Raw genomic sequence first — 1,060,680 nt, 5'->3', positions numbered from 1 at the left:
ACAGCATAGGCCATGAGGTCACGGAAAGCTTCACTTTCAGCCAAACGGTAGGGCATCATCTCTAAGAGATTAGTTTGGCAATGTAGGCATTCAAACACAGTGTACGTGGATGAGAGGATGAGTACTTTCTTGTCCTACTCAGAGTGTCTGGTAGGGTGAGCTGGACTGGAGAGCTGCATATGGGGGAAGTAGTGGTGGACCGGATGGAGTGAGAGGGGGTTGGTGATGGTATTGGTGGTGATGGGCTAGATTCAGTGTTGTGTTGCAAAACCATTGTGATTCCCTGAGTGCTTAGGTCTTGCGACGACACCTCCACATTTAGTGCTGGTGGTGTGCGTAATGGTGGCGGTGATCTTACAGTGGGGGTAGCGATGGAGCGATGTTGGCTACCTTCAGTCGAAGCAGGTGCCCATGTGCTACCTGAGGTTTTGTAGTCCATCCACGCTTGCAAGTGCATGTTGATTAAATGTCTAAGCATGCAACTGGTATTCAAATTTCTGAGTTGTTTACCTCGGCTAAAGGTCCTTGCGCACTTCTTACAGGTAACCTTTGCTTCGTCAGAAGATTTTTGGACAAAGAAGTGCCACACTGCACTCTTCCTACTATGGTAAACATTTTCTGGCCTTGCACGCTGTGCTAAGTTGACCGTCTAGTCAAGCTGTCCTGCAACTCTTTTAGTTTTTGTTCCACGTTTTAGGACAGCTACAGGCCTGCTAGATAACCGCTGCTGCGATGTCAATGCCTGCTGCAGATCCTTCTCCTTAGCTGAACTATTGCCAGCTCCACCCTCCTCCCCCAATGGATGCCAATCCAGGTCCAGAACTGGGTCATCCATCACCTCCTCTTCAAAGTCATCTGCACCTTCCTCTTTACCTTCCTCTGTGTCACCGTGTAAGGTGGTATGGTATGCAGAAGGGGCACCTGGGTTTCATCTGGGTCAGATTCTGGCTCAATAGACTGCGAGGGCAATGTAGTGCTGTGGGTCAATGTACCAGCAGAATCATCTAGCAGTGGCTGTGCATCAGTGCACTCCATGTAAGATTCATCTTGGACTGGGGAATTCTGGATTTGACTGGATAACCCAGGCATGGTATGTGAAAAGAGCTCCATAGAGTAATCTGAAGTGTGGGCTGCCGCTTCCATAACTTTTTGTGGGGGTGAAGGACACAAGGAAAGGGGTTTTTATGACCAGAATCTTGCACTGACGACTCCGTGCTTGCAGTTTTCGACTGTTCAGAAGAGGAGGCAATAGAGCTGGTGTCTGTTTCGGCAATGTACGCCAAAACCTGTTCCTGATGCTCCGGCTTTAAAAGCGGTTTTCTGACTCCAAGAAAAAGCAACCTTACAGGCCTTCTTGGGCCAGAGGATGACGCAGGCTCAACACCTCCTGCCTTAGCTGCTATTGTGCTTTTGCAAGAACCAGCCGATGCACCACTACCATCAGTACCAGCCGCACCCCATGGCCACGTCCGCGGACTCTTCCACCATACTTCCTCATGTTTGGGAAAATGTACCAAAAATACCAGCAGAGAGATGGTACTGTATGAGGAGAGTCCAGCTGTGTAAGGTGTATTAAACAAATTTTATCAACGTATATATTATGTTACTCACAGACGCTCTGTGTAAGGTGTATTAAACAAATTAAATCAACGTATATATTATGTTACTCACAAACGCTCTCACAGTATGTATTGGCCCGTAATCCAACAAGCAGATATACGGAACTGTTTGAAAAATGGACACAACTCTAAGGTGTAGGTCTGGAAAAACGGACAAACTCCTCGTTTTTTTTTCCAGAGTCACACACAGGTAGCTTCTATTTGTCTGTGATACCAGCCGGAATACACGGTAGTGTGTGAGGAGCGTACACTGCTGTACGGTGTGTGTATGTAAAATTGTCAAGCTCCGTGTGTGGCGCCCACAGGAGTTAGGCTGCCACAGTGGCTTTGCCTTCCTCCAGGGAGGGTAATGCCAGGCTTGGAGGCAATAAAGGATCACTCTCGCAGTTAACCTATATATGCAACACAGTTCCACTCCAGGCCAGCAGGGGGGACTCTGAACCGGAATTGAGGGGAGGAGTGCTCTCTGGGGGCCAAGAGAAAGGAGTGGTCAGTTAATCTGAGGACGGTGAAGTGTGCAGACATGGGGAAAAAGCGCGGAGATCGAGCAGAGAGGAAAGGCTCATCTCCAGTGAGAGCGCATGAACTGGAGCCTGGTCTCCATGGTTGTATGGATACTTATGGTCCTGCAACAGACACCAGAGTAGTAGGAAGCTGTAAATGCACTACCCCATCTAAGACTCGGAGGCACAAACTACTCTTTTTTTTTCCAGAGTCACACACAGGTAGCTTCTATTTCTCTGTGATACCAGCCAGAATACACGGTAGTGTGGAAGGAGCGTACACCGCTGTACGGTGTGTGTATGTAAAATTGTCAAGCTCCGTGTATTTGTATACGGACTGACACACGCTGTCTCTGTCTAGTTTTGACTGTAATCAAATAGCAGATATACGAAACTGTTTGAAAAATGGACACGACTCTAAGGTGTAGGTCTGGAAAAACGGACAAACTACTCTTTTTTTTTTTCCAGAGTCACACACAGGTAGCTTCTATTTGTCCGTGATACCAGCCAGAATACACGGTAGTGTGTGAGGAGCGTACACCGCTAGACGGTGTGTGAAAAAATGAACGCTCAGTAACTCACCAGGACAAAATAATAAAATTTGGAGTGCTTTGAAAAAAGCAGTTTGAACAGCAGTGTGCACACAGCAATGCAGCTATCAGGTAGCCTTAAAAGGTAGCCTAATCACCACCAGCGCTGCTGCCCACAACAAAAATCCTCCCCTTTCACTGCACACTAACTGTACAGTGAAAAGCGCTATCAGCAGAAGCAGGTTTTTTTTTTCTTCTTCCCTGCCTAACGCTCTCCCTGTTCAGAATCAGCAGCAGCACCTCTCCCTATGCTAAGATCGGCAGAAGTAAGATGGCGGTCGGCGTTCACAGCCTTTTATACCCCCTGTGACGCCACACAAAGCCAGCCAATCACTTCAATGCCCTTCTCTAAGATGGTGCTGGCCGCTGCGCATGTCATTGCCTTGCCCACAGTGTGCGTCCTCCATCATTGGGTGAGAAAAGGCACTGAAAGCATTATTTGAAACGCGACTCTGGCGCGCTGATCGACGACCTCATGGCCGACCTCACGCTAGGGTCGGGTTTCGATCGGCGAAACCTGACTTTGGCGAAAGTCGGCGATTTTTTAATCTGACCGTCCTGTTTCGCTCAACTCTAGTAGCCACATATTTCTTTCTTTGAAACTTTTGGAATGAAATCATAAAGTTCTTAATTGATTGTCAAAATAGTTTATAACAAGCAAGGCGAAAGAGACCAATGGCTGCAAGGAGAAGATTGAATAGAGCTATAGAACATTGCTTTACTGTACAAAGTAATTAGGTATTGACTGGATATCTCCTTAAAAAGTCTATTGGATTTTAAATATGATATTTTCAGAGCATGTTGTCACTCAGAGGAGTCTATTTCCAACTGATATAAAAAGTTTGGGTTGGGATTTCCTTCCATTGTTCCAATATTTGAAAAGCTCGTCTACGCTCCCTCAATATGCAGATGTTCAGCAAATAAAAATTGCTAACACATTTGTTTTTACTCAGCAACAACTGTTTTAATAAATAATTTTTTCTCTTTTAGGTCAATGTAAGAATTTTGTAACATGAATGAAAATATAAAGCAACAGATTTTATTGGGGCATAGCATACAGTAAATATAGAGTCTAGTGTGTCAAATCAAATTTGTAACCAATTAATGAAATTTAAGTTAATAAGCAAGTTTAATCGTATTGTAAACAGGGATGAGCAATATTCATTTAACCCCTTAACAACCTCCGATACGCCTTTTAACGGCGGTAGTTAAGGATACTTAAACCATAGCGCTGTTAATTAACCGCGCTGTGGAAAAAGTGTATAGTGCCCCCAAGAGTTGGATTTTCTCCCAGGTCTCGGGTGTCGGGGGTAGCCGAGACCCCAGAGAACATGATTCGGGTCGGTTTTTACCGTCCCCGCTTCTGTGATCGCCGTTATTAACCGTATAACGGTGACCATAAAAAAAGCTGCGATTTTGCATTTACTTTCTCTCTCCTCTGATGTTATAGCACATCAAAGGAGAGAGAGAAATAGAGAAATAGGATACCCGATCCCCCCCGGTACCTCCCCATGGTTCTCGGGCCCTCTTGCATCCTCCAATGGGCGTCGCCATCTTCTTCCTGGAGATTCCATTAATTCATTACAGGCACATTTTGATCATTCTGATAAACCCTAGCACATTGATCAAAATAAAAAAAATAGTAAATAACCCCCCCTTTATCACCCCTTAGTTAGGGAAATATAATGAAATAAAGAAAATATATTTATTTTCATATTTTCATTAGGGTTAGAATTAGGGTTAGGGTTAGGTATTAGGGTTAGAGTTGGGATTAGGGTAAGGGGTGGAGCTAGAATTGAGGGGGTTATACTATTTAGACACATCAGAGTGTCTCCAAATGCGACATGGCACCACCATTGATTCCAGCCAATTTTGGGTTCAAAAAGTCAAATGGTGCTCCCTCCCTTCCGAGCCCAGCCGTGTGCCCAAACTGTGGTTTACCCCAAAATATGGGGCATCAACATACTCAGGACAAATTGCACACCAACTTTAGGGGTCTAGTTTCTCCTGTTACCCTTGGGAAAATAAAAAAATTGGGAGCTAATAAATCACTTTTGTGGAAGAAAAAATATTTTTTATTTTCACGGCTCTGCGTTATAAACTTCTGTGAAGTACTTGGGGGTTCAAAGTGCTCACCACACATCTAAATAAGCTCCTTGGGGAGGGTCTAGTTTCCAAAATGGGTTCACTTGTTGGGGGTTTCTACTGTTTAGGCACATCAGGGGCTCTGCAAACACAACATGACGCCCGCAGAACATTCCATCAAATTCTGAATTCCAAAATAGTGCTCCTTCCCTTCCGAGTTCTCCCATGCGCCCAAACAGTGGTTCCCCCCTTCATATGCAGTATCAGCGTACTCAGGACAAATTGCACAACAACTTTTGTGTCCAATTTCTCCTGTTAGCCTAGTGAAAATAAAAAATAGCGGTCTAAAAAATCATTTTTGAGGAAAAAAAATATTTTTTATTTTCACTGCTCTGCGTTATAAACTTCTGTGAAGCACTTGGGGGTTCAAAGTGCTCACCACACATCTAAATAAGTTCCTTAAGGGGTCTAGTTTCCAAAATGGTGTCACTTGTGGGGGGTTTCCACTGTTCAGGCACATCAGGGGCTCTCCAAATGCGACATGGCGTCCAATCTCAATTTCAGCCAATTCTGCATTGAAAAAGTCAAACGGTACTTCTTCCGTTTCAAGCCCTGCCGTACGCACAAACAGTGGTTTACCCCCACATATGGGGTATTGGCGTATTCAGGAGAAATTGCACAACAAATTTTCTGGTTCATTTTCTCTTTTTACACTTGTGAAAATAAAAAAATTGGTTCTGAAGTAAAATGTTTGTAAAAAAAATTTAACTGCTAATTTTTTCCTTCCACAGTGCTTCAGTCCCTGTGAAGCACATAAAGCGTTAATAAACTTCTTGAATGTGGTTTTGAGCACCTTGAGGTGCGCAGTTTTTAGAATGGTGTCATTTTTGGGTATTTTCTGTCATATTGACCTCTCAAAGTGACTTCAAATGTGATGTGGTCCCTAAAAAAAAGGTTTTGTAAATTTTGTTGTAAAAATGAGAAATCGCTGGTCAATTTTTAACCCTTATAACTTCCTAACAAAAAAAATTTGGTTCCAAAATTGTGCTGATGTAAAGCAGACATGTGGGAAATGTTATTTATTAACTATTTTTGTGACATATCTCTCTGATTTAAGGGCATAAAAATTAAAAGTTTGAGAATTGCAAAATTTTAAAACATTTTGCCATATTTCGTTTTTTTTCATAAATAAACGCAAGTCATATCAAAGAAATTTTACCACTAACATGAAGTAAAATATGTCACCAAAAAACTCAGAATCAGCGGGATCCATTAAAGCGTTCCAGAGTTATAACCTCATAAAGTGACAGCGGTCAGAATTGTAAAAAATGGCCTGGTCATTAAGCTGCAAACTGGCTCCATCACTAAGGGGTTAAAAGTGCAAAAATAAAAGGGAATCTAACAGAAGCATTGGGGTCAAAAAACGAATTAAACCGTTGGTTGGAATAGAAAAAAAAGCCAAAATTAAAAAACACAAATTACTAACTACAAAGTGCAAATTCTCTAATCCTTTAATCCAAAACACCTGCACCAGCACCACGATTGGGAGATTCTCCCTTCTTGAAATAATAGAATAGGTGATAACTATTGCTCAAATGAATTGTCAGCCTCTATAACCCTATATAACTACTGAGTAGCCTCAATGAATGAGCTCTAATGGTCTGTACTACTTTGAGAGCAGCTTGTTCAGAGAAACTGAGTATGATTTAACCCCTTACCTACAATTGACGTAATATTCCGTCCATGTGACCATGGACCTAATTACCATGGACGGAATATTACGTCATCGCGATCAGCGGCGCCCACGTGGTGAGCGCCGCTGATCGCAGCCGAGTGTCAGCTAATTATCATAGCTGACACCCGGCACAATGTGTCAGGGGCGGTCACGGACCGCCCCCGACACGTTAACCCCTTGCACACCGCGATCAAACGCGATCGCGGTGTACCGGGGGTTAAAGGGAAGCATCGGCAGGGAGGGGGCTCCCTCCGTGCTTCCCTGAGCCCCCCACGGCAGCGCAATGTGCAGCGCTGCTGCGGGGGGCTCTTTCCCTACAGGCCCCCGGATCCAAGATGGCGACGGGGGCCTGCAGGGAGCTGACTTCCTCACTGCCTGCAAAGCGCAGGCATGAGGAAGTCTGCAGCAGTGCCTGTGACAGATCGCTGATCTGTCACAGTGATCTGTGATGTGACAGATCAGCGATCTGTCACAGGACAGTGATGTCCCACCTGGGACAAGGTAATAAAGTAAAAAAAAAAAAAAAAGTGTTAAAAATAATTTAAAAAAATCGCTAAATAAATCAGTAAAAAAAGAAAAAAATATTCCCCAATAAATCCATTTTTTCAAAATAAAAAAAACCAAAAACAATAAAAGTACACATATTTGGTATCGCCGCGTCCGTAATGACCTGCCCTATAAAACTGTCCCATTAGTTAACCCCTTTAGCGAACCCCTTAAAAAATAAAAATAAAAAACGAAGCAAAAAATAATGATTTATTATCATACCACCGAACAAAAAGTGCAATAACGCGCGATCAAAAAGACGCATATAAATATGCATGGTACCGCTGAAAACGTCATCTTGTCCCGCAAAAAACGATCCACCATACAGCATCATCCGCAAAAAAATAAAAAAGTTATAGCTCGCAGAATAAAGCGATACAAAAATAATTATTTTTTATATAAAATAGTTTTCATTGCAAAAAACCGACTAAACATAAAAAAACGACCTAAATGAGGTATCGCTGTAACCGTACTGACCCGAAGAATAAAAACGCGTTATCAATTTTACCGCACGCGGAACGGTGTAAACGCACCCCCCAAAAGAAATTCATGAAACGCTGGTTTTTGTTCATTCTGCGTCCCAAAAATCGGAATAAAAAGCGATCAAAAAATGTCACGTGCCCGAAAATGGTACCAATAAAAACGCCAACTCGTCCCGCAAAAAATAAGACCTCACATGACTCGGTGGGTCAAAATACGGAAAAATTATAGCTCACAATATGTGGTGATGCAAAAACTATTTTTACAATAAAAAGCGTCTTTTAGCGTGCGACAGCCGCCAAACATAAAAACCGCCATAAATCGTAAATCAAACCCCCCATTATCACCCCCTTAGTTAGGGAAAAATAATAAAACTAAAAGAAAATGTATTTATTTCCATTTTCCCGCTAGGGTTAGGGTTAGGGTAGGGTTAGGGCTAGGGTTAGGGTTAGGGCTAGGGTTAGGGTTAGGGCTAGGGCTAGGGTTAGGGCTAGGGCTAGGGCTCAGATTAGGGTTAGGGGTGTGTTGAGGTTCGGGTTGGAGTTATAATTGGGGGTTTCCACTGTTTGGGCACATCAGGTGCTCTCCAAAGGCAACATGGCGTCTGATCTCAATTCCAGCCAATTCTGCGTTGAAAAAGTCAAATGGTGCTCCTTCCCTTCCAAGCTCTGCCATGTGCCCAAACAGTGTTTTACCCCCACATGTAGGGTATCAGCCTACTCAGGACAAATTACAAAACAACTTTTGGGGTCCAATTTCTCCTGTTACCCTTAGGAAAATAAAAAATTGGGGGCAAAAATATAATTTTGCGGAAAAAAATGTTTTTTTTATTTTCACGCCCAGGCGTTATAAACTTCTGTGAAGCACTTGGGGTTCAAAGTGCTCTCCACACATCTAGATAAGCTCGGTGGGGGGTCTAGTTTCCAAAATGGCGTCACTTGTGGGGAGTTTCAATAGTTTAGGTACATTAGGGGCTCTCCAAACGCATATGACACCCGCATACCAATCCATCAAAGTCTGCATTCCAAAACGTCACTACTTCCCTTCCGAGCCCCTACGTGTGCCCATACAGTAGTTTTCTCCCACATATGAGGTATCAGCGTACTCAGGACAAATTGGACAACAACTTTTGGGGTCCAATTTCTCCTGTTACCCTTGGGAAAATAAAAAAAATGGGGACTAAAAGATGATGTTTGTTGAAAAAATACGATATTTTTATTTTCACGCCCGGTCGTTATAAACTTCTGTGAAGCACTGGGGGGTTCAAAGTGCTCACCACACATCTAGATAAGTTCATTAGGGGGTCTAGTTTCCAAAATGGGGTCACTTGTGGGGGGTTTCCACTATTTAGGTACATCAGGGGCTCTCCAAACGCAACATGACACCCGCAGACCATTCCATCAAAGTCTGCATTCCAAAACGTCACTACTTCCCTTCCGAGCCCCGACGTGTGCCCATACAGTAGTTTTCTCCCACATATGAGGTATCAGCGTACTCAGGACAAATTGGACAACAACTTTTGGGGTCCAATTTCTCCTGTTACCCTTGGGAAAATAAAAAAATGGGGACTAAAAGATCATGTTTGTGGAAAAAATACGATTTTTTTATTTTCACGCCCGGACGTTATAAACTTCAGTGAAGCACTGGGGGGTTCAAAGTGCTCACCACACATCTAGATAAGTTCCTTGGGGGGTCTAGTTTCCAAAATGGTGTCATTTGTGGGGGGTTTCTACTGTTTTGGTACATCAGGGGCTTTCCTAACGCGACATGGTGTCCGATCTCAATTCCAGCCAAAAACGTCAAATGGCGCTGCTTCCCTTCCGAGCTCTGCCATACGCCCAAATAGTGGTTTACCCCCACATGTGGGGTATCAGCGTACTCAGGATAAATTGCACAATATCTTTTAGGGTCCTGTTACTTTTGGAAAAATAAGAATTGAGGGTGAAAAGATCATTTTTGTGGAAAAAATATGATTTTTTAATTGTACTGCTGTACGTTATAAACTTCTGTGAAGCCCTTGGGGGTTCAAAGTTCTCACCACACATCTAGATAAGTTCCTTGGGGGGTCTAGATTCCAAAATGGTGTCATTTGTGGGGGGTTTCCACTGTTTTGGTACATCAGGGGTTTTCCAATCGCGACATGGTGTCCGATCTCAATTCTAGCCAAAAACGTCAAATGGCGCTGCTTCCCTTCCGAGCTCTGCTATGCGCCCAAATAGTCATTTACACCCACATATGGGGTATCAGCGTACTCAGGACAAATTGCACAATAACTTTTAGGGTCCTGTTACCCTTGGAAAAATAAAAATTGGGGGTGAAAAGATCATTTTTGTGGAAAAAATATGATTTTTTAATTGTACCGCTGTACGTTATAAACTTCTGTGAAGCCCTTGTGGGTTCAAAGTTCTCACCACATATCTAGATAAGTTCCTTGGGGGGTCTAGTTTCCAAAATGGGGTCACTTGGGGGGGTTTCCACTGTTTAGGTACATCAGGGGCTCGCCAAACGTGACATGGCGTCCGATCTGAATTCCAGTCAATTTTGCATTGAAAAAGTCAAACGGCGCTCCTTCCATTCTGAGCTCTGCCATGCACCGAAACAGTGGTTCCCCCCCACATATCAGGTATCAGCGTACTCAGGACAAATTGCACAATAAGTCTTGCAGTCCAATTTCTCCTGTTACCCTTGGTAAAATAAAGAAAATTGAACCTGAAGTATTTTTTTTGTGAAAAAAAGTTAAATGTTCATTTTTTTTAATATTCAAAAAATTCCTGTGACGCACCTAAAGGGTTAATAAACTTCTTGAATGTGGTTTTAAGCACCTTAAGGGGTGCAGTTTTTAGAATGGTGTCACTTTTGGGTATTTTCTATCATATAGACCCCTCAAAGTGGCTTCAAATGTGAAGTGGTCCCTAAAAATAAAATGGTGTTGCAAAAATGAGAAATCGCTGGTCAATTTTTAACCCTTATAACTTCCTAACAAAAAAAAATTTTGGTTCCAAAACTGTGCTGATGTAAAGTAAACATGTGGGAAATGTTATGTATTAAGTTTTTTGTGTGCCGTATCGCTGTGATTTAAGGGCATAAAAATTCAAAGTTGGAAAATTGCGAAATTTTCAAAATTTTCGCCAAATTTCCGTTTTTTTCACAAATAAACGCAAGTTATTTGAATGCAATTTTACCACTAACATGAAGTACAATATGTCACGAGAAAACAATGTCAGAATCACCGGGATCCATAGAAGCGTTCCAGAGTTATGACCTCATAAAGGTACAGTGGTCAGAATTGTAAAAATTGGCCCGGTAGTTAACGTGCAAACCACCCTTAGTAGTGAAGGGGTTAAGTCAGAGCTGCAGCCCACAGGCCACATCTGGCTCTTTGGCTGTTCCACTTCGTTCTACGGATAAAGACAACTGGGCTGCAACATGCCTTCACCTGCTGTCTGTCCGCCACCTCCAGTTGTCACCACTATCCACATTCTCACAATGCAGAAAAAGGTGAATACATTGGTGGACGATGAAGCCGATAGCATCTTCTTCCACCAATCTCAACGGCTGAGACAGCAAACAGAATGACGCCATTGAATTTTGCCTGCTGTTTGAAGGGTTGGTGTATTGGAGACAGGAGCAGAGTGCCTGAGGAACAGGAGTGAGTTGAGTATGTGGTGCTGTTGACTTTTTTTATATGTGTATAGAATGCTTGCATATAAATAGAAGACTATGATGGGCGCTCTTATTGTATATAGCAGAATATGTGGAGGCTGTTACTGTAGCTCATACTACTGTATATATAGGAGGCTGTATAAAGGCTTGTATTGTATATAGAAGGCTATGTGATAGCTCATACTGTACTTAAAAGGCTATTTGGGGTTCATACTGTATAAACGGGGCTATTCGAGGGTTCAAATTGTACATAGAAGACTATGTGGGGCACATACTGTAAATGGGGGCTATGTGGAGGCTCATACTATATATAGGGGTCATGTGGAGGCTCATACTGTATTGGGCCTATGAGGGAGCTCATATTGTATAAATAGAAGCTATGGGGTTTATACTGTAAAGAGTGTTATGTGGGGCTCATTCTGTGTATAGGAAGCTATTTGGAGGACCATGCTGTGTACAGGAGGCAGTCTGAGGGCTTATATTATATATAGAGAGGCTATGTGTCGAGGCTCATGCTGTATATAGGGGGTTATGTGGTAGTCCCATACTGTGTATAGACGAGCTTTCTGGGGGCTGTCATAGAGTGGGTCTATATAGGAGCTCTTATAGTATATAGGGGGTGTGCAGGCTTATATGTTATGTAGGGGGATGTCTGCGTACCTAATTCTGCTCAATATTAACCCATTCCCGACATATGGCGTACAAGTAAGTCATATATTATGGGTACTTCCCTCAAATACCGATATGTCATTGTGGTTGTAATGGCACAGGAGTTGTGCCCGCACGATTGCCGCCAGGAGCTTGGCTAAGTGATATTCAAGTGATTGTCAAACCCTCTACATGTTGTGATCAATAGCGATCAAAGCATTTAGGAAGCTAGGAGAAGGAGGGGGCTTCCCGTCCCATCCAATCGGCACCCTGATGGCTGCCATGAAAAAAAGAGATAAAAGAGGTAAAATAATGATCTCCTGTGCTGTGAACTATGTTGACTTGTTTAGACTATGCCAGTAGCATGGGCAAAAAAGCATTCTGCCAGTGTGACAGTGACAAGTGTAGTGCATTGTACTACATGTGTATTGCAATGCATTGTACTAATGATCAGAATAATAAAAGTTGAAATTCCATAGAGGAACTAAGTAAACAATTATAAAAAAAAAGCTGTAAAAACATAAAGGAAAAAAAATTAACAAAAAAATAAAAAAATATTTTGCCAATACATATATTTATATAAATACAAAAATAAAAAAAGAAGTATACATATTTGCAATTGCCACATATGGAACATTCTGATTTATAAAACAATCACACTATATAACCCATACAGTGAACACTCTAAAAAAAAAAAAAAAAAAATGAAGCAAAAACTACAAAAATAAGTATTGAACACGTCACCAATTTTCTAGGTAAATATATTTCTAAACGTAATGATGACATGAAATAGTCCCACAACATAATGTTCCCACCTCCAAACTGCACAGTTTGCATGGTGTATTGGGGGTGATATGTAGTGCTTTTTGGCCTACAAACATGGTGTGTATTATGGCATCCAAAGAGTTCAATTTTGGTCTCATCTGATTAGACTATATTCTCTGAGTATTTCACAGGTTTGTCTTAATGTTGTTGAGTAAACATTAAACGTGCATCAAAATGGTTTTTGTTCCGCAAAGGAGTCTTGCGTGCTGAGCGTGCATATAGGTTTAGTGCATTACTTATAGATTTTTCAAAACAATTTTTTCTGCTGATTCCAGGTCTTTCTATAGCTCTCCACAAATGGTTCTTGGTTCTTGTACAACTCTTCTGATAATTCTTTACACTCCTCTGTCTGAAATCTTGCAGGTAGCACCTGGTCATGGCCAGTTGATGGTGAAATTATGTTCTGCTCACTTACAGATTATGACTCTAATAGTGCTTCCTGGCACCTTCAGTAGTTTATAAATTTTTCTGTAACCAATGGCATCAGTGTGTTTTGCAACAATAAGGTTGCAAAGGTCTTGATAAGGCTCACTTGGTTTGCCCATTATATTTCTTGTGTGGGACCTTCTTAATGAGACAAATTTTTATAGGCCTTCACAAATTAAAGGAAGGCTGACAGCCCTTACCAAGGTGGACATTCATTCAGGGATCCAAGGAACCCACTCGGAAGATTAGCGGCATAAAGGAAAGTAAACAGCATCCCATCCAGGGTGATTCAAATGTTGAAGTTTATATAACAATGTTTCAACCTGTCATAGGTCTTTATCAAGTATACATAGAAAGATACAGAGCAGGTTTATATAGTGTGGCTGGAACATATGGACCAATCTCCACATAACCAAACCCCCCTTGTTTAAAATACAGCATATGCAAAAAAATATCAATGCTAACATTATACAATGTTAGAAATTAATCCCCATATCCAGTATTTTTTCCAGTGTTTACAAAGGAGTATTGCGTAAATTCACCAATCCATAATGAGCAACACCGTAGTCATAGTTACCCAGATCCAATTCCCTTAGGGTGGATCATGAATATTTATCAGGCAACATGCAAGGAACCAATAGAAGATTGCTATAAAATGGCGCTAAAATCTCAAACAAGAAGGTGCACAAGAAGGTGCACACCAGGCATGCGTCCATTAAACCAATAGTGTGCAAGCATTGCATTCTCATGGAAACTCCAAACCTCTCATCACTAACTCACATCTCCTCTGGCCCATGCATCCACCCAGCACACACCTACCACCACTCAACGTCACACAAGGGCGGTCACATGACTAAGTCACATGACTCCACCCCCGATGATGCAGAGAGCATAACCAGGGCACATCGTAGGCCGTTACCAGAACTGTGATCATGTGCTCGCAGAAAGGCACGTCCACAGAGGTGTCCAGGCCAACTTATCCAGGTTCTAATGCAGGTTAGGGATGTGTATGTTTGTTGCATTGTATCCCATGGCAACCCACTCCATATATAATCGGGATTTATACACAAAACAGGGAACGAAAAAAGAAAAAAGGTGAGGAGAGGAGCAAGAATAGAGACATAATAAAAATCATTACATTAATAATAATATATATATCCATTTGAATTTTCGGCACCGTGGGCAGGAGATTTCTGGGGGTCCCATCCACTTTGCTGGAACTGTAAGACACTGCGTTTCTGATGCAGCGAAAATACGCAGTGGAATAAACTCGCCAAAAACTCTTCATTGGAATGTAGCCTTCTAATGCATATGTGCAGCACACATTCACAGCCAAATGCTTGGTTTATTTTTACCTCTCATTTATCAACAGCAGATACATTTCTGATATCTTCCATATAAGGCCTTGTTCACACGTTCAGTGTTTGGTCAGTGTTTTGCCTCGGTGTCTGTAAGCCAAAACCAGGAGTGGAACAGTCAGAGGAAAAGTAGAATAGAAACATGTCACCACTTCTGTATTATCACCACTCCTGGTTTTGGCTTACAGATGCTGAGGTGGAAGACTGACCAAATACTGAACGTGTGAACATGGCCTAACCCTGATTTTGGTCAAACTAGTACATTAAAATGCATGTGATTAAAACAATCTTAATGGGATTTAAGAAACAGAACAGAAAAGTATCATATCATTTAACCCATTTCTGCCATTAGACGTAGTATCCCATCCATGGGCCCTGGGACTTAATTCCCATGGACGGGAGGAGCGTGGCTGATCACGGCCGGGTGTCAGCTGATTCTCGCAGCTGACACCCGGCTCTAAGTGCCAGGAGTGGTCACACTTTAACCCCCGAAACACTGCGATCAAACAAGACAGCCCTTCTGCCTTTGGATCGGAGACCCAGTGGCATGACGCGGGGTCCCGATTGCAGCCATGGAGACCCGATGTTGTCATGACGACATCCGGGTCTCCAGACCTGAGAGACTTCCTGTCATGCGCAGTAATGACCAGGAAGTCTCTCAGTAGTGATGTGTCGGTTGCGAGCGATCTGACACAAAGAGCCGGCTCCCTGCTGTGAAGTATGGGAGTCGGCACCCCAGTGAGAGCCACTAAAATCCCCGAATGGCTCTCACTGGGCCTAAAATCCCTATGTACGGCAGGCGTAACTCCGCCCACCCGGACAAAACTCCGTCCACTCAGCAAACTAATTGGTTCACAGAAAGTGGGCGGGGTTTACACTGTAGGTGGGCGGAGTTTCGGACGCCTGCACATGTAAGTAATAGGGATCCATTTAGGATCCAAAAAGAGCCGGCTCTTTTTGGTGAGCGGAGCCATGAGAGCCAGATCACCAAAAAGAGCCGGACTGCCCCATCACTATCTCTCAGGTCAGTGTAATAGAACCTACAGCGCTGACAGCTTCTATAGCATGCAGATCTGCATGCTATAGAAGCGATCAGCCTGCAGAAAATGAGTGTCCCATAGTGGGACAAGGTGTAAAATTATTAATGAAATTATTTTTTTTAAATAATTGTAAAAATATAAAAAAAAAATTTGTTCATTTGATCACTAAATAAATATTTGAATGGAAATAAAATCTAAACAATAAAAGTACACATATTTGGTATTGCCGTGTCCGTACCGACCCGACCTATAAAACTGTCCCACTAGTTAACCCCTTTAGTGAACCCCATAAAAGAAAAAAACAAGGCAAAAAAACAATGCTTTATCATCATTCCGCCGAACAAAAAATGGAATAACACCTGATCAAAAAGACGGATATAATAAACATGGTACCGCTGAAAACGTCAACTTGTCCCGCAAAAAACGAGCCGCCATACAGCGTCATCAGCAACAAGATAAAAAAGTTATAGCTGTCAGAATAAAGTAATGCAAAAACAATTATTTTTTCTATAAAATAGTTTTTATTATATAAAAGCTCAAAACATAAAAAAATATAAATGAGGTATCGCTGTAATCATACTGACCCGAAGAATAAAACTGCCTTATCAATTTTACCACACGCAGAATGGTGTAAACGGCCCCCCAAAAGAAATTCATGAATTGCTGTTTTTTGCTCATTGTCTCCCAAAAATCGGAATAAAAAGCGATCAAAAAATGTCATGTTCCCAAAATTGGTACCAATAAAAACGTCAACTCGTGCCGCAAAAAACAAGACCTCAAGTGACTCAGTGGGTTAAAATATGGAAAAATTACAGCTATCAAAATAAAAAGCGTCTTTTAGTGTGTGACAGCTGCCAAACATAAAAACCCGCTATAAATAGTAAATCAAACCCCCCTTTATCACCCCCTTATTTCGGGGGAAAATAATAAAATAAAAAAAGTATTTATTTCAATTTTCCCATTAGGGATAGGGTTAGGGTTGGTATTAGAGTTATGGTTAGGGTTGGGATTAGGGTTAGGCGGTTTCCACAGTTTAGGCACATCAGGGACTCTCCAAATGCAACATTGCGTCTCATCTCAATTCCAGCCAAATCTGCGTTGAAACTTTAGAGCTCTGCCATGCGCCCAAACAGTGGTTCCCCCCCACAAGAAAGTGAAAGAACTGGGAGCGCAGGTGGTCTTCTCTTCCATCCTCCCAGTGGATGGCCATGGAACAAGGAGGTGGAATAAGATTATACAGGTGAACAACTGGCTACGTCGATGGTGCCGTCAGCAACGATTTGGATTTCTGGATCACGGAGTGAACTACTTATACGATGGACTACTTGCTAGAGATGGGGTGCACCTTACGAAGACTGGAAAGCATGCATTTGGAAGTCGCCTTGCTACACTTGTAAGGAGAGCTTTAAACTAGAACAACATGGGAAGGGAAGCAAAAGACCAGAAAAAGCCATACACCTGACAAATGCTATTGAGAACTCTGCTATTAGAAGTGGAAAGGAAGAACAAAGACGAAAGAATCTAATTAATAAAAATATTGGAGAAAGAGAAACCAATCACAAACTAAAATGTTTCTATACTAATGCACAAAGCATGGGCAACAAACAAGGAGAATTGGAACTACTAACACAGGAAAAGAAATATGTCATTGGAATCACTGAAACTTGGTGGAACAATACACATGATTGGAATACAAGACTAGAAGGATACAACTTATTTGCAAGAAACAGACTTGATAAACGAGGAGGGGGTGTCGCATTGTATGTTAGAAACGCGTATATCTGCACAGAGATTGAAACTTCAGAGACTGGGAGTTCTGTGGAAACTGTTTGGGTAAGAATACAAGGACAGAACAATGGAAAGGACACCATTGTAGGCATTTACTACAGGCCGCCTGTGCAAGCTGAAGATATGGATGAACTCTTTATGCATCAAATGGCCAAGTTCTCCAAAAAATATGACATAGTTGTCATGGGAGATTTCAACTATCCAGACATTTGTTGGGAATCTCTCTCAGGCAAAACTAACAGGTCAAGGAAATTCTTATCCTCTCTTGCTGACAACTTTATCTTCCAAAAGGTAAGGGAGAAAACAAGGGGAACTGCTACCTTGGATCTAATCCTTATAAACAGGGAGGAAATGGTTGAGGAGGTAAAAGTGGCTGGGACCCTAGGAGGTAGCGACCATGCTATTTTAGAATTTTGGATAACTAGAGGCGGAAGACCTGTGAAGACTCAGACGTCAAGGATAGATTTCAGAAAGGCAGATTTTAAGGGATTCAGAAAGAGAATTGGAGGGATCCAATGGCTGGATATCCTTAAAGACAAAAATGTCCAGGAAGGATGGGAAATCTTGAAAAATGAAATTCTCAAAGCACAGTTGTTAACAATTCCGAAAAGAGGGAAGAATAGGAAGCATTTAAGGAAACCAGGATGGATGAACACAGAACTTAAGCACATGCTAAAAAGGAAGAAAAAAATGTTTATAAAATGGAAAGAGGGAGGCATATCTAAAGAAGAATATAATGCTGTCTGCAGAACCTGCAGGGCACAAATCATATTATCTAAAGCTGAAAATGAATTGAGGCTTGCAAGAGATGTCAAAAGCAATAATAAAGGATTTTGGGGATATGTCAAAAGTAAAAGAAAAGTCAAAGATGCTATAGGATTTTTACAGGATGAAAATGATGAAATGGTAAGACAGGATGTTGAGAAGGCTGAACTTTTAAATTCCTATTTTGCATCTGTTTTCTCTCAGAAAGGAAATGTAACATCAACTGTTATTCACTGTCCTATTAAGGGAATAGAAGAATCCAGGATATCTATAAATAGAAAGATAGTGAGGAAACACTTAGCTAACCTAAATGAATTCAAGTCTCCAGGTCCAGATGAATTACACCCCAGAGTACTGAAGGAGATAGCAGAAGAAATTTTTGAACCCCTCTCCATAATCTTTGAAAATTCTTGGAGAACAGAAGTGCCAGAAGACTGGAGAAGAGCAAATGTTGTTCCTATCTTCAAAAAGGGGAAGAAGGTGGACCCAGGCAACTATAGGCCGGTGAGTCTGACTTCTATACCAGGAAAGATCTTTGAACAAATTATTAAACAACATGTATGTCAATACCTGGATAAGAATGAAGTGATTAAACAGAGTCAGCATGGGTTTGTAACTAATAAGTCATGTCAGACTAACTTAATTTCCTTCTATGACGGTATCACTGATTGGGTGGATCAAGGAAATGCTGTAGATATAGTATATCTTGACTTCAGCAAAGCATTTGACAAAGTCTCTCATACAATCCTTATTGAAAAAATGACTAAGTATGGAATGGACAAGGCAACTGTTAGGTGGATTCATAACTGGCTTAGTGATCGGACCCAAAGAGTGGTCGTAAATGGCTGCACATCCAGTTGGAAGAATGTCTCAAGTGGGGTACCACAGGGCTCTGTCCTGGGCCCTGTATTGTTCAACATCTTTATCAACGATTTAGATGAAGGAATTGAGGGTAAACTGATTACATTTGCTGATGACACAAAGCTAGGAGGGATAGCTAATACTAGAGAAGAGAGAGAGAGGATTCAAAAAGATTTAAATAAACTGGAGAAGTGGGCAGCAACTAACAGAATGGTTTTTAACAGGGAGAAATGCAAAGTACTACATCTGGGCAATAAAAATGAAAAAAGCATATATAGAATGGGAGGAATAGGGCTAAGTGACAGCACATGTGAAAAATACTTGGGTATACTAATAGATCACAGACTGAATATGAGTCAACAGTGTGATGCAGCAGCAAAAAAGGCAAATGCAATTCTAGGATGTATTAACAGAAGCATACAGTCTAGATCACGTGAAGTCATTATTTCCCTCTACTCCTCTTTGGTCAGACCTCATCTGGAATATTGTGTCCAGTTTTGGGCACCACATTTTAAAAAAGACATCAACAAACTGGAGCAAGTTCAGAAAAGAGCGACCAGAATGGTGACTGGTCTGCAAACCCTGTCTTATGAGGAAAGGTTGCAGGATTTGGGAATGTTTAGTTTGCAAAAGAGAAGACTGAGAGGAGACTTAATAGCTGTCTACAAATATCTAAAGGGCTGTCACATTGTAGAAGGATCAACTTTATTCTCATTTGCACAAGGAAAGACTAGAAGCAATGGGATGAAACTGAATGGGAGGAGACACAGATTAGATATTAGAAAAAACTTTTTGACAGTTAGAGTGATCAATGAGTGGAACAGGCTGCCACGAGAAGTGGTGAGTACTCCTTCAATGGAAGTCTTCAAACAGAGGCTGGACAGACATCTGACTGGGATGATTTAGCGAATCCTGCTTTGAGCAGGGGGTTGGACCAGATGGCCCAGGAGGTCCCTTCCAACTCTACGATTCTATGATTCTATGATTCTATGATTCACTTTAAGAATATTCATCAAAGAAAATTGTCATAACATAAGGGAATTTATGGTAACTATATCTTGATGAAATTCATGAACTGTAAGAATTTAATTATATGATCAGTCATATCACCAGGGAAATTACTTGAAATCATTACACAGGTCAACGAAAAAAATTTTTTTTTCTGGTGTCCAAAATATTTTAATGAATTTGGGGTATTTTTGGGGTGCTGATTCTGAATATGTCATCAGTTTTGCCAGATTGGCTCAAGTTTTTGAGATTTTTGGTATCTTATTTATAGCACTTGTTGGTAAATGCGACGCATCATCTCATTAATTTCTTTGGATTAGTACTTGAACTGAGCAGTTCTCAATATAGTTTTGTGTTAATTAGTGTTCTAAAAGTTTGTTCATAGCTTGATTTTTGCACTAACTTTATGTTGTTGTCTGTTTTCCAGTGAAAAGCATGAACTCATCATGAAGAAGTTGTCTTAACGATCCAGACTCATTCTGTTACATTTGTGGTGAATATACACTGCCAAAACATAGAAGAAACATAACACACTTCGTAAAAAAAGTGTATTTTGCCTATTTTGGGGTTATGCTTGGGGACCAAGACAAGTTTTGGGCACCACACATAGTGTGCAAAGCATGTATCGAATTATTACGAAAATGGAGCAAAGGACAAAGAAAAAGCTTCAAATTTGGTGTTCCAATGGTGTGGAGAGAGCCAAAAAATCATCATGATGACTGTTATTTCTGTGCAGTGCAAGTGCAAGGATTCAATAAGCATAAGAAACGAAAATGGGAGTAACATGGAATCTGCAAGAAGGCCTGTCCCTCATTGTGAAGATGTGCCTGTACCTGTGTTTACCATAAATAACAGTCATCATGATGATTTTTTGGCTCTCTCCACACCATTGGAACACCAAATTTGAAGCTTTTTCTTTGTCCTTTGCTCCATTTTCGTAATAATTCGATACATGCTTTGCACACTATGTGTGGTGCCCAAAACTTGTCTTGGTCCTCAAGCATAACCCCAAAATAGGCAAAATACACTTTTTTTACGAAGTGTGTTATGTTTCTTCTATGTTTTGGCAGTGTATATTCACCACAAATGTAACAGAATGAGTCTGGATCGTTAAGACAACTTCTTCATGATGAGTTCATGCTTTTCACTGGAAAACAGACAACAACATAAAGTTAGTGCAAAAATCAAGCTATGAACAAACTTTTAGAACACTAATTAACACAAAACTATATTGAGAACTGCTCAGTTCAAGTACTAATCCAAAGAAATTAATGAGATGATGCGTCGCATTTACCAACAAGTGCTATAAATAAGATACCAAAAATCTCAAAAACTTGAGCCAATCTGGCAAAACTGATGACATATTCAGAATCAGCACCCCAAAAATACCCTAAATTCGATGAAATATCTTTGGCACCAAAAATGCTGTTGACCAGTGTTATTAATCTGAAAGCCACAGTAAGGAAAATATTGTTTTAAACATTCACATGGAATCTTGTTATATTAGAGAATATTGAATATACTCTTTAAATGACATATGAGGATTATGCAATGGCAGCAGCACGTATGAGTGGTTACTGCTCCACCTCATCTTTTCTATTGAGTGCTCATCAGGGAATATGTCATACAGTCATGGCCAAAAGTATTGACACCCCTGCAATTCTGTCAGATAATATTCAGTTTCTTCCTGAAAATGATTGCAAACACAAATTCTTTGGTATTATTATCTTCATTTAATTTGTCTTAAATGAAAAAACACAAAAGAGAATGAAGCAAAAAGCAAAACATTGATCATTTCACACAAAACTCCAAAAATGGGCCAGACAAAAGTATTGGCACCCTCAGCCTAATACTTGGTTGCACAACCTTTAGCCAAAATAACTGCGACCAACCGCTTCCGGTAACCATCAATGAGTTTCTTACAATGCTCTGCTGGAATTTTAGACCATTCTTCTTTGGCAAACTGCTCCAGGTCCCTGATATTTGAAGGGTGCCTTCTCCAAACTGCCATTTTTAGATCTCTCCACAGGTGTTCTATGGGATTCAGGTCTGGACTCATTGCTGCCCACCTTAGAAGTCTCCAGTGCTTTCTCTCAAACCATTTTCTAGTGCTTTTTGAAGTGTGTTTTGGGTTATTGTCCTGCTGGAAGACCCATGACCTCTGAGGGAGACCCAGCTTTCTCACACTGGGCCCTAAATTATGCTGCAAAATTTGTTGGTAGTCTTCTGACTTCATAAAGCCATGCACACGGTCAAGCAGTCCAGTGCCAGAGGCAGCAAAGCAACCACAAAACATCAGGGAACCTCCACCATGTTTGACTGTAGGGACCGTGTACTTTTCTTTGAATGCCTCTTTTTTCTCCTGTAAACTCTATGTTGATGCTTTTGCCCTAAAAGCTCTACTTTTGTCTCATCTGACCAAAGAACATTCTTCCAAAATGTTTTAGGCTTTTTCAGGTAAGTTTTGGCAAACTCCATCCTGGCTTTTTTATGTCTCGGGGTAAGAAGTGGGGTCTTCCTGGGTCTCCTACCATACAGTCCCTTTTCATTCAGTTGCCGACAGATAGTACGGGTTGACAATGTTGTACCCTCGGACTGCAGGGCAGCTTGAACTTGTTTGGATGTTAGTGGAGGTTCTTTATCCAACATCCGCACAATCTTGCGTTGAAATCTCTTGTCAATTTTTCTTTTCCGGCCACATCTAGGGAGGTTAGCCACAGTGCCATGGGCTTTAAACTTCTTGATGACACTGCGCACGGTAGACACAGGAACATTCAGGTCTTTGGAGATGGACTTGTAGCCTTGAGATTGCTCATGCTTCCTCACAATTTGGTTTCTCAAGTCCTCAGACAGTTCTTTGGTCTTCTTTCTTTTCTCCATGCTCAATGTGGTACACACAAGGACACAGGACAGAGGTTGAGTCAACTTTAATCCATGTCAACTGGCTGCATGTGTGATTTAGTTATTGCCAACACCTGTTAGGTTCCACGGGTAAGTTACAGGTGCTGTTAATTACACAAATTAGAGAAGCATCACATGATTTTTCGCACAGTGCCAATACTTTTGTCCACCCTCTTTTTTATGTTTGGTGTGGAATTATATCCAATTTGGCTTTAGGACAATTCTTTTTGTGTTTTTTCATTTAAGACAAATTAAATGAAGATAATAATACCAAAGAATTTGTGTTTGCAATCATTTTCAGGAAGAAACTGAGTATTATCTGACAGAATTGCAGGGGTGTCAATACTTTTGGCCATGACTGTAAATGACTCATATAGATGCATACCTTTAAAAGATCAGTCTGGATAAAACTAATGCACTGAATTATGCCTAGTACAGGATATAAAGTCTATAAGAAAGGCATTCACAGAACATCAAAAAGATAACTAGATTTGAAACAAAGTCTTCCACAGCCAAATAAAAGGATTCAAACATTTCATAAAGCTGACTATTTTGTATGGCTTAAATTCCTGAATGGGACAAGCGGAATAGAGTGGCATATGCCCCTCAGGGTAATCCCCTACACCAACACTGAAAATGTCATCTTGTCTCAGCAAAAAAAGCCCCTATATGACTCTGTCAGTGGAAAAATAAAAAGTTATAGCTATGAGAATATGACGATGTAAAATGAAATTTTTCATTGTAAAAATGTAGTTTTTAAGATACGTGCACACGTTTGGAATTGCCACGGAAATTTCTGTTGCAATTGCGCAACTCCCTGCCTCGGGAAATACGCATGCGGAATTGGCATGCGTATTCCAGCTAAACACTAGCATTTTGCAAGCGTAATTAGCTTGCAGAATGCTAGCGTTTTCCAAGTGATCTGTAGCATCGCTTGGAAAACTGATTGACAGGTTGGTCACACTTGTCAAACATAGTGTTTGACTAGTGTGACCAACTTTTTACTATTGAAAATGATAAAATAAAAAAAAAAAATTGTGATATTCTCACCTTCCAGAGGCCCCCGCAGCCTTCCCGATCCTCGCGATGCTCCCGGCAACTCCCGTTCCCAGCGATGCCTTGTGACAATGACCCCAGATGATGTAGCATCATGCGAGACCGCTAAGTCATCACAGGTCATTGTCGCAAGGCATCACTGGCACCGGAAGATGCCGGCATCGTGGTTTAAGGCGGGAAGGACTCCGGGGGCAATCAGAAGGTGAGAATATCATGATTTTTTATTTTAATTCTTTTTTTAACAGGGATGTGGTACCCAGGGCCTGGAGGAGAGTCTCCTCTCCTCCAGACCCTGGGTACCATATGCACATGATCCGCTTACTTTGCGCATGGTGGGCATAGCCACATGCGGAAAGTAAGCAGATCAATGCACTCCTATGTGTGCGGAAACGCCGCAATTCCGCACAAACAAGGAGCATGCTGTGTATTTCTCCGCGATGCAATTTTGTCAAAGAAAAACACGCAGCATTAGCACAGCATTGAGGAATGCCATTGAATTCATTGGGTTGCGTTCTGTAAGCTTTTTCGCAGCAAAAAAGTGGCAAAAACGCTTACAATCCGCAACGTGTGCACATAGCCTGAGAGTGCAAAAGTAGCAAAACATTAACAAGTTATATTAAAAAATAATATGTAATGCAAGATGATACCAGCAAAAACGTCCATTCATCCCGAAAACAAAAAAGAGTTTTATTTTACAAAAATAGCAAAATAGAAAAATACTATATGACCCTGGCATTTTATCATTTTGCCTCACCATGAACAGTGTATAATGCTGTAAAAAAATAAATAATGGCCATTCGTGAATTTACATGTTACTATTTACTTGTTCATTTTATTTCACAAAAATCAAAGTCAAAAGCAATTAAATAATGTTATATACCCTAAAATAACATGGCTAGAAACTTCATCTCTTACTCCAAAAGAAAGCCCATATTCAAATCTGTTGTTTGTCAAGGAAAAATACATGTAGAAAAGTGACATGCTGTAGCACCCAAAAAATAATTGAGTCAAATCGTGAAAAACAGTAGGAAACGACCAGTTCTCATTTCAATGCCAGAACACACCCCCCGGACGTTTTTCCTACAAGCAAGAGATGATATCTAGCAAACCCTGCAAACTGGCCACAGAAGGTAAATTACTTATTGTCAGCTTTCTGCAGCCCAGATATGCACTGAGATTATGTGAAAAACCCCAACCACTCCTTTAAAGAGAACGTGAAAGAGCATGTCGAACGAGAAAGGGTCCTGAGACAAGCAGTTGAGCACAGAGTGGATGAGCTGGAGAAGGAAGTCTCTATGCTCAGAGGTCACCTGTCAGCATGTCAAACCATGAACAAGGCCATATTGAAAGATATGGAGGTGCTCAGAGTGGTCCAAGAGAAGCATAAGCAGGAAAGAGGATGAGTGTCGCTGCCTGGCAGAGGAGCAGGATAAAGCTCTCCAAGAGCTCAAGATAGAAAAGGAGGCTAATGCCCAGCTCCAGAAACACACGGTTGAATGGAAAATCGAACTGTAGTGCTCTCTCGGTCTGAGTGCAATGAAGGAGAGTGAGCTAGAGAGGCTTACCAAAGAAGGGGCCTCCATGGAGGAAGAAGTCCAGCAGGGGAAGTACCCCGCAGACAGCCACACAAGGGAGGTCGACGTCTAGGGAAATCTGTGCTGTCTCTTAGGACAAGGAAGTCCAACAGTATGTTCAAGAAGGTGAGACTTTGTGTCTCAAGTGCATAATAGAGGTATGCTAATATGTGCGAGAAGCGTTTGCCAGTAAGGATGTGCATGAGGCCTTTAAAAAGGCGGACGAAGCATGTAGTGTGCACTGGGCGCCTGAGACTCAGCAGTTGGTCATACTGTCGACTAGGGAAGTCACAGTGAAGCGGGTGGCTGTCCTGAGGGATATGCATCTACAATGCCTCTGCAAGAAACAGATGATAATGTTAAAGAATAAAGAAGCCACTCGACGTCTGGAGCTTGCGAGGAACGCTCAAAATTGACTGGGCCTTCTGGAAGACATCATTCTGGTATGCAGACATCTGGTGGGGAACGTCATTGGATGACTTGGAAAGGTGATGCAAGAGTTCGTGAATAGATCCGGTGTGGCGAGAGTGAGGATTCCATCGGATGGTGAAGTTCAGGTAGCTAGTGAAGATGGCATGGTTCCTTTCGTTGTTGTTGGCTCAGTGGAAAGCATTGGGAACCTCCACATGCTCCTGGAATATCGGGTGACGTACCTACAAGAGGTAGAGCAGCTGATCCAGAAAAAAATGCAGACTAAGCTACAGCTACAGGAGTTGGAAAGGAGATGGTGACTGCTTCCAGCCTGGGATAGGGAGAGTTGAGGGGCTTCTTTTGAGACTGGTAGTATGTGGTCTGAAGCAAAGGGGGTTACTCAGGGCTGAGTAGCATAAGCAGGAGACCTGGTAGCAGTTGTAGTGACAAAGGGCCAGACTCAGATCAGCCAGTAGGTTCGACTGGACGGTGGACTCATAACCGCAACAACGGTGGTAGGCGGCCATGGAAAGAAAGGTCGCATGAAAAGGAACACTTGGAAAATGGGTTGACTAAAAAGGGTCTGGTGACACAGACAAATGGTGACTCAAGGGCTGAAGCCCAAGGCCGACATACTGACCCCTGGGGGCGGGGGTGGCCTAACAAAGATGTGATGATGAATGATGCCAAAAACTGACCGAGACTGTCCTCTCGACTTGTAGGGCAAGGTGACATGAGTGCCCTGTCTCGAGGCCCTCGGTTTAGGACCAGTGTTCAACCCTACAGGTTTGAACAGAGGGGGAATATGTGGTATGACTGGTGGTCGCGTGGTTAATGGGAGGTATATGTCACAGGGATGGATGCTCCCTGCGGTGCAACCCAGAGTATTTTGTCTTTAGTGCACGTGAGCACTAGTATGTCATTTAGTGCACCTGAGTTCGGGTTGTGGGTAGCTATGAGAGATGGGAGGGTCTGGCTACCCATATTGCCTCACCTCTGGGTGAGGGTGCTGACTGTATCCCTGTTTTCCTTCAGGACCTGCAGTGAGGTCATGACTATGTGACCAGCCCATGTGATCCATACTTCACCTGTGGGTGTGGTTACAGCCCACTTAATGGAGGCTGTGGTTTGGCAAATGGGCTGTGACTTGGGAGGTAGAAGGCCTCTTGTGTGTATGGCTTACGATGGAGCCTCTGGGCTGGCCATTGCCCTGGCCTGTGTGCTCACAGGGCCTGAGGGAACAAAGCCCAGCTAAGGACTGTTTGTATTGCTTTTGGCTGCTGCGAAGGCTGGAAGCCTTGTTTTGTTGCTTTGAGGTTTATGGAGCAAATAAACCCACAAGGACTCTTTTAAAGAAGCACGCCTCCTGTTTTCCCTCCTGCTGCAGCTGAGTGAGTACAAATCCTTACAATATATATAATATATATATACAATAGAAACTAGTTACTACAAAAGAAACATAAAAAGCCAGATTAATGTTTGCAAATGCACACAAGAACAAAGACCTTAATTTTTGGAGACGTGTCCTGTGGTCTGATGAAACTAAAATTGAACTTTTTGGTCATAATGACCATAGATACGTTTGGAGGAAAAAAGTAGAAGCTTGGAAGCATAAGAACACCATCCCAACTGAGAAAGACGTGGGTGGCAGCATCATGTTGTGGGGTCGTTTTGCTGCAGGAGAGACTGGTGCACTTCACAAAATAGATGGTATCATGAGAAAAGAAGATTATATGGCAATACTGAAGCAACATCTCAAGACATCAGCCAGGAAATTAGAGCTTCTTTATTCAGGAACAAACAGGAACAATATATGATAAGCTTAAAAGATCAGGTATAAATCATTTGTGTGTCTCTATCTGTGCAGCATCTACAGCAGGCTGCTTCTCTCATACACAGACACAGACAAACAGGAAATACAGTCACATGCTCTCCTTGTGTGAGCCTCTGGGAGTTTTTTTTGTTCTAACTTTATAAACAGCATACAAATCTAGCAAGTAAACACTCATAGACAGGAATGGAGTTGTTACACCAAAAATATTCCAACACCCCCACTCACCAACTACTTATCCTGTTAGTCCCATTGCTGTTCTGAAGTCCACAAACTTGGCTCTTGATAATGACTTTGTCATACCATCAGCAATGATCTTGTCAGACTCGCAATAAACAAACTCGAGTATACCATGTTCCACTGAGTCACATAAGTGGTGATGTTTTGCATCAATGTGCTTAGTCCTTGCACTAATCTTCTCACTGCTGGCAAGTTTAATGCATCCTTGGTTGTACTCATAGATAACTGTTGGTTGAGATAATGGCTTGCTGAAATCTTATAAAAGTTGTTTCAACCAAATTACTAAGCAGCAGACATATATTTTTCTTCTGTAGAAGATAATGTGACTGACACTTGTTTTCTGCTGGACCAAGAAATTGAATTTTCTCCTAACTTGAACAAGTAACCAATTGTTGATTTCTGATCACTTATATCTCCAGGCCAATCTGCATCCACATAACCTCTGAGAGTGAGATCTCCTGATGCACATATCTTAAGATTTAGCCTTTGAGTTTCTTTAAGATATTAGAGAATTCTCTTAATTGCATTCCAGTCTCTTTGGCGTGGCTTGCTTACGCGTCGGCAGAGAATTCGAACTGTGGCAGTGATATCTGGACGAGTTGTGGTTTCTATGTACAGAAGCGCCCCCACTGCTTGTCTGTAACTGTCATTGCTAGGTAGCAGATCTTCTTCTCCTTCCAACTTTAAGTAGGATGGATCCATTGGTGTTGATGCACCTTTGGCTTCTGACATTCCAAACTGGTTTAGGATTGTGGAAATTTTAGAACTTCGTTGAGAAGAGAATTTCCATCTTCCTCTCTCTGGATTTGGATTCCAAAATAATATGTCACAATTCCAAGGTCCTTAGAGTGTGTGCACACGCTGCGGATTGTCCTGCGGATTTTTCCGCGCGGATTTGTCAAAAACTGCAGGTAAATCCGCAGGTCAAAAGACCTATGGTTTATCTCAGGCCCGGATTGGCAATATAACCAACCGGGCATTTTCCCGCTGGGCCGCTGTCACGTGGGCCGCTGTCACGTGGGCCGCGGGCGGCAGCGCCCGATCATCTGGCCGCTTGCCAGCTGCTGCGGCCACTGTTGCTCCTGCCGCCGGCCCTCTGCAGCACGGCGGTGATAGTTTCCAAGTTCCTCCCGCACTGCAGGGAGATAAGCCGCCACGCCCCCCGCTCGCACCCCATCCTCGCCGTAGCATGAGACCCCCCTCCCCCCCGCAGCCACTCACAGCGTCGCACTCGCTTGCCTGCTCGCTCTGTTCGCAGGACCTGTGATGAGGTCCCAGGAGGGGATGAGTCAGGTTGGGTCACATGATCAGGAGCCTTTGTCCAGACCCCCGATCATGTCACCCCTGACTCCGCCCCTCCTGTGACCTCATCACAGGTCCTGTGCGCTCAGCCTTGCCTCTACCGTCTGCAAGACTCTGCTTTGCTGTTGTCATGGTGCTGGTTGAGGTTAGTATGTGTGGGGTCAGGATTTACAGTGTGGATGTAGCAGAGCTGTGTGTGTATGAGGTGTACGGAGCGGAGCAGTGTGTACGAGGTGTACGGAGCGGAGCCGTATGTGTACGAGGTGTACGGAGCGGAGCCGTGTGTGTACGAGGTGTATGGAGTGGAGCCGTGTGTGTACGAGGTGTACGGAGCGGAGCCGTGTGTGTACGAGGTGTACGGAGCGGAGCCGTGTGTGTACGGGGTGTACGGAGCGGAGACGTGTGTGTACGGGGTGTAAGGAGTGGAGCCACGTGTGTAGGTGTACGGAGCGGAGCTGTGTGTGTATGAGGTGTACGGAGCGGAGCCGTGTGTGTACGAGGTGTACTGAGCGGAGCCATGTGTGTACGAGGTGTACGGAGCGGAGCTGTGTGTGTACGAGGTGTACGGAGCGGAGCCCTGTGTGTACGAGGTGTACGGAGAGGAGCCGTGTGTACGAGGTGTACGGAGCGGAGCCGTGTGTACGAGGTGTACGGAGAGGAGCCGCATGTATACGAGGTGTACGGAGAGGAGCCGTGTGTATGGGGTGTGCGGAGCGGAGCCGCGCGTGTACGAGGTGTACGGAGAGGAGCCGCGCGTGTACGAGGTGTACGGAGAGGAGCCACGCGTGTACGAGGTGTACGGAGAGGAGCCACGCGTGTACGAGGTGTACGGAGAGGAGCCACGCGTGCACGAGGTGTACGGAGAGGAGCCACGCGTGTACGAGGTGGACGGAGTGGAGCCGTATGTGTACGGGATGTACGGAGCGGAGCCGTGTGTGTATGAGGTGTACGGAGAGGAGCCACGCGTGTACGAGGTGTACGGAGAGGAGCCGCATGTGTACGAGGTGTACGGAGAGGAGCCGCATGTGTACGAGGTGTACGGAGAGGAGCCGTGTGTATGAGGTGTGCGGAGCGGAGCCGCGCGTGTACGAGGTGTACGGAGAGGAGCCGCGAGTGTACGAGGTGTACGGAGAGGAGCCACGCGTGTACGAGGTGTACGGAGAGGAGCCACGCGTGTACGAGGTGTACGGAGAGGAGCCACGCGTGTACGAGGTGGACGGAGTGGAGCCGTATGTGTACGGGATGTACGGAGCGGAGCCGTGTGTGTATGAGGTGTACGGAGAGGAGCCACGCGTGTACGAGGTGTACGGAGAGGAGCCGCGCGTGTACGAGGTGGACGGAGTGGAGCCGTGTGTGTATGGAGTGGAGCCATATGTGTACGGGATGTACGGAGCGGAGCCAAGTGTGTACAAAGCATACAAAGCGGGCTTTTCCCACGGACACAGGAGTACACTGCGGAGCCCCGAGGAGCATTTTAAAACACACACATGACATTCCACCTGAAGTGATGTGCTGGAAGCTGACCGGAAATGAGATAATTTCTTGAGGAGATTGTGACGGAACCAGGAATGCTTCAGATCCATCACCGTGTCCTCCTCCGACAGCGCAGACAGCAGGATCGCCTTGGAATCGGGGATGCCGGCCATGTGAGCGGATCATGATATGTCCTGCACCGGGAGGCTCAGGTGGGCACTACAATGGGAGCCGGGCTGCTATAGTATCTTTGTAGAATCTTTATTTCTCTCTTTTTCTCTGTTCTTTCATTCTCTGTTCTGTCTTTCCCTCATTTTCTTTCTCTCTCTGTTCTTTCTTTCTCTCTCTAATCTTTCTTTTTTCTCTCTCTGTTCTTTCTTCCCTGTCTTTCTCTCTGTTCTTTCTTTCTTTTCTTTACTTCTTTCTTTCTCTCTCTGTTCTTTCTCTGTCTCTCTCTGTTCTTTCTTTCTCGCTCTCTCTGTTTTCTTTTTTCTCTCTCTCTCTGTTTTCTCTCTTCCTTAGTGCCAGTCAGTGTGCCCATAATGCCAGCGACTGTGCCCTCAGTACCAGTCAGTGTGATCAGCAGTGCTAAATGGGTGCGATTAGGTGTGGACATGGGTGTGACTAGTTGTGAAATGGGTGTGGCTGGGCGTGGCGCCGCAGTCTTTGTCCATCTTTCCCTTCTTCAAAAGTTGGGAGGTATGATAGGGGCGGCTATGACCAGGGGGTCTGATTGCCCAATAGAGAGCAGTTCTGCCAGGAATTCTGTAATCATGCATACAAAAGGGGACAGAGCTTTGGGAGGAGTACTGTACCTAAAAGCAATAAATAGGACTGAGCTGAAATACTGGGCACAGCTGTGACTACATGTTATATAGTTGTGTTAATCTCCTCTCACTTCTTGTAAACTACAAGTGTACAAAGATATTATATAGTCACCATGTGACTAGTGGGCCTGTGTAACTTCAAATGCCAGGGCTGAATTTTAGTCCCAGTCCGGCCCTGGTTTATCTGCAGTTTTTCTGCGGTTTAGCCTGTGGTTTTCCCCTGTGGTTTGACACCTGCCATGGAGCAGGTGCCAAACCGCAGCGGAATCCGCACAAAGAACTGACATGCTCCGGTTTTGAAACCGCAGCAAATCCGCGCGGAAAAATCCACACTGTCTGCACAGCGGTTTTCATTTTTCATTGATTTTAATGGTACTGTAAACCGCAGCAGAAACTGCTGCGGATCCGCAGGACCAAAACCGCTGCGGATCCGCAACAGAATCCGCAGCGTGTGCACACACCCTTAGTCTCAAAGTGCTGGTTGATTATTTCACCTAGCTTTGCAATTTCTTTTTCATCTTGATGAGACATGATTACATCGTCTACATATAGGAGAACATACATTCACTCATTCGCTACATTTTTCACACACAAACATGGATCAGCTTGAGATTTTTTAAATCCTTCATCCATCAAAACTTTGTTCATTTTCGAGTTCCAAGCTCTTGATGACTGCTTAAGTCCATAGAGAGATTTTTGCATTTTACAAACAAGGTGCTCTTTACCCTTTTTAATATATCCCTCGGGTTGGCTCATGTACAACTCTTCTTCAATGTCACTATGTAGGAAGACTGTTTTGATGTCAAAATGTCTCACTGTCATCTGTTGAACTGCAGCTACGGACATTAAAGTTCTGAATGTGGTTTGTTTCGCAACTGGAGAAAATGTAACATCATAATCTTCATCACAATTTTATGAGTACCCTTTTGCAACCAATCTTTCCTTAAACCGGTGAACTTTACCTTCTGAGTCATATTTATTTTTGAAGACCCACTTACATCTGATAGCTCTTTTTCCTTGTGGTAGCTCAGTAAGCTCCCATGTCTGGAGTTAGTGAAGGGACTCCATCTCTTCATTAGCAGCATTTATCCACATCTGCTTCTCATGGACAGGCAGTTTTGCATCTCTTGCCATGACTGTGGCTCTGGTTCAGGAAGTGTTCTGACCATATAAGAAAGGTATCTAGCTGGGACACCTTTGTTTGGCCTTTCTGATCTCCAGACTGAAGGTTGCCTTGGTTCTTTTGTGTCTTCCTTGGTGGCTTCAGAGCTTATCCACACTTCAGTGTTTTCCTTTTCGGTGTCTGGGTTTGGTGACTGAGATACTTGTTCTTGCTTCTTAGATTGAATAACTGGTGTAACTTCATGGAATTTGAGTGATACAGAGTTTTCATCAATCACTACATCTCTGTTGTTACTGTGTTGGTCTCTGGGTGCAGAATTCTGTATTCCTTTTGAGTTTCGCTATAGTCCACCAGGACTCCTTGCTTTGCATGTGATTCCCACTTTCTTTGGGAACATACATAAACATTTTGCTTCCAAACATCCTGAGGTGCTTCAGGTTAGGCTTCTCTCAGTTCCATAGCTCATGTGGAGTTTTATTTGTGGCTTTACCTGGCAGTCTGTTTTGAAGATAGCAAGCTGTCATGATGGCTTCTCCCCAATACGTTGTAGGTAGATTCGCATCAAACAACATACTTCTTCCACTTTCACAGAGAGTACGGTTCTTTCTCTCTGCAATGCCATTTTGTTCTGGTTTGAATGGAATGGTAGTCTGGAACACAATTCCATCCTTTTTCAAAATGGTTTGCACCTTACCACTTGTATATTCGGTTCCATTATCTGCACGCAGGGCTTTTGGCATTCTTCCAAATTTGTTAAACACTACAGCAAAATATTCTTCAAGTTTCTGTGGAACTTCATCCTTACTGTGATGCAGGTAGGCGACTGTATAAACTGTTATATGGCTGCTTGCACCAGAATCTGTACACCATACATGCTTTGCAGATGGGCCTGTACTGGCATTAAATGCAGCTTCAACACATGCAGAATCTTCCTTTATAGCTGTTTTAACTAGAGTTGAGCGAAACGGGTCGAAAAATTTCAAAAGTCGCCGACTTTTGGTAAAGTCGGGTTTCATGAAACGAAACCCGACCCTAGGGTGAGGTCGGCCACGAGCTCGGCGACTTTAGCGCCAAAGTCGCATTTCAAAAGTTTGTTTTCCGCCCTTTTTCAGCCAATCAGGATCCATGGGCAACGTGATGACATAGGCAGGGGTCACCACCATCTTTGAGAAGGGCATGCAAGTGATTGGCTTGCTTTGGTGGGCGTCACAGGGGGTATAAAAGGGCGTGCACTCCGACCGCCATGTTACTCATGCTGATCTCAGAATAGGGAGAGCTGCTGCTGATGATGATTCTGTAGGGAGAGCGTTAGGCAGGGAAGAAGACACCAAAAACTGCTTCTGCTGCTAGCGATTTTGCCTGTACAACACACCAGTCACTGTGTGTGCAGTGCAAGTGGAGGCTATATTTTGTTGGATCAGCTGTGTTGGTTGTTAGGCTGCCTTAAAAGGCTTCCTGATAGCTGCATTGCTGTTTTCCCACTGCTCTGCAAACTGCTTTTTTAAAAGCAATCCAAATTTTTTTTTTTTGTCCTGGTGAGGTACTGAGCGTGCATTTTTTCACACCATACAGCGGTGCACGCTCCTCTCTCAGTACCGTGTAACGACTGTTATCACGGCCACAGCGAAGCTATCTGTGTGTCACTCTGTAAGAATAAGTCGAGGACATGTTCCGTTCTTACAGACCTACACCTTCTAGTTTTGTCTGCTTTTCAAACAGTTAAGTATATTTGCTGTTTGATCACATTCAAAACTATAGAGAGACAGCGTGTGTCAGTCCGTATACTTAAAAAACACGGAGCTTGACAATTTTACGGACACCGGACAGCGGTGTACGTGCACGCTCCTCTCTCAGTACCGTGTAACGGCTGTTATCATGGCCACAGTGAAGCTATCTGTGTGTCACTCTGTAAGGATAAGTCGAGGACATGTTCCGTTCTTATAGACCTACACTCTAGGGAGATTCCTATTCTGCCCAATTCTATATACACCTTGTAGTTTGTCATACACTAGCCAATTTCTGCCTGTGACATAGCGGTGTGATATTCACTGGGCCTCACACAATCCAACAGTGTCCACAAGTGTGTTCAGAAATTCTACATCTCCCCTGTCCTATAGTGACATTTTTCACACCTGCGACATTGAGCCTGTGACATAGCGGTGTGATATTAACTGGGCCTCACACAACAGTGTCCACAAGTGTGTTCAGAAATTCTACATCTCCCCTGTCCTATAGTGACATTTTTCACACCTGCGACATTGAGCCTGTGACATAGCGGTGTGATATTAACTGGGTCTCACACAATCCAATTGTGTCCACAAGTGTGTTCAGAAATTCTACATCTCTCCTGTCCTATAGTGACATTTTTCACACCTGCGACATTGAGCCTGTGACATAGCGGTGTGATATTAACTGGGCCTCACACAACAGTGTCCACAAGTGTGTTCAGAAATTCTACATCTCCCCTGTCCTATAGTGACATTTTTCACACCTGCGACATTGAGCCTGTGACATAGCGGTGTGATATTAACTGGGTCTCACACAATCCAATAGTGTCCACAAGTGTGTTCAGAAATTCTACATCTCTCCTGTCCTATAGTGACATTTTTCACACCTGCGACATTGAGCCTGTGACATAGCGGTGTGATATTAACTGGGCCTCACACAACAGTGTCCACAAGTGTGTTCAGAAATTCTACATCTCCCCTGTCCTATAGTGACATTTTTCACACCTGCGACATTGAGCCTGTAACATAGTGGTGTGATATTAACTGGGCCTCACACAGCAGTGTCCACAAGTGTGTTCAGAAATTCTACATCTCCCCTGTCCTATAGTGACATTTTTCACACCTGCGACATTGAGCCTGTGACATAGCGGTGTGATATTAACTGGGCCTCACACAACAGTGTCCACAAGTGTGTTCAGAAATTCTACATCTCCCCTGTCCTATTGTCGCGTCCGTCTGCAAGTCTGGGCTGCAGACAGACAGCGCCCCGAGTAGCACCGACACCCTTTACCCCTATACAGGGATCTGGATTTACTGAAGAGCCCAGGAAGCGCTGTCTGAACAGGGGCAGAGTGCCAGAGCAGAACGGTCGCAATAGAAAAGCAGGAAGGGAGCCAAAAATGGAGTCGGAAACCAGGCGAGCAGTGGAGGTACAGAAACGGCAGGCAGAGGCAGAGTCGAGAGTCCAGGCAGAGGTCAAAAACCGGGAGAGTAGCGGAGGTACCAAATCGTCAGGCAGTAGAGGGGGTCAGGAATCCAGGCCAAGGTCAGCGTCAGTAATCAGGAGAAATGCAAGGTACAAAAACGGCAGGCAACAGAGTAGTCAGAAGTTCAGGCTGAGGTCGGAGTTAACGATAGGCAATCACAAGTAACACGTAGGGGAACCAAGAATATATCCGGCGGCTTGCAAGCCCAGTCCCAAGGTATTTGAGGGATCAGGTCGTCCCTCACAGGCTCCCGGGCTGGTGATGTCATCAGGACCGCCCCCAGGACCAGACCTGATGATGATGCACCAGCCCCTTCATGACTGACAAAGGAGCGGAGTCTGCGTCCAGTAGATGCCTGCGCAGAAGCCCTTTCATTGTTGCCGCCCTCACTCGGGCGCGAGCCACGGCGCCTCCTAGTGGTTGAGGGCGGAACAGCAGGCCCCGAGATCGACGACGACATGTCAGTCCGGCGTCTCCTGGTGGCCGAGGCCTGGACAGCTGGCCCCGAGCCCGAGGGCGGCATGACAGTCCATCGCCTCCTAGTGGCTGAGGGCGGAACAGCGGGCCCCGAGTCTGACGGCGACGTGACAGTACCCCCTCTCCAGGAGGGGCCTCCGGACCCTCAAAACCCGGTTTGTCAGGGTGAAGGAGATGAAATCTCCTAATTAATGCCTTGGCATGGATGTTCCTTGCGGGGACCCAGGACCTCTCCTCTGGGCCGTAGCCCTTCCAGTGTACAAGATACTGTATGGAGTCTCTCACAAGGCGGGAGTCAAGGATACCTTGGACTTCATACTCCAAGGACCCTCCGACCGAAACAGGAGGAGGAGGGGACTGGACAGGGTGAATTGGGGAGCGATACAGTTTGAGGAGAGACTTGTGGAACACGTTAGGTAATTTAAATGACTGCGGAAGTTTCAAACGGAAGGCTACCGGGTTAACCACTTCTATAATTTCATATGGGCCGATAAATCTGGGACCCAGTTTGGCAGACGGTACTTTCAGTTTGATGTTTTTAGTAGAAAGCCAAACCTTGTCCCCAACCCCCAAGTGTGGCCCCTTGGACCGTCGTTCGTTTGCAGCTGAAGCCTGTCTAACTTGAGCCCCTTTCAAATTCGTATTTACTTCAGACCATATTGTTTTCAAGCGATGTATGTTTTTCTCTACCCCAGGGAGCTCCGACATCCTAGCCGAGAACGACCCAAAGCGCGGATGCAATCCAAGGTTACAAAAAAAAGGGGTAGTTTTAATGGAGTCCTGGTAGCGATTATTTAAGGCAAACTCAGCCAATGGCAGATGTTCTACCCAATCGGACTGGTGTCCTGACACGTAACAACGGAGGTATTGCTCCAGAGCTTGATTAGCACGTTCGGTTTGCCCATTGGTTTCGGGGTGGTAGGCCGAGGAGAAGGATAACTCAACACCGATGCGTTTACAGAACCCCCTCCAGAATTTTGAGACGAACTGGGTACCTCTGTCGGACACAATATTTGACGGAACACCGTGAAGACGTACAATGTGCACAAGGAACAATTTGCTCAAGGTTTCGGAGTTAGGTAAGCCAGACAGGGGAATAAAATGGCACTGTTTGCTGAACCTGTCTACCACCACCCAGATACATGTTTTCCCATCTGAGATCGGCAGGTCTGTGATGAAGTCCATGGAGATGTGGGTCCATGGACTCTCAGGGGTGGGCAAGGACTGAAGCCAGCCAGCAGGGCGATTATGGATGGATTTGGCGCGGGCACAGACTTCACATGCTGAAACATAGTTCTTACAGTCCTTGACCACCGTCGGCCACCAAAAGTTCCTAGTTACCAACCTGGTGGTATTATTGAGCCCAGGATGACCTGCCAGAACAGAGTCATGTGACTCTTTAAGAACTTGAAGGCGAAAGGAATTCGGAACAAACAATTTTTGGTGGGGTGTAGTGTCAGGAGCTCGTTCCGGAGACCTACGGATCTCCTCCAGAAGGTCCAAGGAAACTGCCGACACGACGATCCCATTGGCTAATATCGGAACGGGTTCACAGTCTTCGGCTTGTGTGGGGCAAAAACTGCGAGAGAGGGCATCGGCCCTCACATTTTTCGTGCCAGGGTGAAAGGTGATTAAAAAATCGAACCTTGAAAAGAACAAGGCCCACCTGGCCTGCCTGGAATTCAGTCTTTTAGCTGACTCCAGGTAGGTCAGGTTTTTGTGGTCTGTAATGACGGTGACCTTGTGTTTGGCGCCTTCGAGAAAGTGACGCCATTCCTCGAAGGCCCATTTGATTGCTAGTAATTCCCGATTCCCAATATCATAGTTCTTCTCTGTGGCAGAGAACTTTCGGGAAAAAAAGCACATGGGCGCAGCTGAGTGAGGGCTGCAGTGCCTTGCGATAGCACTGCTCCCACTCCGACTTCGGAGGCATCCACCTCCACAATAAATGGGCGGTCTAAGTCAGGTTGTACTAAAACCGGGTTGGCCACAAAGCATTCCTTTAACATAGAAAATGCTTGAATAGCCTCGGGATTCCAGTTGGCCACGTCCGCCCCCTTCCGGGTTAGATCCGTGAGTGGCTTGGCAATCTCAGAAAAACTCCTGATAAACTTACGGTAGTAATTGGCAAATCCCAAAAATCGCTGCAGTGCTTTCAGCGATTTGGGTTGCACCCACGCCTTAATAGGTTGGATCTTGGCAGGATCCATGCGGAAACCCCTGCCTGAGACCATGTACCCCAAAAATTGTACCTCCTCAGCGAAAAAGACACATTTCTCCAACTTAGCAAACAAGGAGTTCTCCCGCAGTCTCTGCAGTACTGAACGGACGTGTTGAGCATGTGTCACAGGGTCAGTGGAGTAAATCAAAATGTCATCCAAGTACACAACGACATACACACCACAGATGTCCCTGAAAATATCGTTAACAAAGTGCTGAAACACTGCAGGAGCATTGCTGAGTCCGAAAGGCATTACTAGGTACTCAAAGTGACCAAGAGGTGTATTAAACGCTGTCTTCCACTCATCGCCGTCTCTTATGCGGATTAGATTGTATGCCCCCCGGAGGTCAAGTTTAGTAAACCACCGGGCTCCAATTAGCTGATTAAAAAGATCAGGGATGAGTGGAAGCGGGTACTGGTTCTTTATAGTGATTGCGTTTAATTCCCGGTAGTCAATGCAGGGTCTGAGACCACCATCTTTCTTCTCTACAAAGAAGAACCCAGCTCCAACTGGTGAAATAGATGGTCTAATGAACCCCTTTCTTAAGCTATCCGCTATGTACTCATTCATGGCCTGACGCTCTGGACCAGAGAGATTAAATATTCTCCCTTTTGGAAGACGGGCATCTGGAATTAGGTTTATAGGACAATCATACTCTCTGTGGGGCGGTAGTTTCTCAGACTCTATAACGGAAAAGACATCTCCATAATCCCTGAGAGCAAACGGTATGAAGGGGTGTTTTTTTAGCTTGGTTTGATTTACTGCTACAGACATGCAATTATCCTGGCATTGCGAACTCCAGCGCACCACATCACCCAGGTGCCAGTCAATGACAGGGTTATGTTGACGTAGCCACGGCATTCCCAAAATGACTGCAGAAGATAGATTGTCCAACACAAAAAAGGAAATAAGCTCAGTATGTAGTGCTCCTACTGACATAGTTATCTTAGCAGTAACAAATTTAACCCCCTCCTGAATAATGGATGTGCCATTAATAGCCGTGGTTTTAATTGGAATATTAAGTTTCAGTAGTGGGACACCAAGTTTTTTAGCAGCAAAAGAGTCCATAAAATTCCCTTCAGACCCGCTATCGACATAGGCTTTTAAACACAGAGAATCCTGACCAAAATACAACGAAATAGGTAGTAAAACTTTGGCCGCATCTGCGGGCAATACCTGAGCCTCTGCGCAACCATAGTCAGAGCTGCTCAGAGGCTGATGTTCCCGGGGTACGGATCTCTGACGTTCAGCTTTGTCCCTGGAGTCTCCTAACTGCAGCATGCTTGAGCAGGAAGGTGAGACTGATCCTCCAGGTTGTATACTGAGGCTTAGTAACTGGTGTTTTAGGCCAACAATCAGCTCAGGCAAGAGAGGAAAGGAAAAAAAATTCAGAGAAACTGTCTTTATATAGGTGTGATATATATATATATACACACAAGAGACAGTTTTATTTGCGCCGGATATAATGTCGCGTCCGTCTGCAAGTCTGGGCTGCAGACAGACAGCGCCCCGAGTAGCACCGACACCCTTTACCCCTATACAGGGATCTGGATTTACTGCAGAGCCCAGGAAGCGCTGTCTGAACAGGGGCAGAGTGCCAGAGCAGAACGGTCGCAATAGAAAAGCAGGAAGGGAGCCAAAAATGGAGTCGGAAACCAGGCGAGCAGTGGAGGTACAGAAACGGCAGGCAGAGGCAGAGTCGAGAGTCCAGGCAGAGGTCAAAAACCGGGAGAGTAGCGGAGGTACCAAATCGTCAGGCAGTAGAGGGGGTCAGGAATCCAGGCCAAGGTCAGCGTCAGTAATCAGGAGAAATGCAAGGTACAAAAATGGCAGGCAACAGAGTAGTCAGAAGTTCAGGCTGAGGTCGGAGTTAACGATAGGCAATCACAAGTAACACGTAGGGGAACCAAGAATATATCCGGCGGCTTGCAAGCCCAGTCCCAAGGTATTTGAGGGATCAGGTCGTCCCTCACAGGCTCCCGGGCTGGTGATGTCATCAGGACCGCCCCCAGGACCAGACCTGATGATGATGCACCAGCCCCTTCATGACTGACAGAGGAGCGGAGTCAGCGTCCAGTAGACGCCTGCGCAGAAACCCTTTCATTGTTGCCGCCCTCACTCGGGCGCGAGCCACGGCGCCTCCTAGTGGTTGAGGGCGGAACAGCAGGCCCCGAGATCGACGACGACATGTCAGTCCGGCGTCTCCTGGTGGCCGAGGCCTGGACAGCAGGCCCCGAGCCCGAGGGCGGCGTGACAGTCCATCGCCTCCTAGTGGCTGAGGGCGGAACAGCGGGCCCCGAGTCTGACGGCGACGTGACACCTATATACACCTTGTACCTTGTTTTACATTACTATATAGTTTGTGGGATTTTGTGTACATTTTTACCAAAAATGAGGAAGGCTGGTGGAAGAGGCCGTGGAATTGGGTGGGGGTTGCCAGCTGGTAATGATGGTGTTGGTGGTGGATCTGATGGTAGTGGCAAAAGCAAAATAGGACCGAATGCAGGAGGTGTTGAGCCTGCGTCATCGTCTGGCTCTGCAAGGCCTCGAAGGCTTAGTTTTTTAGGAGTTGGCGAACCGCTTTTAAAGCCAGAGCATCAGGAAAAAGTTTTGGCTTACATTGCTGACTCAGCCTCCAGCTCTATCGCCTCCTCTTCTGAAGTTGTAAAAAATAAAAGCACTGAGTCGTCATTGGAGGGTCATGTTCATGAACCACACCTTTCCTTGTGTCCTTCACCCCAACCAAGATTGATGGATGACGCAGGCCATACAACTGATTACTCCATGGAGCTGTTTTCACATACCATGCCTGGGTTATCAAGTGAAATGGTGAATTACCCAGGCCAAGATGAATCTGACATGGAGTGCACTGATGCACAGCTACTGATAGATGATTCTGCTGGTACATTCAGTCAGAGCACTACATTGTCCTCGCAGTGTAATGAGTCAGATTCTGACCCTGATGAGACTCAGGTGCCCCTTCCCGCATACTATACCACCATACACGGTGACACAGAGGAAGGTGCACATGACATTGAAGAGGAGGTGATGGATGACCCAGTTGTTGACCCTGATTGGCATCCATTGGGGAAGAGGGTGCTGCTTCCAATAGCTCAGATGAGGAGGAGGAGCATCCACAGCAGACATCGACATCGCAACAGCTGTTATCTGGCAGGCCCGAAGCACTCCAAAGACAGGTTCCAAAAATCAAAAGAGTTGCTGGACAGCTTGTCCAGACGGTCAAAATAGCACAGCGTGCTAGGCCGCAAAATGTCTTCCAAAGTAGGAAGAGTGCAGTGTGGCACTTTTTTGAACAAAATCCTCATGATCAAGCCAAGGTTATCTGTAAGAAGTGCGCAAAGACCTTTAGCCGAGGGAAAAATCTGAAAAATTTGAATACCAGTTGCATGCTTAGACATTTAACCAGCATGCACTTGCAAGCGTGGACACAACACCAAACCTCAAGTACCACATGTGCAACTGATCACAGCAACGCTACATTGTTTCCCCCACTGTAAGCCCAGCGGTTAGCACAGCAGCAAATGTTGAGGTGTCGTTGCAATGCCAAAGCAGTCAGGGAATCCCACTGTTATATCAGCAAAAGACTGAATCTAGGCCATCAGAAAGAACACCAACTCCATCACCATCATCAACCCTCTCTCAGTCCGCCCTGTCCACCGATAGTTCCACCATATGCAGCTCTCAAGTCCAGCTCACCCTCCCAGAGACTATGAGTAGGTCAAGAAAGTACTCAGTCTCTCATCCGCGTACACTGGGTTTGAACGCCCACATTGCCAAACTAATCTCGTTAGAGATGATGCCCTATCGGTTGGTGGAAAGTGCAGCTTTCCGCGAACTCATGGCCTATGCAGTACCACGCTATGACCTACCCAGTCGCCACTTCTTCTCTCGCAAAGCCATCCCAGCCCTCCACCATCATGTGAAAGACCGCATTGTCCATGCACTCAAGCAGTCAGTGAGTGGAAAGGTGCACCTCACAACAGATGCATGGTCCAGTCGGCATGGCCAGGGTCGTTACGTGTCCATCACTGCGCACTGGGTTAATGTGGTGGATGCAGGGTCCACAGGGGACAGCGGTGGTGGGACAGTGCTGCCTAGCCCACGGTATAGGAAACAGTTGGCTGTAGGCGTTCGACCCTCCTCCTCCTCCTCCTCCTCCAGAAGCGAAAGCTCGTCCACAGAGCGCAGTCGTACGAGCACTCCATCTGCAGCTGCCACTGTTGCACACAAGGTGTCCCCCTATCGAGCAGCTAGTGGAAAGAGTCAGCAGGCTGTGTTGCAGATGATGTGTTTGGGCGACAGACACACCACCGAGGTGCTGGCCGAGTACTTTCAGCGACAAACTGAGTCATGGCTGGGCAGTATACATCTTGAGGCAGGCAAGGTTGTTAGTGATAACGGCCGTAATTTTGTGGCAGCCATAGCCCTTTCAAAACTCAGTCACATACCTTGCTTGGCTCACACCTTGAACCTGGTGGTGCAGTGCTTCCTCAACAATTATCCGGAGTTAACAGCCCTGCTCCAGAAGGTGCGAAGACTGTGCACGCACATCCGCCGGTCGCCTGTACACTCCATTCGTATGCAGAAGCTGCAGCGATTGCTCCACCTTCCCAACCACTGCCTCATTATCGACATTGCAACAAGGTGGAACTCCACCCTGCACATGGTTGAGCGGCTGTGCGAACAGAGGCAGGCCATAATGCATTTGTGGGAGGATACACAGCCAGGCACTTTGAGAGCAGACATGGAGTTGACAGGTATGCAGTGGTCAAAGCTGAAAGACCTCTGTAAAGTCCTTCAGTGTTTTGAGGAATGCACACGCCTGGTAAGCGCAGACGACGCCATCCTAAGCATGAGCATCCCACTTATGCGTCTGCTCATGCAAAGCAAACTTTGATGCACCTTAAGGAGCAGGCGTCTGCAGTCAATGTTGATGAGGAGGAAGAGGAGGAGGGAATCCTTAATGACATTCAGCCATTGTCTGCTCAGGGACCTATCCTGGACGAGGTGGAGGAAGAAGAGGAGGAGGAGGATGATGATGGGGATGATTACTTAGGGGAGGAGGATGCATCTCGTGGGGCAAGTGAAAATGTTGGCATGGCAAGGTCTGGTACAGGGTTTGTGCGTGGCTGGAGGGATGTGGATTTGCCAGAAAGTGCTCCTCCAACCAGCACTCGCAGTGCATCATTGACACCGGGAACATTGGCCCACATGTCAGATTATGCCTTGCAGATCCTAAAAAGGGACCCCCACATTGCCAAAATGATGAACAATGACGACTACTGGTTGGCCAGCATCCTGGATCCAAGCTATAAAGGCAAATTACAAAACATCATGCCACAGGAGAACCTTGACCTAATATTGGCTAATAAACAAGCAACTCTGGTAAACCGGTTGGTTGAGGCATTCCCAGCACACAGCAGCGGTGATGGTTCTCACACAAGCCGTACGGGCCGGGGGTATCTTGGCAGAGGTGTTCGTGGTGCACACAGCAGAAGTGGCGTTGGAGACAGGGGTTTCATGACAATGTTGTGGACTGATTTTTCAAGTACCGCTCACACAACTGGTAATACTGCATCGATGGAAAGTGACAGGAGACAGCAGTTGTCAACTATGGTTACAAACTACTTTTCCTCCCATATCGATGTTCTCCCGCACAGGTCATTCCCCTTTGACTATTGGGCCGCTAAACTGGACACCTGGCCTGAATTGGCACAATATGTCTTACAGGAGCTCGCTTGCCCAGCTGCAAGTGTGCTATCGGAAAGAGTCTTCAGTGCAGCTGGATCAATCCTGACAGAAAAAAGGACCCGTCTGTCAACCCAAAATATGGATGATCTAACCTTCATTAAAATGAACCATGCATGGGTTTCCAAAGATTTTGTCCCACCTTCCCCTGATGACACATAGGGTGACAGAAAAATGGCTTGCTTTGGTCCTCCTCTTCCTGGGACTTGAACAATTTCGCCTTTTGTATCAGCTGAATGTCCAACATCAACATATGCCGCTTTCTAAAACTCCCTAACTGTGCTGCCTCCCCCCCCATGGCCGGGGTCACCACCTAGCGCACGAAACCGTGCGAGTGCCGTTGCCCTGGACAGGTGGGTAGGCCGACTCTTGGGCGCGGGCACTGGCACAGGGTCCCTCATAGTGCAATCAAGTGTCTCTGACGGTGGTGGTGCACACCCACCGTCAGATACACCGCCGTACTATGAGGGGCCCAGTGCCAGTACCCTTTCTTGGGCAGGGCCCCAGCATTTGCAATCTTTACCTCTCCCTGCTCCTCCGCTGTGTAGTCTGGGACGTCAAATCCATACTGTGCCTGACACCGTTTGAGCCTGCCTCCTGATCTATAGACATATATTTTGAATGTGTACACTATGCTATCCATACATGTTATCCGGTGATACGGTACCCTTTCTCACCTTTGTGCAATCACGTGTAATCCATACTGGGTCTGACAACGTCTGAGCCTGCCTCCTGATCTATAGACATATATTTTGAATGTGTACACTATGCTATCCATACATGTTATCCGGGGATACGGTACCCTTTCTCACCTTTGTGCACTCACGTGTAACCATACTGGGCCTGACACCGTTTGAGCCTGCCTCCTCATCTATAGACATATATTTTGAATGTGTACACTATGCTATCCATACATGTTATCCGGGGATACGGTACCCTTTCTCACCTTTGTGCAATCACGTGTAATCCATACTGGGCCTGACACCATTTGAGCCTGCCTCCTGATCTATAGACATATATTTTGAATGTGTACACTATGCTATCCATACATGTTATCCGGGGATACTGTACCCTTTCTCACCTTTGTGCAATCACGTGTAATCCATACTGGGCCTGACACCGTCTGAGCCTGCCTCCTGATCTATAGACATATATTTTGAATGTGTACACTATGCTATCCATACATGTTATCCGGGGATACTGTACCCTTTCTCACCTTTGTGCAATCACGTGTAATCCATACTGGGCCTGACACCGTTTGAGCCTGCCTCCTGATCTATAGACATATATTTAGAATGTGTACACTATGCTATCATACATGTTATCCGGTGATACGGTACCTGTTGTGAGTTCATTTTCCCCTTCGTCACTGAGGTCTGGTGAACTCCCTATTCTGGTAAAGGAAGGTAATGAGCTTGATTATCAGGCACCTGAGCCTAATGATGATGACTGGCTGAGTGGAGTCACGGACTGGATATAAGGCTGCCGATGCCCTTCTGTCCTGCGGGTGATTTCTCTGTGGACTTCTAGGAGACCAGTCTGATTCCTGCTCCTCTAAAGCTAAGTTTTCTGCTTTGCCTTTTAGCATTTGTGTTTTGTTTTTGTTTGCCTTGCTTTTCTGGATTCTGCCATTCCCTGCTGGGGTGAGCTGAATCTCCTTTTGCCGGCTGCCCTGTCTTCAGAATATTCCTGAGTACTGACATAGTCTTTTTGAAGCCTAGCGTCTTCAGGGCCTTTTTCACTGTCAGTCTGTTGGCTCTTATTTTCATAGGGTTTTTCACGGATTGCAGACAGCAGCCTTCCTGTCCTTTCCTATCTAGTTAGCTTGGGCCCCGTCTTTGCTCAGTCTATCTTTATGTCTGTGTTAGTGTTCTTTCTTCTTGCTTCACCATCATTATATGTTGGGGGCTGCCTTTTGCTTTGGGGTCTGCTCTGGGGAAGTTTAGATTTCCCTTTCTGTCTTTAGGCTATATAGTCCTCCGGCTGTGATCGAGGGGTCTAGGGCATCGTAGGAACCCCCCACGGCTACTGCTAGTTGTGTTGATAGGTTCAGGGGTCTGCAATCCGATAGCTGCCAACTTCTCTGGTTTTCTGGACTTAGCTAGCATTTCTGTTTTTGCCTCCTATGGTGACTCATTCATAACAGGTACCCTTTCTCACCTTTGTGCAATCATGTGTAATCCATACTGGGACTGACAACGTCTGAGCCTGCCTCCTTATCTATAGACATATATTTTGAATGTGTACACTATGCTATCCATACATGTTATCCGGGGATACGGTACCCTTTCTCACCTTTGTGCAATCACGTGTAACCATACTGGGCCTGACACCGTTTGAGCCTGCCTCCTCATCTATAGACATATATTTTGAATGTGTACACTTTGCTATCCATACATGTTATTCGGGGATACGGTACCCTTTCTCACCTTTGTGCAATCACGTGTAATCCATACTGGGCCTGACACCATTTGAGCCTGCCTCCTGATCTATAGACATATATTTTGAATGTGTACACTATGCTATCCATACATGTTATCCGGGGATACTGTACCCTTGCTCACCTTTGTGCAATCACGTGTAATCCATACTGGGCCTGACAACGTCTGAGCCTGCCTCCTGATCTATAGACATATATTTTGAATGTGTACACTATGCTATCCATACATGTTATCCGGGGATACAGTACTCTTTCTCACCTTTGTGCACTCACGTGTAACCATACTGGGCCTGACACCGTTTGAGCCTGCCTCCTCATCTATAGACATATATTTTGAATGTGTACACTATGCTATCCATACATGTTATCCGGGGATACGGTACCCTTTCTCACCTTTGTGCAATCACGTGTAATCCATACTGGGCCTGACACCATTTGAGCCTGCCTCCTGATCTATAGACATATATTTTGAATGTGTACACTATGCTATCCATACATGTTATCCGGGGATACTGTACCCTTTCTCACCTTTGTGCAATCACGTGTAATCCATACTGGGCCTGACACCGTCTGAGCCTGCCTCCTGATCTATAGACATATATTTTGAATGTGTACACTATGCTATCCATACATGTTATCCGGTGATACTGTACCCTTTCTCACCTTTGTGCAATCACGTGTAATCCATACTGGGCCTGACACCGTCTGAGCCTGCCTCCTGATCTATAGACATATATTTTGAATGTGTACACTATGCTATCCATACATGTTATCCGGGGATACTGTACCCTTTCTCACCTTTGTGCAATCACGTGTAATCCATACTGGGCCTGACACCATTTGAGCCTGCCTCCTGATCTATAGACATATATTTTGAATGTGTACACTATGCTATCCATACATGTTATCCGGGGATACTGTACCCTTTCTCACCTTTGTGCAATCACGTGTAATCCATACTGGGCCTGACACCGTCTGAGCCTGCCTCCTGATCTATAGACATATATTTTGAATGTGTACACTATGCTATCCATACATGTTATCCGGTGATACTGTACCCTTTCTCACCTTTGTGCAATCACGTGTAATCCATACTGGGCCTGACACCGTCTGAGCCTGCCTCCTGATCTATAGACATATATTTTGAATGTGTACACTATGCTATCCATACATGTTATCCGGGGATACTGTACCCTTTCTCACCTTTGTGCAATCACGTGTAATCCATACTGGGCCTGACACCGTTTGAGCCTGCCTCCTGATCTATAGACATATATTTAGAATGTGTACACTATGCTATCATACATGTTATCCCGTGATACGGTACCTGTTGTGAGTTCATTTTCCCCTTCGTCACTGAGGTCTGGTGAACTCCCTATTCTGGTAAAGGAAGGTAATGAGCCTGATTATCAGGCACCTGAGCCTAATGTTGATGACTGGCTGAGTGGAGTCACGGACTGGATATAAGGCTGCCGACGCCCTTCTGTCCTGTGGGTGATTTCTCTGTGGACTTCTAGGAGACCAGTCTGATTCCTGCTCCTCTAAAGCTAAGTTTTCTGCTTTGCCTTTTAGCATTTGTGTTTTGTTTTTGTTTGCCTTGCTTTTCTGGATTCTGCCATTCCCTGCTGGGGTGAGCTGAATCTCCTTTTGCCGGCTGCCCTGTCTTCAGAATATTCCTGAGTACTGACATAGTCTTTTTGAAGCCTAGCGTCTTCAGGGCCTTTTTCACTGTCAGTCTGTTGGCTCTTATTTTCATAGGGTTTTTCACGGATTGCAGACAGCAGCCTTCCTGTCCTTTCCTATCTAGTTAGCTTGGGCCCCGTCTTTGCTCAGTCTATCTTTCTGTCTGTGTTAGTGTTCTTTCTTCTTGCTTCACCGTCATTATATGTCGGGGGCTGCCTTTTGCTTTGGGGTCTGCTCTGGGGAAGTTTAGATTTCCCTTTCTGTCTTCAGGCTATATAGTCCTCCGGCTGTGATCGAGGGGTCTAAAGCATCGTAGGAACCCCCCACGGCTACTGCTAGTTGTGTTGATAGGTTCAGGGGCCTGCAATCCGATAGCTGCCAACTTCTCTGGTTTTCTGGACTTAGCTAGCATTTCTGTTTTTGCCTCCTACGGTGACTCATTCATAACAGGTACCCTTTCTCACCTTTGTGCAATCACGTGTAATCCATACTGGGCCTGACAACGTCTGAGCCTGCCTCCTGATCTATAGACATATATTTTGAATGTGTACACTATGCTATCCATACATGTTATCCGGGGATATGGTACCCTTTCTCACCTTTGTGCAATCACGTGTAATCCATACTGGGCCTGACACCATCTGAGCCTGCCTCCTGATCTATAGACATATATTTTGAATGTGTACACTATGCTATCCATACATGTTATCCGGGGATACGGTACCCTTTCTCACCTTTGTGCAATCACGTGTAATCCATACTGGGCCTGACACCGTTTGAGCCTGCCTCCTGATCTATAGACATATATTTTGAATGTGTACACTATGCTATCCATACATGTTATCCGGGGATACGGTACCCTTTCTCACCTTTGTGCAATCACGTGTAATCCATACTGGGCCTGACACCGTCTGAGCCTGCCTCCTGATCTATAGACATATATTTTGAACGTGTACACTATGCTATCCATACATGTTGTCCGGGGATACTGTACCCTTTCTCACCTTTGTGCAATCACGTGTAATCCTTACTGGGCCTGAGAACGGCTGGCGAGCTGTTAAGCAAGCTACAGCACCTGTGGTTTGCACACGTAAGTTTTTCATTTTTTCAGGAATGACGGTTAGGCCTAATTCCGGAACTGCGGTTGACCTGCACTTACTGGGAAATCATTGTAATCATGGTAATAATTGTAATCACAGATCCCCATCACTCACGTTGTTCAGCGGGTTATCTGCACCTGTAAGCAACAAACGCTGGCCTTTTCAGTGTAGCGCACATGCAGCCACGGACATGTAAGGGCATGACACACCAGTTATTGTCCAATCTCACGTGCCAGAGCCTCGCGTGTCCCTCTAGTAAGCCGGACTCGGACCGTGGGGCATGACGGAGTCTCGTTCGTTAACGGAATTAAGCTTGCAATGTGTGCATCTTTTTTGTTGCTTGATGGTTGAGGTTGCCCGTGTTGAGTCAAATTACGCCGTAGGCTCCACTCCTGGTGGTGCCCTTCTGGACATTCCTTTAAGCTTCAGCTTTGCAACCATACTGCCCACGTAAAACAAACACTTTGCCTTCATGAATGCTGTTTGGAGGGTCGTGACTCGTGGGAATAACGCCGCCCAATCAGTTAACCTGCTAGAGAGATCCTTCGTTGCTCCCAAGCATGACATCACACTCCCTAGGAGGAAGGTAATGCCACTGTGGCGACCGTACTCCTGGGGGCGACACAAGTGCACTGATGCCCAGCCACTGCTCGATGAATCTGCTGGTACATTGACCCAGACCACTACATTCCCCTCGCACGCTACACGGCCTGAATCTGACCCTGATGAAACTCAGGTTACCCTTCCCATATACAGTTCCATCTTACACGTGACAAAGAGGAAGCTGCAGATGAAAGTGCAGGTTCGGCCCACCCGCCATCAGACACACCACCGTACTATCAGGGGCCCTGTGCCAGTGCCGTCGCCAACGAGTGGGCCCCCCCTGCTTGCTCAGGATCACAGCACTTGCAAGGTTGAAATACTGTGCAGTGAGATGGAAGATGGGGACGACGAGGAGTCCAGACTAGTACAGGGATTCCCTAGCGAGGAGACTTATTTCATTGTTTTCAATGTTGGGACAGCAATTTTTGAGGAGCACTATACTCTGGAGAATGATAGATGGGGCCCACCATACACTGGAACATTCCAAAGGTGGACATCAGACACTGGAGCAGCATTTACAGGGCCCATTATACACTAGAGCATTAGAAATGGGGCCCATTATGTTTGGAGCATTATTTGGGCCCATAAGACAGTGGAGCTTCATCCATGGGGTCCAACATATACTGTAGCATTATTGGGAGCTCATCATATACTGTTTCAAATATTATATGGGACCAATGATTCTGTATGGAGAAATAGATGGGCCTCGTCATGAGATGTAAAAAGTGAAGTATTTTTCATTGTACTATACCGCTATTTCTCTGCCGTATCGGAGCATGATGAGTTGTGGTATGTGTTAAAGGGGCGCTCTTTTGCCCAGGGCACATGAAAACCTGGAGCCAGCCCTACCCCCCCACAACTTTAGCCAAATAACCCCCATTTTTCAGTGTGTAACTTGTATTTTGAAGTTAATTAAGGTTGACAAGCTTAAGTAAGAAGAATTGATGCTTTTGGCATTCAAATGGGCACTGTAGGTGTGTTTCCTGTCCTCCTCTCACAGCCGACTTTAATTCCCCATTGACTTACATTGGGTTTCGTGTTTCGGTCGGACCCCGACTTTTCCCTATAGTCGGCCGATTTTGCTCGACCCGACTTTTGGAAAAGTCGGGTTTCATGAAACGAAACTCGACCCTGAAAAAGCAAAAGTCGCTCAACTCTAGTTTTAACTCTTTGATGACTGTTCTGCTTTTTAAGCTGACATTCTTGCTTTCCAAATTCTGCAATCTGCTTTAAAGTGGCAGGGCTTTTTACAGACAAAACATTCATGAGTTTCTCTTAGATTGCTCTTATATTTAGGGAAATCCTGTGCCTTTAATGCTGTTTCTGCTCTGGATTCATTACTGCTGCTTACATGCTCCGTTTTTCTCTTGAATTCATTCATAAGTTTGCCTTTAACATTGCCTAGTGTCAGCTCATCATCTGACCGTGCATCTAGTGCAGTCACGAGTGTGTCATAACTCTCTGGAAGACCACTTAATAGAAGTGCAACAACATGAAATCTTTTATTTCTTCTCCAATACCCTTGAGATGCTCCAAAATCTATAGGGTGTTTCTTATATAGTCCTGCATATTCTGTCCATCACTTAGCTTAGACTGATACAGCTTTCTCATGAGATAAAGCTTATTGCTAAGATTTGATCTTTCATGCACTTTCTGTAACTCATCCCACATCTCCTTTGCAGTTGCACATTTGCATATACTGTATGCATTATCTGATTATCATTTACACTGAGGGAGATTTTGCTTTGTGCTCTCTGATCCTTCTCTAGCCAATTATCTGGTAATGGATGAGGCACTTGTTCCTGAGTATATTTCCACATACCTTCTCTTATGAGCAGCATCTTCACCTTGAATTTCCAGGACTGATAGTTGCTCTTTAGTGTGGCTTGGCACTGAGAACTTGATAGGATTGCTGCTAGTGGACATCTTCTCTGTTGCTCTATGCTGCTTTTGCTCTGGGCTTCTGTTGCTGTGTTAGTCTGGGGTTCTGTGTCACTCTGTGCCCATAACCTGTTGGCAGTGGGTTATTCAGGATACTCTCCAAGCGTGTGACAACAGAGCTTCTTTATTTAGAAATAAACAGGAACAATATATGATAAGCTTAATAGATCAGGAATAAATCATTTGTGTGTCTCTATCTGTGCAGCATCTACAGTAGGCTACTTCTCTGATACACAGACACAGAAAAACAGGAAATACAGTCACATGCTCTCCTTGTGTGAGCCTCTGGGAGTTTTTTTTTGTTCTAACTTTATAAACAGTACACAAATCTAGCAACTAAACACTCATAGATAGGAATGGAGTTGTTGCACCAAACATATTCCAACACCTTTACAAAGTCCTGATCTCAATCCTACTGAAAATGTATGGGCAGAGCTGAAAAGGCAGGTGAGAGCAAGGCGGCTTACAAACCTGGAACAGTTACACCAGTTTTGTCAGGAAGAATGGGTCCAAATTCCGACCAACTAATGTGAGAAGCTTGTGGAAGGATATCCCAAACATCTGACCCAACTCATTCAGTTTAAGGGCAATTGTACCAAATACTAATGAAATGCATGTAAACTTTTGACTTGCAGTAAGTAATAAAAATGCCTTAAAACATTCTCTCTCTCATTATTCTGGCATTTAGCAAATATTAATAATTATGATAATCCTAATTAACTTGATTCTGATTTTGTCACGGAGCTGGATACGAGGGCAAGAGTGGGCCCACTGGACCGTGACGCCGAACTCTCCCTGAGCGAGCACACCAGGTGGACCGACCCCTATACAAGGACCGTTTGGGAGCAGGCTCAGAAAGCTCAAACATCACGGCGGCCAGGACCAGGGGTCGGCTCAAGAGGGTGAGCAGCGGAGAGGAGGATGAGAGATCCGGGGTAACCAGGGTCCAGGGAATGGAGGTTGTTGCGGAAGGGTGAAGGAGAGCAGTGGGAACCAGACGGAAGCAGGGCACAGGGAGCTGTAAAAGGAAGACACAGGAGGGTTAGCAGGGGGACATAGGCTGAAGCAGCTACGGGAGCCGGGAGAGTGAGCGAGAGCTGGGGACCAGCAAGAGCAAGCAGGGCCTGAGCGCAGCGAGGAGAACTCGATAGTCAGGCGCCTCCCCTAAGGGAGGGCGGCCTGAAATACCTGATGTATCCCCTGATTGGCCAGGCGTTGGTCTGGATCAGGTCAGGCCATCCAGGCGTCCATACGGCAGGGACGCGCGGTCAGGCCCCCCGGCGCGTGCGCAGAGGCACAGTGCGCGCGGCCGAGGGCAGAGGGGGAGCGCGCCAGGAGACCGCCCGCCGGAACGGAGGACGACTGGAGGTGCGCGCTGGGAGCGAGAGGCAGGAGGAACCCGGACCGGAGGCCAAAGCAGCGGCGGTTAGTATGGGGACGGCAGGGACAGCGGGACCCATTGTGGCGGTGCTAACAGTACCTCCTCCCTTACACCCCCCTCTACTGTGTCTGGAAAGGAACCTCTTAAGAATACGTGGAGCATTGATGTTCTCGGATAGTTCCCAAGACCTCTCCTCGGAACCGAAACCCTCCCAGTCGATGAGAAAAAATGTTTTACCTCTTACCCTTCTCGAGGCCAAAATATCTCTCACCTCAAAAACATCATCAGAGCTGACTGGTGGAGGAGAAGAGTTTGGAGCTGGGTGGAAACGATTCAGGACAACTGGCTTAAGGAGAGAGACGTGGAAGGTGTTGGGAACTCGGAGCGAGGCGGGTAACTCCAGCCGGTAGGACACGTTGTTGATGCGTCTGAGAATCTTGAAAGGCCCAATGTAGCGGGGTCCAAGCTTGTAAGACGGGAGCTTTAGCCTAATATACTTGGCCAACAGCCAAACTTGTTGTCCCGGGAGGTAAGTCGGGGAGTCCAAGCGCCTCTTGTCAGCATGTCTCTTCATGCGCTCCCCGGACTTCTTGAGAGCTTCTTTAGTCTCGGACCAGACCTTGGAGAATTCAATGGCCAGGGAATCCGCTGCAGGCACACCGGAAGCAGTGGATATCGGCAGTGGAATACTGGGATGCATCCCAAACACTACAAAAAATGGAGACTTAGCTGAGGACTCGCTGGAATGATTATTGTAGGAGAATTCTGCCCAGGGGAGGAGATGGACCCAGTTATCCTGGTGCGCATTCGAGAACAGGCGTAAATATGAGGCTAGCACCTGATTGACACGTTCCACTTGCCCGTTGGACTGAGGGTGGCAGGCGGAAGAAAAGTCCAGTCTGACCTCCAGAAGTTTGCATAAGGCTTTCCAAAATCGAGAAGTGAATTGTACACCACGATCCGAGACAATATGCTGCGGGAAGCCGTGAAGGCGGAAGATATGCTGGATAAAAATCTTCGCCAACTCTGGAGCAGAGGGCAGCGCTGGAAGAGGAACAAAATGGGCCATCTTAGACAAGCGATCAAGTGCCACCAGGATAGTCGTACATCCGGAAGAGTTAGGCAAATCGGTGACGAAATCCAATGCTATATGTTGCCACGGAACCAAGGGGATCGGCAAAGGAAGCAGAAGACCGGAGGGTGGCCGTCTAGGAACTTTGACCTTGGCACACGAGGAACAAGATGCCGTGAAGTCAATTACATGCTGACGAAGTGAAGGCCACCAATAAAAACGAGCAATGAAGTCCAGTGTCTTCTTGACTCCGACATGCCCGGAAAGTTTAGAGGAATGTCCCCAATGCAGCACTCTCTTCTGTCCGCCTCAGAAACGTAGGTCTTGCCTGGAGGAGGAGTGATTAGACTCACAGGAGCCACCGTGATGATCTTGGCCGGATCGATGATGTGAGTCGGTTCCTCTACCAAATCTGGAGACTGCAGAGAACGGGACAATGCATCAGCCTTGACGTTTTTAGGTCCGGGACGAAAACGCAGCTCAAAATCGAACCGGCCAAAAAAGAGAGACCATCGGGCTTGTCGGGGATTCAGTCTGTGGGCTGACTGGAGGTATGCCAAATTCTTGTGATCGGTAAAGATGGTAAAGAGGTGGACCGCTCCCCCAAGAAGATAGCGCCACACCTCCATGGCCAATTTTATGGCTAACAACTCGCGGTCCCCGATGGAGTAATTACACTCGGCAGGGGAGAAGGCCTTCGAGAAAAACCCACAGGAAACCAGTCATCCGAAGGAAGATCTCTGAGAGAGAACTGCACCCGTTCCTGTGGATGAGGCATCGACCTCCAAAACGAATGGCTTGTTGGCCTCGGGTCGGTGGAGCACAGGGGCTGTTGCAAAGGCTTGTTTTAACCTGGAAAAGGCCTCTTCAGCCTCGGAAGGCCAGGACGAGGAGTTGGTGCCCATGCGAGTAAGACTGGAAATGGGTTTGATGAGAGAAGAAAAGTGTGGCACAAAATGACGATAATAATTGGCGAAGCCGAGAAACCGTTGAATCGCCTTGACCCCTACCGGACGAGGCCATTGAAGAATTGCCGACAATTTCTCAGGATCCATCTCCAGCCCAGAATCCGAAACAATGTAGCCTAAGAAGGGCAACGATGACTTCTCAAAGAGGCACTTCTCAAGCTTCGCGTAGAGGTGATTCTCCCGCAGGCGCTGCAGTACCAGACGAACACTCCTCCTATGGGATGCCAGATCCGGGGAAAAAATAAGGATGACATCTAGGTACACGACCACGCAGGAGTACAGCAGATCTCGGAAGATGTCATTAACGATCTCCTGAAACACCGCGGGAGCATTGCAGAGACCGAAGGGCATAACAAGATATTCATAATGCCCGTCCCGGGTGTTAAAGGCCGTTTTCCATTCGTCGCCGGAGCGGATGCGGACGAGGTTGTAGGCTCCGCGTAGATCCAACTTCGAGAAGATGCGGGCTCCACGTAAGCGGTCAAAGAGTTCAGGAATGAGAGGCAAGGGGTATTTATTCTTTATCGTGATATCGTTTAATCCTCGGAAATCGATGCACGGGCGGAGCGAACCGTCCTTCTTTTTCACAAAGAAGAAACCGGCACCGGCAGGAGAAGAAGACTTCCGTATGAACCCTCTGGCAAGGTTATCACGAATATACTCGGACATGGCAGTAGTCTCAGCTGGAGAGAGAGGATAAATTCGACCCCTGGGCGGAGTAGTCCCGGGCCGTAGATCAATAGGACAATCATACGGGCGATGAGGGGGAAGTGTCTCTGCCTCTTTCTTATCGAAGACGTCCGAAAACGACCAGTATGCGGCAGGCAAGCCTGCAGGACCCGAGGAAACTGGATGAGGAGTGAGAGGAAGAACAGAAGCTAGGCACCTCTCTTGGCATGATGCCCCCAGCGGAGAACTTCACCGGAACGCCAATCCAATACGGGTTCATGTGTCCTAAGCCAGGGAAGGCCAAGTAGCAGAGCGTGGAACAGGTTGGGTAGGACATAGAACGAGATCAGCTCCTGGTGCAAAGCCCCGATGCGCAGACGCACCTCTTCCGTAACCAGAGACACCGACACTTGTAAATGTCTCCCATCAACTGAGGCGATAACCCGTGGAGTCCTCAGAGAAATAACGGGAATCTGGTACTTCTTCACCTCCTTCAACCAGATGAAGTTCCCCGCCGCGCCCGAGTCCACATAGGCCACCTCCGAACCACGTCTCTGACCAAAAACCAGCTGCATAGAAAGAGTAAGAGCATGAGAGGAGTGAAACACACCTAGGACGGCCTCTCTTACCTGGCCTAGGTGGAGGAGTTTCCCGGCCTCTCAGGACAAGAACGCAGGAAGTGAGATGCGCTGCCGCAATACAAACATAAGCCATCCGTCAATCTCTCCCTCCGGCGCTGTTCCGCTAACTTGACCCGATCTACTTGCATCGGCTCTGGCGCCGGACTGGAGGACGACCCAAGGGAACGTGGACTGGATGGCCTGTGGAGAGAAGCAGAAGGTCTAAGCGGTCTCCTCTCCCTAGCAGCCTCGCGGGCGCGTTCCTGAAACCGGAGGTCAATCCGTGTAGCCAAGAAAATGAGATCCTCTAAGGTAGCCGGGGTATCTCGTCCTGCCAGTTCGTCCTTAATCTTGCCCGAGAGACCACGCCAGAAGGCCCCGACCAAAGCCTCATTATTCCACCCCAACTCAGAGGCCAAGGTGCGGAACCGGATGGCGTATTGTCCGACCGTAAGAGAACCCTGAGTGAGGCAGAAAAGGGACTCTGTAGCGGAAGCCAACCGGCCGGTCTCATCAAAAACTTTACGAAAAGTGTCCGTGAAGGTCTGGAGACTAGAGACTATGGGGTCGTCCCGCTCCCACAGGGGATTCACCCAGGAGAGGGCCTCTCCCTCCAAATGGGACACAATGAAGGCCACCTTAGCCCGGTCAGTGGGATACTGCTGAGGCAGGAGTTCAAAATGCAACCTGCACTGATTCAAAAAACCCCTGCACAGCTTTGGGTCGCCGCCATACCGCTGCGGTTTTCCAAGCCTAGGGGACGGGACAGGATCTGGACTGCGAGACGGCTCTCGTGCGGCTGCAGACTGAAGGGAGAGCAGCCGATCGTCGACCGAAGCCATATAGGACAGAATATGGGCCTGGGTATCTCGTTGTTGACCCAGCTCCTGCTGGAGACTGGCCAATTGGGAAGCGTTGCTGGGATCTGCGGCCTGCAAGGCCGAGAGGCAGGAGTCCATAGTCTTCATAAAAGACATTATACGGGTCTGGTTCTCCCGTAGGAACACTAGCTCCTTTTGGGCGTCGGTCCCGGAGGGGTCCATGGCCTGACTATTCTGTCACAGAGCTGGATACGAGGGCAAGAGTGGACCCACTGGACCGTGACGCCGAACTCTCCCTGAGCGAGCACACTAGGTGGACCGACCCCTATACAGGGACCGTTTGGGAGCAGGCTCAGGAAGCTCAAACGTCACGGCGGCCAGGACCAGGGGTCGGCTCAAGAGGGTGAGCAGCGGAGAGAAGGATGAGAGATCCGGGGTAACCAGGGTCCAGGGAATGGAGGTTGTTGTGGAAGGGTGAAGGAGAGCAGCGGGAACCAGACGGAAGCAGGGCACAGGGAGCTGTAAAAGGAAGACACAGGAGGGTTAGCAGGGGGACATAGGCTGAAGCAGCTACGGGAGCCGGGAGAGCGAGCGAGAGCTGGGGACCAGCAAAAGCAAGCAGGGCCTGAGCACAGCGAGGAGAACTCGATAATCAGGCGCCTCCCCTAAGGGAGGGCGGCCTGAAATACCTGATGGTATCCCCCGATTGGCCAGGCGGTGGGTCTGGATCAGGTCAGGCCAGCGTGCGTCCATACGGCAGGGACGCGCGGTCAGGCCCCCCGGTGCGTGCGCAGAGGCACAGTGCGCGCGGCCGAGGGCAGAGGGGGAGCGCGCCGGGAGACCGCCCGCCGGAACGGAGGACGACTGGAGGTGCGCGCTGGGAGCGAGAGGCAGGAGGAACCCGGACCGGAGGCTGAAGCAGCGGCGGTGAGTATGGGGACGGCAGGGACAGCGGGACCCATTGTGGCGGTGCTAACAGATTTCATGTCAGATATTGAGAAAAACAGGCATATGTGTCATTTTATATAGTGTATGTAAACTTCTAGTTTCAACTGTATATATTTACATACAAGGGCTGACATTCAATATACAGTTAGGTCCATATATATTTGGACAGAGACAACATTTTTCTAATTTTGGTTCTAGACATTACCACAATGAATCGTAAACAAAACAATTCAGACGCAGTTGAAGTTCAGACTTTCAGCTTTCATTTGAGGGTATCCACATTAAAATTGGATGAAGGGTTTAGGAGTTTTAGCTCCTTAACATGTGCCACCCTGTTTTTAAAGGGACCAAAAGAAATTGGACAGATTAAATAATTGTAAATAAAATGTTCATTTCTAATACTTGGTTGAAAACCCTTTGTTGGCAATGACTGCCTGAAGTCTTGAACTCATGGACATCACCAAACGCTGTGTTTCCTCCTTTTTGATGCTCTGCCAGGCCTTCGCTGCGGTGGTTTTCAGTTGCTGTTTGTTTGTGGGCCTTTCTGTCTGAAGTTTAGTCTTTAACAAGAGAAATGCCTGCTCAATTGGGTTGAGATCAGGCGACTGACTTGGCCATTCAAGAATATTCCACTTCTTTGCTTTAATAAACTCCTGGGTTGCTTTGGCTTTATGTTTTGGGTCACTGTGCTTTGGATCATGAGCTGTACCACGCCTTCATCATACTTTTCTCTTTCCATCATTCTGGTAGAGGTTGATCTTGGTTTCATCTGTCCAAAGAATGTTCTTCCAGAACTGTGCTGGCTTTTTTAGATGTTTTTTAGCAAAGTCCAGTCTAGCCTTTTTATTCTTGATGCTTATGAGTGGCTTGCACCGTGCAGTGAACCCTCTGTATTTACTTTCATGCAGTCTTCTCTTTATGGTAGATTTGGATATTGATACGCCTACCTCCTGGAGAGTGTTGTCCACTTGGTTGGCTGTTGTGAAGGGGTTTCTCTTCACCATGGAGACTATTCTGCGATCATCCAAAACTGTTGTCTTCGTGGGCGTCCAGGTCTTTTCGCATTGATAAGTTCACCAGTGCTTTCTTTCTTTCTCAGGATGTACCAAACTGTAGATTTTGCCACTCCTAATGTTGTAGCAATTTCTCAGATGGGTTTTTTCTATTTTTGCAGCTTAAGGATGGCTTGTTTCACCTGCATGGAGAGCTCCTTTGACCGCATGTTTCCTTCACAGCAAAACCTTCCAAATGCAGGCACCACACCTCAAATCAACTCCAGGCCTTTTATCTGCTTAATTGAGAATGACATAACGAAGGGATTTCCCACACCTGTCCATGAAATAGCCTCGGAGTCAATTGTCCAATTACGTTTGGTCCCTTTAGAAACAGGGTGGCACATGTAAAGGAGCTGAAACTCCTAAACCCTTCATCCAATTTTAATGTGGATACCCTCAAATGAAAGCTGAAAGTCTGAACTTCAACTGCATCTGAATTGTTTTGTTTAAAATTCATTGTGGTAATGTCTAGAACCAAAATTAGAAAAATGTTGTCTCTGTCCAAATATATATGGACCTAACTGTATATATGTATACAGTATATAGGTACAGTGGGTACGAAAATTAGAAACGTATTCAGACCCCTTTACATTTTTCACTCTTTGTTTCATTGCAGCAATTTGGAAACTTTAAAAAAAAAACATTTTTTTCTCATTAATGTACACTCTGCACCCCATCTTGACTGAAAAAAACAGAAATGTAGAAATTTTTCCAAATTTATTAAAAAAGAAAAACTGAAATATCACATGGTCATATATATTCAGACCCTTTGGTCAGTATTGATTAGAAGCACCCTTTTGAGCTAGTACAGCCCTGAGTCTACTTGGGAATGATGCAACAAGTTTTTCAAACCTGGATTTTTGGGATCCTCTGCCATTCTTCCTTGCAGATCCTCTCCAGTTCCATCAGGTTAGATGGTGAATATTGGTGAACAGCCATTTTCAGGTCTCTCCAGAGATGCTCAATTGGGTTTAGGTCAGGGCTCTGGCTGGGCCAGTCAAGAATGGTCAAAGAGTTGTTCTGAAGCCACTTCTTTGTTATTTTAGCTGTGTGCTTATGGTCATTGTCTTGTTGGAAGGTGAAACTTCGGCCAAATCTGAGGTCCAGAGAACTTTGGAAGAGGTTTTCATCCAGGATATCTCTGTACTTGTCCGCATTCATGTTTCCTTCAGTTGCAACTAGTCGTCCTGTCCCTGCAGCTGAAAAACACCCCCATAGTATGATGCTGCCACCACCATGTTTCACTGTTGAGATCGTATTGGGCAGGTAATAAGAAGTGACTGGTTTTCTCGCCAAAAGGTTCTATCTTTGTCTCATCAGACCAGAGAATCTTATTTCTCATAGACTGGGAGTCCTTCATGTGTTTTTTAGCAAACTCTAAGGGCTTTCATATGTCTGGTACTGAGGAGAGGCTTCCAGCGGGCCACGCTGTCATAAAGGCCAGACTGGTGGAGGGCTGCAGTGATAGTTGACTTTTTGGAACTTTCTCCCATCTCCCAACTGCATCTGTGGAGCTCAGCCACAGTGATCTTGGGGTTCTTCTTTACCTCTCTCACCAAGGCTCTTCTCCCACGATTGCTCAGTTTGGCTGGACAGCCAGGCTAGTAAGACTTCTGGTGGTCCCAAACTTCTTCCATTTAAAGATTATAGAGGCCATTGTGCTCTTAGGAACCTTCAGCAAGCTCGGTCTGGCCTGGCGGGGTACTGGGTAAGTGCCCGGTGGGCCCCGAGGGTCACTGGGGCCCTTTAAAAATGCTGCCCCTTTAAATGCTTTGGCCCTTTTAAAGCGCATCCTATGATTTTCAAGGACGCGTGTGCACATACCATAGCGCTCTGAGGCTCTGAGCGGCGTCGGGCAGCCCCCAGGCTGGCTCTGGCTCCACTGACTGATGACTCGCCCTGCCCCAGGACCTTGCCGCGTGATGTCGCTGTTCTTGATGGGCGATGACACGCCCTGCGCTCTGCTTTCCGGCTCTGTAGCTGGCTGCTGGCTAATAGCGTAGCAGCCAGCGTGTGAGACACAGACAAGAGGACGCTGCCGAGCTCTGCTCTCCCTGCTGCTTCTGCTCCTACTCTACTCGCCTCTCTCTGTACTGCCCTCCAGTCCGGTGAGTAGAGTGGGTCTGTGTCTCACACGTCCTCCTCCTGTCAGTCCAACTCCGTGATCCGGACTCCTGACTCCAGTCCTCAGAGTCAGGCAGCTCTGCTCTGCCGGCTCCCGATTCCTGCTGTCCTGCAGTGCCGGCCCTGCTGTGTGGTGGTGTGTGTGCTCTATGCCTGGCTCCCTCTGTCTGACTCCTGCCCTGAGGCCTGCCCTGTGTAAAGCTGGATAACCTAGTGTGGTGAGCTGCTCTACTGTCTCTGCACCCTCCCTAATGGGGCCCCAATGAGAGGAAAAATAGGTTTCTTCTGGGGCCCCCAGAAAACTATTTTTCCTCTCATTGGGGCCCCATCAGGTAGCCGGCACTTCCAGGGAGGATGGTGAGATTATATATACTATTACTGTTAGCAGCGGATTAATCAGCGTAACATCCAGAGTCAGCAACACAGAATGTAGATTTATTCATATCCAGGTTGAACAGCTTACAGCATGAAATGTGATCAGTCTGGTATCTGCTGTGGCTTGCAGCATGGGAGCATTACAGCAGCAAGAAAGGAAGCGAAGGAGGGGACATCCTGTCTGTTTTTTGTTTTTTTGTCACTGAACTTTGTTAACAATCTCACAATATGCACAATATATAAAACAGTACAGTAGTAGTTGTTGCAGTACATACAGATCAATATGCATTATTCCAACACCCCCACTCAAGAACTACTTATCCTCTTAGTCCCAGTGTGGTCCTCAATTCTTGGAACCTGGCTTGTGGAAATGGCTTTGTCATAATGTCAGCTGCCATCTTATCAGTTTCACAATAGACGAACTGAATTATGCCATGATCTATCAAATCATGTAAATGATGATGTCTGACGTCAATGTGCTTGGTTCTAGCACTGATCTTGTCACTGCATGCAAGTTTAATGCATCCTTGGTTGTCCTCATAAATCACCGTCGGCTGAGTTGACGGTGTGCCAAGATCATCCATCAATTGTCTTAGCCAAATGACCTCCTGGCTTGCATAGGCTGCGGACACATACTCCGCTTCTGTAGATGACAAGGCAACAGACACTTGTTTCCTACTAGACCAGAAGATTAAACTTTCTCCAACTTTAAATAAGTATCTGCTTGTGGATTTACGATCATGCGAATTACCAGCCCAATCTGCATCTACATAGCCGGTGAGTTCTAGATCTCCCGTTGCAGACAGCTTTAAATTTACATCTTGCGTTTCTTTTAAATATCGGAGAAGTCTCTTAACAGCATTCCAGTCTCTTTGGTGTGGTTTTTCCATATATCTGCAAAGGATTCCAACTGTTGTTGTGATATCCGGTCGAGTCATAGTTGATATGTATAGAAGTGCCCCCACTGCCTGACGATATTTCTCATTGTTTGGCAACAGGTCATCTTCTCCTTCCAGCTTCAGGTAGGATGGTTCCATTGGGGTTGATATTCCTTTGGCTTCTGACATTCCAAACTGATTCAGAATCAAATTAATTTTTGCACTTTGGTTTAGAAGAAAACTTCCATCTTCCTCTCTATGGATTTGGATTCCTAGATTATATGCCACATTTCCAAGGTCTTTCGTTTCAAAATGCTGGTCCAGAATTTCAGCCATTTTTCCAATTTCTGCGTCTTCCTGATGAACTACAATCACATCGTCCACATATAAGAGAATATACATCCACTTTCCATCTGTATATTTTGTGTATAAGCATGGATCCGCTTGACCTCTTTTAAAACCTTCTTCCAACAAGACCTTATTCATCTTGGTATTCCATGCTCTTGCTGATTGCTTAAGACAATAAAGGGATTTTTGTAGTTTGCAAACAAGATTCTCTTCACCCCCTATTACATAACCTTCAGGTAGAGTCATGTATAAGTCCTCCTCTATGTCACCATTTAAAAAGGCAGTTTTTATATCCAAATGTCTGACATTCATCTTTTGTACAGCAGCTACAGCTAACAAAGCTCTGAACGTGGTCTGTTTAGTGACTGGAGCAAACATAGCATCGTAATCTTCGCCATACTTTTGAGAATATCCTTTTGCCACCAACCTTGCTTTAAATCTGTGGACTTTACCTTCAGAGTCATATTTGGTTTTGAAGACCCATTTGCACTCGATTGCCTTTTTGCCCTGTGGCAGTTGGTGAGTTTCCAAGTTTGAAGTTGATGAAGCGATTTGATTTCCTCATTAGCAGCATTGATCCACTTTGTTCTTTCATGGACAGGTAGTTCTTGCATTTCATCCCATGACTGCGGCTCTGATTCAGGTAGTGTCTTGACTATGCAGGATAGACATTTAGCTGGTATGCCTCTGTTTGATCTTGAAGATCTCCTGATTTCAGATTCACCTGATTTTTCTGTTGTTCATTCAGTGGTTGAAGAATCCAGCCAGACCTCTACATCCTCCTTGTTATTGTCTTGTAATTGTGACTTCAGCTGGACTACTGGCGTGATGTCACAAAACTTGGGGGACACAAAGTTCTCATCAATCACTACATCTCTACTTATTGTGACCTTGTTTGTTTCTGGGTGTAGAATCCTATAACCTTTCTGGGTTTCACTGTAGCCTACCAGGATCCCTTGCTTAGCGTGAGATTCCCAGTTAGTTCGCCTTTCTTTGGGAACATGTACAAGCGCTTTACTTCCCAATATTCTTATATCATGTAGTTTTGGCTTTCTGCTGTTCCATTGCTCAAACCGAGTTTTCTCTGTAGCTTTACCTGGTAGTCTGTTCTGAAGATAGCAAGCTGTCATGATTGCTTCACCCCAATATGCTGTGGGCAGATTTGCATCAAACAACATACTTCTTCCACTTTCACAGAGTGTTCGATTCCTTCTTTCCGCGACACCATTTTGCTCAGGATTGTACGGTACAGTGGTCTGAAATAGGATTCCATTTTTCTTTAAAATGCTCTGTGTCTCATTACTTGTGTATTCAGTCCCATTATCTGCACGTAGAATCTTTGGCATCCTCCCAAATTTATTATATACCTCAGCTAGATATACTTCAAGTTTCTCTGGAACTTCTTTCTTGCTGTGAAGCAGATGGACAACTGTATATCTTGAATGATCATTAATAAATGTGAGAAAATATCTCTTCTTCCCAGGAGTCTGAGTGCTCATTGGACCACAGACATCAGTATGTGTTAAATCAAGTGTCTGTTCTGTTCTTGTAGCACTTCTCTTAGGAAAAGCTTTTCAAGACATTTTACCTTTGATGCAGCTAGTACATTTCATTATCTGGTTACATAGATCAATTGTAATGTCCTCAGCTAGTTGCTTTTGAACTAACTTCCTTATTGCTTCTGGGTCTCTGTGTGCTAGGCGCCTATGTCATACATGAATGCAGTTATTGTGCCTTTCTTCCTGAGCAGTATACACACACTCTTTGCATTTAAGCTGGTAAAGTTCATTTGTGATTTTTCCTTCTGCTAGTGTGTGGCCCTCTTTTGAGATGATGCAGCTATCATGCTTAAATGTAACTTAATTTCCTTGTTTTGTGAGTTTCTTCACAGATAGTAAATTACTCTCAAGACTAGGCACATAGAGCACATCTTTTACTGGGATCTTCTTGCTTTGTGTTGGTGAGATTTGACAATCAATATAACCATCTCCTATACCTTGTGAAGTCATGTACTGACCATTAGCCATAATCACTTTCTCTGACTTACTTTGGTTAAGCTTAGAAAAGACGTCCCTGTTATTAGTCATGTGACTAGTTGCTCCAGAGTCTATACACCATGCATGCTTTGATGTATTTACACTGACAGTAAATGCAGTTTCAGTATTCACAGAATCATTTTCTGCAGACACAGCACTTTTAACCCTTTGAAAACTGCTTTGCTTTTTCAGCTGATTCATTCTAGCTTTCCAGACTCTGCAGTCGGCTTTTACATGTCCTGATTTCTTGCAAACAAAACATTTCTTTTAGGTGCTTTCTGTTATCATTTAGATTGTGTCTGTAAAGCAGATTCTGCATTGCATGTCCTGCTGTTTATACCTTCCGCTTTCCGCTTATATTCATCTATGAGCTTCCCTCTGACATACTCCAATGTAAGCTCATCATCTGGGCCCGCATCTAGTGCGGTTACAAGCGTGTCATAGTTTTCTGGAAGACCACTAAGCAGTAATGCGGCTACATGAAAGTCCTTCAAATCTTCCCCAATGCCTCTCAGGCGTTCTACAATCTCTAGAATGCTTGTTATGTAGTCATGCATATCATGGCCATTCTGTAGTTTAGCCTGGTACAATTTTCTCATGAGATAAAGTTTATTGCATAAATTTATCCTCTCATGCACCTTTTGCAGCTGCTCCCACATTTCTCTTGCAGTTTCACTTTTACACACATGCACAATCTGATCATCATCTATACTGAGTGATATGGTACTTTGTGCTTTCTGATCCATCTCTATCCACTCCTGTGATACTGGGTCAGGTTTAGGCTCCTGTGTGTATTTCCACGTACCTTCTCTTATCAGCAGCATTTTCACTTTGAATTTCCAGGATTGATAATTCTGGTTAGTGAGACTTGGTACTGTAAACTTCATGGAGTTGCTGCTGCTGGTGGCCATCTTTGCTGTCTTCCTTTCTTTTCTTTTCTCTGTGCTCTGGGGATCTGGGAGTCTAGGACTCTGGGCCCATAACCTGTTAGCAGCGGATTAATCAGCGTAACATCCAGAGTCAGCAACACAGAATGTAGATTTATTCATATCCAGGTTGAACAGCTTACAGCATGAAATGTGATCAGTCTGGTATCTGCTGTGGCTTGCAGCATGGGAGCATTACAACAGCAAGAAAGGAAGAGAAGGAGGGGGCATCCTGTATTTTTTTTTTTATTGTCACTGAACTTTGTTAACAATCTCACAATATGCACAATATATAAAACAGTACAGTAGTAGTTGTTGCAATACATACAGATCAATATGCATTATTCCAACAATTACACACTGCGTAGGTGACCACCGTGGGGGCCCCTAGACTGGGGGCCCCCATGGTGGTCGCCTATACAGTGTGTAAAAGCATATCTCACCATCCTCCCTGGAAGCTGTGCCGGCTACCTGATGTGGCCACAATGAGAGGAAAAATAGGTTTCTGGGGCCCCACGGTGGTACGGAGAGGAGCCGTTTGTGTACGAAGTGTGTACGGAGCGGAGCCGTGTGTGTACAAGGTGTACGGAGCGGAGCCGTGTGTGTATGAAGTGTACGGAGCGGAGCCACATGTGTATGAGGTGGACAGAGAGGATCCATGTGTGTACGGAAAGGAGCCGCGTGTGTATGAGGTGTACGAAGCGGACCCGCGTGTGTACGAAGCGGACCCGCGTGTGTACGAAGTGTACGGAGAGGAGCCGCGTGTGTACTAGGTGTACGGAGAGGAGTCGCGTGTGTACGAGGTGTATGGAGCGGAGCTGCGTGTGTACGAGGTGTACGGAGAGGAGCCGTGTGTGTAAGAAGTGTACGGAGCTGCATGTGTATGAGGTGGACAGAGAGGAGCTGCGTGTTTACGGAGCGGAGCCGCATGTGTACAACGTGCACGGAGCGGAGCCACGTGTGTGTGTGTACAAGGTGTATGGAGCGGAGCTGCATGTGTATGAGTTGGACAGAGAGGAGCCGTGTGTGTACGGTGCGGAGCCACATGTGTACGAGGTGTACGGAGCAGAGCCGCGTGTGTACGAGGTGTATAGAGCAGAGCTGCGTGTGTACGAAGTGTACAGAGTGGAGCCGCATGTGTACGAGGTGTACGGAGAAAAGCCGTGTGTGTACAAAGTGTACGGAGCCGCATCTGTATGAGGTGGACAGAGAGGAGCCATGTGTGTAGGGAGCGGAGCCACGTGTGTACGAGGTGTACAGAGCGGAGCGGCGTGTGTACGAAGTGTACGGAGCCGCGTGTGTACAAAGTGTACGGAGCGGAGCCGCATGTGTACGAAGTGTACGGAGCGGAGCCGCATGTGTACGAAGTGAACGGAGCGGAGCCGCATGTGTACGAAGCGGAGCTGCGCGTGTACAGAGAGAAGCCGCACGTGTATGAGGTGTATGGAGCGAAACGCGTGTGTACAAGGTGTATGGAGCGGAACCACGCATGTACAAGGTGTATGGAGTGGAACTGCGCATGTACAAGGTGTACGAAGCGGAGATGTGCATGTATTTTGGCATGGAGGGACCCCATTTGAAAGTTTGCACTGGGGCCCATAACTTTGTAGTTACGCCACTGCATGTGGGGCTGTGCTGTATACCATAGTGCTGTGCTGTATACCATGGCGCTGTGCTGTATACCATGTGGGGCTGTGCTATATACCATGGGCCTGTGCTGTATACCATGTGGGGCTGTGCTGTATACCAATGGGGAGCTGTGCTGTATACCCTGTGGGGCTGCGCTATATACCATGGTGCTGTGCTATATACCATGTGGGGCTGTGCTGTATACCATGGGCCTGTGCTGTATATCATGTGGGGCTGTGCTGTATACCATGGTGCTGTATACCATGTGGGGCTGTGCTATATACCATGTGATGCTGTGCTATATACCATGTGGGGCTGTGTTATATACCATGTGGGGCTGTGTTATATACTATGTGGGCTGTGTTATACACTATGTGGCTGTGCTATATACTATGTGGCTGTGTTATATACCATGGGGGGTACATTATACATTATATTCTATGGTGAGGCTGTATTATGTAATATGGGGGGCTACATTATATTCTATGGGGAGGTGGGCTGTATTATATTCTATTTGTGGCTACATTATATTCTATGGGGGGCTGTATTATCTTTATTATATTCTATGGGAGGTGATCGCATCATACTCTATGAAGGGGCTACATTATACTATATGAGGAGGCTGCATTGTATTCTATGGGGGGCTGCATTATATTTTATGGGGGGCTAGATTATATTGTATGGGGGCTTTCTTATACTTTATGAGGGGGCTACATTATATTCTATTGGGGTTGCATTATACTATATGAGGATGGCTACATTGTATTCTATGGAGGGGCTACACTATACAAAGGGCTGCATTATACTATATGAGGGGGGCTGCATTATATTCCATGGGGGATACATTATATTCTGTGGGGTGGCTACATTATGCTCTAAAGGGTGGCTGCATTATATTCTATAGGGTTACATTATATTGTATGGCGGGGCTGCATTATACTCTGTGGGGTGGCTGCATTATGCTCTATGGGGTGGCTGCATTATACTATATGTGGGCTGCATTATACTGTAACGAAAACTGTGGGGAATACATTATACTATATGAAGAACTATGGGATGCATTATACTATGGGAAGTGAATTGTACTACATGGATGACTGGTGGTGTATTATACTATATGGAGCAGTATAAGGAGTGTATTATACTATATGGAGGACTGAGTATATTTTAATATATGGAGGGCTATGAGGAGTGTATTATACTATATGGAGGACTATGGGGAGTGTATTATACTATATGGAGGACTGAGGAGTGTATTATAATATATGGAGAACTATGGGGCACATTATATTATATGAAGGACTATGGGGAGCAAATTTTAGATGTGCTGCTGATAACATGATACTGTACGGTGACAGATTGATCCATTAGTGATTGTTCTGTCCCCATCATTCTTTCTCAGACAGTGGAAAGATGCTGAGAAACAAGTGTTGAACGACTTCAATATTGTCGATCGCACTCATTTAGCGTCCAGAACTCAGCGCATGTAAATACAATCGAAATGCTTCTGTGTGATGTGCAATATGTTAGCATTTGGGGCTCCATTTTTGCCTACTATATAAGATACACACCACACTCTTAGGGTAAGTGCACATGTATTTTTTGGTGCTGCGGATTTGTCCCCGCGGATTTTTTGTAAAAATACGCAGGTAAATTTCAGGTCAAAAGACCTACGGTTTACCTGCAGTTTAGCCTGCGGTTTAGCCCTGCGGTTTATCACCTCTACAATGGAGGAGAGGGTAAACCGCAGCGGAATCCGCAGAAAAGAAGTGACATGTCATTTCTTTCTGCGGATTTGAAACCGCAGCAAAACCGCGCTGAAAATTCCATAGCATGTGCACAGCAGTTTCCATTTTACATAGAGTAAAATGGTACTGTACAACGCAGCAGATTCTGCTGCAGACCCGCAGGGCCAGAAAAGCTGCAGATCCACAGCAAAATCCGCAACGTGTGCACATAGAATAATATGGCCTAATATGTCATATGAGGCCTGTATACCGACCGTACAGACCGCACTATCATCCTCTTGTATGCCTTACATAGGCAGAGAGTGCAGTCTGTACAGTATCTAAGAGGGCAACAGTCTGTATTTCTTATAGGGGGCCTAATAGGAGGCCGACACTCTGTATGTCTTATAGGTGGCCTAATAGTCGGCCGACAGTCTGTATGTCTTATAGGGGGCCTAATAGTAGGCCGACAGTCTGTATGTCTTATAGGGGGCCTAATAGTAGGCCGACAGTCTGTATGTTTCATAGGAGGCCGACAGTCTGTAGGTCTCATAGGAGGCCGACACTTTGTATGTCTTATAGGAGGCCTAATAGGAGGCTGACAGTCTGTATGTCTCATAGAAGAGTTAATAGGAGGCCGACAGTCTGTATGTCATATACGAGGCCAATATGCCGTACATACCGCAATATCGGCATCCTATATACTGTACATACCACACTCTCAACCTCTTATAGAAAGTATCTGTTATAGGAGGCTGAGAGTGCGGTTTGTATGATATATAGGAGGCTGAGAGTGTGATCTGTACAATATATAGGAGGCTGAGAGTGTGGTCTGTATGATATATAGGAGGCTGAGAGTGTGGTCTGTATGATATAAAGGAGGCTGAGAGTGCAGTTTGTATGATATATAGGAGGCTGAGAGTGTGATCTGTACAATATATAGGAGGCTGAGAGTGCGGTTTGTACGATATATAGGAGGCTGAGAGTGCAATCTGTACAATATATAGGAGGCTGAGAGTGAGGTCTGTACAATATATAGGAGGCTGAGAGTGAGGTCTGTACGATATATAGGAGGCTGAGAGTGAGGTCTGTACGATATATAGGAGGCTGAGAGTGAGGTCTGTACAATATATAGGAGGCTGAGAGTGAGGTCTGTATGATATATACTGTAGGAGGCTGAGAGTGCGGTCTGTACAATATAGAGGAGGCTGAGAGTGCTGTCTGTACGATATATAGGAGGCTGAGAGTGCGGTCTGTATGATACATAGGAGGCTGAGAGTGCGGTCTGTACGATATATAGGAGGCTGAGAGTGCGGTCTGTACGATATATAGGAGGCTGAGAGTGCGGTCTGTACGATATATAGGAGGCTGAGAGCGTTCTCTTTTGCACACTGTACAGCTTGCTAAAAGGCACACGTTTTAGTGGGAGAGGCCAAAAATGAACACGTAATAAAACCGTTTATGGTAGCCATAGGGTGGGCCCCTAGAGTCAATTCCCCTGGTGGGCCCTAGGCACCCCAGTCCAACTCCGACCTTGAGTAGTGCAGAAATTCTTTTGGAACCTTGGCCAGATCAGTGCCTTGTCACAATTCTGTCTCTGAGCATCTTAGCCAGTTCCTTTGACCTCATGATTCTTATTTGGTCTGACATGCACTGTGAGCTGTGAGGTCTTATATAGACAGGTGTGTGCCTTTACAAATCAAGTCCTATCAGTTTAATTAAACACAGGTGGACTCTAATGAAGGAGTAGAACCATCTCAAAGAGGATCACAAGGAAATAGACAGCATGTGACTTAACCCCTTTCTGCCATCCGACGTACTATCCCGTCCATGGGACCTGGGCCCCTATGCCCATGGACGGGATAGTACGTCTAGCGCGATCAGCGGCGCCCACGTGGTGAGCGCCGCTGATCGCGGCCGAGTGTCAGCTAATTATCATAGCTGACACCCAGCACAATGTGTCAGGGGCGGTCACGGACCTCCCCCGACACGTTAACCCCTTGCACACCGCGATCAAACATGATCGCGGTGTACCGGGGGTTAAAGGGAAGCATCGGCAGGGAGGGGGCTCCCTCCGTGCTTCCCTGAGCCCCCCACGGCAGCGCAATGTGCAGCGCTGCTGCGGGGGGCTCCTTTCCTCCAGGCCCCCGAATCCAAGATGGCGACGGGGGCCTTCGGGGGCCTGAGGAAGCGCAGGCATGAGGAAGCCTTCTGCAGTGCCTGTGTCAGATCGCTGATCTGTCACAGTGATCTGTGATGTGACAGATCAGCGATCTGTCACAGGACAGTGATGTCCCACCTGGGACTATTTAATAAAGTAAAAAAAAAATAAAAAAAAGTGTTAAAATAATTAAAAAAAAATCGCCAAATTAGAAAAAAAAAAAAAATATTCCCCCAATAAATCCATTTTTTTGAAATAATAAAAAAAAAACAATAAAAGTACACATATTAGGTATCGCCGCGTCCGTAATGACCCTCCCTATAAAACTGTCCCATTAGTTAACCCCTTTAGCGAACCCCTTAAAAAATAAAAATAAAAAAGAAGCAAAAAATAATGATTTATTATCATACCGCCAAACAAAAAGTGTAATAACCCGCGATCAAAAAGACGCATATAAATATCCATGGTACCGCTGAAAACGTCATCTTGTCCCGCAAAAAACGAGCCACCACACAGCATCATCAGCGAAAAAATAAAAAAGTTATAGCTCGCAGAATAAAGCGATGCAAAAATAATTATTTTTTATATAAAATAGTTTTCATTGCATAAAACCGACAAAAACATAAAAAAATGACATAAATGAGGTATCGCTGTAACCGTACTGACCCGAAGAATAAAACCGCTTTATCAATTTTACCGCATGCGGAACGGTGTAAACGCACCCCCCCAAAAGAAATTCATGAAACGCTGGTTTTTGTTCATTCTGCATCCCAAAAATAGGAATAAAAAGCGATCAAAAAATGTCACGTGCCCGAAAATGGTACCAATAAAAACGTCAACTCGTCCCACAAAAAATAAGACCTCACATGACTCGGTGGGTCAAAATACGGAAAAATTATAGCTCTCAATATGTGGTGATGCAAAAACTATTTTTACAATAAAAAGCGTCTTTTAGCGTGCGACAGCTGCCAAATATAAAAACCGCCATAAATAGTAAATCAAACCCCCCCCCCGTCATCACCCCCTTGGTTAGGGAAAAATAATAAAATTAAAAAAAAAGTATTTATCTCCATTTTCCCATTAGGGTTAGGGTTAGGGCTAGGGTTAGGGCTAGGGTTAGGGTTAGGGCTAGGGTTAGGGCTAGGGTTAGGCTACTTTCACACATCAGGTTTTCGGCGTCAGGCGCGATCCGGCGTCGTGCCGGAATGCCGGATCCGGCAAATGTTTTGTAAAACCTGATGTGCCGGATCCGGTTTTCTGCCGGATCCGTCTTGTTCTTGACAGACAAAACCGGATCCGTCTCATCCGGTTCATCCGTTTTTCTATCCGTTTTTCGACGGATTACGCCGGATCCGGTTTTTAAAATTGACCCTTGTGGCCTTCCGAACGGGATTGGCTACTGGAAAACTATATATAGCATGTTCCTACAGCCCTTCTTTGGCAGGTTGTAGAGAAGAAAGTGCAGGTTGGAGAGAAGAGCAAGTTACTGGCGAAGATGGATGTTGTCATTGGAAATATTACCACTAGAAGTTCGGTGACGGTTTCAGGGACAATTTTCCACTATACTTTATGTCACCTCAAGGCAGAGTACACTGGGATGACAGAGTGTGAAAGATTTGTGCCCTAACCAAACTTGTGTACCTTCTGGACCAACAGTATATACCTTTGCCAACCAAAGTTGGCTATCTTGTCATGGTCTTACTATTTTTACCTTTAGGCCACAGGTGTGTACCTGGTTGTGTTTTATGCAAAGTATTTCACCTTTTAACAAAAGTTGTGTACATTGGTAGGAAATCACCGACAATAAACACAACTTTTTAGGTGAAATACTTTGCTTCAAACACAACCAGGAACACAACTGTGGCAAAAAGCTAAAATTTACCCACAGTTATATACCTGGTTTTGAATACCTTTTTACCTTTGAAATACCCTGTATTTAACCTTTTTTTTAAACATAGTTCGCCGCAGAAAGAAATGACAGACAACCATTGTGAAACGATAATTTAACTTTTATTTAAAATTTTTTTTTTTTTTGTAAAATGTTTTTAAAGTGCAAAAAACTTTTTTAATAAAGGTTTTAAACCCAATGGGCATTTTTATTACAAAAAACACACATTACAAATCTGTGTACTGTGGGGTGGAAATACTGCTGGAGGGGCTGCGGGACACTTCGACACTGGGTGTGTGGAGAGAGGACTGGGATCGTGGTGGGGAAGGAACAGTTAGAGGTGAAGGTGTGGAAAAAGCTACAGAATGGGTGGACATGTGGGAGGCAGAAGAGGTGGTGGGCGGTGGAGTGGAGGGTTGGGCAGGGACTGTAGGAGCAGATGATGTTGATGGAAAGTTGTATGGGGAAGGAGTTTGGTACGGGGAAGGAGTTTGGTACGGGGAAGGAGTTTGGTACGGGGCAGGTTGCTGGAAGTGGGGAGATGTCTGGTACTGGGGAGGTTGCTGGTACTGGTGAGGTTGCTGGTATGTAATAGGAGGGGGAGGATGGAAAGTGGCTGGAGGGGGTGCAGATGTAATAGGAGGGGGAGGATGGAAAGTGGCTGGAGGGGGTGCAGATGTAATAGGAGGGGGAGGATGGAAAGTGGCTGGAGGGGGTGCAGATGTAATAGGAGGGGGAGGATGGAAAGTGGCTGGAGGGGGTGCAGGTGGAGGAACTACAGTGGTGGGAGGTGGAGGTTGGGAGGTAACCTGCTGTAGAGCACCATGGCACGAATGCATTACATGCATCTGCTGGGTAGGAGATAGTGTTGCCATGCGCTCCACAACAGACCTGAAAAAGGTGTGGTTTGGCGAAGATCTTGCTTCTGAATGCATGGTTTGCAGAAGTGTCTTCACCTCCAGAATGCTGGAGTTGATCTGCTGAAAGCCTGCGGAGATTTGCTCTGACAAGACTTTTAGACAGTTCTTGGAAAGATGCATTCAGATGCAAGAACTCTTGCGCATAACTCTTTTCCTGACCCCTCTGCCGCTGCCGCCCAGTACCCGCAGGTGTACTAGAGGTGGCAGGGGCAGAAGGGTGGGGTAAAGGGAAAGCGATCTCCTCACCAGCAGCTTCATGTAATGTAGGCGGCCACGATGCTCCTGTGCTGGTGGATGGGACAGATGGGTCGATTGTGTGGGAAGGCTGGGAAGGTGCAGATGTACCGGGGCAGTCGAAGTGTCCCTCGGTGCCGGTCTCCTCAGGGATCGCCTCAGAAGGGTCCAATCGTGCAGGCTCCCGAGTGCTGCTCACCGTGCTGTGGAATAAAGAGAAAAAAAAACAATTAAAATACTGACATGGTATGGCCCTGGCTGAAAAAAAAAAGTTACATCTAACATTTTTTTCACATGTGGTGTGTAATATTTACCTTCTGGTGAGCATTGTTTCCCGGAGGAACGACAGGGCTTGTGCGTACTTGTACTTGCTCCTGCGTCCTCCAGATCCACTCGGGGCCCGCATCTCTTTATTGAACTCCTTCTTGAAACGATCCCTCACAGACCGCCACCGATTCACAATTCTGTTCCCTGAAACGAGAAAGGAGTGGTTAGTATACAACATCAGTGTTTCACAAACTCCAGTCCTCATGGTCCCCAGGGGTCATGTTTTCAGGATTTCCATAGTAAATAGAAATCCTGAACACATGATCCGTGGGGACCACGAGGACTGGAGTTCGGGAAACACTGGTTTACATCAAGCAACCGGTACTGTATATACTTACGCTCTTTAATCTGGGCCCGAACATCGAGGTCCTCCCAGCGGCCCACAAGGAGCGAACAGATTTCCTCCCAGAGTCGTCGGGTAACGATCAGGTCAGCGTGGCGGCGGTCAGCCATATTCCAGAGCGGCTCCCTTTCTCTGACGAGATCGATGAGGCGGTCCACATCAATCCCTCCATCCTCACCGTCAGAGTCGGGAGCACGCTGTGAAGGCTGTTAAAGAAAAAGACAAAAATAACATAATTAGCCTCCACAAAAGAAATGAAATAAAAAGTGCAAAAAAACAAAGCAAAAATATTTATACTTACACGCTGGTGACCGCCGCGTTGCTGTCGCCGACGACCCTGGGAGGCACTGCGAGGACCTCTTGGCTGAGCACCAGATTGGGAAGACTAGAGAAGAAAACAAAAAATGTTATGTCTTTGGATGTAGGCATTTGTTTGCTGTGTGTGGTCTGCAGAACATTGTTTTCTATATGTTGTGTGTAGTGTGATGTTGTGTTTCTGCGTTTGATGCAAAAAACTTACCAATTGTGAGCCCACTCCAGGTGTCTGTCCACCCCTTCCTTCTTCTTCTGGGAGCTCCTCTTCATCTTGTGATTCCTGTTTTGAAATAAAAGGCAATGAATAGACATATATTACAGAGATGATGGATTTTGGAAATAAAAACTTACCGTCAAACGCTGACGATGCGAGGGAGGGCTCCCAGAAGAAGATGTGCTGTCCTGTTGATGGCCAGACTCCATGGCTGTGGGTATTGCTGCTGCTGTTGCTGCTGCCAGTGATGCCATTTCTGCTGCTGCTGCTGCATCTCTTTGGCGGCTGTTGAATAAAGAGAAACAAAGGGCCAATGAATATCTTCATATTCCATGGCCCTAGTTTGGAGGAATGGGGGATTTGATAATTACCGTCTCTCATCTGCTGCTGGACTCCCCTCCTCAGCATGTTCCATTTGCTGCTCCATTTGGGGTGGTGCTGATGGTGCTGCTGCTGCAGATGTCTGCTGCCTTCTCCTGCTCCTGGTTCTTGGCTTGGGTGGCATGTTGGGTGTGGCTGAGGGTCCCATTGTCTTGCTTTTATATATCTCCTGTGGGCAGAGCTACTGAGCATGCTCAGACCAAAAAACCGGATCCGGCGCATTGCGGCGCTCATAGGCTTTCATTGTGTGAAAAAGCCGGACGCGCCGGATCCGGCGTGTCCGGCTTTTTCGCCGGAGACAAAAAACGTTACAGTAGCCGTTTTTTCCAGACGCCGGATCGCGACACATTGCCGGATCCGGCGAAAACCGGATGAAACGCATGGCCATCCGGCGCGATCCGGCGCAAATGCAAGTCAATGGGGGGGAAACCGGATCCGGCATTGCATTTCGCCGGATCCGGTTTCTGTCAAAAGCGCCGGATCGCGCCTGACGGCGAAAACCTGATGTGTGAAAGAGGCCTTAGGGTAAGGGCTAGGGTTAGGGCTAGGGTTAGGGCTAGGGTTAGGGCTCAGATTAGGGTTAGGGGTGTGTTGGGGTTAGGGTTGGAGTTATAATTGGTGGGTTTCCACTGTTTGGGCACATCAGGGGCTCTCCAAATGCAACATGGCGTCTGATCTCAATTCCAGCCAATTCTGAGTTGAAAAAGTCAAATGGTGCTCCTTCCCTTCCAAGCTCTGCCATGCGCCCAAACAGTGTTTTACCCCCACATGTAGGGTATCAGCCTACTCAGGACAAATTGCAAAACAATTTTTGGGGTCCAATTTCTCCTGTTACCCTTAGGAAAATAAAAAATTGGGGGCAAAAATATCATTTTTGTGGAAAAAAATGATTTTTTTATTTTCACATCTGAGTGTTATAAACTTCTGTGAAGCACTTGGGGGTTCAAAGTGCTCACCACACATCTAGATAAGTTCCATGGGGGTCTAGTGTCCAAAATGGGGTCACTTGTGGGGAGTTTCAATAGTTTAGGTACATCAGGGGCTCTCCAAACGCACATGACACCCGCAGACCATTCCATCAAAGTCTGCATTCCAAAACGTCACTGCTTCCCTTCCGAGCCCCGACGTGTGTCCATACAGTAGTTTTCTCCCACATATGGGGTGTCAGCGTACTCAGGCCAAATTGGACAACAACTTTTGGGGGTCCAATTTCTCCTGTTACCCTTGGGAAAATGAAAAAATTGGGGACTAAGTGATCATGTTTCTGGAAAAAATACGATTTTTTTATTTTCATGCCCTGGCATTATAAACTTCTGTGAAGCCCTTGGGGGTTCAAAGTGCTCACCACACATCTAGATAAGTTCCTTAGTGGGTCTAGTTTTCAAAATGGGGTCATTTGTGGGGGGTTTCCACTGTTTAGGTACATTAGGGGCTCTCCAAAGGCAACATGACACCCGCAGACCATTCCATCAAAGTCTGCATTCCAAAACGTCACTACTTCCCTTCCGAGCCCCGACGTGTGCCCATACAGTAGTTTTCTCCCACATATGGGGTATCAGCATACTCAGGACAAATTGGACAACAACTTTTGGGGTCCAATTTCTCCTTGTACCCTTGGGAAAATAAAAAATGGTGACTAAAAGATCATGTTTGTGGAAAAAATACGAATTTTTTATTTTCACGCCCGGGCGTTATAAACTTCTGTGAAGCACTGGGGGGTTCAAAGTGCTCACCACACATCTAGATAAGTTCCTTGGGGGGTCTAGTTTACAAAATGGTGTCATTTGTGGGGGGTTTCCACTGTTTAGGTACATTAGGGGCTCTCCAAAGGCAACATGACACCCGCAGACCATTCCATCAAAGTCTGCATTCCAAAACATCACTACTTCCCTTCCGAGCCCCGACGTGTGCCCATACAGTAGTTTTCTCCCACATATGGGGTATCAGCATACTCAGGACAAATTGGACAACAACTTTTGGGGTCCAATTTCTCCTGGTACCCTTGGGAAAATAAAAAAATGGTGACTAAAAGATCATGTTTGTGGAAAAAATACGAATTTTTTATTTTCACGCCCGGGCATTATAAACTTCTGTGAAGCACTGGGGGGGTCAAAGTGCTCACCACACATCTAGATAAGTTCCTTAGGGGGTCTAGTTTCCAAAATGGTGTCATTTGTGGGGGGTTTCCACTGTTTTGGTACATCAGGAGTTTTCCAAACGCGACATGGTGTCCGATCTCAATTCCAGCCAAAAACGTCAAATGGCGCTGCTTCCCTTCCGAGCTCTGCCATGCGCCCAAATAGTGATTTACCCCCACATGTGGGGTATCAGCGTACTCAGGACAAATTGCACAATAACTTTTATGGTCCTGTTACCCTTGGAAACATAAGAATTGAGGGTGAAAAGATCATTTTTGTGGAAAAAATATGATTTTTTAATTGTATGGCTTTATGTTATAAACTTCTGTGAAGCCCATGGGGGTTCAAAGTTCTCACCACACATCTAGATAAGTTCCTTAGGGGATCTAGTTTCCAAAATGGTGTCATTTGTGGGGGGTTTCCACTGTTTTGGTACATCAGGGGTTTTCCAAACGCGACATGGTGTCCGATCTCAATTCCAGCCAAAAACGTCAAATGGCGCTGCTTCCCTTCCGAGCTCTGCCATGCGCCCAAATAGTGGTTTACCCCCACATGTGGGGTATCAGCGTACTCAGGACAAATTGCACAATAACTTTTAAGGTCCTGTTACCCTTGGGAAAATAAAAATTGGGGTGAAAAGGGACTCTCCAAACGTGACATGGCGTCCAATCTGAATTCCAGCCAATTTTGCATTGAAAAAGTCAAACGGCGCTCCTTCCATTCTGAGCTCTGCCATGCACCGAAACAGTGGTTCCCCCCCACATATCAGGTATCTGCGTACTCAGGACAAATTGCACAATAACTTTTGCAGTCCAATTTCTCCTATTACCCTTGGTAAAATAAAAAAAATTGAACCTGTATTTTTTTTATGAAAAAAAGTTAGATGTTCATTTTTTTTTAAATATTCAAAAAAATTCCTGTGACGCACCTAAAGGGTTAATAAACTTCTTGAATGTGGTTTTGAGCACTTTAAGGGGTGCAGTTTTTAGAATGGTGTCACTTTTGGGTATTTTCTATCATATAGACCCCTCAAAGTGGCTTCAAATGTGATGTGGTCCTAAAAATAAAATGGTGTTGTAAAAATGAGAAATCGCTGGTCAACTTTTAACCCTTATAACTTCCTAACAAAAAAAAATTTTGGTTCCAAAATTGTGCTGATGTAAAGTAAACATGTGGGAAATGTTAGTTATCAAGTTTTTTGTGTGCCGTATCTCTGTGATTTAAGGGCATAAAAATTCAAAGTTGGAAAATTGCGAAATTTTCAAAATTTTCGCCAAATTTCCGTTTTTCTCACAAATAAACGCAAGTTATTTGAATGAAATTTTACCACTAACATGAAGTACAATATGTCACGAGAAAACAGAATCACCGGGATCCATGGAAGCGTTCCAGAGTTATGACCTCATAAAGGTACAGTGGTCAGAATTGTAAAAATTGGCCCGGTCATGAACGTGCAAACCACCCTTGGGGGTGAAGGGGTTAAACATGAGTGTCTGAGCAAAGTGTCTAAATACTTATGACGATGTGATATTTACATTTTTCTTTTTTAATACATTTGCAAAAATTTCTACATTTCTGTTTTTCAGTCAAGATGGGGTGCAGAGTGTACATTAATGAGAAAAAATGAACATTTTTGAATTTACCAAATGGCTGCAATGAAAGAAAGATTCAAAAATTTAAAGGGGTCTGAATATTTTCCTTACCCACTGTATATTTTGGTGCACTTCCCTTCTACAATCCCCCCATTGTCGAGAATACGACAATGAAATTTGAGGGAAGTGCTGTGCTGGGAATTATTTGCCTACTCATCCACATTTATAAGTTGTGACAGTTCAGGATGAAATGAAGTATACATCCGCACTTAGGTATTGTAACAAGTCTCCACTATCTGTGGACGGGGGAGTACTCACTTCGTTGGTCATTGAGGCATTCACTGGGACACTCGGGGTTAAAAGTCCATTCAGTTTATTAGTACAGCACAAACCTCACTTCAGGAACTTGAAAACATACAGTACCCCGTGCACCATCCGGCAACCGTTCAGCTCTAAAATACCCCAGGTCCTCACTGGGCCTGGAGTGCCTAATACGGATTAGCGTCCGTTAATTGTCTGTGACACCCCCACAGAATCCTGGATACCTCTTATCCTCATAGGTGTCCTCTCTGGAGGAATAACACAGGCCTCCTCACTCTGGCTCACACTAGTCAGCACTGCTGCCCACACCAAACACACAGGTTCCAACTTGGTTGTTCAGACACACCCCCTTGGGTGGGGTATATAAGTCACTGGACCCACCCATCTCTTCAAGTCACCAGGAAACCTTCTCAATGTATAGCAAGCCCTCAGCAGTAGATCTGCTGAGTAAAACAAGCTCAGGTTTCCATCACAGGGCCACCCACCTCTGCGATACATACCACTCATCAACCACATGACCAGTCGCCATACCACAGTATGTAGACATCTCCCATTGAGGCCATCATCTCCTCCCTGCCATTCACCTTAATCCAACATCACTATCCACAGAATACACCCATCTTCTTCTTTCTGGATCTTTCTTGGTTCATAATCAAAGTCTTTTTGATATCAAAGTCTTTTTGCTGTGTCTTTTCTCTGTGGTCATGTCGCTGCCAATCTTCAGGTATTCGCCTATCCCAAAGTAATTTTTTCCAAGTTTAACAGGTCATACTCTGGAATGGCTTCACCCTCACAGTTCATAGGTCTGCCAATGTCATTCTATGTACACCCCTCACCCTACAAGACTTTCCATGCCTATCCCGCAGCTTGTCTGGCGTGATGAGATTGCCGGGTGTCACAGTATGTAGTTTGGTCTCGCGGCATTCATTCAGCATAGGCACAACTTTGCTCAAGTCAGGAACAACTTTGCTGTGCTCAAGAATGACTGTGCTCAGCCCAGGAACGACTTTGCTTAACTCAGGAACGACTTTGCTCAGCTCAAGAACTACGGTACATTACTCAGTCACTTCTCCTGTAGTCTTGATTGAAGATCGCTGATGTCCCTAGAGAACCTCTCTCTTTTTTGCCATTCACACAAATCACAAATTACAATTCCATTCCAAAATAATTTTTCGGTTTGAATGCATATACAGATTTAAGCTAAAATGTCAATAATGTTAGGAAAACTAAATGTCAAACTGAGGTTCACTGTTTTTAGTTGTATCCTGCATTACATTTTAAACAAAACCATGTTAGTCATCCAAACTTCAAGGTCTAAACCCACAATATAACATGACACTCCACTGTGTACATCCGTTATCTGTCCATGCTTCTCTGTCTCTTAATTCATGCACCAACACCCTTTATCCAAGCCAAAATGCACAGAAAACTAAAAAAAAAATAAAAACAATTTGACACAAAAATGTGCTCCTGTTACTGCCCCACATAATAATGCACACTAATGGGCCTCTTGCATAGTAATAATGCCACCTTTCTGCCCTCTAAATGGTAAAGTTGCTCCTTAGAAAATATGAATGCCTTGTGCAAATGCTCTAGAAAACAGTGTCCACATTTTGCTGCATTGACAGCCACGATACTCTCAGTGCGCTATAGTAATAGTTCTTCTAAAGTGCCCACTTAACATTTAATAATGTCCATTGAGTCCCCCAATGTACAGTTCTTCCATGCACTTTATGGTGTCAACACATCTCCAGTATATGTAGTATGATGGGCCCACAGCTCCCTTATTCACATTATAATGCCGCCACAGCTTCCCTATACACAGTATGGTGGGCCACAGCTCACCTATGCACAGAATGGTTGGCCCCACTGATCCCTTATTTAGAGCATGATGTCCCCACAGCTCCCCTATAAGTAGAATTTTGTCCTCACTGCTCCCTCAAAAAACAGTATAATAACCCCCATAGTAGCCCTCACACTGCATAATGGCCTCCACAGTAGAACCCACATGGTATAATGGCCTCCACAGTTCAGCCGTGAAAATAAAAAATTCACGTTTCCAGCAAAAATGTTGCTAAACAAGTGCTGCATTTTTGCAAGGGTGACACGAAAAAAACAGATTATATAATTTGTTGTGAAATTGCTACTGACTGTATTGATTCCCAATATGTCATGTAATTGTTTGGGCACACAGCAGGGCTCAGAAGGGAAGGAGTACTATTCAACTTTGTGAACGCAAAATTGGCTGGAATAAATAGCAGAGGTTATTTTGCGTTTGCAGAACCCTTGATGTGCCTAAACAGTGGAACCCCCCACAAGTGACCCCATTTTGGAAACTACAACCCTCAAAGAATTTATCTAGGGGTATGGGGAGCACCTTGAACCCACAGGTGCTTCACAGAATTTGTAACGTTGGACCATGAAAATAAAAATCTATTTTTTCCTATCAAAATGTTGCTTTAGCCTCAAATTTTTCATTTTCACATGGGTAGCAGGAGACAATACAATTTGTTGTGTAATTTCTCCTGAGTACACCAATATCCTATATGTGGGGGAAAACTACTGTTTAGTCACAGGGTAAGGCTCGGAAGGGAAGGAGCACCATTCGACTTTTGAAACCCAAAATTAGCTGGAATAGATTGAAATGCTATGTCACATTTATAGAGGCCCTGACCTGCAACTAAGTGATAGCAGTAAATTTGGCACTACCATGTGGGTGCACAAGCAGGGTCCCAAACCTGAAAGATAATATAATAAATTTGGCACTCAACTTGAATGTTCAAAGAATTTAATGCATTCCCCGGTTTAGTACATCAGTTACACAAACGTTTCGGTCATATCCTGACCTTCCTCAGTGTACCAACTGCTCGTGTGAGGACACTGATATATAAGGGAAGACTGTAATGTAATCCCTTCTGCCGTGTGGTACCTAAAATGTCACTTATAAGTGAGGACAGACAAAGTATGATGAGGTTGAGACTGATCGGTATCCACAGGACATCTGGTGAGCGGCCGGATGACCATCACACAAGGACGCCATTGTGTGGCCTTTTACATAAGATTTCCAGTGGATACCGGGTCTACTTCAGCTCCATCGCTTAACATTTGGCTACATCAATCTATAAGTGAACGTTAGGACACTATTGTGTGGCTACTCACAAGACATGGTAGTGCCACATTTACTGCTATCACTTTGTTCCCTTACGTGCTGCACACCGAGTTCTATCATGTCCTCTCATACCTTCTCATATAATTCTGAGCATACTACCAAAATCTTATCTAAGTCCAATTTTTCGAGTGAGTTTTTGAAGGCTCCCCCAAGGGACACTAGAGGGAGGGACCTTGAGCATGAAACACATCGCCTAATCAACTACAAACTCCATTGTGCAACCTTGATTGAGTATGTCCAGGTCCAGAGAATCCCCAGGGCACTGAGAGTGCCAATTCGCCAGACCCTGTTCAGTGACCATCCCGATTTCTGCCTTAAGTTTGAACAGATTCTGAACAAGTGTTCCTTTGACCTGAAGCTCCTGATGATCGAACAACTACAAAAAGCCATTATTACTACAAAAAGAAAGTGACTCGCCCCCAGAGGCCGTGGGGTACTCGGTGCCGGGCCCGTTGACTTCAATGGGAGATGTCACAGTGGCAGTGACCCGGTCCGTGGCCTCAGGCGGTCAATGTAAAAGGGGTAGAGTGATGGGGATAAAGTTGTTGAGATGATTCGTGACGCCACCTGTGGTTTCGGGTTAGTTTGACCAGCGCTGCAGGGTTGCTTCTCTGGGGCAGATGGTGTGGTGCAGCAATGATGTTGAAGCTCCCCACAGGTGGAGCTGTAGTCCCAGGGCAGTGTAGATGAGGTTGGCAAGTGGGGAGATGGTGTAAAGAAGTAGATGTAGCAGAGCCGGGTGTAAGGCGCAAGAACAAGTGGAGGACACAAGGGCATGTAGTTCCAAGGCTTTACTCACAGTCTGGTGCACACAGATGCCTGCTTTGGTGCCGTGTCCTCCAGGTCAGGGGCTCAGCCAAGTCCCAGGCAAGGTAAAGTACACCTTTCCAGCACTCCTCCAACATGTGCCTTCTCTGAAAGTCTCCACACTAGCGCCTAATCTGAAGTACTTGTAGTTGCATATTAAACTCAAGTTCCTCCATCTTGATGTTACTTAGAACTCTACTTGTACGGCAGACAGCTGTAGCCTGCTTCGGGGACTCCTTGCTATCATGTCCCGGCTCACCCACGTTGCTGTTGTGCCCCCAAGTCTTAGATGGGAATAAAGTGGTGATGACTTCTATTCCTCCAGTTTCTGTTGCAGGAACATCAGTATCCATAAAACCTCGGGGACCGGACCCCAGCTATGCGCTTCAAACTTGAGGAAGGGCTCTGTTCTGACCCTAGTCCTTAGTTCTCTTCTTCTCCTCACGTTCCGTACTAAACTATCTTCCTTCTGAAGAATCAGGCTTTCTATGGCTCTTTCCTGTGCCAGCAGCTCCAGGTCACAGGAGTCTGCTGCAGCACTTCCGTCACTCCATCCCTCTCAGGGGATCTTCTCTCACAGACTGACCTTTTCCTAATATTCTCCTGCTCTCTTGAGCAGTCTAAGCTCCACCCACCTCCCAGCACTCTTCGTGTTCCAAGCAGGGAGCCACCAAAGGTGCTTTGCTACACTACTATGTTGTGTGGGATGCAGGTGTTGGAGTGTGGTCAGGTGTCTCCACCTTACCTGGATAGTGGGGTACCACACCTCAGGAGGAGATGCAGTACCTCTGTGGCGACTGAACCCTCAGGGGTTATCATCTTTTTATCAGCACTTACTGACTACTGGTATATGTTTTAGGCCGGTTTCACATTAGCACATTTTCAGCGCGCGCACGGCCGGGGGTAGCTCCGCCCCCGAGCCGGCTCTCTGCCCGGCGTGCCCGCCCCTTGCTTGTAGCGCCGCCTACTAGCGGACAGCGGCGCCTGCGATCGGCGCACCCTATCTTTAGCATAGGGTGCGCAGATCGTGCGCAGGCCGTGCGCTAGTTGCGCTTTGACCTGCGCTGCGCACTTTTGACGGTGCGCCGTGCGCGCCAAAATCCGAAAAGTTTGATTTTGGCGCGCACGGCACACCTAAAGATGCTAAATATGCTAAAGATAGGGTGCGCCGATCGCAGGCGCCGCTGTCCGCTAGTAGGCGGCGCTACAAGCAAGGGGCGGGCACGCCGGGCAGAGAGCCGGCTCGGGGGCGGAGCTACCCCCGGCCGTGCGCGCGCTGAAAATGCGCTAATGTGAAACCGGCCTTACTGCAGGATATTTCTGCACAATTCTCATTCTGTGCTCTCTGTTTGTGTTTGAGTCAGTGGGTGGTATGAACAGTGTCCTACCGACTTGTTCATATGTGTGCATGTCACATGTGTTTTTAATCCAGTTTTTTCCGTGCCTATGCATGATTTGAGAGACCCCACCCCTCTCTTGTGTGACATGCACATAAAGAGCTGGCTTACACCACATGCCCATACCAGAAAGCGCCTGTCTTCATCCTGTTCATTTAGACACTGTTCACATCTTCAGGTTTTAAATACATTAGATAGGGACTGCTTCAATAGGGGTTACCTTGACGCGGTGGAGCAGCTTGGTAGACATTTTTTTGCAAAAAAACGTATCAACTAAATACCCTGTATTTGTTATCATCTTTTTATCAGCACTTGCTGACTACTGTTATATGTTTTACTGCAGGATATTTCTGCACAATTGTCATTCTGTGCTCTCTGTTTGTGTTCCACACAACATAGTAGTGTAGCAAAGCACCTTTGGTGGCTCCCTGCTTGGAACAAGAAGAGTGCTGGGAGGTGGGTGGAGCTTAGTCTGCACCAAAAGAGTGGGAAGAGTTAAGGATTTAGTCAGTCTGACAGAGTCAGTGGAAGAGAGAAGATCCCCTGAGTTTGATGGATGAAGGAAGTGCTGCAGCCCACCTCAGTGACCTGGGTCCGCTGGCACAGGAAAGGGACATTGATGGAAAGCCTGACTCTCTCCAAAAGACAGAAGGATTAGTACGGAACTTAAGGAGAGGAGGACTAAGGATTAGGGTTAGAGCAGAACCCTTCCCAAGTTTACAGTGCAAGGCTGGGGTCCGGTCCCCGAGGTTGTATGGATACTTGTTATGATTGAGTCACCGAGGAGGAAAAAACAAAACACAAGCTCAGCCCAGAAAATCAGAGAGGTTGGAAACTAGCGGATTGCAGACCCCTAATCCTATCACACAACTAGCAGAAGCCGTGGAGTGTTCCTACGGTGATCCTAGACACCCCATTACAGCCGGAGATCTAAATAAGCCTAAAGAGAGAAAAGGGAAAAACTGACTGCCCCAGAGCAGACGCCAAAGCAATAGGCAGCCCCCAACATATAATGACGGTGAAACAAGATGAAAACACTAACACAGATAGAAAGATAGGTTGAGCAAACGATGGGGCCCAAGCTAACTAAAAAGGACAGGACAGAAAAGCTGCTGTCTGCAATCTGAGAAAACCCTGCTAAAAATATTACCAACACAACTGCTAGGCAAAAAGGACCCTGAAGTCACTAGACTTCAAACCCTATATCAGCACTCAGAATATTCTGAAAGCAGAGCAAAAGAGAACACTGATCAAGGGAAAAGAATACAGCACACCCCCGGCCGGGGATGGCTGAACTCAAAAAACAAGGTAAACAAAACCAAAACTAATAAGTTCAATAGCAGAGCAAAAACTTATCTTTGGGAAGCAGGAATCAGACTGGTCTCCAAGAATCCAGCAGAGAAATCACCAGCCACTCAGAAGGGCGTCGGCTGCCTTATATCCAATCTGAAGTTCCTGTTACCCAGTCACAATCCACCTGATCAGGTGTTTGGTTTCTTTCATCCAAATCAGCCTCACTACCTTCCTTCACCAGAAGAGGGAGATCCTCGGACACAAACGGTGAATGAACAGATGAGCTCACAACAGTACCTCCCCCTTGAGGAGGGGTCACCGTACCCTCATCCAAGCCACCAGGGCGATCAGGATGAGCCCGATGAAAAGCACGCACCAATCTTTCGGCATGAATATCAGAGGCAGAGACCCAGGAATTATCCTCCTGACTATAACCCTTCCACTTAACCAATGGAGGGATGGAGGTGTGACGGGGCGGGGCTTTGGTCATAAGGGGGCGGGGCTATGGACGCGGTTGTAGTTTAGCAGTGCATACTTATCAATTAATTATAGCATTTATAATGTGACTCAACTCACCATAGGTTTTGAATGAGTGGGAGCACCTGACTTGTTTCTCTGTTTCAGTGGGAGCACTGGGCTACTTCTACTGATGGCCGTCACTGCTAATGATGATTGGAACCTACAAGGAAATGGAGCATTGAGCACTTAAGAAAAATTGTACTGGAGTACTGTACATGCTGATTATTTTCTAATCATCAGAAAATGTATGTGTGGTTCCCCCCGTCCTGTCCAGCTCTGTGTGGCTCCCCCTGTTGTATGCATGGCTCCCCTGTCCCATCCTTGTATACATGGCTCTGCTCCCATCCTCCCATCCTTGTATACATGGCTCTGCTGCCACCCTCCCATCCTGTATGCATGGCTCCCCTGTCCCATCCTGTATACATGGCTCCGCTCTCACTCTTTCTCCGCTGTATATATGGCTCCGCTCCCACTCTCCCTCCCTTGTATATATGGCTCCGCTCCCATTCTCCCTCCCTTTATACAGTTGTGGCCAAAAGTACTGATACCCCTGCAATTTTGTCGGATAATACTCAGTTTCTTCCTGAAAATTATTGCAAACACAAATTCTTTGTTATTATTATCTTCATTTAATTTGTCTTAAATGAAAAAACACAAAAAGAATTATCCTAAAGCCAAATTGGATATAATTCCACACCAAACATAAAAAAGAGGGTGGACAAAAGTATTGGCATTGTTCGAAAAATCATGTGATGCTTCTCTAATTTGTGTAATTAACAGCACCTGTAACTTACTTGTGACACCTAACAGGTGTTGGCAATAACTAAATCACACTTGCAGCCAGTTGACATGGATTAAAGTTGACTCAACCTCTGTCCTGTGTCCTTGTGTGTACCACATTGAGCATGGAGAAAAGAAAGAAGACCAAAGAACTGTCTGAGGACTTGAGAAACCAAATTGTGAGGAAGCATGAGCAATCTCAAGGCTACAAGTCCATCTCCAAAGACCTGAATGTTCCTGTGTCTACCGTGCGAAGTGTCATCAAGAAGTTTAAAGCCCATGGCACTGTGGCTAACCTCCCTAGATGTGGACGGAAAAGAAAAATTGACCAGAGATTTCAACGCAAGATTATGCGGATGTTGGATAAGAACCTCGACTAACATCCAAACAAGTTCAAGCTGCCCTGCAGTCCAAGGGTACAACAGTGTCAACCAGTACTATCCATCGGCATCTGAATGAAAAGGGACTGTATGGTAGGAGACCCTGGAAGACCCCACTTCTTACCCCGAAACATAAAAAAGCCAGGCTGGAGTTTGCCAAAACTTATCTGAAAAAGCCTAAAACATTTTGGAAGAATGTTCTCTGGACAGATGAGACAAAAGTAGAGCTTTTTGGGCAAAGGCATCAACATAGAGTTTACATGAGAAAAAAAGAGGCATTCAAAGAAAAAAACACGGTCCCTACAGTCAAACATGGCGGAGGTTCCCTGATGTTTTGGGGTTGCTTTGCTGCCTCTGGCACTGGACTGCTTGACCGTGTGCATGGCATTTGAAGTCTGAAGACTACCAACAAATTTTGCAGCATAATGTAGGGCCCAGTGTGAGAAAGCTGGGTCTCCCTTAGAGGTCATGGGTCTTCCAGCAGGACAATGACCCAAAACACACTTCAAAAAGCACTAGAAAATGGTTTGAGACAAAGCACTGGAGACTTCTAAGGTGGCCAGCAATGGGTCCAGACCTGAATCCCATAGAACACCTGTGGAGAGATCTAAAAATGGCAGCTTGGAGAAGGCACCATTCTAATATCAGGGACCTGGAGCAGTTTGCCAAAGAAGAATGGTCTAAAATTCCAGCAGAGCATTGTAAGAAACTCATTGATGGTTACCGGAAGCGGTTGGTCGCAGTTATTTTGGCTAAAGGTTGTGCTACCAAGTATTAGGCTGAGGGTGCCAATACTTTTGTCTGGCCCATTTTTGGAGTTTTGTGTGAAATGATCAATGTTTTGCTTTTTGCTTCATTCTGTTTTGTGTTTTTTCATTTAAGACAAATTAAATGAAGATAATAATACCAAAGAATTTGTGATTGCAATCATTTTCAGGAAGAAACTGAGTATTATCTGACAAAATTGCAGGGGTGTCAATACTTTTGGCCACAACTGTATATATATATATGGCTCCGCTCCCACTCTCCCTTATATATGGCTCCGCTCCCACTCTCCCTCCCCTGTATATATGGCTCCGCTCCCATTCTCCCTCCCTTATATATATATATATATATGGCTCCGCTCCCACTCTCCCTTATATATGGCTCCACTCCCACTCTCCCTCCCCTGTATATATGGCTCCACTCTCACTCTCCCTCTCCTGTATATATGACTCCGCTCCCATTCTCCCTCCCTTTTATATATATATATATATATATATGGCTCCGCTCCCACTCTCCCTTATATATGGCTCCGCTCCCACCCTCCCTCCCTTGTATACATGGCTCCGCTCCCACTCTCCCAGCCTCCCTTGTATATATGGCTCCACTCCCACTCTCCCTCCCCTGTATATAAGGCTTCGCTCCCACTCTCCCGGCCTCCCTTATATATGGCTCTGCTCCCACTCTCCCTCCCTTGTATATATGGCTCCACTCCCACTCTCCCTCCCTTGTATATATGGCTCCGCTCCCACTCTCCCGGCCTCCCTTGTATATATGGCTCCGCTCCCACTCTCCCTCCCTTGTATATATGGCTCTGCTCCCACTCTCCCGGCCTGCCTTATATATGGCTCTGCTCCCACTCTCCCGGCCTCCCTTGTATATATGGCTCTGCTCCCACTCTCCCTCCCTTGTATATATGGCTCTGCTCCCACTCTCCCGGCCTGCCTTATATATGGCTCTGCTCCCACTCTCCCGGCCTCCCTTGTATATATGGCTCTGCTTCCACTCTCCCTCCCTTGTATACATGGCTCCGCTCCCACTCTCCCAGCCTCCCTTGTATATATGGCTCCGCTCCCACTCTCCCAGCCTCCCTTGTATATATGGCTCTGCTCCCACTCTCCCAGCCTCCCTTGTATACATGGCTCTGTTCCCACTCTCCCTTATATATGGCTCCGCTCCCAGTCTCCCTCCCTTGTATACATGGCTCCGCTCCCAATCTCCCAGCCTCCCTTGTATATATGGCTCCACTCCCACTCTCCCTCTCCTGTATATAAGGCTTCGCTCCCACTCTCCCGGCCTCCCTTATATATGGCTCTGCTCCCACTCTCCCTCCCTTGTATATATGGCTCCACTCCCTCTCTCCCTCCCTTGTATATATGGCTCCACTCCCACTCTCCCGGCCTCCCTTGCATATATGGCTCCGCTCCCACTCTCCCTCCCTTGTATATATGGCTACGCTCCCACTCTCCCGGCCTCCCTTACATATATGGCTCCGCTCCCACTCTCCCGGCCTCCCTTGTATATATGGCTCCGCTTCCACTCTCCCTCCCTTGTATATATGGCTCTGCTCCCACTCTCCCTCCCTTGTACATATGGCTCCGCTCCCACTCTCCCTCCCTTGTATATATGGCTCCGCTCGGCTCCCCCATCCTCCCCCATCATACTTACCCTCACGTCGCTGACCTTCCTTCCCGTCGCTGAACTTCCCTCCCTGCATCTCGCGGCGCTTCAGCTCCTGTGCAGAGGGGTCACGTGCTACCGCTCATTAAGGTCCATGAATATGGACGCCACGCCTATGGGAGATGAGTGGCGTCCATATTCATGACCTTAAATGAGAAGTACACGTGACCGCTCAGCGCTGGATGAAGCCGCCGCGGGATGCAGGGTGAGTATCAGCTGCTGCACCGCCGCCGGCTCCCCTTGTGTCCGCGGACCGGCAAGGGCACTGCGGCCCGGTGCTGGGCCGCGGACCGGTGGTTGGGGACCCCTGGTCTAGCCAGAAGGGAATCCAGTATCTTCTCTACCTCATATTCCATGTTACCTTCAACTAACACATGGTCAGGAGGTGCCGCCATAGGAACCACTGGTTCAACAATCCTGTTCAAGAAGGACTTATGAAACACATTATGAATCTTAAATGTGACAGGAAGAGCCAACCGAAAAGAGACCGGATTAATAATCTCCAAAATCTTGTAAGGTCCAATAAATCTAGGTTTAAACTTTGGAGAAGCCACTTTCATAGAGATATTCTTTGATGACAACCAGACCATATCACCCACCTTAAACCGGGGACCAATGGTCCTATGCCGGTTAGAAAACCGCTGGGCCTTTTCCTGGGAAAGAGACAACTTATCCACCACTTGGTCCCAAATCTGCTGCATTCTTTCCACCACAGTGTCAACCCCTGGACAGGCAGAAGACTCTACCTGACCTGAAGAAAATCGAGGATGAAACCCAAATTTACAGAAAAAGGGTGACATCAAAGTGGCAGAACTAGCACTATTATTTAAAGCAAATTCGGCCAAGGGTAAAAATGAGACCCAATCATCCTGATCAGCAGGTATAAAACATCTCAAATAAGCCTCCAAAGTCTGGTTTGTTCTCTCCGTCTGCCCATTGGTCTGAGGGTGAAATGCAGAGGAGAAGGACAACTGACTTCCCAACTTGGAACAAAAGGTCCTCCAGAATCTAGAGACAACCTGAACTCCTCTGTCTGATAAAATGTTCTCAGGAATCCCGTGCAAGCGAACCACCTGTTGCAAAAACAAGGGCACCAACTCTGAGGAAGATGGCAACTTAGGGAGTGGTACAAGATGGACCTTCTTAGAGAATGTATCACAAATCACCCAGATAACAGTCATCCTCTGAGAGACAGGCATATCAAAGATAAAATCCATTGAAATATGGGTCCATGGCCTCCTGGGCACCGGCAAAGGCATCAACAACCCACTAGAACGAGAACAAGGCTTAGATCGGGAGCAAGTCCCACAGGACTGCACAAAATTTCTGACATCACGAGACAAGGAAGGCCACCAAAAAGACCGACTCACCAAATCTCTAGTACCAAAAATACCTGGATGACCAGCCAACGCGGAGCAATGCACCTCAGACATCACTTTCCTCCTCCACTGGTCAGGAACATACAACCTACCACTGGGGCAACGCTCAGGCTTATCCTCCTGAAACTTCTCCAGAGCACGTCTCAAATCAGGCGAGATGGCAGAAAGAACCACCCCCTCACCTAAGATGGTAGCAGGCTTGGTCACAATAGGAGAATCAGCCAAAAAACTCCTAGAGAGGGCATCAGCCTAAACGTTCTTAGTCCCCGGAAGAAAGGAGACCACAAAATCAAAACGTGTGAAAAACAATGCCCACCTGGCCTGTCTCGGATTCAAGCGTTTAGCCGACTCAAGGTAGATCAAATTCTTGTGGTCAGTGAGGACCACAACTTGATGTCTAGCTCCCTCCAACCAATGTCTCCGCTCCTCAAATGCCCACTTCATGGCCAACAGTTCTCGATTCCCCACATCATAGTAGCTTTCCGAAGGAGAGAACATTCGGGAAAAGAAGGCACAGGGGTTCATTTTAGATGTTACAGGATCTTTTTGGGACAAAACAGCTCCTGCACCAGTCTCTGAAGCATCCACCTCCACCTGAAATGGAAGTGAGACATCGGGTTGTCGCAAAACCGGAGAAGAAGTGAACCTACGCTTCAGCTCCTGAAAAGAAGAAACAGCCTCTGGAGACCAATTCAGCAAATCAGCGCCCTTCTTAGTCAAATCAGTCAATGGTTTGGCAATAACAGAAAAATTGGCTATAAACTTACGATAAAAATTAGCAAAACCCAAAAACTTCTGGAGAGCCTTCAAAGAAGTGGGCTGCACCCAATCATAAATGGCCTGTACCTTGGCCGGATCCATTTCAATAGTTGACGGAGACAAAATAAATCCCAAGAATGAAATCCTCTGTACACCAAAAAGACATTTCGATCCCTTAACATACAGGGAGTTTTCCCTCAAAATCCGGAACACAGTCCGAACATGTTCCACATGAGAGTCCCAATCCCTGGAAAAGATCAAAATATCATCCAAATAGATGATCAAAAACGTATCCACAAAGTCCCGGAAAATATCATTCATGAAGCACTGGAAGACAGAAGGGACGTTAGTGAGCCCAAAAGCAATCACCAGGTAGTACTCAAAATGTCCCTCCGGAGTATTAAACGCTGTCTTCCATTCATCCCCATGCTTAATGTGAATAAGAATATACCTCCCCCTGAGGTCAAGCTTGGTAAACCAGCAAGCGCCATCAACTCTAGAAAATAGGTCAGAAATCAGGGGTAACGGATACTGATATTTAACAGTAATTTTGTTAAGGGAGCGATAGTCAATACAGGGCCTTAATGAACCATCCTTCTTGGCCACAAAAAAAAACCAGCACCCAAGGGTGAAGAGGATGGTATAATATGACCCTTCTCCAACGACTGCTTAATATAAGAACCCATAGCCTCATGTTCGGGTACAGATAAATTAAAAAGTCGACCCTTGGGAAATTTACACCCCGGACTCAGCTCAATTGCACAGTCATAACTCCTATGAGGAGGCAAAGACGCAGACTTACTCTCACTAAATACATCATAAAAATCAGCCAAATAGTCAGGAACCTCATGCGACTGGGGAGAGGTGGAGAAAACAGGAGTGTCACTAAGAACACACCGACAACCCCAACTCACCACAGACACAGATTTCCAATCCAAAACTGGATTATGGATTTGCAACCAGGGGAACCCCAGCACGATGGTATCATGCAAATTATGCAACACCAAAAATCTGCAATTTTCTTGATGGTCTGGGGCGACCCGCATTACCACCTGGGTCCAAAACTGAGGTTTATTCTTCGCCAAAGGAGTAGCATCAATACCCCTCAAAGGAATAGGCGTCCGCAGGGGCGTCATAGGGAAACCACAACGTTTAGCAAAATCTAAATCCATTAGGTTCAAGGCCGCTTCTGAATCCACAAAGGCTTTAGCAGAAAATGTGGACAGGGAGCAGATCAGAGTAATTGCCACAAGAAACTTAGGTTGTACACCACCTACAGCAAATGTGTGTGCAAAATGTTTCTCTCGTTTAGGGCAGAGAGAAATAATATGAGAGGCATCTCCACAGAAAAAACATAGCTTATTACGCCTTCTAAACTCCTGATGTTGCGCCCTAGACAAAACTCTATCACATTGCATAGGTTCAGACATTTGTTCAACAGGTGGCAGCATTTCCCGTGTAATCTTACGTTCACGTAAACACCGATCAACCTGAATGGCTAATGACATAGAATCGTCAAGACCAGAGAAAACAGGAAATCCCACCATAGTATCTTTTACAGTTTCTGACAAACCCTTCCGAAAGAGAGCTGCCAAGGCACCATCATTCCAAGTGGTGAGGACCGCCCACTTTTGGAAATTTTGACAGTACAGTTCTGCAGAATCTTGACCCTGGCTCAATGCCAACAGGGTCTTTTCAGCTTGATCAATCGCATTAGGTTCATCATACAACAACCCCAAGGCCTGAAAAAATGCGTCCACATTAGTTAGAATAGGATCATCTGGTACTAAAGAAAATGCCCAATCGGTACTGTCACGGTGGCGGCCGTGACAGTACCCCTCCCTCTACTCCCTCCTCTCCTAAGGTTGTCGAGAAATCGTTTCATGATCCGAGGTGCATTAATGTTTTCTCGAGGTTCCCAGGACCTCTCCTCAGGGCCGAAACCCTTCCAATCGACCAAAAACAAAGTTCGACCTCTAACAGTCTTTGTGGCGAGTATATCCTTAACCTCAAAGGTATTATCAGAACTGCTGGGTTGGAAATTTTGCCAAGCGGTTGAGTGGTAGTGATTAAATACCGCAGGCTTGAGGAGGGATACTTGAAAAACATTGGGAATTCTTAGCGAGGCAGGCAATTTTAATTTGTAGGCCACGTCATTGACGCGCCTTAGAATCTCAAAAGGACCGATGAAACGTGGACCCAACTTATAGGAAGGGACCTTTAGTCTGATATACCGTGAGGAAAGCCATACCTTCTCCCCAGGGGAGTACGGAGGAGCATCTAAACGTCTCTTATCGGCGTAATCCTTCATTTTGCGACTGGCTCTCACAAGGGCCTCCCTGGTGTCCCTCCAAATCTGGGAGAAATCTATTGACACAACATCCGCTGCCGGTACACCCGAGGTCGGGGAAACGGGAAGGGGGATGCCGGGATGTTGTCCAAAAACCACAAAAAAGGGAGACTTGGTAGAGGCTTCACTGGGATGATTATTGTATGCGAATTCAGCCCACGGAAGAAGAGAAACCCAGTCATCTTGGTGCGCATTGGAAAATGCCGGAGGTAGGAAGTCAGGACTTGATTGACCCGTTCCACTTGACCGTTTGACTGGGGATGATAGGCTGATGAAAAATCCAGAGTTATCTTCATCAATCCGCAGAGAGCTCGCCAGAATTGAGAGGTGAATTGGACTCCTCTGTCCGAGACAACGTGCCGAGGAAAGCCATGGAGACGGAAGACGTGGAGCAAGAAAATCTTCGCCAACTCGGGGGCAGAAGGCAAACTAGACAATGGAACAAAGTGAGCCATCTTAGAAAACCGATCCACGACCACTAAGATAACCGAACATCTCGAGGACATTGGCAGATCGGTGATGAAGTCCATAGCTATGTGGGTCCAAGGAGTCGTGGGTATGGGTAATGGGTGTAGGAGCCCATAAGGTCGGGATCGAGGGACCTTGTTCCTGGCACACGAAGGACAGGAAGCGATGAAGTCCAAAACGTCTTGGCGAAGCGATGGCCACCAATAGTGACGGGAGACGAGATAGAGAGTCTTCCTTACTCCAGCGTGTCCCGAAAATTTAGATGAGTGCCCCCAGCGTAAGACCCTAGCCTTGTCCCTACCTGGAACGAAGGTCTTACCGGGTAGTGGAGAAAGTACGCTTAGGGGAGCCACAGTGATAATATTAGCTGGATTGATGATGTGCGCTGGATCATCCTCACTGTCCACAGGCAAAAAGGAACGAGACAGGGTGTCAGCCTTGACGTTCTAATTCCCTGGCCGGAAGTGGAGCTGAAAATCAAAGCGCCCGAAGAACAAAGACCATCTAGCTTGACGCGGGTTGAGTCTTTGGGCGGTCTGAACATAAGCCAAATTCTTATGATCCGTGAATATGGTAAACGGATGGACAGCTCCTTCAAGAAGATGGCGCCACTCTTCGAGGGCGAGTTTAATGGCCAGTAGTTCTCTGTCTCCGATAGCGTAATTACGTTCTGGGGCGGAGAAGACCTTGGAGAAGAACCCACATGTGACCACGCGTCCAGAGGAGGTTTTTTGTAGAAGAACGGCTCCTGCACCCACCGACGAGGCATCAACCTCCAGGAAAAATGGCCTATTGGCATCTGGACGGTGGAGTACCGGAGACTTAGCGAATTCCTGCTTTAAATCTTTAAAAGCTGCTTCAGCCTCCAGCGGCCAGGAGTGGAGATTAACCCCTTTGCGAGTGAGAGCCGAGATAGGCTTGACTAGGGAGGAAAAATGCGGGATGAATTGCCTGTAAAAATTGGCGAAGCCCAAAAAACGCTGGATTGCCTTCACTCCTTGGGGACGCGGCCACTTGAGAACGGCAGAGACCTTTTCAGGAGCCATCTCCAAGCCAGTACTCGAAACGATGTAGCCAAGGAACGGTAGAGAGGACTGCTCAAAGAGGCATTTCTCCAACTTAGCAAACAGGTAATTCTCCCTGAGACGATGTAGAACTTGACGGACATCTCGGCGGTGGGTAGACAAGTCAGGAGAGAAAATCAAGATGTCGTCCAGATAGACCACTACACAGACATAGAGGAGATCTCGAAAGATGTCGTTGACGAGTTCTTGGAATACTGCAGGAGCATTGCAAAGTCCAAATGGCATTACTAAGTACTCGTAATGCCCGTCCCGTGTGTTGAATGCGGTCTTCCATTCATCCCCGGACCGTATACGAACTAGATTGTAGGCTCCTCGCAGGTCCAGCTTGGTGAAGACTCGTGCTCCTCTCAAGCGATCGAAGAGTTCAGGAATCAATGGAAGCGGGTACTTGTTTTTTACCGTGATGCGGTTAAGGCCCCGATAATCAATACACGGACAAAGAGTCCCGTCCTTCTTCACAAAAAAGAAGCCTGCTCCAGCAGGCGAGGATGATTTTCGAATGAAGCCTTTGGCTAGGTTCTCTTGGATGTACTCCGACATAGCCTGCGTCTCGGCTAAAGAGAGAGGAAAAATTCTGCCACGGGGAGGAGTGGCACCTGGAATGAGCTCGATAGGGCAGTCATAAGGTCAGTGAGGTGGAAGAACCTCAGCCTCTCTCTTGTCGAAGACATCCGCGTAGACCCGATATGCGGGCGGCAAACTAGAGGAACCAGGGAGGAGACAGGGAACACCTATGGGATGCACCGGCTTTAGACACCGAGACCGACAAGAGTCCCCCCAGCACAAAACATTGCCGTTACGCCAATCTAAAGTGGGTTCATGAAGTCGCAACCAGGGAAGACCAAGGAGAATAGGATGAGAGATACCGGCTAAAACAAAAAATGAAATTTTCTCCTTGTGCAAGGCGCCAATCTGAAGCTCGACCTCGTGCGTAACTAACTTAACGGTCTCTTGCAAGGGATTACAGTCTACAGATGCAAGGACTTGGGGACTCTCAAGGGCCTTCACAGGGACCGAAAATTTGGAAACTACATCGAGTCTAATAAAATTCCCAGCGGCGCCCGAATCCACGTAGGCTGCCAAGGAGACCCGCTTGCCACCCACATGCAATAGGACAGATAGAGAAAGGGGTTGAGAGAAATCATGCACACCTAGGGAGGCCTCTCTTACCTGACCTAGGCGGAGAAGTTTTCCGGACGATCCGGACAGGTACGGAGCAAATGAGACCCGCTACCGCAATAGAAACAAAGGCCGTGAGAACTTCTCTCCTTGCGTCGCTGTTCGGAGAGTTTCAAGTGATCTACTTGCATAGGCTCGGGTCCTGATGCAGAGGGAAAAGCCCTAGACCGAGGACTGGGTGGTCTGCGAGGAGATGGCAGCGGGCGCGCGAGTCTTCTCTCACGAGCTCGTTCCTGGAACCGCAGATCGATTCGGGTTGCCAAAGAGATTAGATCCTCAAGAGCCGTGGGAGTGTCGCGGCCTGCCAACTCGTCCTTTATACGACCCGAAAGCCCCCTCAAAAAAGCTCCTACCAAAGCCTCATTGTTCCAACCCAAATCGGACGACAGAGTCCGGAATTGGATGGCATATTGCCCCACGGTTAGGGACCCCTGGCATAAACTGAACTGAGACTCAGTGGTGGAGGCGAGACGACCTGGCTCGTCGAATACGCGACGAAAATTGTCCAAAAAATTTGACAAATGGGCAACCAGGGGGTCATCACGCTCCCAGAGGGAGTTTACCAATGCCAAAGCATCCCCCTCGAGGTAGGGGATTATGAAGGCCACTTTAGAGCGATCCATGGGGTATGCCTGAGGCTGCAACTCGAAGTGGAGGCGACATTGGTTCAGGAAACCTCGGCATAGTTTAGCGTCACCGTTATAGCGGGGTGGTTTGACCAACCGCGGAAGGGGATGAGGGCCAGTAACTGGAGGAGGAGCAGCCGCGGCTGCCTGGAGCGCGAGTAAGCGGCCATCAACCGAAGCCGTGTAGCTGAGGATTTGACTTTGTGCGTCCCGCTGCTGCGCTAACTCTTGCTGTAAGCCGGCCAGCTGGGCCGCATTACCGGGATCGGAGGTTTGGAGGGCGGAGAGACGCGCGTCCATCGATTTCATAAAGGTCATTATGCGCGTTTGCTTCTCTCGTAAAAAAAGTAACTCCTTTTGAGTAGCCGTGACTCCAGCGGGGTCCATGGCCTGTGTATCTGTTACGGAGTGTGTTTAGGATGGCAAAATAAAGAGCAACACGGAGTGGACCCTCTGGGTCACGGCTCCAGAGCCCCTGCGGACGAGCTGGACCAGGTGAAGCCACCCCCTATACAGGGAGTGTTAGGGGCAGGCCCATAAGGGATGGAACCGTGACAGCCGGAGCCAAAGGGACGACTGGGTGAGCACCAGGGGAACTAGGGTGGAGAGTCAGCGGAGCAGCGGTACGGGAGACAGTGGTAGGAGCCAGAGGAACGCAGAGACTTGGAGGGTTCGGAGCAGGTAGTGGCTGGAGGCTGCAAGAGAGAAAGAGAGTAAGAGAGTACACGGACAAGGGGGTCACAGGAGCGCAAGCACACAGAGAGGACGGCAGGGAAAACCAGAACCGCCAGAATGGCGAATCCAGAGAAAGACAGCAGAAAAACCTAACTAAGCGGAGCAAGGTGATACAGAGTATGCAGGGCCTGAGAGCGTACTGAGTGCTGGCCAAAAGGACAGCAGCCCGGGAATGATACACAGGCGTCTTACCTGGGGAGACGCCTGCCAGAAATAGACGATGGGCGCCGCCATGTTGGGGGCGGAACCACCACGTCACATGGTGCCGTCAGAGAGCCGGCCACAGGAGCGTGGGAGCGACGACGGGGAGGCTGGAGGTCCGCAGCGGGTGCGCGCCGGGAGGTGCGCACAGGACCTTGCAGGTGAGTATCGGTGGCGGCCGTGACAGAAGTTGTCACCACTTTATTCCCACACAAGACTTGGGGGCACAACAGCAACGTGAGTGAGCCGGGACTAGGTAGTAAGGAGTCCCTGAAGCAGGCTACAGCTGTCTTCCGTACAAGTAGAGTTCATAGGAACATCTGACAGGAGGAACTCCAGTGTAACTCAGTACTGTGAGCACTTCACTATAGGCGCAAGAAGGGAGACGTTCAGAAAAGGCACATGTTGGCGGAGTGTTGGAAAGGAGTACTTCATCTTGCCTGGAAGTTGGCTGAGCTCCTGACTTGGAGGACACGGCATGGATGCGGGCACCTGTACGCACAACAGAATGTGAGTAAAGCTGTGGAACCACATGCCCTGGTGTCCTCCGCTTATTCCTGTGCCAACACACTCAGCACTGCTACATTTTTGTGCCTAACACTGCACCATCCACGTCTCCCCACACCGTCACTTCACCTACTCTGCCCTAGGACTACTGCCCTACCTGTGGAGGGCCACAACATCATTGCTGCACCACACCATCTGTCCCAGAGGATCTGTCTGCAGCGTCGGTTTAACATCTTCATTGCCGAACACCACAGGTGGCGTCACGAATCATTCACTCACAAGCTTTAATCATCACCCACCAGCTCGACATTCCCCTGTTACAATGGACGCCCAGGGCCACGGACCGGGTCACTGCCACTGTGACAACTCCCATTGAAACCAACGGGCCCGGCTCCGAATACCCCACCAGCCCTGGGAGGGCGATCCACCTGTGCGCTAACCCGCGCATGACTCTTTCAGAAGTGGGGGCAGAAGCGCGCAAAAGAGAACAGGAACAGGGGGCTGCAGCCTTGACAGGGATGGTCCAGAGCTGCAAGGTATCCCTCCCCCCGAACAAGGAAGAGTCTAAGTGGTCCCGCGAATTACAGCAGGGAATACAGGAAAGATGGGAGAAGTCGGAAACCTGAAGAAAGCTCTTACTTCTGTCTTGGAGCTCAATTCCATACCCAGAGGTAACCAGCAACAAAAGATGAAGGAAGTTAGAGGAGAAGTGTGGAGCATGAAGGAGGCTTCAGCAGCAGCTTCAGAATTTAACCTGATTCTGGGGTGAAGAGCAAATGCAAAAGAGGTATTCTCAGAGAGGACGGCGATCCTGGCCGAAGCATACACCAGACAGACGGAGAAGAGAGTGTTGGACGTGTGGAAGACTGGGACACCTGTCCAGGACATACCCTACCCAAGTGTTATGAATGCGTCACCGAGGAGGAAAAAACAAAAAGCAAGCTAAGCCCAGAAAACCTGAGAGGTTGGTAACTAGCAGATTGCAGACCCCTGATCCTATCCACAACTAGCAGTAGCCGTGGAGCGTGCCTACGGTGGTCCTAGACGCCTCATCACGGCCGGAGAACTAAATAAGCCGAAAGAAAGGGAAAATCTAAACTGCCCCAGAGCAAACCCCAAAGCAATAGACAGCCCCCAACATGTATTGTCGGTGAAACAAGATGAAAACACAGACACAGGTAGAAAGATAGGTTGAGCAAAAAATGGGGCCCTCGCTAACTAGAAAGGACAGGAAAGAAGAGCTGCTGTCTGCAATCACGCAAAAAACCCTGCCAAAAAGAATGTCTAACACGTCTGATAGAAAAAGGCCATGAAGTCGCTAGACTTCAAATCACTATATCAGCACTCAGGTATATTCTGAAGACAGAGCAAAAGAGATCAACTGATCAGAGACAAAATGGGGATTCAGCCCAGTCCCAGCCAGGGCTGGCTGAACACAAAAACTAAGTAAACCAGACAAAAACTCATATGAACAATAGCAGAGAAAACTTAGCTTTAGGAAGGCAGTAACCAAACTGGAAACCAGGAGCCACAGTCAGGAAAAATCACCAGCAAGAAACTAGGGAGTCGGCTGCCTTAAATCCAATCAGAAACTCCTGATGTCCAATCGCAGTCCTCTTCCTCAGGTGGCCGGTCTCTGCCATTTAGATCAGCTTCATTACCTCCCATCACCAACAGAGGGAGTTCAGATAGAGAACTCACTACTCCTCTGTCAGCACAGCCAGCTCCATAACCCTCACCAGAAGCCAGAGGCAAACCCAAAAATGAGCTCACAACACCCAAGACAGACGACGGCGATGATACGTTCATCCCTCCGAAGGTTCTGCTAATTGGAGACAAAGCCGCCCCTGGGTGAAATGGTATGGCGAGAAGAGAGGATCTACACCCAGAGCCAGACAGGGCCAAGACATCGGACGCCGAGAAAAAAGGTAGAAGGTATCGACTGTCTACGCTGCTCAGGAGCGTGGAGGAGAAACTGGTGAAACTCCAAAGTGAATCTGAAGGTCCCGTCTGTGAAGATCCCGAAGAAGGGGAGAAAGTGTCAAGTGTTCCTGAAATGCTCATTCCCAAGGTTTTCCTGATCAGAAGGAAGAAATGCAAAGTGTACCTGAGAGATCTCCTCCTGCAGATGTTGAGTATAAAGAGGGAGAATTTCTCGATTCGCCAGAAGTTGACCCAGAAGAGGAACAGGCCCCAGAGATGGCTGCTTTGTTGAACTCGGATGTACTCCCGTTCTTGCCCATTCAACTTGAAGTGCTGAGTACCCTTAATGAGCAAATCCAAGCGGAGTCTCAAGGTGCACAGAACCAATTTTTCTGGCAGAATGTGGTGCAAGAGAGGCAGGAGTGGATGCAAAAATTGTGGGCATCTGTCCCACCTCAGATGAGCATAGAAGAGCCCGAAGAACTCTTGCACATGGAATGGGGAGTTAAAGGAGGAGAAGTGTAAGGGGGAAGAACGGACCATGGGTACCTGCATGCCGGGTTCAGAACTGAAAAGGCTGCATCCCCTGTTACCGGGGGAAGCTTGAGTGAGCTGGACCTTCTCCTATTGCCTGGGGGAAGCGCCAGTGAGGCGGACCTTCCTGCTGAAGGCAGGGAGATACGGAGGAAAAGCGTGCGCAGCAGCAGGGGGATAAATCCAGAAAGCTTGCACTGTAGAACAGTTTGGTGCCAATGAAGTGTAGCATGCAGAGTAGTGAGAGGCACACTCTGCTCCCCCTGCCCCCACCAGAGAGTGCCAGCGCTGCCAGGGTCGGACTGGCCCACCGGAGAATTCTCCATTGGGCCCAGGCACTGACACCTACTGGCATTTTGGCCAGCAGTTTCCTAGAGCCCCCTACTGCTCCAGGGGCCCCCAGCCAGTGGCATGTCGCTAATAGTGGCACACCCAGCTGCTAAGTCAAGGGGGGCCCTCCCAGTGCCAGAGGAGCAGCAGCTGGAGACAGGAGCCTGACCCCGCTGCTAAAGAGAAATGAATATTCACACTTCCCCATGCCCCCATGGGCATGGAGAGGAGTGAATTCCATTTCACTTTAATAGCAGGCAGTGTTAGCCGCAGGCTGAGGCTAACACTGCCCGCATGTAAAGCCGGCGCTGCCTAATCGTGGGCCCCTAAAGGGCGGCGAACCCTGATTGCAATCCCTGCAGCTTGGGACCGGAGCGGAGCTGCAGGGATCCGATACCATCCTGCTTCCTGCCCACCTGCCCGGCACTTCCTGTCTGACACAGAGCGGCTGGATGACGTCATCATTCAGTGCAGCTGTTTCAGAGAGGAAGCTGCCGGGATATGCTGCGGCTGTGGGGAACATGCAGAGAGGTGAGTGGGTGCTATGTATGCGTGCCTGCCAGCGTGCGTGCATGCATGCATGTGTGTGTATGTGGTGCGGTGCTTTGTGTATGTGTGAGAGAGTGGTGCGGTGCTGTTTGTGTGTGGTGCGGTGTGTGGTAGTGGTGCTGTGTGTATCAGAGATTGGCAATGATGTTGGTCATGGAGAGAGTAGTGATGGGGTGGAGGGGAAAAGGCAATGTTGGTGGTGGTGGAAAGGACGATGGGGGTGATGTGGGAGGAAGCAATGATGGAGGTGGTGGAATGGGTAATAATGAGGTGGTGGGGGAGACGGCAATGATGATTGTGGTGGAAAGGACAATGATGATGGTGGTGATGGGAGGCAATGATGGAGGTGTTGGAATGAGCAATGATGGGGGTGGTGGGGGAGAAAGGAATGATGGTTATGATGTGAAGAACAATGATGGTAGTGGTTGAAAGGACAATGGTGGTGGGGGAGGAGGCAATGATGGAGGTGGTGGAATGGGCAATGATGGAGGTGGTGGATGAGGACAATGATGGGGAGAACAATGATGGAGGTGGAGGGGGGCTTCATTATACCCTTTGAGGGGGGGCTGCATTATACTCTTTGAAGGGGGCTGTATTATACCCTATGAGGGGGCTACATTATATTCTGTGAGGGGGCTGAATTATATTCTGTGTGGGGGCTGCATTATTCTCTGAGGGGGCTACATCATACTATATCTGGGGAGCTGCATTATGCCTTATGAGGGGCTACAGTGTATTCTATGGGGGGCTGCCTTATGAGGGGGTTGCATTATACTCTGAGGGGCTACATTATATTCTGTGGAGGGGCTGCATTATACTATATGAGGGGAGGCTGCATTATGCCATATGAGGGTGTTACATTATATTCTTTGGGGGGGCTGCATTATACCTTATGAGGGGGGTTGCATTATATTTTGTGGGGTGCTGTATTATACCCTATGAGGGGGCTGCATTATATTCTATGAGGGGGGCTGCATTATATTCTATGAGGGGGTTGCATTATATTCCATGAGGGAGACTACATTATATTCCATGAGGGTGGCTACTTTATATTCTATGAGGGGACTACCCCAACCCCTGCTACATAATTAAGACGTCTGCTACCTTATAGTATACCCTGATATTAGCGCGTTTTACCACGCAATTGGTGGTCTTGTATTTATTTCTATGTAGCTACATAGTGGGCCCCAAGAATGATTTTCTTTGGTGGGCCTAAGGTGCTCCAGTACTGCGCTGAATTCAATAGAAATGAGAAGGGGAGCAAGGGTAAATTAAAAATGGGTAGAGTAGTGAAGTTGACTGCAATCAAACATAGGCAAGTTAAAAGGATAGGTTGAAGACACAGATGGGCTTAGACCACACCTTTCAAACTATGGTCCGCAGGCCACATCCAGATCTTTGGCTTTTCCTGTCTGGCTCCTTATCCAGGACAGCATAATAGCTGAAAAGTGCCATTTCTGGTGGCATTATACTGACAATATATGCGCGCCGCTTAGAAACCCGATGTTTACCTTAGTTACCAGCAGCAGCTCGCTGATCGCTGGTCTCCCGCCTGTCACACACAGCGATGCATGCTGGCCAGCGGGAGACCAGCGATCAAAAAAATGTCCTGAGCCTGGCCATTCAAGGATGATCAGCGATACCCGGGAGGGGGGCCGGTCACTGAGAAGTGTCACAAAACTTGTGACTCAGCAGGGATCTCGCTAGCGAGATCGCTATGTGTGACGGGGGGGCTTTAGCTTTGATCCTCAGGTCTGGCTACACTTGAGCTTTGTTATCTAGTATAGATAACATTTGCTGTAGGTGTCACACGTGCCTGCTATGAAGGATTAGTTCTGCCATTTCATACTGTATTGGCGCTGTATTGGTGTGGAATGTACAGATGTCAAATTTAACTACAGTAGTAGTAAAATACCATAGATGTATAAAATAAAAAAAAATTGGCAAATAAAAAATTGCCCTAAAATAACTGCCACATTCCCTGAATAGGCTATTATATAGGCTGTCATAGTTCCTCTTGATTGGCTACACTATGCCATCTGCTGCACCTGAGGTCATGTTATTCTTTTATGATTGATGCAACCTTGTGAAATGTGAAAAAAGGTGGTGGGCATTTTTTTATTTGCATTTGCCAGAATGTCCGAATTTCATAAAATTAGACTAAAAATTGATTTGATAATCTCTATTGAATACCAAAAATCAGACTGATTTATTAACTTTATCAAAGGGAAATATTTAAAGGACTTTTAAAAGAGTTATCTTGAATTTTTAAACAAAATTAGTTTTTATTTTTCAGTAACAGTGCCAATCAATGTGCTGTATCTTTTATTGCAATTCAGCACAATTTACTTAAACACAACCCATAAACAGAATTACAGAAGACTCTTTTTAATTATTTCTGAACTAAATGTCTTTTCCCAAAGACTGGACTGCTAAGTAAATAGCAAAGACTAAGGGTCCCGATCAACTTAGCAATGCACCAGCGATCCCGACAACGATACGACCTGGTAAGGATCGCTGGTGCGTCGCTAAATGGTCGCTAGTAAGCTGCCAAACGGGCAGATCTCTTCAACGACGCAGCAACGATCCGATAATCCATGTAACGACCTCGGCGGTCGTTGGTACCTTGTCACACAGCAGCTTTTCTGACGATTCCCGCCTGCGTCCTTGAGTTCTGCGTCGCCAACGAGGTCGCTCGTCGGGGTCAAACACAGCGATGCATGCTGGCCAGCAGGATGCTGTCGATGAAAAAATAGCCCAGGACATTCGAGCACGATCAGCGATATCCAGCGGCGGGGGGCGGTCGCCACTACGTGTCACAAAATTGGTGACGCTTCAGCGATCTCGCTAGTGATCTCGCCATGTGAGATGGGGGCTTTAGGGTCCGCTTACACATACTGACCAACAGCACAATACTACTGCCAATTGGTTAACTTTTACCAATCAGCGGTGATTTAGTGCTGCTTTACATAAGCAGACCAATGTGCATGATGTTCACTGAGCGATGTATACTAGGTAGCTCAGTACGTATATGCCACCATTGTTCGAGGCCGATTATCTTTTATAGTGCTTAAAAGATCATTTCACCCAATGAAGGAGCACTTTGCTCATTCAGTGAGTGATGAGCAGCCTGTTATATTTTGCCAGAATTCTGATGTAAAATATCTTCAAATTGACAAAAAATGTTGTTTTTTTCAATAGTCCAACCAGCCTCTCCAAAGTGGGTGGTGCTGGGAGGGAATGGGGTGCAGCAAATTTTTCAAAATATACACCAATATTGGCCATATTTATAAGTACCTGGCAACCATGTATGGGAGCTTCTGAACTTTGTATATGGTCAACTTTCCTGTGTGCCAGGTATTAATGACAATATAAGACAGTATCAGACAGCAATTTCTTCAGTGACTAATATGTTGATTTTTATATGAAGGACAAAGACTTCTAATGAACAGTCATTTTCATTATCTTCTTTCGCTAGAAATTTCAGATACTTATCTATGATTCTTCTCTTATGTTCATTGCCTTAGTTTTCACTGCATTATTCCAAAGGGACTGTTGTAGCAGCGTGTTCGGGCTCAAAGTCAGATAGCGGGATCACCAGTGAGATCAAATTGAGAGACTCAGATCTCTCTGTTACGAGCGCTCGAAGAAGAGAAAATGCACAATGTTGTGAGTAGAATTTGTGAGCGAATTTGTTCGGATTCGGTTCTGAATACGATCAGCATCAAATATTGTTTTCGCAATATTCGTCGAACACAACCGACCATCATTAGAGTCAATGGGAGTAGAAATTACCGAATACGTTCGGAACCAATCATCAAACATAGTACATTTGACAGGAATAGGGTACCAATATGGCACGAATATGGCAAATTCAGATTTGGTGACTGAATCCAAACAAATTCGCTCAATTCTAGAACTTGTGAGCATAAACTATTCTGATTATTAACCATGTGAGCAAGATTCTTATACAGTTTAACCCCTTTCCTACAATGGACGTAATATTCCGTCCATGTGACCTAGGACCTAAGTCCCATGGACGGAATATTACGTCATAGCCATCAGCGGCGCCCACGTGGTGAGCACCGCTGATCGCTGCCAGGTGTCAGCTGATTATCACAGCTGACACCCGGGACAATGTGTCAGGGGCGGTCACGGACCGCCCCAGACACGTTAACCCTTTGCACACCGCTATCAAACACGATCGCGGTGTACCGGGGGTTAAAAGGAAGCATCGGCAGGGAGGGGGCTCCCTCCATGCTTCCCTGAGCCCCCCACAGCAGCGCAATGTGCAGCGCTGCTGCGGGGGGCTCCATCCCTGCAGGTCCCCGAATCCAAGATGGCGACGGGGACCTTCGGGGGCCTGCAGGGAGCTGGCTTCCTCAGTGCCTGCAAAGCGCAGGCATGAGGAAGTCTGCGTCTATGCCTGTGACAGATCGCTGATCTGTCACAGTGATCTGTGATGTGACAGATCAGCGATCTGTCACAGGAGAGTGATGACCCCCCCTGGGACAACCTAATAAAGTTTAAAAATAAAGTGTAAAAATAATTTTAAAAAAATCGCTAAATAAATAAAAAAAAAAAAAAATATTCCCTAATAAATTCATTTTTTAGAAATAAAAAAAAAATCAATAAAAGTACACATATTTGGTATTGCCTCGTCCGTAACGACCCGCCTTATAAAACTGTCCCATTAGTTAACCCCTTTAGCAAACCCCTTAAAAAATAAAAATAAAAAACGAAGCAAAAAATAATGATTTATTATCATACCGCCGAACAAAAAAGTGCAACAACGCACGATTAAAAAGACGCATATAAATATCCATGGTACCACTGAAAACGTCATCTTGTCCTGCAAAAAACAGGCTGCCACACAGCGTCATCAGCGAAAAAATAAAAAAGTTATAGCTCACAGAATAAAGCGATGCAAAAATAATTATTTTTTATATAAAATTGTTTTCATTGCATAAAAGAGCTAAAACATAAAAAAAGACATAAATGAGGTATCGCTGTAACCATACTGACCTGAAGAATAAAACCGCTTTATCAATTTTACCGCACGTAGAACGGTGTAAACGCACCCCCCAAAAGAAATTCATGAAACGCTGGTTTTTGCTCATTCTGCATCCCAAAAATCGGAAAAAAAGCGATCAAAAGATGTCACGTGCCCGAAAATGATACCAATAACAACGTCAACTTGTCCCGCAAAAAATAAGACCTCACATGACTCAGTGGGTCAAAATATGGAAAAATTATAGCTCTCAATATGTGGTGATGCAAAAACTATTTTTACAATAAAAAGCGTCTTTTAGCGTGTGACAACTGCCAAATATAAAAACCACCATAAATAGTAAATCAAACCCCCCGTTATCACCCCCTTAGTTAGGGAAAAATAATAAAATTAAAAGAAAATGTATTTATTTCCATTTTCCCATTAGGGTTAGGGCTAGGGCTAGGGTTAGGGTTAGGGCTGAGATTAGGGTTAGGGGTGTGTTGGGGTTAGGGTTGGAGTTAGAATTGGGGGGTTTCCACTGTTTGGGTAAATCAGGTGCTCTTCTAACGCAACATGGCATCTGATCTCAATTCCAGCCAATTCTGCGTTGAAAAAGTCAAATGGTGCTCCTTCCCTTCCAAGCTCTGCCATGCACCCAAACAGTGTTTTACCCCCACATATGGGGTATCAGCCTACTCAGGACAAATTGAAAAACAACTTTTGGGGTCAAATTTCTCCTGTTGCCCTTAGGAAAATAAAAAATTGGGGGCAAAAATATCATTTTTGTGGAAAAAAATATGATTTTTTTATTTTCACGCCCGGGCGTTATAAACTTCTGTGAAGCACTTGGGGGTTCAAAGTGCTTACCACACATCTAGATAAGTTCCGTGGGGGGTCTAGTTTCCAAAATGGGGTCACTTGTGGGGAGTTTTAATTGGTTAGGCACATCAGGGGCTCTCCAAACGCACATGACACCCGCAGACCATTCCATCAAAGTCTGCATTCCAAAACGTCACTCCTTCCCTTCCAAGCCCCGACGTGTGCCCATACAGTAGTTTTCTCCCACATATGAGGTATCAGTGTACTCAGGACAAATTGGACAACAACTTTTGGGGTCCAATTTCTCCTGGTACCCTTGGGAAAATAAAAAAATTGGGGACTAAATGAATATGTTTGTGGAAAAAATACGATTTTTTTATTTTCACGCCCGGGCATTATAAACTTCTATGAAGCCCTTGGGGGTTCAAAGTGCTCACCACACATCTAGATAAGTTTATTTGGGGGCCTAGTTTCCAAAATGGGGTCACCTGTGGGGGGTTTCCACTGTTTAGGCACATCAGGAGCTCTCCAAAGGCAACATGACACCCGCAGACCATTCCATCAAAGTCTGCATTCCAAAACATCACTACTTCCCTTCCGAGCCCTGATGTGTGCCCATACAGTAGTTTTCTCCCACATATGAGGTATCAGTGTACTCAGGACAAATTGGACAACAACTTTTGGGGTCAAATTTCTCCTGGTACCCTTGGGAAAATAAAATAATTGGGGACTAAATGATCATGTTTGTGGAAAAAATACGATTTTTTTATTTTCACGCCCGGGCATTATAAACTTCTGTGAAGCACTGGGGGGTTCAACGTGCTCACCACACATCTAGATAAGTTCCTTGGGGGGTCTAGTTTCCAAAATGGTGTCATATGTGGGGGGTTTCCACTGTTTTGCTACTTCAGGGGCTTTCCAAACGCGACATGGTGTCCGATCTCAATTCCAGCCAAAAACGTCAAATGGCGCTGCTTCCCTTCTGAGCTCTGCCATGCGCCCAAATAGTCATTTACACCCACATATGGGGTATCAGCGTACTCAGGACAAATTGCACAATAACTTTTAGGGTCCTATTACCCTTGGAAAAATAAGAATTGAGGGTGAAAAGATCATTTTTGTGGAAAAAATATGATTTTTTAATTGTATGGCTGTACGTTATAAGCTTCTGTGAAGCCCTTGGGGGTTCAAAGTTCTCACCACACATCTAGATAATTTCCTTGGGGGGTCTAGTTTCTAAAATGGTGTCATTTGTGGGGGGTTTCCACTGTTTAGGCACATCAGGGGCTCTCCAAACGTGACATGGCGTCCGATCTGAATTCCAGCCAATTTTGCATTGAAAAAGTCAAACGGCGCTCCTTCCCTTCTGAGCTCTGCCATGTACCGAAACAGTGGTTCCCCCCCACATATCAGGTATCAGCGTACTGAGGACAAATTGCACAATAACTTTTGCAGTCCAATTTCTCCTGTTACCCTTGGTAAAATAAAAAAATTGAACCTGAAGTATTTTTTTTGTGAAAAAAGTTCAATGCTCATTTTTTTTAAGTATTCAAAAAATTCCTGTGAAGAACCTGAAAGGTTAATAAACTTCTTGAATGTGGTTTTGAGCACCTTAAGGGGTGCAGTTTTTAGAATGGTGTCACTTTTGGGTATTTTCTATCATATAGACCCCTCAAAGTGGCTTCAAATGTGATGTGTGTCTGTAAAAATAAAATGGTGCTGCAAAAATGAGAAATCGCTGGTCAAATTTTAACCCTTATAACTTCCTAACAAAAAAAAATTTTGGTTCCAAAATTGTGCTGATGTAAAGTAAACATGTGGGAAATGTTACTTATTAAGTTTTTTGTGTGCCATAGCTCTGTGATTTAAGAGCATAAAAATTCAAAGTTGGAAAATTGCGAAATTTTAAAAATTTTCACCAAATTTCTGTTTTTTTCACAAATAAACACAAGTTATTTGAATGAAATTTTACCACTAGCATGAAGTACAATATGTCACGAGAAAACAATGTCAGAATCACCGAGATCCATGTAAGCGTTTCAGAGTTATTACCTCATAAAGGGACAGTGGTCAGATTTGTTAAAATTGGCCTCCGGAGTTAACGTGCACACCACCCTTAGTAGTGAAGGGGTTAAAGACAAATGTAGTTCCAATTGGAAATTTTCATCAGCTGCCCTATTCTCACAAACGTGATATTTGTTGATATTATGGCTTTTATCAATTAAATAACCATAACACACACAGTTTCTCAAAACGTTGCATATGAAAAATGAAAATATTAGACCAAATATGAAACCTTAAGAAAAATACTTACTATTGCTCTGATGCATAAAAACCTTGTTCTCTGGCAAAAATCCTATTGCTGCAACAAAGCCATAAGATTTTTTGCCAGAGAACAAGGTTTGCCACAGAGCAACAGGCTTTAATGGCACAGACCATGAGGCTTTTATGGCACAGAGCAACATGAGGTTAGGGCAGTTTACACAATGCTGGTATGGCACACAGGAACAGGCTTTTAGGCTACGTCCACACGGTCAGTAACCGGCAGCGCTTTGGACGCAGCACATGTCTGCTCCGTCCAAAGCGCTGCTGGCTTTTGATCGCAGGTGATTGCGCATGTGTTCATTGAACCATGCAGAATCACCGCATCCAATACATTGCACTGGTGATACTTATCTTGTGGAGACTCGCGTCACCACAAGATAAATAGACATGCTGCGGTCTGGAAAGACACGCCACATGTGCATCTCCGCAGGTGATCTGTAGGCGCCGGTGCTCGCATACTGGGCATGGGATTTCTTGAAATCCCATCCACTATAATGTAACATCTGGCCGCCGCGGGTTGGACGCTGCTGATGTACGTAGCGTCCAAACCGCAGCGATTACTGACCGTGGGAACATACCTTTAGGGTAGTCTAGATATAGCGCAAAGGAAAAGGCTTTTAGGGCAGTCTACACAACGTGCCATGTCACGCAGGAACAGGCTTTAAGGGCACAGTGCAAAAGGCTGATTTGGCACAAAGAACCACACTGACAGCGCACGAGGAAAAGAATGGCGGCGCAATCCATGACCCGGCCTTTATACAGGCATGGTCACATGGTGCGCTGGCCAATCACAGCAATGCCAGTACTTGGCATTATAAATCAATTAAATGGGAGTGAAAATACATAACACCTACTCCCATTATTCCCTGTCTACTCCCTACTCCAATTACTCCCATGCAAGAAAAAAAATGACAGTCCAAAATCTTTATTTTTAGCAGAAAAAATAAGACCAGTTAAAAAGGAGATGTATTACAGAATGAAAAAAGGCTGGCATATAAATCAATAATACATTTTACAAATAGTAAACTGATCCATGTGGAGTGCAGACATATGCATGCATATACTGCATATAACCAAAAAGGGGGTGCTGAAAAGATAACTAATAGTAGTACAATAGTATCACCTAGTGGTGTAAAAAAATAATAAACAGCAATACAAAGAGTGTGTAAATCTGCAAACAAGTGTTAGCATATAAAATAGTTAGAATCAATCCACATGTTAGGAAAGTGCCAGTGCTCATGTGAAAAAACTATATAAAGTGCAAATGCAAGATGATAAAGTGCATATGCATATTAATGGACTTGCATACATGTTGCTCACAAAGGCACTTCCCCAACATAGGGAGTATAAACATTGTAAAAGATGTAGAGTACATTTACCAGCCTGGACCCGCTAACATACATTTCACTTATAGCATCCTCAGAAATGGTAGGGTATGGCTACAATGGCTCCAGAAGTGCCCACTGCCTAAAGGTCCCGTTACATTTAGAGATGCACCAGCGATCCCGACAACGATACGACCCGGTCAGGATCGCTGGTGCATCGCTAAATGGTCGCTAGTGAGCTGCCAAACAGGCAGATCTCACCAGCGACACAGCGATGCTCGGCGGTCGTTACTTACCTGTCAGATGGCAGCGATGATGACATCTTCCGCCTGTGTCCATGCGTCACTCGTCGGCACCAGCGGGACTCCAATGAGAAGAAAACGACCCAGGACGTTCTCGCGCGATCAGCGATATCCAGTGGGGGGGCCGGTTGGAGGTAAGTGTCAGATGTAGGGAGATCGCTAGCGATATCGCTGTTGCATCACAAAATCGGTGACGCTTTAGCGATATCGCTAGCGATATCACTATGTGTAAAAGGCCCTTAAAAGCATGTTGATTGACTGCACAACAGCCTTTCAACAAACTTTATTCAGCTGGCGAATCTGAACATTATGACGGACTTGCAGGAAAAAGTCCGTGTTTGGGTTCGCTCATCACTAATTATTGTCCATTTTTGTTCTCTTATATCTTTTTGTTCCCAGAAGAGGTTGTTTTATTTTGTTAGCCAGACAGTTTATGGAATTTAATTAACCGCCTGTTTTTTTTTAACCCACCAACTGAACCATATGTGAGAACCATCATCTACCACAGAGTCGATCCCACACATTTGGTCCTAGGAATGCAGGAAGAAGTCCCAGAGGACAGGTGATTTCTGTCTGAAAACTGCATGTCCTGGGTTAAGGCAGCCATAGCAAGGCAAGCAGGACCTGCAATCATGGAGGAGCTGAATAAACGACTGGTACAGGAGAATCTGCAGTGGCAAGCTCAGCGGGAGACTAAAAACTGTTGATACAACAATTCCAACTCCAGCAGCAACTAATACAGCAGGAGGAATAGATGATGCTCCTGGCAGAGGCCATCCATATCAGAGAAACCACACCGCCTCCAAGCGAAAAGACCCAGGTAAGGAGCATTGCAAAAGATGACTCTGGGGGATGATATTGAGGCATTCCTGCCCTTGTTTGAGATGATGGTGTACTGTGAAAGACTGCCACCAGAGCAGTAGGCGGAGATTCTAGCGCAATATCTGATCGTGGAGCCACAGAAGGCATACTTTGATCTTGCCCTGCAAGACACCAAAGAGTATGACAAACTTAAAACTGAGTTGTTGGCTCAGCTGGATGTAACCCTGGCAGTCAGGGCACAACAGTTCCACCTCTGTGGCTTTCACAGTGACAAACCTCCCCAGTCACAAGTGTTTGACCTTCTACACCTGGTACAGAAGTGGCTGCAGCCAGAGACTTGCTCCCCAACCCAGATTATTGAGACAATGTTCATGGATGGGTTATTGCACTCTCTGCCAAAGCTTATTAAGTCCTGGGTTGCCCAGGGAGAGCCCCAAAATGCAAATGACCTGGTGGGCTTAGTGGAGAAGTACCGAGTGGTCAAGGGTTCCCTAGGTGGTCAAGCAGGGTTAAGGCCATATTCCTGGGGTTCTGAAACGGGGATGACTCTCAAAAGAAGGGAACTAAATCCTAACTTGGAGGCGTCTAAAGTCCCATATTGTCATCTGTTGGAGGTGTCATGCCCCTGGCCAAATAGCTGCCCGGTGTCCCATGAACTCTGAGCTAATGGACTGCAGCATAGGCCAGCAGTGCTCCTACTTTGCCTATGCACTTGCAGCGTGGTTCCTCAACCTGGCAAGGGCACCCAAGGAATGCTCTATACCTGTAAACGGTGTGTGAATAACTCAACTTTTGGACTCAATAAGTTGATGACCCTGTTAAGGACAACACTTCCTCATTTGCTGGTCCCTGGGAAGGTAGTGTGGTCTGGTGTTGCCATGGCGATGCTAAGAACTATTCTGTGGCCCAGATGGATGTAAGCATGGACTGTGGCACCACATACCAGGAAGTGGGGGTCGTCAAGAACTTGTTGCACCATGGAACTTTGCATTATTCTGGGACATGTGGGGAAAACCAGGGACCCCTGGCTGCTAGGATGACAGCCAGGTCATCCCTAAAGGAACTTCGTTGCAGGCCTTAGCAGACAAATTTCCTTTTTGCGTGCTGATTGGCGATGAGGATGAGTCAGCATCCCCTGAGGCCATCATCCCTGAGCTGGAGGTGTCCGAGGGAAACTTTAGAACTATCCAACTCAGGGACTTAACTCTTAAAGAAGTGTTTGAAAATGTGACAATGCTAAATGGGGTTTCTCAGGAGCCGACAGTCAGTTCCCTCATTTTTCTGTGAATGGGGATCTGCTACATAGAGTAACCAAGCCAAGGGTTAAGGTGATCACACAGTTACTGGTGCCAAGGCCCTATAGAAGCAGGGTATTAGACATGGCTCATTCTCATGTGTTGGGTGGTAATCTGGGGGCAGATAAGACACAGGAATGGATCCTCCAGAGATTCTACTGGTCTGGGTGCTATAGAAAAATTATGAGCTGTTATCGTTCCTGCCCCACATGCCAGCTAACCTACCCGGTGACTTACTTCTGCAGTCACCTAGTACCGCTGCCTGTCATCGAAATTCCATTCGAATGAATAGCGATGTATTTGGTAGTGCCCCTGGTGAAGTCCGCAAGAGGATATACAAAAATAGTGAAAAACATCATGGGTGTGTACTCCCCAAAGCAATCCACCAGCCTCGCACACATCTGGGTGAGGCAGCCACAACAGAATCCAAGAAAAAAAGAGGGTAGGATCCAGTGAGGAAAAACTGAGGATGCTGTTATAAAATATAACTTTTAATTCATATTAGATAAAATGTTATATACATAGAGTGTCGAGCACTAACACTCTATATGGAAAGATCAATGCATTTCGATTTGTGCCTTAAGGCCCCTTTACATTTAGCGATGTACCAGCGATCCCGACCACGATACGACCCGGTCAGGATCACTGGTGCATCGCTAAATGGTCACTAGTGAGCTGCCACACAGGCAGATCTCACAGCGATGCAGCAGCGATACAGCGGTCATTACTTACCTTTCAGACGCGGCGATCCTGACATCCTCCTGTACGCGTCCACACGTTGCTCGTCGGCGCCAGCAGGAAGCGCCCGACGAGAAATGGAGCTGCGCGATCAACGACAGACAGCGGGGGAGCCGGTCGGAGGTAAGTATCACACATAGCGATTTCGCTAGCGATATCGCTGCTGCGTCACCAAATCGGTGATGCTTTAGCGACATTGCTAGCGATATCGCTAATTGTAAAAACCCCTTTAGTCAAGATCTGACCTATTAAACAAAATGACACACTTACATATCGCTTCTTAATCATCTGATTGGTTAGACAATAAGAGCTATTAACATATATGCAAATCACATTAAAAAGAAAAGATTCTATTATAGTTAAAAACAAATATGCCAGAAAAGATTAGGGCTATTCTTCCTGATAGAATCAATAATGTGTAATTAAATTGTCTTGAATTTAGACCATTGGATTCTTGTGTCCAACATAAATATCCAATAGGATTCCTGATTTAACAATTTTTGTTTATAGTCCCTGCCACTATAGGTTCTATATACTTTATTCTACAGAATTGAAAGCTGGTTAGATCCCTTTGTGCAGTGTTAGTGCTCAACACTATATGTATATGGTATTTTATCTAATATGGATTAAAAGTTATTATCTTATTATGCCACATGGTATCCAAAGGCGGTACCTTTAAGAAATTCCTCTGAAAAATGTATCTCTTGGGAGCTGCTCCATAACTCTTCAGGAACAGGTCTGACAATGGAGATACTAAAGAATCAAGATACCCCCTTCATGTCAAATGTCATGAGAGAATTGAGCAAGACACTGCAGATTTCACAACTCAGAACCTCTGAGTAACATCCCCAGATAGACGGACTGGTGGAGAGGTTTAACAAAACTTTGAATGCTATGTTCAAGTGGTTGAGAAGGACGGCTGGGACTTGGACTGTCTGCTTTCCCATCTGTTATTCTCCTTCAGTTAAGGTCCCCAAGCTTCCATAGACTTTTCCCCATTTAAACTAATCTATGGGCGACACCCTTGAGGACTACTGGATGTGGAAAAAGAGTCCTGGGAAGTTGAGACTACACCCTATAGAAGTGTGATAGAACCTATCGCCCAGATGAAAGATAGTATTGTCAACATGATGACCATTGTAAAGGAGCACCTCCTCAAGGCACAAGAAGCATAGTCCAGGTATATAATAGGTCAGCCAGGGTGAAAACGTTCAACCCATGGGATTGAGTGGAATGTCTTGGAATGTCTGATTTAAAGAAGCTGGTGCTGTATGTGTGCAAGGTGAGAAGACCTTTTATGTGCCCCTCAGACCCTGCTGGAGTCTGAGTGAAGATTTACGATTTAAACAGATGAGCCAGTGCTTTGTATGGACTGGTTATTTTCCATTTTTGTTCAGTTATATTGTACCCCTTAAAGACTGCTAATATGCATTAAAACGGCAGCTGCCAAGGGGCATTATTTTCTCATTGACATTTTAAAATGACAATCAGAAATAAGGTAAGTGCACCCCCCTGGAGAACATGATAAGGGCCAGATTTTCAAGTCCACAATCACTTGATTGCTGTTATGCAAAAATATAGAAATTTATATGAAAAAAGTAAGGTCAAGAATTCAATTGTGCTAACCAGGAGCCTTACATCAGCTGTGTATATAAAATGTAACCTTTATTGAAACTTTACTAAAACAAAACAACCATACAGAAAGACAACCAAATGTGCCACCTACCATGGCCCTAATTAGGAGTCCTAATGTTGAACTACCTGACAGCGGAAAAAACACAAAAACTGAGCTTGGTTTGAGTTGGTACACATGCAGCATATAAATGCATGTTCACATGGCCAAAAAGCATACAAAACCTACAAAAGACAGAATGAAAAAAACCCTGCTATAATTAAATAAGTAAAAAGCAAAAGTGCATTTAAATCATACAGAGTTCTTAGTAATACTGTACTTGATCAAACATAGCATAAAAGCCGTTCCACCATCGGCAAGGTGACTCTGTGGTCGGGGCGGTCCTACACTGTCTAGTATTAATAACCTTATCATGTTGTCACTTAGTCACTTTGTTGTCTGTGTCACCAGCACTATTTTTGCACCTTTTTTCATTGTTGCCTACCTAACTACCTTCATGTTGGCAACCTCTATAAAGCTCCTTTCCTGGATAACTGAGTGACTGGATGCTGCACTAATCCAGGTGTATATAGGAGATTTAGGGGCCAGCCGTCAGGGAGCGGGGGCGCCAGTCTCGATTGTGTTTAGGGTGCCAACCTCCGCTGTCAGGTAGTTCAACATTAGGGCTCCTAATTAGGGCCATGGTAGGTGGCACGGTTGGTTGTCTTTCTTTGTGGTTGTTTTGTTTTAGTAAAGTGTCAATAAAGGTTACATTTTATATCTGATATACAGCTGATGATCGCTGTTATGCAAGGCATAACAATGATTACTTAAAAAAAGCGTGCCAGCTATTAAAATCTTCGACTTTAGGGTTAGGCTGCGTTGACACGTTCAGGTTTTTTCACGTTTTCGCAGCGGTTTGTACCGCAAGATTTTGCCGCGAAAACGTGAAAAAACAGCATCCCGTGCAATCCTATGGGATTCCGCAATGCTGTGCTAATGCTGTGGATTTTCCCATGGCGGAATCGCATAGCGGAAAAATCCGCAGCATGCTCATTAATTTGCGGAATCACGGCGATTCCGCCCACATAGGAATGCATTGTTCTGCTTACTTTCCGCATGTGGCTGTACCCACCATGCGAAAAGTAAGCAGAATATTTGCGGATGGTACCCACGGTCCGGAGGAGTGGAGACTGTCCTCCGGGCTCTGGGTACCATATCCCTGTAAAAAAATAGAATTAAAATAAAAAAATCGGGTTATATTCACGTTCCGACGTCCCGCGAAGCGTCCCCAGGCTTCAGCGATACACGCGGCAGCTCACGTTCCCAGCAATGCACTGCGATGATCTTTGCTGACATCGCATCTCCCGCGACGTCATCAAAGGTCATTGCCGCAATGCATCACTGGGAACGGGACCTGTCGGAGCATCGCGGAGGCCTGGGGACGCTGCGCGGGACGTCGGAAGGTGAGAATATGATGATTTTTTATTTTTATTATTTTTAACATTAGATATTTTGACTACTGAGGCTGCACAGGCAGCCTCAGTAATAAAAAGTTGGTCACACTAGTCAAACACTATGATTGACGAGTGTGACCAACCTGTCAATCAGTTCTCCAAGCCATGCTACAGATCGCTTGGAAAATGCTAGCATTCTGCAAGCTAATTACGTTTGCAAATCGCTAGTTTTTCAGTGGGAAAATCGTGGGAATTTAAAATGCGATTTTCCCGCGGAATGGAATTCCGGAAATCTCGCTGTAACTTCCGCGGGAATTCTGCTACGTGTGCACTAGGGTGACCGCAAAAAATCGATGTCGGAATTTTGTCCGTCTGGACCCCACAAAACGATTCCCCTTTCCAGATATTGAGATAGCCAAAATTTGAGCTCGATCAAACGACGTTAACCCGTGCCGTTCATCGCTCAAAGTTTGAAAAAATCCAAATTGAGGTATTTTAAGATTTAGGTATTTTGCATAGTCTGTTAGACTATAAAGAATGTGACAACAACATTGCAGAAATAGCCCTGACCAAATTTTCGAACCATTTGTGGTATTTGAATGCAGAGTTGGTGGGATTATCTTTTTTTGATCCCACCATTGCAGACAATGAAAAGTTGTTAATGGCTAATAAATTGCTCAGTAGCACAGATGAACCATCAGAGCACGCTAGGGTTGTAAATCCAAAAGTTAGGAAAGAAAAATTAAAAGAGGTAGGAAGTAACCGACTTTAACGACCTTCTGACAAAAGATGAAGAACAAAAGCAATATGTCCTGCAAGTTGTAAGCAAATGCCGAGCATTATATTCTGACGTTTCAAAAACTACTTTAACAAAAGCTCTAGAATAGATTAGATAACTATGTAAAATTATCAACTCATGTAGGTTAGCGTGCTCTGATGGTTCATCTGTGCTACTGAGCAATTTATTAGCCATTAGCAACTTTTCATTGTCTGTAATGGTGGGATCAGAAAACGATAATCCCACCAACTCTGCATTCAAATACCACAAATGGTTCGAAAATTTGGTCAGGGCTATTTCTGCAATGTTGTTGTCACATTCTTTATAGTCTAACAGACTATGCAAAATACCTAAATCTTAAAATACCTCAATTTGGATATTTTCAAACTTTGAGCGACGAGCGGCACGGGTTAACGTCATTTGATCGAGCTCAAATTTTGGCTATCTCAATATCTGGAAAGGGGAATCGTTTTGTGGGGTCCAGACGAACAAGATTCTGACATTTTTCCCCCCCATATGAGATCCGGTCACCCTAGTGTGCACATAGCCTTAGAGTTGGGCTTAGGGTTAGGCTCAGTGTTAGGGTTGGGCTCAGTGTTTGGGTTGGGGTTGGGCACAGGGTTTTGGTTGGGCTTAGGGTTGGGGATGGGGTTAAGGTTTTCTCAAAAATAAAATAAAATTATGATGATATGACTAGTGTTGAATGCAAGTGCTCGCTAATCGAGCTTGCATCAGGGTGCTGGGGTATTCACTGAGTATCGCGGGTGCTTGAGTGACATACATAGGCAATCTCGGCATTTTTTTTGGGTCTAACAGATGCAAAATATGTGGGGCGGGGACTCAAGCATGTCACTCGGTGCATGCTCGAGTAACTGATGCAAACTGAAGTAGCGAGCACTTGCGCTCAACACTAATGATGACCTACTGTTATCAAATTCTGTCTAGTAAATTCGGGTTCAAAATCCTTACTATACCCATGGATAAAATCCTTGAGGGATGTAGTTTCCAAAATGGGGTCAGTTGTGGGAGGTTTCTGCTGTTTGGCAACATTAGGGTGCCTGCAAATGAGACATGTTACCTGCATTCTATTTCAGCCAATTTGTGTTCCAAAATTCAAGTGTTGCTCCTTCTGTTCCAAGCCCTGCCGTTTGTCCAAATAGAAATTTTTGACTACATGTGGTGTATCACCACACTCATAAAATGGGTAACAATCTGTGGTGTCACCTTTAGCAAAAGTGAGGATATTTGGGGCTATAGCAAGATTTTTGTGAAAAAAATGAACTTTTTCAATATGATAACCTAATGTTATCCAATTCTGTGTCGTACCTGTGGAGTCAAAATTCTCACTATACCCATGGATAAAACCCTTGGGGGGTTTAGTTTCCAAAATGGGGTCAGTTGTGGGGGTTTTCTGCTGTTTAGGCAATGTAGGGGACCTGCACATGCGACATGGTGCCTCCCATCTCTTTCAGCCAAATTTGTGTTCTAAAATTCAAAGATTGCTCCTTCTGCTCCAAGCATGGCTGTTTGTTCAAACATAACTTTTTGACTACATGTGAGATATTATATAAGTATATAGGTGGGCACCACGGAAAATATGACATGAATATGATAACTGGGTGCAACACTGTGCCAAGAAGATTAAATAAAAAAAAGGGAGAAACGAGACACACGATAGCATGCACACAACAGCAGAATGTCCATGTGAAAAAAGTCTTTTATTGACATACAATAGCTAGAGCGATCCAAGTGTACAATAAAAACAATTAAAAACCACAAATGGAACAACAGTGGGCAGGTGGAGAACACATGCAGTATACAAAAGAAGAAATCTTTATATCAATAAGTGTTTCAAAATATGCATTCACAACAATGCCCTCTATCACCATATAATATGCATAAAATGTTTAGTGTAAACATATGGACAATTTGCAGCAGTAAAGTCTGATCAGTCGAATAGTCACTTGTAGGTATGTAAACAATCCAAATGATTACCATGCAAGTCCATAGATGAGGGAAGGCAATTGCTGGATCACATGAAAATTATCTAAGCATACCCACACTGCCCACAGAATCCAATGCGTGTCGCTGCTAGCCTGCAGCTTTGTCAGGGGGAGTAGCCAGAAATGTTATCAAGTCCCCTTTATAGTACAATTGCAATTGTAATCACTACAGTGCACGCTGACACCTGAGTGCAGTGTCAGCTGTGTGATGAAGATAACCTGAGTCCAAAATGAGTCATGACGCCTGCGCAGTAGATAGCATTGTATTCCTGAGAGATTGTGAACAAGACCCTAGCAGTTCAGAAGCAGGAGACCAGGAGCCAGGAAGTGCCCCACATGTAACAACGCTGCTGCTCTGTAAACCAGGCAGGGAGGGGAGGGCGGTTTTTAACTAGAGGGCCCTCTAGTTCCATCTAAAGGAAAGTAGAGAAGGGAAAGGAAGAAAAAAATAGAAAAAGGAAAAAATACGTTTTCCTCATGATAGGATCTATTTATACCATCAATCATATTGGTTGTTGTGTTAAATAACCTGAGTTTTTTGAATATACATTCTGATTAGAAGGATAGCTACTGTTACAGAATTGACCATTCAGTTTGGTACTATGAATTATGGCATCACCGATTTTTATGGAATATTTTTTTATCTTTGATGATATTTTCCCTACTGTTTATATTGGTTACCTGATTGATGTAATCCATGAAATTGCATTATCCTTTTGATATATTTAAAGGTATATATATTTCTTGCTGATTGTCTTCATTTCTGTGGCGCCCCTGAGGCTTCAGTCGCCACAGAGGTACTGCACCTTCTCCTAAGGTGTGGTACCCCGCCATCCAGGTAGGGTGGGAACTCCCTTTCACATTCCAACACCTGCACCCCACATACAGGATAGTTCAGCAGGGACCCATCCATGCTTTATGCTGGAAAGGTCATAGGGTGCCTTTTGTGGTCCCTGGCTTCGTAACACGGGAGGTGCTGGGGAGGCGTGTGGAGTTAGATATAAAAGAGAGGGAAGGTGTAGGATTTCAAGTCAGTCAGTAAGTCAGTCTGACAGAAGGTCAGTGGAGTAGGAAGTCACTCAGGCAGGAGTGAGGATCCCGGGAAGAGGGATGGAGGAAGGAGTGCTGCAGCTGCCTCAGTGACCTGAGCCAGCTGGCACGGGAAAGGAACAGAAGGAAGGAGACGTAGACTGGAGACTACAGATTCCATAAGAGAGATAGAACAGATCGGAACGAAGGAGAATAGAAGGACAGTGGGAAGCAGGTTGAGAAAGAGAGAGAACCCTTCCAGTCCAGAGCGCAAAGGCCGGGGCCCGGTCCCCGAGGTTGATTGGATCTTTATGTCCGGCAACAGACACCGGAGGAGTAGTGAGCCACTAACGCCTTACTCCCATCATAGACTTGGGACACAACAGCAACTGGATAGTGAGCCAGGACGCAGAGAGGAGTCCCCGAAGCAGGCTACAGCAGTCTGTCATACAAGTAGAGACTTTTTTGCGGGACAAGATGACGTTTTCAGCGGTACCATGCATATTTATATGCATCTTTTTGATCGCGCATTATTGCACTTTTTGTTCGGCGGTATGATAATAAATCATTATTTTTTGCTTTGTTTTTTAATTTGATTTTTTAAGGGGTTCGTGGAAGGGGTTAACTAATGGGACAGTTTTATAGAGTGGGTCGTTACGGATGCAGCGATGCCAAATATGTGTACTTTTATTGCTTTTTTTATTTCCAAAAAATGAATTTATTAGGAATTTTTTTTTTTTTATTTATTTAGCGATTTTTTTTTTTTTTTTTTTTTTTTTAACTTTATTACATTGTCCCAGGGGGGACATCATTGTCCTGTGACAGATCGCTGATCTGTCACATCACAGATCACTGTGACAGATCAGCAATCTGTCACAGGCACTGCACAAGGCTTCCTCCTTGCCTGCGCTTTGCAGGCATGAGGAAGCCAGCTCCCTGCAGGCCCCCGAAGGTCCCCGTCGCCATCTTGGATCCGGGGACCTGCAGGGAAAGAGCCCCCCGCAGCAGCGCTGCACATTGCGCTGCTGTGGGGGGCTCAGGGAAGCACAGAGGGAGCCCCCTCCCTGCCGATGCTTCCCTTTAACCCCCGGTACACCGCGATTGAGTTTGATCGCGGTGTGCAAGGGGTTAACGTGTCGGGGGCGGTCCGTGACCGTCCCTGACACATTGTGCCGGGTGTCAGCTGTGATAATCAGCTGACACCCGGCCGCGATCAGCGGCGCTCACCACGTGGGCGCCGCTGATCGCTGTGATGTACTATCCCATCCCTGGGAATTAAGTCCCAGGGCACATGGACAGGATAGTATGTCACATGACAGAAAGGGGTTAAAGAGTGTTAGGGATGAAAAAAGGAAAGAAATCATCTATCGCACCAAAATAGAACATCTTCAGAAAGATGAAAAGTGCACGAGGTTCTTTTTTAAGAAAATGAATGGGAGAAAGGCTGATATGGATAAAATCCTGGATAGGAACGGTTTGTGTGTGTCAGGTGAGAATGTGATAAAGGAGGTGAAGAGGTTCTATAGCAAGTTATATGATAAAAAATGGATTGATTCTGGTCTTGTTTCAGAAGTGCTGAATGGGTTAGAGAACAAGTTGGATAGTGGAGAATGTGATATTTTGAATGAGGACGTAATTATGGAAGAAGTAGAAAATGTGATGAAGAGTGCTAAAATGAATAAGACTCCAGGTAAAGACGGATTGCCGGTAGAATTCTATGTGAAGGCGTGGGATATTCTGGGAGCTGATTTGACTGAGATATGTAAGTATATGTGGGAGAGTGGTAAGTTGTGTGAATCAATGAAAGAGGGGGTGGTTGTGCTTGTGCATAAGAAAGGTGAGAGAAAGTGTTTAGAGAATTGGAGACCTATAACATTGCTGAACGCAGATTACAAAATCTATAGCAAATTGTTGGCGAATCGTATGTGTGAGGTGATTGGTAGTGTTGTGGATGAGGGTCAAGTGTGTGCTGTGCCTGGAAGAAGTATGAGTGATAACTTATTGTTATTAAGGGATTTGATTGGAGACTGCATGGGAAGGAAACGGAAGTATATGGTTCTGTCAATTGATTTTGAGAAAGCGTTTGATAGGGTCTCGCATGTGTTTCTGTTTAAAAGTTCTGGAGAGAATGGGATTTCCTCAAAAATTTGTGAATGGGATAATGTCTTTGTATGATTGCGTGTCAAGTGAGTTTCTTGTTAATGGGTGGTTGAGTGAGAAAGTGAATATTAAGTCTGGTGTAAGGCAGGGGTGTCCCATGTCCCCTGTCTTGTTTGTATGTGTGATTGAACCTTTGTTGTGCTTGGTGAGACGTGATCAAATGATGCGAGGTTTGTTGGTACCTGGGAGTGGTGGGAAGCATGTGAAAGTTCTTGGATATATGGATGATGTTGTGGCTGTGAGTGAAAGTGTTGCATCTATGAGTAGGGTTAAGTTGCTTCTGGAGTTTTTCTGTGGTGCATCTGGCTTTAGAGTGAATTGGAATCAATGTAGTTTTAAATGTTTTGGGGATGACAGTGTTAAAATGGAGGGGTAAAGTGTGAGGCACGTGCTATCAAAGTGCTGGGAGTATTATTTAATAAGGACTTGGAAGGTAAGGAGAGCTGGGAGGAGTGTGGATTGTGCATAGAGCATAAGTTAAATTTTTGGCGACTGAGAGACTTGACCTTGAGTGGTAAGATTTTGGTCATAAAAGCGGCGATTCTTCCGATTTTGCTTTTTATTGCAACAGTTTTTCCACCATCATGTAGGAAAATAAAAAGAGTGGAAAAGTTAGCTTTTACTTTTTTCTGGAGCAGTAAAATAGAGAAACTTAAGAGAGAGAGTCTTTTCAAGGCGTGTCACCATGGTTGCATGGCCTTTCTAAACATTGAGATTTTTCTGGGGCTTCAGTATATCAAAACTGTTGTTATTTTGCTGAATAAAGGAAATAAGGGAGCGTATATGGCAAGTTATTCTGCTGGTTGGATGTTATATGGCTTATGTTGGAGAAAGAGGGATGCTAGAGTGCTTGTTGCTTTCAAGTGTCCGGTCTGGTATGAGGTGATTGAGAAGTTTGTGAGGAAGCATGATTTGCTGAGTGTACCAATGAATGATTTTAGAATGGCTAAGAATGTGATGAAAATAATAAGTAAGAATGATGTGGAATGTAATATTGTGGGGTTGAGAGGGAATGAGGTTTCGGTTGCATGGAAGAGTTTGGGAACGCATGGGATGTCTAATAGACAAAAGGATATTGTATGGATGTCCTTGCACAATATTTTGCCTGTGCAACAGGTACAGAAGAGACGAGGTCTGACCAGAACTGATGTGTGCCCGAGGGAAGGATGATCATGTGGTGGATGTGAGACTGTGTGGCATACTATGTGGGACTGTGATTACGCGTGCAGTGTGTGGAAGTGTGTAGGTGGGTTGTGTAAGGAGTTAGCGGATGTGAGTTTTATTGACTGGCGAGTTGCGATGTTTGGAATTGGTGCATGTGGTCGTGTGAAAAATAGAATCCTATGTTTAATTATGACTTGTGTGATGCAGAGTTTGTGGGATGTGAGGAATTTAGGAATTTTCAAAGAGAAGCATGTATCTGTGAATAAGTGTGTCGGGCTTATCCTTTCTAGATTATACTTGATTTATAAATTAGACAGCGAAGGCTGTGGTGGTTCTGATGCAGAGGGTGTCTGGAAATTTAAAAAATGGCAGCACCTGATCATATATCAGTGAATTTTAGTGATGTTTATTGATGTTCAGGATGTCTTTTGTGTATACCCTTGGTTTGTTATACTAAAATAAATATGAACCATGATGATAAGAGTTGAAACAACGACCTTTAAGTTGATGAGCTTATATTGAGTTGTTTATAACTAACCTGAATGGTTTAAAAAAAAGAAAAAAAAAAAGAAACAGCTGTCTATGGATGGATACCTGGCCTTGGTATTTCCCTTGTCATATCTGTAAACTCGTAAAGAGCTGGATATTGACTTAAAGGGCCACTTAATATGGTGGTAATTGTGGTTTCCGAAAGGAGCCACTCCTTGGGTGGTAACTCACAGTATGCATAGCTCCTGGTCTCCTGGATAGACGCCCACCCAATGCGCGTTTCGGCACGTAGGCTGACGAAGACTGAAGATAGACCACGAAAATAATAGTAATAAAGGTATAACTGTAAAATCAAGGTTAATAGTAACTCACAGTATGTATAGCTCCTGGTCTCCTGGATAGATGCCGACCCAACGCATGTTTCGGCACGAAGGCTGACGAAGGCTACGTGCCGAAACGCACGTTGGGTGGGCATCTATCCAGGAGACCAGGAGCTATACATACTGTGAGTTACTATTAACCTCAATTTTACAGTTGTACCTTTATTACTATTGTTTTCCTGGTCTATATACTATTACACCCCTTTGGGTGTCTAAGTAATAGGTTAAATCTATAACGTGGCATATCTTATACTGACACCTACTGGTGCTTTTTGGTATTGCACTGCCATTTATTTTTGCACATTAACCCTATAAATGCTATATATTTTTTATGCACATTTTTAATGTATGTTTCACCTTGCTGCTATTTTAAATTCTATATTTTTTCAGTCACTGTATAATATTAGGCAGTTATGCACATTACTAATATATGAATTCACATTGATGTTGTTTACATGTTTATAAAGTCACTGCACAGTTGTAGGTAATTATTTATCAGCACCATTCATTGTATAGATATGCCTCTGTATTAGGGTAGTATTGCCCCAATTTTTTAGCATGCACAAAAAAAAATTTTAATGATGCATTTCTCTTTTATATTTCTGTTATATTAATAAAATGTATAATTTTTATCTGGGACTTTCTGGTCAATTTGCGGTTCTTTCTTGTTTTAGGCTTTCTTAGTTGTTTTTGACTGTCCCAGTACAATACCCACTGGTCCATTTAGGCTGCCTACAGTACAATGCCACTTAGGTTTCATTATAATTGTAGCTGTTGGTTTTTTATCCTTTAAAGTGTGGCCCCAAAATGGTATCAGTCAAACAGGTCAGTTCATAGTGCAAAAAATAAGACCTCACAAGTCACATGGCTCTATATCTTGAAAAATGAAAAAATTGTGTGTCTCTGGAAATGGATTCACAAGATACTTTGGGTGGGTTTTTTTTACAAATTTTCAAAAAAATTTTCACCACTTAACTAAAAAAATGCATGTTTGGTATCTGCATACTCCTACTAACCTGGAAAATAATATTGCCAGGTCAATTTTACCGTATAGTGAACATGGTAAATTAAAAAAAACACTAATCAATTGTGAAATTGCACTATTTTTTCAATTTCATAGTACTTGGAATTTTTTTCCCACTTTCCAGTGCATTACAAAAAAACAAGCTCCCATACAGTTTTATTGCCAAAAAAGTGAAAAAAAAGTTATGGCTCTTGGAAGAAGGAAAAGAAAAAACAAAAAAAAAAGAACAGAAGATGGCGATGATGTGAAGTGTTTAAAACATCTTGAAGAACTAGCCACGGATCTATAGATGAAGGGTTGCGAAAATCCTTCTGTATCATCTAATCTCAGATATACTTAATGTTGTTGAGATCAAAATACTGAGCCTCATCATCAAGGAGACTGACTGTCAGTTTGTAGTCAGTGTCCTCCTGCAGAATACATTTGGAGTCAATAAGATGCTTCACTGATGGTATTGCATGATGGATAAGTATCTGACTGAATTTCTCACCATTGAAGACACCAAGAGAAAAAAGTTGCCGAGAAAAGGACCATAGATGCAATTGTCGGCCAAGGAAACTTAGTGCAGCAGATGAAAGACACATCAAGCATTCCTATCAGTTCAGAAACCAGTGGGATCCAGCTACATCAAGCTTCTGCTTGGAGATGTCCAGCCAGAGGTGGTCCTTCATGAAAGAATAGTGGTGAAAAAACATACATTCAACATAAGAACGAGGCCAACTATGCCCAAAAACATCGGAATTAAGATGCAGGAAATTGGCAGTAGGTGCCCTGCATTGATGCAAAATGAAAAATATATGGCTATAACAGAAGGAAGTTTCTTCCTGAAGGGCTGAAGAGAAGTACAATAATGGGTGTTTGCAGGCAACAGTGAAGCATGTTTGAGGCTCTTTGCAACTTGGAGCTGCATTTCAGCAAATGGAGCTGCGAATTTACTCAAGATTAATGGTTTCCTCAATGCTGAGACATACAAAGAGACACGTAACGATCATGCAATACTATCACAGAGGAGTCTGATTTACTCCAAACTTATTGTGCAGCAGTTCAACAACCCCAAACATACAACCAAAATCTTTAAGAACTATCTTCAGCATACAGAAGAACATAGAATCCTGGAAGTGACGATATGATCTGCGTAAAGCCTTGATGTCTACATCATTTAAACTGTCTGGGACTGAATGAAGAGTCATAAGGATTTGCACAAGCCTACATGCACAAAATATCTGGTGTTAGTTATTGCTGTTTTGAAGGCAAAGAGAGATCACACCAAATCTTAATTTGATTTAGAGTTCTCTTTTGTTCATTCACGTTGCATTTTGTTAATTGATAAAAATAAACTATTAACACGTCTGTTTTTTAAAGCATTCTTAGTTTGCAGCGTTTATTCCACACCTGCCTAAACCTTATGCACATGACTTATGAATATGGGACGGACCCCCACTCCATCTTAAAACCACCATAACTACAGTAAACCTAGGCACTAGAATAAATACACAACACATTATTTTGGTTGTCAAAATGGCCACAGCTTTATTTAAATCACAGGATTAAAACAATCACAGTAGGAGTCAGGTGAAGTGCTAGTACATTGGGATTCACAAGTACTGTGATATCCCAGCTGTCTGACATACAGAACCAGGACAGACAGCCATAAAGGGCAGACATGCACTGGCTTGCCATTCAAGCAGAGCCAGTAAACTTTCAGGGCACCAATGACCCTATTATCCTCACTCCTGTGCTTAACCACTGTGCCCGCCCATGATTGACGTTACCATTACAACGTCCTTGAGGCTGGCCACCAAAGCCGAGCCTGTTCATCACCATGAGGTTTTACATCCTCTATTGCTTAAAATGAGTCCACATTAACTTGTCTGCAACTTCCTCCTGACTCCTAAACCGCAAAGCTGTGACAAGTTATAAATTCACATTTGACACCTTTTTATTTATTTTTTTTTTTTTTTAATAAATCACTTTAGTAAACTTATAAACTAGAAGTCCCTGCAAAAGCATTAAGGGGACTAACTTGGCAAACCTCCGACTCACAAAGAGTGATCTTACAGCACTCAGGAGAGGAAAAACCCCCTGTGGAGGAAACCTCTAGGGAACCATGGCTGAAGGATGGCTCTTCCCTTGGGCTTAGAAGGTTAATGCTGATAACTCTTTATAGCCATGATAAAATTGAACCTGGAACAAAATATACAATGGTAATTTAAAAAATACAATAAAGCATTCATCATACAAGCAATAATTAAAACATTTAAGGACAATGATTATAAACAGGGGCGGGAGGGCGGGAAATGCTTCCTCCTGTGCATGAAAGAGGGAGAGAGACAGATTTCCTGTTCTATATAAGCCCCACCCTCCTCACAGAAACCCATCAGGCACAAACATACTGGGCTTCTTCCTCTGAAAGCAACATCACTCTTGCTTAAAATCTATACCACTATACCAAAAAAGCTGCAGGAGTAAAGGTCCACCCATCCCCAAGTCATGTCCTCCTCTGCCTATGGCTCCAGTGGTTTCTGTACTGTTTGTTCTGATCTCTCTATAAATATAAGATGCCAGACCAGTCCCTTATAAATATATTGAGACTTCAAACCCTCATTAATAATAGATTTATCGTATACTATGGGATGCTTATCTGTTGATAGAAAGCAACATAATAAGGCCACTTTGCAACAAACAGATTCTCCATGCATCTGTTGTGATTGTCACACAGCCACGACACATGCAGCTGCGATGCCGAACAGCTGATTATCAGGAGCGCTCCAGGTATCCGGGTTCCCGATGCAGCTATTCGGAAACCACTAAAACTATTCAGATAAGCACTTATACGAAGCTATTTGTTCATCCCTAATTACAACCTTTAATTTTCATCATGCCAGTTTTAATGCGGTGTCGTATCATGAGGGATGAAAGGGTGCAGGCGGGGCATTTGCACTTGGCGCACCCAGAAGTGAAGGGCTGTTGGGCAGTCTAATGCAGCGATCCTAGCATTTTGCTACTCAGAGAAGGTGTAAACCTCTTGTCATGATACCAGTGCTGGGTGACCAGCACTTCTGGGGTTAATGTTCTGATCTCAGTGCAGACTCTCACCTGCACACCTGGGACCTATTATGGTGGCCTCTCATTGGTTCTGGGGAGGCTTCTTATAGCCTCAGGAAGCTTCCATCCCCCATCAGTTATACTTTCGCCCTTGGCATTGTGTGGTGACCCCTGAGTGTGTTAGTGCTGTGTTCTGGTTGCATGATTCTCTGTGTATGACTCGGTCTGTTCTCTGGATATTGCTTTGGATTCTGCTTGGTACCTTCTACGTCTGTTTGGTTTTGATCTCTGCTTGGCACTGACTATCCGTTCTGTCTCATCCCTGGTACTTTACTGATATCTTGTGTATGCCCTTTGGCTTTGTCTGACCTCCCGTCTGTTTATCCCTCCTGTACCTTGCTTGCCTGTATTGTGCATGACGTCCGCTTTGCCCGACTCTGAGTTTTCTACCTTCTCTGAAAGCAGGACGCTAAGCCCCGCCCCCTTGCAGTCACATGACCATAGGTCCTGTGCCGGCTTGCTAAACTTCTACTTTCAGGTCCTGTGCATCTTTATTTTCTGGCTGTTCTTGTCCCCAGGGGTCCCGACGGTGCGGGTGAGTCCCTGCTTAGCGGAGGCTGTACGCCGGTGCTGTCAGGACCCTGACACCTCTGTCTCCCTGCAATTAATTATGCTTTCACTTTTCAGGCACAAGTAAAAGTGAAGCCCTGACTGCAGGAAGTTCTGGGTCAGGGATACGTAAGCAGCATGATCAGGTTAGCTGATCATGCTGCCAGCCGTCACATCTGCATTGCAAAGGAGTTTGTTAGGAGCAAGGTAAGCACTCCAATGGGGCCAAAAACATGGAATTTTTATTGGGGGAGAGTGTGAGGAGATGACAATAAAGGGTGTAAAACATTTTGAAGGGAAGGAACATGTCTGAGGAGGAAAGTATGAGGGGAGGGGAAAATGTATGAGGGAAGGGGTATAATGTGTGATGAGACAGTATGGGGAGGCGGGAATGTGTGAGGTGGCAGTAGAGGAAGAGGTGTGTGAAGGGACAGTATGAGGAGAGAAATGTTTGAGGGAAATATGTTAGATGGAAATGTGTGAGGGGACAGTATGGGAGAAGAAAAGTTTAAGGGTTACAGTATAAAGAATGGGTAGTGTGGGGCAATATAAAGAGGGGGCATCATTTGTGGAAAGTGTGGGAAGAGAAATGTGTGAGGGGACATTATTAAGGGAAAGAATGTGAAAAGACAGTATGGGAAGAAAAGGGTGAGAAGCACAAAGTAGAGACTAGTTAGTGCAACAAAGCATTATGGGGACAGTGTGAGGATACAATATGGAGGTGGCAGTATGCAGTGGTAGGGAGTTTTAGGAGAAGGCACAGTGTGACGAATGGGCCTAGTGTTGAAAGTATAGGACAGTGTGGAAACACTCTAGTGAACTTTGATTTAGAGTTAATTTGACAAGTCTTCCTAAAAAAAAGGTTTCATAGCTCATTCTCATACCTATGGGAAAAGTGACTTAATAATTTAACCCCTTTCCGACATCAAGCATAATAGTACGCCATTGTCTGACACCCTCCCTTCTATCTGGTCTCCAGAGGTGAGCCCACATCTTTCCCGGCACATGTCTGCAGCTGACGTGCCTGGAACAGATGCAGGTAGATTTGCGATCCACCCGCGTTATTAACCCATTAAATGCCGCTATGAAACGCTGACAGCGGCATTTACCATGCTCTTCCGGCAATCGCGCCAGAAATCCAACCAAGTTAGGAAGGTATTGGAAACTACTTATTTGCTCTTTGAATTGATATTTACAGAGCTAAAAAACAACTTTCATTAAAACCTGTAGGTGGCAGCATAAGATAAGTAAACATACCCTATATAGGATTTTATACTAGTACACAGTTACCACCAGAGGTCACTGCTAAACAAGTCACAATACATTTCCATTCACTGACCGTCTAATTACAGTATACAGTATTTCTGATTTTTAAATCACTATTTTTCCACCACAAAACCACTGTACCAACATGCACACAGCACCTTTCAGTCTCCATACTCTCATTTTTGGCAAAGTCTTTTTATATATAACTTTAGGGTAAGAGTGTAAATGCACTGGCACTTCGTAATCAAATCTATCCCCGGCTGCCCATTTGGATAGAAACTTCCATTTTTTTGCTAAAAAGTACAAACTATAAATAAAATTCTTAAACCAAATGGAGCTATGGGAAGATTACCAGTGATTGTGATTGTTTTTCTTACATGTTGTAATGCAGAATGGTTTAAGTGTTGCAATATCTAAATATATTTAATAGAGCTCTACTAAGTAAAATGTTTCTTCACACATATACATAAGTTGGTTGTAATAGGAGATTAAATGTACAGAGATTAGTATATGCGCTTGAATCAGTAAAAAATTTCCATTTTAGCACATATAAAATGGTTCATTGATGAAAAGCTGCTGACTGCCGTGTCACTACTATAAGAGAGTAGTCAATGTGTCAGGAAAGATATCTGTCCACCTCTGACATAAAACATATAAGGGCGGTTGGTAAATGTGGAGATCAGAATACGGTGCAAATAGTTTTAAATCTGACCTTTTTACACGTCCAGAGACCCAATATGTATTCTTGCTGTAAAGATAAAAAAACATATTTTTATTAGGACACATATCATAGAAAAAGGATCACCCAGGGTCTGGTAATAACCTTTATCAATGTGCCATCATTGGAGCCATGTGGTATATTTTCTCACATTTACCCCACTCCTAATGCACTTTTATATATATTTCTATTAGTATTTTGCACTATGGGTTATTTCCCTTTGGGAGAGGGATTTGATGTGAGAAACTAATATCATCTAGAGTACATATGTATGTAGCTTTCTGATGCATGAGATGTACTTCTCACATTTGTTTTCTTCTTATAAAATTAATTAATATTTTTTATAACTTTTTATTATGGATTAATTTCCTTATAAAGGAGAATTAAATGTGAGAAACCAGCAATGTCTGAAGATTAATATATGCTGCACAAAAATTCCTTTCTAGCAACATATCTTTGTACATTTAATTTTCATGTGCTCTGTGAGATATATTTATTACTGTTTGTTGCCAGATTATATATTTATATGTAAAACTGCATTTTACTTCATTTATGAACAAATGTTTTTTCACCCAGTGGCTGTGTGTTTTACTGTCATTTCTTATATGGTTTGCTGACTGTTTTATTCTATGTTATGTGTCCTAATAAAAATATGTTTTTTTATCTTTATTGGAGGACCTCTTTCCTTGTTTGTTATCATGTAATTTCACGGTCCTCCGTGTTATAATTTTTCATTTGGGAGTGGCTATGTATTCTTGCTGTCCTGATTGCAATAGATTCTTGCTTTAGTCCACCATGAATTGTACAATGTTCTGAGAAAGTTGTTTGAAATCTGTCGAAATCCAGGTGGCGTCCCGGCCGGTGGTGCGCTTCTGAAAAGATCAGTGCTGGTTGAGATCCACGTCCGGCTGTGCTGAAGTCTACATAACTCTGACTGCCTCGGGTGAACTCTAGTGACCTGATACTTCATGATGTCACAAAGATCAAAGCTGAACAGGACGAAATTAAACGCGTTGCGGCAGTGGAAGACGAGATGGTGGATGATGAAGAGACCCAACCTGGGAAGCTGGCATGCAAAGCATGGCCAGCAGCACTGAGTGGGAGGACTGGCAGCACTGAAACAGTCAGGAAGAGGCAGTGGGATGACCAGATGGAGAAGGCCGGCAATTGTTCCACAGAGCACCGACATTCATGAATTTCTCTGTCAAAGAGTTAGGTGTTCACCAGTCTGGGACTTTTTTAAAATGAGCTCTGAGACAAAAAAAAGGTCATTTGCTACCTGTGTCAAGCCAATATCAGCAGGGGCCTGACCACTAAGAGCCTAACCACCACCAACATGTTCAGGAACATGTCAACTAAGCACCCGATTTGGTGGGCCAAACACCTGGGCCTTCGATTATTTCCCCTGTGCTAGGTGATTCCCAATCCTCTGTCCATGACACTGGTCTCCCGACCTGCACTTGTCCTTGCACATTCTGATGCGTCATCATCAACCACTTCCAAATTGTTGTCCCAGCACAGCATTCATCTGTCCATACCCCAGGCCTAGAAACAAAAACGAAAGTTTCCAGCCACCGACCCACAGGCCCAAATGCTAACCAGTCACATTTTCAGGCTGCTTGTTGTGGAAACGTTGCCGTTTATGGAGCGCCCTGGCACGCAGCGCAGGGCCGTGGGGTACTCGGTACCAGGCCCGTCGACTTCAATGGGGGACGGTGTCACGGCGGCGGTGACCCGGTCCGTGGCCCTGGGGCGTCCATTAAATAATAAAATAGGAGGGAAAGTTGTTTGTGATGTTGTTAGATGTGGTAAAAATGAAGATAAAGTTTATAGATGATTAAATACGTGACGCCACCTGTGGTATTCTGGTCAGAGGTGACCAGCGCTGCGGTTTTGTTTCCCTGAGACTGTTGGTGTGTAGCAGCTGAGGTGAAAATAGCTCTCTACAGGTAGAGCAATAGTCCCAGGGCAAAGATGTTTGATTATTAGTTAAGATGGCTGTTAACGTTGGGGTGCAGAGAAATGAGAGAATGACACAGAGAGGTGCAGTTTCTTTACCTTTTACTGGCAACTGATTGCAATCTGGAGTACCACATACAGGTGATGGAATGAGTCTGGCTCGCCTGGAGGCATTCAGGAGATCCACCCTGCCAGGTGAGGGTTTAGGACCTTCCTTCTGCGCTTTGTGTGTGGGCCTCTGCTGTTAATAACTAAGCTGCGACTGTTATGAATGGATCACCGAGGAGGAAAACAAGACCAAGCCAAGTCACGGAAAACCAGAGAGGTTGGTAACTACGTGGATTGCAGACCCCTGATCCTAACCACACAACTAACAGCAGCCGTGGAGCGTACCTACGATGGTTCTACGGGGCTGGCTGACCACACAAAAAACTGAATAGACCAAACCAAATCAAATGTGAACATTAGCAAAGACAACTTAGCTTGAGATGGCAGGAACTGAGCTGGAAACTAAGACCTCAGGAGGCAGGAAAAAATCACCAGCATGGGAATAGGGAGTCGGCTGTCTTAAATCAAGTCTGAGACTCCAGATGTCCACTCCTCTTCCTCATTATCAGGTGGCAGGTCTCTGTTAATTAGATCAGCTTCACTACCTCCTGCCACCACCAGAGGGAGCCCGGAAAGAGAACTCACAACTCCTCTGTCAGCACAACCAGCTCCCTCACCAGAAACCAGAGGCAGACCAGAAAATTAGTTCACAACATGCGACCCTCAATTGCATGATGATTTCACTAACATGTACAGCTGTCAGCATGAGCCTATTCTACGGGTACCGTCCTTTTCACCGTCAGCCCTGGGCTCCTTATCTGCTGCCGTGCCCTCAGGTGTTCAATGTCGCACAGGAATTTACAATCCCTTGTAATTTCAGAATCAGCTATCAGGGTGTACAGCTCCTGTTAGCCTAGGACTCTGGCGTCCTCTTTCTCTCTATTAGCGCTTCGCTCTGGGGTCTGCTATATGCAGTTTTTAGCTTCCCCAGAGCCACTCTGTCTCTGCTCTTGTCCTTTCCCTCTTCACAGATCAGCTTCCCCTCACCAGCACCTCACAGATCAGCTCCCTGTCTTGAACGACTGGATCTTCCAGAAAGATCTTTTTACCTCACATTTAACTGACTTGTCATTTGCTCACAGATGCTCTCGTTTCCATGACAACTCCCTCAGCTCACTTCTAGCTGACTCACCAACCCCTTCTGCTGGCCAGAATTTATAAGGCAGCTCCCTTTTCTGACCTGCAGCAGGAATTGTGATTTAATCTATGTTATCTAGCATGGGGGGCCCCCTTTCTGCCTCCAAGCATGACTTCACCTCTTAGAGGGAGGCAATGTCACTGTGACAACCGGACTCTGGGGTGTAACATTCCCCCCAGTTAAGTTCAGTACTCCTGGACTGAGGAAAACATAACAAGAATTGTTAACAATCAATGAAAATCTGCAAAGTCTTAAAAATGTAAAAATTATCAAAAACCAGACAAGAAAAAGAAACAATAGCACAGTTACTGCAGCGCCAGTCCTTACGCTGCTATCCAGGAATTGTCTTTGTGCTGGTACCTGGAGTTTGGTTGGTGGGAACCGCCTTAACCCACTTTGTGTGTCATCCCTGGGCGTGGCCACAGGGCACTCTGTAGATGGGCCTGTTTTTCGGCCACGCCGGCGGCTTAGTTTCAAGGCCAAGTTGGAGTAACTATTTACAAGTTCTGACCACACATAGTCCTGTGGCCCAATTGTCCTTTAACTGGTTATTATGAATTCTTTAAAAAGGTTCATACAGTAAGTCTCTGTAGGCTCTCATGCTTAACGGTTACAGCTATACATTCTTATTACTTTATTTACATTATGTAATCTCTATAACGGGCAGGGATCTGACCTCTAGTACTACGAGTGGATCTATGCAGTATAGGTATTTCTGATAACCTGACCTGTTCTCTGAAGTCTACTGTGGTGCACTAGTCACTACGCTATAAGTAGACTTGTGTAAGATTGGTATTCTGGACTGCCTTCTCTTGACTTCTAGACTCACCATGAGAGTGTCAGATTCGCTGTTAGCAGGGGACAAATTTCCACATTCCACTGCAGATGTGGTATCTGTTACTGGAGCCATTTCATTTAGAGTCTCTACTTCATCTGGTGCAGTAGGCTAATGAAAGGTTAGGACTGGCACTACGATAGCCTGATTTACTTGTGCCCACGTCCAAGGAAATTCTCCAAGGATAGTTTGGATCTTTTCTTTCACCTCTACTATGAGCCTTGGAGTGTCTTGGACTTCTTTCTTGTCCTTCAATTGATCAGGGCACACCTTTAGATGATCTCTTGAGACTGCTTCTAAGGTTTCACCTCCATCCTTGCTGATGAGGCATACCTTGGTGTTATTAAAGTCTGAAGGTATAACGGTGTATGGCTCTGCCTCCCACTGGTTATCTAGTTTGTGAATATGTCTCTTTCTTTTGAGTACTTGTTCTCTTGGTGTCAAGGGAACTGCATGGGCGTTTTGATTGTAATTTCTTTCCTGCCTCTGTCTTGCTTGGGACAAACTTTTCTCCACACATTCTTGTACTTTGCGGTATTGTTGCTGCCGCTCTGTATCCCAGTCTGTATCTGGTGATGTTGTCTCAGGTGTTAAGACTCACAAGTCCAAATCAATGGGTAACTTGCCAGGTCTTGCTCTCATCTAGTAGGCCAGACTGAAATGTGTGGAGTTTACCGGTATATGATTATATAGATCTACCAGATCTGGCAACTTCTCTGGCCACTGGTTTCGTTCCTCCAGAGGTAAGGTCTTCAATAAGTCAATGACCCCCTGGTTCATCTTCTCACACATGCCATTTGTCTGTGGATGGTACGGCATCATCCTGATTTTCTTGCAACCGTACATGTTACAGAACTCCTGAAACACTTCTGCTTCAAAGGCTGGACATTGGTCGGTGAGCACTTGTTCAGGGTATCCATGTGGTCGACCAAAGTGTTGCTGAAATGCCTTGGCTGCTGTCTTCGCTGTTTGATCTTTAACAGGTACGACTACCAAGAACCTTGGTTAATGGTCAGCGATGGTCAATGCATAGGTGTAGCCATTCCTACTTGGTGTTAACTTCACGTAATCCAAGTCTACCAGTTCAAGCAGCTGTTTTGTGATGATCGGCTGTAATGAGGCTTGCTGGATGTTACGGTCTTTTCTGCGCAGGTTGCATGGGCCACATTCTCGGCACCACTTCTCAATGGAACTCCTCATGCCAACCCAGTAGAATCTTTCACGAAGTAGGACCTCCAACTTCTTCCAACCGAAGTGTCCTGCTCCATTGTGGTACGCCTCCAAGACCATTGGCGCATCCCTCTTCGGGACTACCACCTGCCAGACCAGTTCATGTGTGCGCGAGTTGATGTTCCTCCGATACAGTTTACCCTCGTAGATGAACAGCTTGCCTCTTTCCTTCAATAGCTGCTGTGCTTCCTGTGGGTCATCTGGATCAGGGTGTACATCAGCTTGTGCCAGCCACTCCTTTACTAGGTGAACAGCTGGATCACTGCCTTGTGTCTCTGCCCAATCATGATGGGGTAATGGGTTCAACGTTACCTCTCGTACGACAAAGCACTTATTCCTCACTCCTTGGGAGCACTGAGCTGCAATTGGACAGTGGAAGACTGGTAACTCGATTTCTTCAAGTTCTTTTGGATCTTCTCCCCCATCTGGTGAATTGGGCATCCTGGACAATGCATCCGCATTAGCGTTCTTATGTCCTGCTCTGTACTTGATGGTGAACTCATAGTTGGACAGCCGGGCCATCCATCGCTGCTCAAGTGCCCCGAGCTTTGTCGTTTCAAGGTGGGTTAGCGGATTGTCCATGTAGATGGTGAACTTTGTTGAAGCCAAGTAGTGCTTGAAGCGATCTGTTACCACCCAGACTATGGCGAGGAACTCCAGTTTAACGGAACTGTAGTTGTCGGGGTTCCTCTCAGTGGGACGAAGCTTCCTGCTGGTGTAGGCAATCACTCTCTCTCTCTGCCTTTCTGCACTTGTGAAAGCACTGCTCCCAAACCCACGTTGCTGGCGTCAGTGTAAAGTACAAATGGTTGGTCATAGTCAGGGTAGGCCAGGACCTCATCTCCCGTTAGGGCCAGTTTCAACTTGGTGAAGGACTCTTCTATCCTTTTGTTCCACTCGACCGGAAGACTCTTGTTCTTGGCCTTCTTGGATTGGCCCACTAGAAGATCTTGCAGCGGTGCTGCTATTTTAGTAAAGTCCTTGATAAATCTTCAGTAGTAGCCTACTAACCCAAGAAATTACCTCACTTGATAAATAGTGCTGGGTCTTTTCCAGTCCCGGATAACGGTGACTTTGTCGGGGTCGGGTGCCACACCTTCCGCGCTCACCATATAGCCTAGGTACTGCACCTTGGGTTTCAAAAGGTGACATTTGTACGGCTTTACTTTCAAGCCAAAGTTTGACAGGGCTTCAAATGCCTCGGCTATGTGCTTCAAATGGTCTTCGTAGGTTTTGGAGAAGACGATTATGTCGTCCAGGTACAGCAGAATGGTTTCAAAGTTTTTATGTCCAAGGCAGCATTCCATTAACCGATGAAATGTCCCTGGCGCAATGCTGAGCCCGTATACAAAATATAATGACACGTCACTCCTCAAATTATGGTGGTGCCTGGATAAGGGTAACCAATCCTTAATCAATGTAAAAAATTAATCTGGCACTCAAAAGATCAATGCTAATAATGAATAGTTTATTTTATTTCAGAGGGCATAATCCAAAAAACATGATGTTTCGGTCTATTCATTGACCTTCATCAGACGGTTTAAGATTGAAGCCCATTAGAAGAGAGAAATCACGGGAGAATCATGAATAGGTCATAGGAGACAATCTGATGCACAAGCGCTGTGCAGAAACGGGTGGGAGCCGATGAAAAAGAGCGCATTTTTCATCGGTTCCCACCTGTTACTGCACAGCGCTTCTGCATCAGATTGTCTCCTATGACCTATTCATGATTCTCCCGTGATTTCTCTCTTCTAATGGGCTTCAATCTTAAACCGTCTGATGAAGGTCAATGAATAGACCGAAACGTCATGTTTTTTGGATCATGCTCTCTGAAATAAAATAAAATATTCATTATTAGCATTGATTTTTTGAGTGCCAGATTAATTTTTTACATTGTTGAGCCCGAACTGCATGTAGTTAAACTCGCAGAGGCCCATTGGTGTTGTAAACGCTGTCTTCTCTTTGTCTGCCTCTGCCACAGGAACCTGCCAATACCCACTGGTGAGATCTAAGTTAGAGAAATAGTTAGCAGTTCTCAGTGCAGCTAGTGATTCCTCAATTCTAGGTAATGGGTAAGCGTCCTTATGTGTAATGCTGTTAATCCGCCTGTAGTCTACACACATTCTCATAGTACCATCTTTCTTCTTAATGGGGACTAATGGAGCTGCCCAGGGGCTACAACTATCTCTAATTACCCCAGACTCCTTCGTCTCCCGTAACATACTCTTGGCACATTGATAGTATGCTGGGGGTACAGGCCAGTGTCTCTCTTTAATGGGTGGATGATCTCCAGTGGGGATATGATGTTGAACCCCTTTTGCCTGCCCAAAGTCTAGAGGATGCTTGCTGAAGACCCCTTCAAATTCTCGAGCCACCCGGTAAGCCCCATGCTTTTGGTGCGAAGGGGTGAAGTCAGTACCTACGTGTCGCTGCTGACACCATCCCTCCTGCTGCCCTTCAGAGCCATTCTCTTCCACCTTGTCAGACGGAAGCAAGGGTTCTAGTACTTCTATTGCATTGTTGCTGTCAGTGAACAGTTTAGCAAGGATGGCATACCAGGGTAACTGGACCTCTCTCTCCCCAAAATTTAAGATGCGTATTTGTACTCTCCCCTTGCAGACATCAACTACCCCTCTGGCTGTCAGGATAGTGGGCCTACTATCAGAGTACATGGGTTCTCCCAGGGCTTGGTAATCTTGACCCCTTAAGCTTATTGCTGCCCGGCACCAAATTAACATTTCACTTCTGGGAGGTACTGCAATGGGGAAAGGATCACTTACTCTGACACTGCCGACTTCTCCACCAGACAGCTCTACCTGTTGTCTCTGCATCAGGGCTCTGTTCTCCTTTTGCAGAACCCGTTGCTGACTGGAGCTGGCGGTCTCGGCTACCTGTTGTAACAAAGCAATAATTTCTCCAAGACAATTTTTATTTATATTAGTGCCTAAAGAAATCATATGATGGCATTCTCGTTTGTCAATATCACTTGCTGACTACTGTCATATTTGTTACTGCAGGGTATTTCTGCACATTTGTCATTCTGTGTTATCTTTTTGTGTTTCAGTTAGTGGGTGGTGTGAACACTGTCCGACCAACTTGTTCACATTTGTGCATGTCACATGTGTTTTTAATCCCTTTTTTTTCTTGCTTATGCATGGTTTGAGAGACCCTACCCCTCTCTTGTGTGACATGCACATAAAGAGCTGTCTTACACCACGTGCCCATACTAGGAAGTGCCTGTCTAAATCCTGTTCATTTAGACACTGTTCATATGTTCAGGTTTTAAATACATTAGATAGTGACTGCTCCATTAAGGGTAACCTTGACGAGGTGGAGTAGCTTGGTATACATTTTTTTGCAAAAAAAGTATCGACTAAATACCCAGTATTTGTTGCCATCTTTTTACCAGCACTTGCTGACTACTGTCATATTTGTTACTGCAGGGTATTTCTGCACATTTGTCATTCTGTGTTTTCTTTTTGTGTTATAATCAAATTTTGCGATTGCAATTCTACTCAGCCAATCTTGATGGTCACCTCTTTATACCCCATCTGAGGCAAGGGCTGACCATTGCTGGCAAAAATGGCAAGGTCTTTATCTGGGCTATGAGTAATGTCTGAATCTGCCCAGTACTGCTTAAAAAGAACATATGGCATCGTTGTCACCTGGGAGCCGGTGTCCAATAGAGAGTTGATCGGAAATCCGTCAATCACGACAGGCAGGACTGGTCGTCGTCCTACGTACTTGTCTTGCCAATTTGGTGGGCCTGGTCGTCTTACCCCTGGGGGTTGGTCCTTTGCCCCAGAGGTTGCTTGTTTAAATGACAGGATCTTGCTAGGTGTCCCGCCTTGTTGCAGCAGCGACAGATGGGCTGTCCGTCCTCGTCGTAACGATCGCTGTCTCTCCCTCTGGTCGGTGGGATCCTCTTCTGCTGTCGCCATGGGACGTCATCTGGACTGGAGGCCAGCTGGATCTTTTTCTTTGGAGTCACTTGCAGGGACTGCACAGTTTTTGTGAGTGCAGCCACACTTTTGGTTAGTTCCTTGACTTGGAGACGTAAGTCTGCAGCAGAATCATCATCTTGGGACAGCTTGTCAGTCTCCATAGAGGTCTTTGGAAAGGATGCTGCCTCCTGCTTGTATGTAATTGCAGGATGCTTAGAGGGCTCTGTGCTGCTAGGGTTGGGTTCACGTAGCACTCGGATGGCTCTATCCTTGAAGTGTGCAAAGTCCAATTCAGGACTTTGCAGGGCCATTATGCGCAGCTGTGTCCTTTGATTGTTGGAAACCGCAGGAAAACCGCGCGGAAAAATCTGCACCATCTGCACTGCGGTTTTTAATATCCATAGGATATTATGGTACTGTACACCGCAGCAAAAACTGCTGCGGATCCGCAGCGGCCAAATCCGCAGCGGAACCGCAGCAGAATCCGCAGCGTGTGCACACACCCTTTAAGTCCATCTTGTTCAACCCATATCCTAGCCTAACTTTCCCTAACATGTTGATCCAGAGGAAGGCAAAAAAAAAGCCCATGTGGCAAACAGTAATCTTCATATTGGGGAAAAAAAATTCCTTCCCGACTCCACATACAGCAATCAGACTAGCTTCCTGGATCAATGCAATATTATGGAAACTAGTGTATATAACCTGTAATATTATACATTTCAAGAAAGGCATCCAGGCCCCTCTTAAATTTTAGTAGGGAATCACTCATTACAACATCATATGGCAGAGAGTTCCATAGTCTTACAGTAAAGAATCTGCATCTGTGATTATGCTTAAACCTTCTTTCCTCCAGATGTAGAGGATGCCCCCTTGTCCCCGTCACAGGTCTAAGAGTAAAAAGATCATTAGAAAGGTTTTTGTACTGTCCCTGCATATATTTATACATTGTAATAAGATCACCCCTAAGCTTTCGAGTTTCCAAACTAAATAACCCCAAGTGTAATAACCTATCTTGGTATTGCAGACACCCCAGTTCCCTAATAACTCTCTTCTCTGCACCCGCTCCAGTTCAGCTATGTCTTTCTTATACACCGGAGACCAGAACTGTACACAGTATTCTAAGTGTGGTCGCACTAGTGACTTATATAGAGATAAAATTATGTTCTCCTCATGAGCATCTATGCCTCTTTTAATGCATCCCATTATTTTATTTGCCTTTGCAGCAGCTGCCTGACACTGGCCACTAAATTTGAGTTTGTCGTCCACCCATACACCCAGGTCTTTTTCAGTGACAGTTTTGCCCAGTGTTTTACAATTAAACACATAATTATACATCTTGTTTGTTCTAACCAAGTGCATGACCTTACATTTATCCCCATTAAAGCTCATTTGCCATTTATCAGCCCAAGCTTCTAGTTTACATAAATCCTCCTGTAATATAAAATTGTCCTCCTCTGTATTGATTACCCTGCTGAGTTTAGTGTCATCTGCAAATATTGAAATTCTACTCTCTATGCCCCCTACAAGGTCATTAATAAATATGTTAAAAAGAAGCAGGCCCAATACTGACCCCTGTGGTACCCCACTGCTAACCATGACCCAGTCCGAGTGTGCTCCATTAATAACCACCCTTTGTTTCCTGTCCCTGAGCCAGCTCTTAACCCACTTACATATATTTTCCTGTATCCCCATTGCTCTCATTTTATGTATCAACCTTTTGTGTGGCACCGTATCAAAAGCTTTTGAAAAGTCCATGTACACCACGTCCACTGCATTCCCTTGGTCCAGTCTGGAACTTATCTCTTCATAAAAGCATATCAGATTTGTCTGACAGGGACAGTCCCTTGTAAACCCATGTTGATATTGGGTCATGAGGTTATTCTTCTTCAGATACTCCAGTATAGTATCTCTTAGAAAACTCTCCAGGATTTTACTCACAGTTAAGGTTAAACTTACTGGCCTATAATTTACAAGTTCAGTTTTTGTCCCATTTTTGAATATTGGCACCACATTTGCCATACGCCAGTCCTGTGGTACAGACCCTGTTATGGAATCTTTAAAGATTAAAAATAATGTTCTATCTGTGACTGTACTTAATTCCTTCAGTACTCCGGGGTGTATCCCATCCGGGCCTGGGGATTTGTCAATTTTAGTGATTTTTAAACGCCACTGTTGTGAGTTCATTTTCCCCTTCACTACTGAGGCCCGAGGAACTCCCTCTTCTGGTGAAGAAAGGTAGTGAGCCTGATTGTCAAACACCTGGGGCTGATGATGATGACTGGCTGAGTGGAGTTAATGACTGGATATAAGACTGCCGACGCCCTTCTGGCCTGCGGGTGATTTCTCTGTGGACTTCTAGGAAACCAGTCTGATTCCTGCTCATCTAAAGCTAAGATTTCTGCTTTGCCTTTTTGCATTAGTGTTTTGTTTTCCTTGCTTTTCTGGATTCTGCCATTCCCTGCTGGGGTGAGCTGAATCTCCTTTTGCCTGTTGCTCTGTCTTCAGAATATTCCTGAGTACTGACATAGCTTTTTTGAAGCCTAGCGTCTTCAGGGCCTTTTTTACTGTCAGTTTGTTGGCTCTTATTTTCATAGGGTTTTTCACGGATTGCAGACAGCAGCCTTCCTGTCCTTTCCTATCTAAGCTAGCGTGGGCCCCATCTTTGCTCAGTCTATCTTTCTGTCTGTGTTTTGTTCTTTCTTCTTGCTTCACCGTCATTATATGTGGGGGGCTGCCTTTTGCTTTGGGGTCTGCTCTGGGGCAGTTTAGATTTCCCTTTCTGTCTTTAGGCTATGTAGTCCTCCGGCTGTGATCGAGGGGCCTAGGGCATCGTAGGAGCCCCCCACGGCTACTGCTAGTTGTGTTGATAGGTTCAGGGGTCTGCAATCCGATAGCTGCCAACTTCTCTGGTTTTCTGGACTTAGCTAGCATTTCTATTTTTGCCTCCTATGGTGACTCAATCATAACAGAATCACCCGCCATACCGCAGATTCTAGGGTACTCAATAGCAGGAAAGAATTGTATAAAAAAAAAAAAAAAAAAAAAAAAAAAGTGTGTATATTTTTTCCTCTATATCTGAGGCCGTAGGGGGAATTTTTTTTTTTCTCTCAATGGAGATAAAGCAATTGTCTGATCGTGTGGAGCAGCTCGCTGCGGAAGTGCGGGGAATTTCCACCTACCTTGCTCATTCACATGCTGCTGAACCAAAGATTCCTACACCTGATGTATTTTTTGGGGATCGATCTAAATTTTTGAATTTCAAAAATAATTGTAAATTATTTTTTGCCTTGAAGCCTAACTCGTCAGGGAGCTCCGCGCAGCAGGTTAAAATTGTCATCTCTTTGCTGCGTGGCGATCCCCAGGATTGGGCGTTTTCTTTGAAACCAGATGATCCTATTCTGACTAATGTGAACGCATTTTTTCAGGCCTTGGGGTTGTTGTATGACGAACCTAATGCCATTGATCAGGCTGAAAAGACCCTGCTGGCATTGAACCAGGGTCGTGATTCTGCAGAATTGTACTGTCAAAAATTCCGAAAGTGGGCAGTACTTACTACCTGGAATGATAATGCCTTGGCTGCTCTCTTTCGGAAGGGGTTGTTAGAAGCCATAAAAGATACTATGGTGGGATTTCCTGTTCCCTCTGGTCTTGACGATTCTATGTCTTTAGCCATTCAGGTTGATCGGCGTTTACGCGAACGCAGAGCTGCACGAGAGGTGTTGCCACCTGTTGAACAGATGTCTGAACCTATGCAATGTGATAGAGTTTTTTTCCAGAGAGCAGCGTCAGGAGTTCAGAAGGCGTAATAAGTTGTGTTTTTTCTGTGGAGATGCCTCGCATATTATTTCTGTCTGTCCTAAACGCGAGAAACGCATTGCACACACGTTTTCTGTTGGTGGTGTTCAACCTAAGTTTCTTCTGGCTATTACTCTGATCTGCTCCCTGTCCACATTTTCCGCCAAGGCTTTTGTGGATTCGGGAGCAGCTCTAAACCTAATGGACTTGGATTTTGCTAAACGTTGTGGATTTCCGATGACACCTCTGCAGACGCCTATCCCTTTGAGGGGGATTGATGCTACTCCTTTGGCTAAAAATAAACCTCAGTTTTGGATCCAGGTGGTAATTCGGGTCGCCCCAGACCATCAAGAAAATTGCAGGTTTTTGGTGTTACATAATCTGCATGATACTATTGTTCTGGGGTTTCCCTGGTTACAAATTCATAATCCAGTTTTGGATTGGAAATCTGTGTATGTGATGAGTTGGGGTTGTCGGTGTGCCTTTAGTGAGGCTCCGGTGTTTTCCACCTCTCCTCAGTCGCATGATGTTCCTGATTATTTGGCGGACTTTTATGATGTATTTAGTGAGAATGAGTCTGCGTCTCTGCCTCCTCATAGGAGTTATGACTGTGCTATTGAACTGATCCCGGGGTGTAAATTTTCCAAGGGTCGGCTCTTCAATTTATCTGTACCCGAGCACGAGGCTATGCGATCCTATATTAAGGAGGCGTTGGAGAAGGGTCATATTAGACCATCCTCGTCACCCTTAGGTGCCGGGTTTTTTTTTTGTAGCCAAAAAGGATTGATCATTAAGACCTTGTATTGATTATCGTGCTCTCAACAAAATTACTGTTAAATATCAGTATCCGTTACCCCTGATTTCTGATCTATTCTCCAGAGTTAAAGGTGCTTGCTGGTTTACCAAGCTTGACCTTAGGGGGGAGTATAATCTTATTCGCATTAAGCATGGGGATGAATGGAAGACGGCGTTTAATACTCCGGAGGGACATTTTGAGTACCTGGTGATGCCTTTTGGGCTCACTAATGCCCCTTCTGTCTTCCAGTGGTTCATGAACGATATTTTCCGAGATTTTGTCGATAAATTTTTGATTATCTATCTGGATGATATTTTGATCTTCTCCAAGGATTGGGATTCTCATGTGGAACATATTCTGACTGTGTTCCGGATCTTGAGGGAGAATTCCCTGTATGTCAAAGGATCTAAATGCCTTTTTGGAGTACAGAGGATTTCTTTTTTGGGATTTATTTTGTCCCCGTCAACTATTGAAATAGACCCGGCCAAGGTACAGGCCATTTACGATTGGGTTCAGCCCACTTCTTTGAAGGCCCTCCAGAAGTTTTTGGGTTTTGCTAATTTTTATCGGAAATTTATAGCAAAATTTTCTAGTATTGCCAAGCCATTGACTGATTTGACTAAGAAGGGTGCTGATGTGTTAAATTGGTCTCCGGAGGCTGTTTCTTCCTTTCAGGAGCTGAAGCGAAGATTCACCTCCGCCCCGGTTTTGTGGCAACCTGATGTCTCACTTCCGTTCCAGGTAGAGGTGGATGCTTCTGAGATTGGTGCAGGAGCTGTTTTGTCCCAAAAGGATCCTGTAACATCTAAAATGAATCCCTGTGCTTTCTTTTCCCGAAAGTTCTCTCCATTTGAACGTAACTATGATGTGGGGAATCGGGAACTGTTAGCCATGAAATGGGCATTTGAGGAGTGGAGACATTGGTTGGAGGGAGCTAAGCATCAAGTCGTGGTCCTCACTGACCACAAGAATTTGATTTACCTAGAGTCGGCTAAGCGCTTGAACCCTAGACAGGCTAGGTGGGCCTTGTTTTTTACACGTTTTGATTTTGTGGTTTCTTTTCTTCCTGGAACTAAGAATGTCAAGGCTGACGCCCTCTCTAGGAGCTTCTTTGCTGATTCTCCTGTGGTGACCAAGCCAGCTACCATCTTAGGCGAAGGGGTAGTTCTTTCTGCCATCTCGCCCGATTTGAGACGTGCTCTGGAAGAGTTCCAGGAGGACAAACCTGAGCGTTGTCCCAGTGGAAAGTTGTATGTTCCTGACCAGTGGAAGAAGAGAGTGATGTCTGAAGTTCATTGCTCTGCTTTGGCTGGTCATCCAGGTATTTTTGGTACTAGAGATCTGGTGAGTCGGTCTTTTTGGTGGCCCTCCTTGTCTCGTGATGTCAGGAATTTTGTGCAGTCCTGTGGGACGTGCTCCCGGTCTAAATCGTGTTCTCGCTCTAGTGGGTTGTTGATGCCTTTGCCTGTCCCCAAGAGGCCATGGACCCATATTTCAATGGATTTCATCTCTGATATGCCTGTCTCTCAAAGGATGACTGTTATTTGGGTGATTTGTGATAGGTTCTCCAAGATGGTTCATCTTGTACCACTCCCTAAGTTGCCATCTTCCTCTGAATTGGTGCCCCTGTTTTTACAACAGGTGGTTCGCTTGCACGGGATTCCTGAGAACATTGTATCTGACAGAGGAGTCCAGTTTGTGTCTAGATTTTGGAGAACTTTCTGTTCCAAGCTGGGAATTCAGTTGTCCTTCTCCTCTGCTTTTCACCCTCAGACCAATGGGCAGACAGAGAGAACAAACCAGACCTTGGAGTCATATTTGAGATGTTTTATTTCTGCTGGTCAGGATGATTGGGTTTCATTTTTCCCTTGGCCGAATTTGCTTTAAATAATAGAGCTAGTTCTGCCACTTTGATGTCTCCTTTTTTTTGTAACTTTGGGTTTCATCCTCGATTTTCTTCAGGGCAGGTGGAGCCCTCTGCCTGCCCAGGGGTTGACACTGTGGTGGAGAGAATGCACCAGATCTGGGACCAAGTGGTGGATAAGTTATCTCTCTCCCAGGAAAAGGCCCAGCGGTTTTCCAACCGACATAGGACCATTGGTCCCCAATTTAAGGTTGGTGATATGGTGTGGTTAGCATCAAAAAATATTGCTATGAAGGTGGCTTCTCCTAAGTTTAAGCCTAGATTTATTGGACCTTACAAGATTTTGGAGATTATTAATCCGGTCTCTTTTCGTTTGGCTCTTCCTGTCACATTTAAAATCCATAATGTGTTCCATAAATCTTTGTTGAAGAGGTTTGTTGAACCTGTTGTTCCGGGGGTTGCACCTCCAGACCCTGTATTGGTTGAAGGTAACATGGAATATGAGGTAGAGAAAGTACTGGATTCCCGTCTGGCTAGACGGAGACTCCAGTATTTGGTTAAATGGAAGGGTTATGGTCAGGAGGATAATTCCTGGGTCTCTGCCTCTGATATTCATGCCAAAAGATTGGTGCGTGCCTTTCATCGGGCTCACCCTGATCGCCCTGGTGGCGTGGTTGAGGGTTCGGTGACCCCTCCTCAAGGGGGAGGTACTGTTGTGAGTTCATTTTCCCCTTCACTACTGAGGCCCGAGGAACTCCCTCTTCTGGTGAAGAAAGGTAGTGAGCCTGATTGTCAAACACCTGGGGCTGATGATGATGACTGGCTGAGTGGAGTTAATGACTGGATATAAGACTGCCGACGCCCTTCTGGCCTGCGGGTGATTTCTCTGTGGACTTCTAGGAAACCAGTCTGATTCCTGCTCATCTAAAGCTAAGATTTCTGCTTTGCCTTTTTGCATTAGTGTTTTGTTTTCCTTGCTTTTCTGGATTCTGCCATTCCCTGCTGGGGTGAGCTGAATCTCCTTTTGCCTGTTGCTCTGTCTTCAGAATATTCCTGAGTACTGACATAGCTTTTTTGAAGCCTAGCGTCTTCAGGGCCTTTTTTACTGTCAGTTTGTTGGCTCTTATTTTCATAGGGTTTTTCACGGATTGCAGACAGCAGCCTTCCTGTCCTGTCCTATCTAAGCTAGCGTGGGCCCCATCTTTGCTCAGTCTATCTTTCTGTCTGTGTTTTGTTCTTTCTTCTTGCTTCACCGTCATTATATGTGGGGGGCTGCCTTTTGCTTTGGGGTCTGCTCTGGGGCAGTTTAGATTTCCCTTTCTGTCTTTAGGTTATGTAGTCCTCCGGCTGTGATCGAGGGGCCTAGGGCATCGTAGGAGCCCCCCACGGCTACTGCTAGTTGTGTTGATAGGTTCAGGGGTCTGCAATCCGATAGCTGCCAACTTCTCTGGTTTTCTGGACTTAGCTAGCATTTCTATTTTTGCCTCCTACAGTGACTCAATCATAACACGCCACCGTACTTCCTGCTGGGTGTCACGATCCATTTCTGGATCTGTGTCAGTGTGGGCTTCTCATATATAAACTTTTTTCCTTTCAGGCCATCGGGGGTTAATATTAGTTTTTTCCCCCGGTGGCCGCTGGTGTAATTGCTTGGCTGGTCTATCTGTTGAGGCAGGTGGAAACCACTGCCACCTTCCTTTATAAACTCACCAGGTGCACCAGCTAACTGTTGGTGATATTATTCCTCTTTGGAGACCAACCAAGCTGGGGTCAGGAGCAGGCTGTGTTGCAGTGCAGCTTCAGCTATTTCCTTGTTCTGGTGCCTTACTCTGCTGTTCGGTGCTTAGCAGCAGAGAAAGCTAAGTTTTGTTTTTCATTTGATATAACCCTGTGGTGTGTTTTATCTTTCCTTTGGTTTGTGGTGCAGTTCACTGTTTTCCCTGTCTGACCTCCTGGGGATGGGGTTGAGGGTTTAGCTCAGGGCTAAATAGGAGATAGGGACAGGTCGGGGACTTGGGCCTCACTACCATCAAGTGTAAACCCAAGTTAAGGAAAGTCAGGGCACCCCCTTAGCCTGAGGGGCAGTTCAGGGGCCCTGGTTCCTTGCCCCCTGTTTACCTGCTACTGCCCCGTGACATTATCACCAACCGCCCATTTTTTTCTGGTTAGCCATGGCCCAAATGCAGACCTTTGTCTAATTGCTGCAGACCCTCACTGAGGAGCGTGGGGTGCTGTGTGGTGTGGTGGAGCAGCAGCTGCAGCAGTTGGTGGGGTTCAGGGCTTCAGCTCAGGTGCAGGCTCAACCAGAACCCAAGTTATCTCTCCCAGACAGGTTTTCTGGAGGGAGAGATAATTGTTTGGTTTTTCAGGAGGCCTGCAAGCTACACTTCAGGCTCCGCCCTCATTATTAGAGAGTGAGGAACAGCGGGTGGGATTCATCGTATCTCTCCTTAAGGTGATCCCCAATCCTGGGCCTTCTCCCTGCCGGCCGATTCACCATCTCTACGGTCAGTGGACGAGTTTTTTGCGGCTTTGGCGAATATGCCCCCTATGGTCCTCGCTAGGGAGGAGGACTCACTGGTGCAGGCGGATAAGCCCAGGCAGGTGGGAGGAGTTGGTTCCCCAGCGGTGTTGCATGCGGTTCATCGTGATTTGGGGGCATGTTTTTGCTGTGGGCAGACAGGACATTTTTTCAGGGTCTGCCCGGCTCGCAACAAAACTTCTGTACCACCCAAGAAGCCGCGTCCCCCTGGTCGTGTGGAGGGAGGCGACCAGGGAGTGTATATTTCCTCCATTTTGCCCTCTCAGTGTACTATATCAGCAGAAGTGGTGGTTGGTGGGGTACCTGAGGGCATACCGGTGTTTGTGGACAGTGGAGCGGGAGTCAATCTGGTGGAAGCTCACTTTGTCCAGACCCATGGCCTGAGGTGTAGGACGCTGGCCAAACCCCTAAGCGTAATATTAACCCCGTGGTATCTGTTTTATCTTTCCTTTGGTTTGTGGTGCAGTTCACTGTTTTCCCTGTCTCACCTCCTGAGGATGGGGTTGGGGTTTTAGCTCAGGGCTAAACAGGAGATAGAGATAGGTCAGGGACTTGGGCCTCACTACCATCAAGTGTACCCCCAAGTTAAGGAAAGTCAGGGAAACCCCTTAGTCTGAGGAGCAGTTCAGGGGTCCTGGTTCCTTGCCCCCTATTTACCTGCTACTGCCCCGTGACACTGGATTAAGCAGGTGACATTTAATGGAGAATTTTTTATCACTGATCATGTTATCCGTCATGGGATTTTCTTGTGTAAATACTGTTGAAAAAAAGTCATTTAGCATATTGGCTTTTTCCTCATCCTCATCCACCATTTCACCCAGACTATTTTTATGGGGGCCAACACTATAATTTTTCAGTTTCGTACTATTTATGTAGTTAAAGAATATTTTGGGATTATTTTTACTTTCTCTGGCAATGAGTCTCTCTGTCTCAATCTTTGCTGTCTTGATTTGCTTTTTACAGAATTTATTTAATTTTCTGTATTTATTTAATGCCTCATCACTACCTACTTGCTTTAATTCTCTAAATGCTTTATTTTTGTCACTTATTGCGCCCCTTACAGCTCTTTTTAACCATAGTGGTTTCCTCCTATTTCTAGCATGTTTATTCCCATACGGTATATATTGTGCACAGGTCCTATTCAGGATGCTAATAAACGTCTCCCATTTTCTTTGTGTATTTTTATGTCTCAGGATGTCGTCCCAGTTAATTGCACCAAGATTATCTCTCATCCGTTGGAAATTTGCTTTCCTAAAGTTTACTGTCCTTGTAACCCCTCTACTACACATCTTATTAAAGGATACATGAAAACTTATTATTTTGTGATCACTGTTACCCAAGTGACCCTCAACCCTTATATTTGATATGCGGTCTGGCCTGTTGGTTAATATTACTTTAGGTCTAGCAGTGCCCCCCCTCTTATTGGGTCCTGAACCAGTTGTGAAAGGTAATTGTCTTTCAAAGTTGTCAAAAACTTATTACCTTTGCTGGAGATGCAGGTTTCTTTTCCCCAATGTATTTCAGGGTAGTTGAAGTCCCCCAAAATAATGACTTGTCCGTGAGTCACAGCTTCATCTATTTGCTTTATGAGGATATTCTCCGTTGCTTCCATTATTTTTGTAGACTTATAACAAACCCCTATCAGTGATTTATTATTTTTCCCCCTCCCCTCATTCCACCCACAGGGACTCTACATTTTCATTAGATTCATATATATTATCACGCAGGATGGTTTTTAAGGATGATTTTACATATAAACACAAGCCTCCCTTATTTGTACGGTCATTTCTGAACAGACTATAGCCCTGTAAATTAATAGCCCAGTCATGGCTCTCGCCCAGCCATGTCTCAGATATCCCTACCATGTCATAATTATGTTCCAACAAAATTAATTCTAATTCCTCCATTTTGTTGGCGAGGCTTCTGGCATTAGTATACATGCACTTTATGTATCTCTCTGTACCTCTATTCTTTCTTAAATTATTAACTGTTCTAACCCCCCATGCCACCCCCACCCCCAATTTCATTATTTGTGCCCAGGTCTCTATCTGCTCTGTCTTCTCCTCCTATAAAATGAATACCCTCCCCCCCGTCCCTAGTTTAAACACTCTTCCAACCTTCTAGCCATTTTCTCCCCCAGCACAGCTGCACCCTTCCCATTGAGGTGCAGCCCGTCCCTAGCGTAGAACCTGTAGCCAACTGAGAAGTCAGCCCAGTTCTCCAGGAACCCAAACCCCTCCTTCCTACACCAATTCCTGAGCCACTTATTAACCTCCCTAATCTCCCGTTGCCTCTCTGGCGTGGCACGTGGTACAGGAAGTATTTCCGAAAATACCACCTTGGAGGTCCTTGCTATAAGCTTGCAACCTAATTCCCTGAAATCATCTTTAAGGACCTTCCACCTACCTCTAACTTTGCCATTTGTGCCAATGTGCACCATGACCGCTGGATCCTCACCAGCTCCTCTCAGTAATCTGTCAACCCGATCAGCGATGTGTCGGACTCGAGCGCCAGGTAGGCAGCACACCGTTCGACGATCCCTGTCTTTGTGACAGATTGCCCTATCTGTTCCCCTATTAATTGAGTCCCCCACTACCAGCACCTGTCTGGCCTGCCCTTCTCTCCTATTTCCCCCCTTACTGGAGCAGACACTCCTCCGGCTTTCAGAGGACATGCCTTGCTGCAGCAGTGCTACTCCTGCACTGACACTCTCCTCATCTGCCAATTTAGCAAACTTATTGGGGTGTGCCAGATCAGGACTAGCCTCCCTGGTGCTCTTCCCTCTACCCCGCCTTCTAACTGTCACCCAGCTTGCTGCTTCACTGTCCTGCAGCTCCAACCTAGCATCCCCCCCTCATCTATCCCATTGAGCGTCTGCTCAGTGAGCAGAAGACTCCTTTCCATATTGTCTATGGATCTCAGTTTTGCCAGCTGCACATTTAGATCCAGTATCTGGGCTTCCAAATGCACAACGTGCTCACACTTCACACAGCAGTATGCACCCTCGATCGGCTGTTCAAGGATTTCATACATGCCGCAAGACATGCACTGGATGGCATTGGCAATAGTGGAGCACATTCCTAATGGGGATTGCACCAGACAGAAAAGATAAGTAAAAATAAATAAAAAGTATTAATAAAATATAACAGCAATTCAGTAATACCTCCCTTGGAAACTCCCTGAATCCAAAGTCACTGAATCACAAGTCACACACTTACCACAGTTTGTGTCATGATCTGACAGTTTTAAATTGGACAAAGTGAATTTTTTTACTTTGTCAAGTGCAAAGTGTGACGTGATTGCCCCCGGTGGCCATTAGAATTATCACACGTGGTGTCTTTTATTCTAAGTTGCCCGGTGGTGGGGAGTGGTATCGCACCTTAGTGTTAGGTTTAATTTGCAATTATAAATCAGGTGTTAGGCTCTATAAATGAGTCTCAGGGTATGCAATCATTATTTGGTGATAGTTGTTCATTTGCAACCAACCTTGGTGGTGGAAGGAGCTGGAGAGATTGCTCAGCTCAATCTGAGTCCTGGTGTGGAAGGAGTCACAGAAGGGAGTTCTTTGCAGCCCTGACTGAACTTGGTGGCAGCTATTCAGGAGGAAGGCTGCCGTCGGTTGCTGGACTCTGTGCTGGAGCATTAGCACAGAGAGAGCTAAGTTTTCTATTTCCCCTGTTTGTGACTTTCCTTATGTGTGATCTAGTGCAGTGGTGGGATTAGTTTCCGCACCGGCCAATGCCCTATCGAGGGACTAGGTTCAGGGCGAGTCAGGGCATAAGGTTCGCGTGCGGCGACAGGTGCGGAGCCTGTATAGGGAATGTAAGGAGTGCAGGGACGCTGCCTCAGGGGAGCTCAGGAGGTCTCCACGTCCCTATTCCCTATTATAGGGCCCACCACTGTAATTGTTCCTGTGTTTCCCCTTATTGTTTAAATTCGCCAGCTGGAGGCAGGGTATCCAGTTTTACGTGTACTTTAAATTCGCCAGCTGGAGGCGGTGTATCCGGCTGCACGTCCCGGTATTATTTAAATTCGCCCCGCTGGAGGCGCTGTATCCAGGGTCACGTGTGTCATAAATTCGCCCTGCTGGAGGCACTGTGTCCAGTCACACGTTGACCGTTGCATTATCACCAACCATAAAAAAAAAATTTTTCTGCTGAGCTATGGACCTAATGCAAACCTTTACCCAGGTACTGCAGACCTTTACTGAAGAGATTAGGGGGCTGCGCGGTGAGATGGTGCAGCAACTGCAGCTGTTGGTGGGCTTTGGAGGTTTGATTCAGGCACAGGCTCAGCCAGAACCCAAGATATCTCTCCCAGACCAGTTTTCTGGAGGGAGAGATCAATTCTTGGTATTTCAGCAAGCCTGTAAATTATACTTCAGGCTGCGCCCTCGTTCTTCAGGGAGCGAAGAGCAACGGGTGGGAATCATTATGTCTCTTTTGAACGGGGATCCCCAATCCTGGGCCTTCTCCCTGCCGGACGATTCACCATCTTTAGAGTCCGTGGACAAGTTTTTTGCGGCTTTGGCGCTTGTGTATGGGGATCCTGATGGCGTCTCTCTGGCGGAATCCCGACTCCGTAGGTGTAAACAGGGAGCCCGGATTGCTGAGGAGTACTGCTCTGAGTTTAGGAGATGGGCCACTAACACTCAGTGGAATGACCCTGCACTTAGGAGTCAATTGGTGCAGGGTCTGTCTCCTAAGTTGCAGGACACTCTGGTGCAGTACGCCGCCCCCAGGTCGCTGGAGGCCGCCATGTCCCTCGCCATCCGGTTGGATAGACGCCTTAGGGAAAGACATACACAAAATGTGCCCCCTGTAGTCCTCTCCGGGGGTGAGGACCCCCCGGTACGGTTGGTGGAACCCAGGCAGCCCGGTGTTGTTGGTACAAATAGGGGGTTGCCTGGGGTTCGCCGAGGTGGGGGGGTATGCTTTTCCTGTGGGAAGCCGGGCCATTTCATGGGAGCCTGCCCAGGGCGTGCCAAGTCTCCGGACGAACCTATGCAAGTAGGAGGTGTTGGGTTGTGTTCAGGCCTGCCTACGGTTCAGGGAGTGGTGTCGTCATGTTTTTCCTGTGGGCAGACTGGTCATTTCCTTAAGGCGTGCCCATTACGTGCCAAAATATCTGTGTCATCTCAGAAGCCGCAGACCCCTGGTCGTTTGGAGGGAGGCAACCAGGGAGTGTACATTTCCTCCATTTTGCCCTCCCAAGGTATTATGTCAGCAGAAGTGTTGGCTGGCGGGGTACCGGAGGTGGTACCGGTGCTTGTGGACAGCGGAGCAGCAGTCAGTCTGGTGGATGCTCGTTTTGTCCAGACTCATGGCCTGTAGTGTAGGACGCTGGCCCAACCTATAAGCGTCCAGGCCATTAACTCTGTTCCACTGAGTCAGGGGAGCCTTACCCAAGTCGTAGAAAACATCCATCTGCGTATAGGACATCATGAGGAGTCCTTGTCATGCTACGTCTTGGAGGGAATGCCAGTACCTATCGTTTTTGGCTTCCCTTGGCTGAAAAAACACAACCCAGGGATAGATTGGCGAGCTAGGGAAGTAGTCAGCTGGGGGCAGTCTTGTGGGGGCTGCTGCCTTGGGACTACTGTCTCTGCCGTCTCTCTTCAGGGGACCCCTTCCTCTCCAGTGAGAGCAGTGATTGTGCGGCGGGGGAGTAGGGGCAAGTTTCAGCCCTCGCCGCTAGCAAACCCTGTGAGGGGCAGACCTCGTGGTGGAAAGGGTTGGAGGGTGGTGTACCCTATGGTGTAATGCGGGGGTGTGAGTGTGGTGACACAGGGGGACGCCTCTGTTATCAGGTCCAGAATGAGTTCACCAATTTTATGACAAACGAATGTGTGCAATAAACGTTCATGTCCGGACCTGTGTGTGAACGAGCGTGTATGGGTGCCACCAAAAAACATCTTGTGGAAGTGTGTTGTGGAGCCTGATCAGCTCATAACAAACAAACATACACATATATAAACTCGTTCCCCAGGTCGGCGCTGTGGAGATGAGTGGTGCCTCCAAAATTAACTTTATTGCCAATACCAGCTGTGTGTTTGTCATAAATTTGAATTCAGGTGATGGTGGGGTGAACTCAGGGTCTGGGCGTCCCCGCTGTAGGTGTTTCCCTAATGAGGGGTGGTCTTGAGGGTCCAGAGGCCCCTCATTAAGGAGGGGGTACTGTCATGATCTGACAGTTTTAAATTGGACAAAGTGAATTTTTTTTACTTTGTCAAGTGCAAAGTGTGACGTGATTGCCCCCGGTGGCCATTAGAATTATCACACGTGGTGTCTTTTATTCTAAGTTGCCCGGTGGTGGGGAGTGGTATCGCACCTTAGTGTTAGGTTTAATTTGTAATTATAAATCAGGTGTTAGGCTCTATAAATGAGTCTCAGGGTATGCAATCATTATTTGGTGATAGTTGTTCATTTGCAACCAACCTTGGTGGTGGAAGGAGCTGGAGAGATTGCTCAGCTCAATCTGAGTCCTGGTGTGGAAGGAGTCACAGAAGGGAGTTCTTTGCAGCGCTGACTGAACTTGGTGGCAGCTATTCAGGAGGAAGGCTGCAGTCGGTTGCTGGACTCTGTGCTGGAGCATTAGCACAGAGAGAGCTAAGTTTTCTATTTCCCCTGTTTGTGACTTTCCTTATGTGTGATCTAGTGCAGTGGTGGGATTAGTTTCCGCACCGGCCAATGCCCTATCGAGGGACTAGGTTCAGGGCGAGTCAGGGCATAAGGTTCGCGTGCGGCGACAGGTGCGGAGCCTGTATAGGGAATGTAAGGAGTGCAGGGACGCTGCCTCAGGGGAGCTCAGGAGGTCTCCACGTCCCTATTCCCTATTATAGGGCCCACCACTGTAATTGTTCCTGTGTTTCCCCTTATTGTTTAAATTCGCCAGTTGGAGGCGGGGTATCCAGTTTTACGTGTACTTTAAATTCGCCAGCTGGAGGTGGTGTATCCGGCTGCACGTCCCGGTATTATTTAAATTCGCCCCGCTGGAGGCGCTGAATCCAGGGTCACGTGTGTCATAAATTCGCCCTGCTGGAGGCGCTGTGTCCAGTCACACGTTGACCGTTACAGTTTGCACTTAAGCTTAGGTCACACTCGCTCAGGCAGAAGATTTAAAGAGATTTTTTTTCCCTTTTACCAGCAAACCTCCCTGCTGCTCAATGCATTTCCATAAGAAAAACTAGTTTTATTCTACTCACCCGGGGCAGTCCGGTCTGATGGGTGTCGCAGGTAAGGGTCCGGCGCCTCCCATCTTCATGCGATGTCGTCATCTTCTTTGCATCATGTCGTTGCTCCTGCTCAAGCATACTGTTCTGCCCTGTTGAGGGCAGAGCCAAGTACTGCAGTGCACAGGTGCTGGGCCTCTGACCTTTCCCGGCATCTGTGCACTGCAGTACTTGGCTCTGCCCTCAGCAGGGCAGATCAGTATGCCTGCACAGGAGCCACAACACGAAGCAAGGAAGATGACGACATCGAATGAAGATGGGAGGCGCCGGACCTGCGACGCCCATCGGACCGGAATGCCCCTGGGTTAGTATAATAAAACTTGTTTTTCTTATCTTTCAGGTTAGAGTGCAGTAGATAAGCCCCGAAAGGCATTGATAAACGAGGTGACAGGTTCCCTTTAAGTGCATTTACTGAATGTACAGTTCAGTAGGCCAGCATTTCAGATTTTAAAATCATTTTTCAAGCTGGTGTTATAAAGTATTCTAATTTACTGAGATAATGACTTTTGATTTTTCAATGATTGTAAGGCCGGAGTCACACTGGCGAGGAATACGGGTGCGTGAGAGGCGCAAAAAGCACGCATTAGACACGGACAAATGATTCTCTATGGGGTCACTCGCACCAGGCGTATATTTCTCCTCCGTATCCTCCGCTCCGTGCCACTCGCAGCATGCTGCGATTGTCAGCGTACTACGCCCGTAGCACGCCAATGCAAGTCTATGGGTGCGCAAAAAATACGGATTACACACTGAACACACGTGTGACCTGCGAGCAATACGCAGGTCTTTTTGCTGGTGAACAGGAAATGGGCCAATCCATCATCAGGAAGCGTAGACATGCAAATGAGCTCAAAAAGCGCTCCAGACATCAAGGAAGTACGCCTCCACGGAGTACAGCAGCAGCATGGCGTCCACTTACATAAATGTGGAGATGCTAATTGTGCTGGTGCAGGAGCGTCCAGAAATATGGGACCCACGCGACGCAAACTATGCGAACCGCACAAGAAAGGAGGCGTCATGGAGGCGCATCTGTCGCCAGATGTACCATGACTTCGGTGACAGACCACGTGATGAGCAGCAGAAAATTCGTAAGTGCAACCATAAAAATATAATTAACGTTAGCGCGCGCTATAAAATGACTCTACAATCAGCCCCCCCCCCCCCTTCCTGGGCATGTAATTTTAGCCTCATGAGGCCGTTACATTAGGATGTGACATGTGGCTTCACACAGCCATAATTAGGGGTTAGGCCACAAGCTCCTCATCCTCCTAGCCACTAAAATTATTTTCAGGGGAGCTAATGAGACCCTGGGTATCGTCCCAATTACATATGCCACCATGGGTAGAACGCACACCCCATAAGGCCCCATGCCTAGACTACTGTTTGAAAATGTGACCTCTCAAATATGTGATTTTGACAATCTTTCCTGTCACATTGCAGTGGAAGATGTGATGAAACGGTGGAGAAGCATCCGGGACCAGTACCGCCGGGAACGCCAGCAGCGGTCCAGGAGTGGGGATGCTGGCCATGTCAAGCGGAAATATATATATTATGACCGGCTGAACTTCCTAGCCCCAATTCTGGCTCTGAGACCGTAAGTACATACCTCACACCACATGACACAAAAACATTACACAAATACTTTACAGGGACAAAAATATTGATGTAGTTTTGCCTCTGTTCTATTTCATAACAGAACTCAATCCAACCTTACGGATCGAGGAACGGCCTCAGAGGCAGAGCCCATTATTGATCCTGTAGGGGATGAGGTGGCTGGCCCATCTTCTCCCCCTACAAGAAGGATGTCTGAAGAGGAGGCATCACAAGACCACCCAATGGGTGCCCGACACAACACACCACCAGGACGATCTGCAGCTGCAACCTCACCCATCCTGGAAGAGATGGGCAACTTGAGCAGCAGCCCAACTGCCCAGATCAGGCCCTCCCCACAGGCTGCTCTTGCATCACGGCGAATAAGAAGAAGGCGCCAGGTCGCCATTCAAGAGAGCCGGACCCATGTGGACACTGGGGTGCTGAATTACTTGTCCAGAGTCACTACAGATGATGGTGAGGAGGCCTATGCACGTAGCCTCACCCTTTATCTCCGTGCCCTTACCCGTGAGGTCAGGCTCCATATTAGGGGGTGTATTCAGATCCTGCTTGATGCAAGCACCCCCCCCAATACCCCATATGAGGTGTTTGAATTTCTGGAGAGGTGGCAGCTCTCACCAAGAAATTTAATGCGCATGAGACCATCCACACAGATGCTTGCTCAAGCAGGGTCTGAACAGCCCCTAATACGTGGGCCAACACCTCAACCCCTTCCTCCCCCTACCCATCCTTCTATTCCGCAGCCCCAAATGTCTTCATCAAGCCAACCCCACCAATATGGCCACTTGTACCCACCCAGTGTTGGAGGCTGGTCCCAACCTGGTTGGGGACGATCTGGCTATCTTGGTGGGTATGAGCCACGGGCCTACCAGAGCCAACAAGAAGCCCCTCACCATCATCATTATTACTCTGGGCAGTATCACCAACAGGCCCAGGAGGCTGGACAACAACAGCATCATGGGCAACAGTATGGCCCCACACAGGGCGATGTTGGCCACAATGTCCAGCAGCACCCACAGGCTGTTCCTCCCCGTTCCCCTTCCCCTACATATGAGGATTTATGACTCGAAAATTTGGAGATGTCCAGTGACATGTAACTGGTGCTTCTAATCTAGACAAAAAAACAGGTGTTCTCCTTCACCAACATTTAGAACATAATTTAACACTCACATTTTTAAACAATGTTTTCCAAACATATGAAACAATCCATCATAACAGGCAACGCTACCTCACGCCTTTCACACAGATATTACATGTGTGTATAAAAGAGAATATTTAAATGCGCTATGCTGTTTTACATGAAAAGATGAAAATACACTAATCACTTGCTAATGCATAGGAAAGGCGTGCTTGCCTTTAGTTAAGTAGTCAACTTTGTTATTAGCATTCTCTAGTAAACCAATTTGAGGCGACCAGCATTCACAATATCACGCTCTCTCAATGTCTTAACAAATGAGTTTTGTATTTTCATCCTTTCCAGTATAGCATGCTTAAATATTGTCTGTTCTACAGACAGGTAATATCTGTGTGAAAGATGTGAGGTAGCCTTGCCTGTCATGGTGGAATCTTTCTATGATTGGAAAACATTATGAGGAAATGTGAGTGTTATCGTATTCACTTTATTTAGGTGATGGAGCTCACCCTTTGTTGCCTAATCAAGGTTAATGTAGGCATGCAGCAATGTTGTAATTGCATAATGTTTGGTGCATTTTTTTTCCGTAATGTTAATGTTACACCAAGTTAAAGAAGGCCCAAAAGGTCATTTTGGCCATTGCCAAATTTGTGTTCTGGCAAAATTATGTTTGCCTTTAAGCAAAACAAACAAAAAAAAGGCAAAACTAAAAATTTGTCTACTCTAGTTAACGTCTCTGTGTGATTTCTCACTATCCATCACAACATACTTACAGACACCAACCAATGCAAAGAAACACTCATAGAATCATAAAAAGGCTTGAGTAATATATATTTAGACACACTTTGAAAAAAATAAATTATAACATAGGCACAGCATTCTCTTGCCAAAACGTTGCCCCCTCAGGTGAGATAAAGTAATTTGTGAATATATCACGCACTTTGAGGCCAGAGAGCGGTCTACGTTGAGGGATGATAGGTGGTCTCACCCTGCGCACATTGTCTGGCCTACGCACAACACCATCAGAGGAGGAACAATCATGGATCCTGGTGAAGTTATGCAGAACAACACAGGCTTTCACAACTTCATTCACATTTTGCTCACTCAACTGAATGGCAGACTGGAGTACCCGCCATTTGGCACAAAGAATCCCAAAGGAACACTCCACCAGTCGCCTAGCACATGATAGGCGCAAGTTAAAAATTCTGCGCCTGTGGTCAAGGTTGCGCCGGGGATATGGCCTCATGACATTACGTGATAACTGAAAGGCCTCATCTGCCACAAGGACATAAGGGACTGATTGTTCGGGGGAGCCTGGTAGCTGGCGTGGTGGTGGTAGATCCAACTGGTTGGTGCGTAGCCGCCGACCCATTATGGAAGTATTGAAGACTCTAGAGTCTCCCGTCCTTCCATAGGCCCCAATGTCAACAATTATAAACTTGTATTGAGGGTCTACCAGAGCCAACAATACAACAGAAAAGTATTGCTTATAATTGAAGAATTGGGACCCTGAGTTCGGCGGCTTACGCACCCTGATATGTTTGCCATCCAGGGCCCCAATACAATTTGGAAACTGGCAGTCCTCCTCAAAGTCCCTTGAAATCCTTAACCAGTCTTCCATCCTGGGCTTGGGTAGGACCACCTGATGGAGTCTTGTCCAGATTTCTGCACATGTAGACCTCACTATGCCTGAAATGGTGGACTTTCCAATGAGAAACTCATGGTGGAGGGCGGCATAAGACAGGCCAGTGGACAGGAAGCTGTAGAACAACAGAAATAGTACAGGTTAGAATGGCTAAAGTAAAAAAAAAATCAGTTACATGCCGACCAAACTTGGTAGGAAATGAGAGATAACAACACACACATATGTGGTGGCACAATGACTAAGTGATATGCAGGACATATTAGATGTAACATTCTGCTGTGTCAGGTGAAACATATTTTGAGTAAGATGACGGTATTAAACATTGTCCAAGAAGGCCAAAAAACATAAATTAACACACACATTATGAACATAGAGAATGTGGTTGTGGAGTACATACCGTATTGTATGTAGAAGTCGCTCCTCTGCAGATATGGCTTTGCGCATCCTAGTGTCCTGAAAGGTGATCCCAGGGCGCACTGTCTCCAAGAGGCGATCAAATGTGGAAATGCTCATTCGACAGTACTGGTAAAATTTGTCCGGATGCTCCCGCAGAGACGAATAGAGGCGGTGAAAATGCCCTCTTGTGAGTCGTTGCCTCAAAAGTGGATGTACCCACATGCGTCTCCTCCTCCGCGGATCCACTATCACAGGATATGGTTGCCCAAAGCGCCGTGACAAAAGCCAGGTAAAGAGAACCTGCTCGGTTGTATTGAATGTCAGACCCTCTGCCATGCTGCACAAAGAACACCAACACACCTCGTGAAAGCAAGGTGAGAAATGTACAGAATGTAGGCAGCCACCTGTTTATGAGTGTCTAAATAGGGTGCAGGCTAATGATTTAAATTGTTTGCAGGCCTCAAAACCGTTAAATGTCCATTTTGCAAGGCTGCGAGAAAATCTCGCCATACGGATTGCATACGGATTACATACGGAGACACACATGCGCAAAATACGCGACCTCACCTTGCTTACGGATGACCTACGGACCACTATTTAGTGGTCATTGATCCGTATTACGCATGTAAAATACTGACCGTACTTTGCGCAGGTTAGTGTGACTCCAGCCTAAGCCATAATCATTCACATTAACAGACATAAACACTAGAAATAGATCACTCTGTTTGTAATCACTCTATATAATATATGAGTTACACTTTTTTGTAATGAAGAACTGAAATAAAGTAAATAAAGAAATAAAGTAACGTTTTGATATTATAACTTTGTGAGATGCACCTGTACACTGTATACAGATGTCAGTGACACACACATATATACATTATGTGTACATATATATATACATATATAACAAGAGAAAATGGAACAGCACAATCCAAAATCTTCAGGTGCACAGGCCTCCCAAGCAATTATCCCAAAAGCCAAAATTCATATATGAAAAAACTGAAGGCAGCACTCCTTTTCAAAGAGAAAAAAATGTGGTTTTATTTCAGACCCATATGTTTGGCGACGTTTCGGCTCATGCAGAGCCTTTATCAAGCCAAATTTATATATTTATAATGCAGAGAGAGATATAGAGAATAATAACCAGTAATTCATTTGGTGGCTTCTGCAAAATCACTGCAGGAGCTGCTAGGATAGGAGGGATGGATTACATACAGTAATAGAATAGGTAGATACTGTATATACATGTCAGTGACAAATACAATCAGTACAGTGCGTGTGCAAAATACTGGACATGTATTTAATTAATAAAAGATTATTTCACGGAAACAAATGGCGTGGGGTCCCCTATAATTAACAGCCAGACAGCTGAGGGCTGATGTTATTAGCCAAAGAAGGGACCATGGATAATTCCCCCCCCCCACGGCTAATATAAAAGCTCTTAGTCGCCCCAGAAAAGGCGCATCTCTAAGATGAGCCAATTTTGGCACATAGCCTTGCTCATCCCACTGCCCTGTAGCAGTGGCATATGGGGTAATAGATGGGGGGTTGATGTCACCTTTCAGGTGACATCAAGCCCGAGGTTAGTAATGGAGAGGCGTCAATAAGACGCCCCTATTACTAATTCCATATAGTCAAATTGTAAAGAAAACACAAACACCCATTAAAAAATCCTTTAATTGAAATAAAGACACAGACTCCTTTATTATTTTTAATTAAACCATAGTTACAAACACATCTAATCTATTAGAAGCCTTCGTTCTCCCGTTATAAATATAAAATAAAAAAAGAAACAATATACCATACCTGCCGGTAGTTGTGTCCCACGCCGTAATCCATATTTGGGGATATACATTTTCCAACCTGGGCGGTGCTAAGATGAGACCGTCCCGGCTCAAAATACACTGGTGAATGAGGAGATGTTGCAAGTGCAACCTCAGTGAATAGCAGTGTTGTCACTGAATCTGCGCTCCCCCTCAGTGATGCAGCAGAGCCCAGCAATACTGGAAAGCAGAATATGTCATGATTTGCACTTGTAATGATGTAGCAAAGCTCAGTATGATAGCAAAGCTCGGTTTGTTAGGAGATTCACAAGTTGTGAGATAGCAAAGCCCAGGAGTGCAGCAGAGCTGGGTATGTAAGAAGCTTTTCAGAATGGCCTATACATATAAAAAGATACATGGAACATATTAATTTTTATTTAATAAACTATTTTGTATTAAACGCTTTGTTACACAAAACCAACAACTAACAAACAACCAGCAAGGATGTTGATAACCTAACAAATATAATAGGCGCCTGTTCTGTATGAACATATCGGGTTTACTTGTACGGAAATTGGCCAAGAATGGTTATCTAGATTTGAGTCTGCACGCTTCTCTGCTACTTTTAAAACTTCATTTCCTTCTGCATGCTTGTTTAAATAGTGCTACATGTAGAAATAAAACTCAGACACTGTGATGCCACACTTCCTCTTGTGGTTCTGTGTGTAAGTGATAAAAAATCCATGCTGCAAAGCACAAAGTGAAATATAATGTGACATACATGGGTGGGGCATATTTGATTGGTTTGATTAATTTGTTAATGGATGATACTCTCCAATACTAAGATTCTGATTTTACATACAGTACAGTGCCTAGAAAAAGTATTCATGCTCTGTGTACTTTTCTACATTTTTCATGTTACACCCACAGACTTGAATGTATTATATTTGGCTTTTCTGTGATATACCAACACAAAGTAGCAAGTATTTGTGAAGTGTAAAGGAAATGGTACATGGTTTCAGGGCTGGCTCCAGGTTTTCGAGGGCCCCGGGAGAAAGAGTCTCAGTGGACCCCTTTAACACATACCACAATTCATGATGCACATATACGACTAAGAAATATAAGTATAGGACAATGCCAAAGATTTCACTTACTTCTTTCATTACATGAGTGATATCTATTGTACCTTCTACAATATCATATACATACTATAATGCATCCCATAGTCCTCCTTATATTATAATGTACCCCCATAGCCCTCCATAAAGTATAATAAACCTCCATATATAATGCAAAGTCCATAGCCCTTCATATTAGCAAAATACACAGCCCATATCCTTCATATAATAAAATGCACAGCCCATAGTCCTTCATATATTATAATACGCAGGTCATATTTCTCCATATAGTATAATGCGTCTTCATGCATAATGCACAGCACATATTCATCCATGTAGTATAATGCACAGCCCACAGTCCTCCATATAGTATAATGTACAGCCCATAGTCATCCATGTAGTATAATGCACAGCCCGTAGTCATCCATGTAGCATAATGCACAGTCCATAGTTATCCATGTAGTATAATGTACAGCCTTTAGTCATCCATTTAGTATAATGCACAGCCCATAGTCATCCATGTAGCATAATGCACAGCCAATAGTCCTTCATATAGTATAATGCACAGCCCAGTCATCCATGTAGTATAATGCAAAGCCAATAATCATACATGTAGTATAATGCACAGCTCACTTCAGCATGCAAGCAAAGGGAGTGCATTACATCACTGCCATGCACCCCCACTCACGTGCACACCGACTTCAGCTGCTGGTCTCTGACTAGACGCAAGCAGTTGGGTCGCCCTGCCAGGGCTGTGGGGTACTCGGTACCGGGCCGGTGTCGGCGGGATGTATCACAGCAGCGGTGACCCGGTCCGTGGCCCTGGGCACCCAAGTATTAAGGGAGAGTGAATGGTGGAATGTAGTTGATTAAATGAATAGTTTGTGACGCCACCTGTGGTGTTCGGTAAGTGAGATGTTAAGCCGACGCTGCATGCAGATCCACTGGGACTGATGGTATGGTGCAGCAAAGATGTAAAAGCTCCCCACAGGTGAAGCTGTAGTCCCAGGGCAGTGTAGATGTGGTTTGCAGGGTAATGTAGCAGTGCCGGAAGGGTAGGAAGCAGACAAAGACACAGCGGGGTGCAATTTCTATACCTTTACTTGATAAATGCAGTCCAGGGTCCTGATTACAGATGGTACTGGAGCAGGCTAGCCTGGAAGCAGCTCAGGGATTCTCTCTCAGCAGATGGGCTGTGCAGTCTCCCTCTAGCGCCTATTTGAATGAAGTACTCCTAGTACTGAGTTACACTGAAGTTCCTCCTAATTCTCTTCTACTAGCACTCCTCGCATGGCAGACAGCAGTAGCCGCTATTCCTCTGCTGGCTCACTCCGTGCTGTTGTGCCTCCGAGTCTTAGATGGGAGTAGGGCATTTACAGTCTCCTACTCCTCTGATGTTTGTTGCAGTACCGTCAGTATCCGTACAACCGTGGAGACCAGGCTCCAGTTCATGCGCTCTCACTGTGAGGGAGCTCTCTTTCCTCAGCTCAACCTCCAGCTTCTCTCCACATGTCTGCACATGTGGACCTCCTCACACTAACTGACCACTCCTTCCTCTTGGCCCTCAGAGAGCACTCCTCCCTTCAAATCCGGTTCAGAGTCCCTCCTGCTGGCCTGGAGTGGAACTGTGTTTAAAGTATAGGTTAACTGCGAAAGAGACCCTTCACTGCTTCCAAGCCTGGCATTAACCTCCCTGGAGGAAGGCAAAGCCACTGTGGCGGCCATACTCCTGGGGGCGCCACACATGCATTGCTGAGCACTGGCTCGATGGGTCTGTGTGCTGACATACACTTCAGCTCTAAGCTGAAATATATGTATTTGCATCAGCGACCACAGTATTTGCATCAACGACCACGGTAGTTATGCCCCTGTCAACGGCGGGTGAGCCGCCCTGTTTGTCCAGGGCCTCGGCACTTGCCCGGGTGTGCTGGGTGGTGAAACCAGCCCTGGATAGTTTTCTAATTATTTTAACAATGTAAATCTGAAAATTGTGGAGTGCATATCCATAAAAAAAATCTTGAGTGATCAATTGCCTCCAGAAATCACATAATTAAGGTAGACCACCTTTGTGTAATTTATTTTCATTATAGCTACAGCCACGGCCGGCATTAGCACCCAGTGTACCCGGGCAAGCGCCGGGGCAATGAGCAGGTGGGGTGCCCACTCTGTCGGGGACACCGGCGTGCTATGGGGGCACGGTACCAACGCCTGTGAGTGTGCCTCCGCCTGCTCATGTCCCCAGTACATGCAATACTTACATCTCCCCGTCCTTCCACTGCGGCATCTTCCATGTCTCCTGACTGTGAAGTTTCAGGTCAGAGGGTGCGATAACATCACTACAGCATACTCTCTGCTCTGAACAGTCACAGTACGAATATGGCGAAGCTGAGGAGTCGGGATCAGAGCAGCGGATAGCGTTCAGAGGTGAATATTATTTACTTTGGAGCATTTGGAGCATTATATGTGACCTATTATATACGGAGCATTATATCGGGCTCATTATGTATGGAACATTATATCGGGTCCATCATATACTGGAACAATTTATGGGGCCCATCATATACTGGAGCATTATATTGGGCCCATCATATACTGTATGGAGCATTATATGGGGCCCACTATATATATGGAGCATTATATGAGGCCCATCACATACTGTATGGAGCAATATACAGTGGGTACGGAAAGAATTCAGATCCCTTTAAATTTTCTCTCTTTTTTTCATTGCAGCCATTTGGTAAATTCAAAAAAGTAATTTTTTTTCTCATTAATTTACACTCTGCACCCCATTTTGACTACAAAAAAAGTAGAAATTTTTGCAAATTTATTAAAAAAGAAAGATTGAAATATCACATGGTTGTAAGTATTCAGACTCTTTGCTCAGACACTCATATTTAAGTCATATGCTGTCCATTTCCTTGTGATCCTCCTTGAGATGGTTCTACTCCTTCATTGGAGTCCAGCTGTGTTTAACCCTTTTCTGACATTTGACGTACTATCCCTTCCACGGGCCCCGGGCCCCTATGACCGGGGATGGGATAGTACGTCATTGCGATCAGCGGCGCTCCCGGGGGGCGCCGCTGATCGCGGCCGGTCGTCAGCTGATTATCACAACTGACACCTGGCACTATGTGTCAGGGGTGGTCATGGACCGCCCCCGGCAAAGTAACCCCTGGCACACTGCGATCAAACATGATCGCAGTGTACCGGGGGTTTAGAGAAGCATCGGCACGGAGGGGGCTCCCTCCGTGCTTCCCTGAGACCCCTGCAGCAGCGCTATGTGCAGCACTGCTGCGGGGGCCTCCTTCCCTGCAGATACCCGGATCCAATATGGTCGCAGGGGCCTTTGGGGGACTGCAGGGAGGCGGCTTCCTCATGCCAGCAGATCGCAGGCATGAGGAAGCCTGCAGCGCTGTGTGACGTGTCAGATCAGCGATCTCACACAGGACAGTGATGTCCCCCCCGGGACAATGTAATAAAGAAAAAGAAAAAAAAGTGTAAAAATAATTTATAAAAAAATCGCTAAATAAAAAAAAATATATATTCCCTAATAAATTAATTTTTTGGAAGTAAAAAAAACAAACAATGAAAGTCACATATTTAGTATCGCCACGTTCGTAATGACCCGCCCTATTAAACTGTCCCATTAGTTAACCCCTTTAGCGAACCCCTTAAAAAATAAATATAAAGAACAAAGCAAAAAACAATGCTAAAAAGTGCAATAACACGCGATCAAAAAGACGTATATAAATAACCATGGTACCGCTGAAAACGTCATCTTGTCCCGCGAAAAACGAGCCACCATACAGCGTCATCAGCAAAGAAATAAAAAAGTTGTAGCTTGCAGAATAAATCGATGCAAAAATATACAAGATTGTTTTCATTGCATAAAAGCGCCAAAACATAAAAAAAGACATAAATGAGGTATTGCTGTAATCATACTGACCCGAAGAATAAAACCGCTTTATCAATTTTACTACACGCGGAATGGTGTAAACGCACCCCCCAAAAGAAATTCATGAAACGCTGGTTTTTGTTCATTCTGCGTCCCAAAAATCGGAAAAAAAAGCGATCAAAAAATGTCACGTACCTGAAAAAGGTACCAATAAAAACATCAACTCATCTCGCAAAAAATAAGACCTCACAGGATTCGGTGGATCAAAATATGGCAAAATTATAGCTCACAAAATGTGGTGATGCAAAAACTATTTTTACAATAAAAAGCGTCTTTTAGCGTATGACAGCTGCAAAACATAAAAACCCGCCATATATAGTAAATCAAACCCCCCTTTATCACCCCCTTAGTTAAGGAAACATAATAAACTTAAAAAAAAGTATTTATTTCCAATTTCCCATTAGGGTAAGGGCTAGGGCTAGGGTTAGGGCTGAGATTAGGGTTAGGGGTTTGTTGGAGTTAGGGTTGGAGTTAGAATTGAGGCGTTTACACTGTTTAGGCACATAAGGTGCTCTCCAAACGCAACATGGCGTCTGATCTCAATTCCAGCCAATTCTGCGTTGAAAAGGTCAAATGGTGCTCCTTCCCTTCCAAGCTCTGCCATGCGCCCAAACAGTGTTTTTACCCCCACATATGGGGTATCAGTCTACTCAGGACAAATTGCAAAACAACTTTTGGGGTTCAATTTCTCCTGTTACCCTTAGGAAAATAAAAAATTGGGGGCAAAAATATAATAGATAAGTTCCGTGGGGGGGTCTAGATTCCAAAATGGGGTCACCGTCACTTGTGGGGAGTTTCAACAGTTTAGGCACATCAGAGGCTTTCCAAATGCAACATGACACCCGCAGACCATTCCATCAAAGTCTGCATTCCAAAACGTCACTTCTTCCTTTCCAAGCCCCGACGTGTGCCCATACAGTAGTTTTCTCCCACATATGGGGTATCAGTGTACTCAGGACAAATTGGACAACAAATGTTGGGGTCCAATTTCTCCTGTTACTCTTGGGAAAATAAAAAAATTGGGGACTAAAAGATCATGTTTGTGAAAAAAAATATGATTTTTTTTATTTTCACGCCCGGGCATTATAAACTTCTGTGAAGCACTGGGGGGTTCAAAGTGCTCACCACACATCTAGATAAGTTCCTTGGGGGGTATAGTTTCCAAAATGGGGTCACTTGAGGGGGGGTTTCCACAGTTTAGGTACATCAGGGGCTCTCCAAAGGCAACATGACACCCGCAGACCATTCCATCAAAGTCTGCATTCTAAAACGTCACTACTTCCCTTCCGAGCCCCAACGTGTGCCCATACAGAAGTTTTCTCCCACATATGGGGTATCAGCGTACTCAGGACAAATTGGACAACAACTTTTGGGGTCTAATTTCTCCTGTTACCCTTGGCAAAATAAAAAAAAATTGGGGACTAAAAGATCATGTTTGTGGAAAAAATATGTTTTTTTTATTTTCACGCCCGGGCGTTATAAACTTCTGTGAAGCCCTTGGGGGTTCAAAGTGTTCACCACACATCTAGATAAGTTCCTTGGGGGTCTAGTTTCCAAAATGGTGTCATTTCTGGGGGTTTCCACTGTTTAGGCACATCAGGGACTTTCCAAACGCGGCATGGCGTCCGATCCCAATTCCAGGAAAAAAAGTCAAATGGCACTGCTTCCCTTCTACCATGTGCCCAAATAGTGGTTTACCCCCACATGTGGGGTATCAGCGTACTCAGGACAAATTGAACAATAACTTTTGGGGTCCAGTTACCCTTGGGAAAATAAAAATTGGGGGTGAAAAGATCATTTTTGTGGAAAAAATGTGATCTTTTAATTTTACAGCTGTACGTTATAAACTTCTATGAAGCCCTTGGGTGTTCAAAGTTCTCACCACACATCTAGATAAGTTCCATGTGGGGTCTAGTTTCCAGAATGGTGTAATTTGTGGGGGGGTTCTACTGTTTTTCACATCAGGGGCTTTCCAAACGCGACATGGCATCCGATCTCAATCCCAGCTAAAAAAGTCAAATGGCGCTGCTTCCCTTCCGAGCTCTGCCATGCACCCAAATAGTCCTTTACCCCCACATATGGGGTATCAGCGTACTCAGGACAAATTGCACAATAACTTTTGGAGTCCTGTTACCCTTGGGAAAATAAAAATTGGGGGTGAAAAGATCATTTTTGTGGAAAAAATATGATTTTTTAATCGTACGGCTGTACGTTATAAACTTCTGTGAAGCCCTTGGGGGTTCAGAGTTCTCACCACATATCTAGTTAAGTTCCTTGGAGGGTCTAGTTTCCAAAATGGGGTCACTTGTGGGGGGTTTCCACTGTTCAGGCACACCAAGGGCTCTCCAAACGTGACATGGCGTCCGATCTGAATTCCAGCCAATTTTGCATTGAAAAAGTCAAACGGCGCTCCTTCCTTCTGAGCTCTGCCATGCGCCAAAACAGTGGTTCCCCGCACATATCAGGTATCAGCGTACTCAGGACAAATTTCACAATAAGTTTTGCAGTCCAATTTCTCCTGATACCCTTGGTAAAATAAAAAAAATTGGACCTGAAGTAATTTTTTTATGAAAAAAAGTTAAATGTTCATTTTTTTTAAACATTCAAAAAATTCCTGTGAAGCACCTGAAGGGTTAATAAACTTCTTGAATGTGGTTTTGAGCACCTTGAGGGGTGCAGTTTTTAGAATGATATCACTTTGTGGTATTTTCTATCATATAGACCCCTCAAAGTGACTTCAAATGTGATGTGGTCCGTAAAAATAAAATGGTGTTGCAAAAATGAGAAATTGCTGGTCAACTTTTAACCCTTATAACTTCCTAACAAAAAAAAATTTTGGTTCCAAAATTGTGCTGATGTAAAGTAAACATATGGGAAATGTTATTTATTAAGTTTTTTGTGTGCCATATCTCTGTGATTTAAGGGCATAAAAATTCAAAGTTGGAAAATTCCGAAAGGAAGAAGAAGCCCCGCCCAGGAAAGAGAGAGCGGGAACGGGACCTGGGTGCAGTAAAGAACCCGGCAGGCAAGATGGCGAGTGGTGGATACCCGGAGCGTGGGGTGGAAGCAAAGGGCTCCACCAGCCAGAAGGATGAAAACCATAGCCAGCTGCCCGCAAGGGACCTGGAGGTCCTGGGAGCTGAAGTAGAGGAGCTCAGCAGCCAACTCCTGCAGTCGCATCTGTCCACAGTGTCCAGGTGGAAAGCGGCTCTGAAGGTGAAGCTGGTGGAGCCGAGTCCAATCCGCTGTTAGGAACGGCGGAACGCACTAAATAAAAATAAATAATAAAGTGCGCTCGCCGCTTGGGGTCCACCGTGCAGTAGGTGTTACACCACTGCTAGGTAATGACAGAGGAGCAATATGGCGGTATAATGCGCACGGGTTCAACTTCACCCGAAGTGCGCAGAGCGGGCTCTGTTCACACACAGAGGTGCCGCAACATAAACATGCAAAAATGCTGAGCCTGTTAGTGTCACAGGCCTCAGGAAAATGCACACATGGTATCTGGTCACAGGAGCAGGACCTAAGACAGAGGAGCTGCGTCCATCTAGACCTACCATGTGTGCGGCGTCGCTGCTGCGAGCGCCAAGAAGGGCTGCAACTGCAGAGCGGCGTAGGACACTGCCGCTCGACGACAAAGCTAGAAAGCACGTGCAATGTCGGACGCTAGGGTAGAGGTGCGGTGTGCACAGTGACCTAAGGCTTGCCACTGACTGGCGCTGACTGCTAAACTAATTCCCTATCCACATACGTAATATCAGAGGGAAGGGGTTTTATAATGAGTCAGTCACCAGAATCATACATTCGTCACCATTCACACATAGCAAGTATAGTCTATACTAGTGCATGGTGGAATGGCCATGCGCACTTTTTATAGCCGTGCGGGACCTTCCAGATATCCGAGATGGACCAATGAGATCTGGAACAGGACCTGGGCACATGACTCCCGATCTCCAATGGGAGATCGTCTCGTGAGCATGCCCAGTAGGAGCACAGAAGTACTTAGTCTCTGGAGCGGTCTGCTGCAAAGTAATCTCCTCTGCAGTAGAAAGACAGCAGGAAACCACAGAATGTGAGGCTCTGGATTCCTGCAGCGCATACGCAGAAACCTGATGCCTAACATCCGCAATCCGGTGGCACCTTGTCTCAGCAGAGGAGACGACTGATACCAGAATAACACCACAAGCAGGTACTGTCGTTGACCGTAGCAGAGGAGCTTTTAGTGGACCCATTTACTACGCCACCAGTCAGCAAACCCGGCCGGGTTTGTACTCATCTGGGATGGGACCAGTCCTCAGGTGTGGGGGATCACCTGGAGGCTCCGCTCCAGCCCACGAGTCTGTCCGGGGAGGTGTACGCAGAGAAAGTGGTGTGCCGCTGGGCAAACCCGGGGACGGATATAATCGAGTTCCCTGGGGAAGATCAAAAGGAAGGAGAAGGGGTGGAAGTTAGAGTTGAGCGAAACGGGTCGAAAAAATTCAAAAGTCGCCGACTTTTGGCAAAGTCGGGTTTCATGAAACGAAACCCGACCCTAGGATGAGGTCGGCCACGAGGTCGGCGACTTACGCGCCAAAGTCGCGTTTCAAAAGTTTGTTTTGCTCTCTTTTTCAGCCAATCAGGATCCACGGACACTGTGGGCAACGTGATGACCTAGGCACGGGTCACCACCATCTTTCAGAAGGGCATGCAAGTGATTGGCTTGCTTTGGTGGGCGTCACAGGGGGTATAAAAGGGCGTGCACGCCGACCGCCATCTTACTTCTGCCGATCTTAGTATAGGGAGAGGTTGCTGCTGATTCTGTAGGGAGAGCGTTAGGCAGGGAAGAAGACAAAAAAACTGCTTCTGCTGCTAGCGATTTGGCCTGCACAACACACAAGTCACTGTGTGTGCAGTGCAAGGGGAGGCTATATTGTGGTGTTGGTTGTTGGGCTGCCTTTTAAGGCTTCCTGACACGCTGGCATTGCTGTTTACCCACTGCTCCACAAACTGCTTTTTTAAAAGCAATCCAATCTCCCTTATCCTCTAGTCACTTTTGTCACAGCTGTGCCATCGAGCCTGTCACATAGCGCTCAGATATCAGTGGGCCTCACACAATCCACAAGTGTCCAGTGTCCAAAAGTGTACGCAGAGATTCAAAATCTCCATTATCCTCTCGTCACTTTGGTCACAGGCAGCTGTGCCATCGAGCCTGTCACATAGCGCTCAGATATCAGTGGGCCTCACACAATCCACAAGTGTCCAGTGTCCAAAAGTGTGCGCAGAGATTCAAAATCTCCATTATCCTCTCGTCACTTTGGTCACAGGCAGCTGTGCCATCGAGCTTGTCACATAGCGCTCAGATATCAGTGGGCCTCACACAATCCACAAGTGTCCAGTGTCCAAAAGTGTGCGCAGAGATTCAAAATCTCCATTATCCTCTCGTCACTTTGGTCACAGGCAGCTGTGCCATCGAGCGTGTCACATAGCGCTCAGATATCAGTGGGCCTCACACAATCCACAAGTGTCCAGTGTCCAAAAGTGTGCGCAGAGATTCAAAATCTCCATTATCCTCTCGTCACTTTGGTCACAGGCAGCTGTGCCATCGAGCGTGTCACATAGCGCTCAGATATCAGTGGGCCTCACACAATCCACAAGTGTCCAGTGTCCAAAAGTGTGCGCAGAGATTCAAAATCTCCATTATCCTCTCGTCACTTTGGTCACAGGCAGCTGTGCCATCGAGCGTGTCACATAGCGCTCAGATATCAGTGGGCCTCACACAATCCACAAGTGTCCAGTGTCCAAAAGTGTGCGCAGAGATTCAAAATCTCCATTATCCTCTCGTCACTTTGGTCACAGGCAGCTGTGCCATCGAGCGTGTCACATAGCGCTCAGATATCAGTGGGCCTCACACAATCCACAAGTGTCCAGTGTCCAAAAGTGTGCGCAGAGATTCAAAATCTCCATTATCCTCTCGTCACTTTGGTCACAGGCAGCTGTGCCATCGAGCGTGTCACATAGCGCTCAGATATCAGTGGGCCTCACACAATCCACAAGTGTCCAGTGTCCAAAAGTGTGCGCAGAGATTCAAAATCTCCATTATCCTTTCGTCACTTTGGTCACAGGCAGCTGTGCCATCGAGCCTGTCACATAGCGCTCAGATATCAGTGGGCCTCACACAATCCACAAGTGTCCAGTGTCCAAAAGTGTGCGCAGAGATTCAAAATCTCCATTATCCTCTCGTCACTTTGGTCACAGGCAGCTGTGCCATCGAGCCTGTCACATAGCGCTCAGATATCAGTGGGCCTCACACAATCCACAAGTGTCCAGTGTCCAAAAGTGTGCGCAGAGATTCAAAATCTCCATTATCCTCTCGTCACTTTGGTCACAGGCAGCTGTGCCATCGAGCCTGTCACATAGCGCTCAGATATCAGTGGGCCTCACACAATCCAAAAGTGTCCACTGTCCACAAGTGTGTGCAGAAATTCTAAATCTCCCCTGTCCTATAGACACCTTGTACCTTGTTTTACATTACTATATAGTTTGTTGGATTTTGTCTACATTTCTACCAAAAATGAGGAAGGCTGGTGGAAGAGGCCGTGGAATTGGGCGGGGGTTGGCAGCTGGTAATGATGGTGTTGGTGGTGGATCTGATGGTAGTGGCAAGAGCAAAATAGGACCGAATGCAGGAGGTGCTGACCCTGCGTCATCGTCTGGCTACATAAGGCCTCGAACGCTTAGTTTTCTAGGAGTTGGCAAACCGCTTTTAAAGGCAGGGCATCAGGTAAAAGTTTTGTCTTACATTGCTGACTCAGCCTCCAGCTCTATCGCCTCCTCTTCTTCAGTTGTAAAAAGTAAAAGCACTGAGTCGTCATTGGAGGCTCATGTTCATGAACCACACCTTTCCTTGTGTCCTTCACCCCAACCAAGATTGAAGGATGACGCAGGCCATACTACTGATTACTCCATGGAGCTGTTTTCACATACCATGCCTGGATTATCAAGTGAAATGGTGAATTACCCAGGCCAAGATGAATCTGACATGGAGTGCACTGATGCACAGCCGCTGATGGATGATTCTGCTGGTACATTCACTCAGAGCACTACATTGTCCTCGCAGTGTACAGAGCCAGATTTTGACCCTGATGAGACTCAGGTGCCCCTTCCCGCACACTATACCACCATACACGGTGACACAGAGAAAGGTGCACATGACATAGAAGAGGAGGTGATGGATGACCCAGTTGTTGACCCAGATTGGCATCCATTGGGGGAAGAGGGTGCTGCTTCCAATAGCTCAGATGAGGAGCATCCACAGCAGACATCGACATCGCAACAGCTGTTATCTGGCAGGCCCGGAGCACTCCAAAGACAGGTTCCAAACATCAAAAGAGTTGCTGGACAGCTTATCCAGAGGGTCAAAAGATCACAGCGTGCTAGGCCGCAAAATGTCTGCAAAAGTAGGAAGAGTGCAGTGTGGCACTTTTTTGAACAAAATCCTCATGATCAGGCCAAGGTTATCTGTAAGAAGTGCGCAAAGACCTTTAGCCGAGGGAAAAATCTGAAAAATTTGAATACCAGTTGCATGCTTAGACATTTAACCAGCATGCACTTGCAAGCGTGGACACAACACCAAACCTCAAGTGCCACATGTGCAACTGATCACAACGAAGGTAGTCAGCAACGCTACATTGTTTCCCCCACTGTAAGCCCACCAGTTAGCACAGCAGCAAATGTTGAGGTGTCGTTGCAAGACCACAGCAGTCAGGGAATCCCACTGTTATATCAACGAAAGACTGATTCTAGGCCATCAGAAAGAACACCAAATCCATCACCATCATCAACCCTCTCTCAGTCCGCCCTGTCCACCGCTACTTCCACCATATGCAGCTCTCAAGTCCAGCTCACCCTCCCAGACACTATGAGTAGGTCAAGAAAGTACTCAGTCTCTCATCCGCGTACACTGGGTTTGAACGCCCACATTGCCAAACTAATCTCGTTTGAGATGATGCCCTTTCGGTTGGTGGAAAACACAGCTTTCCGCGAACTCATGGCCTATGCAGTACCACGCTATGACCTACCCAGTCGCCACTTCTTCTCTCGCAAAGCCATCCCAGCCCTCCACCATCATGTGAAAGACCGCATTGTCCATGCACTCAAGCAGTCAGTGAGCGGAAAGGTGCACCTCACAACTGATGCATGGTCCAGTCGGCATGGCCAGGGCCGTTACGTGTCCATCACTGCGCACTGGGTTAATGTGGTGGATGCAGGGTCCACAGGGGACAGCGGTGGTGGGACAGTGCTGCCTAGCCCACGGTATAGGAAACAGTTGGCTGTAGGCGTTCGACCCTCCTCCTCCTCCTCCTCCTCCAGAAGCGAAAGCTCGTCCACAGAGCGCAGTCGTACGAGCACTCCATCTGCAGCTGCCACTGTTGCACACGATGTGTCCCCCTATCGAGCAGCTAGTGGAAAGCGTCAGCAGGCTGTGTTGCAGATGATGTGTTTGGGCGACAGACACACCGCCGAGGTGCTGGCCGAGTACTTGAAGCGACAAACTGAGTCATGGCTGGGCAGTGTACATCTTGAGGCAGGCAAGGTAGTTAGTGATAACGGCCGTAATTTTGTGGCAGCCATAGCCCTTTCAAAACTCAGCCACATACCTTGCTTGGCTCACACCTTGAACCTGGTGGTGCAGTGCTTCCTCAAAAATTATCCGGAGTTAACAGCCCTGCTCCATAAGGTGCGAAGACTGTGCGCGCACATCCGCCGGTCGCCTGTACACTCCGTTCGTATGCAGAAGCTGCAGCGATTGCTCCACCTTCCCAACCACCGCCTCATTATCAACATTGCAACAATGTGGAACTCCACCCTGCACATGGTGGAGCGGCTGTGCGAGCAGAGGCAGGCCATAATGCATTTGTGGGAGGATACACGGCCAGGCACTTTGAGAGCAGACATGGAGTTGACAGGTGTGCAGTGGTCGAAGCTGAAAGACCTCTGTAAAGTCCTTCAGTGTTTTGAGGAATGCACACGGCTGGTAAGCGCAGACGACGCCATCCTAAGCATGAGCATCCCACTTATGCGTCTGCTCATGCAAACTTTGACGCACTTTAAGGAGCAGGCGTCTGCAGCCAATGTTGACGAGGAGGAAGAGGTGGAGGGAATCCTTGATGACATTCAGCCATTGTCTGCTCAGGGACCTCTCCTGGACGAGTTGGAGGAAGAAGAGGAGGAGGAGGATGATGATGGGGATGATTACTTAGGGGAGGAGGATGCATCTCGTGGGGCAAGTGAAAATGTTGGCGTGGCAAGGTCTGGTACAGGGTTTGTGCGTGACTGGAGGGATGTGGATTTGCCAGAAAGTGCTCCTCCAACCAGCACTCGCAGTGCATCATTGACACCGGGAACATTGGCCCACATGTCAGATTATGTCGGATCCTAAAAAGTGACCCCCGCATTGCCAAAATGATGAACAATGATGACTACTGGTTGGCCAGCATCCTGGATCCAAGCTATAAAGGCAAATTACAAAACATCATGCCACAGGAGAACCTTGACCTAATATTGGCTAATAAACAAGCAACTCTGGTAAACCGGTTGGTTGAGGCATTCCCAGCACACAGCAGCGGTGATGGTTCTCACACAAGCCGTACGGGCCGGGGGTATCTTGGCAGAGGTGTTCGTGGTGCACACAGCAGAAGTGGCGTTGGAGACAGGGGTTTCATGACAATGTTGTGGACTGATTTTTCAAGTACCGCTCACACAACTGGTAATACTGCATCGATGGAAAGTGACAGGAGACAGCAGTTGTCAACTATGGTTACAAACTACTTTTCCTCCCATATCGATGTTCTCCCGCACAGGTCATTCCCCTGACTATTGGGCCGCTAAACTGGACACCTGGCCTGAATTGGCACAATATGTCTTACAGGAGCTCGCTTGCCCAGCTGCAAGTGTGCTATCGGAAAGAGTCTTCAGTGCAGCTGGATCAATCCTGACAGAAAAAAGGACCCGTCTGTCAACCCAAAATATGGATGATCTAACCTTCATTAAAATGAACCATGCATGGGTTTCCAAGGATTTTGTCCCACCTTCCCCTGATGACACATAGGGTGACAGAAAAATGGCTTGCTTTGGTCCTCCTCTTCCTGGGACTTGAACAATTTCGCCTTTTGTATCAGCTGAATGTCCAACATCAACATATGCCGCTTTCTAAAACTCCCTAACTGTGCTGCCTCCCCCCCCATGGCCGGGGTCACCACCTAGCGCACGAAACCGTGCGAGTGCCGTTGCCCTGGACAGGTGGGTAAGCCGACTCTTGGGCGCGGGCACTGGCACAGGGTCCCTCATAGTGCAATCAAGTGTCTCTGACGGTGGTGGTGCACACCCGCCGTCAGACACACCGCTGTACTATGAGGGGCCCAGTGCCAGTACCGACGCCCACGAGTGGGCCCCCCTTGCTTGGGCAGGGCCCCAGCATTTGCAATCTTTACCTCTCCCTGCTCCTCCGCTGTGTAATCTGGGCCGTCAAATCCATACTGTGCCTGACACCGTCTGAGCCTGCCTCCTGAGACATATATTTTGAATGTGTACGCTATCCATACATGTTATCCGGGGATACGGTACCCTTTCTAACCTTTGTGCAATCACGTGCAATCCATACTGGGCCTAACACCGTCTGAGCCTGCCTCATGCTGTATAGACATATATTTTGAATGTGTACGCTATCCATACATGTTATCCGGGGATACGGTACCCTTTCTAACCTTTGTGCAATCACGTGCAATCCATACTGGGCCTAACACCGTCTGAGCCTGCCTCATGCTGTATAGACATATATTTTGAATGTGTACGCTATCCATACATGTTATCCGGGGATACGGTACCCTTTCTAACCTTTGTGCAATCACGTGCAATCCATACTGGGCCTAACACCGTCTGAGCCTGCCTCATGCTGTATAGACATATATTTTGAATGTGTACGCTATCCATACATGTTATCCAGGGATACGGTACCCTTTCTAACCTTTGTGCAATCACGTGCAATCCATACTGGGCCTAACACCGTCTGAGCCTGCCTCATGCTGTATAGACATATATTTTGAATGTGTACGCTATCCATACATGTTATCCAGGGATACGGTACCCTTTCTAACCTTTGTGCAATCACGTGCAATCCATACTGGGCCTAACACCGTCTGAGCCTGCCTCATGCTGTATAGACATATATTTTGAATGTGTACGCTATCCATACATGTTATCCAGGGATACGGTACCCTTTCTAACCTTTGTGCAATCACGTGCAATCCATACTGGGCCTAACACCGTCTGAGCCTGCCTCATGCTGTATAGACATATATTTTGAATGTGTACGCTATCCATACATGTTATCCAGGGATACGGTACCCTTTCTAACCTTTGTGCAATCACGTGCAATCCATACTGGGCCTAACACCGTCTGAGCCTGCCTCATGCTGTATAGACATATATTTTGAATGTGTACGCTATCCATACATGTTATCCGGGGATACGGTACCCTTTCTAACCTTTGTGCAATCACGTGCAATCCATACTGGGCCTAACACCGTCTGAGCCTGCCTCATGCTGTATAGACATATATTTTGAATGTGTACGCTATCCATACATGTTATCCAGGGATACGGTACCCTTTCTAACCTTTGTGCAATCACATGCAATCCATACTGTGCCTGACACCGTCTGAGCCTGCCTCCTGAGACATATATTTTGAATGTGTACGCTATCCATACATGTTATCCAGGGATACGGTACCCTTTCTAACCTTTGTGCAATCACGTGCAATCCATACTGGGCCTAACACCGTCTGAGCCTGCCTCATGCTGTATAGACATACTGTATATTTTGAATGTGTACGCTATCCATACATGTTATCCAGGGATACGGTACCCTTTCTAACCTTTGTGCAATCACGTGCAATCCATACTGGGCCTAACACCGTCTGAGCCTGCCTCATGCTGTATAGACATATATTTTGAATGTGTACGCTATCCATACATGTTATCCGGGGATACGGTACCCTTTCTAACCTTTGTGCAATCACGTGCAATCCATACTGGGCCTAACACCGTCTGAGCCTGCCTCATGCTGTATAGACATATATTTTGAATGTGTACGCTATCCATACATGTTATCCGGGGATACGGTACCCTTTCTAACCTTTGTGCAATCACGTGCAATCCATACTGGGCCTAACACCGTCTGAGCCTGCCTCATGCTGTATAGACATATATTTTGAATGTGTACGCTATCCATACATGTTATCCAGGGATACGGTACCCTTTCTAACCTTTGTGCAATCACGTGCAATCCATACTGGGCCTAACACCGTCTGAGCCTGCCTCATGCTGTATAGACATATATTTTGAATGTGTACGCTATCCATACATGTTATCCGGGGATACGGTACCCTTTCTAACCTTTGTGCAATCACGTGCAATCCATACTGGGCCTAACACCGTCTGAGCCTGCCTCATGCTGTATAGACATATATTTTGAATGTGTACGATATCCATACATGTTATCCAGGGATACAGTACCCTTTCTAACCTTTGTGCAATCACGTGCAATCCATACTGTGCCTGACACCGTCTGAGCCTGCCTCCTGAGACATATATTTTGAATGTGTACGCTATCCATACATGTTATCCAGGGATACGGTACCCTTTCTAACCTTTGTGCAATCACGTGCAATCCATACTGGGCCTGACACCGTCTGAGCCGGCCTCCTGAGACATATATTTTGAATGTGTACGCTATCCATACATCTTATCCAGGGATACGGTACCCTTTCTAACCTTTGTGCAATCACGTGCAATCCATACTGGGCGTGAGAACGGCTGGCGAGCTGTTAAGCAAGCTACAGCACCTGTCCAGACAAGTACAGGGATTCCCTAGCGAGGAGACTTATTTGATTGTTTTCAATGTTGGGACAGCAATTTTTGGGGAGCACTATACTCTGGAGAATGATAGATGGGGCCCACCATACACTGGAACATTCCAAAGGTGGACATCAGACACTGGAGCAGCATTTACAGGGCCCATTATACACTAGAGCATTAGAAATGGGGCCCATTATGTTTGGAGCATTATTTGGGCCCATAAGACAGTGGAGCTTCATCCATGGGGACCAACATATACTGTAGTATTATGTGGAGCTCATCATATACTGTTTCAAACATTATATGGGACCAATGATTCTGTATGGAGAAATAGATGGGCCTCGTCATGAGATGTAAAAAGTGAGGTATTTTTCATTGTACTATACCGCTATTTATCTGCCGTATCCGAGCATGATGAGTTGTGGTATGTGTTAAAGGGGCGCTCTTTCGCCCAGGGCACATGAAAACCTGCAGCCAGCCCTCCCCCCCCACAACTTTAGCCAAATAACCCCCATTTTTCAGTGCGTAACTTGTATTATGAAGTTAATTAAGGTTGACAAGCTTAAGTAAGAAGAATTGATGCTTTTGGCATTCAAATGGGCACTGTAGGTGTGTTTCCTGTCCTCCTCTCACTGCCAACTTTTATTCCCCATTGACTTACATTGGGTTTCGTGTTTCGGGACGACCCCGACTTTTCCCTATAATCGGACGATCTTGCTCGACCCGACTTTTGGAAAAGTCGTGTTTCACGAAACGAAACGCGACCCTAAAAAACCAAAAGTCGCTCAACTCTAGTGGAAGTCCTTAGCTGTGAGGAATATAATGAACAGCTGGCACTTAAGTGGAAAGAGGAGAGTGAAGAGTGTGAGTCCCAGCGCAGGGCAATTGAAGAAAGGAATCTGCAGGCCAAGGCCCAGACCCGCAGGGCCAGACACGCCAACCGAGGCCCGCTGAGGCAGGGCACCGTAGTTGCCTTTAGACTGAAAGGAGGCTGGGGGGTTATAAAGGAGCCCGATTTTCTGGCGGAGGTGCTCCTTAAGCGGCGGTATGTGGAAGCTCACCTCCTGGAGGGACACCCGGATCGGGATCTGTACTTAGGAAACCGTGTGACCTACACCCGGAATTTAGGCGCGAAAGGATGGTACGTCCTGAGCGTCAGGAAATGCAGATACACCACTCCTGATTCAGAGGCTGCTAGATCTGAAACACAACCAGTGCCAACCACACATGGAGCCAAAACAGTCTCAGCTGCCACTCCAACTGCGGCATTAACCCCTACAGCTTATGCAAAACCGACAGTCTGTACACCAACTACCTCAGAATCTGCAGTAGCAACAACACCAACTGCAGTACGTTCTCAGAACACTCAGACCCCGGTGGCAGGACATCATCTTACAGTGCATGACTTCATCGGCCATGATCTCTTTGTGTTACCTGGAATAACACTAGCACACAAACTACCCCGGTCAGAAGGATGCAAACCCCAGGAATTATCCTGGATGCAAAAATCAGCAAATGTGAATTATTAGCAAGATGTGACTGTATATATTTAATTTATCTGGTTAGGTGTTTGTTCCTAATTCAAGTTAATAGACACTAAGTTCATGGACGGTGAATGAACAGAGACTTTCCATTGTAAATAGTTAGCACTTCTTAAGGTGCTCCTTATTGGTTTTACACAAAACCTCAAGAGTGTGTAGATGGAGGAAAGGTTGCAGGATTTGGGAATGTTTAGTTTGCAAAAGAGAAGACTGAGAGGAGACTTAATAGCTGTCTACAAATATCTAAAGGGCTGTCACATTGTAGAAGGATCAACTTTATTCTCATTTGCACAAGGAAAGACTAGAAGCAATGGGATGAAACTGAATGGGAGGAGACACAGATTAGATATTAGAAAAAACTTTTTGACAGTTAGAGTGATCAATGAGTGGAACAGGCTGCCACGAGAAGTGGTGAGTTCTCCTTCAATGGAAGTCTTCAAACAGAGGCTGGACAGACATCTGACTGGGATGATTTAGCGAATCCTGCTTTGAGCAGGGGGTTGGACCAGATGGCCCAGGAGGTCCCTTCCAACTCTACGATTCTATGATTCTATGATTCTATGGCACACTATCTTTTGCACTGAATGAAGAACAAAGACCGTCTGACGTGGCTGAAAATGTGGTCCAACGAGGTAACCAGCTATGCCTTGTAGCCACGCCCAAGACCTACGTTGGGGGTTTGAGACGGGTCCCCCATATTGCACTTCAGAGAAGAAAAGACTGCCACTGAACTCTATTGCATTGGATAGGAAATGTTTAATTGATAGTAAAGTCATATTTCTATTTTATTATGTACAGAGGGTAAGATAATGTTATCGAACTTGTGCTACCTGATAGAAAAGTTTTATTGATAGAACGGTTATATTCTTTGTGCAGATAATTTCTATCACAACAGAGCTAAATTTTCTATTTTTGTTAGTTTATGATGGTAAAGCTAAATAGGTAATAATTTTATTAAAGTTGTATTTATGTAATAGTTATATGTTACCTGTTGACTTATATTCAATGAAATGCATTCCAGAAAATTGGCATGTTGTATTGTATATGTAAATTTTTGCTCTGCTGCAGCCCGAGGACGTGCTACGTTTAACGGGGAGGGAAATGTGGCACCCCTGAGGGTTCAGTCTCAGGTAAGGAGGGGGAACCACACAGAACTCACACTCTTGCATCCTGTTCTGCCCATTCTGCGCAGCAAGATTTTTTAAGTGCTGTTCCAGCTATCGCCAGTAGGTGACATAAGTTGCCCTTCTCTTTCTTATTCATGTGTTTGGAATTTTCTGTTCTCCTAAATGGTTAACTGTTCAGAACTGCCCTTCTTCTTTCCCTGGTCAACAACATGTAACCATTTTCAGCTGTGCTCAGCTCCCTGCAAAACCACAGCTTAAAACAAGCGAATTCCGTTTTTACCTGAATCATCCACATTGTGTACAACAATATCTGAATCATCCATAACTGTGTTGAACAATCTCTGATATCATCTACAACTCTGCACAACAACCCCTGATCTCATCTACTACTGTGTTCTACTATACCATCTGTTATCTCCCATTGTTGTCCATATCATCCCAATAAATATAGACTTAAGCACCCTTACAGTCTTGTTTCTGGGAGTGGATGAAAGGTTTAGCCGTATGCTGGAATCCACACAGCGTCATACGTGGAAGAAGGCAGAACAGTAAAAACGGACCACTGGTCGCAGGCGGTGGTTACCCAGGCTATACGGGACTGCTATCACCCAAACTGGTCCGCATACGGGTATTACAGCAGCCGCCATGCAGCCGCAGGGAATTAGAGCCTCAGTAAAGGACCGCCGGTCGCACGCAGTGATTGCATAGATTGTACTGGACCACTAACATCAACACTGCTCAGCATACGAGTACCACAGCAGCCTCCATACAGCTGCAGAATGCTATTGCAGCCCACCAAGAAGTGCTACATCTTTCCCGCCACACGGAAGCCCGCCATACATAGACTCAGTTTCCCTCCAATATACTATAGTTCACAGCTAAACTCACAATGTCTCAAAACAGCACATCCTCACTCAAAACAAGGTCACAAACAAGCTCTAGCAGGTCGACAATAGCATAGCTCGCTACTGTCGCTCGTGCCGAAGCCGAAGCGACCAAAGCGAGATCCTTCTTCGCCGAACGAGAGATGCATCTAAAGTTGAAACAAGCAGAGCACAAAGCAGCAAAGGTATGTCTGCAGGCAGAGCAAGATACGGACACCGCACATTTGAGGAGAGGCGGAAACTGCACACCTGCATGCCGAAACCACGCGTTTGCAGGCAGAGAGAGAAGTAAAAGCTGCATGTTTGCAGGCAAAGCAAGATGCGGAGAGTGCGCGCCTGCGAGCATCTCTAGAAGGACTTGCGGCAGACAAAGAGACAGCAGCTGCAATAGCTAAAGCAGAGTGTTTGGAAGCTATGAAATATCCTGATTATGAGAGACGCAGCAACATTCTCGGACCAGATCTAGAGCAGCAAGATCCAGCGCAGCGTTCGCAGAGTATGTCCGTCAACATTCTGACGTGGATTACAGCCCTGGCGCATCATATCGATCAGCCTATGCCGATTACCAGCGATCCAACCCCGAGCTTCACTACCATAGGCGAGGAGACGTCCAGCACAGAGATGTCGACCACAGCTACCGTTCCACTGAAAAGAAGATACCGCTCCCATCCTGCCTTAAAGAGACACCTTCTTCACCGACAAAGTACCACACAGACTATCCGGAGTCAGAAGCGTATTACAGGTATGGTGATACACCACACACTAGACATGACTATAACACACCGGCTCATGCCAGCACTGAACGAGCCACTATGGACTTTGCAAAGTTCTTTGCCCGCCGAGAACTGCTTACAAAGGGACTTGTAAATTCCACTGACAAACCTGAGAACTATAGGTCATGGCGAGCCTCGTTCCGGAACACCATTCATGGTCTGGACCTTTCTTGTAGTGAGGAGTTAGATCTAATAGTAAAGTGGCTCGGAAGTGAATCAGACGAACATGCCAAAAGACTGAGAGACATTAATGTAAAGCATCCCCGCACACATCTACGTAAAGTGTGGGAAAGACTTGATGAATGCTATGGGACAGTAGAAGAATTGATGATTTTCCTAAGATAGTACCTAAAGGCTATCTAAAGCTTAGAGAACTGAGTGATTTATTGAATGAGTTACAAGTTGCCCAGGAGGAAGCTCAGGGTGTCAATCCGATAGTACAGAAACTTCCTTCCAACCTACAAGAAAAGTGGATTACATGTGGTTCACAGTATAAACAAAATCATAATGTATCATTCCCTCCTTTCACTGTATTTGTTGATTTTGTCACCAAGCAATCTTGGATTAGAAATGGCCCTAGTTTTGATTTTACTCTGTCATGTTCCACTGCCTCTGGTGTCAAACCCAGTAGGACACCTGTGGCAGTCCACAAAACTAGCATTGTTTCCACAGGCCCTCCTCATAAGGTGAATAAAACCCCTCCAGACGAGAGCAAGCCTCAGGATGTCAGTAAACATTGTCCTCTACACAAGAAACCGCATCCTCTACTAAAATGCAGAGTCTTCAGGGAGAAGTCTTTAGAGGATCACAAAGGTTTCCGCAAGGAGAACAACATCTGCTTCAAATGTTGTGCCACAACCTCTCACTTCGCCAGGAACTGTGAAGCTAGCGTGAAATGTGCAGAATGCAGCAGCATGGATCACAATACAGCCTTGCACCCTGGATCACCTCCATGAGTGTTGTTGCAAGCAGAGGAGCAAGATGGGAAGCAGGAGGACACTGACGAAGACACCCCTGAGGTCAGCTCTAAATGTACGGAGATCTGTAGGGGACTGACAGGAGGAAGGTCAAAAATCTGCCTTGTCCGAGTCTATCCTGCAGGCCGCAAGGACAAAGCCTTCAGGATAAATGCAATCCTGGATGACCAAAGTAACAGGTCTCTAGCCAGATCCATCTTCTTTGACAACTTCAGTATTGTAGACCCTGGTTCATCCTACACCCTGAGGACGTGTTCAGGTACCGTTGAGAAGGCGGGGAGAAAAGCAACCGGATACAAAGTGGAGTCCAAAGATGGCCAAACCTGCCTATCATTACCGACCATCCTGGATTGCAACCAGATTCCTGACAACAGGTCAGAGATACCTTCATGGGAGGTGGCAACACATCACCCCCATCTAAGGCGTATAACCCACCTGATACCTGAGATGGATCCAGGAACCCCAATAGCTCTATTCCTGGGAAGAGATAAACTACGAGTCCACAAGGCTAGGGAGTGTATAAACGGCTCCATGAACACTCCGTATGCACAGAGGCATGACCTTGGATGGGTCATCATAGGAGACGTCTGTCTAGGAGGAGCACACAAGCTGGCCTCAGTCAACAGTATGCTTACCAGCACACTAGAAAATGGACGTCCATCTCTCTTCCGGCCATGTCACAATAGTAAAGGAATTGCCAAACAGCACTCCCCTACCTTGCCCTTTCTCAGTACCTACCAACGAAGACCACGCCTGTGAAGGTGAACAAGACCACAAGGGATGTACGGTCTTCCACAGGACAAAAGAGGACGACAAGGTAGCGATGTCCATAGAAGATAGGATGTTCCTGGACATCATGGATACACAAATAGTCAAAGACGAATTTACCATTTTGACCTCAGAGAAGGCGCCTACCCAACAACAGGGAACTGGTCTACAGCCAATTCATCTCCCTCAGGCACAAGCTTCAGAAGTCACCTGAGACAAAGGAACACTTCTTTACCTTCATGGGGAAGATATTCCAGAACAACCACGCAGAGGTTGCACCTGTACTTCGACCCTGAGAGGAGTGCTGGTACCTGCCCATCTTCGGAGTATACCATCCTAAGAAGCCAGATCAAATACGAGTGGTATTCGACTCAAGCGCCAAATGCGAAGATGTTTCATTGAATGATGTCCTACTGTCAGGTCCAGACCTCAACAACAGACTTCTGGAAGTACTACTCTCTTTCCGCAGGGATACAGTGGCATTTATGGCTGACATACAACAGAAGTTCCACTGTTTTCTCGTCAAAGAGGAACATCGAAACTACTTGAGGTTCTTCTGGTACCGTATCAACTATCTGGACAAAGACATCACAGAATACCGGATGAGGGTGCACATCTTCGGAAACAGCCCTTCCCCAGCAGTCACTATCTACGGCCTCCGAAATTCCGCCAAAGAGAGCGAAGAAAAGTATGGGTCAAATGTCAGATCCTTCGCAGAAAAGGACTTCTAGGTAGGCAACTGTTTGAAGTCCACACCGACAAATGAGGCTGCAATCAGTCTACTAAAAAGGGCTCAAGAAATGCTTCTCAGTCCAGCCTAAGTTTACACAAGATTTCCTCCAATAGCCGAGAGTTGATGGAAGTCTTTCCCTCTCAAGACTATTCTAGTGATCTAAAGGACCTAGACCTAAGCATCGACTCTCTTCCAATGCAGCAGAGCCTTGGATTGCTTTGGTATCTGAAGACAGATGCCTTCACCTTCCAGATCAGTAAAGACGAGAAACCCTTCACACGCAGAGGAGTTCTCTCTTTTGTGAATAGTCTATACGATCCCCTGGGATTCATAGCTCCAGTAACTATCCAAGGAAAAATTATGCTAAGAGACTTCACCTAAGACACGTCTGATTGGGATGATCCACTTCCAACAGAAAAGGCAGACATGTGCGAAGAGTGGAGTTCTCTCGAGGCCTTGACCGACCTTCGTGTGAAACAACCGTATGCTCCTGTGCCATCCACAGAAGTCAAGATACGAAGGCTTTGTATCTTCTGTGACGCATCAGTCAAAGCGATCACAGCAGTAGCATACCTCAAAACCATAGACATGGACGAACAGAGCCACATCAGGTTTGTGATGAGCCGGACTATACTGACACCACTTTGTGAACACACAATACCCAGACTGCAACTCTAATCTGCTGTCCTCGCAGTCAAGTTAGCAGAGCTTATCTTGGATGCTATGAATCTGCAGATCAAAGATGCAAAGTTCTACATCGATATCAAGGTGGTACTAGGATACATCTGCAATGAAACTCGACGCTTTTATGTCTACGTCAGCAACCGGGTACTGAGGATAAGATCCACCTGCCCTAATCAGTGGCACTATGTGCCTACTCAGCTCAATCCTGCGGACCATGAGACTAGATCCATTGCTCCAAGTCATCTTAAAGACACTACGTAGTTCACAGGCCCTGCTTCCTTGTATCGTTCAATGCCCCACATCGACAGGCCCGATACATTCGAATTAGTGGATCCAGATGCTGATGAAGAGCTCCGTCCTCTAGTGTCTGCTCTGCATACAGGGATTTCAAGCCATCCCTTGGAATCTCATCAGTTCAGCAGGTTCTCAACCTGGAAGTCACTTGTTCGAGCCATAGCCTGTCTACGTTATGTGGCCCAGTCCTACAAGTCAGCATCATCTGCAGACAGAGACCTTGTAAAGGTTGGCACCACTACAAGCATGCATATACCGCCATCAACCAAAAGAGCCAAATTGTGGCATCTGTTGATGCTAAGTGGGGAGTGTTCTGCCCATTCTGTGCAGCAAGATATTTTAAGTTCCAGCTATCGCCAGTAGGTGTCATAAGTTGCCATTCTCTTTCTTATTCATGTGTTTGGAATTTTCTCTTCTCCTAAATGTTTAGCTGTTCAGAACCGCCCTTCTTCTTTCCCTGGTCAACATCATGTAACCATTTTATGCCGGATTTCTGAGCTTCTCACATGTGCTCAGCTCCCTGCAAAACCACAGCTAAAAACAAGCAGATTCCGTTTTTACCTGAATCATCCACATTGTGTACAACAATATCTGAATCATCCATAACTGTGTTCAACAATCTCTGATATCATCCACAACTCTGTACAACAACCCCTGAACTCATCTACTACTGCGTTCTACTATACCATCTGTTATCATCTCCCATTGTTGTCCATATCATCCCAATAAATATAGACTTAAGCACCCATACAGTCTTGTTTCTGGGAGTGGATGAAAGGTTTAGCCGTATGCTGGAATCCACACAGCGTCATATGTGGAAGAAGGCAGAACACATCCAACACCAGACCTTTCAGAGCTCGGGAGGAGCTAGGTAGAGGGTGGAGAAATTAGTAGGGGGAGCTGAAGGAAGTGACAGTGAGACTGTGAAGTTAGTTGGTGCTGGGGACTTGAGCAGTGAGGAGCTCAGCCCTGGACCAGCAGACAGTGGAAGGAGAGAAAGGAAAGGCAGAAGAACAGAAAGATAAGCTTCTGTGGAAGAGAGAAAGAAGGAGTCCTAGGGCACGGATAGTGAGGAGTCCACCCGTGGGGCCCGCATCCACGCTGACCGTAGTCGGGTGGAGGGACCAGGTCTCAGTTAGGGGACCGGCCCCAGACTAGTGGAGAAACTAAGGACTCAGCTAGCTAACCAGAGGTTGCAGGATCTGCATGTGCTGCAGCCACATCCAACACATTCACTGAAAAGGCAGCCGGATAGGATCAAGGGGACCTAAAGCACATTGCCCGACAAGATACGGGGCTCCTGGCTTGGGACACTGTGTGTAAAGGTGCAGGGCAGGAGAGGAGAGAGCCAGCGCAGTGAGACGGCTAGGAAAGAAATATCTGAAGGGGGTTCTGCCATAGTGTGCCCCAAATTACCTGAGAGCTAGCTGGACCCCCGACCCTGAGGACACAGCACCCCGGCTGGGAATTGTAACATCAGAACTGTGAGTAAAACCTGTGAAGACTGCACACTGCTGTGTCCTCCAATTTATTTACTGCATCACTTGCCCTGCACTACATCCACCATCATCACATTACAACTGCCCTGGGGTTTATCTCTACCTGTGGAGAGCTGTAACAATTCTGCTGCATCACCATCAGCCCCAGCGGTCTCCTCAAGCAGCGTCGGCTAGCAATCTCCTATTTGCTGAATACCACAGGTGGCGTCACAAATCATCTCTTATAAGCTCGATTTCCCCTTTAATCTTCATTTTTCATTGGATGCCCAGGGCCATAGACCAGGTCATTGCTGCTGTGACACATCCCTTTAAGAACCGGCCCAGTACCGCGTATCCCCACTGCCCTGGCGGGCGCTCCACACGCACCTGTCTATATAAGACCTCATAGCTCACAGTGCATGTCAGACCAAATGAGAATCATGAGGTCAAAGGAACTGGCTAAGGAGCTCAGAGACAGAATTGTGGCAAGGCACAGATCTGGCCAAAGTTACAAAAGAATTTCTGCAGTACTAAAGGTTCCTAAGAGCACAGTGGCCTCCATAATCCTTAAATGGAAGAAGTTTGGGACCACAAGAAGTCTTCCTAGACCTGGACGTCCAGCTAAACTGAGCAATCGTGGGAGAAGAACCTTGGTGAGAGAGGTAAAGAACCCCAAGATCACTGTGACTGAGCTCCACAAATGCAGTAGGGAGATGGGAGAAAGTTCCACAAAGTCAACTATCACTGCATCCCTCCACTAGTTGGACCTTTATGGCAGAGTGGCCCAAGGGAAGCCTCTCCTCAGGCCAGACATATGAAAACCCACAGAGTTTGCTAAAAAAAACACATGAAGGACTCCCAGACTATGAGAAATAAGATTCTCTGGTCTGATGAGAAGAAGATAGAACTTTTTGGTGATAATTGTAAGCGGTATTTGTGGAGAAAACCAGGCACTGCTCATCTCATGCCCAATACAACCCCGACAGTAAAATATGGTTGTGGCAGCATCATGCTATGGGGGTGTTTTTCAACTGCAGGTGTGACAAAGACAGGGCTGCGGATATATGTACCGAGCCGGGTCCGGAACTGTTGAGGCTGCCTCCCATGTTGCCTGGGGGAAGAAATGAGGGACCGGACCAAACTCATGACCCAGGTAGGAGGGGTGAGATAAAAGAAAAAGCGCACACGGTGGCAGGCAATTTGGCACGAACCAGCAGTGTGCAGCAGGGTGAGCAGTGTGCTCTGCCCCCTGAGCATCGGCGCTGCGACTGGCTGTGTTTGTCGGCTTCTGCCGTCTTCAGTGGGACCGTTGGAGAGAGAGGGGCCATGCACCCTGTGATTATAAGGCCATATGCCCACGTTGTAGAAATGCTGCGGACTATGCCCCGTGGCTCTGGCTGACGGGATGATGTGGGATATTATAGTGAATGTGGCTATGTGGAGTGGGCGGGGCTCTACGCTCAGCTTTATACATATAGATGTAATCATCATAATTTGTTATACTAACCGTAGTTAGTTACTATGCCCGGGCAGCACTGGACTCTTCAGCTAGTATAGTATAATTCATAGCCCATAGTCATACATGCAGTATAATGCACAGCCCATAGTTATCCATGTAGTATAATGCCCAGCCCATAGTCATACATGTAGTATAATGCACAGACCATAGTCATACATGTAGTATAATGCACAGCCCATAGTCATCCATGTAGTATAATGCACAGCCTATAGTCATCTATGTAGTATAATGCACAGTCCATAGTCATACATGTAGTTTAATGCACAGCCCATAGTCATTCATATAGTATAAAGCACAGTCCATAGTCATATATGTAGCATAATGCTCAGCCGATAGTCATCCAGGTAGTATAATGCACAGCCCAGAGTCATCTATGTAGTATAATGCACAGCCCATAGCTATCCATCTATCCATGTAGTATAATGCACAGTCCATAATCATACATGTAGTATAAAGCACAGCCCATAGTCAACCATGTAGTATAATGCACAGTCTATAGTCATCCATGTAGTATAATGCACAACCCATAGTCATACATGTAGTGTAATGCACAGCTGACTTTAGAATACAAGTGTCAGGAGCGCATGACGTCACTGCCATGTGTCCCAGGTCACGTGCACGTCGACGACAGCTGCTGGCCTTTGATTGGCCGGCAGCGTGTATTGCGGCGCACTGGCCCTATGAGTCTGTGCCCTGCTATACACTTCAGCTGAATGTACGTCCAAGGACGCACATCCAGCTAAATTATTTGTGTGGGAGACCGGGGTAGATATGTCTCTGCTGACAGAAAGTGCCCCCCCATTTGTCCAGGGTCCTGGCTCTTGCCGGGTTGCGCCGGGCAGTGACGCCTGCCCAGATTATAATGTCCCTGTAAGGTAACAAAGCCCCTTACACTGTAACTTGCCTTTTCTAATCACTTTAGGGATACATTTATTAATCTATGATATTGTAATATAATGCTTTTTTATGTATTACTATCCTATTTGCATCTGTCACTGACTATAAAATGTCCAAATATTAGACCCTTCCTTTTAAAGATGCTTGGGAGATTGGTTCTCTTTCAAGTCTTGTACCAAAGTGTGAATGACAGTGTAGCTCAAGGAAGAGAGGAACATTTCTAGGCAGATATAGGTATGCTCAGGTTATATTTGGATCCTTTTTTTCCCTAACCGAATACATTCTTATTATATAAATTATAATTATGGCATGAGAGGGGCCAGAATGTCTGCCAGACTATGCCAAGCTGTTTTTGGGTATCAGTTCACCCAACCTTTAAACAAACATACACTTTGCTTACCCGGTTTCTCCTACTTCTTACCTCTCATCTCTCCATGTCGATCAAGATTCTGTACTTTTCTTAGCTCTTTTATAGCTCTATTACTTGCTCCTCTGGATTGAAACACAAAAGGGAGAGCACTCTACATTGAGATTTAGAATTGAACGCAAGTGGTCGCTATTTGAGTTTGCATCGGGATGCTCTTGGTATGCAGGTCCGGCTTTAGACAAAGTGGAGCCTTGGACAAAAGTTTAAAGTGGGGCCCCAAATGCTCACATATTGCACATCACACAGAAACATTTTGGTTGTATTTACATGCACTGAGTTCAGGCATGATCGTCAGTATTGAAGTTGTTTTCGACCCCTATTTCCCAGCCTCTTTACATCGGCTGAGGAAGAATGATGGTCACAGAAAGATCACTAATAGATCAATCAGTCCCCATACAGTATCATGTTATCAGCAGCATTTCTTTTTTTTAAATTCGTGTATTAAACACCAGAGTACAGAGATTGCACATCATACATAATAAGTTGTGATAACAGAATACAAAGAAATTGCACACTCTCACAAATAAACAAGGTAATGTGTACATTTCCATCCGAACATATTTAAAGGATAACTGTTTGTGTTTCCCCATACAGATATCACTTTAATTTAAATTTCACAAACCTTGTCATGTAATAGTAAGAGCTAACTAGAACTCCTAAACTATACCTACCACTATCTCAACTAACATCTACTATTTCCGCAGCCTAGATCACGTTGTGTCGTGCGTGATGTCTCAGTTTTGTAGAGTAAGGTGAGAGGAATTCCACCTCTCCCAGATCTTCTCAAACTTCCCCGGGCATCCCCTATTGTGATATAACGTGCGCTCATATGGAACAACCGAATTCGCCAACTTGATCCAAAATCTAAAGGAAGGATCTAAGCCCCCCATCCACCTCAGTGCCAGCACTTTCCGCGCCATAAACAGCGTCTCGCGCAAGAAGATTCCAGCATATCGATCCCAGATCTCCTCCTCCCATACCCCAAACAAGCAAATCAATGGCTCTAGAGGGACAGGGGCCTGCATCAAGGACGTCAGTAGTGTGGAGACCTCTTTCCAGTAGTGTAGGATAATGGGACATTGCCACACCATATGGATAAATTAGCATCTGGCGAGTGACATCGCATACATTCTGAAGATTGAAGCCGACCCATCCTAAAAAGTCGCAACGGAGTCAAATATGATTGATTTATTATATACATTAGTATCATTCTGTTATTGATAGATGGTGATACTCCAATCGGAGACTCCAGAATCTCCTCCCATTCCTCTCTTTGCGCATCAGGGATGAGACGTTCCCACTTCATCCTTGTAGAGCTTATGGCCAATTCTGCCCCTACTGACAGCATATATGTGTACAAGGAGGATATAAGACCCTGGGGACCCTGCGAGTTAAGAATTCCTATCAGAAGTAAAGACAAAATAGTACGGTCCACACCCCCATCCCTCATATGTGACTGAAGAGCCGATCTCAGCTGCAGATAGCGAAAAAATTGAGACCTTGGAATATCATGCGCGGCTTGTAACTGTTCAAAAGACTTTAAGGTCCCCTGGTCATACAAGTCTCCCACTGAAGAAACGCCATGCTGAGTCCAAAAAACGGCGGATGGGTGATTCAGTAGCTCCGAAAAATAGTTATTACTCCACAGGGGCATTTCAGCCACAACACCCCTAAACCTTATTACATTCTTGATTTGTCTCCATATTAATCGTGCCAGCCGGAGCAGGGGCAGCAGACATGGAGCATTAGTTTTTTCCAACTCAAGGAAACCCAATGGGCAATCCGCTTATGCAGCGTGAAGCAGGTGGCTTTCAGAATTAGGGAGGCAGTTACCCGGCATCCATTTATTTAAAGCTTTAGCCTGCCCAGATAAGTAGTACAGGAAAAAATCTGGCAGCGCCGCCCCACCTCCCTTCTTTGGTCTTTGTAAAGTGGACAATTTAAGTTTGGGCCTAGTTTTTCCCCCAAATAAAGGACGTGACCAGAGAATTAAGATTAACAAAAAAGGACTTAGCCACCGCTACCGCACTGTGCTGGAGCGAGTAGCCAAATTTAGGGAGTAATATCATTTTAATCAGATTAATGCGTCCAGCTACAGATAATGGGAGCCTACTCCAAGACGCAAATTTAGCTTTAACCAGGTCCAGCAACGGGTGGACATTAAGTTGTAAATCAAGTGTACTATTATTAGAGATGTAGATGCCCAAATATTTAAAACTAGATACAATAGGCAGCGGGGAGAGATCCTCTAGCTGGGGAATCGGAGCATGGGAAAGGGGTAACAGGGCAGATTTTTCCCAATTTATATGTAAACCTGAATATTTACTAAATTTATCTATAAGGGATATCACCTGCGGCAAAGTTTCTTCCACATTATTCAAGAATATCACCATGTCATCGGCATATAGGTAAAAATGGTGTCTACCCGACCTGCTATATCTATACCTCGGATATTGGGGAAGGACCTTATACGTATTGCTAGTGCCTCAATCGCAAGAGCGAAGAGAGCCGGGGAAAGAGGGCAAGCCTGGCGGGTTCCCCTATGCAACATGAAGGATTCAGATATAGAATTATTTATTATAATACGGGCCTTAGGTTTCATGTATAATATTTTGATCCATGTAATAAATTGATTGCCAAAGCCATACATGTGCAAATATGCAGAAAGGAAAGGCCATTAAAGAGAGTCAAAAGCCTTGGCAGCATCTAACGATGCCAATGCCCATCTGTTGTCTGGTACCAAGGAGCTATATTGGACTATTGACTGGACTCTTCTGATGTTAATGGAAGTGCTTTTGCCCGGCATAAAGCCCGTTTGATCTGGATGTATGAGATTCAATATAATGGAATTCAGCCTAGTAGCTAGAATCTTGGTAAAAATTTTATAGTCCACATTCACTAATGAAATGGGACGATAGGATCCACATTCTAAAGGGTCCTTCCCCTCCCTCCAAAGCACTATGATATTAGCCCCGTAAAAGGACTCAGGCATAGACTTCCCCTCCCATATTCCCCGATAGACCTTTACTAGGAGTGGCGTCAATATATCCCGGTACTTCCTATATAATTCAATAGGCAACCCATCAGGTCCAGGGGCCTTCCCAGAAGCCATATCTGTCATAGCGTTATCTATCTCCTCTGGAGTAAACTCAGCGTCCATAAGGGCCCGCTGCTCAGGATCTAATGTGGGAAATGATATATCTGACAAATAGTCTAAGCACCCTAAAGTATCAAAGTCACTTTTAGATTTATATAGTGACCTGTAGTAATCCTGAAAACAGCCGAGAATATCCTCGGTCGAAGACACCAGTGTACCGTCTACCTTGCGAATTTGCAAAATCATATTAGAGGTGTTATGTTGGCGCACCAGGTAGGCCAAAAATTTGCCCGTTTGGTTCCCCAATTCAAAATAGGATTGACGAGTAAAAAACAATTTACGCTTAGATTTAGTGTCCACGTGCTGAGTATATAACCTCTGGGCAGCCAGCCACTCACTCCTGTTCCCGCTGGTCTGGCTAGATATATATGCTGCCTCCGCGTCTTTCAGTTGTTGCAACACCTCGTCATCTTTCCCTGCGGTAACCCGCTTAATATAAGAGATCGTGGAGGACAAACAGCCCCTCAGGTATGCCTTAAGGGCATCCCAGAATGAATTGATATCCTGGGGCTCCGGGTGGGACGCGATGAAGCAATTCAACTGATCAATCGTTCTGTCCGGAGATCCCATCAGTTTTAACCAGAATGGATTTAACTTCCAAGCAGGGTCCCTTCGAGTTTCCCCCGCCTCCCATCTGACGTCTTTATGTACCAACAAAGAGACCACTCTGGAATAGCTGGTGTGGAATGTATGGGCAGACCATTGTACCCAGGGCTTCTGCACGCACCGTACCGTATCCCTAGTCAGGTGCGTCTCCACCAAGGCCACAATGTGAGGGCGATAATGTCTGACCTGTGAAAAGACCTTGATCTTTTTTCGAGGTGTTTTTATTCCCCTCACGTTCCATGTCATACATATTAACTCCGACCCCATACTTTGCTACTCTGAACATGGTGCATGGTATTACCCGGGCAAAATTTAGAGACATCACCTGTAGACTGAAATTGTTGTCGACTGCGGTTACAACCTAAGAAAAAATACCAAAAACCTCTACGGAAAAAAAACAAAGTAAATAAACAACGAACAACATGGGAGTAGAGTCCTGTACTCCCATCACGGAGCAAACAAGGGGATATCATCACTGAGCCCAGTGTCCGGTATTGTTGGTATCTTGGACGCTTCCGAGTGTAGCTCCAATCAGTCGGTTAATAGAAAAATACCAACTGACCAAAGATGCATTAGGATTCCTTTTCGGCAGACCCTCCATGGGATCGCAGCCATTCCGCCGCCTCCGCCGGATCTGTAAAAAACGAAGTAGAACCCCCGTGGACCACCCGGAGCCGGGCCGGGTAAATCATCGAGTACACAATGTTCCTCTCCCGCAGACGTCTTTTGACCTCCGTAAACTGCGCCCGTTGTTTCTGGAGTTCCGCAGAGAAATCCGGGAAGATCGAGATCGTGGCATTGTTGAAGTTGATAGGGCTCTTTTGCCGTGCAAGTCGTAAAACCACGTCTCTATCCCTGCAGTTGAGAATGCGTGCCAGAAAGGGTCTAGGCGGGGCTCCCGGAGGAAGAGGCCTAGTAGGGACTCTGTGAGCCCTCTCTACGAAGTAGAACCCCCGTGGACCACCCGGAGCCGGGCCGGGTAAATCATCGAGTACACAATGTTCCTCTCCCGCAGACGTCTTTTGACCTCCGTAAACTGCGCCCGTTGTTTCTGGAGTTCCGCAGAGAAATCCGGGAAGATCGAGATCGTGGCATTGTTGAAGTTGATAGGGCTCTTTTGCCGTGCAAGTCGTAAAACCACGTCTCTATCCCTGCAGTTGAGAATGCGCGCCAGAAAGGGTCTATGCGGGGCTCCCGGAGGAAGAGGCCTAGTAGGGACTCTGTGAGCCCTCTCCACCGCAAAGATCGAGGAGAATTCGTCGCCCAAAGTGGTTTTAAGCCAATCTTCTAGGAATTGCTCCGGATGTTGTCCCTCCGATCGCTCCGGCAGGCCAATAATTCGGATGTTATTTCGACGCATCCTATTTTCCAGGTCATCTGCTTTTTGCCTCCACGCATTCATGGAACCCGCCACTTTCGTTAGTTTAGCCTCCATGGGTGTGATGGTGTCTTCCACCTGGGATACCCATGTTTCCACCTCCGTAATGCGGCCCTTCATGGCTTGCATATATTGCCGGAGGCGTCCCACTTCATTATATACGTCCTCTATCTTCCCAGTCAGAGACGTCCTGGTCAAGGAGATGGCCTGCATGAGTTGTTCAGACGCCTGCTTAAGGGTTAATTCCCCCTGCTCACACTCCTCCCCACCTTCAGAGGGGCGGCTCTTATGCTGAACCTGTGGGGGGTTATTTTTTGTAGATCTAGAGCCCTCTAGCCTGGCATATTCCTTTAGCTTTTCTGCAGCCGTTCCGGACCCTTTGGAACGACTCATTTTAAAAGCAATAGGGCACAGCCGGATGGCAGAGATCGTGCACTTTGGCGTCTCCAAATTAATGTGGCAGACAGGGTATTGTGCACAGAGGGTGATTGCAGGGACCCAGGCACAGCACAGACCCGCAGCGTCTCACAAGGAGGCAATGTCCAGCCCCAGGCGGCAAGCAAGGGCCCCCACAGCCCAGGGAGCAACTCTCACAGGGGCCACAGCCAGGGAGGGATCCAGGCCCCAATAGTTATGGCGCAGGGCAGGCAATATGGTAAGGAGGAGGACGCGGGGCCCAATTTTTCAGGGCTCACACCGCTTGTCCCTCACAAATAGTTAAATTTTCAGCTCACTGTCCTGCTCCTTCAGCGCTGCAGCGATGAAGCTCGGGCCGCGTCTCTCTTCAGCAGAGCGCGCGCCTCCAAGATGGCCGCCGCTCCCTGCAGGCCCCGCCAGCCGCCCAGGTTTCCAGAGCCGCTGGCTCCCAAGAGTCCAGCCCCGCTCTCCCGCAGGGGTCCAGGAGCGACCCCGAGTTCAGAGGGGTCAGAAGATGGGTGAGTGTGCCGCGGGGTTAAGAGACTGCCGACCGGATTTTATCAGGATGGCAGGAGCTTCCACCGCGTGCGTCCTACTCCGTCGCTGCCATAGCCACGCCCCCTATCAGCAGCATTTCTGCAGTTTTCACCGGATGTTGTGCTGCTGAGAATAATGATTTTTGTTACGGCTTAAAAAAGCCAATCACTCAATGTGAATAGGCAGCATTTTTCTTGTTTAGTATAATACACTCCATAGTCCTCCACATAGTAAAATGCACCCCATATTCCTCCATATTGTACTGTATAATGCACACCACATAGTCCTGCATATACTGTAGTACAATGTGCCCTATAGTCCTCCATATTGTATAATGTGCACCATATCCCTCTATATACTTTAATACACTCCTCATAGTCCAATACACTGCCCATAGTCCTCCATATTGTATAATATGCTAACCATATACTCCCTATAGTATAATACACTCCCCATAGTCCTCCATATAGTATAATGCATCCCATAGTCCTCCATATTGTATAATGCACCCTCATAGTCCTCCATATAGTACAATGCACTCCTCATAGTATAATGCACCCCATAGTCCTACATATAGTATAATATATTTCCCATACTCCTCAATACAGCATAATCCAGGTCCCATTTAGTACATTTAGCACAAAAAAATCCCAGTTTATATATCAAGGACAAAGAACTCAGTAATATTGAATCACTGACAGAAGGGAGTGAATAAACCACCACCGTAGAGTATAATCCTTATAAAATTAAAGCTTTATTGAATATACATTTAAAATATTGAGACTCAAAAAAATCAAAAGAACTACTGGACACCAAATCAGAAACAGGGACAGAACGTTGCCAATAAAATACATAGTGTACAATCTATAGAGCACGCTAGTAAGTAAGTATATTACAATATAACCCCATAGAAAATAGTTAATAGCAAAGAAAAGTGCAAAGTGCAAATGAGTACATGGGTATAACTACCACAATACATGTAGAATGTGGCCTCAATGTACAATAGAATTTAATGCACAAAAAAACACACACTCTATTAGGCCGGTTTCACATTTGCGCTTTATGGCGCAGCGATGGCCTGCGCACGGCCTCCACTAAGCTCCGCCCCCTGCCACCTCCCTGCCTGCCCCATCCGGTCATCGCCGCCTACTAGCGCACATGGACGCTTGCGATCTGTGGACCCTATCTTTAGCATAGGGTGCGCAGATCATGTGCTGGCCGTGCACTAGCAGGATTTTGCCGTGCGCTGCGCACTTTTGAAGGTGCGCCGTGCGCGCCGAAATGCAACATGCTGCGTTCGGTGCACACGGGCACACCTTCAAAAGTGCGCAGAGCACGGCAAAATCCTGCTAGCGCATGGCCAGTGCACGATCTGCGCACCCTATGCTAAAGATAGGGTGCGCAGATCGCAAGCGTCCATGTGCATAGGTAGGCGGCGATGGGGGCGGGGCTTTGCGGCGGCCGTGCGCAGGCCGTCGCTGCGCCATAAAGCGCAAATGTGAAACCGGCCTTAGCAGCATGAAAAATATAAAGTGTGGTGTGCTAATTAGCTGATTGTAGAGCCCCGCCCACTCCGCATAGCCACATTCACTATAATATCCCACATCATCCCGTCAGCCAGAGCTACCGGACTACTACCACTAATATCCCACATCATCCCGCCAGCCAGAGCCACCAGACAACTACCACTAATATCCCACATCATCCCATCAGAGCCACCGGCCTACTACCCCTAATATCCCACATCATTCTGTCAGAGCTACCAGACTACTCCCCCTAATATCCCACATCATCTCTTCAGCAAGAGCCACTGGACTACTACCCCTAATATCCCACATCATCCTGTAAGCCTGGGGTCAGAGCCAAAGCGCTGAGTGGAACAGCACTGAGTGGAACTTCCATACCGGGGATCCCTTTAAGAGAGGCCTGGCGTTAGAACCAGAGCACTGAGTGGATTTGCCCTGACTTCCATACCAATGATCCCTTTAAGAGAGACTGGGATTAGAACCAGAGCGCTGAGTGGAATTGCCTTAACTTCCATACCAAAGATCCCTTTAAGAGAGACTGGGGTCAGAATCAGAGCGCTGAGGGATTTACCCTAACTTCCATACCAGGGATCCCTTTAAGAGGGGAATGGAATCAGAACCAGAGCACTTAGTGGAATTGCCCTAACTTCCATACCAATGATCCCTTTAAGAGACCCTAGGGTCAGAACCACAGCGCTGAGTGGAACGGTCCTAACTTCCATACCGGGGATCCCTTTAAGAGAGGCCTGGCGTTAGAACCAGAGCACTGAGTGGATTTGCCCTGACTTCCATACCAATGATCCCTTTAAGAGAGACTGGGATTAGAACCAGAGCGCTGAGTGGAATTGCCTTAACTTCCATACCAATGATCCCTTTAAGAGAGACTGGGGTCAGAATCAGAGCGCTGAGGGATTTACCCTAACTTCCATACCAGGGATCCCTTTAAGAGGGGAATGGAATCAGAACCAGAGCACCTAGTGGAATTGCCCTAACTTCCATACCAATGATCCCTTTAAGAGACCCTGGGGTCAGAACCACAGCGCTGAGTGGAACGGTCCTAACTTCCATACCGGGGATCCCTTTATGAGAGGCCTGGCATCAGAGCCAGAGCGCTGAGTGTATTTGCCCTGACTTCCATACCAATTATCCCTTTTATAGAAGCCTGGGGTGAGAATCAGAGCGCTGAGGGTTTTACCCTAACTTCCATACCGGAGATCCCTTTAAGAAAGCCTGGGATCAGAACCAGAGCGCTGAGTGGATTTGTCCTGACTTGCATACCAATGATCCCTTTAATAGAACCCTGGGGTTAGAATCAGAGCGCTGAGGGATTTGCCCTAACTTCCGTACAGGAGATCCTTTTAAGAGAACCGGGGATCCCTTTAAGAGAGGACTGGAGTCAGTACCAAAGTGCAGATTAGATTTGCCCTCACTTCCATACCGTGGATCCCTTTAAAAGGGACCTTTTTTCAGAACCAGAGCGCTGGATGGATTTGCCCCAACTTGCATACCAATGATCCCTTTAATAGAACCCTGGGGTCAGAATCAGAGCGCTGAGGGATTTGCCCTAACTTCAGTACAGGAGATCCCTTTAAGAGAGCCTGTGGTCAGTACCATAGCATTTGAATGCAATTGCCCTGACTTCCATACCGAGGATCCCTTTAAAGGGAACCTGTCACACCCCCCCCCAGGCGTTTTTAAGTAAAAAAAGCCACCTTGTGCAGCACTAATGCTGCATTCTGTCAAGGTGGCTCTGTTACTTAGCTTCCGTTCCACAGCAGAAATAATCGTTTATAAAATTGTTCAAAAATACCTGAATTTTGACAGGGGGGCAGGTCTTTCCCCCTCTGACAGATGCCTCGCATCCATCAGTCATTTCGTATTTCACGCCGCCTCCTCAGTTTTCTTTTGAAATGCTGGCGCCTGCGCTGTACTATAGTTTCGTGGGCATGCCCAGTTAGCGCTGCCTGACGTGCCGTGCTCTCAGATCACATCCTGGCATTCATATCGCGCGGCCACAGATCCCGCCCCGCAGTCGCTTATGATTTATTCACACTGCGGGGCTGGGAATCTTGGCCATGTGCAGTAGTTCTCTGCGGTTCTCATGCCCAAGATTCCCAGCCCCACAGTGTGAATAAATCATAAGCGACTGCGGGGCGGGATCTGTGGCCGCGCGCTATGAATGCCAGGATGTGATCTGAGAGCACGGCACGTCGGGCAGCGCTAACTGCGCATGCCCACGAAACTATAGTACAGCGCAGGCGCCAGCATTTCAAATGAAAACTGAGGAGGCGGCGCCAAATACGAAATGACTGATGGATGCGAGGCATCTGTCAGAGGGGGAAAGACCTGCCCCCCTGTCAAAATTCAGGTATTTTTGAACAATTTTATAAACGATTATTTCTGCTGTGGAACGGAAGCTAAGTAACAGAGCCACCTTGACAGAATGCAGCATTAGTGCTGCACAAGGTGGCTCTTTTACTTAAAAATGCCTGGAGGGGTGACAGGTTCCCTTTAAGAGAGGCCTGGAGTCAGAACCAAAGCACTGGATGGATTTGCCCTGCCTTCTGTACCGGAGATCCCTTTAAGAAAGGCCTGGGGTCAATACCAAAACGCTGAGTGCATTTGCCCTAACTTGCATACCAATGATCCACGAGAGGGGGGGATTCATTTCTGTCATGTGCTCTGTGCTCCTGTCTGGGGGGCAGACAATGGCTAGGAGCTTATGTTCCCAGGGATGATAGATTTCTCCCACCATGTCAGTGCTGAGGAGTTGTCAAGTGGGAAAACTTGCTCATAGCAACCAATCACAGCTCAGCTTCTTTTGAACAGCTTTGGTGAAATGAAAGATGCTTCGTGATTGGATGGTGATACACACATACATACATACATTCAGTTTTATATATAGAGATGTATGACTATAATCTGTGCATTATATTATACAAAAGATATGGGCTGTGTATTAAACTAATATGAAGGACTATGGGTTGTTCATTATATATGGAGATGCATTATACTTTATAGAGAAATATGGAGGACTATGGAGGTACATATATTATATGGAGGAGTATGGGCTGTGCATCATACTATATGGAATACTATACTATATGTATGGTATTGTAGAATTTACAATAGACATCACTTATGTAACGTAATAAATGAAATCTTTGGCATTGCACTCTACTTATATTTCTCTGCCGTATCTATGCTTCATGAATCGTGGTATGGGTTAAAGGGGCCGACTGAGACTCTTTCAGCCCGTGGCCCACAAAAACCTGGAGACGGCCATGATTCTAATAAAAGCGCATATAGACCTAATAAAGGGGGTTTGTTGCAATGACAGATCCCGTTTGCCCAAACATTACATTGCCTGCCATCTAGTAGCCCTTGTTTTTGTAAGAAAACTCCTTAACAAAATTATAAAAAATGCCCTCCATGGATCCATTAAATTAACCTCACGACTCAAATGAGTTTGGTGGAGATCCTTAAAGAGCTTTTAAGCTGGCGGTCAGTGGTCTGGCTCCCAGGTGAAAATAGCTTCAAGAAAGTCCATACATGGGCGATCTGCAACACTAAACAAAAAATTGTAAACATAACTTTTACTATCATATACAAGATTAAAAAATTCAAATATGAAATGTGCATAATTTTAATGCTGTCAATTTGCTTATATGTTTCAGGTTAAAAACCCTTATTCATAACTATGAATAATGTTTTCTTAAAAGCTATAAATAAGGATTTTTTTACGCGCCAGCCAATAGATAGCGCGTTTTAACTGTGCACATAGTTTGATATCTTTCATTTTTTTTACTTTATGTAATTAAAAGTTATGTTTTCATTTTTTTGTGTATTGAAAGCCATATTAATCATCTAGAATGTCACGGCACCACATGTAGCCTTTTTCTTACTATAAAAGCATTGTACAGCAGTCCTCACTTATTACAAAGCATGCTATCGGAATGAAAAGTGAAAGCTCATCACTTTTAATGAGCAATAAACCACAAGGACAGATTCTTAGGAAAAATTGATTCTGACAGTGTAAGGGAGCCATGCATCATAACATCAAATTGCGATGACACATTGAATGGCTGTAAACTGTTTACCTACTGCATGGAGATGCATTAATAATGTACACTGCAGAGAGAGTCAGGAGTATACAGTTCCTGCAGCAGTAACAATCTATACAAACTCATGGCTGTGTTGCAGGAATAGGCACGCTCATTTTTTGGGAAAGTCTCTTGAAAAGTTATTCTCACTTGTATATATATTCAATTGGTTTACTGCATTTATTGGCACACAGTCCTACTGTATTGTATGGCAATGGGGCAGATTCTTGCCACATATTAGCAGTATACAGTACGTCTGATCACTACTGGCGTAACAGAACATAGGTGTTGTAAATGATGCCTGTGTAAGGTGCCCGAGCAGGGTAGTTGTGGGCGAGCTGCAGCCCCTGCATGCTCCGACACCCTACAGAAACATTGTGTCCCAGTGTGCTGGTAGGTGTGGGGTGCATCACAGTCACTTGTGGGCCATAGGCCTTCGCTGGCTCCAGGCTTCCATCTTTGAGAACCGTTGCACACAATCTAGTGGACACCAAGCGCTTTTCAACAAACATTTACTGAACTGTCCCTGGTTATTACAGTGGAGCATGTGGGATAGGGCACAACAGGTACAGTCTGTCCCTCAGGTACAGGACATAACTTCAGCCCTAGCACTCGTTCTGCATGGAGCATTCCTTTTCCTCCAGTCTCCACTAACACTAGTGATTCCTCTCCACTGACGGCAGTGCACCCGGATTCTATTACTTTCTGCTTTAGGCTACTTTCACTTTAGTGTCTTTGTGAGCTGCGCATCATGCGCATGTAGAAACGCATGCAAAAACGTATGCAAACGCAGCATTTTTTAAACGCATCAGCGTACGCATGAAGACAAAAAAACGCAGCATTTGCATGCGTTTTTGAGTCGCCCTCACACCCAGCACTGTGGAGTACTCAGTACCGGGCCCGATGGTCCTCAATGGGAGATGTCACGGTAACTGGAACCCGGTCCGTGGCCCTGGGCGCCCATTGTAAATGTTCAGTGTCAATGTGGAAGTCGTGACGCCACCTGTGGTGTTCGGCAAGGTAGATGTTAAGCCGACGCTGCAGACAGTTCCTCTGGGACAGATGGTGTGGTGCAGCAGTGATAGTATAGCCCTCGACAGGCAGGGCTGTAGTCCCAGGGCATAGTGAATGTAGCGACACTTAGATGGTGTAGTGTCGGGCGCAAGGGATGTAGCAGTGCTGGGCGAGTTGACGCACGAATAAGTGGAGGACACCAGGGCATGTAGTTCCAAAGCTTTCCTCACAGTGTGTGGTGGCTCAAGAGCCCGCATCGGTGCCGTGTCCTCCGGGTCAGGAGCTCAGCCAACTTCCAGGCAAGATGAAGTACTCCTTTCCAACACTTCGCCAATATATGTGCCTTTTCTGAACGTCTCCCTCTTAGCGCCTTTAAGTGAAGTACTCCTAGTACTGAGTTACACTGGAGTTACTCCTGTCCGATGTTCCTATGAACTCTACTTGTACAGCAGGCAGCTGTAGCCTGCTTCGGGGACTCTCTGCTACCAAGTCCCGGCTCTCTATCTCGTTGCTGTTGTGCCCCCAAGTCTGATGTGGGAATAAAGTGATGACAAACTTCTATTCCTCCAGTGTCTGTTGCGGGACCATAAGTATCCAAACAACCTCGGGGACCGGACCCCAGCCTTGCGCCTAGAACTTGAGTGGGGTTCTCCTCTAACCCTCAATCCTCTCTTCACTTTCTCTCCTCACGTTCCGTACTAATCCTTTCCTTCTTATGGAGAGTCAGGCTTTCTTTCAGTGTTCCTTTCCTGTGCCAGCGGACCCAGATCACTGAGGTCGGCTGCAGCACTTTCCTTCCTCCTTCCCTCTCAGGGGATCTCCTTACACAGGTCTGGCCTCGTCAGACTCCTGTGACCAACTCTCTCTATCCTATCCTCTTCCCGCTCTTTTGTGCAGACTAAACTCCACCCGCCTCCCAGCACGCTTCGTGTTCCAAGCAGGGAGACACCAAAGGGTGCTTTGCTACACTACTGTGTTGTGTGGGATGCAGGTGTTGGAGCATGGTCAGGGGTCTCCACCTTACCTGGATGGTGGGGTACCACACCTCAGGAGGAGGTGCAGTACCTCTGTGGCGACTGAACCCTCAGGGGCGCCACATTTTCATGTGTTTTTGCATGCGTTTGAATTTTTTATGAGCCTTGCGTTCTCTAGGTGTCACATTTTATTGGAGGAAAATCCTTGAAACAGACTCCACCAATGGGAAACCAGTGGGCGTGTGTCATGGCAATTATTTATACGAGCCATAGACCCTGTTACAGCTGAATTCTTCAGATTTTGCTGCTGTTTCCTTTGTCACCATGAATCTGCATTGGAAGAGTTTTCGCTTCAGCTTGGATCCGGACATCGCGCTGTCTCAAGCTTTTGCATTTGCTTTCCATCAAGAAAGGCAGAGAGAGAGAGACGGCGAAGATGGCAGCGGCGGCATTTTTGGATACATCCGATTATTGAAGTCACAGAGAGCTGTGGAGCGTACCATACCCTCTACAGCAGGGATCCCCAACTCCAGTACTCAAGGCCCACCAACAGATCATGTTTTCAGGATTTCCTTAGTATTGCTCAGGTGATAATCGCATCACCTCTGCAATACAAATGAAATCCTGAAAACATGATCTGTTGGTGGGCCTTGAAGACAGGAGTTGGGGAACCCTGCTCTACAGCGAGCTCCAGGCAAACTCGGCGAAATTTAGTGAGTATACCCAGATGTCCCAAGAAAGCTTCATGGATTTGCTTGGTCGTGTTCAAGGAGCTATCCGGAGACAGGACACACAGCTCCGTCGGGCGATTCCTCCTGAGGAACGGCTCCTGGTCACATTACGGTATGTAATATTTAAAAACCAATGCCTGCATAATTGGTTTTGTTCTGTCATGTACTAATCCAAAGCCTGCAGAATTATTGTTCTCCCATGTAGTAAACAAAAGTCTGCAGAATTGTTGTTATGCCATGTACTAATATTTTTTCATTTCAGTGTTTTGCAAAACCCTAGACAAAAATATTAATTTTTTTCTTTCTCTGTTTGGCAGATTCCTGGCTACTGGAGAGACCCTATCATCGCTCCACTTCCAGTACCGGCTTAGAATCTCTACCTTGTCGGAAATAGTTGCAGACACCTGCCGGGCTTTGTGGGACGTTCTCTGTCCAGAATTTATGCCCCTGCCCACCGCAGAAAAGTGGATTGAAATCACTGAACAATTCTTGACAGTCTGCAATTTCCCCAAGTGTTTGGGAGTGGAGGATGGAAACACATCAGGATAATCAAACCCGCAAGAAGTTTTCTACAGTACTCAAGGCCATTGCGGACCCAGACTGTCTGTTTGTTGCAGTGGTTATTGGGGCATTTGGCAGGGGCAATGACTCCCAGGCTTTTAAAAACTCGGACATGGGCCGTAGGTTGTATGGCAACCATTTTAATTTCCCCCTGCCACGGCCTCTTCCCCACACCGAAGGTCCACCACTGCCATTTGTAATTGTTGGGGATGAGGCCTTTCAAATGTGCCAAAACCTGCTGAAACCCTACTCCAGCTGGGACTTGGACCACACAAAAAAAAATTTTAATTATAGACTGACCAGGGCACGAAGAACTGTAGTGTGTGCCTTTGGGATTCTTGTGTCCAGATGGCGCATTCTCGGCACAGCCATTAATCTTAAACTGGAAACAGTGGATGAGGCGGTGAAAGCATGTGTGGTTCTTCACAATTTTGTTATGGTTAAAGAGCGCCCTAACTTTGAACTAGATGAACCAGCTGCCAACCCATTGCCTGATTTCATACAGCACCATCTCAGGTCTTCAGTTGAAGTTGGCCAAATGAGGAACCAATTTTCTGCCTACTTTATCTCTGATGTAGGATGTGTGGCATGGCAAGATGAAATGGTGTAAAATTGTTTTCTTGTGTGTATGTAAATAATAAACCTGTTTTGATACACTCCAATACAATAATCACCTGCCCAGGTGATCAGTGAATTCAGGATGCTGTGTTTTTTGCATCCTGACTTTACTAGGAGTCCTAACCAGGTGATTCTACATAGAAAAGTTGTATGACCTTCATCATCTCTCCAGTTTGTGTTCAATAAGGCAGATTGCAGCGACGGTGGAGATAATACAACTAATATTTATATCACCTGGCCTGATGTTAAAAATAGTGATTTTGGGATGCACTAGCATCCTTCACTCTTTATGACACCTGACCATGTGAGTATATTAGTTGTGGTATCTCCACTGTGGCTTCAGTATGCATGCAGACTGGAGAGATGATAAGGTTTATACAACTTCTACAATCCCCTGGCCTGGTGTCATGCTGAAGTGAGGATGCCAAAAATCCGCATCATGACTTCAGACTTTTATGACACCTGGGAAGGTGAATACACATATGAGTGAACCTCCAGCATCTATCCAGTCTGCGTGCAATAGATAATGCAGACTGAAGCGACGCTGCAGATGACAACTCATAGGTATACTCACCAGGCCAGGTGTGCTAAATAATTATGATACCAGGCCAGGGTATTGTAGATATGACTTGTATTTTCTCCATCTTCTCTTAAGTTTATTTGCCACAGACAATAGATGATGTGGTAAATTGCAAGGTATATATACAATCCCCTGACCTTTTGTCCCAAAGAGTGAAATCATGATGGTCAAAACACACCATCATCAATTCACTCTTTATGATACCTGGCAAGGTGAGAATAGATATGCCTTGCACTAACCACCATCCTATATTCAGTCTGACCAATATTAGCAGACTGAAGAGACTGGTGGTGAAAATACAAGTCATATATTTGTGTTTTTTTGACAACACATACCTCTAGGAATGACAAAAGAAACATGTGTCAGTACTGGAGCTATGTGGTGGCAAAAACACAAAGTGCACGGCGCAGTGTGTGTAGGCGGCGAAAGACATAATAACCAAACAGTATTAGGGGAAAAAAAAATAATAATTTACTGGCGGTGGTGGTCCAGGCAGGAGCAGTGCTTGTCATGCTTGTGGCGGGGGAGTGTCCAGCTGCACTCGGCCTTGTGGTGGTGTACTGGTGTCCGGCATGGCTTGGAATGCAGGTGGCCGTGCAGTGGTATGCAGCAGAAGTCGGTAGTGAGGTGAAGAGAGTCAGTGGTGGCACAGTTGGAAATGCCACCACTGACTGCTGCACATACTGACTGCATAGCCTGCATGTACGCAGTGTTGCAGGCCTGCATCACATTCAGCTGTAGCTCAGGACTAAGGTGTTCTGCCTTGCCCCATTCGATTTGGCTAAAGAAATGGTGCGCTGGTCTGTTGAGGTCGGCTTCCAGACGGTCAAGGCGACGGTCGACAGCCTGGAAGTGTGTTTCCATTAGGGTAAAAAAGCTTTCCAGTCTCTCTGACAGCGCCTTGAGGCCATTCTGAAAGACCGAGCAAAAGTTAAGGAACTCGGGCATGACAGTCCTGTCCGACGCCTTCTGCCGCTGGCAGGAAGTGCCCGCAAAACCAATGGCGGAGACCTGGGACAGGGGAACACCTGATTGACCAGCTTCCTGGTCTCCAGCTGTCTGTGGTGCTGTCCCGCAAGCTGCTTCTTGGCTGTCGGATGGCTGGGACGGATCCGAGGCAGCTCGATGAAGGACCACTCCAGGACCAGGTTGCAGGGTGCTGCTCCAGGTGCTGTGAAAAGAAAAACATTAGTATCATGCATTTACAATAGTCAAAGCACCAACTCCTGTGGAATAGAAAAACACAGAGTAAACACAATACAATACAACAACAAAATAATTACGCACTGGTGGCAAGGACCGGTCTTAAGAAGACCAACACCCGATGGTATCTGTATTTTTCTGAAGGTCCTTGCTGCAGCACCACTGCGACCCTGGCTCTCCTAACGGACATCCCTGTTGAAGCGGTCCTTCATTGAGCGCCAACGGTTTCTGACTTTGTTCACTGTGGGAAAAAAAATTAGACAATGCACTGTAGGCCGGGATAACACAAATGTGTGTGATGCTAGAAACTCGCAGGAGTTACTAGCATCACACACAGTTGTGTGATCCCGGCCAACGTCACTGCCACATCACACCGCATTGAAATACTTTTGAAATTCCTTGTGGACCCGTTGAGAGGCGTTGTCCCAGCCATCCAGCAACGCTGCGGCCACCTAATTCCAGAGCAGCCAGATCACCACCTTGTCCGAGTGCAGTGGATCACAGCTGTCCCACAACGGGACTCACTCCTGGACTAACTGGATCAGGGCATCATTGTCCAGGGCGAGTTCTTCATCTCGTTGTGGATCCTAGAAAAGAAAGAAAAACATTAATCTTGGAAAGATTTGGAAATGAAAAAGATAGAAAACAAGACAGAAAAGAAGCAAGATTGAAGAGGCCAGAAAAAAGTCAGGGAAAAAAAAAAAAGAGTACTATCAGTCAGTCTATACTTACATGCCGTCTCCCCATCCGCACTTGGACTGTCTGCTCCTGCTGTTCCTCCGCTGCCGTGGACGATGAGGTCTGAAAAAGAAAACAATTAATTTGCCACATGTGTATATGCGACAGCGATTACATACCAATCTGTAGGGAAATGGGTCGCCCTCCCAGGGCTGTGGGGTACTCGGTACCGGGCCGGCCTCTCAGAGGGGAATGTCACAGCAGCGGTGACCCGGCCCTGGGCGCCCATGTAAAAGGGGTAGAGAGGTGGAATAAAGTTTATGAGTGATTCGTGACGCCACCTGTGGTTTTCGGCAATGAAGATGTTAAGCCGACGCTGCAGACAGATCCTCTGGGACAGATGGTGTGGCGCAGAAGTGATGGTGTAGCCCTCCACAGGCAGGGCTGTAGTCTCAGGGCAGAGTAGATGAAGAAAATAGGTGTTAAGGGAGAGAGTGTAGTGTCCGGCACCGAGATGTAGCAGTGCTGAGTGGGTTGACCCAGTAATAAGCGGAGGACACCAGGGCATGTAGTTCCAAAGCTTTACTCACAGTCTGCTGAGCATACAGGTGCCCGCCTCGGTGCCATGTCCTCCAGATCAGGGGCTCAGCCAACTTCCTGTCAGATGTTCCTATGAACTCTACTTTGTACGGCAGACAGCTGTAGCCTGCTTCGGGGACTCCTTGCTACCAAGTCCCGACTCACTATCGTTGCTGTTGTGCCCCCAAGTCTTGTGTGGGAATAAAGTGGTGACAACTTCTATTCCTCCGGTGTCTGCTGCAGGACCATTAGTATCCATACAACCTCGGGGACCGGACCCTGGCCTTGCGCTGTGAACTTGGGAAGGGTTCTGCTCTAACCCTATTCCTTAGTCCTCCTCTCCTTACGTTCCGTACTAATCCGTCCTTCTTATGGAGAGAGTCAGGCTTTCCATCAATGTCTCTTTCCTGTGCCAGCGGACCCAGGTCACTGAGGTTGGCTGCAGCACTTCCTTCATCCATCCCACTCCGGGGATCTTCACTCTTCCACTGACTCTGTCAGACTGACTAAATCCTATCCTCTTCCCTCTCTTTTGGTGCCAACTAACTCCACCCGCCTCCCAGCACGCTTCGTGTTCCAAGCAGGGAGGCACCAAAGGGTGCTTTGCTACACTACTATGTTGTGTGGGATGCAGGTGTTGGAGGGTGGGGTACCACACCTCAGGAAGAGGTGCAGTACCTTTGTGGCGACTAAACCCTCCGGGGCGCCACACTTACTCTTACGCCTGCGTTCCCATACACTGTAATGCAATGTTTTGACGCATGCCGGGCGCAAGCGAACGCATGCGTTTTTTAACGCCTTAGGGTGGATACAAAAATGCAACATGTTGCTTCTAGATGCACACCTAGAAAAAACGCATGTGCACGAAAACGCATATGAACGCGTGCAAATGCAAGACCATGCACATGCCATGTTAAACATAGGTGCGCATGAATGCGCACGATGCGCTGCACAAAAAACCGCTAATGTGAAACCAGCCTTAGAGTGTCCGTGTCAATCTTTCCCTGCAGTCCTGCAGGTATCATGTGCTGGATGGCCCCCGACACCAGACTCAAGGTTCCGGGCCTGACTTACAGATCCGCACGGAAGGGTTATATGGCAATCCACTGCCCCAAATGCTAGACCCATGTTGGCCCTAGCAGCCCCTGCACTTGACCCCAACAGTGAACTTGCTTGTCTTTTCATCTACTACGATCTCCTCCAATCAGGAAGCGCTTCCCCTTTCATTAACACCATTGCCCCCATCTGTGTGCTTGTACCTAGCATTAACTGTTCCTTATCTATTTCCTATCCTTACAGTATATTACTAATAACCTTTACCCTTTTATCTATAAAACACTTGTTCCTATGTGCCATATTAGGGTTCCTGCATTAACCCCGCTATTTTACACATTGTTATGTCACAGTACATAAGGATCACATACATACACATTAGGCTGGTTTCACATTAGCGTTTTTGTGCGCAGCACATTGTGCACATCCATGCGCATGCGTCATGCGAACCTATGTTTAACATTGTGTATGCATGGTCTTGCATTTGCATGCGTTCATCTGCGTTTTCATGCGCATGCGTTTTTTTCCAGGTGTGCGTCTAGATGCACTGGATGCAACATGTTGCATTTTTTGGTCCGCCCAAAGGCGTCATAAAAAGCGTACGCTTGCACACGGAATGCGTCAAAACAACGCATTACAGTCTATGGGATCACAGGCGTGCGCATTGACATGCGTACGCCTGTGTTTGCGTACGCATGCGTTTTAAGAGTAAACATTTCTAGACACTGGTTTAAACCACCCCTCTTCCCATGACACACGCCCACTGGTGTCCCATTGGTGGAATCTGTTTCAAGGATTTTTCAAGGATTTTCCTCCTGTGAAATGTGACACCTAGAAAATGCGTGCGCATAAAAAACGCAAACGCATGCAAAAACGCGCATGTGTGACACCCCAGAGTCCGGTTGTCACAGTGACATTACCTCCCTCTAATGGATAAAGTCATGCTTGGAGGCAGAAAGGGACCCCCATGCCAGGCAGCATAGATTTAATCACAATTTCCTGCTGCAGGTCAGAAAAGGGAGATGCCTTATAAATTCTGGCCAGCAGAGGGGGTTGGTGAGTCACCTAGAAATCAGCTGAGGGAGTTGTCATTGAAACTAAACAGCTGTGAGCTGTGAGGAGAAATGACAGTTAAACGTGAGGACGAGAGGTAAAGAGATCTTTCTGGAAGATCCTGTCAGATGAAGACAGGGAGCTGATCTGAGAGGTGCTCGATAGAGAGAGCTGATCTGTGAAGAGGGAAAGGACAAGAGCAGAGACTAAGAGACTCTAGGGAAGCTAAAATACGGCATATAGCAGACCCCTGAGTGAAGCGCTAATAAAGAGAAATGGGACATCAGAGTCCTAGGCTGACAGGAACTGTAAGTCCTGATAGCCGAATCTGAAAGTACATGGGATTGTAAATTCCTGTGCATTTTAATCACCTGAGGGCACGGCAGCGGATAAGGAGCCCGGGGCCGACAGTGAAGAGAACGGTACCCGTGGAATAGGCTCACGCTGACTGCCGAACAGGTTAGTGAAACCATCACGAATAGAGGGTCGCAGCATAGTTATATACAGCGGAGACCCACACACAAAGCGCAGAAAGGAAGGTCCTAAATCCCCAATTGGCAAGGTGGATCCCCTGAATGCCTCCAGGAGAGCCGGACTCATTCCATCACCTGTATGTGGTACTCCGGATTGCAATCAATTAGAAGTAAAAGGTAAAGAAACTGCACCGCTCTGTCTTTCTCTCATTTATCTGCACCCCAACGTTTACAACCACTTTTACTATTTATTTAACATCTTTGCCCTGGGACTACAGCCCTACCTGTGGAGGGCTACAACATCATAGCTGCGCCCAACATCCATCCCAGAGAAACAACACCGCAGCGCTGGTCACCTCTGACCAGATTACCACAGGTGGCGTCACGTATTTCACCATCTAATACTTTATTTTCATTTTTACCATATAAATACCACACAATTTTCCCCTATTTTTATTGCTGGACGCCTCTAGGCCACGGACCTGGTCGCCGCCGCCATGACACCGTCCCCCATTGAAGTCGACGGGCCCGGTACCGAGTACCCTCAGGGCCCGCAGTGCGCTCCAACTGGCGTCACGAACAGGATTTAGCGAGCCTAGCAAAGCTGGGTAAAGGAGCCTGGCAAAGCTGGGTACTGTGTGCCATAGACTTTATTAAATTGAGTGCTAAAGATTTAGCTGAGCTTTCAAGTAACCGCCAAAACTGCGTCACGCAGTGCTTGCAAGCAGGGGGGCGTGCCAGTGAAGCTGGAGCTGCGCTCTATTGTGAGCAAGTGAAAAACAGGAAGAAAAATGCTCAACGCGGGTGAAGATTCAGCGGGGGTCGCAGCCTCCGCCTCCATAATGCCGCTATCAATGCCATATACAGTCATGGCCAAAAGTATTGACACCCCTGCAATTCCGTCAGATAATATTCAGTTTCTTCCTGAAAATGATTGCAAACACAAATTCTTTGGTATTATTATCTTCAATTAATTTGTCTTAAATGAAAAAACACAAAAGAGAATGAAGCAAAAAGCAAAACATTGATCATTTCACACAAAACTCCAAAAATGGGCTGGACAAAAGTATTGGCACCCTCAGCCTAATACTTGGTTGCACAACCTTTAGCCAAAATAACTGCAACCAACCGCTTCCGGTAACCATCAATGAGTTTCTTACAATGCTCTGCTGGAATTTTAGACTATTCTTCTTTGGCAAACTACTCCAGGTCCCTGATATTTGAAGGGTGCCTTCTCCAAACTGCCATTTTTAGATCTCTCCACAGGTGTTCTGTGGGATTCAGGTCTGGACTCATTGCTGGCCACCTTAGAAGTCTCCAGTGCTTTCTCTCAAACCATTTTCTAGTGCTTTTTGAAGTGTGTTTTGGGTTATTGTCCTGCTGGAAGACCCATGACCTCTGAGGTAGACCCAGCTTTCTCACACTGGGCCCTAAATTATGCTGCAAAATTTGTTGGTAGTCTTCTGACTTCATAATGCCATGCACACGGTCAAGCAGTCCAGTGCCAGAGGCAGCAAAGCAACCCCAAAACATCAGGGAACCTCCGCCATATTTGACTGTAGGGACCGTGTACTTTTCTTTGAATGACTCTTTTTTCTCCTGTAAACTCTATGTTGATGCTTTTGCCCTAAAAGCTCTACTTTTGTCTCATCTGACCAGAGAACATTCTTCCAAAATGTTTTAGGCTTTTTCAGGTAAGTTTTGGCAAACTCCAGCCTGGCTTTTTTATGTCTCGGGGTAAGAAGTGAAGTCTTCCTGGGTCTCCTACCATACAGTCCCTTTTCATTCAGATGCCGACGGATAGTACGGGTTGACACCGTTGTACTCTCGGACTGCAGGGCAGCTTGAACTTGTTTGGATGTTAGTGGAGGTTCTTTATCCAACATCCGCACAATCTTGTGTTGAAATCTCTTGTCAATTTTTCTTTTCCGTCCACATCTAGGGAGGTTAGCCACAGTGCCTTGGGCTTTAAACTTCTTGATGACACTGCGCACGGTAGACACAGGAACATTCTGGTCTTTGGAGATGGACTTGTAGCCTTGAGATTGCTCATGCTTCCTCACAATTTGGTTTCTCAAGTCCTCAGACAGTTCTTTGGTCTTCTTTCTTTTCTCCATGCTCAATGTGGTACGCACAAGGACACAGGACAGAGGTTGAGTCAACTTTAATCCATGTCAACTGGCTGCAAGTGTGATTTAGTTATTGCCAACACCTGTTAGGTGCCACAGATAAGTTATAGGTGCTGTTAATTACACAAATTAGAGAAGCATCACATGATTTTTCGAACAGTGCCAATACTTTTGTCCACCCTCTTTGTTATGTTTGGTGTGGAATTATGTCCAATTTGGCTTTAGGACAATTCTTTTTGTGTTTTTTCATTTAAGACAAATTAAATGAAGATAATAATACCAAAGAATTTGTGTTTGCAATCATTTTCAGGAAGAAACTGAGTATTATCTGACAGAATTGCAGGGGTGTCAATACATTTGGCCATGACTGTAGACCAGGAGCAGCCTGGTTACCTCAGTACTCAGGAGAGTCGCACACCCTGAGCGATTTTAAAGAAAGACTATGTAGTTTGTTCAAAGTGTACCCCCTGTCAGAAAGCCAAAAAGTCAGTATCCTCATTAACCAGTTAACTGGTGCAGCCCAGAGGGAAGTAAAGTTCTGGCAGGACACTGATAAAAGAACTGTCAAACAAATCTTAGCCAGACTGAAAGACACTTTTGATACCCATACTGCAACAGAGATAAAAATGAGATTTTTTTGGGTGCAAACAGAGAGTGTAGGACAGTATACGGGACTATGCCCTTAATCTGTGGATGGATACCTGGCCTTGGTATTTCCCTTGTCATATCTGTAAACTCATAAAGAGCTGGATATTGACTTAAAGGGCCACTTAATATGGTGGTAATGGTGGTTTCCGAAAGGAGCCACTCCTTGGCTGGTTCCTTCCCTGGAGGAACATCTGGCTAGTCCCGTGTTTGAGATTCTTAAATGAGGCTCCACGGACGTTATTTGCATATTCATATTTCCCAGGGAGCAAGGCACCTAGGATTTCACTGATTGAGTGCCTTTGCCGGCTGCCGCAGTGTTTTCTTTGACTGGTCTCCCTGAGGTCAGTGATTGCTTCGTGATCTTAATCTTCAGGGGGCACTATGGGCTGTAAAGCAGGTTGATCCTGAGAGCGTGCAAGATGAAGATAGATTATTAACAGAGCAGTTCATAGAGGGACTCCAGTCTAACAACCAAAGCACACAGCTGCATACAGTTGTGGCCAAAAGTATTGACACCCCTGCAATTCTGTCAGATAATACTCCGTTTCTTCCTGAAAATGATTGCAAACACAAATTCTTTGGTATTATTATCTTCATTTAATTTGTCTTAAATGAAAAAACACTAAAAGAATTGTCCTAAACCCAAGTTGGATATAATTCCACACCAAGCATAAAAAAGAGGGTGGACAAAAGTATTGGCACTGTTCGAAAAATCATGTGATGCTTCTCTAATTTGTGTAATTAACAGCACCTGTAACTTACCTGTGGCACCTAACAGGTGTTGGCAGTAATTAAATCACACTTGCAGCCAGTTGACATGGATTAAAGTTGACTCAACCTCTGTCCTGTGTCCTTGTGTGTACCACATTGAGCATGGAGAAAAGAAAGAAGACCGAAGAACTGTCAGAGGACTTGAGAAACCAAATTGTGAGGAAGCATGTGCAATCTCAAGGCTACAAGTCCATCTCCAAAGACCTGAATGTTCATGTGTCTACCGTGCGCAGTGTCATCAAGAAGTTTAAAGCCCATGGCACTGTGGCTAACCTCCCTAGATGTGGACGGAAAAGAAAAATTGACAAGAGATTTCAACGCAAGATTGTGCGGATGTTGGATAAAGAACCTCGACTAACATCCAAACAAGTTCAAGCTGCCCTGCAGTCCGAGGGTACAACAGTGTCAACCCGTACTATCCATCGGCGTCTGAATGAAAAGGGACTGTATGGTAGGAGACCCAGGAAGACCCCACTTCTTACCCCGAGACATAAAAAAGCCAGGCTGGAGTTTGCCAAAACTTACCTGAAAAAGCCTAAAACATTTTGGAAGAATGTTCTCTGGTCAGATGAGACAAAAGTAGAGCTTTTTGGGCAAAGGCATCAACATAGAGTTTACAGGAGAAAAAAAGAGGCATTCAAAGAAAAGAACATGGTCCCTACAGTCAAACATGGCGGAGGTTCCCTGATGTTTTGGGGTTGCTTTGCTGCCTCTGGCACTGGACTGCTTGACCGTGTGCATGGCATTATGAAGTCTGAAGACTACCAACAAATTTTGCAGCATAATGTAGGGCCCAGTGTGAGAAAGCTGGGTCTCCCTCAGAGGTCATGGGTCTTCCAGCAGGACAATGACCCAAAACACACTTCAAAAAGCACTAGAAAATGGTTTGAGAGAAAGCACTGGAGACTTCTAAGGTGGCCGGCAATGAGTCCAGACCTGAATCCCATAGAACACCTGTGGAGAGATCTAAAAATGGCAGTTTGGAGAAGGCACCCTTCTAATATCAGGGACCTGGAGCAGTTTGCCAAAGAAGAATGGTCTAAAATTCCAGCAGAACATTGTAAGAAACTCATTGATGGTTACCGGAAGCGGTTGGTCACAGTTATTTTGGCTAAAGGTTGTGCAACCAAGTTTTAGGCTGAGGATGCCAATACTTTTGTCCGGCCCATTTTTGGAGTTTTGTGTGAAATGATCAATGTTTTGCTTTTTGCTTCATTCTCTTTTGTGTTTTTTCATTTAAGACAAATTAAATGAAGATAATAATACCAAAGAATTTGTGTTTGCAATCATTTTCAGGAAGAAACTGAGTATTATCTGACAGAATTGCAGGGGTGTCAATACTTTTGGCCACAACAGTATAATGGCCCTACAAAATCCTGAAATGGACTTTGCACACTTTAAGGATAGAGCCATCGGATTGCTTCGTGAACAGAACCCTAGCAGCACAGAGCCCTCTAAGCATCCGGCAATTACTTACCGACAGGAGACAGCATCCTTTCAAAAGACCTCTATTGAGACTGACAAGCCGTCCCAAGATGATGATTCTGCTGCAGACTTACGTCTCCAAGTAAAGGAACTAACCAAAAGTGTGGCTACACTCACAAAAACTGTGCAGTCCCTGCAAGTGATTCCAAAGAAGAAGATCCAGCTTGCCTCCAGTCCAGAAGACGACCCGTGGCGACAGCAGAAGAGGATCCCGCCGACCAGAGGGAGAGACAGCGATCGTTACGACGAGGACAGACAGCCCATCAGTCGTTGCTGCAATAAGGCAGTACACCTAGCAAGATACTGTCATTTAAACAAGCAACCCCTGGGGAAAAGGGCCAACCCCCAGGAGTAAGACGACTAGGCCCACCAAATTGGCAAGACAAGTACGTAGGAGGACGACCAGTCTTGCCTGTTGTGATTGACGGTTTTCCGATGAACGCTTTACTGGACACCGGCTCCCAGGTGACAACGATACCATATGCTCTTTTTAAGCAGTACTGGGCAGAATCAGACATTACTCATAGCCCAGAAAAAGACCTTACCATTTTTGCCAGCAATGGTCAGCCCTTGCCTCAGATGGGATATAAAGAGGTGACCATCAAGATTGGCCGAGTAGAATTGCAATCGCAAGGTTTGATATTAGTTGATATTGACAAACAAGAATGCCATCCTATGATCACTTTAGGCACTAATGTAATTGAAAATTGTCTTGGAGAAATTATTGTTTTGTTACAACAGGTAGCTGAGACCGCCAGCTCCAGTCAGCAGCGGGTTCTGCAAAAGGAGATCAGAGCCCTGATGCAGAGACAACAGGTAGAGATGTCTGGTGGAGAAGTCGGCAGTGTCAGAGTAAGTGATCCTTTCCCCATTGCAGAACCTCCCAGAAGTGAAATGTTAATTTGGTGTTGGGTAGCATTAGGCCTAAGGGGTCAAGATTACCAAGCCTTGATAGAACCCATGTATTCTGATAGTAGGCCCACTATCCTGACAGCCAAAGGGGTAGTTGATGTCGGCAAGGGGAGAGTACCAATACGTATCTTAAATTGTGGGGAGAGAGAGGTCCAGTTACCTCGGTATGCCACCCTTGCTAAATTGTTCACTGTCAGTAACAATGCAATCGAGACACTAGAACCCTTGCTTCCATCTGACAAGGTGGAAGAGAATGGCTCTGAAGGGCAGCAGGAGGATTGGTGTCAGCAGCTACACGTAGGCCCTGACTCCACTACTTCGCACCAAAAGCATGGGGCTTACTGGGTAGCTCGAGAATTTGAACGGGTCTTCAGCAAGCATCCTCTAGATTTTGGGCAGGCAAAAGGGGTTCAACATATCCCCACCAGAGATCATCCACCCACTAAAGAAAGACACCGGCCTGTACCCCCAGCACACTACCAATGTTTCAAGAGTATGTTACGAGAGATGAAGGAGGCTGGGGTAATCAGAGATAGTTGTAGCCCCTGGGCAGCTCCATTAGTCCATTAGGCGGATTAACAGCATTACACATAAAGACGCGTACCCATTACTTAGAATTGAGGAATCACTAGCTGCACTGAGAACTGCTAATTATTTCTCTACCTTAGATCTCACCAGTGGGTATTGGCAGGTTCCTGTGGCAGAGGCAGACAAAGAGAAGACAGCATTTACAACACCAATGGGCCTCTGCGACTTTAACTACATGCCGTTTGGGCTCAGCAATGCGCCAGGAACATTTCAGCGGTTAATGGAATGCTGCCTTGGACATAAAAACTTTGAAACCGTTCTGCTGTACCTGGATGACATCATTGTCTTCTTAAAACCTACGAAGACCATTTGAAGCACCTAGCCGAGGTATTCGAAGCCCTGTCAAACTTTGGCCTGAAAATAAAACTGTCTAAATGTCACCGTTTGAAACCCAAGGTGCAGTACCTAGGCCATGTGGTGAGCGCGGAAGGTGTGGCACCCGATCCTGGGACTGGAAAAGACCAAGCACTATCCATGAAGTGAGGCAATTTCTTGGGTTTGTTGGCTACTACTGAAGATTTATCAAGGGCTTCACCAAGATAGCAGCACCGCTGCAAGATCTTCTAGTGGGCCAATCCAAGAAGGCCAAGAACAAAAATCTTCCATTCGAGTGGAACAAATGGATAGAAGAGTCCTTCACCAAGTTGAAATTGGTTCTCACAGGAGATGAGGTCCTGGCCTACCCTGACTATGACCAACCATTTGTACTTTACACTGACGCCAGCAACGTGGGATTGGGAGCAGTGCTGTCACAAGTGCAGAAAGGCAGAGAGAGAGTGATTGCCTACGCCAGCAGGAAGCTTCTTCCCACTGAGAGGAACCCCGACAACTACAGTTCCTTTAAGCTGGAGTTCATCGCCATAGTCTGGGCTGTAACAGAGCGCTTCAAACACTACTTGGCATCCGCAAAGTTCACCATCTACACGGACAATAATCCGCTAACCCACCTTGAAACAGCAAAGCTCGGGGCACTAGTGCAGCGATGGATGATCTGGCTGTCCAACTACGAGTTCACCATCAAGTACCGAGCAGGACATAAGAACGCTAATGCAGATGCATTGTCCAGGATGCCCAATTCACCAGACGGGGGAGAAGATCCAAAAGAACTTGAAGAAATCGAGTTACCAGCCTTCCACCGTCCAATTGCAGCCCAGTGCTCTCAAGGAGTGAGGAATAAGCGCTTTGTCGTATGATAGGTAACATTGAACCCATTACCCCATCATGAGTGGGCAGAGACACAAGATAGTGATCCAGCTGTTCACCTAGTAAAGGAGTGGCTGGCACAAGCTGATGCACACCCTGGTCCAGATGATCCACAGGAAGCACAACAGCTATGGAAGGAGAGAGGCAAGCTGTTTATCTACGAGGGTAAACTGTGTCGGAGGAACATCAACTTGCGCACACACGAACTGGTCTGGCAGGTGGTAGTCCCGATGAGGGATGCGCCAATGGTCTTAGAGGCGTACCACAATGGCGCAGGACACTCCGGTTGGAAGAAGTTGGAAATTCTACTTCGTGAAAGATTCTACTGAGTTGGCATGAGGAGTTCCATTGAGAAGTGGTGCCGAGAATGTGGCCCATGCAACCTGCGCAGAAAAGACCGAAACAGCCAACGAACCCCATTACAGCCGATTATCACAAAACAGCTGCTTGAACTGGTAGCCTTGAATTACGTGAAGTTAACTCCGAGTAGGAATGGCTACACCTATGCTTTGACCATCGTTGACCATTACTCAAGGTTTTTGGTAGTCGTGCCTGTTAAAGACCAAACAGCGAAGACAGCAGCCAAGGCATTTCAGCAACACTTTTTTCGACAGTACGGATATCCTGAACAAGTGCTCACCGACCAAGGTCCAGCCTTCGAGGCAGAAGTGTTCCAGGAGTTCTGTAACGTACGGTTGCAAGAAAATCAGAGCGACACCGTACCATCCACAGACAAATGGCATGTGTGAGAAGATGAACCAAGTGGTCATTGACTTATTGAAGACCTTACCTCTGGAAGAACGAAACCAATGGCCAGAGAGGTTGCCAGATCTGGTAGATCTGTATAATCATTTACCGGTAAACTCTACAAATTGCACTCCGGCCTACTTGATGAGAGCAAGACCTGGCAAGTTACCCATTGATTTAGACATGGGAGTCTTAACACCAGAGACAAACATCACCAGATGCAGACTGGGATACAGAGCGGCAGCAACAATACTGCAAAGTACAAGAATGTGTGGAGAAAAGTTTGCCCCAAGCAAGACAGAGACAGGAAAGAAATTACAACCAACACGCCCCTGCAGTTCCCTTGACACCAGGAGAACAAGTACTAAAAAGAAAGAGACGTGTTCACAAACTAGATGACCAGTGGGAAGCAGAGCCATCCACCGTGACACCTTCAGACTTTAATAACACCAAATTATGTATCATCAGCAAAGATGGATATGAAACCTTAGAAGCAGTCTCTAGAGATCATCTAAAGATGTTCCCTGATCAATTGAAGTACAAGAAAGAAGTCCAAGACACTCCACAGCCCATAGTAGAGGTGGAAGAAAAAATTAAAACAATACTTGGAGAATTTCCTCGGACGTAGACACAAGTAAATCAGGCAATAGTAGTACCAGTACTAACCTTTCATCAGCCTACTGCACCAAATGAAGTAGAGACTCTAAATGAAATGGCTCTAGTAACAGATACCACATCTGCAGAGGAATGCGGAAATCTGTCCCCTGCTAACAGCGAATCTGACAATCTCATGGTGAGTCTAGGAGTAGAGAGAAAGCAGTCTAGAATACCTATCTTACACAAGTCTACTTATAGCATAGTGACTAATGCACCAACAGTAGACATCAGAGAACAGGTCAGGTCATCAGAAATACCTATACCAATACGTCATGAACGCAAGCAGGTGGCACGCCGCTGCCACCAATATGTGACGAACAGACGGACCACTGTCGACAAATTGTGACGGACAGCGGACCCTGTGCCACCAATAGGTCACGATCCCACCACTGGCACCAGTAGGTCAGCGGATGGAGGGACGTGACGCATTGCCGGCACACGGCTATCACAGGCACAGTGGGGGCTAATCTTAGTTATCCCACCACCGGCACCACGTTACAAAAATACAGCAAGCTAATCTTGCTCTAACAATTTACCGCGGGGGGGTATTTTGGATGCCCCACCACTGCTAGCAACCTTCCAAGAACTGCGGGGATTTATGTATATCCCACTTTCTCAGTTCCACTTTGGAACTCGCAGCTCTCCAGCGCCCCCCTTACCCTCAGGTCAGTCAGGGAACTGCACCTAGGATAATTAGTCGTCGGACGGGCTGCTTGTTGTGCACGGGCCACTAGACTACTGCAGTAAGGGAATTATCAATGCTGTAGCCGCAGCCCCTCATTCAGCATGTAAGACCCGTCCGTACTTCCAGCTAGCCTAGCCAGCCGTGCACACCACGCTGCCACCAGCCACACTTTACTTAATCAAAGAGTCAATTAAGAGGGTCCGTGACAAACCCCAAATTAGTAGCGATTATCTGAAAAAGGCGCATAGTTTGTTTCTTAGAGCATGGAGACAGAGCTAATAGATTTTTTATCATTTATTCCCAAAATGTGGGCAGTAATTACATAGATAAAAGTTGCTATAAAGTTGAGACATTACATATGTACAAATACAAATATAAAACAATGTGGATGAAAGAACAGAAAGTAACACTCACATGTGCGTAGTTGGTAATAGACAGACCATGTGGCTGGGGGAGGGGCGCTTAACCAAACGTCCCCACTCATCGGCACGTCTCTCTGGCAGGAGGACTCCAGCTGAACTCCTTTTGCCGCCATGGTTGCAAAATAAAAGATAGAAAAGAAAAACGAAGAAGGAGGGAGGGAATACTTGCAAGTACACAAAAATGTCTCAGGACTAGTAACCACTGAGTCTGTTCTCCAAAACCTATGATGCAGGATTCCTGCAGGAACCGTGCAGGTTTTTAGTGAGAGGAATGATTGCTCAAACCAAATCACTAATGCTCTAGGATTATCCCACCGCTGCCACCAATATGGCAGAAAACACCAGCGATTGTCTAAACGCTGTGTCTAACATCATGTCCTCACTATATCTGAAACTGAACCTGTCAAAGACTGAACTCCTTGTGTTTCCTCCCTCAACTAATGCACCTATACCCGACACTGCCATTTCCGTGTGTGGTTCCACTATTACTACCCAGCAACATGCCCGCTGTCTTGGGGTCATACTTGACTCTGAGCTTTCATTGACCCCCCACATCCAATCACTGGCTCGCTCTTGTTATCTGCATCTCAAAAACATTTCTAGAATTCGACCTTTTCTTACCTTTGACTCTGCAAAAATTCTTACTGTTTCTCTTATTCATTCTCATCTGGACTACTGTAACTCTCTTCTAATCGGTCTCCCTCTTACCAAACTTTCCCCCTCCAATCTGTCTTGAATGCTGCAGCCAGGATCATATTCCTCGCCAATCGTTACACCGATGCCTCTACCTTGTGCCAGTCCTTACACTGGCTACCCATCCACTCCAGAATCCAGTACAAACTTATTGCCCTCACCCACAAAGCACTCCATGGCTCAGCACCACCCTACATCTCCTCCCTTGCTTCAGTCTACCACCCTACCTGTGCCCTCCATTCTGCTGATGACCTGAGGTTAGCATCGTCGATAAGCAGAACCTCCTACTCCTGTCTCCAAGACTATACATGTGCTGCGCCAATTCTTTGGAATGCACTTCCCAGGTCAATATGAGTAGTCCCCAATCCCTACAATTTTAAGCGTGCCCTGAAAACTCATTTATTCAGACTGGCCTACCGCCTCAACACATTAACCTAACTATCCCTGTGTGGCACAGTCAAAAGTTTTACCATAACCAGGTTCCCTGTATCATGTTCCCACATGCTTTATGCATCTATTAGCCCTCTGTGTCCGTACTGTTACACACTTAACATTATGGCTGGTCCAAACAATCAGGGCAATTGTTACCACCCACCTTTCGTGTCTCCCCTTTTTCCCTCATAGATTGTAAGCTTGCGAGCAGGGCCCTCATTCCTCTTGGTATCTGTTATGATCTATGTGATTATTGTTATGCTGTAATGTCTATCGTCTGTACAAGTCCCCTCTGAAATGTAAAGTGCTGCGGAATATGTCGGCGCTATAGAAATAAAATTTATTATTATTATTATTATTCTGCGTAGATCCACTCGTAGTACTAGAGGTCAAATCCCTGCCCGTTACAGAGATTACGTAATGTAAATAAAGTAATAAGAATGTATAGTAGTAACAGCTAAGCATGAGAGCCTACAGATACTGTAAGAACCTTTTTTAAATTATTCACAATAACCAGTTAAAGGACAATTGCGCCACAGGATTTTGTGTGGTCAGAACTGTATTTGTAAATAGTTACTCCAAAAAGGCCTTGGAAATAAGCCGCCAGCGAGGCCGAAAAACAGGCCCATCTACAGAGTGCCCTGTTGCCACACCCATGGACAACACACAAAGTGGGTTAAGGCGGTTCCCACCAACTAAACTCCAGGTACAAGCACAAAGACAATTCCTGGACAGCAGCGTAAGGACTGGTCGCTACAGTAACTGTGCTATTGATTTCTTTTTCTGGTCTGGTTTTTGATAATTTATACAATTTTTAACACTTTGTAGATTTGCATTAATTGTTGTTGTTAACAATTCTTGTAATATTTTCCTCAGTCCAGGAGTACTGAACTTAACTGGGGGGAATGTGACACCCCAAAGTCCGGTTGTCACAGTGACATTACCTCCCTCTAATGGGTAAAGTCATGCTTGGAGGCAGAAAGGGACCCCTGTTATGATGGAGTCACGGTAGGAGGCAAAAATAGAAATGCTAGCTAAGTCCAGAAAACCAGAGAAGTTGGCAGCTATCGGATTGCAGACCCCTGAACCTATCAACACAACTAGCAGTAGCCGTGGGGGGCTCCTACGATGCCCTAGGCCCCTCGATCACAGCCGGAGGACTACATAGCCTAAAGACAGAAAGGGAAATCTAAACTGCCCCAGAGCAGACCCCAAAGTAAAAGGCAGCCCCCCACATATAATGACGGTGAAGCAAGAAGAAAGAACAAAACACAGACAGAAAGATAGACTGAGCAAAGATGGGGCCCACACTAGCTTAGATAGGAAAGGACATGAAGGCTGCTGTCTGCAATCCGTGAAAAACCCTATGAAAATAAGAGCCAACAAACTGACAGTAAAAAAGGCCCTGAAGACGCTAGGCTTCAAAAAAGCTATGTCAGTACTCAGGAATATTCTGAAGACAGAGCAACAGGCAAAAGGAGATTCAGCTCACCCCAGCAGGGAATGGCAGAATCCAGAAAAGCAAGGAAAACAAAACACTAATGCAAAAAGGCAAAGCAGAAATCTTAGCTTTAGATGAGGAGGAATCAGACTGGTTTCCTAGAAGTCCACAGAGAAATCACCCGCAGGCCAGAAGGGTGTCGGCAGCCTTATATCCAGTCATTAACTCCACTCAGCCAGTCATCATCATCAGCCCCAGGTGTTTGACGATCAGGCTCACTACCTTTCTTCACCAGAAGAGGGAGTTCCTCGGGCCTCAGTAGTGAAGGGGAAAATGAACTTACAACAGTACCTCCCCCTTGAGGAGGGGTCACCGAACCCTCAACCACACCACCAGGGCGATCAGGGTGAGCCCGATGAAAGGCACGCACCAATCTTTTGGCATGAATATCAGAGGCAGAGACCCAGGAATTATCCTCCTGACCATAACCCTTCCACTTAACCAAATACTGGAGTCTCCGTCTAGCCAGACGGGAATCCAGTACTTTCTCTACCTCATATTCCATGTTACCTTCAACCAATACAGGGTCTGGAGGTGCAACAAACCTCTTCAACAAAGATTTATGGAACACATTATGGATTTTAAATGTGACAGGAAGAGCCAAACAAAAAGAGACCGGATTAATAATCTCCAAAATCTTGTAAGGTCCAATAAATCTAGGCTTAAACTTAGGAGAAGCCACCTTCGTAGCAATATTTTTTGATGATAACCACACCATATCACCAACCTTAAATTGGGGACCAATGGTCCTATGTCGGTTGGAAAACCGCTGGGCCTTTTCCTGGGAGAGAGATAACTTCTCCACCACTTGGTCCCAGATCTGGTGCATTCTCTCCACCACAGTTTCAACCCCAGGGGAGGCAGAGGGCTCCACCTGCCCTGAAGAAAATCGAGGATGAAACCCAAAGTTACAAAAAAAAAGGAGACATCAAAGTGGCAGAACTAGCTCTATTATTTAAAGCAAATTCGGCCAAGGGCAAAAATGAAACCCAATCATCCTGATCAGCAGAAATAAAACATCTCAAATATGACTCCAAGGTCTGGTTTGTTCTCTCTGTCTGCCCATTGGTCTGAGAGTGAAAAGCAGAGGAGAAGGACAACTGAATTCCCAGCTTGGAACAGAAAGTTCTCCAAAATCTAGACACAAACTGGACTCCTCTGTCAGATACAATGTTCTCAGGAATCCCGTGCAAGCGAACCACCTGTTGTAAAAACAGTGGCACCAATTCAGAGGAAGATGGCAACTTAGGGAGTGGTACAAGATGAACTATCTTAGAGAACCTATCACAAATCACCCAAATAACAGTCATCCTTTGAAGACAGGCATATCAGAGATGAAATCCATTGAAATATGGGTCCATGGCCTCTTGGGGACAGGCAAAGGCATCAACAACCCACTAGAGCGAGAACACGATTTAGACCGGGAGCACGTCCCACATGACTGCACAAAATTCCTGACATCACGAGACAAGGAGGGCCACCAAAAAGACCGACTCACCAGATCTCTAGTACCAAAAATACCTGGATGACCAGCCAAAGCAGAGCAATGAACTTCAGACATCACTCTCTTCTTCCACTGGTCAGGAACATACAACTTTCCACTGGGACAACGCTCAGGTTTGTCCTCCTGGAACTCTTCCAGAGCAAGTCTCAAATCGGGCGAGATGGCAGAAAGAACTACCCCTTCGCCTAAGATGGTAGCAGGCTTGGTCACCACAGGAGAATCAGCAAAGAAGCTCCTAGAGAGGGCGTCAGCCTTGACATTCTTAGATCCAGGAAGAAAAGAAACCACAAAATCAAAACGTGTAAAAAACAAGGCCCACCTAGCCTGTCTAGGGTTCAAGCGCTTAGCCGACTCTAGGTAAATCAAATTCTTGTGGTCAGTGAGGACCACGACTTGATGCTTAGCTCCCTCCAACCAATGTCTCCACTCCTCAAATGCCCATTTCATGGCTAACAGTTCCCGATTCCCCACATCATAGTTACGTTCAGATGGAGAGAACTTTTGGGAAAAGAAAGCACAGGGATTCATTTTAGATGTTACAGGATCCTTTTGGGACAAAACAGCTCCTGCACCATTCTCAGAAGCATCCACCTCTACCTGGAACGGAAGCGAGACATCAGGTTGCCGCAAAACCGGGGCGGAGGTGAATCTTCGCTTCAGCTCCTGAAAGGAAGAAACAGCCTCCGGAGACCAATTTAACACATCAGCACCCTTCTTAGTCAAATCAGTCAATGGCTTGGCAATACTAGAAAATTTTGCTATAAATTTCCGATAAAAATTAGCAAAACCCAAAAACTTCTGGAGGGCCTTCAAAGAAGTGGGCTGAACCCAATCGTAAATGGCCTGTACCTTGGCCGGGTCCATTTCAATAGCTGACGGGGACAAAATAAATCCCAAAAAAGAAATCCTCTGTACTCCAAAAAGGCATTTAGATCCTTTGACATACAGGGAATTCTCCCTCAAGATCCGGAACACAGTCCGAATATGTTCCACATGAGAATCCCAATCCTTGGAGAAGATCAAAATATCATCCAGATAGATAATCAAAAATTTATCGACAAAATCTCGGAAAATATCGTTCATGAAGCACTGGAAGACAGAAGGGGCATTAGTGAGCCCAAAAGGCATCACCAGGTACTCAAAATGTCCCTCCGGAGTATTAAACGCCGTCTTCCATTCATCCCCATGCTTAATGCGAATAAGATTATACGCCCCCCTGAGGTCAAGCTTGGTAAACCAGCAAGCACCTTTAACTCTGGAGAATAGATCAGAAATCAGGGGTAACGGATACTGATATTTAACAGTAATTTTGTTGAGAGCACGATAATCAATACAAGGTCTTAATGATCCATCCTTTTTGGCTACAAAAAAAAAACGGCACCTAAGGGTGACGAGGATGGTCTAATATGACCATTCTCCAACGCCTCCTTAATATAGGATCGCATAGCCTCGTGCTCGGGTACAGATAAATTGAAGAGCCGACCCTTGGGAAATTTACACCCCGGGCTCAGTTCAATAGCACAGTCATAACTCCTATGAGGAGGCAGAGATGCAGACTCATTCTCACTAAATACATCATAAAAGTCCGCCAAATAATCAGGAACATCATGAGGAGAGGTGGAAAACACCGGAGCCTCACTAAAGGCACACCGACAACCCCAACTCACCACAGACACAGATTTCCAATCCAAAACTGGATTATGAATTTGTAACCAGGGAAACCCCAGAACAATAGTATCATGCAGATTATGTAACACCAAAAACCTGCAATTTTCTTGATGGTCTGGGGCGACCGCATTACCACCTGGGTCCAAAACTGAGGTATATTTTTAGCCAAAGGAGTAGCATCAATCCCCCTCAAAGGGATAGGCGTCTGCAGAGGTGTCATCGGAAATCCACAACGTTTAGCAAAACGTCCATTAGGTTTAGAGCTGCTCCCGAATCCACAAAAGCCTTGGCGGAAAATGTGGACAGGGAGCAGATCAGAGTAATAGCCAGAAGAAACTTGGGTTGAACACCACCAACAGAAAACCTGTGTGCAAAGCGTTTCTCGCGTTTAGGACAGACAGAAATAATATGCGAGGCATCTCCACAGAAAAAACACAACTTATTACGCCTTCTAAACTCCTGACGCTGCTCTCTGGAAAAAAACTCTATCACGTTGCATAGGTTCAGACATCTGTTCAACAGGTGGCAACACCTCTCGTGCAGCTCTGCGTTCGCGTAAATGCCGATCAACCTGAATGGCTAAAGACATAGAATCGTCAAGACCAGAGGGAACAGGAAATCCCACCATAGTATCTTTTACGGCTTCTGACAACCCCTTCCGAAAGAGAGCAGCCAAGGCATTATCATTCCAGGTAGTAAGTACTGCCCACTTTCGGAATTTTTGACAGTACAATTCTGCAGAATCACGACCCTGGTTCAATGCCAGCAGGGTTCGTCATACAACAACCCCAAGGCCTGAAAAAATGCGTTCACATTAGTCAGAATAGGATCATCTGGTTTCAAAGAAAACGCCCAATCCTGGGGATCGTCACGCAGCAAAGAGATGACAATTTTAACCTGCTGCGCGGAGCTCCCTGACGAGTTAGGCTTCAATAATTTACAATTATTTTTGAAATTCAAAAATTTAGACCGATCCCCAAAAAATACATCAGGTGTAGGAATCTTTGGTTCAGCAGCATGTGAATGAGCAAGGTAGGCGGAAATTCCCCGCACTTCCGCAGCGAGCTGCTCCACACGATCAGACAATTGCTTTATCTCCATTGAGAGAAAAAAAAATTCCCCCTACGGCCTCAGAGATACAGAGGAAAAAATATACACTTTTTTTTTTTTTTTTTTATACAATTCTTTCCTGCTATTGAGTACCCTAGAATCTGCGGTATGGCGGGTGATTCTGTTATGATGGAGTCACGGTAGGAGGCAAAAATAGAAATGCTAGCTAAGTCCAGAAAACCAGAGAAGTTGGCAGCTATCGGATTGCAGACCCCTGAGCCTATCAACACAACTAGCAGTAGCCGTGGGGGGCTCCTACGATGCCCTAGGCCCCTCGATCACAGCCGGAGGACTACATAGCCTAAAGACAGAAAGGGAAATCTAAACTGCCCCAGAGCAGACCCCAAAGTAAAAGGCAGCCCCCCACATACAGTGGGGAAAAAAAGTATTTAGTCAGTCAGCAGTAGTGCAAGTTCCACCACTTAAAAAGATGAGAGGCGTCTGTAATTTACATCATAGGTAGACCTCAACTATGGGAGACAAACTGAGAAAAAAAAATCCAGAAAATCACATTGTCTGTTTTTTTTTCATTTTATTTGCATATTATGGTGGAAAATAAGTATTTGGTCAGAAACAAGCAATCAAGATTTCTGGCTCTCACAGACCTGTAACTTCTTCTTTAAGAGTCTCCTCTTTCCTCCACTCATTACCTGTAGTAATGGCACCTGTTTAAACTTGTTATCAGTATAAAAAGACACCTGTGCACACCCTTAAACAGTCTGACTCCAAACTCCACTATGGTGAAGACCAAAGAGCTGTCAAAGGACACCAGAAACAAAATTGTAGCCCTGCACCAGGCTGGGAAGACTGAATCTGCAATAGCCAACCAGCTTGGAGTGAAGAAATCAACTGTGGGAGCAATAATTAGAAAATGGAAGACATACAAGACCACTGATAATCTCCCTCGATCTGGTGCTCCACGCAAAATCCCACCCCGTGGGGTCAGAATGATCACAAGAACGGTGAGCAAAAATCCCAGAACCACGCGGGGGGACCTAGTGAATGAACTGCAGAGAGCTGGGACCAATGTAACAAGGCCTACCATAAGTAACACACTACGCCACCATGGACTCAGATCCTGCAGTGCCAGACGTGTCCCACTGCTTAAGCCTGTACATGTCCGGGCCCGTCTGAAGTTTGCTAGAGAGCATTTGGATGATCCAGAGGAGTTTTGGGAGAATGTCCTATGGTCTGATGAAACCAAACTGGAACTGTTTGGTAGAAACACAACTTGTCGTGTTTGGAGGAAAAAGAATACTGAGTTGCATCCATCAAACACCATACCTACTGTAAAGCATGGTGGTGGAAATATCATGCTTTGGGGCTGTTTCTCTGCAAAGGGGCCAGGACGACTGATCCGGGTACATGAAAGAATGAATGGGGCCATGTATCGTGAGATTTTGAGTGCAAACCTCCTTCCATCAGCAAGGGCATTAAAGATGAAACGTGGCTGGGTCTTTCAACATGACAATTTTCCAAAGCACACCGCCAGGGCAATGAAGGAGCGGCTTCGTAAGAAGCATTTCAAGGTCCTGGAGTGGCCTAGCCAGTCTCCAGATCTCAACCCTATAGAAAACCTTTGGAGGGAGTTGAAAGTCCGTGTTGCCAAGCGAAAAGCCAAAAACATCACTGCTCTAGAGGAGATCTGCATGGAGGAATGGGCCAACATACCAACAACAGTGTGTGGCAACCTTGTGAAGACTTACAGAAAACGTTTGACCTCTGTCATTGCCAACAAAGGATATATCACAAAGTATTGAGATGAAATTTTGTTTCTGACCAAATACTTATTTTCCACCATAATATGCAAATAAAATGAAAAAAAAACAGACAATGTGATTTTCTGGATTTTTTTTTCTCAGTTTGTCTCCCATAGTTGAGGTCTACCTATGATGTAAATTACAGACGCCTCTCATCTTTTTAAGTGGTGGAACTTGCACTATTGCTGACTGACTAAATACTTTTTTGCCCCACTGTATAATGACGGTGAAGCAAGAAGAAAGAACAAAACACAGACAGAAAGATAGATTGAGCAAAGATGGGGCCCACGCTAGCTTAGATAGGAAAGGACAGGAAGGCTGCTGTCTGCAATCCGTGAAAAACCCTATGAAAATAAGAGCCAACAAACTGACAGTAAAAAAGGCCCTGAAGACGCTAGGCTTCAAAAAAGCTATGTCAGTACTCAGGAATATTCTGAAGACAGAGCAACAGGCAAAAGAAGATTCAGCTCACCCCAGCAGGGAATGGCAGAATCCAGAAAAGCAAGGAAAACAAAACACTAATGCAAAAAGGCAAAGCAGAAATCTTAGCTTTAGATGAGCAGGAATCAGACTGGTTTCCTAGAAGTCCACAGAGAAATCACCCGCAGGCCAGAAGGGCGTCGGCAGCCTTATATCCAGTCATTTACTCCACTCAGCCCGTCATCATCATCAGCCCCAGGTGTTTGACGATCAGGCTCACTACCTTTCTTCACCAGAAGAGGGAGTTCCTCGGGCCTCAGTAGTGAAGGGGAAAATGAACTCACAACAGACCCCCATGCCAGGCAGCATAGATTTAATCACAATTTCCTGCTGCAGGTCAGAAAAGGGAGATGCCTTATAAATTCTGGCCAGCAGAGGGGGTTGGTAACTCAGCTAGAAATCAGCTGAGGGAGTTGTCATGGAATCGAAACAGCTGTGAGCTGTGTGGAGAAATGACAGTTAAACATGAGGACGTGAGGTAAAGAGATCTTTCTGGAAGATCCTGTCAGATGAAGACAGGGAGCTGATCTGAGAGGTGCTCGATAGGTAGAGCTGATCTGTGAAGAGGGAAAGGACAAGAGCAGAGACTAAGAGACTCTAGGGAAGCTAAAATACTGCATATAGCAGACCCCTGAGTGAAGCGCTAATAAAGAGAAACGGGACATCAGAGTCCTAGGCTGACAGGAACTGTAAGTCCTGATAGCCGAATCTGAAAGTACATGGGATTGTAAATTACTGTGCATTTTAATCACCTGAGGGCACGGCAGCGGATAAGGAGCCCGGGGCCGACAGTGAAGAGAACGGTACCCGTGGAATAGGCTTACGCTGACTGCCGTACAGGTTAGTGAAACCATCACGAATAGAGGGTCGCAGCATAGTTATATACAGCGGAGACACACACACAAAGCGCAGAAAGGAAGGTCCCAAATCCCCACCTGGCAAGGTGGATCCCCTGAATGCCTCCAGGTGAGCCGGACTCATTCCATCACCTGCATGTGGTACTCCGGACTGCAACCTATTGCCAGTAAAAGGTTAAGAAACTGCATCTCTCTGTGTCTTTCTCTCATTTATCTGCACCCCAATGTTTAGTTTACAGACACTTTTACTATTTATTTAACATCTTTGCCCTGGGACTACAGCCCTACCTGTGGAGGGCTTAGCTGCACCCAACATCCATCCCAGAGATACAACACCGCAGCGCTGGTCACCTCTGACCAGATTACCACAGGTGGCGTCACGTATTTCATAATCTAATACTTTATTTTCATTTTTACCATATAAATACCACACAACTTTCCCCTATTTTTATTGCTGGACGCCTCTGGGCCACGGACCGGGTCGCCGCTGCTGTGACACCGTCCCCCATGGAAGTCAACGGGCCCGGTACCGAGTACCCCCAGGCCCCGCGGGGCGCTCCACATGCATTTCTACTTGCCCACGATGCGCTGCGCACAACAACGCAAATGTGAAACTAGTCTTAGGCTGGTTTCACACTTGCGTTTTTTTGCGCTGGATTTTAGCGCTGAAAAACGCATGCGTTTTTCCCCCCTATATTTTGCATGGGATGCTCTTATGTGCGCATACACATGCGTTTGTATGAGTTTTTCCGCGCATGCGTTTTTTTGCGGTATGCGCTCGGGCGCACAAAATGCATCCTGTTGCATTTTTTGGGTGTCCGACTTGCCTCAAAAAAACGCATGCGCGCGCAATGTGTTTTTTTTACAGCAAGACACCCATTATAAGTCTATGGGTGCGCATATGTGCGCATTGGCATGTTTATGTATGCGTTTTTTTGCGCATGCGTTTTTTTTTACCATTAGTTAGACAATGGAATTTAGGAGTTTGGGTTAGAGTTAGGGTTAGTTAAGGGGGTTTAGGGTTAGGGTTAGCTAGGGTTTAGGGTTAGGGTTAGTAGGGTTTGGTTAAGGGTTAGGGTTAGTATGGTTTGGTTAAGGGTTAGGGTTAGGGTCAGGGTTAGGATTAGGGTCAGGGTTAGGGTTAGGATCAGGGTATGGTTTGGTTAAGGGTTAGGGTCAGGGTTAGGGTCAGTGTTAGCGTTAGGGTTAGTAAAGTCATGGTTTGGATTAGTGTGAGGGGCCACCTAATGTTGGAAAAAACCGCAAACGCGGTAAAAACGCACTGAAAACGCATACAAACACATAAAAACTCTGCGTTTTTTTCATGCATGCTCATAAAAATGCTTGAAAAAAACGCAGCATTTGTATGCGTTTGTATGCGTTTTTTCAATGCGTTTTTTTGCGGGAAAAACGCGCTGCAAAAAAAACCAAGTGTGAAAGTAGCCTTAAATGCGTAAAAACGCATAACACTATTCACGTTACACTTACAGTATGTGTACTGTGGTTGTCATCAGAGCAGGAACGAGGCAACATAGTCCACATCCTCACACCTGCATTCAGCTGTAAAAAGAGCCATTTATGTAAGGCTATGTTCACATATGCGTCATTGCTTACATTTAGAATGGAAGCCAATGTGCACTTCTGGATAGAAATGATGCATGCTGGACCATATTGACTTATTACGGGGTCAGTCAAAATTTCTGTTGTTGACATGAAAAAATTAGTCTTGTACTCTAAACCACTAATGGGGACAGGGAGTTGCTCTATATGCAGTCTCTGATAGATCGGAGTTAATACAACGTGGTATAAAGGTAGCGGTAATAAGGTATTATATGTTAGGTATATGGAGTATGCTGTATGTGAATGGTGTGTGTTGTATGTATGTATGAGGTGTGGGTATGCATGATTTGTGTGATTGTGTGTTTGCTGTGTGTGTGATGTACGTGTGTTATGTGAGTAGTGTAGTGTGTGTGTGCATGTGGAGTATACTGTTTGTGAATGATGTGTGTGGTGTTTGTATGTATGAGATGTGGTTTGTGTGAATGTGTGTTCGCTGTGTATTCATGGAGCATTTCTATGTGGTTTGTGGTCTGGATTGAAAGTGTGAGTGGTCTTCATGGTATGTGTGTTGTGTATATGCGTGTTCTGTGTGATCTGCAGTGTGTATGTATGGTGCATGTGGTATGTGTATGGTATATATAGTGTGTGTTATGGTTTATAATTGTGTTGTATTGTGTGTATGGTGTATTGTGTGTAAGGTGCATGTGATGTGTGTGTATGGTGCATGTGGTGTGTGTATGAGGTGTGTGCATGGTGTGTGTATATTGTATGTGATGTATGTATGGTGTGTGTACGGTGCATGTATGGTATATGAAGTAAGTGTATGGTGCATGTGATGTGTGTATGAGGTATGTGTATGGTGTATGAGGTGTGTGTATGGTGCATTTGGTGTGTGTACGGTATAAGTGATGTGTGTATGGTGTATGAGGAATGTGTATGGTGCATGTGGTGTGTGTATGCGGTATGTCTATGGTGTATGATGTGAGTGTATGATGTGTGTATAGTGTATGTGATGTACGTATGGTCTATGAGGTGTCTGTACGGTGCATGTGGTGTGTGTATGGTGTATGAAGTGAGTGTATGGTGCATGTGGTATGTGTATGGTGTATGAGGTATGTTTATGAGGTGTGTTTATGGTGCATTTGGTGTGTGTATGGTATATGTTATGTGGGTATGGTGTATGTGCTGTGTGTATGAGCTGTGTATGGTGTATGAGATGTGTGTATGGTGCATGAGGTGTGCGTATGATGTATGTGTGTGTTGTGCATGTGGTGTGTGCATGGTGCATGAGGTGTGTATGGTGTATGAGGTGTGTGTATGGTGTATGTGGTGTGTGTTATGGTTTATGTGTATGAAGTGTGTCTATGGTCTATGTGGTGTGTATGAGGTGAGTGTATGGTGCATGTGGTGTGTGGATGGTTCATGTGGTGTGTGTATGGTGTATGTGATGTGTGTGTATGGCGCATGTGGTGTGTGGTGTATGAGGTAAGTGTATGGTGCATGTGGTGTGTGTATGGTGTGTGAGGTGTGTGTATGGTGGATGTGGTGTGTATGGTGCATGAGGTGTGTGTACGGTGCATGTGGTGTGTGTATGTTGCATGTGGTGTGTGTATGGTGTATCAGGTGTGTGTATGGTGCATGTGGTGTGTGTATGAGGTATGTGTATGAGGTGTGTGTATGGTGGATGTGATGTGTGTATGGTGTATGAGGTGTGTGTACGGTGCATGTGGTGTGTGTATGGTGCATGTGGTGTGTCTATGGTGTATGAGGTGGCTGTATGGTGCATGTGGTGTGTGTATGAGGTGTGTATGGTGCATGTGGTGTGTGTGGTGTATGAGGTGGAGTGTATGAGGTGTGTGTATGTGGTGTGTGTATGGTGTATGAGGTGTGTGTACGGTGCATGTGGTGGGTGTATGGTGCATGTGGTGTGTGTATGAGGTGTGTATGGTGCATGTGGTGTGTGTGGTGTATGAGGTGGAGTGTATGAGGTGTGTGTATGTGGTGTGTGTATGGTGTATGAGGTGTGTGTATGGTGCATGTATGGTGCATGTGGTGTGTGTGGTGTATGAGGTGGAGTGTATGGCGTATGAGGTCTGTGTATGTGGTGTGTGTATGAGGTGTGTGTACGGTGCATGTGGTGTGTGTATGGTTCATGTGGTGTGTGTATGGGTTGTGTGTATGGTGCATGTGGTGTGTGTGGTGTATGAGGTATGTGTACAGTGTATGAGGTGTGTGTATGGTGTATGAGGTGTGTGCATTGTGGATGTGGTGTGTATGGTGTGTGTACGGTGTATGAGGTGTGTGTATGGTGTATGTGGTGTGTGTATGAGGTGTGTGTACAGTGCATGAGGTGTGTGTATGGTGCATCTGGTGTGTGTACGGCACATGTGGTGTGTGTATGGTGTATGTGGTGTGTGTACAGTGCATGAGGTGTGTGTATGGTGCATCTGGTGTGTGTATGGCACATGTGGTGTGTGTATGGTGTATGTGGTGTGTGTATGGTGTATGAGGTGTGTGTATGGTGCATGTGGTGTGTGTATGAGGTGTGTATGGTGCATGTGGTGTGTATGAGGTGTGTGTATGGTGTATATGGTGTGTGTCGTGCATGTGGTGTGTGTATTGTTTATGAGGTGAGTGTATGGTGTATGAGGTGTGTGTATTGTGGATGTGGTGTGTGTACGGCACATGTGGTGTGTGTATGGTTCATGTGGTGTGTGTATGGGTTGTGTGTATGGTGCATGTGGTGTGTGTGGTGTATGAGGTATGTGTACAGTGTATGAGGTGTGTGTATGGTGTATGAGGTGTGTGCATTGTGGATGTGGTGTGTATGGTGTGTGTACGGTGTATGAGGTGTGTGTATGGTGTATGTGGTGTGTGTATGAGGTGTGTGTACAGTGCATGAGGTGTGTGTATGGTGCATCTGGTGTGTGTACGGCACATGTGGTGTGTGTATGGTGTATGTGGTGTGTGTACAGTGCATGAGGTGTGTGTATGGTGCATCTGGTGTGTGTATGGCACATGTGGTGTGTGTATGGTGTATGTGGTGTGTGTATGGTGTATGAGGTGTGTGTATGGTGCATGTGGTGTGTGTATGAGGTGTGTATGGTGCATGTGGTGTGTATGAGGTGTGTGTATGGTGTATATGGTGTGTGTGGTGCATGTGGTGTGTGTATTGTTTATGAGGTGAGTGTATGGTGTATGAGGTGTGTGAGGTGTGTGTATTGTGGATGTGGTGTGTGTACGGCACATGTGGTGTGTGTATGGTGTATGTGGTGTTTGTATGGTGTATGTGTATGGTGCATATGGTGCGTGTGGTGCATGTGGTGTGTGTATTGTTTATGAGGTGAGTGTATGAGGTGTGTGTATTGTGGATGTGGTGTGTATGAGGTGTGTGTATAGTGCATGTGGTGTGTGTATTGTTTATGAGGTGAGTGTATGAGGTGTGTGTATTGTGGATGTGGTGTGTATGAGGTGTGTGTACGTTGTATGAGGTGTGTGTACGGTGCATGAGGTGTGTGTTGTGTATGAGGTGTGTGTTGTGTATGAGGTGTGTGTATAGTGCATGTTGTGTGTGTATGGTGTGTGAATGTAGTGTGTGTGTCACAGTCAGTGTACGTATTAACCCTCTATAGACCGCACAGTGTAGTTAGTGCACGGTCTGGTCCAGTGTCCTCAGTTATGTAATACTACAGAGTCGCTGACAGGTTCGTGCAGAGTCATAGTGGAAGCTGCTGAATGTGACAGACCCTCCTCCTCCTCAGCCTCCTCCTCAGCCTCCTCACTCCCGCCTCGGTCTACACTGGAGGACACATTACTACGGAGTTTCTGCTGCAGGAGGCGCTGACAGGAGGATGCTCTGCTCACTGCTGGCTGCGGGTGAGTGCGGGCAGACGCGGGCAGGAGGGAGAGTGGTGCCAGTGTGTGGTGCCCGGCATCCATGTCTGCAGAGCAGGGCAGTGTGGCTGCTCAGGTGGGATGGTGCAGCTTCTGTGTGTGCAGTGCATGATGTCTATATGTAGAAAGTAGCCCTGATACATGTAGGCCAAGAACCCTGCATTATGCCAGGTGCATGGCACGGGGATCAGCGTGTGTGGCGGCATTACATGGGCAGTCAGTGGCCCGGACTAGTGGAGAGTTGTTGTACTTGGTTACTAAGGAGCAGGGCTCCCTGACAAGCACAACACAGAGGAGATGAAGAAATACAATGGAGGAGGAGGAGAGAAGCAGCAGGGGGTGAAGGAATCCCTGGGATTAGCCAGTCACTGGGCTGCACAGGCTGCTAGAGGTGAGGTATATGGCTGCCAGTGCTCCACTGTGGTCCTCCTATACTGTAGATAGCTGTGATGTGGGATGTTTTATGTGCTGAGAACAGATGACACAAATCTGCTGCCATTGCTGTAAGCCTGGCTATAGAGATGTCCTTCCTAATTCTGCATTGTGGGCAATCTCCTGTGCCATCCGTTTTTCATTTCTGCAGGTGGCATCGTTCCAATAGATGCGTTATCTTCACAGTAAATATGGGAAACTTTCATATTCTGAGATTTCCCCAGGCTGTCGATGCTTCCGAGCCACTGAAGTGTGATAACTTCCATTCACTCTGCTCAGATCCATGATCAAAAGCCTTGACCCATATGTGACTGCAGCCTAAGGCTATGTGCACACGCTGCGGTTTTTGCTGCGGATCCGCTGCGGTTTTGGCCACTGCGGATCTGCAGTAGTTCTGCAGACAGTGTACAGTACAATGTAAGTCTATGTGATTTACAATCTGCTGTGCACATGCTGCGGGTTTTTAACTGCGGAAAAGCTGCCGTTTTGAATCCGCAGAAAGAAATAACGTCACTTCTTTTCTGCGGATTCTGCTGCGGTTTGCCACCTATTCCATTGTCCAAGTGTCAAACCGCAGGTAAAACCGCAGGTCATTTTACCTGCGGTTTTACCTGCGGTTCCGCAGATACAAATCCGCAGACCAATCCGCAGCGTGTGCACATAGCCTTAAAGTGCCCATCGGACCTCATATGTTGCCCAGCGCTGAGAACATTTGTTTAAGTGTGGATGTTTCCAAAATAACAAACAGAAATAACAGAACATTAAACAAAGAAATAGAAAAATAAATAGATAAACAAGCTCACCTTCGGTCGCCCGGCGGATAGATTGCAGGCTGCTCTGGACGTCTGCACCAGTTTCTTAAGTGATATTGGCATTATCAAGATATTAACAGGACAACTGAAGCCTGTGATTGGCTGCCGCAGCCGGGTGACTAGGGGAAGATGGCCACCAAGAAGAATGCAATGAGCTCTTCTGGTCATCCATGCCTAAAAAAATGTCAGCATCAAACAACCCCTCTAAAGCGACCTGCGCTCCCCCATGTTCATTGTAATGATACATTTCTACTATATTGTCACTGTACTGAAAGCCCTCCGCTCCTGCTCTTTACTTATTTATCATTGGTACCTCATTTTCTTCTTGTCCACAATGGCCACTGCAGAGTCATGGGGGGATGCAAAGTCTGAACCTCGCCCTTCTGCCATTCTCTGCCCTTGGATGAACAAACCAACACATTTATCGTCACTGATGTATCTCAGACGAATGGCGTGGCAAGGGAGCCGTGATTCAAATTTACCACAGTCCTCCAGATAAAGGGCATTGGGGGACCCAATTCATGGGGAGCAACTATTTTTGGGCATGAAGACAAAAGGGTAATGATGTCAGATATGGGTGGAACAGCAAGAGAGTAGAGGCCTTTAGGTATAATGACTATGCATTAGAATTCTATACAGGGTGGACCAATTATATGGATACACTTAAATAAAATGGGAATGGTTGATGACCCAGATCGGCACTCGGACTTTGCAGAATGGGCAAAACAAAAATTGGAACAGGACCCTCAGTTTACACAGAACATTATGTTCAGTGATGAGGCAAACTTTTTTGGGTGGGCCATTTATATGGATACACCTAAATAAAATGGGAATGGTGACAGTTTTCTTGTGTAGGGTGTCTTGCATTGAAATCTGCTGCAATGACCTGGGTACTGCGTTCACAGATATCAACACAATTTCTGTCCGCTCCCCACGTGTAACCTCTGCGACATGTCAATGGCTGTAAATAAATAGAAACTTGTAAATAACTCATGAAAGAATAAAGTTACGTTAAAACCAAGCACGCCATTGTTTTTCTTGTGAAATTCTCAATAAGTTTGATGTGACACATGACCCCCTTCCCATTGAAAAAATAAAGTTAGATCCAAAATGGCCGACTTTAAAATGGTCACCATGGTCACCACCCATCTTGAAAAGTTTTCCCCCTCCCATATACTAAAGTGCCACAAATAGGAAGTTGATATCACCAACCATTCCCATTTTATTTAGGTGGACTCATATACATGGCCCACCCTGTAGTTACATGTACTATGGAGGAATAGTGTCACTTTAAATGAAGTCTATCAGCACAGAAAGAGTGGGCAATCCAGTTACAGGTATTCGATGTGTAATGACCAGACCGAACGTTCCCTGCTATCCACCCCCACACGGTGTCAGCAGCCGAAGGAATTTTGACACATACCGGTCTCGGGGATAACAGTTGCTTTTACTTCAGCAGGAACGGGAATTATATCTTGGATCTAATAAGGAACAGTCTCTCATAGGTAGTCCACAGCAATTACAGTTCACACTTAGATGCTGAGATGTGATTGGGGTCTGGAGCTTTAAGAGCACTGGGCAGTGTCTTTTGGTAGTTTACAGAAGGAGGTAGACGCAGCATTTAGAGGTTACAGACCTATACTTGGGGTTATCTCCACAGTGTGTCACGGCACGTGCACAAGTATTTATACGTGGATGTAGAAACTGTGGTGAATCCTGTCATAAAGACTTTAGTTGTGGTAAATCCTGTCAGCAATTCTTTGGATGTGGTGAATCCTATCAGCAATACTTTACATGTGGTGAATCCTGTCAGAAATAGATAGATTTTGTACAGGTTAGAGGGAACTCAGGCTTTTATGCCTGCAGGAGATCTTGAGGTAAAAACTTCCTCCACGTGTGTTCTGCTCTCCCTGAAGGCATACCTCAGACTACAGAACATTCTAGACTTGCCTGGAACACAGCTCCTCCTATTGACCATGTGACTAGGAGCTGGCCAAAAGGAGACCGAATTCACATCTTAGATCCTTACAAAACAATAATTCAGTCATTGTACACTTTCACTATTAGATGGTGACAGAACACAGCAGGTGAGAAATGCGTTGCATCTAAAATGAAGGTGACTAGAAATGGAGAATTACTGCTCACAAATAATGTAGAGGGCCAGTTAGGCCTGTTTCACACTTCAGTTTTTGTCCATCAGTCAAGATCCGCCGTTTTTAAAAAAAAAAAACGGATCCGCTATTTTGTTTGGCGGATCCGTTTTTTTCCCATTGAGTTGCATTACCGGCGGATCTTGAACGGAGCATGTAACGTTTTTTCGGGCGGCAGGATCCGCACTTCACACTGCGCATGCCCGAAAGACTTCACTCAGCCTGAAATTTAACCCTAAAGTCTGTTCTGGCGCCTGGAAAAAAAAGAAACTCTCTCTCTCTCTCTCTCCCTCTCTCTCTCTCTTGGCTGCGGTTCCTTTAAAATTATTCATTCATCGGATCCGTCAAAAGAACGGTCCGGTGGCATCCGTTCACATCAGTTAGCAACGGATCCGCTTTCCGCCATTTTGGCAGATTTTAACTGACACAAAAAAACTGAAGTGTGAAACAGGCCTTAGAGAGTGAGCAGTAATGTACAGAAGCTACTCACAATTCAGTATTATTTAAAGGGAGAGACACACTCTGGACTGGGTCACTACATATGTCCTCTTGGCGTGGGCCAAACATTTTAAAAGGAGTTTGTCACCCTCAAAATGCATTTTAAATGGGCTATACAATGTTGTAGGGGACTTGGTACCTATTAAACCATAATAGCACTGTACCTGTTGCTGGTAGAGTGCCTGAAGTAAGTGTACCCTTGGTGTAGCCAAGAATTCTTTGGGCAATAATGCCTTCTCATTTGTATATTGGGGGCCTTCCATGCTTGTGATTGATAGTGCCCGGTTTGCAGAGTGAGCATTGTCTGAATGCTACTGGCATGTGTGCCTATGTGCACTGCCTGTTCCCACCTGTACCCGCACACAGTGGCCAGGCACGGTTTCCACCCTGTCTTCAGTATACTGATGCCGCTGGTTACACTACTACCCTTGGAATTGTAGTCAGCGGCTTCAGAGGAGAGGGAGTTTTCTTAAGGGGCCCACTACCGATCCCTAAGGCTATGTTACCTGAGGCTACTCTCACACATGCATTAGTTATACCACAAATACATTTTGGACATTAATTCCTTTTATTTGGTCTTAAAAATGGAATAGATAAACAGAATGTCAAAACGCAAATGTGTATGTAGCCTTATCTTGCTACGTCTATCTTAAAGGGAACCTGTCATCTGATAGATCCTGAACAAATTGTGGGCCACATGAATCAGAGCCTGGCTGCATGATTGCAGTCAGGTATACACTCACTGGCCACTTTATTAGGTACACCTGTCCAACTGTGTGTTAAGACTTAATTTCTAATCAGCCAATCACATGGCGGCAACTCAGTGCATTTAGGCATGTAGACATGGTCAAGACAATCTCCTGCAGTTCAAACCGAGCATCAGTATGGGGAAGAAAGGTGATTTGAGTGCCTTTGAATGTGGCATGATTGTTGGTGCCAGAAGGGCTGGTCTGAGAATTTCAGAAACTGCTGATCTACTGGGATTTTCACGCACAACCATCTCTAGGGTTTACAGAGAATGGTCCGAAAAAGAAAAAAAATCCAGTGAGCGGCAGTTCTGTGGCCGGAAATGCCATGTTGATGCCAGAGGTCAGAGGAGAATGGGCAGACTGGTTCGAGCTGATAGAAAGGCAACAGTGACTCAAATTGCCACCCGTTACAACCAAGGTAGGCAGAAGAGCATCTCTGAACGCACAGTGCGTCGAACTTTGAGGCAGATGGGCTACAGCAGCAGAAGACCACACTGGGTACCACTCCTCTCAGCTAAGAACAGGAAACTGAGGCTACAATTTGCACAAGCTCATCGAAATTGGACAGTAGAAGATTGGAAAAACGTTGCCTGGTCTGATGAGTCTCGATTTCTGCTGCGACATTCGGATGGTAGGGTCAGAATTTGGCGTAAACAACATGAAAGCATGGATCCATCCTGCCTTGTATCAACGGTTCAGGCTGGTGGTGGTGGTGTCATGGTGTGGGGAATTTTTCTGGGCACTCTTTGGGCCCCTTGGTACCAATTGAGCATCGTTGCAACGCCACAGCCTACCTGAGTATTGTTGCTGACCATGTCCATCCCTTTATGACCACAATGTACCCAACATCTGATGGCTACTTTCAGCAGGATAATGCGCCATGTCATAAAGCTCGAATCATCTCAGATTGGTTTCTTGAACATGACAATGAGTTTACTGTACTCAAATGGCCTCCTCAGTCACCAGATCTCAATCCAATAGAGCATCTTTGGGATGTGGTGGAACGGGAGATTCGCATCAGGGATGTGCAGCCGACAAATCTGCGCCAACTGTGTGATGCCATCATGTCAATATGGTCCAAAATCTCTGAGGAATGCTTCCAGCACCTTGTTGAATCTCTGCCACGAAGAATTGAGGCAGTTCTGAAGGCAAAAGGGGGTCCAACCCCTTACTAGCATGGTGTACCTAATAAAGTGGCCAGTGAGTGTATATTGCTCTGAAATACTCCATTAGTTCAGAGAAAATATACTTGAAAGATCCTGCCGGGGATCATATCCGGAGACCAGACTAGTCCAGCAGTGATTGACAGGTCTACCCCCATAGCAGACGAGATTTTCTGGCTAGATTGTTAAAGTTTATTTCTCTTTGAAACGCTTTGGCGTTTCAGAGAAAAATATACCTAGGTTCAATCGTGCAGCCAGGCTCTGATTCATGCTCTCCACAATTTGGGCAGCATGAATCATCTGACTGGCTCCCTTTATGCCCTATACTGCAGTTTCAATGCACAGTTCGTGCTCCTTTAGAAGCGTCTTTTAGATGCCTCTCGGCTAGATCAGTACAAGCAGTATACAGGGCTTTCCATGCCTGCTCTCTGCTCCTGTCCTTAGACAGGGAAATTCTCATATACAATCTATTGGAATATAGTGTACCTATTTTGCTGAGCAGTATTTAAAATAATCTTCTAAAGTAGCATGTCTGGAGGATAATTACATAAAAAATAGTTTAGTTACTCTCTAAGCTTTACTTAGAGGTTTATTCAGTAAAACTTGTGCAATCTGTAGGAAGCCAGAATGGTGTAACCCTGGGAGAGAGCGGGGACAATGAGCCACATGATGGCCCTTTGTGCAATAAGTCGGTTTTGTACGAATTTACTCTGTAAGAGGTCACTGAAAAATGAAAACACTGCAAAAAAACAGTGCAGCCAGATGTTAGCTGTCAGTCAAAGACAAAAAACTCTATTTCTGTATTTTTTTATGTTCCATAAATTTTTGAAAAATACCACTAAACCTCTTTAATATTAAAGGGGATCTGTCACCCCATTTTTCGCCTATCAGCTGCCGGCACCGACATCAGGGGATTATCTACAGCATTCTGTAATGCTGTAGATAAGCCCCTGATGTTAGCTGAAAGATAAGAAAAAAGAGTTATATTATACTCAGCCTGGCGTTCGCTCCGGGTGTGTCTCCGTCCCGTCCGGTGCCTCCCATCTTAATACAATGATGTCCTCCTCCTTACTTCTCCCTCGGCTCCTGCGCAGGTGTACTTTCTCTGCCCTATTGAGGGCAGAGCAGAGTACTGCAGTGCGCAGGCGCCGGACCCCTCTGACCTTTCCTGGGGCTTGAGCACTGCAGTACTCTTCCTGCCCTCAATAGGGCCGAGAAAGTACGCCTGCGCAGGAGCTGAGGGAGAAGCAAGGAGGAGGACATCATCGTATGAAGATAGGAGGCGCCCGACTGGACCGCAACACCCACCACACCCGCCTCCCGGTGAGTATAATCTAACTTGTTTTTCTTATCTTTCAGGTTACATCGGGGGCTTATCTACAGCATTACAGAGTGCTGTAGATAAGCCCCTGATGTCGGTGCCGGCACCTGATAGGTGAAAAATGGGGTGACAGAGTCCCTTTAACACAGAGGCTCCTATTTATTGGCCTAGATTCTTGCAGTTGAGTTATCATAAAATCTGTGTGTAAATCTCACATCAATATGTTTGGCTATTAGTACAATTTCAATCAATAGTTCTGCAGTCATTGTCTCTCTGGACAGAAAATAGCGAAACTGCAGCCAGATTGTATTGCATTATATACCTAAATTCCTAATGCAATTTATCTAGTAACCAGTGTTTTCTGTACGTGACGTTAAAGGGGCTGTCCAGTCTAAAATTACACGTCTGCAGTCAAGTCTGCATGCACGATACTCCGGTGTCTACGCCAGGAACAATGGTCATGTGACCTCAAGTATGTGACTTGCATACACCGGGCCACATTCCAAAAAGACTGTACTGAGGCCCGAAACAGTCTAGTCGGATTATGGCTGGGAGTGTGCATATTGCATACCGGAGAATTCGCACAGTACGCAGTGACTGCAGACTTGGCTGCAGACTTGTAGTTTTAGACCGCACAATCCCTTTAAAAAGTATTTTTGGTAAAAAAAATGGCTGAAGATGTCCTGATTGTGTAGCTCCACATTGTAAATTGTGTTGTGGCTTGCCACATCATGGGCCCCATTTATTCAAACTGTCTAAGAGAAAAAGTCTTTGTTGCTCAGAAACCAATCACAGCACAAGTGTCAGATTTATGGACTGTAGATATATATTGTGACGCTAGTCACTACTGATGGAAAAGCCGTGAGGCAGGGTAGTCAAGCGTCAGATACCAAGAGGACTCCAAATAAACAAAAAGGTAAGGCAAAGGTGTAGTCAGGTCACAATCCAAGGTCAGAATTCCGGGAAGGTAGCGGATCAAGGCAATAGGGCAAGGCAAGTGGATGGTCAAAGGCAAGGTCCAAGGTCGGGCAACGGCAGCCAAGATCAAATATAGGAAGACAGAGAACAGGGTAAACGCAACACACTGAGAGCTCAGCATGCTCCAGCCTCCGATTGGACAGCTGAGCTGTCCACCACCATACTGACAGCTCAGCACGCCCTTGTCCTAGATTGGTACTGTCACTCACTTCTTCCAGTAACACCAATAGGTGGAATCTTGACATATATTATTTGGTTTATTATGATTTTTCAATTTTATCAATGAAAAATATTAGCTGTGACTAGTTCCTATGTGACTAGTTAGTTGCTTGTCAGTATATGTCTGACAGGCATAATACAGCACATTGCAATACATAAGTATTATGCAATCTATTGTAGACACAATCGCAGGATCACAGTAGTAATTTCACAAGTTAGACAAGAGGAAAAATCTAATAAAGTTTATCAAAATAAAAAGTAAATCAAAATGAATCCATTTTTCCATAAACAAGTGCTTTTCCAAAAGTAGTAAAAAATAATAAATGCATATCTGTCATTGCTAGTCCTGTCACCATGTCAGTAATGACCAAATTTTTGCCCTTGTTTTATTTTTGTTGCTACCCTGAGTAGAGATGAGCTGATTGATCCATGGAGGATCAAGTTTGAGTCAAATTTCCTGAAATTTGCTGGTTCACGTGAATTCAAACACTTTGTGATTTGATTTGCGTTTTGCAAAAGAAGAAATATACCTGCCACCATTCCCTACACTGCTGAAGCGTCAGGCATGCTAATGTAATTTTGTGTGTCTGCACGGGCATCCCCATAAAAGGATTACCATACCTAGTGTGGTGGTGGTCAGTACTGGGGCTGTCAAAGATCATCGGTTCCCAGCGGAGCACGGGGTTGTACAGTAGAGTTGTTTTCCATCTCCAAAGTCACTGAGTTAGTTTCTCCCTCCTGTAAAGTGTAAGTTCTTATGGTGAGCAGGGTCCATTTTCTCCTATAGAGTGTAATCTCTTATGGTCAGCAGGGTCCTCTCTTCTGTGGTTTTGTAATCTCATGGTCAGTGAGGTCCTCTCTCCTATAGAGTATAAGCTGTATGGTCTCAGGGTCCTCTCTCTATTCTGTGGTTTTGTAAGCTCTCAAGATCAGTGGGTCCTTTCCTTTAGAGAATAGGGTCTTATGATCTTCGGGTTTCCCTCTCTTCGTCCTATATAGTGTATGCTCTTATGGTCAGCTGGGTGCTCTTCCTCCTGTAAAGCGTAAGCTCTTATGGTCAACTGGGTGCTCTTTGTTCTGTAGAGTGTAAGCTCTTATGGTTAGTGGGGTGCTCTTTGTCCTGTAGAGTGTAAGCTCTTATGGTCAGCGGGGTGCTTTGTCCTGTAGAGTGTAAGCTCTTATAGTCAGCGGGGTGCTCTTTCTCCTGTACAGCATAAGCTCTTATGGTCAGCGGTGTGCTCTTTCTCCTGTAGAGTGTGAGCTCTTATAGTCAGTGGGGTGCTCTTTCTCCTGTAGAGTGTAAGTTCTTATGGTCAGTGGGGTGCTCTTTCTCCTGTAGAGTGTAAGTTCTTATGGTCAGCGGGGTGCTCTTTCTCCTGTAGAGTGTAAGTTCTTATGGTCAGCGGGGTGCTCTTTCTCCTGTAGACTGTAAGTTCTTATGGTCAGCGAGGTGCTCTTTCTCCTGTAAAGAGTAAGCTGTTATGGTCAGCGAGGTGCTCTTTCTCCTGTAAAGTGTAAGCTCTGATGGTCAGCGAGATGCTCTTTCTCCTGTAAAGTGTAAGCTCTGATGGTCAGCGAGATGCTCTTTCTCCTGTAAAGCGTAAGCTCTTATGGTCATCGGGGTGCTCTTTCTTCTGTAAAGTGTAAACTCTTATGGTCAGCGGGGTGCGCTTTCTCCTGTAGAGTGTAAATTCTTATGGTCAGCGGGGTGCGCTTTCCCCTGTAGAGTGTAAACTCTTATGGTCAGCGCTGACCCTCTCTCTTTCTCTTTCCCTTTTTTGTAGAGTGTAAAAACTTATGGTCAACAGGATTCTCTCTCTCTCCTCTTCTCCATGTATATTTTTGAACAATTACAAATTTTTCAGTATTGAAATTTACTCAGATTAATTTTCTGCAAATCACATTTTTTATGAAAATGTGTCAAAGCCAGCAAATGCAAATTTTAATAGATCGCTGATTCCTATCTCCAAGTATGCCATTTATTTTTAAATGTACAGTACATCTATATATATATATATTTAAAATCTACCATATGATTTGAGTAATATAGGCATTTTTATTTAGTGCTAATTTGTATGGTCTTTACTAAGGATGGGTGCGTTGCTCACAGGATTCTCTATGGGGTGGGGGAAGTCTTTAAGGCTCGTCGGTATTATTACCTCGTGAGTAACGCCGCCTTGGTAAAGACCATATAAATTAGCTCTAAGGCTATGTGCACACGTAGTTGAAAGTGCTACGGATTTTTCCGCTCGGATTTTGAAGAATCCGCAGGTTAAAATACCTGTGGTTTACCTGCAGTTTAGCCCTGCGGTTTCACACCTCACAATGGTGGAGGTATGAAACCGCAGCGGAATCCGCACAAAGAATTGACATGCTGCGGATTGTAACCCGCAGCAAATCCGCGCCGAAAAATCCGCAGCATGTGCACAGCGTTTTTGGTTTTACCATTGAAACCAATGGTACTGTACAACGCAGCAGAATCCGCACCGTGTGCACATAGCCTTAGTAAAAAAGACCCATATCTATGGAGCAGTATGGCGGATTTAAAATACAAGAAAAAAATGAGGAGAACAGTGGGAATAAGACACGAGCAAAAACTATGCAGCCAAATATTTATTGCTCCGATGAATCTAAAATTTGAAATGCAACTTTGCAAATATTCTTTAGAAAATAAACTCATGCTTTTACAGTTCAATACAGCTTCCTTTGCAAGGCTTTTTTTCTGTTGTTTTTTTTCCCTTTTCTTTTCGAAATATCTGTTGCCAGAATAAAAATATATAACACCTGACATTTTTCGAAGCACAGCATGCACTAGCTGTGTCTTCATAACTACTAACTGAATTGTAGGCAACTTTGCTGTACTTTAATTAATCACAGCAAAGATATTAAAAACTTTTTTGACCATCTGATATGCTTAAGCCCATAGTGGCCATATGCACAAGCCTTACAATGATGCGTCTTTCTAGGACAATAGCTACAACATGGTGACGATCAGGTTTCCTCTTAGTCCTTAAACTGTTACACAATAAGCTTTGTGTGTGACCCGTTGTCTGTGGACTCAAATTGTGCAATTTGTATTCACTTAGGATATTAATTACTTATAAGTAACAGACTTAATGTGGAAAGAACACGTGAAAGCCTAGCTTTCAGGTTTAAATGGTGCAAAAGAAATAGCAATTACACGATCTGGAGAAAGTAATAGTTAAAGAAGTATATCACATATTTTTTTAGAATTAAAGCCAGATGCTGAATCGTAACCTTTCTAATCCTGCTTGAGCAAGTGTTAGCATCACTTAGATCAGAGACATGGTTTACAGGAGGCGCATGGACTGGAACTTGCAATGGACATGGATTTGACTCCCTGACTCCTATAGGAGGGCTTTTTACCCATGCTTTCTCTCCTTGCAGGGATCATTGTCCATTAGTAATGAGCGAGTATACTCGTTGCTCGGGTGGTCTCCGAGTATTTTGGCATGCTCGGAGATTTAGTTTTCGTCGTCTCAGCTGCATGATTTGTGACTGCTAGACAGCTTGAATACATGTGTGGAATGCCTGTTTGCTAGGAATTCCCACATGTATTCAGCCTGTCTACAAGTCGCAAATCATACAGCTAAGACGACGAAATCTAAATCTCCAAGCACGTCAAAATACTCGGAGACCACCCGAGCAACGAGTATACTCGCTCATCACTGTTATCCATGTAAGAGAAGATAGTTGCTTCCAGCTTCTGTGTAACAAACTTGACTCGTTTGAAAGATTTGGTTTCCAAACATTGAGATTGGACAAAGGACGCCGGCGTGCATCTGAAGTGCGTTGTGGTCATACTTTTGGAATCCAAATGTTTTAAACAAGTTTACTGATAAAAAATTTTTTCCCCAAAAGCTGGAAGTAACTATCTTCTCTTAGGGTATGTGCAGACGTTGCAGAAGTGGCAGCTCTTTGGATGTAGAGAATGTTCGCTGCGTCCAATGCGCTGCCGTCTATTGAACACAGGTGAATCCGCATGTGTTCACTGAACCGTGCGGAATCATAGCATCCAATACATTGTACGGGTGAAATTTATCTTGAGAAATTGACATGCTGGGGTCTGCTCAGATGCTCAGATGGGGAGGCAGAGACCCTGATTCCAGCTATGTGTAACTTACTAGTCTATGTGCTGCAGTTTTGACAAAATCACTTTAATTTACTGCAGATTTCCCAGTTCTCTGCTGAGCTCTGGCAGCTTTCTGTGTGCACTGTGTATAGGGAGAGAATTGGTAATCAGTGTTGGGGGCGGGGTTATACAGAGCTCATGTATATAAAGTACTACATGACAGCCAATTTACTAGTCTTCAAGTGATAATCACCTGCTGATAAAAGAATGATTTTATAAAAAATTGCAACATGTGTCCAGCAACTGACACATCACTGGAATCTGGGTCTCTGTCTCTACATCATGATGCTCTCAAATTAGGTGGTGACAGTTTTTCTTCAACAGTGTTGTAAAACATACAGCAGAGTAATACATAGTAATGTTTTCCCCGCGTTGTCGTCAGTTTCCTTCCATTCTCCAAACATATACTGAATTACTGATAGAGAATTTAGATTGTGAGCCCCAATGGGGATAGTGATGATAATGTCCGTAAAGCGCTGTGGAATTAATGGTGCTATATATGTGAGTAGAATAAATACATTCAAGGTAATGATGACTTTAGTAGTGATGAAGTTTTGTTTTATACCCAAAGCAAACTAAAGGGAACAATAGTACCAAAGTGTTGCAAACTAGATGTGACACACTGTATGAACCCAATGGGCCATTTCTAAGAGTCAGATTAGGGGTCGTTATACTGCAGTGTCACACAGTGATGTTCCTGTGCATATTACTGTCCATTGCTCCTCATTCTGCTTATTAGAGAGGTGGGATAGGAACCCGATAAATGGCACATTGGATTCAGCTACGCTGTATTATACGGCTGTACCCATTTTCTCAACTGGCTGAGCATTTCCCAAGATATTGAGCTGGATCAGATGACAGCGTTACGGTATATCTGCTTCTCATACTTTATACAGCTACATTTGTGAGACGTCGAGGTGATAACTTAGCCGTGGCTGCTTTTACATAATGCAAAAAACCTTTGGTTTAATGTGATTGACATTAAGGCCGGAGTCACACTAGCGATTAAATCGGATGAATGCAATGCAATAAAAAATTGCATTGCATTAGTCCCAATGTTATTCAATGGTGCTGCTCCCATCATGCGTTTTTTTATCGGATCCATTCCTCGGACCGAGACAATCGCAGCATGCTGCGATTGTCACCGTTTTTCGGATCGGATTCGCCAATGCAAGTCTATGGATGCGATTAAAAATCGCATTGAAAACGCACCACACGTGTGACTTGCGATTAAATCGCAAGACTTCTCCAGGTCAACAGGAAAGAGCATCAGGCATTGGTATTGGATGTCAATTTGATGCTTAGATGCAAAGAAAATTGGTTAATCGCCGGAAAATGGGATGATCCCTGGACAAGAATTCTTTGTGCGATTTCGTACCGTTAAAATCGGACAGATTTTTTTTTTTTCCATAAATGTGTTTATTAAACTTTTCAAAATAAGGTACAACAATCCAGAAAGATGATATACATATGAATACATCAGAATATACAGACAGGTAAGATACAACATTGTGAGGGACAAAGCAAGCTTGTAATCCTAGATATCTCAAATCAGACACGTTATGTCCATTCTCATTTTAGTAACCTTTGGACTAATCATTCTGAGATTGTGTAGGAAAAAGGCAGATATAGAGAAATAAAGTCAAGAAGAGGGAAAGAGAATAGAGAAAGTGGGTAAGAAATGGGGGAAGGGGAGGGGGAAATAAACCAACCTCGGTCCCAGCTACCCTACGAAAACTATGGAAACTCAGTTAAACAGCCCGGAAACTCCGAACTCTCCTTGAATGTCTCCCAGAGGAACCACATTTGTCCCCGCTCGGTCGCAGATTCATCATCTTGAGCCTTCAACGACTCCATTCGGTTCACTCTATCCATCTCGGACACCCACTCCACCGCAGACGGAACCCTTGTCGCTCTCCAGTACCGGGGAGTAATTGTTCTGGCCGCTATTAAGCAGAACCTCATAATTCCTTTCCTTATGGTTGTTATAGACCCAGGAATCAATGAAAGGAGAGCTATTTGAGGGGATGGCTCACAGCGAACGCCCGTCATCAAGTGAAAGGCTCCAAAAACAGCTTCTCAAAATGGACGTAGAAGACTGCAAGACCACCATATATGAAGCATAGACCCCTTCTCATTGTCACATCTCCAGCATAAGTTTGAAACTGCAGGATTTATTTTATGGAGGAGCACAGGACACCTATACCAAAGCGTTAATATTTTATAATTTTTCTCTTGTGATCTGCAAGATATAGAGGTCTTGTGGGTAAGGGTAAAGATCTTCAGACGGTCTGCCTCAGAGAGGGTGATCCGCAGATCTCTCTCCCAAGCTGTAATAAAGCTGGGGGTGTCAATAGATAACGTTTCCAGGATCAAGCTGTAAAGCAAGGAGACTGTGTGGGTAGGACCCTCCGCGGCCAGCATCAAGGACTCAAATCGGGTCGATGTGTTAAAGGAAATACCCGAAAGGAAGTCCTTCAACTGAGCGAATTCAAGCCAAGATAGCGATTTGCTATGGCAGGTGTTCCGCAACCCCCCCACAGTGGAGAGCCCACAGAATCTGTCCGCCACCTGGCCCAGTCTCGCCCGATCGACAGTTCTCCAGCATAGAAACACATTCCTGTCCACTGCTGGAGGGAAAGCAATGTTGTCAAAGAGGGGGCCCAGTCTACTCGGAATGTTACAATGTCTCAGTCTCCCCCGATTTCTATCCCAAAATCTCAACACTATCTGCGTAAGAGGTGGAAAGTCCGAGATCGGGGACCTAAAATTGGCACCACACCATGGTATCCAGTATAGAGAGCAAGGAGAGAGGAGTTTTTCTAAAATCACCCACTGTTTATGTAAGTCGCTGTATCTCCAGTCAACTATTCTAGTCAGGAGAATGGCATTATAATATCTTTTGAAGCTAGGAAGACCTGTGCCCCCCTGTGTCTTGGGTCTGGTCAAAACCGAGAGCCTAATTCGGGGTCTACGAGCTCCCCAGACAAAACTATTAATAGCACATTGTAACCGATTAAAGAAATAGTTAGGAATTGCTATTGGGACTGTTTGAAAAAGATAAAGAAAGCGGGGGAGATTATCGTACCGATTTTTTAATGGTTGTGTGTGACTCCAGCCTAACAAGTACTATCTCAGCCTCCATCTTTCAAAAATTGTATTGTATTATTCATCCTTATTTTCAGCACAGTCCTGTAGTTGCCTTAATAAGGGATCAAATTACATTATTTGTACTTTTATTAGATATATTACTTTAATAAAATAATTTTTTGTTCAATCTCATAAATGTAAATTGGGGCAATTGATTTTAATCATATTTTTAATTACCTCAGTGGGCTATAATTCCATCTAAAACATTTTTGTTCTGCCCCATTAAGACTAATAATAGTAATAATAATACAGTAATAACAATAATAAAAAAACTCAGCACCATTTAGCCGAGATGCTTGAAAGCTAATTATTAATAAATGCATTGGACACAAAATTTCTAAATTAAATACAATGAGCAGAACATTTTTAACAGGATCTGTCACCTCTCCTGACAGGTCTGTTAAGAAACTGATTTTATTCCCAATAATACAATAATTCTGGAGTATTTTTAAACGCTGCTTTGTGCCTGTCCCTATCCTTTGTTATTTCACTCATTATATATGAATAAAATGACAACAGGGAGTTATCATTCCTCTTGTCAAAGGGTGTGTCAATATGGAATCTGATACTGTCAGCAGTGATTGGACTGTGAAGACACGCCCCAACATGTAACTCCCAATCAGTTTATTCATTCTTGATTAGGAGGAAAAACAAAGTACAACGTAGAAGTATAAGAAATCTACTCCTCACATACTAAATTATGGTCAATGCACAAATGTACTAAACCAGAAATATTAGGAGTGGTGACAGATCCTCTTTAATAATAAGGACGACCATTTTTTTTCTGTAGAAAAAAGTATATTTTCTTTTCAAAATCAAAAGCTTATTACCGGTACTCAACATAAAATCTATAGTCAAACATATTTATTTTTTGTAGTCAAGACAAGCCTGAATATAGTACTATTAGTGTCATGACTCAGGATGGGGTTGTTCTGGCTCCGTCCTTGTCAGGTGCCTTTCTCCTCGGTACTGATTCATCCTTCCAGGTATTCTGACCATTTGGCTTGCCCCTGTTTACTCATCTGTCTTGCCCTGGTTATCCTGTTCCCATCTGGCTTCTGACCCTTGACTTTGCTCTCTGACTACGTTATCGGTTTTGTCCTTTGAACACTGTGCCCACTACCGGTTCCCCCATCCTTGCACGGATTAGCTACACCCCCTATGATCACGTGTCCGGCTTTGCTCCGCCCCTGTGATCATGTGACCGGCTTAGAAATTAAAATGGGCTTAAAATTGTCCCATTAGTTAACCACCTTATTGAACACCATAAAAAAAAGTGCAAAAAGCAATGCTTTATCATCATACCTCTGAACAAAAAGTTATATAAAACGTGTTCAAAAAGACAGATATGAATAAACATGGTACCACTGAAAACATCATCTTGTCCCGCAAAAAACAAGCCACGATACAGCTTCATTAGCGAATAAATAAAAAAGTTATAGCTCTCACAATAAAGGGATGCAAAAATAATAATTTTTTCTATAAAATAGTTTTTATTGTGTAAAAGCGCCAAAGCATAAGAAAACAATATAAAATAGGTTGCTGTAATCATACTGCCCCGAAGAATAAAACTGCCTTATCAATTTTACCACACACAGAACGGCATAACTCCCCCCCCCAAAAAAAAAAGAAATTCCCGAATTGCTGGTTTTTTTCATTCTGCCTCCCAAAAATTAGAATAGAAAGTGATCAAAAAATGTCATGTGCTCGAAAATGGCACCAATAAAAACATCAACTCGTCTCACAAAAAAACAAGCCATAACATGACTCTGTCGGCCGAAATATGGAAAAATTATAGCTCTCAAAATGTGGTGATGCAAAAACTATTTTTTGAAATATAAAGCATCTTTTAGTGAGTGACAACAGCAAAACATAAAACCCCGATATAAATCTGGTATCGCTGTAATAGCACCAACCCGAAGATTAAAGTCTCCTAATCATTTATACCGCACGAGGAATGTCATAAAAAATAAATAAAACCAATTCTTCATCTACTGTTCATTTTTTCATTCTGCCTCCCAAAGATCACAGTAAGGCTCTGCTCACATTTATCCTGCGCTCTGCGTTGAGCCCTTACTCTGGGCTTTCCATGTAAATCTCTGAAATACGTGATTTAGATGGAATCTCTGGCGGAAGATTCCCTATAATGAGGCAGATGGAGGATTGTAGACGCCATCTGACCTGTGAGCCTGCGGTTTTCGCCTTTTAAGAATTGCTTAAAAGTGCTGTCAGCCACAGTGTTGTGCAATTCTGAAAGAAGGACACCACTAAACAGAGGCCAGACGGTGTCCAAAGTAACTCTGCTGCCTCATTACAGTGAATAGTAAACCCTCTGGGTTTCAGCTGAATCTCGTCACTCAGAGATTTAGATGGAAACCCCAAAGTAAGTGCATGAAAGGTGCATGAAAGGTGCGGGGTCAGGGGGAAGCAAAAGTGCTAAGAGAATCCTTGAAATGACGTGGAAGTGCAATAAGGACTGCGCTTGCTTCTGGTAGAGTAAAGGGTTCTTTATTCAGCCAACGCGTTTCCTGAGCCTGCTGGCTCACTTCATCAGGGCAGAGAATCCTTATGTGACACACAATTGAATGATATCATTATATGATATCTCAAAAAAGGGGTGACAGATTCCATTTAAATAAGATTTGGTTCAGGTGATCACCTAATCAGAAGCACATTAAGTAGAATGAGGTGTACTCTGGTTGGAATTCAACTGTCACTGGAATGGAATGGATACAGTCAGACATGTAGAAAAGCTGATTTTTATAAAACTGTGCAGTGGTCTCTTAAATTTTGCCAGAGCTGTATATACACATAGGAAGTATCAAAAACAATGCAACTTTATTGAAAGCATGACATACCCAAAAGTTGAAAATTGCAGCTTCAAAAACACAATAAAAACTCATGTAAAAAAATGCACTCAGAATCGCAATGAAAAAACAAAAGGAATGTAGTTTATCTCATAGGTGCAGAAATAGTAAAGAAAATTTGCAGCATGAAAACTCACCAAATAGTCGTAGCAATGTAACCGTGCCCTGGTGCCTTAACTGACAGCCGGCTCCGTACTGATGCACTTCTGAACTGGCTGTCAATCAAATTGCTGGGGCATTCTAACAGCCTTCGCTAACAGTACAGTGAGCGGTAATTGTAGCCGCTCTGTCACACCTGTATGACTGAAACCCGGGGGCTTCCAGGTGAAATAAGTTTCTGCTGGGTGCCGTGTTTTCAATACGATGGCCGGGGATCTGCCTAATCTTATTAAACTGCAGACTAACAATATATCTGCAGGTTAATAGTGTTATCCGACGTGACATTAATTTAAAAATTTTGCGGAGACCATGCATTCATGAGCAGAGTAGTATAAAGGGGACCTACAAAAGTAGGCAGGTAGTTGTAATGTTATGACAGATTGATGTAAGCTCCCATGGCAGCAGTAAATATGAAAGGCATTTTCCCTAATGTAGATATCTAGAACATGCCATAAATGCCATTAGTGCAAACTGATGGATGCTGTGACTTTGTACTTGTAAAAAATGATCACATAGTAACACACGGAAACAGGGATCTCAACAGCTTCTGCACACCACAATTGATAAGGATAGGCTGGATTTTGTATCTCTTGCAATAGTTCCTGAAATGGTCAGTGTTCTTATGAAATTTTTCAGTTTTCCTTTTGTCACAGGAAATAGAGGTATGAGGTAAGAATTCCATCGGTTCTCCTTTTTCTAATTCCTATTAGAGCTCCAACATTATATTTTTATGAGATGATATGACTTATACATTTCAGCAGCCCCTATTGGGGGATACGCAATAAGGTGCCATAAAAACATGTTCTGCACTTTGTTCTGTATATGATTTATCTTTCCAAGAATCTGAAGGATTATCATCTTCATTATTAAAATAATCATTAATGTGGTTCTGAAAACAAAGCAGACAGTGCATTCATTCTGCAAGATTACTATTGTTTATGCCATTCAGTTGAAACCTCATTCAATACCATTTTCTCCAATGCCTTGCAGCCAATGACAAGGCCATTTGACACCATATTAAAAGGGATCTATCACCCCATTTTTAGCCCTATCAGCTGCGGCCACAGCCATCAGGGGCTTATCTACAGCATTCTGTAATGCTGTAGATAAGTCCCCGATGTAACCTCAAAAGATAAGAAAAAGAATTAGATTATACTCACCCCGGCGTTCGGTCCGGTCCGATGGGTGTCGCCGTCCCGACTGGTGCCTCCCATCTTCATATGATGTTGTCCTCCTCCTTGCTTCTCCCTCAGCTCCTGCACAGGTGTACTTTATCTGCCCTGTTGAGGGCAGAGTGAAGTACTGCAGTGGGCAGGCACCGGACCTCTCTGACCTTTCCCGGCGCCTGCACACTGCAGTACTTTACTCTGCCCTCAACAGGGCAGATAACGTACGCCTGCGCAGGAGCTGAGGGAGAAGCAAGGAGGAGGACATCATCGTATGAAGATGGGAGGCGCTGGACTGCGACACGCACTGCCCCCACCCCTGGTAAGTATAATCTAACTCTTTTTTCTTATCTTTCAGGTTACATCGGGGGCTTATCTACAGCATTACAGAATGCTGTAGATAAGCCCCAGATGTCGGTGCCGGCACCCGATAGGTGAAAAATGCGGTGACAGAGTCCCTTTAACACAGAGACTCCTATTTATTGGCCTAGATTCGTACAATTGAGTTATCATAAAATCTGTGTAACTCTCACATCAATATGCTTGGCTGTTAGTACAATTTCAATCAATGGTTCTGCAGTCATTGTGATATCAGTCTCTCTGGACAGAAAATAGCAAAACTGCAGCCAAATTATATTGCATTATATACCTAAATTCCTAATGCAATTTATCTAGTAACCAGTGTTTTCTGTACTTGACGTTAAAGGGGCTGTCCAGTCTAAAATTACACGTCTGCAGTCAAGTCTGCATGCACGATCCTCCGGTGTCTACGCCAGGAACGATGGTCATGTGACCTTGAGTATGTGATTTGAATACACCGGGCCACATTCCAAATAGACTGTATTGAGGCCCAAAACAGTCTAGTCGGATTATGGCTGGGAGTGTGCATATTGCATACTTGTGGTCACATGTCCGCCGTTCCCGGCGCTGACACCGAAGAATTCGCATAGTACGCAGTGGCTGCAGACTTGGCTGCAGACTTGTAGTTTTAGACCGCACAATCCCTTTAAAAAGTATTTTGGGTAAAAAAATGGCTGAAGATGTCCTGATTGTGTAGCTCTATATTGCTAAATTCTATATATATATATCATCTGCGCCAGCGGTATAACATAACGCGATCGCGTTATGTTATAGCGTTAACGCAGCCCGTCAACGCTATGCCTCATCTGCGCTAGCGGTGACGGAGCCTCAGACGCTGCAGCTCGCGTCCGAGGTTCCGTCACAGAATGACGGCACATCGCTAGCGCATGCCGATTATGGCATGCGTTAGCGATGCGTCCGATAATGGGAGGGAATGGCAGCATTAATGGACTACGTTACATCGCGTTATGTCGCCTAAGGCCGGGGTCACACTGGCGAGGAATACAGCCGAGTGAGAGGCGCTAAAAGCACGCATTAGACACGGACAAATGATTCATCAATGGGGTCCCTCGCACCAGCCGTATATTTCTCCTCAGTATTCTACGGTCCGTGTCAATCGCAGCATGCTGCGATTGTCAGCGTACTACGGCCGTAGTACGCCAATGCAAGTCTATGGGTGCGCAAAAAATACGGATTACACACGGACCACACATGTGACCTGCGAGAAATACGCACCCGGTGTCTTTTAGCAAAGCCGGCAATTCAGTGCGCTATACAGTAAACTCACACTGACAGGTTTAATAAAGAAACGAAAGAATAGATATAGACACATAGAATACATATATATATATATATATCACAAAACTCAAGATAAAAAGCGGACGGCACCGCTGTTACCGTGTAACTTCAAATGATGTGCGGCATATAGAAGCCCAGCAGCTGGGAATCTCGGGTGCCAGACCTGGAAACAGTCAATCCTGGGAATCCATGCAAAGAGAAAAGGTCGCACTCATCGAGATTGAAGTTTCACTGATTTATTGACATATCATAAACATGTCAAGTCGGGGGAGTGACATAAGGAGTGCAGGAAAGGCTGACAACGGCCGTTTCGCACTGCTCGAGCGCTTCAACGGGTCACAGTGACCAGCGCGAAAAGGCCGTTGTCAGCCTTTCTTGCACTCCTTATGTCACTCCCCCGACTTGACATGTTTATGATATGTCAATAAATCAGTGAAACTTCAATCTCGATGAGTGCGACCTTTTCTCTTTGCATGGATATATATATATATATATATATATATATATATATATATATACATGCATTCTATGTGTCTATATCTATTCTTTCATTTCTTTATTAAAACTGTCATAGGGCTCCATTATATGTCCATTTTGCAAGCCTGCGAGAAAATCTCGCCATACGGATGCCATACGGATTACATACGGATGCTGACATGCGCAAAATACGCGACCACACCTTGATTACGGATGACATACGGAGCACTGTTTAGGGGTCTGTCATCCGTAATACGCATGTAAAATACTGACCGTATTTTGCATCGGTTAGTGTGACTCCAGCCTAAGACTATTAATGATTATGTAACTATAATGTCATACCATCCAAACCTATCTATCTATCTATCTCCTATCTATCTATCCATCTGTCTGGCTGTCTGTCTACCTATCTCATATCAAACTATCTATCTATAGATCTATCTATCTATTTCCTATCTATCCATCTGTCTGGCTGGCTGTCTACCTATCTCATATCAAACTGTCTATCTATCTATCTATCTATCTATCTATCTACAGTATCTATATCATCTACAATGGAAATCTTTGTGTAACCCTGTGATTCACAATTAGGTCTTCTTGGACTGATTTCAGTTCAGAGATACTTGGTATGAGGTGACTAAATATTTCACAAAGCGGGAGCTATTTGAAGGAGACAATGCTGATACATTGTGTCAGGCTCAGCGCAAGGCCTGGGTGGTTAGGGCATGATACAGGGATTCTATTTTTGGGGTTGTTATCTAGTGCATTGTGGTAAATGTAGCAGCACAATATAATTGTTATAATTTGGCAGTATAGAGATGACCATAGGAAGTTGTGTAGTTAGATCATTATGTGTTGTTTGTTCGGTGCGATAGTAGTGACAGATACCTGATTACTGGAAGGTCCATCACAAGGGATCTTCCATGGTTTCCGTTATGGTAAAATCCTTAAGTCATTGCTCTAACAAAGTAGCTGATCTATAGTAGCTGATTTATTTAATTCCTATCTCGCTCATTAATTGTATAGCAATCAGCTTTTTTAAAATCAATGGAGCGGTAGGCATGATTGTGTGCACATCTCCAATATAGTTTTTTGGAGTTACAGAAAAAGGTGAATAAGCAGTGCACATCAGCCATCAATACAAACTGAAGTAACAGGTTGGCATAGATAAATGGGGGTTGAAGGACCTCTATGGTATAGACAGGTAAGGGTCACCTGTAGTGATCAAAGAGTATACTCGTTACTTGAGATTTCCTGAGCATGCTTGGGTGGTCTCCGAGCATTTGGATGTGCTTGGAAATTTAGTTTCTGTCACCGTAGTTGCATGACTTGCGGCTGCTAGACAGCCTGAATACGTGTGGGGATTGCCTGTTTGTTAGGAAATCCCCACATGTATTCAGGCTGTCTAGCAGCCTCAAATCATGCAGCTGCGGAGACGGAAACTAAATCTCCGAGCACATCCAAATACTCGGAGATCACCTGAGCATGCTCGGGAAATCTCGAGCAAAGAGTATACTCGCTCATCACTAGTCACTTGCTAATGCAACATTTATGCAATATTGTGTGACTATACCATATATGCCTGAGGTGTGAATACCCTTTTATCAACCTCCCACATGTTTCAAATTTAGTATTTCTGCTTCGTTCTCCCAAAAGATTACACCAACTAAGCGACATTACAGAATGGTAAGTGCAGTGTTGGAGCACAGTAATTACTGTTTTGTGAAGTCTCCCTATTATTCTAGCTGTGAGATGTTGTACACTATTGCCAAGATTTCATTCAGATGACTTTCATACTCTCAATGACAGAAGTAACAGTTTTACTGTTTTTCGATGTTCACACTGCACTTATGTTGTTACAGTGACACAGGAACTAACCATACCGGTGAAGTTCCCTTTCGAAATAAAACCAGTAAATATGAGTCATTATATTCCTGTTTCATGTTCTATTCTAACACCTTACTACTTAATTATGGGAATTATAACCAATAGCCAACATAGCAACTACTATACAAGGCATTGTGGAGATGGTTCTGCTACAAAAAATGCTCCAAAATTCACATAGGGGATTGCTTGAAAGGCTCTCTGAGGTCAAAGTTGACAGTTTTTGCTCTTATTTTGTTCCTGGTGCTATCCTAAGTATTCCCTAACCATGTGGCAGATTTTTAGAAAAGAAAGAATGAATGTTCAGCGTAGCTGCAGGAAGTAAAGGGTTGTTCCAATTTTTATAGATGGATATTGTCAGAAAAAAAACCTCAAGCACTTTTGCAATTTACTGCTTATTTACAGCTCATTGCCTAGGAGACCGACCACCGCTGCTGACTAGCTTGTAAACACTGCGGTGAAGCGGATAACAGCGCACTCCAGCAATTCTGGCTACAAAACTGCCTATAAGCTCAATAGAAAAGAGCTCTTAAGTCTCCACGCATTTTCCTCTGTCTAGCAGCGGTGGTCGGTCTCTAAGCCAACGAGCTGTAAAGAAAATTAAAGAAAGAGAGAAAAATGATTATATTGAGAGAAAGGCCGATAATACTACCCATTTACAAAGATAGGAATAACCCTTTAACTAGGTCCGCTTTAATTTTCTTTGCTGTTCACATGTGGGTTTTTTAAGCCTTTTTTGACTTCAGGGTATTGTCCAGGTTTATCACTTTGTGTGACTGCTGACTTGGGTATCCTCACAACCTGCATGCATGTGCTGTAAGAATTCTCCGATGCTGGCGGTGAGACGGAATGGTCATGTGATCCCAAGTATATGATTTGCATACTTCGGTCACATTTCAACTAGACATGCGTGGCCTCGCTCAATACAGGCGAATTAATTCCACCTTAGCGTTACAGATCTTCTTGGGATTGTCAGTACTGAACATCTTTGTCTAATATTAATATTCATGATATTTCATTTATTTACAGTTATAGTCCTCAGTTTAAAATTGTAAGTAACTTTATTAGCATTTACCCATACTTTACCAGGACAAAAATCTAAAGTGTGTACTTTCCCAACCTGTCAGATTCGTTGCAAGGAAAGCTCCAATCTTAGGAAGCCAGTTGTCTCCCAGCCTGTTTCATAATACACTGGTAAATCAAAAAAACAACTTGTTACATACACAAGGCTTCATTAAATGCGGGCACATAATTTGCACATACCTTTTCTTGCGCTACTGCTCGAATTACAGTCTAATTGTATCATTAGTTGTAACACCACATTCATGGTATATGTGATTACCTGCACTGTCTGCAGCATACACTACATGGGGTGTACCACGGGTCTGTTAAAAAACGCATTTGACGCCACTTATCAGATGCTGCAAACAAAATGTTATTTAAATGCTCAGTGGCGTCAGACACTTTTCCGAAAAACACAATGGAGACATTTCTTCCTGTAGAATTAAAAGCATAGAACAAGTTAATAAACCCATTCGAGGAGGAAACTGCTAAACTGTGGGTCCTGGTGGATGCTTTCCCTACAGACCAGATCGCCTCTGTGTATGAATATTAGAATGGACATAATCGCTATGATAAAATGTATCTTCTATAGTTATTTGATATCTTTATAATTTTTATTTCATGTTATTTTACGTATCTGTCATTTACTGGCCATGGCCTGTATGTTTCGGGATAGGTTTGTTTGGACCATGTGCACGGCAGAATATGACATAATATGCTTACTAATTCCCGGTCCAAAACATGCTTGATTGTAGCTATTTGATTTTTGTACTTATTTAAAACATATTTTTTAATAAAGTGATTTTTTTAATGAAGATGTGAATGCTGGAATTCCTCCTTACCGCTCTGGTTTTGAACAAGGGACCATAAAAGGGTTATCTCTTGGAAGAGAGTGAGTGTCATTTTTTTTACAACAAGGCCTTGTTAGCAGGGCTATGGAGTTGGTAAGCCAAACCTCTGACTTCGACTCCGACTCTTCAGTTTCCATGGCACCGACTCTGACTCCTACTCCACCAAAATGGACTCCGACTCCATGACTCCGACTGCCAGGGCTGTGGAGTCGGTAAGCCAAACCCCCGACTCCAACTCCTCAATTTCCATGACACCGACTCCGACTCCACGATTCCGACTCCACAGCCCTGCTTGTTAGAGATCGTTTTGCTTGTTGACTGTCGGATAGCAGTGTGTAATTTGAGGACTCAATGGAGCCTTAGTGGAAGGTGAGGGCAAGATTGAGTGAGTGGAGATACATGCTGAGAAATGTATGTGATGAAGACTTTACAAAAGGTTAAAGTGTAACTGTTGTTTTAATTTTTATTTCATACATTTTAATTCATATTATCAGAGAAGTTTGTTTCTTCCTCTGCCAGAATTGCTCAGTCATCAGCAAAATTCTCAGTTCTGAGGTAAAATCTGTATTCAGTGAAGACAGACTTTCCACATTACTGAGATAGGAGATGGCAGCTTCTACTGATAAGATTCTATGTACGGTAGATGGAAGGAGGAGGAAGGAGGAGCTCTACAATGAATGCAATATGTAATGTAATTACTTTAATCTGTAATTTGGTAAACCAGGTGAACTTCACAGCAATGGTAGCACTTAAGGGCCCGTCACACTAAGCGATATCGCTAGCAATATCGCTATAACGTCACTGGTTTTTGTGACGTTATAGCGATATTGCTAGCGATATCGCTATGTCTGATACTTACCTCCGACAGCTCCCCCGCTGGTTGTCGCGCGAGAACGTCCTGGACCATTTCTCATCGTCAGCTTCCTGCTGGGCTTCCTGCTGTGGAGACGAGTGAAGCGTGGACGCGGGCGGGAGGACGTCAGGATCGCCTCGTCTGACAGGTAAGTAGTGACCCCTGACCCCTGCGATGTCGCTGGTGAGATCTGCCTGTGTGGCAGCTCACTAGCGACCACTTAGCGATGCACCAGCGATCCTGACCGCGTCATATCGCTGGTCGGGATCGCTGGTGCATCGCTAAGTGTGACAGTACCTTTAGGTCCATTTGATTAAGGCCAGAGTTCTTACGAGTGTCTAAAATATCATCTGTTTTTCATCCATATTATTATCCGCATGCCCATTTTTTAAATCCGATACGCATCCATTGTATACGTCAACAATTTCCAATATAATAATAATAATAATCCAAATACAGTTTTCTTTGTTAATGATTACAATGGATATGATAGTGTAAAGCTGGTTTCCGTGGAGCTCAGCCACCACCGCCTGGCCCAGAGTGAACAGTAGTTACATTCCAAGTTAGGGATTAACTCCTAATATCCCAGTCAGGGCTCTCCAGCCCGTTGATTTCTTTACAGCAGGTAGCTGCTCATTTCCCATCCCCTCCCTCTAAGCTCCTGACAAGCTGCTGTTATCAATCTTGTAAAATCACAGTCCTGCAGCTTGAGCTTCTCCCAGAACAGTTATCTTAGTCGTGGCTCTCGCTTTCCTGATCCGTGCTGTTGTTAAAATTCCCTGTAAACTCTATGTAAATACTGTGCTAAAAGTGTGGACTCCAAGAACAAGCCACTGATAGTTCTACTACTTACCAGAACTGTCACTCAAGGAGGAGTGCCCACTCTGCCAAAAACCAGGAAGTGAAAGAGACTGGAAAACTGTGTGCTGCTCAAAAGACAACTTGAAAATAATCCTTAACTAGGACACCTATTATTTTTATATGTGTAAAAGGCACAGTAACTAAAAGAATAAGTGTTCTAGATTTCCCAGTTAAATATACTGTATTTCCCCTGGTGATGCATGTTTTTGACATGCATTTCTGTTGAATTTTTTGTTTGGCTTTCAAACTAGTGCAGAAAGGAAGCATAACAAGAAGCTTCCCGCTTGATGTTGCCTTTTCACTGATTTATTATTTTTTTTTTACATCCGTAGTTTCTGCTTGTTCCTGTGTTAATTTTAGATCTGTCTATTAGCTAAATATTCATCGCCAGTAGAACCGCCTGTAGTGCAAATTTAGAAGGAAATTATTTATTTCAAAACAACCAATGAAATGTGATGATTTCTCCCATTGTACATTTGATATCATTAATATTATTGTACAGTATGTTGAGTTTCCATTATTATACATTTTAAAGGAGTTGCTTCAGGAAATTAGCATCTTTTGTGTAGATTGCCACAGATACTATGATTGGGGTTCTGGAACCTGCAGAGCGGGGCTCTGCTGCTCTGCTTTGAATGAAGAGGAAGTTCATACTGTATGCTCATCTTTCACTCCATTCATTATTAATGGGACCTCTGGAGAAAACCAAGTACAATGCTCGACTTTCTCTGACAGTCGCATAGACAGTGGATGGAAGTTGAGCAGGCGCACCGCACTTCTGCTCCATTCAGGATGGGGCTGCAAAGCCCCAATCTCAAATTCCTGGGGGTCACAGCAGCTGAACTTATGGCAATCAGCAATGTAGCTCCTTTATTATGGGAAGGAAATAACTTGTTTTTTTTTGTTTTTTTTTTTGGGGGGGGGGTGGAATAACCTTTAAAAGAGCAGCCTCAATTCTGTTTCATAGATGATATTTTAATATTTTTTTTTACTTGGTGTGACAAAGTCACTGGTAAGATAATAGAGGGGAGATAAGATTTGACAATGGAACCATTTTCCTGATTGGCTGGTTATGACTGACTTTAGCATGAGTGCAGACGTCACAAGTGGATACAAAATCTTTAATATCATTATTGTCAGGAACACCGCACTGCACTTGCTCACTGAGCCAGTGCGCGTGTCCTGAGTAGAACTATCTATGCTAAAATATACCTGTGGTGCTGGGCATCAGCAGTGGAGATGTGTGCTTCAGGCAAACAGGACCTGAAGCACATGACCGCCAAGGAGCGGAGCCAGCTGCAGGTCTCCCAGTGTTAGGCCCCAGTCACACATAGCGACACACCAGCGATCCCGACAACGATATGACCTTGTCAGGATCGCTGGTGTGTCGCTACATGATCGCTGGTGAGCTGCCAAACAGGCAGATGTCAGCAGCGATCAGGACCAGCGACGACGCGGGTAACAAGTGCGCACATCGCTTAGTTACCCGCTGTGTACCTTAGATACCAGCATGCTGATGCAGGGAGCTGGTAACCAAGGTAAACAGCGGGTTTCTAAGCTCCGCACGGCACTTAGAAACCCGCTGTTTACCTTGGTTACCAGTTCCCTGCACCAGCCCGCCCATATCTAAGGTACACAGCAGGTAACTAAGTGGCGTGCACGCTTAGTAACCCGCGGTTTACCTTGGATACCAGCTCCAGCTCGCTGATCTCCCGTCTGCTACACGCAGCAGTGCTGGCCAGTGGGAGACCAACGATCAAAAAAATGTCTAGGACTTTCAAGCACAATCAGCGATACCCGGCAGGGGGGCCGGTCGCTGATAGGTGTCACTGGTGAGATCGCTGTTGCGTCACAAAACTCGAGACTCAGCAGCAATCTTGCTGTGTGTGACGGGGGCTTTAGGTTCCTGTCACTACACAGTAGGAATCCCAAGCCTTGCCTTCGGCAGTCTCCCATTCCTCTCCGGCCGCAGACAAGGCTGCTTAGCAGACTCGTCGATCCTGGCACTCTGCTCAGACTAGCACCATGGTTTTTATTTGCTGCTACCTCTGGTCCAGCTATAGCAACGCATGCTGGTCAGCAGCGAGCTACTCCAGGGACTAAGTCCTCCTTTCGGTCCACTGAGCATGCCAGTGGGACAATCTCTCATTGGAGATCGGTGGTCACATTCTCAGGTCCTTCTCCAGCTCGGATTGGACCATCAGGAAGGTCCCGGAAGGACGCTGCTATAAAAGGTTTGCATGGCTGCTCGGCCATGTGCTAGTATAGACAGTTATTGTAACTTGTATGTGTGATGATGGATGTATGGAACTGGTGATTGACTCATTATGAAACCACTTCCTTTGATACGCATATGGTAGGGTATCTTAGTCTGAGTCAGCTTCTTGTAGTGGCTAATTCTAGCGCCACAGTGCTTCCTATCCACAGCATATCCTTCTCTTAGCGCCATATTGTGCAATCCAGCACAAGGCACCTAAGTAGCTGTACCCGCCAGTGCAGCGCCGTGCGCAGGTAGCGCTTTCCTTAACCAGGCAGGGTGGTTAGTGGCGTCCGACTGAGCGGTGCAGTGCACACTTAGTGTGTTAAATACATTCTGAATATAAAATATTAAATTTATTCTGTTCCTCTCTTGCTGGCACCGCTGCTACGGCGCCGAGCGCTAGTGGACTAGAGGGACTCCCACCCCGTGTCCTTGGGGCAGAGTCCTGTGTCCGCTCATTCAGCTGAGCCCTGTGAGCTTAACAGGCTTCGGTATTTACTTTGTGCGGCACCGCGGTTCTGTAAAGGAACAGAACTCGCTCCTGTACACACCGGGTGACGCTAACCCGCGTGTGTTCACTTATTATTTGCCGTATAGCCTCCACCATTACTGAGCAGCAGTTTTCCATCTCTGCACGGTGGACCCCGGGCACCTTATACCATCTTCATTATTTGGTGCGTTCCACCAGCCCCTAACATTATACTAGCACCAGGGTCTGACTAGTAATGGCGGACAAGCAGCGACTTCACAGGTACATCCAGCAGCTGGGGAGCAGGTTGGCGGCTCACGAGCCCCCAACCTCAGCTGTGGATCTTACCGCGGTCGCTATTCAGGCAGCCACGGAGGCTGTCTCCCATTTGTCCACTGCCATCCCTGCCCCGACTTTGTCCTGCCTCCCGCTGCCCGAGAAGTTCTCGGGCGATAGTGCTTCTTGTAGGGGTTTCGTGGGCCAGTGCACTATACAGCTGGAGCTGCAGGCTGCACGATTCCCCTCCGAGCAGGCTAAGGTGGGATTTGTTATTTCCCTCTTGTCGGGCAGGGCTTTGGAGTGGGCCACACCGCTGTGGAAGCGTGGTGATCATGTGGTGCAAAGTGCCTCACAGTTCTTGGGCACTCTGAAGCAGGTCTTCCTGGGACCGCAAGTCACCCATGACACCGCGCTCCGGCTGCTGGCATTGTCACAGGGCTCATCCATGGTCAGCCACTACGCGGTCCCAGTTCCGGACATTGGCCATTGAGTTGGAGTGGCCCGATAAGGTCCTCATTCCGGCATTCTGGAGAGGTCTGCTGACCATGTGAAGGACGCTCTGGCCACCAGGGAGATTCCCGACACACTTGAGGAGCTTATCACTGTCTCCACCCATATAGACCTTCGCTTTGCCGAGCGAAGGTTGGAACGGTCCCAGTGTAGGCAGAGGTTTAGGTTGGCACCCAGTTTTGCTAAACCTCTAGAATCTCCCGATCGGGCGTCCGAGCGTCAGGGGGCTTTCCATATGGGATCCAGGCCCCGGTCCGCTCGAGCTCCTGTGATCTGTCATGTTTTCCGGCAGTCTGGTCACCTTGCCAACCGGTGCCCACAGCGGCCGGGAAAACGCTCGCATCTAGTGGCCGTAGGAGGTGGCTCACTAGAATCTGCAGCGTTTTCCTCCAAGCTGTCCTTTAAGGGGACACTTGAGTTGGTTCTTCCACTCTGGTGGTGGAGGTTTGTGTGGATTTCGGAGCGGAGAGCAATTTTATGTCATCTGCTTTCACTCAATGGCACGCAATACCACTGGTTATGATATCTAAGCCAGTCACCGTCAGAGTAGTGAACGGCGCGACTCTGCCCTCACAGATTACCCACCAGACCGCTCCATTGATACTCTCGGTGTCTCCATCTCATCAGGAGACGATATCCCTCCGTCATGCCCGAGGGTATCGACCAGGACCTTCTAGGGGTTCCCTGGTTGTGGTATCATTCTCCCCATATAGACTGGTCCTCGGGGAAAATTCTTGGTTGGAGTAAATCATGTGAGGATAGATGTCTGAGGGAGTGCGTCCAGGTTGCCTCCACCGAGGTCACCGCAGATCTTTCCTCTCTCCCCAAACACTGTCGACAGTATGCGGACGTGTTCTCCAAAAAGGCGGCGGAAACCCAACGCATCGCTCCTATGACTGTCCTATTAACCTCTTGCAGGGTGCTGAGCCTCCCCGGAGTCGAGTCTACCCCTTATCTCTCCCGGAGACATAGGCCATGTCTCAATACATCAGGGAGAATCTGGCAAGAGGATTCATTAGGAAGTCAGTGTCACCAGCATGGGCGGGATTCTTCTTCGTCCAGAAGATTAATGGAGAACTACGTCCCTGCATCGGTTACAGGGATCTTAACGCTATTACCGTTAAGAACAAGTATCCTCTGCCCCTGATATCGGAACTGTTCGATAGATTATGGGGAGCGAGAGTTTTCACCAAATTAGATTTGCGGGGGCCTATAACCTGATATGCATCCATGAGGGGGACGAGTGGAAGACAGCGTTTAACACCAGGGATGGCCATTATGAGTGTCTGGTCATGCCCTTTGGTCTTTGTAATACGCCGGCCGTCTTCCAGGACTATGTCAATGATGTCTTTCGGGATATGCTATCCACTTCGGTGGTTGTCTATCTGGATGACATCCTCATCTTCTCTCCAGATATGGACTCCCACCAGAGAGAGGTTGGCAAAATCTTCACCCGGTTGCAAGCTAACTCCCTCTACACCAAGTTGGATAAGTGCCTGTTTGAGCAGGAGTCCTTGGCTATGGAACCTGCCAAACTGCAGGCGGTATTGGACTGGCAGGAACCCCACTCCCTCAAAGCGGTGCAGCGCTTTCTGGGGTTCGTGAACTACTACTGCCAGTTCATTCCCCACTTCTCCATCTTGGTAGCTCCCTTGGTTGCCCTCACCAAGAAGGAAGCAAACCCCAAGTTATGCTCGGAACAGGTCTCCAAGGCCTTTTCCTCCATCAAGTCCCACTTTGCTAGCACTCCCATTCTACATCGCCCCGATGTAGATAGGCCATTCATCTTGGAGGTGGATGCCTCTTCCGTCGGTGCTGGAGCGGTCCTCTTTCAGAAGGACGCTCAGGGTCGGAAGCACCCTTGCTTCTTCTATTCCAAGACCTTTTCACCAGCGGAGAGGAACTATTCCATCAGGCACAGGGAGTTGCTAGTAATGAAATTGGCCTTCTCGGAGTGGAAACACCTCCTGGAAGGGGCTCGGTTCCCTTTCCAGGTGTTCACCGACCATAAGAACTTGGTATATCTACAGACAGCCCAGCGGCTGAATTCTCGCCAGGCCAGATGGTCCCTTTTCTTCTTCCGGTTCCACTTCACCCTTCATTTCGTTTCAGGTGAGAAAAATGTCCGGGCCGATGCCCTCTCGCTCCGTGGTGTCAGCGGAGGAGTAGGATGAGGAGCCTCGGCTAATTGTCCCTTCTGAGAGTCTGAGGGTTGTGGCTCCAGTCGCCCTTGAGTCGGTGCCTCCGGGCAAGACATTTGTCCCTGCCCTTTTGCAACCGGAGGTCCTCTCTTGGGCTCACGCATCCAGGGTGGTTGGACACTTTGGGACGAAGTGGACATCTGAGCAACTGGGGAGGACATATTGGTGTCCGCATATGGCCCAGGACGTTGGAAACTACATTTGGGCATGCGTCACGTGCACCCAGAACAGGTCTTCTCCGCAAAGGCCCGCTGGGTTACTTTACCCCCTGCCAGTGGCAAGCAGGCCCTGGGAAATGGTGGGCATGGACTTCGTGGTCGGTCTGCCCAAGTCCAGTGGCAGCACGGTTATCTGGGCTGTCACTGACCATTTCTCCAAGATAGTGCACCTGGTGCCACTCTCGCAGCTGCCTTCTGCACGAGGCCTGGTGGCATTGTTCGTTAAGCATGTCTTTTGCTTGCATGGCATGCCAGACAAGATAGTCGGGTGACCGGGGTCCCCAGTTTGTGTCTCGGTCCTGGAGAGAGCTTTGTAATCTGCTCAGTATTGAGCTAAATCTCTCCACGGCCTATCAACCCGAGACGAACGGGTTGGTAGAGAGAGCCAACCAGACCCTGGTCACATACGTACGACATTTTTGTCTCGGCCAGGCGGGATGACTGGGCATCCTTGCTACCGTGGGCGGAGTTTGCTTTGAACGCTTTGGCAGATTCAACCGGTCAGACCCCATTCCTCCTTAATTACGGCCAGCATCCACGCGTCCCTGTCCCTATGCCCATGTCATCCATTGATTCCAGGGTGGTAGACTGGGCGGTGGAGGCACGTGACATTTGGGATCGCACTCAGGATGCCATCCGGGCCTCCAAGGAGAGAATGAGGGTCTCCGCTGACACGCATCGGCACCCTGCTCCGACCTTTGCTTCTGATGACTTAGTGTGGCTCTCTGCCCTTAACATCAGGCTGCGGGTCGAGTCCACTAAATTCACACCTCACTACATTGGCCCCTTCAAGGTTCTTGAGCAGATCAACCCTGTGGTCTACCGTCTGGCCCTTCCACCACACTTGGCTATCACTGACACCTTTCACGTGTCCCTCCTTAAGCCTGTCCACATGTCCCGGTTCTCCGAGTCATCTGCTGGGACATCAGACCTGTCCTCGGATGAGTGTGAGGTTAATGCCATTGTGGGATGCAGGGTCGAACGTGGAAAACGTTTTATTTGGTGGACTGGAAGGTTCAAGGTCCTGAGGTTCGGACCTGGGATCCAATGGAGAACATCCGCGCTCCGCTTCTCGTTGCGGCATTTGAGCGTAGCGAGGCTCAGAGAGGAGGGGGCCCTAGGAGGGGGGGTAATGTTAGGCGTCGGGTTCCTGTGGCTGCACAGCAGGAATCCCGAGCCTTGCCTTCGGCAGTCTCCCATTCCTCTCCAGCCGCAGAGGAGGCTGCTCAGCAGACTCGTCAATCCTGGCACTCTGCTCAGACTAGCACTGTGGGTTTGGTTGCTGCTGCCACCTCTGGTCCAGCTACAGCAACGCATGCTGGTCAGCAGCGAGCTACTCCAGGGACTAAGTCCTCCTTTCGGTCCACTGAGCATGCCCGTGGGACGATCTCTCATTGGAGATCGGAGGTCACATGCTCAGGTCCTTCTCCAGCTCGGATTGGACCATCAGGAAGGTCCCGGAAGGATGCTGCTATGAAAGGTTCGCATGGCCGCTCGGCCATGCGCTAGTATAGACAGTTATTGTAACTTGTATGTGTGATGATGGATGTATGGAACTGGTGATTGACTCATTATGAAACCCCTTCCTTTGATATGCATGTGGTAGGGTATCTTAGTATGAGTTAGCGCCTTGTAGTGGCTAAGTCTAGCGCCACAGTCCTTCCTATCCACAGCACTTCTCTTAGCGCCATATTGTGCCATCCAGCACAAGGCACCTAAGTAGCTGCATCCGCCAGCACAGCGCCGTGCGCAGATAGCACTTTCGTTACCCAGTTAGGGTGGTTAGTGGCGTTCACCTGAGCGGTGCAGTGCACACATAGTGTGTTAAATATATTCTGTTCCTCTCTTGCTGGTACCGCTGCTGCAGCACCGAGCGCTAGTGTACTAGAGGGACTCCCACCCCATGTCCTTGGGGCAGAGTCCTGTGTCCGTATCCTAGCGCTCATTCAGCCGTGAGCTTAACAGGCTTCGGTATTCACTTTGTGCGGCACCGCGGTTTTGTGAAGGAACAGAACTCGCTCCTGTACACACCGGGTGACGCTAACCCTCGTGTGTTCACTTAATATTTGCTGTATAGCCTCTGCCATTACTGAGCAGCAGTTTTCCATCTCTGCACGGTGGACCCCGGGCTGCGAACGCACCTAATACCATCTTCATTATTTGGTGCGTTCCGCCAGCCCCTAACGCCCAGAGGGAGCAGAGAGAGATGCCGGCCAGAAATAAAGTTCTTACTAGCAGGTATAGTACAAACAGAAGCGCCGATGAGCACTAGACAGGAGGGATGTCAGGGACAGGCTAAGGGTCAAACCGTATAGACAGCAGAAGTACCAGGGGCGTAGACAGGAGAATCACCAGAGATGTAGCCGATGTCAGAAACCAGGAAAATAGACACACTACCGAATCAGCAGGCAGAACGGATAGTCAGGACTTAGCAAGAGGTCAGTAAACCTGAACGGGCAATAGACGGTACAGAAATGGCAGGCAAGCGCACAACAGGGACAGACCGGGTCAGAAGGCAAGATATTAAACACAGAAGCATGCACACTGCACAAGGCACAAACGCACAGGGGTCACTTAAACTAAGCCAAGGGCAAAAGTATAGCTGACAGAGAACTCTGGTAAAGAGTGAGTATAAATACCCCTCCAAGATCCAGAAAGAGGCTACATACACTTAACCCTGTGAGTGCAGGGCAAGAACCCTGTCCAAACCATGACAATTATGTACGAATCACCAAAAAAATCTAGCAATGGATTTCCATGTAGCAGTAACCCCAGGATGACCTTTCAAGATGAAATCATGAAATTCTTTTAACAGATGCAATCTTAGATACACAGGCACAAATAATTTGGACCCTGGAGTAGCGGAAGGAGCCAGCACATGGACTTTACATATCTCCTCTTCCAACTCCGAGGTTATCATAGAAACCACAATACCCTTAGGAAGAATGGAGGATGGAGGTTCTGGAGGAGAAACTGAATCAAGACTGCAAGATCATGTGTCAGCTTTCACTTTATTGTACCCCAGCCTGAATATGATAGAGAAATTAAATCTAGAGAAAAATATCGCCATCTGACCTGTGTGGGGCGTTAATCATTTAGCTGATTCAATGTAAACTAGATTCTTAGGATCAGTGACCACAATAACTGAACTGCCCCATACAAAAAAATGCTTCCATTTCTCAATGGCCAATTTAACAGCAAGTAACTCATGATTCCCAACATCATAATTTCTTTCCGCAGGCAATAATTTTTTTTAGAAAAGAAAGCACATGGACGCAGGTTAGTTTTGGGTCCCTGCGATAAAACGGCCCATCCCCAAACCTTTCAAGTATCCACCTCCACAATGAATGGTTCTTGGAGCTCAGGTTGAATTAAAATGGGAGCAGACATGAAATACTCTTTTAATTTTGCAAAAGTCCTGATAGCATCCTGTGACCAAACCTTGAGATTTGCCCCCTTACGTTTAAGGTCAGTAAAAGGTTTACCAGTTTGATAAAGACTCTTGATAAATATCTATTTATACAATTGCCTTGTAATGTTCTCATTTCCTGTTCTGTCCAGATGTCACCGTATCCCAGAATTCCAAGCGGAGGAAGTTCACCGACCGCCATATTGGGACATCCAAGTGATGGGTGTCTCAATATGGAAACTGCTGCTGCTACCAACCTATTGCGCGGTACCACCAGCGGAGCACCGTCGCACCACACACACACTCTATACGCCGTACGCACCACACTCACACTCTCACACTGACGCAGCCTCTTGTGCGGTACCACCAGCGAAACACCGTTGCACTGCGCCTGCGCAGTGAATCATTCTGCTGATCCCGGCAGATGCGCGACGTGTCTACAGGCAAAGGAAGCCAGTCACATTAAAAGTTCATGATCAAAAGTTCATTTTAAAAATTGTCTGTGTACGGAGCATACCACATCTCCTGGGCAGGAGAGGAAGCAAAAGACAATACTGACATTACAGCAGGGGATCACAGAGGATTCATTTTATGAGGTAAAATATTTCACTGACTGTTTTTAAACAATATTTTACCTCACAAAATGTATCCTCTGCGATCTCCTGCTGTAATGTCAGTATTGTCTTTTGCTTCCCCTGCCCAGCAGCTGTGGTATGTTCTGTACATGGTCAGACACAGGGGTGAGAGAGACAGAGCACCGGAGGGGTGACAGCTCAAACGGGACAGCACATGAGGGGAGAACACAGCACAGGAAGGAGATAGACAGCAGACAAGGGGGATAGCACATGGGGTAGACAGGTCAAAGAAGAGAGCACAGATAGGAGATGTCAGCACATGGGAAAAGAGAGAGTGGACAGGTGGGTGAGTACATGGGGGGGAAACATTCGTCTCAACGCTGCAAAGCCTGCCCCCCATCGTACCATTACCGCATCGGGCCTCCATCTAGTCTTATAATAGTTGGTGAATCCAAGAAAACGTTGTAAAGCTTTAAATATTGTGATGATGAAACCAAAAAATTATGTCTGCACCTTTCCAACGAAAATTTCCTGAACAGAAAAAACACATTCCTCTCATTTTGCAAACAAAGCGTTCTCCCTCAACCTTTGCAATACCACATTGACATGTTCCTGGTGGAAGTCCAAACTGGGCGAGAAAATTAAAATATCATCCAGGTAAATCACAACAAATCTTTCAATGCATTAAAAAAATTATCATTCATAAAATTTTGAAAACAACAGGTGCATTGGATAACCCAAATAGCATGACAAGATTTCCAAAGACCCTCTTACGTTAAGAACGCCACTTTCCACTCATCACCCTTTCGGATGTGTATTAAATTATAATCCCCTCTAAGATCAAGTTTAGAAAATCACTTAGCCCCCAGAAGCTGCTTATATAGGTCAGAGATAAATGGAAGTGGGTATGTATTTTTAATCGTGATCTTGTTTGGTTCTTGGAATCGAAGCAAGGACGCAGACCGCCTTCTTCATGACGCTAAAGCTTGGGCGGAAATGGGTCTTCCAAATCGTCAATGACCCAAAGCATACTGCCAAAATGGTAACAAAGTGGCTTAAGAATAATAAAATCAATGTTTTGAAGTGGCCATCACAATGCCCTGATCTCAATCCTATTGAAAATTTATGGGCAAAGCAGAAAAGGCAAGTGCGAGTAAGGCAACCTACAAAACTGGATCAGCTACACCAGTTTTGTTAGGAGGAATGGGACCAAATTCCAACCAACTATTGTGAGAAGCTTGTGGAAGGATATCCCAAATGTTTTACCAAAATCAGTTTAAGGGCAATGGTACCAAATACTAATGAAATGTGTGTAAACTTTTGACTGTCACGACTGCGGCCGTGGACGCGGCCCAGCTGGTGCCTCCACGCCGACGGCGAGGGGTAGGCGTCCCCCGGGGACGCAATATGGACCATCTATACCACAGAGAGGGACCTGAGCCTACCCAAACTAGGGAAGGTCAGTGACCGGGATTCTGTGGCAGCTGAGCATGTGGACAAGGACATGTAGAACTCGATGACACCGCACAACTTCAGGTATAAAGAACGTAAAGTTTACTAAAGTAAAGTCATGCAGTACATAGACGAAATGGGGCTATGGCAGACTCCCGATTCCACATCTCCCAGAAGGGTATTACCCAGTGGATTCCAAGGCATCAACGGATCACCAAGGCACACATAGGCGGGACATGGGGAATGGGGACACAGGCCGGACTTAAGGGTATATAAGGACATCAGGACACAGGCTGAACATCAGGACATCGGAACACAGGCTGGTCATCAGGACACAGGTTGGACATCAGGACACAGGCTGGACATCAGGGTACACAAGGTCATCAGGACATCAGGTTACATGAGGACATCAGGGTACACGAGGTCATCAGGACATCAGGGTATGCGAGGTCATCAGGACATCATGGTACACGAGGTAATCAGGACATCAGGGTACACGAGGACATCAAGACATCAGGGTACACGAGGTCATCAAGACAATCAGGGTCACCGACAGGACATCAGTCACCGGCAGACATCAGACAGGAGTCGTTCGGTTACGGACATCAGACACAACCTACAGGCACCAATGTAGTCATCAAGCTCCAGGCAGCCATCATCAGGTTCCAGACTACGGTCATCAGGCTCCGGGCATTGGACCTAGGAAGGAACTCAAGCGTGATGGTGCTAAAACCGCAGGATTGCTGGGCCTGCATGGAGCTAGCACCGCATGGTAGTCAGAGCACAGGGTAGTAGATGCTCAGCAGGAACACCGGTTACAAGAGACTCAGAGTAACTGGGTGCGAGGCTCCATACACAGAGGGATTCCAGAAACATAACAGCAGACTCAGTTCAGACACGGACAGGTACAGGATCAAGGATTCAGGCCCAGATATAGCGTCTCCGGGCAGGGCAAGGGAACAGGACAAAGCAGGAATCAAGGCAGGAACTTTGGTACCAAAACATAGACAGGAGAGGTCCATGGACACAGGCACAAAACACACATGGCGAAGTTCAGGAGCTTTGTGAGTTGTGAGTAGCTCTGACCCCACCCATAGGGTAAGGTAAGTTTATAAAGGAGCTGCCCCTCAGCAATTGGCTGGGGACAGCATTTCAAGTGCACACACTAACCCTGATAAAAGCAGGAGAAGTGTGGCCACGCACGCTCTAAGCACACACAGAAACCATTGCTGCACAGTGTAAGGTAGCGCTTGTTATCCAGGTTGGGGATTCTCGCTTTTCAGCCAAATAACCAGGTCCGGCACGGGTTTTTCATATAACATTAACATAGTCCATGCGGTTTATTCATTATCATAAGCCAAAGCAGCAACAGAAAGTTCATATCACAACAGCATAGCGTTCATGACACAGCTCCGCTCTGTTATCCCTGTGGTCACACAGGCTTTGTTAGGTCTCACAGTTATATCCCCTGTCCGGGTTACCTCATAGCTACTTCTCAGTCCTGATGTTCATTCCCTCTCCTGGGAATTCTCGGACACATGCAGCCATGACATGTGCACTCAGGAAGGCAGATATGTCTTCTTGCACGTCAGCCAGGTGAGATCTTCCATACGGACCAACCGGGTTCAAGCATTCACTCATGTGACCTACCCTGGTCACCTTATATGGTTCGTAGCCACGCCCACCGGATCACATGGCTATGACCTCATCACAAGTCCTACAACCAGTCATACACATGCGCTTTACTATGGGCATTTTAGACACACGCCCCTGGGTGGATTTGTAGGTGATTGATCCCACCCGTCTCACCAATCACCAGAAGGCTTCTCCCTAACACATTGGAACAGAACATCAGCAGTAGCTCTGCTGTTCAGAACATAATCAAGCCTTCATCCCAAGGCCACCCACCTTGGGATACATAACGGTCCTTTAGCACCCTACTCCTGTTACCACACTGGATGTGCTTGTACACCCGTCCTGGGACACCCACACAGCGCCCCCTAGCGGACACAGTGGTCACTACACCACAACAGTCAGTGCAGGAACTGAGGCTTAGAGCACCTGGCATCGTCTGGAAGCCTAGACACACGTGGAAAGTCATGCACCAGCTGTAAATGACCTCGCAACCCGCGGACAGCTTCCACAGCGGCAACCAGGGACCGCACATGCGGATGGTCAAGCAGCAGAGCAAAGACCTAGCAAAACATTTACGGCTACGCAGCAGAGCAAGGAACTGAGCAGGCTCCATACAGGTAACAGCCAGCAGTATCCCAGCTCAATTAAGGGGAAAGGAGCAAAGGGTTAAAGTAAAGACATGTATTGTCACGCCAACAACCAGGCACAGACAGAACGGCGTGACATTGACTTTGCAATAAGTAATAAAAATGCCTTAAAAGATTTCTCTTGCTCATTATTATGGCATTTGGCAAATATAAATAATTATGGTAATCGTAATTAACCTAAAACAGGAAAGGTTTATTCTGATTTCATGTCAGATATTGAGAAAAACATGCACATGTGTCTTTTATATAGTGTATGTAAACTTCTAGTTTCAACTGTATATCCGGTAGCTACTTGTGGGAGGACGGATATGACCATTTTTAAGCCTTTGTTAACATATTCTTTCATGGCGGTCTGTTCAAGCCCAGACAAAGGCGAGCTTTCGGTAATTTGGCATCAGGGACAAAATTAATAGCACAATCATAAGGACGATGGGGAAATAATATATCCACCTCTGTTTACGAGAACACATCACCGAAGTCCTTCAAGGATCTCGGCAGACCCTTTAGACTAGCGGAGTATATGTGTACCAATTTTAGACATTTCTTGTAACAATTGGGGCTCTATTTAACAATCTCCTTCTGACACCAATCAATAACAGGATTGTGAAGAAGCAGGCATGTAAGTGCCAGTACCAATCCAGGGGGAAAATTATTCAAAGCAAAACATGAGATGGATTCAGAGTGATGAGCTCACACATAGAGCGCGAAAATCCACCTTTACCCTCTTGACCAAATTCCGGGCTAACAGTGTCTTGCCTATGGCAAAAATTTGAAAGGGTCTTTCTAAACTAACTGACCCTAATCCTAACTCTAGAAACAGTCTGTCAAAAGTTAGCAGCAGACTCGCACACAATGAATGCCAATGCTGATAACACCTGGTACTTGAAGGATAACATTGTATTCATCAGTACTTTATCAGAGGAAGAAAAAGGTACCTGGGGTTCTCCTGACGGTTTGCTTGCCTGGGGACGAGTTGGGCAATTCGTGAGAAAATATCCATTGAGACCACAGTGCAGACAGAGTCTAAGATCTTGTCCATGTTTTCTCTCCACAACACAAAGGCTAGCAACTCTAACTTCCAATGGCTTTTCCTCTGGTAAATGAACCTGCTTTAGGGGGAAGTATAACAGGCAGCCTGCTGTTTGCCACATCACTCACAGATTATGCAGTCTATTTGTATGGTCTGGGTCATGACTTCTGCTAGAGAATAAGGGCTGTCATGAAGAACCAGAGCATCCTTAAGAGTCTCGGAAAGACCTTTGTATAACTGGCACGTGAGAGCTGCATCATTCCACAGAAGTACAGTGGACCACTGCTGGAACTCAGTGCAGTCGTCCTCATCAGTGTGGCCTCCGTGAGCCAGTTTCATGATCTTTGCATCAGCGACCTGGATCCTGTCGGGTTTATCATAGATCAGATCTAAAGCGTCAAAAAAGGTGTCCACAGAAGACGATTCTGGGGCTTGGTTGGATTAGGAAATGCCTAGGTCAGAGGGCCCTCCCGCAGTAGAAGCATAATAATTCACACCTGCTGGGATAAGGAAAATGCCTAGGTCTGATCTGAGGGCCCTCCCCCAGTAGGGACATAATTATTCCCACCCGCTGGAACTCATCCCCTGACGACTGGGGTAAAAATAACCTACAGCTCTCCCTGAACACCTTAAACTTGTTTTTTTCCCCAAAAATTTTATCCAGAAGGGCAATTAAAGGTTCAGGAGAGACCAACTGTACATCAGAGGGTATTGATATCACAGCCACTGCCGACAGTAGAAGGTTAGGGGAAGTTTTCATAAAACCTTTTGACAACATATGATGTATTGTTGTACTCAGGAGAAATTGCACAACAAATTTTGAGGTCCATTTTCTCCTACTATCCTTGTGAAAATGAATAAAATTGGGGCTAAAATAACAGTCATGTAGGAATTTTTTATTTTCACAGATCAATGTTGTAAAATTCTATGAAGCACCTGTGTGTTCAAGGTGCTCCACATCTAGAAAAATTCCTTGATGGGTCTAGTTTCCAAAATGGGATCACTTGTGGGGGTTTTCCACTGTTTAGGCACATCAGGGGCTCTCCAAACACGACATGACACCCTCACACAATTCCATCAAAGTCTGCATTCCAAAACATCACTCCTTCCTTTCCAAGACCTGCTGTGCACCCAAACAGTAGTTTTCCTCCACATATTGGATACCAGCGTACTCAAGAGAAATTGCACAACAAATTGTACCGTGTAATTTCTTCTGTGCCCCTTGTGAAGATGCAAAATTTTGGGCTAAAAACATTTTTATGTGAAAAATCAGATGTTTTTTATTGTCACGGCTCAATGTTATAAACTTCTGTGATGCACCTGGGGGTTAAAAGTGCTCACCACACATCAAAATAGGTTCCCTGAGGGATCTAGTTTCCCAAATGGTGAAAATTTTTGGGAGCTCTCCAAACGTGGTACGGCATCCACTAATTATTCCAGCAAAATATGCATTCAATAAGTCAAATGGCGCTTCCCTTCCAAGCACTGCCAGGCATCCAAACAGTGGTTTTCCTCCACATCTAGGGTATCAGTGTGCTCAGAAGAAATTGCACAACAAATTTTGTGGTCCATTTTTTCCTGTTACCCTTGTGAAAATAAAAAAAAATTGCGTCTAAAGTGAAATTTTTGCGAAAAAAAATGAAATGTTAATTTATTCCTTCCACATTCCAACAATTGCTGTGAAACACTTGAAGGGTTAATTAACTTCTTAAGTGTTGTTTTGAGCACCTTGAGGGGTGCAGTTTTTAGAATGGTGTCACTTTTGGGTATTTTCTGTCATATTGACCTCTCAAAGTCACTTCAATTGTAATGTGGTCCCTAAAAAAATGGTTTTGTAAATTTTGTTGAACAAATAAGAAATCGCTGGTCAACTTTTAACCATTATAACTTCCTAAAAAAATGTTTCAAAAATTGTGCGGGAGATGTTATTTAGTAACTATTTTTTGTGACATAACTCTCTGATTTAAGGGCATACAAATTAAAAGTTTGAAAATTGCAACATTTTAAAAATTTTCTCCAAATTTCTGTTTTTTTTCACAAATAAATGCAAGTCATATCGAAGAAATTTTACCAGTATCACGAAGTACAATGTGTCATGAAAAAACTGATTCAGTGGGATCCTTTGAGGCATTCCATAATCATTACCTCATAAAGTGACACAGGTCAAAATTGTAAATTTTGGCCTGGTCATGAAGGTGCAACCAGGTTTGGTGGGTGAAGGGGTTCAATGACAACGGCTCAAACTTTGCTCAGAGTTTGAGCCTAGTGTCAGTTTAGCGGATGAAAGAATCCTTGCATAGGTGACTAGAAGATGGAGAACAAAATTTCTCCGTCTTCTCCATTGTCTTAGATAACGTCTGAGTGCAGTCCTGTGTTTTACATACACCCTTAGACTTGAATGGGTGAGTGTCATCTGATTTGCTGAGCATGCCGTGATTTTTTTCCACAGACAGATTTGGTCTGTGGGAAAAAAAACGTACTGTACATCTGTGCTGCCCCATTATATAGCATTGGTCCAAGCGCTATCCAATAAAACATCGGATAGCACTCGTGCTAAATTATACACTCTTCTGAGCTAGGATTTAATGAGACTCCATCATCCCAAAAATGCATTTTAAATGGGCTATACAGTGTTGTAAGGGACTTAGCTCTTATAGCAACCATACTAGGGCTGTACCTGGTTTCACATTTGCGCTTTTGTGCGCAGCGCATCGTGCGCACCCGTGCGCATGCGCACTGCGCACCTATGTTTAACATGATGTGCGCATGGTCTTGCGCACACTTGCGTTTTCGTGCGCATGCGTTTTTTTGTCTTTCGCGCCAGACGCAACATGTTGCATTTTTTGGTGCGCCCTGTCTCGGCAAAAAAACGCATGCGCACGCTTGCGCACGGAATGCGCAAAAACAACACATTGAAGTCTATGGGAACGCATGCGTGCGCATGGTCTTGCACGCATGCGTTCAGCGTGCGCATGACGTTAAAAAAACGCGCGTTTGTTTTGCGTTTTTCTTTGCGTTTTTTATGCGCCCGATGTGCTGCGCAAAAAAACGCTAATGTGAAACTAGCCTTACTGGTACAATGCCTATGAAAATAATTTTAATTCATATGCAAATGAGGAGGGTTTGGTGCACCATTATGCCTCCTCATTTGCATATTACCTTCCCCGCTTCTGATTTACATTGCTTGCTAAATCCTACTGGTGTGTGTGTGACCGTGTGGATACAGTGGCCATGTCCGTTCTTCTCCCAGCCTCCTTATATATAGTGGTTATGTCTCCAATAAAAGAAGTACATATATATTATAGTTATGTCTATCATATAAGAAGTACTACTACATAGCAGTTATGTCTGACACATAGGAAGTACTGATACATAGCAGTTATGTCTGACACGTAGGAAGTACTGATACATAGCAGTTATGCCTGACACATAGGAAGTACTAATACATAGCAGTTATGTCTGACACATAGGAAGTACTGATACATAGCAGTTATGTCTGACACATAGGAAGTACTAGTACATAGCAGTTATGTCTGACACATAGGAAGTTCTACTACATAGCAGTTATGTCTGACACATAGGAAGTACTATTGCATAGCAGTTATGTCTGACACATAGGATGTTCTACTACATAGCAGTTATGTCTGACACATAGGAAGTACTATTGCATAGCAGTTATGTCTGACACATAGGAAGTACTGATACATAGCAGTTATGTCTGACACATAGGAAGTATTGATGCATAGCAGTTATGTCTGACACATAGGAAGTACTAATACATAGCAGCTATGTCTGACACATAGGAAGTACTGATACATAGCAGTTATGTCTGACACATAGGAAGTACTGATACATAGCAGTTATGTCTGACACATAGGAAGTACTGATACATAGCAGTTATGTCTGACACATAGGAAGTTCTAGTACATAGCAGTTATGTCTGACACATAGGAAGTACTACTACTGTTCGGGCATGAACACGAACGCGGACTTTACCAGGCAGTCCGTGTTACTGTTCGGGTTCCGTTGCCTGAACACCGGGTGTTTGTCGCGCTGTCATGTGTGTGACAAATTGAGGAGAGGGTTTCTGAGTAGTGGACAACTCCTTTAAAGTGCTGCTCATAGTGTAGAGTAGACTATATACCTTTGCAATTTGTGGGTGGCGTATTTGGTGCTTTGACTGATTGTTCTTTTTTAAGGGATCCGTTCTACGCCATACTTCTCATTACCTTAACTGTATTCATTTCTTATGTTTTTACCTCCTGTCTGCTCTTGACCTATTTCCATTTCTGCCCATTCTGTGGCATGTCTTCTGGGTATGGAATGATTGTGCCGGGTACATCTAGGTGATTTTCCCGTATGTCCCTTTCACCTCTACCTTTTGAGTCTTTTCTCTGTGTTGTGTCTACCTATTTTAATAGTAACATAGTAACATAGTTTTGAAGGCTGAAGGAAGACCTTATGTCCATCTAGTTCAGCCTATTTTTAGTGCAGCTGTTCTGCATTGTTGATCCTGGGGAATATTGTGTTCTCTTCTTGAAAATGTTACGAGTTAATAAGTTGATTGACTTGTTATTGTGGCGCGTTGTTGCCTTGTATCTATTAGTTGCATCTCCAAGTAATAGTTACTGTATATGAGAAGTACTGATACATAGCACACACGGCTGATTTTATTTCTATTCCCGCCGCTCCAGTAAATGTGCTTTCTACAGTAATTGACTGCTTGGCACAAGTGATGCGGCGGATCCCGGACTGCCAATCTTAGTCCGAATTGTTAATGAGATTACAGGTTTTAGCATTGCAAGAAACCAGGCAAGTCTCTTCTAAATCCTGCATCTCTCTCTTTCCAGACAGCTTAAGCTTTCAGTGAGAAGGACAGGACCTATATGAAGAAATACAAAGCGGCACCACAGTCGTGACTGCTCGGCTTTTGTTTGGGTGCCAGGCAGCGGTGACTCAAGCTTCAGCTGCCTGCTAGGAATACAAGGTGGAGGATGCATCAGGAGAGCGCCGCACGACATTGTGTAACATCCTGAACGAACATTCCTTCATCTAAGGATACTCCGAAGACTCAGAATGGCCACCTCTCGGCTAGTAAACAGAAGCACCAGGGACATTGCCAATGTGATGCAAAGGCTGCAAGGTGAGTAGCCTTCATATAACTGCTCCACTGATTATTTTTACTTTGCTGGTTAATATTGTTTTTGTCGTGCCAAAGTTATATCTTGCTAATTTAGTGCATCACATATAAGAGTAGAACGACGGTGTGAAAACAAGAGTAACCTAATAAAATCAAAGAAAAACATATCATGCCTACCAGGCTATAGGTTCAGTGTGGAGATTTACTTGTAGTAAACCACCCCCCCACTAATTTATTAGGTAAAAGTATAAAAATCAACTCTATAATACATTATTTATATCTGGAATAATTTTCGGAAGAATTCACATTTGCTCTCTAAATGACTTGTTGTCAGGCTGAGGCCATGTTCTAGCGTCTTTTACACCATATAATCACATCTTGTGCGGCTTTGGCTCAATGTGTGTATGGTTTACAAAATGAAATATTTTGGCAAAATGTGAGGGCTTCAACAGACACAAGGTCTGCTCTGTACGTAAATCATGTAAGTGCAACTGTGCATCCTATGGTCCCCCCACTGGTGGAAACACACAGGAGAACCCCGATGCAGAACAGAATATGGGCCCCTTGCAGTCCAATATCTCACCGTAATCTACAAGTCCACCTGCTTTGGAAATGAGAATGGGCCCCCACGTGGCTGCACGGGTCGCACCAATTACATGTCCGCCCTTGGGAACATGGCAATGAGCTATTCTTGCTCTGGAGGAATCAGCAACAACGTGAATCTTATGCACGTGGTAGACAGCACCACAGATGGCAGACATACAATTTAATGTTCGAACAGATCTGATTTTCTTTTGGACATAAGTCACATAGGTAAAGGGATTAAACGTAGAGTTTATTGGAGCCCCAATATGGAGTATGACATGGGATTTATTTGCATGTTGGAACTCCAATAAACTCTGCATTTGTGAAGATACTGTTGAACTTCTTTCTTTTGCCACATAGTATCACATGAATAGCCAGTCATTAGAAAAGACACCATGTCTCCTGTAAGGGCGCAGTCCGACTGCCGTGTTACTCGGGTGAGCATCGCATCGCATCGCAATCCTCGGACTGGCCGTCGGCACTCCAGACCTGAGCGTGACAGTCTATTTCTATGCAGTGTCATGCTCAGGTCAGGAGAGCCGACGGACAGTCCGAGGATTGCGATACGATGCTCGCCCGAGTAATACGGCAGTCGGACTGCACCCTATTGGGCAATTCCACAGAAATGGATGGCTACGTCAGATACAGTGGTTCTGTATAGTAAGAAGATTGTTGTCAATTTCACAAACACCTTAAGATCCTCTGAAGCACCTGTCTTCTAGACCTAAAAAATGCTAATAAAATAAATTGTCAGACTTACAAAACCTGTTTAATGTTTATCCTATTCTCCAACCTTACACTGACGTACATGTGGTAAAATAGTCAGAAGTAAAGGACAAACAGAAGGTAATGTGCCAGGATCAGATTTAGCACTGTGGTTACTGTCTGTTATCGTTGACATGCATAGGTCTACACAGATCCTGCAGAGACAAAACTGTAAGAAATTTTTATTTGAAGGATAATTACATCTTCATACCAGTGCTGAAGAGAATGACATGGACCGCACATCCAAGACTCATATGGTGATCTAATGCTGCTAGGCAAGAATTTACAAAACTGAACATGAGGTTCTTAGTTTATCATTCTGTAAGAAGCCCACTGCCACGTCACGGTGAACCTCTCAGTGGGTTCCTAACTTTTTATAGCCTTAAAGCTGCACCATCATGTGCCAACCACCACCCTTTGACAGTGCATCAGCAGGGTGGGCGACTCGGTGCCTCACAACACAAGTCTGATGATGTGTGGTCCATGTCTTTTTCTACAGCTATGGTTTATTCCCATCTTCATAAATGGGTAGGTTCACATAGTGTATGTACATACAAGCAATTTTGTACTTTACTGCTTATTATTTTCAGCTGTTATTCAAATATAAATACTCTTGCTTCCAACTAGTTGCCTTAGAGACCGACCACCACTGGTAGACAGCAGATCATGCACAGTGCATACCAGCTCTTTTCCGTAGAGCTTGTAAACACTGTTTTGAAGCTAGCCAGGATCACTGTAGTGCCTCATAATCTCAGCCAGCTTCAGTGCAGTGCTTACAAGCTAGATTGCAGAGGTGGTCGGTTTCTTAGGCAAAGAGCTATAAACCAAAGAAAAGTGCTTTACCAGTGTGAGACATGTAATGACTGACAGTCTGCTCTCCTGATCTACATGTCTACACTGGAAATGCCCCATTTTATTAAAACTAAGTTCTGGAGGCAGATTCTCATGCAGATCAAAGCCTCTCTCATAGATCTTAGCAGCTTACTGTATTTACATATTAAGAAAAACGTGGAATTCTCAGAAATAAGACATCAGATATCAAAGTATCATTTTATTCAACGTTCTAAGATTTGCATATACATATAGATGGCTTAGGAGGGTTGATCCTACAAAAAAAATTCCTTTTAATATCTGCAAATTTTAATAAGCAGTAAATTGCAATGTACGAGCACTATCCAACAATATCTATCTATGACGATGGGAATATCCATGGAAGATCTGTTGCTAAGTTGCTTCATTTTATATCTGATGGCAAACTCGAAACATTGTGTGCAATGTTTATCACAGACTTGGAATGGATGTTTCAGGCTGTGTGCCCACGTTCAGGATTTTTCGCGTTTTTTTAGTGTTTTTCACCGCAAAAAACGCTTTAAAAACGCATACGTTAAGCATTCCATTATTAGAATGCATTCCGCAATTTTTGTGCCCATGATGCGCTTTTTTCCGCAAAAAAAGCACATCGCGGAAAAAAACGCAGCATGTTTATTAATTTTGCGGAAAATCTGCAGATTTGCCACTATGTTCATTGTATTAGGAAAACGCGAAAAATCTGCACAAAAAATGCGCAAAAAACGCGATTAAAAACGCAGAAAAAAAATGCGGATTTCCTGCGAAGAAGTCCGGTTTTGCTCAGGAAAAATCTGCTTACATGGGCACATAGCCCTATACTTTTCTGACCGGTCATTTGTCGGGGCATTAGGTTCGGTGAGGCCAAGTTATCAGGCTATTTCTTTGCTGTGATAGAGCGTAGACGCAGAGGATGATCATAGTGTACAGTATGGTACCAACAGATTGTAGGCTCCGTATGACTGTGTTTATGTGTTTTCTCAGTCTATCTCTTATGCCAGGTGCTGGACGCTGTAAACTCAATATGCTGGTATAGCTGCTCTCATTTCCATAAATATTTCATTTTTCGCCAAGATTTACAGTGGATTGTGCACTGACTCACTGCCACAGGGTTGTAATGCATTATGAATGAAGACATGGCTGTTCTGCACTGCAGATACTTTCCCACTTCCCTGGAAATACGGTAGAAATCTATGATGTCATTATATTATCTATGTTACTGGTGTGTTTATTATACAATAGTGATGAGCGAAACGTGATCAGATAAGGTGTTATGTGGGCATGCTCGGGTGCTAACTTTCTTTCTCCACATATATATGAGAAAAACTGATGACACTCAGTCCATACTCTGATCAAACTCCGATAAGGGTCTGGTCAAAATAATCAGTGCTAAGGTTCATTCAGACTTCATTTTTTCTCTTAGAAGTGTGATCTGTGCTTTTCACGTGTAGCACTTTTGCACCAATGATAGTCTATTGGTTATCTCTAGAGATGAGTGAAACTGAACTTAAATGTTTGGGGTTAGTATGGCTCAATGCGGAACACGAACTCCTCCCAGAAGCTTGTTCAGTGTTCTTACTTTTGGAAGAAGTCTGGGAGAAGAGAGAGAATTGTCTGGCTCAAAAGTTCAAGTCCCCATTACTTTTAATGGGGTTTGAGTTTTGGTTCCATTTCCGGTACAGTTCTGGTACAAAACAGTGTTTGCAAGCTCTACAGAAAAGAACTTTCATGCACTGTGCATTTTCTGCTGTCTAGTAGAGATAAGCAAACCCAAACTCAAAAGTTTGGAGTTCGTACCGGACAGTTAGCATCCGGTTCCAAATGCCGAATACGGACTTCTCCCGGAAGTCCATTACAATATTCTTCGTTCCAGTGGACATCTGGGAGGAGAGAGAGAGAATTTTACAGCTCAAAAGATTGGATCTCCACTGTTTTCAGTGAGGTTTGGGTTCTGGTTCAAGTTTGGGTATAGTTCTGGTACTCAAACCAAACTTTAGAATAAAGTCTGGTACCAGAACCCAAACTTTCATGGGTCTGGTCATCCCTACTTATTGTATGAAATATTTTTTTCACTGGATTCCTGACGATGGGATGATTATCTCACTAAATTCTGCAACCCACGATTTCCACAGAGTATAGCTGTACTTTCTATCCCATTCATATAATTGGAAAAGTGTATTAATATTACTGCAGATTCTGCAAGGAAAAGCTGTAATTTAGCTCACTTGGTTTTAACCATTTGCACTTCACAATCTGCAGCTTAGGCAAGGTTCACATTTGCGGCTGGACGAGCTGCAGAGGGCTGTGGACGTCTTCCGTGAAGCTCCGCCCACGATGCAGCGAAAAAAACAAATTCCAACATGGTGCGTTTGACGCGGGTCACCGCATCGTCAAAACGCACATGCGGAGGCATCCGTATACTACGGCACAACCTGCGTACCCAATGCTAAAGATAGGGTATGCAGGCCGCTTGCAGAAGTATGCGTCCGTAGGCGGCGCTGACCGGAGGAGGAGCGTCCGTGGGCGGAGCTTCACAGAGGACGTCCACAGCCCTCCGCAGCTCGCCAAGCCGCAAATGTGAACCTAGCCTCAGTTCATATTTTTAGCGACAGTAGGTTCCCAGTATGAGTGTTTGATTACACTGTTGATATTGCAGATTTTCTGCAACATTTCTGCACCCCGGGGTGTCAGGTTCTTTTTTTTTTTTTCCATTTCGTTTTTAGTTCATTTTTTACCCTAAAAACACTTATGCCTGGTTTATCAGTGGATTTTCCTTATCTCATGCAAGTCCATGGGTAAAATCTGCAAATAAAATGCATATTTAAGAAGAGAAAAATTGACGTTGCAAATTTCACCGCAAGTCAGTTTATTACAGTGTAATACAAATCCCTGTGGCCATGAGATTTCTCCAAATCCAATTCACTTTGGTGGAACGCTAAGGTCACATTCACACCTTCAGTAATTGGTCAGTATTTTACCTCAGTATTTTAGAGCCTAAACAGGAGAGGAACAATCAGAGGAAAAGTATAATAGAAACCCGTCACCACTTCTGGATTTATCATCCACTCCTGGGTTTGGACGTCATGCGTCCCCTATCTTTATCACTGAGGACGCAGGCCGTGCGCAGTATGCGTTTGACGGCGCCTGTGTCCTTTTGACGGTGCGCGAAGCACAACCAAATTGCAACAGGTTGCGTTTTGCGCTGGTCGGCGCACCGTCAAAAGGACGCAGGCGCTGCAAAAACGCATACTGCGCATGGCCTGCCTCCTCAGTGATAAAGATAGGGGACGCATGACGCATGCAGTGTCATGCGCCAGGAGGCGGAGCTACCGGCGGAGGTGCGGCAGGGGGCGGGGCTTAGCGGCGGCCGTGCGCAGGCCGTCGCTGCGCCCTGAAGCGCAAATGTGAAACCGGCCATACCCATGAAGTTCTGTTGCAGATTTTCTGACATATCCTCACTGAATGTGTCCTGGACAAATCTGTGTGCTTGGCCAAAGCTCATGTCCATAAGGAATTTTTTTTACCTGCTTTTTGGCATGGTTTATGTGATACAATACACATTATAAAAAATGCTTCGACTTTGCTTGCAACAAGCGTCTCATTCAGTTCTATGTGAATATACACGTTTTGCATGTTGCAGTTTTTTCCGCACTAGTTTTAACTCATACTAAGCCTCAGTCAGATGTCCGTTTGGCACGTGCGGGTTGTATCTATTTTTTGCACGGGTAGAACATGTACCGATTGTGCTATACACACGTCAGTGTTTTTTCACTGACTGTGTCCAAGCAAAACTCACGGATACTTGTCTGTTTTTTTTCTGGCATCATGGATGAAGAGGGCCCATACAAGTCTATGAAAAATACGGCCAGCACACGGATGACCTCAGTGTACAATAACATTGCAAAGGATAGGAGAAGCTTTGGTCATTTATTTCTTGATTTATCCATCCGTGAGAAACACCGAAGACACACTGCTCCAAAACACTGATGACACTAGACCATTTTTTTCACGTATGTATTTAAACACAGAGATGTGAATGAGGCCTTAAAAAAAGTCATGTCAGTTCTTTGAATCTTTTGCCGCTAGGAAATCGCAGAAACCGACATGTTTTTCTCTAGAAGTTTTTGCAGCAGAAATGCATCACAAACGACCCAACATTGATAAACCCCATATTATACTTTAAAAGGCTCCAAAATCCACGCGTTGGTTTTTACTATTTCAGTGGGATATTGTTATTTGTGCTAAATAAATATTAATTGCATACAGTCTAATTGAAGTGTGGTACATAGAGAGTGCACCTGTCACATCAATACAGCATGAAGGAGGTGTAAAATGCGCCATATTAGCAAATGTACGGGCTACGTGGCTGATCATAGAAAAGTATATAAACCGTAAATTGACAGGGTGTGGAAGAACTTAACCTGAGAGTTGTGCTTTAACAAGTTATTTTTGTACTTATTAGTGATGGCATATTTTCTTAACACTACATAATGGCATCTGTTCCTCTTGGACGTGTGACGTGGGATGTGACAGATCCACTGCGGCAGAGCTGCCATTCGCTTACACGTCGTTGTTCTTCTCCCTTTTTGAAGGTGGCTCTTTGTTTTCTGTGATTGCCATGTGCTAGTAATGGCAGTGCAATAGTGAAGCGTCATGGTGACCTGGACGCCGTGGAGAGTATGAAGTTGCACTACATAAAAGCAGGAAGCCACACATGTATGCGGAGACTGCGAACATTCAGTTGTAAATTCCTGAAGCTGAACCCAAGCTATTCTCTGTTTGTGTAACTAAGGAAGCCATGGGCAGGGCCTGCGCCGCGGGCCAGATATCTCACTAGTCGGTGGCATTGTATACAAGCTGTTCTCTAGGAGCCAGCCATGGGATGCACATACCTTTCTGACACCTGCATAAATACGTTTCCACCAGGAGGAAATGCTTTTTCTGTTATTAAAGGGGTATTCCCATCTCCAAGATCCTATCCCAATATGTAGTAGGTGTAATAATAATAATATTAACAATTGCCTCCAATTAGAAATGTAGTGGGGTTTTTTTGCTCTGTTTCCCCATATGCAGGCATTGCAGGACCTTAGGTATCCATGGTTACGACCGCTGATAAAGTGTTAGCCAATTGCTAGTGGTCCTTACCATGGATACCTAAGATCCTGCACATAAGGAAGGAGCCGTAGGTACTGTTCACATGGTCAGGTTTTAAATACATTGGATAGGACTGCTCTGATGGGTATACCTTGGCGCTGGTGGAGCGGCTTAATACACATTTTTTGCAAAAAGCGTATCAACTAAATACCTTGTTTTGTTATCATCTTTTTACTAGCACTTGCTGTTCATTGTTGGAATTTTTTTACAGCAGAGTATTTTTTCACGTTTGTAGTACTGTGTTTCTCTGTGTTCCAGTCTCTTGGTGGTGTGAACACTGTCTTACCGACTTGTTTAGTGTATGTGCATGGCCCATGCTTTCATTTTTATTACATAAGGAAAGATACATAGCGAACAACAATAAAACTATACTACATTTCTAATTGGAGATATTTCCTAATATTATTATTATTTCACCTACTACATACTAGGACCTTGGAGATCAGAATACCACTTTAAATATGGTGGCTCATTGGTTACCACCTGCTCCATACCGTCCTTTTTACGTAGACGCTTACTGATCGGTTCGAATTAATCCTTGGGTATTTGTATGGCAGATTTAAATAACATTTTACAATCTGTTTACAGATTCGATAAGATTTTTTTTTTTTCAACAGAACAAAAATAGATTACAGACCACCTCCATTAATCTGGCATTTTATAACCCAGAAAGTCTGAATCTGCATTTCCTGTAAGAAAACTGAGTTGAGAATCAATTATATTAAAGGGGTTTTCCACTTCTGTCTTTTATTGGACATATGGCTGTCAAAACCATAAGCAGCACATTCTTGCCCATCAATCCCCAGCTGCTCCCCCTTTACCTCTGGCTGAGTCCCCCACCAGTCTTCAGTGTCACCAACGGCAGTGACAACCAACCCATCACCGTTGTGGTCACTGATTGACAACAGTAGTCAAGCACCAACAGCACTTGGGGAGGTTTTGGGTGTTAGAAAGCTGACTGTCAGCTGTTTTTTTTTTTTGGCTAGCAAATATGTTCATATCTTAAATAAAAGAGTGCATAACCCATTGAAAGGATTATTACCAATATCAAAAGAAGTCCACCATCCTGGATATAAGTGAGAACTTACATAACTTACTGATGCTAGGGGTTTTGCCTGCTGGGACCCTCAGCGATCTCAATAACAATTTCTCTGGAACTGGGTTCTGTAGAGCCCCATCTTTAATGCAGTGGGTGTACATACTCATCATCTGCTTCATTCATTCTCCAGAGGCGTGCCAGAAAAAGCTAAGTACAACATTCAGCTATTTCCAGTAGTCGCATAGACAATGAATGAAGCAGAGGTCAAACATGTGCACCTCCACTCCTTTCAAGATGGGGCCCTATTAAGACATTATTATCAAGATCGCGGGAGGTCTGAGTGATCGGACCACCAATGATCAATAAGTGACCCTCTATTCCATGGATAGGGATTCACTTAATATCTTGGGAATATTTCAATGATGTGAACGGAGTCTGAGCCACAGCTAAAGACATTCCATGAACAGTTTAATTTCATCAATTTCATCACACCATCAACCTAAATTAGCTTTTTGGACACCATCATTAAGCTGAAAAACAATGAAATAGAGACATCCCTGTATCAGAAACCAATTGACCGCCCAACATACCTTAAATGGGACAGTTTCCATCCAAAACGCATAAAAAACTCTATTGTCTACAGCCAAGCCATCAGATACAATCGTATATGTTCCAACCCCATGGATAGAGATGAACACCTTGGTCTCCTCAGAAAGACTTTTTGAATCAGGGTTACCATCCAAGAACAATTGAAAACCGGATTACAAGGGCCCCAGAATATCAAGGAATCACCTGCTACTTTACAAAGTTAAAGAAGAAAATAATCGGATGCCTCTAGTGGTCACCTACAATCCATATCTGGAGGTGGTAAGGTGAGCCGCATGGAAATTACAACCTTTAGGCTTTGTTCACACGTAGCTTTTTTTGCGTTTTCGCGGCATTTTTAAAAGCGCAATTTTGCCGCGAAAACGCAAAAAAAAGCATCCCGTGCAATCCTATGGGATTACGCACTGCTGTGCTAATGCTGCTAATTTTTCCGCGGCGGAATCGCATCGCGGAAAAATACACAGCATGCTCATTAATTTTGCGGAATCGCGGCGATTCCCCCCACATAGTAATGAATTGTTCTGCTTACTTTCCGCATGTGGCTGTGCCCACCATGCGAAAAGTAAGCAGAACATTTGCGGATGGTACACAGGGGGTGGAGGAGAGGAGACTCTTCTCCAGGCTGTGGGTACCATATCCCTGTAAAAAATAGAATTAAAATAAAAAAATCGTCATATTCTCACCTTCCGATGTCCCTCGCAGCGTCCCCAGGGCTCACTGATGCTCCCGGCAGGTCCCTTTCCCAGTGATGCATTGCGATAATGACCTTTGATGATGTCGCGGTCTCGCAACACCGTAGCGGTCTCGCAAGACCGCGACGTCATCAGAGGTCATTGCCACAATGCATCACTGGGAACGGGACCTGCCGGGAGCATCGCGATGATCGGGATCGCTGCGCGGGACGCCGGAAGGTAAGAAAAATACGATTTTTTATTTTTTTAAATATTTTTAATATTAGATCTTTTTACTACTGATGCTGAATAGGCAGCCTCAATAGTAAAAAGTTGGTCACACTGGTCAAACACTATCTTTGACCAGTGTGACCAACCTGTCAATCAGTTTGCCAAGCGATGCTCCAGATCGTTTGGAAAACGCTAGCATTCTGCAAGCTAATTCCGCTTGCAAATCTCTAGTTTTTCTGCGGGAAATAGGCGGAAATTAAAATGCGATTTGCTCGCATGTTTCCCACGGAATGGAATTCAGGAATTCCCGCGGGAATTCTGCAACGTGTGCACATAACCTTACTACAAAAAGATGCCCGATTACAATACATTTTTCCAGACCCCACACTACTGTGTTTTAGGCAGCCCCCAAATCTAAGAAGCATCATTGTCAGAAGCTCCTTGTCCTCTCCAACAGCTGCAGGAACCTTTCCTTGCAACCAGAAAAAAATGTGAAACCTGTCCATTTATAATGACCATGGACAAGATAATGATCCTCAATTCACATCAGGACTACAAGATCCCAGGTACTTTCAGCTGCATCACATCTAATGTGGTGTACTTAATTATTTTGACTAAATGTCCAACTGGGGGGCTGTGTGTGGGGGTAACCAGGCAAAAACTGAGAACAAGGACGAATTCTCATCGCCACACAAAAAGAGAAAGAAGAATGGATCTACCTGTGGCCAGACATTTTTGTATACCTGATCACAGCACCATGGACATGAATTTACTTGTATTGAAAGGTAATTTCAAATCTCAGAGAGACAGGAGGGTCTGGGAGTATAAACTTATGACGACCTTTGACAAACTCAGAGCAGGAATGAATGTGTCGCATGGATTTATGTCTTTTTACATCAATTAAGGTTATTTTTTCCAAAGTCCTTGTGAGGGCATCACAACACAGAAACAGACCCCAATCAGAGGGCTATAAAACTTTCATACTCCTTATCTATGAACTGTTCCAATATTTAAGGAAACAACTGTTTATCACTCTCCCATAATGATAGTTCAGATTCACGTCATTTGTCTTATCTCTTGCATTATTTCTGTGCTGTGTTGTGCATAAATATTTGATTCAGATTTTGTATTTCAATGCCTCATGAAGAGACCTGAGTAGTCTTGAAAGCTTGCAATTTGTTACCATCTTTTCAGTTAGCCATTAAAAGGTATCAACCACTGAGGACTCTCAATTCTGAAAATTGTTCTATCTACTGGCTAACATGGTACAAAGATATACATCTTTCCTGTATCTTGGGAATAGCGCTTTAACTCTGTTTATTGATGATATATGACAAGTATTGTACTTTTTTGTTTCAAAGGCGTTTTATTGAACAATGTACAAAGCACAGAATTGTTACAGTTGCCAAGGAAAATGAGAAAAGAAAAAAAAGATTGAACAAAGACATATTAGCACAATTTGCCGTCAGTTGTTCCATTTGCATTGTCAAATACATATACAGTACATGTAATAATGTGCTGGTGCGGAAGATGTCACCATGGATCAGAGACAGACCAAAAGTTAAAAGGTTTATTTATGGGGGATTGTATCTCCAGGCAGGGAGAAGTAGTGGGGGTTGAACTGAGTAAAACGATTTAACGGAACACTAAAGCTAGGCAAAGTTGTCAGAACAGTTAAGCAGAATAAACATGGTTAAACGGGTATTCTTCCAACTTATCAGTCCAATGAAGTCTTGATTGAAGGGTCGTTTTCTCCAGCATTGGCACCGTCAACAGCTGCACTTGAAGTCTCTGTAGTCTCTCTCTCCTCTTGGACACAGGAACTCCGGGGTTAAAGCGAGGGGGGCAGGGGGACGCTGTGGAACTGAGTCTCCCCTGCTCCGAGTCTCTGTATGTCAAGCTAACAGTCTCTCCTCAGGAGCTATGCTGCGCACACTGAAAAGTCTTTCTGCCACACTCAGGGAGCTCTGGCCTCTCACCGCGGGCATCGGGGCTGCGCGCACGGGTCACTGTATCTGCATTGTCAGGGGAGAAGCCTCCTCTGGTCACCGGGGCTCTCTATATCTTGTCCTTCTGCCTCAGTACTCTGACCGGGAGTCCACTCTCTCCTGTAGCGCGGTGCTGCAGCCTACTTTCACCGTGACGCACGCTGCTCTGATTCTGGTGCACTCTGCTCTGACTCTGGCGCGCTCTGCTTTCGCGCCCTCAGCCTGCACAGCTTCCAGTCCACCACCCCTCCTCTTCCCCCACTGAGGTTGACCCTTATTTTTCAAAACTTCTGCAATCATGCTGGATATCAGTTTTTGGGCCAAATCCTGACAGAGGACAACCCATTGTCACCAAATCATTACTTGAAGATGATCACAATTTCTGTGTTTTTGTTTGTTCATCCACTTTTCAACCATGGTGGTATTGAGATCTGAGGAGTTTCCTGGCCATGAACCAAAAATGATATGTTTTGTTCACCGAACCACTTACTTATCACTTCTGCCAATCAAATTTTAATATTTTTCGATCTACTGGCTACACGGTACAAGGATATATATTTTTTCATGATATAGGTTTATATACTAGCGCAGGTTTTGGCAGTATACAAATGCAGCAGCCATTTTAATTCTATAATTATAACCTCTCTAGACAAAGGGATTCTGATTTGCTAATTAAAGGCATTTAGGAATGTATTTATGATGACATTTTCTTTGATTATATACTGTTGTTTTTTCTATTCCCGGAGAATCCCTTTTCTATACTTTTACCAGCTTTACTTTTATATAGCTTTCAGTGAATGTCCATTTTATAAGATTATTTAATAACTAGCTGAAGAGCCCAGTGCTGCCCGGTCATAGTAACTAACTACGGTTAGTTCTAGCAAATAATAATGATTTAAATAAATAATATATATAAAAAAACAGGCAGCACTCCAGTTAAAGGGAAAATTGTGGACTTTAATCCAGCGCCAAGTGGTGCAACGCTTTGACCTCACAGCACGGTCTTTGTCAAGCACCGTGCTGTGAGGTCGAAACATTGCACCACTTGGCGCTATTTATATATATATATATATATATATATATATATATAAAGATGAGTGTAGAGCCCTGCCCATTCCGCATAGCCACATTCACTATACACATCATCCCGTCAGCCAGATCTACCGGACTACTACCTCTAATATCCCACATCATCCCATCAGCCAGAGCCACCGGACAACTATCACTAATATCCCACATCATCCCGTCAGCCAGAGCTACCGGACTACTACCCATAATATCCCACATTGTCCCATCAGCCAGAGCCACCGGACTACTACCACTAATATCCCACATCATCCCACCAGCCAGAGCTACCTGACTACTACCCATAATATCCCACATCATTGTGTCAGCCAGAGCCACCGGACTACTACCCATAATATCCCACATCATTCCGTCAGTCAGAGCCACTGGACTACTACTCCTAATATCCCACACTCCTAATATCCCACATCATCCCATCAGCCAGAGCCACCAGACAACTACCACTAATATCCCACATCATCCCGTCAGCCTGGAGTCAGATCCAGAGCGCTGAGTGGAATGGTCCTAACTTCCATACAGGGGATCCCTTTAAGAGAGGCCTGGCGTCAGAACCAGAGTGCTGAGTGGATTTGCCCTGACTTCCATACCAATGATCCCTTTAATAGAAGCCTGAGGTGAGAATCAGAGCGCTGAGGGATTTACCCTAACTTCCATACCAGAGATCCCTTTAAGAGAGGCCTGGGGTCAGTACAAAAGCGCAGAGTGGATTTTCCCTCACTTCCGTACCGAGGATCCCTTTAAGAGGGGACTTGGGTCAGAACCAGAGCGCTGAGTGGATTTGCCCTAACTTCCGTACCAGGGATCCCTTTAATAGAGCCTGGGGTCAGTACCAGAGCATTTGAAGGCAATTGCCCTGACTTCCATACCAGGGATCCCTTTAAGAGAGGCCTGGGGTCAGAATTAAAGCGATGGATGGATTTGCCCTGACTTCCATACCGGAGATCCCTTTAAGAAAGGCCTGGGGTGGATTTGCCCTAAATTCCATACCAATGATCCCTTTAAGAGACCCTGGGGTCAGTACCGGATGGATTTGCTCTGACTTCCATACCAATGATCCCTTTAAGAGGGAAGATGTGCCTACGGGATGGAAGATGTGTGATGGGGATATAGGCACGGGAGGGGGGATTCATTTCTGTCATGTGATCTCTGCTCCTTTCATGGGGGCAGACAATGGCTGGGAGCTTATGTTCCCAGGGATGCTAGATTTCTCCCATCATGTCAGTGTCTGCTGAGGTGTTGTCAAGTGGGAAAACTGTTGGTCATAGCAACCAATCACAGCTCAGCTACTTTTATCCAGCTCTGGTGAAATGAGAGATGCTTAGTGATTGTTTGCAAGGAAAACTGTTGCTCATAGCAACCAATCACAGCTCAGCTTCTTTTGAACAGCTCTGGTGAAATGAAAGATGCTTCGTGATTGGTTTGTGATACACACACACACACATTCATTTTTATATATAGAGATTTGCAAGTGTCCAAAACTTATGGGCTGAGAATTAGAAATAAAGCGGGTTTCGATTGAGGCATTACCCATATGGGATCTATTTACGACAAGTGAGTTTTACTATATTTTTAAAGGAATTCTCCAGAAGTAACATTGCTTTGCCTATATATTCTTTATGGTAAAGAAGAATGCCACTGCATAAGAATATCCGTCTACATGGACTGCCTTTATAAATGTGACAGACAGAAAGACAGACACCGGACCCAGCGAATGCATTTCTTGTCAACGGCATTTAATTCGCCCAAGTGTGGGTTGTCAGTGTAATGTATAGAAACTTTTCGATTGTCTGTGTAATGTATAGAAACTTTTCCATTGTCAGTGTAATGAATAGAAACTTTTCCAGCATTGACATTCCTCTGTAACAATAGATGAAATGATAGATTAGTGCACTGCTGGTTACCTGCAGCGATGCGTGATTTATCACTGATCCATATTTTATTGGCCACAGTTAGCGATTTGAATGTGTGAATGACTATTTGCTTTTGGTTAACATCCTCAAAGAAAGGTTAAATAAGTCAATACCAAGCTGCCAACAAACCAAGTGTTCACACCTATAGTAAATATATATTGATGCCAGTAAGCTGCTTACATGCCTGCAAATATATTTCTAGACGTCTCAAGTAGGAGATTTGTGTTGTATAAAACAATACATAATTTTTCAGGCAGTTTCTACTGTTAACTGCTTTTAGAGTTTATTAGTTTTATATCTCTATCTCCTGTATTGCCAAACTAAGAGTAGATATAATGTTCCACACCAGGGATGGACTGGGACTGAAATTCAGCCCTGGCATTTGAAAGCACTCAGGCCCATTCTGTCTGCGCCCCTGAGCCCCAGATGCATCAATTTCTGCATCGGTGCGGCGTGGCATGGAGGCAATGTCACTGTGGCACTGCTGAGGTGTTATGGAAGCCCCAGTTGCTTTGATAGCAGCCTTCAGCTCGTCTGCATTGTTGGGTCTGGTGTCCTTCATCTTTCTCTTGACAATACCCCATAGATTCTCTATTGGGTTAAGGTCAGGCGAGTTTGCTGGCCAAAAAGCTTGTCGGCAGAGGGAAGCATGAAGTGCTCTAAAATTTTCTGGTAGACAACTGCACTGATTTTGGTCTTGATAAAACATAGTGTACCTACACCAGCAGATGACATGGCTCCCCAAACCATCACTGATTGTGGAAACTTCACACTAGACCTTGAAAATCAAGGTCCCGTAGTTTGGAGGAAGAGTGAAGAGGCACACAATTCAAGCTGCTGAGGTCTAGTGTGATGGTCCTTGTCACAGCCCCTATATAGTTTGATGGGCTACCCACAGTCCCCTATTTAGTATGATGGTATTCCTAACAGCCCCTCTATAGCATGATGGTCTACCCCACAGACCTCTATATAGTATGGTAGTCCAACTCACAGCTACCTATATAGTATGATGGTTCCCCACAGCCCCCCAAAAATGAAAAACTTAATACTCACTTAATCCAGACACCTCATCCTTCGCAGTGCTCTGTCACAATTGTTAAGGACACCAATTCTCTTAAAAGTGTAACACACAATACAGCCCATGGTCGGCCAGGCCCTTCTGGTATTTGAGATAAATCAGATGAACATAATTGGTGGGAAGATTAAGTAAGATTACAGAATAGAAACAAAATCCCACACAGCCACCACAAGTAAGGACAATAGACTTTATCAAGGCACGCCGAAACGCGCGTCGGGGCAGGTGGGACTGTCCGGCAAGGGTGCTCTGCTCCATTTCAGGTACCTGTATACATCTACTATTATGGTGCGCTATTTGCGCTAGTAGCCTATTGTGTGGATATGGCTGAGGCTTTTTCTTGGCATGTATACTTGATTGGGTGCCTTATAAATGATTGCCACTGTGTATGCTTTGATGAGTGATGTGATGTTTTTTCACTAATTTAAATGTTTATGCATACCTGCCTTCTGACAGACCAACCTTGGGCCTCATATATGTGGTTATAACAGCTATGTTTCATCTCTTAGCCCTACTCCATGCCTGTCTGTCTGTACAATTTTTTATAAATACTAATAAAATTGATCGGCCATGCGCTAGTATAGACTGCATTACCAGACTATGAGGAGTAAGTGTTGTATGCATGTATGAATGTCTCTGGTGAATGACTCATTAATAAACCCCTACCCTTGGTACACATGTGTTGTGCAGCCTAGCCTGTTAAGCGCCCAGGCTTGGGTGTAGGTAGAGGCAGAGTCTGAGACTGGCATCAGTGTCAACCGGTGGCTCTGCACGCCACGGTGCACGTGCTCGACACTCCACCATAGTCAGCGTCTATAGTGGCGTCCGCAGGTGCGAGGTCACACGCTCAGAAGGTCTAGAGGGACTCTGACCCCGTGTCCTTGGGGCAGAGTTCTGTGACCGCATTCTGTGCGCTCTGTTGCTGAGCTCTGTGAGCTAAACAGGCTCCGGCATTTATGTTCTGCGGTAGTGCGGCTCTGAGTTCGCCCTGTACACACTGGGTGACGTTAACCCGCGTGTGTTCTTCCTTTTTACCGCCATATAGCGTCCGCCATTACCTAGCAGCAGCATACCACCTCTGCACGGTGGACCCCGGGTTGCGATCGCACTTTCTCATATTTTATATTTAGTGTGATCTGCAACCCTAACATTTGCATCATGGATTGGGCCTGCTTTTCTTTTAGCAGGGACAGGGAAGATGGTTAAAATTGATGGGAAGATGGATGGAGCCAAATACAGGACCATTCTTGAAGAAAACCTGTTGGAGTCTGCAAAAGACCTGAGACTGGGACGGAGATTTGTCTTCCAACAAGACAATGATCCCAAGCATAAAGCAAAATCTACAATGGAATGGTTCACAAATAAACGTATCCAGGTGTTAGAATGGCCAAGTCAAAGTCCAGACCTGAATCCAATCGAGAATCTGTGGAAAGACCTGAAAACTGCTGTTCACAAACAATCTCCATCAAACCTCACTGAGCTCGAGCTGTTTGCCAATGAAGAATGGGCAAGAATTTCAGTCTCTCGATGTGCAAAACTGATAGAGACATACCCCAAGCGACTTGCAGCTGTAATCGCAGCAAAAGGTGGCGCAACAAAGTATTACGTTAAAGGGGCAAAATAATATTGCACTCCACACTTTTCAGTTTTTGAATTTCCACAAAAATTTAAAATAACCAATAAATTTTATTCAACTTCACAATTGTGTCCCACTTGTTGTTGATTCTTCACCAAAAATTTACATTTGGTATCTTTATATTTGAAGCATGATATGTGGGAAAGGTTGAAAAGTTCCAGGGGGCCGAATACTTTCGCAAGGCACTGTATAATCCTCCCAGCCGTCACTGTCAGGGCTTCTCACTAACACAGTACCGTATGCTGCCACCAGTTCCTTGTTCGACATAAGCTCCGTCCGACAACAGGCTTATCTCAGGTCAGAAAGCAACTCGAGTAGCGTATAATATAACCAAGCGTGCGGACATGGGGATTCGTGTATCGAGATAAAAGAGCAGTCCAAGATTAATTTTACATATAATCGCTGAAAAGGCGCACTAGAAGTATACAGGTATATATTTACAAGAAAAATATTCAGGTATACAGTCAGGAGTGTAGTACAAGGATAGGGTATAGATAGGTTGCAATTACTGTTATGTAGCATGTGACCACAGGGAGATGCTGATGGATCACAGGTCCAAATCTTAGTTGCGTGGTTTTCCTGGCTGCGTCAGCTAACGGATCCTCCTGCTAGTAGAAAAAATAAGTCTAAAATGAGGGGCTGCCTTGTATCTCCTAGGCTTCTCCCTCCCACACTCTGCGCCTACACCTGGGCTTGTGCAGCCTCTTTCCTCCCTTATCTGAGCTTATGATTTTTCTGTCCAGAACCGTGGAGGCTCCTAACTTTCCGCCCGAAGCTCTGAATGGACTGCCAGTGGTGCTGCTGGATTCTGCTGCATTTTATCTCTGCATAGAGACTAAATATGCCTACCGTATGTAATTCCTGGTAGGTATGCTTTGTAACTCCATAATGCAGAGTGCTACAGGTGGCTGCTGGACACGGACGTGTGGGTAAAGGAATGCTGGTTCCGATTATGTGCTCGGTTAGTCTCAGAGATATTGCATTATGTTATTATAGGTCATTTTCCATATTCAGTACCTCAGAGCCTTGCTGTGACCTGTAGTGCGTGAGTTACACAAAAGGAATTTAGTTTGTCTGTGCCTACGCTAAAACTCACACCCTTGTGCTAATTGGTGGTCACTGAGCTTCAAATAACTTGTTCCTGGAGTTTTTAATTAAAGAAAAACATTTCATTGCTTTTTATGTCCTTTGGGAATGCAGGCCAAAGGGAGGGGGGCTGAGTGGTCTGAAGCAAGTATTTTGGGCCAAACTTTATCTTGATGGAGAATTCCATCAGAATTCTGTCATGATCCATGCTGGATCATGACAGATATAAAGTACAGGTAACCTTTTTTTTTTCCTAAGCTGTGCTTAGGTGGGTCTTTGCCCCCGGTGGCCATTAGGATTATTGCACTGTGGTGTCGTTTGTTCTAAGTTTGCCCCCGGTGGTGGTGAGCGTCATTGCACTCTTGTTCTTAGTTCAGTGCACATGATTATATGCAGGTGTGATTGCTGGCTCTGCTATAAAAGAGTCACAGGTGTTGCAATCAGTGTTGGTGATAGTGTTCATTTCAACCATCCTTGGTGGAGGAAGGAGCTGGAGAGCAGCTCTGACAGAGCCTGGTGTGAAAGGAGTCATAGGGGATTTCCTTAGCTCTGACAGAGCATGGTGGCAGCGATTCAGGAGGAGAGCTGCATGCTGGTGGTGGACTCTGTTGCCTGGAGCAAGTGCAACAGAGTAAAGCTAAGTGGAGTTCCCTGTTTGTGTTTTTCCTTAGTGTGTATTAGTGCAGTGGTGGGGCCAGTGCCTGCACCACCCAGCTCCCTAGCAAGGGATAGGTGTAGGGTGTGCTAGGGCGACAGGTTCGTGATCGGCGCCCGGTGCGAAACCGGCATAGGGAACGCTAGGAGCGTTAGGGACACTGACTCAGGGGAGTGCAGGAGGTCTCCACATCCCCTGTCTCTATCGCAGGGCCCACCGTTATAACTGTTTCCCTACCCCCTTGTCTTGTTGTTTTAGATACCGGCCTGCGAGCCGTGTCACACAGGACAATATCACGTGCCGCTGTCAAATTGGTACTATAGGTTCTATGGAACTCGGTAGCATGGGTCAGAGAAGACAGACACAGTATATGTTCAAAGGTTCAGTATTGTATTGTAGCAACAGGTCACAGTACTATGCAAAGATAGTTCAGGGGTATTGCAGGAAGCAGGCTTCAGTATTACACGGTAAGCAGATATAAGTTCTGGCAACAGGTAGAGTCTGTACGAACCAACTGGCGAGAGTCTGAGGTCCGGGAGCACACAGTCCTAAAGTCCTGAGCCTGGACCAGGCTTCAAGCGGAGAGCAGGCCGCAGAGATGAATGAAGCAGAGCAGGTCCGGACAGGAGAGGCAGTCAGGCAGGACGGCAGGTAAGTAACAAACGGGGAATCCCGAGGTATAGAAGACGCAGGCACAATGCGAGTTCTCCAAGCTTGGCAGCAGGTGAAGATCCAGATACACAAGCACAGGTATAATGTGCTGAGTCCCTTTTGTACACAGCAGGCAGGAAACAGGAAGAGTCAAACAGGAACAAGATGGCCCCTTGTGAAGCTACTTACTCCATCTTTGATAAGGGCAAAAGTAAGGGCAAAGTCAAACAGGAACAAGATGGCCCCTTGTGAAGCTACTTACTCCATCTTTGATAAGGGCAAAAGTAAGGGCAAAGTCAAACAGAACAGGAACATGGCTCAGAGCCTCACAGCCGCGTCCTGTTGTTCTAGTTACCGGCCTGCTGGTCGTGTCACACAGGACGGCTCCACGTGACAAAATCAAAATGATTCCATTTTCCTATATCTCACAGGTGACTTGTGTTCCCCAGTCAGCCACCTTATTACCAGGATAGTTGATCACTTACTGATCACTGTTTGTCCTGCTGCTGATTCTTGCACATCGGAAGTACAGGGAATTTTTATCCTCTTTACCAAATGGATCAGCAAGTCAGATGTCCGACGACCACTCCTTTCATTCTCTATGGGGCTGTCCAAAAAAGTTAGTGCACTGCATGACAGCCTCCTATGGAATGAAAGGAGCAGCATTTGAGCACAGGCACTACCGCTCCATTCTTTTTTTTTTTTATTATTTGTTTATTAACCATAAATAAAACATACAATATACACATTTGTATACTTTATTAAACAGGATACAGAGTACACATACATATTAAACATAGAATAAAATGCGCACTCTCATTTATATCCAAGGTGATACATGTGTAACCTACAGAGCATTTGCAAAAGGACTATAAGCCGTGTACAATAAATCATCTACAGTCGTGGCCAAAAGTATTGACACCCCTGCAATTCTGTCAGATAATACTCAGTTTCTTCCTGAAAATGATTGCAAACACAAATTCTTTGTTATTATTATCTTCATTTAATTTGTCTTAAATGAAAAAAACACAAAAAGAATTGTCCTAAAGCCAAATTGGATATAATTCCACACCAAACATAAAAAAGAGGGTGGACAAAAGTATTGGCACTGTTCAAAAAATCATGTGATGCTTCTCTAATTTGTTTAATTAACAGCACCTGTAACTTACCTGTGGCACCTAACAGGTGTTGGCAATAACTAAATCACACTTGCAGCCAGTTGACATGGATTAAAGTTGACTCAACCTCTGTCCTTTGTCTGGCCCATATTTGGAGTTTTGTGTGAAATGATCAATGTTTTGCTTTTTGCTTCATTCTCTTTTGTGTTTTTTCATTTAAGACAAATTAAATGAAGATAATAATACCAAAGAATTTGTGATTGCAATCATTTTCAGGAAGAAACTGAGTATTATCTGACAAAATTGCAGGGGTGTCAATACTTTTGGCCACAACTGTATGTCATGTAAATTATACAAGTCCTTCTACTATTACATAAGTGATAAACCTATTAACAAAGAAACACGGAACAGTAAGTATCATTCGATCCTGTACATGTTCAAAAAACATATGACTCATACGAAGTTCCTAAACTACGGCTACAGCAAATGTTTTTTCACCGCTTAATACTTTTCATTGTATTATCCTCTATGCGATGTCCCCAAAAACGAGAAACCTGACTCCTTACATTGATGTCGAGTCATTATGCATTTGTAGAGTAAGATGGAAAGAGTTCATCCTATCCCAAATTTTATCAAATTTACCCGGACATCCCCTGTTCTGATATAGTGTGCTCTCATATGAAATAACCGAGTTCATCAGTTCAATCCAGGCAATAACGGAGGGACATGAGCCCCCCATCCATTGTAATGCCAATACCTTTCGTGCCATAAAAAGCATCTCCCATAGAAAAATCCCAACATAGTGACCCCAAGTTTCCTCATCCCACACCCCAAACATACAGACCAGCGGCTCAAAAGGAACAGGAGTTTGTACCAGGGATGTCAATAATGACGTCACCTCTTTCCAGTAGTGAAGGATAATAGGGCATTTCCATACCATATGAATGAAATCTGCATCTGATGAGTGACATCGCAAACATTCTGATGATTGGAATCGACCCATCCTGAAAAGTCGCGTCGGAGTCAAGTATGATTGGTAAATTATATATAACTGGGTCATCCTATTATTAATCGAAAGGGACACCTTGATTGGAGACTCCAGAATCTATTCCCATTCCTCTTCTTGCACATCAGGGATGAGCCCTTCCCACTTCCCCTTGATAGATCTTAGATCAGATTCCGCTCCCACTGATAGCATATATGTATATGAGGAGATAAGGCACTGAGGACCTTGCGAGTTAATAATTCCTATCAAAGGTAGAGATGAGATAGCGCGGCCCGCATCCATACATCTTATATGTGACTGAAGGGCTGATCTTAGCAGTAGATAGCGAATAAATTGGGATCTTGGGACACCACATTTAGCCTGTAGTTGTTCAAAAGACATTAAGGTCCCACGGTTATACAAATCACTTACCGAGTAGACACTATACAGAATCCAGATGTCAGCGGATGGGTGGTTCAACAGCACTGGAAAATAATTGTTATTCCACAAGGGCATTTCAGCTATAATGTCTTCAAATCGAATACTTTTTTAATTTGCCTCCAAACTGATTGCGCTAGTCGAAGTAGGGGTAATAGGCAAGAGACACCAGTTTTTTCCAACTCCAGGAAACCGAGTGGGAAGTCAATCCGTGCAGTATGAAGCAAATTACTTTCAGAATTGGGGAGATAATTACCGGCTAGATAATATAGAAAAAAAATCCAGTAGCGCCTCCCTACCCCTTTGTTTGGGTCTCTGCTGGACAGACAACCTGAGTTTGGGTCTAGTTTTCCCCCATATAAAAGATGTAATTTGGGAATTTAAATTTGCAAACAGTGATTTAGGTATCAGTACAGCACCGTTGTTTAAGGGAATAGCTAAGTTTAGCAATATCATTTTAATAAGATTAATACTACCGGCTACAGATAGTGGGAGTTTACTCCAAGTTGCAAATTTAGATTTGACTAGCTCTAGCAGTGGGTAGACATTAAGTTGTAGGGTAAGTTTACTGTATTGAGATATGTGGATACCTAAATATTTAAAATTAGATACAATAGGCAGCGAGGAAAGGGTCTCAAGGCGGGACATCGGGGCATGGGAGAGAGGCAATAGAGCAGACTTCTCCCAGTTTATATGTAAGCCCGAGTATTTACTGAATTTATCTATAGTGGCAATCACCTGTTTCAGTGTTTCCTCCGCCTTATCTGTAAATATCACCATGTCGTCAGCATATAAACCGATGGTGTCCACACGACCTGCTATTTCTATACCCCTAATATCAGGGGAAGACCTTATGCGTATTGCCAAAGCCTCGATCGCAAGGGTGAAGAGGGATGGAGAAAGGAGGCACCCCAGATGGGTCCCCCTATATCAGAGGTCCCCAACCTGTAGCTTGGGAGCCACATGTGGCTCGCGGTCCCATGAATTGTGGCTCGCGACTGTCTGCCAGCTTGGTGCATTAGCTCCAGGTCTAGCAAACATGTATGAAGAGCACGTCTCAAAATGGTGAATTTTGAGAGTAACCCTGCACAGAAGAGCAGATCTGGATGCACATATACTGTCTTGGGGTTTAGAGATGATTTAAGTATGGTACGCTGCAGGATGAAGTTCTTGAAGCTGGATGCGACAGTGTGTTGGGAGTCCTTGATGTGACAGTACTTTATGGGTGTATTGTGGGAAGAACCCCTGGATCTCAGTGAACTTCTTTGGAGTGATTTATGTGGAAAAGCTTTGGTGATGATTATACCTGTAATGGGGGCTTTGGTTGACACTACTTTGAGGGGGGCGGGAGCTGAATGTGGCTCGCGACCCTCTCTCTAAGCTAAATGTGGCTCACAAGGTCAGAAAGATTGGGGACCACTGTCCTATATAATGAAAATGACTGAGAAATGGAATTATTTACAATTATATGAGCCTTGGGTTTCATATATAGTACACCAACCCATTTTAAAAACTTATCACCAAAACTATATCTTTGCAAAAAAGCAGACAGGAAAGGCCACTCAAGAGAGTCAAAGGCCTTGGCCGCGTCCAGTGACGCCAATGCCCAATTGTTGTCTGGTATCATAGAACTATATTGAACCACCGACTGGACCCGCCTGATGTTAATAGAAGTACTCTTACCAGGCATAAAGCCAGTTTGGTCTGGATGTATAAGGTTCAGTATGATCAAATTCAGTCTGGTGGCTAGGACCTTAGTAAAGATTTTATAATCTACATTTACTAATGATATGGGGCGATAAGATCCACATTCCAAAGGGTCCTTCTCCTCCTTCTTAAGCACAATAATATTTGCCTCGTAAAAGGATTCTGGCATAGACCCTCCCCCCCGAAACACCCTTAACAGAAGTGGTGCTAATATATCCCGATATTTCCTGTATAGTTCAATGGGAAACCCGTCCGGCCCAGGAGCCTTCCGTCATGGTGTTCTCTATCTCCTCCAGAGTAAATTCAGCATCCATAAAGGCCCGCTGGGCAGGACTCAATGTGGGAAATGTTATATCTGATAGATAGTCTAGACATTCCAGAATATCAGAGCCACTCTTAGATTTATATAATGACTTACAGTAATCGTGAAAACAATGAAGTATATCTTCAGACGAGGATACCAGTGAAACCCCTGGTGCGCGAATCTGTAGTATTGTGTTAGATGAATTGTGTTAGCGCACCAGAAAGGCCAAAATTTACTTGCCTGGTTTCCTAACTCAAAATAGGACTGGCGAGTAAAGAATAATTTACGTTTAGACATAGTGTCTATATATTGGTTGTATAACCTTTGAGAAGCTAGCCACTCGATTCTATTGCCGTTAGTCTGATTTAAATATGTATGCAGCCTCCGAATCTTTCAATCGTTGCTCCATCTCATCATCCTCCCTCGAAGTTACCCGTTTAATATAAGAAATCGTAGAGGATAGACATCCTCTTAAACATGCCTTAAGGGTATCCCAAAATAAATTGACATTCTTATGTTCTGGGTGGGACAAAATGAACCAAGTCAACTGATCAATCGTTCTATCGGTAGATCCTATTAATTGCAGCCAGAAAGGGTTCAGCTTCCAGACTATGCCATTATTTAGTTGTCCATATTTAAGTTTAAGTACAACCGGGCTGTGATCTGAGACCCCCCTATTGCCATGCTCTATGTTATTCACCCACAATGCCAGACCACTGGATCCAAATATATAATCTATGCATGACAGAGAGCCCCCAGTGGATGAGTGACAATTATATTCCTTCATCTCAGGGTGATGCACCCTTCACAAATCCAACCATCCACTACCTTCCATGAATAAAGCCAGCTGGGATGGAACCGGAGAGGGGGCTCTCACCAGACATCCCATCAGCCAATCTCAATCTATCAAGACAATTGTCCATGACTGGATTAAAGTCTCCCACGCAAATGACATTTGCGTCTGGATAACTTAAGGCGAAGCTCATTGCCATCTGAAGGATTGACGTGTTAGCCGGGGGTAGGGGGGGGTTATAGATGCACGATATTACATATTTTCTAGAGTTAATCAGTGCATATACAAAAACAAAGCGACCCTCAGGATTCCTCTGGGCCTCCCTAGCCTCCCACCTAACATCCCTATGTATCAATAGTGAAACCCCTCTCGAATAACTAGTATGGAATGTGTGGATGAACCATTGTGCCCATGGTTTCTGTACACATCGGACTGTATCTCTGGTCAGGTGCGTTTCCACCAAAGCCACAATGTGAAGATGATAGCGCCTGATCTTTGAGAATACCTTGATTTTCTTTCCAGATTATGCATATTAATTCAGACCCCATACTTACTCATCTGAATATGGTATACATTACTACTCGAGTAAAATTCAGAGACATCACACAGAAAATGAAAATGCAATTGGCGGCGATTTCTACATAAACAACAAATAAAACCAATGTAAAATAAAGAACTGAGCAAGAACCAAACAGTATAGGAGCAAAGTCTTGTGCTCCTACCATAAAGTAGACAAGGGGATACCCTCACTGATTTCAGTGTCCAGTATTGTTGGTAAACTGGATGCCTGTTAAAAAGCTCCGATCATACCATTGTTGGAGGAGTTATGCTTTACTGTAAACATATTAGGATTCCTTCGCACTAGACACCTTATGGGACCATAGCCATTCAGTTGCTTCCGCTAGATCCGTGAAGAATATGGAAGAACCCTTGTGGACAATTCAGAGTCGAGCTGGATAAATCATCTATAATATAACAGGCTAAGCGTCACTCTGTCCGAAGCCTTTATAGACTGCGCAAACGCGACGCGCCTGCGCAGTCTGGCTCCAGACAGAATGAGGTAGCCAGGGGTGAGGAGTCTGTATGGCGCCTTGAGATAGCGGTATGCTTACATACCGTGATCTCGGGCGGCATACTTTCATACTTACCAGACCGGGAGGAGCGTTGCCGCGGTGCTTCTCTTCAGCCAGAGACCGGGGCAGGAGTGCAGCAGGAATCGTGCATGCGCATAGCGCGATCCGGCGCCATTTTACTGAAGACACATTTGCAGTGTGTCTTCAGCAATATGGCGCCGGACAGCGCTATGGGAATGTGCGTACTCCGGCGCCAGACTCCTCCCCCGGCCTCCAGCAGAACATGACAACGCTGGAGCACAGGAAAGAAGGGTGAATATAAATTTTTTTTTTGTATGTGTGCAGTTAAATAGGGGTGAGGTGGACCATGCATACCAGGATAGTGGGTGAGAGGACCATGCATACCTGGAAAGGGGAGGTGAGGGGACCATGCATACCACGAAAGGAGGGGGTGAGGGGTAGCATGCATACCACGAAAGGGGGGTGAGGGGACCATGCATACCACGAAAGGAGGGTGAGGTGACCATGCATACCACGATAAGGGGGTGAGGGGACCATGCATACCACGAAAGGAGGGTGAGGGGACCAGGCATATCATGAAAGGGGAGTGAGGGGACCATGCATACCACGAAAGGAGGGTGAGTGGACCATGCATACCACAAAATGGGGGTGAGGGGACCCTGCATACCACGAAAGGGGGGGGTGAGGGGACCATGCATACCACGAAAGGGGGATGAGGGGACCATGCATACCACGAAAGGAGGGTGAGGGGACTATGCACCACGAAAGGGGGTGAGGGGACCATACATAGCATGAAAGGGGGGTGAGGGGACCATGCATACCACGAAAGAGGAGTGATGGGACCATGCTTACCAGGATAGGGGGTGAGAGGACCATGCATACCAGGATTGGGGAGTGAGGGGGCCATGCGTACCAGGATATGGGGGTGAAGGGACCATACATACCAGGATAGGGATAAGGGGGTACCATGCATACCAGGATTGGGGGGTGAGGGGACCATGCATACCAGGATTAGGAATAGGGTGCAATGCTTACCAGGATTGGGGGGGTCCATGCATACCAGGATGAGGAATAGGGTACCATGCATACCAGGATAGGGATGAGGGGTGCCATGCACACCAGGATAGGAGGGGGGCAGCGCATACCCGGATGGGAGACCATATACCAATAAAAATGCTCGCCACCCGGGCATAGAACGGGTTCCTGGCTAGTTGAATATATAACGTTCTTTTCCCTATCTGGGACACTCTCTTTTCAACTTCTGTAATACGCCCCCTCATGACCTGCATGTCATGTCGAAGACGCCCCACCTCAGTATGTACGTCCTCTATTTTGGAAAGAAACAAGAAACAGGCTGAGATGCTTACCTGTATAGACAGGCCTCAATACATCTGCACTAAACAGCGTGCAGCGGACCCAAGTAAAATGGCAAGTGCACAGGTGCAATAATACCAAATGAAACAGCCAGCCTACAATCAGGGATTGGCCGTGTGACACACCAGGGGAAAAAAAAATCCGTATGTGGCAGTGTTCACACAGGGAATGCAGAGCATATGGTTCACAGCCTCTTAATAACACCATATAGGGGGGCTGCCCAGTGCTAACTATAATGCATCCCATGTGAACAGAGGCCACAGTTTACAGAACCATTTGGGTCCCACTGCACCCTGAAAAAAATATAAAGTGCGTAAAAACATATAAATATATGTAAGGTATTGGTTGATATTCTGGCCATAATACGAAAGCTGTCAAACCGCATCAAGGTTCCTTACACTTGCCCGTCCTACTCGAACAAAAAAACCACAGAAAAAGGAAAAAAATCCTCCAATAATCAGGAAAAAAACAAGAAACAGGCAGAGATGCTTACCTGTATAGACAGGCCTCAATACATCTGCACTAAACAGGGTGCAGCGGATCCAAGTAAAATGGCAAGTGCACAGGTGCAATAATACCAAATGAGACGGGCAGCCTACAATCAGGGATTGGCCATGTGGCACACCAGTGCAAAAAAATAATCTGTATGTGGCATATGGTTCACAGCCTCTTAGTAACACCATATAGGTAGGCTGCCCAGTTCTAGCTATAATGCATCCCGTGTGAACAAAGACCACGGTTTACAGAACCATTTGGTTCCGACTTCACCCTGGAAAAGATATAAAGTGCATATCTGTATATTGACTTTTGAATTTAAGTGTTGATTTCTGGTTGGTCAAGAAAACAGACTTTTGCTTGTGTAAGCCTGTAATATTGACTTGTAAGTTGACATTTGATGTAACATATTGTGCTGTTATCCTTGATGACTAATGATGTTTACTGATATGCTAATTATACATTGTCTAGGTCAGATAGTTTGTTGACTTTGAAAACAGAGGAAGAAGGAGTAAAAGCTATGAAAATAGAATAAATAATTAAGTAATGCAACTTGATCTCCTCTCCATTCTTACTCTTTATGTCAATACTGAATGAAGTACACTTGTTAATGATAAAAATAGGTCACATGCCTCTAAATAGAGAGACAGAGATACAAAAATAGCCATAGATTCAGCCAAGACATCCAGACATTCAAAGGACAAGAGGCAGGATAGAAGCCACAACATCATGGCTCCATCACGAGGGACACAAGATTGATCATTCTACAGGATGCCAGCTTAGGGGATTTAGGCCCCGACTGGAAGAATACAGATCTGCTCCATTGACCATTGCAAATCCATGGATACATTTGGAGAAAGCCAGGATTGGGACCTGCCGGTCGCATGGCTCTATGGGGATGTTCGGAAAAGCCAGGTTGTGACCCTCCGGTCAACTGGCCTTGTACCTGAATGTACTGTCATCTTCCTATGCTTGTCGTTACTTCCTCTCTGTGTGCATGCCACAGGTGGGGTAGACGACCTTGGAAGATGAAGCCAGGGTGTGACCCTCCGGTCAACTGGCCTTGTACCTGAATGTACTGTCATCTTCCTATGCTTGTCGTTACTTCCTCTCTGTGTGCATGTCACAGGTGGGGTAGCAACCCTTGAAGATGAAGCCAGGTTGTGACCCTCCGGGCCACTGGCCTTGTACCTGAATGTACTGTCATCTTGCTACGCTTGACGTTACTTCCTCTCTGTGTGCATGCCACAGGTTGTGTAGTCGATCCTGGAAGATGAAGCCAGGTGTTGGTCTTGTACCTGAATGGGCTGTTATCTTCCTATGCTTGTCGTTACTTCCTCTCTGTGTGCGTGCCAAAGGCGGGGTAGTCGACACTGGAAGTTCTGAAGTCACAGATGCTCTTATCCCGGCGAGTTAGCAGAAGGGTGATACTCTGTAATGTGCACCATCTTGGGGTATGTTGCTGGCACTGTTCTACTTGTTATATTCCTGTTTTGTGGTTCAATAAAGTATTGCCACATTGTTTTACCCTCAACCTGTGTTGTCTGAGTAGCGTTATGCCCACACAAAACGTTAAAAGGAGAGTGGGCGTTCGGCAGGAAGATCCCTGGTCCATGTGGTTTCGGCCAGTGGACCAGGGCGCCTGCCGATCACCATGTCTCCACAGATGAGTTTTCAGGTTATTTTTGAAAGTTCCTAATGTGAGAGACATTCAGACATGTTGATGAATTCCAGAGGATGGGGATGTTCAGGAAAAATTAATGAGGCGATTGTGTGAGGAACTTATGACTATGGAGGAGAGAGGTCTTGTGAGGGAAGATATCGGGAGATCAGTTTAGAGATGTATGGTGGAGACAGATATGGACATCCTTGTCAGTCAGTGTTAGTAGTTTAAAAACTGGATTTGCTGGGAAATTTCGAGCCAGTCAACAGATTGGCAGAGGACAGAGATGGAGTAGTGGTGAGAGAGATGGATTAATCCGGCAGTGGAGTTAAGAATGGTGGAACCTACTGGCAGCTGCGATGCATGCTTAGTTAGTTAGTTATTGGTCAGAAGCAGAAACTATTGTCAGTTTCTTTGTCTTATGTCAGGAAGTTACCTCTGTTCAAAATGATCAGTAGATAATTTCAAGAGAAGCAATGTCATGGTATTGCAGAGCATCTATTTGTCAGTCCTCCTGGTATGGCTCTGTTCTCTAATATGACGTAAAATGGGTTATCTAAACGTTGCTTCACTTATTTTCTCATGTTATTTTTTTGTTTAAAACATCTAGATGAAGCCCTAACAGTGTCACTATGAACAACACATTCTACTCCCATTGAGACAAAGGACCCTCAAGACAGGTTACATGATGACTATTGTAATGCAGCACAATAAACCAAGACCTTCCTGTTGCATGAGCTGTTAAGTGGGAGAAAGGAAGGGCTTAATATATAAATGAACTCTGGAAATTCAAAAAGATAACGGATAAAATGACATTGTTTAGCGTCCACGTCTACCATGCAGATAATACTTCTGTACTATGCCTTCTTTGCTTGTTCACAATACTTTTTTATTTCTGTTTTGGTCATCATTAGGATATATTTTGCAACATTTGTATGACATCAGCGAGCATGATACAACTTAGGGTGCTTACAAATTGCGTCTTGTCACATGATCCAGGGATTACATCCGAACCTCCATGCTAAACAGAACTTGTACAGAACTTATGCCAGATCCTCATATCTCAGTTTAAAAAGTTAGATCTGTCACATTGTCTTCCTGCAGGAGGTTGTCTTCAATATCTGTTTAATCTTATCAATATGTGTATCCCATCCCTCGTTCACTTTATATACTTAAAATGATTTTTGGATTTTATGAAAATAATTGTTAATCAGTGTATAACTGAAAATGCAAGCAACCTTCTAATATACAGTGCTTTTAGCTTAGTTCCTCACCTTTTATAATTGTTTGCCGTCAGTAAATGAGAAGATTACACACATGGTATTGCTGCAGAACCAAATTTAGGTAGGTTATTATTATTATATATTTATGTAGAGCCATTAATTCCATGGTGCTGTACTTGAGAAGGGGGGTTACATACAGAGTTATAGATATCGTTAACAGTAAACAAATTTACGATGACAGACTGGTACAGAGGGTAGAGGACCCTGCGGACTTACATTCTACGGGATAGTGGGGAAGAGACAGAAGGTCGGGGGTGCAGCAGCTGTGGTGGTGATGAGGCGGCAGAATGGTCATTGCAGGCTGTAAGCTTTCCTGAAAAGATGGGTTTTCAGGTTCCGTTTGAAGGATCCGAGGGTGGTGGATAATCGGACGTGTTGAGGCATGGCATTCCAGAGGATAGGGGATATTCGGGAGAAATCTTGGAGGCGGTTGTGTCAGGAACGAATAAGAGTGGAGGAGAGTAGGAGGTCTTGGGAGGATTGAAGATAACGTGAGAATGTCAGAATGAGTAAAGTTAGTTATTAGACCAAAAAGTGTAACTATGATTGGTATCATTTTCTTAATGCTTTCCAACTAAAAAACTCACATAATTAATTTTCTAAGACCAATGAATAATTTTTAAACCACAATTTTAGGTACATGTTGGAAAGTTTTTAAAAACTTTCCAACATGTACCTAAAATTGTGGTTTAAAAATTATCCATTGTTCTTAGAAAATGAATTATGTGAGTTTTTTAGTTGGAAAGCATTAAGAAAATGATACCCTTGGGACTGGGCTTGCAAGCCGCCGGATATATTCTTGGTTCCCCTACGTGTTACTTGTGATTGCCTATCGTTAACTCCGACCTCAGCCTGAACTTCTGACTACTCTGTTGCCTACCGTTTTTGTACCTTGCATTTCTCCCGATTACTGACGCTGACCTTGGCCTGGATTCCTGACCCCCTCTACTGCCTGACGATTTTGTACCTCCGCTACTCTCCCGGTTTTTGACCTCTGCCTGGACTCTCGACTCTGCCTCTGCCTGCCGTTTCTGTACCTCCACTGTTTGCCTGGTTTCCGACTCCATTTTTGGCTCCCTTCCTGCTTTTCTATTGCGACCGTTCTACTCTGGCACTCTGCTCCTGTTCAGACAGCGCTTCCTGGGCTCTGCAGTAAATCCAGATCCCTGTATAGGGGTAAAGGGTGTCGGTGCTACTCGGGGCGCTGTCTGTCTGCAGCCCAGACTTGCAGACGGACGCTACAGACAGACACTGGAAAGGAACGCAAGGAGATCACAAGAGGAGGTACGGCAGCGCAAAACATGCAGAACAGATCGCAAGGTAGGAGAGACGCAGGAGAGCGTGGACCCGAAATCAATCATGAAACACAAATGAGAGCAGGGGGCGAGGCTACCTGATATAGGGCACGCTGCAGGACTTCCGGGTCATGGTCCTCCAGGCTCACGGAGGAAAAGGGTTGGAGTGGTTCAGTCAGGAGGAAGTGTGCCACAGTCTGTGGTGCGAGGTGCGCATGCGCACTCGACGGGGGACAGAGGCCGGCCACAGGACCGGAAGTAGGGGTGCTGGGTGACGCGCACCCACCCCGGGAGAGCGCCGGAGCATTGTGGATGGCGCAGGCACGATAGCGGAGGCAGAGACAACGGCGGTAGGAGCAGCGGCTGCCGCGACAGCGGGGGCAGAGACAGCAGCGGTAGGCGTGACATGCCTGATGAGCACAGGACACGATATGTCATAAATGCCTGATGAGCACAGGACACGATATGCTATAACTGCCTGGTGGGCACAGGACTGGATATGCCATAAATGCCTGGTGGGCAAAGGACTGGATAAAAAATTCTGAAAGGATTGAATATTTCTATGTAACAAAGACATGTTATTCCTATGTTCAGGCTTTTGAGCATCTTTTAACCGCCTTCGGTTTCCAAAGGTTCTAAGTAGTTAAAATTAGTGACCTGACCATTCTTCAGAGGTCTTTCTCTTTGAAGATGCTTAATACTTTACAATACAAGTCAATGGGAAGGTTCTAAAGATGCATGGATGTTTATTTGAGAATTTTGTCAACATTTTTTCTTCAAAAAATGCAAACGGTTTCTTCATTGTTGAATGAAGTTTAAAAATGTCCTGAAAATGTTAGTGCAAAAGAGGTTAGAAAAAAATGCTGAAAAAACATTAAGTCAAAAATAGCTCAGGAAATGACTAAAAAAACACTAAGAAATGGCACTTCAGGATATTTCTGGCCACCTAAAAAACAGGTCATTTAAACATACCCCTAGGGCTAATTTACACGTTAATTTTTAACTTACAAGTGCTATCCATTTCTTTTCATTGACAGCAATCATATCTATGTGAGTCTATGGGATTGTACACATGGCCATGATTTTTTGGATAGCAGATTGTCTATGCAAAATGTCCAATATTGATCCGAGTGTCAGATAAGACTTAGCAATGAAAGTCTTTTGGTTCGTCAAATAGATCAGACACCATCCGGATGCCATCCGTCTGCTGTCTATTTTTCAGTGGCTGATAGGAGAAGATGGAGAAAAATTTTTCTCATAAGTGAAAAAAATCACTGATGAAACTTTGTCCGTTTTTCTTGTATCAAAACCCCCCTTGACATTTGAATGATGCCTTAGGCCGGAGTCACACTAGCGATGAATACGGATGAGTGCTATGCAATAAAACATCGCATAGCACTCGGACCAGTATTCATCTATGGGGCAGCTCCCATTACCGTTTTTTTTTCTCGGCCTTTTTCAACGTGTGAGTGAAATCGCAGCATGCTGCGATTGTCACCGATACTCGGCCGAGTCTCGGCTCACTCGCACCCATATAAGTCTATGGGTGCGAATGAGATAACGCACATCACGTGCGATATACGCTGACCCTGGCAATGGAGGAGATGGAGAAATTAGTTTCTCAGCCTCCTCCGCAGCTGTGCTCCGATCCTCTCTGTGCAAGAGACTCGGAGCACAGTCGCATGGCACTTGGCTCATGCTCGCAGCAGAGCAGGAGCCGAGGGTCATTAGATATCGTAACCGATGCCCTAGCATCGAATGCCATACGCTAGTGTGACCCCGACCTTAGGAAGAGCCTATACAGTCAGCTTCTGCTCAAGTTTACTGATTCAATTTTGAAACCAAAACCAGGTGAGGATTATAAAGGGAAATTATACAGAAAAGCACATGTTCCATTTCATGTATCAAATACCGGGCGCACTCAAGGATGTAACTAGTGGCTACTGTATGTATTAAAATTCTGATTTTTTTTGCACCAAAAATCCTTGAGTGTGCCCAATATTTGATACTTGGTTATAAGGTTTGGAAACCTACTGTGTGGCACATCCCTGTTTGGCTGTGCTAACATTTATTCCTATATGTTCCATTTCATGTCACGCCTTTTAGCCACATCAAAGTTAGGAAACCCTAGAGTGGATAAAAGAAGTGACATGCTCATCTTTTGGGCACGCTCTCTAAACTTGAAATTAAAGATGCCGGTACCACAAGAACCGGTGAAACCACTTCAGGAAAAAAAAACGTTGGATTTCCTGACTCGGCTTTGCCTGGGAAAACCTTGTGTGTGCGCCGGCATCTAAGGGTATTGGCAGCAGTTTGGGCGCAGCGCATGTTTGCTGCACCCAAAGCGCTGCCATCTATTGAACACAGGTGAATCCCCATGTGTTCACTGAACCGTACGGCTTCAATACATTGTATGAGTGAAATTTCTTTTGCGGAGACTAGTGTCTCCATAAGGCCGGGATCACACATGCGAGAAACTCGGACGAGTCTCGCATCTTAATATCCGGCTGCATAGAAATACACCCAGCCGCATGCTCCGCTCCCGAGTGCCAGCAGCAGTGCTGGGTATTAAGACGCGAAACTCGTCCGAGTTTCTTGCATGTGTGATCCCGGCCTAAGAGAAATAGACATGCTGAAGTCTGGAGAGACAACCTGCATGTCCATCTCCTCGGGTGATCCGTGGGGGTCTGTGTATGTATAGTGGGCATGAGATTTCTTGAAATCCCATCCACTATGCTGTAACATCTGGACGCTGCTGGTTGGACGCTGCGGATGTACGCAGCGTCCAACCCACAGCGTTTACTGACCGTCTGCATATACCCTAAAAGGGTATGTTTGCACTGCATCTTTTTTTGCAGTTTTTCAGTGCCTACACCAAAAAAAATGCCTGCCCGGACCAATTGTTACGGACATCTACATGAGCCCTAAAGCTATATTTCCATGATGAGTATTTGGTGAGTTTTTGATGTTGCAGATTTTCTACAGCATTTCTACACTTATTGGTAAATTAGGTCATTTTCCTTTTTTATTTTTTGCATGCGTTTTTATCACTCTTTTTTGACCCTGCGTTTTTTGTCTTTTTGGAATGTAACGTATTAAATGAAGCTCCTTTGCTTTGGATAGGTTCCTGGTATGTGTTGTTGACAAAACTTTATTGATTCAGTTACATGTGGAATTTTTAGTCTGTTCCTACAGTGGAAACGCACAAAAAAAAGAACATCTGTTTTTTAACTGCAGATTTTCGGCATCTAACATTGTAGGAATCCACATATAAAACTCAGCGTACTCGCAAGAGAAATTGACATATTGCAGGTTTCCAACACGCACCGCAGGTCCCTTTATGTAGAGTAAAAAGAGCACTATGGGTATGGGATTTCTATAAATCCCAGCCACTTTGCTGGAACTGTAAGATGTTGCGTTTTTTTTTATGCAGTGAAGATACACAGCATCGAACACACACCAAGTACTCATTGTGGGAACTTAACCTTTACGCTTCACGCTTTCAAATACACCAAGGGTTTTTAAAAAAGTGACATATCAATTATTCTGGCATTTTCTGCTAGAAGACATGCAATACAATGTAGGTCAGTTGGAAGGCTGAAAAGTCACCCGGGCATCTTTTTTTGAGCGTTTTGTCAGCGATTTTGCTTTTAAAAAAAAACAATAGCATTTCCTTCATTACGTAACGGATTTATAAAAAAGTCTAGAAAAAAAGACCAATAAAAAGATGCTCCAGAAAAGCGCAAAGAAAAAATCCCTGATGGAAATAAATGTAGACAGAATCTCTCAGAAAATTAGCAAAAAATGCTAAAAAAGACATGGTCACACAAAACCCATATAATATAATTATAATAAATGACACAACACCATTTCTAGTGGATGAAAAGTGGCCGTGAGTTTATTTTGGGTTAATATAAATAAATAATACCAAATCCATTAATAAATAATTCCAAATAATATCCCAGTATTACCATACCAAGACACAATCCGACCCTTAGCGGGCGATTTTCCCACAATAAACATCACGACAGTTAATTAGAAAAGGGGGAGGGAGGGTGGGAGAATCTTCTTTTCTTCAGGAACAATTTGTTGACTGACTAGAAAACCGCTCAGACAGGGGTTTATATATTTACAAAATTGATCGCCAAAATCAAAATCCACCAATCAAGGCCCGTTGAAACGGCGCCAATAAGACTGATTATATCCAGTCATAACCGGTTTAGTGACCTCATTGCACAAAGCCTTGACCTTCCATTGACCTCTCACTGAGGTAGAAAAACCGCCAAATAAACTAAATTATGTAGAACTACGGCCTGTGTGACCATGGGACCCCCCCTTTATGCTGGTGCTTTATTACGGGAGGGGGGGCCGACACTTCAGGTTTTCAAAACTCCAAAGATTTGAAAATCAGAAAAAAAGACGCAGTGAACACTCCCTTTGATTTCTGAAAATACCGCAATGAATATAGCTACATCTCCATCAAATTCATCAGGAAAAACAATTACTCTGCAAAAAATGGTTTTCCAATGAATCGTAACTCCGTGCAGATGTTGCCCATGGGCAGACTTAAAGGGATATTCCCATCTCCAAGTTCCTATGCCAATATGTACAGTAGTAGGTGTAAAAATAATAGAATCATAGAATCATAGAATCGTAGATAATAATATTAATAATAATATTAATAATAATATTAGCATATACCTCCAATTAGAAATGTAGTATAGTTCCCCTGATAACCTATGTTGCTTATCACATGTGCAGGCCATTGCATTAGTTTAGGTATCCATGGTTACAACTGCTGATATAGTGACAGTTAGCTGCTAGTGGTTGTAACCATGGATACCTAAAGTACGGAAATTCCCTGCACATGAGGTAAGCGATATAGGTTATCAGAGGAACTATACTACATTTCAAATTGGAGGTATTTGCTAATATTATTATTATTAATAAACCTACTACATATTGGTGTGGTAGGGGCCGGGATTGGGGGGTGGACCACTGCTTACCCTGTTCGGACGCCGCAGACACCAGGCGACTCAAGGACGAGGCGGAGACAGATTTCACATGTAACAGTTCCAGATTTATTCGTCATCCTCCTGACGACCACCAAACATGCACCGCAGCTTCTTCACACTGTCTCCAGGCCCGGGTACCTGCACCTTTGTTCCAGTCACAGTAACGCACCTCGCGGATCTTTCACTGGGGGCTGTCCTAGACCAATCTACCCCCAGTACTTGACAATTCATTTCACATGCTGTTGTGCAAATGGAATAGACAACAGATGGAAATTATTGGCAATTATCAAGACACCCTCAATAAAGGAGTGGTTCTGCAGGTGGGGACCACAGACCACATCTCAGTACCAATGCTTTCTGGCTGATGTTTTGGTCACTTTTGAATGTTGGTTGTGCTTTCACACTGGTGGTAGCATGAAATGAACTCTACAACCCACACAAGTGGCTCAGGTAGTGCAGCTCATCCAGGATGGCACATCAATGTGACAAGAAGGTTTGCTGTGTCTTTCAGCGTAGTGTCCAGAGGCTGGAGTCGCTACCAGGAGACAGACCAGTACACCAGGAGACGCGGAGGGGGCCGTAAGAGAGCAACAACCCAGCCGCAGAACCGCTACCTCCACCTTTGTGCAAGGAGGAACAGGAGGAGCACTGCCAGAGCCCTGCAAAATGACCTCCAGCAGGCCACAAATGTGCATATGTCTGCACAAACGGTTAGAAACTGACTCCATGAGGATGGTCTGAGGGTCAGACGTCCACAGATGGGAGTTGTGCTCACAGCCCAACACTGTGCAGGACGCTTGGCATTTGACACAGAACACCAGGATTGGCAAATTCACCACTGGCGCCCTGTGCTCTTCACAGATGAAAGCAGGTTCACACTGAGCACATGTGAGAGGCGTGACAGAGTCTGGAGACACCATGGAGAGCGATCTGCTGCCGGCAACATCCTTCAGTATGACCGGTTTGGCAGTGAGTCAGTAATGTTGTGTGGTGGCATTTCTTTGGAGGGCCGCAAGGTGTTGGGATGGCACACTCATCCCTATTCTGGTATGTGTGGCCCCCATCCCCATCCTTGTATACCTGGCACCCTCATCCCCAGGACCAGCTCCAGATTTTAATGGGCCCCGGGCGAAAGAGGCTCAGTGGGACCCTTTAACACATACCATAATTCATAATGCACAGATAGGGCAGAGAAATATAGGTATAGTACAATCCAAAGATTTCACCTACTTCTTACATTACACGAGTGATCTCTATTGTAAATTCTACAATAGCTCAGAAACCAGACAGTATAGTCCTCCATACAGTAATATGGGCACCACATATTGCTCCATACAGTATAATGAGCCCCAGGTATAGCTCCATACAGAATATTGATCCCCACATATTGCTCCATAAGAATAATGGACCCTATATTTTGCTCCATACAGTATGATGAGCCACATACAGTATATTGCTCCTTACACTATATATACTACATACAGTATCATGGGCACCACATAGAGCTCCATACAGAATATTGAGCCCCATATATTCCTCTATACAGAATTATCAGCCCCATATATTGCTCCATACAGAATAATGAGCCCCATATATTGCTCCATAGAGAATAATGGACCCCATATAATGCTCCATACAGTATCATGAGACCCACATATTGCTCCATACAGTATAATGAACCCCATGTATTGCTCCAAACAGTATATAATAGGTAACATATATTGCTCCATACAGAATAATGGACCCCATATAATGTTCCATACAGTATAATAAACCACATATATTGCACCATACTGAATAATGGACCCCATATAATGTTCCATACAGTATAATAAACCACATACTGTATATTACTCCATACACAATAATGAGCCCCATATAATGCTCCATAAAGAATAATGGGCCCCATATATGGCTCCATACAGTATTATGGACACCACATAGCGCCCCATACAGAATAATGAGCCCATATATTGATCCATACATTATAATGAGACACATATATTGCTCCATACAGTATAATGAGTCCCATATAATGCTCCATACAGTATATGATGGACCCTATATTTTGCTCCATACAGAATAATAAGGCCCATATATTGCTCCACACAGAATAATGGACCCCATGTATTGCTCCATACAGTATATAATAAGCCTCATATATTGTGCCATACAGAATAATGAGCCCCATATATCGCCCCATGCTGTATATAAGAGGCCCGATATATTGCTCCATACAGTATAATGAGCCCCATATATTGCTCCATAAAGAATGATGGACCCCATATATTGCTCGATACAGTATATTGAGCCCCATATAATGCCCCATACAGTATATGATAGGCCCCATATATTGCTCCATACAGTACAGTGAGCTCCATATAATGCTCCAAACAGTATAATGAGCCCCAAATAGTGCTCAACGCAGTATATAACAGGCCTCATATATTGCTCCATACAGAATAATGGACCATATATAATGCTCCATACATTAAAATTACCCACATATATTATTCCATACAGAATAATGAGCCCAATATATTGCTCCATACAGTATATAATAGCCCCCATATATTGCTCCATACAGTATATTGAGCACCATATATTGCTCCATACTGTATAATGGGCCCCATATAATGCTCCATAAAGAATGAGTCTTATATACTGCTCCATACAGTATAATGAGCCCCATAGAGTGCTCCATACTGTATAATGGGCCCCATACATTGCACTATAAAAATGCTCCATCCAGAATAACGAGTCCCTACACTGCTCAATACTGTATATAATAGGCCCCATCTATTGCTCCATACAGAATAATAAACCCCATATAATGCTCCATACAGTATAATTACCCACATATATTACTCAATACAGAATAATGAGCTCAATATATTGCTCCATACAGTATATAATAGCCCCATTTATTGCTCTATACAGTATAATGAGCCCCATATATTGCTCCTTACTGTATAATGAGCCCCATATATTGCTCCATACAGTATTATGAACCCCATATAATGCCCCAAACAGTATAATGAGTTCTATATAATGCTCCATACAGTATAATGAGCCCCATATATTGCTCCATACATAATGGGTCCCATATTTGATGTTCCAGTGTATAATGGGCCCCATATATGATGCTCCTGTGTATGATGGGCCCATTTATGATGCTCCAGTGTATAATAGGCCCCATATATGATGCTCCAGTGCATGATGGGCCCATATATGATGCTCCAGTGTATAATGGCCCCCATATATGATGCTCCAGTGTTTGATGGCCCCATATATGATGCTCCAGTTTATGATGACCCCCATATATAATGCTCCAAACATGAAAAAAAATTAAATACTCTCCTCGCTGGCCGCTGCTCTGCTCCGGACTCCTCAGCGTCATCATCTGCTGCTCTCTGCACTGTAACTGTTCAGGCAAATGGCGCACAGACGTGATGTCATCGCGCCCTCTGACCTGACGGCACAGCCAGAAGATGGGTAAGACGCTGCAGTGGTAGAGCGGGAAGAGGTAAATATCGCAAGTGCCGGGGCCCTGATCAAGCGGGGGGGCCCACTCATGGGTGCCGGCACAGACATCAGGCCCCCATAGCGCACCGGTGTCCTCGATGGCGAGTGGGCCGCCCGCCTGCTCAGGGCCCTGGTACTAGCCCGGGTGCTGATGTTGGCCCTGCTGCATGCTATTAAAGGGAAATGAATATTCACTGCTCTCCACGCCCAGTGAATATTCATGTCTCTTTAGCAGCGGGCACAGGCTTTAGCCGCAGCAGCCGGCTCCTGCCTCCTGACACCCCCTGCTCCGCCGCTGCTGCTCTGATGGCGCCGCATGGGCCCCCCTCACTCAAGGAGCCCCATAGCAGTTGCGTGGTGTGCCGCTATTAGCGGCATGCCACTGGCTGGAGGCCCCTGGGGCAGCGGGAGCCCTAGGCAGCTGCTGGCCCTGTATGCCAGCAGATGTCAGTGCCTGGGCCCACCAGAGAATCCTCCGACCCGGCTTGAGAGAAAACATAGTCTGAAGAGCTGGCAAGGGTCTCTAGGGAGAGAGAAGACTAGTCCCCCATCGGCTTCTCCATGTTCCGCTCTACTTGATTGACATTTTTCATGCAATGTCCATACATGGAAGAAACAGTCATTTAGAGAGGTGTGGGGAGAAGCCGGCCAGGAGCATCTCTAGTATAAACAGCACTATACAGAAAATAAATTATTTTTATCTTAGATAATAGTCATTTTTTTCTTATACATTATCTTGTTAGCTAACAGAGACGACCCTGGCTATTTTCTTATTGGAAATCTGTTACCAAGATTATGCCGCCCACGTGAGATTCAGAAGCAGGAGCCTACCACACCATTCTGCTTACTGGTTATCCATGCCCCCCCCCCCGCTTCCCTCACTGGTGATTGACAGCGCTGGCCTGCCTGATCTTTCTCCGCCTCACTTGCTCCAGGCAAGCGAACGCTGTCCATCACCAAAGGATGTAACCGTGCACTGAGCCTCTTTGCCACACGAAGGGTACACAGAGAACACTACTTAGCGCTGATCTGAAAGTGCAACTTGTACAGGGACTATATCCCTTTCAAGGCTATGTACTTAGCTGGTACTGTGTTTGGGCTTACAAAGTTACTTTAGGGTATGTGCACACATTGCGGATTCGTGTGCAGATTTTTTCACGCGGAATCTGCAGAATCCACAGGTCAAAATGCCTGCATTTTACCTGCGGATTTCTAGCGGATTTTGTGTGGATTTGGCCTGCGTTTTTACACCTGCAGATTCCTATAATGGAATAGGTGTAAAAACGCTGCGGAATCCGCACAAAGAATTGACATGCTGAGGAAAATAAACCGCTGCGTTTTCGCGTGGAATTTTTTGCATCATGGGGTTCAGCGGTTTTTATTTTCCATTACCTAACATTGTACTGTACATCACTTGCAGATCTGCAGCGGATCTGCAGAGGCAAATCCGCAACGTGTGCACATACCCTTAATGTCACTGATGGCATATCAATAAAGCAGTGCTCACATTAGCATTTTGCCTGACAATTCTGCTTATGGCCTGGCGCTGTCTATCAGCCATTCACTGCACACTAACAAGTCAAAAGTGGCTCTGTGTCAAGAAAAACTTGGGCTATATTGAGCTAGCCATATACAGGAGACAAGTATTAACAGTCAGTGGGATTTGTCATGAGAGCGAGATTGAACAGCCTGCACTGTAGTGTATTAGCAGTGTTCTCTACAAGCCAAGCAGTCAAATAAATGAATGAAAACCAATTGCAAGTGTATTTAATTTTCAAAAGCACATATAATATAGTAATAAAAATATGTGTACCGGTGCGCTCGTAGCTTTAAGTAGAGTGATGTTCCCTGGTAACTCATATCTTGACCAGAGCGGTAGGTAGTTTAAAAACGTCTTTTGCTTAGGGTAAGTTCACACAACAGTATGAAAAATCATTCAGATTTGCATCCAGAAAAGTGGGACATTTTTTCCTCACTTGTCATCTGTGTGCAGTTCATGCGCAATCCATTATTTTTTTTACTCAGCAGCTATTAATCATTTACAAGACCATTTACCATTTCCTATCCGAAAAATCGGATACTATGCTGTGGCTCCCTATGGCAGCTGATTTTTTTTCTCCTACTTAGACTTAAATGTGTGAATCTCATCTACCGTAATTATAAAAGAAAAATTGTGCACGCTGTGATTTTTTTCATATGCAGATTCAGTCAGTGAAAAAAACATTGATCTGCACTGCTCCATTGTATAACACGGGTCCAAGTACGCTCCATTTTTTTTTTTACAAATAGTGCTTGGGCCAAAAATACAGTTGTGTGCATGAGCCCTTACACGGATCTACCCTGTGCTTCATTATACAGGCCTATATATTTAAGCAGGAAATGCATAAAGCCCCACAACATATTTATACAGTGTGTTTGGGGTTTTTATCTAAATTACCACCCAAAAAACATTTTTTGGGGGTCCCCCCTTTAATAACCAGTACAGGCAAACATCTGTGAGCTGTTACTAATAGGCAGGGAACCTTTATGGCTATTGGCCCCTTCCCAGAATATTAACACCAGCCCCCAGCTGTCAGCTTTCCTTCAGCTGGTTATGAAAATTAAGGGGGACCCCACGATGTTTTTTTTATTTACTTAATATGCGCTATACACAGACGGCCTGTGATAACTACAATTTTGATCAGTGTCACCTGGTCGCGCTGATCACAGGGAGACAGGTGTCAATGATGAGACTTCTAGTTAGGCCGGGGTCACACTTGCGAGTGTGATGCGAGAAACTCGTGCAAGTCTCTCGCATCAATACCCGGCACTGCCACCGTCACTCGGACCGACCGGAGTGTGCGCCTGCATGTATGCCGGTTATTGATGCGAGACACTCACGCGATTTTCTCACATCACACTCACATGTGTGACCCCGGCCTAAGCGCTGTTCCCAGGTGGCGTGTCATGACTACAAGTGTCATCAGCGTTGTGTGGTCTCGCAGAGAGTTTGATTCCGCACCCGGCACCTTGGAACAGCGCGAACTGTACTTCTTTTTCCCGGACGCCAGTACGTATCACACTAATGCTGCACTCGAACGGCAAACAAATGCGACACACGGACACGGATAGCACCGATACTGGTTTTTCCAGTACCGGTAATATCAGGACATGTGAGACAGGCCTTATGCTGTAGATTTTCCACAGCAAATCCCTGCAAAAATCCGTACCAAATCCGTACCATCTGCATTTACTTATTCATCAGCACAAGAACTGGGAATGTATCACTTCTTATTAGGCTGATTTCAGGTTCTGAATTCTGAAAGCCTCTTTCTCTAATGTAGAAATATCAAAGAACTAGCTGAAGAGACCGGCGTTGCCTGGGCATAGTAACCAACTGTGGTTAGTTATAACAAATTATAATGATTATATTGCACATAAAAACATTTCTCATCATATATTCAACACTACAGATTTGCAACACAAATTAACTAAACGATTACCCAAATATTGATAGTATTTTATTTTCAACTCAGTCCAGAGCCTTTTGATAAACAACATGTTTGGTTTTTCCTTTCGGTGCAAAGATGAACAGATTTTTGGCAGTTCCAACTCTTGAACAGATGACGTAAAGTTGACCATGAGAAAAGCATGGAGATTGCAAATCAATCCCTACTACTTAAATCGATCCCTACTACTTTCAAGGACTGTCCCTGAGCATTGTTAATGGACATTGCAAATAGCAGTTGAACTGGAAACTGTAGGCGTTTAAAATCAAAAAACAAATCAGATGGAATGAAAATGTCCTCTCCTTTGGCACATCCTGTTTCTGAGCTGTGTATCTAACCCTATCCTGTGTGATAATGTCTGCTGAGCTGTGTACCTAATACTCTCCTGTGTGATACTTTCTGCTGAGCTGTGTATCTAATCCTATCGTGTGTTACTGACTGCTCAGCCGTGTATCTAATCCTATCCTGTGTGATACTGACTGCTGAGCCGTGTACCTAATCCTATCATGTGTGTTACTGACTGCTCAACCATGTATGTATGTAATCCTATCCTGTGTGATACTGACTGCTGAGCCGTGTATCTAATCCTATTCTGTGTGATACTGTCTGCTTAGCCGTGTATCTAATCCTATCCTGTGTGATATTGTCTGCTGAGCCGTGTATCTATTCCTATCCTGTGTGATACTGACTGCTGAGCTGTGTATCTAATCCTATCCTGTGTGATACTGACTGCTGAGCTGTGTATCTAATCCTATCCTGTGTGATACTGACTGCTGAGCCATGTATCTAATCCTATCCTGTGTGATACTGCCTGCTGAGCCATGTGTCTAATCCTCTCCTGGGTGATACTGACTGCTGAGCTGTGTTTCCAATCCTAACCTGTGTGATACTGACTGCTGAGCCGTGTACCTAATCCTATCATGTGTGTTACTGACTGCTCAGCCGTGTATGTATCTAAACAACTGTCTACAAAGAAAACTGTTGCTGATAGCAACCAATCACAGCTCATTTTTCATCTTTTAAACAGCTCTGGGACAGCGTAACGAGTTTTGAGTGGCGACTGTTGTGTTTCGACTTTTATGTGGCGAGGTTGGTGTATGTGTGGTGAAATGAGTGCTGAGGATGGTATATGTGTTGAAGCACGTGGTAGTGTGTGGCGCATTTTGTGTGTGTGTTCATATCCCCATGTGTGGTGAGTATCCCATTATGTAGATAGGGGCAAAATTGTTTAGTGAATTGGAACGTGCGGGGTTAAAATTTCGCCTCACAATATAGCCTATGATGCTCTCGGGGTGCAGACGTGTGACTGTGCAAAATTTTGTGGCTGTAGCTTTGACAGTGCAGATGCCAATCCCAGACATACACACATACATACACTTTTTCCCCATTATGTACCTAGGGGCAAAATTGTTTGGTGAATTGGAACGCGCGGGGTTAAAATTTCGCCTCACAACGTAGCCTATGACGCTCTCGGGGTCCAGACATGTGACTATGCCAAATTTTGTGGCTGTAGCTGCGACGGTGCGGATGCCAATCCCGGACATACACACACACATATATACACACACACATTGAGCTTTATATATTAGATTACCGTAGCTAGAATCTGATTTACATGCTAAGAAATGTGCTGTAAATCCTGTCTTTTCTTATTTGAAAAGAAATAGAACAAATGTAAATGAGGGCTGTGAGGAGAGGCCTGTTCTGTTTCATTATAGTGGCACTTGCTGTTTCGGCAGATTAATAATGCAGGTTTCCCCTAGATATTGGAAGCAGGGCGAGGAATGCCGCTTTGGCCTATTTGGCTTTCATCTTATGGTTTTTAATAGAAGCATGTAAATGATAGTTATTTTAGTGCTAAGGAATCAGTAACGTAAACATATATAGTTTTCAAAATCTTCTAATATTATCCTCAAGCATAATTCCACAAGTTAGGCCTAAGAAAAATGGCACTTCCCAAGAAATATACAGTGGGGAAAAAAAGTATTTAGTCAGTCAGCAATAGTGCAAGTTCCACCACTTAAAAAGATGAGAGGCGTCTGTAATTTACATCATAGGTAGACCTCAACTATGGGAGACAAACTGAGAAAAAAACAGAAAATCACATTGTCTGTTTTTTTTTCATTTTATTTGCATATTATGGTGGAAAATAAGTATATGGTCAGAAACAAGCAATCAAGATTTCTGGCTCTCACAGACCTGTAACTTCTTCTTTAAGAGTCTCCTCTTTCCTCCACTCATTACCTGTAGTAATGGCACCTGTTTAAACTTGTTATCAGTATAAAAAGACACCTGTGCACACCCCCAAACAGTCTGACTCCAAACTCCACTATGGTGAAGACCAAAGAGCTGTCAAAGGACACCAGAAACAAAATTGTAGCCCTGCACCAGGCTGGGAAGACTGAATCTGCAATAGCCAACCAGCTTGGAGTGAAGAAATCAACTGTGGGAGCAATAATTAGAAAATGGAAGACATACAAGACCACTGATAATCTCCCTCGATCTGGTGCTCCACGCAAAATCCCACCCCGTGGGGTCAGAATGATCACAAGAACGGTGAGCAAAAATCCCAGAACCACGCGAGGGGACCTAGTGAATGAACTGCAGAGAGCTGGGACCAATGTAACAAGGCCTACCATAAGTAACACACTACGCCACCATGGACTCAGATCCTGCAGTGCCAGACGTGTCCCACTGCTTAAGCCTGTACATGTCCGGGCCCATCTTAAGTTTGCTAGAGAGCATTTGGATGATCCAGAGGAGTTTTGGGAGAATGTCCTATGGTCTGATGAAACCAAACTGGAACTGTTTGGTAGAAACACAACTTGTCGTGTTTGGAGGAAAAAGAATACTGAGTTGCATCCATCAAACACCATACCTACTGTAAAGCATGGTGGTGGAAACATCATGCTTTGGGGCTGTTTCTCTGCAAAGGGGCCAGGACGACTGATCCGGGTACATGAAAGAATGAATGGGGCCATGTATCGTGAGATTTTGAGTGCAAACCTCCTTCCATCAGCAAGGGCATTGAAGATGAAACGTGGCTGGGTCTTTCAACATGACAATGATCCAAAGCACACCGCCAGGGCAACGAAGGAGTGGCTTCGTAAGAAGCATTTCAAGGTCCTGGAGTGGCCTAGCCAGTCTCCAGATCTCAACCCTATAGAAAACCTTTGGAGGGAGTTGAAAGTCCGTGTTGCCAAGCGAAAAGCCAAAAACATCACTGCTCTAGAGGAGATCTGCATGGAGGAATGGGCCAACATACCAACAACAGTGTGTGGCAACCTTGTGAAGACTTACAGAAAACGTTTGACCTCTGTCATTGCCAACAAAGGATATATCACAAAGTATTGAGATGAAATTTTGTTTCTGACCAAATACTTATTTTCCACCATAATATGCAAATAAAATGAAAAAAAAACCAGACAATGTGATTTTCTGGATTTTTTTTTCTCAGTTTGTCTCCCATAGTTGAGGTCTACCTATGATGTAAATTACAGACGCCTCTCATCTTTTTAAGTGGTGGAACTTGCACTATTGCTGACTGACTAAATACTTTTTTTTCCCCACTGTATATACCAAACAGATCAAGGAAGCATATAGCCATAAAATACACACAGCTTTATTGAAATTCGTACAAAAGACAAAGACAATCATAAAAAGAGATGGCTATCCAATTAGATACCACAAGTACACATGCCTCTATAAAGTGCCTAAAACTACACCAAGGGGTACAATCATGAGTGTTCAACACATTTGAAAAGTCATAGTATAGTACAATCAGTATAAAATATGTGAGACACCAAACATGTGACCTGTATGGTGTCTACACTGCAAAAAATACCACCGAAATATATGTCACCAGGATGAAAATGAGAAAACTCTCTGCAAGTTATATAAATATACCGCTAAATTCCATCTATTCAAGTAAAGTATGGATTGCAAGCAAAGCGCACATAGTGAAGTACTTGGCAATAGTACCATGCTATGGTGTAGAGCTGCACTCAGTTGCTGGACTCTTTTGCTGGAAGCTGCACTCAGGTGCTAGACCCCATTGCTGGACAGCTGCACTTAGGTGCTGGACTCCATTGCTGGACAGCTGCACCCAGGTGTTGGACACAGTGGGAGGAAGATGCACTCAGGTGTTGGACTCTGTTACCTGGAGCAAGTGCATCAGAGCAAAGCTAAGTGTTTCCCTGTTTGTCACTTTTCCTCATGTTGGTGTTAGTACAGCGGTAGGGCCAGTGCCTGCACCACCCAGCTCCCTAGTAAGGAATAGGTGTAGGGTGTGCTAGGGTGACAGGTATCCTGGTCGGCGACAGGTGAGGAGCCTGTATAGGGAACGTTAGGAGTGTTAGGGACACTGACTCAGGGGGAGTGCAGGATGTCTCCACATCCCTCGTTCCCTATCGCAGGGCCCACCGTTGTAAATGTTTCCCTATCCCCTGTGTCTTGTTGTATTAGTTACCGGCCTGCGGGCCGTGTCACACTGGACAATTACACGTGCCGTGTCCTGTTGTATTAGTTACCGGCCTGCTGGCCATGTCACACAGGACGGGGCACGTGACACTAGGCATTTGGCCTTCTAGGGTGTTCTTTCTACCCAGGGTGGCATATATAATTGGGGCATCCAGGCCAGATACACAGGGTCACAGTAGTTCAGGTATCAAGTAACTACACTTAATAGCTTGGTTGGCTAGGAGGATGAGGAGCTTGTGGCCTGGGCCAAATTATGGCAGTGTAAAACCATGGGTCACATAAAAATCTACCCACCTCATGAGGCAAAAAGTCCAAGCACAGGAAGGGGGGGGGGCCTGATTCTAAATGCTTTTTTTGATGTGAGGTAATTTTAAACAGTTTTTTGGGTTGTACTTACTCAGTTGCTGCTGCTCCTCACGTGGCCGATCAGCAAAATCGTGGAACATCTGTCGACATATGCACCTCCATGACGCCTCCTTTCTTGCCCGGTTGGCATAATGGGCATCACGTTGGTCCAAGATTTCCGGGCGCTCCTGCACTAGTACAATCAGCATCTCCACATTGAGGAAATGTGGCACCATGACGCTGCAGGACTCCGTGGAGGCGTACTTCCTGGATGTCTGGAGCGCTTTTTGAACTAATTAGCATGTCTTAGCTTCCTGATGATGGATTGGCCCATTTCCTGTCACCTGCCAAAAGACCTGCGTATTTCTCGCATGTCACACATGTGGTCCGTGTGTAATTCGTATTTTTTGCGCACCCATAGACTTGCATTGGCATACTACGGGCGTAGTATGCTGACAATCGCAGCATGCTGCGATTGGCACGGACCGTAGAATACGGACGAGAATTATGCGGCTGTTGGGAGCTGCCCCATAGAGAATCATTTGTCCGTGTGTAATGCGTGCTTTTAACGCCTCTCACTCGTCCGTATTCCTCTCTAGTGTGACCCCGGCGTAATCCAGATAGTCATATCACACAACAACATTAATAAATACCATTTCCCACATGTCTGCTTTACATCACTACAATTTGTAAAATGTTGTTCTATATACTGGGACAATGTAAAAAAGCAAAAAAAAAATAGAAATATTAGGATGTGTAAAATTATTTTTTCTAAAAATGAAAATTTTTTTTACCAATAAATACATTTGTTTATGTAAATTAAAAAAACTATAAAAGTACACATATTTGGTATCGCCGCGTCCCCAACGACCCACTCTATTAAACTATCCCACTATTTAACACTTCAGTGAACACCGTAAAAAACAAAAAGAAGCAAAAACCAATGTTTTATTATCATACTGCCGAACGAAAAGTGCAATAAAATACGACCAAAAAGATAGATGTAAATAAAAATGATACCATTGAAAATGTCATCTTGTCTCGCAAAAAAACAAGCCGCCATACAGCTCCATCAGCAGAAAGATAAAAAAGTTATAGCTCTCAGAATAAACCAATGCAAAAATAATTATTTTTTCTATAAAATAGTTTTTGTGTAAAAGCGCCAAAACATAAAAAAACAATATAAATGAGATATCGCTGTAATCATACTGGCCCAAAGAATTAAGCTGTCTTACCAATTTTACCACACGCGGAACGGTATAAAAAAACAAAAAACAATTCCTGAATTGATGGTTTTTGATCAATCTGTCTCCCAAAAATAAGAATTGTAAGCAATCAAAAAATGAAATGTGCCCGAAAATGGTACCAATAAAAACATCAGCTCATCCCGCAAAAAACAATCCCAAGGATTACTCTGTCGGCAGAAATATAAAAATATTATAGCTCTCAAAATATGGTGACGCAAAAACTATTTTTCTCAATGAAAAGCGTCTTTTTGTGTGTGACAGCAGCCAAACATAAAAACCCGCTCTAAATCTGGTATCGCTTCAATCGCACCGACCCGAAGAATAAAGTCGTCTAATCACTTATACCGCATGAGGAATGGCGTAAAAAATAAATAAAACCAATTCTTCATATGCGTTGATTTTTACATTCTGCCTCCCAAAGATCGCAGTAAGGCTCGGCGCACATTTATCTTGCGCTCTGCGTTGAGCTCTTACACCGAGGTTTCTGTGTAAATCTCTGAAATGCGTGATTCAGACTGAACCCCCGGTGGAAGAATCCCTATAATGAGGCAGATGGAGGCACTGTGGGCGCCATCTGATCTGTGATTCGGCGGTGTCAGGCTTGTTAGGATTGCATATAAGTGCCATTGGTTGCAGTTTTGTGCACTTCTGAAATGAAGTACACCGCTGAATAGAGGCCAGACGGAGTCCAAAGTAACTCTGCTGCCTTATTATAGTGAATGGTTCCCTCAGGATTTCATCTGTCACGTCACTCAGAGATTTAGATGGAAACCCCAAAGTAAGTGGTCAGCACAGAGCACCAGATAACTGTGATCCCAAACGTTATGCAAAATGTTCCCAATAGAAGCTTCTGCTCAATCCACAAAAAAAGCAAGTCCTCACTCAGATCTGTCCTCACTCAGATCTTCCTTCTGAGCCCCAGTGTGCCTAAAGAACATTTAGTGCCCATATGTTTGGCATTTCTGTAATGATGAGGTGCTTGTCTCCAGAAGCATCAGCTGGGCATAACGTACTGGTGACAAGAGCATACTGGTCACTACAACGGCAGTTTGTAATTTTCACTGAGCAACATTCACTGCTGCTTGTTTCTGGAAAACACCCATGGAGTCAAAATCGTCACTACATCTGTAGATAAATTCCCAAAGGGTTATAATTTCCAAAATGGGGTCACTTGAGGGGGATTCTGCTTTTCTAACGCTTAGTGGTTCTTTACATAGAATCCACAAACTAGTCTAGGAAAATCTGCGCTCCAGGAGGCAAATAGCGCTCTGACCCTCCCGAGTCATTCCATATGGCAAAGTAGTACTGTACTGCCACATATGGGGTATTGCCACATTCAGCAGAAATTGTGGGACAAATTCTGGTACCATTTTTACCTGTTATCCAGTGTGAAAATGGAAAACTTGGAGCTAACACACAATCTTGGTGGTAAAAATGTATATTATTTTTTCTTCACTGCCCAATGGTATAAGTTTGTGACCCACCTGTGGTGTCAATATAATCACTGCACCCCTAGATTAATTCATTGAGAGGTTTAATTGGTAAAATGGGGTCACTTATGGGGATTCAGCTGTTCTAGCCCCACAGGGGCTCTGCCAATGTAACATGGCACCCTCAAACAAGTGCAGCAAAATCTGCACTGTAATATGGCGCTACTTCCTTTCTGAGCTTTGCACTGTGCCTCAAAAGTAGTTTTAAACCACATATGGGGTATCGGTTAACTTGTCAGGAGAAATTGCACAACAAAATTTGTGGTCCATTTTCTCCTTTTATCCTTGTGAAAATACAAAATGTATAGCTAAAAAAGATTTTTGTAGGAAAAGAGTGATTTTTTTCTTTTTTTTAATTTTCACGGCTTAACGTTATAAACTTCTATGAAGCACCCAGGGATTTCAAAGTGCTCAGTACACATCTAGATAAGATCCCAAAGGAGTCTAGTTTCCAAAATGGTGTAATTTGTGGCGAGTTTTCACTGTTAAGGCACATCCGGGGCACTTCCAACGCGACATGATGTCTGCTAATTATTCCATCAATTTTTGTATTCAAAAAGTCAAATGGCGCTCCTTTCCTTCCAAGCTCTGCCGTGTGCCCAAACTGTAGTGTTCCTGCTCATGTAGGGTATCGGTGTACTCAGGAGAAAATGCACAACATATTGTGTGGAGCAATTTCTCCTGTTACCCTTACGAAAATACAAAATATGAAGCTATAAAAGATTTTGGAAAAATGTGATTTTTTTTATTTCCACGGCTCTACGTTATAAACTTCTGTGAAGCACCTGTGGGTTCAAGGTGTTCAATACACATGTAGGTAAGTTCCCTAAAGGGTCTAGTTTCCAGAATGGTGTCACTTGTTGGGGTTTTACACTCTTTAGGCACATCAGGGGCTACAAACACGACATGGCAACCGGTAATTATTCCAGCATATTTTACATTCAAAAAGTCATGTGCACCCAAACAGTTGTTTTCCTCCACATGTGGGGTATCTGCGCACTCAGAATAAATTGCACAACAAATTGTATGGAGCAATTTCTCTTTTTACCCTTGAGAAAGTAAAAAAAAAAATAGGTCTAGGAAAATTTTTGTGAAACAAAAGTAAATGTTTAGCTTTTCCTTCCACATTCCAAAAAATGTGGTTTTGAGCACCTTGAGGGGAGAAGTTTTTAGAATGGTGTCATTTTTGGGCATTTTCTGTAATATAGGCCCCTCAAAGTCACTTCAAGTGTGAGGTGGTCCATAAAAAAATGGTTTTGCAAATTTTGTTGTAAAAATGAGAAACCGCTGGTCAACTTTTAAACTTCCTAACAAAAAAAAAATTATGTTTCCAAAATTGTGCTGATGTAAAGTAGACATGTGGGAAATGTTATTTATTAACTATTTTGTGCGATATGGCTCTCTGATTTAAGGGCATAAAAATTTAATGTTTGAAAATTGCAAATTTTTCAAAATTTTTGCCAAATTTCCTGTTTTTCCACAAATGAACGCAAGTCATGTCAAAGAAATTTTACCAGTACCATAAAGTGCAATATGTCACGAGAAAATAGTCTCAGAATCACCAGGATCCATTGAAGCATTCCAGAGTTATTACCTCAAAAAACTGACATTGATCAGAATTGTAAAAATTGGCTTGGTCATGAAGGTGAAAAAAAGGCATCGGGGCAAAGGGGTGAAAAATATAGCAGTATTTTTTTCAAGGAAATTTACAAAACCTATATTTTTTTTAGGGACCTGTTCACTTTTGCAGTGACTTTGGGGGTCCTATATGTTTTAAACTCCCAAAAATAATGCCATTTTATAAACTGCACCCCTCTAGGTATTCACAATTGTTGTCAGGAAGTGTATTAACCTTTCAGATGCTTTTCAGGAATTAATGCAAAGTGGCATGACAGGAATGAAGAAATTTATTTTTGCCACTTAAATGCAGATAACTTCTGAACAAGTCACTATATGTGGCAGACTCTAAAGCTGGAGTGACACATAGCGACTTACCAGCGATACCGACACCGATATCAAGGTGTCAGGATCGCTGGTAAGTCGCTATGTGATCGCTGGTGAGCTGTCACACAGACAGCTTCAGCAGCGATCAGCACAGCGATGCCGAGCGCGCGGCATCGCTTGCCATCCCTGTAAAAAATAGAATTAAAATAAAAAATATTGTTATTCTCACCTTCCGACGTCCCGGGCAGCCTTCCTCTCTCCACGCTCCGGTCCCAGTAATCCTTTGCGAGATTCACAATCCTTCAAACTCGTTCACAAAGAAATAAATGGGATCAGTTAAAGGGAATCTGTCACCCCTTTTTTGAGATACCATATAATGATATCATTCAATTGTGTGTCACATAAGATGTATGTAAACTGCCGTGATCCTGTCCGATGGGTGGGGCTTATTCACCTGCTCCCCCCCCTGTCTTGCTCTATGCATTTCTTCTTGAGTAGAGCAAAACAGGGAGGGGGAGCAGAGGAATAAGCCCCGCCCATCGGACCGGACCGTGGCAGTTTACATACATCTGAACCGATATAAAAAAAGGTATTTATGCATGAAAGGTGCGGGGTCAGGGGGAAGCAAAAGTACTAAGAGAATCCTTATGTGACACACAATTGAATGATATCATTATATGATATCTCAAAAAAGGGGTGATAGATTCCCTTTAAAGTGTCACTTTGTATACATTTTTCCCAATTGTCAATTAAACAACATTCCCAAAACTTTATTCGGGATCCATATGGCACAAATCGCAAACAAAGTCCTAAAGTATTTCAATGGAACCATGCCTACCTGTACACAGATTATGTTATCCAAGTGTGCCACAACAATCCCAGCATGGTCTTTGGGATCCTGTATATAACATCAATTTCCACTGATTTTAATATTGTTTACGGTAATTTGTTTTTCACATTAGAAATCATGTGATTCATAGAAATATTAGCAAATTAATGTACGGATTTGGCACCTAGTGAGTTATTTTTTTCTTAAGTCCAAGTGGGTGTTTTCTGACAGTTTTCACTTGGGGCGAACTGCATCCCCCTCTATGATAAATAGAGCACATTTTGTATTGTGTTTCACATTTTCTTAATAACGTGTGCCACTATTTATTTTGATGCCAAAAAACTTTTCAATTTCCAAAAACATGGCCTCAAGTTCCAACTGCAGCAGTGTTTCTGCTGTGACAGCTAAGTATTGGGACAAATAGTGGTAATTATGTGCCCTCATTATATCTGACTCCTTTCTACATACGCATAAAGTATGGAATTGAAGTATTCCCTTCCGGTTGAGGAAAGGGCATTTACAATGGAAGTCAATTGGATCTTCTAGGACACTGACATTTTATTTAGTACCGTAATTACTGTGAGTGAGGATGCATTTGTACTGATAGAATCCCTAAATACTTGCCTTGGCGACAGCAGCGGCAGCCTAAGGCTCAGTAAATCAATAAAGCAGCTGAAAATGACAGTCATTAGAAAGGCTTGAACCTCACGGTGTGTTCTCAGAGAAATTCTGTCCTCTTGTGGCTGAGAGTCAATATGAACTTCTTTACATATAAAGCGGCAGAATAGAAATATGTATGTCAGTATATGGTTATTATTAGTTACAGTATATTACTTTTGAAAAGAAACACCGTCAGAGACAAGTGCAAAAAATGTTGCTAAAAGTATTGCCAAAACGCTCTAGAGAATTTTCCCATTCATTTTGGTGTAAAAATGCCTGTGAAGTTGGATGCTGAACCCATGGATTTCAGCGTGCGTCTCTGCCGTCCAAGTGTTATTCTCCGCTACTACTTATTTTGATTGGTGAGTCTTTATATAAAAAGGAACCATGTGTGTCCCCTATGTATATCCCCCTGAAGAAGTTCACGCGAAACATGTGTTGGGTACTGATCCTCACCTTTTTGAGTTTGTCCAGGTTTTCGCTTCAGGTTTATGCTATTTGACTATGTGACTTTTCTTTTTTTATGTACATCTCATTGGCATACATTGAGTATCATACTATTATTGATGATTTTTTGTTCCCCTATTTGATATTTTAAACCTTTAGAATATCATGCATTTTGAAGTCCTTTTGAAAATTTGGTACTGCCGTTGGGGTTAACCAATGCTCAGGCAGACTTTCAAAATTTCATAAATTTCATTTTGCGCTCTCTGGTTGGTAGATTTGTGGTAATTTATCAAGATGACATATTGATTTATTCGCATGTTCAGAAGGAGCATCCTGAGCATGTCAGATAGGTTCTCCCATTCTACATGACAACTATTTATTTGCTAAAATGGAGAAATGTCAATGTGAAGTACAGCAGGTCCTGTTCTTAGGACATTTGGTTTCTGCATCGGGGTTTAAGATGAAACCTGTTAAGATGCAAGCTGTCCTTGATTGGGTTCAGCCGAGTAACCTGAAAGCATTACAGAAATTTCTTAGCTTTGCAAATTTTTATCAGACGTTCGTTAAGGGATCAGATTTTTTTTGGTCAGCCAAGGTGGTAAATGCTTTTTCTCCTCTTAAGACAGATTTCTCTAAGGCTCCTTTTCTTAGCCAACTCAAGGTTGATCTGCATTTCTTTGTCAAGATAGATTAATCTGCTATTGGGATAGAAGCTGTTCTTTTTTAAAATTGTAATTTTTTTATTGAAATTTTTCAATTTTTACAGAAACAGAAAAAAATAGCCATTTTAGATTTTTCACTATCATTTATAAGTTAGCAACCAAGCTTATACTATAGTAATAGTTAAATATTTTCAAGTATATAAAGAGTAAAATCTTACAAACAGACAAGCACACAGACTTGTTATGACCTAGTTATATCCATCTCATAGAGGTCATATGTTTAACATGGTGCAAAAGGAATCCCAAGGAGACCAAACAAGGCTAAATCTCTCTACAGTATTGTCATTAAGGGCTGCCCGGTATTCAAAGTTCCTGATATCCTTGATGCAAGAATATAGATCTAGTTCGGAAGGTGGAGAGGTTTGCTTTCAATAGTAGGCACTCAAGCAGCATGCTGCTGTTTACATATGTAAAAGCAATCTAATGGATCGCTTGAATATGGACTCAGGGAAAATTTTGAGGTCTCAATGGGGGATCTACTCTAAAAACTTGCCTAATGAGGAGTTGGACTATCACCCAAAACAGTTTAATCAGTGGACAGTCCTAAAAATTGTGAAAAAAAGAACCTCTAGACAGGACGCAACACCAGCAAAGGGAAGGAATAGATGGTCAATTTTATGTAAAAATTCAGGTGTATGGTACCAGAGATAAGGGATTTTGTACTGATTTTCTGTATGAAATACAAGATGCAGTCTTGGTTGCTCTGGTCCAAACATTTCTCCATTCTACCATGGTCAATGTTTTTCCCAGATATTCCTCCCATTTAAGCATATAAGAGTATCTGTGTCTGGAACCTGTAGAATATTGTAAATACTAGATAATAAACCTCTTGTTGTTGGACTATTCTTGCACAGTTTCTTGAAGGAGGTGGGAATGGAGGGCTGCAGCCCGTGGAATAATGATGAGGCAAAGTGCCTAATTTTAATATACACTGTGTGCAGAATTATTAGGCAAATTAGTTTTTTGATCACATCATCCTTTTTATACATGTTGTCCTACTGCAAGTTGTATAGGCTTGAAAGCCAACTGCCAATTATGTAAATCAGGTGATTTGCATCTCTGTAATGAGGAGGGGTGTGGTCTAATGACATCAACACCCTATATGGTGTGCTTAATTATTAGGCAACTTCCTTTCCTTTGGCAAAATGGGTCAGAAGAAAGATTTGATGTACTCTGAAAAGTCAAAAATTGTGAGATGTCTTGCAGAGGGATGCAGCAGTCTTGAAATTGCCAAACTTTTGAAGCGTGATCACCGAACAATCAATCGTTTCATGGCAAATAGCCAACAGGGTCGCAAGAAGCGTGTTGATAAAAAAGGCTCAAAATAACTGCCCATGAATTGAGGAAAATCAAGCGTGAAGCTGCCAAGATGCCATTTGACACCAGTTTTGCCATATTTCAGAGCTGCAACGTTACTGGAGTATCAAAAAGCACAAGGTGTGCCATACTCAGGGACATGGCCATGGTAAGGAAGGCTGAAAAATGACCACCTTTGAACAAGAAACATAAGATAAAACGTCAAGACTGGGCCAAGAAATACCTTAAGACTGATTTTTCTAAGGTTTTATGGACTGATGAAATGAGAGTGACTCTTGATGGGCCAGATGGATGTGCCCAAGGCTGGATCAGTAAAGAGGAGAGAGCTCCACTCCGACTCAGACGCCAGCAAGGAGGAGGTGGGGTACTGGTATGGGCTGGTATCATCAAAGATGAACTTGTGGGACCTTTTCGGGTTGAGGATGGAGTGAAGCTGAACTCCCAGACCTACTGCCAGTTTCTGGAAAACACCTTCTTCAAGCAGTGGTACAGGAAGAAGTCGGTATCGTTCAAGAAAAACATGATTTTCATGCAGGACAATGCTCTGTCACATGCATCCAAATACTCTACAGCGTGGCTGGCCTGGAAAGGTCTAAAAGAAGAAAAAATAATGACATGGCCCCCTTGTTCACCTGATCTGAACCCCATAGAGAACCTGTGGTCCCTCATAAAATGTGAGATCTACAAGGAGGGAAAACAATACACCTCTCGGAACATTGTCTGAGAGGCTGTGGTGGCTGCTCCACGCAATGATGATCGTAAACAGCTCAAGCAACTACCAGAATCTATGGATGGAAATCTTTTGAGTGTAAAGAAAGGTGGCTATATTGGTCACTGTTTTTTTTGTTGTTTTTGAACGTCAGAAATGTTTATTTCTAAATTTTGTGTTATATTGGTTTACCTGGTGAAAATAAACAAGTGAGATGGGTATATATTTGGTTTTTATTAAGTTGCCTAATAATTCTGCACAGTAATAGTTACCTGAAAAAACAGATATTCTCCTAAGATAGCCAAATCTAAAAAAAAAAAACACTCCAACTTCCAAAAATATTAAGCTTTGATATTTATAAGTCTTTTGGGTTGATTGAGATCATAGTTGTTGTTCAATAATAAAAAAGAATCCTCTCAAATACAACTTGCCTAATAATTCTGCACACAGTGTATTGAAATGTAAGAGAATGGAGAAATAAGTTAGTTTTCAACTCATCATAGGAATGTAAAATTCGTGTTTTATTTGTTGATTATGTCAGAAAAGTTAAACAAGCCAGATTGAGCTCATACCCCTGTAAATGAGTGGGATAAACTTTCAGGGAAATTCTGATGGAAAAGGAAGGAAGTAAGAGCTGAATTCGTTGATGCCAGATTGAATTTTTTAGAGCAGACCCTTCATACATTTCTGGTATGCATCATTGGACCTAATAGGTCTTTTGAACGGGAGATTGTAAGCCCCATTCCAGATCGGGGAGTTGGGGCTAACCATAATTTTTCAATCTCCATCCATTTTGTATAGGCAGGTTTTAAAGACCACGATGGGATCTTGTGGCGGTGCGATGCCCAATAATAATGAGCAAAGTTAGGTGCTGCTTGATCTCCCATCTTTTTATCGACTTTAGCCAACATTACGACTTTGGAATTCTATGACGTCTTCCTGCCCATATGAAATCTAAAATGACTGCTTGAAAAGTGGGACCGATATGGGTAAAATTTCAAAAAGATATAAAAATTTTGGGAGGATAGTAATTTTTATTGCTGAAATGTGTCTAAATAGTATAGTGGAATTAAATTGTTCTCGTATAAAGTAGAATATGAGGTTGTGAGTAAGGGTCCCGTCACACACAGCGAGATCGCTAGCGAGATCGCAGATTTTGTGACGCATCAGTGATCTCTCCAGCGATATCGCCATGTGTGACGGGGATCAGCGACCGGCCCCCCTGCCAGGTATCGCTGATTGTGCAGAATCGTCCTGGGCCATTTTTTGATCGTTGGTCTCCCGCTGGCCAGCACGCATTGCTGCGTGTGGCAATGAGAGACCAACGATCAGTGCCGCTGGCCGCTGGTTTCCAACGTAAACATCGGGTAACTAAGAGTCGCGCGGCTCTTGGATACCCGCTGTTTACCCTAGATACCAGCGCGTGCACGCTGGTATCTAGGGTAAACAGCGGGTATCCAAGAGTTGCGCGGCTCTTAGATACCCGCTGTTTGCATTGGAAACCAGCTTGCTCGCTGGTCCTGATTGCTGGAGGGGCTGTCTATGTGACAGCTCACCAGCGATCAGCCTAACGATGTCCCAGCAATCCCATCCATGTCGGATCGTTGGTGGGATCGCTGGGACATCGTTATGTGTAACGGGGCCTTAATTCCTAGATATTTGAGAGAGGTGGTGCGCCACTAGCATTTATAGTTACTCTGGAGGTGATCTAAATGGGAATCATTTATGTTAAGTGGAAGGGCTTAAGTTTTACCTGTATTTGTTTTATACCCTGATATTTGGCCAAATTTTAAAAGCAATGAATGGAGGTTGGGGAGTGATGTATGAGGCTTCGTCAGTGTTAGGGGGATATTATGGGCAAAAAGGATAATTTAAATTCAGGAACTGTTATTTCATAGGAAAAAAATGGGTATCTACACCCTTGTGCTTTATTTTACCTGTAGTTCTCTCAAGCAGATTCTAATTATGATATACGGGATTTTCTTCCCATTTACAGGTGCCGCTCACAAAATTAGAATATCATCAAAAAGTTAACTTATTTCAGTTCTTCAGTACAAAAAGTGAAACTCATACAGTATATTAGAGTCATGACAAATGCAGTGCTCTATTTCTAGTGTTTATTTGTTAATGTTGGTGATTATGGCTTACAGCCAGTGAAAACCCAAAAGTCATTATCTCAGTAAATTAGAATTGTCATGATCCAGGACGGGGTTTCGCTTTGGCCCGTCCTGATCAGACTGGGGGTTAATTCCGCCTCTCTCTGTCAGAGGGCGGCTATTTAATGCTCACTAGACCTAGGTCCGGTGTCAGTTATACTCCTGCCCTCGTCTGAGTTAGTTGACTTTGTGCGTACGTGTGCCTTGTGCCTGATATCTTGCTTGCTTGTTTGGTTTTGATCCGGTTCTGTCCCTGTTATGAGTTCTGCCTGTCCCTCTTGTACTGCGCTACCTCTCGTGTATGACTCTCTGCTTGTGACCCGACTTCTCTCTGCTCGTCCCCTTGGTACCACGTCGCCCTCTTGTGTATGACCTTTGGCTTTGTCTGACCATCCGTCTGTTTGTCCCTCCTGTGCCTCGTTTGCTCGTACTGTGTGTGACCTACGTCTTGCCTGACTCTGAGTTGTTGTATGGTGTCCTGTCATATCTGAAAGCAGGACGCTAAACCCCTCCCCCTTGCAGTCACATGACCATAGGTCCTGTGCCAGCTTGTTAACTTCAGCGTCCACAGGTCCTGTGCATCTTTACTTTCCGGCGCTGACAGGATCCTGACACCGATAGTTTGAAGCACGCATTGTCACCTCTGCTGCCCTGCTCCACAGGTATCTTTTAGCACTGTTTCTGTACTCAGGACACGCGCACTGGCTCAGTGAGCGAGTGTAGTGCGGTGTTCCTGACAAGAATACTTTATAACACCAGTTTGAAAAAATTATTTTAAAATCTGAATTGTTGGCCTACTGAAATGTATATTCAGTAAATTCACTCTATACTTGGTCGGGGCTCCTTTTGCATCAGTTACTGCATCAATGCGGCGTGGCATGGAGGCAATCAGCCTATGGCACTGCTGAGGTGTTATAGAAGCCCAGGTTGCTTTGATAGCAGCCTTCAGCTTGTCTGCATTGTTGGGTCTGGTGTCTCTCATCTTCCTCTTGACAATACCCCATATATTCTTTATGAAGTTAAGGTTAGGCGAGTTTGCTGGCCAATCAAGGACAGTGATACTGTTATTTTACACCAGGTATTGGTACTTTTGGCAGTGTGGACAGGTGCCAAGTCCTGCTGGAGAATTAAATTTCCATCTCCAAAAAGCTTGTCGGCAGAGGGAAGCATGAAATGCTCTAAAATTTCCTGGTAGACGGCTGCGCTGACTTTGGTCTTAATAAAACACAGTGGACCTACACCAGCAGATGACATGGTTCCCGAAACCATCATTGATTGTGGATACTTCACACAACATTAACAGAAATAAACACTTGAAATAGATCACTCTGTTTGTAGTGACTGTTATCTAATATACGAGTTTCCCTTTTTGTATTGAAGAACTGAAATAAATTAACTTTTTGATATTCTAGTTTTGTGAGATGCACATGTAAGTTCTGGAGGGAGGACGAAAGGGGTCTTTTGGTAGCTAGTGACCGCGCCAAAAGAGGTGCTAACCGCAGTTATAGGAACGCTTCTGTCTTTAGGGTGGGAGATTTTGTGTGATTGTCCTAAAAATGTCTGTGGTTAAAAGTCACATCACAAAAGTTTGCCCCTAAATTTGTAGGTCCTTGTAAAATTATTAAAATTTTAAATCCTCTCACGGATAAGTTGCAACTTGCTATTGCCTGGAGAATCAATAATTCTTTTCATTCTTCCCTATTGAAAACATTAGAGGGGACATCTGGTCCTCAAGACTTATTTGAGGTGGATTTTGAAGGGGATTGGGAGTATGAGGTTGAGCGAGTTCTTGGTTCCAGGTGGGACAGGCACTATTTGCAGTCTCTCATTAAGTGGAAATGTAATGGTCCTGAAAATAACTTCCAGGTTAATTTGGAGGATCTTCATGTGGATCGCCTGGTGAGAAAGTTCCATCAGCGATGTCAGATGGTAGGAGCTTCTCAGGGTCTGGTGTCATCCCTCGGTTTGGGGATTCGATGTGGTGACCTGTTGCTTTGTGGTCGGTTCCCCTGTTTGCTGAACTACTGCCCTTTTTCCCCTGTCCAAATTTTGATGGTTTCAATTGTCTTTGTTTTGCCTTCTTGGTATGTTCCTCTACAGGTGTTTATCATTTTCCCTTCTTTAAAGAAGCACTTCCATCAAAGTTTTTATCCTCTTAATGTATTTCAATTATCATATTATATAGCCCTTCTATCCAGTTAATTCATCTCTTCTCCATTAGGTCTATGACATCATATGATTAAAAACTGACTATCTGAATCCTTCTAAGCTCTATGGAGAGGCAGGAAGTTTGTTTTCTCTGCATCACTGAAAAAGTCACTGCCAGGGATAGGAGAGGAGCAGCTGGATCAAGGGTTAAAGGGAATCTGTCACTTGAAAGAGAAGAAAAACGAGTTATATTATACTCACCCAGGGACAGTCCGGGTCCGGTCTTGGTCTGATGGTTGTCGCGGTCTGGTCCGGCACCTCCCATCTTCTAATAGTGACGTCCTCTTCTTTGCTTCCCGTCGCAGCTCCTTCGCAGGCGCAAAGCTCTGCCGTGTTGAGGGCAGGCGCCGAACCTCTCTAACCTTTCCCGGGGCCTGCGCACTGCAGTACTCTGCTCTGTCCTCAACAGGGCAGAGCAGTGCGCCTGCGCAGGAGCCGCTATGGGACGCAAAGAATAGGACGTCACCGTTAGAAGATGGGAGGCGCCGGACTAGACCGCGACACCCATCGGACCAAGACTGGACCCGGACCGTCCCTGGGTGAGTATAATATAACTTGTTTTCCTTCTCTTTCAGGTTACATCGGGGGATTATCTACAGCATTACAGAATGCTGTACATAAGCCCCTGATGGCGGTGCCGACAGCTGACAGTCGAAAAAATAGGTGACAGATTCCCTTTAAAGAGGGAATGATTCTTGCAGGTAAAAAGAGACTTCCTGTTTCTATATAGAGCAGAGGAAATAGAAGGATTACCATGGTAGAAAAGCAAAATGAGAAATTGTAAGGACATAGTGCTTTATAATGTGATGATTGCAATTTTTTTTAAGAGGATAAAAATTTTGATGGGAGTGCTTTAAAAAATCCTCTAATAGGCAGAAAAATGGAAGATTAATCTAATATATAAAGCTCAATGTGGGTGTGTATGTATGTATGTATGTGTGTATGTCCGGGATTGGCATCCGCACCGTCGCAGCAACAGCCACAAAATTTGGCACAGTCACATGTCTGGACCCCGAGAGCGTCATAGGCTATGTTGTGAGGCGAAATTTTAATCCCGCGTGTTCCAATTCACCAAACAATTTTGCCCCTATCTACATAATGGGGAAAAAGTGTGTGTATTCAAGCCCCGCCCCTCATTATGATGTCATAATGGTTGCCATGGCGATGCTGATATCATATGTTGCAAGCCCCGCCCCTCATTATGATGTCATAATGGTTGCCATGGCGACGCTAATGTCATAATAGGTTGCAATGGCAAAGATGCTGTCACAATGGTTGTCATGTTGACGATGATGTCTTAATAGGTTGCAATGGTGACGGTTATGTCATAACGGTTGCCATGGTGATGATGATGTCATAATGGGTATATGGGCATGGGACTATGGGATGGAGGATGTGTGATGGATATATGGGCACTGGACTATGGGATGGAGGAAATGTATGACGGGTATATGGCATGGGACTATGGGATGGCGGATATGTATGATGGGTATATGGGCATGGGACTATGGGATGGAGGATATGTATGATGGGTATATGGGCATGGGACTATGAGATGAAGGATATGTGATGGGTATATGGGCACTCGACTATGGGATGGCGAATATGTATGATGGGTATATGGGAATGGGACTATGGGATGGAGAATATGTATGATGGGTATATGGGCATGGGACTAAGAGATGAAGGATGTGTGATGGGTATATGGGCACTCGACTATGGGATGGCGAATATGTATGATGGGTATATGGGAATGGGACTATGGGATGGAGAATATGTATGATGGGTATATGGGCACGGGACTATGGGATGGAGGATGTATGATGGGTATATGGGCAATCGACTATGGGATGGAGGATATGTATGATGGGTATATGGGCACGGGCCTATGGGATGGTGGATATGTATGATGGGTATATGGGCACGGGACTATGGGATGGAGGATAATTATATTTTGTTATAAGTAACCACAGTTAGTTACTATGCCCGGGCAGCGCCGGGCTCTTCAGCTAGTATTGAAATATAACTATTAGTTGTTTCATTAATATGAATAATAACATATGCACCACACAAATTAGTCAACAGGATGAACATGTAACGTACAGACAGGGAATACACCCCAAAATATCCACCTCTATGGTGTGAGGTTCTGGCACAAATATAGAAAGTATTGATGTCCTAGATAATATATCATAGATTTTCAGTGTATCCAGCATCTACTGTGTGTTCTTGAGTATAAGCCGACCCGAGTATAAGCCGAGGCACCTAATTTTACCACAAAAAAACTGGGAAAACGTATTGACACGAACATAAGCTGGGTATGCATTGTCCCCTAATTTCTATCCTGGTATGCATGACTCCTCATCCCTATCCTGGTATGCATGGCTCCTCATCCCTATTCTTGTATGCATAGCTCTTCATCCCTATCCTTGTAAGCATGGCTTCTTATCCCTGTTGTGATTTCATTTTCCCCTTCACCATTGAGGTCTGATGAACTCCCTCTTCTGGTGAAGGAAGGTAGTGAGGCTGATTACAAAGCACCTGAGCAGAATGATGATGACTGGGTGACTGGGATTGCTGACTGTATATAAGGCAGCCGACGCCCTTCTGCCTTGCGGGTGATTACTCAGGGATTCTTGGAGACCAGTCTGATTCCTGCTCCTCAAAAGCTAAGTTTTCTGCTCTACTTTTTGCATTTGTGTTTTGGTTTTGTTTTGCCTTGTTTTTCTGGATTTCTGCCTTTCCATGCTGGGTGAGCTGCATTCCTTTTTGCTCTGTCTTCAGATAATACCTGAGTACTGATATAGTCTTTTTGAAGCCTAGCGTCTTCAGGGCTTTTTTCCCTATCAGTCTGTTGGCTCTTGTTTTTGAGAGGGTTTTGGCGGATTGCAGACAGCAGCTTTTCTATTCTGTCCTATTTAGTTAGCTTGGGCCCCATCATTTGCTCAGCCTATCTTTCTATCTGTGTGAGTGTTTTTTCATCTTGCTTCACCGTCATTATATGTTGGGGGCTGCCTATTGCTTTGGGGTCTGCTCTGGGGCAGTTCAGATTTCCCTTTCTGTCTTTAGGCTACTTAGTTCTCCGGCTGTGATCGAGGGGTCTAGGGCACTGTAGGAACCCCCCACGGCTACTGCTAGTTGTTGTTGTTAGGTTCAGGGGTCTGCAATCCGATAGCTGCCAACTTCTCTCGTTTTCTGGACTTAGCTAGTATTTCTGTTTTTGCTTCCTACGGTGACTCATTCATAACATATCCCTATTCTTGTTCTTGTATGCATGGCTCCTTATCCCTATCCTTGTTTGCATGACTCCTCATCCTTATCCTTGTCTGCATGGCTCCTCATCCCTATCCTTGTATGATTGGCCCCCATCCGCATCCTGGTGTGCATGGCTGTTATGAATGAGTCACCGTAGGAGGACAAAAACAGAAATACTAGCTAAGTCCAGAAAACCAGAGAAGTTGGCAGCTATCGGATTGCAGACCCCTGAACCTATCAACAACAACTAACAGTAGCCGTGGGGGGTTCCTACAGTGCCCTAGACCCCTCGATCACAGCCGGAGAACTACATAGCCTAAAGACAGAAAGGGAAATCTAAACTGCCCCAGAGCAGACCCCAAAGCAATAGGCAGCCCCCAACATATAATGACGGTGAAGCAAGATGAAAAAACACTCACACAGATAGAAAGATAGGCTGAGCAAATGATGGGGCCCAAGCTAACTAAATAGGACAGGATAGGAAAGCTGCTGTCTGCAATCCGCCAAAAACCCTATCAAAAACAAGGGCCAACAGGCTGATAGGGAAAAAGGCCCTGAAGACACTAGGCTTCAAAAAGACTATATCAGCACTCAGGTACTTTCTGAAGACAGAGCAAAAAGGAATTCAACTCACCCCAGCAGGGAATGGCAGAAATTCAGAAAAACAAGGCAAAACAAAACAAAACACAAATGCAAAAAGCAGAACAGAAAACTTAGCTTTTGAGGAGCAGGAATCAGACTGGTCTCCTAGAATCCCTCAGAGAGATCACCAGCAAGGCAGAAGGGCGTCGGCTACCTTATATCCAGTCAGCAATTCCTGTCACCCAGTCATCATCATCATACCCAGGTGCTTGGTAATCAGCCTCACTACCTTCCTTCACCAGAAGAGGGAGTTCATCAGACCTCAATGGTGAAGGGGAAAATGAACTCACAACACATGGCCTCCTCAACCCTATCCTTGTATGCATGACTCCTCATCCCTATCCTTGTATGCATGGCTCTTCATCCCTATCCTGGTCTGCATGGCCCACTCATCACTATCATTGCATGACTTGCCCCCATCCTCATCATGATATGCATGGCCCCCATCAAAAAACATTAAAAAAACAAACATGAGCTCCCTCATAGCATCTTGTTCCGATGCCAGCAGCTGCATTATGTTTGTAAGCAATGCATGGTAGGGACGTCACACGCTGCTTACAAGCAGAGCACAGCTGCTGGAATTCTCACTCCTCCCCACATCGGGACTTTGTGCATGGAGGGCAGCGACTATTCATTGCTATTAAATACCGCGCACAGTGTCAGCTGCAACTGTCGTGCCGTCACGTGTCCTCCCCACTTAAGAGAAATTGAAGTGCATATTCATTTCTCTTAAGTAGCGGGCACACGTGATCGCCTGGCCACTGCAGAAAGCCAGTGGCTGCAGCTGACACTTTGCACGCTATTACAGAGACATGAATATTCACTGCCAGCGCAAAGAATATTCATTTCTCTTTATCAGTGGGCACAGACAGGAGTTACCCACTGCAGCCGGCTTCTGCCTGCTGTGACGCGCTGCTCAGCCACTGCCACTCCCCCTTCATATTCTGGACCCTCACTGGAGTCTAAGCTGAGGGGGGCGTTTTCAGCACAAAAAAAAGTGCTTAAAAACTCGGCTTATACTTGAGTATATACGGTATATATTCATAGAATGGAAACATCTCATCCAGTTCCTTTTGTGGATTTTGAAGTCAAGGTAAACCTTTAGTTCTGAGATGACCTCTTCAGCAGGGGTTTAGGGGAGCATTTAGTCCTCGATATGCCCTATAGAGTCCTCTAAGGCTAAACTTAAATTGAGACTCCAAGCTTGTTGAACTTGTTGTGTTTTATTAGAGATTTGCTTGCTCTTCAGTTTAAAGGGAATCTGTCACCCCATTTTAGCCCTATCACCAGCCAGCACAGCCATCAGGGGTTTATCTACAGCATTCTGTAATGCAGTAGATAAGCCCCCGATGTAACCTGAATGATAAGAAAAACAAGTTATATTATACTCACCCGGACGTCCGGTCCGATCCGATGGGTGTCACGGTCCAGTCCGGCGCCTCACATCTTCTAGCAATGACGTCCTCCTCCTTACTTCTGCCATGGGTCCGGCGCAGGCATACTTTATCTGCCCTGTTGAGGGCAGAGTAAAGTACTGCAGTGCACAGGACCTCTCTGACCTTTCCCGGCACCTGCGCACTTCAGTACTTTATTCTGCCCTCAATAGGGCAGATAAAGTACCCCTGCGCAGGAGCCGAGGGAGAAGTAGGAAGGAGGACGGCATCGTATGAAGATGGGAGGCGCCGGACCGGACCGCGACACCCACCGCACTCGCCCCCGCTCCCCGGTGAGTATAATCTAACTTGTTTTTCTTCTCTTTCAGGTTACATCTGGGGCTTATCTACAGCATTACAGAATGCTGTAGATAAGCCCCTGATGGCGGTGCCGGCAGCTGATAGGGCTAAAATGGGGTGACAGATTTCCTTTAAGTGCACTAATTCACCTGGAAAGTATTCAGCCTCTGGAATCAATGTTTCCATTCGATGACAGTAAGCAGAGGAAGACGTGCTGGCTGGATCTCATGTATACATAAGTCATACATGAGCATTTCTGTCCTGCATCTGGTGGGGGCATGTGTGTCTTTGTTCCTCTTTGCAGGAGGCCTCCCTAATACACAAACCTCAGTAGTAGCCACAGGTCTGATAGTAGTTGCCACCTCTCCCAACTGAATTTTGGTGGAAAAAATGTAATTATTTTTTCTTGACTGCACAATGGTATAAAATCCTGTGACACACCCGTGGTGTCAATATGATCACTGCACCCCTAGATAAATTCGTTGAGAGGTGTAGTTTGTAAAATGGGGGGGGGGTTCTGCTGTGCTGGCACCTCAGGGGCTCTCCCAGTAGGTCATGGCACCCACAAACTATAACAGTAAAGTCTGCACTATAATAAGACGCTTCTTCCCTTCTGAGCTTTGCACTGTGCCGGGAAAGTATTTCCCGATTGCATGTAGGATATTAGTGCACTTTTAAAAATTTTTCCTGTTATCCCTTAGAAAAATTAAAAACTTGGGGCTGAAACAACATTTTAGTGGTAAAAATTTTAATTTATTCTTTCTTCGATGGTTAATGGTATAAAATTCTGTGGGTCACATGTGGTGTCAATATGATCTCTCTACCCCTAGATGAAGTCATTGGGGGTTGTAGTTGGTAAAATCAGTTTACATATGGGAAAATGTGATTATTTTTTTTTTTTTAATTTTCACAGCTCAACGTTATAAGCTTCTGTGAAGCACCTGGGGGTTCAAGGTGCTCACCATACATCTAAATACATTTGTTGCGGGGTCTGATTTACAAAATGGGGTCACTCGTGGGGGTTTCCACTGTTTAGGCACATCAGGGGCTCTCCAAACGGGACATGGTGTCTGCTGATGATTCCAGCAAATTTTGCATTCAAAAAGTCAAATGACACTCTTTCCCAATCGAACCCTGCCGTACACCCAAACAGTAGTTTTCTCCCTCATATGGGGTATCGGCGTACATCGAAGAAATTGCACTACAAATTGTATGGTGCAATTTCTCTTGTTACCCTTATGAAAATGCAAAATTTGGAACTAAAAACATTTTTGTAAGGACAATATGATTTTTTTGTTCACGTCTCACCGTTATAAACTTCTGTGATGCACCTGGGGATTCAAAATGCTCACCACACATCTAAATACCTTCCTTGAGGGGGTCTGGTTTCTAAAATAGGGTCACTTGTGGGGAATTTTCACTGTTTAGGCAAAAATGGTATTCGCTAATTACTCCAGCAAATTTTGCATTCAAAAAGTCAAATGGCGCTCCTTCACTTCCGAGCTCTGCCGTGCGCCCCAACAGTGATTTTCCCCCACATATGGGATATTGGCATGCTCAGGAAATATTGAAAAACACATTTTGGGGTCCATTTCTTCCTGTTACCCTTGCAAACATTAAAAAATGTGGGTCTGAAGATACATTTTTGTAAAAAAAAAAGTTATTTTTTTCCCCTACATTACAAAAATTCCTATGAAAGCACCTGAAGGGTTAGTAAACTTCTTGAATGTGATTTTGAGCACCTTGAGGGGTGTAGTTATTAGAATGGTGTCACTTTGGGGTAATTTCTGTCATATAGACCCCTCAAAGTCACTTGAAATGTGATGTGGTTCCTAAAAATAATTGGCGCACTCTCACTGCTTATCTCAAGGAAAACAGGAGCAGACATGTATATTGCATTTTTCTTCTGATGGAATATTTGCTGCCCCTAAAGACATCAGCTTTTCATGGATCAACATAGAAACAGCTGTAGCAAAATAAATCTCTGTCCAGCTATATTCAGACTATTGGACTTAGAATTTTTATTATTTAATGTGGTTATGAGGCATCGTAATCCTGAAGATGAATCAGTAATGCCAGTACTAACAGCAATTACTGCTTATTGGCTACCTGTGATGCGCCGTCCACACACTATAGACCCCTTTTCTGACCTCGCTTTCACATAATCTTTGTGTGAAGTTTGGGTAGTAAAAAGGCAGCAACAGGAAGACTAATTAAATGGATATACAGAAGAGTTGCCATGACAATGGCTGCTGAATACAAGTACTGGCTGGAGGTTTCCTTGACAAAGGCTTCAGACACTCCAAGATTCAGGGCAGCCACAGCCCAGAGTTGTGTGGACCTTAGAGGAAGAATGCTGAAAATCAGTCTTGTCATCTCCTCACAGAAGGGTAATTACGAATATACTATTTAACCATCGTATTATCGCAACTTGAAAGACTGAAATCATAGTCTCCGACAGTGTCATACCGGAGTGCCAAGGGCCCCCTAGTAACATTCACTTAGGGGCCTACTATTCTGCAGCATTAAATTACCCTTATTCACAAAATGTATTACAATTTAGAAGTCTGGTTAAACTGTTCGTTTTGTTAAATGACTGATGAGATGCTGCCTCTGTCTGTACATGGTGAATCATGTGCCAGCTACTGCTCATATAGAAGGTAGAGGCCCACCGGGGGATTCTCCTGTTCTCCTGTCAGCCAGTCCGAGCCTACTCTATGACCAGTTATATGTATCTATGTGTTAATATATATTATGTGTTCCCTTATTTTTGGCACCATACTGGTAACATCACATACGAGAGAGTAGCTCCTCTGATCCCATACCCAAAAATGATTCCTTGTTGGGTACAGAGAATGGGGCATCAGACTGCGCTGCTCGCCTGTCAGAATGATGAACCAGGGGAGTCCAAGTGGAAAAAATTTTAATTATCTAACATTCCTTTTATTTTGGATAAGAGCCTTTGTGCTCTCTATATTCCTTCTAGCTATCTGGTTACATACCCCAAAAATAACAGACTGTACGTTGTCATCTACTATGTTTGTTTTAGTAATGTTTTCTACTTTTTACTTTTTCATAATGTAAAATAAAAGGGAAATTCATCTTGGCAATAATAGGACAGTATGTGCGGCTCAGTCTTTGCAACCACTAGTTGATCTTTGGGAGTTCAGGTAGGGCTGTGTTTGGATAATGAGAAGGAATGTGGGTAACGTGTGTATGTTATGGAAAATATGAGGAATTGCAATATGAGGCCATGTTCCCATATAGAATGAATGCTTTTTTTTCTGGTGTTTTTTTGTGCAGAAAATATGATGCGTTTAGCAGTTCAAACAAAATACGATAGATGTGATTTTATAACCACTCATGCCAACTGTGCATTTAGACATTGTTAAACTACAGCCTTAAGTGGGAATCTTGGGAAAACAATTAATTTAAAATCACAGATGTATTTTTAAATGCAGAATTCCATGTACTGAAAAAACACATTAACTAAATTCCTGCTTCATATCTGCACCTAAAACGCATAAAAAAAATAACCCGCAGCAAAAAATGCAATAATCATATCAGAATTGTACTGATAATTTTGGTATGGACACCAGCAAAATGCACATGGCCTGAAGGAAGAATCTTCAAATGAGAAATTAACACCTAATACCTCTTCAAATATCCTTTCTTCCAATTACGATTACCTCTGAAGGGTACCTGACACGTCCCATTAATATTGGGTCATCGTGCATTGTCTGTAGTAATAGTTTAGAATATAGGTTTTCATCGAATCCTTACTAAATTGACCACAGACGCTCCTGAATTATCACAAAGCCATGAAGCAGCTGTAGACCTGTCGGTGCAGTTGCAGAGCACACTAACCGCATGCTGTCACAGGTTTTGATGGCCGGTGAGTTATTCCTAGAAGCAGCACTGAAGTGAAGGTTGATCTTCTGAGAACTGCTGCTGAGCTTTTTGTGGCTGCAATTGTAAATTCTTAGTGTAGTTGATTCATTTCTTTGAAAACGTTATGGCTGGATCCCCTCCCGTGTTTCTGTATGGGCATAGCACAATGCACTTTCTGATGGTTGTATTAGCATCCGTAATAAAGCTATTATGGAAAAAGCTTGAGTCAGGCTGTAGTGACGTGTGACTGATTTTAAGTTCCATCCGGAGATCCCTCTAACCCACCCATATCTTCTTAAGGCCAGTTTCACACGTCCGGAAAAACCGGTACCGGAGCTATCCATGTCCGTGTGGACACGTGGTACCTCCGTGTGGCACACTTGTGCCGCATGTGAGCCGCATCAGGACCACACGGACGGCGCCGGGAAGAAGCGGCTACAGTAAGCGCTGTTCCCGGCGGCTGGTGCTGACCGCGGCTGTTATTCTTCTCTCCTGCTCTGCCGGCAGGAGAGAAGAATGAATGTTAACCCGACGTGGGGTCCCCCTCTGTTTATGATCCAACCAGATGAAACTTACAGCTGGGGGCTGCTGTTTTTAGGCCAAGATCAATGGCCCCTTACCAGCCTGAGAATATCAGCCTTCAGCTGTCGGCTTTAGTCAGGTTGGTTGTCAAAAATAGGGGAGACCCCATGCTGTTTTTTTAAATTATTTAAAAATTATTATTTATTATAGGAATCCGCATTTGTAAAAATGCAGGGGAAATCTGCACAAAATCCGCAGTAAATCTGCACTAAATCTGCAGGTAAAACACGTCATTTTACCTGCAGCTTCAGCCAAATCCGCATGGAAAAATCCGCAGCGTGTGCACATACCCTAAGCATGAACATCGGGAGATCAGAGAGGTGGCAAGTACCGGACAGGTTGCTATGAGTAGCGGAGAGATGAGCAGTGAGGTGAGTTTAAGGATTTTCTTTTTACATACTACGTTTATTATGTTCTGGGGTCTGGAGAGAACTGGCGAATCTGAATGTTGTCTTATCTGCTTATCTCTGCTATTGACTTGAGTATCATTACTACAATACCTTTTTTGAAACACTGTATGCTTTATAGTAACTGTGATACCTAATATGTATTTGTACAGTAAATAGATTCAAAGCCATAGAACTATCTGCATTTTTTTTCTCATGTCGATGTGAGCGAATCCTAACAAAGAGTATCGCAGGACAGAACTGGAGGACTTTATTAGGCCCAAGTTTATAAGAAAATAATCATGGGGTAAAGTCAGTCCCTTTCCTTGGGATGCCTTGATCACACAATACACTATTAAAAAATTAGACAGCCATTGTCGCAGCCATATTTCGTGGGTAGATCACACTAGTGTTATTACTGTACCCGTATAATTACATTGCTGTAAATGTACAACACAATGCCAAGCACAGACACCCTAAAGGGCCTTTTACACATAGCGATATCGCTAAAGCGTCACCGATTTTGTGACGCAACAGCGATAACGGTAGCGATATCGCTACATGTGACACTTACCTCCGACCGGCCCCCCCGCTGGCTATCGTTGATCGCGTGAGATCGTCCTAGACCATTTCTCGTCGTCGGCTTCCTGCTGGCGCCGACGAGCGACTCCATGGACGCGGGAGGAAGTAGTCATCGGAGCTGCCGTCTGACAGGTAAGTAACGACTGCCGACCGCTGCTGCATCGCTGGTGAGATCTGTCTGTTTGGAAGCTTATTAGCGACCATTTAGCGATGCACCAGCGATCCTGACCGGGTCGTATCGTTGTCGGGATCGCTGGTGCATCGCTAAATGTAACGGGACCTTAAGCCATAAGTTTACAGCATGTGGCGCTAAGGCTTTGTGCAGACCTTGTGTTTTGTTTTTATCAGAGGTATATGGTGAATATTTTTTCTGTATCCACATGTGCTCTTTGGGTAATTTTGGTCAGCTGGCCACTTCTGGGAATGTTCACCACTGTTCCCCGTTTTTGACATTTGTGTATAATGGCTCTCACTGTGATTTGGTGGATTCCCCAAGCTTGAGAAATGGGTAACTTTTTCTAGACAGATAGATCTCAATTACTTTGTTTCTCATTTGTTCCAGAATTTTTTTGGATCGTGGCATGGTGTCTAGGTTTGTGGATCATTTGGTCTGCTTCACTTTGCCACTCTGGTCCTAGTTAAGTGATTTCTTGATTGAGAACAGGTGTGGCAGTAATCAGAAAAAAAAAACAAAAAGTATGAACCGGGATATAAATTGGTGCGCATACAGCATGTAAGCGCACATTCACATTAGCCACAAAAAAGACAAAAAACAAAGACAGAAACATAATTAAATACCCTGCAGTAAATAAATAAAAAGCATAGTGCACTATGCAATTTTTTTTATTTACTGCTGGGTATTTAATAATTATGTTTTTGCTTTTTCTGTGGCAGTAATCAGGCCTGCCTGGGGCTAGGGAATTTGATTTCTAAAGATGTGATAAACCACAGTTAATTTGTATAGAGTGTAGGTGGCGCTAGTGACTGTAGAAAAGAGAGAGGAACACTTGCTGCAAATTAGGAACACACACCACCAATGTGATCAATAAAAAATAAATAAATAATTAAAATTTGCACTTAATAATGAACCCCTTTAGCTTGTAGTGATCTAAAAAATACACACAAATGAATTGGATTGCTCCAAGTTAGGTATTTATTACTTTTAGGCTATGTGCACATGCTGCGGTTCCACTGCGGTTTTGGCTGTAGCAGAACTGCAGCAGTTCTGCAGACAGTGTACAGTAGCATGTTATCCTATGGGATTAACTATTTTCTGTGCACATGCTGCGTATTTTTAACTGCGGAAAAGCTGCGGTTTTGAATCCGCAGAAAGAAATGACATGTCAATTATTTTCTGCAGATTCTGCTGCGGTTTACCATCTCCATTGTAGAGATGATAAACCGCAGGCAAAACCGCAGGTCATTTTACCTGCGGTTCGCAGATAAAAAATCCGCAGACCAATCCGCAGCGTGTGCACATAGCCTAAGGTGTAATCTGAGCGAATGTCTGGACTCCAGAGGACCAGTAAAGAGTGCTGCATGTCTTGATGTGAAGTCAGATTGAATGATGTCCATATTAAAAATCCACTGACTCTCCATGCGGGACATTTGCTTAATATAGTCTCCTTTTCTCCAACTTTTGCTCACAACTTGGAGACCTGTGATTGTTGTTCCCATAGGGGATCCCCCACGATATTCGCAATAGTGTTTAGACAAGGGATGTCCTAGAGATTTTTTATTTATATTCCTAAGGTGCTCATTCACCCTTACTCGTAATGGACGCTTTGTGCGTCCTATATATAGTTTATCACAGGGGCATCTTAATGAATAGATAACCCCTGCTATGTTACACGTAATGAAATCCCGGATTTTAAATATTTCATTTCCGTTGGATATGATAAACTGTTTTTCTGTTTTTAATGTTTTACAAATCCTGCAACCGTGGCATGGGTAATAGCCGGGTCTCTGACCAAAGGGACCAGATTGGGGTACTTTTCTTGGATTGGCTATAGGTACTGTTGGTGCCACCAGATTCCCCAAATTTCTTGCCTTTCTAAAAATGAATTTTGGCTCCATTGGTAATAGATCTCCTATGTGTCATGGTCACGTGTGTCGGGGCGCAGATGTTACCGCAAGGCGGACCCATAACACACGTGACCCTGGATACACCGCCTCCAGTGGGGCGCATTTAAATAATAAAAACGTGCAGGTGGATACGCCGCCTCCACCTGGCGAATTTAGGTATTACACGTTATACATACAATATCTGGAAACACCGCCTCCAGTAAGGCGCATTTAAATAATAAAGGGGGGAACCTGGGTAACTTTATCAATGGTGGGCCCTGCAATAGGGAAAAGGGAATTGGAGACCTCCTGAGCTCCCCTGAGCCAGTGTCCCTGCACTCCTAACGTTCCCTATGCCGGTTTCGCACCGGGCGCCGCACGCGTACCTCAACGCCCTAGCTCGCCCTGACCCTAAACCCTCACTAGGGAATAGGTCGGTGCGGAAACTAATCCCACCACTGCACTAATAACACACATGAGGAAAGAGACAATACAGGGGAAACACCACTTAGCTTTGCTCTGTTGCGTGCGCTCCTAGCAACAGAGCCCTCCACCTGAGTGCATCTTCTCCTCCACCCGGATCCATCACCATAACAGGATCCTTCACCTTAGTGCAACCTTGGAGCAGAGTCCAACACCAGTTGCAGCTGCTTAGTACAAGAGTCCCAAGGAAGTGTTCAGCTTCTGCCACGAAGTCAAGCATGCTTGAGTCCAGCTCAGCGGCCAAGTCCCACATGGTGAGTGCCACTCTCCATAGTAGCCACTCCACCAGACCATGCAGACACTTCTCGCTGACTCCATCACTGCGACCCCACCACGCCATGCCAGCCCTTCGTCCAGACACCATAGCTGCAACACGTCCCCCCTGGCTAAGCTGCGCAGGACTCCTCACCAGCTCCATCCTTCCTCCAGGCTCTCCAAAAACAGAGTGAACACAAACTCACAATATCACAGGCAGTGATTGCACACCTCTAGCACACCTTTATAGGGTGTAACACCTGATCCCTAATTAAGTGCACAAAAACCTAAAGTGCAATACTGCTAACCACCACCGGGGACAGTCAAGACACCTTGGAACTTTCCAAAGTAAAAAAAGTTCACCCAGTGCAATTTAATACCGTCAGATCCAACACTGGATCATGACACTATGGTCTTATCTGTCACGGCACTAACACCAGGACAAGCAAGGGGAACACCGGGGAAATCAGATACAACGGTGGGCCCTGCACTAGGGAACGGGGACGTGGAGACCTCCTGCACTCCCCTGAGCCAATGTCCCTGCACTCCTCACGTTCCCTATACAGGCTCTTCACATGTCGCCGAGCTGGATACCTTAATCCCTAGCTCACCCTGCACCTATCCCTTACTAGTGAGCTGGATGGTGCAGAGACTAATCCCACTGCTGCACTAATACACAAGGAAAAATGTACAAACAGGGAAAACACCACTTAGTTTTGCTCTGTTGCTATTGCTCCCAGCAACAGAGTCCGGCACCCGAATACAGCTTTCCACCTGAATAGCTGCTACTTCACCAAAGCTCTGACAGAGCTGCAAAGAACTCTTCTCTGTAGCTCCTTCCACACCAAAGCTCTGACTGAGCTGCAAGGAACTCTTTTCTAGCTCCTTCCTTCACCAAAGTATGGTTGGAAATGATCAATATTACCAACAGTGATTGAAACACTTGACACTCCTTTATAGGTAGGAGCCAGAGCAATCACACCTGCTTAGTAATTCACGTGCAGTAACCCCAGCGGCCACCGGGGACAAAACCAGAACTAAAACAACTACAGTGCAATAATCCCCAGCAGCCACCGGGGGCAAAACTAACCTTAAGCCAAAGGCTTAAGGGAAAAAAAAGGTTACTTGTGCTTTATCTGTCACAATCCAACATGGATCGTGACAGTACCCTCCCTCAATGAGGGGCCTCTGGACCTTCAAGACCGCTCCTCACTAGAGAACCACCTACAGTGGGGATGTCCAGGTCCAGAGTTCACTCAAGCAATCACATGATCTTCAGGTTTATGACAAACGAGCACCGCTGGTATTGGCAATGTATGTTCTGGAGGCACCACACATCGCCAAAGCGCCGACCTGGAGAGCGAGTTGTGTATGTTTGGAGGTAACTCCAGCTGGCAAGTCTCCAGGCCAAGGATGGCTGACACCAGATACGGCCCAATCACCAGAGAATTCCAGACCACCGCAACACACTTCCACTGGATGCTTTTGGTGGCCACCCATACATGCTCGTTCACACACAGGTCCGGACCTGAACTTTTATTGCCACACATTTGTTTGTCACAGGACGGTGAACTCTTTATGGAACTGACAACAGAGGCGTCCCCCTGTGTCCACACCACACTCACACCCCCGCGATTCACAGAGGGAAACACCACCCTCCGACCCCTCCTACTACGAGGCCTGCGCCTCTCACGGCCGACTACTGGCGGAGGTTGAGACTTGCCCCTACTCTCCAGCAGCACCTCTGCTGCCCCCACTGGAGAGGAAGGGGACTGTTGTAGAGAGATGGCAGAGACAGTAGCCCCCAGGCAGCAGCTCTCACACGACTGCTCCCAGCTGACTACTTCCCTAGTCTGCCAGTCTAAGACCGGGTTGTGTTTTTTCGACCAAGGGGGGCCCAGAACGTTAGGTACTGGCATTCCCTTCAAGACGTAGCATGACAGGGACTCATCATGATGTCCGATACGCAGCTGAATGTCTTCTACGACTTGGTTCAACCTCCCCTGGCTCAGTGGGACAGAGTTAATGGTCTGGATGCTTAGGGGTTTGTCCAGCGTCTTACACCTCAGACCATGAGTCTGGACAAACCGAGCATCCACCAGACTGACTTCTGCTCCACTGTCCACAAGCAGCGGTATGCCCTCTGGTACCTCGCCAATCACCATTTCTGCTGACATAGTACCTTGAGAGGACGAGGAGGAAATATACACTCCCATGTCGTCTTCCTCCACACGACCAGGGGGACACGGCTTCTCTGACAGTACAGAAGTGTCGGCGTGAGTCCCACGGACTAAATCATTAGTCTGCTCACTACAGGGACGTACCCCATCACCTCGGGGAACACCAGGCAGCACCATGGGGACACCAACTCCTCCCACCTGCCTGGGTACGTCCGCATGCACAAGCAAGTCCTGCTCCCCAGCAGGGACTCCAGGGGGCATATTCGCCAAAGCCGCAGAGGAGGAAATATACACTCCCAGGTCGTCTTCCTCCACACGACCAGGGGGGCGCAGCTTCTGAGCTGCAACAGAAGTTTTGGCGTGATCCCCGCGGACCAGATCATCAGTCTGCTCACTACAGGGACGTACTCCTTCACCTCGAGGAACACCAGGCAGCACCATGGGGACACCAACTCCTCCCACCTGCCTGGGCGCATCCGCACATATGAGCAAGTTCTGAGCAGGAACTCCAGGGGGCATATTGGCCAAAGCCACAAATTGGGTTTCTGGTTGGGCCAGGGGGGAGGCCCCAGACCCTGGTAACTGCTGCTGGAACTGTTTCAACACAACATTCAGCTCCTCACTCACCTCAGTGAGGCCCTCCAGCAACTGCTCACTGGTCTGAATTTGGCCCATGGCTCACCAGCAAAAAATGTAAGGTTGGTGATAATGTAACGGTATGACCTGTCCTCTATGCCGCGACTCGCAGGACGGCACTAATGCCAGGGCAAACAAGGGGAACACCGGGGAAATCAGATACAACGGTGGGTCCTGCACTAGGAACGGGGACGTGGAGACCTCCTGCACTCCCCTGAGCCAATGTCCCTGCACTCCTCACGTTCCCTATACAGGCTCTTCACCTGTCGCCAAGCTGGATACCTTAATCCCTAGCTCACCCTGCACCTATCCCTTACTAGTGAGCTGGATGGTGCAGAGACTAATCCCACCGCTGCACTAATACACACACAAGGAAAAATGTACAAACAGGGAAAACACCACTTAGCTTTGCCCTGTTGCTATTGCTCCCAGCAACAGAGTCCGGCACCCGATTACAGCTTTCCACCTGAATAGCTGCTACTTCACCAAAGCTCTGACAGAGCTGCAAGGAACTCTTCTCTGTAGCTCCTTCCACACCAAAGCTCTGACTGAGCTGCAAGGAACTCTTCTCTAGCTCCTTCCTTCACCAATGTATGGTTGGAAATGACCAATATTACCAACAGTGATTGAAACACCTGACACTCCTTTATAGGTAGGAGCCAGAGCAATCACACCTGCTTAGTAATTCACGTGCAGTAACCCCAGCGGCCACCGGGGGCAAAGCCAGAACTAAAACATCTACAGTGCAATAATCCCCAGCGGCCACCGGGGGGCATAACTAACCTTAAGCCAAAGGCTTAAAGGAAAAAAAAAGGTTACTTGTGCTTTATCTATCACAATCCAACATGGATCGTGACATTATCTTCCTGTAAAATCCCCCAGTATTTTTTTTACAATTACTGGGGGACATATGAAAAATTAACCAAGGATCCTTCGGATACTTATAAACATGAGATGGAAACGCTTATTAAGAAAGGCTATGATTCAGGTATTTTAAATAAACGAGAATTTGAATTCATTGACACTCCGCATCCAATGATAGCATTTTTTTCTTACTTGCCAAAAGTCCACAAAGATCTTATTATCCCCCCGGGAAGACCAATTACCTCGGGAATCCAGTGCCTTACTGCTAATATGTCTAAGTACGTGGACTGCCATTTACAAAAAGTAGTATCTACACTTCCCTCCCATTTAAAAGACAGTTCACATGTGTTAAATTTTTTAAGGGATATTCAGTGTCAGGATCATTATATTTTAGGCACACTGGATATTACTTCTTTATACACTGTGATCCAACACGATAAAGGATGTCAAGCAACAAAACATTTTTTAACTGAATCAAATTTATGGCCAGAACAACAAATTTCCTTCATTATTGAATGTATTAACTTTATTTTAACTCATAATTATTTTTATTATAGGACGAACTACTACTCCCAGTGGTGGGGCACAGCTATGGGGACCAGGTTCGCGCCCAGCTATGCAAATCTCTATGTGGGTAGATGGGAATCTGCAGCCGTCTACTTCGGTGGAGTGCTGGGTGAGAACCTGGTCCTCTGGCGTCGCTTCATCGATGATGTCCTTTTTATTTGGTCAGGGGGTCCAGATACATTGACACAGTTTTTAACGGACATAAATAAAAATCAATATTTTTTACATTTTAATGCGGTGACGAGTAGGGTGTCAATAAATTTTTTAGAACATAATATTTTTATAGACAATGGAACTATCCACACTAAAACATATCATAAACCGACTGACTCTAATAACTATATTTCGCTGAACAGTTGTCATTTACCCACTTGGCTCATCAATGTCCCAAAGAGTCAATTTATACGAGCACATAGAAATTGTTCACGAAAACAAGATTTTCTAGATGAAACAAATACACTAATGGATAAATTTAAAGGGAAAGGATATAGCGAGGATTTCCCTCTGGATGAAAGAGAAAAAATAAATAATATTCCTAGGGATAATTTACTCCAAGATAAACATAACCGTGATTCACAATATGATATGAATGATGATTTCCCAATCATAATCCAGTACAGTGCAAATACTCATATTGTAAACAAATACTGGGGGATTTTACAGGAAGATAAGACCATAGGAGATCTGTTACCAATGGAGCTAAAATTCATTTATAGCAAGGCAAGAAATTTGGGGAATCTGGTGGCACCAACAGTACCTATAGCCAATCCAAGAAAAGTACCCCAATCTGGTCCCTTTGGTCAGAGACCCGGCTATTACCCATGCCACGGTTGCAGGATTTGTAAAACATTAAAAACAGAAAAACAGTTTATCATATCCAACGGAAATGAAATATTAAAATCCGGGATTTCATTACGTGTAACATAGCAGGGGTTATCTACTCATTAAGATGCCCCTGTGATAAACTATATATAGGACACACAAAGCGTCCATTACGAGTAAGGGAGAATGAGCACCTTAGGAATATAAATAAAAAATCTCTAGGACAACCCTTGTCTAAACACTATTGCGAATATCATGGGGGATCCCCTATGGGAACATCAATCACAGGTCTCCAAGTTGTGCGCAAAAGTTGGAGAAAAGGAGACTATATTAAGCAAATGTTCTGCATGGAGAGTCAGTGGATTTTTAATATGGACAGTCTTGCACCTAAGGGGTTAAACTGTGAGGTTGAATTATTTGGATTCAATTAAGGGTTGTACCAGAAGATATTTAAGGTGACCAATTCCTCCATTGGACCATCCCTGATGAAGGAAACCGTGTTTTTTCCTAAACTAGTCGGAGAGGAATTAGTCCACTGTGCTCCCTGTAATCTATCACGTGACCGGTGACATCACGAATGTCCTGTTGGCTCATCTCACACCACAGCTTCACATCGTGCACACTGCACGCTGGCGCGCCGCTGGAAAAGGGGAGCGTGGAGTGTCTGTCGCCGGCCGGGCAGCACTCCTGAACAGCCGTGGTATTAACCCACGTATATCTGGCAAACATCATTCAATCTGACTTCACATCAAGACATACAGCACTCTTTACTGGGCCTCTGGAGTCCAGACATTCGCTCAGACTAAACCTTAATGTAATAACTACCTAACTTGGAGCAATCCAATTCATTTGTGTGTATTTTTTAGTTCACTACAAGCTAAAGGGGTTCATTAGTAAGTGCAAATTTTATTTATTTATTTATTCATTCACAGTTATTTTGTGTTTTAAGAGGGCAAGTGGGCAGTCACTTTTTCACACAGAATCCTGTAGGTTTGGATTTTTTTCCCTTAATAATGAAGACCTTCATTTAAAAACTGCATTTTTTGTTTACCTGTGTTATCTTTTTCTTTTATTTAAATTTGTTTGGTGATCTGAAACACTTAAGTGTGACAAACATGGAAAAGAATAGGAAATTAGGAAGGGGGCAAACACTTTCTCACACAACTGTATATATTCAGTATGTATGGATGGACCAATCAGACATGAGATCATCTCCTTTATTAGAGAAAGTTTACAAATTACAATAAATCCCCCCAGACCTTCGTGACTGATGATTTTACATTCTCTATGAGTATTTATTGCTTTGCCACCAACTTCTTTCTTGTTTCCTCATAAATCCAGGAGCAATCCACATGATTGCAGGGAACTTTCCATGCACTTTCTTCTAATACATGATTGTATTCCAGTATCACAGTCATTTTCTGCTATTCATCTCAATGGTGTTTAAAGGGAATCTGTCACCCCTTTTTTGAGATATCATATAATGATATCATTCAATTGTGTGTCACATAAGGATTCTCTTAGTACTTTTGCTTCCCCCTGACCCCGCACCTTTCATGCATAAATACCTTTTTATATCGGTTCAGATGTATGTAAACTGCCGCTGTCCGGTCCAATGGGCGGGGCTTATTCACCTGCTCCCTCCCTGTCTTGCTCTACGCAGTTTACATACATCTGAACCGATATAAAAAAGGTATTTATGCATGAAAGGTGCAGGGTCAGGGGGAAGCAAAAGTACTAAGAGAATCCTTATGTGACACACAATTGAATGATATCATTATATGATATCTCAAGAAAGGGGTGACAGATTCCATTTAACTATCTGTAATTGTTATTCAGCAGCGGAGCCCTGAGTAGTCATTGTGTGCTGCGCTCTGATACATTTGTCACTAAAGCACTGTAAACGGACGGCTTCATTAATGGGACCATTTAAAACAGAGCAAAGTGGATCCAGCATCTCTATGTCTATTAAGCTGTAAGAAATATGATTATTGTTATGGCCGTTATTCAGCTTAATTACACATTATTAAATCAATATATATCATGAGATTTTTCTGTATGTATTAAACACTTGCAAAATCTGCATAAAAGGTGATAACATTTTTACTGCGTTTTTTTATGCAGCATATATAGTGTGTAAAATATACCACATATTAGGCTATGTTCACATGTTGTCTTTTTGTGGCTTTTTATTATGAAAAATTTAAGCTGCATTTTATTTTACAATACCAGCAAAGTCTAAGAGAATGTAAGATAAAGGTTAATTAGTAGCTTACAGTATATACAGCTCCTGGTCTCCTGGATAGATGCCTCTCCAATGCGCGTTTTGGCACATTACCTTCATCAACCTCCTTGCACAAAGGCTGAGGTAGCGGTCCTGCTGCTGGGTTGTTGCCCTTCTACGGCCCCCTCCATGTCTCCTGCTGTACTGGCCTGTCTCCTGGTAGCGCCTCCAGCCTCTGGACACTACGCTGACAGACACATCAAACCTTCTTGCCACAGCTCGCATTGATGTGCCATCCTGGATGAGCTGCACTACCTCAGCCACTTGTGTGGGTTGTAGAGTCCGTCTCATGCTACCACGAATGTGAAAGCACAACCAACATTCAAAAGTGACCAAAACATCAGCCAGAAAGCATTGGTACTGAGATGTGGTCTGTGGTCCCCACCTGCAGAACCACTCCTTTATTGAAGGTGTCTTGATAATTGCCAATAATTTCCATCTGTTGTCTATTCCATTTGCACAACAGCATGTGAAATTGATTGTCAATTAGTGTTGCTTCCTAAGTGGACAATTTGATTTCACAGAAGTTTGATTTACTTGGAGTTATATTCTGTTGTTTAAGTGTTCCCTTTATTTTTTTGACCAGTGTATATACACTCACTGGCCACTTTATTAGGTACACCTGTCCAACTGTGTGTTAAGACTTAATTTCTAATCAGCCAATCACATGGCGGCAACTCAGTGCATTTAGGCATGTAGACATGGTCAAGACAATCTCCTGCAGTTCAAACCGAGCATCAGTATGGGGAAGAAAGGTGATTTGAGTGCCTTTGAACGTGGCATGATTGTTGGTGCCAGAAGGGCTGGTCTGAGAATTTCAGAAACTGCTGATCTACTGGGATTTTCACGCACAACCATCTCTAGGGTTTACAGAGAATGGTCCGAAAAAGAAAAAAAATCCAGTGAGCGGCAGTTCTGTGGCCGGAAATGCCATGTTGATGCCAGAGGTCAGAGGAGAATGGGCAGACTGGTTCGAGCTGATAGAAAGGCAACAGTGACTCAAATTGCCACCCGTTACGACCAAGGTAGGCAGAAGAGCATCTCTGAACGCACAGTGCGTCGAACTTTGAGGCAGATGGGCTACAGCAGCAGAAGACCACACTGGGTACCACTCCTCTCAGCTAAGAACAGGAAACTGAGGCTACAATTTGCACAAGCTCATCGAAATTGGACAATAGAAGATTGGAAAAACGTTGCCTGGTCTGATGAGTCTCGATTTCTGCTGCGACATTCGGATGGTAGGGTCAGAATTTGGCGTAAACAACATGAAAGCATGGATCCATCCTGCCTTGTATCAACGGTTCAGGCTGGTGGTGGTGGTGTCATGGTGTGGGGAATTTTTTCTGGGCACTCTTTGGGCCCCTTCGTACCAATTGAGCATCGTTGCAACGCCACAGCCTACCTGAGTATTGTTGCTGACCATGTCCATCCCTTTATGACCACAATGTACCCAACATCTGATGGCTACTTTCAGCAGGATAATGCGCCATGTCATAAAGCTCGAATCATCTCAGATTGGTTTCTTGAACATGACAATGAGTTTACTGTACTCAAATGGCCTCCTCAGTCACCAGATCTCAATCCAATAGAGCATCTTTGGGATGTGGTGGAACGGGAGATTCGCATCAGGGATGTGCAGCCGACAAATCTGCGCCAACTGTGTGATGCCATCATGTCAATATGGTCCAAAATCTCTGAGGAATGCTTCCAGCACCTTGTTGAATCTCTGCCACGAAGAATTGAGGCAGTTCTGAAGGCAAAAGGGGGTCCAACCCCTTACTAGCATGGTGTACCTAATAAAGTGGCCAGTGAGTGTATATTGTACATCATGAAACCTAAACATGCTGTGATCAGAGCTGAAGTAGTTTTGTTTCTGTGAAGCTCTGTTCACATGTAGTGGGAAACTTCTGCCTTGAATATGGTCTGTGGATTTCACCTTGCTGTACTGTAGCATTGCATAGGATGAAACCTGTGTGAGACATTTGCACACATGAGACGGAGTATTTTCGGTCCATATGCTTTCTGTGTTTTGGCAGAGAATGGACTGCTGAAAGTGAATGGGCAATGTCAGACGATCTGATGGTCCTCGTGGATGAAATGGCAACATGCACTCCTCTGATCTGTTTTATTTAGGCCTGTTTCACACGTCTGTGTCTTCGGTATGTGTGGTGTGTTAAATATTAATAATCCGTTTATTTCTTATAAGACTCAGTTCTGTACATTGCTTTAGCTTACACGACATAGGCTATTTTTAAGCTTGGCTCATGGTAGAAAGACAGCTCCATATATGTAGAGACCACGTGCTTTAGGAGACGTATATAATTCATGGCTAACTGTAGAGGTCGCTCTTCTTCCCTCACCATCATGAGAGACAGACACGAAGATGTCATCTGTTCTGGGCCATGACATGACATAACAGCTGGTATGTTACTTTACTACGAAGAAGCCGAATTGAGAGACAGACGCCATTTGCCATGTGAGATCCCGGAGAGAAAGAAGAATACACGTTGCTCTGCTATGAACTGATGGACAATCTCTCACCTATTTTTATTCACCTGTTTTTCTGTAATAACCTTTCTTTGATGGAAGAATCCAAATAAACCACTATATTTTTATCTGGTAACTAGTCCTGAGTATTTTACAGGATAAGCATTATTTTACATGGTGACAGTTTTCTCAAATACTGGAAATGCTGACACATGTAGACTCATTCAAATGAATGGGTCTATAATTATGTCTGCGTTTTTTCACGGACCTTGTGTCCACGTGCAAAACACGCTGACCTGTCCGTTTTTGAGCGACAGCACAGATCACATGGACCCATACAAGTCAATGGGTCCGTGTAAACACGTACCGCACATGGATGGTGTCCGTGTGCATTTTAAAAGTCATAGGCATTAACATTGAAACAAATTGTTTCAATACACGGACACACGGACAGCACACGGATCACACATGGATGGTACACACGGAGAGCACACGGATGCCACACGAATGTGACAAATTGACACATGGACACAGAGACACAGATATCTCCGGGACTGTTTTTTTCCTGTGTAGGGAAGGTGACCTGACGGACGGACTGACTGGTCAGATTTAAAAAGGGGAAAACAGCTAGGAAAGTGTAGGTGACGTGCAGTACCTTGAACTGACATTAGAGGGCAGGGAGGAGTGTGAGCATAGTACTTGACATCAGCTTTGGGCTAAGAAACCGTTGGTAATGGGGGGCGGAGTTATAGGTAACCGGGAAAGTTATAAATTTGATAGGAGGGTTCCAGAAAGTTCCAGTCCCCAGGGGGAGCTCAAGTGACGAAGAGATTGTGACAGTTGCTGCACTGTGAGGAAAACCCAACCAGGGGGACTGAGGAGAAAGGAAGTCAGGGGGGTGGTCCTGACATAAAGTACCGCAGTATAGACGAGGCTCCGGGTGTTGGACACCGTATTTGGAGCGACGTTTGACCAGTAAAATTACTGTTGGTGCACAGGCCTACGGCGGCCACAGTGACAGAGCTGTCAGAAGCGTCGCAGAGTGTAGAAAGGGGAAGGTACGTACATATACGTCCCCGGAGAAAGTGCGGTGTCGCAAGGTGTTCTGTAACCGGAGAGCTGTAAAGAGAAGTGCGGTGTGCTGTGAGGCCGTCTAGCCGACGGCGAGAGAGAGAATAAACTTGGACCTGTTGCACCCGAAACTTGCCTCCAGCTTGTGTCTGTACGTCACTGCGCGGTATACAGAGGGACCACCCCCCAGCCCGGCCCACTGACCCTACACCTGTACCAGAAATATCAGGACGTGTAAAACCGGCCGTAAACTATATGGGTGCATAGAAATGTGAATGCATGGGGGACCCCACCTGTTTTTAACAGATCCATTACAATTGGTGACATAGGATACTATTTGATCTTGTATCATTTTTTACTTGTATAATTACAGATGTCATCTAAATGTCATAAAGGCAGCGTTATACATATAACCTGACTCGTAGATTTCGAACTAGAGGCAGAGGAGGATAGTTCTGTTGTGACTATAGACTTACCAATCCATCTGAGTGGGTTTGGCTCCATCTATGGTCCCCTATGTAGGAGCATACAGTGTTTAATAGTATGTGTACTATAATTCCTGAAATGTGTCTTTGGCAGTGTGACTGGTGGCAGATGGAAGGCATGTTGTGATGCCACTTGGTCAGTGTGTGGACACAACAGCCACAGTGCCATACTGGTGATGACATACTGGTGATGATGGGGTCATAGATGGCCATGGTTTCTTCCCTTCTTATCTGCCTCCCATACACTACAAGCTGCGGCCTCTCACTGCTTGTCTGGATAGCCCTGCTTGCCTCAGCGTATCATCTGCCTGTCCTGAGCACGGGATGCATTATCTGGGTTACTGACATCACAGGTTCCAGGGAACGGATTGGTTGTCCTTTAGGAAGATGGAAATGCACATCAGGAAGGCGCAGCATGATGGCAGGAGATCGAGGAGGAATCACTACTGTACTACAGCTGGCTGCCGACAGCACAAGGCGAGGATTTCTTTATTATTCTGCAACTCAGAAGCTGACTAGATCTTTTCCGTCATGCTCTGGGAGATTAAGGGGTTTTTATTAACAAGTTCAACAAAACTGTCGGTGGATTAGTAGTTCCTAAGGAGCTGTCATGTCTTGGTGTAAAGAAGTTGGTGCTCGGAAGGTCACCTCAATGAACCTGGTTACTGGATTTTTTCAGTATCTTCGGGGTAAGTCCTCTGTTTTCTTTCTTTATACCTTAATTACTACACATTTTTTTTTTGCTAGTTTGATTGTGGATCACAACTATGAATACAAAATCGCACGACTATAAAGACAGATTTTCCATGTCATGATTTGTTAGTCAGTATGTCCACATTTCTTATAACTTTGTGTGAATGGTAGACAGCAAAATACAGATATATATAATTACTTATTCATTGTAGGCCGGGTTTACCCCACAGGTTAGCCATTTATCTGAAGCCTTAAAAATTGAGATTGAGGTGTATTCGGCATCGGGGGCCATTGACTGTAAGGACTTCTCTTGTACTCTGTCTGACCTAATTGTTGTCATTGTTCGCCTTTTTCAATGTGGTCGAGTGCCTGCCTGTATAAGGCAGATACTGCTGAAAATGCAGTCAGAGCACAAAGTGACGTCTGCTTTAAAGGCAATGGCCCCTACAGTTGATACCCCCAAATACCGTTTTTCAGGGCGTCTCACTGAAGCCCCATTGGAGCCGCAACCTCATTTACAAAGGGTGATAAGCAGGATCACTTTTTAGGGCCTGTTGAGACATAGGGCTTTTTAATAAGAAAGCTCGTATATATATATAACATCATTCATAATCACATGAACTGGCCCCAAACACAGTTGAAGCTATTAAACAAAAAGCAATATTTGATGGCATCACCAGGGCCCATACATTGAAATAATACCTGTCCTGTGTAAGCCTGTGGTCACACATTAAGTATTGGTGCAGAATTTTCTGGATCTCTTGGCAGGAAAAAGCTGGATATAATTAGGAGCATTCTTTCTGCTTTTTTTACGTGCGTTTTTTATTCAGGTTTTTCCCCACTCATTATTATAAGTGAACGATGAAGCAAAAACGTTGAAAGAATTGACATACTGTACATTAAAATCTGCAAGCCAAAAATAAGGAACGTGTGCATGAGACTTCAGGATTCTCATTCACTTTGCTGGCTTTAGGTTTTGTGACAAATCTACACAAAAAATGCGACAAAAATGCAACAAATCTGCAATGTGTGCACAGGCCCTAACAATTTATGTAAAAGCTCCAGACATGACACCCTTGAAGAAAACTAAGAATACATATGAAGCCGTCACAGTCTGGGTTGTAGAGTCGTCCATTATACTGCGCCGTACAGACTGAACTCTGCTTATGGAGAGGCTGTGCTGAGGCCAGCAGAAAAATCAATACTCACTTCTGAGGATGTCAGGATGAGATAAATCATTGGCACAAGGTTATTGGAGCACTTCCGCATTCATTCTGTTTATGTTTCTTTTTACATGTCCTTTATTATTGTACACTTTATCGCTCATTGTTTTTCTAGCATTTCTGGAGATTAGACACATTTGTTATTTGGAAAGCTAAAATAATGTTCTCTGTGACAATCTTGTATAACGGCAGAACTGTATGATGGATGGAAATGCTTAATTATATTAACATATAGATTTTTTTTTTACTATTTTAATGAGCATATTCCATGGGTGGACAATGTACGTCAATATATTGTGTATATCAGGCAACCAGGAACTGTGTGCAGCAGGGAAGGAGGCATTTCTCTGCCTGCGGGTTGTGTTTTAAACCCAGAACACAGTCTTGTTTTGGGATTTGGGGGCGAGAAAGGTGGATTACCACTCCACACATCCATGTCTGGAGGTATCTCATAAAATTAATCAGGAGCAAGATAAGCATGTACGCATAACATGTCTCCCAGTTTGGGGGAGGCGACACTAATGGCCCATTTAGTCCAGTCAATAATCGTCATATCAGTGTTAATAGAAATGCTCCTTCCTGACAGTCGTCCTGCCTAAGCAGGCTGTCAGTCACCTGAGGAACAGGTGAAACACCTGTTCATCCGTGACAATTATTTTTAATCCAGCATGAAAATCAGCGTTATCGGTAGCACATTGTCCTGTGCAAACAGGTGATATTGTGACAAATATAATATTCTCTGCGGACGCAACGATCATATTAACAATTGTTCTGTGTGCTTGGAATTTTCCCCGGCCTGTAAACGACCGCTGTTCAGCTTGTACAACCCAACACAAGAAAAATGGACACTTTTTTGCCTCTGCCAGGCTAATGAATCCCTATGTGTATGTAAGTCGAGAGCTTTTCCCAGCATAAATAGTAAGCAGCGACCAAAAATACGATATGAATCCTACCTTCATAAAGAACCTATACCTTTATAAAGAAGTAGTACTGCAGTCTAACCACAAAAAGGGGACAGATCGGATGTAGGCTGTAGTGCATGATGTCCTGTCGAAAAATGGTGGCAAATATTTGGCAAATCAGCCCTATATCCATGAATATGTTGTTTGCCACAAATAGGTAGAAATCTTTACAAAATTCTAGGAAATAATATACTTATTTCGGTCTAAGGCCTTATTTAGATATTTATTTTTTTACTCTTCGCCACGACAGCACCCACTTGGAGAGAGGGATCCGCCCATAGGAACAGGAAACCTACAGAGATAAAAGAGGGTGGTCCGCCTCTCCCCCTCAGTTGGTTTCCTGTTCCTAAGGGGAACCGCAGGATACGCTACAGTCTTACCTGGGCCAAGGAACCGCCTGTGCAGTGTCTGCGAGAACGGCAGGGGTTCCGGTCCAGAGGCAGCGACGGGGGAGTGCTGGAATCCGGCTCCCTCCTCGGCTGGTATGGACGGACGGAGCAGAAACACCGGTTCCGGGTGGCGCCGACCGGGTGTTCTTCTGATAATGACATGACACCGGCGGGAGGATCCATTCCGGTCCATGTGGGGGTGCAGGAACCGGAGAAACAGCAACCTTCCGGGTTACCGGAGGTTCCTCAGCTCACAGCGCACGCGCGGCTGGGCGGCACCGCAAGCGGGGGAAGAGAAAAAAAAAAAACGATTTAACCTGCAGAGCGCGGGCGGCTAGAGTCAGCGCTGAAGCGCATACTAATGAGCCGCAAATAGGCGCACCTGGAGGGGGAGGTACCAGGTATGAAGGAGCTTACAAAAGGCCTGGGGCAAAGGGATACGGCGTGCAATCATGTCTTCGCCAAGGCAGGACACGCATCCCCAGGCAGGCGATGCAGCAGCCAAGGACCACGCAAGACAAGGTTCCTCGGATCGTAGCCACAGAAGCCACGCCAACAAGCCTCCTTCTCAGCCTCCTGAGCCGGTACTTACAGCTTCTCTGGGTGAGTGGACGACGCTCTGCCTATCAAGCTGATAAAAAAATCTCTCTCTCTCGCTCTCTCCCTCTCCCCTCCGTCATGATGTCTCTATCTCAGACTAAGAGGAAGGAAAAATCAAAAAATAAAGAATGTGCCCTGTGTACACGTCCGCTACCGGACTCTTACACAAAAAAGATATGCAAAAGATGCATTAACAAAACAGCAAAACAGGCATCAACATCAGCCGCAGATATAAGGGCCATAATTAGGGAAGAACTACAGGCCTTAAACCAGTCTAGCAGGCCTACTAATATCGAAACTACTAAGCCAGCAGGGGCCATAGACACCGATGAGGGCGAAGTAGCCTCAGATAGTTCCAATGCATCCACTTCAGCATCCTCCTCAGATATGGAGGGCCGTTGCTGTTTTCCTTTAGATCATATGGAATTTAGTTAAATCCGTGAGGAATACAATGGGATGCACAGACACAAAGGAGCCGCAAACGACTCAAGAAATTATGTTTGCGGGTCTGACAGACAGAAAGAGGAGAGTTTTTCCGGTTATCCCAGCGATAAAAGCTCTGGTTAAGAAGGAATGGGAGAGACAGGACCAGAGAGGGTATCTTCCCTCAACCTCAAAGAGAAGGTACCCCTTTAGCGACGAAGAGTTGTCGACATGGATAAAGGTCTCGAAGGTAAACGCGGCAGTGGCCTCCGCCTCAAAGCAAACGATCTTACCAGTGGAGGACACAGGGGTCCTAAAAGACCCTCTTGACCGCAAAGCTGACGCCTCATTGAAGAGGGTATGGGAGGCAGCTACTGGCACGTTTAAACCGGCAATAGCTAGTACATGCACAGCTCGTTCTATGCTGGTCTGGATCGATCAACTAGACCAGCAAATAGACCAGAAGATCTCCAGAGACAAGCTACGAGCCGCCATACCACTAATCCGGGGTGCAGCAGCATATATAGCAGATGCTTCTGCCGATTCCTTACGCATGGCAGCCAGAACAGCGGGGTTGGCTAATAACGCCAGACGTAGCCTTTGGCTTAAAAGCTGGAGAGGTGACACCCAGTCCAAAGCAAAGCTGTGTACCATTCCTTGCGAGGGTGAGTTCTTATTTGGGAAAGCCTTAGATGAAATCCTTACGAAGGCAAAAGAAAGGAAGAAAGGATTCCCTAACCCTCCTCTCCCATTTTATAGGAGGGCATTTAGGAGAAGACCATTTGGCCGGGGAAGACCTGCAGAAAATCAAAACCGCTGGGCCACAAAGGAAGGAAAGGGCAAAGGTGCCATGTTTAGGGGATCCTCCTTCCGCAGGGACAGGAACTGAGGAGCCAGTCCCTCCAGTAGGAGGGAGACTAAAATATTTTTTTCAAGAATGGGAGAAAATTACGGCTAGCCCTTGGGTCCTGAGCATTATTAAAGAAGGGTTAAAGATAGAATTCCATCATGTACCCCATAATTCGTTAATCATAACATCCTTCAGCTCACCAATCCAACAGCAGGCCCTGGAGGCTGAGATTTGGAACCTACTGGACAAAAAAGTTTTGGTCCATGTACCTAAAGGGCAGGAAGGGAGAGGATTTTACTCCCCTCTCTTTCTGATATCTAAACCAGACGGATCATTCCGGACGATAATCAACTTGAAGAAATTAAATTCATTTATAATAAATCATAAATTTAAAATGGAATCCATAAGATCCACGATTAAGCTCCTCTTCCCCAATTGTATGATGGCAGGCTTGGATCTGAAGGATGCTTATTATCATATTCCCATCCATTGCAGATATCAGAGATACCTCAGAGTGGCGGTCCTCCTCGATGGCAAGATACATCATCTCCAGTTCACAGCCATGCCATTCGGCATTTCCATCGCACCACGAGTATTTACAAAGGTGATGCTGGAAGTGATGGCTTTTTTACGCCAGAAGGACACACTAATAATGCCCTATCTGGATGATTTTTTGATAGTAGGGAATTCAATTGGGCAATGTAATGAGCGAGTTGCTGATACAATCTTGTCCCTACAGGCCCTAGGGTGGATAATAAACTTCAAGAAGTCCAGAATCGAGCCGCAGTCTGTTCAGTCCTTCCTGGGTCTCAAGCTAGACTCCATATACCAAAAATGTCTGCTGTCACAGGTAAAAATTTCAGCAATTAAAAAGGTTAGGATAGCAATAGATCGGACACACATACCTTTAAGGGAAGCAATGTCCCTCCTGGGATCCCTTACTGCCGCATCCCGGCAGTTCGGTGGGCCCAGTTCCACACGAGGGAGCTTCAACACCAAATTCTCTTAGAGGAGTCCCGTGACCGGGGGAATCTGACAAAGAAAATCACACTATCCCAGGAGGTCCTAACCTCCCTCGCATGGTGGCTAAGGGACGATAACCTAGCGGGAGGAGTACCTTGGGTTATAACACCCTCCCGTATAATTATCACGGACGCTAGCCCCACAGGATGGGGAGCCCATATGGGGAATATTTTTGCCCAAGGCCTATGGGGTATAGGCGAAGATAAGGATTCGTCAAATTTAAAAGCACTAAAAGCAGTCTATCATGCATTATGTCATTTTCTTCCACAGTTACAAGGGGAAAACGTGAGAATCCTTTCGGACAACACCACAGTAGTCGCATATCTGAACAGACAAGGCGGAACTCGATCAGTCACCTTAATGTCTTCCGCAAGAAGGATTTTATCCCTAGCCGAAAATCATTTTTTGTCTCTCTCGGCCCTCCACATAAGGGGAAGAGACAATTTGGAGGCAGATTTTCTAAGCCGCCATACACTGCGGCAAGGAGAGTGGTGTCTAAGCCGGGGATATTCACATGCATCGTGTCACTATGGGGTCTTCCCCAAATAGATCTCTTCGCCACCAGAGAAAACAGGCAGGTGCGAAGGTTCGCCTCTCTAAATATGACAGACAATCCGGAAATTCTGGATGCCCTCCAGGCCCCGTGGCAATTCAAACTGGCATATGCTTTTCCACCAATCATACTACTACGGCAGGTAATCAGGAAAATCAGAGCAGACGAAGCACGAGTAATCTTAATAGCGCCATTCTGGCCCAGGAGGCCATCGTTTTCGTGCCTGCAAGCAATGTCAGTGACAGACCCGTGGGTGCTTCCTTCAACTCCCAGGCTCCTCTCACAGGGGCCATTCTTCCATCCTCAAGTGGACAATCTCCACTTGACGGCCTGGAACTTGAAAGGGAAATGTTGAGATCATGAGGATTCTCGGAGGGATTAGTCAATACACTCCTACAAAGTCGAAAAGTGGCAACGACAAAGATTTACACCAGAGTATGGAGAAAATTCCTAGAGTTCTACACAGGCCCTGATTCGGGAGAAATTCCGATTACAGCGATCCTAGAGTTCCTACAGAAAGGAAAAGAATTAGGGCTATCTGTTAACACATTAAAGGTCCAGGTGTCGGCTCTAGGGGCCCTCTATAGTTATAACGTGGCAGGCAATAGATGGATAGGCAGATTCATCTCGGCCTGTGAGCGGAGCGAGCCGGTGCACATACCTAGAGTTCCTCCTTGGGACTTAAACCTGGTTCTGGAGGCTCTAACACGTCCTCCTTTTGAACCTTTAGATTCAATATCCCTTAAACACCTATCCTTCAAAACAGTGCTGTTAGTTGCACTAACCTCAGCCAGAAGAGATAGCGACATACAAGCACTTTCAATAGAACCCCCTTTTCTGTTGACATTCCAGGATCAGCTAATATTAAAACCAGATCCCTCGTACCTACCAAAAGTAGCAGGGAAGTTTCATAGATCACAAGAGATTCACCTCCCTTCATTTTTTAGAAACCCTTCTACTCCAGAGGAAGAAAAGTTCCATACACTAGACGTTAGAAGAGCTGTATTACAAGACATCGAGAGGTCTAGCAGCTGGAGGAAGAGTAGGGCTCTATTTGTTTCCTTCCAGGGCCAAAAGAAGGGATATGAAGTCACAAGGGGTACTTTGTCTCGGTGGATCAGAGACGCGATTGGGCTGGCATACTCCGAGAGCAATGAAAATCCTCCGGAGGGTATCAGAGCACATTCCGCCAGAGCTATGGCTTCCTCTTGGGCAGAGAGGGGAGACGTCGCAATCGAGTCTATATGTAAGGCGGCAACCTGGTCTACACCCTCTACCTTTTATAATCACTATAGGCTTGATTTATCATGCTCATCTGACCTAGCCTTTGGTAGAGCGGTCCTCAGCACGGTGGTCCCTCCCAGGTGAAGGTCTCTGAAAGTCTCTCCAAGTGGGTGCTGTCGTGGCGAAGAGTAAAAAGCCGGATTACTTACCGGTAATGCTCTTTTAATGAGTCCACGACAGCACCCGTTCACTAACCCTCCCTAGAAGTTAACATAATGTATATACACCTTCTTAGTTGTAAAGTTAATAAATTTAGAATATTGGATAATATAATGGCCTAATAATTGGCGGTCCTCCTGGTACTCTGAAATCCAACTGAGGGGGAGAGGCGGACCGCCCTCTTTTATCTCTGTAGGTTTCCTGTTCCTATGGGCGGATCCCTCTCTCCAAGTGGGTGCTGTCGTGGACTCATTAAAAGAGCATTACCTGTAAGTAATCCGGCTTTTCACAACATACACTTATTTTTCCATAGAAAACATGAATTTAACACAAATCCATTGAAATCTATGAAGCTGAGTTTTTTATGGACACAGCGACTTACAAAAAAAAAAAAAAAACGGAACGGTAACATGTCTGGTTTTTATGTGTTCAAAATCTCCCACACAAGTCTAAGCAGGGCCGGACTGGCCATCTGGCAATTCTGGCAAATGCCAGAAGGGCCTGTCTGGTCGTGGGCCGCTTGGCTGCTATGTTGTTATCAGAATCGGTGTTCTCAAGACACCCATACTGTTAAGAGTTGTGACGGAGCATAAAGTCGCTGACTCCGTCACTTACCCCAGCAGGCTACGGGTATCATTAGACATATTGGTCTTGTAGTAAATCTTGCTTTCCTCCATCCAGAGTAAAATTAGTAGTAATATATCCCATCTGGTGCTTGGGGACGGGGACAGCATGGGCCTATGTGATTTCAAATGCCAGGGCTGAATTTCAGCTCCAGTCCGTCCCTGAGTCTACGAGTCCATGAAAATCACAGGTTGACAACCAATGTTCCATTTTTAATATTGTAGGAGATAGTTGAAGCATTGCAATTTTTAATTTATTTCTTTTTAATCATATGAGAAAATCGCTGATGAATCTGATCTAAACATTGAGGCTGTGTGCACACGCTGCGGATTTTGCTGCGGTTCCGCAGCGGTTTTGGCCGCTGCGGACCCGCAGCAGTTTTTGCTGCGGTGTACAGTACCATGATTCCCTATGGGAATCAAAAACCGCAGTGCAGACGGTGCGGAATTTTCCGCGCGGATTATCTGCGGTTTTCAATCCGCAGAAAGAATTGACATGTCAATTCTTTCTGCGGATTCTCCTGCGGTTTGCCATCTCCTCTATTGAGGAGATGAAAAACCGCAGGGCAAAACCGCAGAGCAATCCGCAGGTAAAACCGCAGGTCTTTTGACCTGCGGTTTCGCCTGCGGATTTTACAAAATCCGCGCGGATGAATCCGCACCTAATCCGCAGCGTGTGCACACAGCCTGATGAAAATCGGTCCTTTTTTTAATTGCAGAAAAATCTCTGTTGTCTGAATGAGGCCATATCTTGATACATGACCACCGATGCTTGAGCTGTGTATGTTTAGGAGAGGTGTGACTGTGTATTCATCTAAAGACAAGGCAGCTGTAAAAAAAAAAATACATGAAACATAAAGTATCAATTATTTAGGAAGCCATTTGCTTGCAGAAGTCATTCATTTTTTATAAGGTCAATATTCCTGTACAGTAAAGAAGATTTGCATAGGGAAGGTTTTAGCGAAATCTTTACAATCACATTCATGTCTGCATAATAACATATGCTCCTGAGGACAGGCTGGTGTGAACATTGACCACATCTCAGTTCTGTCAGTAAATACCTTCCTATTTTAAAGGGAATTAGTGAACAAGAGGTAATAATAGTTTGTGGCTGCATCCACCTATCGTACATGCTGATATCATCATTATGACCAGTGATTGGCTGCAGTGGTCACGTCATCGTCATCATCATGTCAGCAGGAGATGACAGGACTATAGGCTATGGAGCGAATAGGCATTTAGAAAATGTTTTTTTTCTCTTGCACCATAACCAGGCATCTTAAAACTTTTTGAAACCAAGACATGTTTTGTTGTTATTAATAGAAGTAATTGTAGAGATGAGCTGGAAAATTGGAAGGAAGCCACTGCATTTCTCGTAGCTTTCATTTTTTACAATCTGTCCATAGGTCACTGTTTGACTATAGGTCACACATAACGTATAAAAAAGTTGGTCTGTTTTTCACTGCTGAGAATCACAGAAATGTTCCCTGAACAGTGATCCGTATGTTATCCGTTGTTTGATGTGAGGATGTGATTTCCTCGCATCAAATGATCCGTGTGACATCCGTGTGGTGAGATTTTATCTCAACCTTGCAAAATGGACATTTAACTGATCCATGGCCTCAAATATTCATCAAAATATATATACAGTATATATATATATGTATGTATATATATATATATATATATATATATATATATACACTCACTGGCCACTTTATTAGGTACACCTGTCCAACTGTGTGTTAAGACTTAATTTCTAATCAGCCAATCACATGGCGGCAACTCAGTGCATTTAGGCATGTAGACATGGTCAAGACAATCTCCTGCAGTTCAAACCGAGCATCAGTATGGGGAAGAAAGGTGATTTGAGTGCCTTTGAACGTGGCATGATTGTTGGTGCCAGAAGGGCTGGTCTGAGAATTTCAGAAACTGCTGATCTACTGGGATTTTCACGCACAACCATCTCTAGGGTTTACAGAGAATGGTCCGAAAAAGAAAAAAAATCCAGTGAGCGGCAGTTCTGTGGCCGGAAATGCCATGTTGATGCCAGAGGTCAGAGGAGAATGGGCAGACTGGTTCGAGCTGACAGAAAGGCAACAGTGACTCAAATTGCCACCCGTTACAACCAAGGTAGGCAGAAGAGCATCTCTGAACGCACAGTGCGTCGAACTTTGAGGCAGATGGGCTACAGCAGCAGAAGACCACACTGGGTACCACTCCTCTCAGCTAAGAACAGGAAACTGAGGCTACAATTTGCACAAGCTCATCGAAATTGGACAGTAGAAGATTGGAAAAACGTTGCCTGGTCTGATGAGTCTCGATTTCTGCTGCGACATTCGGATGGTAGGGTCAGAATTTGGCGTAAACAACATGAAAGCATGGATCCATCCTGCCTTGTCTCAACGGTTCAGGCTGGTGGTGGTGGTGTCATGGTGTGGGGAATTTTTTCTGGGCACTCTTTGGGCCCCTTGGTACCAATTGAGCATCGTTGCAACGCCACAGCCTACCTGAGTATTGTTGCTGACCATGTCCATCCCTTTATGACCACAATGTACCCAACATCTGATGGCTACTTTCAGCAGGATAATGCGCCATGTCATAAAGCTCGAATCATCTCAGATTGGTTTCTTGAACATGACAATGAGTTTACTGTACTCAAATGGCCTCCTCAGTCACCAGATCTCAATCCAATAGAGCATCTTTGGGATGTGGTGGAACGGGAGATTCGCATCAGGGATGTGCAGCCGACAAATCTGCGCCAACTGTGTGATGCCATCATGTCAATATGGTCCAAAATCTCTGAGGAATGCTTCCAGCACCTTGTTGAATCTCTGCCACGAAGAATTGAGGCAGTTCTGAAGGCAAAAGGGGCTCCAACCCCTTACTAGCATGGTGTACCTAATAAAGTGGCCAGTGAGTGTATATGTCTTTATATTTCATACAGAGCTAAATAGCAGAATAGCCATTAATTCATTTGTTAGCTTCTGTAAAATCATTGCAGAACCTGACAGGATAGGAGACATGGTTTACATACAGTAAACCATTGCAGAACAATTAGATTTATATATATCAGTGTCTAATACTGTTAGTAGTATGTGTGTGTGTGTAAAATTTGGGACCTGTAGGTATTTACTAAAAGAATGTGTTTATGGGAAAAATTGGCGTGGGCTCCCTCGCAATTTTCTGTGCCAGAGAGGGAAAGCCGGTGACTGATGGCAGATATTAATAGCCTTGAGAGGGACCATGGTTATTGGCCCCCCCTCTGGCTATAAAAATCTGCCACCCCAGAAAAGCACTTAGCATCTCTCTTCTCATTGCCCTGTATCGGTGGCATATGGGGTAATAAGGGGTTAATGTCACCTTTGCATTGTAACGTGACATTAAGCCTGACTTAGTAATACAGATGTGTCAATAAGATACCTATCTATTACTCATCCTGAAGTTTGTTAAGGGTTAAATAAACACACACACAGGAAGAATAAACTATTTTAATTAAATAAAGCAACACACAGTTTTGCTTTATTTATTCTTCTGCTAAATCCAAACAAAGCCCTCCTTCTCTAGTAAAAAAATCAAAAATCAAAAACAAACAATATCCCATATCTCTCCGGCATACAGTCAGTCCCACGGCGTAAATCCATATCTGGGGGTTAACTAGTTTACAACCGGGAGTGGTGCTAATGCGACCGCCCCGGCTGTAAACCACGGAGGAATGAGTGAGAAGCTGCCGGTGTCAGCATCAGTGACGTCAGCGCAGCCTCCCAGCTTGACCCGCGGTGAACTCTGCAGTGTGGGAAAGTGACAGTTCATTTTCCCACGCTGCCGAGATCATTGCAGGTCAGGCTGGGAGGCTAACGTCACTGATTTCTCGCAATAGTAATATTAAACCCGAGGCTACAAAAAATATTTTTTGAATCTGCAAGTTTATTTTTATAATCAGTCACACAATGCCCAATGTTTCGGCCGAGCAGGCCTTTATCGAGGGTGTTATCTAAATGAAACATAACAATAATATCAAATTAAAAATTCTCACTAGGAGTAAAACAGAGTACATAAAATAACCATCGAGTCAATGACTGACATATCATGCAAAAGACAAAAAATAAAAAATATAGAAAGACATCAAATCAATATAAATCACAAACTAAGATGTAACAAAACAATAAAGGTAGGATTCCATCAATAGAGTAAATCAATTGTAATGTGCTGTTGAGAAAAAAGGAACAGAAGATTAAGTCACAAAATCCATAAACTACAGCCTAAAGCAGGTTTCAGGTATCACAGAAAATAGTGCAAAGTGCAGACATGAGATATAAGTACCTGTGTGACTATATGATCAACTTTCAAAGTGCGAAAAGAAAAAAGAAAAAAAGAAGAAAAAAGTTGAGATAAGGATCAGGGTACAGCAAAGCAAAGCAATAAAAATTAATTCATTGTGTATATGAACGGTGTGTGTCTGATACCTGTGTCAGGAGATAAGCGGAAAGACGGGGACCACGCCAGAACTCGATGGTTATTTTATGTACTCTGTTTTACTCCTAGTGAGAATTTCTAATTTGATATTATTGTTATGTTTCATATAGATAACACCCTCGATAAAGGCCTGCTCGGCCGAAACGTTGGGCATTGTGTGACTGATTATAAAAATAAACTTGCAGATTCAAAAAACATTTTTTGTAGCCTCAGGTTTAATATTACTATTAGGCTGGAGTCACACTAACCAGCGCAAAATACGCTCCGTAGTTTACATGCGTAATACGGATGAATGACCCCTAAATAGTGCTCCGTAGGTCATCCGTAAGCCAGGTGCGGTCGCGTATTTTGCGCATGTCTGCATCCGTATGTAATCCGTATGTCATCCGTATGCAATCCGTATGGCGAGATTTTCTCGCAGCCTTGCAAAATGGACATTTAACGGTTTTGAGGCCTGCTAACAATTTAAATCATTAGCCTGCACCCTATTTATACACTCAGAAACAGGTGGCTGCCTCCATTCTGTCCATTTGTGAGCTAGCTTTCACAAGGTGTGTTGGTGTTCTTTGTGCAACATGGCAGAGGGTCTGAGATTCAATACAACTGAGCAGGTTCTCTTTAACTGGCTTTTGTCACGGCGCTTTGGGCAACCATACCCAGTGATAGTGGAACCGCGGAGGAGGAGACGCATGTGGGTCCATCCACTTTTGAGGCAACGACTCACAAGAGGTCATTTTCACCGCCTCTATTCTTCTCTGCGGGAGCATCCTGAGAAATTTTACCAGTACTGTCGCATGAGCATTTCCACATTTGATCAACTCTTGGAGACAGTGCGCCATGGGATAACCTTTCAGGACACAAGGATGCGCAAAGCGATATCTGCAGATGAGCGACTTCTACTCACAATACGGTATGTACTACACAACCACATTCTCTATGTTCATAATGTGTGTGCTAAAGTATGTTTTTTTGCCTTCTTGGACAAAGTTTTATGCCCTCATCTTACTCCAAATATGTTTCAACTTACACACCAGAATGTTAGCTCTAATATGTCCTGCATATCACTTAGTCATTGTGCAACCAAATATGTGTGTGTTATTCTATCTCAATTCCTCCCAAGTTTGGTCGGCATGTAACTGATGTTTTTGGACTTTATGCATTCTAAACTTATCAATTTATGTTGTTCTACAGCTTCCTGTCCACTGGCCTGTCTTATGCCGCCCTCCACCATGAGTTTCTCATTGGAAGATCAATCATTTCAGGCATAGTGAGGTCTACATGTACAGAAATCTGGACAAGACTCCATCAAGTGGTCATGCCCGAGCCCAGGATGGAAGACTGGTTGAGGATATCAAGGGACTTTGAGGAGGACTGCCAGTTTCCAAATTGTATTGGGACCCTGGATGGCAAACATATCCGGGTGCGTAAGCCACCGAACTCTGGCTCCCAATTCTTCAATTATAATCAATACTTTTCTGTTGTATTGTTGGCTCTGGTAGACCCTCAATACAAGTTTATAATTGTTGACATTGGGGCCTATGGAAGGACGGGAGACTCTAGAGTCTTCAATACTTCCATAATGGCTCGGCGGCTACGCACCAACCAGTTGGATCTACCACCACCACGCCAGCTACCAGGCTCCCCTGAAGAATCAGTCCCTTATGTCCTTGTGGCAGATGAGGCCTTTCAGTTATCGCGCAATGTCATGAGGCCATATCCCCGGCGCAACCTTGACCACAGGCGCAGAATTTTTAACTTGCGCCTATCACGTGCTAGGCGACTGGTGGAGTGTTCCTTTGGGATTCTTTGTGCCAAATGGCGGGTACTCCAGTCTGCCATTCAGTTGAGTGAACAAAATGTGAATGAAGTTGTGAAAGCCTGTGTTGATCTGCATAACTTTACCAGGATACATGATTGTTCCTCCTCTGATGGTGTTGTGCGTAGACCGGACAATGTGCGCAGGGTGAGACCACCTATGAACCCTCAACGTAGACCGCTCTCTGGCCTCAAAGTGCGTGATATTTTCACTAATTACTTTATCTCACCTGAGGGGGCAACTTCTTGGCAAGAGCATGCTGTGTCTATGTTATAATTTGTTTCTTTAAGTGTGTCAAAATATATATTACTCAACCCCTTATGATTCTATGACTGTTTCATTGCATTGGTTAGTGTATGTTAGTATGTTGACAGGGTTTTTTAAAAATCACACAGAGACGTTAACTAAAGTAGACAAAGTTTTAGTTTTGTCTTTTTTTTTTGGTTGCTTAAAGGCAAACATAATATTGCCATAAGAACATTTTGGCAATGGGCAAAATGACCCTTTGTGCCTTCTTCAACTTTTTTGATAAGTAACATTACATAACATAACCCAAAAAAACATTAGGCAATAACAACATTGCTGCATGAGAATATAAAACTAGAAAGGAAAAAAATAGGTGAGCTCCATCACCAAAATTAATGCTAAAAGATAACACTCACATTTCTTCAGAATGTTTTCCAATCATAGAAATATTCCACCATGACAGGCAAGACTACCTCACGGCTTTCAGACAGATATTACCTGTCTGTAGAACAGAGAATATTTAACCATGCTATACTGGAAAGGATGAAAAAACAAAACTCACTTGTTAAGACATAGAGAGAGCGTGATATTCTGAAGGCTGGTCGCCTTGATTTGTTTTACTATAGATTGCTAGCAAAAAAGGTGACTACTTCACTAAGGCCAGCACGCCTTTCCTAGGCATTAGCAAGTGAGTAGTGTATTTTCATCCTTTGACTTTACAGTATAGCGCGTTGAAATATTCTCTTTTGTACACACATGTAATATCTGTCTGAAAGGCGTGAGGTAGCCTTGCCTGTCATGATGGATTCTTTCATAGATTGGAAAACATTGTGAAAAAATTAGAATGTTAAATTAGGTAACCAAGTTTGGTGATGGAGAACACCTGTTTTTTCCTTTGTATTTGGAGCACCAGTTAAACCGTACTGGACATCTACGGCCATCAGACTTATAAATCCTCATAGGTTGGGGAAGGGGAACGTGGAAGAACAGCCTGTGGGTGCTGCTGGACACTGTGGCCAACATCGCCCTGTGTGGGCCCATACTGTTGCCCATGATGCTGGAATTGTCCTGCCTCCTGGGACTGTTGGGGATACTGACCAGAGTAATGATGATGGTGAGGGGCATCTTGTTGGCTGTGGTAGGCACGTGGCTCATACCCACCAAGATAGCCAGATCGTCCCCAACCAGGTTGGGACCAGCCTCCAACACTGGGTGGGTACAAGTGGCCATATTGGTGGGGTTGGCTAGAGGCTGACATTTGTGGCTGCTGAATAGAAGGTTGGGTAGTGGGAGGAAGGGGTTGAGGTGTTGGCCCACGTATTAGGGGATGTTCGGACCCTGCTTGAGCAAGCATCTGTGTGGATGGTCTCATGCGCATTAGATTTCGGGGGGGAGAGCTGCCACCTCTCCAGATATTCGAATAGCTCATATGGGGTATTGGGGGGGGTGCTTGCATCAAGCAGGATCTGAAAACATCCCCTAATACGGAGCCTGACCTCACGGGTAAGGGCACGGAGATAAAGGGTGAGGCTATGTGCGTAGGCCTCCTCCCCATCATCTGTAGTTACTCTTGATAAATAATTGAGCACCCCTGTGTCCACATTGGTCCTGCTCTCTTGAACAGTGACCTGGCGCCTTCTTTGTGTTCGCCGTGATGTAAGAGCAGCCTGTGGGGAGGCCCTGATCTGGCAAGTTGGGCTGCTGCTCAAGTTGCCCGGCTCTTCCAGGATGGGTGATGGGGCAGCAGCAGACTGTCCTGGTGGTGTTGTGTGTTGGGCAGCCATTGGGTTGTCATGTGATGCCTCATCTTCTGCCATCCTTCTTGTAGGGGGAGAAGATGGGCCAGCCACCTCATCCCCTACAGGATCTATTATGGGCTCTGCCTCTGAGGCCGTTCCTCGATCCGTAAGGTTGGATTGAGTTCTGTTATGAAATAGAACAGAGGCAAAAATACATCAATATTTTTGGCCCTGTAAAGTATTTGTGTAATGTGGTGTGAGGTATCTACTTACGGTCTCAGATCCAGAATTGGGGCGAGGAAGGACAGCCGATCATAGTAGATATACTTCCTTTTAACATATCCAGCATCCCCACTCCTGGGCCACTGCTAGTGTTCCCGGCGGTACTGGTCCCGGATGCTTCGCCAGCGTTTCATCACATCTTCCACTGCAATGTGACAAGAAATATTGTCAAATTCACATATTTGAGAGGTCACATTTTCTACCAGTAGTCTAGGCATTGGGCCTTCTGGGGTGTGCTTTCTACCCATGGTGGCATATGTAATTGGGCAGATACACAGGGTCTCTTTAGCTACACTTAATTGTTTTGTCTAGGAGGATGAGGAGCTTGTGGCCTAACCCCAAATTATGGCTGTGTGAAGCCACGTGTCACATCCAAATCTAACGGCCTCATGAGGCAAAAAGTACATGCACAGGAAGGGGGGGTGCTGATTTTATAATCCATTTTTTTTGCGCGCTAAGGTTACTCATGTTTTGCGTTGTACTTATGAATTTTATGCTGCTCCTCACGTGGTCGGTCACAAAAGCCATGGTACATCTGGCGACAGATGCGCCTCCATGACGCCTCCTTTCTTGCCCGGTTTGCATAATTTGCATCGCGTTGGTCCCAGATTTCGGGACGCTCCTGCACAAGGACAATGAGCATCTCAACATTTATGTACATGGACGCCATGCTGCTGCTGTACTCCGTGGAGGCGTACTTCCTGGATGTCTGGAGCGCTTTTTTAGCTCATTTGCATGTCTAGGCTTCCTGATGATGGATTGGCCCATTTCCTGTCACCAGCCAAAAGACCTGCGTATTGCTCGCAGGTCACACGACTTGCATTGGCGTACTACGGGCGTAGTACGCTGACAATCGCAGCATGCTGCGATTGGCACGGAGCGTAGGATACGGATGAGAAATATACGCCTGGTGCGAGTGACCCCATAGAGAATCATTTGTCCTTGTTTAATGCATGCTTTTAGCGCCTCTCACTCGGCCGTATTCCTCGCCAGTGTGACCCTGGCCTTAGATTGATTTTTCCTGACGGCTTGGTTTGCTTTCCCCATTCTTATTATTGATTAACTGATTTCTCACAAGTCACACGCTTGTTTCGTGTGTAATCCGTTTTTTTTCTCGCACCCATAGACTTGCATTGGCGAGTCTCGGGTGTAATACGGTGCAAATCGCAGCATGCTGCGATTTCACCCTCACGTATAATATGGGCAAGGAAAAAACGGATAATGGGAGCTGCCCCATAGATTAGCATTGGTCCGAGTGCTATGCAATTTTTTCTCGCATAGCACTCGTCCGTATTTCTCTCTAATGTGACGCCGGCCTAAAGCAAAAATCTGCAAGAAACCACAATACAATCTATGTGAATAAGAAACTAATTTACAAATAGCAGAAAAAAAATCAACGCAAAATTGTATGGCATTATACTGTACAGATCTTAAAATTGGCAAAATACCATATTCTTTAGATTTGCCCTGGATATTCCGATGGAATATATTTAGCATATTGTGACAAAAGAAACAGTGTTTTACAGATTTTCACATTTGAGGTGATATTATGTAAGATCTTTGATGGATGTCTGCAACAAAATATGAGAATATCTACCGTGGAGGATTAGCTGCCTGCAGGTAGCCAAAAATGGGATCAATGCAGTCAGATAGGGTGTCATAGATGTTCGGTGCAAACAGGGCTACTCCTGTTCATTACTGTCGGTGTGCAAAGTAAATGCAAATCCTTTCCAGGTAAAACACAAATTAAACCCTGAGCACTAACTAGACTTTAGCTTCCCTGACTATACAGGTGAGCTACTACCAATCATCCAGAAAAAGAAACAGAATGGTTGTGTGTCACATTTTCTCCTGACATCACCCCTGAATTACTGCAAAATACCAGTGGATTGTACAGTATGTCTGCTGTCTCTATCATCATGTTTTCCATGTGTCTGAAAGTGAACTTTTTAAAAAACTGAACTTCTTGTGCTTCTTCCCTCTACTAACCTAGCTAAATCTTCTATTTCCATTTCTATGTGTGGTCCTACCATTACTACCAAGCAGCATGCTCTCTGCCTTGTGGTTGTATTTAACTTTGATCTTTCCTTCACTTCATATAGCCACTCACCTCACTCCTTCTCTCGTGTCAACTGCTCCTCAAAAGCATCTCCAGAATTCAGCCTATTCTTACCATTGAAACAGCAAATACTCTTACTGTTGCTTTTATACATTCCAGCCAGGGTCATATTGCTGTACAGCCGCTACATTGATACCTCTTCCCTGTGCCAGTCATTGCACTGGTTGCCCATCTGCTACAAAGGACAATATAAACTTATCATGCTTAACCACAGTTCTGCACTGCCCTACATCTATTACTTCATCTCTGTCTACCAACTTATCCCTGCTCTACATTATGATCTAAGATTGGATCTAGTTGGATGAAGCATGTTAGATATGCTGTGCTGCTGGAGCAAATTGATTCTTCAACAATGATGATAAAAGGGCTTTTTTGTTCACAGCACATTTCAACGTTTTACTGGCATCTTTATCAAGTGGAAAAAACCAAGTGACATTTGTTTTTTTCACTTGATAAAAATGCCGATATGGCATTGAAACGCATTGTGAATAAAAAATCTTTTTATCATCATTGTTGAAGAATCTATTTGTTTCAGCAGTCCAGCCTATTTATATATTTATTTTACTCAGTTATATCTCGCCATTACAGCACTTTACAGACATTATTAACGTGTTTTGTCCAACTGGATCGAATATTTCCTAGAGGATTTATCCACAAGCCAAGGGGCAGCAGCAGCTGTTTTTCTTAACACCTACATAGGAGTTGTGCCTGGCACAACTCCACCAGGTGAGTGTAACCAGCTCTTACCAACTTTCCCTCCCTAGGGTACCACTCAATTGTGCATTCTCTTCCTCACATCTAGATTTATTCAATGATATAACTAACTTCTCCATAATTCGAACATCCAACTCCTGTTTCTGAGACATTCTTCATGCCAGTAGCCACCATTTTAAGCATGCCCTGAAAACACATCTCTTTAGACTAGCCTTTCTAACTGCTCTCTGTTTTCCCTACATCAATATTCCTCAGAATTTGTTCCTTTCCATGATCCGTTCCCTCACCCTTCATACGCTAGGTACTTCCACAGATATTGGCTGGTGACCACTTCATTCAGCTTTACTTATCCTTATTTATTACAAAGATGGCCGGAATCATACACAACAAGCACTTTTTTACTTTTGTGTTACTCTGTATTGTCTGATATCATCTAAATTTCTGACCTCTCAAGTGTAAATTTCTGTGGAATATGTTATATGCAAATTGCCTCTTCAGAGAGAAAGAGGACTTTTACTCTACAGCGCCACCTATTGGTAGTAGCGATCCTACAAGTCACAATCAACCCTTTAACGAGTCTTGTAATATGACTTAGGATAAAAGCCAAATCAGAATCTCAGTTTGTAGACACGGTGTTTCCGGCTATTGGCCCTCGTCAGTGCAAAGTATGAGATCTGATTTGGCTAGGTGAGAGGCTCTGGACTGAGGTCTAAGGGGTAAGGTTTCTCCTTGTGGAGAGTGACATACCAGCTCTGGCTTGTAAGGTAAGGAGGCTTATTTGCCGTCCAATGCTCCTCTGGGAAATTTAACATGCAAATTGTCTCTTCAGAGAGAAAAAGGACTTTTACTCTACAGCTCCACCTATTGGTAGTAGCGATCCTACAAGTCACAATCAACCCTTTAACGAGTCTTGTAATATGTTGGCGCTATATAAATTATTATTATGTTACCTCACATTGGCACCAAATGGAGACTAGTGTTCCTCAGCCAAAGAGTCTCTTGAACATAGTTCCTGCCTTTCAGTTTTCCTCCCAATAAACTGAACACCTTTCTAAGTTCAGTAATAAATCAACTCAACACTCGGACGAAGTGAGTGTTAAAGAAAAAAGGTCAAAGAGCAGGAATTACCAAAGCCTTTAGCAAGAAAATACTCTCTAGTGTATGTGCAGCCGGCATCTTTTAGGCACCAATGCACCCTCCGAATTTTCCCCTGTGAAGCTCTATACTCTCAGTTTAGAGTGCTGGTAGCTCTGCTAGGAAGAGTCAGCATGTCGCTTCCTCCATTGATTATGATCCTGAAGTGGTTATAAGAAGTGACATAAGGCTCAAAATGTACACAGCAGTGTCGTTTTGACATTGCTGTGCACTGCACTGAATTTATGGGGCACTTTTTGCTGTGTTTATTCAGATGGATTCCATCACTATCTGCCTGAAAAAGATGTTGTGTGCACATACCCCAAAGGGTGTCCAGCCTTACTGGATTCCTTATATATCCCTGAGCTTTTCCTGGATGTGATATATTCATACTTTTCTCTAAGTAGTATATGAAGAGTAATTTTTGGAAAATATAGCAATCCTCAACAACTTTACCTGTCACTGTCTCACAATACTAAATAATGAGTGGGGTTTACAAAAGTAAATACATCAGATTAAGGAGTAATTTGTATCAAAACCTGTCTTTTATGCCTTGTATCATTAATTATGCTTTATAGAGACAATTGTTTTAGTCTTTCAACAAGGGGGCACAGATTAGTGAAACTAATAAGTAAACAGCCTAAATTCCCACCAAATTTATTGTACAGCATTGGCCTCGGTGATAAATCTGGCACACTTTAAGACTGTCTAGTCTAAGTTTAGGCTGTCTAAAATTGAGATCATTTGAGTAAATCTTGGTGTTTTGGTCTGGGTTGTGCTCATGGCATTTTTGGCGTTAGCAGCTTGTTTGATCTGACCCAAGTGACCATCTTAAGTGTGTCTTGTCTAGGACATATGAAGCTGAATATTGGTGTCTCTCCTTGTGGTTGAGCGTTAAGGCAGTCTTGGTAAGAAGCCACTGCTGTTCCCTGTGTATGGAAGCTTGGCAATCTTCCTTATATGTTTATATAGCCATGTACAGTAACATTGACTGAAATATGCCATAACCACTGACATTCAAAATATAACCATCATTTTCTATTATCTTCAACAGATGAGCAAGAAGCAGTTCAGAAGAGAACTTTTACGAAATGGATCAATTCACATTTGGCCAAGGTAGGTCCTAATATACAGGTACATTGTGTTATTATTCCTGCGATGTTGCATGTGCATTAAAGCACTATAATTACTTTATCATCACATTTTCTGCTTATATTCTACATTGTGCTCAATTGCTATCGTTGCCATAGGCTTAACTAGAGTCCTACAGGCCTCAGAACAAAATATGGACCTTGCCTCTTCACCCTTACCTACACACTACCATGTTCTTCAGTTGCGTGGACTCCAGTAACGTTGATAGTCTGTGTTAGTCGCCTTTTCAAAAAAATACAAATGCAATATATACTGTAAATGTGACAGAAAAACACAGGAATAAAGATTATTTTCCAAGCTATAGAGTCATATAGATACCAAACAACAAACAGTAATTCCAAACTATTTCTGAACAAAACCCATAATATTAACATGAACAAAACAATACCACAGACAATTAATGCTGCCACACCACAACAATGTATTACTACCACATACTGTCCAAATATAACTATACTATTACCAAGTAAAACCCACCATACCAAGACCTATATACCAATGATGCCACATACAAGAGACAATTAATGCTGCCACACCAAGACAATATATTAGTATGACATTGTGCCCGAATTCTATTCATCCTATTGATAAGTAAAACCCACTATACCAAGTCTTATATACCAAAAAGAAAACCACAGCACCATGACCATACATTGTCTCCAGATAGTGACTGAATATTACCACCATACTACTAATTAATAAAACTGACAGTACTAATATTAAAGGGGTGGACTGATACCTAAAGTGAAATGTCCTTTCTAGATATCTATATTTACACTGTAATCATGGTTGTAATTTGCTTTACTATATATTACCCTACACTTATCCCCAGCTAGCTACTCCCTAAATGTGTTCTTTTTTTAATTTCACTTCCTGTGACGTTTCGCTTGAGAGGGGCTGGGGATGCACTCACTTCTCTACAGTGTCAATCTCCCTTTGAGTAACAAGATGTAGTCAGGGAGTGGCGCTACAGTTACTTACTACGGTTTCTTGCATCGCCACCCTCTGAAGACGTCCTGGATCCATGATGCTGTGGGAGAGGAAAACAAAGTGCCGGCACTGTTCTTACTATTGCTGTATATAGTAAAATCACTGTCTTCCATGATGCCCAGCTACAGACTGCTCATTACTGAGGAGATCACATGACATGACACTGCTATTATGTCGCAGGGAAGTTGATGGCCTCCCTGTCTGTTGTCCGGACCAAATTGGGGTGCTCAAATGCTAATATATACTGTATATGTATTTAATTGGTTTCTTGCTTTTGCAAGTTTTAGGAGGTCTCCACCCCTCCCTTGTGGGCCATGCACATATAAAGCCGTCTTACACAGCGTGTCCACATCGGACATTACCTTTCTGAATTATGCTCATATAGGTACTATTCACATGGTAAGTTTTTTAAATACATCGGTTAGTGACTACTCTGATGGGTATACCTTGACGTTTGGTAGAGCGGCTTAGTATACATTTTTTGCAAAAAACGTATCAACTAAATACCCTGTTTTGTTACAGTTGTGGCCAAAAGTATTGACACCCCTGCAATTTTGTCAGATAATACTCAGTTTCTTCCTGAAAATGATTGCAAACACAAAATCTTTGGTATTATTATCTTCATTTAATTTGTCTTAAATGAAAAAACACAAAAGAGAATGAAACAAAAAGCAAAACATTGATCATTTCACACAAAACTCCAAAAATGGGCCAGACCAAAGTATTGGCACCCTCAGCCTAATACTTGGTTGCACAACCTTTAGCCAAAATAACTGTGACCAACCGCTTCCGGTAATCATCAATGAGTTTCTTACAATGCTCTGCTGGAATTTTAGACCATTCTTCTTTGGCAAACTGCTCCAGGTCCCTGATATTAGAAGGGTGCCTTCTCCAAACTGCCATTTTTAGATCTCTCCACAGGTGTTCTATGGGATTCAGGTCTGGACTCATTGCTGGCCACCTTAGAAGTCTCCAGTGCTTTCTCTCAAACCATTTTCTAGTGCTTTTTGAAGTGTGTTTTGGGTCATTGTCCTGCTGGAAGACCCATGACCTCTGACGGAGACCCAGCTTTCTCACACTGGGCCCTACATTATGCTGCAAAATTTGTTGGTAGTCTTCAGATTTCATATTGCCATGCACACGGTCAAGCAGTCCAGTGCCAGAGGCAGCAAAGCAACCCCAAAACATCAGGGAACCTCCACCATGTTTGACTGTAGGGACCGTGTTTTTTCTTTGAATGCCTCTTTTTTTCTCCTGTAAACTCTATGTTGATGCCTTTGCCCAAAAAGCTCTACGTTTGTCTCATCTGACCAGAGAACATTCTTCCAAAACGTTTTAGGCTTTTTCAGGTAAGTTTTGGCAAACTCCAGCCTGGCTTTTTTATGTCTCGGGGTAAGAAGTGGGGTCTTCCTGGATCTCCTACCATACAGTCCCTTTTCATTCAGACGCCGATGGATAGTATGGGTTGACACTGTTGTACCCTCGGACTGCAGGGCAGCTTGAACTTGTTTGGATGTTAGTCGAGGTTCTTTATCCAACATCCGCACAATCTTGCGTTGAAATCTCTTGTTAATTTTTCTTTTCCGTCCACATCTAGGGAGGTTAGCCACAGTGCAATGGGCTTTAAACTTCTTGATGACACTGCGCATGGTAGACACTGGAACATTCAGGTCTTTGGAGATGGACTTAGAGCCTTGGGATTGCTCATGCTTCCTCACAATTTGGTTTCTCAAGTCCTCAGACAGTTCTTTGGTCTTCTTTCTTTTCTCCATGCTCAATGTGGTACACACAAGGACACAGGAAAGAGGTTGAGTCAACTTTAATCCATGTCAACTGGCTGCAAGTGTGATTTAGTTATTGCCAACACCTGTTAGGTGCCACAGGTAAGTTACAGGTGCTGTTAATTACACAAATTAGAGAAGCATCACATGATTTTTCGAACAGTGCCAATACTTTTGTCCACCCTCTTTTTTATGTTTGGTGTGGAATTATATCCAATTTGGCTTTAGGACAATTCTTTTTGTGTTTTTTCATTTAAGACAAATTAAATGAAGATAATAATAACAAAGAATTTGTGTTTGCAATCATTTTCAGGAAGAAACTGAGTATTATCTGACAAAATTGCAGGGGTGTCAATACTTTTGGCCACAGCTGTATGAGTGGCTACTATATAGAGACAATTGTGTCATACAAAAATATCATTAATAATGAAAGCTGATACAGATGAATCCATATTTCCACAGAAGATCAGGAATAAACTATCTGTATCCTCCTTGTGGAAAGTCCAGAATCCCTTTTATCAGATGGTTAATTTCAAAGTCCCACCGGAGCTAGATGAATGGAAATAATGGAGAATCACTAGTAAAATAGAAAAAAATGGCATAAAAATCAAAACATGTTAAAAAAGAAAATGAATTAAAAACAACACATCCTCCAGATCGGGAATAGGATGGTGTGGTGGGAAGGGGAGGAGGAATAAAAAAGGACACTGCAAGGGCTGATGAGGAGTTTAGAGAAATGGGGCAAAACTTAAGGACTCGTTCAAACCATTAGGTGTAACTGTATCGACGAGCACAATCCACCTAGTCTCGATTTGAGCAAGGAGTTTTTTATTATCTCCACCTCTGATGCCAAGGTGGAAGGCCTCAATCCCCCTTACGCCAAGTAGCTTAACATCACAAATGTGATGGGCCTTAAAGTGCCGGGGGATCGCCTTTAGCTCCCTGATCTCAGTGGCTGTTCTGGCTGCGCCAATATCCCACACATGCTCCCGCACCCTAACCCGGAGCTCCCTAGTAGTGAGACCAACGTAGATCTTGGGGCATGGACAGGTGGCATAATATATAACATTAGTGGTCCCACAAGAAATACGTTGTCTGATGGAAAAGTTTCTAGAGCCATCCGCGGAAGAGAACGTGGAGCAGCGCAGAACATTAGCGCAAGCCAAACAGTGACCACATGGGAATGAGCCGACCTGTGGGGTACTAGTGACCAAATAGGTGTTAGGAGCCGGAATGTAATGGCTTCTTACTAGGAGATCTCCAAGATTTTTAGATCTCCTAGATGTCATGCTAGGAAAGCTTCCTAGGGCAGACCCCAAGGCCGGATCAGATTCCAGGATGGGCCAGTGTTTTTGAGAATGACACGCATATTTATTTTCCCACTCATGATTAAAGGTGGAAATAAACCTTATGGGGCCATCAAAATTCACCCTGGTCCCTCTTTTTGTGGGCTTCAGCAGGTGATTGCGAGACATTTTTCTTGCCCGATCATACCCAGTTTTCACGCACCTGCGGCTGTAGCCGCGTGCGTGAAATCGGTCCTTAAGGTCCGAGGCCTGTGCCTCAAATCTGATGTCTGTGGAGCAGATTCGTCTCATCCTAAGGAACTGTCCGACCGGGACAGCCCTAATGGTGGCCGGATCATGTGCTGAGGACGCATGTAACAATGGATTGACAGACGTTGGTTTCCTGAAGATATCCGTCTGGATACGTCGATGAGTGTCGACGTCCAGACGGACGTCGAGGAAATCAACCGTAGAACTATTGAAGGTATAAGTGAGTCGTATGTTGAAGTTGTTTTCATTGAGCGTCCTCATGAAGTCCTCGAGCTGGTGAGGCCCCCCATCCCACAACAACAATATGTCATCGATATAACGATACCAGCACAGCACATGGGAAGTGGCCTGCGGGCCCCCATCACCGAAAATGAATCTCTCCCAGGCTTCCAGGAAGAGATTGGCATACGAAGGCACACAGGCCGCACCCATGGCTGTGCCACGCCTCTGTAAATAGAAGACGTCCTTGAAGACAAAAAAGTTGTGGGTGAGGATGTAACCCACCAGCTCAATGATCAGCTCACACAAAGGGTTGTCCAGGTCGGAGGCCCTCAGGAAGAGACGAACCGCATCTAGGCCCTGGGAATGATCGATGCAAGTATACAAACTCTCGACATCAGCTGTGACCAGAAGGACATGAGGATCCACAAGGATGCCGTCGACCCGCGACAGGATGTCCGTCGTGTCACGGATATAGGAGGGTAAAGTCTCTACCAAAGGTTTGAGATAGTAATCAATGAATTGGCAAGTAAGATCACAAATACCTCCAATACCTGACACGATAGGGCGCCCTGGTGGGTCGAGGGAGTCCTTGTGGATTTTTGGTAACAGGTAAAATGTTGGTGCTCTGGGAGACCTGACCATAAGACCATCAAAGACCTTTTTAGTAATTATATTATTATCCACAGCCCTCATCAAGATTGTCTGTAACTCGCACAAAAAGGAAGACATGGGGTTGAAAGACAGCTTCGAGTAGGTGTTAGAATCTTTTAACTGTCGGAAGACCTCCTTCTCATATTTTAAACTAGGCCAAATCACTATGTTCCCCCCCTTATCTGCTGATTTAATTACAACATCTCTCCATGATTGCAGTTCTCCAATGGCTTGGCGCTGTTTGTGTGTTAAATTATCAAATTAGCGCATAGTTGAAAGTTTCTTAAAATCATTGCTAACTAATTTTGTAAAAATTTCTACATTGGAGCTCAGAGACAAGGGGGGAAACCTAGTGGATTTTGGAAGGACATGGGAAGGAAATTTACTTGCCTGTGATGTAGTCTGTTCCTCCAGGAGGTCCTCCAATTCATGAAGCGCCTATCTCTCAACCTCAGTCATAGATTCAAATGTCTGTTTTCTACTAAGAAGTTTCCTTAAAACCAGTTTGCGTGAGAAAAGATGAAGATCTTTCAGGGCTGTGAAATAATTATAATGGTTAGTAGGTGCAAACGTCAGGTCCTTAGACAGAACCTCCAACTGTGAAGTGGTAAGTGTATGGGAGGAAAGATTAACTACCTGGAGTCCCCCTTGAGAATTGGATTGAGATGTGGTGATACCAGAGTTCTTAGTTTTGATAAACTGTCTTGTCACAATCCTTTTATTGGAGGACTCCGCGGCTATGCCGCCCCGACTTGAAATTTAGTGGATGCGATACCCTCCTCTGTTGTGAGTTCATTTTCCCCTTCATTACTGAGGCCCGAGGAACTCCCTCTTCTGGTAAAGAAAGGTAGTGAGCCTGATTATCAAACACCTGTGGCTGATGATGATGACTGGCTGAGTGGAGTTACTGACTGGATATAAGGCTGCCGACGCCCTTCTGCCCTGCGGGTGATTTCTCTGTGGGATCCTTGGAGACCAGTCTGAATTCCTGCTCCTCTAAAGCTAAGTTTGCTGCTCGGCCTTTTGCTTTGGTGCTTTGACTTTGTTTTGCTTTGTTTTTCTGGATTTCTGCCATTCCCTGCTGGGGTGTGCTGAATTCATTTAGCTCTGTCTTCTGAAAATACCTGAGTGCTGATTTAGTTTTTGAAGTCTAGCTGCTTCAGGGCCTTTTTCATATCAGCTTGTTGGCTTATGTCTTTGATAGGGTTTTGGCAGATTGCAGACAGCAGCCTTCCTGTCCTTTCCTATCTAGGTAGTTTTGGGCCCCATCTTTGCTCAGTCTATCTTTCTGTCTGTGTTAGTATTTTCATCTGATTCTGTTATGAATGAGTCACCGTAGGAGGCAAAAGCAGAAATTCAAGCTAAGTCCAGAAAACCAGAGAAGTTGGCAACTATCAGATTGCAGACCCCTGAACCTATCAACACAACTAGCAGTAGCCATGGGGGGTTCCTACGATGCCCTAGACCCCTCGATCACAGTCGGAGAATTAACTAGGCCTAAAGAAAGAAAGGGGAAATCTAAACTGCCCCAGAGCAGACCCCGAAGCAATAGGCAGCCCCCAACATATAATGACGGTGAAGCAAGATGAAAATACTAACACAGACAGAAAGATAGACTGAGCAAAGATGGGGCCCAAAACTACCTAGATAGGAAAGGCCAGGAAGGCTGCTGTCTGCAATCTGCCAAAACCCTATCAAAGACATAAGCCAACAAGCTGATATGAAAAAGGCCCTGAAGCAGCTAGACTTCAAAAACTAAATCAGCACTCAGGTATTTTCAGAAGACAGAGCTAAATGAATTCAGCACACCCCAGCAGGGAATGGCAGAAATCCAGAAAAACAAAGCAAAACAAAGTCAAAGCACCAAAGCAAAAGGCCGAGCAGCAAACTTAGCTTTAGAGGAGCAGGAATTCAGACTGGTCTCCAAGGATCCCACAGAGAAATCACCCGCAGGGCAGAAGGGCGTTGGCAGCCTTATATCCAGTCAGTAACTCCACTCAGCCAGTCATCATCATCAGCCTCAGGTGTTTGATAATCAGGCTCACTACCTTTCTTTACCAGAAGAGGGAGTTCCTCGGGCCTCAGTAATGAAGGGGAAAATGAACTCACAACACTCCTCATAATTAGATCTATTGGATCGCATAGAGGTGAATCTTGAACGTGAATGTGATTCGCTCCTAAATCGGGAACGTGAGCGGCCAGATGGATTCCGCCATCTATGCACTCTACCCATTTGCTTATCCTGTATGTCCCTTCTGAACTTTTGGTCTTAGTTGTCTGTACATCCGTGACCCATTTCTGCATCTCAACATCAATATCATCATTAAGTTTCTTTAGGGAATCACTAGTCATATCCCTTCTTAAAATTAATTGTAAATCATCAATTTCAGTCTCAATAGATGTCAAAGATTCATGATTCATCTGCTTGAGGAGGGTCATAAACCCCCTGGAGCAGGTATTCGCCAAATTTTCCCAATTATTTTTAAATTCCTCATCTAACACTGGGAAGGAGGGAAAAACCTGTATTTGAAGACCCCTGGGAACAAAGTCTTTCTGCAGATATTTATCCAGGAATTTGTGATTCCACCAAATGCGTGTCCTTTTACGTAATAAATCCTTGAAGCGTACAATAGCCTCCTGCACATCTTTATTAGACCCACCAGCACCCTCATCTGCATTGTCCTGGATAACATTATTGATTTGTGTGCGCCAAGTGCCATCACGGGCGGCAAAATCCATTTTTGGAGCGGGAAGAGCTGTGAGAAACACAGAAAAACTAATTAAAACACAAAATTCCCAATACATACTTTGGACAGCTAGATCTCATCACCAGTCCAAAAGAAGAAAAAAAGTACCAGCTCAAAAATCAGTGCCAGAAGAGAAAGAAAGAGCCAATGGTATCCTGAGAGTTATAATGAAAATCAATATTTATTTTTAAGTAATTAATAATGATAACATATATCTAAATGTCAATACACCAATACCAGTGAGAAATTGCAGAGAGGAAAACTATCCCTAAAGTGCCCAGTTGCCTCTTAGGAAAATCAGAGACATATCACATGATTATCAAAATCAAAGTAAGCCAGAGCTGTGGATATTAAATTAGAAGAGATAGCAGCAAAGGTGACGCTGACCAGACCGAGCATTTAATATTATCAAGTGAATCAAGAGCTCAGTAAGAAATGAAACAAAGATGTCAGGCTTACCAAGGAGAGGCAACGGGCACCAGATGGAGGGTGTGAGGCTCCCCGACGCGCGTTTCGCGGCCGCGCAGAGCCGCTTTCTCAAGGGGAAGTAAAGCGGAGTCCGAGCAGGACCTTCAAGTAACCCCGTGAACTGGGTCACATGGTTGGCTGTGACCAATGGAAGGTGATCCACGCGACGCACGCGCAGTGCGCCGAGGACGCCTCACATCAAAGGCGTCACGTGCACGGCACCCGCCACAGGGATTTACCCTGTGCGTGGCGCATGCGATGTAAAGACACCCCGATGCAGGCAGGGCCACAACGGAAGCACTGCCAGGCGCACCGTCACCGCCATTTAGTAAGGGGCCATAAAATAAATGAATGTGGGGGAAGGAGGAAGAAGGGGAGGGAAACATGAATGAGCTCATACAAAATAGAGCTCATGTGTAGCAGCAATACATCATAGAAAGAGCAATACATATATGAGTGACTCCTTGTGGGTCCTTCTGGTCAGAGCTGATGTCGAGAGTTTATACTTGCATTGATCATTCCCAGGGCCTAGATGCGGTTCGTCTCTTCCTGAGGGCCTCCGACCTGGACAACCCTTTGTGTGAGCTGATCATTGAGCTGGTGGGTTACATCCTCACCCACAACTTTTTTGTCTTCAAGGACGTCTTCTATTTACAGAGGCTTGGCACAGCCATGGGTGCGGCCTGTGCGCTCTCGTACGCCAATCTCTTCCGGGAAGCCTGGGAGAGATTCATTTTGGGCGACGGGGGCCCGCAGGCCGCTTCCCATATGCTGTGCTGGTATCGTTATATCGATGACATATTGTTGTTGTGGGATGGGGGGACTCACCAGCTCGAGGACTTCATGAGGACGCTCAATGAAAACAACTTCAACATACGACTCACTTATACCTTCAATAGTTCTACGGTTGATTTCCTGGACGTCCGTCTGGACGTCGACACCGATCGACGTATCCAGACGGATGTCTTCAGGAAACCAACGTCTGTCAATTCATTGTTACATGCGTCCTCAGCACATGATCCGGCCACCATTAGGGCTGTCCCGGTCGGACAGTTCCTTAGGATGAGACGAATCTGCTCCACAGACATCAGATTTGAGGCACAGGCCTCGGACCTTAAGGACCGATTTCACGCACGCGGCTACAGCCGCAGGTGCGTGAAAACTGGGTATGATCGGGCAAGAAAAATGTCTCGCAATCACCTGCTGAAGCCCACAAAAAGAGGGACCAGGGTGAATTTTGATGGCGCATAAGGTTTATTTCCACCTTTAATCATGAGTGGGAAAATATGCGTGGCATTCTCAAAAACACTGGCCCATCCTGGAATCTGATCCAGCCTTGGGGTCTGCCCTAGGAAGCTTTCCAAGCATGACATCTAGGAGATCTAAAAATCTTGGAGATCTCCTAGTAAGAAGCCATTACATTCCGGCTCCTAACACCTATTTGGGCACTAGTACCCCACAGGTCGGCTCATTCCCATGTGGTCACTGTCTGGCTTGCGCTAATGTCCTGCGTTGCTCCACGTTCTCTTCTGTGGATGGCTCTAGAAACTTTTCCATCAGACAACGTATTTCTTGTGGGACCACTAATGATATATTATGCCACCTGTCCATGCCCCAAGATCTACGTTGGTCTCACTACTAGGGAGCTCCGGGTTAGGGTACGGGAGCATGTGCGGGATATTGGCGCAGCCAGAACAGCCACTGAGATCAGGGAGCTAAAAGCGATCCCCCGGCACTTTAACCCCTTCACCCCCAAGGGTGGTTTGCACGTTCATGACCGGGCCAATTTTTACAATTCTGACCACTGTCCCGTTATGAGGTCATAACTCTGGAACGCTTCTATGGATCCCGGTGATTCTGACATTGTTTTCTCATGACATATTGTACTTCATGATAGTGGTAAAATTTCATTCAAATAACTTGCGTTTATTTGTGAAAAAAATGGAAAATTGGCGAAAATTTTGAAAATTTCGCAATTTTCCAACTTTGCATTTTTATGCCCTTAAATCACAGAGATACGGCACACAAAAAACTTGATAAGTAACATTTCCCACATGTTTACTTTACATCAGCACAATTTTGGAACCAAAATTTTTTTTGTTAGGAAGTTATAAGGGTTAAAAATTGACCAGCGATTTCTCATTTTTGCAACACCATTTTATTTTTACGGACCACATCACATTTGAAGCCACTTTGAGGGGTCTATATGATAGAAAATACCCAAAAGTGACACCATTCTAAAAACTGCACCCCTTAGGGTGCTCAAAACCACATTCAAGAAGTTTATTAACCCTTTAGGTGCGTCACAGGAATTTTTTGAATATTTAAAAAAAAAAAATGAATATTTAACTTTTTTTCACAAAAAAAATTCTTCCGGACAAATTGGACTGCAAAAGTTATTGTGCAATTTGTCCTGAGTACGCTGATACCTGATATGTTGGGGGGAACCACTGTTTCGGCGCATGGCAGAACTCAGAAGGGAAGGAGCGCCGTTTGACTTTTTCAATGCAAAATTGGCTGGAATTGAGATCGGACACCATGTCGCGATTGGAAAACCCATAATGTACCAAAACAGTGGAAACCCCCCACAAATGACACCATTTTGGAAACTAGACCCCCCCAAGGAACTTATCTAGATGTGTGGTGAGAACTTTGAACCTCCAAGGGCTTCATAGAAGTTTATAACATACAGCCGTACAATTAAAAAATCATATTTTTTCCACAAAAAAGATCTTTTCACCCTCAATTCTTATTTTTCCAAGGGTAACAGGACCCTAAAAGTTATTGTGCCATTTGTCCTGAGTATGCTGATACCCCACATGTGGGGGTAAACCACTATTTGGGCGCATGGCAGAGCTCGGAAGGGAAGCAGCACCATTTGATGTTTTTGGCTGGAATTGAGATCTGACACCATGTCGCGTTTGGAAAGCCCCTGATGTACCAAAACAGTGGAAACCCCCCTCAAATGACACCATTTTGGAAACTAGACCCCCAAGGAACTTATCTAGATGTGTGGTGAGCACCTTGACCCCTCCAGTGCTTCACAGAAGTTTATAACGCCCGGGCGTGAAAATAAAAAATTTGTATTTTTTCCACAAACATAATCTTTTAGTCACCAATTTTTTTTATTTTCCCAAGGGTACCAGGAGAAATTGGACCCCATAAGTTGTTGTACAATTTGTCCTGAGTACGCTGATACCCCATATGTGGGAGAAAACTACTGTATGGGCACATGTCGGGGCTCGGAAGGGAAGTAGTGACGTTTTGGAATGCAGACTTTGATGGAATGGTGTGCGCTTGTCATGTTGTCTTTGGAGAGCCCCTAATGTACCTAAACAGTGGAAACCCCCCACAAATTACCCCATTTTGGAAACTAGACCCCCTAAGGAACTTATTTAGATGTGTGGTTAGCACTTTGAACCCCCAAGGGCTTCACAGAAGTTTATAGTGCCCGGGGCATGAAAATAAAAAAATCGTATTTTTTCCACAAACATGATCAATTAGTCCCCAATTATTTTATTTTCCCAAGGGCTACAGGAGAAATTGAACCCCAAAAGTTGTTGTCCAATTTGTCCTGAGTACGTTGACACCCCATTTGTGGGAGAAAACTACTGTATGGGCACACGTCGGGGCTCGGAATGGAAGTAGTGACGTTTTGGAATGCAGACTTTGATGGAATGGTCTGCGGGTGTCATGTGCGTTTGGAGAGCCCCTAATCTACCTAAACTATTGAAACTCCCCACAAGTGACCCCATTTTGGACACTAGACCCCCCACGGAACTTATCTAGATGTGTGGTGAGCACTTTGAACCCCCAAGTGCTTCACAGAAGTTTATAACGCCCTGGCGTGAAAATAAAAAAAATTATTTTTTTCCACAAAAATGATATTTTTGCCCCCAATTTTTTATTTTCCTAAAGGTAACAGGAGAAATTGGACCCCAAAAGTTGTTTTGAAATTTGTCCTGAGTAGGCTGATACCCTACATGTGGGGGTAAAACACTGTTTGGGCGCATGGCAGAGCTTGGAAGGGAAGGAGCACCATTTGACTTTTTCAACTCAGAATTGGCTGGAATTGAGATCAGATGCCATGTTGCATTTGGAGAGCACCTGATGTGCCCAAACAGTGGAAACCCCCAATTCTAACTCCAACCCTAACGCCAACACACTCCTAACCCTAATCTCAGCCCTAACCCTAGCCCTAACCCTAACCCTGGCCCTAGCCCTAATGGGAAAATGGAAATAAATACATTTTCTTTTAATTTTATTATTTTTCCCTTACTAAGGGGGTGATAATGGAGGGTTTGATTTACTATTTTGGCGGTATTTATTTTTGGCGGCTGTCGCACGCTAAAAGACGCTTTTTATTGTAAAAATAGTTTTTGCATCACCACATATTGAGAGCTATAATTTTTCCGTATTTTGACTCACTGAGTCATTTGAGGTCTTATTTTTTGCGGGACGAGTTGACGTTTTTATTGGTACTATTTTCGAGCACGTGACATTTTTTGATCGCTTTTTATTCCGATTTTTGGGATGCAGAATGAACAAAAACCAGCGTTTCATGAATATCTTTTGGGGGGGTGCGTGTACAGCGTTCCGCGTGCGGTAAAATTGATAAAGCGGTTTTATTCTTCGGGTCAGTACGGTTACAGCGATACCTCATTTAGGTCGTTTTTATATGTTTTGTCGGTTTTATGCAATGAAAACTATTTTATATAAAAAAATAATTATTTTTGTATCGCTTTATTCTGCAAGCTATAACTTTTTTATTTTTTCGCTGACGATGCTGTATGGTGGCTCGTTTTTTGCAGGACAAGATGACGTTTTCAGCGGTACCATGGCTATTTATATGCGTCTTTTTGATCGCGTGTTATTGCACTTTTTGTTTGGCGGTATGATAATAAATCATTATTTTTTGCTTCGTTTTTTATTTTTATTTTTTAAGGGGTTCGCTAAAGGGGTTAACTAATGGGATAATTTTATAGGGCAGGTCGTTACAGACGCAGCGATACCTAATATGTGTACTTTTATTGTTTTTTTTCTATTTAAAAAAAATGGATTTATTGGGGGAATATTTTTTTTTTTTTTCTAATTTATTTGGCTATTTTTTTAAAAATTATTTTAACACTTTTTTTTTTTTTTTTTTAACTTTATTTCATAGTCCCAGATGGGACATCACTGTCCTGTGACAGATGGCTGATCTGTCACATCACAGATCACTGTGACAGATCAGCAATCTGTCACAGGCAGTTCTGCAGACTTCCTCATGCCTGCGCTTTGCAGGCACTGAGGAAGTCGGCTCCCTACAGCCCCCGAAGGCCCCCATCGCCATCTTGGATTCGGGGGCCTGTAGGGAAAGAGACCCCCGCAGCAGCGCTGCACATTGCGCTGCCGTGGGGGGCTCAGGGAAGCACGGAGGGAGCCCCCTCCCTGCCGATGCTTCCCTTTAACCCCCGGTACACCGCGATCATGTTTGATCGCGGTGTGCAAGGGGTTAACGTGTCGGGGGCGGTCCGTGACCACCCCTGACACATAGTGTCGGGTGTCAGCTGTGATAATCAGCTGACACCCAGCCGCGATCAGCGGCGCTCACCACGTGGGCGCCGCTGATCGCGGTAGACGTACTATCCCGTCCATGGGCATAGGGGCCCGGGTCCCATGGACGGGATAGTACGTCTGATGTCAGGAAGGGGTTAAGGCCCATCACAATTGTGATGTTAAGCTACTTGGCGTTAGGGGGATTGAGGCCCTCCACCTTGGCATCAGAGGTGGAGATAATAAAAAAACTCCTTGCTCAAATCGAGGCTAGGTGGCTTGTGCTCGTCGATACAGTTACACCTAATGGTTTGAACGAGTCCTTAAGTTTTACCCCATTTCTCTAAACTCCTCAGCCCTTGCAGTGTCCTTTTTTATTCCTCCTCCCCTTCCCACCACACCATCCTATTCCCAATCTGGAGGATGTGTTGTTTTTAATTCATTCTCTTTTTTAACATGTTTTGATTTTTATGCCATTTTTATCTATTTTACTAGTGATTCTGTTGATGCTCCATTATTTCCATTCATCTAGCTCCGGTGGGACTTTGAAATTAACCATCTGATAAAAGGGATTCTGGACTTTCCAACAAGTAGGATACAGATAGTTTATTCCTGATCTTCTGTGGAAATATGGATTCATCTGTATCAGCTTTCATTATTAATGATATTTTTGTATGACACAATTGTCTCTATATAGTAGCCACTCATATATGTGTTGCTCTTTCTATGATGTATTGCTGCTACACATGAGCTCTATTTTGTATGAGCTCATTCATGTTTCCCTCCCCTTCTTCCTCCTTCCCCGCGTGGATCACATTCAATTGGTCACAGCCAACCATGTGACCCAGTTCACGGGGTTACTTGAAGGTCCTGCTCGGACTCCGCTTTACTTCCCCTTGAGAAAGCGGCTCTGCGCGGCCGCGAAACGTGCGTCGGGGAGCCTCACACCCTCCATCTGGTTCCCGTTGCCTCTCCTTGGTAAGCCTGACATCTTTGTTTCATTCCTTACTGAGCTCTTGATTCACTTGATAATATTAAATGCTCGGTCTGGTCAGCGTCACCTTTGCTGCTATCTCTTCTAATTTAATATCCACAGCTCTGGCTTACTTTGATTTTGATAATCATGTGATATGTCTCTGATTTTCCTAAGAGGCAACTGGGCACTTTAGGGATAGTTTTCCTCTCTGCAATTTCTCACTGGTATTGGTGTATTGACATTTAGATATATGTTATCATTATTAATTACTTAAAAATAAATATTGATTTTCATTATAACTCTCAGGATACCATTGGCTCTTTCTTTCTCTTCTGGCACTAACTTTTAATGAATGTATCGGCAGGCTTTGCCACACCCCTTCCTGCCCCGCCTCTTCCAACTTTAGTGGAGTTGGCTGGAACTGATGGGAAGACACCAAAAATCGCACAATTTTTCGACATTTGAAGATATTATATGTCAAGTATTATGGCAAAAACACCTTGATGAATCGGTCCTATGCCTCTAGGAATAGAAGACTACACAAAATGTTGGTATTTTTACTATAAAATAGGCATAGACCTGGTAGTTCTTTAATTGTATCAACCAAAAGTATAAAGATAACATTATTTATACCACATGGTGCATAGAAAAATCAATGAAGGTACTTTTCACCCTGGGAGAGGAACCCTTTTAACTATTTTTGAGGCTTTGGTTTGAAAATTTTCAGACCGCAATGGAAAATAAGTCACAGACTTCTAGCACCAGTAGTATTTTTGTGTTGACTCCTTGGCTCCTTGCATTGATACTTTATACACAATCACATTTGTAACAGAGTTGACATTTGTCACAGACATTATTCCCACTAAGCAGCATGCCCAATGAAAAAGATCATACTCAGTGTCATGGGCTCTGGCAGCAGCCGCTGTAAATACAGCTTTTTCTACAATGGCGCTATTGACTAAACCAGAGCACCATCCCCTTTTTAGTCTTGTGAAATGAATAGAAATTGCAGAGGCTCAGATGATCAATTATCTAACCAAACAGCATTACTCAGCGGAACGTTTGTCCCCTCTTGTCCTTCCTTCCCTCAATGATACTTGATCGCTCTTACTGCCTTGACTGTTTATTCAGCACAATTCATACAGTCTACCCCTGTGACTGAAATGCTAATTAAGACTTGAAGGGCGAATTAAATTATCAGGAACGATCTTTCCATCTTATGTAATTAAGTTTAGTACTTTGCAAATCAAAAGTGAATTACATTATTGAATGTATCATCAAATAAAGGGAATGTTTGATGAAGAACTGATCTTAAGCTGGTTGCCATTTATTTTTTGTAAATGGTCCACATGACATTTGGGCTGCATACATGTTGATGCCAGGAAATTGTCCTGATTTGTATGTTCAAGGCTCTGTTCACATCTATGCTGAAAATATCCATAGGGTTCCATGCACATGGTGTGTGCCAAAACAGTGACCATTCGGTACATGCCCACTCTGTATGTATAGCGCCGTCTGGTTCAGTGTAATTGTACGGTAAAAAAAAACATAGCCTGCTTGTCATAAGTTTCTTACAATAGGAGCCAGTGGTCAATATGTAAAGTTATACATGTATAATGTAATGTATAATGTACAAGGAGAGTGAAAGAACACTACTAATCTGGTACGGGGGCACATAGAAAGTAAAATTTGCATGACTCTTGAGAGGTCGATTTCTCCCCACCCATACCCCCTACTGGGCCCCCGGTCCCCTTCTTTTACGTTGATTAAAGACAAGCGACAACCATTTTCTTTGGGTAATAATGGCCACAGCAGCCTATTTATTGATATTATTGATAATCAAAGACACTTGGTGAGGTCCTCAAAGTTATGCCGGTCTAGTAGTTTTCTCAAAGGGCATTAGTGATGGGCAGTTCGGCTCTTTTTGGTGATCTGGCTCACTCGGCTCCGCTCACCAAAAAGAGCCGACTCTTTTTGGCTCAAAAAGCGGCCCTTCTTGCAAAAAGTGCTACTTTCCCCACTTTTATCACTCCAGTCTCTTAACTATAAAGCCTGGGCCTCATTATACAGCTGTACAGGGGTCTAGAGGTCTCAGAGTGTAAGCTCCTGGGATCAGGCCCTCACTCCTGTCCGTATTGTGTTATTCTTTAATATCTGATATTTGTCCATGTGGTTTCTACATTAGTAAGTGTTGTGACATCTGCCGGCACTGATTATTCTAAGGCTATGTGCACACGCTGCAGATCCACAAGTGATTTACAGTACAATGTTATTCTATGGGGGAAAAAACCGCTGTGTACATGCTGCGGAAAAATCCAAGAGGAAACGCTGCAGTTTATTTTCCGCAGCATGTCAATACTTTGTGCGGATTCCGCAGCGTTTTTACACCCATTCCATTATAGGAATCCGCAGACACCGATCAAATCCGCACAAAATCCACAATAAATCCGCATAAAAACCGCACGGATATAGACCTGCGGATTCTGCCAAGAGATGCAGATTCCGCACAGAAAATTCCACACAGCAATCCGCAACATGTGCACATACCCTTATCAGTAAATCCTTGGAGACATGTTCCAGGTTCTTACAGAGTAACTCTGATATCTGCACCATACATGGCACCCCTTACCTACCAATTCTGGTATGCATGGTCCCCTCATCCCCCAATCCTGGTATGCATGGTCACCTCACCCCCCCAATCATGCTATGCATGGTCCTCTCACCCCCCAATCCTGGTATGCATGGTCACCTCACCCCTAATCCTGGTATGTATGGTCCCCTCATCCCCAATCCTTGTATACATGGCACCCCTTACCTACCAATTCTGGTATGCATGGTACCCCTCACCCCCCTATCCCGGTATGCATGGTAGCCCTCATCTCCCAATCCTGGTATGCATGGCACCCCTTACCTACCAATTCTGGTATGCATGGTACCCCTCACCCCCCTATCCTGGTATGCATGGTACCCCTAATCTCCCAATCCTGGCATGCATGGCCCCGTCATCCCTATAATGGTTTACATGTCCCTCTCATCCCTATTCTGGTATATATGGTCCCCCCCCCCAATCCTGGTATGCATGGCACCAAATTCCTCATCCTGGAATGCATGGCCCCCTCTCCCCCCAATCCTGGTATGCATGGTCCTCTCACCCCTAATCCACCTAGTGCCCACCTGGTACATATGCATGGTCTCCTCACCCCCCCAATCCTAGTATGCATGGTCCTCTCACCCCCAAATCCTGGTATGCATGGTCCTCTCACCCCCCTATCCTGGAATGCATGGTCCTCTCACCCCCCTATCCTGGAATGCATGGTCCCCTCACTCCCAATCCTGGTATGCATGGTCCCCTCACCCCCCCTTTCGTGGTATACATGGTCCCCTCACCCCCAATCCTGGTATGCATGGTCCCCTCACCTCCCTTTCCTGGTATACATGGTCCCCTTACCCCCCTTTCCTGGTATACATGGTCCCCTCACCCTCCTTTCGTGGTATACATGGTCCCCTCACCCCCCTATCCTGGAATGCATGGTCCCCTCACCCCCCAATCCTGGAATGCATGGCCCCCTCACCCCCCTATCCTGGAATGCATGGTCCCCTCACCCCCCTATCCTGGAATGCATGGTCCCCTCACCACCCTTTCCTGGTATGCATGGTACCCCTCACCCCCCCAATCCTGGTATGCATGGTCCCCTCACCCCCCCTATCCTGGTATGCATGGTCCTCTCATCCCCCAATCCTGGTATGCATGCTACCCCTCACCCCCCAATCCTGGTATGCATGGTCCTTTAACCCCCCTATCCAGGCATGCATGGCGCCACAACCCGCCCTCTCCTGACTTCACGGCGAATACTTGATCGGTAATCTTTTTGCCGTGATGTGAGGAGAGGGCGGGTTGTTGGGCTGGAATTGGCGCCTGCGCATTCCTCTCTTTCTGGCGCCATCTTCTTGAAGACACACTGCAGTGTCTTCCACAAAATGACGCCGGAAAGCGCGGACTGCACATGCGCTGATTCCGGCCCAACAACCCGCCCTCTCTTGTCATCACCGCCAGATGCAAGACCCCGCGGCAACACCGAATCAGTAAGGTGTTGTGCCGGAGATCGTGGTATGTGTTCAGTGCTTACGCATACCGCGATCTCCTGGGGGGAGTGCGTTTACCGTGATCTCGTGGGGGGTGTGTCACTCTGTCTGGAGCCAGACTGCGCAGGTGCGTCGCACTTGTGCAGTCTACAAAGGCTTCAGAGTGATGCTTAGAGCGTTATATTATACATATTTATATTATTACTTTCCCACTGTAGAGCAGCAGGAACTTCAGAAAATAATGAGAGGGATAAGATGGCTGTCAATGCCTGACCTCAGTGCCTCTGCTCATGCTGCAGCAGCCTGAAATCCACTGTTATGTCAGACACAGTGACAGATAGTCTCTGTGACTGCACATTGTGATCTATCACAGATCATGTGTGCACTCACTACACTGAGCAGCCAATCACAGCACAGCTATGTGTTCATGTGGGAGGAGCCCAGTCGCAAGTCACAGCCTTGCCAGTCACTCCCCACTTGTGCACACTGCTCTAAGTCTCCTCCTCAGCTCCTCCCAGCCCCCAGCCAGGCAGGAAGAAGCTACGCAAACAGCAGGGGACAAAAAAATTTGGCTCAGCTCCCAGTGGTGAGCCGACTCGGGTCGGTCACATGAAAGAGCCGGCTCTTTGTCTCGGTTCGTTCACGAACGACACATCACTAAAGGGCATTCCCCCTTTCCCCCAGCCTTACTCCTAGCCGTGTTTTCCTCCGACTCAGAAGCACCATGCACCGAGGGAAGGGGTTGCGGTCTTGACCATGTGATCCCGATGTTCCATTGCCGAGAATCACCCAAACCCATACTAATGTGAACCCAACGTGCCATCACCGGGAATCACCCGCCAACTTATGTTACGGTGATCCTGATGTTCCATCGCCAGGTATCACCCAAATCTCAAGTTAACGTGAATCCGACGTTCCATCGCCTAGTATCACCCAAATGTCCAGTTAATGTGAACCCGACGTTCCATCGCCAGGTATCACCCAAACTCACCAGACCACCACCACCTCAAATGAAGGGGATCCATGCATTTAAAGAATCCCCAATACTAATTTTACCCAACTTCGAGGACCCACCAATGCCACACCCGAGAGCACCTTGACCACCTCGAGTGCTCGAGACACCACCATTCGGAAATGCTGTGGCCTTTTCTATACCTTCTTGCAAACCCAACATCCACAAGTCAATCCCCACAGCGTTCAAATGCACTCTGTCTGCTAACCAAAATTTTTCATCCATATTGTCAAAACTCGCATGACATACCGCTACCCCCCACCTCCGTTCTGCACCATGAATTCGGATACTACTTTGTTGATTTGTTGATTTTAATTCAAAGCTTGTTAATCCTTGTGATGGATCGGGCTCCCCTCCTACATTTCCTGGGTATCATGTCAGACCATGCTACTTATAAATTTGGAAACGCCCCCCATAGCTGATTCAAGTCTATTTTGATGTCTCTAACCAGTGTATTCCCGGAGCGGACACCCAGGTCATTACCTCCTACATGCAGGACTAAGATATCCGGCATTCTGTGGCGCCTTACTGCCCGTTGAAATTCTTGTATTACCCGACTCCACACCAAACCCCTAAACCCCAACCACCTAATTAAGGCCACGTCCCTCTTAAAACCTAGCTGTCTCCTGTCAGTCCTTATGTCAGCTCGTATTGCTCCCCAGTGAACATAAGAGTGACCCTAAATCCAGTTTAGAAGTGGGTCTCGGCCTGTAATGAAACAAACATTAGTTAGTCCTTTTGCTTACTCGAGAAGTTGGCCTCCTCGCAATTGTGTGGCCGTACGTAGGACCGGTACTGTTGTGACTCCCACCGGCCAATTCTCCTTAGCACCTCTGAGCTCAAACCTCCTACCGCTGCCTCTGTGGCAGCACTGATGCGGAAGGAATGACCTCCATAGCTGTGTGGATTCCTGCCCGCTGCTTCCAGGCACTTTCGGAACACCTTGATGAACTGGTATTTTGATAAGAATGACCCGTCCTCATGACATAACAGGGGTCCCCCTTGCATGGGCCTACCGGCCATAAATACCACAAAGCATTGCCAAGGGCACATAATAGAATCCTTTACCCTTCCCAACCGTACTTTCTTACCCTTACCCCATTGGTCTGTTTTTGACTTCCTGATCCAAAATTCTATTTCCTTCTGGTTGGCCGTGATGTCTTCAGCTAAAATGCCCCCACTTTTGCTCTTTCCAGGCACCACCAGTTCACCTATTCTCATTGGCTAACGAGAACGCCAATCTAAACAAACCTATCTCAAATCGTGACCTGCAGACTCTTTCTAACTGCTTCCCTAGTATTTCCAATAACCCGAATGACACCGGCCTCCTGTTATCCAATTGAATCTTTCCCTTACGGTAACCTCTGAGCGCCTGCCTTACTAAAAAATTATTTGTCAGGTCAGTTCTGTTTCGAAGTTTCAAACCAAAAGCTAACCCAGAAATTAACTGGTTTATCTTCGCTATAGACCACTTACTATCTGACACGCTCCTGATCCCCATCAATAACACGCCAACGTGTTCCTCGTCGGATAACTGTTCGTTTCCCTCACCTAACCATTCCTCCCAAAGCTGCCATGCCCGCTGATAAGCTACCCAAGTGCTGCTAGATAATGATAACCTGATTAATGGCTCAGCCGCCCTTATACCACATTCCAGAGCCCTGGAGGGCATGGTAAGCCCTCTTCTTCTGCTTCCGAGGCCAACGCCCGGAACCGCTCCCACTGAAAACGAGAAAGTGCATCAGCTATTGAGTTATATTCACCTGGGACATGTGACGCGGTGAAATGAGCATTAATAGACAAACATGCCAACACCAACTGACGCAGCACCCTGATTACTGGGGGGGGAAGAAGCGGTAATATTATTTATTGCCATCACCACGCCCATGTTATCACATTGGAAACGAATCTTTCTGTTTCTTAGTTTCTTTTTCCACAAAGACACAGCCACCAAGATGGGGAAAATCTCCAAAAGCGCTATGTTTTTAACTAAGCCCGACCGGACCCACTCCTCGGGCCACCTTGCTGCACACCATTCCCTTTGAAAATACACCCCAAAACCTGAGCTCCCCGCTGCGTCCGTATACAGATCAATGTCCGAATTTCTGCACAAATTGTCCATCATCAGAGATCACCCGTTATATTCCTTCAAAAATATGCTCCAAACTACCAAATCCGCTTTGTTTTCGGCTGATAAGCGCACGAAATGATGATGCGATTTCGCACCCGCCGTAGCACCGGCCAACCTTCTTGAAAAGACTCTACCCATGGGCATAACCCGACATGCAAAGCTTAAGCTGCCCAGCAAAGACTACACCTCCCGTAACCTTAATTCTTTTACCTTCAACGCTCTAGCTACCTCCGCCTGTAGCGCCGCCACCTTCTCTTCTGGTAACCGACATTCCCATTTCTCAGTGTCTATCACTATGCCCAGGAAAGCAATACATGACGTAGGGCGGATGTTTTTTTCCGGGGCCAGGGGGACCCCGAATTCCTTAGCTACCCACTCCAGGCTCCCCAAAATGGTATCACACACCTGGGAATTAGGTGGCCCCACACACCAGAAATCGTCCAAGTAATGGATCAATGACTCCAAACTTGAAATGTCCTTTACTACCCACTCCAAAAACGTGCTAAAAGTCTCAAACAATGAACATGACAAAGAGCAGCCCATTGGTAAACACCTGTCCACAAAGTATTCCTCTTCCCAAAAGCAACCGAGCAATCACTGACTACTAGGATGTACTGGCAACAGCCGAAAGGCTGATTCCACGTCAGTCTTTGCCATTAAGGCCCCTCCGCATTTCCTAACCCACCGCAAGGCCTCATCAAACGATGCGTAAACAACGGAGCATAATTCTGGGTCGATGCCATCATTAACGGACTTTCCCCGTGGGTAGGAAAGGTGGTGGATCATGCAAAACTTATTTGGTTCCTTTTTTGGGACGATACCCAAAGGAGAGTCAATTAGATCTTGAATTGATGGGGACTTAAATGGACCCGCCATTTGGCCTAGCAGCACCTCTTTTTTTAATTTATCTCTCACCACCTCTGAGTGCTGATAGGCCGAACGAAGATGATTTTTTAAATTCTTTTGTATTTTAAATGTTGGGGACGGAATAATAAAACCATCTCTGAAGCTTCGTGTTAGCAGGTCTGCTTTGGCTCTGTCCGGGTATCTATTTAGAAATGGGAGCATGTAGCTTGATTGGTGTTTTACCCCTGACCAAAACCTTGTCCTCCTGCCTTTCCGCTGTTCCTGCTGAAACATTTGGCTGCCCCGTGAGTGGACCCGATACATGTTGCACATACGTGTTTGAATCTGCAGCCGGGTCCGAACTTACATTGGCTGTCATTAAATTGCCAACACAAACCAGTTTTTTTGCGTTCCTCCTCAAGCCTGAACACTACCTGCCGACTGGCTTCGTGACCCATACCCAGCATGGCCGGAATTACCGGCCCACCCCTGAAAGGGGTTTCCATGTCCATGATTATGTGCCATAAATTTTAACCAGAGGCTAATATCTTTCTGATCCCATCTTATCGAAGGACAAATGGCCTTACGCTGGCGAAATTGCTCGTCATAACGTAACCATGCCTGGCCCCCATATGACCTGTAAGCTTCCCCAATGGAGTGCATATAGCAAAAGAGCTGCGAGCAATTTTCGGGAGCTTTCTCACCTATAACGCTCGCCAAGATAGAGAAGGCCTGTAACCAATTCGTAAATGTTTGCGGTATCACCGGACCTCGCTGGCCTTCCTCTTCATTCTTTTTAGTCCCCCCTTTTCCAAACCTCTCAAAACTCAACTTATCCGAAGGCAAAAGTTGGAAAATATCCACGTACTCATCTTTCCAAATTTTGTCTTTCACTTCTTTCTTAAGATGAGCGCCTAAGGGCCCTGAGAATCAAATGTATACCTCCCCCCCGTGCCCTGTCGTCCGAACGACTATTCTCCTCCTCCCCTAACGGCATTGTTTCGGACTGCCCCATGGCACTTTCACTCACAGTAGCGCCCCCCCTTTGCGGAGTGTACGGGCTAGTCCATGCTGCTAGGTGTGCTGGCCCTGACCCCTCTAAGCGGTCTAGCCTATTCTGTAAGCTTGTCAGCAACGCAATCAATTCGTTGCTGGGTGAACTGGTGGTCGGTGTGCTGGGAATTACATATTCTCTTGGTATTTCATGATCACCCCACCCCCATTTGACGGGCCCACTACCAGGGATGAACAAAACACAGAGCCATAATTACCAGGCCGCCAGGGCGTTGATGTCCCTCTGGCCGTCACGGTTATGGAATCCTCCACGTTGTCCTCCACATCGGATTGGTCCTGGTCGGGGTGCCACACAGGTTCTGTGACACTTGGTTCGGAGGCCCTCAATGGCCGCGTATCCGCTGGCTGAAGACTTGGCCACCCGGTGTCTGCGACTCTCCTCCCCAAATCTTGCTCTGGTAACGTGTTGTTTTCCCTAGTCTGCCGCGGCCTGCTCCTCCTCACATCCCCTGGGCTCCGATGGTCCCCCGAGGGACTTCTAGCGTGGCGCTGTGCTCTAACAGGCATGTCATGACAGCCTTTCAGGGGGCCTAGGATCTTATTTATGGAATCCTCCAGCCACCCCGGAAGATGCATGCTAGATGCCTGCTGAAGCTTCCCTAACAGTTCCTCCATACCGGTGAGTCCTGCGGGCAGCTTCTGGGTGGGAGAGGTTGGTGGTCGTCTTGCTGTCCAGTCCTTCGGAGATCAATCCTTTTGTCTACCTAACCCCACCTCTACTACCTATGTCATAACCCCTTTTTCCCAAACCCTTACCTCTCGGCTCATCTTACACCCCCCCCCCTCAGCTGTACCTGCGTCGTCCCGCCCTCCCAGCGTCATGTCATCCTTTCCCTATCACTTCGTTCCCATGTCCAACTGATACTTTAGTCATTAGTCACCCAAATAGCAAGAATATTTTTACGGAGTAAGCTACAACTGCAACAAGAATGTACTCATGATCAGGAGAGCGACTGGTCTAAGTGCTTTGGTAATGTCAATCCGTACTGTGTATTCTGCATCTCCCTGCTAGACCCGAACTCAATAGCTTCATATAAGCCAATTAGACCTTTGAATTTGGGTCAGGAGACCTATGGCAAGTCAGGAAATTATAGTAATGCTTTGAGGAAAAGCACACACCTAGTGTTCACCTAGAGGATGATGTGGTAACCCCTGTCTTAAAAATTTCCTATGCTGCTGCCTTGATGCAGGCAATTATGGTGCTAAACCTCGGCTCTTCCCAATTGCCCTGATGCTGTGGCAATCGGCGTAATGGGATTGTGGGGTTGATGTTGTGACATCGGCGGCCGTACCCGCCGATGCCCCTTTAGCGGCGGTGCCCGCCGCAGCTTCCTCTCACCTGCCTCCCCCTGCTCGCGCGTCCTTCCGCGCTGCTTGCCGCTCTGCTGCGGGTAACCGCGCCGGCCTTAGGCCGCGCGCGCGCGTTCCTCCGGCCTCTGTTGGCAGGGGGCGTCGCTAGGGGAGGGTCTGTAGGGCGCACTTCCGGTCTCCGCATATATCAGGCGCCCGCTCCATTCTGAGGGCGCCTGATGATTGTTTGTGACTCGCAGCACCCATCGGCCTTACCTTTTTCAGTGTTCCCTGCCTATCCTTGTTGCTCCGTTGTCTGCCCTGTTCCTGGTCCTTGTCCGTCAGCCTGTCTTCTTCCGTGGTCCTCCCTGTACCTTTCCTGTAGTCTTCCTGCCATCACCTTCTGCCTTCCTCCCCGCTACTCCTGCTCTGTCCGCCAGTCCTCCGAGTCGTCCCTGCTGGCTCCGGCTGTCGCGGTTCCGCCCCCTGTGGTCCTGCCCCTAACGATCCCTGTACAGGGGTCGGTCTTCACCAGGTGCGCTCGGCCCAGGGGCTCCGGATCCGCGACCCAGGGGGTCCACTCTTGGACGTATTGCCAGAGGCGTCACAGTATCATCAGGCCATGGATCCCGCCGGTGCCGCAGCCGCCACACAAAAGGAATTGCTTTTCCTTCGTGAAAATCAGAGCCGGATAATGTCCTTTATGAAGTCTATGGACACCCGGTTGTCCGCCCTGCAGACCTCTGACCCCGGACACGCTCCCCTCTTAGTCAGCCTTCAGCAGGAGCTCGCGCAGCAGCGCGACGCCCAATCCCACATCTTGGGTTACATGGCATCCGTGGATGACCGATTACAGGCCCTGCAATCCTCTGCTGCCGCTGCAACTTCCTCCCCGGATGTAGCCTCTACCCCGGCTCCCCGTCTGGGCAAACCCCCCAGGTACAGTGGAGATCCCAAGTTATGCCGGGGCTTTTTAAATCAATGCAGGCTACATTTTGAGCTTGCCCCCCTTCAGTACCCCACTGACCGCGCCAAGGTGGCGTTCGTTGTGTCCCATCTCGAGGGTGAGGCCCTGTCCTGGGTGAACCCCTTATGGGAGAGAGATGACCCCGTCGTGTTAAGCATACAGACCTTCTTAGAAACCTTTCGCAAGGTATTCGATGAACCGGGTCGCTTAGCGTCCTCCACTGAGGCCCTTTTTAACCTCCGCCAGGGTTCCCTCACAGTGGGGCAATATGCCATCCGCTTCCGGACCCTCTCTTCTGAGTTGGGGTGGAACAATGAGGCCCTTGTAGGAGCCTTTTGGAGAGGCCTCTCCAGTAAGATCAAGGATGAGCTTGCCGGGCGTGACACCCCCACCACTCTGGAGGACCTTATTTCGCTAGCCACTCGCATAGACCTCCGCTTTCAGGAGCGCGCTCGAGAGGCAGTCGGAGAGAGGAGGTCCTTTAGGCTGTATCAGGCTCCTGTCCCCCGTTTCCCGGTATCTCCCGTTAGCACCGCTCCTGAGCCTATGCAGGTCGATCGTGTCAGGCTGTCCGAGCAACGCCGCAGGGAGAGGATGACCAAGGGTCTCTGCCTGTACTGTGGGGGTGCCAACCATTTTGTGCGTACTTGTCCGGAGAAGCCAGAGAGATCGGGAAATGCCTCCACCTAGGTCAGGTAAGAGAGGACCCCCTAGGTGATCAAAATTCCTCTCTTCCCCTTACCCTTTCTGCTTTGCTAATTACAGGTCGGGGGCGTGGATCTGTGGAGGCGTATGTGGACTCGGGTGCTGCCGGTAATTTCATCCGCCAGGAGGAGGTTGACAAACTCCAGATTCCGGTGTTGGTATTGAAGAACCCTCGCGCTATTTCCTCCGTTGACGGTAAACCTTTACCCGGACTCATCACCATGGTTACCGCCGAAGTAGACCTTCAAATCGGAGCTCTCCACCTCGAGAAGATAGCCTTCTATGTCTTGCCACAACTAGCCCATGCTGTTCTCCTAGGGCTTCCCTGGCTCAGACGGCACGAGCCTGTGATTGACTGGCGCTCTGGGGAAGTTCTCCGTTGGGGGCACTCCTGCCAGGAGCACTGCCTACGGGCTCTCACGCGTCCCCGTCCATGCTTGAAGCTTGCCGACCTCCCGGGCCTACCCGCACCCTATCACACGTTTGCCGACGTGTTTAGCAAGAAGGAGGCGGATTCCTTACCCCCTCATCGCTCCTATGACTGCCCTATCGACCTAGTTCCTGGTGCCACTCCTCCCAGAGGGAGAACTTATCCTTTGTCCCCAGCAGAGACCTCGGCTATGTCGGAATATATACAGGAAAATCTGGCCAAGGGGTTCATCCGGAAGTCCTCGTCCCCTGCGGGCGCAGGCTTCTTCTTCGTCCGGAAGAAAGATGGGTCCCTGCGACCTTGTATTGATTACCGGGGCCTGAACAACATCACGGTTAAAAACCGGTACCCGCTCCCGCTGATTCCTGAACTCTTCGACCGGCTGAGGGGGGCCAGAATCTTCACGAAGTTGGATCTGCGGGGAGCTTACAACTTAGTCCGAATCCGAGCGGGGGACGAGTGGAAGACGGCCTTCAATACCCGGGACGGCCATTATGAATACTTGGTCATGCCGTTCGGTCTCTGCAATGCTCCAGCGGTGTTTCAGGAATTCGTAAATGAGGTGTTCCGAGACCTACTCTATTCCTGCGTGGTGGTGTATTTGGACGATATCCTCGTTTTCTCGACCGACCTCTCCTCCCATCGGAGAAGTGTACGCATGGTCCTGCAGCGCCTTCGAGAAAATCGTCTTTACGCCAAGATCGAGAAGTGCCTTTTTGAGCAAACAGCCTTACCCTTCTTGGGGTATATCATCACGGAGTCCGGTCTTAGGATGGATCCGGAGAAGCTGTCCGCGGTACTCCAGTGGCCTCGTCCAGTTGGCATAAAGGCCATCCAGCGTTTCCTCGGCTTCGCTAATTATTACCGGCAGTTTGTACCCCACTTCTCTACAGTCACCAAGCCCATTACGATCCTGACCCGTAAGGGGACGAAGCCTAACGTCTGGCCTTCTGAAGCCGAGGACGCCTTTCTGACCCTGAAACGCTCGTTTGCTTCTGCTCCGATCTTACACCGTCCAGTGGCTAGTAGGCCCTTCATCCTGGAAGTTGACGCCTCCTCCACTGGAGCTGGGGCAGTTCTCTCCCAACAGGCTCCATCTGGACGTCTTGTCCCCTGCGGGTTCTTCTCCAAATCCTTTTCTCCCGCGGAGTGCAACTACTCCATTGGGGACCGGGAATTATTGGCCATTAAGATGGCGCTGGAGGAATGGCGATATCTGCTCGAGGGGGCAGTGCACCCCTTTACTATCTTCACGGACCACAAGAACCTGGCCTACCTGCAATCTGCCCAGAGACTCAACTCCAGACAAGCCAGGTGGGCTCTGTATTTTTCCCGTTTTGAGTTTAAGCTCCATTTCCGGCCCGGCAGTAAGAACATCAAAGCTGACGCGCTTTCCAGGTCTTTGCAGCCACCAGAGAAGGAGGAGGACCCATCTTATATCATCGAGCCGGCTAAAGTTATCTCCGTGGCCCCCGTGAGGTTCTCTAACCCTCCGCCTGGCAAGACCTTCGTTCCTCCAAACAAACGTCTAGAAGTACTGCGCTGGGGTCATTCTTCCAAGGTTGCTGGGCACGTTGGGATTAAGAAGACTCTTTTGCTTCTGTCCCGGTATTACTGGTGGTCCTCTCTCCACCAGGATGCAAAGGACTTTGTAGCCTCCTGCAGGACTTGTGCTCAGAACAAGGTTCCAAGGACTCTGCCCTCCGGCCTCCTTCATCCGTTGCCTGTGCCAGAGGCTCCTTGGCAGCAAATCGCCATGGATTTCGTGACTGATCTGCCCCGCTCTGCAGGATGCACTACCATCTTGGTCGTCGCTGACCGCTTTTCCAAAATGGCCCATTTTATTCCCCTGGTCGGACTGCCATCTGCTCCAAAGTTGGCCGAGATCTTTATCCACCACGTGTTCCGGCTACATGGTCTCCCTCTGCGAATCGTGACCGATCGTGGGGTCCAGTTTACTTCCCGATTCTGGAGGGCCCTCTGTCGGCTCCTGGGCACGTCTCTCGACTTCTCCTCAGCGTATCATCCTCAAACCAACGGCCAAGTGGAACGGATTAACCAAATTCTGACCACCTACCTACGCCACTTTTCTAACGCCCATCAAGATAATTGGGTCTCTCTTCTACCTTGGGCGGAATTCGCTCATAATAATCATTCCAGCGAATCAACGTCCAAGACACCGTTCTTTGTGGTAACTGGGCTAAATCCTGGGGTTCCATTGCCTTTTTCCGCATCATCCGGAGTTCCTGCAGCAGACACTCTCGCCAAGGAGTTTTCACAAATTTGGAAGGAGACCAGAGAGGCGCTCGAGCTGGCCAACGTCCGAATTAAGAGACACGCGGACAAAAGACGAAGGGATCTACCCCCGTACCAGCCCGGGGACAAAGTCTGGCTTTCTACCAAACATATCCGCCTGAAGGCCCCTGCTTACAAATTAAGTCCTCGGTACATCGGGCCTTTTGAAATACTTGGGCGCATTAACAAGGTAGCCTACAAATTGAGGTTGCCGGCTTCACTCCGGGTCCCTAACGCCTTCCATATTTCGCTCCTCAAACCTGTGGTCTTGAATCGGTTCCAACCAACCTCCATGTCTTCTCCCTCGCCCATTTGTTCTAACAATGTCTTTGAAGTAAAGGACATCCTGGCTATGAAAAGGGTCAAGGGTAAAACTCTTTTTCTTATCGACTGGAAGGGTTTTGGCCCAGAGGAGAGGTCCTGGGAGCCCCGAGAGAATGTCGATGCCCCCCTTATCATGAAAAGATTTCTGACCAGCCTCAGAAGGAGAGGGCATATGGGAGGGGGTACTGTGACATCGGCGGCCGTACCCGCCGATGCCCCTTTAGCGGCGGTGCCCGCCGCAGCTTCCTCTCACCTGCCTCCCCCTGCTCGCGCGTCCTTCCGCGCTGCTTGCCGCTCTGCTGCGGGTAACCGCGCCGGCCTTAGGCCGCGCGCGCGCGTTCCTCCGGCCTCTGTTGGCAGGGGGCGTCGCTAGGGGAGGGTCTGTAGGGCGCACTTCCGGTCTCCGCATATATCAGGCGCCCGCTCCATTCTGAGGGCGCCTGATGATTGTTTGTGACTCGCAGCACCCATCGGCCTTACCTTTTTCAGTGTTCCCTGCCTATCCTTGTTGCTCCGTTGTCTGCCCTGTTCCTGGTCCTTGTCCGTCAGCCTGTCTTCTTCCGTGGTCCTCCCTGTACCTTTCCTGTAGTCTTCCTGCCATCACCTTCTGCCTTCCTCCCCGCTACTCCTGCTCTGTCCGCCAGTCCTCCGAGTCGTCCCTGCTGGCTCCGGCTGTCGCGGTTCCGCCCCCTGTGGTCCTGCCCCTAACGATCCCTGTACAGGGGTCGGTCTTCACCAGGTGCGCTCGGCCCAGGGGCTCCGGATCCGCGACCCAGGGGGTCCACTCTTGGACGTATTGCCAGAGGCGTCACAGATGTCAGTAGCTGGCACTGACATCAAGCCCGGGGGTGGAGAAATGTGTGTCAGATACTCCCATTACTAGCCCTGTAGTCAAAGAAATAAATACACACACAAGTCTTTTATTTGTAAAAATCACTCCCGACAATTTAAGTCTTTCATCCATTCATTAAAAAATTATCCACACTCGTCCGCCGTAGTCCAAATGGAGGTCCCCGAACGATCGCCTTCTACTTCGTCTAACGTATGGAGCTCCGTTCAGAGAACGAAGTGCCATAGACAGGAGCAGCTGCCACTGCCGATTCTCATGCTTCACTCAGCGAGAACCCGGCTGCTGTAATGAGCGGTGATGTCACTAAGGTTGCCACAGATCACAGCTGCTTGTTCGCACACAGGGCAATGCAAGAGTCAGAATCATGAGTGGTGACGTCACTGTAACGAGCGGCGATGTCACTAAGGTTACCGCAGTTGACAGCTGTTGGGTCACACAGAGGGCAGCACGAGAGTCAGAATCATGAGCGGTGCCGTCACCGCCCATCATTCTGGCTCTCGCGCTGCACAGCAAGCGGTCAAGCGGCTGTGAACTGCAGTAACCTTACTGATGTCACCGTTCGTGACAGCAGCTTGTTCACACAGAGCGCAAAGATAGCACATCTAACACCTTAACATCTGTCATTTCTATTCTGCATTCTATTCCGGTATGGGTCACATGGACGGGCTCACAGATGGCACACATATGGTACATACAGACACACGGATAGCACGTGGATGACACACGGATTGTACACACTGACATGGATAGCACCATACTGGTTTCTCCAGCCTCAGAAATATCAGGACGTGTGAAGGAGGCCTATAGAGGTCTGAAACTGCTATAGGAAATTTTCATATTTCATTTTTAGTTTTGCAAAAAAAAGGAATAATTGTGCTCTGGTATTTGATCTCTTTGGGTCTGGATTTTAGTAGGACATATACACCAGGATTAGCCTGATGACTTGCTCACACGAGCGATGATTCTCTCTTCCGAGAGAATCGGATTGATTATGACACTGATCCAAGTTTGAGCCGAGTGTCATTTTAATGTGATCCTATTCTCTCGGCTGCGATAATCGTATTACAGTTAGGCTGGAGTCACACACAACCATTAAAAAATCGGTCCGATTTTAACGGTACGAAATCGCACAAAGATTTCTTGTCCAGGGATCCGTCTGTCATCAGAATTTCCGGCGATGAACCGATTTTCTTTGCATCTAAGCATCAAATTGACATCCAATGCCAATGCCTGATGCTCTTTCCTGTTGACCTGGAGAAGTCTTGCGATTTAATCGCAAGTCACATGTGTGGTGCATTTTCAATGCGATTTTTAATCGCATCCATAGACTTGCATTGGCGAATCCGATCCGAAAATCGGTGACAATCGCAGCATGCTGCGATTGTCTCGGTCCGAGGAACGGATCCGATAAAAAAACGCATGATGGGGGCAGCACCATGGAATAACATTGGGACGAATGCAATGCGATTTTTAATCGCATTGCATTCGTCCGATTTTATCGCTAGTGTAACTCCGGCCTTACTGAGAAGACAGAGAACTTAATTTCTCCATCTTCTCCATTGTTGGTGTTGTAAAGCGGACTGCACTCAGATGACATCCGCGTGATCCAATTTGCAGAGCCACTCAGTATGCTGTGATTTTTTTTCTTATGATAAATCTGCATGAGAAAAAAAAAAATCCAGATCAGCACGGCCCCATCATATAATATTGGTCCAAGTGCTATCTGATAAACCATCAGCTATCACTTGGCTCGTGTGAGCGCCTACTAATAGATAGTAGATAAAGCCATAAAGACATCAGTTATTGGTCAGACTTTACAATCACTTTCATCTATTTTTCTCATAGGCAAAAAATACTGATGGAGGTTTCACAAGCTTCTATTAAACATTCTGTGAATAATGGACAGAACATGGATGGTATCCAAGTAATGTCGGATTTTTTCATGGACCCATAGACTTGCATTGTCGAGTTTGATCTATGACTCAATTGTACAGGATTCTGAATTTTTATTTTTCTGTAATTTAGTGCAGACTCGGTACACAAAAATACACGGACATGTAAAAGCCCCACAGATTATAATAGGTAGGAGGTTCTATGATGAATGATACCTATATAACTCGTATGTGAAAAACTGATGTCTGAATGAGCCCTAACTAAATGAGGTGATTTGATCTTGATAAAAGAAGCCTTAGTGCACATATGCAAAAAATGTTACATGAGAGTGTAGGGATAATTCAATGAAAAAACATACTATGTAATTTCCATGTTCCCACTTGCAGTACAAGTGGAGAGGAAGCACGGAGGCACTCTGTCAAAGCAAACATTATAGCGGGTGGGATTTTTTTTAGTCTTTTGTGATAATTGGACTTCATACTGGCACAGCCATTGGAAAGCATTATGACATCTCATCCTGAACTTCGCAGTTTGGGAAACATTACGCCCTTAGCACAATTTACCACTCCTCCATGACAAAATACAGTCATTGGCAGAAATTGAAAGTTTCATCATGTTTCAGCAGAATTTTTTTTAATTATTTCTAGTTGCTTATATAGTGCCACATATTCCACAGAGCTAGTCATCACTAATATCTGCCCCGGGAAGGAACAACCACGGGAAGGGCAGTCTCCAATGAAGGAAACCACCTATGCCAAAACATGGTATCCATCCACAGACAGCTGTTTCGGGGTATTGCCCCTCATCAGTGTGGAGTAGGAAACTGGCTGGTAGGAGCAATGCCTAGTAAAAGACTGTGATAATGAGGATGAATGAACTCATTGAGATCAACATCCAACACTGCGGAGACATCATCACGTGTTTCTCAACGCAGTGATTCTAGAGCACTGCCCCCATCCCTTATGGGAAATATGCAAAACATGCAAAACAGAAGCCGCGGAGACACCATCACATGTTTCTCAACACAAGCAATGACCAGCCAGGTCTTTCCCCGGGAAGGAACAACCACGGGAAGGGCAGTCTCCAATGAAGGAAACCACCTATGCCTCATTATCACAGTCTTTTACTAGGCATTGCTCCTACCAGCCAGTTTCCTACTCCACACTGATGAGGGGGCAATACCCCGAAACAGCTGTCTGTGGATGGATACCATGTTTTGGCATAGGTAGTTTCCTTCATTGGAGACTGCCCTTCCCGTGGTTGTTCCTTCCCGGGGAAAGACCTGGCTGGTCATTGCTTGCGTTGAGAAACATGTGATGGTGTCTCCGCGGCTTCTGTTTTGCATGTTTTGCATATTTCCCATAAGGGATGGGGGCAGTGCTCTAGAATCACTGCGTTGAGAAACACGTGATGGTGTCTCCGCAGTGTTGGATGTTGATCTCCATGAGTTCATTCATCCTCATTATCATAATATCTGCCCCGGTCACCTGTAGGGCTGACAGTCTAAGGCCTGTTTCACATTTCAGTTATTTGACGTCAGTCCAAATCCGCCAGGTTGTGAAAAAAACGGATCCGTCAGCGTTGTGACACAAACGGATGCCACCTGATCCGTTTTTGGACGGATCCGCGAGAGAGAGAGAATTTTTTTTCTTTGCGCGGCTGTTCCGGAACGCTACTCAGGGCTCTAGCGAATCTGCCGGGCATGCGCAATATAAATTAGCGGATCGTTGCTCAGAGTCCATCCCATCCGCCTGGGAGACGCTAAAATTTTGACGGATCCGTCAAAAAACGGATGGGACGGACGACCGTCAGTCAGGATCCGCCACTAATGTAAGTCTATGGGGGAAAAAAATGGATCCGCCTCTTTTTGGCGGATCCTTTTTTCCCCCCGAAAATTGGCAGATTTTGACTGACGTAAAAAACCGGAAGTGTGAAATACGCCTAACCCTACACACACACTGGGACAAATGTATACAACTCCAATGTACCTGTCTTGATGTGCCTGTCTTCAGAGAACAGGGAGGACAGCTTGGTGGTTCAGTGGTTAGCATTGCAGCGCTGGAATCCTGTGTTCAGTTCCCACCAAGGACAACATCTGCAAGAAGTTTGTATGTTCTACCCGTGTTTGTGTGGGTTTCCTCTGGGTACCCCAGTTTCCTCCCACATTCCAAAGACATACAGATATGGAATTTAGATTTGTGAGCCCCATCGGAGACAGTGATGATAGTTTGTGCAAACTGTAAAGCACTGCGGAATATGTTAGCACTATATAAAGATTATTATTTATAAAATTAGATTCCATATATCATTGGATTTTTACCAATACATTGTAATGAGAAAACTGAATTTGGTCTCGAAGTCTTCTGAAGTATTAAAAACGGATGCCATACGCATTACATAGGGATGATAATGATCTTTTTTTTTCTGAATGAAAATCGGACTATTTTTTTTTTACACTTGTGTGAATGAGATCTAAGGCCAAGTTCACACTTCCGTGTTAAACATGTACAGTGCGTTGCGAAAGTATTCAGCTCCCTGGAACTTTTCAACCTTTTCCCACATATCATGCTTCAAACATAAAGATGCCAAATGTACATTTTTGGTGAAGAATCAACAAGTGGAACACAATTGTGAAGTTGAATGAAATTTATTGGTTATTTTAAATTTTTGTGGAAATTCAAAAACTGAAAATTGGGGCGTGCAATATTATTCGGCCCCTTTAACTTAATACTTTGTTGCGCCACCTTTTGCTGCGATTACAGCTGCAAGTGGCTTGGGGTATCTCCCTATTAGTTTTGTACATCGAGAGACTGAAATTCTTGCCCATTCTTCTTTGGTAAACAGCTTGAGCTCAGTGAGGTTGGATGGAGATCGTTTGTGAACAGCAGTTTTCAACTCTTACCACAGATTCTCGATTGGATTCAGGTCTGGACTTTGACTTGGCCATTCTAACACCTGGATACGTTTATTTGTAAACCATTCCATTGTAGATTTTGCTTTATGTTTGGGATCATTGTCTTGTTGGAAGACAAATCTCCGTCCCAGTCTCAGGTCTTTTGCAGACTCCAACAGGTTTTCTTCAAGAATGGTCCTGTATTTGGCTCCATCGATCTTCCCATCAATTTTAACCATCTTCCCTGTCCCTGCTGAAGAAAAGCAGCCCCAAACCATGATGCTGCCACCACCATGTTTGACAGTGGGGATGGTGTGTTCAGGATGATGAGCTATGTTGCATTTACGCCAAACATATCGTTTGGCATTGTTACCAAAAAGTTTGATTTTGGTTTAATCTGACCAGAGCACGTTCTTCCACATGTTTGGTGTGTCTCCCAGGTGGCTTGTTGCAAACTTTAAACAACACTTTTTATGGATATCTTTGAGAAATGGCTTTCATCTTGCCACTCTTCCATAAAGGCCAGATTTATGCCGTGTGCGACTGATTGTTGTCCTATGGACAGACTGTCCTACCTCAGCTGTAGATCTCTGTAGTTCATCCAGAGTGATCATGGGCCTCTTGGCTGCATCTCTGATCAGTCTTCTCCTTGTTTGAGATGAAAGTTTATAGGGATGGCCGGGTCTTGGTAGATTTGCAGTGGTATGATACTCCTTCCATTTCAATATGATCGCTTGCACAGTGCTCCTTGGGATGTTTAAAATTTTGGAAATCATTTTGTATCCAAATCTGGCTTTAAACTTCTCCACAACAGTATCACGGACCTGCCTGTTGTGTTCCTTGGTCTTCATAATGCTCTCTGTGCATCAAACAGAACCCTGAGACTATCACAGAGCAGGTGCATTTATACAGAGACTTGATTACACACAGGTGGATTATATTTATCATTATTAGTCATTTAGGACAACATTGGATCATTTAGAGATCCACAATGAACTTCTGGAGTGAATTTGCTGCACTGAAAGTAAAGGGACCGAATAATATTGCACGCCCCACTTTTCAGTTTTTGAATTTCCACAAAAATGTAAAATAACTAATACATTTCGTTCAACTTCACAATTGTTTTCCACTTGTTGTTGATTCTTCACCAAAAATTTACATTTGGTATCTTTATGTTTGAAGCATGATATGTGGGAAAAGGTTGAAAAGTTCCAGGGAGCCACATACTTTCGCAAGGCACTGTACTAGGACACCTGTTCTGCACAACCTATGGGCCCCTTTAACACATACCACGATTCATGATTCACAGATACAGCAGAGAAATATAGGTATTGTCACGATGTGACTGACCCAGTGTGACACAACCCAACGGTTGGTCGGTCACCAAACAGCACAACAATACAATGCCGATGGAATAGGGGAGAGGGAGGCCCTGACAATCAGGAATCGGGGACGGTCACCTCATTAGTTCCATCCTGAGCCTGTCCCTGTTATAACCTAACACCCTATGCAGGTCCTTCCCCCTGCTGACCTCAGGATACTTTGTCCGTAAAATGTCACCTAAAACTGCCCTAGTTATTGCACTGGCGGGTGACGGGCACTAGTCGCACCACTGCAGGTAAGAAACACAGTGAAGGGACAGACACCGAAGGTAACAAAAATACAACTTAGATTTTCTCTGATACAAAGCACCGCACAGCAGGATACAGACACCAGATACATTGTTTGACGCTAAAGCACCACTGCACCCTGGAAGCTCCTGTCTCCATCTCGGTCGCTGTAGAATGAACTTGCAAAACACAAGCCGCGGAGACACCATGACATGTTTCTCAACGCAAGCAATGACTAGCCAGGTCTTTCCCCGGGAAGGAACAACCACGGGAAGGGCAATCTCCAATGAAGGAAACCACCTATGCCAAAACATGGTATCCATCCACAGACAGCTGTTTCGGGGTATTGCCCCTCATCAGTGTGGAGTAGGAAACTGGCCAGTAGGAGCAATGCCTAGTAGAAGACTGTGAAAAATGAGGATGAATGAACTCATGGAGATCAACATCCAACACTGCAGAGACACCATCACATGTTTCTCTTTCCCCTTCCCGGGGAAAGACCTGGCTAGTCATTGCTTGCGTTGAGAAACATTTGATGGTGTCTCCGCGGCTTGTGTTTTGCATGTTTTTACATATTTCCCATAAGGGATGGGGGCATTGCTCTAGAATCACTGCGTTGAGAAACGTGATGGTGTCTCCGCAGTGTTCTATGTTGATCTCCATGAGTTCATTCATCCTCATTTTTCACAGTCTTCTACTAGGCATTGCTCCTACTAGCCAGTTTCCTACTCCACATTGATGAGGGGGAATACCCCGAAACAGCTGTCTGTGGATGGATACCATGTTTTGGCATAGGTGGTTTCCTTCATTGGAGATTGCCCTTCCCGTGGTTGTTCCTTTCCGGGGAAAGACCTGGCTAGTCATTGCTTGCGTTGAGAAACATGTGATGGTGTCTCCGCGGCTTGTGTTTTGCATGTTTTTACATATTTTCCATAAGGGATGGGGGCATTGCTCTAGAATCACTGCGTTGAGAAACATGTGATGGTGTCTCCGCAGTGTTGGATGTTGATCTCCATGAGTTCATTCATCCTCATTTTTCACAGTCTTCTACTAGGCATTGCTCCTACTGGCCAGTTCCTACTCCACACTGATGAGGGGCAATACCCCGAAACAGCTGTCTGTGGATGGATACCATGTTTTGGCATAGGTGGTTTCCTTCATTGGAGACTGCCCTTGCCGTGGTTGTTCCTTCCCGGGGAAAGACCTGGCTACTCATTGCTTGCGTTGAGAAACATGTGATGGCGTCTCCGCGGCTTGTGTTTTGCATGTTTTTACATATTTCCCATAAGGGATGGGGGCATTGCTCTAGAATCACTGCGTTGAGAAACATGTGATGGTGTCTCCGCAGTGTTGGATGTTGATCTCCATGAGTTCAATCATCCTCATTTTTCGCTGTAGAATGAACTAACTCTGACAGTCAGCTGATGCATCAGGTGATCTCTTAAAGGATGGTTCGAGTGGTCACCACCCACATCAGCAAACCCAGCAGCAATGCAATTACACCAGCAGGTCAGCAGGGGGGGGGAAACTGACATTAACCCCCGATGGCCTGAAAGGAAAAAAGTTTTAATCTGAGAACCAGATCTGCCACAGATCGAAAAATGGAATGTGACAGGTATAGTACAATGCCAATGATTTCACTTACCGTATTTTTCGGACCATAAGTGCACCCCAAATTTTTAGAAGGAAAATAGGGAAAAAAATTAATGTGTCAAATGGAGGTCCGTCTTACAGTCCCAATTCAGCTCACTGGGGTGATCGGGATCAGCAGTGATGATGAAACAGGGTCACAGGGGTGTTCAGTGGTCCGACGATATGACTCCCATCCCAGGCTTGTGCGGTGGCCTCCGGGAAATCCCATCCCAGGCTGGTGCTGCAGGATCGGCGGTGGTGCTCTGTGGTGTTTGGGGGCTCTGCTGGGATCTTGTGAAAGCCCAGAGGCCCCGCATATCCATTGTTACGATGCGGTGACCTCCGGGAAAATGGCTGCCAGGGGTGACACATGCACAGATTGAGATCTCGGGACGAGATCTCGTTGTTGAGATCTCAATCTGAGCATGCGCCGCCCGCGGTGGCCATTTTTCCAGAGGCCATCACATCGCAGGAGAATGAGATCTCGGCAATGAGGTCTCGTTCCGAGAGCTCGGGAGATGAGATCTCGGGACGAGATCTCGCTGCCGAGATCTCAGTCTGAGCATGCGCGGCTCCCGGTGGCCATTTTCCCGGAGGCCACCGCATCTTAGCAATGGATGTGTGGGGCCTCCGGACTCTCACAAAATGCCGGCGGAGCCCCCCCCGCACCACTGAGCACCACTGCCGAACCTGATGCACCAGCCTGGGAAGGGAGTGTGATCATCACCCGGCAGCGTTTGACCGGGACTACCGCAGAGTCGCCCAACTCCTGCTGCCGCCACAGTATTTGTAAGTTTATTCTGACTATAAGACGCACCGCCATTTTCCCCAAAACATTTTTGGGAAAAAAGTGCGTCTTATAGTCTGGAAAATACGGTACTTCTTACAGTACATGAGTGAAATCTATTGTTAATTCTGCAATAGCTCAGAAACCGGACAGTATAGTCCTCCATATAGTATTATGAGCACCACATAGTCCTCCATACAGTATTATGGGCACCATGTATTGCTCCATACAGAATAGTGTTCCCTATAAAATGTTTCATACAGAATAATGTGTCCCATATATTGCTCCATACAGTATAATGAGTCCTATATATTGCTCCATACAGTATAATGATCCCCATATATTGCTCCATTCAGAATGGGCCCCATATAATGCTCCATACAGAATAATGTTCCTCATATATTGCTTCATACAGAATATTGAGCCCCATATAATGCTCCAAACAGAATAATGAGCCCCATATAGTGCTCCATACAATATAATGGATCCCATATAATGTGCCATACAGAATATAGGACCCCATATATTGCTCCTTACATAATGAGCCCAATATAAGGCTCCATACAGTATATGATGGGCCCAAATTAATGATCCAGTATATGATGGACCCCATACTGTATATAATGGACCACATATATAATGGATATAATGGACCCCTTATAATCCTCCAATATATGATGGGCCCCATATGATGCTCCAGTATATATTAGGCCCCTTATGATGCTCCATATATAATGGGCTCCATATGATGTTCCAGTATATGATGGGCCCTATTTGATCCCTCAGTATATGATGGGCTCCATATGATGCTCCATACATAATGAGCCCCATATAATGCGCCATACATAATATGCCCCATATAATCCTCCATGTTGAATGGGCTCCATATAATGCTCCAGTACATTAAAGGCCCCATACTGTATATTGCTCCAAACAAACAAAAATTAAAAAATGAAATACTGAACTCTCCTCGCCGGTCGCTACTCTGCTGCGGACTCCTCAGCGTTGCTGTCTTCCGGCTCTCTGCACTGTGACTGTTCATGCAGAGGGCGTACAAATGTGACGTTATTGCGCCCTATGATCTGAAACGTCAAAGTCGAAGACGCCACAGTGCATGAACGGGGAGAAGTAAGTATTGCATGTATTGGGGCCCTGAGAAAGCGGGGGGTCCACTCGCGGGCATTAACACCAGGCTCCTATAGCGCTCCGTTGTCCCCAATGGAGAGTGGACCCCCCGCCAGCTTGGGGCCCTGGCACTTGCCTGGATGCGCTGGGTGCTGATGCCGGCCCTGGCTATACTAATGGATCGATTACTTATGGAAGAGGTAATCATGCTGTTTTCTAATATACATATTTTTTATATTCTGTTAACGTACCTCTCTTATCTGCATTAATTCTTACTCCCTTCCTCGAAAGAAATGGTATAGTGCAGGGGTGGGCAATTTTCCCGAGGGGCCACATGAGAGACCATGACTGTTGTGGAGAACCGAACCAATAGCTTGAAATTCTACTCAATATTAATTTATTAATATTAATTGTATCACTTAATATTGAGCAGAATAAAGTATCCTGACACCCCCTATATATCTTTAACCCCCCTACAGCCCCTTATATACAGCATGAGCCTCACACAGCCTACTACATATGCGACATGAACCTCACACAGCCTCCCTATATAAGGCATAAGCCCCACACAGCATCCCTATATGCGGCATGAACCCCACACAGCCTCTGTATATATGGCATGAGCCCCACACAGCCTCCCTATATACGGCATGAGCCCCACACAGCCTCCCCATGTACGGCATGAGCCCCACACATCCTCGCCATGTACTGCATGAGCCCTGGTTTCCCAATATACTGCATGAGCCCCACACAGCCTCCCCATATACGGCATGAGCCCCACACAGCCTCCTTCTATACGGCATGAGCTCCACACAGCAAATGATGGGGCCCAAACTGAGTAGACAGGATAGGAAAGGAAAGACACTGTCTGCAATCACGCAAAAAACCCTGAAAAATCCAACACATGTGATGTACAAAAAAAACACTGAAGTCACACGACTTCGCCCCCATTATATCAGCACTCCAGTATTAACTGGAATTAAAGCAAAAGAGACCAATATAACAGGGGACTGAACAAACTGAAACAAGCAGTAACACATGGAGCGTTGGTCCAGCACAGCCCCCAGCAGGAGCAAGCTGAACCCGCACAACAAGCAGAGATAGACAAAATCAGATCAGATGCAAAGGATTAGCAAATTAATCACTTAGCAGAACAATGCAGGAACAGGGCAGGAGACATCAGACATCTGAATGCACAGGAAAGCAATAACCAGCAGGGATTGCAGGAAGTCTGCAGACTTAAATACTCCAATCCGTAACCCCTGATCTCCAATCGTCATCATCATCATCAGGTGGCAGATCTCTGTCAATCTGGCCAGCTCCACTACCTCCAGTAACCACAGGAGGGACCAGGGGTAGCTTCAGCTCAGAAGTTTGAGCCAGGGAATTCACAACACATGCCATTAGTACAAGGCAAGGCAAAGCACGTGCTGGGAAGCACGCCTGGGTGCAAGGCAAAGCAGAGGATGTGCTAAGAAGCATGACAGAGCACAGGGCAGAAGCAGAGCATGTGCCAAGAAGCACGACAGAGCACAGGGCAGAAGCAGATCGTGTGCTAAGAAGCGCGACAGAGCACAAGGCAGGAGCAGAGTGTGTGCCAAGAAGCATGACAGAGCACAGGGCAGAAGCAGAGCGTGTGCTAAGAAGCACGAAAGAGCACAAGGCAGGAGCAGAGCGTGTGCTAAGAAGCACGACAGAGCACAGGGCAGAGGCAGAGCTGTTGTGAATTCTCTTACTTCTGAGTCGGGGCTCCCTCTGGTGGTTACAGTGAGTAGTGGAGCTGGCCGGATTGACAGAGGTCTGCCACCTGACAACAATGATTGGAAATCTGGGGTTACTGATTGGGAGTATTTAAGTGAGCAGGCTTCCCTCATTTGCTGCTAGTGATTGTTTCTTCCTGTTCATTTTGAGGTCTGCTCTCTCCTGCCTCATCCTGCATTTTTTCAGTTAAGTATAATACTTATGTATGGTATAAGAACTTCAATGGCGTAGGGCAATGACGGCAGAGACACGCTTAGTGAAGCAAGTGATTTATATATAATTGTGCACAATAAACGTGGAAATACGTAACGGGTTCAGAGCACAGACATACAGCAGCACATAGCAAAAGGTTCAGCAAGGATGGTAAGTTATTAAGAGTCACTGAGTACGGAATATAACTGGGTATTGCGGGCAAAGTCCAGAGTATAACAAATGTCCAGCAGGATAATGTTCAGCGGGCACCGGGTAACAGCTACTAACCAGTATAGCAAACAGAAGTCCAGTTGTAGCGAGCCTCTGGTATGATGATTCCGGTGGAGATCCAGTAAGGGGACCTTCAGTGGGCACAAACACTAACCGGGTACGGTAGCCAGAAGTCCAGCGGTATCCAGAGGTCCAGAGAGCTGAAGTTTCAAGCAGGAAGCAGGGTTGTTCCAGAGTCACAAGATCTGGGAGAGTGGCAGGGCAGGAGCACACCAGGAATCAATATACTCAAGCGATTTGCTTGTGCTTAGGGGCGGGTTTTTATGCAGCTGGGGAGGAAGTGATGTAAACGAAAACTCCATCTTAACTAAGGGCAGCTAAGAGGAAGTGATGCGACAGGACCGAAAACTCCATCTTAACCAAGGGCAAAAGTTCATTCAAAACAGACCGGAAAGTCCTAGGATCCTGACAGTACATCCCTCCCAAAAAACGGCCTCAGGACGGAACAGGACCGGGCTTGTCCGGGTACCTCCGATGGAACTGAGCAATCTTCCTAGATGCGTTGATGTTGTCAACGGGTTCCCAGGAGTCGTCCTCGGGTGAATAGCCTTGCCAGCGAACCAGGTATTGCAGCCGTCGCCGATGGAGACGGGAGTCGAGAATGGCCTCAACAACAAATTCTTCTTGGCCATCTACCATCACCGGGGGAGGAGGTGGTACAACACGTCCCTGAAAGGTATTAGGAGTTACCGGTTTGAGCAGAGAAACATGAAAAACCGGGTGTACCTTCATAGTCCGTGGTAACTTCAGCCGACAGGCCACGGAGTTCACAATCCCGGAGATCCTGAATGGGCCGATGTATTTTTGCCCCAGCTTCTGTGAAGGGACACCAAGCTTCAGGTTTTTGGTGGACAACCAAAGAGAGTCCCCTACCTGGTACGAGGGTGCCGGTCGCCTGTGAGCGGCTGCCGAGTCCTTGTAACGTCGCTGAGCAGTTGTCAAGGTGTCTTTCAGGACCTCCTGAACTCGTTGCAACTCCGTCACCCTGTCTCCAACCGCGGGTACAGGGACTGCGACCGGTGACCTAGGCAGAATACTTGGATGGTAACCCAGGTTTGCAAAAAAGGGTGTTACCTTCGTGGAACTACTCTGGGTGTTGTTGTAGGAGAATTCTGCCAGAGGAAGGAGCTTCACCCAATCGTCCTGTAGATGGCTCACGTAACATCTCAGGTATTGTTCCAGGGTCTTGTTGGTCCGTTCCGTCTGTCCATTCGTCTGAGGATGGTAGGCAGAAGATAGACACACATTAATTTGGAGTGCAGAACAAAACCCCTTCCAGAACCTAGAGGTGAATTGAACACCTCGGTCAGAGATGATCTGATCCGGGACCCCGTGTAAACGAAATACGTTCCGTACTACCAGGTCAACAGTCTCTGTGGCCGAGGGGAGGCCTGTACAGGGGATGAAATGGGCGGCTTTGGTCAACCGGTCTGCCACTACAAGGATAGTAGTGCTGCCACTTGATGGAGGCAGATCCACAATAAAATCCATGGAGATGGACCCCCAGGGGCGAGACGGCACAGGTAAAGGCTGGAGGAGGCCTGTAGGAGCCATACGAGGGACCTTGCACCGGGCACAGATCACACATGATGTGACGTAGTCTTTCACGTCTTTCATACAGGTAGGCCACCAGAAGAACCGGGTCAAGAACTCCTGAGTTTTTTGTACCCCCCTATGTCCTGCCACCGTGGAGTCATGAACCAATTTAAGGACTCGAAGTCTTACAGCCTCCGGGACATACAGGCGACGTTCTCGTAACCACACACCATTCCGAAGAACAAGTGCCACGTCGCTCGGGGGGGCAGCAAGGAATACATCACCATCATAGGCCTGCTTGATGTCCTTCCATAAGTCCTGGTCCTGGATCACTCCGATGAAGTTGGAATCAGACAACACGGTTTGAGATGATGATGAAGGCACAGGGTCCGAGGTGTGGAGACGGGATAAGGCATCAGCCTTTCCGTTACGGGAACCTGGTCGATATGTGACAACAAAATTAAATTGATTAAGAAAAAGGCTCCACCTGGCTTGCCGTGGGGACAGACATCTGGCAGATTTCAGAAATTCCAGGTTGCGGTGATCTGTGAGTACCACCACATGTTGTGCCACTCCCTGTAAGTGGTGCCGCCATTCTTTGAAAGCAGACACGATTGCCAGCAACTCCTTGTCTGCAACATCATAATTCCTCTCCGCAGGGGACAACCGTCGAGAAAAGAAAGCACATGGGTGCAGTAAAGCTTTGTCCCCAGTTCTCTGGGACAGAACTGCTCCCAGAGCATAATCAGAGGCATCGACTTCTACAAGGAACGGAAGTGAGGGGTCTGGGTGAATCAGAATTGGTGCTGATGTGAAACAAACCTTGAGATGGTCAAAAGCCTCCTGAGCCTGGACGGACCACACAAACCTCTGACCCTTCTTGGTTAATGCGGTAATAGGGCGGACAATTTCTGAGAAATTACGGATGAAACGCCTGTAGAAGTTGGCAAATCCGACGAATCGTTGCACCTCTTTGATGGTACCTGGTACCGGCCATTCCAGTATTGCTTTTATCTTGCTGGTTTCCATATTTAGACCCTGTGGAGAAATGACATACCCTAGAAATTGAATATTAGTACAATGAAATTCACATTTCTCAAGCTTGATGTACAGGCGGTTATCACGTAGGCGAGCAAGGACCGTTTTGACATGCTCTTGATGTTCCTGTAAAGAATTAGAATAAATCAAAATATCGTCCAGGTAGATGACCATGAACTGGCCCATAATGTCCCTGAATATATCGTTCACCAAGTGTTGGAATGTTGCGGGGGCGTTGCAAAGGCCGAAGGGCATGACTAAATACTCAAAATGTCCGTATCTACACCTGAATGCTGTCTTCCACTCGTCCCCTGGACGGATACTGAGCAGGTTATACGCCCCTCGGAGATCTAACTTGGTGAAAATTGTAGCCTGTTGGACCCTTTCTAATAATTCGGGGATCAGGGGCAATGGGTACCGGTTCCGGATGGTGATCTTGTTGAGCTCCCGTAATCTATGCAAGGGCGCAGAGTTCCTTCCTTCTTTTTTACAAAGAAGATGGGTGCCCCTGCGGGTGAGGTAGAGGGACGAATGAAACCCTTGGCAAGATTCTCATCAATATATTCTTTTAGGGCGTGTAGTTCAGGGGCCGCCAACGGGTACACATGTCCAAATGGTATCTCCGCTCCGGGTAATAAGTCTATAGGACAATCGTAAGGTCTATGTGGGGGGAGCTGATCAGCATTCTGTTTATTGCAGATGTCAAGAAAGTCATGATAGACCGGGGGCAGAACGGGTACCTGTACATTGTCCTCCATAGCATGCGTTGTTGGAGCCGGTTCAGTTGGTTTTACGGCAGGAGCAGTCTGGGATGGGAAGGAAATCTCTTTTGTCTCCCAGTTGATGACTGGATTGGTAGCCCGAAGCCAGGGGATTCCTAAAATGACTGGAAAATGTGGAGATGAAATTAACATAAAGACAAGGGTGTGCTGCTGACCTGGTTTGATCATACATTCGAGGGGTACAGTCTCTTTATCCACGGGTCCGGAAGTCAATGGGGACCCGTCCACGGTTTCCATGGTAACTGGTGATGCTCTCTGCTGAGACGGGATACCGTGTTTCCTAGCAAAAGAGAGATCCATGAAATTCCCCCCAGCCCCAGAGTCAATCATTGCAGCCGTAGGAATTAGCTGTTTCTTCCATTTTATTTGTATAGGGAGCGAGCAGTGGGTGGATCTCCCTTCAGAGTCCTTAGCTGCAGTGGATAGTACTGTGGAGGGAAATACCGCATCCAGGTGGGAACTAGCTTCGGATTCTATGTCGGTATTATCATATTCGGCTACAGCTGCCAAGATCTTATTGGAACGATTAGGACGCCTTGGACAGTCAATAAGGAAATGGTCTGATTTGCCGCAATAAAAACATAGCCGTTCACGGAGCCGATGTTCGCGGCGTTCCTGGTTCTCTCGGTTTTGTACAGAGTCCACTTGCATGGGAACCTCCGCAGGCTCTCGTGGTGTCTTAGGAACAGGTTCCCTGGTAGGTGACGGAAAGTCAGGTACCCGGTTAAGTGCTGCCCATTTTTCCTGTCTGCGCTCTGTTAAACGGGTATCAATGCGCACACAGTGTTGAAGGAACAGGTCAAGATCATCGGGTGATTCGGCACGGGCTAACTCGTCCTTGATGGCACCGGACAGTCCCTTTTTAAATACCGACAACAACGCATTGTTACCCCAGTCAGTGTCCACCACCAGTCTTTTGAAGTCGGTGACATATTCAATCACAGGCCGCTTGCCTTGCCGTAAAGAAAGGAGAGCCGTTTCAGCAGTATTACGGCGGTTCGGATCGTCGAACATCAGTGCCATAGCTGTTAGAAAATCCTCTAAGCAGTTCAACCGCACGTCCCTGGTCTCAATCATCGGGTTAGCCCAGGCCAGGGCACGTGAAGTCAGCATCATGATTATGCATAATACTTTAGATCGATCCGATCGGTAATAGTCAGTATTCACATCAAAGAATAGCATGCACTGATTAATGAAGCCACGGAACTGACTGCGCTCACCATTAAAGCGGAAGGGAGGTAATTTAGGCATACTGGGAGCAAATCCGGGGCGAGGTACGGTCGGCCACCTGAGCCTCCACCTTGCCTTGTAGCTCCTGCATAGCTGTACCCAGGAACTGGTGGTTATGATTCAGCCGTCCCTCGATATCTCCAAGCCTGGCGTGCACAGCATCCATGTCCTGCTGTAAGGAGTGGATCATGGAGTATAGCTGATCTAATCGTGCCTCTGACATTGCCCCAGCGAAGTCCTCTAAAAAGGGCTTGAGTATAATATAATACTTATGTATGGTATAAGGACTTCAATGGCGTAGGGCAATGACGGCAGAGACACGCTTAGTGAAGCAAGTGATTTATATATAATTGTGCACAATAAACGTGGAAATACGTAACGGGTTCAGAGCACAGACATACAGCAGCACATAGCAAAAGGTTCAGCAAGGATGGTAAGTTATTAAGAGTCACTGAGTACGGAATATAACTGGGTATTGCGGGCAAAGTCCAGAGTATAACAAATGTCCAGCAGGATAATGTTCAGCGGGCACCGGGTAACAGCTACTAACCAGTATAGCAAACAGAAGTCCAGTTGTAGCGAGCCTCTGGTATGATGATTCCGGTGGAGATCCAGTAAGGGGACCTTCAGTGGGCACAAACACTAACCGGGTACGGTAGCCAGAAGTCCAGCGGTATCCAGAGGTCCAGAGAGCTGAAGTTTCAAGCAGGAAGCAGGGTTGTTCCAGAGTCACAAGATCTGGGAGAGTGGCAGGGCAGGAGCACACCAGGAATCAATATACTCAAGCGATTTGCTTGTGCTTAGGGGCGGGTTTTTATGCAGCTGGGGAGGAAGTGATGTAAACGAAAACTCCATCTTAACTAAGGGCAGCTAAGAGGGAGGAAGTGATGCGACAGGACCGAAAACTCCATCTTAACCAAGGGCAAAAGTTCATTCAAAACAGACCGGAAAGTCCTAGGATCCTGACATTAAGTGGTTCTTTTGCTAATCCTTTGCATCTGATCTGGTTTTGCCTTTTTCTGCTTTCTGCTTTGCTGTGAGGGTTCAGCGTGCTCCCTGCTGGGGCAGTGCTGGTCCCCACTCCATATGTTACAGCTTGTGTCAGTTTGTTCAGTCCCTTGTAATATTAGCCCCTTTTGCTTTGCTGCCAGTTTACACCAGAATGCTGATATAGTGGGGGAGATGTTGTGAGACCTCAGTGTTTTTGTACATCAGTCGTGTTGGATTTTTTAGGGTTTTTGAGTGATTGCAGACAGTGTCTTTCCTGTCCTATTCTGTCTAGACAGTTTGGACCCCATCATTTGCTCAGTCTATTTTCTACCTGTGTTTGTGCCTCATCTTGTCTCACCGACAATATGTTTGTGGGCTATCTATTCCTTTGGGGTTCTTCTCCGGGGCAGTTTAGATTTCACCTTTCTTGCTTTAGGCTTAGTTAGCTCTCAGGCTGTGCCGAGGCATCTAGGGCATCGTAGGTACCCCCCACGGCTACTGCTAGTTGTGTTGTTAGGATTAGGGGTCTGCAATCTGCTAAGTTACCAACCTTTCTGGTTTCCTGGTGGTAAACCACTGTTTGGGTGCATGGCAAAGTTTGGAAGGGAAGGAGCACCGTTTGACTTTATCAACGCAGAATTGGCTAAACAGTTCCAACCCTAACTTTAGCCCTATCTTTAGCCCCTACCCTAACCTTAGCACCAACGCTAACGCTAACTTTAGCCCCAACCCTAACCATAGCCTCAACCCTAACCCCAACCCCAATGGAAAAATGGAAATAAATACTTTTTTTTATTTTATTTTTCCCTAACTAAGGGGGTGAAAAATGGGGGTTTGATTTACTATTTATAGGGTTTTTTATAGCGGGTTTTTATGTTTGTCAGCTGTCATACGCTAAAAGATGCTTTTTATTGCAAAAAATAGTTTTTGCATCACCACATTTTGAGAGGTATAATTTTTCCATATTTTGGCCTACAGAGTCATGTGAGGTCTTATTTTTTGCAGGAAAAGTTGACGTTTTTATTGGTACCACTTTCAGGCACATGACATTGTTTTATTGCTTTTTATCCCGATTTTTCGGACGCAGAATAAACAAAAAACAGCAATTAATGAATTTCTTTTTTGGGGGGTGGGGCGTTTATACCGTTACGCGTGTGGTAAAATTGATAAAGCAGTTTTATTCTTTGGGTCATTATGATGACAGCGATACCTTATTTATATTTTTTTTATGTTTTGGCGCTTTTATACAATCACTGATGATGCTGTATGCTCGATTTTTGCAGGACAAGATGACGTTTTCATCTGTATCATGTTTTTTTATATCCGTCTGTTTTGATACCAGTGTGATGTGTAATGGTTATCAGTGTGATGTGTAATGGTTACAGGTGTAATGTGTAAAGGGCTACCAGTGTTACCAATGTGATGTGTAATGGTTATCAGTGTTACCAGTGTGATGTGTAATGGTTACCAGTGTTACCAGTGTGATGTGTAATGGTTATCAGTGTGATGTGTAATGGTTATCAGTGTGATGTGTAATGGTTATAAGTGTTACCAGTGTGATGTGTAATGGTTATCAGTGTTACCAGTGTGATGTGTAATGGTTACCAGTGTTACCAGTGTGATATGTAATGGTTATCAGTGTTACCAGTGTGATGTGTAATGGTTACCAGTGTTACCAGTGTGATGTGTAATGGTTATCTGTGTGATGTGTAATGGTTATCAGTGTTACCAGTGTGATGTGTAATGGACGGTTACCAGTGTTACCAGTGTGATGTGTAATGGTTATCAGTGTGATGTGTAATGGTTATCAGTGTGATGTGTAATGGTTATCAGTGTGATGTGTAATGGTTATAAGTGTTACCAGTGTGATGTGTAATGGTTATCAGTGTTACCAGTGTGATGTGTAATGGTTACCAGTGTTACCAGTGTGATATGTAATGGTTATCAGTGTTACCAGTGTGATGTGTAATGTGTGATGTGTAATGGTTATCAGTGTTACCAGTGTGATGTGTAATGGTTATCAGTGTGATGTGTGATGTGTAATGGATATAAGTGTTACCAGTGTGATGTGTAATGGTTATCAGTGTTACCAGTGTGATCTGTAATGGTTACCAGTGTTAACAGTGTGATATGTAATGGTTATCAGTGTTACCAGTGTGATGTGTAATGGTTACCAGTGTTACCAGTGTGATGTGTAATGGTTATCTGTGTGATGTGTAATGGTTATAAGTGTTACCAGTGTGATGTGTAATGGTTATCAGTGTTACCAGTGTGATATGTAATGGTTATCAGTGTTACCAGTGTGATATGTAATGGTTATCAGTGTTACCAGTGTGATGTGTAATGGTTATCAGTGTTACCAGTGTGAAGTGTAATGTCTACCATTGTGATATGTAATGGTTATCAGTGTTACCAGTGTGATGTGTAATGGTTACCAGTGTGATGTGTAATGGTTATCTGTGTGATGTGTAATGGTTACCAGTGTTACCAGTGTGATGTGTAATGGTTACCAGTGTTACCAGTGTGATGTGTAATGGTTATCTGTGTGATGTGTAATGGTTATCAGTGTTACCAGTGTGATGTGTAATGGTTACCAGTGTGATGTGTAATGGTTATCAGTGTTACCAGTGTGATGTGTAATGGCTACCAGTGTTATAAGTGTGGGATGTAATGGCCGCTCTCTGCTCTCCTGATCTCACTGCAGAGCTGTGTGTGATTATACCTGACACATCTACATTTGGTGCGTTTTTGATGTTGCAGATTCTTTGCAGCATTTTTGCACCTATTAGCGCTTTGAATTCATTTTTTTACGTGTTTTCATGACATTTTTTCAGCTGCAGTTTTTATCTTTTTGGTTTGTCATGGTTTGTTTTGGATACTTACAGTTACTTAATTTGGAATGTTCATGTGTGGATTACAAGCATTATTACTGTTTTACCGTTGCAATAAAGGCGAATATCCTTTTAACTGTGGATATCAGTCTTCTCATTCAAGTCTATGGGGAAAATCTCCAAACAAAAGGCATATTTACTGCAAGAAGAAATGACAAGTTTTCTGAATTTAATATCATGCTGCAGTCCAGATTCTGCAGCATAAAAAACACAGTGGACATGAGATTATGAAATTTCTATAAATCCCATATATTTTTGCTAGAGCTGTAAAATGCTGAGTTAACTGTGCATGAAGTTATGCAACCAAAAAACCGCAGCAAGTACTCATAGAGGGAACATAGCCTTACTCTAGGTCTAATCTGGTGTAATCTCTATGTTACCTGTACACCATAAGTTAGTACCTAATTCTTTAGAGAAATATGTCTGTGTTGTACGGCAGGTATTCACCTGGTGTTTCCTTTTCCCACAGCGTAACCCTCCACTACTCATAAATGATCTTTTTGAAGATATAAAAGACGGGACGAAGCTGCTTTCATTACTAGAAGTCTTATCCGGACAAAAGCTGGTAGGTGACTAAATGCAGAGTGACTGAAAAGTGGCATAATAAAATCTGAAGTATTTTTCTTTACCATGACCCGTGGAAGCGCTCGAGTAGCGCGAGACGGCCGTTGTCAGCCATTTGACACTCTCACCTTCACATCCCCGACGTGACATGTAATTATGTGTCAATAAACAGTTATAATCATCCTGCAGAGTGCGACCTTTTTCTACTTGGAAAATACTACTTTACCATGAATCTCACAAAGGAATAAATGGTCAATTTGTTTCTGATATGACAGAAATAGTCATGAGAAGATCATAGGTAAAGGGGCAGAAAGGTCCTCACAGAGTGAATGAAACCTTTGACATGGTGAAGAGATCTCTTTGTTCTCATCAAAACACTGCCGCCTGTCAAGAATGTATTTCAAAAATGATAAAAAATAAATACTCTCTTCTTTAAAGGGGATATCCGGGACTTTAAAAAAAATGTGCCTAAAAAGTAACAGGCATGTAGTTGCTAACAGAGGCAACTACTTGCCTATTGTAATCGGCGCCGGTCATTGACCGCTCCTGCCAAAGGTTCAGCTGCTCCCTGTCAACAGAGCAAAGGTTTATCTTTGTGTTGACAGGACGGGACTACTGGTAGCATGCTGATTGACAGATGTCTTCTCCCAATTAGGCAGTGGTGAGCCAGCTGTCAATCAGCATGACACCAGTAGTCCTGTCCTGCCAATAGGACAAGAAACCACCGTACTGTTGACGTGACGGCGGACAATTAGCAGCTACTACCTGCCTGTTAGTGTTTAGGCACTTTTTTTCTTTCTCAAGTCCTGGATATCCTCTTTCACAGTTAGGGTATGCTTCAGAGATTTTTCATTTCAGATTTTGCTTCATAACCACTGCAAAAAGTCTCAACAAATATTTGTTCATGCCCTAGAAAAATTACTGCAACTTAATCACACTATCACTGACAGGAATAGAGAAAAAAATTGATCAAAAGTTTGAAATGTATTATTTCCTAAAGGCTCGCTCACACAATCGTATACATTGGACTAGGGCTATCCAATTTTTTTTTATCAGATAGCACTCAGAAAAATGTTATGTGGGGGGGCTGGTGCATCATTTTTTTCACTGACAGAATCTGCCAGTGAAAAAAATTACAGCATGCTGTTATTTCACTTTGAAATCAGATGCCACTCATCTATTCATGTAACGTTTTTGTGTGCGTCGCGGCCGCCAAAACACGACGCATCCGTCACGCGACGGATGCGACGTGTGGCAATGCGTCGCTAATGTAAGTCTATGGAGAAAAAACGCATCCTGCCGGCAACTTTGCAGGATGCGTTTTTTCGCCAAAACGGCGCATTGCGACGTACGTCGGCCGACGCTACTGTGAAAGTAGCCTTAGCTGACACTCTAACTCTGCTCAGAGTATAATTTGCATATTCTCTCAGATGAGAGCATCTACAACCGACTGACCGCAGCCTCAAAATTATAATTGCAATTATGGGAGTTGTCCACTACTAGGACAACCCCTTCTTGATCAAAACCGATAAATAAAATAAAGCTTACACTCCCTGACAGAAGTTATGTTGCTTATCCATGTTATGTAAATAAAAGCTTATAACCTGACGTTAAATTCATCCATTGGTTGTAAAAATTATTCTTTTGAAAGCTGAAACCCTCTGAAATGTGGTTTAGGTTAAGAAAATAAATTGGCATCAATGCAGAAATATTAATTATTTAATGGACGAGAGAATGGTCAGATTTTGACAAGACAAAAGTTTTGTCGCCTGGTCATATAATGCATCCAATCCTAGTTTACATCCTCACCTGTGCTCAGTAAATGATCGGTTAATTAGTGGACGTGTATAGAAAGAAACCCAGCACCCCAGACCTTCACTTGAGCTGCAACTTGAGCTCTGATAACATGCCAAAAATTCACCCTGCGACCAAAGCCTGGATTATCAAGAGGCTGAAGACCAGATCCACTGCAGAGGTGGCTGGCACCTTTAATGTGTCTCAGCGTCAAGTACAAAAAAAAAGATTTGAAGAGACTGGAGATGTGTTTGACAAGCCCAGGTCCGGCAGACCCCACAAGACAACTGCTCAGGAGGAACGTTTGTTGGTTAGAAAATCCCAAGCAAGCTCCTCTTCCACTGCAGCAGAGCTCCAGCAGGCCTCGTCACCTCAAGTCCCTGTGTCAACAAGAACAGTTTGTAGTATTCTGTCTCGAAATGGCCTCCATGGTCGAATCAGTGCCAAGAAGCCAGCACTAAACAAAAGGCAAATAAAAAAAACGTGTGGCATTTGCAAAGTCCCACAGCCTGCTAAACAGATGGACGCTGGAAAAGTGGCAGAAGGTGGATTTCTCTGATGAATCTTCAGTAGAATTACACCACAGCTGCCACAAATACTGCAGGAGACCTACTGGAGCCCGTATGGATCCAAAATACACCCAGAAAACAGATACATTTGGTGGTGGAAAGATCATGGTGTGGGGTTACATTCAGTATGAGGGTGTGCGAAATATTTGCAAGGTGGAAGGCAATATTAATAGCCTAAAATATCAAGAAGTATTAGCTACCTATTATATTCCAAATCATAAAAGGGGTCAAATTCTGCAGCAGGATGGTGCTCCATCTCATACATCCATCTCTACAACAAAGCTCCTCCCGGCAAAAAAAATCAAGGTGCTCAAGGACTGGCCAGCTCAGTCACCAGACATGAACATCATTGAGCATATTTGGGGTAGGATGAAAGAGGAAGCTTGGAAGACAAAACCAGAGAATCTAGATGAACTCTGGGAGGCATGTAAGACTGTTTTCTTTGCTATTCGTGATGACTTCATTAACAAATTGTATGAATCATTGTTGAACAGCATGGATGCTGTCCTTCAGGCTCATGAAAGTCACACAAAATTATTAAATATGACTCTAATAGCACCACAACTTCATTCACCAATGTTATGCAACATATATTTGTATTTTAAGTTAATTATTTGTTTGAATATCACATTACTTTCTGTGGCCGACAAATCTTTTGTCTTGCCAAAATCTTACCATTCTGTGTCCATTAAATGATCAAATATTTCTGCATTGATGCCAATTTATTTTCTTAACCTAAACCACATTTCGGAGGGTTTCAGCTTTCAAAAGAATAATTTATACAACCAATGGAAGAATTTAACATCAGGTTATAAGCTTTTATTTACATAACATGGATAAGCGACATAACTTCTGTCAGGGAGTGTACACTCACTTACCGTGCCCGTGCCATTCCGGCGGTATCAGCACTCCATCTTCCGGGACTCCCATGTGGTTGTTGTAACACGTGACGGCGACATCCACTCAGCGCTGTTGTCACTGTCTCCGCCTTCAGACAAATCGAACATGAAGAAGTAGTCCAGGCTGCAGCTGATTTTGGACTTCCTCTTCCTACTCAATTCGACAGGAGGCAGAGACAGTGACGACAGGGCTGACTGGGCACTGAAGTTATGTGTCACAACAACCGCACAAGAACCCTGTGAGACAGAGTGCCAACACCGCGGGAATTGCACAAGCACAGGAGGCGAGTATAAGCATAATTATTTTATGGAGGACAAGCGAGCTGACCTTTTTTTTACATTATATTCTGATTATAGAACATTAATCTCACTACATATTACAGGCCTGCACACTTATTTAATTACTGTCCTGCTGCACACATGAATACTTTCTACAAGCAGACACGAACACATACACATATCCACAACATCGAAGCATGGACACTTTCTGTACAAAGTACATGTACTCCCGTCACATACAACATGCTCATACGCTTACTATGCTCTTATACATACTTCCATAAGACAAACACACCTACATCAATGTACACTCTTAGTACATACAATCTTGTGTTATTTCACATTCACATATCTAAACTTGTACACTCGAAGATAATGACACCTTACTTTTCACTAAGGCCATGTTCACACATTGAGTATTTGGTTAGTATTTTACATCAGTATTTATAAGCCAAAATCAGGAGTGGAACAATCAGAGGAAAAGTATAATAGAAACACGTCACCACTTCTGGATTTATCACCCACTCCTGGTTTTGGCTGATAAATACTGAGGTAAAATACTGACCAAATACTGAACGTGTGAACGTGGCCTAAGAGAGGACCATGGGAAACAGTGTTAATTGGCACCAGCCTTGGTCACATCACAACAGCTTCACAACCCTTCAAAACACTAAGGCCTTGTTCACACATCGTTGATTTTTGGACAGTATTTATAAGTCATGAGCTGGAGCTGCCCCAAAACACTGGAGAGGTGTGATTCTTTCAGTTATAATTTTCTCCCTCTAGAGTCCACTCCTAATTTTGGCTTACAACTACTGATGAAGCACTGGCTAAATACTGACTTGTCATTGAGTCCTTCCATCTTTCACTAATTTTCAGTTTTTCGGCCATATTCCTACATATGTGCATCATGGATTGACCACAGGTTTCCAGACCCACATGACTGTCAAGTTCAGGTTAGGAGTCCCGCAGCCATCCCGTCCATCAACATTAGACTACGAAACACTGATGTGTGAATCCAGTCTAACAAGTAGACTTTTTTAATATTTTCAAACTTTTAGTCTAAGTTCACATTTCCATTTGTACATTCCTTTTTATTTCATTTAAAGTAACAGACAAATGGAATTTATGTGCAAAGTGGATCCAGTATATAAGAAAGCAAAGGGAAGCAGAGTGACTCCATTGATTATTTGGGGTCTGTCTTTGGTCCTTTTTGTGCTTATTTTTACCACAGAAGAAAATGTTTTGCATATGGGATTTTTCTTCTGCTCTAAAAATTGACACAAAATGGAACCTACAGTAGATACCCCATAATAACCATTTACCCTTCTTTTGCTGTTTGCATCAGTAATGCAACTGACCCAGACTGTACATGAATGCTGATTGTCTATCCTTAAAACGGAACCAACAAATGGAATCTGGAAATTAATTAGACCTTAGTATTCACATACAAGTATATATAAAATGTATATATACTGCTCAAAAAAATAAAGAGAACACATCCTAGTACATTGTGTTGTTTAAGTGGTCCCTTTATTTTTTTGAGCAGTATATACAGTTGTGGCCAAAAGTATTGACACCCCTGCAATTTTGTCAGATAATACTCAGTTTCTTCCTGAAAATGATTGCAAACACAAATTCTTTGGTATTATTATCTTCATTTAATTTGTCTTAAATGAAAAAACACAAAAGAGAATGAAGCATAAAGCAAAACATTGATCATTTCACACAAAACTCCAAAAATGGGCCAGACAAAAGTATTAGCACCCTCAGCCTAATACTTGGTTGCACAACCTTTAGCCAAAATAACTGCGACCAACCGCTTCCGGTAACCATCAATGAGTTTCTTACAATGCTCTGCTAGAATTTTAGACCATTCTTCTTTGGCAAACTGATCCAGGTCCCTGATATTTGAAGGGTGCCTTCTCCAAACTGCCATTTTTAGATCTCTCCACAGGTGTTCTATGGGATTCAGGTCTGGACTCATTGCTGGCCACCTTAGAAGTCTCCAGTGCTTTCTCTCAAACCATTTTCTAGTGCTTTTTGAAGTGTGTTTTGGGTCATTGTCCTGCTTGAAGACCCATGACCTCTGAGGGAGACCCAGCTTTCTCATACTGGGCCCTACATTATGCTGCAAAATTTGTTGGTAGTCTTCTGACTTCATAATGCCATGCACACGGTCAAGCAGTCCAGTGCCAGAGGCAGCAAAGCAACCCCAAAACATCAGGGAACCTCCACCATGTTTGACTGTAGGGACCGTGTTCTTTTCTTTGAATGCCTCTTTTTTTCTCCTGTAAACTCTATGTTGATGTCTTTGCCCAAAAAACTCTACTTTTGTCTCATCTGACCAGAGAACATTCTTCCAAAACGTTTTAGGCTTTTTCAGGTAAGTTTTGGCAAACTCCAGCCTGGCTTTTTTATGTCTCGGGGTAAGAAGTGGTGTCTTCCTGGGTCTCCTACCATACAGTCCCTTTTCATTCAGACGCCGACGGATAGTACGGGTTGACACTGTTGTACCCTCGGACTGCAGGGCAGCTTGAACTTGGTTGAATGTTAGTCGAGGTTCTTTATCCAACATCCGCACAATCTTGCGTTGAAATCTCTTGTCAATTTTTCTTTTCCGTCCACATCTAGGGAGGTTAGCCACAGTGCTATGGGCTTTAAACTTCTTGATGACACTGCGCACGGTAGACACAGGAACATTCAGGTCTTTGGAGATGGACTTGTAGCCTTGAGATTGCTCATGCTTCCTCACAATTTGGTTTCTCAAGTCCTCAGACAGTTCTTTGGTCTTCTTTCTTTTCTCCATGCTCAATGTGGTACACACAAGGACACAGGACAGAGGTTGAGTCAACTTTAATCCATGTCAACTGGCTGCAAGTGTGATTTAGTTATTGCCATCACCTGTTAGGTGCCACAGGTAAGTTACAGGTGCTGTTAATTACACAAATTAGAGAAGCATCACATGATTTTTCGAACAGTGCCAATACTTTTGTCCACCCTCTTTTTTATGTTTGGTGTGGAATTATATCCAATTTGGCTTTAGGACAATTCTTTTTGTGTTTTTTCATTTAAGACAAATTAAATGAAGATAATAATACCAAAGAATTTGTGTTTGCAATAATTTTCAGGAAGAAACTGAGTATTATCTGACAGAATTGCAGGGGTGTCAATACTTTTGGCCACAAGTGTATACAGTATATACTGTGTATATACTTTATATTATATATTTTTATGTTGGAATTTGGTGTAATAATTGACCCTTCCTTGAATAAAATACTTTTATTATGAATGACAGTGCTATTTCATTCATCTCGTGAGCAAGCAAAAACTAACTGTCATATAATGTTTCAGCCGTGTGAGCAAGGAAAGCAGCTGAAGCGCATTCACTGGGTGGCAAATATTGGTGCAGCTTTAAAGTTTTTGGAAGGAAGACGGGTGAGTAGAATACATTTTATTGAATATCTCACTCACAGGTGCTAGGAAGTGCAAATATTTCACATCAATGAACCTGTTACATATTTTAGGGTTTTGGTGTTGGTCAGCTTGTAAATATATGAGCATAGCCGGGCTGTTGACTGTGGTGGCTGAAATGCATATTCAGATTGTAGTACAGTACATGTCTATAGGACGTGGCTTCATCACATCATTGGCTTTGGGAACTTGAGCAACATTATTGACTGTTCTTTCATCAGTGTGACAAATTACACGATTTTTAGCTCCTATTTTCCTAGTACAGTGAAGTCTAGGGAGAGCTGCAATGCCACACACAGCCTTGGCACAAGAGTGTTGCTATTTCTGGGATTGAAAAAAAAATCTCATTTTTAGTGTTTGGTCAGTTTTGTATTTAAAAAAGTATTTATTACAAGGTTATCATTTACATAAATCTGTTATGATACAGTGAGGCCAGTTTACTAAATGCAACATGCTGCGTTTGACGCAGGTCGCTGCACCGTCAAAAAGACGCATGCGGAGGCATCTGCATTCATCGGCACGTCATTTGTACCTATTGCTAAAGATAGGGTACGCGGCCGCATGCCAACAGAGGCGGGGCTGACTGGAGGAGGTGCGACCGGGGGCGGAGCTTCACAGAGGATGCCCACAGCCGTCTACAGCTCCCCCATACGCTAGTGTGAAGCTAGCCTTAGTGATGCCTCTCGCTTAACCCCTTAATGACAGCTGATACGCCTTTTAACGGCAGTAAAGATACTTTTTCCTCAGCGGCGCTTTTTATCAGCGCTGAGAAGTAAGATTAGGCCGGGGTCACACTAACCAACGCAAAATACGGTCAGTATTTTACATGCGTAATACGGATGAATAGCCCCTAAACAGTGCTCCGTATGTCATCCGTAAGCAAGGTGTGGTCGCGTATTTTGCGCATGTAAGCATCCGTATGTAATCCGTATGGCATCCGTATTGCGAGATTTTCTCGCAGGCTTGCAAAATGGATATATAATGGAGCCCTATGACAGGGTTTCTAACAGAAACCAAAGAATAGATATAGACACATAGAATGCATATATATATATATATATATATATATATATATGTATGTATTCTATGTGTCTATATCTATTCTTTCGTTTCTTTATTAAAACTGTCAGTTTGAGTTTACTGTATAGCGCACTGAATTGCCGGCTTTGCTAAAAGACACCAGTTGCATATTTCTTGCAAGTCACATGTGTGGTCCGTGAGTAATCCGTATTTTTTGCGCACCCATAGACTTGCATTGGCGTACTACGGGCGTAGTACGCTGACAATCGCAGCATGCTGCGATTGGCATGGAGCCTAGAATACGGATGAGAAATATACGGCTGGTGCGAGGGACCCCATAGAGAATCATTGGTCCGTGTCTAATTCGTGCTTTTAGCGCCTCTCACTCGGCCGTATTCCTCGCCAGTGTGACCCCGGCCTTATAGCACCCCCCTGCGTCTGAAATTCTCCTGGGGGTACAAGAGACCCCGGAGAACATGATTTAGGTCGGTTTTTACCAATTCCAGTGTTGCGATCACCGTTATTCACGGAATATCGGCGACCGCAAAAAAAGAAAAAAAGTATGATTTCCCATTTAACTTCTCTCTCCTCTGATATGATATAGCACAGGAGAGGAAAAAGAAATGGGGACCCCGAGCCCCCCCAGTACCTCCGATGTTCCTGGACCCTCCTGCATCCCCCGGTCCTGTCCCACAGCCTTCAGCATCTTCTTCCAGGAATAAAATGATGGGCACATGCGCAGTTCGCCCGCCGATATTTGCTGGCCGGCACCCGGCAACAATAGGAGATTTCTCCTATTGGTTAATTTTGATCACTGTGATAGACCCTATCACAGTGATCAAAATAAAATAAATAGTAAAGCAAACCCCACTTTAGCACCTCCTTAGTTAGGTAAAAATAATACAATAATTTTTTTTTCTATTAGGGTTAGGGTTATGGTTGGGATTATAGTTGGGGTTATAGCTAGGGTTAGGGTTATGGTTGGGGTTATAGTGAGGTTATAGCTAGGGTTAGGGTTGGGCTACGAATAGGGTTATGGTTGTTGTTATAGTTGGGGTTATAGCTAGGGTTAGGGTTGGGCTAGGGTTAGAGCTAGAGTTAGGGTTGGGCTAGGGTTAGGGTTCGGGCTAGGGTTAGAGCTAGGGTTAGGGTTCGGGCTAGGGTTGGGGTTAGGGTTGTGTTGGGGTTAAGGTTGTGTTGGGGTTAGGGTTATGGTGTTGGGATCAGGGTTGTAGTCAGGATTATGGTTAGAGTTGGGATTAGGGTTAGTGGTGTATTGGGGATAGGGTTGGGGTTAGAGCTGTGTTAGGGTTGGAGTTAGAATTGGGGGGTTTTAGGTACATCAGAGGGTCTCCAAACGCGACATTGATTCCAGCCAGTTTTGCATTCAATAAGTCAAACAGTGCTCCCTGTTATGATTGGGTCACCGAGGAGGATAGCCGGCCCAGGCTAAGCCACAGAAAACCAGAGAGGTTGGTAACTAAGCGGATTGCAGACCCCTGATCCTATCCACACAACTAGCAGTAGCCGTGGAGCGTGCCTACGATGATCCTAGATGCCTCGGCACAGCCGGAGAGCTAACTAAGCCTAAAGCAAGAAAGGGGAAATCTAAACTGCCCCAGATCAGACCCCAAAGGATTAGATAGCCCCCAAACATATATTGTCAGTGAGACAAGATGAAAACACAAACGCAGGCAGGAAAATAGACTGAGCAAATGATGGGGCCCACACTGACTAGACAGGACAGGAAAGGAAAGACACTGTCTGCAATCATGCAAAAAACCCTGCAAAAAAGTCCAACACGTCTGATGCAAAATATACTGAAGTCGCACGACTTCGCTCACTATATCAGCACTCTGTTATATTCTGAAAGCAGAGCAAAGAGAGGCCAATCTAATATGGGTAAAAAACAAACTGGCACAAGCAGTAACATATGGATGGTGATTCAGCACAACCCCAGCCGGAGCTGGCTGACCCACACAAAACTGAGAGACAAAACCAGATCAAAAATAATCAAAATAGCAAATGAACACTTAGCTGAACATGCAGGGACTGAGCTGGAAACCAAGACCTCAGGAGGCAGGAAGAAAATCACCAGCAGGGATAATAGGAGTCGTGTTATGAATGAGTCACCGGAGGAGGAGAAAACAAAAATACAAGCTAAGTCCAGAAAACCGGAGAGGTTGGTAGCTATCGGATTGCAGTCCCCTGATCCTATACACCACAACTAACAGTAGCCGTGGGGGGTTCCCACGGTGCCCTAGACCCCTCGTCACAGCCGGAGAACTACATAAGCCTAAAGAAGGAAAGGGGAAATCTAAACTGCCCCAGAGCAGACCCCAAAGCAATAGACAGCCCCCAACATGTATTGTCGGTGAAAAACAGATGAAAACACAAACACAGACAGAAAGACAGGCTGAGCAAACGATGGGGCCCAACTAACTAGATAGGACAGAACAGAAAAAAGATGCTGGCTGCAATCCGCAAAAAACCCTACCAAAAATGTCCCAACCGTCTGATAGGGAAAAAGGCCCTGAAGTCGCTAGACTTCAAAATCACTATATCAGCACTCAGGTATATTCTGAAAACAGAGCAAAGAAATCAACTGATCAGAGACAAAAATGGAATTCAGCCAGTCCCAACCAGGACTGGCTGAACACAAACACTAAGCAAACTAGACAAAATCTCATGGAACAGCAGGGCAAAAACTTAGCTTTTAGTAGACAGGAACTAAGCTGGATGCAAGAGCTCAGAGCAGAAAGGATCACCAGCAGCCCTGCAGGGCGTCGTGTTATGAATGAGTCACCGTAGGAGGCAAAAACAGAAAAGCTAGCTAAGTCCAGAAAACCAGAGAAGTTGGCAGCTATCGGATTGCAGACCCCTGAACCTATCAACACAACTAGCAGTAGCCATGGGGGGTTCCTACGATGCCCTAGACCCCTCGATCACAGCCGGAGGACTATATAGCCTAAAGACAGAAAGGTAAATCTAAACTGCCCCAGAGCAGACCCCAAAGCAAAAGGCAGCCCCCAACATATAATGACGGTGAAGCAAGAAGAAAGAACACTAACACAGACAGAAAGATAGACTGAGCAAAGACGGGGCCCAAGCTAACTAGATAGGAAAGGACAGGAAGGCTGCTGTCTGCAATCCGTGAAAAACCCTATGAAAATAAGAGCCAACAGACTGACAGTGAAAAAGGCCCTGAAGACGCTAGGCTTCAAAAAACTATGTCAGTACTCAGGAATATTCTGAAGACAGAGCAACCGGCAAAAGGAGATCCAGCTCACCCCAGCAGGGAATGGCAGAATCCAGAAAAGCAAGGCAAACAAAAACAAAACACAAATTCTAACAGGCAAAGCAGAAAACTTAGCTTTAGAGGAGCAGGAATCAGACTGGTTTCCTAGAAGTCCACAGAGAAATCACCCGCAGGGCAGAAGGGCGTCGGCAGCCTTATATCCAGTCCGTGACTCCACTCAGCCAGTCATCATCATTAAGCTCAGGTGCCTGATAATCAGGCTCATTACCTTCCTTTACCAGAATAGGGAGTTCACCAGACCTCAGTGACGAAGGGGAAAGTGAACTCACAACAGCGTCGGCTGCCTTATATCCACTCAGAAATTCCAGGTGTCCAATCACACTCCGCCTGTTCAGATGACAGGTTCTTCCCATCCCAATCAATTTCACTACCTCTCTTCACCAGCAGAGGGAGTTCATCAGACATCAAAGGTGAAGGGGAGAATGAACTCACAACAGAGTCGGCTGTCTTAAATCCCAGTCTGAAACCCCAGATCTCCAATCGTCGTCCTCATTATCAGGTGGCAAGCCACTGTTAATCAGATCAGCTCCATTACCTCCAGTAACCACCAGAGGGAGCCCAGAAAGAGAACTCGCAACCCCTCTGTCAATTTGACCAGCTCCACTACCTTCAGTAATAACAAGAGGAAGGCCAGAAAGTGAATTCACATCAGCTCCCCCCTTCTAAGCCCTGCCATGCACCCAAACAGTGGTTTTCCCACACATACGGGGTATCGGTGTACTCAGGAGAAATTGCACAACAAATTTTGTGATCCATTTTCTCCTGATACCCTTGTGAAAATAAAAAAGTTTGGTTCCAAAGTAATTTTTTTGTGAAAAAAGTAAAATGTTAATTTTTCCTTCCACATTGCTTTAGTTCTTGTGAAGCTGAAGCACCTGAAGGGTTAATAAACTTCTTGAATGTGTTTTTGATCACTTTGAGGAGTGCAGTTTTCAGAATGGTGTCACTTTTGTGTATTTTCTGTCATATTGACCTCCCAAACTCACTTCAAATGTGAGGTGGTCCCTAAAAAAATTGGTTTGGTAATTTTTTTAGGAAAAAAGGGAAATTGCTGGTCAACTTTTAACCCTTATAACATCCTAACAAAAAATTGTTTCCAAAATTGTGCTGATGTAAAGTAGACATGTGGGAAATGTTATTTATTAACTATTTTGTGCGATATGACTCTCTGATTTAAGGGCACAAAAAGTAAAAGTTTGAAAATTGCAAAACTTTCAAAATTTTTGCCAAATTTCCGTTTGTCATAAACAAACGCAAGTCATATCAAAGAAATTTTACCGCTAACATGAACTACAATATGCCGTGAAAAAAAAACGTCTCCGAATCAGTGGGATCAGTTGAAGCATTCCAGAGTTATTTTCTCATAAAGTGACAGTGGTCAGAATTGTAAAAATTGGCCGCGTCATTAAGTACCAAATTGGCTCTGCCACTAAGGAGTTAATTGTGTTGTATCCCCTGTGGCCTTCAGAAAAGGTGTGTATATACTGACAGACCATATGACACGTCGGCTGCACAGGTGGACTTCCTTTCACTAAGCATGTGACGTATGAAGGTAATCAGGTAATTACTTGCACCGGAAATTTTTAGGAGCTTCATTGCAAAAGGGGTGACCACATTTGTACATGCCAATTTTTAGTTATTTGAGCCCATAAATTTAATTTCTGCCTATATTTTTCTCATTTCACTTCACCAGCTTATATTATTTAGTGCTGATTAGTGATGGGCGAGTAGCATCGTTGCTCTGGTTTTCCCGAGCATGCTCGGGTGATCTCCGAGTATTTTGACGTGCTCCGAGATTTAGTTTTCGTTGTCTCAGCTGCATGATTTGTGACTGCGAAACAGGCTGAATACATGTGGAGATTCCCTAACAAACAGGCATTCCACACATGTATTCAAGCTGTCTAGTAGTCACAAATCATGCAGCTGAGAGGATGAAAACTAAATCTCCGAGCACGCCAAAATATTCGGAGGACACCCGAGCAACGAGTATACTCGCTCATCACTAGTGCTGATGCATCACACATAAATCAGATTGCAAAAATATTTAAACACAGGTTGTAATGTAATAAAATAGGTAAAATGCCAAGGGGGTGGATACTTTCACAAACCATTGTAGAATGTTCCTCAGAAGATTTCTCCTGGGCAGGCTCAGGAAAGGCCTAAAGTCCGTTGCATGCTTTAACAGCACATAGGTGTCAATTAGAAATTTACAGTAAATCTCCAATTATTTCACACAACGCACACACTTTACTAGGTGAATAATTGTGTTTAAGTTTTGATATTTTCTTCTTTCAATAAATAAATGAACAAATGAAAAAAGTCCATGTGACTTTACCTAATGGGATGTGACCTAGAAATCTAGGTAGAATCACGCCCCAATGGCAAGCACATGCTACCGCCTGCTGTATTCAGGTGACACATGTACATGTCTGATATTAGGCTATTGGAGCAATGAAGTGGGCTTAAAAAATGATTTAAAATAACACACTTTGGTAGGTACACATTTGGGTTTAAGTTTCAGGATTTGGGAGATTTCTTTTTTTTTGAAAAAAGGTGCCTCTAAAAACAGAGGGATCACACTTTCATTTAGGCTGTGTGACCACGTTGCATTTTTGTAAGCGTTTCCACAGCGTTTGTGCCGGATCAGACGCTGCAGAAACGCTTAAAAGAAGCCTCCCATTAAATTTAATGCATTTTTGGCTTTTTGTGCCAATGCATGCGTTTTTAAATGCTTAGCGGCTAAAAACGCAGCATGCTCATTAATTTCCTTATTGCTCCACGTTTTTAGCCATTTCCAATGTTCCCAGAAACCGCATGGAAAAAATCACACAAAAAAACGCGTGTAAATAAAACGAGCGGTTTCTGGGAAGGAGTCCGGTTTTCTGAGCGTTTATAAATGCTAACGTGGGCACATAGCCTTACAGAAACAGAAGCGACTCTTGAATTCATATTTATTTGCAAGGATTGGTTTACTACTTCTCATGCTTGATGTCTCTGTGTGACATCAGAAATAAAGCAGCGAATACAGTGTTGTTGTTGCTGTGTATCACAGATGTATTATTCACAGTCACTCTCTGAGTGGCTATGAGACAGATACAACAGGTCACTCTATATCACTTGAATCTTGGATTTCTAGTCACAGCCTGAGACAATCACTCCCATTTTCAATCTGGTACATCAGCAATGAAGTAGTAAACCGCAATCGCCGATTGTGTAATCTTTATCATTAGGCCTTTATCTATCCATATCACGTGTGTTAGTCCTGTTTCACACTTCCGTTTTTGTGTCCGCCAAACGGATCCGTTTCCGTTTTTTTGACGGAAACTGATGCAAACGGATCCGTTTTTTTAAAAACGGATCCGTTTTTTTGACGGATCCGCGGTAACCGTAATGGAAGTCTATGGGACAAAAAAAAACGGATCCTGCAAAAAATGGCGGATCCGTTTTTTTACGGAAAACAACGGATTTTGACGGATTTGAAAAAACGGAAGTGTGAAACAGGCCTAATGAGCTCCCCTATCCCTACACAGTACAAATATAACATGGTGTTATTTAGCTGGCCCCTGGATGTATGTGACAGCCACTCTGATTGGCTGTGCTATACCATGTGATTGGATTGCTGCTGGGCACTTATGGGAGTCTACTACGTCAGGTTACATTAGCTCACTTGCTTAGGCCTGTTTCACACATCTGTTCTTTAGCTCATTTGAAATCCGTCAAAATGGCGGAAAACGGATCCATTGGCAGATTGAAACAAACGGGTGTCACCGGACCTTTATTTTGACGGATCTGGATAAGGCAGAAATTTAAAGGAAACCGTGAGAGAGAGAGAGAGAGAGAAAGAGATGCGCACTGTAAAATGCGGATCCGCTCGGCCAAAAAAACGTTGCATTGTCCGTCCGGGCAAGTCGGCGGACGCCAAAATTTTGGCGGATCCGTATAAAAACGGATCCAACGGATGACCATCCATCAAGATCCGCCGGTAATGCAACTCAATGGGAAAAAAACGGATCCTCCAAGAAAAATGGCGGATCTGTTTTTTTTTAGCAAAACGGCGGATTTTGACTGATGGTGACAGACGGATGTGTGAAAGAGGCCTTAGTGTGCAGCAAGTGTGAAATGGCGCTGGACGTTATATTTTTTTAATTGCAAACTGTAAATCATCAAAGATTGTTCGAATTTGCATGAAACCACAGATTTTAGCAGATTCAACTTAAACTCGATCCACCGCGGATCGATCTGTTCATCTGTAAGTGTTCAGAGTGCCCCATAGATGTTACGCTTGAAGATATTTTTTAGGTTTTCTAGGATGGCTTTCTCAGCAGTGGATCTTTGACAAATGTATCTAAAGGAGGAAACAAATTTCTCAAACATCGTAAGCCACCACAATAAATTTGGTGTTTTAAAGCAAAAAAATGGTTTTGTAAATTTTGCTGGAAAAATGAAAAATCGCTGGTCAACTTTTAACTTTTCGATGCCTAGTGTTGAGCGCAAGTGCTCGCTACTTGAGTTTTGCTTCAGGTGCTCTAGTTTGTGCAGAGTATCGCAGATCCCTGAATGTTTTTTATTGGGTGTCTAATAGTGGCAAAATATACGGGACAGGGACTCGAGCCTCGAGCTGCTGGTTTTGGCGCCTGTTTTTAATATTCATCTATAGGTTGCTTAGTCTGCATGACCTCATTTTTTGTATCAACACAGGAGATTGGTTAAAGGGTCACTATGGCGACTGTGATGCACATATGGGATTGGTGGCTTTACATGTGGGTTGTGGTATATTACTGTTTACACAAACAGGTTTTTATTATATTTCTATTTTTTTTGTGCTGTCTTGTTCTGATATATAATGTTCTTGTATTTGATATTTTGAACAATATTTATATGCATATCATTGTTTTCTTGTATTTATTATCAATGGGCGGTCCCTTACTATCGATTGGATGTTCCTCTCTATATAAGGCCGCCATATATGCTGTGTGCTGTACTTGAAAAAGACCAATTGTGGTTGAAATTTTGAATGTCTTTTTAATGGCAGAATAAACTTTTGTACATTTTTTCACCCGGATTGGATGCTGCTCCTCTACTTTATTTCTAGGGACTCGAGCATGTCACTCGAGCACCCGCGATACTTAGTGCATGCCTGAGCACCCGATGCAAACTGGAGTAGCGAGCACTTGCGCTCAACACTAATGACGGCATATTCAGTATGATAACGAAATGTTATCAAATTCTGTGTCATACTTGTGGGTTCAAAATGCTCACAATACACTCTCAATTCCAGCCAATTTTGCATTCAAAATGTCAAATGGTGCTCCTTCCCTTCCAAGCTCTGCTGTGCACCCAAACAGTAGATGTCCCCCCAAAACTCTCGAGAAATTGCGCAACAAAATTTGTGGTCCATTTTCTCTTGTTACCCTTGTAAAAATAAAAAAGTTTGGGTCTAAGGCTGGTTTCAGACTAGCGCATTTTACATGCAGCGCACGGCGACGCTAAGCCCTGCCCCCTGCCCGCCCCGTCCGGTCATTTCCTCCTACTATCGCACACGGCTGCATGCGATCTGCGCACCCTATCTTTAGCATAGGGTGCACTGGCCGTGCGCTAGTAGGATTTTTGTGTGCGCTGCACACTTTTGGAGGTGCGCCGTGTGCGCGGAACGCACCATGTTGCATTTTGGTGTGCTCGGCGCACCTTCAAAAGTGCGCAGCGCACGCAGAAATCCTACTAGCGCACGGCCAGCACACGGTCTGCGCACCCTATGCTAAAGATAGGGTGCGCAGATCACATGCAGCCGTGTGCAATAGAAGGAGGAAATGACCGGACAGGGCAGGCAGGGGGCGGGGCTTGGCAGCGCCGTGCGCTGCCTGTAAAATGCGCTAGTCTGAAACCAGCCTAAAGTACATTTTTTGTGAAAAAAGATAAATGTTCATTTTTTCTTTCCACATTGCTTCAGTTCTCATGAAGGAACTGAAGGGTTAATAAACTTCTTGAATGTTGTTTTGTGCACCTTCAGGGGTGCAGTTTTTAGAATGGTGTCACTTTTGGGTATTTTCTGTCATATAGACCATTCAAAGTCACTGCAAATATGATGTGGTCCCTGTTTAGGCACATCAGGGGCTCTCCAAACGCGACATTGCGTCCGCTAATTGTTCCAGCTAATTTTGTATTAAAAAAAATCAAATTCCGAGCTCTGACGTGCGCCCAAACAGTTGTTTTCCCCCACATATGGTGTATCGGCATATGCAGGAGAAATTGCACAACAAATTTTGGCATCCATTTTCTCCTGTTAACCATGTGAAAAATGGTCTAAATTAATTTTTTTGTGAGAAAAAGTTAATTTTTTTTCCACATTCCAAAAAATTCCTGTGAAGCTCCTGAAGGTTTAATAAACTTCTTCTTGAATGTGGTTTTGAGCACCTTGAGAGGTGCAATTTTTAGAATGGTGTCACTTTTGTGTCTTTTCTGTCATATAGGCCTCTCAAAATCACTTCAAGTGTGTGGTGGTCCCTAAAAAATGGTTTTGTAAATTTTGTTGTAAAAATGAGAAATTGTTGGTCAAATTTGAACTCTAACTTCCTAACAAAAATATTGTTTCCAAAATTGTGCTGATGTAAAGTTGACGTTTCGGGAAGTTCTATTTATTAACTATTTTGTGTGACACCACTCTCTGATTTAAGGGCAAAAAAGTTAAAAGTTTGCAACTTGCAACATGTATAAAATTTTGGGCAAATTTCTGTTTTTTTTTCATAAATAAATCCAAGTCGTATCAAAGAAATTTTACCACTATCATGAAGTACAGTATGTCACGAAAAAACAATCTCAGAATCCGTTGAAGCATTCCAAAGTTGTAACCTCATAAAGTCACAGTGGTCAGAATGATAAAATTTGGCTTGGTCTTTAAGGTCAAAATTGACCTGGTCACTATAGGGTTAAGCTTGAAGATTTAGAGGGAGGTATCAACAAATCATCAAAAGCATTGAGATTAATGTTTGTGAAAAAATGTATTTGAGACGCACAGATGGAACGTAGCGAAAGATTGATGATTTACTTGTGTGCCAACAGCGACATTTTAGCGCAAGATTAATGTTTCTGTCCAGTACGAATGTTTAATGAAAATCTTGTACAGATGAAGTCCAATGATATTGTGCTCAGAGTTATCCATGACGGGTCCTTATGTTATACAGGGGCACACACTATATAGTCTTATATTTACTGTTCAGTACAAGCAATAGCGTTTATCAAAATGACATGTTTTTGATTAAAGAAGGAAAAATGGAATATTCTGTTCTCTTGTACCTGAGCTGGTTTTGTCTGTGTAGGAGAAATGAGAGTTTACACAATGTGATATGCTTTCCAGGATTGCCATTTATTTTTATAGAGACAGTAAATTTAATAATAAAGGGGGAAGGAAAAACTCCACTGTTTGTTAGTTTGGAAAATGTTTTGCACCCTTCTTAAAAAGAAGCTTAAATGGAATCTTATGGAGAAATCCTCTTTTATTCTGTTATGGTAATGCCTTCTTCCAGGCTCTGAGGCGTGCGGTGCCTGGAAGAAAACTGTGCCCCCATCTTTATTATTATACCAGCCCCTTCCCATGAGCGTCACAGTGCCCTGTGAGGCCTAGGAATCCTGCGTCCTGGAGTAGTGTGATTACACATCACTTTTCTGCTCTCCTATGGGCATTGGCTTCTTCTGCGCAGGCTCGGCGAATCACTGGGAGTGGGTAGTGGTGAAAGCACCGTATAACTGCGCACGCCGGCGGTCACTGGAGAGGAAGTAGCAGTGGCTCACCAGCCCAGAATAACGAAGAAGCCAATGCCCATAGAAGGGTGGAAAAGTGATGTGTAATTGCGCTATAGGAGGGAGCAGGTGCGGGATTCTGGGATCATCACTACACTTCACAGGGCAGTGTAAGGGTATATTTCCACGGGCCATATTACATCCGGATTTGCTGCGGATTGAACGCTGCGTGCAGCCGCAGTATTTAATCCGCAGCGTCCAGATGTTACAGCATAGTGGAGGGGATTTTATGAAATCCCGTCTCTACTATGTGTCCTAATACACGGGTGACACACCCACAAAACCGGACATGCGGTGCGTCTTTTTAAAATGCAGCATCTCTGTTTACCTTACGGAGACGCTCAGTCTCCGCAAGGTAAATAACCCGGTCTATGTATGCGATGCGGTGATACCGCATGTGTTCAGTGAACACATGCAGAATCACTGCGTGCACAGAAGGGGCGGGGCTTTGGGCAGAGCGGGCTTTCCGCTCCGTCCAAAGTGCAGGCAATGCGCTTAGTGGAAACATACCCTGACACTGATGGGAGGGGGCTGGTATAATAATGAGGACCAGTGGTCGAGTTTTCTTCTGTGCACCACACACTCCGGAGCTTGGAAGAACTCATTACCATAACAGAATAAAAAAGGATTTCTCCATAAGAATACCGCTGATATGAGGCACACATGCATGACTATTTTTATCATTGTATCACCTGTATGCCCATATTACGGTAAGTGGTTAAAAATGTCCCAGGGGGTGACTGATTCCCTTTGAAAAGGTGTACATCTCTTTTTGACTCCCTAAATCTTACCTAGGATTTAATGAAGGTCTTACCTGTTCAATCATTGTAATCGGTGAGGGAGAATTTCTTTTACAGAAAGCTGCTTCCCAGCTGTAAAGTGGCTGAATCTGAGTCCTTAGAGATGGCCAGAGGACAGCATAAACACATCTTGGAACACTTGGAAATTTGGGTTGTGATATTGGACAGAATTTCCCTTGGTGTAGTTCTCTTTAAATTATTGTGGTTTTCAAAAGTAACAGTTTAAGATGTCGTCCTAAACAACATTGATGACCGATCTACAGGATGGCTGATAATGGAGATCACTGTGGGTCTTTCTGCTGGGCCCCCAGTCCATAGTCCCCTATATAAGTGCTGCCCTCGTGAGCATTCCCTGTGTCACATATGCACACAACCCCTGCATTCACACAAAGGAGTTTATAACCCACATTTTTGTGATGGGTGTAGTTGGACCCCTCCATGGATCCTACATTTGTCAGGTATTCTTAGGATTGATGATCAATGTTAGTTTAACCCTTTTAAGTCACACATTCCATTCTGTAACATAAAAACACGTGCAGCACTTTTTTTTAACTCTTTAGTGCTGAATATAAGATTTTTTAGGAAAAAGTATTTGCATCACTTTCTATATAAAAAAAATATAGTGATATATTGTCCAGTATAGATGCACTGAGTAGAAATTTTGCATTTATCATCCGATCAGTATATGTGTTCAATTCCATGGCAAGTTATTTTACCACTTTGTCCATAATGAATTCTTGGAAATCCAGTGTAATCTCTAATTAGAGTTTTTTTAATGTAAATCTTTCTGCTTTTCATGCAAGTCTATATACAGAGGATCCCCGGTTAGTACACTATTACTATAGTAACTGCAGTTCTGCTACATAACTAGAGACCCCCATGAATGCAGCTTTTTACCTCCTACGACAACGGCAATATATATATATATATATATTCTGTATATATGTGTGTATATACAGTATATACATACTGTTTATTCTATGGATATATATCTACCTACCATGTGTGTATTTATATATATACACACAAACATATATATTGTGTATATGCATAGTTTGGCAGCTCTAATGATATACATAATATGTATCTTTTATTTTTGCCAACTAATTATTATTATTAACAATTATTGGCTTTTGCATGTAGCGTTTCCCAATTTTTTAGAATTAATTAATGATTTATTTATTTTTTGTTCTATCTTCATATTATCCAGCATTTTGAGCATCTATATTTATGGTTTCTTGCCTGTTTTATCTCTGTTTTTCCTGTTTTTGGTTAAGGCTACATAAGCAACATTCCAACAACTATATGTGACGTGACGAGTTGTTTTCTACATGATCACTACATGCTACTTATACAAATTAAAACAGTGAGGGTGATATCCTGAATTATTTAATAATTAATAAAATGATATAATAAAAAATAGATTAAAACAACCCCTCTGAGACAATGGATGGCAGACCATCCGGGAAAAGACCACTGTACACACTGGATATGGTGGAAGAAAGAACCGGCAAGGTAACGTATAAATGTAATATATGCAGCAACACACAAAATAAATAAAATACCCTTTATTAAAATATTAATGGGTGTACACATTAAACAAATAGAAAAAAAGGCGTCCCAAATATATACAAGGTATAGTAAATTAATACGCTTTAACATAGAGCTTTATAAATAGCCATGTAAGGCAGGCTCAATATTGAACAGGTAAATAGGTAGTAATCGTTATATATTTATTATGGCCCCCCCCCAAAAAAATAATTAATATAATAATGTGCAACGTGAAGCAAAAGGAGAGGAATATTGGCAAAAGCCAAACAGGAGAAATGAAGTGCACAAGTGATATAACAATAAATGTCAGTGCATAAACAAAAATGAGGTGCACAAATAATATGGACAATAAATGCCAGTGCGTGACCAAAAAAGACCGCCACTAAATGTACAAAAACCACTAAAAGTGGGGAGCCAAAAATAGAGCAATTACCTGGTGAGCCCTTAATTGGTGCCTGTAACGCGCCCCGACGCGCGTTTCGGAGTGAGTCTCCTTCGTCAGGGGAAACGCAGCGGAATCCGCAGCGTGTGCACATACCCTTAGTGTCCAGGAAATCCTGGGACCATAGAATGTAATCTAACAACATTGATGGCCCCAGTAGATAACCTAAAACCAGAACTCTACATGTTTTAACATTTTTTGGGGGGCCAGATTCCAATGTGTATATTACATGCAACTTTTACATCACTTCTAATTTGATCTATTTTGGGCTTAAATGTACAAATGTTTCTTTATTCATCTTTCCATGACCTTTTTGCAAGATACTGTATGTTAAGAATGATGCAGAGTTGCTGGTAATGTCAATGAGCCTTCAAGCCTGTCTGCACACTAACTATTCACACGGCAGCTGTAGAAAATGTCAGAATAATCCTTTTGCATCCGAATACATTTGGGTAGATTTTTGAGTAGTGTCATTCGATAAATCGGGTTACAAGGTGTCACAAGTGGCTCCAAATTTCTCAAAATGGCGTTTGTGGCATAGTAATTTTGGCACCCCTAGCTGGGCATCTTACACACTGTTCAATATGCTACCAAGGTTGGTATATGAATATGTGTATTCACACAAATCAACGCACGATGTTTAGACATTCACAGAAAAATATACCAAAAACAATAAACCAATATAGAAAACAAGTAATTACATTTTTTTTTTTTTAACTTTTTTTTGCATTCTCTGGTGTACAGCGCCACCTTCAGGCTGCACATGCCAGTAAGATTTTTACCATATATTGTAATTTATTACATTGGGGCTCAAAAATGAATACCTTCCAAGTGGCAGAAATAATAAAGCATCTACAGTTACGTGTGACGTGATGAATTTGTAATTTTTTTTTTCATAAATTAAGAGAACAAACCAATGTGTACAAATGTAAACCGGTATTTATGTATTATAAATGGCATCTAACATGAGCCTATTTTATTTTTTCAGATTAAATTGGTGAACATAAACTCAACAGATATAGCGGATGGAAGACCCTCCATCGTGCTTGGTTTAATTTGGACCATCATTTTATATTTTCAGGTAATGTTATAGAGAGAATCTGCATTTGCAATTATAATACATAGCAAAGAAATAACCCGATATAAATATAAAAATAATTGATTTTCAGATCCGAAACAAAAGCACTGTACTGTATTTTCATTAGTGATTTTGCTCAGATAGGGGAGTTGCCAAGTTGACAGCTGCCACGCTACTTTTATAGCATAACGTGGTTATCCTCATGTACTATAAAAGAGTGGTACTCTAAGGGGTGCGCTATGACCGTAGCGCTCCACAGCCATCGAGTTGTCAGCTGCTACATATATGGATGACTGGCCACCAAATGTATAAAATCTGCATTGACCCACATGTGTGTACAACACTTCAGAAGATCATTTTGACAAGATTGGTATCCACTTAATTGTGAAGGTAAAACAAAAAGCAAAAAATTGTCTGGGCAGTAAAAAAACAACTGACGTCTGTGGTTAATTTTTATGTATGCCTTAACCCCTTCATGACAGCCAATACGTATTTTTACTGACCTGAGATATAAGAGAATAGCATCCCTATACAGGTGACAATCCAACAGCTAGGAAAAAAGCGCCCAATCTAAGTACAGACAATCTTTGAGCACAGTATGTTCTAATCTTCAGCTATTCCTTCTAATCTGACCACTGAATATATTTTTGGTCCCTAACTGAGTTGGATGATCCATTTATATTATTATGACCGGAATCTATTAATGTATTTTTGTATATACTTTATTTATGGTTACACTTTGTTTGTTCGTTTGTTCATTTGTTTTATTTTGTTCTATTTTTTTTTTTCTTCACCTTGTAGTAACTGATGAAGGTCTGCACTCACCGAAACGTTTTGTTTGGTACTACAAATAAACTGTTCCATTTAAGCATTTAAGTTGAGTGCCAGGTTTTCATTATACAATCCAGCAGCTGTCGGCTGTACACGATATCTGACAACTTGCTGTATCACAAATGAGCGGTGTTGGCACCATCCATATCTGTTTAACCCCTTTGTTGCTGCTGTCAAAAGTGACTACATCAAATAAATGATTAATAGATTGTGGGGGCTTGCACTTTAATCTAATTGATACACCGAGATCATGATTGTGTGGTCCCGATGTTTACCATAGCAGTTCATGGCCAAATAGCTGCCTTAAGGCCCCGTCACACACAGCGATCTCGCTAGTGAGATAGCTGATTTTGTGATGCCACAGCGATCTCGCCAGCGAGATCGCTGTGTGTGACAGGGATCATCGACCGGCCCCCCTGCCGGGTATCGCTGATCGTGCTCGATTGGCCTGGGCCATTTTTTGATCGCTGGTCTCCCGCTGGCCAGCACGCTGGCCAGCCGCGCGGCTTTTAGGTACCCGCTGTTTACCTTGGAAACCAGCTTGTACGCCAGTTTCCAAGGTAAACAGCGGGTATCCAAGAGCTGCGGCTCCTGGATACCCGATGTTTACATTAGAAACCAGCTTGCTCGCTGGTCCTGATCGCTGGAGGGCCTGTCTATGTGACAGCTCACCAGCGATCAGCCTAACGATGTCCCAGGCCAGCGATCCCATCCATGTTGAATCGTTGGTGGGATCGCTGGAACATCGTTATATGTAACGGGGCCTTTAGAGTCTGACGGCTACAGCGGCCAGTTCAGAAGTTAGTGACATTTAGGTGGTAAACAAACCCTTTTTCATTCCGGCTATACCACTTTGCATTAATTCCTGAAAATCACCTGAAGGGTTAATAAACTACCTGACAGCAGTTTTCAATATGTCAGGGGGTGCAGTTTTTAAAATGGTATCATGTTTGGGGTTTTCCAGTATATAGCACCCCAAAGTCACTTCAAACATTGATAGTTCCCTCAAAAAAATAAATTTTGTAAATTTCCTTGAAAAAAGTGAAAAATTATTGCTACATTTTTAAACCTCCTAAAAGGCTAACAAAATAAATTAGCGTTTTAAAAATGGTGCTGATGTAAAGCAGGCATGAGGGAAATGTTGTTTATTAATGTTTTACTGTGGTATGACTATCTGGATTAAAGGGATAATCATTCAAAGTTTGAAAATAGCAATTTTTTTTACATTTTTGTCAAATTTCTGATATCTTTTATAAATAAACACAAAATATATCAATCTAAATTTACCACTATCATAAATTATAATGTGTCACGAAAAAACAGTCTCAAAATCACTGGGATTTGATGAAGCATTCCAGAGTTATGACTACATAAATTGACATTGGTCAGAATTAAAAAAATTGGCCCGGTCACGAAGGGGTTAAAGAAGCACTTCCACAAAATTTTGCAGCTTTCTAAATGTGTACGTATGTAATGTAGTGTAATTGCGTTATTAAATGTACAGATCGCACTCTTCCCCAGTTTCAAGCGCCACTTTGGTCCTCCTCTCAATTAAGTGACTAAAATTCCAACTCGCCAGTTCATACAGTGGTTTTCAGAAGTTTCTTTTATGTTGTAAGTCTATGGACATTACATAGAATTACATAATAAAAATTACTTATATCTCAATTATAAACCGGGAAAGACTGATGAATAAATATAGTAACGCATTTACACTTATTGCATATACATGTAGAAAGGTTTACAGAATAAAACGAATCGTGGGAGTGCTTCTTTAAAGTACCATTTCAATATTTAATTATCAGTAATGTATCTTCAGTGTATGCGTTAAAATACGTATCGGTCACTGTCTTCTGCCGTTTCCAGCACTATTTCGGTCCTCTACTGCATCATCTGACCTCAGCTTTATTTTTTGTGGCTCACACAGTGACCATTATTTCCTTTTGCATTGTAAGTCCATGAGACCCCCATTCTGAGTCTCATAGCCTTACAGTATTACACTGAGATGGTGACTACCGGTCCACACAGAAGACAGAATTGAGTGGCAGCTGGCCACAACTGCAGTCATGTGATGCAGGAGAGGCACCAGAGCAGCGCTGGAAACGGCAAACGACAGCACACACTGAACATACATTACTGATAGATAATAGATGGGGAGATAAAAAAAACCGGTGGTGGTACGGTAACAAAGGTTTCCCCACAATCTATCACTTATCCCTGTTACAAGTAGCAGTTTGCTGAGGGTTTCAGGCCATCATTTTCCTACATGGTTTACATGGATGATGTATGATAATGTTTCATAAAATGTTTTTAGGGGTAGATGACATTTCTTTATTTACAATTCATATATGGCACTTAGGCACATAACCATGTACACAGATCCCTGAAGCACATGATGCCCCATGGCTCCATATTATATACCTATATAGCTGCAGACACTACTTGTCCTGCTGAATTAGTGACAGTATATAGTAACAGTTTATGAAGATAATCTGCTATAGAACCAATGCTTCTACTACAGAATGCTTACAGAATATTTCATGTAGGGGGGCATACAAAGCTAGAGTATGGGCAGACAGACGTCTGAGGGTGGTGTATTATATACAGTTGTGGCCAAAAGTATTGACACCCCTGCAATTCTGTCGGATAATACTCAGTTTCTTCCTGAAAATGATTGCAAACACAAATTCTTTGGTATTATTATCTACATTTAATTTGTCTTAAATAAAAAAAACACAAAAAGAATTGTCCTAAAGCCAAATTGGATATAATTCCACACCAAACATAAAAAAGAGGGTGGACAAAAGTATTGGCACTGTTCGAAAAATCATGTGATGCTTCTCTGATTTGTGTAATTAACAGCATCTGTAACTTACCTGTGGCACCTAACAGGTGTTGGCAATAACTAAATCACACTTGCAGCCAGTTGACATGGATTAAAGTTGACTCAACCTCTGTCCTGTGTCCTTGTGTGTACCACATTGAGCTTGCAGAAAAGAAAGAAGACCAAAGAACTGTCTGAGGACTTGAGAAACCAAATTGTGAGGAAGCATGAGCAATCTCAAGGCTACAAGTCCATCTCCAAAGACCTGAATGTTCCTGTGTCTACCGTGCGCAGTGTCATCAAGAAGTTTAAAGCCCATGGCACTGTGGCTAACCTCCCTAGATATGGACGGAAAATAAAAATTGACAAGAGATTTCAACGCAAGATTGTGCGGATGTTGGATAAAGAACCTCGACTAACATCCAAACAAGTTCAAGCTGCCCTGCAGTCCGAGGGTACAACAGTGTCAACCCGTACTATCCGTCAGCGTCTGAATGAAAAGGGACTGTATGGTTGGAGACCCAGGAAGACCCCACTTCTTACCCCGAGACATAAAAAAAGCCAGGCTGGAGTTTGCCAAAACTTACCTGAAAAAGCCTAAAACGTTTTGGAAGAATGTTCTCTGGTCAGATGAGACAAAAGTAGAGCTTTTTGGGCAAAGGCATCAACATAGAGTTTACAGGAGAAAAAAAGAGGCATTCAAAGAAAAGAACACGGTCCCTACAGTCAAACATGGCGGAGGTTCCCTGATGTTTTGGGGTTGCTTTACTGCCTCTGGCACTGGACTGCTTGACCGTGTGCATGGCATTATGAAGTCTGAAGACTACCAACAAATTTTGCAGCATAATGTAGGGCCCAGTGTGAGAAAGCTGGGTCTCCCTCAGAGGTCATGGGTCTTCCAGCAGGACAATGATCCAAAACACACTTCAAAAAGCACTAGAAAATGGTTTGAGAGAAAGCACTGAAGACTTCTAAGGTGGCCAGCAATGAGTCCAGACCTGAATCCCATAGAACACCTGTGGAGAGATCTAAAAATGGCAGTTTGGAGAAGGCACCCTTCTAATATCAGGGACCTGGAGCAGTTTGCCAAAGAAGAATGGTCTAAAATTCCAGCAGAGCATTGTAAGAAACTCATTGATGGTTACTGGAAGCGGTTGGTCGCAGTCATTTTGGCTAAAGGTTGTGCAACCAAGTATTAGGCTGAGGGTGCCAATACTTTTGTCTGGCCCATTTTTGGAGTTTTGTGTGAAATGGTCAATGTTTTGCTTTTTGCTTCATTCTCTTTTGTGTTTTTTCATTTAAGACAAATTAAATGAAGATAATAATACCAAAGAATTTGTGTTTGCAATCATTTTCAGGAAGAAACTGAGTATTATCTGACAGAATTGCAGGGGTGTCAATACTTTTGGCCACAACTGTATTTTTATTATGCATTCACTCTCTGCAGCGAACAGACTGATTAATCTAAGGGTTTTACACTTTAAATTTGACAGTGAAACTGAAGAACTGACTCAGCAGAAAGGCCTGCAATTTATTGGATACCTTGCTAAGAGCATTTTATATCTTTTTTTTTTACAGATTGAAGAATTAACCAGCAATCTTCCACAACTTCATTCCCTGTCCAGTAGTACATCTTCCGTTGATAGTGTAGTGAGTTCTGAGACCGCCAGCCCCCCAACAAAACGCAAAGTAGTTACTAAAATTCAAGGAAGTGCCAAAAAAGCCCTCCTGAGATGGGTGCAGTACACAGCGGCCAAGTAAGTCTTTCCTTCTTATATTGTTATCGTTGCCCTTGATTGTTGTAAATGTATGATGGTTTAAAGGGATATTCACATTTTATAACGTGATGGCCTGCTGTCTTCAGATTACATAGCAAAAACCTGCTGACAGATTCCCTGTAAATGGAGTAGTTGATGGTGTGCGCATATTAACTTTCTTTTGCCCCCTGTATTTCGATTTCACTGAGCACTGATGGGTTACAAAAGTATGCAAGGGCATGCTGATGGTGCCCGTCACCGTCATGTTGGCACTCCTGTAGTCTGAACTTCTTTAGGGACAGCAATTTTAACTGTATAGTCTATGCAGTACTAGTATTATATGTTATAATCAATCAGACAATCGTAGGTTCATGTTCCCTAAAGAAAGTATATATATATATATATATATATATAAAAATAAGAATCGCCCATCTTTTCCCCTATTAAAAATAAAGAATTTAAAAAGATAAGCATACTTGTTATTGCCGCTTCTGTAAATATCCGATCTATCAATGTATTCAAATAATTAAACTAATTAAAAGAAAAAAGTATTCAATTAATTATCCCGCACGATAATTGCCATTAAAGAGAAAAAAAAAATCAAAACGCTAAAATTGTGGATTTTTGATCACCACACCTGTCTAAAGCAATGTAATAAAAAACCATCAAACATTATATATACCCAAAATGAGTATCCATAAAACTATCAGATCATTATGCAAAAAACAAGCCCTCAATCAGCTCCATTAATGGATTAAAAAAAAAATAACAATCCAAATGAAGGCACCAGCCAAATGTTTTATTGTACGAATTTCTTAGTTTTTTACTACTTAAAAACTATGCAAGTTTGTTGTTACTGTAATTGTCCTGACCTGCAGAATTCTCTTTCCATGTTTACCATACAATAAATTCCATGAAAGCAAAACCCAAAAACACATTGCGGAATTGCATTTTTTTCACAATATCATCCCAATTGGAATTCTTTTTTTTATTTTTCACCACATTGTATTATCAAATGGATGGTGTTGTTCAGAACTACAACTCATCCAGTAAAAAACAAATCCTCATACCGACAGAAAAAAAAAATGTTGCTGCACTTGGAAGGAGGAAAGGGAAAAATGCAAACATGAGAACAAAAATTGGATGCAGAGGAACCGGGGCTGCAGAGTTTATTCCAAATTAGCAAGTGATTACCTACTCAAAGGATTGTTGATTAGCCCTTTAGGAAATCAGCTGGCTTTATACAACTCTATTAACACAAATGACAGATACATAACAGGGTTTTTACATTTTTGAATACCTTTCTTGGAAATTGCAACTTAATAGAGGGCAGCTGCCTTGTTTTTGCCCCAATTATCCAAAGCAGAAATATGGTTCAAATAGGATCTTTTGCTTTGAACGACATAGGACAGCCATGTATTACATCTGCAACCCATGGATTTTAAGGACAATTATACAATACCTTACTTCACCTGTGGTGGCACTGCAGGGAAGTAAAGACTTGCTGCTGAATTCCTTCATAGACTACAAGTAATCGCTGGGAATCACAAAATCGGTGACGCTTTAGCGATCTCGCTATTTGTGAAGGGGGCTTTAGACTAGGGTCAGGGAACTTACGTCAGTAGCACCACTCCATTGCTGCAATAAAGAAAAAAAGAAAAGTTACTGGAGTGGTCCTTTTATGGCAGTGGAGTATCCTAACAGAAAAGGGGGAAGCAAAGAAGACAACCCCTTTAATTATTTAAAAATCATTTCAATCTGTAACAGCTAGAAGCTGGGAGGGAAACCATTTTATCTTGTTCTTTGTTAAAAAATTTCAGACGTGTTGGAATTGAAATAAAAGATTTTGGACCAAGTTGGAGAAATGGCATTGCTTTTCACTCAATTATATATGCAATTCGACCTGAACTGGTGGACATGGACAAGCTGAAAGGAAGAACCAATCGCGAAAATTTGGAAGAAGCCTTTTCAATTGCAGAAACTGAGCTAGGAATTCCAAGGCTGCTGGATCCTGAAGGTATTTTACTTATAATTAGACTTATTGGAATCATCACTATGTATTATTATATGTATTGTGATTTATACAGATCATTTGTTTGATTCATTTTGCTCTACTTTTTTTGTATACAGATGTGGATGTGGATAAGCCCGATGAAAAGTCGATCATGACTTACATAGCTCAGTTCCTAAAACACTATCCTGATCCTCACAACGTGGCAGCAGATGGCCAAGGAGATGATGTAAGTATCAAGTAATTAAATTTATTATTTATTGTAGACTAGACAGAATTCAGATGTACAGTTTTAAAAGGAATCTGTGAGCAGAATTTTGCTATATAATCTGAGGACAGCCTGGGGTACCGGATAAACGCAGAATTCAAGAATGTGTCACTTATCATGCTGTGTACTCTTGTATACTTACAGTGAAGGTTTTATCAGTAGGACATTATCGCTGCCAGGTCCGATATGCATGCGACTGCTAGTCTGACTCCACCCCCTCCTATGATAAGCAGCTCACTGTCAATAAACATTGTACATAAAGAGTTTGTTGTGGGTGGGGTTAGCTATCAGCTTTGCTGCATTGCTAAATCTAAAAACTCTGATTGTGTCAGAATCGCTGCACCCAGTACATCAAGTAATACACCATTGGATTCAGGGTCTATTTGCCTACAACATGCTGCTCACAGATGATATGGCAAAACCCTGCTGGCAGATTCCCTTTAATTGACACTGTTGAGTTAATTGGTGTAAGGAGGTCTCAACTTTTAATAGGTTTTCAAAAGTTCCTGAAAGTGGTTCTGGCCCATTTTATTGTAATTCCTTTAAAAAGTAGTCATACCACGTGATTTTTTTCCACATTTGTTTACTCTAAAAAATATATTTTATTGGGATTTAATGTGATATACCAATTCAATGTAGCAAATATTTGTGAAATCTAAAGGAAATGATACATGGTTTTGTATATATTTAAAAAATATAAATCTGAATATTGTCAGATTCATTTGTATTCAGCCCCACTGAGTCAGTACTTTGTATGACCACCTTTCACTGCAATTACTGATGCAAGTCTTTTGGGGTCTGTCTCTCCCAGCTTTGCAGATCTAGAGGCTGACATTTTGGCCCATTCTTCCTTGCAAACTTGCTGTAGCTCAGTGAGATTGGATGGTGAGTGTTTGTGAACAGAAATTTCCATGTCTTGCCACAGAATCTCAATGGGCTTTAGGTCTGGACTTTGACCGGGTCATTCAAACACATGAATATGCTTTGATGTAAACCATTCCATTGTAGTTTCTAGCAGGATGTTTAGGATCACTGTGCTTTTGAAAGGTGAACCTACGCCCCAGGTGGTCCTACGCCCCAGTCTCAAGTGTTTTGCACCCTCTATGTGATGTTAAATCACTTCTTACGGGCAAGGAGTCAGAAGTCAAATGTCATGAGGGAAGATCATAGACAAAGAGATAATACAAATTGATAGTCAGAGGCAAAGTCTGGGGTCTAGAGAAAAAGGTCAGAGTGCGTCAAAGACAAAGGGGTAATCCAACTGAGTAATCAAAAAGGCAAATCGAAGGTCTGGCAACAAAGATGAGAATATTAAAATGCAAATCTACAACTAGCAAGGTCTGAAAATAACCAGCCAGTTAAATAGCCAGGTAATCACTCAGAACAGGTGACACCTGCAAGACCTTGCAGACCCAGCCAGATTGGGCAGCTGGGCTGTCAATCACAATACCAACAGCTCAGCAGGCCCCTGCCTCAGAAAGGGTGACTAGCCTGTCACTCACAATACTGACAGCTCAGCACGCCTCCTATCCTATAGAATGGCTAAGCAGTCACTCATAGTGGATTCATGCCACACTGTTTCCTTTCCTTTCCTCTTCCAGAATTATCCTGTATTTAAATTCATCTATTTTCTCATCAACTCTAAAAAGTTTTCCTGTCCCTGTTGAAGGAAAACATCACCACAGTATGATTCCATCAACACCATGTTTGACATCAGGTATGGTATTTTCAGTCAGGGGTAGTGTTAGTTTTTCGCCACACATATCGTTTTGGACTTAGCCCTAAAAGTTTTTCTTTTGTCTCATCTGACCAGACCAAATTATTTCAAATGCTAGCAGTGTCCTCTACATGGCATGTGGAAGAAAGTGCTTTGGTCACATGAGACCAAAGTTGAACTGTTTGGATTAAATGCAAAACTCTATATGTGCCAGAACACTGACAAAGCACATCACACTGAAAACAACACTACCATTAAACATGGTAGTGGCCGCATCATGCTGTGTGGATGCTTCTCTTCAGCAGGGACAGGGAAGATGGTCAGAGTTGAAAGGAAGACGGATGGAGCTAAATATGGTGCAATCCTGGAGGAAAACTTGTTAGAGGCTGCAAAAGACTTGACTGGGGCGTAGGTTCACCTTCCAGCAAGACGACCTTAAACGTACTTACAGAGCTACAATAGAATGGTTTAGAACAAAGCATATGAATGTGTGTAAATGGCCCAGTCACAGTTCAGACCTAAATCCTTTTGAGAATCTATGGCAAAACTTGAAAATTGCTGTTCACAGATGCCTCCATCCAACCTCACTAAGATAGAGCTAGTTTTAAAAGAACAATGGTGAAAAATATCAGCCTCTATGTGTGGTAAAGGCATACTCCTAAATTCTGGCTGCAGTAATTGAAGCGAAAGGTGTTCCTACAAAGTATTGACTCAGGGGATGCTGACTACAAACGCATGTCACAGTTTTCAGATTTATATTTTTTAAATATTTAAAATATTTAGAAAGCCATGTATCATTCCCTTTACGTTTCACATATACTTGTTACTTAGTGTTGGTATATTACTTAGAAAAATATTCAGAATTGAGAGTCCTCAGTGGTTGATACCTTTTAATGGCTAACTGAAAAGATGGTAACACATTGCAAGCTTTCGAGACTACTCAGGTCTCTTCTTCAGGCTAGACTAATACAAAATCTGAAGAGTCACATATTTATGTACAATACAACACAGTAAAAATGCAATGGATAAGACAAGTGACGTAAAGTAGAACTATGTGAGAGGGAGAAACATAAATATTGGACCAGTACATAGATAAGGAGTCCGGATGTTTTATAGTCCTCTGATTGGGGTCTCCTAATGTGTTGTGATGCCCCCACCAGGTCTTGAAAGCAAATTCCTTAATTGATGTCAAAAGACATAAATCCATGCGACACATTCATTCCAGCACTGACAGTGTCAAAGGTCGTCAAAAATGTATACTCCCAAACACGTCTCTCTCTGTCATTTGGTTTTCAATTGTTCTTGGATGGTAGCCCTGATTCAAAAAGGTACAATCAGATACAATCGTATATGTTCCAACCCCATGGATAGAGACAAACACCTTGGTCGCCTCAAAAAGACCTTTTTGAATCAGGGCTACCATCCAAGAACAATTGAAAACCAAATTACAAGAGCCACCAGAATGTCAAGGAATCACCTGCTACATTACAAAGCTAAAGAAGAAAATAACCAGGGGCCTCTAGTAGTCACCTACAACCCAAATCTGGAAGTGCTAAGGGGAGCTGCACGAAAATTACAACCTTTACTACAAAAAGATGCCCGATTACAATCCATTTTTCCAGACCCCCCACTGCTGTGTTTTAGGCAGCCCCCAAATTTAAAAAGCATCATTGTCAGAAGCTCCCTGTCCTCTCCAACAGCTGGAGGAACCTTTCCTTGCAACCAGAAAAAATGTAAAACTTGTCCAGTTATAATGACCACGGACAAGATAAAGATCCCCATCTCACATCAGGACTACAAGATCCCAGGTACTTTCAGCTGCATTACATCTAATGTGGTGTACTTAATTATTTGTACTAAATGTCCAACTTGGGGTCTGTATGTGGGGGAGACAGGGCAAAAGCTTAGAACAAGGATGAATGCTCATCGTCACGCAATAAGAGAAAAAAGAATGGCTCTACCTGTGGCAAAACATTTTTGTATCCCTGATCACAGCAACATGGATATGAAATTCCTGGTATTGAAAGGTAACTTCACATCTCAGAGAGAGAGACGTGTTTGGGAGTATAAATTTATGACGACCTTTGGCACGCTCAGTGCTGGAATGAATGTGTCGCATGGATTTATGTCTTTTTACATCAATTAAGGAATTTGCTTTCAAGACCTGGTGGGGGCATCACAACACATTAGGAGACCCCAATCAGAGGACTATAAAACACCGGACTCCTTATCTATGTACTGGTCCAATATTTATGTTTCTCCCTCTCCCATAATGATAGTTCTGCTTCACGTCACTTGTCTTATCCATTGCATTTTTACTGTGTTGTATTGTGCATAAATATGTGACTCTTCAGATTTTGTATTAGTTAGCCTGAAGAAGAGACCTGAGTAGTCTCGAAAGCTTGCAATGTGTTACCATCTTTTCAGTTAGCCATTAAAAGGTATCAACCACTGAGGACTCTCAATTCTGAATATTTTTCTATCTACTGGCTAACACGGTACAAAGATATACATCTTTCCGGTATATTACTTAAAATCTCACTTTTTCAAGGCATTGTATGTACAGCCCATCATTTTATCCTATTCTTTCTCACAATATATATATTGTGTTGCTGTATAGACATAGCAATATATTTTATGGGGATGATGATATTTACTTTTTTATGTGCAGTAGTCTAAAAAAAATGTAAGAACTTTGCTAAAATAGAGCATATACTAGAAGTACTTACATATCATTACTAATTATTATCAGTGTATTGTTGTACTCAGAACTATAAAGTGGTGTTTTTAGGGCACTTCTTGTGACTTTGCATGAATACAAAAGCACTTTTGAAAGGGTTAAAACTTTGATATTTTAACAAATGTATTAAGGATGATTCGGTTGTACTTCCTCACAACCTGCACATTGGTCCTGTTAAAATAATGTCAAAATGGCCCATCTCTTTAACAGTGTTATACACTGTGTGCACAATTATTAGGCAGTTTGTTTTTTTGATGATTCATTTTTTTTTATAGAACTACAGTGCTGTCGGCCAATCCAAAAGGTTAATAAACCTGTATCCTGGATATTTAAGAAAGTAAAAATGATGTTTTATCTTTCTTAGTAGAATATCTATGTGTGGAGAATTATTGGGGAACTATTAATGTGCAGAATTATTATGTAATTAAATGAAAAGCATACATTTTCCCATCGCAATTGTTTATTTTCACCTGTTAAAGTGAGAATAATAACCAAACAACTTAAAAGGTACAAAAGTACATACCAGTGACCAATATCACCACCAATCTTTTTAATAACAGCAATAAGCCTTCCATCCATGGAATCTGTCAGTTTCTTATTCTGTTGATCAACTTTTTGGGTGACACCAACCATAGCCTCCCAGAAACTGTTCAGAGAGGTGTACTATTTTCCTTCAATGTACATCTCCCATTTAAGAAGGGTCCACAAATTCTTAATAGAGTATAGGACAGCGTGAGGACGGGGTCATGTCATTGTTCTTTCATCTTTAATGCTTTAGTGGCAGCCAAGCAGTGGAGTACACCAGTGCCCGTGATGGAGCATTGTCCTGCATACAAATTTTGGTTTTCTAGAAAGATTTTGACTATTTCCTCTGCCACTGCTTGAAGAAAATGTATTCGAAACAATGGCAGTAGGTTTGACAGTTGATTTTGAGTCCATCGTCAAGGTCTAACTAACTCATCTTTAGTAATACCAGCCCATCTCCCTATTTCTTAATCCATTCTTGAGGTTTCAACTTTTGTGTCTTGTTTCATCTTTCCTTACTTTGGCCTTGTCCTTCTTGGCACTTCAGGGAGGTGTCAGTTCTGAAATATGACAGCACTGGAGGATAATGGCTTCCCGGTCACTTCACATTTCATTCTACTCCATTCTTTAGCAGTTAATTGTCATATTTGTTTCTCCAATATCTTAGCAATTTCAAGAATGCTGCATCCCTCGGTAAGACTTTTAACAATTTTTTACTTTTCAGTCAGTTAAATCTATATTTTGGCCCATTTTGCCTGAGAAAAACAAGTTGCCTAATAGTTCTGCACACCTTGATAAAGGGTATTGATATCCTTAGGCCGCTCCCTCTCTCATTACACAAATACACATCACCTGATCTGCTATTAGTATTCAGCCTGGAGTTGGAAAATCTGCATAAAAATGATAATGTGGTCCAGATACTCCTTGCCTAATAATTGTGCACATTATGTAGTATTGCCTTGTAATCTTCAGTGGGTTAAGGAGCAGTAATACAGCTGTGTGCATTATCTCTAATATAGAGAGTATGATCTGATAGGAAGTCAATACATTTGCATTTGTGTTTTTCCTCTCTACTTTTCTTATGTATTTGTATTTTCTACCATTTTATCAGTTTGTGTTATAAAACTGTATATGTAGATCATTTTCATACATTCTAATAAAGTCTGCAGTTAAAGGGATTGCCCACTAATGAGCAACTCAAGGAGCTATTTAAAATAAAAAAACATGTATACTTACCTCTCAGATCGGGGCCACTCTTCTGCCCTGAGCCCTTTGTCCTCCTTTGATTTTATGATGTAACTAATGTAATGTGACCACTGCAGCCAATTAGCAGCTGCTCTAATGGAATTGTGACACCTGCAGCCAATAAGGAGCCGTTGAGGAGTAGTAGCAGTAGCTGTAACGTGACTCCGGGAGGACACTGTGATCAGAGTGAAGGATCAGCACTAGTCTGAGAGATATGTGTACATTTTTAGAGTTGCTCTAGCACCTTGTAGCTGTTCATGGGGTTTGTCCAGTAATGGACAAACATTTTTAAGTGCTATAGGAATGGACATGGACAAATTATACATGTAAATGAAGATATTGCTGGCAGAATCAAACTTTGGCCAGCAGACTTCTTTTGTCCAGTCACATCATCAATATTAGATCGGTGAAGGTCTGACACTAGGTATGCCCATCGATCAGCTTTTATTCTTCTAGATGGCAATATAGCAATGGCAATGAAGTATCACCAGTAACATATGCCATACCCTCATACTCTGTTGTGTAGTTCAATGTGTAGCCGCCACTGCTGGGTACTACAGAACATCTCCTCTTCAGCTGTGTTCTATGTGTCTACATCCATCTGCCGCAGGATCAAATGACAGCTGATTGGGGTGTCGGACCCCCACCGATCTCATATTCATGTCCCATCCTATAATTATTTCATAATTATACAATCGGACATCCCCTTTAACTCTTGCTATTACTCTGTGTATCATTTTTTGTTTTTCCCTTTTGACTTTCTAACATGTTTGCCTTTCTCTATTCGTGCTTCCCATGGCCATTTCATTCTTTACTAACCAGTAATTATCCTTTTCATACTTTACTATGCTTGCCAATCACAGCTAGATCCTAGAGCAATAGCACACAAATTGAAGGTATGTAAGAAGTGCCTTTGTTCTTCAAGACCGGACAGTTATTGAAATGACTCTTGACGTTACTATTAATTGAATGCATTTTGTTTAGATTAATTTCAGGGCGATGTAATGGAATATCTCTGGTATTCAGTTGAGTGAATGATTTTGCACTTCAGTACAGTATTTGTCACAGTTTTGCTGAGGGACTCTGCCATATGCCATGTGTAATTTTTTTCCTGGCCATACATTAGGAATTTAAGACAGTCTTTTTTGAACGACTTCTCTATCATGGTTGATCTGTCAAGGTTGTCTTTTTGGATGTTGATGTCATAACCTGATATGACAAATCACCGGATGATCTCTTCCATAATCTGTCTTGTAGTCTACAAGCGCTTTAATGAGATGCATTTAAACATGGTAATTAAACTTTTAGACAGATATCTGCCATAAGTCATCTGTCACTCTTGTTTGTGCCAAAGAAAAAGGCACTGATGGTCAGTAGAGAATGGTCTAAATTGGCCTTTTTCAGCCTTTTTGTATAGATAGCCCTACATGGTCACTATTCAGATGCCAGAGATGATACTTAGCGACTGTGGTCTGGCTCATAAAGGAGAACCCCAAAAGGAAAACTTAACTCCATGACGTCTACACGCCATTATAGAGCCCATGGACCTGTTTTTCTCTGTGAGGGGGCAACTCTAAAACAGGGTTCTTAGAGGTTAAGAAAATAAAACAATCAACTGTGTAATTTTGCAATTTTTATAGTCGATAGTTGATTTTTTGTGTTTCGTTATCATTGTTTTCAACATCTCTGTTGTTAGTGGGAATATACAGTCCTATACTCAGGCTGTATTCAGACTTCTAAATAAGTAATACTAGCACATTGAAGGAAAGTATCAGGAAATAGATACGTTTTACTGCTCTTCTAACAAAACAAAGAAAAATACAAAACTTCTTGATTTACTTGATATGTCACCATTTACTCATTGTGTAGTGACTAGTGTTGAGCATTCCGATACCGCAAGTATCGGGTATCGGCCGATACTTGCTGTATCGGAATTCCGATACCGACTTCCGATATTTTTTCAATATCGGAATTCGGCATCGGAATCGGAAGTTCAGTTGATTGACGGCCTGACGTCATCATGATGCGCGGTGTGTGCGCATCATGATGCGCCGTCATTTCGGGCCTTCCGGGGGTCTCTGCCGGCCTGCCGGGGGGCTGTGCCGGCCTGCCGGGGGGCTGTGTGGACTGCCCGGGGTCTGTACCGGCCTGCCGGGGGGCTGTGCCGGCCTGCCGGTGGTCTGTGCACCCTGTGGGGGTCTGTACCGGCCTGCCGGGAGGCTGTGCCGGCCTGCCGGGGGGCTGTGCTGATGTCCGGGGGTCTGTGCAAGCATCGTCCGATGGGACTACAAGTCCCATCGGGCGATGCCTGCTACCATGACAGTGATTGACACATTAGCCAATGATGGGACAGTAGTAGTCCCATCATCCGGCTAATGTGTTAAATGTTAAAAAAAAAAAAAAAAAAATACTACATACATACTACATGCATGCTACATACATACTACATGCATGCTACATACATACTACATATATACTACATACATACTACATACATACTGCATGCTACATACATACTACATACATACTACATGCATGCTACATACATACTACATATATACTACATACATACTACATACATGCTACATACATACTGCATGCTACATACATACTACATACATACTACATACATACTACATGCATACTACATATATACTACATACATACTACATACATGCTACATACATACTGCATGCTACATACATACTACATACATACTACATGCATGCTACATACATACTACATATATACTACATACATACTACATACATGCTACATACATACTGCATGCTACATACATACTACATACATACTACATGCATGCTACATACATACTACATATATACTACATACATACTACATACATGCTACATACATACTGCATGCTACATACATACTACATACATACTACATACATACTACATGCATGCTACATACATACTACATATATACTACATGCATGCTACATACATACATACCACATATATACTACATACATACAATACATTCATACAATACATACATAGACATACAGTACATATAACATAGAGTAACATACTTACCAATACTTGTCACATTGTTCCCCGAAGCCATTGTCTTTTCCGGGATAAATATTAACATAACAAACCACAAAAATACTCACCCACGATCCGAAGCAGTCCACGAGTGTGTCCCACGACGATCTTGGGTAGAGAACTGCAGCATCAGATGATGCTGCCGTTCTCTACGGGCTGCAGGAATCCAATGACGGAAGGTAGGTATCCTTCCGCACTGTATTCCTCCGCCACTTAAAAAAAAAAAAGTCCCTAGTCTCACTTTATGCCATTGCTGTGTGGGAAATTCCCACACAGCAATGGCATAAAGTGAGACTAGGGACTTTTTTTTTTTTAAGTGGCGGAGGAATACAGTGCGGAAGGATACCTACCTTCCGTCATTGGATTCCTGCAGCCCGTAGAGAACGGCAGCATCATCTGATGCTGCAGTTCTCTACCCAAGATCGTCGTGGGACACACTCGTGGACTGCTTCGGATCGTGGGTGAGTATTTTTGTGGTTTGTTATGTTAATATTTATCCCGGAAAAGACAATGGCTTCGGGGAACAATGTGACAAGTATTGGTAAGTATGTTACTCTATGTTATATGTACTGTATGTCTATGTATGTATTGTATGAATGTATTGTATGTATGTAGTATATATGTGGTATGTATGTAGCATGTAGTATGTATGCAGCATGCATGTAGTATGTATGTAGCATGCATGTAGTATATATGTAGTATGTATGTAGCATGTAGTATGTATGTAGCATGCATGTAGTATATATGTAGTATGTATGTAGCATGTAGTATGTATGTAGCATGTAGTATGTATGTAGCATGCATGTAGTATATATGTGGTATGTATGTAGCATGCATGTAGCATGCATGTAGTATGTATGTAGTATGTATGTAGTATATATGTAGTATGTATGTAGCATGTATGTAGTATGTATGTAGCATGCATGTAGCATGCAGTATGTATGTAGCATGCATGTAGTATATATGTAGTATGTATGTAGCATGTAGTATGTAGCATGCATGTAGTATATATGTAGCATGTAGTATGTATGTAGCATGCATGTAGTATATATGTGTTATGTATGTAGCATGTAGCATGCATGTAGCATGCATGTAGTATGTATGTAGTATATATGTGGTATGTATGTAGCATGCAGTATGTATGTAGCATGCATGTAGTATATATGTAGTATGTATGTTGCATGTAGTATTTATGTAGTATGAATGTAGCATGTATGTAGTATGTAGTATGAATGTAGCATGTATGTAGTATGCATGTTGTATGTATGTAGCATGTAATTTTTTTTTTTTTTTTTTTACATTTAACACATTAGCCGGATGATGGGACTACTACTGTCCCATCATTGGCTAATGTGTCAATCACTGTCATGGTAGCAGGCATCGCCCGATGGGACTTGTAGTCCCATCGGACGATGCCTGCACAGACACCCGGAGCCTGCACAGACCACCGGCAGGCTGGCACAGCCCCCCGGCAGGCCGGCACAGCCCCCCGGCAGGCCGGCACAGCCCCCCGGAGCCTGCACAGACCACCGGCAGGCCGGCACAGACCACCGGAGCCTGCACAGACCCCCTGGCAGGCCGGCACAGCCCCCCGAAAGGCCCGTACAGACCCCAGAGAGGCTGTACAAGGGCAGGAAAGGGTTTTTCTTATTCCGATACCGGAAGTCCCATAGACTTGAATGGGACTTCCGGTATCGGAATCGGCGATACCGATACTTTTTTTAAAGATCGGCCGATACCATCCGATACGATACTTTGAAGTATCGGACGGTATCGCTCAACTCTAGTAGTGACTGCTCTTCTGTGTTTGAAGCTGTATTAATGTATTGAATGTATCAGCTCATACATGTTGTTACTGCATTCCTAATCTTTCCAGCAAAGTCTGATCTATTAGAAATAATAGACCTGTGTAGATTTGCAGTATTTAACTGTAAATAACAATGCTCACGCTTCTTACCACCAAACAGACACTGTGAAAACTTTTGAGATGGGATCGATGTTACGTTCACTGAAAAAGATACAGGTCCATGAGGTTCTACCTGTCTTTATCAGTTATACGATGAGATAGAGCCTTTTACAAATACTGAAATATTACCTGCCATTATTACCCTTTAGGTATGGCATGCTATAGATTTTACCATTCTATCATAGATGTCTACATTGTGTTTCTTCCTCTCTTACTAGACTTCTTGGTCCTTTGCAGATCTTGGAAAGAATACGTCATGTACCAGTTCTTTTTGCTGACCACAGATACAATAACTCATGAAATCATGACAACTTTAAAGGGACTCTGTCTCCCCCTGGGACCTGTATAACCTGTTTATATGGGCATAAAGGTGATATAGATGTTAAACTAGTCCTACCTGTATGCCTCAGGTTAGCGGTCTTGTTGTTGAGAAAACTTATTTTATTTCTTTATGCTAATGATTTCTTACAAGCTCTGGGGCGTGCGGTGTCTGGAAGAAATCTCTGCCCCCTGTCTACATTATAATATTACCCCCTTCCAATGCACATCACAGTGCCCTGTGACATGTAGTTGTAGTGCCGGAATCCCGCACCTGTGCGCTGCACTACCTCCGCAATCCATACCTTTTCCTGCCTTCTAAGGACAGTGTATTCAGGGATCTTCTGTGCAGGCGCTGGCGAGTCACTGCGACTTCCACTCCAGTGACCTCCGGCATTAGCAACGATAAGGTTCTCTCCCCACTCCCTCCCTGCATAGTCATTGCTAGGAACCATGTGTATATATGTGTATACAGGGTACTGTGACATGCATGGGGCGGGAGTGATAGTATAATGAGGATGGGGCAGGGATTTCTTCCAGCCACCACACGCACTGGAGCCTGGAAGAAATCATTAACATAAAGAAATAAAATGGATTTTCTCAACAATTAGACTGCCTGTATGAGGCATACAGGTAGGACTAGTCTAACATTTCTACCACCTGTATGCCCATATTATTAGGTTATACATGTCCCATCGGGTGATAAATTCCCTTAAAGTGATTTTTTTCCAATCTGGACATTATAGAAGCAAGCTCCATCCTACTTATGGATCTAGTCATCCACTTTTCATTATCTCTCCTACTGTATAGCCTTTTCTGGAATGTGGAATCTAATAAAGGATTTATAGAGAGGTAATAATATATGAAGATCACAGATTTTTATCCTTAATTTTATACACCCTAAAATCTTATTTGCTTGTGCAGCCGCCTCTTGACATTGAGCTGCTATGCTAACTTGTAATCAGGATATACAAGTCCTTCTGTACTGTAATCCCTCGTATGTTTCCATGCAATGTCTATGCAAGGTTGCAATAACTGAAGTCTAGGTGCGTTACCTTACATTTATCAGCAATTAAATCTATCTGCCGTGTTTTTGCCCATGCTGCCAGCTGATTTGGGTTTTCTGTAATATTTTATGATTGAGGCAAGACGAGTATTAAAGGGGTTTTCCAGTTTTGGAAAATCCTTGTTCCCCCCAACCACAGTTTTAAACATAAATGAGATTTGTCTGTTAACATACTGACAAGAAGGAAACCTTTTTCGAATCAATTTTATCACATGGTTAATGATGTAAACTCCTCCATCCCCTCAAAATAAAAAAAATTCTGAATTGCTTTTTTTTGTTTGTCACCCAAATATCGGAAAAAAGTGATAAAAATGTTATGCAGTCTAAAACAATGTAAACTTCTTACGCATCCCACAAAAAACAAACCCCCCCACACATCTCTTTTGACAGGAAAATAAAAACAAGTTAATGCTCTGACAATATGGAGAATATGGAGATGCGAAAACAAATACATTTTTGTAAAGCCACATTAGAACCTACAAAGAGTGCCAAAGCCACGGAGCTTCCTTAAAGGGCCTGTCACACTAAGAGATATCGCTAGCAATATCGCTATAACTAGTGACGTTATAGCGATATTGCTAGCGATATCTCTGTGTCTGATACTTACCTACGACCGGCTCCCCCGCTGGTTATCGCTGATCGCGCGAGAACGTTCAGGACTGTTTCTCGTCGTCAGCTTCCTGCGGCGCTTCCTGCTGTGAGGACGAGCGACGCGTGGAGCCGGGCGGGAGGACGCAGAATCGCCTAGTGTGACAGGTAAGTAACGACCCCCGTCCCCAGCGATGTCGCTAGTGAGATCTGCCTATGTGGCAGCTCACTAGCGACCACTTAGCGATGTACCAGCGATCCTGACCGCGTCATATCACTGGTCGGGATCGCTGGTACATCGCTAAGTGTGACCGTACCTTAAGAACACAACATTTTATTTGGTGTGGTTATCAATTGCAATTATTCATCCTACAATAAACAGCCACACCCACTACCATGATAAATCAAAATACATTTTATTTGGCATATTTAATAAAAACAATTAAAATAGATATTCTTAAAGGGTTAATTTTGAATATATACAATTATAGTTTCACAGTTTTCTTCAGTTAAAGGGAATCTGTCACCCCCTGGATGAATTTAAGCTATTACTATGGGCATATACAAGTAATAGAATGGTTAAACCAGTCTTACCCCGTGCCTCATAGCTGCGGTGTAGATGTTTTGAAAAGCAGTTTTAATGTTTTATGTTAATGATTTCTTCCAGGCTCTGGGGCATGCGGTGCCTGGAAGAAATCTCTACCTCCTCCCTTCATTATAATACCACCCCCGCTCCCATGCAAGTTATAGTAACCTGTGATGTGCAGTTGCGGCGCTGTAATCCCGCGCATGCGCCGTCCACTCATGCGGTTATGTGAACCTTATCATCCCTTCTATAGGTACAGTCTTCATCAATTTTCTGCACAGGTTCTGGCGAGTCTCTGCTACTGCGCTTAATTTTTCATGTTCATATCTCAATTAACTTACTGTTAACTGTTAACTTTCTGTAAGTCCAAAAAAGTTAACACACAGCTGAATTTCTTGACGATGTGGTTTTCATAATTAGTTCACTGGTTGGGGTCTCTGCTGTTTTGGCACCCTGGGTTCTCTGCAGATGTGACATGAGGTCCACAATATTGTCACTTGCCGAGGGAGGCTTTGGTCTCTGAGTGCTGGGTATTTTTTTTAAACACAAATTTTATTTCAAATTTTCATAGACATTGCTTCATTTCACATGACAAGTCATTTTTCCAATAAACAGACAATAACTCAGCCTATCATCCTCCCTTCCTACCCTCCCTTAAACAAACCCTCTTCCTCTTACATTTTCAATGGTCTCCCCTAGCAACTTCGCACACATGTTATGTCTAGACCACTTGTAAAACACAGATTGCAAGCATCGCCTCTGTAAAATATCACCACACATTTATCCTTTTTAACTCCTGTCCCTACCAGGACCTTACACCTCGCCTTCATTAGCCAACTTCAGATTCCCCAAATTGTTTTGGATGTCTTCCAGTAGGTACCATTCAGTATATTTAAAGGGCCTTACTATTCTCCTTATTTCCTCTTCATCACATTGTCTTACTATGAAAAGCCTCCATTTTTTAAAGAATTTACCCGTCAGACCCTCCTTGTTCCTTTCCGCCTCCAGCTGTTCGATTCTGAGTAAAGATTTAATCTGTCCCATCACCTCTTCCATCGACGGCACACTTCCCTCAAGCCATTTGGACAGTAGAGCCCTCTTACCTATCATAGCCACCCCATGAAACAATTTTGGTAATTTGGGCCTCTGTTCCTCTCCTCCTCGTACTACCTGTCCCTTGTTCCTATAATGAAAGATCCACAGCAATGGATCCATTTCAATTTCCACACTCCCCACTTTTTGCATAAATGATTGCAATCCTTTCCAGAATTTCTGGCTCTCTGGGCATTGCCAGATCCCATGGAACAGGTCTGTTTTTGGCAATTTACATTTGGGGCACTGAGTCACTCTGTTTATCTGTTGTGTATTTGGGATGTTAAAACCATAAATTGCTCTATGCATCAGTCTATATTGAGTGTCCCTCCAACCTTCATTAATCACCTCCTTCCTCATCTTCATCCACCCCTGTAATATCTACCCTGCTTCAGAGTCACCCAGTTGTCTTGCCCATGCTCTCCAGACTTGTTCTGGGCAGATTGGAATCAAAACCTCCCTCAAAGCTTTATATAATGCGGAGATAGAATTCTCATGTCGGTCTTTCATAATAATTCTGTCCAAGTCATTCGTCACCTGTTCCATTCTAACATCCCTCAGTTGTGACATTAGCCCCTTTTCTATCTGTTTGTATTGGAGGATTTGAAATGTGGATAGCCCATATTTTGTCACGATTTCCTGGTATGACAGCCATCTATTCTCCACCTCATGTATTAGATCTGTCACCCTTTTTATCCCCTTGTTCTTCCATTCTGAAAATAATTTGTTGTCTCTTCCCGCTGGGAAATCTGGGAACCTCCATATATCAAGATGCTTGGATATTCTCCAAGACAACTTGAATTTTTTCCTCACTGCTTTCCAGGCCATCACCGTATCTCTACTTACCAGTGAGTGTTTAATGTTCCTTGGTATGTTGGCCAATGACGTGTGTAATAGTGCCCCTAAATCCCAGGGTTTACAAAACTCACTCTCCAAACGTATGTCAGAATGCCCATTTGTCTTCCTCAACCAGTCCATGGCATGTCTCATCAGGCATGCCAAATTATACCCTCTAATATTTGGCAGTTTAATGCCTCCTTGTTCCAAAGATTGCATCAATTTTTCCGTTTTAATTCTCGGTCTTTTCCCCCTCCATAGGAATGTCGAAAATGCTTTATTCAATCTATTTATGTCTGTGTGTTTCAACAACATGGGGATGGTCTGCATTGGGTAGAGTAACTTTGGAAAGCACATCATTTTCAAGAGATGATTTCTACCTAGCAGAGATAACGGTAGCCCTTCCCACAACTTCAATTCCCGTTCTATTTTCTGTATCAAAGGTTTGTAATTTAAGTCATATATCGATGCTGACGTACATCCCATCTGTATTCCTAGATATTTAAGATGTGACTTTGCTATTGGTATCCCACAGATTTTCCCCCTTGTTCCATCTGCTACCATTAGTGGCATCCTTTGCCCACAGAGAAATAGTATTTCACACTTTGTTCTGTTCAATTTAAAACCTGACAAGCTCCCAAACTCCTCTATCTGTTTTATCACTTTCGGTAGGTCCCTCTGAGGATTGTTCATGAATAATATAATATCATCCGCAAATAGCGCCGAGTGCAGTCGTTCCTTCCCAACACTAATGCCTTCGAAACAATCTCCTTCATTTAACAGTCGAGACAATGGCTCAATGGCAAGGTTAAACAGGAGGGGTGACAATGGACATCCCTGTCTAGTCCCTTTGTTCAAAGGGAAAGACTGCGACAGGAACCCGGGCGTTGCCACCCTCGCCTGAGGATTCGCGTATAATACTCCTATAAACGTACCAAAGGCTCCCTCTATCCCCATATTGTCGAGTACCGTCTCCAACCATGTCCACCCCACGCTGTTGAACGCTTTTTCAGCATCAAGCGTGACCATGGCTGGACATTCCTCCTTTCGAAGATCCCTGTGTCTAATAGCATCCATTACCAACATGGCCCTCCGCACATTTGTCACCGCTGCCCTCCCTTTAACAAACCCCGATTGTGCCGGTGAAATTAAATTTGGTATTATCTCCGCCAACCTATTGGCCATCAATTTGGCCAAGATTTTAAGATCCTGATTTATTAATGAAATTGGCCTATAGTTTGCTGGATTGTCTAGATTCTTATCACCCTTGGGTATCAATTTTATGTACGCAGTGTTGAGATGTCCCGAAATTCCACATCCTCCCAGTATTTTATTGTACATTCTAGTCAAAACCGGCGCTATCTGCTCTCCCATTTCTTTATAAAATTCCCCATTGAACCCGTCAGGTCCCGGTGCCTTGTGTATATTCAAATCCCTTATTACCGACTGTACTTCCTCTATTGTTATTTCCGCGTTCAATCTAGACAGCTCTTCCGAATTTATTTGCGAAAGTTTTATTTTTCCCAACAGATCACTTCCCCTGTCTCCCGTCTCTTCCCCCCTGCTATATAAATTCGCATTGTACTTCCCCAAAATCTCTGTAATCTCCTTTGGGTTTGAGGATTTGCTCCCGTCCGGTCTAGTCATATTAGTTATCAAGGTCATTGGTCGTCGTCCTTTCGCCAGATTGGCCAATAATTTCCCCGCTTTATTGCCAAATTTGTGTAGATCAACTTCCTGTTGTGATCGTATCAGGTCCTATCTTTTCCCCACCCAAGAGTGAAATTCCTGTCTCGCTGCCTTCCACTCCTCTTTCGCACTTTGTGTCTTGTTTGCTAAGTACCCCGCGTATTTCTCTCTGAGGGCCTCGCTTGCGTTTTGGTATTGTTTATGAGTATGCTTTCTAAGTTTAGCTACATGTCCCATCAATCTACCTCTCAGTACTGTTTTTGCAGTTTCCCAGAACAACATTACATCCGCCGCATGTTCACTATTAGTACTGCTATAATCATCCCACCATTCGATCAGAGTTTTGGCAAATTCCTTGTCTCTAAGCAAAAACGACGGAAACCTCCACAGATAATCTGTCCCCCTCTGTATTGTATCAGTAATGTCTAAAAGCACTGGGCTATGATCCGATATCACCATATCCTCAATTACCACATCTCTAACCCTATGCATCAAAAGTTGGTCAACCAAAATGTAGTCAATCCTGGACCACGCTTCATGAGGATGTGAATAGTGAGTGTACTCCCGGTCATTTGGATGATGCAATCTCCAGCTATCTTTCAAATTTGTGTCTTCCAAAAGCTTGGCCATTAAACCTTTTACCTCTCTGATCGGCCTACCATCATCCCTACTATATCTCTTGTCTTCCCCCCTTGAAACCACCGCATTAAAGTCCCCTCCAACCACCCTTTTGAGTTCTGTATCCTTTTCCAATTCCTGAGTGATGAAGTTAAAAAAAGAAGTTTGTTCATTATTGGGGGCATATATGTTATGTATACCAAATTCTCCCTGTGGACTGGAAAGCTTGATGTAGATATACCTCCCTTCCTCGTCATTGGTCTGAGACACTATCGTGTGATTAAAATTTTTGTTGATCAAAATCATCACCCCTGCCTTGCGTCCCATGGAGCCTGACCCAACTACTTTTCCCACCCATAGTTTTTGCATACGAAAGAAATCTCCCTGGGGTAGATGAGTCTCCTGTAATAATGCTATATCCACTTTCAATCTTTTGAGGTGCCTCAATATCATCATACGTTTATGTGGTGACTTCAATCCTTTTACATTCCATGTCACTATTTTAACCATTATCCCAATTCCTCAAATATGTCAAGTCGCCATGTGGCCTTTCATATGTGTGGTGTTGTGCTTCCTTCAAGCGTTCAGTGCGCTTATGCCGTTGCATTCCCTGTACCCATCCAACCTTCCTGTATCCATTAACAATTAACAACCCCTCAACTATCCCCCCCTGTACAATCAAATGTCTCTGCACTCCCATTTTTTCTGTGATGCTCCTGGCTCCGCTATTCTCCCTCAGCCATTTAATTAAGAATTATACGTAGTCTATCCCTCGTTAATTTATTACCCAACTAACCCAAACAAGGCCTTCTTGGTCAGTAGTCTAGCCAACATATAGCACCCCCTCCCTCCTTTCCCATGCATAATATTTGTCATTACTGAACCCAGAATCTTTCTTCTTCCCAGCTTTGTGGATACCTCAACATCCAACAGAGGAGTTTATCAAATAAAAATATAAATGCGAAAGAAGCCCGATCCCCCCCAGATATTAGTACTCCCCTACCCCTACCCCTCAGAGTAAGCAAAACCCCAATATCAATAACATCTGGAGAGATGAGAGGAACCAGTAAGAAGAGGTCACTTCAACCCCCACTATCCGTCAATCTCTCCTCTCATAAATCCCTCAGTTCAGTCTTCAAACCCCCTCCCCAGAGTCTCTCTCAGGGCACTCCCCTGCCCTGGTTTCCCGACTTGTGTGACGGCGATCTTCGTGCCTTAGGGTTCTCCATGTGAGGCTCCTTCCCTTCCTCTCTCCTTTCAGTCCAGTCGTTCCAGCCCTCCTCCCGAACCTCCCCTTCCCTCTCCCCGTGTCGACCACCCCTCCTCTCCGGAGATTCACTTGTCAGGTTTCTGTCCTCCATCTCCTCCATCCATGTCTCCGCCTCTCTCAAGTCCTTTGTCACAAAAAAAGATCCATTTCGTTTTGTCACTCTCAGAAGAGCAGGGTAGAGTAGTTGAAACTTTATACCCTTGCGGTACAGTGTGGTGCATATCTTGCTGAAGGACTTCCTTTTCCGGGTGACCTCTGCCGAATAATCCCCAAAGATCAATATTTTATGTCCTTGAAGAGACAGTGGGGTCCTTCGTCCTCTAAATGCTCGCAACAACTCTTCTTTGTCCTTGTATTCCAAATATTTTATTATGACTTGGCGCGGTCTGGCTGAACCAGTCACCCCTGCATTACCCTCCTTCCCGTCCTCTCCCCATGTGCCCGTGTTTTCTCTTACAGGGCCCACTCTGTGCGCTCTTTCCACTCTGCATCTGTGTGTCAGGCCCAGCGCCTTGGGAAGCTCTGCTTCACAAATGTTATCCAGCTGCCGCATGGTTATTGATTCCGGTAACCCCACCAATCTTAAGTTGCTTCTCCTGGACCGGTTTTCTAGATCTTCCAGTTTGTCTTTCATAGCCTGGGAACCCTCCTCCATCTCCTTCATTCTCCCCTTTAACGTTGTCACCTCATCCTCTGTATTAGATAATCTTTGTTCCAGCTCTGCCACTCTGGCTCCCTGCTGTGTGATCTGTTCTTTAATGGGGGATAGCGCCACCCCCACCATGGCCTCCAGGGACTCCTTTATCTTGTCTGCCAGGTGTGCTGCCACTGCTCCTGCCAGGTGATCATAGTCTATGAGCACGTCCGTTAGCTGACTGCTCTGCTGGGCTGCCGGCTGCTCATGCTGCCTTCTCCCCTCCTCCTCCATCAGGCTCTGCTCACCTCCCTGCAGACCGCTGTATCCCGCGTCTGCCGCGCCCGCCGCCATTTTGAGATCTCGTGCTGCGTGGTCTTCCCCAGCAGCTCCTGGCTTTAAATGCTTGCCGCCGCTCCGGAGAAGGTACCGCTCCATATACCGGCGTCTCCTACTTCTTATCCCTCACTTCCCGCTGTCTCCCGCAGCCTTGGGGTGATCTTTGTCGGTCTTTGTAGCTGAGGGGAGCGCGGAGCTCTGTGTCCTGCGTCCTCACATCACAGCGCCGGAACCGGAAGTCTTGCTGGGTATTTTTACATCGCGCACTGACAGTGCGCTCTGCTGCCAGCTCATTACTTCTGATTAGAGATGGTGAGAAAATGGACTGTCATTGTGTACATTGCACAGTGACAGAGCAGTGACTTCCTCAGCCCCTGAAAGGAAGGTCACTGATGACGCTTTGTTTCAGGGAGGAGGCAGAGGCTACGGCAGTGACTTCAGCCTATGCCCCCTGATTATGGTGATGATGATTATCCCAGCATTAACTGAGAATTCTCAAATGAAGTGTCATCAAAAAGGGGGTTGTAAAAAAAAAAAAAAAAGCAGTTACTGTAATAAGAGAAGGATAGGGAATTTTTACTTAAAGTATATTGGAAAATAGATTAGATCATGGCATTAAATAGATAGGCATTTAGGATAAGAATCAGTTTGTATTTCGGACCACTTTCTTACAAAGTTTTAAGAATTTTGCTTAATGCTGAACCTTCTGGTACCCTACTACTGACTTTGAGTATGCACCATTTCCAATTCTTTGCATTCTGACCCTCAAAGGAAACCTGTCATGTGAAAAAACACACTATTAAACTGTAGAAATGGGGTTAATCTGCAGGTTAATTGCGTTGTGAGCCTGCCTATTGCCTGCACTTAGAGCCGCAGTACTGAAAGGAAGTAATCTTTATTCCTCCTGGCAGTGTTCGGCATTCAGTCATAGGGGTTGTACCAGTACGATGTCAGTCGCGACTCTGTGCATAGAGAGTGGTGGCTGTAACCGCACCCCAAGTACTGACTGACAGCTCACTCAGCATTAAGGCTGGCTCTCAGTCAGTGCTGAGGGTGCAGTTATTATTATTATTATATATTTATATAGCACCATTGATTCCATGGTGCTGTACATGAGAAGGGGTTACATACAAATTACAGATATTACTTACAGTAAGCAAACTAACAATGACAGACTTTTGAAAAGAGGAGAGGAACCTGCCCTTTCGGGCATACATTCTAAAGGATTGTGGGGAAGGAGACAGTAGGGTGGGGGGGTTGCAGCAGCTTCAGTGTTGGTGAGGCGGTAGCTCCGGTAGTGGTGAGGAGGCAGCGGGGTCATTGCAGACTGTAAGCTTTCTTGAAGAGATGGGTTTTCATGTTCCGTCTGAAGGAGCCGAATGTGGTTGATAGTCAGACGTGTTGGAGCACAGAATTCCGATATTCAGGAGAAGTCTTGGAGGCTATTAGGTGAGGAGCGAATAAGTGTGGAGGAGAGAAGGAAATCTTGGGAGGACCGGAGATTACGTGAGGGAAGATATTGGGAGATTAGTTCAGAGATATATGGAGGAGACAGGTTATTGATGGCTTTATAGACCAGTATTAGTAATTTGAACTGGATACGCTGAGGAATTGAGAGCCAGTGAAGAGATTTGCAGACGGGAGAAGCGGAGGAGTATCGAGGAGAGAGATGAATTAGTCGGGCAGCAGAGTTAAATATAGACTGGAGAGGTGCGAACGTGTTAGCAGGGAGGCGACAGAAAAGGATGTTGCAGTAGTCGAGGCGGGAGATGATGAGGGCATGCACAAGCATTTTAGTAGATTGAGGGTTGAGGAAAGGATGGATTCTGGAGATATTTTTGAGCTGGAGGCGACAAAGGTAGAGAGAGCTTGGAAGTGCGGTTTGAAGGACAGGGCAAAGTCAAAGGTTACTCCGAGGCAGCGGACTTCCAGTACGGGGGAAAGCGTGATGTAATTAATTGTGATAGATAGATCAGGTAAGGAAGATCTGTGAGATGGAGGAAAGATGATGAGTTCAGATTTGTCCACATTGAGTTTGAGGAAGCGAGAGGAGAAGAAGGAGGATATGGCTGATAGATACTCTGAGATTCTGGACAGCAGAGAGCTGATGTCTGGGCCAGAGAGGTAGATCTGAGTGTCATCAGCATAAAGGTGGTACTGGAATCCATGGGACTTTATGAATTGTCCCAGGCCAATTGTATAGATTGAGATGAGTAGAACAGAGCCTTGGGAGACTCAAACAGAGAGAGGGTGGGATGAGGAGGTAGTGTGGGATTGGGAGATGCTGAATCTGTGGTTGGAAAGGTATGAGGAGATCCAGGATAGGGCGAAGTCTTTGATGCCAAAGGAGGAGAGGATCTGTAGTAGGAGGCAGTGGTCAACTGTGTCGAAAACAGAGGACAGGTCTACAAGGAGGAGTATAGAGTATTGTCCGTTAGCTTTGGTTGTAAGTAGGTCATTAGTAATTTTGGTCAGGGCAGTCTCAGTGGAATGATGGGGACGGAAACCAGATTGTAGATTGTCAATGAGCAAGTTAGATGAGAGGTGGGAGGAAAGTTCAGCGTGGACGTGCTGCTCCAGGAGTTTACAGCAACTGCTGTCTATACACAGAGCCGTGACTGAAACTGTGTCGGCGCTGCCGGGGGGAATAAAGTTAATTTCCTCCTGGCATTGGGACTCTAAGTGTAGGCGCCAGACAAGTTCAGAACACTAATAACCTGCAGATTAACCCAACAACTGCTGGTTAATAGTGTTTTTTCCCTTGACAGGTTCCTTTTAACCTATTATTTTTAAGTGACTTTATAGTGTCCCCTAACCTCTGTATTTGAAGCTTCAGTAGAAGGGGGAAATAGCATGTCTTTTGTCCTTGGCCTTGTCATCAGTGGTGGTACTGTTATTAGAGGATTTGGTTAGCTTGATTTGCTCTTGCTTTCAGTTGCGTGGCTGATTCTGGTCTGAAGGTGTCACTGTTGCTGTTGCTAAAGAAACACTAGAACTATTCAACAGCTCGAAACACCGTGTCTGCAAATTGAGATTCTGATTTGGCTTGTATCCTAAGTCATACTACAAGACTCGTTAAAGGGTTGATTGTGACTTGTAGGATCGCTACTACCAATAGGTGGCGCTGTAGAGTAAAAGTCCTCTTTCTTTCTGAAGAGGCAATTTGCATATTATTTTCCCAGAGGAGCATTGCACGGCGAATAAGTCTCCTTACCTTGACAAGCCACAGCTGGCATGTCACTCTCCACAAGGAGAAACCTTACTTCTTAGACCCTAGAACTATTCATGAATGCTAGCTAATAACTCAAAGCTTCTGTGAAAACCTCAAATTGTAATCCTTGCAGCATTTCATGTGGATGAAAGTGAACATACCTACCTAAACCATTAAATACCCTGTAAATTATTCTTTATGTAGCCCTCAGAGTTCTCCATTGAAATCTGTAAAATCTTTCAAATTAAATAAATGCACTCTCTTTGAATCCTGTTGCTGTGAAGTCTGACTGTAGGGTTCTGGATGTGACCTACTCCTCCACATGTAAAGTGTCATCCTCAATGCACAATGAAGATTGAGTCACACTGAGTAATTGTACAGAAAAGTGGTGCATACACCAATTTGTAAAAACATGTCTATACCAACATTAAGTTTCATACTAACAGAATGATTTTAGTATATTTAGTTTTTATACATTAGATTTACATTTTATAGGTCAAAACTGCCTCTAAATCGCCATTTACCATGGGTACCTTGTAGGGCAAGGGTGGGCAATAAAGGAAATTTGTCAAGAGGTTTTTGCTACCCCGTCTGAGAGGAGCATAATATAGACGCAAAAACTCTGATTCCAGCAATGCATCACTTATTGTGCTACTTACTGTCTTTTTGATAAAATCACTGTTTTATCTTCTGCAGATCTAACAGTTCCCTGAATGCTGAGCTCTGTATAACCCCGCCCACATAACTCATTGGTAGCTCTCTGCCCATGTACAGTGTACACAGAAAGCTGCTAATCAGTGGTAGGGGAGGGGTTATACAGAGCTTATGAAAATGTTTGACAATCTGACAGCCAGTTTGCTAGTCCTTAAGTGATAACCTCCTGCTAATAAAACAGTGATTTTATCAAAACTTCAGCAAGCAGCCCTGTGAAACCTGCTGACAGATTTCCTTTAATTTTTCCAAGGGGCACATGAGAGTCACTGACTGTTGTTGAAAGCCAAACTAATCAGGTGAACTTAATTATTACTATTTTGTTTATCACTTAGCATTGAGCAGTTAAATATGTTAATCACCAGATACTGCAAATAATGCTTATTGTAACTTGTATTCTTAACTGTAGCAGCTAATCAAAATTATATACTGTAATTTACTTCTTTTAATAAAGTATATAAAAAGCAGCAAATCATACAGCTCCTGTTATTCAGCTTTAAAAGGAATCTGTTAGTAGGGTCAACCCTCTTTAGTTGTTAATATAGGGATTAAGGTCATAGAAAGTTTAATAAAATGATACTTTGTTATTTGTGATCCAATATCTCTTTCCAGAAAAATCCATGTTTTTCTTAATATGTACATGAGCTGTTATGATCTATGGGCTGGACATAGATCTCTCTGAGAACCTACCTCCAGAACGTATTTTAAATGAAAGGCGGTGTTACCTTGTTTAAGACAGGTAACGACTGACAGTCTGCTCTCCTCATCTAATTGCAGAGCTGTGTGTGATTATAACCAACAGACTACAGCAGAGCTGAGCTTTTTCTCATTAGAAACACATCTATAGTTGTACTTTTTCAGTGCTGTCAGCTTTTCTGCAGAATTGTGCCTGACTACAACACTTCTGCTACCAATGTGGGGTGAGGGGAGAACAGCAAACACATCTGCAGCATCAGTTGTCTTCTTGTAGTTCTGTCAGCTCTTCTCTACTACCCTTACCCCCTCACTGGCTGCCTGTGAGATGAAAGCTGAAGCACTATAAGAGTACAACTATAGCTGCAAATGTGTTTGTAATGAGACATTACTCATCTCTGCTGTACTATGTTAGCTATAATCACACTCTTTCTGCTCTCTTGATCTCACTGCAGAGCAGTTAGTCATTAGATGCCATTAAGACATCGAATTGTAAAATGGTATAAAAACATCAATGTTAAAAAAACAAGCCCTCCCCCAGCTGCATCAATGGAAAAATTTAAAAAAAGTTGTGGGTTTTAGAAAATTAGCAACACAAACCAAATTTTAAGATTTTTTTAATTACTAAAAGATACAGTGCGTTGCGAAAGTATTCGGCTCCGTGGAACTTTTCAACTTTTTCCCACATATCATGCTTCAAACATAGGGATACCAAATGTAAATTTTTGGTGAAGAATCAACAACAAGTGGAACACAATTGTGAAGTTGAACGAAATTTATTGGTTATTTTAAATTTTTGTGGAAATTCAAAAACTGAAAAGTGGGGCGTGCAATATTATTCTGCCCCTTTAACTTAATACTTTGTTGCGCCACCTTTTGCTGCGATTACAGCTGCAAGTCGCTTGGGGTATGTCTCTATTAGTTTTGTACATCGAGAGACTGAAATTCTTGCCCATTCTTCCTTGGCAAACAGCTCGAGCTCAGTGAGGTTTGATGGAGATCGTTTATGAACAGCAGTCTTCAGCTCTTTCCACAGATTCTCGATTGGATTCAGGTCTGGTCTTTGACTTGGCCATTCTAACACCTGGATATATTTATTTGTGAACCATTCCATTGTAGATTTTGCTTTATGTTTGGGATCATTGTCTTGTTGGAAGACAAATCTCCGTCCCAGTCTCAGATCTTTTGCAGACTCCAACAGGTTTTCTTCAAGAATGGTCCTGTATTTGGCTCCATCCATCTCCATCTTCCCATCAACTTTAACCATCTTCCCTGTCCCTGCTGATGAAAAGCAGGCCCAAACCATGATGCTGCCACCACCATGTTTGACAGTGGGGATAGTGTGTTCAGGGTGATGTTTATGCCAAACATATCGTTTGGCATTGTTGCCAAAAAGTTTGATTTTGGTTTCATCTGACCACAGCACCTTCTTTCACATGTTTGGTGTGTCTCCCAGGTGGCTTGTTGCAAATTTTAAACAACATTTTTTATGGATATCTTTGAGAAATGGCTTTCTGCTTGCCACTCTTCCATAAAGGCCAGATTTGTGCAGTGTACGACTGATTGTTGTCCTATGGACAGACTGCCCCACCTCAGCTGTAGATCTCTGCAGTTTATCCAGAGTGATCATGGGCCTCTTGGCTGCATCTCTGATCAATACTTGGGAGATGTTCCAGCAACTTCGACCAAAGGATGGTTAAAATCAAAAGACTTTATTCCAAAAAAATGATTAAAAACAGAATAGATGCATAAAAAACATATGGTTCACCAATGTGACAGACATGAGTATGAGTAAGGACCCTCTAGTCCGAAACGCGTAAGCGTCTGTCACATTGGTGAACCATATGTTTTTTATGCATCTATTCTGTTTTTAATCATTTTTTTGGAATAAAGTCTTTTGATTTTAACCATCCTTTGGTCGAAGTTGCTGGAACATCTCCCAAATATTGTGCCTACAAGATTTTCCGGAATCCAAGTTCCCTGCACCGCCCAGGATTGATTGCATTCCTCCAGACTTCGCATTTGCTACGGTTTGGTGAGCTGACAAAAAACTTTTTCCTTTGTGCATCTCTGATCAGTCTTCTCCTTGTTTGACATGAAAGTTTAAAGGGACGACCGGGTCTTGGTAGATTTGCAGTGGTATGATACTCCTTCCATTTCAATATGATCACTTGGAGAAGCAGGAAGCTCATCTGCATATTTCCTGTGCATTCTGGGAAGAGGAGAAGAGTCGCTTTAAGCTGATCGATCGCTGGGACTTGCCGGGTCTCGCTGTTTGAGGACATCGCAGAACCAGGAATTGGAGAAGCAGGAAGCTCATCTGCATATTTCCGGTGCATTCTGGGAAGAGGAGAAGAGTCGCCTTAAGCTGATCGATTGCTGGGACTTGCCGGGTCTCGCTGTTTGAGGACATCACAAAACCAGTGATTGGAGAAGCAGGAAGCTCATCTGCATATTTCTGGTACATTCTGGGAAGAGGAGAAGAGTCGCCTAAAGCTGATCGATCTCTGGGACTTGCCGGGTCTCGCTGTTTAAGGACATCGCATCATAGACTGCATCAGCAATAGCAATATGGAAGAGAAGAAAATCCACATGGTCACCTGCAACACATGCTACATGTTTACGGATCTTCCGGCCCAAAAACTCAACTTTACCTGTCAGAAGTGCAAACTTGTTGCCCTCTTAGAGGAAAAGGTGCAGGGACTGGAAGAAAGAATAGCAACATTGAAGGTAATTAAAGAACGTGAGGACTTCTTGGATGAAGCAGAAGCAACCATTCAGGATACAGAAAAAGAGAAAAGCTTCAGAGCAAATACAGAGGCTGAAAAGTGGAGCCATGTGACGAAAAGAAGCAAACGGATCAAGTGGTCATCACCACCCACACAGCTTAGCAACCAATATGAAGCCCTCATGCTGGAGAACGAAAATGGCACAGCTGAAGATGATACCGTATCTACAAGAGAAGACACACTATCAACAAAAGAAGTTACTCGGTCAACAAAAGCGGAAACAAATGACACTCAAAACACTCACGAGCAACAAGTAGTGCGCCCGGAAAGAAAAGAAGAGTGGTAGTTATGGGCGACTCACTACTAAGAGGCACGGAGGCAACTATCTGCAGGCCGGACATAACCGCATGAGAAGTATGCTGCCTCCCAGGAGCAAAAATCAAGGAAAATGGCCAACAGGATACCAACTATCCTCAAATCCAAGGACGACTACCCTTTCCTACTGATACATGTAGGCACAAACGACACGACAAGAAATGACCTACCAACTATCTGCGAAGACTTTGACATTCTGTGGAAGAAAATAAAGGAACGGAACGTACAAGTTGTTTTCTCATCAATCCTCCCAGTCGATGGTCATGGCATCAGAAGATGGAATAGGATACTAGAGGTGAACAACTGTCTACGACGGTGGTGCAGGCAGCAAGGATTTGGATTCTTGGACCATGGTGTGAATTACCTCTACGATGGACTTCTCGCAAGAGATGGGATACACCTCACAAAACCTGGGAAACACACATTTGCTAGAAGACTTGCCACACATCAGGAGGGCTTTAAAGTAGAAGAACAGGGAATGGGAGGAAAAACAGCAGACAAGAACATGCAGCAGAAGGACAAACTAATCAAGGTTACTAGATGTGGTAAAGAGGACCCAAGACAGGGAACTCAGAAGAAAGCTAAGAAAAAGGAAGCAAAACTTCTTTCCTGCATGCTGACCAATGCAAGAAGCCTGACCAATAAGATTGAAGATCTGGAGTTGGTAATGTATGAGGAAAAATACGACATAGTAGGAAAAACTGAGACATGGTTAGACGATAGCTATGACTGGGCGGCTAACTTGCAAGGATATGAATTGTTTAGGAGGGATCGTAAAAAAAAGGAAAGGGGGTGGAGTCTGTCTATATATAAAGTCCACTTTAAAGCCCACACTAAGAGAAGATATACAAGAGGGAAATGAAGAGGTGGAGTCTCTATGGGTTGAGATACAAGGAGAGAAAAGTAATAAAATCCTCATAGGGGTTTGTTATAAGCCACCAAATATAACAGAAACCACTGAAAATGTATTATTGAAACAAATAGACAAAGCAGCAAATCACAATGAGGTGATTATTATGGGGGACGGGCTTCAACTACCCCGACATAGACTGGGAAACTGAAACCTGCGTATCTCAGATTGATTAAATTTGTTGGTGTTGGCCCTTTAAAGAACAATGAGGGTGAAATCATAGAGAGCGATGTGGGAAAAGCAAATGTTTTAAATACTTTTTTCTCAACAGTGTTCACACAGGAAACGGATTTGCCAGGGGAAATGCAGAGTGATAATGTAAACTCCCCATTAAGATTACCTGCCTAACCCAGGAAGAAGTGCAGAACCGCCTTAGTAAGACTAAAATTGACAAATCACTAGGCCCTGATGGCATTCACCCTCGGGTATTAAGGGACTTAAGTAATGTGATAGTAAGGCCTCTATTCCTTATATTTAAAGACTCTATAGAAACAGGGTATGTTCCTTTTGATTGGCGGCAAGCAAATGTGGTACCAATATTCAAAAAGGGGTGTAAAAAGGGAACCTGGAAACTATAGGCCGGTAAGCTTAACATCTGTTGTGGGTAAAATTTTTGAAGGGTTTCTAAGGGATACCATTATGGAATATCTCAATGTTAATAAATGTTTAACTCCATATCAACATGGATTTATGAAGGATCGCTCCTGTCAAACTAACCTGATCAGCTTCTATGAGAATGGAAGCTCTCAAATGGACCAAGGAGAATCATTGGATGTCATTTATCTCGACTTCTCTAAAGCATTTGACACTGCCCCACATAAAAGATTGGTAAGTAAGATGAGAAAGCTTGGGCTAGGGGAAAATGTGTGTAAATGGGTAGGTAGCTGGCTTAGTGATAGAAAACAAAGAGTGGTTATTAATGGTGCATACTCAGATTGGGCCAGGGTTACTAGTGGGGTACCACAGGGTTCTGTATTGGGCCCCCTACTATTTAATATATTTATTAATGATCTAGTGGATGGCTTACACAGTAAAATATCAGTATTTGCAGATGATACAAAACTATGTAAGGTAGATAACACAAAGGAGGACAGTTTGCAACTACAGGCAGATTTGAGTAAATTGGAGAATTGGGCTGAAAAACACAGATAAGTGTAAGGTTATGCACATGGGAGGTAGAAACAAATGCAACAATTACTTACTAAATGGGAAACTGCTGGGGAAATCAGACATGGAAAAAGACTTAGGCATCTTAGTCAATAAGAAGCTAAATTGGAGTGCCCAGTGTCAGACAGCTGCCACCAAAGCAAATAGGGTCATGGGATGCATTAGAAGAGGTCTGGGGACACGAGATGAAAGCATAATTCTCCCTCTGTACAAATCACTCGTCAGACCACACTTGGAGTATTGTGTGCAATTTTGGACGCCGGTGCTCAAGAAAGACATTACTGAACTTGAAAAGGTTCAAAGGCGGGCTACTAAAATGATAATTGGAGTTGGTTCACTACAATACCCAGAAAGATTATCAAAATTAGGTCTATTTACTCTAGAAAAGAGAAGACTTAGGGGAGACCTAATATATATATATATGTACAAGTATATCAGAACAATACAGAGATTTCTCCAATGAACTGTTTGTACCCAGGACTGTGACAAGAACAAGGGGGCATTCTCTTCGTTTGGAGGAAAGGCAATTTCTGCTCCAGCATAGGAGAGGGTTCTTCACGGTAAGAGCAGTGAGGCTCTGGAATTCTCATCCTGAGGAAGTGGTGATGGCCAACTCACTGAATGAATTTAAGAAAGGAATGGATGCTTTTCTTGTGCGTAACAGTATAGAAGGTTACGAATAACATAATATTATAGGTAGATGGTTGACCCAGCTTAGGGGAAGGAATTTTTTTCCCTATGGAGAAAATTGGCTTCTACTCTGTGGGTTTTTTGCCTTCCCCAGGATCAACAATGCAGAACAGCTGCACTAAAAATAGGCTGAACTAGATGGACATAAAGTCTTCCTTCAGCCTTCAAAACTATGTTACTATGTTCAAAACTATGTTACTTGCACTGTTTTCCTTGGGATGTTTAAAGTTTTGGAAATCATTTTGTATCCAAATTCGGCTTTAAACTTCTCCATAACAGTATCACGGACCTGCCTGTTGTGTTCCTTGGTCTTCATGATGCTCTCTTTGCTTCAAACAGAACCCTGAGGGTGTGTGCACACGCTGCGGATTCTGCTGCGGTTCCGCATGAGTTTTTGCTGCGGTCTACAGTACCATTATTCCCTTTGGGAATAAAAAACCACAGTGCAGACGGTGCGGATTTTTCCGCATGGTTTTCCTGCGGTATAGAAACCGCAGAAAGAATTGACATGTCAATTCTTTCTGCGGATTTCGCTGCGGTTTGCCATCTCCTCCATTGTGGAGATGAAAAACCCCAGGTCAAAACTGCAGCGCAATCCGCAGGTAAAACCGCAGGTCGATTTACCTGCGGATTTTACAAAATCCGCGCTGCCAAATCCGCACCCCAATCCGCAGCGTGTGCACGTACCCTGAGACTATCACAGAGAAGGTGCATTTATATGGAGACTTGATTACGCACAGGTGGATTATATTTATCATCATTAGTCATTTAGGACAACAATGGATCATTCAGAGATCCACAATGAACTTCTGGAGTGAGTTTGCTGCACTGAAAGTAAATGGGCCAAATAATATTACACGCCCCACTTTTCAGTTTTTGAAGTTCATTCAACTTCACAATTGCGTCCCACTTGATGTTGATTCTTCACCAAAAATTTACATTTGGAATCTTTATGTTTGAAAGCATGATATGTGGGAAAAGGTTGAAAACTTCCACGGAGCCGAATACTTTCGCAACGCACTGTATCTTTTAGTAATTAAAAAAAATCTTAAAATTTGGTTTGTGTTGCCAATTTATTGGATTTAGGTCAGGTGATTGGCTGGGTCCTAGCAGCTTTATATTCTTTCTGTGAAACCCATTGAGAGTTTCCTTGGCTGTGTTTAGGATTATTGTCTTGCTGAAATGTCCACCCTTGTTTCATCTTCATCATCTTTGAGGAGATTTTTTTCAAGAATGTCTCTGTACATTTTGTCCATTCATCATTCCTTCAATTATATGAAGTTTGCCAGTGGCAGATGCTGAAAAACAGCCCCACACCATGTTGTTCCCGCTTCCAAGCTTCACTATTGGTATGGTGTCTTTGGGGTGATAGGCAGCGCCTCTTGGCCTCCTAAAATGGTGCGCATTATGGAATGCAAAGAGATCAATTTGGGTCTTATGTGACCAGACTATATTCTCCCAGTATTTCACAAGTTTCTCCAAATGTTGTTGCGCAAACTTTAAACGTGCTTGAACATGCTTTTTGTTCAGCAGTGAAGTCTTGTGTAGTGAGCTTGCATTCAAGCCATGGAGGTAGGGAGCATTATGTATTTTTTTTTTTTTTTTTAAGCAATTGTACCTGCTGATTCCAGGTCTTTCTGTAGCTCTCCACAGGGAGACATTGGCTCTTGGACAACTCTTCTGATAATTCTTTTCACTCCTGTCTGAAATGTTGTAGAGAGCACCTGGTCGTGGCCAGTTTATGGTGTATTTATGTTCTTTCCACTTCTGAATTATGACCCCAACAGTGCTCACTGCGATCTTCAGTAGTTTAGAATTTCTTCTGTAGCCAATGGCATCAGTATATTTTCCAACATTAAGGTTGCAAACTTCTTGAGACAGCTCACTGGTTTTTCTTGTGTGGCACCTTGGTAATGAGACACCTTTTAGAGGCTATCAGTTGTACCAGCTGATTTTATTTTTCACTAAGTGGCAGGATGATAGATTTCAGTTACTGTCATGACTTTCCATGGCTTTTAGCATATCTCTTTGTTCATGTGTTCAATAGTATTTGTTACGTCTGCGACCGTGGACGCGGTCCAGCCGACGCCTCCACGTCGCCCTACCCAGACTAGGGAAGGGCAGTGAGCAGGGTCTGTGGCAGCTGAGCCATGTGGACAAGATGGCGACATGCAGAACTAGATTACACCGCACAACTTCAGGTATGAAGAAACATAAAGTTTACTTAAACGAAATCACAGTACATAAACAGAACATAACTATGCCAGGCTCCCGATTCCGCACATCAAGGAAGGGTACACATCTCAGTATAACAGACGAAGGCAGGAGGACATCACAGGTTGAAGCCAATCCAAGTTTATCTGGCACGGGCATACTAGGACGGCCTCTCTCTCAGGCCTCAGGCATAGCACAGGCTCAGCAGGAAAACATCAGACTCTGACCCAGAACAGACTTCCTTACAGGGTGGACCTCAGGGAACCAGCAGGACATTGGGACTCAGGGTGGACCCCGGGGAACCAGCGGAACATCGGGACTCAGGCAGGACATTGGGACTCAGGCAGGACATTGGGACTCAGGCAGGACATCGGGACTCAGGCAGGACATCGGGGCATTACGACACAGGCAGGACATTGAGACTCAGACTGGACATCAGGGCATCAGGACACAGGCAGAACATCGGGACTCAGGCTGGACTTTGGGGCATCAGGACACAGGCAGGACATCGGGACTCAGGCAGGACATCGGGACTCAAGCAGGACTTTGCGTCACAGGCTGGATCACGGATGGCACAGGATCAAGGCCAACACCATGGCAGCTCAGATCATTGTCACAGACACGGACAGCGCAGGTCCAGAAACACTGGCGTGGCAGCTCAGGTCATCGGCTGAGACACAGACGGTACAGGACCAGAAACACTGGGGTGGCAGCTCAGGTCAACGGCTGAGACACAGACGGCACTGGACCAGGCAGCGGTGGTCGGGCTCTAGGTACCATACAGCGGTTGCAAGACTCTGGACATCGAACACGATCTCCAGGCACCAGGCAGTGGTCGTCAGGTTAAAAACTACAGTCAGGCTCCGGGCATCGGACCTAGGAAGGAACTCAAGCAGGATGGTGCAAGCACTGCCGGGTTGGAGCAGGGCTGGATGGCGTAGCAGGCTGAGCACAGCATAGTAGACGCTCAGCAAAAACACCGGACTCCATCTTTAAAAGAAGAACCCAGGTTAGTTCACAGTCACTGGGTACAGGGTTCCAGAGACAGAGGGACTTCAGGAACATAACACAGAGGACACAGTTCAGACAGGGTCAGGTGCAGGAACAGATACAGGATCAAGGATTCAGGCCTGAGAATGCAGCCCTCAATGAGGCGGGAAACAAGACACAACAGAAACGGGCCTGGATATGCAGCCTCCAGGAAAGGCAGAAAAACAGGACACAAACAGAAACGGATCTGGGTACTCAGCCCCCAGAGCAGGTGAAAAACAAGACACAAACAGTAATGGATCTGGGTACTCAGCCCCCAGAGCAGGCGAAAGAACAGGCATCAGCTTTCCTAGAACTGAATGCAGGCAGAACAGGAGCTGAACACCAAACACACATGGCAAGGTTCAGGAGCTTAAAGCAAAACTCTGGCAACGTCCAACAGGAAAGAGTAACTTTATATAGGAGCTGCTCCTCAGCAATAGGCTGGGGAAAGAAACTCCGATGCACACACTAACCCTAATAAAAGCAGCGAAGATGTGTCCGCGTGCACCCTAACCACAAACAGAAACCATTACTGCACAGACAGAACAGGAACTGAGGATTAGGGCACCTGGCAGTGGCTGCAAGCCTGGACATACGTGGAAAGTCATGCACCAGCTGCAGAGGACCTTGCAACCCGCGGATAGCTTCCACAGCGGCAGCCAGGGACCGCACATGCGTATGGTCATACAGCGGAGCAAAGACATCACAACACGTGCAGTTACGCAGCGGAGCAGGGAACTGAGCAGCATCCATACAGGTAACAGACAACAGTATCCCTGCTAATTAGGGGGAGAGGAGCAAAGGGTTAAAGCAGAGACATATGAGTAACGCCAGAGAAACAAAGCACCCACCCACCGGCGTTACAGTATTTCTTTGTGTCATTTGTCATTATTACACATAACTAAATTTATGGACAGCTATGGTTTATTTCTTTTCCTGTATGGATTGAATGGGTTGTTACTGACATATGATGAGAATTTCATGTCAAGAGCACCTTTAGAAATATATTTAGCTAGAAAATCGGTGACGTGTTCAATACTTATTTCACCCAGTGTAAATAATATATGAATACCGTGTTTATTATATAATATTTTATACTTGATTGTAGAATATAATAATATATTTTGATATAGTATGCTACATGAGTAATAAGCATTGTTCAACAGAAACTAAACCCACAATGCTTAGATTCCTCCTATGAATTTCTCCTAAAACAATTGATCATATAACCATTTGGTCACCTGGTGATAGTCCCGGAAGACCCTTGCCAGTCGGTATCTTCAACAGATGGCCATGATGGGAACAGCTTCATATGATTACAAAGCACATCCTTCATGAAATCTCTACATCTATTCCATTTTTATAGCTCTATTGTTATAACCATTAACGGAGACTAATTGGTTCTGACTTTCAGTTTTGCCATTAAATGTGGGAAGATATATTGGCATTGAATCTTTTTTTTTACAAACCCTCCTGGCAAGGACTAATATACATTTTATAAACACGGTAGAGCGTATTAATTATAACTGTATGATAGATTAGTATTTTTAATTAGTCTGTGGGAGTTTTAAAGAGATTCTGCATTTCCCTTATATTAGCAGGATATGTTGCTAGGCAATTTTGGCCACCATGTGAGAAGAAAATGTGCCTATATCCATCTGACTTGTGTACCAGCTTATAAATTCTGGACTCTCATTTCTTAGATTACTTGAACTTGTGAAAAAATTAGATATCACATGCTTATCAGTTAGTGCTGGTGCAGATCGATTCTCAGGACATGGTCCATCAGCCACATCAGTAATCTATGGTCACTGGACAAGCACCCTGTGAGCCACCTCCTACCTGACTGCTACTGCAGCTTTTATTTTGATTAGCCAGCCTTTCATGATATAACATGTGATTTACATCGCGATGATAACATCGCACCAGACAAAGAGGAGCCGCAGATGCCAAGAGGTAGAAGGTGGTTCTCAGGGATCCTGTCCAGTTGCTACAGATTACTGACGTGGTCAAAAGGGCTGGGTCCCGCAAATTGGTTCTCATACAAATATATGTGCAGTATTAGGCTACTTTTACACATCAGTTTTTTGCCGTCAGGCAGGATCCGGCTATTTTTAGAAAAAACGGATCCGGCATAAATTTTGGAGAACTGTAGAAACGGATCCGTTTTTCTGCTGGATCCATCTAGCAGGTTATATCTGTTTCCTGGGGGCTGGCCAATTGGATCTGAGCATGCGCAGACTTAAAAAAACGGATCCGGTGGCTGGATCCGTCTTTTTCTGGATCCGGCGCATTCCGGCGCCCATAGACTTTCATTGTGGCAAAAAGCCGGAAGCGTCGGATCCGGCGCTTCCGGCTTTTTCGCCGGAGACAAAAAACGTTACAGTAGCCGTTTTTTCCAGACGCCGGAATGAGACAAGTAGCCGGATCCGGCAAAAACCGGATGAAACGCAATGCCATCCGGCGCGATCCGGCGCTAATGCAAGTCAATGGGGGAAAACTGGATCCGGCATTGCATTTCGCCGGATTCGGTTTTACAAAAAACAGCCGGATCGCGCCTGAAGGCAAAAAACTGATGTGTGAAAGAGGCCTTAGTGGTATTAGGAAATGGAAGCTACGGTACTCTTTAAAGTTTGATTCACACATTTACTTTTGATGCTGCCGTTTTTTCCAGTATAGAGGTGGATTAAACACAGGAGACATATAGGGTATGTCCACACATCACATCTACCATTATTTTCTGTAGGATCAGCAGCAGAATTCTGAGTCTGACAGTTACATTTATATGTTTTACAAATTGCGAAAGGCAAATAATCCCTAACTAAAAACTTTAAAATATAACTTTTATTTGTGTTTATTAAAAAGAAGTACTATTAAAAATTGCACTTTCCAGTGTATATTAGTTTAGGACACAGGTATATTCGTTTATAGACTCACGTCTTTTTAGGTAGTTCACAGTCCTAATCCCATTTTATGACAGTATTCAAGGGTGCGGACGCTACTTATATCCCTCCAAAAAAACCACTATACAATCACTGGCTGGTGCTTATTAAAATTTGCTCCTAAGCCTCCCCAACATGTTTCGCCAGCTAGACTGGCATCATCAGGGGGATGAGGCTGTAATGAGATTTTTTTTTTTTTTTTTTGTTAAGTGTGACAATTACATTTCTCACACCCAGGTGCCTGAATACAGTATCTGCATAAGGATTAGCCCCTTGCAATAGCAAACATAGGAGACGTTTAAATATTGCTCCTATAAATCTCAGTCAATTGTTGCATCTACCAAAAAATGATCAGGACATAGAACTGGCAAGAAACACAAGAAGAAATCATGTATATCTAACTCGAAGAAAGATAATGTGTACTATCTCCACCTGTAATCCGATTTCAAATACACCCACCGTCCTTAACTTATCTGAACAAGTAGATGTCCTCTCAAAAGGTCTAAACTTTGTTCCTTCAAAGGAAGCTGATTTGTTTAATACACTAATGGATGTTAACACATTTATGAGATGTTTAAAGACATTTTTGTCAGAAAAACTTATCCAATCAAACAACTGCTTCTCTAGGTGCCTGTTAATCTTCATCTTTATTTAAACTTTCAGAAATAATGTTCAATTACTACTTTGACATCTTATTGATGTCAGCAGTTCAGACTATCATGAAAAACCACCTGACTTGAAATTTCCCAACCCATCCTTTTATCTGATTCAGTCTAGAGCTTCTGTGGTGGATGATTTCCAGCTTGTTATTGAATGGGGCCTCACAGGTCTGTTCACTTCTAAAAAAGACAATCTGTCAGACACAAGCCATTTCACAATTATGGGACAATCCAAACATTGTTATTTGATCTTCAGACAAAGGTGGCTCTGTTGTTATACTGGACTAGATATGTTATAAAATAGTTACGGACCTGTTATCTGACACACATGTGACCACACACCAAACGTATCTGTCACGCTTTGACTAGGGACTGTGGACGCTTACCTGATTCTAAAACTATAGGTGCCATAGTCTGTCCCTGTCCCCTGGATTACCCCGGAAAGTGGAAGCACCGGGGTCACGTACCTTGCTATGCTCCTAACTTAGCCCTTATCTGTTCCCTCCCCCACCCAGCGAGATGTGAGGCTGAAGTGTATAGGATTACATTAACCTGACAGACAACGGAAGACAGACAGGGATAAATTAAAACTATAATTATACAAATAGACTCACAAAGCAGCAGAGTGGAACACAGGGGAGGGATAGGTAGGAGAAACCAAGTAGATGAGGATAAGGATAAGCACTCAAACCAACTCCACGCAGAAATCTCCAGAACAACTCTCCAAACGCCCACTCAAAACACGAACTACTCCTCTAACACCAAACAAGGCAGATAAAACTATCACTGGCAAAGCCAGAAGCAAGGAGGAGGCTTCTTATATCTGCTGGTAGTAGCGAACTCTGAACAGCTAATACCATCCAAGACAGCGGCACGCACAGGTGTTAGCTGCAGCAACCGGCTCCTGCCTCCTGTGACCCACTGCTCCGCCGCTGTCGCTCCCCCTCCATCTTCTGGGACCCTCACTCCAGTATAAGCCGAGGGGGGCATATTCAGCACAATTAATGTGCTGAAAAACTCAGCTTATACCGGAGTATATATGGTACATCTTAGGTTGGTTTCACATTAACGTTTAAGGCCGCAGCGTCAGCCTGCGCACGGCTGCCGCTAAGCCCCACCCCAGCCGCACCTCCGCCGGTAGCTCCGCCTACGGGCGCATGACACTGCATGCGTCCTGCGTCCCCTATCTTTAGCAATGGGGATGCAGGCCGTACGCAGGTATGCGTTTGGCGGCGCATGCGTCCTTTTGACGGTGCGCCGAGCGCACCAAATTGCAACAGTTTGCAACAGATGCTGCGGCCTTAAACGCTAATGTAAAACCACCCTAAAAACGGTTTTTAACAGTTGGAATAAAAGCGATGTTTTAATATACCTACCTTTACTATATTTAGCTATTTTTCTTCTGATGCTGGATCTTTCCTTTCCTCTTGCTAATCAACATGGAGTTAATCTGGTGGCTTTTTCACGTGGAATCCGAAAGTAAAATGAGGGGTTAAGTAAATGTCATTAACATTCATTAGAGGTGAAATTTGCACCAAAATCCTCATCAAATCCTGAAAATGTGACAGAGACAATACTGCAGTACCATGCAAAACTGATACTTACAGAGGCAAAACTGATACTGAGAGTATAGCGTGCTAGTACGAGCCTGCCTGAAAACAGTGCTGCAATACAATACAAAACTGATACCGAGAGTATAGCGTGCTAGTATGAACCTGACTGAAACCGTGCAGGGTCTGCTGCACTGACATTAGTGTTGCTGCCCCTTCAACAATTGATCAGTGGACTTTCACTTATCTTAATGTTGAATTCCTCGTTTATCTTTTATCTTTTTTTATTTTATATACAAATATGATATTGCCTATTTTTATATTATATTATGCTGCACATTTTTTTACTGGATATCAGGATTTTGCTCCCAAAGCTAAGATTCCTACTAAATACAACTTTCTAATCTGCACTTCATCTTTGGGGGCCTACACAACCATGATTACAGCCTTATGGGTGCTGTCTCTATATACAATAGAGCATATAGCACTTTTGAGCCACTTGTACTAGTAAGGCATGCTGTACTTGGGTTATGTAATGAATTATTATAAAACTGTGCTGTCTAGTGCAGCAATGTAGTGTTTTAACTCTGTACCATGACTCTAATTATCTCATGGTGTACTGATTTCATCTGCTTTGTGACCATTATGGCCTTTGTGTGATATTAAGGGGGGTAACCATTATGTTGTTGAACCTGATTTGCTCTGCCTCCCTCTGAGTTTTCTATATGCATTTTACTATCTATTCAGCAAAAGTAAATTATCTTTTTTTATGGACAATAACAAAAGGAAATCCATTTCTTGCACTTGTATGGGACCTGCTGTAGAGCTAACAATACCGTGGACCAGTTTCATGATCAATGCTCTGTTGCTGGCCCATTATATAGGTAATGGCACAGTAGTATGGACTATTTCATGGAGTGATTATTACTTTTTGGCCTTCACTACTGCATGGGGAATGAATTATAGGACATAGCAGTAATTCAGAAATCCATGGTATTTCTAGACGCATCTTATTTGTTATTTTATATATTCTTTTACCCCCTAAATATATATACAGTTTCTCCCTCTAATTAAAATACTAATATTCTTTATATACTCCTTAACATTGAAATTGCATCACCAAGAAGGAAAATTTGTTAAATTATGAAAATAACAAGTTGGCTAGACATGATATGCAAATGATGAAAAAATGGAAACACAATTTCTCAATTTATTCAGCATTGAGTGTAAAGGGGGTTTTACACATAGCGATATCGCTAACAATATCGCTAAAGCATCACCGATTTGGTGACGCAGCAGCGATATCGCTATGTGTGATGTGATACTTACCTCCATCCGGCTCCCCCGCTGTCCATCGCTGATCGCGCGGCTGCATTTCTCCTCGGGCGCTTCCTGCTGGCGCCGACGAGCGACGCGTGGACGCGGATGGAGGACGTCAGGATCGCCGCGTCTGAAAGGTAAGTAATGACCGCTGTATCGCTGCTGCATCGCTGTGAGATCTTCCTGTGTGGCAGCTCACTAGAGATCATTTAGCGATGCACCAGCGATCCTGACCGGGTCATATCGCTGGTCGGGATCGCTGGTGCATCGCTAAATGTAAAGGGGCCTTAAGCGACACATAATACAGGCACTTACACACTTTGGCTGCTATCAATGAGATTATTAAATGTTATTAAGTTATCTGGGGAAGGTTCTGTCTTGCTGAATACACTTGGGCATTAAATCATCAAGGTCCACTGCTTGCAGCACTATTTGCAATTGCCCCCCAATAATGCTCCATATGGGTTGGAAGGGAGATAAGTCTGGAGACACTGCAGGACTTGGTAGAACGTTTAGGCTAGACAGGCTTCTCACAGTATCACCAGCAATATGCAGTCTGGTGTTGTTGTGCTGAAAAACGGCTCTTGAGACTCTTCCATGTTCCCTTGTGAAACCTTTTCATGGCATTGTCCAATATCTGGCTAACGTTGCATCCAAGACAAACAGGAATCATCGCACAAGAGATAGACCTCCATCCTCCATTGCCATCTTATTCTGCGTTATGATAGCCTTTGAGAGTGTTGACCTGAAGTCAATGGAACACCTATATTTGGACGTCAGGCTCGTAGCCCTTCTCATGGATTGTGTAGACACTGTTTGATGCCTTAGGCTTCATATTTGACATCTAGTTTAACTTGTAGTACAGAATGGATGACTATGCAACACTCTTTGACTGTGACACAACCACGTGGGCAATGACATGAATAGGCCTTCAGAAGGGAGCATCACACTGGCCTTTCTCCCTAGATTATGGTGTAGGGTGGTATAATGTTCGGTAGCCGGACATCTCAAGTCTTTTTTTCAAGTTACCTAGCAGATTGTTCTGCCATTGATTTGATGGAACCAGTCGTGTGGCCATTTCTCCAAAGTGTCCCAGGAGCCATTTTTCACACCGTAATGTCAGACCTCGTGTTGCACACACAATTGTGTTCAGTCTGTGTGGCCTATCAAGCTACAATGGCCTGTGGTGTCTCTGGACTTGTCTCCTATTGAGTACATCTGAGATGTCAATGGCCTGCATTTGCAAGCAATTGGAGCTTCCTCAGACAACCATTAATAGCCTTACTGATAGCAGCCAAGGAGTGTAAGTCCACCATGTAGTTTTGCCTATATTGCTCATACGTGATAATAAATATATTGAGATGTTTTGAAAATTTGTTTTGAATTTTTTCATAATTTGCATATAATTAAGTCTATTGATCCTGTGATTTTCATAACTAGATGACTTTTCCTTTTTGCAATGTTACAATTTTAATGTTGAGTCGTGTAGTGTTATCAATTTCAGAATTAATTTCTAATTATTTAAAAACAAAGATTTAATTTGCAATGAATTTGCTATACCAATAGAAAGGGAAATGTAGCACAAATAAAAAAACAAGATGCCTATAAAAAAACATTAAAGCGCTCTTCGCACAGGCATTGTGTTCACAACTGAGCCATGACTATTCTGCAAGGTCCATGGAATTCTGACTGTACCACTAACATAGGAGCCTTCAGGCTTCCAGTATTTTCGGCTGCGAAAAGATTCCTACAGACAATAGATTTCTATCCTGTAGGACTATACAGGAGAAATAAAGGACTGAATTGTGGAAAGAGCATTAGATATGAGTTACTGTATATGATAATCCCCCCAGGTAATAATATATGATGTAAAAGAGTATAAGGAGTATAATGACATGAAGTCAATGGATGTCGTTGACCTGTAAATTTTGTATTTCTTTTCTGCTCTGCATTTCTTTGCATTATATAGGATTTCTATACATATACTTATTTCTCTTTTGTAGAGAGAAGACAGGCTGGTGCTTCGGGACTTAAAAGTTTGGATTGAACAGTATGAGAGAGACATCACCCGCGCACAAACAGTAGAAAGCAGTTTACAGGACAGGTACCAGGTACGTGGCTAGTGCATGCCACAGGGCTTTGGCATTACAGAACAACCCTTTGAACCCTTTAAGCTTTTCTTATGACGTGCGTGAGGATTTTGATGACTGAACTGCACTTCTCTATATTTCTCCCTAACTGATCTCTTCTCTTTCGTTTTGCAGTTGTACAAACAGTATAGAGTACAATATGAAATGAAAAGGAAACAGATTGAAAGTGTCATTCAGCCACTGGGCAAAGATGGAAAGCTATCCCTTGACCAGACGATGGTGAAGCAAGCATGGGAGAAGGTTTCGGCTAGAGTAGGTTATTAATACTGAACATAATATTTTGCTTCACGCGTCTCTGGAAAAGCGAATGTTGATCTTCAGCGTCTTGTTAATCTTTTGGTTAGGTCTCTGGTTCCTTTAATGCCTATGTTCAGTGCTTGATTGGGACAATGTAAGTAAAAGATACACAATAAATTAGAAATGAAAGAAAAATACTATTTTTCTTCTAGGTTCTTGATTGGCATGTACAACTTGACAAATCTCTACCAGCTCCATTAGGAACCATTGGCTCTTGGTTATATCGAGCCGAGGTGGCACTCAGGGAAGATATTATTATGCAACAATCTCACGAAGAAACAGCAAATATGATTCACAGAAAACTAGAACAACATAGGGTAAGAAAACTGATTGCCATATATTTATATTGTGGTTTGGAGTTAGCTAGTGAATTACGAAGGTTATAGTGCTAGTACCAATATTACTATTTCAATAAGGCTGGGGACAGGGGTGGCCAAACCATTGGTGCAACCTGTGCAGCCGCACAGGGACCTAAGATTTAAGGGTGTCCACTATCACCTCCAAAACAGGTGGAATTATGTATTGTGTTGAACTGTTAGTCTGAAAAGGGCCCATATACAATTCTTCCACAGGGGCCCTTGGCTTGGTCTATAAAATGACACAGGACGCACGGCTCAAAATCGTATGTTGCTACTAAAACGCAAAGCAAGAGAATGGTAACCTGCAAGGTACGGCAACTGTGTCAACCAAGTTGCAAATTGTGGGAACTGTTTGAATTTACTTGCATTATGCAGCAATGTGATAGCGACATACAGCAATTTTTGGCTGCATGTTGGCCTGTGTCGCAGCCAAAGACGCTGCGTGGCCTCAGCCTAATAATCGTCTGCACTGCATAGTCTTGGGTTTTATGCTGCTTTTCTAAATAATGCTTGTTTTTTAGATCAGCTTGTGAGATTATTGCAGTTTTTGGGGTACGGTTAACAACATTCTCTTTATTTATCTTGCATTTATTTTTTTTGTTCCATAATCATCTTAAAAGTTTCCAGTAATAATAAACCTGTTCATTCTGGACGTTCCAACGACCATCACTAATGCTGCTATTTTTCCTTCAAAAACATAAAAGAATAAACATGACTTTTTCAAGACCGCTGTACTATGTGGTAAAGTAGCAGTCCGGCTCTGCATATAGCCTTCCCCTTATTGAATATGTATTGTAAGGTGTAATGTACCGCCGATCAATAGTTATAATTGACTTATGTGCACAATATCAACACAACTTCAAAGTGTAATAAAATCTATTTGGTTATACACTTTAAGATGTGAAATGAGGGAAACTGATATGAATATGATCAATTACTAAAAGCAGACAAATATTCAGAATTGAGAGTCCTCAGTGGTTGATACCTTTTAATGGCTAACTGAAAAGATGGTAACACATTGCAAACTTTCGAGACTACTCAGGTCTCTTCATCAGGCATAGACTAATACAAAATCTGAAGAGTCACATATTTATGCACAATACAGCACAGAAAAAATGCAACAGATGAGACAAGTGACGTGAAGCAGAACTATCATTATGGGAGAGGGAGAAACCTAAATATTGCTCCAGTTCATAGATAAGGAGTCCGGATGTTTTATTGTCCTCTGATTGGGGTCTCCTAATGTGTTGTGATGCCCCCACACGGTCTTAGGAGCAAATTCCTTAATTGATGTAAAAAGACATAAATCCATGCGACACATTCATTCCAGCATTGAGAGTGTCAAAGGTCGCCATAAATTTATACTCACAGACTCTTCTCTCGCTCTGAGATGTGAAGTTACCTTTCAATACCAGTAATTTCGTATCCATGTTGCTGTGATCAGGCGTACAAAAATAATTTGCCACAGGTAGATCCATTCGTTTTTTCTCTTATTGTGTGACGATGAGCATTCATCCTTGTTCTAAGCTTTTGCTCTGTCTCCCCCACATACAGACCCCCTGTTGGACATTTAGTACAAATAATTAAGTACACCACATTAGATGTAATGCAGCTGAAAGTACCTGGGATCTTGTAGTCCTGATGTGAATTGGGGATCTTTATCTTGTCCGTGGTCATTATAGATGGACAGGTTTTACATTTTTTCTGGTTGCAAGGAAAGGTTCCTCCAGCTGTTGGAGAGGACAGGGAGCTTCTGACAATGATGCTTCTTAGACTTGGGGGCTGCCTAAAGCACAGTAGTGGAGGGTCTGGAAAAATGGATTGTAATCAGGCATCTTTTTGTAGTAAAGGTTGTAATTTCCGTGCAGCTCCCCTTAGCACTTCCAGATTTGGGTTGTAGGTGACTACTAGAGGCACCCGGTTATTTTCTTCTTTAGCTTTGTAATGTAGCAGGTGATTCCTTAACATCCTGGTGGCTCTTGTAATTTGGTTTTCAATTGTTCTTGGATGGTAGCCCTGATTCAAAAAGGTCTTTTTGAGGCGACCAAGGTGTTTGTCTCTATCCATGGGGTTGGAACATGTACGATTGTATCTGATGGCTTGGCTATAGATAATAGAGTTCTTCATGTGTTTTGGATGGAAACTGTCCAATTTAAGGTATATTGGACGGTCGATTGGCTTCTGATACAGGGATGTCTCTATTTCATTGTTTTTTAGCTTAATGATGGTGTCCAAAAAGTTAATCTCAGTGCTGGAGTAGTTGAGTGTTAAATTGATGGTGGGATGAAATTGATTAAACTGTTCGTGGAACGTCTTTAGCTGTTGCTCAGACTCGTCCAGATGATTAAAATATAATCAATGAAGCGGTAGTAGGCCAGGGGCCTGATGGGGCATGAGGACAAAAAGTCGCTTTCAAGCTTGGCCATGAAAAGATTTTTGCATACTGTGGAGCCATTTTACTTCCCATAGCTGTGCCAGTCTCCTGTAGATAGATTTTGTTGTCAAATTCAAAGTAATTGTGGGTGAGGATGAATTTTATAAGTGTCACCACAGCATCAGCATCAGTCCCTGTGTTTTCCACGAAGAATTTTCAGGCATTTAATCCATCTTGGTGTGGGATATTAGAGTACAAAGATTCCACATCCATGGTGGCTAGGATAGTTCCTTCTGGTAGAGCAGGGGTCCCCAACCGCCGGTCCGCGGCCCAGCACCGGGCCGCTGCAGTGCCCTTGCCGGTCCGCGGACACAAGGGGAGCCAGGGGCGGTCAGTGGCGTAGCGGGGGCTGGGGCGGCGCGCAGCAGCTCTTAGCGGCGGGCAGGGAGCGATCAAGCAGCTCCGCTGCCTGCAAGAGGGAATAGCAGGAGCGGAGCTGCAAGGACCCGTCCAGCTTCCTGCCCGCCGCCCGCGCTTCCTGTCTCTGACTGACACAGAGAGGAGCGCGGCCGCTGCTGTGTCAGTGCGAGGAAGCGCGGGCGGCGGACAGGTGGTGTCTGTGTGTATATGTATGTCTGTCTGTGTGTGTGTGTATAATGTGTGTACATGTATGTCTGTGTGTGTGTTGGTCTGTGTTTGTGTAGCCTGGCCCTGGAGGAGATGGGTGTGTGTGTGTGTGTTTGTGTTGGTCTGTGTTTGTGTAGCCTGGCCCTGGAGGAGATGGGGACATGAGGAGAAGGCCATGAGGGGAGTGATGGGGTGAAGGCAATGATGGGGAGAAGGGAGTGATGGGGTGAAGGCAATGATGGGGAGAAGGCAATGATGGGGAGAGGGGAGTGATGGGGTGAAGGCAATGATGGGAGAGGGGAGTGATGGGGTGAAGGCAATGAAGGGGAGACAGCAGTGATGGGGTGAAGGCAATGATGGAGAGACGGCAGTGATGGGGTGAAGGCAATGATGGGGAGAAGGGAGTGATGGGGTGAAGGCAATGATGGGGAGAAGGGAGTGATGGGGTGAAGGCAATGATGGAGAGATGGCAGTGATGGGGTGAAGGCAATGATGGGGAGAAGGGAGTGATGGGGTGAAGGCAATAATGGGGAGACGGCAGTGATGGGGTGAAGGCAATGATGGGGAGAAGGGAGTGATGGGGTGAAAGCAATGATGGGGAGAAGGGAGTGATGGGGTGAAAGCAATGATGGGGAGAAGGGAGTGATGGGGTGAAGGCAATGATGGGGAGAAGGGAGTGATGGGGTGAAGGCAATGATAGGGAGAGGGGAGTGATGGGGTGAAGGCAATGATGGAGAGACGGCAGTGATGGGGTGAAGGCAATGATGGGGAGAAGGGAGTGATGGGGTGAAAGCAATGATGGGGAGAAGGGAGTGATGGGGTGAAGGCAATGATGGAGAGACGGCAGTGATGGGGTGAAGGCAATGATGGAGAGACGGCAGTGATGGGGTGAAGGCAATGATGGAGAGACGGCAGTGATGGGGTGAAGGCAATGATGGGGAGAAGGGAGTGATGGGGTGAAAGCAATGATGGGGAGAGGGGAGTGATGGGGTGAAGGCAATGATGGAGAGACGGCAGTGATGGGGTGAAGGCAATGATGGAGAGACAGCAGTGATGGGGTGAAGGCAATGATGGGGAGACAGCAGTGATGGGGTGAAGGCAATGATGGGGAGACAGCAGTGATGGGGTGAAGGCAATGATGGGGAGACAGCAGTGATGGGGTGAAGGCAATGATGGGGAGACAGCAGTGATGGGGTGAAGGCAATGATGGAGAGATGGCAGTGATGGGGTGAAGGCAATGATGGAGAGATGGCAGTGATGGGGTGAAGGCAATGATGGGGAGAGGGGAATGATGGGGTGAAGGCAATGATGGGGAGACAGCAGTGATGGGGAGAAGGCAATGATGGGGAGAAGGGAGTGATGGGGTGAAGGCAATGATGGGGAGAAGGGGGTGATGGAGCACTTATTCAAAACCTATGGTGAGTTGAGTCACATTATAAATGTTATTTAATTATAAGTATGCACTGCTACACTACAACCGTGTCCATAGCCCCGCCCCCTTATGACCAAAGCCCCGCCCCTGCCACACCTCCATCCCCGCCCTGCCGGGCCATGGAAGAATGGTCTTGCTTGAAACCCGTCCCCGGTGCAAAAAAGGTTGGGGACCACTGATATGGAGAATAAAATAACTAAATAATCTATATTACATAATGGAGACTAATGTTATTTGTAAATTAAGTAAATGATATAAAGTGACTCCAGATTTGTAAACAAATAAGGAAACGTAACTTGTGCATAAACTGCATAGGTAATTATAGAATGATAGTGTGACCAGACTTAATAATTTAAAACAAAGTGACAAGTGCAGCTGGATAGTACAATTTATTTTGCAGTGTAAATAAGTCAGCATTAGTAGAACATACATAAAAAATCTAGGACACTCACTCAATGTATAGGTACAGACCGCTATGCAGGAACGGTGTGCTCAAGGAGGGTTTCGTCTAAAGCCCCCGTTACACACTACGATATCGCTAGCAATATCGCTGTAAAGTCACCGATTTTGTGACGTTATAGCGATATTGCTAGCGATATCGCTACATGTGACACTTACCTCCGACCGGCTCCCCCGCTGCTCATCGTTGGTCGCGCGAGAACTCCCTGGACCATTCCTCGTCGGCCACTTCCTGCTGCGCTTCCTGTGGTGCCGATGAGCGACGCATGGACGCGGGCGGGAGGACGTCAGGATCGCCGCATCTGACAGGTAATTAGGGACCCCCCGACCCCTGCGATGTCGCTGGTGAGATCTGCTTGTGTGGCAGCTCACTAGCGACCACTTAGCGATGCACCAACGATCCATATCGTTGTCGGGATCGCTGGTGCATCGCTAAGTGTAACGGTACCCTTAGCCTTGTCAAGGGAATTTTAGCCTGTAATTGATGACGAAGTGAAATCCCAGACATTGTGTTGTGCCTGTTGGAGTACTAGAATTCTGTTTATTTGCTATCTTCATGTATGCAGTAGGTTGCATTTCTTTATTAAAGAGAGGGCATGCTACAGATCTTAGAAATGCTAACTTAATGCATGACACACTGTGATCACATAATGCAGCAAATCGTGCAGAGGACACATAATTAACAGAATCAGTGGGAAAAAATACTGTGGGGTATTATGGCGCGATATGCTGTTGAGAAAATGGTGCTTCATGGAGGTACTAAACAGTGTGAGGCTGTGTGCACACGTAGCGATTTTTAAGCGTTTTTGCTGCGATTTTCGGCGTGAAAACGCTTAAAAATCGTGTACAGAACGCCCCCCATGCATTCCTATGGCATTCCGCACATGCTGTGCTAATGCTGCGCTTTTTTCCGCGGCGGAATCGCATCGCGGAAAAAATCGCAGCATGCTCATTCTTTGTGCGGAATCGCAAAGAATTGCCGCGATTCCGCACCCATAGGAATGCATGAGAATTGCTTACTTCCAGCATGTGGCTATGCCCACCATGCGGGAAGCGTCTCATGTGCGGTTGGTAACCACGGTGTGGAGGAGAGGAGACTGTCTTCCAGGCCCTGGGTACCATACCCCTGTAAAAAAAGAATAAAAAATAAAAAATCGGGGTATATTTACCTTCCAGCGTCCCGCGATGCATTCCCGGCCTAAGCGTTCCCAGTAATGCCTTGCGGCAAGGACCTGTGATGACGTAGTCTCGCGTGACTCTAGCGGTCTCACGAGATCGCTATAGCAACGCGAGACTACCTCATCACATGTCTCGCAAGGCATTACTGGGAACGCTGAGGCCCGGGAATGCAGCGCGGGATGCCGGAAGGTAAATATACCCCGATTTTTTATTTTTTTTTTAGCATTTTAACATCCTATCTTTTACTATTGATGCCTCATAGGTGGCCTCAATAGTAAAAACCTGCTCACACTTGTCAAACACTATGTTTGACGAGTGTGACCAACCTGTCAATCACTTTCCAAGCGATGCTTCAAATCGCTTGGAAAGTGCTTGAATATCGCACGCGAAAATCGCGGCAAAATCGCGATCATAATCGCGGTAAAATCGCGGTGAAATCGCGCGGAAAAAACCCCGCGATTTCTGGGAAGGAGTCCGGTTTTTAGTAAGCGTTTTAAAACGCTACGTGTGCACATAGCCTTAAAGATGCTTCCAGGGCCCTGAGCAAAGCTTTGCTGTATGCTTAAAAAGGAACGGTACGTTCAACAGACTTTGCTTAATGTAAAAGTAAAGGTGATTATAAGAAAATGTGTAATGTATTTCATTAGATAAATCAACTTCCTTCCCTACTTATTAGAGAAGTCCCCCCCCAACTCCTGAACTAATCATCCAATGTGAAATATCAGCTTATTCTGTCTTGATCAGAAGAGATGACTGCAGGTGTCATGTGAAATAACCCATAATCCGCTATGGGTAGGAGGAGTCGGCAATAGGGAAGGGAACAGACAGAAGTAGGCAGAAAACTATCCTGCAGAGCTCTGGAACAAGTGTTTTACCTTACATCAGAACTTGATTCAGATCAAAACCGCACAGCTCTGATGTATAATATCCTTCATGCTATTGCAGCTTGTCTTTGGGAGCTAAAAAGTGAATGAAAAGCAGACATTCCCTTCAATATCTTGTGCTGTCTATGGGAGAAATAACTGCAGTTCATCTCTGCAGAGCAAGCAGTGGATTGCAAATTGCAGATAGTGCATGCAGTGAAAAACTGGAGCGAATGCATGATATAAGTGACATAATGCTAGAAATTGTTTTATTCTTCATGTACACCCACAGAGGACAGCTTATTCTGAATAGTTAGTTGAAGGCACAGTTAGTGTTTAAGGTGCTCATATACCTTATATAGCTGACAAACCTATACACGTACACCTGGATTGGCTGACCTTGCATGCATTTTCAGCTTAACCCCAGGGAGTAGAAAAAGATATACCCTGCCCAATTCTTCCTTTGGTAGACCACATACATATTGGGTGTAAAAATCAGCTGGTTGGGTTGACTTTAATATACAGCTCTGGCAAAAATTAAGAGACCACTTTCAAATGTTTAGTTTGTCTGATTTTTCTCTTCATAGATATATTTTTGAATGAAATGTAAATTGTTCTTTTAGTCTATAAACTTCTGACAACATGTCTCCGAATTTTCAAGCAATAAATTTTGTATTTTTTTCTGACAAAGAAAAAAGGTCAAAATTAAAAAAAAGCACAGTGCTTTCAGACCTCAAATAATGCAAAGAAAACAAGTTCATAATCATTTAGAAACAACAATACTATTGTCTTAACTCAGGAAGAGTTCAGAAATCAATATTTTGTGGAATGACCCTGATTTTTAAAAACTGCTTTTATGAGTGTTGGCATGCTTGCCACCAGTCTTTCACACTGCTTTTGGATGACCTTATGCCACTCCAGTTCTTCTTTGATGGCTTGTGACTATCCATCATCCTGTTGATTACATTCCAGAGGTTTTCAATGGGGTTCAGGTCTGGAAATTGGGCTGCCCATGACAGGGATTTGATGTGGTGGTCTCTTAATTTTTGCCAGAGCTGTATATGTGGCATTTGAACTTCACATTGTATGTATCATAGTGTCACCCCTTGACCAATCACAAAGCCAATTTTTTTTTTGTCGGTTCTATGAATATGCTATATTTAAGGTAAGGTGAAGATTGCTGAGCTATTAATGGAAAAAAGCTGCCCTGGAAATTAATTCCTTATTCTGGTCTCATAAATGCAGTAAGTGCAGTAAATTATACAGACCAAATTTTCTCATGCGGAAATCTACTGTAAGTCTTAGTCCAATCAATAGACATCAGATCTATATTCAGGGAAACCCCTGAAAAGTAAGAGGCAGTGCCAGTTCTGCATCTCTGTAGATGCCAAAATCCCGATCAGGTTCAGTCCTTGAGCACATTCGCTGAAAGGCTTTCGACTGATCTGTACAAAGCGTTTATTAAGACGAGCTTTCATGACGGGATAAAATTGCATGCCACTGTGACAGATAAAATTTCCGAGCACACAAATCCTGAGCAGTGACTCATTGCTGCAGCCTGCTTTATTTTTTTTTTTCTGGTAAGACAGCCCAATCGTTTTCTGCGTTTTCATTACAATATATGCATTTTTTTTCTCATTTTCCGAATAGGACGTACTCAAGAATCTGGATGGTTATAAAAAGGCTTTTCAGGAGATCCACCGCTCACGATCTGTCAACGGAGTCCCCGTCCCTGTAGAGCAGCTCGAAGACATGGCAGAAAGGTAAAAGAGAATTACAGGCGTTATCCCCCTTATTAGCATGGATTGTTTAAAATTGGCCCGAGGCAAAAAGGGGATGTGATCCTGAAGGAATGTATTAAGATGCTTCATGTCAATTGTTCTATGGCATAGACTATATTATAGCTCCGAATGATCCCAATATTACACGACTACGACACCAATTCATCTTCTATAGATGAGACCTGATAGATTGAAGCACTTCATATCTGTAAGATATTACACATAGAAATAGATCTGCATTATAGGTTAGTTACCAAGGAGATCAGCAACTAATTATGAGCCCGGCACCCACCTATGTGGATTTCCTCCATGCGCCGAGGATTGCCACATTTTTTGCAGTTGTCTAATTTTATAAGAGTGTCACTGTTTTTGATTAATTTTTGACTTTTTGGTTTTAGATGTGGAAACCAAATAAGATAATATTTCATGATCAGTAATATGTCACGAAAATATTACATAATTTACTATTTAGTTTATTTGAAAACTATTTTTAGGTTATAGTCTGGTTATACAAACTTTTATAATACTTTAGATAATATGGAATCTTATAGAGCATGATATGGAATCTTATAGAGCATGCAACTCCTACACAATAATTATTGAAAGAAAAAATACCTTACTGAATTACAGAGATAATGATGGTAGACATTTTTATTAATAGTATTTCCATAAATGCTAAATACATTTGCACAGATATTAAAGCCAGGAAGAGCTAGATTGCTTTTTCCTTTTTTGCCTGGTAGTGCCACCTTTCATAGATATCCATACAAAATGCCCAAAAAAGGCTGGCAACAGAAGCAACTTTCCTATTAAATTGACCTGAGATTACTATGTTGTTTCTCTAGTTTCTCTAGATGTTGCCTTCTCAACAAGCTGCTTGTCTATTGTCCCATAAACCAATTTATCTCTGGTGTCTTTAGATAGCTCTTTGGTCTTGGCCATGGTGAAGAAGTTGGAGTGTGATTGAATGAATGTGTGGACAGATGTCTTTTATACTGGTTACAAGTTCAAACATGTGGGAAAACTTGCAGAATTGGCAGTGTATCAAATACTTATTTTCCCCACTGTAAACAAACATTTGCAAATGGCCTCTTTATAGAGGAAGAGGTCAGGGCCACCTATTGGACGTAGCGGTTCTAAAGGTCAATACTTACCCTTTAAAGGGCTTTGCCACATAACCTAGGATAAGAAGCATTTACAGACACATGTTTCAAGGTGTTTGCCCCTCATCAGTGCAAAGCAGGATAAATGGTTTTGCTGAGTGAGAGGTCTCTGAGCCCCTGACGGGATCAAGGGATAAAAGCACCTAGTCAGTGTAGGGAGACTTACAGAGCATGCAATGCCCCTTTGGGAATTTAAATAATTATAATTGAATAAAAAATTATTTCAATTCCCAGAAGTGCATTGAATGGCGAGTTATTCTGTGGCACTCTCCACAAGGAGAAACATTACACCTTATGACCCATAAACACAAAGGCACACAATAAACTCACAAATAGATTCTCTAAAAGGCTTATTTCATGACAGACATAAATTTGGTACATAGATATAGCCAATGGTTTACACTTATTTTTTTTCATGATTGACTGTAAACTTTTCATTAAAGAGCATCTGTCGGTAGAATTATCCCACCTAAGCCATCTATATGGGATTGTACTTCTTAGTAAGCTGAATAAAATGATAACTTGATATTTCCGATCCGATGGCTTATTGTTAAAGGGAATCTGTCAGTAGGATCAATCCTGCTAAACCGTCTTGATTTCTGTGATCTGATATTTTATTCCAGAGGCACAGATCTCTATGAAAATCTGGCCTAACGAACTTATTTTAAATTAAAGGGCATTACCAGTGTGAGGCATGTAATGACTGACAGTATCCTTTTCTGATCCACATGTCTCACGCTGGTAACACTTCCTTCATTTAAAATAAGCTCCATAGGCAGAATCTTCGGGAGCTCTTGCCCATAGATCTTAACAGCTCATTCATATATTAAGAAAAATATTAAGAAAAATCTGAATTTCCTTGGAATAAAATATCAGATCACATAAATCAAGATGGTTGATTGATTATTTGAAAATGCTCTGAGCTGTCATTTTATGGCTAATTATACCCGGAAGCCTGCAGAGGTTACATATATAGATATACTGTATATATGTATATATGTGTGTGTGTTTATATATATATATATATATATATATATATATATATATATTATATTTCCTTCTCATCCCCCAATGAGGGAGGTCTTTGTTGTCCTTTCTCATTATCGGGTCCCCTACCAGAGGCCTGGGAGTTTTAGGGTTCAGCACAGGATCTTAGTTGTTCCCAGCATTGCGCTTTTCTCGACAGAAAGTTCAGATATTGCTCCTGTGATCTGTTGTAGGCCATTTTCCCAACTTCTGGGTCCCAGCTCCAAGTGCTCCTATCACCACTAGAATCACTGTCGCCTTCGCCTTCCACATCTTCTCCAGTTCTCCTTTGAGGCCTTGGTATTTCTCCAGCTTCTCATATTCCTTATTTCTAATGTTGCTGTCAGTTAGCACTGCCACATCTATTATCATTGCTGTCTTCTGGGCTACTATCACAATGTCTGGTTGGTTAGCCAACACCTCCTCATCCGTCTGGATCTTGAAGTCCCACAGGATTTTTGCCCTTTCATTCTCCACCACTTTCTCTGGGGTCTCCCACCTGGACTTTGGGGGAATTGGCCTATATGCTGTGCAGATGTTTCTGTATACAATTCTCGCTAATTAAGAGACCACTGCACAGTTTTATAAAAATCAGCTTCTCTACATGTCTGACAACCATTCCATTGCAGTGTCAGCTGAATTCCAACCAGAGTACATCTCATTCTACTTAATCTGCTTCTGATTAGGTGATCACCTGAACCAAATCTTATTTAACGTTGGAAAGTATGAAAAACTCTATTGTGGTGTTCATAATCCTCTTGCAATAGGACAAGCTGGATGGCAAAACAAGTGCTAGTAATATCACAAAGGTAACAGGAGTGAAAAAATAACTTTTAACCATGCCAAAGGAGTTGAAAAGAAAAGTCTTGAGTGAGGAAAAGAAGGGCTCAATTCTGGCTTTACTAGCAGAGGGATACAGTGAGCGTCATGTTGCCTCCATCCTTAAAATTTCTAAGACGGCAGTCAATTCCAACAAGGTCAAGCAGCAAACATTGGGGACAACAAAGCTACAGACCGGCAGAGGGTGAAAACGACTCTTCACTGACCGGGATGACGTCATCTTATTCGACTGTCACTCAGCAACTGCAGGATGACATCAAGTGACCTACAAAAGGAATTGCATATGGCAGCTGGGGTGAAGTGCACGGCAAGAACAGTTTGTAACAGGCAGAATAAATAGAATAAAAGATCAATTTACATTTTACTCAAAAATATACCTATAAAGAGAAAACTCAGACAAACTGAAAATTTTGCAGTGGTCTCTTAATTTTTGCCAGAGCTGTATATATACAGTGCCTTGCGAAAGTATTCAGCCCCCTGGAACTTTTCAACCTTTTCCCACATATCATGACTCAAACATAAAGATACCAAATTTAAATTTTTGGTGAAGAATCAACAACAAGTGGGACACAATTGTGAAGTTGAATGAAATTTATTGGTTATTTTAAATTTTTATGGAAATTCAAAAACAGAAAAGTGGGGCGTGCAATATTATTCGGCCCCTTTAACTTAATACTTTGTTGCGCCACCTTTTGCTACGATTACAACTGCAGGTCACTTGGGGTATGTCTCTATCAGTTTTGTACATCGAGAGACTAAAATTCTTGCCCATTCTTCCTTGGCAAACAGCTCGAGCTCAGTGAGGTTTGATGGAGATCGTTTGTGAACAGCAGTTTTCAGCTCTTTCCACAGATTCTCGATTGGATTCAGGTCTGGACTTTGACTTGGCCATTCTAACACCTGGATACGTTTATTTGTGAACCATTCCATTGTAGATTTTGCTTTATGTTTGGGATCACTGTCTTGTTGGAAGACAAATATCCGTCCCAGTCTCAGGTCTTTTGCAGACTCCAACAGGTTTTCTTCAAGACTGGTCCTGTATTTGGCTCCATCCATCTTCCCATCAATTGTAACCATCTTCCCTGTCCCTGCTAAAGAAAAGCAGGCCCAAACCATGATGCTGCCACCACCATGTTTGACAGTGGGGATGGTGTGTTCAGGGTGATGAGCTGTGTTGCCTTTACGCCAAACATATCGTTTGGCACCAAAAAGTTCGATTTTGGTTTAATCTGACCAGAGCACCTTTATCCATGTTTGGTGTGTCTCCCAGATGGCTTGTTGCAAACTTTAAACAACACTTTTTATGGATATCTTTGAGAAATGTCTTTCTTCTTGCCACTCTTCCATAAAGGCCAGATTTGTGCAGTGTACGACTGATTGTTGTCCTATGGACAGACTGTCCCACCTCAGCTGTAGATCTCTGCAGTTCATCCAGAGTGATCATGGGCCTCTTGGCTGCATCTCTGATCAGTCTTCTCCTTGTTTGAGATGAAAGTTTAGAGGGACAGCCGGGCCTTGGTAGATTTGCAGTGGTATGATACTCCTTCCATTTCAAAATGATCGCTTGCACAGTGCTCCTTAAGATGTTTAAAGTTTTGGAAATCATTTTGTATCCAAATCTGGCTGTAAACTTCTCCACAACAGTATCACGGGCCTGCCTGTTGGGTTCCTTGGTCTTCATGATGCTCTCTGTGCATCAAACAGAACCCTGAGACTATCACAGAGCAGGTGCATTTATATGGAGACTTGATTACACACAGGTGGATTATATTTATCATCATTAATCATTTAGGACAAGATTGGATCATTCAGAGATCCACAATGAACTTCTGGAGTGAGTTTGCTGCACTGAAAGTAAAGGGGCCAAATAATAGTGCACGCCCCACTTTTCAGTTTTTGAACACAAACATTTAAAATAACCAATACATCTTGTTCAACTTCATAATTGTGTCCCACTTGTTGTTGATTCTTCACCAAAAATTTACATTTGGTATTTTTTAATGTTTGAAGCATGATATGTGGGAAAAGGTTGAAAAGTTCCAGGGGGCAGAATGCTTTCGCAAGGCACTGAATATATACACTCACTGGCCACTTTATTAGGTACACCTGTCCAACTGTGTGTTAAGACTTAATTTCTAATCAGCCAATCACATGGCGGCAACTCAGTGCATTTAGGCATGTAGACATGGTCAAGACAATCTCCTGCAGTTCAAACCGAGCATCAGTATGGGGAAGAAAGGTGATTTGAGTGCCTTTGAACGTGGCATGATTGTGGGTGCCAGAAGGGCTGGTCTGAGTATTACAGAAACTGCTGATCTACTGGGATTTTCACGCACAACCATCTCTAGGGTTTACAGAGAATGGTCCGAAAAAGAAAAAAAATCCAGTGAGCGGCAGTTCTGTGGCCGGAAATGCCTTGTTGATGCCAGAGGTCAGAGGAGAATGGGCAGACTGGTTCGAGCTGATAGAAAGGCAACAGTGACTCAAATTGCCACCCGTTACAACCAAGGTAGGCAGAAGAGCATCTCTGAACGCACAGTGCGTCGAACTTTGAGGCAGATGGGCTACAGCAGCAGAAGACCACACTGGGTACCACTCCTCTCAGCTAAGAACAGGAAACTGAGGCTACAATTTGCACAAGCTCATCGAAATTGGACAGTAGAAGATTGGAAAAACGTTGCCTGGTCTGATGAGTCTCGATTTCTGCTGCGACATTCGGATGGTAGGGTCAGAATTTGGCGTAAACAACATGAAAGCATGGATCCATCCTGCCTTGTATCAACGGTTCAGGCTGGTGGTGGTGGTGTCATGGTGTGGGGAATTTTTTCTTGGCACTCTTTGGGCCCCTTGGTACCAATTGAGCATCGTTGCAACGCCACAGCCTACCTGAGTATTGTTGCTGACCATGTCCATCCCTTTATGACCACAATGTACCCAACATCTGATGGCTACTTTCAGCAGGATAATGCGCCATGTCATAAACCTCGAATCATCTCAGATTGGTTTCTTGAACATGACAATGAGTTCACTGTACTCAAATGGCCTCCTCAGTCACCAGATCTCAATCCAATAGAGCATCTTTGGGATGTGGTGGAACGGGAGATTCGCATCAGGGATGTGCAGCCGACAAATCTGCGCCAACTGTGTGATGCCATCATGTCAATATGGTCCAAAATCTCTGAGGAATGCTTCCAGCACCTTGTTGAATCTCTGCCACGAAGAATTGAGGCAGTTCTGAAGGCAAAAGGGGGTCCAACCCGTTACTAGCATGGTGTACCTAATAAAGTGGCCAGTGAGTGTATATATACACAGAGTATCTTTCCCTCTGTATGTGTGTGTGTGTGTGTGTGTGTGTGTATATATATATATATATATATATATATAACACATTATCATTGTTAGATTTCACTTTGCTAAATTCTGTTTTGAAGAAATGAAAAGTAGAAATGTGAATTTCCATTGTGTTGTGTAAAACAAATGTTTGGTTTTCTGCAGATTCAGCTTCGTGGCCTCCTCCTCCCAGCTTCATATGATGAAGTTAGAGTTCATGGAATTAAAGTATCGACTTTTGGCACTGTTAGTGCTAGCAGAATCCAAGCTCAAGTCCTGGATCATAAAATACGGCAGAAGAGAATCTGTGGAATTGCTGTTACAAAACTATATTGTAAGTAAAGTCAATTATCAATAACTGTGCCTTGTACATGATGTGTTAGAATATATCATATTATCATTTGTGTGTTTTGTCAGCAATAATGTGTTACTGAAAGAAGTGCCCCCCCCATGAACAATATGTTTTTTATTAATCTGTGTATGTGTGCAAGTAGGATTGTGTGTGTGTATTAATATACTCACCTACTGCCACCTTCTCTGGATTCCATCTTCGTGCTGCTCCTCTTCTAAGTGACATCACTGCTCTTCAGACTATTTGGTTCACACTATGCTCTTATCTTGAGCTGGAAGTGGCTTTTACAATGTAAGCCTATGGAGCCACGTTCTGATCCCTTAGGGTACTGTCACACTTAGCGATGTACCAGCGACCCCGACCAGCGATATGACGCGGTCAGGATCGCTGGTACATCGCTAAGTGGTCGCTAGTGAGCTGCCACACAGGCAGATCTCACCAGCGACATCGCTGGGGGTCGGGGGTCGCTACTTACCTGTCACATCAGGCGATCCTGCGTCCTCCCACCCGGCTCCACGCGTCGCTCGTCGTCACAGCAGGAAGCGCCGCAGGAAGCTGACGACGAGAAACAGTCCAGGACGTTCTCGCGCGATCAGCGATAAGCAGCGGGGGAGCCAGTCGGAGGTAAGTATCAGACACAGCAATATCGCTAGCAATATCGCGGTAATGTCACTAGTTATAGCGATATTGCTAGCGATATCTCTTAGTGTGACAGGCCCTTTATAGTCTTACATTAGAAAAGCCCCTAAAGGGGCACTCAGTGTACAGTGTCACCCGGAGAGTCTAAAGAGCGGTGACATCACTGAAAAGAGGATCAGAACGGCACTGGATCCCAGAGAAGGCGGTGGTAGGTGTATATATTAATATACTCACACTACACTATACAAACACATATACTCAGATTTATTTAAAAAATAATCTTCATGAGAGGGCTTCCTTAAAGCAAAAGTTTAGGGGCTTACAATTTAAGTAAATTAATAGCTTGCGATATTCATGAAATAAGCCATATATACATAGTTTTTGTTTGGGGGGAAGTTCCTGTAATGGCCACAAGTGCTTGATCATGTAGAACTTCACATTCTAGTATGGCAGATTTATAAGCAGTTTATGGATAGGACTGAATATCTTGTGAACATCTCATTTCTAGCCTCCTCAAGTAAGAATGAGGTTTTCCAACCATTACACATTTCTCACCTTAATAAAAGGAAGAACCTTCAGCATCTATACTCTAAAAACTATATGTTGCAAACAAGTTAGTCTGGCTGATACAGACATAGAAAGTATAAAATATATCTGAAACATGAAGGGGAATTTTATGAAAGCTTCTGCTTTGGTTTTCTGGGATAACAAAGTCACAATCTTTATCACAACCGGTTTGAGATATTTTACGATTGCATACCGCTCTTGCCATTTTCGACAGGTGTGTGGGAACGTTAGAAAAGCAAGATAGGTTCTGCTTAGCTCTGTTGACAGCAGGGCTGTGGAGTCGGAGTCGGAGTCGTGGAGTCGGAGTCGGTGCTCATTTTGGTGGAGTCGGAGTTGGAGTCGGTATAAAATGGACCGACTCCGACTCCTAAAATATATAATAAATTGGGTACAGTAATTCAATGCAGGATGTGCTGAATATTTTTTCATAGGAGTTTGGGAAAGTTATGAAATGTCCTATAAATGGCTGTTATATTCCTGATCTAAGGCTACATTCACACACAGCGTTTTTCCTGTGTTTTTTGAGGATACGTTTTTCAGCTGCAAAAGCTGATCATCTTTTTAAAAAACTGCATCACCTGAAAGGTTTTTGAGCTCATAGATAATGTTTTCAATAGCAAAAGCAGATTAGAAATCTGCTCTATCTATCCATTTATCCATATCTGTCTATCCATATCGTATCTGTACCAAAAAGAATGAAAACCTTGTAGTACACCAATATATATTCTGTTCTATCTAAATATCTTGATTATTGGATCATAAAAATGATTAAATGTCTGAGGTTCACATTGTACTACAATAAATTTTTCACTTAAATATAAGCAATATATGTGGGAGTCGGAGTCGGAGTCGTGGAGTCGGAGTTGGAGTCGGAGTCGGTGTAAGGGAAATTGAGGAGTCGGAGTCGCAGGTTTGGCTTACCGACTCCACAGCCCTGGTTGACAGGGCGTGACTACGGATGTCATGCTCATATACAGCCAGCTCCCAGCTGCCTAACTGTGCAGACTTGTCAATCAGCATGACATTAGAAGTCACACGTGGGGGACAGAGCAGCCCAGAAGACGAATGCTGCTCTGTTGGCATATAGCAGTTGGATCACCAGTAGTTGAATTGCCAACAGGATTGGTCGGTGACGGTTGTAAGCCGGTACTCGGTAGAACAGGCAGGTAGTTGTGTCTGTTAGCAACTACCTGCCTGTTAGTTTTCGGGCCCATACTAAAAAAAAATGAAATAGTCCTGGACAACCCCTTAAGTTTTTGTAGATAGAACTAATTAGAAGATTAATTTGCTCCATGACAAAAGCTGTTCTTTGATTCATTCTCATCAGTATACACGTTCTGCTGACTACTAGCATTGTGCTCACACCTGTCATCTGCATTGTTACATGTGTCAATGTTAAGAAGACCATTATCTATATATATTCCCTGAAAACACTGACCTACTTGGTATGACGTCTCACCTATTGTCATCAGGTGTAAGGATATTAGTCAGATGTGAATTGTACAATGTAAATGGTTTGAGGTGAAGAGCCAGTGATTGAATACAGACCCTAGAAATCTGAATCTGTATAAAACATCACCATGGCAACATTTGTTCCAGAAACTATCACCTCCCTTCTCCATATTTTAGAGAACTCTTGTCCTGGCCTCTGTAGATATGAAAGGATTTGTTCTCCTGTCCTTGTATTTGTTTATTAGTCCTCCAATGGGGAAATCTCATATAACTGTATAAATAGGGAATACAGTGTTAAAGCTAAAATACAATCCAGAGAAAAAGTAAAAATCAAAAGGTAACTACCAGGAGCTCCTTGTAATCATAGAATTTTGCAGTATTAATGTATTTGAGTGATACAATGATGTGAGAGTGGTCGTATTATCAGTGCACACTGCATGTATTGGGGAATTGGATTTATTGGAATAGATAACTGAATTGCTCCCAATTATAAGCAGGTGATTGTAATAATATGCAAGAACGGGTATAGAGATGGGGCACCGTTATCAGCCTCCAGCCCCCCATACACTTTAGATGAATGATGAATTGTTTGGCCAGGAACTATCTCGCCCAACTCTCCCGTATGCTCTCCCATATACTGCCGTGGTCTCTAGGAGAGCAACTGCCAGACTCTTGTGCTCTCAGAGAGCAAAAGGATCAACTGTCCGAAATTAGAAATGCCAGGTCCTTATCTCCCTGGACAATCATTTGTCCAGGGACCCCAAACACATTGGGTTGTCAGCTGAACCTATCAATATTAGCGAGTTCTGTTGCCATTAGTCCAATGTATAGGGAAGGCTGTAAGCCCCCGTCTCACATAGCGAGATCGCTGAAGCATCACCGATTTTGTGATGGAACAGCGACCTCGCCAGTGATCTCGCTACATGTGACACGCAGCGGCGACCGCCCCCCCCGCTGGATATCGCTGATCGTGCTCGAATGTCCTGGGCCATTTTTTCATCGTCAGCGTCCTGCTGGCCAGCATGCATCGCTGTGTTTGACCCGACGAGAGACCTCATTGGCGACGCAGAAATCAGGAACTCAGGCGTGAGTCGTCATAAAAGCTGCTGTGTGACAAGGTACCAACGACCGCCGATGATTGCTGGATCGTTGCTGCGTCGCTGAGGAGATCTGCTTGTTTGGCAGCTGACTAGCAACCTTTTAGCAACACACCAGCGATCCTTACCAGGTTGTATCGTTGTCGGGATCGCTAGTGCGTCGCTAAGTGAAACGGGACCCTTAGAATTGTCTAAATGAGATATAAAATTAAGAAATTTGAGGGGGACATGCAAAAGGGATAAGAGACCGATCATTTCTATGTCCTCTGTGAGAATCATCTGGCAGGGATTGTATGCCTGCCAAATAAAAAGGGTTCGGACAATTGAATTCTGACTTCTTTATAATATCCCCTGACAGAATCTGTTTGGGGACATTGGGTAAGGCGCTATACACATTACATGGTCGGACGGTTTGGATGAACTTTCTCTAATGTTTATGTGGACCTTATCTATATTGAGCAAAGCTGAATCTTAGCCAGTATTTGATTTATTACATTTTCCCTGATATATATCTTACATTTTCCTCGTCTTGCCTAATGTTTTGCATATCTTTTGTGTTACAGACTTTTATTGATGGCAATCACTTTTTTGAGCAATATGAATTTACCAGTCAGTCGCTAAAGCAGGCTGCGGAGTTGTATGTGAATGCTGATGGATCAGGTAAGAGCCTTATCAACTTTCTGTTTAACGTTTTGTCAGCTAGTATCCACTAGTATCTGTGTTATCAGATAATCTAGCGACACTTATTAGGGTCTCCATATTTATTTGTCATGTGGAAATGGGAATACAAATGATTGAATGTAATAATAAATACACTTGCTGGATTTGTTTTCGTGCTTGTTGATTAGCTGAAGAGACTGAGACGGTGACTAAATTTTTGAACGAGACTACGATTCAGTGGAGAAACCTGTCAGTGGAGGTGAGGAGCGTCAGAAGCATGCTCGAGGAAGTCATTAACAACTGGGACAAGTACAGCAGTACAGTAGCCAATTTACAAGCCTGGCTGGAAGATGCTGAAAAGATGCTGGATCAGCCAGAACATGCCAAAAAGGTACGTAGAGCGGCCATGCGTATCGTTCTCTAGCAGAGTTTATCTTGTGTTACACATCAATTCTAATAAGCAAAACTCGCAAGATCATAAAAGACCATGATCTGTCCGTCTTCCTTATAGACGCTACAAAAATTTCATATGCTTCACTTGTGGTAATAAAGGAGCAGATTCAAGAATCAGTCGCTTTGGCTACCGGACAGCCTTTGTATCTGTTGCTGCTTGTTAAGCGTTGTTGTTTGATCTTCCCACTAGAACCACACTAAATTTTTCTCCAGGCGTCTTTATTTATTTTCGTGTGCATATATATATATATATATATATATATATATACACAATTGGGGTTTCTTACATCTGTTAAAGGGAACCTGTCATGTTCTAAATGGTATCTGATCTGCAGGCAGGTTGTTACTAGCTGATCAGATAGATATACATTTTTGTGGAAAGCAGTAAAGCTTAAGCATTTTATTCCGTGAAATCTTTGGTGTTTGTATGTGTACAAGTCCAGTGGGTGATCCTATTCAGTGATTGACAGTCTTCCGTGTATGTCATGCAGAGCCAGCTGTCAGTCACAGGTAGGATCGCCCACTGGACACATATACAGGATATACAGACATCAGGTATTTCAATTAGCAAAATACAAGCTATACTGAAGCTTTAAAAAAAAACAAAAAAAAAACTATATATAATTCTGCTCCGCTTCCCCTCTATACTGATCAGACTGCATGTACTGTACAATGTGACAGGTTCCCTTTAATTGAGATATATATATATGAATGTGTGTGTGTGTATATGTTTGTATGTGTGTATGTCTGGGATTGCCATCTGCACCGTCGCAGCTACAGCCACAAAATTTTGTCACACGTCTGGACCCCGAGAGCGTCATAGGCTATGTTGTGAGGCAAAATTTTAACCCCGCGCGTTCCAATTCACCAATTTTGCCCCTATGTACATAATGGGGAAAAAGTGTATGTATGTATGTGTGTGTATGTCTGGGATTGGCATCTGCACCGTCGCAGCTACAGCGACAAAATTTTGCACAGTCACACGTCTGGACCCCAAGAGCGTCATAGGCTATGTTGTGAGGTGAAATTTTAACCCCGTGCGTTCCAATTCACCAAACAATTTTGCCTATTATTCTTATCATTTCTATGGTGTTATCGTCCTTCTGTAAAGCTGGAAATAACACAATTTATTACCGTGCCAACACAGACCACCCTCTGACACAGACTGCAGGGGGAGCCCTGTATCACACAGGATAGGATTAGATACACGGCTCAGCAGTCAGTTTCACACAGGATAGGATTAGATACACAGCTCAGCAGTCAGTATCACACAGGATAGGATTAGACACATGGCTCAACAGTCAGTATCACACAGGGATAGGATTAGATGCACAGCTCAGCAGTCAGTATCACACAGGATAGGGATAGATACACGGCTCAGCAGACAGTATCACACAGGATAGGAATAGATACACAGCTCAGCACACAGTATCACACAGAATAGGATTAGATACACTGCTCAGCAGTCAGTATCACACAGGATAGGATTAGATACATGGCTCAGCAGTCAATATCACACAGGGTAGGATTAGGTACACGGCTCAGCAGTCAGTATCACACAGGATAGGATTAGATACACAGCTCAGCAGAAAGTATCACACAGGAGAGGATTAGGTCCATAGCTCAGTGTGACATCGGCGGCTATGCCCGCCGATGCCCCTCCTGCGGCTGCGCGCGCCGCAGCGTTCCCTTACCTGCGCGCTCCCGTCCGGGCGCGCGCCCGTCGCACGTTCGTCCTCACTGCGGCTCCTGGCACCCGCCCCCTACCACGTGCACGCCCCCTCCCGCTCTCTCTCTCCAGCGGTGGGCGGCGCTGAGGGGCTGGACTGTGGACGCACTTCCGGGGGTTAGTATATTTCAGGCGTCCTCGCTGTTAGGAGGACGCCTGATGATTGTGTAGTATCTGCACCCTCTGGCCACTACAGTATTCCTGTAGTTCTTTGTTCTCTGCCTTGTTCTCCGCCAGGGCTCTCAGGCTCTGCCTTCCTGCCGTACTCGGCCCCCTTGTCTTGCCCTTCCCCGGCCTGTCCAGGCGCTGCTTCCTTTCTATCCTCTGTGCCCCTCTCCTCTGGCTCCTGCCAGTCCTGGCCCGTCCTTTTGCCATTTCCCGTATTGTGCTTCCCTCTGTGCCGCCGGTCCCCGTTTGTATCTCAGTCCTCCGTCTCCCGAGCCCCCTTAGGTCCGTGGAGCCGTCCCTCTTGGTTCCGGCTGTCGCGCCTCCGTCCTCTGTGGCCCTGCCCCAAACGATCCCTGTATAGGGGTCGGTCTTCACCTGGTGTGCTCGGCCCAGGGGCTCCGGATCCGCGATCCAGAGGGTCCACTCTCTGACGTAGTTTCACCGTAAACACTACACTCAGCAGACATTATCACACAGGATAGGGTTAGATACACAGATACACATGTTGTTTATGAAAAGGCTCTTGAATGAGTTGAAAATAAAATACTATCAATACTTGGGTAATCGTTTAGTTAATTTGTGTTGCATATCTGTAGTGTTGAATATATGATGTGAAATGTTTTTATGTGCAATATAATCATTATAATTTGTTATAACTAACCACAGTTGGTTACTATGCCCAGGCACCGCCGGGCTCTTCAGCTAGTATATATATATATATATATATATCTCTATCTCAATTCCCTTTATTATCAGGATGACATTAGGATGACATTATGTACTTTGGCTTGTTGGCTGTTATGTAGATAAGATCCTTCTGTTTTCTGGCTACTAGGTTTTACTGTAATTCCATTTCGAGCAGGCCGGGCGTGCTTACTAATATCACTAGTGGACTTGCATAGGGCAAACAGCAACTAAGTATGGGAGGGTACGGGGGTCTCACACTGTGATTGGGAGGTGCCAAGTGACAAGCTAGCCCCATATGGCTAACAGTGGCAATATTTCTATGCATCCCAGAGGGAATATAACATTTTCCATGCATGCCTGAGAAGTTTTGCCACGATCCTATTAGCTGCATATAATGGTACAGCTAGTCAGACCGCAGTGTATTATTATTAGTTAGTCGTCATGAAAACAGACTTGTCACCTATTGGAGAGGGCCATGTATATAATTGTTTTGTTTATAGTCAGACTTTCTTCGCTGTGAGATTATAGTGCAGTGCACCATTGTGTGGGTCGAAGATATGCAGAAGATGATTTCATTGTTTTTAGCACTGTCTTCTGTAGAAACAAACGTTTAGTGTCCTTTCTTTACCTGAGACCGAACAGTGTGCGTCACATAGATTATTATGGAGGCATTCTTCCCCATAAATATAGAGAAGTAGTGGACACCTCTCCGTGAGGCAGGTCTGCTCAGGATCAGTGGCTGAGCCCATCTATATATTGCATGGATCGACAATCACTTGAATAGCTGCCATGTAATACTACAGCTTCCCTGCAGCGACTGTTCGAGGAGAAATATATAACTTGGCTTGAACGTCCTCTTGACAAAACAGGCTTCATTTAAAGGAATGCTACCATAACGAAATGACTTATTCTTTAAATCATGCTTGTTATTGTGTTATATGTTTTTTTTAAGTCAGTATTTTTTCCATATGTAGATCTTTATTAAAAAAATAAATTAGAAATGTGGCAATTTTGATCAGGTTATTATCAGCAAAGGCAGGATTACAATGACAGCTAACACCTCTGTACACAGCTGATAACACAGGACCTACCAATCACAAAACGTGATGTAATAGCTGACCCTGCTCTCTTCCCTTCACAGTGACCTTTACATCCACTAGTATGGCATTTCAATACAAAAGATAGGGTCACAGGTCTGGCCATTGTGGCAATGTGCATGTGTTGTTTCCTGGAACAACAGGAAGTTAGAGTCTAAAAAAAGACAAAGTGCCACTTTGAAAATTGCAAGATTTCTATTTTCTATTTTTAATACATATTGTGCCAAAATTAAAAAAATAACAGTAAACATGATTTACACAATATCGTTCACTTTTCTGATGATAGGTTCCGTTCCCTTGTTAACTTTGTAGTATAAATTGTTCAGTTAAAGATAGGTCCTGCTACTATCTTCATACATCACCTCACTCTCCAAGGTTGAAGATGCAAATGATTGCTTTTGACTAAATACAAAGTAGGCAAAATTGAGATATAAAAACAAGGGTGACAGTAAATGAAGCTGTAAGTGACGATTAACAAGTGCTTCTCACTAAATTAGAATATCATCAAAGAGTTAATTTATTTCAGTTCTTCAATACAAAAAGTGAAACTCATATATTATATAGAGTCATTACAGACAGTGATCCATTTCTAATGTTTATTTCTGTTAATGTTGATGATTATGGCTTACAGCCAATGAAAACCCAAAAGTCATTATCTCAGTAAATTAGAATTCTTTATAACACCAGCTTGAAAAATGATTTTAAAATCAGAAATGTTGGCCTACTTAAGTGTATGTTCAGTAAAGGCACTCAATACTTGGTCAGAGCTCCTTTTGCATCAATTACTGCATCAATGCAGCATGGCATGGAGTTGATCAGCCTGTGGCACTGCTGAGGTGTTATGGAAGCCCAGGTTGCTTTGATAGCAGCCTTCAGCTCGTCTGCATTGTGGGGTCTGGTGTCTCTCCTCTTCCTCTTGACAATACCACATAGATCCTCTATGGGGATAAGGTCAGGCGAGTTTGCTGGCCAATCAAGCACAGTGATACTGTTGTTTTTACACCAGGTATTGGTACTTTTGGCATGGTGGACAGGTGTCAAGTCCTGCATCACGGGGACCACACAGTGATCAACCAGCACCTCCCCCTTTTACAGCATCTCCCCTCTATTTATCTACATAAAAAAAGAAATACAGTATAGGTGTTTAGTGATTATTTCCTGCTGAGTTCAAAGTGGTTCTCCAGGGCTATTCTGTTTTCTACCTCTTAGTTCTTCATTGAGCAATAGAAATGCTGCTGTGGAACAGGCAGGAAGCCATGTGATGCCCAGCATGCATTTTGCACCTTTAATTAGAATAGGATGCATGCACAGTACATGCCAGGCATCTAATCGTTATCTTGGGAAAAGTCCCGCCCAATTTGCAGTTGCGTCTCTGAACATCCAATTATGAAATGGGACACACTTTGCAGTCCTTTTAACATGAGTCTTGATGGCTTCACTATTTCTTAGATTTGCATCATAGCATAGAATCATAGAATGGTAGAGTTGGAAGGGACCTCCAGGGTCACCGTGTGCAACCCCCTGCTCAAGGCAAGGTTCACTAAACCATCTCGGACAGATGTCTGTCCAGCCTCTGTTTGAAGACTTCCATTGAAGGAGAACTCTCCACCTCACGTGGCAGCCTGTTCCACTCATTGAACACCCTCAAAAAGTGTTTTCTACTATCTAGTCTGTAGCTTCTCCCTTTCAGTTTCAGTCCACTTCATTTGCTTCTCGTGTTTCCATGTGCAAATGAGAATAAGGATGATCTCTTAAACTTTGACAACTCTTCAGATATTTGTAGACAGCTATTATGTCTCCTCTTAGCCTTCTTTTTTGCAAGCTAAACATTCCCAGATCCTTTATCCGATCCTCGAAGGACATACTTTGCAGTCCGCTAATCATCATGGTAGCTCTACTGTGAAGTTGCTCCAGTTTTTCATTGCATTTTTAGAAATGTGGTGCCCAGAACTGGACACAGTATTCCAGGTGAGGCCTGACCGAGAAGGAGTAGGGGGGATAGTTATTTCACATGATCTAGACTCTATGCTTCTGTTAATACATCCCATGACTGTGTTTGCTTTTTTGCTGCTGCATCACACTGTTGACTAGTGTAGTCTCTGTGATATATTAGTATGTCCAAGTCTTTTTCACACGTGCTGTTTCTTATTTCTATTCCTCCCGTTTTGTAGATGTAATTTTCGTTTTTCTTGCCCAGATGTAGAATCTTGCATTTCTCCCTGTTAAATACCATTCTATTAGTAGCTGCCTATTGATGAAGCTTATCTAGATCCTTCTGAATCCTTTCTCTGCCTTCTCTAGTGTTAGTTATCCCTCCTAGCTTTGCATCGTCCTAATGCCTCTAGTGCCCCATTTTGATTATAACACATGTAGAAGAAGAATGTGTTGCCTGAAAGTGATGTATGCTTTCTATTAGGACATATGCAATAGAGCAGGGTACTCAGCTTGAGGCCTCCCCCTCTATTAGAACGGAGCCACAGTCACCTTGGAGGACTGGTCGTGTCTCTGCTCATCTTCAGTGCATATTTTCTTTCTTCTTTCCATCAGCAATAAAAGAGGATCACAAAGATCTGCCAATTGTATGCAACTTTACTGGATTCAGTTTAAAGATTGTTAGCTTCCCGTGGGAAGATAATTCAATTTATTCAAAGTTTACCAGTTTCTTTCGTCACTACTGGTCATTATAGAGTTCTTGATTTCTTTGACTGTTTTATGAATATTGAATCCATGTAGCCATCTCCCTAATAGAGCTTCCTCCTTATGTTCTTGTTTCCAAGGAGTTCTTTCGCCACTTGCCTCACTTGATCCAGCAGCACACGACAATGAACGACTCTGGCAATTTCCTGATAGAGACGTGTGATGACACAGTATCTAAAGACATCAAACAGCAGCTCCTACTACTTAATGGTCGCTGGAGAGAACTCTTCATGGATGTCAAACATGTACGTTTATCTTGTTCGAGAGAAAAGCTGCATTTGTTACTTGTTGTAAATGTGCCGATTTCAAAAGTTGACATTATAGCTGATCTGAAATATCTGCAAAATTATAAATTGTTTTAGTAAATTGATCATGATTTTCTGTGGCAGATAGAGAAGAGAAAAAGTCGATTCAGAGCTGGGGAGATATCAGAAAGAAATCCTATAAAGAAAGTTCAGCAATAATTTAGCAATTATGTAGGAATTTTGATAGATTTGTAGTAATTGTTTAATACTGGTTAATTACATCATATTAGTGATCTTTTGGTAAGTTTTTTTGCTTGTTACGGTAACTTAGAGATTAACATAAGACACTAACTTAGAAATAAAGCAACAATAAGGAAATGATGAAATGATGTATAGGATATATCTCACAATTATGCATTTTCCTTTGTCTATACTATTGAATTTAACTAAATAAACTGCTGTACTGATAATTACCATATTTTTCGGATTATAAGTCGCACCGAACCTTAAGACGCACCCCAAATTTTTAGAAGGAAAGTGGGAAAAAAAATTAATGTGTCAAATGGGGATCTGTCTTACAGTTCTGAATTCATCTTACCCGGGGGGATCGGCAGCGCTGGTGGCAGCAAGAGTCAGACGATTCTTCCGGAGGTCCGACGCTGTAGGGTGATGATCTTGATCCCATCCCAGCCTGGTGCAGCAAGTTCGGTGGTGCGAGGGGCTCTGGTGACATTTTGTGAAAGCCCGGAGCCCTTGCACTTTTATTGCCTTGATGCTGTGGCCTCCGGGAAAATAGCTGCCAGAGGCAACGAGATCTCGTCCCAAGATCTCAGGAGATTAGATCTCGGAGCTGAGATCTCAATCTGCGCATGCGCCGCCTCCGGCGGCCATTTTCCCGAAGGCCAGGTTGATTCCCTGATTGAGATTTCGGCAATGAGATCTCAGGGACGAGATCCCAACCGGCACATGACGCCTCCGGTGGCCATTTTCCCGGAGGCCACAGCATCGAGGCAATAGAACTGCTGGGGCTTCGGGTTTTCACATAATGTCGCCCTGCAGCACCGAGCACCACTGAAACTGCCGCACCAGGCTGGGATCGGAGTGAGATCATCGCCCTGCAGCGTCGGACTACCGGAAGAACCGCCCGACTCCTGCTGCCGCCATGCTAACTATAAGTACATTCCGGCTATAAGACGCACCCCCGTTTTCTCCCCAAATTATGGGGGAAAAAAGTGCGTCTTATAGTCCGATAACTACGGTAGTCATATTTGGTACAGTATTCTGATACTTACACAGCTCATAATTTCTGGCAATTGTGATAAGTAAGAAAAATGTAAAGAAAAGATGTAAGACATTTATTCTATTCCATTTACTTTAAAGGGAGTCTGTCATCCCAAGCTGACAATAAACTAAGCTTGAAAAAGATATAGGCCCCGATTCAGCATTGCCTTTGTGCATGTTATTTGTCTACTTTTTGTGCTTATCTCCTTTTTTTGTTTGCCCCCAATTCTTTATAGTATTTTTGCCCTTTTTGAAGTTTTTTTATATATTCTTATCTGTGTTTTTTTGTTTTCTACCTTTGTGCTAAGTGATTCCAGATATTTTGGCCTAATTCATCAATTACGACTTTTTAGAAAAAAATACATTTTGATGCACCACTACTAGTTCAGTTTCACCCTTGCGTAATTTTTTCATCTTTTGTGACATTTTCAAAAAGTTACGACTTTTTACTCAATAAATCTCCAAATGGTTAATGTCAAGAAAGAAGCCCTTTTCTTGCAGTTTTGCCAAATTCTTGAACTGCGTGCGTCTTTTTAATGAATTTGGAGCAATAGACATCAGCGAAATCCTCAAGACAGAAAAAGGAAAAGTTACTTAAAAAAATGCAAATGATGAATTGGAGCCATAGCCCCTATAGAAATAGCACATTTAGGCCCGATGCACACATCTGTGTTTTGTGAACAGACCACGAGGCGTGAACTGGCCACTGATCTCCTGACTCAGACTCGATAGGCTCATATTCTCCCATGAGGCTGCGGAGTTTGGGTCAGTAGACCTGCAGCCACTTCAGATTGTGACACACTGATGCGTGAATCCGGATTTAGTGTTCTAATCGCTGCCTTTGCTCTGCAGAAACTGAAGTATAATCAAATATGTTTATTAGGGTGCTCAGTGCACCCTTTGGGTGGCTAAAAAGCTCAGGCATCATTCCTTCCACTGACTTTGATTGCTAGTTTGTTAGTTTGGGCTGACAATCCGCCTTTAATAAAAAAACAAAGTATTTAAAACATTTGATAAGTTTGCCTATTTATCTGCTGAAATAACATTTTCAGTTTTATCTGCTCTTTACTTCAGGGCAACTTTTAAAAAAGTGAGTTTCCAAGCGTAAAGCTTTTAATCTGAGCATGTTGTAGACATAATACTTTGTGAAATAATGTACGTGCCAAGGATACTACTGGTAACAGTTGGTAAAATCTGATTCTTCTGTTCTTACATTATGCAGTATGCTCAAGCAGATGAGTTTGAGCGTGCGAGGAAGGAATATGCAGATGGTTTGATAGCACTGGCAGCATTTGCAGAAGGAGGCAACGAGAGAATCTCAATCCCTTTGGAAGTGTCTTTTCTAAATGTTAAGATGTTTGTCCAAGATTTAGAGGTAAGTCTTTTACTATTGTAAATACATTTTGCCTATTTGTGCATCGTCTAACAATTTAGATATATAGTTCCTTAGGTGTTGGTAACTTATATGATATTCATAGGACATAGCAAATATCAGTCAATAGGTTTCACAAATTTATATTAGCCATTAAATTGAAGAGCAGGAATGTTGGCCAGGGTTGGACAGCCCTACCCTAGAGCAGCTTTCTTACCTTGAGGGTTACGTTCAGGTATGATAGATGGTCATGAGAGCCACAATTCTGAAATAATGACAGCCAAAGCCTCCCTTCAGAAAAGCACACCAGAACCTTGTGCCACCTCCCTTAAACGCCATATATTTAAATCCAGGGGTTCCTACTTTACCCCTCTTTAGAATTCTGGCATCAAGCACACTTGGAACACTAATGCATTGAGCGTCAAGCATCCCTCTAACTGGCAGTATCATCCTATCTCCAGCTTACTATGTTTGTCCTGATCCCAGCCAGTGTATGCACATATAGATCTGGTCCTCTGAGCAGGGCTGCTCACAAAAATCAACATCTGAAGACCTTTTCTTCATAATTGTTTGCTAAACCAGTGCTGGAAAGCTATCGTGAGCCACACAACATAGGCCAACGAGCCTGCCCTTGAACACTAACATGCTTTGGGACCTTAGTAAACAGCAAACACTACCTTTCACAGTAGGGTTTGGGGCATTTAGAAGAACTTCTTTTTAGGGTTTTTCTCAAGGTATAATATTTGGAAATTAGTGACAGTTATTTAGACCCACATATAAACCTTAATCTGGCCTTTTCCTTTCATTATTCCTAACAGTTGTACAAACATAGTCTCGACAGCACTCTGATAAATTATGTATAGGTTATAAATGGCAAACCTGTTTTACCAAGAATTGTCTTTTGCAGGACATCAAACAGAAAATGCCAATTATTGAAGCTCAGTATAAGTCAGTGACGAGAATGGCGCAGCTTCTCACCAAGGAATCACCTGCCACTGAATCCAATGAGATGCTGGCCGCTGTGTCCAGGATAAAGGACCAACTCAATAAAGTTAGTAGACAGTATTACTTGAAATACGAGTTTAAAAACTAACATAGCAGAGGCTGAATATCTCTGCTCATATTGGCAATCATCTGTGAGTTAAACAGAACAGCAACCAATTTCTGGACTCTTATCCATTGTGACGTATTGTTCCAAAATGCAACGCATGGGTAGGAGTCACTAGATGAGGAGTTTTTAGTCCTTGAATATATGCACCAATGTTTCCACTCACTGCCAGTAAGCTGAGGTACTGAACACAGTAAGTACATGAATTATAAAACAAAGTTGCATTCATTAGGTAAAGATGTGAAAGCTATTTTGTCAAGTAATGTATGGTTTGAATTGTAAAAGTGTTTTTTAATCTATTTTGTATGACGAAATATCATTGACTGATTCACTTTTCATGCTCTTAGATAAGAGAGAGGTATCCCCCACTGCTGTACGAATCACAACAACTTCTTACACCCCTTGGAGAATTTGAGAATCAGATGACCAACTTTTATGACTGTCTTGAGAAACTGAGTGAAATCATCTCGTTGTCAGATTTAGAGTTACACTCAACTTCTGTCTTTAAACAGAAGCAGCGGGTATGTACCAAGGGTCAGGAACAAAACCGGTTATCAACGAGCTGGTTGTTTTTTGCTAGTGCGTTTTTGATAAACTCAGTAATTTTCTTGTCATTGAGATTGTTAACAATTTTAAAGGGGATTTTATGTTTTCGATGTACCCCTGTCCCCAGCTACAGGTTGTTTTCTAAAAACGAGTTCTTTACTCACCATCCCCAGATCCCCTCTGAGTCTTTACCGCTGCTCCTGTTGTCTGTTATTATCTGCAGTGCAGTTGAGAAGACCTCAACGATATAAGCAATAACAGACAACGGGAGCAGTGACGGAGGCACAGACTTTGGGTGGGTGAGTAAAACAGTTTGTTTATTTTTTAGAGCGAGAGGTTTTCTAAAGCTGGATAATCCTTTTAATCTACAAGTTTTCTTTTTGGGACCTGTTTTTTATGTTTGCTTCAAAAATATCTTTTGTGCCCAACCATCAACCAAATCAAATAGTTCAAGAGTACTTATTAAGGGTGTTGTCCAATTGTGCGTAGGAGATTCATTGGTAAAATAAGGCATGCATGGAAAAGGGAGAGGAGCGGTTTGAGCTACAGCTTCTCTCCCTCTGTGCGTTTCTGTAAAGTTGAGTGCTGTGGAATGGGAAGGGATGTAGATATTTGAAGACTTATCTGAATCGCTCAGAGTGCTGTGTACACTGCATCTAATATTCATCGTCAACTCCCTAAGGAATGGTTGTATTTTTTGATTTTACAAAAATAGATACACTTATAAGTTATTTAGTCGTTGGTGTCCAAGGGAACCTGTCAGCAGGATTGTGCACAGTAACCTACACACAGTGTCAGATTGGCGTCGTCATACTGAATAATATGATATCTGGTGATGAAATCCATCTTGTGGTTGTTGTTTAATCTGTATTTTCAGTTTTGAGTTAATGATATGCTCGTGCTCTGGGGCGGCCTGTGGGGGGAGTCTACATGTGGTGCTCTGATTAGATATTCATAATCAGACTGCTGACAGGTGACTGATCCCTCAGTGACCTGTCCCCTAGTTTACATAATGAATATTATATATAAATAAAGGAATACACAGCGCTATACTGGGAAAAAAAAAGGAAGAATCCGGTTGCCGGATACTCACTTAGTGGTGTGGGAAGAATCTCGCAGTCAATTGTGGGACGGCTTTTATGCTATGTTTGATCAAATACAGTATTACTAAGAACTCTGTATGATTTAAATGCACTTTTGCTTTTTACTTATTTAATTATAGCAGGGTGTTTTCATTTTGTAGGTTTTGTATGCTTTTTGGCCATGTGAACATGCATTTATATGCTGCATGTGTACCAACTCAAACCAAGCTCAATTTTTGTGTTTTTTTTTTTTTTTATAAAAAGTTGTAATTCACATTGCTAACAAGCCCTCATAACAGTTGGATGAGTACAAGACTCTGAAATATCCTGATACCATGATTAGGTCAAAAACGCAAAAATAAAAACGGACAAATAAAAAACTTTTCTTTATGCAGAAGATATTGGTAACTGTAACTTTTGTTTAAAAAATATCTTTTATTAAATTTATTAAAAAAGGTATCAATAAAAAATGATTAGGTATTCATAATGCAGACTGCTGACAGGTCACTGATCCCTCAGTGACCTGTCCCCTAGTTTACATAATGAATATTATATACATACTAAAAAAAAAACATTCTGCAGGCAGGCGCCGGCTGTGGCACCTGGGCTGCAGCATAATCGCACGTGTAATGTGTATATAATTATTATTGTTGAGGTTGTCCTGATATTTAAAAAAATAATCCATTTGAAAATGCGCAGTAGCAGCTGTCGGTGTATATAAAGGTGATCCGATAGCTGCTACTGCACATGCGCTGGCGGTGCCATCTTGCTAGAGAGGGAATAAAAAAATTCTACTTCAAGATGGCACCGCCTAGCCTGCGCAGTAGCAGCTGTCAGTGATCACCAATATCTGCTATTGCACAGGTGTCGGCAGTGCCATCTTGCTAGAGGAAAAAAAAAAAATTTCCTCCTCCAAGATTGCGCTAATACCCATGTGCTAGCGGCACCATCTTGGAGGAGGAATTTTTTTTTTCTCTAGAAAATATATATATTTTTTAAATATCAGGATAATCTCAACCATAATAATTATATGCCTATTACACATTCGATAATGGTGCAGCGCAGGTGCCACGGCCGGCGCCTTCCTGCAGAAGGGTTTTTTTTTCAGTATGTATACTGTATATAATATTCATTATGTAAACTAGGGGGGCAGGTCATTGAGGGATCAGTGATCTGTCAGCAGGCTGCATTATGAATATCTATGCAGAGCACCACATGAAGACCCCGCCGCAGGCCCGTCCTGAAGCATGAGCCAATCATTAACTCAAAACTGAAAATAATCATCCAAAGTATCATTTTAATCAGTATAACGGCGTCGACCTGACAGTGATTGTGCACAATCCTGCTGACAGGTTCCCATTAAGTGGTTGAAGGTTCATGTTTTAACAAGAGAACAACCTTGTCTTTTGCTTTCTTCCTGTAGGAACTATTGACATACCAGGAGAGCTGTAAAAAGGCTTTGGTGATAATTGAGAAGAGCGGCCAAGCTGTCCACAAAGCATTGACAATCAGTAAATCATTACATCATTTTGACCGATCTGGTCTTCAGAAGAAAATAACAGATGCTCAGTCTACCTTTCAGGTGATTTGCAGCACATGGTTACAATTCTGACATTCTCAACTCTCTTGTTTTCTAGGTTTGTTTCTTTGATTGTCGATTTTCTAGTGTTTTTTCCAATCTGTAACCACTTCCTATATTTCAATCTACACCGATTATGAGGAATTTCTGTGAGACACAATGCAGAACGCAAAGCAATAAGGGAATCTTCCTTTCACACTTTGTTGGAAACTGCCTTTAAAACAAATTGTGCTTTGTATTAAAAAGTTGATTTTAAAAACAGTGTGTGCCTCCAGTCAATTTTTCTCTTTTGCAGATTTCGGCAACTCTTCCATCTTAACCTATAGATTCCTTTTGTGTACTTTGCACCTTGGGCCGTTTGAGCGGGTTGTCCATAGGCTTGGAGATCAATATTAGAAAGGTGGGCGTCAAACACCGGCACCCCCACCACTCAGCTGTTATCCGCAGTGGCCATACATGAACAATATGTGGACCTTAAACAAAACAGTCCCTGATATTGGATAGTGGCTGCTAATGGACGCTGCACATCAGCTTTCCTTCTCTTGAAGCTAATCTTCTCTAGGAGCTAATTTTCACTACCCAGCTATGGCTACTGAACAGTCCAGCTGTGAGGTAGCAGATAGCCTGGGGTTGAAAGATGTTGGACCCTCCACGGTTGTGATATTGAGGACTTGCCATGTTGATAAGTCATCAATATGTTAGTCCTAAATACCCCCTTTAATATTATTGTAATAGTATATTTACTGATTTTGAGTTTTTTCAAAATGAATACCTATCTTTTTCAGCCATTAATTTTTAGTTAGAACTTAGAAGTAATACAAATTCTAGAATAAAAAAAATGAAAATATAGTTTTCTGTTATGTGTGTAGTTCAATAATGCAGATGGCTCAGAGGGGCAGTAAAAGAAATTAGTGATCTAATGTTTTTTAGGACTTTTTGGCCCATTTAAGTTGAATTAAAACACATAGAAGACATTTTTGACCTTTCATTCTGTATCTGCACTTTTCATTTTTAGAGGGATACTGGCTGTAAGCACTACATATACAGCCACCATATTGAGGTTTGGTCTATTGCCTAAGATCTAGGGACACATTTTAGATTTTGTAGAGAACAATGGATAAACAATTCTAAATTGTCTAAATTGTCTCCATCAACAAGAACTACTGCCATGCCGTGTCATCATGTTCAGTAGTGCCATTTTTGTTTCTGCCAGTTGAATCTTTTGTAGCACTTTCGAGGAGCCTTTGCTTTTGGTTAACTTCTGCAAACATTTTAATGAACTATTTCGAGTTCAAATCAATATTTTGTTTCTGGAAAATCTTGGGGATTTTTGGAAGGACATTTTTTTTTGTCTGTCATCTGAACAAGTGGCTACAGTTTCCTCTTCATGACGTGTTCAGGCTGAGAGACAACCCATGTACGAAGAAGTAAGAAAGATATTGGTAGTTAACAGATTCACATTTTGGCAAAGAATTGGAATTATACACAAAAATCATCTACACAATTAAATGCTTTCAAGCAATTCACTACTTTGAAACTGATTGATTACTACTAATGATGTCAACCAGCTCACTCGTCAGATCACAAAGCTGAATTATGTAGCTGTCTTGACTTATGTTATTGGTAGGTGCAAATTTTGATACATTAGTGCATACTGGTAGTTTCTAAACAAATAAAACCTTGCTTAAACCCCATATACCACCTTGCTATCAATATATTGCATAAATTAATTTCGAAATTTTTGCCAGCATTTATTTGATCAAATAAATAACTAAATGAAGCCATATGGGGGTGTATACAGATGTAGCCTTTCTAAAACTTCAGAAAAGGATGTACGTATCAACGAGAATGGTGTAGGCTTCACCGTCCTTCAAAACTTACAACTGCTACATCTGTATACCAAGCCACAGAGGTAGACATGAAGTCAGATGCCACAATTAATAAACACATCACTGCACATATTTTAGATGCCAAGAACGAATCATGAAAACATAAGGTTTTTTTAATAGTAGTCTGTGAGAAAAGCAAAGACAATTATGTTCTTCAGCATCTGGAATTATTTATGATGTGCCATCACCATAACATAAGAATTAGAATAAAGATATTGGAAAATGACGTATTATTTAGCTATTGCTAAAATCAAAACTATTTTTTCCCTAATTTTGAATAATTTTAACAAAAGATTTCCCAAATTGAATAAGGAAAACACAGACTTCCATATCCCTTTATGCTTTGTAAGATCATGTTGGTGCCATTGAGGTGCCCAGCTGAAGCAGTTGTAGTCAATTTCTTGGCTGTGGACTACTGATTCATCAAATTTAATAACTGCAATATCCAGTCTACTAGGAAGTGCAACAGCAATTTTGTAAATCTCTTGGATCCATGACATAACTTTGTGTGGAGGTTCTCACTTCATCATGTAACGTGCTATTGTTCCATTTTTCAACCTCCCAATATATCAGTATTCTACCAAGAAATCTTCATCACAATGATTCGGGGGAGGCATTCTTTCAGTTCGGAGTATTTCTACTTGTGTGTAACCCTACTGTGTGATATGTTATTATTGGATTTAGCACTTTTTGTGTTCTCAAATTGAAACATACCCTTATGCCTTGTTCTGCACTGTGTCTCATATGTATGGTAATTGGTTTCTGTGGCAATCTATTTGACTAATGTGCTCTCCATCAGTGTCACATAACTGTGAATTTGTTATTTTTGTCTTGCATCATCATACATGCTTTGATCATGCATAGCATTAAAACCACCTGCCTAGTATTGTGTAAGTCATCCATTAAGTCATGAACCCACAAGGCCTCAGAAGGTATGTCTTATGGTCACGTACAGACTGGGGCTGAAATTTAGCCCTGGCATTTGAAATCACACAGGCCCATGCCGTCCCCATCAGCAAGCACCAGACGAGATATATTACTAATATAACCCCAGATGGAGGAAAAGAAGACTTACTCAACACCAATATTTCAAATGATACCTGTGGCCTGCGTGGGTAAGTGACGGAGTCAGCGACTTTGTGTTCCGTCACAACTCTTAACTGTATGGGTGTCTGGAGGTCACTGATTCTGTTAACAACATAGCAGGCAAGGCAGCAAACAACCAGACAGGCCCTTCTGACATTTTTCAGAATAACCAGATGGCCAGTCAGGCCCTGCTTATGGTACCTACCATAATGTTGGTTGGTCTTTCCAGGTGGGGCAACAATGAATCTGCATTGTCTTTCGAACATATCCCAAAGATGCTGAATCAGATAAGAAGTTTGTAATTCGGAGGCTGTCAACACCTTGAACCCTCTTTATTAAACACTTTCTGAGAAAATTTTGCAGTGTATTAGGGCTGCTGTAAGAGGCCACTGCTATTAGGGAATTCTGTAACCATGTCGGGATAAGCTTAGTCTCCATCACTGTTTTCTTAGGTGGTACTTGTCAAAATAACATCCTCATATACTGTATGCCAGCACCCATTGTTCTCCAGCAGACCATTGCCCAGAGCATCAAAATGTGTCCGCCAGTTTGGCTTTTTCATATGGTGCATCTTGGTCTTTTTATGCAGCTCTTCAGCTACTTCAAAAATAGCTTTTTTCTAAGACTAGACAAGCTATTCTTTATATCCCACAGAAATCAACATGCCCAGGGTTGCCATGATCTTTTTGCCAATGTTTGTCCACTTTTGATAGCTTTTTCCAACACATCAATTCAAAAAATGGACTTCTCTTTTTCTCCTAGTATACCACACCCCATGTTAGCTGCCATTATCACTATCACAAGATAATCAATGTTTACCTGTTCATGCTTTTTAACAGATTGTCCCAAGAAAGACAACAAGATGTAGCCACTAGAACATTTCAGGCTTTTCCCCTCCTGTGGCCCTAGCATTATAAATGTATTATTATATGGCTGATATTTAAATAAATGGCTGTCCTTGTAATACAATGTTGGCTCGTATGCACTGGAACAGTATCTCTTAAACAACAGCTCTAGATAATAGAACGGCTCCCTATCTACAAGCCCTAATAGGGCTTCAGGAGACAACCAATTTATTCTTATGGCTCATCTCTTTGTGTTATATATGTTTTTTAGAGACACATATGTCTTTTCATCTACTTTTTTCTACGCCTATAACATCATGTGTTTTGTTCAACCAACTTGTCACATACCTGTGATCCATTTCTTAAAAATGACTAAAAACAAATTTTCTTGATGTGTATAGATTCTACAATGCAGGTTTAATTTATGAGTAGAAATATAAGCCAAACTTTAATTGGTTGCTCTTTTCAAAGCTGAAAGTTTTTTTAATGTATGCCCTAAAAAAAAATAAATCGTCAACAAGCCAAGGAGTCCCGATTAGCCCACTGAGCACTGAACACCCTTCAACCCCCTCAAAATGGTTTTTGATGCTGCTTCCGAATCAGCTGATTGAGCATAGCCATATACATCACCTTACATTAACGTCTACTGTACATCTGCTCATGTGGGTTTTAGAAAGACTGTTCTAATTACCCAGATTGTATTCTTCCTGATTACATTTTTGCTATTTGTAGTATATCCTAATTTGATAGTGTATTATTATACATAATTTCCCAAATTGATTTTTGAGAGTAAATTTATACTTATGATACAGTCCTAAAAACTGTAGATATTAAGGCCCAAGATACATTCCAGAACATACCAGATTATGATAAACTATGAATCGGTAATTAATTTATTCTGCTTGCCACCTCCCATTTTCCATCTGCAGGTAGTAGAACATTTAATAAAAAATGCTTTTTTTGTAAATGTGATAAGAAAATTAACTGGAGATCATGGTTAGCAGAGTTATCCAGGCCTATGTATTTTTTTTGCAAAGGGCCTTAGAACTAATAGGCAGGTCGTGGCTACCTACCTGCCTGCTGTGCCTGGCTCCAATGTCTGGCGGCCAGAGTGGTCTAGACGATTCAGCGACTTCCACTGTCGTCACATCGGGTGTGACTGTCAACATCATGTTGATTACAAGCCGGCTCTTTGCTGCCTTACTAGCGTAACTAGCGGGAAGCATGATGTTGGCAGTCAAGTCTCATCGACAGAGAAACCTAGAAGAAGATCTTCTGTGTTGACATGGAGGAGCTGAATCACTGGCAGGAATGGTCCATAACCGCTCTGAGACGGAGCTTGGTACAACAGGCAGGCGGTTTCCTATGTTAGCACATACCTGCCTCTCAGGTTTTTGGTCCAAAATAAACAAAATGTCATAGTCCTGGATGACCCCTTTAGATTATGATAATTGAAATACCAACTCTGAAGCTTAGCATATCAAGAATGCTGTCATCTGTAACATGTAGTCTTCCTACACAACTAACCACAAGAATAAACTATGGCTGTACCATTTTCATTTAAATCAAGAGTGTGGCAAAGAAAATATCAGAATGGAAGAAGAAGACGGAGGCCAATAATAGTATGATGAAGAGGTTTGAAGAGTCAAGAGCAGAACTGGAGAATGTTATAAAAACTGCGGAATCATACTTTAAGGAGAAAGGGAATCCTGAAGAACTTCTGAAGAAGCACACTGTAAGTAATGAAATCACCATACCAGTCCTAGCTACACCGAAATGTAAGACTGAGATTGTCATATAGATTTTCTTGTTAACCTCTATTAAGTGCCTTATATTTTAAATACCTAAACAAGACATATATTGTAAAGTATTTGTGCATTTTTATGCTTAGCATGTACTATTGCTCTCTTTTTTGCTCTCCATAAATATATATTCTACATGATGATATGAATGAGATTTATAATAGAAGTGATTCTGTGCTAAGTGTCACACATTACAACCCTAAATGTATTGTTATCAACCACAGGATTTTTTTGGACAACTAGATCAGAAGGTGCTCAACACTTTCTTGAAAGCTTGTGATGAGCTGACGGATTTTCTACCAGAACAGGATCAGCAGCCATTACAAGAAACTGTCCGGAAATTACATAAACAGTGGAAGGTTTGTAAATCAGGTTCCCTAGATCACGGAACATATTGTCACATTATAATACTATGCTTTTAGGGGTCATACTATGAGAGATCGTGTTTCTTGACTGTAATGTGAATATCAGAAACAACTAGGGCTAAATAACACTTTATTGCTACAAACAGTCCAAAGTATATCATTGTCCTTCTGCTGCAACTAGACAATCATATAGTCATAAATAATATAATGAACCCAAGGTCAGGTAATATGAAAAACCCTATACTTACCTCGTGGACTTAGCAAAACAAGTCACAGACACACAGTATTTCTGGTTGGACAATGCTGCCTTCTTCATCACCGGCAGCAGTACCTACTGAGTCAATGGAGCGTCTGGTGACAGATACTGATGTCTAGAAATCAGTTCCAGGTTGAGATGTACCATGAATATGGTATTGTTACTTTTTACCTCATCCTGGCTTCATTGACAATAATTTTTTTATTAAGGGAAACCCCTTAAACCTTTATATCCTCCAGAAAGGAATTGCAGGATGCTCACAGTAGAAGATCTATTATTAAGGTATGAAATTAGGGAAAGCATTAATTCTGGTTTGCAAGTCCTGATTTTTTCGGTACCAGAAAAAACAGTACCGGAGATATCAGTGTACGTTTGTCCATATGTGTAATACTTGTGGCATACGTGCCACCGTTGTGCCGCACACATACAGTACCACACATACTGGCACCTGGGAAGCAGCAGTACAGTTAGTGCTTTTCCCTGGCGTCGGGTGCTGAAGACAGCTCTCATCATTCTCCCCTGCTCACCATTTTTGACAACCAGCCTTGCTAAAGCAGACAGCTAGGGGCTGCTATTCTCAGGCTGGTTAGGGCCATGGATATTGAACCCCCCAGCCTAAAAATAGCAGCCCGACACCCAGAAAAGGAGCATCTTTTAGATTCTCTGATTTTGGCGCTTTGCCCAGCTCTTCCTACTTTCTCTGCAGTGGTGGCAAGTGGGGTTCATATTTGTGGGGTTGATGTCACCTTTATATTATCCAGTGACATCAAGCGCACGGATTAGTAATGGAGAAGTATCTATTTATTTCCCAACCACTACAGGTGAATTCAAAAATACAGCATTGCAGATTCTTATTTTAATGTGAAATGTCTTTATTTTATACCTGTTAATATTAAAATTTAAAATAAAAATAAAAAAATCACCTGCAATAGGTGTATAATAATTCCACAAGTCTGGTGTTTAGAAGTGCATATAATGAATTCCATTGTATCTGACTATTTGTATTGCAGGATTTTCAGGGTGAAGCTCCCTACCACATACTGCGCCTGAAAGTTAAGCTGGAGAAGAATAGGATCCTTGGCACGGTTGAGGAATGTCACGTGGAGCTGACCAGAGAGAACAAGTTCTTGCCAGTAGATGGAAGCGAAAAAATCATTAAAGAACACCGGGTAATTGCAATTAAAACATGTGCATTCTTACATAATTTGCTGATGAAAATACAAGTCCACTACTAACTAATGTATGTGATTCTGTGCTCCTGTAGTGCTGGAGATGATCTACACTGCATTATTTGCTCTGTAGGATAGTTATTGTTCGACCAAGATGGAGCATTTTGTGGGTCATTTTCTATTCTGAGATTTTCTACTATTTTTATACCTTTGTCCAACATGGCCTCCTGTTCGGATCAAGAGTTGATTTGAGGATCATATGAGTAATTGTTTAGCAAAACGATGTCTTATGTTGGAGTTAATACATTGGCACAAACTTATTACTTTATTGTGTTTTGTATTTTTTATGGTTGTAAATTAGGCTTTTTTTGGTGAGAAAGGCTGCTACCAACTGTGTGAAAAGAGGTTATGTTTTATTGAGGAGCTGTGTCTGAAACTACAAGAAAGGGACCCTGTAAAAGGAGTGTATGAGAGCACAAGAGAGCTGCTGAAAGATCTAAAAGCGGAAATCGACAGCACACATCTCAAATTAATGGAGCATCCCGATAAATGGGAAGATTTCAAGATCAGGTAGCATATTCCTATTGGCATCAATCAATTCAATGCTCTTATTTTTACAGAAGATTATCTAAATGTAATGATATGTTAATGAAAAAAAAACTAATTTTATTTTTGATAGAGTAAATAAATATTTAGGGTTTTTTTTCATACAAGGAATTTGTCAGCAGTTTTTGCTGTGTAACCTAAGAGCAGCACAGTGTAGGGACAGAGACTGTGATTCCAGCAATGTGTCACTTACTGGACTGTGTGTTGTTGTTTCTCAGAGGTCTAGTTGTCTCTTCCCATGTAGTCCTCCTGCTTTGTGTAACCCCACGGGGTTATATAGAGCTCAGTATTAGAGCTAGATCTGCAGCAGCAAAAACAGGGATTGTAGCTTAATGACAACGTGAAGACAACTAAGTGATACATCAATGGAATCAGACTCTCTGGCCCTACATCATACTACTCTCAGAAAGAAAACTGGAGAAGAAAGACTATGTATACATATTAGGGTATGTTTCCACTAGCTGAAACCGGCAGCGCTTTGAATGCAGCACATGTTCGCTCTGTCCAAAGCGCTGCCGGCTTTTGAACGCCGGTGATTCCACATGTGGTCATTGAACCATATGGAATCACCGTGTCCTATACATTGGACGGTGATATTTATCTTGTCTGTTGGAGACAATGAGGACCCTACAACACTACGACCCCGGTCACATGCTGTCATGGTATGCCTAGGTTACTTTAGGCAAAAACCCCGGGACCCCTGCGATGTCCCTCAGACTAGGGGAACCCTGTCTGTCCCTCTACCCAGGGTTTACACTGAAGGTGTGCCTGCCTGAGCCTCCACCCTGTCCCTGTCTCCTGTCCAGCCCTAAGCTGAACCCACCACCCTCCACCCAGTGAGGGGACCAGACACCAGACCCCACAAATACGTATGGACAGGGGTAAAAGAAACACCACACAGTTAATACACAAGGGAATACAATAATGTGCAAGGGCAACCAAAAATATATATAACAGATTGGAGAAAGAACCACTGAGGGATATACTGCACCAGATATCAGACGCTCCAACACCACCAATGCTGACCGGTATTGCTAGCACTAGGCTAAAGCTATAGTCGGCGACGCCCATAGTCAGGACGAACTATTTAAAGACCAAGGGCGTGGCCCAGCCCTCAGTCAGCATGACAACCTGGTTAACCCTATCCCGACTGGAACAGAATACCCAACAGGGTATTACCGCTGTCTGCCGGACACCCTGGTGTGAACAGTGTCCGACATGACAGTACCCCGCCTTCTACAAGGGACCTCCGGAACCTCACCATGTCGAGGACCTGGCTTGTCCGGATGGCGACGATGGAACATAGTAACCAGTCGATCAGCATGAATGTCAGAGGCCGGCACCCATGTCCTCTCCTCAGGACCATAGCCACGCCAGTGGACCAGGTACTGTAGAGTGCGACGCACAACCCTAGAGTCCACCACTTTGGACACCTCAAATTCCAACGCGCCATCCACCAAGACGGGAGGTGGTGGCCCGGGGGAACCATCCACCAAACCCACGACCTTCTTTAGCAATGCTTTGTGAAATACATTATGAATCTTATACACAGCCGGCAACTCCAAACGAAATGCCACTGGGTTGATCACTGCGGAGATTCTAAATGGGCCAATGAACCTGGGACCCAACTTAAGTGACGGTATCTTGAGCTTAATGTTCCTAGTAGATAACCACACCCAATCACCCACACACAGGTCCGGACCTGGCACACGTCTGCAGTCAGCCACCCGTTTGTACCTGGAACCCACCTTCAACAAGCGCTGCTTGACTCTCCTCCAAACAGACGACAATTGAGCTCCCAACTGGTCCTCTTCAGGGACGCCAACTGAGCACCCCTGACGCAAGGTGCAAAATTGAGGATGTTGACCATACACACAAAAAAAAGGAGATTCCCCAGACGATTCCTGGCAATGGTTGTTTATTGCGAATTCTGCCAGAGGAAGAAACGCTGACCACTCTTCCTGATTGTCGGAAATAAAGCAGCGCAAGTATTGCTCCAGGTTTTGGTTCATCCGCTCAGTCTGTCCATTCGACTGAGGGTGGAAAGCCGATGAATGAGATAATTTGATTCCAAGGCGAGAACAAAAAGCTCTCCAAAACTTTGCCACAAACTGCGTACCTCGATCAGACACAATGTCAGACGGGACACCATGAAGTCTGACCACCTCGCGAATAAATATCTGAGCAAGAGTCTTAGCATTGGGCAAAGACGGTAAAGCAACGAAATGTGACATTTTGGAGAACCTATCAACAATTACCAAAATGACCGAGTTCCCTGCCGAGGCGGGCAAGTCAGTAATAAAATCCATGGAAATCTCAGTCCATGGCTTACTGGGCACCCCGAGAGGCTGCAAGCTACCAGCGGGACGGGAACGAGGAGTCTTGGCCCGTGCGCACGTGGTACAGGCAGCCACATATGAGGCCACATCCTGCCGGATTTTAGGCCACCAAAAACGACGCGATACCAGTTCCAGAGTGCTCTTAACCCCTGGATGACCTGCCAGTACCGTGTCGTGATGTTCGCCCAACACTCTAGAGCGTAGATGTAGCGGCACAAAAGATTTATTAGCAGGTAACCCCGGCGGTACCACCTCCTGAGCCTCGGCAATCTCAGCCTCAATCTCTGTCGTGATGGCAGATACCACCACACCCTTTTGGAGAATAGGCACCGGCTCTTCACATAACTCTCCACCAGGAAAACACCTGGATAAAGCGTCTGCCTTAACATTCTTCGACCCAGGTCGATAGGTAACAATGAAGTTGAACCGGGTGAAGAATAATGCCCAGCGAGCCTGTCTGGAGGACAGGCGCTTAGCAGATTCTAAATAAAGCAAATTCTTATGGTCGGTTATCACAGTAATCTGATGAACAGCCCCCTCCAAAAAGTGTCGCCACTCCTCAAATGCCAATTTGATGGCCAATAGTTCCCTGTTGCCAATATCATAATTACGCTCCGCAGGCGACAGCTTCTTGGAGAAGAAGGCACACGGATGCAACTTGGCCCAAGAAGGGCCCTGAGACAGTACAGCCCCCACTCTAACCTCCGACGCATCCACCTCCACGACAAACGGTAAGGAGACATCGGGCTGCACCAGAATGGGCGCTGAGGCAAAACTATTCTTGAGGAATTCAAACGCCTGTACCGCAGGCTCAGACCAGTCAGAAAAGTCGGTACCCTTCTTAGTCATGTCAGTCAGTGGTTTGGCAATCATAGAGAAGTTCTTAATAAATTTCCTATAGTAATTGGAGAAGCCAAGAAATTGCTGAAGCGCCTTAAGATTATCAGGCCGATCCCAATGTAGTACCGCCTGCACCTTTGCGGTGTCCATCTTAAAACCTGATGCGGAGATTATATAACCCAAGAACGGTAGCTCCTGTACGAAAAACACACATTTTTCAAGCTTAACATAGAGCCTGTTCTCTCTGAGCAACTGCAGAACCTGTCTAACATGCTCTATATGTGTATCATGGTCGCGAGAGAAAATGAGGATGTCGTCAAGATAAATTATAACAAACCTCCCCAACAACTGAGAGAAGACATCATTAATGAAGTGTTGAAAGACCGCCGGTGCCATAGTCAACCCAAACGGCATTACCAAACTCTCAAAGTGACCCTCAGGGGTATTGAACGCTGTCTTCCACTCATCCCCCTGACGGACTCTTATAAGATTGTACGCCCCCCTGAGGTCCAGTTTGGAGAACCACCTGGCACCAACCACTTGGTTGAATAAATCGGGTATAAGTGGCATAGGGTAAGGATCACGGACCGTAATCTGGTTGAGTTCTCTGAAATCCAGACACGGGCGTAAACCGCCATCCTTCTTTTTAACAAAGAAGAAGCCAGCAGCCAGAGGAGAAGAGGAAGGTCTAATATGACCCTTGCTCAGGCTATCCGCAATGTATTCCTTGAGAGCTAGCCTCTCGGGACCTGAGATATTAAACATTCTAGCTTTAGGTAACTTGGCCCCTGGTTTCAACCTAATAGCACAGTCATAGGGGCGATGCGGTGGTAGTTCCGAACAACCCTTCTCAGAAAATACATCCGCATAATCCAGCAACGGCTCCGGGATACTGGGGGTCAAAGCGGAAATACATGTAGCCAGGCACCTCTCCTGACACTCCCTGCTCCACTGAATTATGTCCTGGGTCTTCCAATCAATAACAGGATTATGCATTGACAACCATGGAAAGCCCAGAACCATCTGAGCCGGTAAGTTACTAAGCACCTTACAAGTTACCCGCTCTGAGTGTAATACTCCGATGTGGAGTTGTATATCCAACACACACTCTGTGATCTCCCCTTGAGACAACGGGGAAGCATTGATGGTAACCACCCGGATGGGGTTCGGCAATTTCTCCACCGGAAATCCCGCTGTATGCGCGAACCTCTCATCAATGAGATTGGCAGCTGAGCCACTATCAATAAATACTGTAATAGAGAGCATTTGCCCCCCAAGTACCACCCTAGCAGGGAGCATACACTGGGAAACCATGACGGAGGATACACAAAGGCTCAGACTAGACTCCTCCAAACCCTCTGAGCCTATCAGTTTTCCGACGGCGCGCCCTTCTTAGGTACCAGGGGGCAAGCGTTAATAAAATGTCCTCCTTTGCCACAAAAAAAACAGAGCCCCTGCCTTCTGTGCCAAGGACGTTTAGGCTTGTTACTCGGTGACTGTGCTATACCAGCGATCTGCATGGGTTCCACGGATTCACCTGCGGCAACCTCACCGACCACTCCCCCACCTCCCGGAGGCAACGAAACCAGCGCCCCCTGACGGAGACGTCGGTCTATGCGTACTACAAGTGCCATCGCAGCCTCCAGAGAGGCGGGAGTCTCGTACATTAGGAGAGTCTGTTTAACCTTTCCAGAAACCCCATGCAAAAATTGACTTTTAAGCGCAGGGTCATTCCACTGCGTGTCCACCGCCCAGCGCCGGAATTCCGTGCAGTAATCCTCAGCTGGTCGATCACCCTGAAGCAGTGAGCGTATCTTAGACTCTGCTAAGTTTAATCTATCCGGATCGTCATAGATCAAACCCAGAGCAGAGAAAAAAAAATCTACAGATTCAAATGCCTGTGAGTCTGAAGGGAGTGAAAAGGCCCAGGCCTGTGGGTCACCACTCAGCAAAGAAATCACCAAGCCCACGCGTTGAGCCTCATTACCTGAGGAATGTGGACGCATACGGAAATACAATTTGCATGATTCACGAAACACCGTGAACTTACCACGATCACCAGCAAATCGTTCAGGAAGGGGAAACTTGGGCTCAGCTGCCCTGGCTGCAGCCTCAGCAGGTACTGCCGGAGCTGACAGGCCTTGTTGCTGGACCGCCCCCCTGAGTTCAGTGACCTGTATGGATAGAGCCTCCAGCTGCTTGGTTAGGGAAAGTATAGGATCCATAGTAAGTAACCCCTATATTCCCTATCTATACCTTTTTTTTCTTCTCACTTTATTATTTGGGCCGACTATAATGTCATGGTATGCCTAGGTTACTTTAGGCAAAAACCCCGGGACCCCTGCGATGTCCCTCAGACTAGGGGAACCCTGTCTGTCCCTCTACCCAGGGTTTACACTGAAGGTGTGCCTGCCTGAGCCTCCACCCTGTCCCTGTCTCCTGTCCAGCCCTAAGCTGAACCCACCACCCTCCACCCAGTGAGGGGACCAGACACCAGACCCCACAAATACGTATGGACAGGGGTAAAAGAAACACCACACAGTTAATACACAAGGGAATACAATAATGTGCAAGGGCAACCAAAAATATATATAACAGATTGGAGAAAGAACCACTGAGGGATATACTGCACCAGATATCAGACGCTCCAACACCACCAATGCTGACCGGTATTGCTAGCACTAGGCTAAAGCTATAGTCGGCGACGCCCATAGTCAGGACGAACTATTTAAAGACCAAGGGCGTGGCCCAGCCCTCAGTCAGCATGACAACCTGGTTAACCCTATCCTGACTGGAACAGAATACCCAACAGGGTATTACCGCTGTCTGCCGGACACCCTGGTGTGAACAGTGTCCGACATGACACATGCTTAGTCACGTGTCTACCCAGCGGCCAATCATAGCGCTTGCATCAGTTCATGCCAGGAGTGAATCTTTCTTTGATGTGTGTGAATTACACACTTAGTGTGGTGTTTTTCCCACACGCCCTATACTTCTGGGTTCATTTTTATTCATACTCTTAGATAGCATAGAAAAACCTGGTGACAGATTCATTTTTCAATGTAAAAATAGAACCCGGCACTCAACTTAGTGTTAAAGTTGTAGGTGATTTTATTCAGTCCCAAACAGTAGCATATACAAAACGTTTCGGTCCATACAGAAGACTTTCGTCAGTTGCTGTAGAGATATACACGAATATATTACATGTCACATATCAGCAGAAAGGGAAAACAAAAACAATCAAAAGCAAACAAAGTTTATACAGGAAAATAAACATATTTTCATATATTTCCATTTTGGAAACAGGTAAATCGAGATGGTTGTTATTAGGAAGACAAAATATCAAGGCACAGTCAAAATAGGCAGTAATAGAGATGACATACCATACTGAGAGTTATGATATATATACAATGGCCAACCACAGGATAACAATACGGAGAATGCCTATAATATAGAGTAAGTGCGTAAAATAAATAGATAAGTGTCTGAAAGAATGGACATAGTGGAAACAATGGAGACCTACCAAGAGGCTATATTGTAGTGAATTTGTTTTTTGTCTTTCATTATTTTTTTATATCCTACATTCTTATAAGATATATTATTAGTGTGGTCATGTGATCTTTCTTACATTGGTACTTTAGGCTAAAAGGGTTATCAGGTTGGCTTGTGACAAAAGATAAGCAGCTGAAACAAATCAAAAAAGAAGTAACGGAAGTTTCTCAATTTGAACAAATGAAAGCTTTATTACAGGTAATATACTTTATATTTAATGTTTTGTTACTATATAAAGTTTATTAGGTTTTGTTCTACAGTGCAGAAAGAAAAGTTGATGCATGATAACATGCAATGGCGTTAACAAGGGTGTGGCATCAACAGAACATAAGATGTGCAGAATAAAAAAGTAGGTGTCATCTGAGCATGCTCGGGGGGCTAACAGTGACTTCAGCGTGCTCCAAAAATACGGCTGTTGGACAGCCACAACACATGCATACATTGCCTAACAAACAGGTAATCCCCGAAAGTGTTGCGGCTGTCTAACTTTCATGAGACATACAACCGCGGGGACTGGATCATGTTATTCGAGCACGCCGGACACACTCTTTTGGCACCCGAGCATGCCTGGATAACACCTTACCTAAGCACATTCGCTCATCACTAATCAGTATATTTTACAGTACAGAGGTAAGTAGTACAACTATGTAACATAATAATATCTTGGAGTAGCTGCAGCCCCGCCCAATCATTAAAGGAGACTCCAGCTAGGAGTCAATTACACTTTCTTGTGCTGTGATATCCCAGTGCTTTATTATCTGAGTTAGGCCAGGGTCACACTTGTGAGAAACTCGCACGAGTCTCACGTCTAAATATCCGGCACTGCCGACGGCACTCGGACCGTAGTGCTCAGCTGCATAGAAATACATGCAGCCGCACACTCCGGTCCCGAGTGCCAGCGGGAGTGCCAGGTATTGAGACGCGGGACTCGTGCAAGTTTCTCGCAAGTGTGACCCCGGCCTTAAAGAGGACCTGTCAACTAGTGAAAAAGTATCCAGTTTTTGCTATTATTTATTTCTACTGCTTCATCTTAAAATCATTAAAAAAAAAACATCATATGGTTCCAGACACAAGGGCCTACTTATTCAGAATTCATTTGTGTAATCTTTACCAAGAGGGCGTTGCGTAAGGTTTTTTGTGGGGGAATTATCTTTAGGCTGCTTTGCATTATTATCCTGTGATCTATGTCCCCTTGCTAAAAATCTTAAAAATTATAACCATATTAAAAATGCTCATATCTAAGGAACCTTATGGCGGATTAAAAAAAAGCAACAGCAAAACAGGATCCTGGAATTCTGGAGGGAGCAATGGGAATAAAGATAGATGGAAAGATGGGCTACCTTATGACAAAAACATAAAAAGTGACAATGAAATGATTAGACTTTTCTCAAATTATACTGAGGGTGATGATTTCCCTCAATATCACAGGAACACAGGTTTTACTTTTATGAGTGAACTAAAAATCTTGTAGGATGCTCTTCTCTAGAGGATACCAATTGGGAAGGGGTTGGGGGCAGATTCCATGAAGCATCTGAAAGGAAAAGTTGACTGCCGCTCAGACCTGGCAGGATGGGGCAGTTTTGATGATTCGTCGGTTCATAGTTTATGGGAGAACTGATTGAGCTATTATTTTCATGAATAAAGAGAGTCACATACATGGTTAATTTACCAATGCTTCCCAAAGGGCAGGGAATCAGTTAAAAGCAAATCAGGAAAGTATTTAGCTCTAATCAGAAGAGTTCATTTGCAAAAGGAGGATATACGAGCTTCATGTTGAGGGTTAATCTGCAAAAGAATGATCTGGCTGCTTGTAAAGGGTTGATCTGAGCACTCCACTCCCTACTCTAGACAGATAGACCACCACATGCACCATACACTGAGGAGAACGCTGTGACAATTTATCTCAGTTGCTGTTTCCGACCTCCTCCTCCTCCTGCTGCTGCTGCACAATACACAGGAATCCATCTCTCTTTACATAACTGCACCATCATAAAGTAAGATAGCAACACAATCTCCAGTGTGCTTACATGCGGCACACTCTCAGTCTTCCCCATACACTGGTGGCTCTCAGCTCAAGCAAGAAGTCTCCAACATCTGTCAAGTTAGTTAGACATCAGTTGGACTTTGCACTTAAAGAGTAACCATCATTTCATTTTTTTTTCATAAGTCAATAATCAAAAGAAGAAAATTTGTAATGTAGCTTATTTAGATAAATCCTCTTCTTTCTACTCCTGAACTGATCATTTATTCTTGAATTTCTAAGATCACAGATAAAATCTGTCTTCGTTGAATACAGATTTTCCCATTGCTGAGATAAGAGATGACAGTTGGTGCTCATAAAGTTCTATGGAGCACTGTAACTGTTGTTTCAGTATTATTTGCAGCAGAATGTTTATGTCTGCCTCAAGCTCCTCCCTTCTCCCACTCCCCTCTCCATAGAACTTTAAACACACCAATCTCCTATCTCAGTAATGGGAAAATCTGTCTTCACTGAATTTACCCATGAATTGAGAGTGAATAATCAATCCAGGAGGAGAAAAAAAGCAGATTTCAGAAATCTGATTACTCTTTAAACCTCTCTTTTTTTAAGGGTCAGAGCTTTATTAGTAAATTAGGCAAAGCTTTTTTTTCTTTGCCAGTTACATAAATTTGAGAAATGTTTTAGATTTTAGTCTCATTTTCATAACGTTTTCCATGGGGTGATCCGTACTTTTTAAAAATCTGTTTAACAAGCCATATCTATTTTCCCTAGATATTTTACCTTTTACATCTACACCATTTTCAAGTTTCGGGAGAGAGTAGGGCAACAAGCTCATTTATACATTGATGGGTATGAGAAAAGGAATATAACATGCAAGTGAAATAAGTCATCAGTATGCCACATGGAAAGGCCATTAGTACAGATGGGTAGAAAAAAATAAAAATATCGAGGCACAATAATATAAATCAGCGAAGCGATAGGTGCAGATCATATGGTGAAAACTATGAAGTCACCTACCATATGGGCTGATTGACCAGTACCCATTTTGAGTTTGTAAAGCCTTAGCAGCCTAAACAGGTTGTCCGCTAGGTGACAATATGAGACAACTGATGGCTCAGTAAACCTATACTGAGTCACAAATACAGTGCTTTTTGCATGATAGCCCATGCAGGGATGCTGGTTCAGAGTATGTGTGTTAGGGTACCGTTACACTTAGCGATGCACCAGCGATCCCGACAACGATATGGATCGCTGGTGCATCGCTAAGTGGTCGCTAGTGAGCTGCCACACAGGCAGATCTCACCAGCGACATCGCAGGGGTCGGGGGTCGCTACTTACCTGTCAGAAGCATCGATCCTGACGTCCTCCCGCCCGCGTCCACGCGTCGCTCGTCGGCGCCACAGGAAGTGCCCGACTAGAAATGATCCAGGACGTTCTCGCGCGACCAGCGATGAGCAGCGGGGGAGCCGGTTGGAGGTAAAAGCATCACATGTAGCGATATCGCTAGCAATATCGCTGCTACGTCACAAAATCGGTGACATTACAGCGATATTGCTAGCGATATCGCTATGTATAATGGGGGCTTTAGAGTTCTCAGGTGGTAAACTCCAGAAGATGGCGAGTCTGGATTGTAGGGAGAGATTTGTCTGAAAGAATAATAAGGAGCATAAAGTCACAGTCACATGGCTGTAAAAGTCAGACCGAGATCGGACCATAATGCACGGATTGGCCGGCAGCTGTCCTGACTTGAACATGACGGCCTCATATATTTCTGTGTAGCTGTCATGCTCGGGTTGGGAGGGCTGCCGGCCAGTCCGCTCATTGCAGTCCAATCTCTGTCCTATTTATACAGCCCTCTGACTTTACTCTTAGATGAAAAAAAGCGCTCAGCTGACAATTGAGGTGAACACAAGATCTTGGGATTGCACATCAGGCAAGTTTCCTTTTCTACAGTGCTGGAGATAGAAATGTAGGGGGCACAAAGGACCACAGCCAGTACATGCTGCTATTGAACACCAAATTACTAATGAAAGTGATTTAGAAAAATAATTATAAATCAGGCTTCATCACCTTCTGTATAACTAAAGATAAACTCTAAAAAGTGAAGGCTTAAAGTGGTAAACCATCTGGAACCAGAAGCCACATGATGTAGAAGGGCCACAAAACATTAGAACCTACATACTGTACATTCTGGTTGTACTCAATTCAATTAATATTAGATAAAATAATATAAAGCAATATCTTTATTCTCCAAATATATGTATACAAAAAAAAAAAACCACAACAGAAGAACTAACTGTAAAAACACTCCATTTGGGACAATGGGTAAATTGTTTGCAGAAATCAGGCTCATGCAATTAGTGTAGTATACATAATGAGATAATATATAGCTCTCAATGAAGGTGACTCTTAAGTTATAAACACAAGATCTGATAATCTAAGGTAATCACACAAACCAACCAAATTCAAATACTATATATACAAAACAGACCTGTATCCCCTGACAAAGCAAAATGCGAAACACGTGATGGGGTACTGGACAGTGTGTTGTTTGACAGGCATGGATTATGATTGACATCCTATATCTTTGTATAAATATATTTTTAGAATAAAGATATTGGTTTGTATTATTTTGTCTTGTATTTATTTATTCATTTCACTATAATCAGAATATATATATATCTTTTATATATTTAAAATTAGTTTGTGTCAAATACATTTGTTTAAAAGGGTTAATGGGGTTGTAGGGTCACTCAGTTAAATAACCAAAAACTGCTTTGATTAGTGTAAAATAATAAAAGACCTCACCTTCTCAGTTTTCTGCCACTCCACCCTAACACTTGCTCTGGTTTTGTTGATATGTGACCACTGCAGCCAATCACCGACCTTAGTGATGATCAGTTGGTCACCACATTTTACGCGTGGTTGACTGCAGTGACCACGGCGCTTCAGATGGAGCAGTAAGTATATGCAAATCAGTCTTTGCTCTGTGATATACAGGACATCAGACGTGATACAGTAAAACAAGAAGATGAACTCGGATATCTAAAAGAAAGGCTGCGTGCACTAATAGGAGTTGCGGTTGAGACAGAAGTGAAAAAGCAAAGCGGTAATCTAACCAAAGTATCTACTGATCTGAAAGCACTGGTGGACTCTATAAGTGAGGTAAGGGGTACACTACATTAGTGCTGATGGAATGACTGTTTTTTTAAATCACTGTTTCTTACTTAGAGGGTTAAATAGAGCTGTTCTGGAAGCCTTTGGCTTCGTTCCATCCAGGACTTAGTGCAGTCTCTGCTTAGTGCGCTGCGGAACTATTGCACCGCTCTTGCTCCACCGTGTAGCAGTGCACAGAATGGGAATTTTTCTCCAAGTCTTCCTTTAGGACTCAAGTATTTGTAATGAGACTGACGTGGGCAAGCCATGCTGCATTGCTCACTGCCATGCCGCGTTGCTCACTGCCATGCTGTGTTTTTGCCGATGCCATTATATATTGTACAGTATATACCATGTTTTCTTCACTTTTTCTGGTATTATTTAAATGAAATTCGATGACCGCAAAACAACAATTCTGGCATTTCATTTTTTCCCTTGTTTTACAGCTTTTAACTTAAGCGCCAAAAAGTTTTACATTTTTATTGAATTTTTGATTTTTACAGATGCAAGGATACCACAACTGTGTAGTTATTTTTTAAGGTTTTTTTTATGTCTTTATTTTGTCTTAGGAAAAAAAAAGTTGATTCTAATTTTTTCTATTTTTAAATATAAAACATTAAATGTTTTTTTTTTTTATTCTCTCTTAGTTCAGTTGAACCTGTGAAGCGTCTGATCTCTTTTTCTAGGTGTTGCAATACAACTTTAATTTTAGCTGTCTACTGCAATTTAAGAGGTTTACAGCAGCAATCGGAGCATATGATTTGTGCTGTACATTGATAATCTATGTCAGTATGGCTTATAATCATTTTTAATAGTTTTATTCAGTCTTGTCCACATAGTCTAACTGACAGCTCCTCAGTGTCCCTCCTCCCTGCCCCTGCTGACTGCTCAGTACAAGATGCATTTCTCAGTAAGGCTAGGTGGGCTGAGATTGAACACACTTAGACTCATGAACTCTCTCATTGTTTAGCTGAACCAGTATACAGCCATTCTGACATAGATTTTCAAAGTGAGTACACCTGCCTCATCTGGTCTAAGATATTGATTTAATTGATGGAGTTTGTATTGTTGCTTTAATTTATTTTGCTATTTCCAGTGTTTCTAGGTGTAATGTTGTCTGCAGTTATTCACCAAATTGCGACTAGCTAAATGCTTCTTCTTATTTTACAGGCTAACACGATCCTGAGCACTATTGGAGATTGTGTGCAGTACAAGGCAGAAGTAAGGAGCGTGTTCAGTGAGATACTCACTAGCTCGGAAGATGTACAGTCAGAAGCTGAGAAGATACTGAACACAGAAAGCTTTGAGGAGGCCCAGGAGCTGCTTCTTATTTATGAGGTATAAATGGATATAAATAAGTGAAATCTTCACATTGTTGTTTTTTTACAATTTCTGCCCCACACCATTTCTATTAGTAATTCTACTGAACACACAGAGCATAGAGAGAGAGGATGTATTTTAAGATATTGACTGCTGCAGCTGCAGACTTGCATTAAAGGGAATCTGTCACAAGGTTTTTGCTACTCGATCTCAGAGCAAAACAGAAACAAAAACAGTCATAAGGCCCATTAGAAATAATCAGATACCAATCTTTATTAAATCAAATCAAGTGAACAAAGGACAGGAGACAGATGAGACTAAAAAAGATGGTAGGAGTTGGTAATACTACAGCATCCATAAAATGCCCTATGGTAGGTAGGCCACAGATAGTACTGGAGGTAAATGTACATAGATGGATAGATATGTAAGATCCACATAAGAATGATCATCCTAACATGTACATAAATAATAATAAACAATAATACCTCAAGGATGCAGAGACATGATCTCCCGTGGCGTACCCGCCCACCCCGACGCACGTTTCGGTCGTAATACCTTCCTCTGAGAATGTTCATTCTTATGTGGATTGCGCTTTTTGCATTTTAGTCAGCTAATAATATTAATCAGACAGGTGCCTGTGAGCATATGCAGGAGGAAACTCCACTGCTGGAGATGCTTAGTACTGGTTGTCAGGTCACAGCAGTGGAGTGTCCTACTGCACATGCTCACAGGTATCTGTCCTATGAACATTAGGGCAGGTTTCTGTCAGTGAAATAAGGTGGCGGTAATGATTACCTTACCAGACAAAACAATCGTGATTTCACACAATCATTAAAGGGTGTTAGATTAGCTGGATCTGTAGAGAGCTGCTGATTGCCAAGCGGCTGTGATCTGAAATTTGAATAATCCACTTTTTTATTTCTCCAATAAGACATTGTGGTAGAAGTAAATTTTTACAGTCAGAATGCTAAGAAAAATTCCCCAACTAAAGTTTCTCTTGCTTATTTTAGAGCTGTTCTTTGCAAACACATTTAAAGGGATATTCCGGTATAAAAATTCTGAATCCTATCAGCAGTATCCGGTGCAGAGTAAAATTCTTCAGTATTGACTTTTCCAATCGTTTCAATAGTTTCTCACATCATCACTCACCACATAGTGGGCGAAAATGTGATGTCTATAGTTTTTCATCTAAATACCGGAATATCCCTTTAAGTCACAACTTATAACATATTCTTCCAGGAAAAGATAAAGAAGATACAGTCAAAGAAGAAGGATGTGCAGCTCCAAATTGCTCAGGCCAAACAGTTACAGGCTAAGGAAGGAATGTCCAAAGATATGCACAAGGACTTTACTAAGATAGAAGCGGAATTGGACAAAGTGACAACTGCAATGGTTGAGCAGAAAGAAAGCTTAAAGGTAAGTGCACATATATCAGTGTGTGCTATAAGACAGAGGAAGAGGGGATAAAGGGATATTCCACTCGTAGCATGTCACGGTGTATCACTGGATTTGCCATCAATTGCTGGTGAACGGGGGACTCCCACCTATCTTGAAGATGAAGGAGCTGAGAGACATGGTGCTTTCTAGGGAGAAAAGGCTTCACAAGAAGATGCAGCAATTGTTGGGTTCCCAGTGATCGGACACCTATTAAGTAGTAAATTACATTATATAGTAGACATAAGCCCTTACTTTCTATGCCTGGAGTACCCTGTGTTGTCAGCTCATCACTATCAAACATTTCCAAGACACCTTTGGGGTCTGTCTTGTTGCATCTTGCAGAAATGAGTCATCCAGAACTTTTTGCCTCTCAATTATATATAAGTTTGTCAAGAAACGTTTTATATTATATATTTTATATATTTTCAAAGGATACAATGCACAACTGGGAGCAAATAGAAACAGGCAAGCAATCTGTTGCCCAGAACCTGAAGCAGATGGGGCCTATGCTCGAACGACCATTGAACTTTGGGACATTGGAGAATTTGTCATCTGAACTGGAGAAGACGAAGGTAACAGACAAATCACTGTAACGTGAGATGTGGATATAGATATTCATGGCGGATTCAGATACTTTTTCAATCTTGGGTCATCTGGAAGTTAAAAGGGTTTGTCCACAGGATTTGTGATAACATGTTGATCGGTGGGGGTCGGATCCCTGGGACACGCACCAATCAGCAGAACGTTTCTCTTTTATCCCTGATTGGAGTGGTAGTGTGTAGTTGCAACCTATGCTCCATTCATTCTCTATTGGGCTTCCAAGTGCTGCACTCGATTTTTTCCATCAGCCCCATGGAAAATGAATGGCGCCGCAATCTGACTTGCTGCAACATTTTTGTAATGTGGATAAAAGTTCCCATTCTACCAATTGGTGTGGCTCCCCATGATAGGACACCCATCAATCAGCAAGTCATCACCTATCATCTACAACCCCTTTAGTGTTTTATGTAGCGTAGGTCAAATTTATATAATTTCACAATGCGTTGTTTCTGCAGGAGATTTGCAAACAAAGTGAAGAACTTTCAGTCCAAGCAGAAAGTCTTGTCGAGAAGTCATCTGATATTAAGCTGGGATATAAGAGCAAGCGCCACTTGCAGGAGAAGACAAGATCTATTCAAGACAATGTGAAGAATGTTAAGGAGACCCTGGCTCAAAAGTATGGCTGACTGAGGCCAATTTCAGATGTTCTTAAGAAACTTGATTTACATCCTATAGAAACAAGTGATTTTTTTATCCATACGCTGTTCAGTATTTGCTAAAATCGTGTTATGTGGCCCATATTTAGGTTTTTGACATATATATGGCATCCATTTTTCAATAAGAATGTAAACTCAATTCAGTTTTCTGTGTAACTTTCTATGCACGGTACTTTGAAAAATGGATGTCAAATTGATAGTGTCCCATTCTTTGTGCACCCATATTGTTTTATAGGAAAAACACAGTTCTCCAGTGATGAAGATGACGTATGTATAAAACTTCACACTTTATTATAAAGTTTAAAAAGCTATATTCTTGGCAAACTGCAGATAAGCCAGTAGAACCAACGCGTTTAAGCGTTAAACCACCATGACGAAGGCTTAACGTTGAAACACGTTGGTTTGACTGGATTATCTGTGGTTTGCCGAGAATATCGCATTCTAAAGTTTATAGAAAAATGTGAAGTTTTATAGATACCTTATCTTCATTGCTGGAGAATCTTGTTTTTCCTGCACTTCCACCTCGACTAGGGCGGCTGCATGCGATGTTTCCTGTCCTCATTGATGTGCAGCCAGATTTGGTGCGCTGACTCCCTTCTTCTTTCCCAGTTGTTCTTATTTTGTCTGTTTTATGGGTAAATCTTGTCTGCACATCGGACTTGACTAGTACATGCTGTGATCTTTAGGGTGTGTGCACACAACATCTTTTTCAGGTGGGTCCGCTCCATTGCCCACCTGAAAAGCTCACAGAAAATGCACAAAAGAATGAACATGTGCATTTCTGTATAAAAACGACTTACGACTCACATATTCAGGTTTCTTAGTGTCTTGAACCACTTCAGGTTTCCAAACACCATGACCTGAGCATTGTTCAGGCATTTTTCACTCTGGAGACCCTCTAGAAATGCAACTCCATGGGAGGGCTCTGATGCTCCCTGGTATCTTTTTGAACATCTCTGCAATGTTTTTGCTTGTAAAACGCTACTGGTTTCTTCATCAATGAAAGGAGATAAAAAAAAAAATGACTGGGAAATTCAAAATAAAAGACACCACAAAAATTCTGGAAAAACTTGAAAAGAAATTACCTTTTCTCAAAAAGCCCAAATGGAGGGCAGCATGCATCAAGGACAGGCCCACTTAATAAAAGCATCCATGTGACATTTTCAAGAAAACATACTTTACCTCGACTTGTCCTTGCACCTCTGGTAGTTTGACAGGTCTCTAATTGTTTACTGTCTAAGGCCTGTTTCACACCTCCGTTGTTGGTGGACAGTTGATATCCGCCAAAAACGAAAAGTAGCGGATCCGCCACCGTTATTTGATATATGGATGTTAGCGGCCGCTAAGTTTGTCGGATCCGGTGAATATTAAATGCGCAGGAAATTTAAAGCGATGAGAGAGAGAGAGATTTTTGCTGCTCCCCGCAACGGCATTTCATAGTTAAAATGCTTCCTGGTGTGAAGCTTCCGGTCATGCGCACTGCAAAACAGCGGACCGGCAAAGAAAAAAAAAAACGTTGCAGTGTCCGTCCCATCCGCCCGGGAGACGCTGAAATCTTGGCGGATCCGTCAAAAAACGTGTGGGACGGACGAACGTCAGTCAAGATCCACCACTAATGTAAGTCTATGGGGGGAAAAAACGGATCCGCCCCTTTTTTGGCGGATCCGTTTTTTTCAAAAATTGTCGGATTTTGACTGACATCAAAAAACGGAAGTGTGAAACAGGCCTAATTAACAAAAAAGCTGGTGGGATTCCGCTGTGGCATTTCAAAGTGAAAAATCCTTGATTCATATTGTCTGTTGTTAGTACACCGCAAATCACACAATAAATTTCTCTTAAAGGGAATCTGTCACCCTTTTTTTCGACTAGGAGCTGCCAGCACCGCCCTCTGGGGCTTATCTACAGCATTCTGTAATGCTGTAGATAAGCCCCCAATGTAACCTGGTCCGGTCCGATGGGTGTCGCCGTCCGGTCTGGCACCTCCCATTTACATACAATGCCATCCTCTTCTTTCCTTCCTGTCATGTCTCCTGCGCAGGCGCACTGCTCTGCCCTGTTGATGGCAGAGCAGAGTCCTGCAGTGCGCAGGCACCGAGAGAGGTCCGGCGCCTGCGCACTGCTGTATTCTGCTCTACCCTCAACAGGGTAGAGTACTGTGCCTGCGCCGGAGCCACGACAGGAAGGAAAGAAGAGGACGGCATCGTATGAAGATGGGAGGTTCTGGACTGCAGCACCCATTGGATCAAACCAGACTGCCCCACCGGTGAGTATCATCTAACTCCTTTTTCTTCTCTTTCAGGTTACATCGGGGGGCTTATCCACAGCATTACAGAATGCTGTAGATAAGCCCCTGATGTCGGTGCCGGCAGCTCATATTGGAAAAATGGGGTGACAGATTCCCTTTAATACAAATTCTACATAAATAGGTAGTCGTTAAAGTGCTTTCTTTTTTGGTCTATGTGTCCATTTTTGCCATACATGCGTCATCCGTTTTGCTTGCTTAGTAACCAGTCAGTGAAGAAATGGACAGCACATGAATCTAACACAAATTACTAATATAGTCCATAGATAGGCCCAAAGATCGACATGACTTTTATGCGTAGACCATCAAAAAAAGTGGACAAATGAAATTGAATTTGTTGTGTCCTTTTGCTGTCAGTGAAAACAGTGAAAAACTAGGACATAATTATTTTAGGTATAAATTGTACATGACTATCTTTCCTCACAAATATATGGACTTTTACAGCCTGGTAGCATGTTCATGGATTACAGTGTGTGCGTGATTGCTCCCTGAGACTGTATAAATTCATATATTTGTGTAAAATATATTTGTTTTGTTTGTTTTTCTTATTTTTAAGCATCAAGAAAATGGAGATAACTAAAGATACTTGGGAGAAGTTTGACCATGATTTTGAGGCACATTCCATGTGGATTTCAGCAAGAGAAAAGGAATTATCAGATCTAGAACGGTCTGATATTTCATCAGAACTGCAAGTTACACGCATCCAGGTGAACGTCATTACATATGTACTTGAAAGATTTTTGTTTTGAAGAAGGCAATATATTTTCTTTTTTTTTCTCTCTTTTATCTTTTTTATGTCAAGTCAGAGCTTCCTGTCATCAAACCCCTTCCCACAAGTCGACGTATAGGCCCCTATACACTTTAGACCAGACTAGTGTCGGCCGATCTCGCCGATATCGATGAGTTCGGACAACACTCTGATGTGTATGGGAACCCTGAACAACTTATTGTCAGAGAACAATATCGATGAGCTTGGACAACACTCTGATATGTATGGGAGCCCCAAACAACTTATTGTCAGGGAAGATATCGATCTGGCATGTCCATTTTTTCACTGCCGATCTCCTGGAGATAAGCCACAACCAATTTGGTTGCGCCTCCATCATAGAGAGGAAGCGGCCAAGCAAGCGCTTCTGTGTATGAGAGATCCATCCAAAATGGCTGCCTGCCAAACAATTTTTGTTTGGCCAACAGCATTCTCTTGTCAATGGCGGACTGAAAAGTACATCCAGATTGCAAGGATTTTACTGCAATTCGGCATACAATTAAGTCTTAGAAATGGCACAGGTACAAGAACTGTTTGGTGCCATCCATAGCAGCACACATTTGTACACAGCTAAGCTCTTGCTTCATGTTCTGGGACCCAACGTAAAATTATCAAAACATGAAAAAAAAAACTATATACATTTATCATCGTCTTGATCATATCAACTTGACGAATAAAAACAAAATTTCAATTGCACTTAACATTTTTTACAAAATATAAATAAAATAAAAAATGTTGAATTGATATTTTTCTGGTTCATTTCGCCTCTCAAAGTGTGTAATAAAATGTGATGAAAAGGTCACATGTACCTAAAAAAGCACCAATGAAAACTAGTCATGCAAAAAAAAAAAAACCCCGTAGCGCCCCTCTAAATGGTAATACGCTCTAAGAATATGGCGACACAAAACAAAGTGATTTTTTTTCCTCAAATTGTGTATTTATTGTATAAAATAATACAACATAAATAAAACTATTTAAATTCGATATTTCTGTATTCACAGTGACATACAGATTAAAGGTAACACTTTATTTGTACAGCACAACGAATAACATACAATTTCAAATGCAAAAAAAACTGGCAGAATTACTGCTTTATTTATATCATTGCAATGGAAAAGGTAATAAAAGTTTGTTAATAAGTTATGCTCTCCACAATGATTCCACTGACAAATACAACTCATCCAGAAAATTTAAAAAAAAACAACTTTCCTACAATTTAAAATGTTGGTAGGTAACAATGAAAAAGTAGAAAAAAAAATGGTTTGTCATAAAGCTCAAAACTGGCTGTGGTGCCAAGGGGTGAAGCTGCACGGGGGGGTGAAACTAGGACCATAGTTTGTAAAGTGCACGAATTGAAAAAAATACTCTGGAATGTGCTGTTTTACATGTAGAAATACAGTATGTGCTGCCCACACACATGCAAATCTTCTTTACAAGGAAAACCATGGTGCAGATTGATGAAAACTTCCAAACAAGATATTTCTTTTGCAGAGAAAAACCCATTTGAAACATTTACAATTCTATTTTTCATGTAAATTTGAAGCTTGACAAGTTTATCCTTAAACAAGCTCCTTGTAACGCTTCCTTTATAGGACATTTTGAAGGATCTGCAGAATAAATCTGATGCAGTAAGAGAGCTGGAGGCACAGAGCCAAAGATTTTCTGAATTTATAAGCTCTGCAGAGATGACTCGGATAAAAGCCAAGCTATCACAGATGGTCAAGTATTGGGACGGACTCAAAGAACATGCTAATCGACTAGAAGAAAGTATTCTGGGCATTGCAGAACAGCAACAGAAGTTTGATGACACAATTAGACAGGTAAACAAAAGCGCAGAGCAGTCACATCCCATCTCCTGCCATGTCGAATGTGAATACTTTTTCTGTTCCTATTATTTTGCCATAGAAAGTTTTTCGTATTTAGAGATTATCCTTAAAATTTGAAGAACAGTTCAGTAAAGTAATGAGATGTCTTATTGACTTTGGTGATTTTTGGTGATTTTTTTAGTCTACACTCGAGAATGAATTCTAGAATGGTAGAGTTGGAAGGGACCTCCTGGGTCATCATGTCCAACCCCCTGCTCAAAGCAGGATACACTAAATCATCCCAGACAGATGTCTGTTCAGCCTCTGTTTGAAGACTTCCATTGAATGAGAACTCATTGTTATGTCGCGCTCACCAGGAGGCGGGGCTTTGGCCCCGACATCACTCCCTCCGGTACGGTGGTCCCTCAGGGGTCCCCGTCGGGTGCGCACGCGCAACTCTCGTCCCCGGGTCTCCTTCTCCATGCCACGTTTGCGCTTGCGCGCTCCTGTCAGTGCTGTATAGGGCTCGGTCCTCTCTATGGTATTGGAGGACCTGACCCGGAACCACGAGTGGTCATGTGCTTTCTGGCTAGGTCCTGACCCGGAACCAGTAGTAGTCATGTGCTATATCAGACGACCTCCCCCTAGGGGAGGTGCCTGATTATTTTTGTGCTTTCTGGCTGGGTCAGCTGTGTCCCAGCCTGGCTGTGCGCTGTTCTCAGGTCCTCTGCTCTGTCTGCTATTCTGTGGTGCTCCTATCACTTGCTCTGAACCCTTGTTGCTTCATGCTCAGTTGTGCCTCCTGGCACATCCTCTCGTATCCTGTCCCTTGTTTCTTGCTCCGCCGTGCCTCCTGGCATTCACTCTATTCCTGTGTTCTGTTACTTGCTACACGCCTTATGTGCCCACGTGTACCCGTCTAGCACTACCCTGTACTCAGCGCACTCCCGTGTACTCTCCTGTGTTCCCTAGTATCCTGCACCCTCCAGTCACACAGTCTCATATCTCCTGTGAGCCGGCCGCCTGGTGCCAGCAGTCGTGGTATCGTATCCCCTGGGGCTTGCTCCTGACACTCCCTGTATAGGGGGTGGTCCTCACTAGGCTAGCTCTCCCTGGGAGGGTTGGTGCCGCTACCCAGAGGGTCCACTCCAGGAGTCGCTAACACTCTAACAGTATAATCAGGCCATGGACCCCGCTGGTACTGCGGCTTCCGTCCAAAAGGAGCTGGCGTTCCTCCGGGAAAACCAGATTAGGATTATGGCATTTCTCAAGTCCATGGAGTCCGGTTTATCTGCCTCTCAGTCCTCTGAGCCTGGGAATGCTGCCCAGTTGGCTAGTCTCCAGCAGGAACTTGCGCAGCAACGCGACTCCCAGGCTCAGATTCTCAACTATATAGCGTCGGTAGATAATCGGCTCCTTTCCATACAATCTGCCCAGGCCATGCTTCCACACTCGCTTCCGCGCCTATGCAAGCCACCCCGGTATAGTGGTGACCCTGTGTTGTGTCGCGGATTCTTGAACCAGTGTCGTTTGCATTTTGAGTTTTTGCCGCAGCATTACCCCACCGATCGTGCTAAAATAGCATTTATTGTTTCTCACTTAGAGGGTAAGGCGCTTGCGTGGGTGAATCCCCTTTGGGAGCGTGATGACCCGCTCGTCGCTCAGCTTTCCATCTTTTTGGACACTTTCCGTAAGGTGTTCGACGAGCCGGGTCGCCTTGCTTCCACCACCGAGTCCCTCTTTAATCTTCGTCAAGGTTCTCTATCGTTTGGACAATACGCGATATGTTTTCGCACTTTGTCCTCTGAGCTAGGTTGGAATAATGATGCCCTCGTAGGGGCCTTTTGGCGTGGTCTGTCCGGTCGGATCAAAGACGAACTGGCGGGCCGAGATACCCCTACCAATTTGGAGGATCTTATCTCTCTCGCGACACGCATTGATTTGCGCTTCCAGGAGCGCACCCGCGAGTCAGCCAGAGAGAGAGGATCCTCTCGCCTCTCTTCGTCCACTCGCAGTTTTTCTCATCCGTTACCCGAGTTATCTGCGGCAGATCCGGTACCTGAGCCTATGCAGGTGGATCGCCTCCAGATAGCTCAACGGCGTCGTGTGAAAAGGCAGGCACAAGGGCTCTGTTTCTATTGTGGGGATGCCTCCCACTTTCTACGCTCATGTCCCAAGAGACCGGGGAAGTCTCTCCGCCTGGGACTGTTAAGTGAGGTCTCCCCAAGTGTATGTGATTCCTCTCTACCCCTGACCGTGCCTGTCTCCCTGAATTTTGGTTTCGAGACTTTTACTGTGAAAGCTATTGTGGACTCTGGCACAGTGGGTAACTTTATTAGTCTCGAGGCAGTTAAGAAGTTTCGCATCCCTGTCAGATCCCTGGAGTCTCCTAGGTCAGTAGTTCCGGTCGACGATAAGCCCTTGCAGGACACCGTTAACCAGGTCACTGAGGAAGTTGAGATGCAGAATTGGCACATGTCATCGGGAGCGGATCTCCTTCTACGTATTGCCGACTTCGCCTCATACCCTTCTTCTTGGCCTTCCTTGGTTACGTATTCATGGGCCGACTCTGGACTGGCAATCTGGTGATATACTCCGTTGGGGACCGTCCTGTCAAAAGAGTTGCCTGCTGTTCATTCATCCGAAGAACCCTGCTTGCTCGTCTTCGACGGTTATAGGTCCGCCGTCCACCATCCCGTCTGTGACTTGTGACATTGTCGAGAAGGAGGCTGAGAGTCAGTCTCCACATCCGTCAAGCATCCCGTCTGTGACTTGTGACATTGTCGAGAAGGAGGCTGAGAGTCAGTCTCCACATCCGTCAAGCATCCCGTCTGTGACTTGTGACATTGTCGAGAAGGAGGCTGAGAGTCAGTCTCCACATCCTTCAAGCAACCGGTCTGTGACTTGTGACATTATCAACAGGGGGGCTGAGAGTCAGTCTCCACCTCCGTCAAGTGACCGTCCCAAGGTAATTACCGTGGCTTCCGTCAAGTTGACGCCCCAGCGTCCAGGGGAGACCTTTGTGTCTAAAGGTAACCGTAAAGGTGTGTTATCTTGGGGACATTCTTCTCCGGCTGCCGGTCATGTTGGTGCCAAGAGGACACTCTCCCGTTTATCCCACGATTACTGGTGGCCGTCTATTGCTCAGGACGTCAAAGACTTCGTGGCTGCTTGCCCATCGTGTGCCAAGAAGAGACTTCCCAAGCAACCATCCTCCGACAGCTCGCCTCCTAAGGATGAATTGACTTCCAATGACTGCACCACCACTTCGGCCTCCAAGCATGTCTGTGTGCCTCTGCCGGTTCGACCTGTCTCGGGGATACCTGCCTCCGACTCTCTGTCCGTGGAGTTCTCCAGGGTATGGCAGGAGACCGAATTTTCTCGTATTGAGACTCTGGATCTCATTGGTCCTCATGCAGTTAGGAAGTGTCTGGATCCCGCTCCTAGTGTCAAGGTGCTATTTTCCAGTTCTAGAGAGAGGGGGCTTAAAGGAGGGGGTACTGTTAAGCCGCGCTCACCAGGAGGCGGGGCTTCGGCCCCGACGTCACTCCCTCCGGTACGGCGGTCCCTCAGTGGTCCCCGTCGGGTGCGCACGCGCAACTCTCGTCCCCGGGTCTCCTCCTCCATGCCGCGTTTGCGCTTGCGCACTCCTGTCAGTGCTGTATAGGGCTCGGTCCTCTCTATGGTATTGGAGGACCTGACCTGGAACCACTAGTGGTCATGTGCTTTCTGGCTAGGTCCTGACCCGGAACCAGTAGTAGTCATGTGCTATATCAGATGACCTCCCCCTAGGGGAGGTGCCTGATTATTGTTGTGCTTCCTGGCTGGGTCAGCTGTGTCCCAGCCTGGCTGTGCGCTGTTCTCAGGTCCTCTGCTCTGTCTGCTATTCTGTGGTGCTCCTAGCACTTGCTCTGAACCCTTGTTGCTTCATGCTCAGTTGTGCCTCCTGGCACATCCTCTCGTATCCTGTCCCTTGTTTCTTGCTCCGCCGTGCCTCCTGGCATTCACTCTATTCCTGTGTTCTGTTACTTGCTACACGCCTTATGTGCCCACGTGTACCCGTCTAGCACTACCCTGTACTCAGCGCACTCCCGTGTACTCTCCTGTGTTCCCTAGTATCCTGCACCCTCCAGTCACACAGTCTCGTATCTCCTGTGAGCCGGCCGCCTGGTGCCAGCAGTCGTGGTATCGTATCCCCTGGGGCTTGCTCCTGACACTCCCTGTATAGAGGGTGGTCCTCACTAGGCTAGCTCGCCCTGGGAGGGTTGGTGCCGCGACCCAGAGGGTCCACTCCAGGAGTCGCTAACACTCTAACACTCTAACACTCATCACCTCTCATGGCAGCCTTGTCCACTTATTGATCACCCTGTCAAAAAGTTTTTTCTAATATCTATTCTGTATCTTCTCCCTTTCAGTTTTATTCTACAGGGTGGGCTATTTATATGGATACACCTAAATAAAATGGGAATGGTTGGTGGTCAACTTCCTGTTTGTGGCACATTAGTATATGGGAGGGGGAAACTTTTCAAGATGGGTGGTGTCCATGGCGGCCATTTTGAAGTCGGACATTTTGGATCCAACTTTATTTTTTTCAGTGGGAAGTGGGTCATGTGACACATCAAACTTATTGAGAATTTCACAAGAAAAACAATGGTGTGCTTGGTTTTAACATAACTTTATTCTTTCATGAGTTATTTACAAGTTTATGACCAGTTATAAAGTGTGTTCAAAGTGCTGCCCAGTGTGTTGGATTGTCAATGCAACCCTCTTTTCCCACTCTTCTTGACACACTGATAGCAACACCGCAGAAGAAATGCTAGCACAGGCTTCCAGTAACCATTGTTTTAGATGCTGAACATCTCGTATCTTCACAGCATAGACAATTGCCTTCAGAAGACCCCAAAGAAAAAAGTCTAAGGAGGTCAGATCGGGAGACCTTGGTGATCATTCAACTGGCCCACAATGACCAATCCACTTTCCAGGAAACTGTTCATGTAGGAATGCTCGGACCTGACACCTATAATTGATGGTATAGTGTGGCATATGGGATACAAAGATAGTGGGGCCATTTTTCATCAATGGAAACCTCAATGCCACTGGATATCTCAAATTGCTACATGATGATGTGTTGCCCTCTTTATGCACTGAAGATGGCCCGTTCCCTGAGTTTTTCCAGCAAGATGGTGCACCACCACATAAGCATTCCTACAAGGAATCTGACCCTGTTAGGCTAACTTTTATTCTGCAGTGTTGCTATCAGTGTGTCAAGAGTGGGAGAAGAGGGTTGCATTGACAATCCAACACAATGGGCAGCACTTTAAACACATTTTATAAGTGGTCATAAACTTGTAAATAATTCATGAAAGAATAAAGTTACATTAAAACCAAGCACACCATTGTTTTTCTTGTGACCCTCTTCCCATTGAAAAAAATAAAGTTGGATCCAAAATGGCCGACTTCAAAGTGGCCACCATGGTCACCACCCTTCTTGAAAAGTTTCCTCCCTCCCATATGCTAATGTGCCACAAACAGGAAGTTGATATCACCAACCATTCCCAATTTATTTAGGTGTATCCATATAAATGGCCCACTCTGTATTGCTTCTCTTGTTTCCATGTGCAAATGAGAATAAAGATGATCCCTCTACACTGTGACATCCCTTCAGATATTTGTAGACAGCTATTAATTCTCTTCTTAGCCTTCTTTTTTGCAAGTTAAACATTCCCTGATTCTTTAACCGTTCCGCGTAGGACATAGTTTGCAGTATGCTCACTGTTCTGATAGCTCTTCTCTGAATTTGCCCCAATGAAGAGAAGCATAACGCAATAACACATTAAATTCTTCACAGATTGAAACTTCTTTAGAGAATATTGAGACGTCTTTGGCTCTTCCGGTAAATAACTGCTCCTCTGCATTGGAAACATACAAAGTACTACATTCCCATCAGGTAATTTAGCTGAACAACGATTCATTTTTATCTCATTAAAATTTTAATGTAATATTTGACGAATAGGTTTACATGAAGATGAAAGCTGTAAGGGGTTAAAGGAGCTATATTGTAGGAGAGCAGTATGTAATAGACTAGAGCATGCTTGTAATAGCTGAGATAGGTACAGTATATAGTATACAGTATATTGTAGGAGAAGAGCACATATGGAGGCTACATGTAATAGACAATATAAGTATATAGTATATATTTTAGAAGAAGAGCACTTTTGGAGATTACATGTAACAAACTAGATAGGTGTATGGTGTATATTGTAGGAGAAGAGCACATATGGAGGCTACATGTAATAGACTATATAGGTATATAGCATATGTAGAAGAAGAGCACATATGGATAGTGATGAGCGAGTATACTCATTACTCGAGATTTCCCGAGCATGCTCGGATGATCTCCGAGTATATGGATGTGTTCGGAGATTTTGTTTCTGTCACCGTAGTTGTGTGATTTGCGGCTGCTAGACAGCCTGAATACATGAGGGTATTTCCTAACAAACAGGCAATCTCCACATGTATTCAGGCCGGCGACAGAATGTATTCAGGCCAGCAACAGAAACTAAATCTCCGAGCACATCCAAATACTCGGAGGTCACCCGAGCATGCTCGGGAAATCACGAGTATACTCACTCATCACTACATATGGAGGCTACATGTAATAGACAAGATAGATACTGTATATAGAATATATTGTAGAAGAAGAGCACATGTGGAGGCTATATGTAATAGACTAGATAGGTACCGTATATATTGTAGGAGAAGAGCACATATGGGGAGGCTACATGTAATAGACTAGATAGGTATAAAGTATATATTGTAGAAGAAGAGCACATATGGAGGCTACATGTAATAGACTAGATAGGTATATAGTATATTTTGTAGAAGAAGCACATATGGAGTATACATGTAACAGACTAAATAGGTACAGTATATAGTATACAGTATGTTGTACAAGAAGAACACATATGGAGGCTAGATTAAATAGACTAGGTAGGTGTATAGTATATATTGTAGCAGAAGAGCACATATGGAGGCTACATGTAATAGACTAGGTAGGTGTATAGTATATATTGTAGCAGAAGAGCACATATGGAGGCTACATGTAATAGACTAGGTAGGTGTATAGTATATATTGTAGAAGAAGAGCACATATGGAGGCTACATGTAATTAACTAGGTAAATGTATATTATATATTGTAGAAGAAGAGCACATATGGAGACTACATGTAATTAACTAGATAAGTGTCTCTCCTTATGCATCCTATGTCCTGTGTTGGCTATGTCTATAGGTTCTATTATCTGTGTGTTTGCTATTAGGGATAGTGCATGGGTTTTAACCTCTAATTCCTGTAGACCTCAGCCGCTAATACTTATTGCTGTCTTTCTTCATGAGAATGTGTCTTTTTTCTTCTACAGGATCTCTGTCATGACGTTGAAATGTTGAAGAACAATATTCATTCTCTGAGTGTTGGCACTCGTAAACTCACAAACAAGAGTAAAGCAATGCAGGCCATTTCCAGCCTCCAGACCAGATCTGAAGTTGTCACTGCACAGGCTAAAGAAAGACTCACCTTGTTGGAGCAATTATTGGTTCATTGGCAGAGGTAAGATTATTTTCACAACCACAAGGGTTGGTCCAGCGGGTGGCACAGCAAACACCAACAACGCGATGGGAAAAGGTGAAGGAAAGCCCTAGTAGTAGGGAGCGAGGGACGAGGCACCTCCTAACTCAGCCTGTGCCTATCCCTAAGCTTCTTTAATGCCCTATTCAAGTCCTTCCCCCTGCCACCATCACAAACCTGGTCCCTAGCTGTCACCTCACTAAACCTTGGCTAGTGAACTGGCAGGCAAGGACGCTAGCATCACCACTGCAGATGGTGCAAACACAAGGGATAGTGACAAGGACTTGACAGACAAGGTAAATAAACAAGCCACTTGGCTCCAGGCACCGCCGCCAAGCTCCACACCCCAGAGGACACAGAAACAGGACCCTGAACTCCACAGAAGTAGCGCTACACCAGAGAGCTGCAACGTCAAGGCTGGTCTACATACAAAACTCTATTACCAACAGTCAGCTGATGCGTCATGTGACTATTTAAAGGATCATGGGAGTGGTCACCCACATCAGCTGACCTAGAGATACAGCAGTTACCAGCAAACTGCCAGCAAGGAAACTGACATTAACGTTTGCTGGCACAAAAGCAAAAAATGTTTAAATTAAAGCCGAGCCAGAGCTGTCACAAATCCAAAAATTGATCGTGACAGTACCCCCTTTTCAATGAGGGGCCTCTGGACCCTTAACACCAGACCTCATTGGAAATAACGAGTGGTGAGGATGCCTCAACCCACTAGGATTCACGTCCGCAATCACCTGATCCTCAGGTTTACAGCAAACGCAGCCTGATGTTGACGGAAATAACGTAGTCTCCGGAGGCGCAACAAATCTCCAGACCGATGTCCTGTGGAATACGTTCTGTACCTGCATTACTCGGGGTAACTCTATCTGAAAAGTCCCCTGCCTGAGAATTACCGACACCCTATATGGCCCGATCACCCTAGAACTTCAGGTCCCAGATGCATATTTCCACTTGATGTTTTTAGTGAACACCCACACGTACTCATTCACACACAGGTCTGGACCTGAACGTTTATATCCACGTATACGTTTGCCAACAGACGGCAATTTCCCTGAGGGACAGACCACAGAGGTGCACCCCTTTGTCACCAAACTCATACCCTCACTATATTCAGGGGGAGCCACCACTCTCCCTTTGTCACTCCTCCTGAGGGGACTCCGAGACTCAGGGTTTACTTTTGGTGACGGTTGAATCTTTCCCCTATTCCCTGGTAGCACCTTATCTGCCTCACCCAGAGAAGAAGGATTAGGTTTGAGACAGTAGCTCCCAGGCAACAGTCTTCACAAGGCTAGTCCCAACGCACTACTTCCCTGGACCGCCAATCTATAACCGGATTGTGTCTCTTCAGCCAGGGAAGGCCTAAGACGATGGGGGTTTTGGCGTACCCTCCAAGACGTAGCACAACAGGGACTCTTCATGAAGAAACCCCATACACAGGTTAATATTGTCTATGACTTGGGTCAGACTTCTCTTGCTGAGAGGGGCCGAGTCAATCGCATGAATGGAAAATGGGTCTTGCCAGCGTCCTACCGATCAGACCGTAGGTCTGAACAAAGCGAGAATCCACCAGATTGACCCCAGCTCCACTATCCACATGAACTGGTACCGTCTCAGTCTCCCCACCAACCACCTCTTCAGCAGAAATGGAAAACTGAGATGTGGATGTGGAGGAACTGTACATTCCCTGGTCTCCTCCCACCATACAACCAGGAGAGCGTGGCTTTGGTGATGAAGCACCAACTTTGGCATGAGATGGGCAGACATTAATGTAATGATCCATAAGACCACAGAAGAAACATGCCCTCATCCCACGGCGAACCGCAGGAAACCCAGCATGAGAAGAGACTCCTCCCACCTGCATAGGTTTGTCCGTCTGCACCAGTGTGTCCTCCTCCCTAGAAAGAACAACAAGGGGTAGATTTGGTGTATGTCTTTCCCTGAGGCATCTATCCACCCGGATTGTAAGGGCCATGGCAGCTTCTAATGACCCAGGAGTAGCATACAGCACCAGGGTATCCTGAAGCCTAGCTGACAGAGCCTGACAAAAATGGCTCCTAAAAGCACGGTCATTCCATTGCGTGTCTGTGGCCCATCTCCGAAACTCTGATCAGTACTCCTCAGCCGGCCGGCCCCCCTACTTGATCTCACGAAGTCGAGACACAGCCTGGGAGATGCCATCAGGATCCCCATAAACCAGCGCCAATGCCACAAAAAACTCTCCCACTGATCGCAAAGATGGTGAATCGGTCAGCAGAGAGAAAGCCCAGGATTGGGGATCACCCTTGAGAAGGGAGACTATAATACATGCTGTTCCTCACTTCCTGAAGAACTAGGGCGAAGCCTGAAATATAACTCACAGGCTTCCTTAAAGACCAAAAATGTATCTCTCCCTCTAGAGAACCTGTCAGGGAGAGATATCTTGGGTTCCGGTTGAGACAGGACATGAGCCGAGACCATGAACCTAGACATCTGCTGAAGCTGCTGTACTACCTGAGGTCACAGCTCCGTTAATTCATCTATGAGGGTTTGGGTCAGGTGAGCAAAGGCCTCTGCTTGGGCTATAGGTTCCCCAGAAGAATGGTGCAGTTGGTAATAATGTCACGACCACAAGGGTCAGTCCAGCAGATGGCACAACAAACACTAACAACGGGATGGGAAAAGGGGAAGGCCCTAATAATAGGGAACAAGGGATGGGGCACCTCCTAACTCAGCCTGTGCCTATCACTAAGCTCTCCTAACACCCTATGCGGGTCCTCCCCCCCCACCGTCTTCACGAACCTGGTCCCTAGCTGTCACCTCATTAAACCCTGGCTAATGCATTGGCCGGCAAAGATGCTAGTCACCACTGCAGATGGTACAATCACGGGATAGTGACAGGGACGAGACAGACACGGTAAATAAACAAGCCACTTAGCTCTAGACACTGACGCCAAGCTCCACACCGCAGAGGACACGGAAACAGGACCCCAAACTACACAGAAGTAGCAGATACAGTGCTGACACGGGAGAGCTGCAACTCCAATGTTAGCATACATAGAATACTCTATTAACAACTGTCAGCTGAAGCGTAATGTGACTGTAACAACTCTGCTGGCATCACTGCATGGCCTCCCATCCCCCGCACACCAACTTACTTTCTGCTTCAAGCCATGCTGTGAATTCTGTCTGTTGCCAGCCCTGTGCCTCTGCTCTCCATGTTTCCTGACTGTGTGTATAGTGGGGCGGCGCCTGAACTCTCTGGTTCTTATGCAGTCAGGGTGCACCTGTGTAATATGTCCCTTACCAATCACCTAGAGCCCTTGACTATTTAGTTTCGCCACACCCACTGACCTTTGCCTGTGCAATGTCTATACTCAGTTAGCAACTTGCTGCTGAGCTAGCCAGGCCCTGTTCTGTGTATCTCCTTCTCTGGAGGATTACTCCTAGTCTTGCCTTGTACCTTGTCTGCCTGCCAGGAGGCTGAATATTCTGGCCCTTGAGTCTTGGTCCCAGTACCTGGTCTGTACTCTGTCCTACCTTAATCTCCCTTTCTCCTTGTCCGTGGCTTCCTTCCCTGCTGTGTCTTTCCTTGTGTCCTCCCTGTCTGTGAATCTGCACCCTTGCAGCTCTGTTTGTGAGTCTGCACCCTTGCAGCTCTATCTGTTCATCTGCACTCTTGCAGCTCTGTCTGTGAATCTGCACCCTTGCAGCTCTATCTGTTCATCTGCACCCTTGCAGCTCTCTGTGAATCTGTACCCTTGCAGCTCTATCTGTGCACGGCTCCCTAGCCGCTCTGCCTGCTCGGCTCCCTAGCCGCTCTGCCTGCCCGGCTCCCTTGGAGCCCAGCCTACTCCGCACTCCTGCGGCTCTGCCTACTCCGCACTCCTGCGGCTCCACCTACCTACACCTCCTGTGTGAACAGGTCCAAACCTGTTCCTTCATATTCCACTCCTTCCTGCCTATATCCATATCTGCACCTCCTGTGTGAACAGGTCCAAACCTGTTCTCTCATATACCACTCCTGCTTGCCCTGTGTCTCAAGCCGTCACCTACCTGCTCTGTGTCTCCAAGCCGTGCCCGCTTGCCCAGTGTCTCCAAGCCGTGCCCGCTTGCCAGTGTCTCCAAGCCGTGCCCGCTTGCCCAGTGTCTCCAAGCCGTGCGCGCTTGCCCAGTGTCTCCAAGCCGTGCCCGCTTGCCCAGTGTCTCCAAGCCGTGCCCGCTTGCCCAGTGTCTCCAAGCCGTGCCCGCTTGCCCAGTGTCTCCAAGCCGTGCCCACTTGCCCAGTGTCTCCAAGCCGTGTCTCCAAGCCGTGCCTGCCTGCCAGTGTACCAAGCCGTGCCTGCTTGCCCAGTGTCTCAGCCTGCCTGTTAGTCACACCTGTCCAAGTGACTTGTCCCCAAGTGGGATCAGCAGCCACAGCCAGACACCACCCTGGAGTGGCACCCGACAGCTACCTGCCGCACAAGCCTGACCTCACCATCAGAGGCTCCAGTGAAGACCGAGGTAGCTGTCATAGTCACGCCCCTTCCAGGGTAGTCTGGTTTGTGGCACAGTGGGGCCACAACCCCCCGGCTCGCGCCATTCAGCCAAGGCGCGAACGTGACAGTGACTATTTAAAAGATGGTGGGAGTGGTCACCACCCACATCAGCTGACCAGCAGCACAGCAGCTCCCAGCAAGCTGCCAGCAAGGAAACGGTCAATAACCATGGCATGAAAGCAAAAAACAATGTTTAAATTAAAGCAGAGCCAGAGCTGTCACAAATCCAAAAATAGATTGGGACAATTATAAAAATGTAAAATAAAAAAAATGTGGAAGAATAACTAAAGTGAAAATAAAAACAACATCAAACATTTATTTTATCATTTTAGAATATGGTATCCAATGGAGCATGTCAGGATTTGAAGTATTTGAAGTAATATTGTCCATGATGTTTTGGTTAAAACAGTAGGATTTCTGTAGTAAATTTGTAATTCCTTCATACAAGTTCACACATCAGTTAGCCTAAAAGAAAATTTTTTTAAGGACATGTAATTGGGAATCATCCACATGTTGTGTAGCATATTTTGTTATGTGGAATCATAATTATCACAATACGGTCTTACATTGCACTAATCGCCTAGTGTGGCTTATCAGAAGAGGTCCATTGAGTGTAATGGTAATATATGGCACTGCAGCTCTAAGGATAGGTCATCCTCAGCATTTATTTATGCTTGCCTTTAAAGCTCCTACATATTCTACAGCACTTTACAGACATTATCATTGCTGTCCACATCGGGGCTCACAATCGAAATTCCCTATTATGTCTTCGGTGTGTTGGAGGAGCCTGGAGTATCCCGAGGAAACCCATGCAAACACGGGGAGAACATAAAAACTCCTTGCAGATGTTGTGGCTGGTTGGATTTGAGTTCAGGACTCCAGCACTGCAAAGTAACCTTGCAAGCCACTGAACCTTCATGCTTCCCTATATAAATGACCAGGAATATTAACCCGTTTTCAACCTTGGACATATAGGTACGTCCAAGGTTGCCTCCCCCTGTTTGCTGCGGGCTCAGACAATGAGCCCTCAACTTTTCTGGCACATGTCACAAACCCCGCCCATCGTGTCAAATGACTGCTGGTCGCCTATGGGTTGGCATGACAACCTGGGGTCTGTAGGAGACCCCTGTGGCTGTCATTGCTGGATAACTATGAGGGCCAGCCACAGGTGATCATTTTAGCTACATAAAGCAAGGCTAGTGCCTCGGATCGTTGCAGCTTCTAGTCATCCATGGAGAATATTGAAGTAAAAAATATAATAAAATAAAAAAAAATATGAGAGAAATAAAAAAAGTTTAAATCACTCCTATTTGCCTCATTCAAAATAAAGCAATTAAAATCGATCGAGAAACGGCGTAACGAGAAAAAAAATCGAAACGCCAGAATTTTTTTTTGGTTGCCTCAACATTGCCACACAAGTGATCAAAAGATCAAATCTACACCAAAATGGTATTAATAAAAACATCAGCATGCAAAGATTAAGCCCCCACCCAGCCCCAGATCCTGAAAAATGGTGACGCTACAGGTCTCTGAAAATTGTGGCTTTTTTTTTTCACAAACCTTGTATTTTTTTTTTCACCACTTGAAAAAGAATGTTTGGTATCTATGAACTTGTAATGAAATGGAGACTCATATTTGCAGGTCAGTTTTAGCATTTAGTGCACATGATAAAAGGAAAAAAACCCTGTGGAATTTCACTTTTTTTTAAACTTCACCGCACTTTTGAATTTCTTTTCCTTTTTCCAGTACACTATATGGTAAAACCAATGTTGTCGTTCAAAAGTACAACTCGTCCCAAAAAAACAAGCCCTCACATGACCATATTGACAGAAAAGTAAAAAAGTTATTGCTTTGGGAAGAATGCAAACAAAAAACAGAAACTCAAAAACGGAAAAACCCAGGGTGGTGAAGGGGCCTGGCATAACCACTTTAAAGGGAACCTGTCACCAGGTTTGGTCGATACGAGTTACGGCCACCGCCTTTCAGGGCTTATCTACAGTATTCTATAATGCTAAGCCCCCGACCGACCTGCATTTGAAGAAAAATAACTTTTATTATACTCACCTGCTGGGCTGTCCGGTCCGATGGGTGTCGCAGATACTGGACAGGCGTCTCTCATCTTCTTGTAATGCCGCCCTCCTGCTTGCTTCATGGCTCCTCGGCATCACGCTCCTGCGCAGGCGTACTTATTTGCCCTGTTGATGGCAGAGAAAATTCCTGTCGTGCGTAGGCACTGGGAAAGGTCAGAGAGGCCCAGCGCCTGCTCACTGCAGTACTTTCCTCTGCCCTCAAAAGGGCAGATAAGTACGCCTGTGCAGGAGCGCGATGCCGGGGAGCCATGAAGCAAGCAGGAGGGTGGCATCATAACAAGATGGGAGGCGCCAGACCCAAGACACCCATCGGACCGGACCGCCCCACAGGTGAGCATAATAAAAGTTATTTTTCTTCTCTTGTAGGTCGGATCAGGGGCTTATCTACAGCATTATAGAATGCTGTAGATAAGCCCTAAACCCGTATCGGCCAAACCTGATTACAGGTTCTCTTTAACTGTGCTTCTTCATCCAGTGATCAAGCAGACATGTGACGCAGAAGCCTGTGAGCATTCAGAAAAACATCACTGCATCTTAACTAATTTCTTGTATTATTATTCTACTTTTCACATGTAGGCAAGAAAAGGAATTTTCTTCTTTTGTGACCTGGCTTGAAACAAGTGAAGCTTTGGTTGGTCCAGAACAAGGACAGTTCTCTGCCGACAAAGCAAAACTGGAAGCTAAAATGCGATCACTTCAGGTATGAAAATTATATATGAGGGATCAGTGTGTGCAATTAACTATGATTCTGAATATATTTTTATGCCAGTGCTTGTCAGTGACTTCAGTAACCAGAATACTTAGCAAAAAAATTATGGACCTCCACCAGGCGCTGTAGTCTGAGCTTCTGGGGAGGACAATAGTCAATCAGGAATTCCAAAATCACTGATGCTGGTCCACTGATAAGAGTAACAGCATAATATATTTACATTTCATTTGGCCAGGATCTGAAAGCAGAATTAACTACACAGTCTCAGCGATATACAGTTCTGGTCCAGTTGTGTGCATCTTTATATCCAACGTCCTCTGAAAACAACGTACAGCAACTGAGGGACCATCTTGAGGAACTTTCGCTGAGATGGAATATCTTACCAGAATCCGTTAACAAACAGTAAGTATTTCTAGTCTTAGTTTTATTATCATTTTTGTGAAAAAAATATTAGCTTGCACACCTGCTTTATTGTAGCCTCCTGTCTTAAAGGGGAATTCTCAAGTTGTCACAATCGCCTTACTGCCTAGTTTCTGGACAGTGAGGTTACTCCATCTTGAGTGACAATTCTGGGCACTAGCAGAACTATAGTATTAGTAGAACTATAAAGCTCAGCACAAATTCTGCTTGAATTAAAGAAAGGTACGCTTTGTCACAGCTGATTGGCTCTGATGAATTGGCCAATTTGCACACCAAGTTCGTTTTAGAAGTATATTCTGTATAGCAGTAATGCCATTCAAATTTCATACTTATGGAGTACTGCTGCATTCTCTTGTTTGTATGCTGCACATGTTCACACTTGCTTTATTCTGTTCGTGGGTGCTGGACAGTTGTTTTTTGTAGTATACTACTGGGGGTTTTGACTGGCTCCTTTTCTGACTCATTAGTGAGGCTGGTTTCAATTACCGTATGTAGTCGTGTTTAAGCGGATTTTTTCGGCACTTTTTTTTGTACTGAAACCCCCCCTTGGCTCTTATACATTAGTCATTGTGACAGAAGACGGCAGAGGAGGGGGAGCGGCGGAGCAACGTGTCACAGGAGGCAGGAGTCGGCAGCTGCAGCTGTAACTGTGCCCGCTGCTAAAGGGAAATGAATATTCACTACACTGGAAAAGAATATTCATTTATCTTATAGTGTGCACAATTACAGCCGCAGGCTTCCATCAGCGGCCAGGCTAGCACAGGTGCCCGCTCATTAAGGTAATGAATATTCACCTCTCTCCACTCCCATATGCGTGGAGTGGAGTGAATATTGATTCCCTTAATGAGCGGTGACATGTGATTGGCCAACCACAGGAGCTGCTGGCACTGGAAGAAGATGCTGCGAGGACACACAGGGAAGGTAAGTAGAATGTTTTTAATTGTTTATGCTTTACTCATGAGGACCGGATAAGCATGAGGAACCATGCATACCAGGACAGGGATGAGGAGCCATGCATGCAATGATAGGAAAAAGGAGCCATGCATACAAGGATGGGGATAAGGAACCATGCATACCAGGACAGGGATGGGAATAAGGAGCCATGCATACAAAGATGGGAATAATTAGCCATGCAGACAAGGATGGGAATAAGGAGCCATGCAGACCAGGATGGCAGTAAGGAGCCATGCAGACAAGGATGGGAATAAGGAGCCATGCAGACAAGGATGGGAATAAGGAGCCATGCAGACAAGGATAGGGATAAGGAGCCATGCAGACAAGGATAGGGATAAAGAGCCATGCATACAAGAATGGGAATAAGGAGCAATGCATACAAGGATGGGAATAAGGAGCCATGCATACAAGAATGGGAATAAGGAGCAATGCATACACGGATGGGAATAAGGAGCCATACATACAAGAATGGGAATAAGGAGTAATGCATACAAGGATGGGAATAAGGAGCCATGCATACAAGAATGGGAATAAGGAGCAATGCATACAAGGATGGGAATAAGGAGCCATGCATACAAGAATGGGAATAAGGAGCAATGCATACAAGAATGGGAATAAGGAGCCATGCAGACAAGGATGGGGATAAGGAGCTATGCAGACAAGGATGGGGATAAGGAGCCAAGCAGACAAGAATGGGAATAAGGAGCCATGCAGACAAGGTTGGGAATAAGGAGCCATGCATACAAGAATGGGAATAAGGAGCCATGCAGACAAGGATGGGGATAAGGAGCCATGCATACAAGGATGGGAATAAGGAGCCATGCATACAAGAATGGGAATAAGGAGCCATGCAGACAAGGATGGGGATAAGGAGCCAAGCAGACAAGAATGGGAATAAGGAGCCATGCAGACAAGGATGGAGATAAGGAGCCATGCCAACAAGGTTGGGAATAAGGAGCCATGCAGACAAGGATGGAGATAAGGAGCCATGCAGACAAGGTTGGGAATAAGGAGCCATGCATACAAGAATGGGAATAAGGAGCCATGCAGACAAGGATGGGGATAAGGAGCCATGCATACAAGGATGGGAATAAGGAGCCATGCATACAAGAATGGGAATAAGGAGCCATGCATACAAGAATGGGAATAAGGAGCCATGCATACAAGAATGGGAATAAGGAGCCATGCAGACAAAGATGGGAATAAGGAGCCATGCAGGCAAGAATGGGAATAAGGAGCCATGCAGACAAGGATGGGGATAAGGAGCCAAGCAGACAAGAATGGGAATAAGGAGCCATGCAGACAAGGATGGAGATATGGAGCCATGCAGACAAGAATGGGAATAAGGAGCCTTGTAGACAAGGATGGAGATAAGGAGCCATGCAGACAAGAATGGGAATAAGGAGCCTTGTAGACAAGGATGGGGATAAGGAACCATGCATACCAGGATAGGGATGAGGGGACAATGCACACCCTACTTATACTTGAGTCAATAAGTTTTTCCAGTTTTCTGTGGCAAAATTAGGTACCTCAGCTTATACTCGGGTCGGCTTATATACGAGTATATACAGTAATACTGGATCCTACCTGAACTTTAAATTTGTATGCTTTTAGTGTGAGAGAGGCATGTTTGAATAAAAAAAAAATTACGCCAAGTCGCAGCTGATAGGCTCTCATGAATTGGACAATTTATGGGCTAAGTACCTTCATTTTTATAAGTATACTCTGTATAGCAGTAATGCAGTTTAAAATTCATATATTCATTGTTTGCATACAGCTTAGTGCTAACAGAGTGCTGCTGTATTCTTTTATCTGCTGTAACACAATCAGTTATTAGTAGTTTGTTCTGGATTCTACACTGCTATGGCCTGTTTCACACTTCCGTTTTTGTGTCCGCCAAACGGATCCGTTTCCGTTTTTTTGACGGAAACTGATGCAAACGGATCCGTTTTTTTGATGGATCCGCGGTAACCACTAATGGAAGTCTATGGGACAAAAAAAACGGATCCTGCAAAAAAATGGCGGATCCGTTTTTTTACGGAAACCAACGGATTTTGACGGATTTGAAAAAACGGAAGTGTGAAACAGGCCTTTGACTATATTTAGATAGATAACAAGGCATTTCAACAAGTACATAGCTCCGAACAGTGAGAGCGATATTAGAAGAACTCATTTGGGAGAGGGAGCTTATGCGGTCTGGTTTTGTGAGATTTATATCAGCAGTTTGGTCAGAAGCTGACAGGTAACCCATGGAGGTGAGCAGCAAAATGTTGTTTTAAAATGAATTGACTGGAGAAAGGTGGCTGGAATGTTAGGCGTTAACCCCTTTCCAAGAGTGTAACTACTGCACACACAGAGCCATGGTCTTGGCAACACTAGTGAACTATGGAAACCAGCTGTACACTATGATAAAATCTCTCATTACAGGATAATGACAGCAGATAGAAAAAGCAAGTCAATTTCAAATTTGCTGATTTTCATGCGGTTTCTCTAATTAAAGCAATTTAATATCTTTAGAGTACCTCTTTGTAGGGAATCAGGAGTTCACCCCCCCAGACCAAAAAAAAAAACTATATATGGATGTAGCTCTTTCAAAGACAAGTCCAGCAATACCTTTACATGGCTAGTCCGTTCCTCTGTCACCGAGAAATTACTGTTTGAATTGATATGCAATTGAGGCTGAAGAACTATTGTAAATCTGAAACCTCTGTCACTCCAGCTCTATTTTTGTCCAATGCTGCCTTCTTCTGCTTGACTGACAGCATCTATGCTGTGTGATTTTAGGCAAAGGAGATTTCAGGACATTTGCTTTGTGTGGGGTCCGTCTCATGGACCTGACACACGCCATGATAGATTTATTTCTCATGGGGTGTTAAAGGGTTAACTCTGGAAAAATTTTAACAGTGTATATTCCAACATTTCGACCTACAAGCAATCTGCATGTAACACATAAAATTCATAATGTAAGCGATTAGCTTTGTGTATGTGTCATGCATTTGATCAGTACTTATTGGTTGAAATTGCAAACTTGCTTATGTTGCTGCTGCCTAACTAACTATACCAATATCATAATATGAGAACACCCCCTTTAGTTATATCAGTGTACTGTAATTGAGACCTCTTGTTTATATCCATATGTTGTTTTTCTGTATGTACCTATTACTTCTCTTGACGGAGAACATACAATTGTATCCAGTCTAGGATAATACCGTAGGAGCAAAACAGCTAGGACCGCTAAACAATACTTTGTAGCAAACTAGCGCAGATGTGTGTCTAGCTGATGTGCGGTATATGACTGTATTTGTGTATTTGCATTGTCATACACTTTGATACATTTTTCAAATTGATTGCCAATCTGAGTAAAACAAGTGCTTACCTGTAAAATTGTGTGACCATTAATTAATAGACCTTTAATGGTAGCACAGTTTTTGCAGGTAAACATCAATTTTAAATTTGAAAAATGGTGTGCCTGTTAGAAGTCAATATAAAAACCATGCCAAAATGCATCCAGTCATGGTTTTGGCTGCTTCACAGTGATGTCCAGCAAAATGTCCTTATGTTCTTTCCCATACTTGTACAGACCATTGCCTGCACTACATATAATTGTATCCACTAGAGGTGAGCAAATCGACTTGATGCAAATTGAATTATTGTTGAATTTTTGGAAATTCGATCGACCAATGGAATTCAAACAATTTATGATTCACTTCTTGTGAATTGCTTACATTGTACTTCTCTCAATCGAACTTTGAGACAAGTGGATACGAATCTAGTCAAGATGTCACCACAAGTTTGCAAATCGTGATCACATGACGTCCAATTTGCGTTGTGAATACAGGGGAATCATGACAGTGGGCGGTTTGCATGCTGTCACGATTCAGCATTCTGATAACACATTGAGTGACTGCAGAATTTTCTTTTCAGACTGGAAAACTGGAAAATCCACTTAAGTTTTAGTAACCTAAACAAGAAAATGACATAAATAACGTAATATTCTATAATAATATGCATAAATTTACATAATATGTTAATCTGATAGAATGAAAGCAATGAGTATGTTTTTGGGCGAGAACGTCCATCCAAGTGTTGTAGTACAGGAAAACTCAAAGCACTACCTAAAAAATGGTAACACCACAGTGACTGAGAAATCAGACAGGCAAACAGAAAAGGATTAAAATGGATGTTCTGTCCAAGTGGAAGAAGCCAGTAGGAAGTTCACAGCAGCGAAGCTAGTCTGGGAGGTGAGTATAGGAGTTTTCTTTATCCCCTCCCGGGGCTCATTGATGATGACTTTTAAACTACGGGTCTTTAATGAAGGACCATTGTATTACTTAATTTTTCACTGTATTCCATCAATAATAGAAGAAAAATTCCTAAAAAATTATACATTTGTTATTGCTTTTATTAAAAGAATCATAGGCGGGCTACTAAAATGATAAATGGAGTTGGTTCACTACAATACCCAGAAAGTTTATCAAAATTAGGTCTATTTACTCTAGAAAAGAGAAGACTTAGGGGAGACCTAATATATATGTACAAGTATATCAGAGGGCAATACAGAGATCTCTCCAGTGAACTGTTTGTACCAAGGACTGTGACAAGAACAAGGGGGCATTCTCTTCGATTGGAGGAAAGACAATTTCTGCACCAGCATAGAAGAGGGTTCTTCACAGTAAGAGCAGTGAGGCTCTGGAATTCTCTTCCTGAGGAAGTGGTGATGGCCAACTCACTGAATGAATTTAAGAAAGGAATGAATGCTTTTCTTGTGAGTAAAGGGCCTTTTACATTTAGCGATGCACCAGCGATCCGACCAGCGATACGACCCGGTCAGGATCGCTGGTGCATCGCTAAATGATCGCTAGTGAGCTTCCATACAGGAAGATCTCACAGCGATGCAGCAGCGACGCAGCGCACGATGCTCACCTTTCACACACAGCGATCCAGACGTTCTCCCGCCCGCGTCCAGCGTCGCTCGTCTCACACAGCAGGAAGCCCAGCAGGAAGCGCCCGATGAGAAATGGAGCCGCCCGATCTCGCGCGATCAGCGATGGACAGCGGGGGAGCCGGTCGGAGGTAAGTATCACACATAGCGATATCGCTAGCGATATCGCTATAACGTCACAAAATCAGTGACGTTTTAGCGATATTGCTAGCGATATCGCTATGTGTAAAACCCCCTTTACAGTATAGGAGGTTACGAATTACAGAATATTATAGGTAGATGGTTGACCCAGCTTAGGGGAAGGAATTTTTTTCCCTATGGAGAAAATTGGCTTCTACTCTGTGGGTTTTTTGCCTTCCCCAGGATCAACAATGCAGAACAGCTGCACTAAAATAGGCTGAACTAGATGGACATAAGGTCTTCCTTCAGCCTTCAAAACTATGTTACTATGTTACTATGATTCACTTAAAGGCTAAGGAGGAGGAATTTCTGCCATAGACATTGGTCGTGAGATTTTCACACCCTAAACATTCAAAACATCATATACCAAATATTGTATTTATAACACTATTCTTATGGCCATATTTTTTTAGAATCAGTGTCATGGAGTCCATTATATGTGAACATCAGAAATTTGATGACTTGTTACAAGAATTTTCCCTCTGGATTAAGCAATTTCTTAAAGACCTTCAGGAAGCCGCTGAAATTAAAACGTCTGACCATCAATCTGCTGTTCTTCTGAATGAGGTAACCATGTTGTAACCATATTGTAACCATATTGTATCAGTTGCTAAGTTATCGCTGCTATACATATGCTGTATTGCTCATGCACTATGACTTATGATAAACTTGGTCATGTTGCATTTTAGCCTTCCGTTAAATGTACGTGCCTGGAATAACTCCAGACATATAATGGAGGCAGCTATTAGTGCCGAAAAGTGACATCTGTCACTCATGAGAGATTTGTTTAATGGATAACTCAAGATATTTATATTAATTAAATGAAATTCCGTGCTGACAGTGTCGATTCAATGAAAAGAAACATCCAAAATGGCAGCACTAAGGCAGAACTCATAAGGAAGGGAAACACAACTGATTAGTCTTGGTCTCTGACCAGCAATGGAGGGAATGTGGAGTGTTGGGTACCTTGATGCATATTTAGTGGAGGTTGAAATAATTTTGGTATTACATGTATATCCTTGATATCTATGGTTCTGTGTACATTCAGGAAATCCCTAGCACTCTTTAGGTGACCACTCTAGCTACTACACCAGCTTCTTTGCTTCTTTTTCTTCAGCTAAAAAAGGAATCCTTTGAAATTTCGTTACAGCTGCACATGTGGTAATAAATACACATTGTAGAGAGACAATTTCCATTTCGGAAAGATTTAGAGAAATTTGTCATATAATAAGTTTGGAGGAATTGTCATCATAAGAATCTGGAGAGTCCTCTATGTTTGATATATCTTGGTTCTTATAGCAGGTTTACCAAAATTTGACCTAACTTTCCAGAATTTTTATCTAGTAAGACATTACTGGAACTGTGGGAAAGAAGTATGCCCCTACCTCCTCCTTGTACTGCACTATTCAGTATCTGTTTTCGCTGTATACTGATGTACATCTACCACATCGAGACCAATTGAACACTGTTTTGCCCTTTGTCTGGCACTTTTAGCATGTTTCTCTAGAGAAGACATAGTCATAGAACAGCAGCATGTCATACAATACCAGACTATAGAAGAGCTCCAAATGCACTGTAAGCAATGAGTGGCTCTATAGGCCTCAGTAACATGACGAGTTTAACCCTTCAATAGATATATTTTATGCACAGCCTGCATCCAAAATGATATCTCCTATTATTTCCAGAACAATATGGTAAAGGTGAGACGACAGCAGGAGCAAATAGACCATTTGAAGGCCCAGCTCACAAAGTTGTGCTCTCTCACAGTTCCGGTTGACCATTCTGTGTTGGAAGGACGGGTCACAGACTGTGTTCAGTTATATGAAGAAACACTGCAGATCACTGAGCGACGACAGGAGTCCCTCTCCAAGTTAGGCTCCTTCTTGCAAATACACCAAGAATCCTTAATTGTTCTCTCTAACTTAAGGGAAAAAGTTGAAGATGCAAGCAGCCTAGATAAAGACAAATCTGAGTCTCTGGAGAAAGACATAGATAGGGTTGCTAAGGACATTGATGAATTAATAGCTCTGTCAATAGGATTAGATACAGCTCTTACCAAAGCTCAGTACCACCTTAAGAGCTCCACTTCTGAGCAGAGGACATCCTGCAGGGCTCTGGCTGATAACCTGAATATGGAACTGGAAAAGGTTCAGAAGTTTCTGGGAACAAAACTCAGTGAAGCAGAAGCTCTCGGAGCACTCTGGAAATCATTCATTGATTGTAGGGAGAAGCTGCTCAAGACAATTGAAGATATTGAAGAAAAGGCAGATGGTGACGAGATGAAAGAGCCAACATTACAGGCTCTTCAGCAAAGGTAATGTTATAACACAACATATATCCATTAATTTACATAATTTTAATAATCTTTTGGGTGACACTATATTGTCTTTAGTTGGTAGATTCTACTAAGCAATGTAAATCATTATTGTAAAAAAAATTAAAGATCTAGCAAAAGGTTATTTTATCTCAGATAACACTGCACTGGGATATTAGGGCACAAAATGTATAATTTGACACCTAGCTTAATTCGGTCAATTACTTGTGCAATGTAAAAATGTCTTAATCCTCTTAAATCCTATTAAATTAGATAATCATCTGTAACAAGTTATCAAATTGATATTTTATAAGGCAAGATAACCTTTTCTATAACTTTATTTGTTGTTTATGTTGAGATTTTAGTTAAACTTAAGGCTGATTTCACATGTCCTAATATTTCCGGCACTGGAAAAAATGGTACTGGAGATATCAATGTCTGATGTCTGTGTGTGTACTACATGCGGCACACATGTGGCAACCGTGTGCCACCCGTGTGCCGCATCAGTACCACAAGGATGGCCGCCGGGGATGAAGTGCTACTGTAAGCGCTGTTCCCGGTGCTGAACGCGGCTTTCATCCATTCTTCCCTGCTCTGCCATGATCAGCGCGAGCAGAGGAGAATGAGTGAATGAAAAACTGACCTGTTGTGACCTCAGGACCGTGGGAGAATGCAAGTGATGAGGTCACTGTTACAGAGCTTGAACTGCCATGACCTAAACACCTCTCCCACTGTCCTGAGGTCACAAGAGTTCATGCCAGCAGCGAGCACAGACTCAGTGACGTCACAGCTAGTTACTGAGCCTGCGCCGCTGCTTCTCATTCATTCACCAGTAGTTTACAGACAGAGCGGTCGCATTTGTACCGCTCCGATTGTAAACTGATTATTCCCCAGATATGGATTTTGCCGTGGGACTGAATGCAGGACAGGTATGGTTTATTGTTGGTTTGTTATTTTAAATTTTATTACAGGAGATCGAGGGCATTGCTTGGATTAGGAGAACAATAAAGATGGCAAAACTGTGTGGTGTTTTATTTCATTAAAATACTTTATTCATGTTGTGTGTTTATTTAACCTTCACAACTATAGGATTAGTAATGGATAGGTAAAAAGAAAAAAAAGTCCACAGCACCTCATAGCATCATAAAGTTAACTTTACCCACAATAGGAGCGCACGTCAGGTCCAAGAAGTCCCTCTTGGAATACGTTCAAACACAAACAGAGTAGAGACAGCGCTTCACAGGTTGGTGGATTTCACATCTCCTTTATTCTTCCTTCCGTTGCAACGTTTCGATCACACAAGATGATTGTGTGATTGAAACTGTGGCTTGAAAAAGATCTTGTGTGATTGAAACTTTGCCACATAAGTCAGAATAAAGGAGATGTAAAATCCACCAACCTGTTTAGCACTGTCTCTACTCTGCTAGTAATGGATAGGTGACTTATTGACACCTCTCCATTACTAAACCGTACAATACTTACAATATGTACAATACTTACAATAGAAAGGTGACATTAACTCTCATTACCCCACTTGCCACTGCTACAGGGCAAGTGGGAAGAACCGGGCAAAGCTCCAGAATTGGCGCATCTAATAGATGCGCCTTTTCTGGGCAGCTGCGGGCTGCTGTTTTTAGGCTGGGGGGGCACATATTAATTTGTGAAAACACGCTGACATGTGCATAGACCCATTCATTTGAATGGGTCTATGTGTGTCAGTGTCTCCGGTACGTGAGAAAACTGTCACCACAGGCACAGGTACTGGAGACACGGACGTGTGAAACCGGCCTAATAGTTATACAGACAGCTGAGTTACAGGGAGAATAAAATAGATAAGTGGGCATACAATGTAATGCAATACAATACCCTACAGTCATGTCTACCTGAATTTAGGGAATATAAACCATAGTACATAACGTATATATAGTATACTTGCATATGATTGCATCAAAGCATAATGAGACAATGTAGAATAAGGTTATAAAACCAAAAGAATTTCCCATATCAATATACAAAGTGTATTAATAAAAATATATAACAAATAAATGCACAGTAGTATGGGAGAGGTCAGACTAAAAGATAAAATATCAGCAAATCGAGATGGTTTAATATTCCATAATTGGACCAAGAATCAGTGATGTAAGAGACAAAAACCCTCATCCCCCTTTTTAGTGATTGGAGAGATAGGAATAATTTAAGAAACATACAAATAAGCCAAATATATCATAACATTGGAAGGAAATAAGTTAAAAAAATAATAAACTAGATACCCAGTAGCACTCAATGTGAATGCACGAAAGCCTAAAATATTAAGCCAAAGATATGATAAGGACAAATCGCATAAAAACATGAGAATACAGGATGCCCAAAATAGTAGAGGACCCACTAATGCCTGAACAACACATATATGTGGCAATATAAATTATATATACGTGTTTGTAAGTAGAAAACACAAGTGAGGATGAGGGGTTCACAAGTACCTCCATGCACGTTTCACCAACACTGGGTTCCATCAGGTATAATGTAAACTAAAGTTGTAATAAGTTGCATACTGTAAATGCCTAAACAATACAATATCCTGATATCGTGTATATTAGATCTAAGACCCATGCAAAGTATGTTGTTGAGTTTATGTGGTGTCTATCAATCTCCTCATCCAAATTGGACAAACTGTACTTGAATTGAGAGCATAGTAGTGGACTTCAGGATGTGGCAAACAGTAATGCAGCAGTCAGGGTCATATGGGTCACTTCCCAGCACAGGGTAGTTGAAATATCCAAAAGGCTAAAACAGCGTGAAGCTAGCATGACAGGCAATGAAACCAAAGTGGGTGTTCTACCATACACGGAGAATTTCCATGTGGACCACAGCCTCTCCTGCATATAAGACAGGGATGGATTATATTTTGCAAATGAAGCAGATGTTCTATGCTAGCCAAACATAAATTTATGATCTATGTATCAATGGTAAATTCGTTGGTAAAAAAAGGAAAAAAGAATAGAAGGAGTTGTCAAAGTCTTCAGATTCCAAGTAAGGATGACACTAGTAGAAATCCTGTTTGGGAATTTATAATTAGGAACCAGAGAAGTAAGAATTAGCAAAGAAGAATTATAAAGATGGCTTATTCACCTAACAAGATGATGTTTGGCCCAATATGTATCTACAGGTCTTTAACTTTAAATTAGCACTAAGCAGAGCATTTCCATTCACTAGTTTAGCATTATTATTAGGTGTTTGTCCTATGACTAATTTCTTACAAATTAACTAATGTTGTACCGTTGAATACAGGTTAAAGTTTTTCAATGAACTGGAGGAAGAAATCAACTCCTTCCAGCATGAAAAGCATTGGCTTATGGACAAAGCTAAGCAGATTGCCCAGAAGGATTTATCCATGGCTGCAGAAGCAGACAAAGAGCTGAATGGTCTAATCATGACCTGGGAAGACACTAACAAGCTCATTAGTGAAAGGTAAACATAAAGGAATGACATTAATTTCCTCTGCGCTTTTCATATACCATCTGTATGTCTTTGAACCGTTGGAGGAAACCAGAGTACCGGGAGGGAACCAACGCAAACTTCCCGCAGATGTTGTCCTTGGTGGAATTTGAACCAAGGACCCCACCTATTAAATAGAGTAAATCATTACTAGCCAATATAGATGACACCTACTATTTGTTATCTAGCCTGTATATTTACTATTTTAGGATATGTTCACACATTGCGTTTTTGTCTCTTTTTTTTCTCCCTCGCAGTGTTTTACTGTATCAGCAAAGTGAATGAGATTTCTGGAATCTTAAGCTCGTGCTTTTTTTTCTTGCAGATTTGAATCAATGTCACATATACAGCATGTCAATTCTTTCAGTGTTTCACTCATTCAAATGAATAGGGAAAAACGTGTAAAAACACATTCAAAAGTCACGTCATCTTTCCTGCCAATTATCCAGTATTTTGTATCAGATTTTTCTGCTGCAAATTCTGAATGAGTGCACATAACCTTAGAGTTGTTGAAAGGGTATTCTCATGTTACGCATGTCTGATGTCTCTATAATATTGAATTCCCAGCCCACTAGCCTGGCTGTATTTGTATCTCCCATGGAAGTGGTTGAAGAGAAGCATTCATGAACTAGCGCTCAGTTCCCAGCACCAGACAGGGTTTCCACCAATCACTGGGTCTCTAGTGGTAGCAGCATTACTACACACAATCCTGTGCAGCTCTTGCTCCATTCTTACAATGTAATAGCTGTGAGGGGTATCAGCCATTAGACCCCTGTTGATCAGTAGGTAATGTCATATCCATATCCTGCTATGTGTTATGCTGCATTTAAAGTGCAAGATAATCATTATAAGTGCTCTTAAAAACGCTTATTTCATTATTATCTTGCAGTGTAAACAGGCTGCCGACCACCCAATGAACGAACAAAATGCTCTTTCATTGGGTGAAATGAACTTTTGCGCTGCTCAAAAGATCATCGTTCTTGGTGCAGGGACGATGCCGGGAACAGGAGTCACACAACTGGGAACCATGGCAGCGTATTTACTCTGTCTGTTTGAGACCGCTCTGTGCACATCGTTTACTTTGGTCTGCCTGTCTAAACATTCATTTAAACAACCTTAGACCTTTTACCGATCAGTAGTCGTATTGTGCCGTCAGTCGGTCCATGTAAACAGACTCTTACTGTGGTGGAAAAATACCAACTTTTAATTGCTAAAACATTTTCTAGTCAATAATTAAATGTGTTGATCTTTGATTAATATATCTTTCTCCGCCATCTTATATATTTTTTTCTCTATTTTTTCCGCAATATTTTATTGATTGACACTTCCTAACCACTTCCGGTCTTCATTCTCCTCCTCCTTATGGGCATTCTTCATTGCTCTTCAGCATTTTTAAACCCGCTCTTACTGTATTGTTCACACATGTTTTTTTACCTTGAGAAATGCGCCGATGTGGTGCCGAAATGCGTTGGAGAAAAAAAAACCTGGAGTTTACTCTCTGGATCTCATCCTTCCCACGAGCGCAGCCTGCAAATTGTGATAATCTCCGCTTTGCCGATCTTTACTTGTTAGCATTTTTTTGTCTTTTTATAGTCAAGAACAATGCTTGGTTCTTATTGACCTAATGAAGGAATATGAACATCTGAGGTCTGCTATTACTAGACTTATAGAGAACGCAGAAAACATGATAACAATTAAGTCAACTTTAAAAGACCAGGATGACATCCGACGTACCATCGCAAAGGTAAGTACAGCAATGATAAAGCCATAGAAATCTAATACTGTGTTTAGGATAAAAATCCATAGCGCTTATTAAAGCAAAAAGAAAACTAAGTTACTGTAAAAAAAAGTTTGCTCCCATATTGTTCTTTACGGCAGCTTTAATAGGAGGCTTCTTCACCAGCATGTAAAGATGTGTCCTTCTTTAAGTTGTCTGAAAAACTGACATACCCCAGATGTATGGTGCGGGATAATGAAAACTGTCAATGGGATGCTTTTTTACTGTATGACTGTGATACATGCAAAAAATAAAAATAGTAATAAACATAGTAGCCAGCCCGTTTAATGTATACTTTTTTATGGATAAGGCAAAATTGTATTGAATTGGTTATCACTGCTTAAGAAAGATAAAGGGTAGATACATCAATAAATTAATTGGCCAGTAAACCTATTTTAATGTTTTACTGATCACAGACAACCTCTTAAAAGTACCACCCCAGCGATTACTACTAACGCAAAATCCCTGACCCTAGTCTTACACTCATCTTTCACTGTTTTCAGCTCTTCCCCGCACCACTCCTGTCTCGCGCCGCCATGTAAGTCTATGAAGGCTAGAGCGAGGCTCTCATAGAGCTACGTTGCAAAGTGACTGTAGCGATCTGGCAGATCACACACTGCTGGAGAATGACCGGAGTGGCGCTGATAAAAGATGAAGTCAGCAACTAATAAGTATAGGACTACGGTCAGGGAACTTAGATTAGTGGCACCACTCCAGCACTGTAATAAAAAATACTGCCTGAGTGGTGCTTTAATATTCGTGCTCTGTGGTATTGTCCGTGATTCTTTTATTATCAGTTGAATTACCATCCGTGTTATACATGGACAGCCTGAATCTGCCAGATCTTTTTGTGAACTGCTCTTTGCCTTAGCTCATGTAGTTGAGGTCCCGGGCTATTCAGTATATGGATATGGATGTCCCTATGAGACAACTCTTTTATTTATAAAGGCAGAGAAATATTGCTTGGAGGTCACCTTGATTCGTAATATCTTGTTATTATTTTCTATGCTTCTTACCAAGGTCTTTACCGTCAGCTCCAAGGATTGAATTTGCCTTTGATGACCTGACAATTAACGTTTATGAGTCAGATGTTTATTTTCTTACAGATGCATTTACAATATTAATAAAACATTAATATGCTAGAAATCAGTTTAATGTTCATGATGAAATCTGTAGATTTTCTTCTAAATATTGTGTCTTTTGAGATTTAAATCGCTAATATAACTTGCGGTACTTTTTTTTTTTTCAAGCATGAATCGGCTAAGAATGACCTGAATGAAAATCAGAAAGAACTGGACGAATTCACCAACAAAGGAAAACACTTGTTAGTTGAGCTAAAACGGATCCATGGCTGTGATTCAAGGCCAGTGAAAAAAGAAATGGACTCCTACTTGGATCAATGGCTTGATGTAAGATGCATTTATCTTCTACTAAATGATTTATGCTGCAGTCACTTTCCAGTGACTCACAATGTGGCCAAGTTCCACTGGTGTTATATATCTGTGTCATATTCTCTGTCATGTGTGCTGTGTATCAGTAATTGTGGGGCTTAATTAGATGCCAATCAGTCTAATTAGGCATAGAGCATCTGGGATTGGTTTATTCGGGGTCTAAGCAAGCGAAAAACGATATTGTGGAAAATGCTTGTTGCTTTTGCTTCCGTATCAGGACCTTCGCAGAATTGTTGGATGTTTTGCTTTTAAAGATGTGATACATCTGTAGGGTTGTATATTTTGTATATGCTTAAATTTAAGGGTACCTGTCCCCACAAATGACCACCTTATCAGAGAATGTCATTGATATGCTCTTAGGGAGGCAAGCAGATGGCACTTCCCAAAGTCCAACACCACATATGTTCAACACAGTTTATGCAAAATGTTAAAGACATGGGCTGTAAAAGAAGAAAGGACCCATTCCAATATGAGCACTGTGAATATATTGACAAGACTGACTAACATTGACTGTTGTCATCACCACCATTAGCCCATATGGAAACATTGTACACCGGTATCTAACGTGGTATTTGGTTGACAATGTTTTAAACAGGTTCTGGAGAGAATAGATGAAAATCTGGAAAGATTAAGTGCGAGCCTGTCCTTATGGGAAGATGTTTTGAGCATAAATGATGAAATTGATGGATGGTCCAGTAGTTCCATTTCACAGATGAGTGAGAATATTACCAACCTGAACAGCAGTCTGCAAATGAAGACTAGTCTTGAAGAATTTCAGGTGTGTAGTAAATCATGGCTTTAAAGTGGAATAATGAATATTATCTTAAATAGACTTTAAAACTCGAAATAAATGATTAAATTACCCATATCATATATTGAAACACACTCTTTTTTTGTGTAGCATGACAGACTATTAACTTTGCACTGTATCAGTAATAAACATTGGTTTAGCACTTGCAATATCTGTATGTTGCCTATCTGATGAATTAACTGCACATGCCTAATAAACAGGTGATAATATCCTGCTCATACTGTTCATTTTCTACTAGTAAGTGACTTGTGGGATTTGGTCTCTTGATTAAGAGGTCTTCCTTCTAATGAAAAAGGAACTAAGGGTAAGAGCTCCTCTAGTAGCCATTGGCCATAGAAATAAGCCAAGGTAAAATAAAATATAGATAGATAAGATAAGATAAAAAACATAGAAGAATATTAAATGGGTTGTCCAGGAATATAAAAAAAACCCTTTGGGTCAATGGGCCAAGATGGGTCTTTTGTCAGTTTTAAAGGACTCAAACGATACAATGGGCCTTCATACCGTATAATGCACTCCCCAAAGGCATCTATATAGTATAATGTACTCAACCATAGACCTCCATATAGTATAATGCACTCACCAAAGGCCTCTATATAGTACAATACACTACCCATAAGCCTCTATATAGTATAATGCTCTCCCCAAAAGCCTCTATATAGTATAATGCACTCTCCATAGGTCTATATATAGTATAATGCACTTCCCATAGGCCTCTATATAGTGTAATGCACTTCTCATAGGTCTCTATATAGTCTAATGGACTCCCCAAAAGCTTCTATATAGTATAATGCACTCCCCATAGGCCTCCATACAGTATAATGCACTCTCCATAACAAAAATAAATAAAAAAATAATACTCACCTCTCCTCCTCGTTTCTCTGCTGCTCTGATCACCCGCACATTTCAGGACAAGCGGGCGCTATGTACTAACATCATCTGTCTGTGGGGAATGATGAGAGAGGACAGAGAGGACACGCTCCAACCGATGCAATTGAACTTACGATGATGGGTGGGGGGCCCGGTGGTAGCACCGGTACCCCCCTCCTACTCCCTGGCCCAGTACTAGCTGGGTGACAGTGCAGGGAGATCGAGTCTCCCTGCTCTGCTGCAGAGTGTAACTGTATGGGTGCGCTGTGCATGCCGATACAGTTACAGTAGCGTAGCTCTGGGTGGGCCCCTCAGAGTGCGGGGAATGGGGTGACTGCCCCCAGTAGCTATGCTACTGCTGCTGTCTAATTCCCTATTTAGGAATTTATTTATAATGACATTTCCCTTAGTTATTTGTTTTTTTTTTATTACCCAAGAACACCTTTAATGGAGAAATTATTTATGTGATTAATTTGTTTTGATTTAGTTTATATTTACAGTTTCTGTAATGCAGTATTTATAGAGTTGCGTTTTCAATATAAGTTTATGTAACTCGATGTTCACAACGCGCAGATGGCTCAGTGATGACTTACCCCACATATATAGAGGAGTTCAATCTCACTTTTTGTTTATTTCCATCAGATCAGTGCTCAGGTATAAAGATTGGCATAGCATATATCAGGATTTTCAGCTTTGGTCCTGGGGATTGTACGATAATAGGAATTTAAATGAAATAATAGTAGTTCTTAGATTTCTTTATAGTAAGTTTTCTTTTTTCATTAGACCCAGAATGTAATAATCTGTGCTGGAAAAATTCTTATTCATTTACTCACTCCTCCTAGGTTGGGAGTGTGGTTTGGCCATGAATCAAGGTATTTCTGGAAAACTGTTTAACTTATTTTTATTCTTTGTTCGCCATTTTCTCTCCTGGGAAAATTCAGACTGAAGTTACTTGTAAAGGGCAAAAGTTGGAAGAATTTCACTCTAAGATTTATGAACTGAAAGAGTTAACCAGGAGTCAGGAGCCCCCCGCGGAGTTACAGGTAGATGTTACATGTTGTTTTTAGAAACAGTGAAGGACCATCTTATATGTATATGTCTATGAATAGCCCCATGACGTGATGCCTACCGCTATTCTCCACTGCAAATCGCTTTGTACTGAAAATGTTATTTGGATGATGTCTGTATGTGTTTAGACTTAAAATGACAGAAGAAAATATATTTTTCAAGTATTTCTTGCTAATTTTATGATGTTTTATTCACTTTGATACAATGGTGAATGTTATTTGACTGTACAGTATTTTAGGGCTACATGTCTGACATTCTGGTTCCATGTTCTCCTTAACATAAGTATAGATTCATCCAGCCTCCATGTCCGATATGAGCACCTGGTCTTCCCTTTCCTCAAAACATCAGATTCTGCTATTATATTTCGTGGCATTAGCAATATACTTGGAAGATGGATCATTAGACATTTTCATTCATTTGATCAGCATCTCAGATGATATAGCTATACTTATATCAGTAAAGCAGGATATCTTTATTATAGCTTGTTTGCCTAATACTTTATTTTATTTCTCTCTTGTGGTTTTGTTATATTTGGTTCACAACAGAGCAGCCAATCTGAGCAGGCAGAGTTGCAGTGTAAAGTATGGTGAGGAACATATCAGCAGTTTTACACTTTGATGAGACTGGCGGGTGGATTTAAGACTACCTCCGACTCATTTTAGACACTGCTCAGACTTTAGGCTTAGATTAGAGCCAGACTTAAATTGCAGGGCAGATTATTGAACTATAAAGCTATAAAGGAACAACAAAGCCAGTGCTAGAGAAAATAATAGTAAATGTGCATTAACTAAAGGTGACAGTTTTACAGATATGTTATATGTAAGGTTGTTACCAGATACCATATAAGGTTTTCACATTTTCCAGATACAGATTTGGCAAAATCTGAACACCAAACTCCAGGGCATGATTTCTTAAACTTGTCTTATTTTTAGACAGTGTAGACTAGACAGTCTTAAGATGCCCAGCTTTATCGGTCATACAGGGTAATAAATTTGCTGCCTCTTTTTTACTGTATAGTCACCACCAATTAGCTGTCTTAGAAACTTGAAATTGAATCTTAGCACAATTGTGTTGCACGTTTTTGCATGTCAAGCAAGAGACTTTTTCACCCGTGGTGCCTCTTCCTGCAAGGTGACTCCCCATTGTCGAGCGCGGCTCTAAAAGTTTCTAAAAAGTATAATAAATGTGGTGCACAACATGCAAGACAGTTTGTTTTTGTTTTTTTACTTTGCCTAAAATTCAGGCTTAGAAGTGTGAGATTAAGAATTTTTGCAGGAGCTTAGTAAATGTCGCCATTGTTTCTACATAGATGTGAAAGTACCTTATAGTCTAACTGAACTTTCAGGGAATGTATTGACCAGTCATAGAGGCGTGCTAGAAGTTTTGATTGATGGTGGTCATAGTGTACATTGCCAAAACGAAGGGGCAGAAGCATCCAGCTTCTAAACTGTAGATAGGCTCAGAGAATTTCTGTTGAGTTCATCTTCAGCCTCTAAAGAGAGGAGCCCTCAGCTGAGCACTTATGGGCCTTTTGCTTTAGCCATTGGTGAAAGTGTCAGTATAGGACCCCTCCAATTAAAGCTTCTGACTTGTTTCCTGAGGCTGTAGATACACTTTAATACAATATGCCTGTAACTAAATTTGTACATTGTTTCCTCGACAGTCTAGATCCATATAGACTGACGATTTCTATGCCAAGTTTGGTGACTTGTGCGCTGGAGTCAGATGCCAAATGTATTAAGAGGTGTCCATATACAGAACTGGAGTACTTTCCTTTAGAAATTTACGCCTCTTTTGCGGTGTAAATTTTGATGAATTTGTCCTCAACCTCACCCTGTCCCTATGAAGCTTTGCACACTTTTCATAAAGATGCAAATCAAAGAGAAAGAGGGAAGTTGGGTGCCATAAAAATGCAAAATTTTATTGAGAACATTTTTTTTAAAAACAAGTAAAAAGTCAAGAAAACAGGCACAGGATATGCAAAATAAGCTACCCATTTATGGTAATGATTATAACAGAGAAATCCAAATCCATATAATAAATAGGCTTAAAAATTGAAAAATTATGCGTAAAAGGAGTTGAAACCAACTTCCCAAAAGGATTATAATCAGCCCAACGGAATTAGTGGAGATTTCAGCCTGGATATAATTAAGCATAAAGATTCCTAAAAAAAGGTATGCAGTGTTAGTTACCAAGTGTTAGTTACCAATTGATGTCCTAATGTTAAGACGAAACAATGCTCAAATCAGCTGTGGCATAGTAGTAGCAGCACAATATTGATTTAAATATCAGTGCAAAGATAAAGGTTCAAATTGGTACAGAGATATAGATGGACCAATATACATAATGTATAGAGCCAAGGATAATACGTAGAGCCAAAAAGAGGAACGATAGATACCTGGATTGGATTTTTCTGTTATAATCATTACCATAAGTGGGTGGCCTCTTTTGTATATCCTGTCCCTGTTTTCATGACTTTTTTACTTATTTTTTAAAAGTTTTTTTCTCAATAAAACATTTTTATGGCACCCAACTTCCCTCTTTCTCTTTGATTTGCATTGTTATTTAGAAGTTGCTACTAGGCATTGCTTTATTTGAAAAGTTTTCATAAAGATGGCACAGCTGGCCGGGAGTGGAGTAAATACATCACAGGTCGAAACATTTTTGGATAAGTACAAGTTGTGCAAAGCTTTTGTGATATTTCAGTTTTATGTCAAAAGTCTGGATAAAATTACTTGATGGATTGGCCCTACAATGCTTTGTTGTGAAGATCTGGTTGTAATATCAGGAGCTGCTTTTACACCTGTAAGGAAGTAAAATTGGGACATATTGTCTACAACCATGTTGCTGCTTCACTAAAGTGAGAGTAGAAAGGACTGACTTTCAGGATTTCACACTCATAAGTACAGCATGAAAAGATTATTGTTCCACCAGTCTCAGGATTCTTGGGGAATCTCACCGTCTTACCCCAATCAATGATAATGTGAATTTGCTGAGAGTCGATAGCTACAAAGCTACCATTTACAGAAGTGATTTAATTTATGTTTTAATCTAGTTCTTGGCAGCAGATTTGAAACAGAAATTGGAACATGCAAAAGAAGTGTCTCAAGTGGCCAAGGGAACATTACATGACTTTAATACTCAAAAAATGCAGTTGGAAACGTTCATTGCCCAGATGACGGACTGGTTGAAAAAGGTGGAAGAATCAGTTCTGAAATATGAAAATAGTCTGGAACCCGAAGACATGAAAAAACTGAAGGTATTATATTTTAAATAGTACCAAGTTCTTGATCGCCATCTTCAATGTCAGCCTCTTTTTTCTTTGTGTGCATGATTTGCATGGGCTCTGCCCCTCAGCTGCCTAAAACCACTACATTGCATGCTTTTTTGCATTCTATCGTTTACTATGTGGAAGGTTTTAAAAATGGTCCATAGTAAAAGAATATTAGCCAGAAGCCAGTGGTAAGCAGATGGAAATTATAGACAGTTTAACCCCAAGGAGCTGCAGCCTTCTTTGATGGCAACTTTTTTGTGGTTTCGTCCCCTCCTTCCTTGAGTAATGCGTTTTATTTTTCGCCAACTATTCTGTATGTGGGCTTATTTTTCAGGATGAGTTTTATTTTTTAGTGGGACCATTTTACGGGAGTGTCTGACAGTATAATTTTTTTTTGTTATGCATTGATTGATTAAAAATAATAAAAGGCATGGTCACCTTCTTGCGTTCTCACAGAAATCTCTCAACTTTCAGTACAGGCTCCTCTGGAGGTCTGCCCCAGCTCTGGAAGCTGTGTCTGTCCCATTTGGAAGTCACAACACCCCTGGAGCTGGTCAGGTGACTAGAAGAATGCGTCCTCAGATGTTTCTCCTATGACGTGCCCTTCTAGATACCTGACGAATTACCAGCTGCAGCAATGCTGTGGCTTCTGAACACCGCAGGTAGCACTTCCGGAGCTGGCGTAGACCTCCTGAGCAGCTTGTGATGGATCCGTGAGGGTGCTGGATAGTGAGTTTGTGTCCCTTTATTATTTTTAATCAATCCATGCCTAAAAAAATTATTTTACTGTCCGGCAACCTCTTTAATGTATCATATAATGTTTGTAAAAGCTGTGGAAATATTTTGGCGATTGGTGTTTGGGGGTAATGGAAAAAAGGCATTTTTGCAGTTTTGGGGGGATTGTTTCTTAGGTTTTAGTTTTACAGCAAATATTATGTGTAGAAAGTGACATATTAACTTTATTCCATGTGTAAGTACAGTTACACAATTTATATAGTTTCTGTTGGGTTGTTACTACTTTAAAATAGTAAGTTAAATTAGTAAGTAGTATTAATTAGTCTTGCCTTCTGGTAACTATGTGTTTATTTTAATGTACATGAAGGTGTGTGGGAGCTTTGTGGTGTGAGATGTAGTTTTTGTAATATTTTAGGGTACATATGTTAAGTTTTTGGGGATTGTGAAGTGACCAGTGACCAACAATGTTGCTATATTGTATTACATATGGTATAAAGTTCATATTGTATTAGTTCAGACTGTTATGGATGTGGTGATACCAATTGTGGACTTTCTTCATTTTTTTCCATAACAAACGGAAATATTCTTTTTTACTCTTAGACCTCATTCACACAGTTTTTATTCTTGTGCGCAAAAAAACCCCACATACCGATTTTCATCAGTGTGTTTGAGCCAGTTTCATGCATTTTTAACACTGTGTCTCACCGGTTTTTCTTCTATGAGAAAAAAAAAAACTCATGCAGGCTTCTCAAGCTTCTCCTATCATTCATCAGTGAATAACAGACAATAATGCCTTCAGATAGAACACGTATGTGCTACTTGAACGCGTGAATGGGGTTGACTCTTGTTGACTTTTGTTTTGTGTGTCACTCCATACACTCCCCTGCTGTGCTGCTGTTCTAGTGGAATTCTTCTGTGGATAATGTATTTTTCTTAACATTATATTAGGTTTCTGAGAAATATTCTTTATTTTCTCTTAGACTCATTAATATTGCTGGGCAATAGTTTTGGGAAAGGCAAAATTACTTAAAACTGCAAATTGATAAAAAAAAATCAGTAATTCTGTTATGAAAATTTTTCATTGTATTTGAATGCAGGAAATACAGAAAGAAGTCCAGACCCAACAATCCAGTATTGATGCCACACAGGAGAATCTCAACACGCTCTGCCGACAGTTTAGGTCTACAGAACTTGAGGTCATCGGGGCTGCGGTGACCGGTCTAGTGAAAAAGTATGAAGCCACCAACCAGCTCTGCTTTAAGACACAAGCTGCTCTTCAGGAGAAGTTGGAAAAACAATTTTCTGGTAAATACGCCATGCTTATTTAGTCCAAGTAAAATATTGTTTTGCTTTACCATGTGATTTTAGAAATTGTATTACTGTTCTTTGTATGCTGGCAGGACCAGATTGTTTGTAGCAGTGTTTTTAGTTCCCACGTTGCTGCAGCTTTCCAGGTCGACTGTGTAGTACCTGTACCTGTGCTTCTACTAGACAGTATCTCTGGGCTTCTGTAGAAGCTTAAAGGGTTTGTGTTATAATGATAACCCGTTTTCTAAAAGACAAGTACAGGGTCTGTCTTCTGGAACCATCCGTGATTTGCTCAGGCCCGACTATCTCTTATATACTGGTAATCTCGGCCCCATTCTTGGATGCCTTTAAGCTTTAATATAGGTTATGAACAGAGGGTCAGTGGTTGTCTTCACAAGACTGTATCATCTCTCATTCTGACTGTGTCAATTCTGTCAACATTAAGGGCAGTGACAACACCTGTGTTAGAGGGTTCACCAGCTTGAGTCCTTCTTCTTTACATGTAACTACATATATTATTATGCACGGACATAAATAAAAATCCTCTAATGGGATTAATGTTTTTTCTCCTTTATAAACTAGCTGTAACAGTTTGCTGTGACTTGGAGGTAATATTCAGATTACCCATAGGTCAGAGGCATAGCTAGAGGTTTGATTTCGGGGGGGGGGGGGAGAACGTCTTATTGGGCCCCTAACCATATAACCCTCTGAAAGTGCCCCTAACCATTTAACCCTAATTTCAAATATGGTGGTGCACCCTAATAGTGGATGTAGGAGAACCTCAGGAGATGACCGCCCTGTTACTAAAAAAGCCTCTATAAAAAGATCAATACTGATATTACCACCATATGGTGACCATATTATAGTGGTAGATACCAGTTTGAATTTAGTATTGATCGAGTTATTCGTTCCAAAGATCTCATTGCATCTAGACATTCAACTCTTTATTATTTCAGAGACCATAAATGAATTTGATGAATGGCTTGGAGAAATAAAAAGAGGAATTAAAGGCTCTTCAGATTGGTCTGGTGACAGCAAAACTTTGGAAGGCAAGATACAACAGTTGCAGGTAAAATAATCTAATGTGATCAACATACAAAAGCAAAATCGTTTTAATGTGACAATTTGTAATAACATAATATATTGTTTAATCCTGTAAACCCAGGAAATACTGGACTCCATTGGTGAAGGTCAGCACAAGTTAGATGCTGCTACTGAAGAAGGAGAGAGGCTTTATTTTTCTTTGCCAAAGGCAGCTGTGGTTAGTATTCAGGAGAGGATATCTACCGCCGAGAAAGAATTCCAAAGTTTCAAGAAGCAATGTCTTAAGGATAAGCAGACTCTAGAAGACTGTGTCAGTGAGCTTGGAAGGTAGATACTTACTTACATGTGCAATGTTTAGTGAGATATATTTGTGCTTGAATACAAGTTTTGGAATTATTTTTCATATGTACCAATTGGGCAGCTGGGGAACCAAAAAACATAGCATAATGGGTACAAAAATTTTTCATCAGTGGTTGGGCAATGGGAGATTGCGTTCAAAATGGAGAATAAATATGAAAGGGTACAATGTGGGTTGTGAGGTGCCCAATGGCCATACATGCTAAATATTGATGTTATCTGCTTATGTTTTTCTGTGGCTTGATACTCTTAGAACTAAGTGACCAAACCTGTCAATCTCTTGACTAGTAAGACTCTTTTTGCATCTGGTTTTTAACTGACTTTGAAGATATTTATGGAAGGATCTCCCAACGTATTGGATTGAGGTTTGCAGATAGTGTATATAATGAAGCAATGGGTTCCTCATTGGCTCCAATCAAAGCCTTGAAGTGAGATCAGCATCTCATCTCTGGGGTCTGTCTGAAGTGTCTCATAAAATGAGATCCCTCTGAGAGTCCCACCTTAAAAAGCTTTGGTATTGCTGCATTGAGCTGGTTAGTGTTTGGGAAGTATGTTGAGAAGATGAGCCTGCACCACAAGTAGGAGATGCCAGCCCAAATACATCTGTCACATCTTCCTGAAGCTTTGCTCCGTAGGCTGCTGATAAAAATTCAGATGCTGGTCTCAATTTCTGACAACATATTTAAATGGAGCTGTCACCATCAATGGAAAAATGTAAACATTATGGGTCTTGGAAAATGACAAAACAAATCAAATTTTTTTTTTACAACTTCAATTTCCAAACAGTTGGGTTGCTGTGTAAAATGTAAAGAACATAGGAATGCAATTGTTTGGAAAGCTCGACATATTTTATTCACAACATAATATAGAACACAGCTCAGAAGTTGATAGACATTTTTCCATTTCATTTGACAAAAATAACTCATTTAGAAATTTATGGCAGCAAGACATATCAAAAAAGTTGGAGCAGCGATAACAAGAGGCTGAAAAGTGATACCAATGAAACACAGCTGGAGGGTCAAATTTCAGCTAGGTCTCATGACTATGTGAAAAAAAGAGCATGTTAGATAGGTAGAGCCTCTCAGAAGCAAAGATGGTCAGAGATTTACTAATCTGTGAATAAATGCTTTTCTAAAATAACAGTTTCAATGCAAAGAGTTAAAATCTCCCACTTATATACTATAAGATTTAGAGATTCTGGAAAAATCCTTGTGCACAAAGGACAAGGCTGATGGTCAGTATTGGATTCTCATGCTGGCACTTCATTCAAGCAGGCATAAGTTGGTCATGCAAATCACTGGAAAGGCTCAGGAACACTTCCAGAAGTCATTTTCTGCGAACACAGTTCACTCTGCAATCCTCAAATGCAAGTTATAGCTCCATCATGCAAAGAAGAATCCATATATCAACACAATCCAGAAGCAGTGCCGTCTCCTCTAGGCCAAATCTCATTCATTATGGACTGAAATAAAATAGAAAACTGCTCTGAGATCAGATGAATTAAAGAGAACATGTCAGCAGTTTTGGCCAATGTAAGATACGGCCATCACCTTTCAGGGCTTATGTACAGCATTCTACAATGTTGTATATACAGTAAGCCCCCAACCCAACCTGGAAGAACTGAAAAATAAGTTTTATTATACTCACTTGGGGGAGGTCCGGTCCAATGGGTGTCGCTGGTCTTTGTCCGGCGCCTCTCATCTCGTCCTCCTGCTTGCTTCTTGTGGATGATTTGACCCTGCATCATCCACACAGGCTCCCCGGCATCGCGCTCCTGCGCAGGCGTACTTTTCTGCCCTGTTGAGGGCAGAGCAAAGTACTGCAGTGCACAGGCGCCAGAAAAGGTCAGAGAGGCCCAGCACCTGCGCACTGCCGTACTTTGCTTTGCCCTCAACAGGGCAGATAAGTACGCCTGCGCAGGAGCGTGATGCCGGGGAGCCTGTGTGGATGATGCAGGGTCGCGTCATCCACAAGAAGCAAGCAGGAGGACAGCGATCATAAGAAGGTGGAAGGTGTCGGACCACGACCAGTGACACCCATCAGACCGCCCCCCAGGTGAGTATAATAAAACTTATTTTTCAGTTCTTCCAGGTCCGGTTGGGGGCAGATATACAGCATTATAGAATGCTGTATTTAAGCCCTGAAAGGTGATGGGCTATCTTATATCGGCCAAAACTGCTGACAGGCTCCCTTGAAAATGCGCAATTCATTATGGAAATCACTGACACCAGGTCCTGTGGACTCAAGAGGAGAGGGACCAGCACACAGTTCAGAAGCCTGTATCTGATAATATGGGGCTACTTTAGTGACTATGATGTGGGCAGCTGCACATCTTAAAAGGAAGAGTCATTGATATGCATTATATAGAGGTTTTAGAACAATAGGCTGTGGCTGCAGACATTTTCCTGCAATATCTATCACCCCTAATGGAACAGAACATCACAGGGGACAGTGCTGCAGTTACTCACTGGTTTCTTGCATTGTCGCTTTTTGAAGATTTCCTGGATCCATGTTAATACAGTAGCTGCTGTAAGAGAGGTGAGCGCAGTTCCGGCACTTTGCTTCTGTCTCCGCTGCCATAGCTTCTAACTGTGAAAGAAGGCGCCGTCTTTTACAGAAGCTAAAGCTACAGAGATAGAAGTAGAGTGCTGGAGCTGCACTCGCATCTCCCTCAGCTTTTATCACCATGAATCCAGGATGTCTTCAGAGGGCGAAGATGCAAGAAACTGTAGTAAGTAACTGAAGTGCTGCCTCCTGATGGCATCCTGTTCTATGTAGAAAGGGAGATAGATGCTGCAGGAAAGTGAGTACATCCCCATCCTCCTGTAACATGCTTTTTGAGGCTTCTCTCAAACGAAACATCACATTAAGTGCAGTGAAAAAACAGATGGGATTAAGTAGACTGGGAAAAGTGTAGAGTATCTTATAATAAAGCTAATTACAAATGTGCTTAGGGTGTAAAGATAGATATTTAGTAAGGATATTTTGGCTTCTGGACCACCCCTTTAACTGCTGATTTGTGCTCTTTATGCCGTTGTGTATTATAATATGCTAAAAGATTCCCAAATCATTGCATTCTTGTTTTATTTACATTGTAGACAGCATTCCGACTTTTTGGGAATAGGTGTTGTACAGACTTTTGGAGTAAATATGCAAAATATCTATTCAAATTTGGTTTTGCCATTACCAATGTCTCCTATCCAGTTAGGTGAATGCTACTAACATGATCCCATTGTAATAACGATATATAATTTAATACTTTCAGTTTTGAAGACCAGCACAAAAAATTAAGTTTGTGGATACATGAGTTTGAGGAGCGAATAAGGACAGAAACTCTTGGGGAGAGCAAGCAACATATCCCTGAGAAGAAACGTGAGATGCATAAGGTGGAGATGTTCTTGGATGAGCTGGTGGCAGCGCGGTGAGTCAATATCCAATTCGAACACTGTCAAATTATACTGGTCTTCTAGGAAAAAAAATCAAAATATAAAAAAAGTTCTTGTTTGTTAGCAATGACTGCAAAGTCTTGCTGATAACACTCATTTTAGGAAACTGAATTAGTTTAGCTTTTATTAACTTCATGTTTTAGGGATTCTTTTGAGAAACTTTGTCAGCGAGCTCAATCATTACATGAAGATGGACGTGGGGATGGTCAGGAGGTTCGCCTGTCGTCTCAGCTGAACACAAATTACCAGAACCTTGTTAAAATTCTAAAGGAGAAACTCCGCATTTGCCAGATAGCTCTTCAAGAACATCAGATTTTTGAAGAAGCTTTGCAGACTACCTGGTCGTGGTTGAAAGATATGCAGGACAAATTGTCTGCTGCTGAAAGTACAGTGGGCAGTAATAGCACACTTGAAAATCGTCTACAGCAAGTTCAGGTAAAAATGTATTTGGGTTATCAGATATAATGGCTGAACTATGCATGTCTTTGGTACAACATTTAAAATGCCTTTTTCTTAGGAAATGCTCTTATTGAAAGGCGAAGGTGAAGTCAAGTTGAACCTGGCAATTGGTAAAGGTGAACAGGCTCTTAAGAGCAGCAACATGGATGGAGAAATGGTAATTCAGATGCAGTTGCAGACATTGAAAGATGTCTGGGGTACTGTCAACAGTACAGCTGCAAGCTGTCTCAGGTAAGCTGCATGGGGATTGTATCCCAAATTTAGCAATTAATTCTTGAATAGCACACATGCACTTGTGCCCCAAAAATTACCCTTAGTTTTTTTTATAATAGTTGATTCAAAACCATAGTCAAGAAAAAAAAAAGTTAAGAGCTGAATAAAATTAAACAGTAAGATTTATATTATTGTTTCCCCTATATTGGTGAGTTCACTGCAGGCAAAGGAATGATGATCCACATCAGTATCCACATGCACACATGTATATGAGCTATAATCAGTTGGCTTGTATCAAGGAAAAGACTTTCAACATGATTCATCAAGACTGTCGATTTTCACCCCGGTCTTGATGAGGAGCTATGTTAGAGTCAGACCTCCTAATTCATTTAGACTCTGTGCGCTTTGCAACAAATCCTTCTCCAGTCTGGGATTGGAGTGAGATTACTGTTTTAAAATATACCACAGCGAATCATGAATTAAGCGAGTTGTGACGTCATAACCCTACTGCACCCCGCATCACCCAGCATTACCCATTTTTGCGGAACTGGGAGAAACTGGCATGAAATCGCCAAAAGTCACAATTTTTTTGCAACACCGATTAGTACAAAAAATTTGCAACTTTGCAGAGCTTTTTATGCCAGAATTCTTAAAGCTTTGATGAATCAAGGTCTAAATCATTGGATTGAATTGGATTTGTTATTATTGAGACATGGCAGCAGAGGAGCTGGGCGAAGCGTATATACAGTTTTATAGTTTGCACAGGGAATGAGGATTCCAGACACAGAGATTCAAATATGCATATTACCTTCTCAGAGAGAAGAGGACAGGACCTCTAGTGCCACTTATTGGAGTTAGCAATCCTGAAAGTCAGTATAAATTCTAAAAAGGGCCTTGACATATGAATTACTGTAGGTTAGGAAGACAAACCAAAAGTTCAATTTGCAGATACCTTTCATCAGTGAAAAGCAGGAGAACTGGATGGATGAGAGAGAGGCCTCTGCCAGGGGACCTGAGGGGTAAAGTTTCTCTTTGAGGAGAGTGCCAAGTTTGCGTAGGGAGACGTATAGGCCAAGTTTGGAGAGTCTACCTGCATATCTAATCTCCCAGGAGAGCATTGCACGACCTAATTCTTTCTACACCCGATTGGCACTCTCCACAAGGAGAAACTTTAACCATTAATCCTGTAAAGATTCAACAAACGGCTAAGAGATCATTCTTTTGTTGAGCACAAGTTTCTCCAGGCCTTCCAATGGACATCACTGTGTATTCTCAAAATGTTTATTCAGCAATTGTCTAAATCCAGTTTTTTGCAAGAATTTTGTGAAAATTGTTTAAAAATAAATTGCCATTTAATGTCCTCATGTCTATAAGTGCATGTACTTCAAAAATTAATAATAAATCAAACTGGCTTTGCAAATGTTTCATGCACATAAAATATGATAGTTATTTTTTAGAAAATGAAAGTGAATGTACATAAGGATAATTTACTTTTAATATTGCGAAGCAATGCTTTTATGTTTTTCTGTACCTTGCACCGAAAAGCAATCAAATATGTAGATTTTGGGTACTTACCGTGAAATCTCTTTCTTGGAGCTTTCATTGGGGTCACAGGAAACCATGGTGTATGCGGTCACTTGGAGGCTGACACTAGGCAATAAAAAAGTTAGGTTCTCCTCAGTAGTATACATCCACCAACCAGAGCCAAGCCAAACTGTTAGTCAGAAATCAGTAGGAAAAGAAATCTACACTAAAATACAGACTGGCCCAACAGAGGCATTTAGATGGGCTGATGCTGTGTCCCCCAATGAAGGCTCTGAGAAAGAAATTTTATATTAAGTACCCAAAATCTTAATTTCTCTATCGCGTCATCGTGGGACACAGGAAACCATGGGGCGTCTCAAAGCAGTCCTCAAGAGTGGGGAGAAAAAAAAAGGCTAGTCAGATGTAAGAACTGAGGTAAGAATCTCAGGTTGGAAACAGACCACTGTAAAATGCGAAACCATTTTGTCCCGACCCGAAACCGCCAAGCAGGAGGAAGAAGGAGAGCACTCTGTAGTACTTGGTAAAGGTAAGAACAGATAACTTAGCTTAGAGAGCTGCTAATAGAGGTCTGATAATGAGAGGTGCAAGAGACCCCAAACACAGATGAAGAGAGCAGGAAAGACAATGATGGCACTCTGTTCCTTGCCAATATGTGTCCAGAATGGCAGAGCAGATCCTCACGGGAAGACCATTATGATGACTCTCCAGACAGGAACGGTGAATCTGAGCATTTGAGTAATCTGTTCTTGACAGATAGGGTGCTGGGATGAACTGTGACCCGTTACAATATATACTGGTGACCGATAGAAGGACAAGAAGGAAATGAACGGAGCCAGAGAAGGATATCTCCCACGATAAAGAAGAGAGAGCCAAACATAGGACCCCAAAATTCCCCAGGAGGCCGTTAGAGATTTACTAAGTGTATGCACCCCACAGAAAAAACTTGACGGATAAACAGAAAAACTAGTTTTGTTTGATAGCAAGGTAGAAACCGGACCTTAGAGAGCTGAGTAACAAACCAGACTCAAGCCCAACAATAAAGAGGCCAGGAGGCAGTAAGAGGAAGGGGAGATTAAGAGGAGATTAAGGTTTCCCCGCTTAGATTGCAAACGAGACGTGATCGGATGTACCGGAGATATGAACGCTGCATTTCATGAGCCAGGTCGTAAAATTGAAAAAGAGTAAAATTATGCAAGTGAAGAGGATGGAACTGGAAAACAGATATGGAAATTTCCAAGAGTAGATTGTAAGAATACAAACTACCTCCATGCTAGTAGAAGGTGGAAAGAAAGGAGAGGATGTGAGTCTAGGAGACCTTGAAAAGAGTTGAAAAATAACCGCTGAGTCGTAGAATCTGTGAGCAGACTAAAAGCCCTCGCACGGCACCCTGGGTGTCTTTGTATCGATATTCTAAATCAAGAAAAAAAAATAGCCAAGAGGTGTAAATATATTAACATAATAATATAACAATTACTTGCCTATTTAATAAACAGTCAAACACTGTCCTCAGTAGTGATGTTTGCATGTATGGCATATATCCACACAAGGGATATTGGCTGCAGCGATTATTTAAAGGGAATCTGTCACTATGTTTTTACTACCAAATCTGTGAGCAAAAGAAATAAGGATTGTAACCCTGATCAAAATAGAAGCAAAAGTACCAATCAAATGCAAAACCAAGATAGAAAAAAGTGCAAGAACTGAAGTAAATGGCTAAAAAATAATTATAATAATAATAATAATAATAATATGGCAGATTCTTTTTAAATGATTGTTGTGAAGCTTGGTTTATTTATTATGCATTACTTATATAGCACTATCATATTCCGCAGCGCTTTACATATATTGTAATTGTATTCCCTACTGGGGCTCACAATCTAAATTCCCTATCACTATGTCTTTGGAGTGTGGGAGGAAACCAGTTGCAAACATGGGGAGAACATACAAACTCCTTGCAGATTATGTCCTTAAACCCAGGACCACAGTGCTAACCACTGAGCCACCGTGCTGCCCACTTGATTAGCGTAAGTGTATTTATAGGAAATTCCAGTATTTGTTTTTTTATTATGTTAACTCAAGGTCTATGCCATTTGTTTTTTATAAATTTAAGAATTGCCCTTTATTTTGTGTTCATCAGGGTTTTTAGCAGTTTTACCAAGGTGAAATAGCATCGCAGAGTACAGTATAGTGCCCAAAAAAGGCATAGGAAACCAAAAGGAATGGGAGTTAATGCTACTGTCAGCAGAGCCCAATGTTTGTTTGCTGTTATATAGTTACAAATGTGTTTTTTCTTTGTTGTATTCTTCATCTATCTAGGTTTGCACTACTTAAATGGTTTAAATATGATTAGTATAATATAGCTAGTTTATTACAGTAACAATGCCATACAAGTGTGGCAATGTTTATGGCAGAAAATAGCAATGTTTCTCTAGGTCTTCTCCACCTCTTTATAGGGAATTTCTCTCCAGGTTTATTTTTCTCTAATTTTTAGGGCATCATAAAATAAGGGCCGAGACCATGTTTCCAGCAATATGTCACTTACTGAATTCCTTGCTGTAGTTTTCATAAAATTACTGTTTTATCCACTGCAGCTCTGCCAGTCCTTTCATTGATAAGCTCTGCCTAACCCCATTCGCATCATTGAATGGCCACTTTCTGCCTACACTGTACGTAGACAAATAACTGCCAATCAGTGGTGTGGGGCGAGTATAGCCAGAGCTCAGGAATATCAAAGTCTACGAAGCAGGAGCTCATCTTTGCGAGAACTAGCGGAGCTATAGCAGAAAAGCTGCGTTTTATCCCAACTACAGCAGGGAGCCCAGTAAGTGATACATCAGTGGAGTCAGTGGCAGCTAAAGCCTGGTGACAGAATCTCTGTAATAGTGACAAAACTGCGAACACATAATGAAACTCACTGTAATTATTATTATTATTCTAGCGGTTTAGAGTCTGTACTCAATCAGTGGAATGAATATACAGAGAGGAAAAATCTAATGGAACAGTGGCTGGAGTCTGTCGATCACAAGCTGGAACAACCCATCCAGCATCAGAATGGTCTGAAAGAAAAATTTGTACTTCTGGATCACATTCAAGCAATCTTGTCAGACATAGAAGATCATGCCACAACCCTCCATCATCTCATTGAAAAGACGAAGGAGTTACACCAGAAGACTGAGGACACAACCTTCTCAGACAAGGCCCAAAATGAGCTGAAAACCCACTTCAATGACATCATGACCATTGCCAAGGTAAGTTCATTTTTTGCTTTCTTTCTCTTCCTTAAATTAGATAATAAGTTTAAAATTGTCTAAAATTTGACTCAAAAAGAGCGTAATGTTTGTTGATGAGGAAAATAACATTCATACGGTTACTCTGAAACAAAGAAATGATTATAAAGAACTTACTAGACTGTTGATGGTGACGTCTCATATTGTGGGAAGGAATGAAATGCTATCAAGACAATATTAGGAAGAAATGAAAATGAACAACTTGTGAATTTTAATATTTGTGTTTAGGAGAAGATGAGGAATGTAGAAGACATTGTCAAAGATCACCTCCTGTACCTGGACGCTGTTCATGAGTTCTCAGACTGGCTGCATTCTGCCAAGGAAGAGCTTCACCGGTGGTCTGATGCCTCAGGAGATGCTGCAGCCATTCAGAAGAAAATCACAAAGATTAAGGTTTGTTCTAGGGGTCATATATTAATAGTTAGTGTTGTATTTGAGTTGACAGCCTAGCATTCATCATTAATGCCTACACGTGGAATCACCAGACTATTTTGCTAAATTGCACCAAAATTGTGGTTTACATTTCTGGCACAAGATCCCCAATTCATCAAAGCTTTTATTTCCAAATACTGGCGTAAAACACTTGGAAAGATTTTAAGACTTTTGGTGTTTTTATGCTATTCCCAGCCCACTGTGCAAAAGTAGGCATAGTCAGGGAGCGATTACAGTTCTCACTGTTATTAGTGACAGTAGCTCCAATTACAGGAAGTGAACGGCCGCAGGGTGAATATACTTCTTTTTCTCCCTGGAGCCGCTGCTCAAATAAGTCGGATACACAGGATATATATGTTTCTTTCCTTCAGATTTGCTTCCAGGTAAATGGCGTTTTTGGATGTGACAGATTTCCTTTAAGTGGATTTAGGCTTCCATTCTTTACCATAATGACTTAGTTTGTTGTACTGAAACCAGGTTGTCCACATATTTCTTCTCTTCTCTGAATGACCTCACAGTTCTTAAATATATCTTACACGTACATTTTTTTTTAATAGATTTGCAAAAATGTCTACATTTCTGTTTTTTTCAGTCAAGATGGGTTGCAGAGTGTACCTTAATGAGAAAAAAATGAACTTTGTGAATTTACCAAATGGCTGCAATGAAAGAAAGAGTGAAAATTTAAAGGGGTCTGAATACTTTCCGTACCCATTATGTATTGTATTTTTGGATCTGCCTAGAAGAAAAATTTTCTTGTGATTCCCTCTTTTTATGTCTCTGATTCCTGGATCATCTGTTTCTCCCAGACATAAACAGCACTGGAAATACCTTGAATATGTCTACCCTGTTTGCTCAGTTAATATATCACGCACATGTCTATACTGGAATCAGCAGCCTAATATCAGGGGGATAGTATTTTTTGACTGACATCTAGCAAGTGTCTTTGGTCAATTTCAGTGAAATGTTTCTTGGGAGCAATCAATGGGAATGACCCCAAACTCCATAACCATGTTACATGTTCCCTTCCACCTCGGTAGGACTTAACACTGCATTATATGATGCACTTCACTTTACTGCTCACTTTTTTGACAGAACTTTTGTTTCGGAAATCTCCAGCACACAGATGTAAACATTGTCAGCCATCCCATAGTTCTCAGGCTGAAAACAACTTTGTCGCTATAGTGATGCTTTTTTTCCATTACAGGAGTTGATGGATTCCAGACAGACTGGAGCTGAACGTCTGAGCAGGGTTGTGACTCTGGCTCCTGCAGTGAAGAAGAACACCACAGCTGGCGGATGTGACCAGATGGAGGCCGAGATACAAGGCCTGCAGGCAGACTGGAAGCAGTGGGACGAGAGCGTCTGTCAGAATCAGGACACTTTACAAGCACTCCTAAGTCAAATGGCAATCTCTGAACAAGAGTTCACCTCTGGGGTCTCCAAGCTGGAAGACGCCGTGCAGGACTTCAGCGTGTTTCTGGGAAAGTTGAGTCAGAAGCTGACGCAAGTGGAAGGCAAGAATACAGACAAAGAAATAGTAGAAGCTTGGCACAGGCAGAAGGTGACGCTATTCTCTTACTTCATACTTATTCTCTCATGTGTCTGGGTGAAAATGATCTACTGCTCACCCACAGCTATACAATTGTAAGTCAGTATTCTGAAGGGTTGAGGTATAAACGTGCACCATCTACGTGAGACCACATTCAGTTTTATAGCATTTCACTATTACTAAATCAGGGATACGTACTGCAGTATTAGGCCTCATTCAGACATCAGTGATTTTTCACATACACCAAAAATAGTCTCTGTTTCATCAGTTCTTTTAAACCGATTTTCATCAGGATATAGTCTGTTTGTCAGATTTTACCATCAGTGTGTCATCAGTGATTTTCGCGTATGGTTAAATTATTAAATGTGATAATCATGGACAGCACACAGGTTGCACTTGGATATCATCTGTGTGCTGCCCGTGATTCTCAGGGACCCATACACATCATTTTGATCTGTGATGCGTACTCTAAACAGACATGTCTCCTTAACCCGTAAAACAACACTAATGTGAACAGCCACATACAATATTATGGATACTTGTTCTATTAATAAAAACTACAACATATGGAATCGGCGTCTGAATGAGGCCTTACTGACATTCATCACTTATCACGCATGACAACCTATTTGTCCATAATGTGATGTTCTGCTTAAGAGTCTGGCCAACATGGGGTCTTGAAGGACTAGTGTGATGGTTACCTGGTCCTAGATATATGCCTTCACTTATGGAGGTCTTTTGGTTGTCACTAGTGATAAGCGAAGGTGCTTAACAAACAGGCAATCCCAGCATGTGTTGGGGTTGTCGAACAACCATGAGATCTGCCGACGCGGGGGCTCGAACATATTTTTCGAGCACGCCAAAGTCACTTGGTTGGCACTCTGAAACGTTCTGATGTTTCAGAATAAATTTACTTCTTTGCAGCGCTGCTAGAGGTGATTGACAGATCTCTATCAGTACATGCGAGGGAGAGACCTGTCAACCTTCTGTATCTGCACCAAACTAGTCAGGTCCCTGGCCCAATCTTCATAGTCTTGTTTCTCTGATATGCCGGAGCATTTCAGAAAATTATATTACTGGCTGCTATCATGCAGCCAGACTGAGATTCATGATGCACATGATTTAGGTAGCATGAAACACCTGACAGGTTCCCTTTAACAAGTAAAATACTACATTTCTCTATTACAGATCTGTGGGCACAAATACATGCATGTAAACCACAAACATTGGATCAGAAGTCATCAACATTACATACATGCCACTGACGTATAGGACATAGGTGTGGAGAATTATCAAGTGCTGGCTCAATTTGTACCAAAAAACTGTCTTACATGGCATGCACCATATTTATTATGAGTTTTTGGCACTTTCTTGGTATACACATGTACCAGACTTCCATTCTGTGTGATATACAGGATACAGGACTTTCCCTTTAGCAGTTAAGATCAATGGGCGCTACATGGAGGGAAACATTTTTTTTTTACATTCACAACAATGAAAAGTCCTCTTATTCTTCATAACGTGGGATATGATTGTTCCGATGGTGTACCAAAGAGTATACAGGCTGAACGGGCTTTGTGACCCAGGCTGCGCTGTGGGCATGAAGTCACTCCTAGAAATCATTGTATCATGTGTCACATTTATGATACAGCGAAGATCAGCCTTAGTTGCTTTTGATTGTGAGTCTATAAAGAAGAAAAGTGAAAATGGAGACATGCCTGAAAAGCTGCAATTTGGGTATAAGTTCAAACAAGACATAAGGGTTATTTTTTCACTGATCTAACTTTGTATATTTCTAATTGCAGGAGGCCCTGAGTGCCCTTACTGACGCTGAACATGTCACAGATGACTTAAAAACCCAGCTCAATGATCTCTGCAAATTTTCAAAGGATTTAAGTGTATATTCTGCAAAAGTATCTGCTTTAATAAAGGAATACAACAGGTTCAGTATAATATGAGATCTTTTTTTCTGTACATGCAGTGATATGCTAATATAATCAGGAATTATTAAAAAGCATCTGTCAGTAAGATGAAGGCCACCAAACTGCATATATGGGCCTGCAGGTCTTTGAAATATAACTCCATTGACACCTTTATACCTTTTATCTGTTGCTGCATTCCCAAATAATTAGCATTTTCATTCATATGCAATTTTTGTGTTAAGTGCTCTAAGTGTGACAAAGCACTTAATGAGCTGCTGCCTCCTGAAGTTATTTTCCCTCACAGCTCCAGCCTCTTTAGCTTTATTAATAGACCACTGTCTGAGTTACATCATGGCCCAGGTAAGAAAATCAGACAGTAATCTTTAGAAGCTGAGCTTGGCAGGGAAATGACATTGTAAAGCAATGGCTTATTTGCATCTGAATTAAAGTGCTAATTACTCGGAAATGCAGCAACAGATTGAAGATGTCAAGGCATTGATGAAGTTCAATTTCAGAGACCTGCATGTCCATATTTGCGGTTTGGGGTAGTTAATCTTTACTGACAGATCCCCTTTAAGTTTAGATTTATATTGCAAACTACGTACGTCTCCTCGTTGTAATATACGTATATTGTTTGCATATAGGGTATTTATTCTATTATTATTTTTTTATGATTCTAACATTTCAGTCATTATTACTGACCTTATTTTTGTTCTCTTATCTACTGTCTTTATTTAGCCTTTACTTGCAAACTTCAAAAAGTTGTCAAAGTAAGGAACAAATTTTGCAGCAGAGGTTCAGAACAGCTGTCCGGGATTTCCAGCAGTGGCTTGTCAATGCGAGAGTGGCGACCGCCAAATGCTTTGATACCCCTCAAAGTATTGATGAAGCATCAGCCAGTCTTCAGAGGATTCAAGTAAGACAACATTCAGTATATGTTTAGTTTTTTTTTACAGTAGACATTTCTTACACAGTATATTCTTGTTACATAGGGGATATTTACATTGTAGACATTTATAGCGAATGAATGATGTGGCCTAAATGCGCAGGTTCCTCTGGGATTTGTATAGTGGTTTTAGAAACAGCCCAACTTATTGTAACTCCTCTTGAAATGAATGGAGACCTCTTCTTTCAATGCCTGCCTGAATGTTGCTGCCAGTGACTGCCTCACCATATGGGATTAGGGTGTGGAGACTCTGATTCTGGGATTAGTTGCTGGTCTAATAGGTGCGTCCGGTCAATCATCATTTCCATTTCTTACATCTGAAAAGTTTTGGGTAATGTGGATACATGTTGTTACTTACTGGGCTAGCTATTAATGTTTCTCTTTTGTATCTCTTGTATCCATATTATCAAGGAATTGTTTAGGTCAGGTCAATCCATGTATACGCATGGCAACTGTCGAGTCTCTCTACCTTTCTCTAGGAATGCCTTTCGGAGAATGAAAGCGGTCAACAGAAATTACAGACGGTGACATCAAGGGGTGAACTTTTATGTAGCATAATGCCTGAAGAACAAGTGAACACTATCCAAAAGAAAGTCGTCACTACAAAGGAAGATTGGAAAAGTTTCATTTCATCACTACATGTGAAGGAATCCACCTTAGAGGTAGTTTTTGATGCTAGGGTTTTGGTGATGTTTAAGCTTTTCATGAAGACACAGTCCTTGTAGAAGAAGTCAAGGATAATCCCGGGCAAGAAATTATCCTTTCAGACAACTTTGACTAAAGATCCACCGTGCGCCTGAAACGCGTCAGTAGGAGTGTAGTGTGCTGCACTCTGTTTCCTTATGGAGTTTTTGTATTGTCTTTGGAATTCATGCTTGTGCTTCATTATCCTTGACTATTTCTCTGATTTGTGCACGCACCAGAATGCAATATTTTTCCCTGGGAGCAGGGCCAGTTTTAGACAAAGTGTGGCACTAGGCAAAAAATGAATTTGGGCTCCCAAGTGCTAACTTATTGCACCACCACACAGGAACATTTAGGGTGCATTCACACAAGCTGATTTCATTTCGCTTTGGGGCTTTTTTACCTGCCTCTTTAAACAGGCTGATGAAGGATGTTGGGGACAGAATGATTGCTAATTTGATCGCTCTGTCCCCATACAGTATCCTGCTATCTGCAGCACATCGTCTGTTTACACTTGGCAATGTGTTGCCGAGAACCATAATTTTTGCTCAATGAGGCAATCACCCATTTTGCTCCTTTTGTTGGGTGATTGCTGACCTGTTGACACCTATGATCGCCCGACTCTGCTGCTTTTGAAGTTATAAATGTAGATGGTACACACACTGCATGTCCTGCACACACAGTGTACAGTCATGGCCAAAAGTTTTGAGAATGACACAAATATTATATTTTCACATGATCTGCTGGCCTCTGGTTTTTATGTGTGTTTTTCAGATGTTTTTATCACATACAGAAATATAATTGCAATCATATTATGAGTAGCAAAAGGTTATATTGACAGTTAGAATGAGTTAATGCAGCAAGTCAATATTTGCAGTGTTGGCCCTTCTTCTTCAGGACCTCAGCAATTCTCACTGGCATGCTCTCAATCAACTTCTGGATCAAATCCTGACTGATAGCAGTCCATTCTTGCAAAATCAATGCTTTTATTTAGTCTGAATTTGAAGGTTTTTGTTTGTCCACCCGTCTCTTGATGATTGACCACAAGTTCTCAATGGGATTAAGATCTGGGGAGTTTCCAGGCCATGGTCCCAAAATCTCTATGTTTTGTTCCCTGAGCCATTTAGTTATCACCTTTGCTTTATGGCAAGGTGCTCCATCATGTTGAAAAAGGCATTGTTGATCGCCAAACTGCTCTTGGACGGTTGGGAGAAGTTGTTCTTGGAGGACATTCTGGTACCATTCTTTATTCATGGCTGTGTTTTTAGGCAAGACTGAGAGAGAGCCCATTCCCTTGGCTGAGAAGCAACCCCACACATGAATGGTTTCAGGATGCTTGACAGTTGGCATGAGACAAGACTGGTGGTAGCGCTCACCTGGTCTTCTCCGAATAAGCCGTTTTCCAGATGTCCCAAACAATCGAAAAGGGGATTCATCAGAGAAAATGACTTTACCCCAGTCCTCAGCAGTCCACTCCCTGTACCTCTTGCAGAATATCAGTCTGTCCATGATGTTTTTCCTGGAGAGAAGTGGCTTCTTTGCTGCCCTCCTTGAGACCAGGCCTTGCTCCAAGAGTCTCCGCCTCACAGCGCGTGCAGATGCACTCACACCTGCCTGCTGCCATTCCTGAGCAAGCTCTGCACTGCTGGTAGCCCGATCCCGCAGCTGAAACACTTTTAAGAGACGGTCCTGGCGCTTGCTGGTCTTTCTTGGGCGCCCTGGAGCCTTTTTGGCAACAAGGGAACCTCTCTCCTTGAAGTTCTTGATGATGCGATAGATTGTTGACTGAGGTGCAATCTTTCTAGCTGCGATACTCTTCCCTGTTAGGCCATTTTTGTGCAGTGCAATGATGACTGCACGTGTTTCTTTAGAGATAACCATGGTTAACAGAAGAGAAACAATGATGCTAAGCACCAGCCTCCTTTTAAAGTGTCCAGTGGTGTCATTCTTACTTAATCATGACAGATTGATCTCCAGCCCTGTCCTCATCAACACCCACACCTGTGTTAATGGAGCAATCACTGAAACGATGTTAGCTGGTCCTTTTACGGCAGGGCTGCGATGATGTTGAAATGTGTTTTGGGGGATAAAGTTCATTTTCTAGGCAAATATTGAGTTTGCAAGTAATTGCTGTTAAGCTGATCACTCTTTATAACATTCTGGAGTATATGCAAATTGCCATTAGAAAAAATGAAGCGGTAGACTTTGTAAAAATTAATATTTGTGTCATTCTCAAAACTTTTGGCCATGACTGTAGAAGACATCCGAGGCTCTCTCTTTCACTTCAGGTCCTCCACACTCCTGCATGCTGAAGGACTTTTGGTCACATGACCATGATATCACCAAAGGTCCTACTACACTTCTAACCACTGAATCTACACTTATTGTATAAGGCAGGACTAACATTATATGTGGAATTTCTAGTATATAAAGTCCAGGGGCTCTATGTGTGATAGGAGCCCTGGGCAATTGCCCAGTTTGAATCCCCCCATTCTAGCGATGGCCCTGTCTCGGTGGTTTGCAAAATGAAAGAAAGAAGTGATTAAAACTTAATATTTCATGTATGTACTGTTCACAATATATCTTTTTTTTAATGTAGAATTTAAAAGTTCAAATGAGAGATTTTGAAACAAGCGCTAAACCAGTGCAAGAATGGCTGACAAATACTGAAAGGATGGTGCAAGACAGCAATAATCGTCTCCATGACCTACCCTCTAAGAGGAAGGAACAGCAGAAACTCCAGGTAAGTCAGATCATTCATAATAATAATAATAATAATCTTTATATAGTGCCAACATATTCTGCAGCGCTTTACAATTTAACAGTTTCTAAACACAAGTCATAAGTAACAACGTTAACAATACAATAATTAATAAAGCAAAATTAGACAACCCTGCTCATGAGAGCTTAAATCTACAATGAGGTGGGGGAGATAATGAGTACAGGTGTGTATTTGCAATTGTGGTCCAGCCATCTTGAGGGGTGGGGGATAGATGGGGATAGTGAATGGGCTACGCATACACACTTCCACATAAAATGACTTTGATTAGTGAACGTGATAAGCTGCTCTGAACAAATGTGTTTTGAGGGAGCGCCTAAAACTATGCAGATTGTGGATAGTAATAATTTCTTGGGGTAGAGCATTTCAGAGGATTGGCGCAGCGCGGGAGAAGTCTTGGATTCGGGAGTGGGAGGTACAGATTAGTGCAGAGGTTAGTCGAAAGTCGTTTGCAGAGCGCTCGGTTAGGTCGATAGACAGAAAAATGAGGGAGGAGAAGTTAGGTGGTGCCGCACTGTGGAGAGCTTTGTAGGTGAGAACAAGTACTTTGAATTGGATCCTATAATTAATGGGCAGCCAGTGTAATGACCGGCGAAGAGCGGACGCGTCCGAGTACCGATTAGCCAGATGGATGATCCTCGCTGGTGCATTAAGGATGGACTGGAGAGGGGAAAGTCAAGTAACAGGGGGGCCAATTAATAGAGCGTTGCAGTAGTCCAGGCGGGAGTGGATCAAGGCAACAGTGAGGGTTTTTGTTGTTTCCATGGTGAAAAAAGGGCGGATTCTAGAGAAGTTCTTTAGGTGTAAGCGGCAAGAACAGGCAGGGGATTGTATATGGGAGGTGGAGAGATTGGTGTCAAACATAATACCCAGACAGCGCGCCTGCTGCCGGGGTGTTATCTGTGGTCTTTCCATAAAAGCTGCAATGGATGTTTGCTTTTTTGTTCTAACAGATCTATTTCTTTAGCCATGTGCTTCTCTATTAATACTTATTACCGCATTTGCCGTCTAGTCACGTAATGCTTGTGTCAACCATATAACGTAGTTAATGTGCATTGTAACTTGCTGTTTGTGGCATGCTTTTTCTGTACTGTTTCACATATGCTTGTGCCCTCTAGTCTATCATAGAAGAAATAAGCTGCTATGAGCCACAGATCACCAGGCTAAAAGAGAAGGCTCAACAGCTAAGGGAAGGCCAATCTGCCAGCAAAAGCTATATGCACAGGGTTTCCCAGCTGTCTTCTCAGTACCTAGCACTAAGCAATCTAACAAAGGTAATGTCTGAATGGGCTTTTGCATGAACTTTGCATAATGCTGTGTCTTCTTCTATTGCTGTCTTATGGCTCAATCCTTTCTCTACAGTCGCATATTTTGACATACTGTTTTAGAGAAAAGAGTGCTAAAGGGTTATTCCCATTCTTAGCTGAGATGTAAATAACTGCGTCCATTCCTGACCACTACAGATGGAGCGACAGAAACAGCCAAGAGAGTCTGAGTTACGCTATTTCCGTAACTCCCATACAAATGTGTTACAATGTTGACTGAAACTTGCAGAAACAGATCGGCTCTGCCAATCTCTGCTGTTATGTTCCTTCACCTCCCAGTGGTTGGACCTGGAAAGGTTGAGATGGCAATAACTCTTTAATTCCACTAGACCTCAAGCAGCTTGTATTGTGGCATCTCCACTCTTCCTCCAGTCTCTGGGACCTTGATTTCCAAGGTCTAGTGTGAAGTTTCCACAATCAGTGATGGTTTTGGGAGCCATGTCATCTGCTGGTGTAGGTCCACTGTGTTTTATCAAGACCAAAGTCAGCGCAGCCGTCTACCAGGAAATTTTAGAGCACTTCATGCTTCCCTCTGTCGACAAGCTTTTTGGAGGTGGAAATTTCATTCTCCAGCAGGACTTGACACCTGCCCACACTGCCAAAAGTACCAATTCCTGGTTTAAAAACAACAGTATCACTGTGCTTGATTGGCCAGCAAACTCACCTGACCTTATCCCCATAGAGAATCTATGGGGTATTGACAAGAGGAAGATGAGAGACACCAGAAACAACAATGCAGATGAGCTGAAGGCTGCTATCAAAGCAACCTGGGCTTCTATAACACCTCAGCAGTACCACAGGCTAATCGCCTCCATGCCACGTCGCACTGATGCAGAAATTGATGCAAAAGGAGCCCCGACCAAGTATTGAGTGCATTTACTGATCATACATTTCAGTAGGCCAACATTTCTGATTTTAAAATCATTTTTCAAGCTGGTGTTATAAAGTATTCTAATTTACCGAGATAATGACTTTTGGGTTTTCATTGGCTGTAAGCCATAATCATCAACATTATCAGAAATAAACACATGAAATAGATCACTCTGTTAGTAATGACTCCATAAAATAAATGAGTTTCACTTTTTGTATCGAAGAACTGAAATAAATTAACGTTTTGATGACATTCTAATTTTGTGACATGCACCTGTATGTGTATATATATATATATATTGTAAGGGACTGACAGGCTTAGCTGCTCCTCAAGGTAGACTCAGGCACACAGGTGGTTAAAGATTCTCAGTGGTTTATTTCTATATATAAAACTGTATGTATGTATGTATGTATGTGTGTGTGTATCACCAACCAATCACGAAGCATCTTTCATTTCACCAGAGCTGTTCAAAAGAAGCTGAGCTGTGATTGGTTGCTATGAGCAACAGTTTTCCTTGCAACCAATCACTAAGCATCTCTCATTTTACCTGAGCTGGTTAAAATAAGCTGAGCTGTGATTGGTTGCTATGAGCAAGTTTTCCCACTTGACAACACCTCAGCAGACACTGACATGGTGGGAGAAATCTAGCATCCCCGGGAACATAAGCTCCCAGCCATTGTCTGCCCCCCAGAAAGGAGCAGAGCGCATATGACAGAAATGAATCACCCCCTCCCGTGCCTTATATACACATCACACATCTTCCCTCTTAAAGGGATCTCCGGTATGGAAATCAGGGTAAATCCATCCTGCGCTTTGGTTTTGACCCCAGGCCTCTCTTAAAGGGATCCCCGGTATGGAAGTTAGGACCGTTCCACTCTGCTCTATGGTCCTGACCCCAAGGTCTCTTAAAGGGATCATTGGTATGCAAGTTAGGGCAAATCCACTCAGCATTTTGGTTCTGACCCCAGGCCTTTCTTAAAGGGATCTCCGGTATCAAAGTCAGGGCAAATCCATCCAGTGCTTTGGTTCTGACCCATGCCTCTCATAAAGGGATCCCCGGTATGGAAGTCAGGGCAATTGCCTTCAAATGCTCTGGTACTGACCCCAGGTTCTCTTAAAGGGATCTCCTGTACGGAGGTTAGGGCAAATCCCTCAGCGCTCTCATTCTGACCCCAGGGTTCAATTAAAGAGATTATTAGTATGCAAGTCAGGGCAAATCCACTCAGTGCTCTGGTTCTGATCCCAGGCTTTCGTAAAGGGATCCCCGGTATGGAAGTTAGGGTAAATCCCTCAGCGCTCTGATTCTCACCCCAGGCTTCTATAAAAGGGATCATTAGAATGGAAGTGAGGGCAAATCCACTCAGCGCTCTGGTTCTGACGCTAGTCCTCTCTTAAAGGGATCCCTGGTATGGAAGTTAGGACCATTCCACTCAGCACTCTGGGTCTGACCCCAGGCTGACGGGATGATGTGGGATATTAGGGGTAGTAGTCCGGTGGCTCTGGCTGACAGGATGATGTGGGATATTAGGGGGAGTAGTCCGGTGGCTCTGGCTGACGGGATGATGCGGGATATTAGGGGTAGTAGACTGGTGGCTCTGGCTGACGGGATGATGTGCGATATTAGGGGTAGTAGTCCGGCGGCTGTGATAGGATGATGTGGGATATTAGTGGTAGTTGTCCGGTGGCTCTGGCTGACGGGATGATGTGGGATATTATGGGTAGTAGTCCGCTATATATATATATATATATATATATATATAATCATTATAATTTGTTATAACTAACCATAGTTAGTTACTATGCCCGGGCAGCACCGGGCTCTTCAGCTAGTACTACATAACCTTTATATACGGTAGATGTTCTCTCATAGAGTATTACTCAGAATGATGTATTAAGCTACAAAACGGTAACAGAAAAAACTGCCTGTCCGGCCCAAATGAAAATAAACAGGTCATACACCATCCGCATCCTGCCCAGGTCCTCTGGGACAACACATATGGCAGCTCTCACAGGAGCTAGCAATCCGGAGGCTTGCTTTCCTTTACACACATAGAGAGAAAAAAAAACTGGCTGGTGGAGATATGGTGGGTAGGTGTCGCTCCCATCTCTGACCTACCCTCCATGAAAGCCCTGCCCATGTACTGTAGCAACTGGATTGCTCTCAGCACATATCATGCTGGAGAAAACACTTTTCTCTGAAAAACATGGCAATTATCATTCTCTTCCACTTTTAATCAGTCATACTGGATAGAAACCTACCCTACTACGTTTCTTTATTTATTTTACTCGCTTCTATGGCACCACACATCATCAATCTCAATTCCCTATCAGTATGTCTTTGAAGTGTGTAAGTAAACCAGAGAACCCCACACAAACAAAGGGAGAACATACAAACTCCTTGCAGATGTTGTCCCTGGTGCGATTTCAACTCAGGACCCCAGTGCTGCAAAGTAACAATGCTTGATTACTGAGTCACCATGCTGCACAATTAATGGCATTTTATTTTATTACTACTTTCCTAATTCAAGGAATATATTTTGCTACTTTACATCTTTCTAAGCTGCAGTTGATTGGTGCTCTGAGAGATCATTGTATAGTATTTTATGAATATAAAGACATAATATAAGTCATATAATAACTTCCACCTTTAGGAGAAAATGTCAAGGATGGATCGCATTGTCTCAGAGCACCAGCAGTTTTTCCAGGGTCTGACGGACCTCCAAGATTGGATAAATGATGCCATTCACCTACTGCAGACCTACTGTCATCCTACTGCAGATAAAAGTGTCCTGGACAGCCGGATGTCAAAGCTAGAGGTAACTAAGTTTTGACTTATTTCAATGCAGTTGGGTTGCTGGTTAGTCTTGCGTCAGTGCTCTTTCTTTAGTGGGTCTAGTTCCCTATAGCATACAGCTGTAGACTACAGTGCACAAAAAAAAATAAACCCAGACATAGAACTCAGGAGCCTCATTGTGTCCAACCTGTGTCGGACGGGGTGACAGGGACCCATCTGTAACATTAGTACTCCAGCTACATGCTGCAAGCAAAATTATCTTACCGCATTCACAAATTTGCCTATGCTGTTATCTAATAAATTGGCTAACTTTGTTAAGCGAATGATGACTACATTAATAATACATTGCGCTTCAAAAAGGGCACACGTAAGGTGAAAAACGCATAAAACTAGTAAAAACATGCGAAAAGACAACGATGAATTGTGGACATGCACTATACAATTAGAAGAACCCCCATGTGCTTATTAGTTCTCTGCCATTGATAGTGGGAATGTACATTCTGTTCTGGGGTCTACACGAGGGCACAAACTGTTAATATTGTGCAACGCAAACTGCCACCATGTCAGAAAAGAAGCTACTGCTAAAGATAATTGAACAACATCAGTGCTGGAATATTAAGCACGTTAGTGTAGCAAGTAACAACGTCAGGATTATTTTTGATGCTCAGCGGTTTATAGGCACTTCTTGTGTATAAGTCACATATCCAGCCTCATAAAGGTCTGCAAAAAAACCTTGTAGGGTATGCCACCTCATAGGGTCCTGTCACTTGGCTTTGCCATGTACACGGATTATAAGCATGATATCTTCTCACCTGGCACCGTGTTTTTTGTTGGCTTTGCCATGTACACTTATCATAAGAATGACATCTTCTCACCTGGCCACCATGTTTTTTGTTCTAGACTTTGTTGCTGGTGAAGCAGAACAAAGAAATTCAGTTCAAGATGCTACTTACAAGAGGGGAATCTGTTTTGAGGAACACTTCTCCAGATGGTTCTCCTGCAATTCAGCAGCAGCTAAAAGATCTGAAAGATTCCTGGGCTTCCTTACTATCATCTTGCATTAAGTGTAAAAGGTGCAATAGGTTCATTGTTTATTTGGAAATGTTGACCCTTATGCAAACTATTGGCAGAGTATATATGTGACATCATTGTGCAGAGACAAGTCCTCTTTAACCACAGAACATGCCTGAGCCATTTATTAGATAACATTTACTCACTATTTATATTACAGCCAACTGGACGGAGCGCTGTCCAAGTGGACAAGTTACCAAGATGATGTTTGTCAGTTCTCCGGTTGGATGGACAGAGTGGAGGGGAGGCTGAATGAGCCTGAGAGGCAGTACAATGAGCTAAGAGATAAGACTGCAGCACAGAGTAAAGCTAAGGTAAGCTAAGTAATGGTTCTTGCTCATCTTGATCTTAGATATTTGTTGCCTGCTATTTCATTACACCACACAACTTTTATAGTTCACATTTTGAAACCTGTATCCATTAATGAAGTCTTGAGACTGCCATATCTCTATAATGAAAATACTGCAAAGTACTCGGCACTCAAATATATCAGAAGTGATGTATGTATTATATGCAATCCAACAAAACGTAACGTTTCGACCCTGAAACATGGGTCTTTTTCAAAGAGGGATATGCTACAAATCGCTTCGCGTGTAGCTGTGGCTAATCACAGCACTGCAATCTGTAGCATATCCCTTTGCAATCTGACTTCGAAAAAGTCCCATGTTTCAGGGTCAAAATGTTACGTTCTGTTGGATTGCATATAATAAAAGCATCACTTCTGATATATTTGAGTGCCGAGTACTTTGCATTTTCTACTTGTACGGAGTGGAACCGTTACTCGAGCACCACATCTAGAGTGCTGTATATCCGATTTTTACTATAGCTAAATAATTAGCTATGAATTTTAGGATGAATTCAACATTTAAAGGGGTTTCCACTACTATATGTCCCCCTTTCATATATCCTATCTCTTAATAACAAACACTTTTCTAATATACTTTTATTACCCATTCTGCTTCTCTAAGCGCATCTCTATGTGGGTCACCTAACCCTTTGTTGCCATGCAGCCATTGCTTCCTACACTGCTACTTCTGATCTGGTCACCGGAATCAGACAATTGACAGGAGGATGTTGCTGATGGGGCAGAGCTGTCTTTTCAGTGCTTGACAGTGTCTGGAATTGGACAGAATGAGAAGGCCATGTCCTTGATGGGGCAGAGCTATCCTTCTATGATTGCCAGTAGTCTTGTCACCCATGCTCAAATCAGAGTCTTCACTCTCCTTTTCACTGATCCCTGATGATGCTTTGGAGCGCCGGCCCCTTAAGCAGCACATCGCAGTGCTTATCATCTCGTCATTAGAAAGCATATCTCGGCGCTTGTCAGCTGAAGGGGCCATCACTCCAAAACATCTTCAGGATCTGTGCAGATGACAGTGAAATCTGTGATCTGGGCATGTGTGCTCAGAGTCTTGTCAATCATTGAAAGGTAGCTCATCCGCCATCAGTGATGTTCTCATCTCATTCTGTCTAATTCATATGCCAGCGTCGGAAGTAGCAGAGCAGAAAGCAGTGGCTGTGTTACGTTACCCACACTGAGATGGGCTCTTAGAAGCAGCACGGGTAATGCAAGTATATTAGAAAAGTGATTGTTAGGAAGAGCTTAGACATGTGAAAGAGGATCATATAGTAGTGGAAAACCCCTTTAAGTTGTGATTTCTCTTTAGGATATTGTAACACATAATTGGAAATATACTGTTACTATGCAGTAGCAGAATTAAGGATTAAATACAGTTAATATATTGATTTATATTCAGATCAAAGGTGCTGTGGCTGTGTGAGGAAATAAAAACACAAGTATCAAGATTTGTATTGAAATTTCCAATGCATTAAGCCTTCCTTGCTCTACTGACATGGTAGTAACATTGTTTTACAGTTATTGAATGAAGAGGTTTTAAGTCACAGCAGTTTATTAGAGACCATAGGAAAGAAGGGATCCAGCATGACGGAGCATTATGTCACCCAGCTGGAGCTCCAAGACCTGCATGAACGTTACAATACACTGAAGGAGAAGGTTAAGGTAAAGCAACACAGCAATGTTCTACTATTATATCCTCTATTTAATAGAAGTTCAGATGAGAATTTCTAATGTTTATAGAGACTGTCCTTGGAAAATTTATCATCTATCCATTGAGTAGGTGATCACTTATTGATTGGTGGAGGTCCGACTATTGGGAACAGCACCCAACTGCAGAACTGGGCACAAGGGTGCGGCAGTGCACATGTTATACCGCTTCTCCATTCATTCCCAATGTGACTGCGGGGAGTAGCGCTCAACTTTTTCACCAGCCTCATAGAGAATGAATGCAGCGGAAGTTAGGCCTATGCACTACCACTGCATGGTAACACGGATAAAAGTGCCCCAATCAGCCTTTCCCAGCGGTTGGATCATCACTGATCTTTTTTTCACCTTCAATGACAGATATTGATGAATTGCCTCTAATATAACAATACTAGACACTGTTGATATACACATAAAAAGTTGAATGTGGTTAATGGTATATGTTTTAACAGGAAGCAATCATCAAGGCAGAGAAATTTGTGTCAGACCACCATAATTATCAAAAGGCACTCAGGGCATTTGAAGGCTGGCTACAGCAAGAAAATGAAAAGCTGAGCTGTCAAGTGTTGTCTGATGGAGATGCTGGGATGTATGATTCCACTCTTCAGGAGCTACAGGTAAACCTTATATGTTTATACTGAACGTAAAGCTTGTTGATATTGCATACATTTTTAGCAGATTATGATTGTGATATATTAAATGCTCATAAGAAATATAAATCCTTAGGCCTCTCTCTCTCTTTTCTCTCTCCTTCCCGGCCAGCGGTTCCTTTAAAATTCTTCATTCTGAGGAACCGTCAAAATATGGATCCTGTGTCATCCGTTCACATCAGTTAGGAACGGATCTGCTTTTCCGCCTTTTTGGCGGCTTTTAACTGACACAAAAAACTGAAGTCTCAAAGAGACCTTAGACTATTTACTCTTTCAATATGACTAACACAGTACTGATATGTAACTTTATATGAATAATGTTGCTGCTGCATTTACATCCATAGTTTTCGAGGTTGATGGTAGACATAAGTCCAATGAGTTCAGCTTATAAGCCAACATGTTGATGCAGACGAAGGCAAAATCCTCATGAGGCAGATGCTAATTGCCCCATATTAGAGGAAAAATTATTTCCCAACTCAACATACAGCAATCATACTAGTTCCCTGGATAAATTTCCCTTCACAGAATTTAGTACCAATAGCCTGCAATATTATATTCTTTAAGAAAGACATCAAGGACCTTATTGAATTTTTTTAGTGAATTGACCATTACAACATCATTATTATTATTTATTATTATAGCGCCATTTATTCCATGGCGCTTTACATGTGAGGAGGGATATACATAATACATACAAGTACAATAATCTTAAACAATACAAGTCGCGACTGGTGCAGGATGAGAGAGGACCCTGCCCGCGAGGGCTCACAATCTACAAGGGATGAGTGAGGATACAGTAGGCGAGGGTAGAGCTGGTCGTGCAGCGGTTTGGTGGATCGGTGGTTACTGCAAGTTGTAAGCTTGTCGGAAGAGGTAGGTCTTCAAGTTCTTTTTGAAGGTTTCCATGGTAGGCGAGAGTCTGATATGTTGTGGTAGAGAGTTCCAGAGTAGAGGGGATGCGCGGGAGAAATCTTGTATGCGATTGTGATCATGTGGCAGAGAGTTCCAAAGTCATTGTCTAACGCGGGGTAGCAGTGTTGGTGGCCAGTTTCACACCCTGCCATAGTGCTGATTTGCATAGGAAGGAAATAAGGAGAGAGTACTGTGGCACTTATACTTGTCTCCAGTGTCGGGGCGTCGCTCAGCCTGAGTGTCCCTTTGTCAGTTATCCGAACATGGCAGGGTGTCTTTGATCTTTTCAGCGGTGAGCAGGAGGGTGAGTGCAGTCATACCTGGGTTCTAGTGATGCCAGGTACCCGTACTTGCGGTCAGTGCTTGTGAATATACAGGTCTGCATTAGGAGTGTTGGAAGCTCCTTTGTGTCTTCTGGTGCCTGGTGATTGGGTACTGGTCTCCTGAGGGGCCATGACAAGCAGTAAGAGGGTGGGGAAAGAAGATGGTGAGCAGTAGGGAAGCTCCCAAGTTGGCGACCATGCATCCTGTGGGAAGAGGCAAGGGGACGTTGGGGGGACCATATCAGCCAGGCTGGTGCAGTATGCACATAGAGCACACAGTACATCCTCTAGTAGCCAGAAGTAAAAAAAAAAAAAAACAGCAGGGATCTCAGAGAATGTCCTCAACAGGATCCAGATACTCAGCCTTAGCACAAGATGAGGAAGATAATGAATCTCCTGAAATGGCTGCTCCTACTCTGAGTACCTCTGGCATGTCAAAAGACCCCCTTGGGAAATAAAGGTGTGCCTGACGGCGTATTCCCAGGGGAATCTCCCTCTCTGATGGATGTCCTCACTGCGGTCAATAAATGTAATACCACTCTTACCTTTTTCTTTTACATTTTTGGGGGCCTCAGAACGGTGGTATCTGATTCTTACAGCAAGAGAGCATAGCTAATGCTTAGATGTTTTTTTATGCCACATCCCTTATGTTTAAGGGTAGGATTACAACACTTTGGGCTATTGGACTGTTTGTGCCTAAGTGACTAAGATGAAAAGTGATGTCATTGTTTTGGGGAAAATTATCACTGTCAGCGCTAGGTAAAAAGACTTTGCGTCTGTGATTATGATAAAACCTTATTTCCCTTATATGTAGATGATGCCCCCTTGTCAATGATGCAAGCCAAAGCATTTATAGATCATTAGAAAGATCTCTGTACCATCCACTCATATATTTGGCATTGTAATAAGTTCGCCCCTAAGTCTTTGTTTTTCCAAACTGAATAACCCCAAGTTTAATAACTTTTCTTGGTATTCCAGTTCATCCATTTCCTTAAAGAGAGGGTGCTGCGATTTTTTAATTTTGTATTAATAAATTATTGATTGATTGATTTGTAATACAAAATTAAATGTACTGCTTTGTTAGTTTTTTATTTATTAATTTTTACTTTAGCAACTGCGTGTTGACATTTTTATTTGGAGGTGTGTAACTGTCTGAGCACGACAGTTTCATACCTCACTTACGGCAGCCCCTGGGCATAAGAGCCTGAGGTCAGATGGCGATCACATCTCAGTTATTGAGGCCACTCCTCCTGCTTCTTAGCTTTGACCTTGGCTATGGGAGGAGATCACAGCCATCTTTGTGGAGCCCGCAGTGTATGCGGGGCGGGGATCAGTGGTCACAGCCTGTCAACTGTGATCACCGCTCACCGCCGACCTGTTCAGAGCACAAAGAAAATACAGCGCTGCGTGGGAGTGCATGGAATGTAAATAGAGGTGTTTATTTGGGTTTTTTCTTGCATTGAATAAATGAAGGCTAGAATCCAAGATGGGGGTCATATACCAGGATGGAGGGCCATATACCAGGATGAGGCCATAAACTATAAACTAGTATGGTGCCATATACCAATATGGGGGACATATACCAAGATGGGGGCCATATACAAGAATGGAGGCCATATACAAAGATGTGCCATATGGCATCATTATACTGTTGTGCAATATATGGGGCCATTATTGTGTAGTTCACTCTATGTGGCCTTTATACTGTGGTGCACTATATGGGGCCATTATACTGTGGGGCACTATATGGGGCTATTATAAAGTGGAGCAATATGTGGGGCACATTATAGTATGGTGCACTATATTGGGCCATCACACTGTAGAGCCCTATTGGGGCCATTATACTGTGGTGCAGTATATGACACCATTATACTGTTGTGCACTATATGGGACTAGAGTTGAGCGACTTTTGTTTTTTTAGGGTCGAGTTTCGTTTCGTGAAACCCGACTTTTCCAAAAGTCGGGTCGAGCAAGATCGGCCGATTATAGGGAAAAGTCGGGGTCGTCCCGAAACACGAAACCCAATGTAAGTCAATGGGGAATAAAAGTCGGCAGTGAGAGGAGGACAGGAAACACACCTACAGTGCCCATTTGAATGCCAAAAGCATCAATTCTTCTTACTTAAGCTTGTCAACCTTAATTAACTTCATAATACAAGTTACGCACTGAAAAATGGGGGTTATTTGGCTAAAGTTGTGGGGGGGTAGGGCTGGCTCCAGGTTTTCATGTGCCCTGGGCGAAAGAGCGCCCCTTTAACACATACCACAACTCATCATGCTCCGATACGGCAGAGAAATAGCGGTATAGTACAATGAAAAATACTTCACTTTTTACATCTCATGACGAGGCCCATCTATTTCTCCATACAGAATCATTGGTCCCATATAATGTTTGAAACAGTATATGATGAGCTCCACATAATGCTACAGTATATGTTGGTCCCCATGGATGAAGCTCCACTGTCTTATGGGCCCAAATAATGCTCCAAACATAATGGGCCCCATTTCTAATGCTCTAGTGTATAATGGGCCCTGTAAATGCTGCTCCAGTGTCTGATGTCCACCTTTGGAATGTTCCAGTGTATGGTGGGCCCCATCTATCATTCTCCAGAGTATAGTGCTCCCCAACAATTGCTGTCCCAACATTGAAAACAATCAAATAAGTCTCCTCGCTAGGGAATCCCTGTACTAGTCTGGACTCCTCGTCGTCCCCATCTTCCATCTCACTGCACAGTATTTCAACCTTGCAAGTGCTGTGATCCTGAGCAAGCAGGGGGGGCCCACTCGTTGGCGACGGCACTGGCACAGGGCCCCTGATAGTACGGTGGTGTGTCTGATGGCGGGTGGGCCGAACCTGCACTTTCATCTGCAGCTTCCTCTTTGTCACCGTGTAAGATGGAACTGTATATGGGAAGGGTAACCTGAGTTTCATCAGGGTCAGATTCAGGCCGTGTAGCGTGCGAGGGGAATGTAGTGGTCTGGGTCAATGTACCAGCAGATTCATCGAGCAGTGGCTGGGCATCAGTGCACTTGTGTCGCCCCCAGGAGTACGGTCGCCACAGTGGCATTACCTTCCTCCTAGGGAGTGTGATGTCATGCTTGCGAGCAACGAAGGATCTCTCTAGCAGGTTAACTGATTGGGCGGCGTTATTCCCACGAGTCATGACCCTCCAAACAGCGTTCATGAAGGCAAAGTGTTAGTTTTACGTGGGCAGTATGGTTGCAAAGCTGAACCTTAAAGGAATGTCCAGAAGGGCACCACCAGGAGTGGAGCCTACGGTTAAATTCGACTCCACCTGGGAAACCTCAACCATGCCAGCTACAGAACAGATGCACACATTGCAAGCTTAATTCCGTTAACGAACGAGACTCCGTCATGCCCCGCGGTCCGAGTCCGGCTTACTAGAGGGACACGTGAGGCTCTGGCACATGAGATTGGCCAATAACTGGTGTGTCATGCCCTTACATGTCTGTGGCTGCATGTGCGCTACACTGAAAAGGCCAGCGTTTGTCGCTTACAGGTGCAGATAACCCGCTGAACAACGTTAGTGATGGGGATCACTGATTACAATTATTACCTGCGAACGATGATTTCACAGTAAGCGCAGGTCAACCGCAGTTCCGGTATTAGGCCTAACCGTCATTCCTGAAAAAATGAAAAACTTACGTGTGCAAACCACAGGTGCTGTAGCTTGCTTAACAGCTCGCCAGCCGTTCTCACGCCCAGTATGGATTACACGTGATTGCACAAAGTTGAGAAAGGGTACCGTATCCCAGGATAACATGTATGGATAGCGTACACATTCAAAATATATGTCTATACATCAGGAGGCAGGCTCAGACGGTGTTAGGCCCAGTATGGCTTGCACGTGATTGCACAAAGGTGAGAAAGGGTACCGTATCCCAGGATAACATGTATGGATAGCGTACACATTCAAAATATATGTCTATACATCAGGAGGCAGGCTCAGACGGTGTTAGGCCCAGTATGGCTTGCACGTGATTGCACAAAGTTGAGAAAGGGTACCGTATCCCAGGATAACATGTATGGATAGCGTACACATTCAAAATATATGTCTATACATCAGGAGGCAGGCTCAGACGGTGTTAGGCCCAGTATGGCTTGCACGTGATTGCACAAAGGTGAGAAAGGGTACCGTATCCCCGGATAACATGTATGGATAGCGTACACATTCAAAATATATGTCTATACATCAGGAGGCACGCTCAGACGGTGTTAGGCCCAGTATGGCTTGCACGTGATTGCACAAAGGTGAGAAAGGGTAACGTATCCCCGGATAACATGTGTGGATAGCGTACACATTCAAAATATATGTCTATACATCAGGAGGCAGGCTCAGACGGTGTCAGGCACAGTATGGATTTGACGGCCCAGACTACACAGCGGAGGAGCAGGGAGAGGTAAAGATTGCAAATGCTGGGGCCCTGCCCAACCAAGGGGGGCCCACTCGTGGGCGTCGGTACTGGCACTGGGCCCCTCATAGTACGGCGGTGTGTCTGACGGCGGGTGTGCACCACCACCGTCAGAGACACTTGATTGCACTATGAGGGACCCTGTGCCAGTGCCCGCGCCCAAGAGTCGGCCTACCCACCTGTCCAGGGCAACGGCACTCGCACGGTGTCGTGCGCTAGGTGGTGACCCCGGCCATGGGGGGGGGGAGGCAGCACAGTTAGGGAGTTTTAGAAAGTGGCATATGTTGATGTTGGACATTCAGCTGATGCAAAAGGCGAAATAGGTCAAGTCCCAGGAAGAGGTGGACCAAAGCAAGCCATTTTTCTGTCACCCTATGTGTCATCAGGGGAAGGAGGAACAAAATCCTTGGAAACCCATGCATGGTTCATTTTAATGAAGGTTAGATCATCAACATTTTGGGTTGACAGACGGGTCCTTTTTTCTGTCAGGATTGATCCAGCTGCACTGAAGACTCTTTCCGATAACACACTTGCAGCTGGGCAAGCGAGCTCCTGTAAGGCATATTGTGCCAATTCAGGCCAGGTGTCCAGTTTAACGGCCCAATAGTCAAAGGGGAATGACCTGTGTGGGAGAACATCGATATGGGAGGAAAAGTAGTTTGTAACCATAGTTGACAACTGCTGTCTCCTGTCACTTTCCATCGATGCAGTATTACCAGTTGTGTGAGCGGTCCGTGAAAAATCAGGCCACAACATTGTCATGAAACCCCTGTCTCCAACGCCACTTCTGCTGTGTGCACCATGAACACCTCTGCCAAGCTGCCCCCGGCCCGTACGGCTCGTGTGAGAACCATCACTGCTGCTGTGTGCTGGGAATGCCTCAAGCAACCGATTTACCAGAGTTGCTTGTTTATTAGCCAATATTAGGTCAAGGTTCTCCTGTGGCATGATGTTTTGTAATTTGCCTTTATAGCGTGGATCCAGGATGCTGGCCAACCAGTAGTTGTCATCGTTCATCATTTTGGCAATGCGGGGGTCCCTTTTTAGGATCTGCAAGGCATAATCTGACATGTGGGCCAATGTTCCCGGTGTCAATGATGCACTGCGAGTGCTGGGTGGAGGAGCACTTTCTGGCAAATCCACATCCCTCCAGTCACGCACAAACCCTGTACCAGACCTTGCCACGCCAACATTTTCACTTGCTCCACAAGATGCATCCTCCTCCCCTAAGTAATCATCCCCATCATCATCCTCCTCCTCCTCTTCTTCCTCCACCTCGTCCAGGAGAGGTCCCTGAGCAGACAATGGCTGAATGTCATCAAGGATTCCCTCCTCCTCTTCCTCCTCATCAACATTGGCTGCAGACGCCTGCTCCTTAAGGTGCGTCAAAGTTTGCATGAGCAGACGCATAAGTGGGATGCTCATGCTTAGGATGGCGTCGTCTGCGCTTACCAGCCGTGTGCATTCCTCAAAACACTGAAGGACTTTACAGAGGTCTTTCAGCTTCGACCACTGCACACCTGTCAACTCCATGTCTGCTCTCAAAGTGCCTGGCCGTGTATCCTCCCACAAATGCATTATGGCCTGCCTCTGCTCGCACGGCTGCTCCACCATGTGCAGGGTGGAGTTCCACCTTGTTGCAATGTCGATAATGAGGCGGTGGTTGGGAAGGTGGAGCAATCGCTGCAGCTTCTGCATACGAACGGAGTGTACAGGCGACCGGCGGATGTGCGCGCACAGTCTTCGCACCTTCTGGAGCAGGGCTGTTAACTCCGGATAATTTTTGAGGAAGCACTGCACCACCAGGTTCAAGGTGTGAGCCAAGCAAGGTATGTGGCTGAGTTTTGAAAGGGCTATGGCTGCCACAAAATTACGGCCGTTATCACTAACTACCTTGCCTGCCTCAAGATGTACACTGCCCAGCCATGACTCAGTTTGTCGCTTCAAGTACTCGGCCAGCACCTCGGCGGTGTGTCTGTCGCCCAAACACATCATCTGCAACACAGCCTGCTGACGCTTTCCACTAGCTGCTCGATAGGGGGACACCTCGTGTGCAACAGTGGCAGCTGCAGATGGAGTGCTCGTACGACTGCGCTCTGTGGACGAGCTTTCGCTTCTGGAGGAGGAGGAGGAGGAGGGTGGGACGCCTACAGCCAACTGTTTACTATACCGTGGGCTAGGCAGCACTGTCCCACCACCGCTGTCCCCTGTGGACCCTGCATCCACCACATTAACCCAGTGCGCAGTGATGGAAACGTAACGGCCCTGGCCATGGTGACTGGACCATGCATCAGTTGTGAGGTGCACCTTTCCACTCACTGACTGCTTGAGTGCATGGACAATGCGGTCTTTTACATGATGATGGAGGGCTGGGATGGCTTTGCGAGAGAAGAAGTGGCGACTGGGTAGGTCATAGCGTGGTACTGCATAGGCCATGAGTTCGCGGAAAGCTGCGCTTTCCACCAACCGATAGGGCATCATCTCAAACGAGATTAGTTTGGCAATGTGGGCGTTCAAACCCAGTGTACACGGATGAGAGACTGAGTACTTTCTTGACCTACTCATAGTGTCTGGGAGGGTGAGCTGGACTTGAGAGCTGTATATGGTGGAAGTAGCGGTGGACAGGGCGGACTGAGAGAGGGTTGATGATGGTGATGGAGTTGGTGTTCTTTCTGATCGCCTAGATTCAGTATTTCGTTGATATAACATTGGGATTCCCTGACTGCTGTGGCCTTGCAACGACACCTCAACATTTGCTGCTGTGCTAACCGGTGGGCTTACAGTGGGGGAAACAATGTAGCGTTGTTGACAACCTTCTTTGTGATCAGTTGCACATGTGGCACTTGAGGTTTGGTGTTGTGTCCACGCTTGCAAGTGCATGCTGGTTAAATGTCTAAGCATGCAACTGGTATTCAAATTTTTCAGATTTTTCCCTCGGCTAAAGGTCTTTGCGCACTTCTTACAGATAACCTTGGCCTGATCATGAGGATTTTGTTCAAAAAAGTGCCACACTGCACTCTTCCTACTTTGGCAGACATTTTGCGGCCTAGCACGCTGTGATCTTTTGACCGTCTGGACAAGCTGTCCAGCAACTCTTGATTTTTGGAACTTGTCTTTGGAGTGCTCCGGGCCTGCCAGATAACAGCTGTTGCGATGTCGATGTCTGCTGTGGATGCTCCTCCTCATCTGAGCTATTGGAAGCAGCACCCTCTTCCCCCAATGGATGCCAATCTGGGTCAACAACTGGGTCATCCATCACCTCCTCTTCAATGTCATGTGCACCTTCCTCTGTGTCACCGTGTATGGTGGTATAGTGTGCGGGAAGGGGCACCTGAGTCTCATCAGGGTCAGAATCTGGCTCTGTACAATGCGAGGAAAATGTAGTGCTCTGAGTGAATGTACCAGCAAAATCATCTATCAGCGGCTGTGCATCAGTGCACTCCATGTCAGATTCATCTTGGCCTGGGTAATTCACCATTTCACTTGATAATCCAGGCATGGTATATGAAAACAGCTCCATGGAGTAATCAGTAGTATGGCCTGCGTCATCCTTCAATCTTGGTTGGGGTGAAGGACACAAGGAAAGGTGTGGTTCATGAACATGAGCCTCCAATGACGACTCAGTGCTTTTATTTTTTACAACTTCAGAAGAGGAGGCGATAGAGCTGGAGGCTGAGTCAGCAATGTAAGACAAAACTTTTTCCTGAAGCTCTGGCTTTAAAAGCAGTTTGCTAACTCCTAGAAAACTAAGCCTTCGAGGCCTTGTGGAGCCAGACGATGACGCAGGCTCAACACCTCCTGCATTCGGTCCTATTTTGCTTTTGCCACTACCATCAGATCCACCACCAACACCATCATTACCAGCTGCCAACTCCTGCCCAATTCCACGGCCTCTTCCACCAGCCTTCCTCATTTTTGGTAGAAATGTAGACAAAATCCAACAAACTATATAGTAATGTAAAACAAGGTACAAGGTGTCTATAGGACAGGGGAGATTTTGAATTTCTGCAGACACTTGTGGACACTGGACACTTTTGGATTGTGTGAGGCCCACTGAATATCAGAGCGCTATGTCACAGGCTCGATGGCACAGGTGTGAAAAAAGTGACTACAGGATAAGGGAGATTTTGAATTTCTGCAGACACTAGTGGACACTGGACACTTTTGGATTGTGTGAGACCCACTGAATATCAGAGTGCTATGTCACAGGCTCGATGGCACAGGTGTGAAAAAAGTGACTACAGGATAAGGGAGATTTTGAATTTCTGCAGACACTAGTGGACACTGGACACTTTTGGATTGTGTGAGGCCCACTGAATATCAGAGCGCTATGTCACAGGCTCGATGGCACAGGTGTGAAAAAAGTGACTACAGGATAAGGGAGATTTTGAATTTCTGCAGACACTAGTGGACACTGGACACTTTTGGATTGTGTGAGGCCCACTGAATATCAGAGCGCTATGTCACAGGCTCGATGGCACAGGTGTGAAAAAAGTGACTACAGGATAAGGGAGATTTTGAATTTCTGCAGACACTAGTGGACACTGGACACTTTTGGATTGTGTGAGGCCCACTGAATATCAGAGCGCTATGTCACAGGCTCGATGGCACAGGTGTGAAAAAAATGACTACAGGATAAGGGAGATTTTGAATTTCTGCAGACACTAGTGGACACTGGACACTTTTGGATTGTGTGAGGCCCACTGAATATCAGAGCGCTATGTCACAGGCTCGATGGCACAGGTGTGAAAAAAGTGACTACAGGATAAGGGAGATTTTGAATTTCTGCAGACACTAGTGGACACTGGACACTTTTGGATTGTGTGAGGCCCACTGAATATCAGAGCGCTATGTCACAGGCTCGATGGCACAGGTGTGAAAAAAGTGACTACAGGATAAGGGAGATTTTGAATTTCTGCAGACACTAGTGGACACTGGACACTTTTGGATTGTGTGAGGCCCACTGAATATCAGAGCGCTATGTCACAGGCTCGATGGCACAGGTGTGAAAAAAGTGACTACAGGATAAGGGAGATTTTGAATTTCTGCAGACACTAGTGGACACTGGACACTTTTGGATTGTGTGAGGCCCACTGACGCTATATGGTGTGAAAAAATGCACTCTCAGTACCTCAGCAGGACAAAAAAAAAATTGGGATTGCTTTTAAAAAAGCAGTTTGCAGAGCAGTGGGTAAACAGCAATGCAGCTGTCAGGAAGCCTTAGAAGGCAGCCTAACAACCAACACCGCTGATCCACCACAATATAGCCTCCCCTTGCACTGCACACACAGTGACTGGTGTGTTGTACAGGCAAAATCGCTAGCAGCAGAAGCAGTTTTTTTTTCTTCTTCCCTGCATAACGCTCTCCCTACAGAATCAGCAACCTCTCCCTATGCTAAGATCGGCAGAAGTAAGATGGCGGTCGGCGTGCACGCTCTTTTATAACCCCTGTGACGCCCACCAAAGCAAGCCAATCACTTGCATGCCCTTCTGAAAGATGGTGGTGACCCCTGTCTATGTCATCACGTTGCCCACAGTGTCCGTGGATCCTGATTGGCTGAAAAAGAGCGCAAAACAAACTTTTGAAACGCGACTTTGGCGCGTAAGTCGCTGACCTCGTGGCCGACCTCATCCTAGGGTCGGGTTTCGTTTCATGAAACCCGACTTTGACAAAAGTCGGCGACTTTTGAAATTTTTCGACCCGTTTCGCTCAACTCTATATGGGACCATTGTACTGTGGAGCACTATATAGGTCCATTATACTATGGAGTACTGTATGACGTCATTATACTGTGGTGCACTATATGCGGCCATTGTACTATGGGGCACTATATGGGTCCATTATACTGTGAAGTACTATATGACACCATTGTACTATGGTACACTATATGGGGCCATTATACTGTGGTCCACCAACGTTCACCATTCAACCTGACGGAACTAGAGAGGATCTGCAAGGAAGAATGGCAGATGATCCCCAAATCCAGGTGTGAAAAACTTGTGGCATCATTCCCAGGAAGACTCATGGCTGTACTAGCTCAAAAGGGTGCTTCTACTCAATACTGAGCAAAGGGTCTGAATACTTATGACCATGTGATATTTCAGTTTTTCTTTTTTAAAAAATTTGCAAAAATTTCTACATTTCTGCCTTTTTCAGTCAAGATGGGGTGCAGAGTGTACATTAATGAGGAAAAAAATGAACTTTTCTGAATTTACCAAATGGCTGCAATGAAACAAAGAGTGAAAAATTTAAAGGGGTCTGAATACTTTCCGTACCCACTGTACAAAGATGCGCTATGTGGGACCATTATACTGTGGTGCAGAATATGGGGCCATTATACTGTGGGGCACTATATGGGGCCATTAAACTGTGGTGCGCTATATGGGACAATTATAATGTGGAGCAATATGTGGGGCACATTGTAGTATGGTGCACTATATGGAGCCTTTATACTGTAGTGCACTACATTATATGGGGCTATTGTACTGTGTGGCAATATATGGATCCATTATACTGTAGAGCACTATATGACATCATTATGCTATGGTGCTCTATATGGGGCCATTATACACCATTATACTATGGTGCACTATATGGGGCCATTATACTGTGGTGCACTATATGGGACCATTATACTGCAGTGCACTATATGGGGCTATTATAATGTTGGACAATATGTGGGACACGTTATAGTATGGTGCACTGTATTGGGCCATTATACGGTGGAGCCCTGTTAGGGCCATTATACTGTGGTACACTATTTGTTGCCATTATACTGTGGTGCACTATATGTGGCCATTATACTGCAGGGCACTATATGGGGCTATTATAATTTGGAGCAATATGTGGGACACGTTATAGTATGGTGCACTGTATTGGGCCATTATACGGTGGAGCCCTGTTAGGGCCATTATACTGTGGTACACTATTTGTTGCCATTATACTGTGGTGCACTATATGTGGCCATTATACTGCAGGGCACTATATGGGGCTATTATAATTTGGAGCAATATGTGGGGCACATTATAATATAGTGCACTGTATTGGGCCATTATATGGCGGAGCCCTGTTAGGGCCATTATACTGTGGTGCACTATTTGGGCCTATTATACTGTGGGGCACTATATGGAGCCATTATACAGAGGGCTCCGCGACTGTGATGAGCTGAGTAGTAACTGACGTCACTGCTCATCACAGCCACTGAGTCTCGTGGAGAGCAGTGGGACCCGGAGAGGCTGCTGCTGCAGCTTATGTAGTGTCATTGCTTGAACAAGGCTCTATAACCTTTGGACATCGTTGGAATGCCATGGACTACGGCGGACCTACATTTTTTTAATTTATTTTTTTTAATAAATTGGTGAACAAGGGAAAGTATTGTCTTTATTCAAATAAAATTTATTTTTATGTCTCTTTTTTTATTAGTGGGTTAGTAATGGGGTGTGTGATAGACTTCTCTCCATTGCTAGCCACATGGCAATCGAGAAGAGCCTGGCAAAGTGCCTGAATTGGCGCAGCTAATGTGTTGCGCCAATTCTGAGGCGGCTCCGGGCTGATATTTTTAGGCTGTAACGGGCCTAATAACAAGGGAACTTTCCATCCTCATAAGATAAGACCGCACCTGTCTGATTTACCTTATCCAGTTACCAAAAATTAGGGGGGGTACCCCATATCATTTTTTTAATTTATTTATTATTGTAATCACCCTTTAGTGACACATTATATAGGGGGCTTGTGAAATTATATATCTGCAGTATGTTTATTCTATTTATCTATTCTATTACACCCCTGCTCTCATAGAAGTGGATAGAGCAAGGTTACACATTTCTAAGGAAGCAGTGGTGCAATGTGTCATACCGCTCCATCCACTTCTACTTGAGCAGTGGTGTAATGCGTGACCCTGCTCCATCAACTTCTATGGGCAAACTGGGGTTACACATTACACCACTGCTCCAATAGAAGTAGAAGGAGTGGTGTCATTGGAAGCGTAGCAAGGGTTTTGGTTCGGGGGGGGGTGTGAAACTTTTAGGTGGGCCCCTAACCAGGTTACCCTGATTATATCTACTGCGGCGCACCCTAATAGTGGATGTAGGAGAACCTCAGCATATGACCACTCTGTTACTAAAAATATAAAGTACTCCATATAGTATAATGCACTCCCCATAGGCCTTCATATAGTATAATGCACTCCCCATAATCCTCTATACAATATAATATTCTTCCCATAGGCCTCCATACAGTATACTGCACTCCCCATAGCCATCTATAACATATATTGTACTCCCCATAGGCCTCCATATAGTATAATGCACTCGCCATAGGCCTCCATATAATATACTTCCCATAGGCCTCCATACAGTATAGTGCACTCTCCATAGCCCTCTATAACATATATTGCACTCCCCATAGGCCTCCATATAGTATAATGCACTCTCCATAGGCCTCCCTACAGTATATTGCAGTCCCCATAGGCCTCCATACAGTATAATGTATTCCTCATAGGCCTCCATATAGTATAATGCACTGCCCATAGGCCTCTTTATAGTATAATGCACTCCCCTAGGCCTCCATGCAGCATAATGATCTCACCTTAGGCCTCCATATAGTATAATTCACTCCCCATAAGCCTCTATATAGTATAATGCACTTAGCCCTGTATCTAATCTCAGCATGTGTTACTCTAATAGCGCACATCATACACTCCATGTATATAACCCCAGCTTATGATACAGCGAGCAGCACTAACAGAATCAGTCCTGCCGGCCGTCCCCAGTGACTGCTTGTAAGTATCACTTTGCAATCACCAACAAAATGACTCTGCACTGTGATCCTACCCTTTCATATCCTTTTACAAACATCCAGAAGGGATGGGGAGTGGTGACGTCAAACAGATGTGTGCAGATCCAGCCCACAGTTACTGCAGTTGTAACGTGAGCTAGTTGTGTACTAGGTTTTCATGGCAGATTTCAGCAACTGCTCCTCCTAGTGTTTAAAAGAGGAAATACCAAATCTTTTTAAATTATTTTTCATATTAAACTTCATTAAAAACAAATCATGATATTTTTTAAAAAAAATTAAAACATTAATACTTTACATTGTTGAAAAACATTTGTTATGGCACCTTCCCTTTAAGAACCTTGATCACTCTTCTCTGCATTCGCTATAATTCATTTATGTGCTTTTTATACACTGGAGCCCAAAATTATACATAGTATTCTAGGTGTGGCTGCACTAGTGACTTGTATAGAGGCAAAACTATGTTCTTGTCCTGAACATCTGTGCCTCTTTTAATTCATCCCATGATTTAATTTGCCTTGGCAGCCGCTCCCTGTTATGGGTCACTAAAGTTGAGTTTGCCATCCACCCCTTTGCCAAAGTCTTTTTCAGTGACAGTTTTACTTGTGTTCTACAATTTAATACATAATTAAGCTTTCATTCCCAAGTGCATAACCTCACAATTTTCTATATGAAACTTCAATTGCCATTTCTCAGCCCATACCTCTAGCTTACATAATTCCTTCTGTAATATTAAACTATCCTCCTCTTTGTTGATTACTTTGCAGAGTTTAGTATCATCTGCAAATGTTGAATTTCTACTCTGTATTAATATAAATGGGAAAAAAGTAGAAGGCCTAATGTTTGACCTCCATTTTTTTTCTAGTAAACTGTTAAAAGTAACCTGTCAGCAGGTTTCTGCTACCTCATCTGAGAGCCTCATGATATAGGTAAAGAAACACTGAATCAAATGAGGTATCAATTAGTGGGTTCAGCAGTTCTGATACAACCAGAGTTTTTAGCTATAGACTGCAGCAAAGCTGAGAAAGCTAACCTGCCCACACCAGGCTCTTTATGTACATTGTCTATTGACAGTGAGCTGCTTATCACAGGAGGGGGTGGAGTCAGACTAGCAATTGTGCACATCAGACCTGGCAGTGATAATCTAGTGATAAAACCCTCAGTGTAAGTAAACAAAAGCACACACTGTAATAAATGACACATCTTAGAATTGTTTCAAGTCCAACCTCACACTGTCCTCATATTACATAGCAAAAGCTGCTGACAGATTACATATAAAGGATTCATCTTTATCCGTAAAATAACCTGAATGAAAGTAATACAAATATAAACATTTTCATTTAATGGTAAAAGATAAAAATTATATAATTTTCAATTAATTTTACATAGAAACTTCAGGTGCATTGTGCAGATGGACAGGCATTATTGAACAGTGCCCTACACATAAGAGAAGAAGTTCTACCATGGGGCATTCCCCACACAGAAGACAGAGAATTGGAATCCCTAAGACATGACTGGCAAGTTTATCAGCAAAGGCTGTCAGAAGGCCGGAGCCAGATGAATGCCGCCCTTAGTAAGCTAAAGCTGATGGAGAAAAAGTTCCAGAAGACCGATGAATGGCTGAGCTCTATGGAAGGAAAAGTGAATATCAGAACAGGCCGTCAATCAGATCGTGCAACAAAGGAGATACAGCTTGAACAGATGAAGGTAAAATCCTAATTACATAATCATACATCAGTAGATGATCCTAATAAAAAGCTATTATGGTTTGCACTATAGTGATGGTAAGGCCAACATAACTGCAAACATACAACAACTGCAGGTCATACTAATAATGCATCTTCTATTCACGGCCCTTGCAAATGGTCCAGAAATGTATTATGTCTTCCATTTTGATCTTTTATCATCTAAATACTGTGTCACTTTGTACTTGTTCTCCCTTTTAGAAATGGCAGGACGAAGTGACTGTGTACAAGGATGAAGTTGAAGAGATTGGCACGTTGGCTCAGCAAATGTTAGAAGAGGGCCGAAGCAGCAGAATTGGGAGTATGGCCACCCTGCTAACTTCTCGCTATCAGGCTGCCAGGCTCCATATTTTGGTAAAATACTTCACTATGTTTTTCTTTACAAGTTTCTTTTAAAGCAAATTCATGTAACTAGAAATACAGTTAAAGGGGTTTTCCGCTTTCAATAAAGTGGTCTCCAAATGCTATAAATGACCTACAAATATAAACACAGCTGTTGTTTTGTTCAGACCATGTCCTTGCATGGTCAGACACAGCCATTACACAGTACACAGCAAGGGCACATTTATAAGATTATCTCGGCACAGGAACATTTCTTTTTAACGCATCAAATTGTGAAAATTCCTTTTATTCCAAGATCCATTAAATAGAATGTACTTTGTTCATAGGCAAAATACCTTTAATAGCTGCTCAGACAACCCTGCTAAATATATTCATGTGTATAGAGATAACCTCAATGTAGCAGTATTTTTTTATTTTTTTCTGTATTTTTTTTTTGTTCTTTAAGGAGCAAATCCAATTCCTTGAAGAAGAAATTAGGAACATCAAGGAGGCTGATGTTGCCAATATACATTATACAGAATGGTTTACTGACGCTCTACAAACCTTCAAAAGTGTCACAGCAGATATGGGAGCTGTAGATAAGACGGCACTGGAGAAAAAAATGAAGAAACTTGAGGTAAATGCCACTTTTAAAATCCGTGACACAGTATAAACTTTGGGAAACAACACCGTCATGTTGGACTGATCTTTTGTTCTTCTGAATAATTTTTCAAACATGAACAATCTCTCCTTGAAAGAAAAATCCCATAAAAATATTTCCATCCATTACCAATGTCTTTGAAAATGTAGTGTATGGCCAGGTTGATTGTCTCTAATAACCAATATAAACTGAGATGTCCTTGGCCACATTGGCAGAACGCTTGTTCAGCAGATGATTGTTCAACACTCATTAAGCTGAAAGCCTACTTCCATCTAATGTATATAGCCTCAATTATAACTCTGTTTCAGCTCTGGCTAAATATAAGAGTTGAGCAAAAATATTCTTCAGGACCTGTGTAGCGGGCATAGCGTGACATCAGGCATGTGTCAAGCAATAGTGATGATATCACTCTGGGTCTACTAATCGGAAGAAGGTCCAGGGATGCTGGCAGTTGGAAGGAAGTTTGGAGGCCTCTGATCCACCAGTCTCAGACTATAGATTTGACTGCTACACCAGGGTTCTGCCTATCTATTTGCTCTATATTAGCTTTGTCATTTTGATATTTTCCCTTTTCTGTTTATAGTATTTATTAGGTGATATGGATTTAGGTCACAGGCTGCTGAAAGCCTTCCGGGAAAAAGGAGACCGCGTTCTTAAGTACTTGGTGGGAGATGAAGCCGACAAGTTGGAGAAGGATATACACAACCATGTGACAAGGTTGGAGGAGCTGGCAAGTGCAATTAGAAAGGAGCATACAGCATTGCAAAAGGGTCTTCATCACGAGAAGGAATTCTCTGACAAGTTCAGTACACAAGTTCAGTGGCTGACAGAGTATCAGAACATCCTGCAGGCTGATGTGGAACCCAAAACTGAGCTCTATGAGAAGAAGGCACAGCTAGCCAAGTATAAGGTGAATTAATAAATTTTTAAGAACGTTTCTGAAATTGTAGATGTCTTAGATATAAAGAATAACTAATCATTTGATACACTAAAGCCTCTTTTAGCAGTGTTGAACATGGTGGTCTCCCAATCCGTTCCGCTTAAATGAAAGAGAAGAGCTTAATCATTCTCTCCTCTACTACCCTCTGCTTGCTCTCGGACATAAGCAAATCACTTTTGTAGCTCTGTTTGTGGGATCAGTAGGGGTTTCCAGATCAGGACAGGGGCTGTAGTGTGTCAAAAACAATTTAAAAGTTTATGTGCACGCTTAAAGGAAACCTGTCATCATGAAAAGTCAGTCCAATTTGCAGACATTGCATGGGAAGCTGAGTAGATTAATATAAAGTTTTGCGAGAAATGTTTCAGGATAGCCTGTGATTCAAATATATAAATCTCTGCCTTTTCTTGGATTTTCAGTCCAGTGGGCGGTCCTATCAGTGACTGACAACTATCTCTGTATGCACTTTATACAAAGAAAGCTGTCCGACTCCACCCACTGAACAGGAAATCCTAGAAACGGCTAAATAGCTAAATCACAGGTTATACTGAATCTTTTCTTTCAAAACTTTATATCAATATGTTGTCTGTAGATTGCCTGTAATTTCATGGCGTCAGCTTCACTGTAAGGAAATTTTCAAGTTCTCTTAGGCCTTTGCTACTTATCTGGTGCTCCGTACTTTGTGAACATGACAGTCCAGAAAAGAGGGATTTTTGGGTTCTTACCATAAAATCTCTTTCTTGGAGCCTTCATTGGGGGACACAGATTACCATGGGGTGTATGCTGCTGCTAGGAGGCTGACACTATGCAAAACCAGAAAATTAGCTCCTCCCCGGCAGTATACACCCACCGACAGGCACCAAGCACCTCAGTTGGTGAGAAAGCAGTAGGAGAAGCAACCAAAACTCTCAAAATATGTACCAACCCAACAAGGGACTCGAAGACCCAACACGGTACAACTTAAACAGGGAGGGTACTGTGTACCCCAATGAAGGCTCCAAGAAAGAGATTTTTTGGTAAGAACCCAAAAATCCCTCTTTCTTATCGCCTCATTGGGGGACACAGATTACCATGGGACGTTCCAAAGCAGTCCTGAGGGTGGGAACAGCAACAAAGGAACTAAAGAAGGAAGGGCTTAGGTCGGTCGACATGCTACCGCCGCCTGCAGCACCTTTCTACTGAAAGTTGCATCAGACGAGGCCTGGGTATGAATCCTGTAGAACCTCGCAAACATGTGCAATGACGACCAGGTCACGACTCTGCAAAGTTGTAAAGCCGAAGCCTGGTGTCGAACCGCCCAAGAAGCCCCTACAGCCCGGGTGGAGTGGGCTCTCACTCCCGGAGGGGGCCGTTTCTCCTGAAGGCGGTAAGCTTCCAGAATGGTAAAACGAATCCAGCGAGCAATTGTGGATTTGGAAGCCGGAAGCCCTTTTCGGCGACCTTCAGAGAAGACAAGCAGGGAATCGGACTGACGAAACGAAGCGGTCCTGGCAAGGTAGACCCGCAAGTCTCTCACTACATCCAGGTTGTGGAGCGACTTTTCCAGAGAGTGGACAGGCGCAGGACAAAAAGAGGGAAGGACGATATCCTCATTAATGTGGAAAGGGGATACCATCTTTGGAAGGAAGGAAGGAACTGGCCTGAGAGCGACCCTATCCTGATGGAGGATTAGGTACTGGGAACGACAGGACAAAGCCGCCAGCTCAGAAACTCTCCTAATGGATGTAATGGCGATCAGAAAGGTTACCTTCCAAGAGAGAAGGGACAGAGGTATGTCCTGAATAGGCTCGAATGGCGCCCTTTGCAGAGTGCCAAGAACGAGATTGAGGTCCCACGGATCTATTGGAGAATGATGAGGAGGCGCCACGTGGGCGACTCCCTGGAGAAAGGTTTTAACTTGCGGCAAGAGGTCCAAATCCCTTTGAAAAAGAATCGACAGAGCCGATACCTGGCCCTTGAAGGTACTGAGGGGCAGGCCCGCATCTAAGCCCGACTGGAGGAAGCCAAAAATGGATGGAATGGAGAAAGACAACTCAAAAATATTGTCATCGCACCAACGGAAAAAAGCCTTTCCTTTACCGATGGTAAATGCGAGAGGAGGCTGGTTTCGTAGCTTTAATCATGGTCTGGATAACCTGGTTGGAAAAACCTGAGGCTCTCAGAATCGCGGCCTCAACGGCCATGCCGTTAAACTCAGAGACTGAGAATTCTGGTGGTAAAGGGGGCCTTGAGAGAGAAGATCTGGACGATCTGGAAGCCTCCAGGGAACGTCCGCGAGCACGTTCACCAGTTCCGCGTACCAAGGGCGTCTTGGCCAGTCTGGAGCCACTAGAATTACTGGGATGCCTTCTGATTTTATCTTTTTGACCACCCTTGGGATCAAGGCAAGAGGCGGGAACAGGTAAGAAAATTGGAACTGGGACCACGGAATTACCAGGGCGTCACAACCGACGGCTAGAGGGTCCCTGGACCTAGCTACGAAGCAAGGAACTTTGTGATGCATCCGCGACGCCATGAGATCGACGTCCAGGGTGCCCCAACGCTGGCAAATCTGATTGAAGACTGTGGGGCGAAGGGACCATTCGCCTAACACTAGGCCCTGGCGACTTAGAAAATCGGCTGCCCAATTTTCCACCCCTGGAATGTGGACGGCAGAGATCGCCAGAACATAACACTCTGCCCAACGCAGAATCTTTGCCACTTCTGTCATTACTTGCCTGCTGTGAGTACCGCCCTGATGGTTTATGTACGCCACGGCGGTGGCGTTGTCCGATTGAATGCGGACTGGTTTGCCCACGAGAAGAGGCTGCCAGCAGTGTAGGGCAAGTAAGATCGCTCTGATCTCCAGAAGGTTGATGGGAAGCAGAGTCTCCTGGGCGTTCCAGCTCCCTTGGGCCGTTTTCCGATGGAAAACCGCTCCCCATCCTAGAAGACTGGCATCGGTGGTGATGACTTGCCACTGAGGCGGTAGAAAGGACCTTCCCTGGAGAACTGATGACGGTAATATCCACCAAGTCAGGGACAGCCTTACTCTGAGAGGCAGGAGAATGGGGCGATTCAGAGATACAGAGGTCTTGTCCCAGGCTGAAAGGAGGGACAGCTGGAGCGGGCGAGTGTGAAATTGTGCGAAAGGCACTGCTTCCATGGAGGCTATCATCTTCCCCAGGGTCCTCATGCAAGACCGAAGGGGAATGGGCCTTGAGCGTTTCAGAGATCGGATTCCCTTGCAAAGGGCTGAAAATTTGTCCCTCGGTAGAAACACCCGGGCTAGATTTGTGTCGAATTCCATGCCCAAAAAGGTCAGATGCTGAGTAGGGAGCAGGATGGACTTCTCTTTGTTGACTATTCATCCGAGGTGGTTGAGAGTATCCAGGGTTATCTGAAGACTCTGAAGGCAGTCTTGGCGGGACGAGCCCTTGATCAAGAGATCGTCCAGATAAGGGATGATGAGGATCCCCCTGGAGCAAAGGATGGCCATGACTGTCGCCATCACCTTCGTGAAAAATCGGGGAGCGGAGGCTAGGCCGAAGGGAAGAGCCGTGAACTGATAGTGATTTTCCTGAATCGCAAAGCGGAGGTTTCTTTGATGTTTCAAACAAACAGGGATATGAAGATAGGCATCCTGAATATCCACAGAGCAGAGGAACTCTCCGGGTTCCATTGAGGCTATCACTGAGCGCAGGGACTCCATCTTGAAGTGGAGGATCCTCACGTGGCGATTGAGCAACTTGAGGTCCAAGATTGGACGAAGGGAGCCGTCTTTTTTCGGGACTACGAAGAGATTCGAGTAAAAACCTGAAAACCATTAGTTTGAAGGAACGGGAACGATAACTCCAGCGGAAAGAAGGGAGGAAACGGCCTGCAGGAACCCTGGGATCTGGGACCGCTGTCTTGGGGGACGAGACAGGAAGAACCGTCTGTTTGGGGGGGAGGAAAATTCGATCTTGTAACCGGATACGATGATTTCCCTGATCCAAGCGTCGTCGACAACGAATAGCCATGCGTCCTTGAAAGAGGAAAGTCTGCCTCCCACCCTGGAAGAATTTCCAGGTGGGGGTGACCCGTCACGTAGATGAAAATCTGCCGGACCGGGAGCCCGAAGGCCTGGAGGGCTGACCTCTTGATCTCCAGCGGGGAGCGGGTTTATATGATGGTTTTCTCCGGTCTCTGGAAGCGGAGGGCCGGTCCTGCTGGGATGAACCTTCTGTGGAAGAGAAGGGGCGAAAGGACCCTTTGTTGAAAAACCATCTAGGCCGGGACTGAGGAAGGGAGGTACTTTTACCACCCGTGGCATCCGAAATTATCTGATCCAGCTTGGCGCCAAAGAGCCTAGAGCCGTGAAATGCCAGGTTGGTGAGCGACTTTTTAGAAGTGATGTCCGCACTCCACGACTTCAACCAAAGGATGCGGCGTATGGCTACTATGTTGCTGTTAGCTCTTGCTACGCACCCGGCCACGTCCAAGGAGGCGGCCAAAAAGTATTTACCCGCCTGATTAATTTGGTCTGCTAGATCTGCCAGCTCGTCCTGAGGTGCTGCTGCTAAGATGCCCTTGCGAAAAATTTTTGCCCAAGTTGAAATGACTTTCGCCACCCAGGCAGAGGCGAAAATAGGACAGAGGGAGGCGCCGGATGCCTCAAAAATTGACTTAGCCAGCGATTCTATTTGCCTGTCTGTCGGATCTTTAAGCGAAGCCCCGTCCAGAAGGGATAAAACCTTCTTGGAGGAAAGACGGGAAACTGGTGGATCTACCTCGGGAGCTTTGGTCCATTTTGTGACTAGATCCGTATCGAAGGGATATAGCACATGTAAGGACTTGCGGCCTGAAAAACGTTTCTCTGGGTGTTCCCAGTGATTGGATAAGGAAGTATCGAACTCCTTGTGATTAGGAAAGGTTCGAGAGGGAGGCCTCGTTCGCTTAAAAGAAACAGAGCATTCCTGAGGGGGTGCCTTATCCTCCTTTATTTTGAGGGTTTGGAAGATAGCCGATATGAGACTATCCACCATGTCCCGTGTTCTAGCCAATGTTGTCCGCCTCTGAGTCAGATCCCGATTGGGAATCATCGTCTGACCTAGGGTCGTCTGCTGATGAGGGAGACGAGGAGCGTAGCCTGAGTGAAGCGGAAGGACCTTGCGAGCTGGAAGAAAAGCCAGACAGAGCCCGCTTCCTAGAACCCCTACCTGGCCTGTCCGTCTGAAGGTCGCGGTCAGGTGCAGACGACTCACCGTGAGGGGCGGTTGGCGCACAGGTGGCTGTAGATAGCTGAGGTAAACGTTCTAAGACCTGGACCAGAGACTGAGAAACTTTAGTCAAGTCAGAGACCGACTGAGACATTGCAACGGCCCACTCAGGGGGTGGGGTGCTCCTGAGGGGCAGACATAATGGAAGGGCTGCAGGACGGGCAGAAAGGAGACAACTGACCTGATGCCCACTTCTTTTTACAGCGCGCGCAGGCGTAGTGAATAGCGGTGGGTCTGGAAAAGAGGGCCCTTGTAGGGTTGGGCATATGTGTACTATGCGGCAGTAGCACTAACCTTATAGGGAACTGCCGTGGGGAGCTAATTGTAGCGTCAGACAGTAGCAGCGCCGAGCCTACCGAGGTTCAGATGCGCAGCAGAACACCGTTGAGTCCCCCAATCAGAGATCTGTTGAAGAGAGAGTGTGATATCCCAGAAATGACAGGCTAACGCTAGCGGTGGGCGGGGCTTAGCGGCCGAGCCGCGTGATTGGATGAAGACCGAGAGTGGGCGCGGCTAACGGGAGAGGCTGACGGCGCCGAAGAGAAAGCAGCCCTGTGATGGGCTAAAAAAGGCGCGAATAAAGCACGCGCAGAGAGGGAGGAAGGAGCTTTCATAGAGAAAGCGAAAGTGAAAGTTAAGAATGCGTCTCCCAATCGAGAGTAATGTCAGACGACGGCGCACATGGAGCCCGCGAGGCCGCAGGCCTATGAAGTACCAGGTAACTGTTGCCCGCAGAGCTGAACCCCCCCCCCGGAGATGAACAATGGGAGGTGAGGCGCGCGCCCGGGAAAAAAGGGGGGGGAAATTTAAACAGGCTATTAGAAGAGCCGGCCCTGATAACTGAAATGAGTACAGGGCGGGAGATTCAAACCGGGGGCTGAACTGGCTACCAGAGGCACCTGTGGGACGCTGCAGGGCTGAATGAGTCAGCATTGGTCCATTTGAATGCGGGGCTGGAGGGGACATTCAGACAGCTTACCTGATGTCCCTGCAGAGGATGACCGCAGGGGCACACTAATAGAGAGCAGGCCGCTGAGAACGAAAGTCCTCTGTACCCGCACCATGTCCCCATAGTGCAGAAGACAGCGCCAATTTCTTGCTGGAAGGGGAAACGTCACCGCTGGTGACCGCCGTCTTCCTCTCAGCCCTGTCCCGGGAGAGGGGTGAGGAGGGGAATCGGCAAGGACTGGCCACCCGTCGTCAGCCCATAGCACCCGAGGGAGATAGGGGAAAGGTCCTGCCTGCGGACCTGAGAGTTGCGATGTGGGCAATACCACATTGCTCGCTCAGCCGCCTGATATGAGAAAGCAGGGTGAACTTACACCCTGTTTCCCGATGCTGAATCTGAAAAATAAATGGAAAAGATGTAATACACACAACTAAAACCTAAAAAGGAAAAATAAATCGTTAAATGCGGATCTGGGGAGATCCTGGTCCGCCTCCTACAGACACTAAGCACAAACTGAGGTGCTTGGTGCCTGTCGGTGGGTGTATACTGCCGGGGAGGAGCTAATTTTCTTGTTTTGCATAGTGTCAGCCTCCTAGCAGCAGCAGCATACACCCCATGGTAATCTGTGCCCCTCAATGAGGCGATAAAGAAAGATTAATATCGCACAACCCCATCTGGTATCGGTCTTACTGGGTGTTACTGGGCTGATTTTCAATTAAAAATGGATTCTGTTATTAGATAATTTATATATTTTTTTTTTTTATAAAGCATGTGTGTTAAGGTATAGATATCACTGTGTCAGTTAGTGGTCCTCAACCCGGTACCTTCCAACTGTTACATAACTACATCTCTCAGCACAAGAAAATAGCCTGTATGTGGCACAGAATGATAATCATGCCGTTTTGTTTGTGTGAACAGACCATCCAGCAGACTGTCCTTTCACGTGAGCCATCCATTAAAGTTGTGATTGAAAAAGGTGAAGCCTTGCTCGAAATAACTCACAATGCTTTTGTGGGGGAAAAAATCCACAAATTGCAGAAGGATTATCAAGGGGTCTGCAATCTGGCCAAGGTAAAGTACATGTACGCAATATTCAATTCACAATGTAAATTCATAAAAAATGGACCTAGTGCCTGCTAAATGGATGGTGTTAGGAGACATGGTATATGCTGTGCGACCCACAAGCAACAAGAAATGCAGACAGGTTCCCTCATTACACACAACTATGTTCTATTCTGGAACGCTGCTGCAATTGAAAGAAAACTTATGGCCTAGTTCATGATTTGCATTTTTTAAGTCTCTTTCCTTTTTTGACTTTTGATTTTCACTGACATTTTTTTCCACCAAATTCCTCACAATGATTCGTGAATTTGGCACAAAGCCCTAAATTTTATTTTTTTGTCTTTGACTAGTTTTGCAACTCTTTAACGGGAAAAATTTCACATTTTTAAAAAACTAATTAAAAAAGTTAATCAAAATAACTGGCGTAAATAAGATCTCTTGGGGGGGGACTAGATTAGAATTGCAGCAATTTTTTTTTTTTATAAAGTTCCATTTCATTAATCTGTCTAAAACATCTGGAAGAGGCACATTGATCTCTAAAAATCAGAAATCCAACTAAACCGCAAAACATAATGTGAAAAAAAGCACATATTGATAAATTTGTTGCAAATCAATAATTGACTAAGGCTGTGTTCACACACAGCGTTTTTTTCGCGGGTTTTTCCCGCGGATTTACAAAAAAATCCGTGGGAAAAACGCGAAAAAGAAGCTTCCCATTCATTTCTATGCATTTAGCACTTTTTGTGCACATTGATGCGTTTTTTACCGCGAAAAAACCGCATCGCGGTAAAAAAACGCAGCATGCTCATTAATTTTGCGTTTTTTTCCACGTTTCTGGCTTTTTCCATGTGTCTAGAAACCGCACGGAAAAAAAACGCGGAAAAATCACGGTAAAAACGCGCAGAAAGAAACGCGCGGTTTCTGGGAAGGGAGTCCTGTTTTTCCGCAGAAAATTTCTGCTACGTGTGCACTTAGCCTAATTGAGAGGTATTCATGTGAAGAACTGGCAGAAATGCAATGATGAATTCTGTGCATAGTTTGAAAAAATATCCGGACATGGGGAGTAGTGCGCTCTCTGTGGTTCAAGTGGCAGAAATCTCCAGACAGGTTTCTTCTCAACCTACATATATATTCTGTACGTAGTGTTGTGAGGATCGTAATAAACAGTTAAAGGGAATCTGTCAGTGGGTTTTTGCTACCTCATCTGAGAACAGCTTGATGTGGTCAAAGAGAAGCTGTATCCAAGGATGTATTGCTTAGATTACTGGTGCAGTCGTTCTGACACAACCAGAGCTTTTAGATTTAGAATGAAGCAGAGCTGAGGAAGCTAACCCTGCCCACACCAAGCTCTCTGTGTACAAAGTCCATAGACAGTAAGCTGCCTATCACAGGAGGAGGTGTGTCGGACTAACATGCATTCACTGCTGTGTCTCAGCAGTGAGAAGCTACTGGTGCTACAACAATCATTGCAAGCAAACAAAACCACAGCTTGATAAGAGAAATCTGTGTTTTAGCCCCTATCTCCTGCTTTCTCTAGATTATATAGCAAAAACCCGCTCATAGATTCCCTTTAATGAAGCATACTGATTAATGTGCTATTGCTGTAAAGTGCCCCAGTAATATTTGCAGACAGTTACTTTAATATCACTACACAATCAGTAAGGCTGTGTTCACACACAGCGTTTTTTTAGCGGTTTTTACCGCGGTTTTCACTATAAAACTGCTATAAAACAGCTAAAAATAAGCTTCCCATTCATTTCTATGCATTTTGCACTTTCTGTGCACATTGATGCGTTTTTTACCGCGAAAAAACCGCATCGCGGTAAAAAACGCAGCATGCACATTAATTTTGCGTTTTTTTCCGCGGTTTAGGCTTCTCCCATGCTTTTAGAAACCGCTGCGGTAAAAAACGCATCAAAAATGCATCAAAACCGTGCAAAAAACGCCACGGAAAAATAGGTGCGGTTTCTGGGAAGGGATTCAGGTTTTTGTGCAGAAATTTTCTGCAACGTGTGCACATACCCTTAGGGATTGTAGCTACATCTTTGCAGCTGCCTTTCCCTGAGTGTGCGCACCACGTCTGGTGGGTGCAGGGTGCATGCTCTGAGTGCCCAGGTTATGAGGGTTACTGCCTTGCCCTTGGTGCACCTTCCATGGGTTGCACAACCCTAAGGCCTCATTCAGACATCCTTTTTTCATGTTCTATTTGTTTTTTCATGTATAGAACATGTACCCATTGTATTTGTTGAAGCTGATCGCGTCAGGTTTTTTTTGCAGTCCGTTTGTCTGCAGTAAAACCGGAGACATGTCCGTTATTTCAGAGTGGCAGGTCCCAATTGTCTTTACAAGTTTATGTCATTGCCATATGTGTGCAATCCCATTTTCTTTTTGTTTCTTTTGAAAATCACTGAAGAAACACTGATGGTAAGAACTGACACACCGACCATTCAGTGATGAAAATCAGACCAGATTTTGCATACCAGAAAAATATTAACATACTGAGAATTATATCCGTACTGCACATATATTGTCACACACAGATATTTCCCAGCATACGTTGTATCTGTACACTCACTGACATCATTGGGTTTTTTTATATAGATGACTGTTGTAGAACTGGAGGACAAAGTGAAGGAGCATGAATGCTACAACAGTGAGCTCCAGGATGTGGAGAAGTGGCTTCTTCAGATGTCAAGCAGACTGGTGACCCCTGACCTCATGGAGAGCAGCAATTTAGAGACAATCACCCAGCAGCTCGCTAATCACAAGGTAATAATTCTTAGCTCCATGTCTAAAAGAAATCTTTTCCTCTAAAATCAAATAATGTATCATTATTCCATTAATTTTTAATACACGCGAGCCAGACTGTATTAACAACTTAGGCTATGTGTACACGTTGCGGATTCTGCTGCGGATCCGCAGCGTTTCAGGCTCTGCGGGTCCGCAGCAGATTTAGGTGCGTTGTACAGTACCATTGTTTTCAATGGTAAACTGGAAAATGCTGTGCACATGCTGAAGATTTTTCCGCGCGGATTTGCTGCAGGTTCAGATCCGCAGCATGTCAATTCTTTGTGCAGATTCCGCTGCGATTTCACACCTTCTCCATTGTAGAGTTGTGAAACCATAGGGCTAAACCGCAGGTAAACCGCAGGTCTTTTGACCTGAGAATTTACCTGCGGATTTTTCCAAATCTGCGCGGAAAAATCCGCAGGATCAAAATCTACGTGTGTACATAGCCTTAGTTTTCGGAGGCTACCTTCCTGCAGAAAGCAGGCAGGGCTTGTGACCATACCATAGGCCAGTGATTTCTTGCTGTATATACAGTACTGCCTCTATAAACTATGCACATACAAGTGATGACCTGATATGAAAGTTCTGACAATAATGGATAACTCTGCAGGCTATGATGGAGGATATTGCTGGTTTTGAAGAGCGCTTGAGTAGTCTCAAACTAAAGGGAGAAAATCTGGTTCTTCACTGTGCAGAACATCTACAAGCAAAGTTCAAGCAAGCCGTACAAGCACATTTGCAAGGAACAAGAGACAGCTACTCAGCCATTTGTAGTACTGTCCAAAGGGTAAGATACAATACAGCCATATCATAGGCTTGGCTTGGTGCATGTATTATTTCTTGTTACACAGTAAATCACTCATAAATTCAGATGTGACATAGGTCATAGGTTAACCCCTTCACGACCTTTGACGCCACATAGGCGTCATGAAAAGTCGTGCTAAAACGACCCATGACGCCTATGTAGCATCATGACTTTAAAGCCCCCCTGCGGGTCGGGTGACCGGGGTCACTGAAAGGTCACCCGACCCGCAGATACAGGGGGCTTTGTTCTTCACCACAGGGGTCGTTGCTTCGCCCCCACGTGGCTACGATCGCTCTGATTGGCTGTTAAAAGTGAAACAGCCAATCAGAGCGATAGTAATATTTCATCAATGAAAATTGATGAAATATTACAATCCAGCCATGGCCGATGCTGCAGTAGCATCGGACATGGCTGGAGACCGTGATCCGACCCCCCCCACGACTCACGGGGCCGATTGCCACCATCATCTGCTCCCCTCCCCCTTCTCTAGGCTCCCCCCACCTTCCGACCACCCCCATGGTACCTCCGATGTGCCTCTCCTGCTCCCGGTGTCCCGCGGTCCTGCTTCATGGGCGCCGCCATCTTGGAAAATGGCGGGCGCATGCGCAGTGACCCGCCGGCTGCAGATTCATTAATTCTATTTTGATCACTGTGAGAGTTTATCACAGTGATCAAAATAGAATGAAAAGTAAATAAACCCCCGTTTATCACCCCCATAGGCAGAAACAACTAATAAAATAAAGAAATTATTTTTATTTTTCCATTAGGGTTAGGTTTAGGGTTGGAAAGAGGGTTAGGGCTAGGATTGGAAATAGGGTTAGTGCTAGGGTTAGGACTAGGGTTGGAAATAGGGTTAGGGTTGGAATTAGGGTTAGGGTTGGAATTAGGGATAGGGTGGAATTAGGGTTAGAGTGGAATTAGGGTTAGGGTTGGAATTAGGGTTAGGGTTAGAACTAGGTTTAGGTTGGAATTAGGGTTAGGGTTGGAATTAGGGTTAGGGATAGGGTTAGGGGTGTGTTGGGGTTATGGTTAGGGTTGGGATTAAGGATGTGTTGGGGTTAGGGCTGTGGTTAGGGGTGTGTTGGGGTTAGGGTTGGAGTTAGAATTGAGGGGTTTCCACTGATTAGGCATATCAGGGGGTCTCCAAACGTGCAACCATTGATTCCAGCCAATTTTGCGTTCAAAAAGTGAAACGGTGCTCCCTCCCTTCCAAGCCCCGACATGTGCCCAAACAGTTATTTACCCCAACATATGGGGTATCAGCGTACTCAGGAAAAATTGCACAACAGCTTTGGTGGTCTAATTTTTCCTGTTACCCTTGGGAAAATAAAAAATTGGGGGCTAAATATTATTTTTGTGGAAAAAAAATGTTTTTTTTATTTTCACGTCTCTGCGTTATAAACTTCTGTTAAGCACTTGGGGGTTCAAAGTGCTCACCAGACATCTAGATAAGTTCCTTGGAAGGTCTAGTTTCCAAAATGGGGTCACTTGAGGGGGATTTCTACTGTTTAGGCACATCAGGGGCTCTGCAAACGTAATGACCACCGCAGACCTTTCCATCAAAGTCTGCATTTCAAAACGTCACTACTTCCATTCTCAGCCCTTACGTGCGCCCAAACAATGGTTCCCCCCCACAAATGGGATATCAGCATACTCAGGACAAACTGGACAACAACTTTTTGGGTCCAATTTCTCCTGTTATCCTTGTGAAAATAAAAATTTGCGAGCTAAAAAATCATTTTTTGAGGAAAAAAAATGATTTTTTATTTTCACAGCTTTGCGTTGTAAACTTCTGTGAAGCACTTGGGGGTTCAAAGTGCTCACCACACATCTAGATAAGTTCCTTGGGGGGGGTCTAGTTTCCAAAATGGGGTCACTTGTGGGGGGTTCCACAGTTTAGGTACATCAGGGGCTCTGCAAATGTAACATGACGCTCGCAGACCATTCCATCAAAGTCAGCATTTCATAATGTCACTACTTCCCTTCCGAGCCCCGACGTGTGCCCAAACAGTGGTCCCCACCCACATATGGGGTACCAGCGTACTCAGGACAAACTGGACAACAACTTTTGCGGTCCATTTTCTCCTGGTACCCTTGTGAAAATAAAAAATTGCGCACTAAAAAATAATTTTTTAAGAAAAAAAATATTTTTTATTTTCACGGCACTGCGTTATAATCTTTTGTGAAGCACTTGGGGGTTCAAAGTGCTCACTATGCATCTAGAAAAGTTGCTTAGGGGGTCTTGCTTCCAAAATGGGGTCATTTGTGGAGGTGCTCCAATGTTTAGGCACACAGGGGCTCTCCAAACACGACATGGTGTCCGCTAACGATTAGAGGTAATTTTCATTTCAAAAAGTCAAATGGCACTCCTTCCCTTCTGAGCCCTGCCATGCGCCCAAACATTGGTTACCCCCACATATAGGATATCGTTGTACTCAGAACAAATTGCACAACAACTTTTATGGTCGAATTTCTCCTGTTACCCTTGTGAAAATAAAAAATAGCGTGCTAAAAAATCATTTTTGAGGAAAAAAAAGTACTTTTTTTCACAAAAATTTTCTTTTAGCCTCAGTTTTTTCATTTTCACATGGGCAACAGGATAAAATGGATGCTAAAATTTGTTGGGCAATTTCTCCTGAGTACACCGATACCTCATATGTGGTCACAAACCACTGCTTGGGTGCACGGCAGGGTCCGGAAGGGAAGGAGCGCTATTTGACTTTTTGAATGGAAAATTAGCTCCAATCGTTATCGGACACCATGTCGCGTTTGGAGAGCCCCTGTGTGCCTAAACAGTGAAATCCCCCCACAAGTAACACCATTTTGGAAACTAGACCCCTTATGGAACTTATCTAGATGTGTGGTGAGCACTTTGAACCCCCAGGTGCTTCACAGAAGTTTATAACGCAGAGCAGTGAAAATAAAAAATAATTTTTTTTTTTACCGATCAATTTGTGAAGCACCTGTGGGGTTCAAAGTGATCATTATGCATGTAGATAAGTTCCTTGGGGGATCTAGTTTCCAAAATGGGGTCACTTGTGGGGGAGCTCCAATGTTTAGGCACACAGGGCCTCTCCAAACGTGACATGGCAACCGCTAAATATTCCAGCATGTTTTCCATTCAAAAAGTCAAATGGCGCTCCTTCCCTTCTGAGCCCTGCCATGTACCCAAACAGTGGTTTATGACCACATATGAGGTATCGGTGTACTCAGGAGAAATTGCCCAACAAATTTTAGGATCCATATTATCTTGTTGCCCATGTGAAAATTAAAAAATTGATGCTAAAAGAAAATTTTTGTTGTAAAAATTAAAATGTCCATTTTGTCTTTCCAAGTTGCTTTAGTTCCTGTGAACACCTGAAGGGTTAATAATCTTCTTGAATGTAGTTTTCAGTAGCTTGAGGGGTGCAGTTTTTAGAATGGTGTCACTTTTGGGTATTTTCTGCCATATAGACCCCTCAAAGTGACTTCAAATGTGAGGTGGTCCCTAAAAAAAGGTTTTGTAAATTTTGTTGTAAAAATGAGAAATCGCTGGTCAACTTTTAACCATTATAACTTCCTAACAAAAAAAAATTTGTTTCCAAAATTGTGCTGATGTAAAGTAGACATGTGGGAAATGTTATTTAGTAACCACTTTGTGTCACATAACTCTCTGGTTTTACAGAATAAAAATTCAAAATTTGAAAATTGCGAAATTTTCTAAATTTTTGCCAAATTTCTGATTTTTTCACAAATAAGCGCAAAAATTATCGACCTAAATTTAGCACTTACATGAAGCCCAATATGTCACAAAAAAATAGTCTCAGAATCGCTAGGATCCGTTGAAGCGTTCCTGAGTTATTACCTCATAAAGGGACACTGGTGAGAATTGCAAAAAATGGCCAGGTCATTAAGGTCTAAATAGGCTGGGTCATGAAGGGGTTAATATATTTGCCATTGCAAATCCTCTCCAAAACAGCTTTGGATTTTGGCCACCACTTCATCTTCTTTGAAGCAGGCACCTGAAGTGCCTTTGTTTTGAATACATACTTTCCTACCCAGACATTCTGGCAGCGCACAGAGGCCTGCAAGTCCTGATGAATCAGTAGCATCTGACTCCAGGACGCCCCCTCATCAAGACAGCTTGAAAATCACCAGTCTTGATGGATGATGGCCATGTTGAATTAAACCAATTTCCAATTACATCAGAGAATGGAGTGAATGGGATAAATATGCTCTGCCGGTAAATAGAGGATGGACAATGAATAAGAAATCCAGGGATACGATTTATTTGTCTACGCGTTTCGAAGTTCCACACTTCTTCTTCAGGACCAACCACAGTATGGAACTTCGAAACGTGTAGACAAATAAACCGTATCCCGCGATTTCTTATTCCTTGTCCATCAGCTCTTTACCATAGCACAGATTTAACCCATTCACCCCGTTCTCTGAAATTTGCCAAGCTTTGGGTCTGCAGCAGCCTTGAGCTTTTACAGTGATTTTAGTCACACAACCTTACCAGGTGAGCACCATTGCACACAATCTCCCCATTTTTAACCGGATAAGACCCTATTGCACATATTCTCATTCTAGATTTTTACCCCAATTGTCAATTACAGCACATGTAATATTTCTCATTTCGCCTACAGGTGTATTTAAGTTTAGAGAATGAGCTGCAAAAGTGTGTTAGTCACCAAGACACACTGCTGCAATGCCAAGCCTGGCACTCTACTGTTAAGAAAGAGTTAGAACAAAAATCCAAAGCCCCACTCAGTCTGGCTGAGGCCACAAAACAGGTATGTGAAGAGTAAAAAATATTTACTATTACTAAATATTGAATGGTAATATATTATAATTTCCCTATATAAAGTGTGTACATCGTTTAATTACCAGCCTTTGTACTTGACTATACAGGTGAAACATTACCGGACTCTGCAGGAGCAGGCCAACACTTACTTGGACCTTCTGTGCACGACTTGTGACTTATCTGATGGTGCAGTGAAAAATGTAGCAATCAACATTCAGCAAACAAAGCAGACAGTAAGCATTTCACTGCTCCAATAACCAGTAGCATTATGTGTCCACAATGACAATAAGTGCATGCAAATTGATAGTAACGTACTTATCACATGTTGTAAGACCATTCATTCATCAAGGCTGAACAGAAATCTTCATCAGAAGAAACCAGCTCAGTCTCCCGGAAGTGTGAGACCAGTCACTGTATGGAGATTAATAGATAATATTGTTTGACAATGTGCTTTTCCTTAGATTGAACAGAGCATGATGCAGTGTCAGGATCTGGTTCATGGCTGGGAAGAAGTTAAACAAATGAAGGTTGAGCTTCAGACATATTTTCAGGAGGCCGGCCAGGAGCTGCAAAACATGAAGATAAGGCGAGCAGAACTGGAGATCAAACTAGCTCAGAACATGGTCTCTCAGCTGAAGGTACTAGGATGGGTTCACTTTTGTCTAGTTCCTCTATTCTTTATTCTTTATCTATATATAAAAGTGAATGTATGTATGTGTGTGTGTATCACCAACCAATCACAAAGCATCTTTCATTTCACCAGATCTGTTTAAAAGAAGCTGAGCTGTGATTGGTTCCTATGAGCAACAGTTTTCCTTGCAACCAATCAATAAGCAAAGAAGCTGAGCTGTGATTGGTTGCTATGAGCAATGTTTTTTTCACTCCATGACAACACCTCAGCAGACACTGCCATGGTGGGAGAGATCTAATATCCCCGGGAACAGAAGCTCCCAGCCATTGTCTGCCCCTAGAAAGGAGCAGAGAGCACATGACAGAAATGAATCCCCCCTCCCTGCCTATATCCCCATCACACATCCTCCATCCCGTAGGCACATCTTCCCTCTTAAATGGGTACCCGGTATGGAAGTTAGGATGTGGGATATTAGGTGTAGTAGTCCGATGACTCTGGCTGACGGGATGATGTGGAATATTAGGGGTAGTAGCCCGGTGGCTCTGGCTGAAGGGATGATGTTGGATATTAGGGGTAGTAGTCCGATGGCTTTGGCTGACGGAATGATGTGGAATATTAGGGGTAGTAGTCCAGTGGCTCTGACAGGATGATGAGGAATATTAGGGGTAGTAGTAGTCCGGTGGCTCTGGCTGACGGGATGATGTGGGATATTAGGGGTAGCAGTCCGGTGGCTGTGACGGGATGATGTGGGATATTAGGGGTAGTACTCCTAGTACTCCGGTGGCTCTGGCGGACGGGATGATGTGGGATATTAGGGGTAGTAGTCTGGTGGCTTTGGGTGATGGGATGATGTGGAATATTAGGGGTAGTAGTCCAGTGGCTTTGACGGGATGATGTGGAATATTAAGGGTAGTAGTCCGGTGGCTCTGGCTGACGGGATGATGTGGGATATTAGTGGTAGTTGTCCAGTGGCTCTGGCTGACGGGATGATGTGGGATATTAGGGGTAGTAGTCCGGTGGCTTTGATGGGATGATGTGGGATATTAGTGGTAGTAGTCCTGTGGCTCTGGCTGACGGGATGATGTGGGATATTAGGGGTAGTAGTCCGGTGGCTCTGGCTGACGGGATGATGTGGGATATTAGGGGTAGTACTCCGGTGGCTCTGGCTGACGGGATGATGTGGGATATTAGTGGTAGTTGTCCGGTGGCTCTGGCTGACGGGATGATGTGGGATATTAGGGGTAGTAGTCCGGTGGCTCTGGCTGGCGGATGATGTGGGATATTAGTGGTAGTTGTCCGGTGGCTCTGGCTGACAGGATGATGTGGGATATTAGGGGTAGTAGTCCGGTGGCTTTGATGGGATGATGTGGGATATTAGTGGTAGTAGTCCGGTGGCTCTGGCTGACGGGATGATGTGGGATATTAGTGGTAGTTGTCCGGTGGCTCTGGCTGACGGGATTATGTGGGATATTAGGGGTAGTAGTCCGGTGGCTTTGATGGGATGATGTGGGATATTAGTGGTAGTAGTCCGGTGGCTCTGGCTGACGGGATGATGTGGGATATTAGTGGTAGTTGTCCGATGGCTCTGGCTGACGGGATTATGTGGGATATTAGGGGTAGTAGTCCGGTGGCTTTGATGGGATGATGTGGGATATTAGTGGTAGTAGTCCGGTGGCTCTGGCTGACGGGATGATGTGGGATATTAGGGGTAGTAGTCCGGTAGCTCTGGCTGATGGGATAATGTGGGATATTATAGTGAATGTGGCTATGCTGAGTGGGCGGGGCTCTACACTCAGCTATATATATAGATATAATCATTATAATTTGTTATAACTAACCGTAGTTAGTCACTATGCCCGGGCAGCGCCGCGCTCTTCAGCTAGTACTACATAACTTTTATATACGGTAGATGTTCTCTCATAGAATATTACTCAGAATGATGTATTAAGCTACATTCACATTAGGACAATGATATACATTGAGTACTCTGACGGGGTTACATAAGCATACCAGAAAACAATATTCAAATGTGCCTCATAGTGTCTCCATGAACTGTAATTGGGCAAACAGTGATGAAGAGGAAATTTTGAACTCCAATAGACTTTTGTTTCTGGAAGTGTTTTATTGTTTTTCTTGACATAATAGCATAGCAGTGTTTTATTGTTTTTCTAGACACAATAGCGTAGTCTACTACAAAAAAAAGTGTACTGTACTGATGGAAATAACCTCTTTATAAGAGGAAAGCCTGAGGTACATGCCAATAACAGATTGAATAAGATGAATCATGCTTAAAGGGGCTCTCCAAGAATATAGTAAAATGACCCTTGTCATGTAATTCAGAAGAAACACTGTCTCTATGACAGAGGAGCTGTATCAAATGCACACACTTCCTTGAGCTGAGGAGAAGGGCTGTGACATAAGTAGACAAAATCTTCTCCATGGATGACTGAGCACAAAGGATTTTTTTATCCACCCTCAGTTCTTCATGGGCAGCGTGCCATGAAGAATATTTATTTCTTCTCTTGGCACAGCCCATCTCTTCAGCTCATGGAGCCTTATGTGCTTACAATACTGCTTCTCTGTCAGTTAAGACAATGATCTTGGGAGCTATGTTTCCTTAGACTTCAACCTTCTTGCCATTGGGCCATTTTATTACATTTTTGGAGAAACCCTTTAAACACTTAAAAAACGTGCTTATTATGGTGTTAGTTACTATACCCTCAATCAAAGTCAGTCACAGTGCCCCAATCAGTGGTAATAACTTGCCTCTCATAACACTGCCTGCCACAAATGTGCCCATAAAGTGTTAGGGTACCGTTACACCTAGCGATGCACCAGCAATCCCGACAACGATATGGCGCGGTCAGGATCGCTGGTGCATCGCTAGGTGGTCGCTAGTGAGCTGCCACACAGGCAGATCTCACCAGCGACATAGCAGGGGTCGGGGATCGCTACTTACCTGTCAGACGCGGCGATCCTGACGTCCTCCCGCCCGCATCCACGCCTCGCTCGTCGGCGCCACAGGAAGCGCAGCAGGAAGTGGCCGACGAGGAATGGTCCAGGAGCTTCTCGCGCGACCAGCGATAATCAGCGGGGGAGCGGGTCGGAGGTAAGTATCACATGCAGCGATATCGCTAGCAATATCGCTGCAACGTCACAAAATCGGTGACTTTACAGAGGTATTGCTAGCGATATCGCAGTGTGTAACGGGGGCTTAAGTCACAATTGCCACTATAATATCACCATAGTTTTTAACAAAACCCCTCCCAAACAGCGTCAGCTGAAATTGCTGGTTACTAATCTCATTATATAGTGTAACCCAAAATGCTCCTAAACAGAAGCAGCTACTGTGCTCCAATTACAGTAAATTGCAAGACACAAAGCATCAAAATCCCTTAACTCCTCTGCAGTTCCATGTTATGCAGATGCAGGTTAACAATTGGTAGTAAGATAGGAGTAGTAGTCTGCACTGCTAGATTCAAAAAATCCAAAGGAAGTGATGAGGGATTAGATCACGCGGTTTGTTCTCAGCGCGTTTTGAAGTTGAACCATCTTGTTTATCAGAAGAACCACTTCTGGATATTGTGGTTCACCTAATGAAGACATTGGTACTGAGACTACTGCAGCAACTGTCATACCTTGAGTCGTTAGTTGAGGGTTAAACAATCCCAAAAGGTGAGCAATTCCTATACCTCTCACCTAGACCAATTTCTCCACCGGATAAGACCCTGTTGTGCTTGGTGTCTCAATTTCATGCAGCTGTAGTTTGGTACAGTAGAAGGACCTTATGAACCAGAAGCAATTGTTTTTTTTCCTAATATACATTATCTAATACTTGGTCCAACAGTTTATCACTAGTATATTATGCTTTATATTAATGTGTCATTAGTAGCCTTGTGAGGATAATATTGACAAAGTGATGTCACGCATTCAGAATTGTACATTCTAGAGTATTTCAAGCCTTTAAGAACATATGGCTGACTATAGGTTTTTGGCAGACTATGGCAGACTAGGTTTTTGGAACCGAGAAAACGTCAGATTCTCAAGTTTCCAAAATAAATTAGTGGACACTTTTATGAATATCATGTATGATATATCGTAGACGGAGAACAGACTGTAAGACTATCAGCTCCACTTATCATCTTACACAATTAACCTCTATGTAAATTATATTTATTCTTTGTAAACCGGAAGCCTAGCTATAAGTACATACAAAACGAAGAAGTGTGATATATTTCTCCACCAGATGTCATGGGTTTACTGCAACAGAGAGAGGTCAGAAGACCTCTGATTTAACGTACTCCCTCACTGATTAGAAACACTTATTAAACAGTACAGGTTTTTGCTAGCAATGCAGGGGTTAATCTGTTCAGTTGAGTGCTCCTGGAACTTTCCTTCTTTGATGCTCTCAGCTGTGCAGTGTTGGCCACTCCCCTCTCCTATATACATATATTTTCCTCTGGCAATCAGGGATTGCCAGTGTTAGTTTCATACTGCCTGGTTCTGGAGTTGGAGGTGTTTGTTTCTTGAGGAGGCATTTGGAATGTTGTTCAGAAGACTGTTGCTTGGTGATTTGTCTGTGTGCATATCCTAATCCCCTCCTATTTTTCTGCTTGTACTAGCCGGTGTTCTACACTGTTTGTGAGTGCATTTTGCATGATTGGCATTTTTATTTATCCCTGTACTTCTTCAATTTTTAGTCTGGTTTGTATATTATTATACACTACAACTCCCCACTTCCCTGGGGAATTGTAGTGGCCAGATAAGGGCTGATTTAGGAGCTCAGCAAGGCACGTGGCCCCAGGTTGTGGGATAGGGAAAGAGCCCCTAGCATCGGGATATCCTGAAACAGTTAATGAATGGACATGCTACCTATTATAAATGTAAGATGAAATAATATGGTGGTGTGCTTTATTCTATAAAATAACTTCAGCTGAGTATTCAGAAGATTAAAGTATGGAAAATATTCACATTAAATTTCCCAGTGTAAACTAACCCTACAACATGCTACTTAAGGTACTGTCACACTTAGCGATGTACCAGCAATCCCGACCAGTGATATGACGCGGTCATGACCGCATATGGCGACTACAGTTTTTCCTTTTTATTAATACCTACCCAGCTCCCAGTATTCCCCCCACTCCTAAAATAACGCACACTACAACTTTTTAATTCTTTGGATAATTTTGGCCACAGCGGCCGATTTTATTAACGAACAATAACATTAACAATAAACATCAAAAATATTAATCTTAATGCAAATAATATGAGGAGAGGGTTCTTGGAGCTAAAAGATCTGGCTATAAAACCTCAAAATCTACCACCATGTTACCCTCAGCCGTCCAGCCCAGCTCGAGCGCACTGTAACTCCCGTTCCGGGAGACTAACCACCAGAGCTCCCGAGGTAACAACCCCGTCCAGAGCCCATCACCAAAAGCCAGATCCCCCATACCCATTTAAATTGTCGGGAATATTACTTCCAACTCCTTCCCCGACCAATCACCGCCAACTCCAAGAACCCCACCCCCCGCCAACCACGAATAGCCCTGACCACCTCAGGCTCGTGAGTGCCCCAAAACCACCAAGGCCCTCTCGATCCCCTCCTGGATTGCCAATGCCCACAAATCAACACCAATAGAATTTAAATGAACTCCATCGTCCAGCCAAAAATTACCGACACCTGCCTCCAACTCAAAGTGCCTAACGCTAATTCCCCCATTTTTAGACACGAACCCCGACACTGCCCGATTCAATTTTACCCTAGCCCGGTTAATCCCCTTTAAAGACCTCACTTGTCTCCACCTCTTCCTAGGAACCACATCCGACCATACAGTCACCACATTCGGGAAAGATGTCCACAGCCTCAAAAATTCGGAACGTATGTCCCTTATTAGTTCCCTCACCGGCCTGACCCCTAAATCGTTACCCCCCGCGTGTATTACAATAACATCGGGGGTTCTGTCCAGGCGTGCGGACTTAGCTAATTCCGGTAGCACCCTGCTCCACACCATCCCACGGAAACCCAACCAACGGACCAGAACCTGCTCCCTCCTAAAGCCCAATTGCCTCCCATCTGGCCTTGCGTCAGCCCGTAGCGCACCCCAATACACATACGAGTGTCCAAATATCCAGGCAAGAAAGGGGGCGCCATCTGAAAAAACATAACAGATTATGGAAAAAACAGTCCTGGACATATAACCACCACAATTAACGCCGAACATAAAGTGAATAGCGATCCGACTGCCACCTCCCAAGGCCTTTGATCGCCTCCGCCCCCAGGCCAAGACTGTCCGCTTCAGTTGCAGCCCCGATCCTAAAAGAATGAGACCCATACCTGTCCAGGGGAAGGCCCAATTCTAACAATCCCTTCTTCAAGACCGCAATAAACTGGAAGGGAGACAAATAGGTGCCATCCGCATGGCACAACAGAGGACCCGCCCTACCTGCCCACATGTCCCAATATGATTTTAAACAACTGCATGGGCACATGACTGCCCCTCCGACTCGGCCCAAAACCACTCGTCTGCCCCTACCCAATTGATCAGTTTTTTGAACGCCGAATCCAGAAAACAATGCCCCCCGACCAAAATTCCACGTCCTCAGCCAACACCCCACCGGCTGAAACCTTGCTGCCTGACACCACCTCACCAATGCACATTGCTCCAAAAAAGGCCAAAGAGAAAGCCAACCTAAAAAGCGCCAATTCGAATCCAGAAGTACAAATACCCTCCAGGACTCTGCCTAAACTTTCCAACATACTAAACGAAATAGGCCTTCTCTTGTCGCAAACCTTTTTACCCCTGCGAAACCCCCTCAAAGCCTGTCTTATCAAAAAAGCTTTGGTCACATCTGTCATTCCCTGTAATTTAAAACCAAAAGCCAAACCCGCTACAAACTTGTTGACCTTAGCAGCGGACCAACCGCTGTCGGCCACCCTCCCAATTAAGAACAATATCGCTAACACCCTATCCTCCTTGCTACTAACCCCACCCCATTCCGCCATCCAACTCTGCCATATTCGCCACGAAGATTCATAGGCCGACCATGTCTGCTGTGATAACGATTCCGGAATCAGTCGTCCCGCTCGTCCATAATCACCTTCCACAGATGAGAAGGGCATTCCACGCCCGTGGCATCCGCTCCTGGCGCCAGCTCTCGAAAACGCCCCCACTGAAAACGAGACAAAGAGTCTGCTATTGAATTCTTAACACCGGGCACATGCACTGCGGAAATCCCAGCATTCAACTCCAAACAACGAAGCACCAAAACCCTAACCAACCTGATCACAGGGGGAGAAGAAGCAGTCAAACTGTTAATCACCGCCACTACACTTGCGTTGTCGCAATGAAAACGCACTCTACGATTCGCAAACATGGGACCCCACACGAAAACAGCTACCACAATAGGAAACAGTTCCAACAACGCCAAATTTTTTGTAAAACCCAACAACTTCCACGACGGAGGCCACCGCCCAACGCTCCACTTTCCTTTGCAGTAGGCGCGGTAACCAGAGCCGCCCTCTGCATCCATATAAATGTCAAAATCAAAATTGCTCAAAGTCTCCTCCTGCATCAACGACCGACCATTGTACTCCCGCAAAAAACTCTGCCAAACCATCAAATCCTCCCTATGCTCCTTATTCAAACGAGCATAATGGTGCGGAGCTTTCACTCCCGCCGTCGCGCCAGCCAGGCGACGAGAAAAAATGCGACCCATAGGCATGATCCTACAGGCAAAGTTCAATCTCCCCAATAAAGATTGCAACTCCTTCAGGGTCACTTTCCGCAACTTTGCAATCCTATCCACCTCCTGTTTCAACACCAACAGTTTGTCCTCTGGCAAACGACACTCCATCCTTTCTGAATCGATGATGATGCCCAAAAAACTTATAACGGTCTTAGGGCCTTCAGTCTTTTCTGATGCCAACGGCACCCCAAAGCGCTCAGCCACCCAAAACATGGCTGCCAATGCGTTCCTACACAACGGTGAGTCCGGGGGACCAATAAAAAGAAAATCATCCAGATAATGAATGATCGATTGTATGCCTGTAACATCCCTCACCACCCATTCCAAAAAAGTACTAAACGTCTCAAACAATGAACACGAAATCGCACAACCCATCGGCAAACACCTATCGAGGTAGAAACTCCCGTTCCAAAACAACCCAACAGCGGGATACTATCTGCATGAACCGGCAATAACCGAAACGCAGACTCAATGTCTGTCTTCGCCAGCAAAGCCCCTGAACCATACCGATGCACCCAAAGCACCGCCATATCAAAAGAGGTATACTCCACGGAACACAACTCTCTATCAATACCGTCATTAACTGACAAACCTTTTGGATATGACAAATGCTGAATCAAACGAAACTTGTTAGGCTCCTTCTTCGGAACTACCCCCAAAGGGGAAACAACTACACCCGCTACCGGAGCCTTGGGGAATGGACCAGCCATCCTACCCAATTCCACTTCTTTTTTCAACTTCGCATCCACCACCTCCGCATGCATCATTGCCGAACGCAAATTCTTGAAGGAAACAGGAACCACGTGGCCAGGAGGTGGAATCTTGAAGCCCTCAACAAAACCGTCCCAAATAACCCTTGCCTCCGCCCGAGCTGGATACCTATTTAGAAAGGGGGCCATCTCTTGAACTCTCACCGGACTCTCCCCCTTGACCGGCACCCACGTTCGGCTTACCCTTTCCTTTTTTAAAACATTTTGACGCCCCGTGCGAACTGCCATTGCAGTGTGAGCACACGTGCTTGAACTTGCAACTGTTCCCGTACTTACATTGCCCATCATTAAATTGCCAGCAAGTACCCGACTTTTCTCTTCCCTGGGTTGCCTGACCACCGCTTCCGTGACTTGCTTGCTGACTACCTCCTCCCCCGCTCCCGTGAAAGGACTGGCCATACCTCACCGGAGCCATCACCTTCAGCCACAGCCCGATATCCTTCTGATCCCACTTTATCTCTGGCCTTACCGCCTTCCTCTGTCTAAACTGCTCGTCATAACGCAGCCACGCCTGCCCCCCATAAACACGATGCGCCTCCCCAATAGCATCTAAATAACAAAACAAACCAGAACAATTGTCCAGAGACTTTTCACCTATGACACTTGCCAAAATAGCGAATGCCTGCATCCAGTTCACAAAAGTCTGCGGAATCAGTCGCCACCTCCTCTTTTCCTCCTCTTCCTTTTTACTATCGTCCTTCTTCCCTTTATCCAGGTTAAATTTTTCCAACGGAAGAAGGAAAAATATCTCCACGTACTCATCCCGCCAGATCTTTTCTTTTACTTCTTTCTTTAAATGGGCGCCCAAAGGCCCCTCAAAACATACATAAACCTCCCCTTTAGCCCTATCATCCAATTTAATTTTATCACCTTTATCTGTCTCTGTCTGCACCGATTGATACCCCCGCCGATGACCCCACGTCGCTTTCAACCGAGCGTAGCGCCTCACATACTGGCTGGTTCCTGGAACCCCGACCCGCTAACCATGCCCCCGCCGGGGATGGAGCTGCTTCCCCAACTACACCCCCCTCCAATCTCCTCAAAATTAATGACATATTGTCCAAAATATCCCTCAGCCCGGGCACCTCAGCCCTGGTAGTCCCGCTAAGCCCCCCTTGCTCCCTAGCATCTCCCATCCTACCCCCAACATCCTGCAATACAGCCCCTGCGGGTGACACACAAGACATAGAACCATACTCACATAGCTGCGTGGGTGCTGTGTCCCCGCCAGCTGGATATCCGGAATCCTGACGTCCTCTGTGATCCCGATGCGCGCTTCGCTGCTCAAGGCCCGCGCCCCTGGCCTCCTCGTCACCAGGGGGGACCCAAGCTCACGAAACCCGGTGCTCACTTGAACTCCCGCCGGAGCAGGACCTGCGACGGTCCCTGGACCCGGACCAGCCTGACCGGTCCGCAGCATCCTCCGGCCGAACGCCGGACATCATCTCTTGACTGCCCGCCGCACCCTCTGTTCCCCACGATGTGCTGGGACCAGGCAGGGCATCCTCGCAGTAACCCCCCCTGCCCGCCGCTCTCTCTGACCTCTGCGCTGCATAAGGGCCAGGCAAGGAGTCCTCTTTTGCTGCTCCCTCCCACCCGCTGATCCATCTTCCAAACATGCTGTACTGGGGCCAGGCAGGGCGTCCTCACCATGCCCCCTCCTGCCCGTCGCGCTGCCCCGTCTGGCTCTCCGACTGCCAGGCACCCCGTGACGATCCTCTTCACTGGGGGCATCTGCCGCATCACCCACCGCTGATCTTTCTGGCGCCGCCCGCTGTAGTCCTTCCCGCTGCGACAGGGACCTGCCTCGGCCTGCTCCTTCTCCTTGGTGCCGGCCAGGCGCCGCTGCGCCCCGCGATGCTTCGGCTCCCGCCCGCGACGTCACATCCTCCCTCGCCTCCTGGTCCTGTTCGGCTCCCGGATCTCTGCTGCGAGCACTGACAGGCCGGCTGGGCGGATTCCTGCCGGGACGGGCACTGAGGTGGCAAGCAGCCCCGGCGCTAGTGCCGCCCGCAGGGTCCCTGGAGGGGCTCCGCAGCCGTCGCCTGCTGCGCGCTGTCACCTCCGGTGACAGCCTTTCAGGGGGCCGGGTCTGTCTTCCACGTCGGCTGGTTCCTGGGGGATCCGCCGCCCTGAGGAGGGAGGACAGCTGTGTTCGGAGCCAACCTCCCCTCCTGGAACGAGCAGCATCCTGAAGCCTTGAAAAAAGCTGCTCCACAGTCTCCATCTTCTTGACAACTTTACAGGTGGGTCTTCACTCCTCTGCTGATGATGAAGTGTGGCTTCTTCCCGCACTTTTTTCACATCCAGGCTGCCCCCCCACCCCGAACCCCTCCCCTGACCCCTTCCAACCAATCATTTTAAATCTGCCAACAAATTCAAAACTTGCCCGCCAATTGCAGTCACTCTAGGCTGTGCCCTCCCCAGCCCCCTTCTGGATCGCTGGTACATCGCTAAGTGGTCGCTAGTGAGCTGCCACACAGGCAGATATCGCCAGCGACATCGCAGGGGTCGGGGAGTCGCTACTTACCTGTCAGACGAGACGATCCTGACGTCCTCCCGCCCGGCTCCACGCGTCGCTCGTCGTCACAGCAGGAAGCCCCAGCAGGAAGCTGACGACGAGAAACAGTCCAGGACGTTCTCGCGCGATCAGCGATAACCAGCGGGGGTGCGGTCGGAGGTAAGTATCAGACATAGCGATATCGCTAGTAGTGTTGAGCGATACCGTTCGATACCCAAAAATATCGTATCGGATGGTATCGCCCAATACGAAAAAAATATCGGGTATCGCCGATTCCGATACCGGAAGTCCCATTCAAGTCAATGGGACTTCCGGTATTGGAATTAAAAAAAGGCCTTTATTTCCTTGTTGGCTAATTCTACATAATTGAAAACAAATAAGAATCATGTAGAATGTATTGTGGGAGGTGGAGGAGACATTAAAAGCATAGTGGTTTATTCAAATCACATGGCATAGCATTAATTCCAATCTTTTTTTTCAAGACGTTCGGAGTTAAAAAGATATTGACTATGATAACTTTTTTATATTTAGTCAGATATGTATGTTTCGCAACTTCCATGCTCTTCACCTTCTTTTGTACTTCTCCCACACTTTCTCCTTCATGATCCGCAGCAGTAGCATTTTTTTCATCAACTTTTTCTTCACCTTATTCATCTTCTTCTTCTTCACCTTCTTCCCATTAATTTTTTTTTTCCATTCTTCATATTCTTCTTATTCAGCTATTATTAATTTTCATATGCTATTTCTTCATCTTCTTCCTATTCTTCTTTTTCTTCATTTTCTTATGGTGACCGGCATTCCTGTAGTACTTATCTATAAAAGTTATAAGATTACACCTTATGTTCTGCCTGTCACAAAAGATTTACAACAGGATTTGTCCGCGTTCAGTTTGGCCTGCAGCAGCAGGCATTTTCCAGGGGCACCACGAGGAGGAACGGACTCACCCCCATTTACTGCTTAGTCTTCTTCTGCTTATAATTTTGATTTCTTCTATGCTGATTTTTTGTCTTATGCTTAATGTTCTTCTGCTTTCTGTTCTTCTGCTTTTGCTTCTTCTGCTTCTTGTTCTTCTGTCTTTTGTTCTGTATCTTGGTGGTTGTCTTCATGTTCTTTGTCCTCTTGGTCTTATTATTTAGGGTCATATTTCTGGTCTTCTTTGGTGTGGTCTTCAGGGTCGTCATCATCAGGGTCATCGTCATGGAGATCAATAAGGATTACCAAAGACAATTTCAAAAAGCTTGATCTTGGAAATGTAGCAGAAGGTACAAGAAGGCTGAGAAACTGGCGAGAACCAGCAGACAGTGCTGGCACCCGGATGGGTAGCAGAAGGAACAAGAGCCAATGGCACTACCGAGGACCAACTGACGGTGCTGGACAACGGTTACTAAGCAGAAGGTACCTGTGCTAAGAAGCACTACCAAGGACCAGCTGACGGTGCTGGACCTCGGATACCGAGATGGAGGCACCTAGGCCAAAGGCTGTGGCGAGAACCAGCAGACAGTGCTGGCACCCGGATGGGTAGCAGAAGGAACAAGAGCCAATGGCACTACCGAGGACCAACTGACGGTGCGGGACCACGGTTACTAAGCAGAAGGTACCTGTGCTAAAAAGCACTACCAAGGACCAGCTGACAGTGCTGGACCTCGGATACCGAGATGGAGGCACCTAGGCCAAAGGCTGTGGCGAGAACCAGCAGACAGTGCTGGCACCCGGATGGGTAGCAGAAGGAACAAGAGCCAATGGCACTACCGAGGACCAACTGACGGTGCTGGACCACGGTTACTAAGCAGAAGGTACCTGTGCTAAAAAGCACTACCAAGGACCAGCTGACGGTGCTGGACCTCGGATACCGAGATGGAGGCACCTAGGCCAAAGGCTCTGGCGAGAACCAGCAGACAGTGCTGGAACCCGGGTGGGTAGCAGAAGGTACCCATTCAAAGCAAAGTAGCCAGGCTGCAAGCCGGCCGCAGTTACCGAAACCCACAGTCCTACAGGGGGTCCATGTCCCATTGGCACTACGGATCCAGCCTTCAGTGCCAGTTTCCGCAGCCCACGTAGGAGTCACCTAAACTGCAGGCACCGTAGAGTCGGCTAACCCGGCCGCAAGACGACAGGACAACGGATTGGTGGCATAGTGACCTTGACACTACCCGGAAACAGCAGGCGTGCTGGAACCAGGCTGGGCAACAGGGAGTCCCCGTGCCAAAGACACTGCCGAGCACCAACTGGCATTGTTGGAGCCCAGGGACAATCATGGTGTAGGCCGAGGCCTACTTGGTGGTAGTTTTAGATTGTTTGTAGGCTACAACAGACTGTCAACGTGCTCCAATTAGGCATCTGTCTCCACTCTGTTTCCAGGATTTCACGTGACCAACAACACCGCCAGTTTATGCGTACAGCTGCCGTCTGCCCAATCCACACTTGTTGCTGTGTTACTGGGATTCTGTAATGTCAGCAGATCCCCTGATGTGTGTCTGCCACTGTCTCCTGCTCTGTCCACATTCCCACCGCTTGCAGTGGGAAGGTGGACAGTGCAGGAGACAGTGGCGGACACATATTGGGGGATCTGCTGACGTTACAGAACCTCAGTAACACAGGAACACGTGTGGAATGCGTGGACGACATCTGTGAGCAGGAACTGGTGGTGTTTTAGGTCAGGGGAAATACTAGAGACAGAGTGGAGACAGAGGCCAAATCAGAGAATGTTTAAATCTGAAGTAGTTACAATTTGGAGGCAGCAGCAGTTTGCCCTCCACACAGCAGGGGATCAGCTGACGTTACTGAACCCCACTTTCACATGAACGAGTGTGTTTTTCTGTGTGGACAGCACTTCCGAGCACCAACTGGCGGTGTTGGAGCCCAGGGACAATCATGGTGCAGGCCGAGGCCTACTAGGAGCCAGGTGTAAAGCTGAGGTATTTTGACTTTGGAGGGAGCAGGACACTTTGCCCTCCACACAGCAGGGGATCAGCTGACGTTACTGACCCCCACTTTCACATGAACGAGTGTGTTTTTCTTTGTGGACAGCACTTCCGAGCACCAACTAGCGTTGTTGGAACCCAGGGACAATCATGGTGCAGGCCGAGGCCTACTTGGTGGCAGTTTTACATTGTTTGTAGGCTACAACAGACTGTCAACGTGCTCCAATTAGGCATCTGTCTCCACTCTGTTTCCAGGATTTCACGTGACTACCAACACCGCCAGTTTATGCGTACAGTAGCCGTCTGCCCAATCCACACGTGTTCCTGTGTTACTGGTGTTCTGTAATGTCAGCAGATCCCCTGATGTTTGTCTGCCAATGTCTCCTGCTCTGTCCACATTCCCACCACTTGCAGTGGGAAGGTGGACAGCGCAGGAGACAGTGGAGGACACACATTGGGGGATCTGCTGACGTAACAGAACCCCAGTAACACAGGAACACGTGTGGAATGCGTGGACGGCAACTGTGAGCAGGAACTGGCGGTGTTGGAGGTCAGGGGAAATACTAGAGACAGAGTGGAGACAGAGGCCAAATCAGAGAATGTTTAAATCTGAAGTAGCTAAAATTTGGAGGCAGCAGCAGTTTGCCCGCCACACAGCAGGGGATCAGCTGACGTTACCGAACCCCACTTTCACATGAACGAGTGTGTTTTTCTGTGTGGACAGCACTTCCGAGCACCAACTGGCGTTGTCGGAGCCCAGGGAAAATGAGGTAGTAGGCCGAGGCCTACTTGGAGCCAGGTGTAAATCTGAGGTTGTTTGACTGTGGAGGGAGCAGGACACTTTGCCATACACACAGCAGGGGATCAGCTGACGTTACCGAACCCCACTTACACATGAGCGAGTGTTTTGTCTGTGCGGACAGCACTTCTGAGCACCAACTGGCGGTGTCGGAGCCCAGGGAAAATCAGGTAGTTGGCCGAGGCCTACTTGGTGGCAGTTTGCGATTGTTTCTAGACTACTACTAACTGTCAACGTACTCCAATTAGGCCTCTGTCTTCACTCTGTTTCGAGTATTTCCGCTGGCTTCCAACCACGCCAGTTGCTGCTCTGAAATGCCGTCTGCACAACCCACACTTGTTCCTGTGTTACTGGGGTTCTGTAACAGCAGCTTCTCCCTAGAGGTGAGTCAGGCAATGTCTCCTGCTTTGTCCACATTTCCACTACAAGTAGTGGGAATGTAGACAAAGCAGGAGACATTGCCGTGCTCAACTCTGGAGATGAGCAGATGTTACAGGACCCAGGTACCACAGGAACAAGTGTGGATTGTGCAGACGTCACTTGAGAGCAGAAACAGGCGGTGTTGTAGGCCGGAGGAAATACTCAAAACAGAGTGGAGACAGAGGGCAAATCAGAGAACATATTAAATCAGAGGTAGTCAGAAGTTGTAGGCAGCAGGAGAGTTTGCCGTACACACAGCAGGGGATCAGCTGACGTTACCGAACCCCACTTACACATGAGCGAGTGTTTTGTCTGTGCGGACAGCACTTCCGAGCACCAACTGGCGTTGTCGGAGCCCAGGGAAAATGAGGTAGTAGGCCGAGGCCTACTTGGAGCCAGGTGTAAATCTGAGGTTGTTTGACTGTGGAGGGAGCAGGACACTTTGCCATACACACAGCAGGGGATCAGCTGACGTTACCGAACCCCACTTACACATGAGCGAGTGTTTTGTCTGTGCGGACAGCACTTCTGAGCACCAACTGGCGGTGTCGGAGCCCAGGGAAAATCAGGTAGTAGGCCGAGGCCTACTTGGTGGCAGTTTGCGATTGTTTGTAGACTACTACTAACTGTCAACGTACTCCAATTAGGCCTCTGTCTTCACTCTGTTTCGAGTATTTCCTCTGGCTTCCAACCACGCCAGTTGCTGCTCTGAAATGCCGTCTGCACAACCCACACTTGTTCCTGTGTTACTGGGGTTCTGTAACAGCAGCTTCTCCCTAGAGGTGAGTCAGGCAATGTCTCCTGCTCTGTCCACATTTCCACTACAAGTAGTGGGAATGTAGACAAAGCAGGAGACATTGCCGTGCTCAACTCTGGAGATGAGCAGATGTTACAGGACCCAGGTACCACAGGAACAAGTGTGGATTGTGCAGACGGCACTTGAGAGCAGAAACAGGCGGTGTTGTAGGCCAGAGGAAATACTCAAAACAGAGTGGAGACAGAGGGCAAATCAGAGAACATATTAAATCAGAGGTAGTCAGAAGTTGTAGGCAGCAGGAGAGTTTGCCGCACACACAGCAGGGGATCAGCTGACGTTACTGAACCCCACTTACACATGAGCGAGTGTTTTGTCTGTGCGGACAGCACTTCTGAGCAACAACGGGCGTTGCTGTAGCCCAGGAAATAAAGTTCAGGTCATAGAAACATGAACACAACAGGAGACCTGGATCCTGTTGCCAGCCAATTATTTATTCTGGAAGAGGACTGGCAAATTCAGGTGAGATCCAGGCCTTGTTCCTTTTCACAAAAGTAAGCCGGTCAACATTATCGGCGGATAGTCGCGTGCGACGGTCTGTTACCACACCACCTGCAGCACTAAAAACACGTTCCGATAATACACTGGCAGCAGGGCAAGCCAGCACCTCCAATGCATACTGGCTAAGCTCTGGCCATGTATCCAGCTTAGAGACCCAATACTTGAATGGGGAAGAGCCGTCTGGGAGAACACTAACAGGGCACGACAAGTAGTCTGTCACAATCTGACGGAAACGTTGCCTCCTGCTGACTGGAGCCGTCTGTGATGGTGTAGCCGTTTGTGGCGGTCCCACAAAACTTTTCCACATTTGGGCCATACTGGCCTTGCCTTGTCCTGCGGCACTGCCTCTGCTACCTCTTTGTGCAGAGCTTCCTCCACTGCCTCTACCCATATAGCTGGTTTGAAAAGCACTACCAGCAACACTTGTGGGGGGAATGGAGAACACGATGGCCTGCACAAGTGTTTCTTGGTACTCCCGCATTTATTCGCTCCCGGTTCAACTGTGGTATGAGGCTTTGTAAGTTGTCCCGGTAGCAAGGATCTAGGAGGGTGTACACCCAATAATCAGCCGTGTGGAGAATGTTGGCGATGCGGCGGTCATTTAACAAGCACTGCAGCATGAAATCAACCATGTGCTGCAGACTGCCAACTGGACCGGAAACGCTGTCCCCAGCTTGAGGCAGCATCTGACTACTAGAGCCTTGTGTGCCTCCCTCCTCTGGAGAGATGTGTTCCTCCTCCTCCTCCATTGACTCCTCGTCATCCTCACTAAGTGTCCCCTGCCTGGGCCTTTGTGTGGAAGCACGTTGCGCAGACTTGCCAGAAGCAGATGGCATTTCTGACTGCTCATCCTCGACCTCTTCAAAAACCTCCTCACTTAGTGCTTGTAAGGTTTTTTGAAGCAGACAGATGAGGGGGACAGTCATGCTGATTAGTGCATCATCTGCACTGGCCATCCGCGTGGAGTCATCGAAGGCACGCAAAACTTGGCAGATGTCCCTCATAGTGGCCCATTCAGTGGTGGTGAAGTGTGTCCGGCGCACAGTGCGACTTGTTTGCGCCTGATGCAGCTGGTACTCCATTACTGCTGCCTGCTGCTCACACAACCGCTGCAACATATGTAACGTTGAATTCCACCTGGTGGGGAGGTCACATATGATGCGATGTTCTGGCAGGCGGAATCGGCGTTGCAGAGATTCAATGCGCGATCTTGCCATGCTTGAACGCCGCAAGTGAGCACACTCTAGGCGAACCTTGTGCAGCAGTGCATCAAGATCCGGATAGTCCCTCAGAAAGCTCTGCACGACCAAATTGAGCACGTGTGCCAGACATGGTATGTGAGTGAGGTTGCCTAGGCCCAGAGCTGCCACTAGATTTCGGCCATTGTCACTCACTACCAAATATGGCTGGAGATTCGCTGGCACAAACCACACATCGCTCTCCTGCTTGATGGCATTCCAGAGCTCCTGTGCTGTGTGGCTCCGATTCCCCAAAGAAATTAATTTAAGGATGGCCTGTTGACCTTTGGCCACACCTGTGCTCATATCTGGCCTAACAGGCTCACGCAGTGCTGATTCCGAGGAACTAGAGTAGGAGGAGGACTCAATATGTACAGACTGCATTCCTGCAATCCTTGGAGTTGGCAGAATACGTACAGAGCCACTCTCCAGATCTGTACCTGGCTCCACAACATTGACCCAATGGGCAGTGAGGGAAAGGTATCGTCCCTGTCCATGGCTACTGGTCCACGCATCGGTGGTCAGGTGGACCTTGCTACTGATGGCATTTAGTAGCACATTTTTAATTTTTCCCTCCACATGCTTTTGCAGGGCAGGGACAGCTTGCCTGCTGAAATAAAAGCGGCTGGGCACATTGTATTGTGGAACTGCCAATGACATAAAGTTCCGGAATGTGTCAGTCTCCACCAGCCTGAATGACAGCATCTCAAGGGCCAGTAGTTTGGCAATGCCGGCATTCAGAGCCAGTGCTCGGGGATGGTTTGCCGAGTATGGCCACTTTTTCTCCCATGCCTGTGCTACCGATTGCTGGTGAGTGGCCTGGGAGGGTGCTGATGACTGCGAACGTGGTTCAGTGGGTGGAATTTCACTGGGTCTCTGGACAACAGTGGCAGTGGTTCTTCCATGGCGTTCCAGTGAGGAAGCCGAACCAGCTGTGTGTGAGCTGGAGGAAGAGGCCCCAACACGAGCTGAAGAGGTGGTAGGTGCTGCTGAAGGTTGGCCTACATCTTCAGTGTGTCTGTGTAACTCCACCTCGTGCTTGGTACGCACATGTTTCCACATATTTGTGGTATTGAGGTTGGTCACATTTTTGCCTCGTTTCACTTTCTGATGACACAGCTTGCATTTGACAAAGCAAATGTCATCTGCAACTGTGTCAAAAAAAGACCACGCACTGCAAGTCCTGGGAGCGCCCGTTTTGTGTTTTGGAAGAGGATTGCTCCTCACGGGTGCCAAAGTGGAGGCTACAGGCAACCAAGTCTGCCCCCGCCCTCTCCCTCCTCTTTTGGCCATTCGGGGAATCTCTTCCTCAGAGCTGCTCCCACCACCTTCCTGTGGCTGACGCCATGATGGGTCAAGGACCTCATCATCTCCACTCCCCTCTTCAAGCACCGGCTGGTCCTGGGTTGTCTCGCCAGCACCGTACGCACCAGAAATTGGCAACTGAGTCTCATCATCATCTGATGCATACTGAGGTGTGCTGACCATAGGCACTGGCCCACCCGCCTCTTCAGATTCAGAGGGACAAAGCAGTTGCGCATCACTGCATACTCCCTCTTCTTCACGCTCTAGAATGCTGCTTGGCTGGCCACCTCTTTCCAAGCCAACAGATTCTGAGAACAGAAGTAAAGATTGAGATGGCTCCTGTCCAGGGCTCTCAGACTGCCTGGGCAATTTGGCAGGTGGTGAAGAGACAGATGGTTGCTCTTCAGTGCTCTGGCCTTGGGAGGATGCAGAAGTCATTGAAGTGGATGCGTTAGCTGCCATCCATCCGACAACGGCTTCAATTTGTTCGTCACGCAGCAGTGGGGTACGGCGAGGTCCTACAAAGCTGCGCATGAAGGACTGTTGCCTGGTAAAAGTGGGGGATGCCGGGTCACTGGTGGCCGCAGCAGATACCGAATCCCCACGTCCTCTCCCTGCTGAATCCCCCCGTCCTCTCCCTGCTGAAACTCCACGGCCACGACCACGTGCCTTACTCCCTGCCTTCTTCATCTTGGTAGACTGATAAAGATAGGCAGAAAAGTAAAAAAGGGGTGGCTTAGTGTTCTTATTCCTGAACACCTGCTAACCAGTATAAGAAACACTAATTTGGCTAAGAGTGTGTGTACTACACTTTAATATGATCTAATGTGGCCTAGACAACTGTAAAGTGGAGTGTTTGGTGAACTTTATTTCCTTTTTTTTTTTTGGGTGGGGGGAAAGGAAAGGATGTGACCAAAGTTTGAAAGCTATAGTATCACAAACTTTTTGGAGCGATTACAATGCAGGAAGCTAACCTACAATGCAATTGATGAGGCTCCAAAAAATAGGGTGATACTAGCCTGGCTGGCCCTGAAGGGCACAAGCCAGCAAAAAGGCTCCTCTATCTAATCCTATATAGTGTTTGCAACCAACCAATGACAATGGATGCGGTTGGAAGCACACTAATATAGGAGCAATAATCTGGCTAAATTTGCTGCAAAAAAAGGACTATGTATGAGGCAGTGACGCACGCTGAGCGGACTACAGCTAGCGGTGGCTGTAGAACACACTGCAACGTGAGCTGCACTCACACACAGAGAGACCTATCAGACAGCCAAAAACAGTGCAGAGAAATGGGCTATAGCACTGAAAGGCTGCTGAAAGGCTCCGCTGTCCACTCCTTTAGTGTTTGCAACCAACGTATATGGATACGTATGGAAGCACACTATAGAGGAGAAAAAAAAAGCAGCAATAAAAGAAAAATGTGTATGAGGCAGAGACACACGCTGGCCGGCCTACAAGCAGACGTGCCTGCAGGACACACTACACAGCGTGGGTCTGCACTCACACAGCCCTTGCAGACAGCTGTGAAAACAGCGCTGCTAGGGAAAAGCAAGCTACAGTGGTGGTTTATGTAGCCTGGGTTAAGCACTATATGTTTTGTGGAATCGCTATTTCTAACTGTCCCTCACAGTCTTCAACAGCAGCCTGTCCCTAACTGAATTCACAGCAGAGTGACCAGAAATGGCGGCTGCAGCGCTTTTTATAGTGCATCATGACATCATTTCAGCAGCCAATCACAGCCATGCCAGTAGTTAACATGCCTACATGCCTAACAGGATATGCCCACACTTCTGAGGATCCCCATTGGCTGAATCAAATCGAGCGGGCTCCTAGCATTATGGGAACTTCCGATTCCGGTATTCGATATGAAAAAAGTATCAGAACTAAGTATCGGAATTCCGATACAGCTAATATCGGCCGATACCCGATACTTGCGTTATCGGAATGCTCAACACTAATCGCTAGCAATATCGCTATAACGTCACAAAAAACAGTGACACTATAGCGATATTGCTAGCGATATCGCTTAGTGTGACAGGCCCTTTATTGTAATAGACAAGTCTTTAAATATTTCAATTCATCATTAAAGCACATACATTAGAGTAAAGCCAGACAACTGCTATTTCCATCTAATGTGTATGGGGGACATCAGATGTTTGGCAATTAAAGGATTGGGCATTTTGAATATAAATTATTTTTTTGTACTTTTGGGAGATTAGCCACTGCTATAGGAATTTGGTGGTAGATTATGACAAAGGTGTCTGGTAGTGTTTAATGCCAGAAGTGTACAGTATGGTGGTGGATTATAACAGAGGTGACATGCCCCCGGAAGAAGCAAGGCGAAATGCACTTTGGGCGCTGGTCTCCTGCTTGGCTACAGCCAACCCCTACTATAAAAGGTAATTTTCATAACTACAGTACTATTCACTGTACTGCTCAACCAATGACTTATTATAGTGTGGATACATTATGAGAGGTTACTGACTACTAGAGATAAATAGCGGTCATCTAATGTTAGGCTGGCATCCCTCTTCTCATGCTTTTCTTTGCTCTCTACCATATGTGCATTGTATATAAAACTGTTACACTTTTAGTCTGCATCCCCTGATCCCCTGCACGCCATACACTTGCTGCAGCATGTGCTGCATATCCTGAGCATTTGTTTCTGCCTGTAACCCTGTGTACACTGCAATCTGTCAGACTGATGAAGGTCTTTGTAGGACCAAAATGTTTCATTGTTTTTGGATTGCCTGCACAAAATAAAATTGTCTGCTCACCACATTTACCTGAGTGCCAAGTTTTCTACAAGATTCTCATTATGTGAGGCACCTTTTACATTGATGTAAATATTATGATATTTTTTCTAGTGAAGACTCATACTGTTTTGGACTTTTGGGTTCACTTCTTGTGCCTTGAGTTTTACTTTCTCTTTGGTTGTGTTGTTGTCTATTTTAAGGAATGTATGGCTGTAATTGCTAGTAAATACTAACTACAAAATAAGTGTCCTGCAATTCTTCTATAAGGCTAATTTCACACTAACCTATGGAGGAGCTGCAGAGGGATGCGGACTTCCTCCGTAAAGCTCTACCCATTGCCGCACCTCCTCCGGTCAGCTCCGCTTACGTCCGCATGCGGCCTGCGTACCTATCTTTAACATTGGGTACGCAGGTCGTGCGGATGTATGCGGATGCCTCCACATACTCAATGTTAAAGATAGGTACGCAGGCCGCATGTGGATGTAGGCGGAGCTGACCGGAGGAGGTGTGGCAGTGGGCGGAGATTCACAGAAAAAGTATGCATCCCTCCTCAGCTCCTCCATCCGCAAATGTGAAACCGGCCTAACTGTTATCTTCTTCTTTTAACTAGGAATTTAGTCAAAAACTTCAGTCACAGCAAGATCAGATTACCAGTTTTACAGAGAAAGTGAACAAGCTGACAAATGGACAGGAGTCCCCAGAACATGCTGACATTGGGCAGCTAAGTAACCGCTGGCTCGATTTCTGCTTTCAAATAAACAATCTGCTCCAGCAGCGGGAGGAAGATCTACAGCGAACAAGGGACTACCATGACCGCCTTAGCGTACTCGATGTCTTTCTTGAAAAACTTACCACTGAGTGGGACAACTTAGCCAGGTGATTCACAATCTACAGGTTATATTACTACACCAAGAATATTGAACTTAAATCTACGTAATTATTTTTATTTATTCTTACATTCTGCACAGCCTGGACCAATGGTGATAACTGAACGTGACAACTTCATGCCAGAGTACAGAATATGTTCAGAATAGTTGTTGTCTTCTGTTCCTCCATTAAAAGGGTTGTCCACTTCATCTTTACTTTAACCCCTTAATGACTGCCGATACGCCTTTTAACGGCGGCAGTTAAGGGTATTTATGCCTCAGCGCCGCTTTTAACGGCGCTGAGAGATGAGTGTATAGCGCCCCCAGCATCGGAATTTCTCTGGGGTATTGGCTACCGGGTGCCCAACAAGATCTGCCGGCCAGCACCCAGCAACAATAGGAAATTTTTCCTATTAGTTCATTTTGATCAATGTGATAGACCCTATCACAGTGATCAAAATAAAAAAAATAGTAAATCAAAACCCCTTTTATCACCCTCTTAGGTAAAAATAATAAAATAAAAAAAGTATTTATTTCAATTTTTCCATTAGAGTTAGGGTTGGGCTAAAGTTAGGGTTGAGCTAATGTTAGGGTTGGGCTAAGGTTAGGCTTAGGCTAGGGTTAGGGTTGAGGTTAGGGTTGGGCTAAAGTTAGGGTTGTGCTAAAGATAAGATTGTGGTTGTGATTGGCATTACGGTTAGGGTTGGGATTAGGGTTAGGGGTGTGTTAGCGTTAGGTTTGTGGTTAAAGTTATGGTTAGGGTTGGGATTAGGGGTAGGGGTGTGTTGTGGTTAGGGTTATGGTTAAGGTTGGGATTAGAGTTAGGGGTGTGTTGGGATTAGGGTTGGAGTTAGAATTGGGGTGGGTTGCACTGTTTAGGTGCATCAGGGGAGACATGGTGCCACCATTGATTCCAGCCAATTTTGCGTTCAAAAAGTCAAACGGTGCTTCCTCCCTTCTGAACCCTGCCATGCGCCCAAACAGTTGCTTTCCCCCACATACAGGATATTGGTGTACTTTGGAGAAAATTTGTGGTCCATTTTCTCCTGATACCCTTGTGAAATAAAAAAAAAATTGATTCCAAAGTACATTTTTCTGTGAAAAAAGTAAAATGTACATTTTTTCCTTCCACATTGCTTTAGTTCTCGTGAAGCACCTGAAGGGTTAATAAACTTCTTGAATGTGGTTTTGCACACCTTGAGGGGTGCAGTTTTTAGAATGCTGTCACTTGGGTATTTTCTGTTGTATTGACCCCCAAACTCACATCAAATTTTTTTTTTTAAATTTTGTTGGAAAAATGAGAAATCACATGTCAACTTTTAACCCTTATAACGTCCTAACTAAAAAAAAAAATGTTTCCAAAATTGTGCTGACATGTGGGAAATGTTATTTATTGACTATTTTGTGTGACACCACTCTCTGATTTAAGTGTACAAAAATTAAAAGTTTGAAAATTGCAAAAGTTTCAAATTGTGTGCCAAATTTCCATTTCTTTCATAAATAAACACAAGTTATATTAAAGTGACAGTGGTCAGAATTGTAAAAAGTGGCTTGGTCATTAAGTACCAAATTGACTCTGTCACTAAGGGGTTAACAAATATGTTGGGCCACATGATTTTGTGGCAGTAATACAGGTTATCTTTCTGTGTTGTTAGTGCAGCCTTCTTCAGAGTCTACACAGCTCTCTCGTCTCAAAATGGAAGTTATTGGAAGACCATGTGACTAGACCTGACTCTGGCCTCCTCCAATAAAATGAGAAAAAAAATAGCTTTCCCATGAGCAATGTTTTACAGTTGGAGCAGGCTGATGGACAGGTCTGATCTCCATTTTGAGGACAGGAGAGCTGTGCAGTCTGTGAAGAAGGATGAGACCCTTTAAAGGGAACCTGTCACCCCCTTTTTGAGATATCATATAATGATATCATGCAATTGTGTGTCACATAAGGATTCTCTTAGTACTTTTGCTTCCCCCTGACCCCGCACCTTTCATGCATAAATACCTTTTTTTATATCGGTTCAGATGTATGTAAACTACCACGGTCTGGTCCAATGGGCGGGGCTTATTCAACTGCTCCCCCCTCCCTGTCTTGCTCTACACAGGAAGAAATGCATAGAGCAAGACAGGGAGGGGAGAGCAGGTGAATAAGCCCCGCCCAGCGGACCGGACAGCGGCAGTTTACATACATCTGAACCGATATAAACAAGGTATTTATGCATGAAAGGTGCGGGGTCAGGGGGAAGCAAAAGTACTAAGAGAATCCTTATGTGACACACAATTGAATGATATCATTATATGATATCTCAAAAAAGGGTGACAGATTCCCTTTAATACTGATATACTGGAGAAAGTGGAAAAGCCCATTAGGCAGGAAGGTGGAACATCATTATGGTTGTCTATGTTCTTTAATATAGTGTTTTTCTAGATATAAGGTTAAGTTTTCACAATGAGTTTTTGGTGAGTTTTTGACGCTCTGTTTATTCGCTGCTCAAAACAATGCAGCATCTTACAGTTCCAGCAAAATGGATGTGATTTGTGGAAATCTAATGCCCACTTTGCATTTTCTAAATCTGCAACATGTCAATTTCTCTTGTGGGTACGCTGAGTTTTATGTGCTGATTTTCCCCACAAAAATGCAATAGATGTGGAAAATTTGCAGATAAAAAAACATATTTATTTTTAATATGCATTTGCTGTGGAATTTAATCCACGCATGACTGTGTTAATAAAGTTTTTTCAGTGTCAAATACCTCTAGGTATCAAAAGCAAAGCAGTTTAATGTAAAAAATTACATACCAAAGAGACAAAAGAGTCAAAAATACGATAAAAACACATGTAAAAAAATGAAAGTAACCTAATTTAGCTAATAGGTGCAGTAATGCCGCAGAAATTTTGCAGCATCAAAAACTCACTAAATACTCATTGTGGGAACATAGTCTAATGGGGGTCCGTAGACTGTACTTTTAGAGACACCTGTTTTAATGCCCTTCATAATAGCACATTTTTAAAGAGATTTGAAGGCCAACACAGTTTTATCATGAATTACGGACGTATTGGAGTCTTCTAGGCTCTTGGCCACATTTATTTTATGTTGTATGTTTTCTATGAATTGATGATCTGTAACTAATCCTTATTTTACATGTTGACAGATCCGATACTGAGAGCACAGCAGCACACCTTGACGCTTTGAAAACATTAGGATCCATTCTTCAAGAGAGAAGATATGCTCTAGAGGACCTCAAGGAACAAAAGCAAAAGATAATTGACCATTTAAATGTAGATGACAAGGAATTGGTCAAGGAACAAACCAATCATTTTGAGCAGCGTTGGACACAGTTAGAAGACCTCGTAAAATCAAAAATTGTGACCTGTGCTACAACGTTGGAAGAATTAAGTTTTCTTAATTCCAGGTTACAGGAGTTAACTGAGTGGGCTGAAGACCAGCAGCCTGGCATGTCAGAAGCTTTGAAACAAAGCCCACCCCCTGAACTTGCTCAGAACTTACTTATGGATCATCTGACTATATGTAGTGAAGTGGAAACCAAGCAATTGGCGCTGAAAAACCTCATTAAAGATGCAGATAAAATTATGGCTAATCTAGGACTGAATGAGAGGCAACAGTTTCAGAAAGCACTAGAAGATTCACAGAAACATGTTGACTGTCTCAGTGATTTGGTGAACCAAAGGAAGAGACACTTAAACAAAGCTTTGTCCGAAAGAGCACAGTTTTTGATGGCAGCTTATCAAGCCTTAAATCAAATTCAGCACCATGAAAAGAAGGTGATGTATCAGGAGTACATTTGCTTGCTTCCAGATGATGTAAGTAAGCAAATCAGAACATGTAAAAATGTCCAAGCTAGCTTAAAGACTTGCCAGAGTGAAATTAACAGCCTCTGGAACCAGGGAAGAGAGTTAATGAAAGAAGCTACGGAACAAGAAAAAAGTGAGGTTTTAGGTAAATTACAAGAACTGCAAAGTGATTTTGACAGCACTTTGCAAAAATGTGGTCAAAGACTCATCGAACTGGAAAAAAGTTTTGTTTTAAGAAACTTTTTTAAAGAAGATTTAGATAAAGCTTGTCATTGGATAAAACAAGCAGATGTTTTAACATTTCCAGAAGTTAATCTTATGAATGATGATTCTGAGTTATATTCTCAGCTGTCCAAATATCAGAAAATTCTTGAACAGGCCCCTGAATATGAAAATCTTCTGCTTTCCCTGCAAAGAAATGGCCAGGAGATATTGCCTTCATTAAATGAGGTTGAGCGATCTTACCTTGATGAGAAACTCAATTCCTTGCAACAGCAATGTAATTATGTTGTGACTTTGGCGAAAGAAAAGCTCATTAAAGTTCAGGAAGCAATCTTTGTCCGCAAGGAGTATGGTTCCTTGATTGATTTGACAAGCAAGGCTCTAAAAGAACTCGAAGACCACTTTTCACTCATGAACAGAGTTCCTTCCAGCCTTTCAGCTGAGGAGGCATTGGCCCTTCAACAGGACTATGCTTCTCTTCTGAATGAAGTTGTGACACTTGGCACAGCAGTTAATGAATTAAATCAGAAAAAGGAGATGTTCCGTAGCACAGGGCAACCATGGCTTCCTGAAGAAATGTTACAACTTGTTTGCCAGTATCATAAGTTAAAAAGAAGTATAGAGCAGAAAATTAGCCAACTTGCAGACACAAAAGATGCCTATCGGAGAAATGAAGACCTCTGTTCAAAGCTAAAGATAAAATTTGAGGCCCTGGATAAGGAATTGGAACAAGTAAATAAGGAAACACTTCCAGCTGAGGACAAGCTTAAAAGCTACCGGACGTTGGCAGCCAACCTTCACAATGCAGGCTCCCTCCTCAGACAAGTTACACAACATTTAGAAGAACTTTCTCCAATGCTTGATTCTTCAGTTTATGAAGCTGCAGAGACTCAAATTCAACAGTGGCATGAAAAGCTGAGGTCATGCCATGCTGTGATGAAGGAAAGGATGGGAGAATGTGAAAATAGGTTGATCCAGAGCGTAGACTTTCATATTGAAATATGCCGTACTTTGGAGTGGCTTAGGCAGAAGAAGGTAGAGCTGGGTGAACGCCTAGCTTTGGATGGGAAACTTGAAAGTGTCCAGGAGGAAACCAGAAAGTTGCAAATTCAACAAGAGGAAATTTCATCTAGTCTAAGGATTATGAATGCCCTGAGCAACAGAGAAAAACAAAAGTATGTTAAAGCAAAGGAGCTGGTCCCAGCTGATCTGGACATCAGTATGTCTGAATTATCGGAACTTGACAGAGAAATCAATGAAGTGATCAGTGGAAGACAGGTCTGTATATCATCTGCAGTCTTGTAATGTATGCAGTAACCTTGGAGATCTTGCAAATATCACTATACTATTCTAATACAACACTGTCAAGGAGATTCAAAGTTCTCTCCATGTCTGTAGATAGTTTTTCTTTGGGAATTGAAAGAGTTGTCTGGGATTATGAAAAGGACCTAACTTTCATCCAGAAAGAGCACCACTCTTGTCCATGACCTGGGTCTTGTCTTGTTGCTAAGCCCCATTCACTTCAAATAAGGATGAACTGCAATACAGAACATACAGACAATTGGACACTGCTTCCTTAAAAAACATGTTTCCTGTTCACTGATGAAGTTTCTCTTTGTGGAGAGTGCGAAATCAGTGTAAGGAGACTTTTAGGAAGAGGCTATATACATATCTAATTCCTTGGCGTAATACTGTGTGAGTTCTTCTATGTAACCAAGTGACACATAATGCTATACTGCTACTCCAGCCTTCATTTTATTAAACCTGATCATGCATTCATTTATCAGTGTTTAACTTTCTGACATATGTTTATTAGAGCCCAGTGCACAATTAATGTTTTTTAAGACATGTACCCAAAATAGTCTTTTTTTAGGGCAATGATCACCCTAAGGGCTCATTCAGACACCCATATTTTTTCATGTAAGAAAAAAGCAGTCCAAGTTTTATTAGTAAGTTCGTGTTTCTTCAGAGTTTGCTCCTAGTTCCATCAGTTTTTCTAGAATAAGAAACAAAAAATTAAAAATTTATCTGCCTTCTCCTGTCTAGCAGTCCATGAAAAACGGACAGCACTCAGATGGCAACCAAATGCTGTCTGATTTTTATCTGACACAGAGAACAATATTTGACATGTTATTTCAAGTCAATCCGCAATAAAAATGGACAAATAAATAGCCCCACAGACTTTATCTTATAGGAGCAAACCAAGTATACAAACTTCTTATTGCAAAAATATATCTGTATGTACTGTATAATCTAAACATTGTTGCCCACATCTTCTGTTTCTTTTAGACTACTCTCGATAAAATGTACGTCACGAGTCAAAGATACCATCAAGCATTCCAGTCTGCTTCTAACTGGCTACAAGAAGCTCATCAAATGCTGCAACAGACTGCAAATGGCGTGGACATCGAGACAGCTGAAGACACTCTTCAGAACTATACTGAATTTTTTAGTTCTGAAAATAAGTTAAATGGACTTATTGATGAACTTCGCGTTTTAGTTTCTGAACTTGAAGGATGTGTTAACAAGCCTGGGATGGATCAGCTCCACCAAGCTTTGGCCTCCACGAAGAAAAGAGGGAAAGAGACCAAGGAGCAAGCTCAAACTCAACTAGAACTGCTGAGGAGGTGTGACTTTATTATGATTTTTCCATTATAGGGAATGGCTATGCTGTTGATAATTTCCATACTAAATCTGACATTGACTGCTGGGAATTCTGCAGTGGCAAATCCACACCAAATTTTGAGGATTTGTTTTAGATTTGGTACTGTGGATTCTAAAAAAAAAGAAAAAAATAGTAGTCAATTTCCACACAATTTTTTAACGGTGTTATCAAGACTGAAACGAAAAGTCTGCAATTGATAGAAGCAAAGTTTAGTCTGCATGTGATCGCAACATGCAAATTGCACGTATCCCGCATGTGATAGCATATATGCCGCGTGTGACTGCCTGCCTGCACAGGGAATACAAGGGGTTTGTGATAGTGTGCACGTTGCACACTATGGAATCTACATTCTGCAATCACAAAGCGTAATATGTGGATTATCCTAGTATGTAGTGCAATCTATTTTAATAGCAAGTTAGATTTTGGTTCTCTAATTCTGCATGGAAACATATATATATAAATATATATATATATATATATATATATATATATTTATAAGCCATTATATATATATATATATGCCAAAAAAAACAAAAAAAACAGTCAGCACCTCCTAGTGTGAACATGTGCAAGCTGCAAAAGCTGCACAATATAGACAAAAATGTTTGTCCACAATTGTAGGCTGGTGGCCCGGAAGTGGCTTGCAGTGTAGAGCAGGGACCCATCAGAGGGTAATTTACAGTAACTTACAGTAATTTTCATCTATTACTGTAAGTTTAAAAAATTGTTTTTGAAAAAAATATTTTTGAGGATTATTATCCAAATTGAATGGTTTTAATGTTTTTCTGTGTTTTCACATAGCTTAGGTTCATGCACATATGCTGCTGTATTATTTTTGTGTGTGTATATATATATATATATATATATATATTTACTGTATATATATTATGACGGTGAGTTTCAATGCTCCTTTCATTTGGTGTGTGGCGGCCATTGTTGCTGTGGTTTTGTGTTGGTGGGGCGGCGCGGTCTGTAGTCATGGGGACTTTGCCTTGCAGCATGGGTGCTGTGGGGCACCAGGCTGCCACTCCGCCAGTGCATTGTCATGGTGGCTGTGGTCGGCGTAAGACTCCGCTTCGTTAGGGTGATAGGAACCCACTAAGAGGTACGCCGTGAAGTGGCAATGGGCTTTATACAGTCTGATCAGAATGTTAAACTAAGAACCACATGTTCAGGTACATATATTTTTGCCTAGCGGCATTAGATCAATGTATGATTTTTGGAAGTGCGGTCCATGCTCTTTTTTTGATATATAGTGTAATGGTTTGTACAAAAAAACCTTTGTGTGATAATCACTGTCTGAATTTCATCACTTCCAGATGTACGGTTCAGTGGCATTTATATCAAGAGGATAGAAACCAAGTTGTAAACTCCTTAAATGAAGCGGAAAAAAGATTATTCAAGTTTTCCCTCACTAAAGATATGTCATATCATACAGCTGAAGAGAAACTTGTGGCTCATAAGGTAAGAAATTCAATCACTAAGAATACATATCAAGTACTGATTGCTTTTTTCAGGATACATCTTCATTTTTTCATTTAACTGCAGACAAAAGAACCTTGCTTAGCATTTAAATAACAATTGTGTTCCTCTATATTCTAAATATCCACATACAAATGTAAGTGGTCCAATCTTGGCAAACATGGCGGACCATCCAATGTAGGTGGTGGCCTCCTGACTGTCCCCCAAAAAGTGATGTTAAAGGAGATAATTATTAGGCAGTTTGACCAATGGTTTCTAGTGGTTGACCTAACCAGTCAATATTAGAATGACATGTGAGACCATCTAATGTGTGTGGGGGCTTCTGTTCCCTCAAAGAATATGTTGTGGCAGATAAGGAAGGGGCATTTGGAATTCCAACGTCCAATCCTTCTGTCTTCATAGGAGATGAGACTTACTTCCTATTGAAAGCACATGAATGTTCGGCAGACCCCAGCTTTCAAGGGTATAGGAAAGTCGGGAGAGATAGTAAACATCAATGTTCATCCCACATAAAAAAATAAATGAATTATTCATAGCCCTTTTGCAGAATGTTCCATGGACTTCTAAATCTAAACTAGCACTTCAAAAGTCCCAATATATGAGGCAATTTCATTGTTAACGTCATATCAACTGTGAAATTTTGTGACGGTAGTGTGATTGTGTGATGATTAGCTTATTGTCAGGGAAGGGGTCTTTTAATACAAAAGGAATTGTTAAAGTGCAACTGATGTTTCGAGAGAACGTGCAGCAGATTGTCTATGTCTTCCTTGTGCTCCTTCTCACCCCTGTATTCTCCATAGATTATTATAAGCAGCAACTTCCATCTCCTTTCTCACTAATGCAAAAATCTATCTTCACTGAATACAGATATTACCCCAGAATAGAGAATATTGAGATAGATTAAAAGATCAGGAGAAGGAGGATCCAGATTTCCCTGATAAAATACTGTATATTACAACGGTTACGCATTAAAAGTACTGTAGATAACCCCTTTTAAAGCACCAGTCCAGCATTTTAGTTTATTTTTAGCGCTGGGGCGGTGATCCTAATGTAAGGTCTCTGTCCCTAGTCTTATACTCACTCTCTGACGTCTCCACCATTTTGTGGCACCACTCCGGTCCCGCGGCACTGTCTTATGACCACAACTTCTGACTGGTCAGAAGTCACATCACAAGCTCTCAATACAAGTTTTTTAGATCCAGGACGAAGCTCTCAGAGACTTGCGATGAAGAGTGGCCGCGGGCTCTCTCCAGCAAACACTGGACCGATGAAGCAGGTCACAAACTGCAGTAGAGCGTCAAGAGCGGTGGCTGTAGAAGGGGAAATGGTGGCTGGTGGGTATGACTAAGTGCAGGGACCTTAGATTTAAAGCACCACACCAGCGGTAAAATAAAAAACCGCTGAAGTAGTGCTATAAAGGACAAAATACAGTTTTCCATAAACTAAAACCTAAAACCAAAATGTATATCAGTTATACAGTGTGGCAATGTTTCAGTGTCCACAAGCAAGCCTACATACAAATCTTAAATATAAACCCAGTTGCGATGTTGTAATGGGAGCTTAGTTGTAGAATTTTTTTTTTAAATTTGTTTATTAAACCATAAGCAGTTTTACAATACATACATTCAGTGCAAAATGTTAAACCTAGTACAAAATAGATATGTACAATTAGCATGAAGACATGAGGCATAATATGTGCATCAACTGTATGTAAATAAAGCAGACATAATATCAATTGAATCACAATGGTGTTATGTTATTGTACCAGTAATAAAACCTGCCTGGCTTCTAAACTCTACCGACATCTACTAAAACATTAACTATTCTGCAGCCTACTTCTATATAGCAAGCAGTTTATTGTGCGACATCTCTGCTCTGCAAGGTAAAGTGAGAGGAGTTCCATCTCTCCCAAATCTTTTTAAATTTACCTGGGCACCCTCTATTCTGATACAGTGTCCTTTCATATGTGATAATCGAATTTACGAGAGTGATCCAGGACCCAAGAGAAGGAGGTGAATTCCCCATCCATCGTAGTGCCAGTATCTTTCGTGCCATGAACAGTGTCTCCTGTAAAAAAATCCCAACATAATGACCCCACGTCTCCTCATCCCACACTCCAATCAGACATATCAGCGGTTCGAGGGGAACAGGCGTTTGTACCAAGGATGTTAATAACGACATCACCCCTCTCCAGAATTGCACAACAACAGGACAGCACCAGATCATATGAATAAAGTCTGCATCCATTGAATGACATCTCAAACATTCCGATGACAGATATCGGCCCATCTTAAAGAGTCGAATTGGGGTCAAATATGATTGATTAATAATGTACAATTGTATCATCCTGTTGTTGGCAGACGGAGACACCCAGATTGGCGACTCCAGAATTTCTTCCCATTCCTCATCCCGTGTATCAGGAATGAGCCTCTCCCATTTCTTCTTAACGGAGTCTATGGCACATTCTGTCCCCACTGACAACATATATGTATATAGAGAGGAGATGAGACTTTGAGGGCCCTGTGACTTGAGGATCCCTATCAAGGGCAGAGACGAAATGGCATCACTCATATCTAAATTTCTCATATGCGATTGAAAAGCTGACCTAAGTTGTAGATAACGGAAAAACTGGGATCTCGGGACACCGCGATTGACTTGTAATTGCTCAAAGGATATTAAAGTACCATGATCGTATAGATCACCTATCGTAGAGACACCGTACTGAACCCAGAACTCGGCAGACGGATGTTCACGCAGCATCGGGAGGTAGTCATTATTCCACAGGGGCATTTCAGCTATAACATCACCAAATCCAACCACCCCCTTAATCTGTCTCCATATTGATCGTGCCAGACGGAGCAGAGGCAGCAGTCTCGGGACATTTATTTTCTTCATTTCTAAAATACCTAGTGGGCAACCAGTCCCTGCAGCATGAAGAAGATGACTCTCAGAATTCGGGAAGTGGCCTCCAGGCATCCATGTACTTAAGGCCTTGGCCTGTCCAGCTAGATAATATAAAAAGAAATTGGGTAATGCTGCTCCCCCTCCCCTCTTGGGCCTCTGTAGAGTGGTCAACTTTAGTTTAGGCCTGGCTTTCCCCCAAATAAAGGATGTGATTTGGGAATTTAAATGAGCAAAAAAGGATTTGGGCACCACCACCGCACTATGTTGAAGAAAGTAGTTAAGCTTGAGGAGTAATATCATTTTAATTAAGTTAATACGTCCGGCTACAGACAATGGAAGCTTACCCCAGATCGCAAATTTACCCCTAACCGTCTCCAGCAGTGGTTGTATATTGAGTTGTAGATCAAATTTACTGCCCTTAGAGATATGAACCCCCAAATATTTGAAACTAGTCACGATGGGCAGCAGGGAGAGAGTCTCAAGTCGTGGCATTGGAGCATGGGAAAGAGGCATCAAAGCAGATTTATCCCAATTTATGTAAAGGCCAGAATATTTACTAAATTTATTTACGGTAGTAATCACTCTTGTCAGGGTTTCCTCTGCTTTGTCCATAAATATCACCATATCATCAGCGTATAAGCCTATGGTATCCGTCCGACCCGCTATCTCTATACCAGCGATATCAGGGGATAGTCTTATACGAATTGCCAGCGCCTCAATAGTGAGAGCAAAAAGGGCCGGGGAAAGAGGACACCCCTGACGGGTTCCCCTATGGAATGAAAATGATTCAGATATGGAGCTATTTACGATGACCCGGGCCTTGGGCTTCATGTATAAGACATTGACCCAGTTTTGGAATCTTTCGCCAAATCCATATCTCTGCAAACATGCACGGAGAAAAGGCCATTCAAGTGAGTCAAAGGCCTTGGCCGCATCTAGTGATGCCAATGCCCATTCATTATCCGTTACCAGAGAACTATATTGGGCCACTGACTGGACACGTCTGATATTTGTGGAAGTGCTCTTACCCGGCATAAAACCCGTCTGATCAGGGTGTACAAGATCCAATATAACGGTATTTACTCTTTTGGCTAAAATTTTTGTAAAAATTTTATAATCCACATTTACTAGTGATATAGGCCTATACGATCCACAATCCAAAGGGTCCTTCCCCTCCTTTTTTAGAACTATTATATTGACCTCATAAAAAGACTCCGGCATGCATCCCCCCTCCCAAATCCCACAAAACACTGTCAGCAAAAGAGGCGCCAGTATATCCTGATATTTTCTATATAACTCCACAGGGAATCCATCCGGCCCAGGGGCCTTCCCGGAGGCCATGCCTTGTATGGCATCCTCTACCTCCTCCAGAGTAAACTCAGCATCCATATAGGCCTGTTGGGAAGGACTTAGCGTGGGAAACTCTATATCTAACAAATAGTCCAAACACTCTGGGCCATCCACATCTGTCTTAGAATTGTACAATGAGCCATAATAGTCAGAAAAGCACTTTAGTATCTCCTCAGTTGAGGAGACCAACGTACCATCTGAATCACAGATCTGTAGAATTGTGTTGGTTGCATTGTGCTGTCGTACTAAGTAGGCCAGAAACTTACTCGCCTGATTCCCCATCTCAAAATAAGACTGCCGGGCAAAAAATAATTTACGTTTCGTCTTAGTGTCCGTGTATTGAGCATATAACCTTTGAGCGGTCAGCCATTCTATCCTATTACTGTTAGATTGATCCGATATATAGGCTGCCTCAGAGTCTTTCAGACGTCGCTCCATCTCGCCATCCTCCTCCGATGTCACTCGCTTAATGTGAGAAATTATAGAGGATAAACAACCCCGTAAATAGGCTTTAAGAGCATCCCAAAATACATTAATATTTTGGGGTTCGGGGTGGGACGAGACGAAGCAACGTAGCTGATCTATCGTTCTATCAGGGGGTGTTATCAACTTCAGCCAAAAAGGGTTCAGCTTCCATGCTATTCTGTTAGTCAATGGCCCATATTTAAGTTTGAGAATGACTGGACTATGATCCGAAACGCCCCTGTTCCCGTGTTTAATGTCCTCCACCCACGCCGCCAGACCGCTGGATCCAAAAATGTAGTCTATGCGAGACAGAGAGCGTTTAGTGGAGGAATGGCAAGTGTATTCCCTCGTCTCTGGTTGGTGCACTCTCCATAGATCTAGCCACCCACTACCCGCCATGAATTGTAACAGTTGGGATGAGCCCGGGGGGGGGACCCCACCTTGTATTCCATCGCCCAGTCTCAATTTATCAAGATGGATATGCATGACCAGATTAAAATCTCCCATACAGATGACATGTGCGTCTGGGTAACTTAAAGCGAAGCTCAATGCCCTCTGGAGAATTGATATATTAGCCGGAGGGGGATTGTAAATACAAAGGATGACATATTTCCGAGAGTCAATCAGCGCATGAACAAACACAAATCGTCCCTCGGGGTCTCTCTGGGCTTCCCTGACCTCCCACCGAACATCCTTATGAATTAACAGAGAAACTCCCCTTGAGTAGCTGGTGTGAAAAGAATGCATAAACCATTGCACCCACGGCTTCTGCACCCACCGAACTGTATCCCTGGTCAGGTGCGTCTCTACTAGGGCCAATATGTGAGGACGGCAATGTCTGACCTGTGAGAATACCTTAATTTTCTTGCGAGGGGTTTTTATGCCCCTCACATTCCAGATCATACAAATCAGCTCAGAACCCATTACCATCCATTCAAATATGGTGCATAATGGCGCCCGAGCCAGGTGCAGAGAGTCCACACAGATAGCAGAATTTGACGTCAGCTGCAGCCTCTATCTAAACAACGACAAACATAAAAAAAAATTTTAAAAAAGAAAAAGCAAAAACAATGCAGGAACCTAGTAACATAGGTGTACAGTCTTACGCCCTCAACAGAAAATGAATAAGGGGATACCATCACTGAGCACAGTGTCCGGTATAGCTGGTATCTGGGAACTCGCCGGGAGAGCTCCAATTAGACCTTTGGTTGAAAGGATCCGAAATAACAGTCGCTGCATTAGGACTCCCCCGCCGGGGATCCCCCAAGGGACCGCAGCCATTCAGTCGCCTCCGCCGGATCCGTAAAAAATACAGAAGAACCCTCATGGACAACTCGGAGCCGGGCTGGATATATCATAGAATATACAATGTTCCTGCCTCTGAGCCGCTTCTTGACCTCGAAGAACTGCGCCCGCTGTTTCTGCAGCTCCACGGAGAAGTCCGGAAAGATGGAAATGACAACATTATTGAATTTAATAGGACTTTTCAGGCGCGCCAGGCGTAAGATGGTGTCTCTGTCCTTGCAGTTGAGCAGGCGTGCCAGGAATGGTCGAGGTGGGGCCCCCGGAGGTAGGGGTCTGGTAGGGACCCTGTGAGCTCTTTCAACGGCGAATAATGAGGAGAATTCGTCCCCTAAGGAGGTCTTAAGCCAATCCTCTATAAACTGCTCAGGATGCTGACCTTCCGAGCGCTCAGGCAGTCCAACAATACGTATATTATTCCTGCGCATTCTGTTTTCTAAATCATCCGCCTTTTGCTTCCGGGCATTCATGGAGCCCGCCACCTTCGTTAATTTAGCCTCCATGGGTGTAATGGTATCTTCCACCCTGGACACCCTCGTTTCCACCTCCGTAATGCGTCCCTTCATGGCCTGCATATCCTGACGGAGTCTCCCCACCTCCGTATAAACATCCTCAATTTTCTGTCAGGGATGTCCTGGTCAATGAGATAGCCTGCATCAACTGCGCAGACGCTTGTTTAAGGGTCAATTCTTCCTGATCCGTCTCCTCCTCTCCCCCAGAAGGGCGATTTTTGCGCTGAACTTGAAAGGATGTACTTCTACTGTGCCACGCACTTTCAGCGGGGTCAGGTCTAGCAAACTCCTTTAAATTTTCCGCCGCTCCCGGCCCCTTAAGTCGGCTCATGATTGTCTGCAGTGCGGCTGATAAAACAAATTAAGGTGTGCAATCCAGGTATTGCCCACTACAGATGAGTATCACAGCGGGCTGGTAACAGTTAATTGTGAATCAAACTGCAGAGGGACGTTTGAGGGATTACCAGGGCAGCAGCTAGGTACAGTCCAGATGATATTTATGGCCCGGGGAGGGAGGGGGGAGGGGGTCCCACAGAGGCAGCTGCAGTGGGGGAGGGTGCACAAAGCCTCCCTTAATAATGGCGCCAGCCGGCAGTGAGTGGATGGGCAGAGAGGGATACCGCGCAGGGGCCCGTTTCCCAGGGCACTCACCTCGCGCTCCCCCGGATTGTCAATCAAATTTCTTCTCTCCCCGGCGGCGGTGCAGCAGTGGGAAGACGGTGCTGCAGCTCTCAGCAGTTGAACTGCGCGCCCAAGATGGCCGCCGCCTCGTGGGAGAACCAGCCGCCCGCTCCTATCTCCCCCGTCGCCCGCTCCCAGAAGCAGTCTCCCGACCTGCCACGGAGTGCCCAGGGGGTCCCAGCATCCGAGGGAGGTCCAGCCAGCAGCAGGTGAGCCGCCAGAAAAAGGTCTAGGGACCAGGATATGGCAGGATTATGCGGAGCTCTCCTCACCAGCGTCCTCTCCCTCTCACGGCATAGCCACGCCCCCCCTTAGTTGTAGAATTGTTGAAAAAAAAAAAAGCTGCCAATATACCAATTACTAACATTTCTTTCTGCCTTACAAAATCTAAAACAGTATAAGCAGAAAATGTCATACGGCGCTTTACTGTAAGACAGCCTGCTGCTTTCAAAAAGTCTATAATAGAATTGGTTCAAATTGAGTCACAGAGCCCTGTGATTTATGGCTGTAGGACTGTAACCATGTGAACTGTCTCCTGCCTCCCAGCAGCCACGACTCTTGATTTAATCTGTTTTGATTAGCCGACCGGCCACAACATAATATGTGCATCAAGCCACAACTATAATGTCGCTTTAGGCCAGCTGTTCTAAAGAGAAGCCGTAGATGCTGTCACGTAAAAGGCGTTTCTCAGGGCTCCAGTCCGATGGCCACAGATTACCGACCTTGCCAATGGACCAGATCATGCGATTTGATTTGCTCCAACTCTAATTTAAACTGCATTTTATTATTTCTTGATTCTGACAATATATAATTATTTTATTGTTTTATAGACTTTGGTGACCTTGGTCAATTATTTTCATGAGAAAATCACAACACTTGAGGAAAAGGCATCAGCAATGGAAAAGCTGGGAAATAATGCCAGTAAAGCAACGATAAGTAAGTCAATGTCTACAGTGTGGCAGAGATGGACCCGACTTCGCAGTATAGCTCGTGAACAGGAGAAGCTACTGGAGGAAGCTTTGCAGGAATGGAAGCAGCTGAGTGATAAGGTAGAAGATCTGACGGGAAGCATGCTTATATAGACATCTACACATGTATGGGTTAGGGCCCCGTCACACATAGCGACTCACCAGCGATCCCGACAACGATATGAACTTGTCTGGATCGCTGGTGTGTCGCTACATGATCGCTGGTGAGCTGTCAAACAGGCAGCTTCACCAGCAATCAGGACAGCGACACGTGGGTAAACAAGCAACGCTCGTCACTTAGTTACCCACTGTGTACCTTAGTTACCAGCGCGCTGGTGCAGGGAACTGGTAACCAAGGTACACGTCGGGTTTCTAAGCGGCGCGCAGCACTTAGAAAACCGATCTATACCTTGGTTACCAGCTCCCTGCACCAGCGCGCTAGTAACTAAGGTACTCATCGGGTTTCTAAGCGTCGTGCGGCACTTTGAAACCTGATGTTTACCTTGGTTACCAGCGTCCAGCTCGCTGATCGCTGGTCTCCTGCCTGCCATGCAGCGATGCGTGCTGGCCAGCGGGAGACCAGCGACCAAAAAAATGTCCTGGCCATTCGAGGACAATCAGCGATACCTGGCATGGGGACCAGTCGCTGTTAAGTGTCACACACAGCTGTGACGGGGGCTTTACTGTAAATGTAAACTATCAGTTGTCTGCCTGTGTGTAAAACACAAAAGTATATTTCTTTGTGATGACTTATTAATTTACACCTAATGTAATTTGTGCTCCCAGATACAGGAATCTACTTTAGCAATTGATCAGCTACAAGAACGTCTACCAGACAGCTGTACTGAAAAAGCGTCAAAGGCTGAACTGGTTGAGCTGCTGGAAAACCATGAGACTCTCTCTCGAGATCTAGAGCAGGAGTATTCTGCAGTGAATCGCTTGAGGCAGCATGCTATGAATAGGCTTCGAGATTTACATCCTGAATCAGCTGCTGTGGAGGACTTGCCTGTCATCCAAGAAATGAAAGCCATGCTTGACAGGTGTTCCAAGTAAGAATTGATGGAAACTATGCTAATAGTATATATGGTGTTAATAAATAGCAGTGGTCCAAGTAGCCTATTCATACAATGTATCCAGCCACTGTATCGATCCACTAATTAAGAAACATATGGGTTCCAAAACTAAGGTCTCTTAGTAATTATTTTGGCCTACTGTTTCTCAGATATGTTCAGGTCTTGTTAAAGAAATTAAATTGGTAATCTCAAGTTTGGAAATTACCCCCTATTCATATTAGTGGAGATAACATCCCTATCACTGGGGGGCCTACCACTGGGACCACACTCGATTTCAATAGCTAGGAGTCTAATAGTAGAGGTGGATGATTATGCACTCTTCTGCTCCGTTCATTCTGAATGGGAGTGCTGAAGATAGCCGAGCACCGCAGAATGAATAGCTGTTATGGTTGCTGTTGCAGAGAGGAGACGTAAGGGGCAACCCGGAAATGGACCCTCTGGGTCACGGCTCCAGAGCCCCCGAGGGCGAGCGCCCAGGTGAGGCCACCCCCATACAGGGAGTTTTAGGGGCAGGCCCCCAGAGGATAGAGCCGTGACAGCCGGAACCAAAGGGACGACTGGGGCTATAGGCTGGAAAGGAGGCACAGAACCGTTAGGCACAGGGGAACACAGAGACCACGGAGAATGGCAGAGTACAGGACCGGAGCACAGAGGGTAACAATGGCTGGAGACTGCAAACGAGAAAGCACCAGTAACACACTAAACGGAAGGCAAGGCAGACAAACAGGGACAGTATGAGGACCAGACAAGTAGACGGAAGGAGCAGGACAGGGAAGATACTGGAACGAAGGAGGACAAGGAGTGGCTGAAGGTGCAGGGGGAGAGCGACCAGAGGTAGCGCAGAACAAGGCAGAGGAACAAGGGGGCCTGGGACACAGAGAACGCTGACAAGAGGACAGCGTCACCGCAGTCGTTAGACAGGCGTCTTACCTGTCCAGACGCCGAGCATTAGTAGCCGATGGGCGCCGCCATGTTGGAGGCGGGGCCAGCGCGTCACTTTTCCCAGGAGCCTGCGCGCCAGGAGAGAGACAGTGCGCAGGCGCCCGACGCCGAGGGACCCGGCAGCCAGGCGCGGGGACGCGCCGGGGATCAGGAGTGCGCCGAGAGGTGCGCGCAAGCAGATAGGTATGGACCATGACAATAGAGTGGTTCTGAGCATGATGGAACACTGTTCCATTCACACAGGGTTCTTCATAGCTCCGGATCTTGGGTTTGGTGGAGGTTCCAGCAGTCTGACCCCAAATAATTGGGAACATATCTACTATTGCACCGCTGTTGGGGTCCTATACGGTCTGTTAGTGAATCCACTTATACTGTGTCCGGTGAATAGCCCCCAGTTGGCACAATTATCTCCATTATCGATATCAGATGTCTCTGAGGCGTCAAGATGCATTGTGGACATGCTGAGTTGCTTGACCATAAAGGTCCTGTAAGGTCCCTCTGATGTTGATAAAGCCACCTCTGAAAGTGGCTACGATCCAGGCAACCATAAACATCCCTTGTCATTTTAGCCTCAACTTGCAATGGGCCATAGCTGTCAGACATCTCGTTAATAGAAAAAGATCTTTCTGAGGGAGAAACAGATTCTGACTTGGCTAAAAATCAGACCTCTAACTGGTTCTCTGCAGTCGATAGTCTTATAAGGGCAGTCAATGAGCAGCATCATAGATAAACACTCAGTCAAAGACTCCTCTTCTTACAAAGAAGGAGCTTCCTTATGGACCTTCAAAGAACCACAAATTTGTTTTCCCTCACATTCAGACTTTGAGGAGAAAACCCACCAACAAATGGATTTCCCCTGAAAGGCCTTTCACTAAGCCACACAACATTTTGTACCTTTTTCCAGAGAACTCAGTACAGAAATAGTTCTCTTTGTCTTCCCATTTCCCTCATAGTTGCATCAGCTATAAGCCGTGCTTATGTGTCCTCCATAGGAGGGTACAAGAGACTTTTTCTGGCAAGTACATAAAATCCAATTTTTCTCCGTTGAAGCCCAAAGTAGACTACTCATATAATATCCATATTGCCCATTTGACAGCTGATAATATGTTAATGGTATGTTTTTATCTCTGTGTGTATATATACATGTGTTTGAAAATTCATTTAATCATTTCATTGTATTCTTCTATATGACAGCATGCAACAGAAAGTCAAGAAAAGCAAAAAACTTGTGGAGCAGGAACTGAAGGAACGAGGGGATGTGGAAAAGGAGCTTAATATCGTCAAAGCCTGGATCAGAGATACTAAAGAAATGTTACTGAATGCTGCATCAGAAGCAGATATGCAAGTGGAAGAATTCCAGGTATATTATTGTGGAAAGAAGACATTATTTGGTTCTCTTAGCCTGCACATTGTTACCATGGTCCCATCTGTTAAATTCACCACTTGTCATAATTAGAGATGAGGGAATTCCCTGAAATTTGTTTCGGGTTCAATTTGGCTGGAAGATTCAATTTGGAACAAATCAATTTGATACAAATCAAAAGTAATTGAATTAAAATGATATTATCCTGCATCGGCTACCTTACCATGATGCCATTCTCCTTCTCTGTTTCTACATCCATTTGGCCTGTATGATTTTATGCTTTTCTGAAGAAGGCCGTTTATGGCTGAAACGTCAATTTTTTGCAACAGAGTTGTTATTACATAAAATAAATTATTTTTGCATCATTATCTGGAGTGCCAAATTTCTTATACTATATTTCTTGGAGTGGATTCCTACTTAAGCACCTGTATTAAGTTGGTGTGCTACATAAGCTTCTTTCACGATTTTTATCAAATTTTTGGATCAATTTCACCTATACATATCTGAAAAAAAGTTGCTCAGCACTTGGTTGCCATCTACAGTATGTGCTGTACATTTTTCATTAACTTTTTGATATGAGAAACTTTAAAGGGTTTTCCCTTAAAAAAGAGTTTGTTTTAATCAATAGATCTTGGAATAATAATAATTTCCACAATTGGATGTGTTTAAAAAAAATGTTCCTGTGCTGAGATAATCTTATAAATGTGCCCCTACTGTGTACTGTCTGTGTCTGACCATACAGGAACATATTCAGACCAAATTCCGCCACTTAATGTATCAGATATACGCGCAGATAACTTAGCAATTAAACAAATATAATCTTTGTTACAAAAAGAAAAACAGTATGGGGTCATATATACAGGGGTTTTGATTAATTGACTATCATATCTGTTATATATAAGTTTTAAATCATTTTATTAACTCATATCTTGTACCATTCTGTGTCCTTGTTGTGGGTTTATTAACGTGTTTAAAGGTTCTCTCCATATAATACCAATCATTATTCATAATAATAACTATTTGTTATACCTGGTAATCTATTCTATTATTTCTAAACACTGTTTTTCGGTGATTCCTTTGTATCCCCGTTCATTCTTCACCCACACACACTAATGATATACCATTTGAAAGGTAAACTTGCCCCCTTCAGCAAGAAAATAGCCAAACAAACCACACATCCACGATTTGATCACAAAATACAGTTTAAAGGGAATCTGTCACCCCTTTTTTGAGATATCATATAATGATATCATTCAATTGTGTGTCACATAAGGATTCTCTTAGTACTTTTGCTTCCCCCTGACCCTGCAAATTTCATGCATAAATACCTTTTTTATATCGGTTCAGATGTATGTAAACTGCCACGGTCCGGTCCGATGGGCGGGGCTTATTCAACTGCTCCCCCCTCCCTGTCTTGCTCTACACAAGAAGAAATGCGTAGAGCAAGACCGGGAGGGGGGGCAGGTGAATAAGCCCCGCCCATCGGACAGGACAGCGGCAGTTTACATACATCTGAACCGATATAAAAAAGGTATTTATGCATGAAAGGTGCGGGGTCAGGGGAAGCAAAAGTACTAAGAGAATCCTTATGTGACACACAATTGAATGATATCATTATATGATATCTCAAAAAAGGGGTGACAGATTCCCTTTAAACATTCATTTTCATAAACCTGCAGTAAGGAAAAATAACCTGCAGGTGTCACCACAGTACCCCAAAGCACACTACCAACACATTTGTATACATGCACTTTATTTTTTGAGGATTACTTTGCCCTACACACACACATGATACACCATTTCAAAGGTAAACTTGCTCCCTTCAGCAAGAAAACAGCCAAACAAACCACACAATCACGATTTTATCACTGTATACAGTTTAATCATTCATTTTAATAAACCTGCAGAAAGACACAATGACCTGAAGGTGGCACCTCAACCGGAAAACATTTTTTGGCCTCTATTTATCAAACCAATTTATTGCATTACCAAATCTACATATATAAATGCCTGTCTGTGTTCATCAGCTCATGAAATACATTTACATTTGACCAGCTTGCTTTTTCTGAAATTGCCTGCACCCCGACGACCCATGTGCGAAAATTTTGCACGGGCCAAGCTAGTTATAATAATTTCTTTGTTACCCTTTTTTATATGTAATATATAATATGGACAGTGGTCACCAGATGACAATACATCATCCAATGAAAGTGAGGAACCCCTTGCTCTGAAGCAGAGGACAATAACTGACATCATGTATAGATATATAAATGTAAAAACGTATTGATTGTTATAATGTGAGCCCTGCTTTATTTCTTGCCAATCCCTCTGCCAGGTAACAACATGATGTTGGTGTTTCTGCTGTGGGTGCGCACGCTTCTCTGCACTACCTCGCTCTCCCTCCCCCTGCCCGGCGTCTCAACAGAGGTACCTGCTATGCTCATATGCTTGGCAAGATCGCTGTGACGCCGACCGGGCTGAGTGACGTGCGGTGGGCCAATCACACAGCTGAATTACCTGGTTTTACCCTTCGCCACGACAGCACCCACTGGAGGTATCGGCTCCGCCCCATGTGGAACAGGAAACCCTACAGGAAGATAAAAGGGGTGGTCCGCCTTTCCTCCTCAGTTTTGGTTTTCTGGTCCCAGGGAACATCAGGCTAATCTTTCAGGAAGACATACCTGGATTTGCACGCCGTCTGCACAGTGTCCATGAGAACGGCAGGGGCTGCGATCTGGAAGCAGCGTCGGGGGAGACTCCGTTAGACGGCTCCCCCCTCGTCTGATGGCTGAGAGGTGATGACCGGGTCCGGGAGGGGCCGCCCGGTCTCACCTAGGAGCGCGCCAGGGGCACCAAACGCGGGAGCCGCCGCTGCAGGGAGCAGTAAGTGCGCCAGTGGCGCGAAGGAAAAAAAAAAGAGAGAGGCAGCGGTGGTGGCAGCGTGGGGAGAAGCGCGGGCCGCATACAGGAGCTTTGGCGCAGTAGCCGGCCGGCGCAGAGGCTCCTGAGCCCCGGAAGTAATGAGTGAACTTCCGGGGCAGGATGGCTGAGAAGCGCGACGGCGCATGTGCGGGAACCCGGGGAGGAGGAGCGACTTCCGGGGGCAGAGAGAGACGAAAAAAAAAAGGAGCAATCTATTTAAACAGGCGCCTCAGCTGAGCGGCAGGAACCATGTCGTCCCCAACAGAAGTGCACGCTCCAGCAAGTGACTCTGCGGGGGGCAGCTCCTCCAGGGACCGCACCACCAGACATTGCCTGCAGGATCGAGGTGGGAGAGTCAAGACCTAGGACGGGACCTCAGCCATCTGATCCGGTAATATAAAACTTCACTGGGTGAGTGTGCAATGTATATACTCTGCCTACTAAGCTGACCTCTCCACCCCCCCCCCTCTCCTTTCGCCATGTCTCCCCTCTCTAGGCAAAGAAAAAACAACAAGCATAAAGAATGCACTTTATGCGCTGAACCTCTCCCTGACTCCTACCCCAAAAAGCTCTGTAAACAGTGCACCAGACAGACTTGGCAAGGGTCGGCAGTATCATCAAAGGACATTCGAGCCATAATTAGGGAGGAAATACAGGCTATCACCCGTGCCAGTACTCCCTCAGAGGCTAGGAGCAAAAAACAGGTGACCCTCAGCTCAGAGTCAGAGGAAGAACAAGGGTTAATCTCTGATTCCTCACTCACATCCTCGTCATCATCATCAGACATTGAGGGACGGTCATGTTTTCCCCTGGATAGTGTGGATAACCTGGTCAAATCCATGAGGAACACTATGGGGTGTGAGGAAGCAAGGGGTGCCCAAACTGCACAAGAAATAATGTTTGCGGGGTTGGCAGAAAAGAAAAGGAGAGCGTTCCCAGTAATACCGGCAGTTAAGGCCCTAATAAAAAGAGAGTGGGAAAAACACGATCAAAGAAGTTTTCTCCCATCGGCCTCAAAGAGAAAATATCCATTTAGCGATGACGAGCTATTACAATGGACCAAAGTGCCAAAGGTTGATGCCGTTGTAGACTCTACCTCGAAACAATCTACTATTCCGGTAGAGGACGCAGGCTTGTTGGCAGACCCGCTAGACCGTAAGGCTGAGTCGTCATTGAAAAGGTCTTGGGAGTCTACCACGGGAATTTTTAAGCCAGCAGTAGCCAGCACATGCACCGCCAGATCTATGCTCGTATGGTTGGACCAATTGGATCAACAAATCGAGCAGAAAGTGTCGAGAGAAAAAATACGGGCCGCTATTCCATTAATCAGAGGGGCAGCAGCCTTCATGGCCGATGCGTCGGCAGACACTCTGCGGCTGGCAGCGAGATCGGCGGCTCTTGTAAACAACGCCAGGCGGGCACTCTGGATGAAGAGCTGGAAGGGGGACTCTCAATCAAAATCTAAGATTTGCGCAACCCCGTGCGAGGGTGAGTTTCTCTTTGGGAAAGCCCTAGATGACATACTCTCCAAAGCAAAAGAAAGGAAGAAGGCCTTCCCTGATTCTTCTATCCCTTTCTACAGGAGAACCTTTAAAAGGCGACCGTTTGGAAGAAGGAGACAAGCGGATAGATCAAATAGATGGCCCACAAAGGAGGAAAAGCAAAAGGGTAGCATGTTCAGGGGTTCAACATTCCGGAAGGAAAATAAATATTAAAGATTTAGACCCACCAGTAGGGGGTAGATTAAAAATTTTTTATTCAAAATGGGAACAAACAACTTCGAGCCCATGGATTCTAAGTATTATTAAAGAAGGAATGAAATTAGAATTCCTTCAAACCCCTTATGATTTCTTTATCATAACCCGCCTAAACTCTATAGTTAAGCAAAAGGCCCTCGAAGAAGAAATTCGGAGCCTACTATCCAAGAGGGTTTTAGTAGAGGTCCCAGAGAGACAGGAAGGTAGAGGATTCTACTCTCCTTTATTTTTAATTTCCAAATCAGATGGTACGTTTAGGACAATTATAAATTTAAGGAAGCTTAATACGTTTATAAAAAATTATAAGTTTAAGATGGAATCAATCAGATCCACCATAGAGCTTCTCTTTCCAAACTGTGTAATGGCGGGGATTGACTTGAAGGATGCTTACTATCATCTTCCTATTCATGATAGATACCAAAAGTACCTAAGGGTCGCGGTGGTATTCGAAGGCAAGATCCGTCATTTTCAGCATACAGCTATGCCCTTCGGCCTCTCTACAGCACCAAGAATCTTCACCAAGGTGATGGCAGAGGTGATGGCCTATCTTCTTCAAAAAGACACTCTAATCGTGCCTTACCTTGATGACTTCCTAATTATCGGGAACTCGGTCAGCCAGTGTACCAGACGTGTCGCTGACGCGATCTCATCTTTGCAGGATCTAGGCTGGATCATCAATGTCCAGAAGTCCAGACTCGTTCCGCATTCCCTTCAGATGTTCTTAGGGTTCCAGTTAGACTCCACAACCCAGAGATGTCTACTCCCTTAGGTAAAGATTGCACTCACAAAAGAGAATGTAGAGGCAGCCATAAGTAGACCACGCATGTCTCTGAGAGGGGCAATGTCGCTATTGGGGTCGCTCAATTGTTGTGCCCCGGCAGTCCGGTGGGCCCATTATCATATCCGCACATTTCATCATCAGATCCTCCGAGAGGACAGGCGACATGGTGGTGACCTCGAGAGCAAGATAACCTTATCACAGGAGGTCTTGACTTTTCTAGAATGGTGGCTAGATGATAACCATCTATCCTCAGGAGTCCCATGGGTTATATTACCATCTTGTATCCTAACCACGGATGCTAGCCCCCACGGCTGGGGAGCCCATATGGGGAGTAGCTTTTGTCAAGGAAGGTGGAATAGAGAAGAATGGGGATACTCGTCTAATTTGAAAGAACTGACGGCAGTATATTATGCTCTACACCATTTTCTTCCGCAGCTCCAACAGAAACATGTCAGGATCTTGTCGGACAACACCACTATAGTGGCCTACATAAACAGACAGGGAGGTACTCGATCAGAGACTCTGATGTCTTCTGCAGCAAGAATCTTAAACTTAGCCGAAATTTATTTGCTGTCCCTCTCGGCTCTTCATATCAGGGGAGAGAACAACCAAGAGGCAGACTTCTTAAGCCGACACACACTTCGGCAAGGGGAGTTGTGCCTCAATCGCCGAGTCTTCAAGGACATAGTAGCCTTATGGGGGCAACCTCAGGTGGACCTCTTTGCCACAAAGGAGAACAGACAGATAAAGGTGTTTGCTTCCCTGTCTCCGTCAGATCACCCAGACATACTGGATGCCCTCCAGGCCTCATGGAAGTTCAACCTGGCATATGCCTTCCCTCCGATAATTCTCCTGCCACAGGTCATTCGGAAAATCAGAGAGGACAAGGCGAGAGTGATTTTGATAGCACCATTCTGGTCCAAGAGACCGTGGTTCTCATGGCTACGAATTATCGAATTATGTCGGTGACAGATCCTTGGGTCCTCCCTTCGATTCCCAACCTACTCTCCCGAGGCCATTTTTTCCACCCCCAAGTGGACAGCTTACACTTGACGGCGTGGAATTTGAAAGGCAGCTACTAAGATCAAGAGGGTTTTCTGAAACACTAATTGCTACGCTCCTACAGAGCAGGAAGCAATCCACTACCCAGATTTATACAAGGATATGGAAAAGATTCCTGCAGATTCATACAGCGCCTCATACCACAGAAGTCCCGATAGTTCCTATCTTAGAATTTCTACAGAGAGGGAAGGACGGGCCTGGCAGTAAACACACTGAAGGTCCAGGTGTCCGCATTAGGGGCACTGTACGGCCATAATATAGCAGGAAATAAGTGGATTTCACGATTTATTACAGCTTGCGAACAGATAGCTCCAGTTCACATACCTACAATCCCTGCATGGGACTTAAATCTGGTCTTAGACGCCCTGACAGAAGAACCCTTTGAGCCAATAGACAAGGTATCCCTCAAATACTTGTCACTCAAGACGGCCCTCTTAGTAGCACTAACATCTGCTAGGAGAGTGGGTGATATCCAGGCCCTATCCATAGATCCACCCTTTTTTCAGGTATACCAAGTTAGGTTGATATTAAAACCAGACCCCTCATACCTGCCTAAGGTATCAACAAAATTCCATAGATCTCAGGAGATACTTCTCCCAACCTTCTTTGAAGATCCCTCCACTCCAGAGGAGCGGAAATGCCACACTTTGGATGTTAGAAGAACTGTCCTAAAGTATATTGAGAGGTCCAGGAGCTGGAGGCAGTGTAGGGCTCTGTTCATATCTTTTCAGGGCTGTAAAAAAGGGTAAGGAGTCACGAAGAGCACCATTTCCCGATGGATCAAGGATGCTATTCGCTTAGCCTACTCCGCGAAAAAGGAAAATCCTCCGGAGAGCATCAGAGCACATTCCACTAGAGTAATGGCAGCCTCCTGGGCCGAGAGGGGAGACGTTCCAATTGAAACCATATGTAAGGCAGCAATTTGGTCAACACCTACCTTCGAAGATCACTATAGACTTGACCTTTCATCTACTTCTGACCTAAGCTTTGGCAGGACTGTCCTTGGCACGGTGGTCCCACCCAGGTGATGGTCTCTGGAATCTCTCCAGTGGGTGCTGTCGTGGCGAAGGGTAAAAAGCCGGATTACTTACCGGTAATGCTCTTTTAATGAGTCCACGATAGCACCCGCTCACTTCCCTCCCTGCTAAAGATATCGATAATAAAGTATATCTGCTAAAAATGAATAAGTGAAGTTTAGAGATGCAAAGACATTGCCTAATCCTTGGCGGTCCTCCTGGTACTCTGAAATGCAAAACTGAGGAGGAAAGGCGGACCGCCCCTTTTATCTTCCTGTAGGGTTTCCTGTTCCAGATGGGGCAGATCCGATACCTCCAGTGGGTGCTGTCGTGAACTCATTAAAAGAGCATTACCGGTAAGTAATCCGGCTTATCGCCCATCGTCCCTCCTCCTCACTGCTCAGCAATGTCCCTGGTGTCAGGCAGCGACAATCCCCTCTGCAGTGACCACGAAGTATAATGGACGATGGCTGGCTACCATGTTTCACCTGTTTGACTCCTCCCTCTCCCCACCTGACGCCTGGTCAGGTCCTGCAGTACACACTGTATGGACCTGCTACTGTATGGACCTGCTGGCGCCAGTTGGGGAGAGATGGATGAGCAAAGGGCGGCACAATGCAATCAATTTCAAGTTGACCTAATATGCAGTATACCTATATATACCCACTTGGACATTGCCTTAGTACCCCCTGACGTAGCTACACGCGAAACGTGTGTTGGGGTACTGGGCACTGTGGTTCAAACTGGTACAATGGCACATGGTCTGTATTTCTTATGATTCTTGGTTGATATATTTTTTGCTGCCCCATATGGGTTTTTTGATACTGCTTTTTGCAGATTAACATCTATTAGCATAAACCTCTCTTTATTCACATTCCATTGCCTGTAATTGCTCTAAATATGGCTGTGCATCTTTCTATTATGTATATTGGATGTACTGACTTATATCATATTTATATATATCAGTCATAAAAACTGTCTGAACCACTTTGCCCTAACTGTTTTTAAGGGGTGTTTTGTACTGTTTCTACTCACTGTGCGTTTTTTTTTGTAATAAAGATTATATTTGTTTAATTGCTAAGTTATCTTATGTGGTTGTATTTGGTCTGAACTTGATTCTTGTAGTGGTTTCCCCACGTGATATTCTGGCTATATTATGGGTCTTGTGAGAATCATGTGGGAATAGTGGATGAGGGCAGGTATATCTCACCCAGATTCCTTTCCTATGTGGCCTAGTCTGGTCAGTATCGCACCTGCTTACTAATGGATAATGGGAGGTGGATATAAAAGGATGCCAGGTGGTTGTGTGAGTGTCTCAGCCTGGGAACACAGAGAGCCTGTCTGTGTGAGAGACACACGTGAGTGGTAGCAGTGCCCACTGCAACTGTGGTTTGGCTGGACGGGAGAAGCCCGTCAGTTGGTAGTTAGGTTGTCCATTGTTTAGTTAGTGCCGGACAGGCAAGGATTTGTTTTATGTTTTATTTCCTTTTGCATTGCTTTCACCGTTAATAAACCTGACCCAGGGTCAGTTATACCCGACTCCCAGCTCTGCGCCTGAGTTTCATGCTGAATGCACGTGACCTTTGTCCCCAGCAAAGGCGATCCCGGAGTGTTTTATCACATTGTGGTGGAGAATGCGGGCATCACGTTGCAAGCATGAGCATGGAGGACGTGGTGAAAGCGCTGGTACAGTCCACCGCCGTCCAGCAAGAAGCTAATCGGGTGATGATGGCCCAGCTGAAGGAGTTGGTGGACATGACAGTTACCGATCGTTCGCTTCTCCAGCAGGTGGCGCAGCGCTTGGCAAGCTTACCTGAGGTTAACCTGGAAGCCGAGTCGAGAGTGATTCACGTGAGTCGGTACTGGCAGGAGATGACGACAGAAGATGACATTGAGGCATACCTGACTACGTTTGAACGGACGGCGTTGCGAGAAAAATGGCCGAAGGTAAGATGGGCCGGCCTGATTGCCCCGTTTCTTTCCGGTGAGGCCCAAAAGGCTTATTATGACTTAGAGCCTGAAGCTGTGCAGGACTTTGACAAACTGAAAGCCGAGATCTTGGCCCGGCTGGGAGTGACGACCGCTGTCCGTGCACAGAGAGTGCATCAATGGACTTATCAGCCGGATAAACCACCGCGGTCACAGATGTTCGACCTGATCCACGTGACGAAGAAGTGGCTACAACCCGAGGTGCTGACAGCGCCAGAGATAATCCAGAGAGTCGTCATGGACAAGTACCTGAGAGCTCTACCGCCAGCCCTGAGGAAGTGGGTAAGCCATGGAAATCCTACGACGGCAGATCAACTGGTGGATCTGGTTGAACGTTACTCCGTGGCGGAAGGACTCCGAGACGACGTTACCCCACCTCGTTCTTCATCATCTCCACGTGGAACCGGTAAGACTGTTCCAGGGAGTAGGGGAGATGGAAAAATCCCTAAGACAGTGGGGGAGGAAAACGGGACTGCCCGCACTGCGAGGCCGAGAGTAACGAACTATGGTCTAAGCAAGGGGCCCGTTAGGTGTTTCCGTTGCCAAGAGATGGGACATATTGCTGCGAACTGTCCGGTCACTACTGAACCCATGCAGTGCGACGTCACAGACTCTAAAAACCGCATGTCTATGGTTGCACGGGTAGTGAGTGAATGCCGGTCAAAAGGATGTGGAAAGACACTTGTGTGATTTAACTGTTGATGGCAAAAATGTGGTGGCATTGTTAGACTCGGGAAGTGTGGTGACTCTGGTGAAGGCCAGTCTGGTGTCAGCCCCGACTGGACCATCAGACAAATTTTCTGTAACGTGTGTGCATGGAGACACCTGTTCGTACCTCACCACGGTCATATGCATTACAACTTCCTATGGGTCTGTGCAACATAAAGTGGGACTCGTCCCGGCGTTATTGCATGATGCTATCCTGGGCCGGGATTTTCCCCACTTCTGGCAATTGTGGGAGAATCAGTTGATGCCTTCGGGTAATAGTGTACATGATTCTTCTCCCAGGGTGCGTGTGGGTCCCGAACCCCGGGAAGAGGTCTCCCCGGAAGACTCGGGGGAAGAGTCTGCGGGAAATGACCTGCAGTTCCCGTTTTCAGTCATGGCGGGTGATACGGAGGAGACCGGGGAAGAGGAGGAGGCTGACAGCCGTCCACCTCCCCGTTTGCCGGATTTAGAAGTTCAGAAAGATGACTTCCAAAGCGAGCAAATAAAGGATCCTACCCTTTCTCAGTCTAGGACAAATGTAAAAGTGATAAATGGGGTACCCGTAGAACCTGGCTCTAGGCTGGCATATCCTTACATGGTTCTGGAGAAAGATTTACTCTATCAGATAGAGAAAAAGGGGGAAGATACGGTGCAACTATTAGTCGTGCCAAAACCCTACCGGCGGCAGGTGCTGGACCTGGCCCACGGACATGTGATGGGAGGTCACCTGGGAGTCCAGAAAACCACCGAAAGGATATTACACTGTTTTGTTTGGCCAGGCATGCATCACGATATCCGTGTATATTGTGAGTCTTGTCCTGACTGCCAAGCCTCTGCACCTAAGCCCTGGTTCTGTAGCCCTTTGGTACCCCTACCTATTATTGAAGTCCCGTTTGAGAGGATTGGGATGGATTTAGTTGGGCCCCTTCCACGGTCTGCACGTGGACACCAACATATCCTGGTCATCTTGGATTATGCTACTCGTTACCCGGAGGCCATCCCTTTGCGTAACACGGCCACCAAGACGATTGCCAAGGAACTGGTGCATGTGTTTAGTCGGGTCGGTATACCAAAACAGATACTCACCGACCAGGGGACCCCCTTTATGTCCAGGGTAATGAAGGAGCTCTGCCGATTGTTACAAATCGAACCGTTACGCACATCCGTGTATCACCCTCAAACAGACGGGTTGGTCGAACGGTTCAATAAAACTCTGAAGCAGATGCTGAGAAAGGTGATAGACAAGGATGGGAAGAACTGGGACTATTTACTTCCGTATTTGCTTTTTGCCATCAGGGAAGTACCCCAGTCTTCCACGGGATTCTCGCCTTTCGAGTTATTGTACGCCCGACGTCCTCGCGGACTGTTAGACGTTGCAAAGGAAACCTGGGAGGGTCGGGTCACTCCGTTTAAAACAGTGATAGATCACGTCACACAAATGCAGGACCGTATTGCGGCTGTTATGCCTATCGTCAAAGAACACATGATACAGGCTCAAGGAGCCCAAAAAAGAATCTATGATAGGGGCGCCAAGATCCGTACGTTTGCACCCGGAGATAGGGTGTTGATCCTGGTCCCCACGGTGGACAGTAAGTTCCTGGCAAAGTGGCAGGGCCCCTTTGAGATCAAGGAAAGAGTTGGTGAAGTAAACTACAAAGTATACCAGGCAGGTAAACGGAAACCTGAACAGATTTATCATGTAAATCTGATAAAGCCCTGGAAGGATCGGTCTGCCTTGTCAGCGGAGCTGGCCCGTCCTGTCTGCTCGCATACCATACCGGAGGTACGGGTTGCAGAGACTCTCGGAGCGGCAAAAGACAGGTCAGGCAATTTCTACTTCACAACCAAAAGTTTTTCTCAGAAAAACCCGGGCAGACTACGCTAATAAAACATGACATCGTAACGGAACCTGGTGTCACAGTTCACGTAAAGCCCTACCGAATCCCGGAAGCGCGCCGTGAAGCCGTTTCCCGAGAAGTGAAGGCAATGTTAGAGTTAGGTGTCATTGAGGAATCGCACAGTGCTTGGTCCAGCCCAATTGTGCTAATTCCTAAACCGGACGGCACCATCCGGTTCTGCAATGACTTCAGGAAACTGAATGCGGTCTCAAAATTTGATGCCTACCCCATGCCCCGGGTCGACGAGTTAATAGATCGGTTAGGAAAAGCCCGGTATATTACGACCCTAGACCTAACAAAGGGGTATTGGCAGATCCCTCTGATGGAGGCTGCCAGAGAAAAGACAGCATTTGCTACCCCAGAAGGTCTATTTCAGTATGTGTATATGCCGTTTAGATTGCACGGAGCACCGGCGACCTTCCACAGACTGATGGATCGAGTCCTGAGGCCACATAGGCAGTACGCTTCGGCCTATTTGGACGACATTGTCATTTACAGCTTGGACTGGGAGACTCATCTCCAGAAAGTACAAGCTGTGATTGACGACCTGTGGGAGGCAGGTCTAACCGCGAACCCCAAGAAATGTCACATCGGGCTAGAAGAAGCCCGGTATTTGGGGTATGTAATTGGGAGGGGTGTTGTTAAACCCCAGGTTGATAAGATTCAGGCGGTTCAGGACTGGCCACAACCTGTCAACAAGAAGCAAGTGCAAGCCTTCCTGGGGATCGCCGGTTATTATCGCCGGTTCATACCCAATTTTGCAGCCATCGCTACCCCCCTGACGGATCTTACAAAAGGGAAAGACTCCGTCATGATTAAATGGAGTTTAGCGGCTGAAGAAGCCTTCCATAGCCTAAAACGGGCACTTTGCTCTCAGCCCGTACTGGTGACTCCGGACTTCCGCAGTGAGTTTGTGGTACAAACGGATGCCTCTGATACCGGTATCGGGGCCGTACTCTCACAAGTGAGGGACGGAGTGGAACACCCAGTCCTCTATCTCAGCAGGAAGCTGAATAAACACGAGCAAAGGTATGCAGTCGTAGAAAAAGAGTGCCTCGCCATTAAGTGGGCTCTAGAGGCCCTCAAATATTACCTGGTGGGCCGAAAGTTCAGGCTGATCACTGACCATGCCCCTCTCAAGTGGATGCACTTGAACAAGGAACGGAATAGCCGGGTGACCCGGTGGTTCCTTGCCCTGCAGGCCTACACTTTTACGGTGGAGCACCGCCCATGAGTACAGATGGGAAACGCAGATGCCCTGTCCCGAGTGCACTGTTTGGCGGGTGTCATTGCTCGACCGGAGTGGTCTGAGCAGAGGGGGGGGATATGTGAGAATCATGTGGGAATAGTGGATGAGGGCAGGTATATCTCACCCAGATTCCTTTCCTATGTGGCCTAGTCTGGTCAGTATCGCACCTGCTTACTAATGGATAATGGGAGGTGGATATAAAAGGATGCCAGGTGGTTGTGTGAGTGTCTCAGCCTGGGAACACAGAGAGCCTGTCTGTGTGAGAGACACACGTGAGTGGAAGCAGTGACCACTGCAACTGTGGTTTGGCTGGACGGGAGAAGCCCGCCAGTTGGTAGTTAGGTTGTCCATTGTTTAGTTAGTGCCAGACAGGCAAGGATTTGTTTTATGTTTTATTTCCTTTTGCATTGCTTTCACCGTTAATAAACCTGACCCAGGGTCAGTTATACCCGACTCCCAGCTCTGCGCCTGAGTTTCATGCTGAATGCACGTGACCTTTGACCCCAGCAAAGGCGATCCCGGAGTGTTTTATCACAGTCTGCAAATCCTTTTCATTGCATTAACCTTACACGGACATGGTCTGATCATACCACAGCTCCTGGGCAGGGGAGGAAGCAAAAGAGTATATAGACAATACAGTACGGAATTACAGGTGATTCTTTTTGTGAGGTAAAACATTTCCCTGTCTGTCTTTAAAACAATATTCTGCCTCAAAGAAGGAATTATTGACAATCCCTTGGTGTAATGTCTGTACAATTTTTTTTTCTCCCCCCAGTCCAGGAGCTGTGGTATGATCAGACCATATTCCTGTATGGTCAGACACGGCCATTACACAGTACACATCAGGGACACATTTATAAGATCATCTCAGCACAGGAACATTTTATTTAAACACATCCAATTGTGGAAGATATTATTATTCTAAGATCTATTGATTAAAATGAACTTTTGTTCGTGGGAAAATCCCTTTAAGAAACTTCCATCTGTTCTTTGATCTAAGAAAAACTGATTATACTTTGACCAAACACTGAGGCCACGTGGTGAGTTTTTTACCTCAGTATTTGTAAACCAAAACCAGGAGAGGAACAATCAGAGGAAAAGTATAATAGAAACACGTCACCACTTCTGTGTTTATCACCCACTCCTGGTTTTGGCTTCCAAATACTGAGGGAAAATACTGAACATGTGTACATGGCTTGATGGTAAAAACGGACACACTGAGCAAATTCTGATTGCACTCTGATGAGAAGCAGCGATGAGCCCTTATTCTCCAGCAGGTTCGCCCCGTGTGGCTCTTGTCTCCTGGTACAGGTATACCTTGTTTTGTGTAGTGAAGCTGTGTCTGCGTGGAGTAATCTGTTCCATGTGACATATTTTTATCGTCTAAGGTTCTACATCTGGAGCTGAATTCTCATCGTCACAAAGTGGAAAAATTGTCTGAAGAGCAGCAGAATAAATATTTGGAAATGTATACAATTCTGCCATCGGAACTGTCATTGCTCCTTGCTGAAGTGGCATTAGCCCTGGCCAATATAAATGAGGAGGTAAGCTACATACACGATATTGTGGCGATTGTAAGGGGCATTATGTGTATGTTACACATAGGCGCACATTTCCTAAGCGGCTCGCGCCAGTGTTTGGCGTAAATAGTGACAAAAATGGGGGGAACAAAACTCTATTTTAGTGATCAGTTGGGGACCCAGCAATAGGATCCCTAGCAAATATACTTTTAATATCTAGTCTATGGATACATGAAAAAAGTTGTTTTTGAGGCAAAAATCCATATACAGTAATGTATTTAAGATTTAAAAGACTTGATGTATGCAAGGTAAAAGTACTGTTCCCATCACTTACCGTATGGACGTGTGACGTACTGTTCCCATTACTTACAGTATGGACATGTGACATTCTGTTCCCATCACTTATAGTATGCGCGTGTGACGTACTGTTCCCGTCACTTACAGTATGGACTTGTGACGTACTGTTCCCATCACTTAGAGTATGCGCGTGTGACATACTGTTCCCATCACTTACAGTATGCGCGTGTGACGTACTGTTCCCATCACTAACAGTATGGGCGTGTGACGTGCTGTTCCCATCACTAACAGTATGGGTGTGTGACGTACTGTTCCCATTACTTACAGTATGCGCGTGTGACGTACTGTTCCCGTCACTTACAGTATGCGCGTGTGACGTACTGTTCCCGTCACTAACAGTATGCGCGTGTGACGTACTGTTCCCGTCACTTACAGTATGCGCGTGTGACGTACTGTTCCCGTCACTTACAGTATGGGCGTGTGACGTACTGTTCCCGTCACTTACAGTATGCGCGTGTGACGTACTGTTCCCGTCACTTACAGTATGGGCGTGTGACGTACTGTTCCCGTCACTTACAGTATGCGTGTGTGACTTACTGTTCCCGTCACTTACAGTATGCGCGTGTGACGTACTGTTCCCGTTACTTACAGTATGAGCGTGTTATGTACTGTTCCCGTCACTTACAGTATGGGCGTGTGATGTACTGTTACCGTCACTTACAGTATGGGCGTGTGACGTACTGTTCCCGTCACTTACAGTATGCGTGTGTGACGTACTGTTCCCGTCACTTACAGTATGGACGTGTGATGTACTGTTCCCATCACTTACAGTATGCGTGTGTGACGTACTGTTCCCGTCACTTACAGTATGCGCGTGTGACGTACTGTTCCCGTCACTAACAGTATGCGCGTGTGACGTACTGTTCCCGTCACTTACAGTATGCGCGTGTGACGTACTGTTCCCGTCACTTACAGTATGGGCGTGTGACGTACTGTTCCTGTCACAGTATGCGCGCGTGATGTACTGTTCCCGTCACTTACAGTATGGGCGTGTGACGTACTGTTCCCGTCACTTACAGTATGCGCGTGTGACGTACTGTTCCCGTCACTTACAGTATGCGCGTGTGACGTACTGTTCCCGTCACTTACAGTATGCGCGTGTGACGTACTGTTCCCGTCACTTACAGTATGCGCGTGTGATGTACTGTTCCCGTCACTTACAGTTTGCGCGTGTGACGTACTGTTCCCATCACTTACAGTATGCACGTATGACTTACTGTTTCCATCACTTACATTATGGGCGTGTGTCTGCACCCCCACTTTTCATATTGCATTAGTATAGCTGTAGCATAGGATAATTATTTGATTTCACTGAGTTGGATTTGTGATTTTCCTTATTTTTAGATTATGATGAACCATTTATTGTTTTTGTCTTCATCTTTCTGAGTTACCTTAAGGCTTCATTCAGACGCCCGTTTTTATCGTACAAGTGCTATGTGTGGTTTTTCCCGGGTAGCACTCATACATATGATAGGCTGTGGAGTATTTCACATGTCTAATCCCCTCCTCGGACTGAATGTACGTGTAGTGGATGTGTAAAATCTTGATGTCTGAGCTTTAGAGCTCATGCACACTACTGGAAAAATTGGATGAGTGTTATCTGTTGTTTTGACAGCTAGGATTCATCCCCATTTTATTCTTTTGCACTGTTCACATGTCCTTTTTCTTTTCCTCAGATCAGTTGGTCCAAGGAAGAAATCGCAGCATGCACAGTTTACGGCCGGGGTCACACTTGCAAGACACTCGCACGAGTCTCGCATCTCAATACCCGGCACTGCTGCCAGCACTTGGGACCGGAGTGTGAGGCTGCATGTATTTCTATGCAGCTGAGCGCTCCGGTCCCAAGTGCCGGCGGCAGTGCCAGGTATTGAGATGCGAGACTCGTGCGAGTTTCTTGCAGGTGTGACCCCTGCCTAAGGCCGGAGTCACATTAGAGAGAAATACGGACAAGTGCTATGCAAGAAAGAATTGCATAGCACTCGGAGCAATGTTAATCTATGGGGCAGCTCCTATTATCCATTTTTTTCTCGCCCGTATTATATGTGCAGAGGAAATCGCAGCATGCTGCGATTTGCACCGTATTACAGCTGAGACTCACCAATGCAAGCCTATGGGTGCGAAAAAAACCGGATTACACACGGACCATGCGTGTGACTTACGAGAAATACGCACCGGTGTCCTTTAGAAAAGCCGGCAATTCAGTGCGCTATACTGTAAAATCACACTGAGAAATTAAAATAGAATAGAAAGAGTACATGTATACACATAGTATAGGTGTATATAAATAATATAGAAATAAATATAAATATATATAAATAAATATTATATATATACAGTATATATATATATATATATATATACAGTATATATATATATATATGTCATTGACACACATATATGTATATATTTATATTTCATAGAGATATAGATAGCAGAATAAGTGATTCAATTGTCGGCTTCTGTAAAATCATTACAGAACCCTACAGGATATGAGAAATGGTTTACTGTACATACAGTAAACCATTGCATATCCGTTAGATTTTTATATGTCCCTCACTAATAATGTTAGTAGTCTGTCTGTGTGTGTGTGTACAATTTTGGAGCTGTAGGTGTTAAATTAAAGGATTAGTTCACGGAAAAAAATTGCATGGGCTCCCGTGCAATTTCCTCCGCCAGAGAGGGCAATCCAGTGACTGAGGGCAGAAATTAATAGCCTAGAGAGGGACCATTTGTTTTTGGTCCCCCCTGGCTAAAAAAAATCTGCCCCCAGCCACCCCAGAAAAGGCCCATTTGTAAGATGCGCCAATTCTGGCACTTGCCCTCTCTCTTCCCATTGCCCTTTAGCGGGTGGCATACGGGGTAATAAGGGGTTAATGTCACCTTGCTATTGTAAGGTAACATTAAGCCTGGTTAATAATGGAGAGGTGTCAATAAGACAGCTATCCTATTAATCCACCAGTCTGAAAGGGTTAAAAACAACCCTTACACACTAAGAATAAAGAGTTTTAATGAAATAAGTAAACACATTTTTTCCATCTTTATTTCACTCCCAATCCAATCAAAGCCATCGTTCTCCTGTAAAAAATACAAAATAAAAAAGCAACAATATCCCATACCTGTCCGCCGTACAGTCAATTCTCACGCTGCAATCCATCTCAAGGGGTTACATAGTTTACAACCAGGAGCGGTGCTAATGCGACTGACCCGGCTGTAAACCACTGCAGAATGAAATGTAAAATTGACCGTATTTTTATACGTTGTGTGTGACTCCAGCTTAACTCAGATAATTTGATGACACTTGCCCATTTATGTCTATGGGTCTGTGGAAAAACATCAAACCACATTCGGATTACATCTGAGTGCAGTCTGATTTTCATAGATGCACTGAATGGAGAAACTTTTTTTAATTCTCCACATCTGAGAAAATTGTATCACACTGATCACCCTCTGGTCAAACTTTGAGTCCGATCAGAGTGTAATTTGCATGATCGGAGCAATTTTCTCAGATGAAGAACATACAGTCGTGTGATCTAAGAGGGTTTGCAATGTGCACATAAAGAAGCTGTCTAGTTGCTATTACATAGTGCGCCCTCTGCTGTCAGCAAGTGGTAATATTAGATGTTATAAAATAAAACTGTTGCATGCGTCATTAGACATTACCACTTGCACAAAGCTTATGTAGTCAGATATTTTAATAAAGAAGATCAGTTTGATAAAAATATTATCTTTTAAATGTTTATATTTAATTTTAGTGATGCTGAATAACTTTGCCTTGTATTTACGTCTAAATTCAATGTGTGTTAATTGTCGTGATGTAGCCGAGGTCTGATAGGCTTTTTCTGTCTATCTATTGAAGATACAAAGGAAGCAAAAAGAAGCCCAGCAAAATCAAGCAGTTTATCAAGAGCTGAATAAGCAAATCATGGAAACAGAGGAAGAGCTGAATTCAATTCTGGAGAAACTAACTGAGAAGGCAATAGACGTGACTGAGGCTAGGAAGGATCACAAGGTACAGAGTGGATTATCTCTCCTGATAGGTGTAGAGAGGAGAATCATCTCAGGTCCTTCAAAGATCAGGCAATGGGTTAAAATAAAAAATACTCAATTCGGACACCATGAGTATATTTGTACATCTTATTAAAGTAGAAGATGGAGACCCCCTCATGATTTATTATTATTATTATTATTGTTTAGTACAGGAAAAGGAGACGAGTCCTGGTCGGAGACGTCTGACACTGGTGGATCTCCCTGCAGACATTTGGCTGAACAGATCTAGGGATCCGGCCAGGTGCAGAGCAACCTGTAGAGCATAGAGGCATCTCATGCCCAGATAATCGGCCAGGATTAGGGATGAGTGAGTATACTCGTTAGGATTCGCTACTCCCGGTACTCGAATCCTGGCGAGTAAATTTCACTACTTGCCTCGCGATATTTGGCACAGCCCAGCACAGACCCGCATAGCTAGCCCGGCACAGTCCCCGCACAGCCAGGCAAGTCCCCGCACAGCCCAGCACAGTCCCGCACAGCCCTGCACAGTCCCGCACAGCCTGGCACAGTCTCGCACAGCCTGGCACAGTCCAGCATAGTCCCGCACAGCCCGGCACAGTCCCGCACAGCCCAGCACAGTCCTGCATAGCCTGGCACAGTCCCCGCACAGCCCAGCACAGTCCTGCACAGCCCGGCACAGTCCCGCACAGCCCAGCACAGTCCCGCACAGCCCAGCACAGTCCCGCATAGCCTGGCACAGTCCCCGCACAGCCCAGCACAGTCCCGCATAGCCTGGCATAGTCACCGCACAGCCCAGCACAGTCCTGCACAGCCCGGCACAGTCCCGCATAGCCTGGCACAGTCCCCGCACAGCCCAGCACAGTCCTGCACAGCCCGGCACAGTCCCGCACAGCCCAGCACAGTCCCGCAAAGCCCGGCACAGTCCCCGCACAGCCCAGCACAGTCCCGCACAGCCGGGCACAGTCTCCGCCCAGCCCCTGCACAGCTCGGCCAGTCCCCGCACAGCCCAGCACAATCCTGCACAGCCCGGCACAGTCCCGCACAGCCCGGCACAGTCCCGCACAGCCCAGCACAGTCGTGCATAGCCTGGCACAGTCCCCGCACAGCCCAGCACAGTCCTGCACAGCCCAGCACAGTCCCGCACAGCCCAGCACAGTCCCGCACAGCCCAGCACAGTCCCGCACAGCCCGGCACAGTCCCGCATAGCCTGGCACAGTCCCCGCACAGCCCAGCACAGTCCCGCATAGCCCAGCACAGTCCCGCACAGCCCGGCACAGTCCCGCACAGCCCAGCACAGTCCCGCATAGCCTGGCACAGTCCCCGCACAGCCCAGCACAGTCCTGCACAGCCCGGCACAGTCCCGCACAGCCCAGCACAGTCCCGCATAGCCCGGCACAGTCCCCGCACAGCCCAGCACAGTCCCGCACAGCCGGGCACAGTCTCCTCACAGCCCCTGCACAGCTCGGCCAGTCCCCGCACAGCCCAGCACAATCCTGCACAGCCCGGCACAGTCCCGCACAGCCTGGCACGGTCCCGGCACAGCCTGGCACGGTCCCGGCACAGCCTGGCACGGTCCCAGCACAGCCTGGCACGGTCCCGGCACAGCCCAGCACAGTCCTGCACAGCCCGGCACAGTCCCGCACAGCCCAGCACAGTCCCGCATAGCCCGGCACAGTCCCCGCACAGCCCAGCACAGTCCCGCACAGCCGGGCACAGTCTCCTCACAGCCCCTGCACAGCTCGGCCAGTCCCCGCACAGCCCAGCACAATCCTGCACAGCCCGGCACAGTCCCGCACAGCCTGGCACGGTCCCGGCACAGCCCAACACAGTCCCGCACAGCCTGGCACAGTCCCTCACAGCCCGGCACAGTCCCGCACAGCCCTGCACAGTCCCGCACAGCCCAGCACAGTCCCTGCACAGCCCGGCTAGTCCCCGCACAGCCCAGCAGTCCTGCACAGTTCCCGCACAGTCCCCGCACAGCCCAGCACAGTCCCGCACAGCCCAGCACAGCCCCGCACACACACACAGCCTATTACTCGCATTTCCCATAGACTTACATTGGACTCGTTACGAGTTCTCGCGTATTAGGAGCTACTCGTAACAAGTACAGCGAGTCCGAGTATTTCACTACTCGCTCATCCCTAGCCAGGATGGGACTGAAGGGTGGGCAGTACCTAGGCAATAAGCAGGAAATAGTGATGAGTGAACGAGCTTGGATAAGGTGTTATCTGAGCATGCTCGGGTGCTAACCAAGTGACTTGTGTGTGCTCAAATAATATGTTCAAGTCCCCGCGCTGCATGTCTCATGGCTGTTCGACAGCCGCAACACATCCCGGGATTGCCTAGCAAAACAGGGAATCCCTCCATGTGTTGTAGCTGTCGAACAGCCGCAAGACATGCAGCCGCAGGGATTTGAACATATTTTTCGAGCATGCTGAAGGCATTTGGATAGCACACAAGCATGCTCAGATAACACGTTATCCGAGCACATTCGTGCATCACTAGCAGTAAGCTATAGGATTAAAATCCCTCCATTCTTGTGAACAGAGAGGATTTTTATGAAGGGGTAAATTGCAAAGGAGCTTGTTTTTACCAGTATTTTGCAATTTTAGCCATTTACGAACTTGAGACAGCTCCTTTAAATGGATCATTCCCTTTTCTTAATGCCCAGATTTTTGTTGCTGAAAAATCTGATTAGAATGATTACAAAACTGTTGATACCAACATTGCTACAAAAATGTTATATCGTATATGAATCTAAGGCTATGTTTACATGCAGCGTTTTTTCTGCAGCCATAACCTGATCTCTTTTTTGTAAAAACTCGATGGTCAAAATGGTTTTGCTGCTGTTTTTGTTAGTTTTTTTGGGTGCAGATTACACTTGGAATTGGTCTGCAGTACATGTTTAGTAAACTTAGTTTTATTCACAAATAATGCTGCAAAAACACAGCAAAAGCGTTGTTTTTGTAGCGTTTTGTACTTCTTCATTGGCTTCTTTGGGTGAAAAAACGCTGAAAAAAACTCTGAAATCATTGACATGCTGCATTTTTCAAGAACACAGTTCTCAAATTCAGTCAGGAAAAAAACTCAAGAGTGTGCATGAGATTTCTGGCATCTTATATATTTTGCTAGTACTGTAAAAGGCAGCTTCTTTTCTGCCAAAAAAAATCGCTGCGTGTGAACATACCCTACTACTTATACTAGGCCGAGTCATATTGGTGGCATTGGTAGTTTATTGTATATTTATCGCATCACGTGTCTGTTCTTCCAGTAACAGTGCACTCATGCATTATAGTCTATGGGGTTGTTCACATGTCAGTTCTTTTGGGCTGAGCAATGGTCAACATTAAAAAAAGTGGAGACCTGTCCTATTCTTATCCATTTTGCTGACCAAACTCAACCATTTACAAGTACAGATGCATCTCACAAAATTAGAATATCATCAAAAAATTAATTTATTTTAGTTCTTCAATATAAAAAGTGAAACTCATATTATATAGAGTCATTACAAACAGAGGGATCTATTTCTAGTGTTTATTTCTGTTAATGTTGATGATTATGACTTACAGCCAATGAAAACCCAAAAGTCATTATCTCAGTAAATTAGAATATTTTATAACACCAGCTTGGAAAATGATTTTAAAATCTGAAATGTTGGCCTACTGAAATGTATGTTCAATAAATGCACTCAATACTTGGTCAGAGCTCCTTTTGCATCAATTACTGCATCAATGCAGCATGGCATGGAGTTGATCAGCCTGTGGCACTGCTGAGGTGTTATAGAAGCCCAGGTTGCTTTGATAGCAGCCTTCAGCTCGTCTGCATTGTTGGGTCTGGGGTCTCTCATCTTCCTCTTGACAATACCCCATAGATTGTCTAGGGGTTAAGGTCAGGCGAGTTTGCTGGCCAATCAAGCACAGTGGTACTGTTGTTTTTAAACCAGATATTGGTACTTTTGGCAGTTTGGACAGGTGTCAAGTCCTGCTGGAGAATGACATTTCCATCTCCAATAAGCTTGTCAGCAGAGGGAAGCATGAAGTGATCTAAAATTTCCTGGTAGATGGTTGCACTGACTTTGGTCTTGATAAAACACAGTGGACCTACACCAGCAGATGACACGGCTCCCCAAACCATCATTGATTGTGGATGCTTCACACTAGACCTTGGAAATCAAGGTCCAAGAGTCTGGAGGAAGTGTGGAGAGGCAGACAATCCAAGCTGCTTAAGATCTAGTGTGAAGTTTCCATCATCAGTGATGGGTTGGGGAGCCATGTCATCTGCTGGTGCAGGTCCACTGTGTTTTATCAAGACCAACGTCAGCGCAGCCGTCTACCAGGAAATTTTAGAGCACTTTATGCTTCCCTCTGCCAACAAGCTTTTTGAAGATGGAAATTTCATTCTCCAGCAGGACTTGGCACCTGTCCACACTGCCAAAAGGACCAATACCTGGTTTAAAATAACAGTATCGCTATGCTTGCTTGGCCAGCAAACTCACCTGACCTTAACCCCATAGAGAATCTATGGAGTATTGTCAAGAGGAAGATGAGAGACACCAGACCCAACAATGCAGATAAGCTGAAGGCTGTTATGAAAGCAAACTGGGCTTCCATAACACCTCAGCAGTGCCACAGACTGATCGCCTCCATGCCACGCCGCGTTGATGCAGTAATTGATGCAAATGGAGCTGCAACCAAGTATTGAGTGCATTTACTGAACATACATTTCAGTAGGCCAACATTTCGGATTTTAAAATCATTTTTCAAGCTGGTATTATAAAGAATTCTAATTTACTGAGGTAATGACTTTTGGGTTTTCATTGGCTGTAAGCCATAATCATCAACATTAACAGAAATAAACACTTGAAATAGATCACTCTGTTTGTAATGACTCTATATAATATATGAGTTTCACTTTTTGTACTGAAGAACTGAAATAAATTAACTTTTTGATGCTATTCTATTTTTGTGATAAGCACCTGTAAGTGATTGAATAGGTCAATGGAAAACAAGGACAGCTTACTTATAAAATCTGTTTGATGTGTATGAGAATTAAAACTGACGTGAATTCAGCCAAATAAGTATTCCAGTGGGATCCACTTGATCACTTAAGATTATGCCGTCCCCTGCTCAACCCTGATTTGTTAGCTAATGTCATGTTGTAAGAATCCATTCAGTCTGACATGAAAGCCTTGTGCATTTTTTTCCTCTTTTGGTAGAGCTCTAGATCTGTGGAATAAGGTAATAACTTTGAGATGAAGTAGCCGTACATTTTCTTGGTTCTTCCTGACTTTTTCCTTTTCAGTATCAGTGACAACGTTTTGTCCTCCATACAGATCTTATGTGAGGAGCTAGACAAGTGCAACATAAAGTTGGTGGAGCTGGATGCTGGTGTCCAAGACTTTGCTGAACAGAATTACATATTGGGAAAGCAATTAGTAGATAAGATAGGGAAACTTATTGGGCTACAACAGCAAGCCAGCAAACAGGCAGAACACCGAGACGGCAAAGTCAAGCAGGTAAGCCATGGTCAAGGAACTTCTTGGAGATTCTTTCCACAACAGGCTACAATAACTGATTGCTAGGAGAAGCCGGAAATCTGACAGTCAACAAACTGCAGTGGCGAAGAAAAGTTGTATGCAGATTTGTCGTACTTGGAGTGAGACCTTTCCTGTAGAAATTTGTTTCCTAACTGCCTCTCACTTTTTCCATCATCATATGTAGGCTGTCATCCAGCTGGAGGAATACAGTGAAATGCTAGAATTTATTCTACGGTGGATTGAAAAGTCTAAAATCTTAGTGAACAGTAACATCGTCTGGACCTCGGCGAGTCAACTTCGTGATCAAGCCATGGCTCACCAGGTTTGCTACGGCACCTTCTTAGTATTATTTATTACACGGCTAGTATTGTATACATCAAAGTCTTCATGTGGTTTCAGGATTTTTTTTTTTTTTTTAATTTATTTTTTAGAAGAATAGAAAAGAAATGCCGAAGCTGAAAGTTAAAAATGAATTGTTTTTTGTGAATAATTTATTTTCATTTCTTAGCCGCTGTTTGGTTTTCTATGTACAGCATGTGTGTAATTACGTGTTCTCTAAAAGCCTATCACCAATTCCTGTCACTTTCATTTACATTTGTGTCTGTTCCAGGCGATGTTGGAAGAGTCCAGAGACATCCATAGTGATCTGGAAGCAATGAATGAAAAGATAGAGTATTTGTCAAGTGTTTACCACACAGAAGAATTGTCTCAGCAAGTGTCGGAACTTAGACGTCAGACTGAAGAACTACAGCAAGCAATAAAGCATCGTTTGCAGAATCTTCAGGATGCGGCTAAGGTACAGTCTCATGCTCCTCAGAAACTCTGATCTTATCTTAATTATAAAAATTCTGTAGTGAACTTACTCAGCTGTGTAATATCTTTTGTGTATACTCCTAGTTTCCACAATTGCTGTGATTGATTGTAAACTTGCATCCTGTCGCTCTGTTGAATGTCTTTAGGGATGATGAAGCTAGCCAAGCGCTGTACTCCCTGCTAATCCTATAGATGTTGTGCATGCTTAATTGTTGGTCCATTTAAACTCTCTGGACTCCTTTTGTAGTGATCTGTGAGGTGCCAACTGTGGACCCCAGCAATCAGGCATTTATTACCTATCAATAGGATTCAATTATGGGAGAACCCATCGACATGTTTACTGACAAGTTACTCACAATGTCGGTTTCTCATGCAGGATATGAAGAAGTTTGAAAGTGAAGTTAGAGCATTGCAAACGGCTTTAGAACAAGCCCAGACTACACTGACCTCACCAGAGCTGGGACGCTTGAGCCTTAAGGAACAGCTGTCTCATAGACAGGTACTTTGCCCATGTCTACTTTGTGCATTAGTCACAGCCGACCTTGAAGCACCACTCCATCGTTTTTTTATTTCAGCTCTGGGGTGGATGCATTAATGTAAGTTCCTCACCCCTAGTATTATGCTTACCAGCCAGCGTCTTCATTTTTTATCGTCGCCTCTCTGGTTGGTCTTCTGCAGGTTGTGACCTGCCAGATCACTCCGGTGATTGGTGTGCAAGTCGATAGTCAATGCTCAATGTAAGTATATAACAGCCAGAATGAGTGTGTCAGACTTGCATCGAGAGATCGTTACCATTACCTTTGACTTACGGGCAGTCAGACGTTGCTGTCATAAGATGCCGGATTGGGACCATAATGGTGCTGGAACAGCAGAAGACATTGGCTGGTAGGTATAATACTAGGGAAAGGGAACTTACATTAGTAGAACTACTCCAGTACTAAAATAAAAAAACAAACAACTTTCTGATCGGTTGGGTCATCTAATGATCATAAGAATGATGGAAATGAAGCACTGGTTTAGAATGCGTTTTCCCTGCACACCATTTCTTTCAGCCTCAAGACAGAGCCATAATGATCTGTAATGTGCATGTGTCAGACGTGAATCTTTCTTCAGGTACAAATATTTAATAAATGATTGTCTTTACAGCACCTACTATCTAAAATGGAGACCCTAAAACCAAAGGTTCACGCTGTCCAACTTTGCCAAAGTGCCTTAAGAATTCCCGAAGAAGTAGTCACTAGTCTTCCTATATGTCGCATAGCTGTCAGGTTGCAAGAGGAGACCAGCCGCCTTCAACACACCGCCATCCAGCAGTGTAATATTATGCAGGTAAGCACTCACTGATATCATCTCTTAAAGTTATCCTCTCTAGCTGGCTCATAAATTCTTATCCGCTTCTCTAAAGATTACAGTTATTTCTTCATAAAAGCATCACACGACATTCTGCTTTCCAAGAGTGAATCCATCCTGTCAAGTTTAGGTGGGCCTCCTGCGACCCTTCTAGTATATTGGAAGGTGCCAGATCAGATAGGCTTCGATCGGAGCAGGATGAGACGAGATGAACACAGGAGAGGTATCTCTGGGTGCAAATCATCTGAAGTTTTAATTGAAACTAGCTGCTTATATCCACAACCGAAAGAGGCGTACGCATTACATCATTACATCATCTCTATGCATATCAGAATTAGTTAGTAAATCATTAATTATAGTGAAATATTCTAAAATGCATTAGTAAGCCGATAAACATACAGATAAAACGTTTTCTTATCATCCGGTGACTCTCATCCTAGAGTTAGATGAGAGTCTAAAGTCTAATCATCATCATTAGCCTCCATAGTTACTAAACCTTTATCTGATTAATTATATGCTAACTGTCATTAGCTACCTCAATCAATACGGTGCTAAGTGGTGACTTGGTGTTTATCAGTAAGAAGTACTAGAGGAGAGGTCTTAAGCCTCCGTTACACATAGCGATATCGCTAGCTATATCGCTGTAACGTCACCGATTTTGTGATGTAGCAGCGATATTGCTAGCGATATCGCTATGTCTGATACTTACCTCCGACCGGCTCCCCCGCTGCTCATTACTGGTCGCGCGAGAACGTCCTGGACCATTTATCGTCGTCTGCTTCCTGCTGGGCTTCCTGTGGTGCCGACGAGTGACGCGTGGATGCGGGCGGGAGGACGCCAGGATCGCTGCGTCTGACAGGTAAGTAGCGACCCCCAACCCCTGCTATGTCGCTGGTGAGATCTGCCTGTGTGGCAGCTCACTAGCGACAACTTAGCGATGCACCAGTGATCCATATCGTTGTCGGGATTGCTGGTGCATCGCTAAGTGTAATGGTACCCTTAGTGACCAGAGATATTTCTTTATCGCCTTATTGGGGGACACAGATTACCATGGGTGTATGCTGCTGCTGCTAGGAGGCTGACACTATGCAAAACAAGAAAATTAGCTCCTCCCCGGCAGTATACACCCACCGACAGGCACCAAGCACCTCAGTTTGTGCTTAGTGTCTGTAGGAGGCGGACCAGGATCTCCCCAGATCCGCAGTTTTTAATCCAATTATTCTTTCAGGTTTAGCTTGAACTTTTTAATCTTTTCCTTCTTTTATCTTTTAGGTTTTTTCCAGTGGGAAACAGGGTATAGTTATCACCCTGATTTCCTATATCATGCGACTGAGCGAGCAGTGTGGTGTCACCCACATCGCAACTCTCAGTACCGTAGGCAGGACTTTTCCCTATCACCTTCCGGTGATAAGGGTTGTGGACAGGTGGCTGGTCCTTGCCGAATCCCCCTCCTCACCCCTTTCTCGGGACAGGGCTGAGAGGAAGACGGCGATCGCAGGTGTTTCAAGCCGTCTTCTGCAGGATGCGGGTACAGAGGACTCCTTCCCCTCCCAGCGGCCTGCCGTTTCCCCGTGGGCCCCTGTGGTCATCCTCTTCTGGGACGTCAGGTAAGTGCCTGTACGTTCCCTCCGGCCCCGCATAAGCTTCAGTGCATGGGAGAAGAAAAAAGGACCTTGGTGAGGTCCACAGCATTTGAATCTCCCGCCCTTTCTGCCTGCCGCGCGCTCACACAGCCGCTTGCGGTCCTCCCCTTCCCCTGCTCTAGTCAGGGAGACTCTGGGGTTCCCCTCACTCACCGCAGCGTCGCAAGCAGCAGGACCGCGATCAAATGGCCACTTCCTTAGCGCGGTATGTCGGGGTCGGCATGGGGCTGCGGCGCCGTCACTTTCGCTTTCACTTTCCCCTCAGCGCGGGGAATTCTTCTGCTCCCTCCTCCCTTCCTAGTGCGCTCCTTTCAGCGCGCCTTTTCTAGCCCATCACAGGGCTTCTTTCTCTTTGAGATGCCAGCCTCCCCCTTCTGCCATGCCCTCTCCGTCGCTATTAACCACTCACGGCGCAGCTGCTAAGCTCCACCCCCATCTTCCAGCACAAGGATCTCCTGTTCCTAATCACTCCTTCCTGCGCTGCTTGGGGGACACTTTGGCGTTTCTTCTGCTGCTCGCACAGAATCTCGGTAGGCTCTGCTCTGAGGCAAGGATTAGCTCTCCTCGGCAGTTATTCCCTAATTCCTGCGGCCATTCAGTGCAGTTTACTGCCTTATCCAAACACTGGGAGCGCCCTGAGCAACGTTTCTCAGGCCGCAAGTACTTGGACGTTCTGTACCCCTTTGACGCAGAACTGCTCTCAAAGTGGTCCAAGGCTCCCGAGGTGGATCCTCCAGTTTCCCGGATAGCCTCAAAAACGGTGCTCTCTCTACCAGATGGGGCATCGCTCAAAGATCCTTCTGACAGGCAGATTGAATCTCTAGCTAAATCTATCTTTGAGGCATCTGGCGCCTCTCTCTGCCCTATTTTCGCATCCGCCTGGGTGGTGAAAGTCATTTCCGCTTGGGCAAAAATTCTTCGCAGAGGCATCTTAGCGTCAGCTCCTCAAGACGAGTTGGCGGATCTTGCAGATCAGATTAACCATGCGGGTAAATACCTTTTGGCCGCCTCCTTGGACGCGGCCGGCTGCGTTGCAAGGGCTAACAGCAACATAGTAGCTGTACGCCGAGTCCTCTGGCTAAAGTCATGGAATGCGGATACTACTTCAAAAAAGTCGCTTACCAATCTGCCATTCCATGGCTCTAGACTCTTTGGAGCAAAGCTGGATCAGATAATTTCCGATGCCACTGGAGGTAAAGGTACTTCGCTTCCCCAATCTCGACCAAAACGTTTTTTGAACAGAAAGGGTTTTCGACCATTCAGGCCCTTTCGTCCCTTCTCTGCCACGGAGAGAGCCACTCAACAGGATCGGCCGCCCGCCACCAGGGAGCGGGATCAGAGGAAACCTTCCTACAAACCCGCTCCTCGCTGGAGATCTAGAGGACAATATTCCAGATCTGCAGGCGCCAATTCCGGCAGATTTTCGTCTAAGTGACGGGTCACCCCCACCTGGAATTTCTTCCAGGGTGGGAGGCAGACTTTCCTCTTTCGTGGATGCTTGGCTGTCCGTTGTCGACGACGCTTGGGTCAGAGAACTCGTCGCATCCGGATACAAGATCGAATTTGCTTCACTCCCGAACAGACGGTTTTTCCGGTCTCGGCCTCCGCGACAGCGGGCCCAGATTCCGGGTTTTCTGCAGGCCATTTCCTCCCTTCTTTCCGCCGGAGTCATTGTTCCCGTTCCCTCAAACGAACGGTTTTCCGGGTTCTACTCCAATCTCTTTGTAGTCCCGAAGAAAGACGGCTCCCGAAGAAAGATTGTCTTTACAGCACCTACTATCTAAAATGGAGACCCTAAAACCAAAGGTTCACGCTGTCCAACTTTGCCAAAGTGCCTTAAGAATTCCCGAAGAAGTAGTCACTAGTCTTCCTATATGTCGCATAGCTGTCAGGTTGCAAGAGGAGACCAGCCGCCTTCAACACACCGCCATCCAGCAGTGTAATATTATGCAGGTAAGCACTCACTGATATCATCTCTTAAAGTTATCCTCTCTAGCTGGCTCATAAATTCTTATCCGCTTCTCTAAAGATTACAGTTATTTCTTCATAAAAGCATCACACGACATTCTGCTTTCCAAGAGTGAATCCATCCTGTCAAGTTTAGGTGGGCCTCCTGCGACCCTTCTAGTATATTGGAAGGTGCCAGATCAGATAGGCTTCGATCGGAGCAGGATGAGACGAGATGAACACAGGAGAGGTATCTCTGGGTGCAATTCATCTGAAGTTTTAATTGAAACTAGCTGCTTATATCCACAACCGAAAGAGGCGTACGCATTACATCATTACATCATCTCTATGCATATCAGAATTAGTTAGTAAATCATTAATTATAGTGAAATATTCTAAAATGCATTAGTAAGCCGATAAACATACAGATAAAACGTTTTCTTATCATCCGGTGACTCTCATCCTAGAGTTAGATGAGAGTCTAAAGTCTAATCATCATCATTAGCCTCCATAGTTACTAAACCTTTATCTGATTAATTATATGCTAACTGTCATTAGCTACCTCAATCAATACGGTGCTAAGTGGTGACTTGGTGTTTATCAGTAAGAAGTACTAGAGGAGAGGTCTTAAGCCTCCGTTACACATAGCGATATCGCTAGCTATATCGCTGTAACGTCACCGATTTTGTGATGTAGCAGCGATATTGCTAGCGATATCGCTATGTCTGATACTTACCTCCGACCGGCTCCCCCGCTGCTCATTACTGGTCGCGCGAGAACGTCCTGGACCATTTATCGTCGTCTGCTTCCTGCTGGGCTTCCTGTGGTGCCGACGAGTGACGCGTGGATGCGGGCGGGAGGACGCCAGGATCGCTGCGTCTGACAGGTAAGTAGCGACCCCCAACCCCTGCTATGTCGCTGGTGAGATCTGCCTGTGTGGCAGCTCACTAGCGACAACTTAGCAATGCACCAGTGATCCATATCGTTGTCGGGATTGCTGGTGCATCGCTAAGTGTAACGGTACCCTTAGTGACCAGAGATATTTCTTTATCGCCTTATTGGGGGACACAGATTACCATGGGTGTATGCTGCTGCTGCTAGGAGGCTGACACTATGCAAAACAAGAAAATTAGCTCCTCCCCGGCAGTATACACCCACCGACAGGCACCAAGCACCTCAGTTTGTGCTTAGTGTCTGTAGGAGGCGGACCAGGATCTCCCCAGATCCGCAGTTTTTAATCCAATTATTCTTTCAGGTTTAGCTTGAACTTTTTAATCTTTTCCTTCTTTTATCTTTTAGGTTTTTTCCAGTGGGAAACAGGGTATAGTTATCACCCTGATTTCCTATATCATGCGACTGAGCGAGCAGTGTGGTGTCACCCACATCGCAACTCTCAGTACCGTAGGCAGGACTTTTCCCTATCACCTTCCGGTGATAAGGGTTGTGGACAGGTGGCTGGTCCTTGCCGAATCCCCCTCCTCACCCCTTTCTCGGGACAGGGCTGAGAGGAAGACGGCGATCGCAGGTGTTTCAAGCCGTCTTCTGCAGGATGCGGGTACAGAGGACTCCTTCCCCTCCCAGCGGCCTGCCGTTTCCCCGTGGGCCCCTGTGGTCATCCTCTTCTGGGACGTCAGGTAAGTGCCTGTACGTTCCCTCCGGCCCCGCATAAGCTTCAGTGCATGGGAGAAGAAAAAAGGACCTTGGTGAGGTCCACAGCATTTGAATCTCCCGCACTTTCTGCCTGCCGCGCGCTCACACAGCCGCTTGCGGTCCTCCCCTTCCCCTGCTCTAGTCAGGGAGACTCTGGGGTTCCCCTCACTCACCGCAGCGTCGCAAGCAGCAGGACCGCGATCAAATGGCCACTTCCTTAGCACGGTATGTCGGGGTCGGCATGGGGCTGCGGCGCCGTCACTTTCGCTTTCACTTTCCCCTCAGCGCGGGGAATTCTTCTGCTCCCTCCTCCCTTCCTAGTGCGCTCCTTTCAGCGCGCCTTTTCTAGCCCATCACAGGGCTTCTTTCTCTTTGAGATGCCAGCCTCCCCCTTCTGCCATGCCCTCTCCGTCGCTATTAACCACTCACGGCGCAGCTTCTAAGCTCCACCCCCATCTTCCAGCACAAGGATCTCCTGTTCCTAATCACTCCTTCCTGCGCTGCTTGGGGGACACTTTGGCGTTTCTTCTGCTGCTCGCACAGAATCTCGGTAGGCTCTGCTCTGAGGCAAGGATTAGCTCTCCTCAGCAGTTATTCCCTAATTCCTGCGGCCATTCAGTGCAGTTTACTTATGCCCAACCCTTCAGGGGATCTCTGCTTCAGGCCCACCGCTACCTATTACGCCTGTGCGCGCTGTAAAAAGAAGTGGGCATCGGGTCGGTCGTCCCCATTCTGCCCCCCTTGCAGTCCTTCAAATATGTCATCTCAGGAACGCACAGAGTCCCGGCCTGAGGGCGCTCTTCCCTTCTCTCTCCCCCCCGGAGTGGGCCGTTACAATGTCACAGTCTGTTTCTGATTTGACAAAAGTATCACAGTCGCTGGTCCAGGTCTTAGAACGATTACCTCAGCTAACCTCAGCCACCTCTGCCCCGACCGCCTCTCGGGGTGAGTCGTCCGCACCTGACCGCGACCTTCAGAGAGACAGACAGGGTAGGACTTCTAGGAAGCGGGCTCTGTCCACTTCGTCCTCGAGCTCGCAGGGCCCTTCCGCTCCCAGGCCTCCTTCTCCTTCCTCGGATGACAACCTTCAGTCAGGCGATGATTCTCAATCGGAAGCTAGTTCTGAGGGGAACAGCGTTTCTAAAACGCGGGACATGGTCGATAGTCTTATTGCAGCTATCTTCCAAACACTAAAAATTAAACAGGATGAGGCTCCACCTCAGGAATGCTCGGTTCTCCTTAAACGAGCAAGACCTCCGTCTCGAACCTTTCCCAATCACAACGATTTCGATACTACCTTATCCAAACACTGGGAGCGCCCTGAGCAACGTTTCTCAGGCCGCAAGTACTTGGACGTTCTGTACCCCTTTGTCGCAGAACTGCTCTCAAAGTGGTCCAAGGCTCCCGAGGTGGATCCTCCAGTTTCCTGGATAGCTTCAAAAACTGTGCTCTCTCTACCAGATGGGGCATCGCTCAAAGATCCTTCTGACAGGCAGATTGAATCTCTAGCTAAATCTATCTTTGAGGCATCTGGCGCCTCTCTCTGCCCTATTTTCGCATCCGCCTGGGTGGTGAAAGTCATTTCCGCTTGGGCAAAAATTCTTCGCAGAGGCATCTTAGCGTCAGCTCCTCAAGACGAGTTGGCGGATCTTGCAGATCAGATTAACCATGCGGGTAAATACCTTTTGGCCGCCTCCTTGGACGCGGCCGGCTGCGTTGCAAGGGCTAACAGCAACATAGTAGCTGTACGCCGAGTCCTCTGGCTAAAGTCATGGAATGCGGATACTACTTCAAAAAAGTCGCTTACCAATCTGCCATTCCATGGCTCTAGACTCTTTGGAGCAAAGCTGGATCAGATAATTTCCGATGCCACTGGAGGTAAAGGTACTTCGCTTCCCCAATCTCGACCAAAACGTTTTTTGAACAGAAAGGGTTTTCGATCATTCAGGCCCTTTCGTCCCTTCTCTGCCACGGAGAGAGCCACTCAACAGGATCGGCCGCCCGCCACCAGGGAGCGGGATCAGAGGAAACCTTCCTACAAACCCGCTCCTCGCTGGAGATCAAGAGGACAATATTCCAGATCTACAGGCGCCAATTCCGGCAGATTTTCGTCTAAGTGACGGGTCACCCCCACCTGGAATATCTTCCAGGGTGGGAGGCAGACTTTCCTCTTTCGTGGATGCTTGGCTGTCCGTTGTCGACGACGCTTGGGTCAGAGAACTCGTCGCATCCGGATACAAGATCGAATTTGCTTCACTCCCGAACAGACGGTTTTTCCGGTCTCGGCCTCCGCGACAGCGGGCCCAGATTCCGGGTTTTCTGCAGGGCATTTCCTCCCTTCTTTCCGCCGGAGTCATTGTTCCCGTTCCCTCAAACGAACGGTTTTCCGGGTTCTACTCCAATCTCTTTGTAGTCCCGAAGAAAGACGGCTCTCTTCGTCCTATTCTGGACCTCCAATTGCTCAATCGCCACGTGAAGATTCTTCATTTCAAAATGGAGTCTCTTCGGTCGGTGATTGCTTCCATGGAACCCGGGGAATTCCTCTGCTCGGTGGACATTCGGGATGCCTATCTGCACATTCCAATTTGTGCGCAGCATCAGAAGTATCTTCGATTTGCGTTTCAGGGAGACCACTTTCAGTTCACAGCTCTTCCTTTCGGCCTAGCTTCAGCACCCCGTGTTTTCACGAAGGTGATGGCGACCGTCATGGCCATCCTTCGCTCCAGAGGGATCCTCATCATCCCTTATCTGGACGATCTTTTGATCAAGGGTTCGTCTCGCCAGGACTGTCTCCAGAGCCTTCAGATAACTCTGGACACTCTCAGCCGCCTAGGTTGGCTAGTCAACAAGGAGAAGTCCATTCTGATCCCCACCCAGCGTCTGACCTTTCTGGGCATGGAATTCGATACGAAGCTAGCCCGTGTTTTTCTTCCAAGGGAAAAATTTACAACTCTTTCCAAGGGCATCAGGACTCTCAAGAGGCCTGCTCCCATTCCCATTCGGTTCTGCATGAAGGTCCTGGGGAAGATGGTGGCTTCCATGGAAGCAGTACCCTTTGCGCAGTTTCCTCTTCGCCCCCTCCAGCTGTCTCTGCTTTCAGCCTGGGACAAGACCACGATGTCCTTGGACCGTCCTATTCGGCTTCCTCTCAGAGTGAGGCAGTCTCTCACTTGGTGGCTACGGCCAGCGTCAGTTCTCCAAGGGAGGTCCTTCCTTCCGCCTCAGTGGCAAGTCATCACCACCGATGTGAGCCTTCTAGGATGGGGGGCCGTGTTCCATCAGAAAGCGGCCCAAGGACGCTGGAAGCCACAGGAGTCTCTCCTCCCAATCAATCTTCTGGAGATCAGAGCAATCTTCCTGGCCCTTCTTCATTGGCAGCCCCTCCTGTCCGGCAAGCCGGTCCGTATTCAGTCGGACAACGCCATGGCCGTGGCGTACATAAACCATCAGGGGGGCACGCGCAGCAAGCAAGTAATGTCAGAAGTGGCCAAGATATTCCGCTGGGCAGAACGTTATGTTCCGACAATCTCCGCCGTCCATATTCCAGGGGTGGAAAATTGGGCAGCCGACTTTCTGAGTCGCCAGGGCCTAGCGTCCGGCGAATGGTCCCTGCACCCCGCAGTCTTCTCTCAGATATGCGACCGTTGGGGCACCCCGGATGTCGATCTCATGGCATCTCGGATGAACCACAAGGTGCCGCAGTTCGTAGCCAGGTCCAGGGACCCTCTAGCCGTCGCATGCGACGCACTGGTGACTCCGTGGTCCCAGTTTCAACTTCCTTATCTGTTCCCGCCTCTGGCCTTGATCCCTCGAGTGGTCAAAAAGATAAATTCGGAAGGCGTACCAGTGATTCTAGTCGCTCCAGATTGGCCAAGACGGCCTTGGTACGCGGAACTGGTCAACATGCTCGCGGACGTCCCCTGGAGGCTTCCAGACCGTCCAGACCTTCTCTCGCAAGGCCCCCTTTACCACGAGAATTCTCAGTCTCTGAGTTTGACGGCATGGCCGTTGAGACCGCAATTCTGAAGGAATCAGGTCTGTCCAGTCAGGTTATTCAAACTATGATCAGAGCCAGGAAACCAGCCTCTTCCCGCATTTACTATAGGTACTGGAAGGCTTTTTTCCGTTGGTGCGATGATAAAAGAGTCTTCCCAATGTCCTTTTCTATCCCATCTATCCTTGGGTTTCTTCAGTCTGGGTTAGACGCGGGTCTGTCCCTCAGTACGCTCAAAGGCCAGGTTTCCGCTCTCTCTATCCTCTTCCAAAGAGAGCTAGCTTCTCTACCACAGGTCAAAACCTTTCTGCAAGGGGTTTCCCACGTGGCTCCTCCTCATCATTCGCCAATAGACCCGTGGGATCTCAACCTCGTTCTTGGCGCTCTCCAGAAGGCGCCGTTCGAGCCTCTCCAGGACATCCTTTTGTCCCTTCTCTCTTGGAAGGTCACCTTTTTGATCGCCATTTCATCCATCAGAAGAGTTTCTGAATTGGCGGCCTTGTCTTGTCGTTCCCCTTACCTGATTCTCCATCAGGACAAAGCCGTTCTCAGGCCCGTTCCTTCTTTTCTTCCAAAGGTGGTTTCCGCTTTCCATATCAATGAGGATATCGTCCTTCCTTCTTTTTGTCCGGCTCCATCTCATCCTCTTGAGAAGTCTCTCCACAAACTGGACGTAGTTAGAGCCCTGCGTGTCTATCTCGCCAGGACTTCTTCCTTTCGTCGGTCCGATTCCTTGCTGATCATCTCTGAAGGTCGCCAGAAGGGCCTTCCGGCTTCCAAATCCACAATCGCTCGCTGGATTCGTTCTACCATTCTGGAGGCATTTCGTCTTCAGGAAAAGCGACCCCCTCCGGAAGTAAGAGCTCATTCCACCCGGGCTGTGGCGGCTTCGTGGGCTGCTCGTCACCAGGCCTCGGCCATGCAAATTTGCAAGGCCGCAACCTGGTCATCTTTGCACACTTTCACGAGGTTCTACAGGGTTCATACCCAGGCCTCGTCTGATGCTGTTGTTGGTAGGAAGGTTCTGCAGGCGGCGGTGGCTCACCGGCCGACCTAAGCCTTTCCGTTACTTTCGTACCTTATTGCTGTTCCCACCCTTGGGACTGCTTTGGAACGTCCCATGGTAATCTGTGTCCCCCAATAAGGCGATAAAGAAAGATGGATTCTTGGTTCTTACCGTAAAATCTCTTGGAGCCTTCATTGGGGGACACAGCACACTCCCTGTTTAAGTTGTACCGTGTTGGGTCTTAGAGTCCCTTGTTGGGTTGGTACATATGTTTAGAGTTTTCTTGTTGCTTCTCCTACTGCTTTTTCACCAACTGAGGTGCTTGGTGCCTGTCGGTGGGTGTATACTGCCGGGGAGGAGCTAATTTTCTTGTTTTGCATAGTGTCAGCCTCCTAGCAGCAGCAGCATACACCCATGGTAATCTGTGTCCCCCAATGAAGGCTCCAAGAAAGAGATTTTATGGTAAGAACCAAAAATCCATCTTTCCAACTCATCGAATATGATTCAAAGGTCATCATGAGCAAATATTATCTTGAATCAACAAGTACTGTTTTAAAATGATTCTAGCTATGAGAGTCATAGTGTTTAAGAGATATTCTTAAAGGGTCTCTAAGTGTGTGTTAGAAGGGTCTCTGAATACCCTATCAATCCATTGTTGTGTTGTGTTATTCCCATCACCCTCTCCCTAGTGTCCACCATGTCTTATGGCATATCCTCAATGTCAGTCCCATGATGCCACCATTCATTTCCCCAATATGAGTTCTATCATACAGCACCCCTTTATTTAACTCCTCATTTGTCAAGATTTTTTTCCAATATGAAAAGATATTTGTACAGGACCCTAAGCACGTCTGCATTATCATAGCCATTCATTATTATTTTGAAAAACACATATTTTCTGAATAGTAAAGGTGATATTATAACAGGTACTGTACATGAGTGTAGAAGTTAAATTCGTTTTCTCGTGTTATTAGCTTTAGTTAGACAGCGTTAAAAATGCAAGTTTGCAGTTGACTTGCTTTTTCTGGATTCTTTATCCTGGTACAAGAGCTTTTATCTTCTATAGTGTACAGTTGGTTTCCAGATTGATCACTAGAGACGTGTATGTGCAGTAGTCAGTCAGCTCTCTCCAGCCCATTGATTTCTATACAGCAGTTATCAGCTCCCCTTCCTCCCCCTTTCTCAGCTCCAGCTGTTACCACATATTTGGGTTTGTTATGGTCCTATTGTTAAAGTGAAGTTGTCACATTCAGTATATTTTTTAATTATCAGTTTGGTTGATAATTGCACATTAACTCTACAGGAGGCAGTGGTTCAGTATGAGCAGTATGAACATGAAATGAAGCACTTGCAGCAGCTAATAGAGGAGGCACATCGGGAATTACAAGATGCAAAAGTAACCACCAGCAATATCCAGGAATTACAGTTCCAGATTAAGCGCCACGAGGTAATTATACTTGGTAATTAAAGTGATCAAGGTTGTTAAATCTGATGGTAAGTTAAAGTTTAGAGGCATTTTCCTCAAATCTTAAATGAAAATGTAATAGTACTTTTTATTGAAGGGGTTCTCTCATGAAGACAGTCCCTGTCGTTGTGCCCCATTAGAACCGCGTCATTGATGTCCCACGCTCCAGACCCACCTATGGGCTAGAGTGGAGAGCCGTTCTGTACAGGTGTATTAGACAGACTGGTTTCTGATTTGTGAAACTTGGCATATTGGACTTTTGTCCACATGTTGCACTAAATGTTAGACTGGCAGACAAACGTACTGCTCTTGAGAATTGCAGAGTGTATTAGGCTATGTGCACACGTTGCGGATTTCCGCAGCGGTTTTGGCCCTGCGGAAACGCAGCAGTTCCGCTGACCATGTACAGTACAATGAAACCCTATGGGGTTTCAAAAACGCTGTGCTGACGATGCGGTTTTGCTGCGGTTTACAAACCGCAGCATGTCAATTGTTTTTGCGGATCCCGCAGCGGTTTCATACCTTTACCATAGTAGAGGTGTGAAACCACAGTGCAAAACTGCAGACCAAACCGCAGGTCACTTTAACTGCGGTTTTACCTGCGTTTCCGCGCGGAAAAACCCGCAGCGGAATCCGCAACGTGTGCACATAGGCTTAATGTTATAATCAGCCCACCGTGTACTCCACTCCCCTAAATGAGCCAGATATTTATGATCTCCATTGGACTCATTATTATAGGTTAGATTATTTACAGTTAAAGGGGTGGCTCACTCTTTATAACACCTCATTATTGGCCCCAAGAGGTGAAAAAATAAAGAAAATCAATATCTCCTCTCAGACCTTTTCCGCTACTCCTTATTCAACACTGTGTCTGATGGCTGAAGGCAGTTTCACATTTTGCAAAAAGAATGAAAGAACACTATTTGTTAATATACAATATGTGAAGGCTGCTGCCAATCATCAACTGCTGATGGCTGCAGCGGTCATGTGACATCCCACGCAGGAAAAGTACACAGTGATGAGTAACAAGGAATAACACTGATTCTTGAGATACGGATTGTTTGATTATTTTTTTTTTCCATCATCCTAGGGCCAATAACGTGGTGTTGTAAACTAGTGGAAAACCTCTTTAAGAATGAACAGTATAAAATAAGTTAAAGCAGCTTCATCCTTGAACACCATTTTACACACAAAAAAATTACATATTATTATAGTTTAAATAATTATAATTACTACTACATAAATAATATTATGTATATTGTACTATTCCTTAACTTATGCTCCAGAGCTGCATTTATAATTCTGCTGACTGTTATTGGACAAGCTATTTGATGGCTAACCCGAGGCTGAACTCCTACAATGTAGGGAGATCATTGATAGAGTTGGTGCAAATCAATTTGCAGGACCCGGCCCATCAGCCACATCAGTACTTTGAGTTCACCGGACAGGAGCCCTGAGAACTGCCTCTTAACTGAGTCACAGTTAGACTGTACTCATTAATTGGTGTCCGAGTACTCAGTAGAGTGGGGAGTATTGCCCCTAATATATCACTCTGTTCTGTTTCATAGTTGCGAGATTAATTTATTGTGAAGTACAGGAGGACATGGATATGCCAAGTAGTCTAGAATTTCTTTGTGACAATCTATCAGAAACGTTTTGACCCTCCAGGTTCTTTGACAACTATGTCGCCTATGAAGGCAGTCTGGAAATTCTACACTAATTGGCATATCTATGTCCTGTACGTCACAATAACTTAATCCTCCAACTATGAAAAAGTTCACAGTGAAGTTTTCCTCTAATGTCTTAACTGAGGCCATTTGTGGCTCTTCTTGTGATTAGCCGGCCTGACGCGATATCACATATACATTACGCTATACGGTATGACAGTGATGTTGTGCCAGGCTGCGGGGAGGCAGGAGGCAGTGCTCAGGCCTCTCATCCAGTGACCATAGATTACTAATGTGGCCGATGGACTCAACAGGCAATCGATCCACACCAGCCGCCAATACTACTACTACTTTATACTTCATGTTACTCTCCCAGAATGCTAATCAGCAAGTCTTGTGCAGACATTGAACCTGCCAGAAATGATTGATTGAAAGTGTGCGCACAGATCTAATAACAGGCAGTAAATCAGGACAAGCAGTGCTATGTAATATTCTACATGTAATCTACCAAATGCAGATCGATTGATCACACAGACTTTACTCTATAATACTTTATCTAATAAATGATCATAAAATCAGTAGCACATGATGGACACCATTAGTAAGGTGACTTTTTAAAACCTTGGTATTAATTTGTTTCTGTTTACATAAAAATAAACAGACAGTATAACACGGCACAGGCCGTAACATATCACACCCGTCAATCACATTCACTAATAAGCAGAGGGGTCTCCTGAAAATCAATCCATTTTTGTTTGTATTAGTAGGCTTTGCCAGTCATACTATATTATATATAATACGGTGCAGACCCCTTTGTTTGTGGCGGTGTGGAGGGTAACATTTGCCTATTGTTTTCCATTTCTTCGCTCATTGTTTCAGTCTTGGCTTGGCGCTGACTGTTGCATTTTTTATAGTTGTAGTCACTCCATGACCTCATTACGCAGCCGGAGACATGAGCCATGTGGGGGGCAGCTCCTGCTCGGCCACTTCTGGCCCCCTGGGTGTAGGTTGTGCATTGTGGCCCCGGCTGCACAGCGATTTCCTCTTCTTGCAGCTGCACTGTGGTTTCTCTGTGTTGTGAGATGCAGGCTGGCTTACTTCAGCTTCACAGACAACATCCTCCCTTCCAGCCAGTGCTGACAGATGATACAGGGCTTGTGAGCGCTGATTTTATTGGCCAGTCACTCCCTGCCTATTTGCAAGCCTGAAACACAATACAATGCAAGGCTGATTTCCTTCATGGCAGTTTTTTCGGTCTTAACTAGAGCACTGATTGAAAATGTGTTCCCAGGAGCTGGCAAAGAAGATCAAGGGCTATCAGGAGCAGATCGCATCACTGAACTCCAAGTGCAAGATGCTAACCATGAAGGCCAAGCATGCCACAATGCTGCTCACTGTCACTGAGGTGGAGGGGCTGGCGGAGGGAATGGAGGAGCTGGATGCAGAACTCCTCCCTGCACACTCTGCTCACCCGTCTGTGGTTATGGTAAGGCCTGTGCTCCTTTATCTGCCTCAATATGCAAAGAACAAAGCTCCCAGCGTCCCTGGGCACCTGATGGCATCTGCTGCGTTACTACCCAGCTGCCGCTTATACGCATTTATTATGGGTGAAATGGTTACGCTGTATTGATTTCTGTAATTTATCAAAGTAAAAACCAATAATCCAGAAAATAAATATAAAAAAGCGAAAAAACTAAAATACACAATTATTTATGTATCTGCCATTCAGGTGCAGGATATTTTTATGGTGTCATATGATGTTGGACGTGCATGGATCACACATACTATCTGCTTTGTGGGTTTCAATAGTAGTTTTAGCAGACGTTTTTATTTTGACCACAGGTCATGTGATGCCACAATAGCCGTCACTGATGGCATGAGCGGGCACATCACAAGAGTCCGTGAATGAGAGGCTTGTCTCTTCCGTAACTGCACTCATCAAGTGATACAGTAGTCATGTTACATGGGCCATATGGCGTGTACTCACTACATGTAACTGTGGATTCAGCATTGGACTGTTTGCTGTTTCTCATCTGTTGCTGCACTAGATTGAATGAATTTGTTTACATGTGTGGGGATATATATAGATATATATATCTATATATAAACGCCTTATCATGTCGGTCTGTAACCGAAATCGCGGGCCACTGATTGGTCACAGCCGCCAGGCCCCTGCCAGGCCGCAACCAATCAGCGACAGGCGCAGCTGTTTGTAACGGTAAGCTGCGCCTGCCGCTGATTGGTGCAGGCCTTAATCTGTAAAAAAGAGAATTAAAATAAAAAAAAGTTATTCTCACCTTCCGACGGTCTCCTGTCTTCTTTCCACGCGCCCGGCCTCGCGTTCCCAGTAGTGCTTTGCGGCTTAGACTGCTGATGACATCACTCTCGCGAGAGTGAGAAAGAAGACCGACGTCACTCTTACAAGAGCAAGAAAGAAGACCGACGTCATCAGCAGGCTAAGCCGCAAAACATTACTGGGAACGCGAGGCCGGGCGCGTGGAAAGAAGACAGGAGGCCATCGAAAGGTGAGAATAACTTTTTTTTATTTTTTAACATTATTTTTGTACAGGGCCACAGCAGTGATTGGTCGCGGCTACAGGGCCGCATTGCTAATTTGTCGCGGACAGAGGGCCGCGACGCTGATTGGTCGCGGCTACACGGAAAGGGGGAGAGGGGACCATGCATACCAGGATTGGAGGGTGAGGGGACCATGCATACCAGGATAGGGGGTTGAGGGGACCATGCGTACCAGGATTGGGGGGTGAGGGGACCATGCATACCAGGATAGGGGGGTGAGGGGACCATGCATACAAGGATAGGGGGGTGAGGGGACCATGCATACCACGAAAGGGGGGTAAGAGGACAATGCATACCAGGATTGGGGGGTGAGGGGACCATGCATGTCAGGAAAGGGGGGTGAGGATACCATGCATACCAGGATTGGGGGGTGAGGGGACCATGCATACCAGGAAAGGGGGGTGACGGTGAGCATACATACCAGGATTGGGGTGTGAGAGGACCTTGCATACCAAGAAAGGGGGGTGAGGGGACCATGCATACCCCGAAAGGGGGGTAAGAGGACCATGCATACCAGGAAAGAGGGGTGAGAGGACCATGCATACCAGGATTGGGGGGTGAGAAGACCATGCATTCCAGGATTGGGGGGTGAGGGGACCATGCATACCCCGAAAGGGGAGTAAGAAGACCATGCATACCAGAAAAGAGAGGTGAGAGGACCATGCATACCAGGATTGGGGGGTGAGAGGACCATGCATTCCAGGATTGGGGGGGTCAGGGGACCATGCATACCAGGAGAGGGGGTTGAGGGGTAGCATGCATATCAGGATTGGGGGTGAGAGAACCATACATCTCAGGATTGGGGGTGAGAGAACCATACATATCTGGATTGGGGGGTGCATTATTGCATTGTTATTACATCTTCAAAAATAAACTGCATATATATTCTAGAATACCCGATGCGTTAGAATCGGGCCACCATCTAGTGTATATATATATATATATATATATATATAATATACAGTGCCTTGAGAAAGTAATGAACTTTTCCACGTTTTAGCACATTATACCTAGAGATGAGCAAATTTGTTCGGATTTTGTCCCCAAATCTGATTTTAACTTATTTTAACAATATTCGGACAATATTCGTGCCGAATGTATGTCTTATGATCGGTTTCGAACATATTCGGTAATTTCTACTCCCATTGACTCTAATGATGTTCCGCCATGTTCTACGAATATTGCAAAAACAATATTCTATTCCAATTGTATTCAGCACTGAATCCGAACAAATTAGCTCATCTCTAGATATACCTGCAAATTTGAATGTAATTTATTAGGAGTTTATGTGATATACCATTAATAAATATCAAGTATTTGTGAAGTGTAAAGGAAACAATATATGGTACATTTTAAAAATATAAATCTGAAAATTGTGACCTGAACTTGTATTCAGCCCCCTGAGTCAGTAATATGTAGGACCACCTTTCTCCATAATTACTGCTCCAAGTCCTTTGGGGTCTGTCTCTACCAGTTTTACACATCGAGAGGCTGAACATTTTTCCCATTCTTTTTTGTAAACTAATTCTAGCTCAGTGAGATTGGATGGAGGTGTCGTTTCACAGTCTTCAAGTCTTGTCGTAGATTATCAATGGGATTTATGTCTGCACTGTGACTGGGCCATTCACACACATGAACATGTTTTTGGGCCCAACAATTCCACTGTAGCTCTGGCAGTATGTAAGGGTAATTGTCCTGATGGAAGATAGACCTATGCCCCAGTCACACGTTTTTTGTGGCCTCTTAAGGCTGTGTGCACACGATGCAGATTTGCAGCGGTTCCGCAGCGGATTTTACCACGCAGAAACGTTGCATATCCGCATTGTGATGTACAGTAGCCTTAAAATGAATGGAAAAAAAAATGCTGTGCAGACGCTGCGGATTTTTCCGCGGTACAAAATCCGCAGCATGTTACTTCTTTTGTGCGGTTTTCCATCTCCCCGTCACCAAATCTGCAGGGGGAAAACCGCAATGGAAAACCGCACAAAAACCGCATGAAAAATGGAAGAAATCCGCAGGAAAAATGCAGGTCATTTGACCTGCGGATTTCTTCCATTCTGCGCGGAAAAATCCGCAGGGCTAAGGCTGTGTGCAGACGGACTTTTTAGCCCTGCGGATTTTTCCGCGCAGAATGGAAGAAATCCGCAGGTCAAATGACCTGCATTTTTCCTGCGGATTTCTTCCATTTTTCATGCGGTTTTCTTGCGCTTTTTGTGCGGTTTTCCATTGCGGTTTTCCCCCTGCGGATTTGGTGACAGGGGAGATGGAAAACCGCACAAAAGAAGTAACATGCTGCGGATTTTGTACCGCGCGGAAAAATCCGCAGCGTCTGCACAGCGGTTTTTTTTTCCATTCATTTTAAGGCTACTGTACATCACAATGCGGATATGCAACGTTTCTGCGCGGTAAAATCCGCTGCGGAACCGCTGCAAATCTGCATCGTGTGCACACAGCCTAAAAAGTCCGTCTGCACACAGCCTAACAGTTTTTCCTTCAGGATTGCCCTGTATTTGGCTCCTTCCATCTTCTCATCAACTCAGCTTCCCTGTCCCTGCTGAAGAAAAGCATCTGCACAGCATGATGCCACCACAATGTCTGACTTGACGATGGGGATGGGGATTTCTTTATGATATGCAACGTTAGTTTGCTGCCACACATAGCGCTTTGCATTTGCCAGGTGTCTAATTTTAAGAGGTTTTCCCACAAAGTACATTTTAATTAATAGATCTTGGTATAATAATAATTTCCACAATTGGATGTGTTTAAATAAAATGTTCCTGTGCTGAGATAATCTTATAAATGTGCCCCTGCTGTGTACTGTGTGATGGCTGTGGCTGATCGTACAGGTACATGGTCTGATCATACCATACTGACAGCTGACACCCGGCACTCGGTGCAGGAGTATTGCCCGCACCTCTTCCAACTCTTTAACCCCCAGCATTTAGCAGGCATGCAGAGGGAGGGAGCCCCCTCTGCACTTAAAAATTGGTGCCCCCATGACGTCATCGCAGAGATCCGATCATTGCCATGGTGACCCGATGTCGGACGACATCCGGGTCACCAGACTAGCAAAATTGTTAGATCATTTACAGTGCATGATCCAACAGTTTGTGTGAGAGCAGACTGTCCGCATTGCAATGCTGTTCCTTCTGCAGAAAAATAAAAAAGTTATAGCTCACAGAATAAAGTGATGAAAAAAACAGGATTTTTGGGTTGCTTACCGTAAAATCTGTTTCTCGGAGCCTTCATTGGGGGACACAGAGACCTTGGGTGTATGCTGCTGCCACTAGGAGGCTGACACTATGCACAAAAAAAGGTTAGCTCCTCCTCCGCAGTGTACACCCCACCGACCGGCAGAGAATTCCTCAGTTAGGGAGAAAGCAGTAGGAGAAGTAACAGAATAGGTTGACAACATAAACAACTCAACTGTAACCATTCAACCAAAGTAAGAACAGGAGCTATAAAACATGGGAGGGTGCTGTGTCCCCCAATGAAGGCTCCGAGAAACAGATTTTACGGTAAGCAACCCAAAAATCCTGTTTTCTCGTTCGCCTTATTGGGGGACACAGAGACCTTGGGACGTCCCAAAGCAGTCCCTGGGGTGGGAAACAAACTTCCATCAGGCCAGCGGACTCACCACCGCGGCCTGCAGAATCCGTCTACCTAGGCTGGCGTCCGCCGAAGCGTAGGTGTGGACTCTGTAGAATTTCACAAACGTGTGAACCGATGACCATGTTGCAGCTTTGCAAAGCTGCAGTGCGGAAGCTCTGTGGCGCACCGGCCAGGAGGCACCCACTGCCCGAGTAGAGTGGGCCCTGATACCCGGAGGGGCTCCGCGACGCTTAACACGGTAGGCTTCCAGGATAGCCGATCTGATTCAGCGAGCAATGGTGGCCTTTGACGCCGGGTGACCTTTCCGCGCTCCATCAGGGATAATGAAAAGAGACTCTGTCTTTCGCAAGGAAGTCGTCCTAGACAGATAGACTCTTACCGCCCTAACCAGGTCCAGCTTGTTCAAGGACCGCTCTCGGGGATGAGTTGGATTCGGACAAAAGGACGGTAGCACGATATCCTCGTTGAGGTGAAACGAGGACACCACCTTCGGAAGGAACGAGGGCGGAGGCTGCAGAACTACCTTATCCTGGTGGAGAACCAGAAAGGGAGAGCGGCACGAAAGAGCTGCCAATTCCGACACGCGCCGGACGGAGGTGATGGCCACCAGAAATGCTACCTTCCAAGAAAGGAGAGAAAGGGAAATATCCCTGAGGGGTTCAAAGGGCGGACCTTGCAGAACCTCAAGAACCAGATTAAGATCCCATGGATCCACGGGCGCCCGGTACGGCGGGACCGTGTGAGCCACGCCCTGAAGAAAGGTCTTAACCTGAGGACGGGAAGCCAACGTTTTCTGAAACAGAATGGACAGAGCCGAAACTTGACCCTTCAGGGAACTGAGGGCAAGCCCCGCATCCAATCCTGCCTGAAGAAACGCTAGGACTGAAGGGAGTGAAAAGGACATGGGCGCGACGTCATTGGTCTCACACCAAGTGAAATAGGCCTTCCAAGTACGGTAGTAAATCTTGGAAGATGATGGCTTTCTGGCTCGGATCATGGTTTGAATTACGTGGTCGGAAAATCCTGCTCGTTTCAGAACCTCGGTCTCAACAGCCACGCCGTTAAATTGAGCGGCCGAGAATTGGGGTGGCAAATCGGACCCTGAGACAGCAGATCTGTTCTGTCTGGAAGCTTCCAGGGGGCGTCCGCGAGAAGGTTGACAATGTCCGCGAACCAAGACCTTCTGGGCCAATGAGAATGACCGGAAGTCCTTCTGCCTTGATCTTCTTCAACAGCTTGGGAAGAAGAGGCAGAGGAGGGAACAGGTAGGGAAGCTCGAACTGGGACCAAGGAACGGCCAGGGCGTCGGCGCCCACTGCCAGAGGGTCCCGAGACCTGGACACGAATTGTGGGACTTTCCTGTTGAGGCGAGACGCCATGAGGTCTACATCCGGGGTTCCCCACCGAAGGCAGAGCAGATGAAACACTTCCGGATGTAGGGACCATTCTCCCGCCGCGAGACCCTCGCGGCCGAGAAAATCGGCGGCCCAGTTGTCTACGCCGGGAATGTGAACCGCGGAAATTGTCGGAACGGAAATCTCCGCCCAACGAAGAATCTTGGACACCTCCGCCAGGGCTGAGACACTCCGTGTTCCCCCTTGGCGGTTGACATATGCCACCGCTGTGGCGTTGTCTGTCTGAATCCGTACCGGCAGTCCCTTGAGGAGCCTTTCCCAGTGGACCAGAGCAAGATGGATCGCTCGAATCTCCAGAACGTTGATCGGCAGCGCTGATTCCCGATCCGACCATCGACCCTGAACAGTGTGGTTGCGGAACACAGCACCCCAACCGAGGAGACTGGCATCTGTGGTTACTATCTGCCAGTGAATGGGAAGGAAGGATCGACCTGATAGAATGAGAGGTGACGACAACCACCAGTTGAGAGACCTCTTGATCCGGTAAGAAAGATGGACAGGGCGATCCAGGGACCGAGGCGACCTGTTCCACTTCGACAGAATGGCCTGCTGGAGAGGCCTGGCGTGAAATTGGGCAAAGGGAACTGCCTCTATCGCCGCCACCATCTTTCCCAGGACCCTCATGGCTGTACGGAGGGATGGGAATCGCGAGGTCTGCAGCGATCGTACTTCCTGCTGCAGAGAGAGAATCTTTTCTTGTGGGAGAAAGACCCTTGACCGACGAGTGTCGAACAGAAGACCTAGAAAGACCAGGTGTTGGGTAGGAACCAGACAGGACTTTTTCCTGTTGACGATCCACCCGAAATTGGAAAGAGTGTCCAGGACGATTGACAAACTTTGGTGAGCCTGTTGGAATGAGGGAGCCTTGATCAGAATATCGTCTAGGTACGGGAAAAGAACGAGGCCTCTGACTCTCAACAAAGCCATCAACGCAGCCATGATCTTCGTGAAGACTCTGGGAGCGGTGGCAAGACCGAAGGGCAGTGCGACAAACTGGTAGTGGTGCTGTCGAATCGCAAAGCGCAGGAACTTCTGATGTCCGGAGAAAATTGGAACATGTAAATAGGCATCTTGGATGTCTATTGAGCACATGAATTCCTGCTCCTCCATGGAGGCGATGACCGAGCGAAGCGACTCCATGCGGAAGTGGCGAAGGCGGACCCTCTTGTTGAGCAGCTTGAGATCCAAGATGGGTCGAACTGCGCCGTCTTTTTTCGGCACTACAAACAGGTTCGAGTAGAACCCTGTGAAGCGCTCCGATTCGGGAACGGGCACAATCACCCCGGAACTGAGGAGAGCGGCGATAGCCGTAGAGATTCCCGGGATCAATGCTGGATCCTTTGGAGGCCGGGATTCGAAGAAATGATCCCGTGGGAGAGAGACGAACTCTATCTTGTATCCTGAGGATACGACCTCCCAGACCCAGGCGTCCTCCACGGCGGCCAGCCAAACTTCCCTGAAGGAAAGAAGTCGACCTCCCAATTGGAAAGGACCCTCGCGTGCCCGATGATAGTCATGCTGAAGTAGACCGTCCAGATCTAGATCTGGGCGGTCTGCCCTGGGAGGAGTGGGGTCGCCAGGAAGGAGTGGGTCTGAAGGAAACTTTCTTTCTCTCCTGGCGAGCCTGCGGTCTCTGTTGGCTGGAGGAGTTGTCCGCCGTATTGAAACGGCGGAAAGTCCGAAAGGGTCGAAACTGATGCCTTAGTGGGGGTCTGCGAGGCTTGGACTGAGGGAGGAGTGAACTCGTGCCTCCGGTGGCGTCCTTAATAATCTGGTCCAATTGGGACCCAAAGAGGCGCACCCCCTGAAAAGGCAGGTTAGTGAGGGACTTCTTAGAAGACAAGTCCGCTTGCCATGCCTTTAGCCAAATTGTACGTCGAATTGCAACAACGTTGCTTGACACCTGAACTGCACAGGATGCAGCATCCAAGGAAGCGGAGAGAAGATAGTCCCCAGCATGGGAGATCTGATTGGCGAGATCGGCCAAATGCTCCGGTTGCGCCTTATCTAAGATGCCCTGACGAAGGTCGTCTGCCCACGTGGCTATGGCCTTTGCTGCCCAGGATGAAGCAAAGATTGGACACACCGCCGCTGAAGCCGCTTCAAAGGCAGACTTCGCCAGGGATTCTATAATCCTGTCATTAGAATCCTTTAGGGACGCCACGCCTGAAAGCGGGAGAACCGTGTTATTGGATAGCCTGGACACGGGCGGATCGACCGAGGGAGAGGCCGACCAGTTGTCCGTGAGCTCCTTAGCAAATGGGTAGAGTATGCCGAGACGTTTTCCTCTTTGAAAGCGTCTGGTCGGATCCTCTCTTTCCTTGGTAAAAATTTTCCCAAACTCGGAATGGAAAGGAAAAACCCTGGAGGGAGTTTCTGCCCGTCTGAACGAAACCTCCTGATCTGAGGATTTCGCAGGGGAGTCAGCAATATCGAAGGTATGATGGATCGCAGCAATGAGGTCCTGCACTGTGACCTTCATGCTTGCATCCTGGTCTGAATCCAGCTCTAAAATCCCCTCAGATGACTTGTCCGAAAGCGCTTCCCCTGACTCGGGAGACGAGGCCCGAGAGGGAGGCTGGTGAGAAGGGCTATGCGGTGAGATGGGACTAGGAGAGGATTCCGGCTGGGAATCTTGCCTGGGTCTTTTGCGACTACCGCTGGCTGATTCAGATGGAACAATTTGGGACCTGCTTGGCCCTGCTGAAGAGTCCAGGGGCAACTTATCAAGAACGGCCACCAGGGACTGAGACACCCTGGTGAGGTCTGCCACTGATTGAGATAGCGAGGAGGCCCAGCCAGGCATGGGGGGCTCACTCTCACCTGGGGCCGCAGATGGCTCCTGGACGGCGTCAGGCTGAATTGGATTGCTACAATCCAGGCAGAGGGGAGTGGACTGGCCTGAGGGAAGTTTGCGATTGCACGAAGAACATGCAAAGTACTTGACTAAAGTGCAGGGGGGGGGGCGGTAGAGCGGGTACGATCAGACTTAGAGTTAGACATAGTGAAAAGCTGAGGTAATGCCGGAAGGTTGGGGGACAGAGGGCGGAGAAGGGTCAGTCTGCAGTGCAGAGCTACTCACGGTCCGGTGTCCCCAGAAGCGATGCTCTGCGACCTGTCAGTGGATGCAGGTCAGAGCGAAATCCGGCCGACAGACCTCCTGAAAAAACCAGCTGGAGATGGTATCCAGTGAGGAGCTGGTGCCCGGCTAACAGGCTAGGAAAATGGCGCCTTCTTGAGAAAAAGCGCGCGTTCAGGAGAGGAGGGAGGGCGGAGCACCACGCAGGGTTAACAATTCACCGCCCTCTAGCCAATAACAGGCTGGGCAGGTGAAGGACAGGCGGTGGGAGGGTCTGGGAAGAGCGGGAGAGAAGCCCGCTTAGAAGAAAGGGGCGGGGGGCGTGGCCGCGACGCAGCGGTAGGCCCGAACTGAAGCCGGGGCCTAAATTAGTTGCGGCGGCCGCCTGTCAGCAGGGGGTCGGCGCGGAGGTCCGAAAAAGTGGGACGCCGCAGTCGCAAGCCGCTCCCAATGGTGAAAAAACCCTGTGCTCCCTGTCCCCAGAAAGGGGGGAGGGAAGGGGGGGATGCCCAGCAACATTGAGCTGCCTATAGTCTTGTGGCGACTGCGAGCGACCGCAGCGCCTACAACCGGGGTTCCCCTGTGACCATTGAAGAGGCGACCGTCGGGAATGGGCAGCCAGGTAAATAAATACTCACCCATCCACGATCCTTTACCTGTCTGAAGAAGTCTTGCGTCTCATCCAACCAACAGGCTCTGGTAGGCGAGTGGGAGGGAGACTGGCGACAAGGACCCCTGGAGTCGCTGGCACGTCTTGGTGTCGGCGTCCGTCTGGCTGGTCCTGCCGCGGAGAACTGCAAGGATACGGGGTGGCAGTACACACCGTACTTGCAGACTCCATGTGGGAGTACAGATGTGACTTTTCACTCTGTATCCCTCCGTAGAACCTGAAAAGGAACGACGCACGACAAGGTAGATATGGGTCTAATGAAAGACCCGTGTCCACCTCCTACTGACACTAAGCTAAACTGAGGAATTCTCTGCCGGTCGGTGGGGTGTACACTGCGGAGGAGGAGCTAACCTTTTTTTGTGCATAGTGTCAGCCTCCTAGTGGCAGCAGCATACACCCAAGGTCTCTGTGTCCCCCAACGAACGAGAAATAATTATTTTTTCTATAAAAGTTTTTATTGCATAAAAGCGCCAAAACACAAAAAAACTATATAAAAGTGGTATCGCTTTAATTGTACTGACTCAAAGAATGAGGCTGTGTTCACACACAGCGTTTTTTTCGCGTTTTTCCTGCGGATTTACCAAAAAATCCACGCAAAAAGCGCTTAAAAGAAGCTTCCCATTCATTTTAATGCATTTTGCACTTTTTGTGCACATTGATGCGTTTTTTTAACCGCGAAAAAACACTTTGCGGTAAAAAATGCAGCATGCTCATTAATTTTGTGGTAAATTCCGCATTTCTGGCTATTTTCTATGTGTCTGGAAACACGCGGAAAAAATTGCGGCAAAAATTAGCAAGAATCGCGGCAAAAACGCGCAAAAATCGCTGCAAAAACGCACATTTTCTGGGAAGGAGTCCTGTTTTATGCAGAAATTTTCTACATACTTGTGCACATAGCCTAAAGGCCCCGTCTCACTAAGCGATCTCGGTAGCGAGATCGCTGCTGAGTCACAACTTTTGTGATGTAACAGCGATCTCACCAGCAAGATCGCTGTGTGTGACAGCGATCAGCGAGCGGCCCCCCTGCCGGTATCGCTGATCGCTGGAAGAAACCTCTGGACATTTCTTTGGTCGCTGGTCTCCCGCTGGCCAGCATGCATCGCTGCGTATGATAGGCGGGAGACCAGCGATCAGGTGTAAAAAATAATAAAAAAAATAAAAAATATAGTTATTCTCACCTTCTGACGTCCCGTTCAGCCATCCTGCCTCTCTCCACGCTTCGGTCCCAGTGATCCTTTGCACGAATGACCGCGAGACTTTGTTATCCCTCGAGACCGTGACATCTCGCGGTCATTCGTGCAAAGGATCACTGGGACCGGAGCGTGGAGAGAGGCAGGATGGCTGAACGGGACGTCGGAAGGTGAGAATAACTATATTTTTTATTTTGATTCTATTTTTTACAGCGATGGCCAGCGATGCCGGGCGCTCGGCATCGCTGTGCTGATCGCTGGTGAAGCTGTCTGTGTGACAGCTCACCAGCAATCACATAGCGACTTACTAGCGATCCTGACACCTTGATATCGGTGTCAGGATCGCTGGTAAGTCGCTTAGTGTGACGGGGCCTTAAGGCTGCCTTATCAATTTTACCACATATAGAACGGCATAACCCCCCCAAAAAATACAATTCCTCAATTGCAGGTGTTTCTTAATTCTGCCTCCCCAAAATCGGAAACCCTGATATAAGTGCTCAGTGTAGAGCGCGGCATAAATGTGATCCCAAACGTTATGTAAAATGTTCCTAACAAAAGCTTCAAATGAATCCACAAAAAAGCAAGTCCCCACTTAAATCCATCATCTGTCATTGGAAATATATGGGACTGCCATGTTACTGGTAGTGCTAGAAAAGCACAGAAAATATGGCATATGGATTTGGGAAAATTCTGTTCTCCCAAATCCATATGCCCCCTCCCTTCTGAGCTCCACAGTGTGCCTAAACCACATATAGTGTCCACATGTTTGGCATTTCTGTAGCGATGAGAGCCCACCTAACTTACAGGTCCTTTTCTCCAAAAGCATGAGTTGGGCATAACGTACTGGTCACTACAACATACTCGTCACTACAACAGCAGTTTGTAATTTTCACTCAGCAACATTCACCATTCACTGCTGCTTGTTTCTGGAAAACACCCATGCAGTTAACATCATCACTACACGTATAGATAAATACTCAAAGGGATATAATTTCTAAAATGTGGTCACTTGAGGGGGGATTCTGCTTTTGTATGACTTAGGGGCTCTGTATATGGAGTCCGCAAACTATTCTAGGATAAAATATGCTCCAGGAGGCAAATAATGCTTCGTCCCCTCAGAGTCTCGCTGTATGGCTAAGCAGTACTGTACAGCCGCATATGGGGTATTTCTACATTCAGCAGAAATTGTGAGACAAATCTTGGTGCCATTTTTATGCATTTCCCAGTGTTAAAATGTAAAATTTGAGGCTATAACAAAATTTTGGTGGTAAACATGTAATTATTTATTCTTCACTGCCCAATGGTATAAAATTCTATGACACACCTGTGGTGTCAATATGATCAATGCGCACCTAGATTAATTAATTGAGACGAGTAATTTGTAAAATGGGGTCTCTTAAGGGGGGGTTCTGCTGTTCTGGCACCCCAACGTGACATGGCACCTTCAGACCAGTCCAGCAAAATCTAAACTCCCAATATAGCGTTTCTTCCATTCTGATCTTTGCACTCAAAAGTGGGTGGGCAGGTCAGGGTCTGTCTACCTATTTACTATGTAAGTATTAACCTCACATTTGCACCTTGTCACTTTCTACTTGCACAGCAGGCACTTTAGTTATTCTGACACTTAAGGCCTCTTTACACAGAACGATGTCCCAGCGATCCCACCAACGATCCGACATGGATGGGATCGCTGGGACATAGTTAGGCTGATCGCTGGTGACCTGTCACATAGACAGACTCACCAGCGATCAGGACCAGCGAGCAAGCTGGTATCTAGGGTAAACAGTGGGTATCCAAGAGCCGCACGGCTCCTAGTTACCCACTGTTTACCCTAGATACCAGCTCCCAGCGTCGCTGATCGTTGGTCTCCCACTGCCACACGCAGCGATGCGTGCTGGCCAGCGGGAGACCAACGATCAAAAAATGGCCCAGGACGATCCTGCACGATCAGCGATACCTGACGGGGCGGCGGGTCGCTGATGGATGTCACACACAGCGAGATCGCTGGAGAGATCGCTGATGCGTCACAAAATCAGCGATCTCGCTAGCGATCTTGCTGTGTGTAACAGGGCCCTTACATCTAACCTACCCTCCACCTCACATGAGGATGTCACATGTTACCATGGATGTTTGGAGCAAATGTTAGACTCCATTTGAATCTATTTGTGCCCACACTTCAGACTCCATGTTGCTGCTTTGTACCTGCACAACTATTAACTCTTGATGAACCTGGTACTTTTTTACATTATTTATACATATGAGAATGCAAAATTTTTGGCTAAAAAAAAACATTTTTTGTGGGAAAAATGTTTTTTTTTTTAAATTTTCACGGCTCAGTGTTATAAACTTCTGTGAAGCACCTGGGGGGTTCAAGGTGCTCACCACGCATCTAGATAAGTTCCCTGAGTGTCTACTTTCCAAAATGGTGTAACTTGTGTTGGTTTTCCACTGTTAGGGAAATCAGGGGCTCCAAATGCGAAATGGCATCCGATAATTATTCCAGCAAATTTTGCAAGTTTGAAAATTGCTAAATGTTCAAAAGTTTTGTCAAATTTCCTTTTCTTTTCACAAATAAACGCAATTTATATCAAAGAAATTTTACCACTATTATGAAGTACAATGCATCACGAAAAAAACATTCTCAGATTAAGTGGGATCGGTTGAAGAGTTCCAGAGTTATTACCTCATAAAGTGACACTAGTCTGAATTGTAAAATTTGGCCTGATCATGAAAGTGGGGGGCTGAAGGGATTAATAATTATGTAACTTCTTTAGGCAAATGGTCACTCAGGATTTTATTTTGGGGTATCAGACAACAAGGGGTTTAATAGAAATGCTCATTACAGGTTTCATATTTATATTTTTAAAATAATTAGAAAGCCATGTATCATTTCCTTTACACTTCACAATACATTCTACATTATGTTGGTATAACACATTAAAATACAATAAAGTTTATGGGTGTAACGTGAAAAAAGTGTAAAAGTTCACAGGCTATGAATATATGTGTATATATATATATATATATATATATATATAATGTACATGTTTGCAACTTTTATTTTTATATATTGTTGTCCATAGGATAGTTAGTAACTTATTGATAGGTGGGGGACCAACCACTGGGATCGGCAGCGATTGATAGAACTTGGAACTTTTATCCCATTTCAAAATGAAATGGCAACAACTGCTGTCTGACTGCTGCTCCATTAATTCTCTATAGGGCTGCCAGAAAAAGCAGAATGCAGAGCTTTGTAGTCACATAGGGAATTAATGTAGTAGTGGTCGAGTATGTTCACTGCCGCTACGTTCTAACATAGATAAAAATTCCCTGTTTTGCTGATGATGCAGGTCCCAGATGTTGGATTCCCACTAATCTATAAGTTAATCTATAAGTTATGATCACTTATCCTGTGGATAGGTAACTTATTTTCTCCAGTGAATCTCTTTAACTGCTTCCTGTCCTATGACATATTATTACACAATGACAGAGACTAAATTAAACATTCAGATCTCTAATGGAAATATCTCCTTTATATAGTAGAGAGAAGTTATCTACATACATAACATAATCCATTACATCAAGACAAATGTATCAATAATTCCACATACAAGGGATAAATACTTCCATGCTATAGCAAAACCACATTTGACTATCACATAGTGACCGATTAATACCAAATACAAGGGAGAAATATCACCACACAATGATCAGACCTCATATTACCACCACATAGTGACCAAATATTACAGCCATGATGAACTTTACCAAAAAACTAAAGTACTAGCACTGTTATTATCACCAGTGATATTATGCACAGGAGCTCTGTAGATAGTTTTTAGAGTAAGGGTACCATTACACCTAGCGATGCACCAGCGATCCCGACTAGCGATATGACGCAGTCAGGATCGCTGGTGCATCGCTAGGTGGTCGCTAGTGAGCTGCCACTCAGGCAGATCTCACCAGCGACATGGCTGGGGACGGGGATCGCTAATTATCTGTCAGACGCGGCGATCCTGCGTCCTCCCGCCCGGCTCCACGCGTCGCTCATCGTCACAGCAGGAAGCGCCGCAGGAAGTGACCGACGAGGAATGGTCCAGCAGCTTCTCGCGGGTTCAGCGATAACCAGTGGGGGAGCCGGTCGGAGGTAAGTATCACATGCAGCGATATCGCTAGCAATATCGCTGTAACGTCACAAAATCGGTGACTTTACAGCGATATTGCTAGCGATATCGCAGTGTGTAACGGGGGCTTAAGTGTGCAAATACACCAATCAACAGTGACATTATTCACAAGAGCTCTGTAGATAGAGTACAAATACATTAATTAGCAGTGACATTATACACAGTGACTCTATACAGTTGTGGCCAAAAGTATTGACACCCCTGCAATTCTGTCAGATAATACTCAGTTTCTTCCTGAAAATGATTGCAAACACAAATTTGTTGGTATTGTTATCTTCATTTAATTTGTCTTAAATGAAAAAACACAAAAATAATTGTCCTAAAGCCAAATTGGATATAATTCCACACCAAACATAAAAAAAGAGGGTGGACAAAAGTATTGGCACTGTTCGAAAAATCATGTGATGCTTCTCTAATTTGTGTAATTAACAGCACCTGTAACTTACCTGTGGCACCTAACAGGTGTTGGGAATAACTAAATCACGCTTGCAGCCAGTTGACATGGATTAAAGTTGACTCAACCTCTGTCCTGTGTCCTTGTGTGTACCACATTGAGCATGGAGAAAAGAAAGAAGACCAAAGAACTGTCTGAGGACTTGAGAAACCAAATTGTGAGGAAGCATAAGCAATCTCAAGGTTGCAAGTCCATCTCCAAAGATCTGAATGTTCCTGTGTCTACCGTGTGCAGTGTCATCAAGAAGTTTAAAGCCCATGGCACTGTGGCTAACCTCCCTAGATGTGGACGGAAAAGAAAAATTGACAAGAGATTTCAACGCAAGATTGTGCGGATGTTGGATACAGAACCTCGACTAACATCCAAACAAGTTCAAGCTGCCCTGCAGTCCGAGGGTACAACAGTGTCAACCTGTACTATCCGTCTTTGTCTGAATGAAAAGGGACTGTATGGTAGGAGACTCAGGAAGACCCCACTTCTTACCCCGAGACATAAAAAAGCCAGGCTGGAGCTTGCCAAAACTTACCTGAAAAAGCCTAAAACGTTTTGGAAGAATGTTCTCTGGTCAGATGAGACAAAAGTAGAGCTTTTTGGGCAAAGGCATCAACATAGAGTTTACAGGAGAAAAAAAGAGGCATTCAAAGAAAAGAACACAGTCCCTACTGTCAAACATGGCAGAGGTTCCCTGATGTTTTGGGGTTGCTTTGCTGCCTCTGGCACTGGACTGCTTGACCGTGTGTATGGCATTATGAAGTCTGAAGACTACCAACAAATTTTGCAGCATAATGTAGGGCCCAGTGTGAGAAAGCTGGGTCTCCCTCAGAGGTCATGGGTCTTCCAGCAGGACAATGACCCAAAACACACTTCAAAAAGCACTAGAAAATGGTATGAGAGAAAGCACTGGAGACTTCTAAGGAGTCCAGACCTGAATCCCATAGAACACCTGTGGAGAGATCTAAAAATGGCAGTTCGGAGAAGGCACCCTTCAAATATCAGGGACCTGGAGCAGTTTGCCAAAGAAGAGTGGTCTAAAATTCCAGCAGAGCATTGTAAGAAACTCATTGATGGTTACCGGAAGCGGTTGGTCGCAGTTATTTTGGCTAAAGGTTATGCAACCAAGTATTAGGCTGAGGGTGCCAATACTTTTGTCTGGCCCATTTTTGGAGTTTTGTGTGAAATGATCAATGATTTGCTTTTTGCTTCATTCTCTTTTGTGTTTTTTCATTTAAAACAAATTAAATGAAGATAATAATACCAAAGAATCTGTGTTTGCAATCAATTTCAGGAAGAAACTGAGTATTATCTGACAGAATTGCAGGGGTCTCAATACTTTTGGCCACAACTGTATGTTCCCCCTGTAGCCCCTATACAGTATTAAAGCACATTCCCCCTTTAGTGGGCCTTTTGCAAAAGTAAAATTCATCTGTGCCCCCGTACAGTAGTAATGCCTGTCATTATGCTCAAATAGAACAGTACTGCCTCCCTCCCCAATAGTACACATACAGTACTAGATCTGCATTTTATGCCTTAATACAACTGGAATATTTAAAATTACAGTGGATATAAAAATTTTACCCACCCCTGTCAAAATACCAGGTTTTTACTATGTAAAATAATCATACCAAGAAGAAGAATTTCTGAACTTGTTTCACTTTTACTTTCACCCATAAGCTGCACAATGCAGTAGTAACATAAACTGGCTAGGAGTCTATCAGCATGGCACATCTAGAATTAGCAATCTCTTTCTTGCAGTAGCACTCCAATCTGTCAGATTGCAGGTGCATCTCCTATGTGCAGCTCTTTCCAGGGCAACCCGTAGATTTTCAGTTGGATTCAGGTCTCGATTTTAGTTATGTCATTGGAATAGCAAAGTGAGAAAAATAAAACATAACTTTTACTTCACATACAGTGAAGTATTCAGACCCCTTAAAATTTTTCACTCTTTGATTCATTGCAGCCATTTGGTAAATTCAAAAAAGTTCATTTTTTTTCTCATTAATGTACACTCTGCACCCCATCTTGATGGAAAAAAAAAACAGAAATTCAGAAATTTTTGCAAATTTATTAAAAAAGAAAAACTGAAATATCACATGGTCATAAATATTCAGACACTTTGCTCAGACACTCATATTTAAGTCCTATGCAGTCCATTTCCTTGTGATCCTCCTTGAGATATTTCTACTCCTTCATTGGAGTTCAGCTGTGTTTAACTAAACTTATAGAACTTGATTTGGAAAGGCATACACCTGTCTATATAAGACCTCACAGCTAACAGTGCATGTCAGACCAAATGAGAATCATGAGGTCAAAGGAACTGGCCAAGGAGCTCAGAGACAGAATTGTGGCAAGCCTCAGATTTTACAAGGTTACAAAAGAATTTCTGCAGTACTCAACGTTTCTAAGAGCAAAGCGGCCTCCATAATCTTTAAATGGAAGAGGTTTGGGACCACTAGAAGTCTTCCTAGATCTGATCGTCCAGCCGAACTGAGCAATCGTGGAGAAGAGCCTTGGTGAGAGAGGTAAAGAAGACCCCCAAGATCACTGTGGCTGGGCTCCACAGTTGCAGTAGGGAAATGGGAGAAAGTTCCACAAAGTTAACTATCACTGCAGCCCTCCACCAATCAGGCCTTTATGACAGAGTGGCCCGAGGGAAGCCACTCCTCAGTGCAAGACATATGAAAGCCTGCATAGAGTTTGCTAAAAAAACACATGAAGGACTCCCAGACTATGAGAAATAAGATTCTCTGGTCTGATGAGACGAAGATAGACCTTTTTGGTGATAATTGTAAGTTGTATGTGTGGAGAAAACTAGGCTCTGCTCATCACCTGCCCAATACAAACCAACAGTGAAACATGGTGGTAGCAGCATCATGCTATGGTGGTGTTTTTCAGCAGCAGGGACAGGACGACTGGTTTCAATTGTAGGAAACATGAATGCGGCCAAGAACAGAGATCCTGGATGAAAACCTCTTCCAGAGTCCTCTGGACGTTAGACTTGGCTGAAGGTTTATCTTCCAATAAGACAGTGACCCTAAACACACAGCTAAAATAACAAAGGAGTGGCTTCAGAACATCTCTGTGACCAGCGTCGGACTGGCCCACCGGGGAACCGGAGGATTCTCCGGTGGGCCCTGGCATCTGGTGGGCCCTGGCACCTGCTGGCATACAGGGCCAGCAGTTGCCTAGGGCCCCCGCTGCTCCAGGGGCCCCCAGCCAGTGGTGTGTCGCACACCATGCAGCTGCTATGGGGGCCCCTGCCAGCAGAGCAGCAGCGGGTGTCAGGAGGCAGGAGCCCCTGTCCCCGCTGCTAAAGAGAAATGAATATTCACTCTCTATATCTATCTATTTATCTCTATCTCTATATCTATCTCTCTGTATATCTATCTATCTTTCTATCTCTATATCTATCTCTATATCTATCTATCTTTCTCTATCTATCTATTTATCTCTATCTATTATCTATATCTATCTCTATCTATCGCTCTATCTCTATATCTATCTTTCTATCTCTACATCTATCTCTATATCTATCTTTCTATCTATATCTATCTATATCTATATCTATCTATTATGTCTATCTATCTAGCTATCTCTATTATCTATATCTACCTATCTCTATATCTTTCTATCTTACTCTATCTCTATATCTATCTGTTATCTCTATATTTATTATCTATCTTTATCTATCTATCTCTATCTATTATCTATATCTATCTCTCTATCTATTTATCGATCTCTGTATCTATCTCTCTCTATATCTATCTCTCTCTCTATCTACCGCTCTCTCTATCTCTATCTATATCTATCTATCTCTATATCTATTATCTCTATATCTATCTACCTATCTATCTCTATATCTATCTCTATATATATATCTGTTTCTCTCTATATCTATCTCTATATCTCTCTCTATAGCTATCTATCTATATATCTCTATCTATCTCTATATCTATCTCTCTGTATATCTATCTATCGCTCTATCTCTATATCTATCTTTCTATCTCTATATATCTATCTATCTTTATCTATTTATCTCTATATCTTTTCTCTGTATCTATCTCTCTCTATATCTATATCTATCTATCTCTATATATATCTATTATCTCTATATCTATATCTATTTCTCTCTATATCTCTCTCTATATCTATCTATTTATCTCTATCTCTATATCTATCTCTCTGTATATCTATCTATCTTTCTATCTCTATATCTATCTCTATATCTATCTATCTTTCTCTATCTATCTATTTATCTCTATCTATTATCTATATCTATCTCTATCTATCGCACTATCTCTATATCTATCTTTCTATCTCTACATCTATCTCTATATCTTTCTTTCTATCTATATCTATCTATATCTATATCTATCTATTATGTCTATCTATCTAGCTATCTCTATTATCTATATCTACCTATCTCTATATCTTTCTATCTTACTCTATCTCTATATCTATCTGTTATCTCTATATTTATTATCTATCTTTATCTATCTATCTCTATCTATTATCTATATCTATCTCTCTATCTATTTATCGATCTCTGTATCTATCTATCTCTATATCTATCTCTCTCTCTATCTACCGCTCTCTCTATCTCTATCTATATCTATCTATCTCTATATCTATTATCTCTATATCTATCTACCTATCTATCTCTATATCTATCTCTATATATATATCTGTTTCTCTCTATATCTATCTCTATATCTCTCTCTATAGCTATCTATCTATATATCTCTATCTATCTCTATATCTATCTCTCTGTATATCTATCTATCGCTCTATCTCTATATCTATCTTTCTATCTCTATATCTATATATCTATCTATCTTTATCTATTTATCTCTATATCTTTTCTCTGTATCTATCTCTCTCTATATCTATATCTATCTATCTCTATATATATCTATTATCTCTATATCTATATCTATTTCTCTCTATATCTCTCTCTATATCTATCTATTTATCTCTATCTCTATATCTATCTCTCTGTATATCTATCTATCTTTCTATCTCTATATCTATCTCTATATCCATCTATCTTTATCTATCTATTTATCTCTATCTATTATCTATATCTATCTCTATCTATCGCTCTATCTCTATATCTATCTTTCTATCTCTACATCTATCTCTATATCTATCTTTCTATCTATATCTATCTATATCTATATCTATCTATTATGTCTATCTATCTAGCCATCTCTATTATCTATATCTACCTATCTCTATATCTTTCTATCTTACTCTATCTCTATATCTATCTGTTATCTCTATATTTATTATCTATCTTTATCTATCTATCTCTATCTATTATCTATATCTATCTCTCTATCTATTTATCGATCTCTGTATCTATCTCTCTCTATATCTACCGCTCTCTCTATCTCTATCTATATCTATCTATCTCTATATCTATTATCTCTATATCTATCTACCTATCTATCTCTATATCTATCTCTATATATATATATCTGTTTCTCTCTATATCTATCTCTATATCTCTCTCTCTATAGCTATCTATATATTATCTCTATATCTATCTATCTATATATTATCTCTATATCTATCTATCTCTATATCTATCTATCTATCTCTATATCTGTTATCTCTATATCCATATCTACCTCTATATCTATCTATCTCTATATCTATCTTTCTATCTAACACTATATCTCTATATCTATCTCATTATCTATCAATCTCTATCTCTCGCTCTTTATCTATCTATCTATTGATCTATCCATCTATCTCTATATATATATCTATTATATCTATCTATTATCTCTATTATCTATATCTATCTATCCATCTATCTATCTAGCTATCTCTATCTATCTCTATATCTCTCTATATCTATCTTTCTAACTCTATATCTATCTATCTCTATACATATCTCTATATCTAGCTATTATCTCTATATCTATCTCTATATCTATCTTTCTATATCTATCTGTCTCTATATCTATCTCTATATCTATCTATCTATCTCTATATCTATTATCTCTATATATCTGTATATCTATTTTTATTTATAGCCATCTATCTATATATATTTATCTCTATATCTATCTATATATGTCTATATTATTATTATTATTATTATTATTATTATATCTGTATATCTCTATCTATTATCTATCTCTATCTATTATCTATCTCTATCTATATATCTATCTATCCCTATATCTTTCTATCTATAGCCATCTATCTCTATATCTATCTATCTATCTATCTATCCATTATCTATTTTCTATCTATCTCTATATCTATCTACCTATCGATCTATCTATCTATATTTCTTTCTATATCTATCTTTATATCTATCTCTATCTATCTCTATCTATCTCTATGAATCTTTCTATCTATATCTATCCATTATCTACTTTCTATCTCTATATCTATCTATTTCTACATCTATCTTTCTATCTATATCTATCTAACTCTATCTATATATCTATATAGCATTATACCCTATGAGGAGGCAGCATTATTCCCTATGAGGGGGGCATTATTATACCCTATGAGGGGGGCATTATTATACCCTATGAGGAGGCAGCATTATACCCTATGAGGAGGCAGCATTATACCCTATGAGGAGGGCAGCATTATACCCTATGAGGGGGGCAGTATTATACCCTATGAGGGGGCAGTATTATACCCTATGAGGAGGCAGCATTATACCCTATGAGGGGGTGCATTATTCCCTATGAGGGGGGCAGTATTATACCCTATGAGGAGGCAGCATTATACCCTATGAGGGGGTGCATTATTCCCTATGAGGGGGGCAGTATTATACCCTATGAGGGGGCAGTATTATACCCTATGAGGGGGCAGTATTATACCCTATGAGGGGGGCAGTATTATACCCTATGAGGGGGGCAGTATTATACCCTATGAGGGGGGCAGTATTATACCCTATGAGGGGGTGCATTATACCCTATGAGGAGGCAGCATTATACCCTATGAGGGGGTGCATTATTCCCTATGAGGGGGGCAGTATTATTCCTTATGAGGGGGGCAGTATTATACCCTATGAGGGGGAAGCATTATACCCTATGAGGGGGTGCATTATTCCCTTTGAGGGGGTGCATTATTCCCTATGAGGGGGGCAGTATTATACCCTATGAGGGGGGCAGTATTATACCCTATGAAGGGGTGCATTATACCCTATGAGGGGGTGCATTATACCCTATGAGGGGGTGCATTATTCCCTATGAGGGGGCAGTATTATACCCTATGAGGGGGGCAGTATTATATTCTATGAGATGGCTGCCTTATATTCTATGAGATGGCTGCATTATACTATGTGAGGGGGCTGCTTTATATTCTATGAGGGGGTACCCCAACTCCTGCTACATAATTAAGACATGTACAACCTTATACCCGGATATTAGCGTGTTTTACCGCACAATTGGTGGTCTGGTATTTAACTCTATGCAGCTACATAGTGGGCCCCAAGAATGATTTTCTCTGGTGGGCCCAAGGTGTTCCAGTCCGACGCTGTCTGTGACCATTCTTGACTGGACCAGCCTAAACCCAATTGAGCATCTCTGGAGAGACCTGAAAATGGCTTCCCACCAACGTTCACCATCCAACCTGACAGAACTGGAGAGGATCTGCAAAGAAGAACGGCAGAGGATCCCCAAATCAAGGTGTGAAAAACTTGTTGCATCATTCCCAGGAAAAATCATGGCTGTACTAGCTCCAAAGGGTGCTTCTACTTAATACTGAGCAAAGGGTCTGAATACTTATGACCATGTGATATTTCAGTTTTTCTTTTTTAAAAAATTTGCAAAAATTTCTACATTTTTTTCAGTCAAGATGGGGTGCAGAGTGTACATTAATGAGAAAAAAATGAACTTTTTTGAATTTACCAAATGGCTGCAATGAAACAAAGAGTGAAAAATGTAAAGGGGTCTGAATACTTTCCGTACCCACTATACAAAGATGCGCTATATGGGACCATTATACTGTGGTGCACAATATGGGGCCATTATAATGTGGAGCACTATATGGGGCTGTTATACTGTGGGGCACTATATGGGGCCATTAAACTGTGGTGCGCTATATGGGACAATTATAATGTGGAGCAATATGTGGGGCACATTGTAGTATGGTGCACTATGTGATATTTCAGTTTTTCTTTTTTTTAAATTTTCAGTCAAGATGGGGTGCAGAGTGTACATTAATGAGAAAAAAATGAAATTTTTTAAATTCATCAAATGGCTGAAATGAAGCAAAGAGTGAAACATTTAAAGGGGTCTGAATACTTTCCGTACCCATTGTATATATATACCCCATCCTGGCCCAATCATGTATCCCGCATCCTGATATATACATCCCTTATACTGGACCCCACCTTCATATATATTTCCCTTATTATAGGCCCTGGTATATATAGAAAAAATGATTCTACTTTCCTTCCCTCCGCTCCCTCGCCCTGCTGTGTAATCTTCTGAAGCTGACACCTGACTTCAGCGTACAAGCGACGGGCGTGCATGACGTCACTGCTATGCTCTCCCAGGCACGTGCATGCCACCATCAGCTGCTGGGCTATGATTGGTCGACTGTGTGTATTGCTGCGCAGAGACCCAGCAGATACAAGGATGCACATCCAGTTGAAGTTTGCACTGGCGTCCAACTGGCACTTCACCCCATGGGCCCAATCACGACCTCTGCGACCGCGATCATTACGCCCCTGGCTGGAAAACTTTTAACCCTTTTAACATTCCAACAAAATAAAATGACATTTGAAAAATGATGCAAATGTTAAGTAGACATATGAAAAATGTTATGTATTAATTATTTTGTGAAGAAAAAAGAAAAGATTTCAGCTCACCCTTGTGTAGGAACCTGGAGGAATTCCTTCAGCGAAGCAAAGGATTGAGTCCCTGTCAGACTCCATAGACCATGAGGAAGGAAAGATAATCCAGCTTTGTTCTTAAAATCGAAAAACCTTTATTCCATAGTTTAAAAAAAAAACAAAGGGTATACTGAGTTTAAGAACATTTCACAGTGTTCAAAACATCTCTGGTTTCTTCTTAGTTTTTTCTGCACCCGCCAACCTATCTGAATTTGCAATTGATTTTGTATTCTGTGCTATACTTTGTTTTTTGAAAAAATTTTAGAATAAAGGTTTCAAAACTTTCACCAAAATTCCAATATTTTCACAAAAAAATTCAAAACATATCGACCTATATTTATCACTAACATAAAGTACAATGAGTCACGAAAAAAGACAAACTCAGAGTCACTGGGATGCATTGGAATGTTCCAGAGTTGTTACCCCATAAAGTGACACTGGTTAGAATAAAAAAAATTTTCCTGGTCATTAAGGTCAAAATTGGATCCGTCATTAAGGGGTTAAAGATGAAGTACAATGCAGATTTCTTGACCAAAGTTATCAATGTAATCACTGTTACAACGTTATTGCAGTCATGTGTATACATTACAAAATTGTGCCGACAGACTAATCATTTAGATGCTGCTGTTAATTTCTGACAGCGGTATTTAAGTGAAGGGGTTGACATTGAATGCGGGCACCTGCTCCGATTGCCCTCCTTGTAATGGGGCGCCAATGGGTTACCGGAGCCTGCCTTTGCAATATTGGCACTCCTGCCTCATAGCATACCATGTTTTACACAACATACTGCAATACTGTTGTATACAGGTTTAAGTCTTCTACCACAAAGTGAAAAAAAGTGAAAAAAAACTGTTTAAAATCATTTAAAATTCATATCACTATACTTCCCTCCTTTAATAAAAGATATTAAAAAAATAACATTTTTGGTATTGCCACATCCCTAAAATGTCCGGTCTATTAAAATATATAAGTAATTAACCTATATGGTAAATGCTATAAAGAGAAAAAAATCAAAATGCCAGAATTATGGTTTTTAGGTCACCTCACCTCCTTAAAAAATGTAATTCAAACCTTAATAACGTTGCATGTACCCTAAATTGGTATCAAGAAAACTGTCAACTTAGAATGCAGAAAACAAACCCTCATATGGCACAATCAACAGAAAAATAAAAGCGTTGCTGGTCTCGGAAGATGATGACACAAGCCACATTTTTTAATACACTTTTCTACATTAAAATAAAATCTATGTATATGCAAGTGTGGCATTACCCTAGTCTTACTGACCTGGAGAACCGTGCTGCCAGAGCACGTCTTACCATGCAATGGATGGTCTAAAAAGCAAACAATTGCAGAACTTGGAATTTTTTCCCATTTTATCAGTATATTGTAAGGTAAAATCAGGGATGTCATTCACAAGTACTACTCGTATCGCAAAAGACAAGCCTTCATATAGCTCAGTTCACAGAGAAAAAAAAGTTATTACTCTTTGAAGAAAGTGAGGGGAAATTGAAAACGTGAAACTGAAAATTTGATGCAAAGGAAAGGCGTTAAAGAAGCACTCTGAATAATATATCCAGCATAGCACAATGTACTAGATTTCCCCTAGGTTTTCCTATTTCACGTCAAATTCTCAGACTGTTACTGCAAACAGTTTAGGTTACTTTGCTGATATACAATGACATCTGCTCAATATCAATTGAAAGGATAGTAAATTCCATTATATGTCAACTGTGTGTGATCATTTACCTACATAATCTTCAGGGTTTATGTGCCAGGCTACAGTTATGTATAGAAACGTGTCTGGATTTTTTCGTGTTTGTCATTTGTCATATCTGTAAATTTTGGTTTTATTCTAGGGATACGTTAAAAGCAAATCTGTCAGCAGGATTTTGCTAAGTAACCTACAGAAATTGTCAGGTTGCCGCTGTTGCACTGATTAAAATGATAACTGAGCTGAAGAAATCCTTCTTGTGGTTCTTGTGTAATCAGTGTTAGAAGTTTTCAGTTAATGATATGCCCGTGCTCCGGGGCGGGACTGTAGGCAGAGTCTTATCTTCTTAATCTAAGCCAGAGAAACCAAGGAAAGGTTTAAAGCAGGAAGATAAGACACTGATTAGACAAGAACTACAAGACGGATTTCTCCATCCCAGGTATCATTTTAATCAGTTTAACAGCGGCACCGTGACAATGCCTGTAGTTTACTTAGCAAAATCCTGCTACAGATTCACTTTAATTGTACTTAATGGGATCTTTTACCTGGAAATCCATTATCAAGGATGTACAGTAGTCCAAATATTCAAAGGGGTTTTTTTTCTAGTAGAGTGATTTACAGTATATGAATTGTGCACCTATTTTTTGATCCTATATCAGTCCGTATGCAGCATTGTTGGGTTCTGGTGGCTAATTCCAGTCTCCTCTGCTAGGGGAGATTTTCTTCATAAAGACACTGCAGATGAATCCACACAGGAGTCTTTATGTGCAGTTTTACTTGTTTAATGACGGCAAGAAGCATATCTAAGGTAAAGCAAAAGTAGGATCACTCTGGGCCTATAGTCCTTCTGGCTGAAAATATATTACTGGTGGCACAAAGGCGGTCCCTGGACTGTAGGCATTGATAATGACCACCCATTTCACCAGTAAATCAGTAAGTTGTCATTCTGCAATTTATGAGTCATCCATTCAATATACCATAAACATTTCTACTGGAAAAATCCTTTTCATGGTACCAAAAGCAGAGAGGAGTTTGTCATCTTATCACAATGGTCTGCATTTCTTTAAAAAAAATCACAATCTGCACAATTATCCTAACTCAGATCTGTATGTAAGCAGTTTAAAGGGAATCAATCACCAGGCTTTTGTTACCCAATCTTATAGCAGCAAAATGTAGGGGCAGAGACCCTGATTCCAGCGATATGTCACTTAGCGGGCTGCTTGCTGTAGTTTTCATAAAATCACTGTTTTATCAGAATTTTCATGAGCGAACAACATGATCTGCTGCAGCTTTCTGCCTATGCACAGTGTATATAGTAAGCTGTCAATCAGTGGTTTAGATGGGGCAATACAGAGTTCAGCATTCAGAGAACTGATAGATCTACAGCAGACAGAACAATTGTTAATCAAAATTGCAGCACACAGTAAAGTAACTGACGCCACTTTGTCATGCTGCTCTCAGATGGGTTAGCAAAAAGCTGGTGACAGATTCCTTTAAAGGGGATTTCCCTCAAGCAAAGTACATTTTAACGAATAGATCTTGGAATAAAAGTAAGTTCCACAATTGGATGTGTTAAAGACAAATGTTCCTGTGCTGAGATAATCTTATAAATGTGCCCTGCTGTGTACTGTGTAATGGCTGTGTCTGACCGTACAGGAACATGATCTGATCATACCACAGCTCCTGTGCAGGGGAGGAAGCAAAAGAGTATACAGACAGGACAGCACGGGATCACAGCTGATTATTTCTATGAAGTAAAATATGTTTTAAAACAGAGGTAAATATTGTACTTTACAGAAAGAATCCGCTGCCATCCCCTGCTGTCCTTCCTATACATTCTCTTTTGCTTCCTCCCCTGCCCAGGAGCTGTAGTATGATCAGACCATGTTACTGTATGATCAGACACAGACATTACACAGTACACAGCAGGGGCACATTTATAAGATTATCTCAGCACAGCAACATTTTATTTAAACACTTCCAATTGTGGAACTGATTATTATTCCAAGATGTGTTGATTAAAGTAAACTTTGTTAATGGGAAAACCCCTGTAATGACAAATTTGACTCTGCTTCATCTGTTTGGTTATAATTTTGTGCTCACAGGTATTACGTCCAGTCAGCAACCGATCCCCCAGAAGTGCACCTTTCTATGTACATGAGCTACTTGTCATTTTATGTTTGTGATTTTGTGTCAAACCTCTGACTTCTCTCTGATCTCCTTGCTGTCCTCTGGGGTTCTTCCGGTGTTCTCCTGTGACAGATGACCGCCGGTCGCTGCCACACTCTTCTGTCTCCTGTCACTGAGGAATCGGGGGAGGAGGGTACCAACAGTGAGATCTCCTCTCCTCCAGCCTGTCGGTCTCCTTCACCTGTGGCTAATGCCGATGCTTCTGTTAACCAGGTATCACCATGCCGCCGTAGTTACCGGACGCCAGCAAGTGCAACCCGAGATTCTCTGGACCCTTTATGGGGCACGATTCGTTGCTTTAATGCACATCTCATCTTTCTCAATCTGTCCCAAAGGGCACGGTGTTTTTTTGCAGACAAATATTCTGTTTTATCTTTTCAGAATATTAATAGGGCCTGATTAGTGAAATACTGACTTCTCTCATTGCAGGGCATCTTTACCCATACTGGCACATCTGAGGCTGCTGCACTCGGCATTTATGCAGACTTGCGATGTTAGATGCCATTCCTTTACAATTTTGATTTAGAATATTAGAGTACAATTGTATCATGTATAATGGTCTTTTATTAATCTAGACCTAGTGTCTTTTTGTGATCCAGAAAATCACGGGCTGAACTTGTCTGGGAGATTGGTTTTGTCTTGTTATTTTTCTTGTATTTTTGTGTTTCTGTGTGATCACTTATTTGTTGTTTTTCTGTCGTGTAATTTATGTTATTATCTGAACATAAGCTATCTACACAGATTTCAGAGGCATCTGTTAGGGTTTAGCTTTTCCTAGAGACTGTAAAATATATTTATATACAGTATATATAATTATTATTATTTTGTGTTACTATTTAACTATTAAAGTTTGGTTTACTAGCCATAAAAGAATCCCATGTTAGCGGCAGCACATCTCCATTTTACACAGGACAAATTACTGCAGAAAACGATAATTTTTTAAGCTTGCTTAAAAATTATTCTAACTGATGAACCTATTTAAACAGTGCAATTTGAGGCCTGTTTAGTTAGCGTCCCCTGAAATGTTCGTTCCTGTTTATCGGCCATAAGTAACTGCTCACTTACTGTACTGTTTGCTGTAGTTTTGATAAAAACACAGTTTTATCAGCAGGACATTATCACTAGAGAATTAGGGTATGTGCACACGGAGTTTTTTGGTGGTGCGGATTTTCTAGAAAAATCTGCAGATAAATCCTATCTGTGGATTAGCCCTCGATTTTGCCCTGCGGTTTCACACCTCATCCATTATGCGGTTCTGCACAACAGAATTGACATGCTGCGGATTGTAAACCGCGGAAAAATCTGCAGCATGTGCACAGCGTTTTCTAGTTTACCATTGAAAACAATGGTACTGTACAACGCACCTAAATCTGCTGCGGACCCGCAGTGCCAAAACCGCTGCGGATCCGCAGCAGAATCCGCACCGTGTGCGCATACCCTTAGTAAACTTGCTGCCATGTTGTCCTCTATAATCATAACCCCGCCCCCAACACTGATTGCTACTTTCTGCCTATACACAGTGCACACAGCAAGCTGTAGTGTGGAAGGGGTTACAGAGATCAGCATTTAGAGAGCTGTCAGATGTGCAGCAAATAAAAAAGGGATTTTATCCAAACAGCAGCAGGCATGCCAGAAAGTGATACATCACCCTGGAATCAGAGTCTTTGCCCCTACATCAGGCTGTTCTCAGATGGGTAAGCACAATACCCAAGCCCGTGCACTATTTTTTGCTTCTACCACCGGTTCTGCCAACTTTCTAGAGCGGGACCAGCTAAGAGGCATTACAGTAGAATTAGAAGAAGGCAACACAAGAAGTGGGTTGAAGCAGAGGCCTTCAGTTAAACGGATTAGTACTTAAATAGTTGCAGACAGACCCTTGTTATGCTGTCTGGAGAAATCCTCTAATTGAGATTACACAGAGATGGAGATGTTCCCGGGCATTTTGTATCGATGGCTGTGGTGTGATCTGCAGCTCCTTAGGGTATGGCTGCCATTAGTAACTTACATAAGCCATCTAACAATGAGGATGACTATGGCCTTAGTGACTCTTCTGATGGAAGTGTTGTAGTGTTGTCTGGGGATCAGGTTCACTTTATTATATATTCAATGCAGTAAAAGTTCTCTTCCCATTATCAGTCCATACAGTGGATTAGTGTCATACATCTGGGAGATGCTTGTAGCCACTGGGCCTAGGGGAAGATAAAGTCACGTGTTCCATTCTCCTATGGTGCTCTGTCCATCCACAAAGAGCAGAAGAGCTACTCTGATTTCTGTTTGTTATAATTATGGATGAGCAGACCCGAGGAAGTTCAGGTTCTGGTGCCTGACCCATAATTTCGGTTAGGGGGATCAGAACTCTATCCGAACTTGAACCAGAACCCGATCCCCATTGAAAACATCGGGAACACAAACTTTTGAGCTGGAAAATGTTTTCTCTCTCCCTGTCCTCCAGACTTCACCCAGAACTCCGAACATTGCAATGGACTTGAGAGAGAAGTCCGTGTTCGGATTTTATCACCGGACACAAACTGTCCGATACCAACCCCGAACTTTTAAGTTCAGGTTCGCTCATCTCTAGTTATAATGACACGCTGCTATATGTATGTGATGGTAAAGGCATGCGTTTGTGCCAATGTATATGTGTATGGGCTTTCTGCAGTGTATGTACTGGTGGTTCGACTTCTCTCCATATGTATTCTGCCAAATTCAAGAACAGATCCTGTTTTTAAAAGTTTTAATTTCTGTGTTTATTTTCTTTATTTTTAGCTAAATATAATATATGGAGAAAATACCACAGTATAAAAAATCCTACATGTATGTGCCTACCTCTGACCTGGCTATGTCTGAATGGAGTCCAGGGAAGCATTATGATTCCCAAAAATTGTTATTTTTAAGTCACTTATTTATTTTTTAAACAAATGCAGTTGAACATAGTTGCCAATATATTATGTGAAGCAAACCGTAAGTTTCTATACCATAGAAATCCTTAGTTCTTTTTGGTCTGGGTTTGCTACTGTTATTTGCAGTGTCACTGGCTTGAGGGTATTTGATTGAAACCCTTTTTCCTAATTATTACTGTTTCTGTACACTTTGTTGCCTGCCACCGCCTTGTTAGTCCTCCAGCTGAAGTCACTTGCCAGCAGTCACAGTGCTGCATTTACGCCAGACACTTTTTTTGAAGCCTGAACCAAAATCGAGTCTACAAGGGAACTTTTCACCAATTTTCACACTTATCTTGCCTCTGTAAGGATGTGTAACTGTAAATTTATGCATTCTTATTTTTAAAATAAAAATTACACATTTGACTATGGGCAAGGAATCCCAGAGATTTCTTCTCTCGTGCTCTTTTAGAATCACTTCACTTTTAAGTGAGACCTATATATTCAATAATTCCAGCATTCAAAGACAGCCTCTATTTTCCTTGTGCCTAATTTTTTTTTCTTGTTAAGTAGTACTATAGTCACAAAATAGGGATATAGTGACATTTAGAAAAAAATAAAATGGTAAAATATAATTTAAAAAAATATATAAATCAGAATATCATCAAACACAAATGCTGTGGCTTCAGGAACTAGTGTGCATGCTTGTGGTATGTGATCTGTTGAAAGTGCAATGTTGTGCTTCATGCTCTTAGGACATTGCTTATTACCAGGCCTTATCTGCTGAACAGTTGCAGACGGATGCAGCCAAGATCCAACCAAACTCCACTTCGCCTCAAGAAATGTATGAGCCAGGGATAGAGACTGCCGCTAATGCCAAACTAGATGATCTTCAGCGCTCTTGGGAGACCTTGAAGAATGTGGTAGGTTTTCTCTGTACATAAACTCAACATTATCTCTCTCTGATGTTCATACTACATGGACTTAGATTCCAATATTTATATTCTACCCAGAAATACCATTTACAAGTGTGCCATTAGAATTGAAACTCACATACTTGTTTTTTTTTTTTCAAGTGCCAGTTTGGTCAATTTCATTAAAGGTAATTTGTCAGCGAGAGTTCACCACCCAAGCTATTTATATGTTCTTGTAGCTCTTTCAAAGAGTTTTCACAGTATCTTTACATGGCCAGTTGTCACGCTGGGTGACGGATAAGTTCACAATAAAGGGGAAAGGGAGAGGGAAGACCAGGACAAGGGGAGTGGGGAGTGGAGACATCTAGGCAGATCTAAAATTACCCTGTCTGCTTTAACCATCCCTAAATAGGTTTCCACCTATCGCTGAGCAGGAACCTAATTTCTGCCTGACTCTAGCGTTAGGCCCTGGTTAGGGAGGGGATGAGGCGTATTATTCTGTCCCCACTACAACTAAAGATAAAGAGTGTAGACGAACAAGGGGAACTCGTAGCTTGAGAAGACAACCGAAATGTCACGCCAACAATTCTCCAAGAGTCCTCTGAGAAGGAACTAACCGATTGTTAGTACATCCAACTAGAAAGAGACAAGTAAGAGCTAATGCCAGGAGCATTCTGCAGGCACAGAATGAATATAAACCTTCAGCTCATGTGTCTAATTAGCAGCAGAAGGTGGAGGTAACCGTTGGGTCCTAAAAGGAGAAGGGATATCGCTCCACAACAGAGATACAAAAATCAATTAGGTGCTTGAGTTAATCTCAAAGACCTTCTACAGCCGTTTCCAGGATGGCTGTCTGTCACACGTGACACCTGTGATATCAGTCTGCTCCTTCGATACTGATAAATCAGAGTTTGCATCAATATGCAAATGAGGCTAAAGATCTGAAGACTCTGTCACTCCAGGTCTATTCCCTGCCCAGTGACAGGTTCCCTTTAAAGTTACTATACGTGACATTTGCCGTCATTTCCAGATTATCCCTTTTTGTAATTGCAGTGAACATTACTTCTTTGAGAGTTATAGTGTTCTTTTACTGAATTTTATCATCAAACCACTGTTGTGGTCCAGTGGACATAAGACCTTTTTTTTTCCCAAAACTTTCTTGCAATATCTTCTATTAATCCAGCAAAGCTCCAAGTAACTTGAGTACAGTACTAAGGTGTGTGCACACAGTGGCTTTTTCGGGTGGAAGACTCTTTAAAAGTTGACAAAGAGAATGAACAGTTTTCTGTGCTCGTGCTCAGTCTTTTTTAAATTCTTTTAGCCACTTCAGGCTTCCAGTTAAAAGAAGTGACCTGACCATTTTTCAGGCGGCTTCTGCTTGGAAACCGATCACTATTAATGCATAAAAAAAGAAAACGCCGGCGGCAAAGCTGCTGCCTAACACCTCAAAAGGTTGCTGCAATACAATCACCACTAGCGTTTTCCTAAATTGTCTTTTGCAGGGAAAACACAGCGGCATCTAAAAGACACATACCCTTATCGTGTTGTTTTTTGTCTAGGTAGATCTTCTTATGTCATGTAAGGCATTTTGCTTGCCTGGTACTGAAACGAGTTCTGTGTTGCTTTTTCAGATTAGTGAAAAGCAGCGAACTCTATATGAGGCTCTCGAAAGACAACAAAGGTACCAAGATTCGCTCCAGTCTATTTCCACCAAAATGGAAGCCATCGAAGTCAAACTCAACGAAAGCCTGGAACCCTGCAAAACTCCTGAAAGTCAGATGGCCGAGCATCAGGTGCATAGATGTCTGTTTTTACATAGATATTTCAGATTTTATCAGACATTTCTTATGGTTTGTAAGAAAAAATGACAATATATGTACTCACAAAAATGGTTGGTTGAAATTGAGTAGCATTTTAATGCGTCTTTTTCAGTCTCTCATGGATGAAATCTTAATGCTGCAAGAAGAAATCAGCAAGTTGCAAGCTTCTTTTGCCGATGAGTTGGTGTCAGAATCTTTAGATTCTGAGACCGCGGATCAGTTAGCTTTACAGTCCACACTAACTGTGCTGGCAGAGAGGATGGCCACCATCAGAATGAAAGCTTCAGGAAAGCGCCAGCTGCTAGAGGTAATGTAACTTTTAGTAAATGTGAGGCATCTATCCATTCTGATGTCTTAGGCCTCTGTCACACTTCAGTCTTTTGACGTCAGTCGAAATCCTCCCTTTTTTGAAAAAAACGGATCCATCTTTTTTTTGGGCAGAATCCGCTTTTTTCTCGTAGACTTGCACTAGCGGCGGATTGCCACGGATAGTCGTCCGTTGCATCCGTCTTTTGACGGATCCGTAGGAATTTCAGCATCCGCCGTCTGGAGTAGAGGGACATAGTAACGTTTTTTTGTCTGCGGCGGACCCGCTTTTTTAAACTGAGCATGCTCGGAAGATTTTTCCACTCATGTAATTTAACCCTGAAAGCCGTTCTGGCACAGACAAAAAATCTCTCTCTCTATCTCTCAGTTCTCTTCCTTTAAATTTCAGACTCTGGCTGCTGCGACAGATCCGTCCAATAAAACGATCCGGTGCATCAGTTTTTTGGCAATCTTAGACGGATCCGTGTTTTTAACACTTTGACGAATTGGAACTGACGTCAAAACACTGAAGTGTGAAAGAGGCCTTATGGAAATGCATACATTTTCCTGTATGGAATATTCTCATATGTATTTTGTGTTGAAGTGTTCTGCAGAAATGTTTTGGATTACATTGTGAAATAGATTATGATGTCTGTCTAAGATATGCTGGGTGAAGAGCATGTTCTTCCTTACAAAGGAAACAGATTTTTAGTAATGGCCTAGTAATATAAAGAAATTATTACGTCCTTAGGAAAAATTGAATGAACAGCTGGAAGAACAGCGTCATGAGCAGGCATTGCAGAGATACCGCACTGAAGCTGACGAGCTGGATCATTGGCTGCTAGATGCCAGAGCCACCCTAAACAATGTGTTACGTGCATTCGAAGAACCCATGGACATGGAAGCTCAGCTCATTGACTGCCAGGTAGTCACATCAATTACATCAAGCTTGATACAATTTAAAATGTAGCAGACTTTCTTCATGTCACATGAGCATTGTAATGAAAAATAACCTATTTGTATATGCACTGTATATACTGGTTTATTTATACTTATATGAATGGAGTATTTAAAAATGTAAAAGATCACCATATGAAATTCTTTTTGGCAAGATATGCATGATACTAAGTAACCCGTGTTTCCAAATGACTAATGTCTCCACTTTTATTGCATGATGTAGCTTTTTAAGTTTTTTTTTTAAAGGACTGTCATCAGAAAATTTGGTGACCATATTTTTATTTGTAATGTTGTTTTTTTTTTTAAATTTTCTGCAGTTTGGGAAAATAAGCATTTGATACACTTCCGATTTTACAGGGTTTCCCACCTGCAAAGAATGGAGAGGTCTGTAATTTTTGTCGTAATTGCACTTCAACTGTGAGATACAGAATGTTAAAAAAAAAAAACAGAAAATCACAATAGTATGATTTTTACATATGGTAATTAATTTGCATTTTATTGCTGAAATAAGTATTTGATACAATAGAAATATGGAACTTAATATTTGGTACAGAAACCTTTGTTGCAGTTACAGAGGTCAGACGTTTCTTGTAGGTCTTGATCTAGTTTGCACACACTGCAGCAGGGATTTTGTCCCACTCCACTATACAGATCTTCTCCAGATCTTTCAAGTTTCGGGGCTGTCGATGGGCAACATTGAGTTTCAGTTTCCTCCAAAGTTTTTCTATTGGGTTCAGGTCTAGAGACTGGCTAGGCCACTCCAGGACCTTGAAAAGCTTCTTATGGAGTCATTCCTTACTTGCCCTAGCTATGTGTTTCAGGTCATGACCCATCTTCAATGCTCTTACTGAGGGGGAAGGAGGTTGTTGGAAAAATATTTGCAATAAATGACCCAATCCATCCTTCTTTCAATACGGTGCAGTCGTCCTGTCCCCTTTGCAGAAAAGCATCCCAAAGTATAATGTTTCCCCCACTATGCTTTACTTTTGGGATGGTGTTCTTGGGGTTGTACTCCTCTTTCTTCTTCCTCCAAACACGGCGAGTGTAGTTGATGCAAAATAGTACTATTTTGGTCTCAACTAATCACATGACCTTCTCCCATGCCTCCTCTGAATCATCCAGATGGTCATTGGCAAATTTCAAACGGGCCTGGACATGTGCTGGCATGACTTTCGTGCCCTGCAGGATTTTAATCCATGACGGCGTAGTGTGTTACTAGCGGTAATGTTTGAGACTGTGGTCGTAGATCTCTTCAGGTCATTGACCAGGTCCTCCCATGTAGTTCTGGGCTGATTCCTGACCTTTCTCAGAATCATTCTTACCTCAGGAGGCTAGATCTTGCATGGAGCCCCAGACCGAAGAAGACTGACAGTCATCTTGCATTTCTTCCATTTTTTAATAATTGTGCCAACAGTTGTTGCCTTCTAACCAAGCTGGTTGTCTACTGTCTTGTAGCTCATCCTTTCCTTGTGCATGTCTACAATTTTGTACCTGGTGTCCTTAAGCCCCGTTTACATTTAGCGATGCACCAGCGATCCCGACCACGATATGACCTGGTCAGGATCGCTGGTGCATCACTAAATGGTCACTAGTGAGCTGCCAAAAAGGCAGATCTCACAGCGACGCGGTCGTTACTTACCTTTCAGACGCGGCTATTATGACGTCCTCCCGCCCACGTCCACACATCGCTCATCGGCGCCAGCAGGAAGCCCAGCAGGAAGCAGCCGACGAGAAATGGACGTGGACGATCTCGCGCGATCAGCGATAGCCAGCGGGGGAGCCGGTCGGAAGTAAGTATCACACATAGCAATATCGCTAGCAATATCGCTTCTGCCTCACAAAATCGGTGGCGCTTTAGCGATATTGCTAGCGATATCACTATGTGTAAAGCCCCCTTTTGGTCTTGGCCTTGATGGAGAGGTTGGAGTGTGATTGAGTGTGTGGACAGGTGTCTTTTATAGAGCTAGCGAGTCCAAACAGGTGCAAGTAATACAGGTAATGAGCGCAGAGTAGGAGGGATTAAACTAGATAAACTAACAAAACTTTGAGAGAAGGAATTCTTGCTGGTCAGTAAGTGTTGAAATACTTCTTTCATGCAATAAAATGCAACTTAATTATTTAACCCCTTTCTGATATCTGACGTACTATCCCGTCCATGGGACCCGGGCCCCTATGCCCATGGACGGGATAGTACGTCATAGCGATCAGCGGCGCTCACGTGGTGATTATCACAGCTAACACCCGGCACTATGTGTCAGGGGCGGTCACGGACGATCGCAGTGTACAAACACGATCGCAGTGTACCAGGGTTTAGGGAAGCATCGACAGGGAGGGGGCTCCCTCCGTGCTTCCCTGAGACCCCCACAGCAGCGCGATGAGCAGTGCTGCTGCTGGGGCCTCCTTCCCTGCAGGTCCCCGGATCCAAAATGGCGGCGGGGGCCTCCAGGGAGGAGGCTTCCTCAGTGCCTGCAAAAGACCGTCATGAGGAAGCCTCCAGCAGTGCCTGTGACAGATCGCTGATCTGTCACAGCGATCTGTGATGTGACAGATCAGCGATCTGTCACATGACAGTTATGTCCCCCCTGGGACATTGTAGCAAAGTTAAAAAAATAAAAAAAGTGTAAAAATAATCTATAAAAAAATCGCTAAATAAATGCTGTCATTTGTGGGGGGTTTCCACTGTTTAGGCACATCAGGGGCTTTCCAAATGCGGCATGGCGTCCAATCCAAATTCCAGCCAAAAAAGTCAAATGGCGCTGCTTCCCTTCCTAGCTCTGCCATGCGCCCAAATAGTGGTTTACCCCCACATGTGGGGTATCAGCGTACTCAGGACAAATTGCACAACAACTTTTAAGGTCCTGTTACCCTTGTGAAAAGATCATTTTTGTGGAAAAAATGTGATTTTTTTAATTATACGGCTGTACGTTATAACCTTCTGTGAAGCCCTTGGGGGTTCAAAGTTCTCACCATACATCTAGATAAGTTCCTTGGGGGGTCTAAATTCCAAAATGGTGTCACTTGTGTGGGGTTTCCACTGTTTTGGCACATCAGGGACTTTCCAAACGCGACTTGGTGTCCGATCTCAATTCCAGCCAATTTTGTATTGAAAAAGTCACACGCGCTCCTTCCCTTCTGAGCTCTGCCATGCGCCGAAACAGTGGTTCCCCCCCATATATCAGGTATCAGCGTACTCAGGAGAAATTGCACAATAACTTTTGCAGTCCAATTTCTCCTGTTACTTTTGGTAAAATAAAAAAATTGGACCTGAAGTAATTTTTTTGTGAAAAAAAGTTAAATGTTCATTTTTTTTTTAAACATGCAAAAAATTCCTGTGAAGCACCTGAAGGGTTAATAAACTTCTTGAATGTGGTTTTGAGCACATTGAGGGGTGCAGTTTTTAGAATGGTGTCACTTTTGGGTATTTTCTATCATATAGACCCCTCAAAGTGACTTCCAATGTGATGTGGTCCGTAAAAATAAAATGGTGTTGTAAAAATGAGAAATCGCTGGTCAACTTTTAACCCTTATAACTTCCTAGCAAAAAAAAATTTTGGTTCCAAAATTGTGCTGATGTAAAGTAAACATATGTGAAATGTTACTTATTTTTTGTGTGCCATATCTCTGTGATTTAAGGGCATAAAAATTCAAAGTTGGAAAATTGCGAAATTTTCAAAATTTTCTCCAAATTTCCATTTTTTTCACAAATAAACGCAAGTTATATGAATGAAATTTTACCACTACCATGAAGTACAATATGTCACGAGAAAACAGTGTCAGAATCACTGGGATCCATGGAAGTGTTTCAGAGTTATTACCTCATAAAGGTACAGTGGTCAGAATTGTAAAAATTGGCCCGGTCATGAACGTGCAAACCACCCTTGGGGGTAAAGGGGTTAAAAATCATACAATGTGATTTTCTGGTTTCTGATAACAATTACAGACCTCTCCATTCTTTGTAGGTGGAAAAACTTGCAAAATCAGCAGTGTATAAAATACTTATTTCCCCCACTGTATATAAAAGAAAAATCCCGCAACCTTGCAGTTTTCACTCTACTTATTAGATATTACACTCTTCCTGTTCTGTGGAGATCATCTTTCAGCAACCAACTCATTCTCATTACAGACAGAATTACAATGAATGATAACATCTCTGTATAGATGACACAAGATCATACAATTCCAAATAGTTGATGCAAACAGATGCTCACCTCTTCCCCCTCTCTGTACAGTGACTCCCGCACAGATCACAGAGCATGCCTAGGACACTCTACAATAGAAGTCTATTGTCTATTATGTCCGATGACTCCTGTAGCTGTTGTAAAGCATAGTAACAGCTCAAGAAAGATGGTCACCCCATAATCATGTACAGAAATTAATAAATAAAAATTACCTTCTGAAAATAAAAACGGATTAGAAAGCTAAAATATCTTACTTAAAAAATAATGTACCGGTAAGTGATGCATTTCTGTTATGGCACAGTACTTTTTGGGGAGTTACAGATATCCTGCAGTGGTTCATAAAAGGATACCAACTCCAGGTCTGTTTATGCAGGTTAATCTGTAAAGCGGATTATGTAGATATGCTCAGAGTCATTCACAAACCTCTGAAGGCCAGGGGCTTATCAGTGTAACACAAGGCTCTTCTGTAGAAGAGAAGACAGTCTGGTGGACAGTGTGTTGTGTGTAGATGATCTACATGAAGAATCATGGAGCGATGCAGTGTGCAGGACTTTTTCATGGACACACAATATTTCTAAGAAATTCAAACACTGGTCTTCATTCATGTTGAACCTCTGATGGATCTCCAAAGAAAAATGATCTCAGTTCCTTTTTGGCTGTGTTGGTCAGGGATGGGCTTTGGCAATCAAGTGCCAACATTGTCAGAGAGTCTTTTTGTATAAAATGATTGAATTTGTGACTCTGTTTTCACTGCTGCAGAACATGTTGTTGGAAATTGAGCAGAAGGTGGTTGCTCTATCCGAGCTCTCTGTGCACAGTGAGAACTTACTAATGGAAGGAAAGGCCCACACCAAGGAGGAAGCCGAACAGTTAGCTATGAAACTGAGGACGTTAAAGGGAAGCCTTCTAGAACTACAAAGGGTTCTTCAAGACAAGCAAATTAGCATTCAGGTATTTTATTTTTTATTTCTTTTTGTTATTCCTAAAATGTATTACATTTAGGAAGCGTTCCACTGTAACATTTATTGTAGTACTGATTTTTGTTCCGTTTCTTCACCTCATACAGTTTTATCCTCAGATAAAGCAAATATAGGAGAGTTGGCTGAGCCTTTTTTTAAATTATGATTATCCCTATCAAATCCCATAGATATATCATCCACTTAGTCACCAAGATACCAACACAGCAGTTTTTACCCTTATTAAGATATGTTCACACTTTGTGATTCGGCCCCATTTTTACAGCTTTTTTTTTCAGCTTGTGATTTTGCTGTGAAAAAAACACAACATTTTACAGTACCAGTGAAACGAATGCGATTACTGAAATGTTGTGCACACGCTGCTTAGGTTTTCCTTGCAGATTTGAAGCAGTTTCAGATCTGCAGCCTGTCCATTCCTTAAGGGTATGTGCACACGTTGCAGATTCTGCTGCGGATCCGCAGCGGTTTTGGCTCTGCTGGTCTGCAGCAGATTCTGCTGCGTTGTACAGTACCTTTATTTCCTATGAAAAAAAAAACGCAGTGCACATGCTGCGGATTTTTCCGCGCGGTTTTGCTGCGGTTTACCATCCGCAACATGTCAATTGTCCTGCTGACTTACCTGCGGATTTTCCAACAATATCTGCACAACCAAAAAACTACGTGTGCACTTACGCTCAGTCTTTTTGCAGCGTTTTTCACCAATTGAAATGATTGGGGGGAAAAAACGCATCAAAAATAGTGTTTTACTGATAATTTTTCCAGCAAGCACTCCAGTATTTGAAGCAGATCTTTCTGCTGCAAATGCTTTAGGGTGCATATACCCTTACCCCGAGGAACAATGTAGTGATATTAACAACTTAACACAGGAAAGCATTCTATCACTTTGTATTGTAGCACAGGTTATTTGATATTTTTCTTTGTGCCTATCATGTCTGCATTAAAAATTGCATCTTACTGAAACCCGAGAAAAGATTAGGGTATAATATACAGTATTTCTGGGTTCAAGAAATTCCCTATTTAGTGATTATTTGGCTTCCACCCTAATGTTGCCGTGTTGGACAACATCAAGGGATGATTTCATCAAGGTTGTTTTCATCGAAAAATATCATTCTATAATATATTTCGTTACCAGCACTTTTATGTCTTGTTTGTTCCATAGGCAAAGCTAGCATGGGGCGAGATGAAAGCACACAAGAAAGCAGAACATGTAATTTGTCTGTTTTTTTGGTTTGGGAATTGATCCTTTTTTTATTTCTCCGGGTGTGCTTCACTTCCTTTCTTTTACATTTCCTTCAAACCTTTAATGACCAATAATAGTATTGTCTTTTACCAAATCACTAAATAAGAAAACTGATTAGCAGTATTTTGTGAATCAAATTTACACCATAAATGACTCTGTGTTTCAATTTTGATTTTTTTTCTGTCTTTTCCTATTCATTCAAGTAACCAGTTTAGTGATAAGATAATTCATCACAACCTCTGCCCAGAGTTCTTCCCAGCACACTTTGCAGCTAGTCTTTGTTAATAGGTCTGGGCAGGTATAGATAAATGGCAGCTAGAGGATGGTCTGGTTGGTATGTAGGTAACCAGTAATGGGCACAGTGTTTCTGGCAGATAGTAGCCATATGTGCTGTATAGCAGGGTGGCCTCTGTGCAAGAGCAGTATATTGGCCTTTTGCAGTCCAATAGTTCATTCTAATGCACCCTATTATGTGCTTCTTTAGAGGTGGTAGTGGCCCTTTATAAGTGGTAGTGGCCCAATACCTCTTGGACCCTTTGCGGCTGCACAGGATGCACCAATGGTATGTCCGCCCCTGAATCCATGTACATAAGTAGAATTAAAAAAGTAAATTTGTATTATTTAATCTTCATTCTAAATCTGATCAGATTTTAATTCCTTATAATTATTTCACGTTGAAACATGAGAACAGCAATTTTATTATATATTTTATTAGTGATTTCTTCTGCTTTACATCACATAATCTTAATCAGAAACTGTGACATGAAGGTGTTAAGTGACTGAAGGGATTCATGTGTTCATACTATGGCGGCAGGATCACCGATATTCCCTGACCAGTCAGAACTATAGGATGTGTAGTAGCCCGTATGTAATGTAATCTCTACCCTTATGTTTTAGATCATGCAGGTTAATAAACTATTGATCAGATTTTAGGGATTTAATAGGCAAGGTAGCGGACGCTTGTAACATCTAATAAACAGTTATCAAGCTGTGAAACTAGGGGAGCTATATGCCTGATGTAGAGACAAAAGAGGCTTGCACTTTCCTTCCCTTTATTAGCCCTTCCTTAGTGTAAAGTTGTACAATCGAGAGGACAAGGCAAAAAAAAGTGAGCACACACAGAAATTATAGGGTACACCAACCAATATCGCTATAAGGTTCTAATAACAAACGTAAATAAAGATTTTCTTGGCTTTTTTTTTGCTAAAATCAAATACTGGGCACTGTATATTCAAATACATGCTGATATTTTTATGTATGATTTGAATAATAAAAAAACGTATCTTCTGATTTTTCCTTTCTTTATATCTCCATTTATTTTCGTATTGAGGTGATCTCTTTGGCATGCAAATTGTAGCCTTTTTCTTATTTTACTTATCATTGATCAGGGGACATACCATGAAAAAGAAGAGTCTGAGTTAGAGCTGTGTTCTTCACAAAGTCCCAGTGTCCAGGAATGGCTTGCTCAGGCACATACTACTCGAACTCTACAAAAGCAGAGCAGTCTTCAGAAACAAAAGGTAAATCCTTCTGGTGTAAATGTTATAACTATCCTGTTTTCACAAGTTTATTTATTTTTACTGCACATACCATACCGTAATGGCTGCCGCCATTGGCACATTTTTAGGCTAAGACCCAGACAGATTGGCCACGTAACTTAGTCACCATGACAGTGTAGACCTATACATACAGTGCATATCAAGTGTTAGGCGTCAGGATTCTACCTTTGCACTGCACGGATCCCAAGCCTTGTCTTCTCCTGCGGTCTCCCATTCAGTTACAACCACAGTAGATGCTGCTCAGCAAAGACGTCGGTCTCAGTGTCTTGCTCAGATTCGGGCTGTGCGTGTTGTTACCACTGCCTCTCCAGGGTCTGCTATGGTAACTAATATTAGACAGCAGCGAGCAGTCACTCCTGAGGCTAAGTCCAGGATTTCCTCTACTGAGCATACTCATGAGGTGGTGAGCTCTCATTGGTGGTCGGCTGTCAGCTGCTCAGGTCCCTCGCCGACTCCGGATTGCCCCACGAGCAAGGTCCTGTCAGACTGGACTTAATCGACGAGCCTATAAAAGTTCATCTGGTGCATGCGTTGCCATGCTAAGATCTTATGTGTATGGTGTGTTGGTGGATACGTTACCACCCTTTGTGCACGTGTGCCACTGCTAGCATGGAGAGTGTGTGTCTAGACAGGCAGTGTAGGGTGGGACCCCTGCTTGACCTAGCATCTGCTCCGGGTGTCCTAAGTCGCATGTGCCTTCAGCACAAACCGTGTAGCAGAGCAAGTTCAACCACCAGTTTAGATTCCCTGGGGGATATCCATAGGGACCTCATCTAGCGTCATTACCTCTATGCTCCTGTGACGTCTAACAGGGCATAACTTAGAGTGCACTCAGTTGTTGTACTGCTCTGTGGAGCAACAGAGTCAGGTAATTTGCACTCAATTCACACCGAGTGACGTTTAGCTCTGCGTGTTTACGGTGCTTGCTTGCAGCTCCGCTCCACCATTGTTCACATTAGCTGCAGTTTTACATCTCTGCATGGTGGACCCCAGGTGGCTAATGCACCTTGTTATCATATTTTATTTGGTGCGTTCCGCCAACCCTAACGTCAAGTATGCACACTTCTGTTAAAATGATAGAATTTTGTCATGTCAAAAATCATACCAGGAAGAATCATTACAGAACATTTTATATTGTTATTGTCACTCATAAACTGTATAAATGAAAGCTAAAATAATGTGGTTGACTAAGTGGGAACACCCTCTTATAATTGAAGATGTTGTGTTCACAATTAGCCAATCACATATAAACTCATATTAAATAGTAGTCACTACACAGCTGCCATCATTTACAGCGATTCTGATTAACCGTCATGTAAAGTTTAGTTGTTCTGGAAGGATTTTCCCGACATTTTCTCAGCTGCATTTTAGAGATAGAATGGAACAGATGGTTGCAGATCCGACATAGGTAGAAGAAGAGGGCATTGATCAAACGTTAAGCCCTTGAGCACGGTTGGTTAGTGAAAACGTCTTGATGGCTTATATTTTCATAAGTGCTATGACTTGTCAGATTGCTACTGTAATTTTTGTATTACTGAAATATTGTGACCTAGCATAGGCTTTGTATATTGGTCTGGGTCCTTTATCCTGGTTTGTAAAGACATTATTTTTGTAATAATAAAATGAGAAATACAATTTCCATAAATTTAGTACAATGTAACCAGCACTGTTTTTGGCTTTGTGCATCAGGAACTGGAACAGGAACTCGCTGAACAAAAGAAATTATTGCAATCTGTTGCAAGTCGTGGAGGTGAAATAATTAATCAACAGACAATCAGTGATCGGTCGAATATTAGGTATAGTATTTTCTCCTTTTGCTTTCTTTATTTACATTCTAGTTGGTGAAAGTACATGATGGAAACTTGTGACAGCAATTCATCAACTAATTGTTTAGAGTGTAGTATAGCCTTAGAATTAATGATAATAATGTGTCATAATTCCTCTTGCTTTATGTAGTGATGGACCAGACTCCTTGTCTAGGGAATTAGGCCTGGAAGGTGTGAAGCCTACATCACCAGACCAGATGAGAAAGAAATGGGAAACCCTGCACCAAGAACTCTGCACCAAGGAGAAATTAGTGCAAAATGCTTTACAACAGGAGCAAGAGCAGCCGGTAATTATGGAGACTAGCTCGCCTATGTTCTCATCCGCCATCACCCGTATAGTTGTAGTGCAATGTTGACAATCCTAACAGTGCTCACACTGACTTATATTTCTTTCTAAACAGATTTTTAACAAGACTAGTAGAATTATTTCCGGGGTGCCTTTTTACAAAGGGGACAAACAAATTCAAGACAAGTCAGCGGTCGCCAACATTCTGGATGGGTTGAACCAAGCATTGGAAGATGTCTCTTCTCAGGTACATTAAATAAGTACTAATAATTTGATTTTTCAATAAGTCACATTATAACCACAAGGATAGATCTTCCCCTAGTTTGCTATGGATACAATATTACATCATTATTTTTTTTTTATTTTCTTTTAGAAAGGGGTTGGGGAAAAGAAGATCCTTCCGCTAGAGAAGAAACTTTATGAAGCTGTTTCAGCCACTTCAACTTGGTTGGATGATGTAGAAGAACGTCTTTTTGTACAAACAGCTCTTCAGCCAGAACAGACAGAAACATGCCTTTATAACGAAGAGGTAACTAGTGCTATATTTTATTAACATAATGCCTTAATATTTTGCACTACCAGGGTGATTCATCAAAGTGTTTTCTCCAGAAAACTGTTGTAAAAAAAAAGGAATTTAAAATGTTTCAAAATGTTTGCTTAACGTTGAGTTTTTCAAAAATATTGCGATATTTGGTGTTTTTGCGCCACTTTAAAACAGCTGTACCTAAATAGGTGGAACTGGGAAGGAGTTGGACAGGGCAAGGGAACACCCGCCCGTCAGATTCAGCAAAATTGCCATCTTTTTGTATACCAAAAATAATACTCCAGTCCCTGAAAGTAGACAGCAGTTGTTCAAAATGCAACATAAAATGCAGATGCCATTACTGATTGAGATCATTAGTCATTATTGGGCAATCTTGAAGGTTTCATCAATGCTATAATTAAGGCCCCCATACACATCAGATTAAAGTTGGCTGTTCTTGCCTATTTCAACTTAAAGAAACAAACCATTTAATCAGTATTTATAGACAAAAATAAGTCAGATAAACTAAAATCCATGTGTCGGGAAATTTAGAGATCGTGTAGAATACAAGACCCACAATGAGCATTCAGAGGAAAGCGTTCCTTCTTCCAGACATTCAGAAACCTTTTGTGCAGATGAAATTAGAGAGGAAGCAGTACTCTTCAAATTCAGAGGATTTGCCATCTTGAGTATATGCAGAAGCAACCCAACACTGATTTTGGAGAAATATACTAGAGGTATCAAAGATGTACATCTTAATAGTCCTCCAATTTAGTTGGCTTTATTATATTTTATTTCTGTTTTCTTTATAGACTTTAGCTAAAGACATAAAAGAAATGACTGAAGAAGTGGACAAGAACAAAACTCTGTTTTTCCAAACATTTACGAGCAGTGGAGACCACAATGAGGTCATTGAGGATACCTTACATTGTCTTCTGGGAAGACTGAACTCCTTAGAATCAGTGGTGAACAACAGATGTTGTCAGATGAAAGAAAGACTACAGGACCTTCTGACCTTCCAGGTATCTTTTCACACCTTGTTTCTTTTCTTCAAGTATTTCCATAATTTGCTTATAACAATACAATTTTACGTTAATGTATTAATTAATGTCATATATTTTTATAGTAATTTATCTTACATTATTACAATGCGGCTCCATATTGTGTTATACAATTAGTTTCTCATACAGTATATATTCATTGGATTCCACAGATGTTGACAGGTTTTAGCATGCATATACGATATGCTTCTCGCCTTCTCTCTCACCATAAAGTTCCCAATTAGTGGCCTTTTGCATACTCAGCAGTCACATGTTTCCTTGGATTGGTCGTAGTTGTGAAAATTGATTTTTTTTCTTTCTCAACCTATTCTGAGCCTTTAGAACAAATAACCCATTTAACTTGGAAGTGTAGACTGTATACCTTAATCTGTAGAGCCATGGTTTCCATATATTGAAGGCTTTGATTTATACAGTAGAAGGCTTAAATGGTAACCATAAAAATGTTTAGTTCCTTTAAGTCCTGCACAAGTTAAGGCCCCGTCTCACTAAGCAATCTCGGTAGCGAGATCGCTGCTGAGTCACAACTTTTGTGACATAACAGCGATCTCACCAGCGAGATCGCTGTGTGTGACAGCGATCAGCGAGCGGCCCCCCTGCCGGTATCGCTGATCGCTGGAAGAAATCTCTGGACATTTCTTTGGTCGCTGGTCTCCCGCTGGCCAGCACGCATCGCTGTGTGTGACAGGCAGGAGACCAGCGATCAGGTGTAAAAAATAATTAAAAAAATAAAAAATATAGTTATTCTCACCTTCCGACGTCCTGTTCAGCCATCCTGCCTCTCTCCACGCTCCACTCCCAGTGATCCTTTGCACGAATGACCGCGAGACTTTGTTATCCCGCGAGACAGTGACATCTCGCGGTCATTCGTGCAAAGGATCACTGGGACCGGAGCGTGGAGAGAGGCAGGATGGCTGAACAGGACGTCGGAAGGTCAGAATAACTATATTTTTTATTTTGATTCTATTTTTTACAGGATGGCCAGCGATGCCGGGCGCTCGGCATCGCTGTGCTGATCGCTGGTGAAGCTGTCTGTGTGACAGCTCACCAGCGATCACATAGCGATTTACCAGCGATCCTGACACCTTGATATCGGTGTCGGGATCGCTGGTAAGTCGCTTAGTGTGACGGGGCCTTTAAACTTTTTTGGTTTATCTATGATATGATGTGTGACAATGTTACAATTGAGTTGAGTAGACAAATTTGACAAAACAAGCTATATAACATAAAAAAGACAAGATAATTCATCATATTGGCTTCATAAATTTTACAGTAGGGTGTAAGAATCTCATATTTGTGACCTTTTTTTTGCAGAATGATCTGAAGTTGCTCTTCACATCCTTGGCTGATAACAAATACATCATATTGCACAAACTTGCGGAAGCAGCTGAGAGGCCGGCAAAAGACCAAATGCAGGTAATATGTGCATAAAATCCGAGTATGTAATTGAGAAATCATAAAGAATGGAAACAGGGAAAAAATACTCTCCTCAGTAACTAATATGAGCAATTAAGTCTGCATGAACAGCTTGTATGTAGGTGGAAAATAGACACATCTACCAATTGAAGCCTTTCCAAAACCTTATTTGACCCAAACTTAGGAAAATAATAACCCATTTGACGTCTGTAGCCATTTGCACCCTACATGGTAAGAACCGTTACTGACCACACACCACAGTTGGAATAGATAACAGGAGCAAGTAAACATCATTAGGAAAGAAAAAATGTCCGCAGGACACACATTCCTTAGGAAAGGAACACAAAGAGTCACAAGCTTGAGATTTCTCTTGAGTATATTCACCAAAAAATCATAAAGAAGCAACAGCTTAAATGTGATACAACTTATATTCCTCCATTACTAACCCTCTGTGTAGGTTGGGAGAACAAGAACTACAAGAACTTTTGTAATAAAGGTTTGATCACTTTTGTGTATTACCCTAGTGGATACTGTCACTTCTGTGTGCTCCTTCCTAAACTGTAACCTTAAAGAGTAAGTAAACTGTAAATATTTTTTAAGATGTTTGAACCCTGTTTGTAGTATTCAACAATGGGATTCCAGGTCCTTAGTGCCACATAGGTCAATCAACCGTAGGCTAAACCATGGTGTATGGTCCCAATGGGTCAGTCCACCTATCTGCTCGTGCTCGGGCATGAGATGAAAGTATTTGTCCTTTCATTTGAGGAATCAGTGGGGTCTCCAGACCTGGACCTGCGTACATACAACTATAACTTTACAATTATACATTAATTATTACTCTTAATTCTGTTTAAGGAACATTAGTAGTCTTGTTTTATGCTGTCATGTTGTATGCCTTAGCTATCTTTTTTTTTTTTATACAACTGTCCCCTGACTAGCGTTTAAGGAAAGTCTTTTATAGCACTCATGTGACAGTTCTTTCAATATGATTTACAGATAGACTTATTTTACTCACTTATATAGCGCACAGCACTTTCTAGACATTATCATCACTGTCCCCGATGGGGCTCACAATCTAAATTCCCTATCAGTATGTCTTTGGAGTGTGGGAGGAAACCGGAGAACCCGGAGGAAACCCACGCAAACACGGGGAGAACATACAAACTCCTTGCAGATGTTGTGCTTTGTGGGATTTGAACCCAGGAGCCCAGCAATGCAAGGCTGTATTTTAACCACTGAGCCACCATGATGTATATTCAGATCACCTTTAACAAATTTGAATATATCACTATTTTATTTCGATGGGAGGTCAGCTCCTATTCATTAGTCCTAATTACAATTTTTTATGCTGAAAAAATTAAATAATGAATCTGTGTATCTTATTGTGCAATGTTCAATATAAAGAGCACAGACCTCCATATCGTGTAACATTTAGAAATAGGAACTGTATAAAGCTTTGCTTCCTGTTACCATAATGGACCCGGTGTATTCTATAGATTCCTGTCTTGCATTTCCTTCATTCATGTTAGATTGCATCTGTCTGTCTTACTGATCACTGTCGCACATTTACGTCTGTCATTGTCCTATATTTTAGGAACAGACAAACAGAAGAAATGATCCTTTGCATCAATTCTGAGAATGCAAACTCATCCATTATTGCAGATCTTGTCTTTCTGCTCTAGCCATAAGGCCCCCATAATAATCAGTGGGGGCTTCTGCTTCCGTTCCCATAACTGATGTAACGGATCACTGTTTGTCTGGTTTTGGCTGAGATGTGATCAGAGCCTAGCAAAGTGCAAAACTCAAAGCAGGTTCTCAGATATTTCCTTTTGGGTCTAGTAATAGTCATTGTCTTGCACATAATGATGATATTCTTAATCTTGACTCATAAGCCTTTACCCATTTTTGAAAGTCTATCCCCTCAGACATTGAGATAACTGATGAATATCTGTCAAAGTCTCCGATCCTTCAGCAAAAGCTATCAAGGATCTAAATGTGACACCCAGATTTTGTCTAATTGCTGAACTTTTTAATGATGGCAGTTGTCCGAGTGCGGAGAACGCAACGCACCCCTTTATTATTTACAAAGCCTTATTCCTACTCCTGTATCATCACACAATTATCATTTTCTGTTTTCCTACAATTTTGGATGGAAACAACCTGTTTCGTCCAATGTATCTTATTTTTTTTTTATCTCCAGTTGTCTACAAAACATAGATCCACAGCGAAAAGTGGTGTGTTCTGCTTCTGTGCTTTAATCCCATGATACCTAACCTGTTTAATAAACAGTCCAATTTCTGAGATTTTCAGGTGTTAAAAAAAATAGCTTTCTTGGTGTTTTTGTGCTGTATTATTTTAAAATCCATTATCTTTACATGGAGAAGACCAGTTGTAAATCTTCTCAAAGGTAATATCTGCCAAACTTACTCAAAAGCCTTAGGCTTTCATTCTTTGCAAATGGGCCTTAAAGGGAATTGTTCACCAGGTTTTTGCTATGTAATCTGACAGCAGCATGATGTAGGCACAGAGACCCTGATTCCAGTGATGTATCACTTATTTTACTGGTTGCAGCAATGGTGATGCAATCCCAATTTTCCCTGCTGCAGATCTAGAAGAGCTCTGAATGCTGAGCTCTCTAAACCCTGCCCACATCACTGATTGGTAGCTGTCTGTGTACACTATATATTGACAAAAAGCTGCTGATCAGTGTTGAGGTGTGGTTGCACCTAGAGGAATGATACGCCTAGTCCACTAGTGATAATCTCCTGCTGATAAAACACTGATTTTATTGAAACTGCAAAGCACAACCCAGTAAGTGACACACATTGCTGGAATCAGGATATCTGCCCCTACATCAGGCTGCTCTCAGATTAGTAAGCAAAAACCTGCTGACCGATTTCTTTTAAAATAATCACGAAATTTAGGAAGGTCTTCTAATCCTGTAAGGAGCCGCTAGGAATATCTTCCCCAGCTTGAAATACAGCAACATCCTGAGGGCTAACCACCTGTATATCATGGGAGACTTGCATTACAGAACACTTTCACCAGCAAGGTTACAAGGGACCAGATAAGTTATGCCGGGCTGCAGTGCGTTCTGGTCATACCCTCCTCTCGTCTGTCTGTGTCTGACATCTGAATGACTTTTTCTTGCATTTCACATTTTCAGGGATTCTGTCCTTTTCTTCAATCTACAGGAACCCTCTACCAAATGCAGCGCCTTCCACGATCTCGTTAGCAATGTGCAGGACTTTTTTATGCATGCTGTAGACTGTTCATCACCTCTGTGCATCTGTCTTCATTAAGATCTCACCTACTTCCACCATGATAGTAGACGACACAGAGCAATTATGGTACCAGAGAAAGACCGTGGAACACATTGTTTTGTGTTTTACAAAATTAATTCCTTTTACGGCGTCCCCCTTTCCATATGTTCCGTTTGTTTATATGTATGTCATACGGGGAGCTCTGAAACCCCCCCTCTATACGCCAGAGTGGAAAGCCACTAAGTGTCAGGAGCCTGATATTGCATAACCTGGACATGGAGACCCCGCTGCGGGGGTAAGGTAATGTCTGACTAATTACCACTACCCCCATAATAGCAGCAAATTGACGAAGGTTTCAGAAAATGGCTGACCTGCTTGTATTCTTGCAAACATTAAAAGAACCCCCCCCAGCCTCCCACATCATTCTCACCAGTTATTGATGGCCACCATGGATCTGGATGTATGCATGGCTGTCCTCAATGACTGGTGAGGAGGATGGGGAGCCAGTAGATGTGTCTTCATATTAACCAACTCTTGGAGAAGAATATATTTCTGACAGATGTGCTTTAGGCTGTGTACCGACGTTGCGTTTTTTAAGCGTTTCCGCCGCGTTTTTGCCACTGCGGAAACGCTTAAAAAACGCTAACAAAACGCATCCCATGCAATCCTATGGGATTCCGCAGTCGCTGTGCCAATGCTGCAGATTTTTCTGCTGCGGAATCGCATTGCGGAAAAATCCGCAGCATGTCCATTAATTTTGTGGAATCATGGCGATTCCGCCATCATAGGATTGCATTGAAACGCTCACTTTATGCATGTGGCTATGCCCACCATGCGTAAAGTGAGCGCTTCATGTGTGGATGGTACCCAGGGTCTGCAGGAGAGAAGACTCTTCTCCATGCCCTGGGTACCATATTCCTGTAAAAAATAGAATTAAAATAAAAAATAGGGATATACTTAGCCTCTGTCGGCCCCCGGAGTCCTCAGCGGCGCTGCCGGCAACTTCCGTTCCCAGGCGTGCTTTGCGATAATGACCTCTGATGACGTAGCGGTCACGCGACCGCGACGTCACAAAGGTCATTCTCACAAAGCATGCCTGGGAACGGAACTTGCTGGCAGCACCGTTGAGGACCAGGATCGCCTCTGAGGAGATCAGGGGCCGCCAGGAGATGAGTATATTCCTATTTTTTTTTTTAAATTATTTTTAACATTCTATCTTTTACTATTGATGCTGCATAGGCAGTATCAATAGTAAAAAGTTGGTCACACTTGTCAAGTACTATGCTTGACAAGTGTGACCAACCTGTCAATCACTTTTCCAAGCGATGCTTCAAATCACTTGGAAAAGCGCAAGCATTCTGCAAGATAAAAACGCTTGCAAAACGCTTTTGTTTTGCGGGAAAATGCATGTGAATTCCGCATGCATTTTACCCGCTGCAGGGAGTTGCAGAAATGCTGCGGACAATTCCGCAGCATATCGGCAACGTGGGCACATAGCCTTGGATTATTTTGGAATAAATGACACTGTTACCCACCTCTCAGATTTGGCTCAGATCCTTTCAGGTACAGTATTGTTTTACCAAACCACTATTCATTCAGCTGCTTAATGGATTCTTTTTGTTGTATAGGCATGGAAGGGTTTTGTAGCAAAGTTTTGTATTTATTTATTTTTTGTACAGAGCACTTTAACTTATGATTAATGCCAGCAAATGGTGAACAATAAATATATATATTTTTGTTTTCTGTAATAAATGTGCTGAATAAAAAGACCGCCTGTTTACTGTCTGAGTGTGTGTAGTAGTCTAATAAAAGAGAAACTATTCAAGATTAATCCGAAGAGAGAATATGATATCTGTCTCTGGAGGCCCTTATCAATGGACAGCCAGCTGTTCTCCTTATATACAGTATTTCAGACAAGCAGTTCTCATCTTATGTCAGGCATTTCTAAGGATACCTTGGCCTTACATCAACTTTAGTGTTTGCAGAACCAATATACAATATAAAAAATGACATGAATACCATTGTCCTCATGTTTTACTATATACACTGTACTTAGTACATTATAAATAGATATCTTCAGCCTGATGACGCTAATGTACTTACTTTGAAAAATCCATGTCAGAATGGATGTGCAGTGCTTTTTGACGGTTTGAACTCAAGATCCCACCACCAATCCTGATTGACAGCTCCTTAGTGTCCCCTCTTCCCTGCATCTGCTGACATCTCACACTGCTCAGTACAAGCTGCAGCTGTCAGTCAGGCAGGATAGGCAAACATTGCATACACTTGGTCAGTCTTTTAATATCTGGATCATACAGCCGTTCTGATATGGATTTTTCATCAACCTCATTAAGTCTAGGTCATCTACTTAGTTATGTTATCAGTTTGTATCTGGTGATACATATGCTTGAAATATCAGCAGGGCTTCCACTTGTTTCCAAAACAATTTAGAAAGAAATTAATTTTTTAGCAAACAAAAAATAAGTTTATAAAACATTTTATGCAGTTGATGGACCGTTTATATCTATCCATTACAAGACAAAGGAAAAGCTTTTCTATGCAGTGACTGCTACCCAAAAATAGGGGCAAGTAGGGGACATTTCTCGGTGAACTCTATTCGTCCTTACAGGGATTAGTGTAAGAGCAGAAGCTGAAAGTTGTCTTTCTGATTACCATTGCATTGGAAAAATAAAGTAAATGCAACTTTAGGGAACGTTAGACATCCCTATATGTGGTTATGATACTAGCAAATCTCTGGTGGTCAGAATGAAGATTTTTATATGGCCATCGGGGTATATTACCACATTTCCTTTGCATCAGCTTCTCCATGCAATAGACACTATTTTATTCAAGTTTCCAAAACTCTGGTCGCCTAATTATAGGTCCGCTTACAATGTTTCTATCTTAAATGCCATGGGCATCACAGTGGAATAGGGGTCCATGTATAATGCAAATTAAAATGTTTGCAATAAATATTAAACAAGGAAGCCTTAATGGGAGTAGGTAAGTTCCATGCCGTGCCATCAGCCATTTGTATGAATATCATAATCTGACTCATTGACATGGCCAGTTCTTGTCCTTATAACCAGGCACAGGAAACTCTTAATTTGGGGAATGACAGTAAGGGCTCATTCAGTTGCCCATTTTTTCCAAAATACAGACTGTTTTTCATTAGAATTTTTTATCAGAGTTTTGACTGAGTTTCCTCAGCATGTCATGGGAGTTTGTTCTGTGTTTCCTCTGCGTGTCACCAGAGTTTAATCTGTCTCCTCAGCGTGTCATCAGAGTTTGATCTGAGTTTTCTCAGCGTGTCATCAGAGTTTGATCTGAGTTTCCTCAGCGTGTCATCAGAGTTTTGTCTGAGTTTCATCAGCATGTCATCAGAGTTTAATCTGAGTTTCCTCAGCGTGTCATCAGAGTTTAATCTGAATTTCCTCAGTGTGTCATCACAGTTTGGACTGAGTTTCCTCAGCAAGTCATCAGAGTTTGGTCTGAATTTCCTCAGCATGTCATCAGAGTTTGGACTGAGTTTCCTCAGCGTGTCATCAAAGTTTGGTTTGAGTTTTCTCAGTGTGTCATCACAGTTTGGACTGAGTTTCCTCAGCATGTCATCATAGTTTGGACTGAGTTTCCTCTGCGTGTCATCAGAATTTGGTTTGAGTTTTCTCAGCGTGACACCAGAGTTTTGACTGAGTTTCCTCAGCATGTCATCAAAGTTTGGTTTGAGTTTTCTCAGCGTGTCATCACCGTTTGGACTGAGTTTCCTCAGCGTGTCATCAGAGTTTGGTCTGAGTTTCCTCAGCATGTCATTAGAGTTTGGACTGAGTTTCCTCAGCGTGTCATCAAAGTTTTGTTTGAGTTTTCTCAGTGTGTCATCAGAGTTTTGACTGAGTTTCCTCAGCGTGTCATCAAAGTTTGGACTGAGTTTCCTCAGCGTGTCATCAGAGTTTGGTCTGAGTTTCCTCAGTGTGTCATCAAAGTTTGGTTTGAGTTTCCTCAGCGTGTCATCAGAGTTTGGTCTGTGTTTTATCAGTTTTTCTCAGATGAGAAAGAAAAAATATTTCTCTAGTTTCTCCTAACAACCAGTCCATGATGGCTTCCGAGTGCTGTCCAATTTCTTTCATGGGCCCATTAGCAATTTTTACCCGACAGTTCGATCAATATCTGTCATGCCTGCTCAATTTTGCTTTGACCAATCAATCAAGACTGTTATAGGTATGAATTTAATCCGTGAAAAGCACGGATAGTACCTGTACAATGAAAACAGACGTCTGAAATGAGCCCCTATAGCTAAAAAATGCATTTATCCCTATGTTAACTTGTAAAGGTTACAATTCTATACACAGAATATTCTACTTGGAATCATATGAAATAGCACTTATCCAGATAATATATAGCTAATATAAATATGATGGTAAAATAACGCCAGCTATGTCTTGTGGAAATTAAAAACATTGATAAAGATTTGACTCAAATATCTACCTTGGAAATGTCTACAGATCCAGAAACAGGAGATAGTATGAAGCATGAGAGCAAATCTAGCTAAGGCTAGTTTCACATTAGCGTTTTTTAGCGCTGCGCTTCATGCGCAATATAAACGCATGTAAAAAATGCATCATGCGTTTTGCATGCATTTGCTTTTTTTTAGGTGCATGCGTTTTAACCAGTTTCTAGCCATGTTAACTCTTAAAACGTATGCGATTTTAAACGCAGGCATGCACATGTCCATGCGCACGCCTGCGTTCCCATAGACTGTAATGTGATTTTTGGCGCATTACGTGCGCATGCGTTTTTTTGACACAGGTTGGACGGACAAAAAATGCAACAGGTTACGTCCGGCGCGCCTAGACGCACACTGCAAAAAAACGCATGCGCACGAAAACGCATACAAATGCGTGCAAACGCAATACGCTGCGCTAAAAAACGCTAGTGTGAAACCAGTGAGCCTTTATCATTAGTGTTCTTTTAATAATTGGCCATAAGCAGTTTTTGGAAACATTGAAACAGTAGTAATATTTACAGCTTATCAATGATAATGAGCATTTAACTACACGTACACTATAGTTGAAACAAGTGCTTAAAAATTCAGTGCCGACTAACAAAGAATAAACTCCATGAGAAGCCTCCCTTAGGCGGCATGTTTTTTGTGTAACCAGGTAAAAACAAGCAAATATAGCTTTAAGACTCGGTAGTGTACTGACAGTTTTCTAAAAAAAGTTTTATCTGACTGCAGTCATCCTGGAACCCCCCTGACCACTACACAACAATGATAAAAGGGCTAGAGAGCAGAGAAAAAACACAATAGGGTTTTATCTGGTATACATTTAAGGAATGAAAAAGGATATGCCAACCTGATTTGGTTGGTATAGAATCCCGCAGGTCCATAAGTCATCATATTAGATACATACGTGAAAAATGGAATTGTGGATATTCTCCGCTGCTGGTGGGTGGAGAAGCAAGTCCAGGTACACACAAAATAGGTTTGTGGTTTTTATTGTCGACGCATTTTGAAGTTTACATACGGTACTTGTTCTTCAGGATTTTGACCTGAAGAAGATGTATGTAAACTTGAATGGACTTGCCTCTCCACCCACCAGCAGTGCAGAATATCCACAATTCCTTACTTCACATATCACTCCACAACAAGAGAATTGAACCTGTATTGGCTATGACAAGAGAGCCGCATCAGGATGAGCCACCTGGCAGGCAACATCGGAAATACTACTTCTGCCGACCACTTCATAATAATGATGACAGTATCATGTTATGAACTCAGCTTCTATATATGCTTTATATTTTATCTACAATGATATATTACATTCCGTCAGTAAGACAATCGAAGAGCATGTCTGACGGATGTTTTTTTGGCCCACCCTAATTTTTGTTGTCGTTGGCAGTAAGACAGAGCAGTTACAGCAATAAGATTGCAATAAGTCATGGTTTTCATGAGCATATTATATATATATATATATATATATATATATTATGCACGTCGCTTAGTTACCCGCAGTGTATCTTAGTTACTAGCGCGCTGATGCAGGGAGCTGGTAACCAAAGTACACATCAGGTTTCTAAGGGGCGCGCGGCACTTAGAAACCCGATGTGTACCTTGGTTACAAGTTCCCTGCATCAGCGCGCTGGTAACTAAGGTACACATCGGGTTTCTAGGCACCGCGCGCCCCTTAGAAACCCAATGTGTACCTTGGTTACCAGCTCCTGCTCGCTGGTCTCCCGCCTGTCACGCGCAGCGATGCGTGCTGGCCAGCGGGAGACCAGCGACCCCAAAAATGTCCAGAGGTTTCCACAACGATCAGCGATACCCGACAGGGGGGCTGATCGCTGTCACACACAGCGATCTCGCTGGTGAGATCCCTGTTGCGTCATAAAACTTGAGACTCAGCAGCGATCTCGCTAGCGAGATCGCTGTGTGTGACGGGGGCTTAAAGCCATCTGTCATATCTTCCCTTTTTACTGCGTAACTGATGGCATGTAATATATTGTATATAATATATGAAGCATATGTAGAATCTGAGTTCATAGCTTCATATTGTCATCATTATTATGTAGTGGTCGGCAGATGTAGTTTCGCGCTGGTGTCCTGGGTCACATTCCCACCAAGCATAACATTTGCGAGGAGTTTGTATGTCCGATATAAGGAAATCATTCATAAACTCACTGTCTCATAGTGAAGCACAGAAGAGGAGTGACGTTTGAAAACCCAATAAAGTCACAAAGGTTTCAACAGACATTAAAAAACAATCCAAGTTTATTTATTTTGTCATATTGCTGCTAATATTTTATTAGTCCTAGTTTTGAATTGTAATTTTTCATTAGCATCCTCCAGATTCCCCATTGAATATTTTCTGCCTCCTCTTCTAACCTGACAGATCCTGTGAGTACCTACAAAGCTGTTAGATACTGATCACTCAGGGAAAAGTGAATTAAATTGCCAGTGGTGCAAATTAATATAGATAGGAGAGGTGCCCAGAGCTAAAGTGGTAATTTTCAGGAAAATGTACGTTTTCCTTTAATATAATGAGGCTAAAACAAGTAAGTAATTTTTAGCCCGTTAGATGGTGTTTAACCTCTGTGTCATAAAGAATATGAGTAAATGGAGGAAATTACCGGTGGTCACTTTCTATTTATAAAGAATAGGTGAATGTCCTTTTTCATCTTCCTTCTAATCAAATGCTTTTATCAATGTGCAAATAGTGGATATGAATTAAAAATTCTAGTGCGTTATTTGTTAATCACGTCCGTAAGAATTGTCTTCATAATTAGTTCTAAATCGGATTAATGTGGGGTATCAGAACGGTGTGAGAACCTGGGTCCACTGGAGGAGCAATTGGTACCCTGGTGCGAGCCAATCCCACTTTGAAAGTAGTCTTATGAGACTTGTTACCACACCTAATTTCCCTGATATTATTTTTTCCCACAGGCAATAATTCAAGCAGAAGATAGCTTAAAAGAACTGGATACTGAAATTGCAGAGTTGAAAAAATGTGGAGACAAACTGCAGGTGGATCAGCAATCCATGCAAGAGCTATCCAAACTTCAGGTAATGAAAAGACAAACTTACTTTTCTCATTTGTGCCCAAAATGTAAAAAAAACCCCTTCATTTAAAGCCCTCCAGTGTGTAGAGCAGTAACATATTCCCTCTCTAGGACACCTATGATGAACTTATGATGGTCATCAGCTCTAGGAGAAGTGGTCTGAATCAGAACCTTGCTCTGAAGAGTCAGTATGAAAGAGCCCTGCAAGACCTGGCAGATCTAATTGAGACTGGACAGGAGAAGATGTCGGGTGGAAAGAAATGCATTGTGTCTTCCAGACACGAGGTCAACGTTATGTTGGATAAACATAAGGTAAATGAATAATCCTAAAACATTAATAACCACAATCATTATACTATTTTATACAGTATAGATCTACTGTCCATCCTAGACAGTTATGTGTACATGACCCTTGGTGGTATCTAGCTATGAACTATATTAACAGCCCCCCAAACCTGCTAATAAGATGGAATCTTGTCACATATTGGTCTGCATAAATACGTGTTAACATCTTTTTCCAGGAGTATTTCCAAGGATTGGAATCACACATGATCCTCACAGAAACTCTCTTTAGGAAAATCAGCAGCTATTCTTCACCCAGAGAGTCTCAGCACCACTCAGACTTGATGGCAAAGGCATCTGCAGTACTAAAACAGTCTCACAAAAGGGGTGTAGAGCTGGAGTATATACTTGAGGTAAGAGGATTTGTATCACCTAAATTACACAGTATTATATGTTGTCAGCACAAAATATAGAAATGAAATAAAGTGAGAACAGTTCTCTGGATCTTTTTGATTCATTGTTTTGCTTTTCGTCTGGTTCTCGTTGTGCTCTTCGAGAATCTACGGTTAAATATGTAGATAAATAGCGAGCATATGGAAACTGAATTACTGTCCTGTTCTGGACTAATCCAGGATTGGAATATATGCCAGCAAACCTATAACTGTTAATGCTTCTTCCCGGACAGTCCATGTGTTTTTCCATTTTACGATCTATGAATTAAATAAAGTCACCATTCCCAAGGTCACAATTTGAGGATGAACCATATTGGCCAATATTTTCGGGACACTTTTACATTGTGGTATTGTTGCTTACTGAAAGAAATAAGCAAAGAAATCTTTTATTGCCATACTAAGTTGTTATTAAAGGGAATTTGCCAAATGATTTTACAACTGAAACCATTGTTATGGATTTATATGTCCTAGAACAATACTAAACATGATTTCTTGCTTTGTATTAATCCCTTTCGTCATCACTGAGAAATCATCCTTTGATACCATAAGCAAATTAGTCTGGAAAGGCATTGAGGGTGTGTCATTGCACTCTAAGTGACACCCCCCGGTACACATACAAGCTAAATTGCATGTGTCTTCCAAACATGACTTCTCAGTATTGGCTCATCTGATTACTAGGAAACAGTTTTAATTTTTACTGTTGTTTAAGGCCTTTTATGACCATACCACTAGTGAAATCCTGCTGATGGATTCTCCTTGACTCTAGGTTCAAATGTATTTAATTCACTGCGTCTGAATTTTCTTTTATTTTTCTAAAAAAACAGGTTTTAGATGGAACCCCCAATTTTGCTAGTATGTTATGGTAGACTGAATCATTTTGTACTCTATTTGTCCTTTGTTCTGTTGGGGTCCAACATTTTAGGTGAACCCATAAGCATTGACTACTATACTATGGTGTCGGCCTAGAAAAAGGTTGAGGCCAAAGTGAAGCATTCTGCCTTATTATACTAAATAGATCTTTTGGTGGCGCTATTTAAATCATATTTTGAGGGAATTTTGATGAAAACCACAATCCAGTGCTCAGAATATTGTGCAAATGTTGGCTAGGCCTAAGCTGCCAAAGTCGTATCAGAGTCAGACAAACTTGTCGTTAGGGATGTTCTACTTAACAAGCCAAGTTTTACAATTGGATTAGCGGCATATCCCATCAGACCAGAAAGAGGATGGGCATCAGACCCTCCATACTGTCATACACTGATACAATTAGTCCGTGTAGAGTATAAAATAGCAATTAGCAATTCACAGATTTTTATGTAGTACCGTATTGCTTGGTTTTATACTATTATATTTTATCTCATATTCACAATTTACAAATTTATTCAATTGACATCTGTAGACATGGATGATGCTGGAAGACAAGTATCTAGAACTGAGAAGACAGTTGGAGTCAATTGAAAGTAACATACCAGTTGTGGGTCTTGTGGAAGAATCTGAAGAAAGACTAACAGAAAGAATTGAACTGTATCAGGTATTTACATAAAATATTCTGTGTTTTGTGGATTATAAGATGCACCTAGAGGAGGAAAATAGAAAAAAATGGAAGCAAAAAATGTGGTTATGATGCACTGTTATGGGGGGATCTGCTGCTGACACTGCTATGGGGCTAATGTCCCCAAATTCTGTACTAATGTCCCCCATCCTGGTCTATATGTGGTCCATCTTTGTTCCATCCTGGTATACGTGATTCCTATCATGGTATACATGGATCCCCATCCTGGTATAAATGGATTCCCATAATTGTATACAGTATATTATCCCCATGCTGGCATACATGGCCCCCCATGCTGGCATATATGGCCCACATGCTGGCATATATGACCCCCCCATGCTGGCATATATGGCCCCCCAATGCTGACATTTATGACTACCTCATGCTGGCATATATGCCCCTCCTCCATGCTGGCATGAATCCCTATATATGGCAACCCATGCTGGCATATATAGCCCCCTGCATGCTGCCATATATACCCCCCCCCCGCATGCTGCCATATATGGTCTCCAGCACGCTGCACACATAAAAAAAAGATTCTACTCACCTCTCCATTCCCTCGCAGTGCGGCGTCCATTTCTGAAGACGGCAACTGACTTCAGCATGTAAGTGGCGCAGCACTTCACATCACTGCCATGTGCCCTGAAACTGTTGTCAGCTGCTAGAATATTCACTACTATGGGCATGGAGATCTGTGAATATGATCGCCCAGCTGCTGCAGGAAGCCGGCAGCTGCAGCTAACACTGTGCCCACTATTAAAGAAAATGCATATGCACTGCTTTCCACGCCCATAGTACTGCCCACCTCTTGGCTCTAGCTTCAGCTTAGAGAGGTGGATAGAATTAAAGGTGTGGGAAGCAGTGAATATACATTTCCTTTAATAGCGGGCACAGTGTTAGCCCCAACTCCTGCCTCCTGTGACCCTACTCCTACCACCTGTGACATGCTCCGCTGCTGCCCCCTCCCCACAGCAACAGCAAGGTATATTCTGACTATTTGGGGCATATAGTCCCAAAATAGGGTGCTTATTATTTTCTGATCAGAGCTAGATATAGCAACTAGTTTTGTCTAAGTCTACTATTAATAAGTAATATATGTGATGCCTTTCCATCCCAATTATCCACAGTGCTTTAGGTCAAGCTTAGCAGAGCACCAGCCAAAACTTTACCAGGTCTTGGAAGATGGAAAAAGACTTTTGATGTCTGTCAACTGTCCAGAACTGGAAGGCTTGTTGAGTCAATTGGGTGAACAGTGGCTGAGTAACACCAGCAAAGTGTCCAAAGAACTGAACCGATTGGAGAGCATACTCAAGCACTGGACAAGGTACTAACAAATGAATAACAATTTTTATTGAGCCAAGATGTTCATAAATCTTGATGTAAGGTGTTGAACCTTGGAAACATACAGAATATGAACATCTCTTGGAGGCATTTCTGTTGCTTAAATGCATGTGTGTTGGACTACTTAGAATTTTTGTGATTGATTGAGATTTATTAAAAGTTTTGCACCATTTGCCATGTATATAAATATGTGTCTCTATGCACAGTACAGTATAATATGCATTTAAAGAAGAAAAATTTAGGTAGAGAAAATCCTTCCCAAAGGTATACTTAGTCTTCAATTTTTACAATGCTTGTAAAGATGATTGTTAAATAATAAAAGCCTCGTCTCTGACATAATTGGATTGTAAAGGAAAGGGCAATTTAAAATATTGTCATTAATACATTTAATTGACTCACTAATAGTATATCTATTGTATGACTAAGCATTGACGCTTCATAGTATACTTCAAGGCACAGCTCCTCTTAGAGAATTGGATAGGGATCTGTGTGGGGTCCCACATTGATAATTGCATAGATGCTTTGTGTATATATAAAAAAAAATCTTACTGAGATAAGTTTCTCCTTTTAGATACAAAAATGAGTCTGCCGAGCTTCTTCATTGGTTGCGTTCTGCAATGGACAGGCTGGATTTTTGGACTGAGCAATCTGTCACTGTCCCTCAGGAACTGGAGACAGTCAGGGATCACCTGAATGCTTTCTTGGTATGTATGACAAATAATCTTCTTCTATACTTTACATTTAGATGATCAGGATGGCACAATTCCTCCTTACTACTTCTGTAGTAGGAATAGATGCTGACTTCAACAGATTACCGTACAAGTAGACTTCTCTTACTTTTTACCAATATTAAATACGTACTCAAAGCGTAGAACAAAGATATAAGAGGGATATTTCATCATACATAAATTCTTGCCATAGTGCCAATACAATATAATATCATGCAGATTATCCTGTAATAGTACCAATGCAATGCAATATAATATGATGCCAAGGTATGTATGTGGAATTTATCAATATACATTAGTTCCAGTGTGCACTACATGGACTTATGAGAAGCATTATACAGTACCTTGGACACTGAATGCTCTGTGGAAGTTCCTGGAGATTGCACGTCCGCCCTGACGCGCGTTTTGGTCCTACTTTCGTCAGGGACCTATATAATATTTAATACAGTTGGGTTACATTTTTGAGTGAATCCTACCTACACAGCAAGTGAATTGCAAAGTTACTCTGTTAAACTATTAAGTCCCCGTTTATCATTTGTATTTTTGTTAATGACTTTTCTTTTTTGTCTTGTGATATTCATTGCTGTTTTTTGTACCAGATTATTCAAAACGGCACACGTATTGATGAATTTTGCACAAAACCAAAGGCGCACTTTTATTTGTCTTTTGCCTTTTTTGAACTTTTCTAAAGCAAACAGTCACCACACCCTTTAAAATGTTGCATGTTGGTCTTCAAGTGCCCAGAAATATAACGAGAAAGATTTTGTACTCCACTAGGGTACTATAACATACAAATTTGGTGACATTTCAAAAAGTCGCAAATGCTGAATTAGGCTAAAACAATTGAAAATGGAAAATCATGCCCATAATGTAAAAAAAGAAAAAAAACCAAGTAAACTTATCTGAAAAAAGGGGCAAAGTAGATAATGAACAAGGTGCAAATAAAAGATGCAAAGCCAATGAAGAATTGGGGCCACACTCTCCGGTTATCCCTGTTTTTACATTCTGAAACTAGTAATAGCGATTGATGCTGGAAAAAGTTGCATTTATTTTTAAAGCTTTTCAGAAACAATTCAGCATAAGCATAGTTATGTCACATGTAAGTTGTGTTATTTGTACTTCTATTATGGCAGGAATTCTCTAAAGAAGTTGATGCCAAATCCTCATTAAAGTCATCTGTCTTAAGCACTGGAAACCAGTTGCTTCGGCTAAAAAAGGTGGATACAGCGTCACTGCGCTCAGAACTTGCACAAATAGATAACCAGTGGACGGAGCTCCTCACGCACATCCCAGTAGTACAAGAGAAGCTTCATCAGGTAGGATGGAATCATGTTGGGGATATAGAGCTTTTTGTCATTAATACATGTCCAGCAGCTTTTCTTTTGTTCCAAATATGGGTCACATGATGCAGAGAATATGTACGATGGCGTGATCATCCAGACCCAGTCCCTTAGTACTCTGAGCCATGCTTCTGTGGGTACGTGACACAATGACACATCCATGGATACAGTTTGTAATGTCCAAAGTCATTGAATGCACCAGCAGTATAACAGGCTCTTGTACCCACCACATGGCTTTTCTTTCTTTCCGTGGACCTAATAGGAACCAGCATGGACCAAGCAATTGAAAGCAATCTCTAGGATTTCTCTTAGCTATGGATAATTTCCATCAATTTATGAGTGGCAGTAATCTTTAAAGAATACTTGTCACCGGGTCAAATATCACCAGTTTTTGTTCTTTTACTCCCCTGAGTATTGAGTATTTTGCTTTACAATCCGCCATATGGTTCCAGAGATATGGACCTTTCTGTTTAGTGCTAATGTTTATGGTCTTTAGAATGGGGCGATTTTAACAGGGTAATTATGCAGTGAAGCCTGAAGACTCCCCCTGAAAAAACTGTGTGCTCCACTGTCTTGGAAAAAATTATAAAAATTAGCACTAAATAAAAAGACCCATATCTCTGGAGCCATATGGCGGATTTAAAAAAAAAAAAGCATTATACTCAGGGAAAAGGCATAAAATAAAACACTGTCCTCATTTTACCCAGTGGAAGGACCTCTTGAAATACTATTTTTCTTTACATTTTTATTAGTTGCTAGAGGTTCAGGATTTTGTTTTCAAATAATAGCCATTTTAAACAAGCAGCGTTGCTGTATAAAGCATGGGGAAGCATCAAACAGTGTGCGAGTGGATCACTATATCTGTTCTATAGTCTTTGCCCCCCCATGAATAAAAAGAAGCCAGCACCAAGAAAAATAAATGGTAAAAAAGTAGAAAGGGTAATGCAAACAATAAAAATCTCACAGGCCTTCCTAGTAATGTAGAGTGTATGGCGGTATAATAGAAATGAGTGCAGTACTGTGTATTTGTCATACTGTGGAGGAAGATTGCTTCTAAGTGTTTGTTTGTAGCTACAGATGGACAAACTCCCTTCGCGACACGCCATCACCGAAGTTATGACTTGGATTTCGCTGATGGAAAACGTTATCAAGGAGGACGAGGAGAATATCCGGAATGTTGTGGGCTGTGAAGCCGTTCAGGAATATCTTTTGAAGTACAAGGTAATGACTGGGGAAAGATGGAAATATGTGCTACCCAAAGTAAAAAAGGAACACAACCCCATACAGGGGAAGTTGTTACTGCCGCTACACCACTTCTATATTTTTTTTTTGCTTAACAAGTCACAAACTATGGCACACAGTGTTTAGAAGGGGCAGGGCACTTGGTCTGACAAATTTACTATGATTTATGCCAGAAAGTGGTGGAAATTCTAGTGAAAATCAGATTTGTATTTCTGACGCAAGTAGGCGAGCTGCAAATTATAACGTGTGCAGCTCTGCCTGATGTCTGTTCAGATTTCTTCCAATGACCATGTTCACACCGGCCATTACACAGACAAAAACTAAGACAGAAACAAAATGAAGATACACACGTGGTCAAAATTGTTGGTACTCCTCGTTTAATGACAGAAAAACCCACAATGGTCACAGAAATAACTTAAAATCTGACAAAAGTAAAAATAAATAAAAAAATCTATGAAAATGAACAAATGAAAGCCAGACATTGCTTTTCAACCATGCTTCCACAGAATTTAAAAAAAAAATAAAACTCATGAAATAGGCCTGGACAGAAATGATGGCACCCTTAACTTAATATTTTGTGCACAACCTTTTGAGGCAATCACTGCAATCAAACGATTCCTATAACTGTCAATGAGACTTCTGCACCTCTCGACAGGTATTTTGGCCCACTCCTCAAGAGCAAACTGCTCCAGTTGTCTCACATTTGAAGATTGCCTTTTCCAGATGGCATGTTTCAGCTCTTTCCAAAGATGCTCAATAGGATTTAGGTCAGGGCTCATAGAAAGCCACTTCAGAAAAGTCCAATGTTTTCCTCTTAGCCATTCTTGGGTGTTTTAGCTGTGTGTTTTGGGTTATTATCCTGTTGCAAGACCCATGACCTGTGACTGAGACCAAGCTTTCTGACACTGGGCAGCACATTACTCTCTAGAATCCCTTGATAGTCTTGAGATTTCATTGTACCCTGCACAGATTCTAGACACCCTGTGCCAGATGCAGCAAAGCAGCCCCAAAACATAACAGAGCCTCCTCCATGTTTCACAGTAGGTACAGTGTTCTTTTTTGATATGATATGCTTCATTTTTCTGTCTGTGAATATAGAGCTGATGCGCTGTGCCAAAAAGTGCCACTTTTGTCTCATCTGTCCATAGGACATTCTCCCAGAAGCTTTGTGGCTTGTCAACACGTAGTTTGGCAAATTCCAGTCTGGCTTTTTTATGATTTTTTCTCGTTCGCCTTATTGGGGGACACAGAGACCATGGGTGTATGCTGCTGCCACTAGGAGGCTGACACTATGCACAAAAAAAGTTAGCTCCTCCTCTGCAGTGTACACCCCACCGACCGGCAGGGAATTCCTCAGTTTAGCTTAGTGTCAGTAGGAGGTGGACACAGGTCTTTAATTAGACCCATATCTACCTCGTCGTGCGTCGTTCCTTTTCAGGTTTTCCCGGAGGGATACAGTGTGAATGGTCACATCTGTACTCCCACAAGGAGTCTGTGAGTACGGCGTGTACTGCCACCCCGTATCCTCACAGTTCTCCGTAGCAGGTCCACCAGCCTTCCAGGCGGACGCCAACACGAAGATGTGTCAGCGATCCAGAAGGTCCTCGTCGCCAGTCTCCCACCCACTCGCCTACCAGAGCCTGTCGGTTGGTTGAGACGCAGACTCTTCATGTACAGGTACTTTCCCGGGACGGGTAAGTATGGGGACCCTTTGGCCTGCAGCATTCCTCCCCGAGGGCACGTTTGCAGTCTCTTCCCTGGAGCAGGGTTCCGGTGGCGCTGCGAACTCCTGCGCCCATCCTACTCCTACAGCCAGCCCCTTCACCGTCCTCTTCTACCCCGACACTCCGATCGGGTATTTCAGGGCCCTCTCGCGGCGGCGCTCACTTTGCGGCACCTCTGCGGCGACCCCGTGCTGACAGGCGGCCGCCGCTACTAATTTAGGCCCCGGCTTCTGTCGGGCCTACCTTAGCGTCGCGGCCCCGCCCCCGCCCCTTCTAAGCGGGCTTCTCTCCTGCCCGTTCCAGGCCCTCCCATCGCCCTTCTCAGCCTGTTCCTGGCCAGGGGCGGCGCCAGATTCAGCAGGCGCTTAGCTCCGCCCTCCCTCTTCCCCTGGGAGCGCGTTTTCCCTGTTTCCTCTCAGGCGGTCACCATCTTTGCAGCCGCACAGCCAGACGCCCCTGTCAGCCGGATATCGCTCCCTGGGCCTGTCAGCCGGATATCGCGCTGTCCTGCATCTGCAGAGAGGTGGATACCTTCATCTCTGGGGTCACCGGACCGTGAGTAGCTCTGCATCTGCAGGCTGACACCCTTCTCTGCACCCTGTCCCCCAACCTTCCGGCACTACCTCAGGTTTCACTATGTCTAACTCCAAATCTGACCGTAACCGCCCTGCGGCTCCCCCCTGCACTCTAGTCAAGTTCTTTGCATGCTCTTCTTGCAATCGCAAAACTTCCCTCAGGTCAGTCCACTTCCCTCTGCCTGGATTGTAGCAATCCTATTCAACCTGACGCCGCCCAGGAGCCATCTAGGGTCCCAGGCGAGTGTGAACCCCCCCATGCCCGGCTGGGCCTCGTCTCTATCACAGTCAGTGGCAGACCTCACCAGGGTGTCTCAGTCCGTAGTAGCCGTTCTGGATAAGTTACCCCTGGACACCTCTACAGGGTCCAGCAGGCCTCAAGAGGTTCCATCTGAGTCGGCCAGCGTTAGTCGCAAAAGACCCAGGCAGGATCTCCAGCCGGAATCCTCTCTTCGCCCCATGTCACCACATAGTCCTTCTCGGCAGCCTCCCTCCCGGGCCTCCTCTCCCAAGTCAGGTGAAGCGCTCTCGGACAGGTCATCTGAGGGGATCTTAGAGCTGGATTCGGACCAGGATGCGAACATGAGGGTTACAGTACAGAACCTCATTGCAGCAATCCATCAGACCTTCGACATTGCTGACCCCCCTGCGAAATCCTCAGATCAAGAGGTTTCGTTCAGACGGGAGGAAACACCCTCCAGGTTATTCCCTTTACATTCCGAGTTTGGAAAGATTTTTACCAGGGAAAGAGGAGATCCGACCAGACGCTTTCAAAGAGGAAAGCGTCTCGGCGTTCTGTAGCCGTTTGCTAAAGGGCTCACGGACAACTGGTCTTTCTCCCCCTCGGTCGACCCGCCCGTGTCCAGGCTTTCTACCAACATGGTTCTTCCGCTTTCAGGCGTGGCGTCTCTAAAGGATTCTAATGATAGGATTATAGAATCCCTAGCGAAGTCAGCCTTCGAAGCGGCTTCAACGGCGGTATGCCCAATTTTTGCTTCATCTCGGGCAGCAAAGGCCATAGCTACTTAGGCAGAGGATCTTCGTCAGGGCATCCTAGAGAAAGCACAACCAGATCGATTGGCCGATCTCGCCAATCAGATTTCCCATGCGGGGGATTATCTGCTTTCTGCTTTGGATGCCGCATCCTGCGCAGTTCAGGAGTCAAGTAACATTGTGGCAATCCGACGTACAATTTGGCTCAAGGCCTGGCAGGCGGACCTGTCTTCTAAAAAGTCTCTTACTAATCTGCCTTTTCAGGGAGGGTGCCTCTTTGGATCCCAACTGGACCAGATTATTAAGGACGCCACCGGTGGCACGAGTTCTCTCCTGCCTCAGTCCAAGCCTCGCAGACCTCCACTAAGGCGTCAGTTTCGACCCTTTCGGGCTTTCCGCCGTTTCAATACGGCGGAGAACCCATCCAACCAACAGAGACTGCAGGCGAGCCAAGACAGAAGGAAAGTTTCCTTCAGGCCCACTCCTTCCTGGCGATCCCACTCTTCCCAGGGCAGACCATCCAGATCCAGATCTGGACGGTCTACATCGGCATGACTATCGTCGGACTCCCGAGGGTCCCTTCCAATTGGGAGGTCGACTTCTCTTCTTCAGGGACATCTGGCTGGCCTCAGTAGAGGACGCTTGGGTCAGGGAGGTTGTATCGTCAGGATACAAGATAGAGTTCGTCTCTCTTCCACGGGATCGTTTCTTCGAATCCCGTCCTCCAAAAGATCCAGCTTTGGTCCCGGGGTTCTTTACGGCCATCGACTCTCTCCTTAGTTCGGGGGTGATTGTGCCCGAATCGGAGCGGTTTACAGGGTTTTATTCAAACCTATTTGTCGTGCCGAAAAAAGACGGAGCGGTCTGACCCATCTTGGATCTCAAGCTGCTCAACAGAGAGTCCGTCTTCGTCACTTCCGGATGGAGTCGGTTCGTTCGGTAATCGCTTCCATGGAGGAGCAGGAATTCATGTGTTCAATAGACATCCAAGATGCCTATCTACATGTTCCCATATTCTACGAACATCAGAAGTTCCTGCGTTTTGCGGTTCGCCAGGAACATTACCAGTTCGTCGCGCTGCCCTTCGGTCTCGCCACCGCTCCCAGAGTCTTCACGAAGATCATGGCTGCGTTGATGGCCTTGTTGAGGATCAGAGGTCTCGTTCTTTTTCCGCACCTCGACGATATTCTGATCAAAGCTCCCTCTTTCCAACAGGCACGCCGAAGTTTGACGATCGTCCTAGACACTCTTTCCAATTTCGGGTGGATCGTCAACAGGAAAAAGTCCTGTCTGGTTCCTACTCAACGTCTTGTGTTTCTGGGCCTCCTGTTCGACACTCACCGCTCAAGGGTCTTTCTCCCACAAGAGAAGATTCTCTCCCTGCGGCAGGATGTACAATCGCTGCAGACCACACGATTTCCGTCCCTCCGAACAACCATGAGGGTCCTGGGAAAGATGGTGGCGGCGATAGAGGCAGTTCCCTTTGCCCAATTTCACGCCAGACCTCTCCAACACGCCATTTTGTCGAGGTGGAACAGGTCGGCTCTGTCCCTGGATCGCCCTGTTCGTCTTTCATGCCGGATCAAGCGGTCACTCAACTGGTGGTTGACGTCACCTCTCATCCTCTTGGGGCGGTCTTTTTTTCCCGTTCACTGGCAGATTGTAACAATGGATGCCAGCCTCCTCGGCTGGGGTGCAGTGTTCTGCCATCACACTGTTCAGGGTCGTTGGTCGACTCAGGAATCTGCTCTGCTGATCAACGTCCTAGAGATACGAGCAATCCATATGGCTCTCGTCCACTGGGAGAGGCTCCTCAGGGGCCTGCCTGTCCGGATTCAGACAGACAATGCCACAGCGGTGGCATATGTCAACGGCCAAGGAGGGACACGGAGTGTCTCAGCCCTGGCAGAAGTGTCCAAGATCCTTCAGTGGGCAGAGATTTCGGTACCGACAATCTCCGCGGTACACATTCCCGGCGTAGACAACTGGGCCGCCGATTTTCTCAGCCGCGAGGGTCTCGCGGCAGGAGAGTGGTCCCTACATCCGGAGGTATTTCTTCAGCTCTGCCGTCGTTGGGGAACCCCGGACGTCGATCTGCTAGCTTCTCGCCTCAACAGGAAAGTCCCACAGTTTGTATCCAGGGATCGAGATCCTCTCGCAGTGGGCGCCGACGCTCTGGCCATTCCTTGGTCGCAGTTCGAGCTCCCCTACCTGTTCCCTCCCCTGCCTCTTCTTCCCAAGCTGTTGAAGAAGATCAAAGCAGAAGGAATTCCAGTCAGTCATTCTCATCGCCCCGAATTGGCCCAGAAGGTCTTGGTTCGCGGACATTGTCAACCTTCTTGCGGACGCCCCCTGGAAGCTTCCAGACAGGGCAGATCTGCTGTCTCAAGGCCCGATTTGCCACCCCAATTCTCGGCTGCTCAATTTGACTGTTGAGACCGAGGTTTTGAAACGAGCAGGATTCTCTGGTCGAGAATTTCATACCATGATTCGAGCCAGGAAGCCATCATCTTCCAAAATTTACTACCGTACTTGGAAGGCCTATTTCACTTGGTGTGAGGCCAATAACATTGCGTCCATGTGCTTTTCGCTCCCTTCCGTTCTGGCGTTTCTTCAGGCAGGGCTGGATGCGGGGCTTGCTCTCAGTTCCTTGAAGGGTCAAGTTTCAGCGCTGTCCATTTTATTTCAGAAGACGTTGGCCTCCCGCCCTCAGGTCAAAACCTTTCTTCAGGGCGTGGCTCACACGGCTCCTCCGTATCGAGCGCCCGTGGATCCATGGGAGCTTAATCTGGTTCTTGAGGTTCTGCAAGGTTCTCCTTTTGAACCTCTCAGGGATGTTTCCCTTTCTCTCCTTTCTTGGAAGGTAGCTTTTCTGGTGGCCATCACTTCTATCCGGCGCGTGTCAGAATTGGCGGCTCTTTCTTGCCGCTCTCCTTTCTTGGTACTTCACCAGGACAAGGTAGTTCTGCGGCCTCCGCCCTCTTTTCTTCCGAATGTGGTGTCCTCCTTTCACCTCAATGAGGATATTGTTCTGCCGTCCTTCTGTCCGAGTCCAACTCACCCTCAGGAGCGGTCCCTGAACAAGCTGGATCTGGTCAGGGCGATGAGAGTCTGTCTAGGATGACTGCCTTGCGAAAGACAGACTATCTTTTCGTCATTCCAGATGGGGCGCGGAAAGGTCACCCGGCTTCCAAAGCTACTATTGCTTGCTGGATCAGATCGGCAATTTTGGAGGCCTACCGGGTTAAGCATCGAGTGGCCCCTCCGGGGATCAGAGCGCACTCTACCCGGGCAGTGGGTGCTTACTGGGCGGTACGCCACAGAGCTTCCGCGCTGCAGCTTTGCAAAGCTGCAACCTGGTCTTCGGTTCACACGTTTGTGAAATTCTACAAGGTCCACACCTACGCTTCGGCGGACGCCAGCCTAGGTAGAAGAATCCTGCAGGCAGCGGTGGTGAGTCCACTGGCCTGATGGAAGTTTGTTTCCCACCCCAGGGACTGCTTTGGGATGTCCCATGGTCTCTGTGTCCCCCAATAAGGCGAACGAGAAAACAGGATTTTTGGGTTGCTTACCGTAAAATCTGTTTCTCGGAGCCTTCATTGGGGGACACAGCACCCTCCCATGTTCTACATCTCCTGTTCTTACTTTGGTTGATTGGTTACAGTTGAGTTGTTTGTTCTGTTTTCAATCTATTCTGTTACTTCTCCTTCTGCTTTCTCACTAACTGAGGAATTCCCTGCCGGTCGGTGGGGTGTACACTGCGGAGGAGGAGCTAACCTTTTTTTGTGCATAGTGTCAGCCTCCTAGTGGCAGCAGCATACACCCATGGTCTCTGTGTCCCCCAATGAAGGCTCCGAGAAACAGATTTTACGGTAAGCAACCCAAAAATCCTGTTTTTTCAACAATGGTGTCCTCCTTGGTTATCTCCCATGAAATCTACTCAGGCTCAAACAACGACGGATGGTGTGATCTGACACTGATGTTCTTTGAGCTCGAAGTTCACCTTTAATCTGTTTAGAAGTTTTTCTGGGCTCTTTTGTTACCATTCGTATTATCCGTCTCTTTGCTATGTCATCAATTTTCCTCCTGTGACCACGCCCAGGGATGTTTGCTTCAGTCCCATGGATACCCACCATATCACCAAACAGCAAAATGAGTATCTGTAGCCCTCTATACAGGCCCACTCACTGATTCCAAGATTGTAGACACCTGTGATGCTAATTAGTGGACACATCTTGATTTAACATGTCAATTTTGTCACATTATTTTCAGGGGTACTATCATTTCTGTCCAGGCCTATTTCATGAGTTTTATATTTTTTAAAAATCTGTGGAAGCATGGCTGAAATGCAATGTCTGACTTTCATTTGTTCATTTTCATAGATTTTTTATTTATTTTTACTTTTGTCAGATTCAAGTTATTTCTGTGACCATTGTAGGTTTTTCTGTCATTAAAAGAGGGGTACCAACAATTTTGACCACGTGTGTATACCCTGCTGTAAGTAATACAAATAGTGCATATAAATGACATAGGGTACTTAGTAAACGCCGAGATAAAAAACTCCTCAAACACTCACGTGTGCACATGGTCCAAGGTCTGATTCATGTTGCACGTACGTGCTGAATTTGTTTTTTCACAGATCCAACACATACCCATTGTCATCTATGGTACTATTCACATGTCTGCATTTTTATACATAACGTATATACGTTCAAAACACAGAGACATGTTCGTTTCTTTCCAGCTGCATGGATGACAATGGCCAATACAAGTCTATGGGTCCGTGAAAAACACGTACAGCACATGGGTGGCATCAGGGATTCCACCATAGCAAACATAATTTATCACTTTCTATTTAAGTTGTTTTAAGGTACTGTCACACTTAGTGATGTACCAGCGATCCCGACCAGCGATATGACGCGGTCAGGATCGCTGGTGCATCGCTAAGTGGTCGCTAGTGAGCTGCCACACAGGCAGATCTCACCAGCGACATCGCAGGGGTCGGGGATCGCTACTTACCTGTCAGACGAGGCGATCCTGACGTCCTCCCGCCCGCGTCCATGCGTGGCTTGTCGTCACAGCAGGAAGCGCAGCACGAAGCTGATGACGAGAAACAGTCCAGGACGTTCTCGCGCGATCAGCGATAACCAGCGGGGGAGTGGTCAGAGGTAAGTATCAGACAAAACCAGTGACGTTATAGCGATATTGCTAGCGATATCGCTTAGTGTGACAGGCCCTTTAGGAATCTTTTGACAAACTCTCTTGACAAATATTTATTTTCTTTCAGGGATTCAAGATTGACATCAACTGCAAGCAACTGACGGTGGATTTTGTGAACCAGTCTGTCCTTCAGATTAGCAGCCAGGATGTGGAAAGTAAAAGAAGTGACAAAACGGATTTTGCTGAAAAGTTGGGAACTATGAACCGGAGATGGCAGATCCTGCAAGGTTTAATAACAGAAAAGGTAATTACTTTACAAAGGTTCTCCACTAATGTTCACATAGTACAATAGGAAAATTATAGAGATGAAAGACCAATGCCCTACAGGTAAGCCAACAGGCCCCACATTTATGAGCGTGACCGATGAACTCCTGCTCCATGCACAGCGCAATGTTGCACACGGGGCAACACACGAAGCAGTGCTGCAGCAGCAGCTAAAAAGTCGGATTTCACTCTGACCAATGTTAATCTATGATTCCCTGCTCATCTGCGATTTTTTTTCTCAGCTCAGATCGGGATGAGAAAAAAATTGCAGCATGCTGCATTGTCCTCATATCTCGGACAAGACTCGCCAAGGCAAGTCAATGGGTGCAATAAAAAAAAAAATCACACGGCACTCGGACCATGCGATTGCCATGTGATTTTTACACACTCGTGTCCTTGAAAACCTGACATTTCATCAGCCGCGTACAGTAAAATCACAGCATGACCCAACAGGATAGAATAGACAGGATACATATAAACACATAGAATAGATAAATATAAATATGTGAGTCACATATATAATGAGTACCCTGCTTGTGTAGGTTACTGTACATGTGCTTTTTTTTACTAAATAAATTATTTTGTGATATAAATGGTGTGGGATCCCCCTACATTTTATTAACCAATGAAAGGAAAGCGGACAGCTGGAGGCAGATGTTTACAGCCTGGGAAGGAGGTAATACCCATGGAGCTTCCCAAACTATTAATATCAGCTCACAGTGGTATATTTAGCCTTTCCTGGTTATTAAAATGGGGACCCCGAAAAAAATGAATTAGAGTCCTCCTATAATTAATAACCAGCAAAGGCTAGGCAGACAACTGTGGGCTGATATTTATAGCATAGGAAGAGGACTTGGATCTTGGCCCCCTCCCAGACTAAAAACATCACCCCAGAAATGGCGCATCCATAAGACGTTCCAAATCTGGCACTTAGCCTCGGACTTCCCATTTGTCCTGGTGCGATGGCAAGTGGCATGATAGTATTTGGGTTGATGCTTTGTATTGATTGCTGAAATCAAGCCCAGGAGTTAAAAATAGAGAGGTGCCTATAAGATGCCCCCATTACTAACCCCATATTCAAATTATAAAAAAGTAACACCCAGAATAAAGTACCTTATTTGAAATAATTACACAGACTCCTTTAATGAATCTAAATTTCCAAAAAACGTGTATACTCATCACAAATCCCAATCCACTGAAGCCAATGTCCCCTGTAAAAGAATTAAAATAATAGACAACCATATTTCTCGCCTGTCCGACGAAAAGATAATAATCCAATTGTACCGTGACGGGTCTAGCTCTGCAACATCTAGATGGCAGGCTGAATTGTTGCATGATGCGATTATACAGCCTGCCATCCAACAGAGACACTGAGCTGTACGTGCTTATTCAGCTCAGTGCCTCGCAGTGATGTGGTGACGTTGAGCGGGGTTAATATCCAATGAACTCCTTTCACCTCACTGACGTCATCGCAGGCGTGAGAAAGTTATCACGCTTGCGGTGCCATCAGAAAGGTAATCAGAGTTCAGAGCCAATGACCTCAGTTAAACTCAATAATGCTGGTGCGAGCGCCGTTATAACTTTTCCTACGGCTCTCGTGCTGACGTAATTGAGGTGAAAGGAGTTCATCTGCTCTGAACTGTGATGACCTTTCTTTTGGCACTGGGAGCGTGCATGTACTGTAAACTACACTTGCGAAGAACTGATTATATATCTCCCTCACATATTTATATCTATCTATCTATCTTTCTCTATCGCTTCATTGGGGGACACACGAAACTGTGGGTGTATGCTGCTGCCACTCGGAGGCTGACACTATGCACAAAAAAAGTTAGTTCCTCCTCCGCAGTTTACACCCCACCGACTGACACTAGGATATTCAGTTTAGCTTAGTGTCAGTAGGAGGTGGACACGGGTCTTTTGCTAGACCCATATCCACCTCAGTGTTTGTTTCTTTTTAGATGGGTCTTCTTACTCTGGAGGGATACAGTGTGAAGTCACAACTGTACTCCCACATAGAGACTATGAGTACGGTGTGTACTGGCACCCCGTATCCTCATATATCTATGTGGCAGGACCCTAACTCCTAACAGAAGAGTGTTTAGGCGATCTGAACATTGGTCCTTGCCCCTGTCTCCTGCCCACTCGAGCCTGTCAGTTTCAGGAGACATAGATGTCTGAATGGAGAGTTATGGAGCGCCCCCAGGGTCTCGCCAGGTCGGCGGGGTACTCGGAGCCAGGCCCGGTGGATTTCAATGGGAGTTGTCACGGTAGCTGTGACCCGGTCCGTGGCCCTGGGCGTCCATTGTAAAAGGGGAATGTTGAGTGTGTGGATGATGATTAAAGTTTATTAGTGAATGATTCGTGACGCCACCTGTGGTGTTCGGCAATGAAGTTGTTAAGCCGATACTGCAGACAGATCCTCTGGGACAGATGGTGTGGTGCAGCAATGATGTTGTGGCCCTCCACAGGTAGGGCAGTAGTCCCAGGGCAGTGTAGGTGAAGAGATAGGTAGGAGACGTAGATGGTGCGGTGTCAGGCTCAGCGATGTAGCAGTGCTGAGTATGTTGGCCCAGGAATAAGTGGAGGACACCAGGGCATGTAGTTCCAAAGCTTTACTCACAGTCTGTGATGCATACAGGTGCCCGCCTCAGTGCCATGTCCTCCGGGTCAGGGGCTCAGCCAACCACCCGGCATGATGAAGTACTCTGTTCCAACACTCCGCCAACATAATTGCCTTTCCTGAACGTCTCCCTTTTGCGCCTATAGTGAAGTACTCTCAGTACTGAGTTACACTGGAGTTCCTCCTGTCAGATGTTCCTATGAACTCTACTTGTACGGCAGACAGCTGTAGCCTGCTTCGGGGACTCCTTGCTACTAAGTCCCGGCTCACTATCGTTGCTGTTGTGCCCCCAAGTCTTGTGTGGGAATAAAGTGGTGACAACTTCTATTCCTCCGGTGTCTGCTTCAGGACCATTAGTATCCGTACAACCTCGGGGACCGGACCCCGCCTTGTGCTGTGAACTTGGGAAGGGTTCTGCTCTAACCCTGATCCTTAGTCCTCCTCTCCTTACGTTCCGTACTAATCCTTCCTTCTTATGGAGAGAGTCAGGCTTCCCATCAATGTCTCTTTCCTGTGCCAGCGGACCCAGGTCACTGAGATTGGCTGCAGCACTTCTTTCATCCATCCCACTCAGGGGATCTTCACTCCTCCACTGACTCTGTCAGACTAACTAAATCCTAAACTCTTCCCGATCTTTTGGTGCAGACTAAACTCCACCCGCCTCCCAGCACTCTTCGTGTTCCAAGTAGGGAGCCACCAATGGGTGCTTTGCTACACTACTATGTTGTGTGGGATGCAGGTGTTGGAGCGTGGTCAGGTGTCTCCACCTTACCTGGATGTGGGGTACCACACCTCAGGAGGAGGTGCAGTACCTCTGTGGCGACTGAACCCTCAGGGGCGCCACAGGTACATCTCCGTTTCTTCTCTCTGTCTGGTGCCCAAAGGTGTCGGGAGAAGATCTGGATAAAGAAAAAGATAAAGCAGAGATAAAGAAGAAAAAAAAAACAGAAGGATGAAGATAATGTAAAGATGGAGGAAGATGACAGAAGATGGTTGAGTTTTACTGCCCCCCTATCCCCCATAGTTGTTTATTGTTAGAGGGTTTGTAGTTAGAGGGGCCTTCTTTTTCCCCTTTTATTCAGAGTCTGTAATACAGAGGCCTTCCTTTTAGATATAGGCCATTTTTGATCTATAGGGGGACTGTTTCCCCCTTCATAATGGGTTGCCTGAGAGGCCTCCGCTCTGCCCTCCCCTGTCTCCGGGGCCTGAGTTATAAATTTAGACCCCGGCTTCAGCGCTGCCTAACTCCAGCAGTTAGCTCCGCCCCTTCTCAGCATCTTCGAGCGGGCTTTTTCCCGTCCGTCAATAGCATGCCCTCTCCCTTCTTATTTGCGGTACAAGCTCTGCCCACTTCCCAACTGTTAGCTACACCCACTTCCCGGTGATAGCTCCGCCCACTTCCTGCCCAGCTGAGCAGGCTTTTGAACTTTTGAAAAAAATGCCTCCTCTTCTCTCCTTCTGCACGTGCTTTCTCCCTGCGGGCCCTCCTCTTCCTCCCTGCCATTGCCATTTGCGGGCATCCGGTCCCAGAAGATGGCATCTCTGCAGGGAACTCTCATCTCCTCCATGATCATCCTGCAGCCCTGGTTGTCTCCTCGAGCACTATACAGTCCGGAAGTAGACCACAGGACCTGCATCTTCCTGTGAGTAGCTCTGCTCTGCAGATTGACACTCTCCTCTGCAATCTCCCTTTGTCCCCTAACCTTCTGGCACCAGTTGGTGGGTCTGCTCCTTATCATGCCTAATCCTAAAGAACAGTGCTCTCCCCTCCTGCCTCTCCTCTGCTCTTGTCAGACACTTTGTTTGCACCTCATGTGATTGCAAACTCCCTTCAGGGTAGTCCTCTCCCCTCTGTCAGGACTGCAGCAGCCCCCCATGCCTGCTATCCTGGATTCCTTTTTTGCCACATGAGAGAGTGGTGCCCCATCTAAGTGTGGGCTTCCTCTCTGTTGCAGTCGGTCATGGACCTCACCAAGGCTTCGCAGTCCCTGGTGTCTGTCCTTGACAGATTTTCCCTTCCTACCTCCGCCGTTACTCACAGGACTCTCCGGCTGTGCCTACCTTCAGGGGCTGTAATAGATCTAGTCAGGAGTGTCGTTCTAGTCCTTCCTCCCGCTCCCTCTCACCCCCTGACCTCTGCCGATGGACGTATTTTTCGTGGTCCTCTTCCCTGGAGCCTGCCATGGCAGTTTCGGATGTACTGTGCAAGGATTACTCAGACCCGGACTCTCACCGGGCCTCTAAGAGGAGAGACATGGTCCAGAGCCTCATTGGGGCTGTCAGCCAGACATTTAACATTAAGGATACTGCTACGAAACATTCAGAACATGCGGTTTCGTTTAGACCGTCGAGACCAGCTCCTAAGATTTTTGCCCCTCATAGAGAATTTGAGGAGGTACTTTCCAAGGAATGGGAAAACCCAACCAGCCGCTTTCGCAGAGGGAACCACCTCGGCATCCTAAATCCCTTCTCCCCTGACCTCACTGCTAACTGGACCACTTCTCCGACTGTGGACCCTCCGGTTTCCAGATTATCCACCAATACAGTCCTCCCTCTTCCGGACAAAACATTTCTCAAGGACCAGTGACAGGCTCATAGAGTCCTTTTCAAGGCCAGCTTTTGAAGCGGCTGCCTCTTCATTCATCAAGTTGATAACAGCATGGGCTAATCCACTCCATGAGGGCATTCTTTCTGGAGCCCGACCGGAGGAATTGGCCGAACTTATGGACCAAATTGCTCATGCAGGGAAGTACATAGTATCCGCCTCCCTGGACACTGCTTCATGTGTTAATTGGGCGTCCAGCAATATAGTGGCCATCCAAAGGACCATTTGACTTAAAGTGTGGCAGGCGGACTTATCCTCAAAGAAGTCCCTTACCAACTTGCCTTTTCAGGGCTCCCGTCTGTTTGGCTCCAAGTTGGACCAAATTATTAAGGAGGCGACTGGAGGGACGAGTTCTCTCCTTCCTCAGGCCAAACCTCACCGTTCTCCTTTGTCACATGAGTTTCAGTACTTCCAACGTTTCCCTTCGACAGAGGACTTGTCCCACCATGAGGAGCCGCAGGCTCGCCAGGATAGGAAAAAGGTTTCATTTAGGTCCTCCTCCGGTCGTTTCCATGACGCAAAGGGTAGATCCTCCAGGACTAATCCTGGTAGATTTTCCTCCGCGTGACTCATCATGGATCTAAGATTCCTGAACAAAGGAGTCCGTCTTTGTCTTCTCAGGATGGAGTCTCTTCATGCAGTAATTTCTTGCTGGGAACCGCATGTGTTTTTTGTTCCATGGAAGCCTTTATCCATGTCCTTATTTCTTCAAGGCATCAGAGATTCCTACATTTTGCGACGTGCAGGTCCATTTTCAATTTGTTGCCTTCCCTTTCTGGCTCTCAACCACTCTCACAATCTTAGCAGAGACTGTGACAGTGGTTTTGCACATTCTGCGGATCACAGGTTCAGTGCTCTTCCCGGTCCTCACGAACATTCTCATCATGGCTCAACCCGCAATTATTGATTCCCTTCCTTTTCATCTGGCTGGGACTCATCCTCCGTAGTGTTCTCTCATCAGGTTTCCTGGTCAGGGCAACGTACATCTATACGGCTAAGGTCATCCCCCTTCCTTTTCAGAACACGGACTTGTGCGTATAGAGGTCCTCCGGCCTCCAGATCAACAATTGCTTGCTGGATTCGGATGGCAATTGGAGGCTTACCGGGTCAGAGCAGAGCGCCTTCTCCTGGTTTTAAGGCACACTCTACATGGGCAGAGTGCGCCTTCTGGCAGTACTCATAGGACCTCCACCCTGCAGCTTTGCAGAGCGATAGTCGGTCCTCCATCCACATGTTTGCAAAATTTTTCAGGGTCCATGCCTACGCTTCGGCGAATGCCAGTTTAGGTAGAAAGACCTTGCAGGTGGCAGCAGTGAGTTCTCAGACTTGAATGGAGTTTTCTGCTGTTTCCTCCCCTTGGGTACTGCTTTGGGACATACAGTGGTTTCCTGTGTCCCCCAATGAAGGGATAGAGAAAACAGGATTTTTGGCTACTCGCCTTCATTCGGGACACAGCATCCTCCCAAGTTTAACATCTCTTTACTGTATTGTTACAGTTTGAGTTTGTATGTTTTCTTTCTCTTTCATTTGTTGCTTCTCCTACTGCTTACTCACTAACTGAATATCCTAGTGCCGGTCGGTGGAGTGTACACTGCGGAGGAGGAGGAGCTAACTTTTTGTGCATAATGTCAGCCTCCTAGTGGCAGCAACATACACCCTTGGTTTCCTGTGTCCCCCAAAAGAAGGCTCCGAGGAACAGATTTTACAGTAGCCAAAAAAACCTGTCTATCTATCTATCTATCTGTATATCTATCTAATCTCTCTTCCTGTATATATATCTTGAAGAATATTTCCTTGGAATACTATGTGTAAATGACATCGAGAATGGCTCTATGTAACAGCTCATGTTAAAATCGCATTGCAGTTGGATCGCATTTACATGTAAATGTCAGTCGGATGCTAGGTGATAATAATCGGATTGTACTTGCATGAAAATCACATTACACTTGCATGACAATTGTCCCACTTTTCTGGACCGACATCGGTGATGAGTTTGAGGCCTAAACATAGTAATGGCTGTGTCTTGTATCTTTACTTGTAACCTTTTCTTTTAATAGATCCAGATGCTGGAGCGGTTATTAGAGTCATGGACAGAATACAAAAACAATATGCAGAGTCTCAAATCCTGGTATGAGAAGCAAGAAAAGAAGTTGCAGAAGCAGAAAAGCATTGGTGATCAGGCGTCAGTCCAGAACAGCCTAAAGGAGTGCCAGGTAACGCTGAAATTCTGGAGTGTCTAGTCATTAACTTCACCCTGTTTGAGTATATACAGAACAGTGAGACAGAAGGAAAAAGGGAACATGGTGTGATAACAAGGTATGATAACAATTTAGATGGAGGTGCATTCTATTTTATATACATAGATACAAGTCCTCTTGTAATCATGGAGCGTGTCTTTTTATGTCTAAACCAAGCATTTTCAGTACTGGCCACAAGATGTCTCCACAGGACAGATATAAGAAGGTAGATTGCTATTAGGTACACACTGATTTGTACAAAGTGCACTGACTTCCATTGCAAGGTCATAACATGTGCAAACATTTATTGAGCAGTACATACCATAGTTGTAGAACAAAAAACGTGGAGAAATTATGTTAATGTAGATCCAACATAAAATACATGATATTTTGGCAATTTTCCTCCAAATAACACTTGACTTTTATACATACAAGTTGTCTTCAGTACACCCCCATCTGTACAAAATATATACAACTGAGGACACATATTCAGTAAATGAAAACCACGGTGCTGTGCTGAATGTTTTCCAGAAAGAACACTTGTGTCTGTACATGAGGAATGACACTTTTATCACCATTACATGACTGGTATACTCAAGTTTCACCAGTTTTCTTTCTGAATTTTCAGTTGTCTCTGAGCAAGTGGGTGGAGACTATATACAGTGGGGAAAAAAAGTATTTAGTCAGTCAGCAATAGTGCAAGTTCGACCACTTAAAAAGATGAGAGGCGTCTGTAATTTACATCATAGGTAGACCTCAACTATGGGAGACAAACTGAGAAAAAAAAATCCAGAAAATCACATTGTCTGGTTTTTTTTTCATTTTATTTGCATATTATGGTGGAAAATAAGTATTTGGTCAGAAACAAAATTTCATCTCAATACTTTGTGATATATCCTTTGTTGGCAATGACAGAGGTCAAACGTTTTCTGTAAGTCTTCACAAGGTTGCCACACACTGTTGTTGGTATGTTGGCCCATTCCTCCATGCAGATCTCCTCTAGAGCAGTGATGTTTTTGGCTTTTCGCTTGGCAACACGGACTTTCAACTCCCTCCAAAGGTTTTCTATAGGGTTGAGATCTGGAGACTGGCTAGGCCACTCCAGGACCTTGAAATGCTTCTTACGAAGCCACTCCTTCGTTGCCCTGGCGGTGTGCTTTGGATCATTGTCATGTTGAAAGACCCAGCCACGTTTCATCTTCAATGCCCTTGCTGATGGAAGGACGTTTGCACTCAAAATCTCACGATACATGGCCCCATTCATTCTTTCATGTACCCGGATCAGTCGTCCTGGCCCCTTTGCAGAGAAACAGCCCCAAAGCATGATGTTTCCACCACCATGCTTTACAGTAGGTATGGTGTTTGATGGATGCAACTCAGGATTCTTTTTCCTCCAAACACGACAAGTTGTGTTTCTACCAAACAGTTCCAGTTTGGTTTCATCAGACCATAGGACATTCTCCCAAAACTCCTCTGGATCATCCAAATGCTCTCTAGCAAACTTCAGACGGGCCCGGACATGTACAGGCTTAAGCAGTGGGACACGTCTGGCACTGCAGGATCTGAGTCCATGGTGGCGTAGTGTGTTACTTATGGTAGGCCTTGTTACATTGGTCCCAGCTCTCTGCAGTTAATTCACTAGGTCCCCCCCCGCGTGGTTCTGGGATTTTTGCTCACCGTTCTTGTGATCATTCTGACCCCACGGGGTGGGATTTTGCGTGGAGCACCAGATCGAGGGAGATTATCAGTGGTCTTGTATGTCTTTCATTTTCTAATTATTGCTCCCACAGTTGATTTCTTCACTCCAAGCTGGTTGGCTATTGCAGATTCAGTCTTCCCAGCCTGGTGCAGGGCTACAATTTTGTTTCTGGTGTCCTTTGACAGCTCTTTGGTCTTCACCATAGTGGAGTTTGGAGTCAGACTGTTTGAGGGTGTGCACAGGTGTCTTTTTATACTGATAACAAGTTTAAACAGGTGCCATTACTACAGGTAATGAGTGGAGGAAAGAGGAGACTCTTAAAGAAGAAGTTACAGGTCTGTGAGAGCCAGAAATCTTGATTGCTTGTTTCTGACCAAATACTTATTTTCCACCATAATATGCAAATAAAATGAAAAAAAAACAGACAATGTGATTTTCTGGATTTTTTTTTCTCAGTTTGTCTCCCATAGTTGAGGTCTACCTATGATGTAAATTACAGACGCCTCTCATCTTTTTAAGTGGTGGAACTTGCACTATTGCTGACTGACTAAATACTTTTTTTCCCCACTGTACTATTTTGCTACCATCCATAGTGCACACAGACATAAGGGATTTCTGTTAATCTTTTAGTCTGTAGGGCATGTTCAGAAGTAGCTGTCACCTGGATGACATTTTACATTAGTGGTGAACACTTAACATACTAGCACAAAACACTTACTAGAAGCTGAAGCATGGTTTGCCTGTCTTTTCCTCCACTTATTTTCTCACTGTGTTTTTTGAAAGGACTATTTAAAGGAAATCTGTCACCAGGTTTTTGCTATCTCATCTGAGAGTAGCATAGTATAAGAAAGAGGCCCTGATTCCAGTGAGGTTTCACTTAGTTTACTGGGTGCAAGCAGAGTTTTTATATGTAGTATGTAGCAGAGCTCAGAAAGCTGGCCCCACCCACCACTGCTTTCTGTGTACATTGTCTATAAACAGTGAGCTGCTAATTAGTGCTGGGCAGAGTAGTACCAGGTCTCACATGGGCACCTATTCCAGAAATGATAATCTCCTGCTGATAAAACACTCATTGTATTGAAACAATAACAAACAGCCTAATAAGTGACACATTGCTGAAATCAATATCTCAGCTTCTACCTCATGCTGCCCTCAGATAAGATCATATTCCAGGCAATAGCGTAAGATGCGTAGCATGCTGATTAATGTTTTATGTTTTCTTTTCTGTCCATTTCAGGAGCTTGAAGAAGTTGTTAAGGCCAAAGAGAAAGATTTAGAGAAGATTGGACAAAGTGGAATATCCTTAATACAGAATAAAAAAGAGAAAGCTACTGCAGTAGTTATGGACGCTCTGAGTGAATTAAACCAATCTTGGGCACTTTTGGACTGTAAGGTCGGTGTCATTCTTGAGCATGTGAATATTCATAGGCTATATGCCACGTAGGATGTGACTAGCTCATTGAACAAAGTGCTGAGTCTTGTGCACCATTGACATTTATCTAACTGTTAAAGAAGCCATACCATGAAGTTTTCTTTCATTAAACATGTATTTATGTGTATGTAATGTAGTGTGTGTTAATATACTCCCCTACCACCGCTCTACCGGGGCACAGCGCTATTCTACTCCTAGTCTCAGTGACATCACTGCTCTGCTGGCCCTCGGGGTCACACTGCGTTCTGTGTGACCTGGAAGTGTCTTTTACAATGTAAACCTATGGAGCGTCAGACTTACGTTGTAAAAGAAACTTCCAGCTCACACATAGAGCATAAGAATGAGCCGAAAGTCTGAAGAGAAGTGATGACACTGGATCCTGGCGCAGACGGCGATGGGGGAGTATATTAATACACTGACGCTACACTATATACACAAATTTATAAAAAAAAATACTGTATATTAATGTGCTTATTAAAGAGCATATCTGGGAATTTTTTTTTAACAAAAAGGAATGTAGTAACTAACAGAGGCAACTACCTGTCTGCTGTACCCCGCGCCGGTCATTGACCGCATCTTCCAGAGACTAAGCTGCTCCCAGTCAACAGAGCAGTTTTTTCTCTTCCTGTTCACAGGGCGGGACTACTGATGCTGATTGACAGCCGGCTTCCCCAGTTAGGCAGTGGAGAGCTGGTTATCGATCAGCATGACACCAGTAGTCCCGCCTTGTCAACAGGAAGACAAACTGCCGCTCTGTTGACATGATATCAGTAGATGTCTGTGACTGCTCTATGCTGGTGGAGAACGGCGCCTGGCACAACAGATCGGTAGGTAGCAACTTTCTGCCTGTTGGTGATTAGGCACATTTTTTTTTAAAGCCCCTGAAATTCCCTTAAGTGATGGAAGAGATTTTCTATTGTAGGGCTCATACTCATTTGAGAGAAAAACAGATGAGATTGCACTCTGACCAGTGTTAATCTAGGAGTCCCTGCTTACCTGCAATTTTTTTTTCAGCTCAGATCGGGATGAGAAAAAAAAAAATCACAGTATGCTGCAATTGTCCTCATATGTTGGACGAGACTCGCCAATGCCAGTCAATGGGGGTGATAAAAATATTGCACGGCACTCAGACCATTCGAGTGCAGTCTGATTTTTGCACACCCATGTCCTTGAAAACATGACATTTCATCAGTCGGCGTGACCCGACAGAATGGAATAGATAGATATAAGAATAGATATACACATAGAATAGATATAAAGATGTCAGTCACATAAATAATTATTACAGTGCATATGTAGCTTACTGTACGTAAGTCTACAGGGTGTCCAGATAATGAAAAAATGACTGGCACGTTACATCAGATAATCACAATTTCGTACTAACACACCAGTTTGCCGAACGAAGAGATCCAGAAAAAAATAAACTACAAATGCTTTATTAATACATTTTAAAAAAAATCGTAATACAAATTAAAAATAATAGCAAAGAACAAGAACGCCCTAACTAGGGGGGACACTGGGCTTCCCCTGGAAGAAGCTGGATGCGAAATGTGCGTCAGGTTGAGGAGGGACGCTGTGGTCTTTGACTGTATGTAATTGTAAATGCAGCTCTGGACTGTGATACTGGATAGGAAACCCATATATAACTTACAAGAGGTTTTACATTTGTGATTATGTTTTATCTATTTTTTGGGGGAGATTTCTGAATATAGAAGGACAGTTGGACCTTTCTGTTTGACCCAATCTCTCCGCTGCGCTAGCTGCTTAGTACGGAGTTGTTTCACAATACCTGCAAAGCCTTGAACTTCTTGGCTGTAGATCACAGACGTTTCTGGGTGATTCCTGTGCCATGAACTTACATTGCTCCCTAAACCAATAAATTAATAGTGTGTTTAATGCAAAGCTATAACAAAAAAAGCTTTCATCCTGATTCATTATTAGAAATAGCAAGTCCTACTTGTAAATCAGCACAACAGATGATGGATAATCCTCCAGGACTCAAGGATTCTATGAGTCCAGCTAAAGAGAGATCTCATGAGGCTGTAGCTGGCCATACACATTAGACAGCATTTGTTTGAGTGACAGCTATCTGTCCTGACCCCTGTACAGGAACACTCGGCCCACTGTCTTTATGAGAGAGAGTTATCCTGTACAAAAGGATCGATGATTGAATCCAACCCCCTGGTCCTTATGTCCCCTAACATGATCTGTCAGGGGACACTTGGAAGGCCTCCATACACATTGGAGAGTCGAACCATCTCCCGAAAATCGCAGTGTTCAGCAGACTTTTTTCTAATGTGTACAAGGCCTTAAGTGTATTCATTAAGTTACCTATCTCCGATGTAATAAACTGGGGCCAAAGTTATAACCTGAAAATGACCTGTAAGTAAGATTTTCTCACTGTGAAACTGGATTTCCCAGAGGAATCCCCAAACTCTATGCAGAAAAATCATATACTGTTATTACTTTTCTAATAGTGTGTTAAAAATATTTTAGTTATATTTTTCTATTCCTCGGTTTTTCCTGTACTGAATAAAAGGATTCTGCAGAATTTTAGCCAAAAATATTCTGAACGCTGCACATTGTAGTGATCAGTGCTCCCTTTCGCTTTCCTCTCCATGTGGTCTTTGTTGTCTCCTTTGTACCTCTTGGATTTACTTTCAAGTCACAATTATAAGACATATTGTTGCTTTAGAAGTACAATGTGCTTTTTGGTCCAGTCATTTCTCCTTTGTGGACTCAACAGCAGAGTAAATAACCAAGAACAGGGGGACTAAAGGTACAAAAGCTGACTGCTACCAAAAACTGAGATCTTTTGTTCTTCCTTTCACCTGAAGCCATGGACAAAGAAAGGAAAAAGCAGACGAAAGTCACGTTTGTTTTATGTCTCTATTGTTTTTCTTAGGTGTGTCAGCTGAAGACTTTGTTACAGTCAGTACTTGATCACTGGAGCATTTACAAGAAGGTTTATGAAGAGCTAAACAGCTATTTGATGGAAGCCAGGTATTCCCTGTCCCGCTTCCGGCTCTTGACAGGATCCATGGAAGCTGTGAAGGTTCAAGTAGAGAACCTGCAGGTGAGAGACCATCAGAATATACTTTCTATAGAATTATTATTGGTGGCACGTTGTTTAAGAGCTATCATAAAAAATCCCTTAAGGCTCTACTTGCATCGAGACAGGTGTAATGCATTCTAAAATATATATGGCATGTGCACACATTTAGTATTTGCAGCAGATTTTTCTGGAGCAAAAAGCAGAGTGTCGGCAGTAATTACATGCTATTGTGCTCCAATCCTCTCGCACATAGAGGATCGGAGCACAGCTGCGGAGGAGGCAGAGAAACTAATCTCTCCATCTCCTCCTCTGCCTGCGTCGGCGTATATTGCACCGCACTCGGATGATATCCAATTGCTGTGCATTGTGTCACTCGCACCCATAGACTTGTGTGGATGCGAGTGAGCTGAGTCTCGCTGCCAATCACATCATTCTGCAATTGTTCTCGCATGCCGTTTCGCCAGGCCATAGAGTAACACTCGACCGAGTCCTATGCAATGTTATATCGCATGCACTCGCCCGTGTTATACGGTAGTGTGCCTCTGGCCTAAAAGTCGTTATTGACCCTTTAACAGGGATGCACAACTTTTTTTGGGTCCAAGAGCTGCATTGCCATACTGAAGCAATACCAAGGGCCGCAAAAAAATTAAAGACATACTTATGCAAATTCATCACCAGCACCACCATCAGTACATTAATACATCACCAGCACCACCATCAGTACATTAATACATCACCAGAACCAAGCTTTGAGGATTTGAGGAGGATTTGGAGAGATTCTGCTCCAAAAAATAAATGTTAACATATCCTGACTTAAGCTGAGTTTTTGGAGCAGAAACTGAGTAGAAGCTTACAAAATCCTCATCCTATAAATCTGTAAATATACAGTAAGGTTAGTCTGCAAGTTGCTAGCATTACAGTGCTGTATGGCCGCCGCACTGTAATTGAGTCTGCCGGGAGAAAATGAATTTGATTCCTCCATGGAGATACTTGCTTTCAGTTAGAGGTGCGCTGGAGCGGCTTCAGACACTGTTCGGTGCACAGTGAGCACGCTCTGTACACTCTAAGCACACCTGGCACTTTGATTGACAGCTCAGATGCTCTGCACCACGAACTGTCAATCAAAGTGCCAGGACGTGCTTACAGTATAGTGAACAGTGATTAAAGCACTATGGCACACCTCTATGCCAGAAAGCCAGAATGAATAAAGTTAATTTTCAACCTGTAGCCGGGCTTTAAGTAAAGCAGCTGGGCACTGCCAATTAACCCTATATCTGCTGGTTAATAGTGTTTGGAGATATGACAGAAACCCTTTAAAATTCCGCCTTTGTCCATTTTTTTGTTCTGCTTCTGGCCAAACCATGTCTTATAAATAGCTAAGCATGTTTGCGTTGGTCACCTGAGCCGAGTTCATTTCATGCATCCGCAGAGTCTACAGGAAGAGCTGGAGAAGCACGAGGCCGTTCTAAACAAGTTTGGTTCTGTATCCAACAAGCTCCTGAATGATTGTAATTCTTCTGTGGGAGAAACACTGAAGAGCACTTTAAAAGAGGTCACCGCAAGGTAAGTGCAGGATCTATTCTAGGAACAGAATTATTTTTCAGTCCAAGCACTCCAGCTACTTGTTCCAAACATTACTGACAGTCTGCATTCATGTTTCCGAACCTCTTCAGACACAAGGATCCGATGGGCCATTTATCCTAAGACAGTTAGATGCCAACTCCTTCGACTCTTCTGTTGCGTCTAGAAATGTTAGATGGCCAGCTGCCATACTGGGGTTGTCCTGTTTTTTGGAAATAAAGCATTATCTACATTGACCCACATTCATCACTTTACCCAATTTCGAGGCTAACTGTATCCACATTTATGATGACGCTGTCACAAGCTTCCACATGGCTAAAATGACATCAGTTTTTCTATGACAGGGTCTGTGTAGAGAAGAGGTGCAACTTTTTCATCGCCGTTGTTTTTTCACTTGTGCCTTTTTTTTTTAAGTTGCATTTTCTAAGTATGAGGAAATCCTGTCCAAGCAGTAAGCATCGTCTACCTGTATAAAGCGACATGCTAGGTCTTGGGCTCCAAGCTGCAGTTGTGCAGCAGATCTGCATGAACATTACCCTATTGTCATTCATTTACTATTCACATTCCGCTTCTTTTCCATCGTATGTGAATGTATTTGCTGACACCTCATTCACATGCATTCGATGCGGATTGTGGTCAGATTTAACAAGTATTTCTTCACGGAATCTGTGCAGCAATCTGTGTCAGAGCAGATATATGTGACCGAGGCCTTGAGTGACGTGTTTTTGACATTTCTAAAACCAATTTTGTATCTTAAGGTGGAATAGTTTATTTGAAGATATCGCAGAACAGCTGCACTCGAGCAAGGCTCTTCTCCACCTGTGGCAAAAATACAAGGATTTCTGCATTCAGTGTGCAAATAACGTTCAGCTGCAAGAAGATCGCACCAATCAGTTACTCAAGACCGCCACCAACAAGGACATAGGAGACGAAGAGATCGCCACCTGGATACAGGAATGCAGTGTATGTATGATAATGAAAGGCTTTCGTATACATTTGTATTTTTTTTACCTTCTTTTTCATTTACAAGCGTATCACAAAAAGGAACTGACACTCCAGATGACCATACACATTTCTCTCCCTGTACATTCATTCACGATTCGACCAATGCACGTGTTCCCGGTAAGAAAGGGGAACAGGCAGTTAAAAAAACAATTTCCCCACCCTTATGTCTCCCCACATATTGCGTTGTTGGAGACTTTAGAGGCCCCAATACACAACAGATGGTCAATCGGTCCGAAGACTGAGAACACACAGCACATATAATATCTTGTTAAATCTGTCTGGTTGTCTGGACGAAAACCTGAAATGAGTGTACAATATGGGTCCAGCATAGAGTTAGCCACAAAGGGCACCCATTGTTATCTCTATATATAAAAACGAATGTGTGTGTGTGTGTGTGTGTGTATCACCAACCAATCACGAAGCATCTTTCATTTCACCAGCGCTGTTCAAAAGAAGCTGAGCTGTGATTGGTTGCTATGAGCAACAGTTTTCCTTGCAATCAATCACTAAGCATCTCTCATTTCACCAGAGCTGGTTAAAAGAAGCAGAGCTGTGATTGGTTGCTATGATCAACAGTTTTCCCACTTGACAACACCTCAGCAAACACTGACATGGTGGGAGAAATATAGCATCCCTGGGAACATAAGCTCCCAGCCATTGTCTACCCCCCAGAAAGGAGCAGAGAGCACATGACAGAAATGAATCCCCCCTCCCGTGCCCATATACCCATCACACATCCTCCATCCCGTAGGCACATCTTCCCTCTTATTGGGATCATTGGTATGGAAGTCAGGGCAAATCCACTCAGCGCTCTGGTTCTGACACCAGGCCTCTCTTAAAGGGATCCTCAGTATGGAAATTAGGACCGTTCCACTCAGCTCTCTGGTTCTGACTCCAGGCTGACGGGATGATGTGGGATATTGGTGGTAGATGTCTGGTGGCTCTGGCTGATGGGATGATGTGGGATATTAGGAGTAGTAGTCCAGTGGCTCTGGCTGACTGGATGATGTGGGATATTATGGGTAGTAGACCGGTAGCTCTGGCTGACGGGATGATGTGGGATATTAGTGGTAGTTGCCCGGTGGCTCTGGCTGACGGGATGATGTGGGATATTAGTGGTAGTTGCCCGGTAGCTCTGGCTGACGGAATGATGTGGGATATTAGGGGTAGTAGTCCGGTAGCTCTGGCTGACGGGATAGTGGGATATTATAGTGAATGCGGCTATGCGGAATGGGCGGGGCTATACACTCAGCTTTATATATATAGAAATAATCACTATAATTTGTTATAACTAACCGTAGTTAGTTACTATGCCCGGGCAGCTCCGGGCTCTTCAGCTATTATTACAATAAAAATGAAATGCACGTCAGAAATCCCAATCTACAGGACAGGCAGCAGATTGGAAAACTTTGTTAATGACAACTAATTCCCATCATGAGATCTTAGGATTCAACTTGTTCAGGAGCTAGTGTATTGTCATATACATACTTGTATTCTTGCTTTCTGTACAGAGGAGCCATATATATAGATATTGCTATACACACATACACACACACACATATATATATATATATATATATATATATATATATTTTGTAGATATAAGTATATACCATATATGTAATTTGTATATACAGGGTGGGCCATCTATATGGGTCCACCTAAATAAAATGGGAATGGTTGGTGATATCAACTTCCTGTTTATGGCACATTAGTATATGGAAGGGGGAAAACTTTTCAAGATGGGTGGTGACCATGTGGCCATTTTGAATTCGGCCATTTTGAATCCAACTTTATTTTTTCCAATGGGAAGAGGGTCATGTGACACATCAAACTTATTGAGAATTTCACAAGAAAAACAATGGTGTGCTTGGTTTTAACGTAACTTTATTCTTTCATGAGAAAATGTGTTCAAAGTGCTGCCTGTTGTGTTGGATTGTCAATGCAACCCTCTTCTCCCACTCTTGACACACTGATAGCAACACCGCAGAAGAAATACTAGCACAGGCTTCCAGTATCCATTGTTTCAGATGCACATCTAGTATCTTCACAGCATAGACAATTGCCTTCAGATGACCCCAAAGATAAAAGTCTAAGGGGGTCAGATTAGGAGACCTTGGTGGCCATTCAACTGGCCCATGATGACCAATCCACTGTCTCACCAACCATTCCCATTTTATATAGGTGTATCCATATAGGTGTATCCATATAGATGGCTCACCCTGTAAATAAATACAAACAATTATATATATATATATATATATGCGGTTCATATGTATATAATATATATAATATATATACAGTATATATAATGTCACAAAGTGTAGATCTAACATGTACTATTACAGCTTCACATTGTCATTTTTTATGTTTAGATTTATGCCTATGAGGGAGATTTGTGAAAACCAAGAAAAATGTAGGGCATTTGCCCATTATCTAAAAATGTGTTTGAAAAACAGCCAAAACCCATTTAGAAAGGTGTATGATTAAGAGATCAGAAGACTGCTAGGTCAAGAGTTTTTTCACTTCTCTCATTAATGTGTTTTCTGACCAATTCAGGGTCTTTTGAAAAACCTGGATGCTACTAAAGGGTCACTGGCTGTCCTCCAGGAGACAGGGGAGCAGCTTAAACAACAGGTCGACTCATCTGCTGCCGCAACCATCCTGTCCGATCACCTTTCCTTGAGCCAGCGTTTGTCAGTATTGGAGCAGGCACTACAACGCCAACAGGCAATACTGCAGGTACACATTTTTGTGAGAATGAATATATGCTTATGTTCATATTCAATTTTTCATTCTGAATGTTATGTGTTATAAAATGGGCCATAGCGAAGAGCATTGAAGAGGTGGACCTGGATTTGAAAAATATACGGTAGCTGCTTTTGACCACATTTGTCTATTGATTGTGCCTGGTATTACAGCTTTGCTCTATTAAAGTGAATGGCGCTGACCTGAAATACAACTTGTGGACAGGTGGGGCACTATTTCTGGAAGAAAGCGGTATTGTTTTATAATACTGGACAAGCCCTTGAACTTTTTTTCTTGCACAACTCATATGCTATGAAAATAAGGGTTACTTGGATTCTGGTTGCTTGTATGACTTTGTATGAGCTTTCTTGATGTACTCCTAAGGATTTCCAAGGCTAAAAATCGCACATTTCTCACCCCTGCCCTGGTCTTCAGTGACAGGCTGCAGCAGTGAAATCATGACTACAGCACTTGTGACTGTTGCTCCCGATCACTGGGCTCAGTATTCTTGTGCTGAACATCTTGGCATTACCTCTAAGCCCAATGATTAGCTGCAGCGGTCACGTGCACTTTAGTCATAATGTATATAGCATAACACATCATAGCAGGTTCCTGCGTCTGATTATTGTGATATTCAGTGTCTAATAACATTAAAGAGCATAATGTTTTCTGCATTGTGGAGCAAGTCATGACCATTTCTAATACGACATACAATAAAAATGTGAATTTTTCTGACTTTTAGAGTACACAGCTGGCTGGTCTATCTAAAACTATTTTTACGAATAATACATATTTGAACATTTCCTTTGGCAGGGATATTCCGTACTACACGAAATGGAAACATGATATTATATTGTTACTGTTGGTTTTGTTGCAGGCGGGTGTCCTGGATTATGAAACATTTGTAAAGAGTCTTGAAAACCTAGAAATGTGGCTCCTAGAAGCCGGAGATGTTCTAAATGGACAGGACCCGAACCGATCATCAGACCTCTCCACAATTCAAGAGAGGATGGAGGAGCTGAAAGTAAGCTAGAGCACAAGACCACAGTCTGATTCTGCAGAATACATGCTGCTTTGTAGAAGGGTGGGCTTCATATTTCTCATATACTTCTGTGTTGCAGAGGCAGATGTTAAAGTTTAGCAGCATGGCACCAGACTTGGATCGTCTCAATGAGTTAGGATATCGACTACCACTGAATGATAAGGAAATCAAACGCATGCAATGTTTAAATAGGAATTGGGCAATGGCCTCCTCTCAGACAACAGAAAGGTTCAGGTAATGTACATTGCTCATGTAATTGGGTCGCCCTCCCAGGGCTGTGGGGTTCTCGGTACCGGGCTGGTGTCAGCGGGATGTGTCACAGCAGCAGTGTCCCGGTCCGTGGCCCTGGGCACCCAAGTAATAGGGGAGATTGAATGGTGAAATGTAGTTAATGGAATAGTTCGTGACGCCACCTGTGGTGTTCGGCATGTGAGATGTTAAGCCGATGCTGCATGCAGATCCTCTGGGACTGGTGGTGTGGTGCAGCCAAGACGGTGTAGCTCCCCACAGGTGCATCTGTAGTCCCAGGGCAGTGTAGATGTAGGGTAAGAGGAGTGGCACAGGCAGTGTAGAAGCTGGTACCCCGATGTAGTGGTACAGGGTGTGTTAGCGCAGGAATAATTGGAGGACACCAGGGCATGTAGTTCCAAAGCTTTACTCACAGTCTGTAGTACATGTCATGATACCAGTGCTGGGTGACCGGCACTTCTGGGGTTAATGTTCTGATCTCAGTGCAGACTCTCACCTGCACACCTGGGACCTATTATGGTGGCTTCTCATTGGTTCTGGGGAGGCTTCTTATAGCCTCAGGAAGCTCCCATCCCCCATCAGTTATACTTTTGCCCTTGGCATTGTGTGGTGACCCCTGAGTGTGTTAGTGCTGTGTTCTGGTTGCTTGATTCTCTGTATATGACTCAGTCTGTTCTCTGGATATCGCTTTGGATTCTGCTTGGTACCTTCTACGTCCGTTTGGTTTTTGATCTCTGCTTGGCCCTGACTATCCGTTCTGTCTCATCCCTGGTACTGTACTGATATCTTTTGTATGACCTTTGGCTTTGTCTGACCTTCCGTCTGTTTATCCCTCCTGTACCTCGCTTGCCTGTATTGTGCTTGACCTCTGCTTTGCCTGACTCTGATTTTTCTACCTTCTCTGAAAGCAGGATGCTAAGCCCCGCCCCCTTGCAGTCACATGACCGTTCACATGACCATAGGTCCTATGTCGGCTTGCCAAACTTCTACATTCAGGTCCTGTGCATCTTTATTTTACGGTTGTTCTTGTCCCCAGGGGTCCCTACGGTGCGGGTGAGTCCCTGCTTAGCGGAGGCTGTACGCCAGCGCTGTCAGGACCCTGACATTATAACTGACCATTAAGTTTTTTGGGGTTTTTTTATGCAGAGAGTTATGGATCCCATACAGTCTCTGGCTGACCAGATGAAAATCTTGAGTCAGATGTTTCAGGGTTTATCTCTGGAGCAGCAAGCTCTGGCTCGTTCTCAGCAGCAGGTTTCTGAGACAGTGCGGGGGGCTTTAGCTGCTGGGTCTCTGGGGGCTGGGGCGAGTGATGTTGCTTTGGTGTCCCCAGAACCACCTGTTAAACTGCCTGACTTTTTTTCTGGAAACAAAAAGGAGTTCAGGGTCTTCATGGAGTGGTGCAAACTTTTTATTAGTTTGAGACCACGTACCTCTGGGGACGAAAGTCAGAAGGTTGGGGTCATTATGTCTCTGTTAAGAGGGTCCCCACAAGCTTGGGCTTTCTCCCTTTCTCCCACTGCCCCTGAGAGAGTGTCTGTGAATGCATTCTTTGAGGCCCTCGGGCACATTTATGATGAGCCTGAACGAGTGCGATTGGCAGAGGACATGGTGATGAGTGTCTGTCAGGGGAAACACACAGCTGAGTGGTTTTGTACTGAATTCCGCCGCTGGGCCACAGAGGTCTCTTGGAACGACGCCGCACTCCGAGGACTCTTTCGCAGAGGCTTGTCCGAGCGGCTGCAGGATGCCTTGGCGTTACATCCCCCACCTAACTCTCTCGAGGACGCCATGACCCAGGCCATCCGGATGGACCGCAGGCTGCGGGCCAGAGGGGTGATGCAGGTGGAGACTCCATTGTTCCCCAGTGGAAAAGAGACTGCCCCTGAGCTCATGGATGTAGGCGCCCTCTCCCTGAAGGATACGGAGAGGAAATGCCGGAAGGACAAGCAGTTATGCTTTTACTGCGGTAAAATGCGACATTGGAAAAGGGAGTGTCCTGATTGCCCGTCTTCAACCCGGTCGGCGTGAAACGACTAGGTCTGGGTAGTCAACGGGGAGACTACTCAGACCCTCAGGTACCCTTTTCCTCGTTTTCTAAAGTGTTACTGCCTGTGGAACTGTTTGTGGACGGTAGTTCTTTTTCCTCTACAGCCTTCGTGGACTGCGGGTCATCGATTAATCTCATTGACTCCCAATTGGTCTCACACTGCAAGATAGGGACAGTTAGGCTGAAGGTTCCGATCAAGGTGATGGCCATTGACTCCTCTCCCCTCACTAAGGAGGGAATTCTCTTTATGTCTGACTTGTTTTCGCTCAGAGTGGGCAATACTCATGTGGAAAACCTAAGTTGTTTTGTTCTGGACAATCTACCTGCAGGGTTGGTGTTGGGCATGCCCTGGTTACTACGCCATAACCCAGTTATTAACTGGAAAACGAGGGAGATTGTTCAATGGGGGTTTAATGATTTTAAGTTATGTGATAAATCCGCACTGCTGGTTGAACCTGTTAAATCTGTGTCTGTATCATCTGTCGAGCTGGAAGGTATTCCGGAATGCCTGAAGGACTTCGAAGATGTATTCTCCGAAAGCGAGGCCGAGACGTTACCGCCACATAGACCCTTTGACTGCGCTATTGAGCTGGTCCCGGGGGCTAAATTACCTAAAGCCCGTCTGTTTAATTTGTCCGGTCCTGAGCGCTTGGCTATGAAGGAGTACATTGCTGAAAGTCTGCGCAAAGGACACATACGTCCTTCAGTCTCACCTGTGGCGGCAGGTTTCTTTTTTGTAAATAAAAAAGATGGCGGGTTACGTCACTGTCTCGACTTCCGGGAGCTTAATCAGATTACTGTACGGAGTTTTCTACCTTCTCTGAAAGCAGGACGCTAAGCCCCGCACCCTTGCGGTCACATGACCGTTCACATGACCATAGGTCCTATGCCGGCTTGCTAAACTTCTACATTCAGGTCCTTTGCATCTTTATTTTCCGGCTGTTCTTGTCCCCAGGGGTCCCTATGGTGTGGGTGAGTCCCTGCTTAGCGGAGGCTGTACGCCGGCGCTGTCAGGACCCTGACAGTACACACAGGTGCCTGCCTCCGTGCCGTGTCCTCCGGGTTAGGGACTCAGTCAACCTCCAGGTCAGATGGAATGCTCCCTTCCAACACTCCGCCAACATGTGCCTTTCTGAACGTCTCCTCTTATAGCGCCTTTGGTGTGAAGTACTCCTAGTACTGAGTTACACTGGAGTTCCTCCTGACAGATGTTCTCAAGAACCATACTTGTACGGCAGACAGCTGTAGCCTGCTTCGGGGACTCCTTACTCCTGAGTCCCGGCTCACTATCCAAGTTGCTGTTGTGCCCCCAAGTCTTAGATGGGAGTAGTGCATTTACAGCTCACTACTCCACCGGTGTCTGCTGTAGGAACATTAGTATCCATACAACCTCAAGGGACCGGGCCCTGGACTTGCGCTTAGAACTTCTAGGCAGGCTTCTCTCCTAACCCACGTCCTCTGTTCCCTTTTACTCCTTCATTCCGTACTAGTCTCTCCTTCTTATGGAAGATCAGGTTTCTGTTCAATGTCTCTCTCCTTCTTTCCTTTCCCGTGCCAGCAGACCCAGGTCACTGAGGTCTGCTGCAGCACCTCCTTCCTCCATCCCTCTCCCGGGGATCTTTTCTCCTCACACTCTCCTCCTGACTGACTGACCCGAAATCCTAAACCTTCCCACTCTTTTATGTATTCTCACTCCACCCGCCTCCCAGCACGTTTCGTGTTCCAAGCAGGGAGCCACCAAAGGTGCTCTGCTACACTCCAAGCAGAGAGCCGCAATGTGGCTTTGCTGAACTACTGTGTTGTGTGGGATGCAGATGTTGGAGCGTGGTCAGGAGCCTCCAACCTACCTGGATGGTGGGGTACCACACCTCAGGAGGAGGTGAAGTACCTCTGTGGCAACTGAATCCTCAGTGGCGCCACATATTCCTCTTTGGCATTGACTCCGATCATTGGAGAGGTCCATAATTTGTGACTGCTGGATGGGAGGACTGCAAATGTTATTACTTCTGAGCATTTCTCTCTTCTTTTAATTAGGTTGGCACGATGTCACGTGTGCATCATGCCACAAACATGCCATCGTGCCAGTCCGGCTAATCAAATAAAGGGCCAAGAATGCGAGGAGTAGGGAGATTTGCAGACGTCCCATCCAGCAGACCTGCAAAACGATTCTCCCATCTCTAAAATACTGTATACAAATACTGTATACAAAACTGTGCAAACATTTCACGCAGGAGTGCAAAAAAATGCTGAAACGTAAGAATGCTTTCAAAAATAGAAGTGTTCTTAGTTTATTTGTATCAATTTAAAAAAAATTGGATGAACAAGGGAGAAATCTAAATTATGTCAATGTTTGGCATGACCACCTTTTGCATTAAAAACACTAACAAAGTATCACTTCTTCTAGGTATACATGCACACAGTTTTTGAAAGAATTCGACAGGGAGGTTGTTCCAAACATCTTGGAGAATAAACTGTAGATCTTCTGTGGATGTATGCTTCCGTAAATCCTCCTGTCTCTTCGTGGGAATACCTCACAGTCTCGATGATGTTGAGATCAGGGCTATATATGAGCCATATTATTACTTCATATCATCACTTCATCACATCACTTCCAGGAGTCTTTGTTATTCTTAACTCCGAAGACCGTGCTTAAAGGGGTTATCCTGAATTAGACAAGTCTGCAGTCAGTGCGCACTCTGAGGATTCTCCGGTGTCGTGAGCGGGCAGTCATGTGACCGACCACAAGTATGTTATTTACGTTCTGCTGACCACATTCTGACTAGACTATGTCCAGCCTACACTTGCATTGAGCGAGTCCGCACCCATCTAGTCTGCACATGACTGCATGTATTCAAATCACATACTTGCAGGCACGCGCCTGTCACTTTAACGACATTGGCTTTATGTTTGCGGTCATTATCGTGCTGCAGAAGAAATTCGGAACCAATCTTACGCCTTTCTAATAGGCGTCTTCCTAGTTATACATGAAGAGACAAAAGGATTTGATGAAATAAACTATTATCATTTCTATTATTGAAAGCATTCATACTTTGCAGCATTTTTTCCTCACCTGCCTTACTTACTTTTGCATTGTTCTGCGTGTGTTATTTGCTACGAGTTGGTGATGAGCGGACCCGTGGAAGTTCTGGTTTGTTGAGTTTGACCAAAGTTTGGTTTGGGTACCAAAACAGCGCCCGAACTTGACCCTGAACCCGAACCCCTTAGAAATCAATGGGGGCCCAATCTTTGGAGCTGAAAAATCTCTCTCCTCCAGAGTTCAGCCCCGGACACTGGGTGTCCAGTACGAACCACAAGCTTTACAGTTCGTGTTCACTCAGCTCTAGTTATGAGAGCTAATGCTCTTTAATGGATTGATATAATTCAGTTCCTTTTAGTGTGAATTAGATGTTATGAAACCTATCTTCAGCACGTGTTTCTGGTTGGAGAGTTATAGTGGCAAAATCTGGTTATGGCATTTATTTTAGTCTTATTATTGCTTATTTGCAAGCATTCAATGTAACATGGGATATTTAGACATTTGAGTTTTAGAAAAGAAAATATAAAGCTCAAGCGTTCTGCGTTGTATCTGTAGGTAGGTTCACTTTGTATTTTACTTTAGGTCTACTGTTTTTTTATGTTCATAATGTTCAGATGAAAGTGGGAAATGGTTGCTCAACCGTATAGCATATGGTGCTCAGAAGTGAATGAGTATAATATTGATAGTTAAACTTCGGTCTATGTTGCAAACTTGTGAGACCCTATACCCTACAGATTTATCTTGATAAAGGCCGGACTTAGGCCGAAACATTGATTTATCTGAAATTCATTGGTCAACTTTTGTTTTTTTTGTCAAATAATCTTTCTTTTTTGCAACATATTTCTGAGTGCCGAAGTTTAACTATCAATCATTATGTTCAAGTGGCAGCGATTCTTCTGAATTATTGGTTCTTTTGCAGCAAATTGCAGTCTTTCCTACTACATCATCAGACCTTTTTGGAAAAATGTGAGACCTGGATGGAGTTTTTGATACAGACAGAGCAGAAGCTTGCGGTGGAGATCCCTGGAAATTATCAGAGTCTTTTAGAGCAGCAAAGGGCACATGAGGTAAGTAATGAAGGCGGACTGGGTTATTGCTCATTCTGTTCAATCCCACCTTGGGAGATCCACACTGGACAGTTTTATTACATGTGCAAGACCCAAGGTATGTACCCACATTAAGTATTTGCAACAGAAATCTCTGCATCTCTTGACAGGGAGAATGCTGCCGTTTTTACATGCGTTTTTGTTACATAGTTTTCCCCACTCATTAGTAAGGATGAAATCTGCTGCAAAAAACAGAAAGAATTGACATGCTGCAGAATTGAATCCCCAAGGAAAAAATAAGCAACATGTGCATGAGACTTAAGGAAAATCATTCACTAGTATTAGGAGATCCTTTAGTTTTTGTGACAAAAACTCAGTGTGTGCACATGCCCTAGAGGTTAATCTACAGCCCTGTCATATACACCACGCAGGGGCGTAAGTAGAGTCCCTTGGTCCCAAGCACAACTTTTGAATCAGGAAGTGTGGGCACCTGTGGCCTTGCTCTAAGGATACAGTGGGGAAAAAAGTATTTAGTCAGTCAGCAATAGTGCAAGTTCCACCACTTAAAAAGATGAGAGGCGTCTGTAATTTACATCATAGGTAGACCTCAACTATGGGAGACAAACTGAGAAAAAAAAATCCAGAAAATCACATTGTCTGTTTTTTTTTCATTTTATTTGCATATTATGGTGGAAAATAAGTATTTGGTCAGAAACAAAATTTCATCTCAATACTTTGTGATATATCCTTTGTTGGCAATGACAGAGGTCAAACGTTTTCTGTAAGTCTTCACAAGGTTGCCAAACACTGTTGTTGGTATGTTGGCCCATTCCTCCATGCAGATCTCCTCTAGAGCAGTGATGTTTTTGGCTTTTCGCTTGGCAACACGGACTTTCAACTCCCTCCAAAGGTTTTCTATAGGGTTGAGATCTGGAGACTGGCTAGGCCACTCCAGGACCTTGAAATGCTTCTTACGAAGCCACTCCTTCGTTGCCCTGGCGGTGTGCTTTGGATCATTGTCATGTTGAAAGACCCAGCCACTTTTCATCTTCAATGCCCTTGCTGATGGAAGGAGGTTTGCACTCAAAATCTCACGATACATGGCCCCATTCATTCTTTGTACCCGGATCAGTCGTCCTGGCCCCTTTGCAGAGAAACAGCCCCAAAGCATGATGTTTCCACCACCATGCTTTACAGTAGGTATGGTGTTTGATGGATGCAACTCAGTATTCTTTTTCCTCCAAACACGACAAGTTGTGTTTCTACCAAACAGTTCCAGTTTGGTTTCATCAGACCATAGGACATTCTCCCAAAACTCCTCTGGATCATCCAAATGCTCTCTAGCAAACTTCAGACGGGCCCGTACCTGTACAGGCTTAAGCAGTGGGACACGTCTGGCACTGCAGGATCTGAGTCCATGGTGGCGTAGTGTGTTACTTATGGTAGGCCTTGTTACATTGGTCCCAGCTCTCTGCAGTTCATTCACTAGGTCCCCCCGCGTGGTTCTGGGATTTTTGCTCACCGTTCTTGTGATCATTCTGACCCCACGGGGTGGGATTTTGCGTGGAGCACCAGATCGAGGGAGATTATCAGTGGTCTTGTATGTCTTCCATTTTCTAATTATTGCTCCCACAGTTGATTTCTTCACTCCAAGCTGGTTGGCTATTGCAGATTCAGTCTTCCCAGCCTGGTGCAGGGCTACAATTTTGTTTCTGGTGTCCTTTGACAGCTCTTTGGTCTTCACCATAGTGGAGTTTGGAGTCAGACTGTTTGAGGGTGTGCACAGGTGTCTTTTTATACTGATAACAAGTTTAAACAGGTGCCATCACTACACCTGTTCTTCTTAAAGAAGAAGTTACAGGTCTGTGAGAGCCAGAAATCTTGATTGCTTGTTTCTGACCAAATACTTATTTTCCACCATAATATGCAAATAAAATGAAAAAAAAACAGACAATGTGATTTTCTGGATTTTTTTTTCTCAGTTTGTCTCCCATAGTTGAGGTCTACCTATGATGTAAATTACAGATGCCTCTCATCTTTTTAAGTGGTGGAACTTGCACTATTGCTGACTGACTAAATACTTTTTTTCCCCACTGTATATGTTCCTCCTCTCTAAAAGAAAACAAACAAAAAAATCATTAATATATAAGCTAATATACACTCACTGGCCACTTTATTAGGTACACCATGCTAGTAAGGGGTTGGACCCCCTTTTGCCTTCAGAACTGCCTCAATTCTTCGTGGCAGAGATTCAACAAGGTGCTGGAAGCATTCCTCAGAGATTTTGGACCATATTGACATGATGGCATCACACAGTTGGCGCAGATTTGTCGGCTGCACATCCCAGATGCGAATCTCCCGTTCCACCACATCCCAAAGATGCTCTATTGGATTGAGATCTGGTGACTGAGGAGGCCATTTGAGTACAGTGAACTCATTGTCATGTTCAAGAAACCAATCTGAGATGATTCGAGCTTTATGACATGGCGCATTATCCTGCTGAAAGTAGCCATCAGATGTTGGGTACATTGTGGTCATAAAGGGATGGACATGGTCAGCAACAATACTCAGGTAGGCTGTGGCGTTGCAACGATGCTCAATTGGTACCAAGGGGCCCAAAGAGTGCCCAGAAAAAATTCCCCACACCATGACACCACCACCACCAGCCTGAACCGTTGATACAAGGCAGGATGGATCCATGCTTTCATGTTGTTTACGCCAAATTCTGACCCTACCATCCGAATGTCGCAGCAGAAATCGAGACTCATCAGACCAGGCAACGTTTTTCCAATCTTCTACTGTCCAATTTCGATGAGCTTGTGCAAATTGTAGCCTCAGTTTCCTGTTCTTAGCTGAGAGGAGTGGTACCCAGTGTGGTCTTCTGCTGCTGTAGCCCATCTGCCTCAAAGTTCGACGCACTGTGCGTTCAGAGATGCTCTTCTGCCTACCTTGGTTGTAACGGGTGGCAATTTGAGTCACTGTTGCCTTTCTATCAGCTCGAACCAGTCTGCCCATTCTCCTCTGACCTCTGGCATCAACATGGCATTTCCGGCCACAGAACTGCCGCTCACTGGATTTTTTTTCTTTTTCGGACCATTCTCTGTAAACCCTAGAGATGGTTGTGCGTGAAAATCCCAGTAGATCAGCAGTTTCTGAAATTCTCAGACCAGCCCTTCTGGCACCAACAATCATGCCACGTTCAAAGGCACTCAAATCACCTTTCTTCCCCATACTGATGCTCGGTTTGAACTGCAGGAGATTGTCTTGACCATGTCTACATGCCTAAATGCACTGAGTTGCCGCCATGTGATTGGCTGATTAGAAATTAAGTCTTAACACACAGTTGGACAGGTGTACCTAATAAAGTGGCCAGTGAGTGTATATCATGAATATATAAGCTACACCTTCTTACCACTAACAAAGAATACCACTATACCAGTAACAAATACCCCTGAATTCTTACTGAGCAAACATCAATACTACCAACCATACTACTGCATTGGGAATAAATAATACAGCCACACCATGCCCACATATTAACGCAACGCAATAACCATGTAATAGCACCATACTGATCATTAACACAACTGTAGAAAGAGCAATGTTCCCACCATACAGTCACCATACATTATTTGAGTATTTTTTTACAGATAAATCCATCTCTGCTCTGTTTTTATTAATTATGGGGGTATAGACTTCAAGCCAGGCATTGTACAATTATCTCAAAAAATCCTGCCCCACCACATTACATGTATAAGATTTCAGCTAAGAATGGTGGGTGTCTGTTAACAAGAACGTTCAAGCTTACAGAACTATGTCCCCACATTCAACATGGCTGACTAGAACTGATGTGAAAGCTAGTTGGAAAATGTCGCGCACTCTTCTTTTCCCATCCTTTACCCCTCTTTGGGATGTGACAGCATTTTGACAAGAGGAGCGTATTTGTGGTAGTAAGTGAAAAGGCAGAACAGATGTAAAGAAAAGTTTTTTTACTGACTGTCGCAATATTTCTTGAGAAAGTGGCAATGTCTCAGGTCAGTAAATGTCCAGAGAACAGCATGCCAAACCCGCCATTTCCGCATAGCTAGCAAACCAGCACTACTCTCCACGAAGATATCTGTGACAGCCATTGACGGCCTTTTTTTTCCATTGTCAGCTATTTCAAGCCGAAATGTTCAGCCGCCAACAGATTTTGCACTCAATAATTGCCGATGGACAAAGGCTTCTTGAGCAAGGACAAGTGGATGATAGGTACCGAATCACTATAAATGTATTCAATGCAAGAGAGTGATCAGTCTTTTTTTACGATTTCATGTAATTTCATATTCTCTATGTAATTCAAATTTTCTGTCTTAGAAGAGGAACATTATTTCCAGAGAACAAAAAAATCTCTTTGATTCCGCACAAGATTAGTATGATCTCTTCCACATTTACCTTACACTCTCACTTTCATCTTTTAGGGATGAGTTCAACCTCAAGCTGGCCTTGCTAAGTAATCAGTGGCAAGGAGTGATCCGACGCGCTCAACAAAGGAGAGGGATCATCGATAGCCAGATACGCCAATGGCAGCGCTATAGGGAAATGGCAGAAAAACTGAGGAAATGGCTGGTGGAGATGTCCTATCAGCCAGTGACCGGCCTGGGAAGTATCCCTATACCACTTCAACAAGCCAGAACCCTACTAGATGAAGTTCAGGTACATCTTCGTTTTCCAAAAATCTATAGACTTCTTTCATTATTATTGATGTAAATTATAAATTACTATTATATTCTACTGCACAGCTGGATAAATCGACATTGTTCCTACTCATCCAAGTAAGGAGAGGTGTCCAAATTAAAAACGTTTATTTTGTCTTGAAAGAGCCACAAAATCCATCAGAGTAGTAATATAGACTACTCCAACATGTTTCTGCTGCACATTACATCCTTCTTATTCCACCCCTGGAAAAATAGGGTTAAGGTTCACAAAACAATGGAGTGAAAAAATAACTTTATGGGTTCATTTAGACCGCCATGCAGCTTACCAGGTTGAAGATTGGAATTGGTCAGCTGAGCTGGATACTTGTCACGTGATTTTTAAAGGGAATCTGACACCAGGATTTTACCACCTAATTTGAGGGCAGCATAATATAGAGACCCTGTTTCTAGTGATGTGTCACTCACTTACTGGGTTGCTTAGTGTGGTTTTTTTTAGAAAATCATTGTTTTATCAGCAGGAAATTATCAGTAGGGGATTAATAAACCTGCTGCCAGGTAGTTCAGCCATGCCCCACCACTCATGGGCAGCTTTCTGCCTACGCACAGTGTTCACTGGAAGCTGCCAGTCAGTGGTGTGGGTGAGGTTATACTGTACAGAGCTCAGTATTCAGAGAACTGCTAGATCTGCAGCAGATAAAACAGTTTTTAATCAAAACTGTGGAAACCAGTAAAGTAAGTGATCGCTGGAATCAGAGTCTCTAAGTCATGCTGCTCTCAGATGAGGTAGCAAAAACCTTGTGAAACTTTTAATTGTACTGTATCCCGCTAATAAGGATTACAGAGCACATAAAACCATATTTCCATACCTAATAATACATAATTATTTTTATTTGTCCATGTTTGGCAATCTGTGGGCTGAAGAAAAACTATGTACTGTATATACTCAGAAGTGGTTTATTATTACAGCATTGGTAATTGGAAACATACAGTTGTGTTCAAAAGTTTACTTGCAGAATTTTTGCTTTCTTGGCTTTTTCCAGAGAATATGAATGATAACACCAAAACTTTTTCTCCACTCATGGTTAGTGGTTGGGTGAAGCCATTTATTGTCAAACTATTGTGTTTTCTCATTTTAAATCATATTTATGGGAGTAAATGAAAACCTGAACTCAATGAATAAGATGTGTCCCAATACTTTTGGCCAAATGTTACACGTATGTGGTGTAAGTGATTACAACCTGAGTACAACTCTACGGAATTTGTCAGCGCTATAAAACTAACAGGCAATATTTTTCCCTGTTCCAGCTTCGAGATCGCGTGCTCCACAGGCAGCAAGGCAGCTACATCCTCACTGTGGAGGCTGGGAAGCAGCTGCTGCTCTCTGCGGACAGCGAGGCGGAGGCTTCCCTACAGGCAGAACTCATTGACATTCAGGAGAGATGGAAGGCCACCACAGTGAGACTGGAAGAACAGAAGAAGCAGCTCGCATTCCTGTTAAAAGTATGTGTCTAGCCTTTCTCATAGAAATCGAATGGATTGCAATTGGTAGAAAGCCAATCAGTATTTCCATGCATTGTACATGTGCTGCATTGTGCAAGCTGATGCTCCGTCACTAACTCATTGTGACAATTACTGCCTAACATTCGTACAGGAGTGGCGTAGCTCAGCATTGAAATTATTTTATTTTTTTTGGATTAAAAAAAATAAATATTCTTTTTACTGTGATTTGTTAAAAAATATGCTGCGCCACAATATATCAGATAAATGGTGTGCCGAGCAATTCTATATAGTTGATGTGCACTTTCATTTTTCAATAGCCTGACCTTGCAAGAGATTGCTTTCTGCTTATGTAGATCCTCTGACGTGCACGCTTCGAGACCGAGCACAGGCACAAAATCTTCGCAGGATCAGGATCACATATACACAATGATAACGTTATACCTCTGCAATTTCAGGACTGGGAGAAGTGTGATAAGGGAATAGCAGAATCCTTGGAGAAACTGAGAACATTCAGGAAAAATCTCTTTCAGCCTCTCCCTGATCACCATGATGAGCTGCATACAGAACAGATCCGCTGCAAGGTAAGCATTGCTCTCCGGTACTGCAGCAAGGCGCGCGTGGGCTTCATGATGTGTGGGAGGCATCGGTATATCATCATACTGCATTATATGCGGAGGCATCGGTATATCATCATACTGCATTATATGCGGAGGCATCGGTTTATCATCATACTGCACTATATGCGGAGGCATCGATATATAACCATACTGCACTATATGCGGAGGCATCGATATATCATCATACTGCATTATATGCTGAGGCATCGGTATATCATCATACTGCATTATATGCGGAGGCATCGGTATATCATCATACTGCATTATATGCGGAGGCATCGGTATATCATCATACTGCATTATATGCGGAGGCATCGGTATATCATCATACTGCATTATATGCGGAGGCATCGGTATATCATCATACTGCATTATATGCGGAGGCATCGGTATATCATCATACTGCATTATATGCGGAGGCATCGATATATAACCATACTGCACTATATGCGGAGGCATCGATATATCATCATACTGCATTATATGCTGAGGCATCGGTATATCATCATACTGCATTATATGCGGAGGCATCGGTATATCATCATACTGCATTATATGCGGAGGCATCGGTATATCATCATACTGCATTATATGCGGAGGCATCGGTATATCATCATACTGCATTATATGCGGAGGCATCGGTATATCATCATACTGCATTATATGCGGAGGCATCGGTTTATCATCATACTGCACTATATGCGGAGGCATCAATATATAACCATACTGCACTATATGCGGAGGCATCGATATATCATCATACTGCATTATATGCTGAGGCATCGGTATATCATCATACTGCATTATATGCGGAGGCATCGGTATATCATCATACTGCATTATATGCGGAGGCATCGGTATATCATCATACTGCATTATATGCGGAGGCATCGGTATATCATCATACTGCATTATATGCGGAGGCATCGGTATATCATCATACTGCATTATATGCGGAGGCATCGGTATATCATCATACTGCATTATATGCGGAGGCATCGGTATATCATCATACTGCACTATATGCGGAGGCATCGGTATATCATCATACTGCATTATATGCGGAGGCATCGGTATATCATCATACTGCATTATATGCGGAGGCATCGGTATATCATCATACTGCATTATATGCGGAGGCATCGGTATATCATCATACTGCATTATATGCTGAGGCATCGGTATATCATCATACTGCATTATATGCGGAGGCATCGGTATATCATCATACTGCACTATATGCGGAGGCATCGGTATATCATCATACTGCATTATATGCGGAGGCATCGGTATATCATCATACTGCATTATATGCGGAGGCATCGGTATATCATCATACTGCATTATATGCGGAGGCATCGGTATATCATCATACTGCATTATATGCGGAGGCATCGGTTTATCATCATACTGCATTATATGCGGAGGCATCGGTATATCATCATACTGCATTATATGCGGAGGCATCGGTATATCATCATACTGCATTATATGCGGAGGCATCGGTATATCATCATACTGCATTATATGCGGAGGCATCGGTATATCATCATACTGCATTATATGCGGAGGCATCGGTATATCATCATACTGCATTATATGCTGAGGCATCGGTATATCATCATACTGCATTATATGCGGAGGCATCGGTATATCATCATACTGCATTATATGCGGAGGCATCGGTATATCATCATACTGCACTATATGCGGAAGCATCGGTATATCATCATACTGCATTATATGCGGAGGCATCGGTATATCATCATACTGCATTATATGCGGAGGCATCGGTATATCATCATACTGCATTATATGCGGAGGCATCGGTATATCATCATACTGCATTATATGCTGAGGCATCGGTATATCATCATACTGCATTATATGCGGAGGCATCGGTATATCATCATACTGCATTATATGCGGAGGCATCGGTATATCATCATGCTGCACTATATGCGGAGGCATCGGTATATCATCATACTGCATTATATGCGGAGGCATCGGTATATCATCATACTGCATTATATGCGGAGGCATCGGTTTATTATCATACTGCATTATATGCGGAGGCATCGGTATATCATCATACTGCATTATATGCGGAGGCATCGGTATATCATCATACTGCATTATATGCGGAGGCATCGGTATATCATCATACTGCACTATATGCGGAGGCATCGGTATATCATCATACTGCATTATATGCGGAGGCATCGGTATATCATCATACTGCATTATATGCGGAGGCATCGGTATATCATCATACTGCACTATATGCGGAGACATCGGTATATCATCATACTGCACTATATGCGGAGGCATCGGTATATCATCATACTGCACTATATGCGGAGACATCGGTATATCATCATACTGCATTATATGCGGAGGCATCGGTATATCATCATACTGCACTATATGCGGAGGCATCGGTATATCATCATACTGCATTATATGCGGAGGCATCGGTATATCATCATACTGCATTATATGCAGAGGCATCGGTATATCATCATACTGCATTATATGCGGAGGCATCGGTATATCATCATACTGCATTATATGCGGAGGCATCGGTATATCATCATACTGCATTATATGCGGAGGCATCGGTATATCATCATACTGCACTATATGCGGAGACATCGGTATATCATCATACTGCACTATATGCGGAGGCATCGGTATATCATCATACTGCACTATATGCGGAGGCATCGGTATATCATCATACTGCATTATATGCGGAGGCATCGGTATATCATCATACTGCATTATATGCGGAGGCATCGGTATATCATCATACTGCACTATATGCGGAGACATCGGTATATCATCATACTGCATTATATGCGGAGGCATCGGTATATCATCATACTGCATTATATACTTATTTCTCCAGGGTAATTGGTAATATGAAAAATTCTGCCTGACATTGCTGCCATCAGTCACTTATTAGAAATCTGAATTCACAAAGCAATGTTATGTCTAAGGGCAAGATTTCAATATCAGTTCCCATACATACTGTATATTGAATGGACTAGTAGCTGTTCGAGACCAGGCTTTTTTTTTCTTGTGTATAATGCCTTTAGGTTGCAGTCTATCTCCACCTTTCTGTAATCCAGTAACAGCAAAATATAAAATACCTTGCTACTTTACATTTTGTCCTCAAATTCTTTGTTCTGCATGATTGATGTCCTGTATCAGTGACCACGCTGTTTGTACATGTACCACAAGAAGGAGCAAGATGGTGCTCATCATTATAACAGGTACCATAGAAAGAGGAAGGGCTAAATAAATGTAATGTATATGTCACAACTCAGCTGTTGGGTGACCTGGGACCAGGGGCTCCTTCCCTGTCCCTACCACTAGGGGGCGCCCTAGCTTACCATATTCCCCGAGATACAACTGAAGGTGAAGATGTTGGGGCCTCCATTCTTGCCTTATCTCCTGAATCACCCCTCCCTCTGTTCTCTTCCGCCACCCAGGGAAAAGGGAGCTACCGCTCACCGCAGTACACCAACCCGACAAACAAGGCAACACGAACAATAGTAACTGAAAATACCAGGCATACAAATATTCACTCACATATTTCGGAGGAATGCATCGGGGAAAGGAGGACGGGAAAAAAAAAGTAAGAGGAGTGAAAGGAATTATCACACAAACCAATGCAACAGTATCAGATAACTCCTCCAAACTCCTCATATAACCACTAAACCACCTCTCCTCCAAGCCATGCAGCATAAGCTAGCCCTGACGATGTGTTTCAATCAGGACCCAGATTATAAAGGGGGATAGGAGTGGCCAACTGTGCTCAGCTGAGAGCTCAGACTCCTCAGCGCTCCCAATGTGGTCAATTAACCCCTGTTCTACCAAAATAAATTAAAACCATTTAGAAAGGAGAAATGCTACTTTTCAGCACAGGAGTAGGAGGAATCAGACGCTGCGGTCTTCTGGCTCTCTGTTGCGGTAACCCCTTGACAGTATAGTTAAAGATATTGTACTACCATCAAAAACTCCTACTAGCACATATCCCTAGAAATCTTGATGTGTTCAGACATGCAACAAGTTCTGATTTTCTTTTCTTGGATTTAGTCATCTACTTATTTTCAGAATATCATTGCAAACACTGAACTTGAGGTTACAAATGTGTGAAAACCATGTTAATTCTTCCCAGACACTCATAAGCCTAGCATCTCCTGCTCAGACTAAGGAAGCTGTAATAGAGCCATAGACTGGTAGATCCCATCCTTCACAAGATATACACGGCAGTGTTTATGGAGCCGTAATTCAGCACTCACAGAAAGTTATGGCTTCTTAGTATACTTTTGAAACCTTAAAATTTATGCTGTGTAAATATGAAAATAAGAGCTATTATCCCTTAAAGGGGTTCTCTCATGACGGTCCGTGTCCAAATGACATAATAAGGCTTCTGATCATCTTAGAGGACGTTTCCGGAGCAACTCTTTATCTTCATGGACTCAAGACCTCTTGTATCACTTTAAGCCTTGCTGGGCACAGCTTTCCCCAGTAAAATCTACTGTACCCCACGGGTGGCAGATGTGTGATCCAGTGCGACACAGCAGCTGAATTGTTACTGATTAGTCACCCCCCACAGTGCCATCTGACAGTGCATGGAGAGCATACAGCCTGTTACCTACAGGTGACCTATGGACTTGCAGTAGGCTATGTGGAGTAATTTCCATGATCCAGGGCAGTGATGGGCAACCTTTTGAGCTTGGTGTGTCAAAATTCGTCAAAAAAAACGAACATAACTCGGGTGGCTTGTCACTTCAAGAAATAAAACATAATTTCGCAATATTTATAGTTTAAATAACAAAAATGTATCATTGTAATATATAACTCTATTTAATAAGCTAAAAACTAATTATTTAACTTACCTGCTTAGAGACTTCTTTGTTCATCTGTCAGTCGGTTTCTTTTGTTGGTATTGATATTATTTAACTTTTGTTAAACTTCCATTCCTTAACCTTGTTTTTTTTTGTCTTCTCCATCAGGAAGGCAGTGACAGAACATAGAATTATAGATAGACTGTTAGCCCTGCAGGCAGTTAGGGGTTAACTAGCCTAACTGACCACAAGATGGCACGTGACTGTATTTTAGGAAAGGGCAGGGTTAAGAACCAGAAATAGGGATTAATAAGGATGCACAACAGTAATAGTGGTGAAATGGAGTCTGCACTAGCTGCAAGATGGCGCTCCCTATGTAAATTAAGATGGATGCCGTTATTTCTAATGGAGGGAAACGGCACCCATAGCACAGGCCCTCGCCTCTCCCAGCCTCCTCATCACTTATCTCAGTAATGATGGTCAATTTGAAATCCATGACACCTCAGAACAGTAGATTGGATGATGGTTGCTGTGGTAATGTGATTGCTGGTAACCGCTAATACAGGGGTCTCAAACTCTGCAGAGTAAATGGGCCGCACATAAAAAAAAATTTGAGCTGGGGGGCCGCATTCCTTTCAAACTTAATACACCTCGTACACACACGGCTCCACTCCGTACACCTCGTACACACACGGCTCCGCTCCGTACACCTCGTACACACACGCCCCCGCTACGTACACCTCGTACACACACGCCTCCGCTCCGTACACCTCGTACACACACAGCTCTGCTCCGTACACCTCGTACACATGCGGCTCCGCACAGCTCGTACACACACGGCTCCTCTCCATACACCTCGTACACACACGGTTCCGCTCCGCACACCTCGTACACAGGCGGCTCTGCGCCATACACCTCGTTCGCATGCGGCTCTGCTCTGTACACTTCGTACACACAGCTCCGCTCCGTACACCTTGTACACACACTGCTCCGTTCCGTACACCTCGTACACACGGCTCCGCTCCGTACACCTCATACACACACGGCTCCGCTCCGTACACCTCATACACACACGGCTCCGCTCCGTACACCTCGTAAACACACGGCTCTGCTCTGTACACCTCGTACACACACAGCTCTGCTCCGATCTGTACACACACGGCTCAACTCCGTACACCTCGTACACACACGGATCCGCTCCGTACACCTCGTACACACACGGCTCCGCTCCGTACACCTCGTACACACACGGCTCCGCTCCGTACACCTCGTACACACACGGCTCCGCTCCGTACACCTCGTACACACACGGCTCCGCTCCGTACACCTCGTACACACACGGCTCCGCTCCGTACACCTCGTACACACACGGCTCCGCTCCGTACACCTCGTACACACACGGCTCCGCTCCATACACCTCGTACACACACGTCTCTGCTCCGTACACCTCATACACACACGGCTCTGCTCCGCACACCTTGTGCACACGCAGCTCCGCACACCTCATACACACACGGCTCCGCTCTGTACACCTCGTACACACATTGCTTTGCTCCATTCTGTACACACATGACTCCGCTCCGCACACCTCGTACACACACGGCTCTGCTCCATACACCTGGTTCACATGCGGCTCTGTACATACACCGCATGGCTCTGCTCCATACACCTTGTACACACAGCTCCGCACACCTCATACACACACAGCTCTGCTACATCCACCCTGTAAACCCCTTCTGACCCCACACAGAAACTTCCCCTCATCCAGCACCATGACAACCAGCACAGACAGCAGCATCTTGCATACATGGAGACCCCTGATCATGTGACCCCTGACTCCTCCCCCTCCTGTGACCTCATCCCAGGTCCTGTTCAGAGTGTGCACACAGAACAGCCATCGTGCCTTCCCCCTGACTCAGGGAGTGAGACATGTGGTTCCCGGGCCGCAGATGCCTGCCTCAGGGGTCGCATGCGGCCCGCGTGTTTGAGACCTCTGCTCTAATAGATGCGCCTTTTATGGGCAGTTGCGGGCTGCTATTTTTAGGCTGGGGGGGTCAATATCCATGGCCCTTACCAGCCTGAGAATACAAGCCCTCTGCTGTCAGCTTTAGCAAGGCTGGTTGTCAAAAATGGGGAGGACCTCATGCCGTTTTTTAAAATGATTTGTTTAAATAATTAAACAGCATGGGGACGCCTCTATTCCTGAAAACCAGCCTTGCTAACGCTGACAGCTGAGTGTTGCAGCCCCCAGTTGTGAGTTTTCCTGGGTGGTTATCAAAAATAGCCCACGCAGGTTTTATTTTAAAATTCGGCTGATGAATACTCCCATCCACCGCTCCTGCTCTCACTGTTATTAGCGTCAGCAGGTGTCAGATGATGGGAGCTGTAGTTCCATCAGCTGACACCTGTGACTGGAGGTAAACTTTATTCATCTGATCGCAGCTGAGCGCTCACGCTGTAATTTGGCAGTGTGGGAACAGCGGCTGTCTGACTGGCGGAGATGATTTCACTGCCGCTCAGAAGCTGTGTTTGCCGCGCTGCCAAGAACATGACAGCCGAACCCGACTTTACTGTTCGGGTTCGCCCATCTCTATCCTCGGCTACTGTACCTGGCCGTACAGGAGCCGAGGATGAAACACCCTTCTCGGCATGCGGCCGACACATACTTCTCTGTATGCGGCCGCGTGTCATCGTAAATGGCCATGTGTGTCTGTGCTGACACGCGTGTCATAGGTTCGCCATCACAGATCCAGGGTATTGCAATCACCATGAAAGCTTTTTCTTTACCTACATTTTATCAGTTTGGTCACCATAACTTTTTTCTCTGTAGGAGCTTGAAAATGCAGTTGAAGGATGGGTTGAAGATCTTGCTCATTTAACAGAACTCAAGAACTCGTTTTCCCCCTTCATCAATGCAGATGATATATCCATTCTTAATGAACGCATTGAATTGTTGCAGAGACAGTGGGAAGAGCTTTGCCATCAGGTAATTAGATTGGTGGATTAGCAAACCTGCTCTCTCATCGAAGGCCATGTGGATGAATGTGCGGAGACAGCATGTTAAAGCGGCAGCTTAATCATAGAATATAAACTGCACCTGATTAATCCTTACAGTAAAATAAGGATTGAAAAACGTTGTTTCTGTTACTAAAACACAAGGTAAATGTTTCCCTGTAACGGTGAGTGAAGGGTTAATAACAATGTTTCACTGTGCATTGCAAAAATTAGGCTAATATAGGGAATCCTCAATGCACTTGCCTCATGATTTCCTTCTTATTGGGGTGCCTTCTTATTACTTCGGCACTAGCAATACCGCTTCTCACCATTGGAGGCAGTAAATTATATGCATGGGCCAGAAGGGAGCACCAGAATGTTACTGTTTCTTATGTGATCCTTAGTTTGTTATTTTATTCTTGAAAAGGCTGTCTCCTTTCAGAAATGTTTTTCCAATAAGCTCAGTTAGAAGTAAAAAAACAAAATGTCTTTACTCACCTTCCCCAGGTCCAGAGTTTCCTTTGCTGCTCACATTGTTGTCTGCAGTGTTAACGTCACATTGACAGCGCTGCAGCCAGTAACTGAGCGCCGCTTCTCTGAGACACTGATATCAGTAGTTATTGACAGCTCCGTCAGAGTACAGACACCGGGAACCGCAGCAGAAACTCACAGCTGGACCAAGGCAGTTTGAGTAAAACACTATTTGTTTTTTTCTACTTACAAGGCTTATAGAAAAAAAATCTTTTCTGAAAAGTGAACCCTAAGTGTCTGTGTTATGGACGTGAAAATCATAGCATTCTTATTATGCCCACGTAAGACAAAGCTAGCCATACGCATACTAGGCATACATTAATCATCCGTATCATAATGGGTTAAGTGAATGGTATGGATTGTCTAGTGACAATGGCAAGTCATGGGATATATCATGCAGCAAGTGAACAGTCAGTTTTAAATGATGTGTTGGAAGTGGGACTAATGACCATGCGGAGGCATCTGCGCCCTGGAACAGAGGCTTGGTCTGTGGCTGACCGGTGCATGTGAGCTACCAAAGGCAGGTTACGTGTGAATAGCACCCTGCAGGCCTGCACTTCCCACCTTTTATATTAGATTGTAAGTCTGCATTCTGCCAGTTTACTGTCCCCAGGAAGTGACAGTGATGTAGAATAACGTGATGGTTTCCTGTCTTCGTTACTGAGGTGAAACTAGCAGGAAATGTCTAGAATCCGCACATGTCAGAGGCACTCTCTTCTGAGAACCTAGCGGAGGATATGTCTGCTCACCTAATGGTCCCATTCTTGCTGCCCTTACTGATGGCTCCATGAATGTGTTTTAGTAGGTGTTAGGTGACGTGCTGGGTCCAGGATTTTTTTTTTTCAGAACATCACTTTAACCCCTTGTTTTGGAAAGCAAAAAATAGCTTGTCAGCTTCACCTCTGTGTTCTGTAATTGAAGGTCTCCGTACGTCGGCAACAAGTCAGCGAGAGGCTTAATGAGTGGGCCATCTTCAATGAAAAGAATAAGGAACTGTGCGAGTGGCTGACACAGATGGAAAGCAAAGTCTCTCAGAATGGGGACATCAGCATTGAAGAAATGATTGACAAACTCCGAAAGGTACTACCTCATTATCATTCGAGAAATATCAGACGGTCAACTAAATCCACCTCTGGATAAAACGTACACAATTTCCTTCTGGCAGCCATAATATATTGCCGTTAGTGGAATAAAAACTCACAGGAATTTCATACTTGAGATCCAGTCATCAAATGCAAGACGGCCAGGTACAGCAATCTGTAGTCAGCAAATGGGGGGCTCGTGATCGCTTGCCATAGTAGGACCTAAACGGCAGCCAATTTCCCCCAGAATAACCTGTTCAAGGAAAATTAATGTAGTCGCAATGTTTGACTAATTGCTTAAGCAAAAAATATCCTTTGATATTTTTAAGGGAACCCTAAACCAATGTTATCTATCTAAAGCATTTGAAATGTTGATTATGTCTGTACCTTTGCATTGTTTTTCCGTTTTGTAGAAATCCATCAGTGAATATTTATACAAATGTGCTGCAAGAGCAGGGGTGTTGTCCTTCACTAACAGCTCTCGGCCTTTCTCCCTCTTTGTCCTACCACCTCCTGTCTGTGACTGACAGATCACTGTTGTGAGTTCATTTTCCCCTTCACTACTGAGGCCCGAGGAACTCCCTCTTCTGGTGAAGAAAGGTAGTGAGCCTGATTGTCAAACACCTGGGGCTGATGATGATGACTGGCTGAGTGGAGTTAGTGACTGGATATAAGGCTGCCGACACCCTTCTGCCCTGCGGGTGATTTCTCTGTGGACTTCTAGGAAACCAGTCTGATTCCTGCTCATCTAAAGCTAAGATTTCTGCTTTGCCTTTTTGCATTGTGTTTTGTTTTCCTTGCTTTTCTGGATTCTGCCATTCCCTGCTGGGGTGAGCTGAATCTCCTTTCGCCTGTTGCTCTGTCTTCAGAATATTCCTGAGTACTGACATAGCCTTTTTTGAAGCCTAGCGTCTTCAGGGCCTTTTTTACTGTCAGTTTCTTGGCTCTTATTTTCATAGGGTTTTTCACGGATTGCAGACAGCAGCCTTCCTGTCCTTTCCTATCTAAGCTAGCTTGGGCCCCATCTTTGCTCAGTCTAACTTTCTGTCTGTGTTTTGTTCTTTCTTCTTGCTTCACCGTCATTATATGTGGGGGGCTGCCTTTTGCTTTGGGGTCTGCTCTGGGGCAGTTTAGATTTCCCTTTCTGTCTTTAGGCTATGTAGTCCTCCGGCTGTGATCGAGGGGCCTAGGGCATCGTAGGAGCCCCCCACGGCTACTGCTAGTTGTGTTGATAGGTTCAGGGGTCTGCAATCCGATAGCTGCCAACTTCTCTGGTTTTCTGGACTTAGCTAGCATTTCTATTTTTGCCTCCTACGGTGACTCAATCATAACAGATCACTGTCACTTTCTCTGTATCCTGCTTTCCCACCCGAGATCTCACACAGGAGAGGGCACATGTGCAGTAAGGTCCTGATGATGTTGTGAGAGCCAAACTATTGATCTGTGCATGTACTGACCCACTAATGATGGCTCCTGTGCGAGATCTTGTTCGGAGGAACAGGTCATAGAGAAGAGTGAACTGTCAGGAGGAGAATGAGTGCAGGCCAAGTCCACTGCACTTTCAAGCTCATTTTAGTAAACTTTCACTGCTGGATTTCTAGAGAATGGCGAAATGGATATATAATACAATGGTACAGACGTATAGTCTTTGCATATTAAATCCTTTACAATAGATGATGTCAGTTTAGGGTCTAAAAACCTGCTGACAGGTTCCCTTAAGATTTTGGAATTGTTTTTTTCATGACACATTGTACTTTGTTAGTGGTAAATTTAGGAAGATATTATTTGTGTTTATGGAAATATCTGAAATTTGATTAAAATTAATAATTTTTAATATTTGAATTTGTATGCCATTGAAATAGACCATGCAAAATTAGTTAAAACGGTTGTCTGGTCTAAAATGAAAAGTCTGCAGACACTCTGTGTGCCCGCAGGCTTCTGAATTCTCCCGTCGCACGCAATGTGCACTGCGAGGATTTGCCGGTTTCTGAGCCGGGACCAAATGGTATGTAAACAATATACATACTCCCACCCAGGGCCCGTCTAGTGGGCGTGGCCTCACTGCATGCAAATGTATGGAGCGAGGGCTCAACCATCTAGTGGGCAAGGCCGTATAATGGGCCCAGCCTCACTCCATACACTTGTATTGTCATGAATGTCATTCTACTGGGATCTGTGCTACATTTGAGATTAGAAGATTGTGGCGATTAGCTGAACACAGGTACTCTTTAAAGGGAACCTGTCACCTGTTTTGGCCGCTATAAGATGCGGCCACTGCCTTTCAGGACTTATCTACAGCATTATAGAATGCTATAGATAAGCCCCCCATCCGACCTGCAAGATAAGAAAAATAAGTTTTATTATACTCACCCAGGGGACGGTCCGGTCCGATGGGTGTCGCAGGTCCGGGTCTGGCAACTCCCATATTTTTGCAACACTGCCCTCCTGCTTGCTTCATCTCTTCTGGCATTGCGCTCCTGCGCAGGCGTACTTCTCTGCCTTGTTGAGGACAGAGCAAAGTACTGCAGTGCGCAGGCGCCGGGAAAGGTCAGAGAGGCCCAGCACCTGCGCACTGCAGTACTTTGCTCTGCCCTCAACAGGGTAGGGAAGTACGCCTGCCCAGGAGCGCGATGCCAGGAGCGAAGAAGCAACCAGAAGGACGGCGTCGCAAGAAAATCGGAGGCCCCGGACCTGCGACACCCATCGGACTGGACCTCATCAGACCACCTACCCTGGTGAGTATAATAAAACTTATTTTTCTTATCTTGCAGGTTGGACCAGGGACTTATCTACAACATTATAGAATGCTGTAGATAAGCCCTGAAAGGCAGCGGCTACATCTTATGTCGGCCAAAACAGGTGACAGGTGCACTTTAAAGCCTCACGGTCATTCATGAATTAGCAAGTTTCTTGTGGCATGGAAAGGGTTTAGAGTTCCTTGTGATTTATTGGTCTGTGTCTGGCCTCTCTCCATGTGAGTAATTGAATCTCCATTCTTTTTTTGGCTTCATTGGAGAAGGTATTTCTGGGGTGCCGCTCTTGTCTTCTTGAGATTGTTGCTCAGAAGTGAAGGAGTGCCTTTTTGTAGTGCAGATTTTGAAGTAATGGTCTGCAGGTGCCATGTCACATTAGCAGCATCCCTGACATGTCGTAATAGCAGAACCTGTCAAAAATGACCCTATTTAACAATCTACACCCCTCTATGAATTCACCCAGTGGTGTAGTGAAAATGTTGACCCCACTGGTATCCCACAAAATTTCATACTGTTGGGCCACAAAGATAAATAAAAAATGTTGTTTTAGCCACATACTTTTCATTTTCACAAAGTATTAGGTGAAAATAATTTGTTACACAATTACCCCTGAATGCGGTGATACCCTACATGTGGTCTCATACTACTGCTTGGCCACATGGCTGGACTTGGAAAGCAAGAGTGCTATTTGACATTTGGAGCACACATGTTCCTTGTTCCTAGTTCGCAGGCTCCATTTCCATTTTCCTAGGCCGCTAGAAAAGCAGAAACCACCAAACTGAACCCATTTTGGAAATTGCACCCCACTGTGAATTTATGAATGAACAAATATACAGGAGTTCAAAAATTGTTCTCATTTTTTTTTTATGTGGTTCACCCTGCGTTATAAGTGGTAACACCAAGTTACCCTTTGGATCAGCATAATTACAGTGATAAAAAATTTAGATTGTTTTCCATGTTTTGCTATTTTTCTACAATAAAAAAGTCGTATTTTGAGAACAATAACTTGGGCTAGTTTTTTGCAGGACTAGTTGAATTTTTTATTGGTACGATTTTTGGGTATATCACATTTTTTGATTGTTTTCTAATCATAATATGAGAGGCAGAATGAACAAAAAACAACAATTCAGACCGAAAAGAGAGCAACACAAAGGGTCAGAAATATCAAAATATTTGAAAAGTTAAAAAAATTATGTTGCAAAAAAATGCTGAGACTTTTGCCATGTTCCCACCAGTCCCAACTAACTTCCTTACCAGACGTGGCGTACCTTACCACGGAAACACATGCCACTTGTAAGAACAACCTGATTCATTACGATTCGAGCACCTTGGAATCGGTCTCTTATTCCTCTATGCCTCTTTATTGAGACTGGTGTGCACACTAGTCTTAATGAATCAAGGCCAAAAAGTTGATAAGAAATGTATTTTCGAGCTTTACCAATAGTACACTGTTATCTAAACAATAACTAAATTCACAAGAAAAATCTAACACGGTTTTTTGTGCTAAATAGGATTACCAGGAAGAAATTGCTGTTTTCCGCGACAATAAAATGCAACTTCAGCAAATGGGAGAAAGACTTGCCAAGGCCAGCCATGAGAGCAAGGCCTCAGAGATAGAGTACAAGCTAAGCAAAGTTAACGACAGGTGGCAACATCTCTTAGACCTTATTGGTGCAAGGTAAGGCATACTATTTTACATCTGTACCTGCGTATAGATGTCTTAGAGAAGCATTCCTTCCTCAGGACCCTAATTGTGAAGAGCAGAGAGACACTTTAAATCACTGTTTCTCTCTGGTGAACTTGGAGTGACCGCGTATTACGTTACCACCCAGTCATATGAATACACTTTCCATCTAAAGCCCTGGAAAGTGTATCTGCCAAGGGGGCCATTGATTTTAATGATGCAGGTTAGACAGAGCACAAAATCGATCTTCTGCATTATTAAGGTCAGGGATTCAGATATTCTTGAATCCTGTATACAATGCAGCAGCCGGACCTATGGGAATAAGCCGATCACAGGCTGTCAATGGGATGTAAAGTTTGGACAGCCCTCTTAAAGATGCACTAACATCAGTTTACTATATTGCAAAACTCATATTATATATAATTGTGTACTTACAATTGCTCATTTTACCCTTCTCCCTAGCTAATTCTTTTGTTTTCTACTAGGTTTATGACATCATATGATTAAATACTGACCAGCTGAATCCTTCTAAGCTTTATGTAGGTCATTTTTCCCTGTATGACTCATCAGTCACTGCAACTGTCCCTGGCAGGGGGAGTAGGGAGGAGCTGGGTCAGGAGTTGAAGAGTTTAATGATAAATACAAGGACAAGAGACTACCTGTTTCTACATAGAGCAGAGGGAAGAGAAGAATTAGCTGGGTAGAAAGGTAAAATGAGCAATTGTAAGTGCACAGTGCTAAGTAATATGATGATTGCAATATATTAAAAGCAAAACAACTTTGATGGGAGGATGAGTGCTTCCTTAAGCTGTGGGCTTGTTCAATTAAAAGGGTTGGATACTTTTCCTTTATATCAGCAAATGTGTAGAGGACTTGACTTTGTCTTAGTTACTAATATATAAGTATATAAGTATTAGTCTCTCCTCCTATACATGTTGTAGTCTGTGAGGAAGACTTCACAGCTCTCCTGTCCACAAAATGACTACTGATGGGGGAGCATGTGACCAAACCTGTCTACCAGCCTCCTCCAATTTAAAAACACCTGACCTAGGAAAGCTATTTTTCAATTGGCAGAGTCTGATGGACAGGTCTGGTCACTAGTCCCTACGTCCATTTTGAGGACAGAAGAGCTGGGCAGTCTGCGGGGAGGAGCAGAACCTGTGAATCTGTAACACATTTGTTAAAATAAATGTACAGTGACCAACATCTTTACATCTGTTTGGTAAGGCCTCTTTCACACTTCCGTTTTTGACAATCAGTCAAGATCCGCCAATTTTGAAAAAAAAAACGGATCCGCCATTTTTCTTTGCGGATCCGTTTTTTTCCCCATTGACTTTCATTGTTACACAATGTTAGTGTCCGTCAACATCCTCAAAGATTTCCAAACGGAGCTTGCAAAGTTTTTTTGTCCGGCGGATCCTCCAGACACTGAATTAACCCCAAAATCTGTCTGGGTGCCGGACAAAAAAAAATTCTCTCTCTCTCTCCCTCTCCCTCTCCCCCTCCCTCTCCCCCTCCCCCTCTCCCTCTCCTTCCCTCTCTCTCTCTCTCTCCCTCTCTCCCTGCGGTTCCTTTAAATTTCCTCATTTTCAGGATCCGTCTAAAAACGGATCCTTTGCCATCCGTTCACATCAGTTGAGAACGGATCCGCTTGTCTGCCTTTTTGGCGGATTTTAACTGATGCAAATAACTGAAGTGTGAAAGAGGCCTAAGACGTCATTCAGAGATGAGAAATCCCTGGTGTGGCTCCTATGGATAAGTTTTCTTTCTTCCAGAGGAGACCTGATTTACATACGTTATTTCCCATGGTGCACTGCTTATGAATAAGACTCCATTAATTGCTGTATCTCCTCAATGATAGCCAGTGCCCTCCATTAATTACAAGTAGTGGGAAAGTTGTGAGCAGTAGGACAACATGCTGCTTATTACCGTAGTGTCAAGTGACAAACTCGGGTGAGCCAGCTTCAGCTGCTTTCTGTGTCAGCGAGGTGAGCAGTCTGCCTTTCCCTTGGCCGTGTTTTCCTTCATTACTTTGCTATGTCCAGGGCTCGCTCACACCATCTGTGCTGGGTTGACACTTAATGCTTGTGTCATGTCCTTCATTTCTACAGAGACAGAGTTGTAGCGCAGCACGTGTGTCTGCTTTGTTTTTTTTATTGTTACTAATTCTAACCATGAAAGGGTGTGGATCAGGCCAGGCAGAAATAATAAAAACATATTCATTTTTGTTTTATTTCCATTTTATTGACTATCGCAGTCTACAGGGTGTATTATTTGGAAAAGTTAGCACTTCCATCTGTGCCTCTTTTCCGCACTTGCACACTCAGTCTCAGTTTTTTTTATGCACTTATAAATTAAGCCCCTATGCTAACCCTTCACCCCTCGATGGCACCGTCTCATTGCAAGGAAACAAGCTCAGTGCTTCCACCGATTCTGCCTTTTGGTGATTTGAGTCACTTTTACGTTATAAATGTAATAATTACATCATACAATATGCACTCTATCGTGTTTTGTTATTCGTGTGATCATCCCCTTCCACCACCCCTCTCCCCAGTGTGAAAAAATTGTTTTGCATAAAACGGGTCGGTGGTGCAAAAGAGATACATTGTCGGAATCAGGGTCTCTCTCTATATATCATGCTGTTATCAGATGGGGTGGCAAAAACCTGGTGACAGATTGCCTTTAATCATCTAGTTATGGAATGTAAGCGCAAACTTGACATTAGACCTTATGCTCTGCAGCAATACGGCTGCGTGCATACTTTATTCTGGTAGCACACGCTTCACATGGGTAACAGGCGCCAAGCAAAGCAAGTAACGTGGAGTTGGTGTTTGCTGTGGCATTCAGCAGACACCGGAGATCGCATGGCATAGACCCAAATCCGGGACTGTCCGCTGTATCCGGAACAGTTGAGACTAGAGATGAGCGGATCGATTCACTGGACTCCAGTCCAGATCAGTTGTACCAAGCAACTCATATCTTTCGGCATCCCCGGCACAGGTTTTGATTAGCCATGGCTGGAACAGTGTCATCTGTGCATGATACTCATCTCTAGTTAGGACCTTTGGATTTATTTTTTGTTCCTTCATTCACACTATGAGCAGCCAGAACTTTCTCATCTTTAGCTTCACTATATGACATCTGGCTTTTTTTGTGTCTGTAAGGCCGTGTTCAGATTTAGGCCGGGGTCACACTTGCGAGTGTGATGCGAGAAACTCGTGCGAGTCTCTGGCATCAATACCCGGCACAGCCGCCGACACTCGGGACCGGAGTGTGCGGCTGCATGTATTTCTATGCAGCTGAACGCTTCGGTCCCGAGTGCCGGCGGCAGTGTTGGGTATTGATGCGAGAGACTTACGTGAGTTTCTCGCATCACACTCGCAATTGTGAACCCGGCCATAGTGTGGAAGCTCCGAATCTTCATTCCTGTTCTCTGCCATCTTATGTGAACCCAAATCAACAATGGCTGCCACCAACATGAAAGTATTAAAGGCAAAACTATGAGCAAGTTACTGCCCACTGTCTAATAACGACCCCAGTGGTTGCAATACAGATAAAGTATAGAAAATTCTTTCAGTGATGTTACTGGAGCCTGTGTTTGAAGGCTTTAACTATTACCTGCAAATATAGAAGTTGTAGGTTCAAGTCCCAGGGAGGCTCCCCAAAAAGATAAAATAAAAAAAAAAATTTAATTATTTTTAGTAGTTTAGCAGGAAAAAAATTGGATTTTTTTCTTCACCTATAGAATACAGGGACATAGAAATACACTGCTATGTACAATGTGTATCTATGCACCACTATAATCCGCTTCTGGGCTCCCTGCTGGCAATACAGCTCAAGATCACCAAATTCTCCAATGTTTATTGTTGTGGGCTGTGACTCACAGCTGGAGCTGCTACATGAGATCCTGAATTTTAAGGGGCTTTACACATAGCGATATCGCTAGCAATATCGCTAAGGCGTCACCAATTTTGTAAAGCAGTAGCGATATTGCTAGCGATATCGCTACATGTGATATTTACCTCCGACCAGCTCCCCCGCTGGTTATCGCTGATCGCGCGAGATCGGCCTGGTCCATTTCTCGTCGTCGGCTTCCTGCTGGCGCCGACGAGCGAGCCATGGACGCGGGCGGAAGACGGACACCCTCGCCGCGTCCGAAAGGTAAGTGCGGCTGCCGACCGCTGCTGCATCGCTAGTGAGATCTGCCTGTTTAGCAGCTCACTAGCGACCATTTAGCGATGCACCAGCGATCCTGACCGGGTCGTATCATGGTCGGGATCGCTGGTGCATCGCTAAATGTAAAGGGGCCTTAAGTCTCGAGAAGATCAGAGAAAAAAATGGTTTATTTAATTTATGTCAAAGCAGAGAGATGCGGCCTCACCCCCTAAGGTGGAGGAGCCATGGAGGGATGGCAACGTCAGATAGAGGTGAGTATTAGAAGTCAGGACAAAACTCTGACGTGCCTGGAGAGTCCTGCTAAATCCGGGACAGTTGGGGCTGGGCAATAGTACAACGTAAGATATGGCGGCCATAATATTGCTGAGCAATAGTACAAAGTAAGATATGGCGGCCATAATATTGCTGAGCAATAGTACAAAGTAAGATATGGCGGCCTTAATATCCTCAAGGCCTCTTGGTTACGCTGTACGTCCTTGGCTGTAGGCAAGGATCTGTTTAGTTACACATTAGACGTGTATTGATATACAGTGATACTTGGTAAGTGAATAATGTGGGGCATCTCAGGTATTCTGTACTTCCATCAAGCCTTATACAAGGGGTTGAGTTACTGCTGTCGCTGGTTCTGTGAAGTGCTTTAGCTCTTGGATGCATGTTCTTTAGGTGTAATCCACCTACGGCATTAATCTCACAACCTGAGGCTCTGCCACTTTTTCCAAACTACTACTACCTGCATGTCATAACAGCTGCAGGAATGCTGGAATTTGGGTTTTTTCGATTGCATAGTTTCTTGACCACTGTAATATGTAAAACAGCGTGTATGATATATCTGTGTGGTTACACACTTCTATGCCTCAGTATATTGCATATCATGTTCTGTAGTTCTGCAGTTGATTTGGCATAGTAAATTGGGATGTAAACATTTGTTATATATCAGTGTGCACTGCAAGAACGTATCACATACTGTATGCAGACGGCATTCCTGGAGACATCCTCCACATTCTCCTGAGTGGATCCTTTTTATAGAAACATGACCAGTTGTCCAAACGCTCGTTCTCACATTGCAGTCCCTCCCGACTGTTGTAGGTGTTCGCTGGTCTCATTTCTCTTCTACTCCCAGAAGTGAGAGGGTCGTTACTAGACAGTGGGCATTAACTTGCTCATGGTTTTGCTTTTCCTGATGAGTACTTTCATGGTGCTGGCAGCAGCCATTGCTGATTTGGGTTCACATAAAATGGCAGAGGACAGCATTGAGGATTCGGAGCTTCCAGACTGCGACTGCGATGTCTCAAGGCAGGAATCTTATTGCACTCTACTTTCCTTGCATGCCTATTTTTAAGTGTTAATTATTGTTATTGCCATTGTAGCAAAAACAAAAAAGGACAAATCCCAGGAAACTGTGTTCTCTTTAGTTTTGTTATTTTTTTTATGCTTTTACATTTATTCTAAATGCAATACTAACTGGCAAATGCAATACAAAATGTTAGGCTTTCCAGAAAAAAATGGCCGCAAAATTGATTCCATGTGGTTATGTATAAATTAGATTTTTCATCTATTTGTGTCATATACATGATTAACCTGAAATGGGTCTGCATATTCGAGAACTCTTCTTGTCATTGCCTTTGTCCTATTGGTTTCAGATGTTGACCATGAATAAAAGAAGGTAGGTAATGGGTAGCTGGTGTCCTCTGTGAACTTTATCCTCAACACATTACTTACTTATGATTTGGTGGCGACTTGTTTTAGTACGACAACTCTGTGCTGTTTTGTACTTCATGATGATTTCAGTGCCGGTGTGTCTATTGTAGACTACAATTTAGCGCCATTATATTGCATGAACATTCCTTCAGGAAGTCACTTAGGCAGGACAGCTGGAAAGTATGTATGACGAAGGGAAAAAAAGGGTGTGTGGGTGTATGTGTATATATACACAGTGCATATATGTGTATATATATATATATTCATATATGGGTCCATACTTTTGTATGATAAACAAAAAAGTGTATATATATATATATATATATATATATATATACACACATGTGTAAATGTACACACGTGGTCAAAATTGTTGGTGTCCCTCGTTTAATGACAGAAAAACCCACAATGGTCACAGAAATAACTTGAATTCGACAAAGGTAATAATAAATAAGAAATCTATGAAAATGAACAAATGAAAGTCAGACACTCATGAAATAGGCCTGGACAGAAATGATGGTACCCTTGACTTAATATTTTGTTGCACACCCTTTTGAGGCAATCACTGCAATCAAACGATACCTATACCTGTCAAAGAGGCTTCTGCACCTCTCGACAGGTATTTTGGTCCACTCCTCAAGAGCAATCTGCTCCAGTTGACTCGTGTTTGAAGGTGCCTTTTCCAGATGGCATGTTTCAGCTCTTTCCAAAGATGCTCAATGGGATTTTGGTCAGGACTCATAGACGACCACTTCAGAATAGTCCAATGTTTTCCTCTTAGCCATTCTTGGGTGTTTTTAGCTGTGTGTTTTGGGTCATTATCCTGTTGCAAGACCCATGACCTGTGACTGAGACCAAGCTTTCTGACACTGGACAGCACATTTCTCTCTAGAATGATGATAGTCTTGAGATTTCATTGTACCCTGCACAGATTCTAGACAAGAGTGCAAAGCAGTAATCAAAGCAAAAGGTGGCTACTTTGAAGAACCTAGAATATAAGACATGTTTTTATTGCTTCACACTTTTTTCTTAATTATATAATTCCACATGTGTTAATTCATAGTTTTGATGCCTTCAGAGTGAATCTACAATTTTCATAGTCATGAAAAGAAAGAAAACTCTTTGAATGAGAAGGTGTGTCCAAACTTTAGGTCTGTACTGTATATGCAGTGTGTGTGTCACTATAATGTGTTCGTGTGTGTGTCTGTATGATGAAGGCGAAAAAATCTAGTTGGTGATGTGCACTGTACCAGTTAACGTTAGGCTGGTGTTATGTTTTGTGTTACAAGACCCAAGCAACCAGCCTGTTGTCAGGAAGGCAGTGTATGCACTAGTCTAAATATACACTGGCAAGATTGAGGTCTGCAGTGTGTATTGAACTGTAAGGCCAGGGTCACACTAGCGACAAAAATGGACAAGTGCAATGCGATAAAAAAATTGCATTGCAATCGTCCCAATATTAATCTATGGGGCAGCTCCGATCAGCCGATTTTTTTGTCAGCTCTTTTTCTCGGCCCGAGACAATCGCAGCATGCTGCGATTGTCACTGATTATTGGATCGGACTCGCCAATGCAAATCTATAGGTGTGAGGAAAAATTACAAACGAACCACAAGTGTGACTTGCACCTGGTGTCCTTTAACAAAAGCCGGCAATTCATTTTGCAATACAGTAAAATCATACTAACATGTTTAATAAAGAAAAAAAAGAATAGATAGAGACACATATACGTGTATGTATATGTGTGTGTGTGTGTGTATATATATATATATATATATATATACTGTACATGTCATTGAGACACATATATATATATATATATATATATATATATATATATATGTATATATTAGGTGCCAAGGAAAGATGAACTTTGCAAATTGGTAAGTCTCACCCCTCAAATTTGTTCCTTTTGGCATAAAGATTCACCATGTAAAATATGTTGACATTAAATTTAGATTTACCACTTGCTCAAGGCATGTGAATTATTCCATGTGGACTAGTAAAAAAAAAAAATTGTAAAAATTTTTTTTTAAAAAAAACAAAACAAAACCTGAAAGTTCAAATCACCCCCCTTTTGCCCCATTGAAAATTAAAGGGTTAAAAAAATACACACCGCGTTCAGAAACGCCCGTTGGTATCGCCGCGTTTAGAAACGCCCGATCTATCAAAATATAAAATCAATTAATCTGATCGGTAAACGGCATAACATACCATACATAACGCGGGATATGCATGATAATAAATACTAAACAAACATTTAAAACTGCAATATGATGTGCCATTAAGCAACCAGTAAATAACTAATCTTAAAAAAAGAAAATTATAAAATATCTATGACAAAAAAGGAACAAAATTAGGAGGTAAGACCTTCAAAAACTTGCGACTTAATTTTTACCATGTATTTCCTTTGCACCCTAATATATATATATATTTATATTTACATTTCATAGAGTTCTACATAGCAGAATAGCCGCTAATTCAATTGCCGGCTTCTGTAAAATCATTCCAGAACCCGACATGAAATGACACATGGTTTACATACAGTAAACCATTTCATTTCATGTATTTTTTTTATATATCCCTGACTAATAATTAGATTAGGGTTTGTGTGTAAAATTTGGGACATCTAGGTGTTAAATTAAAGGGTTAATTTGTTGAAAAACATTGTGTGGGCTCCCGCGGCAATTTCCCACCAAGAGAGGTAAAGCCAGTGAGTGAGGGCAGATTAGAATGGCCTTGAGAGGGACCATTGTTTTTGGGCCCCCCCCGACTACAAAAATCTGCCCCAAGACACCCCAGAAAAGGTGCATCTATAAGATGCGCCTTTTCTGGCACTTATCCTCTCTCATCCCACTCCCGTGTAATGGTGGCATATGGGGTAATATTAATGGGTTAATGTCACCTTGCTATTGGACATTAAGTCGGTTTAATAATGGAGAGGTGTCAATAAGACACCTATCCACTATTAACCCTAGACTATTAAACGGTTAAAAAAACCACACAGACATTAATTAAAATTTATTTTAATGAAATAAAGACACCAAGTTTTTGACAAGATTTATTCCTCTGCTAAGCCATAAATAAACCATGGACCTGTAACAAAAATAAAACAAAAAAGCAACAATATACATACTTCTCCGTTGGTCAGTCAGGTCTCCCGCTACAATCCATCAGAAAGGGTTAAGTGGTTTAGAACAGGAGCGGTGCTAATGCAACCAGACCAATGTAAACCACTGCCAGAATTAATTAGTTAATCTCTGCGCAGCCACCCTGGCTGCCCGGAGATGAACTAATGAGCGTGGGAAAGTTTCTGCATTTTTTCCCACGCTCATCAGTTCACCTCAGGTCAGCCAGGGACGTGAGGGAGGCTGCGCAGAGATAAACTAATTCATTCTGGCCGTGGTTTACAGCGGACTGGTCCCAATAGCACTGGTCCCGGTGTAAACCTGATGGATTGTAGCGGGGGACCTGACTGACCAGCGGAGAGGTAAGGATGTTGTTGCTTTTTTGTTTTATTTTTTTTACAGGTCTATGGTTTATTTATGGATTAGCAGAGGAATAAATATGGTCAAAAACTTGGTGTCCTTTATTTCATTTAAAGAATTTTTAATTAATGTGTGTGTTTTTTTTAACCGTTTAATAATCTAGGGTTAATAATGGAGAGGTGTCTTATTGACACCTCTCCATTATTAATCCGGCTTAATTTCACCTTCCAATAGCAAGGTGACATTAACCCATTAATATTACCCCCATATCCCACCACTACACGGGAGTGGAATGAGAGAGGATAAGTGCCAGAAAAGACATCTTATAGATGCGCCTTTTCTGTGGTGTCTGGGGGCAGATTTTTGTAGCCAGTGGGGGGCCAAAAACAATGGTCCCTCTCAAGGCTATTAAAATATGCCGTCACTCGCTCTCTTGGTGAGAAATTGCCGTGAGAGCCTACGCAATTTTTTTCATCGAACTAACCCCTTAATTTAACACCTACATGTCCCAAATTTCGCACACATACCCTAATCTAATTATTAGTTAGGGACATATAAAAAAAATGCAATTAAATGGTTTACTGTATGTAAACCATGTGTCTCATATATATATATATATATATATAGAGAGAGAGAGAGAGAGAGATGCTTAGCACTTGTTGGCCCTTTCGCCTTCACTCTGCGGTCCAGCTCACCCCAAACCATCTCGATTGGGTTCAGGTCTGGTGACTGTGGAGGCCAGGTCATCTGGCGTAGCACCCCATCACTCTCCTTCTTGGTCAAATAGCCCTTACACAGCCTAGAGGTGTGTTTGGGGTCATTGTCCTGTTGAAAAATAAATAATGGTCCAACTAAACGCAAACCGGATGGAATAGCATGCCGCTGTAAGATGCTGTGGTAGCCATGCTGGTTCAGTATGCCTTCAATTTTGAATAAATCCCCAACAGTGTCACCAGCAAAGCACCCCCACACCATCACACCTCCTCCTCCATGCTTCACGGTGGGAGGCAGGCATGTAGAGTCTCATCCATTCACCTTTTCTGCGTCGCACAAAGACACGGTGCTTGGAACTAAAGATCTCAAATTTGGACTCATCAGACCAAAGCACAGATTTTTACTGGTCTAATTATTATTATTATTATTATTTATTGTTATAGCGCCATTTATTCCATGGCGCTTTACATGTGAGGGGGGTATACATAAAAACAAGTACAATAATCTTAAACAATACAAGTCATAACTGGTACAGGAGGAGAGAGGACCCTGCCCGCGAGGGCTCACAATCTTCAAGGGATGGGTGATAATACAGTAGGCGAGGGTAGAGCTGGTCGTGCAGCGGTTTGGTCGATCGGTGGTTACTGCAGGTTATAGGCTTGTCGGAAGAGGTGGGTCTTCAGGCTCTTTTTGAAGGTTTCGATGGTAGGTGAGAGTCTGATATGTTGTGGTAGAGAGTTCCAGAGTAGGGGTGATGCGCGAGAGAAATCTTGTATGCGATTGTGGGAAGAGGAGATAAGAGGGGAGTAGAGAAGGAGATCTTGTGAGGATCGGAGGTTGCGTGCAGGAAAGTACCGGGAGACGAGGTCACAGATGTATGGAGGAGACAAGTTGTGGATGGCTTTGTATGTCATGGTTAGGGTTTTGTAATGGAGTCTCTGGGCAATTGGGAGCCAGTGAAGGGATTGACAGAGGGGAGAAGCTGGGGAATAGCGGGGGGACAGGTGGATTAGTCGGGCAGCAGAGTTTAGAATAGATTGGAGGGGTGCGAGAGTGTTTGAGGGGAGGCCGCAGAGCCTAAAGAGTCTAATGTTCATTCCTTGTGTTCTTTAGCCCAAACAAGTCTATTCTGCTTGTTGCCTGTCCTTAGCAGTGGTTTCCTAGCAGCTATTTTACCATGAAGGCCTGCTGCACAAAGTCTCCTCTTAATAGTTGTTGTAGAGATGTGTCTGCTGCTAGAACTCTGTGTGGCATTGACCTGGTGTCTAATCTGAGCTGCTGTTAATCTGCGATTTCTGAGGCTGGTGACTCGGATGAACTTATCCTCCGCAGCATTGGTGACTCATGGTCTTCCTTTCCTGGGGCAGTCCTCATGTGAGCCAGTTTCTTGATGGTTTTTGCCACTACACTTGGGGACACTTTCAAAGTTTTCCCAATTTTTCGGACTGACTGACCTTCATTTCTTAAAGTAATGATGGCCACTCGTTTTTCTTTACTTAGCTGCTTTTTTCTTGCCATAATACAAATTCTAACAGTCTATTCAGTAGGACTATCAGCTGTGTATCCACCAGACTTCTGCACAACACAACTGATGGTCCCAACCCTATTTATAAGGCAAGAAATCCCACTTATTAAACCTGACAGGGCACACCTGTGAAGTGAAAACCATTTCCGGTGACTACCTCTTGAAGCTTATCGAGAGAATGCCAAGAGTGTGCAAAGCAGTAATCAAAGCAAAAGGTGGCTACTTTGAAGAACCTAGAATATAAGACATTTTCAGTTGTTTCACACTTTTTTGTTAATTATATAATTCCACATGTGTTAATTCATAGTTTTGATGCCTTCAGAGTGAACCTACAATTTTCATAGTCATGAAAAGAAAGAAAACTCTTTGAATGAGAAGATGTGTCCACAAACTTTTGGTCTGTACTGTGTATATGTATATATGTGTCTCAATGACGTGTGTGTGTGTGTATGTATGTATATATATATATATATATCTAATATATAAAGCTCAATGTGAGTATGTATGTATGTTCGGGATTGTCATCCGCACCGTCGCAGCTACAGCCACAAAATTTGGCACAGTCACATGTCTGGACACCGAGAGCGTCATAGGCTATGTTGTGAGGCAAAATTTTAACCCCGAGTGTTCCAATTCACCAAACAATTTTGCCCCTATCTACATAATGGGGAAAAAGTGTGTGTATTGGCTTCTGCACCGTCGTAGCTACAGCCACAAAGTTTTGCACAGTCACACGTCTGGACTCCGAGAGCGTCATAGGCTATGTTGTGAGGCGAAATTTTAACCCCACGCATTCCAATTCACCAAACAATTTTGCCCCTATCTACATAATGGGGAAAAAGTATATGTATGTATTGGCATCTGCATCATCGTAGCTACAGCCACAAAATTTTGCACAGTCACACATCTGGACCCCGAGAGCGTCATAGGCTATGTTGTGAGGCGAAATTTTAACCCCACGCGTTCCAATTCTCCAATCAATTTTGCCCCTATCTGCATAATGGGGAAAAAGTGAAAGGAAAAGTGTTGGAGGCAAATTGACAGCTGCCAGATGTGAACAAGGGGGACATAAAGAATGAGAGCGATGGCGCCAAAGCGTATATACCGTACAGCTGCTAAGGTGGGGCCCTGACATGGGATACTCACCACACACAGGGATATGAACACACACACAAAATGCGCCACACACTACCACGTGTTTCAACACATATACCACCCTCAGCACACATTTCACCACACATACACCAACCTCGCCACATAAAAGTCGAAACACAAAAGTCGCCACTCAAAACTCACCACGCTGTCCCAGAGCTGTTTAAAAGATGAAAAATTAGCTGTGATTGGTTGCTATCAACAACAGTTTTCTTTGTAGACAGTTGTGGTAACTGAGGCCTATTATTCTTATCATTTCTATGGTGTTATCATCCTTCTGTAAAGCTGGAAATAACACAATTTATTACCGTGCCAACACAGACCACCCTCTGACACAGACTGCAGGGGGAGCCCACAAAGGAAAAAGTTTTTTGTCAGCTCACCAAACCGTAGCAAATGCGAAGTCTGGAGGAATGCAATCAATCCTGGGCGGTGCAGGGAACTTGGATTCCGGAAAATCTTGTAGGCACAATAGTATTGTGCAGGGGGAGCCCAGTATCATACAGGATAGGATTAGATACACGGCTCAGCAGTCAGTATCACACGGGATAGGATTAGATACACAGCTCAGCAGTCAGTATCACACAGGAGAGGATTAGACACATGGCTCAGCAGGCAGTATCACACAGGATAGGATTAGATACACAGCTCAGCAGTCAGTATCACACAGGATAGGATTAGATATGCAGCACAGCACACAGTATCACACAGAATAGTATTAGATACATGGTTCAGCAGACAGTATCACACATAATAGGATTAGATACATGGCTAAGCAGTCAGTATCACACAGGATAGGATTAGATGCACGATTTTTATGTGCAATATAATCATTATAATTTGTTATAACTAACCACAGTTGGTTACTATGCCCAGGCAACGCCAGGCTCTTCAGCTAATATACATGTATATATATATATGTATATATATATATATATGTGTGTGTATTCTATGTGTATATATCTATTCTTTCGTTTGTGTTTTAACCTGTCATTGTGCTCCATTATATGGCCATTTTGCAAGCCACCGACAAAATCTCGCCAGACGGATGTCAAACGGACGCTCAGATGCGAGAAAATCGCATCCTCGCATGAAAATCGGATGACGGATGGATCACTGTTCATGAAACATTTGTGCGATTGTGGTCCGTCAAAAACGGACCAATTTTTTTGACGTTGTGTGTGACTCCAGCCTAATACAGACATGGATTAGATAAGGTTATGCTTTTTGGGGGCTTTTTTGTAGATAGAAATAGAATGTATTGTTATGGCCATGTTGGATTTGTACAGAATGATATCATGGTATGGTAATCATAGAGACCGAGGAATCGTGATTATTTCTGCAGCTGAATTTGATTTCATTATCCGATCTTGAATGACACACCATTAAAATATCGAGAAAATTGTCTTTAAATTTTAATGTTGAGTGCTTAAAAGTAAAGTTAGTAGACATAGAGAGCCCCTTTATTTTCCTAAGAAAGAATGAAAAATGCTCCAAAATGTTCGAGGCGCAGGCTGAAGTCTACGTGTTAGGACAACACTTTCATCGAGAAGTCGGTATCTAAGTTGGTGACAATGGCAGTGGCTTTTTAACACCAGCGTTTTGGAATATTGCTAGGACTTTACTTCAATACCCAATCCATTGTGGTATAGTGATTGTATGTAGTCATCTAGAGCAGGGATTGGGGAACCACAGGACCGCGCGCCATTCACGAACCTTGATGACCTTTTATCCAGCCCCTGGGCAGTTCCTGGGTACCGCAGTGCTTGGGCCAGCTGCTGTATTTTGTTGGCCGCTGGCCCATTAATATCTTCTTACTGTGTAAGCACGTGCATGCAGTGTTCACTGCTGAACGCTTAGGCACGTGCAGTGAAAAATTACGCTCTGACAGCAATGCCAACATCAGGATGTACTTTGTCAGCAGAGTTAGTGCCCAATTTGTACGGCACCCAAAAGATGGCATAAATATCCAAATAACCATTGACCGAAAATAGATTCCCAACCCCTGATCTAGAGGGTTCATGATGCTTCCATAGTGCTGCTGCCACTTGGATCTTGTAATTGGCATGGGTCACAGTGGTTGGACTTCCCATTGGCAGTCAAGTATTGGTTGCATCTTGTGGAAAACTTGACACTCAGGTAAATGTTGTAAGCAGATAATTTTATTTTGTGCAGGCAATCCAAAAATAAAGAAATGTTTCAGTCCTACAATGACCTTCAACAGACAGATTGCAGTGTGCACAGGGTTACAGGCAGAAATGAATGCTCAGGATACGGAACAAGTAAGAAGAGCCGGGCAAAGCGCCAGAATTTTCTGTGTGGCTGCGGGCTGCTATTTTTAGGCTGGGGGGGCAATATCCATGGCCCCCTTACCAGCCTGAGAATACCAGCCCCCAGCTGTCTGCATTGGCAAGGCTGGTTGTCAAAAATGGGGAGGACCCCACGCTGTTTTTTTGTTTTCATTAATTATTTAAATAATTAAAAAACACAGCTTGGTGACCCCTCTATTCTTGATAACCAGCCTTGCCGAAGCTGACAGCTGAGGGTTGCAGCCCCCAGCTGTGAGTATTGCCTGGCTGGTTATCAAAAATATAGCGGAACCCACGCCATTTTTTTTTTTAAATTATTTATTTACAGCTCTGGAGCTGGCTGATGAATACTGCCATCAGCTGCTCCTGCTCTCAATGATATTAGCGACAGCAGGCGTCGGCTGATGGGAGCGGTAGTCCAGTTACCGGAGTTGAACTTTATACCTCCAATCACAGCTGCGGGCTCATGCTGTCTTTTGATAGTGTGGGAACCGCAGCTCTCTGACTAGCCGTAAAGATTTTACTGCCGATCAGAAGCAGTGTTTGAATTGCTGTCAAGCATGTGACAGTACGACAAACAGTAACACGGACTTCCTGCTAAAGTCCGTGTTCGGTGTCCATGCCCAAACAGTAGGTGTTCGGTACAGACGCCAAACCTTACTGTACGGGTTTGCCCATCTCTACTCCTGAGTTCCTGATTGCTGCAGGCTGGCACTCATGATTGAGTGACAGTTCAGTCCTGCTGCATTGCCCCATCACTAGCCTGAGCTATGCTCGCTCTGATGCTGATATGTGAGAGAGGCTTACATCTGCAACGTAGGAAGCACATTGGGTCATGAGATTGGTGGCTGAGATCTGGAGTTAACAGTGTGCTCCTGCGATACTGGCCAACATGAGTAGTGCTTACAAGCTCACTAGTAAAGAACTTGTAAGCACAGATTATGTTTGGCCACTGCTGCTGCCTAGCTATCCCCTTGGGGAAATTTAAATGGTAGGTATTCCAAAAGAATCCACAATCGCAATCCAGCACTGTGTCACGATATGTGGATGGCCCTGCGTGACGCAACCCGACAATCAGTCGGTCACCAAAACAACTGGACAAACAAGGTAACACCGGGGACACAATTACAATGGTGGGCCCTGCTATAGGGATTGGGGAAAGGGACACCTCCTGCACTCTCCTAAGGATGTGCCCTGATCGCCCTGACGTCTCTATACAGGTTCTTCCAACCTGTCGCCGAGCAGGATACCTTAGCCCTCACTTGCCCTGCACCTGTCCATCAATAGGGAATTGGTAAGTGTGGACACTGGTCCCACCGCAACGTAAGAAAAACAACACTTAGCTTTCTCTGCTGCAATGCACCAAGCAGCAGAGTAAGGCACCAGATCAGCATTCAGCAGAAGCACCACAGCTCACAACCAGCTCCTGTCTTGACCACGGTTGGTATCCAAAAGGAAATGTATCACCAACACCAGCTGATGCCTCAGGTGACCCTATATAGGAAAGTGGGAGTGGTCACCACCAGCAAACTAACTAAACATGTAGTAACACCAGCGGCTACCGGGGGGAAAAACTGACATTAACCCCTGATGGCCAGAAAGGAAAAAAGTTTATATGTGAGCAGCCCAAACTGACCAGATCCAAAAATGGATCATGACACACTGTTTATAAAATGATCCTGCTTCTTTCTTCATAATCTAATATATAAAGCTCAAAGTGAGTGTGTATGTATGTCCAGGATTGGCATCTGCACCATCACAACTACAGCCATAAAATTTTGCACAGTCACACGTCTGGACCCCGAGAGCGTCATAGGCTATGTTGTGAGGCAAAATTTTAACCCTGCGCGTTCCAATTCACCAAACAATTTTGCCCCTATCTACATAATGGGGAAAAAGTGAAAGGAAAAGTGTTGGAGGCAAATTGACAGCTGCCAGATGTGAACAAGGGGGACTTAAAGAATGAGAGCGATTGCGCCAAAGAGTATATACCGTACAGTTGCTAAGGTGGGGCCCTGACATGAGATACTCACCACACACGGGGATATGAACACACACACAAAATGCGCCACACACTACCACGTGCTTCAACACATATACCACCCTCAGCACACATTTCACCACACATACACCAACCTCGCCACATAAAAGTCGAAACCCAAAAGTCGCCACTCAAAACTCGCCACGCTGTCCCAGAGCTGTTTAAAAGATGAAAAATGAGCTGTGATTGGTTGCTATCAGCAACAGCTTTCTTTGTAGACAGTTGTGGTAACTGAGGCCTATTATTCTTATCATTTCTATGGTATCGTCCTTCTGTAAAGCTGGAAATAACAATTAATTACCGTGCCAACACAGACCACCCTCTGACACAGACTGCAGGGGGAGCCCAGTATCACACAGGATAGGATTAGATACATGGCTCAGCAGTCAGTATCACACAGGATAGGGTTAGATACACAGCTCAGGAGTCAGTATGACACAGGATAGGAATAGATACACGGCTCAGCAGACTATCACACAGGATAGGATTAGATACACAGCTCAGCACACAGTATCACAGAATAGTATTAGATAAACGGCTCAGCAGACAGTATCACACAGAATAGGATTAGATACACGGCTCAGCAGTCAGTATCACACAGGATAGGATTAGATGCATGGCTCAGCAGTCAGTATCACACAGGATAGGATTAGATACACAGCTCAGCAGTCAGTATCACACAGGATAGGATTAGGTACACGGCTCAGCAGTCAGTATCACACAGGATAGGGTTAGATACACGGCTCAGCAGACAGTATCACACAGGATAGGATTAGATACACTGCTCAGCAGTCAGTATTACACAGGATAGGATTAGATACACGGCTGAGCAGTCAGTATCACACGATGGGATTAGATACAAAGCTCAGCAGAAAGTATCACACAGGAGAGGATTAGGTACACAGCTCAGCAGACTTTATCACACAGGATAGGGTTAGATACACAGCTCAGAAACAGGATGTGCCAAAGGAGAGGACATTTTCGTTCCAAGAATTCCACTCATTCCATCTGATTTGTTTTTTTATTTTAAACGCCTCCAGTTTCTAGTTCAACTGCTATTTGCAATGTCCATTAGCAATGCTCAGGGACAGTCCTTGAAAGTAGTAGGGATCGATTTGCAATCTCCATGTTTTTCTCATGGTCAACTTTACGTGATCTGTTCAAGAGTTGGAACTGCCAAAAATCTGTTCATCTTTGCACCGAAAGGAAAAACCAAACATGTTGTTTATCAAAAGGCTCTTGAATGAGTTGAAAATAAAATACTATCAATACTTGGGTAATCGTTTAATTTGTGTTGCAAATCTGTAGTGTTGAATATATGATGTGAAATGTTTTTATGTGCAATATAATCATTATAATTTGTTATAACTAGCCACAGTTGGTTACTATGCCCAGGCAACGCCGGGCTCCTCAGCTAGTTTGAAATATAGTTCAATCTTGGCATATACAGTATGATCTGCTTTCCTAGCAATTCACATCACGATAATGAAGAAAACTTATACGATCCATTTCTCACATCTTCACTATGTTTTAAACTGTGAATAATAAAGATGGATTATTTCATGAAGTCAGTTGGAACACGATTATGGATTATTTTGGAATCATTACAATTACCTACAAGGCCGGAAGGATCCTTTGCACTAGTGGTGGACGCCATTTGGCACCTTGTGGTGATACGGTTATTACTCAGTTTGTTAGATGGCGAGTGCATTGCTAAGATGCTTATGTGAAGAACGTGTGCCTAAAAATATCCAAATAAGATTATAGGGATAACATGTTAGCAGATTATATCACATTAATGTCAAAACTTTAATTCAAGCTTATTGTCTGTAGAGCTAATGATTTTGCTCATTTGTGAAATATTAAAGCCTTTATTTCCACTTCCCAGAGTGAAAAAATTAAAGGAGACATTGCTTGCAGTGCAACAACTGGATAAGAACATGAGCAGCCTGAGAACATGGCTGGGTCATATTGAGTCTGAGCTGTCCAAGCCTATCGTCTATGAAACCAGCGATTCTGAAGAGATACAAAGGAAACTTAATGAACAGCAGGTAAACCCTAAATAAGTATGGTACATCACTCCTGCCTAGAACAGGAGTGAAACGGTAACTAGCATTGGCTCCACATCAGGGAGGTTCAAGTGTACGAGCACACTTGACTGTCAATGTGCCAGCGGTGGAACTAAGAAGCTGCTCAGTGGCCAGGCCACCATCCAAACAGGTATGTTCCTATGATTATCCTGCTGAAATGGATGATACAAGCTATGCAACACTAATCTTAAATGCATGGTGTACGAGGCTGCTGAATCATTGCATTCTTCAATTCTCCCCTGCATTTGTAATATTGTTCTCAGCTTGTTACAGATCAAAATGTCATTTTATTGGATAATTTAACACCCTAATCTGAAGATACCACATTATAACCCTTTATTCCCTGTGATCTATTTTACAATACCTATTTGTCCACTTGGTTACAAATCCGTCATTTAGAAGCTGAGCGGCTAAGGCTCTGTGCGCACTGCGCCAGACCCCAATATTTAGTATATACATCAGAAACAATGTATATATTCACCCAATGGAAGCAATTGTAATGTTCTCTTGACCTCAAACACAGTCGGTCTGAGCACATGCATTGACATACTTTTTTTTTGCTGTACACTAAAGCATTGCAGACTTATCTTATACAGAGAATGTATCCCATATTATCTGTACCAAATGTTTTTTTTCAATGGGACCCTATGGAAAGAATGCCTATGTTATGGCATATATCAGAGACTTCCATGGGAAGAAAATCTTAGGAAATGTTCCTGAAATATACCAACGATACAATGCTTGGGCGCAATGTGCACTAAGCCATGGCCGTACAGTATGTACAAGAATCTGAGACACTAGTCCGTAATATCTAGGAATAAAAGTTTTATAAAGGTTTTATGGTGGTTGAATATCACATACATATTGAAAGCACACTTTAATCTCATGGTCCTCTTTGACAAGGACCATTGAGATTTAGGAGTACACTGCATACTGTACACAAATTAGTGATTTTTGCATGGCGATAAGAGTTGAGTGAATGTCCTGTTCATATGCACTAATGGCATGTACAGTATGATAGTGTCATTCTGCAGAATGTATGAGTGTTATAATTACCACCAAGTGGTCTGTATAAAAAAAATGGAGAAAGCACTTCATAGGACAAAATATTGGTATCTATGGGGCGGAATGTGTTATCCTCTATTTCCGCTCTTGGGTACTGGGCCTTAACTTGAGTGATTGTGTTCAAAACATCTCAACTAACAATATCAGTGTAGTTCACTCACCTGGGACCGAACAGGTTCAAAAGTCCAAGTAGTCGGTTTTGGGCGTTAGGTCCCAGGGGAAGGGACACTATCAGGTCCAAAAGTGGAAGTCCAAGTCGGTTTTGGGCACCACTTTCAAATGTTCAAATAGATGGCAAATGTGTACTGTCATCTTTGTTTTTAGATTGTGTAGAGGAAGGAATCAGTTTGACCCTGAAACACATAGAACCTTTAATAAAATATTATCATTTATCGTAATATCAGAATCGAGTCTGGTGAGAGGTAGCTCAGCACTCATCACCCGGATTTTTACTCCCTTACCCTAAATTGTTATGAGACACTTTTTAGTCTTACCACTATGTTACACAGGTTCTTAGGAGGATAGTGAACTCATTTACCTTCAGATACTGCAAATATCCAATTTGAGCCATGCAGAAATATTTTGGATTCAGGACTGTGCATCTACAATATATTTTAGAAGATTATTGGTCTGAGACTTAGCTACAAGATATGGGTCATGGAGGTCCTTGTCCTGATCAATCTTTGCAACGTCTTGTAAGTGTCTATGACTCAGTTTACTAAACATTGGAACTAGTCCAATGGAGATTCTTTTGACATGAAACTCTGAAGGACAGAACTGAACAAGTTCTAGCAGGATGAGAAATACCTTGGATGGAATTACTGTATGATATGTTTATTATGTCCTCAAAGTTGTATGTTACTTTTATTACATCTGTAAAGTGTGTGTTTTGTTCAAGTGTTTAGTGTTTAAATTATTATATCTGTCAAATTAGAAGATTGTTTGTGTATAGTCATATATGTCATGTTATGGTGTCATTTTTTATTAGCTTGCTGAACTGGGAATGTACATACATGAATATTCCAGTTATCTCAAGCTAATGATGTTATTGGGTGCTTAGAAGCTTCCATATGCATCCCTTGTCATGGTTAGGAAAACTTACACTTGATTGACACTATAGGTCGTCTATTGCAGGAACTGCAGAGAGACATAGAGAAACACAGTACAGGAGTTGCTTCAGTTCTGAATCTCTGTGAAGTTCTTCTCCACGACTGTGATGCCTGTGCCAACGACACGGAGTGTGATTCCATCCAGCAGGCTACACGTAGTCTGGACCGTAGATGGAGGAACATCTGCGCCATGTCTATGGAAAGGAGACTCAAGTACGTAACATACGCAGGCGTGCATGCATGATTAGTAGTTACATAGCACAGCACTATTGCAGCTCAAAATTCCCAATTGCAACCCCTGCCATACCCTTGACCTTATGTTACCCTCACCTTTCGACCCTCACTTCTTTTGTGTCTTGTGTGTCTTCTTTCGTGTCTTTTCAAAGTCCTTGAACCTTTATACTGATGAACCCTGTAATAAGTGCATCTTAATGTACAGGAAGATGTTGTGCATTTTGATATGCTTGCTGTTATTCTGTGTCTATCTTTGTATGCCAGTGTGGTGGCATTGCCCACGTGAACTCTAACCAGTTTGAGTTTAGTATAGAGGAAGAATTCTTCCTACAGTGAATTCTTTGTTTTTAGAGTGACAATTTATGGGTACCATGATCAATATCGGTGGGACTGGTCAACCATATGTTCAATTACAATACCCAATTCTATTGTATTTCTGAGAGATAAACCACCAACAACCGTGTCTGGAAGAGGCAATTAGTGTTAGAAACGGCAGAACGCACTAAATAAAAAATAAATGATAAAGTGCGTTCGCCGCTCGGGGTCCACCGTGCAGTAGGTGTAACAACCGCTGCTGAGTGATGACAGAGGAGCAATATGGCGGTATGATTCACACGGGTTCATCTTCACCCGGAGTGTGCAGAGCAGGCTGTGTTCACACACAGAGGTGCCACAACAAAACATCCAAAACACTGAACCTGTTAGTGACACAGGCTTCAGGTTAATGCACACACAGTATCTGGTCACAGGAGCAGGACCCAAGACAGGAGCTGCATCCCTCTAGACCTACCGTGTGTGCGACGTCGCTACTGCGAACGCCAAGAAGGGCTGCAACTACAGCGCGGTGTAGGACACTGCTGCTCAACGACAAAGCCAGATAGCAAGCGCGATGTTGGACGCTAGCCTAGCGGTGCGGTGAGCACAGTGGCTTAATGCTTGCCACTGACTGGCGCGGACTACTAAACTAATTCCCTATCACCATGCGTAATATCAGAGGGAAGGGGTTTCAAATGAGTTAGTCACCAGAGTCATACATCCGTCACCATTCACACACATAGCAAGTATAGTCTATACTAGCTCATGGCGGAATAGCCATGCGCGCCTTTTATAGTAGCCGGGACCGTCTGCACGCCTCCAGATCTCTGAGATGGACCAATGAGAACTGGAGCGGGACCTGAGCAGATGACTCCCGATCTCCAATGGGAGATCGTCCCATGAGCATGCCCAGTAAGAGGACAGAAGGACTTAGCCTCAGGAGAGATTTGCTGCAAGGCAATCTCCTCTGCAATCTCCTCTGCAGTGGAAAAATAGGAGGAGAGTGCAGAATGTGAGGATCTGGATCCCTGCTGAGTAAATGCAGAAATCCGACTCCTAACAATTAGTTTAGCATGCATATTAATGATGGAGGAGTCACCCAGCTACTCTATAAAGGGCATGTCACACTAAGAGATATCGCTAGCAATATCGCTATAACTAGTGACGTTATAGCGATATTGCTAGCGATATCTCTGTGTCTGATACTTACCAGCGACCGGCTCCCCCGCTGGTTATCGCTGATCGCGCGAGAACGTTCAGGACTGATTCTCGTCGTCAGCTTCCTGAGGCGCTTCCTGTGGAGAGACGAGCGTGGAGCCGGGCGGGAGGACGCAGGATCGCCTAGTGTGACAGGTAAGTAGCGACCCCCGTCCCCAGCGATGTCGCTAGTGAGATCTGCCTATGTGGCAGCTCACTAGCGACCACTTAGCGATGTACCAGCGATCCTGACCGCGTCATATCGCTGGTCGGGATCGCTGGTACATCGCTAAGTGTGACAGTACCTTTAGATGAAGGCGACCACTATATAAGATTTATGGACCCTATTTGAAGTCTCCATTAGCAGTTCCATAAAATATAGCTGCAAATAGCACAGCATGCAGCGGTGTAAAGATCCATACATGCTTCATACAACAGATCTGGCACAGGATCATGACTTCCTTGGACAACGCTTACAACTCAAATGTGAACGTTACCTTCGCTCTATCAAAGAAGTTTAATTTTACCTACTTGTAGAATAAGCGCTGTGTATAAAGATTAGGGAGCAGTAGCTGCTGGGCCCTAGGAGACTCAGTCAACTCTGCAATTTAGGCAAGAGGCTGAATTTCCACTGTAACTGGGGATGATACAGCAGCACTAGTTACAGAGAAAATGAACCATAAAAATAATGTACAAATATGTTAAAAAACACACTCTCCTCCCCGATAAGTTCCTAAAATACAGTGTGTAAAATAAATTTAATTAAAAAGCAAGAAGAACAAAGAAACAAAAAAATGCAAAACTGTAAGTACAAATTGCTGTTTTTAGTCACCCCTCCTACCACCAAAATTTGTCCAATATGTAAAATATCATCTGCGGATAGGAGACACGATTTTAATAATTTTTTAGCAGTCCTTTGGGGTTGTTAAAAGGAAAAAAATATATGAAAATTAGACACATATTTCCTATTTATCTTTACATTTTTCTCTGTCGGCAAAAAAAGGAAAATAACAAAATACATAAAAAATAAGGTTTTGCAAGATTGTATGAGTGAGTGTATGAAAAAGCCTAAAAATGTGTCTGGTTAGGAAACAGGGAGAAATGTTTCCGAACTGGTTAAAGTTTCAAACGACTTATAGTTTATTGGCTTCTAGTACATTACGTCTTGTATAATGAGAAATGATGGTAAGCAAGGCTATGATGAGACAAACATGCTATTGTTAATCTAATGTGAACAGGGCTGTCCAGCACACACTATGCCAATGCGGGCGCCGGCTGCGCAGAAGTGTAAACAGTGTCTTACTGGCATACCTGCTTCATGCCTTCACTCCATTCAGCGAGCTCCAGCATGTTATACTGTCCCTTTGTTTGGTCCTCAGTATACCACTTCTCATAGGAAGCAACTGGTTTAATCCAGCAGAAGCAGTTGTACATCTCTCTGGTGTGAATGGCATGGCCTGGCTTGCCGCCACAAGTTTTTTTTTCCATCGCTGCCCCATGTGTTGCGTGTAAATCATTCCGAGGCAGACTTATGTCTGTATTATGACTTGAGCAGGTAGGGTTTGACGTTGTTACTTGCCATGCTGAAGTGTCATAGTGATAAAGCTGCTTCTTCTGCCTGTAGAATTGAAGAGACCTGGAGACTGTGGCAGAAATTCCTGGACGATTTTTCACGGTTTGAAGACTGGCTGAAAATTTCTGAACGGACCGCCGCTTTCCCTAGTTCTTCTGGTGTGCTCTACACAGTGGCCAAAGAAGAGCTGAAGAAATTTGAGGTTATTTTACATTCATTAAAAAGTTTTAAAAATGACGATAACAAAATTAAATGACGAGTAAATACTTTAAAAGCAAAAGTCAACACCCACCGAAAAAATACAAGTGTGTAAATTGTCTGAGCCAGTGTGATACGAGGCTCATGAACATGTCATGAGCTTAGTACCACAGCTGTCTTCAGCTTTCCCAGCTGCTGCCATCCAGACGCCTGGTCTTTTCTATAATTACTCCTTATTGCAGGAACAGCTGATAGAAACATAGATTTGTTTTCATGCAGTTATACAGTATATATAATATGTGAATAGGAGGCACTGATCATATCCAAATAGTATGCACACATATCTCAGAGATGTAGTCACTGTGACATTTCCAATAGAGCAGTCAGTCTCTTGGTTCAATATCTTTGGTAAATGTCAGACCATTCAGTTGTAATGATAAGAAAATCACAGGGTTGGACCAGTTGATTTCCTATAGAGAATATTAGTGAAATAGGCTAAAGAAATGTATAAAGTATATAGCATTTACTCTACACCAGGGTGCCTAGCCTGTGGCATGCCATTGTTTGCGGCCCCCAACCATAGCTGCATTCATTGTATGGTCATTTTGATGACTTTTTTCTGGAGTCCTAATTACTGGAGCAGAGGACCCTCTTTATCTGCAATAGTGGAAGTTCCAGAAATTGAGCTAACCACTTATTAGATCATTAGAGTACTGTTGATATATACCTCTGATCAGAATAACCCTTCAAATTTTATGTGGCCCTTGTGAGTGGTACAATCACAAAATTTGGCACTAATACCAAAGAAGTTTGTGCACCTCTGCTCTCTACAGGCTCTGTAGGGATGCTTCATTTACATGTGAATATTTGTTTTAGGCTTTCCAACGACAAGTTCACGAGAGTCTTACACAGCTAGAGCTCATAAACAAGCAGTATCGACGCCTAGCTCGGGAAAATCGCACGGACTCTGCATGTAAACTGAAGCAGATGGTTCATGAAGGAAACCAACGGTGGGACAATCTGCAGAAAAGAGTCACGTCCATTCTCAGAAGATTGAAGGTATGTTTTACATAAATGTATAAATGCTCTCTGAAGCCAATAATCTTTAACCACAACGGACTGATCAGGTATCACTGTTAACGCAAGACTGATGATCTTACTGTCAAAAACCTCCTTACGATAATTTTGAACAGGTGTCACATTATCTGACATATATCCACAGATAGATAATAAAAGGTATTTAAAGTGGTATTGTAGCCTAAAGAGCTGTTCACTTATCATCTGGATAGGTGATAGCTGTTAGCTCATTGTGTGTTCCTTCACTGGGCACATCACAATGGGTAAGCAACCAGTGACCCCCATTCTACTTTGGTTCACTGATGGCCACAAGACTAAAGCCAGAACGAAGCAGCTGGTTGTGATGGTGCCCTGCAGCTTTACTCAAATATTTGACACACCGGTGAAGATGAATGAGTGTGGAGAGTATCTTCTGCATCAGAGAGCAAAAGGAAGCATGCATGATCTGCCACTCCCCTCCTGGCAGCAGTATTATGGCCAAGGAAGAAAAGGGAGCACAAGTCCTCAATTCTGCAGATCAGTGGGGAGGATCCCAACCGTAGGATCCACACTAATCTAACAGTTATCATCTATCTAGTGGATAGGAGATAACTTTACACCGGAATTACCTTTTCAGCAGATACAAAATCTGAGGCTTGTTTTTATATGATTGGATGTAGAATAATAAGATACTGTATGCCGCATACTCAAATAATTGATTTATTTATTTCAATCTCTGTTGCATACATAAATGTTATTGCCCAATAACCTTTAATCAATCCTGGTTGGTGCCTCTACAGCATTTTATTGGTCAGCGAGAAGAATTTGAGACTGCTCGTGACAGCATTTTGGTATGGTTAACAGAAATGGACCTTCAGTTAACAAATATTGAACATTTCTCTGAATGTGATGTGCAGGCAAAGATAAAACAGCTGAAGGTAAGCAGTAAATATGAGCAGTATTATTTTAGTCACAGATTTTTGCTTGCGGTTCAGATTCCATTTATGCAAAGGGGGTCGGTGTGGTAAGGTATAACAATTGTTACTTTCGCTTTCTCTGGGAAACTCAGCAAGACCATATATTACTTGGTTACCTTTGAATTCATAAGACGCCCTTTAATACTACATGATACCGTGGCACAAAAGCTGGCACGCTGGTTGTCTCCCACATTGGTAACCACTACTTATGGGTGTACTAACAATTAGATCCCTAGCGATCAAATCATTATCTGGGAGGCTGCCAATTAAAATCATTCCAATTATACAATTGTGAAACTATTATTTTGTGTAAGGGGTACATATAAATAAAGTCCGTGGAGCCTCATTTAAGAGTCTCAAACACTGGACTAGCCAGATCTTCCTCCAGGGAAGGACCCAGCCAAGGGGTGGCTCCTTTCGGAAACCACCATTACCACCGTATTAAGTGTCCCTTTAAGTCAATATCCAGCTCTTTACGAGTTTACAGATATGACAAGGGAAATACCAAGGCCAGGTATCCATCCACAGACAACTGTTTTGGGGTGTTGCCCCTCATCAGTGTGGAGTAGGATTCTGGCTAAGTGGGAGCAATGCCTAGTAGACCAACATCACGAAACAATCACTGACCTCAGGGAGACCAGTCAAAGAAAACACTGCGGCAGCCGGCAAAGGCGAGCAAACACAATGAAATCCTAGGTGCATTACTCCCTGGGAAATATGAATATGCAAATAAAGTCCGTGGAGCCTCATTTAAGAGTCTCAAACACGGGACTAGCCAGATCTTCCTCCAGGGAAGGACCCAGCCAAGAGGTGGCTCCTTTCAGAAACCACCATTACCACCATATTAAGTGGCCCTTTAAGTCAATATCGTATTTCCCAGGGAGCAATGCACCTAGGATTTCACTGTGTTTGAGCGCCTTTGCCGGCTGCCGCAGTGTTTTCTTTGACTGGTCTCCCTGAGGTCAGTGATTGTTTCGTGATAAGGGGTACATAGACATAGCTAAATTTGTGATTTTGCCTTTTCTTTGGGCATTATTATATCTGATCAGTTTAAAATACTCTAGATATAGCTGCATCCCTAAAAAAATCACAGACTCAGTGGAAGATCAGGATTAGGCCGGTTTCACATTAGCGCATTTTCAGCGCGCGCACGGCCGGGGGTAGCTCCGCCCCCGATCCGGCTCTCTGCCCGGCGTGCCCGCCCCTTCCTTGTAGCGCCGCCTCCTAGCGGACAGCGGCGCCTGCGATCGGCGCACCCTATCTTTAGCATAGGGTGCGCCGATCGTGCGCAGGCCGTGCGCTAGTTGCGCTTTGACCTGCGCTGCGCACTTTTGACGGTGCGCCGTGCGCGCCAAAATCCGAAAAGTTTGATTTTGGCGTGCACGGCGCACCGTCAAAAGTGCGCAGCGCAGGTCAAAGCGCAACTAGCGCACGGCCTGCGCACGATCGGCGCACCCTATGCTAAAGATAGGGTGCGCCGATCGCAGGCGCCGCTGTCCGCTAGGAGGCGGCGCTACAAGGAAGGGGCGGGCACGCCGGGCAGAGAGCCGGATCGGGGGCGGAGCTACCCCCGGCCGTGCGCGCGCTGAAAATGCGCTAATGTGAAACCGGCCTTAGCTACACTAAACATCCATAAGAAATGTCATAGAAAATCTATAGATGACTTGGATACATGTGAGGTAATGAGCTATAACCACTGTGAATGAAGGGGCTTTATAATTGTCATAAACCCTTTCTGACAGATAAGAAATTTCTATTTCTCAGAATCTGATACGACATTTGCAAGCAAACTTCTATTGGTGTGAATGTGATGTCAGATTTCAGGAAAATTGGTGTTAATAGTGACCCTGCTGCTGGGATTTGAAGAGTCTCAGAAGATGAAGATAATTTCAGTTTTATCAGACAGCATGTTTCAAGGTTGAACAGACTTCTCTTCCTCAGGTCAACTACATATAGAAACTTATATCAAAGGGTTTTAAAGGTTTAAAAATGCATGTGCCCAATGGTACTGTCCCTAACATGTAACATGCGCTAATCAACATTAATAGACAGCACTTGAATAATAAAAATACTGTTACAAAACAGAGGATAAGGTGGGGGGCGTGGCCTGAGCTGGCAATGGTGTAACACGCACGGCTCAGGATCTCTGAGGAGGCATCTCCTAAAGCGACAAATAAAGCAAAAGAAAATCGCTCTCTTCGATAACCCACGGAAGGATTGTTTTCTTGTTACTCAGAGGTACAGTCGGATACCCCTTGTCTGAGCTTTGGACATTAAAAAAGACATTTTTGAAATCTGAGGCCTTTTCCCGCCATTTTACTGCAGGGTGACACCATTTTGAACCGTGAGTGAAAAAATCCTTTCCCTGCTCCCTCCATTACCCACCAGCTGTCCTTGTCCTCAGAAAAAGTATCTCCATGCTTGTCTACCACATTTTAAAGATTTTTATTGTCTTTTGGAGATATTTTTTACAAAAATCCTGTCATATACCAGCTGATTGGCGGAAGGATACAAAATAGTCCCCACCCTGTGCCTAATCTGACAGGATTTCTCTCGTTGCATAATTAAAAGACATTGACTTTCTTTTTTTGAGTCTCCCAGGGTGTCCTATTTTAGCTATATTCCACTGCTTTGTGCGAGGCTGCGGGAGCTATAACGGCTGCGGAGGGATCTCTTTCATCTTAACGTCCTATCTCAAGTACGCCATTTTCCTGTCATAACAGATCTGTGAGGCGGAAGACACAAAATAGTCCGTGATTTGTGCCTATTTCTATGTTAATTCCGCTCCCCACCGCTCCTGTGCAGCTCCACTGGGGTGATCTGCCTTTCTTCAGCGGTGCCGTGTATCAGCTGCCGGCTCCCCTGTTGCATATTTTATGAGAGGGGACTGACGTCACTGAGCCCTTTGTGAAGACTAGCCGCCTGTCACGGCTGCATTTAAAGTCACAGGGAGCGCGTCTATATCGGCGCGCAGTTAATAAAGGATTTTACTGTATGCATCATACAACATTAAAAGTGCCATCCGATTCTGTGGTGTATCTCATTCCTCACGGTCCCTTTTATAAAAAGGCATAGGAAGACACAAGAATTTTCTATATTTTTAACGTTTATTCAGTATAAACATCACCAATAATATCAATCCTCTCTAATATAATCCCTGCAAGGCAGGATTCAAAAAAGGGCACAAGATGAGTCACAAGGCTACTCCAGTGTCCAAATCAACGAAAGTGTCTAATACGACTCCTCAAAAAGCACAAAAATTTCAGGATTCTTACAATACTCACTTTAAAGATCAAGTGGATATCGTTAACCCATTTAAGGCCAGATCTCCTCATAAAGAGGTCATGGATACATCTCTCTCTTCAAAAAAGAAAAATCCTGGTAAAACTTCTGAAAAATTCACCAGCCGACGCTCCAAGTCCTGAGTCTGGAGATAATTCACCAAACTTTTCGCCGGAAAGGTCAAAATTTAAGATGGATAACACCAATCCTTCTCCTTCCCAAAATCTGGATGTTATATCCATACACTCTTACATGGATACTCTCACCCAGAAAATCACGTCCAGTATGTCTCAATCATTTGAAAACCAAAATAAAATTTTACAGTCCACCTTGGATAAATTTAGCAGCAGGTTAGACAACCACGAAAAGCGTCTAACTGTAGTGGAAGAACACACTGATGATTTATCAAAAGACACCCATGACCTCAAATCTGAATTTCACAGACTTAAAATTAAAGTTGCGGATATAGAAGACAGGAACAGACGAAACAACTTGAAAATAAGAGGAATACAAGAATCTATCTCACCGGATAAACTAGAAGACTTCGTCAAGACAATTTTCAAAAAATTACTACCGACACTTATAGACCAAGATCTCATCATAGATAGGATCCACAGACTTCCCAAACCACGGAATATCGATAAAGATTTACCTAGAGATACCATCTTAAGGGTACACTTCTTCAAGATTAAGGAAAAAATTCAACAATCGGTTAAAGATCTAGGAGGTCTTCCAGAACCCTATGCTGACCTTCAGCTATTTACGGATCTCTCAAAGGAAGCGATTGAAGGAAGAAAGTCTTTTAAGCCAGTTACTTCTACCTTGAGGGAAAATAATATCCCCTATAAATGGGGATTCCCACTTAAACTTTTGATAATCTATAAAGGAAAGACGACCGTCCTATTCCCACCTAAAGAAGGAAGAGATTTCCTGTCCTACTACAGGATACCTGACCGCCATAGAATCTCCAACTCTCAAGACCCTGGGCCCTCGTCAGAGAAGGGATGATCCACCGGAGAGACCTGGCCAATATATTTACTCACCTTGTTGTAAGGCCTCTCTACACTTCTTGATTATTTGGTCAATGTATTGTACTGTACTGCTTATTATTCTTCTTTCCACAGGTTTTCTCACTTCTCTACTACTTTATGGACTCATATCACATGAGATTATTTTCCTTCTGGGAATAGTGTTATGCCAAGTGATGCCTCCAATGGGATCTATACACAAACTTTCCCCACTAAGGAATTATAGCCTTCCGGATCGGCTCTTCCTGAAGGACAATTTTGTTCTTATTGTGTTTGTGTCTCTTTTGTTTTTGATTTCAAATAGATATATAGTTTGAGGTTTTTGGACAACTAAGTTCTACAAAGGTAGGTGCACTCTGGTTTCTGCATTTCCTCTACCCCACTTCATACGAACCCAGCCGTTCTTGTAACATGAAAATAAAATTTGTATCATACAATGTCAGGGGGCTAAATAGCCCTTGGAAGAGATTTTCCATTGGTAGGGAGATTAACGGGATGCATCCTGAAGTTGTATGCCTTCAAGAAACCAAGTTCAAAAAAGACAACCACCCTTCTATAAATCTCAAAAATTTCCCATTTGTATTTGAATCTTGCGGCCCATGAAAAAAAGCTGGGGTTTTAACCCTGATTAGTAACTCAATTTCCTTTGAATTGCTTTCTAAAGTAAAAGATGAAAAAGGACATTATCATATTCTCCTGTGCAAACTGAACGGCCAAACCTTCACAATAGTTAATACTTATGTTCCCACCATCAGACAAATTAGCTTCCTGAATAAGCTAATGAAAAAATTAGACACCTTACGATCAGGAACCCTATTTTTGTTAGGGGACTTCAATATGGTGCCAGATGATATACTAGACTCCACCTCTCCCAGCAGATAAAAAATGCAATCCTTGAACAGCTGGATTTATAATCATGAGCTATTCGACTCATTACGCTGTTTGAACACCACATCTAGAGAATTTACTCATTTTTCTGATGGCCATCAGTCGGCATCTAGAATAGATCTGATACTCACAGATGTCTTCTCCTTGCCAAGGTTCTCCTCCAGCTCCATACTTAATAAATCTATTTCTGATAATTCCCCGGTAACTGCAGAACTGATAATAGGGTCCCCAATTCATCCCCAATTCAAGTGGAAATTAAACTCCTCTCTGCTTCATAACCCCACCATCAAATCTGAAATCAGCTCAGCCTTACAAAATTATTTTATTGAAAACGAATCAAACCTCCTCAATCCGTTTACCTATTGTAATGCTCACAAGGCGGTGTTGAGGGGAGTCTTGATTCAAATTTCCTCCAGACAAAAAAAATTAATAGGGATAAAATCCTTACCCTACAACAGTCTATTAATATCTAAGGAAGAGGAACTATGTCGATCCTCTGTTTCCTCTAACAAACAAGCTGTATTATCAGAACTTACTGATCTCAAGTTGCAGTTAAGGAAAATCATATTCAATTTTTACGACTCAGCTATTAGATCAGCAAAATGCAAACATTACTTATCTATAAATCGCCCTTCAAATACATTTCAAACAGAATTAAGAATATACGGAAACGGAATAGAATTGACAGAATAACTTCCTCTAATGGTACATCTCTGGTAGACCCTAAAGATATTGTAGGAGCTTTTGCCGATTATTAAAAAAATCTGTACAATATCAACCAAGACAACCACAATATGCAGCCATCTACCTCAGAGATTGGATAATTTCTTTCCAGCATGAACCTTCCAAAGCTTAACCCTGAAGACTTATCATTTTTGACTTCTCCCTTCAATGAACAAGAAGTCCTAGATACCATAAACAAACTTAAAACATTCAAATCACCCTGCCCAGACGGGTTTAGTAATGATTATTTCAAGTCTTTTAGTAATATATTAACCCCCCCCACCTTGTCAAAGTATTTAACTCAGCTTTCCAAACAGGTCAATTTCCTAAAGAGATGCTGGAAGCGACAATTATCGTAATCCCAAAACCAAATTCTGACACTAGCCAAATTTTTAATTATAGACCTATATCCCTCATCAATACAGACGTAAAAATGTATGCAAAGATCATGGCCAATAGACTAAATTCCTCCCGAGTTTAATTTCCAATGAGCAGATAGGCTTCATCAAAGGAAGACAATCCATAGATGGTAGGAGAAGACTCATCAACATAATTAAGCTTATTTCCTGGAACAAACTCAGGGCCATTGTTATCTCTCTTGATGCTGAGAAAGCGTTCCACCGCCTTAATTGGTCATATCTCGAAGCAACTCTCAAAAAATTTGGAATGGCTTCTCAGATCACAAGAGGTATTATGGCTTTGTACTCCGGCCCTGGTGCGAGGATTTATTTCAACAATCATCTTTCCTCTACGTTTAATATAGCTATTGGGACCAGACAGGGTTGCCCATTTTCACTATTGCTTTTTGCATTAGCTATAGAACCTCTGGCCCAACTAATCAGGAACAGCACAAAGATCTCGGGAATCAAAACTTTGCACAGAGATTTTAAAATAGCGTTGTATGCAGATGATATTATTCTTACCCTCACAGATCCAAGCAACTCTGCCTTACAAACCTTAATCCAGACTTTTGCTAAAATCTCTTATTTTAAAATAAACGACTCAAAATCCAAAATGCTTGGCTTTAACCTAGGATCAGACCAAGAGGAAATTAAGGTCCTCTCACCTTGGGGGTGGGCCACTGATGGGCTGACATATCTAGGCCTAAAATTCGTCAAAAACGTAAACTCTCTAATAAAAATAAACTTAGAACTGCTTACTAAAAAGCTTTTTAATGAATTCCGTACATCTAGAGATGATGGGCTTTCTTGGTGGGGAAGAATCATGATGGTCAAGTCGTATATTTTCCCAAAAATCCTATACCTACTTCGCTCACTGCCTTTAAAAATACCCACTTCCTCTCTCACAAACCTTCAAGCCTCATTAAACCCCTTTATATGGAATAACAAAAGACCCAGAATAGCAAAAAATATTCTATACAACCATAAATCTTATGGTGGAGCTGGTTCCCCAAATATTACGGCCTATTCCTATTACATTGCAAATTTAGTCAAACAAAGCTCATACTGGTGGCCTCAAGATATGACACCAGCTTGGCATGAACTAGAACTGTTCTTTAATAATTATAAAACTCTTCACCTACTAATTCTGAACCAACTCCTTCATAAAAAATTAATTACAATTCTCATCCGATTTTCCAAGCTATTTCTGAAGTTTGGAAAAAATTTTCTGCTCCAAAAAGAGGCTCTAACAAAGAAGTCACAATAAAAAATCTGGCTCTATCAGTTATCTTTCAAGCGTCTAATCAGACCATTGACCCCAGTTGGTCTAAACTTGGACTTAAAAAAATTAAAGATTTATACGATGGCGTTACTTGTACACCTTACAATAAACTCAAGGAAAGATTTCAATCTACTACCCCTGCTTTCTTACAATATGTTATCCTCAAAGACATAATCCATGAGTTCCTTACTATCTACCCGAGAATCTCTGAACCAGCAGTTAACCTTATTTGTAATATAGATCATAATATTTTTTGGAGTTTTGATTACACGTACAAATGGTGTAACAATAGCTTTGAAGCGGTAAAGACTCAAAATATTGTCAAATCGGAAACCGAATTGCACACGACAATTGACCCTTCTGACCTTGAACAGGCATGTACCCTCTCGTATGCCTCTTCCATTTCCTTATCACTGCAAGAGACCCACTTCAAGCTTTTAACGAGATGGTATTATACCCCCGTTAAACTTCATAGAATCAACCCTGACAATTCTCTGCTCTGTTGGAGGGGTTGTGGAAGGCCAGGAAATATCTTGCATATATTTTGGCAATGTCCCAAAATTGTTCCCTTTTGGAGAAAGATTTCTAACCTTATCGATTTTATCCTAGGAACACGACTTATTCTGTCTCCTCCTCTGGCCCTTGTTTCTCTGGACGCAGACAAAATTGATACTTCTAACAGGCTATTGATTATACACATTTTACTAGTCTCCAAACATAGTATTGCCTTTCTTTGGAAAAACCCAAAACCCCCACAAATGAATGAAATTATAGACAAACTTACCCTTCATCATTCTTTTGAATTGAAATTTGCGAATGTGCATGATCAATTTGCTAAATATTCTAGGAAATGGTCTAGATGGCTGGAGTTGTTCTCTTAAGTCTTCACCCAGAGTGCACCTGCCTAAGGCCCCTTGTGTTTGGGTCTTTGGAACATATATATTAATATATGCTTAAATACCTACCTTTGTAATAATTCACTGCATAATATGCTTCTGCATTAACTTGTTTCATTTTATGTCTTCTCTATATTTGGACTTTATTGTCCTCCCTTTTTCCTTCTTTCCCTTTACATTTTTCCCTCCCCTCCTTTTTTTCCCCCATCTTTCCTCCCCCATCCTCCCCATTTATTGAAACTCAAATAAAACATTTGGAAAACAAAACAGAGGATAAGGTACATTAATAAACAATATCAAAGCAAATTTAGAATAAATATGTAGATAATTCATAGTTCAGAGCTACAGTACAACATAACCTTTGGCTGATACTCTCTTTTAGTGCATGGTACTACCATAACTCCAAGGCAGGACATATCCTGTCCTGGCCAGATCTGTCCTTTTAACTATTTATTCTATTAGTTGCATGTTCATGCTACCTGCTCTTCATAAACATCTCTAGAACCTACCCTTTTCCTGCTGTGGAAGCAGCCAAAACTCTTATTGTTGCTTTCATTTCTTCTCCTCATTGCTAATCGGTCTTCCCCTCACCTTTGTCCACCTTATCCATGCTCCTAATAATAATTAACATCCTTCATAACCCAAATCTCTCCTGCGTCTCCAAGATTTTTCTTATTCTGCGCCTGTCCTCTTGAATACAATACTGAGACAATCTGGTTTATTCCCAATATCCAGAGTTTTAAGTGTGCTCTCAAAACACATCTATGTAGGCAGGTCAAGTCATCCCATATTAGTGCTCCTTTCCTTTTACCTCCCTTCTACATTATTATTTATTTTGATTGTGTCCCCCTCATCCTTTGCACGTCAGTATGAGCATACACAGATACTGGTGGGGTGTCTGCTCATCCACCTTTATGTGTATAAATCTAGAAGATGTATGGACCCTTTTACGATCCCTGCACTATTACCTCTTGTGTCATCATTATTTCTCATAGATTATAAGCCCTTGTGATCAGGCCCTTCTTTCCTTAGTATTGATTCTTGGTTAGTTCATTGCTCTGTATTGTGAGATAGGATTGTATGGGAACATCTGAGTTGTGGTACTGCAGAATATGCCGGAGATTATCACTTATGGATAAGTAAACCTGCCTCCATATAGTTTTCCATATTCATGAGCTCTGAATAGCCCCCGCCCACAGCACTGATTGGCCACTTTCTGCCTAAGCACAGTGTAAATCAGTGGTGTTATACAGAGCTCACCATTGAGAGAACTGGTAGAGCTGCTGCAGATAAAACTGTGATTTTTGTCAAAACTATAGTAAGCAGCCCTGTAAGTGATACATCTCAGGAATCAGTTTCTGCCCCTACAGATCGCTCCTCTAGATTGGGTATCACAAAATCCCGTTGACAGATTTCGTTTAACTGTTTATGTCTCATACATAGAACTAAACATGACATGATTTATTGCATATTGCCAATATAATAAAGTAGGAAATTTGCATCAATGAGTGCCAAGTTGTCTACATTTATGGATTCCATTTAAGGGGCGTTTCGTGAATTCACCGTGCTTTTTCTCTCAGGCCTTTCAGCAAGAAATAGCATTAAACAGCAATAAGATTGATCAAATTATTACCCAAGGAGAACAACTTCTAGAAAAGAGTGAGCCTTTAGATGCAGCTGTTATTGAGGAGGAGCTGGATGAACTCCGCAGATACTGCCTAGAAGTCTTTGGCCGCGTTGAGCGATATCACAAGAAATTAATTCGTCTTCCGGTAAGTTTAATTATTATATTGAAAACTACTCATCTTGAGTACTATAAAGTGTCTATAATAGGATATGAGGGCAACGGAGGAGAAGATTTCCACCCAAGATTCTTGCTGCTTGGTGTGCTTGCCATCGTTGTTGGTGAAATAGTGCACTGCAGTGGGTCATAGAAATACTTATTGAATGGTATATTTGGCTATGTAAAGTTGCCTCATTATGATACATATTATGCGAAAGATAATTTTCCAGTCCATTTTCATTTTGCCAAATCTTAAAGGGGTTTTTCAGGACATTGATGTGTTATATTTAGGATGTCATTGTTATAAAATTAGTGTCAGACTAACACCCAACATCCCCAATGATCAGTTGTGTGCAGCTCCTGAATTGGTCGAATGTAAACCTTGTACTGAGCGGAAACTACACAGCTCCATACAAAGAGTAGTGGCTATTTACTGTTTCTACAGCTCACCTTCTATAGAAGTGAATGGAAGCTGAACTGCAATACTGCAGAACAGCCATTGAACAGTGTACAGAGACGGAGCTGTGTTGGAGTATCTAAGACTAGAAAAGCCCTATATCACTCACAATTTAGTCAAATAAATAATTGCCAACATCTCTAATCCTTTTTTCACTTTTGATTCTTTTAGCTAACAGATGATGAGCATGACTTCTCTGATCGAGAAGTGGATGGTGATGAAGCAGCGGAGCTATCTGATCTTCCATGGCACACGAAAGCAGCTGGTGGCTCACCTTCACCTCTACCCTCATCAAACCACTCATTGTCACTAATTGTTCCTATGAGGAGTGAAAGATCAGGTCGGGATACTCCTGCAAGCGTGGACTCTATACCCCTGGAGTGGGATCATGACTACGACCTTAGTCGTGACTTAGAAACAGCAGTTTCTCAAGTATTGCACTCAGATGAAGAAGATGATGAACATGTCAAGAATTACTTCTCTCAAGGAGCCACAGGTTTAGCTGGTATTAATTTTTTTACTTTTTTATAGTAATTCTTATCTGCACATACTATACTATTGTATAATACATATGATAAATTGAAATCAATTTAACATTTTGGAGCTGTTGACGTTTACAGCCCTCTTTAAGTTTGTGGTTCCTCCAAGATAAAACATTTATGAGGATCTACTATTTTTCCATGATAGGATAATTTTGGGACATTCCTATTATCTCAGGATTACCTTTGGGGCATTTTAAGGGTTATTGTCATCTTTAGAATTTACCACCTGTGCATAGGATATTCTGTAACTGATAGACCACAGACTGAACATGAGTCAACAGTGTGATGCAGCAGCAAAAAATGCAAATACAATTCTGGGATGTATTAATAGAAGCATACAGTCTAGATCACGTGAAGTCATTATTACCCTCAACTCCTCTTTGGTCAGACCTCATCTGGAACACTGTGTCCAGTTTTGGGCACCACATTTTAAAAAAAGACATCAACAAACTGGAGCAAGTTAAGAGAAGAGCGACCAGTATGGTGACCAGTCTGCAAACCATGTCCTATGAGGAACGGTTACAGGATTTGGGAATGTTTAGCTTGCAAAAGAGAAGACTGAGAGGAGACTTAATAGTTGTCTACAAATACCTCAAGGGCTGTCACATTGTAGAAGGATCATCTTTGTTATTTGCACAAAGAAAGACTAGAAGCAATGGGATGAAACTGAATGGGAGGAGACACAGACTAGATATTAGAAAAAACTTTTTGACAGTTAGGGTGATCAATGAGTGGAACAGGCTGCCACGAAAGGTTGTGAGTTCTCCTTAAATATAAGTCTTGAAGCAGAGTCTGGACAGACATCTGTCTGGGATGATTTAGTGAATCCTGCTTTGAGCAGGGGGTTGGACCAAATGACCCAGGAGATCCCTTCCAAGTCTACCATTCTATGATTCTATGATCAGTGGGGGCACGAATGCTGGGACGACCACGGATCTCAAAAAAACGGTTCTTAAACAGGATGACCCCATCTGAATAGAATGGTGTGTGGACATGGTCACTACTGCTCAGTTCATTCTTTTTGGGATTGCTATCCCACATTTCCAACCATCGCTCGAATCAGACAAGGTATTTCAGAGGCCGTTCTTGGGGTCACAGTTGGAGGACTCCTAACTGATCAGCAAGTTGTCACCCATGCTATGGATAAGTGATAACTTCTAAAGATGGGAATAATCCCTTAACAGGATATTGTATTGACAATCATATTTATTGCTAGAAAGGATGTTTTTTCTTTAAAGGGGTTGTCCGGGCTTTTCACATAATCTCAGTACATATCTTGGCTTCAGAATTATGACAATAAGTAATTTACTTTCTGTCACTAGTTTCCACGATTTTCTAGATATTCTGAACAGAACGTCCAAGGGTGGGGTGTTATGGCATTGAAATGAGAACTAGTCGTAACCTCCTACTCTACTCCAAACATGCCCTCTATAGCAACAACCCCACCTTTCATAGCTACAGGCCCTCCCCGTCCACATGAAGAAGCCCTCATCACACAGTAACAAATCCTCCCTGTTGTGAGTTCATTTTCTGGTCCAGCAGTTGTGAGTTCTCCTGCCAGGCTCCCTCTGGTGGTAACAGGAGGTAGTGAGGCTGATTTAGTCAGTAAAGATCTGCCACCTGATAATGAGGATGACGATTGGACCTCAGGAATCTCAGACTGGATTTAAGACAGCCGACTCCCTATTCTGGTGCTGGTGATTCCTTCTGGCTTGTCAGGTCTTGGTTTTCAGCTCTGTTCCAGTCATCTAAAGCTAAGCTTTTCTGCTAATGTTCAAACTTGATTTTGTTGGTCTATTCAGTTTTTTGTGTGGTCAGCAGGCCCCGGATGGGGCTGTGCTGAATATCCACTCTTATTTACCTGTATTTGCCAATTTGCTTTTTGTCCCTTATTAGATTGGCCTCTTTTTGCTTTTGCTCTGTCTCAGAATATTTCAGAGTGCTGATATAGTGGGAGAAGTCTAGTGACTTCAGGGTAAATTTTGTTATCAGAAGTGTTGGACATTATTTTTGTAGGGTTTTTTGGCAGATTGCAGAAAGTGTCTTTCCTTTCCTATCCTTTCTAGTTAGTTTGGGCCCCATCGTTTGCTCAGCCTATTTTCCTGCCTGTGTTTGTGCTTTCATCTTGTTTCACCGTCAGTACATGTGTGGGGGCGGTCTTTCCTTTGGGGTCTGCTCTGGGGCAGTTAGTTTTCCCCTTTTCTTGCTTCAGGCTTATGTAGTTCTCCGGCTGTGACGAAGCGTCTAGGATCATCGTAGGTACGCTCCACGGCTGCTGCTAGTTGTGTGGTTAGGATCAGGGATCTGCAATCTGCATAGTTACCAACCTCTCTGGTTTTCTGTGACTTAGCTTGTTTTGTTTTTTTCTCCTCGGTGACCCATTCAGAACACCTCCCCCTCTAGCAGCCTCAGTGCAGAGAGCAGCTGCTCCTCCCCCAGACACACACTGAACAGTGATCTATGGAAAGTGAAACTAGTGAGGAGGGAAAATCGTCCTGTATTCTGGGCCACTCCATGATTACAATACATAACTCATTATCAGTAATTCCTTCCCTCACTGTCCCAGGCTGCTGGCAGCAGTGAGAGCAGACTGTGTGATGGCCAGTGAGGGGGGTCTGCAGCTTCTAATCTGCACAGGGGATGGCAGTCACTGATGTAATCTGTTGTGTGACAAAGCCTCTGCTGTGTGAATGAGACAGCTCTGTGTCACTGTTGTCTTCACACAGCAGCAGATTTGGTGCAGTGTATGTGTGAGCACTGTGTCTCTAATGACACAAATACTGATGGGAGCAGCCTGTCCCAGAATACAGGACAATTTTCCCTCCTCACTAGTTTCACTTTCCATAGATCACTGTTCAGCATGTGTCTGGGGGAGGAGCAGCTGGGTGGTCTGCTCTCTGCAGTGAGGCTGCTAGAGGGGGAGGATTTGTTACTGTGTGATGAGAGCTTCTTCATGTGGATGGGGAGGGCCTGTAGCTATGGAGGGTGGGGTTGTTGCTATAGAGGGCATGTTAGGAGTAGAGTAGGAATTTACGACTAGTTCTCATTTCAATGCCATAACACCCCCCCCCCTTGGACGTTCTGTTCAGAATATCTAGAAAACCGTGCAAACTAGTGACAGAAAGTAAATTACTTATTGTCATAATTCTGCAGCCCAGATATGTACTGAGATTATGTGAAAAGCCCGGACAACCCCTTTAAGGCTTGTTATTTTTTCAGATATCTGATCACTTCTTGTTTTTTTATTAAAGTATCACAAATTACAAGCAACAAAACATTCATAAAACATGCATAATCTAGAATATCAAGAAGGAAATTGTTAATTTATTCTTGGCCGTTTGGAAGAGTCACACAGTACAGATTCAATACAGATTTGCATTTTGGTACCACTCTGTGTAAGACATGTTCACCTACAAGGAGGTTACACAAAATCCAAGAAAACGTACAAATATCACACATACTTAGCGTCTCATTTATCTTTACAGATATAGAAATTCCTGAAAGTCCTGAAGCCTATATTAAACTTACTGAAAATGTTCTGAAACAATCCACTGGTAGGCTCAATGCCGCTATAAAAGACACCGCCACAGACGTAGCACACTCATTATAACAGCTTTCCACAAGATCACTGTAATCTAATGCTGATTTCACATACCGTGCTGCATGTGTATTATAGAACTATTAATACATTCATTGCATGTAATCAAATCTTTAAATTTTCTCTTTATCAATAACCTAGTTTTCCTAAAGGGGACCTGTCATGGCTCTTTCAGTAAATAATTGCATTCTCCATAATGTGACATTGCTGGAGAACTCTGCATTGTGCCATTTCTCTGACATTCCAGAAATGTATGAGTTAATTGACAGCTGGCTGCTACCAGTAGTGGGTGTGTGCCTGTAGACTCTGACATCATCCAACTGTCAGCACTGATTGGACAGAGCCAGAGAGTGTAAGGACACACCCCCAACTGGTAACATCCAGTTGTCAATTTATTCATAACTTTCTAATAGGAATAACAGAAGAATGGCATAATGAAGGGTTGTAAGAAAGGATGCCCCTGAACAGTCACATTACAGACAGTACAGTTACCTACGAAAACAGATATGTATGGAGAGGTGACAGGGGCTCTTCAAATCTAATCTCTATCTATACTCGAATATCCCGTGAACTCATCTCTCCAACTATTAGCACTTCTTTTGTGCAGTCCTTGATTATCATGTGTTCCCTGTTTCCAAGAGTTTGTAAGGGGCAGGGTAAGAGTTTGTAAGTTTGTGAATGCGGCAGCCAGGGTCATATTTCTGTCCAGCCGCTTCACCGATGCCTCCATCTTATGCCAGTCATTACAATGGCTACCTATTCGCTACAGGGTCCAGTATAAACTCATCTCTCTCACCCATAAAGCTCTCCACTGTTCTGCACCGCCTTATATCTCCTCTCTCATCTCTGTCTATCGCCCTACACGTGCCCTCCGTTCTACAAATGACCTAAGACTAACATCCCCCGTAATCCGAACCTCGCACCTCCGTCTCCAAGACTTCTCTCGTGCTGCTCCAGCTCTCTGGAATGCACTTCCCCAGACGATCAGACTGATACCTAGCCCTGACCTATTCAAGCGCGCTTTGAAAACCCATCTCTTCAAAGAAGCCTATCACATCAACTACTCAGCAAGCTAACTTTGCCCTGTTCCCTCCTTCCAAATATTATTCTGAATCTGCACCCTACTATTCATCTGTCTCCACACCCTTCATGCACATAACTGCACTTGATACTTGTCTATTGCACTTAAACACACGGGCTGATGACCGGATCATGCAGCTTTATATGAAAATCCCTATTATAATTGCCAGACCTGAATTAACAAGCATTTCTCACCTACTGTGTCCCCCCATTTCCTTGTAGATTGTAAGCTTGCGAGCAGGGACCTCACTCCTAATGTCATTGTTTGAATTGTCTTAACTTGTATTGAATTTATTGTCTGTACATGTCCCCGCTTAATTGTAAAGTGCTGCGGAATATGTTGGCGCTATATAAATAAAAATTATTATTATTATTAAGGGGCACTCTCAACCTTATCTTGGAAACAATCAGTCCTTGCAAAAAAAATTTGACAAAAATGGTGAGGGAAAGACTTACGGTACCTTTAGCTAACACTGAGCCTTTTATGACCTTATTGACCTATGCCTACAGCACATGCTTTGCTGAGAAGGTACTATATGAGTTTCCACAAATCAGGAATGTGTGTACTCATTCAGTATGTGTAGTCTCACAGACTGAGCTGCTGCAGGATGTACAGTATCTAGCATCTCTGCACTGCAGTTAGCACTACTAGAATACTCTAACTCTATGTTGGAGATCACTGCATTGCATACTACCAACAAAATGAGTACTAGAGCTGAGGAAATAAATTCCCAGGTGCCTGCTCCAGTGGCCAGGTCAGTATTCCATGGCTGTTGGATGGCAGCTCTGCATACTGCCAGCATCCTGGCTCCTTTGGCGATTAGCTGGCTTGGTGTAACCTCATGCCAGGCCAGCTATTCAAAAGAGGCCTCAGGATTGCTTACAGGGCTCCTGTCCTGTAGCCGTGAATTACTGACTGGGTCCTGCGAATCACTCATGTCAGGCCAGTACCCATTTCAGTTTGCTTTTCCTTGAAGATCAGGGTTTCCTGATGAAGAAATATCCATAAGTTTGGAAGACATTAAAAAAAGTAAAAGGCCATACAAAATGTCCTTTATATGGACAGTAAAACAGGTGAGTCACTTAGGATTCACCATGGTTCTCAGAACCATTGGAGATGCAAAGAGAAAACAGTTGTGTATTGTCCATCTAAAAATCAAGGTATCGGAAGAGATGTTATCAGTATGGGTCTCTTTACACAACAGATTTATGGCCATAGTGAGTTCAGATCGACAATGTAAGAAGCATTTCCTTGCTTATCAGCTGATCGCTTCCATGCTTACATGCGCCAATGATCAGAAAGGGTTTTCAAAAAATGACCCAAACTTTGATTCCTCTGGTCAGATCTTCAGAATTGGTTACGTGATGCAGACACCTTGGAGGTCCTCCTGACCTGCATCCTGGTTGGCACTTATCATCTTGTAATATTCAGTACAGGGTGTAGGTGCTTAAACTCGGGATGGAACAGTGAAAACAGTTCATTTTCTAGATTCATTGTTAACACAATGTACCCATATTACTAATAGTATTCTCTGCATGCTCGCTATACCCAGTTCTTTCTCTGTATTAGATCTTTCACTCCTGTAAAACGTTGCTGAGCTCACAGAGCTTGAATGATAGAAGTGTTTTCTTTCACCTCAGGAGAGTCCAGTTTGTTGGAAACACAGATCCGTCAGCTTGACAAAGCATTGGATACCAGTCGCTTTCATTTACAGCAGGCAGAGAATGTCATTCGCAGCAGGACACCCACTGGACCTGAGCTAGACTCCAGTTACACAGGCTATGTGAGTACTAACCCTGGAGAACCACCATGTTTATTCCACTCTGGCACTTCTGAAACGTCAGGGCATCATTAATTATCTTCCTGCAAATCAATGCTCTAAAGCGATAGATCTAAACCTGATCTCATTGATGGCACAACACAAAGTACGTCAAAGCTAAAGATATTGTGATAAACACTATGTATTACAAATAACCACTGAGTTAATTCTGTATGAAATGTATATTTTACTTTTTATGTAAATTGATATGTACAGACCTAAAATGGATTAATCATTATGGTTTTGTCTAAATAGCAAATCACTAATATAACTAATATGCGGTATTTTCTTTTATTGGAAACATCATCGCTTTAGCCATAGCATTTACAATTTTCCAACAGATTATTTTTATAAATAATAGTATAACATGACGATAGATCTAATATTGGAGATCATGTTCACATTATACTTTCCTACCACTTACTTCTGGTAGGTGATGATAGAAAAATCTCTTTCGTTGAATATTTTTGGGTTTTTTTTTCTGCATGCTCCCATTACGTACTCTACATTGTAGTCAAACAAACATTAAAATTAAGCTATACATTTAGAAAACAAAGGCAAAGCTCATACATTGTGTTTTTGCAGTATTTTTGCTACTTTTTTCTGCCTGTTTTACAGTGCCAGCAAAGTGAAAGAGATTTTATGAAAATTAGAGCAAGATGCAGATTTCGAGTGTTCAACATGCTGTTTCTTGTGCATGTTGTTTCTTGTGCATGCTGTTTCTTCTCACTTTATTGAAGGCTTATTAAAGGAGCAGGATGAAATCTACATCAAAATCCGCAACAATAATCCACAAGTAACACAGATTACTGAATGCTGATTCATTGTGGATTTTCCTCTGATTTGTGGACAAATCACCTGTGAAAATTTTGTGAACAAATCAGGAGTGGCCTAAGTGTTACATGAAAGACACCCTAGAGAGGAAGGAGTAAAACAACAGACATGAGATAATGAATTCAGTTTCCATTTCTTTGTGTTCACCAGATGAAACTTCTTGGAGAGTGTCGGGGCAGCATAGACACAGTGAGACGAGTAAGCAACAATCTGAAAGAGGAAGAGGAAAAGCTGTCTGGCTTCATTAATTTGAATAGCACTGAGACACAATCTGCAGGTAAAGCATAAATCACAGAGGGGCACACACTCCTGCAGACTTTAATGTCCTAATTAAATGGTTGAAAAGGTTCACAATCTAATATTATGTTCACCAAAGATTTGTTAACATAGCAGTATCAGACAGAGAAGAGTGACATTTGAACACCATCCCTTTTTACGGCCTTATCGAACTGGTAAATTGTCGTAACACCCAAGAAATCTAAGAGAAAATGGTTCCCAGCGTTGGTTTGTCTGACGATACTCGAATGTTTGTAAAATGCTGCACTTTTTCATCTGTCTGTCAATTTGAACCAGTCCGTCAAATAGTTGTCAAGACATGCCAATTTCTGCTTCTGAAATTTGTTCCATAATCCATTAATGAGATTCTCTGCATTTTTGTGAATTAGTAATTTTTTATTACTTTTTGATACAGAATGAATTGATGTCTCAGAGATATTTGTGAGATTTCTAAGGGTATGTGCACACAATGTTTTTCAGGCAGCTTTCTCGTGGAACCCACTTGAAACACTAAAAAAACAGCAAAAATAATAAACATTTACGCAGTAATGTCAAAATGACTAGCTGTGCATATTTTCCATCTTTTGTAACTTCTGTTAACTGCTTTAGTTTTCGAAAGAAGTGAATCCGCTAACAGACATCACCTGTCCATTTTTCATGCAGCCTCCACTTCCGTGCTATTTTGTGTATAGATTGTAAAGCAAGAAAAAAAACTACAGCAAAAAATGTGCCGTACGCCGGTGTCTAAAAGATGAAGTGTGCCCAAAGCCTAATATTGAACCTTGCTGTCTTTGATGTTTCCAATATATCAGGTGTTATAGAGAGATGGGAATTAATCAACGCCCAAGCCCATAATAAGGAGCTCAGAATGAAACAAAAACTTCAGCAATGGCAGCAGTTTATGTCAGACCTCGACAACATTTGGGACTGGCTAGGAGAGACAGAAGAGGAGTTGTCACAACTACGGCATCTGGACACAAGTACTGACATACAAACTATCGAGCAAAGGATTAAGAAGTTGAAGGTAACTCTTGGGCCGTAGATGCTCCTTTTGATGTTATATTTTCCATCTTGCAGAAGCCTCTGTAAATGCCTGTCTATATCACAGCTCCTCTTGCCTACATCTTGCTTCAGGAGCATTGTGAATTTTTATAATTAACAGAATAGGTTTCCATGCATGCATTTCTATATTACAAGAGGAAATCATAGTAGAGTAAAAGAGATGCTTTGGAAATCATTGAGTTGAGCAAACATTCAGACATGATTTTTTTTCTCTGTGTTTGAGAAAAAACTGACCATTTTTCATCAGAGTGCTGGATTTGAGTTTCATCTATCGGTATGTTAGTTTTCACCATCAGTGTGGCATCCATGTTTTTTCTTTGCAAAAAAATGTTTCTTGCCGGTCTTGATAAAGATTGAGTGGTGGAGTCAGACACTCCTGAATTATGAAGAGGTGCATGTCTCCATCTGCACGCCAGAAATTTTCTCCAGTCAGGGGCTAGAGTGAGATTTCTGGTGAATGGAATGCCACAGCTTATGGTGAAGTAGACGAGCTGTGTGATCAACTTCAAGTTGCACCAAAAGTTTTACAATTTTCAAGACATATACCCCACTTTTTTGATAAAGTTTTGATAAATCTTTGTTTTCTGTCTGTGAAGAATACGGGTAAAACACGTACCTTAAGATTGGACGTTTGAATGAAGCAATAGATATAGAAGTTTTATTATTAGTCAAATTATTAGAAGATTTATCTGACAATAACCTTATCACTTTTACTTCTCTTTCCTGGGGTAATCAACAATTTGCCGTAATCTGTGGACAAACATGGTAGTAGGTGTTTAATTTGTCTGCAGATCCACCATAGGGGAAATTAAAGGAGTTGTCTGGTCCAAATTAATAAGTCTGCAGTCATTCTATGTGACTCTAGTCCTCTAGCCATCCACGCTCACTAGACGGCCGCATAACTAGATGGGACATAGCCTTGCGCAATAAAGGTGTATGGAGCGAGGTCACACTCATTAGACAGGCCCTGGCCAGGAGTATGTGTCACACATGCACTCCCTCCGGTCCCCGATCCAAAACCGGTGAATCCCCACAGCACACAGTGCGTGCCCTGAGGGGATTCATTAGGCTGCAGTCACACAGAGTGACTGCAGACTTATCAATATGGAATGGACAACCTCTTTAAGCACTACACACTTATCATATAAATTGTTGTCTTTGTAATAGAGGGCAGAGCAAAATGCACTGTTTTCAAGTGCTGACCACTTTGGCATAGAAGTGAGGCTCCTGAGCAAGCATCTCCCTCTAATAATTAAGCATTATCTGATAGGTTATAAGAAAGCAGGTTTTCTAGATTGCAGGCCTCCTGTTGTAATCATTTCCTGGTTTAAGACATAAGGGCTAGAAGTTCTAGACTCGAAAGCTGTAATCTGTTTTTTATGGCTTAGATTCTCTTTTACACAGTTATGATACATAGGGCCCAATTTATTTTGTTAGGATTATTGCATATTATACCTAATTGGCATTTTTTTTAATTTTTCCCACCCTGGGAGAAGCCTGAAAGGTTATTTCTATCTTAGACCTTTTTGGCCTAACCAGAGGATATAAATGTCTGATAGATGCTGGTTGCATCAGATTCAGTAAATAACTACATTTCCCTTTCACATGTACGTGTTTTCGATACTTGTAGCATCTGTTTTTACACGTGACCGGAGACGTTTATCCACATGTACCTATTAAAACCTATGGTGATCTTCACATGTCCATGTTTGTGCATGGACCATGTGTCCATGTGACCCACACAGAGACATGACCATTTATTCCAGACCGGGCCGCACTGATGACAAGGGCCAGTACAAGTCTATGGGTCCATGTAAAACACGTACAGCACACAGGTGGCATTCTTGTGTCATCTGTGTGCTGTACGTGTTGAATATTGCAAAGAGAAGCTTTAGAATTGATTTTTGTTAAGATATACTGGAAAAAACAGATGGCTCACTGATGGCACATGGATTACACACTGATGGCTCACTGATGGCTCGCTGATGGCACACGGATCATGGATGACATACTGATGGCTCGCTGATGGCACACAGATGACACGGATGACTCACTGATGGCACATGGATGACACACGGATGACTCACTGGCACATTGATGGCACACGGATGACTCACTGAAGGCACATGGATGACTCACTGATGGCACACTGATGGCACATGGATAACACACTGATGGGTCACTAATGGCACATGGATGACATACTGATAGCTCACTGATGACACACTGGTGGCACATGGATGACTCACTGATGGCACATTGGTGGCACACAGATGACATACTGATGACACATTGGTGGCACACGGACAACTCACTGATGGCACATTGGTGGCACACGGATGACACACTGATGGCACATTGATGTCACACGGATGACACATTGATGGCACATTGATGGCACACGGATGACACATTGATGACACATGGATGACACATTGATGGCACATGGATGACACATTGATGGCACATGGATGACAAACTGATGGCACATGGATGACACACTGATGGCTCACTGATGACACACTGATGACACCTTGATGGCACATGGATGACACTTTGATGGCTCACTGACACACGGATGGCACACTTATGACACACTGATGGCACACTGATGGCACATCGATGACACACTGATGACACTTTGATGGCTCACTGACACACTGATGACACACGGATGGCACACTTATGACACACTGATGACACACGGATGGCACACTTATGACACATTGATGACACACCGATGACACACTGATGGCACATGGATGACACACTGATGGCACCCTGAACGCACACAATTGACACACTCATGGCACAATGACACACCGATGACACACTGATGACACACCGATGACACATGGATGACACACTGATGGCTCCCTGATCGCACACTGATGACACACTGATGGCACATGGATGACTCACTGTTGGCACATAGATGACACACTGATGGCTCACTGGTGGCACATGCATGACACACTGATGGCTCGCTGATGGCACATGATGACACACTGATGGCTCGCTAATGGCACACCGATGCCACACAGATGACTCACTGATGGCACATGGATGACTCACTGATGGCACATTGATGGCACATAGATAACACACTGATGGGTCGCTGATGGCACATGGATGACATACTGATAGCTTGCTCATGGCACACTGATGACACACTGGTGGCACATGGACATCTCACTAATGGCACATTGGTGGCACACGGATGACACACTGATGGCACATTAATGTCACACAGATGACACGAATGACACATTGATGGCACATTGATGGCACACGGATGACTCACTGATGGCACATGGATGACACACTGATGGCACATGGATGACACCCTGGTGCCACAATGACACACCGATGACACACTGATGTCACACTGATGACACACCAATGGCTCCCTGATCGCATACTAATGGCACATGGATGACACACTGATGTCTCACTGATGACACATGGATGACACACTGATGGCACATGGATGACACACTGGCACATCAATGGCTCACTGACACACTGATAACACACTGATGACCCACGGATAGCACATGGATGACACACTGATGGCACATGGATGACACACCGATGGCTCCCTAATCACACACTGATGGTACACTGATGGCACATGGATGACACACTGATGGCACCCTGATCGCACACAATTGACACACTGATAACACAGTGACACACCGATCACACACTGATGTCACACTGATGACACACCGATGACACATGGATAACACACTGATGGCTCCCTGATCGCACACTGATGACACACTGATGGCACATAGATGACTCACTACTGACACATGGATGACACACTGATGGCTCACTGGTGGCACATGCATGACACACTGATGGCTCGTTGATGGCACAAGATGACACACTGATGGTTCGCTAATGGCACACCGAAGCCACAGGGATGACTCACTGATGGCACATGGATGACTCACTGATGGCACATGGATGACACACTGATAGCTTGCTCATAGCACACTGATGACACACTGGTGGCACACGGACATCTCACTGATGGCACATTGGTGGCACACGGATGACACACTGATGGCACATTGATGTCACACGGATGAAAGGAATGACACACTGATGGCACATTGACGGCACACGGATGACTCACTGATGGCACATGGATGAAAAACTGATGGCACATGGATGACCACTGATAGCACATGGATGACCCACTGATGGCACAATGCCACACTGATGTCACACTGATGTCACACTGATGACACACCGATGACACATGGATGGCTCCCTGATCGCACTCTGATGGCACATGGATGACACTCTGATGTCTCACTGATGACACCCTGATGACACATGGATGACAGACTGTTGGCTCACTGACACACTGATGGCACATGGATGACACACTGATGGCTCCCTAATCGCACACTGATGATACACTGATGGCATGTGGATGACACACTGATGGCTCCCTGATCGCACACTAATGACACACTGATGGGACACGGATGACACACTTATGTCTCACTAATGAAACACGAATGACACACTGGCTCACTGATGACACACTGAAGAAACACTGATACACAAATGACACACTGATGGCACATAGATGACACACTGATGACTCACTGATGACACACTGATACAAAACACTGATTCTACCGATACCGTTTTTTTCTGGTACCGGAATAATGCGGACTTGTGAAGAGGGTCTTGGATTGAGGGGTAGGCTGATTTGGCCACTGTCATGCATTGTTGTTTATAAGCTATTTCTTCTTATCTATTTTAGTTTTTGTTGAGTGTCTTCATTCTTCCAAATAGCAGCTCTCTTGCAGACTGCAGCAGGGTTTTTTTTTTCTTATTTGGAAATGAACCCGCTGTTTATTTAACTGGATTCATAGAAGTTGCAAAGTATTTGTATTTTTTCTTTTTACCAGGAACTTCAGAAAGCTGTGGATGGTCGGAAAGCTATTGTCCTGTCCATTAACCTGTGCAGCTCCGAGTTCACTCAGGCAGATACTTCAGAAAGCAAGGAGCTTCAAGAGCGGCTCAGACAAATGAACCTCAGATGGGACCGTGTGGGCAGCACATTAGAGGATTGGCGATGTTCACTACAGGATGCTTTAATGCAGTGCCAGGTCTATAATATGCCCTACTCTTATTTAGAAACCATTCAGAGTGATTTTTTTGGAAAGCCTTGTAAATCGGTAATATTTAACTGGAAAACAAGCCTCTTTACTAAAAAAAATGATATAACTAAGTTTTCAGACCAACTTTTCATATGTTTAAATTTAACATTTTTGTTATTTTAGAATAACATATGATGTAATGTGAGATGCTTTCCCTCATTCCACCATAAACCGAGAAACAAAAACCACATTGTGTACATTATCTAACGTTTACCAAAACCTGAAAGACTAGGATTTGTGAGATGTAAGAAAGTGACAACTGACTACCTTATCTAAAAACATACAATATATGCTAAGACTTGGCTAGTAGGAGCGGACAGTAATGGTCAGAAGATACGCCCGAGCTACAGGAAATTTTAAGTGTTGGGCATCTTGGTTGACTGTTTCGGTATATTATAGTGTCGGTACCATAAAAAATTATATTATAGTGGATTTATTTCACAAATAGTCTGTTCTCCTAAAAGAGATTTACCTAGACATTGATGCTAGTGATGGAAGAATCTATTCACAATATATCTGTCCATCGACCAGCTCAATAATCTTTGACCGCTAAATGGGAGGACTGTGAATCTTCTGATTGTCCAGTCTGGCATGACGCTGTGTGTCTCACCGCAAAGGTGGTCCAGAGTCCTACGAATCAATTCTCTCATCTCTATTGGATACATTTTTTTTTTAAAGAAAAGCCATACCTGATATACCGTATACTCCATTTCAAGATTTCTTTAAGGAGAATCTGTCAGCAGGATTTCACGCCTCAAAATATTTATATGTGCATGTAGCTTTATCAAATACAACAAAGACAAGTCCAGGAATACCTCTACATGGTCAGTCCATTCCTCCTTTACCGAGAAATCAGTGTTTAAAGTGATATACAAATGAGGCTCAAGTGGAAGCTCTTCGTAAGGCCGGAGTCACACTAGCGTATAACACAGCAGAGTGTGCAATGCGATAAAACCTCACATAGCACTCGGCCCAGTGTTACTCTCTGGGGCAGCTCACATCTGCCATTATTTTCTCATGCCAGTTCGGCATGAGAGAACAATCACAGCATGCTGTTATTGGCAGCGAGATTCTGCTCACTCACACCCATACAAGTCTATGGGTGAGTGTGAAACTTCCGACTGCACTCGGATGTCATCCCAGTGCTGTCCGATATATTACGAGACAGGCAATGGAGGAGATGTAGAAATTACTTTCTCAGTCTCCTTCGCACCTGTGCTGTGATTGTCTTGCGAGAGATTTGTAGCACTGTAGCATGACACTTTGCTCATGCTTGCCGTAAGGCTGGAGCCGAGTGTCATTAGCATATTGCATCTGATATAGACTGGTGATGTGAAGGTACATCCGCATATAAATAGTTTAGGGGGTCAAAAACTGCTGACAGATTCCCTTTAAGACTTCCTGTACACAAAATGTTTTTACTCCTTTTTTTCTGACATGGTAAAAAAGACATGAATTTTAGTATTTTTATTAATTTTAATGTGTTTTTTTTTGCAAATTTTGGTTGGTCATAGTGCAGCCATGTAACCCCAGCAATACTCTCACCTGGATTGAACTTGTACCATAAAAGAATCCTAGAATAAGCCAGACTTGGTGTACATCTGAAACCATTTGTAGTGTGCTTGTTAATCTTAACTACAGCCATCCAAGATATAGTGTTTGGTACAATACTCAATCATTTTGAGGTTCCAAAAAAGCCTACTAAGCGTGCTGAGCAGAATGGAAAACATTGGGAATCGTTGTGTTGGCCTTTGCATTGATAAATTACTTAAAGCAGCACAAAACCTAACACAATTAGAATAAAGATTTATAGTATATGAATCTTATATTTTCACTTTGTAGTTTGTTTCTCATTGAATTGAGAACTTCAAAATAAGTTATGTTTTACTTTTATTGCCAAAAGTTTCAGTAGTGCAATTTCTGCTGTAAACAGATGACTGAACCTGAGCCTTAATCACAGTCTAATGTTATGGAATGGTACCAATATACTGTAGGTAGAATGAAAGGCAAAGGGGAGAATTTATTAAGATGGGTGTTTCATACATCAGTCTTATTATGAAGCTAGCTGGAGCAAGATGTGCCTGATTTATAACCTCAGTGCATGTTGGCCTAAACGTCAGGTCCATGATGTTACTTCTGTCACTATGATAAAGGACAGACAGACGTCATAGAGTTGATGTCTTCTCAATACTTATGCACAATACTTATGCTTCATTTCTTTATATAACTATTACATTTGCTTATTTTTCTTCATAACTCTGCTGTATGCTAGGATTTCCATGAAATGAGCCATGGACTGCTACTTTGGTTAGAAAACATTGACAGAAGGAGAAATGAAATCATCCCTATCAATCCCAGTCTAGATGCCGACACTCTCCAGGACCACCACAAGCTGTTAACGGTAAAATGCTATTTCATTCAATTGGACAGGTAAAAACGGAAGATTTATAAACAATATATGGGTATATTTAATTGGCTCTTAGTTCTTCTCACGCGATGTAAAGCACTTCTTTATGCAGTACAATATAGAATCTATCATTAAACTTTTCATTGTCAGGACAATTTTTACATTTTTGGCAAACACAGGTAATATTTATTTACAAAATTTAGAAAAATCTTATTATAACCTATTAACATATAGTTTATTTTTCAAAAGCAGACAAGCTAATGTGTTGTGAAAATGTCACTCAGAACTTTACAGTTGTGGGAGTTTTCATTCAACATTGCAATAAGGTGATGAAAATGCATCAAAAACAATGTTCGTGGCTGAAAGTTTTACTCTGGCAGAGCCTAAGATGTACAATACATTGCACATATCTTCACATAGTCATGAGTACTGAATAAACCAAAAATCCCTGCAATCCAGATAGCAATAAAATATTGAGTCACACAATTGACGAATGGATGAGTATCCTAATGGAGTGGTGTTATTAAAGGGGCTGTCCATTATTGTACAACCCCCTTTTCATTGTCCCTAATGTGCCTAGTAAAAATAAAAAAAGCATACTTACCTCCTGGACTAGCATGCTCTTCTGCTCTGAGCACACTTGCTAAAAAAAAGTCATGAATTTGAATGTGCTTGAAGAGTTTATGCACTATTTTATCATTGATGATCTATCCTTAGGATTGGTCATCAATGTCTGATCGGTCAGGGTCTGACACCCGGCACCCGCGCCAATCAGCTATTCTCGATGTAGTCATCGGCCACATGCTGGAAATGATCAATTGCGGAGCTGTTCTGTCTTCTGATAGAGGCCACTGCCAGGTACTGCACATCCTCCTATTCAAATCAGTAGGAGGCGGATGTGCAGTACCCGGCCGCTGTCACTATCAGAAGACATAGCAGCTCTACAATTGAGCAGTCGTGGCCACCACCGCTGACACTGAGAAAGGCTGATTGGCTGTGGTGTCGGGTGTATGACCCCAACCGATCAGACATTGATGTCCTGTCCTAAGGATAGATCATCAGTGATAAAGTAGTGGACAATGTCTTTGACATGTGATTTTGTGGCTGCGATTTCGCAACCTTGTTTATCTCTTGTAAGCGCTGCAGCCTATCTGCTTTTCCATCTGACAGAACTGTCACAAGTATGTCAGGATGTAATTTAGAAGATAAGACTCTCTAGCCCTATTTAACGTACATATAGTGGTTGAGTCCTTGGAAGTAAAAAGATAAAGGAAGCACCTTTTGAAATCTGAAAATACTGGCACGATTAAAATGAGAATATCGGAGGACACTGCTGACCTTGTCTTTATGTAACAGCAAATCAAGCGCGAGCTGCTTGAATCTCAGCTAAAGGTGGCATCTCTACAAGACATGTCCTGCCAGTTACTTGTCAATGCAGAGGGCAAGGATTGTCTTGAAGCCAAAGAGAAGGTGCATGTCATTGGGAACAGACTTAAAGTGCTCTTAAAGAAAGTGACACAGCACATCAAAGAAATCGAGAAAATCTTGGACATTTCCAGCAGTCAGTTGGTAAGTTTTCGAGATTTATTGTGAGCAACCAGAAATTCACAAAATTTAACAAGATGTTTATGAGTCCATTGGTGGTAAATTAGACTGTTACTGTGAATGGGAATCTGGCAGTAATATTACCCTGCTAAGGATACTTTCGGAAAAGAGTTATAATTTTAGCATGCTGTCATCATCTTTAGAAAGTATTAGAATTGTTTTTTTCTCTGTTCAATTACTATCCTAAAAGTGTTCAAATAGTTATAAAGAGAGTTTGTCAGCACAAAAATGAGTTGTCAAAGCATAGATGCTTTACACACCATTAATATAGCCAATCAGTTCCGTGTGCCTTCCCACCTACTTGTTGGGTTCTCTCCCACCATCTTCTCACTGTTTACTACACTGGTTTCTCCATCATGCCTTTTTCTTGATCTATTGTCCATTCGAAATGTTTATCAGGTTGTGCTGTCTGTATATTATGCTTTATTTTACTACAATTTACATTTGATTGTTTCGATTTATATCTTCAAGATCTTGTGACTTTTAATTACCTGACCAATCTTTATCATCACCATATTATGGTTTGGCCATACTTAGATAGCGTAGACTTTAGCTCTATTGTGGGCTTGTCTAGTTAGGGGTTCACAGTGTATAGGCTATTTTATTAGATTTTATTTTTTTTTGGCTTGCTTTCCAATAAACATTATTTATAGGTGACCCCTTTTCTTTCTTTTATTCTTTATTTTTCTTTTGGTATGCTTTAGGTTGATCCCAATTTACTTGGTTTTTTGTCTCTTCCAAATACTCGTTTTCCATCTATTTAGTACAGATAAGAAAAACAAAGTGGGCGGAAAGTGCACTGAACTGTTTGTCCACTTAAAAGGTGCTGTGTTTTGTTGTACTGACAAACTCTATAGTATTTCCTAACTTTAAACATTATATGAAAATAATATTCGCACTACTGAATGAGATTTTTTTTTAAAGGATTTCTCATATATAGAAAAGCTTAACCAATATTTTTTCCCAAAGAGTAGAGAAATATTTAAAGTCGATAGCATGCTATTGTTTTTGCTTTTTAAAGGGAGATATTATAATATTCAATACATTTAATATAAAAAATAACCAAGTTTTTCAGATGTTAATACTGCTTTTTTTACAACTAGGAGTTGTCCTCATGGTCATCTGCAGATGAGTTAGATACTTCCGGATCCCTCAGTCCTGTGTCGGGCAGAAGTACCCCTAGTAGGGAAAGAACGGTAATGCAACCAAAATGTCCATTTAAAAAAGAAAATAAAAATCCATGGATTGCACCAGGCAAAGATTTCACTACAAAACCCAGTAGGAAGGGCAGCAAATACATCTCATATTCCCAAGAACTGTTCACCCTGCAATGTTCAGCAATACCAGATCCCTGCCATTTCCCTTCTGCATGATATAAAGACAAATTATACATCTTTTAACGAAACAGGAATTATTTTGACCTCTCCTTTATAATTCCGCTCAGTTATATTTTAATCAGTTTTTGGTGGTTTGGATTCTCTGGATTTCATTTATACTTTAGTTAAATAACATCTGTCCTTATAAACTATATGATCTTCTTAATTGATTTTCTACATTCATCCTTGTAGGTCCAAGTAATAAATTGTCAAGGAAAACTGGCTTTTCAGATTTTTCACAAAAAAAAACTGAAAAAAGAAATGATTGCAAAAATGATGTTTCGTGACATAGCGACAATTTTAATTATTTTTATTTAATTAATACAACATTTTTAGTAAAATATAATTTATAAATAATAGGGAACTTTCTGTGGAATCCTGTCTTTTATTCCCTTACAATGCATTCCCTTATAGCTTTGGATTCAAAATTGAAAAGCCAGTTTCCTTATCTCCTGGGTATTGGTCACCTCATGTGATTTTATTTTCTTTTGCTGCACTTTTCATTTTGTTGATTTTCTTTTTACCGGTAGCTTGTCTTTTTTTGCCTGGACTGAACATTCTTCTTTCTTTACCCCCTGTTCATTGCAAACAGCCACGGGGCAAATGTAGTGTCTCACAGCCTGGACCCTCTGTCAACAACCCACCTAGCAGGTACCTTATTCTCCTGGTTTCCACATTCTTCTCTAGATCACAGAGGATGATAGAACAAGTTCATCATGCCTGGTAAAGAAAGACAACCCTAGTCCTCGAAAATGTGTTTTCTAACTGGATTGTCACCATTTTATTGGTGTACCAATTTGCTGAGCCTCACAGGACAGCAGGTTACTTAGTGTGGAGCATACTTTTATCATCCTCTATATTTCTAGATCTCACTTTAAGACTCTGTTCCATACGTTTTGGAATCAGTGTCAAAATGGACTGTCCATTTTGTGGGCATTTGCTTCCTTTGTGCTCTTCATTAGTACAGTAGCTTTGGGCCTTAGATTTGGTGACGCTTCTTTTTCCTTATTCTGCTAACCTCACTAATCCCTACTAACACATTTCTCAAACTTTTTGGAAAACTCTCCCACACTTTTGACCTCAAGAGTGCAGACTAGCTGCGATACTGTAGCTTTTGCTTTTCATATTGTTTTAGTCAGTTTCGCATCTTTGCTTAAACAGCTTTTGTATTTTAGTTGCTGTTATTTTGTGTGCTTCAGTCATTTATTCATTTTTTTTTTTTTCATTTTTTGCATTAGTTCATCTTTTTCCCTTACTACAGTCCCTAAACAATTACTTTTGAGTAAAAGAATTAGCAGAAAAAAAACGTAGTTATAAAGATAATGATATCACCCTTAAAATAATTCAGTATTAGTCTACAATGTAAGTCCAGTATACCTGAATATGTAGTGGACTGAAAGTGTTGAACACTTGCCAGTTTCTAAGTAGATCAAAGCCAGACACCATCAAAGACACTATGTTGATAACTTTATCACTTTTGGACATTAATGTTCTAGAAAGATATTCGATTATAAACATCCTATGGTATATGTTGTCGTGGAAAGTGTCTGTTATCTATAGCCACAATTAATAGGAGCTAATTATATCAATGGTTATTACGGCTTAGGAAATTAGTATATATATTTTTAAAAATATTGCAAATAGGACTGTTTTTATTGTATGACTGGTCTTACAAGTGCAGTTTTTGCTGTTGCTTAAGTCATTGTAACAAACCATCCATAACAATATGTAATTATCGAGCAGTTAATTTAACATGATATAGCTGTACAGTTGTAAGGACTTAAATGTTAATGGTCTAGTCATAGTATGTGCAGAGGTTGGAGTAGTGCCTTAGTGGGCCAAGAGCCCCTCTGCCTCACGTAACAATTTAGGTGACCAAGTATAGACTTTGTATCAGCACCCATTATCTCCAAGCTATATTTCTGGTGATAGTCTAAACACGCTAGATCTTATAATGTAACCAAAAATTATTTTGTACAGCTAATTTCACTTTGACATCTTAAAGGGACCGGCAAATCAGAAATGACATCATTTGCCTCTTTGCTCATCATCCCATGCACATGGCATTTCCATTTGACTCAAAATATATCTATATAGCTGCGTTAAAAAAGTTGTCCGGTATTTTACATTGATGGTCTAACCTTAGGGCTCGTGTACGTGATCATATTTTTCGTCCGGATGTGATCCGACAAAATATCGGATTACACTCGGACTAATGTTATTCCATGGGGCTGTGCACATGTCCAATTTTTTTCTTTTGACCAAGGGAAAAAAAATCGCAGCGTGCCTAAGGTGCATCTGATTATCGGATTGCACTCGGCTATGCAAGTCAATGAGTTCGTGGAAAAAATAGGACGGCGTTCAGATAACGTTTGAATACGGTCTGATTTTCATAGACTGACAGAATGGAGAAGATGGAGACATTTTCTTCCCATCTTCTCATCTGAGAGAGTAAGATCACACTATGATCGCACTGTGATCAAACTCTGATCATTGTGTGAGTAGCATAATCGCCCCAATTCTCTCAGATGAGAGAAAATAATACTGTTGTGTGCACCTAGCCTTAAGCTGGAGTCACACATAGCAATCTCGCTAGCGAGATCTCTGCTGAGTCACAACTTTTGTGACGTAACAGCGATCTCACCAGCGAGATCACTGTGTGTGACAACGATCAGTGAGCAGCTCCCCTGCCGGTATCGCTGATCGCTGTAAGAAACCTCTGGACATTTTTTTGGTCGCTGGGCTCCCGCTGGCCAACACGCATCGCTGCGTGTGACAGGCGGGAGACCAGCGATCAGCTGTAAAAAATAGAATTAAAATAAAAAATATTGTTATTCTCACCTTCCAACGTCCCGCGCAGCCTTCCTCTCTCCACGCTCCGGTCCCAGTGATCCTTTGCACGAATGACCGCGAGACTTCGCGCTCCCGCGAGACCATGACGTCTCGCGGTCATTCTCGCAAAGGATTACTGGGACCGGAGCGTGGAGAGAGGATGGCTGCGCGGGACGTCGGAAGGTGAGAATAACAATATTTTTTATTTTAATTCTATTTTTTACAGGGATGGCAAGCGATGCCGGGCGCTCGGCATCGCTGTGCTGATCGCTGGTGAAGCTGTCTGTGTGACAGCTCACCAGCGATCACATAGCAACTTACCAGCGATCCTGACACCTTGATATCGGTGTCGGTACCGCTGGTAAGTCGCTATGTGTGACTCCAGCTTTAGAATAGCATCAGTGTCAGATTGGTGGTCGTGCGACACCTGGCACACCAGCTGATCAGTTGTTCTTGGTCTCGGCGGAAACGAGATGTGCTTAATTGCCGGAATGGCACAGCACAGCTCTGTCAACTGTATAGTGGCCACAACAGGGTACTGCACATCCACTCCTAATCACATTAATAGACATGGATCTTCAGTACCCCGCTGTTGCCTTTATACAGCTGATGGAGCTGTGTAATTTTGCTCCACAGTTGAGTGCATTTGGCTGCCGATCTAAGGATAGACCACCAATATAAAGTACTGGATAACCCCTCTAAGTGATCGTATGCCCAGTTTAGAAAGGTACTGCCATCTTAAGACTATTCTCTGACATTGATGGTTACATTTAGAACATTGATCGAAATTGTCTATATAGTTGTAGCCTTGGTAAATATTTTTGCCGATCTCCTGTATCTCCGCATGTCAGAGCACTTCGTAATTTGTAAATAGACTTCAACTTTCACCAATGATTATCAGCTTATAATAAAAGATAAAGGAAACAGAATAAACATGCTGATTGAGTACAGTTAATTTGTGCTACGTCTCAGCATGGATCTATAGAGAATGGAGGGTAACCAGCAGGATCACTGACAAGCTGATAAGCATGTGTGATTTAATCCAGTGTGTTAATAAAAGCATTGAGCTATCATCGCCTTTGCAGCTCACATCTTGCATTGCCAAACATCTGGCCCAGTGTGTGTCCTAACAGCTTTGCAGCTTTCAGCAAGGTTCACTTCCTAATAACCGCCCAGCAGCACTCTTCCTCTCCACCGGCACTTTTGATTAACACATCTTTTTGCAGTACAGCACAATATTCAATTTGTCATTCAGGCAAGCATGGAATAAAAACGAGTTGCGATTGAATGGATCGCTTAATCAAAAGCACAAGTCAGACAGGTTGTGTTTGATGTCAGTTGCAGTAGTAACTGATAACACAGAACAGGCTGTCACTGTGTTCCTTATTATTTTTAATGCTTCTGATCAGAGTACTTTGTGTTTGATCTTGCACTGGATCAGTAAACATTGATAGACTTAAGTTTGAGGCCAGACAAAATAAAGAGGTTTTACAGGATTTTTAATGACTATGAAACATTTTTATAAAGACTGTGTGTATTGTTTGTGCCTTGTCTGCAATAACATTTAATAATGTGGGTACTAGGGTGTTTCTATCGTTAGAGTGACTAATCATAAGTGCCATCTTTTTTTCTTTACAGTTCAGTTGTTTAGAGACCTGTCGTGCCAAAGCAGTACTCCAGTATGAAATTTAAGGCGGTCATACATATTAGACTAAGGAAGATCAGCTAAAATTGCTGCTTTTAGCTGGATTGGCCAGCTGTCTAATATCTATCTGTTCCTCTGTTGGTATTCTTCAGGAAAAAAATAATTGGGCATTTTGAATTTAATCATGCCCAATTCTTTGATTTCAGGGGAGAGCCACCAGAAGTGCAGTGGCTACTTCCCTCTTCCTGTTCAGAACACTGCTTTGGTTCTAGGGGAGAATATGGTACTGTCTGTTGGCAGCATACGGTGGTGTAGAGGTTTGCAGCTCCGTGATATGGAACCAAAGGAACTTTGTGTGCTACCATCATGGTGTAGATCACACAGATTTACCATGAAAATGAAAGCTATGGTTAGTTCACATGCACAATTTGTTCAGCATTCTTAAATGCATGTGAAAAACAATCCATGAATATCAAATCATTTTTAGACCTTTTTATACTTTACATTATTTTATAATGCTTTTTATTTTAGTGTACTGCATAAATCCAAAAATTGACAACAAAGCGCTACAATAATTTCCTGTAGACTTTATAGTAACTTCTGGCTGCACAAGATAAAAAGATAATAGAAATGTCAACGAAGTCTCCTCAAAAATGTCTGGATGCACCCTAAAGGGAATCTGTCATTAAAAATCCTGTTAAATAGGAACAAGTGATTTTTTTTTTTTAATTCATCCTCTCACTAGTCCCCCAGTATATTCACATAATATTGCCATATTTAGTATTTCCTTTCTATCTGAAAATGCACGCACGATATACTTCAGTTTGGTCATGTGAGCTCATGGTGACTCCTTGGGCATCACATGTCTTTTATATTCTCTGAAGGGGGTTAGCATCTCAGTCTATAGAATTTTGTATATGATGCAGATGAATAGTATCATAGAATTTGGGTTAAAAGAAGACTGTTATTGAATGGGTCACCGAGGTGGAAAAAACAAAACAAGCTAATTCACAGAAAACCAGAGAGGTTGGTAACTATGCAGATTGCAGATCCCTGATCCTAACCACACACCTAGCAGCAGCCGTGGAGTGTTCCTACGATGAACCTAGACGCTTCGTCACAGCCGGAGGACTAAATAAGCCTAAAGCAAGAAAAGGGTAAAACTAACTGCCCAAGAGCAGACCCCAAAGGAAAGACAGCCCCCACACATGTATTGACGGTGAAACAAGAGGAAAACACAAACACAGGCAGAAAAATAGGCTGAGCAAACGATGGGGCGCAAACTAACTAGAAAGGTAGGAAAGGAAAGACACCGTCTGCAATCTGCCAAAAACCCTACAAAAATAATGTCCAACACTTCTGATAACAAAATTAACCCTGAAGTCACTAGACTTCTCCCACTATATCAGCACTCTGAAATATTCTGAGACAGAGCAAAAAGAGGCCAATTTAATAAGGGACAAAAAGCAAATTGGCAAATACAGATAAATAAGAGTGGAAATTCAGCACAGCCCCAGCCGGGGCTGGCTGACCACAAAAAACTGAATAGACCAACAAAATCAAGTGTGAACATTAGCAGAAAAACTTAGCTTGAGCTGACTGGAAAAGAGCTGAGAACCAAGACCTGACAAGCCAGAAGGAATCACCAGAACCAGAATAGGGCGTCGGCTGTCTTAAATCCAGTCTGAGATTCCTGAGGTCCAATCGTCATCCTCCTTATCAGGTGGCAGATCTTCACTGATTAAATCAGCCTCACTACCTCCTGTTACCACCAGAGGGAGCCTGGAAGGAGAACTCACAACTGGTAGACCAGAAAATGAACTCACAACAGAAGACATTAGTCCATCGAGTTCTCTAAGCTTACATTTTAATTTAGGAAACGTCAACAACCCCATGAGAAAACAGGAATGATTTTTGGACTTGTTCGCGCTGATGTTTAATGAAGTCGCCAATTTCAGAAAAATAACTAGACATATGGTTTTAGTCAAAGTGTTTTGAAGTATAATACACTTCTTCCTCACAGCCCTATGATTTTTCCTGTGGAAGAAGTGTATTATACTTCGAAACGCGTTGAATAAAACCATATATCTGATTAATTTTCTGCATTTGGCGTCAATAAGCAGCAGCGCAAACAAGTCCACAAATCGTTCCTGGTTTCTATTGCAAGTGGTTTGATGACCCGTGGATGCACAGTAGCTGAATAAAATTGTAAAATGCACAATTCTATGGATCAGGTGAGCAAAATCTGCTATTCTTAATTCTGAATGTTTATTGGATAAGACCCTATTGCGCTATTTTTTATCCAGCCCAACTACTTCAAAAACCCTAGGAGGCAGATGATAATTGCCCCATGTTAGGGGAAAAAATCCTTCCCAACTCCACATACGGCAATCAGACTAGTTCTCTGAATCAGTGTTCCATCACCGAATCTAGTACCCACAACCTGTAATGTTATCTTCAGCATAAAAGGCATCCAGGCCCTTCTAGAACTTTTTTAGTGAATGAATTGTTAAAACATGTTATGGCAGAGAGTTCCATCGTCTCACTGCTCGTACAGTAAAGAATTTGTGTTCCTGTATGGTCAGCCACAAGCATTTTTTTAACAGATCTAATTGTGGAACCTATTATTATTCCAAGAGCTATTCATTAGAATGTTCTTTGTTCTTGGGTCAGCCCTTGTTAAGGCCTACAGTTTCCAGGTACAGTTTTTAACCCTTTTTGCATGGAAAGTTTTCCACAGAATGAGGGACAGAAGCTCATATCAAAAAGATTAATGAAGATGACTAAACTGTGATTGCCTACATTACTATGTGAAAGGCATTGTACAGACTTCCTTACTGTATACTTATATATGAACTTCTTTAGGAGTATATAGAGGAGAGGATAGCCACAGGTTTCTCATTGCAGATAGATATGGCAGTAACGCTAGCTGGTCATGTGATGTTGTACTGATGCATCATGGGATTTTTTAGCAGCGCCTAGTTCAGTGCAGGTCGAATTCTAAGTTTAAAGACAGATTCTGAAGTGAAGCAAAGAGGAGACTGAGCTTCATAGAAGTAAGTGCATCGTGTATAAGAAAAAGTGGGGCTGCAGGGATGGAAAAAATAAATTGCTGGACCACTTCTTTAATTTTGTATCAAAAGGCGTCACCTGAACTCCCTCTACAGAAATCCTGTTCAGCAAATTCCAGGAGCAGAATCATGTGGTCGCAAATTTAGGCCCTATTCACACAATAGTATTTCTTGTTTTAAAAATGGACAATTACATTGACCCATAGAATTTAATGGAGCTAATTACAGATTATTTAACAGATCTCTGTGCCTACAAGTTAAAAATGAGTTCATGTCCCGTTCTGATCCAGTTTGTTGATCTGACTTGGCCATAAAGCCTATAGACACTCATACAGCTTAGACTAGTGTCGACATGTTTCATTTCGGACAGCCGATCACATTGTTCTCCCAGATATGTGCCACGAGCCAACATGTCCGCCAGCAGCTTTCTTATAGAGGATATAGGAGTGCTCAGCCAAACAAGCGCTTGTGTGTATTGGAGAGTAGAGATGAGCAAATTTGTTCGGATTTTGTCTCTGAATCTGATTTTGACATATTCAAACAATATTCGTGCCGAATGTATGTCTTATGTTCGGATCCGAACATATTCGGTAATTTCTACTCCCATTGACTCTAATGACGTTCGGCTGTGTTCGACGAATATTGCAAAAACAATATTCGATTTTGATTGTATTTGGAATCGAATACAAACAAATTTGCTCATCTCTATTGGAGAGTCTGCTGAGATGGTTGTCATTCGACCAGTCGGCCACAGCATCATTTGTCCGGCAGCCATTGTGTATGGCTTGCTTAAGAGCTTCAGGGAAGCCATCCAATTTGAAAGGATCAATTTTTGTGTGAACAGAAAAAGAACTTACAGCTTTAACAACACACCATCTTGATAACTGGTCACTGAAGACTGTCTTAGGCTTGGTTCACATTAGCATTTCTGTGCGTAGCATATGCCTGCGTACTCCTTTCCCAAGATCCGCATGTGTCTTGCGTACTATATTTAACATTGTGTATGCAAGGACATGAGTTGGCATCAGTTTGTATGCGGATGCGTCCCCGTGCATTGTTTCGTGGTGAACACCGAAAGCAACATGTTGCATTTTTTGAGCCGTCAAATATGCGCAGGCATGTACATGCGGATGAGCGTGTCAAAACAATGCATTACTGTCTATGGGAACACATTGGTACGCACGGACATGCACATGGATACGTTCGATGCGCATGCGTACTTTATACTGAGCATGTCCAGAAACTGATTTCAGCCCCTCCAAAATCCCAGATGTATAAAAGGGGGTGTGGATCTTAATCTTAATCAAGATTAAGATTCACTCTCTCCACGCTAAGATCCATCTTGCAGCTGGATACAGCAGCAAAAGAAGAGGAATTCATCTGTGCAGTGTGTCTATACAGTTGTGGCCAAAAGTATTAACACCCCTGCAATTCTGTCAGATAATACTCAGTTTCTTCCTGAAAATGATTGCAAACACAAATTCTTTGGTATTATTATCTTCATTTAATTTGTCTTAAATGAAAAAACACAAAAGAGAATGAAGCAAAAAGCAAAACATTGATCATTTCACACATAACTCCAAAAATGGGCCAGACAAAAGTATTGGTACCCTCAGCCTAATACTTGGTTGCACAACCTTTAGCCAAAATAACTGCGACCAACCGCTTCCAGTAACCATCAATGAGTTTCTTACAATGCTCTGCTGGAATTTTAGACCATTCTTCTTTGGCAAACTGCTCCAGGTCCCTGATATTAGAAGGGTGCCTTCTCCAAACTGCCATTTTTAGATCTCTCCACAGGTGTTCTATGGGATTCAGGTCTGGACTCATTGCTGGCCACCTTAGAAGTCTTCAGTGCTTTCTCTCAAACCATTTTCTAGTGCTTTTTAAAGTGTGTTTTGGGTCATTGTCCTGCTGGAAGACCCATGACCTCTGAGGGAGACCCAGCTTTCTCACACTGGGCCCTACATTATGCTGCAAAATTTGTTGGTAGTCTTCAGACTTCATAATGCCATGCACACGGTCAAGCAGTCCAGTGCCAGAGGCAGCAAAGCAACCCCAAAACATCAGGGAACCTCCGCCATGTTTGACTGTAGGGACCGTGTTCTTTTCTTTGCCTCTTATTTTCTCCTGTAAACTCTATGTTGATGCCTTTGCCCACAAATCTCTACTTTTGTCTCATCTGACCAGAGAACATTCTTCCAAAACGTTTTAGGCTTTTTCAGGTAAGTTTTGGCAAACTCCAGCCTGGCTTTTTTATGTCTCAGGGTAAGAAGTGGGGTCTTCCTGGGTCTCCTACCATACAGTCCCTTTTCATTCAGATGCCGACGGATAGTACGGGTTGCCACTGTTGTACCCTTGGACTGCAGGGCAGCATGAACTTGTTTGGATGTTAGTCGAGGTTCTTTATCCAACATCCGCACAATCTTGCGTTGAAATCTCTTGTCAATTTTTCTTTTCCGGGAGGTTAGCCACAGTGCCATGGGCTTTAAACTTCTTGATGACACTGCGCACGGCATCTGCACCGTCGCAGCTACAGCCACAAAATTTGGCACAGTCACACGTCTGGACCCAAGAGTGTCTTAGGCTATATTGTGAGGCAAAATTTTAACCCCGCGCGTTCCAGTTCACCAAACAATTTTGCCCCTATCTACATAATGGGGAAAAAGTGTGTGTATCAAGCCCCGCCCCTCATTATGATGTCATAATGGTTGCCATGGTGACGCTGATATCATCATAGGTTGCAAGCCCCGCAGCTCACTATGATGTCATAATGGTTGACTATGGGATGGAGGATGTGTGATGGATATATGGGCACTGGACTATGGGATGGAGGATATGTATGACGGGTATATGGGCACGGGACTATGGAATGAAGGATGTGTGATGGATATATGGGCACTGGACTATGGGATGGAGGATATGTATGACGGGTATATGGGCACGGGACTATGGAATGGAGGATGTGTGATGGATATATGGGCACTGGACTATGGGATGGAGGATATGTATGACGTGTATATGGGCATGGGACTATGGGATGGAGGATCTGTGATGGGTATATGGGCATGGGACTATGGTATGGAGGATGTGTGATGGGTATATGGGCACTCGACTATGGGATGGAGGATATGTATGATGGGTAAATGGGCACGGGCCTATGGGATCGTGGATATGCATGATGGGTGTATGGGCACGGGACTATGGGATGGAGGATGTTTGGGTATATGGGCATGGGATGGAGAATATGTATGATGGGTATATGGGCATGGGACTATGGGATGGCGGATATATATGATGGGTATATGGGCACGGGACTGTGGGATGAAGGATATGTATGATGGGTATATGGGCATGGGACTATGGGATGGAGGATATGTATGACGGGTATATGGGCACGGGACTATGGGATGGCGGATATGTATGATGGGTATATGGGCACGGGACTATGGGATGGCGGATATGTATGACTTGTATATGGGCATGGGACTATGGGATGGAGGATCTGTGATGGGTGTATGGGCATGGGACTATGGGATGGAGGATGTGTGATGGGTATATGGGCACTCGACTATGGGATGGAGGATATGTATGATGGGTAAATGGGCACGGGCCTATGGGATCGTGGATATGTATGATGGGTGTATGGGCACGGGACTATGGGATGGAGGATGTTTGGGTATATGGGCATGGGACTATGGGATGGAGAATATGTATGATGGGTATATGGGCATGGGACTATGGGATGGCGGATATATATGATGGGTATATGGGCACGGGACTGTGGGATGAAGGATATGTATGATGGGTATATGGGCATGGAAATATGGGATGGAGGATGTGTAATGGCTGGGTATATGGGCATGGGACTATGGGATGGAGGATGTGTGATGGGTATATGGGCACTCGACTATGGGATGGAGGATATGTATGATGGGTATATGCACGGGCCTATGGGATCGTGGATATGTATGATGGGTATATGGGCACGGGACTATGGGATGGAGGATAATTATAATTTGCTATAACTAACCACAGTTAGTTACTATGCCCGGGCAGCGCCGGGCTCTTCAGCTAGTAGATATATATACGTCAGCGACACACATATACGAGTATGTCTTTATATTTCATAGAGAGATACATAGCAGAATAGCCGATAATTCATTTGTCGGCTTTTGTAAAATCATTGTAGAACCCAACAGGATATGAGACATGGTTTACATACAGTAAACCATTGCATATTCGTTAGATTTATATATGTCCCTCACTAATAATGCTAGTAGTGTGTGTGTGTTTGTAAAATTTTGGAGCTGTAGGTGTTAAATTAAAGGATTAATTCACGGAAAAAACTTGTGTGGACTCCCACACCATTTTCTCCGCCAGAGAGGGAAAGCCAGTGACTGAGGGCAGAAATTAATAGCCTAGACAGAGACCATTGTTTTTGCCCCCCCCGGCTAAAAAAAATCTGCCCCCAGCCACCCCAGAAAATGTGCATCTGTAATGTGCGCCAATTCTGGCACTTACCCTCTTTCTTCCCATTGCCCTGTAGCGAGCGGCATATGGGGTAATAAGGGGTTAATGTCAACTTGCTATTGTAAGGTCACATTAAGCCTGGTTAATAATCGAGAGGTGTCAGTAAGACACCTATCCATTATTAATTCACTAGTCTGAAAGGGTTAAAAAACCAAACAGACATTAAGACTAAAGGCTTTTAATGAATAAAATAAACACACATTTTTCCATCTTTATTTAACTCCCAATCCAATCGAAGCCATCGTTCTCCTGTAAAAAATCCAAAATAAAAAAGCAACAATATCCCATACCTGTCCGCCATACAGTCAAGTCCCATGCTGCAATCCATCTCAAGGGGTTAAATAGTTAAATAGTTTACAACTGGGAACGGCCCTGCTGTAAACCACGGAGGAATGAAGGAAAAGCTGCCTGCGCAGCCTCCCCGCCTGAACAGAGATGAACTGATTAGCGTGGGAAAGTTTCCCACACTGTCAGATCACCACGGGTGAGGCGGGCAGTCTGCGCAGCCTCAGTAACTAGCGCTGATGTCACATGTAAAACCTCATGTTAAAATCACATTGCATATGGATTGCATACGCCTGTCATACGGATGTTCCGTGAAAAAAATTGCACAAAAATTGCATGACACTCGCATAGCAATCGTCCGTTTTTTTGGTTCAGAAATTGGACCGTGATTTTTCTCGTAAATGGGTATGAGCCCTATGTGTCAAATTACACTTTTTGTGTCCCAATACTCTGATTTATGTGTAACCTTAGTTAGAGCTGTACATTGGTGTGTGAAAATGCCCTTAATTAAGTTATCAAATGACTCAACTCTAAACTGGATTTGCATCAAAGGACAAAGGGCTTTTTAACACCACAGCGATTCACATACAGGCTCCTGTATAAGGCCTTAGGGTACCGTTACACTTAGCGATGCACCAGCGATCCCGACAATGATATGGATCGCTGGTGCATCGCTAAGTGGTCGCTAGTGAGCTGCCACACAGGCAGATCTCACCAGCGACATCGCTGGGGTTGGGGGTCGCTACTTGCCTGTCAGACGAGGCGATCCTGACATCCTCCCGCCCGCGTCCACGCGTCGCTCGTCGGCGCCACAGGAAGCCCAGCAGGAAGTTGTTGACGAGAAACGGTCCAGGACCTTCTCGCGCGATCAGCGATAATCAGCGGGGGAGTCGGTCGGAGGTAAGTATCACATGTAGCAATATCGCTAGCAATATCGCTGCTACGTCACAAAATCGGTGACTGTACAGCGATATTGCTAGCGATTTCGCAGTGTGTAATGGGGGCTTTAGTCACATGTGTCCATTTTGCGTCCAGAAAATAATGGACCATCTAGGTGATAGATAACTTGTATGGATAAAAAGTGGACTAAGAACTAGTCCATAAGATACAGACAGCACGTAGATAACATTGCCTTCAATGGGCGATTTCTGAGTAAGACTCGTCTCCTCCTTCATTATGTGGACCATCGGGTCACAAAAAAGAATGGCATGTGAATAACCATGCAGAATAGTCCTTTTTGATACATTTGCCAAAAATAAATGTAGATGGAGAAACTTTTTATTCCCCAGGGGTGGAATGTGTTATGAGAATGAATGGTCACATTATATCTGTAGTGACATGACTGAACACATAGGTCAAAGCTTGTGTATGCTTAGATGCAAATTGTTTTTGAGTCTATTTAAGTCTGTTTCTATGCAGATTTATGAAAAACTGAATCCAAGTTTGCTAATAGAGCTTTCTCCAGTCTTTTATTACCGCAGACGCATGTAGGCAGCAGTTAACCCATTGGAAATATGGGCTTTTCTAACATCTCTCTTTGTAAATGATTGCTGCTTTTTTTATTACAGATATAGAGTGAACAAGAAATCTGTGCACCATCAATTACTGCTTTGTAAAAGTACAAATTGTTTTTTTTTATATAACACAGTTCAACCTGCCGTTAAATTGACTACGTAATAAAAGGAATAGAAGAAAACAAACTGTACAAATAAGTCTGGTTTCCATATGGGCTGATTGCTGTGATTGTCTTCACAGTAATATTAATATTTAAAGGGGGTGCCATAAGTTTTGAAGTTATCCCCTTACTATGGAATAGGGCCTAATGTTCTGATCACTGGTGGTACCACCACTCTGACCCCCCTATATTGAGAACCAGGACACTGAAGGACCCAGTGTGAATGGAACAGGGGTCGGTCATGAGCACATTTGTTCCATTCATTCTTAATGGGACTGTCAGAGGTAGTCGAGCACAGCATTCAGCTGTGCTTCTTTAAATATGAATGAAGCAGTAGTGCGTATGATCGACCGCCACTGCATTCACAAAGAGCTCTTCAGAGCCCTGGTTCTCAGGATTGGTGAGGGTTCTAGCGGATCAGGAAGTTATTCTTTTTTTTTTCATGGATAGGAGGTAACTTCAGAACTTGAGACAACTCCTATACTGGGATTGTAACAAAATAAAACATTATATGTAATATAAAGATGATAGATATGTGATATATGTGGAGTCCACACTGCCATTCCAAACAACTCTACCGAAAAGGTCAACTGAGACCTCTAACAGCAATCACACCACCACAAATCTAACATGAAAGGACTATTTGAGTGAGATGATGGTATGACCAATCCACATGGCTGCATTTGGTTATTTCAGGCCCACAGAGAATGGTGGTCAAAAATGTGCACTGTGACTCTATTCTAGCAATTGGTGGTGATTTCAGTGGGTGGACACATCAACATATCTAGGAGTTATCACCTTTCAAAAGAATAAGTGTGAATTTCTTACCAAAGTACCCCCCTAAACACTAAGTAGATAGACGATAAATGTTTTGCGCTGGCATGCCTTTTTAATATAAATATATTGTCAATTTCTGTAATTCTGACTTTATATATAGGCCCATATAACACATTATAATTCAATTACGGTAGCTCTCAAGTAGAAAAAAGTAGCATTTTTTGTACCACTGGTTGGAGAAAGCAAGCTGACCCTTTAACAAAGCTTACAACATACCTAGAACCACAATCAATATAACTGGGCCTGGTGACATAAATAATGTATATATATTTACCGACAATGTAACAGACCATAGACCAAATAAACAATTTGAAAAAGTTTTATTGAAAAAATATATAATATGTATAAAAGTCATATACTATAAAAATGAGGCAGCAAACAGTGAGGTTGAAGGTGGGGACAACTGAGCACTTTAATATGTATCCCCCACAGTCCCAATGAATATATCATATATAAGGAATGTGCTAGCATGACGCTGGATGATAAGATTAGCAGTGATATTTAGCCCTGGCATTTGAAATCAAATAGGCCCATGCTGTCCTGGTCCCCAAGCACCAGATGGGATATATTACTAATATTACCCTGTTTGGAGGCAAATCAAGATTTACTACAAGACCAATATTTCTCATGAGATCACCGATTCTGTTAACAAAGTAGCAGACAAGGCAGCCCACGACCAGACAGGCCCCTCTGGCATTTGCTAGGATTGCCAGATGGGCAGTCCGGCCCTGCCTGTGGGGGAGATAGCAAGGGACCCACCACTTCCATGAGTCCCCAGGCTGTCTCCCCCACAGCTGTTTACCATGTGGGGAAGAGAGATAATTTGTTTTGACTTTTATGTCCTTGAAAGGTAGTGGCATCTGTTATACGGTGTACTACATTATTACGTTTAGTCTATGGCTATTGATTCAGTGCAAGATTAAAACTGTACACAAAGCAAGATTTTTTTTATTGATGATATACCGTATAATATTGTATTGGAAAAGTATGCAAAAGTTTGGAAATTATGTTAAAAATACATATTTTGAGCTAGTTACCAGAGTATGACTGGTTGTCTGCTGGCCAGGCTATTTAGGCAGTAATGTTCTAGATCTGTCATATGTGCTTTAGTTTATTCAGGTGTGGTTGAATAACTTATGCTTTGCACTCATTGTTTTACCTTTGTTCATTAGGTCCAAAGACGATGGCTCAGGTTCCTGCCATTCTGATGCCAATGTGGTTCACGGACAGCAGTCATTCTTTCTACGGGTTTTACGGGCCGCCTTGCCACTTCAACTTCTTCTGCTGCTTTTAATTGGTCTTGCTTGTCTTGTACCAATGACTGAAGAAGACTACAGTTGTACTTTGTCCAATAATTTTGCACGGTCTTTCCACCCGATGCTCAGATATACCAATGGGCCACCACCTATATGAACATCCTGTTTAATGGAAATCACTGTGGAATATATATGAGCTGTTGCCACCTTTTAATTGCACTTATCTTGGCAGCTTTACTTCCCTGAATTACCTTTGAGCATAAATCCAATACTGTATTGGTCACAGGATACTGTGTTCCAGTAACTTGTTACATTACAAAGGTGACATCAGTATTGACACAGAAGACGATACATGAACGACATCTCTAATATAACTGTAAAATTCAGTTCTGTAATTCCTACTCTGAGCATTATCAGTATTGGATAAAATGTCTCTAATTATGAAGCTATTTTAGATGCTTGTAATATACAATTTTAAATAGCTTATATGGCAAATATTTTTTTACTTTTCCCTGTTGCATTTTTGGTTTATGGGCTTTCTGTGTGTTGGTGTGTTAAGGGAAGCATGAAATCACTGTAAAGCTCTAGTTAAAGTATGAAGGATGTACAAATGAATAGTACTTTTTGGACTAATAAACTGGATGTAAGAAATAAAATCATGATTTCAGAATAATCTATGAACTGTTAAGAGATTAGAAAATATTATTTATGTATGTACAGTTTGCTAAGCCAAGTTCTGTTTGTATTGATTTCTTGCAATTATAGATATTGTAAAATATAATGGTGTCTGTGTTTTGCTTTTTATTATACTTTGGCAACACTATTGACTTGCTGTGGCTATATAACCAAATCCAAACTGAACATACAATGTAATAATAATAATAATCTTTATATAGCGCCAACATATTCCGCAGCGCTTTACAGTTTAACAGTTTCAAAACACAAGTCATAAGTAACAACGTTAACAATACAATAATTAAAGCAAAATAAGACGACCCTGCTCGTGAGAGCTTACAATCTACAATGAGGTGAGGGAGATACAAAGTACAGGTGTGTATTTACAATGATGTATTTACAATGATGGTCCAGCCATCTTAAGGGAGTGAGGGATGGATGGAGATAGTGAATGGGCTACACATACACACTTACACATAGAATGACTGTGATTAGTGAACGTGATAGGCCGCTCTGAACAAATGTGTTTTGAGGGAGCGCCTGAAACTATGCAAATTGTGGATATTCTTAATTTCTTGGGGTAGAGCATTCCAGAGGATTGGCGCAGCACGGGAGAAGTCTTGGAGTCGGGAGTGGGAGGTACGGATTAGTGCAGAGGTTATTCAAAAGTCGTTTGCAGAGCGCAGCTGTCGGTTAGGCCGATAGACAGAAATGAGGGAGGAGATGTAGGGGGTGCTGCACTGTGGAGAGCTTTGTGGCTGAGAACAAGTACTTTGAATTGGATCCTATAATGAATGGGCAGCCAATGTAAGGACTGGCAAAGTGCGCACATGTCCGAGTACCGATTAGCCAGATAGATGACCCTGGCTGCTGGATTAAGTATGGACTGGAGAGGGGATAGTCGAGTAACGGGGAGGTCAATTAATAGAGCGTTGCAGTAATCCAGGCGGGAGTGGATCAATGCTACAGTAAGGCTTTTTGTTGTTTCCATGGTGAGAAAAAGGCGGATTCTAGAGATGCTCTTTAGGTGTAAGCGGCAAGAGCGGGCAAGAGATTGTATATGGGATGTGAAGGAGAGATTGGTGTCAAACATAACACCCAGACAGCGTGCCTGCTGCCGGGGTGTTATTGTGGTACCACCCACAGAGAGGGAAATGTCAGATTTAGGGAGGTTAGTAGACAGCGGGAGCAGAAGAAGTTCAGTTTTGGAGAGGTTGAATTTCAGATAGAGAGCGGACATGATGTTGGAGACTGCGGACAGACAGTCACTGGCGTTCTGTAGTACAGCAGGGGTAAGGTCAGGGAATGATGTATATAGTTGTGTGTCATCAGCATAAAGATGGTACTGAAAGCCAAATCTGCTGATGATCTGTCCAACTGGGGCCATGTAGAGAGAGAATAGAAGGGGGCCAAGGACTGAGCCCTGAGGTACCCCAACAGCGAGAGGAAGAGGAGATGACGTGGAGCCACAGAACAAAACACTGAAGGAGCGGTCAGAAAGATAGGAAGAGAACCAGGAGAGAGCAGTGTCCTTAATGCCTAGTGACTGGAGCCTAGAGAGTAGGATATGGTGGTCAACAGTGTCGAAAGCTGCAGATAGGTCAAGAAGAATGAGCAGAGAGTGGTCACCGTTGTGTTTTGCTGTCATTGGTCACTTTGAGTGCAGTTTCAGTCGAATGTAGGGTGCGGAAGCCGGACTGTGACGGGTCTAGAAGGGAGTGAGTGGAGAGGTAACGGGTAAGGCGGGAGTAAACTAGGCGCTTCAAAAGTTTAGAGATGAAGGGTAGATTGGAGACTGGTCTGTAGTTGTTTGTGCAGGATGGGTCAAGACTGGGTTTCTTTAGTAATGGAGTAACGATGACGTGTTTGAAGGAGGATGGGAAAATGTTATGATTGGGTCACCGAGGAGGAGAGCAAGCCCAAGCTAAGCCACAGAAAACCAGAAAGGTTGGTAACTGAGCGGATTGCAGACCCCTGATCCTACCCACACAACTAGCAGTAGCCGTGGAGCATGCCTACGATGATCCTAGACGCCTCGGCACAGCCGGAGAGCTAACTAAGCCTAAAGCAAGAAAGGGGAAATCTAAACTGCCCCGGAGCAGACACCAAAGGAATAGATATCCCCCAAACATATATTGTCGGTGAGAAAAGATGAAAACACAAGCGCAGGTAGGAAAATAGACGGAGCAAACGATGGGGCCCACACTCACTAGACAGGAAAGGAAAGGCACTGTCTGCAATCACGCAAAAAACCCTGCAAAAAAGTCCAACACGTCTGATGCAAAAAATACTGAAGTCGCACGACTTCGCCCGCTACATCAGCACTCTGGTATATTCTGAAAGCAGAGCAAAAAGAGGCCAATCTAATAAGGGACAAAAACAAACTGGCACAAGCAGTAACATATGGATGGTGATTCAGCACAGCCCCAGCCAGAGCTGGCTGACCCACACAAAACTGAAATAGACAAAACCAGATCAAATGTAAACAGAATAGCAAATTAACACTTAGCTGAACATGCAGGGACTGAGCTGGAAACTAAGACCTCAGGAGGCAGGAAGAAAATCACCAGCAGTGATAGAGGGAGTCGGCTGTTTTAAATCCCAGTCTGAAACCCCAGATCTCCAATCGTCGTCCTCATCAAGTGGCAAGCCTCTGGTAATCAGATCAGCTCCATTACCTCCAGTAACCACCAGAGGGAGCCCAGAAAGAACTCGCAACCCCTCTGTCAAATTCGCCAGCTCCACTACCTTCAGTAGTAACCAGAGGTAGACCAGAAAGCAAATTCACAACAGGAAAATGCCCGAGGAGAGGGAGAGATTAAAGATTGCAGTTAGGTGAGTTGTGATGACTGGAGAGAGAGACTCGAGGAGATGTGAGGGAATGGGGTCGGTAGTGCATGTGGTCGGAAGAGAGGAGTCTGGAGACTTCTGTGATGGGATCAAATGTGGAAAGTGAGCCAGGGTAGATGAAGGAAGGGAAGGAAGTCACAGCACTTGGTGGTTGGGAGCAGATTTCATGATGGATATTATCTATTTTTTCTGCAAAGTGGGAGGCCAGGTCATCAGCACAAATGTCTGTGATAGGGGCTTGTGCTTTTGGCCTGAGGAGGGAGTGAAAAGTGTCAAAAAGTTTCTTGGGGTTGTTGGCTATTGAGGAGATCAGGGTGGTGAAGTGGGTCTGTTTGGCGAGGTAAAGGGCAGCGTTATAGGTTCTTAACATAAATTTGAAGTGGATGAAGTCTTCTGGTGTGCGAGTTTTTCTCTATAGGCATTCAGCACTCTTAGAGCATCGCTGGAGAAGTCGAGTTTGCGATGTGAGCCAGGGCTGTTTTACTCTGTGCTTGGAGGTTCTGAGGGTGGGAGGAGCTACTTGGTCAAGGGTGCTTCTAAGAGTGTCATTGTAGTGATGAACAGCCAGATCAGGACAGGAAAAAGAGGAGATTGGGAACAGTGATGAGTGTACGGAGTCTGAAAGTGAGGGTTAATGGCTTGTAGATTTCTGACTTTGTGGTAGGTAGGAGTGAGCTGGGGTGGGCGAGGATTTGTGAGTGTGAAGGAGAGAATGTTGTGAGAGAGTGGAAGCGGTGAGTTATTTAGGTGGGAGATTAAACATAGCCGGACAAAGACCAGATCAAGGGTGTTACCATCCTTGTGTGTCTCAGTGGTTGAAACCTGCAAGAGACCTAGAGAGGTGGTTAGTGATAGAAGCTGGGATGCAGATGTGGAAGTAGGGCTGTTAATGGGGATGTTGAAGTCTCCCAGGATACGAGTTGGTAGTTCTGAGGACATGAAGTGCGGCAGCCAGGCTGAAAAGTGGTCAAGGAAGTGGGTGGGTGAGCCTGGGGGCCAGTATATGACCGCTACTCTGAGGGAGAGGGACAGAAGAGCCTGATGGTGTGGATCTCAAAAAGAAGGGAATGAGAGTGATGGAACTGGGGGATGACCTGGAAAGTGCATTGTGGGGACAGGAGTATGCCGACTCCACCACTATGTCTGTTTGTGGGTCTCGGGGAATGAGAGAATTGTAAGACACCATAGGAAATGGCAGCAGGAGAGACAGTGTCAGAATCCTGAATCCAGGATTCAATGAGAGCCATCAGATTAAGAGAGTTGTTCAGAAAGTAGTTGTGCAGGAAAGGAAGCTTGTTACAAACAGACCGTGGATTCCAGAGGGCACAGTTAAAAGATCGAGACCAGGGAGTGCAAGTAATAATAAGATTATTATGGTTTTGATATGGGGCAGTGTAGGGGTTGAGGTTGGGGGAAGTTGGACCAAGGTTGGGGGAGATGTCACCTGAAATCAGTAGGAGTAGGAAGATAAAGAGCAAATAGTTGTTGGAATTGTAAATAGTTTTTTTTGCGATGTGTTTGGGCAAGATGGGTTGAGGTTTCTCAGGAAGGTGAGAAGTGCATGAGAGCTGTACATGGGAGAGGGAAGTATAGAGGGGCTGATGTGCATGAGTCTTGATGGAGGGGGGATGGTGAATGTGGATGGTAAGGGAGCACAGGAGGATAGAAATAAAGCACATGGTTAAAAGGGAAAGAAAAGTGTAGGTTACCTGACTCCTGCCCTGATTAACTGCCATGGATAACTGCCGTTTGCTTGATGCTTAGCTTCTGTGATGCTTTGCTTATGGGATGCTGGTGTGCTGTACCCCACACTGTGTGCTTCCCCTTAGGAACTACTACATATATAGGCCACACTACAAGGTAAGGAAAGAGGGATTGTGGGAGTTGGTTTGGGATAATTTGGCAGCTGGGGCCAGCACACCAATGGTGGTTATATGATCAAAGGCACTAGACCAGGCTGCATCTATATGCTATAGCACCTTCCACCTGATAAGATCTAGAGAGGCCCCAGTCACGGATATAAAGCAGTAAGTATTAAATACAGTGCAACAAATGAATTATACCAAAGCTTTAGCAGGCACATTAAAATATGTCGCAAAATGGTAAAGCAGCAGAAGACAGACAGCAAGCTGAAGTATGGACTTGTACCATTTGGATATATTGCAGCAGAAATGACAGCCAGCAGAGGTGGGGAGTTGTACCATTCAGGCTGCTTGCTAACAGTGAATGGTGTGAATACATGCAGGGTGGATCAGTTCAGAAGTTGAATGATTTGATTACCATTTGGATATATGACTTCCCTCAAAGGCTTTTGCAGACAGCCATAGATTCTCTCATCCGAGAAAAGTGGACCGATTATGCAGATAACACTGATCAGAATTTGATTGGAGTGTCAGCATAGTGTGATCTGATTCACACCGAGGAGAAGATGGTGAACAAAATTTCTCCATTGTCTCAGTGCATGGAGATCAGAGTGCATTCACATGTAATCCGAGTGTAGTTCGATGATTTCCACACACTCGTTGACTTGCATGGCTGAGTGGTATCTGAATACTGGATCGAGCTCAAACAAGGGCACCGCCTCATAGTCTGGATGCAGTCCGATGTTTTGTCGCATTGCACTTGGACCAATAATTCAGCAATCTGCACTTGCCCTAGGAGTAAGGTTATACAAAGAGGCAATCCAGTTGGGAATATAGCTCACTGAGGCTTAGGACAAATATGAAATGTTAAGTGGTTCTCATAGAAAATAGCACATTACTGCCTTAGAATTTTCTTAGTTTTACTCACTCAACTCACAACGAAACCTTAACCCCTGAGTATAGGGTCATTTGTGTAAGTGGCTTCTAGGGCAAACCTCAAGGATGCTCACCAGAGTCTGTGCCATTTCTTAAACTTTTGACGGCAAAGCTATTTTAGACTTTGAGGACATCAGTTTTTTCTTTTTTTAAATGTTTTCTTAGAGCAATTTGTTTTTAATTTTTCAGTTGCAGTAGCAATATGATAGCATTTTTTTTTGCAAGATAAGTCCTGTTTTGTAAGGAAATTATGCAGTTGCAACTCTGTAGTTTCCCTGCGACCAGAAGAAAATTGACCAAATGGAGGAAAAGGCAATAATAAATCTGTACTCTCTCATAAAAAAATATCTGCTGCTCCCTGTTACAGAGTGCCTGTCACGGTTTGACATGACCCAACGGGTGGTCGGTCAACTAACGGCACGACTCACATACAACGGGATGGTAAAGGTGAGAGTAAGGCCCTAATGATAGGGAATGAGGAATGCTCACCACCTGAGCTCCAACCTGAACCTGTACCTGCACTCACCTAACGCCCTATGTGGGTACTTCCCCCAGCCGGCGTCAGGATACCTATTTGTCACCTAACTGCCCTGGCTAGTGCACTGGCCTGCAAGGAGCTCTAGCCTCACTTCTGCAGATAACAAACACAGGGGGAAGTGACAGACACCAAAGGGACAAGGTAACAAAAACACCAGACTTAGCTTATGTACAGCGTTGCTAAGCTCCACACCACAGATAATAACAGCAACTGGACTCCAAACGCCAGTCGTGGCTGACACAAGAGAGCTGCTCCTGCTTGGCTGGTCTCCAGATAGGAACTGAAGCACCAACAGTCAGCTGATGCATCAGTTGACCTTTTGCAGGCTGGTGAGAGTGGTCACCACCCACATCAGCTGACCCAGCAGCACTGCAGTAACACCAGATTGCCAGCGGGGAAAAACTGACATTAATCCCCGATGGTCCAAAAGGAAAAATGTTTTAAACTGAGTGGAACCAGAGCTGCCACAAATCCAAAAATGGATTGTGACAGTACCCCCTTTCAATGAGTGGCCTCTGGACCTCACCAGAAAACAACATTTGGTGAGAATGCCTCGATCCACCAGAGTTCACCTGACCCTCAGGTTTATGGCAAATGCAACCTGATGGAGGTGACAACAATGTAGGCTCCGGAGGCACCACAAATCTCCAGAGCGCCAACCTGGGGTATGAGTTGTGTACATGCATAACTGGGGGTAGCTCCAACTGGAAAGTCCCCTGGCTGAGAATGGTTGACACCTGATACGGCCCGATCACCCTGGAACTCCAGGTCCCAGTAGCACACTTACACCTGATGTTTTTGGTGCACACCCACATGTACTCATTCACACACACACAGGTCCGGACCTGAAAGTTTATTGCCACACATGCGTTTGCCACAAGATGATGAACTCTTTGAGGAACCGACAACAGAGGCATCCCCCTGTGTCACCACACTCACACCCCCACTATGCATAGAGGGAACTACCACCCTCCCCTGACCCCCTCCTCCTTAGGGTGTGTGCACACGCTGCGGAATCTGCTGCAGATTGCAAAATCCACAGGTCAAAAGAGCTGCGGTTTATCTGCGGATTAGCCAGCGGTTTTGCCCTGTGGTTTATCATCTCCACAATGGAGGAGATGGTAAACAGCTGCAGAATCCGCAGAAAGAATTGACATGCAATTCATTCTGCGGATTAGAAACGGCAGCAAAATCCGCGCGGAAAATTCCGCAGCATCTGCACTGCGGTTTCCATTTCCTATAGGGAATAGTGGTACTGTACACCGCAGCAGAAACTGCTGCGGATCTGCAGGGCCAAATCCGCTGCGGATCAGCAGCAGAATCCGCAGCGTGTGCACACACCCTAAGAGGACTCTGACACTCAGGGTTAGCTTGTGGTGAGGTTTGAGTCTTGCCCCTACTCCCTGGCAGCACCTCTGCTGCTCCCACTGGAGAAGAAGTGTAGGATGTAGAAGAACGACAGAGATCGTAGCTCCCGGGCAGCAGTCCTTACACGACTGGTCCCAGCTGACTACTACCATGGACCGTCAATCTTTGACCGGGTTGTGTTTCTTCAACCAAGGGAGGCCTAAAACGATGGGAGTTGGCATTCCCTTCAAGACGTAGCACAACAGGGACTCTTCATGACGAGTCCCTATACGCAGGTGTACTGTATATCATCTACGACTTGGGTCACCCTCCCCTGGCTGTGTGGGATAGAGTCAATGGCCTGGACGCTTAGGGTTCTTGCTAGCGTCCTACTCCTCAGGCACAAAGTGAGCATCCACCAAACTGACTCCAGCTCCACTGTGCATAAGCACCGGTACAGTCTCAGTTACCTTGCCAACCACCACTTCAGCAGGAATGGTACACTGAGATGAGAAAAAGGAGGAAATATACACACCCTGGTCGCCTCCCTCCACATGCCCATTGGGACGCGGCTTTTTAGATGGTGCAGGTATTTTGGCGCAAGCTGGGCAGACATTGATGAAATGACCAGTCTTCCCACAGTAAAAACTTGCCCCCAAACCACAGCGAACCTGTTAGGAACGGCGGAACGCACTAAATAAAAATAATAAAGTGCGTTCGCCGCTCGGGGTCCACTGTTCAGTAGGTGATATAACCGCTGCTAAGTGGTGGCAGGAGCAATATGGCGGTAATGCACACAGGGTTAAACTTCACCCAGGTGCGCAGAGCAATCTCAATTAATTCACAGAGTTGCCAAATAACTAAAAATACAAAAGACTGAGCCTGTTGAGGTCACAGCACTCAGTAAAAAACGCACACACGGTATCAGGTCACAGGAGCAGCCCGGAGCGTCGCAACTGCGAACGCAAAGGAGCTGCTACTGCAGCGCAGCGTGGACACTGCCGCTAAACGACAAGGCGCAAGCACAATGTCGGACGCTAGCAGCTGTGGATGTTGCAGCAGAGGAGCGCTGGCGCTGATTCTAAACTCAGTCCCTAACCACATACGTAATATCAGAGGGAAGGGGTTTTATAATGACTCATTCACCAGAATCATACATCCGTCCTCATACAGACAGCAGCAAGTAAGTCTATACTGTTATGAACGGCGGAACACACTAAATAAAATATAAATAAAGTGTTTTCGCCGCTCAGGGTCCACCGTGCGGTGGATGGAAAAAACGCAGCTAGGTGATGACAGAGCAATAAGGCGGTAGTGTGCATGGGGTTAAATATCACCCAGGTGCACTATGCAAGCTCTGTTGAAATCAGAGCTGCTAATTGTAAATAATAAATATAACAATGCTGAGCCTGTTAGATACACAGGAACTCAGCAGCACACAAGCGGTAGATGGTCAACGGAGTAGTTATATATAACGGCACTACGTCCACAAAGACCTACCGTAGTTACTTGTGTGTAAAGCGTCGCAACCGCGAACGCACAAATAGGCTGCAACTGCAGCGCGGCGAGGATAGTGCCACTGAGAGACACCGCTAAAACGCAGGCGCGATGTCAGACGCTAGCAGGTGTTGCTGTGAAGCTATGGCGCGCTGGCGCTAATACTGGCTCTAACTCATTCCCTCACACATTCGTAATATCATAGGAATGGGGTTTCAAATGAGTCATTCACCAGATCATGCATCCATCAACAAACACACAGCAGCAAGTATGACTATACTAGCGCATGGCGGAACAGCCATGCACACTTTTTATAGCGAATGGGACCTTCCGGAAGTCTCCAGAACCCTGAGCTGGACCAATGGAATCAGGAGCAGGACCTGAACACCTAACTCCTGAACTCCATTGGAAGATCGTCCCACGAGCATGCTCAGAGGATGGGATGAAGGACTTAGCCTCCGGAGAGAGTTGCTGCAAAGCAATCTCCTCAGCAATCTCTTCTGCAGTGGACAGAGAGCAGGAGACTGCAGAATGTGAGGGACTAGATTCCTGCAGATATCTGACTCCTAACATTACCCCCCCTCCTAGCCCCCCCCTCCCTGAACCCTCCGATCCACCAGCCTGTGCCCGACAGTGGCACAGGCCTCAGACTCGTCCAAAGGCGAGCCTGATGTCTTGGTAGGTGAAACAGAAAACCGGGACACACGGAAGGTATCAGCGGAGGCCAGGTCCCCAGGTTTCAGGAGGGACACCCAGGAGATAATGGGAGCGGGAGTTTCAGGGGAACGCCGCCGTGTATCGATGGCGGTCGCCACACTCCGTCTGGGAAAGCTATCCCGAGCACATGAGGTGCATGCCCGAATAAATTTTTTCACGTCCCGAGCCCTGTGCGGCCACCAATACGATCCGGCCAGAGACTTCGTGGTCTGCATATAGCCACAATGGCCGTCCGAATTGGATGCGTGTGCTCACGCTAGAATCTTAGGCCGCAAGCGAGGAGGAACAAAGGTCTCGCCGACCGACTCACAGTCAGACCATTGCGGGGCGCTGTCTTCCTGAGAAGCAGCGTGTAGATGGTGACAACCGCACATGGACTCTTGAGCCGGGCGTGTCTCAAAAATGGCGCGAGACACCTCCATGGACTCTGGGGGTAGAACCTCTGGCTCGGGCAGCTCTAGAGGCTCAAAAAAGTTGGGAGCCGGAGTACCTCTCCGTTTGGAGTGAGCACGCTCCATACCGCGCTCCGAAAAACGGAGGTCAATACGAGTGGAGATGGAAATTAACTCCTCCAGAGTAGTAGGAATCTCTCTAGTAGAGAGAGCATCCTTTACGTGCTCCGCTAAACCTCTCCAAAAAACAGGGATAAGTGCCTTATCGGACCACTCCAGCTCGGACACCAGTGTCCGAAAACGGACGGCGCACTGGCTAACCGAGAGGGATCCCTGGGACAAGGCAAGCAACTGTAGAGAGGTATCGTGAGTGACCGGTGGACCGAGGAAGACTTGCTTGATGGCTGTTAGCAAGTGGGCAGCAGTCCGAATCACCACGCTCCCATTAAGGCGTAGCCCATTCCAATGCCTTGCCCGACAGTAGAGAAATAATAAATGCCACCTTGGCCCGTTCTGTAGGGAATTGCGCAGCCAGCAGCTCCAGATGGATTGAGCACTGGCTGATGAAACCCCTGCAGGAGGCGCCATTACCAGAGTATTTATCGGGCAACGGGAGGCGGGTAACTGTCGGCGCAAGGGAGGACATGGACATACGCCCTACCACGTCTGTGAGTGCCTGTACAGCAGCATCAGTGGCTTGCGCAGCTGCGAGAGCCCTTTCAAGAGTGGCCAAGCGGCCCTCGAGCTGCCGCACACACTGCAGGAGTTGCTGCTGATCTGCCTTCACTAGCCAGACCCTGGCGCTAGTATAATGTTATGAATGGCAGAACACACTAAATAAAAATATAAATAAAGTGTGTTCGCCGCTCGGGGTCCACCGTGCGGTAGATGGAAAAACCACAGGTAGGTGATGACAGAGCACTAAGGCGGTAGTGTGCACGGGGTTAAATATCACCCAGGTGCACTACGCAAGCTCTGTTGAAGTCACAGAGCTGCTAATTGTAAATAATAAATATAACAGTGCTGAGCCTGTTAGATACACAGGAACTCAGCAGCACACAAGCGGTAGATGGTCAACGGAGTAGTTATATATAACGGCACTACATCCACAAAGACCTACCGTAGTTGCTTGTGTGTAAAGCGTCGCAACCGCGAACGCACAAATAGGCTGCAACTGCAGCGTGGCAAGGATAGTGCCGCAGACACCGCTAAAACGCAGGCGCGATGTCAGACGCTAGCAGGTGTTGCTGTGAAGCTATGGCGCGCTGGTGCTGGCGCTAATACTGGCTCTAACTCATTCCCTCACACATTCGTAATATCATAGGAATGGGGTTCCAAATGAGTCATTCACCAGATCATGCATCCATCAACAAACACACAGCAGCAAGTATGACTATACTAGCGCATGGCAGAACAGCCATGCGCACTTTTTATAGCGAACGGGACCTTCCGGAAGTCTCCAGAACCCTGAGCTGGACCAATGGAATCAGGAGCAGTACCTGAGCACCTGACTCATGAACTCCAATGGGAGATCGTCCCACGAGCATGCTCAGAGGATGGGATGGAGGACTTAGCCTCCGGAGAGAGTTGCTGCAAAGCAATCTCCTCTGCAATCTCTTCTGCAGTGGACAGAGAGCAGGAGACTGCAGAATGTGAGGGTCTAGATTCCTGCATAGTCAGGGCAGAAATCTGACTCCTAACATAAACTAGCGCATGGCGGAACAGCCATGCGCACCTTTTATAGCAGCCGGGACCTTCCGCACACTTCCAGATCTCTGAGATGGACCAATGAGATCTGGAGCGGGACCTGAACACATGACTCCCGATCTCCAACGGGAGATCGTCCCATGAGCATGCTCAGTAGGAGGACAGAAGGACTTCGCCTCAGGAGAGATTTGCTGCAAGGCAATCTCCTCTGCAATCTCCTCTGCAGTAGATAAACAACAGGAGACTGCAGAATGTGAGGGTCTGGATCCATGTGGAGTAAACACAGAAATCCGACGCCTAACATTATCCCCCCTCCTAGGGCCCCCTCCTCCCTGAGCCTTCTGATCCACCAACTTGTGCCCGTCAGAGATATAGGCCTCAGACTCGTCCGAATGCTGATGTCCCGGTAGGTGACAGAGAGACCCGGGACAAGTGGAAGGCATCAGGGGCGGCAAGATCGCCAGGTTTGAGAAGGGACCTGTGGGAGACAACGGGAGCAGAAGTTAAAGTGGAACACCACCGTGTGTCGGCAGGAGTCTCCACCCTTCGTTTAAGGAGGCTATTCCGAGCACAAAAGGCGCAGGCCCGAATATATTTTTTAACATCCCGAGCCCTGTGCAGCCACCAGTAAGACCCTGCCAGGAGTTTTGTGGTCTGCATATAGCCACAGTGACCAACCCTCCTGGACGCGTGTTCCCACGCGAGCACCTTCTGCCGAAGGCGGTGAGGAACAAGGGTCTTGCCCGATGGCACAGAATTTGGCCGTTGCGGGGCACTGTTGTTCTGAGACACAGCGTGTTGACAAGTATAACCGCAACTGGAGTCTTGTGCCGGACACGCCTGGAGAACGGCGAGAGACACCTCCATGGGCTCTGGGGGTGGAACCTCTGGCTCGGGTAGTTCCAGAGGCTCAAAAAATTGGGAGCCGAGGTAACCTTCCATTTGGATTGAGCACGCTCCATACCGCACTCCGAAAAACGGAGGTCAATGCGGGTGGAAATAGCAATCAGCTCTTCCAAACTTGCAGGAACCTCTCTGGTAGAGAGATCATCTTTAACATGCTCCGCCAAACCTCTCCAAAACACAGGGGTGAGGGCCTTATCGGACCACTCCAGCTCGGAAGCCAGTGTCCGAAAACAGACGGCATACTGACTGAGAGGGAACCCTCAGTCAAAGCAAGAAGCTGAAGAGAGGTGTCGTGCGTGACCCGTGGACCGAGGAAGACCTGCTTAATAGCTGTTAGAAAGAGAGCAGCAGTCCGAACCTCTGGGTCACCACGCTCCCATAATGGCGCAGCCCACTCCAACGCCTTGCTCGACCGAAGGGAAACAATAAACCCCACCTTGGCCCACTCCGTAGGGAATCGCGCAGCCAGTAGCTCCAGCTGAATAGCGCACTGGCTGATGAAACCCCTACAGGAGGCGCCATCGCCAGAAAATTTATCGGGCAACGGGAGGCGGGTAACTGTCGGCACGAGGGAGGACGTGGACATACAGGAAACCGCGTCTGTGATTGCCTTTACAGCAGCTTTGGTGGATTGTGCAGCTGAGAGAGCCCTCTCAAGAGTGGCCAACCGGCCCTCAAGCTGTCGAATACACTGTAACAGTTGCTGCTGTTCTGCCATGACTAGCCAGACCCTGGCGCTAGTATAATGTTAGGAACGGTGGAACGCACTAAATAAAAATAATAAAGTGTGTTCGCCGCTCGTGCAGTAGGTGATATAACTGCTGCTAAGTGGTGGCAGGAGCAATATGGCGTTAATGCGCATAGGGTTAAACTTCACCCAGGTGCGCAGAGCAATCTCAGTTAATTCACAGAGATGTCAAATAAATAAAAATACAAAAGACAGCCTGTTGAGGTCACAGCACTCAGTAAAAAACGCACACACGGTATCAGGTCACAGGAGTAGCCCAAGACGGCAGCACTACGTCCGTCAAGACCTACCGTGTGCGGGGCGTCGCAACTGCGAACGCAAAGGAGCTTCTACTGCAGCGCGGCGTGGACACTGCCACCAAACGACAAGGCTAAGGCGCAAGCGCAATGTCGGACGCTAGCAGCTGTGGATGTTGCAGCAGAGGAGCACTGGCGCTGATTCTAAACTCAGTCCCTAACCACATACGTAATATCAGAGGGAAGGGGTTTTACAATGAGACATTCACCAGAATCATACATCCATCTTCATACACACAGCAGCAAGTAAGTCTATACTAGCGCATGGCGGAACAGCCATGCGCACCTTTTATAGCAGCTGGGACCTTCCGCACGCTTCCAGATTTCTGAGATGGACCATTGAGATCTGGAGCGGGACCTGAGCACATGACTCCCGATCTCCAATGGGAGATCGTTCCATGAGCATGCTCAGTAGGAAGACAGAAGGACTTATCCTCAGGAGAGATTTGCTGCAAGGCAATCTCCTCTGCAATCTCCTCTGCAGTAGATAAACAGCAGGAGACTGCAGAATGTGAGGGTCTGGATCCCTGTGGAGTAAACGCAGAAATCCGACACCTATCAGAACCAAAGGCAACCCCATTTGAGAAGCTACTCCTCCCACCTGCATAGGTTCGTCCATCAACATCGGTGTGTCATCCTTCCTAGCAAGAACAACAGGGGGCACATTTGGTGTATGCGTCTTTCCACCCAGATAGCAAGGGACATGGCAGCCTCTAACGACTTGGGAGTGTAACAACCCTGCCGGTATCACTGCATGGCCTCCCATCCCCCACACACCAATTTACTTACTGCTCCAGGCCTTGCGGTGTGTTCTGTCTGCTGCCGAATTCATGCTGTGTGCCTCTTGCTTCTTGCCTGCTCTCTGCATGCTTCCTGGCTGTGTGCATGGGGGGGCGGTGCCAGAACTCTGGCTCTTATGGAATCAGGGTGCACCTGTCTATTGTGTCCCTGACCAATTACCAAGAGGCCTCTAGTATTTAGGGCAGCTTCACCCAGTGGAACCTGTCTGTGCAATGTCTTAACTCAGTTAGGGTGGTTTCACATTAGCGCTTTTTAAGCGCACGCACGGCCGGGGGTAGCTCCGCCCCCGAGCCGGCTCTCTGCCCGGCGTGCCCGCCCCTTGCTTGTAGCGCCGCCTCCTAGCGCACAGCGGCGCCTGCGATCGGCGCACCTTATCTTTAGCATAGGGTGCGCAGATTGTGAGCAGGCCGTGCGCTAGTTGCGCTTTGACCTGCGCTGCGCACTTTTGACGGTGCGCCGTGCGCGCCAAAATCCGAAAAGTTAGATTTTGGCGCACACGGCGCAGCATCAAATGTGCGCAGCGCAGGTCAAAGCGCAACTAGCGCACGGCCTGCGCACGATCTGCGCACCCTATGATAAAGATAGGGTGCGCCGATCGCAGGCGCCGCTGTGCGCTAGGAGGCGGCGCTACAAGCAAGGGGCGGGCACGCCGGGCAGAGAGCCGGCTCGGGGGCGGAGCTACCCCCGGCCGTGCGTGCGCTTAAAAAGCGCTAATGTGAAACCACCCTTAGTGTCTTGCTGCTGAGTCGCCAGGTCCTGTTATATGTATCGCACTCTTTGGAAACTTGATTCCTAGCTTTACCTTGTACCTGTCTGTCCGCCCTCTAGGAGGCAGAATATCCTAGTCTCTGTGTCTTTGTTTCTACCTTGCCTTGTACCTCTCCAGCCACCCTCCAGGAGGCAGAATATCCTGGTCTCTGTGCTATTGCTCCTGACCTTGTCTCATACTTGTCCGTGCCGCCCTCCAGGAGGCAGAATATCCTGGTCCCTGTGTCTTTGTTCCTGTACCTTGTCTCGTACCATTACCTACTCTGAACTCGGTCCTACCTCTGTCTCTTGCTCTCCTCGTCTGTGGCTACTTTCCCTGCTGTGTCCATCCTTGTTTCCTCTCCATTTGCCTGTGCTCCGCACTCTTACGGCTCTGCCTGCTCCGTACTCTTGCGGCTCTGCTTATGCTCCGCACTCTTGCGGCTCTGCCTGCTCCGTACTCCTGTGACTCTACCTGTGCTCCGCACTCTTGTGGCTCTGCTTATGCTCCGCACTCTTGAGGCTCTGCCTGCGCCTTACTCTTGCAGCTCTGCTTATGCTCCACACTCTTGCATCTCTGCCTGCTTTGTACTCTTGTGACTCTGCCTGCGCTCCGTACTCTCGCGGCTCTGCTTATGCTCCGCACTCTTGCAGCTCTGCCTGCTCAGTACCCTTGTGACTCTGCCTGTGCTCCACACTCTTGCGGCTCTGCCTGCTCCTTACTCTTGCTGCTCTGCCTGTGCTCTGCGCTCCTGCGGTTCTACCTGCACCTGCTGTGTGAACAGGTTTCTACCTGTTCCTTTATACACCATTCCTTCCTGCCAGTACCAGTACCTGCACCTGCTGTGTGAACAGCACCCTACCTATTCCATACACCACTCCTTCCTGCCCATGTCCCTGTGCCTTTCGAGTTAGTCCCTGCCCCTGTGTCTCAGCCATGCCCACCTGCCAGTTTCTCAGCTGTGCCCACCTGCCAGTGTCTCAGCCGTGCCCACCTGCCTGTGTCTCATCCATGCCTGTCGTGCTCACCTGGCTTGTCTGCTAGTCATGCCTGTCGTCCGTACCTGTCCTAGTGTTTCGTCTCCCCAAGTGGGATCAGCAGCCACAGCTAGACACCACCCTGGAGTGGCACCTGGCAGCTGCCTGCCACACAAGACTGACCTCACCATCAGAGGCTCCATTGAAAACCAAGGCAGCTGTCTTAGTCACGCCCCTTCCAGGGTAGTCTGGTTTGTCGCTCAGTGGGGCCACAACCCCCTTGCTTGCGCCAACCTGCCAAGGTGCCAGCGTGACAGGGAGCAGCGTACTGCACCAAAGTATCCTGAAACCTAGGAGACAGACTCTAACAAAAATGGCTCCTAAGGGCAGGGTCATTCCACTGCTTGTCAGTGGCCCACCTCCTGATCTCTGAGCAGTACTCCTCAGCTGGCCGTCCCCCCCTGCTTGATCGTATGGAGACGAGACTCAGCCAGGGAGACACCATCAGGATCCCCATACACAAGCGCCAATCCCACGAAAAACTCATCCACTGACTGAAAAATGGTGAATCGGGTGGCAGGGAGAAGTCCTAGGATTGGGGATCACCCTTAAGATGGGAGACTATGTATCCCACCTGTTGTTCCTCACTCCCTGATGAACGAGGATGGTGACTGAAGTACAACTTGCAGGCTTCCTTAAACACCAAAAACTTATCTCTCCCTCCAGAAAACCGTTCAGGGAGAGATATCTTGGGTTCCGGTTAAGCCTGCAACTGAGCCAAGGCCCAGATCCCCATCAACTGCTGCAGCTGCTACATCACCTGACCCCACAGCTCCCTAAGTTCATCAGTGAGGGTCTGGATTAGTTGGTTGAACACCTTCAAATGAGCCATGGCTCACCAGATAAATGTGACGGTTGGTGATAATATCACGGAATGCCTGTCACGGTTTGACATGACTCAACGGTTGTCGGTGAACTAACGGCACAAGTCACATACAATGGGATGATAATGGTGAGAGGAAAGCACTAGCGATAGGGAATGCAGGATAGTCACCAACTGAGCTCCAACCTGAGCCGATATATATATATATACAGTGGGGCAAAAAAGTATTTAGTCAGTCAGCAATAGTGCAAGTTCCACCACTTAAAAAGATGAGAGGCGTCTGTAATTTACATCATAGGTAGACCTCAACTATGGGAGACAAACTGAGAAAAAAAATCCAGAAAATCACATTGTCTTTTTTTTTTCATTTTATTTGCATATTATGGTGGAAAATAAGTATTTGGTCAGAAACAAAATTTCATCTCAATACTTTGTGATATATCCTTTGTTGGCAATGACAGAGGTCAAACGTTTTCTGTAAGTCTTCACAAGGTTGCCACACACTGTTGTTGGTATGTTGGCCCATTCCTCCATGCAGATCTCCTCTAGAGCAGTGATGTTTTTGGCTTTTCGCTTGGCAACACGGACTTTCAACTCCCTCCAAAGGTTTTCTATAGGGTTGAGATCTGGAGACTGGCTAGGCCACTCCAGGACCTTGAAATGCTTCTTACGAAGCCACTCCTTCGTTGCCCTGGCGGTGTGCTTTGGATCATTGTCATGTTGAAAGACCCAGCCACGTTTCATCATCAATGCCCTTGCTGATGGAAGGAGGTTTGCCCTCAAAATCTCACGATACATGGCCCCATTCATTCTTTCATGTACCCGGATCAGTCGTCCTGGCCCCTTTGCAGAGAAACAGCCCCAAAGCATGATGTTTCCACCACCATGCTTTACAGTAGGTATGGTGTTTGATGGATGCAACTCAGTATTCTTTTTCCTCCAAACACGACAAGTTGTGTTTCTACCAAACAGTTCCAGTTTGGTTTCATCAGACCATAGGACATTCTCCCAAAACTCCTCTGGATCATCCAAATGCTCTCTAGCAAACTTCAGACGGGCCCGGACATGTACAGGCTTAAGCAGTGGGACACGTCTGGCACTGCAGGATCTGAGTCCATGGTGGCGTAGTGTGTTACTTATGGTAGGCCTTGTTACATTGGTCCCAGCTCTCTGCAGTTCATTCACTAGGTCCCCCCGCGTGGTTCTGGGATTTTTGCTCACCGTTCTTGTGATCATTCTGACCCCACGGGGTGGGATTTTGCGTGGAGCACCAGATCGAGGGAGATTATCAGTGGTCTTGTATGTCTTCCATTTTCTAATTATTGCTCCCACAGTTGATTTCTTCACTCCAAGCTGGTTGGCTATTGCAGATTCAGTCTTCCCAGCCTGGTGCAGGGCTACAATTTTGTTTCTGGTGTCCTTTGACAGCTCTTTGGTCTTCACCATAGTGGAGTTTGGAGTCAAACTGTTTGAGGGTGTGCACAGGTGTCTTTTTATACTGATAACAAGTTTAAACAGGTGCCATTACTACAGGTAATGAGTGGAGGAAAGAGGAGACTCTTAAAGAAGAAGTTACAGGTCTGTGAGAGCCAGAAATCTTGATTGCTTGTTTCTGACCAAATACTTATTTTCCACCATAATATGCAAATAAAATTAAAAAAAAACAGACAATGTGATTTTCTGGATTTTTTTTTCTCAGTTTGTCTCCCATAGTTGAGGTCTACCTATGATGTAAATTACAGACGCCTCTCATCTTTTTAAGTGGTGGAACTTGCACTATTGCTGACTGAATAAATACTTTTTTGCCCCACTGTATATATATATATATATATATATATATATATACAGTATGTACATTTGTGGCCAAAAGTATTGACACCCCTGCAATTCTGTCAGATAATACTCAGTTTCTTCCTGAAAATGATTGCAAACACAAATTCTTTGGTATTATTATCTTCATTTCATTTGTCTTAAATGAAAAAACACAAAAAGAATTGTCCTAAAGCCAAACTGGATATAATTCCACACCAAACATGAAAAAGAGGGTGGACAAAAGTATTGGCACTGTTCGAAAAATCATGTGATGCTTCTCTAATTTGTGTAATTAACAGCACCTGTAACTTACCTGTGGCACCTAACAGGTGTTGGCAATAACTAAATCACACTTGCAGCCAGTTGACATGGATTAAAGTTGACTCAACCTCTGTCCTGTGTCCTTGTGTGTACCACATTGAGCATGGAGAAAAGAAAGAAGACCAAAGAACTGTCTGAGGACTTGAGAAACCAAATTGTGAGGAAGCATGAGCAATCTCAAGGCTACAAGTCCATCTCCAAAGACCTGAATGTTCCTGTGTCTACCGTGTGCAGTGTCATCAAGAAGTTTAAAGCCCATGGCACTGTGGCTAACCTCCCTAGATGTGGACGGAAAAGAAAAATTGACAAGAGATTTCAACGCAAGATTGTGCGGATGTTGAATAAAGAATCATAGAAGCATAGAATCGTAGAGTTGGAAGGGACCTCCTGGGCCATCTGGTCCAACCCCCTGCTCAAAGCAGGATTCGCTAAATCATCCCAGTCTCGACTAACATCCAAACAAGTTCAAGCTGCCCAGCAGTCCGAGGGTACAACAGTGTCAACTTGTACTATCCGTCGGCGTCTGAATGAAAAGGGACTGTATGGTAGGAGACCAGGAAGACCCCACTTCTTACCCCGAGACATAAAAAAGCCAGGCTGGAGTTTGCAAAACTTACCTGAAAAAGCCTAAAACGTTTTGGAAGAATGTTCTCTGGTCAGATGAGACAAAAGTAGAGCTTTTTGGGCAAAGGCATCAACATAGAGTTTACAGGAGAAAAAAAAAGGCATTCAAAGAAAAGAACATGGTCCCTACAGTTAAACATGGCGGAGGTTCCCTGATGTTTTGGGGTTGCTTTGCTGCCTCTGGCACTGGACTGCTTGACCGTGTGCATGGCATTATGAAGTCAGAAGACTACCAACAAATTTTGCAGCATATTGTAGGGCACAGTGTGAGAAAGCTGGGTCTCCCTCAGAGGTCATGGGTCTTCCAGCAGGAAAATGACCCAAAACACACTTCAAATAGCACTAAAAAAAGGTTTGCGAGAAAGCACTGGAGACTTCTAAGGTGGCCAGCATTGAGTCCAGACCTGAATCCCATAGAACACCTGTGGAGAGATCTAAAAATGGCAGTTTGGAGAAGGCACCCTTCAAATATCAGGGACCTGGAGCAGTTTGCCAAAGAAGAATGGTCTAAAATTCCAGCAGAGCATTGTAAGAAACTCACTGATGGTTACCGGAAGTGGTTGGTCGCAGTTATTTTGTCTAAAGGTTGTGCAACCAAGTATTAGGTTGAGGGTGCCAATACTTTTGTCTGGCCCATTTTTGGAGTTTTGTGTGAAATGATCAATGTTTTGCTTTTTGCTTCATTCTCTTTTGTGTTTTTTCATTTAAGACAAAATAAATGAAGATAATAATACCAAAGAATTTGTGTTTGCAATCATTTTCAGGAAGAAACTGAGTATTATCTGACAGAATTGCAGGGGTGTCAATACTTTTGGCCACAACTGTATGTATACAATAAGTAATGTCGAGGGAGCTATTTAGGGAGGGCTAAATTAACCCTTCACAGTTGATCCAGTGATTTCCAAATTAATTCACAAGGCGTTGCTAGCAACTGGGAATGACCACACGGAGACGAGGGTCTCTGTACGGGAGGATCCAGGCAGATCACCAAGCCCCTTTATTTTTGTCACTTCTTTTATAATATTTTGCTTAATTATGCAAAGTTCTCAACTACCAATAACATCATGGTAATGCTTCACTTTTTAAGCCAATAATATTGCAAGAAAACCGGAAGCTACATAAATGTCCCTAGTTACGTGACGTAGAGAATAGAACAATAGCACGTTGTTCAGAGTCTCATATCTTATACCTTGTTCAAGCTGGAACAGTCTAGTTTCATAACAGCTGCGAACTTTCACCTAATTACAAAATTTATCTTAAAACAACAAAATGGCGTCGCAAGCACAAAAATGGAAGTCTGGAGAACAAGATGTCCTGTACAACTGAATACTGTACTTCACAATCCCCCCTAGATAAATTTTGTTAACACATATGCAGCATCAGAAGTGCTATCCCAAGCCATAAGCTCGAGGGGTACTGGTCTTCACATGACTGATGCCGTGTTACCAGTCATGCCTGTCGCGGCACCCGTCCCCCTGTATACTGCAATTTACAAATAACAATTTTTTTTTAATGACAGTGATGGAGATCTTTTGAAAACAGCCATGCGCTTGGCTTCAACAGCTTCATCAAGTAGCCTTTTGAGATCGGTGCAGAGAAGAGCAGGGGCAACGACGCCTTTGGTATCATCATTAGCTGGCTTAGTGCAGAATTTCCTAATACATACAGAAATACACCAAAGAACAAGTTTTAGTATCACATATACAACAAGGATACAGGCAGCAATGTGTAACAAGCTCCATAAGATCCCAGCTATCCAGCCCCCAATTCCCTTAAACCAATTGACTGGATTGAGAAAGGAGAAGATGTCTGACCACCAACTGTCCTTATTACGATCATTGTCTTTATCATATTGATCTCTGAGTCTTTGAATATTTTCTAACTTTAACTTTTAACTTCTACCAATAATAATATGGAAAATGCGAAAAACCAAAACATTATGCCCCTTCATTTGCTATTGGCTTGTTGGGTGATGAGGAGAACTTGATAGGGACCGTCATACAAGGGTTCTAGTCCGTGCTTCCTGACATGCCTTTTCACGACTACCAAATCACCAGGCTTCAGGTTATGACAGGTGTCAGTTTCTGCTGAATCTGAAAAAGAAAAGGAAACTAGAGCATGGATGTTAGTAAAAAATTTTGCTAAGCTGAATAACACATTGAACAGCACGGTCAGTTTCTTCTGATAACTGCTGAGGCTGGGAATTTGCAACTGGGGGCCTAGCACCAAACAATATCTCATATATGGACAGGCCATGTTTTGTAATAGGAGTAGTACGGATGTGGTATAGTACAATGGGTAGGAGCTCTGGCCATGGAGCCATAGTCTCCTGCATCATTTTGGCCAATTGTCCCCTCAGTGTGCTGTTCAGCCTCTCAACTTCCCCACTGGATTGTGGGTGGTACGGAGTATGGAGGGCTACAGTGGAATCAAGTATTGTCAGAACTTTTTGGTACGCATGAGAAGAAAAGGCCGGACCTTGATCACTTTCAACAACTTCTGGAACCCCATATCTGCATATAACTTCCATCACCAGTTTCTTCGCTGTGGTTTTTGCAGTCATGTTGGTAACGGGGAATGCTTCCGGCCAACTGGGGAACCGGGGCCCAGTAGAATTTTTGCACCAGTGCGAGTGCCTGATTCTTTCCTTGATGTGTAGGTCCATGTGCCCATGTGGCAATAGCAAAGTACATCCGCTTAGGGAGACACATGAGTTGGTCCTTTTTCCAGAGACCATTATCCATACGTGCACCATCAGTCTTCCATTGCTTCACCTCTTCCTTTGGAGACATTCTCTGCATCATCATTAAGCGGTCTCGCAGGGTCCGACAGAAAACTTCAGTCTGTTGTAGATCATCAGGTTCTCGTAGGGTCAATGCTTCTTGTAACTGTTTACGCTGAGAGCGTGTGGTCACCATAGTTGTATGGTTGGTTCAACGGGTAAGAGAGCGGAGGCTTTTGCTTGCATATCCGCAAATGCATTGCCAACAGTCTGTGGACTGGTCCTAGGACCGTGCGCCTTAACTTTGATAATAGCCACCTGAATAGGTAATTTGATCGAGTCCATGAGGGTTTTTACAGCTTCAGCATTTTTCACTGGGGTTCCGGCAGTAGTAATAAACCCTCGATTGGCCCATAGAGCCCCAAAATCATGAGCAATACCAAATGCATACCATGAGTCCGTGTATATATTAGCCCGTCTGTTCTTGGCCAAAGTACATGCAATAGACAGAGCCTGGAGTTTTTCTTCTTGTGCTGACTGTGAGGGCGGGAGTGCAGCTGCGTGCACTACAGTGTCCTCTGTAGTAACAGCATATCCCGTGTGGAATCTACCAAACTCGTCAGCATATCTTGAACCATCCGTGTCTAACACCAGATCGGGATTTGGGAGTGGATTCTCACTAACATTTGGTGGAGTAGCAGTTTCTTCTATCAGAAGTTGGGAACAGTCATATTGGAGGTAATCCTCATCACTGCCATCTTTCCTTATAGTTCATTATACCGTCTTTCAAGGCATTGTAAAGGGGTTGCATTATGCGGGATCCATCCGGTATCCACTGACAACAATAAGTGCATAAAAAAACACTGGAGTTCAGTTTCATCTTTTGGGAAAGGAAGGGAGCTGACAGCTATTGTTCTTTCTTCTGCGAGGTGTCTGGCACCCTGAAGGAGACAGTGACCCAAGAATATCACTTGACCAAGGCAGAACTGAAGTCTCGAGGCCGAAACCCGACAGTTCAGTGCTGCCAGATGCTTGAGGAGGCTAACAATGGCAACAATGGCAAAATACACTCGCTCATATTTTTTTTTTTTTTTGCAAACTGGTTGGGACTGTTTTGTGCCCCTTGTGGCATAACTGTGGGAAAGGCAAGCAAAATACAGATTTCCTCACTGTTTTCATCTACGTAGGGATTATATAACGTAAGAACCATCTGACCATCATCTTGGAATTGTATTCTGGAGCGGAACTGTGATAATGAATCTGCCCCTAGTAAATTTACAGGACATGTGGGAGAGATTACGAACTGAACAGTAGCCTCGGGGAAGGGTTTTATGGGGTTTATAAAAGTATATTAATTGGGTCTGCCATCTACCCCGATTAAAACAGCGGCCTCTATGATATCTCTCTGAAAGTGTTCGAGTCGGGCACAGCGCCAGCATTGGCAGGGAGGGGCTGGGAAGTAAGGTTCTCAGTCATAGGATTAGGATCTGAAGTCTGAGGGGGGAGAGAGTTTGCTGTGTGGGCTGTAGGGCACACTGATACTGATAAGGGACTGTGTACTCGCAGCCGCGCTGGGCACAATGGTGGGGGCTGGAGCAGCTGCTGGCTGCTAGCTTGCTTTTTTTTTTCTCTCTCTCTCTGCTGAACAGACGGGTTAAATTCTTCTGAAAACTTTTTTTTTCTTTTTTAGCGGGGACTGAGGCTGGCAGCGGTGGCTGATAATAGATACTGTGAGCGTTTAACAAAGAAAAGGTGGTGCTGCGACTCTCGGTCTTCTTGTCCAATTGTCATCTAGCAGGGAGACCTCTTCTTTCAAATCATCACTTTTAACTATTTGCCTGCCTGACACATTAGTATCATTAATCTTAGTTCCTTCTTTTAATCACTTCCTCACACCACAGTCACTTTCTTAAGCCACAATACATCCCGTCCTTGCCATAATAGACAATTTTTCCTTCTTTAACATAGCAGTAACAGAAACAATCAGAATTCACTTCCTCTGTTCTTCCTAACACCTTCGTCACACAATTCATGTGCCAAGCCACAAAATTCTTCTTTTCCTTCCACGGATTCTCTCATTTAGAGCTAAATATCCTTACTTCAGTTGTGCACAATACTGGAGCCGCCGTCTCAGTTTGTTCCACCTGGTCAACCCCCTCTGGGAAGCCCAAAATTTGCGGTACTCATTGAAAGGAGGAGGGCGTCTCAGACTATCCCTCCGGACACCTCTGGTTATATATATATATTTATATATACCTGAGTTACGTTTCCTACCCATCTTCGATCACATGACCACGCCTGATTACTAACAATGATCAGGAATTCATGATATTTTCACTATAAAGAGAGCCACAATCTTTGGTCAATCCCGGGTGTCCATCCCTTATGAGGTACGGTTCTAGCACTGGGCCCCCAACGGGACTACACCTCTATATGATTCCACCCATGAATCACCCCACCACGAGGACAAACCTCAGATCCTATTTGCAGCAACAAGCACAGGAAAACCACACCGACGGTCAGTCTGAACAGTATAACTGCCAACTTACCGTGGTTGTCATTGGGGATGATCAGTCCCAATTTTCCAGCACCTGTGTCCGCTCCGAGGGTCCTTCGTCTTGTTGTCCTCCGGGGGCAGAGGCGTCCCTATTCGGGGGCCCCACGTTGGGCGCCAAGCTGTCGAGGGAGCTATTTAGGGAGGGCTAAATTAACCCTTCACGGTTGATCCAGTGATTTCCAAATTAGTTCATAGGGCGTTGCTAGCAACTGGGAATGACCACACAGAGACTGGGGTCTCTGTACGTGAGGATCGAGACAGATCACCAAGCCCCTTTATTTTTGTCACTTCTTTTATAATATTTTGCTTAATTATGCAAAGTTCTCAACTACCAATAACATCATGGTAATGCTTCACTTTATAAGCCAATAATATTTCAAGAAAACCGGAAACTACATAAATGTCCCTAGTTACGTGACGTAGAGAATAGAACAATAGCACGTTGTTCAGAGTCTCATATCTTATACCTTGTTCAAGGTGGAACAGTCTAGTTTCATAACAGCTGCGAACTTTCACCTAATTACAAAATTTATCTTAAAACAACAAAATGGCGCCACAAGCACAAAAATGGAGGTCTGGAGAACAAGATGTCCTGTACTACTGAATTCTGTACTTCACAGTAAAGCATAATAGAAAACATGATAGCATAGACCAAAGTCAACTACAGAATACCCCTACAATGATCCTAGCTGACTCCTGCCTATCTGTGGAGATTGGCACCCTAAAGAGTACGATTGTTTCGCTTCCCCACTCAATGAAGACTAACAATGTCTTCCCTTGGTATCCCTTATAATAGGCAAGTAGTAAAACAGTTTTAAGATAAGAAACTAAAATATAGATACATTTGTAATATTCCTAAGTTAAAGATCATGGAACATCCCTCTTCTCAGGTGCAGATGATAGATGTCCTGAGGTACTTTGTAGATAAAGAACAAGATATACTAAATAACAATATAATACCAATAAGTCCTTATGACAACTCCTAAAGGCAGAATACCCTATGGAGTAGACTTTATTTTAATAAGAAAAAACTCTGCTGTCCCCCCCAGTATAACATTGAAAGAATAATTTAAACAGATACATCATGGTGAGGGCTCATAAAATAAAGTAAGGGTCTTATCATAAGCTAGACTGCACCTCAATGTGTTTCCCCATCCACACGGTTCATCAGAAGGCCTTGTGAATAATGGCGATGCCAGAGATGCAGGTTGCTATGATGGTGTCAGCATACCTGTTGGTCAAAGCTTGTGGGTTTAAATATACCACCACTGGTCAAATGAAAATGTCATATACCCACCTGATAAAGTCGTCAGTCTAATCACTGGGATTCTTTTTCCGTTTTAGTGTAATGCACTGCCGTTCCCCTGATAACTAGAGGCAGACAGAGCACACACGTGTAGTAGAGTGGCAGTATGTTAGTGTGCCTTCCAAGGTGGAACGCATCGGAGTTGTTGTTGCATTGCTTCCTGCAACGCTTCTACGATATTTGGCCCCGGCGCAATGGTGGCTGTGATTGATTTCACAGAAGTGTGATTGACTTGGAGTTAGATTGTGTTGTTCAAGTGTTCCCTTTATTTTTTGAGCAGTGTATATATATATATATATATATATATATATACTAGCTGAAGAGCCCGGCTCTGCCCGGGCATAGTAACTAACTGTGGTTAGTTATAACAAATAATTATTATCCTCCATCCCATAGTCCCGTGCCCATATACCCATCATACATATCCACGATCCCATAGGCCCGTGCCCATGTACCCATCATACATATCCTCCATCCCATAGTCGAGTTCCCATATACCCATCACACATCCTCCATCCCATAGTCCCATGCCCATATACCCATCATACATATTCTCCATCCCATAGTCCCATGCCCATATACCCATCATTCATATTCGCCATCCCATAGTTGAGTGCCCATATACCCATCACACATCCTTCATCTCATAGTCCAATTCCCATATACGCATCATACATATCCTCCATCCCATAGTCCCGTGCCCATATCCCATCATACATATCCTCAATCCCATAGTCCCGTGCCCATATACCCATCATACATATCCTCCATCCCATAGTCCAGTGCCCATATACCCATGACACATCCTCCATCTCATAGTCAACCATTATGACATCATAATGAGCGGCGGGGCTTGCAACCTATGATGACATCAGCGTCGCCATGGCAACCATTGTGACATCATAATGAGGGGCGGGGCTTGATACGCACACACTGTTTCCCTATTATGTAGATAGGGGCATTATGACATCATAATGAGGGGCGGGGCTTGACGCGCACACACTTTTTCCCCAGTATGTAGATAGGGGCAAAATTGTTTGGTGAATTGGAATGCGCGGGGTTAAAATTTCACCTCACAACATAGCTTAGGACGCTCTCGGGGTCCAAACGTGTGACTGTGCCAAATTTTGTGGCTGTAGCTGCGACGGTGCGGATGCCTATCCCGGACATACACACACACACACATACACACATACATACATACATATATACATACACACTTTGAGCTTTATATATTAGATATATATATATGTATATATGCTAGCTGAAGAGCCCGGCGCTGCCCCGGCATAGTAACTAACTACGGTTAGTTATAAAAAATCATAATGATTATATCTATATATATAAAGCTGAGTGTATAGCCCTGCCCACTCCACATAGCCACATTCACTATAATATCCCACATCATCCCGTCAGCCAGAGCTACCGGACTACTACCCCTAATATCCCACATTGTCCCGTCAGCCAGAGCCACCGGACTACTACCCCTAAAATCCCACATCATCCCGTCAAAGCTACCGGACTACTACCCTTAATATCCAACATCATCCCGTCAGCCAGAGTCAACGGACAACTACCACTAATATCACACATCATCCCGTTACCGCCGCTGGACTACTACCCCTAATATCCCACATCATCCCGTCAGCCAGAGCCACCGGACAACTACCACTAATATCCCACATCATCCCATCACAGCCGCCGGGCTACTATCCATAATATCCCACATCATCCCATTAGCCATAGCCACCGGACTACTACCCCTAATATCCCACATCATCCCGTCAGCCAGAACCACCGGACAACTGCCACTAATATCCCACATCATCCCATCACAGCCGCCGGACTACTACCCCTAATATCCCACATCATCCCGTCAGCCAGAACCACCGGACTACTCCCCCTAATATCCCACATCGTCCCATCAGCTTGGGGTCAGGACCAGAGCGCTGAGTGGAATGGTTATAACTTCTATACCGGGGATCCATTTAAGAGAGGCCTGGCGTCAGAACCAGAGCGCTGAGTGGATTTGCCCTAACTTCCATACCAATGATCCCTTTAATAGAAGCCTGGGGTGAGAATCAGAGCGCTGAGGAATTTACCCTAACTTCCATATGGAGATCCCTTTAAGAGAGGCCTTGGGTCAGCACCAAAGCGCAGAGTGGATTTGCCATCACTTCCATACCAGGGATCCCTTTTAAGAGGGGCCTTGGGTCAGAACCAGAACGCTAAGTAGATTTGCCCTAACTTCCATACCGGGGATCCCTTTAAGAGAGCCTGGGATCAGAACCAGAGCGAGGAGTGGATTTGCCCTGACTTGCATACCAATGATCCCTTTAATAGAACCCTGGGGTCAGAATCAGAGCTCTGAGTGATTTGCCCTAACTTCCATACAGGAGATCCCTTTAAGAGAGGCCTGAGATCAGAACCAAAGCGCTGGATGGATTTGCCCTGACTTCCATACCGGAGATCCCTTTAAGAGAGGCCTGGGATCAGAACCAAAGCGCTGGATAGATTTGCCCTGACTTCCATACCGGAAATCCCTTTAAGAAAGGCCTGGGGTCAGTACCAATGCGCAGAGGGGATTTGCGCTAACTTCCATACCAATGATCCCTTTAAGAGACCCTGGGGTCAGAACCACAGAGCTGAGTGGAACGGCCCTAACTTCCATACCAGGGATCCCTTTAAGAGGGGCCTGGGGTCAAAACAAAAGCGCTGGATGGATTTGCTCTGACTTCCATACCAATGATCCCTTTAAGAGGGAAGATGTGCCTAAAGGATAGAGGATGTGTGATGGGGATATGGGTACGGGAGGGGGTGATTCATTTCTGTCATGTGCTCTGTGCTCCTGTCTGGGGGGCAGACAATGGCTGGGAGCTTATGTTCCCAGGGATGCTAGATTTTTCCCACCATGTCAGTGTCTGCTGAGGTGTTGTCAAGTGGGAAAACTTGCTCATAGCAATCAATCACATCTCAGCTTCTTTTAACCAGCTCTGGTGAAATGAGAGATGCTTAGTGATTGGTTGCAAGGAAAACTGTTGCTCATAGCAACCAATCACAGGTCAGCTTCTTTTGAACAACTCTGGTGCAATGAAAGATGCTTAATGATTGGTTGGTGATACACACACACACACACACACACACACATTCAGTTGCATATATAGAGATATACAGCTCTGGCAAAAATTAAGAGACCATTGCACAGTTTTATAAAAATTAGCTTCTCTACATGTCTGACAGCCATTCCATTCCAGTGTCAGTTGAATTCCAACCAGATTACACCTCATACTGCTTAATGTGCTTCTGATTAGGTGATCACCTGAACCAAATCTTATTTAACGAAGGAAAGTATAAAAAACCCTGTTGTGGTGTTCACAATCCTCTTGCAATAGGACAAGCTGGATAGCAAAACAAGTGCTAGTAATATACCAAAAGAAATAGGAATGAAAAAATAACTTTTAAACATGCCAAAGAGGTTGAAAAGAAAAGTCTTGGGTGAGGAAAAGAATGGCTCAATTCTGGCTTTACTAACACAGGGATACCGAGAGCGTCATGTTGCCTCCATCCTTAAAATTTCTAAGTTGGCAGTCCATTACAACAAGGTCAAGCAGCAGACATTGGGGACAACAAAGCTACAGACCGGCAGAGGGCAAAAATGACTCTCCACTGACCGGGATGACCGTTATCTTATTCAACCGCAGGATGATATCAAGTGACCTACAAAAGGAATGGCAAATGGTAGCTGGGGTGAAGTGCATGGCATGAACAGTTCGTAACAGGGTCCTAGAGGCAGGGCTCAAGTCATGTAAAGGTAGAAAAAAGCCTATCAATGAGAAGCAAAGGAGAGCTAGGCTGAAGTTTGCCAAAGAACATAAGGATTGGACCATAGAGGACTGGAGTATGGTAATCTTCTCTGATGAGTCTAACTTTCAGCTTTGCCCAACACCTGGTCATCTAATGGTTAGACGGAGACCTGGAGAGGCGTACAAGTCACAGTGTCTTGCACCCACTGTGAAATCTGGTGGAGGATCGGTGATGATCTGGGGACGCTTCAGCAAAGCTGGAATTAGGCAGGTTAATCTTTGCAAAGGACGTATGAATCAAGCCGCATACAGGGTTATCCTGGAAAAACAGTTGATTCCTTCTGCTCAGGCAATGTTCCCCAACTCTGAGGACTGTTTTTTTCCAGCAGGACAATGCGCCATGCCACACAGCTAGGTCAATCAATGTGTGGATGAAGGACCACCACATCAAATCTCTGTCATGGCCAGCCCAATCTCCAGACCTGAGTCCCATTGAAAACCAAGCCATCAAACAAAGAAGAACTGCTTAAATTTTTGTACCAGGAGTGGCATAAGGTCACCCAAAAGCAGTGTAAAAGACTGGTGGAATGCCAAGACGCATGAAAGCTGTGATTATTAGAGTTGAGCGAAACGGGTCGAACAATTTCAAAAGTCGCCGACTTTTGGCAAAGTCGGGTTTCATGAAACGAAACCCGACCCTAGGATGAGGTCGGCCACGAGGTCGGCGACTTACGCGCCAAAGTCGCGTTTCAAAAGTTTGTTTAGCGCTCTTTTTCAGCCAATCAGGATCCACGGACACTGTGGGCAACGTGATGACATAGGCAGGGGTCGCCACCATCTTTCAGAAGGGCATGCAAGTGATTGGCTTGCTTTGGTGGGCGTCACAGGGGTTATAAAAGGGCGTGCACGCCGACCGCCATCTTACTTCTGCCGATCTTAGCATAGGGAGAGGTTGCTGATTCTGTAGGGAGAGTGTTAGGCAGGGAAGAAGACAAAAAAACTGCTTCTGCTGCTAGCGATTTTGCCTGTGCAGCACACCAGTCACTGTGTGTGCAGTGCAAGGGGAGGCTATATTGTGGTGGATCAGCGGTGTTGGTTGTTAGGCTGCCTTCTAAGGCTTCCTGACAGCTGCATTGCTGTTTCCCCACTGCTCTGCAAACTGCTTTTTTAAAAGCAATCCCAATTTTTTTTTTGTCCTGCTAAGGTACTGATCGTGCATTTATTCACACCATACAGCGGTGTACGCTCCTCACACAGTACCGTGTAACGGCTGTTATCACAGCCACAGTGAAGCTATCTGTGTGTCACTGTGGAAGGATAAGTGGAGGACTTGTTCCGTTCTTACAGACCTACACTCTAGGGAGATTCCTATTCTGCCCAATTCTACAATTCACTTTTTTCACACCTGTGCCATCGAGCCTGTGACATAGCGCTCTGATATTCAGTGGGCCTCACACAATCCAAAAGTGTCCAGTGTCCACAAGTGTCTGCAGAAATTCAAAATCTCCCTTATCCTGTAGTCACTTTTTTCACACCTGCTGCATCGAGCCTGTGACATAGCGCTCTGATATTCATTGGGCCTCACACAATCCAAAAGTGTCCAGTGTCTGCAGAAATTCAAAATCTCCCTTATCCTGTAGTCACTTTTTTCACACCTGCTGCATCGAGCCTGTGACATAGCGCTCTGATATTCATTGGGCCTCACACAATCCAAAAGTGTCCAGTGTCCACAAGTGTCTGCAGAAATTCAAAATCTCCCTTATCCTGTAGTCACTTTTTTCACACCTGTGCCATCGAGCCTGTGACATAGCGCTGTGATATTCAGTGGGCCTCACACAATCCAAGTGTCCAGTGTCCACAAGTGTCTGCAGAAATTTAAAATCTCCCTTATCCTGTAGTCACTTTTTTCACACCTGTGCCATCGAGCCTGTGACATAGCGCTGTGATATTCAGTGGGCCTCACACAATCCAAGTATCCAGTGTCCACAAGTGTCTGCAGAAATTCAAAATCTCCCAGAAATTCAAAATCTCCCTTATCCTGTAGTCACTTTTTTCACACCTGTGCCATCGAGCCTGTGACATAGCGCTTTGATATTCAGTGGGCCTCACACAATCCAAGTGTCCAGTGTCCACAAGTGTCTGCAGAAATTCAAAATTTCCCAGAAATTCAAAATCTCCCTTATCCTGTAGTCACTTTTTTCACACCTGTGCCATCGAGCCTGTGACATAGCACTGTGATATTCAGTGGGCCTCACACAATCCAAGTGTCCAGTGTCCACAAGTGTCTGCAGAAATTCAAAATCTCCCTTATCCTGTAGTCACTTTTTTCACACCTGTGCCATCGAGCCTGTGACATAGCACTGTGATATTCAGTGGGCCTCACACAATCCAAGTGTCCAGTGTCCACAAGTGTCTGCAGAAATTCAAAATCTCCCTTATCCTGTAGTCACTTTTTTCACACCTGTGCCATCGAGCCTGTGACATAGCACTGTGATATTCAGTGGGCCTCACACAATCCAAGTGTCCAGTGTCCACAAGTGTCTGCAGAAATTCAAAATCTCCCAGAAATTCAAAATCTCCCTTATCCTGTAGTCACTTTTTTCACACCTGTGCCATCGAGCCTGTGACATAGCGCTGTGATATTCAGTGGGCCTCACACAATCCAAGTGTCCAGTGTCCACAAGTGTCTGCAGAAATTCAAAATCTCCCAGAAATTCAAAATCTCCCTTATCCTGTAGTCACTTTTTTCACACCTGTGCCATCGAGCCTGTGACATAGCGCTGTGATATTCAGTGGGCCTCACACAATCCAAGTGTCCAGTGTCCACAAGTGTCTGCAGAAATTCAAAATCTCCCTTATCCTGTAGTCACTTTTTTCACACCTGTGCCATCGAGCCTGTGACATAGCACTGTGATATTCAGTGGGCCTCACACAATCCAAGTGTCCAGTGTCCACAAGTGTCTGCAGAAATTCAAAATCTCCCAGAAATTCAAAATCTCCCTTATCCTGTAGTCACTTTTTTCACACCTGTGCCATCGAGCCTGTGACATAGCGCTGTGATATTCAGTGGGCCTCACACAATCCAAGTGTCCAGTGTCCACAAGTGTCTACAGAAATTCAAAATCTCCCAGAAATTCAAAATCTCCCTTATCCTGTAGTCACTTTTTTCACACCTGTGCCATCGAGCCTGTGACATAGCGCTGTGATATTCAGTGGGCCTCACACAATCCAAGTGTCCAGTGTCCACAAGTGTCTGCAGAAATTCAAAATCTCCCTTATCCTGTAGTCACTTTTTTCACACCTGTGCCATCGAGCCTGTGACATAGCACTGTGATATTCAGTGGGCCTCACACAATCCAAGTGTCCAGTGTCCACAAGTGTCTGCAGAAAATCTAAATCTCCCCTGTCCTATAGACACCTTGTACCTTGTTTTACATTACTATATAGTTTGTAGGATTTTGTCTACATTTCTACCAAAAATGAGGAAGGCTGGTGGAAGAGGCCGTGGAATTGGGCGGGGGTTGGCAGCTGGTAATGATGGTGTTGGTGGTGGATCTGATGGTAGTGGCAAAAGCAAAATAGGACCGAATGCAGGAGGTGTTGAGCCTGCGTCATCGTCTGGCTCCATAAGGCTTCGAAGGCTTAGTTTTCTAGGAGTTGGCAAACCGCTTTTAACGCCAGAGCATCAGGAAAAAGTTTTGTCTTACATTGCTGACTCAGCCTCCAGCTCTCTCGCCTCCTCTTCTGATGTTGTAAAAAGTAAAAGCACTGAGTCGTCATTGGAGGCTCATGTTCATGAACCACACCTTTCCTTGTGTCCTTCACCACAACCAAGATTGAAGGATGACGCAGGCCATACTACTGATTACTCCATGGAGCTGTTTTCACATACCATGCCTGGATTATCAAGTGAAATGGTGAATTACCCAGGCCAAGATGAATCTGACATGGAGTGCACTGATGCACAGCCGCTGATAGATGATTCTGCTGGTACATTCACTCAGAGCACTACATTGTCCTCGCAGTGTACAGAGCCAGATTCTGACCCTGATGAGACTCAGGTGCCCCTTCCCGCACACTATACCACCATACACGGTGACACAGAGGAAGGTGCACATGACATTGAAGAGGAGGTGATGGATGACCCAGTTGTTGACCCAGATTGGCATCCATTGGGGGAAGAGGGTGCTGCTTCCAATAGCTCAGATGAGGAGCATCCACAGCAGACATCAACATCGCAACAGCTGTTATCTGGCAGGCCCGGAGCACTCCAAAGACAGGTTCCAAAAATCAAAAGAGTTGCTGGACAGCTTGTCCAGAGGGTCAAAACATCACAGCGTGCTAGGCTGCAAAATGTCTGCCAAAGTAGGAAGAGTGCAGTGTGGCACTTTTTTGAACAAAATCCTCATGATCAGGCCAAGGTTATCTGTAAGAAGTGCGCAAAGACCTTTAGCCGAGGGAAAAATCTGAAAAATTTGAATACCAGTTACATGCTTAGACATTTAACCAGCATGCACTTGGACACAACACCAAACCTCAAGTGCCACATGTGCAACTGATCACAAAGAAGGTAGTCAGCAACGCTACATTGTTTCCCCCACTGTAAGCCCACCGGTTAGCACAGCAGCAAATGTTGAGGTGTCGTTGCAAGGCCACAGCAGTCAGGGAATCCCACTGTTATATCAACGAAATACTGAATCTAGGCCATCAGAAAGAACACCAACTCCATCACCATCATCAACCCTCTCTCAGTCCGCCCTGTCCACCGCTACTTCCACCATATGCAGCTCTCAAGTCCAGCTCACCCTCCCAGACACTATGAGTAGGTCAAGAAAGTACTCAGTCTCTCATCCGCGTACACTGGGTTTGAACGCCCACATTGCCAAACTAATCTCGTTTGAGATGATGCCCTATCGGTTGGTGGAAAGCGCAGCTTTCCGCGAACTCATGGCCTATGCAGTACCACGCTATGACCTACCCAGTCGCCACTTCTCTCGCAAAGCCATCCCAGCCCTCCACCATCATGTGAAAGACCGCATTGTCCATGCACTCAAGCAGTCAGTGAGTGGAAAAGTGCACCTCACAACTGATGCATGGTCCAGTCGGCATGGCCAGGGCCGTTACGTGTCCATCACTGCGCACTGGGTTAATGTGGTGGATGCAGGGTCCACAGGGGACAGCGGTGGTGGGACAGTGCTGCCTAGCCCACGGTATAGGAAACAGTTGGCTGTAGGCGTTCCACCCTCCTCCTCCTCCAGAAGCGAAAGCTCGTCCACAGAGCGCAGTCGTACGAGCACTCCATCTGCAGCTGCCACTGTTGCACACGAGGTGTCCCCCTATCGAGCAGCTAGTGGAAAGCGTCAGCAGGCTGTGTTGCAGATGATGTGTTTGGGCGACAGACACACCGCCGAGGTGCTGGCCGAGTACTTGAAGCGACAAACTGAGTCATGGCTGGGCAGTGTACATCTTGAGGCAGGCAAGGTAGTTAGTGATAATGGCCGTAATTTTGTGGCAGCCATAGCCCTTTCAAAACTCAGCCACATACCTTGCTTGGCTCACACCTTGAAGCTGGTGGTGCAGTGCTTCCTCAAAAATTATCCGGAGTTAACAGCCCTGCTCCATAAGGTGCGAAGACTGTGCGCGCACATCCGCCGGTCGCCTGTACACTCCGTTCGTATGCAGAAGCTGCAGCGATTGCTCCACCTTCCCAACCACCGCCTCATTATCGACATTGCAACAAGGTGGAACTCCACCCTGCACACGGTGGAGCGGCTGTGCGAGCAGAGGCAGGCCATAATGCATTTGTGGGAGGATACACGGCCAGGCACTTTGAGAGCAGACATGGAGTTGACAGGTGTGCAGTGGTCGAAGCTGAAAGACCTCTGTAAAGTCCTTCAGTGTTTTGAGGAATGCACACGGCTGGTAAGCGCAGACGACGCCATCCTAAGCATGAGCATCCCACTTATGCGTCTGCTCATGCAAACTTTGACGCACTTTAAGGAGCAGGCGTCTGCAGCCAATGTTGACGAGGAGGAAGAGGTGGAGGGAATCCTTGATGACATTCAGCCATTGTCTGCTCAGGGACCTCTCCTGGACGAGTTGGAGGAAGAAGAGGAGGAGGAGGATGATGATGGGGATGATTACTTAGGGGAGGAGGATGCATCTCGTGGGGCAAGTGAAAATGTTGGCGTGGCAAGGTCTGGTACAGGGTTTGTGCGTGACTGGAGGCATGTGGATTTGCCAGAAAGTGCTCCTCCAACCAGCACTCGCAGTGCATCATTGACACCGGGAACATTGGCCCACATGTCAGATTATGTCTTGCGGATCCTAAAAAGTGACCCCCGCATTGCCAAAATGATGAACGATGACGACTACTGGTTGGCCAGCATCCTGGATCCACGCTATAAAGGCAAATTGCAAAACATCATGCCACAGGAGAACCTTGACCTAATATTGGCTAATAAACAAGCAACTCTGGTAAATCGGTTGCTTGAGGCATTCCCAGCACACAGCAGCGGTGATGGTTCTCACACGAGCCGTACGGGCCGGGGGCAGCTTGGCAGAGGTGTTCATGGTGCACACAGCAGAAGTGGCGTTGGAGACAGGGGTTTCATGACAATGTTGTGGACTGATATTTCAAGTACCGCTCACACAACTGGTAATACAGCATCGATGGAAAGTGACAGGAGACAGCAGTTGTCAACTATGGTTACAAACTACTTTTCCTCCCATATCGATGTTCTCCCACACAGGTCATTCCCCTTTGACTATTGGGCTGCTAAACTGGACACCTGGCCTGAATTGGCACAATATGCCTTACAGGAGCTCGCTTGCCCAGCTGCAAGTGTGCTATCGGAAAGAGTCTTCAGTGCAGCTGGATCAATCCTGACAGAAAAAAGGACCCGTCTGTCAACCCAAAATGTGGATGATCTAACCTTCATTAAAATGAACCATGCATGGGTTTCCAAGGATTTTGTCCCACCTTCCCCTGATGACACATAGGGTGACAGAAAAATGGCTTGCTTTGGTCCACCTCTTCCAGGGACTTGACCTATTTCACCTTTTGCATCAGCTGAATGTCCAACATCAACATATGCCACTTTCTAAAACTCCCTAACTGTGCTGCCTCCCCCCCCATGGCCGGGGTCACCACCTAGCGCACGACACCGTGCGAGTGCCGTTGCCCTGGACAGGTGGGTAGGCCGACTCTTGGGCGCGGGCACTGGCACAGGGTCCCTCATAGTGCAATCAAGTGTCTCTGACGGTGGTGGTGCACACCCGCCGTCAGACACACCGCCATACTATGAGGGGCCCAGTGCCAGTACCGACGCCCACGAGTGGGCCCCCCTTGCTTGGGCAGGGCCCCAGCATTTGCAATCTTTACCTCTCCCTGCTCCTCCGCTGTGTAGTCTGGGCCGTCAAATCCATACTGTGCCTGACACCGTCTGAGCCTGCCTCCTGATGTATAGACATATCTTTTGAATGTGTACGCTATCCATACATGTTATCCGGGGATACGGTACCCTTTCTCACCTTTGTGCAATCACTTGCAAGCCATACTGGGCCTTACACCGTCTGAGCCTGCCTCCTGATGTATAGACATATCTTTTGAATGTGTACGCTATCCATACATGTTATCCGGGGATACAGTACCCTTTCTCACCTTTGTGCAATCACTTGCAAACCATACTGGGCCTTACACCGTCTGAGCCTACCTCCTGATGTATAGACATATCTTTTGAATGTGTACGCTATCCATACATGTTATCCGGGGATACGGTACCCTTTCTCACCTTTGTGCAATCACTTGCAAACCATACTGGGCCTTACACCGTCTGAGCCTACCTCCTGATGTATAGACATATCTTTTGAATGTGTACGCTATCCATACATGTTATCCGGGGATACGGTACCCTTTCTCACCTTTGTGCAATCACTTGCAAGCCATACTGGGCCTTACACCGTCTGAGTCTGCCTCCTGATGTATAGACATATCTTTTGAATGTGTACGCTATCCATACATGTTATCCGGGGATACGGTACCCTTTCTCACCTTTGTGCAATCACTTGCAAGCCATACTGGGCCTGACACCGTCTGAGCCTGCCTCCTGATGTATAGACATATCTTTTGAATGTGTACGCTATCCATACATGTTATCCGGGGATACGGTACCCTTTGTGCAATCACGTGTAACCCATACTGGGCATGAGAACGGCTGGCGAGCTGTTAAGCAAGCTACAGCACCTGTGGTTTGCACACGTAAGTTTTTCATTTTTTTCAGGAATGACGGTTAGGCCTAATTCCGGAACTGCAGTTGACCTGCACTTACTGGGAAATCATCGTTCGCGAGTAATAATTGTAATCAGTGATCCCCATCACTAACGTTGTTCAGCGGGTTATCTGCACCTGTAAATGACAAACGCTGGCCTTTTCAGTGTAGCGCACATGCAGCCACGGACATGTAAGGGCATGACACACCAGTTATTGGCCAATCTCATGTGCCAGAGCCTCACGTGTCCCTCTAGTAAGCCGGACTCGGACCGCGGGGCATGACGGAGTCTCGTTCGTTAACGGAATTAAGCTTGCAATGTGTGCATCTGTTCTGTAGCTGGCATGGTTGAGGTTGCCCGTGTTGAGTCAAATTACGCCGTAGGCTCCACTCCTGGTGGTGCCCTTCTGGACATTCCTTTAAGGTTCAGCTTTGCAACCATACTGCCCACGTAAAACAAACACTTTGCCTTCATGAACGCTATTTGGAGGGTCATGACTCGTGGGAATAACGCCGCCCAATCAGTTAACCTGCTAGAGAGATCCTTCGTTGCTCCCAAGCATGACATCACACTCCCTAGGAGGAAGGTAATGCCACTGTGGCGACCATACTCCTGGGGGCGACACAAGTGCACTGATGCCCAGCCACTGCTCGATGAATCTGCTGGTACATTGACCCAGACCACTACATTCCCCTCGCACGCTACCCGGCCTGAATCTGACCCTGATGAAACTCAGGTTACCCTTCCCATATACAGTTCCATCTTACACGGTGACAAAGAGGAAGCTGCAGATGAAAGTGCAGGTTCGGCCCACCCGCCATCAGACACACCACCGTACTATCAGGGGCCCTGTGCCAGTGCCGTCGCCAATGAGTGGGCCCCCCCTGCTTGCTCAGGATCATAGCACTTGCAAGGTTGAAATACTGTGCAGTGAGATGGAAGATGGGGACGACGAGGAGTCCAGACTAGTACAGGGATTCCCTAGCGAGGAGACTTATTTGATTGTTTTCAATGTTGGGACAGCAATTTTTGGGGAGCACTATACTCTGGAGAATGATAGATGGGGCCCACCATACACTGGAACATTCCAAAGGTGGACATCAGACACTGGAGCAGCATTTACAGGGCCCATTATACACTAGAGCATTAGAAATGGGGCCCATTATGTTTGGAGCATTATTTGGGCCCATAAGACAGTGGAGCTTCATCCATGGGGACCAACATATACTGTAGCATTATGTGGAGCTCATCATATACTGTTTCAAACATTATATGGGACCAATGATTCTGTATGGAGAAATAGATGGGCCTCGTCATGAGATGTAAAAAGTGAAGTATTTTTCATTGTACTATACCGCTATTTCTCTGCCGTATCGGAGCATGATGAGTTGTGGTATGTGATAAAGGGGCGCTCTTTCGCCCAGGGCACATGAAAACCTGGAGCCAGCCCTACCCCCCCACAACTTTAGCCAAATAACCCCCATTTTTCAGTGCGTAACTTGTATTATGAAGTTAATTAAGGTTGACCAGCTTAAGTAAGAAGAATTGATGCTTTTGGCATTCAAATGAGCACTGTAGGTGTGTTTCCTGTCCTCCTCTCACTGCCGACTTTTATTCCCCATTGACTTACATTGGGTTTCGTGTTTCGGGACGACCCCGACTTTTCCCTATAATCGGCCGATCTTGCTCGACCCGACTTTTGGGAAAGTCGGGTTTCACGAAACGAAAATCGACCATAAAAAACCAAAAGTCGCTCAACTCTAGTGATTATGAATCATGGTTATTCCACAAAATACTGATTTCTGAACTCTTCCTGTGTTAAAACATTAGTATTGTTGTTTCTAAATGATTATGAACTTGTTTTCTTAGCATTATTTGAGGTCTGCAAGCACTGCATTTTTTGTTATTTGGACCATTTATCATTTTCTGAAAATACATACAAAATTTAGTGTTTAATAATAATAATAATAATAATATTAAATTTTATTTCTATAGCGGTGACATATTCCGCAGCACTTTACATTTCAGAGGGGACTTGTACAGACAATAGACTTTACAGCATAACAATAATCACATAGATCATAAAAAAGCAATTTACATTTTACTCAAAAATACACGTATAAAGAGAAAAATCTGACACACTGAAAATTTTGCAGTGGTCTCTTATTTTTTGCCAGAGCAGGAAATTATATATATATATATATATATATATATATATATATATATATAGAGGTAGTCAAGACTGATGGAGTGGAATTACCAGCAGGGCACATAGCAGATGTACAGACATGCTAAAAGTACCTCGGCATTTCACAGGGATACGGTAACCATGATGAGGCAAGGAAAGCAGCAACATCCAAATACCATCAAAGAGTAAGACAGGTCCTGAAGACCCAGCAAAGTGGGAAGAATAAAATCCGCCCCATCAATACATATGCCCTGCCAGTTATCAGATACTTAACACTGCGGGCGTAGTGTGCTGGCCAAAAGAAGAGATGGAAACTGCATATGTGAAGACACAAAAGCTCCTCACAATGCATGGATGTCACCACCCTAAGTCTAACACCCAAAGATTGTATACCAACAGAAAGAAGGGTGGGCGAGGCTTGATAAGCATTCAAGCCACCATCACGAATGAAACAAGGAGTATCCAGGAATACATCAGAAAAATGGCACCAAAAGATGAGATGCCGAGAGAATGCCTAAGGCAGCAACAACAATAGATCTGGAAGGAAGAAGAGGAACATGAAGCGCCATGGCAAGAAAAGCCACTGCATGGGATGTACCGTTGACAGATAATGGAGGTGGCTGACATGGAGAAATCTTACCATTGGCTGGAGAAAGCTGGACTCCGAGACAGCACAGAGGCACTAATCATAGCGGCACAAGAGCAAGCACTAAGTACCAGATCCATAGAAGCAGGAATTTACCACACAAGACAAGACTGCAAACAAAACTCAGAAACAGTCCAACACATAGTGGCAGGATGGACCAACAAACTAGTGAGACTCACTCACTTAATATTCAAATAGCATATACGGATATTCATAAGAGACAATGAAAACCTTCCCAGATAAATATGAATAAACCAAGATAAAGTCCAAATTAATAAAGACTTAAAAAGTTTTTATTTAATTACACAATAAAAGGAAAACCAAACAATTGGACATAATACCATACCATAATATGTCATAGTATCAGGAGATAGTTACATAGTGAACACATGGGCCCTGGATAAATACAGTGATCATAAAAAATCCATAGGCAATATAAAGTACATATAGTGAACAGACCCAAAGTCTGAAAGCTCAAATAAAGTGCATTGGAAATGTAATAGGATCATAAATACCTGTGATCAGTTGCTCAATGTGTCTCCAGCTCCCACCAATTGTTTGGTTTTCCTTTTATTGTGTAATTAACCCCTTCACCCCCAAGGGTGGTTTGCACGTTCATGACCGGGCCAATTTTTACATTTCTGACCACTGTCCCTTTATGAGGTAATAACTCTGAAACGCTTCCATGGATCCCGGTGATTCTGACACTGCTTTCTTGAGACATATTGTACTTCATGTTAGTGGTAAAATTTCATTCATATAACTTACGTTTATTTGTGAAAAAAACGGAAATTTGGCGCAAATTTTGAAAATTTTGCAATTTTCCAAATTTGAATTTTTATGCCCTTAAATCACAGAGATACGGCACACAAAAAACTTAATAAGTAACATTTCCCACATGTTTACTTTACATCAGCACAATTTTGGAACCAACATTTTTTTTTGTTAGGAAGTTATAAGGGTTAAAAGTTGAGCAGCGATTTCTCATTTTTACAACACCATTTTATTTTTACGGACCACATCACATTTGAAGCCACTTTGAGGGGTCTATATAATAGAAAATACCCAAAAGTGACACCATTCTAAAAACTGCACCCCTCAAGGTGCTCAAAACCACATTCAAGAAGTTTATTAACCCTTCAGGTCCTTCACAGGAATTTTTTGAATATTTAAAAAAAATTAACATTTAACTTTTTTCACAAAAAAATAATTCAGGTTCAATTTTTTTTATTTTACCAAGGGTAAAAGGAGAAATTGGACTGGAAAAGTTATTGTGCAATTTGGCCTGAGTACGCTGATACCTGATATGTGGGGGAGAACCACTGTTTCGGCGCATGGCAGACCTCAGAAGGGAAGGAGCGCCGTTTGACTTTTTCAATGCAAAATTGGCTGGAATTCTGATCGGACGCCATGTCACATTTGGAGAGCCCCTGATGTACCTAAACAGTGGAAACCCCCCACAAGTGACCCCATTTTGGAAACTAGACCTCCCAACGAACTTATCTAGATATGTGGTGAGAACTTTGAACCCACAAGGGCTTCACAGAAGTTTATAACATACAGCGGTACAATTAAAAAATCATATTTTTTCCACAAAAATGATCTTTTCACCCCAATTTTTATTTTCCAAAGGGTAACAGGACCCTAAAAGTTATTGTGCAATTTGTCCTGAGTACGCTGATACCCCATATGTGGGTGTAAACGACTATTTGGGCGCATGGCAGAGCTCGAAAGGGAAGAAGCGCCATTTGACTTTTTTGGCTGGAATTGAGATCGGACACCATGTCGCGTTTGGAAAGCCCCTGATGTACCAAAACAGTGGAAACCCCCCACAAATGACACCATTTTGGAAACTAGACTCCCCAAGGAACTTAAATAGATGTGTGGTGAGTTCTTTGAACTCCCCCAGTGCTTCACAGAAGTTTATAACGCCCGGGCATGAAAATATTTTTTCCACAAACGTGATCATTTAGTCCCCATGTTTTTTATTTTCTCAAGGGTACCAGGAGAAAATAGACCCCAAAAGTTGTTGTCCAATTTGTCCTGAGTACACTGATACCCCATATGTGGGAGAAAACTACTGTATGGTCCCACGTCGGGGCTCGGAAAGGAAGTAGTGACGTTTTCGAATGCAGACTTTGATGGAATGGTCTGCGGGTGTTATGTTGCCTTTGGAGAGCCCCTAATGTACCTAAACAGTGGAAACCCCCCACAAATGACACCATTTTGGAAACTAGACCCCCTAAGGAACTTATCTAGGTGTGTGGTGAGTACTTTGAACTCCCCCAGTGCTTCACAGAAGTTTATAACGCCCGGGCGTGAAAATAAAAAAAATCATATTTTTTCCACAAACATGATCACTTAGTCCCCAACTTTTTTATTTTCCCAAGGGTACCAGGAGAAAATGGACCCCAAAAGTTGTTGTCCAATTTGTCCTGAGTACCCTGATACCTCATATGTTGGAGAAAACTACTTTATGGGCCCACGTCGGGGCTCGGATGGGAAGTAGTGACGTTTTGGAATGCAGACTTTGATGGAATGGTCTGCAGGTGTCATGTTGCCTTTGGAGAGCCCCTAATGTACCTAAACAGTGGAAACTCCAAACAAGTGACCCCATTTTGGAAACTAGACCCCCACGGAACTTATCTAGATGTGTGGTGAGCACTTTGAACCCCCAAGGGCTTCACAGAAGTTTATAACGCCCGGGCGTGAAAATAAAAAAATCATTTTTTTCCCACAAAAATGATATTTTTGTCCCTAATTTTTTATTTTCCTAAGATCAACAGGAGAAATAGGACCCCAAAAGGTGTTTTGCAATTTGTCCTGAGTAGGCTGATACCCCATATGTGGGGGTAAAACACTGTTTGGGCGCATGGCAGAGCTTGGAAGGGAAGGAGCACCATTTGACTTTTTCAATGCAGAATTGGCTGGAATTGAGATCAGATGCCATGTTGCGTTTGGAGAGCACCTGATGTGCCCAAACAGTGGAAACACCCCAATTCTAACTCCAACCCTATCCCCAACACACCCATAACCCTAATCTCAGTCCTAACCCTAGCCCCAACCCTAGCCCTAGCCCTAACCCTAGCCCTAACCCTAATGGGAAAATGGAAATAAATACATTTTTTAATTTTATTATTTTTCCTTAACCAAGGGGGTGATAACGGGGGGTTTGATTTACTATTTATGGCGGTTTTTATGTTTGGCAGCTGTCACATGCTAAAAGATGCTTTTTATTGTAAAAATAGTTTTTGCATCACCACATATTGAGAGCTATAATTTTTCCATATCTTGACCCACTGAGTCATGTTAGGTCTTATTTTTTTCGGGACGAGTTGACGTTTCTATTGGTATCATGTTCGGGCACGTAACATTTTTTTGATCGCTTTTTATTCCGATTTTTGGGACGCAGAATGAACAAAAACCAGCGTTTCATGAATTTCTTTTGGGGGGGTGCGTTTACACCGTTCGGCATGCAGTAAAATTGATAAAGCGGTTTTATTCTTCGGGTCAGTACGGTTACAGCGATACGTCATTTATGTCTTTTTTTATGTTTTGGCGCTTTTATGCAATAAAAACAATTTATATAAAAAATAATTATTTTTGCATCGCTTTATTCTGAGAGCTATAACTTTTTAATTTTTTTTCTGATGATGCTGTGTGGCAGCTCGTTTTTTGCGGGACAAGATGACGTTTTCAGCGGTACCATGGATATTTATATGCGTCTTTTTGGTTGCGCGTTATTGCTCTTTTTGTTCGGCGGTATGATATTAAATCATTATTTTTTGCTTGTTTTTTTAATTTTATTTTTTAAGGGGTTCGCTAAAGGGGTTAACTAATGGGACAGTTTTATAGGGCAGGTCGTTACAGATGCGGCGATACCAAATATGTGTACTTTTGTTTTTTTTATTTCCAAAAAATGAATTTATTAGGATTTTTTTTTTATTTATTTAGCGATTTTTTAAAAATTATTTTTACACTTTTTTTTTTATCTTTATTCGGTTGTCCCAGGGGGGGACATCACTGTCCCCGATGGTCCCCGTCGGCATCTTGGATCCAGGGGCCTGCAGGGAAAGAGCCCCCCGCAGCAGCGCTGCACATTGCGCTGCTGTGGGGGGCTCAGGGAAGCACGGAGGAGCCCCTCCCTGCCGATGCTTCCCTTTAACCCCTGGTACACTGCGATCGTGTTTGATCGCTGTGTGCAAGGGGTTAACGTGTCGGGTGTCAGCTGTGATAATCAGCTGACACCCGGCCACGATCGCGCTAGACGTACTTTCCCGTCCATGGGCATAGGATCCCGGGTCCCGGGTCCCATGGACGGGATAGTACGTCTGATGTCAGAAAGGGGTTAAATAAAAAGTTTTTAAGTCTTTATTAATTTGGACTTTATCTTGGTTTATTCATATTTATCTGAGAAGGTTTACATAGTGGCAGGATGCAAAATGCAAGTAGTTACAGTGTATACCGAACTCCACAACCAAGTAGCAGGAATTGTATACAGGAACATCTGCAACAGCATATGGGCTAAGTTCCCCTAAGTCCAGGTGGGAGACCCCAGAGAAAGTGGTGAAGAATGAAAGGGCTAAAATCATGTGGGACTTCAAGATCCAGACGGATAAGCAGGTGTTGGCTAGACAACCAGACATTGTCATAGCAAACAAGAATCAGAAGACAGCAATGATAATAGATGTGGCAGTGCCAAGTGACAGCAACATCAGAAAGAAGGAATATGAGAAGCTGGAGAAATACTTGGGCCTCAAAGGACAACTGGAGATGTGGAAGGTGAAGGCAACTGTGATTCCAGTGGTAATAGGACCACTTGGAACAATGACCCTGAAGTTGTGAAAATAGCTACAACAGATCCCAGGAGCAACATCTGAACTCTCTGTCCAGAAAAGCGCAATGCTTGGAACAGCTAAGATACGATACAATACACTTTATTGACCCCGAGGTAAATTATGGTATTACAGCAGCATTACAAACAGCATTCCAAACATTACAACATTACAAACAGCATTGCATAAAGTAATTCCTTGACACAGATCTTTCACATGACTAACCACATTACCTAGGAAAATGATCCAGCATACTAAGTGCTGAGAGGGGTTAATCGACCATGTTAAGGGCAAGGTGTAGTGAACATCTGAAGAGTGGGTGGGAGGCTATTCACAACATCTCCACCCCAGGGTTGGGTTTAGAAGGTAAATAGCTGTCACGTCGCCATCAGACTCGGGGCCTGCTGTCCCGGCCTCGGCCACTAGGAGGCGCCGGACTGTCACGTCGCCGTCAGACTCGGGGCCTGCTGTCCCGGCCTCGGCCACTAGGAGGCGCCGGACTGTCACATCGCCGTCAGACTCGGTGCCCGCTGTTCCTGCCTCGGCCACTGGGAGGCACCGTGGTTCGCCCCCAAGTGATGGCGGCGACAGAGAAGGGGCTCCTGCGCAGGCATCTGATGGACGCAGGCTCCGCTCCTCTGTCGGTCATGGAGGGGTTGGTGCATCGCCATCTGGCCTGGTCCTGGGGGTGGTCCTGATGACATCATCAGTCCAGGAGCCTGTGAGGGATGACCTGATCCCTCAAATACCTTGGGACTGGTCTTGCAAGCCGCCGGATATATTCTTGGTTCCCCTATGTGCTACTGTGTGATTTGCTATTGTTTGACTCTGACCTCAGCCTGGATTTCTGACCCCTCTACTGCCTGACGATTTTGTACCTCTGCTATTCTCCTGGTTTGTGACCTTGGTCTGGATATTCGACTCTGCTACTGCCTGCCGTTTTTGTACCTTTACCGCCCTCCCGTTTTGTGACCTTGGCCTGGACTGTCGACTCTGCCACTGCCTGCCTTTTCTGTACCTCCGCTGCTCGTCCGGTTTCTGACTATGTTTTTTGTTCCCTGCCTTCTTCCATATTGGCGACCGTCCTGCTCTGGCGCACTGCTTCTAGACAGCCACCCCCTGGGCCTTGCTACAATTCCAGATCCCTGTATAGGGGTTAAGGGTCTCGAGGTTTCTCGGGGTGCTGTCCCTACTGCAGCCCAGATCTGCGAACGGACGTCACAATAGCCTTCTGAATCATTCGGAGATTGGTTTCTCTGAAGACGACATTTCCAAAGCTGTGCTCATGTTAAAAACTGCTGAATCTTGTGTTTTCCTGAGCAGGCAGATCCCCGCAGCAACACGGACTGTGCCATTTGTTATGTTTTGTATCCCGTTATTCCAGAAAGGCTGTGTTTATTTTGCTAACTCTTCAGTGGTTTATACAGTACATTTAATAAACCAGTGGAAGATTTAAAGATAATATGAACTCACTGTTTCTTTCAATTGAGCACAAGAAAGAAATCTTGCTGTTTCCGGTTAGCAGACTTGACAAGTAATTTGATCTTTTAGAAACTAATGAAGTGACTGTATTCAGTGTCAGCAGTCTGACCTGTCCTTGCTTCATAGATACTGAGGAAGCAATGATGTATCAAATAAAGTTCACATTTAAATGGACACTGTAAGATATGTTTTAGAACAAAAATGCAGGTAGTACATTTTTCATGAGCTATGTTTATACTGGAGTTTTGGAAATAAAGACAAGAGATGAGCGAACCTTTCAAGGTTTCGGTTCAGATTTGTCAAATGGACCATTGTTGAACTGTTCGAACGTACCGAAACCCCATTAGATTCAATGGGAGGCAAAACCAAATGCATAGACAACACCTTAAGGGGTGACAAAAAGCTTCCCAAACAGCTAAAATTAGGGGTAGACACCATGAAAAGTGGCTTCAATTGTCCCACAGAAGAAATTTGCAAATGGCACAGCAGCAGTCAGCCATGGGCCATGCATAAGGTATCAGGGTCTGGGCCAGCATTTACAGCTTGGAATTGAAGTTTCAATGAGGATGTGGTGGTTAAGGGAGCGGTGTAAGCCTTTTTAGCTAGGAGACCTCACACCTCATGCAATACCTCTAATAATTTTTTTTTTTATTCCAGCCACACTCAGATGGCACAAACATCAATTTCATAAACTACTGTTGATAAAAAAATGTAAGAAGAGCCGCACAAATTAGCATAGCTATCGGGGTGCAGAGGGTGTGGTCTCCCTGTGTCTCGCTCTCTGAAGGGGCCCACCCGGAGCTATGCTACTGTAACTGTATCGGTGTGTGCAGCACACTGAAACAGTCACATTCTTTGGCAGAGCAGGAGAATCGATCTTCCTGCTCTGCCACCCGGCCGCTATGGGCCCCTGAGCAGGCAGGTGGGCCTGGTGCCAGCAGTGGGCCCCCCGCTCGTGATTGCAAGATCAACTGTATCTGCTGGATGCCGATACAGCTGACCATATTGATGAGAGGAGAGTTACGGTCCCTCTCTCATCAGCCTCCTTTCAGCATCTGATGTCACTGGCGCCAACACTGACGGGGTTGTGATGACATCACTACTTGGCGCCTGCAGTCTGGAGATGTGGGGGTGCTCAGAGCAGTGGAGGAACCAGGAGGCGAGGAGATTATTGTATTTATTTTTCATGGGACTGCATAATACGATAGAGTTTGCCTCTGGGAGTGCATTATATTAGGGGCTGAATTATACTATAGAGTCTGCCTATGGGAGTGCATTATATTAAGGGCTACATTATACTATAGAGGCTGCCTATGGGAGTGCATTATATTAGGGGCTGCATTATGCTGTAGAGTCTGCCTATGGGGATGCATTATATTAAGGGCTACATTATACTATACAGGCTGTCTATGGGAGTGCATTATATTAGGGGCTGCATTATACTATAGAGGCAGCCTTTGGGGGTGAATTATACTAGGGGCTGCATTATGCTATGGAGGCTGCCTATAGGGGTGCATTATATTAGTGGCTGCATTATACTATAGAGGCTGTCTTTGTGGGTGCATTATATTAAGGGCTGCATTATACTATAATCTGCCTATGGGGTACATTATATTAGGGGCTGCATTATACTGTAGCGTCTGCCTATGGGGGTGCATTATATTAGGGGCTGCATTATGCTGTAGAGTCTGCATATGGGGGTGCAATATATTAACCTCTTTACCACCAAGGGTGGTTTGCACGTTAACTCCCTGGCCAATTTTTACAATTCTGACCACTGTCCCTTTATGAGGTCATAACTCAGGAACGCTTCAACGGATCTAGGCGATTCTGACATTGTTTTCTCGTGACATATTGTACTTCATGATAGTGGTAAAATTTCATTCATATAACTTGCGTTTATTTGTGAAAAAAACAGAAATTTGGTGAAAATTTTGAAAATTTAGCAATTTTCCAAATTTGAATTTTTATGCTCTTAAATCATGGAGATAAGGCACTCAAAAAACTTAATAAGTAACATTTCCCACATGTTTACTTTACATCAGCACAATTTGGGAACCAAAATTTTTTTTGTTAGGAAGTTATAAGGGTTAAAATTTGACCAGCGATTTCTCATTTTTACAACACCATTTTATTTTTACGGACCACATCACATTTGAAGTCACTTTGAGGGGTCTATATATAGAAAATACCCAAAAGTTACACCATTCTAAAAACTGCACCCCTCAAGGTGCTCAAAACCAAATCCAAGAAGTTTATTAACCCTTCAGGTGCTTCACAGGAATTTTTTGAATGTTTAAAAAAAAATTAACATTTAACTTTTTTTCACAAAAAAATTACTTCAGGTTCAATTTTTTTATTTTACCTAGGGTAACAGGAGAAATTGGACTGGAAAAGTTATTGTACAGTTTGTCCTGAGTATGCCGATACCTGATATGTGGGGGGAACCACTGTTTGGGCGCATGGCAGATCTCGGAAGGGAAAGGGCGCCGTTTGACTTTTTCACTGCAAAATTGGCTGGAATTCAGATCGGATGCCATGTCAAGTTTGGAGAGCTCCTGATGTGCCAAAACAGTGGAAACCCCCCACAAGTGACCCCATTTTGGAAACTAGACCCCCCAAGGAACTTATCTAGATATGTGGTGAGCCCTTTGAACCCCCAAAGGCTTCACAGAAGTTTATAACGTACAGCGGTACAATTAAAAAATCATATTCTTTCCACAAAAATGATCTTTTCACCCCCAATTGTTATTTTTCCAAGAGCAACAGGACCCCAAAAGTTATTGTGCAATTTGTCCTGAGTATGCTGATACCCTACATGTGGGGGTAAACCACTATTTGGGTGCATGGCAGAGCTCGGAAGGGAAGCAGCGCTATTTGACTTTTTTGGATGGAATTGAGATCGGACGCCATGTCATATTTGGAAAGCCCCTCATGTGCCAAAACAGTGGAAACCCCCCCAATTCTAATGAAGCACCCTAACTCCAACGCACCCCTAGCCCTAACCCTAGCCCTAAGCTTTGCCCTAGCCCTAATGGGAAAATGGAAATAAATACATTTTTTAAATTTTATTATTTTTCCCTAACTAAGGGGGCGATAACGGGGGGTTTGATTTACTATTTATGGCGGGTTTTTATTTTTGGCAGCTGTCGCACGCTAAAAGACGCTTTTTATTGTAAATAATTATTTTTTATATAAAATTGTTTTCATTGCATAAAAGCACCAAAACATAAAAAAATGACATAAATGAGGTATCGCTGTAACCGTACTGACCCAAAGAATAAAACCGCTTTATCAATTTTACCGCACGCCGAATGGTGTAAATGCACCCCCCAAAAGAAATTCATGGTTTTTGTTCATTCTGCGTCCCAAAAATCGGAATAAAAAGCGAACAAAAAATGTCATATGCCCGAAAATGGTACCAATAAAAACGTCAACTCGTCCCACAAAAAATAAGACCTCACATGACTTGGTGGATCAAAATATGGAAAAATTATAGCTCTCAAAATGTGGTGATGCATAAACTATTTTTTTGCATCGCTTTATTCTGTGAGCTATAACTTTTTTATTTTTTCGCTGATGACGCTGTGTGGCAGCTCGTTTTTTGCGGGACTAGATTATGTTTTCAGCAGTACCATGCTTTTTATATCTGTCTTTTTGATCATGCGTTATTGCACTTTTTGTTCGGCGGTATGATGATAAAGCTTTAATTTTTGCTACATTTTTTATTTTTATTTTTTAAGGGGTTTAATAAAGGGGTTAACTAGTGGGACAGTTTTATAGGGCGGGTCGTTACGGACGCGGCAATACCAAATATGTGTACTTTTATTATTTTTTTTATTTTATTTATTAGGGAATTTTTTTTTTAATTTATTTAGCGATTTTTTATAAATTATTTTTACACTTTTTTTTAAACTTTATTACAATGTCCCAGGGGGACATAACTGTCATGTGACAGATCGCTGATCTGTCACATCACAGATCGCTGTGACAGATCAGCGATCTGTCACAGGCAGTGCTGCAGGCTTCCTCATGCCGGCGCTCTGCAGGCATGAAGAAGCCGGCACCCTGCAGGCCCCCGAAGGTCCCCGCCGCCATATTGGATCCGGGGACCTGCAGGGAAGGAGGCCCCTGCAGCAGCGCTGCACATTGCGCTGCTGCGGGGGTCTCAGGGAAGCACGGACGGAGCCCCCTCCCTCCCGATGCTTCCCTAAACCCCCGGTACACTGCGATCGTGTTTGATCGCAGTGTGCCAGGGGTTAACGTGTCGGGGGCAGTCTGTGACCGCCCCTGACACATAGTGCTGGGTGTCAGCTGTAATAATCAGCTGACACCCTGCCGCGATCAGCTGCGCTCCCCCCGTGAGCGCAGCTGATCACGCTAGATGTACTATTCCGTCCTTGGGACTTAGGTCCCAGGTCACATGGACAGAATAGTACGTCTAATGTAGGAAAGGGGTTAAGGGCTGCATTATTCTGTAGAGGATGCCTATGTGGGTGCATTAAATTAGTGGCTGAATTATACTGCCTATGGGGGTGCATTTTATTAGGGGCTACATTATAGTATAGAGGCTGCATATGGGGGGCATTATATTAAGGGCTGCATTATGCTATAGAGTCTGCCTATGGGGCTGCATTATACTGTATATACTATAGAGGCTGCCTATTGGGGTGCATTATATTAGCCTCTGCATTATACTATAGAGTCTGCCTATGGGGGTGCATTATATTAGGGGCTGAATTATGCTATAGAATCTGCCTTTGGGGGTGTATTATATTAAGAGCTGCATTATTCTATATAGTCTGCCTATGGAGTGCATTATATTAGGGGCTACATTATTCTAAAGAGTCTTCCTATGGGGTGCTGTTATGATTGGGTCACCGAGGAGGAAAGCAAGACCAAGCCAAGCCACAGAAAACCAGAGAAGTTGGTAACTAAGCAGATTGCAGACCCCTGATACTATCCACACAAATAGCAGTAGCCGTGGAGCATACCTATGATGATTCTAGATGCCTCGACACAGCCGGAGAACTATATAAGCCTAAAGCAAGAAAGGGGAAATCTAAACTGCTCCAGAGCAGACCCCAAAGGAATAGATAGCCCCCAAACATATATTGTTAGTGAGACAAGATGAAAACACAAACGCAGGTAGGAAAATAGGCTGAGCAAACGATGGGGCCCAAACTAACGAGACAGGACAAGAAAGGAAAGACACTGTCTGCAAATACGCAAAAAACCCTGCAAAAAATGCCCAACACGTCTGATAGAAAAAATACTGAAGTCACTAGTCTTCGCCCACTATATCAGCACTCTGGTATATTCTGAAAACAGAGCAAAGAGAGGCCAATCTAATAAGGGACAAAAACAAACTAGCACAAACAGTAACATAAGGATGGAAATTCAGCACAGCCCCAGCTGCGGCTGGCTGACCACACAAAACTGAAATAGACAAAACCAAATCAAATGTGAAGAATAGAAAAAGAACACTCATCTTGAGCATGCAGGGATTGAGCTGGAAACTAAGTCCTCATGAGGCTGGAAAAAATCACCAGCAGGGATAGAGGGAGTCGGCTGTCTTAAATCCAGTCAGAAACTCCCAATGTCCAATTGTCCTCATTATCAAGTGGCAGGCCTCTGTTAATTAGATCAGCTCCATTACCTCCTGTAACCACCAGAGGGAGCACGAAAAGAAAAGAGAACTCGCGACCCCTCTGTCAATACAACCATCTCCACTACCTTCACCAGCAACCAGAGGTAGGCCAGAAAGTGAATTCACAACAGGGTGCATTATACTATATAGAGTCTGCCTATGGAAAATGCATTATACTATAGAGTCTTCCTATGGGGAGTGCATTATACTATAGAGTCTGCCTTTGGGAGTACATTATACTATAGTCGGCCTATGGGGGTACATTATACTATTGAGTCTGCCTATGTGGAGTGAATTATACTATATGGAGGCCTATGGTGAGTGCATTATACCATCTTGAGGATTGTCAGGTGCATTATACTATATGGAGGCTATCTAGGGGCCATCATACAGTGTGGAGATTACAGTATTGGAGCTATCAAACAGTTTGGGGGATACTAAGGGGTCAGTATGTATACAGTGAGGGGGTATTAGTTTGTGTATAAGAGAGAATCATACTGTGTATAGGGGAGCTGTACGGGGGAGACTCGGGACATTATTAAATGTAAAGTGGGTACTTATTGTTATAGGTGAACTCAGGTTACTGTGACTGTCAAAGGGGCACACACAGGGCATTATTACTTTCTAGAGGACAAAATGTGGGCACTGTTTTCTAGAGCACTTGCACCCGGCATTACTATAGTCTAGAGGGTTGCTTTAGAATTTAGAGGGCACAGAGAACCACACAGTAGGTGCAGTAATAGGGGCACATACGGCAGCAGCGGCTCAGTATTGAGGTATCAGCAGGATGAGGAGTTTGTGCTGGTTGGGAATAGTCCCATTGGTGACAGTGCTGAAAATGTGAGAAGTGAAATGTGTCTTTGTTGTAATCTCTGAAGCCAAGTCCTGGCTGGAAGAAATCGTCATGTTACTCTGGGCCAGATGGAAAAGACGTGAAAAGTGAACGGATCCATCAGAAAGAACGTTAGCTGTAAGTCACCATCTATAACTGCTGTAATCTTTTATATGTTCTGTACGACTGGTATCTACCACTGACCATATAGCGGTAATATCAATATTGGTCTTTATATAGAAATTATTTTCAGCAACAGTGCGGTCATCTACTGAGGTTCTCCTCCACTGTTCGAGTGTGTCACCCAGTTGTAAAAAAGGTTACCTGGTTAGGGGCCCACTGAGAGGTTTCGCCCCCCTGAACCAAAACCCTAGCTACGCCTCTGGCAACACAGGTGGTTGACAGATCAATTGACCCACAGTAGAACTTGTTATAATGGCACAGAAGCAGTCAGAAATGGGTCATGCATGAGTTGTTAGGATCTGGCCCAGCATTTACAGCTTTGAATTGAAGTTTCAATGAGGACCTGGTGGTTAAGGGAGCGGTGTAAGCCTTATTAGCTGGGAAACCTAATACCTCATGCAACACCCACAATTTTTTCTTATTTTTTTTTTAATTCCAGTCACACTTACATGAGACAAACATCAGTTTCATGCAGAAATATTGGTAGAAAAATGTAAGGAAAGTAACACAGGTAGTTGATTGAAAGTAAGTGCAGACCTGCTTGTCTGAGAACCCTACTTACATGGATAATCCACCATATGAAGACCCAACTTGGAGTATGCACATTTAAAAAAAAAATTATAATGGTCACAGCCCAAATGTGGCATCAATTTCCACAGAGTGGAAACTGTATTCTAGGCTGACACACCTTCCACCACAGGCAACCCACCAGATGGATATCCAATGTGAGGCAGTGACCAGTGTTACATGTAGGGGTCGCTGTGTGTTCCCCTAGGTGGCGCATGGAGGCATATTGAGGCCATGAGAGGGCATTGCAGTCACAGGCGTAGCTGTGGGTGCAATGCAGACTAAATTGAGTATATTTCTTGGACATGTTAGTTGTCCAAGGCAGATTTAGGGAAATCCTTCTCTGGGTTTATGTGTTTTGAAACTGACTGCAGTATGTTAGTGGTGCAGCCTGTTTCATTCCCGGCCTGAGCTTTCCATGTGGCTGAAGGCCACAGGTTGCTAGTTAAAACCCTGCAGTATAGAGTTTGGGTGTGTCAGGGCCAGTGTCAGTCTTGTGTTTGGAGAAGTATAGAGCAGTCGGCTCTGCAGCGTGCCACCTGTGTGAAACAAGATAGGCCAGCGGAGCCAAACAGCCAGGGGAGCTGAGACGCCTGACACGCAGTGTACACAGTGCTGCAGTCGCCCACGGTGTCTGGTTTCAGAGGTGGACTGTTTTGCGCCCGGCGGTGAACCAGAGGTAGACTGTCCTGTGCCCAGAGGGGAATGGTGTGTTTAGTGACTGTAAACTGGAGGATATGGTTTCCATCTGCGAACCGGATGATATCATTTATTGTGTAATGCTGTGAGTAGAACATTAACACGGTGGTGCAGTCGCCCACAGCAACTGGTCTCAAGAGGAGGACTGGCGTGTTTAGTGACTGTAAATGGAAGGATATTGTGTACTGTGTAAAGCTGTATCACATTAACATGGGGATGCAGTCTCCCATGGCAACCGGTCAGAGGAGAAATGGCGTGCTTAGTGACTGTAATTCCAGAGAATATGTTTCCCGGCTGCGATCCGGAGGATATTGTGTGCTGTGTTTTGCTGAGTTGAACATTAAAAAGACGTTTTGCTTTGAAGTTTGCTGGGTCACTGCCTCATCACTGTGCTACCGCTGCATCACACCAACTTCAGAGTCTCCACATTTCAAAAAATTGTAACATCAGCAGCAGTAGCAAGAATAGGCACAGGAGACACCAAAAGGATGGCACAGACTGCAATAATGCAAGATAAATACATGACACTAAAAACAACAGCATCACCTAGTTTGCCCAATCTGTGACGGGGGTGCAAAAGTCATCAGAGATCCATGACTTGTTTATTTTAATGAAAGTTAGGCAGTTTACCCTTTGAGGGGACAGCCGTCAGGACACCACCAGCAACGCTGAAGACATGTTCTGAGAAAACCTCCAAAGCGTGATGAACGAGCTCGGGCAACTCTTCCATTTTTGACAACCAAAATGTAAAAAGGATCCAAACCCCCCCGATGGCATTGATATTGAGTTCCAGGTACTCCTGCACCATCCTCTCCAGTACTCTGTTCTGCTGGTGCATGGGCTGGTCTAAAAAATGTGTTAAACGACTCACAGAAATTGCTTATGCCACTTACACTGTTGCTCCTAATGTTTTGACGATGACGCCTTGACATTCCCAAGGTTGAACGTCTACAACTGGGATGCACAATGTGTTACTCACTGCTGTCTTGGGGAAAATCACTCTTAAGATTGTCTACAAGTGAATTTCGATACCTTTCCAGGGGGGAAGCATCTGATTAAATTTACTATTGTACCATGCATCTAACAGAGTGGCAACTCAGTAGTCAGTACTATTTCTAACTCTAAGGATACAGGCATCATGTCGAACATAGTGCAGCAAGAAGGCGCTCATGTGTCGGGCGCTTCCATGAGGTCCAATTCCATGCTGTGTTGGTGGTGGGTAACACTCAAGCTTGCTTCCTCCGTCCCCTCCCACCAAACAAGGGCAACAGAGAGCGGATCATTATCCTCTTCATCTCCAGATTGTGGTGCACCCATCACCTCTTCCTCATCATCCTCCTCCATTTGTACCTTGGCTCCAGCACCTTCACTAACAGTTTGTCTGGTACTATGAAACCCCCTCGATCACTGTAATCCACCTTCCCATAGTACCTGCCTGTGTGACGACACTCTAAAACTTAGAGGTATTATTATCCCTTCCTCATCCTCCTCTGCTTCCACCTCTTTTGCGCTTCCATCTCCTCGTCCTCCTCAATTTGTTCCTTGGCTCCTGCATTTTCACAGTCCGGAAATTTGAGATATTGTAATCCCTTCTGCATCACCTCCTCACTCAGACTATTCAAAGTGTGCTCCAGCATGCAGATGACCGGAATAGTGATGCGATGACGGTATCATCAGCGCTGACCATCTTAGTAGCCATTTTCAAAACTGTGCAGAAGGGTGCAGACACACTGTATGTTCCCACTCAGCAAACTAGATTTGCACCACATCCGGAGTGCGTTGGCCCAGGCTATGCAAAAGGACATACTGCACCAGGGCTTATTGCTGCTGCCACAGCCACTGCAACATGTTCAGAGTGGAATTCCTTCATGTCGTAACATTGCTAATCAAACGGTTGACCGGTAGGCCGAAAGACCTCTGTAGCAATGCAAGTCGATGACCTGCGGGGCACACAGCTACCGTATTTTGTGCAGCAGTGCATCCAGGCTGGGATAGTGGTGGAGAAATTTCTGTACCACTAGGTTGAGGATTTGAGTCAATCAAGGCACCTGTGTGAGGTTGCCACGGCGTAGGGCTGCCACCAGATTTGCATCATTATCGCTCACAGCCTTCCCTGGCTCCAGGTTCAGTGGAGACAGCTCTAATTCGGCCTGGATACCTGTCCACAAATCTTGAGCTGGGTGATTGCAATCTCCAATGTATATTAATTTAAACACTGCTTGATTGTGGTGAGCCATGGCTGCGCAGTACGGAGGTGTCTGATTAAGGGAGAGATTGATGTCACAGGTGGAGTCCCTAGAGGAGGTAGAGGAACCAGAAGTGGTGGAGGAACTGTTAGATACAGAAGTTTGTCCTGCAAGCCTTGGGGATTCAAAGAGTTGTTGTGGAGCAGTCCCTTGACTGCCTGCCCCCACAGCCATCAGTCACCCAGTGCCCAGTCAGCAAGATGTTACACCCCTTCCCATGTATGCTCATCCAGATGTCAGTGGTGAAATGCACCCTGGCAGACAGATTTTTTCAGGGAGCATGTGATGTAAACTCTGCACCAGCTCTGCAAATGGCTGAATTTCAGCAGCAGTAAATTACAAGGTGAAATATGGGATGCTGAATCGCGTTAGTGACAGAAGAAAGAATTGTTTGAGTGTGGATGAGGCCTGTATGACAAAGAAGATATGCTCAAAGAAATTTTTATATTAGATCTCCCCTATTGTATGACGTTAGTAACACAAGATTTTTTTTTTGAGCCTGTGGATGAGGTCTCTATAACATAGACTAGATGCTACAAACAATTTGAATGTGAGATGTCCCCTACTGTTTGAGATCAGTAACAGAAGAATTTTTTGGGGGGCCTGTGGATGAGGCCTCTATAACATAGAGTAGATGCTACAAACAATTTGAAATTGAGATGACCCTACTGTACAACGTTAGTAACTGAACAATTTTTTTGTTACTGTGGGTGACACCTGTATAGCCTAGAAGATATGCCTCAAACAATTTCAAAATCACATTTACCCTGCTGTATCACGTTTGTAAAACCCCAAAATTTTTTTTTTCTTGTCCAACAGCTCTGCATACACAACAATTTCACCATCACAAAATTATAATGTGGGATATGGCGGGCTGTATCACATTTAGCAACAGAAAAAAATATTTGTTTTATGTGCATGAGGTCTGCAAACAGCTTAATTTCAACACCAAAAAATTACAACATGGGATACGGCGGTCTATATCACGTTTTGCAACAAAAATAAACTATATTTTTGTTTTTTACAGTGCATGAGCTATGCACACTGTAGAATTTCACCACCACTAAATAACAAGGTGAGATATGGCATGGTGAATCATTGTAGCAAGTGCCCCAAAAAATATTTCTTCATGTACAACAGCTCAAATCACAAAACAATGTCACCACAGCACTAAATGACAAAGTGAGATATGGCATGCTGTTTCACATTTAGCTAGTGTTACGTGTTACAGAACCACTCAGCACCCAGAATATGTTGTGCAGTTATATGTATGTATAATAGGTTCCATGTGAGATGCATGTCCCTAATGCATCAGTTCACAGGCTGCACCCTGGGCAGAGGGGACTCGATATTCTCCTTTTGTCCGCCCGCCCCCCACCTGTGTAATTCCCACAGTAAACATCGGCAGGCTCCGGCCACCTGCAGCTTTTGTAATGTATGTCTGGCCTGCCGCTTTTCTATTGGCCTGCCCTCTGTATCTATGTGATATATTCTGTGTCCTGTGAGTAAAGTGTTGTCAGACTGGAAATACATGGAGAAGCAGTGATCTTTTATATGCGCCCATGTAATCAAGGAATTACAGCCAGCGTCATTCATTCAGACTCCAGCCAACGCATAGCGGACCTCTGAAAACACGGGGTGGTACTGAAAGAGGTACTCCAGCTTGGTAGACCCCGTTACACTGGTGGCAGACAGCGGGATTTGATACCCCTACTACAGGAGGAAAGGAATGAATGGAAAATAACTACCAGAAGTTAAAGAGGACTACATTAAAAGACCTGGTGGAAGCTCGAGGGTTGATCGCCAGCAACAAAACAAAAGCGGATTTGATAGCAGCCATCATGGAACACGACAGTGCAGCGCCCCCCAATGTGAACGTGGAGGAGACTGAATTCCAGAGGGAGGTATAGAACAGACTGGTGTTCTATGGCCCAAACCCTGCAGTAGAGATCATACGAGAGGTGATGGCTGATGTGCGTACTGATCTGAAGGAAAAGATGGCCGAGCAGACCAGGATAGAGCTAGCCAAGATGGAGATGGCAGAGCGGACCAAAGTGGAGCTGGCCAAGATGGAGATGGCAGAGCGGAGAGAGGAGAGTCAGTGAGCAGGGGGAGCTCTGGCCTTCGACCAGGTACCTTCAACAGTAAGCCGCAAAAAGATCCAGTATAATGCCTTCCGACAGTTGGGTGTTATGATTGAGTCACCGTAGGAGGCAAAAACAGAAATGCTAGCTAAGTCCAGAAAACCAGAGAAGTTGGCAGCTATCGGATTGCAGACCCCTGAACCTATCAACACAACTAGCAGTAGCCGTGGGGGGTTCCTACAATGCCCTAGACCCCTCGATCACAGCCGGAGAATTAAATAGGCCTAAAGAAAGAAAGGGGAAAACTAAACTGCCCCAGAGCAGACCGCAAAGCAATAGGCAGCCCCCAACATATAATGACGGTGAAGCAAGATGAAAATACTAACACAGACAGAAAGATAGACTGAGCAAAGAGGGGGCCCAAGCTAACTAGATAGAAAAGGACAGGAAGGCTGCTGTCTGCAATCCGTGAAAAACCCTATGAAAATAAGAGCCAACAGACTGACAGTGAAAAAGGCCCTGAAGACGCTAGGCTTCAAAAAAGCTATGTCAGTACTCAGGAATATTCTGAAGACAGAGCTACAGGCAAAAGGAGATTCAGCTCACCCCAGCAGGGAATGGCAGAATACAGAAAAGTAAGGAAAACAAAAAACAAAGCAAAAATGCTAACAGGCAAAACAGAAAACTTAGCTTTAGAGGAGCAGGAATCAGACTGGTGTCCTAGAAGTCCACAGAGAAATCACCCGCAGGGCAGAAGGGCGTCGGCAGCCTTATATCCAGTCCGTGACTCCACTCAGCCAGTCATCCTCATTAAGCTCAGGTGCCTGATAATCAGGCTCATTACCTTCCTTTACCAGAATAGGGAGTTCACCAGACCTCAGTGACGAAGGGGAAAATGAACTCACAACAGTACCTCCCCCTTGAGGAGGGGTCACCGAACCCTCAACCACGCCACCAGGGCGATCAGGGTGAGCCCGATGAAATGCACGCACCAATCTTTTGGCATGAATATCAGAGGCAGAGACCAAGGAATTATCCTCCTGACCATAACCCTTCCACTTAACCAAATACTGGAGTCTCCGTCTAGCCAGACGGGAATCCAGTAATTTCTTTACCTCATATTCCATGTTACCTTCAACCAATAAAGGGTCTGGAGATGCCACCCCAGGAACAACTGGTTCAACAAACCTCTTCAACAAGGACTTATGGAACACATTATGGATTTTAAATGTGACAGGAAGAGCCAAACGAAAAGAGACCGGATTATTAATCTCCAAAATCTTGTAAGGTCCAATAAATCTAGGCTTAAACTTAGGAGAAGCCACCTTCATAGCAATATTTTTTGATGATAACCACACCATATCACCAATCTTAAACTGGGGACCAATGGTCCTATGTCGATTGGAAAACCGCTGGGCCTTTTCCTGGGAGAGAGATATCTTATCCACCACTTGGTCCCAGATCTGGTGCATTCTCTCCACCACAGTGTCAACACCTGGGCAGGCAGAAGGCTCCACCTGCCCTGAAGAAAATCGAGGATGAAACCCAAAGTTACAAAAAAAAGGTGACATCAAAGTGGCAGAACTAGCTCTATTATTTAAAGCAAATTCGGCTAAGGGCAAAAATGAAACCCAATCATCCTGATCAGCGGAAATAAAACATCTCAAATACGACTCCAAGATCTGGTTTGTTCTCTCTGTCTGCCCATTGGTCTGAGGGTGAAAAGCAGAGGAGAAGGACAACTGAATTCCAAGCTTGGAACAGAAAGTCCTCCAAAATCTAGACACAAACTGAACTCCTCTGTCAGATACAATGTTATCAGGAATCCCGTGTAAGCGAACCACCTGTTGCAAAAACAGGGGCACCAACTCAGAGGAAGATGGCAACTTAGGGAGTGGTACAAGATGAACCATCTTAGAGAACCTATCACAAATCACCCAAATAACAGTCATTCTTTGAGAGACCGGCATATCAGAGATGAAATCCATTGAAATATGGGTCCATGGCCTCCTGGGGACCGGCAAAGGCATCAACAACCCACTAGAGCGAGAACAAGATTTAGACCGGGAGCAAGTCCCACAGGACTGCACAAAATTCCTGACATCATGAGACAAGGTGGACCACCAAAAAGAGCGACTCACCAGATCTCTAGTACCAAAAATACCTGGATGACCAGCCAATGCAGAGCAATGAACTTCAGACATCACTCTCTTCTTCCACTGGTCAGGAACATACAACTTTCCACTGGGACAACGCTCAGGTTTGTCCTCCTGGAACTCTTGCAGAGCAAGTCTCAAATCGGGCGAGATGGCAGAAAGAACTACCCCTTTGCCTAAGATGGTAGCAGGCTTGGTCACCACAGGAGAATCAGCAAAGAAACTCCAAGAGAGGGCGTCTGCCTTGACATTCTTAGTTCCAGGAAGAAAAGAGACCACAAAATCAAAACGTGTAAAAAACAAGGCCCACCTAGCCTGTCTAGGGTTCAAGCGTTTAGCCGACTCTAGGTAAATCAAATTCTTGTGGTCAGTGAGGACCACAACTTGATGTTTAGCTTCCTCCAACCAATGTCTCCACTCCTCAAATGCCCATTTCATGGCCAACAGTTCCCGATTCCCCACATCATAGTTACGTTCAGATGGAGAGAACTTTCGGGAAAAGAAAGCACAGGGATTCATTTTAGATGTTACAGGATCCTTTTGGGACAAACCAGCTCCTGCACCAATCTCAGAAGCATCCACCTCTAACTGGAACGGGAGTGAGACATCAGGTTGCCGCAAAACCGGGGCGGAGGTAAATCTTCGCTTCAGCTCCTGAAAGGAAACAACAGCCTCAGGAGACCAATTCAACACCTCAGCACCCTTCTTAGTCAGATCAGTCAATGGCTTGGCAATACTAGAAAATTTTGCTATAAATTTCCGATAAAAATTAGCAAAACCCAAAAACTTCTGGAGGGCCTTCAAAGAAGTGGGCTGAACCCAATCATAAATGGCCTGTACCTTGGCCGGGTCCATTTCAATAGTTGACGGAGACAAAATAAATCCCAAAAATGAAATCCTCTGTACTCCAAAAAGGCATTTCGATCCTTTGACATACAGGGAATTCTCCCTCAAGATCCGGAACACAGTCCGAATATGTTCCACATGAGAAACCCAATCCTTCGAGAAGATCAAAATATCATCCAGATAGATAATCAAAAATTTATCGACAAAGTCTCGGAAAATATCGTTCATGAAGCACTGGAAGACAGAAGGGGCATTAGTGAGCCCAAAAGGCATCACCAGGTACTCAAAATGTCCCTCCGGAGTATTAAACGCCGTCTTCCATTCATCCCCCTGCTTAATGCGGATAAGATTATACGCCGCCCTGAGGTCAAGCTTGGTAAACCAGCAAGCACCTCTAACTCTAGAGAATAGATCCGAAATCAGGGGTAACGGATACTGATATTTAAAAGTAATTTTATTGAGGGCACGATAATCAATACAAGGCCTTAAAGAACCATCCTTTTTGGCCACAAAAAAAAAACCGGCACCTAAGGTTGAAGAGGATGGTCTAATATGACCCTTCTCCAACGCCTCCTTAATATAGGACCGCATAGCCTCGTGCTCGGGTACAGATAAATTGAAGAGCCGACCCTTGGGAAATTTACACCCCGGGCTTAGTTCGATTGCACAGTCATAACTCCTATGAGGAGGCAAGGACGCAGACTCATTCTCACTAAATACATCATAAAAGTCCGCCAAATAATCAGGAACATCATGCGACTGAGGAGAGGTGGAAAAAACCGGAGCCTCACTAAAAGCACACCGACAACCCCAACTCACCACAGACACAGATTTCCAATCCAAAACTGGATTATGAATTTGCAACCAGGGAAACCCCAGAACAACGGCATCATGCAGACCATGCAATACCAAAAATCTGCAATTTTCTTGATGGTCTGGGGCGACCCGCATGACCACCTGGGTCCAAAACTGAGGTTTATTTTTAGCCAAAGTAGTAGCATCAATCCCCCTCAAAGGGATAGGCGTCTGCAGAGGTGTCATCGGAAATCCACAACGTTTAGCAAAATCCAAGTCCATTAGGTTTAGCGCTGCTCCCGAATCCACAAAAGCCTTGGCGGAAAATGTGGACAGGGAGCAGATCAGAGTAATTGCCAGAAGAAACTTAGGTTGAACACCACCAACAGAAAACGTGTGTGCAAAGCGTTTCTCTCGTTTAGGACAAACAGAAATAATATGCGAGGCATCTCCACAGAAAAAACACAGCTTATTACGCCTTCTGAACTCCTGACGTTGCGCCTTAGACAAAACTCTATCACATTGCATACGTTCAGACGTCTGTTCAACCGGTGGCAACACCTCTCGTGCAATCCTGCGTTCACGTAAACGCCGATCAACCTGAATGGCTAATGACATAGAATCGTCCAGACCAGAGGGAACAGGAAATCCCACCATAGTATCTTTTACGGCTTCTGACAAACCCTTCCGAAAGAGAGCAGCCAAGGCACTATCATTCCAGGTAGTAAGGACCGCCCACTTTCGGAACTTTTGACAGTACAACTCTGCAGAATCTCGACCCTGGTTCAATGCCAACAGGGTCTTTTCAGCCTGATCAATAGCATTAGGTTCGTCATACAACAACCCCAAAGCTTGAAAGAATGCGTTCACATTAGTCAGAATAGGATCATCTGGTTTCAAAGAAAATGCCCAATCCTAAGGGATCGCCACGCAGCAAAGAGATGACAATTTTAACCTGCTGCGCGGAGCTCCCTGACGAGTTAGGCTTCAAGGCAAAAAATAATTTACAATTATTTTTGAAACTCAAAAATTTAGATCGATCCCCAAAAAATACATCAGGTGTAGGGATCTTTGGTTCAACAGCATGCGAACGAGCAAGGTAGGCGGAAATTCCCCGCACTTCCGCAGCAAGCTGCTCCACACGATCAGACAATTGCTTTATCTCCATTGAGAGAGAAAAAAAAATTCCCCCTACGGCCTCTGAGATATAGAGGAAAGAATATACACACACCTTTTTTTTTTTTTTTTTTTTTAAACACAATTCTTTCCTGCTATTGAGTACCCTAGGATCTGCGGTATGGCGGGTGATTCTGTTATGATTGAGTCACCGTAGGAGGCAAAAACAGAAATGCTAGCTAAGTCCAGAAAACCAGAGAAGTTGGCAGCTATCGGATTGCAGACCCCTGAACCTATCAACACAACTAGCAGTAGCCGTGGGGGGTTCCTACGATGCCCTAGACCCCTCGATCACAGCCGGAGAATTAAATAGGCCGAAAGAAATAAAGGGGAAATCTAAACTGCCCCAGAGCAGACCCCAAAGCAATAGGCAGCCCCCAACATAATGACGGTGAAGCAAGATGAAAATACTAACACAGACAGAAAGATAGACTGAGCAAAGACGGGGCCCAAGCTAACTAGATAGAAAAGGACAGGAAGGCTGCTGTCTGCAATCCGTGAAAAACCCTATGAAAATAAGAGCCAACAGACTGACAGTGAAAAAGGCCCTGAAGACGCTAGGCTTCAAAAAAGCTATGTCAGTACTCAGGAATATTCTGAAGACAGAGCTACAGGCAAAAGAAGATTCAGCTCACCCCAGCAGGGAATGGCAGAATACAGAAAAGCAAGGAAAACAAAATACAAAACAAAAATGCTAACAGGCAAAACAGAAAACTTAGCTTTAGAGGAGCAGGAATCAGACTGGTGTCCTAGAAGTCCACAGAGAAATCACCCGCAGGGCAGAAGGGCGTCGGCAGCCTTATATCCAGTCCGTGACTCCACTCAGCCAGTCATCCTCATTAGGCTCAGGTGCCTGATAATCAGGCTCATTACCTTCCTTTACCAGAATAGGGAGTTCACCAGACCTCAGTGACGAAGGGGAAAATGAACTCACAACAGTTGGGGTAGGCAGAGGAAGACATTGATGGCTTTCTGCAGGACTTTGAGCGGCAGTGTGCTCTTCATCAAGTGAAGCCGGAGGAACGGGTTCAGATTCTGGCCAGCAAGCTGACAGGCCGGGCAGCAGACGCCTACTGCACGGTACCTGATGAGGACTTTATGGACTATGACCGGATCAAAGAAGTGATCTTGGCCCGGTATGCGCTGACATCAGAGGCCCACCGCCAAAAGTTCCGCGGACTTATAAAACGCGTAACCGATACCCACGCTGAATGGGCCTGTAAATTACGGTGGTCACTGCTACAGTGGGTACAAGGGAGCCAAGCAACCTCTAAGGAGGACGTCCTCCAGCTCTTCCTGTTAGAATGATTCTTTAATGGACTAAACCCCGAGACACAGGAATGGCTTTGGGACAGACGGCCAACGACTCTTGAGGAAGCCGCTCGTCTGGCCGATGAACATCATGATGCCAGGAGGCCGCAGTTGTCTGGATCAAAGGTGGTCACTAGGGGCCCGCCCATGGACCTGGAGGGCCCCAAACCACCGAAGATTGTAGGGGACCAGCTAGAAACCCGGCCTACCACAGTCCCCCTGGGGCGCGATGCCACACCTGTCGTCAGCTGGGCCACCTGCAAAGACAATGTCCCAACCGGACTCAGCATACCCAGTGGCCAAAGGCGGGAACAGCTACCTTCAGCTGGGCTGCTGTACACTGCTACCAAGGCGAAGCTGACCCGGCATTGGGGGCTACGACTAACCAAGGGGTGGAAGAGATGGAGGAAGAGCTTCATGAAGTAGACCCCGTGCAGGCAGCCCAGGCAGATAATCGACAACAGCATCGACAGGTTGTGTGGGTTAATGGGAAACGTATGCAGGGACTAAGAGATTCTGGGGCAACTTTGAGCCTTGTGAAGCCTCATCTCGTCCGGGACCAAGAGAAGACAGACCAGACAGTGGCAGTCCGTGTAGCAGGGGGAGCTATACATCGACTGCCCACTGCCAGGATTCACCTGAACTGGGGAGTTGGGGATAGCCTTGTTGAGGTCAGCTTGATGGAGTATTTGCCTGCAGACGTCTTGCTGGGAAATGACTTGGGGCCCATGTTGTCTGCATTCTCGGTGGCCCCTCTGGCTGAGATCTATCCTGTGACCACCCGGAGACAAGCTTGAGCTGCGGAGGCGGAATCACACTCAGAGGAGGCCCAGGTAAGACATCCCAGCCCTACACGTATTTCCATAGCCAGACACATTTCTTGGGCCACCCCAGATGAATTTAAGAGGGAGTTACTTGAGGATCCTTCATTGGAGGGATATCATGGAATTACACAGGTGGGGGGAGGGTGGACAAAAGGAGAATATCGTGTCCCCTCTGCCCAGGGTGCAGCCTGTGAACTGATGCATTAGGGACATGCATCTCACATGGAACCTATTATACATACATATAACTGCACAACATATTCTGGGTGCTGAGTGGTTCTGTAACACGTAACAGCTAGTGAAAAAATAATATTTAGAATGGTATACTCGTGCATGGAGCACAATAGGAGCAGTGCACAACACACTTGTATGACGTGCCCTGCTGTCTTTGTCTGTGGACCTCAGTAATGGCAAAAAAATATATACATATTGCTTTAAGGTCGATTTCACAGCCACACAGGACACTACCTAGCTAAACTATCTGAGAAAGAAACAGCCGCCTAGCTAACTGCCTAAAATCTAGCTAACAGTGTCAGCATCAGGAGCAACCTCTTTGCGCTGTTACAATATCAAAATGACGCTAAAACAAGATGTCTGCTTTTTATATGGAGAGGGACATGTGATTTCATTAGCCATTGACACAAGCAGTTGTGTCAGGACATTTTGGATGTTTCCTGCACCGTAATTGGCTAGCCACAATGTGCACTCTCCAAGTTTTTGCCACTCGTTGACTTTCTCCTCCTGAGTAAACAGGTCGAGGGAGAAAATACAGCTGATACGATGAAAGAAAAATTGAAAACTTACTTCAGTACCCATCGAAGCAATCCGGCTTTTTTACCTTAGGTTCAGGAGAAAACTTTGTAAGAGCTGATCCCCCCCCAGCCACTGTGGAGAGTGTCAGTTGCTGTTATTTGATGGCTGCCACTTCCAAGGAGTTAATGAGGTGCTCCCAGTGAGGGGGGTATATATCACCAGACCAGGTTGAGGATATATATAAAAACCTACCGGCAGTCACTGCCAGAGTTACTCAGTAAAACAGTATGGCTTTCTTCCACCAGTTCCTCGTTCGACATAAGCCCCGTCCGACAACAGGCTTATATCAGGTAAGAAACCAACCCGGGTAGCGCATAATTGATCAACGCAGCGTGCGGACGTGGAGATTCATGTATCGAGATAAAAGAGCAGTACAAGATTAATTTTGTATTTAATTGCCGAAAAGGCGCACTAGAAATATACAGGTATATATACAATAACAAATATACAAGTTTGCAGTCAGGAGTGCAGTACAAGGGTAGGGTATAGATAGGCTGCAATTACCGTGTTATGTAGCATGTGACCATAGGGAGGCGCTGATGGATCACAGGTCCAAATCTTAGTTAGGTGGTTCCCTTGGCCACGTCTGGTAATGGACCTCCTGCCAGTAGAAGAACTAAGTCCAAAATGTGGGGCTGCCTTATATCTCCTAGGCTGATCCCTCCCACACTCTGCTGCTACCCCTGGGCTGGGCTGCCTCACTCCTCCCATGTCTGAGGTTGTGATTTTCTGTCCAGAATCATGGATGGCTCATAACTTTCCGCCCGAAGCTCTGAATGGGTCGGTGGTGCCGCCACTGGTTCCGCTGGATTCAGAGACATGGGTTTTTCCATGGTAATATGTCTCTGAATTTGTATTTTCAGGACTCCTTTTTATATTCTATTTTTAAATGAATTATCAATAAAATGTATTTTTATTCAGTTTTCCCTTTTGTTTTCAAATTACTCTATTGGATAACTTTTTGTGATTTATATGGTTTACATACAGTAAACCATTTCATTTCATTTAGTTTTTTATACGTCTTTGACTAATAATTAGATTAGTGTATGTGTGTAAAATTTGGGACATGTTGGTGTTAAATTAACGGGTAAATTTGTTGAAAAAAATTGTGTGGGCTCCTGCGGCAATTTCTCCGCCAGAGAGGGAAAGCCAGTGAGTGAGGGCAGATATTAATAGCCTAGAGAGGGATCATTGTTTTGACCCCCCCGGCTAAAAAAAATCTGCCCCCAGCCACCCCAGAAATGGCGCATCTATAAGCTGTGCCTTTTCTGGCACTAAGCCTCTCTATTCACATTGCCTTTAGAGGTGGCTAATGGGTTAATAATAATGAGTTAACGTCACCTTGTTATTGAAAGGTGACATTAAGCTGGGTTAATAATGGAGAGGTGTCAATAAGACACCTCTCCATTATTAACCCTAGAATAGTAAAGAGTTAAAAAAGACACACACGCATTAATTAAAAATTCTTTTAATGAAATGATCACACAAAGTTTTTGACCACATTTGTTATTCTGCGAATCCAAAAAAGCCCTTGCTCTGTAAAAAAATAAAATAAAAAGCCAGCAATATACATACCTCTCCACCGTTCAGTCAGATCCCCCGCTGCAATCCATCACAAAGGGTTAACTAATGCTACCAGCCCCGCTGTAAACCACTGCAGAATGAATTGAATCATGTCTGCGCAGGTGCCCCGGCTGACCAGAGATGAACTAATAAGCATGGGAAAGTTTCTGAACTTTTTCCCACACTCCTGAGCTCACCTCAGGTCAGCCAGGGACTCCACGCAGCCTCAATGACGTCAGCGGTAGACAGTGAGGCTGTGCAGAGTCCCTGGATAACCTGAGGTGAACTCAGGAGCATGGGAAAAAGTTCAGAAACTTTCACACTTATTAGTTCATCTCCGGTCAGACGGGGCGCCTGTGCAGACTTGATTTAATTTGAGTACACCACGTTTCACTAAGTCATGTAAGTGGTGATGTTTTACATCAATGTACTTAGTTCTTGCACTAATCTTTTCACTGCTGGCAAGTTTAATGCATCCTTGGTTGTCCTCATAGATAACTGTTGGTTGGGCTAATGGCTTGCTGAAATCTTCCAAAAGATGTTTCAACCAAATTACTTCTTGACTTGCATAAGCAGCAGACATATTCTGCTTCTGTAGAAGATAATCTCCAACCCAATTTGCATCCACATAACCTCTGAGAGTGATATCGCCTAATGCAGATATGTTAAGATTTAGCCTTTGAATTTCTTTAAGATATTGAAGAATTGCTTACACGACGGCAGAGAATTCCGACTGTGGCTGTGATATCCGGACGAGTTGTGGTTGCTATGTATAGAAGCTCCACCACTGCTTGTCTGGAACTCTCATTGCTGGGTAGCAGATCTTCTTCTCCTTCAAACTTTAAGTAGGACGTATCCATTGATGTTGACGCACCTTTAGCTTCTGACATTCCGAACTGGTTTAGTATTGCAGAAAGTTTAGAACTTTGGTTGAGAAGAAAACGCCCATCTTCCTCTCTCTGGATTTGGATTCAGAAATAATATGTCACATTTTTAAGGTCCTTTGTCTCAAAGTGCTGGTTGAGAATGTCACCTAGCTTTGCAGTTTCTTTTTCATCTTGATGAGACATGATTACATCGTCTACATATAGGAGAACATGCATCCACTCCTTCTCTACATTTTTTGTATACAAACATGGATCAGCTTGAGATCTTTTAAATCCTTCATCCATCAAAACTTTGTTCATTGTTCATTTTCTAGTTCCATGTTTTTGTCAACTGCTTATGTCCATAGAGAGATTTTTGCATTTTTCAAACAAGGTGATCTTCACCCTTTTAATATATCCCTCGGATTGGCTCAAGTACAACTCTTCTTCAATTATCACCATGTAGTAAGACTGTTTTGATGTTGAACTGCAGCTACAGACATTAAAGTTCTGATTGTGGTTTGCTTTGCAACAGTATTAAATGTAGCATCATAATCTTCACCTTACTTTTGCGAGTACTGTTTTGAGACCAATCTTGCCTTAAACAGGTAAAATTTACCTTCTGAGTCATATTTGTATTTGAAGACCCACTTACATCCGATAGCTCTTTTTCCTTGTGGTAGCTCAGTAAGCTCCCATGTCTGGAGTTGGTGAAGGGACTCAATCCACTTCTGCTTCTCGTGGACGGGCAGTTTTTTCATCTCTTGCCATGACTGTGGTTCTGGTTTAGGAAGTCTTATGACCATATAAGAAAGGTATCTAGCTGGGATACCTTTGTTTGGCCTTTCTGGTCTCCTGACTGGAGGTTGACTTGGTTCTTCTGTGTCTTCCTTGGTGGCTTCAGAGCTTCTCCACACTTCAGTGTTTTTCTTTTTGGCATCTGGGTTTGATGATTGAGATTCTTGTTCTTGCTTCTTAGGTTGAATAACTGGTGGAACTTCATGGAATTTGAGCGATACAGAGTTTTCATCAATCACTACATCTCTACTGATTGTTGCTATGTTAGTCTCTGGGTGCAGGATTCTGTATCCCTTTTGAGTTTCACTATAGCCCACCAGAACTCCTTGCTTTGCGTGTGATTCCCACTTGGAACATTTTTCTTTGGGAACATGCATAAACGTTTTGCTTCCAAATATCCTGAGGTGCTTCAGGTTAGGCTTTTTGTAGTTCCATAGCTCATATGGAGTTTTATTTGTGGCTTTACCTGGCACTCTGTTTTGAAGATAGCAAGCTGTCATGATGGCTTCTCCCCAATACGTTGTAGATAGATTTGCATCAAACAATATACTTCTTCCACTTTCACAGAGAGTATGGTTCTTTCTCTCTGCAATGCCATTTTGTTTTGGGTTGTATGGAATGGTAGTCTGGAACACGATTCCATCCTTTTTCAAAATGGTTTGCACCTTACCCCTTGTATATTCGGTTCCATTATCTGCATGCAGAGCTATTGGCATTCTTCCAAATTTGTTAAACACTACAGCAAGATATTCTTCAAGTTCCTGTAGAACTTCATCCTTACTGTGAAGCAGGTAGACGACTGTATATCTGGAGTAGTTATCAATAAATGTGAAAAAATATCTCTTCTTGCTAGGAGTTTGAAAACTCATTGGACCACATACATCTGTATGTATCAGATCCAGAGGCTGGCAGATCTAGTGGTGCTTATTTTTGGAAAGGATTTTCTCTATATTTTCCCTTTAAGACAGCTTTATAATTTGACTACACTTTATAATTTGACTACACTGATTGATTTCAATACCATTTGCAAGTTGAGTTAGCTTCCTTACTGCTTCTGGGTCTCTGTGCCCAAGACGTCTGTGCCATACATGGATGCAGTTCTTATGCAGATCTTGTCTAGCACTGTACACTCTTTCTTTGCATTTTAGCTGATAAAGTTCATCTTGGATTTTTCCTTCTGCAAGAGTGTGACCCTTTTTTGAGATGATGCAGCTGTTATCTTTAAAAGTAACTACATTCCCTTTTGCATGAGCTTCGTCATTGAGAAGATTGCTTTCAAGGCAGTGAACATAGAGAACATCCTTTATAAGGATCTTTCTGCTTTATGCTGAGGAAACTGGACAGTGGAGGTAGCTGTCTCCTACTCCTTCTGAAGTCATATAGTGACAATTAGCTAAGATGACCTTTTCTGACTTGCTTTCATTAAGGTCAGTGAAGAAATCCTTGTTATTTGTCATATGACTGCTTGCACCAGAATCTATACACCATATGCTTTGCAGATGGGCCTGTACAGACATTAAATGCAGCTTCAACACATGCAGAATCTTCCTTTACAGCCGTTTTAACCCTTTGATGACTGTTCTGCTTTTTAAGCTGACTCATTCTTGCTCTCTAAATTCTGCAGTCTGCTTTAAGGTGGCCAGGTTTTTTTTACAGACAAAACATTCTCAAGTTTTTCTTAGATTGTTCTTATATTTAGTGAAACCCTGTGTCTTTAATGCTGTTTATGCTCTGGATTCATTACTGCTGCTTACATGCTGCGTTTTTCTCTTGAATTCATCCACAAGTTTGCCTTTAACATACTCTAGTGTAGCTCATCATCTTGCCGTGCATCTAATGCAGTCACGAGTGTGTCATAACTTTCTGGAAGACCACTTAATAGAAGTGCAGCAACATGGAATTCTTTAATTTATTCTCCAATACCCCTGACATGCGCCACAATCTCTAGAGTGTTTATTATATAGCCCTGCATTTTCTGTCCATCACTGTCCAACACCGTGCGGCCCTCCAAAGAAATGCCACCCCACACCATTACTGACTCACTGCCAAACCGGTCATGCTGAAGGATGTTGCAGGCAGCAGATCGCTCTCCACAGTGTCTCCTGACTTGTTAACACGTCTGCCACATGTTCTCAGTGTGAACCTGCTTTTATCTGTGAAGAGCACAGGGCACCAGTGGTGAATTTGCCAATCCTGGCTGTCATGAACTCATTTTCTGCTCCACCAGTTGAGAGTTCCCCTTCCGTTCTCCCTCTGGTGGTGACAGGAGGTAGTGTGGTTGGTTTAAGTGGTAGTGATCTGCCACCTGATGAGGAAGATAACTATTGGATCTCTGGAGTATCAGACTGGATATAAGACAGCCGATGCCCTATCCGGGTGCTGGTGAGTCAGTCTGCTTCTCAGGTCCTGAACTTCAGCTCTCTTCCAGTCTTCTCAAGTTAAGTTTGTTTTTTGCTAATGTTCACACTTGTGCTTGTTGGTCAATTCAGTTTTTTGTGTAATCAGCCTGCCCCTGCTGGGGCTATGCTGAAATTCCACTCCTATTAATCAGTATTTGCCAATCATATTTTTGTCCCTTATTTGATTGGCCTCTTTTTTGCTCTGTCTCAGAATATTTCCAGAATATTTCAGAGTGCTGATATAGGTTTAGAAGTCTAGTGACTTCAGGGTTAATTTTGCTATCAGAAGTGTTGGACAATATTTTTGTAGGTTTTTTTGGCAGATTGCAGACAGTGTCTTTCCTTTTCTGTCCTTTTTAGTTAGCCGGGCCCCATCATTTGCTCAGCCTATTTTCCTGCCTTTGTTTGTATTTTCATCTTGTTTCCCCGTCAATACATGTGGGGGGCTGTCTTTCCTTTGGGGTCTGCTCTGGGGCAGTTAGTTTTCCTCTTTTCCTGCTTTAGGCTTATGTAGTTCTCCGGTTGTGATGAGGCGTCTAGGACCAACGTAGGAACGCTCCACGACTGCTGCTTGTTGTGCGGTTAAGATCAGGGATCTGCAATCTGCATAGTTACCAACTTCTCTGGTTTTCTGAGACTTAGCTTGTTGTCTTTTTTTTCCTCCTCGGTTTCCCATTCATAACAGAATCAACAGCCATACCGCAGATTCTAGGGTACTCAAAAGCAGGAAAGAATTGTTAGAGAAAAAAAAAAAGTGTCAGAATTTTTTTTTTTTTATTGTGTATTTTTTCCTCTTTTTCTCTGGGGCCGTAGGAGGATTTTTTTCCTAATGGAGATTAAGCAACTGTCTGATCGTGTGGAGAAGCTTGCTGCTGAAGTACAGGGAATTTCCACCTACCTTATTCAGTCACATGCTGCTGAACCCAAGATTCCTAATGATGATGTGTTTTCTGGGGATCCGTCTAAATTTCTGAATTTTAAGAATTATTGTAAATTATTTCTTGCTTTGAAGCCTAACTCATCGGGGAGCTTTGTGCAGCAGGTTAAAATTGTCATCTCCTTGCTGCGCGGCGATCCCCAAGATTGGGCTTTTTCTCTGACACCTGAAAATCCTATTCTGACTAATGTGGATGCATTTTTTCAGGCCTTGGGGTTGTTGTATGATGAACCTAATGCCGTTGATCAAGCTGAGAGAACCCTGTTGGCATTAAACCAGGGTAAGGATCCTGCAGAGTTGTACTGTCAAAAATTCCAAAAGTGGGCGGTCCTTACTACATGGAATGATAGTGCATTGGCAGCTCTCTTTCGGAATGGTTTGTCAGAGACCGTAAAAGATGTTATGGTGGGATTTCCTGTTCCCTCTGGTCTGGATGGCTCTATGTCATTAGCCATTCAAGTTGATCGATGTTTACGTGAACGTAAAACTACACGGGAGGCGCTGCCACCTTTTGAACAAATGTCTGAACCTATGCAATGTGATGGGGTTTTGTCTAGGGCACAACGTCGGGAGATTAGAAGGCGTAACAAGCTGTGTTTTTTCTGTGGAGATGCCTCTCATACTATTTCTGTCTGCCCTAAACGAGAGAAACGTTTTGCACACACATTTGCTGTGGGCAGTATACAACCTAAGTTCCTTTTGGCAATTACTCTGATCTGCTCCTTGTCCACATTTTCCACTAAGGCTTTTGTGGATTCAGGAGCAGCTCTGAATCTGATGGATTTGGACTTTGCTAAACGTTGTGGTTTGTCCATGACACCTCTGCAGACGCCCATTCCTTTGAGGGGTATTGATGCCACCCCTTTGGCGGAGAATAAACCTCAGTTTTGGACCCAGGTGATAATGCGAGTTGCCCCAGACCACCAAGAAAATTGTAAATTTTTGGTGCTGCATAATTTGCATGATACTATTGTTCTGGGGTTCCCCTGGTTGCAAACTCATAACCCAGTTTTGGATTGGAAATCTGTGTCTGTGGTGAGTTAGGGTTGTCAGTGTGTTCTTAGGGATGCTCCTGGTTTCTCCACCTCTCCTCAGTCTCATGATATTCCTGATTATCTGGCTGATTTCTCTGATGTTTTTAGTGAGAGTAAGTCTGCGTCTTTGCCTCCTCATAGGAGTTATGACTGTGCAATTGAGTTGATGCCTGGGTGTAAATTTCCCAAGGGTCGGCTTTTCAACTTATCTGTACCCGAACATGATGCTATGCGATCCTATATTAAGGAGTCGTTGGAGAAGGGTCATATTAGACCATCCTCGTCACCGTTAGGCGCTGTTTTTTTTGTGGCCAAGAAAGATGGTTCATTAAGACCGTGTATTGATTATCGTTCCCTTAACAAGATGACGGTTAAATATCAGTACCCATTACCTCTGATGTCTGATTTATTCTCCAGAGTTAAGAGTGCCTGCTGGTTTACTAAGCTTGACCTCAGAGGGGCGTATAATCTTATTCGCATCAAGCACGGGGATGAATGGAAGACGGCGTTTAATACTCCAGAGGGACATTTTGAGTACCTGGTGATGCCTTTTAGGCTCTCTAATGCCCCTTCTGTCTTCCAATCCTTTATGAATGATATTTTCCGAGACTTTGTGGATAAGTTTTTGATCATCTTTCTGGATGATATTTTGATCTTTTCCAGTGATTGGGATTCCCATGTGGAACATGTCCGGACTGTGTTCCGGATTTTGAGGGAGAATTCCCTGTTTGTTAAGGGATCGAAGTGCCTCTTTGGTGTACAGAGGATTTCATTTTTGGGATTTATCTTGTCTCCATCAACTATTGAAATGGACCCGGCCAAGGTACAGGCCATTTATGATTGGCTTCAGCCTACTTCTTTGAAGGCTCTCCAGAAGTTTTGGGGTTTTTCTAATTTCTATCATAAATTTATAGGTAATTTTTCTAGTATTGTCAAACCACTGACTGATCTGACCAAGAAGGGAACTGATGTGCTGAATTGGTCTCCTGAGGCTGTCTCAGCATTTCAGGAGCTTAAGCGGAGATTTACTTTAGCTCCAGTTTTACGGCAACCTGATGTCTCACTTCCATTTCAAGTGGAGGTGGACGCTTCTGAGATTGGTGCAGGAGCTGTGTTGTCCCAAAAAGACTCTGTGACTTCTAAGATGAATCCCTGTGCTTTCTTTTCTCGAAAGTTTTCCCCATCTGAACGCAACTATGACGTGGGGAATCGGGAATTGATGGCCATGAAATGGGCATTTGAGGAGTGGAGACATTGGTTGGAGGGAGCTAGACATCAATTTATGGTCCTCACCGATCACAAGAATCTGATTTATCTGGAGTCGGTCAAACGCTTGAATCCTAGACAGGCTAGATGGGCCTTGCTTTTCACGCGTTTTAATTTTGCAGTCTCTTTTCTTCCAGGCACTAAGAATGTTAAGGCAGACGCCCTTTCGAGGAGTTTCTTTGCTGATTCTCTTAATGTGACCGGGCCTACTACTATCCTAGGCGAGGGGGTAGTTCTTTCTGCCATTTCCCCGATTTGAGACGCGCCCTGGAGGAATTTCAGGAGGATAAACCTGAGCGTTGCCCTATGGGAAGATTGTATGTTCCTGACCAGTGGAGAAAGAGAGTGATGTCTGAAGTCCATTGCTCCGCATTGGCTGGTCATCCGGGTATTTTTGGTACCAGAGATTTGGTGAGTCGGTCGTTTTGGTGGCCTGCCTTATCTCGTGATGTCAGGAATTTTGTACAGTCCTGTGGGACTTGTTCTCGGTCTAAACCCTGTTCTCGTTCTAGTGAGTTGCTGATTCCCCTGCCGTTGCCCAAGAGGCCATGGACCCATATCTCAATGGATTTTATTTCTGATCTTCCTGTCTCTCAGAGAATGACTGTTATCTGCGTGATTTGTGATAGATTTTCGAAGATGGTCCATCTTGTACCACTCCCAAAGTTGCCATCTTCCGCTGAGTTGGTGCCCGTGTTTTTACAACAGGTGGTTCGGTTACCCGGGATTCCTGAGAACATTGTGTCCGATAGAGGGGTCCAGTTTGTTTCCAGATTCTGGAAAGCCTTTTGTTCCAATCTGGGAATTCAGTTATCCTTCTCCTCCGTGTTTCATCCCCAGACCAATGGGCAGACTGAGAGAACAAACCAGACCCTGAAGTCTTATTTAAGATGTTTTATATCTGCTGATTAAGATGATTGGGTCTCATTTTTGCCCTTGGCCGAATTTGCGCTGAACAATAGAGCTAGTTCTGCCACTCTGATGACACCCTTTTTCTGTAATTTTGGGTTTCATCCTCGATTCTCTTCAGGGAAAGTGGAATCTTCGTCCTGCCCAGGTGTGGACACTGTGGTTGTGAGAATGCAGCAGATATGGGACCAAGTGGTGGATAAGTTGTCACTCTCTCAGGAAAAGGCCCAGCGTTTTTCCAACCGGCGTAGGACCATTAGTCCCCGGTTTAAAGTGGGTGATATGGTTTGGCTGTCGTCTAAGAGTATTCCTATGAAGGTTGCATCTCCAAAATTTAAGCCAAGATTTATTGGACCTTATAAGATTTTGGAGATTCTTAATCCTGTTTCTTTTCGATTGGCTCTTCCAGTTACGTTCAAAATCCATAACGTATTTCACAAGTCACTGTTGAAGAAGAGGCTTGTTGAGCCAGTAGTTCTGTGGCGGCCCCTCCTGATCCTGTATTGGTTAAAGGCTTTAAAGGTTTAGAAGTCTAGTGACTTCAGGGTTAGTTTTGCTATCAGAAGTGTTGGACAATATTTTTATAGGTTTATTTTGGCAGATTGCAGACAGTGTCTTTCCTTTTCTGTCCTTTTTAGTTAGCCGGGCCCCATCGTTTGCTCAGCCTAGTTTCCTGCCTTTGTTTGTATTTTCATCTTGTTTCCCCGTCAATACATGTGGGGGGGCTGTCTTTCCTTTGGGGTCTGCTCTGGGGCAGTTAGTTTTCCTCTTTTCCTGCTTTAGGCTTATGTAGTTCTCCGGTTGTGACGGGCATCTAGGACCAATGTAGGAACGCTCCACGACTGCTGCTAGTTGTGCGGTTAAGATCAGGGATCTGCAATCTGCATAGTTACCAACTTCTCTGGTTTTCTGAGACTTAGCTTGTTGTCTTTCTTTTTCCTCCTCGGTTTCCCATTCATAACACCTGGTGTTCTGTGGCAAATGCCAAGCGTCCTGCTCGGTATTGGGCTGTTATGAATGAGTCACCGGAGGAGGAAAAAACAAAAAATACAAGCTAAGTCCAGAAAACCGGAGAGGTTGGTAGCTAGCGGATTGCAGACCCCTGATCCTATTCACAACAACTAACAGTAGCCGTGGGGTGTTCCTACGGTGGTCCTAGACACCTCGTTCACAGCCAGAGAACTAAATAAACCTAAAGAAAGAAAGGGGAAATCTAAACTGCCTCAGAGCAGACCCCAAAGCAATAGACAGCCCCCAACATGTATTGACGGTGAAAACAGATGAAAACACAAACACAGACAGAAAGACAGGTTGAGCAAGCGATGGGGCCCTCACTAACTAGATAGGACAGGAAAGAAAAGCAACTGTCTGCAATCACGCAAAAACCCTGCCAAAAATAATGTCCAACACGTCTGATAGAAAAGGCCCTGAAGTCACTAGACTTCAAAATCACTATATCAGCACTCAGATATATTCTGAAAACAGAGCAAAGAGATCAACTGATCAGAGACAAAAATGGAGTTCAGCCAGTCCCAACCAGGGCTGGCTGAACACAAACACTAAGTAAACCAGACAAAATCTCATGGAACAATAGCAGAGCAAAAACTTAGCTTTAGTAGACAGGACTAAACTGGAGGCCAGAGCTCAGAGCAGAGAGGATCACCAGCAACCCAGCAGGGCGTCGGCGGCCTTACATCCACTCAGAGATTCCGGATGTCCAATCACACTCCACCTGTTCAGATGACAGGTTTTTCCCTTCCAAATCAATTTCACTACCTCCTTTCACCAGCAGAGGGAGTTCATAGGACATCAAAGGTGAAGGAGAAAATGAGCTCATAACAGTACCTCCCCCTTGAGGAGGGGTCACCGAACCCTCATCCACGCCACCAGCGCGATCAGGATGGGCCCGATGTAAAGCACGAACCAATCTTTCGGCATGAATATCGGATGCAGAGACCCAAGAATTATCCTCCTGGCCATAAACCTTCCACTTAACCAAATACTGGAGTCTCTGTCTAGCCAGACAAGAATCCAGTATCTTCTCAACCTCATATTCCACATTACCTTCAACCAATACAGGGTCAGCAGGTGCCACCACAGGAACTACTGGCACAACAAACCTCTTTAACAGAGACTTATGAAACACGTTATGGATCTTGAATGTAACAGGAAGAGCCAATCGAAAAGAGACCGGATTAAGAATCTCCAAAATCTTGTAAGGTCCAATAAATCTAGGTTTAAACTTTGGAGAAGCCACCTTCATAGAGATATTCTTTGATGACAACCAAACCATATCACCCACCTTAAACCGGGGACCAATGGTCCTATGCCGGTTGGAAAACCGCTGGGCCTTTTCCTGGGAGAGAGACAACTTATCCACCACTTGGTCCCAGATCTGGTGCATTCTCTCCACCACAGTGTCAACACTTGGGCAGGCAGAAGGCTCCACCTGCCCTGAAGAAAATCGAGGATGAAACCCAAAGTTACAAAAAAAAGGTGACATCAAAGTGGCAGAACTAGCTCTATTATTTTAAGCAAATTCGGCCAAGGGCAAAAATGAAACCCAATCATCCTGATCAGCAGAAATAAAACATCTCAAATAAGACTCCAAAGTCTGGTTTGTTCTCTCCGTCTGCCCATTGGTCTGAGGGTGAAACGCAGAGGAGAAGGACAACTGAATTCCCAGCTTGGAACAAAAAGTCCTCCAAAATCTAGAAACAAACTGAACTCCTCTGTCAGACACAATATTCTCAGGAATCCCATGGAAGTGAACCACCTGTTGCAAAAACAAGGGCACCAACTCTGAGGAAGAAGGCAACTTAGGGAGTGGTACAAGATGGACTATCTTAGAGAATCTATCACAAATCACCCAAATAACAGTCATTCTCTGAGAGACAGGCATATCAGAAATAAAATCCATTGAAATATGGGTCCATGGCCTCCTGGAGACCGGCAAAGGCATCAACAACCCACTAGAGCGAGAATAAGGTTTAGACCGGGAGCAAGTCCCACAGGACTGCACAAAATTCTTGACATCACGAGACAAGGCGGGCCACCAAAAAGACCGACTCACCAAATCTCTAGTACCAAAAATACCTGGATGACCAGCCAATGCGGAGCAATGAACTTCAGACATTACTCTCTTCCTCCACTGGTCAGGAACATACAATTTTCCAATGGGACAACGCTCAGGTTTGTCCTCCTGAAACTCTTCCAGAGCACGTCTCAAATCGGGCGAGATGGCAGAAAGAACTACCCCCTCACCTAAGATGGTAGCAGGCTTGGTCACAATAGGAGAATCAGCAAACAAACTCCAAGAGAGGGCGTGTGCCTTGACATTCTTAGTGCCCGGAAGAAAAGAGAGCACAAAATCAAAACGTGTGAAAAACAAGACCCACCTAGCCTGTCTATGATTCAAGCGTTTGGCCGACTCAAGGTAAATCAAATTCTTGTGGTCAGTAAGGACCACGACTTGATGTTTAGCTCCCTCCAACCAATGTCTCCTCTCCTCAAATGCCCATTTCATGGCTAACAGTTCCCGATTCCCCACATCATAGTTGCGTTCGGATGGGGAGAACTTTCGGGAAAAGAAAGCACAGGGATTCATTTTAGATGTTACAGGATCTTTTTGGGACAAAACAGCTCCTGCACCAATCTCAGAAGCGTCCACCTCTACCTGAAACGGGAGTGAGACATCAGGTTGCCGCAAAACCAGAGCAGAAGTGAACCTCCGCTTCAGCTCCTGAAAGGAAGAAACAGCCTCTGGAGACCAATTCAGCACATCAGCACCCTTCTTAGTCAAATCAGTCAATGGTTTGGCAATACCAGAAAAATTAGCTATAAATTTACGATAAAAATTAGCAAAACCCAAAAACTTCTGGAGGGCCTTCAAAGAAGTGGACTGAACCCAATCATAAATGGCCTGTACCTTGGCCGGGTCCATTTCAATAATTGACAGAGACAAAATAAATCCCAAAAATGAAATCCTCTGTACACCAAAAAGGCATTTTGATCCCTTAACATACAGGGAATTCTCCCTCAAAATCCAGAACACAGTCCGAACTTGTTCCACATGAGAGTCCCAATCCCTGGAAAAGATCAAAATATCAGCCAGATAGATGATCAAAAATTTATCCACAAAGTCCCGGAAAATATCATTCATGAAGCACTGGAAGACAGAAGGGGCATTAGTGAGCCCAAAAGGCATCACCAGGTACTCAAAATGTCCCTCCGGAGTATTAAACGCCATCTTCCATTCATCCCCATGCTTAATGCGAATAAGATTATACACCCCCCTGAGGTCAAGCTTGGTAAACCAGCAAGCACCTTTAACTGTGGAGAATAGATCAGAAATCAGGGGTAACGGATACTGATATTTAACAGTAATTTTGTTGCGGGAACGATCGTCAATACAAGGCCTTAATGAACCATCTTTCTTGGCCAGGAAAAAAACCCCAGCACCCAAGGGTGAAGAGGATGGTCTAACATGACCCTTCTCCAACGACTCCTTAATATAAGATCACATAGCCTCGTGCTCGGGTAGAGATAAATTGAAAAGTCGACCCATGGGAAATTTACACCCAGAGCTCAACTCAATTGCACAGTCATAACTCCTATGAGGAGGCAAAGACGCAGACTTATTATCACTAAATACATCATAAAAATCAGCCAAATAGTCAGGAACATCATGCGACTGGGGAGAAGTGGAGAAAACAGGAGCGTCACCAAGAGCACACCGACAACCCCGACTCACCACATACACAGATTTCCAATCCAAAACTGGATTATGGATTTGCAACCAGGGAAATCCCAGAACAATGGTATCATGCAAATGATGCAACACCAAAAATCTGCAATTTTCTTGATGGTCTGGGGCGACCCGCATTACCACCTGGGTCCAAAACTGAGGTTTATTCTTCGCCAAAGGAGTAGCATCAATACCCCTCAAAGGGATAGGCGTCCGTAGAGGTGTCATAGTAAACCCACAACGTTTAGCAAAATCCAAGTCCATCAGGTTCAGAGCCGCTCCCGAATCCACAAAAGCCTTAGCGGAAAATGTGGACAGGGAGCAGATCAGAGTAATTGCCAGAAGAAACTTAGGTTGAACACCACCCACAGCAAATGTGTGTGCAAAACGTTTCTCTCGTTTAGGGCAGACAGAAATCATATGAGGGGCATCTACACAGAAAAAACACAGCTTATTGCGCCTTCTGAACTCCTGACGTTGCGCCCTAGACAAAACTCTATCACATTGCATAGGTTCAGACATTTGTTCAACAGGTGGCAACATTTCTCGTGTACTTTTACGTTCACGTAAAATATGATCAACCAGAATGACTAATGACATAGAATCGTCAAGACCAGAGGGAACAGGAAATCCCACCATAGTATCTTTTACGGTTTCTGACAAACCCTTCCGAAAGAGAGCTGCCAAGGCACCATCATTCCAGGTAGTAAGGACGGCCCACTTTCGGAATTTTTGACAGTATAACTCTGCAGAATCCTGACCCTGGCTCAATGCCAACAGGGCTTTCTCAGCTTGATCAGATCAATAGCATTAGGTTCATCATACAACAACCCCAAGGCTTGAAAAAATGCATCCACATTAGTTAGAATAGGATCATCAGGTGTCAAAGAAAACGCCCAATCCTGGGGATCGCCGTGCAGCAAAGAGATGACAATTTTAACCTGCTGCGCAGAGCTCCCCGGTGAGTTAGGCTTCAAGGCAAGAAATAATTTACAATTATTCTTAAAATTCAAAAATTTAGACCGATCCCCAAAAAACACATCAGGAGTAGGAATCTTTGGTTCAGCAGCATGTGAATGACCAAGATAGGCGGAAATTCCCCGCACTTCAGCAGCCAGCTGCTCCACACGATCAGACAATTGCTTAATCTTCATTAAGAAAATTCCTCCTACTGCCCCAGAGAAAAAGAGGAAAAAATATACATAAAAAAAATTCTGACACTTTTTTTTTTTTTTTTTTTTTACAATTCTTTCCTGCTATTGAGTACCCTAGAATCTGCGGTATGGCTGGTGATTCTGTTATGAATGAGTCACCGGAGGAGGAAAAAGCAAAAAATACAAGCTAAGTCCAGAAAACCGGAGAGGTTGGAAGCTAGCAGATTGCAGACCCCTGATCCTATTCACAACAACTAACAGTAGCCGTGGGGTGTTCCTATGGTGGTCCTAGACACCTTGTTCACAGCCAGAGAACTAAATAAACCTAAAGAAAGAAAGGGGAAATCTAAACTGCCCCAGAGCAGATCCCAAAGCAATAGACAGCCCCCAACATGTATTGACGGTGAAAACAGATGAAAACACAAACACAGACAGAAAGACAGGCTGAGCAAATGATGGGGCCCTCACTAACTAGATAGGACAGGAAAGAAAAGCAACTGTCTACAATCACGCAAAAACCCTGCCAAAAATAATGTCCAACACGTCTGATAGAGAAGGCCCTGAAGTCACTAGACTTCAAAATCACTATATCAGCACTCAGGTATATTCTGAAAACAGAGCAAAGAGATCAACTGATCAGAGACAAAAATGGAGTTCAGCCAGTCCCAACCAGGGCTGGCTGAACACAAACACTAAGTAAACCAGACAAAATCTCATGGAACAATAGCAGAGCAAAAACTTAGCTTTAGTAGACAGGACTAAACTGGAGGCCAGAGCTCAGAGCAGAGAGGATCACCAGCAACCCAGCAGGGCGTCGGCAGCCTTATATCCACTCAGAGATTCCGGATGTCCAATCACACTCCACCTGTTCAGATGATAGGTTTTTCCCATCCAAATCAATTTCACTACCTCCTTTCACCAGCAGAGGGAGTTCATCGGACATCAAAGGTGAAGGAGAAAATGAGCTCATAACATTGGGCTGTGAGCACAACCCCCATCTGTGGATGTCGGGCACTCAGACAATCCTCATGGAGTCGGTTTCTAACCGTTTGTGCACACACATGAACATGGCCTGCTGGAGGTCATTTTTCAGGGCTCTGGCAGTGCTCCTCCTGTTCCTCCTTGCACAAAGGCTGAGGTAGCAGTCCTGCTGCTGGGTTGTTGCCCTCCTATGGCCCCCTCCATGTCTCCTGGTGTACTGGCCTGTATCCTGGTAGCACCTCTAGCCTCTGGACACTATGCTGACAGACACAGCAAGCCTTCTTGCCACAGCTTGCATTGATGTGCCATCCTGGATGGGCTGCACTACCTGAGCCACTTGTGTGGGTTGTAGAGTCCATCTCATGCTACCACGAGTGTGAAAGCACAACCAACATTCAAAAGTGACCAAAACATCAGCCAGAAAGCATTGATACTGAGATGTGGTCTGTGGTCCCCACCTGCAGAACCACTCCTTTATTGAGTGTGTCTTGATAATTGCAAATAATTTCCATCTGTTTTCTGTTCCATTTGCACAACAGCATGTGAAATTGATTGTCAATCAGTGTTGCTTCCTAAGTGGACAATTTGATTTCACAGAAGTTTGATTTACCTGGAGTTATGTTCTGTTGTTTAAGTGTTCCCTTTATTTTTTTGATCAGTGTATATATGTTTTGAAGATTATTTGGTATTAAAATGATGTTACATTTGTGTTTTACAATGTGATTTTAACATGAGCTTTTTACATAGAGAGAACTGCTGTATGTAAAAGCTCATGTTAAAATCGCATTGCATACAGATGCCATACGGATGTCACACTTTTCCTAGATGCGAGGAAATCACATCCTCGCATTGCAAATGGATTACATATGGATCATTGTTCAAGGAACATTTGTGTGATTCTCGGACCAATTTTTTTATACGGTAAGTGTGACTCCAGCCTTGGTAGTGAGCTTCTATTCCTTTTCCTCCCCCCCTTTCTTATGTAATGTCTAATGGTACTTACCTTCTGTAGATTGTTTTCTTAGTCTTCAGTTACAAGGCAGAAATGAGCGAGAGGAGCCTGATTGGTGGACAGATTTTGACGCGAAGCAGAAGAGCTTTTTTAAGCCCAGCATTCCTGTCAGAGGACTCACAGCAGCCGGGATTTTGAAGAAACAGCTGCCTGCGCGCCCTCCCTTAAGCATAATGTCGTCATGGTATTTATTAGATGGTTCTCGCCTAGCTATGCTGGGTGGAGAGTGGATGGTTTTTAGTGGCTATGGCATAATGAATTTTTTTGTTGCATATTGGTTTAATATATTCAATATATTTCATATTTCAGTAACCATTAATAAATACCGTGGCTTTTTATCTGCACACCATGTGTCTTGTTTTCATTTTAGTTAGTTAGTTGGGAAGGTGTTAAGGGGTGGGGGTTGGTGTCTGCCATCCCTCAGTTGTGTCCTCTGTATCTCTTGTTCTGACTGGAGAGATCCGTAGCTCTCAAACTCTAGCTTTGGACAATGCACTTACCCAAAAATTGAATGTTCCTCCTTATTCTGGATGCAAGTCTTACAGGAATCCAATGATTCAGTACTCGCAGGTCACTCAGATAATAATACACTTTCACTTGTAAGCAGGTATTTTTGGTGGCAGCTTTTTATTCCGCACTGTAGAGAATACAGTATATTCCCACCTATGGAATATGTAACCAAGACAAGATGACCCAAATCCATCACACCAAACTACTCCAGTCCTCACATATTCCTAATTTTCACTGACCCGACTTCTGCATGGATTTTATTACTCATCTGCCACCCTATGATGGGAAAATTGGGTATTGGTTGATAGATTTAGTAAACAGTGTCACTTTGTTCTTCGGCATAAATTAACAAACTCCCAAATCTTGTGTAAGTCATTTATTAAACATAATACATGTCTGCATGATAATCAGGAAAATGTTGTTTCCGTCCTTGATGCTCAGTTTCTTTGCAAATTCTGGATGGGATTCTGAAATCAGATCGATATTTATCATATTTATGGATATATCATTTTCTTCTGCCTACCACCCAGAGACCAACGGTCAGACAAAACTTATTAATTAGATACTCGAGCAGTATCTTTGGCGTTATGCCTCTGATCATCATTCTGACTGGGTGGAACAATTTCTGTTTGTTTCAAAATTATTAGCAAGAATACATCAAAACTCAATTGTTTTTAAATCTTAAGTGTTATCTTTGTTTTGGTTCTTGTTTCACCTGAGATGGAAATATCAGCAACCAAAAAATTTGTGGATAGGTTACAGCTTATCTGGTCTGAAGTCAGAGAGATCTTAAGGAAAGCACATATATTCATACCTGATCTGCTAATAAGAGACTTGTAGGTGAAGCTTTGGAGTTGGGGACAAGGCGTGGTTGTCCATTAAAAACATCAAACTAAGGACTCACTCACACTGCCGTCGATTCTCTCATGTGAAGACATGAGGCCGATTATGCAAATGAGACTTGGCTCAAACTCTGAACACTTGATCCAAGTGCCAGTTCACTGTGCTCCGATTCTCTCTCATGAGATAATCGCAGCACAAGCTTGGAGGAGACGGAGAAAGTAATTTCTCCATGACCTCCATTGCGAGCATTCACGGCCACCCAAGTTCAGTCCAATGTTTCAGAAGCACCGATAGACTTGTATGAGTGAGTGCAATCTGATTCTCGGATGTTTGAGTGCGATCCGATTTTCGGATGCATGCTGCGATTGTTTTCACATGCTGATTCGGCATGAGAAAATAATCGCAGATGTGCCCAACCCCATAGTATAACATTAGACTGAGTGCCATCTGATAAAACATTGGATAGCACTCGGCCGTGTTATACGGCAGTGTGAGGGAGCCCTTATTGTTGCTTCTATCAAGATGGGGTCCAATTTTACTGGTCCATAAAAAATAATTGAGGTCTTTAACCATGAAACTTCCTTTATCCTTTAGGAAACTAATATGTTTCAAAAGTTTCTGCTCAAGAAACATCATTGCCTGTTCACCTTGTTAGATATTCCCTCCTCCTTCTCTGATAGTAGAAAAGCTACATTAGAATATGACAAAGAATTCTGGATTCTCGTGTAGTGAGGGGATCAATGCATTATCTGGTGTACTGGAAAGTTAAGGTCCATCAAGAGACCTTACGTTGTGGCTAGCAACGTCAGTGCTGACCTAAGGATCTGTCATGATCCAGGCTGGATCTGACAGTTTAAATGGAAAAGTGAACTTTTTTTCCTTTGACTTGGTGTCAAAGTGTGTTGTGATTGCCCCCGGTGGCCATTAGAATTATTACACGTGGTGTTTCATTCTAAGTTGCTCGGTGGTGGTCAGTGGTATCGCACCTTAGTTTTAGGTTTAATGTGCACTTAATTACAAATCAGGTGTTAGGCTCTATAAAAAGGGAGCCAGGTGGGTTCAATGACTGTTGGTGATATTGTGTGTCATTTTGCAAGTAAGCCTGGGGGAGGAAGGAGCTGAACAGGAGTCCTGTGCAGCCCAGCCAGAGGAGACGAGTGGCAGCTAGGAGGTCAGCAAGAAGGGCTGACATGGCGTGGTGGAGTCACAGTTTATGGTGTCGGCAGGAGGTGCTTGCATGGCTTGGTGGAGTGACGACTATGGAGAGAGTTGCACTCAGCATGCGGGACTTGGTTGCTGAGAGCTGGACTCAAGCATGCTGGACGTTTTGGCAGAAGCTGAACTCATCTTTGGGACTCTGTTACTGGACAGCTGCAATTGCTGGTGGACTCTGCTCCAAGGCTGCACTATGGTGATGGATCCGGTTATGGTGATGGATCCGGGTGGAGGAGAAGATGCACGCAGGTGGTGGGCTCTGTTGCTAGGAGCATACGCAACAGAGCAAAGCTAAGTGGTGTTCCCCCTGCATTGTCATTTTCCCTTGTGTGTGTTTAATGCAGTGGTGGGATTAGTTTCCGCACCGACCTATTCCCTGGTGAGGGTTTAGGTGCAGGGCGAGTCAGGGCTTGAGGTATGCGTGCGTTGCCCGGTGCGGAACCGACATAAGGAACATTAGGAGTGCAGGGACTCTGGCTCAGGGGAGTGCAGGAGGTCTCCACGTCCCTATTCCCTATCGCAGGGCCCACTATTGTTAATGTTACCCAGGTTCCCTTTTATTATTTAAATTTGCCTTACTGGAGGCGGGGTTTCCAGACTACTTTATATATACGTGTAATATCTAAATTCGCCAGTTGGAGGCGGCGTATCCAGCTGCACGTGTTATTATTTAAATTCGCCCAACTGGAGGCGGTGTATCCAGGGTCACGTGTGTCATATGGGTTTGCCTTGCGGTACTCGCTGCGTACAGACACACGTGACCGTGACAGGATCCAGAAGATATCTTATCAACACCTGGACCTACTCCAGAAACAATTGCTTCTGTCACAAGGCTCCACCGCTTTTGCTGTACTGGTGGCGTTAGTGATGTAGGAAATATCCCGCTCATTGTCTCTGGGAGGTGCAGATATTGTGCTGCCTGAAATATGCAGATGTGCTCTGTGGTTCCATCCAGCCAGACTAATGGATGTGTGTGCTGCCGAGTTGGTGCAATCAGCTCCCTGCTGTTGACTATAGAGCAACACCACACCATATTTAAACTCCCCAAATTCTTCTGAGTATTGCCAGATATTGTTACTGGAAACTCAGAAGTATTTGGATTCTTGGTTTATGATTCTGTCAAACCTTGTGTACATAAAATGTAGTGTGTATAGACAAATAAGGGACAGTGAAGGAATACAGAAAAAAATATTTTAGGCTAGTTTTATTTCAACATCAAACAGATTGAGAAAAACATCTTTATATTTTTCAGGTTTTTCATCGTATTTTAGACAAAACGGAAGCGTACACAAATTTTTTTTTTAACAAAACAGA

General features: G+C 44.2%; 2 protein-coding genes and 1 pseudogene across 6 annotated transcripts; 2 read left to right on the top strand and 1 right to left on the bottom strand.

Annotated features, from left to right (window-relative positions):
* Positions 1–28,010: 28,010 nt before the first annotated feature.
* On the bottom strand, positions 28,011–28,685 carry LOC141063391 (uncharacterized; annotated as a pseudogene).
* A 132,231-nt stretch (positions 28,686–160,916) lies between these two features.
* On the top strand, positions 160,917–162,420 carry LOC141063389 (uncharacterized). Its single transcript, XM_073557401.1, has 2 exons — positions 160,917–161,339; positions 161,442–162,420. The coding sequence occupies exons 1-2, from the start codon at positions 161,113–161,115 to the stop codon at positions 162,418–162,420; spliced, it is 1,206 nt and encodes a 401-aa protein (XP_073413502.1). The 5' UTR covers positions 160,917–161,112.
* A 216,987-nt stretch (positions 162,421–379,407) lies between these two features.
* Positions 379,408–971,284, top strand: SYNE1 (spectrin repeat containing nuclear envelope protein 1). 5 transcript variants are annotated; one of them, XM_073557690.1, is made up of 145 exons: positions 379,408–379,671; positions 401,345–401,406; positions 453,496–453,591; positions 460,486–460,569; positions 476,520–476,612; positions 481,843–482,021; positions 483,842–484,038; positions 484,152–484,261; positions 526,811–526,918; positions 527,072–527,209; positions 527,407–527,571; positions 536,198–536,310; positions 542,853–543,021; positions 547,358–547,454; positions 547,643–547,845; positions 554,366–554,530; positions 557,034–557,186; positions 558,091–558,234; positions 558,639–558,812; positions 561,343–561,501; positions 566,889–567,053; positions 567,345–567,479; positions 568,752–568,910; positions 569,272–569,480; positions 576,337–576,445; positions 581,229–581,393; positions 582,555–582,722; positions 583,944–584,120; positions 584,573–584,713; positions 585,197–585,357; positions 588,256–588,406; positions 590,058–590,285; positions 596,119–596,217; positions 597,687–597,874; positions 605,091–605,214; positions 605,459–605,625; positions 612,133–612,286; positions 613,405–614,033; positions 617,322–617,501; positions 619,122–619,272; positions 620,556–620,714; positions 621,352–621,534; positions 623,379–623,480; positions 626,561–626,764; positions 628,612–628,819; positions 629,779–629,891; positions 629,988–630,193; positions 633,489–633,644; positions 633,813–634,104; positions 634,187–634,359; positions 638,825–639,134; positions 639,402–639,566; positions 640,810–641,166; positions 642,960–643,096; positions 643,815–643,992; positions 644,502–644,684; positions 647,306–647,449; positions 648,604–648,759; positions 652,333–652,497; positions 653,376–653,548; positions 653,707–653,860; positions 655,423–655,566; positions 656,061–656,225; positions 672,110–672,427; positions 672,667–672,819; positions 673,253–673,423; positions 674,031–674,357; positions 681,492–681,644; positions 684,237–684,404; positions 685,036–685,212; positions 689,859–690,005; positions 690,124–690,249; positions 690,478–690,654; positions 713,052–713,317; positions 716,454–718,614; positions 719,626–719,963; positions 721,321–721,465; positions 729,528–729,746; positions 730,452–730,714; positions 732,875–733,040; positions 747,814–747,969; positions 752,159–752,311; positions 757,643–757,825; positions 758,031–758,168; positions 758,457–758,642; positions 759,036–759,158; positions 759,806–759,988; positions 771,553–771,696; positions 774,673–774,867; positions 803,405–803,545; positions 806,967–807,134; positions 808,757–808,918; positions 809,058–809,252; positions 810,003–810,176; positions 815,146–815,337; positions 816,523–816,570; positions 817,992–818,123; positions 819,852–819,958; positions 820,119–820,275; positions 820,390–820,521; positions 820,648–820,803; positions 821,610–821,819; positions 823,170–823,271; positions 833,973–834,092; positions 834,200–834,400; positions 834,610–834,783; positions 836,219–836,350; positions 837,499–837,695; positions 838,284–838,416; positions 839,574–839,756; positions 840,852–841,001; positions 849,602–849,778; positions 857,084–857,239; positions 860,200–860,355; positions 863,300–863,470; positions 864,879–865,012; positions 865,789–865,993; positions 868,595–868,777; positions 869,661–869,807; positions 869,905–870,059; positions 876,081–876,228; positions 880,364–880,458; positions 880,668–880,902; positions 882,210–882,404; positions 882,860–882,985; positions 890,711–890,866; positions 892,327–892,485; positions 896,752–896,918; positions 915,915–916,077; positions 918,316–918,503; positions 921,661–921,811; positions 922,684–922,866; positions 923,664–923,801; positions 933,921–934,112; positions 934,752–935,085; positions 938,608–938,676; positions 941,442–941,584; positions 942,605–942,731; positions 943,543–943,754; positions 948,730–948,930; positions 951,254–951,382; positions 952,745–952,957; positions 954,097–954,189; positions 954,962–955,020; positions 970,420–971,284. In XM_073557690.1, exons 1-145 carry the CDS (start codon positions 379,593–379,595, stop codon positions 970,658–970,660), a joined length of 26,478 nt encoding a protein of 8,825 aa, XP_073413791.1. In that variant the 5' UTR covers positions 379,408–379,592; the 3' UTR covers positions 970,661–971,284. The 5 variants fall into 5 exon arrangements, with proteins under 5 accessions (XP_073413791.1, XP_073413787.1, XP_073413788.1 ...); XM_073557686.1 differs by lacking the exons at positions 379,408–379,671; positions 401,345–401,406; positions 453,496–453,591; ... (82 more) ...; positions 759,036–759,158; positions 759,806–759,988 and adding an exon at positions 763,420–763,605; XM_073557687.1 differs by lacking the exons at positions 379,408–379,671; positions 401,345–401,406; positions 453,496–453,591; ... (83 more) ...; positions 759,806–759,988; positions 816,523–816,570 and adding an exon at positions 763,421–763,605.
* Positions 971,285–1,060,680: the final 89,396 nt, after the last annotated feature.

This window comes from Dendrobates tinctorius, unplaced genomic scaffold (genome assembly GCF_039654945.1).
Source record: "Dendrobates tinctorius isolate UK_male_01 unplaced genomic scaffold, ASM3965494v1 ptg000250l, whole genome shotgun sequence".
NCBI classification, from domain to species: Eukaryota; Metazoa; Chordata; class Amphibia; order Anura; family Dendrobatidae; genus Dendrobates; species Dendrobates tinctorius.
This window is presented reverse-complemented; position numbering and strand designations above follow the sequence as displayed.

Excerpts from the sequence above, each read along its gene's own strand:
- SYNE1 (XM_073557690.1), top strand. The coding sequence starts at position 379,593 with ATGTCTTGGTGTAAAGAAGTTGGTGCTCGGAAGGTCACCTCAATGAAC. Across the intron at positions 621,535-623,378 it reads CTAGTCTTGAAGAATTTCAG|ACTGAAGTTACTTGTAAAGG; the intron begins GTGTGTAGTAAA and ends GGGAAAATTCAG. Across the intron at positions 943,755-948,729 it reads AAAGGATTAAGAAGTTGAAG|GAACTTCAGAAAGCTGTGGA; the intron begins GTAACTCTTGGG and ends TCTTTTTACCAG.
- LOC141063389 (XM_073557401.1), top strand. The coding sequence starts at position 161,113 with ATGCCTAGACTACTGTTTGAAAATGTGACCTCTCAAATATGTGATTTT. Across the intron at positions 161,340-161,441 it reads CCAATTCTGGCTCTGAGACC|AACTCAATCCAACCTTACGG; the intron begins GTAAGTACATAC and ends ATTTCATAACAG.